This window comes from Balearica regulorum, chromosome 2 (genome assembly GCF_011004875.1).
Source record: "Balearica regulorum gibbericeps isolate bBalReg1 chromosome 2, bBalReg1.pri, whole genome shotgun sequence".
Classification (NCBI taxonomy): domain Eukaryota; kingdom Metazoa; phylum Chordata; class Aves; order Gruiformes; family Gruidae; genus Balearica; species Balearica regulorum.
In genome coordinates, this window is record NC_046185.1 from 166661847 (window position 1) to 167765411 (window position 1103565).

General features: G+C 49.9%; 25 protein-coding genes, 3 long non-coding RNA genes and 4 other non-coding genes across 95 annotated transcripts; 19 read left to right on the forward strand and 13 right to left on the reverse strand.

The window, feature by feature from the left end:
• Positions 1–207: 207 nt before the first annotated feature.
• PTH1R (parathyroid hormone 1 receptor) lies at positions 208–121733 on the forward strand. Its single transcript, XM_010301893.2, has 13 exons — positions 208–683; positions 62715–62820; positions 79551–79661; positions 81507–81625; positions 93252–93346; positions 96345–96531; positions 99248–99401; positions 105672–105732; positions 107547–107613; positions 111100–111194; positions 112801–112942; positions 114148–114189; positions 115393–121733. Exons 1-13 carry the CDS (start codon positions 609–611, stop codon positions 115753–115755), a joined length of 1617 nt encoding a protein of 538 aa, XP_010300195.1. The 5' UTR covers positions 208–608; the 3' UTR covers positions 115756–121733.
• Positions 121734–287133: 165400 nt separating this feature from the next.
• Positions 287134–327406, reverse strand: CCDC12 (coiled-coil domain containing 12). The gene is made up of 7 exons (XM_075746881.1): positions 327249–327406; positions 301383–301453; positions 290715–290794; positions 288894–288955; positions 288759–288793; positions 288296–288372; positions 287134–288003 (listed from the first exon to the last, which is right to left on the reverse strand). The coding sequence occupies exons 1-7, from the start codon at positions 327372–327374 to the stop codon at positions 287924–287926; spliced, it is 531 nt and encodes a 176-aa protein (XP_075602996.1). The 5' UTR covers positions 327375–327406; the 3' UTR covers positions 287134–287923.
• Positions 327407–327918: 512 nt separating this feature from the next.
• NBEAL2 (neurobeachin like 2) lies at positions 327919–353426 on the forward strand. Its single transcript, XM_075746882.1, has 55 exons — positions 327919–328008; positions 332835–332923; positions 333123–333287; positions 334117–334198; positions 334316–334437; positions 334552–334634; positions 335326–335411; positions 335926–336211; positions 336284–336390; positions 336611–336694; positions 336798–336881; positions 337015–337113; positions 337755–338326; positions 338414–338546; positions 338643–338762; positions 338842–339172; positions 339272–339354; positions 339442–339534; positions 339981–340152; positions 340698–340831; positions 340928–341087; positions 341163–341265; positions 341804–341957; positions 342100–342258; positions 342349–342508; positions 342688–342773; positions 343092–343760; positions 343839–344017; positions 344103–344262; positions 345590–345727; positions 345819–346124; positions 346308–346457; positions 347271–347428; positions 347510–347634; positions 347832–347952; positions 348038–348195; positions 348411–348544; positions 348637–348744; positions 348957–349052; positions 349133–349257; positions 349340–349480; positions 349564–349694; positions 349789–349898; positions 350008–350125; positions 350195–350292; positions 350376–350492; positions 350583–350672; positions 350791–350900; positions 350992–351164; positions 351432–351526; positions 351622–351738; positions 351815–351976; positions 352059–352207; positions 352328–352463; positions 353213–353426. The coding sequence occupies exons 1-55, from the start codon at positions 327958–327960 to the stop codon at positions 353315–353317; spliced, it is 8277 nt and encodes a 2758-aa protein (XP_075602997.1). The 5' UTR covers positions 327919–327957; the 3' UTR covers positions 353318–353426.
• A 1181-nt stretch (positions 353427–354607) lies between these two features.
• On the forward strand, positions 354608–362843 carry LOC142600642 (D-serine dehydratase-like). 4 transcript variants are annotated; one of them, XM_075746886.1, is made up of 8 exons: positions 354608–354921; positions 355769–355924; positions 356352–356632; positions 357256–357442; positions 361796–361917; positions 362008–362197; positions 362266–362371; positions 362452–362646. In XM_075746886.1, the coding sequence occupies exons 1-8, from the start codon at positions 354902–354904 to the stop codon at positions 362539–362541; spliced, it is 1152 nt and encodes a 383-aa protein (XP_075603001.1). In that variant the 5' UTR covers positions 354608–354901; the 3' UTR covers positions 362542–362646. The 4 variants fall into 4 exon arrangements, with proteins under 4 accessions (XP_075603001.1, XP_075602998.1, XP_075602999.1 ...); XM_075746883.1 differs by lacking the exon at positions 354608–354921 and adding an exon at positions 362777–362843 and having other exon boundaries at positions 355646–355924; positions 362297–362371; positions 362452–362738; XM_075746884.1 differs by lacking the exon at positions 354608–354921 and adding an exon at positions 362777–362843 and having other exon boundaries at positions 355646–355924; positions 356541–356632; positions 362297–362371; positions 362452–362738.
• A 537-nt stretch (positions 362844–363380) lies between these two features.
• Positions 363381–366537, forward strand: LOC142600677 (death domain-containing membrane protein NRADD-like). Its single transcript, XM_075747049.1, is given in 6 exon segments — positions 363381–363394; positions 364129–364213; positions 364216–364330; positions 364709–364868; positions 364957–365102; positions 366161–366537. Coding segments are annotated over 6 exon segments (825 nt in total). The 3' UTR covers positions 366466–366537.
• A 777-nt stretch (positions 366538–367314) lies between these two features.
• On the reverse strand, positions 367315–436925 carry SETD2 (SET domain containing 2, histone lysine methyltransferase). Of its 2 annotated transcripts, none has more exons than XM_075746888.1 (21): positions 436624–436925; positions 419145–419160; positions 411331–415751; positions 409133–409264; positions 408156–408284; positions 404579–404702; positions 403230–403307; positions 402826–402923; positions 401030–401156; positions 399275–399409; positions 398494–398622; positions 395812–396450; positions 385303–385351; positions 384824–385004; positions 380899–381574; positions 379880–380014; positions 379166–379305; positions 375305–375416; positions 369317–369397; positions 368939–369040; positions 367315–368164 (listed from the first exon to the last, which is right to left on the reverse strand). In XM_075746888.1, the coding sequence occupies exons 1-21, from the start codon at positions 436659–436661 to the stop codon at positions 368003–368005; spliced, it is 7704 nt and encodes a 2567-aa protein (XP_075603003.1). In that variant the 5' UTR covers positions 436662–436925; the 3' UTR covers positions 367315–368002. The 2 variants fall into 2 exon arrangements, with proteins under 2 accessions (XP_075603003.1, XP_075603002.1); XM_075746887.1 differs by having other exon boundaries at positions 419145–419182; positions 436622–436925.
• A 1003-nt stretch (positions 436926–437928) lies between these two features.
• On the reverse strand, positions 437929–466887 carry KIF9 (kinesin family member 9). 5 transcript variants are annotated; one of them, XM_075746889.1, is made up of 23 exons: positions 466799–466887; positions 466247–466323; positions 464589–464733; positions 463962–464062; positions 463162–463327; positions 462921–463027; positions 461885–462109; positions 459900–459983; positions 459687–459779; positions 458827–458974; positions 457906–457970; positions 456216–456293; positions 454796–454864; positions 454267–454371; positions 452876–452931; positions 451849–451939; positions 450634–450764; positions 449146–449328; positions 447131–447339; positions 445441–445620; positions 443475–443590; positions 441051–441155; positions 437929–440395 (listed from the first exon to the last, which is right to left on the reverse strand). In XM_075746889.1, the coding sequence occupies exons 4-23, from the start codon at positions 464055–464057 to the stop codon at positions 440288–440290; spliced, it is 2415 nt and encodes an 804-aa protein (XP_075603004.1). In that variant the 5' UTR covers positions 464058–464062; positions 464589–464733; positions 466247–466323; positions 466799–466887; the 3' UTR covers positions 437929–440287. The 5 variants fall into 5 exon arrangements, 4 of the variants coding, with proteins under 4 accessions (XP_075603004.1, XP_075603007.1, XP_075603005.1 ...); XM_075746892.1 differs by having other exon boundaries at positions 463162–463384; XR_012834247.1 differs by lacking the exon at positions 443475–443590.
• A 62-nt stretch (positions 466888–466949) lies between these two features.
• On the forward strand, positions 466950–493434 carry KLHL18 (kelch like family member 18). Of its 2 annotated transcripts, none has more exons than XM_075746894.1 (10): positions 466950–467158; positions 481131–481261; positions 481430–481570; positions 483660–483858; positions 485591–485751; positions 486053–486189; positions 487165–487387; positions 489213–489317; positions 489633–489744; positions 491322–493434. In XM_075746894.1, exons 1-10 carry the CDS (start codon positions 467018–467020, stop codon positions 491706–491708), a joined length of 1737 nt encoding a protein of 578 aa, XP_075603009.1. In that variant the 5' UTR covers positions 466950–467017; the 3' UTR covers positions 491709–493434. The 2 variants fall into 2 exon arrangements, with proteins under 2 accessions (XP_075603009.1, XP_075603008.1); XM_075746893.1 differs by having other exon boundaries at positions 466964–467158; positions 487150–487387.
• A 1238-nt stretch (positions 493435–494672) lies between these two features.
• LOC142600808 (uncharacterized) lies at positions 494673–495735 on the forward strand. Of its 4 annotated transcripts, none has more exons than XM_075747168.1 (4): positions 494673–495028; positions 495144–495254; positions 495342–495425; positions 495554–495735. In XM_075747168.1, the coding sequence occupies exons 1-4, from the start codon at positions 494882–494884 to the stop codon at positions 495728–495730; spliced, it is 519 nt and encodes a 172-aa protein (XP_075603283.1). In that variant the 5' UTR covers positions 494673–494881; the 3' UTR covers positions 495731–495735. The 4 variants fall into 4 exon arrangements, with proteins under 4 accessions (XP_075603283.1, XP_075603284.1, XP_075603281.1 ...); XM_075747169.1 differs by having other exon boundaries at positions 495557–495735; XM_075747166.1 differs by having other exon boundaries at positions 495144–495425.
• A 488-nt stretch (positions 495736–496223) lies between these two features.
• LOC142600809 (cathelicidin-2-like) lies at positions 496224–497444 on the forward strand. Its single transcript, XM_075747170.1, has 4 exons — positions 496224–496402; positions 496527–496634; positions 496729–496812; positions 497298–497444. Exons 1-4 carry the CDS (start codon positions 496229–496231, stop codon positions 497406–497408), a joined length of 477 nt encoding a protein of 158 aa, XP_075603285.1. The 5' UTR covers positions 496224–496228; the 3' UTR covers positions 497409–497444.
• Positions 497445–498459: 1015 nt separating this feature from the next.
• On the reverse strand, positions 498460–499468 carry LOC142600810 (cathelicidin-3-like). 2 transcript variants are annotated; one of them, XM_075747172.1, is made up of 4 exons: positions 499291–499468; positions 498964–499071; positions 498757–498840; positions 498460–498624 (listed from the first exon to the last, which is right to left on the reverse strand). In XM_075747172.1, the coding sequence occupies exons 1-4, from the start codon at positions 499462–499464 to the stop codon at positions 498529–498531; spliced, it is 462 nt and encodes a 153-aa protein (XP_075603287.1). In that variant the 5' UTR covers positions 499465–499468; the 3' UTR covers positions 498460–498528. The 2 variants fall into 2 exon arrangements, with proteins under 2 accessions (XP_075603287.1, XP_075603286.1); XM_075747171.1 differs by having other exon boundaries at positions 498757–499071.
• A 332-nt stretch (positions 499469–499800) lies between these two features.
• On the reverse strand, positions 499801–502766 carry LOC142600644 (cathelicidin-B1-like). The gene is made up of 4 exons (XM_075746897.1): positions 500632–502766; positions 500374–500478; positions 500156–500239; positions 499801–500004 (listed from the first exon to the last, which is right to left on the reverse strand). The coding sequence occupies exons 1-4, from the start codon at positions 500881–500883 to the stop codon at positions 499876–499878; spliced, it is 570 nt and encodes a 189-aa protein (XP_075603012.1). The 5' UTR covers positions 500884–502766; the 3' UTR covers positions 499801–499875.
• Positions 502767–504673: 1907 nt separating this feature from the next.
• On the forward strand, positions 504674–519693 carry TBRG4 (transforming growth factor beta regulator 4). The gene is made up of 11 exons (XM_075746896.1): positions 504674–504758; positions 505513–506011; positions 508723–509040; positions 509770–509941; positions 511183–511340; positions 511866–511976; positions 513444–513588; positions 516176–516418; positions 517149–517260; positions 517921–518035; positions 519522–519693. The coding sequence occupies exons 2-11, from the start codon at positions 505586–505588 to the stop codon at positions 519621–519623; spliced, it is 1902 nt and encodes a 633-aa protein (XP_075603011.1). The 5' UTR covers positions 504674–504758; positions 505513–505585; the 3' UTR covers positions 519624–519693.
• Positions 515787–515903, forward strand: LOC142600852 (small nucleolar RNA SNORA5). The gene has a single exon (XR_012834376.1). It is a non-coding gene; the product is annotated as a small nucleolar RNA SNORA5 (small nucleolar RNA).
• LOC142600851 (small nucleolar RNA SNORA5) lies at positions 516767–516909 on the forward strand. The gene has a single exon (XR_012834375.1). It is a non-coding gene; the product is annotated as a small nucleolar RNA SNORA5 (small nucleolar RNA).
• Positions 519295–519431, forward strand: LOC142600850 (small nucleolar RNA SNORA5). The gene has a single exon (XR_012834374.1). It is a non-coding gene; the product is annotated as a small nucleolar RNA SNORA5 (small nucleolar RNA).
• A 1702-nt stretch (positions 519694–521395) lies between the features above and the next one.
• NACAD (NAC alpha domain containing) lies at positions 521396–529874 on the forward strand. Of its 13 annotated transcripts, none has more exons than XM_075746899.1 (11): positions 521396–521688; positions 523440–526210; positions 526259–526291; positions 526397–527681; positions 528089–528316; positions 528428–528516; positions 528611–528694; positions 529001–529147; positions 529260–529391; positions 529484–529606; positions 529723–529874. In XM_075746899.1, exons 1-11 carry the CDS (start codon positions 521610–521612, stop codon positions 529735–529737), a joined length of 4986 nt encoding a protein of 1661 aa, XP_075603014.1. In that variant the 5' UTR covers positions 521396–521609; the 3' UTR covers positions 529738–529874. The 13 variants fall into 13 exon arrangements, with proteins under 13 accessions (XP_075603014.1, XP_075603022.1, XP_075603017.1 ...); XM_075746907.1 differs by having other exon boundaries at positions 526547–527681; XM_075746902.1 differs by having other exon boundaries at positions 523440–526117; positions 526181–526291.
• A 2323-nt stretch (positions 529875–532197) lies between these two features.
• CCM2 (CCM2 scaffold protein) lies at positions 532198–569170 on the reverse strand. The gene is made up of 10 exons (XM_075746913.1): positions 568895–569170; positions 540266–540439; positions 540035–540118; positions 539625–539808; positions 538111–538247; positions 536857–536992; positions 536341–536398; positions 535445–535583; positions 534837–534975; positions 532198–532843 (listed from the first exon to the last, which is right to left on the reverse strand). Exons 1-10 carry the CDS (start codon positions 568925–568927, stop codon positions 532563–532565), a joined length of 1365 nt encoding a protein of 454 aa, XP_075603028.1. The 5' UTR covers positions 568928–569170; the 3' UTR covers positions 532198–532562.
• Positions 569171–569610: 440 nt separating this feature from the next.
• LOC142600811 (uncharacterized) lies at positions 569611–571327 on the forward strand. Its single transcript, XR_012834368.1, has 4 exons — positions 569611–569838; positions 570538–570589; positions 570969–571051; positions 571309–571327. It is a non-coding gene; the product is annotated as an uncharacterized LOC142600811 (long non-coding RNA).
• LOC142600854 (small nucleolar RNA SNORA9) lies at positions 570293–570426 on the forward strand. Its single transcript, XR_012834377.1, has one exon. It is a non-coding gene; the product is annotated as a small nucleolar RNA SNORA9 (small nucleolar RNA).
• Positions 571328–571875: 548 nt separating the features above from the next.
• Positions 571876–583031, forward strand: MYO1G (myosin IG). Its single transcript, XM_075746914.1, has 22 exons — positions 571876–572051; positions 572652–572860; positions 572952–573045; positions 573676–573841; positions 573931–573984; positions 575664–575759; positions 575856–575972; positions 576632–576838; positions 576912–577057; positions 577525–577639; positions 578041–578211; positions 578284–578354; positions 579197–579271; positions 579372–579504; positions 579817–579983; positions 580062–580269; positions 580671–580894; positions 581021–581165; positions 581275–581379; positions 581475–581588; positions 581814–581968; positions 582063–583031. The coding sequence occupies exons 1-22, from the start codon at positions 571957–571959 to the stop codon at positions 582217–582219; spliced, it is 3024 nt and encodes a 1007-aa protein (XP_075603029.1). The 5' UTR covers positions 571876–571956; the 3' UTR covers positions 582220–583031.
• Positions 583032–584682: 1651 nt separating this feature from the next.
• PTPN23 (protein tyrosine phosphatase non-receptor type 23) lies at positions 584683–603193 on the forward strand. 2 transcript variants are annotated; one of them, XM_075746915.1, is made up of 25 exons: positions 584683–584813; positions 587888–587962; positions 589212–589339; positions 589865–589941; positions 590992–591041; positions 591659–591790; positions 592243–592323; positions 593609–593740; positions 593952–593999; positions 594295–594351; positions 594918–594976; positions 595250–595329; positions 595559–595673; positions 595927–595992; positions 596355–596500; positions 596884–597204; positions 597624–597778; positions 597913–598064; positions 598328–598507; positions 598772–601025; positions 601298–601482; positions 601696–601800; positions 601906–602044; positions 602131–602244; positions 602328–603193. In XM_075746915.1, exons 1-25 carry the CDS (start codon positions 584730–584732, stop codon positions 602865–602867), a joined length of 5475 nt encoding a protein of 1824 aa, XP_075603030.1. In that variant the 5' UTR covers positions 584683–584729; the 3' UTR covers positions 602868–603193. The 2 variants fall into 2 exon arrangements, with proteins under 2 accessions (XP_075603030.1, XP_075603031.1); XM_075746916.1 differs by having other exon boundaries at positions 601301–601482; positions 602328–602997.
• A 114-nt stretch (positions 603194–603307) lies between these two features.
• On the reverse strand, positions 603308–672055 carry SCAP (SREBF chaperone). Of its 6 annotated transcripts, XM_075746918.1 has the most exons (27): positions 671748–671878; positions 656179–656263; positions 655296–655343; positions 652166–652345; positions 651559–651711; positions 649718–649934; positions 636041–636170; positions 633904–634061; positions 629999–630219; positions 628287–628392; positions 627149–627321; positions 626317–626443; positions 621850–621962; positions 620859–620953; positions 616844–616942; positions 616190–616408; positions 614782–615215; positions 613900–614094; positions 612767–612968; positions 611774–611889; positions 611057–611627; positions 609451–609536; positions 608856–608938; positions 607694–607860; positions 606850–606930; positions 605742–605948; positions 603308–605329 (listed from the first exon to the last, which is right to left on the reverse strand). In XM_075746918.1, the coding sequence occupies exons 6-27, from the start codon at positions 649837–649839 to the stop codon at positions 605084–605086; spliced, it is 3951 nt and encodes a 1316-aa protein (XP_075603033.1). In that variant the 5' UTR covers positions 649840–649934; positions 651559–651711; positions 652166–652345; positions 655296–655343; positions 656179–656263; positions 671748–671878; the 3' UTR covers positions 603308–605083. The 6 variants fall into 6 exon arrangements, with proteins under 6 accessions (XP_075603033.1, XP_075603037.1, XP_075603035.1 ...); XM_075746922.1 differs by lacking the exons at positions 651559–651711; positions 652166–652345; XM_075746920.1 differs by lacking the exons at positions 655296–655343; positions 656179–656263 and having other exon boundaries at positions 671748–671869.
• Positions 672056–674930: 2875 nt separating this feature from the next.
• On the reverse strand, positions 674931–694070 carry ELP6 (elongator acetyltransferase complex subunit 6). The gene is made up of 7 exons (XM_075746923.1): positions 693944–694070; positions 687817–687895; positions 686355–686425; positions 679566–679696; positions 677761–677953; positions 676246–676392; positions 674931–675633 (listed from the first exon to the last, which is right to left on the reverse strand). The coding sequence occupies exons 1-7, from the start codon at positions 693995–693997 to the stop codon at positions 675505–675507; spliced, it is 804 nt and encodes a 267-aa protein (XP_075603038.1). The 5' UTR covers positions 693998–694070; the 3' UTR covers positions 674931–675504.
• A 59-nt stretch (positions 694071–694129) lies between these two features.
• Positions 694130–705149, forward strand: LOC142600648 (uncharacterized). Its single transcript, XR_012834248.1, has 4 exons — positions 694130–695025; positions 701775–701963; positions 702098–703438; positions 704145–705149. It is a non-coding gene; the product is annotated as an uncharacterized LOC142600648 (long non-coding RNA).
• Positions 705150–705813: 664 nt separating this feature from the next.
• On the reverse strand, positions 705814–713479 carry CSPG5 (chondroitin sulfate proteoglycan 5). Of its 2 annotated transcripts, XR_012834249.1 has the most exons (6): positions 713300–713479; positions 710260–711559; positions 709298–709486; positions 708381–708453; positions 707589–707849; positions 707180–707543 (listed from the first exon to the last, which is right to left on the reverse strand). XR_012834249.1 is itself a non-coding variant. In XM_075746925.1 (5 exons), the coding sequence occupies exons 1-5, from the start codon at positions 713367–713369 to the stop codon at positions 706208–706210; spliced, it is 1797 nt and encodes a 598-aa protein (XP_075603040.1). In that variant the 5' UTR covers positions 713370–713479; the 3' UTR covers positions 705814–706207. The 2 variants fall into 2 exon arrangements, 1 of the variants encoding a protein (XP_075603040.1); XM_075746925.1 differs by lacking the exons at positions 707180–707543; positions 707589–707849 and adding an exon at positions 705814–706372.
• An 8990-nt stretch (positions 713480–722469) lies between these two features.
• SMARCC1 (SWI/SNF related BAF chromatin remodeling complex subunit C1) lies at positions 722470–817175 on the reverse strand. Of its 6 annotated transcripts, none has more exons than XM_075746934.1 (29): positions 816886–817175; positions 808836–808955; positions 802872–802957; positions 801491–801517; positions 799187–799268; positions 797928–798020; positions 794729–794798; positions 792430–792499; positions 790631–790706; positions 788614–788739; positions 787774–787892; positions 786395–786519; positions 785552–785611; positions 784873–784910; positions 782157–782278; positions 777099–777170; positions 773533–773646; positions 772735–772888; positions 772328–772441; positions 770226–770285; positions 765371–765629; positions 764552–764713; positions 751950–752005; positions 749984–750098; positions 748951–749102; positions 744738–744872; positions 739393–739651; positions 726074–726250; positions 723603–724524 (listed from the first exon to the last, which is right to left on the reverse strand). In XM_075746934.1, the coding sequence occupies exons 1-29, from the start codon at positions 817150–817152 to the stop codon at positions 724439–724441; spliced, it is 3396 nt and encodes a 1131-aa protein (XP_075603049.1). In that variant the 5' UTR covers positions 817153–817175; the 3' UTR covers positions 723603–724438. The 6 variants fall into 6 exon arrangements, with proteins under 6 accessions (XP_075603050.1, XP_075603049.1, XP_075603047.1 ...); XM_075746932.1 differs by having other exon boundaries at positions 748951–749105; positions 816886–817174; XM_075746935.1 differs by lacking the exon at positions 801491–801517 and having other exon boundaries at positions 722470–724524; positions 748951–749105; positions 816886–817173.
• A 4080-nt stretch (positions 817176–821255) lies between these two features.
• LOC142600678 (KAT8 regulatory NSL complex subunit 1-like) lies at positions 821256–851625 on the reverse strand. Its single transcript, XM_075747050.1, has 13 exons — positions 851246–851625; positions 844259–844400; positions 841436–841618; positions 839264–839394; positions 832743–832938; positions 830981–831146; positions 829958–830122; positions 827139–827308; positions 825528–825646; positions 825243–825297; positions 824650–824762; positions 823354–823426; positions 821256–822561 (listed from the first exon to the last, which is right to left on the reverse strand). The coding sequence occupies exons 1-13, from the start codon at positions 851623–851625 to the stop codon at positions 822295–822297; spliced, it is 2160 nt and encodes a 719-aa protein (XP_075603165.1). The 3' UTR covers positions 821256–822294.
• A 6537-nt stretch (positions 851626–858162) lies between these two features.
• On the forward strand, positions 858163–895314 carry DHX30 (DExH-box helicase 30). 6 transcript variants are annotated; one of them, XM_075746931.1, is made up of 20 exons: positions 858163–858182; positions 863121–863172; positions 874816–874946; positions 877187–877297; positions 879325–879680; positions 880437–880563; positions 881245–881394; positions 882172–882324; positions 883838–884659; positions 885813–885891; positions 887220–887324; positions 888430–888605; positions 889628–889834; positions 890235–890316; positions 890800–890993; positions 891076–891235; positions 891531–891688; positions 892105–892208; positions 892362–892501; positions 893189–895314. In XM_075746931.1, the coding sequence occupies exons 2-20, from the start codon at positions 863142–863144 to the stop codon at positions 893422–893424; spliced, it is 3522 nt and encodes a 1173-aa protein (XP_075603046.1). In that variant the 5' UTR covers positions 858163–858182; positions 863121–863141; the 3' UTR covers positions 893425–895314. The 6 variants fall into 6 exon arrangements, with proteins under 6 accessions (XP_075603046.1, XP_075603044.1, XP_075603045.1 ...); XM_075746929.1 differs by lacking the exon at positions 858163–858182 and adding an exon at positions 859077–859187; XM_075746930.1 differs by lacking the exon at positions 858163–858182 and adding an exon at positions 859160–859244.
• A 4670-nt stretch (positions 895315–899984) lies between these two features.
• Positions 899985–1062636, reverse strand: MAP4 (microtubule associated protein 4). 22 transcript variants are annotated; one of them, XM_075746942.1, is made up of 27 exons: positions 1062482–1062604; positions 1031215–1031272; positions 1021436–1021548; positions 1019716–1019769; positions 1008675–1008931; positions 998888–998953; positions 966035–966166; positions 961993–962103; positions 961262–961390; positions 960672–960746; positions 959274–959414; positions 956751–957431; positions 955632–955775; positions 954657–954827; positions 949183–953520; positions 925371–925471; positions 924237–924449; positions 922586–922763; positions 919014–919073; positions 918527–918849; positions 915981–916109; positions 914336–914428; positions 907174–907255; positions 905089–905201; positions 902260–902437; positions 902053–902073; positions 901828–901967 (listed from the first exon to the last, which is right to left on the reverse strand). In XM_075746942.1, exons 5-26 carry the CDS (start codon positions 1008910–1008912, stop codon positions 902066–902068), a joined length of 7704 nt encoding a protein of 2567 aa, XP_075603057.1. In that variant the 5' UTR covers positions 1008913–1008931; positions 1019716–1019769; positions 1021436–1021548; positions 1031215–1031272; positions 1062482–1062604; the 3' UTR covers positions 901828–901967; positions 902053–902065. The 22 variants fall into 22 exon arrangements, 18 of the variants coding, with proteins under 18 accessions (XP_075603058.1, XP_075603069.1, XP_075603068.1 ...); XM_075746940.1 differs by lacking the exon at positions 1021436–1021548; XM_075746941.1 differs by lacking the exons at positions 1019716–1019769; positions 1021436–1021548 and adding an exon at positions 1047956–1048073 and having other exon boundaries at positions 1062482–1062556.
• A 9710-nt stretch (positions 1062637–1072346) lies between these two features.
• LOC142600650 (uncharacterized) lies at positions 1072347–1081016 on the forward strand. Its single transcript, XR_012834254.1, has 3 exons — positions 1072347–1074603; positions 1075795–1075895; positions 1077789–1081016. It is a non-coding gene; the product is annotated as an uncharacterized LOC142600650 (long non-coding RNA).
• A 7170-nt stretch (positions 1081017–1088186) lies between these two features.
• CDC25A (cell division cycle 25A) lies at positions 1088187–1102516 on the reverse strand. The gene is made up of 16 exons (XM_075746978.1): positions 1102071–1102516; positions 1099327–1099412; positions 1097315–1097369; positions 1096809–1096844; positions 1096623–1096659; positions 1096143–1096244; positions 1095630–1095746; positions 1094617–1094736; positions 1093902–1093976; positions 1093076–1093228; positions 1092514–1092606; positions 1092051–1092113; positions 1091829–1091927; positions 1091059–1091189; positions 1090606–1090717; positions 1088187–1089267 (listed from the first exon to the last, which is right to left on the reverse strand). The coding sequence occupies exons 1-16, from the start codon at positions 1102220–1102222 to the stop codon at positions 1089127–1089129; spliced, it is 1572 nt and encodes a 523-aa protein (XP_075603093.1). The 5' UTR covers positions 1102223–1102516; the 3' UTR covers positions 1088187–1089126.
• Between the last annotated feature and the right edge of the window lie 1049 nt (positions 1102517–1103565).

A 1103565-nucleotide genomic window follows, 5' to 3' on the forward strand; every position in this document is an offset into this window, starting at 1 on the left:
CTTCCTTTTTCTTCCAAACCCCTCTGAAACCTAAAAGATAAAATTACTGGATCTAAAAATAAAGCAGTGGTTAAAAGCCTCCCCCACCCTCTCCAATCTCCCACCCCTTCCACCCCTCTCTCGCCTTCTCCCTCCCTCCCTCTCTCTCTCCCTCTTTCTGTGTGTTTGCGTTTGACAAAGAAATTATTTGAACTTCCCACTGCCTCATAAAAAGGAAACAGAAGAGCAGTTTTGACATATGGATGTGATTTTTTCTGCTCTGAGACAGATGCACACGGAAAACAAACAGCACCAGGGGCTGCAGCTCTGAAGGGAGCGAAGTTGCTTCGCTTCACATGGGCTCCTCGGCTGCGTTTAGGGAGCTGCCCAGATCTCCAGCCATGAGAAAACGAAGCAAAGGACCGGGTTTTCTTGTCATGTGCCTTTCTGGCTAAAACTGTGGAAACAAACAAACAATCAAACAAACACAAATACTGGAAAGGGGGGGGGGGGGGGGGGGGGGCGGGAGGGAAGGAGAAGGAGAAATCATCAGCAACCGGAGCGCTGGAAGACCTCTCGTCCTCCTACTTCCCTGAGCGAGCTTGGATGCTGGAAGAAGCCTCTTGGATATGGGATCATATCTGATTTATCACAGTCTGGGTTTGATCCTCTGCTGCTCCGTATTGAGTTCAGTCTACGCTCTGGTGAGTCCCTCAATCTTTTCCCTTCGCATTCTTGAACGATCTGCGCGGCTGTTTCCTTGATGAGTAATTTACTGTATCAAGGATTTAGAAGGCAGAGCACTGGTTTGGTTTGGTGTTGGGGTTTTTTTTGGGTTTTTTTTTTTTTTTCCAGCCTAGTGGCTTATTTTGCTGGCAGATAGTGTGTGCAGTTGGTCTCAAGAGTTGCTGCACCAGATGAAATTAAAATGTCTGTGCTTTCCGAAGAGTTTGAATCACTTTTAAACCCCTCCGGACAGGAACGCGTGCAGTTTGACAGGGATTTGAGGAAACTGGGAGATAATTTAAAAGACACCTATGGGTAAAGGGCAACTTTTCCTTTTCTTTTTCTTTTTCTTTTTTTTTTTTTTAATCCCTCCCCCCCAAGACAACAAATTTAATTTTAATTTAATCTTCTTAATCTGCAAATCTGCTTAATTTCAGTGAAACAGTGCCTGCCTTTTTGGGATTAAATTTGGAGAGGACCTTAGAGTGCAGGGCTTGCAGACAGTTTACACTCAGGAGCATGGAAGTAGTATTAACCCTTTGCTTTCTGGCACTGTTTTCACCTGTTCCTGCACACACCGAGTGAGAATACCTTTACAGAGATAGCAAAAAGGGCTAAAGTCTGTCTAAAGTGCTTTGATGGTGGTAATGGGGAATGGGCTAAGATCTACAGACCCCAAGTGGTCTCCAGTGCCCTTCTGCAGAAGTGAAGGGGAATGTCATATAGAATCAGCCAGCAGATATTAAACCCACTGATGGGCACGCTGCTTTGACACGTGCTTTCCTTGCTTTCTCCATCCCTGGAATCACCACCACTGCTGGCCATTTCTCAGAGCCTTCTGATGCGGGAAGGGGCACGACCACCACCTAAAGTGGTGTCTGCTTCCCCGGGGGGATGGAGATGTGTTTGGAAGGGAAGGGCTCACCTTAAACCTGGCTCCAGCCAGGTCCTCCCTGACCCTCCAGGAACCATCACCCTGAGCCCTGTCCCCTGGGTTTGGTAGGGACTGATTGGGACCTTGTGCAGGGCTCGTGGGGGAGGATATCCCCCACACATCCAGCATTCCGCTGGAGGGAAACATCTCATCGATAAATGCAAAGAAACAGCCCCTCGGAAAACAGTCGTTGTTGCAGTCCATCCCTGTCTTGGTCTAACTCTAAGCACAAATAAACCTTTCAAAACCCAAAGAAAATTGGGGAAGCTGAGGAGACCACTTGACATTTGTTGAGGTTTTAGTGATGGTTGGGGTTTCTACCCTGTTCTGGGATTGGATTTGCATCTCCGTGATCACGGACGACTTTGGGGCCATATCATGACAGGGCTTAGTAGGTCCTGTAGCACCTGCTCCCCCCCCAGCTCCTCAGCTCTGCTGCCGCTGAAGTCAGCACCGAAATTCCTGCTAGCTTCGGTGTTTCTGTTGGTACCAGTGAAAATCAGGTTCTTGAAAGAGCTAGACTGCAGTTCAGCAAAATTCAGGATCCAGAAAAGACATGCAAGGGCTGCAGAGTGCATCTCCAGTCACATTCCCAGTTTGCTCCCTTCTTCCAGTACATCCCGGTACCTGCAAAAAGTGCAGAGGACCAGATAGTGAACCAAGCATCAGCTGTCTTATCTTCCCAGTGGGTATTTTGGGTTTTATATCCCCATCAAAACAGACACTTTCAGATCACAAGTGATTTGCTCGGCGACGGGGGCTCATGGCTGGAGCGGCTGAACGTGCCCTGCGCACCGGCTCAGGGCGAGATGCACTTGGGCGTAAATCAGGAATAGCTCTGCCAGAATCACAGAGGGACAAGCAAGCAGGGAGATTTGCTGCGAAGGGCTAGGCGAGGAATGCACAAGAGTATTTGCTCTGCTGTGTTTCCAAAAGCCTGATCCCCTCCTGTACTGATTTAGGGTCCTGCCGCTAGAAACCCCATTTGGTTTAATTAGGCCCAGGCTGAAGTGCACATCTCAGGCACTTCCCTTGCTTTTCAAACCCACTGTTGACAGCTGAAGGAGTTGCCAGAAAGTTTGAAAAGTCATCCTGACAATTCAGGGGCTGCAGAGATGCTGTGTCTCCTTTCCCGCATCCACTTAGGCAGAATAGGAAGGTCAGCCCCACGTCATCCCACCGTACAGCAACTTGCCTTTTTTTTTTTTTTTTGCTGTTGTTGTTTCTTTCCCAAATGAACTTGATTTTTATATGAGCTTAGAAACACTATATGGTATTGACTGCATGTTTCAGCACAGTGATGTTTTATTTGCTACACTGTAGGAAGGGTCATACGTATATATGTGATGTTTCACTAGCAGGTCTGACTGTGCTTTATGTGCTGCCATCAATAGAAGTCACCAAGTGCCTCTCTCCTGGAAGCAACAAGCAAAAATCAATGAGGGCAGCTGCAGAAGGATGGAGATGCAAGGACTTAATTTAGAGACAGGCTCGGTGGCAGCTTTGGGCTAAGCTTAAAGTGGTACCCGATCTTTCGCTCCCCCAGCAGAGCAAAGCAAAGCTCTGTTACGGGGCTTGAGTCAGGAGGATTCCCACAGACTGAGGCAGCCGACCGCTCGGAGCTTCAGGGCACAATTCATCTGTCTGAGGCTGGAAGACTGGAGTCTTGAGAGCCAGGTTCTTTGCTGGGTTCTTTGCAGCGCGGTCGCTTTGTGTCTGAGAGTTGGCGATGCCGAGGTCAGGCAGAGCACGATGCGTTCTAAATCTGAAGCTGTCACTCCCGTTATTCCTTTTGTCAGCCAGCAAAGATGACGGTAAAGGCACTTTTTGAAGCAATGGTGCTGAAGTAGGGATGGGAAATGGTTTCTTTGATTGCCTGTGTCACTGGTACATCATGGGGCAGGATGCCGGCAGCTGAATCACTTCTCCGCAGCACGCGGGCTGCGTGTCCCTGCATTAACTGTAAAGCGGGGTGGGAAATTCAGCAGAAGGGAAAATGCTGTGGAAGTCAGTCCTCTCAGAGTTAAAAGTGTCTGTGCAGAAATCAAGCTCCCCCCTCCCGCCATGAGCCTGCGGCCACGCAAAATCTATAGCGAGATCAGCATCCGGGCCCTGGGCTTTTGAGGGGCAGCTGAGCGGGACGGACGGCTGTCTTTGATGTGGGGTGAAGCACTGGGTGAAGCTCTGCTCTCCTCCAACTCCCCCGGCAATCCAGACAAGTCCTCCCCCAGCATTTCCCTGGGAATATCAGGATTAACACCTGCCTAAACAGCGAGGGGAATTTCTCTTGTCGATTGAGCCCTCTGTGCCTGAAATCTGGCAGGGTGAGGGGGGAAATTTGGGTTAATTCTGCTATTTGGTCCAAGGGCCAGGGAAGAAAGACTGGCCTGAGCCAGACAGCCCTGCAAACATGGGCTTGAAAAGAAGATGTGTGCAAAAAGGAGCTTTAAAAGTAGGGTCTGACATCAGCGGAGCACGGGAGATGTTAAGATGAAGGCACTGTGATTTTATCTGAAAGGTGCTGCCAGAGCTCCTGGCAGAAGAACCTCCCCATGTCCCATCTCCCAGCAGAAAGGTTTGCCCTGCTGAGCCCTTCAGCTTTCACTCCCTTCTCTTGCCTGTCTCAGCCCAGCAGCCCCCAACCCAGTTGTCACTGGAGGAGATATTCTGCATAATAATAATAATAACAACAATAATAATAATAGTGAGCCACGAGTCTTCTGCAAGACTTTGGATGAGAATAGCTCCGTTTTGGGAAATGGGTATCAGCCCGAAGCTGCTGCAGTTGGCTGAGCTCAGCATGACGCAGGGAAGCAGGTCCATGCGGGGTATGAAATGGGTAGCAAAAGGGACCTCGGCTTCACGGTGCCTTGCAGAAGGTGCTGCGCGTTAGGGGGATGCATTTCGGCAGCAGAACGGTCTCGACCCCTTTCTGTTTGCTGCGATCTGTGGTTCCCCAGCCCTGGCCCCACGCAGGCTGCTTGGGCAACGCTGAAGCTTCCCTCTGGTTGTGCAGAAAAGCTGTAGCACTCCCTGCAGAGAGGTCCCAGCCCCTGTTCCCCAGGGAGCTGCATCCACAGCAGCATTGGTGTTAATCTCTGGTAGGAAGGTCCGGTATAAATCAGAAAGTTCACACCAGAGCGATACTTGGGTCACTAGCCAAGACCCGGTGCTCGGGCAGCAAAGCAGCTGGATTAAGGAGATGCTGGTCGGTGTTTTGCTCTTTGATCTGTTTCTTGTTATTCTTCTGATCAGACCCACGTCTTCATAAATCGGGAAAGGGGAAGGGTTTGAAGTTGATTAATTTATAGCTGCAAGGGAAAGACAATAATATTCTCCCTCAGAATACAGCCCGTAATAAAAAGAATAATAATACTAAAATAATCCTATATAGAGATCCTGCAAATCCCAACTAGCTGTCTAACTTCATTAAATAAAGACAGGCTCCAAGAGCAGGGAAATAATGTCTGAAATGTTCTTTTCTCTGCACATGCTTGGGAGCGTGCCCATCCCTGCCCTGTGTATTTACGAAAGATACGACTTTTGTTATTGTACTTCGGGATTAGCAGATACCCCCGGACTATAAAATACTCAACCGCAAAATATAAAGCAAACAAGCTTCCGTGTCAGGGTAATGCATGGGCTGTGATTTCATCCCATGCAAGCCAAAAAAATTCAGCTGCCCGGTGGCAAGTCTGACCCGAGCAGGCTGGGTTTGGGGTGAGCTCCTTGCGTCGGGAAGAGGAAAAGCAAGAGGGCAACTGTGCACACAGGGGGGTCAAGGCTGGAGGAAATGAAATCCAAGGTGTGCCTTTCAGGACCAGGCAGTTGTTGTTTGGTTTCTGGCCTCCTAGAAATAGCCCCGGAGCAGTGCTTTGAGATCAGTGGGATTATTCCGGCTAGGATGGCATGTCTGCAGTCCCTGCGAAGGGTACCCCCAACCCAGACAGCTCAAGCAGAGACAGCTGCTGCCCCTGCCACCGCCGTCCTGCCCTCCCACGTCCCTTTGAAAAACGATGCTGAGAGTCTGAGAGTCATCCCACAGCTGTGTGTCTCGTATCGTCTCTTTTCCTGGGCCGGGTGTACTGATAAGGGCCTCTCCTAGGGTGTAGAGATGCTGGCTGGAGGATTTCCCTCTGCCTGGGAAATGCACCGCTCAGTCCCTCGAGCAAATTCAGTTAAAATTCAGTCCCTGCTTTGCAAAGTTATCTGGGGCACAGACACTGCACTGAAACCCCTAAATGGCAGCTATTACCGGGCAGCCCCTGACCACGCAGGATGGGGTGAGGTGGTAAAGCATCTCTCCCGACACCGAGATACAGAGCTGGGGACATCCTGCTCCCTGGAGTCGGTGGCAGGGCTATGGCTCCAGCTAAACCCTGCAGTCATTGGATTTTTCTTTGTGCCTAAAGACCAGGAGGAGGGAATAGCAGAGCCGGACTATAGCTGCCTCCGACTTAAACCCCTCCTGAGAACTGGCCCTTGCTGCTGCCGAATGGCTCCATCCTCATCCCGCAGCGCTGGGAGAGGGCGACGACGTCCGGCGTGTGTTTAGGTACTGACTAGGCTGTGCAGCTCTCCGACCCCACGGCTGTTGCTGGGCTCGCGTCAGCCCTTTGAGCTCTGATCCCTCCGAACCCCCTCGCCCCCTGACGCTGTCCGGATCAAAGGGAGAAGCCAGCAGGGATCCCCCCCCAACCTTTTGGATGGGCTGTTTCTCTGCACTTATCGCGACGTGGCGATAAACAAATTACTCTTGGGGCTGAAACTCAGCCAGCAGAATACCTGCTGGGTCAGACTGAGCTTTGCTGTCTTGTGTCATGGGAAGGAAACACCCAAACTCGAGCTTGATGTGCCTGGCTTGGCATTAATCCCTTTATTCCCACTGAGGCCAGGCTGACCCTTGCCAGTGATTAGAGGGGCTCTGTGGTTTAGGGTTTTCCTTTCCCTTCGGAGACTTAGCCTGGATTCACTTCCAGAAACCTGATTTTCAAGAAGGGAAAAATTTGGACTGATGGCTCCCTCTTATCAGGTCACACTTTGATCCTCCCGTAACACAAATTCCTCTGACAGCAACTCAGGTTCGGTAGTTGAAATCCTCTGCAAGGCTGGCCTGTCTTTCTGGCCACATGTTTTTCCCTTTCCCTAGCAAAGCAGAAAGCGGATTTCTCTGCCCCTCTTCCCTGTCACCCCTCCAGCATCCCTGTTTCAAGGCGTTTCAGCAGCACAGGGATTGTGTTCCTGTCTCCTTCCTTCCCTCCTGACCACGTGCACCTCTCCGTGAGCTGATTCAGTTCACTGAGCTGGCACCAAACTAACGCGAAATGGAAAAAAAAAGAAAATAAATGTAGAAGAAGGTTTGTTGCTGGGTCAGTGAATGGCATCTGCGCAGCAAAGGCTTGGCTGAGTCCCCAGGACACGTGAGGGAGAGATTGGGTCTCAGAGGTGGGGACAAGAAGGGATGAGCAGCCAGCAATGTGTGTAGGCTCGCCCCGACACCATGGTTGTACAGTCATGTTACTTTGGCATAAAACCACCCAAATCCTCCATCTGACAGACCCCACACCCCATCCCTGGTTGTACCTCCCGCTCCTTGGCAATGAATACACGTACAGCAATGTGAGCCACAGGGCCAGCAGCCGAGGTCAGCATAGGCTGTATGCTACCTCTGAACCTCCCCTCCATCAGTCACACCATCTAATCACTAGCATACTTCTTGGCAGAGTTTTCGTCTGAGCAGATGAGTCCTGCACATCGTGCCAAGTGGTGGTGCAGGCTTACGCAGGTCAGGGGTATTGGATGTGACCACACGCATTTTTTTAGGGAAAAAATTAATTTAGGCACGCAGATGTGCTGTGCCGCATGACTTTAGGGGCAGAGGACAGGACCCAGTCCTTGTATTTATCGATATAGACATAAACAGGGACTTCCAAGACTCAGAAGTGGCCTGGACAACCTGAAACACAGCAGAGGTGGTACCTACTTACCTGCTTTCTGGTCTGTTACTTGCAGAGACAGGGGAATGGTTCAAGCCAAACCATTCCCCCTATGTCCAGGTCGAGGAAGGTGTTGAGCAGGACAAGGCAGCACAGCCATCCTGCCCTAGCCCACCTCTCTGACCCTGTCAAAGTGCAGAACAAATGAACCTTCACAGCCCAAAGGTGTTTGGTCTCTTTGAGTCTTTCCACCGTTAACGATCTTGAGTATCAGCCGTCTGTCAGATAAGGGCAGCTCATCCAAAGGAGACTTGGCCTCTCAAAAGAGACCTCCTCCTAGATCAGTGTCTGGGGCAAGGGCTGGAGACAGGAGCTGCTGTCTCAGCACACAAGGCAGGCTGGTTATCTCGTTTTTCACATGGCTGCCCTGTTGCTAATCAGGGCTCCTCGATGTTATCTTTACTTAAGTCTCCCTTCCCCTCTCTCCAAACATTTCAGTGTCTTTATCTGCTTGGTCTTGCCACACTTAGAGTAAGAAGTGGCCTCAATTGCATCTGTAAAAGCAGGTTTGAAAGTCACAGGGTGTCCTTAGAAAACCTTCTCTTCCCTTTACTGAACTCTGGCTTGGGACCTAAATGGTTTGGGGTTTTGTTGGGTTTTTTTCTGTATGTTTTAACAGAAAAGTGAGTGGTATGCAAAACCTAGCTCATGCTTGCCACAGGTTAAGGGATGAGGCACTTTGTCAGGAGCAACGGATGGTAGGGATCTACCACCTCTTGGGCACGTAGCAGAGGACAAATGCTAAATTAACTGAGACCCAGTGGCACTTTGGGGGACTCTGACACTGTTTAGGACCATTAGCAAGTTATTTAATCATCATCTGAATGCCTTGATTTATTCACTCGAGAGAGTGCAGCATCCCAGAGGAGCCATGAGACCAATTCATACACTGAGCACAGGAGCACTGCTGGTAGCAGACATGGAATGGAGCATTTCTTAGCTCAGGAGGAACAGGAGGGTTTCAGAAGCTGGAGGCATCCTAGTCCTGCTCTGCCCAAGGGAGGCTGGGACTGCTGGACCCAGGAGCATCCTTTGAACCTGATTTTGTTCACGCTTTCCTGCACCGTGCTGTTCCTCGGCTCCACCTCCCCATCCTGCTGAGAGCCTGTATTCAGACCACTCCCTGTAGGCACATGGAAGCCCACCAAAAGACAAGGCTGGCTCTGGCTCATGCACAGGCTCACTTGCACCCAGACTGTGTTACTGCCGTTTCTTTTACCCGCAAGACCTGAGAATGGTCTCTAACCCACTTTATTCAGTGACACGGTGGGGCCAGGGGCTCCTGAGACTGCTCAGCCATAGGAAACCATGGGCTGACCTGCAGAGTAATCAATTCATTGACAGTGTGAATTAAAACACGTTAGGTAATGCCTGATCTCCTCCCAGAGCAAACAGCCAGGAGCCTCTTTTGTTTTGCAAAGATAGAAATCAAATTCCAAAATTCAGTGAAATCACTGGACTGATTTCCATGAACTTCACGTGCTATTCCCATCTATCTCACTTTTATTGTCTAAACCTCTGCCTCACCTCAACATTACCTTGACTTTCTTCTCGACTCCTATATCCCAAACCACTTCTCCTTTCAGACACTGACCAATCAGAGTTAAAGTAGCTTTGAGACACCAGCTGTGGCGAGTGGTTGCAAGGAAATGACCTGTTTCTCCCGGCCGCACTCGAAGAGTAAGATCAATAAAGCAACATTACGTAGCATATCTATTTCATCGTTAGCGATTTCACTCAGCTCAGTAAAAATACAGAAAAAAAAAATTAAAATAAAAGTAGGAGGGAGCTGATAAGAGGTGGGGCTGCTAAAAGATGACCAACACATACAGCTTTGAAACCTAAGACTGTTGGCTTATCAAGAGCCATCAGTTTATCAAGCCTTTTAACCTCTCACAGTTGATATCCCTGAGATTTTGTCTGAGCTTGTGTTTTCTTCCAGTGCCCTCAAGGTTATGCTCATTGAATTGCTTGCTCTAAAATGGCCACTTCAGTGAGGAGAGGAGACCAGGAGTTGAGATTTAGCTGTCCCGTTGACTTTCCATGTGCTTTCAGGCATTTCTTGCTCTCTATGTGCAGCAAAGGCAACGAGGACTTGAGGGGAGCGAAGGTGGACACTGTGCATTTGGAAACATGATTTATTTTTATTGTTCTTCCCAGAAAAGGATAAAAGAGAGAGAAATGGCTCTATAGGCACTGAGGTGGAAACGTTTTCCCAGTCTAAATAGCCATGGTTACTAAAACACACGCCAGTATGTGGTCAGAGGCTCTGATGCCCTGTGTCTAACACAGACGTGGATTATTTTCACTTGTGTTAAATTACCAGGACTGTTTACCCAGGCTAGCCACTGGATGGGGACAAAGCAGGATAGGGCTGGTTTCCCTTGCTTGGCTTTACATGTCAGCAACGGGTGCTCGTGCATCTCGGAGCTGCCCCACATCCTCAAGGGACCCGCTCAGCTGCAGAGCATCCCACCACAGATCATCACCCCACAGAACCTGGGTGGGCCTCGATGTCTTATTTCCTCAGCTGACAAAGACACAGGGTTTGGTACAAAACTGCTAATGTACGTGTGTGTATACAAGTGCGCGTGCGGCTGTACGGCTCTGACTCATGCCATAGCATTGTTAAACAGTCTCGGAGCATCCCACCATATGATCCCACTGCAGAGTACCAGTTTAATCTCCAATTCATTTCCCACCATGACTGGTGTTTCTCCGTCAGCCTTTCACCACCACAATGAAGTATGTTTGTTTTTTTGTTTTTTTTTTTGTTTCATTCCTGGGATCAGATTTTCTCTGTGATTTGCCTTAACCTCATCATAGAAACCACAAAGCTCAAGGGGCCAGAGCCTTCTGCTGGCGTAAATCAGTGGTGTTCCTGTGGAGCGCAGAGGGCCAAGAGAATCTCATCTGATGCCAATCAGTGTCACTGCAGGGAAATAAGGAGAGAGCAGGAGGGTAAATTAGAGAAGCCCAACTGGCACATGCTGGTCCCGGTCTCCTGGCCCTGGGTTGCATCTGGATGGGAAGGGAGAGAATTCTGCAAATTGAGAGATCTGGGTCGGATGACAAGCCCCCAGTTTCCAGATGCTTCTCCAAACCATGTTCGGCCATGCTTCAGTAGCTTCTTTTGTGGCTGGCTGCCTTGTGCAATGAATGCCTTCTTGAAAGCATTAAAACAAGAGCAATTTGAGGGGGGTGGGTGTCTGAAAGGGGGGAGTGTTGCTCTTGTTTCTGGCTATGGTGGCGGTGGAGAAGGATGATAAGCATGCTGTCAGGCTGGATTTTTCAAACCACAGGACAAGGCTGGATTCAGCTGTGGATTTGAGTCCATTCTTAAAGGATGCCAAATCATGATGTCTGAATCTATGAGATGTGAGCAAATTTTGCATCAGTGTTTAAAGCAGACTATGCAATAGATGATTGCTTTTTCTTCTTCCCTACCCACATTTTTATACTGATTTTGCCCTTGCATCCCTTGGTGTCATTGACAATATCAGCGTGATCAACAAATTGAACTTTAAGTGCCTTTGGCACATATTTTGTAGGACTGGAAGTGGGAAATCAGGCCATTCAAAGTCACAGCTATTATGTACCCCTAATTTACTCTGTCATCAGCAAAAGATGACTCAGGTTTATGGAAGAGCAGGGGGAGGGGAGTGTGCTTCAGCTGGTGAAAATGGAATGGAGTCAGCCCTTGTTTTGCACCCAGGTAAGGATCCGGCCCTGGTTCTGTGCCAACAAGTCTGAACACAAAGAGGATCTCCGTAGGGGTCAATGCGGGCATGTGCTTGGCTGACCTGACTCAGCGTTTCCTGGGGCGATAAGGGCTCTGAGTTACCCAGATTAAGCAGAACAATGACCAAGCCAAAGGGTGAACTGACTGCCATCCCATGAACAGAGCTGCGTGGAGGAGAGATCTGAGGTGGAGCAGGAGAAGAAAGCCCAGGTGGATCCCTGCGTCCTTACATTTGCCAGTTTTCCTGTTTCTGCTGAAACAGAGATGAATCATCCATCCCTCCTGTAATTGCCAAGCAGCCAAATTTGCTGCATAATAGTTGTCAGCATTGTTGCTGGGGGGTTGTATGGGTGAGAGCCCGTAGGGTGTGCACAGAGATCCAGTAGACCTGGGCATGCATCTCCTTTCCCAGGCTGGTGCCTAGCTCCCTTCTACTCTGCTGACAGTGCCAGCCTTCATTATCAGCACTGTTAGTTCTCCAGAAGAACCAATCATGCATTGTCTCACTGCTGTGGCAGTAGCTTTTGCTTCTCTTCTGGATTTCCTCATTCATCATTTTCCCCTTTGCCTCTTGGTAGCACCACCGTTCCTTACCCTACTGCTGGCCCTAGTCCCCAGGTTTCGAAACAGACATCTAAAGTTAAATGGAAGGGAATAATACTCCATTGGGAAGTACTTTCTTAGGGTTCAGAGTTAACACCTGTAGAAAGTGGACCAGGCAAAGATCTGTAGTTCATCCCTCCAAAAGCATCAGGTTGGGAAGCCCAGGTTTCCCAGAAAGCCTGAGGGCAATGCAAAGTAGATGAATTGGGAAGAGAAGGCTGTTTGACCCATAGATCCCAGCATTTTGTCTCCTCTTCCAGCCTTGTTGCTGCAAGGTTGAGGAAAAGAAGTGTGAGACACTGAAACAGGTCCCACACCTCCTACAAATCACCTGCTCATGGCTGCAAACATGGTGCTCAAGAAGGCAAAGCTGATATCTCTGGCTTGGTGGAATACAAAGGGGATATTTCTAGTGAAGACCGGTCAGGATGAGATGGAAGGAGATAAGACCATTTTGGGGAGGGTCCAAGGCCTTAGCTTAAAGTCTTGGGTTTGTGTTTGAACCCTGGAACAGGGCAGGGGTATGTACAAGCATACAGGGAGGGGACACGTCCCATCCCAAGGGCTGGCACTGCTTTGATGGGGTGAGAGGGTGTTTTTAAACGGGCCAAGGGAAAGAAAGCATTGAGGACCAGGGCTGTTCCTCCAATCCAGGGAGAAGGATGGACAAGAGAGGGCAGCCGAGACTTTGGCACTGACTAAAGAAGCTCCCAGTTGACAGGGCTTTACCTTTACTAACAAGAAAAAATAGGCAGACCAAGGATGAAGTGCTGTTCTGCAGTCCTCCATGCTGTTTTACTGCCAGCACGCTCCCTGGCATTGCTTTAGCTCTTACCAGCCTGCAGCCTGCACCACCCCAAATAATGCTTAGGCACATTTCAGGTTTGCTGTAGGCTGAAGGAGGTGGTCTGGATGAGGCCACACTGCTTCGGGAAAAAAGATATTGTAGAAATATGGATGTGGGCATGGTGAAAGGGGAAAGAGAACAGGACCCAGCTGATTCATTTTCTCACACAGGATTAGCTGATGCTGGTGGTCCCATGGGAGGGATCCCACACTGCAGCTGGTTCCCTGCTACAGTCATATCCGAGGCATCAACAGCCCTGCAAAAGGGCTCTTTTGGGACTCCCACCACCATCCTCCACCCAGTACCCCTGCTTCTATCCCCACAGGAAGATGTGCGTATGCCCCGCTGCAACATGCTCCAGGGTTGATTTGGCCTCTTGCAATGGGTCGCAGCCTGTGCTTTTCACTCCGGGGACCTTCCTCCTCCCTCCTCTCCATCTCCTGCCGAGGCATACACAGCCACCACGACTTTTCCTCCCCCCGTGGCTCTGAGGCCATGGCTGCCCTCAGCTCCAGGTGAGCAGCATGTCAAGTCCTCCAGTGTCTCCCCTCCATGCCCAGCAAAAGGAGGAGACGAGGGGGATGCCGGAGCTGACTGGCTGGAGCTGGGAGGACGTCATGCCCCGGAGCTGCCTACACCGCACTGAGGGCTTAATGTGCCGTAATCACAGAGCTGGCCTTGTTGTAACGGCACCCTGACCATGCACGGCTCCCGGCCGCTGCTGGCAGCTCCAGCGGTTGCTGCCGGGTGGTTTTTTTGGAACGGATACCCCCCCTTCCTCAAGCAAAGGGAGAGGGGTCTGCAAGGAGGAGGGGAGAGAGCGGGGAGCGGGGTGGTGTCCCATCTCGGCCACCGATGGTGCCGACCCTATCGGGTTGTGAATCAGGACATTAATCAGCGTTATGGGGCTTGGGACAGGGTCAGATACCTGTGGTTTGAGGCGTGCTGGCAGGGCTCAGCATCGCCGGAGTCATAATACCACACACTGCTCATGAAAGAGCGGAGCTGCGACGTTCCAGGAGGCATGGTGCCGGGAGGGACGGGGGACGGGCTCGGGAGGCGGCTGCCGATGGGGGCAGGAAAGGAAAGGAGAAGGGAAGAGAGAAAAAAAATAGAAAGAAAGAAAGAAAGAAAGAAACCCTCTCCGGGGGTTTTCTGGCTGCTCTGCCTGCAGGAGTACAAGAGAGGGCTGCCTGCTTTATAACCTGCCTGCTGAGCTTTTGCCTTTCCCCTTGCGTCCTCTGTGCAGGGAGTTTGCTGCTCATCCCTTCCCACAAGCACTGGCAAGAAAGTGGGGAATATGAGCGCATGAAAATTAATTACACCAAGCAGGCAGGAGAAGTAGCAGAGGAGTGTGGGAAGGCAGGGCCCTAAAGGCTGGGCCAGAAGCTTGGGAAAGAAATAAATGGGATTCCTGTTCCTGGGAAGAAGGGACCAGAGCAGGCAGGGCCTCTTCATTGTCCCTGCGTTTGAGGCTGCTTTCCTTTCCAAGGAAGCATGAAACAGGCTTTCAGCTGCATCTGGCTTTCAGATGATATTAGTTGTTATAAAGTCTAAGGAAAGCTGTCAGGAGTTCAGGTTTGGGTCCGCACAGGCAGTTGGCAGAGCTTTCCATGCTGGTTTCTCTTCGCCTGTGACAGGACACCATGGGTGAGCTCACAGGATGGGAGAAGATCCAGGGACCTGCTATGGCAAGTCATACAAAGGCAGTGGTGTACCAGCCAGGGTGCAGCCACGTCTGGAGACTGCCCTTGAAAAAGCACGCTGTGGTCCTTTGTCTCAGAGCTCACATCCATCCCTCCATCCTCCCAGTCCCTGACAACACTAGCAGGAGAACTGGCCCAGCCGTGCCCAGCACAGGTCATCCCAGGGTGGGAAAGGGATCATAACATCACGCTGCAAATGCACAAGGCTGGGGGAGTGGGCAGTGTGAGGAGACAAAGGGATCTGCATTTGCAATCGAGACCTGAGGATGCTGTGAGGGATTTGTGGGGACACCTTGGCTATGTGAAGTTGTGTTTTCCCTTCTATCTCTGCTGCCTGGAGGGAGGCAGGAGTCCCCATAGCCCATGGGGCCAACCATGACACTGTCAGGCTTGCTTGAAAGTCAGATGAGATGGATCTCACCTGCTTCTGGAGGCCACAGCCTCTCCATCTCCAAGGGAGGGAGGTAACCCAGTTTTCATCCATAGACAGCAGAGATCCAGCAAGGAGAGAGATGCTACAGCAAGCACCTAAAGGGAGCAGATAACACACACCATGACATCACTGATTTCTGCCCTACTCTCAGGAGAGCCTGGGTGGTGAGCTCGTGACACCGTGGATACCTGCAGCGAGGTGAGCTGAATCACTGGGTCGGACAGAGGCAGAGCAGCCCTCAGGAGACTCCATGTCTGTCTGCCAGGTACCATCAGTGCCGACTGACACACGCTGCTTCTGCCTGTCCTCTAAGCTGCCATCAGCCGTCTCCAAACAGGAGGTGCGGGGCCACCCTTCGAGGCAAAGCCCAGGCCTATTGGCTTAGCGTTGCATCTTTCTCCTCTTCCGTTCTTCACCTCTTTCTGGTTTTGTAGTCTTAGTGTTGCATCTTTTAACCACAGTGGGCTTTAAGCCATCCTCCCTGTTTTTAAGACAATAATATTGCATTTGTGGAATCATGGTTAGTGGTATCAGCAGGATGTTCTCAAAGGCTTCCTGGTTTCCATGAATACTGTCTGCTCTGAATTTATTTTGCCAGATGGTGCCAACAATTGACCTTGTAAGTCTTTTCCCCTCTGCAATGTAGAAAAAAACCTCTTCAGCCTCTGCAGTACAATGGACATCTCTTTCTCCTTCTAATGAAAGGGTTGAAGGTAGCACCCAGTGCTGCAGTGAAGGAGACCTTGTCATAGCAACCCATTCAAATAATTACAGATGGAAAATATTCCCAATATTATGACAGTTGCTTAAAATATCATGAGCTTTTCAAAAAGGGGAAGTATTTACTTCTCTTCCTTTTCCTCCCTTTATTCTCACATTCTAGAGTTAATCATCTCCAGCTTCTTTCTGCTCCTGTGGTAAATACTTGCTTTTATTTTAAATGTGAGCTGTGTGTCCCCCGCAACACATGACTCCAGAAGCTAAGGCTCAAAGAGAACTAGACTGAAAAAACCCCAGATAAAGGAGTGAGAACTCGCAGTCTTGATGTACACCTGGCCACCCGTGTCCTTAAAGGGTAGGGGGAAACGAGTAAGAAAATACTATTATCTTCTTCCTGCATGCCCCTCAGCAAGTCATCCTCTGGAAGGAGTTGACAAAGTAGATGCCTAAAGAGTTTGGGGGAGTAACTGAAAGTAAAAGCTCTTTTGCTGTTTTTGACATTCATCATCTAGCCAGTCTACTGTGTGGCAGAGGAAAGTGTCAGGGCATATTAAAAGAAAACAATAATCTCCTGCGTTTTTACTCCTCTGGGGATTACTGATGTTTGGTTTGTTTGTATACAAATAGGTGTTCTGCCAATGCCTCAAAAGAATATTGGTTTAATTTGTTTGGTGTTTTGGGGATGATTGGGTCTTTTGTTGCATTTGTGACGTTCAGAATTAGGACATTCTTGACATTGAAGTTGACATTGAAGTTTTCCTGTTTAGGTTTGGGAAATGCGCCTTTGGAAAGAGCAAAACCCTGCATTTTGTGCATGATTTTTTTTTATTATTGTTATTTTCTTTATTTTTTTTTTTTTAAAGGAGTCCTGAATGTGACTGAAAGAGGACAGTCACAGTAAGAACCCGAGAGCTAAATGTGGTCTCTGGGCAATGCAGAGACGGTCTTGGAGTAAGTGAGTGCAAGGATTGCAAGTAGCTGTGAGAGCATCTCACAGGGGGATACTTAGGAAGCTGCTTTCTCCTCAAAGTGTTCCTGTTTCCTCTTGGCTATGCTGGAGCTGGAAGCTTTTAGCAGCAGAGGCTGCCTCATGCTCTGGTCCAGGTTCATCCCCTCTTCCCTTGGGCATCCTGAAGCAGGAGACTCCTCTTGCCTGCTCTGAGATGTCTAGGTGTCTACCCTGGTTTTGTGGTCTGAGCTTGCCTGTGGAGCTTCAGCCAGCACAGCAATGAGCCTGGGGATTCAGTTTATTCTCCATAGGAAATGAAGGCTCAATTCATTTGCCTCCATGTAGTCATCTAGAGGCACCTAGGGTATTCAAGATATCTACCAAGGGCAGGTAGACATGGCACAGGACCAGCAGGAAGGCATGGAGCAGAAGCTGGAGGCCAAGTGAGCTACTGCAGGGCATCAAGTTGCACTCAACACCTTGTTTCGTGCCTCTGGCAAAGCAAGATTTGGGATTTTCCTCTTTGTGGTAGGCGGAGCAAGACAGAGACCTGGAAAGGGTGCATCACCTCTCACAAGCAGACTCTGTCTTTCTCTGCTGACTAAGCTGGAGGGACTCACCCTAGGGCAGCTCAGGTACGTGTGGTGGATTGTGGCCTAAGTGATTAAGCCGTACTAATTTCTGGGCAGTTCCAATTCAAGGTCAAAACCTGCAGCTCCTGTAGTAAGGCAAGCGGTGGTTACCAATAAAAGTCCCCCCAAGACTGCAGCAAGGCTGATAATTTTCATCCTTCCTTTCTGTCCAGCGTTGGGCTTCAAATCTAACAGTGTGTTTTAAATAAAATTTCGTAATCCTTTTGTTGGGAAAAAAGCCAGAAAACAGACATTTATCTGCTTGTAAATATACCTACTAATTTCAAAGACCAGAAGGAAAACGTCCACTTGAGCAGGGACTTTTGAGGAAACCATGTCAAGTCCCCGTCCCTGCCACCTCTTTGCATTTTCATGTAATGCTGAAGAATGGCTGGTACAGTTACACCAGAGACTCCCATCACCTTCAGAAACACCTGGAACCACAAGCATTACCTGCTGTTTCAGGCCGTACCTCCCCGGTTTGGGGTCTGCAGTCTCCAGCTTCATTGGCAGCGATGGACATTCCCGAGGGGTTTGTGAAAGGTGAATAAAAATCCCAAAGTCTATCGTTAATAGACATGCAGTTTTGATACAAGGTCCACACCTCCACCAAGAAATGGTGAAGGGCTCACCAATGACAGCGAAAAGTTGAAAGCCACTGCTCAGTCAATGATTTCCACATTTCTGTGGCCAAGAAAACTGCTAGCCACCAATACTTCCTTTGGACCGCCATGATTTGAATCCTCTGACTTTTAGTTAAAAATGCTAATTTACTCTGGTTCTGTAGAGAAACTGGGGATCACTTAGCAAGACCTTGTCAGCCGCTGGCTGTTGTGGACAGTGACATGGGAGCACCAGTCTAGATGGAGACCGAGTGTGCTGCTGGCCTCCGCTGAGCTGCAGACCTCACCTTATCTAGCCTTTTAAAAATGATTTCTTGAGGTTTCTTCTATAGTCAGCTTGTCAGTCAGCCATCTCCTCTCATCGCATGTAAGGTGGTTTGTATTGCTTGCTGGTTGTTCCTGCTTTTCTTTGTGGTCTATAGAAAAAGCCTTGAACAACACGCTAGGTTAGATGCTTAACCTTTATATGGCTGAGGATGGCGATGGCTCTGCACCAAAATAACCTGTGTGCTATTTCTGGCTCTGCCAATCACCCTGGGGTGACTTTGAGAAGCCCCTTCCTTTTTTGGTTCTTCTATCCTTTGTCCAACTTGCTTCTTTAGGCTTGGCTTTCGAAGCATCTAGGTACTAACTGAAATCTAAGGGAGTTATCACCAAAACAACTTTATACCCTGATTTCTGGGCCTCGAGCCATAAGTTCCTCAGAGGAGAGATGTGTTTTGATGCAAGCCTGCATAAAGATAAGCATAACCGCAACAGACTCTTATCTGTGGCCTCAAAATGTGTTTGTCCTACAAATACTGATGTAAATCTCTAGCCTGTGCCTCCCACAGGAGTCACTAATACAGATCTATTGGCTTTAGAGTGGTGGCTGGTTTTGCTGTAGGCAAGCAGCCAAAAATAACACCTTCCTGTCCTCCCCCTTCAAAATCTATTGTGTGTACGTCGTGTCTCATTTCAGACGGGGCTTCTTTATTTTCAGTTGCAAATGAGCCTCACCATGGAGGGGAGCACGTACAGGGAGATGTGCATCTCACGGGCACTCTGGCTATGCCAGCTCCTCTTCAAAGGTCTTTGACACCAGCAGAGCAATAGTGGATGATCTGGGAACAAAATGAGGATGGGGGCTCGTGTTCCCCAGTGTCTGCTTGCCCCTGTAGAGGATGGAGTCTGGCCAGAGAAGCTTTCTGCTTTCTCATTGCCTTTGCTGCAAATCACCCCCGGGATGGGAGCCGGGGGGGGTGTGTGTGTGTAAAAGAATCACAGTTAATGGGTTTGAGAGATCATTACGAGGGGAACTGTGCACGACAGCTTTGTGGTTTCAGCAGCCGCTCTGAAATAACTATCTTCCCTCTCCCCCTGCATCTGAGTGCTCGTGGATATTGTTTCAGACTCCTGGTCAGCTGAGCCGGATAAGCTGAGTTTGTGCAGGGTATCAGTTTGTTTTCTCCAAAACTGCCTCCTGTCTCTTCTTATTCCTCATGAAAAAGCCTGTGAAACTTCCGAATGTTTAGGAAGAGTAGCCTCTGGTAGCCTCTGGATAAAAAGACTTTGAAATGAACTAGTCTAGTCTAGCCTAGCCTACAATATCTCTCCCTTGTGCTGTTTTTTTCTATGCCAATGCACATTTCATCTGTGGAACTCATTGCTATAAGACTGCGTTATGACCAGAGGTAGAGAAGGATTCAAGTCTGGGCATAAAAATGGAGAAAAGTACCATTAAGATAAAACATTAATAACATTTTTGGGAAGTGATCTATACTGCGATGCTTCAGGACATAAGCTCTAAAGAAAGGCCAAGAAGTTTCTTCCAATAGAAGTCTATTTAATAGCTGTGTATCACAAAATTTCTTTTGCCTTCATCTGAAGCAGGTTGTGCTGGCCAGAATCAAAGGCAGGATGTTAGAATTCAAGATCAAGGGTATCACAACCAAGCATGGTTTTGCAGCTCCTTCAGGCAGAGTTCAGAGACCAACTCCCAGGCAACAAAGCAGAGCGTTTAATGTGATCTAGTCATGAGGGTTCAAACACTCCAGCAAATTCCAGGACTCTTTAAAGGAGAAAAAAGCTTTGCCCACAAGAGGAAGTGCATCAAGGGTGCAATCCGTGGAGCAAATTCCAAAGTATGTCCAGACCCAAGTGCAAGGCTGGGCTAATACAAGACGGTTGTTCACGAGAACGACCAAGCTGACAGCTGCTTTGCATCACCGGAGCCCTGCAAAACAGCTAATGCAGGCCAGCCGAATCACTCGCTGTAATCTTCACTGTGTTTACTGTATTGGTGGTGTTTGACGGCGTGTTTATATATGCTTCATGTTTTGACTTTCTGGGTAGGCACATAATGTCACTGCAGAGCATGGGTGCGTGGGAGTTGGGTGCGTGAACACAGCGGGGACCTGGACCAGCCTCCGTTTGCACTCAAGGAAGGTGATCCATGAGGAAATTTGCATCCTCTGCATCTGGACCTGATTTCCAGGTCTTGCTGCTCTGCGTTCTCCAAACATACACATGGATCTGCAGAGACTTGGGCCCTCTAAAAGCACTGCAAGTTGATATCCCCACAACATTAGATATTTTCTAAAAATTCTGGGCCATTATTACCTGTGTATGGATCTACATGGCTGGGAGAACCAGCTCCCTCTGAACTGGTGCCAGTTCTGCTTCTTTGGAAAAGAACCTGTCATGCATCTGGGTAGTCCTATGCACCATCTGTCTGGTTATCTTACTAAATAAGCACATCAGCAGTGCAACTTGTGTATCTTTTCAGTCTAATTAAAGCTCCCATCCCGCTTTTCCTCCTTTTTAAGGGTTATTATTTCTCCTTCCTCTTGTTCTACCCAGGAAATGCTGGGATGCTGCCTTTCATAGAGCTCCCAGGAGGTAGAGCAGATCAATTTTTAATTCCATTTCCTTTCCTTCCACCATGGTTTATCTAATAGTGTAAAGCACCTAAAAGAGGCAGAAGACTGGAAAGAGACAGACTCATTTGCTAATACCCAGAAGGGTGGGAAATAAAGGCAGGCCTCACACCATATATTTCTGTCTGCCTTGCAGAAAAGAGCATATTATTTTCTTGTAAAAATCATCAGGTTGGTAATTGAAATTGGCCTTGCAGCAGTGATATTTTTGTGCTATGGTCTTTAAAATTCAGACCTGCACCAGCTCTGTACGTGGCCTCCAGAAGCTGCAGTAGGAGGTAGGGCAAATGCTGCCCAGTGAGTCTACAACCTTCAAAAACTGATGGTCACCCAACCACCCTCGGGCTTTCTTACTCACCAAGTGCTTATGGAGTGACCTAGCACCACGCACATCAGGTCTGCTCCAAGAGGTACACAGCACGCACCCCAACACCCATCATCAGCGCCCAGCCCACGTGGTGTAACTGGCATTCAGGAAGGATCAGGGAAACAAGTGTGCTCAGCAAACACAGAATATTTCCATCTCGAGCTCGCACAGAGTTTCATCAGTCCCAGGACTCAAAATGCCCTGTGATGGGTCTGTAGGAAAGGTTTGGTTCAACAAGGTTTCTGCTCCTACCTGTGTCTTTTCCTCCTCATCCTAGAGCTTGCTTCAAAGACAAGGGCAATGACCCTCTTGTGTCACTCAGAATGCTGGAGTGAAGGCTGAGAGAGGGCTCGTAGTCTTACGGTTGTGAGCCAATGGAAATAAACACAACTGCTCTTCATGGGAGATCAGATCTGTCTCCCAGTGGGCCAGAGGTAGAAGAAGAAATCTGGGCAGTGGTGATAGGACTCCAACTTGGTATGTGCAGCTCATGGAAGTTCCCTCCCTCTCAGGCATGAGGGGACATGAACAGAGCAAAGCCAAGGCGTGTCTAGGGTATCAGCCACCTCTGCAGAGGAGGATGCTGTTGGGAGGCTGAACCCTTGAACAGGAAGCCCCCAGGGTGAATGCAATCCCCCCAACCTGAAGCTGTGCTTCTGCCTGGTATCTTCCTTCTCCATTTACACCTGCTATGCGGGGAAGGTCCAGGCTCACCTGGAGACAGCAGCCAGGAGAAAGGATAGAGACATGCTCTGAAGCTCTTATACCCCTCTCAAGTGATGAGAAGTGGAGGACACAAAGCATCAGCTGGATGGACAGCCTCCCTGCACCCTTCCCCATAGGGTCTGCATGTTTTCCCCTATCAACAGAAATAAGCTGGGATAAATCGCCTGAGGAAGGGCCAAGAGACCATGTTAGAAGGGGATCCCCTGCCCCCCTTGGTAGTGATCCCCTTCTCCGCACCATAACAAATAGACATGGAGTCACCAGCATCCCAGGGGCTTAGTCTGGGTATCACTCTGATGGCACAACATCATTGTCTGGCGGCAGGATGCTGATCTGTGGCAAAGAGTGTCTTCGGTGCATATTTAGGTAGTTCGTAAAATATTTATGAAGCAGGATTGATCTGCTCTGCAGGCCCTCCAAGGGCAGGGAGGGCAGGGGAGGAGAAGGAAGCAGAGGGAGCACTGCAATTGCAGAAGCTGCTACCATTTCTAGATGAAGTACACTTTCAAAACCTGCATGAAATATTTTTTTTAAACAGGAAAGCTCCCACACGCATGTGGGCGGCCCAGATACCGGAACAAAGTTAACAGTTCAAACCAAAACCGGCTCAGAGGACGGATTCGCTGTGCAGCTGGTACGTGGTTAAATAAGAGGTACACGTGTCAGTAATTGCCCCAGGTAGCAGCATGGGAACCTGCAGCACCAGCCCACCACAACACATCCAGTAGCCATGGCAGGGAAGATGCAAGACCATGAGGACCACCCCAGGCTTGTGTCTGCTGGGAGTCCTGTCTCTCTTTTCAGTGCAAAATGATTTGGTCCTTTCCCCCTGCCTCCTCTTTTTTCATTCTGCAACCCACCGTACACCTCCCTGCTCTACCAGAAGCTCTCTGGGTCTCTCCACACCACTGTGAAATGACAGCAGGTCCTTCTGTCAACACGAGGTCCTGATTTGGACAGGCACGTGCCCATCAGCCTGTGGTTCAGCCCTGGGCACGGAGGCTTTCCTCCAGAGGGGAGAGGAGGTGGAAAGGGCTGAATTTCAAGCTGAGGCACTTCTCCTTTCTCTAGATGTCAAAAAGATGAGCACTTCTGTCTATGCTGGTCACCCCAGCCCACACGTACATAGGTCATGGAGGGAATACCAGTTGTCAAAATCTCTCCTAAATTGATCTGTCCTCATCCAGCACCGATTTCTCTCAGCTGGCTGAAGGCAGCCTGCAGAGACTACCTCAGGTGTAACATCTAACTTTCAGATACTTTCAGTTTCTGAAGTAGGATGGAGAAAACCCTACTCAGGTCCTCACTGTGTTCACACAGCATTAGCACAACAGCACCCAGCCCATCCTGGGGGCCTCCCAAAACACACAGAAAACACAATAATTGCCTGCCCTGCTTGGTGCAATACTCCAGGTAACATTTGCTCCAGGTCCCCGGAGAGGGAAAATTCATACCCGAGAGAGCAGCATGCAGAAAGACTACTCCGCACAGCTTTTCTACAAAGAGCAGCCCTACAGCTCAGCAGAGTTCCTGAGTCTCCTCTCTGTAGGTGGCCAAGAGCGGATGGCTTTGGAAACATATAACAGGTCAAGCATAATGCAATGTTTCCTTCAATACCCAGACCATACAAAGGTCAGGGACTTCCTGAGCAAGACATTTTTCCCATGGACATACCGGACCTGAGTGGCTTTGTTTGTTTGTTTGTTTTTTAATCTGTCTGGCCTTCCCTTAAACTTTTAGCATCCACAGTGTTTTGCATCAAGAAGTTTTCCAGCTTTACCAGAACTCATGCAGGGCTTTGCTGATCGTCAAGTCAGACTGGTGGGATAAGATGTAGAAAGCTGATTTCTATACCTGGTTTTGCCACGAATCCACTGGGGGCTTTTGGGCACACACTTCTTTTCCCTAGGCAGCCAGGGCATCTCTGTGTTCAAAGTCATATGTGGGCTCTGGAAACATCCTGGCTGCCAACAGTCTAGATGGTTCCTCAGAGCTGTGCCATTTCTCACCACATTCCCTGCTGTGTCCAGATCTGTCACTGAGCTCCATTTGACTTTCTGAACTAAACAGCCCAAATTCATTTCACCTGGAGTAAAGAATGTGACTGAGCTGAATTAGCAAGTTAGGTACGCCTTGATGCCTCAGAAGTCAGAGCAGAGAGAGGGCATCAACAAACCATCTTTCGGCTCCTCTAAGGTCTGAGACACGGGTAGACATCACTATCCTGCCCCACAGCAATGGTTTGGAGCTGGGCATGCGGAATTTCACACAGCAGGTAATGATGTGTGGGATTCCTTGCCACAGGATGGTCTGAAGAGGGCTTAGTGGTCCTGTGGAGGAGCCCACATCTCCCCAGCAGCTACGTTCTTGATACAGACTTCCCCGTGGGGTGGGATGAACTGAGCTGGAAGGACATGCTGTTTCTTTGGGGCTATGGAGGTAATCCTGCCACCCCATCCTGGTTTCAGTTTCTCTGATTTCAGAGGTTAAACAGTATGGTACCCACATCAGACACACGGGCTCCAAGAGACCCAGCCAGACCATGCACCATGGAGCTCATTTACATCCTTTGCTACAAAAGTCCTGCAGATGTTCAGACGGTCACAGGGCCACGGGACCTGGGTTTGGGGAGGGGAAGGGGAGAAAGAGAAAGGAGGAAAAGGGGCTGGCCCAGGGGTCCTCTGCTATCGCCAAACTGGCTGTCACAATAGCAGCACTGTTGCCTCGTGGGCTGGCTGGGTGATGGGATTTCGCAGGGCTGTAAATCACTTTCCTGGCGGCCGCGTTCTCCTGCCCGTGTTGAAAAGGCTTAGGTTTCCCTTGAGCAAAAGTGATGGCAAGCTCGGGGAAGGAGGCGGAGGCCAGGTGCTGGAAACATTCAGTGGGGGCATCCCCAATCGCATACCTCTGAAACCTGACCCTGGCAGGGAAGTCGATGCGGTTCAACTGACTTCAGGACCTCGCTGCGCTGGTGCCAGAACAAACAGCTGCATTGAGGATTCCTGGGCCATTAGCAGTGGCCATCCACACTGGGAATGCTTTCTCCTGCCTTGCCAGGAAGGAGGGAGGAGGCACCACACGCTCGCTTGTGCTGTGCTCGCAGGCAGCCCCAGGCTCGCATGGCACGTGCGTGCACAGTGGCACTTACACTAGGAACTCGTTTCAGGCATGGGGACATGCAAACACCCTGCGTGATGCATGGATGCAGGCAGACTAACACGTGTCCAGACACTAAGGCACAGGCTGAGCAGGACATTGAAACTCTCTCGGATGAGCACTCACACCCAGAAGTCTGGGCACACAGCTCTGCAAAGTACCCAGTGTGTGAAAAGCTGGTACATGATGGAGAAGGTTTTCCACCTCTTGGGAAGTGGAAAGTGGGTGGGTGGGAGAGTCTTTTGGAGGGACCTCCCGCCATGCCTAAGTCCCTGTGTCCCAATCCACGAGTCCATGAGTTCAACCCAGTTCATCCCAGGGATCCTCTGACTTAGCTGCACTAAGTACTTGGGAACAGGATGCTACACTGAGAGGTGACAGCTCTGAGAGACAGGAGGGGGAAACAGCCCTGAGAGCATAGATATCTTCCTGTGAAGTTAGGCTCTGTTATTAGCTTCATCTGATGTCTCTTGGGCAAGAAGGAAGGAAAGAGGATGGAGGCCAAGAGCATAAGGCACCCAGTGCTTCAGGTTTCTTCCTTGCAGTGAATGGGAAAGAGCGTTCACACTCCAAGCACGGCGCAGCCCAAGACAAGCTGAGGATGGGTGGCATGTCCTCTGCAAAGGGCAGGCGGGTAGAGGTGGCCTGGAGAGGCAGAGCGCAAGCAGAAATCTGCATGGAAATGAAATGGCTCAGTGAAAGAGGAAAACTAATTTGATCTGTTGGGTGATGGTGATACTTGTGCGGTGTTAAGAAAGGTGCTGTACTCTGTCAGCTGAGCTTCTGTTTTCTGTAGGGTACTTCAATGCAACTCACAGTTGTGTTTTTGTTGGAGGGATGTAGTCAAGGAGAAGATCATGCCCTCGGAAAGTCAGATGCATTGCCTGGGCTCTCACAGGGACAGAAGAAGAGGCCTCACTCACAGCATGGAAGGTCTGTGTCTCTGGTCACCCATCACTGCATTGCCTCCCAGCTAACCTCGCATGCACTGAGCTCAGGTGCACACAGTGATGGTATCTTGGGAGGAAGCTAGAAATCCCGCAGTGATTCTAGTTGTGCTGCACGCAAAGTACGTTTGCTGGTAGAGCAGCTCAAGGTGCATTTCTAGCAACCCTACAAACAAACCCACATCATGTGCTCGAACATGCTGTTTACACCCACATACATGTATGCAGACACGTTATCTATGCACCGCACTCACTGTGTAAAGGAAATGTGTAAAGCAGATCAAAGGAATCCTGTCCTAAAAATGTCTGTTTTCCCCTCCTGAATGACTCTGGTTGGTCTGGTGAAGATACCACCCAGTGAGTGTCTCTGCCATGCTGATGCCATCCCTGGGGTGCACCAAACCAGCCCGGAGGGTGAAGGGCTCCCTGCACAACATGTGCTCACCAAAATACCCTTTGTATCAGCCATGTGATGCAACACGTTTGTTCCTCTCTGGGTTTTGCATTAAGCAGGGTGGATTAATGTTTCCACACTTTGTGCAATGGTGAAAGGACATGGCTTCGTGGTGTCTCAGCCACCAGCGGTGATTCCCCATGGGCTCTCAGTTCCTGGAGCAGATATATTCATGCAGCCCTCAGCTCCCATGCCCAGCCATGGAACAGGAAGCAGGTCTCTGCCACGTGAGATCATGTTGTCACGGGGTGGGACAGGAATTAATACAGCGGGGTTGTCCAGGGAAAGTGTTGTACAGGGAGCAAGGTCCTACCTGCCATCAAGACCCAGATCTGGCAGAGATATGTCATGGTGACTCCCAGACCCCATGCAGTCATGAGAGACATGGGCCAAGAACTGGTGAGAAACACACATAAGACCTGACAGGTTTTAGATCCCCTGTATGGGGAAACACAGACTACACAAAGGCCTTCCCAGCTGGATAGGACGTGGATGGTGGGCTACAACACAACAGGACCCCTGCTACATCTTGCAGTTCAGAAAGAGGGGTTTCCCTGGTCGCTGGGGCAATGGCGAGGCTTTTATTCATTTTGCGTTGTTACTTTGTCATAAGCTGCCTGTGGGATCTTGGGCAGATCCACAGCATTATCAGGATCACTTGCTCCTCTGAGTTTCAGCAGACATCAAACCTTCAGCAAGCTGCATCTGGCATGTGGTTTTGTGGGGATAAAGAGGGGCTTCAGCTCTGTGCTTTGATTTGGGATTACAGCCTAGTGTTCAGAGGGGCCTTCCTAGAAGATCCAGATCCCCAGTCGTCCCAGTCTATGACCCAGATGCACATCCCATTCCCCAGTGCCTGGCTGTGCCCACCATACTGGCGGAGAAAATCCTTGAGGACTCACTTTTTGTCCCCCTTTTTATTGCACAGGTCCAAGGGAGAAGGAAAAACTTGCTAAAGAACTGCCGCAAAGATGCAAGCTGTTCTGAACAATCAGCCCTCTCCCAATTATCCCAGGGTCGTTAAAACTGTGTCTGTGACCTGTGACATCCCGAAAAAGCCAGGGCAGATGAAGCACCTGCATTTCTGCAGCTATAGCCAGAACACCCAACTGTGCTACAGCAGCAGCTGCAGCTGATCTGGTAGGAAACCAAAGAGTGTAGAGATGATATATGATCTGATGCCAAGGCTGCCAGGACAAAATCACCACCTTCAAACCTTTTATGTACATTTGAAAGGGCTCTCTGAGGTTTGGGGGATACTGATGCAATAGCAGTCCCAAAATCAGAGCTGGATGTTCTCCAGGCATCTGCTCTGGAGACACCAGGGTGTAAAAGGGAAAAGAGACAGAAATGACACCAAGAGGAAGGGGTAGAAATGTTTTCAAAAGCCCTTCAAGTGTGTGCATCGGTCTGTCTGTCTGTCGCCTGTGGGGCAGCTGTGCAGCATCATTTGCAGCCCCCAGACTATCACAGATAGTTCCTGTGTCTCTCGTCTCTGCACGTAATAGCTATTACTGGTGGGCTCTGAGTCAAATGACTGGCAGAACCCTGGTCTTCTATGGATCCCGGGACAGAAGTTTATCAGGGCATAGCTGTGCTAGGAAAGGATTGCTATAAAGTCCCTTTCAGACAGCATCTCCCTGCCTCCTTGTACCCATCCCCATGGCCAGCCCTGGTCCCCATGGGAGAGAAGAACTCCTGTGCAGGCGCAGCGCTGAGGAAAGTCCAGTCTGCAGCCAGACCCCAGCTCTCTACCTGCTTTTGCATTATTTATTATTGGCCATAGATGGCAGCAAATGTCTCAAAGCATCCCGCTGTGTTGGCTTGCTGCAGCTGGGAGCTGCAGGAACAGAGGCACAAGCCAGGGAAATTCCTCTATCCTTTTGCTGTACGGGCATGGTCCCTTCTCCAAAGGGAGAGAGGAGCAGGTCACCAGCTGGGTCCCGTCCAGAGATCTCCAGCTGAGAAACTTTGACTTTACCAACACCGTTTTCCAGCAAGTCTACAATCATTCCTGCTCTACAGAAACGTAAGAAAAGCCAGCTCTGGAGGTTGCACGAAGGCTCATGGTGTTTCACACCTGTTCCTCCTTTCAGTTATTATTTGTCTTAGCAGGAGTTTCATATGTCCTGTCTTCAGTGTGGAGCCATCCTTTCCCATCAAGCCCCACACATCCCAGCCTGGTGAAGACCCCTATTCTCCTCTGCAGTCTCAAGGAGGGAACTAAGGACAGACTTGAAGTCCATCTGTCTGTCTCCCTGCATCCCATGCAGGTGCTGGACTTGCTGGAGGAGGCAGGCTGGGTCCCCTGACACAGCACTAACTTCACATTTGGACATGGGTTAAGGCTCCTGCCTTGGCCAAGCTTGCTGGATAGCCTTGGTGGTGTCGCTTAGCCTTGTCACTTGCTTCCTTCACTGTAAGACAAGGGGTCCTAATCCTGCTTTACCTCCAGCAGCAGCTTTGCAGAGGCTAGACGTATCTGTGCATCTCTCTGCCCCTAGTGTTTCAAGCTATATTGTCTAAGCAGCAAAGCGAACACCTTCCCAGTCACTCCACCACCGAGGAGAAAGTGTTGCAAGACCTGCTGTTTCTCACTTTGCCTTGAGTTTGCTGGATTACTGGATTCTCCTCCTTCAGCTCTTTGTTCTGCATTTTGTTAGCCAGGCTCCAGACCCATGGCTCTTCTCCAGAGCCTGGAACGCTGTTTCTCTGCCAGGTCCCCTTCACTTTGCCATGCTTTAATTATCATTTCAGGAGCATAATCACCCAGGGGAGAGAGAGAGAGAGAGAGCAGGAGGCAGAGATGGAGTGAGCAGGAGCGTGAGTTCCCCCATACGTTTCCCCCTAGAAGCGCAGAAGAGGAATGCTGTGGTTCTATAGGTTTGCTCCTGCAATTAGCGCGGCCTGTGTAATTAGACCAAGATAGATGGTGCTGGCAAGGAAACACCTCATCAGTCTAATTTCAAACTGTTATAAAACCAGTGAATGGAAAATGGAGAATGTCCATTTGTTTCCAATTTTGAAAAGTGCAGGGTTAAGGTTGGTCCGCAGCTCCAGCTCTTGCACACACACGCGCGCTCACACGTGGCTAAATGAAACCAGATGGGAGCAGCGAATATACAGCTGTGACAAATCTTTTGCCTTCTCAGGACACAGAGATACTGAGGATTCAGAGTGTAGTGTCAAAACCCAAATCAAAACTTTCTTTGCCGCACTCCTTGTTTATTTGGCTACGCTCTTTGTTTACTTATATTCCTGCTCCACATCTCCTCCTGATTAGCATTTCCAAAGGAGGGTGAGCTCCCCCGTGCTGGCCAATTTTGCATGCTCTTTTTACTCCAGAGAGTCTACAGTCTGAACAGTGAAGGAAGGTGCCCATGGTCATCCCATGAGTCTGTCAGAGGAGAGAAGAGATTCTGGTTCCTAGCTGTTCCCCTGAGCTGCAGGTCTATACAGTATTTGTCTTCCCCTGATCTATTGGTCTGTCTTCTTTTAATTCACCTCCTTCCCAGCTTTATGGCTTTTCTCCCTTCTCCAAGTGCTCCTCAGCATCGCTCTCCTCTCTCTTCTCCCACCAAGGTTTTCCTTTCCACCCTTTTTCTGTCCCCAGCTACATCAGGGGCTGGAAGGTCTCTTACACTGCCTGGGGGTGCTGCTCCGTTCATGCCCTGTGATGGGATAAGGGTGGCTGTCTCTGCGACTAGTGCATGGCTTGGGATGGGGAGGGGGGAGCAGAAAATTATAGGTCACAAAATTAGATTCCCCCACCCTTTCCCTAGAAAACAACACTGTGACTGCCTCAGCCTTGATTTTTGCTTCTGGGTAGACCTCAGAGCCCTGTGCTGACTAGGACTCATCCATGCCAGGGCCAAAGGCAAGACTCTGAAGTTGTGTAGTTCGAGTAAGATGTTGCCCTTTAAAGCACAGGAATCAGCTTTGCACTGAAATGCCTCCAGCTCAGCGGGACATCTTCCCAGAATCAGGCGAGACACTCGGTGTCTTGTCCCGGCACTGGAGAACCGTACGCAGCCTTTTGGAACACAATCCCACCCAGGCAGCTCAGTGAGCTTTAGGTTTTGTTGCAAACTCCAAACTCCCGCCAGGTCCAAGTTCACATGTGCCAAGTTCACTTAACCTTTTGTGCTCACCAGGAGACAACACGTGGGAGGGTAGGGAATGGGTAGCATCTTTTAAAATAGCTCATAGCTATGGCACTTGCCATGCTCTCTTTTGGAAGCCCCTGGAGATTGGTGTGGAAAAGCAGTGTGCATGTCTGGGCCTGGCAGGTTGGTGCAAAGGGAGCAGGCAAGTCTATTTGGGACCCAGATGAGTCTGTGCAGTTGCTTCATGTTATTTCTGTCATGGGGAAAGCAAAAAACAAAATGGATGGATGCCATTCAGTGTCTCCTTGAGGATTCCTTCCTAATCCAGGCAAGACATGAGCTCATGATCTCCAGGCTGGTTCCTCTCACTCCAGTAGTGACAGACTGAACTGCATGCCCAGAAGGTCTGGCTGGGGATGGTTTTGTCTGTGTTTTTCTAGAAGCTATTGACTTTGAACCCAAATACCAGCAGAAAGCCCAAAGATGAAGAGGAAAGTTTATACCTGCCCTTGGGGAGAAAACCATCAGGATTCAAATAGTACTGTCTCCGTTGTCCCATTTCTGGGAATAGTTGGGATCACTTTGCCACAGCACTAGTCAGGAACACATAAATAATGATCCGTGGATAACTGCTGTCCATTCTGGAGGCAGAGAGGAGGGTAAGGGATCATCAGTTTATTTGTAGCTGAGAATTTCTGGAATGAAAATTGCATGGGTTCTGGGTTTCGCTAGCATATATTATTGCATACATATAAACCCACACTCAGGCACTGCAGTCCTCCGAGCACTTTCTTCACTGCGAAAAGGCTGAACAAGTTGTTGGTTAGCAAGGACACCCATTAGTGGGAGACATGGTCAAGAATATGTTTTTTTGCAGGCAGTTTACGCCCACATGTCACCCTTGGCTATTGAATTGCTGTCTTTCTTGACAAGTGACTGCATCATTTTGTCCTCCAGCTGGCTGACCACCTAAACTGGGAGGCATTGGGATACACCAAAGAATGCCAGTGGTGTTTTACTAAGGAAGGCTTTTCCATCTGAGCCAACAGCTTGAAGGCTATTTGTAGACATGAAAACATTCTCCCCCTCAATGTGGAGAGGTACCAGGAGGCCTAAGTCAAGACCTAGTCAGCTGAGCTTTTCCCAGCAGTCAGTGTAGGCTCCTCCAACAGGACTCATGATTTAGGATGGGCTGAATCATCCTCCAGAGCCCATCCCTTGCCTTTTGTGGTGGATGGGAGCTGCCACAAAACTCTGCTCCTAATTTAGGTGCTGTAGTAGGTAAAATTAGATGAGAGGCATCTGGGTTGTGGCAATAGTGTTTTTAGAAGGAAACATAAACCCTGCATCTTGATGGCTTGTCATTAAAGTTACATGCAAGCCAAAAGACCCAATTTACTCAGGAGAATTATGTTACCCACCAGTAAATCCTTCCTGATTCCTCAAGGCATTGGATCACTCTTTCTCACCTCCTGAGCTATGTGCTGCACAGCGTGGTCCCAGATTTCTCCCACACATCCACAGCATCCATGTGATTCCAGTCTTCTGCCATTTCAAATTGTTCAGAAAGTCTTATAAAGTGTCTCAGTTGAGAGTAGCTCTCTCAGGGACCTGCTCGTTAGCATGATGCATGCCAACCAGACTGGCTGAGACCATCAAGAGCGGTGATCTCCTGGCCATGATTCTCTTCTGGGACTTCAAGAGAAGCCCAAATTCTTCAGCATGGACTGAATCACCATCACATTTGGTGTGGGGAAGCAAAGTGCTCTTGGACCACTGCCTAAAGTGAATGACGTTGCTACCAACTTTCCTCCTCAGTTCCCACTGAAAAGGATAAGGTAGCGCCAGAGGGTGGGTGAAGGGGCGGGGGGAGATAAGTGGCACAGGAAACATGTCCATCCTCCGCTCAGGTACTGTGCAAACACAATAAGATCCTGAGCAAACGTTCACCAGGCACCTCCTGTGTCTCTGGAAACCTAAGATGCATCCTCTCCTGCACGAGGAGTGAAAGCTGTTCCGGTTTGATTTCATCCCTCCTCCATCTGCTTTACTAAGTTTGGCCCTGCTTATAACTAAAGACATTTGGCTTCTGTCTCAGGCTGTCGACCATGTTGATAGAAGTGGTTTCCTGTTGCAGGTCTTTGTTTTTGAGTGACCAGTTTTCCAGATGGCAGAGGCCACATTTCCCCTTCTCTCCTTCCGAGGCCTGTTTCCTTTCTCGTTACCTGCCAATTAGGACTCATTACCCACTGGGGAGAGCTGCTTTGGGAGTTAGGAGACCGTGACTGCAGGGCTGAGTGTCTTGTGGTGGTAATCGTGGGATGTCATTGCTCTCGCTGTGCAGTTCTCACAAGAAGAACAGAGAGAGAGCTCAGCTCAACACAGCTGGGGTCTTTTTACCCCAGTTCCTGTCTCCAAAGTGGACAAAAACCCCCGACATTTCAGAAGAAGTGGAAGAAATACTATTGCAAATATATAAATAATACCCACCCACCCCCCGGCTTCTCCATCCAGGTTTATTTTCTAATTTCTAACTCCTGAATAAAAGCCTGAATCATGAGGGGTGTCTAAGCTGTCCAAAAGTGTTGTGTTTTGTTTTGTTTTGTTTTTTAATTTGGTCGTCTAAAGAAATAAGATTTATGTGTCTACAGGTGTGTGTGCATGCATGTATTTTGCTTTTCAACTATAGCTTTCAAGGAGCCTTGAATCTTTTGGAAAACTTTAAACAAATCTGACTTTTAGTTGATTTTTTAAAGCCAGCCAGTGCCTGCAAGCTCTGTAAAATTCAGCCATCGATTAGAGGAAAGCAATTGAACCAGTTGGTGACCTTGCAAAATTAAAGCTGAAATCTGCATTCAGCCTTATTAGCCAACAGGGCATCCAGAGTCCCCAAAATTCCAGGCTGTAGAAAACTAGCATTCACTACATCCACTATTTATTTGATGATCTGTTAGCATGAGCTATTCCTAGATACAAAAGCCAGAAGGCTTTTCTGTATAACTTGACAGAAATTCACTCCTTTATTCCAGCACAAAGCCCATTTCTCACAGTTGAGATTGGGTCTCTCTTTTTCAGGAGGCATCCAATCTGTTTTTTCAGATGGAGAATTGTCTGCGCCCTGTGCTAAATTTAAGGCGCAGACACATTTATATGCATCAGCAAAAAGTCACAGGACTGGGTGTGCACCAAAATGCCCAGTACTCCTCTGAGTATTTCTAACTGGGGAAACAGTAATTTGATATTTGCACGTGCTGATAGCCATATCTGTCTAGATGCTAGTGGATACAAATCGTGTATTGTGATCACGAGAGCACTGGTATTCTGAACCAGTCTCTCAGTAAGAGATCCTACCCCAGCGTAGTCCAGCTGACGTCAGTGGGGTGGCTCGATTTACATCGGCCGAAATTCTGGGTCCATTTGCTGTGTCTCGGTCGGTTCATTGGGGCTGCCGACGATGGGAGAATTTGCGTCATTCAGCTGCGGTAGGCATTGAAAAATAGCATGAAGGACGCTAAAGAAATGCAGCACTGCTTTTCCCAGCTTCAGGATGAGAAGCAGCAAAGAGAAGATGTAAATGGATGTTGTTATTCTTTTACATGAGCCCTGGACTTTCTCAGGTTTGGGTAACTCTAGATCAACCCTGGAAATGTGATGTATAAATATCCTTTTTTCCCTCATGTGTGGCAGCCAGTCCAACTTCATGTGTGCCTGAGGTGAATACGTCAGGGGTCAGGTTGCTCTGCGCCCTGTGTACGATGAATGGATTGAGGGACACCTCCAGATCTTGAGTGGAGCAGTAGCTGGCTAGAAGGACTCTCCCTGTAGTCAGCTTGGGGTGACAAGCTAACTGTCAAGGTGTATATCTATCTCACGTGTTTGGAGATAGGTGTGAAGAACCCAAGCTGAGCAACAACCATGAAAGATCAGCAGGACCATGGGGCCACAGCTTTGATGTCAGTGCTGGCATAGTCAGGCCTGAAGTGCCAAACAACACGGACAGAAGTTGAAGGTTGGGATCACAGAAGATTGTGTGTGGCCATTGCAGAGAAGGGTTCCTAGCAAACAAGAGCATCCCAAACACAGGTTGAGTGGGTCACCTAGGAACTGCTGGGAAAGCAGTTGAACACAGGGCATTTAGTCAGTAACCAAGAACAGAGAGAATAAGATCTTAGGTTAGTGATGACAAGTTGTGTACATCCTGTTTCCAAAAAAAAAAAAAAAAGAGAAATGGACGTTTTTCGGTGCAACACTGAAGCCAGATCTCCTGGCAGCATCTTTAAAGAAATGTCTAAAAGTCACGATCAAGAATACTCCCTGATGGCAGAGATGGAGGATTTCCAGAGCCAGGAAAACTTGCTCCTTTTGCCTCTGATAGCTAAATTTCCCTTCCCTCGTCTCACCACCAATAATGCCAGTTCACCTGCAGACCATAAATGCAGGCTGAACATGCCTGCCTTCAGGTTTCCTTTCACAGTTTTGTTTTCCGTGACCCCAGCGTCCTGCTTCAGTCTCACCTTCCCGCTCTGTCTCACAGCTCTCCAACATCCTCCCGATTCCAATGAAATTCTTTCCCCTCTGCTTCTTGTTGACACACAAGTTTAGACTCCAAATCAGGATGTGAGCAGGCACTGTTTGTCATAATCCCTCCACCAACCTCACCCCACAAAGAATCCGTTTTCAGACAAAAACTCATTAGCTGTTTTACGGGCTTGTTGATGCACACTGGTGGCTCACTTGTTTCTGAATCCAAAGTGAATTCTTGGAAAAGCTTTCAACTGTAGAGAATTGGGGCGGTTAAATGAGTGAGATATTTTTAGTTTGGGTTTGTTTTGGATTTTTTTTTCTTCTCGTAAATAATGATAATCTGCCTTTGTACATGCTGAAAAGATTGAGTGTAGCAGGGAGGCTTGGCTGTGATGGAGAGATCAGCAAGTCATTTGTCCTGGGGCAGGCGGTGGGGTGTCAAGTGCAGGGGTCACCATCATTTGCAGGAGAGCCTGGTGATTAGCAAAGTGGATTTTGCACAGGGCAAGCAGCAGCAGAAAAAAAATCTCAGATCCAGCCAGGTGGATCTGGTATTCCCCACCACAGAGCTCTGGCTCCGGCAGAAAGAGTACTGGAAGGAAAACTTTGTTGAAATACTTGTTAAGGAGGCTATGGCTTATCTGGAACATCTGTCCCTGCATAAGCCATGTCTGTGGACTTGATAAATGCTGAGAGCAGTGGTTAACAAAAAGAAAAGAAAAGAGAAGAAAAGAGAAGAGAAGGAAAGGTAATAGGAAAGAAAAAAGGAAAGGAAAAAGGAAAGGAAAAAGGAAAGGAAAGGAAAGGAAAGGAAAGGAAAGGAAAGGAAAGGAAAGGAAAGGAAAGGAAAGGAAAGGAAAGGAAAGGAAAGGAAAGGAAAGGAAAGGAAAGGAAAGGAAAGGAAAGGAAAGGAAAGGAAAGGAAAGGAAAGGAAAGGAAAGGAAAGGAAAGGAAAGGAAAGGAAAGGAAAGGAAAGGAAAGGAAAGGAAAGGAAAGGAAAGGAAAGGAAAGGAAAGGAAAGGAAAGGAAAGGAAAGGAAAGGAAAGGAAAGGAAAGGAAAGGAAAGGAAAGGAAAGGAAAGGAAAGGAAAGGAAAGGAAAGGAAAGGAAAGGAAAGGAAAGGAAAGGAAAGGAAAGGAAAGGAAAGGAAAGGAAAGGAAAGGAAAGGAAAGGAAAGGAAGGGAAGGGAAGGGAAGGGAAGGGAAAGGGAAAGGGAAAGGGAAGGGAAAGGAAAGGAAAGGAAAGGAAAGGAAAGGAAAGGAAAGGAAAGGAAAGGAAAGGAAAGGAAAGGAAAGGAAAGGAAAGGAAAGGAAAGGAAAGGAAAGGAAAGGAAAGGAAAGGAAAGGAAAGGAAAGGAAAGGAAAGGAAAGGAAAGGAAAGGAAAGGAAAGGAAAGGAAAGGAAAGGAAAGGAAAGGAAAGGAAAGGAAAGGAAAGTAAAGGAAAGGAAAGGAAAGGAAAGGAAAGGAAAGGAAATGAAAGGAAAGGAAAGGAAAGGAAAGGAAAGGAAAGGAAAGGAAAGGAAAGGAAAGGAAAGGAAAGGAAAGGAAAGGAAAGGAAAGGAAATGAAAGGAAAGGAAAGGAAAGGAAAGGAAAGGAAAGGAAAGGAAAGGAAAGGAAAGGAAAGGAAAGGAAAGGAAAGGAAAGGAAAGGAAAGGAAAGGAAAGGAAAGGAAAGGAAAGGAAAGGAAAGGAAAGGAAAGGAAAGGAAAGGAAAGGAAAGGAAAGGAAAGGAAAGGAAAGGAAAGGAAAGGAAAGGAAAGGAAAGGAAAGGAAAGGAAAGGAAAGGAAAGGAAAGGAAAGGAAAGGAAAGGAAAGGAAAGGAAAGGAAAGGAAAGGAAAGGAAAGGAAAGGAAAGGAAAGGAAAGGAAAGGAAAGGAAAGGAAAGGAAAGGAAAGGAAAGGAAAGGAAAGGAAAGGAAAGGAAAGGAAAGGAAAGGAAAGGAAAGGAAAGGAAAGGAAAGGAAAGGAAAGGAAAGGAAAGGAAAGGAAAGGAAAGGAAAGGAAAGGAAAGGAAAGGAAAGGAAAGGAAAGGAAAGGAAAGGAAAGGAAAGGAAAGGAAAGGAAAGGAAAAGAATTGGTATTTTAGACAGCTGTTCTGAGGCAGCCACATGGAGAGGATGCAGAGGTGCAAGAGGAAGGAGAGCAATTCACCCACCTCACTTTCAGTGACCAGGGTGGGAACCACTCCCTCTGAGCTCATACCCCAGGCTCCCTTTATAGTCGCTGAGGAAAAACAGGCACTTTTAAGGCATGATTCATGTGCCCTGTTTACATGTCTACTTTAGGAGGAGATAAATCATGCCTGGCACTCCAGTCAACGCAACAACGGCTCTAGTAAACTAAACACTGCCAGTGCCCGGACACCAATTAGGACTTTTCCTTAGTATTAAATTCTTTTCACCACCAGCATAGGGTGGCCCCATCCCAGCAGCGTATCAGGGATGGTGCTTATCCTGCTGCTGACCCATGCCCAGGAATAGTTTGAGAAAGCCTGAGCTAAAGGTATGCCAGGGACTGGGCACATTGCTCCAGTGCCCACTGCAGGGCAGGGGGGTTCCCCAGCAATAACTCGTTCTCTAACGAACACAGATACCGTCTATTTTAAGCAGATCTCTGTTGGCGCTGAAGAGAGCCCAAGGTGACTAGTTCCAGTGGAGACATCTGCATTTAGTCAGCCAAATCCTTTCTAAATGTTATTTTAAAAGGCTGCTGGCAATTTATACTTGTCTGATTTTTTTTTTTTTTTTTTCCAAAGCACAGTAACAACTGTGAAGACAAGTGTGAAAGCAAATAGAGGAAAATAATACGTGCACACACACACACAGAGATACACACATTCCCTTGTGGTCTGTGTGTTTTGCACCCTCAAAAGTACTTTTAGATACATTACTTGTAAAAGTGTCAGGCCAGATTATCCAGATAAATTTATTCTGATTTATCTAGGGAGTTTTAGGACCCAGCTTTCAGAAAAGTTTTGCTTTTGTCTCAGCACCTCAGTAAGATTTGAAAAAAACCAATTAGCATGTAGCGAGCCCCATTGTGGGATCCCTGGCTGGATTTTGCCAAAAGTGCAGTGTTCAGTGTGCTAAGCTTATTTTAAATCACAGGTGCTTAAGCTAGCTTGGTGCAGGAAGGCTGAGCAGCCTGTCCCAGCACTGCACAGCTATGCTACCCCACAGCCCAGGATGGCAAGCCCACCACAGGGTTAGCTTGACCCTGGCTATGCCACACCAGGAGCACTGGCATCCCTTCTCATTCCACATCATAGACATGCCCAGGAGAGCCAAGACCCCCTCTACAAACCCCTCTGAGACCAGCAATGCCCTTCCCAAGCAAGAGGGATGCAGACAGTGGCCCCAAAAGTCTGGTCTCTTGATCCCTGGACACTATTACATCACACGTTGTTGATACCAAGACAAACAAGCATAATGAGCAGGAATACTTTTGGGCTGGAAATTAGAAGAGGGGCTCCTAAGAAACATAAAAAGTTCCTGAACAGCCTTCCAGTCAAGAGTCATGGAGATGAAGAAGCCTAAAATAGGCTAAAATAGAAGTTTAAAATAGGCTAAAATAGAAGCCTAAAATAGAGTGTGACTGCTCTGTAATAGGTGAAATGCCTGGAGAGCCAGACACAAAAATCCAAAGCCCTTTCTGTACCCAATTTGCTTTGATTTCAAGATTAGTGTCTATCCTATCATAGAATCATAGAATGGTTTGGGTTGGAAGGGACCTTTGAAGGTCACCTAGTCCAACCCCATACTCTTTATTTACGCATCAGAAGAGATTGTAGGTCTTTTCCAACTGCAGCTGCACAGGGAGCAGGGGCTTCAGTCGAACAGTCTGTGCAAACATCACCCTGTGAAGGGACTGAACCCAGAATGGATTCCCATCCCACCCAGAAGGGATTCCCATCCCACCTACTCACATGCCGATGAACACTGGCTCATGCATACGCAGATGTGCACGCACACACACATGCACCAACACAGATACACGCAGACATTCGGCACTGCATGTACCCAAGGGCACAGGGACCAGCTCTCAGGGCGCATATTGAGTTGAGGATGGGAGCCAGGATGCGGCCAGTGCTGTGATCCCACAACCTGAATATCGCCGTGGCTCTAGCTGCTCCTTCAGGTGTGTCAGTAAAAAACTCTTAATGCACCTCCTTTTTTTTTGAGAGAGATGATTGGGGAGCTCCAGGTGACCCTGGGTATGGCGAGTCCCCACAATTATCATTGCTACCTTGCAAAATGAGGACAATGAGCAAGAGGAGGGAACTCCAGCTCAAATTGAGCTGGCCCGACAGTGAGCTAAAATTGGAGCACTTCTATAATTTTCTGCTCAGGAAATTATAGACTCCTTCTCCACCATTAACATTTGAGACCAGAAGAGGTTGATTTCATTTTTGTTCAGAATTTTTGCTTAGTATTTTTATTTTATTGTGGCTGAAGCTGGAAACTAAACCCCTTTTGAACTGCTTGCTTGATTTCTGAAGAAATCTAGGATTTCACTGTTCACATTTATGTTTAAGCACCAACACAGACAGACATGGATGAAATATTTCTAAATAGCTCTGGTACTGATGAAGGGAGGGCTAGAGATGCTTTCCCAGGCTACTTTCAGGAAAACCTGAGTATTTGTATGCACCTAGACTGATGCAGAATAATTTAAGGCTTAATCTTGATTTCAGGGGCAGGGTGGACCACCCATCACCTTCGACCATTGGACCATTGACCTATTGGTCATTTATTTAAGGCCATGAGGGATGATATGATTCATTGCTGTATTTGAATAAGCATCTCTTGAAACTCCCAGTCACTTGGGATATGTGATGCCGCCAGGCTGAGATGGGGAGCGGTCCTTTTAGCTGAATTTGTGTGCATTTAGAGTCTCACCCTGGGGCAGTTATGTGTTGCTTCTCGTGCTGATTTCTCTATTAATTTGAATTTTTCCCTCCAATGTGGTTCAGCCCCTCTTGCCCAGGTGTTGCTTATCATGGTGATAAGTCATTTCCCCATCTAAAGTATCTAAAGCATGTATGCATTTAATCACACCAAACTCAGTTCAGCCACCTTTCTGCTCTGGGCTGTTCTGAGATGCAACTAGTTGGCCAACTCTCAGTCATGGTGGCCTTGATGCTTGGGAATGGCCGAGTCCGGCAGAGACGTTACAGCAGTGGTGGTCCTTCTCCCTGCTACACCGTGCCATGGAAACACCACTCTGCCCCCATTTCGGAAGCTCTGCCAGGTGGAAGAGAAGAAGGGAAAGCAATCTGCCTCTTCACTAATTGATATTTCTTCTTCACACTCAGCACTGCTGTGCTGTTGATCAAAAGATCATCTTTGGTCACTGTGATTAAAAGGGTTTGCAGATCTCAAGAGACTGCTAAATCCCAGTGAGACACAGAAGCAACAGAAGAAAGTAGGATCCAAGAGGCACTTGGAATAATCATTTACCAGCATTTCACATCAGAGACATTACTATCCTAACCACTAATTAAAACTGTAAGTGCCCCGCTGAGGTGGCAAGATGCATTGTAGCAGCTGTTCAGAACATTTCCTTCAGCATTTTTTTTTTCCCAATGGAAAATGGCTCCTTGATGAAATGCGAATGTTCATTGAAAAGATTTTTTCATAGAGAAAAAATTCCTTTTTCTCTTCTTCTTTTTTTTTTTTCTGAAAAACATAAAATCTTTCTTCTTTCTTCACAGAGAGTGAAAATTTAAGTCTAGAAAACCAGATACTCAGGGCAAAAAGATTTGTCCAATATTTGTATGTATATATTTATTTTTTGTAATGAAAACCTACACGAGTGCAAAGAAACAGCAATATTCCTGATGGTGCCAATTTCTTTTGTTGCAGAACTAATTGCTCTTCTACTAGCTCTGTGGCTTTTTCCTTATGGCCAAAAACCACAGCCCCACCAGCAAGGGAAAAGAAAGGAAGACCCCAGAGTCCTGGGCACAAGTCCTGTGTGTGTTAAAGCATTTTACCTAGATCCAAATGAGTGATTCCCTATGAACTGGCCTTGCAGCTCATAGGAATGACATAATACTTTGCCATCCCTTTGATTGGGTTTTCTCTTGGGAATCTATTTCTGAAGTTGCCATCTTGTAGTGCTCAGAATAGCTGCTGAATGACAAGGAACGTGCCAATGTTAATATTGTTATTGACCTTTTTGTGTAGAAAAGAGGCTGAGGATGCAATGAATACGAGAAACACTCCACAAAGGATTCGTGTAGACACCCGCAGTGTAGGGAGTCCTTCTGTATCCGTATAGATAATGGAGATATCATTCATGCTGTCAATGTACGTGAGACACTATTTATGTTCACCTAAAAGTAGACATTTAAAATAGAGTTGATCAACCATAGCTATGAAGCGTCTGTTTGTCATTGGCTTCAAAGTGTGCGCAGACCTCAGATGTAGATATCTGAGCTATAGATGCTTAATGTATAATGCTGTGAATCCCTGTAATGTCCTAAAACGACCTATAACTCAGAATATCTACCTTCCTTTTCATGTTGTATCCCAGCAGGTACTGTTGCGTACCCTTGTTACAGCTGCTTTTATTTCTTCGTATCACTTCATGTAAAGGTGGTTCAGGTATGAGGAAGAAGAGAGCCTTGCTCAGATCCAGATTTCTATCACTGACTTGTTTCCCAAATCCCTTACACCCTTTTTCCCTTTTTTTTTTTTTTTTGGAAACCCTACCCCAACCCCTTATCTTTGCCAACTTGCATTGCTCCAACTTATGTCTGGTGCGTAATTTACACCATCACTTACTTCATATGAGAATTTGGCTTCTGGAGATCCACCATGTTTGCCCCATTGGGCTTAAACGGTGGAGTGTATTATTTCTTCTGATAATCTACCTTACCCCACTTCCTGTGCTTTTTATGGAAATCTCCCTAGGCCTGCTTTTGCCTCTGTTTACATTTAGTCTGGAACAGCACTGTCCACTGAAATCTGTCACTTGGGTCACAAATGGGTCAAATGGGCATTGACTCATGGAACAAAGGCATCACACATCTGCAGCCAGGGCTGAGAAGAGACACACCTATGAGGAAAAGGTGCCCAGAGACATCTGTCTTGTGTCTCATAGCAAAAGGTCAAGGGGATTTTCTGAGCAAATTCAAAAGGGAGACAAAATAAGACATCGAGAAACTTTCAGAGGTTTGCCAGACTAAGGAATCTGTTGTTACAAGAGAGGTATGGAAACCAAGAGCTGCAGTCAGATCCAGGGGACTGGACATTTGAAGAGGCAGCAAAGTATTTCTAGAATTACAACTACAAAAAGTGAGTTGGAGGGGAGGGAAGAGAATTAGAGCTGGAGGGAATCTGTAACCTCAGCCTGAAAGTTTCTAATGATGAGCAGTTGGTAACCACCTCTTGAAAATGGCCATCCCAGAATGCCATCCATCTCTCAGCTTTCCCAAAGCACCTGCAGGTGGCTTCCAGTCTTATCTGCTCTCCAGTCATTGCTACACTCTTGGCAGTCCTGGTTGACCTTGCTGTAGTGCAAGGCTGAAAGGTCCCTGGGTTAGCAAAGGGTCCATCACACCCAGCCTGCTCCCCTGATCCAGCCCATCTGGGCAGACTTCTCTGGGGCATCTGGCAAAATGAAAAAATAAAGAGCTTTTTGGCCGCAGAGCAGGGAGAGGAGAGGCTCGCTCTCTTCCCCAGAGGGCAGCGAGCCAGGCAACTGTCTTATGTCACAAATCATTACTGCCAAAGAAATGGTGTCGCATTTTAGTCCAATAAAGAAGGGTACTCAAGCCCAGGTATTACTGAGCCCCTGATTTAGGATGCCATTCAATGAAAATAGGCCTGACAGCTCAGTGCCTGCATGCACTGGTGGGTGGTGGGAGCATGGCAACATCTCAGAGGAGGACCAACGTGTTGGAGATGCAGTGGGGCTGGGGAATAGGGTGGGAAAACCCGGGATGAGACATGTTGAGGCCGTAATAGCAATGTTTTTCTTCTATGATCTATTTTAACTCTATTTTCTGCCAACCCATCAGCTAGTTTGCAGGTCCCCCAAACGGGTGCAGATTGAGTCACTACACATTTGTCCACACTAGCCCAGAATGAGTAGATGTTGTGGGTCTCACCCAGGTGAGGGAAAGTCTAGAGACAGGGGAAGAAACAGCCTCCTTGGAAGGAAAATAATCAATGTCTGTAGGAAGCAGAGGCCTGAGCCACACTTAGAAGGAAAGCTGTGCCTGCACGCAGCCATCACCTGAGGTTTTACCAGTGTGCATAGAAATGGAGGAATGCCTTTTATTTACCCCAAGCCCTTTGCAAGGGAAGAGATCCTGGCACAAGCTGGGAGCTCTTTTCTGCAGCATCTGGGGCACAGGTTGGACTCATTATGCTGTAGGCTGCTCTGCTGGGAGACGTCCCAAGTTGGCTCATTTGAGCTGGACCTGCAGTGATCTTGACAGCCAGACAATGTTTGGGGTCATATAACCACGTATGGGCTTGATCTTCACTCTATGATGTAGAAAGAGCCATACGAGGCACCATACACACTTCCATCCCACCCACTTTATTTTTGGCCTGAACTTGGGCTCACAAGAAGTTGCTCAACAGAAAGAATTTTTTTCTTTGGAGTGATTCTTTAGACAGGACAAGACTCTGTGGCCTTCAGAGCACAGGATTTGTTGAGTGTCCTTGTTTTGTTCCCATCTATTGGATACAAGTGGGATTCAAGGCCAGGTTGGATGGGGCTATGGGCAACCTGGGCTAGTGGAAGGTGTCCCTGCCCATGGCAGGGGAGTTGGAACTAGATGATCTTTGAGGTCCCTTCCAACCCAAACCATTCTATGATTCTATGATTCTATGATTCTATATTCTTCAACTTGAACCCAGACTGACACACGGAGTGCAACTGCTGTCCTGGATGCTGCCGCAGAGGCTTGTGAGGTTCCTGGCCTGATTGCTGGTCGAAGGACTGCTGTCGGTGTGACAAGCTTTTGCTGACATTACTTCTAATCTCCTATGGAGAAAACATACCTTCAAAATAAAACCAGGTGGTTTGGTTTTTTCATTTCTAGTAGAAACTCCCTTGATTTGTAGGGTTTTTGCTGTCACAGTGGCGTCAGTTAATATAATGGCCACAGACGTCATAGTCAAGAGAAACCTGGTTTTCCTGGAAAGCTTAGTACCATGTGAGTGCTCTGCGGCTTCTCTCCAGGAACAGCAGCTTGCTGGTGTCAGCATCCTCTGGCACAACAGCTACGGGAGCTGTAGGGCTCTGACTGCCTGAGCAGCTATATTTTGCTGCCTTATCACACTGACTCACAGCAAGCAGGATCAGCCCATCGCTGTCTTCTCCAGTAGGCGATTATCTACATGCAGAAGGCAACAGCCTAGGCTAATGGATCAGCTGGATATTCAAAAAGTCCTGGACAAGCATCTAGGCTTCCAGACAAATGGAGAGAAATTTCCTTCAGGGGGAAAAAAAAAAAAAAAAAAAAAGTGAAGTCATATCTGCAGAAACCTGAATGCGGGCTGGGATGTTTTCTCTGTTCCTTTAGGGCTTTCTCCCACCATTCCAGGACTAGGACCCAGAATGTAACCATGCTCCTAGGACCTCCTTGCATCCTAAGGAGATCTGTGTGCCTGCAGTCAACAGAGCTGTTTCCAGCACTCTGTTTCCAGGTCCCAGACACTTGAGAGGCATGCTGAGATGACTTTCTTTGTTGGCTGTGTCTTTTTTGCTTGGCACCTTTGCTCCCAAGGATGCTAACAGCAGATATTGCGATAGGCAGTCAGTCGTCTGGGTAAAAATTTGGCACACAGAGTAATTTCAGTATGAGCGCTCCCTTTCCATTATAGCAGATGGTCTTTGTGGTCCATCTTAGGCAAAAGATGAGATAGAGACCTGCTAATTATGATAAAGTCTTCAGGAATCTAAATGAAATAAAATAATAATAATAATAATTAAAAAAAAAGAACTAAAATAAAATATTTTGAGTGCACAGGAATGAAATAATTTGTCTGAGGCCATAAAAGAAGGCAGTGCCAGAGAAGGGATTTTATCCCTGCTGTACAAGTGGGGAAAACACGAGAAGCTCACCCAGCATAGCAAGGAATAGAAACCACGTTTCTGGTGGTCTAGTGTAGGATGGTCCTCAATCAATGGGCCTAATCCACCCTGTGCACATCTGCCCTGATGCTCTCAGCATCAGCGATGAAGGGAAATGGGGCCAGTGCACTGCGATGGGCAGGGGCTGACTGCCCCACGAGCCTGCTCCCACGTCCCGCGCTGCCCACAAAGCCTACAGTGGACAATGAAGCGGATGATGTATTACAGCAGCAAAAGCTGGGAAAACCTGAGAGTGCCTCTAATGTGATCCCGCAGGGCAGCCAACTCCTTGTGTACTCGGCACGACTTTCCTGGCACGTCCAAGGAATGCTGGCACGCTGACTCCTCCAGAGCTATTAGCGGTGCTGCACGCTCCAGGGCTGCAGAGAATACTTGCACTGTGTTGCAGCTGCCCTGGAGATCCCACCAGGCCACGCTCTTCCACGCTACCCGCCGCAGAGCTCTACCGCACCAGGGCAGGGCTCTGGGTTTCAGTCCTGGGATTGGGAGGGGTTCCAGCAGGCCAGAAATTCAGGTCCTCCCCAATTCTTGCAACAAGCCCTCATCAACTTCTCTTTCCGGCTCTGAAGGTTTGTTTGCAATCGCATACGTGCAGCTGAGGAGAAGTTCAGACTTTTGCACGGGATTGCATGCAGCCTGACTCAGAGGGCCGGCCACCCCAAACACCCTGCACAAGCCGCAGTAATTCCTATTTCCTTTCCTACCAGGAGTCTGAAGCTTGTACTGACTGTTCCCAAAGCCATTTAGGTACTGGACCTGGATCCACAACACTATTCAGACTCTCAGCGCTCATCTAGGTACCTGCAGATTTCGGTTCTACTGCAGCTCTGAACCAGTATCTTGCTGTAAGAACTCCAAGTGAAGCATAAGTCTCCACGTACCAAAGATATTTTTAACAGAGACCACCAAACCAGCCTAGCCCAGACTCCCACAGCTTCCTGCTTTTGGACCCCCCCCTAGTTCTCATTTCAGCCCTGGAAGAGCAGTGACTCTGAGACACAGTGACTATATAAACTGGAAAAGTTCCTGGCTCTGGGTTCATGACTGTCTCTCAAATTAAATATCAAGCATGATTCCTTGCATAATTTTCACGCAGGTGTAAGATTCCTCTCCCTAGCTCACAGTCATTGTGCATCAGGGACCATTCCCACATGACAGTTTGGATGCAGCCATCCTCTTTTAGAGGGTGCAAGAGTTTGACAGCAAGGATGTGGATTGCCCATGCACCTCAGGGGCAGCGAACAGTGCTGGATGGTTTGATTCACCCATGCAGGCCCATAGCATCTTTCCTAAGCATGAGTCTCTCCCACTTGGCTGGAAGAACACCTTCTGCCCTGGGCAGCATCCGTAACCGATATCCTTCCTGTGGTCGCAGAGATGCTCAGACACAGTTGGACAGCCAACAGCCAGTGCAGACAAACAGGTCTTATTTGGGTGATACCTAGCTCAGGAGGTGATTCCTCGCACCCGGGAAATGCTTATTTCTCTGCACTGACTCTAAACATAGGGGACATGAATCCCACTTAGGTGCATTTCTGGACACAGGATAGTCACAGCAGCCTGATGCCCACCATGGCAGCTACCCTCGCTGAGGGACTATTTTCCTGACCAAACTCTTGCTGGCGTCTGTCCTCGTTGTGCCCTAACCCCGTGTTGCCATCTGTCACTTGTACCCAACCTCAGCTACTGAGCATGCTGCTCAGCGTGTCCCACACAGGAGGGGATGTGGAGGAGCACGCCAGAGGGAACAGATATTGCCACTGTGTTGTGAGTTATCTGAACCACAGAGTTTTCTCTGCCTTCGGCTGTGGCTGCTGGCACACTCAGTGCAGAAGGGGAGATGGCATTCAGCCCATACCTGCCTGGCCCACAGCCTTGGCACAGCATGCACAGGGCACGAATTCCTTGTCTCCCTGCGGTCCATCTGCAGACGTGACTTGGCATGAGTCAATCCCAAAACCTAGTACCGGGACAGCAGGCTGAGGGATGTGGGATTGACCATTTGCAGCAGAAACATCTCAGGAGCATCCACCAAGCCCCTTTATGGACATCAAAGATGGGAAGAATTAATTTAGCTTCCAGCTGATTTCTTCCCCAGATAGGAAAGAATGGAGGGCTGCACCGAGCCAGCTCAGCGTTGTGTCTCTTACATCTGTGTGTGTCTCTGGCTGGGGAATTGCTGGGACTAGCTGGAGGCATCTGGATGTCTGGCACAGAGAGAACAAAATGCACACAGGGCTCTGGAAAGGAGCAGGTTAGCCTGACCTAAAGGCTTTGCGGTGTCCCCGGTCTCCAAGCTGCAATAGGGAAGGTGTGCCAAGACTTTGCCTCCCTCGCAAAATTCATGGGCTACGTGGGGCCACGGTGTGATCTTGTGATTGATCACTGATCAGGGCTCAGCAGTGTACTGTAGGATGAAGAGTTGATGTTTTGGAAGGAGGGCGGGGAAAAAAAAATAAAAGAAAGTAAAAAAAAAAAAAAGGTAAAAAAGAAATCAATCACAATATGGCCTGGAGCAGCTGCATTGGAAATTCAGTCAAGCCTTCGAGCAAAAAGGCTGACGATTTGCCAACACAAAGGCTGCAGAGCAGCAGTTCAGGTTGCAGGAGCTGTCTCCTCATTCCCACTGCAAGCAGAGCTCTCCCTGACACCAAGGGAAAAGAGCTTAATGCTTCTGTAGCTCATTACAGCTGCCTGCTCTGAAATCTGCTCTTTCCTCTCCTCCCACCATTCCCTCTCCCGGTGAGACATATATGCACAAAAAAAATTAGAGGTAGTCAAAACAGATAAGGCAAGGAAAGGTGAGAAGGTTAGGTGTGGCTGGGGGAAACTGAGGCAGAAAGGCTGTCACCTCCACTCACTTTCCAAACTCCCAGCGATACAGATGTAGTTACCTAGGACGTTTAGAGTTGCAAAGGTATGTAGGTCCCTGAACTCTTCAGAGTTCAACACCAAATTAGAAAGACAAGATCATTCCGAACTCCCAGCTGAGGCTATTTGGCCTCTTGGTGAATGTCATGCCCTGTGGGTGCTGAGTTGTGACTCGTTACCTGAACCAGGGAGCTGATGCTGACAGGTTGGGCTTATGCCGGTCAGTGCCAGGAGCTGCCTGACACTGCGTGTGCTCCCACGTCCTGGCCCTACTCCTTTAAGTGCCCTCATGGTCTGCCTGAACTTGGGGTCACCTCCACATGTTATCCCCCTTTTGCCTGGCAATATTGGGCCATTCTAGGCTTGAGCAGTATGAGGAACCTGAAATGACTGCAAGGGCAGGTGGGATGTAAGGGTATTCAGATGATGAAGTGGGGATGTCCTCATTGTAGTACCTTTATGTGAAGATCTAGCCCATGAAGTCAGTGGACCCTACTTCATTTTACAGACTGGCATTGCCCTCTTCCTCACTCTATCCCTTTTGTCCAGATCAACATCTCTCCTTCGTAGATGCTCCTCAGCTCTGCCTTGATTTTTTCAGTGGTCCAAGGGTGATGCTCTGGTTGAGGCATGCCAAGGATGATGTTACACAAAAGCATCTCCAGCTGGGCCTTTCCCTTACCTTGAGGTGAGCAACAGCCTACACAAAATCACCTCATAGGTCTCTGGAATAATCATTCAATTTCATCAGTGAATTGACATCTCAAAAAATAAAAAACAATGGCAGGTCCAAATATGGGAGTCAGGATCCTGTACAGCAGAGCTGGAAAAGTCTTTTCCAGCTAGGATTGACTGACAACCTCAGGGCTGGATTAACTATAACACATATGGGGCCACATTCACCCCACATCCAAAGTTTCAGGACCTTTGCTGACAGAGGTTGCTTCCTAGCTGCTTCACATGCATGTGGTTGCACCAAGAGAGGCAATCTGATCTTGTATGTACAGCTAGGGAGATGCTGAACTGGCATTCCAATGGAGTTGCTTCCCACCTCTGGGAATCCATAAAAGACGGAGGCAACTGATAGACCACTGTCTGGCCTCCACCTGAAAGCCAAGCCCAGGAGAAGCAACAGCTGGGCCTTGAAATGCCTGATCCTAAGTTTGTTTGATGAATGTATTCAAAAAAAGAAGGCTTTGTGTTGTCAGGGCTGTCTTTCAAGCAGCACCTGACCTCACTGCTAAAATAGCTCCATGGCTCGGATCACGCATGCCAAAGAGGATGCTCCGGGTGGCATCTGACTGCTCAGCTGCCCTTGGGGATTCAGCGGCTATTGTTGGCAGGATTGCTGCCAGTTGGGCTCAGCTCAGATGGGGTGTTGGGGGTGACATCAGCCTCCAGTCGCTCCCCAATGCTCCACGAGTGTTTGCTTGGGCTCTGTTCATAGCTCAGCAAAAAGCAAAGCAGTTTGGGGTTACTGACGGCGATGGTGGGCTACTGTCCACCTCGTCTCCCTCTGGGACTGGTCCGAAGTCCCAGCATTTCCTGTGACAAGGACAAGGACATCTATTTTGGAAACTGGAATTGCTTGACCTGGGGTGACAAATTAGTTGGTATTAGTTTCCTGCACATGCAGCACTGGGACCTTCCTTGCTGGAGTCTCGTGTCGTGCAGCTGGGCCATCACGGGAGGAGAAGGGGCCGACCAGCAGTGAGAGCTCTGGTCAGGTGTAGAGGACTTAGGCGCCTTGTTCTCTGGGATGTTGGCTTTACACTACATTTTGTTCATGACCTGTCCGCGAATCCTACATCTTGGGTAGCTGTAACCATCGGGGTTTTGTTAAGAAGACAGAAAAATGCTTTAGTGCCTGAGCTATTGCTTTGATAGGCACCCTCAGAGAGCGTAAGGGTTTTTCTAACCCCAGGATTTATCTGTGGGGTTAAAGATTATTGGCATTAGCTCACTCCTTGAATCTCAAAGCATTTGGCATCAGGAGAGGAATCTGATTGCTTGGGATGCTCTGTCTTCTCTTTATTCTTCTGCAAGCTTGGGAGCCTTAGAAAGATGAGTGCAACACTACCATCACTTACTGACAGTAGTACTGAAATTGCCCTTAAAGGATCTCTTGTAGATGGCAACCCATGAAGGCAGAGAGCTCAGGGCTGCTTGGTGAGCTTCACCCAGCCCTGGCAGGGAGGGGGTCATGAGAGGAGAGGTGTCTGCACTGTTAAAGGTCCAGGCTCAAACCCTCGCTCGCTACACGGTACTTGCATGATCATTGGTGGCAGACAGTGAAGTGAGGACTGATGTGACTTGCAGGGGACATGGATTAGCTTTTTCAGGCTGAATTTACCCCAGGCTTCTTGTACAGTCAGTGGAAACATAACCAATACAGCTAGCAGAGTCCAGAGCATGATTCTTCTCATCCTGGTGTCAAAGTCCTAATGCAGAGCAGAAGAGCAGCTCCCTGAAAGTGCTTATTTCTCTTCTCTTCTTCTAAAGGGACTCTGAATGTCAAGTTCCGATGCCACATCTGCATTTTAGATTCTTCAAGTTAGGTGAGATGTCACCTGCCCTTATCACTGTGTGCCTCAGTTCCCAGCAGTTGGTGGTGGTAGGGGCACTGCTCTACCTTACAGGAATACAGAGCAGCTCAGAGATGTTCTTATCAAGACCTTTCCATCACTCACTGGATCCAAAACCTTTATCCTGAAATACCAATTCCGGCACACTCTTGGCAAAGGAAAGTGGCTGTGCCTTTGGGCACGGCTGGAGAGCCAGAGCAGCCTGACACCAGGACTGTCCATCCATCTTGCTGGGGAAACCAAGTGTGGTTTGCTGGGGATATCTGATTTTCTTACGTCTGCACTGCTCAGAAAAATTGGGATTCCTGTCACTTTTGTGGCAAATAATAGGAAGAATAAGATTTTCCCTCTACAGCTGCACCTGGGGGGAATTTAATGATGTTACAGTCAACATTTTAATGACTATTTCACAAGCAATATAGGAAAATCTTGTTTTGGCTTGATTTGAAAGAAAAACAAAGATCTTTGTATGTGTGGGGTTGGATGAGTATATACAATATTTGTTATTTCTATATATGAATCTGTATTTTGTCTAATTTTGAGCATCTAAAGACTGCTGAGGTGTGACAGTGGCACACCTATTATTAGTACTTGTGGACTAAAGTCACCAGACTGTTTTTTGCTGCTGTTACTACTGAATAATAGGTAATTAATTCTTGCTACTTAATAGCAGGTGTTGACTCATAGGCCTTTCTTTTAATTGCTGTCTTGGCTTTCAATTAGACACTCCACTGGGAGTCTCTCATTCTTAAGCATTAGTAGTATTGACCTGGTTTCAGACAAGCTGTGGTAGTTAGTTGTGAAATGGAGAGAATCCCATTTCTGTGCAGTTTGGAGAGCTGAGTAAAGGTTGTTGGCATCCTCCTCCCAAGCACTCTCCCACAGGGCATATTGTGCTTTGTAACCCCCAGCTCTTTTGCTGCTGGTATGAGAAATAAAAGTAAAAAGTACTCCTTTTCTAAAGCTCTAATCTCATGGTGAGATAAGTGATAAGCACTTCTTATCAGTACTTTCCATGGTGGGAAGATAACAAGGGAATACGTGTCAGAGTGCACTAAGACAGCTCTGTTTGCATCCTTGGCCCAGCTGACTGCAACCATCTGTCTTGTCTGAGGACAATTCTGAGCACTGGACTGAACTCCAGCTCCCTCATCCAGGGAGGGTATTCCTAGAAATGTTTAAAAAAAAAAAAAAAACAAACAAACAACAAAACCACTGCCTGAAGCTTTGAGAATCAGGAGAGAAACCAAAAGAGGGAGTTGGGTTTGAGAGGTGCAAGGGAACTGGGAAGATAAAGGGGAAGGAGTTGGACTTTCTCACAAAGAAATAAGAAAAATACATGCCTTCTGTTGTTCTGTCCAAGTGACATTATCTGCCACATAACTACAGCAGACTTTCCTTAGACAATTCCAGGACAACAGGGCCTGTACTCAGATGATCCTCCTTGCATCTGTGGTAGCAGCCTGGGAGGGAGGAAAGAGGTGTCCATTTTCACAAGAGAACCCCTTGGATGGCCTTTTGGGGTCTTGTTTTGCAAGACAAAATAAAATGTAAAAGGAAAAAAAAAAAGGCAGAAATCAAGCCTTGCAGCCTTGATATTTGTGAAGCAATCATTGTAGACAGCAAGGTATGAACCCAAAACAAACCATCTGCTTTCAAAGAATGAGGGGGCAAAACGAGAGAGAAGGTAGGCCCACAAGCTGAGAAATGGCGGTCTTACAGCGCACTTATTTGTATGGTTCCTTGAAGAGAAAGGTACTGGTGTGAGCCAAGACAGATCAAAACACAATGTCAGAGTGACCTCTGCTTTCTTTTACGGTCCTCCCAATATTTCAACCAGTGGGGCACAGAGACATGACTCCATCAGCAACAAACAAGGGGACCCCAAGTCACAGGAGGGTCAGGCATCACATTCAGCTGCCAAGTAGGCACCAAGGAGCAATCTTGCATCTCTCTGGCAGCTCAGAGAGCACAGAACTGCTTTTCTAGCTTGAGTTTAAGCCTGCAGGCCCTGCCTTGGTCTAGACAGAGAGGACAGTCATTGGGTTGTGTTGATCTCAAGCTTGGACACCCAGCTGAGACGTTCAGGGTAGGGTTTGTGTCATCTCACATGAGAGACCTGGAGACGTGGATGTCTCCAGCTGAGCAAGTCCTTCTCTGGACCCACTGCAGTCAGAGGGGAGAGCTGGCAGTTTCAGGGTGTGATTCATCTGAATATTTTAGACATTAGCTTTATGTTGGGATTAATCATTCCTAACTACAGTAATCCGGTTGCACAAGTGAGGAGTGTGATGTGTGTTATTTGTGATCCAAGAAAACAACTCAAATCAGTACTGATCACTGCTGACGTCTCTACACCAGCTCCATCTTCTAATCACTGGGAAGACCACCTCTGCTTGGGCAGCACTGATAAGCAGTTGTAGTGAATTTTCTCCTTCCTTGGAAGGATCTTTTTTCATAGTTCACCCTCTTGGGTTACACCTTATTTAATCCAGGGGTGTAAAGCAGACAGTCATTTTGGTGAGACAGAAATTCTCCTAAAACTCCAGGTCCTGGAAATGCATCATAAATGTCAGTTCTCCTTGATAAATGATATGTGATGACCATAAATCATGAGATCACATAGTAATAGAGGCATTGGCATGCCAGGATGGCTAAGGAAGGACATCCATACAGGTAATCAACTTGAAGAGATTGGAAGTGACAAGGATGATAAAGGTCCTCTTCTATTGCTGTCATGGTATCACTCCATGCCAAAGAAATTTTTTGCCATATGGTTATAAATGCAGTGGACATCCATGTTCAAATCAGTTTATTTCCTTTGGCATGAGTTACCGTGAGTCTGCAAGTTGCACTTTGTCCAGGCAGATTTTCTTCCCACTTTTCTTGTGTTGCTTGAAGGATGAGACTTCCCGAAGGCAAAGTGAGAGCAAATGGGATTGGAAGGGCATCAAGGAGACCAGCTCAGCCTGCAGTATTCCCCAGGAAACAGTGACAGGAGGCAACATTCCCATTTCTGCCCAGCATCTTCCCATACCGACATTTCCTCTTTCCATTCACTGGCATTTTTCTAATCTCAGCAGTCATGGGAGAACCGTGCTGAGATCTGGCCTCTGTTATACATGGGCAGAGAGGATGGGTTTATGTCTGAGCGTAGGAGTGTGTCCTTCTCCTCAGAGGGCAACGAGGCACCGAGAAACGGGGAGGCAAGCTCCTCAAAAGTGTGTAGACACCTGCTAGACATGGGAGACTGGCATCTGAGGGTTGGATGAAGAGCGACCAGCCAGCCTGGTGAGGGCAGTGGTGGGAAGGGCTGAGACAGCCCTGAACACAGCAGGAGGTTATTCAGCTCTCCGTAGCTGCAGTGCAGGGTTCCCGAGCCCGGCTACCCGGGGCAGAGACGTCCTGCTGTTCTGGAGCAGGCGGTGGTTTGGGTGATGTGGTCAAGGGATTAAGGCAAAACCACCAACTTCATTTACCCTCTGGGAGGCTGGGAAAAGCAGGTAGAGGGCAGAGCAGCTTGTGCACTAGCTGCTCAGAGCTTCCCCAGCTTGCGGCCAGAGTCCTATTTCATCAGGATCCAACCAGCTCTTCCTTCCTCCTCACATCAACTCCTTTTCCCCCATCCTCTTCTTCATCTGGGTGCCTCCTGGGTCTCCTCCTCCTTTCACCCCTCTGTCTTCACACCCTCTTGATTTTGTTGTCCCAAAGCTCAGTCTTTAAAAGGAGTAAGACATCTCATGAGGCTGATTCCCATCCTCTGTAAGTGCGATGGGGTGAGGGACAGACACACACGGCTTCACGTGGCAGGACAGCAATGCAGAGAGCTCAGCTCAGCACCCACCTGCCTGAGCTCTCAAATCTGAATTCCTGCCATCGTTGCAACATCACTATGGGTAATATTTGGCAGGGGGAGAGAGAGAGACCTGTGCTTCTCCATCACGGGGCACAGCAGAGCTCAGGGAACAAGAACTCTTGCTAGGCTTGCATCTGGTCCCACAGCAGGTGGGTAAATCTGATGCTTAGTCCCCCTGAGGCTTGTCGTACCCACCTCCACCCCCCCGTTTGCACGCACTGAGCGAAGCATCTGCGGCCGGCCGAGGGGGAGAGACATCAGTCCCGCTGCAGCAGCCCACACAAGCTGCAGACTCAGCAGCAGAGGTGGCTTCAAATCTGCTTTCTCATGCCTGGACCTGGCCTGTCCATGAGGCCAGGGTCACCTGCTACTAAACAACCTTCCTCCCCCCCATCCTCTTCGCTACTCCAGTGTCCTGAGCAAACCACAGCTCCGTAGCTTTTGCAATTAGCTGCTGGCAGTGGATCGTGCCTCTGCTGCTTTCACTACTGTATCTCTGGCTGGACCAACTGGCACTTTGGCTTTATTTATTTTTAAATCTTTCCAGCATTAACCTGAAAGGAAATAGGTTTCAAACCACATTTTTTTTTCCCCTGATGTTGGAAATAATGCTTATTCAGTTAAATTAAATCCCTCAGGGCAGAACAAGTACCACTCCCTGCTCTCGCCCCTCAGTTAGCTCCTCTTTGCAGGGAATTGTTGCTGTTGATTTTGTTGTTGTTGTTTCTGCATGTTTTTTATGCCCAGGCACTGATAACGTGCAGGCAGGCAGAGCCTAAGCAGCATGGAGGTAGCAGGAAATTAAGAAAGGGAATTAGATTATTTGGGCAGTGGGCAAATCCAACATTGCCCAAATTAGAAGAGAATAAACACCGTTTATCTGTATTTACTCTGCTCTGTCTCTCCACGAGGGAGATGCTGTAAGCCATCACTGAAATATGAAGTGCCAGACCCTCACAGTCCAACCACAAATCTAGAGCAGCTTTTAGGGGATGAGGGATGTATTTTGCCTGATGTGCTGGCTTCCAAAGTCAAGTGGCGGGTTCACAATCTCCGTCTGAACCCAACAAGTTTTGCTTACCAGGGTGCATGTACCCTGACTGCAAAAGCCAGCGTGCAAATCCAGCAAATGGCAAGGATACCTGTATTTCTTGTGTGAAATACAGCCAGACACGGGGCACGGTTAATCACCAGTGGAGTTGCAGCCTGGCAGATCGTACTTTGCTATAGGACTGGTAGCAGACCCGGTAACAGAGATTGCACAGGGTACATTTTGTCCAAGACAGCACATACAAATCCCTGGTCCTTCCATTCTTGCCAGGGTTCATCTGGACTTGAGTAAACCAGCAGGGACCAGTAGCCAGGAGATGCAGGGTTTGTACAAACATTCACTTGCAGAAGCGTAGGAAAGCAGAGAAGCCACACTAGATATTTAAACCCAATCACAAAATAATCGAGAGAATCCATCCTCTTCCATTTGTAAAAAGCAGGGGTCAGGATCTCAATTCTACACCATCCCCTGTTGCCACCCCACTACTGACCAACCTCATGCAATGCCTTGTGTTCCCAGCCACCTCCGCGCTGCCACCTTTTCCTGCTTCTGAGCAATTCCCCATCGCCACGAGCTCCTGATCAACCCAGTTTTGGCTCAGCTACATCAGCTGCTGCAAAGGCAGACGAATCTCTACTCTGTGGCATTATTTATTTGTGCCACCCTTGTCTGCATGCCTGGTATCAGTACCGCATCGCCTTCAGCCCAGCCTGATGCTCTGATATCATTAGAGGTATGCTCACCTGTGGTAGCTGCAGGTCTGATGTTATATTAGACTTGGTTAGATTAGTCTCCTAATTCTAACAGCTATCTTGACCCTTACAGAGTTTAGGAGAGGGGTTGCTCCATCAGCAAAGCTGGAATGAAGCTCTAATTTAATTTCCCTTCCGCTCATGCCCTCAGCTCAATTGCAGTCTCTGTTGCAGAAAAAGGACTTGGTTCATGACTATATATTGCTTGATTTGGTGTTTCAGTGAGACCCTTCACCCAGCTCACCTCAGGCACTGTTAAAGGAAAAACTCAGAAAAATCCTGTCACGCTCCCCAAAGCTGTGTCCCCACCCCAGTCCATCCGGTTCACTCCTCACAAAAGGACAACACCGTGATCACCCTTCCAGAGATGATCACCAACATCAGCAGGGCTGCTTTGGGGTGCGACCTGCACGGCCAGCTCCACCTGTGTCCCACCCTCTTCCCACACCCTGGTGACCCACCTCCCTTTTCCCTCCATATCACCAGCACTGATGCTTTCATTTTCACTTTCACCTTCTTCCCTTCTTTCTCCTGAGCCCCCCTCCTGCCTGCACCCCCTTTCTGCTTCACACCGGTGATTGCCTGGTCTACTGCCATCCAAGATGGTGATCACCAGCAGTCCCTTGCCTTGGGCCCGTCGAGCGGCTGTGATGCTCTCAACCCTGACCAAGGAATCTGTTTGCCTTTAGCTATTTTTTTGAGCTGCTGCCAGGGAAGTTTCACAAAAAGTATAGTGTTATTTCTGAAAATGAGTCCCATAAACAAGGATGAATATGACCTCCCCGTTGAGATTTGGGGTTTACTTTAGTGGCTGGGAGATCGGCCAATGAAATGGAAATACCAGAAAACATTATCATAATTATCCCATGGCCTCCTCTGGGGGCAAGGAAAAGGGGGGGAAAAAGCTGAACCAAAACTGATTTAACAGCCTCTGGATAGCATTGTCATTTCACCCTTCCCAGCTTGGCCTGCCTCCTGCCCTGCATTTCTGCTTTCTCTGAACAAGGGGGAGAAATAAAAAAAAAAAAAACAACAACATTCCTAGATCTTTTCCCCATAAGGATTTTTTTTTTTTTTTTTTTCCTGGCAGTGCTGGGAAGCCAAGAGGTGATAAACATTGAGAAAGAGTAGCAGATGGGTTTTGATTGCAAAACTGGGGAGGCCAGGGAGGAGCCCCCATCCCTTCCAGCTGCACCTAGTTGGTAACAGCAGCAGTGAAGGACAGAACTGTCCTTCTGCACCTACCTGCACGGTGCCCAGCCTGACCGTGTCCCTTGAGTTTGTGCAACTTCGATGCCAAGTAAGCTCAGTGCAGGAATTTATGCTGAAGCAAGTTAGGGACAGCTCGTGAAAAGGGATTTGCTGTCAGTTCTTTTAGAGTGATTAACTTCTGCAGGGGCACAATGACCTCATACTCCCAAATAGTTGGATTTGGAAGATGTACCTTTCCGTGACACTGTTTCTGACTTCTCTCAGATGCTTCTTTTGTCCCCAGAGCTCATGCCAGCAAAAGCTCTGCCCCTGAACTCCACTGATCTTCTCAGTGCTGCTAACATGCCCTGCAGTCTCCAGCTGCCCAAAAAAAGGGGGGAAAAAAATCCCCACAGCTGATCTGATTTATTTTAGGTAGTAGCTTGAGGTTGGAATGAATTTCAGCTGATCTGTGTATCTAAATACTCAGCAACTATAAGGGGCACTCTGGGTGATTACCTCAGATTGATAAATCTCATCCTGGATGTCCCCAGTTGGCCAGCAAGGCAGGTTGGTGAGCACAGATGATGCTTGCTCCTTTCTGTTGGATAATATCTGCAGAATGAGAGGTGTTGGGCTGTGAATGGGTGGGATCATAGCAGGGGTTCTTGGTAAAAGATGAGTGAAATGTTGAATATGCAAATCTTGTTGAGTTGTGGCTGCAGGGCTTGCTTGGATGAAGCACTTCTAGCACTAGCTATCTACTTTTTCAGAAAGAATGTGCAGAGAATACACAGAGCAGATTGTGTTGAGCGTGTCAAACTGGACCATACCCTGAATGTATATATATGTTCCTGGATGCTCAGCAGGGCACAAGGTTTCTGTGGCCTTAGAAAAATAGAGGGCCTATAGATATATATGAAAATAGCCTTATTCAGTCAATTTTCTATCCTAACAGACCATCCCCAGTAGCTGCCAGTTTAGAAAAAGCTGCCAGATGTTTAGAAAAAGAGACAGTTTGTATGGCTGTCATCTTCCAGCTTTTGACTGGCAGTTTAAGACCTTCCTGCATCAGAAATTTGCATCCAGGCTACAGTGTTTAACAGCTACTGATGGATTTGTCCTTTATTAATTTGTCTAATCCTATTTTGAATTTACTGATGTGATTTGCTTACATGTGTTGTCCTGTTTCTTTTAGACCTTGTTCTCTTCATCTTGTGCCTCCCAGGTCTCAAATTCTGTGAAACTGTGACTAATTAGCCCCCTTTCTCCTCACCATCCAGTATCTTACAGACACCTCTCACACCAGTATCTCCAGCCCCATTTCTCTCCCAACCCAAGGGATCCAAATCCACTCCAGAGCAGCGGCCGCTTCACCAGAAGTAGCTCCCACCTGTTATGAACTTCTGCAGCCCATACCTCAGCACTTCTGAAAATGAAGCCACTTATTTAACTGCCTAGGGATATTCAGATTCCAAAAAGTTGGCATACGCAACTGCTAATGATTTTAGCAAGGCTGTCCCACAGTATTTTTTGGATCAGGTGTTCAGATTGTTTGTCAAAGAGGAGGTTTTGCCAAGCCAGCTCCAGATAGGTCTAATATTATGCGTGCATCTATGTTGCAAAGCGAACGTTTCTGTGGATTTCTTGTAACCTTTGACAGCCAGGATGGAAAGATGAATAGGGCAGCATCATCTTAACATCAGAAGATCCAGAGCAAGAAAATCAGATGCATAGAAAAAAGTGGTATTAAACTGTTAAAAGTGCTCCAGCATTTGACAGATCCAAATCTGCTCTACGGTTTCCAGCTGTGGGTGTCTGCCCTCTCCTACCTACTGTACCTCGAACCCAAGGCTGAGCCATTTCAGTGTCTGATCCGGCAGCATAAAGCTCGATCCTCTGTCCCTGGAGAGCTTTCAGCCTGGCTGACACGTTGAAAGGTCTCAGTGAGGGGTTTGACAAGGGATGGAGGCAGAGGGATGGAAGGTGGGGTTGGGACAGGGGGGACCACAAGTTCTAAGCACCAGCTATCAGCCCAGTTTTACTTAGGTGTTTAATGTGAGTTACTCAGCAGCAAAGGAGCAGCGTTGCCATACTGCATAGTTTTCCTGCAAGTCTCTTGAGAATAAGTTTCTCTTTAAAGTCACAGGATTTAATACAAACCTCTGTCCTTATTCATATATGTGTTTCCATACGTGTTTCAGCCTCCTTGACCAAGGACTACCACGTCCTAAACATATTGCTTAGCATTTATACCAGTTTTGGGGGAGAGGAGAGAACGGGGAGATTTTTTTTTTTTTTTTTTAAAGGGTCTGGCGGGTTTTTAGAAATTTAAGACTGGTAACCAGGGCTCAGGAAAGCTGAAAACCTGGGTTGAGTTCAGAGCTCTGCCCCAGCCATTCTGCCCAGCTCTGGGCACAGTGCTCGGTGCCTAATCTCACTTTCTGGGAAGTAAAATTTATTTTCTGTGCCTGGCCTGGAGACCATACGTCCCTCTGGCTGGGAGCTGCCCTGCCCTCAGAGCACGGCCAAAGGAGCCTGAGGACTAAGTGTGCAAGGGATGAATCACTTGAAATGCCTGAGGTCAGATTCTACTCTGGCTGCTATAAATCCAGACTAACTCCTCCAGGTTTGGTGGGATCACTCAGGGTTTTTGCAGATATAAGTGACATCAGGATTTGACCCAGAAGGTTTCCAATGAAAGAGCTGAAATGTGGGATGTTGCCTTAAATGTGGACAGGCCAAACATCTGGAAAGGGATGGCTTTGTTTTGCATTAACGTTAACGCGGTTTTGAAACCAGCTCCCACTTCTGAAGGATTTTTTCCAAGGACATGAAAAACTAACTTCTGTTTTACTCAAAATCCCCTTATCAGATCTAGCTACCCATCTGTGCATCCATTACCACACCAGCTGCTCAAACATCCACTGTTCCTCTCCATAGGACCGCACTGGGAAATTGAATCTGAGTTTACTTCTAAGCTGGATTTCATTAACCCTCATTATGTCGTTTGTAGTAAGTCTTGCTCAAGAACTAATTGGCCTTCAGTTGGTTTATCTTACTTGCTTTCCAAAATGAATCAACTTAAAATGAGTGAAGGAACCTTAATTCTGAATAGCAGTGGGTTTGGGGAGTCTGTGCTTCAGAGGGTTTGAAATGAGCAGCCACCTCCACAGGCAGGTTCTACAACCTGTTGGCAGGTTTTCTTCTCATCTGCACATCACTACAGGCTTCACAACGTTTTTGTATTCTTTCCTTTGCCTGCCTCTACTATGCATTGAGGTTTAGGTCTGCTCCATCCATCAGGATGTGGAGTGCTACCCTAGGTTTTGCATTACAGATTTACAGTGGTGTCTCACTGGCAAAGTCAATATAAGTTGTAAAAAAAAAAAAAAAAGATGTAGCTTTTTATATAGAACAGTACTGCAGCCCTTCTTGCTTACATTACACTTTTATGAGTGAGTGCTAAATTCTGTACAAATCCAGAGAGAGGCAACATCTGCTCTCATTGCATTTATAGTCCAATTAATGAAGACAGAGAAATATTAGGGAAACAGAGGCAACGAGAAGAGCAGTGATTTATCCCAACTTACTACATTACTTAATTCTCTCAGGCTAGTGCCTTACCCACATCCTTGATTCAGGAGCCCTATAAGGCGTTACACGTGGCTCTTCTGTGCTTTGAACCAGCTATGGGGTGATCTTGTGGATGAGGATCCCTCCCAGTCCTGACCTCCCAGAGACTCTTCTGCCGTGACAGGCAGAGTACCAAGGATGGACCCAAAGCTTAAAGGTTTCACAAGGGTGGTCAGAGCCTGCAAGGGAGGTTTGTCAGTAGATGGACGTAGTCCACAGCTTTCCTCACCCCCTTCCATGCTGCAAATCACAAAGCATCTACAGGGTACAATCCGCTTCACCCATTCAAATGTGGAGTAGAAAATGACTATAGGAGAAGGTTAAATATACTGTTCTTTTAGGAAAAAAAGCAGGAAAGAACAAAGGCACTATCATCCCAGTGTAGCTGGGATGGGTACAATGAAATTTCCATCCATTCGTGCCAAACTGACCTGGGAGAAAGTTCTTCCTAATCTCAGACTTTATCTGGCAGTGGGACTGGTCCTGGATGTCTGAGCAGGACACACAAGCTAAGTAGGATTTCTGAGCAGGACACCCAAGAGGCACAGCAGAAAATTAAAGCAGCCATATTGCATTAGGTGAAAGCTCTGCGTGCTGTAACAATCAAAGCATTTGTAGAACAAGCCTTCCCCACTGTTGTACCCCCAGCTTCCCGAGGCCAGCCATGCCTGGGAATGTGCCACCTTCACGAAGCAAGATTATTTTTTTTATGACCAGCAAGTGCCTTTGAGGGCTGAGTATCACCCTGTATCAGCAAGCAGCAAACAGAGGAGGGTAAAACAGGCTCTGGGTAAAGCACCCTCCCTGTCCCCCCTCTTCTTGTCCCTTGACCTCTGGAGACCTACAGGAGGAGAAATCTAATCTTCCCAGGGTGATGCTCACAGACTCTCTTCCTGAGCCTTCAGCTTTTGGGGGCAGATGCTGTCAGCTCACAGCCCTGCCTAAGGCAGCCCCCCCCCCCGCACATGTGCTTGGATCTAGGTGGGACGCTTGTAGAGCCTGATGCCACGTGGCTGAAGGCTTGCGTGCAGAGCGGGAAATAGCACCGCACTGGTGATGGCAGGTTGGAGTTCTTAAGAGGAGAGAAGTCCTTCGTACTTTTAACTCCTGGCAGTATTTTCCAGAGGAAGGTGTCAGGAAACACAGCATTGCTTTGCCATTCCCTGAGTATTATATTTACCTATGCTTCTGCGTCCCAAAGGGACCCGTTTTTAAAAATGCTATGCCAATATTATTTCCTAGGATGTTTTTTTCCCCTTGGATCCCTGCAAACTGGGGCACACCACCCCAGAAATTGCTGCTGTCCCGTGCGTGTGTGTGCATGATGTAAGCAATTGCAGCGTGCTCTTCCTTTGCCGCGTATGCAGATGATTGCACATGTCATCTTGTAAGAGGTGTTGCTTGGCACACTAATTGCTGAGCAAACTGAGATACGCAGAGCAGGGCTGGTGGAGGAAACTACTGGTGCAAAGGAGATTTTGTGTTCAGATCATTGGCATTATCTAGAAAATTTGTGTCCTTCTGCTCTTCCCATGCTGAGGTTTAACCTCATTTCTCCTTATTGCTGCAGGTGGATGCTGATGATGTCATCACCAAAGAGGAGCAGATCTTCCTACTACTAAAAGCCAAGGCCAAGTGCGAACGACACCTGAAAGCCAAGGTGCCCAAGGTGCATGGTGAGTGTTCCAACCCAGACTGCGTGGCTGGGGCTGGGCCCCTCTCTGCTCAAGCCCAGCCCTTCCCCTCAGCCCCATAGGCAGAGCCCAGAGCATGTGACGGAGGCAGCTGAAGAAAATTGGTTTTTCTGGTTAGGCTATGGGGAAGATCTTTCAGCACAAGGTGGTGGAAAGCAAAGTTGTCACAGCCTCTTTCTCCTGCTCCAGAACTCCAGATGCCAAAGAGTCAGGAGGATGCAAGAGTCATGGTCATGGGATTACAGCCATTATCGCTATACCCAAAGCCCAGGCAATGCACAGGAGATAGCATCAACCATCAGTCCTCACAAGATCCTTTGCAGCAAAACACCAGTGGTATGGGAAACAAAGCATCCTTCCAACACCCCTTCTGTTTCTCTCTGACATACTCATTCTCCTCAAATGGGCCCAAGCTCAGCTAAGCCTCTTTCTTCCACTTCCTTTCTATTTTGGGCTGCAAAATCACTACCAGATGTAGTGCTGGAGGGAGAAGGAAGGGAGAAAGCTCTCTCATGTGGGTAGCAAAGTAATCATCCCCAATTGGTTTCTTTCATCAATTTCACATGTGTTAATTATTGGCACTGGGGCTGTATGCATTAGGCACCCTGCACCCACTCAGCTAGTCCTGGGTGGGCGTCCTGTTCCATCTCCCTCCATTGCCTGAGAGAAGAGGACAAACCCAAATGCTTCCTACCTTCACCATTACATCTCAGAGATCTCTCTTTCCACAGCCAGCACTGTGGGAGCACCTGGAGACATCACCAGCAGAGGGAAAGGTCTCCAGAGCCAGCTGTGATGTTAGACCAGAGTTGCCTGCCCACCTGGTGTCCCTCTCCTGTTGGAAATGACAGCAAGGGGCCGTAAAAGCCCAGCTTTCCTTTTATTCCAGGCCTCCAGCTTTGCATCAGCCAAAACCTCAAGCCACATCCTCTTTTGCTTCTTTGTCCTGTTCACCCAATGCCCAATTAACACCTCATTAAAAACCATATGTGCAAAGGCATTTCCTTCTGTTGTACTGTAGACCACCTGCCTACCTTGGGATCTGCCGATATCAACCAGCTGCTCTTGCTCTCACACCCTGTTTTCTAACTCTTCTCTAAGAGACTGTCAGCATTTAGTATTGATCTCTCTCCTTAACTGTCAGCAGCAGTGTTGGTAGGGCTGGGGAGAGGAATATGACTGACAAGCAGACTTTGGGCTCTTTACCATGGTCAGTTTGGTAGAGCAAAAAAAATCAAATCACAGGGCTTTGCAAACATGCCCTTGGTCCTGTTTTGAGACCTGGCTCTGCAACTGAGGCCAGCATTAGCTCTGCCATTGACTGGAATGGAAAGAAATCTAATGCACTGTCACTTAGATATCTCATGGACCCAAGTCCTGGCTTTGGAAAAAGCTACTCTGAGCTACTCAGGCAATAAAACTCAGGCTTGCTGCTCCATCCTCTACAGCATATCTCCTTCCAATCCCAAATCCAGGAGGAGGAATCATCTTGATGCCAATACTCACAGCAGTATATTTAAAGCTTTAAAGACTCAAAGCAATCATTGGAAATAGGTACTTAGATCAAATTAATCTGCAAGACGTCCACTAATCCAAAGGCAGAATGATTTCTGATTTAACCTTTGCCAAGAAACGTTTTCTTAAGATGTTGTGAAAGAACTTCCAGTGGCAGCATCTCCGTAACACCCCAGAAATTCACCCTAGCACTTCACAAACAAGGCAGCGAGTTGCCAGACCATCTCTGAGATGGTCTAAAGAGTTGATGGTTGCAGACAGAGGACTTTGCAATTTGGAAAATATCTTCCCACTTTGCAGAAGAGCTGCCATCCACAGATTTTTAGACTACAAATGCCCTTGGACACATGAAGTGACATTTGTGAACAAACTAACTCAATCTCCATTTTGCAGTGTGTCTGCTCCTTCATGCTGCAGGAGTTTAAGGAGATGGATAGTTTTAGATCCTCTTGTGGGGTGAGGGGTGACAGAACAAAAGGCTATAATCTGCACTGTGTTAGCTATAATGCAATTAATTGCTCGGCTAAGGCTCAGAAACTTAGTTTTTGCGCAAAGGCTTCAGAGCCCAGGGTGAAGCCTTGGGTGAAAAGTGGTTAGGTCCAGTCCTTTCCTCCTTTGATAATACAGCAACTGGGGCCTGATTTCTATTTGTGCTAATCACCCAAGGACATATGGGTCTGTGCCCTTCTCAGCCAGATGGAGGACCTCATCCCATTGCCTCTTCCCTCGCTACAGACCCAAAAGAAAAAGCCTGGGAAAGGCAACGTGATCTTCACAATTAAGAGGCACCAGCCCCTACATGCAGACAGAATTTATGGGGGCAAAGTGGTTGTGACTTGGAGCAATATAAATCCTGGGTGGCCACCCCAAGCCTTCAGGCAGTCTCCTGTGATATCGCTCAGAATATTTCTGATGAGCACTTGGGTGGCAGGAGGACTCTTCTAACTGCCATGGAGGACTTGGATTGTGTTACCACCCCACCAGGTCCCCTATCGGTCTTGCCTTTGGATTTTTAGTGATGTAGGATAGAGTTGTCCCTCAATGCATTCGTATTTTGGCTCTGCAAGACCTGGCAGGCAGAGAGCCGTGTCCAGGTCCATTTGACCTTCTGCTTGATAATAACGGCAGCCCATAGCATTGATGTGCCACTATATCTATACCAGTGTCTGCCTGCTGGCAATGCAGAATGCTGGTTCCCACATCAGAAGCACAAAGGACCTCATCTCTTTGCAAGATCTCCCACGTGGCAGCCAGCCGTGCTCCTTCCTGTTTTGACAGCTCCCAGTGCCTCCTGAAAGCAAGGGTAGAGACTCAGCCCCTGCCCCTGGACTTTGTTTTTCTTTTCAGCAGCGTGATGAATAGGTCCCACTCCGAAGGCTGCTTCTGCCAGAGCAGAACAGACTTATTTTATGCTAGAGGTGGGGCAAGAGCTGGATTTCAGCTGCCCAACCTCATGATCTTCTTGTAGAGCCAGTATCCTTCTGGGACCGTTATAGCAGCCTTCAGCATGGAGCAACATTAACTGTGTGACACCCCTGCAGATGGCCCAGTGGTGTAGGATGTTTGGGAAAGGAGAAAGTTCCCACTTAAAAGACTTGGCCCGAGTCAACAAGGAGTGGCTTTGCACTTGACTCCCATCTCTCCAGGGAAACTCTTAACCACAGAGGTCATAGGAAAAAAGGCCTTTGACCCCATGGCTGTTTTAGAGCTGCTTTGCACTGGATACTTACCGAAGCTCTGCAATAAGTGAAGACTGCTGTGCAGCCTGAGGTCTGGCTGTCACATCTCTGTTCTGGTGTTTTGTCCTGCACCCCTCAACATTCAGTGTCATAGCTTGTGGATGGAGTTAGAAGAGAACCTTGAGAGATGCATCCATTGCTATGGGCATGCACATTCCCTCACATGGCTCTCTAGACCATAAGAAATAGGGGTGTACACTTCTGCAGACAGCCTCTGCTTCTCCAAGGAGCCTTCTCAGGACGTCTTCCTGCAAACATGCTGTCATCAACACTTTGAGTTCATACCTGGATTTGAACCAGACTGAACAAAGCACTGTTTATTTGCCAGCTCAGAGTTAGTTAGATGGAAGGTGTGAGGAGACAGCAGTAATTCTATCCTGTCAGACAAGGAGAGGATGGAGTCCCATGGGCTTCTAACTGCATGTCCTGTCTTGAACTGGTCCTACAGGGTATCTCTATGCAAAGGAAAGGATTGACTTCAGCACAAACCTATGTCCTGATAAGACAGCTTGGCTAACAAGGGTCGAGCAGAACTCTGTCATGGTGACAGAGGTTCTAAGGACTTGTGTGCATACATAGAGGCCAGTTTTCTTGTTGCCAAAAGCATGACTTCATTTGCTATTTCATATTCCCCGTAGCATGCAAGTATGGGCAAGGCCAATGGCACAACTGATTGACCTGAGAAAGAGCCTTTTTGGAAGAGGTTTTGTTTTTCAGCTGGCTTCCTGATCTGATTCGTCATGCAGCCACATAAACAAGAGGGCCATCACAGGGAAAGAAGCAGTGTCAGGAAAGAAAGGTGTTGGGTGTAAGCAGTACTGCATTACCTGCTGAACATCTGAGGTTTTGAAAACCCAAGCTGACTTATCCCCCATTCCCTTCTCTCCTTGCTCCCATGCAGCCCCACTTGACATCAAGGACTGTATGCATCCACTTAGTGCTGTCGGATTCTTCCTGCGATCACCCTTGACCCGTGCCTTTCCCTGTTCATCAGAAGTTGCCAGATACCACCTGGCAGAGGATTGTTTGGACCCTGCCTTGGTGTGATTGTGGCACAGTGTTATGATTTACTCCAGTCCATAATAGTCAATGACCTGTGTTTTTGGAAGCAGTGAGGGAATTTGGGACACTTTGAATTTTTTTTTTTTTTTTAATTTTTTTTAGATAGAAAGAAATATCACGTAAGCTGGCATGAAAGCTTGGTAGGGCTGCTGTCCTCATTCTTGGGAGCTGACGCACAGGGATATTCAACGCCTCGCCTCCGATCTCAAAGGAGAGTCTGTGACAGAGCCAAGATTTGGATTCTCATCTCCTTACTCTTCAGCCAGGGCACAAGCCACAAACCACATTTCCTTTTGTCCTGGAATTCAAGGTGAAGCTCCAAAGATTCAAATCCAGGTGGACAGAAACTGATGCAAATCTTCGGACAAATCCCACTTGACTGAAAATCAAAACTCTCGTCATCGCTTTTGATTTAAAGTCTCTGGTTTTGCTTTGAAATGAGGAAAACACATCTGAAATTTCCAGCAGTGCAATGGGCACCTGGATTCTCCTCCTATTTTGTCTATCTCATCGCTGAGTGCATTTCATGGGCCAGTGCTTTTCCTGGTATAAACTGACAGGTTCCCATTCAGTTTAGTGAGGGCATTGATTTATCTCAGATTCATTGATTTCTCCCATAGTTCTGCACTGCAACTTACTTTTTTTTCCACTCTGATATTCATTCAACCAACATTCTGAAAAGGGAATAATCCAAATTTCAGAGATATCTTTGGATCGTAAGAGATGAGAGGTATCCTGGATCAGCACCAAACCTTGATTTTGGGCTGATATCTGCTGTTCCCTCTCTCACCTTGCAGCTACCCACTCCTAATGCATTTACTTGCTAATCATAGGCTAGAAATGGTGATACGGATTAACAGAACTGAAGAAGACACATTATGGGAGGGACCCGTGTGTCCAGCACCACTGCTTGCACCCAAGAGGGGAAATAAGATCTTGAGGAGTGGGTTTCTGTGCACCATTCTTCCAGCACAAGCTTGGATTTGGCCTGGAGGCACATGTCAGCACTGGCCCTTTGAGTGGGAAATGTGGTGCTGCCTGTGCATGGTCTTTATGAGCTCTTCCCCAGAAAGCACCCAGCTCAGAAGAGATAAGCACCTTGAATCACACTCTACCATCCTCTGGGATCAGGAAGATCTTGGTCTCCCATCTGTTCCACTTAGCAATGACCTTTTCCCTTTGCTGGTTTTTACTGTCTCAGTTTTATTAAATCTACAATTTTCTATTCTTCAGCCTGCATGGTTATTAGCAAGTGCCATGTGCCTCACAGTACAGTGCCAAAAGGCAGCAGTTTCCAGAGCAGCTCCTACCAAAGTGGCTGGCAAATGATTATGTTGTTCTCCCAACCAGCTTGCACCCTTGCAATCCTGGCCAACACTGGCTTCATCTTTGTGCCAAAGGGCTGATGTATCTCCAGCTACTAAAAATTCCCATAAAAACTAGAATCGGATGTTGTGAAACATGGAAAGGTTTGATGGGTGTATGGGGAGTAGCAGTGTCCACCTGTTTTATAGAGACTGGAAGGAGATGTTCACTGGAATGAGAATTGCAGAGGCTGCAAGAGAGGTTCACTGTCTTTCTTGATTTTAACTTTCTTCTGATCCCTAATTCATGCCCCAAAAGACGAGGCAATTAGCCATCAAGCGGAGTATTCAAATATGTTATCTGCTACCATGGTTCAGCGATATCTTGTTCGGTTGAAATAAACCAGATGCAATTTAATTAGATATGTGTCAAAGCCGCATTTCAAGAGTTGAATTAGGGACTAAGGAGCATCAGGGTGAACAAAAGATGTGCCAAGCATTTCTGGAGAGCAGGAACATGTGGCTGGACATGTGTGATTGCTAGCACGGTTGATAGTCCAAAGGAAAGTCCTAGCAAACAAAAAGGTAAAAAAAAAGATAAAATTCTAAACTTTCTTCAGCAATATTGAGCCACAGTTTATGTGTAAAAGCCCCAAATTCCTTTTTTTTTTTTTTTTTCCCTTAAAATGTTAAGGTTTAGTTTTATGCTAGCTAGTGGAGGGTGAGTCTCCTCCTGTCCTCTTAGGACAGATCACGTAGACAGTGCCATCTCCCCCTGGCCACCTCCCAGGCATATCTCTGAGCCTGAGGACCTTCCATGGACTGATGTATGGGATGACGTTGGCACAGCCCCACATGGACCTGTGCCATGGGGAGACAGGGCTGAGCCAGTCCATATCCACACAGCTGGATACGTTCCTCATCTGCCACTTTTGGCTAAGGCACTGAGGGACAGAGACCCAAAAAATTAAAACAAAAAAACCCCAAACCCTGTCCTCACAAGCATTTGCCTTCCTTTCTTCTTTCCTCTGTTTTTTTTTTTTTTCTCCCTTTTTTAATTTAAATTTAGTCTCTAGATGAAAGCCTTTCAGAAAGAACAGGAAACCCTAAAATTTCTCTTTTACGTACATAAATATTACATTTCATCCATGGTGGGCAGCCTGATGCCACCCCAAAGTTAAACCTGGAAGGGGATGAAGTGAAATTCCCAGCCATAAGCCATCAGACCTGACTTTTTTCTTTTTTTTTTCACCCATGAATTAAAAGCCTGTCTTTCCCTGGTTTGGAAAAGGAGATGGGACATTTTGTGGGGGAAGAGAGATTTTTACACAAACCTGTTATTAGCAAAGGCCATCGGCAATCCTTTCTCAGAGTCCTAGGTGTTGCAACTTGCCTCAAAATGGCTTGTTTTTTTAATAAATAAACGTATTTGCTAGGGAAAGGGGTTATTTTTAGTTGAGCAGCCATGTGTATTTACCCAAGGTGTGTGGGTTGCCCATCTGAGTTTATAGCTCCATTGTCCCTAAAGGACCTATACCCAAGCCCTGGCTCTCTCTGGGCGTGCAGAAGCACAGGATCTGCTCCTGGTTTTCTCTCCAGACGCTCAAGCACCACCCCCTGATCATCCAGCCTGCCAGGATGTCCTCAGAGGTTGTGAGTAGCCTCAGGTGCCCTAGAAGTTAAGGGACACAAAAGCATCCAGGTCACTCAAGATTTGCCCTAAACACCCCAGACATCTATAAACTCCATATGTCCTTCTGCTTTTTCTAGCTTCTCCATTTCTATTCTCAGTCCTTGTGGCTCAACAATGTAGGTCCAGAACACTGGCCCAAATATTGTCCTGCAAATAACCAAGCCGTCCCTTGTTAACATGATCCCAGCACTGTTTTGGCCTGGGACAGCTGTCACAGACAAGACATGGGGCATGCTTGAGTGGGAGTTCAGATTCATGGATATGAGCCATGCTGGGCTTGAAGGGCCTGAAAATGGGCTGTGGTCTGTTGTATTAACTACTATAGATGCAACCAGTGAGTCTTGGTCAATCCTGGGTCTTCTCATTCTCATCTGTGGTTCTGGGATGGGTCAAAAGAGCACTGAAACCCTACTGAGAGATGTCATCTCCCACCCAACCCATCTACCACAGCTACCATTCAAGTCAGCAGACTGTGATGAGTAGTAAGGTCTTGCAGCTCTTCACAGATGGCTACTTGCCAGTCATGCCTGAATTAGAGCTAGGAAGAGATAGGAAATACCAACAGCTGGCCTCTACCTGCAAAGGTTTATGGGCCAAGGGCTTCCAATCCCATTGAGAAATGTCTGATGAGCAGCTATATAGGTCTTGCAATGCACAGGAGAAATAGGTCTCAGGAGTTAGGATAGGCATAAATTGTCCACGTGTTAGTTATGTAAAGTAACATGGAGAAAGGGTGAAAAACAGTAGACAGTATTGGCTAAACTCCAATACCAATTATCAACCTCATTTTTAATGATTGATATGACCAGCACTATCCCCTCTGAGAGGGAGATTTGGAGAGTTTTGGAAAAACTAGACAGACTGAAATGAGGAAAGGACACCTGGGCTGAGCCAGGCCATTAGTGGCAGGTCAGGTGTTTTCGGATGGGACGTTGAAGGTGATATTTCTTCTTTCAGGTTGTGAGCACAGTGAGAGGACAGGCAGGATGTGAAATGGGCTAGTGATGTCAGCATAGGCAGCTCTCTGGAGCTGTGTGATGCTAGCAATTGTCTGGTAGCACTCAAAATCTTGTGACTTTCCTGTTCTGCCTTGGGGTGAGTAAAGAGACAGTGGGACTTGGAACAGCCCCTGGCCCATGCGTTCTTCCCCTCCAAAGTCCAGTTCCTCCAGGGCTGAGCATGCAAGAGGTGTTTTGCCCACTAAACACTGGTGTGCAGGCCAGCAAAGGTCTCTGAGTAGTAACAGGCGGGATCTCCATCCAGCCATCCCCTCTCCTCATGCTTCCCTCATGCTGGCCAGCACCCCCACACACAGAGATGTTCAGAGATGCATGCACTGACACAGGGCACACGGCGCACACCTCCGCTGAGAGACACTGCAGCACTGCGTCCTCAGCTACCCATGCAAATGCCCTTGGATGCATGCAGAGCATCTTTCCCCAAAATAGACACGATCCCTCTGCATTGCACAACACAGGTCAACAATACACACACCTTCCTGCAGACATACACACCCATAGAACTGTACATACACATATGCAGGCACTCATACACACATTCTCAGCCAGGTTTGAAATGCATCTGCAACACCAAACATCCCCATACAGAGGCACTGGCCCTCCAAGCCTCCCTTTCTCCCCCTCCTGTCCCAAAATGCTGGGTCATTTTTTTTGGTTGCTCCTCCCTGCCTGTTTCCAATCCACCAAATGTCCTTCCCGTAATAGAGTGACCACAATTGCACACCGTATTCCAAATGTGGTCTCCCTGGTGCCTTGCACAGTGCCAGAATAAGTCGGGCTGATTTATATTCCATACCCCTAGATAAACACCTCGAGACCGTGTTTGCATTTATCCAGCTGCCAAGCAGCCTCGCAGATGGTTTTAATGTGTTCTCCACATGCATGTACCGCTTGCACAGAAATCAGAATTGAGACTGGGGGGGAAGGAGAGGAGGAAGGACGCAAGGGGAAAGTAGCAGGCAGGAGAGAATAGCCCTCATTGCACCCTGGGGATACAGTCTGAGCAGTGAGCGGTCATGGTCCCAATATGGCTCTCCTTTCCTCTCTCCTCCACCAAAGCAACCTGCATGTTGGGATTTCTGACTAGGCTCAGGTGGGCAAGCAGAAATGAAGAAAGAGCAAAATGAGGGATGCATGTGGCGCAGCCCTTTCACAAAGCACTCTGTGACTGGCCTTTCTGCCTTCAAAAGGCAAGTCCCCAGCAGTGACATCAAACAGAGCATCCTGAATACCACATTGGCTCGTGATAATGACTACAATTTCCATGCCCTGAGATTTCAACCCTCAAGGGCTAAGGAGAGCTGCAAGGCACATCTGTTCTAAAACTACGGTAATCTGTGCTAATATAACTACTCTGTAGTACGGTACTGCTGTAAGGGAGTATTCATGACAGTCCAAGCAACTGTGAGATGAATGAGTACACTATAACAGTAACCTTCAGACACCTCAGGCACTGAGGCACATGCCCTGCCTGGGGGATTTTACAGTCTACCTTTAGAAGATGGGTGAAGATGGTCTGTGATAAAATGTGATGCAGATGCAGAGAAATAAATCAGATTTTTCTGACTTGAAGCCTCATAGTTGCCCTATTGTGATTGATATTGGAGGAACACATCATTCAGTACATTTTGCTGAGGTGCTGGTAACTTCTAGTTAGATGGTGAACTGACATGTTTCCAAATGTCTCGTCTTCTCAAAGTGCTTATTTAATAGTGCTATCTCCTCTGCAGAGCTGGATGAAGAGGAGCTGTCTGCTGGTGACCTAAGTCCCTGCTCCAGCACAGCCCTGGAAAGACAGTGGGTGAAAGTAACATTTAGCACCATCTCTCCCAACACGAGTCCCTCAGACTGAAACCTGTATTTCAGTGAGGGCTTTGTTCCCTGAACCCTTGGGGCGGCCTTTAGCTGAAGCTGAGGACTTGAGCGAGCTGGATGGATGGGCTAAGAGGTAAAGAAAAAAAGCCTTATAGGCTGTTCCATATAGGAAATGCATCAGGAAACTAGAGGAGATGACCGTTATTGGTGCAGGGATGTAGTGGTGGAAAGAGAGGTTAAGCTCTGCTGTGGCTTAGCTAGTCTTGAGGAAGTGATGAGCTGAGTGTCTCAAGACCAAGAGATGAGAGCACAGCAATTGCATATGGGACCTGTGTTGGCATCTTTGTACCTAGGAAGGAAGGAGTAATCTGGACTGGTTTGGAATCTCTCTTGTCCTTGGAAGTGATTGCCTCCAGGGTAAGCAAGATGATTTCTGAGATCTGGAGCAGAGGTAGGTAGCCAGTTGGAAACCTGAGGTGTCTTTGGGAAGCATGAGTGACTCTGCTAATCATGAGAAAGCAGCATACAGGATATTGAGGCAAGATTAAGATGCATTGACCTGTTGCAGGGCAAGGATGGCAGCAGAGGTGAAGAGTGCAACATGCAGAGGAAGCTATGAATGACATGATGCTCCCCTCCTAGCCCCATTAATGATGCAGCCTCCATTTGCTTTAATCATGTTCCATCTTAAAATCACTTAGGGACATGAAACTTATGGTTCTTCCCAGGGAACTTGTCCCGAACGTAACTCATCTGAAGGATAGAAGCTATGTCTTAATTTCCAGTATAAGCTTTGTTCACTGACAGTTTACACCTGTTTATTTTTGCATCATTTTCCACTTTTGTAGCTCATCTCCTTTCATACTCCTTACCAGTAGGATGAGGCAAACCTCCTTTCTCACTCTCTCATTGGATTAAGTAGATCAAGCCTTTTATTCTCATCCAGGGCCACCAATGAAATCTTCCCACCCTACCAATCCTTCCCTGTCGCTGGAAGATTTTTTTTCTTTCTGTTCCTTTCCAACAAAGGAGCTTATGAGCTTTCCCCCCAGAGAGGTTATTTTGTTTGACCAGTAGCAAGGATGTCTCAAGACCTGTGAACCCTCTTCTAGCAAAGTACCATGGGATGAAGAAGCAAAATAAGTCTTAGAAGACAAAGTTTTAATTTCTGCCTCAACAGTTGACTTTTACCAATCTCACTTACCTGCCTGTGTTAGCTTTGTAGGCAGGGAGTATGGTGGCCACTGATCCTCACTTTCTCCACAACTACGATCACCCTGCCTCCCTGAACTCATATCGAACTATAGAAACAGAAAGGGAAACACCAGGATGAGGCATCTGCAAAGTCTCTGGAGAAGAAAAGGTTCTTGCCTTAGTTCCAGCCAGTCATGTTGTCCTGCAAGACTAATCTCTTCAGCACTGAAGTGGTCAGTGATGTCCTCTAAACGTGAGAAAGTTCGGTGCAATTCCCACCTTCTCTGTCTCACTCCATGAGTTACGGCTCTGAATTTGGAGGAGCTTCACCCACATACATACGTGCCTGAGAGAGAAGCAATATCGTCCATTCAGCATTGCCTGAATGACTGACACACATCCAAGACTCTTAGGATGTGGGATATGTATGAGATTTACTTGTTTTCTTAAAAATTTATGAATTCCTTTTGACTTACATCTTCAGTGAATCCTACTATTTCTTCCAAGGAAAGAAATGTTCTGCATTCCCATCTCACTTGGAACATGCAACCTCGTGTCCCAGATCTGCCCACCTCTATCAATCCAAACAGCATATTTGAACGCTCAAAATATTTTTCACCAAGAAAAGAAATTTTTCAAGAGCTTTTCAATCAACATTTAGAACAAACTGGATCCCTTCTGGTTATCTGTGTTTCTAAATATTGTTAAGAGTGTCTCAGGAGACACTGACTTATTTTTAGCATGCCAAAAGCATGCTTCTTGCACACGGTGGATTTTTTTTCTTAATGACAGCTTATAAAAAAGGTTGTAAAAATGGATTTTTATTATTATTTTTTAAGTATAGCCATCAAGAAAAATTGTTAACTTTTGGATATTTTTATTGTTTTCCTGAAACTCTTCACCATTTTTCAGATTTCTTTTTGTAATTCAGAGAAAAGGAAAACAACAGAGAAAAGCCAAGTTGTTAGTACTGTTATTTTTATAAACCAAGAAAAAAAAAAGTGTTTGGAGAAAATATTTGGGAAAACAAACAAAAAGAGAAGTTTTGTTTGGATTCCAGCACAGTACCAATGGAATATATGGTATTTTCCCTCCCCAATTTATCATCAGCTCAGTTGTTAAGTGAAATCTAGAGTGAGTAAAACAGGAAAAAGTTGGAGGCAGAAGGTGCATAATTTGGTCCCAGTTATCACGTCAGCTGGTGTGAAATTAATGGTAGAGGTGCCACATGGCTCTGCAGACCAGAGGAGACAGGGTGGAGTGAGGGAGGAAGAAAGGGATGTGGGGAATCATGGAATCATAGCGTAGTTTGGGTTGGAAGGGACCTTTAAAGGTCATCTAGTCCAACCCCCCTTGCCATGAGCAGGAACATCTTCAACTAAATCACGTTGCTCAGAGCCCCGTCCAACCTGACCTTGAATGTTTCCAGGGATGGGGCATCTACCACCTCCCTGGGCAACCTGTGCCAGTGTTTCACCACCCCCAGCATAAAATATTTCTTCCTTATGAATCTACCCTCTTTTAGTTTGAAACCATTACCCCTTGTCATATCAGAAGGTTGATGGTTTGTCTCCTTAGATGGGAGGAATGGAGATATTAGAGACAGGAATGAGAGAAGGATGGTGGGGCTCCTGTCTGGGACAACAGGCATGACATACAGGGGAGAAACAGCTTTGGGCTGCATTAAAACCCAGGAACATGGATCCAATAGTCACAAAGCATGGCTGGGCCTGATATCAGTCCATGTGTCCATATGAAAAATGTTTTCTGAGACTTTCAATCAGTGTATGAACTTCTCAATTTGTTCTGCAACCAGGAGGTCCAGAGGCACCTGGCTTGACCTGTGGATTTCTCCCCCAGATTCCCTCTACCACACAATAATAACTGCAGTCCCTATTATACCCCAAAATACCCCTATTATACCCCTATTATACCCCAAAAGAAAGCATTGCATACTCTGTTATCCAGGAAGCATCACTTTTCTTTTGAATCAGTCCATTGAATCAATTTTCTTTTGAACGAGCCCATTGCAAATGTGTGTGTGTGTGTGTGTTCACAGCATGGAGAGGGCATACCCATCAGATACTTTTCAAGATTAATATTTTTCTGGCCAAATATTGCAGTACAATACTAAATGAAACTGCTTAAAAGTGAAGGCTGACCTTTGCAAGTTGTTCTGAAGATCTTAGAAAAGTGGAAGGTTTTTCTCTCAGTGTTTCAGAGCATGACATTCAGATGATTTTTTTTTCTCCTCAATGTTGTTTCTCCACAGCATTCATTTTAAAGTTTACCCAAATTTATTTATTTTGTATAAAGAATTGGGTTTATTTTAAGTAAGACCACTTTGAGAGCTAAATGAAGTCTTTATTTACTTTCTTGTCTGCAAAAAAACCTCAGAGACAATAACATTTTGTCCTCATCCAAATTTTGTTGGGTGCTGGTTTTTTTCATTTTTCTTTTGATCCTTCCAGAGAACTGAAAAATAAATAAACTGTTGTTCACAGCGTAAGTTATCCTGCAACATAAAGAGCCAAAGGGAAGGGCTTTCCCATTTTTCATGAATAAGAAATCTAGTATTATTCTTCCTCTAATGTGACTGGAAGTAGAGGACAGGCAATAAACTTCTTCCTCCTTTTAATCACAGTGATGCTGAGGAATTTTAGCCTCTCTACCCCCACTCCCAGTTAATGTTTTAGAAGATAGGCAGTGATTAGTATGGTCCTTTTCCTCAGCACTAAATTAAAGATGAGAAATCAGCTGTTAAACGATGAGCTTTTCTGTTGTTCTTTATGTCCTAAAATACCAGCAAACTGAATTGATCACTGTCAGCTCCCACCCTGGAGGGCACCATACCAGCTAAAGGTCTTTAAAGCAATCCTGGATTCTTATTTAATCTCATGAAAGCACATTTATTATACAGGATAAATTACTGTTTGGTTGAAAGATTGCTAAGGCACTAGCTTTGATATTAATGAAACATGCTGAGATCTTGGCCGTGCTTATCATTTCTTTACTAGCGGAGCTCTTTTGCAGATAAGAGCAGGCTGTTCTCTTTTATTTTGATTCGCATGTAATTTCTCCCCGTCAGACACTTTACAGGCTGTTGATAAACTCCTTCATGGGCTGCCATCAGTACGGAGGGCAGATGCTGCTCTGAAAGCAAAGCTGGGGCAGATTCACCTGTGTTTGCTTTTCACTTCAAATCCTCTACTGCAGCTGGATTTTAACCCATGGGTGCAGTTAATACGGCCCAACGCAAAGCTCCAGGTTAAATTTGGGTCTATAGTCCTTCCTGAACTCTTCAGGGACTGGAAATGCAGTCCGTGTCAAACATCCACCTCTGAATGGGAACATGCTCCCTCGTGGGACTGGGAGCTTATGAATCAAAAGCTGCAGAAATGGGTGGTTGACAATCTGGAAGGATGTAAGAGGTGGGGAACAGGGCTTGACTTCCCTCTTTTTAAAGCAGTGTTGAAAATGAGGTCAATTCCCACAGCCTGGAGGATTTCTCAGCCCTTCTAAATAGGGATAAGTTCTGGCTTTGTCCCATGCAGACCATGAGGAAGATGAGACTGCTGGGCAGGTGGCCCATCTCCCACAGCAGTCTGCCTCCAGCTCTGGTATCTCAGCTGCTTCAGAGGCTGGTGGCAAACCCCACGGAGTGCAGAGCTTCTTCATGGCCTTCTTAGCCTACATGCTTGTGTAGGACATGGTGCTGGAATGATTGGCTGGTACCTCCGTTTGTGAAGAGAGAAGCAACGCTTCTCCTAATTACAGGTCGATAGAAGACCTGCTTAATTACTTCTCAAGCTCTGGAGAATTGCAAAATGACAATTAAAGAACTTTAAATATAGACTCATATATTTGTCAATTTCAAAAAAAAGGTTTGGGAGGGAAAGGCAGACATAAAATGTGGGAAAAGACTTTTTTCTTGGTTTGTATCTCTGCTTTTCCTTGCACCAAGAACATAAATCACATATCTGCAAATGAACTAACATACAGATAGGGAAGAGGGAGACCTGTGTATAGGAAGAGGCAGGATGTCTCCTTCAGGGCTATTTTAGCTTTCTTCAATGAATAAAAAGGGAGAACAAGGACAATTTAGAGAAAAATCCTCTAGCAATGACCGCACCACCCCCTTCTCAAAAGGTTAGGAAGTAGCAGTAAGCTTAGCAAAGTGGTACAGCAGAGACAAACAGTTCCCAGGATATTTGCATTCCTAAAGCAACGAGGTTCATGTGAATTCTCCACCTGCCCATTCTCTTCCTGCTCATTTTCAGAAAACCTATGACTGAGAGGAGGGCAGAAAGCCAAAATAGTGAGTAAGCAGGGGGAAAAGCTGGGAAACCTCAACCATTGTACACTGTGCTTGGCAGCAGGCAACTGGTCAATCAGCGTGTGTGCACTGCCGGCCAATTAGCATGGGCACAGCTCCAAATCAATCAGTGCACGACCTGCATCTTGCCCCATGATGACATCACAGGGAAATGGGAGGAGAGGGAAGCTGGGATGCGTGAAATCATAGGCGAAAAGAATGTCAGATGGGAAAGGATGCAAATCTTTAGGAAACAGAAATTCCATCATTTCATTCCTTATGAAGCAAGGTAATAAAATGTTCTCTATTTACGGTTAGAAATATTGCCACAGACACCTCTCTATAGATTCTTTCTGGTCTTAGTGCTACTTAAAAGCACACTGAAATTCAGGCACAGAAGCGCATCTGAGAAAGCAGCAAAGCATTGCAATATAGGATAGCACTGGCTGATGTAAATAATGAGTTACAATTACGACTGAATTTGGATTAACAGTCTGTAGGCATTAAATCACAGCTGATCTACTCTGTGGTCTTGAATACCTTTCAGGGAAGCCTGAACTGGTAGCTTTGAGAGTCACGATAATGTAGCCACAGCATAATCTAGCTCCTTGGTAGCCTAGGCTCAAATCTGTGCTGCCACATGAAGGCTATACCCAGCCAAGCTCCCTTGGGCATCTCCAGATGGCCCATCAGTCTACAGAGTCCAGAATGCTCAAATCCTCCTGCTCTCCACTCTGCTCTCCTGCCCCATTTCCATTTCTTCCAGCCCACAAGGGAAAGCAACTTTCCAGATGCGTTGACCCCTCTCAGAGAGTGCTCAGCTATTATCCCATGTCTGACCATGTCCTTCTGAAATAAAGCTCGGGAGAAGCTACACCTTCAGGAGCTAAACACTAAGAAGAAAATTGCAGTGATACCTACAAGCGGTTTTCTCAAATTGAGTGACAGTGTTGCTGGCTTTTTCGTGGAGACCCCTCTCCAAAAGGTGGGACACAGGTATTAGTGTCTCTTCTGCAGGTTCAGTGACTCCGTTTTATCTTTGTGTCTCTTCCACAGATGGCTTTTGTCTTTCCGAGTGGGATGGTATTGTCTGCTGGCCTGAAGGTGTGCCAGGCAAAGTGGTGGCTATGCCATGTCCCGAGTACATCTACGACTTCAATCACAAAGGTAGGTGTTGTCCTCAGTGTCAACAGAGCCTGGTAAGCTGCAGCAAGGGGAGGCCTGGGAGTCAGGAAATTAGAAATCCTCTTTAGCATCCTTTTTTTTATCACATGGTGACTCTCATCCAAGCAGGGGTAAAGCCAGGGAAAAGGAAGTAAAGAAACAACCATTTTTTATTTTTTTTTACACTAGGAGAAAATAAAAGCTCTGTTTTAACCTGAAATAATGACAAATTTCCCTCCTGCCCCACCCAGAAGGTAATGGGGCATTATAAGCACCGATTACATGCTTACAGCTGGGTACTCTTGCAGGGTTACAAACCTGTATTTGTTTGACACCCAAAACTTTCGGTCACAACAGAAAGCCACACGATAGTCTTCCAATTTATATTCTTCTCTTCACTGGTTTGTTAATTCTAACCCCTGATCTCTGCCCAGACCCCTACGGTGGGTATCTGGGAACAGCGCTGGTAACCAGAATGTGTGAATTCCTCCCTATCTCACTTTCCCTCAGGCAGCGCATTTCTTGGCTTGCTTCTGGTGCCACAAAGTCTGTGCATGTTTTTAGAAGCAATTGAAGTACACTCGCTCCTCAGTGTATTTTCAAAGCTAAAGCATTCTCTTTTCTCAGGCAAAGCCGTGCACCTAAAGACTAAAAAATTAGAGAATTAAGATTATAAGTTCCCAGCAGAGCACTGATGCTATTTTCAGAAGACAAGGACATGTAGCGATACAACAAGGGGTAATGGTTTTAAACTGAAAGAGGTCAGATTTAGATTAAATATAAGGAAAGAAATTCTTCCCTGTGAGGGTGCTGAGGCCCTGGCACAGGTTGCCCCGAGAAGCTGTGGCTGCCCCTGGCTCCCTGGCAGTGGTCAAGGCCAGGTTGGATGGGGCTTTGGGCAAGCTGGGCTAGTGGAGGGTGTCCCTGCCCATGGCAGGGGTGGCACTGGGTGGGCTGGGAGGTCCCTTCCCACCCAAACGATTCTATGATTCTATGAAAACCAGTGATGATATTCCAGTGCACCCTGGTTGCACATAGTCCATCCTGCCTTTTCTGTAAGGGACTGTGAGCTTAACTAGCATAACCCCTGGCTGATAACCTCTCACAGAGTCCCCTGCACATGCACTTCACATTAGAGGCCAGGAGGAACAGGCAATCCATCCCTTTTTTCTCCATAACCCAACATGGCATGGATTCCCAACTTCACTGATGTCCACTGCTCATGTCAGCTAGGGTGGGAGTTAGATTAAGACCCTTAGATGCAGAGGTGTCTATAAGCTCTCCCTCTGTAGTCACAGGACAGATAGATCTCTTGACTGGTTTCATCCCTGTTAACTGTAATGGGACTTTTTATACACAGTCCATGCAATGATTGTCCCAAACAGACATCTGAACATGGATGTTCTCATCTGCTAGCTGAATCCTGAGATGAAACCTTGCCTTCTCTTCTTTCTCCATCATCATGAGGAGGGTAGCTATAGAAAAATCTACCTTGAGATGCACTGAATCTGTAAGCAAAGAGCAGCATTATATAGATCACTGTTTATTTTCATAGGGAGAGCTGCAACTCTAAGGATGATTCTGTGCTTTGGGACTTTTCAAAGCTTGTCTCCCTGGTTTGTAGACCCAATATCTTAACCTAAACTGAGTGCAACTTGTTATTACTCTCTGATGTTTCTCAGTTAGAAAATTGGTAAAGTTCCTAAGGAGATGGAAATTGTGTTCTTGCAGCTCAGCTTCAAAGCAGGCAGGAGGCATCAGGGTTGATGGGTTCCACCCTTAGAAGAGGTTTCTCCTGTTCTGCCAGGTCTAGCCCCATTCACTCTGTCTCTCATTTCTATCCTACAGGCCATGCTTATCGCCGGTGTGACCTGAACGGGAGCTGGGAGCTGGTCCCAGGCAACAACCGCACCTGGGCAAACTACAGTGAATGTGCCAAGTTCCTCACCAACGAGACAAGGGAAAGGGTAGGCAATTGCATTTGTGCGTGGAGCATGAAGTGTTGGCCTCATCCAGGGCTAACGTAAGGAGTACTGTCTCATTTAAAACACTTGATGAGCTCTAGTTTGCAACCTCCTCTTGGAAACCATGTCCGAGCTTGCCAAAGCCACATCTTTGTTTTGATGGGGAATTTTTTGAACTTTTAATTGTCCTCAAAGCCAGAAAAGGTTCCTCCAGCTGCCACGATCCCATTTGTAAAGAGATCTTGGGGAAAATTGAAGCGGGGTCAGGGGCACTAAGAAGTGGTTGGAGGTTGTTCCATGCCATTGAGACTCCCTCTGCCCCACCAAGCAATAATTTTGCTAGCAGGTTGTTACCAGTCATTCCAGTGCTTATGTGCTTGTCTGTGCTAGGGGATGCAGAAATACAGAGCTAAAAGATCAAACCAATAACAACCCTGCTTCTGTAGGTTTTTAACAGAGAACCTCTTGTTTGAGAGGTATAAATCGAAATTAAGGATTAGAGGATTTACGTGGTCTGTTCATTGTAGATGGGTGGGGACAAAGTCCTTTGCTAAAGCAAATTAACATGTAAGAACAGATCTTGAACTAATTCTGGTGCAGTCACAATTTTGAAACAGGGACACCAGTCCAAAGTTAGAAAAGGGATTTGTAGCACACGGAGAGGATTTGGTATGTTCCTGGGAAAAAAAGACAAAAAAGGTGTCTATTTATACATCAGCTCTATTTTTACAGAAATTCAGGTGATTGGTAAAATATTAGCTCTAGAAATTTCCTACCTCTCTGTCTGGGTCTGAGCCCAGCTGGGGCTCTGTAGTGCTTCTGAATGTCTCCCAAGCTGAGTGCATCACAGAAGCAATTCTGAACTAATGTGACAGTCAATGGAGTCACCTGAAAGGATGTGACCTTCTTGTTTTGCTGAGACATTTCCACCCACATGCATTTGCTGCTCTATTTCTGTAATTTGCAAAGAATTTAGCAGAAACCTCTGGTTTCTCAGTGGTACTTGGAAGATGTCCTCCTTGGATATGGGGTATGGCAGGAGGGACTGATCATTTGCAGCAAGGATTATTTTCAGAAAGTGGGAGATAAAGATCTAACCACAAGCTTTATGGTGGGGAGCAGACTTGAAGATGATACACAGTCCCTTTGGGATAATGTTCTTAATTTTAAATCCAACCACAGCATAGTTTTTTCATGTTTTGGTTTTTTGTTGTTTTTTTTTTTTTTCTCAACGGTGAAGCAACATATGAATGAATTTGTTCAGTGAGGAAAGAGATTATTTGAGCATCTGCATGCATTCTATCATGCAGTCAAGGAACAGACAAGGTTGCACACACAAGGTACTGCTCCAGCTACTTAATACAAAGCATGTTGTCAGTGCTGGAAGGCATTAACTTTTAGAATAAGATTGGTGGGACTCATCTTTTCCAGTCCATCTAGTGGAAAGAACTATTCTAGCCCCAGAGCTTTCTGGAGTAGATGTTGGAGTCATTGAGCATCCTGCTCACGCTGAGAGCTTTACTAAGTTGCACAGCTTCTTGACCTCTCTGAAGTCATTTCACCACGTCCTGTGGTGGGAGTCAACTGCTGCAGACCTCTCCATCTCAGCAAGTCTCCTAGATTTCCCCTAGGAAAAGGAGGCTCTTTCTTTTAAACTTCCCATGCTGGCAGCTAGGACTTTGTCAAGGTAAATCGGCAGGGGAAGGCTACAACAAAGAGAGAGTTCATAGAATCATAGAATCCCAGAATCATTTAGGTTGGAAAAGACCTTTAACATCATACAGTCCAACCATTAACCTAGCACTGCCAAGTCCACCACTAAACCATGTCCCCAAGCACCACATCTACACATCTTTTAAATCCCTCCAGGGATGGGGACTCAACCACTTCCCTGGGCAGCCTGTTCCAGTGATTAACAACCCTTTTGGGGAAGAAGTTTTTCCTAATCTCCAATCTAAAACTCCCCTGGCACAACTTGAGGCTGTTTTTTCTTGTCCTATCACTTGTTACTTGGGAGAAGAGATCAACCCCCATATGGCTACACCCTCCTTTCAGGTAGCTGTAGAGAGTGATCAGGTCTCCCCTCAGCCTCCTCTTCTCCAGGCTAAACCACCCCAGATCCGTCAGACGCTCCTCATCAGACTTGTGCTCCAGACCCTTCACCACTTGGTTGCCCTTCTCTGGACACGCTCCAGCACCTCAACGTCCTTCTTGGAGCGAGGGGCCCAAAACTGAACCCAGCACTCGAGATGCGGCCTCACCAGTGCCGAGTACAGGGGGACGGTCACTGCCCTGCTCCTGCTGGTCACGCTAGTTTTGATACAAGCCAGGATGCTGGTGGCCTTCTTGGCCACCTGGGCATGCTGCTGGCTCATATTCAGCAGGCTGTTGACCAGCACTCATTGAGTTGTCCATTTGTTACCAGCACAAGGAAGAAATAGAGACCTTCCACCCCCAGGCGGGTAAAGAAGGCTGAAAGCAAAGTCTGTTGTCCTGGGTTTCGTGTATCTGTCTTTGTGTCTCCTGAGTGTAGAGGTGGTGACTGCACAGGCAGGGGACATGGACTGTGCTTCGTAATGGAGAGATATTAGGTGAGGTGCGATGATGCAGAAGACTTCATTTTTGTTCTTCAACTTCTGCTCTTACTTGGCAAATTACTGCTCCTCATGACCTCTCCCTTTATGAGCTGTTTTAATACAACGTCCCAAGATTATCATCCTCATTATTCTGTACACAAGGCTCAGTCATCTTTTGCCATGAGTTGTCCATTCTAGCTACACAGAGATTAATTTAATGATATTTAATGGTAAGACAAATTAGCCCATCTTCACTGTTTAGATTAAATTAACAACTTGGTATTGCCTAAGCGATGCCCGCCCAGTGCAAAAACATTAGAAAAAAATAGGAGTTTCCCCCAGCTTTGGAATTGATTAACAAATGCTTTTCAACAGCATCTATTACTCGTTATTAGTAGTATTATTATTAACCTTGTATTTGTAAGAGGTTTCTTTCCTCCGTCCAGCTCTGCGCTCACCTCATAATGATGCTGCATGCTGTTATGTAGTTCCCTTGGTTTACCGCAGAGGTGGCTGCCTTTTAGCGACAAGTGAAGCAATGCATGTACAACCACTGCGGGTCTCTTGGGCCTTCTGGTATGAAAAGCACTGTAGAAATAAAAGAGAGAAAAGGAATGACCTTTTTTTTTTTTTTTTTCTCAGTTGGGTGATGACTTTCAGAGAGCAGGAAGGCCTCTTGTCTTTCACACCCAAGAGTGGCTCTGAAGCACTGGTATTAATAAACCTTCCTTTGATTTTTTTTTTCTCTTGATGTAAATATGTCAAAAGATGTCAGAATCAGGGAATTTGGCAAGATAGACTAGTCGTCTTTAGAGAGAGATTGTTTTCTATTATTATTTCCCCCCCTGGGGAACAGCATCTTTGCGTCACCAGTAACAGCTGCATTTAACCAACATTTTGAAAGGAGATCGTGGGCCGACTCCGAGCAGGACAGCATCTGAGCAGATGTAACCAGAGGAACTTTTAAGAAACCATGCACTAGAAAGCATTAGGAAAAAAAAAAAAAGTCTGTCTGTGACTATCTATAGATATATATATCTGCATTGCTATCTCTAGAAATAGGCCTATATCTATAGATAGCTATATACACAGACACACACATCTAAATAAACACCCACGTCCATGCACACACTCATATATATATGTCCATGTATGTTTGTTTAGGTGTGTAGTTTTCTCATTTTGGCCACTGTGGGATAATTATAAGATTGACCAAAGCAGCAAGCGGAGGGCCCCAGAGAAAGTTCGTGTCTTTTGCTACCTTTTCCTGAACCATATAAATAGGATTATTTCGCACAGAGCAGCACGGAAACCGCTTTCTGAAATTAGCAAAGTATGCTAAAGCCATCAGAGCCAGGAGAATTAACAGCTCGTAACTGCCCAGTGAGCAATTGCTCTCGGGCTGTTTTCTAAGGGAAAATTAGCACTGCTGAAGGACGCTGGATTGACAGCTCTGAAGATTGATGTCCTCTCTTTAGCCAGGAGAGCAGGTAGGCTGCAGTTGGCTGTTGAACTGTGTTTCCCCAAATATCTTGCAGACAGCATTAATCTTGCCATGAACAACCGTGTCTTGGACTCAGTCTGTAGAAGACAACTGTTTAGCGAGGGGTAGGAAGGAGTTTTGTAGGAAGGTGTCCTAGCAGCATGCCATGGGAAGATAAGACAATTTTCTTGGTACCTTTGGGGCAGTGCTGAAAGCCACCACTATGTCATGACCTGCTTCTCTGAACTCTCATATTCTGCTTTTAAGATAACCCATCAGCAGTGCGGTGGAGATGGTGGGAAATCTCGTTCTCCCACTCCTTCCCCAGGAGCCATGCATGGACACACCCCCCCATCCCCATTGCACCCTGGATCTTCAGAAAAATCTCCCTGCCTCTGAACAGATAAGCTGAGAGATCTGCGGCTTCCCACCCCAGCACCCTGACCAGGCAGCTCTGCTTTGTTTATTTTCCACCCAATGTTTAAACAGAGACAGTAGGACAAGGGAAGGAAGGGGAATGGATTGGCCGGTGTTCAATCTTTGAGGAAGGCAGTGTGGTTAAACAGCAGCTGTTTGTCTGTCTGCTGTGTGCTTCTCGTCGCTGAACCACAAGCTGCTGAACGTTGGGATAGAGTTTACAGCACTGCTACATAACCACCAGATGATAGTCACATAGATATATATATATGTGTGTGTGTATATATATATTTACTCTATATTTGTTCTGTTCTTACACTCTTCCCTAAGCATCTGTTCCTGGGCATGTAGGAGACAAGGGAGCAGGGCTAAGAGGACCTTTGGTCTGGCCCAGATTGGCCATCCTCCTTGCAGCTTTCTTAAGGTTCTCTTAAAATTAGGAGTCAGGGCAACCTGTCTTCTTGGAGCTCCTCAATCTTTGGATAAAATGTGGGACACATGGGAAGTCCTGATGTGCCCCTGGCATTAGTAGGCAGCTTTTTAGGCAATTTGTCTCCAAAAACCATAGTAGCCTTCTGACCATGGATCCCTGTCATACAGCCAGCCAACAGCAGAACCTTCAGCATGGTCATTTTTCTGGTCACCTTTTCAGACACTGGCAGAGTAATGGCATATTTTGCTCAATAAGCAGAAATTTCCTTCATTCCCATCTCCCCAAAAACAACACTAATGCCAAACACATCTTTTTTTAAAGTAGGTCAAACCTATGCTGTTTTCAAGGATGATCTTAAGGGTAAATGTGACCTACATCTACTTAAATCATGGGGAAGGGGAATATGAGCCAGCAACCTGGGAGGTTAGTTCAGCTTGGAAATCACCAGCTTCACAAGATGGACCATCCTAGGATCTAACCTCAGCCCGCCAATCCTGCCTTCATCTGCTATTGCTTGTTTATATCATGGTGGTTTTACTGCTTTTAGACAAATCAGAGAGGCCTCAAGAATCCGTCACATACCAAACACAATGGGAAAGGCACAGCATGTTGCAGGGCTGCTTTATCTAAACTCCATTGTTCAAACCAAAAGTCTTCTATGCCTGGCCTTTGTTCTTGGAGCTCTCTGGGGTCATTTTAAAAGCTGACAACTTTGTGTAGCCTCAAACTGATGGCATAAAAGATGTTTACATGGTGTGTGCTGAGTTATACAGATTAAACGCCATCAAAGTGTCATACATTTGCACCATGAAAGATGAGCAGATGTTTAAAGTGCATATAGGAATTAAAAAAAAAAAAAATCATAAGCGAGATGTGTTTTTCATTCTTGCAAGCAACCCTGTCATGCAGACCTCATTTCATGCCTGGAGGTTAAGTCTAGTGGGTTCCTGTAAATGCTGTAGCACCTTTTAGTGTGGAGCTGCTGATAATACTTTATGCCTAGAGTCTGCTGGGAAAGTCTGCTGGTTTATAACAGCAACATAATAATACTTCACATGAGAACACAAGGGTTCTCACAACACAAGATAACACACAGGGTCAGATGCAGTCCCCTTGTACCCCATATTTAACCATTGCTGGCCATAGTAGATGCTTAAGGACAGTTCATGAAAGCTGGCAAGCAAAGAGTGTTCTTGTCCCCTCTCATAGCCCTCCAAACGCCTGCAGCTGTGGGGCATTCTCAGCACGTGGCTGTAGCATAGGATTTGGAGAACTTTTTCCTATTAATGTGAACAGCAGATTTGGGACACGTTTTGTTGGTGGCCTCCTGGATGTCCTGTGGCTATGAATGCTGTAGATAAACTGGGCGTGACATGGAAAAGCACTGCCTCTCACCAATACATCTGTGGGGCACCCAAAGTGCTCAGCTGGCTTCTGAGACGTGGGTCTACCCCCACCCTTTCCTTTTTCCTTTATTTTTTAGACTGTTCTATAGAGCTGAACAACTCTCCAGCTCTGCTGACTGCAGTTAGAGGGCTGAATTTATTTGCCTAAACTTAAAAACTTGGCACCACTGGAGATGTATTAGAACCTACAGTATTAACACAAGGCTGGCAGTTGCCTGTGAGACCCGTGCTCTTCTGGAACAGCGTCTGGGGTCCGCGTGGATACTTACAGACATCTCACACAGCACTTGGTGCGTAGGTGTAGGCAGCTGAATCTGATGATCTCTCCTTGTTGACTATCATGTGAACATAGACACTCAACACACACGGAGATGCACATTAACGCATCTAAATGGGGGTGTCTTAGTCTGAGAGCTGACCCCAGTCACTATCCGGATTGTGAGGATCTGAATTGTCCAGCATCTTTATAGATGAGGGGACCAGAACTCTGCAGCAAAAAGTCATGTTCAGCACTCGATGATTTCCCTTAGGCTTCGGAAATCAGTGGCTGTTCTGTGCCTTTTGCAAATATCCCTTCTCCCTGCCATTAAGCTTTTTTTAGTCACATCTTTTATTTTTGAAAAAGACAAGAAAAGCAGTGACTAGAGCTAGTGACGGAGACTTTCTGGCACTGCTTATCATTCAGAACAGTAAAATGCTTCCCCTCCTAATTTCAAACATGTCATTAGCAACATCTGAATCAGCAGCTTCCAGAAACTTTGCAGATACTTGATCTGGAAAGCCCTTACATATGCTTCCATCCTCATACACTGCTAATCCCACCCTTCAGCCATAGCCTGCCAACTCCTCAAAAGACCACTGGATCCATTTCAGCTTCACAACCTAAATGGTGCAGAGTCTTGCCGTTGTCTCACAAAGATGGAAGAAAAAGGATGAAAGGGGAAAGTTGGATGCAGGAAGCAATGCAGTGATACTCAGAATGGGGTTTGCCACCAGTCACCTAGAAAATGTCTCAGTCACCCACGTCCCTCTTTGTGACACTGGAAGGAAAGAGGATACATGAACACCAAAGCCCTGAAGGTTTCTTCCAGATGCTGAAACATAGGTTATGTTTATGCCCAAAGCCAAATGAGATGTCCTCATGAGACAACGGCATGGGAATTGCAGATATAACATGGGACCTACAGGAAACTCATTCCCTTCTGTAAAAGCAACTTGAAGACAGTCAGGACACTTGGGTGTCTAAAATGACATGAGAGACATGGAAGAACAACTGAATTGAGTCCTAAGGGTCACAAGACTTCTTACCTGGGAGTCAGATGGATGGGACTCACTATATAAAAGTTTATTTGAGCTATTCACCCTGGACTTCTCTTGTGACAACCCAGTCGATGCAGCTGATGGCTGAGGACACCATCCTGTGATTAAAATAGATGAATTGCAGCCTAAATTACCTCTTTCTTACTGCTGCTGGGACCTCAGGTAGCCAGCTCCGAGGGAGCTATCCACACCACAGACATCTAATTTAGGAGGACCACATCCACTATGGTGAATTTCATGCACCTATACTAGAATTTGAGGGAGCAGAAATACTCTTCGCACAGACTGTCCTACAGCTGTCTACAATGCAAGAGTAAAAGCACAGCCGTGGTTTTGGAATGGATGGGGCCTCGAAACTCCACGCCTGGTGCTCTGATGTAGCCCTGAGCTGTCCTTCACAGGAAAGTAGTTTTCCTCTGGATTCAGATGAACGCAAATTATCTCCCCATTGGTGGAAGTGGACAAATTAGGAGTCAGTTTAAGCCCTGAGCACAGTATGAAAACGTAACAGCCAGCTGCTCTGAGGGTCACATACCTGAAAGATGTCCAAACCACAGGGAGTGGGGAATGCAGGGACCCTTGTGGGAGGGGGGCACATCCAGCCCATGGATGCCCACGGTAGCTAGGTTTTGTTTATTTTGGTTTTTCCATGCACTCTCTGAGTTCATGCAGAAGCCATCTCCAGCTCTGTTTTGGTTTCCTGTTCTCCCAAAGCCACCAGGCTGCTGTGAAGTTTCTACCCTGAGGTCAGGCTGGTGGAAAGCTGAGATCCAAAGGGGAGCAGAGAGGAAGTCTCCCACCAAACCAAGAGGGAGGGGGAAAGGGAGATCTTGTTACGGCTTCAGCACGCAATACATCTGAAATAGTACTTAGATTTTTCGTGGTTCGGTCTATTGTCAGTCTCTGAGTTGTGGCTGGAGCGAGGTTGGGAAGGCAGGATCAGGTGGGCTAGCTCACTGCAGACAGTTCATTTCACCTGGCTATACAAGATAGATGGCTGTGGTTTGGTGGAACTTTGCAATGTGTGACCAGAGAGGATGGGGGAAAGGAAGTGCCTGGAGGCTGTGCAATGCCTGAGAGCACCACAGAGCATGACCTAGAGAGGATGCGTGCTGCATAACTTGATGGGAAGTCATTTCACCAACCCCAAAACTGGCTCAGCCACATCAGAGGGGCCTCATCCTGCCCAGCACCCTCCAGGAGCAACCACAGCTGGCTCAGCCATATGAAGGAAAGGCCTCCAGAGCATTCTTCTGCAGACCCTGTTGGCAGGGGAAGGGGACAAGTTGGGTGCTCCTCAGGGAGATGGCAGATGCAAGAGGCACAGGAAAGCTGTAAGAGACAGGAAGAAAGAGGAGGGGGATCAGATCCATCACACACCTTCCCTGTCATTATCTCATCCCAGCAGGGCACGGGATGGAGTGGGCAGAGGGCAAGATTCAAGGACACTAGCTTTGAAACTGATGTTCCCTATTCTTGGTGCTAGATTGTGAGTTTTACAATATTTTGCTGCTAATCCCTGCCCCTGGAATCATAGCTATTGAGGTTTTGTTCTTCTGGTTTTCCTTTAGCTTTTTATCAGCTTTTCTTTTTTTCAGTGCACATGTGTCAACAGTTGAAACAGTGGAGGATCACATGAGTCAAATTAAATGACACTGATTCAAGTATGACACCTTTTAAACCAGGGTCTCATGGTGTGACAAGGCCAGATTTTTGCAGGGTGAATTGCCTCTTCCAACAGGTCATTGGATGACCAGTGATGGTCAGTCTGTCTTCAGGGTGGATTTATAAGAGGCATTCGGTAGAGCTCCTGCTGTAGCAGAATGGTCTAGTAAGTAGTCCACTGCCTTGAGACTATGGAAGTCCATGTTGTGTCCATGGCTTGGCCATGCATGACCTCTGTGGTCTTCTGTGAATTATTTAAATTCCCATCCATCTCAGCTCCGAAAAGAGGGTTCTCAGACCATGGAGGTGGTTTTTTCAGCTGGCAGATGACTCAATATTTTGTTACATGGAGGACCTTTCCTGATTCAGCATTGCGGTTTCCACCGAGCTGGGACCTCCCTCATGCTAGGAGATGAGTGAGACCTGGAACTGCCTTTAGAGCTTTTTTTTTTTTTTTCCCTCCTGGGTAAATCCAGGTCTCACCATTCCTGAGGAACTAGCAAGCATGAGCTGCCCTCCCAAGGGCTGCTCTGTGCAGCCTTTTGGAGAACCTCAACATTTTGCTCCTGAGGCTTTCCCCAAGGACTTACTTATGCACCCCATCCAAAAAAATCACTTTCCCTGAAGGCTCCCTGTTGTGACACCGGGTAAGATTTGTGGCACCTATGTCTGCAAGCAAGCACACCAGCGTGCATGCATGCATGCATGCATGTGTATGTCTTGGCAGTTCTGATTCAATATCCTTTCAAAAAGAGGCCCTGTGGTTAATCAGAGGAATTAACCACAGCCTCCGAAAATGTCCTGCCAGCCAAGCAGCAGGCCCTTCCCAAGGCCATTGCTGTTACAACGGTGTCGTTGTCCGATAGGAGCGTGGATCTTTCCGGTTAAATTTCTGAATGGGGCTCAGGGACGCTTTTGTTCAGCTGAGCATAGTAACGCCTCACAACTGCCAAATTACCAAGAATCCTAAACTTGGAATAAGATTTTAATTTTTTTTTTATTTTATTTTCACCATGGAGGCAAATGTTTTCCAGTTCAAAGAGGATTCCAACTTGGCAGTGGGAAAAGTGCACCAGTCTTTGAAGGGAAGGAGCTTTTTTTTTTTACCCCTAAAGCTCTTGAATCTGCTCACATTGGCTTTTTAGTGCCTGCTGCCTCCACAGATATATATATAAAAATACGCACATACACACATAGTAGATTAATATTGGCAAGCGCACCACTCTACCGATGGAAACCGCATAGAAACATTCGCATATCTGGGGATTCTGATGTAATAGGGCTGAGGTTTTGCATTCCAGGGCAGCATTTCTAGCCTCAAATCAAAATCAGAGCTGTCATTCAGAGCCCAGCGTTACTAATGTTATTGCAACCCAGCGGGTGGGGTGAGGGAAAGGCGGGAGGCAGGGGAGGAGGGAGCGAGGAGAAAGATGCTGAATTGGTTGGTTTCTTCGGGGTTTATTTCTAATTTCAGACGATGAAAGACGGTACAAGCTAGGATGGTGGCAGGCGTTTTAACCCTTTTCAGGCAGATATTCAGTAATTCCTGAGATAAGCTGCACGCCCCCAGCACAGGATGAAGAAAAACATGTCGATTTTTAATGGAAAGCTCAGGGTTTCTAAACCCAACTCTAAAATACAGAGGGCCAAGAGAACTAAAACCTCCTACAGGATTAATTACTATGAGCTCTCCTGTGACAGGTCCTTTTCCAATGGGACTTTGGCAAGCTAAAGTTGTGTCTGGATCGGATAACCACAGTCATAGGCTGCTTTTGATTTTAAAAAAGAAAAATAAATGCAGGTGATTTCTTCTCATATCTCGCAGCCAAAGTATATCCTCCCCATGTTTTCTGTGGTGGCTTGACACTCCACCAGCCTGGACATCAGTCATTCAGCAATGGTATGGCATAGCTTTATGGCTAAATTTTACAGTTCCAGCAAAAATCCCAGGTCAGCGGGCATTTTGTTCAAGCGAAAGTTGCCAAGTGATCTCTGGATTTAGCTGAGAGTTTGTAAAGCGCTTTGGGTTCCTTTTGATGAAAATGCTGCAAAACTCCCAGGCATGGGATTAACCCAACTCCATCACTATTCCCTTGAAAAAATCCCAGCTCCCCCTAGTCATTAGGAAAGATGAATACCACTTTCCAAGCTGTCCTTATGTAAAAAACAAAATACATCGAGTGTGATTGCTAAAGGTTTCCCAGACCCAGAGCTGTACACCCCCGGCAGGTATGATAGCCTGAATCTCTGTGCTGCTACCACGGTTGTGTTACAATGCAGTAGGACGCGTTCTAATGTGACGCTATTTTTTCCATCATTTGTACTGCAGGAGGTCTTTGATCGCCTCTATTTGATTTATACTGTTGGATACTCCATCTCTCTGGGATCCCTCACAGTTGCTGTCCTTATCCTGGGATACTTCAGGTAGGCGGCTCTGTTTCTACCTAAGCAAGTTGTCACTAGATTGGAAAAGCCCTGGGCTTTCCTAAAGGATAAAACTGGGGTGGCATGTGCTTCTTCAGCAAGCCACAGGAGGTTGCATCTGTGCTTTGGGTTGTGTTAGTGTCACTTAGGTCAAACTTCTTGGGGGATGGTGGGTGGGATGTTTGAACTTCTTCCCCTTGTCTGCAATGGAGTTTTCTAGACCCTCTTTATAGCAAATGGGAAGAGGGACATCTCCAGGAAGACGGTTGTCTCCCTTGGAAGACTATCTAGGGTTTTCCATCCCTATAACCCCTTCAGATGACTGACTTAGATTTAGATGGCTAATTTTTAGATAGCTAAGGTTTCATAAGGGAAATTCCACTCTAAAGCCAAATATTCATGAAGGATAGACTGGTTGAAGGGGACCCCAGCCATGAAAAGTGCTGGACTGACTCCTCCAATCTCCCCCCATGCTGCTGTTGTACCTAGGGATCCAAAAATGATCGCTCATCCTCCTAACTGATTTTCTGCCTCCCCTCTCCACCACCCCTGCCAAGGGATGTAGGGTCCTAAATACCATTTTGAACCTCTGTCATCCATTCCTCAGACCTGGCTGTTGCATCTCCTTGGTGCTGTAGAGACCAGGGGAGGGGAGGGGAGGGATGAAAGGTCTCGCTCACAGCTAGAAGTTTGTCCTTTGGGAAACCATAGCTGGTGAGCTGCAGGTGGAGCAGGATGCTGAGCCCCGATCCCCTGAGCCCCAAATTCGCCTCCCTTCAGTGGATGGCAGTGACTTCTCCTAGCAGACAGCAGCATCCAGACAACAGCTGCAGAGGGAAATTCTCCACGCAGCAAACAGCCACACAGTGTCTGCAGATGAACTCAGCAGCTCCCATCATGCAAGCTCGAGCTAAGTCCCAGATATACCCCTGGGAATAAAATGTGCAGTCTTTGGCTCTAAAAGTGCTCAGACCTCTCCACAGTGCACAAACGGAGGTCAGGGGGGATTTGCTTGGATAGGAGAGCATCCCAGTGCCCAAATCTGTGGCACACACAAGCCAAGGTGGACCGCAGACACTTCCTGGAGGCAGTTGGCATGATGTATCCCAGAACCCAACCCTGTCCCATGAAGGCCACCACCCTCCTGTCCTCTGAACCCTTCCCCTGTTTCATTTCCCGTGGAGTACTGCCAATATTTATTGTTAAAATATTTTATGTCCCTGTATGCAAGAGTACTCCTAGTTTCAGGACACATGCTTTCTCCTTGATCACGTAGTCGGAGCACCTCACTTACAGCCCAGACTACATGGGCGACTGTGCTAGAGTATCTTTGTCCCAAGGATCAAAGCAGCAGTGGGGACCAAGCCAGATTTTTTTCCAAATAACTCATAATCCAGAGATTCACTGAGTACATTTCAAATGCAGGGAACAAAGCCCATCTTCATTTATACCTCAGCAGTTCTGCTTGGCATAATTTTTATTATAATAGCGCAGGAAACAATTGTTATTACTATCACAGTCTTCTCCAAAGGAGGGAAAAAAACCACAACTTTTATTTTTTATTCCCATTGTTGGAGCTGGGGATTTAAGAGCGTATAAATCCATTAATAAATTCATGCATGGCTAGCCAACAGAGCTATAGAGGACAGAAGGGGACCCCAAAAGGTCAGTTAGTTCCTTCTTCTCCCTAAAGGCGGGATCACTGTTTCTAAAACACACCTCGTAGATATGGGTCTAACCCATTCACTTCTTACAATCCAGCTTTTCCCCAAAAAGGATCTTAAAGCGCTTTACAATCAGCATTTGTGGGGCCATTGCTGCTGTTGCTGGGGTGGAGCCCAGAAACTGCCCAACACGACCAAGAGAACGATAGTGTCTCTAAAGGCAAACAGGGAAAACAGCCCAGCACGCTATAGTTACTACTATAGTTGCTACTAAATTTGGAGTGGGCACAAAGATTAGCAGTTTACAAGGTTTTTTAGTGGGCACAAGTTCTGTAGCCTTTGTAGTCCATTTCCTCTGCACAAAGTGCAAATAAACGTGAAGTGTTTAAATGCAGGGTTTCACTCTGAGAAGGGTAAATTTGTTGGAGGGATGGATTTAACACTGAAAGGGACACAGAGGATACACGCACTAGTATCAGTGAGCACTGTGCGTGTATTCTGCCTTCTGACTGTACATCTTGGAAAATGACTGCATCGCATGTGCACTGAACACCAGGGATGTGCTCACCATGCACACACCGCACACAGGGATGCGCACGCCCTGCACACACTGCACAGCTGTTGTTGGCTCGCTGCACGCGTGCTGCACACCAGATGTACATTCCCTGAATGTGCACTGCACACTGGATGCACGCTCACTGCACACACCCTGCACATTGGCTGTGCACCCACTGCATTCATCCTGATGTTCACCAGATGTGCAGACATTGTGCGTGTACTTCATACTGAATGCACCTCTCACTGCCTCCAGATCCACGTGCACTGCACACACAGTGTCCTGCGTGTGCAAGCTGGTTCCATACGTACTGCACACACACTGCATGCACACTGCACTCCAGATTTGCACACAGTGAGCATGAACTGCTTATCGCATACCCTCCTCCAGCTCCATGTGCACTGCACACACACCATCCTCCAGACATAGACTCACTGCACACACTGCTCACTTCATGCGTGCTCACTACGCGTGCCCAGAACAGGCAAAATACATCCCTATTTCTTTCTAAGATTTCCCAGTCAGAAATAAAAAGGAGCTTAAATGAGTACAGCACCAATGCAAAGTCAGCAGGGGTGCTGTGACCAAACCCCTGGAGTAGGTATTAATTCATCTACCAACCCCACGGGTGAGCCGTGAGCGCAGGGCAGCAGTGGCACTAGCACTGCTTCCCCGTGGTGGCACAGTGCTGATGGGGCTCTTCAGAAGCAGAGGTGACCCTGAGTCTGTCCGACAGATGGGCTAAACGACTCCAATCCTTCTCTGTCTCCTCCTCCAGGCGTTTGCACTGCACTAGAAACTACATCCACATGCACCTGTTTGTCTCCTTCATGCTGAGAGCCGTGAGCATCTTCGTGAAGGACGCGGTCTTGTACTCTGGGTCAGCTTTGGAGGAGATGGAACGGATCTCAGAGGAAGACTTGAAATCCATTACTGAAGCACCTCCAGCAGATAAATCGCAGTTTGTGAGTATCACCGCAGCAGCCGGTCCCTCCAGGCTTCATGCCTCTGTCCTCTCTGTTCAACACCTCACCTCTTTCGGTGGGATTTTCCACCCTACTGAGGGACACCAGCTCCCCCCGCTTTCTTCACCTTCCACAGCCTCTCCCCATCCCTTCCCATTCCCTCTCAATCCACTGGCCCAGAGGGACTGTCCAACCCCAGAGCTAAGGAAGAGCTGTTCCCCATGCAGTCAGAGCTAAAGTCAAGGTTAAGGTTTTGGTTCCCACCTACAACTACTATTTTCAGCACTCCCCTGATGCCCCCTAAAGCATATGGTTCTGGGAAGTCCCCTGGCTATCCCAGCGCAAGGCACATCAGTGCTTGCATTTCACAGCGTGTACTTCTCCCACCACAACGTGCAATTGGCTGGTTTTCCACTTGGAGCTCCTCTCTGGATGACCCACGGAGGCATCGCTGTGCTGTAACATCTGTGCCATCAGACTGACACCCCACATCTAGCAAAGCCATGGTTGAACGTGTCTTGGGAGGCTCTAAGCCCTGACTCCCAGAGCCAGAGCAGAGGTAGCTTGGGAGGAAGAAGGTAGACATCTCATCTCATTGTAATTTTGCAGCAAACCATAGCTGGTTGCTCCTTTTGCAATTTATCACTCGCATCTCTGAAAAAAAGACATTTTAGAAGAGACAATGGGGGGATTATGCATTATCATACGAAATGATAGGGTTCACCTGCAAAAAGCGGATGTCTATATTGACCTCATCACAGATTTCCCATAGCGGATCCTAGGTACGATAGCTCATCAGCCATGAATTATTGGATGCTGCAGAAACAGATAAGGTAGATTTTAGTATCTAAGATCAAGGGTTGCTTTCAATTCACACAGAAAATGTGAGCTAGCTCAAAGATCTTAGTGGAGTGTCTCTCGCAATGTGGCAAAAAACTTTCTGCCTATGTATTCGTTCGCCTTCTCAAGTCTTTCACAGCTTGTGCTACTACCAGAGACCTGGCCACCAACACCTCTGCATAAAATCAGCATATACGAACTGTCCCACTGCATCCAGGTCACCTCAAATGGAAATTTGTTACCGTGTTTCCTTCCCATTTCAGACATCCATTTCATTAATTTGGTAAGCCTCTGGCTGAGGCCCTCAATACACTTCAAAACAGTCCCTTTTTGGAAAGAACACAAAATGTTTCACTGCATTGTTTTCTATTTCTCCTTGGGCTGGACTCATTATAAGGAATAATTGTGATAATATATTGCTTTCTTTGAATATTAGCAATTTAATGGCATTTCCCATTCTGCTGAATTGAAAGGCAAACAAGACATGAAGGCAACAATTAATGTATTTCTTTTGTTTCCAAGTCAAGTAGGAGCTGTGCAATTATTGCCTGATGCTCCCTGTGCATGGGTAGATGGTGATTTTTTGTAAATATAAAAATTTTTATTAAACTTGGATGGGGATTTTTAATTGATCTTCTATTTTAACTCACTTTGTAAAAGAAAATAGTTGTAAACGTGTCCATAATTTATATATCCATACATATGTATATAATATGTGTATATTCATTTTGATTGGCAGAGGATTAGTGTAAGAGCTGGGCCAGAATAAAAAATACTCCTTTTATTTACAAAGTACATATTATTGACATTTTCTGCAAGTCGCTTGTATTCCTCTCAAGGTAAGGGGCAGCATGGAGACGTGCTACTGCTGTGGGATGTGTTTGGTAGTCAGAAGTTTCCTGTGAAATCGGACTGTCCAGAGTCCTAGCATTTCCACATTGACAGGAGACAGCATTATGTGTCCCTTTGTACCAATTAACCCCGAGCGGCATCCTTACTTTGCAGCTTTTCTCTACTAGGGCTGAGAAACGTTGGAACAAGGATAGCTTTGCCCCACTCTGCCAGAAGAGTCACAGTCAGGGTTTTCCTCTCAAGAGATCAAAGGATTTCGGGCCAGTGTGGAGTGAGAGTTCAGCCGATACACCCATTTAAGAACAGTGTGTCCTGGAAGTCTCTACCAGGTCTCCCACCTTGCAGCTCAGGTCTGTTGAGAAAACAACTTGACATCATGGGTGAAATCCTCCAGTTTCTGTTTGCTCTTGGAGAACGAGTTGCCAAAGCCTACAGCAGCCATCTGGGGTGTCTTCTCACTCGTTAAGGAAAGAGATGCAGCCCTGGAGGACCCTGTCTTGGACATCCATGATGGGACAGGGTGACTCACCCTCAGCACGGTGCCTGTATCTCTCCACAAGCTGAGGAGGAAGTCATACTTCCAAGTGATGTGACTTGCACCAGGTCACCCAGATCAAGGTGACTTGGCCACAGCCCTTTGTCCTCTAACGTGGAAAAGAATCACAGGGAAAAGGAGAAACATAGCTGTCCTAGAAAGCATGTGAGCCCCTCATCACTGGGGTTGGGGGAGAGTAGGATCAGGTCAGCATCTCTCCACACGTGCCCTGTCCTCCTACATCTCCCAATACACCTGCTATTGGAGGTGTCAGGCTGAGAAGAAGCTTTCTTCTCAATTGTTCTTCTCTTCTGTTCTTGCACTGATCCTTCCCCCTTGTAAAAGCCATGCAACAGAATTTTCTGATTTTTTTTTTTCCCCTTTCTCCACCTTGTTTTCCAGCCTCTTTTGGCAAATCATGGCTTTATGTAGAACAAGAATGTCACACCATGTTCCTCACATAACCGTATCTTTCTGTGGTCATTGCAGGTGGGCTGTAAAGTAGCGGTTACCTTCTTCCTCTACTTCCTGGCAACCAATTACTACTGGATTCTGGTGGAAGGGCTCTATCTCCACAGCCTCATCTTCATGGCATTTTTCTCAGAGAAGAAGTATCTTTGGGGATTCACATTATTTGGCTGGGGTAAGTCATGGCTGCTCCTTACGGCTGATGTGTAAGAAGCTTTTTGGAGGTAGTCTTTGAAGAAGATAGTGCATATACATAAATATAGCAGAGGGGACAGAGGCACGATGAGCATCAGAGACACAGTGGCTCTTGCAAGGACAGGTTAGCTCTCTTGTGAAGCCTTCATCATTTCTATAATTGTGGTATGAACATTGGCACTTCCAGGATCTCTGGAAAATCAGCCCAGGCTTGGAGACACGGCACATCTTGCCATCCTTCCAGGGCAGCAGATGTGTGCATGTGACAGCTGATTTTAGTGCACCCTCTGAGTTATCCCCATCTCTGCCAAGTGCCTCCTGCTGAGCAACAGGCATTGGGCTGGAGGGGGGGAAAGTTGCGTGAGGCTGTGAGCATCTGCTTCCAATGGCAGACCTAAGCTCTGATTTCCTACCTCAGATCTCAGTTGCTTTAAAAAGCTCCTGCGGTTTCATGAGTGTTGGAGCACCAGTAGAAACCTGCAATTTGTGGGGAAGACTATTTTTTTTCCTTTTCTTTTAACTTGGGCATCTTTTCCTGGAGTAAGGAGAAAGGGGTGGGATGTGGGTGCAGGGAGGGCTCTCATTAGTGGAAGACGTTTTGGGCACACACATTTCAGATGAGAATATGCTTTCTGTTCACTTCTGGCATTAGCTTTGGCTTGCAAGGAGTTATGAGGTGCTGGTAGGCTGAGGACAATAAAACAACTGCTCACAGTTGTCTGAAGCATGCGGACTGTAAGGTAGAACAGGAAACATATTAGATGATCCTAGAGGACATAACTAAGAATAATGGGGTGTAGGTCTACAAAGGAGTTTATAGCAGGAAAAACCTGTTCAGAGGTGTCTAAGGTTACCTCTAAACTGTATGGCTCAGGACCACTTCCCAGTTTCCAGGTCCAAAATGCACCTGGCCACATCCTGACTGCATTTTAGGACAAGACTAATGTGTGCACCACACCATCCCCATTCCAGCACAGGATTTCTTCTGGAAGAAAACCAATGTCTCTAACAGTGGGGCTCTGAGCAAGCCAGATAGTGCAGATCTCAGTTATGGTGCGGGGTTTTTTTGCTTTGTGAGAGCCAGCAAGGGGTTCACTAGCCCAGGGCAGTCCAGCCCACAGGACTCTGTCCACCTTTCCTCCTTCCCCGCTGTGATTATGGGGAAGGGATCCACAAGCTCCTTGCTAATCACATGTTCAGCTGGTGTATAGGTCAGAAAATGCTTGTGCTGCCACATGATAAAGATGGGAGGTGTAAATATGAGTCTCAAAGTGGGTATCCATCTCTTGGGCAAAGTCTAGTCCCAGTCAGCTGGTAAGATTTGGGGAAAATAAATAGATAAAGAGAGATACTTTGGGCATTTCTTACCTCAGCTGCTGTGAGACAGAGAGAACTTTAGATGTCACCTCTCTTTTAAAACAAATGAACAAAAAAACCCAAACCAAAAAGACCCCCAAACCCACCCTCTTCCAAACCTGCAAGCTACGTAAACTTTGCTTCTCAGAAAACGACATTAAACTTTACAGAGCAGACTTAAAGAAGCAATTCCCCAGAGCAAATTCTGGAAGAGAAGGAAGCAGTTGAAAAATAATGCCATATGTTTAACAAGAAAAACCAACTTGATGCTGCTCATGATGCAGCCAAAGGCAAACAGTCTAACAGGCTTGGGTTCCTCTCATTAATTCTTCCAGCCACTGCCAGAGTATAATCATTTTATCAGAGCAACCACAAAGCTGAAGTCACACCTGTCACAACACCAATCATCTGTGTGCTTCCAAAAGTTTGAGGCTGCTCAATTTAAATTCCTCTGGAATGAGAACATAGGATCTCTCCAGTTGCATTTGTTTTTGCTTTGTTTTGATTAGCATGATAATGTACACACACGCACCCGCACAGACGTATTGCATTGATAGCTTTTGGGCACTGGAAAGGGGAACCCAATCCAAGACCCACTGGAGTCAGTGGAAAAACTCCAGTTCCCTGCAGTGGGCACTGGATCCTGCCCATACCACAGCAATGAATGACAGGGAATCAGCGATAAATAATTATGACATTCCACATAGGTACAGAAAAGAGAAGTTTGCCCCAAAAGCTGGCTTTTTTTTTTTTTTTTCTTGCTTGTGTAACAATAAACAGCAGTGGATTTATCCTGCCTGGAAATTTCCAGGGTGGGGGTATGGAGCAAAATTAACCTTACAACATCTTATTTCCAGACTACTGAGGAAACCGGAGCGTATAGTTACTCTTTGATGTCAGACCCAAAGATTTCTGTCGAGTCTTTTCAATCCACATCCTCACTGGCACAAGGGAGCACAGCTCCGTGAAAGTCCGCAGCGCCCTTTTTGCAAGGGAGACACTGATGACAGAAAGGAACTTGTTCCTTGCCAGCACCCAACAAAAATAAATAAATAATGATATTATGGGCAACAATAAATTCCCCAGCAGACTTCAAGTTCCCTGCAGCTGTTTTATGAAGGAAGTCGAAGAAGCATGACCAATAGCTAGAAAGCCCAAGCTGATTCCACTGGCATTTTTCCTTCACACCATGTTAATTCCCCTCACCCCGGCTGGACTGCACTGGCTTTCAGCTACGGTGCAAATGAGGATTGCAGGGAAACCTGGAAAAGACAAACAGATCGATGTGTTACTATTAGACGTGCTCAGGTCTAAAAACTCATGTTGGTGAGCCCTGCATGTTTATCTAAGCAGAAATCATCCTTGCCTGAAAGTGCTTGTACCTAATGGGACAAGAGGCATAAGAGGATATTATTAGCCCCATTTAATATTAGGAAACTGTGACACAGAAGGACTGAAAAAACACAGTCATTGTTCCTCGGAGACGTTTTCAAATAGCAGGGAACTGAGACCAGATTTCTCCAGACCTACATAAGGTCTTTATTCATAAGCTTTCTTCTCCTAGCAGTTGCTTTGCAGCCGCCTCTCTTACTCACCGCTTTGAGACGTGCATGAAAGCCATTTTTCCAACTGCTAGGAGACACATACACAAGAAAAGTGACAGAGGAGAGTAAGGGTTTGGGGTGGCCACCAGACTTTGCCCAGCTTGAGGTTTGCACTTTTTCCAGCTGATGGGGAGATACCTGACTTTATAGCACCTGCATTGTACACACTGTGTGTATTGACTGGAAATGCACAGCGCATACAATGTGGATTCTGTAGAAGTCACTCACAGCATCACTGCCCGGTGGGGTTCATCCTGCGTCACACCGGTCATGCACGTGGAGTACATACGTGCAAGAGCGGGGGCATGCATGCATCCATCCACGCCTGCATCTGTCTGTGCTCACAGCCATCCAGGAGATCACAGGCTTTTTGGAGACTCACTTTCCTTTCCTTGGTGGGGTGGTCAGATGCCAGAAAGACATGGACCTGGTCAAATGGGTCCAGAGGAGGACCACGAAGACAACTGGGGGCTGGAGCACCTGTCCTGTGAGGACAGGCTGAGGGAGTTGGGGATGTTTAGCCTGGAGAAGAGAATGTTCCAGGGAGACTTTACAGCAGCCTTCAGTAAAGATCAGGAGGGACTCTTCATCAGGGAGTGTAGTGATAGGATGAGGGGTAATGGTTTTAAACTGAAAGAGGGTAGATTAGATATTAGGAAGAAATCCTTCCCTGTGAGGGTGCTGAGGCCCTGGCAGAGGTTGCCCCGAGAAGCTGTGGCTGCCCCTGGCTCCCTGGCAGTGGTCAAGGCCAGGTTGGATGGGGCTTTGGGCAACCTGGGCTAGTGGAGAGTGTCCCTGCCCATGGCAGGGGTGGCACTGGGTGGGCTGTGAGGTCCCTGCCCACCCAAACCATTCTAGATTTCTATGATTCTATGATGCATCTAATCACTTGTGACTTTTCTGCTCACAGAGCTGCATCCTTTTGGGTATCTTCTGTTTGTGGATACCTTTAGATGTCTAACTTTGAAGACATCAGTCCTGATTTTCTGGTTAGTGGCTCTCCCATCAATGGGCATTGTGAGCGCTCAGCAGGAGGGATTCTCAGTCTTGGGACATCACAGAACAGGACTTTCAAGTGGAAACACAAAAAAGTCACTCTCTGGAAGTAAAAGAGATGCTGGAGGCAAAACTAAGCCTTCTGACTCTCCAAGTTGAAAGACTAGTTTACCAGAGCAGGAGGAAAAGACTGGACTCTAGAAATTACCTGATGGCCCAAACACTCCATGTTACATTGATGTAGAGAGAATGTTAAAAACAGGGCAGAGGAAAGGGAGGGGGAGGATTCGTACCACTTTTTGTAAATTTACAAACATTTACAATTGTTCATATTGCAAAAAAAAGAACGATGTAAGAGACGCAGAAAGACAAACGTAGCGATAAAACTGGTGCCAGGAATTCACTACGTGTGTTTTGCAGAAAATGTCAAGGATCCTTTTCCTAAGCTTGCCTGAACGGAGTGAGGCAGCAGTGCACTGGGCACAATAAATCCACACATAGGGATTTTTTAGGCATAATTATTTTTCTCCTGTATGTTTTATTGTTGCTAGCAACCTTGAACACAGTACAGGATTAGTATGAATGGGAACAGTGTCTTTTGTAAAGTACAGGACAAGCTAGGCACGAACAAGTACATGACAAATGCATCTAAACCTCTGAAACATTCCGTCTTTCAAGCTTAGACCTTCACAATAGCGGGCGAACATCCACCATCTCGCAGGCAGACAGCAGGCATCTGAACTTCTCAACATGGCCAGTTTATCAGTTGGTATAGACTGGAGTATCACCAATGATATCAGCAAAATTATATGCATTTAAGGCTTTGATAGCTCAGCCAGCAGTTTGGAGCACGCACATATTTTTCATAGATAGTGATTAACAGTGAGGAGAAATAGACGGTGCTTGTTGCAATAAATCATCACCTTCCCCAAGCCCTCAGCTTCAACACGCTCACGAGTTCCCAGTGCAATAGGTTAAGTATTTTCTTTCCAGTGCCAGCCATCGCAGGGGATTGTAAAGCAGGGTGCATTCCTTATAAATGTATCTTTGTAGGCAGTGCTGCTGCGCTGGTCCTGAGTGAGGCTCTGTGTTTAATTATTTATGCTTTCTTATATTGCCATGGCATTTAAAAGTTCCAACCAAGATAACGGCCCTGTTGTCCATGTGTGTATGAAACAGGCGTCCCTGCTCCACACCCCAGCTCAGGAAAGCGTCCGTGGTCAGGAAAGCCTTTAAGCACTCTAATGAGACTTAAGTGCATGCTGAAAGTTAAGCGTGTGCTTATGCATGCCAAGCCCCAATGAGCTTAGACTGTGAACAGCATATTTACAGTCATCGGTGATAAATGTCGCCTTTATTTATTTTTTAATATTTTTTTTTTCACCTGAAAGGGGCTATTCTTCTTGAATTTGTGGAAGCTACTGTGGATTTGATCCTGCCTTTTAAGGGAAGTCAGTAGGGGACTCAGTTGTACAAATAAAGTAAAACTGGACCCTAAAAAAATAAATAGAAGATTGCATTTTGATATTGATGATTCTTTTACTTTTTACAGGGAAAAGATGATGCCCAGTGTAACTGGGCTGAAATGAGGATGGTTCATTTGGAAATGAACCTTTGACTAGAGTATTTTGCAAGCATTCCCCGAAATTCTGGCATTTGTCTGCTTCAGGCAGCAAGTCTCTCATACTTAAAGAGTTTCTAATCCAACCAACCCTGTGCTTGGAGGCATGGTCTGAGCCTGACTCCAGATCCACCTTTCCTTGACGTCAGGGAACAAATGTCTTGGGAAAGATGTGCTGCAGGAAACCCTTCTCTGCTTCAAACCGAATCACTTGGCTGGAGCAGGTATCGATCACCCAAGTTCGAGCACTATGGGCTATGTCTCTATAAAGCAGTGCTAGAGGACAGGCATGGGAACTTGATGGTTTATCCTGCCAAGACCATGACCCATCTCAGGCCCAGACTTGAGCATCTCCCGAGCACAAACCAGGAGGTAGCTTAAACCTGGATGACTGCTGGCCAACAACTTGGGAAAGTTCCGTTTTGAAAGCCAGGAGAGTTCAGTAGAGTGGACACATCCAGACCATGACATTTGTCTTCTAGAAAATACTCCCTGCCACTATTTGGTTTACCAGTTGGACTACAGAAGATATGTGAGACCAAGATCAGGCTTTCCTAGTCTAAATTATGCTTGAATATTTAAAAGCTGCTTCTTCCACCTTCCTCTAACCCACCCTACCTGGGCTTATGAGTCCCCCTACTCACCTCGTTTGACCTGTGGGTTTTTTTTGCAGGACTCCCTGCTGTATTTGTTACAGCGTGGGCCAGCGTGAGAGCCACTCTAGCTGACACAGAGTAAGTCTCATTGGATTTTCTTTTCTCCCTTTTATGTGTGATGCTTTTGTGGGGCTTTTGGCAATGGTGACTTTGTGGGTGAATCCAAAGGAAAAAGGAACCAGGCAAAGCCAGAAGTAATTTCTGCTATGAAGTTAGCAAACTTTTGGCAGGGTGTGTGGCAAGGAAGGATAAGGTGGGTACAACTTTCCTAGCTTTCCTTTAATTTTACAGAATTTGATAAATGTGAACAGCTGCAGCTGTTATTCCTGGGGCTAGAAGGAACTGCTCAGAGCTAGGCAGGGACAGGACAGGGATCTTAAAAATCTTGAATGAGTGGGAATGAAGTTGGGAGACAGCAGGTTCAGCACAGTCAAAGGAGACGATTAGGACCTGATGAGGTGGTGAAGCTGTAACTCCTCACTGTGGATGCCAGCACATCCTCAGGTTTAAAAAGCATTTGTACAAACTCGTGGAAGATAAATTCCTCCAGAAGTATTAAATATTAAAAATTAAGCCATCCTGAACTGCAGATTATTGGAGGAATATTCTAGAAAAATATCACTACCTGGTTGCTTGTTCCACATTAAGTATCAGCTTCTGGCTACTGTCAGAAACAAGATACTGCATCAGCTGCTTCTTTGGTCCTACACATGCACCCTCTTACAGTATGCTGGATGAAGGACGCACAGCACCCAATCTTCAAACTCCAAAACAATCACATTTTTTCCCCAGTAATGCACTGGCTTGACCACACAACAGGTTTCATCTGCCTGCGATCTGCCAGCAATAGTGTGGGGGTCCCCAGGCAACTTTTCAAATGACTTTACCTGGGAGAACGCTGCTTTCCAAACGGGATTTCTGCTCCAGGCTTGGAAGGAGGGAGTAGCACAGCTACTGGAGTGTGACGCATCTGCATTGGCATCGGCTCGTGCTCATAGAGCCTTTCAGTCAGCACCGGTGGTTTCTCTGCCCCTGCCTCTCGCTTTCCTTGAATAGCTGCCTGGGCAGCATTTGGCCCGTGAAATGAAAACTGCAGCTGCCATGTGGGGGCTGTCTGGCGCAGATAAAGAAAAGCCTGTGGCACTCCTCTCCGTGGTTGGAGAGAATTCAAACAGAGTAATTAACACTGAGTGACCTTATTCAATGGCTGCTGGAAATGCCTGGGAGGAAATAGTGTTCAGCCCCTTCTTGGCAGACTGAGGACCATAGCCCAACATCCAACGCCACCGACAGTTTGCCCTTCCAGTCTTCACTTGGATAAGGGCTGAAGATGAAAATAAGATAAGGACTTTTGTAGAGCATGGCTGAGTCTCACTGTGAGAGCAGGGCTGAAGGAAGCACAGGAATTGAATATAGGACTGCAGTATTGTCCCCATCACCATGTCTTCAGACAGCACCTGTCCCCATGCAAAGTTGTGTGGGTTTATTCCAAAGGGTAATATTAGGCCATTTCAGCCTCTCTTGTTTCCATGAAAACTGGATTACTCTTAGTGTAGATTTTTTTCTGGTAGGGAGGTGAAGAAGAAGTGGAAAAGGGTAGGTTCCTGCCCAGAAGGGACAAGTCTTGATGACTGTAGAAAGAGCTGTTGCACCATCTGGAGAGCATAACTTTAAATGTGTCTAATAGCGGTTTCAGTTTTGAATAGTATAACACCAGGAGAAGGGCTATTTCGAAGCCATGCAGACTGAAGGCAGGATTAGAGCTAGATCCTTCCACCACACCAGGCTTTGGAGGAACCCATCCTTCCAGGGTGGATTTATCCAACAAGATACTTGAGTCTGTTGCTCTTTTTAACCGGTGATTTCCTGACGGGATATCAATCTCTTCTCAGGTGTTGGGACTTGAGTGCTGGCAATTTAAAATGGATTATTCAGGTGCCCATCCTGGCAGCTATTGTGGTGAGTACTGGCTGATTGCAAGGGGTGGGAGGCACTGCCTTTGGTCGGTGTAGGTTCAGTGCGAGGAGTTGAGCAGGCAGCCCTACTCCAATCACCTTGTTAACCCAGCTCCTGCCTTAATAGTGCGGAGTCTCTGTATATCCACTTTAAGGGCCTTATATTTGATCTGACTGTAAATTTGATAGCTGCATATGGCAGAGGGGTTTATGAGCAACTTCAGGTTTTGCTTAAGAGAGAAAAATGACACAGAGGTAAGACCCTAAAATCATTAATGAAACAAACATTCAAGCCAATGTTTCCAACCCATGAGATATCAGGGGTCATGACATGTTCTCACCAGGCATCTCTAGTTCTGTAGCTGGACCAAACTTTTTCCCTGGGTGTGCTTCAGTGTCATCAGATTTTTTCAGACTCGTCTTTGGTAAAAGTTTGGGATATCTCAAAGGTGCAGATGAAAGCTAAACTATCCCAGCTATGATTGGACATGATGTTAATCACTGATGGAAGGTCACTTCAGCCCCCACCCACTACCCAGAGGGGACAGAAAGGATATATAAGTGACATTATCCAGACATAGGGCTGAGCTCTTGCAAGCTGGAGATTGCGAGATGTGATTACCTGCACCAGGGGAATTCAGTGGGTGGTTATGTGTTTGCTTGAGCAGGGTCCTAATTAGCTAGAGAACCTGCTTTCACAGTTTTCACGAATTACCCTCTTTCCTCCGTCTTTCTCTATGGTTCTCCATTACTCCATCTTCTGATGGTTAGATGAGTGCACACAACAGAGCTTTTCCACTCCTGCACATCCTAGTCACTCTTCACATTCATCCAGGAGTAGCTGAGTGGAGTCAGTAAGAATCTCTCTATAGTCTTCAGAGGGTTTTGCATCAAGCTCTGTATACATCCTTCTGACTCACAAATCAGGAGGCCTTGGAAGATGATCAGTGTGGGTTAGAAGAAAATCAGACCATCTGCATATAAACAGCAGGAAAGATTCTTGAGGTGAATATGCTCATATGTGCAGTTAGGTGAGCTGCTTTGGAGTTGGGGGGGGCTTTTTTCTTCATCAGAATTTCCTTTCAGTGGAAATTCTCCACCTGGCTCTAGCAATTAGTTCTGCACCTTGGAAGAAACGACTCACCAAGCCCACATGGTGGTCATTGGAAACGAAATAGTAGGATGGAGAAGAAAGTTCAGATAGTTCAACTAGATGAATGCCAGAAACCCCATTGCATTTAATTTAAAGCCCAATTAGCAAAGGAGAAAGAGCTCAATTGAGGCTCATCCTTGTAAAAATAATGTTTCTCCATGAGGCTCTGCTGTGCTTGTACCCTGGCTATTTGCAAATGCAGCTATTTATCATGCAAAAATATTCTGTGGGTTGGTTCTGTTTAATTTCTGTGGGTTCATATTGTTCACTTGGCTGCCGTTTCAGTTGCCACACTGGCTGGTCATATGTTGCTGGACTAAGTTATGCATTTTCTGGATGTATTTGCAGAGAATTTGGAGGCTGAGGGGCTTAAAATCCCTCCACTCTGCTGCTAACTTTGATGTTATTCAGTTGTCTGGATTTCTTTTAAAATGTAGCACATGTTTCAGGAAGTCAGAGGAGTTTCCCTCCTGACTGTGATAAGGTTGGACATCTTCAGTTTAGCCGACAAATGCAGAACAAGATCCCACTTTTGAGTCTTTGAAGCTAGAAAAACTCATATGAGAAACAAAGCTTGCTTTTTTTTTTTTTTTTTCCTTTCAGATTGGTTTCCAATGAAAATGAATTACATGCCCCCAGGCTGTGCACTTCTCTGCCTCTCGGTCTATCCATCCCTCCCTTATAACTTCTGTGCCAGTCAGTAAATTCCAACCAAATGTAACTAAGAGAATGGGGTTGCATGGATGTTAAATTCCCACAAACCTCATGAAAACAGTCAAATAGATATGGGAGAGAAATTCTACTAATGCCCTTTCAAGGAAAACGATGTAGTATGACCTTACCCCCTTTTTAACACAGAGGAGAGCTGTTCAAAATGAGCTTGCACCTCGTTAAAGGAGAAGGAATCCAACCACAGAAGACAAAGCCATAGCAAACCACGCCATGATCGTTCAGTGGCTCAGGGAACTACTTGTTTTAACAGTGAGGATAATTAACCGTTGGAACGGCTTACCAATGGTTGTGGTAGGATCTCCGTCATGGAAACACTGAAACCCAGATCTGCTATAGCTCAAACAAAAATGAATACAAGGAGGTCTTATGGACTGTGTTTTGCAGGAGATCAAACTAGAGGTTCACAATGGTCCCTTCTGGCATAAGACTATGAGCCTGTGTGTGGCATGGTAATTTGTTTCCTTGAAATGCTGCTATACTGGCATCTGAGAAGTCAAATGACTGCTGCAAGCCTCCAGAGAAACCCATAGGCACCAGCGTTAGCCCAGAAATGTGGATTTCCCCAGTGCAGACAGTCACACAATGGTTCTGCTTGTGGCCTTGCCATGTCTCAAGAATGGGTTTGTCTGAGGCAGCAGCAGGTATAATCCCGGCCCTAGTGAAACCAATGTCTGAAAAGCTCCAAAAAGCCGTGAATCCCTCAAATATCTCCCCATTTTTCTTCTCTGTTAAGTGGCAAGCATAGCCATGAGATGTTGCCGTTACCTTTTGCTGTGTGGGTCACCATGAGCATGTTCCTGTAGGACTCAATTAGCTTGGTTGACCAGCTGGCCACAAAATGGGTTCATAGATGTGACTCCCTGCAGAAGAAGTAGATATTAGTTCCTTACTGTCCTGATCTGGTCCATACTAAACACTCCTGCAGAGGGAGAGTAAGCAGTGTACACACAACAAAAGTTTTACCGTTATATTGCCCTTCTGCATTCTTTATCCATCATCTCTACTTAGGTTGACTCTGTGTCTTTGTCATGGTGCAGTCTGCGTGGTCTTCTTTGCTTTTGCACATGGAAATATGGAAAGGCTTCCCAGTAATGCTTCTCTTAGCCTGAGATCTTAATCTCAGGTGGGCTGCAAGAGACAAATATAAGCTAACTTCACTCTGCTCCCTGGACACAAAACTAAGTTTGAGAGGTTTGTGAAAATGCCCCATATCACTGTATGGAGTTTTAAAAAAAGATGATGTGAAAAATACTGAGAGTTGTCTGTAGTCCATACCTCAAAATGCCTGGTAAGCACTGCCTTATATATTGATATCATATGCAGTTGTCAGGTGTCTGCTGGGCTGGTTAGCTCAGATGGAGATGTTTCCATGTGAGATGTCCACACTTTGTCAGAGAAAGCCATTCCCTTCTCTCTGTCAACCATTCAGGTTAAACACAGCTGATCAGATCCCACCAAACACTGGGTCTTTCCTGTGGAGCTCACCCCCTCCACAGGACAAGCTCTCCCAGGAGGAGCTTCATACACAGCATCATCAGGTCACTGTGTGGATCTTTTTTAACAGTTATTCTTTCTTTGTTGGTTTTTTTCCCCCACCTCTTCCAGGTAAATTTTATTCTTTTTATCAACATTATCAGAGTCCTAGCAACCAAGCTACGAGAGACGAATGCAGGGAGGTGTGACTCAAGACAACAGTACCGGTGAGTCTCATACCCTCTCCACTTTTTGAGAGATGTCAAAGTCCCTGTTTCACCTCCTTGGCTACAGAGGGAGCCCAGGGTGACTAGTTCGTGGTGTTTACACTGTAGACACCTAAAACAAGGTGAGAAGAATGCCGTCATCCAAATCTGATAATGCAGAATGAATCAACAGCAGTTTAAACATCTCCTAAACCTTTCAAATCCAACCTGAGGGACCCGCCTCATACGTTAAAGGGAGGAATTCAGTTTCTTCAGACAGTTTGGAAGTGACTGCTGGCCTTGAACCAAGAGTGCAAAAATAAAAGCATTGCTTATGCTGTCGAAACCCCTAAAACTTGTACTAATTTATTTATTTCTGTTTATTTCCCTCCTGTGCTTTGTAAAACTTGGTCTATTTGTTCAATCTGCCCTTCAGCGGGTGTTTCAGTGCTTTTGCTGAAATGCAAAAAGATTCCTGACTCTTTGCTGGAAATCTGGCCTTTCCTTGTTTATTTTGTTTTCCTTTGTTCTGCTAGCTCTTCTCTCTTGATCATTTAGGATATTTGTAGCATGGTCAAAACAGGGCAGAAAAAGCAGATTGCTGAGACACCTCAGCTGCATGAGAGCTCCTGAGGCTTCTCATAATCTCCTGAGCTGGACTGACCAGCATGACACATGCAGAGGGGGGAGAGCAGAACGATTTGGGCTGCAAACCATGAGCTCATTGCTACCATCTCACTCTCCAAACACAAGACGTTTCATTTGAAGCAGGAATGAGATTTGGCAGGAAAACACCTCTCCATTTTTCTTTGCTGCCCTGTCAGGGCTCTGATTTATCTATTTGTTTATTTCTCACTGGCTGAAGCTTGCTATTAATTATGGTTTGGATGGGGCCTTCTCCTTTTAATGTGTTAAATTCCCTCAGTGGTTTCCAGTTGCTGGACAGAGGAGGTACCAGGTCTTTCTGGTAGTGATGTCTGCCCTTCTCTGTAATTGCCTGCACTTGGTGACTTGCTGTAACTCTTGGCAGAAGGTTTAATCCTTCAATTAGCATCACTTCCAGGCAAGGCTGGTTCCCTCAGGAGCAAACCCAGCCAAGTACTTGGGGTTGTATTGTACCTCTCCCCAGCCCCCTACATTGGTCTTATGCTGAGATGGAGCTTCTTCTTGAAATGGGAGCTTTCCAGGTGATACTGCAGCCCAAAGCACCTCCTAAGAGTCTTCACCTCCTGCTTACCCCATAGTGCACCGTCCTCTTCCCCTCAATATCTGGAACAATTCTGCTCCTAGATGCACTTCCCTCTCCACCAGTCCTGCTCATTGCACAGCAGGCTCTAACCCAGGGTGGACCTTCATGTCTTGACTCAATAAGCAGGCAGAATCACAGAATGGTTGAGGTTGGAAGGCACCTCTGGAGGTCATCTAGTCTGATCCCCCCTGCTCAAGCAGTGTCAGCTACTGTAGGTTGCACGGGACAATGTCCAGTTGTTGTAAGCCAAGCAGGTATGTAAGCAAGAAAGAAATTACGTACAAATTGTGTCCAAGGTATGAGGTGGACAGGCCTGACTGGGATGTTCATTCCATCCACTAATTTCCTCTGTGTCTTTCTCTTTCCTTATTGCTGCAGGAAGCTGCTGAAATCTACCCTCGTCCTTATGCCTCTGTTTGGCGTTCACTATATTGTTTTCATGGCTATGCCATACACAGATGTGTCAGGGATTCTTTGGCAAGTTCAAATGCACTATGAAATGCTGTTCAACTCTTTCCAGGTATTTCAACTGTTAAACTATGGGGGCAAACTAGGAGAATTTCAATAGGGACAGGAGAGGAATGAGGGTGCAAGGTGTTGTCTTTGGAAGCAATGCTGGTTTTACAATACACCAGATTTCATTTACAGGGTCATTTGACAGTATTTTAGCCTCAAGTATGTGTTATATTTGCAAAACACAAGGTATAAAGGCTCAGTGTGTCCAACAAAAAAATGTTCCTGTTGAAAGATAACTTGCCCCGTAAATTAAATCCCTTTAGATCCAGGTTAGACATAAGCTGGTAGAGATCCACAGAGACATGTTGTTTCACATTGGCTTCCAATTCGCTTGTCCCAAGCTGTCTTTCAGTCCTGTGAATGGATTCCTCAGTTCTAGGTTTGGGCTACAGGTGGGTTCAGTTACAGGACTGGTCCTATATAAGGCACCTCAGCAAGAATACACAACTCTTTACAAGCAAAGCAGTGTTTGATAGTCACTGCACACCCTTCCCGGAGAGATTAACTTTTGGTTCGCATGCTCCTACCTATCATCATGGCTGACCAGTGTGGATGATGAAAGGTGGACAGTGGGTCTGGCCAGATGATAGTTTAGAGAAACTAAGGGAGGTGGAGACCAAGCTTGCATTCACGTGCTTCCACAATTCCTGCTGGGTCAGATGGGATAAAATAGTGGGTGGCCTCACCAAGATCTGGGTAAATTGTTGGCCAACAAAAAGATGTGGATGGTTTGCTCACATCTGAATTCCTTTGCTGATCCCACTCAGCCAGTTCTGCCCCACACATGGGCTGCTCCACTTGTAGCCAGAACTGGAAAATTCCCAACAGGACCATCTTCCATCCTCCCCTCCTGCAGCAGGATCACCTACATGTAAAACACTGGAAATGTTTATGCAATATGTACATAAACAAACACCTCCAGTGAGGGAGACCCCACCACCTTCCCAGGGACCCGTCACCATCACAGAAACTTTGCAAAAGATCTGGAGGTGAAAATAGACCTGTTAGTTAAACCATGACCTAGAGGACTTAGACAGTCCATCTACTTTGTCAATAGTCTGCAGGGAAATGGCTGTATTTGTCTGTCTGTCATGTGCTACTGAACAATGCAAAGTTTCTTATGCATATTACATACAGCGTATTATGAATGTCATTGATTTCAGAGGAACACAGGGACACCATTAATATGTTGTTTCTTCTTCCTTCTAGGGATTTTTTGTTGCCATCATATACTGTTTTTGCAATGGAGAGGTAAGTCACCAGCTTCTTATTTCCGTCCTTTGTTAGGTTAGTTCCACACACAGATGGTAAGGGGAATGGAGTGGAATGGAGTGGAATGGAATGGAGTGGAGTGGAATGGAATAGAATGGAATAGAATAGAATAGAATAGAATGGAATGGAATAGAATAGAATAGAATAGAATAGAATAGAATAGAATAGAATAGAATAGAATAGAATAGAATAGAATAGAATAGAATAGAATAGAATTATTTTCAGTTGGAAGGGACCTACAATGATCACCTAGTCCAACTGCCTGAGGTGGATGCACATCAGCATATCTCCACTTATTCTTAGGACAGAGCCCTGTTTGAAACCTGGAAAGTTCATACCCTTGGTTTTGGTCATGTAAGATATCCAGGTCAATACGTCACCAATAAATGAGCTACTGGAGCAAAAAATATGTTTTTTTATTTTCCCAGCACAAGTGTTGTTTAGTGCTGCTTAATTTCAGATCTGTGGCAGGAAGAAAAGTGGATTGATAGAGTAGCTGCCTAACCAGCAAGCTCTTTTGATTGTCCAGACTTTTTTGACCTTTTTTTTCTGTTTCCAGAGTAATATGCTTTAATGCCTTTGTTTCCATTAATTCCCTCTAAGAAAATAGATGGTCAGTGGATGCACACTGGGAAAGAACAGAGCTACTTTCATGGTACAGCATAAGGCTGGTTTGGCCTCATTTTATGGACTTTAAGGGGAAATGCAACTACAAATATGCTGCTTAGGTTCTACAGCAAAACCAAGATGAAATCCATACCATAAGGGGAATTGATCTCATCCTAACTTTAGCCATCTAAAAGTGAGACACTCAGTCTCAAGTAGTCAGCTAACTCCTTTCTGGAGGAAATTTCTAGAGACTCAGGCACCTGTGAAGGCGGTTCATCCCATTTATATTTGACGCTCATGGTACTTTGAGAAGACTTACTCCTGGGTGTACTGCTCACCATCCCCTGGGAGAGAGAGTTAACACACATTTTCAGTTAGATGTTTTCAGGCATTCAAGCTTCCCAATGTCAAATATTTCATTTTGAAAGGGCAGATTTAATGTGAATTCACTCTTACTTCCAATTTCACTCCCCAGAGAGTTTCTCACCCATTCTGTCTGTGGATACTACCTCCTTCTGATACTCTCTGTCCCTCTCTACTCCCACTCATGCTTTTTTCCCATTTGTCTCTCAGGTCCAAGCAGAAATAAAGAAGTCATGGAGCAGGTGGACATTAGCACTTGACTTTAAAAGGAAAGCACGAAGTGGGAGCACAACCTACAGTTATGGACCAATGGTTTCCCACACCAGCATCACAAATGTAGCCACAAGAGGGGCACTTGCCCTCCATCTCAATACGAGACTTATACCAGGGACCCTCAATGGACACCGGAATTTGCCAGGTTATGTAAAAAATGGCTCAATTTCTGAAAACTCCATGCCTTCTTCTGGACCAGAGCAGTACAACAAAGATGAGGAGTACCTGAATGGCTCTGGGCTTTACGATGGAGACAGACCCACAGTACTTGTTGAAGAAGAAAGAGAGACAGTTATGTAAAGAGAGGAGGAAAAAAAAAAAAAGAAGTAAAAGGATGAAAAAGGTTCCTGGAGAGCATTTAGTGGGCAAAAGAATATCAGGCCACGCATCGGATGCCAAGGGTTTCCATACAGTTTCTCTGTTCTGTGGAACAAGAGGTTAAGTTATATGGGAAAAAAAAAAAGTGAGCCACGAATGTGGCCAGCTGTTGATCACATACATATACTCGGTGATCTAAGTCTCCCTGGTGTTAACGGAGGCAGGGCTATCCAGACCCGCGGGCCTTGCTACCTGCTGAACAACAGAGATACTGAGAGTTCGCGAGGGAGGATTGCAAAGCAGCACGTGGTCCTTGGACCTCTTGGAGAGCATGGGCAGCCAAGGAGGATGGGAGTCTCACCCAGTAAAGCAAGAGTTTTACGGGGAGCGTAGAGTGCCATCTTCTTGCGAGGGTACAAGCCACCCATCGGCGTCTTCAGTTTGGTTTGCTCTTTCCCTGTAAAGTCTGCCTGGTAACACACACAATATTGATCAAGACCTCTTGGGGGTCACAGCTGCCCGTTGTTGCAGACAAGCGTTCAACACGGACAGTTGGGTACAACCAGCTGCACGTTCTTCCCTTGGGCAATCTCACTCCTTGGCAAAATGCTCCTCTGGGGTGGGCAGGGTTAACAGCTCATGGTTGCTGGATGCAGGCAGAAAACTCTATTCTTTCCCTGACCTGAGTTCCAGTAGCAAGCCAGAAACCAGTGCAATTTTAGGTTGGAAAATGTGGTTATCAGAATGTGCGACGTTTTTGTTCTTCCAGATGCAGCAGTGGAGAGGGGCCCACCAAGCGGGTTGAGGCAGGGCGAGGGATTTGCAGATCTTGGGTATGTGTGCCTGTGCGCGTGTGTGGCTAAAATCAGTTCAGAGGGTAGCTAACTCAGCCCTCCCTTTTTGTGGATGCTCATGGAAACAAGTTTCAGTCATTTTTTAAACCTTTAAATTGCTTTTCATTCTTCTCTCTGAATTTCCTGCTTTTCACTTATCCAAATCCTCATGAGGAGAAAGACTCCGTCAGCAGTCTGCCTGTATCACCCAGAAGCACAAGCTGCTGGATACAGCCAGACAAACCTACCTTCATGAAATCCAAAGGCAAAATTTGCTGGATAAAAGCACAGGGATTGTTTGTGGTTGATCTCCCTCTGAACACCTTCTGAACTTTCCTATTCTTTGTGATTTGGTCACACACACACATGTGCACACTGGGTCAGGCTCTTAGCTGGTATAAACAAGCATAACTTCAACCAAATTATTTGAGTTTGCCTGGAGATGGTCAGATGAAGAAATATTATTGCATTGCCTCTGAGGGAAGAGCACCAGGAAATGCCCTCTTCCTACAGCAGAGAGAGACCAGGGAGGTTTTGTCACTGTGCAGAGTTTCCCTTGCTGGTGGTTTTTGCGAGGTATGCCAAAAGGTCATTTTTCTGACACACCTTGTGTCTTCAACAGCGACGAAGAGGTACCATCCTTGTTGGCCAACAGTGCACTGCGTTGGGGGTCTTTTCACACCAGCTGAGCACCCAGCGAGGGGTCTCTGCCAGTTTGCAAGCATGAATCAGAATTGACCAAAAGTGGGAAATTAGGAATAGTGACAAAACTTCCTATTGCAGCACATGCTTCCGCAGAGGAAGGACTCCAGCTGAGCCAGCCTGGACTCTCTTTTCAGCCCCTGACATAACATCACTATTCCCTTGCTGCAGTCTAAGAGTCAGCTCCTTGTGGTGCTTTTTTTTTTATTATTTCTTTTTTTCCTTCTTGGTCTAGTACCTGAAACATTTTGACCTCACCTGACTGTTACTCATACGAAATAGGGAAGAGGTATTGGGCAAGTTTGCAGAAGTCCTTTAGGATGCAGGTGGGGCCAATGGGATAATCTACTCTCTATCCCGATCCTTTAGATACAGCTGCTGGGTCACATCAACAAGCACTTCTGAGATGCATCCAGTCACTGCAATCAGCTGGTCTTCTGAGGGCAAATGAAGGACTAACTTCCCCAAATCTCTGATGGAGGTCAGGAAGAGCAGTTGGGATCTTGACTCTGTGTCCCACATCTTCTTTAAACAACATCTCAGATTAGGACCTGATCCAAAGCCCAGTGAAGTCAAGGGAAAAACCTCCTCCCCTCGACATCTCCGTGTTTTGGATTCAGACCTGGTAGGGGATGTGGTGGCTGAGAGGCAGTCCTCTGTCAGGCACTGAGGCACCTCTCCATCAGTTGCAGACACACATGAGCAGGTCTGTAAAAGCCAGTATTTATTTGTGTTGGTTTTTTTTTTTTTAATTTTGTGTCATTAGAATAAGTCAAAACTCATCACAACCATTTACCGCCAAATGGCAGCTATTGAAGTGTCGAGTTTTCAAAGAATAGTATTTTTTCATGCTCTCATTATTGTTGTTGTTATTCGTTAAGTAATCTTGCAAGAGAAGTCAACTCTAGTGAAAGTTTGGCATGGACACCTAACCAGCTCTGCAGAAATCTGGGTCAGCCCAGCTACATTCACTGCTCGCCTTTTCCTCGGAGATGCTGGTATGGCTTCTGGAGGCAATCAAAGGGGGCAGAAGTTATTAACAGTCAGCTGTCAGAGTGTGTACAGCTGCGTTACTTAGCATCCCATGTGGCTGAACTGCCGATGAGAGAGGAGAACACTGAATATCCTGGCTCTGAAGTTCATTGTGCTTAGATCCTGCCAAGTAGATGCAATGACCCTCCTGATTTTCTTCCTCAAAGAAATTTCTTAGTATCATTTCACTGCTGGAACAAAGCAAAAGAAAAGACCAAAAAAAAAACCCACCAGTGAGTCACTGTTTGCTTGTGTTTGTTACTGAGGACTCAAGATTAATAACATGTTTGACAATCACTTAACAAAGTTCAAGGAATTAGCAAAAGCCATAAAAGTATTTATAAACAAATACAACACCCCTCATAAAATGCAGCCCTCACTGAAATGCATTCATCACTGGATTATTTAGAATAAATGTCTAAAAACTATTGTTAAACATAGATAAAAATTACATGCACAAGGGATGTACAGGACAAGAAATCTTTTCTTAATCCTTTCAATTACAAATCATACGCAATAGATTTTTTGTTTCCTGGGTGTCCATGTGCATCAACAATATTCATACAAAAATTGGGAAAATGCTGATACCAACGCAAGGGGAATAACTCTGCCATTAAGGCCCAGCAGACTGTATGTTTGTCAAAGCCTGTTCTTATCTTTCCTGGGCTGATCACAAACTCTTGACTGCGTGTACAGGCCATGATCTATTAGCTAGAGATCCAAGGACATCCTCCACTGATTTTAGCGAGGAAGAGATCAGACCTGTGATGTCTAGAAAGAGAGGAGAAAGCACAATTTGCGGTTGCAGTTTTCCCTGGAAGGGCAAGCAGAGTGGTCCTGCTGGCTCTTAGCCAAAGCTGCTAGATTCAGAGTGGGGGTCACCTTCGCTTTCTCCATCACCAGGAGATGCGGGCATTTCTCAAGGACACTTTACCCCCATCCAAAGATCTGAGTCCACCTGGGCTGACAGTTCCTCTCCTGTCTGATTTACTAATGCAAACATAGCCCCAAAGGCCGAAGAAAGCAGAAAGGTGGTGAGGTGAGGATGCATTTGTCTGAGATTGACCTAGTGACCACTGCAAACCCTGCAGGCAGGACAGGCTTTGTGCCCATCCTTGTTCAGGGATGGTGGAGCAGAGAGAGCAGATTGCTTTGGAGTTGGAGTGCAGCAAGCACATGGGGAAAGAGACTTTCTCAAGTTGACTTCTAGCAGGAGACAAAGGTCCAAAGGAGCCAGTTGCCTGTATTTTTCTAGTTTTCCCCCCTTCATGGTGTCAGCTTTGTGCCTCTTCCCATCCTGTAAAGCAGCTGGCAACATTCAGGAGTCCTATAGCCCCTCTCACTTCTCTAAGCCTGCTGTGCTGGCACGGGCCAAGCTGTGCACTGCAATATCCCAGCTGACTGGCTGACATGGCGAGGAACCTCCTTGCCCACCTTTTGGATGGGTGTCCTCTTCTCCAGTGCCATAGCGGTATTGGGCTTGGGCAGGGAATCTCACCCCCTGGTAGGTTCATCTCATCGTACCAGCTCAGCACTTCTCTTCCCATCCACAGCAGCGCAGTCCGCTTTTCCTCATGAGTCCTTCCTACTTGATCTACCTCTTTTCTGGATGGCAAAGAGCTGTTAAATGTTCCTCAGCCTTGTGTTTCTTAAGGATGGCTTTTGGCAGCAGCCTTGTCATTTCTGCTTTGCCTGGATATGTGCGGATGAGTGTTTTTTACACCTTCTATATACTGCTTGGTCTTGGTTCAGATGAGATCATGTCTTGTCCTATTCCTCACCATTCCTCAAGTCTGCTTCTTCTTGTCTGATACATATTAGAGCCAAATCAGTTCACAAAGATGTCCCAAAATTGAACTCTTCACCCAGGGATTGGTTTCGTTTAGCTGTTTATGGGCAACTGGCTGAAAAATGTAGAACATCTACACTGTTGGTAAGAATTTTCCCTTTTTTAAAGTGTGAAAATACCTTTAGAGGGAAGATCTCCAATTTTTATTCCTGTTTATTGTTTTGACAAACTCAATGACTGGCTTAAAAGTTTTTAAATTTCAGAATCTGACATTTCAGAAAGTTAAGAAACTTCAGTTATAGGTTGGGTTCTCTTGCTTTTTCACTGGCTGATTTTTCTGCACACCTTCCACCCAGAAAGCTTCAAGCAGAATTACTGACAATGAGGAGAATGATCAGTATATCCCTTAACTCATCCGAATCTCTCACTATGGTCAATGACTCTATCACCTGAGATCAGACTGCATGAAATGAGAGAAAGCACTTTAAGAGTTGACCTTTAAGGGAGAGGTTGTAGGAACCTGTGAAGTCTTTTCATGTGCAGCTTTACTTCTTATTGGCGTGTGTGTTTTTTTCCATCTGTTGGTGCCCATGAGTTTGCTGAAGACCGGTCTGTGCCTTGTCATGGAAAGTTACGCAGCAGTAATGTGTTTCACATCCTCTCTTTCTGGCCTTATCTGAATCTTATGACATTTAACTATAACAGGAAGCAAAATGAAAAAGAAAAAAAACATAATCTAGGGCAGTATTTTCCAGTCTTGGGGGGTAACTGCTCCTCAGCTGTATATCCTGTGTCACAAATCGGCATTGCACTGATGGCTGCCAGTTGTAAACTGCTCAGCAGGTGAGGAAACTGTTTTAAGGCTGTGGGCAGGTTAACCTAGATCTTCACCATGCCACTTCCCTGCTGACAGCACCTGCTAGAGAAGGGTTCTTGTTACACCCTCAGGCAGGTCTAGGAGAATCAGCTTTTTTCAACAAGCTTCATGCTGGAACAGGTTTACTGTTTGACTTTGTTGTTGTTGTTGTTGTTATTATTATTACTTCTATTGCTGATGACCTGTCGTGTTCTGCAGAGTAAACAGAGGACATATATGATATCACTGGCCAGCTACAGAGCTTTTCAAGCATCCAGTGTGATTCTCCAGACAGAGTAGATTTTATATCTCATTCCTCTAGGGTGTCTTGAAATGAGAAAAATATTAAATTGTAAAGGAAATGAGTTTGTTAAAGACCCTATAAATAAATTTCCATCACGATTGGCCATGGCTGTCTGGATTTGCCTGGAAAACATAATAGTTCATAAATTTATAAGTAAAATAAAGAGCATGTCCATCTCTGCAGACATTCATGGCAAGGCAGGTTTTGCCCATGAAAGTGAAAGGTTGAACCTGCCGGACAGCAAATACTGTTGGCCCAAAGGAGCGTTTTATTTTCAGGCAGCAAATCCTGCCAACTGTATAAAAATTATTGGGCTTATCCTGCTCCACCCAAACTATTTTTGTGGCTTCTCATAAAATCCAACTCAAGCTTAGCTCTTAGCTGAAGGTGGGAGAGGAAAAGAAACCAGAAGTGAGTCGTTGCAAAGACACATGATTAACTGAAGAATACTAAAACATAACTCCATCACTGTGATTTTTTAAAAAAATCACCTGGGAAATGCAGATTGAATTTGCTTTTATTCAGGAAAAAGACAAAAGGGAAAAGAAAAGGAAAAAAAATTCAAGTTGGAATTTCTTTTTTTTTTTTTCCCCCAATAATTCTCAGTTGGCCAGAAAGTTTGAGCCAGAAATGTGGTCTCCTTGGTGTTTCTATGGTCTCCTTGGCCCCTCCATAGGAAATCTCACACAGGCCATTGTGAATGAGTTGGGAAGGAGAGAGATGCATGGACATGCCACTCAGAACCCACCTTGGCCTATGATCAGCTGCTGGTCATTTAAAGCTCAGAGACATCAAGCAATCTTGAACAGAAATATTGCTAATGTGCTTGTGCATTTAGTGGTTAACCCCAAATTAATTTGCTGTCCATATATCAAGTCTTGTAATAGGCAAAGGTTGTCCTAATCAGGGTGCTTCTTTACTCAGTGCTAATAGACATCTTCGCTGGCTACTCTTTGGTCTGTAGGTAGTTTAGGAGATTTTAGAACAGGTATCTTCTACTGAGAGTCCAGCAGTTGAAGCTGGAACTGAGATATGATCTTTTGGCAGTGCTAGAAGACTCCCATGTACCTACTTCACCTGTAACAGTAGGCTGGGTGTAGACCAGCAACCATTTTAAGATCTTTGAGGCTGCTTGTCCTTAGCAGGTAGAGAAGCCCACAAAAAAGACACCAGCAGGGTGGACACCCCTACCCTCTACATCAAACTCAGATTGTTTGGAGTCCTTTTCTACATGAAACTTCTTTTTTTTCCAAACTGGCCCTACAAAACAACCCCCAAAAACTTAAGAAGGAACTTTTAAAGAACTTGGTTAAGCCTTTCATTTTCCATTTTAACTGGATGTAGATGCAAATTCAGAGTTTTTTATGGCTAGAAGCCAATCTCAGCTGTCAGTTTCAAAACCAATCCAAAGCTTCGGGATGTGAACATCATTTGGTCAGATCAGCTGCACAGTGCTCTAGACTTATGGTACCCATCACACCGGGTTCAGAGCAACAGGTACCCTGGCAGAGGTGGAAGGTCGCTCTGTCAAAATAGTCTTTTCTTCTTGGTAAATTTAAAAGAGAAGAGCACAGAGAGCAAGAAAAAGGCTCACTGTCTTTATGCCTTAAGAAGGATTATGAACAATAAAATAGTAATTATAACTTATCCATTGTTTATTTCATCAGGTTCTGTTGAGTGCTCTGATGAGGTCTGTGCAGTGTCTGGCTTTATGGCTTCTTCCAAGCAGACAGAGTTCTCTGTGGTGGACAGAATAGCTATAATGAGCGGACAGAATCATTCAAAGCTGGTCTCTAGGGCAGGACAGTTAGAAACAGACCTGATGTTGATTTTATATTCATTGGCAGAAGGCAGGAGCTACTCCACTGAAGTTAATCGAGTTAGCTCAGTCTAATGCCAAGGCAAAACAGATCTGAATCTAGACCACAGTTCAGGACTCATGTACAATTTGCATAATGGAATTAAAATAAAGCTTCCAACTCCAGCTACAGAAATACTCTGCTGAGAATTAAAGACCAGACTTGCTGTTTGGGATTAAATAAAAGGACACCAAAGGCATCAGCTGCCACAGAAAAAAATCCCATTTTATCTGTTCCTGTCCAGATTAGCCTGTTCTCCCCACTGCTGTGTGGTCATTTAGCCACACTCAGTTGTTTCAATTGGTATAGATTTTTCTTAGCCCCTTCTTTCTTTTCTTTTCTTTTCTATCCTACTTGCATGTGAACTCAGATCCTCCAAGTTTTCATGCTGTCTTCCAAGTTTAAGCTAGCCCCACAATATACAAAGTTCAAGATAATATCAATATTTTTCCAGGACTTGGGAGGCAAGTGGGAAAAAAAATGTCACAGGGGAGCATTAAAAGATATATCAAATAAGGTTCCTCTGAAACCTTTCCCATGGACCAGGGAAAGGTTTGCAAACCTTGGCACAGCATTTCATCCTCCAACTGAACTCACTCATGTTTTGTTCATAGAAGATCTCGAGACATTCAGTATGACCTGCAAAGTTCACACAGTGTCTTTCCACTGGCTTCAGAGGGCTTGGGGTTAGACCTGGTACACTGCTATTAAATATTCTTGTTCGTGTTTCTTTTAAGTTTAATATTCTGATCAGAATATTATGAGCAATATTAAACATGCTCATGTGGTTTCTGCATCCTTCTCTAGGTTGGTACATTAGTACTTCTTCAGGGCATACTTGCAGAACCGTCCCTTGAACTGCCTTTGCATCTGTGGCATGTTGTAATTACTGCACCCATCTGGGACCATCTTCTCTCCGACCGCATCTCTTGGTGGCATCCAGTACTGACGGGCAGCGGTGCTGCTTTGTAAGGGACCGGTGTTTGCAAGAACAGAGTGCAACAAGCTTTGTCCCAATTCAGAACAGATTTGCAAGACTCCATTGAGGCAGGGCAGGGTTGGAAATCAGCTCAGAGTCTGACGGGGCCAGGAACAAAAGAAAAAGTTATGGAAGAGCTGACCCAGATGATCATAAGTAATTAGGAAGTCTTATAAATCTGGCTACTTTTCAGGCAGACCTCCCTAGCCAGCACAGATTTGAGAGACAGAGTCTATTGCACAATTACACTCTCTCTTAAACAGGGGATGTCTTGAGAGAGCAAGTGGGTGGGTTTTTTTCTTCTTCATCCTCACTGGAACTTTCACCTTCTTTTTTCACCTGAAAAAAAGGATACATTAGAACAATCTCAGCAAGAGAACCTGGGATTCAGACCCATTTCTCCTGGGTCCCACAGAGTAGTTTCTCCCTGTGACCATAGCAATTGTTTTCCTGGCACATTAACTCAGGAATTTGATGGTATTTTATTATCTTCTTCAGACTAATGATTCTGGGCTAGCGATGTGGTGTGCAACAACACAGATGTGCTGGCATCAATTTGGGATGAAATCCTGACACCATGAAAATCAACACCAAAATGTCTGTTGATTTCCATGAACTGGGTTTCAACCATAAATTCTGAAGAAAAAAAGGGTAATGATTGATTCAAATAAATTACCTCCCCTGTTCCCAAAACCTTACTTGCCACCCATACTTCTAGCTGTCTTTTTGCTTTAGATCAATAGTACTACAAGACCAGAAAGCAGACATCAAAAGGTCTAAGTGGCAGTCTCCTCTCCTGAAATGCTTCACGAGTGACAACATTAGGCTTTTGTATTGGTATCAGCTTCTACATGTGGGGATTTAGGATGTGGTAGATATTTGGCTAGAAAAAGACATGGGATTAAAATGTTTGGGATAGATGGGATTAGTGTGCACTGGGTTTCCAAAATGCCTGGGCCGACATCTTCTGAAATAGAGATACAATATCCACGTGAAAGACCACTTAAATGCTTAAATGAAGGGTGTTCTCCAAACAGGCAGACCTCAGGTACCTAAAACAGAAGATAAAAACAATAACAGGGAAGCAGCATCTATTTAAACCAGAGCATTATGAGAGGCATGAGCCCTTCTAAACATAGAGCTGGTTGCTTCTTGCCAGGCCAAGCTTTTATCTTTTTATTTTTCTCTGTCTAAATTAATCATTCATCCTTGAGGGTGCAGGGAAGGATGAACAAGAAGCCATCTGTTGTTAGAGGTGTAATTCTTTAAAGGACAGGTTGTACGAAGTAGAGCTGGTGGGAGGGGAAAGTCAGTTGGTGGCAGAAGAGGAAGGACAGGCATAGCCAAGAACCATCACCCAAACCCGTCCCCTTGGCCCATCCCCGTGTTCAGAAACGCTATGATGTCAATCTCTTGCCATCTGCACGAGCTGGGGCATGCATGAAGAGACAGACCTGCTGCTAAAACTCATCGCTTCGTCTCAGCACCTTCAGGGTGACCCAGTCGTGGTGGTCACCAGAAGTGATGGGGTCTGGGCATTAGAAAAAGCACTGAGCCATTCCCAGCGTCTGCCAGGCTCTGCCCGAGGAGTCTGTTTTCAAGACATTGGCTCTTTTTTTCCAGTCTGAGCAGGAGGGAAAGGAGCTGGGGTGTGATCTTACCCCTCCAACACAAGCGCTTTCACTGAAGTGGTTTTTAAGACCTTGTTTCAATTCAGAAGAGGGACAAAACTGAAAAACTAAAGGAAAAAACTGTGATTTCTTTCTATGTGTTACGGGGACATTGCCTTGTGTGTGTCGTCAGGCAGGCATTTGGTTTACATTCCTCCACTTCTGCTTTCTGTATGGACCAAAGTAACAAGCGGAAAATGACAAACCACAGGTGTATGTAAAAGGGAATTAAAATAAAAAGAAACCTTTATTGATTCTCATCAAATATTTCTTCTGTGTCTTTTCCTGCCTATAAGAATCAGAACCTCGAAAGTCTTTCAGGGGCACCCTTAGATGGACATGGGTTAGGTATTCCTCTGGGTTCATGAGGAAGGAGCTCCATGAGCATCTCCGGTTCATTAAGGATACAGAAAGATGGGAGTGAGCTATGTCTCTGGAAACCCTTTGGGAAGGCGTCACACTGAGTGGCTTAAATACCTGCTTAAGCTTGTGGTTTTCAGGAGCACTAGGACCAAACCTGATCAGCTCCCATCCATGCTTCCTGCTTCTGGAGACATGCTAACTCAACTGCTGACAACCTTCTCCTTATGCATGGTTTAGCTCTAGCAGCTTCTAAATAATAAAGCTGATTTAATGAAGCTGAGATTTAAGGCTTTTTGTCCCAGAGCTTAGTCATGGCATTCCTTTTGATGCAAGAGTGTGCTTTGCACAGGAAGAAGAATTGGGAAAAACACTCCTTGCCCCAAACCTTTAGCACATGACGTACACTCTGTGGGCTGGGTACCACCACTCCAGCAGCAGTCACATTCCAGTGACATTTTCAGGAAAGCCTGCCAGTGACTACAGGTGGAAACAGGGAATAACCATTTTCTGCTCGTTTAAATGGATAAACCTTGAGTGATTGGCCTGATTCCAAAAAGCACACAGGTCCCAGCAGCAGGGAGTGGGAACACTGCAGTTGCACAAATGCTTGTTCCAGATGGAGCTCCACAGGTCTTGGCTGAGAATGAGATGGGCTACTGTACAGACTGTCTTGACTCCATTCACTGACTTCAATATTAACATCAGATAACATCCAGGAGAGAGAACAACCAATTGCAGAAGGTGTTCACCCTTACAGAGCTCCTCACGCTTATCCCGGGAAGTGCCTACAATGCCACTTTGGTGTGATGCAGGACTAGGTCTGACTCCCATCCCATTCCCATCATTTACACATAAGCAAGCTTTGCTCACAGGTTCAAACCTGAACTCTGGGTCTTGCTAGAGATAGGCCAGGTATAGCCAAAATCTTTGCTTTTAGCCAGACTTTCTTTCACCTGGATCGATAGGAACAGACAGAGCACACTGCAGCCCTTCCACCTCCAGGTGTCCTGGCCTCAATTTTCCCCAGGCACAGCATGGATGACTCCAGACCTAATACAAGCTGGTAAATGACCAACCATGCGAATAACAGTTCCGTAGGTGATCAAGCTCAGTAAGTCAGAGCCTGCATCCCCCATCTCACATTAAGATCCAGTGTTTCATGCATCATTTGCATTAACTTTCACTGGAGTGAAAGGGTGCACAGCATCTCTCTGGCTGCATCCCTAAATGCCAACTGCAGAATGCAGTAGAAAATTGCAGAACAATAATACCGCAGTGGCAAAAGGCAAACTGGACAAATCACCCTTTTCTCTCTCCCTAGTCCCAAAGCATGGTGCTTTCGAGCTCTATTGTTCTCCTAATGTGGTTGCAGCGGCTATTTTGAAGGATGCTCTCATGCCACCTGGTACACTCACAGTATCAGTGTCATAAGGGGCACCTCATTCCATTCACAGCTATGTGATGCCTTCATCCAGCACGGCACAAACAATGCAGGGTGGTTCCCTGGAGCACTGCCCTCGTGAAGAGCGAAGGCTGTAACTGGGCACGAGCAAATGCTGCTCCTCGTCAGTATGAAATATAATCACAGTAAAACCTAACTGGTGGAGACCTTTACAGAATGTCATCCCCACTGGCTAGACTGCTCAGTACTTTCAAACACTCTTTGGAACTCATTCTTCCTGTAACCTTTCTCCCCTAATTTAGCCATTCCAAAACTAAATGGTTTCAGAGCCCGCAACTACGCACTCATTTTTTGTTATGCACAAGGCCCAAATTAGTGGCAACTCTTGCTTCATGCAGTCCTACGTGAGACTGGGGCCCTCCTGTGCTCTGCAAACAAACTGTGGATTAAACCAGTTGATGCCAACTGCCTGTATCCTGCATTGCTGGTTCCACAGCACCCAGCTGCTTTCTTCCCAGGCACCACCAGCCAGAGAAAATGTGACTTTATGCACCATCCCATTTTGGGGCAGCTTGGGTAGCAAATTCACTATGCTGGGCTATTTATGGGCACGGTTGAGGCAAGGGCAGCATGGGATGTTGGCATCTCCTACGTTAATCATGTGCAGGATGTCTAATTAGGCAGAATCATTTGGCCCATGAAGCAGAAAGGATGATAACCAGCACAGCACACTGTTTTCCTGCAGTGGACTTCTGGTGCAAAGAGCTGGCAGAACAAGGATGGGTTGGGTGCATTCTGCTTGGAGTTGGGCCAAACCACAAATGTAACCCTCTCCCAGTAAGCACCTAAGCATATCCTAGACACTTAGCCATTCTACTCCCACCCATGCTGCCAGAAGTCTCACTGTTAAGGTGGTTTCTCTCTTTTAACTGTTTTCTGTACTTCGAGCCAACAGTTCAACCTAACCAGGGGCAGATTATCATAGAATCATAGAATACTAGAATGGTTTGGTGGGAAGCGACCTTTAAAGGTCATCTAGTCCAACCCCCCTGCAATGAGCAGGGACATCTTCAACTAGATCTGGTTGCTCACAGCTCCGTCCAGCCTGACCTTGAATGTTTCCAGGGATGGGGCATCTACCACCTCTCTGAGCAACCTGTTCTGGTGTTAGGTTAGATCTAAATTCCCTTAGATGCAGCCTAGGTGAACCTGGAAAGGGAGGTAGTTACACTGAATCAAAGACAGAAAAAGAAGCCAGATCTAGATTGATATAAAAACATGCATATTTTTCCTCCATGAGAAGCAGAAGTCTCAATGTGCTGCTGGCTGAGCAATTGGCAGTTCCAAATCTCTTCAGTTCTCTCGAAGAACAAAAACTTTGCAAAGAATTTTCCATTTCTCCGTGCTCCTCTGAATGCCACGAAGATTAACAAGTAATATTAGCTCCACTGAAGTACCTTCATCTGCCCATGGAAAACAGAGGACATCTAAGCAGCCAAACTTTGAGCAAGAAAAAGAAATTAAATCCAAACTATGTCTGTTTGGAAGCAATACCCCTTTGGAGAAAAGAAGGATTGATATCTGCCAAAGTGTTAACAGCTGGTTTTTATATGCAGTGCTGTATAAATTTTCTGTAGGAGGCACCCTGGATGCAATGATGAATGGTTTATCTGAAGCAGCAGGTGTATTGCAAACCATGTTTCAAGCTGGTTTGTGCATGTGTGGTGAGGGAGGAGGGCTTCATCGAGTGGTAAATTGTGGCCACCTATGCAGTAGGATATGAGCCAACTAGGCTACTCTCTGAGTCTATCTGGAGTATATCTATCAGTTCCAGCATCAAAATAGCTCATGTAATGCTTGTTGAATGTGCTTTATGGCCCGCTTGGAAGATAGTAAAGTAGCAAGGTCACCATTATAAAGCAGGAACTTGTAACTGATTTTTATAGGCTGCTCATTCCTGTTTGATGCACAGTTCCTACTAGTTTGAGACGGGATTAAATGGAGGGTCTCTTCCTACCTTAAATTCCAAGCTTGATTTTGCAAGGTTTCTACCCAAGCCTCTGCCAGTATTGCTGCAGTCCTTCCTCTCTCCTGAAGGAACAAGCAATCCCAGAGGACATTTTAGCTCACCAGAAGTTGAACAGACCCGCCTTCATTAACCTTTCTGGAGGAACCATGGCACCATTCTGGATGCAAAGCCAGTCTCTTAAGCAATGACATCTCCAATGGGCTGAACTGTCCCTTTTGGGGGTCGTGAGCTGAGAGACTTATCTGGCACATGAGATCCTTCATGGTGGGAGAGCCCAGGAGTTAGGCTGAGGCTGGGAAATCATTCCTACCCAATTGCAGGAATTACTTTTTACCCATGACAGCTCCAGACAAGACAAGCCCAAGCCAATCCTCTGGCCTCTCTCCCATACCATGACCTTGTACTCTACATCTGAGTGGTCAGCAGTGGATATCAACAATTTCCATCAGGCACTGGGGGCACAGAACAGCAAAGGAACCCTGATGCTGAAAACACACGAGATACCAGTCTTCTGAATGGAAAGGAGGGAGCCACGTCTGAATGGGAGAGATGCCACGGACCAAACCCAGCTCTTCCTCACGGCTTGGTTCCTACTTAACAGTAGGTAATTGCAGATACACTGAGAGTTCAGTTAGAAGACAATATCTGCAGAGAAAGTGCTGAAGGAACCTGAGATGTGACCAAGAAATTCTTAGCTCACAAGTGAAGTAAAATCTCTGAACATGAGAGTCCTTGAAGCATTTCAGTACCGAGGTGAGATGAAGGGAGCGGGAGGAAGCATGCAGAGGAACTGAGTGAATAAACAGTCAGGGTGAGTCTGCTGGAACACAAAATGTTTTTAGCAAACATGAGCATCTCTAAAATGTCAAGCATCATTTATTCACTTATGCTTAAGCCTGAGGAACATCTTGTTTAAATCACACACAACAGCATGGCCAGACCCTGCACACAAGTAAATCAGCATAATGCCACTGAGGTCCAAGGGATGATGTTGATTTACACAGGCACATCACAACTTCAGCGGGTAAGGAGATTGTTAGGCTACCAGCCAGGATATGGTGCAGAAAAAGAGGGAGAAGATTTAAAGGATACCACGGGGTGGAAAAGGTCTGTGGCATGAAGCAAGGTCCTTGCTAGTTATTGTAATTACAGTAAAAGAGGGTAAAGTGAAGTCTTGCTGAAACATTTCCCTCCAGCTTTTGCTACGGTCAGCACACCATCAGCTCCTGAATATACTCTGGGGATCTTTCTCCCATTTTGCAATGCGGAAGAGGCGCTTCCCTGCCCTGCAAATCTCTTCTGCTGCCCGCAAAGGAAGGTCACAAAGGGGCAGACGTACCTGGAGGCTAAGCACGCGAAGGCATTCCCAGGAGGTACACCTGGTAGCTGGAGCTCAAGGGTATCAGTGAGTTTCGTAGCCCTCGGAAGAGTTTTCCTTTATGTTTTTTCCCTCCTCATCTTTCTACACCTACTTTCTAGAGGTGCAGCTGAACTAGGCACGGTCTAAAATTCCACCACCTTCTGTTTTCAACCTGCACCTTCATAATGGTGCCTGATCTTCTGCAGCTTTAGCACTAGGAGAGGCAGGTGCAGGTCTCCCATGTGGTCCTTCTCACCAATGGTCTTCACCACATCCTCCACTTTGTTCCTTTCCCTAACAAAATCGCAGACCTTCTCCTCACTCTCCTGAATGAACCAGGCAAAGGTGGTTGTACAGCTGCCTGCTCTACGTGGGGGAGTGTTTGGAGAAAAAAGCAGCACTATACTTTTTGTACTAATAAAGCAGCAGGTCATATTTAATTATTGAATTATTTTTATTCTTCGTCTTCCAAGATTACATCGTACCATATCCAGATACTGATGCTGTCTATACTTCCCTGATCTGTATCTCCATTGTAAAACCTGTTTCCCACATGGAGGGTGCTGCTGATTCTGGTTACTTACAGAAAAACAGTAGTGACTGCCATGAATGGTGCCCTGGAAGTGCAGAAAGGAAAACTGGGAAAGGGGACACCAGACCACAGACTATAGAGGATCTTCAGGGTTGCTGTAGGTGACCCTGATGTGTAAATTCACTCACAAACTCATCAAATGCTGCTTAAAAATTAGCCAGCTTGCCTGTGCTCTTGATAACTGCTTTGGATCAACAATCAAGAGTCAAGTCTATAAAACATGATCTCCTATTTTGCTTTTGGGAAGCAAAAGATCATATTATATTTGACTTCAGGTTAGACTTGAGCCATGTTTAGTTTTTCTCCGCAGCCATGAGGACTGGAAATTTAATTTTGGTTTTGAAAGAAAGCTGGCTTCTCTGGTAACCGCAGGACTTTAGGAGTGGAGTCCTGAGAGGAAAATACCAGCTCTTGGGAAACCTGCAATAAACTCACAAGAACCAGCAATGCTGTTTGAAGGGGAGTGAGAGTTATTTGGGGGAGTGTCTGGCAAGAAAAAGCTGAAGGAAAAGAAGACACAAGTCTAATCCAGAGGGATCCATCCAATCCAACATAATTATCCTTGTTTATTATTGTGCACATTTTACTGGTCAGTTCCTATCTGCCAGCATGATGCCACTGAGTCCTCATCTGCACAGTGAGGAAAACATGTCTTTGTTGTATTCTGAATCATTTCCCTAGACAAAAGTATCGGGGGGGGGGGGGGGGGGGTGCGGGTGGGAATAGGATCTTAAGTTTCTGCAAAGAAATAAAAAGTTAAACATCTGGAATGCTGCACAAGGCACACTGAAAATACATCTTTCCCTCAGTCCCTCAGCTAATTACAGCGACAGTCGGAGGTTTTGCCTTCTCTTGAATTTAGTTCAGTCCTGCCTTGTTCATTCACCACCACCATCCCCCAACATCTTCCCTGATCTTGTTATGAGTTTGGGGTAAAGGCAATTTCATAAATCCTCATGTGCATCTGAGATCTTCCTTGCATTCAGCCTAAAAGTAGTAATCGACCCAAAATTCATTCCACGCTGACAAATACCCACTGGACCTCAGTGGCAGAAAGGTCTACTTTCTCTTGGTCACTTCCACAAAATTAATTGGCAGGGCCAGGGGTAAAATCTGGCTGGGGAGGGGCTAAGTAGCAATGTAAGTGCTCAGGGGGTCCATACTTTGTGACTAAATCATCCCTTGACACTACTGGAAATTTTAAGTAGGATGGAGAAACATCTCATCCTCTCTCCAGAATACAAGGCTGGGTGATTTTAAGCAAGCTGCCCTGTAGATTTGTGCTGGGCAGCCAGAGGCCATTACATCCCCACTACAGCTATTTTTAGCTCTGATGCTTTACGCAAGGATTACCTTTTCAGAGAGAAAGGAGTGCCTCTGGGAATTTCAGTGTGACACTCATGGCTGGTTACTATGCTAAGTAGGTGGCTCCTTGGACTCATAAGCCACAGATAAGGATAACCGGCCAACATGAGGAAAAGAGTGATTTACACATGGGTAATGAGATAGGAGGGTCTCATTCACTGGGAAAATAAACTGGTTGTTTTATAGGGATGTGAGGCTGAGGTGAGATGGCTTCAGCTTGGAATTTCTTTTTCTTTTCCCATTCCTCTCCCCTCAGTATGCCACGATCAGTCCCACAATCAGAAAACCTGCAATGGGACTTGCATGGAGTGTCAGGACTGGGAATACCTGGAAAGGCATTCTGGCATAAAAAGAAGCCCCTAGATATAAGCTAGGGACTTCTACAAATGTCAGAATGGCCAAATTCTTGGCCAAGACTTTTGTGCTAGTCCATTAACACTAAGCCATCTGAGGAACACCTGGGTCCCTCTGTATATATTCCCTCCATGTATCTTACTCTCACTACATGCAGATATATATAAATATATTTGTGCATGTATATATGATTATGTATAGGAAAACATGTATATACACATCCCTCCATATATCTTCTTAGACTTTGCATTCTGCATGCGTCCATATTGTTGGATTTGTGATTACTTCCCAATACAGTGATATTTGGGTGCACAGCAGTCCCCTCTACTCCATCTCAAACTGGAAACAACAGTCCCTTCCAAGAACACCTGGGCCCAGGACACCAAGAGGACACAACAGCAGGTGGCAAGTCTGGAAGAAACCTCTTATAGGTTTGTTTACATTCCTGTAGAGTAATTTAAGTTGGAAAGGACCTCCAGCGATCACCTGGTCCAACACCCCACTCTAAGAAGGACCAACTTTAACAGCAGATCCAACTTCAAAGTCTGTTCAGGGCCACATTCTCTTGAGTTTTGAATATCTCCAGGAATGGAGATTCCACAACCTCAGGGTCCCTGTTTCATTTTCTGATCATTGTTAATGTAATTTTTTTTTTTGTTTTTCTGGTATCTAATCAGAAATTTCTTGCAACTTAAATCGATTGTACCTCACCCTTCAGGTCCCCTTAAGTTTTCAGTCTTTCTCATTCATTTTTCACAGGGAGCTGTTAAGAATAGACATTGTCTGTTGGGAGGAGACTATATGAGAGGTTTTCAGCAACCAGGTCATCAATATCCAGTTCAAATGATTAGAGAGGTCTCATCCATAGAGTGCTTAAGATGCTCTTACCGTAATGCTTATTAAGTCTGATCGGTAGAACAACTATTATTATTGTGTAATCATCACCTTCCTCTATTTCACAGTGAAGATGCAAGAGGAACAGTCTGACACAAAGAGAGGAAAGCAAGCTGAGAGGAAGAATTATTTAGGGAAAGCTTTAGATTGGAGACAAGGGGGACAGAGAAGATATCTCTGCTTTACAATCAAGTTCCTTGCTTTTAGCCATCAGAAAGACATGCCACCCAAAATGAATCCTTCAGGGCTCGTCCTTGGGTTTGTCACTGCTCCAGGGCTTTACCTCTGTGAGCTCAGATGCCTTGAAGGATCTCACTAGACTTCTACGGATTTTTTCTTCATGGGGGGGAGTCAGATGTCAGGACACTTGGTGCATCAATGTACTGAGGGTATGAGGGACAGAAGAGAGTTCTGGAGACTCAGGTCATTGCTTACTTTTGCATGTGAAACACAGCATGACTACAAAAGCCAGCTTCACTCAGCATAGAACATCCTGTCTCTGGTTGCTCTTGTGACAACACAAACATGAGAACCAGCCACCCTCAAAGGGTTAACAATTTTAGGTCAGCCTGAATGTTTTCCCTTGGGTTAGGCCATTTCTCTTCATAGGCAAGTTTTTCAGACAGTGTCCGTCACTTCTTTTGAGTCAAACCATGCCAACCCTCTCTTGTGGTTGTTCCTGGCTGGCCAACTCCCCTAGTACAGGATGTTACAGCTCATGCTCGTATCTGTACTATCTCTGCAGTTACATACTCTTATCTAAGTTATGGTTTTGTTGGTTTCCTTGCCACTGCTGGGTCTGGTTTTCAGGTCCCTTTGACTTAACGCTATTGTTTTGCTCTTTGTACTGTCTATGCTTTTGCCCACAATTCTGTGCGGGATGAGTTTCCAAAAACGCCTCTCATGATACTGAAACAAAGGGTGTTGTCACTCCAGATATACAGTGCAGACCTCGAAAATATAATCCCCCCATCTCCACATTGCCTTTGAGAGGATGAAGAAAGAGTTTGCTATGCTGACACAGGCATTATCACCCCAGATTTACATTAATGCATTACAGAGATGAATGGGGTGAGCTGCCTCTCTCCACACTTCTGTTGCAAACCCTCTGCAAATGCTGGCGTGGAGCTGGGTGAACAATGGAAGTTTTGGTTCAGTGCCTGAGTTGAAAACTGAGGAAAAAGGGAAGGAGGGGGAAGAAAAGAATTCAGGAGACAAGATGAAAATGCTTTTTGACAATTATTTAATTCTGAACTTTGCATTTTGGGTCAACCTAAGAAATTTTGTTTGACACAAAACCCAATATTTCATTTACTCCTGGAGTTATTTAGCCCTGCTGTTGATACTTCGACTTTGAATTTAAAGTCATGTTATAAAGGAGCATTCTGCTTCTGTAAGGCAAAAGCTGAAAAGTTTTATTTTTGAATGCGAAAGCTACAGAGCAATTTGTCAACCCCATGTGGTGTCCCTGTGGGTCTAAGACATTTTTATTGATGTGTGCATGGGGTTTTTTCTGTTCAGGGTGCCTGATACAGTGGGAAGGCTGTCCCACCACCTGCCAGAGCAGTATGTCTATAGCGTGAACCTGTGGGTGGGTGTTTCATGACTTGCAAACACATCACAAGCTTGTGTGGTCACGCAATGCCTGTGGAGACAGCACTGCAGAACAGTGCCAAACCCGGCGCACTCAGCTGGCACGTTGCAAGACACAAAACACATACAGACCTGAGACACGGTAACATGTTCCATGCAAATTATCTCCCAGAAAGTGGTCCACGGCAGCTTAAGATCTTGGTGGTGTAGTTCATTGCCTGTGCAGACCAGACTCAGATGTGCACAGGCAGATGGCAGCCCATGATGCATCAGCAAGGCCATGCCCACTTTGACCAGTGGCCTCTGGTGGATCCATGGAGATCGTGTCCACTGGGAACTCAACCCTAAGGGTCTCATGAATTGCTCAGGGACTCAGACTTGCAGTCCCCCTTTGTGTTCAGCTCAAACAACCATTAATTACCCCATTCTTCTAATAGTCCTAGCCCAGGATGTAGCAAGGATGCAGAAGAAAACACATTGAAATACAATTCTACACTTCCCTGTGACTGATGCCAACGTAGCCTATGTTCTTCATCCCCACAACTTATCTAATGTCCCATATCCATATGTGACAACCTTATTGCACAAACCCACAGAGGAAATGAAAATAAAAATACAATTTTTTTAAAAAGAACGAAAAGCCAAATCCATTCTTTTCCCTATCCATGAAGCTTTTTCTGGTTGGGTGAACACTCCTCTAATAAAACTTCATTTGCCTGGGTGCTGTTCACAGACTTTGGTGAGCAGTGTAGAGTCTGGAGATGGCAGTCATGAATTTCACATTGATTTGTGAATTCAAAGACCAGAGTAAGTGGGAAATGCTAGGAAGCTTCCAAAATGTTGTCTGCAGAGGACAGGAAGATTTGGGAGGGGTTCCTCCCACTACCCATGCCCATTGCTTGAGCATATATTGCAATGCTCTGGTATCTTAAATACTTTCATGCTTTCTACACCACTTTCTTCACTTCACTGTTTGTTCCTAAAGCTTCCTCCCTTTCTACATTCATATCCTATTTATTTAGCCTCTAGGTAAACCCCAGATCCCACCCCCCCCCAAAAAAGCTACCCCAAGAGTATTGCCTTCTAACAAGAGAAATGTCTGGCCACTGAAAAATGAAGTTCTATGCCCTCACACATTTCAGCATCCCTTTGATACAGCATGGCCTGTTTGTTCATTCTTCAGGCGATCTCAGAAGCATTTCTTAAACAGTTTAACACCCAAAAAAGTCTCTTTCATTACTGATGGTCAAACCACTTCAGACAAACCCAAATATTCCACGGATTGCTTTTTCATCTTTTTGCACCTCAACTGCTTTTATTTTATAGTCTCTGTAAAGAAAATTAACATCAAGATGAAGAAATGCATATCTTTCTTGCATTAGTTCGGAGGAAGTGCTCAGCTTTGGAGCATATGATGCTGCTGGGTGGGAAGATGATCCCTGGGGCACTGGGTTTGCTCAGCCCACAGTGCTCATCACTTTTATATCTTTGGAAGGAAAAGTACTTCTGAGGAAACTTGCCTGAGTGATCTGAATATGCTTTACAAGCTGCTTTCTTCCAACACAGACACGCAGCCACGTGGGCTGTGATAAACAGTGTGTCACTCATTGTGCAAGATTGTCCAGAAAAAAAATAAAGTCAAGAGGCCCAGATGCAGGTTTGGAGGATCTGAATTACCTTCCTGGTCTCCTGCCATGGTCTCTGTGGGTGACCCCCATCTCCTGCACCTTGGCTCCTCAGCAGTGAAGGAGGCTCCTGAGCAGCCAGGCTTGGGAGAGGCAAGAGGCTAACAGTGCAAAAACCATCTCCACAGTGTTTTTTGGGTGCTGAGCACCAGTGAATCCCAACTCTGATTGACAGGTGCCAGGAAGTGGAAGAGAAACCGGTCTTAATCTCTTACGGAAAGCAACAAAGCAGGCCTCCATTTTTTTAAGTGCCTTCAAAATGACCTTTACAGAGTAATGAACTTAGTTTACCTCAGAAGGATGAGCTGTTTCTAGTGTGATTCAAAGCTACAACCACGGGGATTACAGCCAAGGCAACTGCATGCGTGGATAATTTAGTAATTCCCTCCACAGCCTGCCTGTGAGCTAAGACGAATGCCACCGAGGTGTGCGGCATTGCGGACTAATAACATATTTTATGATACCACTCACCTACTAAAGATGCCAGGTCCAAACAACAGAGAGAATTCAAAAGGTCTCAGTGTGATGGTAAAAAAAAAAATAAAAAATCGCGGTTTTATTGACTGCATCCAGCTTGGTTTCAGGGGTTAATGAAAGACAGATGAAGATGCCAGCCCTCTCACATGCTGCTGGCTGGGAGGTGGCTTCTCAACCAATATGCTAGGGAGTGTCACAAAAGAGGGGGGTTTGCAAGATGCAAAAAGCTTCAAGAGACTGCAAGCCCCAATGGTTTGAAAAAGAATTTGATCAGAAAAAAAAAAAAGCTTGTGCTTCTGCCAGTCTCTAAACTGACCACAGAGAGTGCACTTAGTTAAAAGCCAGGATGATTCCTAACAGAGGTTCATTTTTAATGATCTCATAGGGTACTATAAAAAAACTGAGAAACAATTTTTATTATTGTCATTATTATTATTATTTTACGTATGCCGTCAAACTCTCCGTGACTCTAAATCAGTTCAATTCTGGGAACTTCAGCTACAGAATTGACTCACAGATTTTAATAAGACTCAATACTCTTCCAGAAGATTTATTGTTATCAAACCCAATCTAATAGAATCAGTGCAGAGATGACTGTGAAACTGGAAGGACAATGGCATACATGAGATCAGATTTGAAGATCTCATTATCCCATCTTTCTTTAAACCCTACAAATCTATAAAAGACTATTTGGAGGTTCTTATTATAAAGACATAACACTATTTCTTTCTTTATTGTCTACCCAGACAACTCTTTTACAACAGGTGATAAATAACCGGCCTTCATTATCATTTGATTGCATTACCCTTTGGATCAAATCCAATTATCTGAGCATCTTCCTTCTCCAAACATCTCTGATTAGTTTATACGCTCTGAAATTATTCATTTCCTCAACTAACGTCCTCTTCCCTGGTAAATAGTATATATTTACATTCATCTTCAGCCTCATTAGCCTTGCACAGGCCAGAAAACACTTGTGCATCATCCAGATTTAAGCAGATGCCAAGAGATTGCTCTCTGCAGCAAAGTGAAATGATTTTGTCATCATTCTCAATGCTTTGTATACCCAAATAACTTTCTAAGCTGCTCCCTCTGTATACCTCTCTTTGTGCTTTTGCTAATGAGTGCATTTCTCTGTTCTTGTCATGTTTATATCAAGCACATTCCACGGGGGAGATTTCCAAAAGCCTGGAAGCAGTTAAAGACCTAAATCCATATGAAAGCCTATAGAAATTATTGCTTACTTTGCACTCCTGAAGTTTCCTCACAAAAAGTTTTTACTGATGACATTCCCCCAAGTCCTCATTCTCCTCACCTACATCAACCTGCCAAGCTGCTTGCATGAGCACCAACTACTCTCATTTCCATCGGGACACGCTATGTTAGCTCGAACAGGTGAATAAAACCCAACCCAGGTTTAGTTTATTATTTCTTCTCAGCCAGGAACTGAAGCCTGGAAAATGCCCTTGGTCTGTTCTCTACATGACAGAGGTTAAAGGGTCTGTTCCTCTGTTTCATTTTGACTCAACCTCCCTCTAAGTCTGCAAGCTGCCTAGGTGCCATCACCAAGCAAGCAACCAAAGCTGAGAGACCAGAGGACAAGTGTGTGCTGTTGGTTGGACCTATCCAGGACCAAGGAACCCCAGCAGGACATCCAGGTGTCCCTCAGCTGAGCTCTCAGTGGATTTTCTCACCAGCCTGGCCAGAGGCATGTCTGTCTTTCTCCTCTGTGGTGAAGAAAAGCACACCAAGGTCAGAGGAGCACTCCTGAGGATTGGATCAAGTCCAGTGTTCTGGTGGCACCTGAGGGAGCAATTGCCCATACATTAGCAATACTCAGCAGGGTTTATACACTGCCTGCAAAGCCTTTACTATCACCTTGGTGCTACTCAGCCCCAAGCTCTACATCTGTCATAGCTCTACATCTGTCATAGCTCCACATTCATTTACAAATGCCTTCCTCTCTCCTGGCTGCAACTATCGCCAGAGGGAAAGACCTTTTCTTGCAGATGTCCCAATTCTGTCCTGTCTCTCTAGGTAGAAACTCAGGAGGCAGGAAATCCTCCCATAGCCTCCAGCTCTGAGCTGTAAATCAAACACAAAACACCCATTTTCTACAGAAACTCAGATGAGAAGCCCAACAAGGAAAGTTTGGTGGACACCACAGCTGCACATGGAGCAACCTGTGCCCTGAGATGCATGAGCATTGGAGACTCCAGAGACTTCTGGGTTAGTGTTGGAGAACTGTGGAAGGAGTCAAACCTAACGCAGACCTGGCCATATTGCCCTGGGGGACTGATGTCCAGAACTGCATCTTTGAATAGTCCAGGACAATGTTAACTGGCCTGGGCCAAAAAAACCCATGTCAGATCATGCCAACATGTGCATAATATAGATGATGGTGGGACAGTGCTCAGGACCCTGTTGTGGCTTTGTTTCACCAGCATTAAATGCAGCCAAATCAGCCAGGAGGGCAATTTTGTCTGTGCTGACCAAGGCAGTGGGTTAGGACTCACCACGTCTTCCCTTGTGCAACTTGCAGCCACTGTTTTAAAGCAGTAAGTCTGATGTCCAGGGCAAAGCGCTCCGCAAACAGCTGATGGAAAGGGTACGGAAGAACAGAACAGCTTAAGGACTCATGCAGAAAGCTTAATAATATCTCAGCTTATCACAGCCAGGAATAACATTCTCCTTTTTCCCCCAAAGGGGGAAATTATAATGTTTTTTCATTATAAAATATATCTTGGCCAAAAAAAAAAAAAAAAAAAAAAAGAATAATTACATGACTCTGCAGCGTTGAGGAGTTTTAAGATAAAGAATAGAGAAAAATATTCAGAGCAAATGAAGAGCAAATTAATGGCTAATTTGTTTGTATCATTTAGCAAGCCCTGCTGAGCACCTGGGGGATGCTATTGCAAGGGAAGCCAGGGAGTAATTCTCATACATGTAAGCAGATTAACTTTCCTTTATCTAAACCTCGTGCATTTTGCATTACTCTGCAGGAGGAGAGATTACAGGTTCGTGTCCCTAACTTCACCTTGCCTGACACAACTTCTTCATCCATCAGGAGGCAAAGGAAAAGAGGTCTGTTTGTTACGTACAGTCAGTCTCCCACTGAGATCCTAGGATCCATCCTGGGGTTGAATTCTCCTCTGCACACAGAGCCAGACAGGAGGAAGTTATCCTGCCTTCCTTACAAACAGGGGCACATCTGTCATCTCCATCCCTTTCCGTCATATCTCCATTAGTATACCATAGATATCAACATTCTTACATCTATCAGCTCCAAGATAGCCCTTCTGCCTGAGCCCATCTGTTCTCCACATACTGTTTATTCTTCAAGGCATGAAAGTGCTATCTTTTAATTGAATAATTGTTCTTTTCTTTGTCCTAAAGCTCCAGACATAGTCTGGATCCTTCATGTTCTCCCACACGTGCTATACTAGATGCTGTATGAACCCAGAGAAGAAACACACCACATCACCCAACAGCCTAAGGCACTGGTGACAATATAACTACTGTAAATAGAAACGTGAGTATTATAACCACCAGCCTCTCGGTTTTCCACTCTATTGATAAGCCCCTACAATAAGGACTCTTGGCTCTTTGTAAATATATGCATTTCCCCTCCCAGTAAATTCCACTTTCCCAAGCCCCTTCCATGGTGACAAATTGCATGGAGCCCCACAGGCACGTTCCCTTGTTTAATCAGAAGACTAAATGGACTCAGACGCTTGGCCTGAACTCAAGTATAATGCCCATCAGCAGTTGAGGTGCTTCTTTCCTGATAGTCACCTCTCCCTTCTTGACACATTGCCAGAGTCTGGCAAAGCAGCAGTGCTTCCTGAAAACATTCGTTACACCCCCAGCAAGAAGCACCCCAAAGTGACAAGCGTGAGTCATTAGACGTAAGACCAGCAGTCGGAAATGAATGCCTCTTTCTCAGTGAAAAAGAGCATCGAAACAAAAGAGAATGAATAAAAATGAAAAGCAGAGATCTAATGTACTCAATGAGTAATTATAGCAACAAAAGCATGCACCAAGCTGAGAGCTTCCATGGAAGAAAAAGCTGAATACCAAGGAAAGCTGATTTCATGGCTATTTCCTGCAGATCTCAATTCTGCTCCATTTCCGTACAGGGTGTGTAACCTGCCCAAAATTCCCCATGTAAGAAGAAATCACATACAGGCAAGTCTTTTATATTTCTCCAGAGCCCTGAGAAGCCATTCAGATCCCCAAAATATGGGCTGGCTGGTTGCATTCTGCAGTCTACCTCCAGCTCTATGTGCCCCCGCAGCAGGGTATGAGGGCACATAGACGGAGGGAACTGTGTGGGGACCATTTGTAATTTCACCTTCAGATTAATTGCCTCACCGAAATTGCAGTTTTCAGTTGCAAATCTCACCGTCACGGCTGAATTTCCACTGCTTTGATGATGCTGCAAGCATCCACCTGGATTTATGAGCCCTGATTTGGGAAGCATAGTGTTACTAATCCAGTGAGTATAATTTCTTTCCTATAATCCCCCCTGGATTAATAATTGTGGAAGGGAAAAAATATATGATGGTGAATGGATCTTTCTTTTGCTGTAGTTATAAAACAGAGTTGCTGGCTGTTAAAGGTTCTACTACTACTTCTTTTTTCTTTTGTTGCAAAAGTCTCTGCCCTCTCTTTATTCTATTTTTGTTAATGACAACCTAAAATAACCTCAAAGGTGAAGAAGTCATATTAGTTGCTCTCAGTTCCTGTTTGGCACTATTGTGTTATGTTGCTATGCACTCTGAAAGACCATCTTTCACCCCAAAATTGCTACTAGTTTTCAAAAAGCTACCATGTCTCTAAAAGAGCCCTTATTATCTGAGCTTCCTACCAGCTCAAGTCAATCAATCCTTTTTTTATTTTTTTTTTGATGGGTATCCCATATCTCAGATTAGGGAGAAGAGAAGTGTCAGCCTTTCATTGAAATCGGTTCAACAGTTCAAGAAAACTTCTGCAGCCAAATTGAAATTCACTCAGGATAAGGCGTTCTGCTTGTATGGAAAATAAGGTATTTGACTTCACCTCAGGAGGAAGCCACGTAAGGGGCAAGCTTTGGACTGGATATTAGGAAAAATTTCTTCACCAAAAGGGTTGTCAAGCAATGGAACAGGCTGCCCGGGGAAGTGGTGGTATTTAAAAGACACGTAGATGTGGTGCTTGGGGACATGGGTTAGTGGTGGGCTGGGCAGTGCTGGGTAACGGTTGGACTCCGTGGTTTTAAAGGTCTTTTCCAAACTAAATGGTTCTGTGATTCTATGTCCACATGTACCAGGGCACATCATTACCTGATCAATGGCTAGATAATGGCGTCATGCAGAGCTAGTGCTGGACTCTGCTGAGCTCTAGAGTGTTCATCTGGTGGGTTTCCTTCTAATCTGGGAACAGTCCTTAAGTTGCCCTTGGGGAGAACCTTTCCACTAGCTTCAACAGGCAGCGCATCCAGCCTTAAACCGGGCTCAAATGAAAAACTCCAGACATGTGTTTTGTGCCATGCAGAGAGCATTCAGGACAACTGCGGGTGAATGTCCCACATGGCCCTGCTTTCAGGATCTTCAGCTCTTGAACTTGGAGCACTAGGTGGGGTGGTGGGAAGAGAAGTGGTGAGAAGCAGGGAGAGAGGAAGGGGCATCCCACAGTGTTCCAGGATACCTGGTTACGAAAAATACTGCTGTCCCACCAGTTCCTTAATCATAACAGGTATAATTTAATTGTCTGGAATGGGCCAGAGTGAGTTGATTCTTGAAGACCTCAAGAAAGTAAGTGAGGTTTTGTCAATGGAAGAAAGGAAGACAAAGGTGGTTGAGGGGGCTGTGGAGACCATTCTCAGCACAGCAAAGCACCATGACCAGAGGGAGGGAGCTTCAAGGGACTGAAAGACAATGACCACTAGATCCTCTTGCTCCTTGGGACTAGGTGACTTTATTCATCCTGACAGGAAGGGAGCAGGAGAACATCAGCTTTTGGGGTGGAGTAAGGCACACCCAGCTGAGGATCATGAGAATTAGCTTAGAAAATATGACTTTGAAGGGAAGTTTGAAAAAAAATTAAATCATAGATTCCTAGACTGGTTTCGGTGGGAACGGACCTCACAGCCCATCCAATCCCACCCCCTGCCATGGGCAGGGACACCCTCCACTAGCCCAGCTTGCCCAAAGCCCCATCCAACCTGGCCTTGACCACTGCCAGGGAGCCAGGGGCAGCCACAGCTTCTCTGGGCAACCTCTGCCAGGGCCTCAGCACCCTCACAGGGAAGGAGTTCTGCCTCACATCCCATCTCCATCTGCCTGTATTCATACAGTGCAAGGGAGCTTGGAAGAAAAGGAGGTGCAGAAATCAATTTGTTAGAGGGATACCAATGTTAAAAGGTATCACTTGCTCTGATTTTGAAGCAAAGTCTCTGCTTCCATGCCTTTGCAAGAGATCAGTGTGTCTGCGCCCCATCACTCCATTTCCAGCCTGATACCTTAATATAAGCTTATCTGATGGCTAAAACAAAGATACTGATATGACCCGAGATGCTTTGGCTGCAAGTTCAAGTGACATCCTGGCTAAACTCCTGCAGGCACAGTAATCCGGGAGAGGGCTTTATGGGTCAGTAGTCTCATGAACTTTCAGAGCTTCATCCTCCAGAAACGCTGTGTCTCTGTCACAAATTACATCAGTGATGTCACTTCAGATTTGATGGAGCCTCTCTGTGCAAGAAGCTCCCAGCTATAGCAGTACAGCTACATGGTGGAAACATTGCTCCTGTACAACAATAACAACAACAACAAAAAAGATCTTATTTTATTAGATTCCAGTGGTATCTTCTGGGTAAAAAAATACCTTGGGAAGTTGAAGGGAATCTGCTTGATGTAAAAATCTAGCGGATGCAAGTTATTGTAGCTTTTCCCTGAGGGTCCTGTGGCCAGCCTCAGGCAGCTTCATCTCAGATACCGTGCCTTCTTTCCTTCAGGGCTTCAGAGTAGGACAGAAAAATTTGTTCAAAATGCATTGCCATTTCCACAATAATCTCTAGTTTCCAGCACTGCCCTTACTGCAATTGCCATATTTTGTGTATTCGTAGCATTGTTTTGAAATGATAGTGCCTCTTTCTAATTCAGTTTGTTTATGTCTGTGTGTGAATGTGGACTAAGAAAATTCACAAACGTAGCATGCCATATCTGTTCTAGAAAACAATGCACATGCAGAAGTTTTTGTGATGGAGAATGGAGACTTTCAGACTAATTAAAATCAATCCTTAATATACAAAACAGTTTCATTTAAGAATGAGCTCCTTTCTTGCAATTAGCCCCACAAAAAGATTAAAAAAACCACACTTGCGTTCATCACTCATTTAATTGGGATCCTTTTTTAAATGCAAGCTCGTTTGCTGTTATGCATTTTAGATCTGACTTCTGATTATCTGCAATTAGATACAATTACTTGATTAGATATGAGGCAGACCTAGCCTTTTCCCGGAATCACAGCTTTCATGATTCACACGGTTAAAATGAGTATTGCAACTAAACAGCATTAATCGCTTCAGACTAGTTAAAGCACAAAAAATTGACCAAGTTACCTTGACTTTAGTAAAGCTGCACTGGTTTTTACCGGGCTGAGAATCCAATACCGGCATGATAGATGTCGTGGTTTAGGCCCAGCCGGCAGCTGAGCGCCACGCGGCCGCTCACTCACTCCTTCCCCAGAATGGTGGGGAGGAGAAGTTAACAAAAGGCTCGGGTCGAGATAAGGACAGGGAGAGCTGATTATCATCACGAGCAAAACAAACTGAACTTAGAAAGAGGGATTCATCTAATTTATTACTAAACAGAACAGAGCAAAAAAAAAAACAAAAAACCAAGTAACATCAAGCCTTAAAACACCTCCCCCACCCCTCCCCCCTTCCCGGGCTCAACTTCACTCCCGGCTTCAACCTCCTCCCCCCCTCAGTGGCGGGGGGGGGGGGGAAGGGAATGGGGGGAGGAGGATGGGGGTTGCGGTCAGTGCAGCGCACGTTGTTTCTGCCGCTTCGTTGTCCTCGGGGGGAGGACTCCTCTCATCCTTCCCCTGCTCCAAAATGGAGTCTCTCCCACGGGCTACAGTCCTTCCCGAACTGCTCCGGCGTGGTCTCTTCCATGGGGTGCAGACCTTTAGGAGAAAACTGTTCCAGCGTGGGTCTCCCACGGGGTCACAAGTCCTGCCACCAAAACCTGCCCTGGCGTGGGCTCCCCTCTTCACGGGTCTACCGGTCCGGCCAGGGACTTGCTTCAGCCCGGGCTTCCCACAGGCCACAGCCTCCCTCGGGTACCTCCACCTGCTCCAGCGTAGGGTCCTCCACGGGCTGCAGGTGGAATCTCTACACCCCCTCATCGGTCCTCCATGGGCTGCAGGGGAACAGCCTGCTTCACCATGGTTTTCACCACGGGCTGCAGGGGGATCTTTGCTCCGGTGTCTGGAGCGCCTCCTCCTCCCCCCTCCTCCTGCACTGACCTTAATGTTACATCTCCGCACTTCCCCCTCCAGATGTAAAAAAAAAACTTCCCACCTTCTTAAATATGTTATCACAGAGGCGCTGATTGGCTTGGCCTTGGCCAGGGGCGGGCCCAACTTGGACCTGGCTGGCATTGGCTCTATCAGACACTGTGGAAGCTTCTAGAAGCTCCTCACAGGAGCCACCCCTATAGCCCATGCCCCCACCCACTACCAAAACCTTGCCACACAAACCCAACACAATAGAATGATTGAAAATCATGTGATACATAACAAATCAGAGGGTATTTGGACAGCCACTGCTATGTTCAGCCTTTGCCTCCCTGGAATTTACCTCACTGCTTATTATCAGAATAATAAAATTAAGTTTATTGGATTACCAGATGAAGTCCTCTCTTGCAACGAGCTGTAATAGCTGACCCATCTGTCTGTTAGTATTAAATGAGCGTGCTGAGTCATATATCTGCATTTGAGCATCCAGACCATTACAGAGACATTACAAGATCTCCTTTAACTTTTCCACTGATTTAAGGTTTGTTGTTCTTTAGTCATGGCACTCGTAAAACAAAAAAGTCCCTCCTTGAGGCCGCAGGGAGAAGCCCAGGTGATGAATGTATAAGCGGCACATTTCCGTGACTAAACCTCACCCATCCACTGGTGAAGACACCCCAGGTTGTGGTGGCACCCACACCAGTTTGGTGTGGTGGCACACACACAAAGTGCTGTCTAATTTACCCCATGTGTTCTCCTGTACTTGCTGTCCAAATATCTTCAGAGAGTAATTCAGGGTGGGAACCTGACATTCATGTTCTGGTTTCTCTGCTGGAGAGTCCTACCTGTCTGTCCAGGTGCCATTCTGCTGAGAGAGGAGTCCAGCCTGGGATGGAGGAATGAAAAGGCATTTCTACAGCCATGTCATTGTCATCTCACCAGCTACTGAAATCCTTTGAGGGTGGAAGCAAAATGACATGACAAGCTGTGAAATACTGATCAAAAATGTAAGAGGAAATTGTACTCAGGAGGAAATATAGCTCTTGCTTTCAGATGGACTTGCTGGAATGAATGAGCTGGGAAAATTTAACCTTCTCTGTACCTTGTTTATACTAATGAGGTATTTAAACTCTTTCTGTTTGTGTTTTAGGGTGTCTTTTTAGAATTCAGTTTCTGGAGGATTTTTGCCTTGGTGTTCCTGAGTTCTTTAGCTCTTTGCTAGTGTTTATGGCAAGAATTATATTTATGTCAATGGTACTTTTCAATCTCCTACACGTTGTTTTCCCAACAGTAAAGAAAGTACCAACCAGCCCACAAGGTCCAGTCCCTCCTGTAACAAGCAAAAGTACCCACCATCCTTTCCAAAACTGATTGAGCGCCATGTGAAAAGTGGCCACAGTGTGTCCTTGGTTGCTTCTCACTGAACATGTTCCAAAACATCTATTTTCTACCTTTTAGAGACCTTCTAATTTCCCCTCTGAATTGATCTGTGCTCAGTTTATCTTCATTTCCCCTTGTTTTGACATTGTCCTTGAGCTTAAATAACTCTTCTTTCCCACTGACTTTTGTATTAAAAACCACAGCAGTTATATCCCCACTCTGCACTGGTTTTGCTACTCAAAATTGATGTCTTCCTGAGTTTTGACCTCTCGTTTTTCACCAGATCTTTTATTGTCAACTCTGTGCACCATTCCCACTTCAAAGGCATCTTCCTTGACCACAGAAGACAGTGAGGACAAGACACAGGAGTCCCAAACACTTCTTTCTCATAAAAGATATGTCTTCAACAGATGGATACAGTCCACCTGTTACTGGATTATGTGAATTACTTCAAAACATCTGAGGACCAGACAGCACCAGGTTCACTTCAGTCTTTTATGTCCCACCATCATCACACAAACCACAGGGTGGTTTCACCATGCCAAGCCTGAGCTATGGCCCAGCAGAAGGACTCCAACCACACTTACATGACTGTTGGGCAGCTCAGACCAGGTGATATTACTTCATGGGGCTCACAACCTAGACCTGGGCAGAAAATGCCAACAAGGACATCCAAACAGGGCCTCCCAGTAGTGCATTGGCTGCTCCTTCATGGTCCGGTGACGGTGGGTGCACTGGTTGAGTTGTGAAGGTCAAGTCACCCAGCGCCCAGGAATCTTCATTCTGGGGAAAGTATTCTTTCCTGACTTTCTTTCCTTTTTTCTGCCTAACTAGATTTGCCAGGTCTCTATCCGCCCCACAGGGTTTAGGGGCCCCACACAGAAAACAGGCACACTCAAGATCTATCAAGCTGTATTTTAATCTAAGCAGGCAAGATCTTCTCAGCCACTTCCAAGCTGGATCACACCATACTTCATTCCTCCCTCCTGGGCAGCTCTGGCTCTCTTCACTTTTCTTTCTTTCTCCTTTGCCTCGTGTTCTCTGCAGAAGGGAAGAAACATCTGCTCCTGCCCTGTTTTCAGCTTCAACGACACTCTGCTTCATGCTTTTATCTTGGCCAAACCTACATCACTCCATAAAAAAAAAAAAAAAAACAGATACGGTCAAGCATGTTATTCTAAGCAGGACAAAAAGTACAAATCCTGTCCTTGGAGGCACACAAGCACAGAAAAACACGTGAGAGGAGGCCAGTTGTTAATCCCATAATTACCCCTCCTGCTCCTTAAGAGCGGCATTGTCTTCGGATTCACCAGGGATGGGCGCTGTGGCTGGGGAGATGTTAGCACGAGTTGGAAGTCAGCTGTGAGCAATTAAAAGGCAGCAGAGGCAGGAAGAGCTAATAAGCTTTCCCACAGAGGTCTTGTGGTTTTAGGCACTGGTCCCCAATTCAGCTCAGCACATGCTGTGCTCAGCACGTGCTTTGCTGCAAAGCAGAGGAGTTTGGGACATTTAACTTAACATATCACGATTTCTGCAAGCACTTCGCAGGCACGGCCTCTCTGATGCTTTGTGCGTGACACTCCCAGACCTGTCTTTTGCCTCTCTCCCATTTCACAGCCAGACCGTTGCTTCAGATATAGGCAACAAGCTCTACGTCCTCTCTTAGTCTACAGTGCAGCTGGCCAGCTTGGTATGGGATCACCAAACCCTCACGCTGGCAGCAAGGGGCCCAGGTCATGGCAAGGAACTGTCACCAAGTCAGAGCTGTGGTAGAGAGGAGCAGATCTGCACAGCAACACCATGGTCTGAAGCATCAGGGAGAGTCCTTGATCCAGCCCACAGCAGTCGGGGAGCATTTCCACATCTTCTTTCAGGTGTTGCCTAGACCTGTTGGTACCAAAAAACCATCTCTGTTAAACTGCAAAACCAAAGATGTGCCCTGAAGCTTTTGCCCCAACATCCAGCAGCAGATATTACTCATAGGTCCTGATCAGAGTCCAAATGTACAACCTATCTTCCCTCAGCTACGCTGAAGTGCCCACTCATGGATCTCCAAAGGGCTTCAGCAACTTACCTGGATTTCCCTCGAGATTTGAGGGGGCATGCCTGTTTATGTGAGATCCAACAGAGAAAAATGCAGTACAAGTCGTCCCTATTTGTGAGGGTCTGGAGTTTGTCCATGCTAGGACCTCCTTGAAGGCACTCTTTTAAAACCACTTACCCTGCAGGAAGCAAAAACTTTTTAGAAGTTTGTTCTTTCTCCTGGCTCATTTTCCTCCACAGTTCCTCTTGCATGAACAACTAACTGGAACAAATTAATAGTCCTTTTTTTTTTTTTCCTAAGGCAGCAAGGGACCATTAGATCATTTGAGATTGATTTCCCATATAACACAGTGTCACAATCCCGGGCTTTCCTTCAGCAATCAGTTGGCTCCCTCCTATCCATTTCTCCTCAGAGAGGCACTACTTAATGCTTCCTAGGAGACCTTCTCCCTTTTTCCTAGTACTTGACATAACTAATCTCTTTGGCAATCCTTGCAGATGACTGTGAAACAGACCCCACCACTTCCCAAACTCGCTGGGGCTTCTGGAGCCCCAAAGATTGGTTCTGCAGTGCTGAGGACTTGGCAGCTCTGTGAAAGGGAGGTGCAGCTCCGATTCGCCGAATTTAGTTGCGTTGGGCAAGCACAGGATGGAAACAGGAATTTTGACATGGGCAAAGTGGTGGGCTGTGTTCCTGGTTACAAAAAGGGAAAGAAAGGGATGAAATCCAAAGAATTCACCCCAAGACTATCCCTGTCATTAATTTAATGTTCCAGCTGTTACTTTCAGCAGCTTTCAGGCCTTGGAAGATAAGGACAATGTTCAGTGGTCTTTCACCACTGCTCATAACGGGGTTCACATCTCTGACCATGACATCAATTTGGCATCTGCTGTAGTCTTCCTCCCTGCCACCCATCCACTGACTCTTATTGGACGTACCATGAGCAAGCACAGTAAAGCCAATCCTGCTGGCCCTGTTGCCACAGATCCTCCACAAATGTTTTGTAAGGGCATTACAGTGCAAAACCCCATTTAGAAATCAAACCGATGGGAGAAGGCAGCTGGATGGTGTAGCTGGAATGGAGTTTATTGGGTCTTTCTCTAAACCCGTGCTAGGCATAACCTGGAAGTCCAGTTTTCTCTGGATTTTCAGACACAAAGTGCTGCTCCAGCTGCTCCAGAGAAAGGACGGGTTTGTGGTTAAAGCACGGGCCTGAGATGCATGCCATAGCTGTATAGATTACAGAGCCAGAAGATGTCTGGTCTTACCTCCTGCATAACGCTGTCTGCTACAGTCCCAAATCCACTCCTGTTCACACAGAAACATGGCTTTTTTCCAAAACACATTTGCAAAGCCTGTCTTGCTTAAAAAAAAAAAAAAAAAAAAAAGAAGAAGTGTTTAGGGACAGAGACTCTGTCACAAGTCTTGGTAAACTAAGTGAATAGTTAAATGTGCTTATGCTGTAATCTGCTCCTTCTTCCTGGGCAGGACTGTCTTCCAGCAAAGGGAAGAAACAACGGTCCCTGTGTTGGCAGTCGCACTGAGGGGCTATTCTCCGTCCTTCCTCAGTCTCGCCAGGTGGTTTAAGTTATCTAGGACAGGTTACCTGATCCCTGTGTGCTTCAGCTGTCCCACCTGCAAAGTCCTCGCTCACTGACCTGCCTCATCTTGCTGTTAAACCCTTTTCGCGCTTTCCCATGCAGGAATTGCCTCCCCTCGGCCCAGACCCTTCCCATTTTCTGTTCCTCTCTGGTCGGGAGTGATGCCCTGTAGTGGTGAAGCAAGTCCTTCTCCATGATGGTGGCTCTCGGTGGCAGTCTGGGTGCCAAGCATCGTTGCTCCTTAGCCACTTGCCAAGAAAGGGATCGGCAGAGGGAGACACTGAATCCCATGGATCAAAGGCAAGATCCCTGACTCCCACCTCCCATACCATAGCAGATCCCAAAGAAACCCTTCACCTGGGGGAAGTGGGTGTCAGAGCTTGGGTCCACAACTCCCAGACATGGATTAAGCTGGTCTCCTCCCATCCACATTGCTCTGTGCTTCCTGCTCCTGCTGTTCCTCCAGCCCTGCACATCAATGGACCGTGTCAGGATAAACCCTTCTGAGTTATTCCCAGTTTAGGGGACTCAAGGGATGGGTGTACCCATCCTTGGGATGAGGGCCAGGTTTGGGCAGCCCTGTGCAGACCTTGGTCGTATACCCAGCAGTGACAAACTCAGCAGGGTTAGATACCTCCTACTCCCCCACGGGCACGGTGGACAAATGCTTCTGCACACAAAATGTGTGTGCAAGCAAAAGAAGACCTGCCACTTAACTTAAGGGTGGAATTGTTACAGGAGCAAATCAGACCCTTTTTCAATCATACTCTATTTAAGACATACTGCTAGGTCTAGCAGGCACACAGACATACATGCACATGTTATCTGCATGCAGACACATACCTGTAAACAGTGTGCACACATAGGTCCACGCATATGCCTCACACAGACATCCCCTGTCAGGTTCCCTTCTGAAAGTTTGGTCATTTCAAAGTCTGGATGTCCCATTCTTATTAAAAAAACCTATGATAACAAGGAGTGGGGATGTGACTTCATCTCCCTCCACTTTTGAGCTGTTTGCAATGAGCTGTGTTTGTTTATTTGTTTGTTTTACTATTTTGAGTGTATTTTAGAGCTGTTTTTTCAGGGGGTGGGATCCTCCTTTAAAACCAGACCACTAGTTCCGTCCCAACTGCCCATCCCCCCACCCTCCCCGGCAGAATATAAATATATAAATAAATAAATAATATAAACAAACATGCATGTTATTCTGGTTTAAAATCTTGAGGGATCTGTTAAATTCCTCACGCACAGTGCAAGCAGCAGTCTGACTAACGCTGCACACACACTCGTCTGGGGGGGTTTTCCTCTTGCGGTCACCATGATGTCATATGTGGACCGTGATGCATGCGCACAAAGAATAAAGGGGCAAAAGGGTGTGTGTACAGCGCTGTGGGTGAAGGAGAGAGCACAAAAATAACCCGCGTTCATCTGTGGCACTGGCCAAGCACAATAAAAAGGCTGAGGCAGTCAGAAAATCCCTTTTTAGAGGCTTGATGTGGACAGCAGAGAGAAGACCCCAAAGGTCTGATCCAGTCCTTGCTGCCAGCAAAGCCAAAGTCGCCCTTTGATTTTGGTGAACTCCAAAGCTCTCAGGATGTGGATGCATAGGGAAACAGCTTGCAGGAACTGAAAAAAGAGGGGGTAAAGAAAATAATCAAAAACCTAATCACCAGCTTGAAGCATTAGCTTTCGCATATGTGTAATACCTTAATCCCCACAGCTCATTGCCTCTGGGATCAGCCTGCCTTAACCCCCTCCCCATGTCCCATCTCCATCCTCATCCATGACCATCCTTGGTGGTCCCCAGGTGGGGACCAGAACATGGCCATATCCCAAGACAAGTACAAGAAAATGTCTTGCAGGTGCAGGACATCTCTTCCTCTCCTAATGGTCTCTCCAAGGGATTTTCTCATAACCTCCACCTACTCCGTACATTTTCTGTTCCCTCCAAGAGACAAAACACCCTACCTCTTTGGGCTTTGAGAATTGTTCAAATGACAGTTTAGATCTTCACTGGGAAGTCTAGAGTTCATTGTCCTGTTGGAAAAGGGGCTGAGCAATACTGGAAGAGTCAGGAACTAAAATAATTCCACAAGGGTTTGGAAGAATCGCTCTGAATTTCCTTCTTATGTGCATAACAAATCACTTCCCACAGGCATCATTGTTCTCCCAAAACACGTAGCACCATGGGGTTGTGCCACCTGGAAACAAGCAATAAATCAGGGCACTCAATCTCATGATCTAACTTGACATTTCCTTGATCCGCTGAAGAGAGGATGCACACCAAGGCACGGTACTGCAGTCTGACAGATGTTGTTTGTCCCCTGGGGTGAGAATGGGGTGTCATGGTGGGCTCCAGTCCATCAGGGACCCTTCTGCTGCCAAAAACATGATCCTGGTACCTTTGTCCTTTCTCCACCCACTGCCATGTGCTCCCAGCCTCTGTGTTGCTTCAGCTCTGGCATTTGCAGTAGCCTTAGGTTGCATCACATCAGTTGTTGGTCTGACAGAAAACTAAGGGGGGGGGGAACCCTTCTTTTGTTGGTAGAGCTGAAGTGATTCACCCACTGATTCACCCAAATCTTCCAGAAACAGGGGTAAGAAGAATACCTGGGGAGGACAAGTCCAGGTATTTTGGTATAACCCTGCAAGTGGATCAGCTTCAGACTGCATCATTCAAGTATCAGCTGGATCTTTGTCCTCAGAAAGCAGGGCAGCATCTTCTGTGCATAGCCTGTTTGAAGTGACGTGATTTATCATTAGTGGCCAGAGGAATGGAGGGAGAAGAACAGATGAAACCCAGTCATGTGCTGGCTGTTAACTGGGTACCCTCTGTCCAAAACAGCAATGCACATCTGGGGCACCAGCTCCAGCGTGAGGCAGAAGTGCTGATTGCTCAAAGGCATTAGCACCTATAGAGGATCCTCAAAGGCTGGTCTCACAGAGGCTGAGACAAGGACATACTCTCCTCTTCCCTTCTTCAGTTAAGAATGAGGTGGCTCTTCCCAGGCCACACCACACTGGCCTTAGTCTCTAAACTGGGAGTTACTCAGGTGGACAAAGCCCACGTGAGCTCTACATTTCAGCTAGTGAAATATTGAACCCATGGAAAGTCTTTTCAAGAACCAAAATAAGACTCTGTCTACTCTGCAAGAAAAAAAGGGGATTTAAACACCCACCAAGCCCCATGACCATGCGAGCCACACTGCAGCTCAAAGTGTGTCCACCTGAGAAGGAGCCCAAAGCTCAAGGCCTGAGAGGAGCTCCAGCTTCTCCTCGCAGATGGCATGGCAAAGAGCTCTCTCCTACAGGAGGGACACAGGAGAAGGCATGGTCTTCTTCTCCAGATGACTTCTTTCCATCTTTTGAGATCTTGACTTTCTCAGCCACTATCTCAGAAAGCTCCCTTCCTGGCAGCACTCTCTGCCCACCAAGGAGTGCCAGGAAATAATGATTAATTAATCATCACACTTCATGACTGTGAATGGTGTAAATCCTATGGGTTCACAACTCTTTGCTCACATTTCCTTATGACCTTCAAATTCAAGATCATCCATGAGTCCCTGTGAAAATAACAAAACACCTAGACCATCTCCCCTTAGAGTAGCCCCTATTCTTGACAGTTTTCTATCCATTCCCTTTTTAATTGCTTTCTGCCCCAGGATCCTCAGTATCCAGTAACTGAGGAAGATGGGTGAAGATTTACCTGCATCTTGGCTGCTCTTCCCTCTGAAAAAGTCCCTTGTCCTACGTTAGCTGCCCTGTGCTGAGCAGCAAGAGCTGATGGGGAAAGCGAGAACAGCCAGTACTCAGTGCTCATGAGGTGACGTGCACTGGTGCAGGGGGAGGTAGGTGTGGGCTCCTGACCCAGACAGGCAGCAGTTCAGCCAGGTTAATTTCTCTACAAACACTTCTGTTTATGCAGTGATTTCACCTAAAAGGCCCAGTTTTATAGGTATGTTTGTGGATTGGTAACTATATCTATGTGAAATCTATCGAAAGAAGTGTACTGTAGTGTTTTTCTCCTCAAAAAAAATAAAGCTAAATGAAGTGACCTTCAGTACTGTCCAGGATCTAATTGCAATGGCCTAGCTGTGTCCCCAGCTCTGTCCAGACAGCCTAGCCTGCAGCGGAGCAGAGCCATTCAGAGCTTTCAAACCATCTCAGTTGATATTTCAGATCTGCTTCTGCCTTAGGACTGGCAGCACACCTCTCCTTGACATGGTAACCTGGAGCTCCATCCACCCTTGAGACAACCTGGGGTCTGCCACAGCCAAGGGAGGATGCCCTCACCCCAGACCAAGTATGTCGTACACAGATGTTCATGGTCACACGCCCCGAATTTCCCAGTGCAGAAGAACTTTGGAAATACAAACAGATCAGTTGTCTCCTCTTGGACCTCTTGCTTCAGCTTCTCTGAAGACTCAGGTTGGTGCCTCAGGCCCCATTTCAGATGGAAATCTGAGCTGGATTCAAGTCATTTCTAACTGGGGAATCTCATGCTACACAACCTCCCTAGGACTTTTCATTGTGTTTACCTGTAGCAACCCATGATTTAAGCATCGAGGAGAAAAAGAGAAGAAAAATGAGCAAATGACAATAGCAGTTAGTCTTTAAAGTCTATCTGCAAGGTGGAGCTATGGAAACTAGAGACAGATAAATCATTTTACTGCAATGAAATCATCCAAGCAATGTCACAAGGAGTAAAATACCCAAGGAGCAAAGAGTTGACAGTCTGAAGTAGGATGTGTATTGATGGAAAGTACTGCAGAGTGTGCGTACCTCATATTGTTAGCCCACCAGGCCCCTCAGAATGGAAGCCTGAAGATTAATCTTTGCCCTCAGTGAACTGCAATATCAACTAACTTAGGTCTTTACTCACACCAGCGCTCACTGGCTAGCGGTACTTCCAGACTGGTCCAGCATGAAGAGCAGCTTAGTTCTAAAGGCCACTGCATTCCCTTTTGAAGGACCTCTGATGGAAATAAATGTGTGCACAGTAAGGGCATCACTTTGGAGACCTACAGGACTTCCTGTGCCTGCACTTCATTCCCAGTGAATGTGTCCTTGGTTAAGCCAATACTTCTCCAAAGAAGAGAAGATATCTGAAGAGAAAAAGAGGACACAGCGAAGAAAAATCAAAATGCAGGGTAATCTTACATCTTCTGCAGCCTGGGGCAGCATTAGAAGAGTGCAAATGGCTTTCTAGGTAGAAAACTGCCCTACCACTTGTTTCTGAAGGCTTTTCTTCCTACCTTTTTGCCAAGAAAAGCACTGTCCCGATGGGGAAGACAGGGCTTACACAATCAAATGTGGGCATCCCTATGAGACCTGATTGCCTTGGGCTCCCTTTCCACTGAAGGGATGTTTACTCAGTCATGGGTGTGATTCATCTCACTCAAAGAAGACATTGAAAACAACTCACATGTATGGTGTCCTAAGAATTCTGTATATCTTTATTGCCTGTAGAAGGAGTCTAGGTTGACAAGCTCAGATGGAAATGTCTAGACTGAGATTAGATCAACCTGATCTCCAGTGATCAAGTTCCACCAACACCTTGGCTTATGTTGACTGCGTCCCTGAAGCAGCTGGAGGGCACAGCAGGTCTGCTGAGGTCTGTCTTTGCAACCTCATGCCTTTGAGACCTTTCGTGCTGCGCTAGCTGAAGGGTGATCCACCTTCCACTCCAAGTTTGCAGGTGAGTTCAGGCTGATCAAAACTCATTCCCTTGGGGCAGTTTGTGAAGAAAAGCAAACTGTCGGCATCTAGTCCTTTTCCTATCAAATGCCAGGGTATCCAGCAGATAAAAGGACCCTCTCTTTATTGTTCTGAGATACATCAAATAAACCTGGTGAGATGATGTCGTGGTTTAACCCAGCAGGCAGCTAAAATAACTGCACAGCCGTTCACTCACTCCCCCCACTCGGTGGGATGGGGGAGAGAATCGGAAAAAACAAGTAAAACTCATGGATTGAGATAAAGACAGTTTAGTATGACAGAAAAGGAAGAGAATAATAATAATAATAATAGAATATACAAAAAAAGTGATGTATAGCTCAACACTCGCAGACCACCGATGCCCAGCTGTGGTCTAAACCCCTGGTCATCTTCCCCCAAGTTATATATGGATCATGATGTCATATGGTATGGAATATCCCTTTGGCCAGTTTGGGTCAGCTATCCTGGCTGTGTCCTGTCCCAGCTTCTTGTGCACCGCCAGCCAGGAGAAGCCAGTGTGAGAAGCTGAAAAGTTCTTGACTTAGTGTAAATATTGCCTGGCAACAACCAAAATATCAGTGTGTGTATTGGTTTTGCGTGGCAAGGTTTTGGTAGCGGGGGGGGCTACAGGGGTGGCTTCTGTGAGAAGCTGCTAGAAGCTTCCCCTGTGTCTGACAGAGCCAATGCCAGCCGGCTCCAAGACAGACCCGCCGCTGGCCAAGGCCAAGCCAATCAGCGCCTCTGTGATAACATATTTAAGAAAGACAAAAACAGTTAGAGAGAGCTTTTGCAGCCAGAGAGAGGAGTGGGAAGATGTAAGAACATCTGCAGACACCAAGGTCAGTGAAGAAGGAGGGGGAGGAGGTGCTCCAGGCGCCGGAGCAAGATTCCCCTGCAGCCCGTGGTGAAGACCATGGTGAAGCAGGCTGTCCCCCTGCAGCCCATGGAGGGAGGATGAGGGGGTGTAGAGATTCCACCTGCAGCCCGTGGAGGACCCCACGCCGGAGCAGGTGGAGACACCTGAAGGAGGCTGTGGCCCCGTGGGAAGCCCGCGCTGGAGCAAGCTCCTGGCAGGACCTGTGGATCCGTGGAGCGAGGAGCCCACGCCAGAGCAGGTTTGCTGACAGGACTTGTGACCCCGTGGGGGACCCACGCTGGAGCAGTTTGCTCCTGAAGGTCTGCACCCCGTGGAGGAGACTCACGTTGGAGAAGGCCGTGAAGGACTGTCTCCCGTGAGAGGGACCCCACGCTGGAGCGGGGGAACAATGAGTCCTCCCCCTGAGGATGAAGAAGCGGCAGAAACACCGTGTGATGAACTGACTGTAACCCCCACTCCCCGTCCCCCTGTGCCGCTGAGGGGGGGCGGAGGTTGAAGCCGGGAGTGAAGTTGAGCCCGGGAAGATGGGAGGGGTGGGGGGAGGTGTTTTTAAGATTTAGTTTTATTTCTCATTCCTCTACTCTGTTTTGCTTAGTAATAAATAAGATGAATTCTCTCTCTAAGTTCGGTCTGTTTTGCTCGTGATGATAATTAGAGAATGATCTCTCCCTGTCCTTATCTCGACCCGTAAGTTGTTTTTTTTTTCCATTGTACCTTTTCTCCCCTGTGTAATGAAAGAGGGGAGTGATAGAGCGGCTCTGGTGGGCACCTGGCCCTCAGCCAGGGTCAACCCACCACAGTGTGTTATCAACATTATTCCCATCCTAAAATCTAAACACAGCACTATACCCACTGCTAGCAAGGAAATTAACTCTATCTCAGCCAAAACTAGGACAGATGATCACATCCTGACCTCTGGAGAGTGTTTCTGCCAGTAAGAGCCTTTGCAAGGCTGGAGGATTTTTGCTGGTGGTGTTGGAAGGCAGGATTTGAACCCTGACCTAGCAGAAAAAGACCCATTACTATTCCCACAAATCCTACAATGCTCTATAAAGCTTACAGGCTTTAAAGCTGGAACCCAGGGAATCTGAAGGCTACGTGTGCCTCTTCTCAGTAGACACAAACTAAGGAAAGAGAGAAAAACCTAAGGTAGAAAGAAGAAAATGCCATGGGTTTGTGAAATTGAGCTATTTTTCTCTTCTATCTTACTAAATTTGGTGTGAAGCGAAATAGAATTACTTGGCTCCACTCCTGTTCCGGCCAGTTTATTTTTTAAAACCTAATATGAAACCCTAGTCCAATTATAACCTCCTTCCCTATGCTCACCCCTGCAGTCTCCACCCAGAATAAATCACAGCCCTGGTCTTTAACAAGAATGTGAAACCACAATTCTGTTGCCCTAAACTGAAAAAACAAAAACAACCAAAAGAAAAAAATCTAGAAAGCTGACACGAGCCAGTTGGGCAGGGGGAAAAAACGCTGACAAAATTAACACAAATGGTACCAATTACCACCTCCAGCCTTTGCCAACCGCTAAATCATCCATAGAAACTGACTTCACACCTCATCTTGCTGCTGGGGATGTAAATGCAAGTCCAGCGTGCTAGCCGGAGTCCCAGCAACTCCAATATTCCCCTTTCCAGGTCTAGCAAGCGGTCCACACGTTTGCTCGCTGGGAAGCAACAGTTCCTTCCCCTTCCAGCACACTCCAGAAAAGTGCTGATCCTCTCCTGCAGCACCATTAACACTTCAGCTTGGATCCCGAAAACCTTTCCATGCAAGGGCTGGTGAGCCTGTGTGCACACGAGGAGCTCCACATCTGTAAAAGGGCTAACGGAAATCAAATGCCCAGTGAATGGACCAAAATATAGCTGTATGAAAGCATGAAGGACACAGGCCAAGGAGGTTTTCTAACAGGCTTTTAGTGAACTGAACTTCCACTGAGCTTGGCAGAGTGCAAATACAGATCAGAAGTACGGGCTCTGCGAAAGGCAGGCGTATGAAAGAAACCACAAGAAGTTATCAGTCAGTATCGAAGGCGGTATTTAGTCTCATATGCCAGCAGCCCAGCTGCTGTCTGTCTATTGGATCAAGGCAAAGGAGAATTTTGAGGATTAATTTGATGAAACGGATACAAAACACTTGCAGGACAAGGAATTGAGGCACACAGCAAACTTGCAGGGAGAATCAAAGAAATCTACAGTTACCAAATATCTTTGGTTACCAAAAGTGAGCTGTTTCACAGTATCTGCCTGAGCAGTGATCTCTCCCTTTAGCACATGCAAAGCACATCAATGCAGGTCCTCTCTCACAGAAAGAGCGAGAAATTACCACATCTTCTCCATACCTGTCAGGAGAAGGCAGCATCCATGATGGAGGTCAGTTAAAAGCTGCAGATGTTTGGCAACTTTTTAAGCCCAAGGTAAAACATATCTGGAGCAATGTCCATGCACATAGTTTGCTATTACATTAGGACCAATGTTCTCAGACACAATCCAGCCTCCTGGAAATTCCCTTCTGATTGTTAATGTTGTGTGGATGATCCTCACATCAAAAATCAGACGGTAAGTGTAAAGCCAAGGATCATGAATACATGGTATAAAGCCAAGGATCAACAAGATAGAGTTAATGGAGCATGAGAGAAAAATGATACTGGAAAACCAGCTATCTGATCATCTGTCCACTTTCCAGCTCGCAGCTGAACCAAGCCAAGATGTTTTCTTATGCACCTTTCTACAGAAGGTGTCCTTTTTCTTTCTTCTCCTATAGCTTTCAAATGACATGTGAAAAACAAAGGACCTGGCTGTGACGGAAATCCCCTGGCTTTTTTTTGTTTTTTGGTTTTGGGGTTTTTTTTGTAGGAGAAGAGGTGTTAACCCTGCTGTCCTGGCCAAGGTCCAGTTTGAGCAACTTCATTAATCCTGTTAAAACCCTCCATCCATTTCACAGGGATGCAGTATCCTCCCAGGGCTGTAGATAACTCACCACTTGGAGAGCTGTCCTCACATGCAGTCACTTTTTGGCACCCATCAATGCTGCGTTATCTAAATTTTGCAAAGTTGGCCACAGGTCTCTTCTGTAGCTGGGAGCTGGAGTCTGAGCACCATATTTATTTTAACTAATTCAATCTTTCTAAAAGAGATCCCAATGGGCTGAGATTCAGTTCACCATGTCAGATCTCTCAGCTTAGAGGCTACACAGAGGTGCCCACAAGTGTTACGTTACCCAAGGGAGTCTCAGATGGCACTGAGGAACTGTGTCTTGACAGCTGAATTACACCCTGATAATCTAAATTCCTTTTCCAGTCAATGACAAGCAAAAGTGCAACCCAGTTTATCGAGGCAGAAATGTCTCGTGCCTTGGTCCTCTCTCCTGAGTACCATAAAGTACTCAAAGTACCATAAAGTACAGATGACATTAGCCATCGGTGCTTAGGAGCTGAATCATTAATTGTCATAAATTATCACTGATATTGTCACTAATTGTTGCTTACATCCCATGCACAAGTAGATGTCCTGCTGTCATCTAAAATCAGCTCTCTGCAACTGGAGATCCACAAAGGTCTGCAAAGCCAGATCTTTAGGCTTCCTGCAGAGTCAGCAAGGATGGAGAGGTACTTCCAGGAGGTGTTTTGTGCACCACTTAAGGTTCCAATTCTGACATGTTGGCTGAAACCACCCTTGTGGCCACTTAAGCTAAGCTGGCTGACTGCACTGAAGGGTGAAGAGCGCTCACTTGGACCATGAATGTTGCTCAGCTCTGGGGCAGTAACCATGAGCAGATGCAGCCAGAGAGTGACCTATTCTAGCTGGACTGACAAAAGGACATCTGACCATGTCCTAAAGTACAAGAGCTGCAAGATATCCCTTATACTGGAGAAAAATTGCAAGATTTTATTTTCTGTTGTTGGCTCAAAGAGGGAAGAAAAAGTCAACAATTCACTGCAAGAAGGGGAATATGCTGGAAGTGTTCCACTGCATTAATGTGCAAATGTTTGTTTTGACTGCTGTTTCAAAGCGGATATGGCTTTTACAGGACAAAACACCTGAAATAAGGTGGAAACGGAAGATTTTCAACTTTAGCAGAGTGAAACTTTCCATGCATTGCCAACACATCCTCCCCGAGCACGAGAAACCCATTTGTGGTGGCAAAACCCAACCTTCAGTGATGGGCCACATAACTCACTCATGCCAGGCCACACGCACGTGAAGGTCACCCCCACCCAGTGCACCTCCCCAACAGATTTCATATTGTTTGAGGCAGCTCCATCCTTCATTGAGGTGAGGGCTGAAGAAGAAAACCAGCAGCTGCTCCACAAGCAAATACCGTAATTTTATTTATGACCCCCTGTGGGGTTCATAACCATGGCATTTCCTTTCCCCTCCCCATACCAGCCCTGCTCTGGCCTTGGGGGACAAAGTCAAACTGTTCCCTGCAAGAATATCATAGCAGGTTGTTGAAATAATAATAAAAAAAAAGCTAGCACTTTTTGTATTTATTGCTCATTTTCTTGTCCTGGCTACTGCTTAATTCACAGCCTGGTATGCTGCTTTCTTAGAATTTCAGTTTCTGTCTCTTTGTCAGTGAAAGAAAATGTTTGTGGTTCTCATTCCTCGGACTATTCAAAGTTGCAGGTCTGCAGCCTGACTGCCATGGCTTCTTGAGTGAGGAAAGCAGAGAAAAGGCAATAAAACAGATGACAGCACCACTTTTTAAAGCAGTTCAGGATGGCAGTCATGATGGTGTTAGGCAGTTGGTTGGAGACACAATATAGGATTCAGAGCCACCTTCCACCTATGCTTGATGGGACCAAGGATGAGGTCCCTGTCTCCCCCTCCCAGTCAGCAGACGTGGGCAGCATTGTGCCTGACCCTTTCATAGCAAAAAAAAAAAAAAAAAAAAAAAGAGGGATATGTGAAATATTGAAAGAACATGACCTCCCTCAAGGATCCCTGGCACTTGTTAAAATTTTAATTTTCTCCTTTTGTTTGAAAGCTGAAGCCTTCAAAACATGGTAAGAGGGAAGGAAAAAAAAAAAAAAAAAAACAACCAAACTTTTAGATTCTCCTAAAATGCACTATCATCAGTAATACAAGGCCTTGGACCCTGAGGCCAAGGAACTGTAAGCATACCAGAAACAGCAATTACATTTCTCGTGCTACTTGGAGGCAGATCTTCCCTTTCAGCTGTTCATCTGGACTTTCTAATCTGAGGAGGACCTTATGATCTTCCACCACCTTCTGTGCCTGTCACCCCTCTGCCGTGCACAAGTGTGCACGTACATTCAGATGAAATAAGGAAATGCCATTGAGGCACAAATGTTGGGATTTATCAGCCATCTAAATGCAACCAGCACAGCAGGCTCCAGCTGAGCTCATCACAGAGGTTCCCTGTATAACTGATGGAAAGAAGCAAGTGCTGTTGGGGTTCTTCAACAAATGATGGTCATCAGCTTTGTGATAAGACGAATTGCACCCACAAACTGGATTGACCCTGGTGTCCATGGTCTATAGGGAAACCTAGGGTGATGGACGCAGATAGAGATGCCTCCATGGTAAGTTCCTACACTCAAGCCAAGGAAACCAGGGAGCTGCTAACCTACTCACTTTCACTCAGTGGCAGACCACGTGCAATTAAAGGACATTGCATCCGTGCTGTACTGACAAAGGCCTTGTTGTAGGCTGCTTCTGGGGCAGGCAAGCCATCCTGCAGGAAAACTTTCTGTTTTTTTTGAGGAGCATTCACCCAGCCTGGGTCTGGGACCATGCAGGTCCCCTTTCTTGAGTGCCATCTGACCAGATGCTGAGTGCATCTGCATGGGCCCAGGAGAAGGTGCTGAGCTTACTTCAGCTCTCTGCATGCCCAAGGGCTTAGGGAAATGAGGACAATGAGGGGTCAGTTCCTGAAGCGTGATTGAAAGTACAGGCTCCCTCCCCTTTCTGCATGCCCACGGTCCCACAGTAAGGTAGACTCGCTTATGTACAGGGTTACAGGCTCCTGCAGGTAGGATTACTGCTGAGTCGAGCCAGGGTTGTAGAATATAACATCTTTCAAATTCTGGTTTGTATCCCAGCCCCCAGGGATCATTTTTCTTTGGACCGTTTACAGAAAAGGAGACTGAGGTGTGGAAGAGTTCAGTTAAATACTTATCTCCCACATGAGCCAAGACATACAGCTCTGCAAAACTCATCCTAGCCTTGAGATCCCACTGGTTACCTAAAAACACCGTATTTCTAGCTGTCTGGTTTGTCAGCAGGGTGGAGGATCACCTCATGCCAACAGCTCTCTACAAGACCACTTGACCAGTCTCTGAAGCAGCAGGTCTACATTTCCCCATGGCCCCATGCACCTGACATTGCAACACCAAAACCCAACCACTCTGAGCAACCTAGAGCAGAGCTCTCCACAGCCCCCTCCTTGCCAAGGAGCTCTGACTACTTGCCAAACACATCATCAGCAAATGCTACCCAGTGTTCATTTCAGCCTCACTGATTTCTATGTAATTGCATTGACCTGAATTTCGTTCCCCTTAATAAAAATCTCTTTGGGAACATTGTCCCATCATCAAACATTTCTGGGGGCTGCCATAAACCTGGGTGCATTCTGCAAGAGAAGAGCTGGTAGCCCAGAGGAGATCCAGGTGGTACAAAAACTGGGATGAGAAAGGATGGGACACTGACCAGAGGGATGAAGGGCAAGATAAATGGTGAAGAGGATTTTACTACCAGAGTGGGAGAAATAAGGACATAGGACAGCAGATATCCTACAGCAAGTGCAGATTCCAGTTTTACCCACAGGGAGAGACCGAAGAGCCAAAGTTTCAGCGGTCTGGAAAGAATCACATGCCCTCCTGGGACATTGCCTTTGGTGCTCAGAATATAAGGGGCTGGGGGAAGAGGAAGGAAGGGAGCAGCAGCATTCGAAGTGATGGTGTTGGTCTTCCCAAGTCACCGTTATGTGTGATGGAGCTCTGCTGTCCTGGGGATGGCTGAACACCTGCCTGCCATGGGAAGTGGGGAATGAATTCCTTGTCTTGCTTTGCTTGAGTACGCAGCTTTTGCTTTATCTATTAAACTGTCTTTATCTCAACCAAAGGTTTTTCTCACTTTCACTCTTCCAATTCTCTCCCCCATCCCACTGGAGGGGGAAATGAGTGAGCGGCTGCGTGGCACTTAATTGCTGGCTGGGGCTAAACCACGACACCTCCATACCCCATCCCCAGCCTACCTCCATCATATCCCTCCTTTTGCATGTTCCCACTGCCTCAAACCCCTGCCTCTGCTGCCTCCTCCTTCCTGCTCATCTTTCTGAGCAAGGACCTTAAGCCCATGCAGTCAGACTGGGGGCTCAGAAGGGCCCCTTCCAGCTTGAAAGTTTGTTAGAGTGGGGTTTGTCTCACCTTTTTCATAGAATTGTAGAATAATTTAGGTTGGAAAAGACCTTTAAGAGCATCAAGTCTAGCTGTTAACCCACCAACCATTAACCTAGCACTGCCAAGTCCAACCACCAACCCATGTCCCCAAGCACCACATCTACACGGCTCTGAAATCCCTCCGGGGACGGGGACTCCACCACTGCCCTGGGCAGCCTGTCCAAGTGCTTTCAGGGAAGAAATTTTTCCTAATCTCCAATCTAAACCTCCCCTGGCACAACTTCAGGCCGTTTCCTCTTGTCCTATTGCTTGTTACTTGGGAGAAGAGACCGACCCCCACCTGGCTACAGCCTCCTTTCAGGTGGTTGTAGGGAACAATGAGGTCTCCCCTCAGCCTCCTTTTCTCCAGGCTCAACAACCCCAGTTCCCTCAGCCGCTCCTCATAAGACTGCTGGCCAGACCCTTCTAGATCTTCCAAGGGAAACATCTAGATTCATGGAGGTCATCTCAGGCTGTCTTGCAGCAATAGGGTGCTTTTAAGGTGAGATTCCTCTGATGCATTTGAAGATTAAGCAAATTCTTATTTTCATTGCTCTATGGAGTGACCAAAACTGGGAAATACCCCAACAGCTCCAGATATCTCATGTAGCCAACATTTCCTTCATGGATTCCCAGTGGGTGACAGAGTCATTGTGCAACAAGCAACAGGCAGGAGTACATCATATAAAAGACTGGTCTGGGGCCTTCTCCTGGGTTTGATATGAATTTCCTAATCAGTTGCAGGAGAGACAGAGTTTTCACTCTAGAAAAATCTCCCACCCCAGTGATAAAACTGTGCTGCAACGGATTTATAAAAGGACACCTGAGAGTAATGGGATGGGGGAGGTCCCTCTAGGAACCTTTTAATTGGGAGGAAGGTCTCATTAAAATCTTTCCACACCTTCACTAGTGCTGAGCTAGTGCCCACTCACACACACTGACAGGCAAGACTCTGTCTTGTGTCTTCCCCTTCCCTCTTCCCTTCTGCCAAGGAGAACAAGTCTAGATCTTCAGAGGTACTCCATGATGTCAGGAAGGGACAGAAAAAGCCATTTCCCCCAGAAACAGTGAAATTCCTATTAAACCTTTTCCATAGAGAAGTCCTCCAGCGAGCTGAAGTCTGGAGAGATGGAGGTCCCCTGCAATGATCAACATTTTTTTCAAAGTTTTGCCGTCAGTCCCCATACATAAATGTGCAAGCTAAGCACCAGGAGGTTTACCTTGTCCATATATCACCACTGTGACCACTGAGAAAGACCACATTTTTTCATTTGGGAGTCATCATCTTCCATAAAAGGCGGCCGTACAGTGCACAACACTCAACCAATTTCCCTGTGTGACCCAAAACAAGTGGATGGACACACATAAAAGTGGAAAAAATAAATCCAGCCATCATTCTGCTTTCCACAAAGCACCGATATTGCTGAATTCCAGCTCTTTTCTTGGATAAAAATCTCCAAATCTAGAAATTTTCTGCAAAATTAAAACCTGTTTCCAGAGGTCTTTATATAGGCAGTGGCCCTACAGACTCTGAGGACAGGTTTGCAAAGACAAACAGCAAAGACAGTCCATTCATTGGCAAAATTACTTTGCAGGAAAGTCAGTCAAAACTGATGCATCAGCAAAGTTGGAGGAAGAGCTGTGTCGCCCAAATTTTGCTGACCAGCTTTTGTAGCAAGTACAGCTCAAATTGAATGGCTGCTGCTGAATCCTCTTCACGCTTCAGTGAAAAAGATCTACACACCAGCATTACCAGCCAGCTTGGCTGGATAAAACAATGACCTGCAAGAAAATTATTTACAGGCAGGAAGGGCAGCAAAATTTGCTTGCAAATTATTCCTGAACCCTACTTTACCTCTTCTTAATGTTTTTCCTGATGCTTGTCAGTTCACTAAATTTACCAAATCCACACAAAAATAGGCTACTTCCAGATGTGAAACTGGGCCTCAGGAATTCCCACCTAGCTGTCTTGCAGTGACACAACTCACTCAAGGACATCTGTTGTCGAAGCAGGGCAGAACACTGGTTTGATTGTCCCACAAGTCTCCTGTTAAAGTCCTACCACAGACCCTGGCACAGTTTTTGCCCAAGTTATCAAGCACAGGATTGCACAGGCCAAGGACTGTCCCCGGTTGAGAGTGGGGATGAGGCTGTCTTCTTTCTTGGGAGGGAAGATGTTATCATAAAATCATAGAACCACAGAATGGGTTAGGCTGGAAGGGACTTCTGAAGGTCATCTAGTCCAACCCCCCTGCCACGAGCAGGAACATCTTCAACTAGCCCAGGTTGCTCAGAGCCCCATCGAACCTGACCTTGAATGTTTCCAGGGATGGGGCATCTACCACCTCTCTGGGCAACCTGTGCCAGTGTTTCACCACCCTCATCGTAAAATGTTTCTTCCTTATACTGAGTCTGAACTCCCTTCTTTTAGTTTCAGGCCATTACCCCTTGTCCTGTCACTACAGGCCCTACTAACAAGTCTTTTCCCATCTTTCTGATAAGCCCCTTTTAAGTACTGGAAGACCGCAATAACATCTCCCCTCAGCCTTCTCTTCTCCAGGCTGAACCAGCCCAACTCTCTCAGCCTGAGGTCTCCAGAGCAGAGGTGCTCCAGCCCTCGCAGCATCTCCGGGGCCTCCTCTGGACTCGCCCCAACAGCTCCGTGTCCTTCTTGTCCTGGGGCCCCCCGAGCTGGACGCAGCACTGCAGGGGGGTCTCCCCAGAGCGGAGCAGAGGGGCAGAATCCCCTCCCTCGACCTGCTGCTCACGCTGCTGGACACCCAGCCACGGGTGGCTTTCTGGGCTGCCAGCGCACGTTGCCGGCTCATGTGGAGCTTCTCGTCCCCCAGCACCCCAAGTCCTTCTCCTCAGGGCTGCAGGGCTGTGGGCTGTTTGAATATGAATTACACTGTGGTGTGAAGCCCTAGTGCCATGAATAGGTCCTGTGTAGTTTCCAGTATACATGCAGCTTGCATGCACGTATTTAAGCGCACTTAAGAGCCTGGACTAGATGATTTCTCAAGGCCCATTTGAACTGCATTCCTATCATTTTAATGTGGACTTTTCCCGTCAGCAGTCTGTTATCAGAGCAGATTAGTCAGCTCAGTGTCCCGTCAATCAAGTAGCCACAAACAACTCATATAATTGCTACATGCTGATGCAGCTTAGGTGAAAATACCCTTTGAGACATTCAGCATCCTCCAGCCAGCCTGTTGTGGTTTTTTTCTCCTGTGATGGACCCTATTAAGTCAATTCATTATGTTACAAATGATGGAGCTCTCTCACAATCAGTATCTCGTAGGAATTGAGCCTCCTTTGCATAATCCACAAGAGTTCTTTTATCTCAGAGATGAAGAACAGAGCTACTTGGAAAAAGAGATTGCAATTAGGACTATGTCATTTGTAAGAAAACTGGCACCCAACTGGCCTAGCTCAATAATAAAATAAACTAAGATAGATGCAAACAGAAACATGAGGAATCAAACTCCCTCTTTTTAGCATGGACGCCCACAGCCTTATGGTCAACTGCCTTATTAACTGTCCATAGCCAGAACATGTATTCTTGGCTAATCCTGTGTTGCTACATGTCTCTATTCTTGAGTTGCTGTTCCACTGAACAAAACCAGGGCTGTGACATTTATAAGCCTCCCAGGGTATCTGCAGTCCAGCAGTTGCTGTGAGAAGCTTGAAACAGGTCAGCTGAAATGTCTGCTGCATCTTTGCATCTGTGCTGTACTTTGAGATTTGCTGTGAAAACAGCAGAGTCAACTCAGCTTCTCCAGATGCAGTGACTTAATAGCTTATCATTGCTCAACAATTCCCACCTATCCAGTGCTGTGGGGACATGAACTTCTTAGATTCGTAGAGTAATACAGGCTGGGAGGGATCTGTGGATGCCTCTGGTCCAACCTACACCCAAAATAGAGCAGGTTGCTCAGGAATTTGAAGCTGAGTGTTGAACATCTCCAAGGAAGGAGATCCCATAAAAACTCTCCAGGTGCCTGTTCCAGTATTTGACCAGTATTGTGGTGTAAAATATTTTCCCAATATCTAATCTGAATTTTCCTTCTTGCAACTTGAGTCCATGGCTCCTTGTCCATCTGCTATATGCTTCCCAGAAGAGTCTGGCTCTATCTCTACACCATTAAGTAATTGTTAGGACACAAGCATCTCTGTCCTATGTCTTCTCTTCTCCAGGCAGAACAAACCCAGGTCCTGCAGACTCTCCTCGTATATACAGTGCACCAGCCCTCCAACCATCCTGATGTACTCCAGTACATCCATGTCTTTCCTATACTGGGAAGCCCCAAACTGGGAAGTGCTCCAGATGTGGAGCATCTTCTGCCAAAGAGAGGAAGGATCACTTTCCTGCAGTTGCTGGGTGCAGTCTTGCTGGTGCAGCACAGGATGGGGTTAACCTTCTTTGTCCCAAGGGCACTGCTGACCCATGGTCCCCTTCTTTTCCACTGGGACCCCCTCATCCTTTTCAATAAATCTATTTTCCAGCTTATCTGGCACCCAGTCTTTGCTTTTTGGTATTTCAAATAGTATAATTACTTATTCCAGTTTTGTTTTCTCAGGAATTTTAGTTAAATTGACTCATCAATAATTCCTTCATTCATCTCTCTCTCCCTTTTTAAAGTACTGCATTATACCTTTCCCTGTCTTCAAGTACCTCATCCATCTTCCATGTGCTCACTAGAACAGTTATTACAAGCTCTGCAGTTCCACTATCTGTCTCTTAAAATATTTAAAGATGAAGCGAGGGCAGCCAATTTGAAATTCTCTCATGCATTTGAGTGTTGAAACTGGCTCCTTCCCCGTTCTAGACCAAGATCTCACCCCCTTATCCCTGGTGTTAACACTGCTCTCTGGTCACAGCCAATATTTTTAGGACAGACTGCACAAAAAGGGCACTTCAGCCTTCTCAGCAACGTCCATCAATCTCTCTTCTGCACCACTGGCTAAAGAACCCGCTGTCTCTCAGATCTTCGCTTTATTATGGCAGAACATACAGAACCATAAAAGCAGCTATGAAAGTGCATATGTTTGTGGTATTCCTTTGGGGGAGAGACATGTCCCTTGACCTCATAAGGTACCCTGCTTTCTGAATTCATCCCTAGATGTTCACACAACACACGCTGGAGGGTTGTTCTCAGCCAGTGCTGCACCAAACGCTTGCGGTTGAAAGAGGCAGAGCTCTCAGTCTCCATTACAGATGGGACACAGATTTAAAATATCTCCAGATTTAAAGTACCAAGCCTTCACTGAATTCTTTTGTTTGTTTTCTTCCCCCTCCCTCTTCCCCAGAGTGGAGATATAGTTTAATAACTCAGTATGTAATTAGTAACACAGCTAAGGAAATTTTGGGTATACAAGCTGCATCATGGTGATGTTCCCTTGAGCAGAGCTCCTACCATCCCTTTCAAGTCTGATTGCTTCATCCCCGCCTTGGTTATTCACACGGCTTTGGAAATTCCCATGACTCTGGTCACCAGACTGCACGATTCAGCAGAAAGCTTCCGGAGCAGGTCCCACCATTCTGTTTGTCCATGCACTGAAAAGGTCCCCATGCTGCCAGTGAGCAGCAAGTTGTCGCTCCTGAATTTATTCTCGGTCTGCCTGCCAGTGGGTTGCCATGGCCATGTATACACAGACGCAACTGAAATGCATGGGACAGCAAGGTGCTCAGAAAAGTCCTTTCTAAAAGCAGAGGAACCTCGGAGGGGCAAGCTATGAGCACGCCCACCCCAGGGCAGCACAACGAGACACCAACTTGGGACATGACAGAGCTTCTATGGTGAACCTCAGCAGAGACAAACTTCTAGGCACAGCCCCCCAAACTTTCCACCCCAAGACCCTTCACAAGAAAGAGACATCCTTGCAGTCAAAATTCATTATCCTGCCAACCTCACCACACACCAGCTGCCACCCAGGAACAGGCTTCTTCTTCAGGGTGAGTCCTCTGGTTCAACTGCTGTGCTTATCGCCAGGGTTGGAGTAGCCGCAGTGCCTGTTGCACGGGTTGATCTCCAGGTCATACTCTGAAACAGTTGTTTAACCCTAAAAAAGACCTGAACCACATTCAGGAGACCTAGCAATAGAAACATTCTGATCTGAACATCCCAAGGATATTCAATGCTCCCAAGAGCTATTGTAATTAGCCTAGAGAAGAAAGGGAAGGGGAAGGAAGGTGTCTCCCCCACATACTAGGTCTCCAAGGAGAAAAAATAAAAAGTGTAATTATTATTAGCTTCCAACAGATGACTCCCAAAGTACAGAGAAGAAACCGTCGCTATTGCTCCGCCACCACTGAATACAGACTCAGCCACTGCTGAATACTAATACAAAACTGGTCTGACTATCAATGATTTCATCATACCATAAGCCAATAGTACACCGAACAGCAGAGCAATAACCTTAAACCAATGCCCAGAAGTGAAAAACCACATCTAAAGCATCTGACATATCTCAGCATGTCCTTTTTGTTCCCCAGCCACGTGTATAAAAGGGCATAGATCTCTCATAAGTCCTGTGTCATATTTACTGGGCCCATGTGGATGTCTAAGACACCTCAGGGCGTCTTAAATTGCCTCCTGTCACCCTTGTGTGGACAACAGGAGCTCTGCAGGCAAGAGGCCTCTTGCTGTCTACTAGCAATGGGAGGCTGGCTTCCATTTGGTGTCTGAAGCAGGAGCTGAAACCCACCCTACGTGACCGCTAATCTCCATAGCCTGTTTGCCCCTGGTCACTACTGTTAAATGTGCTACAGGTCAGATAAATCCTAGTGACTTCTGACTTGCAATGCAACCCAGAGTTGTCCTCAACTGCATTGACTTTAATTGCTTTAGAATTGGCTACGTCCACTCAATTAGAGATTTATCTACTTTCACACCACTGTCACTAAGCACAGAAATCGGTCTGCTGCTTCTACTGTTGCTCAGATGATGCACACCCCTAATAAAACCAGTCACTGAGAGTTTTGACACAGAACCAGGGAGGGCATAGTCAAATTTGATGTTATTTACTGTGAAAGGAAAATAATTTCATGCAGTTCCAATTAAGCTGTCATAGTCGTGGGGAAAAAAAAGAGTCACGTGTTCTGCTCCAAGTCAAAGACAGTATCTTCAAGCACTGTCATCAACAACAGAGAGAACTGGGAATCATTTTTCCCTCCCGCTGGCTCCTCTTTGATGCTCCTGTGAGACAGCAGCGTGGAAGCCTGGTGGAATCCTCTCTGCTCGCTGCAGATGGTAAATCAGATATCTTAAAATTGCAGCTGGAGTTGGAAATTTGGGATAGCCAGTCTCCTGAGTGCATTTTGGTTATGTCAAATTGTATTTGTCACTCTTTAATAGCCCAGGATTATTCCTTTCTAGGCTTGAGCTGGCTGCTTTATCAGCTGCTGCAGGCAGTGCATTAGCTGGTTTTTAACTGCAGTTGCTTTCAGTTTGGGAATTTCCTTCTGCGAGGGGTAATGAAAACGTATTTATAGTAACAGAGTGTTCGATGGTACAACCAGGCTCACATCTTCACAAGAGCAAGTCCACTTTGTGCTGCAGAGATCTATTCTTCCTTAGGGTACTGTGAGTACTTTTCTCCCCTTTAGTCAAAATATTAAGAATTCTGGATTCCAGCTCGACTACTCTTCCCCGTCAGTAATGCCTTTCCTTTCAGTGGTGTGGTTTTGACCATCAGGACAGTGAGGCATTGGGAAAGGGTGCCCAGGGGGGTTCTGCAGTCTCCATCCCTGGAGGTTTTCAAGACCCAACTGGACAAAGCCCTGAGCAACCTGGTCTGACCTCTGAGCTGAGTTTGCACTGCGCAGGAGGTTGGACTAGAGACCTCCTTCCTGAAGTCCTTTCCAGCCTGAATTATTCCATGATCCCTATGCCCTTGTTTTGTGAATGCTGTCCAGGAGCAACCACCATGCAATCACCTCTCCCAACATCTCCTGACCTCCCTTTCCCCTTTCTGCGTCCCCATGCAGGAGTAGCACACCTGAGGGGCCAGTGCCACATTCCCTTACAACAGTATATATGGAGAAAGAGCCTTAGTGCCTGCCCTGGAGAATTCCACTTTTTGTTCAAACATTAGAGGTGACAGTCTTTTTGTCCCAAATGACCAGGATTTGAGACCTTTCTGAAGCAGGCAATGGGCAACTGCATCCAGACTGAGCTCTCCTGCAAGAGGAGAAAGTAGCCACTCTCCTGAGGACCCTCCTATCCCAGTGATTATCTTCTACTCAAGCACAGGCTTAATTTTAAGTTTATAGGGAGCTTCAAAGCAAGGACATTGTCCTAATGGCTCGCTTTTACTGCAACATCAGAATGAGACCAGTAACTGAAATTGCTCGGCAGCCACTGGGTCAGCTAATCATCTGTTTATGGGACTGGCTGTGAAATCTTTAATAGTCAGATCAATCATCCAGGGTGGCATCTACCTGCAGAATCAGTGTCTTGCACGCCGTCGCTCTGCGCCCGAGTGGAACAATAGCAGGAGAGTTTCTGGGTGGTCTCCCCTATAGGACGCAGTAACCGATAGGAGGAAAATCTGCCAAGCTTTGGGAAAGCACAGACCCTGCAGGAAGCTGTTGCAGCCTCTGTGGTGAATACACATGCCAGCTGAATTTATGTCCTGGGTGGATGGGATTTATTACAGCAGTGGTACTGATTAGCTTCAGAAAAAGACAGTGGTGCAACTCACACGCCTCCTTCATGGAGAGGGGGAAGGACCAACAAGCCACACTCAATGGCCAGTATCCTGGGAAAAGCAGGCACATTTCTCATGGGCAGTGAGATAAGGAAAAACTGTGAAGCACATCTTGGGTTGCGGCTCTTCACTCTCCCCTTCCCAGCAATGTCCTTGGAGCCATCTCAAACCCCAGCAATGTCCCAAAAGATCTACAGGTGAGGTGGGATTTCCATAGCCAGCTCCATCACTATCTTGTCGCGCTGAGTCATAAACCATCTCTCTGTAGAGATGAAGAAGTTATTGCAGGACTTGCTGGTGGCAAAGTTAGCAGATCATACAGAGCCAGGGTGCTGGAATACCCTCCCGTTCCTGTGCTGTGCTACCTGGCTTCCACACAGGCAACCTGCAGCCACATCAGAGAAGCTGCAGCCACATCAGGGCTAACCACAAGCCAGACCATTCACAGCGTACTGTCACACCGGGGTTTTGATATGTGTTCCTCTCCATTCTGGCATTCATTTTCTTTAATAGTGATGAATTTGGACCTGCCTGATGTTCAGAGTTTCCCAGGACTCAGCTCTTCTTCTGCAGTAGGGTGGCCCTGGGAACCCTCCACAGCAGAAACAGCACATCCTTCAACCCATCCAGCTGCATCCATCCTGTGCCCTGTGATGCTCGTCGTGTTACTATCTGGAGCTATTTGTTCATCCTGCACTCTGTGGTTCGTGTCTTCCCTCCAGTGAGCTATCACTCTCAGGCTGCCTCTGAAACAAGGCTGTGAAGCAAGAGGAACCCAGCTTTGCCCTCACAGCTTCCTTCTGCTTTGACATTTATTTTATTTATTTGCCTTTAGCATCACATCATGTGACAACGAGCAATGTATAGCCTGTCATCGGAGAGAGAGGGGAGATCACTCAATACCCTCCTCTTTCATTTCGCTCTGACTGAAAACCACCCATGTGGATTTTAAGACTCTGCTAATTTCCCTTCAGCTCTGCAAGCTATCAATCGCCTATGCCCATACGAATATTGTTCTCTCTCTCAAAGAGGGAAATAATTGAAACTGAGGAAAAAAAAAAAAAAAAGAAAGAAAGAAAAACTGAAGGCAGAACTACACAGTCTCAAAGGGATTCACTTGAAAACAGGCATACTCCTCCAGGGACTGGACTGCGTCCCAGACACAAGAGCAGGGACTGGAAGCCTACCACCCAACAGGACAGTGGCCTGGGTTTTACAGCACCCTAGGAGGGACGGCGTGACTCTTGGACTGGTGAACTTTGTTCTGAGATCCCAGAGGCACGGGAAGGGGCAAGACGCAGGATGCTGGGAAAGTGAACAGATTTTAAGAGAGGGAAAGCAAGAGAAGTGGGAAGCTCTGTGTTGCCTGGTATAGGAGGCTCAAAGAGTCCCTATCAAAGACTGCACAGCCACAACCTCAGATGTTCATTAACATATTCTGCTAAACCGTCAGCATATGCTCACTGCCAGTGAAAGCACACAGCGTGCTGTGCACCAGGAAAATAGATGGGCTGCTCAGCAGCTTCTTTTGCCTCGTCTTCCTCCAATCCCACAGTTACAGCAATGATGTTGGGATATCTCATCCCTGTACGATCTTCCCTCAAGGCAGTCTGGTCTCTTTCATCTCTCCATTTGCTGCTTCCTCTACTGAATGACCAATAGTCGGTGCCTGACTTGGAAGTACTTCTTCTACTACTACTTCTGTAGGGCTTCCACAATAGACACAACCTGTTCCTGCTTGTGGCAATCCCAGCACCATTGTTCAGGCAGGAGTTTCTGCTACAACCAAAGGGATGAGCAGATATCTGGTAAGAACCACACTTGCTGTTGGTGGAGCATCATGCCTGTATGACCTGGGCTGCCACAAAAGAGTCCCCTCACCCAGAGGATGCTGCTCATCCAGATGGCATGGGCTGATCCTCACCCAGAACATCATTCCTTAACCTGAAAGTCTTAAAAGTGGGATTTGCCTCTCCTGACTTTAAGGGAAGGACGCTGTTGCCCGAAGAGGCACATAGTGCCAGATGAGACGTGTTGAGGTGTTTGCAATGTCTACATGCGACAGTAGATATGGCATAAGACCAAAGGAGACGAGTGCCCTTTCAGAGTCACAGCCAAGGGTCGGGAGGGATAAGGTTTTTAGATACCTCAAATGGCTCTTGGCAACTGAATCAAGCCCTGCATGTCTACCGGGTAACATCTTTCTCTCTGCCAGTCAAGCTGGCCTCCCCCTAAATTCAGGGGAGGGAATAGGCACTTTTAGAGTGTGGTTAATTAGTCCTATTTCAGACATTGGTGTTAGGATGAGACAAATAATCCTCTCCACTCTTATGACCCTAACGACTCAAACTCTGGTGACTAGAAAGGAAGTGGGGCTCCTCACCACTGATGGAAGGGTCTCTACTGCACATGTCTTCCTTTACTCCAACAAATACCAACCCCTCCTTCTCTAACCAAGTCCTTAAGGAGAAACACATTTGCCGATAATTTTCATGTCATCCTATGCAGCAGATGATAGCTACTCGCTCAGGACAGGTTTATTTTCCAGAGGTGACAGGTAGATGGTGACCGGGGTGGCATTCAGATTTTCTCCACCCCAATCAGCACCTTCTTTGCAAACCTCCACAGAAATCTAGGTTTGGTTTACAATGTCCCAAATTTCATGATTCATTTTAGGCTGAAGAAAACACAGGGGTTTTTCAGGATTGCAAAGGGGAAAGGATAGGAGAAGGGGAGTGTTAAAATTATGTTTGTTTGGGTTTTTTGTTTCTGTCACCAGAAATTCTGAATTTAAGTCAACATAAGCCACTTTTCCAGCTGAAAACATGTTTGCAACCTGAGGAGTTCTTGAACAGAGCGAGCAGCTCGTGTAGCCTGGTCCATCTGGCATTTTATCATGGCTGAAGTCAATGGTTGGCATATCTGGTGCTAAGACAGAAAATCCTGTTGCCAGGAATGTGCATGAAGAGATTTTTGTTCCTTGTAATAAAAACTAAGAAAAAAACCCAAACCTCCGAAACTTCTCAAATGTCAGCTCCACTGTAGAGGCTGCTGTACCACCATAAAACAGAGCAGGCTTCTCAGGAGATGGAAAACAATTAAAAGGAGGAGAAGTACATTTTACTCTCTCCTGCCTAAGGAAAATAATCTCAGCCTACAACAGATTTATTTTGGCAAACTGTTGCACAAGGAGGGGCGGGGGGGGGGGAAGAGAGAAAGAGAAGTGGGACAATATACAGAGAAGACTTAAGTGTTTCTGAACAGCCACAGCCTTCATGATGCTGAAAACCTGGAGTGCATCCCCCTCTCTCTTCTCCTCTCCAGATTAGGGAGTTCCAGGCTATTTTAGTCTCCTTTCATGGAGCAATGCATCCATCCTCTTGATCACTGTAGCTGTTGTCTTTGTTCTTCTCCTTGCTCCACTGCAGGTAGGTATGCTCTGGCCCACCTGTAGAGACATGCACAGCAGTGGTGGCAGGACATCTCGTAGCAGTAGTTGAGGACATGTAATCCACCTTCTTCTACCTTATATTCCTCTCACATTTGTCTAACATTGTCATGAAAGCCTCCAGAGATGGAGGTTTCTCTGTTTCCCCGGCTAGACAGTTTCAGGTTTCACCTATTTATCGCTGTGAAGTGTTTCCTAGAGTCTGCCTGATCTCCTCTGCACTGCAGCTTTGGACCATTACTTACCAGGAGATATGAGTAACGATTCATTCCTTCCATCTCTGCAGCTACCTCCTAGATATTTGAAGACCAATTCCATGGCTCATTCCCATGTTACCCTTTCTACACAAACCAGCCCTTCAGCTTTTCTTCGTGCTTCAACTTTTCTCTTTTTTGGGACCTTTCCTGGAGCAGGATGATTCACAACTTTGCAGCACTGTGGATTCCATGTATTGCCATATGTTCCATATATTCTGTATAGTTTTGCATTTTAAGTGTTCACTTGCCCAAGATGAAAATGGACTAAAATTACATTAATCCAAATAAATATACTTACCCCACCTTTTCCAGAATAGCAATGACTGATACAGGGCAGTGGAGAAACCAGAGACATAGGACCAGCAGACAGGAGGAAAAGTAACTCCGTTAACCAGCTAGTTCAGCCTCGGGTGCCATGCTCAGAGCAGGGATTTTCGTTGCTGCAGGCTCCATACCTCCACTGGAAAACTTTGGTCCCAGTCCTCTCAGTGGCTCAGTGTGCAGAAAACATGATGTCACCTCACCCCATCACCTGAAGGACAGCGATGGTCAAACACATCAGACCAGCTGGGAAAGAATCGCTTTGCTGATTAGACTAGGAAAATGGCAGAGGCTAATGATTTATCGTTATTTCAGCAGCTGCTGACTTCAGAAAGAAAATAACCAACTTCTTCCCTTTCATCATTGGACTTTGGGAGTGTTTTCCCATCGCTTCCCTGTTGAGTCTCCCTCCTCTCCTGAGGAATCCACAACAGTAATAATTTGTTTTGTTTCAAGCTGTTTTAAGCCTAGGAGCTTTCTGACGTATTTAATTTTTTATCTTGTAAATAAGCGACTTGGCAGCAAGAAAAGATCTGCAGCAGCCCATTTTAAAAACAAAGCAAGACCAGCACATCTTACACAAAGGTGCAAGACAGACCTTTCTGCATCACCGCTGGTCAATGCGACTCATAAAACCAGGGCTGTCCCTTCACATGGCAGCACTGCCACTCAACCCGGATCAGCATCACCCCTGAAGAGGAACGTTAATGCAGAAGACTTTCTGGTCCACACGTATGCAGCTTCAAAAGCCCTCCTGAGCCGCATGCAGCCGATGAGTGCAATCCACCCTTGTCAGTGTGGGTCCTTATAATGATTGGAGGGTGAAGTCAACCTAAAAAGCCCTTCCAAGAGCAGGTGTCTGCCTGTGGGAGATCAAATTGCTAATTTTCTCAGCAAGTTGGAAGTATCACAGGCAGCAGCTTTTGCAGCAAAACTGTTCTCCTGAGCCAGTTCCTCACTGGGTTCAGGGGAAGTCATTTCCCCTCCTGCCTGACTGGTGAGAAGTTCTGCTGGGTCAGGGAAGTTATATGCATGCACAACAGACCAAGCTTGCAGGACAGCTGTCTGGAGGAGGCTGGCAGACTGTTAAAGGGAGAGCTGGGGACATGACCTTGCACAGTATTTAAGGGAATGCAAGGGAAAGAGCAGGAAGAGGTCCCTGCTTTTTGCTTTGCTGTGTTGCAGGTTTCTCTCCCATCATTTCCCTGCTATCTGCAAAAGCAGGTGACATTCTTGGAGACACATCCAGAAGGATGTCCCTGGGTGCATCCAGAAGGCGGATTAGGCAGCTGTGATTGGATTCACTTCGCCAGAAACTGAGCTCAGAGAGGTCTTCACCTTTAGGTAAAACCATTTCCAGACATGCACGCACATACGCATGCACGTTCCTGACTGCAGTGCAGCTCCTTGGCTTCTCCTCCATGCCATGCTGCAGAAGGAGCACTGGTTGCAAAGCCCTGTACTCTGTCTTTTCAGGGGGGCAATAAACAGATTCATGCAACTGTGTTAGGGAAGCTGTTGCTTTGTGAGCTGGGAGTGGGTTTGCTACTAATAAACAAGCACCAGGCACAGAGGCTAACTTCTTCCCTCAACTAGTTTTTCTATTGCAAAATAAAATATTTTTTTAAAAGTGCATTTGAACCAAAGCAACACAGAGGAATTGCCTCCTAGAGCTCTGGACCTGAAGCCTGCATGGGCTCACCTGGCTCCCATCACCTGGTCTCCTTCTGCAGATAGCCAAGATAAAGGGCACCTTTTATAAATATTAAAGAAAATTACCCCTGTGCAAGCAGAGCACTTGGGACATGCAATGGGCCTGGAGCCCAGCACAAGAACTATGGAGATGTATTGTCTCACCGCCTCTAAAGAGAGCCTAGAACATTTGATTAGACCTTTAGATGGCCAGAAAAGTAGGAACGAGAAATACTGTCCTAAGAGAAGAAAATACTAAAGGTTTCTTCCAAAGGAAGAGATGGTGATATAAATTTCTTTTTTTTATTCTTCCCTAATTTCTTATCCTATTAATTTGCATTTTTATCGCAATTCCTCTTTTCCCATGATTACAGATATATTAATCAATAGTGAACAAGCCAATAGAGCAGGGACACCTAAGAAACTAAGAACATATTGGGGAAAGTGAGGGGGTTTGGTAGCGTGGTTAAATTTTTCAGGGAGTCTCTTGTGCCACATCCCCTTCTGGAGGGCTGCAGAAGGACTCTGTTTTGCATCAAAGTCCTTGGGCATTGAGGATAGCAGAGAAAATCCCCCATCTCAAGCCATAGACAATTATAATTCTCTAAGCACTGAGTTCAGCTCTCCATTCCCTGTCATGGTTACTCTGATGCATCAAGACGAGCAGCACAATGACAGCTGCAAGGTCCAGGGTGACCACAGATTTGTTACAATAATCACTGGTTTGATCACAGTTTGTAGGATCCTTGAATTACTTGATGGCTGCTGTCATCAGCTCCCATCATCTTCCCAGAGCTCTTCAAAGACAACAGTAGTGCTAGGCTCTGCATGTAAATAAAGCTCTGGTCACATAGTGTCTGCAATAAATATCAACCATTACAAATGATCCTTTATCTGAAATAGATATATATACCCAACCAAGCAAAGATAGGCTATTTATTTGAAGATTTAATCTCTTTCCCCATTGACAAACTGTCAGACAGCACATCAAAATCTCCACCAGTTCATCTGTTGTTCATAAAATAATTTATGAGAACAGGATTCTCATCCACAAAGTGCTTTTTTATTGCCATTTCATGAGAAGTATTCAGCATTTGACCTGTTTTCACTGGCATTATTGACTCCCTCCCATCAACCCTGCTCTTGCAATAAGTGAGCGTTAATATTTAAACTCTGATGAGATTGTAATGGCTGTCCGTTAAATCTTAGCAACCAGCTAAGACTCAAATGTTTGTATTTTAACTCTTTTTATTGCCCCACATTCAGATTGCTCATTTTTAAAGTGTCTTCTATCACGACGTGACCTCCATTTAATCAGAAACTTAGAAGAAATAACTCAGCCTTTGACACATTTCTTCCTAGTGAACAGTATCGTCTTGTGGTGGCCCACTGAAGTTAACACAACTGGTTCTCGAGAGAGGATGTCAGAACCTGGTGCAATGCAGTTGTACAATCAGTTATACTCACACTGAACCATCGTGCTGGTTTTGGCGAGGACAGAGTTAATTTTCTTCATAGTAGCTGGTATGGGGCTGTGTTTGGGATTTGTGCTGAAAACAGTGTTGATAACACAGGGATGTTTTAGTTATTGCTGAGCAGTGCTTACACAGAGCCAAGGCCTTTTCTGCTCCTCACCCCACCCCACCAGCGAGCAGCTGGGGGTGCACAAGGACTTGGGAGGGGACACAGCCAGGACAGCTGACCCCAATGGCCCAAGGGATATTCCATACCATATGACATCATGCTCAACATATAAATCTGGAGGAAGAAGAAGGAAGGGGGAAGATGTTCAGAGTGATGGCGTTTGTCTTCCCAAGTCACCATTACGTGTGATGGAGCCCTGCTGTCCTGGAGATGGCTGAACACCTGCCTGCCATGGGAAGGAGGGAATGAATTCCTGGTTTTGCTTTGCTTGAGTGCGCAGCTTTTGCTTTACCTATTAAACTGTCTTTATCTCAACCCAAGATTTTTCTCACTTTCACTCTTCCAATTCTCTCCCCCATCCCACCGGGGAGGAGTGAGCAAGCAGCTGTGCGGGGTTTGGTTGCAGGCTGGCATTAAACCACAACAACCACATTCAACCCAGATGGAAGTCAGTACCGTTACTTCAGAGATATACGAGTTCTCAGAGAACAGCCTAGGCTCTGCATATAGATGAAGACCTGGCCAGGCAACATCTGTAATACAGAACAGCTGTTCTAAAAAAATGTTTTGCTTGAAAGAAAGTGACAGAGCAAAGAGTGAATGCATTGAGCAGAGCCTGACTTGAAGTGGCTGCATTTGTCTACACAGAAGCCAAAAATCTTTCAAAATCCATCTTGATGGGGAAAGCACTGAACATTTTCACTCATTCATAAAACGAACAAATTTCTTTTGGATTTGGGACCTTCTGAGAAATGGCTTCTCCTGTTCCAAGCACTGACTTCATTCTCTACAGGCAATTATAGTAATACAGCAGTTTAAAAAAATGCAGATCAATCAAGTTTGAATAAAAGTATATTACTCCCCCTGTGGTACACATCCAGGCTGCTCCAAACAGACACAGAAATCAGGACTTTTTCCCCAATTCTTTAGCCCCAATGTCATTGCAATCACAGGACACAGTAAAGGTTGATGATGGACAGATACGTATCTCTAGGGCACATTCTCCATATACATTCAGACAAAATTAAACTTAACCAAAAGCAAATGAAAAAAAAACCAAAAAACCCCTAATTTTAAAAATACCCACATGAAGCAGCACAGTCTTGATATCTTGCTACATAACACCCCTTCTAGCTACACATTTACCATTCTGTGTTCTTTTTCTCCATCCAGCATCCATGCACCGGTTAACGTCAGTGAAAGAAGGGCCTGGTCTCCCATTGTGGTGAATTGGGAGTTGTTATTTACACTTGCACAAGATGAGCAGACAAAAGCCCTACTCGGAGATCTGGGTCCTCCAGGGGTGACCGTGAAGGGTTAATGCTGTTGCACAAGGCATGGGTGAGATCTTGCCTGGCATCAAGAGCACAGTCCTTGCCTCTCCCTTGTGCACCAGCAGCATCCCCAGGAGATAACCCTGCTGCCAAAATAACTTCTCCAACTCACAGGTTTCCTACATCCATGGACAAAGATACTCCTCCAGAGGGGTCATGACATACAGAACTGGCACCAGGAAACCTATGGAATGCTCATTTTTGACATATGGGGAGGACCCCCTCATCGTCTCTCCATGTGGGTTTTTTTGTGCTTCCGGTTTGCAGTTTTCTGGGGTCTATAGGGCTGAGGAATTCAGGCCATCCAGGCAGTCACAGCTTCCTGGGGCTGTAAAGTGATGAAGTTGTCATGGCAGAAATGGGCTGGATACAGTGCTCCACTTCTCAAGAGGCTGAGACCACAACAGGGTGGTTACCCAGACAGAGGAGAAAGCAGGAGATAAGTTGCTCCAAGGCAACAGAGGTGAGACTGACTGGCCTGTAGTTCCACAGGTCTTCCTTTTTTTTCCATTCTCTCTCCCAGTATTACCTTTTTCTGTACATTTTCCAAACCAAAATTAACATAAAATTGGAAGAACACAAATTCTGTGACACCTCAGTGTCTGAATGTTTCTCCAAGTTGATCCTGGTCATCCCACACCTCTAATGTGGCTGCTGGATCAGGCTCTTAGTGCCCTTGACTTAGACAGAGGAAGGTCCAGGGCAGAAAATGCAGCTACAGCCCGGTTCATTGGTGTTACACGCACACTGGCTGTGTCTGTAATAGTAAACAAAGCAAGGCACAGGCTTGAATGCTATCTCACACACCTCTGCACTGCTTAACTGGCCACAATGAGATCCCAAATTATGCCTGCCTTACATCTTCGTTTATAGATGCAGATGCTGAGGTCCAAGAAGAAAAGTGATCCTTTGAAATCTGGAGAGGGGCTGGTGCCAAGGGCAGGGAGTGACAGGCCAAGGGGAATGGCCTGAAGCTGCAGGAGGGGAGATGGAGATGGGATGGGAGGCAGCAATCCTTCCCTGTGAGGGTGCTGAGGCCCTGGCAGAGGTTGCCCCGAGAAGCTGTGGCTGCCCCTGGCTCCCTGGCAGTGGTCAAGGCCAGGTTGGATGGGGCTTTGGGCAACCTGGGCTAGTGGAGGGTGTCCCTGCCCATGGCAGGGGTGGCACTGGGTGGGCTGGGAAGTCCCTGCCCACCCAAACCATTCTATGGTTCTATTATTCTATAAATCCATGATTCTATGATCTGTCCCTCACTGACACAGAACTGAATTCAACCACTGTGACTCCTCATTCCAGAGTCATTTAGCAAAACCGTGAAGCCCTGCTCTGTTAGAGCATGGGGCTGCTGAGTCAGCACCTCTCAGAAAGATTTAATTTAATTATCAAGCAGGTTCCTGGAGAGGAGGTGATGACATACTCGTCCAGAGGTCAAAGTGAGATGTTTCTGTCATGGAAAAAGAACATAAGGAAAAATATCCCAGCGCATACTTTCCAGTGCATTAAATCCATAGCAAAGAACCAAATGGTAGTACAATTCTGCCCACTGTCTCCAAGTCCTGATTTTAGACAACTTGGGGGTCATCAACAGACCTGTGCTCTCATTTAATGCACCAAAATGAGAAAAAAAAAGTGTTTGGCTCTGTCCAAATTCCCATCTGGTGCTGCTGTTGAAGGGGTGGGGATGAGCATAGAGTCCAGCAAACCCAGACTGTTGTGGCCAAGGAAGATGTTTGGAGGGTTACCATCAGCCTGTCCGCACTCCTGCTGCTGGAGACACCCTTGGGGCATTCTGATGAGCTTGTTTTCTTCCCCTCCAATTAATTAAACAGCTATCTATGGCATCCAGAGCAGCAACATTTTTAATCTAGCATGTCAAGGCAGCCATCTGTCCTTCCCTGAAGCTACAGGAACTTGTCCTGTTACAGATAGGGTAATGCAACCACAGAGAGACAGTATCGCTCAATTGGACAAACACATTGCTGCCCTGTGTTTTGGCTCTTCCCTCTCTCCTTTCTTCTCACTCCATCCCTTCTGCCTGTTCTACTAGATTTCTCCTTATTCTAATTGCTTTGCCAGGTTTCTCTGCTTTCACTCCTCTCCACTTTCTTGTTCACTTTTTTCCCAATTCACTGAGGCATTTCAGCCTACTCTCTTCTACTTCCTACTAGCACTTTCCAATTCTCCTCCACAGTCTATGCACATCTCTGCACTCCCAACACCTCTTTTTCCTACTCAGCTTCTCTGGGCAATTTCTTCCCCATACTCCCTGAGTCACACAATGTGACCTCCCAGGGTTCCTCCTCACCCTGGGGTAATATTAATTACTGTATGGAGCAAAGCTGAAAGCATGATAACCTGGGTGACTGTAGGCAAGGGTCTCCATTGCCTATAGGAAGGGTCTAGTAATATTTTAGATGACCTGGGGCATCTTGCCTTTTTTTTTTTTTTCCCATCTCCTGCTGGAAAGGTGTCTCCCCTGAGTCCTGCATCATGGTGTTTCATTTCAGCTGATCTTGTTGCTGAAGATCAAGACTAAAACCAGGAGTATTCAGCTTCCTGTCTGGTTCATTTCTATCCTTGCCCATCTCATCTCAGGTGCTTGAAGGGCTGACAAGCATGTGGGGACTGCGTGAGTTATGCAGTTAGGAAGACTGGTGTTCCCACATCACAGACTATTAATTATCCCCAGCACAAACCTACTGATGGTTCTCCTAAAGACCTAATTTCTGGTGTCACTAACTACATGACTACATGAACATTACATTTTCTTACATCAAAGTCTCCTGTCACTTTTAAAGGTATTTTTCATCCTCATTCACATGCTAAAATGCTTAAAACCAAGAATCTCACAAGAGTAGTATCCATCGGATAAGGAACACCAGTCACAGATGTTATTTAAATATCAAGGGGAGAGAGAACACCTGATTCAAGAGTCTTTAAACATCAAGACTAACAGCCTGGGTTTATTCACAGAAAAGGGACTCGATTATCTATTCTCTCCCATTGTGAGTTAGTGACGTGATGTCTTGATGGTGCTTTTGAAACCGTGAAGCTGTATATGAATATGATGCATTGCTAAGATAGGTGTGATGGAGAGGATAATAGTCTGGAGTGGATGTACAGATGGACAGCATCTTTCCAAGGCTGATTCATCAGCACAACCTAATGGATGTGTTTAAAAGATGTGTTTAAAAGATCTCAGCTACCAGCAAATGTGTATAGAATTTAGTACATCCCCACGTAGTGAGTGAAATGGCCTTTTCCACCTTGCACTTTTACGTTAATACCTTGTTTATTTATATATGTTATAGCAAGGCTTAAATTTCGCAGTACAATGAGACTGTCAGTATGTCAGTATTCCTAAAAACCAGTAGAGAGAGGAACACCAGCGGTGGGGTCCTGGGCTCCCCATGTCAGATGAAATGGTCGGGACACTGAAAGCTTTAACAAAACCCAAAACATAGCCTGAGTCAGGCCAACCAAATTATTTTTTTTTTCAGTCCAGGAAAGAGAAGAGATGTTGAGAAATTAAAGAAATGTTTCAATAAAGCTTTCCTTCTGGGCAAATTCCACCACATCCTGACATTCATTTTCTTAGACACATTTCAACCAATTTTCAGCTTCTGATGTAAACTTCTGCTTGAAGTTTCCTCCTGCGGGTCTAATAGTGAGAGTCAGTCTCCATCCAACTAGTGGAAAGGCAGTAACATCCCCTCCATTTTACATATGAAGAATATGGAAAAAGGGAAATTAAATCTGTGTTTACTTTGCCTGTTAAGACTAGTCTTGCTGTTGACATGGGGAGTGTGTGGACTCCCCGCCGTGGGTAGGTGTCTGGGCTGGTAACAACAGTAAAAACGTACAACTGCTGGGAATCTTCTGCCTGACTTCTCCAGTCTCCAGGAACAAAAACATCTGCATTGCAGTTAGACCCAAAAATAGTCTTTACCTCTCTAGGCTGGCTCTAACAGAGCTGAAAGATTTTGGAGTCAGACTGATCAGGCACTCAAGCCTGAATTTAGGGTTTTAACAATTTAGAATCAGGGGAAGACAATTTCAACATGTGTTTCAGAGGGGGTTAGTGTTCCCCCACCCTTATGCTATCAGCTTTCTCAGCTACTGCAACAGTAAAAACCATATTCAGTCTGCAGAGGAAATCATGCTGATTTTTGCATTCTGGACCTTAATACACATAAAGTGTGAAGTTAGGTGCAGAAAGATGGTCATGAACTCAGTTTCTCAGGAAGCGAGGAAAATACTTCTGAAAAAAAGATTGATAATGGGGAAAGAAAGGAGAGAAAGTTGGAACAGGAAGGAAAGCGGTACTTGGAGAAGGAAGGTGAAACTTGATCAATTAAAATTTCCCCTGAGAGCCCCAACCACTCTTCCCCTGGAGTAGAAATTGGAGCTAGAGGCTGCATTTTAGCTTGCAAACCTTGGCTTTCCTTCAGCTCCTTCTATGCAGCCCTTGTCCAATTTATTACACTTGTGGAACTGATTAGTCCAGAGAGGAACAACCGTCTTGAAAAGGGTTATTTGAAACTCCAGCAATAATCACTTTATTCTGAATTCCTCTATGACTCCTAGAGGGCAATTGCAGGTCTCAGCGTAGGGAAGGAGCATTGCATATGCTAACAGCATCCACACAAAGCAGTCTCACCAGGTGATATGGTTCAGTGGTTTGAGCACATGGAGGAAAAAAAGGTCAGTCATTTTACTAGAAATAAGAGTGGGGGTATGAAAAGTACATATGGAGCTTTAAAAACATAACCCATTGCTTCTGCTGAAAGCAAGCCTTGCCTCTAGAGCTTGGGCTGTTAGTGACACACACAGGTGACACTGCTCATGTACCATCACTCTGGAGTTGCAAAACCCAAGTGTCACAAAATGTACCTCTTTTCCTTCGTTGTGAAGAGTCCTGGTACTGAAAACCCTGAGGATGAGGAGGGCAAAGGAAATAAAGATGAGCCAGAAGACTCCAGCAGAGACATCATTCGTGGTCCACGGGTAACACTGTACACAGTATCTTACAGCTCTGGGGACCACAAAGAGACCATCTATAGCTACCCAACTTTGTCTGACAATAGGGGCTATGTCTAAGGTAAGGGGAGACACGGACAATTCTGGTCACCTCGTATCCACGTCTGCCGGGTCCTGACTCTCCATGCTATTTCAGAAAACAGCTAAAACCCATGAATAAGGATGCTATGATAGATGATTCAAATATAGCCTGGTTTTTTCGTTGTTCTGATGCGAATGCCAGTCTCTGCAGGGTTCAGTTAGAAGGTTTTCCTTCTCCATGGCATTGCTCTGTGTTCAGTGTTTGCATGTCCTCTGTAAAAACAGGTGTATTCCAGCATGAGAAACAAGCCTGTAGCCAAAGCTAGAAATTATCATTTTATTTCCTTCACTGATGGAGAAGCAGAGGTGAGAGAGCTCTGGCCCTCGTTGCTATGGGCAGACAGGGCATTGAGTATCAAAATTCAGAGTAAAAGTAAAATTAAAAAGGGAAAAAAAAGAAGAAAAAAAAAAGAAGGGGAGAGAAAAAAATGCCCATGATTGACAGGAGTGATAAAAATCAGTTAATTTGAAACTTGGCCTGCCTTCATGTCATGCCTGCTCAGAAATTCATCCTGGATTCACTCCAGACCCAGCCCAGGTTTCTTTGAAGTGCAATCCAGTCGTGCCCAGGACTTGACCAGATTAATATGGAACTGCACAAATTGGCCCTGGACCATTCGGGTTTTGGCCCAGGTTCCACTTGAAAGCAGCTCTGATCTCTGAGATCCTGGGGGAGGCTGCTGGGAACGGGGGGAGCTCAGAGAAGAGGCATCAGGTTCACCTGCTGCTAGCCAAAATCATGAGCCCCATCCAGTTTTATTTTCAAGTGGGTAACAGAGAGGCTTTTCCTCTTTTTTTTTTTTTTTTTTTTTTTTTTTTTTATGGAGGATAAAGGGAAGGGAGTCGGTTTCAATCCCCACATGGCAAAACGATGACATACTCCTTTACAAGAAGTTAATTATTTTCACAAAGCCTCACATGCTTTCCATTGGCACTGCTCTGGGCTCTGCCCTTCTGCTCTTTGAATTGCCATACCTCCTTGATTAATTCTGTCACAAGAGCGAGCGCAGCTCCAAGCAGGGGAAGTTAAACCGGCTGGATTTCATAAACACTTTCACAGGCTCACAAATCTTTCGCCGGAGCTCAAAGGGAAATTAATTTGTTACATAAATCTTAGGATAAACGCCATGTTTGGGAGGCTTCCTGGTTTCGTTTTATGAAACAGGGCTGGGCAAAGTCACAGGTTGGTCTTGTGGGACAAAGGCTTGTTGTAGAAACCCATAAGACATTCCGATTGGATTAAAACACCTGCCTTCAAAAAAACATTGGAGCTGCAGGATCAAACACTTAAAATTTAGGAAATGTCAGAAACTAAGATGGCCATGTAATAATCTAGGCAAAGAGGGATATTTTGTTTACTTGTTTGTTTGCCAAAGACAAAAAAAAAAAAAGTTCGAATGAAAATAGGTTGTTTGGCTATGGAAAGGAATTCGAATCAATCCGTTGAACTGAAATGGGTTAACGCGACTAAAATTAAAAGTCTTAAAGATTTCATTTGCAATCAGCTTGTAACAAAAATGAACATATTGCAGTTATTGTATCTTCCCAAAACAATGTCTACATTAAGCTTTGAAACAGAAGCACTGCTTCCTCCTGACATTTTCTGTTTAAAATGGCTGAAAAACCTTCAGAATTTTTATTTATCCATCATGAGTCCCACACGCCATCTTCCATTCACTCACATAACCCCACATAGACTGCATTTTCCAACCAATTTGCTATCTACATCACAAAGACATTTGGGTTTAAGTGTCATCATCTATCTTCTGCACGAGTATGCATCACGGCTTAACTGAGTAAGATGGCCCAATATTTGGGGCTCATCACCTATTTTTCACACAGGATGGGTAGGGCTTGCTAGAGAAGAAACTGTAAAAAGTGTGCTTTCTTCTCCTTGTTTGCTGTTGTGACTCATATTTTTGTCACTGACCCATTCCTACTCTGAAGATTGAATAGTTTGTTTTTCCTGGTTTCCCTGCAGCACTTGTTACACTGATGCCTGGGCACTTTCAAAACAGGAATCCATCGTCGCAACACTCAGGAGCAGAAAGGATGCCACTGCGGCATCCTGCAAAACCCGTGTCAATACAGTAAGCCTGAGAGTATTGGCCAGTTTTTCAGCAGATGAGAAAGGGAAATCTGCAGGTGCTTTAGGAGGGATTTCTCTCTCTGAAATTTAGTTACCTTAAAATTAGCTGTCAAATCACTCCTTGCAGACTGCCTCTACAATGATGAGATGAAAGACCTCAGAATGTGCCCATTTTCTCCAGTGACACGGTCAGAGCGGGCTCAGCTCAGACTCTGATGTCCAGCTTAGGGACGGCGAACATCCTCTCCCCAGGTCTCTTATTTTAGACCACTTAGGTCTGTGTAATGCTTTTTGACGTTCAAGGCACTTTTGCAAACCAGCCCTTGTTATTTCACATCAGGCATTTGGATTTCTTAGCTGTCATCGTTAGATGCTGAAAATCAGGTGAAAGGATCAGGCAGAACTTAGTGTCCTCTTAACAACTGTCTATGGTTAGGGGGCACAGATGTGGGAGTATTCAGCTTAACCTGGGATCATCTCTCCTCTTTCAGCAAGCTTTTGCCTTGTCCATCCATCTCCTCCCTTCTCCTGCAACAAACGAGGCAGAGGTGATGGAGTAACAGCCCCTTCCCTGCCTGAATGCCTAGTGTGATCAATATTTTCCAGGTGTCTACGGGGTGATCACCACTTGAATCCCTGGCTTTTCTGGCCTTTGGGTATGCACAGTGAGTCCTTCTATCTCTCACGTCCCCATCCTGACCCCCAAGAGAGATCTATAAAGACTTCCTTGAGATGAGCCTCAGACCTTAAATTCATAAGCCTATTAAGTATAACAAGTATATATGCATACATATACGTGTAGATGCACATGAATATCAGTTTGGGACATGGTTTCATCATATCCTTGTTTCATATTGCCTCAGTTCATAGTAAGACCAGAGCATCGCTGCGTTAATAGATGTCAACATGTAGCCTAGAATCACGGAATAATTTACATTTGAAAGGAGCTGTGGAGGTCATCTAGTCCAACTTCTTGCCTAGAGCCGGACATGTTATCAAAGACGCCTCAGGCAGCAGTTATTGCTCCAAAGAGTCTATGTAGTGGAGACAAGAAGGAAAGGGTGTATCCTCCCCTAGACACAGAGCAGAAACATGAGTAAACATTGTGACCTGGTCCACTGCCCATCTGGAGGGGCAATGCCAGTGCACCATCTTAGTTGTAAAATTCTCCCTTTATCGTGCAGGAGATACAAGGCTGGAACACAGCCAGGCTGCCTGCCTTTCGTTACGTAGGCAAGGACAGCTTAGTAGGTAAAAATTATGTATCTTATTAGACTGCATAATATAGCTGGGGGAAAAAAAAGATGAATTTACAGACACAACAAGCCTTTTTCGGATCTGGAAAAGTAGCAAATGTTACAGCCAAATTGAAGTTGACAGCTCGGCTTAATGAGCTATGGTGCGCTCAGACCATTTGACAGAAAAGATAGTACCTGCTAAGAAAAAAAGGAGCACAATGGGGAGAGGTGGCAGCTGATTGTCTTCCTTGAGGAAGGAAAACACAAGGAATTAATCAAGCATGGAGGAAGAGCGCTTGATGGAGGAGGAAGGAGACGATATGTCAGATTGCAAAGATTTGTATACAGATTCTTGATGTTTTACATCAAGGCTCAGGACAGAGGTCAGAGTCCACGCATTCATGTGTGAGAAATGTTCCCTCAAAGGCCAGGGGTTGTTTCTGTCCCCTCTTGATAGAGTTGGCTGATTTTCCTGCCTGTCACCACACATACTCTGAAGGCATTCTACCTTCAAATGGCTGTTCTGCCTCCCTTTGGACCATGGCTTTGTGCCATGTATGTGCCACCATTAGGATTTGGGGGTTGGCCCCATGCACTTCAGAGTACCATTTCTCCATATTGCCAAGGCAGGAAGATTGAGGTAGTTCCACTCCTTTTTGACATCAGTGTGAGCTGGTGACCTTTAGGGAAGTGTCTTCCCTACAACAGGACTTGATGAAGGCCATCAGAAAGCGTATATCATTACTTGAAAGCAATTCAGACTCTTGGCGGGGGGATTTCCTTCCAGGCCTGGACCGCAAGGGTAATAAATATTTTTACAGCTACAATACGTTGAACGACTCCAACGAGAAGAGACCATGTGATCTTCTAAACTGACCCAAACAAGCAAATAGTCATCTTTTTAGAGAACAAAAGGTCAAAGGAAGGCAGGGCTGTGAGATCTCAGCCTGGAAAAACAGACCCTTCATCATGAAAGAGTCAGGGCAGCGCACAGTAAGACGTCACATAATTTGGGAAGGAACGAGCCTTTCCGACACAAAAAGCGATGTTCTCTGTCACATGGAAACAATAGCTCAGTCCCGTGTGAAGGCATCTGTTTCAGTTCATGGGAACTGGATTTTTCTCACTCTCCATCGGTTCAATGCGTGAATGCTCTGGGGGTCTTTGTTTTTTCATGTTTCTTTGCTGGCGAGAGCACCCTGCAGCACACCCAGAGCTACCCACATTGCACACCTGAAAGGGATGCTCCAGCAGCAACCGCGATCTGGCCTTTGGTCTAGAAAGTCTGGAACTTCCTGTCACACCCCAGCTCTCCACAACGCCTCGTCTAGTCCTGGAAACTCTAAGTCCCCACCTGTTAACAGAAGATTTCTCCCTTCCTCAAGAGTCTTGAAAATAAAACCTAAAACCAAGCAAAATGCTACACCTTGCAATGATTCCCCTTTTTTTAGCAAGTTTAATAATAACATTTCCCGGCAATCATGTGAGCCATTTGGAACGAGAGATATCTCATAACCAGAAAGCTGAGGACAGTTTGATTGTCTGTTTGCTATTAAACTTTTTTTTTTCTTGCTTTACAAGGAAGGGTGGGGATAGGAATGCTGTATTTATCAGCCTGCTGATGGCCTTGGCTTGGATTGCTCACCTCCCACATGCTTCACACTTCAGCAGACAGTGAAATGCCTCAGTCAGGTACCTGTTTCCTTTTGCAATGCCTTCAGCAGGGAAAGCATCAGCTTTCTGGCCCCCATTATGATCTTGGACACACACAGCTACTGGCGTGCCCACAAGACTAGCGGCTGCCAGCAATGGCAGTGACATCCTTGGTGTCCCCCTACTCCATGAGCAAGGAGGATATGGCTTGGCTGAGCCAGATTTCAGGAGCTACATCTGTGTCCTTTCTTCCCACTGCTGGGACTCAAGTGCACCAAGCTGCCCTCCATCCAGTACATCCACATGATGTAATGAAGCCCAGGAGCTGAGCTCATGAGAAAAATCCTGTCGAGCACCACAGTCTGGCATCCTTCCTTATCAGAGGGCAGCAGAAAGGTCTTCCCTCCAGAGGTGTGTGATGAGGGAGAATAGAGTAGGCGAGAAGAGAAATAAAGCCTGTGATGTTGGCTGATCTCCGTTTCCCTTTGCGTGTACGTACAGCAGCCTGCTAATTCTGGAAGAGGTTACACAGAGGGGGCTGATGCTGGGTTTCTGTCCTGCCATGACATCCTCACCTCTCCTGGCTCTGGATTCATCCCACCCTTTACAGACCCACCAGACGAGCCGAGGTCAGAGCAGCCCTTAGGAGAGCAGAGCAGTGGGTTCACACAGTGGTTGAGAGTACATTCAGAGGGCAACTGACTGCTGAGCTGTGTCAGCTCGTGATATGTTAAAGCATCCTTCATTACAGGGAACAAACCTTCCTAGATATGCAGTCTTGAGGGAATACCATTTTCTGGATCCAAGCAAGACCTTGACAGCCTCCTTCCAGGCATGTTGCACTACCACCCAGAAAAGAAGAAAAAAAAAAAAAAAAAAAGAAAAAAACCATGTCCGAAGGAGCTCTGGAGATGGGTCCCTAGCTGGATATAGCAATGCAATTCCAGCCTGTGTTTGTAATGTCCATGGTGTTTGTAAAGCAAACACTAACCACATGGTTCAAGGAGAGTGTGATGAACTCATTCACGTAGTAAAGCCACCCATCGGGACAGATAAATGTCAACCCCAGCTAGAGACACAAAGACAAAAAGACACAGGAGTTAATGAAAGAACGTACATCTGGGTCACAATCCTGGTCGTGGGCACCATCTCCGCATCTCCAGCAAAGCCCGCAGCCTTCGCTGCTGGACTTTTTCCCTCTGGGCTGGGACTCTCTGGGCAGCCCGAGGCTATGGGCTTCCTGTACTCACCACAACCCGTCTGCTCATCCCAGGTTCAAGCATTTAGACTGCACTCTGCTTTGTTTTCTTCTGGAAAGAGGTGAAGAGAAAAGAGGGGGAGAGATTAGCGTACGCATTGTGAAATACTGAGATATTAACTCAGAAGCAATACCACTGAGGGAGCCAGATGAAAGAAAGAGAGGGGGAACTGTGTTATTACAACTCACAAGATGCTTCGGCCCCGCAGGAAAGCAGAGTAATGACATCACAGCCCATGAATTGCTTCTTGCTGATTATTTATTTGCAAACACATTTTCTGGCCAAGATAAAGCTGGGTGACAAATGGAATCAATACTCTGACCCCAAATGACTGAGAAATATGTGGGTAAAAATACAGCTATGTTTAAAAACAACTGCATTTATTTTGGGAGAGTGGCTGTCATGTTGAACAGCACTGAGGGTTTCACGACACAGACGAGCAGAGTAGCCATATGTTAATAATAACCATTAACTCAGTAGAGCCTTGTTCGGTCCACAGAGTGGCCCAGAGGAAGACATGTAGCATGTGAGAGACCGTGCAACTGAGGCACAGAGTGGGAGAGCAGTTTGCCCAAGACCACACAGTCTGGAAATAGTAATTTCTCTGCCCTCCAGGGCAAGTGGTTGACTTTGCTGAAGCGGAATTCAACCAGTAGTGATTGCTCATGAAAATCCTATTTTTTTTAATTAAAAGCAGGCACAAATTTGCTGTTGATATTTTTATTAGCTGTGTTGTTCCAGCCGTGGTGATCCAGAAATACAGCGCATGGCAAGCTTTAAGCAACGAGGTAATTTCTTTTATTAGACAAAAGTCAGGTAAGCTTTCCTTGCCTGTGATTCTCTCCACCTCGGTGAAAAATGCCATGGAACATACCCATTTCGATGAAAATTGGGTTTTGTTTGTTTTCCACCAAAACTTTCATAAGTGAAATCTTCTCACTGATGCATCTGGAAACCAAAGGCGTTTTTTAGCCAAAAGCAGAGGAAAAATGAGACCAGGGGAGGGGGGAAAGGAGAGGATCTAACTGACAAGTTGAAATTTTCCGCCAAGTGTCTTGCCAAAGAAGAATGTTTCATTTCTGTTTAAAAGCCTTCCAAGCAGGTCTGCTATTAATATATACAGCATGTAGTGTGCCCCACAGAACTAATTGTCATGCCAGCGCTCCTCTTCTCACAACATCTGCTCACAATGGCCCAGCTGCGTCAAGAAGCTGTGAAGCTCGTCTTTTCGGAAACCCATCCCGCAGCGTGCCTTTCCCTGGCTGTGAGTTATGCCAACTGGGAGGCAGGGACCAGTGGCACAGACACAGGACAGAGAGGAGGAAGCTCGGATGATCCATACCACCTTTCTCTGAACGGATGCGAGAGGTGATTGCAACTTGTGAACATCCAAGTGGAGCCGGGGAATGAGCTCATGTGAAGTGTCATTGACTCAATGGAGCTCTCCTGGTAATTAATGTCTCTGGGGATGATGCTCCAGACTTCCCAGCATCTTCCTTCTCTGTTAACACCATATTCTTGAAAGATACTACAACTAGGATAGGCATTTCAGCTTTCCTTCACTATCAAACTAGTCCTTCAAGGTCATTTAGACCAGCCTACTTGGAATCCCATTCAGTAAACTTCCGGGAGCTCTCTAAATACCAAACTGAGTCCAGATTTGAGCTCATCTGTTATCCGTGTTGTTTATACAGGTGGTCATTGTCAGGCACGGGGTTAGCTTGAACCCTCTGGCAGGGAGGGAGCAAGAACTCACTCATCACCTTGCCAAAAGTTCTCCAAAAAGGCTCAGCAGTGTCAGGATGAGTCAGTTACAGGAGGAACTCACCCTGCCACATCCTAGTCCATGACCTGAGCAGATCATGAACACCCCAGGGTGGATTCAGCTCCAAATATCTCCAGGATAGATGCTAAGTACATAGCTCCCATGGAGAGAAGCAGGAAATGTTAGGGGCTAATTCATATGTCCTACTTGAAGCGCCTGCGTGGGGTTGAAAGAAATCGCACTCTTGGCTTCATTAAATATATTGATTAAATGTCAGTAAAGGGATTCCAGGGTGGCTTGCTCAGGCAGAGGCGTCTGTCTTGTCAACATCCAGCTTTAGTGAGGATGGATCCCACCCATCGTGCATGAGCTACAGGGCCACCAGTGCAGGCAGAAAGCATACAGACTGCGGGACTCGGCAAGCCTATACTCGCTCTCCAGCCTGCTATTTACTCTGTGGTGTAGACATTCCTCCCATCTGGCATTTGAGAGGAGGAGGGGGTGTCGAGACAGGGAAAGCAGAGCAGTCCCGGGCACCACCCATGAGGTCCCGTTCCAACTGTACAGGGAGCCTGTCACACAGGAGGCAATCTCCAGCCTCAGTTATCACTCACATACACTCATCGCTTCTCATCCTTGCAAGTCATAGAGCACCAAGTGGGAAACACATCTTGCCTCCAAATTTTTTGCGTTAGAACCAGGGTACATCACATCCAACGCAGATGTCTTTTCAGAAATGAAAATCTGATGCAGTTGGAGGATTCTGCTCTTGTCTTGCAGCCTGTGCCTATTATCAGATTCAAATTCCTCTCCTTTATTGTTGGGTTTGGATGCAAGCAGGATCTGAAATCAAACACAGAGTCCAGAACTGTGTTTTTCCTTGTTCCACCAATTTCTTTGTGTTTGGCAAAGGCAATTGGCAAGGTCACTTGCACAGATGGTATCAAGAGTTGTCCCATTCAAAACACTGCACCTTAAAAAGAGGGACAGGGATGAACGGGTACCACAGCTATGTCCCAGTGACGCAGGCATTGGCATGGACCTTCCAGTTGTGTCACGTATGGTCTTGCACCTGCTCATTTGCAATTATCCAAATACGACCAAACAAGCTACGTTAAATTGAGTACAGTTACAGACACTGATTGGCAACTCTTGAATGAGCACTAATAGAATGTTTTAGGCAGGTCATTTCTCATGAAGACTTATCACATTTCTTCTTCTACCATATGCTTTTTTATGTTCCCCTGGCTTTAGTTGGCTGAATTGGAAGATTCACACCTGAACTATCCGTCTGCTTCCCTTTTCTGACAGAGCTTGCCCATATGGCTTTAGACAAGTCTTTGAGCACTCATTTTTTTCAATTACAGGTGCCTAAAGAGGCAGCTGCATGTTTACTGGGGTCACCACATGCTTAGGTCGTTTCGTTCTTTTTTTCTTTCTCCTTTGACTGAGCTTAGGTAACTTCAGATACCTGAATATTAACGGTGAAACCCCTGCAGTCAAGGGGAGATTTTCAAAATGTAGATGATTCCAGTTGACCTTGTTTAAACTCCCTTTTTGGTCAGTAGATAGCAGAAGCACTTTTCAGACAGAGTGCATTTCATGCTAAAACCTAAAACAAGTGCCTGCAGAGTGTAATGTTAGGTGGGAAGGGTCTCATCTTGGACATCTCAGCTAAGCTACCCATGTCAGCCTCCTCCACATTCAGGAGAGGTCTTCCCAGAAGGTGAGTCATCTCAACAATATTTGGCACCTCATGCAAACAGGAACAAACATGAAGATATATGTCAGCTCAGGGATGCTGTGAGCTGCAGACTGCTGGGAGGAGGAGAGGCTCTGAGATGGTCCCAAAGTATCTGCCCTGATCTCTGATCTTGACATGGCATCTGCTGGTGATCATCACCATGGGAACATTTGGCCTGACTTGAAGCAAACCCTTTCAGCTCCCTGAAACAGAGAGGTCCTTCTCTCTTCTGGCATTGGCTGGAGGATGGACCTGCTCAGGCTGGACACCCAGCTTTTAGTTGGGGAAGTGGTAAAGAGCTCAGCTATTAAGGGCAGCTGATGGGTTTCACACCTATATACTTCTTCAACATAGCATTTGTGGGAGGCATTTGAGATTTCTGCATGGAATATAGAAAAAAATTAAAAGGAAAAAGAAAAGTCTTCACCATCTCCTTAGATCCACAGGCAAAACCAAGACTGCATTTAGTCTGCCATTCAAAGAATAGCAGCAGGAAGAGAGAGGGAGGAAACAAGACCTATCTGGAAAGCATGAGGGGCGTCTAAAATCCCAAAACTATCCCAAAACTCCATCTTAGATTTGGGCTTTCAGGAGGACGCATATTTTGCCCTTCTCATTGTTAGCAGCAGCACCACATATTTGCCACAGATGTTCGTGCTGAACCATGGAAGAGCTTTGACAAAGACTATAACTTGTCTGACAGTGAGGGAAATATCTCTATGACAGATTGACTCAGTGATTGATAGGAGAAGAAAACACAGTCAAAGAACAAAGAAAAAAAAACAGATTTGCTACCCTGTGTGAATCAGCCCAATGAATTGTTTATTCCAAGTTTAAATGTGGCACAATCTGCCTCAATCTGCTTGCTCCCGAAACCCAGCATTGATATAATCTTTGCAACTGCCTGTATCAAACCACCACGCGTCCAAAATAACCTGGAGACCATTCCAAGCCCACTTCCCGTTGAGACACAGACCAAGTCCTTTCAGGTCTTGCCAGACCATAATACTATATCATTTCCCATAGCTATAATAATAATAACCCAGCATCTGAGCACCGTCTCTGAGAATTGCTACTCTTGAAGCTATAGCGCCTTCAAAAAAACATCCTAATGGGAGGGGAGGTGGACCCTGTTCTACCAACATGCCAGCCAGACTCCTGGTGCACTTGGCACGCCATAGATTCAAGATAATTTGATTCTATGAACTGATTTTAATCTGGTAAACTCCCTAATTTTCCCCCTGGAAGGCATACTCAATAACATGGACATACCACACATTGACACCCCCCGCTCTCCTCTGCCAGCTCAAAGATCAGAAAAATAAGGATTTTTATGACATTACCACAAAAGTAATAGGAAGTTACCCAGCTGAGTGCCTAACAGGATCGAGCCCTCTCCAAGAGACAAGGAATTAAGTCATGAGTAACCACAGACAGACCTTTACACTGCCTGCCAGGAATTACTTTCCCGATTTATTTTTTTGTTGTTTTATTTTGTTTTTTTTTTTCTCCCCAGGAAGAGCTCACTGTTTGACTCAAACCTATGAATCACCACCAGAGTGTATTCTTGGGGTGAGAAAGATCATCCAGCAGACCCTGATATGCAAATCCCACTCTCATCCATAATTAACCTATCAGCCTGTAAATATAGGGTCTCGCTGGTGCCAGGGATTTTTTTTCTCAAGAGCTGCATAGTTGTGGGGTTTTAATTATTATTATTAAAATGAATGTTTTAACAAACATTTCCCCTTTTAAAGGAACTTCCAGGTTTTCCAACAAGAAGATTGAAAGCAAAAGCAGCAATTGTTGTTCCGCTGGACAAACTGTTTTCTGCCAGTTTAAGAAAATGAAAACATTTTTCTTCAAACACATTTGGAGGAAGGGGGGACTTGGGGTTAAATTCTCTTCTGAAATTCATAAGCATGCTTTAAGAAAGTCCAAATCATTTCATGAAAAAAATGTTAAATTACATGAAAAAAGGCATTCCTTTCAAACTGCTTCAGGAAATAAGCTTATCTTTCTTAGAGCAGATTTTGCTAGTTAGCAGCTGAGTGGCTAATATTTCTGTCATCACTGCAATGGTTTTAGGGAAAATGTCTGTGTCAAATTATGAATTTAATTTTACTGTGTGAACATTGTTCATGATTGCAGCCTTCCTTCTGGAGCAGAAGCCTCCATTTTGTAGCCAAGGAGAGTGATAAAAACCCCATATTTATTTCCAGAAATAGATTACATCAAAGCATTTGACATTTTTACCGAACCCAAGCAGAGATTAACTGTGAAACTTAGACAGAAATTCAAGGAATAAAGCATACAAGCACTGCATAGAACAACTTGCATCTTGATTTAAAAAAAAAAAAAAAAAAAAAAAGCTTTGACATGGACTTAAAAGTGACAAGTTTTTGACAAATAAGAATCCACTAGAAAAGATGGAGGCAAAGATGTGAGAGAAAGTCCTGGAGAGAGATTCCTGAAAAACTGAGAACTAGATGCTGAAGTAATTACAACTTACAAGCAACGTCTTCACAGAAGCTTCCTTGTTCCTGTAAACTGGGCAACATCACGGTGTGATAAACAATGGACAGATCTCAAAATACTCCAGAAAGGGAGAAAAAAGAAAAAAGGAGATGAAACTAAGTGTGTACACATACGTACAACTCACATGCAGTGGCTGCTGCATTGGTTAGATCTCATGAAGTTTTGGAAGCATTAGAAAAATGCGACAAAGAAGATGACATTGGTTCTGTTAGATTTTAGGACACATGCAAACACAGTATTGGTGCTTATGTCCTCCACAGTTTCATTCGTTGAAGGTTTTTAACAATGAGTTGGTTTAACTTCTGACAGAAATTATTTAAGTGGAGCTGGTCCTGCCTTGGGACCATGGATGGATGACCCACTTTCTCAAGGATCCTCCCAGCCCCATTTCGGTGATTACTTCTCCAATGAAACACCATGTAGAACAAACGTGTGGACTCCAGCGTGAAAGCAAATGGGACATTTGAGCCTGTATCCTTCTTCGGTAATTTTGGATTAATTTTTAAATAATTTAATTAATTAAATAACAGTGGAGAATATAGTCTCAGCCAGTCCTTCAGGCTCTCTCAGTAGTCCCGGATGGACACCAACAGATAAAAGCACGATTCACCTCTGCTTCTCAGACAGCCCTTATGGGACTCATGGTTAGAGAGCAGGCATCTTGTTCAGACCTCCAGACTCAGTGAAGCCATGTTGGCACCTCCAGATGGTGATTCAACCAGTTGAGGACAGATGTTTATGAAGGTCTTTTAAGAGAAATGAATGACACTTATTAGGAGGTTATGTTTATACATTTGCAATTGCCTTTCTTATTACCATTGATCATGAATTAGTGTTATTAAGGAGTAGCAATCATGGGAGGAGTGTATGATGACTTTGACTTTGAGTCTTTCCACTTAGAGGTTGAGCTGTTAAGCAGCATTTACAGAGTACAACACTGACAGCTCAAACTGTGGATGAACCATGCATTTTTTTACTTCAAATTATTTCTGACTTGTGCAGGGTGTGGGCAGAAAAAGGGATGAGATTCAAGGGCAGAAGAGAAACATTTTACACTGGAGAAGAAAATGAACGTGCAACCACGTGGTGAAGGGTGAGGCAGATTTACATCAGCTGCCCTGCAAACTCTGCAAAGTCCTAGAGGTTGCCAGAAGAGAAGTAACTTTGCCTTGACTCAAAAACAAGACTACACAGCATCTCCTAAATTGCGTCTAATACCCAGAATCATTTTCATGTGCTCCTCAGTATAAGCCTGTTTCTGATTATAGTAAGGAGAATTGAATTGTTGCAATGCTAGTGAGAGAAACAGGGGAATGGAAAGGAGTGATTCCACCAGCGGGAATTGTGCTAATGGCAGGGAAACATTAATTGGTGTGTTTAATGCATCTTTCCTATTTAATGGGACTGGAGGTAATAGAGAACAAGAGCAGGTTCAAATAATATAATTTCGAAAGGTAATGGGAACAATAATGTTATTATCAATAAAGTCTAAAATGGCACAATGTTGTTAAGGGAATCTGAAATGCAAGTTGCAATCTTTCATATCTCAATTCACCGTGACAGTTTATTTGAAGGCTAACAATTACAGGCCCCCATTGCTCATCAGTTATAATAACAGGCAGATCTTGTGCAAATTTGTGGTGGGCAGAGCACATCCCAAACCACTTTACCGCAATCAGAAATGCAGCTAAAATTTTTTTTGTTTCTTTTTAACTTTCCAAAAGATAAGAACAAGTGATAACAGTGAGATAAAGACCCAGAATGGGTGTGAATTAAGGACATATATTTACTCTGACTGTCAACCACCTCTCTGATGCATGTAAATAAGAACTTAATCCCCTTTTAAAACTGGGTTCAGTACACTACTGAGTGTACAACTAATAATCCACTGAGGAGGACTGGTGAAATGTCTAGAGAGCGCTCCATGTAAAAGCAAAATTATGCAAACAGATACACAGATTTCTGTGACTAAATACAGTCTTTACAGCACTGACAAACATTTTCACAAGTATCAGCAATCCTGCAAATATTTGCAAGCCGCAGAAAGCAAGCCACCATATAATACATATGACTGAGTCCACCAGGGCTATATGTTTGTATTCTGCTTTTGCACCATTCCACTTGCATTCCTAGATTGGATCTACCCAGTTCAGAAACGAGAAGTTGATGGACTTCTCCATAGGGTCCTGAGCAGCATGGGACCAGATGGAGATTACTGATGGCTGGTGCTGGCTCTCTACTCCTCTGTGGATATCCAGACAACTCATCAGTCAGCTTTTATTAAGCACAGTTGAGTAGGCAACAAGTATTAAGGCCAAAAAAGGTGACTGACCAGGCTGAAACACTGCTCTATATGCTCCAGCCATCAAAAGTTGCTTGATAAGTAGCAGAGATGTTCATCAGCCTACGTACATACGGAAGACAACCAGAGGCCGCTGCAGAGACAATAGGAACTTCTCAAGGATCATAGAATCATACAATCATAGAATGGTTTAGGTTGGAAGGGACCTTAAAGATCATCTAGTTCCAAAAGTCCTTCTAGCATAAGTGGCAAAGGATGAGATTTCACAACACAGCCCAGCCAAATCTAACAACGCACCAAAGCCAAAGGCATGGTCCCTCTCTTCACCTTCCCCTTCTCCCATCAATTCCTTATACTGGATCTAGAAATCATGCAATCAAAAATAAGACAGCAATCAAAAATGAGTCAGCAATCAAAAATGAGTCAACTCAGCTGGTTGATATGGAAGAAAATTAAAGAAAAAAGAGAAAGAAAAGTTGTCCACCAAGTCAACCAGATGAACTGATTTGGCCCATGGACACACTAATGTTAGCACCAGCACATGGGCTGGGAAGTATACAACCGGAAACAGGAGGCAATCATCCTTTCATCCATCAACTACCTTAGCTGTAGCTGTCAATAGAAACCATACGTTTCGTAAGGTAGGATGAGCTGCCCAGATATTCCATCAGACGTGAAAGTGCATGGCTAAGTGAAATAGGACATTGGAATTTGGGAATCCCAGAATGGGGAAAAGATGTATTTCCAGAAGAATTTTGAAATGGGGTGAAGACCACAGGAGATGGACAGATAAAAGTAATTGCTTAAGCAGACAAATACTGTCGAAGGGAACATGCCCTCATCAGCTAGGCAGAACTGCAGTCACTGCCAGGCAAGAGGAAACAAAAATACCACCTACACATCCTAGTAATATTCCCATTGCTGCACAGGAATTCTCCAACAGCCAAAACAGAGCTGTGGCTTTTGTACGTTGTTTAGCGCTCTTCACCAAAATGAATAGATCTATAGAGGAGTATCCTACATTACTGCAGATAGACATCTCTGTATGGGAAGAAGGGGACTAAAAGAGGTCACAGCCATGTCCTACAGCTGAGGTTCTCCCCCCGATACGTGTACAGACATAGCACTGTTGTATTCTGGTTCCTTCTGCATTCCCAGTCCTACTTCTCTAACTGAATTTCAGAGAGAAAATCCTATTCACAGGAATAAAATCATCAAAATAACACAAAGTCTGTTTTGAGGGGGGGGGATGAGAGGTGGTCGCCATGGTCAGCTGCTCGTGGAAGGTAATCAGTCATGTCCTTACACAGGGACTTTATGAAGTAAGCCTTGTTTGCAGATGTGAGCCATTTAATAGACCTCAATGATAATTTGTGCCTTGGGTGTCACAGAGAAGTCAACAGTATCTTCTGGAAACTGATTTTTTTTTGGGGGTTTTTTTTTTTTTGGTGACTATTCTACATCTCTCTAAAGCTGAGTGTGGGGAATTTTTATAGTGTTTTTTTATTTTTATTATTTTTATTTATTATAGGGGGGGTTGCTTATTTTTATTATTTTTATCGCTGTAGGATTTTTTCCTAAAGAAGCATTCTGTGCTCATTTTACCCTTTCTGAAGCTAGGAAGGCAAATCATCATGAAGAAGGCATTCACCTTACCCTCTCTATGACAAACCCCAACTGTGTTAGTTGAGGCGATCCCTCTGGAGCCTTTGCGGAGGTAAAGAGGCACAATGCACTTCTCTAGGAGCAACCACTATCTACCCAATGGTTTGCTCCAATGGGAAAAAGATGCTTAGGAGGAGGATTATACCCTAGAAAAGCTGTCCTTTCTGGGATGTCTTGAGTAAACAGGGTAGATGATAGGGAATAGGAGGGGGAAAGGAGGAGCAACTGGATTCAGCTGTCATCACTGCAGTCATCCACATTGCAGCAACACACCCCATCATTTTTTTGTGGAGATACTGTCATTGCTGAGGTGCAATCTGTCCAACCCATTTTACACTTCTGCTCTAGGATAACAAGCCCCACTCCAGATGATGGAGGGGACACAATCTGACAAGCCCCAGTGCAGACTTCTGCTTTATAAATGTTTCAGTGAGATGAAGCTCACTAGGGATTTTTCCCATGGTCAGACAAGCTGTGCCAGTGAAGACCTGTATATCCAGAGGTAATGAGAGAGAGTTGGACTACTGGTGGCCTTTCTTGCTCTCAGTGCATGGATATGGTTATTGGGGACATTATAGTCCTACCATCACTGATGGCATGAAGAGGAAGCAGAAGCAACACTAGACTCTTTCCAGGGAATTTCCCATGAGATGCAGGTGCAGTGACACAGGGGGAGGAGGAGATAAACAACTGGTGTCCCTCTAAGTGCACGTTTCTTGGCAGGTTTAAAAAAACAGCTGAGAGATTTGCAAAGTGAAATCTGATCTAGAAGAACACACGGAGGCAAGATTAACAGGGTATCCCATGATGTCATTTCGAACAACCACTTTCCTGGCTGAGAGAGAGGCAGACAATTCCCCAAGTTCAAGTCTACACATGAAACCTCACTGAGGCATCTGCTGTTATTCCTTTGCTCTCTTATCCTTCCCTCCATTCCGGCAGCTTTGCCCAGGTCCTATAAACATCCAGGTGGCAATCAATGAGGTGTGAATATTTAGCTTATAAAGTTGCTCAAGTGTGAAGGATATCCATTCAGAGAGGCTGGGAAAGCAACAGTGGAAGGTTATTTCCAGGCTTACTGTCAGTGTGTTGCTGCTTTTTTGGATGCTCCTGAACTGTATCGATGCACCCAATTAGTTGAAGAAGTCATGTATGGGCTCTGAACTGAAGACCCACCAGACACACCGCACTTGGCATGAGCCCACGTGCTTGCCCAGCAAAAATTACATTCATCACTGGATTTTCTTCCATGCACTTGGAAGTGTTTCACATACCACCAGCAGTTTGGAAACCTCTGGCTCTACTCAGCCCAAACCAGGAGGTCGAACTTCCCATGACCATGTCTGCATTAGTAAATGAGATGTACCAGGGTAATCTTTGGTCCTGTGTGCCTTCCATCACAGCCGTCAGCTGGTACAACACATCCTGCACCCCCATTATTACTCTATTTTCATGCAGAGCATGGTGGCCACATGCTGACCGCCCACTGGAAGTTGTTCTTCGCACACATGAACCTCCAAACCGTGTCTGGGAATTGCCTGGGAAAACTGTACTTGGCTTGAGCCAAAACCAAACCAGATGGCAATTTAGCAATATAGACAGTTGTGGCCCTGATGGCAAGGGATGCGGTATGGCTGACATCAGTACAGCCCAACTCTCTTTTCCCCCCCAAAAAATGTTGGCTTCCTCTACATAGCATAGGAGAGGATGTTCTTGGTACGTGCTATGTCCTTCTCCATATGCAGGCAATTAATGGGACATGTCTAGGAGGTCACAAATTGGCGTGCGTCAAAGCTGTGCTGCAGAGCATGCTGACTATTAAACAGCATCAATGGGCAAATTCCAGTTATTGAGCCTTGGTTTTGTCTAGTTTACAAGTATTTTCGAGAAGCTGTTGATACCAAAAGATTTTACACTTCATTATGTGAATAGTCCTAATGAATTCCTCAGGGCTTCTTACAGAGTCAAAAGCCAAAGAAGTCAATAAATGCCAAAGAAAGACTGCTCATGGTGCATTGCACTGTGTTTTGAGTTTTCCATTTAGGCTGTTTGGAGTAGGAAACTTCCAGTTAGAGAAGGGAAAAAAAAAAATGTTTTAAATATTACCATGTTTTGCAAAAGCAGAGGGGAGAGAAAGGTTATGATATGTTGCCACCAAAGAGGTGAATTTGGGGAGATATTCCCAGTCCTGTCCCCAATATCAGATCAGCACTACTGACAAGCATAAAACTGGTAGTAGGAAGAAAATTAACATTAGCATCCACAAATGGAGGCTGGATCTAGAAAGAACAAGATTCATCCTGGGCGGTTTTAGCCATCAAAAGGTAGCGTCTTATCTAAGCTTATTACCTAGTGCCTGTCCAAGAATGAGAAATTGCCTTCAGAAGGCAATCCAGGCCATCTTTGCTGCACACCAATCTTAGGGCAGAACAAGCCAGCCTCTGCAGTCCCTGGTCTCTCCCCATGGATTTTAGAGGGAACCTAAAGAGCTGCTGTTGACAGGATGTCCCATATTTAGGCAGCTGCAGTTAACGGAGATAAATCCCACCCATAGAGACAAACTAGCTGGTTCCTTCTCCAGGGTCTCTCATCACTTCTGTTGAGTCCTCTCTCTGTTGCATCTCAGTCACGGACATAACCCAACATCAGAACCCAACATCTCAGCTGGAGGCTGCTCCTTGCTGGAGAACCACAGAATCGCAGCCCACAGGCGGGTGGCATGTAGATGCCAAAGCCTGCAGTGCCATGAGATCACTCCAGAGGGCAAAGCAGGGTCATACCATGGATGATCTGAACCATCCGAAATCTGAATCTAGCATTTTCCACTGCTCCCTTTGCCGAGCCTGCAGAGCCTGAAGGCAGAAGGGGAAAGGGGCAATAACCCAGCGGCTGGTCCATCACCCCACACAGCGCAGCCCAAGCCCCATGGGAGGAACTGGAAGGGATTCCCAGGGCAGGATGGCACCCTTTGGATGAGGGCTGCCACTCAGAATTCCTGAAAGACAAGGAGAGAGGGGGGAAGGAATGAAAATGAAACCACGATCCTGTCTACACCTACGTTAAACATGTGCTGTTCTTGGCTGTAGCCATTCTTGAGCTGTCGGCATCCTGGCAAGGCATCTCTGTAACCTCTGGGACAATATATCCCTGAGGACTATGTTTATGATATTTGGGCTATATATACATCTGCTTTTACTCGCATCAAGGAGCCTTTATGCCAGTCTGGGCTGAAGAAGGTGGGAAGGTTATCCTGTATTGAAGCAACAAGCCCCATTTGAAACAGTGGCTGTCTCATCTTACCCAGGACTGCAGATAATTACACAGCCTCTTTGCAAACCATTCCTGCAACCTTTTGCTCTTGGCAGCAGAGGTCTGACTGTTGGCAGCAGGAACACATTCTGTTCCCCTATCTTCAGGGATCAACATTTCCAAGGTAAAGTCAAATCCAAGGGGAAGCGTGATTCCTCGAGCCACAGAATGAACCAGTCGATTTGGGGCAGACAAAGTCCTTCTATAGGAAAAGGCTCCGTTTTCCTGGCAACAAATTTCTGCAACACTTTACCATCCCACACCTCTGGGAAGTCAGTGAACACGAGTGTGCAATTAGCAGAGGACACGGGAGAGAAGAGGCCCGGAAAGATGTTCCAAGGAGCTACAGGACTTGACGAAGGCTGGAGCTCTGGGAGGTTTCAGGAGTGTCCGCTCCTTCAGGAGCAGCTGGTTGGCCTTATTGAAATTACAGTTTATATTGAGGGAGCACCCAGAGTCCCACAGCAAGATGAGGATGTGGAAGGAAAAGGGGGGCACATTGCATTAGCCCACAGGCATTTGAGGTCTGATGCAAGGAAAGCAAAGGAAGAATTTTTGTCCTCTCTATACAGATATGGGAATTAAAGTCCAGACAGGGATTAAGCTATTTCCAAGTGGGTAATGATCACAAATTGAATCCCCATCACCTGAAGCTTTGTTCAGTATCAGAAATCCTGTTTTCTTCTCATCTATGGCTGGTAAAAGAGGAAAAAGATGAATGCAACAAGAATCTCCCTCCAAAGACAAAAAAAATATTTTCAAAGTTGTCAGGCTGGGCATAACTTTGTTCACCTTTTCTTTAGAGTGGGATATAACTCCAGACCAGGACTCTACTGTATTTGCTTTGGTCCAGTTCAACAGAACCTGCTGTGAATGAAATCAAGGACAGGTCCTGAACTGGTGATTAAAAGCCACTTTCAATAACCTTTGCTGCCTGTCATTGCTGTTTCCTTCCTCAAAAACTGCTCCCTTGATAGGAGCAAGTCCACTCCTTTCCTTATCAGGTTTAAACATAGCACTCTGCAACACATTGGGGGCTGCAAAGAACTTACATTGCATAGCCATGCAGATCATTTAATTGCTAACAAGCTCCCCGGCCATACTAATAAGGAAACACACTGTTCAGGAGCAGAAACTGTTCCCGTAGACAGTATGAACAAGACCACCTTGTCTGGGTGTGTGTTTTGGGAGGAGAGCCTATGGGAGAGTCTAGCAGCATGGGCAAGAACCATGCCATGGCAAAGGCAGCACCCCGAACATCAACACACGCACATGCATGTACTCATATATGCATACACACACACACACACGCATGCCTGTACATAAATTCTGGCACGCTACGTTTTTTATCTCACTGGCACAAGACAGCCCTGGAGAATATGGAGAATGTGTCCAGACAAAACTTTTTGCAGACATACCTGTTTCCTGCTCTCTGAGCTCAAGGAAAAGTCCTGGGAGATGCAGCTTCACCAGAGAAGCCTAGCCGCAAGGAAAGGTAGCAACAACAGCAACCACACTAACAACTCAGTGAACCACCTGAGAAACATATTGAAATGGAGATCTTTGGGGTTTTATCGCAAAATGGACTTTTCACAGTGAAAGCAGACACGTTTTGGAAAGCATTATCCACAAAGAACCCAATTTTGCATTGAAAATATCTAACGCTGACTGTGTGTCCAAGGTTGAGTACGTGAGGATTACCATCTCCTTCACCAGTTCAGTATCAAAGATATGGAAACCCTTAATCAATCAGGACCTAAAAGGAGACATCAGACTAGATATAAGGAAGAATTTTTTTTACAATGAGGGTGCTGAAACAATGCCAGGTTTCCCAAAAAGGTTGTAGATGCCCCATATGGAAACATTGAAGGTCAGGTTGGACGGGGCAATGAGCAATCAGATCTAGCTGAAGATGTCCCTGCTCATGGCAGGGGGTTGGACTAGATGACCTTGAAAGGTCCCTTCCAACCCAAACCATTCTATGAATCTATGGTTCTATGAGAAGCTGGGCCCATGGAAAGAAGATGGAGATGCAGGAACATCCCACTTGGTGCAAATGCTACCGACAAGAGCCGCTTGCCTTTGCTTTTTTTATCAACCAGCTAAGGCTGCAGTTGTGCAAAATGGCATAACCCAAAGCAGACTCAGCCTGTAGTTAGTTCCACTGGGCTGTTGGCTAATACATCAGTATCACCTCCAATTACTGGGCTTCATTATCGTCTCTTGTTGCTGTAATTTAAGTGTAATTCCAGGGAAGTTCAACAGAGACTTAACTGTGGGGAGCTGCTGGAGACTGATCAGGATCATTTCTGTAGTCTCTTGTGACAGCAATACTGTAGCATTTCTTTAACTTCAAGTCTAGACCTTTTCTATTTCTGCTGTGTTGTTTTGAACATAAATGCAGAGTGCAATACTCAAGGGAAAACTATACTGTCCCATTTTACAATTATGGTCTCCTGGCCACCAGCCAAGTAAGCACAAATGTGTCTGATCTCAAAATAACCCTCTGCCAGCTCCTGCTTTATTTTTTATGGCCATTGAACATGGAGCAGATTACTTCATTGATTTGAACACAACGGTGCCCAAACAGAGATAACAAATAACTGAGCAAAGCCTTATAGAAAGCAGGAGAATCAATCATGCATGGCATGATGGAAGTTGGGACAAAAGATGATGGAAACGCTCTGGAGGATCACACCATGCTGAAAATAAAGAAGCCCTCTCAGGTCACATACTTCTGACATGGGCAAGACTCCTGGAGCAGCAGTTCAGTCATAGTTTACACAAATCTGCAACAGGAAGAAAGATTTACAATAAAAAGGCAGCAGCGAGCTCCAGAGGCGTGTGGAAGAGGAAGATGAATTTAGACACATTCAAAGTAGCTACTCAGTGTACATTTTTCATAGCGATGGTAAATAATCCCCTGGGAATGGGGCAGGTTACCCCTAGAAATGTGGGCTTTGGGTGTCATCTTTCATTTCCTCTGAGTCCTTTTTTAAATACCGCTACTGGGATAGAAATGAGAATTAGGTCCTTGAAACCAAGAGTCCCCACATTATCCAGTCTGGTGCCAGACTTGGTGGGTGACGTTCCAGCTTATATTCTGCAGCAGTCTGCATCATCCTATGGGTTATTTATGACCTTGCTAACCAAAGCCAACAGATACAAAGTCTTGATTATCTGATGGTTTTGCACAAAGAGGACGAGAGATGTTTCTACTGCTAGCACAGTACATTTTACATTTGTTTGCAAAAATGCGAAGTTTTACAAAGATCAAAGAATCAAATCCAGTGAAGCCTGTGCTGCCTCTCTGCTCCGTAACTGATGCCCCTCAGGCAGTGCTTTATATACAGTATTTCATAACGGTACGTTTCCTAAAGGGGTTTATGCCTTCACTGGAAAGTCCCTTGCAGTGATGAGACCCGAACACCGTGATGCATAGCTGACATGCACGAATAGCTGAAATAGCTGGGACATCATTGATAGCAGCACAGAAGTCTGGAAACAGCAGACCTGCAGGAAGAGGCAAAGGGAATGGGAAGGAGAGAAAAAAAGGGATAACAGATTTAATATAGAGGCTAATCTTTCTTTCACATCCAACGCAAAGTAAACCTGTGGAACATATTGTTTTCAATGTGCATTTAAAAAACAACGCGGGCTGCAAGTGAAAACATGGGGCATGCCAGGGGAAAAGTAAAGGAGAGAAAACAGAGTGTGAGAACTGCTCCGTCTCTTCCTGAACACTGGGGGATTCAGAAAGGGCCGAAACCACAGCAAAGAGTCAAAGATGAGGAAAGCCACAAGCACGTTTTGAGCACGGTCAGCTCCACTCGAAGCAGATTAGCAGCGCCGATGATAATTGCAGAGTGAAATGCCTGCCATGTGCCACAAGACTCAAGCTTCCCACTGGGGCCTTTTCCAAAAAAAAAAGCAAACAAAATGAACATGCATAGCTATAACATGCTAAGCAGGGAGAGAAAAAGGATTGAGTCAGACCCTGGACCCCCGCTAAGCCAAGAGGACAAACAGTCCACAATGAAGAAGGTCGTTGAGCTGAATGTTGAAAAACACATGAAAAAAGAGCTGAGAGGAAAGACGCAGGTATAAAACTTCAGCAAAGTTTATGCCAAGGTAGCAAAGTTTGGGGAGGAGAGGAGAAGGTCTTTCCACCAAGTTTTGCTGTCTGCAGGATTCAGGTTTAGGTCCCTACTCTCTTTGACCTGGTGCAAGCTAAAGGGATTAGACATCAACAATAACAAGGTGTTCTTCAATTTCAGTGTTAATCCTGTGTTTACATTTCCTGAAACTTTCCCTTCCACTGTCTCCAAGAAGTAAATGAAAATATTGCAGCTTGCTTAGCCTCTGAAGTTGATGAAAATGTCCTTTAAACAAGCCAAGGAGGAATTTTACATGGAAAAAATGGCCATTGAACTGGGAAAATACACAAGCATATTTAGATTAGGATTGCTATGGGCTTCTGTGAGATTTCATATATGCTTGGGAGTTTATTTAGAACACTTCCCTCAAAGAAGAGACCTCCTCTGGCCCACCACTGGCTCATGTCACCCTCCAAAAGATAATTAGGATTGAGAGGCAGGCTCTGCGGGAAGGATCCTGCGCTCTGCAGTAATGTCTTGCTCAGCAATTCAGCTGCTACAGTCTTACCACCTCCAGGTGCCAAACTATTTTTGAAGGCTGGAAGGATCTTCTACAGAGAAACATTGGCTGCATTGCACATTTGGGATCTGGAAGTGAGTGCTCAGTTCCCAGCTGTGCCAGAGTCTCCATGTGGGGCCTTGAGGGTTGGTGATAAAATTAAATTCTGCACAAGCATGGTTTCTGTGCAAGCACATCTTTGGGTACCAGCAGGTTTCTGGAGTCAAAGCACATGTGTTCTTTCAGCCAGTACCCCAATCTCAGCTATTTCTGAGCACATGGAAGAGTCCCAAGGGCAGGAATAATGGCCTTCTAAAACCTCCATGGGAGCCATCTCCTTGCCTTGCCTGGACAAGAGCCTCATGGGCTGTTCCAAAGATTCTTAATATCAGTGGGACAGGACTCATTCATTCTGAGGTCTTTAAATCATGTACAAAGTCTCTCTGTGTATCACTCACCCATAATCTAACCCCTTCCTCCTTAATTTTTGTGTCGGTGGTCCATGTCATTATTTATGGCTGATTTCAACCGAGGCACCAATGGCAAATGTGAAGTGTGTCTGAACAGAAAGTTTTGCTTTGACCTGATATATTTAGTCTCCACTGGCCTGCGTCTAGACTTCATCTATCTGTAATGCACATATTACATACCAGCTGTTAAAATTACTATTTCTGCCCCGTGACCCAAATGCCAAAAATATTGGAAGTAAACACACAGTTAACGTTTCAAAGGATGCAAATAATCATAGTGTCAGGTTCTTTCCATAAAGACCTGCACAGCCTTACCAAGTTTCTATATTTAATAACAATAGAGCTGAAATTGTTGATGGTCTATAGAGTTAATGACATCATTGCTGGAGGTCTCAAAAACATGTTAAAAAGACATCTTTCAGGAGTGGTTCACAGAGATCTCACCCTGCCTCAAGGTCAGAAGTTGACTCACACATTTGCTGAAGGTCCCTCCTGGTCCTGTTTTCTCTGATTCTACAAAGTATTTGTAAAACAGCCTCTGTTCTAATACCCATAATTTTTTTCTTTTTTCCTAAAGAAAAATGGAATTCGGCCTGAAACAACTCCCTTGCTGGTAGAACTCACAGCAAGTGTTATATCTCAATTAAGGAATAGAAAAATGTGACTCTGCCAAAATTTAGAGGGGGTGTATTTTGGTTTTGTCCATTAAAATCCTCTCAGTGCATGAGCCATCCCTCTATATATGAAATTCTCTGGCAACAAAATACACTCCATTTAAAATGTGTGCCAGTCCACCAAAAACTGTCTTTGCTCACTGAGCTTTTACTGCTACTTTCCTTTATTTTTGTTCTGTTTACATTTCCTGTAGCAATTCAAGGCTTTATGAGGTGAAGGAGTGACAGAACAGTGATTTTTTTAATTACATCCCTCTTTTTGCTTTCCTCTGCTTCTCTTTTTGTTTTACTTGCCTCTAGACATTGGATATTTTCTATGTCTAATGGAACTGAAAAAAAGGGAAAACCAAGAAACATAATTTCTTAGAAAAGAATGTTTTAAAACCCAGTCTATTTTTAAATGAACTCTATAAAATCACCTATGAAAATAAGCTGAGGTATGTAATGGAAATAACTTCTAGACTTGCCACAAAATGAAGTTACATGGAAGCTAGTGAAAGTTGTCAACAATACGTGAAGCACAACCTGACACCATTAATAATTACTCCTCTGAGTAATTAGATGGCTGCGCTGTCTCACAAGCAGGCTCGTGATGCTGCCAGAAGCACAGGTACTCCTCCAAATGGGGTGGCCAGTCAGGGGCAACATCAAACTGATCAGGAGAAATCCACCAGGTGGGCTAGGAACCATCTCAAGGAGACATGGAATGGCTTTGTCCCTCCTCCTGCCAGGGTACTTGAGCTATTTTTTCTTCCAGAGCTTTGTCATACTACAACCATCTCTGCCCATGTCTCTGCTCCTCAGCCCACCTCAGAGACACGTGTCCAGTGGTGTCAAATAGACACATCAGCTTCATTTCATGGTTCCTGAGACACACCAAGGTGTAGCCCCCACCTCTGCAAGCTGAGGTCCTGTACCTGAGGTGGACACTTGTGTCTCTCCAGCAAGGAGAAGCCATTTGGATGGGGCTTTGAGCAACCTGGTCTAGTGGATGGTATCCCTGCCCATGACAGGGGGTTTGGAACTAGATGATCTTTAAGGCCCCTTCCAAGCCAAACCATTCTATGATTCTATGCTTTTCCTAGTTTAGGCCAAATTTGGAAAGTTTTGGAGAGGATAAGGTCCTTTCATTGCGTGTGAAGTGTTTGGAGATCTTCAACAGGAAGGGTCATAGGAAAGCATAAAATAGGCTTGTTATGACTTAATCAACCCACAAATACTTTCATCTTAAAACAGGAGGATCTTCAATAAAGCCAAGCCTTCTTTCCAGAAACTAATTTCAACTTTGATCCAGGAAGAAAGAGACTGAGAACAGAAGGGAATCAATACAAGGCCACAAGAAAACAGTTCATTTCAGTTATTTTTTAAGTGCAACTGCATGAGTCAGGGCTCTGAGCTGTCCTGATAACATCAGCACCCAGTTCCCTTTCTCCGGTGGAAAAATCCAACCAACCATAAATGCTCTGCTGCAGCCCTGGCACCTGGGGACTAAAGCAGACATGAACAGGAACATCAAACAAAGGTCAGGAGGACTGAAATGGTGGAGATAAGGAGAGAGGAGCCTGGGTAGGAGTACCTTCCTCCAGGAGGGAGGACATAGTTACTGATCAAAGTCAAACAGTGACCTTCCACCGTGGGGAGGATGGAGTTAGCTGGGAAGTCAAGGATGGCTTGGAAACCCACAGCTCTGTCCTGACTCCTGATAGCAACGTGCACAGAAATACAACAGGGGCATTATTCCTACCAGGGGGAAAAAAAAGAAAAAAAAAAAAAAAAAAAAGAGAGAGAGGAGTAAAAATAGATGTGCTTGCTTTCCATGACACTCTTAAAATGAGAAACACCAGTCATTTCTTATTCTAAGTGCAGGGTGGTGTTGTTTGTGGTGCAATACCTCCATGCCACAGCGTGCTAACTCTTGTTTTATGAGGAGCCACTACATACCGACAGTCTCCTTAGGATATTATAGATAGAGGTTTTAAAAAAGATACTCTGTGTGAAAAGCAAGTTTGCTTGGCTAAGCACCGAAAAGTCAGGAAATGCTGCGGCCATGGTTATTACTGCTGTTTCTAAAGCAGCAGGGTCACAAACCTCAGTCAGTGTGTCCTTTATCTGTCCAGTTTGAGAAGGTCTTGCGGGGCCTGGAGGTGAAGATGGCATTATCTCATGGGGTGATGAGCCATCTCTGCTGTCCACCAGACACTTTGGTCCCATGCAAGGAAGGAGCATGAGTCTAGGAAAGAGGTGATGGCTGCAGCACTGCGCATTGCGGTGTTCAGCCCAGGCTGCAAGCAAGCGCATTTCCAAGGCATGGCCCAGAAGCCCTGCCCCACTTTCACCCCTGCCATGTCAGCTGCAAACCCCATCACAGGAACCAGGTCAGTGCTGCTTTTTAACACATGGGGTCAAAATTATTCCAAGTCCCTTCAAGCACCTTCCCAAGGCACCAGTCATGCTCACTGCCTGCAAGAGTCACAAGCAAAAGCAGGAGGTGAACCACCTTCTCCACTGCCCATAGACAGGACCTGCAGCAAGTGCAACCCCCACCTTGACAACTTAGGTTGGAAGATGTGAAACCGCATATCTGGGCCTTGAAGCGGTAAAATTATCCCCTGCTGAACATCATATATCGGTTTCACTTTTGATTTTCATCACCATAATGAAACTCAATCAAACCTCCCAACCATATCAGGCTGGGGAGGGACTGGCAGTCGTGCGATAACTGGAGCCACCATTGAGGCAGGACTCCTGAGTGGGAGGAACTTGGCGAAGAGGAATGCAAAATCCAGTGTCGGACTCTGAGCCAATTCCAGGATATTAAAATAGAAATAGTAACATGCCTAAATTTAGCCTCCCGTCTCCAAATGTTGAAGTTATGGGGCCTGATGGAACAATATAGGCTGTAACGGTGCACCTCAGAGGGATATGTTTTTGGCTGGTTTTTAAGGAAAAGAACGTTATGTCATCACTGGCCATGTGCATTTCTGTCTGTGTTACCCGTTGGCCAGTCCCAGCTGCTTTCAAGAACAGGACTGAAGCTCTCAAAGATATTGGGTTCCTGCAACACTTCTGAAAACAAGCGGTCAGGTCAAGGAGAAAGAAAATTGCAGCCATCTCAGGAAAGAAGCCTGTAGTGGGGCTCAGCCCTGATTAAACATCAGGGGACAGGGATTTTAAACATGCACTTCAAGTCCACAACAATTTGGGTTTTGCTGTTGGTGGAGCTATTTCCTTTAAAAAGAAAAACAAAGACTGCAGCAAATGTCCATACAGGAGATATCATACAGAAACAACTACAGCTAAGATAAACTGAGATTTCCAGCTCCAACAGGGAGCAATTTTTGGCTGGTATCATAGAATCATATAATCATGGAATGGTTTGGGTTGGAAGGGACCTTAAGGATCATCTTGTTCCAACCACCCTGCTATAGGCAGGGACACCCTGGACCAGGGATGCCAACACAGAGCCGGGTAAGTGAAGAGCAAAGGTTGGGACAGCCTGTTCAGGGTTGCATGGGAATGCCTCCACCATCCTGCTCTGGCAGATACCTGTATTTCTGGTCCCACACTCTTTTCAGAGCAGCATATAAGTCACTTTTGCTGCAGCCACAGCACGTGACAGGGGTGGCAGGGCCACAGCTGTGGGAGGAATGGGGAGACAGGTGGATGCCTGCATCCAACAGTATGCCCAGCCCACCCACAAAATCTTCCTCCAGTAGGTACCAACGTATAGAGCAAATTGGCACAAGAAGAGGTCCAGAGACCGACAGCTTCACCATAGAGATCCCCATGCCAGGGGAGGTGTCACCACTGCCACCCCTTTCCTAGGACAACCACAACCCCACATCTGCCATGCCAGGGATGCCCACCCAGCACAGCCCTCATCCCCTCCCAGCCTGCCTGCTCCCTGCCTGATACGTGTTTGCTCTCCTGCTACACCAGGTGAATCCCTCCTCTTGCTGCCCAGAGCTTGCAAACTCGGCCATAGGACCCAGCATCCTCGGATCTGGGGTAAAACAGGTTTATGCATGCAACTTGATAGATAAACCACCGACTTCGTAAAAGCCACAGAGAGCCAAAACCAAACAGCAAAGGGAGGAAATTGCTAAGTAGATATCCTAATTAGATAAGAGTGTCATTGCAGCACAGAAATAATGTGGAGAGGGAAGCCAGGTCTGTGGAAGATAGAAAGATGTGCCAGAGATTATTTAGGACAAACCACATGAGGGGCTGTGAGAAGTTTTAGAGCAGAGTAGCAGGCTTATCAGAAAAAAATGTCTAAGAAAGCAAAAAAAAAACCTAACCACCTTTAATTAAAATGTCAGCGTTGGGCAGGCTGGTCACAGCAAAGCCAACTCATGAAGGATGGGTATTCCCAGGGTTGGTCCCACTCTCCTTAAATCTGATTGCTTCTTGCAGGTGTTCATAGGAGAGGAAAGATGCTGAGGGGCAGATGGGGCTGACCTTTTGTAGTCAGTAACCCTGGGCAGGGCTGGGGTTTGTGCATGGTGGGTGCTTCAAGAAACCAACCAAACCCTCACACAATGCTCTGACTTGGTCCAGCTCCCCTGGGTAAAGTGAGAGCACTATAAAAACATTGACATTTGCGACTGATGAAGACAAAAGTTGAAATCTCCTACTAGGGCAAAGCCATCTTAGAGTGTCTGTTGCATCTCAATCATCATCTGTCGTCAAAGCAGTCTGTCCCAAAATATACCCAAATCACTACAAAGCTGGGGAAAGCTGAAATCTCCTTGGTTTGGGTTTTTTTCCTTTTTTCTGACATGGAAGTCAGCATCAATCAAGGAGACAAGGCTGCAGTAAACAATGCCTCTGGTCTCGCTGTTGGGGCTATCTTCAACAGCATCCACAGACTATTTTTCTGGCTCATGTTACAAATATATTTGTGTCATGCCACAGCGCTTTACAGGCAGGAAAATTGATTTCCCCTTCCCAGTACAGCGGCAACCCAGTCCTGCTGGCTTAACCTTTGAAGCGCTTTGGGAGTGCTGGAGCAGCAAAAAGCACTCATGACTTGGTCATAAGGGCCCGATCCCGAACCTGGTGGGATGGACAGGAAACTTTCCTTGGGCTGCAGTGGTTGAGTAGGGGGAGGGGGAACACCCCTCACCAGCTGGGACACTGACAGTAAGTGAGAAGATCATTTTGGTAATTTTGACAATGAGGAAGATGAGGTATATTGTCCCTGTTGTTACCAGACAGGAGAACTGCAGGTGGAGGATGGTCAGAGCAAGCCCATAGAAAGACATCTCCAAAGATGGAAGGAGGAGTTTGGTGTTTGGAGACAGGATGGGAGTTGGATTCACATAAGTAATTAGTCACCTACCTCAGAGACAATGAAGGCTTGGGGACATCACTTCCCACTGATTTCAAGCAAGTTTGAGGTAGCATTCCTCTTCTCCAAGTACTATGTGTCTAGAATTTTGGCATTGAATTCTGAGCAGGATGGCCACTGATGTCTGCAAAGAGTAATTGCTCTGACCTTAGACACATATCCTACTATGGAGTGAACTGTCTTCTGGAAGTATTTCTGCTCTGAGCCTGTAAGGGAGTAATGAGCTCTGGCTCACCTTTAGCTGTCATAAAGCTCTTAACGCCTAAATGGACTTGTGAATTTTGCTCAATCCTGCTCTCAAGCCCACAGGATGCAAAGGAACCTATAAACCTAGGGCCTGACTTCGTCCCACCACATGAAGATCTAAGTCTGGAGTCTTTTTCCTCTCCCTGTGCACTGAGTAGAGAGAAAAAGGCATCTCCAGGGGGTAATTCAAGGTGTCCAGGTAGTGACTGAAGGTCCCCATCTCTCTTGGTCTCTCCATTGACAGGAGAGACTGACAATGGTGGAAATGGTTCAGCAGGTGTTATCATTTCAGCCTGTACTGTCTGAAAGAGGAGAGATTCTTGCACAGGAAAGCATATGTTCTTCATTAAACTTCTTCTATCCTTTGATTCCTCAGGTCTATGACATGGTAACTCAGGTCTATGACTCCCACAATAACCTGAGCTTTTCTCTGAGTTATGTGCCCCCTAAGAGAGAAGCTCACCTTGGTCTTGTGTCAGATGCTTTTGCTCTGAAATCATAACTAGAAGCTGCAATCACATTGCATTCCCTTTTGGGGGGAGTTTGGGTTGGGTTGGGGTTTTTTGTTTTGTTTTGTTTTGTTTTTTTGAAGGTAAACATATAAATCAAGCAAGGAACACTTAGACCTGGGCACGCTGGCTTGCTCAAATATTTGTGAATCATAACAGATCACTGACCTGTTGGGGCTTTGCAACAAGGGACAGCCTTCCTCGTCCTATTGGGTTTTGGATGCCTTCCAAGAACTGAGCTCAACACATTGAGAAGTTCAAATATTGTAGAGAAAGTTATCATGTCCTAGTTGAGAAAGATATACAATGACACAAAGTATCTGATATTTCAGAGACGCTTTGATGTTAGAGGCAATAACAGAACAAACCCACAGTGGTAGTGAAAACCAGAAAGGTCCAAAGTAGTAATTATGCACAGAATTATTCTTTTATTGGCAAGCATAATTCAATCAATGGAACAACTTCACTAAGGAAATACAGATTTTCCACTGAGATTTATCCTGAAGATGAAAAAGGATGTAATAATCTCCCTCACTCCCATTCAGTTACCACCACATGGCATGACATATGGTCTTTGTCATATGATGGGAGATTAGTTATGGGCGGGTTCAGCTGCTATCCATAACATGGCCTTGCTTACATTGTCTAAATCAGGACCAGATGCTCTTTTTCTGGAGATACTCTGTGGACTAGCTTCAAGTTATGGAGTTGGCTATCATAGCATCACAGAATAACTAAGGTTGGAAGGGACTTCAGGAGGTCTCTAAAAAGGTCAAAGCAGGGTCAGCTCTCTCATGGCTTTGTACATTTGGGTCTTGAAAACCTCCGGGGATGAAGACTGCAGAACTTCTCTTGGAAACCTGTCCACTGCTTGAATATATATAAAAAATGGTAGGGTGAAAGTCAAAGGGTTTTTTTCCTTCCACTTCCCTGAATCCCAGCTTTGCTGAAACAAGTCTTCTAAGACTTGGAAACTATGCTGAGGAGCATGGACAATGAGGAGGTGATTGGTGACAGTCAACATGGCTTCACTAAGAGCAAATCATGCCTGATACGTCTGGTGGCCTTCTAAGACAGTGTTACAGCGTTGGTGGACAAGGGAAGAGCAACTGACATCATCTACCTGGACTTGTGCAAAGCATTTGACACTGTCCCACATGACGTCCTTGTCTCTAAATTGGAGAGACCTGGATCTGACAGATGGACCACTCGGTGGATAAGGAATTGGCTGGGCAGTCACACTCAAAGAGTTGTGGTCAATGGCTCGATGTCCAAGTGGAGACCAGTGACAAGTGATGTTCCTCAGGGTCAGGATTGGAGCCAGCACTGTTTGACATCTTTGTTGGCAACATGGGCAGTGGCATCAAGTGCACCCTCAGCAAGTTTGCTGGTGACACCGAAGCTCCACATGAGCCGGCAACATGCTCTGGCAGCCCAGAAAGCCACCCGTGGCTGGGTGTCCAGCAGTGTGAGCAGCAGGTCGAGGGAGGGGATTCTGCCCCTCTGCTCCGCTCTGGGGAGACCCCCCTGCAGTGCTGTGTCCAGCTCGGGGGGCCCCAGGACAAGAAGGACACGGAGCTGTTGGGGCGAGTCCAGAGGAGGCCCCGGAGATGCTGCGAGGGCTGGAGCACCTCTGCTCTGGAGACCTCAGGCTGAGAGAGTTGGGCTGGTTCAGCCTGGAGAAGAGAAGGCTGCGGGGAGACCTTGGAGCCCCTTCCAGTCCCTGCAGGGGCTCCAGGAAAGCTGGAGAGGGGCTGGTGCCAAGGGCAGGGAGGGACAGGCCAAGGGGAATGGCCTGAAGCTGCAGGAGGGGAGATGGAGATGGGATGGGAGGCAGCAATCCTTCCCTGTGAGGGTGCTGAGGCCCTGGCAGAGGTTGCCCCGAGAAGCTGGGGCTGCCCCTGGCTCCCTGGCAGTGGTCAAGGCCAGGTTGGATGGGGCTTTGGGCAAGCTGGGCTAGTGGAGGGTGTCCCTGCCCATGGCAGGGAGGTGGAACTAGATGATCTTTAAAAGTCCCCTCCAATCCAACCTATTCTATGATTCTATTATTCTAAGTTGGGTAGACATCTAGCAGGAGCAGCTACCTGCACAGGAGGGCAGGCTGTGGCTTTTCATTATTCCTGCTGTGTTTGGCAGCAGGTTGTTATCTGTTGTCCCTATGGTGCCTCCCTGATCTTAAACCAAAATCCACGTATGCCTCCAGTGAATACTCAAAGATCCCAATAGATCCCACCATAGCTAACAAGGTCATGTATATTTAGAGATCTACAACTTATTGGGAGAGGTAATTTCTTTATTATATCATGGTATGAAAAGCTTCCAAGCACATAATCCATATATCAGGCCTGACAAAGGAGGCAAAGAGTCTAAATGAAATACAGGTGATAATAGATCCTTGTTTGACCTAATTGTTTTAATCACTTGGAAAACAAGCAGGAAAAGGATAGGGAGCATTGTGGAGTGGAAATGCATGTTAACAGGCAGGCGATTGGCATTTCACTCACTTTGGGTGGTCACTACTCCGTCACATTCAGGGCTTATTACAAAACATATCCTTCACAGTCTTACTCTAAAATCTTATTTGCTCTCAGTTCTGCACCAAGAGCCCAAGAAGATTCAAGCATTTGAGTCAGAGCTTCTTTTGAAACCATTTGTGTCTCTGGACGATATTATTACAACCTACATATCTGTCTTCTCCCTGAATATGGGACATAGTTCAGAGTAAAACCTTTTAAATGTTATTGCGCCTATAAAAATGCTTCTCAAAAATCATACCAACACTCATCTCGCTCTTTGGAGACCAGCAGAACATCTGGGAGTTACTACAGCCAGGCTTGTGCTCCAGAGACCTGCCAGAATTGCCTTGCTTGGCAAGATGTGGAAAGACTAGTACATCTCAAAGAGCTCCACCGGCAAAACTCCCGCTGGGAATGCAACAACACTGGCAGATAAGAGCTTTTGTTGTCTATTTACGCTTTCTCAGGAAGGTGACATAGCATTGCTGTCAACTACTTTTTTATCATATTCATGGCCCTTTGACTCCATTGAGGCTCACAAGAGGGGCAGAAGCTCTGAAGAAATCCAGTTCATCCCACCAAACTGTAGATGCATTCCCCAAGAGCATCTCATGTGCCTTTCATGTGCCAGTGTTTATAGGTACCTACTCACTTTCAAGAAGCCCAGATCTATTGTTTTTTCTTTTAGAAGGTGGACACTGCAGGAAAATACAGACCAGATACAGAAAGAACTAAATATTTTCCTTTTCCAGGAGGACACTACCAATATCAACCAAAATTATTTTTTCCCATTATTGTCACAGTATGAAGATTTGCTGGTATGCAAAGCTCAGTAATGATGATTTTACTGTACATAGCAATGGTAGCCAGCAAATTCTGAGCCCTCTGTAGACCTTGCAGGTGGAGGAGATGTTTAAGAGCTTCAAAGGTGAACAATAAAGCAGGTCTGCAAATGTTGTTCAGGGAGGGTGAATACAAGGAAGACTAATGCAATAATAAATAATGATGCAAGCATTTCTGCTTGCTACAAAGGCAAATAAAATGAAAGAATGGTACAAAGAGGTCCAAACTCTTGGCCAGTCTCCTCTGAATCCAGTGTCCCAAGGGTAATTCTCAGCCAGCTAGACCTGCCTTTCTCTGTTGATTAATCCCAGCAGCATTCTGTTAAAATGCCTGAAGATTTCTTGAACTGGCATCAGACCTCACTAAGAGCCCAGAGGCTGAGGCTGAAGGATGGCACCTACTCACTTGTTCCCTGCTGCCACCATGACAGATTTTAAATGACAAACTATTATTCATTTTAAGCAAGAAAATGGAAAATATGCCGCATACAAATTTTGAAATGATTGGGAGCTTATTGGGATAACAAGGGACTATGCATTTAGTTTTGCCGCTGAGAATCAGTGATGAAATGTGGAAGTAAAAAAAACCAAACGCAAAAACCACTTTTATTTTGAATTGACAGATTGCAGCCTGATTCATCTGGGACTGATTTTCTTTAGTGGAAAAGCCACCATATCCTGCCTGGGAAGGGTAAATGATTGTCGTCTCTGCTTTAAAGGTGTTTCTCAAACATAGGGAAGGTTTAAGTAGCTAAATAACAGAGGACTAGTGAGAAACTAAACTTGAAAGTCTACATGTCCAGCTGTCTCCTTTGCAGCACTTTACAACAACAAAACCAGAAAGCTCAGTAATGTCGGGATTTGGGCTCCTGGCTGATAGAGAAAAAAAGAGGAAAAGTGAGAAACGTAGAAAGAAAAGTCTTGAAAATCAGCCTAAACACAACTGATTGAGAGCAAAGCTAGCATTGCCTAGATTTGTCCTCAACTGGTTGAGCAATGCAAAGTCATAGCAAAGATGAAGCCATCCACCTGGCTTCCTGGGTAGTCAGGAGGTCCAGGTAAATGCTCCTTTTCTCCATAGTCTTCACTCAGCCCCACTTGCTCTTCCAAAACCCACAATCTGCTACAAGGCAGCTTAGAAGATTAGAAATGAAGAGCAAAAGAAAGGACTGATGACCAAAAGCTCAGAGCGTGGCTTTCTCATCAAGGTCGTACGTGGTGTTAGACCCATCTTGTATGACCGTGCTCATAAATATACCTTTTCATCCTGGCCTGGAAAGCTGTGGTAGACCCAGTCCATCTCCAAGGGGCCAGGGCAGGCAGTGAGCACCGGTATGAAGCACAAAAGTTTGCCAAGGAGTGTGGGATTTGTGGGGAGCAGGCAGTGGAAAAGAAGATGAGATATCCTTGCGCAAGAGGAAGAAGAATATCATTAAGAAATAAAGGGCCACCAATAGAAGCAGAGGGGAATGTTTAAAAAAAAAAAAAAGGAGGGGAAAAATAATCAAAAGGCCTAAACATCCCCGGTTTGGTTGAGAAACTCAGCATAAAGACAGCCTTTTTGGGGAAGAAAGACAAAGCGCTACCTTTTCTGGAATTCAGGGATACAGACGTCTCTTTTTGGGAATTGTTTACACCTGGACACCAGGGAGTGGACTGAACAGCCAAAAAAGACTGAGGTAACTTTGAAAAAATCCGTGTTGGGACTGTGGGTTTTGTTTTATATTATTTGTTTATTTAAATACTTTTTTTTTCAAATGAAGCAGCTAGTGTTTGAAGAGATTGAGCCTGGTGGGATCAAGGTACATTTTTAGGTTAGTGGTAGCACTATTTATCATTTTTAAGACAAATTTGATTACCCTGATGGGAATTCATGTCTTCAGGGAAAGCTGCCCAGTTGTCATATTAATCATTGCTTTTAGTGTTTTCATTAGGGTTTTGGTTTTTGGTTTAGTATTGGATATTCATTTTTTTCCCCTTTTAATTTAGCTTTCAGTTGCCCCAGGGCTTTGGCCCAGTAACCTTTGTAGAGTGTTTTTCCTTCAGTCCCTTTCCAACCTATGAATTTTATGAAGGCTGTTAATTCGTAGTGCTGCCGTTGCTAAAGATGCCACTCCTTCCACTGATGGGGAACCGGTGTTCAACGGATTCTTTCTTGGAAGAAGAAGAAATTAAAAAAAAAAATCATAGAGTAAAAATGGATGCAGCTTCAACTGTGGAGCATATCATGTTGATGTTCTTCCAAAGTCTTTATGGACCACTGTTTCTATCTTCTTCTATCATGGTAACACCCCAATACCTATGTCACATTCCAAGACTGCCCTATGCTTGGTGAAGAAACCTTGAGTATTTCTTACTCCAACCAGTTTGCTCAGGTTCCTCTGAGGCTCATGGAAGTAGATGTCTTGGTGATGTTCACAGGTTACTGGAAGGGGTGAATATAGTGAAGTTGGAGCTCAAGGAAGTTATAGGCTTCCACCCAGTGACTCCTTCATTTGACACCAAATACTACTGGTGAAAGTGCTCAACCTGTGGGACAGTACATGGTGGGACTTTGTGTATAATCCATCCCAGGGAGACTGTTGGTGGGTTCAGACATGTGTTTCCTAGCTGTGCTGTAGTTCAGTCAGGAGGTGTTGGTCCTGCTGCAGCCGTGTCCTGCTGTTGTTCAAAGATCGGAGGAGAGAATCACTCTGGTCCAGGCCATAAAACATGATCATCTTCAGGTGACCTAATCCACTAACATCAGTAAGACATGGTCAACCAGGCAAACTGAGGCAGATGTAGAAAAGAAGGACCTTGAATCAGGTGTTTCATCAGAGATATCCAGAGGTATCTTAGGATGAGATGAATCACTGGAGGACCCTGTCTCTTTCCCATGATGTTTAAAGGTGCCCAGACCGTTCCTTTGGAAAAGAAATCTACATTTTAGACAATGAAAAGAAGATTAAATCCAAACTTAAATGAATTACAGTACATTCCTACAGTGGGTCATCCTCCCCAAGAAAAATGTTAGATCTGAGCAGTAGGGAAGTTTTAGATAACAGTTTTACAGCTGGAGCAGCAGTTTTATTGAAATCCCAACATAGCGCGGAAATGCTGGAAAAAATCACTGAGAAAATGCTGAAACAGATTGTTTCTATTTTCCCATTTTGTTTCAATGATGTTTAAATACTTCCATTTGATAAAGAAAACTCATCTATCCCCTTTATCATTGCAATTCACTCAGTTTTTACTTGTATTTTACTAGCTGCCGCTTTCAAAATCACACAACATTTCTTTTATTTCACTTTATCACAAATTATATTGTTGTGGCATTTTCAAAACAAAACCATTTTGTATTGCTAAAGTGAATCAATTCAACATTATCACAACAGACTAGGTCTTCATTATCAAAATGAAACTTTTGGAGATCAGCATTTTGTTATTTCTTTCCTGTAAGAAATTTTCCTCTTTGGAATACAAACCAGCAGTAAAAATGTTTAAATAGCCAATAAATACAAAATTCTTTTTCTCACTTAGGGCTAGTAAGTAACTAATTGCAATTTGGGGGAATATAGGGCAATTCGCAATAGTGTAGACAAGGGAAAAAAAGGAATTAAGAAATCCACCATAATGGCCTCAATTCTCATTAATATCTGAAATACAAGAAATAGTTAAGAACTGCTGCAGTCAATAAGAGTTGAGCCCCATCCCACCTGTGTGTTTTTAAGGACCCCAGGAAGACCTACAACCATCCACCCCCACTAAAACAAAATACCAATTTGGAGCCTTACATTTGAGTTGTAGCTGGCTTCAGGTCCCTGCAGGGACAGAATAGGAATCCCTGTGCCGGGGGGATTTCTCTGCCCTTCTCTTGCCCTCCCCACACCCCCCCCACCCCCCCCAAAGTGGGATCAGACCCACAGAAAAGGCAGATTCAGACCCAGCACCAGGCGAGGGGCTGGAAGAAGTGACAGTTCTCCAGGTCTGCCCTTCCCAGCCTCATACCCCAGCCCTGGACCACGAAATTGAAGAGTTGCAGAGAAAAAACATGGTCCTGAACTGGGAATTCATAAACCCCAGTGCTGGGCAGGAACTGGATCAAAGGAGGAAGAGAGCAGAGGAGACCAAAGCCTCAGCCCACTCCAGTACATCCCTATGGTCTGTGCAGAGAGGCACACACCTGGGGGTGAATCGGACCTTAGGACAAGGGGAATCACCCTTTTTGGAGGAGCTGGATCCTCTGTCACGATGGCAGAAGGAGCCTGGGTTAAGGAGGTTTCTGACTTGGGTATCTCCATTAAGTGGCTGCCAATGATAAGAAAACCAGGAGGTGAAGATCAAGCCACAGCAGGATGGACCAACAGTGCCCCGGTGTCAGCTGGTCCATTCCCCCGTGCTTCACCCCTGCTCCCTGAAATGAGAACAGGAAAACAGTCAGTAAAAGTTAACTAGTGGGCATATTTAAAAGAAATTAGAGGAAATGGACCCACATCCTGTGGAATTCACCTCTGCCAAAGTCTGCAAAGTCAAGTCCTGTGGCCAGATTTAGAAAGGGAGCAGAGAATTTAACGGCCAATAACATAGCTAAGCAAAAACGCCGGTGCACGCCCCACAGTCCACAATAGTGAGGCTTATGTTTCTGCTTGAATAGCTGAAAGCGTCTCTGTGACACAGGGTAGGAATGCACGAGGCATCCCCCTAAACGTCTCAGTTACATTTTCAGACATGCAAATATTATTAGCACTACAAGTATAGCAACAAGGGCACCCAGGAGACCCGGGGCTGGGCAACACATCCAAGGCTTTAGAGAAGTAAAATCTGTCACCCCTCAACTAAAGCTGCCTAAAGTTAAGGTCTAAATAATCTAAATTTTATCCTCAGCCCAGCCCACTTTGCAAGAGGTCCCAGAAAAGCAAATTAAAAGTTTTTACCTCTGTGTGCTGAGATGGTGCCTTCATGCAACAAATAGCCCAAGGGAACAAAGAGTGTGAACATAAACCTCGTGTTTACAGCATTTGCCTGAGAAGAGTTGTGGGTGCTGGTCCTAATTTCCAAAATGTGTCCAAGACCCACCTAAGCGGTAATAATCCCGCTGCAACTTTGCTCCCTTCGTGGTCCAAGTGCTGGGGTGTCTGATGGTTTCTGTCATGAGCAAAGGGTCAAACAGAGCCCTCAGCAGAGAACTGCTGCTGAAAAAAGTTGGTGGTTTTAGTCCAATAGTTACAGAAATCGTAGGAGGCAGGAAAAACCTTAAGCTGAGAAAGACAGCTTGACCCAACAAGCCCGAGCCTGGGACTTCAGAGACCTGAGTCCTCTTCCCAGTGCCTCTCCCAGCTTGTGGACTTGCCACGTCACCACCTCATCCCTCCGTTTCCTCACTCAAGCTTTAAAAGCCTGTGCAACACATTTCCAGATATGAGTTATCTGTCAGTCAGATGCTCAAGCCATTTTTCATGACTTGTATGAAGTCTGAAGGCAGTCGTCCCTTCTCAAGAGGTTCTTCTCAAATAGACAGAATATTTGAACCTTCAAGTGCAGCAGCAGCATCTTCCACCCATAGCAAAATCCCTATTAACCGGCACAAGAAGGTGGTGTCCATAAGGGATGTTGCTGAAATAATTCAAGGGAACTTGGATGGCTAAACCCTTAGGCATGAAAACATCCTACACCCAGTCCTTTCTGAGATAGCTTCAAAGACTGCAGCGATGTTGGAACAAAACTGATGATGCAAAAAGGCATTTTTTTTTCTGTCCTCTGACCCCTTGGTTTGAAATCCTGGCATGGATTTAGAGGGGTAACAGCAAGAAAAAATGAAGAAGGAAGTTTTCAGTAAATACTCCCATATAACACCAGGCAGTAGATTCCACACCCCACTGGTAGCTGTGTGGTTTTCCCTTCCATTCCTTCTCACTGAAGCTGCCCACAGGCCTGAGGCATGCTTCATCAGCTGCAAGCATCTATTATCACCATGCCACTAGCTAAAACAGATTACATTCTCCAGTTTTTGTTGTGAGAACAGCAAAATTCGTTCTGCTTTCACCTATCGTGCAAGTACTAAGTCCTACTTTTAGAAGAGCCAGGCTCTGAAGTTCAGAGCAGGGCCACGAGGATGGTCAGTGATGTGAAGCAGATCCCAGATGGGGAACAATTGCACAGGCTGGCACTCTTCAGCCTGCAAAAGTGATGATTTACAGGAGACCTGAAGATGTCTACAAAATCACAGTGGTGCAGAAAGAGCGTCTGCTCTTTGTCTCTTCCAGAACAAGCCATCTACCCCAGCACTTCACTACTTTTAGGACAGGAAAACCCCATTAGGATGGAGTTCTCAGGGGTAGACTTGAGGTCCTTCATTGCAAGGAAGGCTGTGACTTCCTACTGTCATGAATGGTGCCATGAATTTTTTTCAGAGTGCTCAAAGTGTGAACTAGAAAGAAACTGGATCTCCACCTATACACCGGGATTCTGCAAATGTCCAGAAATAACCAGAAATAAAACTAAAGGGGGAGTTCAGAAAAAACACTGGGCCCTATTGCCATGTGTTGTAATTTTTAGCTCCAGCAGTTATTGGAGTCCCATCAGTCAACACCAGCTGGGAATTTGACCCAACACAGAGCCCAGATGTTATCCCTCTTGCCCAGAGTCCAGCGTAGGAGCAGGAGATAAAAGCTGGATTGCTTGGGCTATTTCAGACAGATTTCCAACCAAACCTTAGTGACCCTGCTTTCGGGATCCAGCCCACACTGGAGCAGGGAGAAAGATTATCTAACCATGGAAAATTTTCCTATTTCCAGAATATAATATCATATAAAATGATGACATATAGAATGAGGTCTGGTTGTTTAAAGTCTGTTCTGTCAATGCTGAATCAGAGGCTTCTCTTAAGATCCAGGTGCTGCTCATATCTTGCTTAAGTTTTATGTGCAACTTAAATAATCCATGTGTTTCAGACAAGCAGATGCGTTTCTAATATCACTTGAGAACTAATTTGCATGTGCTGGCATGTCCCATGTCAGATATTTTTATTAGTTGCATGCTCATGAAAGTGAGATCAGAAATTGAAATGTCATCTGCTACTTGATACTGATTACCAACTTTCTTGACATATATTTTCCTCTTAATATATTTCATATGGCTATGAAAAATTGCAAGAAAGCATCCACAGTGTTGTTGAATAAACTGAACAGGCTTTGTTATTTTCATTTTTCTTAAGGGCCAAGAGAGTCCTTTCAGCAATTTCTCCCTTGTTTTTTCCACAGTTTCCTTCCAAATTGCTGACACTTTCCTGGTATCAAGAAGCCCACATGTCTTTTTTCCAACTGTGGATCTGCCTGGTGAGACTTCTTGCTCCACAGCGTTGATATGTATATGAACTCCAAAATTCCCCTGAATTTTATGGCTTACATGGTATTGTAGTGTTGTATCTAACAAATCACACATCACCTCATCTGGCATTTCTGTTTTCTAGATTGCTTCACAACTCAGGGGACCAAGAATGATGGCTCAGCAGGATCTGAAAAGATGCTGACAGGACCGTTTAGAGCCTGATCCCTGCAGAGGTGGTTCTTAAATTGTCCAAACAAGCTCATACTAAGCAAGGTGCCCAAGGAATCTCCTGTCCTGACAGAGACAAGATGCAGCAGGAATGTGCATCTGGACTGTCCTTCCTACAGCGGAGACATAGGCTGAGAATATACATTTGTTGCATTAATGAGGATCTAAACAGCTCTAAAAATCAAAAGGTAAGAGATACAGCTCCCACTTGGTGTTCAGAGGCAAGGTCTGAATATTGGGCATGGCCCATAAGCATTACTATAGCCATAATCAGAGGTGTCCTCTCCACAGACCACATTTTGATGCAGAAATTTGGTATGCAGTAGCATTCAAAATATTGCCACAAAGCTGATGATTCCTGCCTCAGTGTCCTGCTCAAAGCCAGAGGTGATCACACAGTGATGTCCTGCCCAGCTGTGAGCCATGCACACCCTCCAGCCTTCATGGTGCTCCCCGTGGGGCTGCGAGGCAGCTGGGACTCAAAGCACATCAGCTTCATGGTTGGTCCTCTAGATTTGTCCTTTGGTCCTCCAAAGCCACTGATTGAAAGGAGCAAAGTCTGAGTAAGAAGAGAAGAGGAATCCAAGACGATCCTGATCCTCAGAGAATCCCAAAGGAAAAAAGAAAGTTGGAAAGAAGCTAGCAATAAAAAATAATAGTATCAAAAAGCTTTCTTTTAGCCCCTGTGTGGAGGCTGTTAAAGTACGGCCAAACCTACTGTCATTGAAGATTTGCAGAGCTCTAAACGAAAAGAAAGCTAAAAGGCAAATAAATACATAAGCAGAATATTTAAATGGCACATCCAGAGTATTCACTCAAGCCAAATGACTATCCTAGAGTGTCCATGTTAGCCAAACAACGTCAACAGAATGCAGATAAGGTATCACATGAAAACAGGCTGCAGAGGGAATTTAAAGAACAGCCAAGGCATGAAGTAAATCAGCAAAAAGATGTGTGTATCACAGAGGAAACCAACAGATTGGAAGAGAAAAAGAAGAGAAACTTCACAAAGTCACCAGAACTGTAATATCTCAGTGTTTTCATTAGCAGACCAGGGTGTGCTCTGCCTCAGAGGGCCCATGGAGAGATGTCTGAGAGGACTGGTCCTCCAGTGGTGGCACTGGCTGCAGCTCTCACTACGATGGGGAAGAGGTTCTGAGAGGTGACAAAGGCAAAACCATGGTCCACAGTTGAGCACAGGCCACATCATGCAAGCCAGGGTGCAAAGGCAGCTCATACTGCTTTACTATCAGTAGGTGTGCTCTCAGCACAGTAGCTCTGTGGAAGAGCTCAGAGCTTGTACCACCTCCTCAGCTCCATACCAAAATCCTCATATGGCCAAGAGACACCTGCAGAGCTGGGCTGGGCTAGCAGTGATCCTGCAGACAAGCAGTGATGGCAACCCAAGCCCCCCTGCATGGACCATCCCACTGTCGGTCACGTAAATGCAAGGCATCCAATTCAAGACCATAAGTTAAACACTTCTGCTTCACTGTATTTGAGTCTCCTCCAATTAAATACAAGAAAAAAATGACCCAAAAGCTGGATCAGAATCAGAAAAAACATTCGAAGCTTATGAGAGTCCCTGTCATCCTGAATGTATACAAGAAACAGAGATCATCTTATTTTTATTCATCTGACAGCAAGTAATTTTTTCCAAATGGATGATTTTTAAGTAGCTGTCACAATCCCAAATTAACTCAAAATGCATGATCTATAAAACTGGGCAGATAAATCATTCAAGAATGCCAGCTACATTCTCAATGGAAAGAGAAATGAATCCACAATATTTTTTCATCTATGAGTTCTGAGATCTGGTGAGACGAGGGGTAGCCAAAAAAACCACTGTCCTGACAACTAAATAGATATATTCTTCATTTTCCAGTTACCAAAATTCAGATGGGGTTTTGTTTTCCCTTGTAACCTTGTTAATTTACCATTAAAGTTCACTGCCAATCATGAAAACATCATGCAACGTCTGAATACTGACTAGATTTGAAAGGATCTCAAAATTAGAGACATTTACAATGTGTCAGAATGAAGCCCACTTTGAAAAGTGAAAAAAAGCACTCACCAATGAGATTTTACTGTTTTATGAGTGTATAGCCATATGATGGGAGGTGTAGGAGGCAGTAATGCTGTGGACTATCATCTACTCCTCAGTCCCTTAATACTGAGGATGAGGGTGACATGGTGATGAGTTGCTGAGAGGTTTTGATGCGCGCTGTCTCAGCACAGACCCTGAAGAATGAATATCCAAAGCTGCCTTCCCAGGATCCCCTCCAAGTCCTCGGGACAGTTGCAAGGTGCCTCCCAGACTGGTGTCTCTGAGCTGTTGAGTGACATCCACAGAAATCAGAATAGCCAAATTCAGTTCTTATGGTGTTTCTTCCTGTCTCAGCAGGAGGAAGAATTGAAATGTTGGAGTTTTCCATTCCTGAAGAGGTCAAAAACCTCTGCGGAGACATCTGAGCAGTGTTTTTTTAAGGAGAAAACCATAACTATCTGGATCGGCCTGATCTCCTGGTGTAAATGATGAGTCTTGTACTTCACAAATCCTGGAGGCTGTCTTCTCCCTCAAGGATGAGGGAGTTCAGGTTGAGTTGGCTTGGCTTTTTGTCATTGTCATTCCAGTCATGAATTACGGCATCTCAGCCAGTGAAGAGACCGCAGTGCATCACGGATGACATAATCTATTCAGGCCCCATCCAAGAGAACAAGGGATGAGCCATGGAAGTGACAGGTCCAAGAAGCATCAATGCAGATTGACCCAAAAATGTATCATTTTACTTCCCAGAGGTGATTTGGAAAGGGCAAGGGGATTTGGTGAAAACAGTGTTTCAGCAAAATATGTTTTGATAGAAAATATCCAGTGTTTGTGTATAATCGGCAATATCCATGCAGACACTTGTCCCACTGTTGGGATGAAATGCTTGTCACTGCCTGCTGAAGGCTGATTAAGACAGAGATCCAGAGCTTCAGTTCTGATGTTCCAAAAATATGGGCCAACATTCAAAAACAGCACTGGTCACCCTCATTATGCTGCGGTCATGTAAAAAGTAGCCAGAAATTTAGTAGCAAGCAGGAACAACTTTTTCTCATGTGTTTGGTTTTTTGGATGAGAAAATCAGTCCAGGAAATCAGACTTGTGCAAACAAACCATGTTATACCCAGACATCCCCTTCCTTCTTCTGTCCAACCTTTTGAGTGATCTGAATCCCCAGGTTCACATCCAGATGTTTTCCAGAGCTCCACCTAGCCAGGAACATCAAGTCACGGAGGTCTGAGGTCTCAGCTGCGGCCTTGGAGGAGAGCAAAGCCTTGGGCAGAGGTGAAGGCAGGTAACATGGAGGAACAGCGATGCTTCTTGCATCCAGCCCTCACTGCTTTCTGCTGTCTGGACTTTGCAGGAGGAGAACACCAAGCCTGAGAGCCTGGATGAGCCTGGAGACAGGATGGGGTTCTTCAGGTAAAAGGTAGATGTCTTGCCTGAGCAGGTTCTTCACTGATTATGTAGTCCCCAGTGCAACTCATCTTACCTAAACAAAGACCGAAGTTACATCAAGTGAATAGCTCTTTAAAAAACCCATTCGTCTTCATTGAACAAAAAAGGGCACATGAGGGGAGGCAGGTGTTCACGGGAACACAAATGGATAATTAAACAGATCTCTGCACTTAGGGGGAAGATGCCCACACATCTTCCCAAACCACAGCACTTTCCAGGGCCAAATTGGGACCAGCGACTGACAGAAATTTCTTTGCATTGTGGTTTAAATCTGGAGAGCATCATCCCACACTGTTGACCTGTTCAGGAGACAGAGTCCACCTTTTCCTCAATGTAACTGGCCCACTCCAGCACTTTCTTCCGATTTATCTGGTGTAAGCACAGTACTTCTTTCCTTGCTCACTGCCCTCCCCCGCCCCCCCCCCCCCCCCCCCCCCCCCCCCGAAAGCTTGTACCTGTGCTTTTATGTTCCAGCACAGAAAAGGAAAAATTAGATACCTCTGCAGTAAGGGCATTGCAAAGTAACTTCCTCAATAACTCTGCCAAGACCCATGTATGAAAAATGTCATCTCCATGGGAGAAGCGACTGGGCTTTGGCTCTTGTGCATCTCACCTAGGAAGGAAACTGATTTGCACTGGGTTGGATGGAAGGTGCCCATTCCTCCCCGTCTTGTCTTTCTCTTTGTGCAAGTCTGGAGCACTGGTAATTTGGATTAATTACAAGGGAGGGGTAGTCCGGGGTGCTAGCCCAGATTCCAGCTCTGCCAGAGGCTTCCTGGCTGATCTCAGGCCAATTGCATGTCACTGTGTTTTCACTCAAGGACGGATGAATCTGATGCGATGAGTCACAGGAGCAGGAATGTCCTTTTTGATGGAGTTTTCTGGGCAAAGAGTCTCACTACAGGAGCCATCTCCTGCACCAACAAACTCCACAGCTTTTAAGCCTGCCTGAATTCCCCTCTGTGGCATCCCAAAGGTCTGTCTTCAGCTATCAACTGTAATGAAAGCCAAAATTATGAGACAGAGTTTTGCTAAGCCCAAACGGAGTCAAACCAGCTATTGGATTAGCCTTTCAGGTCAAAGAACTGGAAGAAGTAGAGAGAGTAGCTCATCATCGGCTTGAGCGATCAACAGTTATAAACAGCAGAAGCTCACATGATGGTTATACACATAAACTACTGACTATAGCTAAGCAGGAGCTGCCTAGTGACTTGTCCAGTAGAGATATGTATCTCTCGCACCTGAGAAACAAAGGACTCACCTATCTGCACCATACATGGTCTGTGTATCTCTGAGCAGGCGGGAAATATTACTGTTAATACTATAGCATAGACCCAGGGCCAAGTTTCTCATCTTAAGACCTATGGTCTGAGGTAATCAGATGATTTAATGGTTTAATTGGGTAGTGGTTGCTAAGCATTGATCTAAAAGTGCTTTTGATAACCTTTGGATCCACCTACAAACTTTTCAGAGTATTAAAATGATGAGCAGTCATACTGCATAGCTCCAAAAGCCTGTCGAGTTGAGTGTCCTGTCTTCGGTAGTTATCAATAGCAGACAGAGACCAAACTTAAACTGGACCCAATTATACACAACTTCATGCAAAGATCCAGCCAACCTGGAGCAAACCCAAGGTACAGGCCACAGCATTGTGCTTAAAAGAGCATGATCCAAGCCCAAGAGCTGGGATGCTGCAGAGGGTCCCTCCAGCCATCAAACCATCCGGGAATCTCTCCTAACTGATTTGGCCCAAAAATGCTCTGGATGCTGACATGGTGGCAAGAGCTTTGCTCATCTTCCACCTACTTATGGCAAGAAGAGAGGGATCACGTCCAGCTCCTATTGTATCTCCTTCCTGCAGTGAGTGCAAAGGGAATGACTCCTGGCAAGGAGATTTCATGCAAAGGGACCAGCTCGGTGGGGCTGCCCTTTCCTGCCTGCCTGCAAAAATTGCAGGGGAATAAGAAAGGGGACAAATTTCAGAGCATTTGCAGTCCAAGAGTTTGATGACCTGCTCCACCAGGACCTCGCCGCTCATCCAAGGCCATCAGCGAAACAAGTAGCGAGGCGGCTGGAGCCCCCGAGCCTTGCAAACAGAGTTTCTCAATCCCAACTTGGAATGAAGGGGAGGAGGAAAGCGGAACGAAAATAAATAATTTCTGGCTCCTCTGAATCAAAGCCTGTTACAATCAAAACAGCCCTCCGTCTGCAGCCAATGCCCTGGGGCCTCGTTCATCAAAAATTATATGTATGCTAGAAGCCACAGGGAAAGTCTCTTCGACAGAGAAGACCCTCCTGGTGTCAAAGGGAGCTGGGGAATGCTTTTAATCCTCTATCTCTGTCTCAGGCTCTCCTGGAGCTTGTGTGGATTCTTTGTCCGGTGTCCAACCCAGAGTGGGTTAATCCTCCAGCTCTTGCTGCAGAGCTTCTAGCAGACCTTGCCCATGGGAATGACGGGCTGCCCAAAGGGAAAGGAGTATAAGGAAATGAGGATTTGGGGGATAAATTGAAATGGGAAGTGGACAAGAGAGCATTGAAGGAGGCTGGCTGAAGAAATCCTCCGCACAAATGCAGGCAAGGAGCCCTGATTTTGTTTTTTTCTTAGAATGGTGCAGCACTACCCATTTCAAGGGAGTTATTCCTGATTTACAGCAATATAAATGAGATCCAAAGCAGGTCCTCCACTTTCAGGAAGCTTATACACTGAATGTCATCCATCAGCCTTTGTGTGGGTGTGTGTGCATGCACATATAAACATGTATGTGTGTATGCACAAGAATACAGCAGTTAAAACAAGAAATCAGAAGTTCCAGTATGAGAGGGCAAAGATATGTGAGATTACGCACCCAAAAGGCACTGATTGATGCTTAATATCTAGACTAGATGTTTTCCTCTTTTCAAGAGACTGGCTTGCAAGCTCCACTTTTCCTTCAAGTCATCTAACAGCTGTCTGCTCAGGGTTGTTTTTATCGTACAGGTATTTGTGAGTAACACTGCCTCTTGTAGCAAGGATGTCATTTGGAGTAAGAGCTGAGCTCTGGTGCTCCAGGGGATCTCAAGAGCAGGTCCTTTCCCACCATATGCCAAGGCTAGCAGGGAATCTGCATGAACAGTCACTTCACAAGGAGGATGAAGCAGGAATTTTGCTAATGCCAGAGACCCGCAGGTCCAGCCAGCTCTCCAGAAATTTCAGGCAAACCTCCTTGACACGTTGCCTTTGTTAAGAAGTTGGAGAGGAGAGGATACATAGACCAGACTCGGCTACTTGGTGTTTCAATTTACCTTTTCATTCATATCTGATGCTGCTAATATAAAGGTACAATTTCTTTGAGCCTGGATATAGCCAAGGTCATATCATCTTGTGCATATGTCTTGGTGCAGCCTCACCTCAAGTACTGCGTGCAGTTTTGGGCGCCACAGTACAAAAAAGGACATAAAACTATTGGAGAGTGTCCAGAGGAGGGCAACAAAGATGGTGAAGGATCTAGAGGGGAAGTCATATGAGGAGAGGCTGAAGTCCCTTGGTTTGTTCAGCCTAGAGAAGAGGAGACTGAGGGGAGGCCTCATCGCGGCCTACAGCTTCCTCACGAGGGGGAGCAAGGGGGCAGGCGCTGATCTCCTTCCTCTGGTGACCAGTGATAGAACCTGAGGGAACGGAATGAAGCTGCAATGGGGGAGGTTTAGGTTGGATATCAGGAAAAGGTTCTTCACTGAGAGGGTGGTTGGGCACTGGAACAGGCTCCCCAGGGAAGTGGTCACAGCACCGAGCTTGACTGAGTTCAAGAGGCGTCTGGACAACGCTTTCAGTCATATGCTCTGATTCGGCTGGGCCTGTGTGGAGCCAGGAGTTGGACTCGATGATCTTTATGGGTCCCTTCCAACTCAGGATATTCTATGATTCTATGACTCTATGATATAGAGTTTGTTTTACTTCAATGGGCAAGTCATATTCTGCATTGTCTCCCTCTTTCTTAGCCCTCACATAACCCTACAAAGAGATGCAAACTCAGTCAGACCCCTAATTACAGTGGAGGGGATACGGTAAGAAAAGTGTGAGACAATGAGTAGCGAGGCAGATCCAATGACACCCAGAGGTCCCTTCCAACGCCAGTTAGTCTGTGATTTTACATCAGTGTAAAACAAAGCCACGAGTGATACCACAGTGCCCAAGAGGCAGGCATCGCCTGTGCAGAATCTCTCAGGAAAGAAGTGAACAAAAACCATTTTCTCTTGGATTCGCCAGCGATAAGGACATTTAAATAGAGTCAGTTGGATGTTAATATTGCAATCTGGAAGCAAAAATGTAATAAAAAGAGAAGCTGAGAACAAGCAAGGTGGGAACTGGAGACTGAATAACCTTTAAGTCAGTTACAATAGTCCCCCTTGTCTTGCAGCTGGAGTCTGGCCAGCAAGGTCATGAACAAGAAACTGCTCTTTCCCTGTGTGACATATATTATTTCATTACTTGGTTTTATTTAATGTGGCAATAAATTCATGTATCCTACATGACTGGAAAGATCTGGGGTCTTGCTTATTATTACTGCCTGACCACCTAAAATTGCTGGTGCAAAGTGAGAACCAGCTATAGCCAGATGTGTCACCATCCAGTCAATGGAGACAGACACATTCAAAAGATGATCCAGCCCAACGAAGGCATGAAATATTTACAAGGTGAACCTCTCTATGGATTACAGAGAGACCCCAAGAATGTTATTTGGCTAAAATTATGAGTGGACTCAAAACTGGACAATTAGTCCTCTGGACTGGTGCATCACCAGATTTGTCTCAAGCTTGTGAGGGCAGGTTGTCATGCTTTGTCCAATCCTGCATGCAGATAAAGTCTTGTTTGAAGACAAGGAAGGAAAATTGACTTTGCAGTCAGTAAAATTCAAAACATTTTAAGTCACACTAATAGGATTTGGGGTATGTACTATAGAGAATTTATGTTCATTGATACAACGCTCTCCAATTTTTCTGTGGTACGGGGCTCTCAAAGCTTGGCATAAGTCATGTTAGAAGAGAAGTGTGAAATATATTCTCTTACAAGCTTCCAAATATTTAGGGTATCTCTATTCACCGATTGTTTGCAGTATGCATTTTAGTCTGCACAACATCTGCAGTGATCTGTGATGAGAGAGTAATTCTTCCACACGTACCAAACAGGATATTCCTGTCCAAATTTAGACTTCTGTAACGGCAGACCTCTGTGTCTGCACTATTTTGTGACTCCTTTTATAGTCACTGGAAAAAAGACAGATTCTACTACGGTATGTTGCACATGACTTATTTTAAACGCCTGCCTCAGTGTGAAACAACGCTCCCTCCACATTGCCCGTAAAGACATCTCGATTGATATAAAGGACAGTATTTGTACAGGCAACTCTCCACAGTTCCTAAGTCAGTTCAGATCTGAAACAGACTTATCTGAAAGCATCAAAACTGAGTGATCAAACAAAATTTCCTAAGAACCAAGCAGAAAAGTTAACTTGCCAATAATTTAATGGATTGACTCCAACAACTGAAACCCTCCTGATAATACTCACAAGTTGTCCCATGTGTTATAGACAACAACAAATGTCACAGAACTGAAAAAACACATCCCATTTATGCTTGAAAAGTAGATGACCTGTGAAATAAACCCAGCTCCAATTGCTGAGCACAGGACTGCTCCATACATCACCTATACGTGGACGTTTGAAGCCAGGACAGCAGAGGTGTGAAGCATCATTGCCTCCTCTCCCAGGTCTCTTAGTGGTTAGATCACTTGCAAAACCTGCTGTGTATCAGGTAGGGCTCATTTAAAAGATTAAATCTTCAACTGTTGGTAATCACTGACTTAAAATGAGCGTTTGATGAAACTTGCTATTTGTACACAAACTTTTCAGAGTCAATAAACTGAGCCATGTTAAAGAATGGCCTAAGAAAGGAGAAGAACCCCATCCACTCAGCTGCCACTTGTTCTCTGGATGTCTTCTGCAAAGATCTTCTTCCTCACCAGCCATGAAGAGCCCACCAGCAGCTCCAGTCTCGGCTCCCTCCTCTGCTCGGTGACCAGACCTGCCGGTGAGCAGTGGAGGATCCCAGCCTTTGCAGCAAGCCATGGCAATGAACAGGAAGAGGGCTCCCACCTAACAGACCATAACAGGCCACTGCAGCTCAGTCCAAGAGCACTGCTGTCGCTCTACAAATAAATGAAGTATCTGTCTGCCGATATCACAAACCAAACATCGATATAATGGCAGTTTAGCTGTTGATAAGAGACATTTTTGCCTTCCTTTCTTGCCACAGTTCAGCACGGTGAGATAAAGAACAGCAGAAAATCACTCCCTATATGCTATGCCCTCTGAATAGCTGGTATTGATGATGGCTAGTTGGTATTGATGATGATCAGGGCAAGATCCTAGTTAAAAGATACATGTAGCTGTCCCCAGGATGCCTAAGAAGTGGCCTCCCGAGTTAATTAGCTCCCTAGGAAATTGCATGTATTACCACCAACCCCAGTAGCTTTGAGTTGTCTCAGCCCCCAGACTGAGCAAGAGCACGAAGACAGAGCACGTGGGAGGGCTGCTCAATCGCACATGTCCAGCTGCCTAAGCGTGTCTCAGCACTGCCAAGCTTCCACGCTTTCCTATCTCTCAGAGCTGCAGAGTCAACCTTTCTCTGAAACACATGGGTTTGGGTGAGTTACTGTTGGGGAGAAGGGAGCAGCTGCTGCCAGAGATGGTTAAAAAGTTATGGCTTTGAGCTCATCTAATTTTCAACATCTGTTACACGGACATTGTTGAGGCAGGAGACAGGGCAGGCTGAGAGGATCCTGGCTTGCTGTGGTGAGCACCTATATGCTGAAACCAGCATGTCTTACTGGTCCTTGGTCCTGGGTTTAAGAGGAAATTTGCGGGGGGGGGGGGGGGGGGGGGGGGGGGGGGTGGTAAATGACCTCAGAGCACAGACAATTTGGCCACTTGTGGATTTAATAACATAAACCAAGCAAGAAATCTGGTCCAGAAATCAGGGTAATGCTCTGAGGGACCCAGGGCTTCTAACAACACTTGCCTGTTGCATCCTCACAAAAGCTCAGGTCACCTTTCTGTGTTTCAGTTTCATTCCTTGCCTTTACTCCCTTTTTCCCGCTCAGATTGTATGTCACATTATAGTAACAACAGCCCGCATCTTGTTTGGAGACCCATCCTGCCAGCTGTAATTCTAATGAGGTATATATATCCTTACAATAATATTGTATAACATAATACATCATTATCTATTATACCACTATTCTAAAAATAATAACATACTGTGCAAGGCATGCAGTGCCGTGCCAAAATGCTGGCTTTTGAGTTTCCCACAGTATTTTAATGACACACTGAGTCACACTGGTGTTTGAGCTAAAGAAAATTGCACTGTTAGTGCACATTGTCTTCTCAGTTGTTCAGTAGAGCTGTCACAATGCTCTGAGCTTGTCCTGAAGCATAACTGGATTTTAGCACAGGGAGCCACTCCTGGCAAACGTTAGTGCTTGAGCTTTGCTTTGCCTTTTCTGCTTTTCCAAGTGAAACTTAATCTACAATCTTCTCTGCTACTTGAAGGATATTATTTGGTGGATGTGGTTTCCAATGTATAGTTCAGTGCATGATGTAGGACCTGATCCAAAAGGCAGTAAAAGCCACAGAAAAACTCCTATGCACAATTTTAGCAAGCTTGGAGCGAGCCCGTGCATTGAAAAGGAAAACCTCTCTGGGCATTGCTGCAACTTCCCATCCACCAAGAGTAGCCACAGTCTTTCACTTCCACTGACTAGATCAGAGAGAGAGCAAAATACCTTACAGGAGCTCTTTAAATCCTCCACGTCCCAGGGCAGAGTGAGTATTTTCTTGTATTTTCCAACTCCAAACTCATCTGTCATAAAGACTCACTCCAAACAGAAAGAGGAGCCACCAGCTTTATCTTAGAGTCAACAGTCCATTGCAAGCACAAGGGAAGGTCAGATTGTTGTGGTCCCACCTCTGTCTCTGTAGTCACATACGAGCACATGCATTCTTCAATTTGCAGGTATCTCAGTTACGTATGCAGAGACACGCCGGCAGTAGTGACATCTGGGACCAATTTTTGGTGCCCTTGTAGCCCAATGGAGATCTGGCCAACCTGCCAGCTTCAACGTGAATGAAAGTGATGTTCTGACTTTGGAGATCAATGCTTAACCACACGTGTTTTGCCCTTGCTTACTCCAACATAAAATACAGAATAGTTCTACATGGACTTATGCTGGCACAGGCAGAAACGGGATTCAGCCGTTTATATATACAGCAGGTTTGCACGGACTCATCACTGACAAAGGAATGGAAAGAAAAAAGTAATCTAATCCTTGCGCCCCTTGCAAAAGCGTCATTAAGATTTAATTAGTATCAAAACATCGCTGAGGTCCTTCAGTTGTACCTTCTAACACATTTCTTAGAGCTTTAAAAGCCTGAGAGGATTTCCACAAGAGCAGGATGCATACGATGCGGGGAAAGATGGACTGACCTGGTACTTGTCCCACTCTGGATAAATAAAAAAAGGGAACCAAATACCTTTGGGAGCTGCAAGATTACATTGAGCATGCTCAGACTGCAGCATTAGCAAACCTAAACCTTTCCCTTCGCTCATGGCCAAGGAGCCTTTCCTTGGCTCAAAGGCTGACAGTCTCCAGAAACATTGTTGTTTCATGGTGAAGTTCTCCACAGTGCAGGCAAAGGATGGATCCACCCGTGGCTGGTGGTGTAATGTATCTCACAGCCTCGGGGCCCCTATTCCACCTCGCTGCTGGTTGGGATAGTCTGGGAATCCTGTACACTCCTCTGGCTTATTTTTGTTCCCACTGACAGCAGTGGGTTACTGGTTCGTGGGGCACTCCAGCCTGATCCACCAAGGTCATTGAAGTGTTGTGCTGTGTTCCTCAGTGATGTTCTGCTCTGTTCTCATCCATCCCAGGGTTTCACTCACGTCCTCCAGGGATATTTGGGTACCTGGCTGGACCATGGCATTCACTTCTCTGAACTTCTTCAAGAAGGATTTTTCTGGCATCTAAAGAGCTCTTCAGCTAATTGTCAATAAAGGTGCAAACCAGCTGCTGTAATATAGGTTTTTGTGCCACTTGAGACCCTCCAGTACCCAAGCTTCATGACAAAGATAGCTGATACGACACAGAATATGTACTGCTTTTTGAACGGAGTGCTGGAGGCTGGGGGAGATACCCCAGCATGTCTCAAATGCCTCTGGATGCCCATACTGAGGCAACTGAACTCCATCTCTGAAGTCTGTCTTAAATTGCCTTACTGCAGTTCAATCCATGGTTTCTTGTCTATTGTTTCCCGTATTCTCATACCAAACAATACTGGTATAATAGAACTGAAGTTCAGGGCAGGCAGATCAGAGCCTTTGCAGAAAGGCTGAGTGTCTTTCTCATAAAAAGAAAAAAAACCAAAACCAAACCTATATTTGGATCTCCATTTAGCAAAAAGGTCATGCCAATGCCTCCATCCCTTGTTTTTTCAGTAATTTTGCCAAAACTCACTTGCTGTCAGGGTTCTGTTATGGCAGGATGATTGCAACACACCAGCAAAAATAAGATCGTCCTCCTATTTCCTGCAGCAAACTTCTTGCCGTGATAGGACCACACAGGGCTGCAATCCCTACCAGAGGGACAGAAAGCTGACAACGACCTTGAGCTCTGCAGTGACCAGTTCTGCCCAAGCCTGTCTGGACTCAGCTGCAAGCATCGGACTATCATGACATTCAGGCAACGCCAGGATTGGAAATATGCAGGCACAGACAAGCCAAATTCAGTCTGCCATCAGTTTTGCCCTGCGAGTGGAGAGATGACCTTAAGGTTATCATGGGTTTCATATCTGTGCCCTCCTTTAGTCCTCTGCTGCTGAAAGAGAGGGAGATACTCAATACAGATCATCTGCCCTCACTTTGCTTCACGCTAGCTGCTGGGCTGGCCCAATCTAAAATGATTTTGATGTGTAAGGTGGGATTTAGCATTGGTGTCTCCAACACCTGTCAATACTCTGGGTCTTCCCTACAGCCAACAGAAACTTAGAGGGTAGAGTCAGTAGGATTCCTGAAATAACTCATCCCTCTTTAAAGTGATGTCTAAAATAGGTCAGATGAATCACACCTTCAGATTGCTTTTTTTCTCCTCTGTGGCGTATAAACGGAGCCCAAGGTGACAGCTCAACTGGAGGTGTCTGCCTGCGGACACCTCCAGAGAGGTGACGTGGGTTGCACACAGACTGTCACACAAGATTTACACAAGCCATTTCCTTCAGAAGAGCCATATTTATTTATTTTTTCCATACTAGACTGAGAGGCACACCAACTAATGGTGAGTGTGCTGGAAGAGGTATGATACTTTGTACTTCAGAGCTTGCGTCAGCCTTTGACTTTTGGAAGCCAGGATGATTTAATCCAAGATGCAAATTTCTTCCAGTGCCTCACGTCCTGTCAGAGACACAAAAACACAGGTCATATCCACAATGTTTGTTCCTCTCTCATCCCAGGTAAGTCAAAGTGCTTTGTGTTGAAAGCCCTGAGCTGATCTGGAGAATGGAAAAACCCTGACAATGTCCAGTGCTGCAGCCAGTTTGTGCATGCGATGAGTCTGGTTCCTTCTGGTTTCCCCCCTCCGCAGGACCACTTGCCATGGACGACAGTATCCGAAACTTCACAGGTCTCCAGACACAAGACCTCACACTTCTTAAGTGGCAGCACCAGACCTAGACTCTGTGTGAAAGGTTCTCAGGTTTCCATTTTAATCAAGCTCTTCTGCATTCCTGGAAAATATATTTTTACTCCAAGAGGAATATGGGATTTATTTGCCAAATGCCCAAAGGTACAATTCAGCATTGAACTATTGCCCACAACGTTTCAGTTTAACAAGATGCTGCAGCTCGAACTGCGGCAGAGCGAAGAGAAAGAAGAAATCCAGCCTTTAATAATATACTGTTTGACTGCGATAATCTCACAATGTGGGATGATAAAAAGTGAGGCATTTTAGAGACTGGAGCTCTGCTGAGGGGATTCTCAGATTCAGGAATACACATCTTTAAAAACTATTTTCCAGCCTTGTTTGATGCTGGGTCAACCTGCGCAGCAATGATGTCTCTTCTGTCCTGCACGCAGTGATGTCCTCATGGGTGACCTACTCCTTTCCAGCAACATTAAGATAATAAAGATGGACATTTGCTGATGCTATTTTTCACCCATTCCTTGGAGATGGCAGATCTGTGCAGCGAGGCAGCGTGCGGCAGGAGACCATGTCTGCAAAGTCATTATTAGGCTGTCTCTCTTCGTGCCCCTCCTAATATCCACTTAATGCCTCTGACTGCAGAGTCACCTGTGGGAGCGGGACATCTAATTACCAGTCACTTCTGGAAATGTCAGCTCCCAGCCAACACACCCACCCGAGCAGCTCTGACCTGTCGCTCTCAAGACACCTGTGCCCAAGGAGCTCGGGTGGGACCGGGAGTCACCACGTTGGGCACAGCACTGGTGCCCACAGCAGCATCCAGTCCCCCCCAGCCATGCTGCTCACACCTTCTGTGCTCAGACCATTCCTCCTCTGCCTCTGCAAGCCTTTTCAGCCTGCATATTTTAGTCAATAACAAGGTTTTCCTGGGAAATCCTTCCACTGCAGTTTTGACACCCCAGAGCCACACTCTACCTTACCTTCTGTTTCATCCCGAGTCCCGGCTGCAGTCCTGTTTCACTGCACTTTGAAAGTCTGGTTTGAATGTAATTTAATCCCCTTTCCTCCCTCTTTGCATCACTTGCATCTGGAGGACATTTTCCCCATACCTGAAGTCAGATACAAGCGCCCAGAGGAGGGGAGGGAGGGGACCAAACTGCTGCATCATCAGTGGACACCAAAGGGTCATTTTCTCATGGGTACCCCCAAACTTCTATCCCTGCAATGCATGCTGCCCCCCCCCCCCCGTATTGATTGTCCTCATGGGCTAGAAAAAAACACCCAAAAGCAATGGCCCAGAGTCAGCCACAGGACAAACCACCCAGAGTGCAGTCAGTCATCCAGAACCTCCCACAGCACCTCTCAGTGCTGCACGGGGAGCATACGACAAAGGGAAGAACTGATCCACATAACCACCCCACCAGATTCCTGCTCTCCATCCTGCCACCCCATCCCCAGCACGCATCCAGACCACATCTGTCCTCGCCATCCCTCTGGCTCAGACACCGTGCTCTTGCTGCTGAGGTTTGGGGCACGTAGGGGTGTTCACAGGAGCTTTGCACAGTGCGGTACATCTTAGTGGCTTTGAGAGAATCCTGTTTATTGTATTTAGTGTGAACCAATGACTTCTTCCTACTGCACAGACAACAGCAGCCTCCAAATTTGTACAGAAGACGACAATATGGCACTATTCAGAAACTGCAGTTGCAACCCACTCATAATTTTCTGGGGTGAAGGAGTAGCCAAGATATTGAAAAGACTTGATAAAAACATATTTGGGGTGCGCTGCAGAGGGTATGAATAAATAACTGCAGCATCCTATGATCAACAGGTCCATCAGTGACCTGGAGCCAGCTTGACCTGATCACCCACAGCCTGGATGAGCTGCCTACACATAACCAAGAGCTGGCTGCAGAGCCAGCAAAGGCTTTAACCACTTTCTCTTGGTTTTTCCTGCATCATCCCCACCTGCCTCACTCTGCATGGCTCACACCATCAGAGACCAGCACTGGGTTCTGGATGCTGTCACCTCGCTCCCCATCCTGGCCCCGAAACTTGGAGTAACACAAGAAACCAGCTCCTCCAGCAGCACCGTTTGCCTGGACCCTTCTCTCCATCAGCTCCTCTCCAATGTGACAAGGGAGATTGAGGGGGGGAAAAACAGCCAGAAACAAACCAGCATTATCTCCTTGGTGCCAGCTCCTGGCTGCACAAATGAACATGATGCACCTCTCAAATAGTCTCCTTCTTGAGGAAATGTCACTCACGCCAAAGGTGAAACCACTCACTGCACGCAAATCCCTCTCCCACGGGAGGATATGCGATTGCAAGGCACACAGAGCCAGTCTGATAAATTCCAGGAGGCTTCTCTCCTTGGCTGGCTGGGCTTGGGCAGGCAGAGGCTGCTTGCTGCCCTCTCTTGGCTTCAGAAAATCTCAGCTTTCTACCTATGCGAGCCTTTCTAGAAAAGGTGTAACAGGGTACTGGGACCATAAGGGCTCAGGAAAGCATCTGGGTCTCTCCCACACCTTCTGCAGATCCCAGGATCAGGCTTGATTTCTGATGCAGGACATGACTAGAGCATGCCTGAGGAAGAGCTTACATGGGTACAGGAGGTTTTTCCCTCTAAACTGGACACAGGGAACTGATGCTTGACCCCAAAGAGAGCTGGTTCACTGCATTAGGCTATCTAGATTCTTCTGGTGGGCTACAACAGAGAGCATGGGTGGGAGTCTCCCTTGGTATGGCTGTGGGAACGATTACCCCACGGATGGCAAGACCAGTCTAAAATGAAGTAAACCCTTCTGCAGCCTTCCCAGGCTCCTTTCAAAGAGGCCTGGGTGATATTTTCCAGAGAGTCCTAAATTTGTCAAAAATAGGGAAACTTTGGTGGACTGGATTTAATTTGTTGAGTGATTTAGCTTAAAAACAGTGTGCAGAACCCTGAAAATGTCAAAATATCTTTTTTCTAAAAGGTGAATTTTTGCTTAAAGAATATTGAAACAGCATTTTCCACTTTCTGTTTCTGAAATGGTATTTATTTAGACTTTTTAAGGAGAGCTATAGTTTATAAACAGTGAACTAATCCTAAACCAGAACAAAATGTTTGGGGGTTGGTTTTGGTCTGGGTTTTTTTCCAGGCTGAGTGAAATGTTTCAAGCTGATCTGAAATTAAACATGTTGTGGATTGGTTGTCGTACGGGCTTGGGAAAATAGCACGATACTGAACCCCAGATGAAAAGCTCCACATGTCTCTCCTAAATCCATCTGTCCTTGACTCCACTGTCTATAAAGGAGTAAATATATTCGACTGGATTAATTTCCCTTGAGTTTCCAAAGTTTGGTGTTGGAGACAGTCTCAAAAGCTCCAGCATGGATGATCAACCCAACGGACACTGACAGCCAGGGAAATGTTATCCTGGCTTTGGTGGAGCTGGGCTGGGGCAGCCAGACCTCCGAACAGCCTCCTTCTCTGGAGGGGGGGTTGCATCCTGCATTGGCGTAAAGGCAGGAGGGGTGTTGCAGGTCATGGAGTTGACTGGTTGAACAGGATGGAGCACAGATACTTCACTTTGCATTTGTGAATCTTCTGGTTTTAATGTTGGCCAAGTGATGTTTTCCAAGTGCCCTGTTCATCCACATGGAAAGCAGCTAGAGGTATGGACCATAATGTTTATGGCATCTCCCATCATTGGGTATAACTACCATTATTAATGTATTACTCCTGAGCATTACCATCTTGGCTGAAAGCTTTAATCTTTCCATCTTTGAAAAAACAGTAATTATGATTCTCGTGAACATTGTCTGGTTACAGTCAGCTAGCTGCAGCCCTGGGTTAAACTCAGGTATTCAACGCTTAGAAGACAAACCCTGAAGATCTGGCCCCCAGGTGCCCATTTCCCAGCTACGTGCTGAAAACCCACCCTGAGAGGTATCCAAACAGCACCCAGCTGAGGAATTTAAAATTCACAAGTGATCTGTCCTGGTTCAGCCCCAGCCGGCAGCTGAGCACCATGCGCTGCTCGTCACTCCTACCCCCTGGTGGGATGGGGAGGAGAATTGGAAGAAAAAGGTGAAACTTGTGGGTTGGGATAACGACAGTTTACTGGGACAGCAAGGGGAGAGGGGAAAAAACAACAGTATTTATAAAAGGATATCAAAGCGGGTGATACACAATACAATTTGCGCACTGCCCGGAACCCAAGCAGTGACTCCTCCTCCCCGGCCAGCCCCCTTTATATACTGAGCATGATGTCATATGGTATGGAATATCCCTTTGGCTAGTTTGGGTGAGCTGTCCTGACTGTGTGCCCTCCCAACTTCTTGTGAAAATTAACTCTGTCCCAGCCAAAAAACAGGACATGGTCTTTTGTGGACTCTTTCACTGTCCCCTGTTTTATGGACATCACAATTTCATTTTCTGACTTGAGTCATCTTTTCAAGCAGAAATCTGGGATACTACAGATTTTTCCACTCCTGGGATCATAACAAGTTCTCCCAAATATAAAGGTATCTTAGAGATTCATTGATATCTGCTACTCCTGGCACAGAAAAATCATCACAGGATGGTTTCCTTTCAAAGTCTTGTATGATGTCCTTTAGGAGCTACCCTCTCATAAAAACTGAGACATAAGAATCATTTTCAGGGCTTGTTCTGGTGAGCAAGGAGTAGAAATCACTTCATCTTCACATACATCAGCATCTCCATCTCATGGGATGGTGTCGGTCATCCTCTGGAAACTTTCAGGAGTTCAGAAGGCCTCCTAAATTGAACCCAGTCACTAATAGTTTTATTCATTTGCAAAATCCAGGAAAGGGACAACTGCGTAGTGGGGTAGGAAAGATGTTGGATGTGGGTCCTGTTACCCAGAGACACCCAAGAAAGCGAGTTCATACAGCAGACTGGCTGTGGGGCGCTCAGCCTTTGAAAGGGCATTTGCTGAGAATAAAAAGCAATTTGAATCCAATTAACTTCTAATGTGAAACTAAGCTAAAACATATTAAAGGGGCTTTGACTCTAAACAGGACCATCAAGGCGGATCTGATGTAGCTTAAATAATTCATTTTCCTTTCATGCCTCCCATGAATTTGCAGAAGCTTTCCTGAGTATCCCTGTGCAGATGGGTTCTGCATCAGAACATTGTCCCTGCCCACAGCAGGGGGGGTGGAACTAGATGATCTTTGAGGTCCCTTCCAACCCAAACCATTCTGTGATTCTATGATCAGACCGCAGGTCACAGAGCAGAGGAGGAGAACAGAGTGGAGATTCAATGGCAAGAGGAAGGGGGCAAGATCTGGTGGAGACCAGGTAGAGGAGGCAGCTATTCCAGCAAGAGCAAGAACTGGAGGAAGAGGAGGGCTAAGGGAACCACGGGGCACGCAAGGAGATCAGCGAGCCAGCTCAGCCAAGGAGGAGACCATCAAAACCATATGAAGTTCCTAGAACAGAGGTTGCAGATGTCCCATCCTTGGAAACATTCAAGGTCAAGTTGGACAGGGGTCTGAGCAACCTGATCTAGTTGAAGATATCCCTGCTTGTTGAAGGGGGGTTGGACTAGAAAGACCTTGAAAGGTCCCTTCCCACCCAAACCACTCTGTGATTCCTAGAAGGCATAATGTCAGAAAAGATTTATCCTCCCAGATTCCTCGCTTAGGAGCCATCTATCTCAGTCCTTTATCAGATCCTTTCAACACTTGCAAGGAAATATCAATGGGATATTTCACAGGGACAGGAGACTTCATTTCCATATCCACTACATGTATTTCAAACACTTCTTTTCAATTAGAGTCAGCGCACAATCAGGTGCAAAAGCCATTTGGATTATTATTGAATGCACTGTATTTATATATATGTTTATATGCATGTATATACATATATATGTCATCAAGATATTAGGAAGAAGAGAAATTCAAGAGGAGCTGGTGTGCTTCAGAAACTGAAAGTCAACGTAAAGCAAGCAAGTGAATCAGACGGCAAGAGAAAGCACAAAGCCCCAGGTATATTTATTGCTTCCCTGGTCTCTGCTTTTAATAATCAAGGGAAATGTCTGTTGTGCCCCAAAACTTGCCCTATCCCAGGACACTAAGGAGTTTCATAACCCACCGCTAAAATCAAATTTCATAAAAATATACCCGAACATTGCCTTTCCCTTGGGACAGAGGCATAATGTTGGGCTAGTTTCCTTAACCCCACAGGCACAGCAGACTCCCTGCAGAAGGATTCAAGCAGCAAGGTGCTCACAGTGGGCTCAGAGCCTGGAAAAATGAGAATTCAGCCTTTTCATCCCTCAGTGGTTTATCAGAATCCGTTATCCCTGCACATCCAGTCGCACCCTGATGCGGGGGATGCTCAAGTGATCCCATGGCAGAGGCTGGTGGGACCTCAGTGCACTGAAAACTCTCTGGAAGCAGGACAATTTTATTGTTTTTTTTTTTTTTTTTCTGGGGTGTCTTTGTGCAGGATGAAGGACTGATCTGATCCTACTTTCTGGTTTTATTCTCCCTTTTCTGCATTTTTACCAGCCCTGGCTAGACAGTCTGCGTGTCCCCGGCGGGGTGTCTCACCATCAGCACGCAATGCCTGGTACAACAACCCTTCCCTCTCCCTCCAGGTTTCTGAATGTTACAGAAATATAATTACGGGCACTTGGCAGCTCCTCTCCTGACTTCTCAAGGGTCTTTTTATCGGAGCAGCGCAGGGCTGATGGGTTGCAACGTATCGGCGAGCTCAGCCAGCCCTGGCACAGCCCCGGCACAGCCGGCTGCTTCTCGGGACGTGCAGCACCGCTGCACTCACAGCAGATTGACGGGGATTTATATTTCATCCATAAAACTTTTATGGGCATTTCACCCCTCCCCTCCAAACCTCCACCAACCACAGATTGAAAAGTGCAGCGTTTAATATTCTCTCTGATGCTAATTCCACGGTGAAGATGGAAAATTCAATAACTTCTGCGTGCTGTAAATTCAGCTAAACATATTCCACATTCCAGCCACAGGGAGGAAAGCTCCCTGCCTCCTGCCACCCCCCTTCTCCTCTTTTCTCTCTTGATCTCCCTCTTTCCCTCCCTTCAGCTTAGCTCCGGTCCATCCCGCTCCCCCTCTCCAACCCAAACAGCTCCATCTGCAGGGATCAGATAGCCAGAATTGATTTAACACATAATCTAATCAGAGATTATTTTGATTTATTAAAAAACAAGCTGAGAGTATAAAAGAATTGCTATATCCCAGGGTGCCCCTGCATTAAATCTGAGAGAAGATTCATCCCTGTTGCCAAAAGTGCACCCAAGGTCTGCCCATTTCGTCCTCTTTTTATAGCTGTGATAAATGCTGGGAGCAGGGGTTGTTTCGGTTTTCTGAAGTCTTTTTCATCTTGTTTTTGCATGTTTTCAGCAGGCTCTGCTGTGTGCAGGACAGACTTTCTGGGGGTGGATGATTCCACCGTTGAGCAGGATCTGCAAAACTGCAGTACCCAGAAGGGCAGATCCTTTCCCAGGCCAGAAAACATGAAAGGGAATCATCTTTTTTTCCCCTTCTCTCCAAAAAAAAGAAATTTGGACAAAAAAGAAATACAGAAAGCTAAATTAATTAATCAATTAATTAAAAAATTTAAAAAAAATAAATCCCTGGACTTCTAAACTCCTCCCTTTAGCTGGGCATTTGATGCTTTCTTGGCTTTCTGTTGATAACTGGTTCAGAGTGAAGTTCAATCATTCACTGAAACCAGCTGGCTTTCATCTCAGATGCAACTCTCTTCATGGCACTTATCCAAAGCTTCGCCTCTGTGCTCACGCTCCTCCACCTGAAGGTGTTTTGAGGGTTTATCAAACCAATTGTCACCAAAGAGGTTGCTTTCCCATCGCTTTTGTTGCTTCGAAAGGCGTGGGGGTTTGCTCAGCAGCCTTTCACGTGCCAGAATGGAAGAATCAGAGAGCATTTCATTGTCTTCTCCCACCAAAGGAAGAACTTCATCAATGGGAAGAAACCCTCCTATTTGCAAGAAGACTCCTCTAGCTATGAGTTCTGAGATCTCACAATTCATCCTATCCCCTGGGGAAGAATTTGTTCCTCTCTCCATCACCCAGCACTTTGGGACCAAAGTCCAAACATAAAGAGCAAGGATGGGACAATGCCGTCAGCACCAAGGACTTTATTCCTGGTGGTGGAAAGCTGAGGCGTGGATCTACAACAAATGCTATCATCCGTCACAGTCTCTAAATGAGTGAGAAAATGTGTCCAAAAGACACTTATGCTAAAATGAAAATTTAAAAAATACCTACAGCAATTATTTACTAAATATATTCATGTTTTCAGCTCCACACTCATAGTTTTTGTCTCCTGAGCTTGGCAATACCACAGCTGAAATACATATCAAAATACAATCTGCTTTTCCTCAATTAAGTCATTTATGTGCTTTTTACACTTTGTGTGGGCACAAACCAGCAAGACTTGCCTTGTGTTGGGATTTGTCATTCCAGGAGGGAACCATAGGAGAGAAAAAAGCTTGCTTCCACAGAGAAGGGAAAATCAAACCAGAGATGTTTCTCGCCTCTCAGCCCACCGCGATTACATGTGGGGCAATGACTGATGGCTGGTTTCACTGGTGGACTTCACGAGTACGGAGTCACCTAACAGGAGCACACGGGCTTGTGTTAAGCAGTTTTTATCACTATAAAGAATTTTATTTTCCTCCTAGAGAAATCAATTCTCCTAATAAATTTCACCTTTCTATAGCCATGGAATTTTTTTTTCCCAAGGCCAGCCCCAAGTACTTCAATCATCTCATCCCCAGACTAGCACGAGCCACGGGAACTGACCTTGCCTTCTCCCAAGCAGCTCATCACTAATGCCTGAGACTCATCACATCTTTCTTGGCCACTTTTAAAGCATACTCCAATATTTAGTGCTAATGTTTCACTTGCATATTAATGCCTCAAATTTTATTACCCCATGATCATAAAACCCCAGCTGCTGATCGCGGCCCCAGCCTTCGTTATTTTACCCTGCAGAATTCCTGGGACTAAGTCCAGCGTTGCTTAGTATAGCTAGTCGCTCAGTTGGCGTGTGGAGACAGCCCTCTACAGCTTGTTGGCTACATTCATTTACTCACATGAAATATTTCACTCGACTGCCAGCAAGCTCTTTTCCTCCTGCAGCCAAAATCTCCAGGGCAGCCGGGAAGGCAGTGTGGTCGGAGACCAGGGCGTTGGGATCAGATATGCCTATGGCCAGGCCAACCTTTGAGTTCAAGTTTTCAAGCCTTGTTTTATTTGGGGCATGGGATTTCTCCTTTCTCTGCTCCTTTTACTGCTCTTGCTGAGCAGGAGAGGCCTTACAAGACCATGCCTTAGGATCAAGAGGGGAAGAGAAGGGACCAAGTCCAGTCCTAGGGTTTCCTGAGGTTTCTTCTAATTTTGGTGTAGGATGCACCAGCATTTGGTGGGGTTTCCCTTACATCCTGCCCTTCTGCTCTCCCTGCCATGATAATTAAACATAATGTGCCCCCCCAGGTACTCCCCCACCTTCAGGGTGACCTGTCCCTGCAGACAGCCCTGCTCCACCCCAAGGAGGCTGTGGTTCCGCAGCAGGGGAGGGATCAGGCACCAGGAGAATTGGGTAGAGCCCCTCCTGTTCACTGCATTTGCTGTTTGATCCCCAATAGCAATCAGACTGGTGCAAAGATCGGCATTTCACAGCAGCTGCAACTACAGAAGCAGAGAAATCCAGCCTTTCCCCCTCACCCCCCATTAAAGTGTTAATTCATACTAAACCCTTTATCCTGATCTATTCAAATCACTGCACCTGCTAAACAGTTAATGATACGACTGTAAATTGAGTTGTCTTGCAGCTAACAAGAAATGCCAAACATGGTGTTCGTTATTGAGTTGGAGCTGGATCATTTAGCTCGGGGCGGTGCAGGCTGGTATCAAGAGGGGTTTGTGGTGGGGACCATCTGGGGACAATCAATGCAGAGGTGGTAGAGGCCGAGGGAGAAACCCAGGTGGGGTAAAAGGAAAAGTCTCTGGAGCCTGAAGGGAGATGTGATGGGAACATGCTGCACCCCATGCCTGTACTGGGATGCTGGATGACCCCACACATCTGCCCCATCTCCCAGTGCTTACAGAGCTATGGACCAAAGCCTCTCAGGATGACCCAAGGGACACGTGACCTTGACAGTTCAGCCCTTACCATAATGTCTGCTAGCATTAGATGGATGGTGATAGACAAAAGCATGGGATGGTCCCTCTCCTCACCTACTTGCTGGGTCATATCCCCTGCCAGGTTACTGGAGAACTCCTCCTGCACCCTGCTCCCAGCCTTTGCTTTGAGGTTGAGCAGCACCATGCAAATCATAACTCAAACTTTGCCCTGGAGTCCTGCTCTTTGACAGAGAGCATGGAGGAGAAGGTCTGGATTTGTCCCTGCTACCAAGGAGCAGGGTGGTGACCTCAAGTTAGTGATGTGAATCCATCCTCCATCACTGTCCCTGACATGCTGCAGAGATCCTAAACAGGTAAGACATTGACACACACACACACCCTTCATCCTTTCACCCCATCACTTTCTGCTCTCCCCACCCAAAGAGCACCCTGGTGTTGGTAATCCCCAGGGTAATCGTAGATGCAGAGCCATTCTGCTGCATGCAGCAAGACCAGATGTCCCCCACGCTGGTCCTTCAGTCCTCTTGCCAGTCCCTGAGGGATGTAGCACTTACCAGATCGATGGAGAGTGGCTGAGCTGCATTGTACTCACTCCACGAAAGGTCTTGATGTGGTGGGAGATGCTTATGTAGCTGACTGCGGTCCAGCAGTGTGGCTCCTTGTTCATCAGTCTGAGGTCAAGCCATTGACTTCAAACAAGCCACAGGAATGAGTGGGGGAAGATATAGCTGCTGCCAATCCAGGCTGTGGGAGGAGGTATGACGCAGAGGCAGGATAGGCTGGTGGTCAGGACAGTAAGATGGGACTCTGGAGGCTTCCTTTGGACTCACAACTCTGGCACTAAAACTCTCATGTGACAAGACACATCCTTTGAGATAAGGGAGTGCCAACTTCCTTCTAAAAGCCCACAAAAAGTGGGCTCCAGGATGTCTGAGCTGGCCTAACTCCCTCTGCCAGCTCACCATCTCCAAAATTAGGTCAGACAACACCTTGACTTGAAAGAGGCACCTGGATGTCAAAGCATTAAGCCTTGGGAAGCAATATGGTCCACAAATTGGTGGAGAAACAACAACAGGGGTCGGCAAGCTACTCGGAAAGCAGTTTCTTCGCAGTTCACGACTCCCTCCTCTCGGGTATGGATAAATGTTGGCTGTGATTACTGGAACTGCTGTTTCTGATCCATTTCTCTGATAGCTTGGCAGACATCTAATTAAAACACAGGGCTGATACTCAGCTTTTTCACACTGCCAGTTTTAGTGAAGAAGGGCGATTCAGGCACATCGAAGCATGAGCCAGCCAGGAAATAAAGCTGCATCCTGGAAAGAAAATGGCCAGGGAACTGAAGGAGGTGTTGTCTTCGGGTTGGACCCAAGGGGGACAGACTGAGCAGTGCAAGAGCAAGATATGGACCAGAACTTGCTGGCGGGTGTATCTTGCCACCAGAGGCCCATCTCAGAGACGGGGCGCAGCCCTGGGGTTAAATGAGGCGTGCTCTGCTTTTTACAGTGTGGATTTTCACCAACAAGCCACTTTCTCAGCACTTTCTTTATGCAGGAATCTGAGCTTCAAAGGCAGGCTCCGAGCTCCTCTCGTGGGTCAAAGGCACAGCCGGTCCCCTTGGGGCAGTAAGAAAATGCATGAGAGGTCATGCATGTGGGGAAGGGAAGGAGAAGGAGAGCATTAAGGTCCCCTTCACAGTTTGCCTCCCAGCCTTTCCACTCCTTGGTGCTCGTGAACTGTCGTAGTTGCTCTGAGAGCTTCTGGAGGGAGAGTTATTTCACACCAACATGGAGGGCTTTTACATGTTGGAGATGATATCCTGACTAGGAGCACCCATTCAATAGGGAGACATTACAGACAGTGGAGAAGCTGGAGGTTTTCTGCATGGGGACATGTGTAATTTCACTCTTTTTTTTTGTTGCTGGGACATTGTGAGTGCATTTCTAGATGCATCCAGCCTTCAGTAGCTTGTAGACTGGTGTCCATTGCTGATATCTGGGGTGAAGTGTGACGGAGTGGGTCTAATTTCCAAGTTAGAAGCAGATCAGCAGGTGAACTCTTTCATTTTCTGACTGTTGCATAATCACTCTTAAGGTGCTTATTTGCACCGAGGGTCCAAATGAAACCCCAAGCCCAGGAACAATTGACCACAGAAGCTCTGTAGGAACATATTAAAGGCAGGAAGTTCTTCAAACCCCATTTCTACTCTGTACCAGCATCATTTCTGACACGCCAAGGCCAGTGAGTCTCACCACTGCTACTGAGCACAGCAAAGCCAAAAAATTGTTATTTATATCAGATATTTTAATAGATTGCTTTCCCTCCCCTACTGTCTTCTCAGCTGTCCCTACAGCTTCAACCAGCTGTTCTATAATAAGAGAGGAGGTGTTGAGTCTGGAAGATTTGCTAAGCAGAAAGTCCAGCTGACTGTCGTTTGTTCCCATGAAAAACTGAAGGGGAAAAAGTGAAAGTGTCTTAATTTTCATTTAATTTCTTGCTTCTGAATTTTATCAGAGAAATTAATTGTAAAAACCATGTATGAGTTGATGGATCAGTCTGATGGTTCTCTGAGTTTTTCTTTTTCTTTGGATGGCTGAAAAGAAGATTAAAAATATAAGTTTCAGCTGATTTCTTTTGATTTCAGCCGACTGAGAAAAAAAATAAATTAGCCAGCTTAAAAAAATCTTCCTTGTAAAGAACAAGCATGCCATGGAAATTTCCATTTTGAAGTACAAGCTTTTGTATCAATAATAGGGACCTTTGTAATACTGCAGCCTTAAACAAAGTGCACTTTGTCTTGGTTTCTCCACAAGCTTCCTTCCCACAGAGGAGCAAAAAGAGCAGGGGTTGCTGATGTTCCTGACGCCTCTGGCCGTGTCCCAGACATCTGTGAGAACTTCTCCAAGATCCAGGGTGCCCACCTGGATCTCTAGGACTTCATATGGGTACTGGGAGAGAATACGGGAAGGTTGTCCCAAAAGGTTGTCCCAAGGAAAGGAAAGGAGTGGACACCAAACAGCAATGGAAACCTTTAGGCTGGAGAAGAAGAAAAGGTTTTGAGCTTTCGGAGAAGTGAAGGTCTGCAACATTTTCCAATGGGGATGGGTTTGTAGGTAGAATTTGCAATGTTTGCTCAAGGGTTCGCAGGACTTTTCACCAATGACATCTATTCCTACAGAAAAGGAGACCAACACGTTATCTTAGCTTGACACACTGGGAACAGTAACTAACAATTAATATGGAACTGATTAATAGCAAAGAGTCTGGGGCCAGGTAGGAAAGATTAATAACTGACTTCATTAAGATTATTTCTGCTGATGTTAATTAAAATGACAGAAGCGGAACGAGAACTTCAGTTTCTTCGTTAGGTCAGCCTCCCTTCGGCAGACAAGATCTTGAGTACAGGGCATGGCTTTTAATTGTTTAATACGTCTATGGGTGCCTGATAGACTCTGTGGGGATTTACAATGAATTAATTACAAAGGGAGGACTCTATAGTTTGACCCTTGTTGGTAGAATTCTGCCATTATGTTCTATTAATAATAAATAGAGATTAAGTCAGTCTCCTCCTGCCAAAGCCTACAGCAGGGTGAAGAATGGCTGAAACCTCTGAGTGCAGATAAAGTCCAGAAGCAAGAATGAGCAGAACCCTGAAATATTGCTTCCCCCCCCCACAAATCCACTATTACATAGGCTTCTGTAGCCAGCTCACTATTCTCTCAATTCAATTAGCAACATGAAAATATAATTCTCAGTTGACTGCAAGAAAAACTCAAGGGCACTTGAAATTTTCTTTATGTAGTGCTTTATATCACCACACAAAAAAAAAAAAAAAATGACATTGCGCTCCTATTGAGCACTTTACACTTGGCTAATGTGTTCTCACTGAAGGTCATTTTTAATGCACTCTTATTGATTTAATAGTAATATTGATGTCACCACCCCAATTAAGAAGGGTTATCCAAAAGGCTGATGGGGAGAGTACAGGGGTTGCTTGGAACTAGAATCATTAAAGTCAGGTAGAACAAAATAGGAAACAAATGAAATCAGGTCAGCAGCCCACATGCCTTCTACCAGGGAAGTCTCATCCCACATGGAGACATTATGTCACACAAAAGAAGGAGATTCATGGGGTAAATTTTGCAACAGAAGAGGAAAGAAAAAAAAGGGCTTGTTGGGACACAGCTCAGAGGTTCTGGCAAGAGGATTGTGTCTTGCCTTCATTTTGCATGAGAAAACTAGAGATGTTCCAGCTTCATTTCCTCCTCGTGCTGCTCATGGCCTTTCTTCCTCTCTTCAACAACTCAGGACCTCTTCCATGACCTCCTGTCCTGGGACAGGCACATGAGAGCAAGGGGAGAGGAAGAGGATCCCCATCTTGCTCTTCTTTTTAGCCATCTGGCAACAAAATCAGGACACTATCAAGTTAATTTGATCACTTTGGCAAGTGTGGGTCACCTACCAGTGGTGGGGTCAGACACGCTCAGAAAGAAGCTGGGGAACAGAGCCTTCCCTTCCACTGGGTAACAGAAAATTTAACTTCTCATAACCAATATGCCAGCATCTCTTGTCATATAACAGGGCAAACAACACACGACAGGACAAGAAAGGCTGAATTTTGGTCATGTCACAGCCCCACACCTCTTTTTGTGGTGGGATGCTTTCCACCCAGTCACTTGACGGGCCATATCCCTGTGACAGGGCAGGACACTAGTGGAGGGTGTCCCTGCCTGTAGCAGGGGGGTTGGAACTAGATGATCTTTGAGGTCCCTTCCAACCCAAACCATTCTATGATTCTATGACACACGAGCAAACTGTGGCCCCAAATACATTTGGGCAGTGTTGAGATGTTCCTGCTCACGGCCAGTGTCGAGGTGCAATGTGCACACGCTGGTGCAATACACACAGCCCAGTGCTTCACACCCACCTCAGTGCATCATGCATCGCTCAGCACATTACACACAGCTCCGTACATCAGCCACACCGGACTTGCGCTGTAAAATGGCTGAGAGTTTCTTGATGGAGAGAGAAAGATGTCTCAAGGGGAAATACAGATCTCAGATAAGCCTTTCCCCATCCTCTTCCCACTAACTGCAGAGTTTCAAGGACTTACTCCCCCATACTGGGATGTCTTTCATATCGGAAGATGCGCATGACAGATTCAGGTCCTGTTTTGCCCGATATTCTTGGCTTCCATTAGTGGAAACTCAGTTAAAACAGGAGAAAGGGATTATGTACACTTCAGTTTAATTAAAACTTCTTTGTGCAGCTCACTACCTTCTCCTAAGAAAGCAGTGCAATGTTTTGGGGAAAAAAAAAAAAAAAAACCACAAAAAAACAGGGCCATTTGTCAGTGTTTAAGTTACTATCACTTGTCTCAGCAGGTGAGATGATGTCTCCAGAGAGCCTCACAGACAAATCAGTTCAAGCCTGGCTGCTGAAAAGCCAGCTTTTAAAGACTTCAAAGGGCTGGCTCCTGGCTGGGTAGCTCTGCAGGGGTGCTTGCTGCTGGAAAGCGAGGCCAGGCAAGGAACAGCCCGTTCAACGGCAGCTTCCCCCCATTAGCACCAACCAACCCTCCGCGGCTCTGCGTCTGGCTCAGCGGGCACACGGCAGAGCCAGCAGAAACCACACTTCCACGCTGCATGGCCAACCCTAGTCAAAAAGGAGCTGGAGCAAGATAAATTGTACCTTTGAAATGGCTTCAGTGGCATCCCTTGGAGAGCCTAGACATCAGAAGGCTCGCATGAGCCTCAAGTCAAGTTGATGGCTCCAGCTGGAGACCAGGAGCTGCTGTAGCAGAACAACAGGCAAACTAATGAGCGCTGGGGGATGAGATGTCTGAGGATAGCTGGGGTTGGATTAGATGACCTAAGGAGGTCCCTTTCAATCTAAATGAATATGAGCTGAATACCAGACAGTAGTGTGCCCAGGTGGCCAAGGTGGCCAATAGCATCCTGGCTTGTATCAGAACTAGTGTGGCCAGCCAGGATCAGGGCAGTGACCGTCCCCCTGTACTCAGCACTGGTTAGGCCACACCTCAATTGCTGGGTTCAGTTTTGGGCCCCTCACTCCAAGAAGGACATTGAGCGGCTGGAGCGTGTCCAGAGAAGGGCAACCAAGCGGTGATGGGTCTGGAGCACAAGTCTGATGAGGAGCGGCTGAGGGAACTGGTGTTGTTGAGCCTGGAGAGCAGGAGGCTGAGGGGAGACCTGATCACTCTCTACAACTCCCTGAAAGGAGGGTGTAGCCAGGTGGGGGTCGGTCTCTTCTCCCAAGGAACAAGCGATAGGACAAGAGGAAACGGCCTCAAGTTGTGCCAGGGGAGGTTTAGATCGGATATTAGGAAAAAATTCATCCCCAAAAGGGTTGTCAATCACTGGAACAGGCTGCCCATGGAAGTGGTTGAGTCCCCATCCCTGGAGATATTTAAAAGATGTGAAGATGTGGTGCTTGGGGACATGGTTTAGTGGTGGACTTGGCAGTGTTACATTTATGGTTGGGCTCAATGATCTTAAAGGTCTTTTCCAACCCAAATGATTCTGGGATTCTATTCTATGATTCTAAATTATTCTCCAACTCTCTCCCACCTGGCTTCCAAGCACCATCCAGAGACAAGTGGGTCTCCAGAAGTCCTAGGCCCTGTGTCACCACACATTCTGGAAGTCTCAGATATTCTCAAGCATCTCGAATGGCACCATAGTGTGGGCATCTGAATCATGACCCACATCTCTGGCTCTATTTTGTGTCGTATATTTAGGTCATAGGGAGTTGAAGACATTTCTGCAGGAGCAGGCGTCGGGTATGACACAGACCCCACAGGAGACCTACACCTTTCCGGAGCAGCCACTGCTGTCCCCCATCCCAACTATCTCAAGCCTATCTGAAACTTGGAGCATGTCTCAAGGGACTCACTCTATCACTGAACATGGAGGAGGAAAACCAGGACACCTTGTGCCTTGGTAGGCATGGAGCAGAAAGAAAGGCCTGATAGAGATAAGGAGGGGATCATGGAGAAGACTGGAGCAGTGAGGAGGATTTGGTGGCTGGGAAGAAAAGGTATTCTAGCCACATTGTTGCGGTGACAAAGGCAGGAAGGAAGACAGAAGTGGCAAAAATAAGAAACTTCCTTGAGGAGAGAGCTAAATGGATATCCAGATATTGGAGACGGTTTTGCTAAGTCTAGGCATGGCCTGAGTACACCCCATCCTGTGGGATGTTATTTTGGTGGAAAAGTAAATCACAGAACAGTTACGACTTCTAAAAACCTTACCACAGATGGAAGATAGATACCAGAGGAGGATCCAGGTGGTCCAGCTTGATTTCCACCAGTGGCACTTAACATCTCAATGAACAACAGGGCCCCGTCACTGACCAAGACCTCCCACCCATTACACATCAGATTTTAGGGCTCTCTGGGTTGAAAAGTAGTCCCCTGCTCTCTTGGTGAAGCTGTTCTTAGAAAGCTTTAGGCTTGATTGTGCAGACTGTGGGATTGATCGGACTGAAGGAGCAGAGGACAACTCTGCAGCTGAGCAGCTACAACATTCCACTGGCAGCAGGAAGACATGAAAACTCATCTGTGCTTAACTTAATGAGAGAAAAGCTACAGTAATTTGGAGGCATAGAGACCTTCCAAAGGTACCAGCTGGCTGACCAAGAGGGATGATGAAACACTGAGGCTGAGCTTGGTCTTCTACAGAGCCAGCCGGATGTCCACATCAAAGTGTCACCCACGCCAAGACTTTATCCACTGAATCATAGAATCATAGAATGGTGTGAGTTGGAAGGGACCATTAAAGGTCATCAAGCCCAACCCCCCTGCAATGAGCAGGGATGTATTCAACTAGACCAGGTTGCTCAGCAGCCTTTCACTCTGCACCACCCCTGAGGCTTAACAAGGATGGCAACGAAGACGTTATCTCCTTCCCACCTCACGCTCTAAGGTAAGCCTCCAAGCCTATCAAGTTCCTTCACCTCTTCTCACCACGCTCTTGTCCTGCAAACCAAGCCCCTTCCCACTGGCGCCTCCTGGCCCGATTATTTTGGCATGGAAGAGGACTCTATGCCTTGTGGTTGCATTGTACCCGGGACCAAGGGGAAACAGGACTTGCTCCAGGACCTCCTCAACTCTTGTCTTCTCATTGTGCATAGGTTAAGCTACAGCAAAGGGCTCCGGAGCCGCATCCCACACTGCCTTGCAGCTCTTTGGGGAGTCCAACCATAAAGTTTCTGTCCATTGCAATGCAGCTAGCTCTGGAATCTTCTGCTTTTCCAGTATACACAAAGTGGCTGTGGGGAGACGGGAAATTAGGCTGAAATAAATAAATTAAAGCCAGCAGGAGGGGATCGGCATGCTGCTTGCATTAGTGTGGAGGGTAATTGTAAACAACTGGGGAAATGTGCCTTAAATTAATTTTTAGGACCTAATGGGATTTTGCTTGGACTATAGTCAAGAATGAAAAGCCTTCAATGGCAAAACAAGGCACTTTGCATAAATTAGCAGTTATGACATTAGTGGAGCTGGCTCTTTTTGGCTGGCAACTGAGAGTATGTGTGCGTATGTGCACGCCTGCATGGAGGACTTGGGATTTGTTTTATTTATTATCTAGAGCTTGTTTAAAGAAGTTATAACAGGAAGGGGAGAATCTTGACGCAGACACTTAAAAGCCAGGACTCCTGGGCTCTGTCTGGCACATCACAGGGAGGAGCATGGGGGGAGAGAGAAGGACAAGTCACCGACTTCTTTGTATTGCCATGTATTGAACTGGAGAGAAATTTTTCTTCTGTTGAGAGGTGTGCTGGGAAATGTGACCCCTCAGGACATAATGACTTCTCTGGAAGAAGGGATGAGGTGTTTTGGGAAGTGAAACGATCTGAAATGACAGCCATGGAGCCTGAGAGAACAACGAATATCATCTTTAGAATTAGTCTTTAGCCAAAGACCATAAAAAACTCACCCTGGGAAACACAGAGAATGGCCATAACACCTATTGCAAGCAGCAGCCTGGAGCCAAAATCATAGAATTATAATCACAGATTAGTTTGGGTGGGAAGGGACCTTTAAAGGTCATCTAGTCCAACCTCCCTGCCATGTCCCCTGCAGGGACGTCTTCAACTAGATCAGGTTGCTCAGAGCCCCATCCAACCTGCCCTTGAATGTTTCCAGGGATGGGGCATCTAACACCTCTCTGGGCAACCTGTGCCAGTGCCTCACCACCCTCAGCATAAAAATTTCTTCCTCATATCTAGTTTGAATCTACCCTCCTTTAGTTTAAAACCATTATCCCTTTTCCTATACTACTAAAAAGTCTGTCCCCGTGGTGGACAGACAAAACCAAAAATGATTTGTAGCCATTGCATTCTGGCTCCAGTGGCACTGAAGGTTACACACCCTACATCTGGGGCCCATCGCCAACGCTGCTGATGGTTATGGTCTTTCTTACTTCACTATTTCAATTGCAGCACGGCAAAAGCATCAACATTTTTTAAATGCTGGTTGCAGAAGAAAACTGGCTTTTGCTTAGGAAACGTAAATTTTTCACTACATTCTTTTGCTACCTTCATGAGTGACACTTTTCTTTTTTTACTCTGTAGGTTTTTTTTATTTTCCTCCTCTGCAAACCATAATGAGGTTCAAACCACTGTTACAGTGTCTGCTGGACTAAAGCAAAGGAAATCTGCACCTACTTTACCCAAACTCAGCAAAAATGTCATTGGCCACTAAGAAGGACTTCCCATGATCCATTAGCTGTGAAACTGATCAAAATGGTATAAAATAAAATCAAAGTTGTTGGTTCCACTTTCACTTTACACACTCACATAAATTAGATGTCCACTGACCTAAGTGTCCACCATTTCTGGAGCATTGGAGGCCTCGTCTTTCTGAAAGCAGTTCTGTTTTGTGAAGTTTGGTGGACCTCTATCCTCTGGGCAATCCTGGCATGAAGATACTATCAGGTCCCCCAGAATCTCAGCTTTCTTTGATGTTTATCTGGGCTGATTTTGAGAAAAAGGCCAGAAACAAAATCCCTGTGTAACAAATGTCAAAATAACCCTAAGACAGAGACTAGAACATGAACTTGGAGCTTGACACAGGATAGACTTCTGCTTGCTTTTCAAACAAAGGTTAGGGTTAGATGCCCCAAATTTATGGTAGCTCTCTTGTTAATATCTTCAAAAGTGCCTTTAGGAGGCCATTTTAATAGAGCCATGGGCTTCATCATGCTCAAAGATCACACTCAGTCATAAATTAAATACCTGCACAGTCTAAAAGCATCAGATTTCTGTAACTGGAGTTTCTGAAGGTTCCAGCAACTCTATTTCTCCCATTCTTGGCTGCTCAATCATGTAAGAAAGTGGTAATACCCATTTATTAAAAGCGGAGCTTTCCCTTTACTCATTTCACATTGATTAAGTTGTATTTTAAAGTCAGTGTGCTATTAGGTTAATTTACCTTGCACACCAGTTCTTGCTCTGCTTGGAAATGGGATCCAGATGGACAACATTTCAGAGTTTAATTCAAACTCATTAAAGTCAGTGGAAGTTTTTTTCCACGAATTTCAAAAAGCTCTGGATCTGGCCTCTTTATCACTTTGCAGCAAGAAGCCTGGCCGCAGTCTCCATCTCCGAAATGCCAATAGCAATCAAAAAAGCTGCGAGAAGGTTAATATTCCTTCTGCTTTTATTATTCCCACAGAATGAAAACAGATTTGTATCCTCACTGGAGGCAATAAAGCCATCCACATTTGATCGTTGGGGCATATGAATGTTCAAACGCCAAACTTGAAGGTCCTTCATCAGCCAAACTCCTACTGACTTCGGCAAGACTTAGCCAGCACACAAATAAAGGAGAGCAGCATCTTCATGGGGTTTAAGTATGAAAACGCCTTCCAGTATGACCTCCATAGCATTCAGAGGAACCATCCAAATTACTTTAACATAGCCCTGATGCCCAAATATCTGCCCCATTTCTGCAAGTTGTGAGTAGATGGACCCCCAGATGTCCTGGGTTAACGTAGAAAGAAAAGCATTTAGTACTATTTCAGGCCTCCCTGAGACTTTCATGCATTTCCATTAATAAACTTTCTGGACTGCCTTTTTATTTGGCATGATTCAATCACATCTCCAATGGAGAGCAGCTGAAAAGCTTTTCTCTTTCTTAAACCAAAGTGTTGACAGGCATGGGAAGACCCCTATCCTTACATCTCCATACACAACGTTTGCCAGAAGTGTTTTGGCATTCCAGAGAGTTACGCTTCATGCAGAGAGAGGGACAGGTCCTTAAGAAATTCTGCACATTAGCTATTCTTCAGTTTTCTGAAGGACAAAGTCCCAGTAGCACCAATGCCTCAAGCAACCATTTTGCAAAACATCAAGCCATGATAACTTGTGCCAAGCACACCCAGGACATGAGCCACCCTCAGCTTTACAAAAATGTCATGATTCTCCATTAAATACAGATGAACAGTAAGTCTTTGTTTCTTCTTTTTCTTTGTCGTTATTTTAGTGAACAATAGGTCAAAAGCCTGTAGCCAGGCAGTTGCAAATGAAACACTCTCAGGAAAAACCATGTCGAACCTTTCTTGGTGGTACCTACGTGGAATGATCTCATCTGACCTTTGGGTTTCCTCAGTCCTTCAGATACCCCAGAGGAAAAAGCCATTAATAACAGCACGGTTTTGCTATTATTAGTTACATTTACAATATGCAAATGCCTGCAAGATGTTGTTTTATTTAATACAGCTTCATCTACCGCAGATAGAGTCTATGAAGAGCTGTGGTAGGTTAGTCTCTTGTTGAAAACTGCTTTTTACTGGACATTTTCTACTCTCTAACAATCACGTAATAAATTCAGCAGGAGTTTTATTAGGACCCTTGGGGTATTTTTCTTTCAAATATCATAATATGAAGGGAAAAAAAAGAATCATACAAAGCTTGAAGCAATTCCTGGCTGTCTAGTTTTAACACAGTTTTTGAAAGGGAGAGGCATTCAGAAACAACAAGATGACAAGCACTGTTTAGGAACGGTCTTTCTGGGCCAAGTGAAATGGGTTTGGTTTTCTGTAGTAAAGTTGCAATCTTCTGATGGAGTGAGGTATCAAGGGAGGGGATTCTGCCCCTCTGCTCCGCTCTGGGGAGACCCCCCTGCAGTGCTGTGTCCAGCTCGGGGGGCCCCAGGACAAGAAGGACACGGAGCTGTTGGGGCGAGTCCAGAGGAGGCCACGGAGATGCTGCGAGGGCTGGAGCACCTCTGCTCTGGAGACCTCAGGCTGAGAGAGTTGGGCTGGTTCAGCCTGGAGAAGAGAAGGCTGCGGGGAGACCTAATTGTGGCCTTTTGATACGTAAAAGAGGCTTATAAGAAAGGTCGGGACAGACATTTTAGTAGGGCCTGTTGTGATAGGACAAGGAGTAATGGGTTTAGACTTAGACTAGATATAAGGAAGAAATTTTTATGCTGAGGGTGGTGAGGCACTGGCACAGGTTGCCCAGAGAGGTGGTAGATGCCCCATCCCTGGAAACATTCAAGGCCAGGTTGGATGGGGCTCTGAGCAACCTGATCTAGTTGAAGATGTCCCAGCAGGGGACATGGCAGGGAAGTTGGACTAGATGACATTTAAAGGTCAATTCCAACCCAAACCATACTATGATTCTATGATCTCCTTCACACGTGTATTTCCAGGATTTTACTCCGCATTGCCTGATTTTGTGGGACGCATTTCTAGGTAAGGATCTGAGAAATTGAAAATGAGCTTGGCAAAATACAGGCAAAAATGAGATCTTGGAAGTCCAGGTCTAAAGGAGGAGAGGTAGTGTTGACTCTGCAGGGCACTCACAAAATCATTATAGGAGGCTAATTCCCATACCATCCACACTCTGAAAATCCTGTCCTTATGGACCTTGAGAGCTCACAAAAGAAACGGGGCTTCCTTCTCCCTCCCTCCCGCAGCATGGAGTTGCTGCAGCACTTGGTGGGGTGGCAGTTAGTGTTATTCTTGTGCCAAGACTTTAAAACAACACAACACTCTTACCCACCTGGTCCACAACTAACCAAGCCACAGAAGACTGAAGAAACACAGTCACAGGAGTATGCTAATGAGATACGTTCATGGAGGAGACATGAATGATGTCTCTAAGCACAGTGGTCCAGATGTAACTTCAAACTCAGGTACGTCATCACTTACTGACCACCAAAAGCTATGAGGGTGGAGGGTTACCTTATATTTGCCCATCCTGTACTTGTCCTTGAATATTCAGCAACTTACCATTGGTTAAAATAGGATACCTGGCTAGAAGATCTGGTTTTCAGACTGAATGGGGACATTTTTATGATCTTAAGTTCTCCAGATACTCAGGAAGCTCTGAGGAACCACTCTTCGATGCATCAGCCAGTGCTGGAAACTTTGAAGTCACAAAAACATCACCATCCAGCAAGCACTGCAATTCCTTAATCCTCTTGAAAAGTCCTGACTCATCTGCATGGTTCACAGCGCAGCAGGAGAGTGTACGAGGGCCGTACCAAAGAGGAGCAGGATGTACTCGTATTTGGCAATTCTACTGGTGTGCAACACCTCAAGGGAGAGGGAAATCATCCCTTGGGTCACTTCACCGCTGACGTCCATGGAACCAGACAGAGACAACATCCAGCTCCCGTCTCACCCTTTACCAGCTGACCACCAGCAGTTGACCAGGAGTCAACTCAGCATCTTTTTAGCAGACCAAGGCTGTCTGTTACCACATATCAATCTGGTGCAGATAGCACAAGAAACAAAATTCTTCTGAACTGAAGCTCCTCCAGTTGGACCTTATTTTTGCCCCAGAATATGAGCTGAGAACTTCTTTAGCTGCTCACTGGCCCCAGATTGCTCTTTTTGCCAAAGTCAGTGACGTTTCCTATTGAAGAACTACAGAAAAATTTCTTTCCAGGACACACGTTTACCAGAGCAATTCTCTGACCAGGTGATGCCTCCTGGGGCTGTTCCTGAATTTCATCTTACCTTCAAATTAGTGGGGGGCAATGTAAATAGATGCGCAAATAAATTTACACACATAACTATAACATAGAAAGAAATATATGTACTTCGCAGCATCTGTAGATTACATGCAGAATCTCCCACCCCACAGTACTTTTGACTTCACTGCAGGGAGGGGAAAAATTCTAGATTCAGGGAGTCCTTTGGCCCTTGCAGACTTTGCTGCCAGAACAAGGGTCCATATCTGCTCCCAACCCAAGGGATGGAAATGTGATATATGGAAAGGCCAAGGAGGGAAGAAAAGGGACGACCAGGTCATTTCACCTCCCAGCAACTCTGTGTCCTTTGGTCCAGACAATGGGCATGATGATCCACCCATGGATGGATGGATGAATGGGTGGATGATAAGCTTTTCATTATTTCTTGATTAAACAGGCAAGTTGAAAACTGATGGGTCAGCTACCATCCAGGGGAGTCTAAGCACCTCCTGAAGTGGTAATGTCTTATGTTATGCTGTTCCAAGTTTCAACATATTTCACTTTTTTCTAAAAGGTCTATCCTTATAGTCATGTGGTTACATGAAAAAAATCTGGTTTTCTTGAAGCATAGTTCCAGCTCTCAAGGTTTGGGGGGGAGAGGCTTAAAATCCAGGAAGAAAATAAGAGCACATGCATACTTATTTTTCAAAACGTGATGTGCCCATCCCATGTCACTTGTACTGCAAAACAAGTATAGCTCAACCTCTGCCTGCTGTTACCTCCTGGCTCACACCGTAACCTCCTTCCCAAGCATCGCTCACGAGCAAGCTGGGGAAATGGGAACCAAAATAAACCAACGGATCAGGTGGGCTCCCTTTTCAGTGGGTTTGCTGCATGCGCTCTCTCTAGCCCTTAAAATCAGGTTGGCAGCTCCAGAGACAGCCAGAGAAATCATGGTCAGCCCCAGGAGGAGCATCTTGTCTCCTAGTCCTCAGCACGGCTGCCAGCCACCTCCTTAAGGGACTGAGCAGTGCACCAGGTCTGTTGGTAATTCGGGCAACTGAATTACCCTGCAACTTAGATCTGCTCACTCGCAGAGTGCCAGAGCTGGAAAACAGCCCAAAATCTGGCGGCTGCCCTCTGAAGTCCTGCTGGGGTGGAGAGCAGGCTGGCCACCTTCCCCAACAACCATGAGTAGGTCCTGAGCCATCCCCTAACATGTCACATGGACCCTTTTCAGATTCATGACTCCTAAACCAATATTCTCTGGTTTGTTTGGAGTTTTTATTCTAAGCTTTTCATCCACTTTTGGGGTTCTAGAGGACTTCTGGGTTTGTATTTGTAAGTCTTTGTCTTCCCCATGAGGGCAGAGATTTTTCTCCTTCACTTTTCCTGAGGGACAGCCAAGCTCCTTGTGTGACTGCAGAAAGGGCAGCTTAGAGCAAACCCTCCCTCATCCCTACAACCCCTGGCAAAAAGTCATGAGGGTTGGCAAGAGCAAGAAACAATGCTCAGAAATTTTCTCTGTACTCCTTTCTCCAGGCTGCGTTACCCATGGAGAGGGATGGGATAGAGAAGGGGGGAGAAAAATTACTGCCAGCCGTAAAAGTAAAGCTCAATCTCTGCTAACATGCCTTGGTCCTGAGCTGTGACCTTCCCCATCCAGCCCCAGCCTTGCACTCGCAGTGACTCCCAGCATGTCCCAGCCAGAGCTCTCTTGCAAAGCCCTTGGCTCCGATCACCACCCCGTTGTGCCTAAAACACCTTCAACACATGGCTGGCACCTCGGTGGGGTGTGATGGAAATAAATCCAGCAGCTGCAGCCAGCTAACAGACGCTAATGAACTTCCAGACAGGAAAATTATATTGGGACTTTGCCATCCGTTTTTGGTGGTTTGGTTTTTTTTTTTTTTTTCCTCCTGCCCCATTCTTTTATTGTTCGCCTCTTACAGCCAACATTGCAGGAATTGCCTTGGGAAGTTTTCACATGCCTGTGCCAGTAGGAAATGGAAAATCGTGGGGGTGGAACATCACATTGAGGTCTTTGCTGTGCACGGCCCATGGGATTTGCCCCGGCACCTGCTCCAAATTCTCAGACATGGCAACGAGCCCCAGGCAGGGGAGGACATAGTCCTGCTGAGATCAGAGGCTGCAGCACCAAAAGGCAAGTCCTGGATGCAGAGCTGCTTCCTGCTGCCCATCTTCCCCCCAGCTGCTTTTATGTCTCTGTTCACCACATTAAAGTCCCACAGAAAGCCATTAGTTAGAGCTGGGGCAAGCGGGGCAGGTGTCCTCTTCTCTGGTTGTGCCATGTCTATAATTAACGGTCAGTGAGTGCGGTGCTCAGGTCCCTTTAGCCATTATAAGATCATGGAATCATAAAATAGAATCACAGAAGGGCTTGGGTGGGAAGGAACTTTTAAAGGTCATCTAGTCCAGCCCGGCTGCCATGAGCAGGGACATCTTCAACTAGATGTGGTTGCTCAGAGCTCTGTCCAACCTGGCCTTGAATGTTTCCAGGGATGGGGCATCTGTCACCTCTCTGGGCAACCTGCTCCAGTGTTTCACCATCCTCAGCATAAAGAATTTCTTCCTTATAGCTAGTCTGACTCTACCCTCTTTTAGTTTAAGGCCATTACCCCTTGTCCTATCACTACAGATCCTGCTAAAAAGTCTGTCCCCATCTTTCTGATAAGCCCTCTTTAAGTACTGGAAGACCGCAATAACGTCTCCCCGCAGCCTTCTCTTCTCCAGGCTGAACCAGCCCAACTCTCTCAGCCTCAGGTCTCCAGAGCAGAGGTGCTCCAGCCCTCGCAGCATCTCCGGGGCCTCCTCTGGACTCGCCCCAACAGCTCCGTGTCCTTCTTGTCCTGGGGCCCCCCGAGCTGGACGCAGCACTGCAGGGGGGTCTCCCCAGAGCGGAGCAGAGGGGCAGAATCCCTTCCCTTGACGTACCGGCCACAAGATGGTGGGAAGCAGCCCCTGGCACCTCCTAGGACAGAGCTTCACACCACAGAGATGCCACGATTTCAGCAGCAGCCAAGGGAGTCGTCTTCTCATTTTTTAATGTGCTTGAGCTAAGTCCTGCCAAAAAAAAATTATTAAATCAGATGAAGGTCACCCTTGATTGCTTTGGCCCAGTTCCTCAAAGGCACCTGAGGACCTCAGCCCATTTCAGTACAACAGCATTAATGTGGGCTGAAATCAGTAGAACTTGCCATGTCCACGTTAATGTGGCCCAGCACCTATCCCTCATACAAGGACAGAGCTGGTGATTTTGCAAAGGGCTGCAGCTCTCCTGGCTACTGGGTATACCCACAGAAATGTGGTCAGAGGCCAGAAGTAGGTGCTGAAACTCCTAAAAACATGGGCTTTAGGCACTCTTGAAAGCATCAGCCCCAGCTTTGCCATCTCATCCCTTTTGAAGGTACCAAAGAGTCATAAGAGCCCCCATAGGTCATCTCAAATCTAGGTGCCATGTGTAGACACCCAATTCAGTTGGCCACACCTAAGTATCCCGTGCCATATGAAATATCCTGCGGGATCCCTCCACACCTCCACCTGCCATTACCACAGGTCTCCCAGAAGTCCCAAGCCCCATCCATAAGCCATGTCCAGAGCATCTCAGACAGCCCTAGGAAACAATGAAGCATTCACTAAGCATCTCAAATGTTTAAGAAACAAAATCCTACCCTACAGTCTCTGCTCCGTTTTGTAAGATGATACTGCAGAAGAAAATTTTGCAGAAACTTACTTTGGAGGCTTGGAGACCTGTTGAGTCATGATGGCAGCCCAGAAGAGGGTTTTATTTCCTTTCTTTACCAGAAGCAACAATGGTCCTAATTCTCCAGGGAGTTCAGCTCGTGGGACAGGCAGCAGAAGCTCTGAACTTGGGAAAAGTTTGGCCAGGGACATCACAAAAGGATTTTTCAGCAGTTGACAAAAAAACGGCCATTTCCTTTCATGTGTCTGCAGTAGCTGGACACTTGAAAGCCTGACCTTGTCCATGGGTGTGGACCACTGCAGAAACATGGCCCGAAGGGCTGAGAATTTGGGATGAAGACTCCCCTCCGTCATTCCAGTAGGTAGGACCCTGGGATCCGCTGTCTTGGGAATCCCACACCAGCGCAATTGCTCCAGCACACCAGGGTCACTCCTACTTCGTGTCACGCAGCCGTTAAAGACCCCTTCAAAATCTGGCCCACCCTGCTGTCTTTTATTCTGACCGAGCGCATGTCATGCCCAGTTTCATAAAAGACAAACAGAGGAGTGTCAAGACAACTGTCTGCTAAGGCACTCTCCAATGTCAGAGCGTAAAGAGCACAGAAGGGAATCCAATTAAAAGATGCAGGAGGTGGCATTTCTAACAAGACGAGAAAGGAGCATCACAATTTTTAAAAGGCCATTATATTGGCCAAGGAGAATCTTAGAATCATAGGATTACAGAATAATAGAATCCTGGAATGGTTTGGGTTGGAAGGAACCTCCCAGCCCACCCAGTGCCACCCCTGCCATGGGCAGGGATACCCTCCACTAGCCCAGCTTGCCCAAAGCCCGATCCAACCTGGCCTTGACCACTGCCAGGGAGCCAGGGGCAGCCCCAGCTTCTCGGGGCAACCTCTGCCAGGGCCTCAGCACCCTCCCAGGGAAGGATTGCTGCCTCCCATCCCATCTCCATCTCCCCTCCTGCAGCTTCAGGCCATTCTCCTTGGCCTGTCCCTCCCTGCCCTTGGCACCAGCCCCTCGCCAGCTTTCCTGGAGCCCCTGCAGGGACTGGAAGGGGCTCCAAGGTCTCCCCGCAGCCTTCTCTTCTCCAGGCTGAACCAGCCCAACTCTCTCAGCCTGAGGTCTCCAGAGCAGAGGTGCTCCAGCCCTCGCAGCATCTCCGGGGCCTCCTCTGGACTCGCCCCAACAGCTCCGTGTCCTGCTTGTCCTGGGGCCCCCCGAGCTGGACGCAGCACTGCAGGGGGGTCTCCCCAGAGCGGAGCAGAGGGGCAGAATTGCTCTTCCCTTGTCCACCAACACTGTAACCACATCATAAGCGGCCACCAAATTTTTCAGGCACGATTTGCCCTTAGTGAAGCCGTGTTGGCTGTCACCAATCACCTCCTCATTTTCCCTGTGCCTGAGCACAGTTTCCAGGAGGATCTGCTCCATGATCTTGCCAGGCACAGATCAAGTGACCAGGCAAGTCACACATCCTGAAGGGATGTATTTGACATCGTCGTCAATTTTGTTGCATACCAGTGCTTTCTACACTTGCTGGTAAAAGGCAGTGAAGCGATCAGGCTCCAAATCAACCAAAGTAAAACAGACTGTTGTACATATGCAAGTTATTAAAGAGGAAGGTTGGGAGAGCAGCAGCAACAGCAGATGGTATTTGCAAAGAAGGAGCCAGACTTGCCCAACACAAGGCAGAAAAATGATGGAGAACATGGAGACAGCAGGAATAGGATGAAGCGTGGGCTGGTTGGGCATTGTTTCATTTTTTTAACCAGTAAATATGCAGTATCCCACCATGTGTCTGCAAAAAGCCCATCAAGAATTCAAAGCACAAAATGGTTCACACCCAATAAATGAGCACTTATCTACTCCCCATCTCCCCTCTGAGAAAGGAAAGAGGTGGATGACCCAGCACCACCTCAGCCCCTACTAGTTACCTGAATCCTATTCCAGAATGCAGCAAGAGGAGAGATTTCAGCCCAACAGGAGCTTGAATACAACCTCTCCTGGTTCCTCAGTGCACTCACTCTATGGACTTATCTATAGGCAGGTGGGATGGAAATAGATAGCTCTGCAGGACTGCTGAGAAGGATTTGGGGTGCTGGGGCATGAGAAGCTCCACATGAGCCAGCAACGTGCGCTGGCAGCCCAGAAAGCCACCCGTGTCCTGGGCTGCGTGTCCAGCAGCGTGAGCAGCAGGTCGAGGGAGGGGATTCTGCCCCTCTGCTCCGCTCTGGGGAGACCCCCCTGCAGTGCTGCGTCCAGCCCGGGGGGTCCCAGCACAAGAAGGACACGGAGCTGTTGGGGCGAGTCCAGAGGAGGCCACGGAGATGCTGCGAGGGCTGGAGCACCTCTGCTCTGGAGACCTCAGGCTGAGAGAGTTGGGCTGGTTCAGCCTGGAGAAGAGAAGGCTGCGGGGAGACCTTGGAGCCCCTTCCAGTCCCTGCAGGGGCTCCAGGAAAGCTGGAGAGGGGCTGGTGCCAAGGGCAGGGAGGGACAGGCCAAGGGGAATGGCCTGAAGCTGCAGGAGGGGAGATGGAGATGGGATGGAAGGCAGCAATCCTTCCCTGGGAGGGTGCTGAGGCCCTGGCAGAGGGTGCCCCGAGAAGCTGGGGCTGCCCCTGGCTCCCTGGCAGTGGTCAAGGCCAGGTTGGATGGGGCTTTGGGCAACCTGGGCTAGTGGAGGGTGTTGAAGATGTCCCTGCTCATGGAAGAGGGCTTGGGCTAGATGATCTTTAAAAGTTCCTTCCCACTCAAACCATTCCATGATTCTATTTTATGATTCTGTGAAGTGCGAGCCACTCCACGCTACCGCTACCCAATACGACAGTGGTATGCATCAAAATCCGTGTAGCTCTTTAGAGGCACATGATAGGACTAGTGGTTTTCACAGCCTCATCCTACAAATGGGTGACCATTTCATCATCCATGGCAAGCCAAGGTGCTTATTCCCTTACCCAAATCTGGGCTGCACCTCATAGCTGGTGTCCACAGACTCAAAACCTTTTCCTCACAAAACAGATGGGCAAATTGTGTGTGGCCCTTGGGCTGTGCCATCCCTGAACTTTGCCAGGACATTGTTCGGGACTGGTTCTTCTCACAGCCCAAATCGACACCGGGTGCGTGCTAGCCATGAAGCAGCCTGGGCAATCATCTGACTGAGCCTGGGGCCATCCCTGTTTAATTTAGGATTGGCTGTGCAAGTTCCTAAACTGGGGCCTTCTCTGAGCTGTGGTGAGAAGCGGAAGAGCCAAGGCTTTATGGCCAGGCTGTGGATGAGACCAGAAGATGCCCCCAGAGAGCCATTCAGCCTTCTCAGAGGACCATGACCCAAAGATAAAGCATTATTTTTATTATTATTGGTCTTATGAGACATCACACGACCAAGAGCAGAGTCCCCAGGTGTCAGTCTGGGACTTTCTGTCCAGCCTTGATCTTGCTCAAGACCAGGTCTTTTTAGGCTGCTTCCTTCCCCTGAGCCTGCCCAGCCCATCCTGGCTCGTCCTCTTCTTTTCACCTCCGTAGCTGCTCTCTGGGTGGTACAACTCCAGCATAGCCACTTTCAAGACATTTACAAGCCACCACAGCTATTTTTCTTGACTACCCTGTAATCCTGTTTTGCACCCGCAAAACACCCCAACACTCCCACGATTCCCATCTCTACCACTCCTCCCCGCAAACCCGCGTTTAAACAGGCCACCTCCTGCAAAGCCCATGGTTTCCATTTTTCAAGGCAGTGCCTGCAGATTTCCGGATGTCACAGGTCCATCCAACCACACCAGCGGCCAGGAGAGCTTTCCCCACTTCTCCTGGGCCCCGTCCCACCTCGGTCAGGGACCCACAACACTTCGGTCCTGGTGCTTGGCTCAATAAAGCAAGATTGGGTAGAAACTTGACCTCAGAGATACCTACACTCATGAGAGACTGGTGCAGACCAGCTCAAGGTGTGCATCGAGGCAATCCACTCTAAATCACATTAACCCCCTACTCCTGCCCGTGAGTCCAAAGAGCTGTAATTTGATTTACATAATTCATGTCTAAAATAAATTAACGTAAAACTAATTCAGACCTCTTTGATTCTGAGGGCTCATCTACCCAGAGACACTGAGGAAAATTAATCTGAGTTAAGATTCGCAGTGGATTAGTTAAACTGCATTAAAACCCTGTGAAGACATTCTTATTCAGAACTAAAGTAGCGTAATTTGATTTAGCTAAAAGCACTTCCAAAGCTTGTAACAACTGCACGGGCAGTAAATCAAGATGCACTTAATTATGGATAGAGGGCTGGTGCGACTCACTAGTGATGCTGCTAAGGTGTGTGGGGAGGTAAGCTGATGTGGTCCATCGTCCGACGAAAGGCCATTTCTCAGGTCCTCCAGGCAGCCAAGGTGTGAGACAAAACTGCGGATAACTCAGGTGCCTTGCCAACGGGCAGTTTTCAGCCCCAGAAAGCTGCGATGCCCTCGGAGGGTTCTGCAATCAGCTCTGCATGGCCCAGAACTCAAGGACCACAACCAAAGCAAGATGTCCCCAAATAAATCACAGAGAGGAGCCAGAGCAAATGTAGAAATATCCCAGAAAATCAAAGAGCGGTCCCCCGCTAGGCAGGCAGCTGCGCTCCCCACCACTGGCCGGGAGCATCCTCCTCCCACTGGGAACAGCAGCCCATCACCACTGCAGAGGGGCTCGACGGGGCTTTGCTGTCCTGCTGCTCCACTCAGGGAAAGTCCTGCAGCAGCTCCTCCTTCCCCACAGGAGATCTTACTCATAGGGTGCCATCCTCAAGGTGGGCAGGGTGCAATTGCCCCCCTAAAACGCCATGGGTTGGAGTCTGGCTGCTTCTTGATGTAGGGAAGACAGTGCCTTGCCTTTTGACAGCAGCTCTCTTGATGCTTCATCCTTGCTCTCCTGAGGCATCCTTCTCTTTGCACCCAGCATGCAATCCTGGGCTGGTCAAGGTGGCTAATGCCCACCCTGGAAAACCTCCTTTTCTTCTCAAACACAACCCTTGGCCAAGATAGTCTGCAAAGTGAGGAAGACCCCAATACATGGGAAGGATGTCCTCCAGCATCCTTCATATCACAAGGTACAAACGTGCAGAATTACCATCCCTGGCAGTGTTCAAGGCCAGGTTGGATGGGGCTTTGAGCAACTTGGTCTAGTGGAGGGTGTCCCTGCCCATGGGAGAGGGACTCTATGATCATCAGTCAAGCAGGAGCCATGGGATCTCTCTCCTTTCCTTCATGTCTCAGTCACCCTGAACTGCCTTTGAAATGCCTAATTTCCCCCAGTCCTTGGGCACAATGAGTTCAAACACAGCTTTCAAAGACGGACAAGTCCCCAAACGAAACCACAGAGCAAAGGCGGTTTTCGAAAATGAAATGAGAAAAATTCACACACGCCGACAGATGCAGAAAGAAACCCTTTAATAAATTACACAAGCGCATGCTACAAACGGAGAAGCACGGGAAGGGACACTGGTGATCAACTGGACTTCATTCACAGGGTAGACTTCCTTGATTCATAACCACAGTCCCATTTTACCTCCAACATAGCCCACGACTGGAACCTGGACATACCTCTGCATATGAGACATAGAGAATGGGACAGCAGAGTCCATCACTTCTTTCTTAGGATGTAGAGGAGTAAGAACTGAGTTTCCCCAGTCATAGGAAGGAACTGCAGCTATTTCTATAGCCATTTTCAGGCAGACACTGTAACCTGGTGGGGAAAAATATACATGGTACCTAGCAAGTCATGACACAGTAAATCAGTCAAGAACTGCTTAATTATTTAAGAAAAAATGCTCCATTTGGGAGAGCAACACTTGATAGACAGGGTACCCTTAATCAGAGGGGTATACAGATCCTCAGTGATGGAGGGAACAGAAGTATTGCTTCCAAGATAAACAAGCTGACTTTGAAAAACATTAATATATTCTTTTCTGTTATTTCATGAACTGTGAAGACGAAAAGCCTTCTGCAAGGCAAACAGAAAGCAAGTGACAAGGGCAATGAGCCAGCCAACACCAGGGGAGCATGGATGCTCTTCTGCTTCTGCCACTGCTCAAATGACCTCCCATGAAACGTAGCAGTTTGTCAGGAGATCTCCCTGTCACCATGGGCCAGGCATTTCACAAGTGCCTTAACACCCAGAACCCCATCACCCACCCTGGACATCAGTGGGACAACACTGGACATCACCCTGTGGCCTCAGCCAACTGGCCCCTCTGGCATGGTCACCCACCCATCAGGGCTGGAGGACTTGCAGCCACATGCCTATCAGAAGCAGCACTGGACCCCAAATTTGCAAGTCCCCACATGCACAACCTGAAATAAAGTATCCCTCAACTCACAGCAGAATCTGGTGGTAGTTCAGGGCAAGCATCTGGCTGATGTCCCATGAATATCCTCCTCTAAAACAAGTTTGCCACCTTGGCTCAAGTCAGACACTGCATAAATATAATTCACACTTAATTCTCCTTTCGTTGCATGTTGGCTGTGCAAAGAGCATTGTCTGGATTGCACCTTAAAAAATTGTCATTATCTCAAGTTTCTAACCCGTAATCCTCTCTCTTCTTTGATGTTGGCATTGGCCTCCTTGTTAGAGCGCTGCTAGAGCATGCGGGGTGATCGTCACTGAGGGTTTTCAAAAGAAATGGGAAATCAGGCACTTAAAATATTCATGAACGCTGTGCTGGACACAGACTGCTGTAAGAAATAGCCTTCATCTTCTCATGGCAGGTGGGAGAAGGACGCATTATGTCAACTGCCTTTTCAATGACTCTCTGCTTTCCTGAACCCACCTCCATCCAACGTTCCCGTGTTGGAACACATGCACCAAGACACCCAGTCCTGGTGGGACTGGGACGCTGGGATTTGTGTCATGTTTGCTTGAACCATCTGCAGAGGGTCTGCAGTCTTGGATTTGCCCTCCAGTACAAGGGTGTGAAGATTGAAGGGTGCTGAGAGCACAAGGCAGGGATGGGTGGGATCATTTTCCTGGGTACATCAGCAATACCACTCAGAGTCCCTCCGGCAGAAGCTGACCGTGGTGACTCCACCACAGACCGGTTTACTCCCAGAACTGGAAAAAGGGTATCTGAGAAGACCCTGAATACCTTCTGGGAAAAAAAACAAAAACTGAAAGAACCAGTTTACTAGAGATGACTTATGGCATTAGCAAATCACAGAGTCTGCATCTCGGCTTCAAAATGGCATTTTGATTGGCCCAACATGATTTTTTAATTTTATTTCATCTTGCGGAGAGCTTTGAATTTGGTTTGGTTTGGAGAAAAGAATCCAAAATCATGAAATTTCCCACAAAACAGAAAAAAATAAATCTGTTTCCTACCCACTTCTATTATTTAGCCGTGAAAGACTGCTTTTGAAGGATCCCAGGCTCGCTTGAAAATTTGCCCATAAAATATTCACAGCTTATTTGAAAACAGGCTCTTGCTGAAAGAATAGGGCAGAAATGTGACATCTGAAACGGCCCGCAAGCCGCAAGCACTTTGTGGGTAAATATTCACATCGAATCCACAGTTCTGCACTATGGGCACACAGGATGCCCAAACACTGTCCCATGGCCAGAGCAAGGTCCTCCAGGAAGGTCACCCTCCGCAGAAGAGGGCAGCTTCCACAGCAGGGCACATCGCAAGGGCTGCTCAAGCTACATTGTGGCCACTCTATGAAAATATATGAAAATATTGTGTCAATATTAAAGAGTTTTGCACAGTTTGGCATGTTCTCTTACAGGAGGTGTTTGGTCTCAGAGCATGTGTCAGTCTCCAGACCCAGGCCACTGGTCTGTTTTCCATCGGCAAAGCTTCTATTCATAGAACCATAGAATGGTTTGGGTGGGCAGGGACCTCCCAGCCCACCCAGTGCCACCTCTGCCATGGGCAGGGACACCCTCCACTAGCCCAGGTTGCCCAAAGCCCCATCCAACCTGGCCTTGACCACTGCCAGGGAGCCAGGGGCAGCCACAGCTTCTCGGGGCACCCTCTGCCAGGGCCTCAGCACCCTCACAGGGAAGGAGTTCTTCCTAATATCTAGTCTGAATCTCTCCCTCTGCCTCCAAACACTCCATTGGGCACTACCAAAGGTGCCAGGCAGCAAGCATGGAGTTTGGCAAGCATTTGACCCTCAAGGGTCAACCGAGATCATGAGAAGGCACCAGGTGAAGAGAAATAGGGACGGACATAACCCAGAACCACAGCAGGTACAAGGAGTGGAACTGGAGGGTGAAGGGCTGGATTTCCAGTGGGGAAATTCAGCATGTTGTCAAGAAGAGATGAGCCTCACCAAAACAAATGCAAGCCTCCCCAGACCCAAAAGCCAAGTCTTGCTCTGAGACCCGTGCCTGACGCTATAGTTAATAAATTCTTTGCAAGAAGAGATGTATATATACAATATTTGTGTGCGTGTGTGGGTGTATGCATACAAATACACACAAATAAATACATAACACAAACCACAAACAACTAGAAAATCAAGACTGAGGAACGCTCCAGGGTAGTGAACTTGGGTGACCAAAAATCCATGCTGGGAAACAAAACCCAGTTCCAAGGAGGGGTAAAACCTAGGGAGAACTAGGATCCCACCAAGATGGAAACCCACAAGGGGATGTGCCCACCGAGGGGACGCCCACTTTGCTTTGGCCTTGTGGTGAAGGACTACACAATCATTTTGTGCTGCCGAGGCTCAGCTCCACATCAGGATGAGAGGAATGGCCTCCAAACAGCTCCGTGCTCCAGAGATGCCAGCATGGATCTTGGGATCCTTCTCCCCAACTACATCTGTATTCAGGGCTTGTTAATTTGTTTTTCATGAATATATACAGAGATAATGTGGTCTATAAAATATTAAGTCATAACTGAGATAGCCTGCTAGCGGAAAGAGCCCGGGCGGCTGAATTTCATTGCATTAACAGATGTGTTCAGTTCCAGATCTGGGATGCTAGGAACTCTATTTTTCTTTCTCCTTCAGCATCCCCAGCTCAGAAATTCAAATTTTCTCCAGGCTATTCACAGCCGGATGCTGAGACTGATGTTTGTGTGCCTGATTGACTCCCGTTGACTTCAAGAGACATGCCGGCTGCTATCGTGAGCTTCAAGCTGACAATTTCCAGTCAGCTGTAGGAGGGAAGAGGAGCATGAGATGTTGAACCCACACCTCTTGGAGGAGACCAGCAGCAATGGGTGGGCACCCAGCCCTATAATCAAGGGAAAGGAGAGGTGAGTGAATCTTGGAAAGTCGAGATGGTCATCCTTTGGAGAATATCGCAAGACCTTTCTCTGTGCTGTCCGTCTCCGGGCTCTGACCCAGCTCTGTTGCTTGAGCTGAAGTTTCCTCAAGCCCCACTTATACTCTTTGGTCTGTGAAACACCCCCAGGCCACGGGTGGATCTTTTTGATGTCTCCCCACCCTCAAAGACATTTTTCACAGAGTTCAGTTTCAAGGAAGCATTGCACAGCCCCTGGCATTATCCCAACCAGCTCCAATCTCACCCATCTCTTTGATCCCCTCCACAGACCTGAGATCTCAGCAAAGGGCAAAGCCACTTTCCTGGTGCAGATCCTTGGTCCCTAATGATATTTTCAGGCTATTTGGTGGCAAACGCACAGTTCTGGCTCGTTCTGCCAAAGCCATGTGATCTCGCTCTGGGTTAGCTAACGGCTGAGCTTCTCGGGTCTGGCCGTGGGAGCAGCAGCTCCATTCTCCAGCGCTTTGCTTCCTCATCAGACACATGCATTTATTCAAAACCCAGCTGGACACGGTCCTGGGCAACCTGCTCCAGCTGACCCTGCTTCTGCAGGGCTTGGGCTGGAGAACATCCAGGTGCCTCCAACCTCTATGGACAACACATGGGACAACAGGCCACGCCATCAGACCCAGCTTGGGCGCTGTGGGCTTCCGGCTTCATTTTTCTTTGCATCTCCCCACCTAGCCACCATATCAGCATGAGTTAGGAGTTATGAATTATTATCAGCTCTGGTAGGGGCAGGTGTCTGCCAGAAATTGGTCTTGGTTTGAGGGAATTGCTGCAGGTTGCAGCACTTTCAACCCAAAGTAGACAATGGCTGTGTTGAGGCTTGTTGCCAGGACAGCAGATCCCAAGCTATTTGGGAGGGACAGAGGACAGATACTGTGCTGTTGGGCTGTGCGGTCGGGCTGGTCTGCAAAAAGCTGGGACCTGCTGGGAGGCAGGAGGTGAAGATGCAATGGTGCAAATTCCCCACGTCCATCCCAAAACACCCTGATGTTTCCAGAAGGACCAACTCACACCTGCAGACCCGCATGGGCCACCACTTTCCCTATTTCAAAAAGCAGGGCATGAAAAGCATCCCTATCCAGAGAAGCTCAATGATGAGGTTCCTCCTCTTGTCCCTGGTGGTGTGGATGGAGCATCAGCTCAGTATCTGGAGTAATCACCCAAGAGGCACTGAATAAATGTTAAGCCTTTGATTTCCCCGGAGCTGAAAGGATTATCTCGCTGCGTTACTTATTTACCATTCTCCCCCGACCTTTCCGATCTGTTTTGCTTAAAAAAATTGTCAGTTCTGGTCCCACTGTCCACTTTTCAAATGACCTTGAGCCAAATTACCTCCCCACGCTTGGGGCTCTCCCATGTCTTGTCCTACTCTTCCAGCCCAGCTCTCAGAGGAGCTCCCCTCATCCAGGGAAACGGGGGCAAAGCACACCGGGGCTGTTTCTCCAAATGTTTCTGCCATGGCAGCATCCTGAGGATACAGGCACGGAGTGAGCACAGAGCACTGCACTGCCCAAGGGGACTTCAGGTGGTCCCTGGGACATCTGCAACACAAAATAAAAACCCATGCTTAAGTTAAAACTGATTCTGGGCCATGAAAAGCACAGTTTGGGATTATAGAGGGGCTAGAGCATAAACACAGGCTTGGAGAACAACTTTCAAATGGGAGAAGAGGTTGGAAGGGACCTCTGGAGATCATCTCGTCCAACCCCCTGCTAGAGCAGGATCACCCAGAGCAGGTCGCACAGGATCACGTCCAGGCGGGTTTGGAATCTCTCCAGAGAAGGAGACTCCACAACCTCTCTGGGCAGCCTGTCCCAGGGCTCGGTCACCCGCAGAGGGAAGAAGTTTTTCCTCATGGTCAGGTGGAACTTCCCGTGGTCCAGTTTGTGCCCGTTGCCCCTTGTCCTGTCACTGGGCACCACTGAGAAGAGTCTGGCCCCTTCCTCTTGACACCCACCCTTTAGATAGTGATAAGTGTTGATGAGATCCCCTCTCAGCCTTCTCTTCCCCAGGCTAACCAGCCCCAGCTCTCGCAGCCTTTCCTCACACCAGAGATGCTCCAGGCCCCTCATCATCCTCGCAGCCCTCCGCTGGACTCTCCCCAGTAGTTCCCATCTGTCTTGAACTGGGGAGCCCAGCACTGGACACACAGCTCCAGATGTGGCCTCAGCAGGGCAGAGCAGAGGGGGAGGAGAACCTCCCTGGACCTGCTGGCCAGCTCTTCTCCACGCACCCCAGGACACCGTTGGCCTTCTTGGCCACGAGGACACACTGCTGCTCATGGAGAGCTTGTTGCCCACCAGGACTGCCAGGTCCTTCTCCGCAGCGCTGCTTCCCAGCAGGTCACCCCCACCCTGTCCTGGTGCCGGGGTTATTCCTCCCTGGGTGCAGGACCCTCCACTTGCCCTTGCTGGACTTCATTGGGTTCCTCTCTGCCCAGCTCTCCAGCCTGTCCAGGTCTGGCTGAATGGCAGCGCAGCCTCCTGCTGTGTCGGCCACTCCTCCCAGTTTGGGATCGTCAGCAAACGTGCTGAGGGTGCACTCTGTCCCCTGTCCAGGTCAGTGATGAATAAGTTGAGTGAGACCGGACCCAGCACTGACCCTTGGGGCACACCACTAGCTGGATGGACACCAGTCCCATTCTGGGATCCTTGTACCATGCCGGGATCCCAGTCCCATGCCGGGACATCAGTCCCATGCCAGGACCCGCATCTCATGATGGAGCCCCAGTCCTGTACCAGAACAAACAATGCTTCACCGCACGGCCCCGTTGGAGAGGGAAATGGGCCTGATCCTGCTCTTCCTGCCCACCATCCCACTCCAGGTACAATCCCAGCCCCTCGGGTCCTGCAAGGACAGCTCAGCTCCAGGTGATGCAGCCACTGCCCACAGGGACGGGGATGTCCACGCTAAGTTTTGGAGACGGGTCACTATTTACATGTGCACTCCCCACAAGGACCAAAAGCAGCAGAACTTCCCCCGGGGCTGGGAAATGATACTTTTAAGGTTTACAGAAAATACCGTATATATTAGAAAGAGGGAGAAGAACCTGTCTCCTCAGCAAAGGAAGTAAGACTCGGGACAGGTATTTTCCAACCAGAAGAGACCGCGGTTGGGTCGCCGCAGGGATGCTCCCAAGTGTCACGAGGATGGGAAGCTCCAGCGGCAGGTCCCAGCTCCCACGTGCAGGTTTGGGGTCTGCAGACCCCCATCATCCAGCTGGGAACCGACCTCTCCCCCTTCCCAGCTGGGTCTCCAAGCCCAGGGGTCTGGGGCTGATCCTGGCTTAGTTTCAGGCTGGAATAAAAGCGGAAAGCACATAGGAAAGGGGAAAAAGGACGTTTCATTTTGGCTTGTCCTAAAAGAAAAGGTTTTGATTTTTCATTTCCAAATGACATTTTCACAGCAAGCTGAAAGAGAGAAAACAATCCCTTTGATAACATTTCCCTGCACCAGGGGAAATGTTAAAGCAGGTTTAAATTGTTTTCATTTTTTTAGGGGAGGTGAAACACTACGGCAAATGAGCTCAAAAACGGTCAGCCCAGGCAGCTCTGCCGCAGGGACTCAGGAGAAGGAAGCTGCTGCTGCCAGGCGCAGGTTTGCTCTGGGAAGGGCTGTGCTTGCAACCCAAGGCAGTTTAAAGGCAATTTCTGTGTCTTTAATAACACACAAAGGAGGGAAAACTCTCTTCTGCTTCCCACCGTTGCAGGGGGTCCAGCTGCTGGGACTGGCTGGACACAGCAGGGTTTTGTGCACGGAGATTTGCTGACATCTACAGGGCGCTTCACGGAGAAGAGGCCGTGGCTCCACACGGGACGCGTGTTCACGCTCCCCAATTCCTTCCCAATGAAGAAATGCACGTTAAGGTACGTGACGGCCCAGGTCGCTCATCGCTAATCACAAATACACCCGCGTGGTGGAGCGATCACTGAACACTCATCTCGATCATTAGCAGCTCCGCTTTGGTGGCGGAGAAGCCATCGCTGTCATGAGTTGGGGGGTTTTCTCCATTTTTAAGCATCACCACATGCTCTTCCCAGTGCTGAGGATGTCCTCGATCAGCAGATCCACCCTCACCTCCCGTGAGGGATCCACAGGGCAGCACTACCTGATGGCCAAGAGGACCCACGACCAGCAGCACCCACCTTTCCCACGGCACTGGTGACAGATCTTGGTTTTCTTGCCCAGAAACAGTCTGACCCAGGACAAGAGGAGTGAGGGCTGCCTCCTGCCTGCAGAAGAATAGGGCAAAACCATAAAAATAACCCAAAAATGACCCCCAGGAAGGTGGCTGGGCTTTCATCCCAGGTGCGTTTCCACTAGAGAGCCCGGAGGGAGTCCACCATCACGCACCGACGTTGGAGCCCAGTGCTGGACTACCACCAGCCCAGGTGGGTATGGGTCTCCCCTCACTCCATGGGATGTCTGTCTCCTTGTTGGCCCCACGTACCTGGGAAAGGGCCCCTCCAAGGGGTGACAAGCACCAGCCTGAGGAGCAGGGATGGCGGCAAACACCAGCAACAGGCAAGCCAAGGGAGAGGGGAGGTAGCTGGGGATGGAGGGCTTCAAGCAGCTGTTTGTGCATGGAAGCTGAAGGAACAAGAGGACATTTCACCAGATCTTTGCTCCTAGCCCATCCTCTGGAAGCAGGAATGGGGCTCTTGCAGGTGGAAAGCCCCTCAGGTGTCCTCACCGCATGCAACCACGGAGCAGTCGACGGCAGCAGCAGATCTTGGGCAGAGGGACAAGCGCCCATCAGTTTGTATTTAGCATGGCTGGGACTGATCTCATCCTGCGTGGGGACCTGGTCTAGCTGGTGACAATCTGAGATGGCAGCTCCAGCCACCAACGTGCCACCAATGCACGAGGGCAGAAATGTCACCCCCCTCCAAGGCAGGCTGCTGCCGTATGAAGGACCTCTCCCTCCCCCAGCAGCTCTTTTCAACAGGCTTTTAAAAGCAGCAGGATGCGTGCATTAACAGGAACAGCTATTTTTATCACATGTGAACTTGTCTGTAAATACTGCTGTCAAAGCCATACGCACCAGATGTTTTACCTCAGGACAAAAACACTTTTGAATCAAACACAGAAGATTCAGGAGCCCATACGATCAAGGCCTGGCCAAGGCACCCATCCTGCAAGATCTCCAAGAGCCACAGCAAAGGTTCCCAGGGAAGATGCACGGTCAGCTCTGCAGCATCCCACCCATTCGCTCCTTCCAGCGGCACGGGGTTGGCATCACCCCAGGTTGCCCCATCCATGGCACAGCTCCGGCCCAGGAGTTGTGCTTGACCTGCTGTAGCTACAGCTCGGCCACCTCAAACCTACATGAGCCCTGTCCTGGGGAAGCGAAGGGGACAGGGACCAGCAAACAATGGTCTGAAGTCCCCACAGACAAAAGGGAGATGAAGCAAGCTGCCTCCACCCCGCCCTCTGCAGAACAAGCGAAAACTTCTTCCACTGCGGGACAGTTTTATTATGAAAAGGTTTGTTAACAACAAACTTTGTCAATTATAAAACATATAGAGGAGTGGTACACGCTGCACAGCCTGGAGGGTCAGGAAACTTCAGGGAACAGAACAAACCCCGCGTTAACCTCAGCCGGACGCAGAGCAGCCACCAGGTCCTGAGCCACACGGCTCCTTCCAGCAGAGTTATTCTGCACGTGCTGGGTCTGACCATGGATGTTCCCAAATACTCACAGCCAGCTCTCCAGAGCGAGAGACCTCGTCATTCCCCGCATGGCAGTTAAACCAACTTTTCTGCAGAAAGAAGCACCTCAAAAAAGGCATCTCTGCGCAGGAACACCCTGGGAAATGGTGGTGCCTCTTTAAAGGCTGCTGCTGGCTCTGAGGGCATCTTCTTGCTCACTCACCAAGTGAGAGGAGAGTTAGCCTGAATTTACCTTCTCTGCCGCTAGCCTTTTTGCCCACACCTTCCTTGCTCCAAGTCCTGGCAGCTTAGGTTCAAGCTAACTTAGGTGTCTGTCCCGCTCCCATCAAGTCCTCCATGGTCCCAAAAAGCTATCTGTGAAGTGTTCCTCAACAGAGGAACAGCCATAGTCCGAGGGAGAACAGCATCTGCCCCTCTCCTTCAGGCACGGTAGGATTCACGGGCTTCCAGCAAAGCGTTGGTGAGCAGCGTGTTCCAACGAGGTGCCTCTACCCGAGAGTGATGGGATGGGCATTGCTGGCAGAGGCAGATCCACAGAGCCCATGCCCAAGGCCACCAGATGGACCTCCTCAGTCGGAGTCGCTTCCCTCCTGCTTTGCTGACCCGACAGCGGATGCCAGCTCCTCCTCCTGCCCTTTCAACCGCTCTCCTGCAAGCGAGAAACAGCAGTGGCTTAGAGATGAACCCACACGGCGGAGGACCTGGACTGCAGCCCCCAAGCCCACAAACCATCCTTCCCTGCCACGCAAGCCAAGCGTGCGTGCTGCCTCGGGGAAGCTCCTTGGGACCAACAGCTTCACAGACCCTTCTGGGAAGGGGATCAAGCTCCACCAGTCCCTCCCTGGCTCAACAGCAAGGCACCAAGCTCCCAGTAAGGATCGTGTCATCCCCCCGGAACAACTGGTGACCCCACACGGCATCCCTGCAGCACCATAACGCACGTATCAATTCAGCGATGGCTCTCTGCGTCCTCTTCTCCAGCTTCTCCAGTTTCTTGGCTACATCTCGCTTCAGATCCCTGGGGAGGACAGTGACAATGTCAGAACAAATCCTCGCTCCACGCAGACGCGAATGCGGGGGCCGCGTTACACCTTTCCCAGTGGAAGAGAACCTCCTCCTCTCTCCTGTGAGCACCACAGAGCAGACTGTGTGTCTGCCACCAAGGCAGCTCATGGGCAAACCAACCCAATGTCCAGAGCATCCCTTGACTCTGAGGCCACCATGGTGACAAGCACCCCAAAGGGATCAGTGGAGTCCCTCGGCGTAAGCAGGAAAAGGGAAGACGGCCCCGTGCCTTGTGTCTTCCTCAACAGTAGGGCTGGGTTTCCCATTTCTAGCACTTTTAACCTAACCTGGACAACCCCACCACCCCGTTACCAGGAGCGGGGCTCTGCAGGCACTCACCAGTCTGGCTTCCTGGGAGCCAGGTTGGTCAGGTCCTAGGGAGGAAGAGGAGACACCCAGTAAGAGCTGAAGGCAAGGTTCAAGCCTGGACGCCGATAGATTCACTCTGCACTGAGCAGCTCTAAATGTACGTACCACCTCGTCGATGATGGGCTCCGGCTTGGCAGCCTCCAGCTGGTCTTTCACCTTGTCTTCCACTAGATGGGGGAACAGGACCAGCATCAGCGCGGGGACACCAAGGGGACAAGGCACAGGGAAACCCAACGGAGCTCTGGGCTGGGTTCACAAAAGCTTTTATAAAAGCTCATTTGAAGGTCTTTGCCTTAAGAGCGCAGTACACATGAGTGAGTACATAAGGGTACACACGTTCCCCCACCACCCAATGCCTTTTGGAGACTCCTAAAAATCATCTGAAAACGATGCAAACCCAACCTGCAGCAACGGCAGCAACACGTCTGCTGGGTTCACGTCCCCTTTTCATCAGACCTGCAGGGATCAGCTGCTCCACAGGTGTTTAAACTGGAATTTGACTCACCGTGACTCATTTACAAGGCCACCGCCTGAGACATCTCGGAGGAATCAAGCTCCAGCCCAGACCTTACGTAAAAGTCTGCAGATATAGGGGGTAACGGCAAAGCACGCGTGGAAAACAGCCCTCCATCCTTCAACTCAGGGGTCTGCACAAGGAGGGGGTGCGGGCACCAGGGAGCACATCCCTGAGGGATGAATCCTGCTCCAGCAAAGGCACATTTAATATTAATCCGCTCTGACTCCCAGCTCCTCTGTCCTGCTCCCTCTCCAGCCCCTGCACGAAGTGCCCGAGAACAGACAGGCCGGTTACTCCCGACACGGGAACGGCAGCCGATGGGCACCGCAGCTCCAAAGAAGGGCTGGCAGAGAGCGCGAGTTTTACTGGAAATGGTCAAAACTGCTGTTCCCAATTCCAAACCACACACCGGGGAAGAAGCAGGGGAAGTTTTAAACTTTTACAAAAGGATAAAGAAAGCGCTGCGTCAGCATTCCTACCTACCAGATCTCTGCCGTGCTCCCAAAGGCGGCCTTTTTATTTAGGGCATTTTTAAAGAAATCTATTCCAGGAGGACCCAATATTTCAAGATCAAGGGAAATTCTACCCTTCGACTCCCTCTCAAGAGCTGCGCGGAGGTTCAGTGCTGGGAAATAGCAGACTGAACGCCCTGGACTCATGACTAATATTTGTTTAAAGGTAATTCAAACAAAAAACAGCCTGAATCTCCTTGAGAATCCTCCAGCGAGAGCTCAGCTCCTCTGAGTATCAACCCTTTGGTTTGGCGCTGGACTCGGTGTGCTCAGACACACACACCCCCCACTTGTGCAATGCAGGGTGTGCAGTCCCCACGGGCGAGAGAGGATGATGAAGCAACGGGGGCCGCAAACATCACGCTCGCCCAGCAGCAGTGGGAGAGCTCCAGCGCTCCCACCACAGCTGCTCAGACACGCCAGCACCCTCCAGGGCTGCAGACACTCATCTCCTAGGACCTACCACCCTCACAGCTACCAGAACACCTCCCGGTGTCTCTTCCAGCTTGGGCTGGAGCAAGCAGGAACACAGGGGTTTCCAAACCACGTGATTTTTGGAAAGGAAAGGTGTAACCCATCCACTTTGCAGCACGCTGGCTGGATGCAGGGTCCCGTGCGGTTTCATTAGTCCTCACAACCAACAAATGCTGCCTCATTCTCTCTGGGAATGTCGCCGGGGAGGGAGGCTCGCCAGCGGGAGGGGATAGGATGTGCTGTTAGGCAGAGGCTCGTTACAGGGAAGCCCTGCAAAGGGCTCTGTGTGATCTGCCTTGCCTGCAAGCCTCCAGAACAGAGCAAAGCAGCGGGGTCCTCACCACAGGCACCAGCACCACCGCTGGCAATGCATTTGCTTTCGTGCTCCCTCGTTTCGCCTCCCTCACTCCCGCTTGCACCCACCTGAGGCCGGCTTGGCCTGGGGCACCTTCCTCTTCTTCAGCTCCTCATCTTCAGGCTCGTAGTTTCGCAGTTTGAGCTCCCTGGGGAGGAAAAGGAAGAGCAGAGAGCAGTGAGACACATCCACACCACCCCAAACTGTGGGCTCACTAGCGAGAGGGGCACGTCGGCATCAGCGGCTGCAGGCAGGGGCCGGCAGCAACCCACACAAGTCAGAAAAGACAGAGTCAACCAGGAGTTTGGCATGATAAAGGCCCAAGCTGCCTTGCAAAGCTCTGAACTTCAGCCCAGCTCCCTTTCAGGTCTCAACCCAGTGACAGACTCATGATAGAAACACCAGAGAAGATCCACAATCAGGGGGAAAAAATGATCCCAGGAGGGTACACAGGAAGGACAGGGCAGGGGCGAAAAGAGTATAAGGTGGTTAGCCAGTCACCAGATGCTTCTGGAAGTGATACAAACAGGGGTACAGTTCAGCCACGTGGTGCAATAAAGGGAGCAAATTCAGGTTTCTGAGCAAATGGGTGGTGGAGCTGGCAGTGACAGGGATATCCAAACAACACCCAGAAGTTCACCCATCCTTCCACCATCCTCCAGGAGAGCTCAGAAGTCAGCCCTCTCCCCAGCACACACACCTCCCCGGTATTCGGATGCTCTTTCTCCCCCTTTTCAAGGCTGTTCTTTTTTTACACCTCTCCCAAGTAATTTGGGCCTCAAACAGACAACCGTTAGACAACCTCAGTCACGTGCATCCCCAGGCTGAGTCCTCACCGAGGTCAAACCCTGCAAGCTTCAAGCAGAAGCATTTCCAAAACCAGAGCACTGAAAATCAAGCTCACACGACCCCATCCCACCTCCGGCTGCTCAGACATGCGTACAACGTGCTCCACAGGCTGCTGGATCTATATACCAGTACACTAGCCCACAGGGCAAATTAAGTAGATTAAACTCATTTAACACTGTCGATGGGTTTAATCAGTTTAAATAGAAACTGAGGTACTTTCTGCCCAGCAATGCTCCTGCCCCAGCTGTCAGCAAAGCCTTCGGCAGCGACGAGGGTGGCCATGCCGCTGCAGAGGAGGACGCGGAGAGCCCCCACGCAAGCACAGGAGAGGGCACTTTTATCAGACAGGAAAATAAACAGTTGAATATTCCCATTTTTCCTCCCAGCAGATAGCTGACATCCAGGCCGCTTCCCTGCTAGACTGATGGAGACGCAAGCGAGACACAACCCATCCCAAGGGTTGGCAGTCAAAGCAAAGAGAGGAAAAAGTGAAGAAGCTACAGCCCAGGAGAGGTGAGAAGAGGAAGGTCAGCAGTCAGATGGCCACGCTTATCTGGGAAGCACAAATAACCCCAACCTTGGAGGTCCCTGGAGCACAGCAGGAAGGTCTTACCCTTCCTACGCCACACATCCCCTTACATGAAACAGGAACGACTTCCCAGTGCTGGGAGAAGGGATGCTTAAAAGAAACACAGGAGAGATTAGCACGTAGCTGCAATACCTCCCCCAGGCCAAGAGCACCTTCACCCCATGAAGACAAGCTGCTGTGCATGGTTTTACGTGTATTTTTCTGCACGCATGCCCTGGGAGAAGGGATTTATTAAATTAACCTCTACTGATCACCCTCAAGCCCCAGCCAGAACGGCAGTTCTTTTCAGGAAGGCTGATCTTGGAGGATCAAGTGATTATCTTTTTGCAGAAGGAGATGCCGTCTCCAGGCACAGAGGAATCACCGTTATTCCATTATTTTACAGATAATCTTTGCTCAGCAGGGTTTTGTTGCTAAGCTGGGAGGCTGAGGGAAGAAGAGGAGCAGCTAATTCATCCAGGAGGTAACAGGACGTCAGCCTGCGATGTCTAACATCCGGCCACAGGTTGGCTCACGCTCACTGGAGAGGATTTAGCTGACAAAGTGGCCAACAAGAGAATGCAAACTTTCAATATCTCCCCGACTTTCTGGTCTCCTTAGCTCACATGTAGAAGGATTTACTTGCAGCTGAAAGGGAACCAAACACAGACTCCCTAGGGTCAGATCACCTCAAACAAGAGAGCTACAAGCTAAGCAAGCTGTTTCTGTCAGTCCAACAAGATGTTACCATTACACCTTGAAAAGCAGTATTTTAAAATCATCGTTTTGCACGTGCGACGGGAGCTGCAGCTGCTCGGCCACAGTCAAACCAACAGAGAGGATCCCACATTTGAAGGGGCACATGCTCTGGAGGTCTGGTTCCTGCTACAAGAAGGGCGTCCAGCCCTTCATAACATTGCTGCAGGGCTTCGGCACCACTTGGGAATACACAAGGAAGAGGGAATGGAGTTTAAACCCGCTCCCCGACACTCTTCCAACCCAGAAAGCCCCATCTCAGCTTGCAAGCAAAAGCCTTGGCAGTCCAGCGTGGTAGCTGGAGGTTTATCCACAAGATTAAAAAAAATAATAAAACCACGAGGCGCAGCTTGGCAGGTTCTGCCGCAGATGGGACGAGTGGCGGCGCGGGTCTGGCAGAAGGGGAAGCAGCTGATGCACGGGGGCGAAGAGGAGAAGCGCTGCGAGATGACGATCCCCCCGCGTCCAGCACTAGTGCTTTCAGATCCTTATTAAACCCATGCACAACTGCAAGCGCCAGGAGAAAACAAACAAAAATTGATTCCTTTAATTAACTGTGCAAGGCTAGAGCAGCTCTCGCACCTGCCTCCAGTAATTCTTGGTGCCCAGCACTCCCCGCAGCTTCCTCCTCGGGGGGCTCAGGGATTGAAGCCCCAGCAGTGCCAGGCTCGCCAGGAGCAGACAACTTGTCTCCCCCTTCTTTTGTGCAGAAGTACATCTGTAAAGACAGAGAGATGAGGAGCAGGGCAATGCTACCCCAAGCAACTCGAAGGCAAGCAAGGGTTAAAAATATATATATTTAGAAGAAGTTGCTGCTCTTCCACAGAGGTGGGTTAAATAAAGTTCAGGTGCCAGCAGTTCCTCTAGCGCTGCCTTCCAGAAAGACAGCCCAGTGCGCTTAACAAGCGATGAATCATCCAAGTTCCCACAAAAACAAAAAAACCCAAACCAACCCCAGAGCTAACAACAAGCTCCACGGCAGAATGGGCACGTAGGAGCCAGGTTAGGGAGTGCAGCTCCCGGGCATGGAAGGAACATCACGGTGACGCACCAGCACTAACGTGAGCACTTAACGCTTCTCGGGAAGGATGGAGCACCCGGACTAGAGTTGGGTTTGAACCATGTGGCTTTAGGATGGCATCAAGCTCCTGCACGGTCATCAACAGATTTTATCAGCATCTCCTTCTAAGTGATGGATGCACCCAACCCAGAAGATCTCCTGCTCCTTGAGCACCTCGTGCAGTGTTTTCCAGCCTGTTTCAGTCCAAATGAGCCAAGATCGCTAGGGACGGAGGTAGCTATAGTCTCACAGCCAGCAGTGGGTGTGGATCTCTGCTGGAAGCTCCTAGGGCTGCATGAGGATTTGGGTACCTGTAGTAATTACAGGGGGAAGCAATGGACACAGCCTCCCAGCATCTCCTAAAAGCTTGTCAGAGGTGGCAGGTTCCCCGTTTTGAGTCAGGAATGCCTCAAATCCACTTTCCACTCAGGCCCAGAGCTCCTAGCTGGGGACAAAGAAGAGATATCAGCTTTTCTTGGAAGCAGGTGGGTTGGAAACAGCACGGCATGCAGGGTATGCGCAGAATGCAAAGAGCTATCTCGATGCAAAACACAGGACACTCAAAGCTGCCTACGAGGTTGTGTTTTGCTTTACCCCTCCAGCCCCAAGGGCTTTATGAAGCAAACACCATTTCTTCAATTGATGAATAGATCTTTCTAAGCCTTCTGGTGAAGCACCCGCTTGCTGATGTCCTTGCGTCAGGAGCACAGGGAATGGGTTCGCGAAGAAACCCCGTAAGAGTGATTTCTTCCGATGTCACAGCATCCCCGCTCCCGTAGTTACTATCACAAAACAGTCACTTGGAGCTGCTAGACTGTTTCAAGGGCACATTCCTATTTTTACCTCTCTGAGGACAAAGCTATGGGCCGAAGAAAGCTGGCTGGGACATCTCAATATGGTTTTCTTAGTGCTTCTGGAGGTGAAAGAGGCAAGCAGACCTCAGCAGGACAGATGCTAGCAGAAGGCAGGAGTCCAGCAGCGTTTGCAGAGCCTGCTTGCTCTGCCAAGGATCAGAGGAGGGTGTCCTCCACACCTCTTCAAAGGTCCTTCAAGCCTTTCACATCGCTCTGCTTAAACATCTCTTGTGCTCCTCAGCAGCAGCTCTAGGTACCTGACAAAGCTAGAAAAAACAAAAAAGATGCTTCCTCCACTACATCATCAAAACAAAGTGGTTTCAAACACCCAGATCCCAGACAACTGTTTTTGAAGTGTTATGGTAGAGCCTTTCCATTCTTTATAAGCAGTTTAGGGAAGTCCTGGGTGTTCTGAACCTTATCTCAGCCATTTCAGGCAATTTGTTTTGCAAAACCCTGGAGAAATACCATCTGGTTTGAGAATTTGCTGCTCTTCGACCTTCCCAAGCTCCTCCAGAGCCCTTGTTTTCAGAGCCTTCCATTTTTACGACAGTTACTCCAACTTGCTTGAAACCAAACGTCCTGAGCAACCATTTCCACACTGCCCTTTAAAGAGAACCAGCATAAGAATTTACTTTTATTTCTCTGCATCTCCAAAATTCGCTTACTCCTGGGAAGTCACACTCAAACACGTAAAGAAATTACTGCTACAGAAGAGACGAGGGAGGTCTCAAATCCTTGAAGGAGTGGTGGTTTGGTGGACCCTCTGCTTCACCATGTGCTCCGTGAGGGCAAGAAGGTTTGAAGGAGCAGGGCCAAGGTAGCCGGACAACAGAGGACAGCAGAGGAGGAGACTTCTGCAGCAATCCAGGAGATCCAGGGCCCAAGTCGGAGAGGGCCCACGCTGGGCTCTGGCCGAGATAAAGAACCTGCAAGGAGCGGGGACACTGGAGTACCTGCGGGGCCGCGTGGTGAGGGTGTCCCCTGGGGCAGCACTCAGATGCTCTTCAGTGGCAGCACACACTTCTCCTCAAAGGGCCTCTTCCCTTTTCTGTTTCCAATTGCAAACCACAGAGCAGAAGTCATTTTCAAGCTTTTTCTACAGCTCCCCTCAATTTTTTGCCAGGGAAAATTCACTTTATAGCGAGTTTACCCAACTGACAAGCTTATGCTCTTTCCTACCTTCTGCAGACCCCACAGAAAGCACCAGATTAAGAGCATTTGGGCAGCGATTTCAGGCTTGGACTCTTGTCCTCTCTTTGCTCCCCTCGGTCAATCCCCACCGACCCACTGCACTTCTCCGCAAAGTCACCTGGCACATACAGGGTGCTGCATGATCACCCATGGGTGCTGAGGGAACGCTACAGCACCGTCACCCTCCCGGGACACTGCGAGACTTGCTATACAACAATCTTGGTACAGATTTAAATTCACAACCCCCTTTTCAATTTGCACTTTGCTTTCCTACCCAGCCTGTCCCCTTGCAGACAGCTTTGACATCTGGGTGCTGCACCTTCCCAGAGGCTTCCCTACACCTGGGCTGGCTTGAAACCAAGGTCCATGCATCTCCAGGTCATTGCACGCAGTGACCTGTCCACCAACCAAGATACACACCAAGATGATCTGCATCTGCTCCAACTTAGAAACCAAGAAATTACTTTCACGTCCCAAACACACACCACCAAGGCTCTCCTCACACCTTCTCCTGCAGTGGGATACAGACTTCTCTAGAGGTTCAGAGATGTTGTTTCATCAGGAGGACAAAGTTGTTGCCATTGTTCCTGGATTCCTCGCCCAAAGCGGAAAAGGAGCACGCGACAAGCAGAGGCAGAGACCCATCGGCACCCACCCCGTGAGGAGCAATCTCTTTTCACTGTGAGAGGGCTGCTCCTGCTCAAATAGCTGAGCGTGTCCGAGCACATCCTCCTCCTCCCCGAGCACGGCTGCCAAAAGGCACTCGAGGAATGCCAAAAAAACAAATGCCTCTATTAACACCGCGAGCCCCCAAAACTTGCCGAGGCAGCTGGTTTCTCAGGACATGCTTCTTGGGGGGAGCACGGATGGGGAGACACGTATCCCCGGGTGTTGCAGGAGGAGGGCTGCAACAGAAGCTCTTCAAATGCAGCATGTGCCACAAGGTTGTCTGGCGTCCCACGCTGCTTTACCGGGCTGCTGAGCGCTTTCCAGGTAGACACGTGCAACTTCAACATCAGTAAATACAACCGGGACAAAATCCACACTCAGTCTGCATCAGCTGGCTGATGTGCAAACCCTCACCCTGCCTGGAGCACTCAGCTGCGCTCCTCCGCGTGCTGGTGCGAAAGCATGCATTGTCCATGCTCTCACGGGGTTTCTCCAGCTTCTTCAGCTGGCGGTGAGTCAGAAATGATCCTCCACCCTCAACGCTCAAGCCAAAAAGAGGCCCTGAAGGTACCTTGGTTGCACCTGGATGACCACAGAACCTATCTCCCTAGCTGCCCTCAAAACAGTACCAAGCACAACTTTGCTGGAGCTCTGCACTTCGATAACCACGTTCAGATTCAGCACAGAGTCAGCACAAGGTCTGTGAGCAAAAAGATGTGCCAGGTAAGCTCAGGGTTACGTACAGCCTTGCCCCAGCGCCGCACCAAGAGTTCTCACACAGGCAGGTTAGATGGAGGTCTAAGCACCCAAAAATCAACACCCAAAATGTTGTGGTTTGGTTTCAGCCGGGATGCGTTCCCAGCAATGACTACTCAAAACGAGTGGACTGCTGGGAAGATGCTGGGAACTCATAGCCAAGGGTTGGGTAGGAGGGACCAGGGTTTCACCTTTGGCTGCTCACCCTTGTAATCCTGCTGCTGGGGCTCTCACCCACCCAAAGCAAAGCTGGGATCACCAGGCACCCACTGAACCCATCAACAGCCTCAGTTAGGAGAGTGCAGCCAGGCTTCAGACCAGGCGAAGCTCCATGGGGTCTTCCCTGTGAAAGCAGATCATCTCCCAGATATCTCCTCCCGAGTGAGATGGGCACAGCTCTAACCAGAGGGGAGGTCCACAGCGTCCTCACAGTTTTGGAGGGGAGAAGAGTTCTGCAGCGCATCCTGCTAGATACTGGCACCAAAATGGACAAGCATCCTTAGGAGGGACCTAGGATCTTCCCAGCTCCTAAATCTCACCCTGCTGGTTGCCAGCCAGGGGGATTCAGCCATTTAAACTCCTGTTCTCCCTTCTCCAGTGCCCAGCAAAAGCTTCCTCCCCAACAGAGGGGACACGCGCTCGGTCCCTGGAGGTGTGGGACGGCGATGGAGCCTGATGGAGCCTGACTCATTGCACAGCGTCCATCAGGACAAGCCACCAGCAGCAACAGGTTGAGCTGTCCACGCAGACGTCGATCAAACACGCCATGTGTACTCAGCTCAGCCTACACATAAATATTATTCTCTCCCATATACGATTGCAATTCTTTATTTTCCATTTTTTTTTTTTTTTTTTTAATTCTTCGTTAAGGTCTCCACGCTCCAGGACGTAAGGAAGCACGTCCACACAGCAGTTATCCTTGCTACTGCCTTGGCCGTCCTGCCAAGCTAAACCACTGCAGCACTGGGCAGACTCACTGCTGTATTTTTATCTCTTTTTTTTTGTGCAGAGATTAAAAAAATAAAAAGTGGTTTTGACCTGCCCCGTGACATTCTTCCCACGGCGAGGGGAGAGATCACATTTCCCAACCCCTGCCTCCCCCAGCTCCTCCCAGAAATTCATCTCTGCAAGTGGCACAGTGTGGAGCTGTAATTTTAAAGGATGACTAAGTGTCGAAACACCAGCAGCTGATTAACAGCAGCTCAGTGAAGCTTAATTTCCAGCTAAATTGAAGCTTTTTTTTTTTTCTTCCCCCTCCCTCTCCAAGCCCTACCTTGGCTTTTTATTTACACTTTTAACATCCCTGACAAGCTCCTCTTGCAGAACTGCAGCCAAACTTCAAAGCTCAACGCCTCTCTGCTCCCTGCGGGGCGGCAATGCCGGTCTCCAGCCAGCCGTGGCTTTACGCAGCGCTCGCCTTGCAGATCCCTGAGCCCCAAACCGACTGCTTTTCCCCCCAGGAACTGGGCGGAAGGGTCAAAGTCCACCCACACCCTGTTCCTCGCAAAGGCAGATCGCAGGCTGCACCCAGGCAGGAGGTATTTCCTGGTCAGTGGGCTAAGCATAACTGCGTTAAAAAAAAAAAAAAAAAAAAGAAAAAAATAATAATAACCCAAGCTCTTTGCAATTACAGATATAAACTCCCCTGAGAGCTCAGATCAGAGATAGGCTGAGCTGAAATTGCTGCAAGTGTATCAGGGTTTTCGCAGAGGGCTTCGTCAGCACTTGTTCCTGTGGTGGTAGCTTGCAGTGTGAAAGATAAAAACAAGGAAGAAAAAAAAAAATAAAAGGGGGGGGATGGGGAGATTTGAGTCAATTAGAAAAAAAACAGGAAGCTGCCAAAAAAGCATGTCGTCACATAGGCAGCAAGAAAATATTGGTAAAGCCAGCGCACGGCGCTTCTGTCCTTCCTACAAAGGATGGTCTCGCTGGCGCAGAAGGTGCAGCTGCAGGGATGGAGGAAGCAGCAGCCCGCAGCAAAAGCCCAGGGTGCTGCCCGGTTTTCAGGGTGGTCGGTGCACCTAAATCCTGCCTACAGGCCCCAGGATTATTTATTGAACCACTAGATTTCCCCTCCCCTCGTCGTGCTCTTGATGATTTTTTTCAGCTTGAGAAAGCAGCTCAGCTATCGAGACGCTTGTTTGGGGCGAGGGAGCAGTTTGCAGGGAAGGCAAATTTCAGTTTCCAGAACCTCTCATTTCCCAAATTCAGGGTAAACGTCAGCGGATTATCTCGGCTTACCTTTTGCCACCAGCCAACAGAGCATTAGTGCACAGCAGTTCCCTTTTTCGAAGGGCTGAGAAAGTTCAGCTACGCTATTGGGTAATTAAAATCTAAAGACAAGAATCGAGTTATCGGCTCAGCAGCCTTCTAGATCTTGTTAAAAACACACATCCAATTCCGGCGACAGAAAAAGGACGTTCAGCAAGTAAAGCAAAAGCTAAGAAGCATCTCGGCCAAATTTGTGATTCAAACGTTTCCTGCAGAGCAGATCTTGCTCCAATTTGCCTTGCAAAGTTCCGTCTGGATCCCGACAGAACATGCCGTGGTTGCACAGGCGGACAAAGAGCTACAGACTCCTAAAGGAAAATCGATCCGGAAAGCAAACTTTTTGCCCCAAAAGCTGCCTCCCCAAAGGCATCGCCTCCCATGTATTTCAGAAGCCCTGTGCCCACACCTGCGGGGAGTTTCACGCATCAGTGCAAAGCTGGCTGGAGATGGGAGTTCCTGCTCAACACCTTTCTTCTCTAGATAAAACCTCGGTGAAGTTTCAAGGGCATCGCCCACAGGCAGGGGAAAGCTTTTTGCTGAACCTGCCACAAGATGAGAGCTCACGAACGAGCACTCGTGGAAAAAGCGATTTCCAACTTGACAGCAGTGATGCCAAAGACTTGGTATGAAACCACATCACCTCTGATACGCTCCTGGCTGCTCAGCAGGGGTTAAAATCCCCAGCCCAAAAGTCAGTTGAGTAGAAAAAGAGATTTTTTTTTTTTGATTTTTTTTTCAGAGACTTAGCGGACCAATTCAGAATTGCAGTTTGGGAGCAGGAGCGCATCGCTGCTAGCCCAACGCTATCAGCTCATCGCGTGGTAAAGACAGCCCAGGCCCGATGCTCTTCGTCAGCAGGCCACGCACGCTGCATCACCTCGCCACGCAGCGTATCGAGTGGCAAGGCTGTAAAGCAAGAGCTATTTATTCATTATTCATCATCATTTCCAAGATATCTAGCTCCTGTTTCAGGTTCAGCCCGGACCTCGTGCCTCTTCCAGCACGAAACCCAACCACGGCGCCTACAAACTTCAGCCTTGGTTGGTCATGGTTCTCAAGAAGGGATGTGTTTTCTGCCGGGAGTTCTTCCCAAGAAGCAGCAAGGATTCTGCTCTACTTTCTCAGCAGAGCTCATGTGCTCATCTGCAGCAGCATCTCTGATGCACACCTCCCACAGAGGAGGTTTCTGGCTGGTAAAGAGATGAGAAAAGGTCACATCCCGCATCTTCAAACCAAATTTTACCCCCCCTGCGTCCTCTCCAAAAGAGACCTGATGGTGTTTTTACCGGCAGGAAACCAACTGCACAGTCAGCTGGTCCTGCCAGGAGTGACACCCTGCCTCGGTTAGTTTTGTGCTCACATTTTCCAGTGACAAGAGAGAACAGCGGTGGGCCACAGTTAAACAGCCACGTGTACCCAGCGGGCCTCCGTTCACGGAAATAAAAATGCCACACGTGCAGAGGACAAAGATGCAGCAATGGCTGTTGAATTCAAGGGAGCCTAAATGCTCCCGACACCTCTGATGGCACCACTTTCCCCTCGCTACCCCCAGAAACGCTGCAAGTCAACCCCAGGCTTTTCCTCTTTATTCCCCCATCTCAGATCATTTACACCATGAGATCAAATTTGCACTACAAAAAAAAAAAAAATTAAAAAAATTGCATGTTAGAAGCCAAGGAAAGATCCTAATTAGCAAACACAAGAGCAGCACCTGAACAATACATACGAGAGAGACAAGTGGGAATAAATAAATAATTACTTGTGCTTGACGGTCCCCTCTTCATCATCTTCTCCAAGCTGCTTGTTCTCACGTTCGCCGCTGTCCTTATTCTGAAAGAAGAAGTTGATCTGTCAGGCATTGGCCTCTCTGGAAACGCCTGAGAACAAACAGCAGCCCAGAAACCTTCCCGGAGGGCACAGGGCAAACAGCAAGGCGCAGTTTGAAATGACTTTTAGATTACGACACCTTTAAATTAAGCCTGTTTTCCTTTTTCTCCCTTTAGCATTCTGCTTGTACAGATAGCACGATAAACAAATGTCAAGAACGGGCAAGGAAAATTTAATTTCCCTCTCAGAGGAGATCACACTGCTCAGCGCCGATACCCCCCTTATTACTGGTAACTGCATCAATTCAGAGCGCAAACAGCACGTTGCAACCAATAACGGAGCTCAGAAACCTCATCCTGCGTTTGAATTACCACCTCGCGTTAAATAGCGGAGCCAAAAGGAGATCAGGATACCGAGCAAAACAGAGAAGGGCCAGCAGCCAAGTACACCTTCCCTGTGGCGTTGTGGCAAGGACCTGAAGTTAAATCCCGTGCTCCCAGATCCAGAAGAAAGGATGGATATTATTATGTTGGTTGAAGGGAAATACAGGCAGACAGAAGAGATAATAAAAGTTGAGGAAGCGAGCGAGCCCACGCAGCAGATCACCTGCAAAAGTCCAGGCAGCGCACGTCTGCAGGCTGCGCGCAGGTCCCTTTGCCTTCTCCCAAGTCATCGTTTCTGACATTTTAACAGGTTGCAAAACAGGACGGCAGGAATCAAACAGCAATCAGCAGAACAAACGGTCTAATTTCAGCTCCAGAACCACCGTGCGGTAGCATAAATCAAATTTCTCTTTAACAGGGTGTTACAGTATTGGAAAGAGGCTCATTCTGCATCATCCAGACACCGGCACTAACAGTTTATTAGTCGAGTTACCAATTACATTTATTATCCAGACAGGCAGAGATATCGAACGTTAACAATAATGAGCTGGAAAGGGTTTGTTTGGTTCTCACACTGATCAATTTAATTCAATCACTGAGCAAAGTATGCTCCGTGCCCCTTTTTTAGCAGAGTATATTGTTATAGCAAACGCAATGAATGAACGACTTCCCTGGAAGCAGTTGCTTTTCTGATTGAACTCCCCCGTCATCCTCCAAACAAAAAGCAAAATGTGGCAGCTCTAGCAAACAGCAGATTAAGTCTTTATTTCCTTGAGCGTGGCCAGTTCCAGGAGGAGTATTACCCAAGTTACCTGGTAATAAATACACAGCGTTCGTAATATTGGCTACGATTCACGTGGACACAAAGGCACGGGAGCTTATATTCATCTCCGCCTTTCAACAGGAACAGCTCAGAGACTAGAGAGACTATTATCAAGAACTGTCCTTTCATCGCACCGCAAAGGTTACCGGTCCTTTTCGCTCAGTTCAAAGAGATGAAGCTCTCCTGATCAGTCTGTTCAAAGTCTTTTTCCAATCCTGAAATAGGTTCACATCTCTCTTTGGAAAATTGCAAGCAAAAATTGGTTATAACCAGAACATGACCAACATCACTTTCAGATCAGAAATTACTTTGATTAGTCACTTGCTCTGTTAAAAGCTTCGCTGAAGAGTTCGGACAGCTAACAACCAACTTCAGGATACCAAAATTATTTACCAGCTAAACTAAACTTAGGACTAAGCTCTGAAAGGACCAGAAAGGTTTCCCCGATGAACAGCTCACTTATCACACGCATCTTGACCATACGAACTTTAAAACTCTCTTCTGCAACCTGGGTTAAAAATTAGATTATGTGCAAACAGGGAGACGAGCCAGGAAATGGCTCAGTTCTGGTTCAGGCTCATCAGCGACTGGAGTTGTTCAGGTTCAGCTCCTGATCAAAGGGCAAGAAAAATGGTCCTGTCTTTTTAGAAAGAAAAAAAAAAAAAATAATAATTCCCAAAACCAATATTTAGTTGCAGTTTTAAGTCCACAGTAACCTTGTGATACTCGCACAGACAGTTCTTGCTCAGTAAAGACCATGAGCTCGGCAGGATAAGAGCACAGGCAGCCTGCTGTAACTTTCTGGTGCGAGCTCAGTGCTAGGTAATATTCAGACGCCCTTCAGCCCACGTTATTTAAAGTTGTGGGCAGTACCTTCCTGCACTCTTAAGTCCCGTCTCACTCCTTTCATCTCTTCATACTTTTAGCGCACGTGCGCAGAGCCTGAATTCCCCTCATTCTTGCTAGAATTCTATCTAGGAGGGTTATAAGCAGGTTCAAAAATCCCAAAGAAATATTTGGCAAAAATATTCACATCAAGCCGTGGCTGTTCTTCCCACCGCAAGCCTGCACTCTGCGCAGAGCTGAAAACCTTCCTTTTCCCTGTGTGCTGAAATAATTTGATATTGAAACCTCACCACTCTTGTAGAGCTTGCCCAAAATCCCCAATTCCAATTTATTCCCCATTACCACCTGGATATTTTCTAAAGTCTTGGTGATATTCCTAGAAAAAAATCGAGCACGCTACCAGCAAATGCAACTTCATGCAACAAGTCCTGCAGTGCTTTCAACCAGGGATTTTTTTTTTTCCCCTCTGCTACAGCTCTCCTCGCAGGACCTTCTTAAACGGTGTGGAACAGGCGCGCTGCCTTTCGGCAACGTGGGAAAGGGTGTGGGAATCTCCCCGGGGATGTCCTGAACTGGAAAGAACGAGATACGGTCCCTCCTGTACTTCAGCAGAAGGGAACACGGGATAACGAGGACTGCAGCACAGTTCGAGGAGACGGCGTAACTGCACGTAACCATCTCCAGTCTGCTCATCACCGACACGAATGCCCTCTAAATTACACACCCTGCCATCATCTGCGGCTAATCAGGATCCACCAGATAGATCAGCGTGCGAGCGGAACGCAAACGAAGTCTGAAATGGATGCCTGAAGTCAGGCTTCCCCGCACACAGAGAGAGCAAGAGAAATTAATGCTGGTTCCCTGTTTGCAAAATGGTCTGTAAACAAGATATCGGCTTCGTTAGCAGAGTGACGAAAACCCCCAGCCACAAGGCAGAGGTGACACATGGTGACAAGCCCATAAACCTCCAGCGGCGTCGGAAACGCTCGCAGCTCTGCAAAGAGGCAGCTCGGCACTGACTCTACCCTAAAAAAAAAAAAAAACCCAAAAAAACCCCAGAAAGGGGTTTCTGAAGCAATATTTGATGGATGCAGCAGAGGAGGATGGCTGCTCCTCTTGGGATTGCTTTTCGCTTGCATTTCCAGCCAGGCTGCAGTGCCTTTCCCCTCACACACGCTCCCCACCCGCAGTTTACCCACGGGGGCTTCCTGTGCTGCCTTCGAGCGCCTTGAACTCACGCGAAGTGAAAAACAGCAAAGTTCTAAGACGACGGTGGCTTACTCTAGATGCTGCACCGAGAGAGCAGTCACGAGTTTCTAAATATACATATAAACTGCTGCTGATTCAAAGCGTTTCTCAAGGGTTTTGCACTGGAGCAGGCAGCAAGCGGGCTGCATGGCTAGCAGCACCCAGCAAGGTTTTACAGAAGATCCCTCCTCTGTTTTCCACGCTTCCTCACCCAAAATGCTGGGGTTTTCTGCTGTATAAGAAAGCTGAACTTTTAATTACTTCAGCAGAAAGAGGCGATTAAATGCCTGCAGCTTTAGAGACTGACTGTGCACAACGGCAGCAGGACACGGAAAGGAAAGGACTGATTCGGTGCTCGATCTGTTAGAGCTGCTAACAAATTTAATTTATTCCCCATTACCACCATAATATTTTCTAAAGTCACGGTGATATTCCTACAAAAAAAAATTCTGTTAGATCCCCTCAGAGATCACTCCTCCTCCATGAACACCAGAGACGCACCCCATTGCATGGCGATGCCCGTGCAGCTTCGGCCAGCGACAGAAAAGCTTTACCATAGCAAGCTTTCCCCACGTCCCCTGCGCTCTCCAGGCAGTTTCTTAGAGCATACCCTGAAATTATATTCAAAACAAACCCGTTTCACTTGAGTCTGAAATAATACAAGCAAATTCTTCAGGAAATACCTATCAGAAATCCCTGGGGGATCACCAAAGAGCTGGGGCAGAAACGCTGCAGGACACGACCGTCCTCGCGCGTAGGCAGAGCATCGTCTGCGGATGGACTGTGTGCGCCGGCAGCCGGAGCAGCTCACGCTTCATCCGTCAGCGCCATAAACGAAGCAAGCTAAGATACGAAACCTTCTCGTTCACATCACCTCGTCTGAGCGTAGCTGAGAGCCCGTGGTACTCAGAGAGCCATTAATAATTAGAGGGAAAGAGGGGACAGAACGTTCCCTTGATACCCTGCTGAGTGCAGAAGTGGATGACTAACTGCCCTTGCAGAGAAGAAATGGGGGGGTTGCAACCAACATCTCCTTCCTCCCGCGCACAACCAGCTGTGGAGAGAACGGCTGCACGAACGCGGAGGAGTTTCCCTCTCCAGCCACTCCTGCAGGTGCACAACCTGAAACCACACGTGAGATAGGGAGCCTGCGGGGAGGATGCTGCGCCTTCCCAGGAGCAAAGGGTTGCAGCAAGGCAGATCCCGTTACCGTCATCATTTATTGATACGGAGACGGCCTCTCAAACATCCAACTTACCTTACAGCTCCATCTTTCACCACTGCCCCATCTCCCTCCTCTTTCTTCTCTGCCCTTACTGGATTTATCCGATCCCTCAGGACTTTGACACAGCAGCGATGTCTTGGGGTTGTCTACTTTGCTCCTAATTTTTCTCTTAAGATCTGCCCCTTCATCATCCTCTTCGAGTATTTCTATTCAACGGTTGTGTCACAACTTTCATTTCTTAACTCAGGAAAAGAAGCATCCCTCCCCAAAACAGCATTTGCCCTAATTACTGGTTCGTCCTTCAAGCGTTTTAATGTGCTTCCCTTTGCTCGCCGGCGGTCGCTCCCCACAGGTTTGCAGCAGCAATTCAACTCTCACTACTTTTTGGTTCAACTTTGTTTTCCCACATTTCAAACCTTAACGCCACAAAGGGAGCCGAACAGAACCGTTCTGCCGTTCCACTCTCGCTCTAGCGATTCCTCTTTCCAAGGCACCCCATGGCGAGGTGCTATTTATTAGTTGTAAGTCATAAGATTGGAGACACACACAAGTCTACAAGACTGTTCACCAACTGCCTGCAAAGTCATTCCCATCCTTCAGTCTCGGGAAGGAGACACTCCAAAGATAAGCTCCCAACATTAAAAAGCTTGCTCGCCTGTAGTCTCCTATCTATTTTAATTCGCAGACGTCGCAACTGGCAACCCTTGGCTCGTGGCTACCAACACGAAGACGACTGCTCTGTGGACTCCCACTCTTCACAAAGAGGTCTGAGATGAAGAGTCTAATCCACAGCCTGTTCGAGACGTAAATCCAAGAAGATTTGCATCAGGTTGTTCAAAGAAGGGTGTCAGCCGCCTCTTTGCGACACCCGCAAGGCCCAGAGCAAGCTTTACGTGGGATCACTAATTGCTTGTGCTCCTCGCTGAACATATATGGGGAACTGGATGATGACAGCAAGGTTCAGAACCTGGCTGCTGCAAATCCAGGATGGAAACCACGTTATTCGGTCAACATTAAATGCATTAGTTTGCTCTCCTCCTAGCCAGCACCCGGACAAAGAGAAAAATATATTTGACAGTTCAATATTCAGATGGACAGCGGATTCAGCAAAAATACTTTGTAAGCATAGCTGAGCATTTACACATAGCAGGAGGGCAGTGAAGAGGAAGGCTTCTGGGTCATTAGTAGGGTGATGAGTCCATCTCCTGTCACCACTCACAACCCACAGTCCTGCCAGGCAGAAGCTTGATTTGTCTGCTGAAGAACAACTGGATTTTATTGAGCTCCCACTGCAAAATATTGCATTCCTCCAGCATTTTGGGGAAAGCACCAGATTTCATGTTCTACCACTTCCCAGACTTCAGGCAGGTCATTTCACAAAGCAGGAGGTAAGCCTTGACAATCAACAGAGAGGAATGCGGTCGCGGAAGGCATTTCTATCATCTCCTACCCGGCATACAGCCAAACTTTGCATATGAAATTACAAAACCTGAGACTTATTTTACCTGCAGTAAAGCAAACTCTCCTACTCATCAGGCGCTCCTCTGCGAGTGGAGCCGGTCTTGGCCACCTGCAAGAAGCATCTGCTCTGGGGAACGCAACATTCTGAGGAATATGAAACTTTCCCCTGGGCTTCAGCACATCATCATGATTTTTTCTCTCTGGTAGGAGCCTGCCCAGCTATTTGGTGCCTTCCCAAGAGGGAAGCAGCTCACTTCGTATCGCATTCAAAGATTTAAGGCCAAAAGAGATGTTTAAATCATCTCGCCTCTCTTCTAAAATGCCTCTGATCTGGGAAGTCTCAGCCAGTTATCCCTACACTGTGGCAATCCAAGAAAAGGACACGGACACAACTTTGACCTGAAGACAGCAGACAGAGGAGCCACTCAGCAGCTTCGCTTGAAGCCCGTACAACGCTACACCTTGTTTCCAGTTGTTGGTTCCGGCCATCACTCACTTCCAAAGAGCATTTGTTCAAAGGGTGCAAAGGCTCTGCACTACGATCGAGGACACTCCTCGAGTCTTTGATAAACCACCAGATTACTGCGGCTTTTTCCTCCTGCCCGCACCCCATCACTGACTTTTTGTCTCCAAAAGCCTGCACTGGACCTCCTGAACACGGAGGGGACACCATCCCTTACCTGGTACATAAGCCCAAGAACCAGCATCCTTCTCAACGCCACTGTCTTCCCAGAGATGAACCCATTTTATGGATAAGCACTGTAGCCGCATGCCCTGCAACCACTTTTTGCTTGAAAGGGCTCAAACTTGATATCAACAGATGACGGTCGCTACTTGGACCTCACCAGCCTTCAGACTTTGAGTCAGCTGTCGTTAAGCCAGCAGAAAAATTAACACGTATTTCCAAATTACTAATGGAAGTACTGGGTGCACAGGCCACAAGAAGCAACACTTCTGTCGGATGACGATTCCTCGTTGACAGCTATCAAAGTATCCATTTCAGAGCTGTAATTTCTAACCGGCATGTGTTGTGCAATACTAACCCTTCACTAAATCAAATTTACATGACAAAAATGACACTCCCTTTTCCTCACTCTTAGTTAAAAGAATTGCAAATCAGGCTTTTTATCGTTCTGCTAGACACCAACAGCAGTCAAACTGGCTTCACCCAAGTTACCCCTCTTACCTTTATTTTTAAATAGTGGTCTTTTATTAGCACTTTTCCGCTCCTTTGGAATTTATCCAGTATTCAGAAAAGATTTAAATCAAAATACAGCAGGCTAACAATCTCTTCAGCTGATTATTTTAAGATTCCTAGGTGCAAATTACCTACAACTGCTGATTTTAAGTGTTTTTGCTAGATGTCTAATATCCTCTCATCACTGTTGGACTGCAACGCAGCTCATCATTTCTGTATGACACAAGTGTGTCACTTACCTCCTTCCCAAATATCCTTTATAAACTGAAGCTTATATTTGTTTCCATCTCTTCTCTCCACCGCCTTTTAAAAAATTTCTTACTGAAGAACCACTTCCCCCTCTAATCAGGTTTGGCCTTCACCCAAAATTACAACCACCAAATTGCCATGTTTTGATATCTGCCTAAATCTTCCAACTCCTGTTTCCATTCCTCCCCAGCTTCAGCAGAGCTGCTCTTTCACATCCCCCCAGGCTTTAGCTGACCCTGCATGCCCATATTAAATGCAACCCAGCCCCAGCTAGCCATCCCTTGGCAACCCCTAAAAGTCAATAAAATGATCCGACAGCTTCTCCTCTTCCCGGGAACTAATACCGATTTATTTTCCTTGGGGACTGATCAGAACACTAAAGATCCCCTTATCTTTCATTTAAGGCTTAGAGGATGGTCACATTACCAGTCAAGTGCTTCTTTGGCACAAAAAACTGTCTCTTTTTTGAGGAGTTAAAAAGAGGTCAGTGCTGGAACAGAGCAAGTTTGATCCCTTGAGCTTTTCTCTGCCAACCAACCTGTAGCTGCTCCTTTTCCCACCTACTGGCTGCCGAGAGCCAGCCCCGGGGAGCCCACGCAAGGCAAAGCTCTAGCATTCAAATCAGCAAAAAAGAGCGGCACGTTCAACAGCCCATCCTCGTATCTCTGACAATTCTGAAGCTCCCAGGTCATCTAGACTGATTTTTTGCAGAACAAGCGGACAGCTTCATCCAGGTAACGAGCATTCATCGTCCTTTGGTGGTTACTCTCACCATTTTCCTTGGTATTTCTTTGTACTGAAGCACACGTGGCGGTGAGGTCAGCTACGAGGTGAGGACAGAGTTGCGGTGCCTTGGTCCGAGCATGGCACGTACCAGTCCTTTTTGCTTCCCGCTTGGCCAAGATTTAAGCTTCTATGTCCTTGAAGTCTGGCAAGGCATCGCTGCGCGCCCTGCTCCCACCTCGCTGCTCTTTTGAGACGTTTAATGCCAGAACGCAAAAAGCTAAGTCACGAAATGTCACCGAGTAGCTAAAGGTTTCAATTAGCAATAAAGCATGTTTTAAAACCAATAGAGTTTCAATTCTCTAAGTAGCCAAAAAAGGATCTCATAGTAACATTTTACAACAAAAACTTCTGAACATAAAAACGTCATTAAAGCATACTCAGCGCACGAGATCCACTGATATGTTTCAAAAAGCTGTTTGGAAGCCATTTGCTCATAGCAACCCTTGCCGTAATTGTATAAAAACATGATTTTTAAGAGCCAGAGCTTCTGTGTCCCTGCTGCTTATTCCTCATTGAAGTCCTAATCCTGATTCAGTCATAGCTGGTTACTATGGAAATGGTTAAATCCGAGCCCAAAGAGTGTGACTTCCCGTAAAGAAACAAACACGAGGAACAAAACTGCCTCTGAAAATTAAACACCTTGGTTTACATCCATGCCTCCAAAAAATAACCCCACATTGTCAAAAGGAAAGGTATTTTTAATACTGTCTTTTTTTAATAATTGTGCTGTTCATATAGTAAACAAGCACAAATATTTCTTCCCTTCAAACAACCCAAAATGACTCCTACGTGGCTGTGGTTTGCTGGTTTAAATATACCGATTATCACAATTTCAGAACCTGCGTGTTTGCATTGCAAACACTGCTGTTAAACTCCAAAGACCAGAGAACGTTTCTGGCAGCAAGCTGCTGTCCCCCCGGTGAAATTAGTGACACAAATATTTCCGTGAGATCAGAACTACAAACTTTTTGTTGAAGAAACTGCATCTGTGAAAACACATGAGTTTCAATTAGATGGAGAAGGTTTGAGGGGGAAGAAGTAGGCGTTTCTAAGCGGGAAGAACAAGACAGTTTGAAGCCAGAACACTTTTTCAGGTGACAAAGAGCTAGAAAAGCCATGAATAAGCTTCTCCATCCCAATGCAGTGGAAACATCACTGATTCCTTTCCACGTAGGATGTTGTCAAAGCAAAATCTGAGCTACATGGAAGAAGAGCACTGGGGGGAGCTGGCTCAACCCTTGGCACGTGTACTGTACCGCTTCCCTCTAACAGCTTTGCCCAACAGACTAACAAAAAACATCGTTTCACGCCAAATTTCCTTGGAATCATCCAATTCGGACCAATTCTTACCATTCTTCTCTGGGCCCTGAATATGTTTTAAGATGATATTTCATTCTCCATTCTCTCTCCAGGATTTCTAACGACACTGATTCCATCAGGTCCTTGCAGTTCGCATCGCCACGAGATGCTGCTCCAACGTCGTTACCAATTTTGTTAACGATGGGAATGCACTGGTGTCACCTGCATTAAGCGGTTATTAGAGATGCTCTGCCACTGCCCTCAAATCTGGTGTGAATGATAAGTCTTCTCCCACTCCTTGTCGCAAGCATCTCCAGTAATCCTCCCTATTAGTGCAAAATATTAGCGCGAGGCTTTCCTTTACACGAATTCACAGCCCTGGTGCGAAGACACGGCACGCTGCTAAAAAACAGCGCTGCATCCCTTCGGTGGGAAGGAGCAGGGAGCCCTGTCACGCTGGCAGGGAAAGGCTCACGTGTTGAAGGAGAAAGGATGGAGCTGATGATTTGCAATAGCATCGAATAATTAACATTGGAGAGATAAAGTGGTGCTTTTTCTGAGGTCTGAGTGTAAAATCGTTTCCCCAAAGGGAATCTGCACAACCAGAGCCACCACCTTAAATGGAACAAATGCCCATTAGGGACTACTTAACTCCTAGCCTGCAGAGACACCAGGGGATCATCCATCCTTGGAATGGCAGGGCAGATGCGTTTGAAGACGAGCAGCAAAGCATCACTCCCTAACACCTGCTAATACGAGCACCGGTATCAGCAATGGAAAGTTTTATGGCTGCGTTCAGAGCACGGACACATTTCAGGAGATGGAGGCAGTCCTTCTGGAAAAGTGGTGCTGGCAGCAGGCAGAGCAGACCGTTACAGCTTGTCCTACCAACAAAAAAAACTTCCTTCGTTGAATTTAACAGGTTAATACGCTTGCAAGAGTCATCCCATCCTCCAATAAAAGCTGTTGATTTACAGGACACAACATTCAGGAATCAGCTGAATCTCTACCAAAAAAAGGGGGTTTCAACTCATGAATTAATTATCTGTACCAGAGAAACAGCGCGCTTGTTTTAACCCCCGTCACATCTCCACATAATTCCTTTCTACAATCCAGGGAGGGGGGAAAAAATTACTTTAAAACACCACCTGTTAGTCATATTCAAGCCAAGAAGCCGCCACTGCCTTTAGCAGATGGGGACAACGTTCCAGCTCTCTTCTTGTTCTCCTCCAGGGTGGGAGGGAAGAGAGGGGCAGGCTACTTTGCTTAGATTTTGGAGGCATTTCAGTGAGTTAATACATCACCTTTGTTGCTGTTGGATAAAAGCAGAAACAAAAACAAATGCTACACATGGCCAGTTTCATTTCTCCAAGGAAGAAAGAAAAAAAGAAGAGAGAGAGAGAAAAATTACAGCCAGGTTTGTGTGTACACACCAAGACCTTGGTGAAAGGTGAAAGGTTTGCTGTAGCCAAGAAGCTCCACGCACGAATCCTCCCAATCCCATATTTATATATAAAAATGAAAGTTAGATAAACTACCCAGTTTCACAAATGTAAATCACAGCTTCGCGCGCACTAATTAAGCGGCGCCACTTGAGCGCAAGACAAATCTAACTCTGCATTTTTGGAGCTGATGATTAACCTATTTTCTGGAGGTCTCTTTTTCCTCTTCATAAATTAAACAAATAAGCTCGTTGAAAAGCAACGCCAGCCGGACATGCAGCAACACCACCGCCGCTCCCCAGCTACCCTGCCGTGGATTTTTCCTTTGCTTTTTTTTTTTTTTTTTGCATTTAACTTTGTTCTCCCAGGCAGGAAGATGCTGGGGAAACTTGTTTACTGATGGAGATCACCAGGACCATCCCATCTTCCTTAGTATTATAAATTATTTGCTTGGAGGCTACAAGGGAACTAAACTTTAAAAGAAAATTCCTTATAACTAACAGCAACCTTATGCTCGTGCAGGGAAAGGATGGCCCAGCGACACACAGCCACTCATTCAGGCTTTTTACGACATCCATTATTTCAGCAACGAGGTTTTAATTCCCCCATCCATGGAACCGAGACGGTTCAAAACCATCCGAGAGGGATGCCGTGAGGTTAAATGAACGCAGAGGCTTGGCAAATCACTCAACAATTTCAGAGACGGTGCAACCCAGGTATTTACAGCCCAGCACCAAAGCAACTGGGCGTCGCAGGGAGACACGGTGTTAATAACTGCAGTTTCTCTCTTCTGTGATTCACACAAGGTCACGGCCATGGGGGACCCCTAATGCACCAGACCCAGAACAAAACGCCTAATTGAAAAACAAAATAGCTCTTCGCAGAAATACGGACACAAAACCTGCTTTGAACCTTTCCTTCTCCAAACGCCGCGATGCTCCGCCGGGCTGCGGTGGGTGGCAGAAGGGCAGCGCCGAGCCACCTACACCCACCGCAAAGCATCTGCCGAGCCTCAGCTAACATTTCAGGATCGGGTTGAAAATTCAGTTGAGGGCCTCCAGTTTTTTGGACAAGGAACAAGTATTTTCACTCAAACTTCGTACCTTTAGTTGATCGAACTGGGCAATAACCAAGGTCTCTGCCTGGTGCTGGGACCCCAAGTCCTGATCTGCTTCAGACTTGTTTTACAGCAGAACAGAGTAATATTCACTTTTGTAAAGAGCCTGAAACATACAGAAGGCGGCAGAATAAAGTGCTCAAAAGCTTTGAGCTTTGCATATTTTTATTTTTTTTTTTTTTTCAAAAAGCACCAAACATGAGTGGTCCCCTATATTGGTGTGTCTCTATTTTTATTATTTTTTTTTAAGAGTCTGACAACTTTTTCTAAAAGTTTAATTGTTCATTCAGATGCCACGTGAGATGCTGAAACACTTGCAGGACAACAGCACAGCACACCAACAACTCAGACGACGGACCCAGCAGCGAATACAGCCCCAAGCAAAAGCATGGAAATTTAGCATAATTATCCGACATGGAAAATGGGCAAAACAAAGTAGACAGCTAACGGGAAGAGAACATTAAGGGCTCTTCAACAAGAGGTCAGCGAGAACCTTGGCTACTTGTTTCCTTGGAAAACTGCCCAGAGAGAGACTGAATTCCCCAGCGCCGCAGGGGGAAATGCTGCAGGTACCTCCAGGGAAGAGCATCGTGGTCTGGATGCTCACACGGCGATGTCCCCATCGGGAAGAGAAGCAGCGGTGCCTCACCGTATGGAGCAGGATGAGCTCGGATGTATCCACAAGGATGCACACCACAGCTCCAACAAGCATGTTCTCCCGTAGTCGGGTCTAATTTTTAACTCTCTGCAACAGGTCTAAGGCAGGAAGGAGAAGAATGTTGGGTTTTTGTGGAGGGAAAAACAAGCCCCACATGTTCCCTCGAAAAAAGGCAAAATGCAGATTTGCTGGCCTTGTCTTCAAACTCCTCACAAGGCCACAACCAACCAGAAATCAGATGGGAAAGGAGAAAGGTTCCTCTTCCACCTGCATTGAAGTGCGAGACTGCAGGAGGGAACGAGCACACAGGGATTCCCAAAACCAAGCGCAGCCCAATTAACACCCAAATGGTGCGGAACAAAATATTTTACCCATCCATCTGCTCTACGACTGTGCTGAGTAATCCTGACCGCACGCCGCGCGATGCATTTTGCCAACGAGGTCAATTATGTCATTCTCCCACCGCCGTCTTACGGAGAGGCGAGAGATAGGGACTGAAAAGCTTTTGTGCCACTGTTACTAACTGCTGCTGGTTTCAGGACGGGAGGGATTCCCTCAGTTTCCAGCAACTCTGCAGTTCCCTGCCTGACTCATAGCAGGTCATCAGCCTCCGTGCTGCGTTTTTTCCATCTGCAACCGATGGCAAGACTGGTTGTCCCTCGAAAGCTCGGGGTTCGGAGCCGTGTCAGGGCAATGCAGGTGGGCGCACTGAAGAAAAGCAAGTTTGGGGAAGTCCAGCATCTCCCAAGGATGAACAGGAGCACCACACCGCAGAGGGAGCTTGCTGGAAAATTTAAATTCATTAAATCAATCAGCCCAAATGCCTCTGCACCAGCTCCATGTGTTGTTACTCAAAATAATCCCATCACACTCCATTATTTATACCTGGGCACTGGCTGTCACGGGCTTAAACATAAATATATCTCACCTAGCTTCCCAGTTTGTCAGCCCCAGCTCAGCGAGAAGCCTTCTTCCAGGCTGGCCCCGCTGGCACTGCCATCCTGCAGCCTGTCCCCTGTCCCATCCAAGGTGGCCGTGTCAGAGCCCCCCTGCATCCCCATCCTCCGTCCATCCCCGCCGGCCGCACCTTCCCATCGCCAGCGCTCACCTCGCCCTGCGGGAAACCACTTGAAGGACTCAACCCTCCCACAAAAATTAAACCAAACAAAAGGAAAAAAAAAAAATCATAAAAATAAAAGACGGTTAGCTTCCTGAACTGGTTCACGTCGGGGTCAAACACACCAGCACAGGCAGGATGCGGCCGCAGTAGGATCCGCTCAGACAGGTGTAAAAGGTTGTTCAACTCCAGCCTACAGCCGCCGTTTCACAGATGCACAAAAGCCAGTGCTGAAACAAAGGTCCGGCCATCCTCCTCCTCACCCCTCCTGCTCGCAAGGTCTCCCCGTGAACCAGATCCAGGAATGGAAGCGGACAGAAACCGAGCGTTTCCTTTTTCCTGCTGGGTTAGTTTTAACGTGACTAAGTTTGTTTTAACCTCAGCTCACCGGAGGGAGGGCAGAGAGAGCAGCAAAAGCAGGAGCACTTTCTTCCCCAGTAGAAGACGTTGGCTTACGTCTGCATGGCAGCATCTTGGGAACTACAGACGAAGCAAAACACTCGTATTTATTTGGCTCCCTTGCATAAAACCTGTCAAACGGTGCATGGAGGAGACAGCTGTGACTGTCACTGTTGCCAGTGATTATAGCTGTGAACAAGCAGACGTGAATTTGAGTCTTGACTACAACCACCAACTTTGTTTCCCTTGAGGATGTGCAGAAACCCAGCTTCCTACAAAAGCAGGCGTAGCTCCTGATTTCACAGGACTGCCGTCAGCGATGCATAGACAAAACACTATTCACCTGCAAGCTTTCACTTCCCACCTTTTGTGTTGCGTACAGCGCTGGTTTAAGTAATTAATATTGGCGCTCCTCTACTCCCAGACCTTACTTCCCAGCCTTTCCTAACCACACGGTCACAGAAGGTTTCCAGAGTTTAAGAACAACCAAACAAAAAAAAAAAAAAACCACCACCAAAAAACCACAAACTGTATTTCACAGTGGCCGCAAGACAAACAAAATGAGTGCTCAAGAATACATTGCTTTTCAGGTTTGACTATCGACAGTTTTCCTTGCGGATACCAATCCAGCAACACAACACCGGAGCCTGCCCGGCCAAGGACCTCGCTGCAGGCACCAAGAAACACCCAAGATCTCCAGCAAACTCCCGATCTGAATTTAACGCTCAAACCCCCTTGACCCCATCACCCCAGGGATGCTCCAGGCCTGGGGTACACCAACACAGTCCTGGAGAACTCTCTTGTCTCAAAGTCAACAACCTTCGTGGGGTGGCATTGCAGAGAAGCGCCTCGAGGAACATTTCCCAAGGTTAGAGGACCGACCCGCTCCTGGCCGCCCACTGCGCGTGTATTTCTGCGTCGCTGGTGGAAGCACAATCACTTTGTCTGCAGGCTGCCATCTCCAGCCATTTGAGCACTGCTGCGATAGTTTATTACTTTACTAATAAAGCCTGAATAGCAATGAAGCCTTTGTAGCCCTAAGTGTGCGTTTTATTCTCGCTGTAATAACTTTACTACGCTCCGTTTCCACAGCAACTGTTTTCTCAGCCGTTTGGTACTTTGCTTTCAGGAACGCAAGGCTGCTTTGCTCCACCAAAATAAAAACCAAGCAGAAAAAAGAAAACTGAGGACAGCAGCAAGCCAAGCTGCCGGACCACACACCGGTCTTCAGACAGAGAGATGCTTCGGTCTGAGTCCACCGGCGTTTGCAGATCGACCGACTCTTCGGGACAGCCAGGGAAACAGACGGAAAGGCTCCTCATCGGCAACGTTGGCAGGAAAACACGGTGCAGAGCTACGCTGCGAAGGAAACGAGCAGCGCCGTGACCCTCCTCCCCCTCCGACCTCTCTTGCCGGCTCGGGCAGGCGTGGAGGAGCAGGGAAGCGATCTGGCTGCAAAGCGAAAGCAACCTTAAACAAAAGGTTGGGCTGTGGCCAAAGCAATTTTTTCCGACGTGATGCACAACACGGCCAAAGCCAAAGCTTTAGTGTCGGTGCAGGGACGCAGAGCGAAGGAGCAGGTGGGAGACCCTTCCTGCGCATAAACGCAGCCTAAAGGTCGGACAGCCTCGCAGAGAAGGCTCCTGCTTTTTTTTTTTTTTTTGGTCTCGTTCAAGGCTTTTTGGCCAAGAGTACAGGAGAAACAGCTACGTGGCTATTACGCTCATTAGGTTGTTGCATTACGAGGGCTGGGTGCGGAGAAAGGCATCCCCCCCTGCTCAGGTGAGCCCGCACATCGGCACAGCAGCCGAGCGGGGGCTGAGCCGTGCCGCTCCGGCATCTCCTCCACGATCATCTCCACCTCGGTTTTGCTGAGGGACGCTTTCGCAAAACAAGCGGCATCCCCTCGAGCCGCCAGATATTGTGTTTTAAAAGGAGAGGAACACCCAGGTCTTTTACTGGGAAATTACTTTGTAGTGGATCCTGTTATTGAGCTACGGCAATCAAACGCTGCCCCAGAATTTCATAGCAGCAAAGCCAAGTGCAAAAGGAAAAAGAAAGCCTGTGCATCCAGAACGTGCCTGCACAACACAGTCTGTCTGGGATTGTAAATGCTAAATACTACTTTCACAGCAAGGACCTTTTTCCACACAACCGTTCCTCCCTAGGTTACGGAAAAAGTGCTGCACCACCCACCTTACAAGTGAAGAAAGCGAGGGAAGGCTGCAAGGAAGGAGAAGGTGGAATCCGAATGCAGGAACTCACATATATATATATATGCGCACTTATATTATACGGGCAATACTGAAATACATGCCTAGAACAAGCGTTTCCGCAGAAGCCAACAGCACAACCATCTGCTCTACTCCCTTGGAAATTCAAACACGACAGACAAAGGATGCTTATTAAGCCGCTTTATACTTTGTCGTGCCGGTTCCATGGTATTTCAAAGCAGAGATCACGTTATTTGTTTTATTTATTATTCTCTCCTATTACATTATTAGATACCGCTAAACATTTTTGGAGAGGTCCCCTTAAGCTGAGCAAGCAGAAACAAGGCATCCACTTTTTGCCTCTTTTCAGTGCCACCAACGCTCACCTCGGCACAAAATCCTCAGCGGTCCCAAGCAACCTGGATTTTTACAGCACAGGCACGGCCGTAACCCGGGGCCAAACACCAGTCTCTCCACGGGCCCAGGGGCATTCCTGTTGTTTACCTCTGTGCCTCGTTTCGCACAAAGCCGTGGGAATAACCTGAAGCTGCTACATTTTCGGCACAAAGCCACCCGCGTCCCAAGAGACGCAGGAAGGATGGTAAAATTAAAGGAAGAGAAGAACAGCGTGTCTTGTCATAAGAGCCGCACGACCTCAAACAATCTGCATTAGCTGCAAGAAATCTGGGTATTTACAGAATAATTTTCTTATTTCACCTTGTCCCTAACTTTTGGGAAACACCCTCCGGCCTCGGAAGCTTCACATCCTCTTCACCACCAGCCTGGATTACACCTTCAAGGTGCTTCACCGCCCTTCACCGCCTCCCATCGCGCTACGAAAGGTCACTTGGTTTTTGCGTCTTAACAACGTCCTTTGTAGCTGTCCTAAATCCACTCAGGAATGCGTTTGCTGCTTAGATCAGCTTTGGATCCCCATTTCTGCACCACGTTTGCAGCTTAAGGAGTGCGTCTGAAAGTTCACACACACGCTGCTTTTCCCTGTCGGCATTTGTATTTCAAATTACTTTCTTCCAGATGAAAATACATTACCCTTGAAACGTTCGTGCTTTACACTAGACGATCTGAGGAGCGGGATGATTTGCATTTGCTGTATTTATGGAACTAAGGGCACCGGGAAAATAAATGTCGAGCCCTATTTTAAAAAAAAAAAAAAAAAGCTGCTGTGAGTTCTCAAAGGAAATAGAACCAAATCTGAATAAAGGAAAAGCTTTTTTAAAAGCTTCAAAAATAGAATCTGAAAGGGAATCAAACACTTACATGGGAGGAAAAGCTTCAAACTGACCTTTAACTACATTACTCTTGTTCAACAAACACCTTCTTGAATTTAACCACAATTTAGAAAGCCGAAGAGCTCAGGACCGTGCTGATCCCAGTAATAACCATCATGCATTTCCTTCAGGAAGAGATGTCAAGTGAAATTCCTACAGGAATTGCTGTAGGTTGAGGCCTGCTTTCCTATGGATTTGACTCCTGGGTATGTTCTCCAAGGTTTAATAAAGCAGGAGCTCCAATCATTTTCCACAGTTAAACTTCACAACAAATCTCCCAAATCGGTTCCCTGATAGCTGGTGACAGCTGAGCTCACACTGAATCTTTCAGTGGGGCGGTAAAAATAATTTTTTTAAAAAAAAAAGTCTCCTCCTATATCTAACCTCTTTTCCTGAAGCTTCGCAGGGGCCTCGTAGCTGCAGAGTGCCCACTCTCCATCACTCCCGCATGAAACAGGTCAGCAAGGCCAGCAGCTAAGGAGGAGAGACACAATCCCACCAGCCTCGCCTCCTTGGGAAAACCGGGTTTCTTTGTTAAAAAATAAAAACCTACCCGCAACAGGTAATTTAAATAACCTAAAGAACAAGTAGTTATGGAGACAAGTTTATCCATTTGAAGGCTAAACGAGATTTCCCCGACAGAGAGCTTACACACCGCCCGTATCTCCTCTCGCTTCTGCAACTCATCCCTCTGGATCTGCGTTACCCTTTGGAGCTCCTACTCGTTCGGCACGAGCGCGCTATCAGCGACAGATGAAAAGAGGCTTCGTGTCAGTTGTTATTTCCATGGAGCCCATTCAAAAGCTCCAGCAAAAAAAGCAACGCAGACGGCACAGCTGGGACTACCGAGGGGGAGATTAAAGGAGCCAAGGGTTTAGCACTGTCTAGTTTTGGGTTGAAAAGGAGCGGTTAATCTTTTTTTATGGGTACAGATGAAAAGAGAAAAATTATGTAAAAACCCTCTGTCCATTACCGTGGTGATGCAAAAGTAAGTCAAGATTAATGAGCATCAGGAAAATCAGATCTCAAACTTTCCGCTGGTTTCTCCTAGGGAAGTTAACCCTCCGTTTACAAGATCTGCGTGGGGCTCCCGACGGGGTTTATGAAACTGTGGTTCAAACTGAAGAAAAAAAAAAAAAAAAAAAAAAGAGGGGAAAACATCCAAAAGATGTTGCCTCCGAGTACCAGCTTCTGCTGACAAGGTCTGACAAGGCGGCAACGGTTCCTGCTGCGAACGGCACAAAGCAACGTGAAAAAGAGGGTCTGAGGCCAGCTGGCTCTGCCTAAAGCATCTGCTCGTGCTAGCCTTGGCCAAAGGAACAGCAGCTCAGCCATCCCGGGAGATGCCCTGACAGTTCAGAAGTACGTGCGGTGGATGAGGGACAGGGAGGTCCCAGCTGTGTCGGAGAGGAAAGGATGTCACGGCTCAAACGGGACTAGCGCTGAGGACTTCTGGTCCTTACCGTGCCCGCGTCACACCGCCAAGCTTCTCGCCCTTGCGTTTGGTCAGTCCGATTTGCTTTACGCCTCCTTGTCACCCATCCCTCCTGAACTGCCGAGCCCCCGAGAGGACACAGCAGCTCCTCCAAGAGCCAAACGGAAGGGAAAAGGATTGGTACAGAGCTCCTCCATCGGATGAGGCCAACGTTGCCGGCTGCCCTTCCATCTCCAACCCACTGCCATCCAAATCCTCCCCGCACGCAGTGAACTGTGCTGCCTCTTCGTCTTTACTGGGGCCACAAGCTGCATTTTAGAAACAGTGGAAGTGGGGGGGGGGGGGGGAAATCACCCTGAAACCCTAGAAACTGGGAAGGAAAGGGCAGAGGTGGATCCAAAGCTCCTGTCAGCACTTCAGCTGCATTCAGCATACGACAGCCTGACCCAGCGCGCCTTAAACCTCTCTGCTCGCAGTCTCACAAAGCCGAATTTGGGATGTTTCCTCTGAAAAACCTCCTCTCCCGTCCTCCAAATTAACCCAGCAGCGACGTGCCACAGCCCCGTCACGCCACCAGCAGCCATCAAGTATTTCCTCTCATTTCAATAGCGGCCGCACACAAGATTATTTCAGCAGCTGGATCAAAGGAGCAGACCCAGGTTACGGGCAGCGCCCGAGACGACAGTTTCTCTACTCGGATATCTACTGCTAAAAATAAGTAGCTGTGGGAAAAGTACTTAGCTCCTTGCAAGAAAGATAACGTACGTACTTCTTTATTTCACCACTACTTTGCTTCTCTGGTGCTATCCAGAGGAAAGGCCGATCAAATCCTTTACTAAATATACGTACACGTATTTTTAACTGAAAAAAGCCAAAAGCTTTTGTGGATGACACACAAAACCAACTGAAAGGCCTGTGACCTTCCCCGCTCCCACCCTTTTTTTCCACAAGCACGCTTCTTATCACGGACAGATCCCCAAATCAGCTTTGCTTTCGCAGAGACCTCGCTATTTTTTAAGATGCAAGCTCCGATTTACAAGGTGCTTCCAGATGCGTGGCAGGACGTGCCTGCTGGAAGAGCTACCATTACGTGGCCGTTTTAACGGGGTTCAAAGCGAGGTAAACTTCGGTACACGCCGCTCCCGAGCACAGCTTTCGTCTTACTCCAAACCGGGCAGATGCGAATGCATTAGAGAACCGGTTTCAAGGGCAACCTGCAGACAAGCATTTCATAAATACAAGTAACTACAGTTACTTATCAACTTGCTCAGCAGAAAGCTGTGGTTACGGAAATGCGGATTTTTGTGTATTAAGGAGAAGACTCGAAATAAAATTCAAGTTTTCGGATAGGCAGGGACGACAGCTGCCCTTATACCCGCCAGCAGTGATCAACAGAGCTATCTCACGACTTCTTATCTAGGACGAGGACTTGCTTTCTGCTCCACACACCATTTTGGACTGACCCCTCCATTACGCAAAGCTCCCCAAAGGCTTCAACCCGATCTATAGCACGACGCTTTTACAGTCAAGACGGTGCAAGGGGCTTTCACCACACCGTTGCACCCCTATTTTAATCTGGAAAATTGCAAAGCGCTAGTGAAACTCAGCCCGTGAGGTCTCCATCCTGAAAATACCCGTAGTTTTGCATATCTCACTGCTGGTCAAACTGCTCCGGTTTGCTCCGGCAAGGGCTTGCAGGACCTCGGTGTGTGCAAACACGGAGTCACCTCTGGCCAGGCAGCGTTAAACAGATTCAGGAGACCTTTCCCTCCTATTTTGCTTCAAAAATGTACAGGTAGGGAATAGGAACAGTTAAACTAAAGACGCTAAATACAGTAGTGGTAAGCTAAAGCTTAAATGGAGCAAAAGTTTTTCTTCAGATTAAAAAAAAAAAGTCTTCCTGAGAAACACAAACAGAACGATTTAATCTGATTTTCAGCCATTTGGAAAGAAAAAACAAAAAACAAACCAACCAAGTAGTAGATAATCGGGGCTTTATCGCACGATACTGCAAGGATGAAGCCTCAGCGCTGTCGTTAGCATCAACACAACGAGCATTACGGACCAGTTCAACACTCAGACAGCTTTTACTGCCCGTACTTGGTCAGTTAAAAAATAAAAGTCATACAAAGAATCCCACTTCTTCAGCCCTTAACCCCACAAACGCCTTCCTTTAAGAGAGGTCTTGCAACAGACAGTACAGTATTGCTTTCCCCAACTGCAGGACCTCGGGAGCTGGAACCGTTTGCTACTTAAAAATAAAAAAAATATTAAAAAAAATTAAAACAATCTTCAACTTGAAAAGACCTACGTCACCGCATGACCTTTTGCAAGGCTCCCTGCAAAAAGCTTGGTGGGGTTTTCCTGTTAATGGAAGGTGGCAGTGAAAACACGAGCCGAGCGCCGGTTATATAAGCGACCAGCTTAAAAAGTCATCAGAAAGACTTTACGAAAATGTGGTAAACTGGCAGAAAACGTGCACAGCCCCGCTAAGGACCACGGTACTTCCCTCTGTGTTTCCTCTCCTCCGGCACAGCAGCAAGCTTACCTTCCAGGTCACTCCCACCACTTTTTCGCTTGACTCTACAATGGTTTCTGGAGAACAGGACACTGCAGGGGGGTGGGGGTGTTCAGATTCTCCTCGGTTTGTGATTTTTTGGGGGAGTATAAAACAGGGAAAGATGATCTTTCCATTTGCTGGACTCACAAAAACAGTAACAACGCTCATGCAAAGCAAAAAAAAGGCTGTGCTACCCACCCTGGCTGAACCTGCACAGATCAGACATCCCGAGGAAATAAAAACGGTCTCCGGTTGCTCAGAAGCACCAAGCGAAGCCTTTGGGGGTCAGACTAAAAGATGGGGTTCGGGTGTTTTCAGCTGCACGCTGGCAATTCAAAGCAGCCCTTTAGCTCTCCAGCCAGGACAGAGCAGGCTGAGCAGCAACCCTCAGGGCTTGTATGTTTAGTAAGTAACTGCTGCAAGATATTTTGATTTGATTTTTTTAAGGGGAGAGAAAAAAAAAAAAAAAAAAGGAGAGAGGAAAGCTTGCAAACCAAGATTACAGTTACACAATTCCAAACTATATTTTTTTGTCAGAACAGGAAGCAATACTCAATATGTCAGAGTCCACAATTGGATTGCTTTCTGCCCAAAGACAATTTTATTTCAATTTAGGAGGGAAATGGCCTCTCTGGTATCGTACCTGATGCTGGACATTGCAAACTCTGCCTATGCCAAGGCCATACACTGAGGTTGGGAATCCAACATCAGCTCGCGTATTATTTTAAGCATATTCGTATGAGTGAGTGGTGACTGGCATTTCTCAAACAGAAATTACGCCCAGAACTCAAAGGCACTTTGGATTGAGTAAAAACCCCATTTGCTGTCAATCAAAAAGGCGATGCGACAGGTCTGCTAAGCGCAGCAGAAAGCACAAGATCATCCGCTGAGTTTTTGTGTGCCTGGGTATTACCTCACTTGTTTCCTCACCGACTGGAAAAAGACGAGCGTCACTTTCCCGCAAAAATCAAGCGCACGGTGCAATTTGCGGAGAAGTCCTAAACTGAAGGAAGGTCCTCGTCACGTCTTAAGTACCCGTTCCCTGAAGGTGCAGAAACGCAGCAGAAAGCACAGCACCTTCTCTCCCGCAAACCCCAGCGACGTCTTTTCGCTGCAGCAGCAGGCGAGGATCGGCGGGTCCCCTCTCCTCCTCTACCCCCTCCCGTACCCTCTGCCAGGGTTTGGGCTGTTGCAAGCACCGCAAAAAAAACTTGGGAAAGACTTAACCAGTTAGAGGACAGCGTTTGCAGGTGAGATCACTCACGAGGGAACCCAACAGAGTGGTAAAATCACGCTTAACCGAGCAATGAGACAACAGGTGAAACGCAGAGCCTGGTGTAAAGCAACACACACGGAGAAGGGGGAATAATTCCGGCTACGCGCGCACAGGGAACGGGCTCCCGATGAGCTCTGCTGCTGGGAAAAGGTCTCGGATGAGACCGATAGGAGTGGAAAAAGTAGACAAGCTTTGATGGCTGAAGACAGGCTCATGTGGCCAAAGTGAGAATACAGAGGGGGGGAAATAAACCCCAGGAAATCGTGTGCTGTAAGCCCACCAGTGCCCTGCGTCCTGAGCCAGGCACGCAGTCCCGGATCCCCTCTCGGCACAGCCCAGCACCCAGGGAGGCACCGGGGAAAGCTGCTGAGATGATTCACCGAGATATTTGTACACCAGGAAGGGCTCACAGACCACAGCATGAATCCGGAAGAGACACCGAGTGTGCTCTAAAATCATACACACCAACAGAGAACAGTTATTTTGTGTTTCTCACAAGGGCTGTGTGAGGCACCACCCGAGGCAACTTTGATGTAACGGGTTTAAAACCAAAGCAAGTAGTTTCCTCATTAAACGGTGGAACTCTGAAGAGGCTGCAAAAGCCAAAAGTAAAAATGGATTTAGAAAAGCTTGGACAAACTCACCAGGACAGGTCTACCAGGAGTCGTCATGAGCATTACCCTCGTGAGATACTACTCGTGGAAAAGAAGTAAGGACAGCTTGAGTCCTCACAGGGACCGAGACAGACAATTTCACCCCAAAACTTAAAAAAAACGCAGCAATAAAACAGAGAACACCACCACCCCACGTGCTACGCCTTCCACAACCACTCTGTCTTGCTCCCTCTAAATTTTCCAGTCGGGGCTGAAAAGAAAGGAGGGGGCTTTTCTTTCAGAATGAGCTTTTCTTTTCAACAGCTTTTCTTCTCGGCAAGGCTGGGCATGGGGCTGTATCCCGCTTTCCCCTTCTGGAAAGCTCAGTTCTCCGATAATAACGAGCATCTCAAGGCAAGAGACACAGCAGAACGCGCTCGGCCTGCCCACCAAAGTCACGTCTCTCGTTAACAACCCCGAGGGAAGGTCCCTCAGTCCCTTCTTCCCACGTTACTGAACCGTACTAACCTGGATCAACAAATTCAGAATGACGTGACAGAAGGGGAACAGAGCTAGCACCGCCTTACTAGCCCAAAAGAGGAGAATTAAGCAATACCAGGACGTGCCAAGACACGCTGGAGCGCAGCTGCGTTCCTCAGTAGGCGCTGCTGAGGTATTAATTGCCAAGTTTCTCAAGTTTACTCCATCTTTCTTTCACCCCCAATAAAAAAAAAAAAAAAAAAAAAATCTCTATTTTAATACTCTGAGCTCAGTATTTGCGGAGGCAACTAAGCCAGCCAGGTAAAATAACTGGAGTTTTTTGGGTGAGGATTCAACCCATCACAAAACTTTTCAGATAAACTCCTTCAGAACCAACCCCGGATGTTTTGCCACCAGCAGCACCTTGTACAACGCAAGATTTACAATAACCACTGTGAACTCCTCCGAGGCTGAGCTAGGAGCCTGCTGCACCATCCGCAGCACACACATCCGAGAAGAAAACCCCAATTTACAGACCCGCTTGGCCCTGGCTTTGGTCAGGCAACACGACCAGTTCCTCGGTCTCCTCGAGCCTGCGCTAACGGCAATCGGGTCTCGACGTCTCTATGGAAGAGAAGTTTAAGGCCCAGAAAGCACCAGAGAAATGCGACGTGTTATTAATTAACTCCGGGGTGAATCTCTGTTTTCATCCTCACTACCAAACCCAGCTTGAGGCCTGGATTTCAGATGTGATGCGAACACAGCGAACTGGGGAGGTAACGGGGGAAAACCACGGGGTTTAATCGCACGAGGGGGGGTGTTCAGCAGAACCAGGGGCGGCACAGCAAAGGCAGAACAGAAAAGCAAGAGGAGCCCAGGGCCAGACGGACCACGGGGTCTAACGGAGCCGGCACAGACCCCGCACGTGGGACCAGAGAGACCCAGTACTGTCACTGGGCCGTCACCCAAACCCCAAACCTCCTGCGCCTGCACCCCCTTACCCCACATCCCCCTCCCCACAGTGGGGGACCCCCTCTGCCCCCCTCCTCGCTGCCTTCCCTCTCTCCCACCCCACAGCCCCTTCCCACCACCTCTCCACCCCTGCCGCCCCCCCCCCCAACGCCAGACACCAGCCAGCCTTCCCCTTGCCCCCACTGACCCCCCCAGTGCCCCAAACCCTGGACCCCCAGGACCCCCCCCCAGCCTCTCTGGGGTCTCTGCACCTCACTACCCACCCACTGTCCCTCATCCCCCTACCCCACAGCCCCCACCCCACTATGCCCCCAGGCCCACCCCAACCTCTCCTAAGCCCCTATCCACAGCCCCCCAACATCCCCCCCAACCCTGCTGCTCCCCAATATCTCCTACGCCTGTAACCCCTCCTCCTGCGCCCCCACACCCCAATAACTGCAGGCCCACTCCAGGCCCTCCGCCCCCCCACACATCCCCAAGCCCACCCCAGACCCTCTGACCCCCCCACTCCAGCATCCCCAGGCCCACCCCAGACCCTCTCCCCAAAACCCCAAGCCCACCTCAGACCCTCTCTGCCCCCCCACATCCCCAGGCCCACTCCAGGCCCTCTGTGACCCTCCACCACCATTTTCAGGCCCACCTCAGACCCTCTGTCCCGCTCCCCACCCAGGCCCACTCCAGACCCTCATACCCCTCAACCGCCCACCCCAAACACCTCACGCCGCCGACCTGAAGCGTACGCTGCCGCAGAGCCCTCAGCCTCTCCCGCCGCCGCCGCGCCGCCTCCTCCAGCCTCCCCAAAGCCGGACCCGCCGCCACCTCCTCCGTCTCCACCCCACCACCGGGCGCCGCCATCTTCCTCCCTCTCCCCACACTCCGTACAACCCCCAGCGCGCATGCGCAACAGGTGCAACCCACCGAGCACCGAGCGAATCGATAGGCAAACCGGGGTGGGGGGAGACGCTAAACCCGGGGGGGCGGGGGGGGCACGACCAAAAAAAAAAAAAACAAAAATCAATTTAAAAACATTTTAAAAAGGGAAAATAACCATAAATCATCCTCCTCTGCCCGGCTAGGCTTATTCCCCCGCCCTCCCAGGGCGCGCAGGGTTCAGCTGACTTAATTGGGGGGGCAATAATTTGGGGGGGGGGGGGGAGAATTTTACCTTCCCCACCCCCCCTTTTACCTCCCCCGCCCCCCCCCGCAGCCCTCCGGGCTGCGGGGTGGGGGGGGGAGGTAAAAGGGGGGGGGGGGAAGGGAGCAGCAGGTACCCGGTACCGGCGGGGGGGGGGGCGGTGACAGGGGGGTGCCCCCCCCCGTACCTGGGGGAGGGCCCGGCAATGGCGGGGGGGGGGGGGGGGCGGAGCTGCCCGCCGTGCCGTGCCGTGCCGTACCGTACCGTACCGTACCGTGCCGTACCGAGCCGTGCCGGCCCGGCATGGCTTCCCGGGAGCGGCTCTACGAGCTTTGGATGCTCTACTTCGCCAAGGTGAGGGCGGCACCGGAGATTCCCCCCCCCCCCCCCCGCCCCCGGTGTTGCTTTTTATTTTTGGAGGGGGGCACAGCACCCCTTTCCCCCCATCCCCGCCGCTGCCTGCGTTCCCCCTTTCCTGCGTGGGGGGGGGGATGAGCCCTGCCCGCACCCCCCCTGCCTGTACCTCCTGCCTGGGGGGGATTCCACATTTGGGGGGGGGGGGGCACCGTGTCGGGTGGGTGTCGTGTGTCGTGTGTCCCCCCCCCCCCCCCCCGCACCCCACTACGCGACACACACACACACACCCCCCCTCCCTCCGTGGGGGGTGACACCGCATCCCCCCTGCACCCCACTGCTGCATCGCGGGGTCCGCGATCCCCCGTGTCCCCCTCCGGACCCCCCCCCCCCGCCCCCCCCCCCCCCCCCGTGTTTCTCTCGCCACCCTCCGTGGGTCACCGCACGCCCCCCAACCCGTGGGGCACCCCCCTCCCGCCGCATCCCGCACCCCACCCGGGGGGACAGGGGGGGGTCCGCACCCCCTTATACCCACTCGGGAGAGTTGGGGGGTGGGGGAGGGATCCGCGCCCCCCCCCCCCCCCCCGGGTCCCTGCGCCCCCACCCGGCAGCAGGTGCGGCCGCGGTGACATTGGGGGGGGGGGGGGGACACACGGACAGGGGGGGTGACCTTCTCGGGGGGACCCCCCAGCCCCCCCCCCCCGCGTTGTGTTTCCCTCCCCTGGAGCAGCTCTGGCCGGGGGGGGGGGCAGCCGGTAGTCGGGGAGCTGGGGGGTCCCCCCGAGCAGGACACCCCCCCCCACCCCACCCCGGAGTCCCTGGCGCTTCGTTTTCTCCTTAATTGTCCCCAAGTTGGGGGGGGGGACAGGACACGACCCTGGAGAAGAGGAGACACCCCCACCCCCCCCCATGTCACCCCAGGCTCCTGCACCCACGGGTCAGGGTGACCAGCCAGGGTTTTGGGGTGAAGGGACCCCATTTGGGCCCCCAGACCCCACCAAGGGGGGGGGAACGCACCACCCTGGTCCCAGCTGGGCATGGGGACAGCCGTCACCTCTGTCCCCCCCCCGTCCAACCCCGCGACACCCACCCCCCCGGGACCCACCGGCTCTTCTGCACCCCAAAACAAACCACCCTGCACCCCCCTTCGCTCAGCACCGGGAAAAGGGGTCGGAGCATCCTCGGGGTCCCCTCGGCCACGGAGGCGGCCGCCCCCCCCCCCCGGATCGGCGGGATTGGGGTTACCGGGAGCACGGGGATGGGTGCGGGTGGGATAACCCCCCAAAATCCCGCGGCGGGACGCGGGGGAGTGGAACGGCTTCGCGAGGGCCTCGTGCCGCGCCGTCGCGGCGTTCACGCTGACGCGGGGACGCGCGCCGCGCCGTCGTTGGGCGCGCGCGGCGGTGAGGGCCGCGTGCCCCGCCGGCGGGGTCTGCGTGCTGGGACAGGGGACGCGTGCCGCGGCGGCGGGCGTGCACGGTCACACGGGGACGTGCGCCGCTCCGTCGGGCGCTCGCGCGAGGGCAGGTGCCGCGCCATCGGGGCGAGCGTGCTGGAACGGGGGACGCGTGCCACGCTGGTTTGTGCGCGCGGTCTGTACGGGGGACGTGTGTCGCGTCACGGGGACGTGCGTGACGCGCACGGTCGTACGGGGACGCGTGCCACGCCGTCAGGGTGTGCGTGGCCCTATGGGGACGCCCGCCGTGCTGTCGGGCGTGCAAGCTCGCACGAGGATGCGTGCGTCGCCGTCAGGGTGCGCACACGTGGACGCGTCCCATGCCGTCGGCGTGTGCGCGCTCCTTTGGGGACGCGTTCTGCGCCACCGGCTGCGCGTCCCGCTTGGGGACACCAGTGCCACGCCGTCGGGGTGCGCCCGTGCGCCGACGGGGCGTCCGTGCCACCTCCGAGAGGTACCTGGGTGTCACCTCCCCGGCCGGGCCACGCTGCCAAACCGCGCTGGCCTTCAGCCGCGGTGATGTCCTTCCACCATCCCGCTGCCGGGTGGGCGATGTCACCGGTCCGAGCGTCACCTCGCCGGCAACGTCCCCTGCCACAGCCCCCCTGCCCAGGTGGTGACATCTGCCGAGGGCCGCGCGCCGCCAGCCGACGCGTTACCTGTCGCGGCTTTAGAAGAGGGCGCAGCTCACGTCACCGCGCCGCCGGTGCTGGCGGGGGGACAGGGATGTCCCCAGGGGTGTCCCCCCGGGTGGCCGCGGGACGGTGCCGGCCACGTTGTCCCGCACCAGCCCGGGGGGTGACAGAGAGTGTTGGGGACCCCGCTGGGATCCCGCCGCCGCCGGGCCCCTCGGTGTCACCCCAAGGGGCTCAACGGCAAGGAGGTGACAACCCGGCGGCTTCGCCACCGTCACTTTTGGGGGGCGGGTGGGGGTCCCGTGCTTTTGGCGGCGCCAGCGAGGGACGGAGGTGCCGGCGCAACGTTCCCAGGCGGCACCGCGCCGGCTGAGCCCAGAAGCCACCCAACAGGCTCCGCCGGCCGGCAACCGGCTGGGACGGGCACCAGCGGGGGCGGCCGCCGGCACCGGCCCGATGAGCACCGCGCCGGCATGGGACGTCGGCACCGGGTGGGTGCAAAGGGGGGGGGGGGAACGGCGGGGCGGGAAGGCCGCTGAGAACCGGCGAACTCGGCGCGCTCTGGCGTCGGGCGCGCGAAGGTGGCGGCAGCAGCGTTTGGGGCTCGCGGGGTTGGGGCACCACCCGGTATCTCGTGGGGTCTGGAACCAGCCGGGCCGGAGCTGCGGGCCGTGCGCTGGCTCCGGCGGACGTCGATCGCCCCGTCGCGACCTCGATCGCGTTCTCGGGACGCACGGGGCTGGGGACAACCGACGACACCCCGATAGACACCCCGAAACGGTGCCGGGTGGCCAGGCGCGGGGGGGGGGGGGAGGAAGCGCCGTTGGGGCGGCGAGTGACTTGGCATTTCCTGATGCTCTGTGTCAGGGGTTGGGTTTTTGGGGGGGGGGGGGGGGGTGGTTTTTTTTGGTGGTTTTTGGTTGGGTTTGGTTGTTTTTTTTTCGGGCGCTTTGCTCTTGTGCAAAACGAGGCGGCGGCGAGAGAAGTGCGGGGGGGGGAACGTCAAATAACAACATTCCCTCCCTCCCCCCCCCCCCCCCGCCGGCCCCCCAAAACACACACACACCTCATCCCGGCCCGGCTGCGCAGGGGTCATGGAGGGCCACGGGCACCCCACCGGGCAGGTATGGGGGGGCCAGGGGACGGGGGGTACGTGGGGGACCCCCAACTCGCCCCACCGGATGCTGGCGCTTACGGTTGAGCGGTACCCGGTAGTAAAGGGGGGGGGGGGGGGCGGGTTTTGGGGGGGAACGGGTGACGCAGGCGACGCGCCGGCTCGGATGGGGGTGTCGGGGGGCTGGGGGGGGGAGTTTGGGGGGGGGGGATGCTGCTGGGGGGAGCGTGCGACCCCTCGGGGTCCCCCCCCGCCATGGTGGTGCTGTGGGTGCCCGGGGAGGCATCGGGCCCGCCCCCCCCCCGCCGTGTTCCTGGGGAGCGGGATGTCCCCAAGGGGGACGGTCCCTGCCTGGGCTGGGGGCACCCCAGGGTGCTGCATGGGGGTGCACGGGGACGTGGGGCACCCCGGGGTGCTGCATGGGGATGTGCAGGACATGGGTGACCCCCGGGTGCTGCATGGGGGTGCACGGGGATGTGGGGCACCCCGGGGTGCTGCATGGGGGTGCACGGGGACGTGGGGCACCCCAGGGTGCTGCATGGGGATACACAGGGACGTGGGGCACCCCGGGGTGCTGCATGGGGGTGTGCAGGACATGGGTGACCCCAGGGTGCTGCACGGGGGTGCTCAGGACACAGGTCCCCCCAAGGTGCTGCATGGGGGTGTGCAGGGCCACGGGTGACGCCGGGGTGCTGCACGGGGGCGCGCGGGGACGTGGGGCACCCCGGGGTGCTGCACTGGGGTGCTCAGGGACACGGGTGCCCCCAAGGTGCGGTGGGTGGGGGGTGCCCAGCCCCGGGGCGCGGTGGGTGAATCACGCTGTTGCACACGCCGTTGCACAACTGCCGGGCTGGGGGGGTTGTGACAGGCGGTGCCGGCTGCCCGAGCTGATTGGCTGGCAGCTGCCTGTAGGGGCAGGCGCTCTAGGTGCCGATTGGTCGGCAGGTCCAGGGGCGAGGTACTCTGTGCAAGCGATTGGCCAGCAGTTGTGTTTAAGGGCTGGCAGCTCTGGCTGTTGATTGGCTGGTGGTTGTCTATAACGGCAGGTGCGCTGGCCGCTGATTGGTCAGCGGCTTTACAGGTTATGTGGCTCTGGACGCGGATTGGTCAGGAAGTCCACGGGTTGTGCTGATTGGTCAGGAAGTCCACAGGTTGTGCTGCTCTTGGTGCTGATTGGGCAGCGGCTCCACGGGTTTTGCTGCTCTGAGTGCTGATTGGTCAGTATCTCCACAGGTTGCGCTGCTCTGTGTGCTGATTGGCCAATATCTCCACAGGTTTACATTGCTCTGTGTGCTGATTGGCCAGTATCTCGACAGGCTGCGCTGCTCTGTGTGCTGATTGGCCAGCAGGTCCACAGGTTGCACTGCTCTGTGTGCTGATTGGCCAGTGTCTCCACAGGTTGCACTGCTCTGTGTGCTGATTGGCCAGTAGTTCCACAGGTTGCACTGCTCTGTGTGCTGATTGGTCAGCTCACACCCCCGCTGCCAATTGACCAGCGGCTCCTGGGGGGGGGGGGGGAGAAACTTGCCCCCTCTGGCTGCTGATTGGCTGATACCTCCGGAGCGGTGGTCACGGTGGGATCTGATTGGCCAGCAGCTCCATCCCCCCCTTGCCCTTGCAGAAGGACCTCTCCTACCTGCAGCAGTGGCTGGAAGCCTTCGTCATGAACTTCGAGAAGATCATCGCCCTGCCCTCGCTGGAGCCCAGGAGGTGAGGAGCACCCCGGCACCCTCGGGTGCCACCCCGCGGGGTGCAGGGGCTGACACCCACAGCTAAATTTGGGGGTTGTCGCGGCGGGAGCTCATCCGCTCGCCGTGGTTTTTAAACCATCCGGTCTGAAGCTTGGGGAAGGGGAGGGGAGGGGAGGGGGTCACATCCTGCCAACCCTGGTTGTCTCCCCGCACCGCAGGCCGGAGGAGTCGCTGTCGGAGATCCCGGTGCTGCCGCGGGAGGTGCTGCAGGTGCTGAGCCAGCGGCTGGGGCAGTGCGTGGCCCAGGTCCCGCGGGAGGAGGGTGGGGGGGGCAGCCTGGGGCAGGCGCTGCTCCTCCTCAAGTTCTTCATCATCATCTCCAGGTGGGTGACACCCCCACACACCCCCCCCCCACCACCACCCATGGGTGCTCCTGGGTTTGGTCCTCCCGGCGTCGCAGGATCGGGCCCAAGCGCAGCCCGGCTCTGCCCCCCCGCCCCGTCGGGTGCTGGGAGGGGGGGCCACTGAGGGGACCCCCCCATCTCTAGGTCCCAGCTCCCCCCCCCCCAACAATTCGTCGCTGAAGGGACCAAACCGGTATCGCCCCGGTCCCGAACCGCCGCGGTGCCTTCCTGGGCGTGCGTGCCCCCCACCTCTGCCCCCCCCCCCCCCCCAAACCAGAGCGTCCCCCACCCTCCAGCGCGGCATCGCCCCCCCGTGAAGTGCCGCATCCCCCCAAAACGCAGCATCCCCCCCCACTGAGGCGCAGCATCCCTCCCCAAAAGCACATTCCCCCCCCCCGCCAAGTGCGACATCCCCCCCAAAAAAGCGCATCGTTGCCCCCCCCCGAAGTGCATCACGTCACCCCAAACCACAGCATTTACCCCCCCAAACACAGCGTACCCCCATGAAGTGCATCATTGTCGTCCCCCCCCAAAACTGCATCCCCCCCCCTCCTTGTCCCTGCCACCCGTCGTAGGCCGATCCCTGGCAGCAGCGTCCCCACGGAGCCGCCACCTCCGTGTCCCCGGGGAGGGGGGGACACCCCCCCCCCCCCTTCCCCAGCCACTCTTGGGGTTCAGCTGAGGCCGTACCCCACCTCGCGCCGGCTGCTGCGTTATCCCCCCCCCCCCCCAGGTGCATAAACCCCCCCATGATACACTAACCGCCCCCCCCGATGTGTTCCTCCCCCCCCCCAAAAAATCCTCGCAGGAACCTGGAGAACATCCAAGCGGACAAAACCTCCGGCTTCATCCCGGAGGTGCTGAAGCTGCTGCGGATCTGCACGAGCAAAGTGAGCCCCAATTTTGGGAACCGGGGCGGGGGGGCTCAGCCAGAGGAGGATTATTTTTGGGGGGTGGGGGGGGTGGGGAGAAGGAGCAGGGTTAATCCCGCTCCGATTTTCCGGCAGCTGAAGAGTATCCAGGCGGATGAGCGGAGCGGGATGCAGCTGGAGAGCGGGATGCTCTACGCCCTGCATCTCTGCGAGTGCCTCTTCGACCCCTACCAGACCTGGCGACGGCAGCTGAGCGGGTGAGCGGACACCCACCACCCCCCCCTCCCCCTCCCCACTGCACCCCAAAACCCTCCACCCCCCCTCGTACATCCCCCCCCCCCCCCACCCCACCCTCACCCCTCTCTTTCCAGGGAAATCATCAGCGCGAAGGAGAAGAGTAAATACAAGTTCACCCCGGCCCCTTTGCCCCCCGAATTCGGCGCCTTCTTCCAAGGTAAAACTGGGGGGGGGGGGGACGGACCCCAGACCCCGACACCCCCACCCCCCCCACCCTCCTCACCCCGTCATCGCCCGCTGCGGGATCAGGGGACGCGTAAAGGGTCGGTACAGGATCCGTAGGTACGTAGAGCATCCGGGTAGAGGGATGCTGAGATTGGAGACGGGATCCAGGAGCACGTAGAGAATCCGTGGGGTGGGGGGCGTATATGATTTGAGGGTACGTATAGGATCCTATACCTGCCCCCCCCCCCCCCCCCGGGCAGGTATAGGATCCTATAGCGACCTGGGAAGCGTGCAAAAATCAATGCAAAGGGGATTTTTTTGAATTTTTTTTTTTTTCCGGGAAAGCCCCCCCCCCCCAAAAAAAAAAAAAAAACCCCTTTCCGAGGCAAAAGGCGTTACAAAAAAAAATCACCTAAAACTCCCAACCGCCTGTAAATCCCCAAACTTGAACCCTAATTTTGAGCAAAACCTCATTTATTTAGAGGGGGGGAGGGGAAATAATAATAATAACCCACCGACCAGAGCTGCAAAAAATTTGAGCGTCCTCGTCTCCGTCATCGGCAGGGTCCAGCGCCCGCCACGGGGTGGATTTGGGTAGAAAAGGGATTTTTTTTCCCTTTTTTTTTTTTTTTTTTCCCCCTGCTTACTCCCCAAAGTAAATCTTTCCCTCTTCATCCTCACAGAGAGTTTCCAAACCGGAACGCAGCTCCCCGAAACACTCCAAATTCGACTTATCCATCTTTTTGGGGCCATCCTCTCCGGATCCAAGGTAGTGTTGGAAAGGGGATCAGAGGGGACTTGGGATTGTCGTCCAAATGATAAACCCCAAATCTTTCTTTATTCCGAGCGAGATAAACCCTGGAATTAAACCGTTTAAATTTTCAAAAGCCTTTAAAAATCGTATTTAAAATTCCGGCCCAAAATTCAGTTGGTTTTAACCTTAAAAAATAAAATAAAATAATTAAATTAAAGAAGGGGTTGAGCTGAAGCTGCTGGTTCAGCACTGGGATGGCAGATGAGAACTTCTTGGCTGAATAAATTTGAACAGAAATAGATTGTAATTAACCCGATGCTTAAAAAAAAAAAAATCAGGATTTAATTAATAGCACTGAAATTTGCTTTAAATTAATTTGCACGCGCCCAGGAGCTGGGGGGGGACGGACACGGGTAAAACCTGCAACGCTGGAGGCGTCGGGCTCGGCGTTAATAGCTTAAATGAAGGATTTTTATATCGCGATAGGCGACATGAAAGCCTGTCTCTTCCTCCCCCGTCATCCCGACAGCCCAACGCGCTGCGGGCCATCACGCCGGTGGCGGTGGAGGTGCTGCTGGGGGTGCTGCGGCGGGGAGGCGGGGGGACGTCCCCTGTCCCCGCGTTGCTGGAGCTGGCGTTACGCGGCGTGGTGGCCGTGGTCCACGTGCTGCACGGCAGCAGTCCCGGCGCCGGCCCCGTGCCGTTGCGCGTCCTCCTGGATGGTTACTTCAGGGTGCTCAATTCCGACCTGCCCGTCGCTTCCTTGGCGCCGGAAGCGGCCGGCGGCCTCGTCGCTCTCCGCGTCCTCATGCTGGGTAGGTGGATGGGGACGGGGATGGGGATTGGGGACGTGGGATGGGTGCTGAGCCATCTCCGCCTCGCCGTAGATGCCATCCCGGCCATGCTGAACTGTGAGGACCGGCCGGTCCTCCAAGCCGTCTTTCTCAGCAACAACTGCTTCGAGCACATCATCCGCCTCCTCCAAAACAGCAAGGTACCAGGGTGGCCACGTTGGTGTCCTCTCTTGATGACACCAGGGTTGGGCACCTTCATCTCCACCCTCACCCTTCCTGGCTCTAAGCAATGCTGGGATGGGGTGGCCGCGCTGCAGCAGCATCCCCGGGGTGGGGACACTCCATAACCTTCTTCCCTCTTCCCCCCGCCCCGTACCGGGTGCTTCTCATCGGGGCTGACGCCCACCCCGTGTCCCACAGCTCTACCTCAGCAACTCGCGGGAGGCGAGTGAAGCCCGGAACGAGGTCCCCGTGCAGCCGCCAGACGGGGATGGGCTCCAGCAGGTATCGTGTGGGGCCACCCCATAACCAAGTGGGGCCCCCCCATAACCAAACCACCAGTGTCCCCCCAACCCCATGGCTCAGCAGACTCACCATGTCTCCGCAGGTCTTCAACAGCCGCTCTGACGCCATCGCAGTCCATGCCATCCGAGTGCTTACCGCCATCATGAGCAACTCTCCCTCGGCCAAGGTGGGGGACCAGGGTGGGGGAGACACCCCAAAAATGGCTGGGTTTGGGGGTTTTCACGCTGCGAGGTGGGCTGGGGTGAAAGCAGCACGTGGTGGGGCTCGGTACAGGGTCCCACGTGCCCGGGTGCTTGCAGGAGGTGTTCAAGGAGCGCATTGGCTATGCCCACCTCTACGAGGTCTTGAGGAGTCAAGGCCAACCCACCCAACGCCTGCTCCAGGAGCTCCTCAACATGGTGAGCATGCCCGCTTCTCCACGCTGAGCAAAGCCCTCAGTGCTGGTGGTTCGTGGTGGAACTCAGCCCCCGGCAGCCCCATTCCTCAACCCTCAGTCCTCTCCACCCTGCTAGTTTCCCATCGGCTCCCTCCCGAGGGATCTTGGGGCCATCTTTAGCTTGGAGTCATGCTCAGCTTTGGGGAGATGTGAGCCCTTTCTGATTTGGTGCTTGTCCTGGTGCGGCTGGATGTGCCAACATCTCCAAAATGCTTGATGCACAGGGTCTCCAAGGCACTTGATACCTGGGGATCTCTGACGTGCTTCATGCGCGGGAGTTTCCAAAATGCTTGATGCATGGTGGTCTCCAGGGCGGTTGATACACAGCGGGCTCTGAAATGCTTGATGCATGGGAGTCTCCAAAATCCTTGATGCACAAGGGCCACCAAAATGCTTGATGCATGGGGGTTCTCCAAGGCACTCGATGCATGGGGGTTCTCCAAGGCCCTTGATGCTCCAGGATCTCTGGTAGACTTGATGCACGGGAGTCTCCAAAGCACTTGATGCACAGAGTCTCTGCCACCAGCCTGGGGTGACCAGGGGGAGGATCTGTCCCTCTCCCCAGCATCAGGGCTACACCGACCGGCTCTTGTGTTTCGGCAGGCAGTGGAAGGCGACCACAGCTCCTTCCCGGTGCGCCCCATCCGTAACGAGCAACCCCTGCTCATCCTGCTGGCCTGGCTGCCGGCGTTGGTGTGCCGGGAGCTGCAGGTCTTCCTCTCAGACCAGCTGCGGCGGCTCTGCGAAGCCTCCCTGCCCAGCCGCCTCACCTGCGTCAAGGCCGGCATGGTGGGCTGCCTGCTGGGTGCCCTGGCCACCGAGCCGGCGCTGCCGGCTGCCTGCTCTGAAAATTTACTGGAGCTGCTGCGGGCGTTGGGCAGCCTCTCCATCCGCCCCGGGGAGCTGCGGCAGCTGCTGCGGCTGCTGCGGCACGAGCGGGGTCGGGGACCGCATCCCTACGTGGCGCCCGTCATCCGGGCGCTCTCGGGGATGGCGCGGGCCGAGGGACCCCCCCGGGCACTGCAGTGCTTCGATCTGACGCCCGGTATGGCGGGGATCATGGTGCCCGCCGTCCAGAAGTGGCCCGGAGGTGCCTTCGCCTTCCACGCCTGGTTGTGCCTGAGCGAGGAGGAGCCCGAGCCACCGGTGAGGCCGAAGAGGAGGCAGCTCTACAGGTGATGCTCGATGGAGGGACCATGGGGGCTGAGGTGAGGATGAGGAAGGGCAGCAGCATCATCCCCGCCGTGCTTCTCATCCACCAGCTTCTTCACGGCTGGCGGGACGGGCTTTGAGGCATTTTTCACCGCTGGCGGTGTGTTGGTGGTGGCCGTCTGCACCAAGAAGGACTACATGACGGTGGCATTGCCGGAGTTTGCCTTCAACGACTCGGCTTGGGTGAGCATCACCCCCATCCCCGTTCCCATCCCCGTCCCCATCGGGGGGGACAATGAGGACACCAGGATGCCTGACACCCCCTCTCCATCCCCCCAGCATTGCGTTGACATTGTCCACGTGGCTGGACGTCGGCCCTTCGGCCAGAACATCGTCAGCATCTACACCGATGGACACCTGCGGAAGACGGCGCAGCTCCGCTTCCCCTCCCTCCATGAGGTGGGGGACCCGACCCCACGCCTGGTTGGACCCCTCCCCATGGCATGGGGCTGGGGGCTGAGCACCTTCTCCCTTCCAGTCCTTCACCTCCTGCTGCATTGGCTCTGCGGGCCACCGGACCACCACCACCACTGCCACCACCACCAGCCACCCACCAGCATCCCACGGGCCGGAGCTGGTCTTCACCCAGCGCCCTGCTCTCGGCCGCTCCCAGTCTGTCCCCGCCGCCCTCGGCCCCCACGCCTGGACCCCCACTCAGCCCCCCACCGAGGGGGTGGTGGCCACCACGGCAGCTGGCAGCCAGGACACCGAGTGGGGCAGTCCCACCTCCCTGGAGGGTCACCTGGGCTCCGTGGCCATCTTCTGCGAGGCTCTGCAGCAAGCTCAGGTCAAGGCGCTCTTCTGCGCAGGTGTGTCGGAGTGAGACGTGGGGGACGTCTGCGGCGGTGCTGGTGGCAACCAGGGTCTCCCCCACCATGCCTCAGCTCATCCCAATGCTCTTCCCCCAGGGCCAAATGTCACATCACCTTTTACGCTGGAAGGTGATTTGGTGGAGCTCAGCAGCAAGCTCTTGCTGTACTACACTCCACAGGTGAGGAAAGCCAACGCCCTGGTGGACCCTCTGCCATAGGTGACATCTCCAGGAGCATGAAGATGCTCCCATGGTGCTCTCTTCTAGGCTTGCAGGAACAACATCTGCCTGGACCTCTCTCCCAGCCACAGCTTGGATGGGAGGCTGACAGGGCACAAGGTGGTCAACTGGGACATCAAGGTACGCTAGGCACAGGGTGGTCCATCCTGGCCCATCTACCCCGTGGCATGGAGGCAGCTGGGCCCCTCCTTGGGTACAGGGCCAGGACAGGACCCCCATGGGGCGTTGGATGGCCATGGTGGTTCCCCTGGTCCCTACAGGGACTCTGCTACGTGATATTGGGTCCACCAAGGACCTGTCTGCCCCATAGGTCCTCAGTGTCCAGGGTGGCCACCATGGGTGGCCGTTGCAGGGGAACGGGTGCTTTCTGGGGACCTGTTTTAGGTTGGTGCTGTAGGATGGGTCTGGGCACACCACAGTCTTTGCTAGCCGCAGGGCTGGGCTCTTCCTGGCTTGGGTTGAAGCCGTGAGCAGGCAGGATGGACCCTGGGTGCATGTACAACCTCCTCCTCTGCGCTGCCCTCACCACACAGCACCCAGCAAAGCCTCTCGCCTCCCTCCGGTAGGACGTGGTCAACTGCGTGGGTGGCATGGGCGTGCTGCTGCCCCTGCTCGACCAAGTGGTGTCCAAGAAGGAGGAGCCCGAGGATGAGCAGGAGACCAACAACCTGGTGGGGCCAGAGCTGACGTCCTCCAGGAATGCCCAGGGCATGCTCATCCCGTTGGGCAAGTCCTCAGGTGAGGACCTCAGGGGATGTGGAGTGGGAGCCATCCTGCTCGGGTGGCTGGGGGTAACCTCGCTGCCTGTACCGGGCTGGTGTCTACCACGGGCCGGAGAAGTCTTGCCTGGGGCACCAAGAGTTACAGGGAAATGGAGAAACCGGAGAAACCGTTGACGTCTTTTAATGTTGTTATGACCCAATTAGTCATAAACAAGCAGTTCTGGGAAGATGAGGGTAGCTTCAGCCTGCTTACATCTGGCTTGCCTTTGTGTGGAGTCTCTGGTGTCTTGTAGTAGGGCTGGGTTCATGAAGGAGCCTTCTCCTGCATAGGTGAAACGAGCTTTCTTTCGATACCCAGCTGCTTATTTCCGAGAAGCTCAGAGCAGCGGAGTTTTTCACTGGCTTAAATTTGGGGAAATAGGGGAAAAGTTTGCAGAGAAAAGTTGACGGTGGGGTCTCCAGGATGCCCTTTGCAGGCAGATGCAGGCAGCGCTGTAGGAAGGTGTTTGGGTGGGCACCCGGCTCACGGCTACTGGTGGGGCTCTGCCCTGTGCCTTGCAGAGAGCAGGCTGGAGAGGAACAGCGTGGCCGCCTTCCTGCTGCTGGTGAAGAACTTCATCCAGAACCACCCGGTGAACCAGGAGAGCCTGGTGCAGTGCCACGGGCCGGCCATCATCGGGGCACTGCTGCAGAAGGTGAGAGGGGCTATCAAAGGCTCCATCCCACAGTCCTCAAGGCTGTTCCCCAAGGAGGACGCCAGGGCTGCAAGCCTCCCGTCTCGCCCATGGCAGGTCTCCGGTCCGCTGCTGGACATGAGCACGTTGATGGCCTCGCAGATCCTCATGGAGCAGGTGGCCTCTGAGGGCAGCGGGCTCCTGCTGCACCTCCTCTACCAGCATCTCCTCTTTGACTTCCACATCTGGAGCAACAGCGACTTTGCTGTCCGCTTAGGTGGGAACTGGGGGTACTTGGGGGTGTTCTCCATCCCAACCAACCTCCACGGCCACTCAGACCTTCTCCCTGCAGGTCACATCCAGTATCTGGCCAACGTCGTCAAGGACCACAAGCAGCGCATCCGCAAGAAGTACGGGGTGCAGTACATCCTCGACTCCATCCGGACGTACTACGGGTGAGCTGCGGCTTGTAGCCTGGACCCCTGAATGGTGACGTGGCGCTGGGCTTCACCCCTCAGAGCTGTGGTTTGGGGTAAACGCCCTTTGCTTGGGGCAATATCCCCCCTGTAGGCACCTCATGGGATAAGCTCCCGGTGCAGGAGCGTGGTGGAGGGTTCAGGACCTTCCACTCCCCATAGCCATGTCCCATCCCCAAGTCTCCATCCAGACTTGCAACTGCTCAGCCCCAAAGTCCACCGCCACCAAGAGCATGGTGGTTTCTGCAACGAGCTGATGACTTCTTCTTGGCTGACCCAGTGCATTTCTGCACGCCCGTGGCACTGGGGATGCTCACGCCCTGCGGAGACCCAAATGTGTTGGGTTGACATTTCCCAGTGGGCAGGGTTGACCAGAAGGCATGTCCACACCAGGCTGCCCTGGAGCTCCTCAGGCTCTGTGGTGGGATTTGGGATCGTGCTATCAATGGGTGACAAGGGGCAGGAGGGTGGCTGTTCATGTCCCCAGAGGGAATGCCCATGTATGTCTGTCCATCAGCACCTCCAGGGAGAAGACTACAGCCACCGATGACATCAAGACAGTGCAGACATCCCTCTTCAGTCTGGTGAAGGATTTCTTCTGTAGGAGCTTCTCTGGGGAGGAGATGCACAGCTTGCTGAGCTACCTGGCCGGGGCACAGGACGAGCAGCAGGTATGGCACCCGGCCACCTGGGTCCCCCAACACCTCGGTGTGCCGTGGGCTGGCCCAGCACTTGGCAATGGGTGAGGAGAAGCTGCTGAGGTCCTGGTGGGGCACGTGGAAGGCAGTGGACAACCAGCCCTGTGTCCTGCAGGTCTGTGGGGCGCTGGAGGTGATCCACAGCCTGCTGAAGGGCTCGCCTGCCCAGGAGCAGCTCTTCGCCTTCCTCTTTGAGCCAGGCCACGTGGAGATTCTCTTCTCACTGCTGGTGCAGAAGAAGTTCTCAGATGAAGTGCGGGAGAGGGTCTTCAAGGTAAGGCAGGTCCCCAGCGCCAGCCTCTTGCCATCCCCAGGAGCCGGGGCTTTGCCGCAGCAGGGTGGCCACCCCTCTCTGCCTCTCCAGGTTCTCTACAAGATGCTGAAGTATGAGAAGGTCCCCGAGCGTAGCAAGAACCGCCTGAAGCTGAAGGACATCGGGTATCAGGGACTCATCACCTGCCTTAGCGACGTGCCCGGCTCCATGCTGCTTTTCCGCTGCCTCTCAGAGCAGGTCCTCGGGGCAGGTACCGCGTCCCCTGCCAAAACCAGGCTGGCCTTGGCCACCCATCCCAAACACGTGGCATGGGGTCATCGCTGGTGGCTTCCCATGAGGCTCAGTCGGTCTTGGGACTGGGGGGTCTTTGCTGGCTTTTGGGGACAGAAGGAGGTGTCCCACCACTGTACTGTCTCTCCTTGTCCATAGACCCTCCCAACTACAAGGACCTGGTGGCCGTGGTTTACCTGTCCCACCGGACCGAGCTGACCGTCCGGCTTGATATCTGCCGCAAGGTGAGCAGGACCTTGGGTGCAAGGGGCTGTGACCAAGCGGTCACCCTGGGGCTGAGCTCCCTGGGCACCCAGCCATGCCCAAACGTGGGGACCATGGGGATGGTGGTAACACCTCATGCACAGGCCTGTTGGCACGTGGACATGCCAGCATGGAGGTGGTGCAGCCACAGCACCCTTTGACGGTTATGGGAGGTCCAAGATCTCAGGACCATCGGCAGCCAGCCCGAACATCCTGCCCCTTGGAGGGACCAAACCCCCGAGAGGCGGCCAGGAGCCGGGGCAACATCATCAGGTCTCCCCCCCTGCTTCCTCTCGCAGCTCTTCCACTTGATCTACGCACAGCAGGACATGGTGAAGCAGCTGGCGAGGTTGGCCGGCTGGCAGGACACGCTTACCAAGCTCTACGTCAAGGAGTCCTACGAGTCCCGCCAGCACAGCCTGAGCAACGCGGGCAACGGGAGCTGCCTGGAGCTCCTCCGCCTCTCGGACCCCCCTGTCAAAGAGGGGATCAGCCCACCGCCAGCCGAGCTGCAGGAGCTGGACGTCTTCCTGCCACTGGGCTATGAGGCCTCGGACCAGGAGCTCTCCGAGGGCTTCTCCGACCACTCCATCTCCCCGAGCGGCCGCACCAAGTCCTTCCACTCCTACAACTTCAAGTCTTTCGACTCCTCCGACCGGGCCAGCCGCTCATCCTCCAACCCTGGTGATGGTCCTCCCTTTGATGGTGTCTACCACCCACTCTCACCCTTCTCCACCTCACCCTTCGACCTGGGGCTTGACCTGGCCAGCACCAGCTCCATCGCCACGGCCGAGAGTGGCACGCAGACCCCTGCCAGCGGCCCCGGCACCCCCTCACCCTTGGAGAGCTTCAAGCCCTTCCCGGGGATGCGAGCACGCAAGAGCTCCAGCCTCTCAAACGTCCTGGATGAGAGCAGCTACCAAGATGCTCTGCCCAGTGATAATGTTTCCAACACCAGCAACCCCCAGGTGAGTCCCAAACCATCGTGCCCACCACCCCGGGCTACACTGGACACCAGACCTCTCACCCTTCCTCCCCATTGACAGCAAACACCCGAGGAGGAGCTGTGCAACCTCCTGACCAACATCGTCTTCTCGGTCACCTGGCGCGGGGTGGAGGGCTGGGACGATGCAGCGTGGAGGGAACGTGGGCAGGTCTTCTCCGTCCTCACCAAGCTGGGGACAGCGTGTGAGCTGGTGCGGCCCCCTGATGAGATCAAGCGCAGGTAAGTCCTGCCCAGGTCTGGAGCGAGGTCCAGGGGGTGCACCCCAAGGGAGGACCACCCTACGGAGCCGCCTGCTCTCCCACAGCCTCCTGGAGATGATGCTGGAGTCGGCGTTGACGGACCTGAAGGAGTCAGGGCCATCCGCCCTGCCTGGTCTCACCCACAACGCCCTCAAGCTGCTGCGGCTGCTCCAGGACTTCTTGTTCTCCGAGGGACACAACAACCAGGCCCTGTGGAGCGAGAAGGTGGATGGGCACGAGCAGGGGTTCCTGATCCCAAACCCGAGCTCTGAACCCTAGTGCTAACCCCTGGTGTTAGTCCTAACCCTAAACCCTGCCCCTACCCCTTGAACCTAACCTTAGGCAATAACCTGTGCCTTAATCCTAACCCCTAAACCTAACCCTAACCCCTAAACCTGAGCCCTAGCCCTACACCCCTGCCATAAACCCCAGCTCACCCTAAGCCTTAACCCTAACCCTGCACTCCTGCTGTGAAGCTCAGTCCTGTACCCCAGCCCTAACCCCTAATTCTGTCCTTAACCCCAATCCTACACCCTTACCACAAACCCAAATCAGATACCCTACTCCTACATGCCAAGATCTAACCCTAAACCCTATCCCTAACTCATAGCATGTAAATCTAACCCTAACCCTTGCTGTGAAGTCTAACCCTGATCCTAAACCCTAACCCCTAATCCTAAACCATAACCCTACATCCTTGTCATAACCCCCAACCCTTAACCCTAATCTTAACCCTAACCCTACGCTCTTACTGTAAACTGAAACCCAAACCCTAACCTTAACTCATAACCTGTAATCTAACCGTACTTCCTAAATCCAAATCCAAAACCTTAACCCTACATCCTTGCCGCAAACCTCAACCCTAACCCCAATCCTATACCCTAACCCTTAAGCCTAACCCTACAACCTTACTGTAAACCTAACCCTATACTCTAACCCTATGTGCTAAGATCTAACCCTAAAGCCTGTCCCTAACTCATAACATGTAAATCTAACCCTGATCCTGAACCTTAACCCCTAAACCTAAACTTTAACCCTACACCCTCTCTGTAAACCCAAAACCCTAGCCCTATAACCTAAGCTCTAACCCTAAACCTAAATCATAACCATACCTCCTAAATCCTAATCCTAAACCTTAACCCTACATCTTTGCCATAAACCTCAACCCTTTACCCTAGCCCTAAGCCCAATCCCAACCCTTAACCCTAACCCCACAACCTTCCTGTAAGCCAAAATCCTAAGCCTGTGCCCCAAGCCCTAACCTTAACTTCGAAAGTATAAATCTAACCGTACCTCCTAAATCCTAATCCCAAACCTTAACCCTACATCCTTGCTGCAAACCTCAGCCTATGGTTTAGCCTAACCCTTAAGCCTAACCCTAGACCCTTACCATAAACCCATACCCTAACCCCCGCCCATAACCCAAACCCACATCAAGCAAAGCCGAGGTTGGCTGGGTGATGGGAACAGACCTGGTGGCTTTGTGCCCACCCAGCTGGAGAGGTGGGGGGTCCGTGGCCGGGTGGGGGACTCACTGTGCCCCCCCCCCCAGATCTACGAGGGGGTGAGCAGTCTGCTGGACAAGCTGGGCGTCTGGTACCACCTGGCCAACGGCACCTCCGACCTCAAGGAGATGGCCCAGACGGGTCTACGCATCCTCGTGGGCTACATCATGCTGCAGGACCCCCAGGTGGGTCAACCCTTCCTGGGGCTCGGGGTGAGACCCCAGCCCTTGGGGCAGAGCAGGTGACCCCATCTGATGTCCCACGTCCCCCCTCCAGCTGCACTCGCTGGCGTACGTGAAGCTGCACAGCCTGCTGCAGACCGCCTCGGCCCCCAAAAAGGACGAGGCTTGCTACCTGCTGGGCAAGCTGGAGACCCCACTGCGACGCTCGCTGGATGCCAAGTCGGAGACCTTCTCCTGGTTGGTGCCCATCGTTCGGACGCTCATGGACCAGTGCTACGAGACCCTGCAGCTGCAGCTCTTCCTGCCCTCATTGCCCCCGACCAACGGCAGCCCCACTTTCTATGAGGACTTCCAGCTCTTCTGCACCACCCCGGAATGGAGGGGCTTCATCGAGAAGCACGTGGGTGCTGTGGGGCATGGGGTGGCATCGCTGTTGGGGGAACACCTTCTCAGGTGACCCATGTCACCACTGGGTTGGGACAGCCTGTAGGGGTGACTTCTAGGGTAGGGATGCTCGTGGATGACGGTTGGTGGGTGCCAAGCCGTGCAAACACCTCCCCTCTTGGCCTGGTTCTCTCGGTAGGTGCAGCCCACCATGGCCCAGTTCGAGATGGACACCTTTGCCAAGAGCCACGACCACATGTCCAATTTCTGGAACGCCTGCTATGATGCCATGATGAGCAGCTCCCAGCGGCGGGAGCAGGAGAAGGCAGCCAGCCGCAAGATGTTCCAGGTACTGCTTGCTCCTTCCCACCTGGGACGTCACCCTGGGGATGTGCTCCTCATCCTGAGGACATGCTCCTCACCCCAAGGATGCCATCCAAGGGATGTTCTCCTCACTCTGAGGATGTCATCCTAGGGACATGGTCCTCTCCCTGGGGATATTAATCCTAGGGATGTGCCCCTCATCCCGAGGGTGTCATCCTGGGGACATCCTCCTCACCTTGGGGACATGGTCCTCGGGATGTGCTCTTCATCCCAGGGACATCATCCTGAGGATGTGCTCTTCATCCCAGGGACGTTTTTTCAGGGATGTGTCCTCACCCCGGGGTACGTGGTCCTCACCCCAGGGACGTCATCTGGGGGTCATGGGGATGTGTTCCTCACCCCAAGGATGTCATCCCATGAACATGCTCCTCGCTCTGAGCACGTAATCTTGGGGATGTGTTCCTCACCCTAGGGACGTTAATCCTGGGGATGTGCTCTTCATCCTGGGGAGATCCTCCTCACTCTGGGGACATCATCCTCAGGATGTGCTCCTCTTCCTGGGGACATCATTCTGGGGACATGCTCCTCGTCCCAGGACTGTCATCCTGGGGATGTGCTCATCATCCTGGGGACGTTATCTTGGGGATGTGCTCCTCACCCTGGGAACATGCTCCTCACCCAGGGACATATCCCAAGGATGTGCTTCTTAACCCAAGTACATCACGCTGGGGACGTTCTCCTTGCCCTGGGGACATCACCCCGTGGATATGCTCCTCACCTCAGGGATGTCCCCAAGCCCCAGCCCAGCTATCACTTCACTCTCCCACTCCCTCGGCAGGAGCTGGTGCTGGAGCCGGCGGCGAAGCGCTCCAAGGCGGAAAACATCCGGCACGCCAACGTGCTCAAGCAGGCCAACAACCACCACAGCACCGTGCTGAAGCAATGGCGGTCCCTGTGCCGCCTCCTCACCTCGCCCCGCTCCGCCTGGGCCGACCGGTGAGCACCCGCCTTGGTCCCCAGGCAGGGGGTGGCATGGCTGGGGGTCCCCAGGGTGCCTCACCCCCGCCTGCCCCCCAGGAACCCACCGGAGGTTCGCTGGAAGCTGTCAAGCGCTGAGACCTACTCTCGGATGAGGCTGAAGCTGGTGCCCAACCTGAATTTTGACCAACACTTGGAGGCCAGCGCCCTACGGGACAACCTGGGTGAGGCTGATGGGAGTGGGGCACCCAGGGGTGCCCCCATGCAAGGGGGTGTCACCGTTGGATGCACGTGGTGGGGTTGAGCTGGAAGCTGTCGTGGACCCTGTTGCAGTTGGGGAGTGGGATGGACAACCCTCGTGGGACTCGTCCCCCAGCTGCGGGTGGCTGGGGGGTGTCTGTTGACCCCCTCCTCATTTCAGGAGCTGATCACCTTCACAACCCCGCCGAGTCCCTCCCACTCGCCATGGCCAAGGAGGCCAAGGTGAGCGAGCTAGAGGATGACCAACTGGCTGAGGAGGACCTCCCCGTCCTGGACAACCAGTGAGTGTCCCTGTCCCCTGTCATGGCACTGGCTCGCCCAGGCTGGAGGTGTCACTGGGGTGTCCTCACCCTCGGTGTCACCCAGGGCTGAGCCCAAGGAGCAGAACCAGCGGGAGAAGCTGGTGGTCTCAGAGGACTGCGAGCTCATCACGACGGTGGCTGTCGTCCCCGGACGCCTGGAGGTGACAACCCAGCACGTCTACTTCTACGACGGCAGCAGCGAGAAGGAGGAGACAGAAGGAGGTAACAAAGTGCGCTCCTCAGGGGGAGCAAGGTGGGGTGAGGAACCCCCCCACCCATCCCATCTCCCCCAGAAGCCCATCTCGCCGGGTGCTGGTCATTTTGGGGGTGGGCTTCTCCCAGCCCCCGGGCGACGCTGGCCCCCATCCCTACCTTGGGAATTGGCTTGCGGGTGGACAATGATGCCCATGGGGCTCTGTGCCCCCACATCTCGGCAGGGATCGGCTATGACTTTAAGCGCCCCTTGTCCCACCTGCGTGAGGTCCACCTGCGCCGCTACAACCTGCGCCGCTCCGCGCTCGAGCTCTTCTTCATTGACCAAGCCAACTACTTCCTCAACTTCAAAAAAAAGGTGGTGGCACCCTTTCCTCCCCCAAAACCCCCCCTGGGGCCATGACACTGCCCGGGCTCCAGCCACTCCACGTCCTACCTGTGTCCCCCCAGGTGAGAAACAAGGTGTACTCCTGCATCCTCGGCCTGCGTCCCCCCAACCAGATCTACTTCGGCAGCCGGTCGCCCCAGGAGCTGCTGAAAGCCTCGGGGCTCACCCAGGTACCGCCCCCCCCTTGCCCACCCCCACTCCGTATCTCCTCTTCCCAGGGAGGGTGCCAGAGTGGGATAGGGATGGCCATGGGATGGAGATGACCGCTGTGGGACTAGGCATGGTCTGGGACCAGGGTTGGCCATGGGACGGGCACAGCCATGGGGTGGGGGGGGGTCTGCCCCGTCTCCTGCCCATCTCAGCCATCCTCCCTCCGCTCCAGAAATGGGTCCTGCGGGAGATCTCCAACTTCGAGTACCTCATGCAGCTGAACACGATCGCGGGGCGCACCTACAACGACCTCTCCCAATACCCCGTGGTGAGCCCCGTGTCCCCCCACTGTCCCCCCAGTGAGCCCGTGTCCCCCCCCAGCCTCACCCACCTCCCGCCCCCGCCCAGTTTCCCTGGATCCTGCGGGATTACGTCTCGGAGACCCTCGACCTCACCGACCCAGCCGTGTTTCGGGACCTGTCCAAGCCCATCGGGGTGGCCAACGAGCGGCACGCCCGGGACGTGAAGGAGAAGTGAGTACCCCAAAAACGAGGGACGGGGGATGCAGGGAGTGCCTGCCTGGCCCCCGATGGAACCCCCCCACCTCGCCCCCAGGTACGAGAGCTTCGAGGACCCCACGGGCACTGTGGACAAGTTCCACTATGGCACACACTACTCCAACGCGGCGGGCGTCATGCACTACCTGATCCGCACCGAGCCCTTCACCACCCTCCACATCCAGCTGCAGAGCGGCAGGTGGGCGCCCAGGGGGTGGACCCCGGGGAGGGAACATCACGGCGGGGACGAGCGGGCTCCAACCAGGTGTCCTGTGCCACCAGGTTTGACTGCTCGGACCGGCAGTTCCATTCGGTGCCAGCGGCGTGGCAAGCGCGCATGGAGAACCCCGTGGACGTCAAAGAGCTCATCCCTGAGTTCTTCTACTTCCCCGAGTTCCTGGAGAACCAGAACGGTAAGGAGCACCCATCATCCTCACCGTGGGGACAGCGCCCATGGGAGCACGGCAGGGGTCGGTGTCCATCACCCCCTGCCTGCTCTGCCTGCAGGCTTCGACCTGGGCTGCCTGCAGCTCTCCAACGAGAAGGTGGGCGACGTTGTCCTGCCCCGGTGGGCACGGTCCCGCGAGGACTTCATCTACCAGCACCGCAAAGCTCTGGTGAGATGGTGGAGCTGACCCCAACCTCTTCTCCACTCCCACCCCTGGGGGGTGGTTACAGGGGGTGGTGGGCATTCCTGGCCCACCCTGATGTCCCATCTTTGGACAGGAGTCAGAGTATGTCTCAGCTCATCTCCATGAGTGGATCGACCTCATTTTTGGGTACAAGCAACGAGGCCCGGCCGCCGTGGAGGCCCTCAACGTCTTCTACTACTGCACCTACGAGGGTGAGCCATGGGGCAGGGAGGTGGGGGGGCACCTGCCAGGTGGCCCCCCGTGACCATCCCCATCCCCAGGGGCCGTGGACCTGGATGCCATCGCCGACGAGACACAGAGAAAGGCTCTGGAGGGCATCATCAGCAACTTTGGGCAGACGCCCTGCCAGCTGCTCAAGGTAGCTCATACCCCGTGCGCTCCCCCAAGAATAGCCCCTTTTGGGGGGCTACCCCCCTTCTCATGGGTCCCCTCGCCCCCCAGGAGCCCCATCCTGCCCGGCTGTCGGCGGAGAGTGCTGCCCGGAGGCTGGCCCGCCTCGACACCCGTTCACCCAACGTCTTCGAGAACCTGGACCAGCTCAAGTCCTTCTTTGTGGAGGTGAGGACAACCCCGGGGTGGGGATCTGGCCGGGACTGGGGGGGTTGGTGGTGGCCAGGAGGGTGCCCACCGGTTACTGTCTCCCCACAGGGCATCAGCGATGGGGTGGCCCTGGTGCAAGCTGTGGTCCCCAAGAACCAGGCACACTCCTTCATCACTCAGGGATCGCCTGACATCCTGGTGAGTGTGGGGAAACTGAGGCACGGGTGCGTGCTGCTGACTCGGGGGGACTGGGACTGAACCCCAGGAGGGCTCCAGTGGTGGGAGCTGCATCACCTCCATCTCCATCTCTGCCCAGGTCACCGTGAGTGCCAACGGCTTGTTGGGGACCCACAACTGGTTGCCCTATGACAAGAACATCTCCAACTACTTCAGCTTCACCAAAGACCCCACCGTCTCCAGCGCAAAGTGAGTTGATGAATGGTCCCCGGAGATGGTCCCCGGAGGTGCCACCAGCCCACCCATGGCTCTGCCACCATCCCATGTCCCTCCCCACTAGGACCCAGCGCTTCCTGCAAGGCCCTTTCGCCCCCGGCGCGGACCTCTGCTCCCGCACGCTGGCCGTGTCCCCTGACGGGAAGCTGCTCTTCAGCGGGGGACACTGGGACAACAGCCTCCGCATCACCTCGTTGGCCAAAGGGAAGATCGTTGGGCACATCACCCGGCACATAGGTACGTCCTCTTCCAACGATGAAGATGCCCCGATGAGTTTGTAGGTCCATGGGGGGAGACAGGGGACATGTGAGCGAGCAGGGGACATCTCCCATCGTCTCCCATCTTCTGGGGACAGTCCAGGCTCCATCTCAGAGCTGGGGTGGGGTTAGGGTTAGCAACATCTCCAAAACCCCAAAACACGTCTTGGTGCCATCCCATGGGGTTGGGGTACCAAGCGTGGTGGGACGGGACCAGCAGCTCATGGTGTCCCTCTGGGTGTCACAGACGTTGTCACCTGCCTGGCGCTCGACCTCTGCGGCATCTACCTCATTTCTGGGTCCCGGGACACCACCTGCATGGTGTGGCAGGTCCTACAGCAGGTAGGGGGTTGACCCTTACCCTGTGCTCTGGCCAGGGGGAGCTCGTGGTGGGCGCTGCCACCAGGTCACTGAGGTCCCCGTGTCCCCAACGCCAGGGTGGATTTTCCAGCGGCTTGGCTCCCAAACCCGTCCAGGTCCTGTATGGCCACGATGCCGAGGTGACGTGCGTGGCCATCAGCACTGAGCTGGACATGGCGGTGTCGGGCTCCAAGGTGAGCTGGGGTGGCGGGGTGGGCAACGGGGTGGGCAGTGCCACCATCACCACCACACGTCCCCTTCTTCCCGTAGGATGGCACCATCATCATCCACACCATCCGCCGGGGTCTCTTCATCCGGTCCCTGCGGCCGCCCGGCGAGAGCTCACCACCCGCTGTCCTCTCCTACCTGGCCGTGGGGCCGGAGGGGCAGGTGGTCGCCCAGACCACTGTGGGTCAACGAGCCTGCTTGAAGGTATGGCCAGGTGTCCCTGTGTCCTCCTCCTCATCACCGTCAGCGTGTGTGTGTGTCCCCCCCTCTTTGCTCTGTCTTCCAGGACAGGTTTGCGCTGCACCTCTACTCGGTGAACGGGAAGCACCTCTCCTCCGTCCCGCTGGACGAGGAGGTGACGGCCATGTGCCTGACGGAGGAGTTCGTGGTGCTGGGGACCATGCAGTGCGGGCTGGAGATCCGTGACCTCCAGAGGTGAGGGCTACCACCCACCTTGTCCCACCCCAACCACCCCCCTGGGGTGCCCGAGGAGCTCGAGATGTCCCATCCCACTGCTCGTCTTCTCACATCATCCCACCACTTGTCTTCTCACAGCCTCAGGCCGGCCGTGCCCCCCGTGCCCATGCGGGTGCCCGTCCACAGCGTGTCCGTCACCAAGGAGAAGAGTCATATCTTGGTGGGGTTGGAGGATGGCAAGCTCATCGTGGTGGGGGCTGGACAGCCCGCTGAGGTGAGTGTGGACCCCCAGCCCAGGTGGTGGTGGGGTTGGGGGCAGTCATGCCTCGGTGACCGTTGGGTGCCGCTGGGCTGGGGCCCTCTGCTTGTTCTCCTTGCTCTCCAGAGAAGAGGGGGACAGAGGTGGGGTGAGGTGGGGGCCATATGGGGAAGGGGATACGGGAAAGGGAGGGAATGGGGTTGGAGGTGGAGGTGAAGGTGGAGAAGGGGTTGGAGGTGGAGAAGGAGGTGGAGGTGAAGGTGGAGAAGGGGATGGAGGTGAAGGTGAAGGTGGAGGTGGAGAAGGAGGTGGAGGTGGAGAAGGGGATGGAGGTGAAGGTGGAGAAGGGGATGGAGGTGGAGAAGGGGATGGAGGTGAAGGTGGAGAAGGGGATGGAGGTGGAGAAGGGGATGGTGGCTGGATGGTGATGAGGAAGGGGTTTGGGAAAGGGTTGGGGATGGAGCAGATGGGGATAGGGATTTGGAAGGGGAAGGGGCTGAGTCTGTGTGTGGAGCAAAGGCTGGGGTTTGGAAGGGGTTGGGGGTGATGGATGTTCGGAAGGGGATGGAGATGGAGAAGCAGATGGACAATTGGGAGGCGATGGGGATGGAGAAGGGGGTGAGGATCTGGAAGGGAATGGGGATGGAGAAGAGGATGAGGATGGAGGTGGATAAAGGGCAGGGAGATGCAGAAGGGGATGTGGTTGGGGAAGGGACGGTGGGCGCTCACCCCCACCCCCCCACACCCCCCCACCCGCCCCGCAGGTGCGGCCGGGCCAGTTCCACCGGCGGCTGTGGCGTTCCACGCGGCGCATCTCCCAGGTCTCGGCCGGCGAGACCGAGTACAACCCCGCCGAGGGCAAGTCCTAGGCTGGCACCCAGCACCCACCCAACCCACCCACCCACCCGGGGTGCCACGCGCCCCCCCCGCACAGAGACGGGGGCGGGGGGGGGGACGACACCCCTGCGCCCCGCAAAGCCGGGGGGGGGGGACACGACACGCAGAGCCCCGCGCTGCCCGTCAGCCCATCGCCCGTGGCCTTATGCAGCCCCCGGGGCAGGGGGGGGACACAGAATCACCCCCGCCCCCCCCCCCCCCAATTACAGGGGGACGCACCCCCCTTCCCGCAGAGGGACGGGGGCGAGGAGGAGGCGGGGACCCCTTGCTGGGGACGGGGGGGTGCCACGTTCCCCCCACCACCACCATGCCCGCTGGCCAGGAGCCGGCCGGGGCGGGGGGGGTGGGATGTGTGTGTCCCCCCCCCTTTTTTTTTTTTTTTCTATCCATTTTTAGATCTTTTACAGAAAAAAAAAATTAATAATAATAATATATCTCTGGGAAATAAATGTGTGCAAGGCCCTTGTCTGCCCCGTGCTGGACGGGGGGGGGGACAGCCCCCCACACACACACACACCCCCCCCCCCGTGTGCGTCCCCTCCCCACGTGTTTCGGGGGCCGTTTCTGCCTGTCCTGCATAGCGGGGACCGTGGGGACACACGTGTCACGAGTGCGGGGGGGTCTCAGCAGCCATGCGCCCGTGTGTCATGGCCGTGGCGGGGGGGTGGGGGGGGGGGTCCTTAGCAGCTGCGCACCCACGTGTGACGAGCACGAGGTTCTCAGCAGGCGTATAGTCACGTGTCACGAGCGTGGGGGGTCTCAGCAGCCGTGTAACCGCGTGTCACGAGCGTGGGGGGTCTCAGCAGCTGCGCACCCATGTGTCACGAGCGTGGGGGGTCTCAGCAGCTGCGCACCCATGTGGCAGGAGGGTGGGATGTCTCGGGAGCCGTGCACCCACGTCACGAGCATCGGGTGGTCTCGGCCGCTGTGTACCAACGTGTCACGAGTGTGGGGGGTCTCAGCAGCCGTGCAGCCACGCGTCACGAGTGTGGGGGGTCTCAGCAGCCGTGCAGCCACGCGTCACGAGTGTGGGGGGTCTCAGCAGCCGTGCACCCCCCCGTGTCACGAGCACAGGGCAGCTGGGCTCTCAGCAGCAGTGTACGCACGTGTCATGAGCACGTGCGGCCTCAGCCCTCAGCAACCCTGTGCCAACGTGTCATGAGCGTGCCAGGTCTCAGCAGCCACGCACCCACGTGTCACGAGCGGGGGGCGGGGGGGGGTCTCAGCAGCCCCTTGCACACGTAGCACGAGCGTGCAAGGTCTCAGCCCTCCTTCCTTATCCCCCCACGGGCACGGGGCTCCGTAGCCAGCCGCTGTCCCCAAGGAGCTGGCAGCCTGTCCCCACGCTGTCCCAAGGAGGCTGAACGTCCCCAAGCGCGGCGCCCGTGTCCTCCCCTGCCCCTGCCACCCCCGGGGGGGCCCCACGGCCGGCAGTGACCTCTGTCCCCGGCCAAGGCTGGCTGCGGGTGCCCACGGCGTCACGTGGAGCGGGCACCAGCGAGGCCACCGGAGCCACCGGAGCTGAGCCGGGAGCAGCCGCCGCGCCGGACAGAGGGATGGACGGACAGACGGACAGGTGGGCAGGGGGAGGGCTGGGCGCTCAGGGTGCCACCGGGACCTTCACCCCGGACATCCTTGCGGCGGGTGCTCTGGGTGTTTGGGGACGCCCACGTCCCGCTGCCGGAGGGCACGCGTGTCCCCGTCCCGCCTGGGCAGATGTCCCTGTCCCCGCGTCCCGGGCCCGGTGTCCCAGTTCCCAGGTGTCCCAGTCCCCATTCCCGTAGGTCCCAGTCCCAAGTGTCCCTGTTCCTGGTGTCCCATATGTTCCACTTCTGGTGTCCCTGTTCCCAGTATCCCTGTCTCAGGTGATGCTGGTGTCCCAATCCCAGATGTCCCAGTCCCTTACGTCTCTGTTTCCATGTCCCTATCCCAAGTGACCCAGCTGGCCCAGTCCCAGGTTTCCCATTCCCATAGGTCCCAGTCCCAGGTCTCCCAGTCCCAGGTGTCCCCATCCCAGCTGTCCCAGTCCCAGGTGTCCCACCCAAACCACCCCTCAGTGCTGGGTCCCATGGGGGGGGCAGGGACCCACAGCAGCCGCCTTTGTGCCCACGGGGGTGGGTGCAGAGTGGGTGCAGGTTTTGGGGGGTGGTGGGTGCAGGTTTGGGTGCAAGGTGGGTGCAGGATGAGTCCAGGGTGGGTACAAGATGGCTGCAGGTTTGGGAGGGTGGTGGGGGCATGGTTGGTGCAGGTTGGGGGGGGGCAGTAGGTGCGTGGTGCAGGTTTGGGTGCAAGGCGGGTGCAGGATGAGTCCAGGGTGGGTGCGTGGTTGGTGCAGGTTTTGGGGGAGGGGGGATGGGTGCAGGTTTGGGTGCAGGGCTGGGTGCCGGGCAGGTTGCCCCCTGCTCCCTGCCCGCTCCCCGCAGCACCAGCACGTGGCTGGGAGCCCCCCTGGAGCAGTTGCCCACCCCGGCGCTGACCCTGGACCAGGCGACCATGCGGCGCAACGCCGAGCGCATGCGGGAGCGCTGCCGGGCCCTCGGCCTCCGCCTGCGCCCCCACGTCAAAACCCACAAGACGCTGTGAGCGTGTGTGTCCCCCCCAGCATCCCCCCCAAGCACCCCATCGCCTTCCCCATCAGCATCCTCCCCAGTATCCCCCCAGTATCCCCCCCAAGCACCCCACCACCTTCCCCATCAGCATCCTCCCCAGTATCCCCCCAGTATCCCCCCAGTATTCCCCCAAGCACCCCATCACCTTCCCCATCAGCATCCTCCCCAGTATCCCCCCAGTATCCCCCCAAGCACCCCACCACCTTCCCCATCAGCATCCTCCCCAGTATCCCCCAGTATCTCCCAGCATCCCCCCCAAACACCCCATCACCTTCCCCCCAGCATCCCCCCACCCTCCTCCCCATTATCCCATTACCCCCCCCAGCACCCCCATTCCTCCCCCCACCCCCAGCACCCCCTTTCACCCCCCACCCACCCCCCCCCTTCCCTTCCCCAGAGAAGGCGCCGACCTGGCGACGGGCGGCACCCGCCGCGGCATCGTGGTCTCCACCTTGGCCGAAGCTCGGTTCTTCGCGGCGGGGGGCTTCGATGACATCCTCTACGCGTACCCGCTGCCGGGGGGGCGGCTGGGGGAGTGTGTCGCCCTGGCCCAGCGCCTCCAAACCTTCCAGCTCCTCCTGGACAGCCCCCAGGCCCTGGCCCTGCTGCGGCAGCACCCGCTGCCCGGCACCAAACGCTGGCTCGTCTGGCTCAAGCTGGACTGCGGGAACGGCAGGGGTAGGTGACACCCCACACCACCCCACCCCCCAAAAGTAGCCCCCTAAATCCTGCCGATATCTGGGGTGCTGCAGGATGGGGGGGGGGGGTGGGTGCAGAGACGGGGCATCATGTATCTCCTCTGAGGGTCTTTTCATCCACCCACCCCCAGGATGGTCACGTTCCCCCCACCCAGCCCCACCATCTCCACCCAGGATGGGGTGTTCGAGGACACCCCCCCCCACTCCCCCCCAAAAAGCCATTCCTCAGGGGTGCTCCAGGGGGAGGAATGGCCCCTGCCCCCCCAGGCTCCACCCCCACCATCTCCAGCCACAACGGGGCATTTAAGACCCCCCCAAGAGTCGCTCTTCAAGGATGCCCCATGGGCAGAGGTGCCCCACAAGCCCCCCCCAGCCCCCACGGTGGGGTATTTAAGCTCCCCCACCCCCCCAAACCCCACCTGCACCCCCCCAGGATGCTCCACGGGGATGGGATGTCCCATGTCATGTCCCCCCTCCGTCCCCCCCCCAAAAAAAAAAACCAAACCCATCCCCATCATCTCACCCAACACGGAGCATCAACCCCCCCCCCCCCCCCAAGCACCCACACCCCCACCCAAGCCGGACCCTCCTCGGTGCCGGCAGCCGGCGTGCGGCCCACAGACCCCGCTGCCCTGGCCCTGGCCCGCGCCATCGCCGAGGGGGCACCGGAGAAGGTGACGCTGGTGGGGGTCTACGCTCATTGCGGGGACACCTACGGCTGCCGCGACGTCCCGGCCGTCCAAGCCATCGCTCGGGCCACCACCGCCGCCGTGCTCGACTTCGTCACCGCGTGAGTGTCCCCAACCCGGGATGGACAGGGTTAAAGGGAATTTATTCTTTTTGGGGAGGGGGGGGGGATCGAGCTGGCCCACCGTGGGGTGTCCCCCACCCCGTAAAACCCCGGCGGCCGGTTGTAAATGCCAACCAGCCCCATAAAAGGGGGCCCTGCGGAGCCCCCCGGGGAGCCGGAGGAGGATGCTGGAGGTTCCGGTCACCTTTGATGTGGCTTTGGTGGCGGGTTGTCACCCGGGGTGTGTGTCCCCCCTCCCACCCTTTTATCCCAGCGGGGTTTCGCATCCCAGAGGGAATTGGGAATCGCTGCCGGATGGTTCTCATTGGGGGGCGGGGGGGGTCAGTGGGGTCCCCAGCACCCCCGTCCCCCCAGGCGCTGGGACGTGCACCCCTGGGCACCCATCCTGGGGGGGGGGGCGGCTCTGGTCCCACCCCAGCAACTGTGACACCAGTTTGGGGGGGGGGGGGGGATCCGGGGGGCAGCAGGTTTCCCTGCGTGCCTCAGTTTCCCCTTTCGGGGCTCTGCCCCCACCCCCCCCACCCCGATGGACCCCACGGTCCCAGTGGGAGCAGGGACAGGGGGGGTGTCACCATCCCCCTTGCCACGCGGCCCCTGAATTGGGGGAGAGCGTGACACATCTGGGGTGCTCAGGCACGTGGGGGGGTCCCAGGCACATCTGGAGGTGCTCTGCCATACCTGGGGGGGGATGCTCCGGCACATCTGGGGGGTTCCTGGGCACATCTGTGAGGGCTCTGAGATGGGGGGCGGGAGGGGGTGCATCTGGGGGGGGCGTCCCAGGAACATCTGGGGGTGGTTTAACACATCTTAGGGGGTCTCCAGCACATCTGGAGGGGGCACTTCACATCTGGGGGTTCCCAGAAACACTTGGAGGTGCCCTGGCACATCTTGGGGGGGGGCATGGGCGTGTCTTTAGCGCATCTGAGGTATCCAGCACATCTGGATGGATCTCTGGCACATCTGGGGCTTCCCAGGCACATCTGGCATTCCCCGGCACATCCTGGGAGGCCTCCAGCACAGCTGGGGAGTCTCCAGTACATCTGGGAGCTCCCAGAAACATCTGGAGGTGCCCTGCCACACCTGGGGGGGGTGTGCCTCCAGCATATCTAGGGCTGCTGTGGCACATCTGGGGGCTCAGAGGCACATCTGGCAGTGCTTTAACACATCTGGGGGATCTCCAGCTCATATGGGTGGATCTTCAGCACATCTGGGAGCACCCGGGCACATCTGGAGATGCCTGGGCACATCTGCGTGCGGTCCCAGGTACCCTGGGAGAAGAGCCCTGGCACATCTGGGGGGCACCCTGCCTTGAGCATCTGGGGGCTCTCTGGCACATCTGGCTGGTTCCCTAGCACATCTTGTGGTCTTCCTAGCACATCTGGGGGCTCTTTGGCACAGCTGGATGGCTCCCATGAATGTTTGGGGAGCTCCCTGGCACATCTGGGACTTCCTGGGGCATTATCACCTCTGGTCCCACTCCTGTGGCACCCATGGGTGCTGGACCCACCTCCAGCCCTGCTCCCCGTGGTTCCTAGGGGTGATGAACCCATCTCTGGTCCCGCTCCTGTGGCACCCACTGGTGATGGCCCCAGGTGGGGTAGGGGAGGGCAGGGAGAAGGGACACCACAGCGGGGGTCTGCTACGGGCCACCCAACCGGGAAGACCAAGAGGATGACAGGTAGGAGCAGCCTCACGTCCTCATGGGGGACCTCAACCACCCCGATGTCTGTTGGAGGGGCAGCACAGCAGGGCACGAGCAATCCAGGAGGGTCCTGGAACGCGCGGATGGTAACTCCCTTCTCCGAGCGATGGAGGAGCCAACGAGGAGAGGTGCCGTGCCGGACCTTGTTCTCCCCAACAAGGAGGGGCTGGTGGAGAGTGTGAAGCTCAAGGGCAGCCTCGGCCGCAGTGACCAGGGAATGGTGGAGTTCAAGATCCTCAGGGCAGCGAGGGGGGCGCACAGCAAGCTCACTGCCCTGGGCTTCAGGAGAGCAGACTCGGGCCTCTCCAGGGACCTGCCTGGTAGCTACCAGGGGACAAAGCCCTGGGGGGAAGAGGGGCCCAAGACAGCTGGGTGGTGTCCAAGGGTCACCTCCTCCAAGCTCAGGAGAGATGCATCCCAACAAAGGGGAAGGCAGGAGGCCTGCATGGATGAACAAGGAGCTCCCGGGCAAGCTCAAACCCAAAACGGAAGCCTACGGAGGGTGGAAGAAGGGCAGGTGGCCTGGGGGCAATACAGAGAAACGTCCGAGCAGCCAGGGATCAGGTGAGGAAAGCTGAAGCCCTGATAGAATTAAATCTGGCCAGGGACACCAAGGGCAACAAGAAAAGCTTCTAGAGGTACAGCAGGGATGAAAGGAAGAGCGGGGAAAACGTGGGTCCCCTCTGGAAGGAAGCGGGAGACCTGGTTACGGAGAAGGCTGAGGTACTCAACGACTTTTTTGCCCCGGTCTTCGCCGACAAGTGCTCCAGCCGCACCGGCCAAGCGGCAGAAGGCAAAGGCAGGGCTGGGAGAATGAAGGACCACCCGCTGTAGGAGAAGATCAGGTTTGAGACCATCTAAGGAACCTGAAGGTGCACAAGTCCATGGGACCTGATGAGATGCATCCACAGGCCCTGAGGGACCTGGGGGATGAAGTTGCTGTGCAACGATCCATCGTATTGGAGGAGTCGTGGCAGTCTGGTGATGTTCCCCCTGACTGGAAAAGGGGAAACAGAACCCCTGTGTTTAAGGAGGAGGGGAAACAAGGAAGATGAGGGGAACTCCAGGCTGGTCAGTCTCCCCTCTGTGCCTGGCAAGATCATGGAGCAGATCCTCCTGGAAACTGTGCTCAGGGACAGGGAAAACGAGGAGGTGATTGGTGACAGCCAACACGGCTTCACTAAGGGCAAATCGTGCCTGACACATCTGGTGGCCTTCTGTGACGGGGTTACAGCGTTGGTGGACAAGGGAAGAGCGACTGACGTCATCTGCCTGGACTTGTGCAAAGCATTTGACACTGTCCCACACAACGTCCCTGTCTCCAAATTGGAGAGACCTGGATCTGACAGATGGACCACTCGGTGGATAAGGAATTGGCTGGTCGGTCACACTCAAAGAGTTGTGGTCAACGGCTCGATGTCCAAGTGGAGACCAGTGACGAGTGGCGTTCCTCTGGGGTCGGTACTGGGACCGGTGCTGTTTGACATCTTTGTCGGTGACACGGACAGTGGGATCAAGTGCACCCTCAGCGTTTGCCGATGACACCGAGCTGTGTGGTGGGTCGACACGCTGGAGGGAAGGGATGCCGTCCAGAGGGACCTGGACAGGCTGGAGAGGTGGGACCGTGTGAACCGCATGGAGTTCAACAAGGCCAAGGGCAAGGTCCTGCACGTGGGTCGGGGCAATCCCCAGCACAGCTCCAGGCTGGGTGGAGAATGGATGGAGAGCAGCCCTGAGGAGAAGGACTTGGGGGTGCTGGGGGACCAGAAGCTCCACATGAGCCGGCAACGTGCGCTGGCAGCCCAGAAAGCCACCCGTGTCCTGGGCTGCGTGTCCAGCAGCGTGAGCAGCAGGTCGAGGGAGGGGATTCTGCCCCTCTGCTCCGCTCTGGGGAGACCCCCCTGCAGTGCTGCGTCCAGCTCGGGGGGCCCCAGGACAAGCAGGACACGGAGCTGTTGGGGCGAGTCCAGAGGAGGCCCCGGAGATGCTGCGAGGGCTGGAGCACCTCTGCTCTGGAGACCTCAGGCTGAGAGAGTTGGGCTGGTTCAGCCTGGAGAAGAGAAGGCTGCGGGGAGACCTTGGAGCCCCTTCCAGTCCCTGCAGGGGCTCCAGGAAAGCTGGCGAGGGGCTGGTGCCAAGGGCAGGGAGGGACAGGCCAAGGGGAATGGCCTGAAGCTGCAGGAGGGGAGATGGAGATGGGATGGGAGGCAGCAATCCTTCCCTGGGAGGGTGCTGAGGCCCTGGCAGAGGTTGCCCCGAGAAGCTGGGGCTGCCCCTGGCTCCCTGGCAGTGGTCAAGGCCAGGTTGGATGGGGCTTTGGGCAAGCTGGGCTAGTGGAGGGTGTCCCTGCCCATGGCAGGGGTGGCACTGGGTGGGCTGGGACATCCCTGCCCACCCAAACCAGTCTGTGATGTTTCTATGATTTCCAGTCCCACTACTCTGGCACCCATGGGTGATGGACCCACCTCAGGTTCCGTTCCCACAGCGCCCAGGGGTGATGGACCCAGCTCCCGTCCTGCTCCTGTGGCACGTAGGGGTGATGGACCCACCTCTGGCCCCACTCCCATGGCGCCTGGGGTGACGTCCCCCGGCCATGCCCCGGCCACTCAGAGGGTCCCATGTCCCGGCAGGCTGCGGCAGGCAGGCGTGCCGTGTCCCCAGGCCAGCATCGGCTCCACGCCGTCCTGCAGCCACCCGGTGCCGGAGATGGCCCAGCTCACCGAGCTCCACCCGGGCAACTACCTCTTCTACGGTGAGTGAGCCAGGACCCCCCCACACCCTGCTGTGACCCCCCCCAGGGTGGGCTGCACCCCGACCTGGACCAGGCATCCTCTTCTCCCAGACCTTCAGCAGACCCTGCTGGGCTCCTGTCACCCGGAGGAGGTGGCCATCCGTGTCCTCACCAGGGTCATCGGCCACTACCCCCACCGCAACCAGCTCCTGGTGGACTGCGGGTGGGCCGCCCTCAGCCTCCACGGCCGGGACCAGGCGCCCACGGGCTGCGCCGCCATCGAGGGGCACCCTCAGCTCAGGTGAGCGCCGGGGCGGTGGGGACACGGACACGAGACACGGGTGGGGACGTGACGGCGTGTCCCCGCAGGCTGGTGGGGCTGACGCAGGAGCACGGGCAGGTGGAAGCCGTCGATGGACAGTTGGATTTCGGGCGCTTCCCGTTGGGCAGCATCCTGGCTCTCATCCCCTTCCACGTGAGTACACGCCTCGTCACGCCTCGTCACACCCCGTCACGCCCCGTCACGCCTGGCTCAGCGGCCCTACCCCCCCGTAGGCCTGCGCCACCGCCGCCATGCACCCCGTCTACTACGTCCACGCCGGCGGGAAGGTGGTGGAGCTCTGGCACCCCGTCCGTGGCTGGTAGGGAGGAGAGCGGGGAGCTGCCGGGGTGCTGCACCCACGCCGAGACCCTGCACCCACACCGAGACCCTGCACCCACGCCAGGGTGCTGCTGCACCCACATCGGGGCATTGCACCCACGCCGAGGTCCTGCACCCACACCGAGACCCTGCACCTACGCCGAGACCTCGCACCCAAGCCGGGGTCCTGCACCCACACGGGGTGCTGCACCCACCCCAAGACCCTGCACCCACCCCAAGACCCTGCACCCACCCCGGGGCGCTGCACCCCTTCCCCATGCCGGGGTCAATAAAGCTGCTTTTCCCATTTCCAGGCATTTTTGCCCCCGGGGCAGGGAGGGGACAGGCGGTGGGGGTGTGGGGGGTGTGTGTGGGGGGGTGTTGAACACCGTCCCCGCCGTTCCCAGTTCGGACCAGTCCGGTCCCAACCCAGCCGGTGCCCAGCGGGCGGACCGGGAGCGGGACCCGCACCGGGGGGGTGCCCGAGCCGAGTCCCGCCCGAAGCGGACCCGAGCCCAGCCGAGCCGAAAGGGGCGTGGTCCCGCCACTCGCAGCCAATGGCAGAGCGCCCCGCCCTGCCCGGCCCGGGGCGAGCCGCGTTCGCCCGAGCTTCGGGGCCGCGCCCAGCCCAGCCCAGCCCAGCCGAGGCGGTCCGGAGCGAACCGAGCGAAGCCGAGCGAAGCCGGATCGGACCGAGAGGAGCCGAACCGAGGCGGAGCGGATCGAACGGAGCTGAGCGGGACCGAACCGGATCGAATCGGAGCAGATCGGAGCGACTCGGCTCGCCTCGGCTCGGCTGGGCTCGGAACGAGCGGGTCCCGGGGCCGGGCCGGGGGTCTCCGCGATGCGGCGGGGCCGGTCGGTGCTGCGGGTCCCGGGGCCGCCGCCGCTGCTGCTGCTGCTGCTGCTGCTGCTGCTGCTGCTGCTGCTGTGCCCGGTGCGGGCGGGGCGGGACCGGGCCGGGGCCGGGCGGGGATGGGGCCGGGGGCACCGGGACGGCACCGGGACGGCACCGGGCTCCATCCCCGCTGCCCCGCGGGACCCGCCGGGCCGTCCCTGCCCCGGGGTGCTCCGTGTCCCCCCCGCAGCGCTTTTTGTTCTATTTCTTTTTGTCTAACTCCGGCCGGGCTCCTTTTCCTTCCCCTCGTTTTATTTCTTTTTTTTAAATTTTTTTTTTCTTTTTCTCCCCCCGCTTTATTTCACCTCGTTGCGTTTCGTTTCATTTCTTTTTCTTTCTTTTTATTTCTTTTTCTTTCTTTTTCTTTCGTTTTTTTTTCTTTTTATTTCGTTTTCTTTCTTTTTATTAGCTCATTTCCATGCATTTCATGTCGTGCCTATTTTTATTTTCTCGCTGATTAGTTCCTTTGATTTGATTTTTTTTCACTTTTCGTGCTTTCCCCTTGATGGGTTCCTGGACACCCCCCCCCCCCCCCTTTCAGCCCCCCCCGGTTCATCTCCCGCCCCCCCCCAGCCCCGGTGTCCCACGAGCACCCACCCACCCCCCCACCCCCCCCCATCCCGGGGTGCTCCGGGACCCCAAAGCCGCCCCCGCCATGGGGTGGGGGACACACACACACACAGCGGGGCTTTAGGGGGGCAGTTGGGGGGGGGGCCTGGACACCCCCTTCCCCCCCCCCAGGGCAGAGTCGAGGGGAAACTGAGGCAGGACCCCCCCCCACTCGTGCCCGCAGGTGCCCGGGCAGGGTGGGGGGTGCTGCACCCCCTGTCCCACCAGCTTCGGCGTCACCGAACCCTGCGGCCCCACCGACACCCGCTGCCAGCCCTGCACCCACAGTGAGTACCCCCACCCACCCAGCACCCTTCCCCCCCCCCCCCCCAGACCGGACCTTTTTGGGGTGAGGGGCGCAGCGGAGCCCTGGAGCCCTGCACCCCCTGCCCGTGACACCCGCTGCACCCAGGAGTGGCACCCAGCGGGGATCCACACCGGCGGGGGGGGGGGGGGGCCGTGCCTCAGTTTCCCCAGGTGAATCATGGGGGGGGGGGCACGGGAAATTGGGGTGCATTGGTAGGGACACACCACATATTTGGGGTTCCCCCACCCTGTGGGTGCTGGATCCCCTGTAAGGGGAAACTGAGGCAGGGGTGGGGGACACCGGGGGGTCCCCTAACCTTTGGCGGGGGGGGGGTGGGGGATCCCCACCATCCCCATAGACGAGGACCTGGAGGGGGAGCCAGTGACGGGGGACCCCTCGCCCGCCACCCCCGAGTTCGTGCCACCGCCCGAGGCCACCGGCAAGGACATCATCCCCGTCTACTGCTCCCTCCTGGCCGCCGTGGTGGTGGGACTCCTCGCCTACGTGGCCTTCAAGTGGTACGTTTTGGGGGTGGGGGACACACACGGACACGGGGGTGGGGGGTACGGCACCCCGAGTGACCCCCCCCCCCCCCACCGCGGGCAGCTGGCACACGTGCAGGCAGAAGCAGCAGCTGGCCAAGGCGCGAGCGGGGGATTTGGGGACGTCACCCGAGGGGGAGAAGCTGCACAGTGACAGCGGGGTCTTCCTCGACACCCACAGCCTGCAGGAGCCCCACCAGCTCGGAAAGGGTGAGCACCCACCACCCAGCCGTGGGGTTTTGGGGTGGGGGACCCCTATCCCAGGGCAGGGGTGGGGGGGTGGGGTTGTCCCCCGAATGTCATCGGGATGGGGTTGGGGAGCACCCGTGTTGCTGGGTGGGTGGGGGATCAGGGGGCGGCCGTACCTTGGGGAGCAGCTGGATGGGGTTGGGGTGCTCCAGGGAGCACCGAGGTGGGTTGGGGTGCTAGCATGGCCCAGGGAGCACCCAGATGGCTTTGGGGTGCCCCCATGGGCCCTGGGGAGCACCCAGATGGGATTGGGGTGCACCTACACCCCAGGGAGCATCCCGACCTTGGGGTTCACCCGGGTGGGGTTGGGGAGCACCCGTGCCCCGGGGAGCACCCAGATGGAGTTGGGGTACACCCACAACCCTGATGGGGTGAGGGTGCATCTTTGCACCAGGGAGCACCCAGATGGGGTCAAGGAGCACCCATGCCCCGGGGAGGACCCAAATATGGAGCACCCATCCCCCTGAGAGCACCCAGATGGGGTTGGGGAGCACTCATGCCCTGCAGAGCACCCAAAGGGGGTCAGGGAGCACCCAAATAGGTTCGGGGAGCACCTGTATGGGGTTGGGGAGCACCCGTACCCCAGGGAGCACCCACGTGAGGTTGGGGAGCACCCAAATGGGGTCAGAGGAGCACCTGGATGGGGTTGGGGAGCACCCATACCCCAGGTAGCACCCAGATGGGGGTCAGGGAGCACCCACGTGGGGTCGGGGAGCACCCATACCCCACATACCACCCAGATGGGGGTCAGGGAGCACCCATGTGGTGTTGGGGAGCACCCATACCCCAGGTAGCACCCAGATGGGGGTCAGGGAGCACCCATGTGGTGTTGGGGAGCACCCATACCCAGGCAGCACCTACATGGGGGTCAGGGAGCACCCACACCCCCGTGAGTCTCTCTCTCCCGGGACGCGGCGACACTTTTGGCACAGCAATGCCGCCGGGCGCCGGGCGATGCTTTCGGGTGCCGCCACCAACCCCCCCCCCCCCACCCCACCCCATCCCCTCCCCACCCGCAGCCCCCCGTCCCGAGGGACACCCGTTGAGCGCGGTGCCACCGCAGCGGCAGGAGGAGCTGGAGCGGCTGCTGGAGAACGGGGGTCCCGGGGGGGACTGGCGCAGCCTGGCCGCACGCTTGGGCTTCGGCCCCGACGCCATCGGCACCTTCGGCCGGGGCCGGGCACCCACCCGCACCCTGCTCAGCGCCTGGGCTGGCGCCGAGGGGGCCACCCTGGAGACCCTCTGCCAGGCCCTGGCCGCCATCGGCCGGCAGGACGCGGCTCGGCGCTTGGCGGCACCGGGGGACGCCACGTCCGCCGTGTGACCCCCCCGCCCCCGCGGGGGCTCCCCGCTTTGTTTTCTGCTGGATCTTCTTGTTGTTAAAGTGGGGTTTGTACTTTTGGGGGTTTGGGGTTTTTTTTTTTTTTAGGGGTGTCAGGGGTGGGATTGGGGCGTTGGGGACGCGGCTGGCCCAGGGTGGGCGCATTAAATGTGTCGCTTGTGTCACCAGGACGCGAGTCCTCGGGTGTCCGTGTGTCCCTGGGATGTGTGTCCCCAGGATGTCTGTCCTGGGGTGTCCATGCCCCCCCCCCCCCCCCCCCCCCAAAAATGTGTGTCCCCAAGATGTGTGTCCCTGAGTGTCCAGGTGTCCCCTTGGGTGTCCGTGTGTCCCCAAAGGTGTCCCCAGGATGTGTGTCCTTGGGTGTCCGTGTGTCCCCGTGTCCGTGTGTCCCCAGGATGTGTGTACCTGAGTGTCCGTGTGTCCCCCAAACGCGTGTCCCCAGGTGTGTCGTGTCCGTGTGTCCCCAGGATGTGCCCCCCCCCCCAGGTGTCCGTGTGTCCCCAAGCGTGTCCCACACCCGTCCCCATGAGGACAGCGGGGGGGGTGGGTGGCCCTTGGGGACACACACACACACACACACACGACACCCCCGAAGCCCCCCAAGGCAGGCGGCACCTGAAGGAAAAGAGCCGGTTTAACCCCAAATTGCGCACGGGCACCCTGCCCCGAGCTGGGTCACCCCAAAACCCCGTCCTGGCCCCCGCCACGGGGCTCATGGGGATCCTAAAAGGGTGACAGGGAGGGGACGGGCCACCGAGCCCGGCCACCGCATCCTCCGGCCACCGCCCCCCGCCCCCGGCCGTGCCAAACCTTTCGGGGCCGGGGCCGGTGTCGATTTTTTGTCATTTTTCTTTTTATTTTTTTTTTTTTTCCTCTTTTTTTTTTTTACATAAAAAGTTCCGTAAAAATTGGATAAAGTAAAATGATTTAAGCAGTAAAATCAATCTTATCAACATAGCACGAGGCCTGCCAGAAATCCGGGGGCAGCCCCGCTCCACAATATTTACATGAAAACAGATTAAACCTCGCAGAACCAAAAATAAAACCAAGGAAACAACCAAAAAAAAAAAAAAAATAATAATAACCCCAAAACTATCCTTACAAAGTGTTCCCGTGGTATCGGCACGTCTTGGGCTAAAAGAAAAAAAACAACAAAAAAACAGAAACAACCCCAAATTATCAATATATTCACATATACGTTAAAATATAATACAGAGCTCGGCGACGTGTGAGGTGCGTGCATCCAACAGCACCGCCAGGGTCGGGGAACTGACAAAAGCCCGGCTTAGCAAAGCCTGGCTTTATCTCCGCGGTTGCCCCGGCAGCATAAACCGCCTCACGCCGTAGGGAACAAAGTTTCTTTTCTTTTCTTTTCTTTTTTTTTTTTTTTTTAAAAAAATTAATAATAAAATAAAATAATAAATTCACAGGTTGGTGGTTTAAAACTGCGAATCCTGGCAGAACCGGGAATTCCGAAGCTCGGCTGCGTCTGGCATCCATCGGGAGGGTGTGGGGGGTGTTACTCCAGATCCGTGTCCTCTTTGGGTTTGTAGATGGCCCCGAATTTCTGCATGTATTTCTTGATGTATTCCTTCGTCTTGTGTTTCACGTTCTCGTTGCACTCCAGATCCTCCGGGTTCTTGCAGTATTTCAGCTCCTTGTTCATGACGCCGTGAGTCAGCTGCGTTAATAATAACCCGCCGTTATTCCCAATAATCCAAGTCTTGGGGATTCCCCAAGTTGGTTTGCTATTATTCCCTAACTATTTGTTATTATTCCCCGAATACTCCCCAACTATTTGCTGTTATTCCCCTAATATTTGCTATTACTCCACAAATATTCCCCGAGCTATTATTCCCCAAATATTTCCTGTTATTCCCCAAATATTTCCTATTATTCCCCAATTATTTCACACTATTCCACCAATAGTCCCCAAATATTTGCTATTATTCCCCAAATAGTCCCCAAGCTATTTGCTTTTATTCCCCAAATATTTCACATTATTCCCCAAATACCTACTGTTATTCTACAAATATTCCCTATATATTCCCCAAATATTTGCTGTTATTCCCCAAATATTTGCTGTTATTCCCCAGACATTCCCCAATCTACTTTGCCATTATTCCCCAAATATTCCACATTATTCCCCAAGCTATTTTTGCGATTATTCCCCAAACATTCCCCATACATCCCCCAAATATTTGTCATTATTCCCCAAATATTCCCCAAGCTATTTTGCTATTATTCCCCAAATATTTGCTCTTATTCCCCAAATATTTCCTATTATTCCCCACACATTCCCCAAGTTATTTTGCAATTATTCCCCAAATATCACCTATTCCTCCCTAATTTCCCCCCCCCCGTTCTGCCCTTTTCCCTCCCCTGGTGCCCCGGGAGGCGCTGGCGGACGGGCGCTGCCCCTCGCCGGTGCCGGTGCCGGTGCGGGTGCCGTCACCTTGCGCGCCAGGTGCTTGAAGTCCTCGGTGGTGGTGATGCGGCCCACCTTGCAGTCGGGTTTGCGATAGGGGTTCAGGCACTGCACGATGAACTGCGACATCTGCGGGACACGACATCCGGATCCGGCCCTGCCCTCGCTCACCGTCCCGGCCCCGCGGCCCCGCGACGCCCCCCACCCCCAGCCCCCGGACCCGAGCGTCTTGCGGGGCAGCGGCGAAGGGGGGAACGTCCCGGCGTCACCGAGCACCGGGGTCTCCCGCTCCAGCGGCACCAGCGCGGGACGGCGAACCCCGACAACGCGCTGCGGCGTCCCCCGGGGTCGGGTAGTCGGCGTGGGACGGTGACAAACGCGGCCGGGGCGCGGGGGGAAACTCACCTCCTTCCTGAACACCTCCTTGCTCTTCTTGGCGAGCTCGCTCGACGTGTCCGCTTCCGCCGTCTTGGGCTTCTTGGAAGACTGGGACGGGGGAAATAAAAGGGTGTGAGGGGCTGCCGGGAGTGAGCAGGGCTCTCCCTGTCCCCATCCCTATCCCCATCCCTGTCTCCATCCCCGTCCCCATCCCTGTCCCAGTCCCCATCCCTGTCCCCATCCCAGTCCCTGTCCCCCATCCCCGTTCCTGTCCCCATCCCTGTCCCCATCCCAGTCCCTGTCCCCCATCCCCGTCCCTGTCCCAGTCCCTGTCCCCATCCCTGTCCCCATCCCAGTCCCTGTCCCCATCCCCGTTCCAGTCCCTGTCCCCCATCCCTGTCCCAGTCCCTATCCCTGTCCCCCATCCCCGTCCCAGTCCCTGTCCCCATCCCTGTCCCCATCCCCGTCCCCATCCCCGTCCCTGTCCCCATCCCCGTCCCCATCCCAGTCCCTGTCCCCATCCCTGTCCCCATCCCCGTCCCCGTCCCCGTCCCTGTCCCCATCCCCGTCCCCATCCCAGTCCCTGTCCCCATCCCTGTCCCCATCCCCGTCCCCGTCCCCATCCCCATCCCACAGCCGCGTGGGCAGCACACACTTCCTGGCCCGCTCCCGGTGAGCTTCCCAGCCCCGTGCCGGCACGATTCCCAGCCTGCTCCCAGCACACTTCCCAGCCCAACACCGGCACGCTCCCCACCCCGTTCCCGGCACGCTTCCCAGCCCATTCCCAGCACACTTCCCAGCCCATTCCTAGCCCGCTCCAGCCACGCTGCTGGACTGGGAGCGCAGGGACCGCTCCTGGCTCCTGTTTCCTTTGGGAAAAACGCTGGGAAAAGGGCGCGCGCGGGTCCGGGGGAGTCAGGCTGGTTTGGCGGGGGGCGAGCCCTGCGGCGGAGGCGAGGGGAGAGGGAAGCAGAAGGTTTCCCCCCCCCCTCATTTATTTTTAAAGCCTAATTACCGGCAGAAACGATTCGCAGGGATGGATCCGGCACGGCCGGACACCCGGGCGGGGGGACGCCGTCCCAACCCCGCTCCCGGGACTGTTTGAGCAACGCTCGTTTATTCAGCCCGTTAATCAAAGCCAGGAGCTCGGCGGCGGCAGAACCGTCCCCGCCAGAGAAGCGTGCCCGGCGTGCCGAAATCGCTGCGAGGGTTGGGACCCTGAAGATTATCTGTAGTTACAGATGATCGCAGAAGGATACAGTGAATTTTACAGGAATTTCTGGCTCTCGCCCCCAGCACTCATCCCACAGAGCACAAGCACCGGCTGATTTAATTTGCCGCGGTTATTAACGGAGCGGACGCCGCGCCCGCTGCGTCCCGGCGAGCGTCCCTTCGCCGCCAGCTCACCACCCGCCTCCCCGCGCGCGCCCAGCCCTGCCGGCTTTGCCCCGTGAGCATCTCGGAGTCTTAAGAGAGCGAAAAGCAGCGTCCTTCCTCCGGCGCCGGTTTTTGGGAGAGGTTTGGGTACCGCGGGTTATCGCAACTCGGATTTTAAGGACGGGGAGAGCAAAAGGGCTTGTTAAAGGCTTGCGAAGACCGGGGGGGAGGTTTGCCTTCTCCTTCTGCTCTTTGAAGGTGTCCTGCTATTTCTTTTAATTAAAAAACCCCTGATTTTAAAAATGTTTCGCACTGAAAAAAGCACCCGATCCCTTTCGAACCCCAACGACGCGCCTGGCTGCGGGCCGGAGGGCAGAGCTGCCCCCGTAACCAAACTGCCGCGGGGCTTAAATCAACCCTCGCCGGGGAAGTTTTACGGCCGAGGGCCGTCCCGAGCGAACGCTGCCGCGCGTCTCCGGGCTGGCCGCACATCAAAGCTCGCCGCTCCCCTGCCCGTCGCTCGGGTACCGACATCAAAAGGCTGGTGATGGGGAGCAGATGGTTCCCTGCCGGCTCCCGGCACGGCGGCGGCACCCAGCCCTGCCACCTTCCATCCCCAAACCCTTCTCCATCGCCCCGGCGTCACCGGTACACCCCAACTTCTCTTAATTCCCCGAACCAGCACAAGGAAAAAGTTCTTTTCCACGACGGGATTTTAGTTTAGCCCTCAAAGGATGTTATAAATTATCAGCGCTAATTAACTTGCTTAAGTAGAGCTGGAGGATGGGTTTGGCGGAGCTTGCAGCAAAAAGCCAAATAAATGCGTGTAAATAAATGCTTATGTAAAATAAACGTGGAACTAAAACCTGGCCTGGTGGGATTAAGCCTGGGACTAAACGCTCCTGGGATTTTAAGCCGTGGAAAGGCTCCATCGCGTCCCACCACGACCACGGGAGCTGCCTGGGCTGCGGGGATGAACCGGACGGGGAAAACGGCACTTTTTGGGGACCAGCACGGTCTGGCAGCTGCCGCGAAATCCTGCTCCCCTTGGCCAGAGCGTGCGGGGTGGGGGGGAAAATCAGCGCTAAAATTTGTAGGGGAAGATGAGGAGGAGAAATAGAACCTGTTATTTCTAAGCTACTACTTGTGGAAAGGTGCTGATTTCTCCTTATGCTAAAAATGTTTCTTTCAACACCAAAAACTCCTGACCGAAGGGCTTTAGCCTGCCTTGACGCGACCACATCGCTTCCCCCGCAGCCCCTCCAAAGCGTTCCCGTCATCCAAAGCCGTGCCGCCCGCCAGGAAAACCCAAAACGCAGGAAAACACCCCCAAAAAAGGAGCGTTTTGGCAGCATTCACATTTATCAGCTTTAGGCAAAAACCCTCCAGAGGAGAGGTGGGGATGGAGGAGCCGGAAGGATGCTGGGGGGGGGATAAACCAGCCTGGGGCCACGGCGGGAGGGCAGCAAGACGCCAAATGCGCTGGGAAATTCGGAGGAGCCTTTGCACGATGCTCTTCTCCGGGATAAGGCTGGTGGGATCTGCTCCGCCGATGCCGACCTTTCCATGCTCTTCGGGAGGTACCGATGAGCAGAGCCACAGACGCATCCGTGCGATAAATCCGGGCTTTTGCCATCTTCCGAGGATGCCAAAACTCCGGCATCCAGCCCCGTTTCATTGCCAGCCTCCCCAAACGCTCCGCCGAGCCACCCTCTCGTGAAATCCCTTTTCCAAGGGGGAAAAAAAAAAAACCCCAGGTTTTAAAACGTGCTTCAAAAAAGAAAGAGCGAGCGTGGCTTCGCGCGCCTTCCCATCAAAATCTCTCACTGGCGCGCGAGCCCCAGGCGAGCTCACCCCCCGCTGACACCAGCCACGGCGACGGCGGCTGTGCCGGGGCTTTGAGGGTATCGGGAAGGGAGCAGATGATGCTGGGAAGCACACTGAACACATTCCAGAGGAAATAAAATCCCCCGAAGGAAATAAAATCCCCCGGTCGCCGCCGTGGCGTGCCATTTCGCCAGAGCGAGCGGTACCCAACGGCCGGGGAACACCGGGAATAGCAGCAGCAGCTGGCGGACGGCCGGAGCTGCGATGCCGGAGAGTTTAATCCCTCTTGGAAAAGGTGCAGGGTGAGGAGGAGGAGGGTAAGAAAAAAAAAAATCCAAGGAATGTGGTTGCGATTTCAGGGTGGAAGCGTTGTTACGGAGGCGGCGGTGAGCGAGCTACGACCACGTGGGAATTCAATGTTATTTGCAGGACCGGGAAAAACCCAACCTTCAGGCGATCCTGGCCGAGAAGGAAAAGATTCAAAGCTCTAAAGTGAGCAAGAACCACATCGCCGCGAGGTCAGCCAAAGCTGCGCGGCCGGAGTTAATTTAGGAACGAGGTATTGACGGCCGCAGAGAAGTTTTGCGTCGGAAAATAGGGATTTTGGGGATTGAGTGAGCAGCAAAAAACTCCTGGCAGAAGCAGCCAGCTCATGTCTGCCCCGAGGCAAAGCCCGTGGAGCATCGTCCCAGTCCTCAGCGCCTTTTTGATCCCAAAGGTTTTGAAGATCAAGGTCACGGAAACATCTTTCCTCCCTGCTCCCTCTGCACCACTGGGACTCTCAGAAATCGGTAGGAAAAGGACTCCCGAGCTGCGAAGCACGAGCACGACTATATTTTCTGGCTCAGAAGAGCCCAACCTTCATCTCAGCACCTTGGGGGATGTTCTCAATATCTCCAGGCCGGTCCACACCACTCAGCTTTAGCGTGTACAGCTACAGCAGCAAACCCCTCCATGGGGATGCAGTTTTAAGGCTAATCTGGATGAATAAAACCTCGCCTTCGAGCCTAAAACAGACCTAAAAAGGTCTGTTTGCTAAATAGGTTCACGTGTTTCACTCCGCACACCGACGTCCTTCAACAGCAATTCCCAACCTGAACCCAGAACCGGCGGCAAATGCAGATAAACCGGGATCGAGCCAAGGCAAAGCACAGGGAAAAATCCTTCCCGTCAAAGCCAAAGCTCGCTGTAGAGCTGTAGAAAACAGGGAAATCAGGAATATTTGTTGTTCTTTCAGCCTGAGTCATCCGGAGAGTTCATAAAGCTGCATGAGCTGGTTTTAACGCTTTGCCGAGCACAATAAAGCGAAGCAGCAGCCAGAGCAGCGCAGCACAAGGTCGCTGCACGCTACCGAACCCGAAGCTCGCCGAAGGGATCCAGCAAGCCCCAGCGATCCCAGGACACTCGCGTGGTTACGAATCCTCCCAGTGCCACGACTGGTTGTTCCTTTGCCCGCCGAGGTTCCCAGAACCGCGGGGGACGCCAGCAGGGTAGGGGTGATGCCAACCCAGGGACAAAAAAATCATTTAAAAAGCTTTTCCGGACTCCTCTGCAGAACTAAACGCTCCTCTGTCTCATTTTCTCATTAACTTTTTTACAGGGAGATAAATATTTGCAAATAATGTAGTTTAAGCGAACTCTCCAGGAATTCCGAAGCACTCAGAGGCATTACAGGGATCGGATTAACCCTCAGGATCCCGGCAGCACGCGGGAAAGGCGATGGCGGCAGAGCGGGAGATCTTCCTGGGCGCTGTAGGACGGACGGCGCCTTCAGTACCTGCAGCAAAATCAGCCCCGGGTCTGCGGGCGTCACCAGAGCATCAAGCGAATTGTTCCCTGAGAGTTGTACCGCGACAAACCTTTCCTTCCGTGGCTCTTCTCTCTTCTTTTTAGGGACTCAGAAAGGTATGTGGGGTGATTTATCTATAGGGGCTCAGCAACCGCTGCTCAGCCTCTGCCCTCCCTGCCTGGCAAGGGCCGGCGGAGCTGGAAACCCGCACCGCTGCCAGGCGCGGCTCGGCCAAGTCCCCGAGCGCCGGGGTCGAGGTGGCCGCAGAAGGACCTAACTGGGAACCGAGCCCCATTTGGAGAGCAGCTCCGTCCTCGAAGGTGTGACCTTTGACAGCAGGAGCGACGGAGGTGCTGCACCAGGAAAGCAGAAACTGGTGGTGGAAGGAACGCTGAGCTCCCAGCTCCTCTGCTTCTGCTGCCACACCGTGAGTTTTTCCTATTGCGATGTTTGCTCCCCCGCCGTGCCCCTTTTTTGGGCCGGTTATAAGGTCATCTCCACACGTGAGGTTGCAGAGATGCTTGGCATCCAGGAGAGAACATCAGCCGCTCCCCAGGGAAGTCCTGAGCTCACCCAAGCCGTGGTCGGCACAGCCCGAGAGGTGAGAAAGGAGCAGCAGGTTCTTCACCGAGCCAGCACCCAGAAGGACGAGGAGGTGAGAGCACCACGAAAATCTCTGCTCGACTATTTGTCCCCAGGGCAAAACCTGGCAGCAACACGGGGAAGCTGCTCTTCAGCGGCTCTTTCATTAGCTATTTCAGAGCCGCAAGAAAACAACAACTTAACTCCGTTAATCCTCTACCGCGATTCTGAAGCACAAAAACCCCCGTGGTCCTACGGTCAGTATAACCGCTCCGGCTTATATCGGGTCACTTCTATCCCTCCGTCATCCCCCCAGGTCCGTACCGACCTCAGCAAAAGCCCCGGCGTTTGCGACTCCCGCTCCGCAGGACAGGATTATCCCCCCCGGTCTGTCCAACAGATGTTAACACCGAGTTTCCCTCGCTGACCCCCACACTTACCTTCATGGGGTTTTCGTCGTACGTTGGGGTCCCCAGGTCCATTTCAGCTTCGTGTTCAAGGCTGGCGTCATCCCCTGGGCTGTCCCAGGTAGGAGGGTCCCACTGGGTTTGCCTGGAGGAGGACAGACAGACAGATCACTGTCACTCTCTTAAAAGTAACTGGTAGCTGCTTATTGATTGTCCCATCAGCTGGGACATCTGGACCTCATCAGTCATCAATACTCTTAACATGGGTGTAAGGCATGGCCCCATGGTGCTATGAGAATCCTGGAACGGTTTGGGTGGGCAGGGACCTCCCAGCCCACCCAGTGCCACCCCTGCCATGGGCAGGGACACCCTCCACTAGCCCAGGTTGCCCAAAGCCCCATCCAACCTGGCCTTGACCACTGCCAGGGAGCCAGGGGCAGCCACAGCTTCTCGGGGCACCCTCTGCCAGGGCCTCAGCACCCTCCCAGGGAAGGATTGCTGCCTCCCATCCCATCTCCATCTCCCCTCCTGCAGCTTCAGGCCATTCCCCTTGGCCTGTCCCTCCCTGCCCTTGGCACCAGCCCCTCGCCAGCTTTCCTGGAGCCCCTGCAGGGACTGGAAGGGGCTCCAAGGTCTCCCCGCAGCCTTCTCTTCTCCAGGCTGAACCAGCCCAACTCTCTCAGCCTGAGGTCTCCAGAGCAGAGGTGCTCCAGCCCTCGCAGCATCTCCGGGGCCTCCTCTGGACTCGCCCCAACAGCTCCGTGTCCTTCTTGTCCTGGGGCCCCCCGAGCTGGACGCAGCACTGCAGGGGGGTCTCCCCAGAGCGGAGCAGAGGGGCAGAATCCCCTCCCTCGACCTGCTGCTCACGCTGCTGGACACGCAGCCCAGGACACGGCTGGCTTTCTGGGCTGCCAGCACACGTTGCCGGCTCATTGGGGGAGCTTCTCGTCCCCCAGCACCCCCAAGTCCTTCTCCTCAGGGCTGCTCTCCATCCATTCTCCACCCAGCCTGGAGCTGTGCTGGGGATTGCCCCGACCCACGTGCAGGACCTTGCCCTTGGCCTTGCTGAACTCCATGTGGTTCACACGGTCCCACCTCTCCAGCCTGCCCAGGTCCCTCTGGACGGCATCCCTTCCCTCCAGCGTGTCGACCCACCACACAGCTCGGCGTCATTGGCAAACGCTGAGGGTGCACTTGATCCCACTGTCCGTGTCACCGACAAAGATGTCAAACAGTGCTGGTTCCAACCCAGAGGAACGCCACTCGTCACTGGTCTCCACTTGGACATCGAGCCGTTGACCACAACTCTTTGAGTGTGACCGACCAGCCAATTCCTTATCCACTGAGTAATCCATTTGTCGAATTCATATCTCTCCAATTCAGAGACAAGGATGTCATTAGTGATGACTTTGAGTAGGCTTCTAGGTTGGAGAAGGCTAAAGCCAAGCAGGAAGCACTTAAAAGGAATTGGGTTTTCTATCACTGGTGACATTCAACGTGGGATCAAGGGAAGTTCATCAGAGGCATGAAATAAAGAAGGCTGGTGATTCTGGTGTGGGAAGACGGGGAACATCACAGTGGAGACCCTGGGGCAGGCAGTCCTTCTTGCAGAGGAAGGGTCAGACCTTGGCACCTCAATCCATGTATCCAGTCACAGGTATCTCATCGCGGAAAGGACACAGACCAAAGATCACGAGAAAAGCCACAGGAATGAGCAAGAGCCTGAAAAGATGGACGGATAGATGACACAAAGCTCATCCATACGCTAGAAGAGGCTAAATGCAAGGCTGGATCTCTCCTTGGCTCACTGCCCGCGGGAAGCACCATTTCTGCAGAAACACCTCGGCTGAGATGGCAGAAGCCATCACAGCCTGCTTGGGTTCATCTGGCCAATGCTCGAGGAAGAGTCCCACCATGCTCAGACTGGGGAAGGGTGGGAGGAACTGCTCTGGATTTCCTCAAGGTGGGTAGAGGGGAGCGGGCAGCCATCAGCATCTGAGGGCAAACACAGGACGGTGCCGGGGAGGAAAACCACAGACCAGGGAAGGAACACAACCAGGAGAAATCGGGGCCAGCAGGACAGACCGCTGTCTTTGCAGGACCAGGGCAAGTACAGGACTCTCCATCAGGTGAGAGGACTCACTCACAAACAGACTAAACCAGAGGATGCAAAGGACAGATCTCCAGACGTCCTTAGGTTTGGAGGTGACAACGCAGCAACTATTTCCATCTCTAGACTCGGCGTGAAGCCGGGATGTGCACTCTCCAGCTCAATACAAAGAAATCCTGAAAGCCCGCATCAAAAGAAGCCGCTGGTTTGAGTTTCTCGAGGTTTCCGACCTGCATCAGAAACTCTGTCCCACTTCAGGGCTTTTTACTTTTCAGGACATGCTGGGGGGAAGCGTGAAAGTCTGATTTCAACCAGCTTCAGTGCGCTAATTAATTCTCCAGATAGTGCTGAGTATCCCTGACCTTGGGCCACTACTAATCTGATTCCTAAGTAGAACAAAATATTAAAATAAGAAAGCATATCCACAAGCAAGATTTCCTTTCCTCTACTGGCCTCGTCCTGTTGGAAGATATACAGTTAAAAGAAGGATTGAAAGAAATCTTCCAGCATGCGTTCCTCGAAAAAGTTCCAGATTAATTATATTCAATTAGTGGCTTCTCGTGTAGCTGCAGAAGATGCACAAGGGAAGGCTCGGTTGGGTGTCCTCATCTCATTGCAAGACTTCCAAACCACGGCAGAAATCACAAATCCCTGGCTCGACTGTTTTCTTGTTTTTCTTGAGGTTTGAAGGTCTCCTGCTCTGCTGCTGGTGCAACCCTTGATGTGTAAGGTAGCAGGGAGGAGCCCAAACGGGAAATTGAGAAGACGGATTGATGCAGAGAAACGTGTGCAAGTAACAATAACTGATGCCAAGACAGTCAGGACTCGTAAGAAAATACTCAGGCTTAACCCTTTAGAGAGGTGAACCCCCATAAACACCTCACATGGAGTTTGACATTTTAAAAAAATCCTTTTCAGAAGTCTAAAATTCATGATACTGATTAAGTTCATAAGTATCGATCCAAAAACCTGGGATCTTCCAAAATTGGTCACAAAGGTGTGGGGAAAGCACTGGGAAACTCTATTTCTTGCTCCAGAGCAGACAGAAGGTTTGAAGGTGGAAAAAAATGAGGGTGAGAAAACAAACTCTTTGATGCCACATGCACGGATCACGGCTGACTCCTGAGCCACCAAAGACCTCCTGTTCACACAGCACAACGCTCGCACGGACGTCAAAGCCTCCACAGACCGGGGCTGTTTGCCCGGCACCGCTGCCAGAGCCACACGGGTGCTTCGGAGCACGAGGGATAGACGAGGTCTCGCTCTACCTGTTAATTCTGCTGCTATTTCAGCACCGCGTGGGGCACCTCATATTCTGGCAGAGTGATGGGAACCAAAGATGATGTCAGAAGAACTAAAGTCAACATGACCGAGATGCTGGGGAGAAAGATGTTGCTTTGATGGGATTTTTTTTTTTTTAATGCAATCAGATGTCAGAAGCGGAGCTCCTCACCACCACATCATCACACTGAGTTACAACTCAACGCATGGCCGGAGTTGTTGTTTGCACGGAAATCGTTTGGTATCATTGAACTTCTGCTCGCAGAAAACGGGGCTCTATACCCAGGTCACGTTTATGGGGGTGAAGGAAAGGTTTTGAGCAATCTGAGCCTCCTACCCACCTAACTAACCCACCTGCTAATGAGCAGCACCCCACCGGGCGAACACCCACCGAGGGCTGAACATCCATTTCTCTTCCAACTTCGCTTGAGCTATCAAACTCCATGCCCGAAGCAGCCATCACGCTCACCTCATGATCATCCTCATCTCGTTATCACACTCACCTCGTTACCACGTGGTAGTAGTAGATCTTCCCCTCTGGATCTCGGGCTGTTTTCCAGTTGGGTGGTAGTACGATCGTTTTGGGTTTTGGAGGGGATGGTGGAGGCAGGTCCAAGAGGTTATTGGTCACCACAAGCTCTGGCTGAAAATAGCACAAAAGGGGTGAAAGAGAAAGACGTGAGCGGCCGTGAGGGTGGTCAGAGCAGGTCTGACAGCTCTTTTCCCCCTTAAAAAGACTTTGTTGAAGGCAAAACTTAAAGATGACATTAGCATTGACCCAAGAAGGGGTGAGGACAGTATCTTTCACGAGTTCTTCACTGAATACCCCATGCACCCACTTGACCACATCCCGAGCTTATAATACAGCCGCTTTGCCACCCCGTGCTCTTAAATCCTCCACGGTGGATGCCAAACCCACCATTTCCGATGGAGGGGTTTCAGCGGCGAAAGCAGGTCATGGAGATGCCCACCCGTACACAGCCTTCTCGGATCCTCCACAACAGGATCTGGGCTCAAAACCCCCAAAAATGGGTCTGATGCCCAGATCCAACCTGGAAAGCAGCATCCCAAAGGGTGCCGGCACGCTGCCGCATGGGGAACTCCTCCAGCTGGTACCACCGAGGCTTTCACAGCATTCAGAAGCCACGGGGAATCACACAAACCCAAAGCAGATGTAGAGGAACGCTCCTCATCCCTTCTGACCCACCAAGCCTTACCTGCTGGATGGGCTGAGGCTGCCCGGCTGCGACGATCGTAGTTACCGCTGTCGGTGGCTGCACTATGACTCCCTGCGGATGAGCCGTGTAAATCTGCTGGCCCTGGATGTACTGGAGACCTGGCTGGGCGTAACTCTGAAACGGAGCATGGGGAATCACAAGTCAGCTTGCTTTACCAAAAAAAAAAAAAAAAGCCTTTCCTGGAGGACACAATCCAGCTTTCCTTACTGGGAATCAAATAGCGGAGGCAAGAAGATGCTAATAGTCCTCGAGGACTAGTGGGAGGTAACACCCAAACCAAAGAGCAATAACCGGTGACTGAGGCAGGGTTCAAGGAAATTATTTCATACACGGTTGGCCTATTTGCTATCCCAGGAGTCATACAATTGCCTGCGTCTTGCTTTTAGGAAGCCTTGTTAATGAAGGCAAAGCACAAGGAGAAAGCACTTTAGCATGGTCATGTGGAGCTCTAGGCTGAGCCTGACGGAAGGGGACGTGTAATTCAGAGAAAACAGATAAAGAAGGTTGGTCTGATGGGTTTTTTGGTTGGTTTAAGTCGTACAAGAGGTGGTGGCTCCAGATCTTGCTTCCAAAAGTCAACAGAAGCTGAGCTCACACCTCCCCGTCTTAGTGCTTACTTGGTCAGCGACAGTGGAAGCTTTTACCCAGAAATATCCATTCACCAGAATCGACAATCAAAAAAAGAAAGCACCATAACTTTTACAAACAGGTTAAAAAAACCTCTCTTCAAGCTGTAAACTCCTGCTTGCCCCCAACCACCACGATGTATGGTGTTTGTACACGGAACGTACCCTGCCTAAACGCACTTTTCTCATGTTCTTGGATGGGAAGTGATCTGAGAAGTGCTACCACAGCTTAGTATTACAGCAAAGTTAGGATGCTCGAAGATTAAGAGCACTAGCAAAGAGTGAGCAGATAAAGCCTTTTTCCCAGCTGTGGGCTGGTACCCTTTATTTTGCGGTTGTTTCATGCCGTGCCTTGTCCGAAACGGAAATTACCTGTACGATCGGTGGGGTCGTCTGCGAGTAGGGAGATGTCACACCGTAAACGGTCTGACAGGTCTGTCCTTGGTAATATATGGCTGGTTGGGACTGGGCTGGTGAGTACTGCTGTTGTACAGCTACAGTCTGCTGGCTGGAATCCCAGACCCCGTAGCTCTGGCTCTGCACCGGTCCCGGCGCGGCCACAGGCAGGACGGCCACGTTGGGTTCTTGATGGACAACGGTGTCGCTTTGTGCTACATACTGCGGAGTTGTAACCTCCATCGTCGTTGCTACATGTTGGACTACTGGTACCGGCTGAGGAGTAGTTAGGGTTGGTTCTACCGTGTGCCCAACCAAAGTCTGCGGGTGTTCGTACGCCGCCGGCGAGCACATGGAATCCATGGTGGGTGTGGGAAGCAGCACCTTGCCAGCATTGGGGTTGCTGGGGTCTACGTAGGCTTGCATGGGGTAGCCAGGCGGGTAGCCGATAAAGCTGTGGTGGGGCGTGCCGTAGCCCATGGAGTCGTAGGGCAGGGGGGACGTCATCCCCAGGTTTTGTAGTTGCTGTTGCTGTTTCTGAGCCTCCCGTTGGGCGACCTCCTGCTCAAACAGCTTCCTGCGCTCCTCCGTGGACAGCTTGTTGCGATCCTTAAGCCGGACTTTCTTCTTTGAAGATGCTGGTGTGTCATACCTGGGAGAGAAAGAAAAGGCTTTGTGAGACCTCAGACACTCGCAGGTCCAGGGCGCCAGCAGCAAAAGGACCACCACCGATAGCACGCAGACCCGTGGGGGCCCAAACGTCCAACAGCAGCATCAATTCCTAAAAACATTCATTTGTTTTCAGCTGCTTGACCAACCGCAGCGACTCATAGAGAGGAGAAACACCCACTGGTCCTGCTCGTCCACGAGGAAGGAGCCAGGATGGAGGATGAGCTAAGTGATCCCACTGGATTTACCAACTTCAGCTCGGTGCTGAAGCTAACGGAGATGCAAAGATGCGGCAGAAGTAGGCTGGAGGACTTGCACCGAGATACTCAGAGAGAGGAGGCAACATCTCCAGAGCCAACGGGGAACCCGAGGAGAGAGCAGAATAAGCAGGGTGCCCCCCAAACAGGCGGAGTATCCGTGCTGGAGACCCTCTGCCACGCTTTCCCAAAGCAAGACCAGTGAAGAAGGGTTTTGGAAGAGGCTCCCCAAACCGAAGGCACAGCTCACACCACAGCATCTTCACCCCCGAAGAGCAGGGCAGCTCAGCGATGGGGAAAGCACCCCGACTTTCTTGCCTAAGGACACCCCACCCCGCGCTGGACCTGCAGACACCGCGCATTTGCAGACATGGCGAAGAACAAGGGAATTACAAACAGCACATTTCTGTTTAGAGTTATGCTATTTACTAGACCACAGATCCAGCTTAAAAAAAAAATAAAGCGTGGATAGATTTTTTTTTTTTTTTTAAATTCTTTTTCACGAATAAGAATTTTCATTCTGAGACACAGAGCAGCTGCAGGGATTTTTCCAAGGAGTTAAAGAAGAAAAAAAAAAAAAAAAAGCCTAAGGACTTTGATCAGACCTCAACCACGGAAAAATTTCAGATCAAAGGTGGATATTTTGAGAAGTTATGAGTGTGGTAAAACAGGGATTACAAGCAAAAATGCTTTGCAGCCCTAATATAATGGATTCTACAAAGCATCCAGTATATTCTCCGTACACTCACTTCATGTTCAGGCGTTCCATTTACATATCAAAAGCACATTGCTACCAACCCATACACTTAAGATGTTCCTTCGCTCCCTCGCGTTCCCAGAGTAAGGATCTGTTAATGCGAACCTTATTGACGCGAAGAGTTCAATTTCAGTAATTACAGTCTTTCCTGGCACTGCCTGCAGAGTTTACACGAGAGGCAGCCGGCGTGAAGGGACGGGCAGAAGAAAACCGAGGGTTTAGCGTAGAGCAAGCTGGCGATGTTCTTTTGTTTGCTCTGCTGCTCTCTCCACCTATTTTATTATTCTCTCTTATTAAATCCTTCATATAACAAAGGGGGACAGACAGAGCGGGGAGAGCGTCCGCAGAGAAGGATGCCAGCACCCCGGTCCTTCTCCCGGCCACTCAGCGACAAGGATGCAGCTGCGGGAGGGAAGAGCCAGAGCAGGCGACTCCTCGCCCGTGAAAGAGCTTGTTCTGTTTAAAGTAACACCAAAAAAATACTATTTATTCCATCCTTCTTCGTATCTCTCGACACACTGCCGTTACTCAGCTCCCCAGACCTCGGTGATGTTTCCATCCTCCAAATGGCTAATTACAGTAGTATAGATTTACATTACAGTATTATAGATTTACGTCTTTTTTTTTTTTTTTTTTTTATCCAGATGTTTTAAACTTTCCCAGCACGGCTCAATACAAGGACAAAAATTTCCTTGTCTGGCTGACTCACCACCAATTGTTCCCTAATTACTAAGTGGCTTTAGATCCTATTTAAGAGGGACAACAGACAACTGACTTCTTTAAAGGAAATTCCTTGGTATTCTTACTGCCTTTAACATAATCTGGAGTCTCCTTGAAACACAAGACGTGTAATATTTTCCTTCTCTTAATTAAGACGCAACTTTCAAGGGAAGAAAATGACTATCTGGTACCAAGCAGCTGCTGATTCATGCGCTGCCTTGGACCAGCCCTGCCACCACCATCACCTCTATCGCTCCTCCGGCCCCCGGGATGGTTTGCGATGGTCTGAGTCCGTAGGAAAAGGAAAAGGCAGTTTGGGTGGCTGCCAGGGTCGTTGCACTGATCCAATTCTCACTTAAAATTTGGCAGAAAAGCTAGTAATTAAAAATATTTTCTCCTACTGCTTGTTACTTCAACTGGCCAACTCATCAAGACAAAAGACATCTACATTTCAGTTGTCTAGCCCTTATCTTTACTCTTCTAAACACCCGGCCCACCAGACCTGGTCAGCAGAGGTACTTCACGTAGAAGGGCACAACTCGCACTAGTACAACACAAACTGGTTGGTTTTATTTTCTACTTTATCTTCAGCACCTACGAGCACTGTAATTTAAAGTATTTTATACCTTCACTGGAGTTTATAGACTTCGTGCCTTGTTTCCCCAGACAACCTGTGTTTAAAAATCCCTTTTTTTAGAAGACGTAAGTAAATTTGAAGTCCCCACGCTCCCTTGTATCCATCACTTGCAGAACGTACGCAGGGTACGTGGGAATCCATCAGGCAATGGAGCTCCCGCAAAAAAGAAACACAAAATAAAATCACCTCAAGGTCTTTAAAACTTCAGAGACGCCTTCGCAGCCTGATGCTGCCATTGCCAGGGGAAGGCAGGAGACAAGGCACCAGCTTGGTGGGGTCATCCCTACCTGGACCACTTTCCTTGCGCTCAACGGTTTTGGGGGATCTTCACTTGGTCAAGGAAGTTGCTTTGTGTTAGAAAACCTGTTTGGCTTGGGCGCTGCTAGCTCTTGTACGGGCAGGGGCTTACTTTAAGTTTAGAATAATCTTCAAATGCACTGGGGATAGGTGGAGTAGAAGAAGGGAATGGGTTTTGAAGGACTCAGAAGACCTCATAGCCTTAGGAGGGCTACAGCCCTAATTTCTGCACGACAGCTGGATACAGCTTCCCTCGTCACTCATCTAATTCCCAAAACGTGCCTCAAGACGAAGGTGTAGGTTATCTGAAGATGAAGGTGTAGGTTATCTGAGAGGAGAGGCCACCTAACACCAAGAAGCCACCCAAATCTGGCCAGGGAACGCATCTCACCACACAAATGGCATTCCTCCAGGAGAAAATTTCCTTCTTGGTCCCTGGGTGTTTCCAAAGACCACCAGGACCGTTTTTCCCAGCGTTTTTACCCAGGACTACCACAGATCCAACATTCCCAGCCCAGCAGTCAGACCCTCAGCCCCTGCCACCACTGCTGCCGGACAACTTGCCTGTCCTCCGGCCTCTTGGTTCCTCGCTCGTACGCCGAGGACGGAGGGGACAACGAGTCTCTCCGTCTCTTCTTCTCTTTACTCTGGCTCTGCCTCTCGGGATCCCGCTCTCTGCTCAGGATGGGGTTCTTCGGAGTAGGAGTCTGATCCCTGTGGCTGGCTGTCTCTCTCCCACGGTCAGCTGGTGGGGAAAACGGGTAAAAGGGAGAGAATTTTCATAATTCAGTGTATTTCTAGTTCTCTCCTCCTGCAACTTCAGTAGCTTCTGTTGGTCAACAGAGTCTCCACTCATACAAGTTATAGGCTGCCCCGTAGCAGCCTCAGGGCTCCATTTCCCATCACTCACTGCTTAAATTATCTGTTTTCAAGGAGTAGAAATGCCAAGCTATGACGGCAGAACATCTCTTGACATCTCAGACTGGGAAAATGAAGTGGTTTTGTAGGAGCATAGTGATAGATGGAAAAACGTGAGTACGTACCACTGTTTTCCTTTTCTGCTTGACTCTTCTTCGGGATCCGGTACACCTCCTGCAAAGCAAGCCACAACCAGGGTCAGAGTTTCAGCTACTCACAAGAAGAACCCCAATATCTACCGGGCTGCAAGGATCGTAACGCGGCGCTAATAATTTAACAATTCCATCACAATTTTAAAACAAACCAAAAAAAGAAAAAAAAAAGGGTCTCTTGAAGGAAAGTTCTGGTTTTAGGCAAATTATTGTGGTGCTTTCTATATATTGCCTCTGATCAGCATTTCACGTTTGATGAGTTAAGGTGGTTTTTTTGGGCCAAGTGCTCCAGGCAGCGCTGCAGGATCGAAGCTGGCCATCCCACCCACGCGCTACGAGCACCTGAACTTCCAGCTCTGCTGGAATAGTGAAAAAACCCTATTTTTGCAATTAAACAAGCTACCCTCCAGGTGCACAACTGCGCTCTTCTTCCCGCAGTGACCACAGTCAGCACGGACCCCAGCTGAGTTTCAGTTTGCTGGGGTGTCTAAGGCCACCGATCCCTGCCCTGGCAAACAGAGCTGAACACAGGCATCTGTCCTGTCCTCTAATGACACCGCGGTGACATGGCCATCTACCACCAATGCCTGAAGACCTCCTGTTGTAACCATCCTGGTCTTCAAGGCAGTTTTAGGTAGTCCTATGAGGAGTAAGGAGGTTGACTTGATGATCCTTATGGGTCCCTTCCAACTCCAGATAGTCTATGATTCTATGACAGTACAGGGTCCACCACGTTTCCCAGATCTCACACTTGACATTGGGGCACCCCAAGGGAAACAAGCAGGAGGCCATCTCCCAGGTCTGAGTAAACCCCTTCAACCAAGCACCTATCGAAGGCTGCTGAGATCAGTTACCAACACCCACCACCCCGTCTCCTACAGCAGCCAACTCTGCACCCTGCTGGTTATCCAGCTCAGGGGTCCCCAGGACAACAAGAACATGGAGCTGTCAGAGCGAGTCCAGAGGAGGCCACGGAGATGATCAGAGGGCTGATCATCAGAGGGTTCAAGCATTGAAACAGGCCACCCAGAGAGGTGGTAGAGTCACCATCCCTGGAGGTGTTCAAAAAACATGTGGACTTCGGGACGTGGTTTAGTAGGCATAGTGGTGTGTTGACGGTTGGACTTTATGATCTTAGAGGTCTTTTCCAACCTTAATGATTCTATGATTCCTATGGAGGCAGGCTGAGAGAGTTGGGCTTGTTCAGCCTGGAGAAGAAAAGGCTGCGGGGAGACCTTATTGTGGCCTTTTAATACTTAAAAGGGGCTTATCAGAAAGATGGGGACAGACTTTTTAGTAGGGCCTGTAGTGACAGGACAAGGGATAATGGTTTTAAACTAAAAGAGGGGAGATTCAGACTAGATACAAGGAAGAAATTCTTTATGCTGAGGATGGTGAAACACTGGAGCAGGTTGCCCAGAGAGGCAACCTGATCAAGTTGAAGATGTCCCTGCCCATGGCAAGGGGGTTGGACTAGATGACCTTGAAAGGTCCCTTCCCAGTGCAGGGCGCAGCAGCATTGCTAGTGCTCCCCTTTCCCTGCAAATCCTTTTCTTCCTGCAGCCCAGGCATACTGCCCGTGACCCATCCAGCTCGACACAAGCCACACCAACCTGGAGAACCTCCCCCTGGCCATGGGGCAGGGACCGGGGCAGGGAAGAGGCCCTGTTGAGACCACAGCCACCACATACTCTTAACACCAGGTGGGCACCAAAGGCTGGAAGCAAAGCAGGTTACGATGCACACCCAACGCACCTCTCCATCTCCAAGACCCCAAGCCCAAGCCTGCAAGCTCCAGCCTGGTTTTGGTCCTCTTCATGCCCCAGCCCATGTTCAACACACTCAGGAATTCCCCGTTAAACACACTCGGGCTGTTAATCATCGCCTGTAACATTTTTGACCTTCTAACATCGAAACGCTAGCACAAGTCCTGACGCTAAAGTCACGGCTTTCAAACCAACCCGTGTTTCTTCTGCCCGTATCTCAAGGCAGGTCGTGGTTCAGAAGCCTGAGCAGAACCCAGCTCAGCTCCGAGCCTGCTGGCAGAGTAACCTGCAGCGGTTTTCTGCTGACCTGCGGGGCTCGTGTTCTACAGCTGCTTTTTTAACTAGGGTTAAATGTCAGAGATTGCTGAAGTGCAGGTGCCGCTTTGCAACAGGAAATTACAAGAGATGTTACAGCACTTTTAATTATTTATTGCTTTTCTGACCCGCCGGCAGCCCTGGGGTTCTGCTTCTTGCTCCATGCCTTGTTTGCAACTCCAGATAGAGACGGCACCGTAGGAAGAGAGGGGAGAAGAGGAGCCCTCCAAGAAAGCAAGCGCAGGAGAATGCATTTTGCTAATGCCACAGCTAATTCCGTGCATCTTCAAGTTATTTGAGCCAAAAACCATTTCTCATATACATACGGATGGCACACTACGTGGTGCCGAACCCCAAAAGCCACATGAGCGGGAATAACTCATCAATCCCGTTCTATTAAGCTAATAAAACGGGACACAACTTGGGAACGAAGATTAAAACTTCCGTAAGGTCCCGGTCTTGCAAATACCGGGACCGGGACTGCCGCAGCTTAGCGCAGCATCCTCCTTAAACGCCAATGGATTACGCAGCAACCATTATTTTGATGTCATGTTAAGTGACAGATTACAAAATGAGTTTTTATTAGCGCCGCCACGTTTTCGATTGTGTTTTTACTTGCAATATTCTGACACACAAAGTGTAAATGACATTTTATCGTATTAGTGATGCTAATGATCCTACAGCGCGTAGAACATATAGAGAGGTTTTACAGCGTTATTGACTGTACAAGAGCTGGTAGCTTGGAAGAAAAATCACGGGGGTTTTTAAGCCCAGTTTGTATCAAGACCTCACTCTGTGCCCTTCCTGAGCAAGAACACCCAGTTACGCGAAGCAGAATGTGACGAACGAGCTATTTTCTGGCTGAATACGACCGATACGGTCAGGCGAAAGGAAATAAGATCAAATAAACCAACTATGAAAAATCAGAGAGAGAAAATGTGGGGCATCCCTGATGGAAGCTGTAGCTGCATCCCAAAAAAAAGATGATTAATTCATACAAGATATATTCAGCGCTATACCAAGAAGCTGTTCTGATGCAGCGCGCTGAGATCCCAGCTTTGCCAGTGCAGGATTTGTGCTTTCCTAGGACTGGAGATGGAGCAAAGCCAAAACCTCGGTGAAGCCATCTCTGCCCTGGTCCCTGCTCCACGGCCATCAGAGCCTGCAAACGGCATTAATTCTTCATACTCGATGCGACGCCACATACGCTGATCGTACCTTGATGCCTCGGGGAAAAAACACCGGGGATTTTCCCTAGAGCACCAAAATATCCTTTTATTTAGGGCACGGATGAGACAGAGGGGAAGAAAACAGGCATAAAAGTGCTCCTGGGGGAGTGACAGCGGCTTCCAGTTGGGTATTTAAAGCTTCCCTACACTCAGAAATACAAAAATTTAGCTCAACGTGACTCTCGACCTTATCTAATGTTCCTTTTCTAAATAAAATCCCACTTGATTTTTTTAAAGCTGGTTGGAAATTATTGACCGCCGTCTCCGCTGGGCTGCCCGGTTGCACGGGATTGCATCACCCGTTAGCAATGTGCCCACCTGCAGCACTGGAGTTAATGAGAGAACTCAAGTTTGAAAGTCTCACTTTTATTGTTTTAGCAAAAAAAACCATGTGCCCCATGGGCTAAGAAAATATATTTTCCTTTGGTGAAAGAAATGAAAGTATAAGAAACCTGTTGTGGTCTGTTCACAAGACACAACCACTTCAAAAGTGCTACTGAAGGTTTAGGGGAAAAAAAAAAAAAAAAGGTGATTTTGGCCAAGATTTGTATTTTTTTAAATACTTATTTTACTTTTCTGTGGAGCCTAACCTAAACACAACACAGCAGTTCGAAGCGTTTGCAAATACTCTCACATATGCCACGATGAGAGGCACTAAGAATCTGTAAATATGTCCTTTTTAATTTGTTCTTATTTATTTACACGCTTGCTATGGATCAAAAGACCTCAAAGTTAGGGTATTTTTACCTAGATGCAAAGACGCAAGGCAGCAGCTCACCGTTCAGGTTGGGGAGGGATGCGAAGGAACCGGCTGGGATAATAAAGCCTATATATCGCTATTTACTCGCCGTCCAGCGGCAGGAATGATTTCGCTTCTTGCTGCGCTGCGTGGGAAGGAGCGGACCACGAGGGCAGCTTCCGCAGACCTGAAAGCACCCACCAGAGATAGTTTTTCCTCTGTTTATTTTCTCTCTCCCACATCACTCTCCCAAAAACGTTCATTCTCACGCACACCGCAGAGCAGCACGTTCATTAAAAAAAATAAAAATCGCTCTGCGCCTGGCCCGAGCGGTGTTCCCATCAGCAGGAGAGAAGGTGTGATGAGGAGCCACCAAGCCATGAGATGATGGCTGAACCAGCCAGGACAGCTCCAGGACGACACAGCAGGCAAGCGGAGGGAAGAGCTAAGCTCTAAGATCGGCCTCCCTCGCTCCTAAAAAGATTTGTTGCGTTAAATGGCAGGACATGCAATGGGAAACTAGTAGAAAACGGGGTCGATGGGAATAGAAAGAGGACAGGGGCCACCTTGAGTAAGTGGACTCGGCAAACACGGCACTGCCCGCTCCTGCCGCGCATCGCTTTAGGTTCACCGTGACATCGAAAGCACAGCTGCTGAAGCTAAGAAATACGGTGATTTCAACTCAAGAGAGATAATCGAGTCTACGCATTGAGGTCAAAGATGGTTGAATGCGCAAGGGGCAAGAAAGCATCTGTCCTCCCTAGGTATGAGAAAGCGTCTTCCTCTGAAAGACATGGCTGTGACAGAAAGCACTGCAGGGGAAAATGGGTGAACCCATGGCAGGATCCGTCCCATCAAACTGGATTGCCCTAACGAAGGTCCAGACGACTCGAAATACAAGATAATTATGAACCATGGAGCAACCTACGTCTTGCTGGAGAGCAGCTACGGATCTACCCAACGGACTGCAGAGCCACCAGCGTCGGTCTGCTGAAGATGGAGGCAGCACGGTCTTTGAACAAATGGAGGAATATGTCAAAATTGCTCCATGAAAACCAGATGGTGGTCAAACCAGACGCAAGCCAGGGAGAACTCTGAAGAAAAGCCTATTTTATTTTTGGAAACGGAAGCTGCTGGCTTTGAGCGTGCATAACTGCTAAATCAATGCAACCGCCGCTAACAGAGTCCAAATGGCTCTCTACCTTCCAGAACAATTTTTAATGAGTTGCACAGAAAATTAAATACAGAAAGAAAAGTGATACAAGTCTGCTACAAACAAAAGAACAAAAAAACCCCAGGATTTAGGCTGTCCAGCTGCAGACATAAACCATCCTCGGCCTGGGAGAGGCGAGAGAGCTGCAGAACGGTCTGAAGACTCAAAGGATGCAGCGGTAGGAAAGGAAGAATGTCTCCAGAAATCTGTCCATTCGCTGCCAATTACTCCTGATTTAATGGGACTAGACTGCAGAAGATCAAGGGACACCAACGATGGGCGTAGGGAACCAACAGCGCAACAGAGTAGAAGCTCGTCTTGTCTTCGTGCCGACACAAGCACAGCGGGCAAAGGGGTGACCGCTCTTCTATGCCGACCTGTGCCAACCCAGCCGTGCACTCGTGCTTCAAAACCTCTGTCGCCCAACCGGGGATCTGCCACATTTCTCCTAGGGCCAAGGGGATGAATCCCACGCCCAGACGTAGAGCTGGAAAGCCACCCGCAGCCCTCTGGAGCTCAGAGTATTTGGCAGGGCTGATGCACTCAAAGCCAAGATGACCTGGAGACCATGCTGTCTGCCCTAACTCTGCTCTGGAGTACTCCGAACTCATGTTGTTGAAGAAAAACCACGCAACCAAATTTGTCCCCTAGCAGGCTGGCTACCCAACGCTCCACCAGCCAGGGCTGGGTCTCCTCTTCCTTGCTTTCCTCCCTCCTTTTCCTCTCTTCCCTCTGCAGTATCCCCTCTGCATGAGCACAAAGCTCCAGCATGATGCCAAGGGATGGAGGACAGCAAGAGAAAGGACTAACGCCACGGAATCCCTGCTTGAAGGCCAAAAAAACCCACCACGAGCAACAGCCTGGCCGCTCACCAGTGCCTATTGTTTTCACAAACTATTTCTTGCTGTAAGTTATAACAAATTACCAGCCTCCTAATTAAAGCATGCGATGTGCGTGCCGGAGCGAGAGCCAGTCACTCCAGGATGGCTTGCTTGGGAACAAGACAGGCGAGAGCAGCTTCACAGGGCTGTCCTATCAAGACTTCTCAGATGTGATTTGGAAAGACTACCTCAGGGGAAGACAAAAGCTCAGTTTGCCTGGGTCACCCGAGCTCTGCTATCCCTGTTCAGGCTGATAATTAAGCTCACAGAATGGGCATTTCGTCGCAAAAGAGAAAGTCCACCTTGGCCAAAGTTGGGGTAACACCTCAGCCTTGAACTCCAAGTCATTGCTAAATACTTCTGAGGCTAGAAGTGTCCAACTAAAACCTTTTACACTCAAGACTCTTGGCTCTTTCAAAAGTTTTTTCTTAAAAAAAGATCTTCTCCAACTCACAAGGGCAAGATCCTCACAGCTGCAACTCCCACCTGCCCCTTCCCTGGAAGGTGAGGGCATCCTCTGCCCACCCAGGGGTGGAGAAAGATGCCAAAAGCTCTGTCCCACCTGCAGCAGAGCGGTGCCCAAACCACGCTAGCATGGTGGGACGTTCTGCAGCAGCCACGCTGCCATGCCGGCTGTGTTCGCGCGGCATTAGTCAGTTGGCAGAGCATGCAGGTTCGCTACGGGATGGATTTTAGACGTGTAATGAGTCATCACAAGAAGGGTAGTGGAGCTGTAGAACCTCAAGGCCCTGCTTTGGCGTAAACGATGAGGAAACCCCAACAGCCAGACGACCCTGAAACACCAACGCTACTAAAGTACGTGCTACGCTTGAAGCCAAACCTGCTCTCCTGTTCCTCAGCCTTAGCTACCGAAACGTAAGCCGTCCAAAGGACGTTGAGAAAAGCTTGCCATGCTTGGCGGTGCTGACCCTACCACTTGCTCCTTCGATGCCAAGAGGGCAGAGCACCAGGGCTGTTGGTGCCGCAGGTCGCCTCCATCATGGGTTTGGCTGTATGGATCAGTCCACGGAGCCTTACCTGAGTGCAATCCTCCGGCTGGAGCGGGCTAAGGCGCCTGGAAAAACCACGTTGAACCACCACCTGCACCCTGCTGGGTGTCCACCAACCAACCTTTGCCACCCGGAGTGAGTTTTCAGCATGGGGAAAGGTATGCACCGCTTCCTCGGAGAGCAGGAACGGCGTGCACAAGCCCAGGCTGAAAACTTACACCGCTGGGGAGTGTGAGTGTGTGTCGCAATGGGTATGTAGCAGCGGCCAACACTCCTCGTGGGTTAAGGAGTCGGAGTGTAGGATCCCTGTAAGCCGAGGACTTACAAGTCCTGTGTATAGAGGTATAGAAAAAAATAGCTCACTTAATCCTTTCATGCCAGGAGTTGGGATTTTCCCGGAGCGACGTCCATTGCCGGCAATGGACGCACCAAAATAACGTCGGCATCAATGAGTTAACCACCTCTGTCCTCTTTTCACCTATTATATTGCTCATGCATCATCCAGCTTCCCAACCATCTTCCCGTTTCTTCACCGTATGCACGCTATGTCCTCTCCCTTCTTCAGCACGGAGTTGAAAATGGAGTTGAGAAAAGGAGACACATGGTCAGCTCCTTGCTGCCCTGAGAAGCTAGATGGAAATGGTTGAAATTACAAGGGGGTCATCAGCAAGACTGGAGAGGACATAGCTTAAGTTACGAGGTTTCAGACCCTCCCGCCCCCCCATCCAATGCCAGATGTTGCACCACTCAAAACAAAATCAGCTTTTAAAAAGCTTGGAAGTGCTGGAAAAAGGCCCCGGGCTCTCTTGCCACTGGGGTGACCAGGTTTTCCAAGGTCCATCCATTCCCATTCCACCTAAAGCATTGCCCTGCCAGTTTAGTCTTTTCTTTTAGACGTTGGCCACCTCCAGGTTGGGCTACGGTGGCACCTGGCATCTTAACAGGTGAGAGTTGGACAGAAGCAGTTAACTCTTAGTGCCATGATAAAGTCCAGGACAGAATTCATCCCCAGGTCACAGTTTCCCCACAAATGCTTTACAGAAGAAAAATGAGGTTTCACGGACCCATGGAACGATTCTGCTTTTTTGGGGTCAGATTTGCTGAGATTACTACAAAGCTAGGGCTTGTGAGATGCACCCTCATCCCTACGGACCAGAAACGAGAGCTGCATCAGGCTCTTAGCATCCTTGCAACGACACGAGGTTAATTAGTAAGTACACTATAACACAGATAGGATGTGAATCCACACATCACGACGGGTCGCGACTCCACAGCCTGACCACGGGCGTTAGCAAAGGTCTCTAGATACCCAAGGCTGAGCTCCTCCAAGCTCAAACCAAAACACAAGCCTTGGTGTTAAGATGACACTGTCAGATCAAATTTGGTCTTAAACCAACGTTTTGGAGAAGTCACTCATTTTGTGAAACTTCACACTTTTCATCAGTGTTTTTAAACACTTTTTCTGTGATGTTGCAAGTTGAAACACAGCAGCACATGATCCTGGAAGTGAACAAACAGATGACTGGATCTGGATAGTCTAAACCAAGTCTATCTCCAAAGCAGCGTAGGACTAAGGCTTGGCTTAGCTTTAAACAATCCCAGGTAGTAGCAATGGATAGAAAAGGACTTTGTTTCAATTTAACCATAAATTCAACCTGACAGTGTCGCTTCAAGAAAGAAAATCATGAGGCCCACGCAAATTTAAAGTCTGCAAATTAAAATCTAGTAAACAGTGTACCACAGATCCACTTGGTAAGAGGGGGAAAAAAAAGAAACAGAAGCTAACTTCTCTATAGAAACGTATTTTAGTTGTTTGTACAATACAGTCTCACCTCTTCTCCCACTAAGATTTATGGCACAAATGATTACGCTCAAATTCTGCAAATGTTCAAGAGTACCTGATTCTTCTGAAAAATTCAGAGATTAAGGTAAGATTTCTCTTAAGTCTTATGTAAATCTCTAGATACGTTTTATAAATGCTAATGTTTGTAGCTACGGTCGCTGACAGGTACGAGCAAAGGTTCACGGACTCAAAGCTTGCTGCGGTCTCCTCCATCTGCGCCTGGTGCTGCAGTGTGCGTAACAGCCATTATTTTTATTAGACTCTTCTTAATCATTACTCATTATCAAATTCAATGGGTAGATAAACTCTTAACTATATGATGCACCGTAAAACATAAATTTGCTTAAAGACTACTTCCAATAATTATAACTGGGGGAGATGCTTGATTAAGAGAAGGGCAGAAGACCCTCCACGACCTTTTCCACCAAGCCCAGACCATGCCAGAAGCATGGCAGTGCCTTTGTTTCCTTTGCTGGATCCTCAGCAAATGCTGCTTTGACCCTTAAAAGCAACTTAAAGGATCCCACTCCATCTTGCTCTCCAATATAATATAAGGAACATAATCCTACAGAAGCAGCAGATGGGCGAGGAGTTTCCAAAGACCTAAAGAAACCCCAGGAAATGCCTAAAGTGTTGAGCCGCGAGTTACTGGAAGGTCATCCTAGGTCCCACCAAATAAAGCTGTTGGCTGAAGATCGAGCGGCCAGGTTGGCCACTGACAGAGGCCTGATTCTGGAGGAGAGGAGGCAGCCCGCAGCCACCAAGCCTTTCTCTTAACGAGGAAGACCTTGATGGGAGTGAAATCGTGAGCAGCTGCCTACTCTAGCAGTCTTAAAGGCTCGAATAACACTCAAAAATCTGAGCATTTCCCTGACCTAAACACCAAATGCAAACACCCAGAGGTTAACCCAGCACGACTACTATCGAGAGAACGCAATAGGCCAACAGACCGGTTTCTGGAGGCTCTATACATTGCAAATGAAAAGCAGGTGTTAACAGGACCGGAAACACTGATGATCTTGTGATAATTGAATTTAAGAGTAGACGGTCCGTCAATTTGTTTCCACATTGACGGATACTTGGCCACTTCAACTAAAAACGGTCGAGGTGCTGTCGCTAGCCTCTTTTTCTGACCGGTTGAGAAGGGAATCTCAATCCCTTAGAGCTGCCCTCCCATTGAACGGCCTAAAAAATAACTGGATGACTGGTGTCTTTGCGGTGCCCAAACTGAATTATCTGCTTTTTTCAGCGCGCAACACACCGACGCCTGGAAATCTACTGTAAGTCACGTACAGGGCAGTTTGCAGTGAAAGGATATATATAGAAAGCACCTGGAGAATGCTCTTTTGCATAGAAAAGGCAATCTCAGTTGTCAAACATTTACCAACAAGATAACAATTAGCCCCGTTTGTACCGAACCGCAAACAACTCTGCATTTTCCTTAGCAAGAGCAGAGGCGGTGTAGCTGCAGGTGGGTGCCTCTTACCTTGAGCTCCTTCCAGCTGTCGAGCAGCCTGGTAGCCAAATCGCTCACATCCACAATTTTGTCCGTTTGTTCTTGGCTTCTCTCGCTCTCAACATCGGATACGCCTTCCTCTTCATCTTGAGATGGCGTTTCCATCATAATGGGCTCTTCCAGCTTCGCGCTGTTGCTCTCTTTGACCTCTGCTTCAGGCTCAGCCTCCAGCTCCGCAGCTTGGGGTTTGCTGCTCTCCACTGGCACATCAACGGTGGCTTTGATCTCCTGCTGCTGCTGCTCCTCTGACACCTCCATCGGGGCACCCTCCAGCTGGTCCAGGTCCTCTTTGCCCTCCTTCCCTTCCAGCTCACTGGTAGTATCCGAGATGGCACTGTCCATGCTGTTTTCACTTATAATTTTCAGCCTTCGAAATACCAACTTCTTCGGGGTGTCCGTGTCACCTTCGGCGCTCTGCTTGGTGGAAAGATCTGGCGTGTTGAGCGGCGTGTGAGCCCGCGAGGTGTTCTCGCTCGAGTAGCCATCCCCTTCGCTGAGCTGCGGGACAGCAGTCTTGGTCTGAGCCCAGCGCTGAATAATGGGAAGCACTTTGCTCTCCTCCAGCATGTTTTTGGTAGGTATAGGCAGGAGCTCTAGTGTCTTCATAATCTAATTGCAAAAACAAAATCAGGACGTTAGAGCGATCAGAATTTAAAGCCATCTCCAACCTGGAACAATTTCCTTTTCTCAACAAGAGGTAACGCTGAAATATCAATATGATGGCGACAGGTCAGGGATAGCGACGTCTCTTCTCAAGGCTGAACTGCAGAGGTGAACTTCTGCTGAGAGCAAATAAACTGTCAGTGGGTGGAAAACAGCGAGCACAAGTATTTAGCAATTAAACTAATTTAACAATTAGTTGCAATTAAACTGATTTCAAAGAGCTCAGACACTTATGGCTGGTCATATCCACTCCTAAGGCAATACAGCAGTTAGATACGTTATATGAAAGAAATCCTGATCAGAAATGTCAGTACATATCAGCAGTCAAAATAGAAGGGATCGACCCAAAAAAGTTTGCTAATTAATACCAGGAAAGCTTTTTCCTCGCTTGAGAGAAGTGCCGCGTGCTGCAGCAGAAGCCGGAGCATTACTGGCATCAGCGGGAAGGAGACGGTCTGCTGCTCGCAGAGAGATAAGCACAAAGAGATACAGACTTCGGCAGGATCCAGCAACTCCTCTCCCAAGACCAGACCCGAAACCTCTGGTTTTGAAACAAGAGATAGCCGGCCCTTATACACGACTTTTCAACTTGTTCGCTTTCCAAATCAGCCCTCCAGGAGTGAAGGACAGAAGATGGTTTTATGGTATTACACTAATTTCTGCCATGGGCGTCTGATGGCCAAAAGACCTTTTCTCTTAAAACGATGACAGTTTTACAAAAAAAAAAGAGGGGAAAAAAGCAAAGTGTGGTCTGGCCTCTATCACAACCCTTATTTGCAACTCGGTAAAGAATGACTTGGAATTTAAAAGAATATATCCAGTCCACAAAACCCCCCAAAGTTGACAGGCCATTGCGACCAGATGCATCGAGAGTGGAGACAAAGCCACTGCTACCGCATCAATTCAGTTTCCCTCTTAAAGCTTGTGGGGAGCAGCTCCGGGTTTGAGCTCAACGAGGCTGGGTGCCTGAATCTATTCCAGAGGAAAACCAGAGTCTAACTTGACCACTGATTTCTCCAAAGCCAGAAGCTGAAGATGAGTTGGAGGCAAGCTACCTAGCAGCCAGAACTTTGTCTAAGGAAGGAGAGATGAGGACTAGGCGGTGGAAACGGTGGCCCTCCCACAGGACACGTTGCTGAGCGGACAGACTTGCGGTCCTTCTCACCACCAGTGACACAGATGCTTCGAGAGTAGCACAGAAACTGTCTTATTAGGTCTGACATCAAGCCGGGCTCCAAAAATCTTCAGGTATCCTCATCCCACCCAAAGAGCTGAAGGCTCACAAAAGCACACGTAGGCAGCTCTTCATCTTCTGATACCAACAGCGCCCGTTTCTGAGGGAACCCACCCGAACCCACGGTGTTAAAGAGGAGAAAGGCACGAGTAGGACACGACTCATTCAGAAACGCTAAGTACCGGCCTGGAGAAAAACCGTGCTGAGCTAAGGAAGCAGGGTTGGGCAGGATTGTCACCGCTTCTGAAAAAAAACCACAAGAAAGCAGGAGAAGAGGCACCCTGAGCTCTACAGCTCACGTGGCTTCTGCTTTTTGCTCGGGATGCAGCACTGCACGCGCCTCTCCAAACTGCACAGCGAATAAAGGAACTTCCAGATGTCCTTTTACGCGCAATGCCGAAGCGCGTACAGAAAACAGAAATATTCGAGTTCCACTTCAGACCGTCAATATCTCCAGTTCCCTGTGTGGTTCAGGAAGGAATAAATGGCAACGATCTTTATTTAAACCTGGCTCATGTCACTAACTCAGAAATCGAAGAAAAACCACAAGAGCAAATTCTTTCCAAATATTAAGGATTTCCCTTAAAGCAGAAGTTTTAGGCTGTAGTTCTGAGGATACCTGCAGTTTGTTTTCATGAACGCTTGGCATATAATATGTGTATTTAAAAAAAAAAAAAAGGAAAAAGAGTATCATCATGCTTCTGAGCAATTAACAACTCTGCTAAAAAAGCTTCAAACCCGAGAGAATTACTGACCTCCAGCTGCAACTTCAGGTTGTTAGCGGTGCTTCCTCTCCCATCGCCCAACTCCGTCATCCAAATCCAGAGGAGAGATAAGCCGTGACACTCCAGGAAGGACTTCAGGCAGGACTGCGAGTGCGTGTTCTGGAGGATCCAAAGTTAGAGAGAGTCCGTGGGAATGGTCAGAGACTTACAGGGAAAAAAATCCCTTTGATTTCCACAGGCTTGATAGGGCCAACGGCTCAACGGGGCTTGTGTTACCTGTCAAACCCCTCGCAGAAGCCAGGCCTAGGCACCTCGCATGTCTAACCTAACCTAAGCGGCTGTAACTGCCGGGTTCGGAGCAGTAACGCATGCAGCGGAACAGTTATAACCGTTACCTGCCGGCCAGCTCGTATTGGGGAATAAACCTTAAGGATAATGGATTGCACAGAAAACTGGCTGTAACTCATCTGGACACAGTCGGAGGTAAAAATGCAGGATCACCTTGGAGATAAGACAGCTATGGCTTTAAGCCGACAAATTACTCGGTTGCAGTCAAAATCCCTTACGTACAACTTGCTTCCAGAAACGGGCGTTTGGCATCCCCACCCAGGTTCCGCCAAACACGAAACGAGCGCAGGGTGGAGGTTACGCACCCTCTACAAGCCAAGCAGAACCGCTCGGCTCGCGCTTGGGATGCTGGCACGAGCGCGAGACCTTTCTCCCACCTCCCTTCCTCCTCCTCTAACGAGGGCTCCGAGGAAGGTGCTTTCCCAGGACACGGTTTCCTCCCCATCAGCTGGGCCCTCCTCACCTGTATGAGTTTGAGGCAGGTGAGCTTCTGCTCCAGAGTTTCGATCCGAACCATCAGCCGGGACAAGCTGAGAACTTGGTTCTTATCGGAGAGACCTTCTCCGTTCTCCAGCAGCGCCTCCAGCTCCCCGTCCACCTACCACGGCCAAAGAAAAACAACTCTCAGGTCACGCCAGGCTCACGCCACCCGACGTGATGGCAGATAATCCGTTCCCCGGCTTTGAGAGCCAGGAGAAGCCTCTCCAGAGCAATTTGCCCACACGGAAAAGAAGCCTGGCTTTAATCTGACTCAACGTGGTTGGGTTTCTTTGATCTGGCCTATTATGGGGATTTTTTTTTTCGACCTTAAATCCCGTACAAGAGCACACTGCTCCCACCAGTTCTGTCTATACTGGGAAGGGAGGGCAGGCAGTCGCACTCCTGCCCGACACACACGCGACAGGCAGGAATCCCCTGACTCCGCCAGCCATTTCCCACCTTATCGATGCATACGTCCAACACTGCGCGGAGGCAATTCCAGGTGTGCGCCCCAAAATCCTCCCAGTCACAAGTTTATCTTTTCACCCAGGAAAACAGATGTGCACTACGAAATTATCTTTAATTGCAGACAGATTTACTTCTTTAAATACCTAACCGGTACTTATAATCTTTACAACCAGAGGCGCATTCCTCTCCACGCAAACGCGGAAATATCAATGTTCATAATATAGCCTACTGCCCGGTGCCACTAATTAGCGTTTTAAAACCGCTTCTAAATGATTTCTAAATAAATTCTTGGCTTCCTGCCTCTCTGATACAGTAAATAAAAGCGAATCTGGCATTTTTAAAGGTAGCTTCTTCCAAAAGAGCAGGTAACAAATCTTATTTGTAGGAACAGAGATTTATAAGTTCAAGGAGAGAACAATTGTATCTCGTAGGAAGCAAAAGGAGCCCGTCCAGTTTTTTTGCAGCAGTCTGCATCCAGGAAAAATTCCTTTCGACTGCTTTGCTCAGACTTCTCTGCAGTTTCCCACCTCTACCATGTGAACCCATGACTGCAATTTGACGAGGGAGTAGGTTCGTAGAGGAGGATTACATGCATGAAAAGCTATAAAAAGACTAAAAAAAAAAAAAAAGTTACACAGATTTCATTCACGTCCATCTGCAAACACAACTGTAACTGAAGTCAGCGCCAACACAACACACGTTCATACAAGCTCCTCCCGGAAGCTGACTTGCCTCTAGGCCAAAGCAATTAAGAGATTCGAATTTCACATCCCAGCCTGGAGATGGCAAACATCTGCGCCCTTTCCACTGTCAAATTTCAGGTAATGTCCTCAAACGGTGAAGCCAGTATTGCCCGTCTTTCACCAATGCTTCAAAATCATGCAACACAAACCAGATTTTGAAAACCTTGTGGAATTTAGTACGCTTTTCCGTAACTGAAAAGCACGTGGTATTGATGTCCAGATACCGTATCTGTGAAAGTCCTCCTCTGGTGGGACTTGGTGCTAAGTAACCCAGAGGAAGGAGATATATATTTAACTAAATCTCCATAAAAACACAAGCGTTGAGGGCCCCTATGAAATAAAATGATATAAATACATTCACGGAAAAGACTGAACCTCGAGGTGATCACGAGTCAACGACCCCAGAAGAAGACAAGAGAGGTGACCTGAAGACTCACGTAGAGAGGACCGAGCCTAGGGTCAACCCTCGGTTGCTGCTACTCTTAGAAATAAATTAAAAAACACATACGAAGGAGACTCAGACTCACCGAATCCTTCTTACGGGAGCGCTCCTTTTTCATTTTTCCTCCGGCGGCTCGGATGCTGACCCTGTTCTCTCCTCCCAGGTAACCCCGGCAGTTGGCCGAGCCGCAGAAACATTTCTGAGCCTCTTTGCTGTCGGTGGGCACAAGCAACAGAGCAGTTTAATAACAGATCAACTGCATCCGCAGAGAGTTATTTTACCTTACTCTGAAAATTCAAAGTCTTTATTTCTTACGTAGCTACCGTGATCCCTTGTTGGCTTAGCTGGAAACCGGAGCCTGCTTCAGTTCCAGGCTCTTTGTAGGTTAGGAAGCAAGAACCAGAAAGGAAAAGGTCGGGGGTTTGGGTCTGCTAACTCCTTAGCACACATTGCAATCAACCAAGATTATATATACATTGGGGAAAAGGCTAATAAATAAAGAACGGGCTGAGGATTTGGGGGAGTAGTAAAATTCAGGTGGAAGATGGTTTTTTGCATGGATATACAGCCAGAGAGAGGAGAGATTTAAATTATATTATCTTCAGGCAATATTTCTACAAAGCCTCTGTATTTTCTACTTGACATACCACAAATTTTAAACTTTATGCCACGATTGCTTGGGAGAACGAGGGGATTTTGGCAATGTGCACAATCCAGTGGAGAGCCTTGGCTCTGCACTGCTAGCAGCAAGAACCTGAGGTCAGGAAGGACATCCAAGAGATCAGAGCTGGAAAACTCCAGCGAAGACAAGACTGAACTCAAATATAGGAGATATCACAATCAACCAATATAGCAAAATGATTTTCCATCAGAGAGGCCCTAACAGGGCCATAATACGAAACCCTAGTAATTTTGACTAAGCCATATACAGATAAAGATAAAATCACGGGTGTATAGGCTGCATATTACGTGACTTTTCCCAGCCTTAGAGATATTCCCACGTGCCTAGAAACCAAACAGGCCTTGCTGCAGACGGGCTGAGGCTAAGTTTGCCTGCCTTCCTGCAAGTCTGCGCCAGGAACAGAAAGCTTTAGCACAAATAATTTTATAACACAACTAAAAACTCATTTCTGATTCTTCTGCATATAGAAAGAGCCATGTAGTGTTGCATAAGGCTGGATCCAGAAGGAAAAGGAAGAGACGCTCCTTAAACAACGGTATTGAGTAAAAAAAAAAAAAAAAAAATAGGGATTATAGAACGGATCTACAATTAATCTCATAATTACATGTTGCTTCGAGCCCGTCAGACAGTATTTTGCTCTAATCGCATTAAAGACAGTGAAATATTTTGCCGTACACCTGCACAAGCAGAAATATAAAACTATTAGGCTCAGGTTTAGAGAGGGGAGCTCGCACACCTGCACTTCTGGAGTCGGAGAGGAAGAGAGAACATGCTATCTGTTGGGATTTTACAGCTCTGCAAGTATTTGCAAAGTCGTAAAACGGGTGGGTGGGGAAGAAGAGGCATTATTCAAGGGTATTGCAAAGTCTGGAGCTGGGGTAATTAATAATTAGACAGAGGAAAGAAACAGGCAAGATAATTATCTGGGAAATTTCCACTTGGGAGAGATGGTATGAAGTGGAACAAAGAGGCAATAAAGTAACACTGGGAAAGACATTAAATCAATGGGAAATTCCTCTCCCAATCTCTTGTGTCAGAAATGGAAGAAACTTTATCCAGGTAGCTTTTTCTACAGTTGAATTCCAGTGCATTTACAACGAGGCTCTGCAACGGTGTGTTTCGGAGCAGGATTTTTTCATCGCACCGGTGCTCACAAAACCCCATTTCCAGCAGCTTAAGCAGAGCGAGCTGAAACGTACCCGTATCTCTGGAACTGGTAATCAAACGTCAGCTCTGAGCCCGACGGGACTAGTTTGGTGGTGAAAAATCCAACTCTGAGCTGCCCATTCACAGTCCACTAAAGCAAGGAAAAAATCCAGACGATAAGTTATTACAAACGCCAGGCTTGACTCTGGTTTTGCTTTAAATTAACAAGACTAATCCTTCAAACAGCATCACTGGTATATTTAAATATTTGCTAACTGGCTCGGCAGTACTCGCCCATTTTAAAAGTAGCGGTTCCCATTTCACTAAGTTACAATAAACAACAACGAAGCAGAGAGACCTAAAGATAAAGGACAAATGCTTTTCACTCTGAGCTCACTAAGTGGCAAGGCAGTGGAAATGAGAAGCCAGCAGCGGCAACTTTGATCCAGCCGTTTACCTTTTGTGTCTCGCAGTTTGGTTCACAGCTGTGGTTCATAAAACGAGAGCAGTTTCCTTTCTGGGTAGCATCGATTATCTGAAAAGAAAGAAGAAATACAGCAAAACAGGCTCCCTCTCTCTGCACCAGGCAGAAATACGAAGCAGTATAGCTACGAACATCGTGCGTTTGAACACAACCCACGTAGAAGTCATCGCCCTTTCCTGCTCCAGCTATCAACTTTATTTGGTTTGGAGAACGGGTTTTATAATGATATTAAATGTCCCCCCAAAAAGAAGAGCATCAAGCAGCTGGTACACGGTTCTTAGTTTTCATTACAAGTTAATACAGAGTTCTTCAGCTGGGCAGAGATCCTGCATTTTTAATATCTGTTTCTGATCCTCTGATACGTGGGACAATGCCCAGGAGGGCTGGGGAAGCCAAACATCTCTGCCACATGCATCGTATTCGAATAAAAAGGTGGTTTCCTGGATCACTGCGTCCTCCCTTTTATAACTGGAAACACTCCCCTGTGCCCCCTTGTGAACACGTAACGATCTGACGGTGGCTACAGAAATTGCTTGCTTTGTGGGGGGGGAAAAAGAGGAAAAAAGCATTTGGAGTATTTTTAGCTCATTTACTGTAAAGCTACCCAGACCCAAAAAGTCTCGACAGAAGAGACAAGCAGAACATGATATTAAATTCCTATTTATACACTCTGTTCTCAGCGAGCAAGGGCTCATCGCCCAAGGTAAGCGAGGCTACGCTCTCTGCGTCGCAGCTCCGCGATCCCGTAGAGCTGAAGCAAAGATAAATAATTAAGAACTTCTGGTATATAAATATTTCAAAGACAGTAATCCTGCACGTAGGGACTCCGCCAGCTAAAAGTGGCCCAATTTAACGTAGTTCTGTGAGCAAGGGAAGAAAGGAAAAGTGGTTTCTTGGCGTGTCTTCTACACTGGTTTACTCGGGCATGCGAGAAGGTTGAGTTTGGCTTGAAGCGTCTCCCCAAGCTGGGACACAGACACGATTTCTCTCCCAGAGAGGCTTGCTCACGTGGAAGGGATGGGCCGTACTCCGTCCTTTCCCTTGGGAGGACAATTTCTCCTCTCCAAGCACACCAGGATAGAGCTCAGCTACCAGACTTCTGTTAAATCAGATTGAAACTGAGCAATGGGTTAAAAAAAAAAAACCCAAACATGTAAGATATGACAAAACAAAGCCAGCCAAAGTTTCCTTTCCTTAGGAAAACATTTCAAATAGATTCAGGATGTTGCTTAGCGGGTTCGCAGGGAGTCGGCGCTGTACGTAACCAGGGCTGAGCCCAGCCAGCCTCCCCCAAAGCCAAGCACAGCAATCGCACTGCTCACCTCGTCATTCTTCAGGGCCATGAAATAATAGTGAATGTTCTTGTTCCGGGCATATTCTTTCACGCGAGCCTTGAACTCTTTGTGATCCAGCACCTCGCCGCAGTACTCCAAGACAAAAGTGTTGCTGCAAAATCCAAGAGGAAAAAAAAAAACCATCACTCCGCTTGGCCGCAAGCAAGAAACACCAAGAAACAGAAAATAACCGCTGTTGAGATGGGCTCTCTGAGTACAAATCGCAGCCTGGACATCCTGGTGGGGTAGCTACAATTATTATCTGCCTTCATCTCAAGCAATTCTGATTAATTTATTTTTTATGCTATCGCACGGGTAGGTATAGCACAACGAAAAGCCCAGAGACAAGAATAAAGCTCCCCTTCGAGAAGGGTTTATTCTATCAGAACAAGACCTTGTGGGAGATGTGAGGAGGAAAATAAGGAGCATTTAGAGAAGATGCTGGCAGGTGGTTTTCCTCAATTGAAATGGAAAGCCTGTCTGCACCTTGCTGGTCTGGTGGGTGAAATGAGGGGTCAATAAAATATCCCTTCTAACCGTAGGAAAGGCGAACTTAAAAGCAGACGCGGAAGAGAACAACCAGTTGCCCCTACACTCAGATGCAAACCCATTGCGTTCTGCAGCACAGCCGGGCTTTAAACCCTCCAGTCCAAGACGCACTGTGCTACAGCTTGCTTGATATCTCTCCTAAGTTTTCTCTTCCTTAATATCACCGTGAACCCTTCAACTCTTTCCTTGTGCTGAACCAGGAGAGCACCGGGGAAGCAAAACCTCCTGCCCAGCTCCACCCGGACCAAGCCTTCAGCGTTTTGGGCAGGTATCACTCTCCCCATTTCCTTCCCATCATTAATCTCAGCCCTTGCACAGTACCGTGGTGGCCTTCCAGCCCACGTGTATTAATGACGTTCATCTTCCCCCATCTCTGTGTCCAGCCAAAAAAAAAAAAAAGGTTCTGGTACGCTAATCTGCTCCTTCAGTTTATAACTCAGCCATACCTTTCTCCCAGATGCCTCCCCAGCCCTGCCTTTAGCAGATACCAACGTGAAGGTGTCAGTAATGGTCTTCCGATGACCTGCTGCTTCATTGGGTTTGCTCCCCTCAAAGTCTCAACCCCAAAACTCCAAGCCTAGGAAACAGGGGTGCAGTGGCAGGAGAACCGAGCTAGAAATATCTCTGAACAAACCCACATTGGGTGGGACGAGTCTCCTTCTGGGTGTACAACCTCTCCACCCTTCGCTGGATTTGTGATCACCCACAGACTGTCTTCTGGTGGGATGACTACCAACAGAAGGTTGTCTTCTCCCAAGACAAGCTTTAGCTCCGCAGCAATGTTCTGCCAAGTCTGCAAACGTCTCTCCAAACAGAAACAAAAGCAATATTCCAGCCAGCCCCAGGCTTCAGTCGCCATATCAAGTGTTGAGGAACCGTATCTTGACACACAGAGGCCAACTGCAGTAGATACTCTTGCCGCTCTCCTTGATTTATCTACTCTCCTACCCAAGATGGTCTTCACACCATTATCTCCTTCCCATTTTCCTCAACATTCCCGATCCTAGCCCACCTAGCAGACCTGATGCTCGCTACAGTGAGCTGTTCACTACCAGCCACATCCTTCCTACAACATCCATACCTTGTCTGCGCAAGAAATTCCTAAAACTTTAAATAAAACTGGACCCGATATTTCCACGTAGGGTAGCAGCACTACCGCTTCCCCATGCACGCGTTATTCCAAAACCGACAGGACCCCGCTCGTGCAAAGCTTAGGTCCAGCAGCACCAGCGATTCCCCAGGTTTTCTGGTAAACCTGGAAAATCAGGAGCCAGAAAATGCCACGATGCTCACGCTCTTCTTCGATACAGTTGCTGTGCAACAGAACAGGGACGGAGAGCGCTCGCTCATTTTAACAATCGCTTAATGCTGTTTTCTTTTACAGAAACACAGTGTGAAGGCACTCTGGGTTAAACGTATTGGGTTGAAAACACAGAATTGTTGTCACTGCATTTTAGATAACTCAGCGTACATCTCTAAAGCAATCAAAACTCTTCCTGTGAATTAGTCTCATATATTCAACGTAGCAGAAAAAAAACCTCTGCCATAAGACCTATAGCTTTCTTAAGTGTCAGAAACATTGCTGGATTCCTCAGAACTCTGTCTTCAACAGAAGCAAAAAAAAAATTCAAATAAAATCAGAGTTTCCACGGAAACTCACTAAAATATCCAGCGTGACAGAAAATCTTTGCACAAATAAGTTCTAGGTAGATTTGAGACTGAACAGACTCCTCATGCCCATCCCACAACCTTTTGAGATGGAAATCCAAGCCCGGTAAAACTCCGAGCGCACAGCGCCGTTTCCCCACGGCAGGACACTCCAATTTCTTCTACAAAGTCTGTTGCTCATCTGCCAAGCGGCGTCACCGATTTCTGCTCGCCCTGCGTGGATCTGAGAGGACACCCACGCCACCTCCACACAAACGGTGAGGTCTAAACCTGGGGGGAGAAGAACCCACCCGGGTCGTGCTAGCCATAGGAGCGTGGCAGGTCACCGCAGCCGCTCTCACCTTCTCCCAGCAAATCCCACCTTTGCCTCCTGCTCGTCCCGCTCCTCCTGCTGCACCTCGTGCTTCAGGCCCAGCAGCTCTCTGAATGTCCTCGCTCCTCGCTCTTCTCTCACAGCCTCACCTAAAGCTCTTTTTACTACCGGGAGTAGGAGAAAGCGCCGGCTCGGCAAGGCAGAAGGGGACTCCTTGACTTACCCTACGCCAGTGGGAAGGCGTTCCCCTCTCAGACCTGCTCCTTGCACACACACCTAGAGAGCAAAACGTCCACGGCACTATTCTTCTCCCCAGCCACGCTCACTTTTTGAGCACAACAATTTCCAAACAGGACCGTAATTCCAAAAACATCGGCATCCATCCTGCTGCCAATGGGTTCAAGCACCGCGCAACCCTTGCGTTCAAGTCCCACCAGCTCGTTTGTGCCAGACACTGTCGATAACGGCACTGATCCAGGCCCGACGGGCAAATAACACCTGGCTTTGGTGAAAGAGAGACAAGACCAAGGCAGCGCCGGATCTGCAAGCAGGGCTGATGTCACAGCAGCACTTAGAAGTACGGCCGTTAACTAACAAGCTAACGAGAGAGGAAAGATCCCTGCGGGATCCTGGTGTAGTCCGAAGCGGAGGAGGACCCAAGAAGAGGGTGAGTCTGGCAGAGGTGGGAAGAGAAGCGGAGGAGACTCAACCAGAGCGTGTGCTCCTCTGACGCCGTGTAGTGGGGACAGAGAAAGGAGACAGATTAAACACGAGATGAAGCCACGGCAAGACTGTCAGAAACCCTAACGAGAAGAGAGCAAAACCAGAGTGGGAGATCTAAGAGGCAATTAGTGGATACGTACGTGCTGATAACCAAGAGGGACACCTGACAGGGGACAAGGGCAGTACATAAAGCTGGAAGAACCTCAGCAAATCTACTAATGTCAGTGGAACTAAGAAAATGCAAGCAACTTATTTTCCCTTCAGGAGGGAGTAAAATAGCACGAGGACATCATTGAAAGAGCAAAGGCTTACGATGGCAGATCTTTGGCAGCTCTCAGCCCCCAGCCTTTCTTTTCAGTGAGGATCACTTCAACATCTGCGTGCTGTTTCTTCTGGAAGCGTCTGTTGGAGCAGTAGTCGCCGTTTGGGCACCTGGAGGAACTAAGGGAAGGAAACAGAACAAGTCAATTCCCAGCAGGACAACGGCGATAACAGAAATGGCTCAGATGGAAAAGAGATACCAAGTAACCATAATAAATTCAGTGTAAAACCTTCAAATGTGTTTCGCTATAAAAAGCATAACCATCTGACTGTCAACATGCAAACGCAGACGATTTATTTCTGGAAGGTAAAAACATTTGAAATGCGAATGCTGCTGTACTTCAATGTCATACAATCAAAATGGGACGAACCGGCCTCTTCTCCCCACGTTTTCCTGGGTTCTTCCCCCAAGATATCCCCTTCCCCTACATCTCCTGCCCGGGCTGTGACATCAAATGCAAAGAGTGGGGCTTCTGCTGCGTAACTCCTCTCCTTCCACCCCAGCTGGTGACAGTCCTCATGCCAGAGGGTGAATCCCACTAAGCATCCTGTCCCCCGCCTCCCGCTCACACGGAGCTGCGGCAGCTCCTCTTCCAAGAGGGAAAGGGAGACAACAGCCATAGCCTGGGGAGGCTCTGGGGAGAGGAGGAAGATGCAAAAGGAGAAATCAGAGGAAATAAGAATCTCAAGTAGAGCTACATTTGCATTTCTGACTCCCTCCAACCAGGCTTACGATGGACTAGCGTGAAGGCTGAGGAGCAGAAGACTCCATGCGTTTGTGGCAGGTTTTAACAGGAGGTCGCTAAGATCTCCTGCAGAAGATCTCAGGTCACTCCACACCAGCCAGTGAAAACGAGAGCGCACAGACAGCTTAGCTTGTTACCACCACCCAGGAAAGTCTGGATTCCTTTAGGGGCCACCAAGTCATCTCGTGGGCAACACCACCCAACTCTGGCAACGCTACCTACCACTCTATCATGAGCAGGCGATTCAGACAATCTTCTCCACAAGCAACCTCCCCCTGAGCTCGCTCTTCTTTGGAGAGAGGAGGGCATTCGCACAGCATCCGCTTAATATCCCGGTGAGATTTGTTCTTCTTCCTATTGAAGATGAGTCATTGAAATGCAGGTTAGACAGCACCTGGGTAGAGAAATTACTCCTTGATCTTTATCGGTTGTTACTGGAGGAACTTAATTTATTCTCTAGAAACTGGACATATGGATTGATTACCTTAGGACAACCACAAGAAGGGACAGGGCTGACCAAGGATACCGGTTTGAGTGGGAGGCAATGACTTTCTGATCACAAAAGACGATTTCTCAGAAAGACATCCCAGGATATTTAACTTTTTTTTCCTTCTCCACAACGTCCACCATCCAATTTTACTTTCAACGCAGATGTGCGCACGCACAGGCACCTCCAGCCAGAGGAAGGACTAAAACGCCTTCTTTTCGTTGTACAAAAAAAACAATTTCCAGAAAACTGAGTCCTGGTTTTTCTAGACAGAGGATTTCTCACTACATAGCACAAGCTCTAATGTTTAAATTTAAAGGATAAATTTTGATTAGCCTCTTGATTACTATATTCTGTAATAGTATATAATACTACGGAAACAATCTCTAGAGATCCCTTCCAGCCTCAGCTATTCTGTAATATCCATTTGGTTTCGCTGATCCAGAGGCCAGGAGAAAATCTATATTCTGAAATATTATCACATAAACCATTAGTTGAGCAGCACGTACCAGTTAAAAATAATTAAATATTCTTTTAATAAAGCAAATTAGAGGGTTTAGCTACTTAAACCTCTGCTTTACTGTCAAACAGAAAAAGAAAACAAGAAAATTGTAGTTATAGAAAAGGGCATCAAAGGCATCTAGTAAGTGATGTTTTAGTTGCCATGAGATGATTAGGGAAACGTTTTGGAGCGTGGATCCCAGCAAGACAAAGAAGGTGTCAGGAAAAAAAAACTTGGATTGAATCAAATAACAGGTTTTATCTGCACGTAAGTGGTTGATATTCAGACTCTGAATCAAGAACCTCTTTTAAAACACATTTAGATTTTAAAAAAAGGCATTTTAGTGAACAGCGTTACTCAACCACCCTTTCTTCTGTCTCAGGCTACGAGAAGAGGAACAATGAGATGAAAAAGGACCATGAAGTTAAACGAAATGGCAAGATTTTAAATAGATCTAAATCATCAGTCAGCCTTACCATAGGCTCTGCCGGGAATAAGAATTGCTTAGAAGCCCGTGAGGAGCTCTCACCTACGCCTTAAAGCCATTTTTTGGGCAAGGATAAAGGTCATTGAGCCCTGAAGCAATACACTTACTAATCACCCCTAAAGCTCAGAAATATTTAAGTTATTTTTTTCAAGGGATCACATCCTGCTCACACATTCCCATGCAAAAGGGAAAAGGCTAATCTGCAGCCAACAGCTACCCTCTGATATTTCAAATTACAGCTCTGTTAGATCTAAAAGAACTCATTTGAGATGACAAATAAATGCATGCAAGTAACCAAAGCCTTTGGAAACACACACTGTTTGCCCAAAACCTTTCCCACACCCAGAAAGATTTCCCTGGGTCTTCGGAGAGGGAGCGAGCTGGCATTTGGGGACTGGCAAGCCCAGAGGTGATGCTGATTTACGGCTCCAGGCTTTAATGTATGCACCAAGTTCAGATGAACGGTAAACAATAGAGAAGAAAGCAAAAAGCTTGGAATAAAAAATTAATTACTGTTACAAACTACCATGGGTACAAGAATAAGGTTTACTTGGTGCTGATGCCAGTAATCCCACGTGTGCAAATCCTGCCCGATACCCAAATCAACACTGAATAAACAGGATGCTGCAAGACGACTGAGAAGAGGGTGTAAATAAATCGTCCTCCCCCCGCATACCCTCCTGACTTCCACCTCTTCTCATCACCAGGGCCCATCTGGGCCCAGTCGGGGCTTTCTGTTTAGGAGAAGAGACCCAAGGGGGTTAAACACTTGCCCAGCATCGTCTCCTCTACGAGCAGCTTTGCTAGAAGTCAGGAACGTGACTTCCCTCCCTCCAAATTATGCCAATTTGGCCATAAAAAAAGGCAACCACAGCATCAAATCTAAGTTAAAATCTAAAACAGCTATATGCAAGGGAAAAAAAAGGGGTAAAAAAATCAGTTACCTTTCTGTCAAGTACACATTCTCCTCAATAAGGTCAAAGTAACAGGGCATCTTTCCTTGCTTGGCAAACTCCTTCCAGCGCTGGGGGTCTCTGAAGTCGTCCATGATACACAACCGACCGACCATGGAGGAGTCCTGCGGCGTCGGCTCCACTTGCTCCCCCTCCGGCTTCACCACCTTCTTCTCCCTCGAGTCCACATCGCTCTCAGAGTCGCTCTCCAACTCCGGGCGTCTTTTTTTTGGTGGACCTCGTTCTTTCACATCGTTTTTTTCCAAAACCTTCACCTCCTCTTTTTTCTCCCCGCCAGGCACCGGCTCCTTGGTGGAATTGCTGCTGATCTCGTGTGCCTGCACTGAACCTTTTTCTTTCTGCCCGGGTACCTGGCCGGGAAAATGAGGTTTGCAGTCATCGTCCCAACGGTCATCCTCTTCGTACTCCTCGTGATCCTCCGTTAGAGAATCCGGTACTTGCCCTTGAACTCGTTCGTAGTTAACTGCAGAAGGTCTGCTAGCGGACCTCGCATCCCAGTAACCGTTGCCTTGCCAGTAACTCTGAGAGCCGCCGTACGCTCCTGAGCCCGGCTGGTAAACATAGCCTGAGTAGACCCCGAAGCTGCTATCTGGCTGCTGGTAGGTGCTACTGGGCTTCTCCGGCTGGGAAAAGTCCCAGCCCAAACCACCCAGATCCTCCGTCGTATGAAAACCGTCCAGCCTGGAGAATTCTCCGAGGCCAGACTGGTTAAGCCCACCCTTCCCTTGTCTACTGTCTGGCTTGGAAGAGCTCATCTGGTGTCGGGATTTATCGGCGCTTTCGAAACTCTCCGGCAGACAAAACAGCTGCTCATCTTGTCGGCCGATCGGTCTACCAACGGACATCAGCTCCTTCAACGTTATTCTCTCGTCCGGGTTGGGTTTGCCGTGGGAGTCTGCTGTTAGGTCTGCCTGACTTGTGCTGTCAACGCCGTCGCTCTGAGGCTGGCACGGATCCGGCCGCAGCTCCTCCGTCTCCTTCCTGCTGAGCTCCGTGGAAGTTGCTGGACTCTTCTCCATCCCTCTAGGAGAACACCTGCTCTCTACTTGCAGACTGCCTTTACTCGCCATATTCTCCAATCTCTCTTCATAGTAGGGTCTGCTGGGCTCGGGTCGCTCGTCGTCCCAGTGGTCGGAGAAGCGCCTGTTGCCCTGGCTGCTCCGCGAGGAGCCAGGGCTGCTCTCCTCCATCGCTATGGTCGAGTTCTTTGGTACAACCACAACAGACTGCAGCCGTTTCCGTGGCACGCCGTCATCAGAATCCGAGTCCTCCGTGTCACTGTCTTCGCTGCCTCCCTCGCTGTCGCTCTCCCCCGTGTCGGAGTAATCATCGTGGCCAGCGGGAACAAATTCAGCAGCGTTGCCACTGCTGTCACACGTCGGGGCTTGAGTTACTGTCTCCATTGCTTCTGCAGTGACAATGACATTGCAAGAGGGGAACGAGGCGTCTGGAAAAGCCGAAGCCACCAAGGGCTCGTTTCCCTCGTCCTTCTCAGCCGATACGCCAGGACACCGAACTCTCAAATCATCTGGCCCAACTCCCTCGGTGGAAACAGCACCTTCTTCCACGACCCCTCTGCCACGGTGCTCCAGCGGCACTTCCGAATAGTACGAATGTTCATCTTTGAACAACGGCTTGCTTTTTGCCAAACCAAGATCGACACGCTGAGTATTCAACTCGAGCACCTCTTCGGCTTCTGAATGCTGCAGCAGCTCCTGGTGTCCATCCGGCGGTGGCACGTCCCATTTGGAAGAGACGCTTTCCTCCGGCACGGGATGGTCCAACTTCGGCCTCGGGGAACAGCTGCCCTGGGAGGAATCCCTGCTCGAGCTCTCCACTGCCAGGCTAATTTTATGGGAAGGATGACCGTGCTCATCGTCACAGGCAGACTTTGAGTGCTGCTCCTCCGTGCTCTCGTAATCGCATGTAACGGTCTGCGGCTCTACCTGCATGTCCAGGAAAGCCTCGGATGTAACTTTTAAATCTGCTGGTTCTGCTTCAATTTCTACTTCCGAATGACACAAAGCAGGGGTGGCATAGTCTGAAATGTAGCAAAAAACTGGTTCTTTGGTTCTGTCGCATGGAGTTGCCTGATCATCCAGCTTCTTAAGTACAGTTTTAGCATGATCTACATTCACGACGGGCAAAGGGATGGCTTCCCCTTGCTGCTGCGAGACCGGAGCCTCCAAGAGACTGTTGCACTCGCTGGACTGGACCCGAGAATCGTCTGGCTCTTGCTCCTGAGACACATACGTGCTCTCAAACCCATTAGACGGCAACGGATACGACGGACTCGCCTTCATGACGGGTGATGCTTCTGACCGACACAGGCTATCAGCAGAAGACGCAGTGACATCCTCTGTTTTGGAGGCACTGGAAGTTGCCAAACCATCAGCCCTGCCCTCCAGGGACCCATTTACACTCAACTCCATAGGGAAACACGTTCTTAACTGATCGTGCTTTATCTTTAATAAAGTTTCTTGTTCCTTAACACTGTCACGGCATTCATTTCCTGTAAGTTCCTCAGACTTTGAGTTAGCAAAACCCACTTTCGAATCGTCTGCCTTTTTAAAAGCGGGCGAATCGTTTAACTGATTTAATGGAGAAAGTGTCTTTTCCCTTTCAAATTTTTTCGCAATGGACACCCTGATCTCATTGCTTTTTAGACAAGAGGTCTCTAAATCTAGAGAATTAGACTGCTGTTTTATTTCTTCGATCGATTCTGTACAACAGAAAGAACTCTTAAATTTATCAGGCTTTGGTGCGGGGGTCTTTGAAGGGGTGGACTTGTAACGGGAGGAATTCACATTACTGTCGGGCTTAGAATGGGATGTCCCCTTTCGATAGCCTAGCTCATCAAGGGGAGAGCACCTTTTGGTTACTTCACTTTCTGAAGTCCTTTTTGAATCTCTATCTGCTTTCGAAGACCTTCCTCTCCTCTCCACGTCAGCATGAGACGACTCTACTTTGCTGTCCCTGTCCGACTTAGAGTAAGAAGTCCTCGAGTCTCTGTAGGAGGAGGAGGAGTGGGACGACGTACGCCTCGAGTCGCTCGATCTGGAATGTGTCCTCCTGTACTCATCCTCTGAGTCCGAGCTCTCTCGCGCCCTGCTGTCCGCGTACGAACGGGAATATCTCGACCTTTCCCTGTACGGTGAGCTCCGATGGTATCTGCGGTCCGATTCGTAGTAATGCGAACGCTCTGACCTCGAGTAGGAAGAGCTGGTCCGGGAGCCCCGATCGGATCGGGAACGGGAATGAGACCGGCTTCGCCTTCTCTCTCTGTCTGATCGAGAGCGGGAGGACGCATACCGCGAATCTCTTTCCGATTTTGAATAGCTCGAGTACTTCTCATCCCTATCTGACTTGGAGCGCGACGAAGACTTTCCCAGGTCATCACCTCTGAGGGACGCAGAGCTTCTTCTGGGATCCCTCTCCTTTTCCGTACTGGATATCTTCAGCTCGTGTGACCGCTGGCTGGAGGAGGTCCTCACCGAATCTTCATCGGACTCGGAGCCCAGCAGTGTGCCATCAGACTGGGAGAACTTCCTCTTTGACCCCTGCCTCCGGGAGCAGAGGGGAGCACCCTTCGAGCCGTCAGAAACCTCATCCTCCTTCCCAATATGGGAATCTTCCTTCTGCGGAGTAATTTCCGTCTGCTCGGGCATGTTTTGAGTTACACGTTCTTCCGAACCGCGCGATACCGCATCCTGCTTGACGTCAGGCTCCAAAGCCTCCTTAGGTACCGCGTGGCACGGCTCCTTCAAAGCGGGAACTTCAGCTTCCACCGGCGGCGACAGCAACAGAGTCGACATCAGCGTTACCGGCAGCTGTGGCAAGGCTGCAGCTGCAGGAACCGGCATTGATGCTGCCGGCGCCGCCGTCGGCGGAGGGGGAGGCGGGGGAGGCGGTGGCGTTGACAGAAAGTCCGTGGCCAACGCCACCGGTTCCGTTACCGGTGCCGCAGCCGGTGGCGGTGGCGGTAGCGGTAGCGTTGCTGCTATAGCTGGTGGTGGTTTTGCTGTGACATTAAGTAAATGTTTTTTAAAATGGATCTTCCCTAATTCTACCTTCGGTTTTGGAGGTGAAGACTCCTCAGCTGAACCAGTGGCATCCCCCAGGTCCATTTTACTTTTGGGGTTAAAGTCAGTCTGAAGAGGTACTGCAGGGGAGTTTTGAGTTTCATTTTGTTTCTCATTTCCGAGACCAGTCAAAAATCTATTCGGTAAGGTTTTCTTGGTTAAACTAAAGCTGAAAGACACTTTTTGTCTTCCTTGCTCCTCAAGGTTAACCTTTGTTTTGGTGCCTTTGGGCAAAAAGCGACTCGAAGCCACGCCTTTGAACACCGGGCCTTTGATAAAGCCAGCTTTCTGTACGGTTTCAGGCTTGCCCTGCAAAAGGAAAAGAAGATGTAGTTAGAGGAATTGGGGTTTGGGTTTTTAACTCTGTTCTACAGGCACGCTGAACAATTTTCTTTCACCTGGGGAATTTTTCATGGCAATAAAATAGAAATTGATACCCCGGGCTGGAGTCTGGGATAGCACAGCCGCACTGCCTTCTGCGCCTGGCGCTCTCTTGAACAAAATCAATTACCCAGTCATTTCCAGTTTGGAGCAAAATCTCCTTTGGGGTTTGGGCTGAGGCTTTTTAACTGACTTATTAATGACCAAACTGAAAGTCCTTTTTTTTCATTCAATTCTTATTTTTTTAAAAAAAGAGATAGAGTTCAACATATAAAGTTATTTGAAAAGATAGTACCGCTTTATCTGTGCTGTTTCTGTGGTCTCAGGCTACAAAATATCCTGCATTTTTAAGCTCTAAGTGCTTGTGTTCTCCCGTCCCAGGAAACTGCACCTGGATGCATTCGGTTTCAGCATAAATCAGACTACCAAGAATTACAGCTGCAGTTTTACACCCTGTCCTTTCCCACCTCTCACCGACGGCCTTATCTCAATCATTAGTAATTCCTAATAAGTTTCCAGGCCTGGATAGATCAGTATTAACAGAACAACCTCCAAGAATTCCCATCAGGACTCAGTTGGGCACGATGACTCTGTCATCTCCAAGCCAACCACCAGAAACTATCTGCCGTCTCCTGCCCAGGATCTCGCTCGCCACCTCGCAATGAGGACCACGCTACAGCAAGTCCGTTCGTTTTTGATGCTAATGAGCTGAAAGTCACCTCCTCTAGGATATTAAGAGCTCAGGACCTCCACCAAGAAAGCTGCTGTACCAGCACTCGCAAGTGAACCCTGGCTTTGGAAATGGAGCAAGTCTAGAGCATCAAAGCTCCTTCAACATGGGAAGCTCTTACCTTACAGGATGCATTTATCCAAGCCCAAGCTTAGCAATTTTCAGAGCATAAGGCATCGTACGTTTACCTGTCTCGGCATTTCTCCAACTGAATTCAAAGCTTAGGGTTCATCTATGCAAAAGCTGTGTCACAGGAGCACAGTGCCTAAAGATGAATGTTGTCGCACCGTGGTAAAAGGGTGTTGCTGTCGATAGCCTTTATCCCCATAAATCCAAATTGCATTAGTGTAATTACATGTTGTGTGAGAAGCATAACTCCCATGGAAACAGTGGTAGCAGTATAAAAACTGTAGAGCTGGGGTTTACTCTCATAATTGTTGCATGAACACATCTTTGGCAGCAGCAGCAGTTTCCTGCAACCCACTGTGAATTATTACGTACTTTGTTATCCTTTAACTTCTGTAAAACAATGCACACTTGCTCAGGCTAAAGGCACCATAGTAAATTATTAAGTAAGACGTTGGTGGAATGGAAACCCCATCCCATTCTATTTGCACCCTTGGATATCATATATACAAAAATATCCTCCTTTTTGATGAAACACACGGGGTTTTATTTTAATTGTGAAAACCATGTCAAAGTTCTCCACATGACTCCTCTTGGCTACCCAGCACCATGCACACATTTGATCTTCGCCAGCAGATGATTAGCTGCATTCTGGGAAAAAAACGGGTGCAAAAAATAAAAAGTACTCCTTTTAAGTGGCTGTTAATCTATATGGGTGCCATTTCATGGATGCTTTTAATGAGTGCCATGGCTAAAAGGGCACCCAAACAGTGAGCTTGGAAAACAGTGCATGTCCAGACGCTTGCCCAGCTCTGAAACACGGTCCCCTCTCCACGACTGTCTCACAACCCTCCCCAAAAAGTCATGCTGAAAACGCTATCCCTGTTTTCAAAAGAGTCCACACAGACTCAGAAGGGATCCAGAGACTAATACACAAGTGTATATAAACAAATTCAGGGAAGAATAAAGGGCAAAATCAAATGTCCAGCGTGTTTGGTAGGAGTTTCTACATGTAGGACACTGGGCTCAGCCTCCCAAAGAGCAAGGAACCATCGTTTTTTGGGTTTGCCGGGTCAATTATTATCCCTACACGACCCGAAATTCACATCTTTTTACCCCAACCTGCGTATATGTCTTGGGACAAGGGAAGAGTAAGAAAGCAGGTTCCTATCTTCAACCATACCCTGATGCCTAATGGAAGGAGTCACCACAAATCTGAATCCAAATTCTTATCAGAGACTGGATTCACCTATTATACTAATTATATATTAAAAAGAAATAAATGTATATTTTAAAATACAGTAAATACAGTGCATCAGCGTCCAAGAGTTTTCTTTCTTGCTAGAACTTTAGTGAAATTATTTTATGCGCAAAATACGCGGTTATGGAAACATGCCAATGTTTTGATCAAAATCTTCCTAACTTCAAGTGCAACAGATCTGAAATCTGAGTTCACACGTGAATTAACGGGGTTTGGATACATCCACCTTTACAGAAAACACGGGATCTGAAGGGAAAAAAGCAGCTGCTAAGCTTCTGTCCCTGCCCTTTTCTTAGTCTATTCAGCAGAGATGACACATTTCAAAACAAATGTTTCACCCTCATGTGCTCACCCTCCCAGGGATTTTTTCTTCTCCAGTAACACCCAGTTTAACAAAACACGACTTATGGAATTTTAAACATACTCCACAGGTAGCTTTTGAAATTTAATAGGTAGCAATTACTGGCAAAAGCTCTCTAGCAGAAGAGTTCTCCTTCCTTTAATGTTTTACAGAAAGGGAACGCTCCCCAAAAACATTTCTGTGGGTATTTTTGCAGAAAGAGAAAAGCGAGAGACGTTCACCCTGCGCATTCAGCAGAGGTACGTGATCACCGAAGCAGCAGTGCTCCCGCAGCTCTCAGTTCGCTGGGAACACAGGGAGCACACGCAGTACGCTCACCGGCACAACCAGAGCAGATACGGTCCTACAGCATCCAAAATTATTAGCAGCAGTCATTCCTGTGCCGGGATATTATAAACTGTTCTAGCCTCTCCATGTTTTCTCCTTTCCCTTTTAATACATTGAGTCCCACTCAGCAAAACTAATTTTTTTTTCCACAAATTAAGTCCTTAAATAATCATCTTCTCACGGTGCAGAAAGCAGCGCCTACCCACACCAAATGACTCAAGGGCACCGTCACGCTCCGCTATCGCATCCCTGTGTGTAGATGGCAGACGCGGTATTCAGCGCAGTTCCCCTCCTCCCTGGATTTAAGCACGGAACGAGAAGCACCCCGGGATAACCCCAGATTTGAATGTGAAGGTGCCCTGCACTACTGTCCGAGCAAGTGGGGTTTACTTGTGCAGTTTGCTTTAGCAGGACACCAAGCCTCTCTCGACTCAAGAAATCTATAGGTCAAGCTAACCGGGTTGGGCTAACACATGTCTCGGGAGCTACATGAAGAAAGGAATCAGTTCTACTCACCTCATTTTCTTCTTCTCTATTGCAATCCAGCCGAGAAAACATGCAAAAGAAAACATAAAAAGAAGGTGTAAACATTGGGCAGAAAAAAGAAAGGTAAAGTTAGATCTCTGGCACCGTGAACAGGACGGACCCGGGGACACAGAGCGAGGGTAACACCAACCCTACAAGTAATCCTGCTGCAAGAGATGTCCCTGCCAACATCACCCGACGGTCAAGCAGACACGCCAACCACCTCTGAAGGGGAGCACGGCACAGTTTTGAAGCTCAAGAATATCAATGCTGAAAATAATGCACGGACTTTGGCAGAGCAAACGTTTTTTTGAGCAAACTGCTGTCGTGGTGTTGTCTTCTGAGGGTCTGCAAACCAGCCAGAACCTTATTTCTACAGACACTGCAGAGGTAACACAGCTATAAAAATCCTGAAAATGAGATGTAGGAAGCTCAATTTGGTTTTCTTTCCACTTCAGTATTTTCCTTAGCAGCCCAGAAACAGTGAAAGTATCTGCCTCTCTCACCACCGGAAATTAAAGACACTTATGAACACCTTACTGCGGTATGACCTGCTATGAATCTGCAGTCCTGGCTATCTTCTATGATCCTTAGAATTAATTAACCAGTACCATGGCAGCTTGACAACGAACTAATGTGAAGCATTACCTTGATCCCAACCTGACCTGCCAATGCCGAGCCAACGGGAAAGACTAACTTTTCTTTGCTTCCCTAAGTTCTTCACTCCAATACCACGAGCAAGGCAGTTTCTCCTCCAAGGAAGGAGAAGGAACAAGAGCACGACCACTCTCTTCTTGCTCTGCCTGATACCTGGGAGAGTTTCAGTGAGCTTCTTGGCCCCCAAAGGAAGACTACAGAAGCAAATGCAGAAGTTTCAGCAGTTGTCACTACATCTTAACCAAGATGTCAACAGCTCACAGATCAGTAGGGGTTGGAAGGGACCTCTGGAGATCATCCCGTCCAACCCCCTGCTAGAGCAGGATCACCCAGAGCAGGTCGCACAGGATCACGTCCAGGCGGGTTTGGAATCTCTCCAGAGAAGGAGACTCCACAACCTCTCTGGGCAGCCTGTCCCAGGGCTCGGTCACCCGCAGAGGGAAGAAGTTTTTCCTCATCGTCAGATGGAACTTCCCGTGGTCCAGTTCGTGCCCGTTGCCCCTTGTCCTGTCACTGGGCACCACTGAGAAGAGTCTGGCCCCTTCCTCTTGACACCCACCCTTTAGATAGTGGTAAGTGTTGATGAGATCCCCTCTCAGCCTTCTCTTCTCCAGGCTAACCAGCCCCAGCTCTCGCAGCCTTTCCTCATACCAGAGATGCTCCAGGCCCCTCATCATCCTCGCAGCCCTCCCCTGGACTCTCCCCAGTAGTTCCCATCTGTCTTGAACTGGGGAGCCCAGCACTGGACACACAGCTCCAGATGTGGCCTCAGCAGGGCAGAGCAGAGGGGGAGGAGAACCTCCCTGGACCTGCTGGCCAGCTCTTCTCCACGCACCCCAGGACAGCGTTGGCCTTCTTGGCCACGAGGGCACACTGCTGCTCATGGAGAGCTTGTTGCCCACCAGGACTGCCAGGTCCTTCTCCGCAGCGCTGCTTCCCAGCAGGTCACCCCCACCCTGTCCTGGTGCCGGGGTTATTCCTCCCTGGGTGCAGGACCCTCCACTTGCCCTTGTTGGACTTCATTGGGTTCCTCTCTGCCCAGCTCTCCAGCCTGTCCAGGTCTGGCTGAATGGCAGCACAGCCTCCTGCTGTGTCGGCCACTCCTCCCAGTTTGGGATCGTCAGCAAACGTGCTGAGGGTGCACTCTGTCCCCTGTCCAGGTCAGTGATGAATAAGTTGAGTGAGACCGGACCCAGCACTGACCCTTGGGGCACACCTCCACCTAGGCTCTGCACCGCTGATCACAACCCTCTGGGCTCACCTGCTTTTATCTGCTATTTCTTCTAGCAGAAGTCCAAAAGCACTCCCCAGTGCTCTCACCTTTACGTTTGCACGCAGACGGCCTTTTCCTCGTCTACCTTACAGATAGAGGGGAAGTTTTCAACTGGACCTTTGCTAAATTTTCTCAGCTTTTGAGCCATAATTCAGCACTGTCGCGGTGACACAGTGAAAGATTCCCTGCAGAAAAGGTTCACAGATTTCCCTTCAAGCATCAGCTAATTAAGAAGTATCGGTTTCTGGAAAAGAAAGCCAAAGCTCTCGGTTTCTGCATCACCGCGGCAGGGTCCCAATGCGGTGACGGCACGGCAATAACCACCTACCTCCCCACTGAAACCATCACCTACAGAGAATTAGGAGCAACCTTCTAGAAAGCCCTAGCACCAGCGGTAATATACTCCTGCCTCTACAAAGGCTCATATCCAATTGACAAAGCTTATTAATAGGCTATAAATTACTCTTACAGCAGCAAGAACAGGGTTTGTTTTCATTGAGGAAACAAGAGCCAGGAGTTTAAGCAAGCCACAGAGTACATGAGGGCATGGCTGTGATTTAATGGGGTTAAGCAAGCCATGAATTCAAAATACTGCAGATGCAGAGGAGGTCAGAAGCCCTCTAAGAACAGCACTTTGACATGAATTAATGCCTGAAAGGAGGTTTCATTTTTAGGATTACAGAAAGCGGAGCTACAGACTTCCAGGACATCAACACTGACAGTCACATATTTTGAGTGTTAAACACAAGCGTTGACAAGGGGTGAGAACAGGACTGAGGTCTAGTGCAGCCAACAACGTTGGACTCGACAACCTGACGGGTCTTCTCCGACCTAAACGATACTACGATTCTATGGAGATTTTCAACACATCCATAGCCAGACGCGTTGTGATGCAGCACAGTATAACAACCAACAGATGAAAGCTGGTGGTCCTAAGCCAAAAATGAAATAACTGTTCTCTTTATACATAAGAACAGAGATTTGAGTAGCTCTATACTGGGAGACAGGTAATGAAGTTTAGTATTTATAATTCATATCCTGCTGTAAAAGTAAGTAATTCCTCTTAACAATCCATTTTTGCTCTTGTTGCTGAAATGTTGCATAAAACCAGTATTAAGCTAAAATGCTGGCTACATGAACTAGAGGTCTGCAAAAACTGAAAGCTAAGAACAAATTTCTCCCTTCCAAGAAGGCACACCTACAAAATGACAGGAATCACGGCACGATCCGGGCTAGCTCTAAGCTCACATCCACAGCAGCAGATTTCCCAGACAAGACACGACGTCGGTAGAGCAACCTCAGCATCTGCCACCTCGCAACGGCCGCTCCACCAAGGCGCACGGCAGAGCACCAGATTCTGCACTCGGCGGGTCAAACCAGGCGAGAAAACCGTAATACGCTGAAGGGAAAAAGAGGATTGTCAAGATCTTTCAAAACCCAGAGAAAAATCTTGCAGGGAAAAGCGAGCTGCATTACGAAACGGACGATCTTGCTGCCCAAAAGCCACTCGGTAGCGAGACTTGTCTGCCCTTGGTGGGGGGACTGCTAGAATTTGAGCAGCTTAAAGGGTGGCAACTGAGAAATCAAAATATTAAAAGATAGAAAACAGTTAAGAAGGGACAAAATAGAAGGCATCGCATGAATTAAACTGTTTAAAAGAAAATATGTAAGAATGAAACAGATACGACCTTACTGGTAATGGTTCTTGTATAGCCCTAGATGCCTATATGAAGGATTTCATTTCTACTGGACAGAGAAGTAATTCTGCTGAGAGAGGGAACAGCAGTGTTCCCTCACTGCAGGGGTATTTCAGCCAGCGATGCCCAAGTGCTTGTTCCTCCTGAACTACCATCACCAGCTAAAGCAGCAGAAAGTCATCCCACCTTGCTACGGGCACCCTCGCACAGGTTAACCCTAATAAAGGAGGTAGTTGGCTTAGGTTATGGATCCCAGTTCCATGCACAGCCTCTTCCTTCACTCCAGATAAAATAAAATTATAAGTAGATTTCCAAAATTAGCCAACGCGTTGCTGTTCGCTCGAAAACCTTTTGCCAAATTCCTCCCACGCTGGGTTTGAAGTTACATAAAATCCCCGACGTTACAAGCCTGAGGAAGGAGCGCGGTAGCTGGCACGCAGAAGACCCGGCACAACAAGAGCGTACGCGAGCTGGGGATCCATCCAAACACAGAACCTGTAGGTTTTCCAGCAGGTTTCCAGCCCCAGAGGTTTAGAGCAATCCCCCTTGTTTTCCTCTGGCTGCACCTTGCTATCTGCAGGTAGTGAAAAGGAAGAGTGTTGTTAAAATCAGCATTGAATTCGTGCACCTTGTGGCTCGTTTCTGTGAACGCCAAGAGAAAGGGTTTGTTAAAACCTAAAATAAAACTCAAAGCAAAACTGAAGACTTCCACAAACAAGTGGTTAATAAATTAAAAAACAAAACAAAAAAAAACAGGCAACTGTACTGTCTTTTATTTGTCTACAGTAGCCCTATGTATTAGCATTAAAAATAAAAATCAGTCTGGCCCTAAAGTAAAATTTAAAAGAACAATTTGCCAGTCGGATCTGATTAACTGACGGCAAATATCAGGTGAGAGAGCAAGATGTGCTAGCACACGCTCCCCCCCCAAAACGCTCGACTGCCCCGCAGCGAGCCAGTAAATCCCAAATCCCCACGCCACCCAGAGGAGCTGGTATTTGCAGAAAAGGCTTTTTCAAGGTTACAGACCCACATTTCTACCAAATTCTTCATATTTAAAATGTATCAATGGCCATACATAGTGTTCTCTTTCCATGGTTTTATTCCTTCAGCTTTCCTACTCATGGAAACATCCCAGGTTTGTCACAGGCGTGTTAATAAGAAATAAGGTTGGATTTTAATTCTGAGGTTCAGCAGCGCCAGCATTTCTGAGATGCTTAAACAGCCTGACACGAACGACGCTTCTCTCCTTTTTAAGATGTAATCCGTATCGTAATCTGAACTATACCCAGGCTTTGCTTATGCTAAAAAAATAAACAAACAAAAAAATGCCTTCAGGCTTCTGAAGTTTAAATGAGAAATGCTGGTCTGCATTAAGACAAAACCTGACGAGCCTCGCCTCCCCTATGTCCTCTTTTTTTTCTTTTTTCATTTTCTTCTTCTTAACAGAGAAAAAACTGGAAGCCTAAAGCTCTTCTTATCTAAACATCTGCAAGACTAACCACGTGCAAGCCTAAAAAGCCCCATCCTGAGCAGGCACTCAGCTCACCTTGCTTTAAGCTGACGACAGGGTATTGTGCAGGCATTAGCATAGGTCCATCTGAAAGCCTACCCGCCTGGGCAATTACCTTGCTTTCTGAAGAAAGGAAATAAAATGCAAAAGCTCAGCACTCAAACCGGAGGAAATCCCAACCTCCAGACTGTTTTGCTTAGGCAAGGTTAGCCAGAAATGTCCTGCCAGTGTGGGGATGCAGCCGGACTTTCAGCGTTGCTCATGGATCCACCGGGACGTAACACCACAAACCTTCATCCGCGCCACCAGGGCTAAGCAAACCAGAAGGAAATACAAAGATTTTGGGTGGAAATTTGCAGTTCCGGCAAGATTCTAAAGTCAAAAAAGAAATATCTGGGTAGATTTCACTGTAGAAAGGGCAAGGTCTGGCCTGTCTGGCTCTTAATACCCAAATGTGTCCCTGCTCCCAAAAATTCTGCACCACAACCGGATAACGTACAACCAGAACAAAAAAAACCAAAACCAAACAAACAAAAAAAAAAAGCAGGAAAGTTAATAGACAATCTTGCTCCTTCCCCCCCAAAAAGCCACGGACAGAGGAAAGGCTAAAGCATACCTAGGGGTGAGGGGGGGGGAAATCACTAACAGTGCCAAACATCTTATTTAAACAGAAGCTTGAAAGCAAGCCAAGCCGCCCAGAAAATGAGGTCAAGGCAGCCGTAAGCGTATACCTGTCCCTGCGGCACATCCCCCAGGTCCAGCTCGCCCATCCCCTGCTTTCCTACACCAGCATTTGCCGGTTTATACATTTTCTCTGGGTTTGGAGTTGTAAGTTTGGAGCAGGGGAAGAGAAACCATTTCTCCCATGCTGAAAGATGAAAAAACAGAGAGGACTGAACGTGCAAGGAAAAGAAGTAGCTGAATATACTGAAAATAAGTTTTTCTTCCTTCATTTACAAAAATTTTAAGGGCTGAGTGACATCCTGCATAGGCTCAAGTATGCCAGGAAGGGCTTTTTCTTTTACCATAAATGATGGGTTACTGGTGTACGGAGTCACCTGAAATCATCAGTGAACGCTCTCTCCTAATACACCCCCCTGAAATGAATTTTATAAATCAAGCAAAACCCCGGACACAATCCATTTCAACAGCAGGCGTGAAGAAGATTAAAAAAAACCTCAATTGCCGTAGCTTCCACTTCAGCCCAGGGTCCCGTTTCTCATCTGGCTGGCAGAGAGCCACCGAGAACAAATTCAAGAGGCATTACAACGCAATACGGAAAACTTACAGCGCTATAATTTTTTACTGCAAGTATTTACACTCCGTTCTCCGCAGCTGGGGAAAATACAGGCTTAAAAAAATAAATAAATAAAATGGCACAAGGTAAAATGCCTGTTCTTCGCCAAATGGCAGCGTCGGCAAAGGGACTTCTGCCTGAGCTATGAATTAAGCCCCGGGTCCGGCGGAGCTGGTGCAGACCCTTCCGGGGGCAAGTCCACCCGACAGTGACCAAACCCTAAAGGGAAGGGGAAAAACTAAAGGGGGGAAAAGGATGGGGTTTGAAAAATAATTTGCTTTTTCTGCTGCTCCTCTTGCAAAGGAAAACAGACACAGGCAGGAACACGTGAAAAGCCACAGGTTGAGGTTTTGGGGGGGTTTTTGACCAAAGTTTCATTTACTGACTATTTAGTTATCCGTGCGTTAATAATATTAGTGTTTTAGAAAAGGTAGGATCTTCTACTTCAGGAAAAAGACCCGGTTAAGAAGAAAACAATTTCCAGTGGTCTCCAGTCTTGTGCTCCAATAAAAGCATCACAGGACCCTGCTCCTTCCCCAAAACTGCCCAGGAATTCCCAAACTCACCACCAGGCACATGGCTCCCGCTCTTCCCTTTCTCCCCAGTGCCAGGGCACGTCTAAAGAAGAAATCAAGTTTGAAATCGTGACAGCAATCATCATAAGCAACGTTGTTCCCATGGCAGCCGGGCAAGGGATTTACCGGCAGAGCACCGGTACAGCGAGGGAAAGGATGAGGACAGACAGAGGGACAGAAGAGCGACGGTGACAAAAAGAGAGGGCACAAACTCACAGCTTAACTCGAAACCACAGCTTCTGGCTCAGTATGTGGGAGCATCAGTCCTTGGAAAGCTTCCTCCTCCTCCTCCTCCTCCTCTTGGAGCAGGGAAAGAGAGATTTCAGCAGCAGCTTTTAGAGTTAGCATCCTCCCAGCAACAAAATTTAAATGGGATCACTTTTCAGGTAATCCCTGCCTCAAAAATCACCTCCTTTCCCCAGATCAGGCACAACCAGCCACAAAAGGAGAAGTTTCGCACATACAAGGTGCTCTTAAGCTGCATTTTCCCCACCTGATGCAATTAACTCCTAAAACCCACACCCGCCCTGAGCCATCTGTCCGTCCAGGGCTGCAGATGCCCCCGGGGAAGGATGAGGCTGGATTTAACACAAATACAGTTTATCACCTCCAGCTTATCACCTCCAGCACACAAGCAGGGGAAGGCAGGACGGTTTGACATCGCTCCCTCCCCGCGGGGTACCACTGGGGTACCACCGGTGGGAGGGACGCCCAGGAATTGCACAAAGAAACCCCAAAAAACCAGGTTAAAACCAAAGCACAGCGCCGCTTGCAGCGTGCAAGGCAATTCAGTTCTAACAGTTCAATTCTAACAATTCAAAAGGCTGAAATTAAGACTTTTAAGCTTAGGCCAGGCTTAAAAGCTCAGGGTCGGCTCCTAGCTCTGCAACAGCCTGCGTGCAACCTGAACAAGTCACTAAGGTGGTTATCCCCATCCCCAACATTTTTTATCTGCCCCCCTCAATCCCATCTCTATTTATTTCCAGGTTCTTTGGGCCACAGATATTTTCAAACATCTACAAACAATGTTTGCAACAGCGAGGCTGCGACGCTGGTTTACGCGCAGGCGCTACTACTACACGCCCAAGCAGCAAGACATTTCTCCTACCAGCCCAAAACCGCTTTTAGGACTCGCTAAGCTTGCGTTACACATCCCAGCTACCCCCACCGGGATACAGACCCCGCAAGCCAAAATCGCTTGCCACAACGAGAAGCGGCAAATATCTTCTAAATCTCTGCTGCAGATTTATAGCAAATACCCTCCAAGTTCATTAACAAAAGGAGGGAAAGCAAGTGCCAGCCTTCTGCAAAATTCCCTCTCGAGTACGGCGTCAGCCGTCGTAACCCGGCGGGGACGGTCACGTTTGACTCGAGTAACATTTCTAGACTCGGAGGGAAAAGGAATTAGTGGAATTAGTAAAAAGAAACAGTTTGGGGTTTAATTTTGCTCCAATGCCATCCCGTGCAATTACCGGGCTGCACAGAAAAAATTCAGCATGTGCTGAACTAAACTGCTCTAATTAAGTTAAAAGATGTTCGATACCAGGAAAATAATTTCAGTATTTAAATCCTGCTGAAAAGCAAGTGGCATCACCCAGCTTTCAAGCAATACAAGGCTCAAGTTCTACCAACGCTTCTATAAAGCATTCCTCTGCAGCGACAGGGGAAGCAGAGGAAGGCGAGGGGCCTGAAAGCATACTGAATTTTAAAGAAAAAGCCAACTAATAATCAGAAATATCTAAGCTGACTTACGATCATCACTACCGGCGACCAGCACAGGGCTTCACTCTTGGCAGAGAAGTCAGCAGCTCAGGCCACCGCGTATCACGCAGAGAGTTTAAGGCTTCATCTGACCCGAGCAATGGCTCTGGGTAATTAGGTCTGTGGGCTAAAAAGGGAGGGAAAAAAACCCCAAACCCCAGAGCAGAAGGCAAGGCCCCTCCCTCGGAGGGCAGGCACAAGGAGAGGGGGGGAAGGACTGGCTCTGCGGGACCCCCGGGGAACCCACCGGCTCCCAGGCAGCCCCTGGGCTACATGGCATCTTCTGCGGGGCGACGTCTCGCCCGCTGCATTTCTGGACTGGGTAAAAACACGGGGGGTTACCCCTCCTTCACCTCCCTGTGGGTATCACCCTCCCCGCCTCGCCTGCGGGATTTTCCTTGCCCAGATGAGCAAATTCCTAACCTGACCTTATCATCACCAAGCCCGCATGACAAATACCTCCCTTTGTCTCCTAAAGTGCCTTGAAAATAAAGATTTCTGTTTCCCCGGCGCACGCTCGGCTTGCAAAAAATCTACCTGCGTGAGGAGAAGGCTAACCACGCCGGTGGCCCCGCGGGCGGCCTTGGGGAGGTCTCCCACAACCCGAAGAGCCTGGTGTCACTTGGTGAGGTGGAAACATCTACACTGCCCGCGTTGGGATGCAGTCGGATCAAAGCCACCCACAACGCGTGGCGTGGAGATGTGTCACCTTAGTGATCCCCGGCATCCCCTTCTCCACAAAAGGATCACAGCTCAGCAGGAGAACATCTGAAGTGCAGCACAAAGGAATTCTGGCCAGTCCCTCAGCTTCATCGGGGCCTACGACTTTTTTGCCTCAGACTTCACTAGCAAGTGCTCCAGCCGCACCACCCAAGCGGCAGAAGGCCACTGTTTGACATCTTTATTGGCGACACGGACAGCGGGATCGAGTGCACCCTCAGCAAGTTTGCTGATGACACCGAGCTGTGTGGTGGGTCGACACGCTGGAGGGAAGGGATGCCATCCAGAGGGACCTGGGCAGGCTGGAGAGGTGGGACCATGTGAACCACATGGAGTTCAACAAGGCCAAGGGCAAGGTCCTGCACGTGGGTCGGGACAATCCCCAGCACAGCTCCAGGCTGGGTGGAGAATGGATGGAGAGCAGCCCTGAGGAGAAGGACTTGGGGGTGCTGGGGGACCAGAAGCTCCACATGAGCCGGCAATGTGCGCTGGCAGCCCAGAAAGCCAGCCGTGTCCTGGGCTGCGTGTCCAGCAGCGTGAGCAGCAGGTCGAGGGAGGGGATTCTGCCCCTCTGCTCCGCTCTGGGGAGACCCCCCTGCAGTGCTGCGTCCAGCTCGGGGGGCCCCAGGACAAGAAGGACACGGAGCTGTTGGGGCGAGTCCAGAGGAGGCCACGGAGATGCTGCGAGGGCTGGAGCACCTCTGCTCTGGAGACCTCAGGCTGAGAGAGTTGGGCTGGTTCAGCCTGGAGAAGAGAAGGCTGCGGGGAGACCTTGGAGCCCCTTCCAGTCCCTGCAGGGGCTCCAGGAAAGCTGGAGAGGGGCTGGTGCCAAGGGCAGGGAGGGACAGGCCAAGGGGAATGGCCTGAAGCTGCAGGAGGGGAGATGGAGATGGAGATGGGATGGGAGGCAGCAATCCTTCCCTGGGAGGGTGCTGAGGCCCTGGCAGAGGGTGCCCCGAGAAGCTGTGGCTGCCCCTGGCTCCCTGGCAGTGGTCAAGGCCAGGTTGGATGGGGCTTTGGGCAAGCTGGGCTAGTGGAGGGTGTCCCTGCCTATGGCAGGGGTGGCACTGGGTGGGCTGGGACGTCCCTGCCCACCCAAACCAGTCTAGGGTGACTCTACAAGAACAGAAAGCAGGCAGGAGCAGTCCTGTCTCCCCAAGCAGGAGAGGTTCGTAAAAGATGTATCCTACAAGCTTCACACGGAGGTAAAAACATTACATTTTAGTTTACATTTTCACCTTCAGCCATCGTAGCCAGGACACCCGGTAACTCAGAGACACACATATAACACCAAACACTTCCACAATTCACCATATCAAAGTCTGTGTTCACAAAATGTCCCGTCCTTACCCCAAACTCACCCCAAGTTTAACAAGAATTTACTTTCCCATAATCGGGTGTCCCTAAATTCAGACTTCAAAGGGTAGAAACTGCAACCCGCACCGTGCACCCCAAAAAACTTTGTTGTCTCAGTGCCGTAAATAAAACGCTGCAACGCCCAAGCCAAGCTTAAGGCTGCTGCTTTAATGTAAAATCCTTAACGTATTTATTTCTTACACGATTATAGATGAAGTTTAATCTTCTATTACAAAACCTGCCTGGCAGGTTAAGTCAGCAGCGGGAGACATCTTGGGAGCTGCTCTCAATTCAATAAAAGAAAATAAACCCAAGCTCCCTGCAACACCAGCTCCTGGAGAATCGAATGCTTTAAATCAAAACTATTTTACCGAGATTAAACCCAGCCTAACGCGACAAGAAGAAATGAGAGCTAATGAGTGAAAACCTGCACCCTGCTACGGCTCTGCAACATCGCGGCAGGCTGCTGTGGCAATGCTAAACACAAGGTGATACCAGGCAAGGAAATTAATGTAGGAGCAGATAAATTCATCCTCCTTTATACCTTTATTTGCAATAAAAGTGCAAATTGGGAACGGGCTGCGGAGGCAAACTCCAAGCACTAGGCTCTGGAGTTTTTTCTGCCGGACACTGACGCTACAGAAGGCTGCAAATGTTAAAAATAATTGTTTTCTCCTAACTCAGAATGACACGCTTTTTATTTCTGGCTGCGAAACCTCCGCTGATGCATTTCAAATAGAAAGGCGATAATACAATTACAGCGGGATGCTGTGGAAACTGTAAAATCTTTGAGCGATGCTGGGTAAAGCCAGCAGGAATCCGTGTTGCTCCTAAAAATGGTGTTTAAGGTCGAGCATTGCTCGGGCTCCAGCTCCTTCCCCAGACCCAGTCCCACAGCTCTTCCTCCTGTGTCAACATTTTGGGTCAAAGTCTAACTCCTGGCCCACGTGTCCCTCGAATTTCAGGTCCTGCTCCACGTCAGCCCTCAGGCTCTCAGGGAGATAGATGCTCTGGGGGATGAATCCCGCAAGGCTGAAGCTTGCTAGAGAGGAGCAGCTGCAGGGATGGAGCATTTTTATGGAAGTTTACTAAAAAAATACAATGGGAAAAGTCAGGAAAAAAGTAAAGAAAAAAAATACTAACCTTTTTCAGCGAGGTTCCTACCAAACCTACAAAAAACAGAGCCCCACTTTGACATTCTCAAGACTTTTTCTCAGTGAACTCTACCAGTTCTGGCAAGGAAAAATGAAAACAAAGCGTAGCCTGGGACGCTGTAAAACACAACGAGCATCACTGCTCCTGGGTTACGCGGGCGTTACACCCCCGACGATGACCTGAGCCTTCGGACAGCAGCTTTGCGGCTCCTCATCGCTCCCTGCAGCGCCGAGGAAGTTACACCAAAGCCGCTTGCACGACTCCACCGGTACACCACTGCTCGTCTCTTTAATAAATCTAAATTATCAGCTAAATAACAAAATGCAGCCAGTCTATTAATTGGGATGAAAGTCAAGTACATATGGCAAACATATTAATTTTTCTTTATGCTTCTGTGTCTATTAAAAGTAGGTGTTTATAAATCCTCTCTCCCCATCTAAATATACACACAAACAAATTATATTTAGAATTACGTCACCAGATCTCTAACACAGGACGTCGAAGGAAGGCTGTCACCTATCCACTTTAAGCCCACTTTGAGCCATTGCAAGGAAAATATTAAATTGCAGACGGAAAATTAGAAATAATTAAGACAAGAGGACCATCTGAAAGCCTTTTCCCTTCAAAACCCAGGGATCTGTCCATCTCTTTTCCGAGCGATCACCGAACCGTAGTATTTAGGAGAGCTGAGTTTATATATTAGCTGCTCTTGCATATGAAGTGTGGAGCGTGTAATTATCCGTGCACGTGTTTGAGTGACTAAAGGTACACGGAACGACTTGGAATTCAAAATATATTGTCTGGGTAGCCTACAGCTGCTAAACTTTCTCATTTTTGAGAAACCCGACTGCTGGAGCACACCCTCCCGGGGAGGCATCCCGAGGCCGTGACTTTCCCTGTCCCGTTCGCACACATCATTCCATCCTCAGTCACTCCACCGTAGAGGAGCACCACCGATCCGCAGACCTAAAACATTGAAAACTAAAGGAAAAAAACATATTCCCAGCATGCTCATGCACAGCCAGGTCCTGGAAAAATGTAAGGTTTTCCGATTTATAGGCATCTGAATTGGCAGAAACCGCAAGGACCTCAACTGCTCAAAGCCAAATGGGCATCTATTTTTTACTTTCCTCCCTTTCTTAATTTCCCCTGAAGCGAAACACGGCAGATCTACCCTGCCTTTGCTGCACACCGCGTTTCTGGACCACAAGCACATGGAAAAGGAGGAACAACAGAGCAGTGGGTGGAAGCTGCACAAGAATCCAGGGCAGAAGGACAAGCCAAGAGGTCCTCCTCCCTCAAAACCCAACAACCATAAGAAGACCCAAAGTTGGGTACCAAAAACCAGGCAGAAGACGACTTCTCCAAGAGCAAAGCTACAACCCTCAGGGTTCGTTTTAAAGAGAATTGGGCAACGGTACTGAAAACCTTGTGGATGGAGCAGAAAAAGGCAAGAGGAGAGCGGAATGAGTAGCGCTGCACGGCATCCGTGTCTCCCTCCTGGAGATGGCCAACCTGGAGATAAATGACCTCATTTAATTCAGCTCCGCTTCAAGCAACCAGCCTCAGAAAGCTCGGGTCCAGTTGGGAATTTTCCTAAGACGATGTCAAAAACAATGAACTCAAGCGAGAAATTTGTCTGATAACTTACTGGCGGGCCAGGCGAGCCGGTGAAGGCCTCCTCCCACCACCGAGACAAATTCAGATGTATAAAGAGAATTTTCTTTAAATAAACTGACTTTTTCAGAGACATTAAGGCTTAAGCGTGGAGCTGAAAAACCCTCAGGTACGCTCAGGCTGCGAGAGCCAAGTTTCTTCCTTACTACTCTCGATTTTGCACCCCGTGGGACCATCATTATTCTCGTTAATAAAGGGGAGAAGCGCTTAAAGGGAAATGGAAGTGTAAAACTGAGCCTTTCCCTTCCATTAGCATCTCCCTGATGGATTAGAACAACATACTCAAGGACCCGTATTTGGGTATTTAACCACAGCACGACTGCCAGGAGCTTTTGCCTTGTGCTGAGGGCACCAACGTTAACGATTGTTTTCCCTGGAGAAAGGCAGAAAATAGAATCTAGATGCCTATGGACAGCAAAAAATAATCAAGTCCCAAAGTGACACGAACACTGAACGGCCCCACGAGTCTCTACAGCTGCAACACACATTAAAAAAACCCGTAGTAATAGCCACAACCAAAAACCTGAAGTTTTAGACTGAATCCGTATGGAGTCACATCAACAAAATCAATGGGGCGTTCAAATGCACTGGCCCTAAACCCCAACCCCACCAAACCACCCACGTGCACTACCAAGCCCCACCAGCGTCACCAGCCTGCAGAAATGCAGGGACAGGAGGAAGAACACCTTCCCCCAAAATGGAGCTAAATTCAAGTTGGGGAGGTCTACCTGCAGCGGAGCACAGAAGGAGAAGTGGATAAATATATCTCAGCCATAGGGTGCGCAAGGGAACTGCTGCAGCAGCACCTCCATTTTCCGTCGTAACGTGCAAATGCCAGCTGAAGAACTCCTCGGGACTCTCAACCCGATCCATCTTACCCCATGCAATGATCCCACCAACGGGTCACTTGTTTGAGAGGGTCCTCCACCCTCGGTACGCAGTGGTCGGGGACAATCTCAGTGTCTTCTCAAAGGAAGCGCTCGCTCGTCCCAGGTTTGGCTGTATCAGCTGCACCACTACAGCTCTAGTAATGGCACGAAGAGATGAAGTTTCTTCTGCGTGCAGGCTACGATACAAACATCCATCAGGTAGGTCCAAGTCGGCATCAAGCAGCTCCAAGGAGAAGCTGCACACTTCACATGGAGCTTGGCAGCAGCTCCAAGCTCAGGGACCCAGGCTGGCCCCAGTTTGAGCACCCAGAGAGATGAGGCGAGCTGGTTTTGCTGGACACTGAAGTTCTCAAGAACCTGAGCTCTGGCCGCCAAGCGGGACACAGAGCGACCAACCAGGCGAAAGCCGACCAGAGTTTCTTTGCTAGTAGGAAAACTCTGGTAAACACCATCAGCACATCCTGAAGTCACCTGTAGTCCAGCTCCCTGACTCAATATCCCACCTCCAACAGCCAGCGCAGAGCTCCATCTCAGCAGCAACAATGCCCCATCGTTGGCGGCGTTCAAGGTCACACTGGACGGGGCTTTGAGCAACCTCATCTAGTGGAAGACAAGATCTTCAAAGGTCCCTTCCAACTCAAACCATTCCGTGAATAATTCCCATGAAAAATAAGGCTGAGCCTGGTGATTTACCGGGGTCTGCTTGTGTTACCAGGCTGCGACCAACACTCTCTAAGCCCCCACATCTCGCAGTAGCACAACTCCAACGCTACGAGGTACAAAATCCAAACTCCAAAAAACAAGCCATGCGCATCCCTCTTCATCACACCCCCAGCGGGTAAGGGACAAGGGAAAGCCACCGTCTCCGGCAGCAGCAAACATCCCGCAGCCATTACGATTTGGTTTTAATCACGTCCTCCACCGCGGTGGCCAACCGCGCTTTGGAAATACCCAACCGGTTCCTGCAACGCGCTGTATGGCAGATTTCTACTATCGCGGCGTTCCAGAGTGGGGAAGGAGATGATGAACCACGAAGTACCCCCCACCTCTGAAGAAAACCATCGCTGACCTACTACAAATAATCCTTTTCTCAAGCTAAAAGCACACGCGCTGGGAAGAGCGCTTCCTAAATCAGGCACGCCATTAACAAAGCAGCAAACGCAACTTAGACACATAGCAAAACACCGAGCTCCAAGGCAGGCACTGGGAAACAAGTCTCCAAAAAACATCTGAACGCCTCCTGACAGCTTTCAGAGTCCCAACCCAGAACGCACACCCCAAGAAAACCCCGAAGTCAGACCAATAAATTAGCATTTCTTTGAAAAAGTTTGTTAGAGAAACCACTCTGGCTTCTCTCGAGAGCCCAGGTTTGCGATACTCAGGATTGTTTTAGACAACAAGTGGCAGCGTGATATAACCCATACGCTTTTAACCGCCAAGCTCCGTGTGACACTTGGTTTGACACCAAATGCCACACGCCACCCCTGCCCCCCGGGGACAGGATCCTTCACGCTCTAAACTAAAAAGGTCAAATACCTAAATTAGGTTTAAACTTTATGGACGGACAGTAGAGTCGTCTGAACCCGGAGAGTCGCTCAGGACGGGACCAGCACTCCCTGCCAAGGTTAAGCTCATGTAAATCAGGTGCAGGGCTTGCTCCAGGCTCTCCCGTCCCGGGAGAGAGGCAGGAGCCACGTCTAGCAAAACACAACCTGGATTCAAACTGAAATCCTCCATCTCTCACTAATTTTAGAAGGCTCGGCTGAAACAGATCCTCAGCTGCTCCAGGTGGGCACAGACAGAACTGGTAGCATTTGCTCAAAAAGGTTTGCTCTGTCGTCCTTGCTCAAAACGCGCCATTTTTAGCTTTGCCTCCAATCCAACCATTGCACAGAGGTTTGCTACACGCCAGGTGTCCGCCTCCTTCCACCCCAGAGCCGGCCACGCGTCGCAAAGTTTACGAAGCACCCTGAATCCTTTGCGAAGGAAATCTAAAAATGCAAAAACAGCGTTCAGAACCAACAAGAAAGGGAGGAGGGGGAAAGAAACCCCACCGCTACCAGCGGGAAAGGCTTGCTCAGAAGAAGCGATAAAGCCGGCGGCCCTGGTCTGGTGTTGGGGGGGGTTAGTGAAAATCCCCAGCGCAGAGGAGAACCAGAGTTCACCGGCCATTAGGCTGCTCTCCCTCCTTTTGCCTGGCTCCTTCCTCCTGTCAGAAAATGGGGTCAGGGCAGGGGCCGACCCGGGGCTGTTGGAGGGAGGATTCAAAGGGCAAAAGAAACACGGGACTCGGTAACTCCTCCGCACACCGGAATAAAAATAAATAAATAAATAAATAATAAAAAAAATAATAAAGGTGCGGAAAAATGGCCCCCCCGGGGAGGCCGGGACACGTCCGCACTCACCGCCCGGCCTCCCTCCGCGGGGCGGGCGGCACCGCGCAGCCCCGCCGGGCCAGGGCCCCGGGCCCCGCCGCCCCCAGGGCCGGGGAGTGAGGGAGGGCAGGGGCGGACCCCGCCACCCCCGGCCCCGGCAGCGCCCGCCGCTCCGCTCGGCTCTTCCCCCCTCCCCCCCCCTCCTTCCCCCGGCGCCACCGCGCTGCCCGGCCTCCACCCGCCGGCGCCCGGCCGCGGCGCTCACGCGAGGCCGGGGATGCGCGGCCTACCCCCGCCGGCCGGCCGCCCGCCCGCCGCGCCCCGGGGAGGGAGGGAAGGGGCGGCAGCGGCGGCGGTGCCCCGGTCCCCCCCACCCCCCGGCCCCGGCGGCTCCCTGCGGGGCGGGCGGCCCGGCGCGGCGCGGCTCGGCCGGGCCCGGCAGGCCTTAGGCCGCGGCGAGGGCGGGGGGGGGGGGTGGGTGGGGGGGAGCGGTCGGGACGGCCGCCGGCGCGGCCCGCGCTTACTCCGGGGTGGGGTGCTCCGGGTCGTAGAAGTCCCCCATGGTCGGGCGGCCGCTGTCGGGGGGCAGGCGCGGCCCCTCGGGCGGGCAGGGCCGGGCCGGGCCGCGCCGCGCCGCGGGGGAGGCCCCTCTCCGCCCTCCGAGCCCGGCGGGGGCTCGGCTCCGCCGCCGCCGCCTCACATCCTCCGCCGGGCCCCGCGCTGCAGCGGCCGCCGGCGGGGCCCCGCCATCCGCGCCGTGCCCTGCCCTGCCCTGCCCGCCGCCCGCCGCCGAGTCCGCCCCGGCCGCCCGGCTCCTCCCCGCCGCGCCGCCGCGCCGCCGCTCCCCAGCTCCCCTGCCCGCTGCCGCTCCGCTCCCCCCCGGGCGGGCGGCGGCACCACCGCCGGGGACAGGCCGGGACCAGCCGGTGGATGCTGGGGATGTCACCGGGATCAAGGCAAGGGGATCACCGAGGCCGCACCGGGACCGACCGCCGGGATCTGCTGAGGATGGGGCTGGGGTCACCCCCGGGATCACCACGCCGGACACCGGGACCACGGCAGGATCGGCCGCAGGATGACCGGGATCTCCCCGGCATCACTGGAACCACACCGGGAACTCACCGGGATCACCTCCGGGATCACCGGCACCCTGGATCACCCCTGGCACACCAGGATCACCCCCAGGATACCAGCACCCCAGGAACTGGGATCACCAGCACCCCAGGATCACCCACAGCCCAGGACATCGGCACCCCCAGGATCACCAGCACCCCTGGATCACTGCCGGGATCACCAGCACCCCTGGATCACCGCCGGGATCACCAGCACCCCCAGGACCATCCCCAGGATCACCAGCACTCCCAGATCACCCCCAGGATCACCGGCACCCCTGGATCACCGCCAGGATCACCAGCACCCCTGGGACCATCCCCAGGATCACCAGCACTCCCAGATCACCCCCAGGATCACCAGCACCTGCAGGATCGCCACCGGCGCCACAGGACACCAACACCTCCAGCATCCCCGGCACCTGGGGATCACTGGCACCCCAGGATCACTCCCAAGTCACTGGCACCCAGGGACAACCTCAGGATCTCCCCCAGGATGACAGGCACCCCTGGGATCCCACCCAGGACACCCCTGGGATCACACCCAGACACCAGCACCCCCCAGGCCCCCACCAGCCGCCCAGATCCGCTCTCCGTGCCCACCCCGGTCCCCTGCTCTAAGGAGGTACCCAGGTCCCTGCACCCCAGCACGGTGCCTGTCCCCAGGCCCTGCCAGTGCCCAGTGAGAAATGCCAAAAAAATCACTGAAAACTGCTCTTATCACACGTTACTTTATTTCAGCAGCTTCCCAAACCCCAGGGAGACCTCCTCCAGTGAGACGGTGCTGGAGCACCTCAGGACACCTACCCGCTTTCGGGGTACGGTAGGACCTTCCCGCTCACGCGGGAGCCTCACGACTACATTTGTAGCATCCAAAATTGAGATTTCTTGCTTTTTTTTTCCAGATTTCGGACCACAGCATAGGCAACAGTGGCACAGGGACCCACAGGGACGGGATGGGTGGCACCGAGCAGCACCCACGCCGAAGCATGAAGGGGAAGCAAGGCCAGTCAGGTGGAGGAGAAGGTTGAAGGAAGGCTTAGCTCAGTTCGTGCGGACGCATTTTCTTGGGGAACGCAGCCCAGAGTGAATTTCCAGCAGCTTTATCAGCCTTTGGAAATTGATAATTACAAAGAAAAGGAGATTTCTAGGCTGTTATCCACAGCACTTCTGGGGAGCAGGTGCTCTTACAGTAACAGAAACGAGCTGCAACAAATTAAACCAAACCCAACAGCTTGGACTAAGTCATTTTCCCAGCATTTCACATAAACGGGGGCGGCATGTGGGAAACCTCCGACCCGGGATGCTTGAGTTCGGGGATGCTCCCACCACGGCTGGTGCCGGTTTTGGCAGCAGGAGCTGTTCGTCCCCCCCGTTCCATTGCTCGGCGGCGCCCAGCCACCGTCACCCCGTAAAGCTCCAGCCAAGCGCCAGCGGGTTTTCCAGTAATCCCAGTCATTTGCCAGGCTTTGGCCAGGGCTCCAGGGCTTTGAAGCATGGGTGCTGAATTTTGGGGCTTTCAGCGTTATTCTTCCAGCTCTCCAAATAATGTCAAAGCTCTGGGGGTTCCACAACCTCCTGGAAGGATAAAGAAGCGGCTCCTGAACGCAGACGGGACCCTGCACGTTCGCTGCTCCAGTGGGCGGCACCCACTGTGCTGCAGCGACAGAGAGCAAACACCGATGGCCACCCAAAACACGTAGTAGACCCAAAAATCATGGGTGACACGTTTCTTCCTTGAGGAGAGAAGCAGCAGAAACTCCAAGGAGGAGCTGGACCCCAAGAGCTGCCTTAAGCCAAGCTTGCAGCGTGACCAGCACGTATATACGTACATATATATGAACCCACGTCCGTACGTGGCCTGGGAGCCATGGTACAGACGGAGAGGAGCCATGGGGGAGCTGCCACTGATGGCAGGTTAGGCTGGAGAAACCGCTGCCTGCCATCACCAGAGCTGCCTGCAAGGCCCCGTGCTGCTGTCGTTGCCCAGGCGGGAATTAAATGAATATTTGTTGGTTTGTTATCTTCTCCCGGCAGATCCGTATGCCCAGACATCAGGGCACCCAGCGGCACGGCCAGCCCACGTGTGCGACTTACCCTGCGCCCTGGGTGAGCTGGGTGGCGGAGGGAGCCCTGCGAGATCTCGCGTCTCTCATCGTTTTGGGTAAATCGCAGGAACGGCCCAGCTCTGCCCCGGCAAAACTGATGTGGCCCTGAACCGTTTGCAGGAGGAGGAGGAAATGGGACTCCCTTGGCTGGATATTTTGTATACAAACTTCCCTGGCATGTGCCAAGCTGGAATCGGCTTCCCACCTCCACTGGTGCTGGAGGCACAGCTAGGAGGAGGAGGAGGAGGACTTCCAGCAGGCCTTCAGCAGGTGAAGCTGACAGCAGCCTGGTGAAGCAGCACAGTGTGCCCTGGAGCTTTCCGGTTGCTGGGCACCATGATCTTCCCCCTGGATCTGAATCACCTTCCCGGAAAGCAGTGGGCAAACACTGCCCTGTTGCCGCTGCGTTGGGGTGAGGAGGCTGCCGTAAATCGATGCTGCCGCGTCTTAACGCCAGGCAGCTGACGGAAACGCTTCTCTGCTGCGTGCACCTTTCCAGCCCCTTCCCTCTGTCCAGGAAGGCAAACGCCCTGGGGTTGCTTCAATCCGAGGAGGACTCGCTCTCAGCCAGACTCAACTTCCACCTTGAGAGCATCAAACTAGCAAAGATGCGACCTGACGCTCCGTCAGGAACGAGCGCAGGAGGCCCTTGCCTCCGGCATCAGGAAAGAGGGAGGCAGAAGCAGCCGGGGTTGTCCACGACACACCTCTCTGTCGTGACGCTGCATTTTCCAGAGACGCTGAGAAAAACAAGCGTTGCTATTTGAACTCCCTGGCTTGCTTCCTGTCTAAACAGCAGGTTTGATTACCAATAACTGTCAGTCTAGCTGCACAAAAGTTGAGTGTTGGGTTGTTTTTTTTTCCCCCTACTGTTTATTTTTGATAAATCTATTGTGGACGTGAATGTGAGGCACTTCCTGAGGTGGTGTTGCTTGTGCTGAATGCCAGGTTCCAGGCTGAGCCCGAATCTGCTACGTGACGTGCAGAAATGACAGGGGTTTGTTCTTCCCAGCAGCTGCGACGAGCCCGGGTTTCTTCCGCATTTGCTCGAGGGACGACATGGTTCTAGCGTACGTGTGCTGGCAACAGAAAACCGAAAAGGATCGTTAACCTGACCTTGGTTTTCAGAGGAGAATTCTCACCTGTAAAAGCATTTTTCCTGCCAAAACAAAGCACCTTCCCGAGTGGTGCTGGGAAAAACTGCCCAAGTAAGAACCACAGGGAGTTTGGCCCCATCACACCAACCTTGTTCCACCAGTGGCAAATCCCAGCAGGCTCAAAGGAGGGCACAAGAGGCTCAAAGTGATCTGGGAAATTCTCCTTCCAAGCACTGAAGGGCTGGTTTTGAGATATTTGCCTTAAAAATCCTTACTGCTGCAGTTGCGCAGCCCTGTTACTCATAAACACCCCATCTTTTTGAAGTCCTGCTAAGCTCAGGGCCTCGGTGGCATCTTACGGTGAGCCCTTGCCAGGAAGGAACTAGAAGTGAGAAGCGATGAGATTGGTTTTTTTAGCAGAAGACCAGCGCAGGATGGGGCTTTTTCATCAGCCAAAGACAGAGACTATTTCAAAGAGCTTAGTTGTGCTACCGAACCAAACCAGCACCTTTCAAAAGGTTACGGCCCAGGCAGCAGCCGTTCCAGAAGAGTCCCACACCTCTGGCAGCGAGGTGCAGAATCACTCTCCCACCGCACATTAGCAGGGCTACCTGGAACCGGGCCCAGCTGAGCTTACCTTTTGATCAGTCTTCATTTTCGCCTTGTAGAACGAGAGTGAAGCTGGGCAAGCTGGCAGCGTTGTCTCCTGCATCCGCTCAAACCTCTCCTGCTCGTCTTCCTCCTGCCAGCAGAGAGACAGACCCCACCCCGGGTGAAAAAACACAAGTCTGGAGACATAGAGGTCAACTGATTCTGTTTGCCGCATCGAACACTGATTCAACAGTCTCTCTGAAGCCTAAGAAGTGAGAGGTTCCCCCTTTCCCACACCTTAAGTGAGCAGATTTGGGCAGGACTTTGGGGAAAATCCATCTGGAAGTGTAAAGCCCCAAAGGGAGTTCCCTCAGCTGTCTTCTCATGGCCACACTCTGCCCATTAACTCCTCACAGGACGATGTCCCTTCCACTGTGAGATAATGTCACAGCTTGAAGGAGGTCTGAGCTTCAGCGTGGTCTCCCCTGAGTCCAGCTAGCTGATGTCCATGCCCACACTTCTGCAGGGAACCATCTGGAAGGCATGAGCACGCTGAAGAGGACCATGGGTTGAATGGAATTACAATTTTTTAAGATACCAGCTTGTGTGTAATGTTTTCATGCCAGATTTGAGGCTAACTCTAGCAGATTCTTAGGTCACCTTCTGTGGGGGTGAATAGCCTGGAGAAGGGGACAGTGAAATTCTGATGTGATAAAAGGCAAGTGGCCAAACCGAATCAAGCCAAGAGTAAAAGATGCACACCCTGGAGAAATGGGTTAGAACCGTAAATGAAAAGCCAGCCTGGAAAAGGGAAAATGGTTCTGAGTAGGAAACAAACCTCCAGAGAAAAAGGAGGTGGTTCCCTCCCAGAGCCAGCACAGCCAGCGACCCTGACTGGGAAGCTGCAGTGATCTGCCCAGTAAAAGGAACAGGAGAAGAAACCAGCACTGAGCAGCATTACCAGGGACACTGTCTATCCTCCGCCTGAAGATTTCTGCCTGTAACATCAACAACTTGACACAGCTGCAGAGCACTGCTAAAAGGCGTGCTTCGTTCATCTTTGGGCTTATAATTGGTGTGAGGAAAAGAAATCCAGGGCTGGAAACCATTAAGGGAGTTTCTATGAATATATCGAGTAACTTGGGTTAGTAAAAGTGACTAGTGATGGATTTCCTCTTTTCCCCAAAGAGTGACATCCTGCAGGCAGACAGGGTTTTCCTGTTGACCTCATTAGGTGCATCACTTTATCCAGAGGGTTGGGTTCACCGGGGTTTTTTTGCTCTTTCCCATACAGGTCTGTATCTGAAATCTTCCACAGTCTGGCAGATCACAACATTCTGTTTAAAAGTAAACTCACTGCATTATTTTTTTTTCCTCACATCATGGTTGTTATTCATACCCTCAAGGGAACTAATTCAAGTAGGATGGGAAGAACCTGTCTCTGATCAGCTTTAAAACCCTTCACACGCCTTTCCAGAACGGAGTAAAGAAAATGCTCCACTGAGATTTACAGTCAAAATAATCAGACACGTGGAGACAAAAGATTTCCTTTTCGGTTTTCCTTTTAAAGAGCTAAAGCCATCCTGTCCTGCACTACGCATTGGCTAGAAACAGGGCTGTGCGTTTAGGAAAGGTCACACAGCTCACACCCTGCTTAGACTCTTTCCCAGACACCTCCGGGTGCTCCCTGCTCCTGGGAGGGACGAGCTCCTGGGAGAGACGGACCTAGGACCTGTCCCTGCCAGCTGTCCTCCGCCATCCGCAGAGGGTAAGCAGCGATAATGCAGATGTGTTACACCTACAAAGGGCTGATTCGCCCTTGCAGCCAGGGTGGGATCTCCCTCCTTCATCTTGTCAGAGCAAAAGCACTGCCACCACCTTCCTATCAAAGAGCATGAAGGTTTTGGGTGTTCCTATCAGACAGCGTGAAGGTTTTGACTCTGACATTTCATAATGAAGGACAAAACCTGGAATGACTTCAGAGGAGAATAATGCAAAGAAGTCTGATAAATGAGAAGCTTAAGAGAAATGTGCTTTGTCAGGAATGACAAAAAAGACACCCGGCTACCCCAAAGTGGTGGTTTCTAAACAGGGCTGACTGAATACCGGTTGCCACAACACGGAACACAATAGTTCAGCTGTAAACATTTCGGATCGTACAGACTGGAAACCAACTACCCCTTGCACCTCTGGGCAGTTTGCCTGATTACTGATAGTCAGCAGACGACTGGGTACTTCAATCACTCTGGCCTATTTTAGCCTCTTAACGGTAAAGCTAATGTGAAAGCAAGATGTATCTGCAGATAGTTGCTCTCTGCATCACAGCAGATAGCATTTCAATGCCAGCCACTCTGCGTAGAGGAAGGGGCAGAGCTGCCATGCCCTTCTCCTGCCACGGGCTTAGTTGTGCCCTCGTTACCGTACCGCGCGTGGCTATCAAGGAGAATAAACAGCTGCCAGGACAACTCACCAGGCACATGACTCTGTTTATGGGAATCATTCCAGGTCTGATGTTGCCACCGGGCTTCAGAGCTTCCTGCACATCCTTGGGGATAAGGAAGGACTCGCTGTACCAGATCTCAAACTCTGCAAAGCAAAGCAGGGGGCAATGAACAGGGCTGTAATGACCGAAAAGCCAAGGGTGGATTGCTGTCTGGCTCCCTGCCCGTGGATCAGACAGGACCTCAGGGCTCTTAAACTCTCAGACAGGACCTCAGAACTCCTAAACTCTCAGACAGGACCTCAGAACTCCTAAACTCTCAGACAGGACCTCAGAACTCCAAGCTCCTGAGTTCCAAACTATTAGAATAATAACTTTAAAAAGGACAGGGCACTGCCAGCTGGCATCGGCTGTGCTGAGGCAGGCTGCTGCCTGTCCTTGCTGCCTGCGAGGCGGCAGGGACCTGGTGGCTGGCCCTGGGGACAGCCCCCTGGGCATGTGTGGCCCGAGAGGCTGCTGGCCGCGAGATGGCACTGCTCCTGCGTCCCCGAGACACAGACCCTCCGGCTCGGAGCGAGACATTTTGAGTGGGCAGCACATTTGGGGGTCAGATTTCCATTCCAGACCCTAAAGAAGCAGAGCCGCTTTCCATCCCGTAATAGCCAGTGATAACACACAGCAGGTGCTGCGATGAATTCTGTCCTTCTTAATATTGGATATTTCCCGGACACCCACTGCAAGGTGGCTGTGCTCTGCTCCATTCCTCTGGCACGTTTCCCCACGGAGCGGGAGAGCCCACAGCCCCTGAAGAAGGCTGTGCTGCCTAGGAGGAACCCCAGGAACGGAGCTGCTTTCTGTTCGGGGACGGGTAAACAAGGTTAAACGCAGAGCGCTGCTCTTGCTAGGCACTGTGGACATGATGCAACACCACTGACTTTTTACCCTGGTTTTAGCTCTGAGATGACATCTTTGCTCTGGGATGACGAGTCCGTGTTTAAACAAACAGCAAACATCTGGAGCACCCAAAAAATGCCAAACCTGGATCCACCGGAAACCAGTGGCAAAGTTTCTGCGCAGTTACAATTTGGCCCTGTCTATCTCCTGGAACAAGCCATGCATTTCTTTCAGCGTGGGATGCGCTGACGGATACAAGTTGCACTCTGGCAAGTGTGTAGAAAATAAAGCGTTGCCACGTGGACAGCATCCAAAGCTTTGGGACTCCGGCATTCGTACACCTACTGTCTTCCATCACACGGGAAAAAGGCGGGGATACAGCAGGACCACACTCCCGTTACGCAGCTTCAAACTGAGCAGCCGGCAGCGGAGCGCACCATGAATTTGCAGGGATCACCCTCAGCAGAGGGGTGACTCATCACCACGAAGGTGGTGCTTGTGAAGAACACGTTAAAATGACCAAGTTCTGCTTCCTGCCACTGGATCCTGAGTCATGCTGACCTCACAGGGGTACAGAGGAGACATCTGGAGTCCAGAGCCAAAGCCCTGGCCCAGTGCAGTTCTCAGCAACCATCACTATTAAATGAAATCAAGGGTGAGAACCACGGCCATCAGTGGGAGCATTATTGTCAACTTCATTGCGAAAGGTTTTACCCACAGCATTGCATTTAGTGGCGTGACCGAGGAGCAGTATGTCATCATCTCTGAGGGAGAATCTGCAGCAACTCAGTGTAACGTCAAAAAAACCTACCCAGTCATCAACCAAAAAACCAAGCCTGGAAGGCAACAAGAAAAATGACAACAGAGGATGATGGACTTGGCTTCTGTGCAATATGTCTGTGAAGTATTTCAGTACTGAGCTGCTGTCAAGCATCACAGAATCCCAGAACCGTTTGGGTGGGCAGGGACCTCCCAGCCCACCCAGTGCCACCCCCTGCCATGGGCAGGGACACCCTCCACTAGCCCAGCTTGCCCAAAGCCCCATCCAACCTGGCCTTGAACACTGCCAGCTAAACCAGAGGCTGTTCAGAAGCTGTCCTACCTGAGATGAGTTTGTTCCGGCACTGGTCCACCAGATGCTGGCAGTACTGGATTTCTGCCTTCAGGTCCTGCAGTTCAGCATAACCAGACCTGTACTCTTCCTTCAGGTCTTTCAGTTTCATGATGAGTAAAAACTCCTTCTCATCAATTATGATCTGTCCTTTGTCATCAACATACTCTCCTGGAGGGTAAGAAAAGGAAACAAAGGTTTCTCATGAGGGTGGAGAGGGACGAAGAACAGTCATTATACTTCCAACCACATGGTAGTTACCCGGTTATACTGAGGTTAACCACACAACTGACATTTCCTTAGACATGCTTTCTGCAAATACAGCGTTGGAGCGGGGCAGAAATCACTGCTGAACTCCTGAACCCGCTCAGCCCTCCCCGAACTGGGACACGTGCAGATGAAGAGGAGGGACCGGGCTCTGCAGAAAGACACCCACAAGAAGCCTGCTGGAGAGTAGCACTTAGGGCTTTTATGGCTCCTGCTGAAAAACTCCCTGGGCAGCCACGGTCAGGGGTTTTTTTGAGACAAAGGGCTGGTCAGCCCTTTGGGGACAGTTAAGCCAGTGATAAACATCTCATGCTCTTGGTTTCCCTCAAATCAGTTTATTCCTGTGGTTTCCAGCATCCACAATAAACCACCAGTTGGTAGATGTCATCATAAAAAGCAAAGGCCCAAAAGAAGCAAGGAGTCCATGAAAAGACAGACCCTCACTTCGATACAGATTCAAGCTGATTTGCTCATCATCTAGGCAAAAGAGCTTTGCGTCTTGCAGGACCAGACCCTATGGGAAGAGGCCCCTTGCAAAGCAGGGTCACAAAAGTCTCTCTGTAGGAAGAGGAACGGAAGCCAATAGAGCAGAATTCCCTCTGGGTCTGACTCTCTGGCCCTCATTCAGGGCCTGCTTCCTGGTGACCATTTCTTCTCTCTCTCATTTCACAGAACCGAGTTGTTTTGCTGTCCTCCCCACATGCGAGGAACACCACTGCTACTTCCTCGCCATCACACGCAGAGCACTCTGGACCACTCTGCTATTAAAGCCATCTGTTTCAGATTTCTCTCCTTGCCCAGAGGCGTTTCTTCTCCGCTCCTCTGCAGAACGCAACAGCACTGACTCTTGGGAGCCCTGCTGCAGGGACCACAAAACCTGACACACTTCCTAGTCTCATCCAGGCTTATTCCACCTAACAAACATCTTTCTGCAGCACAGTAGAAAGGCACTTACCCCATTTTTTCCTCTAGTACCTTGCAGTTTGGGATTTTCATGAACCAGACTCTAATCTAGATGAAATCAAGCTGTAGGAGATGCAGTACATCTCCACCACCGTAGGGACAAGCCTGCTACCCGTGATTTCTGCACTGTACCGACCTGCGTTTGCCAGCAGTATGCTGCCTAATCCGTCAAAGCATGGGGTGAGGAATCAACCTGACTGCAGCTCACCTCGCTAGCGTAAAGCCTGAGTAGCGCAACTCAGTGAGGCTGAAGGGTGGAGGACTCAGGTGGAGGACTCAGGTGGCAAACCACAAGGCCAGCTACACAGCCAGGGCGTAAAGCCCGGCCTGCCCGGCTGCCCTGGCAAGCAGCAGTGGTGGTCTAGTGGTCTTACCACCAGAACTGCTTTGAAACCAGTGGCTCCCTTCTTCTGTCAGATTCTCGCTGGGCGGTGTCCACACGGTGACTTACCCTGCTGCCACCGCTCCTGCTTCTGAGCCTCCAGAGCCTTTTTGATACCCTCCATCTCATGCTTGATGAAGTTGATCCTCTGTGCTACTGTACTGCTTCTCTTCTTCCTGGCAAGGAGGATGCTTTTGTTCTCTTTAAAGATCCGGTTGATCTCATTTCCGCACTCCTCCTTAAACTGCTCAAACGCCAGTGGCTTGGATGGAGGGGAGCTGCAACAGAATTCGAAGAAAACAGACACAGACGTGCGGAGGTCAGTTTGTTCTGCCCTGCAGCGTGACACAGTTCATGGGAGTGACCATAGCTGAGGTCTGGGGATGATATTTCAATGGGCTCTTTGAGGATCTCGCTGTCCTAGCTGTACCCTGGTACCATCTCTGTGCCAACCTTCATATCCCCTTTCCTCCCCGTACTACTCCCAGAAGAAAGAGTTATTTACATAGAAACCACGTTCCTCAGGAGATGCCTCAGAATTGAGTCTTGCCTGGAAAGCAGATCTTTAATGGTCTGAATTTTCAGAAAAATAATGAACACTGTTCCTCCCTATTGTTAAAGAGAGGAGCTTTTGCTCTTTCCTCGCTGGATTCCCAGCACAGACCAGTCACCTCTGCCAGCCAAACCCCATAGCTGCGTGCATTGGCCGGCTCTACAATGCTGCCACCTGTGGTTTTTAAGTCTTGCCTGTTTAGAAAGACCGAATTCAAAGTGGCATGTGTCAATCCTGACTTTTCTGTGAAATGGCCCGGATGGAAACGTGCCCCCACGAACACCAGCTCTGATTTCAATGCAAACCACGCGGGGCAAGAGGAGAGTCTCTCCAGTGAACGCCACACTCCCACGGATGCTGCTCTGTGCTGTGTAAGGTTGGTTTTGGTGAGCGGGCCAGATCTGGTAGCAGAAGGTAGCTACAAGTCTCCACATTCCTCAGCCCAGACTGGTCAAAGCAAAACTCTGACAACTGCCTTCCCCCAATTGACCTCTTAAGGGCATTTTTCAAACTCCTCCAAGGCTGCGTGAGACTGCTTTCCGTGCCAAACTGCTGGCAAAGCGCTGTAAACAACGGCCACTGGGCAGACTGCCGCAGCTGCAGCTCTGACAGCCAGCTGCTGAGCTACTAAGCGCTCTGGGTTGTGCCTTATGCAGCGTTAGCCACCAGACTTTTAGGATACTAAAATGCACGCAGAGGGCATGGAGGACCACGATAACATGTTAAGATGCTTCAGAAGTAAATTCTGGGACAGCTTCACTGTGATGCTCTCCCTGGGAGGCAGGAACAAGCAAGGATCGGTCATCTACAACACAGGCAATGGAAGTGTTCACAATACTTCGGAGCTGCGTCGCTTGTAGCTTGAGAGTTCTCAGCGAGGAAAGATGGCTGGTGATGGGAAAAGTGGTGTCCAGACTGGTTTGTGTGGGGTCCTGGCCGAGCTCCTGCGAGTGGAACGGCCTCATGCTGTTGAGCACATCCTCCTGGAAAGAGTCCTTCGTCTCAGTACCGTCAGTGGTTTTTTACCCCATCAACTCCATCCAGAATGAAATACAATTCAGCGCTGCCCTCCCATGCTAAATTCCTGTCGTGGTACAAGCAGATGACAGGCGCATTGCCGCATTTTTGGCCATTCTCCACTCTTCTGTCTTAATGTGGCACCTCCTGCCATGATCCTGTGCAGCTATTGACCCATTTTCATGACTGTGTGGGGTTTTGTGCTGGACATGAGGTGTCTCTGGGCTTTTACTACTAACCAAAGGGTGAAGAGTATTGCAATTTTCACACATAATAGAGCAACTGGTCAGGACAGAGCTCAAAGCAGATGGAGATGACCACCACCAACGTTCTTTGGTACACAGGGTGTCCACTGCTGCCCTACAATATATTTCTGCACCCAGGAGATTAAGATCTCTGAATCGCTCCTCTTTGCTTTCAAGCAGGTAGTTGTACTAGGGGAACACAACGCGATCGCTCCAGTGTAAACCACCCTCTGGCAAAGGGGATGTACTCCCTCACAGGGAAAGCTTACCTGGGCTGCTGGGAATCCTCCACAGGAGCTGGCTTTGAGAGCTCTGCATCAATATTTGCTGTATCCTGGTTCCTTGCTCCCTCTTTCACATCCAGATCCTTGGTGGGAATTATTACCTGACTTTTTGATGATAAAAAACCATCCAGGTCTCTCCGGGAAAGAGAGCTCCCGATTCTTTCCTTCCTGACAGGGGGAAAAAGATGAACCAGATTAATTAATTTCTTCATAATAGGAAGCAGGAACCAAAACGTGCTGCAGGTGTTAGCTTTGCTGATTCAAAAAACTAAGAGTCTGACGTTGCTTCTACCAACGTTTGCAGTGAAATATCTACTGACGAGGAATAAGATCAGCCTTGTTCTCCCAAATCCTTACTAGAGTAGAGGGACTGCCTTGTGTAGCAAATACTACAGAACACAGCACAGGCTGGACTAGCTCTCTTGAGAAGGATCACAAGGACAACAGTCCCACCATGTCTGGATTGAGGCACACCTGCCGACAGGATAACCCTCTACCTTCAGAGGAACCTACAAACCAAATCCCCTAGGAGTTGATCTAACCCCACATCTAAAGCAAGCCTGACTCTCTGTTCTTCTCCCTCCACTCACCTCCACAAACACGACCAGCCTCATCTGCAGGGGATAGTGCAACTTGAACGAGATACAGAAAAAAGTGCCTGCCAGATGTCCTTCCATCTGCCTACAAACCAGAACTGCACAGAGGACTCCACTGTGTCGTGTGGGTACTAAAGCCTTGGTGGTTCCTCTCTAACACAAGGATTTTGGGGAAATCTCAGGGAGGAACCAAACAGATGCTCTCAGCCACAGTGGTAGTTGTAGAAACTGCCAATGCAGGGATCTCACTTCTATTAATCAGAGCATCTTTCTCTGCTCAGTACCGGGTCCTACTTCCCTCTCAAAATCTCTTCTCCTTATCTGCTCCTCTGTCCACTGTCCCTTCCTCCCCTTTCCACTTAGCAGATCTCCTTCTACCTAGAGAAAAACTGCAGGTTTAACATCTCTGGTGATGCCTGCCTGTCCAACTCTCCACCTCTCTCGTCACAGGCTAACCCTGTCTGTGCTGACCGCAAGCTCTTCAGCCCAAAGCCTGCCCGCCCTCCGTATCCACAGCTCACACCCTGCACGGCGCTCCGCGGCCTCGGTTCATTCGTAGCAGAGGCACAGACCAACCATTGAGAGTAAATCTTCCCCACAACAGAGGTCTGCCCTACCACAGGCTGTGCCTGCCAGCCACACACGTTGTCCCAACATCCTCCCGATGGTGTGGCTGGTGGCCAGAAGGCCACCACAAACCCTTCCAGCACTAAGCTGGAATGTCATCCTCCAGGAAACACAGAACTTCCACGCTCTCGTTAAGCCTGCTTCATCTCTGCCTTCCTCCACAGATTGCCTGTCACACCTTGACCAGAACCGGTCACTGCGACGACACTTTATCAGAGAAAAGGCAGAGCTGTCTGGCTACTAAACTCACCTGGGCTGCTCATTGCTTTTCCTAGATTTCTTCTTCCCACCACGTCTGGATGAAAGAGGAGCAGTTCTAGTCCCAAAATCCCGTCTGTCCTCTTCCCGCACCAAATGGCCATCCACATCAACCACACCTGCCTGGAAACAGTTAGAAATGAAACGTAAAGCATTTGGTCTGTAGCTGTCTAGATGACCAAAGCTACACAGCCCTTGCCCAGGAGATATTCCACCCTGTTGTACGATCTAAGCTGGAAATCTCTATTCACTACCAAGTATTTCAGGGAAAGACATCTCTAAGAATGAAGTGAAAACTAAAATAGGGCCAAAATTATCCTCAAATTCATACACCAAATGTTTCAGCCACTTAGGGGAAGAATAACTTGGGTCCAGTGTCACAGAAATAAAAGCACCCTCAGAAGTCTTCATTTAGTGGAGATACACAGGAGAATTATGTTTCCTCTACTATTTCTCATATTGCTTGAACTGTAAAGCAAGGGGGCCATTAAGTGCTAAAAATCTACCTAAATCAGATTTCACTTTTGTTTTCCACTTCTTTAAATAAAGACTTGAACAGGCCTGTTAGAGACCATGTGCTTCTCCGTTATACCCATGCTTTGCATTTTCCCTTGTGCCTTTCTTCCAAAAAATTCAAAACACCTTCAGTCAAGCCACAGGAGAAGTATGACTCTGCGTAACAGATCATGATTCTTTTATCCACTTTACTGGGTAAAACCAAGGCAAGGAAATAACCACTTCAGAAAGAAAATATTTCACAGATGGAAATAAGTAATGAAAAATACATTGTAAGCTATAAGATAGAGCCCATGTCTCAATTTATGGGTTACATACAATATATTTACTTTGCTCCAGAAATTATAAGGATTAAAAGAGGGATCTGAGCAGAGGCAGGTGATCTGACCCTACCTTCTACAACTGATTGACAGACAGGTCACCTTCTAGTTAGTATTTTCTTCATTCCCATTTAATCAATTATTCTGTTCAGGTAACGGGCCTGATTGTGTGCTGATACGAATGCCACTTTGTTAACTGGTGCACCTCTGCTCCGTGCAAGTTGTTTTTGACACGCTCATCCCATTAACATTTCTGAACATTTCAGATTTCAACAGGGGAAAAGTTGAGAACTTGAGGAAATTGAAGGTTCAGCAGCAAAGGAGCCAGTTCTAAGATGGATTTTGGGCTGGGCTCATGCACCGGACATTACCTTCTGAACAGCAGCAACAGCAGCAAAGTCATTTTTGTCTATCAGAGCGTACTTGCTGCGTAATCTGGCCTCCACTTCGTGCTCCTGTTGACTAAGGGAGACAATAGCCCCTTACCGTTGTGTTCAAGGACTATTTGGTATGTCAAAACCTATAATACCTGCCACTACCAGATTTCTAAAGAAAACCATCTTTTACCTGTCATCTCACCTTGCTGCTTCTATTCTTCCCCATAACCATCGTAACCTTTTCCCATTCCCCTCCTCCTTTCTTTTTCTATGATGCTCCTTTGTGCCTTTCAGACACAGAAGCTTTTTGGTGGCTATTGTAATACTTAGCAGAACCTTTTAATGATCCTGATCAAATAATATTATATCTGTAATCTGCAAGTTAAAAAAGAATCAAGCCCACTCTTTCGGAAAAATAAAAAGAGTCCCAAGTTAAAAAAAATAATAATCAGGCAAAATTTTACCATGAAACCCATTTTGATCCTGGGTCCCAGCAAAGCCTGGCTGCCCAGACTGACCACAGACACTTGTGTTCACACCAATTTCTCAAGGGCAGGCAGATTTTTTACAGCAATATCCCAATGTCACTCTTGTGAGTAGCAACCTCTGCTGCCTAGCCAAACCCTTGCTGCAAAGGTTGGTGGGGCAGGAAGCGAGTGGATTGCCCTAATACCCTTCTTCTTCTTAATTTGCTTCTATTTCATGGCATGAAAGCTGTTTGTCCTCATTTTTAGGATTTTTTTCCAGCCTGTCATTCACCTTCCCTCCTTCAGCCTGAAAAACAACTTTCATCATCAGCGAAGTTTCCCTTGCACGTGACTTACGCGCACTGGAAGGCTAGAGGCAATCATCTTCTTGTGCAAAGGCTAGCAGAATTTGTCCAGAATTGTGTTTTCCATTACAAGCTATTCCCTGTACTTCATAATAATTCTTCACCAATGTCACGGTGTGATATCACAGACAAAAGCTCGGTGGAATTTCTAAACCTTACTGCGAAATGCATCGACCTTGGATATCTTACCTTACAATCAGTTTGAACTGCTTAAATACCTCCTGGACTTGCCTGACGTTCACTATCTGAGGAAGAGATGTATACAGTGAAGATAGAGGTAAGCATTTCTGTGCGAGGGCTCTGCTTTCCACTTGCTGGGTATCCACACTCGAGGAGAGCTACCTTTATCCTGCACTCGAGAGTCAGGCTGGAGGTGGATACATTGCTCACTCTGAGGAGATTTTTAAAGAGAGGGGAAGCTGATAGACTCTGGTAAATGCCACGGAGTGCAGAGCCATCAAGATAATGAATTATTTACAATAATTTTACAATAGATGGCATCTACTGACCTTGCAGATTATGATGCTACTTCTCTTTTCACTACCGCCCAAGGCTGCCCGAGTATCTGGAACTGCCAGAGCGCTATCTTTAGTCCTCTTACCCATGATAACAAAGCAGTGCAGCCAAGGCATGCTGCTATCTCTGTTTTGGAGATGATGAGCAGAGGCATGGACAGACAAGTAACGGGAAGTCTGTAGCAGAGCAGGAATCTGCACTCAGCTCTCCTACGGTCCAAGAGACTGAACCAAGCTATTAGATTCATCGTCTCTGTTCTCAAACCCCTCTCTAAAAGACTCTTCAGTGCCGCTGAAGACATCCTTTCCCGTGTGAGACTCCTTAGTCCTTCTCTGCCTCCCCTGCTCCACAGGTTTTGCAGCCCAGGTAAAACACAGCTTCACGTAAGCCCTTATTCCGCTCCACTCCTGCCTGCTGGAGGGAGGAAACTGGGACTTTGAGAGAAGATAACGATTACGTGAAATGAGAGGGAGTGTCTCAAGTGTTTCATTTAAATAAAGGGTTATCTAACTGTTTGGAAAACAGTCTTCAGCAACTTCTGCACTGTTGGCACAGTGGCTCTGTTCACAACCAAACAAAACTCCCAGTGTGCATTTATAACTGTCATTTTCTTACGTTGGGTTTGTTTTCCTGTTTGTCCCCACAGGAATATTTGTGTACGCAGGACTTCTGCTGTTTCTTTTCGCAATCGTTTTGCAGTCAACAGGTAGTTTAAAGTCAAGAAACCCTGCTCTCTAAGAGACCAGATGTATTTTGGCAACACACCTTGCAAAGATTTAGCTTGACATTGGCAGAGCAAAATTGTGACATTAATTCTTTAAAGAAGTTCCAAATAAACCAATTCAAAGAGTTTGAGGACTGAGGAAAAAGCCTCAAAAAAAGCAAAAATGGAATGAAAACGAGGACACAGTCGTTAACATGCAACAAAAAAAATTAAATTACAATTCTGTAGCAGTTTTTAGGTTAAAGACAGCCTCTTCAGAAGACATTTTCATTGCTTCTGTCTTGGAGTAAAATGGGATGGACTCAGTGTTTAAGTCCTTCTCTACTAGAAAGCTACTTACATCAATTTCATCGATGCCTCCTTTTAGGTATCTATGAACTTGAGACTTAATCTCTGCTATCTGGATGTCAGTCAGAGGGTCATAAGTCACCAAAGAACGATTTACCTAAGAAAAAAGGTAAATAACTGAGTATTAGCGAATTACAAAAAGCTGAGCAAGTATTAGTCTGGCAAACACCTGACATTGCTCTACTGTGCCCAGGGAAGCCTTATGTTTCATTTCTCATCATCCCAGTTGCCTTGGGAGCACGCTGAAAGCAACGCATTCCCTTTCATGTTTCAATCAAACAAGAGGAGGGCTTCAGGAGTCTGAAAAAGAAAACATCTGCAGTGGATGGGGGCTGAAGCTACAACACAATCTCACCGCATGGGATCCTCCGAGCTTTGCCTAACCCCCAAAAGACAGAGCTGGAAGCAGAAGGAAGAATACAATCACACTGGACACTGAGTTAACTGATTCTATTGCAAAACAAAGATGAGGACAAAGCCTTAACGAGGTCCCGTCTAAGAGGCTGCAGCCTGTTCCTTACCAAGCTGTCATGCATGGCGAGTTCCTGCTTGAGAAGAATAATCTCCTTCTCCAGAGCCTTCACTGTCCCCTAGCAGGAAAACAAAAGGGTGAGCAAATGACCAAATGTTCTTGAAGGGGGGGAAAAAAAACAACCCCTGCTGAAAAGCAGCGTTAAACTGGCTGCTAGAGAACGTCACAGCTCTGTACCAGCTCCCCCAGGGTTTGCTGTCAGGTTTGCATCAGTGAAGTTGCGAGTCTGGAAATCACTTTGCCTTTGATTAGCTTCCAACAGGAGGGCTTCTGTCGTGTCCCGGGTGTACAGCCTGCAGAGTCCGCCTAAGCCATCGAAAGAAGGGCTGCCTGGATTTAATTTGATGCTTTCCTGATCTGGGGCTGTAGGGGCCATCGAGTTCTGGACCACGAGACATTACCTTGAAAGCAAAGAAGTACGTGGGTTTCCACTCTGACCCTGACTGAAGTCAGCGGGAGTTCTGACATTAACTTTAATAGAGGAGGGAGTCTCCCGTGGTGTATTTGATTGAATTTCTGCATAATGTGGAACACCTTCAAGCATTCACTGTTTAGAATGGGTTTCCAGAAAGTTGTGGGTACACAAATCTTGGTATCCAGCAAGAATTGGGTACTGAGCTGCTTTGTAAGCATCGCAGCACAATAACTGCTTTAAACACTACTTTTTCAGCTTCTCTTTTCCACTCCACACAACAAAAGTGAAAGGGACTGAAGAGGAAAAGACAGTTTGTAGCACGGTTTCTTCTGGAAGCTGTTGGAAGAAACTCCTTGGCTGTTTCTCTGCTTGCCAGTGAGCTCAGACCATGAAATACAGCAGGGCTCTCACACACCCCATGTGTTACGGGTCAGATAATTCTAAACTTGTTCTTTGGGCTATCAGTAATTCATAGAGCATTTACTGCTGCCAGCTGTGTTTCAGCTGTGAAAGTGCACTCAGGACATCTAAAGTACTACAATTGTTTTCTTTAAATTATTTCCTTGTTTAAACAAGTTTTGGCAAAAATGTTACTCTACCAGAATACACTGTGTAAAGCTGTGGGTGGGACTGGAGATGATTTCCCCACGGACCAGGGGAGCAGTCCACGACATAATATCTCTGTTACGAGGTGAACCTCATCAGAAAAATTAAGGATTCATACGCATGCAGTTGAAAGAATTACCACGTGTCAGGGAAGACGTGACCATCTGCATGACTGTACCCTCCAGCATATTGAAGGTCACTGTAATTAAATACCAATGAAAAAAGTTTAATATTAATCCATTTTATCATAAATTCAGCGAGTGCCAGCTTGGCTGATGAGTGGTAATTCATTAAACTACTGAATTTCCCTCTGTTTTGTAAGGTCATTATCCTAAATATTAATGAACCTGAGAAAAGATGCCGCCTTCTGTTCCCCTTCTCTACATACCTCTCGGTCATACGTCTCATTGATGACCGGCTCTGTTGTGATCCATTTCATTCTGGTAGCAAAACGAAGAGAAGACAACTGAAAAACATGGGTTTTAAGTAACTGAACGAGATATCGGCAAGGATATAATGTTCATAATCTGGTACTACTTAATCATATCAGATCCCACAAGACAGAAATACAAAAGCTATTTAACTGCAGGGAGCAGTTAGGATTTCTCATCCGGGAGCGTATCTGCTAGTGCTCCCTGGCTTCTGCGTGATTAGCGAGCTTCAGATGATGGCTTTGTCTTTTCCTAAAAACTCCAAACCACACATCAATGGCCTTCAAGCTGAATTCCTGCAATTGTGGGATCTTGAGAGTGAGCGCCTGCAGCCTGAAAATCCTCCTCTTGGTGCCAAGTATAGCAGCTATTTCCTCAGATGTATAGATAGATTTCCTCCTACCTTTCTAGACGCTATCAGAACACGAGCAAATGATAAAAACACCACTCTGCCTTGAGGACAACTGCATAAAAGGTGTCTGTGTTTACATTTTTTCACTACTAATTTTCTTGCCAAAGAGCAAAGTCATTCCCTTCTACGTGTTCCAAATGCGGTTAAGTTGATGCAGCTCACACGGTAAGGCTTTCAGTATTTCACAGGTTAAAAAACCCCAAACCCTTACTGTTTGGAGGTTACTCCTGATTCCTGAACCAGCTCCACTCTGATGTGAACTGGTGCGATTTCGTCGACCTCATTATGGGATGCACCATTCAAACACATTTGTTGAGTTTGTAGAGTTCATAGAACCATAGAATATGGGAATGGTTTGGGTGGGCAGGGACCTCCCAGCCCACCCAGTGCCACCCCTGCCACGGGCAGGGACACCCTCCACTAGCCCAGCTTGCCCAAAGCCCCATCCAACCTGGCCTTGACCACTGCCAGGGAGCCAGGGGCAGCCACAGCTTCTCGGGGCACCCTGTGCCAGGGCCTCAGCACCCTCCCAGGGAAGGATTGCTGCCTCCCATCCCATCTCCATCTCCCCTCCTGCAGCTTCAGGCCATTCCCCTTGGCCTGTCCCTCCCTGCCCTTGGCACCAGCCCCTCGCCAGCTTTCCTGGAGCCCCTGCAGGGACTGGAAGGGGCTCCAAGGTCTCCCCGCAGCCTTCTCTTCTCCAGGCTGAACCAGCCCAACTCTCTCAGCCTGAGGTCTCCACAGCAGAGGTGCTCCAGCCCTCGCAGCATCTCCGGGGCCTCCTCTGGACTCGCCCCAACAGCTCCGTGTCCTGCTTGTCCTGGGGCCCCCCGAGCTGGACGCAGCACTGCAGGGGGGTCTCCCCAGAGCGGAGCAGAGGGGCAGAATCCCCTCCCTCGACCTGCTGCTCACGCTGTTTTTGAACCAACAATAATAATTAACACTATCCAGCGTGTTTAGATTTTAGCTCCTTGTTCCTGCTCTATTTCAGACTCTCATTTTCTCCCAGGGGCAGTTACCACTCGACTGCATCACAAAGCAGATTGGCCAGAGCAAGCTGTTTTCTGAGCCTTTGCGATAAGATGAGCTCTCCAGTGTTTGTGATGAATTAGGCAGGATGTTTCTCTGGGACTCCTGCCACACTCCTCCAGAGACTATTCTTTAAATCTAGTCATGGCCAATCACAACAGTAGCAGCAACAAGACTTTAATTCTGCAAAAATCAATTCAACTTACGGTCTCTTCTACATGCACAGCTTCTCCACAGATATTTGCCACTAGGACAGTATTGCAGTTTCCTCCTGGGAAAAATTAAAAAAACAAACACACAAGCAAAGAATATAATTTGGGGTTTGTTGTTGTTTCCTTTTCTGGAATGTATTATATCATGCGCTGACTAAAATAGAGAAAAAGAAGCAACAAAGAATACAGCCAGTTTGTAACTGTCCCTCTAAAGTTCCCATGGGTACAGAAACACAGTGGCACAGAATGACTTAAGAATAAAGGTAAAATGGGTTTCTCTTGTGGTGACGTTGCAGTAAGAAGATGGGAATGCAAATTGTGAAAGCCTGAAATCAGGAAAACCGGAGCAGAGGATTTTAAAAGCCCTTGGCCTAAATCTGCTAGCGGGGAGCCTGGCAGGACATAGCTTCTGCCTTTCCTAAAAGCAACACAAGACTGGTGTGCGGAACACCTCGAACGTCACTCGCATTTCTGGTGACGTCGGTTACTCCACACAAATGTCTACAGCCTGTTTTCACCTGCTTTCTCCTCCCACGGCTCCAGCCTGCATTCCAAGAGCATAAGCTTTTCCTGGGGATCACGAAGCACCACAGCTTTGGGTTTATCATCTGTAGCCTGATGCAAAAGCAGAAACATCTGAAAAGGCTGTAACGTGCTGGGTTGTTTGGGGTTTTTTGGTGGTGGTAGGTTTTTAATGTATTGTAACTAAGATTTTGTGATTTTTCTACTGGCTTGATCAGTGTGGGTTTTGTATGTCTCCTGTGCCTGCTGTTTTATTTGATGATGAAAACCAGATATCCTTTGAATAACAAATTAGTTCCACACGTTCGTATGTTATGGCCTTAGGACCTGAAACATTGAAACATCCCTGTTTTCTAGGAACTGTCTGGTGCTGTCGTAATCCCCAGCTCTTACCTAGCGAGTCCTTGAGAACATGAGTGAGCTTGCTCTGCCGGAAGGGGATGTGGTCCCGCTTAGGATCAGCCAGGGCAATGATGATTTGCTCAAGGAACGATAGAGACTTGTTGATGTACGTGGCTTCCTTCAGAACCTGGCCTTCAGACTGTAACAGAGATCAAAAGGCAAAGCTTCCACTCCATGCGTTTCTGGCTGAACCGCAGGAGAGAGCGTAGTCCTCAGCGAGGGTACAACTTGACTGCCAGGGTAAGGATCTAATTCAGACCCAATAAATTCATGAGCTAGAGCTTTCTTCAGCTTGAAAATAAGCTTTCAGAAGCCTCAGTTTTTCATTACAAGCCCACAAAGACTGCTGTCTTTCCTTCCCAAAGGATAAATCATGTATTTGTCACAGGGCTGATGCAATCTCTAGTCTGATCAATACAGAATGTCACGTGGGACCTGAGGAGCTTTCAGCTGGTAGCCCTAATGCTCTCAGAAAGTTTCAACAGTTTGCCTGCTGTGACCAGAAGTGGGGGATTTACACTGTGACTCATGGAACGAAGAGGAAAAATCACAGGTTCTTTGTCTTAATAGCTGATGGCTCTGGCCCCTTCTTTTGCGGAGAAATGATAGAGTCAGATAAACAAACTGAATCTGGGTCAGGTTGGAAGGCGCGTTCTTACATGTGGACTTAGAAATGATCCACAGCAGCTGCAAACAACTGAGCACCCTCTGATGTGTTAATGCGACTTACGGTTTGTCACAGGCTCTCCTGTTTATCACAGGTGGAATTCTGTTGTGGGGAAAACCCGTAATTTCACCTACACCGTGTTGATCACTAGACTCTTCACTGAAATATTTCTTCCGTTACTTACTCCAGTCTTGCTCAGTCTCTCCGAGCCTGCCAGATCAATTAAGTTGATTTTAGAGTTAATGCATTTGACATCTGAGAAAACTCTGAAACGAGACTGAGGGGGAAAAGAATATAAACTGTACTTAACAGTAGACAAAACTGAAATACAGTAAAAAACAGACATGTAAAGGTCCTCAGCCGTTTGAGACCCTAGAAAAACTGCTGGAGCTCTTACCTCAATATAAATAGTGAAGATGCAATGCGATCTGGATGAATTTTTATTCAGCGTGTGCTCTGCTATCACTCTGTTGGTCTCACCCTGCAAATGAAGTAAAAAATGAAGACAGTGTTTTTAAACTTCTGCTTTGGTAAGATAAAGGAAAATTAGAAATACGCACAGTTAAATAAACAACGGTTCAATCTTCACTCGGTTAGAGCAGTCAGAGCAGGAGCTCACCGTATCTGCCTTGTTTTCTTACTCAAAGGCCCCTCAAAGCATTTCACGATGCGGTTGGTAAAGGTCACTGTTTACTGTAATAATGCGATTTTACCAGAGACCACATTATTTGCATTTCCACTTTCAAGGCTCAGCTTGATCTGTGGCTTTTTGAGGAACAGCCAAGCAAATCTTGTTCAGAGGCAATGCCTCCCTAGCTGTTTCAGTTTCTTGATGACTAGAAAACCAAAGAGCTCCCCAAGCTTCAAACGTCATAGAAAACTCACACATACACGAGAGCCACGAATTCGTAATGCCTATTTACAGGAAAAGAAAGCAACATCGAAAATGACGTTGCAACCATTTGTTAGGAGCACCAGTCCATCACAGAGCTGAGCTGCCAGGCTGGCACAGCAGAAAAGGAAACGGAAGGCTTTACAGCCCAGAAATGCATTTGTCAACAGGTTTCACAGCCGGCTGGTCTGCCGGGGTCTCAGCGGTCTCGAAGGACGACAATCTTGGACAGCTGGAAGGTCAGCGACTGGCTCGGCACTAGGGAGTTTAAATCCAAGAGCAGGAATGAAGGTGAGCTCGACGTAAATACTCTCAAGCTCACTCCACAGATGAAGAAACAGAATCACGGCGTAGTGGGCAGCCTCCTCAAGGCCTGGAGGTTTCTCTGTGAGACTAGAACCACAGGCAGAACTCGTCTAAGGACCTGAACAGATCCCCAAGTTGTGTTATCATCATCCTTCTACTCTCTAAAAAGAAAACGGGAGCTCCTGCGAATCACAGAGTCTCACTTAGGACACCACACTCCTGTTATTAAAAAGGCAAGTTAAAGATTTTAAGGATGCCAGATGGCTCCTGGTAGGAATATGCTTCCTGCATACAGAACCAATTATTTATTCATGTTTTCCTTCCGAACTGAAGCACTCACAAGTAAAAGAAAAATGCAGGCATGAGTAAGCAAACACTGTTCACAAATCTAACTCATGGTGTGAAGGTCCCTGCTGTAAAATCTGACTAACAGTACCTGTGCCATGAGCATCCCAAACTATCTATCAAAGATGTTCCTGGTAAGACTCTTTTCTTAGAGCATTGACATAGCTAGGCCAGGTGGGAAGAAATTCCCAGCTGGTGAGTCTAAAAGGATCCCAAATATTCTACACTTTGTAGTAAGTCACTCACTGACACTCTTACGTGATAAGCAGGGTAAGGAAAACAAGTCTTTTGGGCTGTCTGGGATCTCGGTCTGCTGAAGGGGCCGGTGAGGTGGCTGGTATTTCAGATAAACCTTCTGAAACGAAGGCACGTCCTGTGGCCGCCTTCACTATTTTGGTGCTGCCTGGAACCTCCAACGCTACTATGTTCCGTGGTCTCACCTCAACCTATTTCCTCCATCACTTGACTTACAGTCACAGAATCGTTTAGGTCGGAAAAGACCTTGAAGATCACTAAGTCCAACCGTTACCCCAGCACTGCCCAGCCCACCACTAACCCATGTCCCCAAGCACCACATCTACGCCATGCCTGGCTCTGGCGTACACTAAACCTGGGGGTTCTCCACAGAGATCTTCCAGAATCTCTGTGTCAGGGGTATTTTCCTTGCAAGAACATGGGTTACAAAGAGTTAGCAGTTCTTCTACCCACAATAAGGAGAACAAAGAAGGTTGAACTTTCCTCCAGTCGTCCCGGCCACCGACCTCCTGCTTTACTGCCTTCTCCCTCAGCTAAGCCAATAAACAACAATCAGATAAAGGATAATAATTGTTTTTTCTTGCCTCAAAAAGGAGATTCAGAGCATCTTCCTCATGGCTAACTGAATGTATAGATAAGCCCTTCACGTAAACACCCTGTGGGCAATCCACTACAGCCATCTGTGCGTCACCGGTCCCGTTGCTTGTCATGGTGGCCAGAAGGTCAAACAAGGTCTCGTTGTAGATTTCCAGGTAGGAGATTCGGACGGTGACGAACGGATCAACAGAATGTGCAGTTGCTTTAAAAACCTATACAAAGACAAAGAGTTTGTCAGTGGCGGGGCTAGTTCACAAACAGAATTGTTAGCTATTTATGGCTTTCCAGAGAAGCTATTTATAACTTTCTCAACAGCTATAGGTGCATCAGGGTGTGTGTAGCTAATTCTGCACTGTGGTTGCCTGAGGGCCAACAGGGCTAAGTCAACAGTTCTGATACCATTTCTTAAAATTATAGTTTTGAAAACAACACTTTTGAGGGCCTGCTTACATTTGGAAAGCAGCAAGTACATTATGTGAGTATGAATTACCATTATATGAGTACGAATTAAACAGGAACAACCCCCGCAAATGACAAGAAAGCATAACTACAGAATTCCTCCCGTCTTTGTTTCGGGTTGTATGCATTCCATCAGCCCCACATCGCACGCGTCAGTTGTCTTTGTGGGAGTGGAGAGCATTCTGCGGTATCGCTGCTTCAAGAAAAGCAGGTCTGCCCCCTCAAAGCGGTGGTAAACGTCTGCCTCTTGACAGGGACGTGTCTGCGCAGCAATGGGACTGACAAATCAGCATGTTTCAAGCCAACACCATCCCAATGCTCTAACACCATTATCAGTGCACGAGGTCATGGTGTAGTAAAACAAAGGTACAAAGTAACTATGTTTTACAGGCTCTTGTATTTCTTTAATGATCATCATCTAGATAAAATGGGGGGGGGGAAACAGACTGGTGGAGATAAAAACGTATTCACCATGTTAAAACACTCTCGTGAGCGTCAGCAATAACTGAGGCAAGAGATGTCTTTGTCATTTCTCTCAGCCCCGTTCCCGTTCTGACCCGGTACCTGCTGTATAGCTCGGGGTATGATTCCTCGATGCTTGTATTCGGCAGTTGCTCCCGTCATCGTGTAAGTTTTACCAGCCCCCGTTTGCCCATAGCACATTATCGTGCCTGGAAAAGATTCAAAGCAAAAGAATAAACTCGGGAGGGAATTTCTGCGTTTCTCAAATGCGACATCAAAAGGATCTCTCCTTCAGATCAAATCTCCACTTATTGTCAAAATAATTAAAATAGCAACAAATTACCATTATAGCCAATTAAAGCTTCGGACACCAATTTCTTAGCCACGGTCTCATAAGCGAGTTCCTGGGAGGTGTTGTGGAGGACACCATCCAGCCTAAAGGACCAGTCAGTCTGCTTGTTATTCACTACTCCTTTCTTGGCATCTTTTTTGATGTATATATCTATGCTCTGGAACCCAAAAAAGAGATAACTTCAGTAGCCATGAAGAGTTTCAGCAGTTATTGTCTGAAAAAAACCCCAAAATCTACTGAAGACCTGAAGACAAGTAGAAAACAGAGCACAAATAATAGTATTGTTTTACTGACCTGGGTGGTATTTTCTGGTAATAGATATTCTTAAAAAAAAAAAAAAAAAAAAAAAAAAAGGAAATGTGGCTATGCTCATCTGTTTACCTTTCAGTGATGTGCCTGATTTTGTGTCCCAGGGAAATGATTAATTCAGCACAAGAAGGCAAAGGGAGGAACTTGCATAAGGGGGGATAGAAATAGCCTGTACCACAGGGAGACCTCTTAGGCTGGTATTGTGGCTACCACTGGGAATTCCTCAAGGATCACTCAGTCCCAGCCCTTTTGAGGATTTTCTCTAGTGACCATATCACAAGAAGTACGTTTTCCATAGTCATGCTTGCTGACACAACACCACAAGCCACTGTCAGCGCAGAACACAGCGAGCGGGAACACATGCATCAACACGCGCCAAAATGTTACGCGTGGCCTTAAGGGATGGAAGAATTCAGCTTTTCTGAGGCTAAAAGTGAAATCAAATTTCAAACTTTTTGCTCTTGCAATCTGTTTTTCTCTACCTTGTTGTCTGGCCCAAACTTGATCACGTCTTGAGCAAAATCAGCTGTTGGTTTGACTCGCACAAATGCATGGACTCTCTTTTCCACTGCATCCATTCTAACTAGTGAGGCAGAAAGAGGAAACATCAACAACGTTGCACTTCCTAAAATGAAATGTAACATTATTCATTAGGAAAAGCGAAGCTACAGAGTAGTCAAGTTTAAAAATAAAGTGTTGACAAATGTTCAGCTACAGTTTCTACCCTGTATGAAGAACAACTGTGGGCAAACAGTTACTGAAAATTCTTTCCAGCGTTGTTCTGCTCAGAAAACTAAGGGTGTCGAAAGAGAAGGGTCTTACTGATGACAATTTCCTCTTGCATATCAGGCATAGCGGTGTTTGACCACACCGGGTTTTTTCCTCTTAGCCTTGCAAAGCAAAATAATTGCAGGAATATGAGATGGATTTCCTTTTGCCAACGCTCTGAGCAGCAATTACCTTGTTTACAGTCAGTATTGAATGTGCATTTCTCGTATCTTTGTAACCTTTCTTTATATCGATATGCAAAAATATTTCTAAGTGCCTAACGAACACCAGATCTTAAAGACTGTGGAAGAAAAAAAAAAAAAAAAAGTACTGTGCCTGACAACTCCTGGTGAAATTCTTGTGTTGCTCTTCTGGTGGATGCAAATTCAGTAAATCGCTGTCAGTAGCTGGCAAGGGTGGAGGATCTGCTGACTAAAATCCACCGGAGGAGGACTCATGGGATATATCCAGCTGCTAAAGCCCCACCTGAGAAACATGGACTGACTATTTTTAAATCCCTGGAACATACAGATCCCATATTTTCTCTCAATTGTTGCCTACAGACAGTCTGTGCTCAGGTAAAACCTAGCAACAACTTCTGGTTTCAGACAAAATCTTTTGTATCCTTTGTATATTAAATATTTTTATCTGTGATCTCTCCTTATCTGTTGTGACTGGTCTAAAAAGAAATGTAAAGACGTGGGCTGAAACAAGACTTCTCTTAAAATATTTGCCAGCGCTGCATATGTAAAGGCAGGAGCAGCACAGGTACAAGAGAAACGGGAACAGACATGGAGTTTTAAAGTTGGTAGCCAGTGCAGAAATGTTACTCATCTGGTTATCAGGATTGTTAGGGATCACAAAACTCCGTTACACAAATATAACCCGGTGTTGGAGGGGTATGCGCCTTATTTCTTCAAAGCTGCAGCAAGAAGCACAGCAGAAAAAAAAGAGCAAGGGAAAAATTTCAGGAAAAAATCTAATATGAATCAGAGAGAGACAGAAAAAAATCATAATGAGTGGAATTTTCCTCACTGCACCAATGCCCATTGCTCAGTGTTAGGACAAAAGCAATTCCTCCTGGGAGTATTCACGGACATTAGAAGATGGGAAGGAAACAGGGAAACACCTCTCTGGCAGGCTCCTAAACCCCAGCATAAAGACCAAAATCTCTCCAGCTCATTAGCAATACCCCAATCTGATTATTGATTGTTTGGGGCTTGGGGGTTTTTTTGTCTGCAGTGGAATTTTTATTTTTTTTTTGAGACACTCTGAAGAAAGCTACCTGTTTATCGGTCAGCTAACCAAAACTGTTTCTGGCTGGTTCACCACTAAATCATCCTCCCCCACTTCGAACCATAAATGTTGAAAGGACAAGAGCGAGACTTGCCGTTACCTTCGCTCGTCATTCAGCGCCTGTGATGTAAACCAAGCGAGCAAAGCAAATCGCGATTCACATGCCGGGCCGTTGGTTTTGAAGCTCTTTATGACAAGGTGCCAAACCCAAGTTCCTTGGTTCCTCCTTAGCCAGCAGCTGAAGCCAGCAGGACTCCCCCATTAGTTAGTCTCAAGACTAAGAGACTATTTATGCTCAGAATTAATGGAAACACACTTATCTCTGCAACGGAGGCAGACGACAACGTGCCCACACAAAGATTAGTGCCAAAGGGAAATTTTAGATGGTGATTTTGGGGCTGATTGGCACAGAAACGTGTACCCAGAGCAGTGAAGTGCAATTTTCTGAGAGACCTGAGCTTCTTCACCACAGATGGACAAAAGTCTGGGCCAAATCTAAACACTGGAGAGGCAAAGCTGCTTGAGAGGGGCATGACTGTGAGGCAGCCCTGAGAATTCAAACTCCAGTGATGCTTTGAGAGTCAAATCTACCTGGTTGGACACCAAAAGTTCTGCCCCAGTACCCCAGGCCATTTACACGCCCAGGGCACAAACCTCAGCTGGGCCACCAAGGAAAACGGGGGAGAGAACAGCCCCAAATTACCTGCTGCCTTCCCAGCGCAAACCAGAGAGCGCAGGACGCGAGGCGGCCGGTGACACGGCTGCACCGGTAACGGGGGCCTAGGAGAGATGACAGAAAGGTGGGATGAGGGCATGAGGATGGCTGGGAGAACGGGGAACCCAGGGGGTGCCGCGGACTGCCATGGCCGCAGCCCCGCTTGCTGGGGACGAGGGGAAAGGAGGGTGGTCTGCCGGGGGGCTGGGGTGGAGGGGGCTGTGGGGCCAGGGAAAGGATCACCCGTGTTTTAGCAGACCTTGGCGAGGTGGAGATGGTGGGGAGACAAGGACTGAGGAGGGAAACAACGTCTTGAGGAGGTGAGGCCGGTGGGGTGGAGAGGGGCAGAGCGAGGCCTGCGGAGACATCGCCTGAGGTGGGGGGGGGGGGGGGAACAAAGCCTGGGGGAGGAGGGGGACGAGGCCCCGGGGGGCTGATGCGGCCTGTAGCGACAACACTGCCGGGGGAGGCGGGTGATGCCAAGGCCCTGAGGAGGAGGAGGAGGGGGACGCCCGGGCGCAGCCCCCGCCCCTCACCTACCTGCGCCCCCTCCTCAGCCGGGCCCGGGCCCGGGGAAACGGCGGCGGCCCGCTGGGGTTGTGTCCGCCGTTGCCATGGCACCAGTCACTTCCGGCCTCTCCCGGAAGTTCAGGAGTAGACGGAAGTAGGAGGGGGAGGAGACGGCGCTACGGCAGCCGGGCGGGGACAAGGCGCGGGGGAGGCGAAGCGAGGCGGGGAGCGGCGGGAGCGGCCGGGAAGATGCTGGAGGCGGCGGCGGCCGAACCGGAGCTGGACCCCGAGGACTTGGTGCACTTCTCGGTGGGCGATTTACCCAGCCGCGGCTATGGCGTGATGGGGGAGATCCGGCGGCAGGGCAAGCTCTGCGATGTGACCCTCAAGGTGCGGCTCGGCCCGGTTCTGGGGGGGTGCTGAGGGATCCCCGGCCCCTGAGGGAGAATTCAGGGAGCGCTGAGGGAAAAAACCCGGTTCTTTTGGCAGCTGGGGTCCTCTGGGGTGCGGGGACAAGGGGGGGAAGAGAGGGTGCCTTTGGTGGGGGTGAGGGGGGAGCCGAGGGCCCGTTTGGGGGGGCAGGAGGGGGAGCCGAGAGCCCCCCAGCCCCTGTGGTGGGGGGGAAGGGTGAGCCGAGGGCCCCCCCTTCCCTCCCCGTGGCGTTTGGCAGCAGAGAAGGGCGGTGCTGGGCCCCCCCTCCCGCCTTGGTGGGGTGTCAGGGGGTGCTGGGCCTGCCCTGGTTGGGGGGGGGTGTCTGTGAGGGCCCCTTGGGGTGCGGGGGGTGCTGAGCCCAGGGTGGGTGCTGGGACCTGCTGGTGACACCCCCTCACCTCACCCCGGGGATGGGGTGGGAGATGGGAGTCTCCGTCTCCCTTGGGACCGTTGTGGTTTTTCCAGCGGCCAGGCAGAGTGATTCAACAAAACGTCTTGTTTTGGGAGGAAATGGGGCACCCCAGACACCCCCAACCCCCGTGCAGCCGCCACGTTCCGGTGGTGGTCCCGGCACCGCGGAGTGCTGTGGGAGGTGGATGGGATTGGTGCGTGTTTATGGACCAACCTCTGCTCCAACCCGTGGGAGATAGACCCCTTTTCCCTGGGAAAATCTTTACTTTTTGAAAACAGCTTTTTCTGATATCAAAGAAATAATCAATAACCGTGGTAAAACCTCAGGAGCGTGTGCCCGGCTCTGCGGGGCTGGGCTATAAGGGCTTTGAGAGTGGCCCGTGGCCAGCGCCGGGCAGGAGACGCTGGAATCCTCCAGACCCGGAGCTCACAGGCAGCGGGGTGAGTGCGACGTGTAACTCCTAGGTTTGATTGAGTCATTCCAGAATTAACTCGTAAAGTTTAATTAAATGGGAAGGTGTTTCCCAGCCTACTCATGCTGAAACTCTTCACCTACCTCCCGCTGCCGAAGAAGGAGCCGGCGAGGGTTGTGCCTGTTGTGGAGATCCTCCTCGGTTTTACCTTCGAAGACGCGGTATTTGCGGTGGTTTGTGCCGTAACCTGAGGGAATTCTGTGACAAAACTGGTTTGTGATGGAGAGTGACGTTTTATTAGATTTAAACTTTGTATTGGTGTGTCTGAGGTGGCTTCGTGTTGCAGAAGGAGATTCTCAGGTCCTGCGAGCCCCGCGTCTCTGGGATCACAGTAGTGAGCAGGCTGCGAGCCCTCTTCCTGGGGCTGCATGGTCCGGAGGGAGACAATAGCGATGAGGTATATGACCCCAACCTTATCTCAAAAAAAAATGCCTGACCATTGTTCTGTAAAACTCTTCTGAATAAGTTTTCCCATAGATTTACCGTAGCAAAATGCTTTTTTAATCTTATCTCGCTTGGTATATCTTCCGTGGCAGGTTGGGAAAACTTTTAAAGCCTTGAGGGCTGAAGGAGCTCTGCAATCCGGCCGTCAGAATGAGCGCCCTGGTGGCGCTGGGCAGCTTTGTGGATGAGGGCACCGTGTTGGCCCCGCTTTCTTTTTTTCTTTTATTATATTTTGTTCAGGGACTGTTGCTGTCTGGGAGAGGGTGCAGAGCCTTTCATCCCTACAAAGATTTAAAAATCTATTAAGATGTCTTTGTCGTTCTTAAAATGAGTCTTAACTTTCTCTGCCGTCTGGTTAATTCTTTATTATACTGACGAGAGATCCCAGCAGCGACCGATACGTTTGGCAGAGGGCTAACGGTGTGTTTCCATGTCAGTTCAAAAAGCCCGGCTTTCCCTCGTACGCATGCGGCCTCAGAATCCAAAGTACTTTGTTCGTTTGATTCTTCTGGTTGTAAAGAGTCATCGTGTAAAATATCCCACCTCTTTGCCGCTTCTGCCTCTTGACAGCAGATTTCTCAGTGCCCGCGCATCCCGATTGGATTAATGCAGCCTGCTGAACCCGAGCCAAGCCTTTCCTCCCCGTTGTTCAGTACAGGGTGTCTTCTCTAGCTGCTGAATGTTTAAGAAGTAATTTTTCTTAGCTCGACTTTGGAGCTGGCTTTGAATCGGTTAGCCACCTTGAACGCCACTGACGCAAAACGTGCTCTTCCCTGACCTTGCTTGGGAACGCTTTCCGCCTGCGTTGGTGAAGCTGTAAATCCAGGGCAATGCAGAAGGAGCCTGCCAAGTGAGTCGTCAAGCGGGGATGGCGTTTGAATACTTCTTACCCAAAATGACGGTAGGAAAAGCACCGAGAAGCGTTTAAAGTCAATACCTGAAGGAGACTGTAGTGCGTCTCGATGCCCGCTGCGCCACTGGAGCGAGTTTGTTCTGGTTTTTCACACCTAGTAGGCCTCTATAAAGAAAAAAAGCTGCCAAACGCTCCTTTGGGCCAGAAGTTGGATTTCTCGTGACATGACCAGCGTTCGGGCTCACAGCTGACATGGGAACAAGCAGCGCTGTTGCGGAGCGGTTCAGGATTTTAGCGGCTGCTTTAGCGATATCAGTGTTGGGGTCAACAGCTGTGAATGATTCTCCCAGCCCACAGAAGCGTTTGCTGTACAAACAGGCCTAAAATTGTTAGGAAGCGTCGGTACTCTCGTTTGTTTGTTTTAGTTATTCCCCTCGTAAAGCCAGGCGAGCATCCATTCCGTAAATAGGAGGGGCAGAATTTGTTCTCCTTTCTCGGAAACCGTCTTGCTGCAGTTCATGCCGCTCTGCGGGAGACGATGCTGCCTCAGCAGCATACGGCAGCTGGGTTTATGTGCCATTAAAAGCAAGAAGTGCTGATTTGACTGGCTCCCTTGGAGCTCCGATTATTCAAACTCAGCTTAGGCAAATCTGTCGCTGCTTCTCATGATTGCCCACGTGAAAACGAAGTTTCATGGGGCAGCAAGCGAGCCGCGCGTCTTTCCAGCGGCTTAGGATGTGTTCATTGAGAGCCAAAGCTCCTTTCCTATGCGGATGGTTGAGCCTATGGATTTGAAAAGTCCTTTTCTATTTCTGACTCTTAAATAGCTGCAGGTCAGAGCTCCTCTTGAAGATGTTCCATCACGGGCATCTGTCCTTTCAGTTGCCCTTTGGCAACTCTCTGAAGTGTTTATTTAAAGAACAATTTTAGGCTGGTTTGGAAGATACAAATGTGAATAAACTGGCGAGAGAAGGGAAGTGAGGAGGCACACCTGATTCTGTGGTTAGTTCATTTTCCTTTGGTGAAAGTAGGAATTTTGCTTACTAAAGCCAAATTTCTGCTACTGCTTTCTTCTCTCGGGATCGTTAGATTGTGTCTCAGCATCGCCTTGTCCGGTCTAAAAAAACAAAAACAACTGGCAAACAGAGTTTGGTTTTAACCTGACCAGGGTAATATTATGGAAAAACCATCCAGGTGAGACTTGAGCTTCTCTCCTTATCCAGTATCGGTGGCGTTGGCAAAGCCAAAGTCTGTGATGGGGAAACGCCAAGCCCGGAGCAATCGTCGAGCATGCAGAAAGGAAGCATCTTTACCCTTGTTTTTTTTTTTAGTTTGGTTGGTTTTGATGCTTTTGGCTACAAATACGACCGTGTCAGGTGGTTTGAAGACAGGTAGGCTTATTTCGAATTTAGTTTTCGGTTTTGGATGGTACGCTTTGAGGTGTGATAGCAGGCTTTGAAATTGGGGCATCTGGCAAAACCAGCAGGGAAGCAGCCATTCTCCCCGTACGTCCCCTTTCCCCACATCTGGGGCCAAACTGGGGTTTCCAGTGACGGACCGAAGTTTGAATTGTCCAGATTCCTCAGGTGTGAAATGGGCTGAGGGTGACAAAAGTCTATAAACGCGCTAGGGATAGCAAAACCTGCCGTAGCGAGATCGCCGGGTGCCACCTACTATGGATCAGATGTTGTCGTAGTTACTGTCAGCAGGGGTTTTTTGGGTGAAATCGGTGAGGTTTGATTTCTGCGTCCACCAGTTTTTCCCCAGGAGTGGGATATAAAGCCATTTCTTTCAGTTTGTCTTCATTTTAGGAGACTTTTGGGTTGTTTTCTGGCTGCCTTGTTTGCAGTGCTGTCATGTGCCTGTCCAGGCGCTACTCCTCTTCTCCCCGGAGCTCTTTTTTCCCCAGAGATTTCACTCGTAACATCACCTTCTGCCTAACCGTCTTCAGTTTTTTCTTCTGTCAGCGCTGCCATTGGTTTTACCTTATTGATAGAAATCAATTAGCTTTTTACTGAGCTCACCGGATGAGAAAAGCTCTGCATTAAAGATTTGGGCCTCATTACTCTGGTTTCCTGTACACAACAGCATGGTAGAACCTCTCCCACGTCTTTTACAGTGGGTTTGTAGTCGTTTGGGTTTTTTTCCCCTTGTGTGTTCTCAAGGCATTTTAAAGCTCACAAATAAATGCTGCAAAGGTGCGAATAATTTCACTTCACTGAGGAGTATGGGTATTTGGGGGTGTTAGTGCCTGAGCTGGGGATTCTAATCTGCTTTTTAATTGCAGAAAAGAAGCTACTCGGTATTTGTGTTCTTCCTGAGCATTGTGTTTTGAAGACCAATATCCTCTCGAGATGAAAGCTGTTTGGGCAGCTTTGTTTTCTGGAGTTTACGTCTCTGCTTTAGGCCGAGGTACGAATGCTCTCTGGGGACACATCGGCAGCTTGCTGGAAGCCTGCGGACTGCACCACTCCGTAAAACAGGGAAGCGATACTCATCCTATTTCTTCATTGATAAATTCAGGGTGGGGGGAACAAATCTCTTTATAGCTCCTGCTCGCTCCGGTCGGAGCCGGAGGAGATCTGAGTGTCAGGCTGGCACCTTCAGTGATTTTTGGCTAAACCTCTGTGAAAAGAGATAAGGTTTGTGCCTTTCTGAATCTTCAAAGAGCGGAGTTAACGTGAGCTCCTCTTTTTGTTGCTGCTCCTCATTTGGTTTTGAATCACTCGAATGCCATATTTCCATGACTAACTCCACGACTAATTAGAACAGTCTCTTTAAAAAATAACACCAGCCTGGCGAGTTGAAATCATTCCAAGCTCTGGAGAGGTTATATTATTTGTTTCATGTACAGTCCGAATCAGACTGACAGGTGATAGTCCTGTGGGCTTTCCTCCCCTTCTAATCACAATTTTTCCAAAGCAGACTGTTAACTCAAAACCCTCCAAACTCGAACAGAGGCACCCAAGAGAGCTGCTGCCGCCAAGCAGACGAAGAGGTGGAGGAGCCTCCCTTTGTCCCGTGGTGGCAGATAAGTGGAATTCCAGACAGCTTAGGCTGCGTGCGTAATTTCAGCAGGTCCTTGAAAACCCTGTGCCTGGCTGCTCTGCAGATGTTTGAGTACGTCCATGAGATCCTTAAGGAAAGTGAGCTTGGTAGGAGAGAGAATATTTTTTTATTTGAGGAGCTGATAGATTTCAAAAAAACAGATAATCTGTTATGCACATGAGACCTTTAGGTTAAGGATCTTATTTAAATCTTGTCGTACAGCAGTAACGAGATACTTTGGATTATGATTGGACTTGATTTTTCACCCAAGGTCTCAGCTAGCGTAAAAGCTGTTCCCCTTATATAAAAGACGAGTATTTTTAGTGCTTCATTAAGACATTAAACCTGAAGCGTTAGCAGAAACCACACATTTCTGCGCTAAGCTTTTTCCTCGGCTTATTGTCTGACTTCCAAACCCACTTGCGCTGGTTTTTATTTGCTTTTCTTAAAGCAAAACTTGTCCTACAGCTTCAGGTGGCCTTCGGTGAGCTGGATATTTAACCTGGTGTCTGGCAGGTACTTCTTGCCCACCGAGGAGCAGGATGCTGTGGGATGAGCTCAGAGCAGAGGCCGAGCATTCTCCGTGTTGCCGTAAGGGAGATGGTTTCTGTGGGATGCGTTCCTTTCCCCCGTCCCCACAGAAGATGGAGGGACCGGGGTCCAGCAAAGCAATTCAGCCTCTCTGAATCAGAAGTAAATTACTCGGGAACGTTTGTTCGTGTCGGGATGTCTTTTCTGGTTCAAAGTAATTAGTTACCATTAGCTCGTCAGGACTCTAATTAGTCTAGACCAGAAGGATGTTTGACTTAATGGGATCAGTCTCTTGGTTTTGCACATGCCGAGTTTGATCAAAACTCCTTCGCGTCTTGTCCGGCTGCTGTTTGGATGGGAAGGGGTGAGTGGGGAGGAAGGATGTTTATCCGAATCTCTGGATTTTGATACAAGATCTCTTAAACTTTACTGTTCCGTTATCCTCTGCCTAGCAAAACTGTGCTACAAAGGCTTGGCTTAATTTCTGCTGTGGCCTCTCTGACTTGAATGTCAGGAAAGATGTATTTTATTTTATTGTTTTGCGAAGATCTTTGCAGCAGAGAACTCGAGAGACTTCTCAGCTACGCAGTGTAACGATGTCGGGAAAACAATAGATGCCTTTATTACACCTACACCATTTTTTCTGTGGAGAAAGCTTCATTGTACCCTGGAACTTGTTAACATTTTGTGGACGTGGGGATGTAAGGGAGAGCGTGCTTTTATTGCTCGTCTGGAGAACACGTTGGAAGGGAATTCTGTGATATTTGTGGTCAGAAAGGATGCTTTGCTAGCAGTGGTTTTGTTCTCGTTTCTGGTAAACGGTATCTTTTGCCTTAAAAGGCACCTAAAATTACGTTTTGTGAAATAGCGCGTCCTTGCACGAAGGTGGAAATCTTCTGAAAGGTAAGCTGTTCTGCTCAGGCTGTGAACGGGGTGACAGTCCTGCCTGAAGGACTTGTCTTCAAGCCTCTTCCCTGTGAGCTTGCTGATGTGGAGCTTCTGGGGTATTTCGCTTTTTGGTGCACATATAAACAGATTATTAACAGCTAATTTTGGCTTAGCGATGTGGGTAGGAGTAAGTTTGTGTTGATTTCATTTGTGCCTGGACTCCAGGCTCAAAAAGTGAAAGCTAAGTGAACTGATTTGCATTTAACTCAACAGGAGCGCCCGATTGTCCCTAATGTCACAGATATTGTCCCAAAACAATCAGCTCTTGTGACCAAGAGCTTCCACCTGCAGCCGAAAGCTGAAATCCCCAACCGAGACTCTGGTTTAGATGCGCATCCCGTGATGACACAGAGTGAGGAAGGCCAAATACCGAGTGACATCACAGCTTACAGAGATTTCTCGGCAGTTTGCCCCACGACGCTAGGTAGGTGATAAAATCCTGCTGCCAGGAGGGAGGTGCTGCTGTCGGAGATGTCGGCTCTCTGGGTTGGTGGCATCCTTCTCTTTGGATACCTCAGTCCTGGGATATGTGCAGCAGTGTATAAATATAAAATAAAAAGGAAAATCATTCATTTGAGACAACTCTCGCATACAGATGGAAAGGGCAACCCGTTCCAAAGGCTGCATGGCCAAGTTCAACGTGCTCTGTAAAATCAAAACAGGAACCGAGCAATCCGTCCCTGCTGGATGCAGTTAGTAAGGAGAAAAATGGGTTTTTTCTCAACCAGACAAAGTTTTTTTTCTATATTTTCTGATGTTCCGCTGGTACTTCTGGAATTAGCGGGCAGGGCTGTGATGGATTTTGGGCAAATGGAAAGCTGTTGGTGGTAGGGTGGAATGATACCAAGAAGAGCGTGAGCTCTTTTTCACTTTCTTGTTAGGCTTATGTGAGTGTAGCATGACTCCTTCAGGCATAGGAAAGCCTGTTTATTTGGTCATAAGGAAGGGAGATCATTTGGCTCTGGAGATAAGGAGCGCTTTTTGAAACAGAAGACACGAGGATGAATTGAGGGGACATGTGCTGTGTGCTCCTTCTCGGAAGTATTTTTCATCTTCTACAGGAAAAACAGGTATTATCTTTCACCTGCAGCAAGAAATTTAGTTGTTCCTTCAGGACTTGCCATTAAGTGCTGATGGTATGAACATAATGATAGCTTCTAGACCAGAGATCCTAATTTATAAATCTCCCTGTGGGCTCTCTATCATTACAGGAACAAGTTTAAAAAAAAAAAACCCAAAACCAAACAAACAAGGAATCAGGTTTTTTTTCTTGTCCGGTGCCAGGAAATAGTTTCCGTTCAGCTGGCGATCGCAGTGTGCATCAGCTCTGTGCAGCTCCGTGGATCTCGCTGCTGGCAGGGGCCAGTCCCAGTCCTCCCCTTTCCCCTGCTACGACAGCAGAAAACTATTCCCTTTTTTTGCATGACTTCTTTCTGTTGTATTTCCCTGACTGCTGAGTGCTATCCCCGGTGCAAGGGAAGTGATTGTGAACTACGTGGCCTCAGCTGCGCCATCTGGCTCTACCCCGCGTGTAGATGGGGACCGAGCCGGGGCAGGAGGTCGAGCCCTGCGTGGGGAGCTGAGGTTTCTCCCTGCAGGTAACCAGAATGAACTCTGTTGAGTTCAAACCCTGCCTTGCCTGTGCAGTGTCATCCCCGGTGCAGTTCATCTGTTAAATGGGGTGTTCCCCAAGGTGAAACCCTCTCCTTAATGAGAGGACACGAGGAACAATCCTGTCCCTTGGAGCCGCTGAGCGGCTTGGAGCCGGAAGGGTGGTGCTGCTGCCCAGACACAAGGTAATTCTTCCCTGTGATGATACAGCTCTCGTTAACCCGTCGGGAATCTTGCTGAATGACTCTAAATGATTGCTTTTGCAATAACCAGGCATGTTATTTATAATGAGGCCGTTTGGTGGCAGCCCGTCGTGGGGTGAGATCACGGCGCTGCATGAAACTGGAGCGCAGTGGAAAGCTTCAGCTCTGCGCAAACTCTTGGACGGTGCTAAAATCTGTTGGGTTTGAACTCGGAGTCTAAAGCGTCTCTTGTGTTTTGATCCCTTTCTGCCTTTCCTAGAGAGAAATGCAGGCAGTGGCGATGCAGTTTAATATATACGTCCCTCAGAGAGGCAAGGTCAAAAAAAAAAAGGCTTGTGCTGCGAGCAAGAGGCAGAGGTCTGGAGCTGCGGGGTTGAACTCCTTGAAAGAAAAAGGATAGGCTGTCGCAGACGGTATTTATCTGATTCGGCGGTGATTTTATCGGTGACTGTGTACGTGCCGTGGTCCTTCACCGCTGCCCGGAGCGTGATGCCACGATGGCACGCGGAGAAACGCAGCGCTGGCAAAGGAGGTGGGAAGCGCTGATGGACCTTGCGCTTGGGAGAGGGAAGGACGAGCAGGGCTGGTGAGCTGCTCGAGGGTTGGGAATCCTGGGGCACAGCAGGCTGGATAAATCCCAGCAACTGAAATCAGTGAATTTAACAGGGGCTTAGATGGCTAGCCAACACCTCGATCCATTTTTTAAAACTAAATCTATTTTTAAAATAAATGTCGAGCTGGTGTTGGTTTTGTACGTTACAGATAGTTTCCGAAAGGGAGGGCTTTTTCTGATTGTTGGGTAGCGCTGTCAGCTTGTTTGTTTTGAGTAAATATTACTTTGCCGTTGAAATTGGTGTTAGCTTCAGTTACAGGGTTAACGTTGGTTAGAACTAGAGGATCGCCGTTTCCATTTGAAGCAGGTGCGTCACTTTAATAGGTCCCTGTTCAATTGCGATGCTACCTTTTTTATTTTTAAAAAGGTGAAATGACATTTGAATAGCTGTGATTTTTGGCAGATGGTGTTTGGGTGGAAAGGAAATTCAGCTAAAATGTTTTTCTTGCGTGCTCAACCACATTCTGCGCTGCTTGGATGGGAACGCTCCTCCAAACACGTCTTGTACTTAAGAGATGTATTAAACCGAAGTAAGTACTGCAGTTGGACTGACTTCCTACCAGGCATCACAATGTCCTTCAGAATTTTAGAGATACGAGGCCTCGTTCTTTCACCTTGTTCCAAGCCAGGGACATATTGAAAGCAAAAATGGAGCTTTCCAGTGTTTTGGGATGTTTGAGACACCTGGGAACAGGTTTCCCTGCAGAAGCTGGGTGCTGCAGGCCAGCTCCTGATGGGTGACTCCCAACACTGCTGTCCTCTGCCCTTTAGTTGAAAACATTTTCAGGAAGAAAAAAAAAAAAATCTTTTCAAGAAGAATTGCATCTCGCCTGAAAGAAAATAGCCTGGAGTTTTTAATCAGCCTTTGAGCAAGGAACAGACCTCCCTTATGCTGCGGGCTTCATCTGTGGGCCTGTATCTCTTGCTTTAGCAGCAATGTCTGTCCCCCGCTCCAAAATGACGCTGGTAACGCTTAGACCTCTGTGTGCACGTGGCAGCGAGGAGCTGGAGAAGTAACGAGGACAGGCCAGGTCCTGCCGCAGAGCTCCCAGAGTCCTCCTCTGGCACTGTGTGCGATGCACGAGATGTACGGCATTAAGGTATGTCAGTAACGAGAGCCATTTCGTTAGCTCGGCCGGTGTTTATTCCTCCCGTCGGCAGCACGGCTGGTGCGATGGTTCATCCGTGGGGTAGGAAGGGGCTGGGAAGCGCCGGAGCTTGCCGAGCAGGTCCGGCATTGCTGGGCCTCGGGGCTGGAACGTGGCCGGGCTGAGCAGCAGCTTAGTCATCGCGGTCAACTAGGTTGCAGCTGGTTGTGTGTAAACCTTTCCCTAGGGAGAAGTCCCAAACAAAGAGCTTCAGCACCCGAGTCTCCTCCTTCACCTTTCTTAATGCCGTGGCCCTTGTGCTTCTCGCAGGAGCCGCACGTTGGACGCTAGCTCAGATGGAGACACAGACTGAAGCAAAGTTGTTCGTGCGCGTATGTGCTCGGCTTGGCAGTCAGCCATGCAGAGTAAGGAAGTGAAAACCCCACAGCCGTGGACACAGAGAGGTTTTGTCAGGGGTGCACAGGTTCTTGAATAGCTTCCTTCCTCTTACAGGCTTTTCTCATTAACCTCTGTGTACCTACGAGTATTTTTAAACATCTTGTGTTAGAGAGGCCAGGCCGGAGTTTGCACTCGCTTACGGGAGGCTGTGTAAATTCTGGGTGGGGAACCTGCTCTGCAAAGTCTGCTCCTTGCCAGCGATGCCCGTCCTGCTGCGTGCACGCAAGGAACCTGCTGATGGTTTTGCACATTGAGAGAGCACGGGCTGTTACCGTGGTCCAGCACGTGCTGCTATAGCGCTGGTAGAGCCGGTGCCTTAACTTCCATGCTTGTCCTTACCACCTCACTGCTATAAAATATCCATACTCTTGCTTTCGTTACCTTATTCTTTTCTGCTTCTTCCCTCTCTCTCTCCTGGAACATCACCTTAGTCCTCATCTGCCAAGCCAGCCCTCTTATTCCTGCCTATCTCCATCACGGTCTGGCTCCTGCTTGGCTGTCTTGGGAGCTCATCTCCTTCCGTCTGTTTTGGCACAGGAGGTGGAGGTAAAGCACGAGATGAATTACTGTCTGGGTTAGCAGAGAAAGAAACAGCAGCAGAGTGTCTGTTGGTGTTTGTGGCCCAGCTCTCTAAAGTCTTGAATCCTTTGAGATGTTTTACATGTGGTTTTGGGTTAGTAGAAGAGATTGGTATTGGGCTTTACTCATCTTAAGTTAACAAATCACTGTACAAGTACCTGTGAGGGAATTTCTTCCTGTGAGCTGTAACGGTCCATACCACTTCACTTGCTGCTTTTGCCTTGGGCATTGGGAATTCTGCAAAATCACCCAGGGAGGAATAACCCCGGCACCAGTACAGGGTGGGGGTGACCTGCTGGGAAGCAGCGCTGCGGAGAAGGACCTGGCAGTCCTGGTGGACAACAAGCTCTCCATGAGCAGCAGTGTGCCCTCGTGGCCAAGAAGGCCAACGGTGTCCTGGGGTGTGTGGAGAAGAGCGTGGCCAGCAGGTCCAGGGAGGTTCTCCTCCCCCTCTGCTCTGCCCTGCTGAGGCCACATCTGGAGCTGTGTGTCCAGTGCTGGGCTCCCCAGTTCAAGACAGATGGGAACTACTGGGGAGAGTCCAGCGGAGGGCTGCGAGGATGATGAGGGGCCTGGAGCATCTCTGGTATGAGGAAAGGCTGCGAGAGCTGGGGCTGGTTAGCCTGGAGAAGACAAGACTGAGAGGGGATCTGATCAACACTTATCACTATCTAAAGGGTGGGTGTCAAGAGGAAGGGGCCAGACTCTTCTCAGTGGTGCCCAGTGACAGGACAAGGGGCAACGGGCACAAACTGGACCACGGGAAGTTCCATCTGAACATGAGGAAAAACTTCTTCCCTCTGCAGGTGACCGAGCCCTGGGACAGGCTGCCCAGAGAGGTTGTGGAGTCTCCTTCTCTGGGGAGATTCCAAACCCGCCTGGACGTGATCCTGTGCGACCTGCTCTGGGTGATCCTGCTCTGGCAGGGGGTTGGACGGGATGATCTCCAGAGGTCCCTTCCAACCCCAACCAGTCTGTGAATCTGTAATCCAGGCAGGGTGGACAGCGTGGGCAGGGGTGCAGGCACACCTAAGCTGAGCAGGACGGAGGCAAGGCTTTCCAAACACAGCCCTGCCATTGCCAGGCCGGAGCAAGCCTTGGAAGCCGTTTGACCAGATGTTTGCAGCAGGATTTTAACTTGGGAAGCTCGGGCAGAGCAGACTTGCCCCCTGCACCCGAGGCATGCAGCGCCGGGAGCTGACCACACGCTAAATGTTGTCGTGCAGGCAGGCATGCACAGCGAGCGGCTGGGTGGTCAAGCTGGTTTTTTTTTTTAAAAAAAAATATCTTATAACAGCATTTGTGGTGGTTGAGTATGTGTCTGTTTAAAAAGGGAAAAAAACCCAAAACACTTGCAGCTGCATCTTGTGTAGTGCCCAGTTCCTTTTTTTTTTTTTTAATGTGTCAGGAATTTTGCTTTCTAATTTCCCAGCAAGTCGTGTTTACTGGGTGTGAGAGCTCTGGGCCTAGAGGGAGAGGCAAGGCATCGTTGGGAACCGTGAAAACCCCGAATGCAAACAGCATTTTTGTTAATAAGCTGCCTAGACATGCGAGGGTGGGTGAAGCTTTTTGTAGAGAAGTGCAGAAGAGGAGAGCTTCTTGGATGACCTGGAGAGTAGAGGACCTGCTGTGCCAGCTTGTTTGTCCTCGCAAAACAAAGCTCAAATGGGAAAATCTTGCTGAAGTGGGGGAAAAAGGGTGATTCTGTATCAGCTCAGATGGGCATAGAGTGGTGTGAGTCAGGTTAGCCTGGAAACTGGGGAGAAAAAAACCATCTGAACCAACAGAGAGAAGTAATCAGAGCAAAGATCTGTGTAATTCGGAAGAGCATAAAATATTGTATAGCATCTGCAGGGGTGAGAAGTGGAATTGGAGATGCAAGAAGCCCCTTCCAGGCCTTGCTCTGTAGCTCGGGAGGGCTCTTCAGAGGACGTAAATGTGAGCAGGTGTCTCGGAGCTGGTGAAAGTGAGCTTGTGGAGGTTTAAAGATGAGCCCGTGAGCCTCTAGGTTATAGTGAAGGTCACTGGCCGTGAGCGTAAGGTGCAGGTAGGTGACGGCTGCCCGAGAAGAAAAGTGCGTGGGATTTAACCTGTAAGCCAGTCATCGGCTCAGAGGAAGAGCTAAGGAAGAGGAAACGGGCGGCTGTGTCACCCAGCTTTTAGTTCTGCAGAGTAATCGTAACCTGGGAATTGCGTTGAGCCGTCGTGGCTGTGCTCGGGGTGTCCCGGGATCAGACGGGTGATGCAGGATCGGTGATTGCCAGCTGGTAGGGAGAGCGTGTTATCCGAAGCAGGGCCATGGGGGAACATTTCCTGCCCCGAAATGTGGGAAGCGGCTGGGGGAAGCAGATCTGGGTTTGAAACCTGAGTTGATTTGTGTAAACATGTGGTTCTGTGGACCTGGCCGTTCTGTTAGCCATCTGGAGATGTAATACTCTCTTATCTTTGCCCAGTTGACTGCTCATGGCTGCTTATGAGGCTGGAAAACTGGATTCTGAAGTTTGAATTTAAGAGATGGGCTGCTGTCCTCTTTGCAAGTGGAAATTGTCCAACTTTCAGCCCTCAATCACCGCTGGGCTGGCGGAGGGGTGTGCAGCGAATCGTTTGGACCGTGTGGTTGGCGGCGGATGGTGCTGACCTTCCCTCCTTCCCCTTTTCTCTCTTTTTAGGTAGGGGACCATAAATTTAGCGCTCACCGGATCGTGCTGGCAGCTTCTATCCCGTACTTCCACGCCATGTTCACCAACGACATGATGGAGTGCAAGCAGGATGAGATTGTCATGCAGGGGATGGATCCCAGGTAACGTTCCCCAGGCACGAGGGTATCCAGAGAGCCTCAGCGCTGCGTTTGCAAGGCTTGAAAGCCTACCCTCTGCGTGAACAGCACTTAGAAAAGGTTTTTTCTTTTAATAGTGTCCCCTGCTAGGTTAATTGTTAATGAAGTCTGCTCTTTCTTCCCCTTGTTTAGTGCACTCGAGGCTCTGATCAACTTTGCCTACAATGGTCACCTGGCCATAGATCAGCAGAATGTCCAGTCTCTGCTGATGGGGGCAAGTTTCCTGCAGCTGCAGAACATCAAAGACGCTTGCTGCACTTTCCTCAGAGAGAGGTGAGGAGTCGTCTTTGGGCTGTGCTTACTGCTCCCCAACAGCAGCAAGGTTTTAATCATCTGTGTCTGCCTTGGGAGGGAGCGAGATGTCTCCTGCCGGTGTGCTAAGGAGGTCTGTGTCTCCCGAGACTCGCCGTTCTCGTTGCCTATAAAATAATTTCTCTGGTTTATGAGATGCTGCAGCCGGGACACGGTATAAAGCCTTGGCTAGCCATGGGAATTAATACCTAGAACAAAACTGAGTGACCATTTCCTTTTTTCAAGAGTTAGTTAGCCGTTTACCCGCCAGAGTGGTGCATGACTGCCTCTGCTGCTAACGAACCCATCGCAGTAATTACCCTTTCTGCTGTTGTGTGTGTCAGAAGGGAGGAACAAAGGGACTCCGTCAAAGAGCCGGACAGGAAGCTGTGGCAGAACCTTAAATTAATCCCAGGTTTTTCAATTCCCTTGCTGGTGTTTGGCTGCAGGATTGTTCCAGCAGCACGATCTGGAAACCGAGAAGCTGGGCTGTTCTTTGGAATCGCACCACACGCGTCTTCAGATCGTGCCAGGGAGTTTTCCGTGTTTAATTCCCCCTCCCTTCTCCGGCTGGATTTCTCTGCAGCTGTTCATTGTATTCCGTGGCGTGATATTAAACATACCTACCAAAGAAATGGAACATCTCAGCCAGTTTATTTTTCTTTGCTTCTAAATAGAGTTATCCTAAAACCATGGGCTAGGGAGAAAAAAAGTATTTTTCCTCCGTGTTCAAGATGTCTCTTTTTTCAGTGCGCTGTGCATCCTGACTTTCTGCAGTTTGTTTGAAATTAAATTATGTAAGACTACAGAGTATTCATCATTTTTCTTGCAAAAAAAAATTTTGAGGTACTGGATGTGACACCAAACTGGAAAGAGATGGGTTGCGTTGTTTTTTTGGGGGGGTTTTTGAGTCCTTGCTAGCTCTAGGTAGTTGTATCTATATCTAGATTAAGCAAGGTGATTTGGTTTCTCAGATTTAGCTGCTACGGTTCTCCCAAATCTGCCAGGAGCCACTGGGTGTCCTAAGTCAAGTCCTGGATTTGAGCGCGCAGCTGCTGCTTTGATTAATAACAAGAAAATCGGTGGATTTTGACCATCCTGAAGAGCTGGAGCACACACACTGAGCTCATTCTCAAATGGAATTAAGGTTTGGGATGTTTTTAGGCCCCCTGCACACAAACAGGTCCAACCAAGCCCTGTGTGTGCCCCAAGAGCCATTCCTCACGTGGAAGCGCCCCCCCTGAGCACTCCCTGTAGCGTAGGGCAGTAACCGGGGGCACTTTCCCGAAAGCCGACACGAGCGATATCACATCCTCGCACTGTCAACAGCTGAGCCTGGTTTTTTGCAGACCCGTAGACACTGAAACCATCAGGGCCCGAGGTATTTTTCCCCATCTAGGTAGTATTTAGTTTAGTGTCTGTTGATTATTGCCACAAAGCAACACAACTGTGGGCTCTTGTTGCACGGTGACGTGCCTGTACTGGGCAGGGCTTCTTGTTTGGCCAGGAGCGTGTGGGACACATACCTGTTTCTGCAGAGCGCGTGACTGTAATGAATATCATCTTCTCCGCCTTCTTCGTGCCACTGAACGGCTTTACACAGTGGCTGTTTGGCTGTGCTGGAGAGAGGCTCAGATCTGGAGCGGTACTTCTCACTGTCTGACCTCCAACTGCAAAAGCATCTTTGGTGCTAAAGCCTCCTTAATTGCAGGAAATGGCTTGATGAAGCTGTAGCTGATGCTGTTCTGTGGTACTTAAAGGTGTAAGATGAAAAGCAGAGACTGATGGTTGGTATTTGCACGATGTGCTTGAATCCAGCTTTGTCCGATACTGGAGTTAAAAAAAAAAAAAAGTGCAGAACCAAGGGGAGGTTTTTAAATTGTGGCTTCGCTTTCAGATCTCTGTGTACGTACGTTCAGCAGTGAGCTGGAACCTGCCGTTGTTGCAGAGGACACAGCTGTGGCTTTCACAGCATCACATATCCTCTGAGGCTCGTGTTGCTTCACTAAACCTGTTTATAATTCTTTCTATCCTTCTATAAACTGACATTCCTTTTGCTCTCCTTTCCCAGGCTTCACCCTAAGAACTGTCTGGGAGTGCGGCAGTTTGCAGAGACGATGATGTGTGCGGTGCTCTACGACGCTGCCAACAGCTTCATTCATCAGCACTTCGTGGAGGTATCCATGTCCGAAGAGTTCCTGGCACTGCCTTTTGAAGACGTCCTGGAGCTCGTCTCTAGGGATGAGCTCAACGTGAAGTCTGAAGAGCAGGTGTGTACCTGGCGTGGGGCTCGGCAGAGGCAGTTTTTCCCTTGGAGGGTTTTTGATTGCTTGGGATATGACCCTATTTCTGGTCTGAATGAAGCTGAGAAGATGTCCTGGTGTGGTGGGGACACTGAGAGCTGTTAGACAAAGCTACGATGACTCCCTGAGCCCCGCTTCTCTGTGCTGCCAACGTTACCTTGCTCTGAGAAACGCCTGCTAGGGTTTCTTTGGACCATAGATTTTGCAAAACGTTGTTTTGAGGTGTTTTGATTCATCGGTGACAGAGGTGGAACCCGATGGGTCCTGAGCACCTTGAGCTGTGCCCCTTACTATTCGCTGGTCCTGGTGAAAAAAGGCTGAGGGTGTGAGCTCCCTCATGGAGCTCGTGTTCCAGTTCTGAGGAGGGCTTTTGAAGTGTAAAGAATAAAACGCTGCTGCAGCGCTCACAGCAAATAATGAATGTTCCGATGAATTTGCCATCAAGAGGCTCCTCTAGACCTGCTTGTTCCTAGAAAAAACAGAAAGCAGGTCTGAACAACTTTAAGGTGTTTCAACAGCCTTGACAATCCATCAGTGGTGGGCTGACAGTCTGCAGGAGAAACAGAACCTCATCTTGAGCCAGGAAATCTGTCCTGCTCTTTCTGAGGAGGTTACTAAGGAGGTGACAAATGAAAAGCAGACCTACAGCTATCTCCATGTAGGGTAAGAGAGTCCTTCATTAATCAGGCTCTGAGATGCCCCTGGAATAGGGAGGGAAGGGAACCTGCATCACGTTCCAGCCGCGTTGCTATATCGCACCACCGATCTGTCTCTTGCTGGTTTTTTTCTGAGTGGATCCTTTGTGGAGGGAGTAGGAGTCCAAAGAGTCCGTCCCCGGTGACGTTTCGTGATGCCCCCTCTTCAGAAGTGGCCGTGTGTTAGTGCAGTGCAGCCTTTCTGCTGGTCATAAAGCACCTCGTAGACTGGAAGTAAGTTTTTTAAGCTCACCACGGTCCTGCTGAAGACATACTTTTACATTGAAAGCCTCAGGAATGGTGATGTGAGAGACTCCAGATCTCCAGCATCAAAGAAGGACTTCAGGATCTTGTTGGCGTCAGTAGTACTGCTGGACTTTTCTCTGCCGCCACAGGAGGGCAGCTGTCCTGCGCGGTGGTGGCCGTGACCACAGCGACCAGTTCTCCTGCAGCTTCTGGGAGACCGCTGTGGGTTTGTGGTCTCCCTGAGCTGAACCTGTGAAGAGAGAAGAGGCTGCAGCGTGTGATGTTGGCCTCGGAGCGTGACCTCTGGTCAGCGTGACTGCTGAGGACACTGCCCGGTGGGTGCTCTGCCTTGGGCGACAGTCGTGGGCCTGATTTTTTCACACCACATCAACAAGATTTTGCGTTCTGTCCCACCTCCGCTAACCAAACGCTCTTCCCAGCTCCCTCGTCTTCCTGCAAACGTTCGTACTAAACATACCGCCGTCCCGTGGGACGATAGATCCATGTTATCACAGACTAAGTTGGAGGCAGAGAAAGCAATGCCAAAGCCCAGCCACCTGAGCATCGCGCCACGGGAGAGCCCTCTGTCGTAACGTAGAGCATCACCGGTCTGTCCTGCGACAGCGGCACCCGAGATCAGGGAAGATCTTTGTCAATATGGGGTTTCTTTTCCATCAGATGACTGACAGCAGTAGGAACTTGCAAAAAAAAATAAATAACCACCCCAAACTCCAACTTGTCATGCCTCTCTTCCGTAGGTGTTTGAAGCTGCGTTGGCCTGGATACGGTACGACCGAGACCAGAGAGAGTCGTTCCTACCCGAGCTCCTGTCCAAAATCCGCCTCCCCCTTTGTCGACCTCAGTTTCTCACTGACCGCGTGCAACAAGATGACCTGGTCCGTTGCTGCCACAAATGCAGGTGAGGCTTGGACATGGTGTAAGGAAACCACCCAGGGGACGGTGGCTTTCAGTGGAAGTACCAGGAATATGTTTTAGCGGTCTCAGAGACTGAAATTCTCTCTTTCTGTGGGCAGAGCACCTCACGTAGCAAAAGAAGAAAGCACCCTCCCCAGTTTGAACCTGGCAGCAGGGCAACGTTGCCTTCTAGGAGAGTTGGCCATGGGAGGGGGAAAGTCAGATGCTTAAATCTGCGTCTGACTTAAGACAGTCAGATTTCATCATCAGCCAAACTCTTTTTAATTACTTGGTTTTGATTTCAGGGATCTAGTTGATGAGGCAAAAGATTACCACCTCATGCCTGAGCGCCGGCCACACCTCCCAGCGTTCAAGACCCGTCCTCGGTGTTGTACATCAATTGCGGGATTGATTTATGCTGTTGGAGGACTTAACTCGGCAGGTACCTTGCATATCCGCTCTCCGCAGCGGAGACCGCGGCGTAGTTTGCTGGGTGAGGGCGATGGGATCGTGAACTTCCCCCAGGGGAAGCGTTGAGCATGTTTCTCCTCCTCCATGCAGCACTTTGACCCTTCCACTGAAATCCGCGAGGTGGCTGTGCTGTAGTTTAACAGCTTCCAGCTAGAAACTCTGTCTAGGTCAGGTTTATTTAGGACAGCTATTCTTGTGTATCTTAAAGAATCAGCATTTTGAGGACAGCGTCCTTGCCTATAGCAAGAAGCAGAACTTGGAGGTATCTTTGTGATGCTGTTGGCATTGTGGGATCGCACGTGTGGACGCAACGTGCTTGCGTGAGCCTAGCAGTAGCGTAAAAAAGGAGGCAGAAAGCGTTTGTGAAACTCTCAGCGGAGCCTCAGCCAACCTGGGTAACCTGGGACGTGGGGTCTGAAGAGCGGGTGCGTGCTGGGTGGGCTTTGCACCGCAGTCGCCCACGGAACAGCTGATTTATCCCACGGAGAAGCTGCCTTCCCAGGACACGGCGACACCCCCGGATGTGCCGCTGCAGGTCTCTGCTGCCCCTCTGAGGTTATAGAAGGTCCCACTGCCACAGCCTGGGACTTGGCAAGTCTTACTGCCCAGGGCAGGGGCGAGCTCTGGAACGCTCCGCAGCCCTCCTGCGTGGCGGAGTGCGGTTTATGTGAATTCTTCAGAGCTGGCTTTTTATGTGGCTGAGTAGAGATGTGGCTGGGAAATGCCTCTGACTTGACTTGGTGAGAGCAGAGATCCCGGAATAGGATGCGCAAGATCCCGTCCGTTCTCCCAGAGAAGAGCAGGCAAAATTCCCAGTGTCAGCCCCATCCTCGGGGTCAGAGCAGCGACCGCTTATCCCTCGCGTGCCTCTGCTACGGGCGAACTTGCTAAAACAGTTTTTTATCGGGTCTCCCTCTTTTAATTTGAGTAGCAAATTTTTATGCAGGTGACTCGCTGAATGTGGTGGAAGTCTTTGATCCCATTGCCAATCGTTGGGAGAAGTGCCAGCCGATGACGACGGCCCGGAGCCGAGTCGGGGTAGCGGTGGTGAACGGATTGCTCTACGCCATCGGCGGCTACGACGGTCAGCTGAGGCTGAGCACCGTGGAGGTTTACAACCCAGAGATGGATTCCTGGTCCAAAGTAGAAAGTATGAACAGCAAGCGAAGGTACGTGTGGCTCATTCCGTGGGAAGGGGACCTTTGGAGCAGGAGGAGAGGGGGGGAAAAATGAGGTTGTAGGAAGGCTGGAGGTGTTGGGAGGTGGTGGAAGGCGAATGAGAATTTCCTGTGTGAGGAAGGAGCAAAAGACAAAGGAGTGGAGCAGTGTGGAGGCGGGTGGGATTTGCCTGGCCGCGTTTGGGGCAGGCAGGTTGGGCTGATTCCGGGCACTGCTTGCTGGTGAGAGGGGAAAACTGTCAGCAGCTCTGCAGAGTTGGGCTGTCACAGCACTGATCGAGGAGGAAAGCTGTTAAGACCTCGGTAAGTAAAAAGCAGCCGAGCAGCATGGGCTCTAAGGTACAGAGGTCTCGGTTTTGGTGGCATCAAGGAGTGAAATCAAACTAAAAGAGAGTGATAAAGTTCTGCTGGTGAGCTCTGTTTGAATCAGAGTCCCAAAGGAGGTGGTCAGAGCCCTGCTTCTTCATATCGTGATAGTAGATGGTGGGCGAAGCACTGCTGAGTGCCGTGCAGGAAACCCCTGTGCTGCTAGGAGTCAAATATTACCCGTTTTACCATCCCTGTCCAGTCCTGGCATCTTCTTCCCATACCAGAAAGCATAAAAGAATCGGAGTTAGGAAGGAGAGGAGTATTTTTATCATCCAGAGAGGAGTTTACAGCTAAGCAGAAGGTGTTTGTGCTTGATGAACGGAGCTGCACGGTTCCTGACAGCCTGGAGGTGGCTTTGTGGTTGGGTTTGGGAGCTTACCCTGCGTCACTTTGAAAACCCACCTATTAAGTTACATGGTCATCCTGTCCTCCCCACCACAACGTGGTAGCCGCTTCCATGTTTAAACATCTTCCCAGCATCCAGGGTTTCTGCTGCGGTTTTCTTTGCGCTCGTGTCTGGTCGCTGAGAGTTGTTGAATTGTTCAATTTTCTGCAAGCTTTGCAGCACTTCTTTACCGTAATGGTTTGTCTGGTTTGGGGTGGGTTTTTTTTTGTGGTCCAAGATGTTTATCGCTTGGGAAGAGCACGCTGCGAGCAGCTGAGTACGTGAAATCCTAGGCGCAAGGCTCTGATTAGAGGCGGAACAGCTCAGTTTTTCCATAGCGATGAGGTTCCCGGGAGCTTCTCCCCGCAGCGAGAGGCCATTGCTCTTCCACGATCGGGTTGTTCTGCCGTGAAGTTGAGCAGAACGGCCGTCGGGTGCTCTTGTGCAGAGGAAAACGTCGGGTATTGTACAAACTGCTCGGCTCCGGCTGTAGCGCTGGGGTTCTATCGCTGACGATTGTGTCGCTGAGCTTTTATGACTATGATTTCAAGGTGGGATTCCAGTCTCTTGTCTGAAGCGTCCCGTTTGATCGCCTTTGGGAGCCAAAGACGTGATTTCCAAGGTGTAATGACAGGGTTGGGTGCCTCAGTTTAACGAGCTTTACGTTCGACAGCAATTAATGCATTTCCTGAGGCCGTGCCCCTCAGGAGGGGCCTGGTCATCTCCCACCCGCAGCAGCGGGGAGGTCTTTCACAGGGAGACTGGAATTGCCGGGATTTTGACCCATGATCCAGGTCAAAATGTGTCCGTGTGTTTTAGTTTAGCCCCTTTGCTCAGGAAAACAGGGTGTGCTCGTGCCGCAAGCATCTCTCGTGTCCTGCGAGACCCGACGCTCAGGTGGGTTCAAGCAGTTGAGCAGCCTGGGGGTGAAGCCAGGGGAAGAGGAGAAGGTTCGGAGGGGTGAAGGAGGTGACGGCAGGCAGCGGGCGAGGCAGGCTGTGCCGATTTACCGTCTTACGGATGGTGCAGCAGCCTCTCACGGGGTGTCGCTCTTCGTTGCAGCGCGATGGGAACGGTGGTGCTGGATGGCCAGATCTACGTGTGTGGCGGCTACGATGGAACCTCATCCCTCAACTCCGTGGAGTCCTATTCTCCAGAAACAAACAAGTAAGAGCCCTTCATGCCCTGCAGCTTATCCATCCGTTTGCTGCTAGAGTAGTGCCGTGGCACTGCTGCGACTCCGGGCTCTAAAAGGAACACAGTGAACGATGCGGAAAAGCCTTTCTAACTTGGCAGCGGAGCAGCGTCCCTCCTCGCAAGAGTTTACCTCGGTGCAAGCCAACAAAACCATGGTTTAAATAAAATAGGCGGTGAATGGAGAGTTATGGGATAATACGGTCCTAATAAATCCGATCGAATTGAAATAATCCGCGCGCGCCGTGCCTGCGGGCCCCTCGCTAACCTCTCCCTTCTCCCGGCAAGGTGGACGGTGGTGACCCCCATGAGCTCCAACCGCAGTGCCGCTGGAGTCACCGTCTTCGAGGGCCGCATCTACGTATCGGGAGGGCACGACGGCCTGCAGATCTTCAACAGCGTAAGTCTGCGGGGGGCACGGGTTCCTTGTGCAGAAATTAATGGGCTGCGGGTAGCCGAAAGGTCAGGCCGGGGCTGGGATGGCTCTGTGCCTTTTCCCTCTGCGCCCAAAGGGCCGTGAGTGTTTGCACCACCAAATTGTGTCATTTCACGGGCCCCTCTTGGTCGGGAAGAAACGAGCTAGCCGGGTACCGGAGCCAGACTGGAAGCGCTGCTCATCTTCCCCAGCACCAAAAGAATCGAGCTGGTGTGTTTTCTTGTCTCCCTACTTCTTCCTTTTTTAAATCATTTTATCGTTGCCTCTCTTTGAGCTCTAAAGTATCCCAGATGTCAGGCTCTTGGCTCTGCTTTCTGTGCCTGTTCCACGGCTTCGCTTTCAGAAAGGGATTATCTCCGACAGAAGCTTCACAGCAGGGGGAGTTGGTGATACGAGGCCAGCTTGCCCTCTCCCACCTGCTCCGCCTTTCCATTTTTTTTCCTGCTTGTTCTATAAAGAAAAACCTGATGCAGAACAGACCAGACTCAGCAGCGAGAATGCGGGGAGCAGTATCTGAATTGGATCCGTTACTAACGCGCTGCTCTCAGAAATTTGTAATAAAGCCTTTGTTGGAAGCAGCAATAACTATTTCTGCCTTGCTCAGCACATCAGGGACAGGCTGTTGTCTGCAGCCTGAAGCACCCCGCAGCCAAGAACTACAAATCTACTTGTCTGAGCTCGTTCCTGAGCGTGACGAGTTTGGAGCGGTGCGGGAGCCCTTGCAGAAGGGATTTGTCTAAAGGCCTCTCTAGAAACACAAGGGATTGGGGTTGGGTTTTTTTTCCCCCCTGAGGTGCCAGATAGTCCTTCTACAAAGAGGGAGGAGATGTCAAGAGGTGGAAGAGTGGAGGAGGTTTCTGGAAAAGGAAGGGAAGAAACCCTGCCCTTTGCCACGGGGTGCGGGACGTAGGCTCGGACTACGTCGGGAGTGGTGGTTGTCCGATGTGAGAAACCGGGAAGTTTGAAGTGTTACAGCTGGAATCTGCTGCCTGGAGGGAGTGGGGAGTCTCGCTTAGGGTGAGGGGACGCGTAGGGGATCGCTAAGGACAGCTTGGGCGCGCACCGGGTCTGACGGAGCTTTGGCTGGCTCCGCCTTGGGGCAGCGGCGTGATCTTGGGTGCGTGAGGAAAATTAATACGTTGAAATCAAGACGCAGTCCCATAGGAATTGAACTTCTAATTGGAGGGTGCTCAGTCCTTTTGGTGCTGAGGCTCAGGTACTTGTTTAAAACACCACGCAGAAGCTGAGGAAGGGGGGGGAGGTAGAGGGAACACCATCAACGCTGCGTTCGCTGTGGTCTCTCCCCATTCACCTCCTCCAGCTCGCCAGTGAGTTATGGGGCTGAGATCGGAGGGAGCGGGGTGAAACGCTACGGCTGGTGCGATCCAGGACGTTAGAAAAGCTTAATAACAATCTGAAATCAAGACCCAACCCCCAAATTCCCCAGCCAGCTTGCGGTCACCTGTTAAAAGGGCCCGTGTGATCTGGGGTGGGGGTCTCGGCGAGGTTCCCCTAACGCCGTTTGCTTTCTGTGGCTGCAGGTGGAGTACTACAACCACCACACGGCTACCTGGCACCCCGTCGCCAGCATGCTCAACAAGCGCTGCCGTCACGGAGCAGCCTCGCTGGGCAGCAAAATGTTCGTCTGCGGAGGTTACGACGGCTCGGGTTTCCTCAGCATCGCCGAAGTCTACAGCTCCATGGCGGATCAGTGGTACCTGATCGTCCCCATGAACACCCGGAGGAGCCGCGTCTCCCTCGTTGCAAACTGCGGCCGTCTCTACGCGGTGGGGGGTTACGACGGACAGTCCAACCTCAGCTCGGTAGAAATGTACGACCCGGAAACGAACCGCTGGACGTTCATGGCCCCGATGGTGTGCCACGAGGGAGGGGTCGGCGTGGGCTGCGTCCCCCTCCTCACCATCTGAGAAGCAAACGGGGGGTGGTTTTTTTTTGGGGGGGGGGGGGGGAGAAACGATCTTTTCAACGACAATCTGAGGAGAGGTTCAAAGAGCGTGATAGCCGCAGAGGTGCGTTTCCAGGTGCTCAAGTGTCATTCACAAACAGACAAAAAACACTCGACAAAACAATCCCCGCCCTTGACTTTTACTCCTGAAAGATCAAACGCATCGAAATACGCCGTCTCTACGCGCTGGTGCGAGCGAGGAGCTGCCCGCCTCCCTCCGTTAGCCTTTCCTCGGAGCTGCGGCTACGCCAACCCTTCCTCTCGCCGTTGGTTTTTCCAAACGGCCCTGCGGTCTCCGCTTTCGGCTGCGCCTTTGGGAAATGCTGCTGTAGGCCGGGGGAGGGAGGCAGGCTTAATTGCGACATAAAAACGGCCGCTTTAATGACTTTGAAAATACGTCCTCTCCTTCCATCAGCGGCAAAGCGACCCCACGATCCCCCCGAGGGTTCGGTCAGCGGCGATGTGGCTCGCTGCTGGGCGCGAACGGATCTCGCCTGGTTTATTAAAACAGAAAAACAACCAAACGTCGGTGTCGGTGCCCGGACCGCATCCAGGCCCTGCGTATCGAGGTGCTTCTTACACAAGCCGTCGGCGGCTTCTCGAAGCGGAGCTGTGCTTTCTTCAGCTCGATGGGGAAAACTTCTCCACAAGAGCCGCGTGATGGAGAAACTAGGAAGGGGGAAAGCCAGGCGGTTAAACCATCGAATCGTTGTAGCAAGTTTTGGAGGAGCAGGCCGAACGTAAATGACACTAAACGACCCTCTTGGGATTTCAGAATAGGAAACGGGCCACGGTGTTAATTCTAAAGGTGGCCCTTAAATTAAATAGCGATCTGTTTTCAAAGGTGGTGGGTAAGAGGGAGCTGGAGCGGGGCAAAGATCTTTCAGGAGGGGCAAGAAAAATAATCCGTGTTGAATTTGTGTCAGCTCTGGAAGGCCACCGCTGTGCATCCCCGGGGGGGGGAGAGGGACGGCTGCTGGCAGAGCAATCCCACGCGGGGGTCAGCATCTCTGCGAAGGGCCGGGGGGGGGGGAATCACGTGGCGGCAGAGCTGACGCAGCCGCGGCCCGGGCAAGATCGCCGCTTTTTAGTATTTTCTGTTTTGCTACGCCAGGAAAGGTCTTTGCGGTGGGGTTTTGTGCCGGGGAAAAACTTTCTGTGGGCGAAGGGTGGTGGGGCCGAAGCAGCCGCCCGCTGTCGGCAGCGTGCAGGCAGCGCCGCAGCTCCCTGCCGTGCGCGGTCCTCGCCCGCATCAGCTCTCCAGCGCTTCTCTTGCATGAACGTGAACCGCCATCCCTCCGGGGCTCTCTTCCACGCCTGCGTCCTCCCGTGCCGCCCTTCGGCAAAGCCATAGCTCTTCACCGCCGTCGAAAGGGGCAGGCAGGGACAGGCAGGTGCAGGCAGGTACCGCCTGCTGCCACCCCTGCACGCTCGGGCGGGAGGAACTCGTCACTAATCCCGCCGGCAGCAGCGAAGGGACGGGGATGGGGCCTGCCTTTTGGGGGGGCGCGCGGAGCTGGATGTTCACCCCAGACCCCCCCCCCTGCCGTGCACGTTCCGACCTGACTCCTGGCGTCGCTCGGGGTTTTGACGGTGGGTGTACATGTGGATGTCTATATATTCAGGTACTCTGTATATTTTAGGTATGTATAACGAGCATATCCAGCTATAAATGTGATTTGTCAGTACGTATCGATTTCCTCCATCTATCCCTCCGCGGAGGGCAGGACCGCGGCGTGTTTTTCCCTCTCTCTGCCGCCGTTCCGCTGGTTCGAGTGCTGCCGGGGGGGGAGGTCGTGTACCTCGTGCTCCCGCGGCCTCGAACCTGCCTCTCGTCTCCCCCCCTCCGCGGCATCGTCTCTTCCCCAGGGCGCATCCCGACGGGCACCTTGTGCCGAGGGGGCCTCGCTCAGCGCAGGGCCGCTCTCCCCGCGTGCCGTCGTCCCGTCCCGCGTCCCTTCTCCCTCCCGGCCGGCGCTTCGTGCCCGTAAGAACGTGAATGTTGGCTCGGATACGTTTGCAAACGGCTCGAAGATCTGCGGAAGCTGGTCCTCAGCAGGACGGTGGCCCTCGGGGACTCGGCTCTGCCCCAGCCGCGCTGCTCGAGCTCCCCGCGTTTCATTCCCTGGGGGTTTTTTTGCTTTTTTTTTTTTTGTTGTTGTTGTTGTTGTTCCTTTGTGGATGAACCAAAGAGAAAGGAGAGCTCCTGGCCCTTCAGCGAGGCTGCGGCACCTCCCGCCTTGGCCCCAACCGGGACAGAAAAATACTGAATTTTGAGGAAACGAGCCCCCGTCACCCAGGGAACGTAAACTGGGAGAGCGTGATCCGCTCGGTGCAATCCTCGGTAAATCCTCTACCCTCCAGTTCAAAGAAAACCCCGACGTTTTGCAAAATGCATTAAAGATCCTCGGAATAACGACACGTTTCCTTGTTCACAAACCACGCTGCCATTCCCCCCGCGCCCTGGGGAAGCGCCCGGGGCTTTTTCTGCGCTGCTTCTCCCCCGGGCACACACCCCGACCCGTGCCCCCACCCCAAAAGGGCACTTTTACTGTCCCTGAACCCTTTTTATATTAAAACCCAAGAGAAATTCATCCCCTGGCCGGCTGGTGGGGCATCTTTGGGCGAGGTGGGGAGGGTTTCCAGGCGTGATGGCGTGATCTCCATCTGGGGACAGGGCGTTTAGACGAGTCTGAGCTCTGAGCAGAGCAAGAGGGATTAAAAAAAAAAAAACCCCAAAAAATGTAAAGAAAGAGGGAGGAGGGGAGGGGGCTCCTGGTTTTCCCTTCCGCAGGAGCCTGGAGGATGCTCTGGCTCCGGGCTTGGGATGAGCGGGATGTCGAGCGTGGCCGGATGGATTCCGGGAACATGGGTTGTACCACCCTGCCCTGAAATTGGGAGCGAACGAAGGGAAGGGGCCGCGGAGGGGGATCGGCCCAGCCGAGTCTCCGGCACGGCTGCATCCCCGCCAGGTCCATCTCCGCCACGGCACCGCGCCAAGGAAAACACCGGCAACCCGATCCTTCCCGCGCGGCGGCGGGGGCCCGGTGTTTATCCTGGAGGGGAAGCCGGCCGAGCCAGGGGGCCCCGAGCCGCCGGCCGATTCCCTCGTCCTCCCGCTCTCCCCTCGGCCGCATGGCGCTGGTGCTGGGAGCCGTGCTGCTGGCGGCGGGCACCGCGGTCCCGCCGGGGTTGCCGACTCCCTGCGACCTGGCTCGTTCGGTGCTGGAGACCCACGGGCAGGAGCTGCGGCTGCTCAAGCTGCTGGGAGTCGCCAGGACGGTAGGAGCAGGGCGGGCGATGCCGCGGGTGCGGCTGGGTGCCCCCCGGCTTGGGCACCCATCCCGGCGAGGGACCCCTTTCCCCGACGGCTCCGGCCTTTTATTTTTCCCGGCAGACCTTCGACTGGGGCACCCATTTCAGCATCAACTTCACCGCCCGGCAGCCCGCCTGCCCCAAAAACCTCCCCGACCGCCGCGGTGCCGGTTGCCGAGCCCGGCCGGGCAGGGTAAGTGTGGGACCGCGTCCCCCCCGAGACGCGGAGGGGGGCAGAAAGTCGCGTCCCCGAGGTGCTGAGCGTCGCTGCGTCCCCCAGGTACAGCGGTGCGCGGCCCAGGTCTCCGTCTTCGCCTTCCTGCCCGACGTGCCGCTGTCGATGGTGGAGTGCGGCCAGGAGCCGGTGAGGGCTCCGGGTGCCCCCGTCCTCGGGGGGGGCTGACGGCGGTGGGGACGTCTGTGTGTCCCCCCACGCTTTGGGGACGATTTTTTGGCTGCAGGGTGACGCCCATCCTTATTTCTCCCCCCCAGCAGCCCGGCAGCGGCACCCAGCCCCGCTCCCCCGGCACCCCGCGAGCCTTCGGCACCTGCCCGGGTCACCCGTCGTCATCATCGTCCTCGCGGCCGCCCCCGCGTCCTCGGCCCCCCGCCGGCCTGTCCCTGCTGGGGACATCCCGCGGCCCCCCGTCCCCAGCAAAGCCGGAATAAAGATATTTCGGGGTCGTACGTGTGCGTGTGTGGGGGTGACAGGGCTTGGGGGGGTGGGAGGGGGGCACCCCCCAGCTTTGGGCAACAGGGATGGGGCAAGCCCGGGCTTGCGCAAGCCTGGGGGGCACCCACCCGATGCGGGAAACGCTCCGGTGTCACCCCGGCCCTGTGTGTCCCTGCACCCCCCCCCCGGGAAGCGGGGACGGTCCCCGAGGGCTCCCGGTCCCACAAACTGCCCCCCCCCGGTGCCCCCCAGGGCTGGGGACACCCCAGGAGCGAGGCCGCGGCCCCAGGGGGAACCAGGGTGCCACCGTCCGCGCTGGGGACGTGCTCAGGACCCCCCCCAGCCCCTGCGTGTGTGTCCCCCCCCCCCAAAACCGTCACTCTGTGGGCTGGGGCCAGGCGTTTCCGGAGGGGGGGAGCTGAACCCCGCGGCGGGTTCCCCAACCTCCCGGGAGGGGATAAAAGGGGCTGCGGGGGGTGACGGTGGGGACAAGGATGCCGAGCTCCTGGGCGCTGGTGCTGGCGGTGCTGGGGGGGGCCTGCGCCCTCCCCGCCCCGGCCCCCCTCGCCTACACCCAGGCGCTGGCTCAGGCCGTCGACTCCTACAACCAGCGCCCCGAGGTGCAGAACGTCTTCAGGCTGCTCAGCGCCGACCCCGAGCCCACCCCGGTGAGTGTGTGTGTGTGTGTCCCCCGACTCGGGACCCCCCACCCACCCACTCGGGACCCCGCCACCGCCACCCACTCGTGACACCCCCCCCACCACCACCACCACCCCACCCGTGCCCCCGCAGGGCGTCGAGCTGAGCACGCTGCGGGGACTCAACTTCAGCATGATGGAGACGGAGTGCACCCCCAGCGCCCGCGTGAACCCCGACGACTGCGAGTTCAAGGAGAACGGGGTGAGGATGAGGATGGAGGCGGGGGGGGGACGGACACGACACACAGTGGGTGTCCTCAGCCGGGGTGACGCTGGGTGTCGTGTCCCCCCCCCAGGTCATCAAGGAGTGCTCGGGGCCCGTGCAGTTCGTGCAGACCTCCCCCGAGATCGACCTGCGCTGCACCGACGCCTCCTCCGACGTGAGTATGGGGGGGGCAGCACCCACCCCCGGCACCCATGGGTGGGGTGTTGGGTGTCGGTGTCCTCCCTCGTCCCTGCACCTTGGGGGTCTGCTGTCCCCAAAAGGGAACACCCCGACGTCTGCGTCCCACCACCACGGCTCCAGCCCGCAGGTGGTGGAGGGTGGGATGGGGGGGTCCTGGGGCACCCGCTGGGTGCTGGGTGCAAGGTCCTGGGTGTGGGGTGCTGGGTGCAGGGACACAGGTGAGGTCCTGGGTGCTGGGTGCTGGTGGGAGGGGGGGTCCCAGGTGTGGGGTCCCCAGGTGGGGTTCAGGTGTGGGGTCCTGTATGTGGGTTCTGGGTGCTGGGTCCTGGATGGGGTCCTGGGTGCAGGGTGCTGGGTCCTACAGGAATCCTGGGTGTGGGGTCCCGGTTGTGGGGTCGCGGGTGCAGGTTTCCCAAGCAGCCCCCCCCCACCCCGGTGACCCCCTTGTCCCTCCGGCAGCCGGTTCTCGTGCAGCGCGGCCGGTTCGGGCGCTTCCTCAGCAGGATCCGGCGCATTCGGCCCAGGATCAACTTCAGCATCCACGCGCGGGGCTCCATCCGCCTGGGCTGAGCCAATAAAGGGGCCCTTGGCGGCCGCTGTGCCTGAGCCGGGCTCCTCGCTGCCTCCCGGGGTGCGGGGGGGAAACTGAGGCACGGGGGGGGGGGGAACTGAGGTGCACGGGGGGAAACTGAGGCACATGGGGAGGGAAACTGAGGTACGGGGGAAACTGAGGCACACGAGGAAACAGGCACACGGAGGGGGCAACAGGCACACGGTGGGGGGGAACTGAGACATGAGGGGGGGAACTGAAGCACATGAGGGGGGAAACTGAGGCACACGGGGCCGGGGCACGGGCAGGAGCCGGGCGGGCTCCTCTCCCCACGTCGGTCGCCACCCCCATGTGCAGCCCCCTCGGGGATGGAGGGTTCGGCCCCAGGGGGGGGACGTGGGGTCAGCACTGGGGACGGGGCCCAGCTTCGCTCCAGGGAGCCCCCCGGGAATCCGCCCCCCCCCTTCCCAAAAGAAGCGAGTCACATCCCACCCCCCCATCGTCCCCACGGTGTCATCGTCCCAATGGCACTTTGTCCCCCCAAAACCAGTGGTCATGGGGAGGGGATGGACATACACCAGGGCCGTGGGCCCCCCAGGGAGCTGCAAGAGAAGGGACGGGGACAGGAGGGTCCCCAGGGGCCCCCCAAGACACAGCCCTGCCCGGGGGGGGGGGTCTGGCCACTCAGCCGTGCAACCGGGGCTGTCACTGGCGGGTTGGGATGGGGACACTGGGACACGGGAACGGGGTGCACGGGGACCCCCGCGACCCGAGAGCGGCCACCCCGGAGTTGTGCTGCAGCCCCAGCGCCGGTGGCCCCGTGGGACTCTGGGGGTGTCCATCCCCTCCTGTCCCCTGCTGTCCCCTGCAACGGGCCAACGATGCCATGGGCTTGTGCCCCACACGTGCCCCCCCGTGGGGAACTCGTGGCAGGATGAGGCCCCGGGGAGCTGGTGGTCCCCAACCTGGAGCGGGGGGGCTGACCTCCATCAGCATCACCCCCCCATCCCGCCCCCCCTCCCCGTGTCCCCGGGTCCCCCACAGGGTGACAGCGGCAGGAAAAGGCACAGCGGGGCTGGGAAGCAGCTTTATTTGGGGAGGGGGGGTCCCTGAAATGGCGGCCCCTCGAGGCGGGGGGTCTCATTTCCCCTTGATGGCTTTGAAGAGGTTGATGCCAGCGGCCACCGCGTTGATGGCCACCTTCACCAGTGGCCAGAAGCGCTTGACACGGACGGGCTGCGGGAAGAGGAGGCGTCACGGGGGGGGGGGACGACACAACGGGGACCCCCCCCGATCCCCCCCTCAAGGTCCTGGGGTTGCACCCCACAGCTTGTGTGTGTCCCCGCGCCCAGGACCCCCAAAACTCACGTCCGTGGTGGAGTCGACGCAGGTGACGTCGAGCACGGGACGGCTGCCAGGCTGGGGCGCGGGCGCAGAGCAGTCCTTGATGAGCTGCGGACAGGGGGGGTGCTGAGCGGGGACACACGGGGGGGGGACTGTCCCCAGGCTGGGGACCCCACGGGAGGCGCGGGACACCCCCCCACCCCGCCATGAGCCCCCCCCCTCAGCTCTCACCCCGTCCTCCTTGAACTCGCAGGTGTCGGGGCGGGTGCCCGAGCGCGCCGGGCATCGTGTCTCCATGACGGTGAAGTTGAGGTGCTGCAGGGAGCTGAGCTGGATGTCCTGCGGGGACGGGGACAGGGTGGTGGCACCCACCAGGCAGAGCTGGCACCCATCGCCGGGTACCCAGAGCCAGCGGGGTGGGCGGGGGGGGGGGGGGGGAAGCATCCCCTTGCATCCCATCCCGCACCCCTAAACCCCCCCCATAGGTCCTGGCGTTCCCGTGATGTCCCCACGGGGACCCGGAGGGACCCGGCGATGTCCCCTGGCGCTGGCACTCACCGGGGTGGGCTCGGGGTCGGCGCTGAGCAGCCTGAAGACGTTCTGCACCTCGGGGCGCTGGTTGTAGGAGTCGACGGCCTGAGCCAGCGCCTGGGTGTAGGCGAGGGGGGCCGGGGCGGGGAGGGCGCAGGCCCCCCCCAGCACCGCCAGCACCAGCGCCCAGGAGCTCGGCATCCTTGTCCCCACCGTCACCCCCCGCGGCCCCTTTTATCCCCTCCCGGGAGGTTGGGGAACCCGCCGCGGGGTTCGGCTCCCCCCCTCCGGAAACGCCTGGCCCCAGCCCACAGAGTGACGGTTGGTTTTGGGGGGGACACACGCAGGGGCTGGGGGGGTCCTGAGCACGTCCCCAGCGCGGGCGGTGGCACCCTGGTTCCCCCTGAGGACGCAGCCTCGTTCCCCAGGGTGTCCCCAGCAGTTTGTGGGACCGGGAGCCCTTGGGGACCGTCCCCGCTTCCCGGGGGGGGGGGGTGCAGGGACACACAGGGCCGGGGTGACACCGGAGCGTTGCAGAGATGTTTATTGCAAGCAGAGCCTGGGGGGGGGGTGTGTGCGGAGTTGGGGACACACACACACGGTGTCACCCGCTCAGGGTTTGGGTTTTTTGAGGTTGAGCTTGTCGCGGATCCAGATCTTCCCGCACTGGAAGAAACCCCTGAAATGCCCCTTGATCCTGGCGAAAAAGCCGGTGAGCCAGGGCGTCCCGACGCGGCTGAGCTGGGAGGAGAAAGAACGGCGTCAGACCTCGCGGAGATCGGGGAGGGGTGGGGTGGGGGAAGTTCTGGGAGACCCACTGGGGACGTGCCCCAAGGCGGGAGGGGAAGGGGTGGCGACGGTGGGGACGGTGCCATTTCGGGCACCTTCTTACCGTGGCGGGCACCTTCTCGCAGGAGAGCTCCACCGTGGGCTGCTGCTGCTCGAGGAAGACGGAGCCTCGGCACAAAATCACCGCCTGCGGGGAAGCAGAGGGGCACGCGGGGAAGACGAGGCCAAGAGGAGCCCGAACCTCCCACCCCCACCCCACCCCCCGTGCCTCAGTTTCCCCGTCGGCCGCTCCCCAGCTCCTCGTTGGGGACGAAGCCTCACCCTGAGCCAGCGGATCCTGCAGGCGGCGGTGGCCGATCCCGGGGCCCGGCACAAGGTCTCCTCGACGGTGAAGCTCAGCTCCTGCCGCTGTCGCAGGTCCTCGGCCTGGGAGAGGGGAGAAGATCTGCCAGGGACCCAACGGCATCGCCGTCCCCGCCGCCCAGCCCCACAACGGGCCAGGCTCAGCCCTGAGAAGGGCCGGATCCTGCACCTCCCGGGCGCGGTGCATCTCCCGGAACGGAGGAGCTCAGCACTCACCCAACCGGGCCGGGGCTGAGCCTCCCGGAGCCGCAGGACGTACGGACTGACGGCCCTCGCGTTGAGCAGCTCCACGGCCGCCGAGACGACGTCCCCGTAGCTCACGGCCCAGAGCCCCGGCGTGGAGGGTGAGACGGATCCCGCCAGCCCCGGTGTGGATCCATCCGGCCCCGGCGTGGTGGCTCCGGTCAGCCCCAGCAGCAGCAGCAGCAGCAGCGGCGGCAGCACCGGCACCGCTCGGCACGGCCTCATCCTGCCTCCTGCCTCCCGCCGTGCCCGGCAGCCCCTTTTACGAGAGCCGTCCTGCTGCCGGCGGGGCGTGCCCACGGGTGGGCGCTTCCCCCTGTGCCCCTGGGAAATTTCCACTGGGCCGAATCCAGCCAGGAGATGAGTCCCATCATCCCTGTTTGGTCTCCGGGCCACCGCAGCGGCTGTCCCAGCCCCAGTGGCTTCTGGGGCTCAGCAGAAGGGAGGCCGCGCGGTTTGGGGACCACCCCCCCCACCGCAGGTGTCCCCACGGGAAGGCACCACGAGCCACCGTGCCGCAGCAAGGCACGCCCCAAGGTGACCACCGAAGAGCCGACTCGGGTTTGATGGGGACGTAGGGTGACACCACGTTGGGTTTCTCACCCGCCGTTCTCTCACAGGGCTGGATGAAGACGACGCCCAGCCCCACGGCTGGGGCTTTCCAGCCCCCCGGGGTGTTTTATGGCTGGGCGGAGCGGTGAAGACATCTGTCCTTCACGGCAAACAAGGTGGGTTTGACCAAACATCAGCTTTGGGGGCGGTCACCCTCTCTGAGGCCAAGCAGGAACCTCCAGGAGGACGTCAAGGAACCCTGCCCAGAAGATGACCCTCTGTTCAACCTCGGTCTGCACCGCCACGCGCAGCGAGGGGAAGCCCAAAACCACCCAGCAGGTTCCGAGGTGGGTGGAGGCCATCGAGTACGTTCTCCCAGCAGCTTGTGAATCAAGCAGGGACAAGCGTGCCTGGGTCAGAGCTGGTGGGTGGCACCTGGGAAGTCCCCAGGGTTGGACCCGTAGGACAGCTCAGGTTGGTCCTGGAAAGATCCAGGTTCAAACTTCGTGGAGAAGGGACCCTTGGTGGGATTATCTCACTCCCCACCCAGGTTCATCTTGAGAACCTCCAGCACTGGGGACTCCACCGGGTCCCCAGAGAGGTTCTTCAAGTGAACAACCGGTCCTAAGTGGAAATGAAACCTCTCCCAGTGCAACTTGTATCCATTGCCCCTTGTCTTCTCCACGTGGCTCCCTGAAAGCCTCCACCCTTTGAGTACTGGACTACTGTAATGAGGTCCCCCCAAAACCTTCTCCTCTCCAGGGAGAAGACACAACTGCTTCAGTCTTTCCTCCTAGGGAAGGTTCTCCAGCCCTTTGACCATCATCCCGGCCCTCCTTGGAACCCTCTCCAGTCTGTCCACATCCTTCTTGACTTGTGGGGACCAGAACTGGCCACACCACTCCAAGGGTGGCCTGCAGGACGGCTTCCTGAGGAGCCAACGAGGAGAGGTGCTCCGACGGACCTGCAGCTTACAAACAAGGATGAGCTGGTTGGAGATGAGAAGGTCGGGGCAGCCTTGGCTGCAGTGACCACGGGATGGTGGAGCTCAAGATCCTGACAGGAGGGAACTGGGCAGAAAGCAGGATCAACCACCCTGGACACTTCAAGAGAGAAGAATTTGGCCTCTTTGGGAACCTGCTTGGAAGAACGCCATGGGATACAGCCCTGGAGAGAAGTGGGGTCCAGGAGAACTCATTGATTTCCAAGGATCATCTTCTCCGAGTCAAACACCGGGCTGTCCTGACAGGCAGGAAAAGAAGGGAGGTGGCCGGAGGTCTGCACGGACAAGCAAGGAGCTCAAGAGGGACATGTACAAGAGGTGGAAGCCGGGATAGGTGATATGGAAGGAAGATGCAGATGCTGCCAGAGGCACAGCGCTGGGTTTGGGGAAGCCAAAGCCCACCAGGAATTGTACCCAACAAGAGGATGGTCAGGAACCATCAGCAGAGACTGAAGATGGGCTCAACGGCCAGGCCCAGAGAAGGTCCAGATGGAGGCTGGTCGCTGGTGGTGTTCCCCAGAGGTCCACACTGGGGCCAGAACCGTTTCACATCTTCATGTGAAAGGGTGTACGGTCAGCAGGTTTGTAGATGACACCGAACTGGGAGGAGCCACTGATGCACCAGAATGTCGTGCTGCCATCCAGATGGACCTCAGCAGGCTGGAGAGATGGGCCAGCAGGAACCTCGTGGGGTTCAACAACGAGAAGAGCCACATCCTGCACCAGGGGAGGAACAACCTCCGTCACCAGGACATGCTGCGGGACACCCAGCAGCTCGTCAGAGAAGGCCTGGGAGGTCTTGGTGGACACCACAGTGACCGTAGGCCAATACAGGAACCAGTTGATCAGAGGAGTTGTGGGGTCTCTGTTCTTGGAGATATCCAAACTCAACTGGAGAAGGCCCCGGGCAACCTGCTCCGGCCAAGCTGGCTCTTGGCAGGGTCCCTGCCAGCCCAGCCCAGCCCTTCCACGCTTCCTCAAGACAAGCTTTTGGGGCAGGCAAATTCCCTCAAAACCCTTCAATTCTTCTAAATTCTTTCCAAATTCTTCAATCCCTTCCAAATTCCTTCCAATTTCTTCAATCCCAAATTCTTTAATTCTTCCAAATTCCTACCAAACTCCTTCCAAGTTCTTCAGTTACACAGAAAAATGGATTTGGGCGGAACACGCGGTGCTGGCGGTCCTTGCCAGGACTCCTGCCCCTCTGCGGCACACCACCAAGGTGAGCGAAGTTGTCCGCCTTTTCTCAGAGTCAAAATCCTTCCGGCTCCCACAAAGGAACATCCAGCCGAGCAGCAACCGTGTCCCACCGGGAGAGAGCGCCCAGTACGAGAGGCTGGGTCCCCCGGGAAGGTGCACCAGGCCTCCAGAGGAAATTTTCACTCTATTTTTCCTGCAGCTCACACTTTGGATTTAACAGCAACCAATCCCGGTACCAAGACCTCTACATTTTATTTTTTTTTGTTCTGTGTAAACCCCCAGCAGGCTCGCCCCTTGCAAAACAGCCATGAAATCCTGCAAGGCCATTTTTGGAACAAAAAGGGAAAATTTTCTAAGTTTTAGTCAGGGTAACCCTGCGCTCACACAGCCGCAGGTATTGCTTCACAGGCTGACTCCCCACCACCGACTGGGGGGTGGGTGGTGAACAACACCCCCAAAATCAAACAGCGAGGCCTGAGCCACGAGAAACACCCCGCTCGTAAATCAGAATCTCTCGCTTTATTTGACCACCGGAAGATTGAGCCGCCCCTCCTCATTCCTGGCAGCCCACGTATTTATTTGGCTTTTATTCCTTCCCACGCCCGGGCCCTGATCTGTTTGGACACTCAGATACAGCAGGAGAGAAAACACAGCGGGTGGGGGAGGCAGAACCTGGCTAACCTTACCGGTGACAACCGCAGCAGCTAAAACAAGGGCACGGCCGGTGCAGCAGCCCCGGAGAGGGCCGGGCCGGGCCGGGCCGGGCCGGGGGAATCCTCCCCCCACCCCGAGAAGCCGGGTAGCCGAAGGAGCCACCCGCGGGGAGGCTTTACGGGGGCTGGGGAAGGCGCTGAGGAAGGAGGAGAGCCGGGGGGGGCCGGCAGCGGGGCAGCACGGGGACTCAGCCCCGCAGGCCGGCGGCCCCACCGGCCCCTCCCGCTCGCAGCCCCGCAGCGGCCCGGCCTCACACACACACCCCCTCACCCCCCCGTACTCCCACAGCGGGGTCGGCCCCGCTGCCCCATAAAATGGCGGCCTGGCGGGCAAGGCCCGACCCAGCCTGAACCGCGGCCTCGAGTAGCGCCGCCCGCCGCGCTCCGGGCCCGGCCGGGCCGCCCGGGCTGATGGCGACCGCGCTGCCCTCACCGCCCGCCAGCAACGGCCGCGCACCGGAAGTACAACCGCCTAAGCCAATAGGCGATCGCCGCGGCTCGGTGACGTAATAAACCGCGCCGGCGCGCTGCCAATAGAGAACCGCCGCGGCGTGATGATGCTATAGAAGTGCGCCGGTGTGCGTGAGGGGAGCGCCTTCCTGCTGGCCCGGTGTGCGGCTGGGGCGGCTGAGGTCAGGCCCGGGGCGGGCGGGAAGGCGGAACCGGGGCCGGGCCGGGGGACGGGAGAGCCGGGCCGGGGGGAACCGGGGCCGGGACGGGGGGCGGGAGAGCCGGGCCGGGGGGAACCGGGGCCGGGACGGGGGGCGGGAGAGCCGGGCCGGGGGGAACCGGGGCCGGGGGGGGGGGCCCGGAGCGGGGAGAGCCGGGCCCGGGGGGGTTCTCTGAAGGGAATAGCTCGGAGAACAGGGGCCAGGCTCGGGGCGCTCTGAGGGGAAATGTCCCGGGGAAGCGTGGGCCGCGCCCGGGGAGGGTCTGAGGGGAATAGCCCCGGGGGCGGGACAGGCCCGGGGGCTGGGAGGGGAAGGAGGGAGCCCAGGGAGGATGGCCGGGGGGGGGGGAAAGCTGGGAGCAGCTGGGCAAACGGGACTGTGTCCTGGAGGTGTGGGATGGGGGGGGCTGGGGGGGCTGCAGACCCGCTGCCAGGCACTCTGGAGCGGCCGTGTGCTGCCTTGGAAAGCCGTGCTGGCGTTTGGCGGCTCCTGAGGGGACTGGAGGCGGGTTAGCCCCGGCACGGAAACACATTTGTGGCCTCCGCCACGGTTGCGTTTTGCCGATCGGTCGTCAGAAAGCTTTTGTTGCCTCTTCACATCCAATATCGCTGGTTGAAAACTTCCTTTCCTCGCAACCCTTACCAGAAGTCAGCTGCTTCCTCCTTTTTATCTCCAAAATCCACCCATTCCTAAAGGATTTCTTTTCCTTTCGTAGCGTTCCCGAAATGCAGCGCTGACCTCCAGCCGATTACCGCCCCCAGCCTTCCTCCGCGCCCTCGCCTTCCACCATGGCAGCCCGCTTGGTGCGACACTGCTGCTGGCGGCACTTCGGTGCCTTCGTCTCTGCTCCCTCGGCAGTCCCGGCTTCTCTGCTGGTGCCGGTTGGGAAGGTGGCGATGGCGAGAGCTCTGCCTCAAGCGCCTTTCGCTTCGTTTCACGCTTCGAGCCCTTCCAGCTGGGCGGATAGATTCTCCGTCAAAGAGCAGGTGGAGGACAGCAGAAATCCAGAGCACAGAGTGATCGGGGAACTGATTGAAACAGCCGCGAGTCCTCAGGAACTCTTCCAGTTGACTGAACTCCATGCTCTTAATAGCAATCAAGCCTCGCTGATAATTACTCAACTTTCCCGGCTCGCAGCAGAAAAAAACCTGGAAACGGAGAGTATTCTGCGAGATGAACGTTTCCAACAGCTCATCGGCATCACGGATTCCCAGGTAAGTTCCCTCCTCGCCACAGAAGTGTTTTGGGGTAAGAGTACGAGGTGAAAAGCGGCCGGCGCTCCTGGGATTGAACCGGCGCGGCCAGCTGGAGTGAGCTGCTTGTTCAGGATTTTCCTTTGCCTTTCCAAGTGAAAAATGAAGTTGAGAGGACCAGGAGGTGAAATTATCAGCTCTAGGCAGGATACACGATTATTTCTATCGAAAAGCGCTGCTTTTTGGACCAGAGACAAAGTGTAGCAGAGAGATCGTCCTCGTTAAACGCTGCCTTGCTCCTGTCCCCGTGAATTTTTAACTTTCTCGGTAAGATAAAGCTGCACTTGTGCCAGTTAGTGGCAAAGACGCGTCAGAGCCAGACAGCCGGACGGTGGCGAAGCCCCTGGGTGAGATGGGACATCTGAAGAGAACCAGCGCACCGTGCCCGGTACGTCGTACGGTCAAACCTCGGCAGCGCCAGCTGACTGCTACGGAAGTACCCGCAGCTCGTGGGCTCCACGTTGTGGGATCACAGGATGGTTTGGGTGGGCAGGGACGTCCCAGCCCACCCAGTGCCACCCCTGCCATGGGCAGGGACACCCTCCACTAGCCCAGCTTGCCCAAAGCCCCATCCAACCTGGCCTTGACCACTGCCAGGGAGCCAGGGGCAGCCCCAGCTTCTCGGGGCAACCTCTGCCAGGGCCTCAGCACCCTCCCAGGGAAGGATTGCTGCCTCCCATCCCATCTAACCTTGATGAAGTTCCTGGCAGGGCTCAAGCGTTCCGCAGACGCTTCATATTTCTCCTGATCCGTAATCTCTGCTCCCTAAAACCTGTCTAAGGATAGCAGCGAGTTGGGATTTGTCCTGAGGTTGCCCGGTTAGCTCCGTTGAGCTGAAATGTTTCCATGACACTGTATTCTGAGTGAAAGTACCGCTCCTGCTGATCTACGTGGTCCTGTGTCGCTGTCAGCACGGGTCAAAGGGGTGCCCGTGTCCCTGGGGACCCCTCGGTGGGGAAGGGACACCCCAGAGCTGGTAAAGCCAAGCTGTCGCGCTGCATGTGCGACATCAGAAGCGAGACGGTGCGACCAAAGTGTAGGAAACTGCCAAGAGGGATGTGGCTAGGGATTTTGAGATGTAAAGCAAGCAAACTCGCTGCAAACACAATTACCCTTCTCCAACGAGGTGTCATTGCAGCCGCAGTCACAGATAACTGAATGGAAGAGGTCGGTGCGTAGATGCAAAGACGCTCTGATGCAAAGAAACTGAAATGAATTGTTTGCAATGTCCTTGTGTTGACGAGCCAGAGATTTTTGAACAGTAGCTGAGGCGTGGGCCGGGGCAGCTGTGAGGGAAAGGGCTCTTGACAGGCTGTGAGGTGAGTTTTGTCCGCGCGAGTGGGTGAAAAAGGCGAGGGACCAGCCGGGGGGGCGATCTGGTTCTTCTTGTGACTTTCTGAGTAACCCAGGGCAAGTCATGAGCTCTGCTCGCTTTCTCAGCTGCGCCCCGGGCTGTGATTTTTCAGATTTTAGGAGAACCGTGCCCGAGCAGCACTTTAGGAATTTGCCGTGCCGGTGGAAGTGCTGGAGTTTGGACGGGCCAGAGAGTTAAAGGTTTTGTTTGCCCAAACCCGCAGGGTCCCTCCTGCCTGAAATTCGATGTCTCGTGACGTTCCTTCACTTGCCTCCTGCACGCTCGCTCTGAGAAGCAGCTCCTGGTTTCTAAAATCATTTTGTACCGTTGGGCTGTTGTCACGCAGGCGCTGTGCTCTGTACCGGGGCGGCCGGTGCCGTGATGCTTTTCGAAGGGCCCGTCAGAACCGAGGTTGTGCTAAAGATCGGGTTTGGTTTTATAGAAATCAGGAGTGTTTTCAGACTGGAATTGCACAGCAGCAGCAGAGCAGAGCTGGGGAAGCTTGGGCTGGAAATAAAGTGGTGCCGGGTGTTCCCTGACGGACACTGAAGGAGACGGAAGCTGGAAGAGCAATCGCTGGTCGAAAACCATGAGCTCCGCCTTGCGTCGGGGCTGCTGGTGGGAAAGCAGCCGGCGGTGGCCAGGCAGAGAAGCTCAGTGGGGAAAGCGGGACTGGGCGAGTCCTGGTGCTCCCAGCAGCCGGTGGGATTCGTTCCCAGCCTCCTTTCGGAGACATTGGAGAGAAATCGGAGCTTTTAGGATAAGTTTTATGTGACCTGAGGTGCTGAGGCGAGTCGGAGTCCCGTGGTGTTCCCCCTTGAGACCCTCAAATTTCTGCTCCCGAATTATCGGTCTTTCCCACCGCACTTTGTTCTACCAGCCACACCGCAAGGAAGCTGGTGGCAAATCTGTGGAACCTCCTTCTCTGGGGCAGAGAGAGTTCCCCGCCGGTGTGGCAGCTCTGTAAGCGACGCGCCGTTCCCTCTCGAGGCTCAGGGGTGCCGCTGCGATGGGGTGCGTGGCTTCGGTTTGTGGTACGGGCGTCGAGGTTCCCCTTCATCAGGGTGCTGGGTTGCTCCGGTCTGGAGCCTGCGGAGTCAGATACACCTGGGAGGAGGAGCGGGGCGTCTCGCGTTGTGGTGGGGGACAGCTGGATGTCCTCGGGCCTTGGGGAGGACTCTCTTGCCTCCCCCTCAACGCTGTGCAGGTCTTTCTGTGTAGAGACAGAGCATTGCCTGGTGTTTGGGCTGACTGGCAACCGAATATTTAGGTGCTGTCGCCCATCAACACCTTTCCTGTATTTCTCTCTGCCGCCCAGATTTCTCAGGTGTGGAATAACACCTTGGTGAACCTCCTGAAGAGCCTCTACTCCCTGGGGATGGACGGCAACAGGAGGGAGATGCAGTCGGTGGAGCAGGAGGTGCTGTGGCGGCTGCGGCGCCTCACCTTCAGGCAGCTCGCCTCCCTGGCAGAGTTCTTGGCAATCAAGCAGGGGAAGGAGAGCAAGCTGCTGTACGAAGTCATCAAGAAGTTGGAGCTGCGTTGGACAGAGCTCGAGGGCACCCGAACCGTGGTGGCGCTGATGGGCAAGGTCGGGCACGTCTCCCCGGCTCTGATGGACCGGCTGGAGGACAAGGTAAGGGCTCGGGTCCTCCCCTCTCTCCCTTCCCGTCAGACAGGCCACCTCCTCTATGGGAACGCTAATTCCACACACGCTGCTCCAGAGCACTCACCAGCCCCTTCCGGTCCGTACTGGTGCGCGTGGGTGACTCGCACTGGTCTGCGGTGGTGCAGGGTGAGCTGGGCTGAAGCGTTTTCCTTTGCAGCTGCAGCAGGGTAGCAGAGAGCAGGCTCGAATTCCCTTAGCTCAGCTGGTAAGCGGCAACCTGCAGACCCAGCATAACGCAGCTGCCAAAAACATCGTCCTTGGCTCCTCTGTACGAGCCAGGCTCGCGAGGGGAGCTGGAACAGGCAGCGTCCGTGCTGTCCTTGCCTTCTGGCTGCCTCTGGGTGCCCGTTACCTTCCTCCAGTGCTCAGTGGGTCCCTGTTTCTGCCGCTCACAGGAGCAGGGAAATGTCCTTCGGGTCTGAGCCGCTGCAGGAGCCCTGACTGCATCAAATTCCATCCTCGTCCAGCCTGGGCTGGGGACTGGCCAAACGGCCGCAGTTTGAGCCCCGCTGTCCCTCTCCCTCGCTCCCAGCCGCTCAGCCTCGCTGCACCCTAAACGCTCGCCGGTTCTGGTCCCCATCGCCCTGGGAGGGGCTCAGCCGGTAGCGATGGCGCATCCCGCTCCATACAAAGGCTGTATCTGCACCTCGCTTTGTGCTTGCCCTTTACATCCCTGCTCTAAACGTTTCTTGGCAGGCTCTGGAACTTGCTGAACTGTTCAACCCCGATGACATCCGGAAAATAACGCTGGCTCTAGCCTACCAGAACCGGCGCTGCGTGCCCCTGCTCCGAGCCTTGTCCTACCATCTGATCCAGAAACACGCTGAGCTCAGCCTCAACGTCCTCCTGGACCTGATTTTTGCCTATGGTAAGCGGCTCGGTTGGATTGGGACCTGTTGGGTGTTACGTGCGGTAGAGTCCAGCTAATTTTGAGCACTCGAGTGGGGATTTGATTGCTACCATGGCGTTGAGGCCAGATGAAGCTGAAAGGCTGGTGGGGTACGTTAGGCTGGATGTAGCGTTCTGGCCGGCGCAGCCGGATTGTTTCCAGCTCCGAGCACAGGCCGAGCGAGCCCAGGTATGCCGTTTTCCTTCCAATGCACGGGAAGAAGGGAACGCGTGATGAGAGAGCGCTTCGGAAGGGTGGTTGGGGTGCCAGGGAGCCCCTCTGCCCTGCACCGTGGGCAACTTAGCCAGGATCCCCCCCCCCCCGCCCCAAATCCTTTCTTGCCTCCTCCCGTGGCCATGGATTTCTTGGGGAGCCACGGCCTTTGTTTCCTCGCTTGCAAAACGCAGCCCTCAAGAGTGAAACGTATCAGAAGGGCTGAGCAGCTCTTCTGAGAACCTCTGGGGCCAGGGTGGCCTTTGTAGGGCAGCTGGGCGGTACATACGGGCCTGGCTCACGCGCAGAGATCGGATCGGGTAATCCAGCAATCCCCCGGCCTTAAAACCTACAAAGCGGATAATTACGATTCCTGGACGTGGTTTGGGAGCGAGACTTGGCTCCAGCAGCGCCGTACCCGCTGCGGTGGGGACACCCTTAGCCGGGACGTTGTCACGCTGCGCTGATGTTTCTCTTCGATGCTTGTAGCTGCGTCAGGGTGCTTTGTACCTGCCGTTGCTGCTGCAGCCGGTCTCAGACCCTGCCTGTGCCCCTCACCTGGGGACTGTCCCCTCCTGGCTGGTCTGCGCTGACCCCGAGCACCTCCGGGGCTTGGTGCTGCAGGTTGCTGATCGTCACTCGCTTTTTCTTCGGGCTAGTGTGATGTTCCTGGTAGCCTTAACGAGTTCAGGGCTCTTCTGGCCAGGTCAGGATCCGTAGCTGGAGACGCTGGGGCTAAAACCTGCTCCCGGCACTGGGCGGAGGCTGGAGCCCTGGGTTGGGACCGGGATTGAGAGCCAGTGGGCGCAGCAGGACGTGGCAGAGACTTGGTCTGACCAAAAAAGGATGAGGCCAAGGCAACCAGGGGAGGCAATATCGCTCTCTGAGCTTCCTCTGGTCCCAGTGAACAGCTTCAGTCTTTCCCGTGTGCCGCCACAGCCCGGCCAGGCACGGCTCTCGTACCAGCTCCTTGTAAGTGGCTGCCGCTTTCTCTTTGCTCCTTTAAGGAAAACTGAATTTCCACCAGCCCCAGGTCTTCCAGAAGATAGCCACTGACCTGCACTCCCATGTTTCCACGATGACGCCCGTTGAGGTGACGCGCTGCATCAGGTCCTTCGCCCTCCTCAAGTGGCTCAGCCTGCCGCTGTTTGAGGCCATTGCGCAGGTGAGGAGGGGGTTTGGGCACCAGCACGACTGTGATCCACCCCAGTTCCCACGAGATGGGAGGAGTTTTTCCTCCAGGCCTCTCCAGAGATGCTCTCTGGGATGTCGTCATGGTTTTCCCTACCCAGCCGGCGGCTGTAATCGAGTCTGACGGGACTCACCACTGAAGTCAGCGCTGGGGAGCCGTGCTGAGCTGGGGCCAGTCTCAGCGCTGTCTGAGCCTCTGCTCCCGAGCGCCAGCGCTGCTCCTTTCCCCAGGAGCCTTCTCAGCTCTGCCCCAGTTTACGTGCCCGCGCTTTTGTATCTGTACCGGGCGAGAGGGAACGTTACAGAGCTCTGCTTCCGCTCGCAGCTCTCCCTTGTGCCAGGATAAAATCCCAGGGAAGCACTAAAAGACCTTTTCACTCCTGGTTTCCCATCTTGCTGTGGGGTTGGACATGTCCTTGGCCGATGTTTTCAATCTTTTCCTGTCTGTAGTCATTTGGGACAGACCTAAGCCTCTGGTTTTGCTCCCTGTATCTTCCAGTATGCCCTGGACAACACCAAGCAGCTGTCGGTCACCCATCTGTGCGGTATCATCCTGTCTTTTGCTCGCCTGAACTTCCAGCCCAGTGGAAGCGAGGACTTCTACAACATGGTAACCTTCCTCCTTTCCCCCTCTTCAGCAACTTTCCTCCCTCCCTAGTCAGGGGAAAGGCTGCAGGTCTCCTCCTAGCACATCCCCGTGTGAAAGCGCATGTCGGATGGCTCAAGCCAGCTTTAAACCGCGTGAGAAATGGGAAGGGGGAGCCCAGAGCTCAGGCCAGGCTGAAAAAACCCGCACTGCGCTCCCCTGGCTGCGTGCCGGGCGATAGCTGAACCAGTTAGTCCGTGACTGGCTCGAGTCCCTGCAGGCTCGTGTTTTTAGCAGACACAAGCAGCGTGTGGGTGTTGGCGTGCCCTCCTGACCTCCAGTTGTCTTATTTAACTCTTTACAGCGAGGCTGTAGGTCTTGACGGTTGCACGCCTGTTCCTGGCAGAGCTGTGCGGCTCTCTTAGCTGAGCCAAACCCTCGGTCTGGGAGCGCTGAGGCTGCTCCCCCGGCTCTGGGGAGCTGTCGAGAAGGATAGAGGCTGCCACAGGCTGATGTACTCCCCATTTTCCTGCCTGGGGGCGGGGGGGAAGGTTGCAGCATCCCGGGGCGAGGAGCCATGACCGGCTGGAAGGGCCGAGCGGAGGGGGAGCCTCCTGCGTGGTTTAGAGGAGGCTGGCAGGAGGTGAGCGTGGGGAAGGTGCCGTCCTTGGCGTCCTCCCGCCTTCCCCGGCTCATGGAGGCGGCCGGGTTGGTCTGAAGCAGAGGAGGAAGTCACCTTGACCTCCCTGGGGACGGATTTATGCTGATGATTTCCAGAGAGGAGCTGCGGTGTCGCTGAGTAAGCGGGCGTTTGCCAAGCACCCGGCAGAGGGAGTGTGGTCTTGTCCAGCCCCGCCTGCGACACGCAGCTGAGAAGGAAGAGGACCCTGCATCCCACCCAAGCCCTGGGACAGTGAGAAGGGCAAGGTGTGGAAGCAGCATCCAGGGCTCTGGACTCCCCCTGCCAGCATTAATCGTGGTCACCGTGAAAGGGGATTTTGTAGCAAATGCAAAAGGACTCTGTTTTGAGGCATTGCAGAAAAGTTCTCTGGGGTGCAGAGCTCCAGGCACTTGCTGTGATTCCTGGACAGATATCCTGACGCCACCGACGCGGTCTCAGACCCCTCCAGCTCTGTTTACGGCAGGTTTTAGTTGCAGATCCCGAAGAGGTTATCGCCTCCAGCCCTTCCTTTTTCAAACGCTGCCCTCGTGGCAGGGCTGGCTGCTGCGGTTTGCTGCTGGGCTTTCTGATGAGCCACCCCCCCCTGCAGCAACGCAGCATCCTGGGCCAGCAAACCACAGCTCACGAGCTGCAGGGCTGCGTTAGAGGGCTCTTAAAATCTCCCCTCTGCAAATAACCCCGGGGAGGAGACGATGCATATCAGGTGCACCGTAACACATCTGTCGAGCTGCCAGACCTGCGTGTTGGCTGCAAAATTGGGGCATCAGCAGCGCTGAGCTGATTTGAGCCGTTGGTTTCCCTCTCTGCAGGTCCACGAGGTGCTCCAGGGCCAGCTGGACAGCCTGGAGCCTCACCTGCTGATGGACCTGGTGTGGTCGCTCTGCGTGCTGCAGCAGGCCAAGGCTCCCTACCTCCAGCGAGTGCTGGCACCCGATTTCTATGCTTGGCTCCGAGGTGAGGTGGGCTCTCTGCCAGTGGGATGGGGACTGAGAATCATAGAATTCTAGAATGGTTTGGGTTGGAAGGGACCTTACAGACCATCTAATCCCAGAGCTGGACACAGTACTGCTGGGGGGCTCACCAGGGCGGAATCTCCTCCCTCGACCTGTGATTTGCACGGTCCCACCTCTCCAGCCTGCCCAGGTCCCTCTGGACGGCATCCCTTCCCTCCAGCGTGTCGACCCACCACACAGCTTGGTGTCATCAGCAAACTTGCTGAGGGTGCACTCGATCCCGCTGTCCGTGTCACCGACAAAGATGTCAAACAGTGCTGGTTCCAACCCCTGAGGACACCACTCGTCACTGGTCTCCACTTGGACATCGAGCCGTTGACCACAACTCTTTGAGTGTGACCGACCAGCCAATTCCTTATCCACCGAGTGGTCCATCTGTCAGATCCAGGTCTCTCCAATTTGGAGACAAGGACGTTGTGTGGGACAGTGTCAAATGCTTTGCACAAGTCCAGGTAGATGACGTCAGTCGCTCTTCCCTTGTCCACCAACGCTGTAACCCCGTCACAAAAGGCCACCAGATGTGTCAGGCAAGATTTGCCCTTAGTGAAGCCGTGTTGGCTGTCACCAGTCACCTCCTCGTTTTCCCTGTCCCTGAGCACAGTTTCCAGGAGGATCTGCTCCATGATCTTGCCAGGCACAGAGGGGAGACTGAGCAGCCTGGAGTTCCCCTCATCTTCCTTGTTTCCCCTCCTCCTTAAACACAGGGGTTCTGTTTCCCCTTTTCCAGTCAGGGGGAACATCACCAGACTGCCACGACTCCTCCAATACGATGGATCGTTGCACAGCAACTTCATCCCCCAGGTCCCTCAGGGCCTGTGGATGCATCTCATCAGGTCCCATGGACTTGTGCACCTTCAGATTCCTTAGATGGTCTCAAACCTGATCTTCTCCTACAGCGGGTGGTTCTTCATTCTCCCAGCCCTGCCTTTGCCTTCTGCTGCTTGGCCGGTGCGGCTGGAGCACGTGTCGGTGAAGACTGGGGCAAAAAAGTCGTTGAGTACCTCAGCCTTCTCCGTAACCAGGTCTCCCGCTTCCTTCCAGAGGGGACCCACGTTTTCCCTGGTCTTCCTTTCATCCCTGCTGTACCTCTAGAAGCTTTTCTTGTTGCCCTTGGTGTCCCTGGCCAGATTTAATTCTATCAGGGCTTCAGCTTTCCTCACCTGATCCCTGGCTGCTTGGACGTTTCTCTGTATTGCCCCCAGGCCACCTGCCCTTCTTCCACCCTCCGTAGGCTTCTGTTTTGGGTTTGAGTTTGCCCGGGAGCTCCTTGTTCATCCATGCAGGCCTCCTGCCTTCCCCTTTGTTGGGATGCATCTCTCCTGAGCTTGGAGGAGGTGACCCTTGGACACCACCCAGCTGTCTTGGGCCCCTCTTCCCCCCAGGGCTTTGTCCCCTGGTAGCTACCAGGCAGGTCCCTGGAGAGGCCCGAGTCTGCTCTCCTGAAGCCCAGGGCAGTGAGCTTGCTGTGCGCCCCCCTCGCTGCCCTGAGGATCTTGAACTCCACCATTCCGTGGTCACTGCGGCCGAGGCTGCCCTTGAGCTTCACACTCTCCACCAGCCCCTCCTTGTTGGGGAGAACAAGGTCCGGCACGGCACCTCTCCTCGTTGGCTCCTCCATCGCTCGGAGAAGGGAGTTACCATCCGCGCGTTCCAGGACCCTCCTGGATTGCTCGTGCCCTGCTGTGCTGCCCCTCCAAAAGACATCGGGGTGGTTGAGGTCCCCCATGAGGACGTGAGGCTGCTCCTACCTGTCATCCTCTTGGTCTTCCCGGTTGGGTGGCCTGTAGCAGACCCCCGCTATGGTGTCCCCTCTCCCTTTCATCCTGACCCGTAAGCTCTTCCTGGCTCCTCACCCACCCCGCTCGTGCCTTCCCTACGCTCTCTTCTCCTGCCTTCTTCCTCGGGTCCTGCCCGCTGTTCTGCCTGCCCAGCCCGAGGCCGCGTGCGTCGTACGGCTGGAGCGGTGCCTGCGGGGTTGAACCACGGCAGGGTGACGCGTTGCCCCCAACGTTATCGTGGAAATCGCGTGGCCCGAGGCGCAACTTGCTGCTCTGCTCCGGCGCTGCCCTCGTGCTTCCCCCCCTGAGAAGAGACGGGAAGGTTTGGTATTTCCTAACAAAATGGGAGCTGCTGGGGAGGCGCAGCCCCGTCACGTTCAGTCCCTGCCTCCTCCATGGCGGGGAGCGGCCAGCCGGCTGCCGCAGCAACGTCTGTGGTCTGTGAGACCCCGGGGATAAAATCCCACCACGGACATCGGGCTCGGACGGAGCTGTCCCCGCCGAATGAGGGCCCTGTTTGGCTCAGCGAGCTCGCGGTGGCTTCCTGCAAGCGCCCGGCAGCTGGAGCAAGGCCGGGAACCCCGGCGCTTGGCCATTGGCAATCTGTGTCTCGCCGTCAGCAGGCAGGGACCCATTGCGGGGGGATCGGAACCAGGAATCCCAATCGGACGGGCTGGATGAAGAACCAAACCCCGCTGTGGGCCGGGGCTTTGGGCGACGTCTCCAGCTCCGCTTCTCTCCTCCCGCCAGATGATCAGTCCCTCAAGACCCAGAACTTACGGCTGAAGCTCATCCACATCAACGCCGCTGCCAAGCTGGAAAGCCCTGACTACCAGGGGCCGTTCCTGCCGGCGGAGATGCTGAGCGCCGCGGAGCCGGCGGGGGAGAAGGTCACCCTGCTGCAGAGCAGCCTGCGGGAGGCGTTGGCGGGGATCCTGGGCAGCCGCGACAACGGGCGCTTCGACGTCCGCACCATCTACGGCTGGCAGATCGGTGAGTGCGTCCTCTCCCCGGGGGAGCAGCGGGACCTCATCGGGCTCTGCCCGGTGGAATTGAACTTGAAGGCTCGGGTACGGCTGCCAGGGTTTACTCCCCTTCGTTCTTCAGCCTCAAGCCCCTCTGCTTCCTCATCGCAGCTGCCCTGTCTTGTTCCCACCTCCTCCCACACCTTGTCTCTCGAGGCAGAGCAGAAACCGCAGCCCGGGGCACGGTTCTGGGTAGGAGATGCGGGAGGAAAATCGTTTCTCCTGCAGCCGAGCAGCACCGAGGCCAGCGAGAGGCTTCTGGCTCTACCCTCCCTTCCCCGGCCGCGCCGCCGGCTCCCCGAGCTCCCTGGCCTCCTGCAGCCCCGTCAAATTCGGTCCCTGCCTCCTCCGTGGTGGGGACCGGCCAACCGGCTGCCACAGCAACTTCTGTAGTCCACGAGCTCCCCCCCGTCCCCTTCCCGTGGGACGCTGGGGGATAAAATCACACCACGGACACGTCTTCCGTCCGAGGAGGTGCTCGGGAAGGAGACCCCACCCTTCGGCGGCGCGAGGAGGGTGCTGTACCCCATCCGTGTGCGCAGAGCTGCTCCGCGGCTCCGGCGAGGTCGGGTTTTTTGGGCAGGGAGCGGCGGGACCTTGCGCGCTCTGCGTCACCAGCCTCGGGGGGGGGGGGGGACCGCTGTGAGCAGCATCCGGGTGGGTCTCAGGAGTCCTTGTGTTCCCTCCTCTCCGTGCAGATGCTGAGATGGTGGTGAACAGTGAAAATAAACCTCTTCCCTTGAAGGACTTTGCTGCTCCCCATCTGCTCCATTCGGAAGGGACAAAGCCGCTGCCGCCGGGTGCCAGGAGGTGGGTCTGGGCTCGGCTGTGCCCCACCGCCCGGGCAGGAGCTCGCGGGGAGAGAGAGGAAGGGGAAGGCTCTGCCTTGGCGGCGCTGAGGATCTGCGGGCTCCGCACCTCCCAGTCACCGTGGCCGATGGCTCCTGGCTGCCAGCGCAGGAGGGGTGGGCACAGGGCAGAAATTGGGGTCACCCGCGGGGTTGAGGCTTTGCAGTCGGGGCCCGCTCTGGCCAGCCGCTGGCAGAGGCACAGCAGGGGAGGGGGCCGGGCGCCGGTCGTGGCAATGGGTTTGGGTTTTTGTTTTTTCTTTCTCCAAAGAGAGCCTCTGCCTGCTCTGTCTGCCACGGAGCCCGGCTGTCTGCAGGGCCCTGGGGACTGAGCTGCCTGGAAAAAAGGCAGCGTCGCCCCGCTCAGCTTGCTGCCAGGCCTGGGCTTGCGGATAAATGGTGCTTGAGCCGCTGTCCCGGTGCTTCTCTGAGGGCTCAGAGGCAGGATAACAGTTCCAGCGGGATAAATCTGCCCCGCTGGCACAGGGCACTCGGCAGAGCTGGAGCAGGCTCTTCTGCCGCGGCTCCCTTCGGGATCTGGGCGCCGCTGCCGGCTCTGCGCGGGCTGCGCGTGCTCAGCCTCGCATCTCACGGCCTCCCCTTCCCCCCGTGCATCTCCCAGGGTCGCCTTCCTCCGGTGGGAGTTCCCCAACTTTAGCAACAGAGGCAAGGACCTGCTGGGCCGTTACGCCATGGCCCAGCGCCACATCCAGGCCGCCGGCTTCCTCGTGGTGGACGTGAGTAGCTGCAGGGAAGAGAAGGGTCTCTAATTCCACAGAGAGAGAGGAGCAGCCACCTTCTTGGGGGGGTTACCGACTTCCTTCTTGCTCCCCTCACCTTCTTCCTGATGGCTCTGGGTCCCGCAGAGCCCCGGCTCAGCCCCGAGCTCTCCTTCCTCGCCAGCACCGGGATTAGCCGCCGTGATCCCCTCCCGCGGGGCTCGGTAATCGAGGAGGACGGCAGACAAGGTCTTAAGGCGCTGATCCCCTGCTCCGGAGCGCTGTGCTCCACCGGGGTCATGCATTATTTAGCTTCCCGGAGGTAATTATAGCTCTCCTGGCAGGCAGCGAGCCTTGCCGTCCTGCAGAGCCCCGGGGCCAGCCCCGTCCCGCCTGAGCTGCGTACCGGCAGCGTGGAGGGGCCACGTGTCACCCCAGAGCAACGTCATTGTCACGCCGTGGTGGTCTCCCTGGCCCGTTCCCCCTCTTCCCTGATGTTCCGCGCTTCCCCAGCGTCCTCCCCTCGGCTCGCTGCGCCCGCTGCCGCGCTTTGAGGCTGATGCGAAGCGAGGTTTGAGGTTCACCGGCACCGTTTTTCCCAGCCGCTTGCGTAATTCCCCCTCCCGCAGCCCCCGCGCTGGCTGGCTGTGAGGGGGGAGACAGGAGGAGGAGGATGGAAGCGCCGCTTCCCCCAGCTTCAGCCTCGCTAAATATAGAGGCGGGGTGGGTGGTGGGATCCCCCCCAGACAAGGCTGCTCTGTCACCGAGGAACGGCGCCTCGGCTCCAGCGTTCCAACGCAGCTGGAGCTGTCGGCCGCCGGTCAGAAAAGCAAACGCTGAGCTCCTCACCCTCTTCCCCGGCCCGCGTACCCTCCTCCTGCCTGCAGCCTCCCTCCTAATAAACATTTCGTCTGCCTTTGGCCGGGCTGGGGCTGCGGGGGAGAGGCAGGGGAGGAGGATGGGCCGGGCCGGCGGCAGCACCAGGAAGCCCTGCACGTCCTCTGCATCTCGCATGAAAAATTCAGCGGGTTTTGGCGCTCGCCGAGGTCCCGGAGCCTCTCACGGTGGAAACGCTGTACCCGGGGGGGAGGGTGCGAGCGGCCCCCCCCCCAATGCAGCTCCTGCTGCTTCGTGCCGGCCCGGCTCCTCCCAGAAGCCCGTTGTTCGGTGCTGGTGACGAAGGCTCGTTTGGGGACAGTCCCGGATTGTCCGCGTTTCGGTTCCCCCCTGCCCCGGGTGCCAGATGCCGCTGTCGGGCGGGAGGGGAGGGTGCTCCCCGCAGCCTCGTCAAATTCGGTGCCCGCCTCTGCCGTGGTGGGGACCGGCCCAAGGGCTGCCACAGCAACGTCTGTGCTCCACGGGCCCCGTGTCCCTGGCGTGGGACATCGGGGATCAAAATGGGTTACGGACACTTCCCCGGGGGGGCTGAGCACGGCGCTGTGCTGCGCAGCTCTGGGCTCTGACGGCGTCTCCTCTCCCTCCACACCCCCCCGTCCTGCTGCAGGTTCCCCACTACGAGTTCCTGGACCTGAAGCTGGAGCGGCAGCGCGCAGCCTACCTCAGGGACAAGCTCAACAAGGCCATGGCCAAGGAGATGGCGAGCTAACCGCGCCGCGGCTCCGGCAGCGCCCGTCTGTGTTAGAAACGTGTTTGAATAAACCCACCGCCGTACAGTGTCGTGGCACGGGGGCGGGGGAACGCGTGGTGTCTGTGCCGCGTGGCGTCCGTGCTGCGTGTCGCACGCGTTTGCTTCTCCCTGGGGCGGGAGACGGCTCCGTGCCGGTGCTCGGCGGGACGCCCTTCGTCACGGCGCCGGCTCGGCTCCTGGAGGAAGCCGCCTTGAGCCGGGGTTTAGGATTAAGAGCCGTCCTGGCTTTTCTTATTCCGGGCTTTGTCCCTGGGCGGCTGCACAGTGTGAGGGGAGGGAGGACGGGCAGAGCTGGTTCCTGGGCTGTGCCCCTTCTGCTGGAGCAGCGGGACCCCCGCAGCGGGCGCAGCAGACCCCCAGGACGTGGGGGGCTCTTCCCCGTCCTATCCCCTGCACCCCGACACGCGCGTGCGGCGTCCCCCGTGTCTCACAGGGCACGTGTGCCAGGGCTGGGGGGGGGCACAAGGTGTGTCAGGAAAACCCTCCGTGCCGTGACGCACCAGAGCTGGCTGCCGGGAAGGGCTTTGGGGACGGATTAGCGGCCATCTGGCCACCGGGACGCTGCTGGTCCTTGCCACGTCCCTCTCAGCCCTGCTGGGGTGGGGGGAACCAGGCTGGGCCCCCTCCCCAGCCGGGGCCGCGGCCCTTCTCCCGCTGCTCTGCCACCCCACGGGCCGGGGGACACCGTGCCGGGAGGAGGCCGCGGCGATGCCGGGGTGCTGGAAGCAGCCGGGAGCTGCTGAGTCACGGCTCGGGGCTGCTCCTGGCACCGGCGTCGCCGGCATCGACGCCAACCTCGCTCCGTGCCCGGGGTGGCAGCCAGCGCCCCGCCATGCCGGTGCCAGCCTCATGCTGTGCCCCGTGGGAGGCACCAGCACCCCTCCGTGCCCCCTGCCTGCCCTCGGGCCGTGCCTCAGTTTCCCCCCCCCCGGCACCCTTTGAGGGGGGCTGCCCCTTCCCGTGGGGCAGGGCGGTTCCCGGGGGGGCTGGCAGTGGGGTGACGCTGGGACGGGGGGGCTGGGGGTGCCTCATCCCTCCCGGGGGGGCTCCTTCCCCCTTCCCAAGGAGTCGTCCATCCATCCGTCCGTCCATCCAGGGTCGCCCCGGAGGGGGGTACCCCCCGACCCCCGTTACCACAGAACCGTCCCCATCCTCCTCACCATCGCCATGGAGACGAGAGGAGGAGAAGGGCCGTTCCCATGGAGACCGCGCAGGCACCGATCCTGCCTCCCCGGCGGTACCCGGGCGCGGGGCGATGCCCCGGGTACACGCGGGGTGGGGACACCGGGGTCCCCCCGTACGTTCGGCATCGCCGCCTGCACGCTGCTGCTTTTGGGGGGGGGGGGGGGGGGGGGGGGCTCTGCTCCTCTGCTCCCCCCCCCAGCAGCCGCACCCACGACACCGCTGGATGCTCAGCCCTCCCCCCTTTTTTTTTTTGGGGGGGGGGGGGGGGGAGGCAAAAATGCCATCCCCATCACTCCTCTCATCAACCCCAGCCGGGGTTGGGGAAACTGAGGCCGGGGACACCCGCACCCTCCCCTGCCCCTACATCCCCCCCCCCTCCACCGGAGCTGATGCAAGCAGCGCCCGGGGTGGGCCCTTCCCTCCCCTCCCACCGCCGCAGTGCCTGGCACACACCCCGCTTTCTCCCCGCCGGAGAGATTAAAAAAAAAAAAAATATCAGAGAGAAAGAAGAAAAGGCAGGAGGGGAAAAAAAAAAAAAAAAAAAAAAATCCAGGGGGGAAAAAAAAAAAAAAAAAAATCCTGCTGACATCATCTGGGATGACGGGGCTGATCCTGCTGCCGGCCCCCCCGCCGGAGCCCCACTAATGCTCCGCTTCTCCCGGCGCAGCCGCCTTCGTCCGGCCCGAGCCAAGGGTGCCGGCGGCTGAGCGGGGTGGCAGGCGGCCACCCAGGCCGGCCGGCCGGGCTCTGGGCATCGCCATGCCCGGAGAATCGGTGAAAACCGAAGGGTTGGGGGGATTGGAGAAGGAAAACGGAATGCCGGAGGGATCGGAGGCAGGTGAGGCCGAGGGGAGGCCGCGGCGAGCAGGGGACGGAGGGATGCAGGGATGGAGGGATGCGGGATGGAGGGATGTGGGATGGAGGGATGCGGGATGGAGGGATGCAGGATGCAGGGATGCGGGATGGAGGACGGAGGGATGAGGGATGCAGGGATGAGGGATGCAGGGATGGAGGGAGGACGGAGCAGGCGGGATGGAGGATGGAGGGCGCAGGGCCGGCCACAGCGGCAGCTCCCAGCAGCCGGCACCCCCGGGGCGAGGCGGGGGGTGACTTTGGGGACACCCAGACCCTCGTCACCCCCCCCGGAGCACCCAGCCGTGGCCGGCCTCTCGTTGTGCCCCCCCCCACGCCAGGAGGCCCCGGCAGGACCCGGGGGGTGGGGGTGGGGGGGTGGGGTGCTTCTCTGTGCTCTGGGAAGGCTGATCCCCCCCTCCCCCCAAATCCCCATCCCCCCTGCCCAGGGACCACCGGGGGGGGAAACTGAGGCACAGGGCGGCGCAGAGCCGCGGCCCAAGGTCACCCCACGCAGGGGTCCCCGGGGGCTCCCCGCCGCCTGCCCGTGGGGCTGGGGACAGCCGGGGGGGGGGGGTGTCCCCCAGTGCCACTCTCCCTCTGTGCCTCAGTTTCCCCCCCAGGAGCCGCGTTTGGAGGGGTGGGGGGGGGCTGCGGCTCTCCCAAACGAGGGTGTCGGGGGGGTGTCCCCCTCAGGGGGGCAGGGGGGAGCTGGGGAACCCCAAAACATCCCCCCGGCGGTGGGGGGGGGGGGGGGGGCCCAGCCAGGAAGGGACCGGACCCCCCCAGGGGATGGGGCACAGTCCGGGGGGGGGGGAGGGGGGTGTCTGCCCCCTAAATTACCCCCTTGGGGGCCCCAGATCTAAGGGGGGACCCCAACAACGAACCACTACGGGGGGGGGGGGGGGGCACAGCCCGCCTCCCCTGCCCGCACCTGCCCCGGTGCAGGCAGCTGCCTGCTGAACACCAGGTGAGGCCCCGCCCCCTCCCCAGCAGCCCCCGCGGCCCGGCCCCGCCCCCTCCCCCTATATAACGCCCTCGGGGGGGGCGGGGGGGTCTGTGGGGTTTGGTGCTGGAGTGGGGGCCTGGGGGGTCCCGGTTCCTCCTGCCCCATGGACCTGCCCCTGGGGGCTCCCGGTAAGGCGGGGGGGGGGTGTTTGGGGTGCTCCCCTGAGGGGGGGGTTGGGGTGCTCATGGAGTGTGGGGGCTGCATTGGTGTGTGTGTCCCCCCCCCCCCCCCCCCAACCTGGGTGATGGGGAGCTGAGCACCCACAGACTCAGTGCAGGGGTGGGCACAGAGCTCTTTGCGGGGGAGGGGCTTGGCTTAGGAGAAAAGTGGGGTACCCCCCCCCCATTGGAGGTACCCCCCCCCCATTGGAGGTACCCCCCCCCCATTGGAGGTACCCCCCTTGCTTGGGGATGTCAGGGTCCCCCTTTAATGCAGCTGCATCCTTGTGCCCCCACCCAGGGGCTGAGGGGAGGGGGGGCTGTTGGTGCCCCCCCCCAGAGTCACCCCTAGTGTCCCCTAACTCTGTGGTGACCCCCCCTGGGTGCTCTGGGGGGGTGGGTGCGGGGTGTCACCCTGTTCTCCCACCCCAGGGTTGGGGGGGGACCCCAGTATGGCTGGGTGCCCCCGCCGTGGCAGCATCCTGGCTGAACCCCCCCCTTTCCCCATCATGGGGTGTCCCTGGGGGGGGTCCTGGCACTGAGGGGGGGGTGTCTCCTCTCTCTCCGCAGCCCCCCCGCCTGCCGCAGGCCCCCCGCCGATGCCCGCCAAGGAGGAGGCTCGCCCGCAGCCCGAGGGGGCCAGCTGCGACCCCGGCCCCCCCGCCGCCGCTCCCCCCGCCGAGGCCTGCCGGCCCCCCCTGCCCGCCGACCCCCTGGACACCCGCATCGTCATGGGGGAGGAGACGCGCTCCCCCGCCGCCCCCGAGCTCCGGGGGGGTCCCCCCCCACCCGCCGTGCCTTGTCCCTTCCCCGCTCCCACCAAAGACCCCCCGCAGCGCCAAGCGGCCGAGCCCCCCCCGGGCAGACCCCCCGCCGCCGCCCTGGACCCCGACCTCTTCTTCACGGCCCCCTCCACCCCCATCCGGGTCGGGGGGTCCCGGTTGCCGCCCCCCGCCGAGGAGCAGACGGACGGGGAGAGCGAGGGGCTCTGCTCCCCCCCCACCTCCCCCTCCGGTTCCTACATGACGGCCGAGGGGGGCAGCTGGGGCTCCTCCGGCACCGCCAGCACCTCCCCGTCCTGCTCCCCCAACCTGGTGGCCGAGGCCGAAGGCATGGTGGAAGGTGACGCCATGGTGGGGCTGCCCACCTGCCTGGAGGATCCCCCTGCCTTCACCCCGCCGTCTCCTGAGGAGGAGGAGGAGGAGGAAGAAGATGAGGACGACGGGCCCTTTGCCCCGCCGGGGGATGAGGATGATGATGGGCAGACGCCGGAGGAGGAGGAGGATGAGGATGAGGAGGAGGAGTGGGAGATGTCGGGGGGCGAGGGGCTCCCCGGTGCGGGTCTGATCCCGGCGGCGCTGCTGCCCTTCCGCGGCAGCCTGCTCTTCCAGGCCGAGGCGGTGGAGATCGCCCCGCTGCCCCCCGGCACGGCCCCCCTGCCCCTCTCCGGCGAGGAGGAGGAAGAGGAGGATGAGGAGGAAGAAGAGGAGGGCGGCAGCACCTCGGCCTCCTTCCTGCGCTCACTGTCTGAGACCTCCATCACCGAGGGGGTGGACGAGTCCTTCGCCTTCCGCGACGACACCTCCGCCTCCTCCGACTCGGCCGCCTACGACGGCGAGGAAGACGAGCGGCTCTACGGCACCGAGCGCCACGCCGTGGGGACCGAGGGGGGACCCCCCAGCACCGCCACCGCGCCCCCCGCCACCGGCGCCTCTGGGGATGGCGGCATCGAGCTCCACCTTCACGCCGGGACGGCCCCGGCCACCTCGGGCTCAGCGGAGGGTTCCCCCCGGCACCGGTGCGGCGAGGAGCCGGCGAGCGCAGTGCCCGGCACGGAGGGTGCCGGCGAGGAAGACCTCGGTGCTGAGCGGCTGGAGCTGGGGGCGCAGGAGCGGGAAGGCAGCAAGACCCCCCCGGCACCTTCCGGAGAAGACGGCGTGGAGCCGGACGGCGAGATCTTCCTCACCTCCTCCTCTTCCTCCTCGGAGCTGGAGGAGGCCTCAGCCCTGGAGCCTGACGTCCCACAGGAGCCGGACCCCGTTTTGAGGGGGTGTCCCCTACCGGAGCCCCCCCAGCTCCCCGAGGAGGCCGTGGCGGGTGCCGAGGAGGAGCCGGTGCTGAGGGATGATTCCGGCACGGCAGCGCCAGGAGAGGGGCCCGGCACGGAGCCGGCGGTGAGCGGCAACGTCCTGCAGCCCCCCGGCCCCTGCTCCGGGGAGTCCGGGGACCCCCAAAGCGATGGGCTGGGGGACGATGGCGTGGCACCGGCTAACGGAGAGACTCAGGGCAGCCATGGGAGCGATGGTGACGACGATGGTGACGGTGACCATGAGCTTGGCACCGTGAGAACGGGGAGCCCTGAGCTGGCAACCACCGATGGCCACGATGAGACGGACACCGCGGCCACCGACCTACTGCCATCAGTGACGCCCAGCCTGCCAGATGAGACGGACACCGCGGCCACCGACCTGGCGCCATCGGTGACGCCCAGCCTGCCAGAGGAGACGGACACCGCGGCCACCGACCTGGCGCCATCGGTGACGCCCAGCCTGCCAGAGGAGACGGACACCGCGGCCACCGACCTGGCGCCGTCGGTGACGCCCAGCCTGCCAGATGAGACGGACACCGTGGCCACCGACCTGGCGCCATCGGTGATGCCCAGCCTGCCAGATGAGATGGACACCGTGGCCACCGACCTCGTGCCGTCGGTGACGCCCAGCCTGCCAGAGGAGACGGACACCGTGGCCACCGACCTGGTGCCATCGGTGACGCCCAGCCTGCCAGATGAGATGGACACCGCGGCCACCGACTTGGTGCCATCGGTGACTGACACCGCAGCCACTGACCTGGAGCCGTTGGTGACAACCAGCCCACTGGATGAGACGGACACCGCGGCCACTGACCTGGTGCCATCGGTGACGCCCAGCCCACCGGAGGAGCCGGACACCGCAGCCACTGACCTGGCACATCTGGTGACATCCAGCCCACCGGAGGAGCCAGACACCCCGGCCACCGACCGTGACCTGGTGCCATCAGTGACACCCAGCCCGCCGGATGAGCTGGACACTGTGGCCACTGAGCTGGTGACACCCGGTCTGCTGGATGAGCAGGACACTGCAGTCACCGACTCTGACCTGGTGTCATCGGTGACACCAAGCCCACCAGAGGAGCAGGAGACTGCAACCACCGACCTGGTGCCATCGGTGACACCCAGCCCACCACACGAGCTGGATGTCACGGCCACCAACCTGGCACCATCGGTGACACCCAGCCCGCCGGATGAGCAGCACACCATGGCCACTGACCCCGACCTGGCACCATCGGTGACACCCAGCCCACCAAATGAGCCAGACACTGTGGCCACCACCCTGGTGACACCCAGCCCACCGGATGAGCAGGACACCATGGCCACTGACCCCGACCTGGCACCATCGGTGACGCCCAGCCCACCAAATGAGCCAGACACTGTGGCCACCACCCTGGTGACACCCAGCCCGCCAGATGAGCAGCACACCATGGCCACCGACCTGGCGCCATCGGTGACACCCAGCCCGCCGGATGAGCCGGATGCTGCAGCCACCGACAGCCTGCCGGATGAGCAGGACGCCTTGGCCACCGACCTGGCGCCATCGGTGACACCCAGCCCATCGGATGAGCCGGACATCATGGCCACCGACCTGGTGCCATCGGTGACACCCAGCCCCCTGGACGAGCCGGACATCACAGCCACCGACCTGGCATCATCAGTGACACCCAGCCCGCCGGATGACATCACGCCACCCCCCCCCCCAGCACAGGCCGAGCCCCCGGAGCGGCCGGCGACCGTCTGTTCCACGGCACGAGGGACACCGACGCGTCCCCCCGGGGCTGCTGGCGAAGCCCCCGAGGAGTGGGATGCCACCACCGCCTCCTCCGAGGAGTCGTCCCCGGAGCTGCTGGACACGTCCCGCTCCCGCACCGACTCCAGCTTCTTCACCGCCCCCGAGGACAGCGCGGGAGAGGCGGCCGCCCCCCCCAGACCCCCGTCTTCCTCCTCCGAGGAAGAAGAGGAGGATGAGGAGGATGCTGCTGCCCGTCGCTGCCTGGCCCTCTGCCTGCCCGCCTCGCCCCCCGCCATCCCCCCCTTGGTTTTCACCGCCTCGGAGCGGGAGGTGTATGTGGGGGTCCCCCCGGCCCCCCTCGAACTGCTCCCACCACCCGGTGCCTTTTCGGAGAGCGGGGCGGCCTGGCAGCGCCGGGAGGACCGGCAGCAGGTCACCGCCATGTTACGGGGCTCCTTCGGGGACCTGCCGGCCCCCCGCCTCCCCCCCAGGCCCCCGGAGCCCCCCGAGGTGCCGGCAGAGCCCCCGCAGGGCCCCCCCGGTGATGGGGGGCCGGAGGAGCCCCCGACCCCTCGGCCGGGCGATGAGCCCCCCGGCCAGACTGCTGGGGAAACCGATGCCAAAGTTGCAGGGGAGAGCGGCCCCCCCAGCCCCCCCAGCGAGCCCCCGGCCCCCCCCGGGCAGCAGGAGGAAGAGGGGGTGACGGCGGGGGCCGGATCCAGCCCCCAGCCCGCTCCGGGTGCTGGCGAAGGGGGGGACGCTCAGCCGGAGCCCCCCCCGGAGCCGTCAGGGGAAGCGGCCCCCCCTGAGCCCCCCAGCCCGCCGCCGGCCCCCCGCCCTCTGCTCCCCAAACTCAGCCAAGTGCCTCCTCTTGCCGCCGCGCCGTCGCTGCCGTCGCCGGATCCGGCCCACGGCCCCCAGGACACCTCAGGGCTCCCCGCCGGCGAGGAGCGTCCGTCTGTCCTGCCGCCCGCCAGGAAGCACCTCGAGGGTAAGAGACACCCCCAAACCACCCTCCCCCCCCCCAACCCCCTTCCCGGGGTGTCGAGGGGGAGCAGGGTGGGCATCACCCACCGGTGGGGTGCTGGGGGTCCCCTTTGGGGGTGACCTGGGGTGGGTGGTGGGGATGAGCCGGTGGGGTTCAACCCCTGGAGGGGGGGTTTTGGGGTGCAGCACCAGCTCAGCCCCCCCCCCCCCTTTTGCCACAGCCACCCCCTCTGCCATGGGGTATCGTGTGGGACCAGGGTGGGCATCACCCACCAGTGGGGTGCTGGGGGTCCCCTTTGGGGGGGTCCTGGGGTGGGTGACAGGGGGGTGAGCCGCCTGGGCTCAACCCCACGGAGGGGATTTCGGGGGGGGGGGGGCCCCAACAGCTCAACCCCCCCCCCCCCCCCGCAGCCCCCCAGCCCTCCCCGCACAAGGAGAAGGAGGCGCGGGGCAGGCAGGCGGGGACGGGCAGCCGGGGGCCCCCCCGGGGGTCCCTGCAGTCGGAGTCGAGCTCCTCCAGCGAGGCGGAGGCCCCGTACCCCTGCCCCGAAATCCAGCGCCTGCGGGAAGCCGCCGGCATCGCCCTGCGCCACGACAAGCAGCCCCCGGCCCCCCGCCGCTGCGAGGCCAACCATAAAGGTGAGGGGGGGGGGGGGGTGTCCCTGTGGGGGTGTCTGTGTCTCCCCCATATTTTAAGGGGGGCGGTCAGAGGAGCGCCCGTCTCCATCCCGCCCCTCTGTTTGGCCGCAGGGTCGTGTAACGAGTCGGAGAGTAACGACGAGTCCATCCCCGAGCTGGAGGAACCCGAGGGCTCGGAGCCGCCGCCGGCCCAGACCCAGGTATAGGGGGGTTTTTTGGGGGGGCAGTGGGGACCCTGCCGGGCGGTGGGGCCGGGGCTGCCCTCACACCCCCCCCGCCCCCCGTCTCTGGCAGGCGCAGCTCACCCACTCGCTGGGCACCGGGGAGGAGACGGTCAGCAAGGCGAAGCAGAGCCGGAGCGAGAAGAAGGCCAGGAAGGTGGGACGGGACCCCCGGGGGGGCTGGGGGGGGGATCAGCCCCGGGCACGGGGCAGCCCTGGGGTGTTGGGGGGCAGGTCCCCGCTCTGGGGGGACTCTGGGTCACGCTGGGGGGTCCCCCGTTTTGGGGGGGGGGGGTTTCAGCCTGGCTGTGTGTGTGGGACAGCATCATCCCCCATCCCTGGATTTGCTCTTGTCCCAGGGGTTTTGGGGTGTCCCTGGAGCCCCCCCCTGGCTGCTCTGGGTGTCGTGATGCTGGGCAGGGGGACGTGGGGTCACCCTGTGTGTGCCCCCCCCCTTCCCCAGGCCATGTCCAAGCTGGGGCTGAGGCAGATCCACGGCGTCACCCGCATCACCATCCGCAAGTCCAAGAACATCCTCTTCGTCATCACCAAACCCGATGTCTTCAAGAGCCCCGCGTCCGACATCTACATCGTCTTCGGGGAAGCCAAGGTGACGGGGTGGGGGGGGATGAAGGGGGTGTGTGTGGGGGGGTCCCATCTTGGGGTTGGTGGCCCGTGGGGACACACGGGTGATGACCCTGTCCCCGTTCCCCCCCCCGCAGATCGAGGACCTCTCGCAGCAAGTGCACAAGGCGGCAGCGGAGAAGTTCAAGGTGCCGATGGAGCACTCGCCCCTCATCACGGAGACGGCGCCCACCCTCACCATCAAGGAGGAGAGCGAGGAGGAGGAGGAGGTGGGTGCTGGGGAGGGGGCAGAGAGGGGCCCCCCCCGTGTCCCAGGGATGTGGTGGTGGGGGGGTGACAGTGTTGTCCCACCCCCTCGCAGGTGGACGAGACCGGGCTGGAGGTGAGGGACATCGAGCTGGTGATGGCCCAGGCCAACGTCTCGCGTCCCAAAGCCGTGCGGGCGCTTCGGCACAACAACAACGACATCGTCAACGCCATCATGGTGAGTGGCCTGGGGGGGGGGGGGCTGTAAAGGGGGGTACCCCCCTCTGCTCCCAGCATGACCTGGGGGTGCAAGGTGCTCTGGGGGGGTCCCTGACGCTCTGCTCTGTCCCACAGGAGCTGACCATGTAGCGGCCGGGGGTGTCCCGGCCCCCCTGTATAGATGCACAGTAACTCCCCGGCCCCCCATCCTCCCTCTAGCCCCCCCCACCCTCCTCCTCCGCATCTGTATCGCTCAATAAACGGCCTCATGTATCACTTGGATCGCACCCCGCCTCCGCTCACGGTGATTTTTGGGGGGGCAGGGGGGGGATGACTGGGCTGCTCCATGGCTCCCTCAGCCCCGTATCTGAGGGCTCCTGTCTCTGGAGGTGTTTGGGGGGGCTCAAGGCACCCCCATTTCCAGCAGTGGGGGGGTAGGGGCTGGAACTGGGCTGGGGTGCTGCCTGGGGAAGGGGGGTGAGCGGCACGGGGCGGGCTGGGACCCCCCAGCTCGGGTTGGGGCGGGGGGAGCAGAGCCCCAGGATGCTCCCGAGGCTGTCGGGCATCAGGGCTTTGACCCCCCCCCCCCCGGCACTGAATTCCGAGGTGGTTTAACAAAGCCGGGCTTTGGCAAAGCCCGAGGGAGGTGAGCGAGGGCTTTAGCAAGGAGACAGACCACCGTCGGGTGCAGAATTATATTTACCTGTAAGAAATACTCCGTACATTAAGCATACATACACAGCCACCACCGGGGCTGGGGACGCTCCGGGGCTGGAGCGGAGGTGACAAACCCCCTGGCTGCTGCCACCGGAACGCTACAACACAGGGTTATTTCCAGAATTAAGTCCCGTTTCCCATTGAAGTATTAAAAAAAAAAAAAACCAAACCCCACCACAAGCTGTTACAGCTTCTGTTTTATAGCTCTCCGTATACAATCGTGTCAAAAATAGGGCTTTTTTTTCCAAATTTAAGTCTTTAATGACTCGAACATCCACGTGTGCGACTTGCTTTTAATCTGTAAATGATAAAAAGGCACTAAGAACCTGCCCCTGGCTCCGAGCGCTCCCAGCCGCTGCCTCCTGGGAGTGAGGAGGAGGAGGAAAACCTTCGTCCCCAACTCTGGAGGACTCTGGGGTCGGAGGGGCGAGGGCTGGAGCCTGGACCCTCACCTCCCCTTCCCACGGCGGACGGCAAAACCCCACGGCAGGAGGAGGAGGAGGAGGAAACCTCGGAGCTTCTCCCTCAAGTTTCGCTCCTAGGGAAGGTGCTCTCCAGGATGGATGTGTCCTGGCCAACCCCTTTCCTCCAGGGGCTGCGGGGGGGGCCCTCTTTGGGACCCCCAACCTCCCGCTCCAGAGTTTATCAACCCCAAAACTAGAAGGAAAAGGGCTGTTGGAGGCTGGTCGCCGGCTGTAGCCACCCCTGTCCCCTGGCAGGTGAGTCCCCGGCTCCCCAGGGAGCCGCACACCCGAGCACCGGGGTGACTTGAGCACCTTCACCCCTAAAGTCCTGGGGAAGGAGGGGTGGGGGCTGCGGGGACCCCTGGGAGTGGAGGAGAGGGGGGGTCACCACCCCCGGCCCCAGCCTGAAAGGGGGCGGGATGGCGGCTCCGTGCAGGATCGTACCGAGGGCCGGTGCCTGCGATCCCGGGACGGGCAGGTAAGAAATGGCTGGGGAGGGGGAGGATGGGGGGGATGAAGGCTGCTCCCTGCCCGGGACAGACAGTGGGGGCCTTGGGGACACAGAGCGGAGGAATGGGCAGGAGGAGGCCGGGGCCCCCAGGCCGCTGAGCCAGCGTCTGGCCTCAAAGCACACAGAGCTCCCCCCGCCGGGCACCCCCAACCTGGGGGGTGGAGGGGGCTCCAGCACAGGCACAGACCCAGCCAGGGCCACCCATGGGTGCCAGAGACCCCGGCCGATCCCTGGGGTGCTGCCTGGGCTGCCCCATCCCTCTTCCAGCCCCGTCACCCTCCTGGTTGTGGTTCTAAGATAACTGGGGACCCCCCTGACCCTTCTCAGGTGCCCCCCATGGGGTACCTCCCTCTGCCCGGGAGCGCTCCTCAGGCGGGGGCTACAGATTAAAAAAATAAGTGTGTATTTATAACTGTCTGTAAAATATATACAACGTGTACACCCCCCCCCCGCAGCCCCCCGACTTCCTGGATCAGCTCTCCTGTCCCTGGGGGGGCGGGGGGGGGGGACAGCAGGGTCCCCGGGGAGCCCCGGCAGCCCCCCCATCACCTCCTGCCGGCACCACGGACCCCAGGACGGATGTTGGAGGACCGTGGGGTCCCCCAGACTCAGGGGGAGACACGCAGCAAGTCCTCGTGCTCGGCAGGAAGGCGATGCCCCGGCAGGCGCTGGCAGCTGCCTGCGCCCCAGCCTGCTGGCAGGTAAAACGGTATCTGTGTGCCCCCCCCACCTCCCCGGTGCCCCCCCACTATTCCTGAGCAAAGCTGGGGTGGGGGGGGGTGGAAATGGGTTTGCAGGGCAGGATGCAGCAGCCCAAGCGCAAAGCTCAGGGCACAGCCGGCGTTCGCTGCCACCGCAGCGTCGGCAGCTTCTCCTGCGGGGCTGGAGCCGAAATGCTTCGACAACATCGACAATAGGTTTAAATAATTCACATTGTGGTAAACTTCATTCAAAAACGGGGAGAGGAGGAAGAGGAGAGCAGTTACAAGAGGGATACCATGTGCAAAACTGTAAACCAGGCAGAGGGTTGTAGCCGACTCGTCTCCCCGGCCTCGCTCACCGCCGCGCCGGTAAAACCAAACCAGGGTTGGTTTGGGGTCCTCCACCGCAGCGTGTCGGCACGGCGAGAGGACACCGGCCATCTGCTGCTTGGAGCCATTAACAAGGATGGGAGAGTAATTACATCCTGATCCAGCCCCAAAACCTCTTCCGGAGCAACGGTCAGGGTCCAGGCACCGCTGCGGGGTCTCTCCGAGGCAGGGGGAGCGTCCCCCCGCTCGCCCTCAGGAGGAATCGCGGTCCATGCTGCACCCCAGGGCTTCGATGTCATTGCTGATGTGCGAGATCATTCGGTCCCACTCGTCCTCCTCCGAAGGGACGGACTGGTCGTCCGAGCTGCCGGCAGCGCCGTTGCCGTTGGTGGTGGAGTTGGAGGTGGTGCTCAGAGTCCGCCTGTACCTCCCAAAACTGTCTGTGATGATGCCCCGGCCGTCCTTCACCCCGATGGTCTCGAGGAAGTTCTCAAAGTGTTGGCTGTCCTTCTCGGGGATGAAGGGCCGAAGACCTGGATCAGGGAAGAAAAAATGCGAGGAGGAAATCATTAGCACCAGCGTGTGTTTTGCACGGCACGGAGACACCCGGGATGGGTTTCCACAGGGATTTGCTGTCTGAAATTCCCCAGGGCTTCTGCACCTTCCAGCAGAGCCCAGACGTCGAGGCCAGCTGCCGTGTCGCACCCCAGCTCCCCGAAACGGCACAGGGCTGGGTGGAGGAGCGTGTTTTGGGGGACAGGGACGGCTGGAGTCTCTAGCTTGTGCCCCATCTCTCACTTACACCCCTGAGAACTGCAGCGGCTGCCCACGGAGGACAAAATCCTGCTCAAAAGGATCATCTGCTAATTCCACACCCAGACAGATTGCTGGGCTTTACCGAGCTCATCGCTGTAAGGGCGCCCGCAGCAGCGCAGGCAGGGCGGCCGCAGAACATCTGTCCCCTCTGCGCATCCCGTCCCTGGCAGGGTGGCTGTCCCCAGGCCGTGCTGCCCATTATCCTTTGAGGAGTTTAAGTAACCGACTCCTTTTTCTTTGCAATGAAAAGTCGGGTGAGGGGCCTCAAGGGCAACTGTTCAAGCTAAAGCTACTTAAATGTCTTTTCTCCAGCTGCCAGGCCAAACCTCATCTCTCTCCCTAACCCCTCGTGGTGTGTGTCCGTGCTGGCCAAAGCCAGCTTATCCCTGTGCTTCCCATAGTCGGGCCTGCCTTTAGGGCTACAGTCATGACTCCAACCCTTGGAAAAAAAAAACAACCAAACCTCTGGGCACTCAAAAACTTGAAAGAAAAACCTTTACAGGAGGTTTCAGCATCAGCTGAGCCTGAGTGGAAGGTTTGCTGCTCCTCAGCTTCTCTCTCTGTCATTGCCCACCCCGGTGCATCCCAGGGGGAGCAGCCGGCGTTCAGCCCCGCTCTCTCCCGGGGGAGCACGGTGCCAGCGTGACCGCCCCGGCTGGGAAAAGCAAGTCAGAGCTGCATTTTGGGGATGTGAGGCCGATCTGAAGTCAGCCTCCCGGCACGGCGACCTTACTATTGCACCGGCTTTGGTAGCGGTGATGTTAAAAGCAAGTCAGTCGCGTGCGCAACGCTGAAAGAAAACGCCTTTGTGCTGGCGGAGGCGCCCGGCTGCGCTGCTGGATGCCCAGGACAAAGGGAAGAGAAGCCGGCGGGCGAGAGAACGCGCCGACTCCAGCGAGCGACCCTCAGTGCTTTCAGATCTGCTTTTAAGAGGGTGAAAACACAAGGTATTGCTTTCCAGCGACAAGAGGCATCTCCCCTTTGGTCCCTGGGCTGTTTGAATGCCCCCCCCCCCGCCCAGTGCTGGCACGTGGGGCCCTGCAGCCGTGTCACTTGGGGTGCAGGGTGGCTCAGCACCCTGTCCCGGTGCTCCTGCCCCCACCCCACAGGCTCTTGTTTGAGATTATTATTAAAGCCAAATCAAAGCAGGGAGTCTGAGCAGGGGGGACCTGAAGAGCCCCCGAGGATCTTGGCATCATTTTAGGGAAGGGGAATGAAACGGTCCTGTTCCCCTGCCAGGGCACACGGGGTCAACGTGCCTGATGAACGGCACATCCCGCACCGGAACTGCCTGGTTTTGGGCACCACAAAGCCGGCCAAGGACCAGAGCCCTCTCTCTTACTCCCGTAAGAGCCTGGTGGCTGGTCTGGAGGAGGTACGCAGGCTCCCTCGGCTTGCAGGAGGGAGAGAAGAGCATCTCAAGGGATGACTCAAGCCCCTGAGATGGGGGCTGGAGCTAGCTGGACCCAGGTGCCCTCAGGAAAGAGAGGTCTCTTGAAGATACAGATGCGAGATATGGATTGAGATGTTGCCCCTTGCTTGGTGACACCCCAAGGAATCTTTGTGCCAGCCACCCCCTCGCATCCCACCAGCCCGCTCGTGCGTTGGCGATCGGTACCAGGCACGTCACGAGGGCTCGGCAGCAGACCGACGCCGGCTCTCCCCCTCTCATCGGTCATCCGTGATGAACCCCCGGCAGGTGACCCTCACCTAAGAGCAGGAACTTTCTGCTGTCCCCATAGAGCTGCTTCAAGTTGATGCAGAATTCGTGGATCGAAGCCCCGTTGCGATACTCGTGCAGGAGCATTGCGAACTGCTGGATCTCTTGGGAAGAGAGTTTCGTTCGGAGCTGCAAAAGAGAAGCACACCGCAAAGGTCACTGATCCTTTTTTTTTTTTAGGATGATGGGGAGCCTGGGAATGGCGTTTACTGGATTTCTTTCTGCAGTAATGAACCAGATTATCCCGATGGAAAAGCAGGACAGGCTGGTGGAACTCACGACTGAGCTGGCAACTTTCAAACAGGGACCGCGGCTCGTGAAGTGACGGACCTGGCGCGCCGTGGACAGCGTGACGTGCCCTAACGTGGTGAGAGGGGACAAGGGGGTGAGGACGCTCCCGCAGCAGAAAGATGCGAGCCAACGTTCGGGTCCCGTGAAGCATCCAAGCGCAATTTGCGTGAAAAAAAGAGGAGGACGGGATGTTCCTGCACAGCATGGGCTCACGTTCTACACCTCGAGGCCAAATCCCAAGAGCATTCGAACACCGTAAAGGGAAGAAAACTCTTCCGCCCTGTCCTGCAACCTGAGGGCACCCTACCGTCATCATATAGTCCTGCAGGAGCTCTGTCGCCGTGGTGCTCAGCTCGCTCTCACTGACTGTCTTAACGTGCGGAGACTGTTGCGTGGAGAAGGAAGAGGGGGAGTTGTCACCTGCATCCAAGGTTTCTGGAAAGGAACTGAAATGCAAACAGATCGTGAATCCTCCAGAGCTCCCTGGGCACCTTCTGCGTCCCCGTCGCTGTCGGTCGCGGAATGGGAGAGCACGGAGGAGCGGAGAGGCACGTGGAGACGCGCTCTCTCTGCGCTAAGGCTGGCAGCCTTCCGCTCCCGAGAGCGTCCCACACAGCGCGGGGACTTTAACTCTATGGGTTTGGTGATGGGCTGAAAATGAAGCCCTGTGTGGAACAGTGCGAGGGGAAAAAAAAAAAAAAAATCTCAAAACGCCTTATTTTGGCATTAAACGTGAAATTTTTGAAGAGCATCAATCGATTTTAACAACTGGTTTGCGTGTCAGGTTTTCAGCCCACAAATGCTATTAAGGTTTTCAGTGGGAACAGGCTCAGGAGGGAAAAAGTTTCCAAAATAAAATGGTTTGGGAGGGAAAACATTTCTCCCAACTCCAGCTGGACTTCACCGAGGCAAAGCAGCCGGGCGAGCATCGTGTCCCCGCTTTGCTGACCATACATCACGTACGTGACCGTCTCCGGAAACCGCCGGCGGCAGAACAATCCAGCCACGGACGCTGCAGAGGCAGGGACCACGGCACCGCGCACGGACAGTAAAAACACCGTCCAACGTTTCAGCCAGACCGAGCAGAAGCTTTTCAATGTGCAGAGCGCAGCAGTTCCTGCTCTCGGGGTTTTAAACGCGGCAGCGAGGCTGCACTAATAAGCCTGAGTGCTGAGCGAGCTCGGTGTACAGCGTTTCACTTACAAAGTGCTTGCTTCCGTTTCGTAAGATTCCTTAACGTCCACTTTTGTAGAAGAGTCATCTGGAAGGAAAATATTCGAGACGTGGAGTTTGAAAGGCAGAAATTCTCCCAGCCCGTGACCTACACGAACACAACTGATTTCCGAGCGGGCTTTCAGAGCCAGAAGGTGAGAGGCAGCGGGGCCGGGGCGAGCCGTGCTGTGTCAGGACTGGACACAGACTCAGCAGAGGGACCGAGCAGCGTTTTATTAAATGCCTCCATCCGTGTGAAACAGAGAAACAAAGAGTTTGGGGAACAAGGACGATGGCCCACAGCCCAGCTGGGGAAACATCTGCAGGCAGGAGACGGCCCTCGTGCTCTTCCAGCTCGCAGGCGATTAAAGCAGAGGAGGGTTTGGGGTTTTTTGGTTTTTTTTACCCAATACCCAGCAGGAGGGAAGCCACCAGGCTGGCTCTGACCTCGGAGGGTGATGGACGATGAAGACAGAAAGACCCTTGGAAGGGAGAGAACGGACTTACCGCTGTGTAGGGACATGTGCCGCGTCGGTGTGGACGCCCCATCGAATATTGCTCTGTCCAAGAAGTCTATCGTGGACTCAGTGTAAACAATCTGGAAGACTTGGCTGAGAAGTGAGCACAGCTCCTCGGCAGTTACCTGGGGAGGGAGCGAAGAAGGGCTGGTGGAAGGCGGAAGATACCAAGGTGGTCTTTCCTTTGAGCTCCCTACGGCGGGCACGCCGCACGGGACAGCGGGGTGCTGGATCTGTGAGGGTGTTGTCTCCCCAGCGAGGAGAGGGAACCCGCTCGTCCAAGATCCAGGACACCGCCCAATCCGCTGGGTCTCCAGGGCTGGCTGTGACAAACCTCAAATCTTGTCGTCACCTCCCGCCGTCCCCTGGGGTTTTCCTCGGTGCTAGAGGAGACGGACGATGGATCGTCCCTCATCACCCTCCCCCACTGCCGGAGAAGCGTCCCAGCCCTCTTCAACTGCCCAAACCCAAGCAATAGGAGATGGGATGCTCCGTCGTCAACTCACAGCTATTAATTAGCACCCAGATTTCACACTGATGCTCTGTCCTACTCTGAACTTCAGCTCCCTGGGATTTTGGCTACAAAAATCTACATCCCAAATAGGTGCAGCCAGCCCAGAGAGCATTAGAGCCGAAAACAAGGCGAGCAAAACTCCACCCCGAAGGCAAAGGGTTCCGGCTGTAGAAGTAGGAGCCCACAGGCCAAGATCAAAATCTCTGGATCCAGACACTGGATGAAACAAATTTCCAGGTCAGCAGCAGGAAAATGCCCCGGTTAGCAAAATCCTATTGTGGGAGAGATTCAGTTCTCGTCACAGATTTTCTGCTGGTGGAGAAAGCTCTGGGCAGCAGAGGGAAAACCATCCTCCGATACCCTCTTGTGTCCAAACCAGGTCCCGAGGCTTCGGCAGGGACCAGGTTTCCTCCTCTACGCAGCACCTCGTGTGGCAGCAAAGCCCAACCCCACGCCCTGCAGTCTTAAAACTGGGCCTGTGTGTGTCACACAACCTACGGCCAGGTAGGGAGCTGGTCACCGAACAGAGGGGATGCTTGATGAGAGCAGGATGAGGCCAGCCTGGGCTTCATGGTGCTCCACCGTCAACCTGAGGGGTTGCAGCCACCCCGATCTAAGGGCCAGAAAACCTCCCAGCAACCCCAGTCCCAGTGTCGTCGCAATCGGAGAGTGACTCTGGAGGCAAACCCAACGTGCGATAGAGTTTGAATGGAGCGTTTTGAGTCTTACTTTGTTCTCCGTAGCCAGGACCACCAAGCAACAAGCTTCGAGGGGAACCACCCCGCTCTCGGACAGCGAGCCTGACGTAAGGGCTTTGGAGCTCTCGGCACAGAGACTCTGGCTGGGGGAGATCCCAGGGTCCTGAGCTGAGAAACAGAGAAATGGTGATGGAAAGGTGGGAGGCAGGGAGGGAAGGGCAAGGCTCGCACGGCGAGCTGCCCTCCGAGCAGACTGCCTGTGGGGAGAGCGAAGCCCCCAAAGAAGGAGAGGGGAGGATGCCGTAGCCAGGAGAAAACACCCTGGAAGGCTCTCAGGAGCCCGGGAACCCCACCTGAACGTTGCGCAAGCCAAAGTCAATGAAAAGCTGATAATTTAGAGCTGGTTTCTGACAACTCTGTACATCGCCGGCTTCATTTCCATGGCTTAGTCAGCCTTGGGAAGCCATCAGCAGAATTACAGCCTGCCAAGTCACTTACTCATTTATTCTATAGACTGCCCTTTGCTGTCACGGGGTTTATAATCCGCTAAGTCCCTGTCATTACATCTTCTAAGTAGCTCTGCCCAAACCCACGCCGGTTTGACACGCGCAGAGCTGCTGGGGACGGATTCCGGTCCTTCCCCAGGTATTACAAGAAGCGAGGTGGGTCAGAAGTGGTGGGTATCACCCCGGGTATTCAACACGGGCGTTTAGACGTCCAACATCGTGATGAAATCCTGCCAGGAACCCGCACGAGGGTTGCGAAGAGCAGGGCAGGTTTGACACACACGAGGACCAAGCGGGAGGAGCTGCCTCCACCTGCTCTCCTTGCTTTTCCTCCTCGCTGACGTCCCCAAAGGACCCACAGACCCGAGCAGGGTGGGAAATGCAGAATAAACAACCAGACTTTCCTGAGTCTAGTCCTCAGTAAATGGCAGCTCTCGGTTGGGGTTCGGCAGCTGCCGGAGGACAGGCTACGGGGGGAATTTCTAAGCTGTACGTGAGCTTACTCTTCATCTCCCCAAAAGTGCCTGCTCTTCTGCGAGTCACAGCGCCCTCAGGAGACGGCGTACCCCCAGTCCTTCCTCCACCCCCACTAGAAAAGGATGGACTGAAACAGCTCAAGGCAGGAGGCTCGATATAAAGAAGAAATTCTTTATGCTGAGGGTGGTGAAACACTGGAGTAGGTTGCCCAGAGAGGTAACAGATCACTGGAAAAATTCACAGTAAGGCTGGACAGGGCTCTGAGCAACCTGATCTGGTTGAAGACGTCCCTGCCCACGGCAGGTGGGACTAGATGACCTTGAAAGGTCCCTTCTAACCCAAACCCTTCTGTGAGTCTTTGCAGGACACAGATTGTTTTGGTCTGTTCTCACGCAGCGTCGCCTTTGTCCTGTTCCTGGTCGGGCCAGCTGTCGTCCTACACGAGGGCAATACTGGCTGCTGTGGGGCTCTACCCCGCAACCCCAAAACACACGGCAACCCCAAAACACACGGCAACCCCAAAACACAAGGCTACAGCCTGCCCGTGCTGGCCACAACCTACCTGTTTTCAGCACGACCAAGTGAGAGGAGTCATCTCGGATGTAGGAAACGGACGCGATGTCGTGGATGGGGACCCTGAGGATGAGATCTTCTCCGTCCCGCCACACCAGCTTGATGTTGTAGGCAGAGAGACTGATGACAGCGTCATGTTCTTGGGTTAGCTGCCCCGGGAGCTGGTGTGCTCTCTAAAATAAGTGTATTTCCATTGATTTGCTGAATCATTTCCCCTTTGGTAACGGTTTGGTAACGGGTTTCCCTCCCATGTGTGTAACACCAGGGTGGAGGACGCCAGTTACACCAGCACCCCACCCCAAGGATGCCCCGCAAGCCTTGCCCCCCCGCCCCCCCCCCGATGGTGCATGGTAGGTAGAGACCACACAGAGCGGGTGGTTCGACAGGCTGAGCGCTCACCTTTGCATTATCGATCAAATGCAGGATCTCCGTGCGGCTGGAGGGATTCAGGTACCCTGGGATGGATGTGAGTTGACCTAAATACTGGAAAAGAAGAACCAAACCATTACCACAGCACGTACTCGACTGAGAAGCTCCTAAATGCACCTACATATGGAAGATCTCTCATGCCTTTAAGTTACCCTAAGGCTATATACAGTTATATACGAGCCCCAACCAGGCAGACGTTACCTTCACTTCCTTCTCGATGTAGTCATTCAGCAGCACGTCTGGTTCGACGCGGTCAGGCAGGGACACCACCACCGTATGCAGAGGCCGTCTCTCCGTAACCTTCTCCTGGGCTTTTTTATCCCGACCTTTTTCACCCTTCAGGAAGACTCGTTTAAAAGGAGACACTATTCCAGGCTGAGGAGAGAAAGAGAAACGTCGGGATGTTGGGGTTAAAGGCAAGAGAAGGAGTTTCTGCACCGAAATAGAGGGGGGAACCAGCAGCACCCACTGCCCGGCGCTCCTCCAGCCCACACATCTGTACTCACAGCCTGGTTTCACCAGCCCCAACCGCCCCACGCACCGGCTGCTTTTAGAGCTACGAATCCACGAGTCCATGATCTCCCACCGAAAAACCCCTTTCCCACCACATGTCACAAGAACACAAGCGCTGCTAAGTCCCTGCTACCAAAATGGGATGTTTTCCCCCCCAAAGTCACGATGTTCAACCTTTCCGTTAAGAATAAATACAAATATTAAGAGCTGTAAGAGTGAGCGAGCCACAGCCACACACAAACCCAGCAGGCTTCCTCCTCGCCTCAGCGCAATTTTATGTATCACCCAAGCATTTGCAGCGAGCAGCTCGATGAAGGATTGCAAAAGGAAAAGGCGGAGATGCCGCAAACTTGTCCGAGGTCCCGGGGGAGACCCCCAAACGCGCGTACAGGACCCAGGAGATGGCCTCCCCTAGGAAAAAAAAAACAGGTCTTCACGGTTCCCGAACCATCAACTGTTGGGTTTGGAAAAACTTCGGAGCTAACACGAGCCCAGCCGACGGCAGCGTGCACTCATGGGCTTCCGGCTATAGAGGGAGCATCACCACCATCCTTCCACCTCGGCGCAGGGCGGACAGCCGGGAATGCTGCACGCCCAGGGGCCGGCTGCTTCCCACCCCTCAGGGCAACCGCACTTCGGCCTTCCCAATTCTCACGGGCAAGAAAAAAGAACTGCAGAAGCAGAAAAGATGCTTCGAAAGGTGAATGAATGACATAGAAACCAAGCGCTCCTGCTCAGAAAAACACGGAGTACTTCACAGCCTCAAAGAGCAGCAGCCCCACCGCAAACTCAGCTCCATCTCTTGCCGCCGTCCGCTGCAGGACCTTGCCTTGGCAACCACCGTCAGGAAGAAACTGCTGCAAACCCTTCACCCAAACCGCTCGAGCCTTGCCGTGGGACATTATACGTGGCGGGGGGGGGAATGCCACCACCACGTCACCCGCTCCCAGCAGCGTCCCTCCCCGCACAGGAGCCAACGCAAGGACCTGCTCCTGTCAGGCAGCTTCAGCCTCGCTTGTCCATTTCTCAACATAGATGAGCGTGAAAGAGCGACAGGAACGAGAGAGATCAAAGCTAGACTGAAATAAATTGAAATCGTTGCACTAGGATGGGAAAAAGGGATGGAAAAGCTCCTGGTTGAATAGTATTCACCAAATCGCAAAGAACCACAAGGACGTCAGGGACAGCCCGGCCCTGAAAAATGTCCCTTGCACCAGGGAGATATAAATAGAGCGAGTTTATAGGACAAAAGGGATAGAAAACACAGCTACATGACGCTGGCCTCGTGAAACAGCTCTGCCTTTGCGGCAGCAGGACCGGCACCGCCAAACACCGCAGATTTTAGGGGTAGCATCCCTCCCTTCCGCTGGGCGCCCGAAATGGAGCATCGCCCTGCGCTGTGCAACCCATCCGGCTCCAGTCGAGGGGCTGGGACCGGTCCTGGCTCCAGAAAGGAGAAAATCCTGAACGCAGCAAGTCTGTTTGGCAAGACCGGAGAGTGGGGCTCAACCCCGACTCTGCCACCTCAGCTACGAGGGGGTCCGACCCCAAACCTCGGCTGCCGGTGCGGAAAGATCCCGTTCCACCATCTTCAGCATCTTTTAGGAACGAAAAGCAGAGAGATGCAGAAATCTGCCGCCGGGGTCAGGTGTATCACAACAACCCCCCCCAGACGCTTCCCCCTCCGCCAGCCGGGGTCCGGCGGCTCCAGCGTGGTTCATCTCTCTGTGCCGAGGCTGCCGGATCCGGCCAAATCCGTACGGAGCGAACCAGAAGAAACTCTCGCTTTTCCTTCGAGGACACAGGCAGCCTCCGCGGGGCTGGGAAGATGCTGCGGAGGGATTCCCCACCACCCCGCACCCCCGAGCTCCGTGGGAGAGCCAGAGGTTCTCCCTGAAGGAGGATTTGGGGAACCCAAATCCAAGGCGGAGGCATCACCCGGTGTGACGCAATGCGGAACAACAACAGCTTCTGCATTTCCGGGAGGCGACATAAAACCAGCACCTACCTCGTTCTCCATCGGAGAACCCGGCTACGGAGAGCAGAACCAAAGCGTACCGGCGTGGAGCCTTTGGTGGCTCACCAAAAGCACCTCCGGGGGTGGGGGGGAGACAAGCTGTTACCCTTGTCTCAGGGGCTTCCGAAGTTCACGGCCCGTGCCGAGGGGCTGGCAAACCTGCGAGCTTTCATTCGCCTGCCGGCTCGCAGCCCGGAAGCACAATAACCACAGTTTCCTTCTGTTACACGCAGCAACAGCGACAAAATAAAGTTGTTGGTTAAAAACCAGCAAAGTTTGGCAGTAACGGGGCCAGGCATGAGGTGAGGTGAGGCGCGGATGCCCATTTTGCAAAGCTTAATCCCGTTCCCAGCCAGTCCAACCTCCCACACCCCTAAACCCCTGGAAACTCCCCAACATCCCGGATTCACACCCAGGATGCAAATATCCCCAGCCCACGGCGGTTTTTAACCCTGGTTTCTCCTCCGAGCTTCAGAGCTACTTTATTCTCCAAGGTATTCAACATCTATTGAGACCAAGGGCTATAAAGCTTTTGTAGGGCCCATATTTTTAGTCCTTAAGTTTCTCGCTCACATTAGAAAAGCAAAGCTTGGAAATGAGGTTAAGAGCTCCCAGCCTGAGCCAGGGCCTCCCAGGAGGCACTTTGGGAAAGCGCAGAGTGTTCAAGCGAGCCTCGCTAGGCTCGAACGTCAGCCCAAGAGTCAGGGTCGGAGGATTAATGAAAACAAGTTGCTAATTTTACAGAGGGAGAATCAAATTTAAAAGGCAAAGGTGGTGATTTCCCTGATGAAATCCACCCGTTGAGCAGAGGCAAGAAGGAGGGTGGTTGGAGAAGCAGCACCCAAAGACCTGCCGGGCTGCCGGCCCCCCCCTCAGCCCCTCCGGCACTCGCACCGAGCACATTCCCATCTTGGGATGCAAGGGAACCCCTCCGGCACGCTGCCTGGCTGGTAGGTCTGGGGAGAGAAGGATCCCATTTCTCCTTAAAACCCGGAAAATAAAGGTTTGTTCTCTTTTTCCGCCCCTGCCCCTTGCCCACGACTGCAATCCCTGATTCCCAGCCCACGCCCCGCGGGTCTCTCTGGTTCCTGGGGTGGCCGGTCCGGAGACGCGTCCTGCGGCAGAACAACTTGAGCATCTGCTGCAAAAGCCACCGGGACGGGGAGCGGGGCTCAGCCAAAAAGACTGTCCCAGCTGCCGGGAGTGCAGGCAAGAGCTGCCAGGAGCCCATTCCCAAAGCCGCACGGTTTGCTTCTCACAAGCATTTATGTCTTGAAGTCAGGAGAAGAGGCAGGGAACGCGTCGTGCCAGCCAGGACTCGGCATCTCATGGAGAGCCGGAGGGGCCAAGGGGTCACTTCTCAAAGCCTCCCGCTGCTGATGGCTCCGAAATTCAGGAGGGAAACAGTCAGTTCATCTACTTAACGAGGCATTTAAGACTTGACTAACTGAGAGGGAGCATCTCAAGGCTGGGTTTAGCCCGGGAGGCTGACAGGGCAAGGCATGCCGTGAGGCACAGGAGGGGGCTCTGTCAATGGCCGATAGGCTTTGGCTGGATTTTTTTGGGGGGACACCCAGCACACCTGATGTACGTTCACATACATTTGAGCAAGGAATGCTGGTGAGGAACCGGGGTGGAGCCTGTCCCACCAGCATCCCCCAAAATGCCCCCCAGGACCAGGGCGCGTGGCTCCGGTGAGTGCCAGGGACCGGCTGCCACCAGGCTCCTGGGTGTCGGGGTGATTCGTCCCTCTGATGCCATTTCTACTGTCTGAGGCCAATAAAACACGTAACAGGGGGTTTCACCAACCCCACCAGCTACGTTAGGACTTGCCTGCAGTTATCCACCCCTCAGCCACTGGAGTGCAGCCACCGGGTGAGGTGTGACGCTGCGACGGCAGGGGCAGGTCCCCGCACGGGCTGGCACCCGCTCGCAGCAGCAGAACCTGGTGCCGTCCTGCTCCGCAGAAAGCCCTGGGCGCAGGGAGGCCAGGGGAGGAGGTTAAGGCAGTACTAACCTCAGGGAAGACAGCCTGAGCCATCATCGAACCTTCAAGACGCTGTTCGAGCAGAAGGCTTCACGCTCTCCTCCCCTCGAAGGCTCTCGAGGCGACTGCGGACGCGAGGAGTTAAATCAAAGGAGTCTGCGACTTCATTAACACCCCAGTAAAGCGCTTGCAGCTCTCTGCGCTCCCCACCCTGTTTCTCACAACACAGAGACTTCAAAACAAAACACTTTATTTGCTGCCCCAAATAAGCAGCCCACCCTCAGGCGGCACGACTGGGGCTCTTGCGGCATAAACGCGGCAGTTCCCTGGTCCCCTTAGACGTGGGATGACCGACGATGTGGACCCTCCCCTTGCTGCCGGGGAAAAAAAAAAAAAAAATCAGGGTCCCCTGGATCACCAGCAGCACCCACTTCGTGGGGGGTTGCTCGCCCATCCCACGCGTCCCCACAGCCCCCCCCGCCAGCAGCGCATCCCGTCCCCAGCTCCCACTTGGGTTTGGAAATCCCAAGGAAGGCATTTCTGGGAAAAGGGAGGATTTACCCTTTGTCTAGATTGTTATTACTCTGGCTGGAGCATTGGGGGCGGGGGGCGCTGGAAAACGTCTGGGAGGGGGTTTGCTGCGGAAGGCCGCCTGGCAGCCCCTCCTCCTTCACCACGTACCAGGGGGTGGTGGCAAAGCCGGGAATTAAACCCCAATCGACTCAACGCCGGACCACGGAGCAGACCAGGACCTTCTCCCAGTGCTTCAGAAGCTACAGAAGATCCTGGAAAAACCCATCTCTGGGACCACGAGTGAACGCAGGGGGACACAGAAAGGTGTGGACCCGCCTCCGCGCTGCCGAGCGATGCCACAACACGGGGGACGAAGCTGGTTCTACTGTCGTGCTTGTTGGCCACCGGCGCTGGCCTTTGGGCTACCTTCACCCGGAGCCTGGCTCTTGTATCCATCCAAAAATCAGTGAGGCCTCGGACAGCCCCTTTAAAAACATTCAAACCTTTGAGTTGAACACAAAGGAGAAGGAGCATCCCTCTTGTTAGGAGCGGAACCAGCTTCTTAATCCACTCCAGCGGATTATCTCAAATGCAAATTTGTAAGGCTAATTCTCCCCCAGCACATCTGCACGGGGATTAAGGGAGCACAAGCTCTAAAGAGCCACCCAGTGCCGCTGCTGGCCAGCGTGCCGCGCGTCCCCGGGGACAGCCTGCATCTCAAATCCACTTATCCTGCTCCTAAAGGGACGCGCGGCACGCTCGCGTAGAGTAAAGCCAGCGCCCCGGGCCCCGGCGACATTTCTGAGCAGATCAGAAAGCCAACCTCGAGCGTACCGACAACGCGAGGGCTGGGCTCGGCGGAGGAAGTATCTGCACAAAGGGAGCACGTGATACGGCAGCGGGTGAAATAATTAACCAAGCCCAACGGGGCTCTGGGTCAGCTCGTTGCCAGCGGAGGAAACGAAGAAAAGGAGCACAGTGGCGCGCGTGGAAGGACAAGAAGCCATGGGAGGGGCCTGTAATAATAAAATGTGAAACCAAGCAAGGAAAAAAACCACTTTCAGCATGTTTAGGGAAGATTTGGATGTTAAGAAATAAACTCCAACCAGGCTCCGGCGTGGCGATACCATGAAAACACGGGCTCTGTGGGTTCGGATTCGCCTGGGCACGACTTGAGCCCGGGTCAGGCTCTGCAGCACCGGCCACCGCGCTCCGTGAGCCGAGGGGGACGAGAGCACGTGTGAAGTACGACCGGGGAACGCCAGACACGTGATGAGTACGTACTTGGCATCCTCAAAGCAAAGCTGCAAGCGCACAGCCCTGCCAAAAGAAGGGTTTATTATTTATATTTCTTTGCTCCACAGAGAAGCGCTTGCAACGTGAGCGGGATCAGGGACTGGTTCAGGGCTCAGCCCCCGGGAAAACCTAGGCAGAAAGCAGAAAATAGCCTGGGTTTACACCGACCTTCGTGTTTGCCGCTTCTTCACGCCACCTCACCACAAATGCAAGCTCCCAACACCGAGCTGCGAACCGCCGCAGGCACGCCCTGATGTGGAGCGGAGGTTTGTTTCCGAATGGCTTCCTATTCCGCAGCCCGGGGGCAGAAGGAAGCCCTAACAGCCTTGTTTTGCTCTCCCTGACCAAGGCGGGTCCCCGTCCAGGTGGTGAATTACTCAAGGGTTCTCTCCAGCCCTTTTCTGCAACACAAAGTCGCTCAGACAATAAAATGCCAGCTCTCCTCCTGACCCGACAGTGATGGGATTACAGCAGCGGCTGCTTAAAAATCCTTTTAAATCCCAGCACGTGCCCTGCTGCCTCGGGAACAGGCTGCAGACCTTTCACAGCTGGATTTTCCCACCCCTCCGTCCTTAACAGCCAGGTCTGTAGGGCAGCGTCACGCGTTTAGGGGCAGAGAGGCTTGGCCAGGAGCACTGGGGAGAAGCATCAGTCAGGCTTTGAGCATCCCCAAGGATGGAGAACCTGCGGCCGCTGGGACAGCTGCCCGGAGTTTGACCATCCTCACTCTAAAGGAAGTTTATTACGCTTGAATACGAGACCTTGTGTTTCAGTTTGTGCCCGTTGCCTCTTGTCCTGACACTGGGAAGAGTCCGGATCCTCCTCCTTTTCTCCACTCCCCTTACGAGGGGTTTATAGACATTAATAAGGTGCCCCGAGCCTTCTCCAGACTGAACAGTCCCAGCTCTCTCAACCTTTCTTCCTAGGAGACATGCTCCAGGCCCTTCACCATTTGCTGGACTCACTCCAGTACATCCCCGTCTCTTGTACTGGGAGCCCAGGGGATCACCTCCTGCCCCCAGGCAGCCCAAGAGACTGGTGGCCATCCCTGCCCTGAGGACATGCTCACCTTGGTGCCCACCAAGACCCTTCTCTGGTCCTGGAACAGAACAAGGCAAGAGGATTCAGCCAAGTACCAGGAGCAGCTACGGACGTTCAGGTAGATGCGACCTTTTCTAGATCATCCCGTCCCTGTAATTAGGTTTATTTTGCCTTGGCCAGCACTCAAGCTCTTCCTTAAACATATTTGAACTTGCAGGGGGATGGTCAAGGAGGAGATTGCTCCCGCCCTTGCTATGAAGAGGACCCTCTCCACATTCAACTTCAGAGGTGGTTTCATTGAGGAACATCATTCGGTGCCGACACGCTCGGTAGGAAAACAGCTTTCGGTAAGATGGGACGGTCCCCTGGACCCCCAAACGCACCGTTCAGACCCCACCACCGCAAGGGAAAACACACGGAGAGCTCAGCAGCTCTGCAGGAGCCACGGAGCCAGCTTGGGAAACCCAGATGGGATCTGGGCTGCAAACCAGCCATGGTACATGTTCCCATCACGTGCCCCTTGCTGCTTCCTCCTCATCCCACTGCAGGGTTCAGAGCATCAATGCCGCAGCACGCCAGCCAGCAACATCTTCCCAAAGCCCTTTTATTCCACTTTCCTCCAGTTTTTGTCAACGGGAAGTGTTTAATAAAGCAGTAAACTGGCGCTGGGGAGACTTATTTGCACGGGAGGCACAGCGAGATGAGGGTGTGTCGGCATTCGGGTTGAGAAACTCCAGACAGGGCAGCTCCGGGCTCAACGCTGAACTTGGCACGGCGACACTGCTGCAGAAGAGCTGCTCTCCTCCCCACAAAGATATCTGGACACTAAAACATTAAATCAAATCATTATTCAAGGGATTCCTTTTTGAAGCCGAGAGCTAAGAACAGCTTCAGCTTTTTATCAGCTTTAGCGAAACGCTACAGCGAGGATTTAAGAAGGGGGCTCTGGGTAACGATGCCAAGCACGGAGTCGAAAATTAATCAAGACCAAAGCTGCGGGCAGGTTGCCAAGGCTGTGAGCAGGAGGGCAGGCGTCGCAGGGCTGGACGCCACTCGTCTTCCTGACCTCCACTAGCTCCTGTCCCTCTGCAAAACCACGGTCACGGCCGGAGACCCTTCCCCTTGGCGCTGGGAGGGTGTTGAAGCCAAATCTGAAGTCCCCATTGCTGCTGCAGACTTCAGCCTCATGGGCCAGACCTACCCTGTGCCTGAACCACGGAGCAAAGCCCAGGGAACATCTAAGCGAGGACAGAAAGGATCACCTGGGGACCTGCAGCTCTTCCTACGTCTTCCTGAAGAGTCTTCTTAAGACAACTCTGTTCCTGGGCCTGGCAGAGCCAGTGATGTTCGGGCTTTGCATCTCAGCTTCACATCGTTTCTCCGGTGCAAGATCTTACTGCAAGCTGCCCACCGGGAAGGGCAGTTGTAGTGGTGTCCCCTCTTCTCCCTGAGGAGCGGAAACATCCGAGACCACCACCCGATGTGCTGGGGGGTCAGAGGAAGAGGGATAAAGCTCAATTCCTTCGACAAGGAAGCTAACAGACCTCTCGCAGCCTTGCCTGCAGAATGGATAACGTGCAACTCTTGTGTTTTAGCATCAGGTAGCAATAGCTTTGTGCTCACCAGGAGATGTAGGAAGGGATTTGGTGGAGGTCACTGTCCCTGCTCACCCAACTCTGGCTGCAGCATGTTAGTCATCCATCCCCCTTCTAACCCCGAGCGCTTCCCCCAGACCCAGCCAGCACACGGATCTCTCCGAGATCGTTTTGACCAGCTGGTAGGGAAGCCTCTGGAGGTGATCCTGCCACCCTGCCCCGCAGTCCTCCAGTGGGACAGCCCCTCCAGGTCCCCACACGGCTCCACGAGACCTGGCTCCACCTCCACTGGGCTGAACTAGAGACAGGAGCGAGGGGTTCCCGCTGGCCCCGAGACCCTTCACTCCTCACTGGTGGTATTGGAGTGAAATAAATAAAATACTCGTACTTCAGCCAGAAACACCGTATTTGATTTCAAAGCTGCTCCTTCAGACAAACACGTTATTAAATCTAAGTAATGTAGAAACACAATTTTCCCTACAAACAGTGGGCTGGCACCCAAGCCAGTCTTAAAAAAAACCCAAACAATGCAGCAGCTCAAGACTAAAGGCAACGGTTGCACAAACCCCACGTCCAAAACAAGGCTCAACTCCGTGTTTTCATGTTTCGGACCGCCTTGCCAGCTAAGCCGGGCTCCAGTCTCCCCGACAGGATTTTCCTCTAAGGCAAGAGGAAAGGAATTTTCCCTGGCTATTTTTAGCAGAGCCTTGTTCTCCTCCCAAAGAGATTCCTACCGCCCGGCTCAGCCCTCCACCCACGGCTTTCATCTCCGGGTGCGCAGCCGAGCCAGGCTGAGCTGACACATCTGGAGCAAGAGGCCAGAGGCAGAGACTCGCCTTGACTCAGCTGAGCAGTCTGCAGAGGATGCTCCGAGCAAGCGGCTCCCTCGGCAAGAGGGGGAAGACACCAATACAACCTCCAACTAAATCCCCCTCCTCTAAGAGCAGTACTTCCTAAGCTAGGCTTTAGCCCAGGCTGTTCTGTTTTGCAGTATGAGCAGCTCAGGATCTCATGAAATAACAGCTCATGGGCTTGATTTAATCCCTTGCTGGCTCCTTTCCTGATTTTAGGAATCCATATCTGGATTTGCTGACGATCCCAAACTGGGAGGAGTGGCCGACACAGCAGGAGGCTGCGCTGCCATTCAGCCAGACCTGGACAGGCTGGAGAGCTGGGCAGAGAGGAACCCAATGAAGTCCAACGAGGGCAAGTGGAGGGTCCTGCACCCAGGGAGGAATAACCCCGGCACCAGGACAGGGTGGGGGTGACCTGCTGGGAAGCAGCGCTGCGGAGAAGGACCTGGCAGTCCTGGTGGGCAACAAGCTCTCCATGAGCAGCAGTGTGTCCTCGTGGCCAAGAAGGCCAACGGTGTCCTGGGGTGCGTGGAGAAGAGCGTGGCCAGCAGGTCCAGGGAGGTTCTCCTCCCCCTCTGCTCTGCCCTGCTGAGGCCACATCTGGAGCTGTGTGTCCAGTGCTGGGCTCCCCGGTTCAAGACAGATGGGAACTACTGGGGAGAGTCCAGCGGAGGGCTGCGAGGATGATGAGGGGCCTGGAGCATCTCTGGTATGAGGAAAGGCTGCAAGAGCTGGGGCTGGTTAGCCTGGGGAAGAGAAGGCTGAGAGGGGATCTGATCAACACTTATCACTATCTAAAGGGTGGGTGTCAAGAGGAAGGGGCCAGACTCTTCTCAGTGGTGCCCAGTGACAGGACAAGGGGCAACGGGCACAAACTGGACCACGGGAAGTTCCACCTGACCATGAGGAAAAACTTCTTCCCTCTGCGGGTGACCGAGCCCTGGGACAGGCTGCCCAGAGAGGTTGTGGAGTCTCCTTCTCTGGAGAGATTCCAAACCCGCCTGGACGTGATCCTGTGCGACCTGCTCTGGGTGATCCTGCTCTGGCAGGGGGTTGGACGGGATGATCTCCAGAGGTCCCTTCCAACCCTGACCAGTCTGGGATTCTGTGAATCTGCAGAATGGGAGAGAATTTAAGCCCTGTGGACAAGAGACGGGAAGCCGATACCTTCTTGCCCAGGCAATCCAGACCCTGCACGTCCTCACTGTCTCTCCCTCTCCGATGTACACGGATACTGAGGGGTCTCGGTGGTGGGAAACAGCTTTCTGCTGGTACAAGCAGCACCTAGAAACAGTCAGACGGAGGAGGGTCTCCAAGGGGCACAGTGCCAGAACTGGCTACACCTCTCATCTTGCTGATATTTGCAGGGGAGAATGGTGCTAAAACTAGTTTATTTGCAGCCTTATCGGCACCAGGAGTACACTTCGGAGGGAGAGTTATTGGTTTTCCATGGTTTCCAAGGGGTCCTGCCAAAATTCAGAGATCAAAAAGGTGCCGGAGTGCAGAAACCAAGTGGAGTTTTAAGACGAGAAGGTGCTGGAGCTGCCTGGCCACAGGCAAGTCTGTTCATTTCAGCTACCCAATCGTATTTTCCATTTCTGGCTGGGAAAGGGAAACACGAGCTTCCCAGCCAATTCCCTGGAATGTGACATCCTCCTCTTTCCCGGAGGAGTACTGGTCACACACAGGTGAGCCTGGAGAAGTGAGGAGGAGGAGGAGGAAGGAAACTCACTTGCCCTCTTCTCCTTTCCCTACTTCCCCAGTTTTTAGCGGCACATACTGCCATTAACAGGACACCCGATCACTTCGAGTCGCACATTAAGCCCCCTTCTAGCCAGTATTATTAACAGCAGCTGCTCACAAGATAAACACGTATTTATGCCAAGAAGTGAATCTTTACATCTAGGACCCTGTTTACAAGCAACGTGCAGCGGAGCGATCCCCGATCAGCCTGACGTGTTTCTATCCAAGGTATCAGAACAAAAGGACTCTGAACACTCGTCTTCTTTCTGAGTTTAAATGTTTGCTTCACATCCCTAAGCCTTTTTCTGCCCAAAACTAAACCTCCAGGGTCTTCTCCTTAAGTCCAGCTTCTAGAGTCACGCTGAAGTTGGAGTTTCATCCAAACAAACCCCCAAGGAGGAGGCTGCCGTACACCATCCTTAAAGCACCTGAAGACTTGACGTACAGGTGTTTTCCAGCATCAGAACCGGCTCCAGGACGTCTCTTCCCACTTCCCACCACTTCTGTGCCTCCCTCAGCTACGCCAGTCCAGCCGGTCACGCAACCGCACAGTGAACGAGGCCATGGAAGCAGCCAGGAGTCATGCAGCCATTTTAATTTGTGTATTAAACGGTGCTCCCGGGAATCCACCAGCTGCAGGGATGATTTTAAGGATGGGAAGACCACATTCCCCAGCCCAGCTGCCTCTGAAAGCCTCAGGAGCAGAGGTGAAGGCCAACCATGTGGAAGAGATCAGGTCCAGGAGGTGGGTGGCCACCACAGGGAGGTCAGGCAGCAGGGCACAGACAGCACCACCAGACAGCCACAGGAAAGGTGAGGTTCTGGCTTACCGGTGTTTTCCACCGGAGGTCTCTTCCCAGTTGTAGGCCACCCAAGACCCCAGTAAGGCAGACAGCTTTGGTTCCACGGACACCGAGGAAAGCATCTAACAATTTTTTGGCCTAAAAATAGAGACCGTGGCCTTTTGGCATCTTCCATGGACAGCCAGGGCAGTGGATTCACCTTGTGTGAACACAAAAATGGAGTTTATGGGATGAGGGACATCTGACAGGAGATGTCACCACCATCAAGGCAAGAAGCTTTGAGACTGAGGATCGTAGGACTGAGGGTTTAGGGCAGGACAGTCAAAGCTGGACGGCTGCAAACAGCATCCACATCAACACAAAGCCTGCAAAGATCTGTCCCAAGCTCCGCTGGCACTCATGTCACAGCATCTGAAGAGCAGGTAACCTCTTTATCCCAAAGCTCAAGAGCGTTTGACACAAGGCTTTACTCTTGCACGGTCTGGAAAAGCCACACGATGATTAAGGTCACCAAAAGACTGCTCAGCCTCGACGCAGCGTACAAAATAAAACAAGCATTTGGTAACACCAGCCACTCCAAGCCCGAAGACCTCAGAGAAGGGAAGGAAGCAACGGCCATAGGAATGTCTAAGCTCCCCCATGCCCGACCAGCGCAGCCACTTTAGTTCCAGTTTTTGGACAATTAGTCCCATTTTTTTTGCATACTGAGAGAGGACAGGTGAAACCCCCAGACTTGTAATCACATAGTTCATGGCTGGCTGCTGAGAGGACTGTTTCACAGGGAAATAACCTTTGCCTTCGCTTGGTGTAGACGTAAACTGCCTGACAGGTTTTTGTCTAGACTGTCAGATAAAGGATCTCAGGAGGCTTCTGGCAGTAGGAAATAAGGTCTGGTTTGTTTTAGCATGTTCTCCAGGACGCGTTGCTATTCATTTTCCTCAGTCCAAGGAGCCCAAATCCCCACATTAAGAACATGTTTGCAGCTTACGCACCCTCAAGCATTTCTGTCCTTCCCTGCAGGCAGCACGGGGGGCACCAAGGAACCTCCGGCGCCCCTTCCCGTAAAAAACAAAGGATGTGGCAGTAGCACCAGGTCCTTCGGGAGTCCTTAGGGAAAAGGTGGCTTCCAACAGCCGTGCAGCGAAGGACCCTCTGCAGTCAGACAGCACCGAGGATGCTGCAAGCCAGCCTCTGCCCAGCTGCTCATCCAGGCGTGTACCAGGCTCAGAGGCCGGTGGACTGATGTTGCCTTCATAGCTGCAGGAAAAGCTATCCAAGGATCGTTATTTTGGGCAGCTCACTCAAGAACAGGTTCTCCAGATCACCGCTCAGGACATCTGCCCCTTTAGTCCCATTCAGGACACGGGGAATTTCACAGTGTCCCTGGAAAGCCTCGGGGGTGACTTCCCAAGCTGTTTTAAGACACCCTAAAATCACCTTCTCCCAAACCCAATCTCCTCCTATGCACAAAGATCTCAGCCAGCGTTCGCCACCAACGAAGCCAGCTGAAGGTGCAGTGGCACCAGTTTCCCGGTTGTAACCAAGCACCAGTCCCAGGCAGGCCCCCCACGGAACATCTCCCGAGCTCCCCAAAAGCAGAGGGCAGAGCTGCTCCCCTAACTCCAGCTTCGAGGACAACTCCAGGCATGGTTGCATTTTTTCCCCAGCAATAAACAACAAAAAGCTTTTACCCATAGGGAGGCACCTCAGCCTCTTTCCTTTCACGGCATCTTTGAAGAGGACTTGGCAAACCCAACTTTTACTGGTTAAGTTCTTCTTTGTCCTCTTAATACGTACCAGCTCCTTCTGCATGGCCAGGCTGTCCAGAACATCCAGGGAGGCACACCCTGCCAAGCTTGACCATATATTAAGCCACTACATCACAAGATTAATGACTTCTCAGACTCTTCTCAAAGAGGCACTGATTTTTAAGAGAGAGATGGAACACAGCCACCACGCTAGCCAAGCCAACCCAGCATCTCCTGCAACACCCAGAGCAGGCTTATCTTCAGCCTGGGAGTAGAAGACTCCTCCTTCCCCACCAAACAAAGCTTTTGGCTGACACACCGCACTCATCCCACCCAAGCCCCTGGCTTCACCAGCTCTGCCATCTCCTTTAACAGCAAGATCCACAGAAAGACACCTTTCAAACCCACCCCCAACAGCCCAGCACGTTGTCATGCCCGGTGAGGGGAGAGGAAAGGGATTAGACCTTCCCCTTCAGGCAGCACCGAGCTGCCAGACCAGGTCAAAGTCATCCCAGGTGACTTCCAACCACGAAAGCTCAGCATTGCAACCAAGTCCTCAACCCCCTCTTATTTTGCCTCCTGTCTAGCACTCTGTTCCTCCAGGCACACCACGCTTCCCAAGCTGCGGACCCACCAACACATGTAGGAGCTTAAAAAAAAGGGGTCTCTGATGGCAGTAGTGTTTCACAGAGGGACACAAGCCATGTTTGTTGAGCTGCATTCTGGTGTGTCCTCCATGCTGCTGCTCCTCACCCCCAGTCACAGATTCACAGACTGGTTGGGGTTGGAAGGGACCTCTGGAGATCATCCCGTCCAACCCCCTGCTAGAGCAGGATCACCCAGAGCAGGTCGCACAGGATCACGTCCAGGCGGGTTTGGAATCTCTCCACAGAAGGAGACTCCACAACCTCTCTGGGCAGCCTGTCCCAGGGCTCAGTCACCTGCAGAGGGAAGAAGTTTTTCCTCATGGTCAGATGGAACCTCCTTCCAGTGCTGGGTCTCCTTCCCCCACCGCACCAGTGATGTACCCAGGTCTTCAAGACGCCTTCGGCTCTCTCCAGGCTGCGCATAAACCCACATTGCCCTAAAGCCCTTCCTGGTCTGTGCAGACACCCTGGTGACGTTACAAATTAATTAATCCCTCTAGCACAGCGCTAACGAGGCCTTGGCTTTCGGTTCCTGCAAGAAAAGGATGTGGAGCTCCAAACACTCCCACCCAAGAGCAATGTCCATGATTGGCGGCTGGAAAACACTTCTAAGGAGAGGTTGCTGGAAGCGTGCTTTGGAAAGTAAAACCCCAAACCTCTTTTAGCAGCGGGGCCCCTTCAGTCCCTGCCAGAAACATCAAAGCAACATGGTTCAGTAATTACCCTCCCAGTAATTACTGAGGGATGGACTCGATCATCTCCTTCCAGCCCACTGCTGAGGTCCTCAAAGCCCCGCTCCTCCTTGGAAGAGACTGGGACAGGCACGACTCCGTGGTCCCACACGGGATGGTGGGTCACGAAGGCAACATCCCACCAGCGCCAGCCCAGCCAGACTCTGGAGATTTTCCACATTTGAGAACTGCTTGCATGAGAGGCAGGAAGAGAGGCTTCACACCTCAAATTAAACCAGGAAAAGTGGCCATTTCCTCTTTTTAATAAATTACTTTATTTTACTAACCTAAGAAGGTTACAGAACAAAAGCAGGGAAGCCCTGAAGTTCACTTAGCCCGCTGTCCACATCTAGCAGCGTGAAGCACACTTTCTACATGGGTTTTCAGAGCTTAGAATATTTGCTTTGGTTAAGAAAAGTCTGCTCGGCGAACTCTTACTGTATCAATGCTAGAAAGGTTTGGTGATAGGCCTCTGACTAAACACAAAAAGGCACCTGGGGAGACAAAGAGAAGACTATTAAATGGCTGATGACCAAGTCTGCAGACACACACTAGTTAGGCAAGACTAAGCAAAGAATTTGAAGGACTTTATGGAAAACATCGCTTTTAAGTATCTCTTCTGACTGGCATCAAAGCCAGTAAAACAGGATGAAGTAAAGCAGAATTTTATGCAAGTCAAAACTAAATTTGCAGAGACATTTCAAGAAGTCTCTAATCTTTCTTTTTCAAGATCTGGGCTTGCCAGATATTCCCTACAACCCTCGTCTGCCGTCCCTCCGTGGGTTTAGCCATCCAGCAAGCACAGACAGGGAAAGTGCCGCTGGCACGAAGCCCCCGAGCTGTTTTGAAATGAAGCAGAGAGAAGCCACGCTGCAAGACAACAGCTCTCAGGGACACGATCACACATTTCTGGAAGGCAGATGACAAGGCAAAGGGGTACGGCCCCAGCCCAACCCGCCTCTGGGGTTCACCCCGCTCCGGTACAGCAGTGTAGCCGCACATATAATGGCCAGAGCCAGGTGAGGAAGTAAAACAAGCCAGCACAGACCAAAACTTGGAGGTTTTTATGCTAAAAAAAAAAAAAAAAAAAAAAAAAAGCTTGACAGACTGAGTAAGGACCCACGCAGGGAGGTGGAGGTGAGAAATCAGGGCGAGAGCCTTTGTCTGGTGCAGCTGCAGCCAGAGCGGACCCACAAACTCTCTGCATCAGCTGTAGTTCCCCTCCAGAGGAGCAGGATGAGGCAGGCGGCTCGAGCTGAGGCAGCAGCAGAGGGATGCTGACGGTTGAGCTGGGGCAAAGCTGCCCAGGGGCTGCAGCAAGCTCCCGAGCTGGCTACGGAGAGCCCAGAACCCCTCAGCACCGCTCAGGCTGGCTCCCAATGTTTCCTCTGTTAGGAGCCAAATGCTCAAGAATATTTATTTACTTAAAATTTTGCCATGGCTTTGAGAAACCAGGGATTTAGGAATCCTTTTACCATCGGCATTCCTGCCCAGAGGAATTCAGTTGGAGCACGTTACGCAGAGCCCACAGGCGGGTCAGCCGGGCTCTGACCCTTGTGCTCTGCATACTCTGGCTTCCGCAATTAGCTTGGCAGTTCCATCGGTTTCCATAAATCCTTTCACTGCTTTCCTGCCAAAGTTCATTTATTTCAGGGTTGGGTTTTGGTGTTTTTTTTATTTACAGTTCTCTCTGCCCTGTAAATACAGAGGCTGACCCACCTGAGACCATAGCTGCCTCCAGCCCGCTCCGGGTCAGATCCAGACCTCCCATTTTGCCCAGTTCAGCCACCCAGAACCAAGAGCTGCATTAAGAAAAAACACACAAACTCCCCTTACGCTACAGAGTGTAATTAATTCCAATTTTTTTCATCCCCTAGTCCTGCTTTCATCTGTGCTTAAGGCACCAGAAGACAGTGACACCAGGATGGCCAGCGCTGCTGCAGTGATTTTACAGAAGCTCATCATCCCTCGGGAATACCAACAGAGCTGATGCGGTGAATGTTGGTTATCCTACCTTGCCTCTGGGGAAATCCGAGTGTCTTGAAAGCAAGGCATGAAAATAAACAGTTGTAGTTTGAGATTGAGAACGTGAAAAGAGTTTAAAGTCCCTATGTCAGGCTCCCCATGCCACCTGTGAAGTCCTTCAGTGGTCTGGGATGGTCCCATCGGCACGGAGTCTCCCAATTCCTGGGGAGGAGGAAAGAGCAGCCCCGTGCCATGTACCCTTCAGCCTGGAGAAATAAGCTGTTGCTGCAGCAAAGCGCAGAGCATCTGACCCCTGTCCTTCCATCTCCCATCAGAAACAGGGACACAACCTCTGCAACCAGACTGACCGAGCACCCTCAAACTCCTTCTCCTTCATCCAAGCCTCCCGGTTTAAATCCCGTTCCTGGCTCACCCCGCTGAGCCGTCCCAAAGCTCTGCCAGACTCGCAGAGGGGGTTTGCCTGGCTGCACGGACCGTGTCCGCAGCACATCTTGTGATGCCATCAGCCTGTCATCGCCTCTCTCCTAACAGCTGCTGGTGCCAAGCTGCTCGCCAAGATCTACCTCCTCGGTCAGAAGCTCGTGCTTCTCTGCTGGAGGTACCGCTCCAGACACAGGCACACCACAGCACGGAGATGTGCAACAAACAGGTTAAGTTCTTAGACTCAGAGGTGAGGAACATGAAGCTTCTTTGGAAAGAATAGAAATGGGACAAAGTCACCCAAAACCTAATGATGTGAGGGCTGGAGCACCTCTGCTCTGGAGACCTCAGGCTGAGAGAGTTGGGCTGGTTCAGCCTGGAGAAGAGAAGGCTGCGGGGAGACCTTGGAGCCCCTTCCAGTCCCTGCAGGGGCTCCAGGAAAGCTGGCGAGGGGCTGGTGCCAAGGGCAGGGAGGGACAGGCCAAGGGGAATGGCCTGAAGCTGCAGGAGGGGAGATGGAGATGGGATGGGAGGCAGCAATCCTTCCCTGGGAGGGTGCTGAGGCCCTGGCAGAGGTTGCCCCGAGAAGCTGGGGCTGCCCCTGGCTCCCTGGCAGTGGTCAAGGCCAGGTTGGATGGGGCTTTGGGCAAGCTGGGCTAGTGGAGGGTGTCCCTGCCCATGGCAGGGGTGGCACTGGGTGGGCTGGGAGGTCCCTGCCCACCCAAACCAGTCTGTGATTCCAACAGCAGAAGATTTACAAACTCCAATGGCTGCCGAGTTACATTTCAAACATGTTAACCTGCCAGGTGTACTGGTTGAAGAGAAGGTTGCTCCTGTTCTGCTCTACATCCACAGAGCAATACCTTGGTCACACAGAGCTCTTCGGATACTCACTGCTATGTGAGAGCACCTCGTTCCATCGCTGACTTTGGCTAGAACACACCTGCGTGGGTCAGGCTGGACAACTACTGTAGGTGTCTGGAAGGGCACAGGCTAGAGATGATGAGCAGGAGATACCACCAGAGAAGCCATCAGACCAGCAGCGCTGGAAGACAAGACCTCAGGCAGGTGCAAATGCAGCTGGGCACCGCAAACCGCAGCTGCCATTGTGGCGTTGGTACCCCAACCCAAAATGGGCAAAGGAAAACTTCCCAGGAATCGGCCCACCCCAGCTTGAGGCTTCCAAAGTTTCACAGCAATGCTAATCTATCTGCGTCCCCGACAAATACGTTCCAATTACCTACAAACACTTAGTGGCTACAACTGTTGCTCCCTACAGTAGCCAAGATAAAGCACCTAGCTAGCCCTGGGGCACAGAGCCGCTCAGGTGTCAGGATAAGAGGGACCTCATACCTCGCTCTCCCTGCTTGGTCAGCTTAAACTCTGTGGTTCTGCAGAGCACCTTCCACCTTGATTTTTTTTTTTTTTGCTGCAACTAAATGTTAGGGCAAAAGGATCAAAAGGCACACTGGAGGCTGATACAGCTTTGTGAAAAGCAAAATAAAGTGATATTAAGCTTTGTGAGACTGAAATGCTGCCCTGCGAACATGGTGCTACATGGTGGGTAATGGAGTGGGGCTCTGCAGAAGAGCCACCGCTGAGTCATCACGAAGTCTTTGCTAAGCCATCGCTTCAGGACTTGAGATCCTGGTGGTCCCCCAGCAAAGCTGGGGGCTTCCTGGTCATATCCCCCGAGAGCCACGCTCCGCAGCCTGCCACGGGTCCGTGGAGATCAGCCTCAGGCTGAAACACATCCCACAGGGCAGAGCTTGTGTCTGCTGGCTCAGCCAGCCTGACGAGTCCCCACGCATCAGGGCAGCGTGCTGGAAATGCAGAAACCGCTCAAGTTCAAGGTCTCTGGACTAAAGAGGCACCATCTCATCCCAGAGAGCTATGCCTGCATGGCTTCAGGCTTCCACCAGCACAGAAACAGGCTGCACCTCTGAAATAGAAACCATTATCTCCTTTCTGGATGTCACACAAGTGCAAGGGAGATGTCAGAGGCACCAGTGCTGCTCCACAAATCACGAGGGACCAGGGCTGCAGGGTCAGGGACACCTCACGCTTTTATCCAGGGCTGGAACCAGACTCGTGTTGGGTCAGGGCTTCTGTCATGGAAAGTTTTAGAGGGCGCATTACACTTTTGAAAACCAGTATCATTACTTCAGCCGGCGTCTTGTGTTAGCAACGCAGCTGTAGGAAGCTCGAGCTTTGTCTGCCATTCCCTAACCAAACAGCAAAGCAAGTATTTACCCAATTACATGGTAGAGTTATTTTGTACCGAGCAAAACCCACAACAGCAAAACTATTTCAACGCAGACACGCGAGCCTAGGGAAAAATCTGTGTTACATTAAGCGCTGCTGCAGGATTCATCCTTTCCCATGCCGGTCTCGGCAGCAAAGCAGCACTTTGGTGCACAATGAAGGTTCCCAGAGGCTGCAGGTCCAAAGCAGGATCATCAGTTTCCACGGTTCTGAAGTCTTAGCCTGATTAAGTGACTCCTCTCATGCCCGAGCCCATCACTGGCCATGGATGAACTCCCCAAAGGGATGAGTCCAGAGGAGGCCCCGGAGATGCTGCGAGGGCTGGAGCACCTCTGCTCTGGAGACCTCAGGCTGAGAGAGTTGGGCTGGTTCAGCCTGGAGAAGAGAAGGCTGCGGGGAGACCTTGGAGCCCCTTCCAGTCCCTGCAGGGGCTCCAGGAAAGCTGGCGAGGGGCTGGTGCCAAGGGCAGGGAGGGACAGGCCAAGGGGAATGGCCTGAAGCTGCAGGAGGGGAGATGGAGATGGGATGGGAGGCAGCAATCCTTCCCTGGGAGGGTGCTGAGGCCCTGGCAGAGGTTGCCCCGAGAAGCTGGGGCTGCCCCTGGCTCCCTGGCAGTGGTCAAGGCCAGGTTGGATGGGGCTTTGGGCAAGCTGGGCTAGTGGAGGGTGTCCCTGCCCATGGCAGGGGTGGCACTGGGTGGGCTGGGAGGTCCCTGCCCACCCAAACCAGTCTGGGGTTCTGCGATTCTCTGATCCCCCAGCCATGCCCCTTGCCACCAGCGTGACTCCCTCATGCTGCTCCACCCTTAAAACCCACAGCAGCCACAACCAGGACACACGCAAAGGTGGAAAGCAGCAGGGGTAGAGAGGTAGAGACACCTTGGTAGCAAGAACCAGCAGCAGCCAGAACACTCTCCCTCTGCTCCCTGTAACCACTCAGGAGAAGACAACATGTTTAATCTGCCACAGGAGCATCAACTGGAGCTTTCAGAAGAGCCTTGGTGGGGACACCTCATTACCACGCTGGTACTCTGTCTGGGCAAGTATTTCCGCACAGCCTTATAGGTGAAAGCAAATACAAACCAAACACCCCCCTGTAGCTGCTGGGAGCCAGAGCAGCCAAGGCAGAGCATCCAATTTCACAGGTCACAGCCAGCTGGAAGTCAGGATACTGCTGTGACTCTGAAGCAGAGCTCTGTCCTCCCCAGTGCCTCCCATCTCAGGGAATCCCCCTCCGGTCACAGCCGTTATTCACGTCCCGGTGCCAGGCGGCACCGGGGAGGACAGAAGGATGCACAGGAAAAGGGAAGAGGAGCAGGGAGCTCCTGCCGAGGTCAAGATCAGAAAGTCCGTCTTCGTGCTGGGGTGAACATCAGAACCCAGGAACCTGCACTGGTGAGCACTGGTCATCTGGAAAAGGGACACCAGTGAGGTGGCAACATTTACTGAAAACATCAGTTATGGAAGGGGAGAAATGAGGACAGAACATTTCAGGTTTGTCTGCGGCCAAGCAGCCGGGCAGAGCCTGGGCAGTATCCGGAGCAAGGCACACAGCACGCTGCCCGCCCCACGTACCCGGCAGACTCTCACTTGCTTCCACCCAGGAAGGCGCCGCATTTCTTGGATGCCAAGCTCTGATCCGCCCATCTCACGGGGCCAGGGGAAGGCTGGGAAAGGCAGGAAGGTGCTCAGGGTGGGGATGGCCACAGGCCCAGAGGAGCTGCATAACTCAGGCCAAGCCTCCTTCAGCCTGGACAAGCAGCAGCCCCGAGGAGACACCACGCGCGGACCCCAGCGCAGTAGATGTATTCATAACGCTGATCGAGATGACCTGCTCGCTGCCTCTCCCAGTTTAAGACTGGGGAAGCAGGATCAACCCAAGGATGAAGGAGCCCCGCTGTGAAGATCCTGCTGCAGGACAGGTCTGCAGAGCAGCTCCTGAACCTCAAAGATCAGCTGCAGACACAGCACCAGCTCAGTATGTCCCCAATCCAAGGAGGGAAGCAAAGCGGGAACGTATTCCCGTTCCCAGCCACCGTGCCAGTGCCTGCTGACAGCCCTCGCTGGTTTTAGGGACAACCTCCCTCATCTCCAGTCAGACCACGGCCCTGACAGCAGACCCTCTTATCTAGTGGCCGCCTGCCAGAGGAAAGGGCTGTCCTGCTCCCACCACGGTGCAGGCCGGGCAGCGCAGGAAGCCGGGTGGGCAGAAGACGAGCCCTGGAGCCGGCACCAAGGAAGGGGCAGGAGCTGGGCTGGAGGGGAGCGGGACTGCTCCTCCCGCCAGCCTCACCACGCAGATCGCTGCCCTCAGCCACAAAAAATGCCAGCCGTCCTGCGTTCAACCAAGTCAAGCGCCGGGTCCCAAGCAGCCTCTCAAGCTGCCAGGATCCCTATTTTGGGGACATGCATTGTGTTTGAGACATGCCTCTGTTTCCTCCCTGGCCCCCCGAGGCCCGGAGCAGCAGTACACCATCGTGGCCACGTGGCTACTGAACACGCAGGACAACCCCACCAACCGCAAGAGTCCCAAGGTCATCAGGATATGGGCAGTGCAGTAAGGACACTGAAGCTCTCCCCTGGTCCTCAGGGTATGCTCCTCCTGAGGAAGAGCCACATGAGGTGTGCTCCAAACCCACCTGCACCCACAGCTCCACGCCCATCCACAGCCACTCTTGGCCCTCCAGCCCCAAGGTGCAGACCTAAGACCAGGAGAGGGGCTGCTGGAGACGTCCCACACCAGAACTGCCACCACCTCCAGCAGCTCAGACCCCAGAGCTGGAAGAGGTCACCCACCACACAAGGACAGCATCTCACCATCATCCCAGACCTCTGGGAGAGCCTGGAGCAAAGCTCCGTGCTGCAGGACAACACCAAGACATTTCTCCAGAGTCCCCCCAGTCCCTCCTGACACCAGAGGTCCCTGTTCCGCCCCAGATGAGGCGGAAGGTCTCTAAGTAGGGCAAGGATGAGACTAAAACACACCCTACGAGGAGACAGGCTTGCACTGCATTTCAGCTGGGCAATTCTCAACTTTTGCAGGCCTGGTTCCAGCAGCACAATTAAGCTTAATTTCTGAAGTAACTGTTTTAAAATCACTCCTTGCTGCAAGTTGGACAAGTACAAGCACCACAAGGTCCACCAGAACCATCCAAACCTTCGTGCCAAGCGGCCAAGGTTTAGCAGCATCAAGAGGAAGATGCCATCACCCCGAAGAGGGCACAAGACCTGCCCTGTTTGGGGCCAGCGCACCACAGCCCCCTCTCTCCTGCTCCTTTCCTCCCCAGCCAGCTTTTACCCCACATTTCCCCCACTCCAGACTTTAAGCCTAAACCCAAGATGATCCCACCTCCATTTTAGTTCAAGTCTAAAGCCAAGATGATCCCACCTCCATTTAGCCTCCACTCCTCATATTCCAGAAGATTTTTTTGGCTTCCTCCAGAGGCAGGAGGAAACGCTGAGAAGAGAAAAAGAGCAACTCCCTGCTTGTAACTGGAGCGAGGCCAGAAGCAGCCAAGAACAGCAAGGACAGGATTGTCCCGCTGAGCCCCGCACCAAGCCAAGCACCGGCAGTTCAAAGGAGAGCAGCTGCTAAAACCCAGTCTAGCGAGTCGGCCAGCTTCCCCACGAAGACTTAGATCATGAGACAGCTCTCAAAATGAAAAGCCCGTTTCCCAACCCGGAGATCATCCCTTCAGAGGGAACGGGGATGCCAAATTTACTCCTTATTGAGCTGCTGAACATAAGCAGAGATTTTGAGTGCGATTAGGGAAATGCTGAGTTGCACTTGGGAGTTTTCCCAAGCTCCGTCTGAAACAGCACCAGGGTTCGTAACCGCAACCGTTAAGGTTTAACAGGATAAGCAACGGAAATCCAGAGGATGTCGGAGAGATGGATCGCAGATCTCTGGTTGTTCTCACCTGCACAAGCCCCAGCCAGGCTTGCACAAAGCAGTGCAGAAGAGAGATCGAGTATTAGCCACTTCAGACGAGTCTGGTGTCTGGAAGTGTCAGCTAAGGTACAGAGCAAACGAGGTTCTAGCTCCAAAGGGAGCCCGGAGGCTGCTCTCTGAGCAGGAGAGCCTCCTAAATGCTGTTCTGGCTGAGCTCGCCCCACTCCGCAGCGGCCGAAGTGCCTGGGCATTTGGATTAAAGCACAGAGCAGGAAGGGCAGCGCCTTGGCCAGCAATTCACAACCCATCTGTGTCCGCTTCAGGAGCCTGGTGCATCTTGAGGCTTGGCAAGAGGGGTCTCAAGAGGATCTCTCACAGCTGGATAACAGTCGTACTTTAAACTGCGTTATTTTAATCGGCACCAACGCTTCAAGCTAGATCTGTCGGCGAGGGGAGCTCAGAAGCTGGGCTCCTATTTTGAGAGCAGTGCCCCTCATACCAGTGCCACGCTGGAAGAGACGGCGGTTTGCAGCATGCCAACGCCCAGCCGGCAGTGCCGGCACACCAAACCACACCACCCATCCATGCCACGGCAAGGGACCAGGGCAGCCAGCCTTACCCCAGCCAAGCCCTCCCAGCAACTGAAGGCCAGCCCTCTGATTTCCTCCCCCGTCCAGCAGTTCCCCACCATCAGGGCAGCACCCCAGCCCCATTTGTTCACAAGCACAGCAGATGCTCGGGCAGCTTCTGCTGCTTTTCCACCACAAGTCACATCTGCTCACGAGCAGCAGCGTGAGCCCGGGGAGCAGGAGCAGAGAAGGCAGCAGCACTCGCCGCATCTCCTGGGACTGCCGACTCCGGAAAAAGGTTTTCAGATCACAGCTCAGATTCCTGCACAGGTACGGAGATCAGAGAAAGGAGCTAAATACTCCTCGTCACGCCCTTGGTGCAACCTTCCGCAGCGCAGCTTTGGAGCAAGGCGTGAAGTGACCAGACCCTGCACCAGACAGCGTTAGTTGGAGCTTTATCACAAGGAGTCACAGCTCGCCCGACAAATTTACTGGGTGATCAGGCCGGGGCTGCCGCATTGACTCTCGGAAGAGACGAGAGCAACGGGTGACAGGCAGCCTACAGGAATGCTCTACAGCTAAGGCAAGCTGTGGGGAAAAGCACAGACCTAGGTTCCACATGCAGTGTAGGGTCTGAGTAGACGTGTGCTTTCATTAGCCTAAAAACCTCCCAGCAAGCTAAAAATACAGATACCACCTTCACTCGAGTGGCCTCAATAAGTGAGGTCATGGAAGAACCATTCCTGCAGCAGCAGAGCATCAGCTAGGAACACAGGCGAGGGGCTTCTCAAAGCCCAGCGGTTAATTCTGGCACGAACAAGCTGGATATTCGGGATAGCAACGGAAGCTCAAGTGACTTTTCCTGCAAACAAACTCCCGCAAAGCTGTGACTTCAACCTCAGCCCCTCAACATTTTTTTTACATTAAGGCTGGGCACTCGCCCTACACCCAGCTTCAGGAAGAACTGGCTCGATTTCAGCTATTTAATTACCACTTGCTTCCCCCCCAGACGCTTCTCAGCTTTCCTTTCCCCTCCACACACACCAGCGCGGAACACAACCCCGCTGCCCAAGTCCTCTGGCGCGGAGCGAAGCATGCTTCGGAGTTACAAGCTCAAGTTTTGGCAGACATTTCCCAACGGTCTGCGGAAGAAGGAATTGCTGGACTGGCCACTATCCCCAATATTAACTGGCATTTAAAACCACAAAGAATTTAGCACCACAGATCGAGATCAGCTTTATGAGGAAGATCTGGCAACTGCTGAAGCAGCTGCTATAAGAGGCCTCAGACTTCATGCAGAAGCAGCTCAACTCACCCCTGGGAAGAGGCAAATCAAGCCAACCTCAGCTATCTAGGGCATATCCAAGCTGGAAAAGTCAGGAATTTTATGCTAACATCTGATGCCACCCACAGAGAATTCCTTCGGGAAAACCACGCAAGTACTTTGCGCCAGCTCACCTGCAGCAGCCCGGCAGCCATCCTACAGACTTGAGATGTTGTAAGAGTTTCTACAACAGACACCAGCAGGAAAAACCCTCTCCACAGGCAAACAACAACCAGGGCAGCCAAGAAATCCAGCTCCATCCTCCCTCCACCCCTTCTCTTTCCAGGAAGGAGCACACCAGGAACATCCATCCTCGCCCAAGGCTCCCAGGCGCAAGACCAACAACTCTCCAGCTCCGGGCCGGTTCCCACAGCCCAGCTGACGGCACCGGCGAGCACCAAGGAAGCTGCGCAGGCTCACAGCGCAGGCCTCCGTCCTGCACCGTCGTATTCCAGCTGGGATACGTGAGCCACCAGAAGCTAAAGCCGGGGAACACAAGCACCTGGCAGGACTTCCAGGCCTCCAGTTTACCAAGTACAGGCTTTGTCTAAAGCTAGAGTTAGCCCCAAAGCAGGGCTGGGGTTTTCTCCCTAGTCCTGACCAAGCCTACCTTAACATCCCTTTCGGAGAAGTGCTAAACAAACTCGATTGCCTCGTTTCAGCCCATAATGCCGCCAGCTGAGGGCCAGGAACCTGCCTTCTGGAATGATCCACAATGCATAAAAAAATGGGAAGAAGAGTTTTTCCTTGCAGCTGGGAACCGCTGCGGCACAGCGGATGAATACGCCCATCTCCGTAGCCAAATTAACCAGGTTTGACAACCAAGAAGAGCCACAGGCATCTGCTCCACTCCTGTGGGTCTTGGGGAGCTCCTCGTCCCTCAGGATCATCAGCAACGCAGCAGGGAAGCGGAGGGAAAACCTGGAGCAGCCAGGTCTGGGGTCACCAGTACATGAGAGACTGGAACATGTGGGAGCAGGGAAAGGGCTGCGAGGAGGGTTTAGGGATCGGGGTGTCTATCGCATGAGGAGAAGCGGGATCGTCCAGCCTGGAGGAGGGTGGGGAATCACATCAACACGTACAAGGACCTGGTGGGGGAGGAAAGAAGAATCCAGACTTTTCCCGGTGACAGGACACAAGAAAGGGGCACACACTAGAATACAGCGAATCCCACTCAAATAAAAAAAACAGCCGAGAAGTTTCCTTAGCACGAGGGTGAACGCAGAACAAGTTGCCTGGCTAGATGGCAGAGCCTTCACACCCTTGGAGAAACTTAAAACCCAGCAGAAGGCTGGACTGGGCCATCTCCCGAGGTCCCTACCACCCCCAACCGCCCCGAGGAGCCATGGCCACAGCAGCTGGCTGCTCCTTCTTGCACTAAAAGTGCCCGGACAGTGGCACGAAGGTCCCAGATTACACTGGCCGGTACGACAGCGCTCTGTCTGGCCAGAAGTAAAGAGCATTTCTGGGAAGTCCCATTTTCCAAGGCAAAAAAACCCTGCCAGATTTTCCCCAAAGAGCAGAAAAACCATTTTTCAGCAGAAACAAGAGCTAATTCCACTTCTATAACATATCACATCTTGTCTATGTATTTTAGTTGAGCACCGCTTCCAGCCCTACGGTCACTGCCTACCACAAAGAACGGGCAGTTCCTTCCATCTAAAGTTACTCTACAATTATCCGCAGCCCCAGGAGAGAGCAGCCGGAGTTGTTTCTTCTTGAAAGCAGGACCGTGACACATCCAGACAAATAATTTCTCTTCCCACCTGTGCTGCTGATCCTGTCACACCACACAAAGGTCACCGGACATCGCAAGGGGATGTCGGTGGTTTTATTTTCCGGCTGTGGGAAGCCTGTCCGGTAACTCCAGAACAAAAAAGGAATTTAATATTTCTCATTCTGTACAGATTCTGATCACTTCAAACCAGAGTTTCAGCAGGAGACTCTGCTGCCACCTTCTGAGATCATGGTTATTGCAGATGCCCCCAATCAAAACGACTAAAAATAGCTTGTTTCCCCCCACTTATGTCATCAAAGCAAGGGAAGGGTTTCTTCTGCAGAGAAAGAGCCACCCCCCACCCGCTCGGGGAGCGCTGCTCTCAGCAAGCATTCCAGCCGCAGCTCCAGCTTCACCTCCCCCTTGTGATGTAAAAATAGGTTTAAACAAGAGAAATTAGATCAGCCTCTTTGCAGACAACACAGATGGAGCTCGCTGGGCCTTGAGGCTCACAGCACAGCACTCCTGCCTATAGTTGACTCAACATATATAAAAATATAAGTCAGGTGCATACGCATATAGCGCTCCCAGTTTAGCGCTACAATCAGTAGACAAGACAATCCACCACCGTTACAGAACGTGTTTTGAGCCGTGTCGTTAAGCAGCTGTCTCATTTGCAGCCCGGGCAGAGAAGCAGAAAGTTAAACCAGCCCCTGACCGGGACATCGGCAGAGCCGTGGGAGCAGACCTGTACCACAGCTGAGCGTGAGCAGCGCCTAGAAGGCGGCGAGGCCACGGCAACTTCAAGTTTTAAGTACCCTGAGAAGGAGGTTTATAGCAGGGGGATCCAGGCCCCGGCCCTCAGAGCAGCCACACCGACGGGGAGACTCTCAGCTCAGACATGGCCAAGCCTGAAGCCACCACAGGGAGGAGGCGAGGCCTGAGAAACCAAGAAAGGCTTCAGGCAGCCCTGGGAGGGCTTCAGGACAAGGCTGACCGCAGGCCGCTGAGGGCCCGGCCAGCCACGGCCCCCGGGATGAGGCAGCCCCGGGGGTGAGGGGGGGCCCCGTCCGCAGGTACAGCGAGGCCCGCTAGAGACCCTCCACCCCCAGCGCGGCCCCACAGCGGCGAGAGACCGCCGGGGACCGCCCAGGCGCGGCCCGCTCTCACCTTCTTGCCTTTCTTGCCCCCCTCCTCCTCCATGTCTCCGGCAGCGGCGGCCCCGGCCCCCTCTGGGGCATCCCCGCAGCGGCCGTGCTCGCCCGGCCTCGGTGCTGCGGCGGGGCCCAGCAGCCCAGCCTCACTGCCCGGCGGCGGCCATGGCCCGCCCGGCTCCGGCTCCTGCTCCCGGTCTCGGCCCGCCCGGAGCCGCCTCAGCGCCACCAACAACTTTTCAATCCTGCCGCCATCTTGGGCGGCGGCTTCCCGGCGTGCACCGCGCCCCGCCCTCCGCCAGGAGGACTGACGTCAGTCCTCCCCGGCCGCGCGGGGAGGCGAACCGCAGCGCGCATGCGCAGGCCCCCATCTCCCCGCCCACCCGCGTTAGCCAGTGTCCTGTACTGGAGCGACCACGCCCACCCGCTTGGCCACGCCCACTCCGCGGGCAGGCTCCGCCCCCCGCACACAGGCCCCACCCCCCTGGGGGCGTAGCCCCGCCCACCTCCCGGTGGCCTCGTCCCTCAGCGTGGCCCCGCCCACTCCAGCGCCCTGCGGGACCGTGAGGGGCGGCCGAGCCCTTTGGCCGGGCCGGCGGTGGGGCCGGTGCCGTTCCCGTTCCCGGCCTCGGTCCCGTAGGCGGTGGGGAACCCGGCCTTGGCGCAGGGCCCGGACCCGGACGGGCAGCGGCGTTCCCGCGCATGCGCTGATCCCTCCGGCGCCCCCTCCCGCCAGGTGGCGCTGCCTTGCGGCGTCACGCGCCGGCGCGGCCCTTCCCTCAGCGATGGCGGCGGCAGCGAGGGGCGGGCGGCGCGGCCCGGCCCGGCTTCATCCGCCGCCATCCGTTGTCATCCGCGGTCGGGGCCGCTCCCACGGACCGGGAGAGGAGCGGGGGCTCTCCGGGGCGGCTCGGGGCGAGATCCTTCTGCTCCATTGGGCCCCGCCACCGCCGCGCTGAGGTACTGCGGGGGTGCGGTGCATGCTGGGAAGGGTAGTCCTCCCTGGGCCGGGGGTCACCGCACCTCCGAGAGCCGGGGAGGGGGCTCAGCGGGCGGGGGGAGAGGGCCGTGTGTCTCCCGGGGCGGGGGGGCTGCGTGTCCCTGAGGGAATTGGGGCTCAGCGAGCTGGGGGGGGGCTGCGTCTCCCTGAGGGAATTGGGGCTCAGCGGGCCGGGGGGGCTGCGTGTCCCTGAGGGAATTGGGGCTCAGCGAGCTGGGGGGGCTCTGTGTCCCTGAGGGAATTGGGGCTCAGCGGGCCGGGGGGGCTGCGTGTCCCTGAGGGAATTGGGGCTCAGCGGGCCGGGGGGGGCTGCGTGTCCCTGAGGGAATTGGGGCTCAGCGAGCTGGGGGGGCTCTGTGTCCCCCATGGCCCGGCTGTGCCCGGTTCCCCCTGTGTTTCCACCACCCCCAAATTCAGCAAGCCTTCCAGCGTGGGGGGGCCTGGCGTGGCCCCCGCCATTCCTACAGCGCTTGCCAGAGCAACCCCGGGACGGTTTGAGGCCTCTCCCCGCCCTCCCCTGGGGGAGGTTATAGACATCCCGGACACCCCCGAGCCCGAGGGGGACCCCAGGGGAGCCTCGCAGCCCTCGGGCAGAGCCCAGCCAGCTGTGCCGCCTCCTCCGGTGCCGCTCACGCCGTTCTTTCCCTCTCCAGTTGCAGATTCCCGCTCTGACGATCCGGAGGGACGTAAGAAATCCCCAGGAATGAGGAGGTGGGTTCAACAGGCCTGTCCCGGAGGGATGCGTGTCCCATCCCAGCATTGTAATTAGCTTAAATTGTCTGTAATTAGCTCTACCAAACCTCCTCAGCCGCCAAACAGGAGTCTGCCGGGGCTGAAATCCCACCGGAGAGCTGTGGCGCCGGACCGTGCCCACGTTGGTTTGTTTCCCTGCCAACGTAGGGCTCGTTGCGGTGACGCCGTGAGCCACGAGGCTCCGCTCTCCGGCTGTTCCCTTGTCACCCCTCGCTCTGGTTGTACGCTCTCGTGGTAACACCCACCACGCCCAACACCGGCATCGGCGGATTAAATCTTAACCCACGGCTTTACCCCGTCGTGACTCTAAATCTTTTCTTCTCCCCTTCGATTTTAGGTGAAAATCTGGTAGATCGCCTATTTTCAGGAAAAATGGAAGGCAGCCTCCCGGAAAAGTTTACCGCGCTGCTCGCTTGCTCGGTAAGGATTTTTTGTTGGTTCCTGGGCTTTACTGGGAATACTGGTGAGCACTGGTTTGCCACAATAACCATGAGTAGAGCCCTAAAATTTATATTCTGGTGACACCGTGGTGAGGGGTTGCCGGCGGAGTCCCCGGGGAACACCGGAGGTGTTCCCCGGGGACTCCGCCGGCAACCCCTCACCACACAGCACCGTTCCCCACCTCGTTAGCACCGTAATGCTCGTTGTCTTAACGACTCCCCCCCTTTTTTTTCCAGCTGGATACTGACGTGGGGGGTCCCCTCTCCGACGATCCTCACCTTGGCTTGTTCTTCCCAGAGCTTCCAGTTATACCGGGGTTTAACTGGGGATACTGGGATGATAACGATAACTGGCATTTTAATAAATAACTGATTTCCCGCTGGGTTTTTGGCACGGTGTGGTAATAGGGGGAAGGGACACGCGGTGATGGGTACACCGTGATGTTCCCGTGGGGCTCGGCGGCCGCCAGTGACCGTCACCGCAGCGTCCCGTTGTTCCCACTGGATGCAACCGGGTACCGAAATGGCACCGGAGGGAAGTGACACCCTGTAACCGCAACCGAGGGATGGGCGCGGTGGCTTGAGGTGACGCAGCCCCGCGGCGTCTGCCCCACACGTGTCCCCTCCTCCCTGCAGGGTGTGGGGACGCCCCCCCCCCCACCCTTCGTCGTGGGGCTGGGTGCCGTCATGGTCAGGGCCAAGTCCGCACCCCACATGTTCGGCTGTCCCCAGCCCCACGGCCGTCCCACTGTCACCCCAGGGGAGGTGGTGATGATACCGGGTCCTCCCCGTCCCCCCTCCGCGCCTGCGCCGAGGCGGCGATCGTTGGCGGTGCAGGAAGCCAGCGCGGCTGAGGGGGGGAAGTGGGTACCCGGCGGGCGCGGCATGGCAGAGCTGGAGGGTCCGGAATTCGGCAAAGCCGACTTTGTCCTGCTGGACGAGGTGACCATGGAGCAGTTCCTGGAGAACCTGCGCCTGCGGTATGGGGAGACGCCGGGGGGGGGGGGGGCGGGTGGGTGAGGCCGGGGGCACCCCAAGGCGCCGTCCCGGTACCCCCGGGGCTCAGCCAGGCGCCGTCGTTTCCCGGCGCGGATAACGCACCGTGCGATCCCACGGCATCGCTCGCACGGCAGCTGGGACGTAGGCCCTGGCATCACGGTGATGGGGGACACCGGGGACCCCGAGTCCCATCGGGGATGCGGAAGCACCCGGCTCCGCAGGAAGCATCCGGGCAGCGCCCTGCTGCCCACTGGGGCAAACAGGCACATCCCCTCGGGAGCGGGTTGGGGGGCTGGTGTGCGTGGGGGGGGACGGACGACACGCACCCGCGGGGCCCCCCGCGTTTCCTGCCTGCTCCCGCGCCTCCAGGTACCTCCGACAGGAAAGAGCCGCTCTCCCGCTGCCCCACGGCACCGCCCAGCCCCACGGTGCCTGCGGGGTGGCTGCCTCTGCCCCATAGCGCGGTTCTCGGCGGGCACCGAAACCCCGTGGGGTGGTGCTTCGCCCCACAGAGAGGCACCCTACCCCACAGCACCCCACGTGGGACGTCCCCCCAGCCCCACGGCCGCCCCTGTGCGCAGGTTCTCGCAGGGCCGCATCTACACCTACATCGGGGAGGTGGTGGTGGCCGTGAACCCCTACCGGGCGCTGGAGCTGTACGGCCCGCCGGCGGTGGAGCGCTACCGCGGCCGCGAGCTCTACGAGCGCCCGCCCCACCTCTTCGCCCTGGCCGACGCCGCTTACAAAGCCATGAAGCGCCGCGCCAAAGACACCTGCATCGTCATCTCGGGTAGGCGGTCGCGGCAGTGTGGCGCCCCGTGGCGGAGGGTGGGGGCACCCTTGGGTGGGCCCTCTCGCCCACCTCCTGCCCTCCCTGCCAGGCGAGAGCGGGGCGGGCAAGACAGAGGCCAGCAAGTACATCATGCAGTACATCGCCGCCATCACCAACCCCACCCAGCGTGCCGAGGTGGAGAGGTGGGTCTGGCCCCACGGCGCCGGTGGGAGGGACGGGTGCTGGGCAGGGACCCCGTGGATCTGGGCGTCGGAGGTGCCCTGTGACCCTGGGGTGGTTTGGGGGGGTCCTGGGGTGCCCCATGCCCACAGGGATGGTGCGGGGTGACCTGAGGGGGGTCCTGGGGTGGTTCTGGGGTGCCCCATGGGGATGGTGTGGGGTGACCTGGGGTGCCCCATGCCCACAGGGATGGTGTGGGGTGACCTGGGGTGCCCCATGCCCATGGAGATGGTGTGGGGGGGGGGGGTGGAGGGGTCCTGGGGTGCCCCATGCCCACAGGGATGGTGTGGGGTGACCTGAGGGGGGTCCTGGGGTGGTTCTAGCGTGCCCCATGGGGATGGTGTGGGGTGACCTGGGGTGCCCCATGCCCATGGAGATGGTGTGGGGGGGGGGGTGGAGGGGTCCTGGGGTGCCCCATGCCCACAGGGATGGTGCGGGGTGACCTGGGGTGCCCCATGCCCACAGGGATGGGGGGCTAGGGGGCCCCCACGGCCATACAGGTGCGGGGAGGGCTGGGGGTGCCGCATCCCGTGTGCACGAGTGAGGCCGCAGCGCTGCGGTGCTGTGCCGCGGTGCCGCGCCACGCTGCGCAGGGTGAAGAACGTGCTGCTGAAGTCCAACTGCGTCCTGGAGGCTTTCGGCAACGCCAAAACCAACCGTAACGACAACTCCAGCCGCTTCGGCAAGTACATGGACATCAACTTCGACTTCAAGGGCGACCCCACTGGGGGCCACATCCACAACTACCTCCTGGAGAAGGTGTGGGGGGTGCCGCGGGTGGGCACGGCCGGTGGGTGCTGGTCCCACATGGGCACCGCCCGGCACCCACCCCCTGCTCCCTCTTCCAGTCCCGAGTCCTCCAGCAGCAGTCGGGGGAGAGGAACTTCCACGCCTTCTACCAGGCGAGCGGGGATGGGTGGGATGGGGACAGGATGGATGGCATGGGGATGGGTGGAACCGATGGGATGGGTGGGATGGGGACAGGATGGATGGGATGGGGACGGGTGGAACCGATGGGATGGGTGGGATGGGGACAGGATGGATGGGATGGGGATGGGTGGGATGGAGACAGGATGGATGGGATGGGGACGGGTGGAACCAATGGGATGGGTGGGATGGGGACAGGATGGATGGGATGGGGACGGGTGGAACCGATGGGATGGGTGGGATGGAGACAGGATGGATGGCATGGGGATGGGTGGAACCGATGGGATGGGTGGGATGGGGACAGGATGGATGGGATGGGGACGGGTGGAACCGATGGGATGGGTGGGATGGGGACAGGATGGATGGGATGGGGACGGGTGGAACCGATGGGATGGGTGGGATGGGGACAGGATCAATGGGACGGGGATGGGTGGAACCAATGGGATGGGTGGGATGGGGACAGGATGGATGGGATGGGGATGGGTGGGATGGAGACAGGATGGATGGGGTGGGATGGGATGGGACAGGATGGATGGGATCTACAGGATGAGATGGGGATGGGATGGTTGGGATGGGATGGGTGGGATTTATGGGATGGGATGAGAAGGTTGGGATGGGATAGATGGGATCTATGGAATGAGATATGGATGGGATGAGTAGGTTGGGGGGGATGGATTGGATCGATGGGGTGGGATGGAAGGGTTTGATGGGATGGGGACAGGATGGGGCAGATGGGATGGATGGGATGCAGACAAGATGGATGGGATGGATGGGATCTACAGGATGAGATGGGAATGGGATGGGGTGGGATGGGACAGTCGGGATCTATGGGATGAGAAGGTTGGGATAGGATGGATGAGATAGGGTGGGTGGGATCTACAGGATGGGATGGGTGGGTTTGATAGGATGGGGACAGGATGGGCTAAAAAGGTTGGGAGGGGAGCGATGGGATGGAGGGGCTGGGTTATGGGATGGATGGGATGGATGGGCTGGGTTATGGGATGGATGGGCTGGGTTATGGGATGGATGGGATGGATGGGCTGGGTTATGGGATGGATGGGATGGATGGGCTGGGTTATGGGATGGATGGGATGGATGGGCTGGGTTATGGGATGGATGGGCTGGGTTATGGGATGGATGGGATGGATGGGCTGGGTTATGGGATGGATGGGATGGATGGGCTGGGTTATGGGATGGATGGGCTGGGTTATGGGATGGATGGGATGGATGGGCTGGGTTATGGGATGGATGGGCTGGGTTATGGGATGGATGGGATGGATGGGCTGGGTTATGGGATGGATGGGATGGATGGGCTGGGTTATGGGATGGATGGGATGGATGGGATGGGTTATGGGATGGATGGGATGGATGGGCTGGGTTATGGGATGGATGGGCTGGGTTATGGGATGGATGGGATGGATGGGCTGGGTTATGGGATGGATGGGATGGATGGGCTGGATGGGCTGGGTTATGGGATGGATGGGACAGTTGCGCTGAAAGGGACAGCGATGGATGGGACAGGATGAGAGGACAGGTCAGGGTGGACGGGACGGGGACAGGACGGGATGTGACAGGGCAGGGGGACGCAGAACGGCACCAGCCGTGGGGGGGCACCGTCCCGGGGTGCTGACACCCCCTTGCCCCCCGCCCGCAGCTGCTGCTGGGAGCCCCGGCGGCACTGCTGGCCTCGCTGCACCTCTGCCGGGACCCCCGCGCCTACCGCTACACCCAGGAGGGCGCCCCGGGCAGCGTGAGTGGGGCAGGGGGTGGGCAGGGGGCGGGCAGGGGGTGGGCAGGGGCAGGCAGGGGGGTCCCAGCCCTCACCCTGCCCCTCACCCCGCCCCAGGCCTGCGGGGACGAGGCGGCCGGCTACCAGGCGGTGGAGGAGGCGATGGCCGTGATCGGCTTCTCCCCGGAGGAGATGGGCTCCGTGCGCCGGATCCTGGCCGCCATCCTGCTCCTGGTGAGAGCCCCACCAGTGCTACCCAGTACAGACCAGTTCAAACCAGTACAACCCCCTGCACACCAGTACAGCCCCCACACACTGGTATGATCCTGGGCAGACCAGTATGGCTCTCCCATACACCAGTACGGCCCCAGGGCAGACCAGTATGGTCCTGGGCAAATCAGCATGGCCCCATGCAAAGAAGCACGGACCCATGCTACCCAGTACAGACCAGTGCAAACGAGTAAAGACCAGTTCAAACCAGTACAGCCCCGCAGAAATCAGTGCAGCGCTATGCAGTGCAGTACAGCCCAGTGCAAACCAGCATAAACCAGCACACCCCAATGCAAACCAGTACAGCCCAACACAAACTAGCATAACCAGCACAGGCTGATGCAAACCAGTACAGCCCAATGCAAACCAGCTCAGCCCGATATCAACCAGTATGGCCCGGTACAGCCCAGCTCAGCGCAATGCAAACCAGTATGGCCCAGAACAGCCCAGTGCAAACCAGTACAGCCCAGCACAGCCCAATACAAACCAGTACAGCCCTGTATGGCCCAGCCTGGCCCATGGTGCAGGAGGAACCAGTGCTGGGACACCCCAGCCCCTCTCCGGGGTCTCCTGGGTGTCCCCCCGCGTTCGTCCACCGACACGGCATGGTGGGGTCGCCCCAGGGCAACGTCACGTTCGTGGCGGAGGGCGAGACGGCGGCGGTGGAGGATGCGGCGCAGCTCTTGGCGCTGGCCGAGCTGACGGCCACGGCCCCCGGCAGCCTGCGCCAGGCGCTCCTGGCCCGCACCGTGGCGGCCGGCGGCGGGGAGCTGATCGAGAAGGGCCACAGCCCCAAGGAGGCCGCCTACGCCCGGGACGCCTGCGCCAAGGTAGGGAGGGGACGTGAGGTGACGGGTACCCCCCCCCAGCACCCTTGGGTGCCCACCACCCTGGTGTCCCCAGGCCATCTACGAGCGGCTTTTCTGCTGGATCGTGGGGCGCATCAACGCCGGCATTGCTGCCCGCGGCTACGACGCCCGTCTGCACGGTAAGAGCACCGTCATCGGCGTCCTCGACATCTACGGCTTCGAGATCTTTGACACCAACAGGTGACCTGGGGTGGGGTGGACACGTGGAGAGACAGGACCTGGGAGGGACGTGGAGGGGGGATTGGGGACGGGAAGGATGTGTGGAAGGGACAGGAGGACATCTTGGGGGGACACCTGGAGGGGACAGGGGTTGGGGGATGCAGGGGGTGAACGGGGGCCCAGGAGGGACACGTGGAGGGGACAGGACCTGGGAGGGACGGGACCACAAGGGACACGTGGATGTGACAGGGCCAGGAGGGACATGTGGAGGGGACAGGGCTTGGGAAGGGCACGGAGGGACAAGACCATGAGGGGCACAAGGAGGGACAGGACTGGGAAGGACCCGCGGAGGGGCTGGGGCTTGTGATGGACACGTAGCAGGGGGAGGTAGCACAATGCTCAAGGGACACGTGAAGGGACAGGAGGTCCCAGCAGGGTCGTGTGGCTTGGGGGGGCGCAGGGGACGTGTCCTGACCCCCTGCCTGCAGCTTCGAGCAGTTCTGCATCAACTACTGCAACGAGAAGCTGCAGCAGCTCTTCATCGAGCTGATCCTGCGGCAGGAGCAGGCCGAGTACCAGCGGGAGGGCATCGCCTGGCAGAGCGTGAGGGGACGGGGGCCACGGGGGGACGCGGGTGTGATGGGGGGGGGACGTGGGGGACATCACCTGGCAGAGCATGAGGGGCTCGGGGGGACGGGAGAAGTGGGTGGCATCACCTGGCAGAGCATGGGGGGCTCGGGGGGGGGACGATGACAGGACATGGGGGGTGTCGTCCGGCAGAGCATGAAGGGCACAGGGGGACAGGGAAGGGACGTGGGGTCATCGCCTGGCAGAGGGTGAGCAGCTTGGGGGGACCTGGGGGGGGACAGGGGGGCATCGCCTGGCAAAGCATGACGGGGACGTGGCTGCCGTCACCTGGCAGGGCAAGATTTGGGGTGTGTGCGGGCAAATCGGGGGGGCAATTCAGGGTGCCCACCCCCACCCCCCCCCCACATCCCCCTCAGATCGAGTACTTCAGCAACGAGCCCATCGTGGAGCTGGTGGAGCAGCCCCACCGCGGCATCCTGGCGCTGCTGGACGAGGCCTGCCTGGCCGTGGGGACCGTCACCGACCCCCTCTTCCTCGCCTCCATGGACGCCCGCCTCGGCCGCCACCCCCACTACACCAGTCGCAAGGTGCTTCTGGGGGGGGTTTGGGGGGAGCGGGGGGGTCCGCGAGCCGGGGGTTGACACCCCCCTGCTCCCCAGCTCTGCCCCACAGACAAGACCATGGAGTTCAACCGGGATTTTCGCATCAAGCACTACGCTGGAGATGTCACGTGAGGGGGGCGTTGGGAGGGTGTGGGGGGTCCACGGTGGGCTGTGGGTGTCATCAGGGTGGCCATGGGGCTGTGGGGCACCACGGAGGACTTTGGGAGAGCAGGGGGGCCATGGGGGGGGCCACTTGGGAGCATGGGGCTGTAGGGGCTCTTGGGGCTCTGGGGTTGACCATGGGGCCTTGGAGATCCATGAGGGACCATGTGGGAGCATGGGGGGGGCATGGGACTGTGGGGGGTCTTGAGGGACTGTGGGAGGTGATTTGGGGTTATGGGGGACCATCGGGCTGTGGGGAACCATGGGGGATTGGCCAGGGGTCAGCTGTGGGTGGCCACTGGGGACTATGGACATCACAAGTGGCTGTGGGGGGCCATGGGGGACCGTGGGTGGCCTTGGGGCCGTGAGGAACCTTGGGAGGCCATGAGGGCCACCTGGGACCATGGAGGGCCATGGGGCCTTGGGGCACAGTGGGTAGCCTTGGTTGGCCATGGGGCTTTGAGGAACCGTGGGGGATTGCACGGAGCCGTTGAGGACCATGAGAGACCATCTGGGGGACCACTGAGGTCGTGGGGTCTGGGATGTCCCCAGAGGCCACATGCAGCAGGACGGGCTGTGTGGCACATGCCATGGCATACCCTGGAGACTCTGTGTCCATCAGCACTGAACCCCACAGTCCTCTGGTCTCCATGGGTGCCCCCAGGGACACCCCCAAGGCCACATGTCACCTCTGCACGGAGCAGGAAGGGCTGTCCGGACACCAGGGTCCTGCAGGGTGCAGCTCCCCCCCACCCAACACCCTAGGGTGGCTGGAGGAGCCCCACAACGTGGTGTCCCCCTCCCTCAGGTACTCGGTGGAGGGTTTCTTGGACAAGAACAAGGACACGCTCTTCCAGGACTTCAAACGGCTCTTCTACAACAGGTTGGGGACACAGGGGACACAGCTGGGGGGCTGGTGGCATAGCCATGGGGTGGGAGCAGGGTACCTGGTGCTGCCAGACCCACACCGACGCTGTCCCCAGCGCGGACCCCGTGCTCCAAGCCATGTGGCCCGACGGCGAGCAGAGCATCACCGAGGTCACCAAGCGCCCGCTGACCACCGGCACGCTCTTCAAGAACTCCATCGTGGCCCTGGTGGAGAACCTCGCCTCCAAGGTAGGGGACTGGGGACAGCCGGGCACGTCCCTGTGCCAGCCTGGCATGTCCCTGCACCAACTTGACGTGTCCCCATGGCAGCTGCGCACGTACCCAACCCACCTTGGTATGTCCCCATGGCAGCTGGGCACGGCCTCGAGCCACACGGGCATGTCCTCGAGCCAGCCTGGCGTGTCCCCAGGCCACCAAGCCCTCCTGTCCCCATGTCACCCATGCCCAGTACACTCCCACCCTGTGTGCCCAGACTCCCCCCAGTCCAGTACACCCGTGAGCTCGGTGCCACCGCGGTGCTGTGTCCCCGTGTCCCCGCAGGAGCCCTACTACGTGCGCTGCATCAAACCCAACGACCAGAAGTCGCCGACGCTCTTCGACGAGGAGCGCTGCCGGCACCAGGTCTCCTACCTGGGGCTGCTGGAGAACGTCCGGGTGCGCCGCGCCGGCTTCGCCTACCGCCAGCCCTACGACCGCTTCCTCCTGCGGTATGGCCCGTGCGTGTCCCCCCCCTCCCCGGGACCTCTGGTCCCCCCCACGCCCCCTCACCTCGCTCTGCCCCCCAGGTACAAGATGACCTGCGAGTACACGTGGCCCAACCACCTGATGGCCACTGACCGGGAGGCCGCACAAGCCCTCCTGGAGCAGCACGGCTTCCAGGACGACGTGGCTTACGGCCACACCAAAGTCTTCATCCGCACGCCCCGCACCCTCTTCTGCCTCGAGCAGGAGCGGGCACAGCTCATCCCCATCATCGTCCTGCTGCTGCAGAAGGTGGGCATGTGCGGCACGAGCTGTCTGGGTCTCAGCTCCGTGGGGTGACACGGGGTTGGGGGGACACCCCGGTGCCTGGGTGTATGGGGAGCTGCTGGCGCTGGCGGGCTCGGGGCGGACAGCAGGCTGCCCTGTGCCCGGGGCTGGGTGTGGGGCAGGGTGTGGGGCAGAGAACAGGGCGCCGTGTGGGACCCCACGTGGGGCAGGAACAGGGCAGAGCACGGGGCAGGGCGTGGGCTGCACCGGGGAGTTCTGGCAGCGGGGAGCAGCATTTCGGGGGCCTCCTCGAGCTGCGGTGCCAGGGCGCGGTGCCAGGCGCCCCCCCGGTGCCACAGCCACGCTCCCGGGGTGGGGGGGGGATCTATGGGGCAGCACCCGCTCTGACCGCCGGCATTCGGCAGGCCTGGCGCGGTGCCTTGGCACGCCGGCGCTGCCGTTACCTACGCGCCGCCTACACCATCATGGCTTACTACAAACGGCACAAGGTGAAGACGTACCTGCGGGAGCTGCTGCAGCGCTTCCAGGCTGTCCGTACCCTCCCCGATTTCGGCAAGACCGTGGTTTGGCCGGAGCCGCCGGCGGTGCTGGCGCGCTTCCAGGACGCCAGCCAGCGTCTCTTCCGCAGGTACCGTCCTGGATCCCGCACCGCTCCTGTGTCCGGACGGGGACGTGGGATGGGGATGTGGGACGGGGACACGGGAGGGGGATGTGACCACACCGTGTCTGTTGTCATCCCCCCTCCCCGCCGCAGGTGGCGAGCGCGGCAGATCGTCAAGAACATCCCACCGTCGGACATGGGGCAGATCCGGGCCAAGGTGGCCGCCATGGAGGTGCTGGCGGGGCTGCGGAAGGAGTGGGGCTGCCAGCGCCCCTGGGCGCGGGATTACCTCTCCTCGGTAAGGGCTGGCGGCGGGTTTGGGGGTGCCCCGTGGCGCACCGTGGGGTGTCCCCCCCCTGCCCCACGCCTGGGGTGCCGCCCCCGCCTCACGCCACGGCTCCCCGCAGCCCAGCGAGAACCCGGGCTTGGCGCTGCCCTTCGCCCGCCGCCTCCAGATCCTCAAGGACAAGGTGCATTTCGGCTCCGTCCTCTTCTCCTGCCACATCCGCAAGGTGAGGAAGAGCAGGGGGGTGTCCTGCCCAGCCACCACGTCTATGGGGGTGTCCCCCCACCCCGGCGTGTCCCCTCACCTCGCCCTGTCCCTCAGATCAACCGCTTTGGTAAGAGCCGGGACCGTGCCATCCTCGTGACGGACCAGCACCTCTACAAGCTGGACCCCCGGCAGCAGTACCGGGTGATGCGGGAGCTGCCCCTCAGCACCGTGAGTGTCCCCAACCCCACCACTGTCCCCACGGTATGGCGGGGGGGGAACATGACAAAGCCACCCCCTACACCCTGTCCTGGCTCTCCTGCTCCCACCCAGAGGCTGGAGACCCCTCTCTGGTCCCCACGTCCGCGCGCCGGGGCCGTCGGTGTTGGTGCCGCCATGGTGCCGCGGCCCCGTGCCACCCGTGGCCGCAGCGGTGACACCCAGAGGTCCCCACAGGTGACGGGGCTGAGCGTGACGAGCTGCCAGGCGCAGCTGGTGGTCTTCCACACCCGGAGCCAGGAGGACCTGGCCGTGTGTCTGCATAAGATGCAGCCGGCGGGGGACAACCGGGTGGGCGAGCTGGTGGGCGTCCTCCTGGAGCACTGCCGAGCGTGAGTTGGGGAGCTCAGGGGTTGGAGGGGGGGGGCCTGGCACCCCCTGAGCCGCCCCCCCCCCCCCCCCCCCGTTGATGCCAAGATGTTGTAGGACCAAGCGGGAGCTGCAGGTCCGTGTCTCCGACTGCATCCAGCTGAGCCTACGTGGGCGCCGGCGGCTGGTGACAGTGGAGACGCGGCCGGACGTGGCCACCCCTGATTTCGGCAAGAACCGCGACGGTTTCGTGCTTTACTGGCCTGGGAGATGAGGGGCGGGGGGGGGCACAGCTGCTCTGACACCCCCCTGGCCGCATCCTGCCTGCCCCCACCCTGCCCCACCGGCCCCTGCTCAGGACCCCGTGGCAGCCCCGTGACCCCCGCCCACGCATCCCCCCGGCCCCCCCCCCCCCCGGATGATGCCAAAACTTCTGCACGCGCTGGGAATAAAGAGCTGGATGGGACCCCCGCAGCGCCCCCCGGCACAGCTGGGACCCTCAGGTCCCCCAGCAGCCCCAGTGCGGGGCTGGAGTCCCCCCCCCACTCTGCCCCACGGCTTGGGTCTGTGCTAGCTGGGGTGGGGGGGGGCACCCAGGTCGGCTGCAGTGGGGTGGAGGTGGGGGGGGGGATCGATGGGATCAGTTGGGGTGGGATGTGTGGACGGGGTGGGATCTCTAGGATGGGGTGCGCTGGGATCTATGGGGTGGGATGGAATCGGGATGGAATTTCTGGACGGGGTGGGCTGGGATCTATGGGGTAGGATGGGATGTGGTGGGGTGGGATCGGTGGGGTGGGATGGGAGGAATGGATGGGATGGAATCTCTGGATGGGCTGGGCTGGGATCTATTGGATGGGTGAGATGGGTGGATCATAGAACCCCAGAGTGGTTTGAGTGGGCAGGGACCTCCCAGCCCACCCAGTGCCACCCCTGCCATGGGCAGGGACACCCTCCACTAGCCCAGGTTGCCCAAAGCCCCATCCAACCTGGCCTTGACCACTGCCAGGGAGCCAGGGGCAGCCCCAGCTTCTCGGGGCACCCTCTGCCAGGGCCTCAGCACCCTCCCAGGGAAGGATTTCCTTCTAACATCTAATCTGAATCGACCCCCCTTCAGCTTAACCCCATTCCCCCTTGTCCTGTCACTCCACTCCCTGATAAACAGTCCCTCACCGTCTTCCCTGGGTCCCGATGTTCCCGTGTCCTCAGTCCCAACGTCCCTGATGTCCCTACGCCCGGGGTCCCAAAGTCCCTGACACTCAGCGTCCTGATGTCCCCGTGTCCTGATGTCCCTCGCACCCTGTGTATCGGGTTCCGATGTCCCAGACACCTGGTGTCCCAACGTCCTCGTGTCCCTGACACACGGTGTCCCAGTGTCACTGGGTCCTGATGTCCCCATGTCCTGGTGCTCCCGTGTCCTGGGTCATCCCTGACACTCTCTGTCCTGATGTCCCCGTGTCCCAGGTCCCAGTGTCCCTGACACGCAGCGTCTCCGTGCCCCGATGTCCCCAATGTCCCTGACACCTGGTGTCCCAAATCGGATGAGGAGGGACGGGAAGGCAGGGGGGGATTTTTCACAGGTGGGAGCAGGCGGCTCCCATCCCGCTGGTATTTGGGAAGCGTTTGGCACACGGGAAGCTGCTAACGAGCCAAAGAGCTTGTCCCGTGCCAGAACTCATCAAGTAATTAAATTAATGAGGAAACCCCTGCCGTTATTATCCTGATAATAACCACGTCATTAGAACAGACCTGGTGGTCGCCTCGTGCGGGAGGACGGGGCGTCGCTGGGCTCCACCGATGGGGTCTGGGCCTGGAACCTGGAGTTTAAATACATGGCGTGATTTTGGGGGGAAACCACAGGGTCGAGGGAAAAGGGCCAATTAACTGCACCAGTTCAAAGGAGGATGCCTTAAAAGTATCCAAACCCTCGCTACGACGCAGCTTCAGGGGAATTCACATGTACAATCTATTCAATTAATCTCTCCATCGGCAAAGTTTTGGCCAATTCCTACGAGGACCTGGAAGCCTTCGCCGTTAGGAGGGGACGTAGCTCCTTGCCCAGCTCCTCGCTCACGTTCACCACACACGACTAAACGGGAGATGGTTTATTCTGTGCCACCGGGTTAATCGGGGGCGGGAGCAGAGGCGGGGGACCCCCCCCCCGACCCAAAGGGGACCCCCCCCCCCCGCCACCCTCCGGGCCCAGCCCCAGGGGAGCCCCCGGCCTAGGCCCGGGCCGGGCCAGAGCTGTGGAGCCGAGGCCTGCGGGGACACTGCGGGCAGGGCCCCGCGGGGGTTACCGGTGCCCCGGGGCCGGGGGTTGCCGGTGGCCGGGGGTTGCCGGGCCCGTTCCCGTTCCCCTCGGGCCTGCGCCGGGCCGGGCCTGCCTGGGGATAGCCGTTGCCATAGAAACCGCCCGTCGTCCCCCCCCTCCCCGGGGGCGGAGCGTTGCCATGGGAACAGCCGTCTTTTCCCCCCCTCATCAGCGGAGCGAGGCGTCGCCATGGGAACGGCCCTTGCCACGCTTCAGGGGGTGGAGCCTCGCCCCGCGAACAGCACGCGGGCCGCCTTCAGGAGACGGGCGAAACGTCACCATGGCAACCACCCTCGCCGCGCCGCGGGAGGGGGGCGGAGCGTCTCCATGGGAACGGCGCCATAGGGGGCGTGGCGACGGCGGCGCCGGAGGAGGCGGGGCGAGGTCGCCTCCCCAGAGGACTCGGTTTCCCGTGAGGCTCCGCGCGCGGTTCCGGCGGGGCGGGCGGGCGGTTCCGGCGGGCGCAGGCCGGGATGGAGGCCGTGCCCCGCATGCCCATGATCTGGCTCGACCTCAAGGAGGCCGGGGAGTTCGCCTTCAACGCCGCTGTCAAGAAGGTGGGGCCGGGGCGTTGGGGGATAAGCGGCTGGGGCCTGCTGAGGGGCTCCCGGCGGAGGGGAGGGGAGGGGAGGGGAGCGGACGGGCCCCTGTCAGGGGCGGGGCGGGAGGGGTCTGTGAGGGGAGGGAGGGCTTGGGGAGGGGGGGATCGGGGGCTCCGTGAGGGGTGTTTGGGGTCTGTGAGGGGAGGGGGGGATCGGGGGCTCCGTGAGGGGTGTTTGGGGTCTGTGAGGGGAGGGAGTGCTTGGGGAGGGGGGTAGGGGGGGATCGGGGGCTCCGTGAGGGGTGTTTGGGGTCTGTGAGGGGAGGGGGGGATCGGGGGGGGATCGGGGGGCTGTGTGTGAGGCCTGTGAGGGAGGGGAGTGCTTGGGGAGGGGGGAGAGGGGTCTGTGAGGGAGGGGAGTGTTTGGGGAGGGGGGGATCGGGGGCTCTGTGAGGGGTGTTTGGGGTCTGTGAGGGAGGGGACTGCTTGGAGTGGGGGGTAGGGGGGGATCGGGGGCTCCGTGAGGGGTGTTTGGGGTCTGTGAGGGGAGGGAGGGCTTGGGGAGGGGGGGGGGGGATCGGGGGGCTGTGTGTGAGGCCTGTGAGGGAGGGGAGTGCTTGGGGGGTGGGGAGAGGGGTCTGTGAGGGAGGGGAGTGTTTGGGGAGGGGGGTAGGGGGGGATCGGGGGCTCTATGGGAGGTGTTTGGGGTCTGTGAGGATGAGGAGGGCTTTGAGGGAGGAAGAGTGGCTCTATGGGAGGTGTTTGGGGTCTGTGAGGGAGGGGAGTGCTTGGGGCATGGGGTGGGATCGGGGGCTCCGAGGGGTGTTTGGGGTGTGAGGAGTCTTTGGGGTGCACAGAGAAGGGGTGCGCAGGGGGTCAGGGATTTTTGGGAGGCCCTGGTGGGGCATGGAGTTATATCTGGGGATGTTCGGGGGGGCTGTGGGTCAGGGTGTTGGGGGGTGCCTGGAGGTGGGGAGGACTGGGACAGGGCTGCTGGGGACACTGTCAGGGCCCTGGGGGGGCTCCTGGGTGTGACGGGGCAGGGACGTGGCTGAGGTGCCCCGGCTGCGTCTGCGGTGGCTCCTCGCCCTGTGGCAGCTCTGCCCTGTGTGGCACACAGGGACCAAGGCCCCCGGTGCGTCTCTGCCCCCCTCAGCACCCCCCCCCGACCAGCTTGGCCCCGCTCGCTTCGCTGCCTCCTCAGGGCTGCGGGACCGTCCTCGGTGGCCGGGCTCAGCGGGTCCCCAATAACACGGTGCTGTCGAGGGGCAGAGTTTGGGGAGGGGGGGGAGTCCCTGGAGCCCTCCCCATCCCGGGCAGAGCCTTCCCCAGCCGCCTCGTGGACGAGCGGTGAGTTGGCAAGTCCGTCCCTGCCGCATGTGACTGCGCTGACTCCCGGCTCCCGACGCTGCAGCCGCCCTTCCCTGAGCCCCGCCGCTGGATCCGGCCTCTGCCGGCAGCGGTCGTTATTAACGCCGTGGTGGGTGTCGTTAGGAGATCCGGGTCGGCGATGGCCGATCCCTCGCGTCTCCTTTTCCCTCCGCTTCCGCGGGCTCGTGTACGAGGGGGAAGCGAGGAGCGGGGGAGCTGGTTTTCAGCTCAGGCTGATCGTCAGGCGCTTAAAAGCCCCAATCCTTCTGCGGCGCCATCGGAGGAAGGTTAAGAGTATGGTGGGTGTGAGGTGATGGGCTCCTTCCCTCCCAGGGGACGCGACCTGCCCTTGCCACCCCGGCAGGGACTGAACCGACGGCTTCAGGGAGGTGAAGCACTTAATTAAGCAGCTGTAAACAAACTCCACCTATGACTGGCATTTTCTAGTGCCACCTACGGACGAAAATCATAATTTATTGATGTGGAGGGAGGATGAGGACGTTTCTCCTGCGTTTGTGCTATCACCTCATTCCTGCCCTGCTGATTTTTGGGGGGCTGGTGTCCCTTCAGGCCCCGGCAGCGGCGTTAGTGTGGCAGGGATGTCCCTGTGCCAGGAGGAAGGTGTCGCGGGATCGCCGAGCTGAGTCATGCCGTGCCAGCCCGGACAAGGTGTGGTGGCCATCGGCGCGGCTCCGGCCCCGCTGTGCCTGCCTGCGAGCGCCGGCGGAGCCGGCCGTGCCATGGGCCTCGCGGTGGCACCCCACGGGGAGCTGCGGCAGAGGGGACGGTGACCTCCAGGTCCGAGCTGGGCCCGAGGAGTGGCAGCTTATCAAAAGTGGGTTCTTTAGGGAATTTTTGCGTACAGCAGCAGGTAGAAATCTGTTTTGTGAACCAGGTTTCCCTGCAGGTGTTTGATGGAAACACGCTCTGTTTTGCTGGCTCGGGTGAAGGAAAAGGGAATAGAAACCTGGCACCCTGGTCAAAACAGAGAGGGAGGAGAGGAAACTTCCCTTGTTTCTCCAGCGCCGAGCTGCGTTAACCTTGAGCTTAAGTGGCAGAGGGGGTGGGCAGCCCTTCCAATGTCCCCAACCTCCCTTGACCCGGCAGCTGCTGAGCTGGATCAAGTCCCCAGGGTCTGCCCGGGCAGAGTGGGGCTGCGGATCCCTGGCTCTCCCCCACGGCTGCCGGGAAGGTTGGATGAATTCCTGCCCAGACCTTTGGAGGATCCCAAGTTGCCTGTGGTTGGGAAGTGCTGTGCTTGCTGACCGAGCAGTTTTGGCCAAACCGCGGCTCCAGCTCCTCTCCGTGGTGACTGAGGAGCCTCCGGCAGGGGCTGCAGCGCCGTGCTGTTGCACACAGGCACACGCTACCCCGTTTCGTTTCTCTTTCGGCCCTCACCGTGGTGAGCTGGATCGGTGCCTCTGCCCAGGGCTTTTCCTCCTGACGTTGTCTCTGCAGGACCCTGTGCCCTGGCTTTGTGTTAATCTAGGTTCAGCAGGAGCTGGGCAAGTGTAGGGGCTTTTGGGGGGAAAACAAATTCCGAACTAGAAGATGCAAGGCTCCGAGCTGGCATGTGCCCCTTCACGCTGCCAGACGTACCACGGGGGCTTCTCCTGGGCTTCCCTGGGGAGCTGCTGGCTGTGGCTCTGGCGTGGGACTGGGAAGGTGGCTCTGGGTGTCGGACAGGGCCAGGTTCTCACCCTTCTCTTCCCCTTCCAGTTTGTCCTGAAGAACTATGGGGAGAACCCGGAGAACTACAACGAGGAGCTGCGGAAGTTGGAGGTGCTCCGGCAGGTAAGCCGGGCTCCGTCCCAAATCGCTTGCAGCCCCGGTGAGACCTACTGGAGCCAAACTGGGGGAGCTGGTTCATCACCCCCACGGTGCTGAAGGACACGTCTGCTGGCTCCCACCGCCTCCCTGGACTGGGAGCTGCGCCGGAGCCCTGCCGTGGCTGCTCCCGTTCCTCACCAGTGGCCCACGGATGAGGCTTTTGGCAGCCAGGCTGCGTCCTGGGCTCCCCAGATGACTCACGGTTCCCAAGGAGCACGCAGGGGTTGGGCGTTAGGGCTCTACTGTATCCGCTTCCCTGAATGTGGGGGGGGTTTGTGTCAAATACAAGCCTGTTGGGTGGAAGGAATCGTTTTGTCCGGTCGGGCTGGTGCCTGAGGTTTTTGCAGGGAATAAATTAGCCCTTTACTCTCAGCTCCAGAGCCCAAATACTTGTGCTAGTCACTGGGGTCATTAATTTGGGGGCCACTGAGCAGGTTAGAGACAGCCTTGGCCCCGGGCAGCTGGCAGCTGAGGCACGGGTGGTAAAACCGGCTGGAGACGGTCAGAGACTTGCCCTGGACCGGTGCCGGTTTGTGCCGTGCCACAGGTTTTGTAGCGAGACCGTAAGCTTGATGTGCAAGTGGAGCCGGGGTAACTCGTGGTGCTGGCACCAGGGTCATCTCAGCGGCGTCTCCAAAGCATGGCGGTGGTTTTCCAGCAGGCACGGGGCGGGGGGGGGGGGGGGTGCTTAAACACTCACAGCCCGGGGGGCTGGGGAGCTCTGGCCTCTGCCCACGGGCTTAACCCTGAAGCGGGAGGTTGGGAAACCTTTCCGGGCTCTCCTGCTCTTCCCTCCCTTCTCCCGACACAGCTTTGCTGTAGCAGTGGGTCCTGTGCCCTGTCCAGGACACCCCCTTTTCAGTCACCTCCAAATTTCTCCCATTTATTTCACCCTTAGGAGCCTGTGCCGAGGAGAGCAGAGACTCTTCCTCCCCAAACTGGTTACTCCGGATCCGTAAAGCTGCTCCCTCCAGTCTCATTTTTAGGCAAACAGACCTGTTTTTCTAGCTGCCTTACGCAGGTGTTTTCTGTGAGGCCTTGCTCCTTCCCGCCGTGCCGCTTCATCCCCAGGGCAGCCGACCGATGCCCAGCTCTGGCCGTTCCCTCCTGCCTGCACGTCTCACCAAAAATCCGTCTGATGTGTTAACCGTGAGCGCGGTCCTGTCCACGGGGCAGCCTCTTCCTCTTCCTCCTCCTCCTCTCTCCCTTCCAGAGCGCCGTCAACGTGCCCAGGGACTTCGAGGGCTGCAGCACGCTCCGGAAGTACTTCGGCCAACTCCACTACCTGCAGAGCCGCATCCCCATGGGCGCCGAGCAGGAGGCGGCCGTCCCCATCGCGTGGTGAGGGCAGCGGCGCGCTGGGGCCGGGAAGAAGGAGCCTCTTCGCTCTGGTGTGGGGCTTGGGTGTTGTGGATGGGAAGGTTGGCTCCTTCGTGGGCATCCAATACACTCCTCCCCGAAGCCCATCGGCTGTACCTGGGTGGCCTGGGGACCCTTTAGGAGGTGCTGTCCTGCCCCAGGGATTAGGCAACGCGGTAGCTGGCTCTGAGGAGACGCAGGGCAGCGTCGCCACGCAAGGCGACGGTGCCGAGATCCCCCCGGGGTGGCGGAGTTGCTTGGCCGTGTGTGAACGGGGTTTCTGTGTACTGCCAAAGCCAAAACGACGCTGCCATGTGGAGACGCACCGTTCCACCAGCTCCCACCACCTCCGGCGCTTTGACTCGATGCCCAGGGTGATGCCAGGCAGGAGGGCCCCTTCTCCGAACCTCCGAGGGAGCTGTCTCCTGGCAAAGCCTTTTCCTGGCCCGTGCCCAGGAACACCGGTACCTCCACCTGCAGCTGGTAACCAGGCTTCTCTCCTCGCAGGACTGAGATCTTCTCAGGCAAGACGGTGACGCACGAGGACATCAAGTACGAGCAGGCGTGCATCCTCTACAACCTGGGTAAGGGTCTGGCAGAGCGCCTGCCCTCGTGCTCTGCCCTGGGCGCCAGGGATGTCCCTCCCCTCTGCCCGGCCTTTGCTCTGAGCTCCGGGTCAGCCTTCCTTGGAGCGGCCAGGCAGCAGCACGGCACGCCTGGTCCCACCAGTGGCCGTGGCTCAGCCTGGTTGTGTGTCTTCCCCTCCTCTGTGCTGTCCGTGGGGCTGGGAGCTGCAGGAGAGGTTGAGTTTGGCTTTGGTCAGAAGCCTCGTCTCCCTTGTCGGTCGTGTGCCGCCCTGCGCCTCGCTCAGAGGTTGCACCGAGGAGGCTGACAGCGAGTTGCAGCTTTACAAATGCCCTTTGTGGCACGGTGACAGCCGCAGTCAGGCTTTCTCCAGGTCATCCAGCATCCCGTCTCCTCCAAAGCAGCAAACGGGTGTAAAACCATCAAATCTGACACTTGTCCCCCCTCCCTTTCTCTCCACCCGTGGACAATCATGGCTCACAGTGGGGTTTTTCTTTTTGGTAGCCCCAAAGGGAAGGTGACACCCAGCGCCTGGACACCTAATGCGGGTGAAACCACCCCCATCCCTGGCGTCGTGGCTGCCCCTTTCGCTGCAGCTCGGGAGCTGCCTGCGCTCTCCCGGCAGACCACGCGCAGCTTTAGCTGAAACCCCCCAGGCTGCAGGGCTGCGCGCTGTGCAGCGGGAGCTGACGTGGTGCCCAGGCCCCTTTCGAGAGGTGGCTGCTCCCTGAAGTTGCTAGAAACACATCTGTAAAACCAGGAGGATGTTAGATGCTCACTTTTTAATATTTAGGGTTTGTTTCCAGCCTGGGACTTTCCTGTACGGAACGACTTGTGTGCGCAGTCTTTTCGCAGGGCACTGCAGCACGTGGGTGCCCTGTGAGATGGGCACAGCACCCACAGAGCACCGGCTGGCTGCTGTCGGGTGTCTGTGTCCGACTTGCGGCAGATTTTGGCTTCTCTCTGGTCCGAGACACCCAGTCTGGGAGCAGTGAGTGGGGGCTGGCGGGGTGCCCTCACCCCACTGAGCCACCGTCCTCTTTCCGCAGGTGCGCTGCACTCCATGCTGGGCGCCATGGACAAGAGAGTGTCCGAGGAGGTAACGATCCCCTGGGTCCCCCCTCTGCGCCTTTTCTCTCCCACGTGGTTAACGGCCATGAGCCGGTAACGCTGAGGACTTCTCCTCCGTAACCCTGGGCGATTAAAAGCATCTCGACGTCAAACGCCAGCTCTGGATGTCTGCTGTGACCCGATATCGCTGCAAAGCGTCACGAGGAGCCACCTCCTCGTGGCTGCGTCCCTCCCTGCCTCAGCGTTGCCGTCCCTGCTCCAGCGAGGCTCTGCCTGCTCGCTGGCCGGGCTGACCTTCCACCCTCAGCACGTAGGGCCAGGAGAGGAGAGATCTGACACAGCTTGGGGCGTGCACGGCCAGGGGAAAGCGCTGAGCCGTTTAGAGCCCTGTGAGCCCAGGGACTCGCTCCAGGCTTGAGGCAGCTGCTTTTTGGGGTCTCAGAGGAAGCAGGGGACACCTAACCCCTTCTGAGCTGGGGTTTATCACCCAAACCTCCCCATCTGAAAGGAAAGCCCCGCTTTTCCAGTCTGGCCAAGTCTCCACAAATTCCTCGTGTCCAGCAGCACGTGCCCACAGACATCAGCTGGCTCGGCGTGCCTGCAGGAGGGCTGCGCGCGTCCGACACGTGTTCTCCATCCTTTCAGGGCATGAAGGTTTCCTGTACCCACTTCCAGTGCGCTGCCGGGGCGTTTACGTACCTGCGGGATCACTTCCCTCACTCCTACAGCGTAGACATGAGCCACCAGATCCTCAACCTCAACATCAACCTCATGCTGGTAGGAACTGGCCTCTGCCTCCGCCAGGGCACTGGTCGTACTGGGACGGCTCCTTGCACGCCTCGGGGACTGCTCCTGCTTGACCGGGAGAGGGGTGTTCCTAGGGTTGGGTGCTCCTCGTTGAGTCCAAGCGCTTGGAGCCGGGTGAGACAGGACCCCAGTGCCCCACGGGGGCTGTTTGTGGGGTTCGGGCTGCTGTAGGCAATGGGGGCTCCCTCCCACAGGAGGGAAGGAGATCTGGGGAGGCAGTGGGGAAGGGGGAAGGCTCCGTGCCGCGCCGTGGTTGTTGGGGCGTCCCTTGGGGCTGGTGTTTGCTGTGCTCCGCTGCCCTCCCAAGAAAGGAGCTGTAGGTGGTGGGTCCTGCCAGGGGTCAGGGCCTGGTGCTTGTTTGGATGCGGGAGGGTTTCCCAAGGTGTAGGAGAAAGCGAGTGTTCCCCTCTCCTCTTCGGCAGGGGCAGGCACAGGAGTGTCTCCTGGAGAAATCCATGCTGGACAACAGAAAGAGTTTCCTCGTGGCCCGGATCAGCGCCCAGGTGAGCTCCTGGGCAAACCCTGCTGAGCTTCAGCTTCTGCCTCAGCGCCTGCTGTTCCCAACGCGCAGAGCGATGCGTGGGATCGGGAGCTCAGGGAGGGTGTCCCAGACCCTGCGCAGCGTCGGCACGGTCAGACAGTGGTACAGGGTGCTGCCATCACCCTGGGCTGTGAGCACAACCACCAGCTCCTCAAAGGAGAGCGTAAAATATTCCAGAGGGAAGGGATGCCGTCCAGAGGGACCTGGGCAGGCTGGAGAGGTGGGACCGTGTGAACCGCATGGAGTTCAACAAGGCCAAGGGCAAGGTCCTGCACGTGGGTCGGGGCAATCCCCAGCACAGCTCCAGGCTGGGTGGAGAATGGATGGAGAGCAGCCCTGAGGAGAAGGACTTGGGGGTGCTGGGGGACGAGAAGCTCCACATGAGCCGGCAACGTGCGCTGGCAGCCCAGAAAGCCAGCCGTGTCCTGGGCTGCGTGTCCAGCAGCGTGAGCAGCAGGTCGAGGGAGGGGATTCTGCCCCTCTGCTCCGCTCTGGGGAGACCCCCCTGCAGTGCTGCGTCCAGCTCGGGGGGCCCCAGCACAGGAAGGACACGGAGCTGTTGGGGCGAGTCCAGAGGAGGCCACGGAGATGCTGCGAGGGCTGGAGCACCTCTGCTCTGGAGACCTCAGGCTGAGAGAGTTGGGCTGGTTCAGCCTGGAGAAGAGAAGGCTGCGGGGAGACCTTGGAGCCCCTTCCAGTCCCTGCAGGGGCTCCAGGAAAGCTGGCGAGGGGCTGGTGCCAAGGGCAGGGAGGGACAGGCCAAGGGGAATGGCCTGAAGCTGCAGGAGGGGAGATGGAGATGGGATGGGAGGCAGCAATCCTTCCCTGGGAGGGTGCTGAGGCCCTGGCAGAGGGTGCCCCGAGAAGCTGGGGCTGCCCCTGGCTCCCTGGCAGTGGTCAAGGCCAGGCTGGATGGGGCTTTGGGCAACCTGGGCTAGTGGAGGGTGTCCCTGCCCATGGCAGGGGTGGCACTGGGTGGGCTGGGAGGTCCCTGCCCACCCAAACCACTCTGGGGTTCTAACCCTCCACGTGGGGTAGGTTTATCATGATGATGTCACTAGTCCCTGGCTCTGACCTAAAATGCATCCGTGGGTTCCCCACCGGCCGTTTTGCTGTGCTGGCTGTTTGATCTGAGTCCTTGGGCACAAACGCTGGTGCTGGTGAATCTTCCTTTCCCTCCTGCTCTCGGTTCCACCTGAGATCCGGCTTTCGGGGGGGTTTCCAAACACCCGTCCCCCTCTCCGTAGGTGGTGGATTACTACAAAGAGGCCTGTCGGGCACTGGAAAATTCGGAGACGGCCTCGCTGCTGGGAAAGATCCAGAAGGACTGGAAGAAGCTGGTTCAAATGAAAATCTATTATTTTGCTGCTGTGGCCCATGTAAGTGGGGAGACCAATGGGGGGGGCAGCTTGGGGGGACCTGCCCTCTACTCCCACCCCGGTTTGGGCTGCTCACGCCCACTGTGAGCGGTGCTCACCTCAACGCGACCAGCGAAGGGGCTCTGGCTGCTCTGGGGGCTTTTCTTGCCCGTTTTGAAGATCTCCCTCGAGTCAGGGAGCTCTGACCCCACCGATGTGTGTTTTCTTGCAGCTGCACATGGGAAAACAGGCTGAGGAGCAGCAGAAGTTTGGGGAAAGGGTAAGCAGAGCCGTGTCAGCCTGGTCCGGGCTCTGGATAGCTCTCCGGCCCGCGGAGGGTTGAGTCCTGGAAGGGATTGTCACACTAGTGACACTGGGTATCCGCAGCGCTGGGGACATCAGCGTGTCACCAACGATGTCCTGCCTCTGGAAGCGTTTGTGGGCGTGCTCGGGAAGCCCCGTCGTGCTGGAGGAAGCTGCATCTCTGGGGGGGCTGGTGGTGATGTTCCTGTGCAAAGCGAGGGCAGGTACTTCTGCGCCAGCCCTGGTACCCCTAATTCCCGGTCTCTCTGCAGGTCATCTACTTCCAGAGCGCTCTGGATAAACTCAACGAAGCTATCAAGCTGGCAAAGGTGCGTTCCTGCTCCATCTGGTAGCGGTAATTGCGGTGGGTTGTTTTAAAGATCCTGTGCTGAGCAGCGCCTCAGTCCGGTGGGTGCCAGACTGAGCAGGTGAGAGCTGGTGGTGTCAGTTAAAAGCTTTCTTTGCTGTTGACTGGGTTGGCAAACCTGTGCTGGCTTCCCAAAGCATCGGTTTCCTCCCCTCTGGGACGTCCAGCCAAGCCCGAGGCTCTGGGATCTCCCGGCCCCTCGGTCTACCGGGGCTTTGGGGGGGGTTGGTTGGGTTTTAACGGTTCAGCGGGCAGCTCCAGAAGGGCCGTGGGTCTGCCGCGCTCAGCCCTGCCCTGTCGGTGGGCTCCCCACGGAGCCCCGGTGTCGGTGCTGGGCAAACCGAGGACAGCCCTGTGACGGGGTCTGCGTGTGAAACTGGGGTGCGGAGGGTTTGGGGCTGCACGGGTGTCTCCGTCCCTTTTTGGGGCGCAAGGAGAGATGGCTGACGAGGCTGCTGCTGCCTCCCGGGCACGCTTGGGCAGCGATGCCTGTTGCCCGCCTGCACCAACTCCTTCTCATTTCTGCAGGGCCAGCCGGAAGCCGTCCAGGAAGCCCTGAGGTTCGCCATGGATGTGATCGGTGGCAAGTGAGTCCGCGCACGGGGCACCCCTGGACGTGATCGTTCTGCTTCCCTGTGGCTCAGAAGTGCCGGGTGACCGTCCCCGGTGTTCCCCGAGAGGCAGAGCCAAGCACCCCGTGCTGCACGAGGCTCTCGTGACGTGCGGCTGCCGTGGAAGCTGCTTTCTGCTCTCCCTGGAGCGAGCCCAAGCGACTCGGAGCTGACCACGCTGGGAGCGAGCTCAGGGAGCCGGGGATGCTGTCTGCTCCTCGCCAACGCAGCATCGCTTCTTGGTTTTAGGTACAATTCGGCCAAAAAGGACAATGACTTCATCTACCACGAAGCCGTGCCTGCGCTGGACACCCTGCAGTCCGTGAAAGGTGAGGTTGGGCAGTGCCCACTCCTGCCAGCTCCTGAGGGGAGAGGGACACGCACGCGGTGAATCCACGGGGCTCTGGGACCCTTGGGGCCGGTGGGGCTTCGTGCCGTGATGCCGCGCTCGCCGGGGATCCGCCCGGAATGACGGTGTTGAGCGGGAGGACCTCTCTTGGGAATAATTGGCTCCCTGTGGAGGTTTGACAGGCGCGTGCTGTGTGTTCCACCCCCCAGGTGCCCCGTTGGTGAAAGCTCTCCCCGTCAACCCCACGGATCCAGCTGTCACCGGCCCCGATATATTTGCCAAGCTGGTGCCCATGGCTGCCCACGAGGCCTCTTCCCTGTACAGGTGTGTGCCCGTGCCCTGGCTCAGCCGCTCTGCGGGCCGAAGGGAGCCGGAGGGGACCAAACCAGCTGCGGTGGTTTCCCTGGGGAGCCACCACCCACCCCAAATGTCCCTGAATCCTCCTCGTGTCTGGCCCGGGGACGACCGAGGCTCCGGCCGATTCCTGCAGGGCTCAGAGCACTCGGGATTTACGGTGATTTCCCACCTCCTGTCGCAGCACTAAAGGATTTTTTTTTTTTTCCCTCCTCTGTCGCAGTGAGGAGAAGGCCAAACTGCTGAGGGACGTGATGGCAAAAATTGAAGCCAAGAACGAAGTGCTGGAGTACGTGTGAGCCGCGCCTGAACGGGGCCCTGGCCAATCCCTTCCCACTGGAGGCCCAGGCAGCGGTCGGGTGTCCCCATTGTCCCCTCCCTGGGTGTCCCACCCTGACGCCGACGGGAACACTGAAGTCCTGGATCTGTCGCGGTCAAGTCCCAGTTTGCCCAGTTCTGGGCAGACCCCATCCCCCAGCGGGTTCCAGTCCCGGTGACCGGTCCCCAACTTCACCCTGCAGCTTTGCTGAGCCCATGGGGGGTGATGCTGCCCTGCTGCGCCCCAACCTGGCCATGGTTTGGGGTGGGGGGACCCTGCAGGGAGGTGGGGGGGCTCTGCCACCGCTCAGAGGCTTGTTCTCCCACCTGTAGCCAGTTCATGGACTCCATGCAGCTGGACCCCGAGACCGTGGACAACCTGGACATGTACAACCACATCCCCCCCATCCTGATGGAGAAATGCGCCGCACTCAGCGTGCGCCCCGACACCGTCAAGAACCTCGTCCAGTCCATGCAGGGTAAGGGTGGGGGGGACCCACGGGGGGCACACCAGGGATGTCCGGCCTGGCCCCGCCGCTCCCTGGCCGGGGCTCGGTGTCGGGAACGGCCGCTCTGACCGCTGACTCTTTGCCGATTATAAATTCCTTCACCCCGAGGCGTTTATTTCCTCTTGGCTGGTTGTGGGGGATGCTGCTTCCTCGCAGGCCAGGCCACCCGTCGCCTCGCTGGTGGCCGCAGCCCCCCCGTGCCCGGCCTGCGGGCCGCAGCCAGGGGGTCGGTGCTGTCTGGAGCCCGTTACGGGCATCTCCCCGATGCAGGCAGGCCCTGGGGTGTCCCTGCCTTCTCTGGCTGCCCACAGCCAGATTTATCCTTCAGGCCTTCACATGTCTCTCCCGTGCAGTGCTCTCCGGGGTCTTCACTGACGTGGAGGCTTCCCTGAAGGAGATCCGAGATCTCCTCGAGGAGGATGAGGTTCAGGAGCGGAAGCTGCAGGAGCTGCTTGGGAAGGTCCCCCCACCACAGGGGTCCCCCCCGCCGCCCTCCCCAGGGCTGGCCGAGGTCAGCAAGGAGTGCTCCAAGTACCTGGAGGTGCACGAGAAGGCCAGCTTCACCAACACCGAGCTCCACAAAGCCATGAACCTGCACATCGGCAACCTCCGCCTGCTCAGCGGGCCGCTGGAGCAGGTCCGGGCCGCGCTGCCTTCGCCCGCCTTGACCGAAGGTGAGCGGTTCCGCGCCCCGGGCTGGGGGCAGGTCTGGCTGCACTCGCGGCCAGCCCGGCCTCCCAACGGCAGGCTGGGCTGGGGGAAGGCAGGTCTGCTTCCCCCTCGTGTCGCCCTGCGCCTTGGCTTGCGCTGCGTTGGCATCGGCCGGCTGCGTGGTCCGTTGTGAGCCGGGGTGGGGGCTCGTTCCCCTGAAACCCGCAAAATAGGGGCTGGTGTGGGGGCAGGGACCCGGTTACTGTCCCGGCAAACGCCCGGCTTTCCACTGGCTGCGCCAGGACAAGCCCAGGCTGGCTCCTCGCCCCCGCCGTGCCCTCCCCTCGGCCACAGCACATCCCGTGAGCGGACTCGGGTCAGGGAAACTGCGCTGGGCTCGGTGGGGTCCCTTGTGGCTGCTCAGCCCTGCCCCGTCCCGCAGACGACAAGCAGGTCCTGCAGAACCTGAAGCGGATCCTGGCCAAGGTGCAGGAGATGAGGGACCAGCGGATGTCCCTGGAGCAGCAGCTGCGCGAGATGATCCAGAAGGACGATATCACCACCTCGCTGGTCACCACCGACCGCTCCGAGATGAAGGTGGGTGCCAGCCGCTGTTTGGGGAAGCCCCTCTGTGTGTTACGCATCCCGATTAGGGCTCTGCCCCCTCCCAGCCTACCCCTGAGCCCCCCCTGGCCGCCTGCGGCCCCTCAGATCCTCCCATTTCTTGGCAGAAACTCTTTGAGGAGCAGCTGAAGAAGTATGACCAGATCAAGGTCTACCTGGAGCAGAACCTGGCCGCTCAGGAGAACGTCCTGAAGGCCCTGACGGACGCCAACGTCAAGTACGCAGCTGTGCGCAAGGCCCTGGCTGAGGTGGAGCACAAGTGAGTGGGTTGCGGGCCTGGCCAGGGTTGGGGCAGGGGGGACAGTGTTCCCTGGTGGGGTCTTGGTGCACGGGAAGAGCCCTCAGCCGCCCCGGGGAGAGCTGTGGGGGCACAACCAGCTCCTCTGCTCTGTCCCTTGTCGTGCCTAGCTGCTGGGGGGCCGCTGGTGGCTGTGTGTCCTGCACCCCGGGGGGTTCCCAAGGTGCCAGGAGCTCCGGCCTGGCGTTACGTCCCTGTTCAGCTCCTCTGCCCTGTCTCCCCAGGTGGAACACCACCGTTCAGACCTTGGTGGCCTCCTACGAAGCTTACGAGGACCTGATGAAGAAATCGCAGGAGGGGAAGGACTTCTACACCGACCTGGAGGGGAAAGCTGCCAAACTGCTGGAGAAGGCCCGGGCCGCCTGCCAAGCCGCCGAGGCCAACAGGCAGCAGATCTTGGAGAAGTAGGTGGCGCCGTGCCCGTCGCAGGGATGCACGCGTGGGCTGGAGGGGACGTAAAGCCTGGGTTGGGGTCCCCGGGAGGTGGGAAGCCCCTTTGGGTGGTCCGGGCTGTGGCTCGAGGGTTTGGCTTCTGTGCGGTGGCTCCCTGTGCCCGAGGGGGAGGTGAGCAGCACCCACCAGGCTTCCTTGGGGCCGGTGGCCCTGCGGTGAGCCCTGCGGTGAGCCCTGCGGTGAGCCCCGCGGTGAGCCTCGCTGCCTCCCGGCAGGGAGATGAAGAAGCAGCCGCCCCCTCGGCCCACGGCCCCCAAACCCGCCCTGCAGAAGAAACCTCTGGAGCTGGAAGCCGGCGGGCTGGACGCAAGCGACCTGCCGCCGCTGGGCTCCCTGGTGCTGTCGGAGCTGCCGGAGGAGCTGCGCAGCCTGCCGCCGGACGTGCTGGCCGGGCACCTGGCCCGCCTGCCGCCCCACACGCTGGCCGCCCTCACCCTCAACCCGGCCCTGGCCGCCGGGCCGCGGCCCCCCGAGCCCTTCCTGCCTGCGGCCGGGCTGGCCGGCGCCCCGCTGCAGCCCTTCGCCCCTGCCCACTTCCCCGGCCCCCCTGCCCTCCCCGGGCACTACCGCCTGCCGGCGGCGCCTGCCTCGGCCCCGGGCCCCTTTCCCCCCACCGGGGGGGCCCCGGTGCAGCTCCTGCAGCCCTCCGCCCCGCAGGCGGCCGGCCCCCCCCCAAGCTCGGTTCCGTCTGCCGCCCCCCAGCTCTTCCCAGCCGCCCCGCTGATGCGAGCCCCGGCGCGGCCCGGTACGGCCACGGTGCAGCCCGGCTACGTGGGGCCCCACGTGCTTCCCCCGCGTTCGTCCCCGCAGCACGGCCCCGCTCCCGCTGCCCCCTATGGCCTGGGCCAGCCGGGGGTGCCGGCGCCCGGTCCCCTCGGACCCCCCACCCTGGGACCAGCCCCCGTGGGTGCCCAGCCACGAGCGGGGGGCCCCGAGCCGGCCCCAGGCACCCGGCCGGCCACCACCACGGTGGACAGCGTCCAGGCCCCCATCTCCAGCTGCGCTGCTCCCCCGCGGCTCCCCGGCCAGGGCCCGGCCGTGCCCCCAGGCCCCTTCCTGCCCCCGCAGCCCCCCGGGGGGCCCCCAGCCCCCTTCCCCTATGCCCAGGGGGGGCTGCAGCCCTTCGGGCAGCCGGCGCAGCACCCGTTCCCTCCCGGGCAGCACCCGCAGGCCTTTGCACCCACAGCGCAGCTCCAGCCTGGCATGGAGGTGCCCGCTCGTGCCCCCGGCCCCCAGCGGTTTCCCCCAGCCCCCTTCCTGCCCCCGGGGAGAGCCCAGGTCCCCCTGCCTTTCCAGCCGCCCCCCCGGCCCCCACTGCCCCCTCAGCCCCAGTTTGCCCAGCAGCCCTTCGCCAGCCCCGGGGGGCAGCTGCCCCCCCCGGCCCCTGGGCAGCCCCCTCTGGCACCGCAGCTCTACCAGCTCCCGGGGCAGGACAAGCTGCCCCCCCAGGGACTGGCCCCGCACACGGGGGCTCTGCCCTTCCCCAGGGCCCCCGGCCAGAGCGGCCCCCCCACGCAGCCCCTGCACGCCACGCTGGGGGGGCTGCAGCCGGTGCCCGCCAGCTCCCCTGCTCTGCCCTTCTGCCCCAGCCCTGGCCCCTCCGGTGGCCAGATGCCCCCCGGGACCATGGCCCTGGGCCCCCCCCCGCCCGCCCCTGCCAGCCAGGCCGGCCCCCACCACGTCCCCCCCTCTCCCAGCCCCGGCCTGAGCCAGATGCCGAGCGCGGTGGTGGTGCAGGGCCCCCTCGTTCCCTCCCCGGCCCCCTCCCCGCAGCCCATGCAGCCCCCGGCGCTGGTGCCCGGCTCCGGCAGCCTGCCGCAGAGACCCCCCCCCTCACTGACGCCAGGCACGGCCCCGCTCCCCCCGGGCCCCAGCGAGGCCCCCTTCCAGCGGCAGAGCTCCTCCACCGACGACCTCCTGTCCTCCAGCCCCGAGAGCCAGCACGGCGGCTCCAAGGCAGCCGTGGGCCAGCCCCTGCTGCAGCCCACCAAGGCGGATGCCAAGGAAGGGCAGAAGCCCAAGGCGGTGCAGCTGATCGAGACCGATCCCTACGAGAAGCCAGAGCGCGTACTGCGGCTGCTGGCGGAGCTCGACCGCTTCCGCGGGCTGGTGGAGCGGCTGGAGCGCCCGGGGCCCGGCGGCACCGCCGAGCTGGATGTCGTCTGGAAGGAGCTGCAGGACGCCCAGGAGCGGGACGCCCGGCAGCTCTCCATCGCCATTGCCCGCTGCTACTCCATGAAGAACCGGCACCAGGACATCATGCCCTACGACAGGAACCGCGTTGTCCTCCGCTCGGGCAAGGATGACTACATCAACGCCAGCAGAGTGGAGGACCTCTCGCCTTACTGCCCCACCATCATCGCCACCCAGGCCCCGCTGCTGGGCACCGCCGCTGACTTCTGGCTGATGATCTACGAGCAGAAGGTCTCCGTGGTCGTCATGCTGGTGTCGGAGCAGGAGCTGGACAAGGTAGGACCCTTCCCTGGGCGCGCGGTTGTGGAGCTGGCTGGGGCAGGGCTTGCCGTGGCCCCAGGGAGGGGGCTATGGTGTCCCTCGCCCCTCCTGGCACCCGTCGTCCCGCCCGGCACCCATTGCGTGTCACCGTGCGGCAGCTCCAGGCCCTGACGGGGGTTAGGGAGGGACAGGAGTGCCGGGGGGGGGGGGGGTTGGTCACCCTGGGTGGGCTGTTACGGTGCTGCCTGCTCCTGCTCCTGACGATGCACCCTGTTCCCTCCCCGCAGCAGAAGGTGCTGCGGTACTTCCCCCCTGAGCGGGGACAGCCCATGGTGCAGGGACCCATCACCCTCCTCCTCACCAGCCTGAAGGTCGCCCCCACCCACGTGGAGAGGATGATCACGCTGCAGTACCGTGACCAGAGCCTCAAGCGCACCGTCATCCACCTCCAGTTCACCTCCTGGCCGGAGCTGTATGCCACAGGGGGGAAATGGGGGGGTCTCGGGGGTCCTGCTGGGGGTGGGGGGGGCCCAGCTGGAGCCCCACGGGACCTCAGACTGCTCCTCTCGGGGGCCCTCAGGACTCCAGCCCGTGTGGGGAGGGTGTTTGGGGCAGCGCTGACCCCACCTGGGGGGGCTGTTGAGATGGGGATCCCCCCCCAATGAGTGTGTGTCCCCCCCCCCAGGGGCTTGCCTGACAGCAAGGGGAGCCTCCTGCGCTTCATCCAGGAGGTGCACGGCCACTACCTGCACCAGCGCCCGCTGCACACCCCCGTCGTCGTGCACTGCAGGTGAGCAGGGCTGGGCGGATCCTGGGGGCTGGGGCTGTGGGGTGCCCCCCGCCCTGGGCCTCTCACAGGCCGGGGGGGGTGGGGGGTGTCTCTCTCTCCCTGCAGCTCTGGGGTGGGCCGCACCGGGGCCTTCTGCCTGCTCTACGCGGCCATGCAGGAGGTGGAGGCGGGCAACGGCATCCCTGACTTGGCGCAGCTGGTGAAGCGGATGCGGCAGCAGCGCAAGCACATGCTCCAGGAGAAGGTAGTGGGGCGGTGGGGAGGGGGCCACTGCCCCCCCAGCTGTGGGGGCCGCTGCCCCTGAGGGCTCACCCCCCCCCCTCCCTGCAGCTCCACCTCAAGTTCTGCTACGAGGCCGTCCTGCTGCACGCCGAGCAGGTGCTGCACCGCCACGGCGTGGGTGCCCCCGCTGTCCCCAAGGCCACCAACAGTGCCTCCCCCAAGGTGGGTGCAGCATGGGGGGTGCTGGGGGGGGGCGGGGGGAGGCTCCCCCACCCCCCAGGGCTGACGGGTCCTCTTTCCTGCAGCTCTACTTCCACCAGGACCCGCAGGACCTGGTCCTGGGGGGGGACATGCCCATCAGCTCCATCCAGGCCACCATCGCCAAGCTGAGCATCAAGCCGGCGGGGGCCAGCGGGGAGGCCGGGGCGGGCTGGGGGCTGGATCCTGCCCCCCCGCCCGATGCCGTGGACGCGGAGGCGCCGCCGGTGCTGCCTGACGGCACGATGGATAGCGTTGGTGCCCCCCTCGCTGAGCCCTCCCCAGCGGGGCCACCCCTCCCCGAGCCACCCACTGACACCGAGAGCAGGAACCACGTGGCTGAGAGCCCCCAGGCCCCCGGGGGGGAGCCACCGGTGCCCCCCGCTGCCCCCCCCTCCTCCTCGCTGGAGCTGCTGGCCTCCCTGACGCCCGAGGCCTTCACGCTGGACGCCTCCCTCAAGGGCAAGCAGCGGATGAACAAGCAGAACTTCCTGCAGGCGCAGACGGGCGAGGGCCTGCGGGGGCCCCGGCCCAGCGACGACCCCCTCAGCATGCTGGACCCCCTCTGGACACTCAACAAGACGTGAGGGCTGGCGGGGGCTCGTCGTCGTCATCACGCGCGTGTGTGTGTGTGGCCCCCGACCCAGCACTACAGCCCTGGGGCCCTGCCTGCTCCCCTGCCTGCAGGTGCTGCCCTGCCTGCTCCCGCAGGGCCCGGTTAGGATGGGAGCACCCCCGGCAGCTGGGGCTGGGGTACCCCAAGGGGGGGGGGTGGTCTACCCTCCCTTTACCCCCCCCCATCCTTCTGCTTTGTACAGGTTTAACATTGGTGGTTGCCACATTATTTGACTCTGATTAGAACTGATTTTTTTTTCAGCTCTTTGCTACTAAAATAAAGAGAATTTGATCTGCAGCAGCTGTGCTGGGCCCTGGTGCTGGGGGGGCTCTCAGTGCCCTGCTCCACCCTGGGGGGGTTCCCAGGGGGCTGCGAGGGAGGCCGCTGGTTCCAGGAGGGCTTCAGCCACGCTCACATTAGTTCCGTTTAATAGAGGTGTCCTCGTACACGTTATAAAACACAGTCTGGTACAAAAAGCGTCCCCTGTACAGTACAAAGCGTACAGCTGGGCTAAGGCCACCCGAGGCGCCGTGCGGAGGAGGAGGAGGAGAAGGAGCTGGGCAGGGGCCGGGGCTGCCCCAGGAGCACCCTGGCCTTCCGTACCCCCTGCCTGCCGCGGGGCTGGCACGGCGCTGCCTCTACAATCACCAGGATTCAATTAACGGACGTCATCGGCGGTTACTTGAGTGAAGAAGAGCGTTAGCGCGAGGGTTCGGTCCCAGCTCAGCCTCACCGGGACCTGGTGAGTCGGTGCCCCCCGCCAGGGCGTGGGGCAGCTCTTGGCCCCTGCCCCTCACTGCCTGGGGCTGGAGCGGGGCCGTAGTGTCACGGGAGGGGAGCTGAGCTCCCCAGCACGCTGTGGAGGAGTTCTGGGGGAGAAGGCCCCTGTCTGGGGGTGCTGCTGGCCCACGGCAGGGTGCTTTGGTCCCACTGCTGCCCTGCTGCCCCCCGCCAGCATCCATCGGGCCGCACACCCCCCCCCCCCAGCCCCAAGAGGGTTTCTCCCCTTTTCTTGCAGGGAGGAGGGGGGCAAGAGCTGCTTGCCCGCTCCCAACCTGAGAAAAGCCTCCTCTGGCCCCGCAATGGGAGGAGGAGGAGGAGGAGGAGGAGGAGGAAGGTGCTATTGCTGCAAACTGGGCGAAGGAGAAAGCTGGGAAGGGCGGCTGCACGCGGCAGCGGGTTCCGTGCCAGCACCGTGTGGCAGCGGGGCCAGGCCCCGGGGCGGCTCTGCCACGGCGGCTTGGTGGAGCGAGGGCGGGTGCGCCGGCACGGGCGCTGCTGGACTGCAGCTCCCACGCTCTCCTGCCATAATAAATAAATATATACAGCACATAAATAAATAGGGCAGGGCCTGCTGCAGCACAGAGCCCGCGAGGGGCAGGGCCAGCCTGGAGCCAGGCAGGTTGGGGCCCTGCCTGCGCTCTAAGGCACGTGGAGGCCAAGCCAGGTGCCCAGGCGGGGTCAGCCCTGTCCTCCTCCGGTGGGACCCGCTGTGCTCGGTGCCCCCCGGCCCAGGGCTGGCAGCCCCCCCCGGCTGCCTGGGGCTCACCCTCCAGCCGCCGCCCGGCCGGGGTGCGGGGCTGCTCTCTGTGTGCCGGGAGCGGGTGCTGGGCTGGGCAGCGCTGCCCACGATGGCCCCGCTCCTGCCCTGCTGCGTCGAGGGCTGTGAGCTGGAACCTGCTGAGACAGAGCCGGAGCCAGCTTAGCTCAGCCCCCGCAAGGCAAGAGGCACCACCGCTGCCCCCAGCTCTGCGCCGCGCTCCAGCGCCCGCTGCCATCGCTCAGACTCCCCCCAGCCAGCCGGTCAGCTCTGGGCAGCCGCCACCACCGCACGCTATCCCCAGCCTGTCCCGAGCAGGGAGCCGGAGCGGAGCTCAGCGCTTCGGGAGCTCTGTCCCTGCAGCCTCTGTGTCCCCCTGCACCAGCCGTGGGACCATCACGCCCCTGGGGAGCCCCAGCGACCGCGCGGAAGATGCAGGGACGGGGAAGAAGAGGAGGGCTCAGGCCCTGCAGACCGTTGGGTGATCAGAGTCCGGTTTACGAGGCTGGAAGGCAGCAGAGGCACACCATGAGAGCTCACCCCTCCTCTGCCCACGCTGCTCTCAACCACGGAAGGGGCCTGGGTGCCCCGTCCCACCTCCTCGCTCCACCCAGGCTCCAGCGCCTCTCCCCCGCCTCCCCCCCGCCTCAGTCCAACTTCTCCAGCACCGAGGGCACGTAGACCAGGCTGAGCTCGCTCCCGAAGTTGCAGACGATGGCGGCGTTCTCCAGCACGAGGATCTGCCGGGCAGGCTGCGATTCGTTGCTCTTCCCCAGGTAGACGGTCTGGAGCAGGTCGCCGTAGCCGATGTCCCAGAAGGAGACGCAGCCCTGGCCTCCCGTCACCAGCAGGTTGTCGGAGATGACGCCCAGGCTGGCACCGCAGCCCATCTCCTGCGCGGAACGAGAGCACGTCAGGGGGCCGAGCCCAGGGCAGGCGTCCCGGCAGGAACTCGTCTGCGAGGGAGGGCAGCAGCCTGCCCGTGCCGCTTCTGCAGGCAGCCCCTGCCGTGGCCATTTAGCCACAGCCCCTCTGCCAGCGCGGCCCCGCGGGTGCACACGCGCTGGAATGGGGCCACAGAGCCTCACGGCAGGACAACACGGTCTGGCCAAGCAACAGATTCAGTCTTTTCTGAGCTCTTGCACATTCTATTTACAAACAGGGAACTTTCCCAAAGCATGCGGAGCTTAAATCGAGATCCCTTCACACCACAAGCCCAGCAGAGGTGGACTGCGGGGTTTGGCGGGGTCCAGAAAGGCACAGAAGCACCCGTAAGCTTTCCCCGGCTGCTGCCCAGCTACCAACCTGCTGGATAGAATAGAGCTTGATCCCCGAGCTGCGGTCCCAGATGCTGATCACGTCGTCCAAGCCGCTGCTGATGACGCAGGACGTTGTACAGGTGAGGGACGTGACGTCCCCTCGGTGAGCGTACATGTGGCTGACCTTGCTCCCCGTCAGCACGTCCCAAAGGCAGATGGCACCGTCCTGGCCTCCGCTCGCTAGCACCATCGTCTGCAAGGACACGGGCAGAACGCAGTCAGGAACCGCAGCGGACGGCGGACAGCGCCCTTTCCATCACACACCCCGGAGCTTCGCAGTGCCACGGACACGGGAAGCCGCCGAGCACACAGGCCAATTCCGTACACAAGCACTTCCAGTGCTCCGGGAACGCTCCCAGGCTGTCGGAGGTCACAGGAACGTGGGATGGAAACCTGAACTGCCGGCTCGGTGTCTTCCCTGCCTTTGTACGTGTGTTTGAGCAGGCCAGAGGTAACAAACCCCCAAGCCCAGCAGGACTCCCAGCTGCAGAGAAACTTGAATTGATTTCACGGAGGTGTAAAGCGCCCAGGTGTGGCTCTCCTCCTTCTTTCTCAGGGGAGCTGGTACCTAAAGCCTCTGTGGGGGCTGACTGCAGAGCAGGGCGCGCTCCGCTAGAGCCTGTTGGCTCCGATGCAGGCTGTGCAGCAGCTCAGCTAAACCTACACCGCTACTCTTGGGAGACAGCCAGTCCCCGGGACGGCAGACATTCATGGGGCAGGGAACGCTTCCTGGGCCGGTTTCAGCCCCTGCTCCCGGCTCTGCCCTCGGAGCTGCGTTCAGAAGGGCTGGCCTGCCGGCACGGGTACAGCGGGAACGGGGCTTTCCTGCTGCAAACAGGGCAGGGAGACAAAGCACCTCCAGGGAAAGGGATTGCTGCGCTCACAGTTAGCTGGATGGGAAAAGAATGGTTTGGCTTCTCAGGCACACGGTGAGCACACCGTTCCAGCCACCAGTGAACCCGCTGCATCCTCAGAGAAGCGCACGTCAACTTCTCTGCACGTACATCAGAAAAGGGGCCCGGCTCTGGCTGACCCAGCGCTCAGCAGCCGTATACAAGGATGTTCTTCGGGGTGCAGAGCCAGCCGCACCTTACCTGATCGATGTACACAGCTGTGATAGCTCCTGAGTGACCCTGCAGCGTGAACAAACAGCACGAGTCTTCTAGCCGAAACACCTGCGGGGCGGGAGAGGGAGATGTGAGCATCGGTGAGGCAGCCGTGCTGCAGAGCGATACTACCTGAGCGTGGTCACTCTTGCTAACGAAGCAACAGCTCTCGCTTTATCTGCCTTACTGCCATCTGTACATCTTACTGTACGTCTCGCAGCAGTCAGGGCCTGTCACAGACTTGGATTAATTAATTAATTGGATATTAGGAAAAATTTCTTCACCAAAAGAAGCACAGGGCAGTGGTGGAGTCCCCGTCCCCGGAGGGATTTCAGAGCCGTGTAGATGTGGTGCTTGGGGACATGGGTTAGTGGTGGGCTGGGCAGTGCTGGGGTAACGGTTGGACTCCGTGGTCTTAAGGGTCTTTTCCAGCCTAAACGATTCTGTGGCTAAGAATGGGGTTCCCCAGAACCCAGACCCTGCTATTCATGAAGTCACCCGTCCCTAAGGCAGGAAGGTCTCACACTGCTTAGTGAGTACCTCACGCTACCTCACCTCTGGCCTTCTAACCCCAGTGAGGAGCCCCAGCCAGGCAGACGAGCGTACCACGGGGAGCTCCAGGAACACACTGGGTTGGACTCCAACCACACCACCCCGAACACCCGTCTACCTTTGTGCACAGACACACGTCAGCTTTGCTCCCCCCACCCACGCACGGGACAAGCTGACATCCCGTGATGTCCACAGGACAGCGAAGCACCCAGAAGCACCCACACCCCACCAGTGACAGGGCAGCAGCAGCAGCCCAGCACCGCAGCCGAGGAAGCCTTACTCTCAGAGTGTGGTCCTGGCTCCCGGTGACCAGCCGTCCAGCCGCAGCCTTCAGCGCCGTGATCGGCTTCTGGTGGGCACAGGACACGGTGTGGGTGAGCTGACACACGATGATGTCGCTGCTGCTGAACACGGGGGAGGACGGGATGCTGCTTCTGCTCGGGGCTCCTGTGGTGAGACACACGGGTAAGTCCTCAGTGCAGCAGATGCAGCCTTATGCTCCAAGACTCCTATCACCCAGAAACGGTGTGACATCGGGGATGCCTGGATGCTGAACTTCAGGGAATTTCAACCTGGTCCTCTGAAGAGCCGAACACTCGGCACCCTGACACCAACAGAAGCTACAGCTGCTCAGCACTCATGAACAACTAGAGTGAGGGTCTCCAACAGAGTCCTCAGGAGCAGAACTCCCTTCTGCAGATCAGTGGCCCCTACGCAGTAAATCTTCCGCAAGACTGAGATCCCTGAAGCCCAAGAGCACTGCCTCTGACTACCGTTGTCAGAGAGGCAGAACAGACAGCTGGGTGTAAGACTCTCTGCGTCCTATGGGGAAAAGTCATTTCCACAGCCGATCCTTTCCTGCAGAGCCTGCTCCACTCCCACATCTACAGCTTGTGGACCCCAGGACACCCCTCCAGAAATGTGACCATTCTTCTAGAGTAAGGCCAGGGCTTCCCTCCCCTCCAGGCCACTCCAGAACCAAAGGAGGCACTGCACTGCAAACCAGTTACCACCACGGATTAGTTTTGCGTGCGTCGTGGTTGTGTCGAGGCCCCAGGCTACATCGCGGTTGTGTGGGGCTACATGGTGTGCAAACAAGTGAGAAAAGACCTTGCTGAAGGAGAAAGTAAGGGAGAAGTGGGAGAGGAAGGAGGTACGGGGCAGAGCTGACCCTGGAACGCATGCCTCAGCCTTCCGACCTACGCACTGGAGAAAACCAGCACTCGAGACGCTCTCCCTGCATAGGGAACTCCCAAAGTATTCCTCATCTCTTCAGAGCAGCTGCTTTGGCACCCTGCAGCACAGGGGTTTGTGGAGCGGAGCATTATTATGACAGTTTATGAAGTGGGTGTGAGGAAGAGGCAGCTGCAAGAAGGCCAGGGAAGAAGAAAAGGCTCAGCGGAGCTCAGAGCGGTGCACAGCACGCTCGGACACTTGCTTACCTCGGAACTGCAGGTGGTTCAAGGACGTGTGTGTCTCTAGTGAAAAGAAATCTAAAGAGCCATTCAACCGGGCAGCGACGATCCTGAGGGAGAAAGGCAGGCACGTGAGGAGAGGCCCTTCCCTGCTCTCACAGGGTGAGGAGCCCCGGGACCTTCCGAGGCAGAGCACAAACCACGCAGGCTGCCCCTGTGAGGAGGCGCTCCTGATTGCAAGGAAGAGGGCTCGGAAATTGTATTAAGCTCAGAGCACACAATAAACTGGCAGATGGCAATGCCTCTTGGATAACAGCACACAGAAACCAGTGACCCAAAGGCCCCATCTCCAGCCCTGAATTCTTCTGGGCGTTCAGCTCCTAGAAAGACTGAGTATCTCTATGAAGAAGTGGCTGCTGGAACAGACTCGGACCCAGAAAAGCTCGCTCCACCATGCCCAGCTTGAGAGCCGGACGCGTGGGAAGGACGAGACCTCCCAGCTGAGCCTCGGCCATCATGGAGCTGTTCTGTCTCCGTGGCAGGAGGGTCAGAGCTGCGGCCCTGCCTTACACCACGTGTTCTCCTCCCCTCACAGGAGATCACAGAGCACAAACGCAATTACCTGTTGTTCAGGAAGACGAGCGCTGTGATGCCAGATTGACCTTCATCATTACTGCTGCGGAGGGTCCCCTCGATGGCATCCCACACCTGGAAGGGGAAGGGGTGAATGCCGTGATCCTGACCAGAAGACTGTCGCACGTCGAGGGGTCGGTGATCTGGGTAACAGCTAACCTGTGCTGTGCCACAGACACCCCCGGCCCCCCCGCGCTGCCTGATCCTAACGAAGGAGCCGGGACGCAGCTCCCACTTGGCACTAGGGATTACAATCATCAGTATCCTTCTATCTATCTAAAAGTGAAGCAGCAAGTGCTCGAGTGAACGTCCTTCTGTTTGGCAGCAGAAATGCGGAATGGAATTCTTTTCTTCCAAAAAAATCCCCTAAGAGCTGTAAGGACCACAATGCCGGCCAAACTCTCCAGGGACAGGATCCGCACGGTATGCCATGCTCTTGGGTCTGTCCAAGGCTGTACGACACGGAGTCCCCGCGATGGGAGGGACATAAGATCACACTATCCTCTTTTTCCTTCTAACATTACTGCCAATAAATGCTATTTTAATCAATGCTTCAAAATCTGCACGCCTTTCTTACTGAGGTCACAACGAGCACTAGCCTGGTGCACCACACACGAAGCCTGCGGCAGCACGGGCTCCGGCTGCACACCCCCCCGTTCCCAGCACCCCTCTTTGCTCCCAGTCAGCCCAGCATCTGCCCTGTTCCGAGCATGAAGCACTCTGGATTTTGAAGCAATATTGTGATGTGGACTGGAAACAAGATTCAGCAGGAAAATTCAGTCAGTGTCTCAAGGCAGCAGCTCAGAAGAAAGTATCTGAGCTCAAAACCGTATTTAAAGGACAAAGAAAACCAATGGAGTGGCCTGTGTCGTTGCTGGGAAGAGTGAGAGCTGCTCACATGCAGCACAGGTAGAAAAGGTCAAAAATCATTAACATTTTTATTTCAAAATGTGTTTGTTTAAAAAACCCTTGCATTTATTTTGAAGGAAAAATTCGAACTTGATTTCCCAAAATGAAATTAAAATTGAACTAATTCTGAAAGTTTCTCATTGGAGAAGATTTAAATTGCCGATTAAAATTTGCTTCAAAACCCGTGTCATTCTCATAGAATTCCTATTCGTTTCACTTCATTTCATGACTCACCAGCAACATTACTTAATGACATGGCAATCTTGAGGCTTCTTCAGTCCTAAAGAGCTGCTATTATTTAGCACTAACTGAAGAATTTTTTTTCCTTACACTAAGAACCTCCTTTGAAATGAATTATTTCGACACTCAGGAACCAGAAAAGAAGATAAGCAAGCAAAGTACTGATCAAAGGAGAAGCTGTTTCGAATACTTTAAAAACCGATTATAGGGTGATAACAGACACTACACCACAATTCCTGTTCTGTTCTAAAATCAAATTAAGCCGAAACGCCGCAATTTTCAGTGCATACGAGGAATTTCTGCCCTGGGATCTGTCCTATCCTGCACCCTGAGAGGCTGCGTGCCTGGTGCTGGTGTGTCTGGCACGGGCAGTGGCAGCAGCTGAGCACAGAGCCACCGCGGCAGCTCACCCAGTGCCTGGGCTGGCAGCGAGCCTTGCTCCTCACCTCCAGCTTCCCGTTACTCCGGCCAGCCACAATCAGGTTCCCTTGCAGGTCCAGGCTCCAGACAGAGCTCTCCAAGTCTCCTCCCCAGGAAGGAAGCAGTGACGATTTGTCAAATCCCGTAAAAGATTCGTCCCCCAAGCTCCTTCTGCGGCTGCTGCAGCCTCCCTCCTCGGTCCCGCAGCCCAAGGAGCGGGGACTGCCGCTCCCCGCACAGAAGCTGGCGTGCCCGTGCGGGGCTGAGAGGCCAGTGAAGTTCATGCAGTTGGAGGTGCTGTGCTCTTCATACGCTTTACCAACCAGGCTGCTGAAATCGTACCCGGTCTCCTTCTGGCGACTGCCCACAGCACGGAGCCGCGTCTCTGACTCGGCCACCTTCACCTGCTCAGAGAAGTTCGTGTCAATGAGAGACGTGAGGTCTGGCTGGTCACAGAAAAGCGGCGGCTGGGGAGGGCTGAGCATCCGTTTGAGCTGGTGACTGTTCTCAAAAGAGTCGTCCAGACCATTCTTGCCATCCGGACTGAGATCCCAGCTTTCCTGGTAATCAAAAATGCCACTGCTGTCTCTTCGTAACCTAAAATACAGTAAGAAAAGGTCAGTTCTGCCACCTCTACTGTCTGAGAGGGCTGGTTTCTTACAGAAGGGTTTGCACTTGCTGCTGAGCAGCGGCTGCGGAGGGACGTGCCCGCAGCTGCGTGACTTGGTACAGACACCGCGTACCTTGGTTTGGGAATAACGGTGAGGCAGTCGCCAGTCTGAGCATCCCACACACGGATCTGGCCCACCAGGCAGCAGCTGACAAGCAGCATGCCATCGCTAGCCAGGCATTCGATGTCCTGGGAAGCAAGAACAAGCACAGCTGAGCACGTAGCACCACCGAGGCCTCCGGACTCTGACAATCACTTTGCGTGTGGCTGAGGAACTATAGAGGTGATAAATTTTAGGTCAAAACTACACAGCTGGCTTAGCAACCTAGGGATACTCTGAGAACATGAGTACATCTTTGCTCAGAGTCCTCACTGTGCATTAGACTGCTGGAAATCACAGACTCCATCTGTGTTCCCTTTCCCTGACAAAGTATGGCCCAAAGAGATGGTCGGATCAGGAACAGAGGTGCAGCTTCTCTGGAAGACACGGCACAGTGTTTCAAACTCCACCTGACCGGGTGCCCAAGTGCTTTGTTTCATCTCGGAATGGGAAGAAACATCTTTCCCCTCAAGAAAAATGAGTGAACTGAGCGAGCAGCAGCACACTTCCGTGCAAACCCATGGATGCTTTTAGCACTGGAAACACCACTGAACAGTCCAAATCTCTGCAGTAACTTCTGGGAAGCAGGAAAAAAGGATCCAGTAGGTGTTAAACATCAGGAATCTAGAGCTATCCCAGCAAAGAAAGCTGGATTGGCCCAGCCAATAAAAGCCAACAGCTGGCTACACAGAGAAGGGCGTAACAGCAATTGCAAGAAGCTCAGAGCGAGTCCCAAGAAGAATCGGAAAAGTCCTACAGAAAACTTCATGCTAATATATATATATATATATGTATATGATTCATTTGCCCTGGCTGTTAGTCTCCACAGCTGCATTACACTAAGGCTGCACAGCTGGTCTGTCCTTCGTGAGGGTTGTTATTTCAATAAAACAAAGGAAACAGAAGACGTGTGGTGCAAGTCAGTAAAATGCCTTTCTTTTAAGGCCTGCATCCCGTCCGACCTACCATGAGGTGACCCCTGAGAACCAAGGGGACGATCTCAGTCTCGGGTGGGGAGTACCCGTAATCGTCACAGGGCAGGTCCCCCCTCTTCCTCCTGCTGTGTGAGAGCCCGTTCTGCCCGTAGTTCTTGGGGCAGAACACCCGGTACAGGCAGAAGAGCAGGAGGACCAGGATAATGCCCGAGGCCAGACCCAGAGCAGCCACCCTGGAGGAGAGACAAATGGATACAACGACAAAAAGAAGGTGAGATAAAAGATCCAATTACTAGTCCACAGATAGAGTTTGAAAAATACTGTGAAAGAATTGCACATGTTGCTGGTCTGAATTTTTCAGCTGAGAAAAATTTCCAATAAGCTATAGTGATTTTGGGAAAATGAAAGGATTTTTTTAATGGGACAATGTCCATTTCAACAAGATATTCAGACTTTTCAATAAGAAAAGTACATAGCAACTAAGACTTTAAGAAAAACGCTAGATGGGGATTGGGATAATATAAAGTGCGTTCAATAGAGCCCAAGGAGAATTAAAGATTCAGGGGGCAAGCTGGAAGCCTGTCTTCTCAGTAGAAAAGGAAGGTCCCTGCTTGCTGGAGAGTTTGATCTAACACTCAATAAAGCATTATTAAATCACAATGTTTATTCCCAAAGACGAACTCCTATCCCTGTTACCAACACAGATAAACCCGTAATGCATCATGTGTGGTGCTAGGAGTAACAGTTTGAGCATCACCAAGCCATTCAATTAAAACACATTACAGCTTAATCTTCAAAATGCATGACTAATTGCACGGTGGTTACCAGATTAGAGTGAACACTTGCATATCTATCAAGTTTTTACACCATTTGTCCATAGCCATCAATATCTATCGACAAGCAGCTGCCACCACCAGCAATGTCTGCTAACAACCCAGGCTGCACACACCACCTCCTGCCAGGGAACTCGGAAAAGACGCGAGATTAATCTAATGCTGCGCTAGCTGAGCTGGAGTGCCCTGAGCATTACAGGATTTTGCACTGAAGCTTTACAAATATTTGTTGTCCTCCTTTTTTTTTTCCGCCAGGAGAAGAGCCAAAGAGCAACCCGTGTCTCCAAGGGAGTTAAGAAACGTCGGAAGGCTGTATCAAAGACTCTTTTACTTGTAAAGAGTGACATCCTGGTGCCCTTGCAGCTTGGACGAGGCTTGGTCAGGCCGAGCTTCAGCATCCAGCTTCCCACTGCTTGAAGATAAGAAGGGGTGGTAGCGGTTAGCCTCCTGGGGATGCCGCACTTCTAAGGCCTCTTGTGGGTTCAGGTACAGCGTGACAGGGATTGCTGGAAGGATGCTGATGTATCTGAAGGAACGGAAAGATGAGAATAGCTTAGGAACAACAAACGCAAAAGACACAAAAATCCTAATAGGTTGCCAGCCCATCTTCTCACTAGCAGCCAAGGTAGGTCTCAGCACGCACTTTCACTCCAGCAGTTTCAGGTATTCTAAACTAAAGACATCCTTTGAAATATTTTTCTTTAAAGATATTTCCGAGGTCTTAACCCTTACCTCTGTGGGAGAGCCACAGTGGAATAAACTGCTGATGAGATCAAATGGATCACTTAGATTTAAGTCAGGATATAATGATCTGGTCCAGTTTCCCATACACCGCAGGCCAGAAGATCTCACCAAGAAGTTTCTTCAGCTCACATGTCTATTCCTCACATGTACCATTCCCATCACTTACAGATGATCATGTACTGTTTTACAAAATTCTAAACATCACCTCCAGGGTAAAGGCAGATAACAAGTAAGGGCACAGGAGAGAAACACAACCCTTATTCTCAGCCAAACAGCCCTGGAGAGTTTGGTACCTCTGCACCACACAGGAGAGCCCGTTTAATAGTCTCCTCCTGAAGACACATCTGGAGTAAGCCAGGTGGAACACAAATTATCTTACTTAGAAGGACAAAGGATGGAAGAAAGAAGAACGCTCGGGGTCAGTTCCACAATTCAAAGTGCCTGTGGCACTCAATGCCAGCCCACTTGCCTTTTGGCCAGAGTGATATTGTAGTAGCTGAAGAGGGATGGCCAGTGTCTGAAGGAAAGCTTCCTCCAGATCTCCTCATCCTCTGCTCCCCAGGTAACCTCTGCTTCCGTTCCAAGCTCCGTCTGTCCGTTCCCTTTGCCCTCTGGTCCCTGGGCCCAAGTGTGCCGGTTTGTCTCCAGCCCGTTCAGGGACTCCAGCCCTGACTTCTGCTCACGCTGCTGCGTCTGGTTTTCTGACAGGTGTATAGGGTCCGATGGGAAGACTGAGAGGTCAATCTTGGGGTCCCCAGCAGGTAGGACCCCTCCAGGAACAGGCATAGGAGGCAGACCTGCTTCACCCAAAGGACTCTGTTCGGTGACCTGTGACGTGAGGTAGGTGCGGAGACCAGCAGGATCCGTGTAAACCAGGATTCCAATCCAGATCACCGTCCCAGCCTAGACAGGATGAGCAAGGAGACAAGGGCATTTAGCACATGGCCTTCACACTCCACCTCCAACACCTCGTCAGCTGGCTGAGCTGATCAGCAACGTCCCAACCAAGGGTACGCCCTGCACTCGGTTGTGGTCTTATTCCCGGCAGACACTTATCCTCTAAGAGGATCAGGAGAGGTTGCACGTCACGCACGAAAACTGAACGCTGCTCTTCTGTGAGCCACCTGACTCTACCTGATGGTGGGAACCCCACTTCTCCCACAGAAACGCACAGCAGGAAAGAGACTCCTTTGCTGGCGGCTGGGACCAGCACGTCTGCCACCCTCACACAGGTCTGGAAAGGCTTAATTCAGGGTTCATGAACTCTGCAAGACCAACTGCAGCAGCCACGGTTCACAGAATGCTGTATTAATTTAACTTAAGCTGCCATCAATGTTAGTTGACAGTAACAGCCTGGGCTGTGGTTTGTAGAGCTGGGGAACACGCGCATTCCTCTGCTTCCGCTACAGACACCCAGAATAGAGGGCGGGGGACAAGCAGGGGCAGAAACTGGTGTAACCACTGCACTTACACCTGCAAAACTCTGTCATGTAGCAAAATATCTCCATGTTTTTAGTCCACATTATCTGCCAGAACAAAATATGATTTCTGCTCTGTAAACATCTTCTCTCTCCACTCATACAGTTCTTAAAAATCTGCTTATATAAAGCAGATTTTTGTCTCAAAGCAAATATCAGAGAATTACCCGCTTCCACCCAAACATCATGCAAACAGCAGAGCCCTGGAGCTAATGCATGCAGAGCGATGTTCTTAGGGAAGTATTTCTTGAACTGTATTTACCGTGGGGCAGCATAAGTCTTGCAGGGGAAGAAGGATGCATGAAAATGGTGGGCTTTTTTCCCTGCCCAGAAGCCTGTTTGGGTTGGGTTAGCGTCCAGCAGGAAGGGGCAGCGGATAACAAACACCACATGGCATACCATGATGAGTCTCTGGGCCAGCCGGGTCCTGGCGAAGAAGTAGATCACCCGCAGCCTCTTTGGCAGGCGCAGGTTCCTGAAAGACGATGGCTGCAGGGTGATGGTGTGGGGGGTGGCAGGTCGCATAGCTGGCTGGCGTTCGTAGCGCTGAGAGCGGCTGACAGGCTTCGCCGGGGGCATGCAGGCTTCCGCTGGCAACCGTTTGTTCAGATCAGCAAGCTGCCAAGAGAAAAGTAAACGTGTGAGAGCCGTGGTGATGAGGTCCTTCGAGAGAAATGTGTGCACATCAGCTACCTTTGATACATGCCTACGTCTGAGTTCCAGCCTTCACCCTCGAGTTGATCTGTCCTGACTTTCTCTCTAGCACACTCTTTTCTTTGCTCGGCCATGGTCATCTCTTTGTGACCGTGTCTCCTTCCAGCCCGTTTACCCCAAATCTGCACGTTTATATATATGAGGGCATCTTGTTCCTTCAAGCACTCTGTTCCCAATTCCTGCATATGTGTAACTGAGCAAGTATTGCTCTGGAATTTTTACAGCTTGGTCTTTTTTGTTTAGAGAGTGAAAATCACAGGGTGTGCTTCCTTTAATCCTTCCACAATAGCAGAGAAGGAAGACTCAAGGCAAAACACCGTGTTCTTGGCCCTTCCTTACCTCCATACGGCGAATGTCAATGGACAGCACAGTAGTGAAGAAAAACATCTGCAGAAAGAAGTCAGACACCAGGCCGACCACAGCGAAGAGGCAGAACTCCTGCAAACAGAACACACTGATTAGCTATGCGGAGACAACGGTAAATGTTTCAACTTCAGAAAAAGGGAAAGTCAGCAAACTCTTGCCCAGAGCGCAGGCCTGAGTCTTTTTTACTGACAAATCCTATTATTGGTATTTTGTAATAGTTGAGAGTTTAGTGCTAAAAAAGTCCATGTGAGAACTCAAGAGTGTATTTATTCAGGTTCGCGTTCTTTGTTCTTCTTAACCATAAAACATCAAAGCACTGAAGGAAAAACCGGCAGAGGATGTTCTCCCAGGTCACAAAGCCGTGGCAAGGCTGCAGCCATTGCTCTCTGCCTCCCTGCCCATGCGTTCAAATCACAAGGCCAAACAGCCTCCAATGGTCACGGTTTCCTGCACTCTACCGATAAACCTCAGCCCTGATTTAAAATTCCTCCAGGAACGCAGGTTGTTCAGGAACTGGATCAATCACCCTCCAACCAAAGACAGACCACTGATGTCACTGTACGTCTGTGGACTTGTTTGTAGCCATTCTCCAGGGCCCCAGCTAAACCATTTCTGCTTAAATCACACTTCTGGCTAATGTATATTTGATGGGCAAATTTAATTCCTATGTCCCTGGAAGACAAGTCCCATATCTGCTCTCGGAGGTCTCTAGACACCAAGTATATTGCAAAAGCCAGTTTCCTAAACTTGCTGTAATGCTCCACTTTTTCCAGGAGGTGCCGTTGCAGAAATAAGGATTAAAAGATTCTGCCCAGCAGCAGAAATGCTGTCAGCTCCCAGATCATCCCTATAAAACAAATGCACGGTCTCACCCTTATCCCCATGAGTGCTAAGTGCCGTCCCCTCTCCCCCACTACATTCAAACCTTCAGAGCAACACAGAACTAAAATATTTTTGAGAGGCGTTTTGTTTCCCTTGGAGGTACAAATTTCTGCCAGGACCTGTTAGGACCCAAAAAGGATCTGGAAAATAGGGAGAGATCAAGAAAGTTGAAAGTAAGCAGGAGTAAAAACCTTAGGCTAAACAACAGATTAAAGACTCTCGCCCTCACTTGCAGAACAGAGCTGGCAAACGCCCGCTGCCATTCACTGCCTGCCTGCTGGCGTGGTGACACGCTCACTACCTGCAGACCAAGCCAGGACACATCCTCCTGCACGGAAGGAGAGAGGCCGTAGGGATCCATTTCTTTTGTCCCTCTTCTTCCTACGTCTGCCCCAGCTTCTTGCATGAGGCTGGAGACCACCATCAGCCCAGGGAAATGAAAAGAGATAGCGTAAAAGGCTATCCAAAACCTCTAAACAAACCTTGAAGCCTTCTCATCCTGTCCAAACTGTTCTCGAAACTTAAGCAATCAACCGCTTGTTATTTAAAAATCAGCGTGATATGAAACGAGATAACCCAGCAGGTCAGCTGCCCCTCCCCAAACCTCCCAGCGACAGCAGCGCACAGAAACAGGTTCTGATCAGGTTTTTCTCTTTAACCCCTTCCCCAACATCTGGCAGGAGGTTTTGGAAGCAGAGGGATGAAAACACAACACAAGCTCCTCTTTCAAGGAGAAAACCAGAAGGAAAGCAGTATCTATCTGGATTTCACCAGATCTCAGGAAACACAGGCTCCACAAATGGCAGGCTCTGCACAGAAAGAGATTAATTCTGTTAATATCTTCAGCGACATCTGAAGCCGCTAGCCCTAGAAATCTAAAATCTTCTTATACTTGGATACTGCACACCCTGTGGCAAAACCCAAACTGATTTCAGTAGGTACAGGATCGGGCTATCAGTGTGTGACCTTCAGTAGAAGGTAGGGGATAAGAGATGAAAAACGGAGGAGGAATGCTCAGCACGCACCCCTGCAGCATCCCAGGACCATCCACAGGGACGCTGTGCCAGGAGAACAGGGGTCTCTACCCACCTGCAATGCAAGGCAAGAGGATTTCACTGCTTCTCACAATTACAAGGGATTTAAAGTGAATGCAGAATTCTCATCTGAAGCCAAACTCTATTTTAGGACAAGGAGAGCCACAAAAATGTAGAAAAATTCCCTTCTGCTAAATGACCTACACTGCCAAGGAGTAACTGAGAAAAACAAGACGACCCATTACAGTCCTCGGGGCAGGTGAGATCCTTCAGCTAAGAAATGCTTCCCTCTTCTGTTACTCCCTGCACCAGGCAGCACCTGAACGGCCCCAGCACTGCACTGCTCCCTCTGACAGGCTGGAGCAAAGGTCCCCACCAGATTTACGCAGCCTGGCTCTCCTTCTGCCGGATTCCTTGGACTCTGCAACACGAGAACAGCACTTTATCTGTACAGTGTCCTTCACTCTCAGGGACAAAGATAAGGGGCGTACAGCAGGCTGCAGCAGAGCAGCTGGCAGTCGCTAACAGACTGCATCCCTGCGAGATTCTTCCTCTGGAGAGTGCAAGCATCCAAGGAAAGACAGGATCACGCAGAGAGCAAGGAGTGGATGTCATCACGTATGTCAAAACGCTGTAATAAACAGGAGTAATTTAAAAAAGACATAACATGGGGGTGCGGGCATGGTGTCACTTTTATACGGCTCTGCCCCGTCCCTTTTATCAGACTCCTTTATCTCCTGTAGTCAGGGCACCCTGCAAGCTTCTCTGTAGCAGAGTGCAAACAGCAAGTGAACCGACCCAGCGGCATCCCCACGACAGGGCTGCTGGCACTGCGCTCGCTTCACAGATACTGTCAAGCTTCACTTTCTGAGGTCCAGCTGTGCAGCAATGAAACAGAGGCCAAAAGGTGCTAACGTACCATATGAATGAACCCAATTTAGACCCAAAGGATGGATCGTGCCAGTGTTTGAGCTGAACAATCTCTGCAATCAGCTTCAAATAAAAAAATTAGGCCACAATAGGCAGGCAGCTGTCGCCTGGGGAATTCTACTACAGCTCCTCTCTTGCTGTCCTCTTGGATACTGAGAGAGAAGCTCAGGAACTGCCGAGTTCAGCCTGCAATGCTCCAGTCCAACCTGAATGTTTAACTTCTTAGATTATCATTCTTAGATTATCACGTGCAGTCTCTACTGGTGTTAAAGCAAGGCTATACACAACCCGCCCCTCTTCATGCAGGTCACGGTGGCCAGCGAGCACCTAGCGAGGGTGCAGAGTAGCCTCCGACTATGCAGATGCTGGGTTGCTCCCGCCTTCGCTTGCTGACTGCCCCTGCTAGAAATTTCCAGAGACAACAGGCTGACGCCTGCCCGAAGCCTGGCTGCAGAGCTGCTATGGAACTAGCAATGAGGATTTGTCTAGGCAGTGCTTCTGCTCATGTAGCTCACCAGGAACAAGCCCTGCTCGGTCAAGGATCAGAAATCAAATGGTGTCAGCTTCCTGATACAACTCAGCAAGCATGGTCCTGAAAAGGGGACTGTGCAGCAGAGAAATTAACACACCATGAGGCAGGAGACCGCGATCCTATTTTCAGTGCAACGCAGACCCAACAGCATGACCCCTGACAGATCATTCTACCTCGAGGTTTCAGTTTACCCACCCATGAAACAGAGACAATGGTATCTGTGGCTGTAAAAACCTACAGATTTGTCAATCTGGTGAAAGAGCCCCAAACAGACTGTCCACCCTAATTCTCGAAGCAGATATTCTGCAGTAGGGTTTTGGTTTTTCCTTCCATCCACTTAGAAGATGGAGTAGCCAGCTCACAGAAAGGCACTTTTTGGTTGGAATAAAGGCATCCCTGCAGCAAAGGCACAGGGCAGCATTAAGTTCTGCCATGGGAGCCCCTGCTACGGCTCCTCCTGGAGAGATCCACATTCTACAGATGTATCTATTTCCCACTAACGGACTCTTATCCCAGTCAGCCAGAGAGGGGAGGAGAATATTGTTCCCTGCATTCTTCCAGTGCCTACAAGCCTCTGTCCTGCAAATTCAAACTGATCACCCGTACTCACCTGGATGGCTGGGACAAGGGTGAAATACCCAATCAAGATGATCCCAAGCTCTGTCGCCATATTCTTCATAATCGACCAGCTCTCATTGCTCAAGCCTGGAGAAGGAACATGCAAAGACAGGTAAAAGGAGACTGTTCACTAGTGGACAGATGGGAGCACAGCAAAAAGGAACTGGATTTCCCTTCTTTAAAATTAGCATCTGTAGACAACAGGCAAAAATGGCACTTTCAGGCTAAAATTCGTCTGACCTATTTTGAATACCCAAGTCAGATAATCAGACTACCAATGTCTTTGTTAGCTGGATTATTAACTACAAAGGGAGCTCAGGATGACTCTCTCAGCTCACAAACTGTCCTGATTTCAGCACTCTGAGGCCACTGCACAAGGCAATACAGGGATTCAGTAGTGTAGAGGACCATTGAGTTTTTGAGTCCTGTTTTCAACCTAGGATATAAACCACTCATAATTTTAAAACTAGGTAGATTTTTCTGGGCATCACTCCAGAATCTCTCTTCCCTGATGTCTAGAAATATTTTTATGTTTATAAGCTACATTTATCCACGGTTTGACCATACTCAAATTTTATGCAGGTGCAGAGTGTATCTATAATAGAGAAGGTAATTTTGCCAGAGACTTAGCAGGACTTCATGACTTGTGGACTGCACATACAGTACTCATGACACGAGGACAAGGTGCTGAATATCTATACCAGGAGATAAACTTCTCCATTACTAACACTTTTTTAAACTTCTTTAGCCAATGCTTCGGTCAACAATCTTAAAAAGCAGTGCCCACAATTACAGGCTTATATTAGTTCTTGGAATTAACAAAAACAGAACAAAAAGACTAATAGAATACAATTCCCAATTCCCATTCATCACCCACAGCCCTTGGTTCCTTCACAGACCAGAATTAAGATCATTCCCCACCTCCTAGTCCTTGGGTTACCCTTATTTTCTCTCTCAACACTTTTCCCAAGCAGGCTGCGTACCTTGGGCAATGCGTAGCTTCACTTCCAGGTCAACGGGCGTAGAGACGACTGACTTGGTGAGAACCAACACGTTCTCTAGGCCAATCACTACAACCAAGTATGGAAATATCTCTCTAGAGGAAACAAAGCCAGAACTGAGAATGAGATTCTTGGTGAAAAAGAAGGGAAGAACTCAAGTTAGGCAGCAAACATGTCCCAGAGTCAAGGCGAGGAAACACTATCCAGTGCTCTTAGCCAAATCCCTTCTCATACAATATTACTCTATGATGAGGTAAGGGGTTTGTATTTCATCTGCTTTGGAGAGACATTAACATTTTTGCAAAGCTGCATGATTTTTCTGGAAAATGGCCACTGCAGACCACTACTAAAGCAGTCTTAATGCTTCCCAGGGCTGGGACAGTGCCCATTGAAGAGTCCCTCCAGCATCTAGTACACAGAGGTACAGATCAAAAACATGGACTTCGAACACCACTGCAATAGACTCCATAATAATTAGTCAGCAACAGAGCATTACAACAAGAGGATAGGGAGCATGTCCCACCATTGACAGTGAAAATCTTGATAAACCACAGCTAAGCATTGCATTAAACAAAACTTTAAAATAAAAATTCTCAAGTGAAGATCATGGGCAGTGCTTGGTTCAGATACTCATGGGCAAAAGCTTCCACACCTCGCAGCTGCTGTGAGCGATCCAGTCTCGGGCAGTGAAGGAGACACACAGTGGGATTTCTTTGTTGGGAGGAGATAAATTAACGTGCACGGAGCTCTGTTCTCCAGTACAGCAGGTAGCTCAGAAGCCACAACGCTGAGAACAACTATATGCTTTGTACCTAAATAAACTAAATCCTGCCAGGGATAGTTTCTACCCAAGAGTCACCAAAATGGATTTACCTTTCGGCACAAATGTATGCAGAAGAGTAAGACTATCCAAGGTCACCACTGTGACTTTATTCAACTATTCTTCTTATCCTGAAACTTTTTTCTCTCTTTTGAACTACTTACAGATCAGAGAGAAAAAGCTGTTCTGTGCCAGAACGTGGTAGATAGTAAATCTCTTAATTTCCCTCCAGGTAAACTTAAGTGAAAATCCTAAAGTTTTCATTGTGGAGGGTAATGGATTTGTGCTGTGTTGGTATGTATGGATCCAAAAGGAGAATGTGCGTGCGTGCGCGCACACACACCCCTTGGCGAATCACTAACAGCCAAGACAGGTAAACAACAGGGTTTCAGAAGAACACCTGCTTTCTGTCATTGCCTGCCATAACCCCCAAGGACCACCTTCCCAAATGCTGGTTTCGATTGCCTACGGCCATCTGACATAGGCTTCAACAATATTTGCACACATATAGCTGTCAGCAGCCTGTACCTTACAAGCTCAGCTGGGGAAAAACATCTGTCTGGAACCACTGCTAACTCAGCTGCTTTATTCCAATTGATTCCTCAAACAAACGGCAAGCTGAAACAGCAAAAGCTCCTTTGAAAGCAAGATTACAAAAAAAAATCCCCAGAAGCAAAAAACAAACTCCATGCACCCTTCTCCAGGTATCCTAACCAAATTTTAGCTCTAATAATTGTGCAACACATTGATCCCTTCATCTCCTGTTCAAAAGCTGCACAGGCAGTGAATTCCCATAGCGAGTGAAAAAAATACAAATATATATAAGCCTCTCACGGGCAACTTGCTGTTAATGTCAAAGAATCCAAAATCTATCAAGTACAACTCAGTCCTGCCTTTATCTAAAGCATTTTCAGTTCATAACCTGTGTCACTCCTCCAAGCAGTACTTTCGGACAGGAGACAGATGTGAGAAAGGCTCTTCATAATCCTTAGGGATGGAAATTGCTAAATAAAGAGAATGCAACAAAAGTGAAGGAGAGTTCTGCTGCTTGGCACAGCCCAGCGCCATCCTGCAGAGCATGTTATCTGCAGGGTATGCTCTTGGAGAGTCCTTGCAGAGTCCTGTCCTTATGCGCAGTCCTGCAAGATATGCAGGGGGTCTAGCACCGTTTCCCGATAAGCTGCAGTAAGCCTTCAGTACAAATACAGAAAAGAAAGCTCGTAATTCTCTCATCAACTATGTCCTACTTAAATCGTAGCTTCTACTGCAGAAGATAGTTAACTAATAGTGCCAGGTTATGAATTTCAGTAGTCCTTGAAGAGTCAGCAGTTTCCATGTTAAATGGCCAGCAGTTTAAAACCAATGAGACATTACATTTTCTTGAAGAGTAACACAACTCTGTGCAGGACAAACAGGAGCTGTTCACGCCCTGCAACTCCAAAACCTAAGTTCATTTGTCCCCACTCAGAGTGACGCCGATGGCAAGAGATCCTTGTTATGTTTTCCGCCCTACAGCACCAACTGAGAGAGAGCTTACAATAGGAAGAGGGAGGAAGAGCAAGGGGAGATGCCGTATCGTGTCCATCTACTGGAAGATTTACACTTCACTTATCGCTTTAATGCCAGAAGGTGCTGCATCATAGCACGATCCAGCATCCCAGAGAGTCAACAGAAACACTACTGTTAACTCATAAAGAAAACAGATCTAACAAATCCTTGTGAACAGAGACAACCTCTGATTTATCCAAAATGTTTGGAAGATTTAAGAATTTATCACATCAGCTTCTCTTATCTAAAATGCAAATGTTCACATTTGAGCAGGTCAGTTTAGGATCTTTTTTTACAGTCAACAAGGAGAAGCAGTTTGTCATTTTAGACTGTGATTCCTCTGCTCCAGCTGAGATGCCAACTTGTGGGCACCCAAGATGCCACACTTCATCTAGAGACTCTCCCATCCCACCAGCTCGCAGGAATCCCACTTCCAGTGAACCCCAGGCATTCTGCTCAATTTTGCTGTTTATTCTTTCTTAAATCCTGCATAGATCATGTCACCTATCTCCACTTAGTTTTCTTTCCCTAATGCCTACCTCACCCATAATCATTCTACTTCATTATAAAAGATGAGCAACAATTAAGGTCCAGTTTATGTATCAAACCTGTAGCAAGCAAACACAGATCTCTAAGCAACAAGCTTTATTTTAATACCTTACAAAAATCAGTGAGGGAAAAAGGCTTATCATAAATACCGGTTCCGTTAAAAACAAACACACTCACATCTGGAAGGTTCTGCTGTAAACAAAATGGGTAAAAAAAGGCTGAAAGTCAGATCAAAGTTTAGCCAGACTCTGCACCCTAAGCTGGCCAAGTCCTCGCAGGTTGCCACTGGTAAATGACACACCAGGAACACTCTGTCCCCCGTGGGGAACGGGGCAAGTAGAGGGAAAGTGCTCTGGCAGACCCTGGGGAATCAGGAAAATGTCACTCGCTAATTGGACACAATTTATAAAGTATTGCAAGAATTAAGTTTCAACCCCAAAAGGAACTGTCCATGCAATCATTTAAAGGCAAAGAAATTTTGCTGAGAAACTATTTTTAGAAATAAGGACGGAATTAACTCTTTGTATCCTGTAGGAGGAATACGTAGATCAGTTTAGCCCTTCTGTGTGACAACAGTAAGGGTGATAGTATACAAAGGCCTTGGTCACTGCACTAATCAAAACTGTTCCCTGGATTCCTCCCATGCATCCGCATCCAAATATTGCATTTTTTCTTGCATTAAAAATATAAACTCCCAGTGAGTCCTATCGGTTTTATTGGTACAGCTCACAGAAGAACATGGTCTCGATCCATAACTAAGGTTCCAAGGCACCCACAGCAGTAAAACCAGAAACAACAAACATTTCATTTTCTGAAGTCAATTATTCATAGCTCTTTTAGGCTTCTAGGAGAGGAATTCCTCCATCTAGGTCTGGCTCCTGGTAAACTATCACCAGCACTGAGGAGTCTCCGCCATGGGTGAGACTCTTCATTGTTCCTGAGGTGTATAGCTGTGAGGGGATGGGAAGAAAAATGATGGATGTTTCCTTAACTACCTAGGAAAGGGATCTGAAAATCAAAAGAAAGATTCTGAACCGAACTTTAATTAATGAGAAATGAACAGTATGTAGAACTCAGGTAGGTGAGGTGCCATTTAGAGCTTTCTCAGGGGGTTTCTGCTTGATGCAAATATAATGCATGGTCGTAACCACATCAGAAGTCCCAAACACCAACTCTAACATGCACAGGAACCCCAGTTAAAAGAAGAGGCAACAAGTATCAGTGGTGGGTGCAAAGTGACCCGGGTAGCCTCCCAGGCACAAATACCACAGGTCAGTTCTGCCACCTTTAAAGATTTTTCTGAGTAAAATATAACGAATCTCCACCAGCCAGAGAAAAGGTAACGAGCCCTTCTGGATGTTACAAGTCACTGCAGGAGGAAGGTATGTGAGAGCCTACTTAGCTGCCAGGAAAAATAATACCACGTAAGCTTATTTGTAAGATCTTAAAGACAAAGCATTTAACAGCTGTTTTCAGATGATTTCACCTCCATCCACCCTTCCTTAGGAAGAGGTTTGGTGCTGGAAACATACCCTCCATTAAGAGTAGGCGTCAAACCAAACAGCGTGCAGAGCCCAACGGACATGAGCAGAGAGCTGAGCACCGTCACGACCGCTGCCAGTGCCAGACCCCATTTCGATTTCACCATGTCAATCTTCCCTGAAAAACAGAATGCAAAGTCTCAGTTACCAAGCAAAAGAAAATGACATATTAATAAAAAATCAAGAAGGGGTCCTTATCCTGACTTATTTCAGCAGGTAGCTTAGTACCCCGCGACCCAGAAGTAATGGTAGTGCAGTCTCAGTGTCTGAAATGCAGCTCCCAGATCCTCCAGTACGTGAGAGGTACTGGATCAAGGGTGGAACAGAGGAAAATGCATGGCTTACAGCTCAAACTAGTTCCAATACAGCACTGTTGTGGCACGAAAAAAGGAACTTATGTGGCTAATAAGGTCTAAAACCACCAGCTCAGAACCTGTATTTGATCTGTCTGACAATGAATTAATCTCTCTAAACTGAAAAAAAATGTCATTACTATGATGGCATTAAAGCTGCCTCAGACAGAAGACATCTCAGAAGATATCACAAGGAATGAATAACCCCACACTGGCTAAGAGGGACAAGTTAGCAGAAATCAGATAAACATGACTACTAATTCTCTACATGACAGTTCAGGGAAAAATTTCACCATCACCTTTCCTGCTGAAACTGGAGGGAACTGCAGTGCTATGGACAGGCGTCCCTCTTATCTGTAGCCAGGGAAAGGGCACCACACCACTGATCCCTTGCATATATTCAGCTGGCAGGTGTACAGGTGACTTGTTAGCTTGCCCTCCCCTCAAGGGTCCCCATCCCACAAACCTACGTGTGGAGAAGTAGATGTAAGCGAAGAGTATAATGTAGGTGGTGACGAGGGGTATCAGCTCAGCAATGCCAATCTCTTCCTTGAAGTGGACGTGAACGATGTTCTCCTCTCGCAGCGTGCAGTTAGGGCTGGGATGCAGCAGCTTGAGGCGAGAGCGGAGGCTGCTGAGGAACCTGAGATGAAAAGCAAGCAGGAGGATGTCACGCTGTAGACAATAACCAGCGCACAACTCCAAGGAGGAGCTCAATGGCAATAGATCAAGTAGGAAGAAGCTCTGTAGATTCACACAGACTTACAAAGCACAGCTCGCTCTAGGCCCAACTGCTAAATCTGGTCCTCTGTGGCCCAAACTACATTTGTCACATCTGTACTGAGGCAATCTTACAGACCTTGATTTCTATGAAGATTTAAAGGTAACTGTGAAGACTTAGCAAAACTATTTAAAGCCAGGGCCCCTCACCCAAAATCTTGGCCCTGGGGAACAGAATATGCTGTAGTCTCAAACATCCCCTGAATTTACGTAAGGTGATGAAAAGTGCTACATGACAGTCCTTGAGGCTGAAGGGTTCTTACATGGGCAGCAGCAGAGCAAGTTTTGACTGCTGTGCTCCCAATTCCGTCCTAGGCATTCCTTAGGGAATTCTGTGCAGCACGGAGCAGAGCGATTAGTCCTCAGATGCACTCACTCCAAGCCAGCTTTGCCAACACCGTGCCAAAGGGGTTTCACACTTGGTACCAGTTGAATTAGTGCTTGCTGGAAAGCAAACCACTCTGTGCACCGGGAACTGGGTCAAACCAGACCTACTGAGCCTTGGCTGCAACGACGGCAGCTCTGTGAGCAGATGAAGCCATCATCGGAAAAACTCTCATTGGCAGCTTTGGGTATTATATATACTTTTTGTAAAGAGTAATTAAGAACTGATAGTATTTTATTTCCCTAAAACACAGCAAGTTTTCTCCCCAAAAAGGCAACCTGTTTTTCTATAGCACATTCAGAAGATCCTAAAGTATTCTAAACCACAAGAAAATGGGTATTAAAGAAAAACATAACAATAATCAGAGTCGAGAGAACAGCAAACTTGCCAAGAAATGAATAAGGGATCCCTAACATAGAAATGGCACAGCTAAAGCTCCTTACCTGGAATCATATCGCTGGAGACCCAGTGTGACAGTGTATGATACCACTCGCTTCCTATTATAGAGGTTCACCCCGCTGTACTTTCCAGGGAGCCCAAACAACAGATCTGCAAAAACACAGTATGAACGAAACATTAGGATAACAAAAAAACCCCCACAAACAAAAAAGATAGGATGTAAGAGGTGAAGAATGCTGAATGAGAACTACGGTTCTTACTGGAAGCACTTTCTTGGTGCTCTGGTGAGTATAAACGTGTATAAATACCTGATGCAAGGGAGTAAAGAAGACAGAGCGTCTCTTCTCAGTGGTGCCCAGTGACAGGATGAGAGGTGATGGGCACAAATTAAAACATGGGAAATTCCCTTTAAACACAAAAATCCCTTCCTTCCTGTGGGGAATTTATCTGTCCTCATCTTCTTTCCCGACCAGACAGTCTGCAGCACACAAGGTCTGCCCTCTAATCCTAACCCATAAGCTCTCAACTGACTCATTGCCCGTTCCTAAGCAAAGCTCCACACGTTCCTGTTGCTCTCTCACAAAAAGGACAACTCTCCTTCCTCACCCTCCCGGCCTGTCCTTCCTGAAGAGCCTGCATCTACCCACAGCAGCGCACCAGTACTGTGAGCCACCCCACGCCACCTCTGTGAACTGGATGAGGTTGTAGCGCTCCAGCTACACACACCTCTAATTCCTCCTGCTTGCTCCCCATGCTCTGTGTGTTAGTGTGCAGGCACGTCAAGTGGGCACCCAATCTGTCCTTCAACAGAGGAGACAGGCATTATCTTTAAGGATGCAGACAAAGAAATACTTGGATACTTGGTCTTGTGCATGTTGGTGTGTGATTTGAACCAGTGGTTCCAAAAAGACTTTGCATTGCAAAGAAGTATTTATTGTCTCTTCTGTTAACCTTGTGCACTAAACACAGACTTAAAAAAATTACGCGTCAGGATGAACTCTACCACCGTTGTCAGGAATTCCCAGGATATCGTGGACCTCTATCTTGTTTGCGAATGAGCACTCAAAGAGAGCACTCCATATGCTCCAAACCACAAGTGTGCACACACTCTGGATGCTCAAAAAATAACCTCTAAACCAAACTCACTTTAGGGTTACAAAACCCCTTTTCAGACATGTCATACCATAGGCTTCCTGACACCTACAAAGTTCCTTTAAAAACAGAGGAATAGCATTTCATCTGGCCTTAAGGAACCACTAAACCATATGATGCCAGACATGATCAGCCTTATTTTTTTTAATTAAGAGAGAAAAATACTTTTATGAGATCCAGCAGCAACTCGGGGTATAGGCAAGCAACTATGAGTGAATGCAGAAGGGGGAGCAGGATAAATGTTCATTGATCTCTGACAGTGAAACAGTCTTTGAGTAAGACAGACAATAGCATAAGGGAAAAAGATAGAGTAGAGCATACGTAGAGTAAGAGGAACAAAAAGAGTTGGACATGTTATCTGCTATTTTTACACCTATAGAAAGGAGGCTGACTGAGTGGAATTATTCACCCAACAGTTACAGAACTGAGTTCAAACAGAGATATGAAATGAGAGATGACATGTATTTAGTAGCTTCATTCCAGATGCTCTGAGTAATGAAACGCCACCCAATTTGCTAACATTGGCCATCTAGATACAAAGGACAAAACAGCCGTGCAAGCCACAGGGTGTTCTCACAGCTTTTTCGGCACTTCAGTCTCTTACCTTTGAGGGTAGCTGATGTTTGTAATGTCTTTGGTTCATGCTGGTGGATGGTTTTGATGATATCTGGGTCAGCATTGAATCGCTCTCTGTCGTTCTGCCAGAAGTTCCCTGGAGACAGTAACAGACAGCCGTGTTCGGGGAGCAGATTCCGCAGCTTCTTGAGGCCAGGCAGAAGATCTGTTACCTGAAGGCAAACTTCCTCCAAGCTTTTGACACCAGAACTGAAACGCAAACAAAGGTTAGACACTGCCACCTATGTTACAACTCTCACAAACAAAAGGCAAAGTTGCAGAGATGAATACCCCAAGGACCTGCATCACCTCGTTACTGCTCTTGTTCTTAATAACTGAGGATCAAGAGCCTGGGGCCATAGACTGGGATCTGGCTGTAACACATGTACAGACTCCAGAACCCCATTATCGTTTCTCTGCATACTGTCTGGCCACATAGCTTTCACTCTTCACCCATCCTAGGTGCCACCATTTTCAGTTCCACATTTAAGATACCTCCAGAATACAGAGAAACTGTCTCCCTGGAATTCTTCTGCAAAGACATAAACTCCTCTGCATACTTTTTTCCACATATGCTGAATGAGACACTATACAGAAATCTTTATTAGCGTTTCTGAAGTGAATTATTTAAGGTATACAGAGTGCTCTAAAACGTACAAAGGATCCAATATCTACAACGGTGCAAAATGTTTTCAGAATTCCTCTGCATTGTATAGAAAAGAAAATGCCTGGCAGGTTCAGAAATTAATAGAGGTGTAACCGGTATGAAATGGAACTTGTGTTTGTTCCCAAATGTCATTTTAACACAATTAAACAACCTTTCTCAACTAGTAATTCAAGTGAGACTCAACTTGGGCTCACCACAGGATCTGTGAAGGTTTAGTGACAGAACCTATCAGCACGCTCTCTGGCTAGACAAGGAAGAGCTGCTGGTCCAGAAGGGAACACTTCCCTCAACACGATACGGGTGACTGGTGGGATTTGCACAGGAAGGGTATATCTAACAAAGGCTAAGTTAAGATACAGGAGACGAGTCTTCCCTGGCTCCAGTCTCGCAGATTACAGAGAAGGTGGCTCCTGAAGACAAATCATTTAGGGTCCTATTGTAAAATGCCTTCTCCAGAGGAGTTTTTTTTCTTTAAATGACTAGAAAGAGCAAACATGGAAACCAATCAATGATGATTTGAGTTATGTCTTTGTGAACACTCCCTCCAGAATCTTTATCTTGTCACTATATGGCAGGATATCTAGAAAAGTCACAGCTCTCAAAAGAAAATACTAGAAAATATGCTTGAAAATACTGTGTTTATAGGAACAGAAGCCTTCTGAAAGATAATTTAAAGGAAATGATGCAATGATGCCTCTGATAATAGCTCCAGGAAGACTAAGATGATTAATTTTTGTATTTCAGCTCTAGCTAACTCTGAAACATAACAGTGATAACAGTTTATACTGCAGATAAGCTTATGTCTGTTCTTATTGGCGAAGCAAATGCACACAGCCAATGTCCCTACCAGTACGTTGTGGATTCGGAGAGTGATACCAAAAATCATGAACTGGAGCGAACAACAAATTTCAGTTCACTTCTAACTTTTTACAAATGATGACTGCTCAAAGCTTCAGCAAGCTTACAGCTGATGAAAATATAATCACTTTGTACTTCCTAGACAGTTGTCAATAATCTTCAGCTCTTTCTGTACTTTAGTATAAAAGGATGCCCTTGTTCATATTAAGAAAATCAGCTGCACTTAACTTTGATACCGACAAAAGCAACTGACAACAAGGAACTTCATAACAACTTTTGAAGTAATTTCAGAATTTATCTCAAAGTAAGATGTTTCTTGAAATATCCGAGTCTGTCACCAAAATGGGAGTTATCCCAAACTTATCCCAAAGTTTAGGTCTAAACGCCTAAAACAACTACCTAGCCTTTTCCTCCTGGTCGCTATGTAAGTTTAATTTTGCTTCTTTGCTGCATCACTGTTCATCAAGGGCAAAACCAAGGAGAGATAGTAAAAAGACAACACACATACTGGGAGCCAGTTGTTTCTAACTTGAAATTGGCAACTATGTGCTGATGATTATCTAAAGTTACATATATGATATTTAACAGCATAAATGGCATTTCTAAAACATTATCAGAAAGAGAGCAGGCAGCTAGCTTGCAAGGAATGGTTTAAAAAAAAGGGACAAATCATCAGGTAGACGAGTAAAGTGGACAGTCTCAAAAATGAAGCAATGAAGGATGCTGTCAATATGAACAAGCAGTAAATCTTCCTTACCCATGTGAGTTAGAGGACAAAGAATGAAGAAAGCTCCTGGCTGAAAAGGTAGGAAATGATCAAAGACTCTAACCTCACCATTTTTCACCACACTCGGCCTGTTCTCAGCATCATTATTCTCACTGAACATAGACAGGTAGGGAAGCCTTTCTGTCCTTGGAAAGTAAACCCAGCTAAGAACTTGACCACAAATAAAAACTTAGAAAACTTATTAAAAAAAACCAACCCCCCCCTAAAAAAACCGAATCCAAACCAGAAGCAAGTTAACATGTATAAAATGTATTCCTGGTTTACAAAGAGAGAATATGCCAAACTAATCTGAGTGGTCTCTTCTTTAAAATGCCTAACTTCTTGGATGGGGAAAGCACAGCAGATCTCATCTACTTGGGCTCCAAAAAAGCTTTTGATGCAGAAAATGCACAGTAAAGACAGAAGCTCACACAAAAACTGTAATGCAGTAAAGTAGGTTAACAGGAAAATGGTCATGGGGCTGCTGAAAGGGGAACCCACCGGTATTGAGGAAAATAAAGTGGAATTTCTCACAGAGAGTTCAGAGAATCCAGACTATTATATATTTTTATTAATAATGTTGGAATAAGATATAGGGACATCTGCCAGTGACACAAAATAAAGAAACACTGTTAGTACAGAAAAGGAACAGAATTATCTGAAAGATGATGTGAGGGCTGGAATAAATTTAATCCCCTTTCTATTAACAGTACACAGTGTGAGACCATGCACTTGGGGACTAAAAGGAGTTTCTGCTATGAAATGGGAGCTCATCAACTGGAAATGACAGAGAGGGACACAGGGACGTTAATCAACCACTTCATAATGTGTAAAATGGATGTGGCTGGCCAGGAAAAAGGGACATGCAATCACACTATATTTCAGGAAAGGCATTTCCATGGAAATTAATGCACAAATGAGACTTCTCTGAGAATACCGTGTACAGTTCTAATCTCCCACGTTCAGGAAAGATACACTAAAACAGTGCCAAGAGGAGCAACCAGGACAACGAACTGAATACAGAGCCAGAGTAAGTCAAGAGTTTCATATGTTTAGCTTAACAAACAAGGATACAGGGTGGGGAGGATGAGTTTTCCCTGTAAATATCTGGAAGCAGGGGAAAGCTATTTTTGTACAAAGACTGTCAGGACAAAACCAATCAGGTCCTAAATATAGCCAAAGTGGAAAGTCAGAAGAAGGTTCCTGACCATGTGAAATTCGAGAAGAGCTTCACAATGGGCATGGTGGGGTCAAATGAACTTGCTTTAATACGAAGCTTACACGCTTACGAAGGGATTATATGACGCTGCTGTCTGCTGTGACAGGTATAACCTCGGAGGCCCCTTCCAGGCCTGGAAGATTCCTGACAATTATCAGTGACTAGAGGACAGGCAAGTTCTCTAGTGCAAAAGCTAAACTGCTCTATGTGCAGGGCGGGTGTGATGTCACCTGTTAGCAGTGATCTCTCATTTTCTTTTCATTTTGAGAATCTTACAGATTCAAAGCTAATAATCAGACTTACGAGGCAGTAATTTAGAAGGTGGGTGTGCACAACAGTGGGTCAGTCTGCCTTCTACACAAACTTTAATGAACAGTTAATTACCTGTCTCTCAGGGCATGGTTTCTAATCTCTTCCACTAGCTGGAAGACGCGGGAAAGGGGTGAACGAAATACATCAACAGCAAGGAAGTTCTTCTGCCATGGGGAGACGGTAGCTTTCACGAAGATCTGCTGAATGTAGGCCACAGGAGCACCAACATACTGTGGGGGAAACGAGAGGGAGAATGAAAACACACGGTGAGTAGGAAGCTGCTTAGCAGAATTAGACCACAGTTTGGCAACATTTCAGGAAGGGGTTTGCCAGACTATATTTTCCTTTCCCAAATTAGAGGTGAAACATGACAGTACTAACCTAGCAAGAACAAAAAGAGTCTGTTTCTCAAAGAGGCAAAATGCCACTGACCATTTTGGCATCAGTCTATTGCGCTGCTTTGTGAGGCAGAGGCTCCCAGTTCCTGCTGAATTTGGTACCGGGATGAAAGGCAAGAGCAGAGACTCGCTGCCTCTCCCGACGCTGTAGTAAATAGAACCCCAACCTGTGCTGATTCTGCTGTATGCCGTTTAAACCTTCCTGGTCTCCGTGCCCAGGCTGCTGACCCTGCTCTGGGGACTGCAGAGCTGACATGCCGTGGCAGACAGAACTTTTGTGCTCTATTAGCTGAACTAGGCAACAAAGCAGAAGGGAAGATTTAATCAGCCAGCAGCGGCCCAAGTTAACCGTATAGTGCAAAAAGCTCTCAGTGGCACCAGGGAGTGTAGAAGGTGGCAAATTTCAATCACAGTGAAAAGAGCACACACACAGAGTTGAGAGCTCAAGGCATCAAAAGCATTAATCCAACATGTAACTTCTACTTAAGAGAGACGCTGGAATGAAAAAGAACAATGCAGGTTACAAAGGATGACTTGAGAATTGTTTTCTGATTTCCTGGACCAGGCTATCAGCCTTCTTGGAAAGCATCAGGGTTCCAGTTTGTTCATGCAAAAGAAAAGTCAATTCCTTACCCTTAACATAGGGATGTAAGTCTAGTTTACCTGCACGATACATACCAGCCAATTAAAAAAACAAAACAAAACCAAACCAAAACCCTCCTTTAGATTATACCCAATTTACCAGGTTCTTCCAGCATCCCTGCATTCCCTAGACCACACTGTAGTAGCAAGCTCCACAGACAGTCTTTAGCTGTCCAAATTCAAACAAAAAACTCGATAGTGTAAGAAAAAAGCCTGTGTCTTGGAGGTGAAGCCTAGACTACTTATGTCATCAGCAAAAACCCGGCTAGATGCAGTATTTTACAGCCAAAGGAGAGAAAATTGCAAGCGCTGAGGAGCTGGACAGTATGTCTTCCACCTGCAGGCCAGACAGACATTCCCATTCTGATGGTAGTGATCTCTGAAGGACAAGCTGCTTGATAGCCAGAATCCAGATCCCTCCAGAGAGAGGCTGACAACACCGAAACCACTATTGTAATTACGGGTAACACCTCCACAGTTATAGCAGTAACGGCTGACTAAATCTGATTCTCACCCTTCAGAGGAGGCCAAGGACAGGTATGTGAAGCAGTGTGTGTCAGCAAGAGGCTTGTTCTGCTGCTCTAGGGAGCATGCCTTCGTATGACATTAGGAAATTGGGGCCTGTTATGCCAGAACTCATCATTAAACTTATTTAAAAACCTAATAATAGAATCACAGAAAGGTTTGGGTGGGCAGGGACCTCCCAGCCCACCCAGTGCCACCCCTGCCATGGGCAGGGACACCCTCCACTAGCCCAGCTTGCCCAAAGCCCCATCCAACCTGGCCTTGACCACTGCCAGGGAGCCAGGGGCAGCCACAGCTTCTCGGGGCAACCTCTGCCAGGGCCTCAGCACCCTCAGGGGGAAGAATAATGTTTTAAAAAGTATACTACTTGCCTTATATAAAGTTATCCTTAAAAAATGGGCTCTTAAACAGCGTTTCAGAGCTTTTAGTTCTTCCAAATGCCTAGCATCCATTTTTCTGATAGAGTAAGACTGCTACAAGACAAATGCAGCCTAAACATAGCAGTTATGCAAAGCAAAATGTCACCAGAAATACTTTCCATTGATTACAGTAAAGTGTATGTAACACAGCAGGGATGTCTCACTGTCTCATCAACCCCCCCACACACCCCCAGCACACCCAGCCACCCCCAGTGCAGGACTCACCCAGTCGGGACGCTCGCCGAGATCCCCTTGCTGCAGACCTGCATCTGGAGAGGGTGGAGAGTAATCCTTCACGGGGGTGCTGTACTCCACAGGTCCTGTTCCGGGCAGCGGCAGCTTCAGCAGCGGGTAACTACGATTAAGATATAAGCAAGAAACATTGTGCTTTTTTATTTTTTCATTAGGTTTTTAGACAGAAGAGCGCAAGAAATTACTGTGTCATTAAACGTGAGCCCACTCCAGCTTAAGCCAAGCTCTGCAGGACAGGAGACACAGCTGCAATACAAGAGAGCTTTAGCTTTCATAGGACCTGCTTGATGTATTTCCCCAACACAAGAGAGAATGCAGCTAAAAATCCTGGGAGAAAAAGAAGAGAAGTTCTTGCAGGACTTCACCTGAATTACTCTCTATCACCTGAAAGTGACTGAGTACAGCCACATCTCAACTATTCTGTAGCTCGCACAAAAATGAGACAATGACTGTAAATAAATGGCTACTCTTCTGACCCAAGCCCCATACTAATCACCACATTTTCCTCATTAAGATTTAAATTATTTCCAATATTTGTCATCAACTTCATTGGTCCTCAAAGCGCTTTTAATAGTAGCAATGAGATACCAAACCAGCTATGAAATATTTATCTGCTTGCTTCTTTGTTACTACAACCACCAGATGATTGTAGCAGCTATCCCACAACAAAGCCTTCAAATGATTTCAAAGTTGAGATGCTAATGTTTCAGAGAGTTTAGAATATTATTTTTAGCTCCAGAGGTTCCCGAAAGTGGTTAAAATCATATCAGAATTGAACTAGTGGAAAAAGCAAGAGTGCTATTACGAAGATAATGACCAATAAGTGGGAGTTGTCAGCACCAAAATGAACTGGAGACCCCAGTTTCCTGAGCTTTCTGATGATAAAACTTCTGTCTTTTTGCTGCCTGATGCACGACGATCTATCAGGCATATTTCTGACATATTTTCCTGTTTATAGCTGAACTTTTCTCGCAATATTGCCAGAATAAATATAAAGGCCTCAGAATTGTTTTCATGCAATACTCTGCCCACTTTGTTGGGGATTAGCCTGAATCATCAAAGGCCATGGAGGGAACAAGCAACAGCTAAAGACAAAGCTTCAGGCTGAACAGCAAAAGGCTGAAAAAAGAACAATGAAATCAGAAGCAAAGCGTGTCGGATTTACTATTTTATTAGTCTGACAAGAATACAACATCCAATTATTATCATTTCATTGTGCAATGGGAGGGAAGAGAAAAAGGAATAATAAAAACATGTCATAATACATCAGAGGTGCAAATGCCCAACAAAAGCCACAATCTGGAGACGCAGCACAGCCTCTTTTCTTTCACAAGCAGCAATCAGTTTTAGCCCTTCCAAATGACACGTGGCACCTACTGTCACAAATGATCTGCTGAAAACAAAAGCCTGATGGAAATACATACATACAGCAATCATCCTGCATCTGACTGAGGCTGAGACAGACATAAATTAAAATAATAAAATCGAGTGTATGTGATAAACAAAGCAGAATGAGTTGAACAGGTGACCAAGGAAGAATGATTTTTTCACTAAATCACAGAACCCCAGACTGGTTTGGGTGGGCAGGGACCTCCCAGCCCACCCAGTGCCACCCCTGCCATGGGCAGGGACACCCTCCACTAGCCCAGCTTGCCCAAAGCCCCATCCAACCTGGCCTTGACCACTGCCAGGGAGCCAGGGGCAGCCCCAGCTTCTCGGGGCACCCTCTGCCAGGGCCTCAGCACCCTCCCAGGGAAGGATTGCTGCCTCCCATCCCATCTCCATCTCCCCTCCTGCAGCTTCAGGCCATTCCCCTTGGCCTGTCCCTCCCTGCCCTTGGCACCAGCCCCTCGCCAGCTTTCCTGGAGCCCCTGCAGGGACTGGAAGGGGCTCCAAGGTCTCCCCGCAGCCTTCTCTTCTCCAGGCTGAACCAGCCCAACTCTCTCAGCCTGAGGTCTCCAGAGCAGAGGTGCTCCAGCCCTCGCAGCATCTCCGGGGCCTCCTCTGGACTCGCCCCAACAGCTCCGTGTCCTGCTTGTCCTGGGGCCCCCCGAGCTGGACGCAGCACTGCAGGGGGGTCTCCCCAGAGCGGAGCAGAGGGGCAGAATCCCCTCCCTCGACCTGCTGCTCACGCTGCTGGACACGCAGCCCAGGACACGGCTGGCTTTCTGGGCTGCCAGCGCACGTTGCCGGCTCATGTGGAGCTTCTCGTCCCCCAGCACCCCCAAGTCCTTCTCCTTCATCAAATGATTTTGATGCTGATGACTGTATCCAGAAATCTAAGGAAAACACTTCAGGTTCATACCGCATGCTTATCCAGAGGTGGATTTCCCTGTGCAATCACTTATCAGTTTTAAGGAGTCAGAACAAAAGTCTTTTATAGAACTTAACTCGTTTAAAATCAGAGGCAAAAAATCTAAACAGCCAGTGTGCTGCAGGAATAACAACGGGACACGCTGCTTTTGCCTCACAAGCACCGGTGGAGCAGCTCAGGCCTCAGAAATGATCTTGTCACTTCTCGGATTGAAGCTTCAGACCTAGACCAGGCTATTGTCAGAGACACTGAAACAAGCAGTGCCTGCTGCCGCACACGATCAGGAAGCTTCGATATCCAGAAGCTGCAGGAAACGCTGAGAGCAATACAGCTGATGGTTCCACCTCCACAGTCAGTGGTGAAGACCTGACCACCACCACAGGTCACAGCTACAGCACCAAGGGTGACGGCAACACTGAGCTCTTCTGGATGCTGAACATTTCACACGTGCTTTTTCCTAGTTTACCAAGATTTAGCTAGCCCTGCACGCAATCCTACATTGAAAACTTTCAACTCTTGCCATCCTCCGAAGCAAAAATGCCCCAAATCCTGGCAGAGGCATAACTTGCACGTGGATTTTTTTCACTCCCTAAAGGTCTGCTGGGTTACAAGGATTTTGCCTTCTTACTAGTTCCTCGGTGGGGAAAACTGTTCTCTGAAGCCAGAGATTAAAGTAATTTCAGTGGGTGCAATGAGTTGGGCCTACAGAAACAATAAATTGCCACCTCCCAGGAAGATGACTGCACACCTCCCTTTGTCCTGCTCATCCACAAGCAGTCACCCTTCCTCATCCTGTTCATTGAGTACAGCACCCCAAAATCCAGCGTCAGCAGGGAGGTGGACCAGATGCCCTCCAGAGGTGCCTGTCAGCCCGTGCTACCACAGCTAGTCCAGTGGAGGCCACCAAAATGGTGATGCGGCAGGAGAACATGGTGCAAAAGACAACACTGGGTTAACTGGACGCATCCAGCCTGGAGGAGACTGAGGAGGGGATCTAAAATGTAGTCTTCAGCTAATTAATTAGTGATCTCAGGGATGCAGAGGGAAAGGACACAAGCGTAGCAAGGGAAATTCCAATTAGATATAAGGAAAAAATTCCTCACAATGAGAGCAGTCAAACACTGGACAAGGGACCAGAGTAGCTGTGGACTCTCCACCATTGGAGCTATTCAAAAGTCAACGAGGCAGGGCTGAGCCTAGCTTTGGGGTTGGCCCCTGCTTCGAGCAGCGACCTCCAGGCATCGCAGACCCCTCATGCGGAAGGGATCTCTGGAGGGCTCCAGTGCAACCTCCCGCTCAAACCAGGGCCAACAAGAGCAGGTCGCTCAGAGCAATGTCCAGTCTGGGTTTGCACTCTCCAAAGAGTGGGATCCCACAGCCTCTCAGAGTACCTATTCTAGTATTTGATAATCCTCATAATGAACATTTTTTTTCCTTAGATCTATCAGAATTTCCCAGCTGTCCATCGCCCCTTGTCCTTCCAGTACATACCCTGAGAAGAATCTGGTTCCACCCCCTCTACATCTTCCCAGTATGCAGTTGTAGGCCAGCAGTAAGACCATCCCCGAGCCTACTTAGGGCTGAAGATGCTCACTCTCCTCAGCCTCTCCTCCTCCATTATATGCTCCAGCTCCCCACTCCGACCGCTCTGCTGGATGTTTGCCGAGCTTCCTGAGGCTCGCGTCAGTCCATCTTCCCAACTCATCAAAGCGTCTCTGAACGGCGAACCATGCTCTCCACCATACCGACTGCTCTCCCACATCTGGCATGGTCTACAAACCTGGCGAGCGTGCGCTCTGCTCCCTCACCCAGGTCATTAACGGCGATGTTAAATAGACCTCGCCCCTGTGCATGGATTGGGGGGTTAACACAAACCGCTGGCAGAGCTGTGGGAGCAGCAACTTGCAGCTGAGGGACAGGAGGACTGCTGGGAAAGGTGAACGACCTGAATTTCCACAGCTGTCTGCAAAATAACAACCTGGCCACAACCACACATGTTTTGTCAGTACTGAGCATGTCATATCAAGCAACTCTGGATTCTGTTATGCCCCTTCTGTGCTTGAGGCCATAAAGGAAGGCCTTAACACGTCAGCTTACATACCACAGAAACTTGGAAAAAAAAGTATTTCTGTGTTTTTTAAAAAACTAGCCTCTGGAGATGGTTCTCAGTTGCTCCACCATGTTGGTTCTCAGCCACTGGTATATTTACATCTGAATAAAACCACTTTGTCGCCAAGAAACATGCCTGTTGCCAGAGTATAGCGGAGATGTGTGTCAGCTCCTCTACTATTGAACGATTTCCTCCCACATACGTACCGGCTGTTCGCAGTAGCCTTGGCTTTAACTACAGCAGCTACCTGAGGAGTTAGGAAGGAGGAAAGTTCATCTGAACAATGGCAATCTGTACACAGCGTCCAGTGGGCTCGGGGTTACATGAGGCCTCGGAGGAAGATGCAAGACATGACAGGCTGCCTGATGGCAGCTAATAGGAAGGTTAGCTGAGAGTCCCGTATTTGGGGTTTTTTGTAGTTAAAAAAAAGAGTTTAATTTTCTGTAGAGGGGAAGAAACAAACCACTTCCATCCTGATGTGCAAGCCACCTCCCAAAGTACTGGATGCAGCACCTCTCAGCTCCTTAATGGCTACTTTTGAATGACCGAGGGGTTTTTTTTGTATTATTGGCTTTTAGTTTTCATGTTAGCATTTTCAAATTTGTGCAAAAAAATTTGGAATTACATGCAAATGCAATGGAGGAAAGAATAAACGGCATTTCTTGAAAGACTCAAGGGCAACAAAATAAGGGGAAGAACAAAAGGGAAATTTCTGGTGGAAGAAAAATGTAATTTAGAGCTGTCCGTGCACTGCTGATAGTGAACCAAGGCAACCGAGACTCCCACAGCTCACCATCCTCTTCAGGCCTATGGTCATGGTAGAGCTGTTGATATCTGAATCAAGTTCAGCATTTCTCTGCAATTTGATTAAATCCTGAACATGGAACTGGATTTACACTGTAGAAAAAGGACTGTATGCTGCCTCCAATACATATTTCTAATCCGTGCCTAGAGTAGGAAGAGGAAAGCGGCACCTAATGCTGCAGTTATTCAGACTGTTGCCTCTTTCTCGTGTGATGAAAAACAGCGTTAGATTTTCTCTATCCAGTCCAAAGTTTTCTGCAAGTCACATTGATGGGCTCCTTCAGCTTCATCTACACTTCCAGGCTGCTGGGCCAACAAAAGCCATGTTGCTAAGTAAGACATAATTCCCTTAATTTCTCCATATGCTAATGAGTCCTAATTCTAATACTCATCACTGTTAAGGACAGTGAGACATAACACATTTCACTCAGCAGCCAGGACCATCAACAATGTTCATAAAGCCAGTAGCACAGTATGAGCTCCTACCACACCACCACATGAGCATGGCTTTACTCTCTTAGGTTATTACCTTCATCGGGAACAAGAGCTTTTGTCTTTGATGATATTATCTTCATATTTTACTAAGACTAGAAGAGCTGTGGCAGCTGTGGCATTAGAAGACACTGACGTGCACCATCCTAGCAGATTGTCTGGCACACCAAAAAAAGAGCTGGAACTATTTTTGATTATAATCCACATTTTCAGCAGCCATCTTCAAAGAAAAGGCCCCGCAGGAAATCCACTTTTAAAAGGTTAAAAAGGTTAAAACAGACCGTGTGGTCTGTACACATCTATGTTTAGCTCCTACAGTCCTTATCACAACAGGATCTAGGTAGTGTAGATTGCTTGTGGTATTGTTTTGCAGCACAGCTCGGGAACAAGACTCACTCTTGGGACTCTCTTCAAAAGCTCCCTCATCTTGAGCCAACTACAACACAAATATACATCCTCATAAGGGAAGTGGGGATACATATGTACTTATATCACAGTGATATTTGAAGATTCATGTTTATGAAATGTTTTGAGAAAGTCTGATGAAAGAATACACAAAATATGCAGTCTAGATTATATTTATTCTAAGTTATTTTAGTAAGATGCTAAAACATTAGTTCTTGAATTTATTTAGCCTTACACAGGCATGTGATACCAGCTGATCTTGTCAGTGATACCTGAGACAGACTGACAGCAGAGATAAAAAAAAAAAAGGACAGAGCGAGAAAGAACCACCCAATGATACAAAGAAAATCACTAGACCTACTACTTCAGACATTGATGTTAGAGCATGTTTTAAGTAAAGAGATACTTTAAAAACCCAAACCAAGAGCTGCTGCTGAGCTGACAGAAGCATCCTGGCTTCCCACACACTAAAGGTGGCAAGGACGGCGAGATGTGACAGGCCCAAGTCCTTTCCGCATGCACTTCTTACCAAATGCGAGAACTGCTCCAAGTGAGTTGCGGGGAAGTGATTTCTAGCACTCAGCTTTGATTCTCCTCACATTTCTCTTTGTTACAGACTTTTTTCAACTATCAGGATAAGAGGTGAACAGCAGAATGGAAAGGACAGAGAAAGGAGGGAAGAAAAGTATGATCTAAAACAGGTGACAGGAAAGCTCAAAAATAAGTTTTGGGTTTGAGAAGGGTTAGTTTTAAATGCTTGTGTGACACTGAATCCTGACACCCTTCTGCAAGTCCAAAATAAAGGAAAAATAGATTGTATACAAGTTGGTATTGCTGAATTCAAGCAAGAGCACATTTTAGTTACCAAGCATGAGGTAGGTTCAAGCAAAAATGTTCATCCAACTACTTTACATATTTTCAAGACAGCTTAGAGGGCCAAGATGGAGAACTGCCAGGGCAGCCCAAGGCAGCTGGCAACTCAACAGAACTGCAAACCCTATAATTGCATATTCCTCCTCCTCAGAATCAAAGCAGAGATCGCCACCACCCCAGAATAGTCTTTCAGCTGGTGAATATGAAGGAAAGTAGAGAGCTGCCAGGTCTTAGGTAACAGGGAAGGTGGTGATATATTGCCTTAAAATAGCCACCACCTCCATTTTGCACTGTAGAACAAGCTTTTAGCCTGTTTCCAGCCTAAACTATCACAACCTGAAAACCCATTGCTAATGAGATACGAAATTTGATAATAAGGTTCTTGCCAGAGGGTAGAGAAGGCCAAATATTTGTCAGGAACAGTTCCCTTTTTAGCCTTGGTAAGTGCATAAACAATACCTGTTTCTGAAAAAATGATGTTTGCTTTGCCCTGTTGCCACAGACAGGACCCTCTCCTCAAAAATCTGCACTGCAAAAGTAAAGATCCCCCTTGCTCTGCACTGGCAGTTTTCTTTTCCTGCGAAGCAGAATAGAGGTCTCGTTATACGGAACTTGCTTCTAGTTTCATCATGCGGTCCCACAGGAGACTGTGTGCTCTGTGGATTTGGAACATGAGGAGTCTGACACCAACTCAGCTTCTCTGGTTATCGCACATGTTAGTACAAACCTGTAAGATAGTGAAATGCTCTTTCACCAAAGAAATCTATTGAACGGTCCAACCTTTCCTACCACCTCTCTGAACAACCTGTGGCAGTGCTTCACCACTGTCATCGTAAAGAATTTCTTCCTTAACTAGTCTGAATCTCCCCTCTTTCAGTTTAAAACCATTACCCTTGTCCTATCGCAACAGTAAGTACACACACAAAAGGGCTCTGGTTCCAGACCGTTCCACAGTTCTTTAGCAGCAGAACCTAGTGCTTCACTCAAATAATGAAGACTTGCCCTGTTTAATTCTCCTAAACCTGCTTCACAGGGTAAATTGATTTTAAATTCTTTAACTGGAAAGTATTCTTCAGAACTACACAGCAATTTCAAATCTACCCTCATTACTACAGTTATAGGTATCATCTGTTCTTCTCTGAGCTGTGAGGAGGGACTACTTATGTCAGATGGGCTTAAGTGGCACTCTCACTCTACTAGGGGAAAAAAAAGACACACTCAGGTCAGTTTGTGCCTGTAAAGAACAGGAATGTTTCTTAATGCAGATCCATTTAAGTGGGATGATGAAAATGAACATCATCTACAAAGGGATATACAGTAAAGTAAGAAGTTAACTAACAAGCCCTACACCTGTCAATAGCTCAGCAGAAAACCCTCATGGTGAAGTAAAAACTAATGTTATCTTGGATTTTCAGAGTTTTAGAGTAAGAATGAGTCACAGGCGGTTTTGCTTTTACTTTGTACATTAATTTATTAACAAAAACAGATGTGCTATGCTATGTCTTGCTATAGATGACATTAAAAATAGTATCTACACAAAATACTTCCAAGGTTAAAGACAGAATACATTCAACCAACCTGTAACAGCTACTCTGTGGTGACTGTGCTACCTGATCCTTGACACCTAACCTTTTCAGAACAGGAGAAACACCTGCATGTTAACTGCTGTCACATTGATTGAGAACCAAGAACTGATGCTGGGTAAGTTGTGGTCCGTATGGTTTATTTCAGCTTTTAAAAAAGTTATCTGAACACACAGATGGTCATGTTTTACTGAGGGGGGGGAGTAAAACAAGAACAACTGAGTTACTTTCTTCTGTTGTAGGCTTTTACAAGTTCACCTTGATTGTGGGTGCATACAGGTGCAGAACAAGAGAAGACTCTGTTTAACCTTTCTCCCTTTCAAGAACTCAGGATGCAGGACCCACCCTTGCTTGCTTGAACAACTCAATGTATTTATTAACCATGTTTAAGGCTGACAAATATAGAATGCTTCCTTTTTGCTCCACTACCTTCCCCATTTTCCACCCACTTCAGGGACAGGGACACTTCTCAGCAACACTGAGGATGTTATTAGCTCCTCCCTGTTGATAAAAGTCAGTATGAAACCACTGTATGACTTGTGTATCTTCTTTCCTCATTAGAAAGACCTGTAGTTCCTGCTACTTAATTGGTCCATGCTTGTTTCAGACCCTAATCTGCATTACTATGCAAACAGTGCTGAGGGTCTCCTACCAATCACATTGGACAGAAACACTGCCTAAATCAGCTTCTATCTTGATTTTTTTCCACCAGCTTCTTTCTCCAAATTTCAGCACATTTCTCACTTTTGAAGTGAGGTGGATGAGATGAATCAGCAAGATATGTCCTAAGAAAACAGAACACTTCTGAAGAGCACAAATTAAATACCAGCAGTAAGCTGGTGCCAAAGACCATTACTTAAGACTTCTCACGATATGACCGCAGGAAAAACAGCAGATGTGACACTTTGTGGCCACCAGTGAGTTCCTCCCTGCAGCCAAGAGAAGCTTCCACAGGAGGTGGCCATCCGACAGCTCCCGTAAGAACTGTCTGCTGCGGCTCCTGCAGACAGCACCCGACCCACACCATGTGCCAAACGTGCCCGACAGCTGCCAGTTTTACATTCTGGAAGGCTATTCAAATGGACGTAGTCAAAAACAAATATACATACAGCTAGCTGTGCTGGGTCAGACCAAGGGTCCATCTGCCCAGCAGCCTATTTCTTACAGCAGCCAGTAGCAGATGCCTAGGAAAGAGCAGAAGAATAGGGCGAGCAGGTAATGCATGAAATGCCCACCGCATGACATAGCTCCAGGACTTAACTTCAATCTAAAGTGAGTTACTGTATTAGCTAAAAAATAATTATTTCCCAAATAATTGCTACAGTACTTTTGAAGTTTCCTGCCCCACCCCATAGATAGTCAGCACCCATTGAGATGACTATTGATCACCTCCAATTTCCTGTTACTCCATACCATCTTATATATTCAGGCATCCTGATTAAAAAAAGAAATTATAGTCCTTTCGTTGGCCTTGGCACCCTGCCTCCCCCCAAAAAACCCTAAATTTTTACTACATCTGATGAAAACACTTGTTTAGAAGTATTCTAGTGCAGCACAATCCGAAAAGCTACTGAGTATCTTGCTCCAGGTTTACTTGGTCATAGTCCCTATCCATTTGTTAAGGAATTAGTGTTCAACAGCTACAGTTGCACAAGCCACAGAGCTAACAACTGCGTGCAGCCACACACCACAAATACCACATTATTCCACGCAGAGCAAACAAGGAAGAGACACCTCGGACTTCTAAGGATATTTATCGAGTGCTCACTGGAGAGAGCAGCCCCCAAATTTGAGCTCTGGCAAGAAAATACCCAAATTATAGTCCAAGCCAAGGAACCTGAAATACAATATACTTGGTAATGCAGCTTCATTGTAAGTGGATATATTAAGTTTTATTTCTTATTTTAAATGAATGAACAACATGTGGACTGCAACTGCAAAGCTACGTAGCCCAAAAAACCCAGGAGTTACTCTCAAAATCACTTGACAGCAAGGATGTGTGTTCCCTTTAGCACCACTTCCTTTTTCAGCTTGGAGAAAAACAGAAGGCAGAAGGAAGGAAGCATGGGGGGGGCAGGGACGACTCTTAACACCTCAATAAATCAACACAACTCTTACACTGGAGAAACTGAAAAGGGAGCTTAAAAAACATTTATCCTAAATCATTTTGCATTGCACGGCTCCTTTATAAACTCCACAGGCAGATTAAAAAGCACAGAGACAGAATGACAGACAGCTTAGGCTGGAAGGCAGCTCTGGAGATGGGCTGGTCCAAACCTGCAGGGAGCAGGGCCAGCCACGGCAGATGGCTCAGGGCCTCCCCCACCTCTCTGGGATACCTGCTCCAATGGTTAACCACCTTAGCGTAAAAAGTGTTTTCTTACGTATAAACAGATCTCCTGTGTTTCAGTTGGTGCCCTTTGCCTCATGCCTTGTCACAGGTTGGTGAGCCTGGCTCTGTTCTCTCTTCATACATTTACATACATTGATGAGATGCCCCTGAGCCTTCTCCAGGCTGAACAGACCAAGCTCTCAGCCTTTCCTCCTAGGAGAGATGCTCCAGGCCCTTCATCATCTTCGTGGTCCTTTGCTGGACTTGGTCCACTAATTCCACATCCTTCTTTTACTGGGAAGCGCAGCACCAGACCCAGCACTCCAGGTGCGGCCTCACCAGCGCTGAGCTGAAGGGCAGGATCACCTCGACCTGCTGGCAACACTCTCCCTGAGAGACCTACCAGGATCTCTGGGGCCTGTTCTGCAAAGCTGCTTTCCAGAAAGCTGACCCTCACTCTGTACAGATGCCTGATGTTATTCTTTCTTTTACATTTCCTTTTGTTCAACTTGATGAGGTTCCTCTCTGCCCACGCAGCCATCTGGTGCATCAGCCACTCTTTCCAGTTTTCATCCAGCCACTTCATTCAGTTCTCCACTTCCAGTTCATGATATACGAAGTTTGTACCACCTGCAAACTTGCCGAGGGTGCGGCCTACTCCATCACCCAGGTCGACAATGAAGAAGCGGGACCTCAGGCTCAAACTAAGAGGAAGACCTGAAGACCTCAACGCAAAACCAAACTTCCAATAAATATTTCAAAGTGTCCCATGCATGGATATCCTATCAGAGTTCAGTCTTACCACACTGAAATGCTCAAGTGTGGAAGGACTGCACTCTGGAATAGTTTTGACCTAGTTAGTAATGCCACTTCTCAAGCCAGACTTAACACCTAGTTAACACTAGTTAACAGAGAGCAGCTCAAGAACAGGAACTGAAACATCCCCAAAAATTGCTTCTGAAGAGGAAAATTTTTTGCAAAGGTACTCTTGCTCTGAAAGGGCATCACAATATTTTTAAAACCCTGTCTCTCCTAGGGCCATTATTCGCTTGTCTAATGAGTTACTGAAACTCATTAAAGAAAACACAGACTATTCACTTTATGCCTGATGGAGTGTTGGACAAATTTCTGCAGCCTGAAGGTAACCAATAACTGCAGAATCCTCAAATACCAGCACTGAGTAATGCAGACACTTCCACAAATACACAATTACCAGTAGCTAACCTGCCAAAGACAACCTGGTTTGAAGCTTCAGGGACTTGGTTCACACCACTCTAAACATACAGCTACAAAGACAGGACAGATATAAGTTCTGACCCAGTGGGCACAAGGTTCCCAGGAAGAACGAGGACAGCTGCTAGTAATCCTAGATCAGATTTCCTCCTGTCCAGGAAATCCTAAATTTAGGAAAGGGAGTAAGCATGCAGTTTTTATTTTGGTCCCTCCCAAAATGCAACATTTGTATGGATAAACTTTTTTACTGAAGCAGTTGTCTTGCATTCCTGCATTCACCCCCAGGGAACAGCACCTGAAAGATAATCGAAAATAGGAGCCCAATACCACTGGCGGTATGTGAAGCAATTAGCAAGCAAGAGCGCTGTGGTGTGGGGATTCAGGACTTGTGGTGGAACTGTTTTGGCTAAGGCAGGCCTGACACGTGAGAACAGCATCCAGCAAAGCTGAAGTCAGAAGACAGAGCTGTTACTTGCAACGGTTATCAACCAAGAAAAACAGAATGTAGAATCCATTTGTTTGGACCTCATAGAAGCTTCATATTTCTACAGAACAAAAGACCTGAAAATAAAACTATTCTCATTGACATTTACAAGAATTCATTTACAAGAATTCATATGAAGCAGCACAAAAACCAGGAAAGCAACGCCTTGACTGCTGCTCACAACCTTCACAAGCCATAGGCATGAGAAGTGATCTCACAGGTTTTCAATACATGAAAATAATCACTTCAATAATCTTTTAACTGTAGACGTGAAAGAAGTCTGTCTTATCCTCAGTGATGCTCAAAGAAAAATGTATGTCTGTATCTATATCAACACAGGTGGAGCTTTTCTAAAAGCAGAGGAGTAGAGTCCATCATCACATAGGGTTTATTTCGACCAAAAGAGACAAGATATTTAGAATTAAAACCTTGATGACGGAATCTGTGCACAAACCTGAGCACAAAAGTTTTCTCAACTCCAGCAGTAATAACGCCTCACAGAAAATTATGAAGAGGCCCGTGTAACATTTCTGATCATGGAAATATATTCAGCTGCAAGTCATATCCAAATTAGAGTCCATAAGGGTACTAGGGAATTTACAAGAACAAACAACACATGCATACCAAGGTAAGGGCTGAAAAGAAGAGTACAAGCTTCAGGGAGAACAGAACAGACAAGTACAGAGAGAAAGATCAACTTTCCTTCTCCCCATTTTTAATTCATGGGTTTGGAGTCCACCACCAAGTGTTTGGAGATTACTTTTATTTATTGCTTTACTTCACTTATGCAATTAGATTTTACTATTTGCTTATTAAACCACATGAAGATACTTCATCCCTGTCTTTTGTCCATAAAAAAGATGACAAAAAACTATTACTTTAAAAGAAAGAAAAAAAAAAACCAAACAGAGCTCTGGGACAGCCCACAAGACAGGGAAACCTGAACACGTTCATGGTGTTGCTATGAAAACCCCACAAAGCAGCAGCACCCTGTGACAGCAAGTACTTCGTGTGACTTACCAGCAGGCCAGAATACAGAGTCCAGTAAAGAGGATGATGGGGATGGGGTAGGAAGCACACAACAGCCCGTGGTTGTAGAACGCCCGCGATATCCTCTCGCGCAGTTTTTCAGTCAGGGTCATCCTCAACTATCGTCACCTAGTTGCCATCCCGGGATACATCAGGGGCTCAGGCAACTCCAGCATGTGCAACGCTTCAGCAAAGGCACTGTATCCAGCTATAAGTTGGAAAGAAAGAAAATTTGTCATGAGAAAAATAAATAAAAGCAAAACAAACGTTACCATCTTGTTTTAGAAAGACTTCCAGCATTGTACCTCCTCAGAAGGGACAAAGAGACACCACACAACAAGCACTTGTTATGAGCCCACAGGCAATTTCATCAAATTATTGGGTTTTGCCTCAGGGAAGGCAGGGCAGAAAACATAAGCAGAGGCTGAACACCAGCCGAACAGACGTCAGGCACCGCTGCCGTGAGCTGCTGGTCAGAGAGAACAGTCAGGGACAGAGCTAGGAACCAAACCGTCTGAAAGGAAGGAAGAAAAGGAGCTTAGCAGTAAAAGAATTAAGCAGTACTCCAAGGAGATGCCAAAATGCCAATTAGAAAAGAAGGATTGAGGCTAGCTGTAAGCAACGTGGTCTTAAGGGAAGTGCTCTTGGGACACCGACTGAAGCACTTTCAGTGCGAGGGCTTTAACTATTAGCAACAAACCAGTAACAAGAGAAGAGACCAGAACAGGCTTTACAGCTAAGACAATCTAAAGAAAGTTATTTTTGTGTGGGGAACGAGAGAGTGAGGCTTAAGTAGTCACAGTTCAGAAGACTAAGCCAGAGTACACTATGCAGTAAAATAAGCCAATGCAGATACTTCTCGTCAAAATATATTTTGACTTGACTGCAAGACGTACGACTAGGCTGTTTACCAAGTGCAAACAGAATCACAGATGTCAGAATTGGTCAACTTAAACTTGCAATTTGATTTACAAAATGTAAAAAATTCAATATAAAAAGCCCTAAGAAAAGGTTAAGATAATACATTAAAATAAAGCACAAACCAAATTTCTAGGAAAGATGGAGCAGAAGCAGCCTACCCTCTTTTTTTTTTTTTTCTTTTTTAATCTCAGGCTAAATACAAAGCATGTGGTTCACAACAGTGTGCTCAGAAGTGAAAGGCTTGAATGCAAGACAGATTTTTTTCCTACAGTTTAAAGCTATATTATCCAAGATTTTTATGTGAGAGAAAATAAAGACATTTTTCCTGGCTTCTCCAGAATAAGACTGGGACAGTAAGATACCCACAGCTTATGAAGTAAGTCATTTTGTCCACAGGAAAACATCATTAATTACTGCGCCAGAGAATTCAATAAAAGACCTGAACCCAGGCTACCCAATAAAACCAGCTGGTTATCTGACAGTTTGAACTACTCACCTTCACCATCTTAAGTGGAAAAAATATTAAAGGAGCAGGACTGATAAGCTCAAACAGGCAAGAAATCCATTAAGGGTTTTTATACGTATCTGGCTTAGGAATTCTGTAAGCCTCAAATATTTAGAAGCTGGGGGAGGTATCACAGGTACTGTTTTGTTTTATATTCTTTCCTAAGCATCCACTTTCAGCTATATGGGAAAGAGCATATGGAAGAAGACAAACCCTAAGAATAGCCATTACGCTCTTAATTTCAGATTTAATTCTATTTAATGCCCACAGGACTATTTTACAATGAGCTACCTATTTTTCCCCCCAGTAGTGCAACTAAAAATAATCATATTTTGAGCAACAGGAGCACCAGTATATTGGCCTCGTGACCAAATGGAAAACCTGGATAAATTATCTTTGCTCATACCTTTTAGCAAAGCACTACATCTTTCCATGAGAATCAATACCGCTTTCTTAGTCGTAGGCAATTTCAGTTTGCCTGCAGTCCAGCACCAGCACAAACATTCGCGTATTTTGGGAGATGGGAGGGATGAGAAGTGTGCACTTGCTGCCTGGAGACCTATAGCCAAAACGCTATACATCACGTTCATGCAGAACAGAAATGTTGTCTTATAGTCACCCAGAGAACCTAAAATGTGGTACCCCGCAAAGGAACAGACACGTGGTCTATAACAATACGCTTAGAAATTGTAGAGATTACATCAGGAAAAGCTTGATTTTTAACCTTTAGCTTGTTTTGGTCCAGTGGCAAATACAACATGTTCAAATCAAGTTCAAAGCAAATGTTTAAAATAAATTTTAAAAAAAAAATTGTTTTTAAAGGTGTATGAAATCACCAGAAAGATGGACTACTCTCAGGAGTGAGTAGAAAAAGAAATAAAATTTAATTTAAAGTTTCAGTGACAGAGCCGTTTTCCAGAGCTGTTCATAGAGCGGGAAATAACGCAGAAAATCCCTGCGTACGCAAGCCTACTACTCAGAACAGACCACTGGAAATAATAATCAAAAAATACCTTTTGAATATATGGCAGTAACGGAACTGAAAATCCACAGTCTGCGTTACCAGAATTGGACAGGAAGTTGCAAACAAGTATATTGGAACTGAAAAATTCAGGGCTTCATCTCACTGGTTATTTTTCTCAGCATGAGTCTTGCTAGAGCATGTTGGGGCTCACACAGATTGTCTCCCTGATCTAAGGACAGAAGACAAAAAGCAAACATGAAATAACCCTTAAAAGCAAAGCCAACACTGAGCACACTACAAAACCTCTGGTTTTCAGCACCCAGACTCCATGGCTGTCCCATTGCAACAGAAGATCTGATCCCTCGTGACAGGATGCAAACTAACCTGATTGCCCAGCCTGAGCAAGCAGAGAGGAGAAAAAATGAATATGCTTCATATCTGTCCCATTTACATTAAAAATAAAAGTTTATGAATGCTGCAATTGCAAGAATTGGAATTATGAGAAAAGCTTCAAGCACTAGAAGGCAGTTGGACTAGATGAGGTCCCTTCCAACTGAAATATTCTATTCTAACCAGTCACAGAAGTGGGGAGGGGGCAAAAGCCCTCCAAGTTTAGATTATTTAAAAATTCAAGAGGATATATATAACATACACAACATAAAGCATAGGACAAACATGAAGAAAAATTCTTATTCCTAAGAGACAGCATCACCACGGCAGCGTTCAGAACAAGGAAGGCTTAGATGGACACTGTACTGGCAAAGCGGGGCCATTTCTGCTTCCCCTGCTGCCTTCTACGGGTCTTTGGCCTGGGACAGAACTTGAGAAACAGTTTCCTCGCATGCTGTGTGAATGCCACCTTGGCTTCATCCCCACAGTTCACGTACGTGGCATTTGCTTCTCCACCTTTACCTTAAAGTGCAAATAAACCGCCATTTCTGATGCATGCGGATCGCTAGAGCAACAGTTCCTCCCTGTAACTAACCAGTGACCTGGGCGTCCACAAAACCTTGGGTGCTGCAGTCTAGGAAGAAGTGTCTGAGCAGATCTGATCTTGCTGTAAGGGAGAGCATCAGGATCCCTCCCGATCCCTGTTCTAGGAGTAGCTCGGGAACACCACATATATTCTACTCCTGTGGCAGAAGTAAGTCATGACTGGCTCTTTGACCAGCCTCACCTTCTAACAGCAATTTTAGTTATTAACATTGCACTGGGAACTGTTTCTACTAATTGCAAAGAGGAAAACTTCATATTTACTTGCTTCACTAGATGTGAAACATCAGCGTTCATTAAGAAGAAAACAATAAGCATTCCAAAGCTAATATTTGCTTATTAGGGGTTTTTTTGGGGGTTGCATATTAAATTCTGAAATCTTTATTAACTTTATGCTATAACAGTGCTCATAAAAGTTAAAAGCAGGAACCGTTCCTATTCAAAGTCATTTTTGCAAACAAAGATTAGCTAGCTCAAAACAAACCCTGGTTTAAGGACAAGCGTCAAAGGAGAATCCATTCAGAGCATTTCTTTCCTTTTGCATGACTGCAGATCCAAGGTACAGCGTGACTGGAAACAAGAGGACGTCAGGACGTTTCCTTAACCTTGCAACACAGTATGTTGCATTTCTGGTTCACTTCAGGAACAAGAGACAGACACACAATGAAGTTCAGAGATAGGCCGTAAGAAACAAAAGCAAACAGCAGGCTTGAAAAGAGCAAGGTTTGGCTTTTAAAGTCTCTTAATTTCCAAACTAAGTTACACATTAAGTAGTTGCTTAGGCTCTCTAATCATTCCTTCCATTTACACAAGCGTAAAACATTATTATTGCCAGGATTACACAAATTCAGCTAGCCACGCGTGTGATTTCAGTTCAGATGCTTTCCCCCGTGCACACATCCAATTCCAGCGGTTCATTTAGTGCAGCGCTTCCCAAGGTAACTATTCCCAGGGGCTGGCTGGGGGAGCGTAGGGCCAGGAAGGACACCCTGCACCTAGGTTACTCATCCACGCCTTGAGAAACAGATGTTTTCTGTGCAGCCTTGACAAATATTTCAAATGAGATGCAACGGCCACAAATTTGTCACAAACTGGAAATTCAGTGCTGCAGACTGAAAACAGAATTCAGATTATAACAAATTCACCACACCTGGATAGTTGCAGAAGAGTGAATTAATCTACCTTGCGAACAGAATCTTTTCCCCCATTCTTGTGCTACACAGAGGAGAAAAAGTAATTGCTGAAACATTCCGATTGCCAGACCCTAATTGGTAATTTGCTGCAAGCTACAGCAGATTACATCGTATAAGGGACTAAGCACCCTTCACAATCAGGGCGCTACAGACACACATACATACCGCAGCTCAGACCTGCGTGCACGCCACAGCTCAGCTGGTGAGAAGGTCCTGAACCAAATCCTCAAAATCTTGATAGCCTGCGACTAGTTAATGAAGTAGCATGAGCCAGGTGAACGTGAGACGCCAGAGCCAGTGTCCTCCACCACCGCTCAGAGTCCCTCGCTCTCCTGCCTACAGGAGCCATTCTGCTAACTCCTCCGGGAAGAGCTTTCAGCCAGCCTGGCTGTTACAGCACGCCGGTCAGAAAATCACAGTGCTTCTCAGCCGGAATGCTGTTTCCCTCTGAAACCCCTTCCCTCACCCACAGACAGGAAAAATGACTAAAAAAATTTTTTTCTGACACCATGTTATACACCACATCTTTGTATTTTTTCAGGTATGCTACATCCTCTGACACGCACGTACTTGCTGATGAGTTTCTCAAGTAGCCAAAAACTCTTCTCATACATAATGCTGCAACTCTGGAAGAAGGGCTCCTACCACCTCATCAAGAAAAAGCACAATCATTTTTTTTTGCTATTCATTCATAACGCAAAACAGGCAGAGAGAATATTAAATGCACACACCACCTTGGAGCCCCAAGGCCTCCTTTTTTCAAGCCAATCCTTATCCTGATTAGAAAGTGCGTTATGTTATATACCACTTAACTCATACTATACTCCATGTTGACTACTGTAGTAAGGCAATACAACTTTTCAACCGGAATTAAGCACCAGCATCAGCACTGCATCATACCACCCGTTCCCAGCCTCACCAGCTTTCCCATCAGCGTACGCCAGTACGGCAGCTCTTCATCCAAACCCCTCACAAAAACCAATTCTAACTCACCATAACTTCTAGCTAGCTGAAATCAGGCTCTTCCCACCTGTCCAAGAGCTGAAAAAGAAAGAGCTTGCTTTTCCATAGTATTATGGATGCTGGAACAGTTAATATTTTCTTGGAGAACTCCTAGTGTTGCTGCAGTTTGCTGGCTCTACTGAAAATTCTTACAAAAAGCCAAGACTGACCAGCAAAGGAAGAAATGTAGAATTTCTTCTTGCAGGAAAAATAAACTCAAACCTACAGATGCTGAATGACACCACTTTTCCCAAGACAAAAGCTTTTATCTCACTTCACAATAGTTACATGTTCCAAATTCTTCACATTTCTGCCCGAGAGCATTTTACAGCCTTCACAGAAGGCCTCCCTTTACCACTGAAGTGCACAAAAACGCAGCGTGCTCGTATGTAGATAGCAGCAGCTCAGACAACACGAGCCCACCGTAAGCTTTGAGGCAAAGTTATCAAATGGATGAAAACTTTTCCCTTTATAATAGACAGTAGCCTGTTTTTTTAAAGTATATTCAACATCTCTATTGTCCTTAAAACGTTCTTGAATCAGGCCTGAGTGTTAGGTAGTCATAAAAACATATTACTGAGCTAGTGGAGAGTGGGAAATATAAATATATTAAAAAAATCACTGTTCTGTAGTAATTTTTCTTGCACTTCAATACATAATATAATTTGTTCCATCTTATGGCCTACAGCAAAGTCTTATACCTAAACTTTCAACAGGAATTTTAACCCAGCATTTTCCATTTGAAACACTGAGCTTGGTAAAGCAGGAAGGAATCCAACACGGTCCTTCTGTCCCCCCAAACTCCCACCCCCAGCCACAGCATCCCCAGTGGGACCCTAACATTTCAAATGCATGCCCTGTCTTTCTGACCTACCTGCTCTTTACGAGGGGAACAGCACACCACATCAATGGAGCAGCCCCAGATCAGATGCAGAATTTCAGAAGCTTTCCTGCCAAGGCTGTGTATTTGGTGAAGAAAAGGGGAGGAATGAAGGGGAAAGAAGAAAGAGTTTATTAAAAATTAGGATTTATAAAGGTCACTCAGTCACGCTCTGCTGTTGCCAACAGAGTAGATCAATTTGCTGTTCTTTCAGCATCAGAGGGCAAGGCGGGCATTCGGACCGTTAGCAATAATTCACCCTCCCAACGCTGCAGTCATTTGCCACGTATCCATCAATCCAACACAGGCTCCCCAGAGACAGCGGAATCAGAGGAGCAACCTCCTGCCTTCAAAGGTATCACAAAACAAGTGGAGACAGCAGGACTGATGTTGCTAGAGATAAAATTAGCCAGACTACTTCAAATTTGTACTGTCAAATGAGAAAAAAAAAAATTATCTAGGCTCCAGTTAAGATCTTGAGGCACAGAACAGAGGGTCCACGGAGGACAACACCTCTTTCATATCAATGTTTCATATTCATGCCTCCTCCTTTACACAGCAGCACTTCTACAGCCCACAGGGGGACACACACACACACACATATGGCTACAGGTATTTCTTGCATTCCTGGGCTATGCCCAGGACACACAAAGCAGAAAAGCACAAATGATCACCAATACTGAGTCTACTACTGTCTGATTTACAGTCTCCACTCGACCTGCAAATGTGTCTCTGACCTCTTTTCAGTCCTCACTACGGCTATGATTTCATGACAATGCCAGAAACTCAGCACCACAAAATCCTCCCCCAAAAACACGTGAAATCAAAGAGTTTCCCTGCAGATGCAGAAAACAGCCACATGTTCGATCGCTCACACACCAGCAAAGACAAAACTGGTTTTCTTGCCCTTTGTTGGACTGTAGAGGTGCTTCATATCCTCGAGATGCTAGGAGCTATCACCACTGCAATCCCCTCAGTAAAATGACCGGTGTTCAGCTGCTGTAGGAGCTCTCACATCCCAGCATCAGCAAAAGGGAGAAGGGGAAGGAAGAGAGGAACAGACCTCGGGAACCCAATTCGCCCACTCTTCAGCAAGTGTGAATTCTCCTCCAACAAGGACCCGGGATGAAGCATTCTTCTGAAGACTTCAGAGGTGGGAAAACAAGAAAACTGCTCAAGACACTAACCTCCCTTCATAGAAATGCTACACAATCAGCTCTAACACCAAGTTCCTATTCTCCGATTGCATTCCCATGAGAAGAATAACATGCTTTGTGCTGTGAAAGGACACTGAGGTCACAGGGGAACAGCATACTTCCTATGGGAAAATCATGACCAGGGCACTAACCTCCTGGAGGCTGGCGTCTGGAATGGGTTAATCCTGACACCACTCTTTCACAAACAAGGCTCCAGAACAGCCTATATGTTCTCAGTCAAGTATTCTTCATAGAAGGGTACTTTTCATATTCACAAAGTACAAATTCCTCAATAAATTAAATTTCAAGGTGCATTCCCTCCATTCCAGCTATATGGCCAAAACAGTATTTAAAGTCTGAACTGAGTTTTTGAATCAGATTTCAATACAGAAAACATGCATCTAGATCAGGATAACCAGGCACATCACCAATGTGGTCAGAAACAAGTTAGTTTTGATGGGAGTCAAATCTCTGAGTTCTCAAGAGTACAATATAATCGTACAATATTGCATTGCAAGGATCAAACATCTCCAATATACCGTTCCCTTCTCATTTATCCTTCTGTGAAGACACCTCAAACCTCTTCGCACCGGTCTAACATTTGGACTGCTCTGAACTTGCTTGGCAACTTACTTCCCTCAGTCAACACAAAAACCCCCAACCCACAAACAAACAAACAAACAAACCCCCCACAACCTGCCAACCCCAAAACCAACAAAACCAAATAAAACCATGTTTGCCAGGAACTTAAGAGGTTTAAAGATCAAGGAGTTACACATATCTTGATACAAAATTCTATACAAATTAACAGTAGCCACTCACTTCACTCTCACCTTTTTTCCCCTTTTCCTCCCCCCTATACTATTCATTTATGTTTTGAGAGTTTAAAAATCCAGAAGTTATCTGAAATAGACCCCATTTTACAGGTGGTATTTCACTCATTTTACATATTTTTAATCATATCTTGAAATACTGGAGGAGCAACAATGACAGAGAAATATTGCCACAAACATTTAAAAAGAAAGCACTTAAATAATCTTAACATCCTAGGTAACAGTTGGACTTGATGATCCTAAAGATCTTTTCCAGCCTAAATGATTACGTAATACGTTATCTGCTACTAAAGGGAATGACATTCAAAGTAAGTTTCCAAACCTATTTTCAGGACATCTTTTGGACTTTTCTGCCACAACAGAAGAACCTCAGCTAAACTCCTGCTTAAAGATAGCAATTCATTGAATGTAGTTTCTATCAAATGTCCTTTCTTGCTTCCCAAAATACTTCCAACAGTGTTAGACAACAACTTATTGTCAAACTTATTGACAGCTTACCAAAAACAAGAGAATGTTTCCCAATCTTCCTCCTGACCACAGAGTTCTTGCCAACCTAGTTCTTGTTAGTAATGATCTGGTCTCCACTGTGAATTTACTACGTAGAAAGAAACACGATCATATGAGACAGCTTCTCCCTTAAAATATGGCTTTAGGCTGTTTTAGCAGCATTTATTACAATTTCAGAAATAGTATATTCCTCACATGGGGCAAGTGATGGAGATACATGACAGAAAACCTGCAAAACTAGTTAAAACAAGGGTTAATCTAGAGGAGAGAGGGTGCAGGACATATACCATAGGGAAAATCCCCAAATTCAATTTCCAATTTTGGCACTAAGCTGCTGAGCAGATTTTGGACAAAAGGCTTGTCCTCTCTGAGACTCATTTCTCCCTAGTCTGTAAAAGGGAAGTAAACAATACTGATTACATTTAAAATACTGTGAAATATAAAGCTAAGAAGCACAATTCAAAAGCTACTGTAAATATTAAGAAGATACGTATCCAATTCTTACTTTTTTCACAGTGCCACCAGAACGTGCTTTTCTAACGAGCATGCCAAGCAGCGTGTCAATTCTCAGCCAGATAAAATCTGTAAGCCCTCCAGAAAGCAGTTGCTTTGTCTGTCAGTGACCTATTCGGAGGATTTCTAGCTAAGGTGGACTTTTTCCACACCACCAATCTATCACCTGCAATTGAATTTTAAAAGTGCAACAACAATGTTCTATTTTTTCCAGGCCTTAGGCAACTGACTACTAAATTTCTATTTTAATGAGATAAGAAGGCAAAAGGGACAAAACAGATTGTAATGTTTGGCTTTCAAATTAATTCTTGAATTTTTAAATTTTTATTCTAGAAAACAGACATTTACTTAGATGAACAGAAGTCCACAGTTATAACACTATAATTAAAAACTACCAGGAGTTTTGGAAAGGATATAAACTCTCAATCGCCATGCAATACACAAACTTTAAACAATGGTAGTTAGAATGTCTTTCCAAAAAAAGACTTTTTCAAATGTCTTGTAAACCTCCTCCACCGTGTATCGCAACGACTGTACTGAACTGTAAAGTGGCAATTCCTTCATTTTATCAAAAAAGTTATTCAGTTCAGAACTTGCTGTCCAACACATTTTACACTGAACGTCTCTATCAATAGGATCAACTTCAATTCATTATTATTCAGCCCACTAAAGGTTCTTCCAACGCTATTTTTTGCTGTATGGTTAGTTCTGTAGCTAGTACCTTGTCAGCCAAGCTCAGCTCAGGTGGTGTGGCTTTAGCACACCTCTCCCTGCTGGCATCATCGTGGCAGGGCATACAGAAGCAGGCTGTAGTGTAATCCCTTAAAAGGTTCAACAGAAATAAAAAAGAACAAAGATTTGAGCTATCATCTGGTTAGATGGCATTAAGTCTGATTTCCTTCGTGTGTGGCATCATCTCAACAGGATCAGACCTAAGCAGTACTTGAATTAACTCTGTATTTAAAACTCCCAACAAACTAAGCACAAAGAAGCAGGTTTGGACAGTGGCTCTGCTTTTACCAGAAATTCTCATTTGACAAATAAAGTTATATCTTTCCACGAATAAGAGAGTCCAAAATAAAACCCCACTGCTTTGCATAATAGCAAAGGGGGGAAGGGTGGCAGGGCAGGGGAGCAGACTACATAAAAAAAGAGCGCATTTAAAAAAACCTTAAGGGGAATTAGAGGAGCAAAATGTTTGGAGGTGACAGAGGCTACTTGGAGATTTTACATGGGAAGCTCAGAAGAAATGCCTATCCCGTGTCAAAAAATTCTGTGAAGAGTTGAAGATGTGTCTAAATGAGGAAAACAAGGAGAGAGGCTCTTGCATACTATGTATGTGAGCATTATACAGCAAATCAAAAAGGAGCCTGAGGAACTGCTGGGAAGAGACATAAGAACTAGTAATAAATGCTAATCCAGATACCATGAGCAGCAAGTCCTCCAAAGAGTCTGTAGAACCAGTACACGATCAGGAGAACACAGAGGGAAGAAAAAGAAATCATACAAGAAGAGCTAAATAATATCTGAATTTATCTTTGCAGAGGAGAAGTTATGGAGGGGAGTAAGCTTCCCTGCTGAAGTCCTCTTAGGAGGGACATCAGGCTCTATCACAGATCCGTGTGCAGTGAAGGGGTTACAGAATGACACATTACCCCAGCCAGGGTCCCAGACCAGAGGTTATTATTGTAAGAGATCCAGAGGAATTCCAACACCAAACAGCTAAAGCAACATGGCAGCTTTTGTCCCTGTATGGGTCCTGAAAGGAGGGAAGTATTCTTCTGATTTTCACTAGGGAGCATAGTCATCTACCTAGACTTGTGCAAAGCATTTGACACTGTCCCACACAACGTCCTTGTCTCCAAATTGGAGAGACCTGGATCTGACAGATGGACCACTCGGTGGATAAGGAATTGGCTGGTCGGTCGCACTCAAAGAGTTGTGGTCAACGGCTCGATGTCCAAGTGGAGACCAGTGACGAGTGGCGTTCCTCTGGGGTTGGAACCAGCACTGTTTGACATCTTTGTCGGTGACACGGACAGCGGGATCAAGTGCACCCTCAGCAAGTTTGTTGATGACACAAAGCTGTGTGGTGGGTCGACACGCTGGAGGGAAGGGATGCCGTCCAGAGGGACCTGGGCAGGCTGGAGAGGTGGGACCGTGTGAACCACATGGAGTTCAACAAGGCCAAGGGCAAGGTCCTGCACGTGGGTCGGGGCAATCCCCAGCACAGCTCCAGGCTGGGTGGAGAATGGATGGAGAGCAGCCCTGAGGAGAAGGACTTGGGGGTGCTGGGGGACGAGAAGCTCCACATGAGCCGGCAACGTGCGCTGGCAGCCCAGAAAGCCAGCCGTGTCCTGGGCTGCGTGTCCAGCAGCGTGAGCAGCAGGTCGAGGGAGGGGATTCTGCCCCTCTGCTCCGCTCTGGGGAGACCCCCCTGCAGTGCTGCGTCCAGCTCGGGGGGCCCCAGGACAAGAAGGACACGGAGCTGTTGGGGCGAGTCCAGAGGAGGCCCCGGAGATGCTGCGAGGGCTGGAGCACCTCTGCTCTGGAGACCTCAGGCTGAGAGAGTTGGGCTGGTTCAGCCTGGAGAAGAGAAGGCTGCGGGGAGACCTTGGAGCCCCTTCCAGTCCCTGCAGGGGCTCCAGGAAAGCTGGAGAGGGGCTGGTGCCAAGGGCAGGGAGGGACAGGCCAAGGGGAATGGCCTGAAGCTGCAGGAGGGGAGATGGAGATGGGATGGGAGGCAGCAATCCTTCCCTGGGAGGGTGCTGAGGCCCTGGCAGAGGGTGCCCCGAGAAGCTGTGGCTGCCCCTGGCTCCCTGGCAGTGGTCAAGGCCAGGTTGGATGGGGCTTTGGGCAACCTGGGCTAGTGGAGGGTGTCCCTGCCCATGGCAGGGGGTGGCACTGGATGGGCTGGGAGGTCACTTCCAGCCCAAATTATTGCAGGATTCTATGAATATCTGGGAAACTACAGATCACTAAGGCAGATACTCTAAAGAAATCAGTAGAAAATAGCAGACAGAATTGTTTGATGGAAGAAGAGTTATGACAAAGCTTTACAAAGCCGTTAGACTGACTTCTCCAGAGGAATAAACAAGCACGTAGAGCAGAGATCCAATCTAGAACATCTCCCTCGGCTACTAAAAACGTGTTCAAGAAAACTCCTCAGTGGGGACTTCAGAAAAACTAAGCTGTCATGCGATAAAGGGGGAGGGCCTTCATAGGAACAGAAATTGATTACTAGAGGAGTTAAAAAGAGATCATAACAAATGTCTGATTCTTTTAATAGAGGGAGGTAATCGGACAGTCCCAGAGGGAACTGTGCTGTTTGACATATTCCCAAGTTCCCTGGAAAAAAAAGGTGCAATGTTGACATAAATAACACTGTCGGTTATTCACAGTGGCAAAGATCAGACCGACTGAAGAGCTGGCAGAAATAACTCCACACCGAGTGACCAGGTGACAAAATGAGAGATTAAGTTCAATGCCAACGAACGGCATGTGATGCACATGGGGAAAATAATGTTACATACACAAGCATGCATTCTCAACAGGCTGTCACTGCTCACGAACAAGATCCTGGTGTCCTAATCATTAATTCTCTGAAAATATGAACTCGATGCTGTTGAAAAAAGCAAATTCTATATTAGGAATTGTTAAGAATGGAATGGAGAACTAATAGAAATCATTACATTAATAGGCAAATCTGTGCTATACACAGTTCTGGTCATTCTTCCTCCTCATCTCAAAAAGGACATGCAGGAGAACTAGAAAAGGTACACAGAAGTTCAACAAGGATCATCAAAGACAGAGCAGCTTCCGTAAAACAAAACATATGGGAAGACTTTTCAATCTGGAAAAGATTTAATCAGCAAATGGACACAATGGACCTTGAATAATCAGAAGTGATCTGAGGAAACCGAACAGGGGAGGGCTGCCTCTTTCAGTACAGGAACAATTCAGCATCAAACGAAACTACAAATTGGCAGCTCATAATAAACGCACAGTTAAGCTGTGGAAATCTTTACCCCAGGAGATTGTCTGTGTCACGTGGGTTAAAAAAAGCAAGAGGACAAATTTTTGGAAGAGCAAGCCATGAAGCACTATTCTGTGCGAAGCCAAGGCATTCCTCCGGCTCGAGAAGCCCCTCAGTCACGAACCATTCTCCCACACTCCGTGCTGGCTGCCAGCATCTAACATATTTGTCTTGTTCATACGGTCTTCCCAAGTACTAAATACCATCCACACTCAGAAACCAGATACTAACCTAAACGGGCCGTCAGTCTGACCCAACAGCTGTCCTTATGCAGTGCATCTCACGTGATCACTTTTGGAATAATCCACTTCTTTTTGTTCATCAATGTAGCTGCTTTACAAGAAATGGCTAGGGAATCACTTTCTCCTAAAAATACCAGAAGACTGATGCAACACCCACACAGAATTACATATCAGAGCTTTACTATTAAATCCACCTGTCACTTCAACAGGAGCATGCCGGCCTGTTGCAGTATGCCCCAGCTCAGTGGCCAGACACAAACACTGAGGAATTTGATCAACTTCTCACTCTTTGGCCAGTCAGGAAGTTCCTGACTCCAGCTGTAGAGAAATTAATTCCAGGATGCAAACAGTAACCAACAAAGAGTATATTTGATCTTTGTTAGGATATACCTTGTCTGTATGAGTCCACTGATCAGGCATCTTAAACTCATATTTTAAAATTCCCAAAGTGTGGAGAAAATTAATTTCCATAAAAATAATATGGACTCCCAAGTGCTAATTAAGTGTTGTTTACCTTCTTGTAGATCTTAATCAAGCCCCATCACTGTAATATAATAAAGCAGCTGTGCCTACATTTGTATTTCCTCCTGAACACAACGTCATCCGCCTGGCTCTTCCTGTAACAAACACTGCAGCCTGCGTATCATTGCAGCGTTTTGTGCACGACTTCAGAGAGCAGCACACAAACAGCTCACCCAGCACAGACCTGCAATACACTTGTCTTTCTACTACAGCTACGATTTCTGCTAATGTCATTTTCTAAACCTCTCTGCAAGATCAAGTTTAACATCCCAGATGATATATAGAGAATGTTTTTGGATGTCATTCATGAAATGGTAGCTTTGTCGGATCCATCCTCAGTGTCATTTCTGAAAAGTTGCCAAGTACTACATACGTTGTGGACTAGCAGTAAAGAGTCAAAACCTCCCAAAAGCAGCCCTCACACTCCACTAAAGCATACAAATTGCCAAAAAAAAAAAATAAAAAATCAAGATAAACACTTCAGCATAACCATGACAGCGTTCTGTGAAGCACACAAGGCCGGACACAGAGTTTTGCACTGAAGGACACAAACTATTTCTTCCAGGACATGCGCCTCGTGCCTCATTCTGTCTGCAGTGAAAGGCACTAACAGCGAGGCAGGCTGCCCTTCGCCCGTGTCGTTTATCCTGCCCCAGCACTCATCCGGTCATGCTCAGAGACCCACAGCGCAGGCAGCACAGAACAAACCTCATTAGTAATTACAGCTCGCGCGTGAGAGAAGACGGGGCTAGAAGGGACTCTGAGGGCTCTAATTCATGCACCTCACTCAGAGCACTATGAGTTATTCTCAAATTATTCCCAACAAATGTCTATTTATCTTGTTCTTAAGCATTTAGTTGGAGACTCTACAGCCACCCCAAGCAACATGCTCTAGCATAAGCTTTAGATTGCTTTTTGTAACATTTACCTGTGTCTCTCCCTCCTATTTAAACCTCTACTTCTGCGCTGTTCTCAGTGGGCATGGAGAGCAGGACAGCCTCAGTAGCAATACCTGTAAGAGTAAACTCCTCGAGTCTCCCCTCAGTCTCCTCAGGGCACGCAGCTGTCCCTGACGACGCTTTCCAGAGACAGACTGCTCTGCTCCATAGTCTCTCCACTTAGTTCATGTCACTTTTCCAGCGTCATACCAAAAGCAGGTCACCGGGTGTCCCCGTGAAGCTTTACCGGCACTGGGTGGAAGGATTACATCACAACCCGCGGTTTATTTTCCAGTTTACATACCCAAACAAAACTTTTGCCTCCCCTCCTCCTTTCCCCACAGGAGATCACTGGTCACCAGTGTGGGTGAAAAGGCTCCTTTAATTCTGGATTATACCTAATCAGTTATTCCAGTGCCTGCAGCTGATCAGTTTTGCTTGAATGCAAACCCTTACCACCATCCTTACTGACCTGTGCCTGTTTTTCAGTTAACATTTAAGTCATCAAATCCATTTCTCCATTTTTAATCCTGTCATATAGCACATTTGCAGTCCTTCCCAGCTTCATGTCATTTACAACTTTAGTACGCACAGTCTGTGCATACCACTTAAATCACGAATGTAAAGCCATAGTCCCCACAGTAACCTCTCAGCCTTCTGTTTTAATGAGGTCTTTACAGTACTCTCAGGATGTTTATTTAATGAGGTTTGTATCCATCATATAGTGGCACCTTCTTAGGTTTCAGGGTTTGGGTTTTTTTAAACTTACCTACTTGAGAATCTTATTATGACAAAAATCAAAACCTTACTGAATGCAAGATACATGGAAGCTTTTGTTTCTGCAGCCAGAAACAGACCTGACATCCTAGAAAGAAGTAAACTCACTTTGCCAGGGAAGTACCTGTGGCAAACCAGCACTGGCTGTTACATGCTCCCTGTAATCTTTCAGGTGCTTATAAATCATTTGACTACTTACTGCAGGATTTTGAGATGACTACTACTCTCCATTCCCTTCTTCCCACTCCTTCACCTACACAAACTGCTCAGTCTTCTCTAGTCTTTCAAAACATCATCTATTTTCCATTTCTCTAAAGACGCCTACTAAAGCTTTTAAGGTTTTTTTAGTCTGTACTTTAAGTACATAGACAAAAATATCTCACTTAGATGATTAATTGCAAACCTGCTCTTTCTTTTTTCCTAGTCTGTCACTAGCATTATTTGCTCGCCTGCTGACTTTGGTCTTCAGTAAGAATCAACTACAAAAATTATACGGAACACTTCCGTTTCAGTGGCACTGGGCGGTAAGTTTTCCCCTCTGTTCTTTCCTCCATCATCTTCTATTAAGACATTGACAGAATAATTTTTGCATCCCTTGATGGCCTCTGATAGTCAGGTTTGATTTGCATCTTAATCCTTCTTATGTGGTCTTGCTACTCTTCAAATGAAAAATGGAAACACCTCTGCATTTGAATAACCTGCATATTGCAGAAGCGATGAAAGCAATGTTTGTAATTCGTACTTTAAGAATGCGATTTCTACCCAGCTCCAGCATTGCTTTTTTGAGACAAAGCTCATGTAACTGAGAAGCACCCATAGCAGTCGTTTATCATCACCACACACCCATCGGAGATTCACTTTCTTTCTCAACAGTTCTGCAGCTGCAATTACTCATTTACCTCATCAAATAAGTATCTGAAATGAGCATGACTTCTTTCCTGTTTCTTTAACTATAGCTGGGACTCCTTTCCCTGCAAAGGATACACTTCCTGGTTCAAAACCCTCCTTCAGGACAGAAATCAGAATTAGTGATTAATGACCTCTATTAAAAAAAAAATAATATATATATATATATTTAACTTGGGCCCAGAGATTCTGACTGTATGATGTTCAGTTCTATTTCTCAAATACATTGTCTTGTCTGTATATCTGAATAGCACCTTCTACTGCAACTATTTTTAAAGAGATTGCACCACGATAAATGCTTAATATCCATACTTCATTCAGCAGTTTTATAGGGTGGGGAAGTTAAAGAGGACAATAACATTTTAAAAAAGTGTCCATAACAGGCAAATATACCCCTCAGAAGGAAATGTAGTTCCTTTAGCAGCCCACTACACCGTTGCTCATGCTTAGGTTGCTATTTCAGCCCTGGGTGCTACAGATGCAGTGGGTTTCTGAAACCCTTCCCAGGTAAACCAGATCTATGTAAATACTTCTAGCAGATGTCTGCATTTTCCACGTACCGCTCTACTTTCCCATACAAAGGCGCAGTCCCTCCACCACACAGAAACCGGTTCTGGCCCTGACTTTAACAGAGGAAGGGCAGAAGAGCTTTTTATAGGTACCTTCCTCCTCCTGAAATTTACATTGCCAGCATAGAGGCTTCAAGCAGCTTTTGCATCACCACCATTTTCATTGCCGCTCCCGCAATCCTTTGCATTTAGTTCAGCAGCTCACTTCGGCGATCTCTGTTGATGCAACAGTAGTAGTAGTTTTTGGTTTGTTTTTTTTTTTTATGAAGTTCACAGCCTATATTGGGTCACTTGTCTCCTAGAAGGAAACTCCCCCCAAAATATTTAGAAATAGCTTTTGAGTAAGCCACTCCATCACATTACAAACACACCTCTACAACAAAGTCCAACTATCACTGGCAAAAGTTTCCTGACTAACAGTAATTAGAGTTGGATCAAACTAAGTTTATGCATTAAGCATTATCATTTTCCTGAAAAACACGTTGTGGAAACATGTAAAACAATAGTCTTCCCATTTCAGGAGGAGGACTTGGTTTCTGTAGAAGCAGTTGGGTACCTTCTGACAGCTATCAACAGAAGAGTTTCTAGAACTTCTGCATTTGGCAGAAAAGCAGAAGTCTACCTTCGGCTCTCTGGGGAAACGCGCTTCCTTTTCCACGTGCACCCTCTCTACAACTCCCGAACGTTAGAGCTTCAGTGGTATTTTCACTCAAAATTCTTGAATGCTGGAAGTTTTGGCTGTGTCATCTAATTAACAGGGATCCTCTCACAGGCAGGAAGCTGACACTGACAGGAATGAGGGAGACAACACCAAAACTCTGACCACTTAGTCCACAAAAGAGAAAAGAAAAAATTAAGCCATAAACTTCAGCATGTATTTCCATGCATTGTTCCCACAAAAAAAAAAAAAACCCAACCTTTAATCAGAACAGTTTTTGTTATAAAAAAGCATGCACTTTAATATCTTTCAGGCTTGAAAAGCGCCCTGAGAAGGCACAAGGGAACGCAAGCATCTGTAAGGTGACTCACTTGCACAGGATTGATTTTCAGCAGGTTCTAGGTTACAGAAGTAACATTTGGCAAGCCTGAATAAACAAACTACGGGGACTCCCAACATCCGATAAGGGAACTTTTTGTCATCTCTAACATCATGCAGAGCTAAATATTTTTCTTTCTAATAGTCACCAACTAGAAACCCAGCATCAGCAAATCACTAAGCCCTTTCTTCCCAACAGTAAAACAATCCCAAAACTACTCTGTCAGATAACAAGTTTCAAAGTCTGACTCGGACATTGTCTTTCGAAAACAAACCAACTATTATTCCCATGGCATCTTTATCACAATGGTCCATACAAGACTAATTCAGTTTTTAGCAAGGAAACGCAACCCTCCTCCCCTCCTCGTTCACCACCGCTCTCTCGCTGTAGCTGAAAGTCACTCTTTTACTGGCAGGAGGCTTAGAATTTTATTTTCTTCCCAAGGGAATCCAGTTACACAGAAAGGACACCGGCCATTCTGAAACACCAGGACTGCATCTTCACCCGAGGACATAAATGAAAAGATTCACTTGAGGACAAACACCTTTCAGTCCCTGTTCCTCCACCTTCTTTTCGGTATTTTGGTTGTGAGAAGTAATAGCATACAGACATTGAAACGGGGCTGTACGACCACGGAACTGCCTCATGTTCCTTAAGACCTTTCTTTCTCACCCTTTATCATACCATATAAGCTTTGAAGGAATTATAACACAAGATATTACAGCTAAGGAACATTTGTAAAGCCCAGTCTACATCTACCTCCGGTCTCGTTCTATACTCAAGACGGACTTCCTTGGGCCAAGTGCCATCGGTTCCTCCTTGCTCGTACAGCACCCGGCACAGAGGAGCGTGCTCCCCATCACTGGGGCGCTGCGCTGCAAAGTCTTTTGTAAAACAGGAGAAAGCCACCTGCAGCTCCCTGGAAAGACAGTCAAGGGAGATCTGTCGGTTCCACAAGCATGGCACAGAGTGTCGGCCGCAGCGAGAATAGAAAGGAGGATTCCCAGGTCACACGATCTGTCAAAACTGCTGCACTGCAGCTTTTCCCCTTCCACTCATTACCTACTATGTTCCACTATAGACAGGTAAAACTATTTTTGTACCTATTCTGTTTTTTTTTTAAACTCTTTGTTCATCAGAGAGGGGGGAAAAAAATTACTTTTCTATGCATACTTGTATGAACTCTGATGACAGACAGGCCTAGCAACCCACTGAATAAAAATAACATTGAATAACTCAATAGCCGTCTTCAGAGAGAGCTTGACAAATTCATTCATCACAGAGATTTTGACAGTTCAAAAACTATTTTAATGTTCCTGAGACAAACAGGAACATTCTTTGCTCTTTTGTGCTGTTACCTTTGAATCACATTTGGAAGAATAAACAGCACTGTACCAAGTTAAGCTTTGTAACTGAAAATACTGAGCAGAATTGTTTTGGTAGAAGGACTCGGGCTAACAGCACAGCTCTGGATGTGTCATACATTCAGTGAAAATCCCAGGGTGTTTTCCTTTCTTCTGAATTCAAGTCAGCTAATCTCCTTTCTGCATTACACAACAGTTCGTGTAATCCTAAATTTATCACACTAGTATGCGGTCATAACAGTTACAGGTTTCACAAAGAATGAGATCATGCCTCATCTTTTTTACCCCTCTCACAAAAGGGAACTGAATTTGTCTTTCAGCAATCCTGAAAAATAAACGGACATTTCCTTCAGGAAACTTTGGCACTATGGCAGTAGTTCTTTTCTCGGGATTCTCCCAAATACAAACCTACAACTACACCGCTTCAGGATTCAAACAGTTCCTTGCTCATTATAATAGAAAATAATCTAAAAACGCTCGCCCAGTCTCACATAAGGAAGTTGATTCCTAAATATTAACCAAACTTCAAAGACTAGGGTGATTAGCCAGAGTGAAAGATACCTGTAGCACCGTGCCGTCATCACAGAGCAAAGTCCCCGTAAAATCAAAGCAATAGAATAGTTCTGGTTCTGAAGTCATCAGCAACTACCTACTGACGCGCCAAGCAAGCCTATCAAGCAGAGGCGCTTACTCCACATTTCAGTCATTCCTTTTACATACACACTCCTTCTTCTTTTCTATGAAGCATCTTCTTCTAATGCTGCAGCAGAGATGATTAACTCTTTCCTTCATCTCACCCTCTTTACTGTTTCAGTCCCACGCCACCATCTCTGACCCACCAAACTTTGTACATCCCTCTCTGAGATACATTTCCTCATGCTTTCCCTCCCTTCCTCTCTGCTCCCTGTTTTCCTACAGCACAGCGATACCTCGGGATGATGGTTCCTGGTTTCCTAAGCAGTAAACACTCTCTGTTTTGATCCCAATTCCTTCTGAATCATCCTGCAAGCAGAGCAGTGGCCACTCCAAGCCCTCAGCAGATCCTCTGCAGAAGTACCCAACCCAGATCTTCCCTCCCTTCCCACAAACACCACTTGCTTCTTCACCCTCGGGTGCCAAGAGGGTAAGGTAGTCCCTTCTTCTGCGTATCAAGGAGTGCATATACTCTTTATCAGGAAGTGTAGTGACAGGACAAGGGGGAATGGCCTGAAGCTGCAGGAGGGGAGATCTGAGGCAGCAATCCTTCCCTGTGAGGGTGCTGAGGCCCCGGCAGAGGTTGCCCCGAGAAGCTGTGGCTGCCCCTGGCTCCCTGGCAGTGGTCAAGGCCAGGTTGGATGGGGCTTTGGGCAAGCTGGGCTAGTGGAGGGTGTCCCTGCCCATGGCAGGGGTGGCACTGGGTGGGCTGGGAGGTCCCTTCCAACCCAAACCAGTCTGATTCTGTATCTCAGGAAAGCACAGCTCTTTGCAAACGCAAAAATTAATCTTTGTTCTTTCCGCTAACACCCACACTCCTGCTAATTATTAGAAAACACATTCATAAAATTAAACACAATCCGCATAATCCCCCCCCCCCCCACCACAAGAAGATAGTCACCACCCTCCAAATCCCCAAATCCAACAGGTACCTGAAACACCACCGGTTACAGGGAGGGAGAAGGATCCAGCAGCCCCCTCCACACCCCCCGGCCTCCTTTGCGCACCCCAAATCCCCTGTGTGTGTGTCGTGTGTGTGTGTCCCCCCTTCCAAGACACCCAGGAGGGGCGGGGGAGCCCCCTCACCCCGGTTGAGGGGTCCCTCCCCTCAGGCTTACCCACCGGGGAGAGGCCTAAAGGCCTCAGTTCCCTCACGGAGAGGGGGGGGGATGCTATGAGCGATCGTTAAACAGCCGTTAAAAAAGGAAAAGGGGGGGGGGTGGGGGGCGTTTGCGGCGCGCGCCCTCCCCTCACACACACGCACGCGCGCGGACGCGCGCGTGCGTGTGTGTGAGGGGATAGGCGCGCGCCCAGGCCCGGCGGGAACCGCGCTGAGGCGACGCGAGGGGGGGGGGGGGGGGAGGGAAGGAGGGAACGGGGATATTTCGGTGTCCGTCAGGGAAACGATCGCGCTCGCCGGTGGTTCTCACCTCACCGACGGGGAAGCGGTTCCTCCTCACCTCCGACCTTTGACCTCTTCGCGGCCGTGAGTCCGTTTATGTTGGGTTTTGGGGTTGGTTTGGGGGGGTTTTGTAGGGTTTTTTTTGTTGTTGTTGTTGTTGGGTTTTGGGTTTTTTTTTTTTTTTTTAAAATTTATCTTGAGTTTATCTTTTAACTCCTTTCCTGACCCTCAACCCGTCGTTCCCGGTTCGGTTTACCCACCCCCTCCCGCCCTCCCCCCGTTACCGCCGCCGCCACCGCCGGGCCCCGCGCGCGCGCAGCGCCGAACGTCAGCCACGCCTCCCTCCGTCGCCGGCGTGGTCACGCCCACCGCTACCCTAGCCACGCCCACCGCTACAATAGCCACGCCCACTGCTACAATAGCCACGCCTCCGTTGGCATAACCACGCCCCTTTAGTAGTAGACCACGCCCCTAGTGCTTTGGCCACGCCCCATCGACCGTCAGGCCACGCCTCCCGCCGGGGCGGGCGCGCCAACGCTCACGTGGGAGGGCGGAAGCGGATCGGTGGTGGCGGGAACACGTGGAGTGGGGATTGGGGAGGGGGGGGGGGATCAAACTGGGAGTTGTGGGGTACGGGGGGAGCTGCAGGGCCGGGGGATGGGGGTTCTGGGGTACAGAGGAGTTCGTGGGAGAGGAGGCGGAACGGGCACTGGCCGCCCTGGGGTTCCGGGGGGGGGGGGGGAGAGTGGACCCGGGCCGTGCACCGGGGAATGGCGGGGCTGAGGGGGTCAGGCGCTGGGAGCACTGTGGCACAGGGTGGGTGTGGGGGCTGAGGGGGTACGGTTGGGCACCAAGAGCCCTGGGGCACCGGGGGGAGAGCGGACCTGGAGAGAGGACCTTGCACCGGGAGCCCTGGGGCTTGGTACCGGGTGGAGAGGTGACTCAGATACCGGGTGCTGTGGGGAACGAGAGTGGGCCAGCCACCGGGAGCCCGGGGCACAGAGGGGACAGTGGCACATGGCTTGCGCTGGGTCGGGAGGGCTGCTCCCCTGGAAGGAGAGCGAGAGCCCTGTGGAGCAGCAGAGCAAGGGGTGGGGACGGGCCAAGGGGAAGGGGCAGGTGGTACCCAGAGACCAAGGGATCTTTTTCCCCCAGGAATGCCCATGCTGTTCCCGCCAGCACAGCCCTGGCATGGGCTGGGACAGTACACGGCCTGGGCACAGGCCAGGCAGCCGCAGGGTCAGGGCTTACCCTGTGGCATCAGAGCAAAATCATTAGCCCCTTTTCCCCCTGGTGCGGAGGAAGCCATGGGCAGGCTGAGGCCTGCAGCAAAGAACACAGCAGCTGCGGTGCCGGCAGGGGCAGAGGGGGATGGTGGAAGGCAGCCAAGCCGCCGCTGCCCCAGCCAGCCCCGTGCCGGCAGTTACCCCCGGCACAGCTCCCGGCTGCCAAGCATTGCACCCGAAATCCTGGGGGAGCCCCGTGAGGAAAGAAGCAGGATCCGAGAGCAGCCCTGAGAAGACATCTTAGTGGGAAACCTGGGTGAGAAGCAGGGAAGGAGCAGAAATAGGACAGGGGAGAGGCAGCTCCTGCTCGTTCATCTCCTGGGGCTGAGCACCCCCCACAAAACAGCCTTTCGCGGGGCCTTGTAGCCGTCGGGCTCTGACGCTTCGTGACAGTCCCCACTGCTGGCAGCCCTGCCTGAGACCATCACATCCCACCTGCTCCCAGGTGACCTGCAGCCCTGTCCCACCGGTCCCAGCCTTGGGGGACCCTTCCCCGGTCCTGCTTGACCAAGGCCCCGGGCTGCTCCCATCGAGGTCAAGGGGACGAAGACCAGAGAGAGCGCAAAGCTCATGCCAAGACCCACCTGCTTTATCGGTTGAGATGCAGTGTTGCACAAGCTCTGGCTCACATACAAAGAGCTGCACGTAGCAGTGGCCCCGAGCACGCAGATGTTGGCCGACCCTGCACAAGGTCGGCCTGTTCTGCCATCAGTCGCATCCCTCCTAATCTCCGCTCTCTGCACTGCCTTCCCGCAGCGTCAGCTCCAGAGCAAGGTCTCGGTTTGGTCGTGGCCGTGCCGGTGGCCTTGGCTCAGCAGAGCTGCCAGATCGGCCTCTGGCGTTCACGTCCTGGTGGCAGATGCCAACTCTGGATCTCAGGCAGGGATAGAGGAAATGCTCGGCTCGGTCCTCGCTGTGAACCGGGAGCCACTGCAGGTTTCACCTCCCTTTCTCCAGGAGGCATCTCCCAGATGCTGTCTGCCCGAGCCCTCACCACCTCCCTGCCACAATCACTGGTTATGGGTGCAACAAAAGCGTTGTGCAGCGCAGGGTAAGGGCAGCTGGTTTGGATCCCGGGGAAATGTCCCCCTGCATGGGAACACCGGGGGTTGGGGTGCTCCCCACATGGTGCCTGGCCTGCACACCCTGGGGACGCGCTGACTCCGAGCCCAAGGCAGCCTCTGGTTTGTTGCTTGGGTGCAGGCATCGGCCGAGCGCAGAAAGAACCGGGTAAAAGCCACCAGCAATGTCACACAGTCACCCTGCTGGTTTCGGAGGAGGGAGGCGCAACCCTGGAGCAGGGATGGTTTGGGATCTCTCCCAGGGGAAGCTAATCACACAAGTATTACTTCAATTATACACCATTACATGCCCATTACAGGTGCGGCCATAGTGTCTGCAGCGACCGGAGCCAGCAGCTCCCTTCCCCAGGACCTGTTGGTCATCTCATCCTCCCTCTGCAGGTTGTGACCGGGCACTGTCCCCCGGGCACTGCCGCCGCCATGCTGGGCCAGCAGGAGCGGCACTGGGCTCTGCCGCTTGCACGGCTGGTGGCCGAGAAATGTGTTTTACACCAGCAAGGCACAGCGGACACCAGCCTGAGGGTTCCTGTACAGCCGGCACACCAAACGCCAGATTCAGCTGCCTGCCTGTGCGCTTCCCATACGGAGATCCATGGTTACTTACTGCCTGTACCCTTATCTAATTAAAATTAGTGATTAGTAGCCCCCAACAATGCTTTAATGCAGGCAGGTGATGTAAGTGCTAGTAATGATTTGTGATCAGGAGGCAGTGGCTGAGACACAGGCTCGTGTACAAGCGTATGTCCGTCGCCCAAAGCCAAGGATGAACTCGGGAAGGCGCAGGCTAAACGGACACACGGGCACGGGGGTTTCATGTGAAAAGAGGGAAAGTAACAAAACAAAGCAAGGGATCAACCAAGCAAGGCAGCCTTTAGGTCTTACAGCAGCAAGGTGAGGGACTGTACGTATAGCTATAGATTTTTTTTAATTGTGTGAAAGCTGGGAGTTGAGTAAATCTCTCCTGTGCCAGAGCTGGGAGAAAGGTAAGGATTGCAACACGCTCCTAGACCATCCCTGCCTCCGCCCGCTGCGTCATCTCGTTAAATGCCAGCCAGAGGTGCCATAACGCACCGGAAAAGGTGAGGCACGCCCAGCCCTCGGGGCATCTCCCCTGCTTGTATTTACACGCTCTAAGGGCCATTCTTGCAAGTTTTTGCTCTTCCTCTTGGCCTGCGTATGTTGGGAATGGGGTGGGAGGACAAAAGGACGCAGCAAGCTCCGGGCAGGCCGATCCCCTCGTTGGCACGCAGTTCGACACACATTTAAGCCTCCCTCCTGGGCCAGTTTGCTGCGCTGCTCCTGGAAGGCGCTGGTGCCGCAGCCAGGCTGGTTTGGTGGCACGGCTGGTCTAGAGGTACCACCAGCCTCGCCGGCCTTGCTCTGTGTTGCTCTCCCAGCGCTACGCCGTATCGCAGCATCACAGGACTGCAGCTGACAGCCCTCGAGCAAAAAAGGTGACATTCTTGTCCTGGATCTTATATTGGTAGATCTGGACAAGATCCTGCTCCGCCGTCAGCTCCAAGGACACCCTCCTAATTATTTTAATCTGCAAAGGAAAAGACACAGGAATATCATCCCTTTGGCTGCCTCAGTCACAGCATCCTCACCCCCCCACGCCTCTCGCTGGCCTGCAGGGAAGGTGCATCGCTGACAGAAAAGCCATCGTGCGGCTGCCCGTCACCAGTCCCTTTGGTGGCAGCCCCTGACAAGAGACCGCGCAGTAACCAGGCCCCGGCGACCCAGCCACCGTCCCAGCCCAGAAGAGATGGTGGCAGGTCAGGCTGAGATCCACCGACAGGACACTTTGGGGAAGCTTCCCAGGAACTAGGTATTTTTCTTTACCATCAGCTTGGGGCAGGAGACAGCCTGCCCTGCAGCCACTGTATAAACCCTGTCCAGCTTCCAGGGATGGGGGAGTCCCCGGGCTGCAGGATGTCCCCAAATATCCCCACGGAAGGAGAGTCACAGCCGTAAGAGGCCGGGTGCTCCAGCAGATCCTGGTGACCGCAGTAAGGCTGCTCGTTGGTCCTTAGACGTGCCACAGACCAGGCTGGTCCTGAGCCATCTCCCCCGGGGCAGAGGAGCATCTCGCCTACTCTTGGGCCTGTCGTGCGTGACATTAAGGTGTGCCACCTCTCCGTGCTCTCCCATGCCTTACCTGCCCATGAACATCCTTGCAGAAGCCGGTTGCCAGCCCCTCTACCCACAGGATCAGGTCACTGTGATGACACAGGGAGTTTACAACCAGTTCGTTTTCCTCGTCTTCTGAATCCTCGTTGCTGTGAACCAGCACCACGATGTTCCCCTGGAACGGGAGCACCCGGCAGCAATAAGCCCCTGGCTGATTCCCAATCCGCTCAGGGTAAGGAAGGGGAGATAGCAACGGGCGCTTGCGCAAATGCCCGGCTAACTAAGCTACTTAGCAATCCCCCAGCACGGCAGCTGGTTCTGAGCTAAAGTCCACTGGGAAAATAAACAGCAGATACATCTATAAAACTCTGAAACAGCTTGCTGTATATATATTGTATTTACATACACACACATATATAATGTGCAGCCTAAAAATGCATCAAGCCTTTGTTACGAGACAGCTATCTAGTTATAAACCAGTCTGTCAGGCCACACAAGCGGCAGCTCTCTGAATTAATTCAGAACAGCTAAATAAAGCCGTGGCCGAGCGGCCGCAGCCAGAGCCGTGATGCTCGAACCTTGGCAGCTCTCACAAGAAGCGCAGAGCTCCCCAACGCAACACCAGCTCTATTAAAAACACATCCCAAGAGTCTCTGCCTCAGCCCATGCAGGTCACCAAGGACTTAAAACAGCATGAAATTCCCAATCAATTAAAATGTTCTTTAAAGCTTCAGAACATCTTATACAGAAATAGAAATGTGTTAGCACGATTTATCATCTTTTTTAGCTGTTTTGGAGGTAAATATTCTCAGCAAGCAGAACATCCCCTGTCAGCATTTACAGCACAAACACCCTGGCACCATATGAAGTGCAGGATAACAAAACCTGACACCGTCTACTTTATTTCTCACTCAAGCAGAGAGAAGTGGCCAGGGCGGGGGACACTGCCATGTAAATAGCAGAGGATGGACGTGACTGTAACGATTTTTGGCTGCGATGCCCTCAGAAGTTAGCACGTCGCTGGGGAGATCTTTGTACAAGTGCTGTATCGTCACACGCCCTTAGAAACCAGCCGGTGCGACACACAGCAACGCTGAAGATCGGTGGAAGCAGAGACTCGCGTCCCCTCCAAGTGGGAGACCTTCATCTCTGTCTCCTGTGAGACTCATCAGCCCCTCGCTACCTTCGTAACGTGTTTCCTTCCCTGCCCACACACACAACATGGGTGTGAGTAGAGATCTCTGGAGAGCCAGGAACTCTGAGAAACAGGATTTTACACGTCGAAACCCTGCTCACGTGTCAGGGAGAGAGAGAGCCCTTCTCTGGGCAGCACCTCCTGGGAAACCAGTGGCAAAGGTACTCCAGGGACTAACACAACTCTCCGAGGGTGGCCCTAGAGCTATGATTTTTAACTTCTTGGACAGCCAAAGCCTTCCAAAACCTCCTCATGCACAGGTGGAAAAAGAAAAGAAAGCCAGGCTTTGCTCCAGAAGCTCTTTTGTACACGTAGCGTACAGGACGCTGCACGTGGAGGGAGCAGTACCTTCAGTTGGGAGCACACCACGACTCTGCAGTAGTGGATGAAGTCCAGCACCGCCACCGGTGCGGCACCCAGGCTGAGCAGGACGCTGAGGTCGTCCACCAGCAGCACAGGGCCCTTCCAGGAGTCGCTGTCGGCAGGAGTCAGGGATGTCCGGACGAAGTCAAACAAGGCTTTGAGGTTGGAAGTGCTCTCACTGGAAGAGAAGGAGGAGATCTCAAGGGGCTTGGCCCATGCGTGCATTGTGTGTCTCCCTCCTCACCCACTGACCCAATGCAGGGAACACCCAATGCCTGCACCCTCCCTGCTGTCCCCACTGCTGTGACGGGTCCTACACTTCCCTGCAGTCACGGCTCCTTCAACCTGGCCTTGACCACTGCCAGGGAGCCAGGGGCAGCCCCAGCTTCTCGGGGCAACCTCTGCCAGGGCCTCAGCACCCTCCCAGGGAAGGATTGCTGCCTCCCATCCCATCTCCATCTCCCCTCCTGCAGCTTCAGGCCATTCCCCTTGGCCTGTCCCTCCCTGCCCTTGGCACCAGCCCCTCGCCAGCTTTCCTGGAGCCCCTGCAGGGACTGGAAGGGGCTCCAAGGTCTCCCCGCAGCCTTCTCTTCTCCAGGCTGAACCAGCCCAACTCTCTCAGCCTGAGGTCTCCAGAGCAGAGGTGCTCCAGCCCTCGCAGCATCTCCGGGGCCTCCTCTGGACTCGCCCCAACAGCTCCGTGTCCTGCTTGTCCTGGGGCCCCCCGAGCTGGACGCAGCACTGCAGGGGGGTCTCCCCAGAGCGGAGCAGAGGGGCAGAATCCCCTCCCTCGACCTGCTGCTCACGCTGCTGGACACGCAGCCCAGGACACGGCTGGCTTTCTGGGCTGCCAGCGCACGTTGCCGGCTCATGTGGAGCTTCTCGTCCCCCAGCACCCCCAAGTCCTTCTCCTCAGGGCTGCTCTCCATCCATTCTCCACCCAGCCTGGAGCTGTGCTGGGGATTGCCCTGACCCACGTGCAGGACCTTGCCCTTGGCCTTGCTGAACCTCATGAGTTTCACAGAGGCTCACTTCTCAAACTTGTCCAGTGCTTGATCCTGCCACACTCCATCAACACCCACTCACCAGACCCAAAGGGCTGCACGGTCCCGCAGCACAGGGGTCTGCGGGGTTTCAGTGCCCGCCCTGGGTCACGCCAAAGGTCCGTCTACCCCAGGAGGAGTCTGAAACGGCGGAGAGCCGGGAGCATACAGGAACAGGGCAAGTGCATGGCCATCCTTGCTCAGAGGCTGCCTGACCCAGACACGGTATCTTCCAATTTAACAGCCCTCAGTGGATTTTTTTTCTATCAAATCGTCAGGGACAACGAGAAAGTAAAGCAGGAATAAAAAGGAAAGCCAGCATGGTTCTCTAGGATGAGAATAAAACTTGGACTAATAATTAAAAAAAAAGAACAAAACTGCTTGGATGGAGATTTATTTGACACAAAACACACTGAGCGCTGAAGTAAATTTTCTCTAGACCTATAACATGCTTGGCAATGAGGGTGGGGGCAGAAATTGCCCCGAAACGCTGGAGAAGGGGGACAGAATCCCTCTCTGAGCAGCAAGGAGAGACAGGGCATGACAAGCACAGCAGCGTGCACGGCGCTGGCATTTCCCTTCCCTTGGGTGTCCAGCTACCGAGTCCTTGGGCCCCGGAGGGAAGCCCAGAGGGAGCTGGGTCTCAGCTCTGGACCTCACTGCTGCTCGCGGTGTGGGCAGGAGACACGAGGGGGGGAAACGCTCGGTGCAGGGGGCCCTGCTGAGCCCCCAACCGCTCAGGTTTACCTTATAAACTGGAGAGGACTGGCGTGTCCTGACTGCTCCTCCTCCTCTCCAAACAAGAGGTCAAGGCAAGACTTGAGGCCTTCCAAGAAGACAAGCTGTCCCCGTTCTTTGGCAGCTGTCAGACTGATTCCCTCGAGAGAGCAAAACATTATGTTGCAGAGTGAAACAGCTTCGGAGGAATGGTGCAAACAGAACCAAGCGGATCGACAGCCAATTTTTATCAGGTCTTATCTAAATGTGCTAATAAAGTCAATGCCTCAGTGACTCCTGCACAGGAGATGAAAGAGGCAGTTCTGCTACGCTGGTGGGCACATTTGCTTTCCTGTATTTTGCCAGGAGGAAAAAAATAAACACTGATATGGGGGGCTTAAACATCCTGAAATTGCTCCTGGGAAGACAACAGCATCGCTGCATGGGAGAAAAACAGCTTCGTCTCCAGAGGCAGGGAGAGGATGGGTACAGACTTCTCCACGCCGCCACAAGGACCCCGCGGTGAGCAATTTGTTCGCCCTCCCTTCTTGGGCGGCAAAAGCCTTTGGTTGTCACTATCTCCAAATCATCGCTATGGCAATAATGACTCCCCGGCACAACCCATGCACCTGAGCGAGGCCCGGCGCCGACCTGGATAAACGCTGTGGGCTGGGCACCCCGATGCTTGCACAACGCCCGGGAGAGAGCAGCCTGGCCGGGGCTCCCACGGGAAGCACCACAAACTGCCTGGGGCTGCGACTCAAACTCAAGCCGAGATTTCCAGCTCTCGGCCCTGCTTCACGATGAGGCCGACCTCAACAGCCACATGCTGGGCACGTCCAGGGAGAAAGCCCTGGCGGAGTTGTAGCAGACATGCAGAAGATCCCAGCTGGAGATCTAGTACATGATCTCCCATCTCATCTTCCCTTCTTTCACCAGCAAGGGATACTTTTGCCAACCATTCTATAGCTCCTCAGCTTACTGGTAACTGCATCAGACCACCTTAAAGGAGAAAATTTAATACCTGTTACTGTCACGATCATACAAAGATCTCTCACGTGCATTATCTTCAAACCTCAGCCAAACTCTGCATTTCCCATCAGGAAGAAGTGCAAATTTGCTCGGCTTTCCATGTGGGTTGCTTCCCACATTTCACAACGGGGCTGCAATTTCTTAAAATGGAACCAAGGAGCATTAACGCCAAGATTCGCAGCGTCTCGGCAGCCTGGAAGTAGGGCTGTTGTGCAACGCAGCAGGTAGGTGGACAAGATGGCGAGACAGACGGTTTACAAAGACTTCAGGAAGGTTTAGCTCAGTGCAGTAGTGCTTGACAGGCAGAACTGGTGAGCCAGAGGCAGGGAACCAGAAACAAGGATCCTGAGAAAGCAGTTCCCGTATCCCCCGAGAGAAGACATCCCTTCGGGATGTTACGAGATTTTGAACCCTCCGAAGAGGGTGGCTGAGCAGGACTGGTCAGGAGCAGAAGGAACTTCTAGGCCAGAGGCAAGAGCCTGTACCTTAAGCCGGGACTGGCGGCTGCCTGAACGCTGGAAGAGGCACACATCAGCAACGCTGGTGCTTTTGACCAGGAACTTCTTAAGCCTCATAGAAAATACAGATTTGTGCTTATTTCCTAAGCAATCGTGCTGGGAGCTGCAGGACACCTGAGCACAGTCTGAGCTGCCCAGAAAGGAGAGGGCTCAGAGCAGCTCTTCTCTCTTCCCCAAGGACCTCAAGTGCTGCTGAACAGAGCGATGTGCTTGGCACTGTCCCAACACCTTCTTTTGAAAAGCGCTGGGAGGTTTTCCAAGCGTTTCCCAGTCCTCACGACACCCCTGAGAGCCACCGCGCTCTCTGCTCACACGCAAGAGGGAGATGGAGCAAACCGATGTTTCCACTTCTGCCTCCTGCTTTCTACCCCTGTGTTTCACCTGCTCGACTTTCCTGTTATTCTGACATGAAAATGTAAGTGCCAACATTTTAAAAGCCCTTCTTTTTATTAAAAAAAAAAAAAAAATATATTTTAAAGCCACATCTTAAGCATCTGATGAATGAGACAATCCCTGTGAGGGGCTGGGCCCAGCTGCTTTGTAAGTGTGGCATTTCCACACGAGGACCACCAGAGAGAAGGTCTGGGTAGATAAGGGAGAGGTCCTTCCCCGGCAGATTAACCCTGAGCTCCTGCGAGGCTTATCACTTGCCACACGTTCAGCGCTAACGAGAGGAAAGACAGATTTCCACTGCTTTCCCTCCCAGCTGAAATGCGAGGGGCAGGGATCCATTCATCAGGGCCGCTGCCAGACAACGCTGTCTACGGCAATTACAAAAACGATGGATTGGAGGCAACGTCTTCCATCACGGCCATGGGATGCTTTGACAAGCATCCTCGACTAGCGGAGGCTACGCTGGGGCAAAGCCTGTCTGACATGTGCCCACCTCAGATCCAGTTTTTAAATCAGCCCTGAGCTTGCCCTTCTTCTTCTTCCTGTTCTCCCACACTTGCTTCTGGGAGGAAATCCGTCCCACCTGCCAGAGCAGAGCCTCGGGCAAGGCACCAGCCAGCATTTTTGGACGTACTCCTTTTGTTTTCAAGTGCCCTCTCAATAGCTAGCATTAACCAGCAAGTGTTGCAGCACACCCTTGCCTCATTAATCCACATTGTCTCCTCCCCTTCTCCCAGGCAAGCCGGGAGCAGTAATTCCCATGAAGGAGACCCTGACAGAGCGCGGGTACCTTACTGCCGTACCTCCCGCCGGCCCCGAGCCCAGCAAAGGCTGATGTAGGCTGCAAGGCGGAGGGATTTGGCTTTTGCAGGTGCTATTTGCTCACTAAAACCGTGCCAGAAAGCAGGGCAGGAATGCAGCGCTAAAGGAAGCCTCTTGGGCAACTGCAAGCACACGCCGTGGAAAAATTTCTAGCCAAGGACAGAAGCAGCTTTATGTGGCACAGGCCAGGAGCGGGGAATGGCTGGCAAATACCTGACGTGCCATAAAGCGGGGCTGGGTTGCCCGGCAGTCTCACAAACCTCATCCCCTGGTGAATTTCTGGAGTCCACAGGACCCGGCACTTGCTGAAATGCTTTGCTACAGCACTGACTAAATTCACTATTGGCATTAACAATTCAGAAACTGATTTTAACTTTGCTTCAGCCATTTCTTCCTGCACACACAAACTCTCTATACTTCCCGTCAGCAAGAAAACGGTGTCCCCTCTTTAAAAGGCCCAGCAGCTTAGCGCTCTTACAGCAGGGCCTGCCTGGATGACAGAGAGAAGGGCCAGAGCGTAAGAAGGCGGCAGGCAGGGGCAGCGTGCTCGTGGGTCAGACCAGGAATTCGATCCCCTCGGTGCCAGGATGTTCCTGGGTGGACCCAGCAAGCCCAGTCTCATTTTCCAGCTGGGGAACCCGGTCGCAGAGAGACAGCGTTAGATGGAGACCTGGGCTCACCCCACTGCAGTTATCTGCCACAGCAAACCTCTGCTCGTCTCCCAGCTAGCAGCCCGCCCGATGTAACCTCTGGAAGCAGCACAGGAAGCACCACGACAGCTCAGAGACGGTGGAAAAAGGGCTCAAAATGGCCAACGGCACCTGCCTGCCTGCCACAGACACGACACACGTCCCTCCTGCAGAGCCACAGCGCTGCAGAGCACCCAAACAGCGTGCATTACCAGCCCCGAAAGCTTTCATTATCTCACAGCACCACGCTCCATTATCACCGGGAGCACACAGACATTATCTCTGGCAATCTGTCATTTATCGATCAAGCCCAGAAATGTTTCTGAAACAGCAGCTCTGCGTGATTGGAGCTGCGAGCTCCACAACGGAGCACAATTGTTCTCGTCTGTCCAGGATACTGCCAGCCGGGCAGCGTGGTGGCCCACCCGCCTGCCAGCAGTGATGTCCCTTCAAACCAGAACCGCCGCTGGCCATTTCATCAGGGAAAGCAAAATATTTGCAGGGGAGAACTAATAACGGAGCGTGCGAGGCAGCGGTCATTAGCTCAAACAGCAAAGGCAGCCGGGGTACAAAGTGCGATGACCTGCGATCGGGCAACCGGCCAAGGTCTCTTCTCCAGCACAAGTACCTGCAGGGGAAAGCAGAGGTGACCAGGCGATGTCCCCTGGTCTGTGATCTCAGTGCTGTGGCAGGGGACAGGGGAGCAGGCAAGAGGGAGATCAAATGGGGACAAATATGTTTTTCCTTTAAAACAAAATAAACATTGTACAAATGAGGGAGGGAACACCAATCTGCTCTGGTGCCATTAGTCTTGCTATGGCCCAGCATGTTCTCTACAAGGTCATGACAAATAACATTAACCGTCCCTTAAAATTAAGTACAGATCCTCGTGAAAAGAGCAGGATTTGCAGAAAAGGAAAAGTGTGAAGCCAGTAGTGCCGAGCCAGCACAGGCACAAAAATCCAGAGAAGCATTTTCCTGCGAGTAAAAATACATCACTGCATTTAGCTAACACATTTAGGAACTGGTTCTGAACTGGTAAGACCTGGCAACACTGTGGGGAAGCAGCACGTAAGGTCAGCAGTACTTCAGCTACGTACCAATATTCAGTATATCACCACACAGCAGGTGTACAAGGACCAGATCCACAAGCATCACTGTGAAGACTGTATAATAGGACCCCGGCCCCAGGACCCTTCCCGGAACCATCCTGTCCCCAGCACAAACAGGAGCGTCACTAAGTTACGAAGCTCGTCCAACTGCTGTCTTTCGTAAGTGCATCATCTTCTACTAGGAATGATTACGCATCGCAGCTTTAGCCCGTGGACGGGATACATAACGCAGGTGGCTGCCCACGGCCAGATGCTTCCAAGCAGTTCCCAGAGGAACTACAGCCTGACCCCCCTGCAACTCTCCCGGCCAACACAGAGAGCCAGGCAGCTGGTCTTCAGCTCGCCACCGAGGAAGAGGAGATGGGAAGGGAGCGGCCGGTCGTTTGGCGAAGCAGGCAGCACACCGAACTGCAGCGTGACACAGCTCAGGATACTGCCTGAAATCGGGGTTTGCTGCAGCCACGTAAACGAGATCCCAGTTGGTCCGCGGTAGAGAGCTACAGCAGCAAATTCTTAAACAAGTCCAAGAGTGGAACTAACCATCCAAAAACTACCTTTACTGACCCTGATGTGTTCATTCGGGCAATGAAGGATTAAAGCAGAGACAAGATCTTACGGAAACTCAGACAGATATAAATAACTGATGTTATGACCTCCAGCTCCTCAGAACTTAGGAAGAATTCACAACCACCAACCGCACGAGCATCTGTGAAGTTAGAATGTCAGAGTGACTCAGACTTGAAACCAATGGGACAGGGACAGCTCACTGCTGTGGGCAAACGTGATCGCTCCTCTGAACTCCCCTGGGCAAACTGTATTGTTCTTATCACCTCCCTTCGTGCCAGTAACCTCTCTATTGAAGCATCAGACAGCACATCATTTCGATTTGCATTGCACGTGTGTTCCAGCTAATCCTCATGTTCTCTCCCTTCTCAGACTCTCCCACGAGGGAGATGACAACAGCACCTATTAAAAGCACACGCGCAAGCTGCGCACCGGGAAATTTCGCCACTTTAGAAAACACACCAACAAACACAATTCTGCTTTTAGAGCAGGCAAGGATCCCATATTTAGCAGCTGAATCTCCTGCCGGTTGCTATGCTCCGTTTCCTGTCCCACTTAGCAAGTTGCCCCCAAGATTTCCTCCTCTCTGCAACACGAAGGCCAGAACTATTCAGCGGTTGCAGAGGTTGGTTTGCTCAGCAGCGGGGAATCTGCTCTGCAGGGAAATCTGACCGTGAGTTAAAGCTCCACGTGGAAACGCTTCCTTTGCTCAGTCCATTTTATTTAACTTAGGTCTGAGCTCTCAGACCACTGATCTCCTCTTAAAAGGTAAAAATCGAGTATTAAATAAAATACAGTTGTTTAGCAAGTACCAAAACTCAACCCACATTTACAGTGGGGAATACACCGTTATCGCAACACCTGGTTCTTCAACACCTGGAAGTCTCCATAAGCAGCAGCGCTGCTGGGACTTGAGCAGAACCAAGGGAGGGAGGACCAACGCAAGCCCTCATCCCTTTGGCCCTGGACGGTCACCTGGACCTCACAACCGGAGTATTTCATGTCTGAACATCATACAAAAAGCCCAAGAGTAAAGCCAGAGCTCAGGCTGATTTGCGGACACTGGGAATGACCCTGCCTACTCATTTCAGAATCCTTGCCTGACTCACCACGGGAAAGAAATCCCTAAGAACGTACTTGGCGCTTGTGGCTGCTCAAATGGCTCAAAGTGGATCGAGGCCAAGAGAGGCATACGGGTGTCCTTCTGAATTTACAGGTGGTTTGCCCCAAAGGACGTCATCACAACGTAACCACAGGACAGAGGATAAAGTCACCTCGGGACCTCCTGCGCCGCACAGCCAGTGCATCCTGCAGGCGTACAGAGAGCCCGCAGGGACACAGGCACCACAGGACTCTTCTCCCCAGAGCACTAATGAAACTACATCTGCTGGTCTGGGCTTGTCTGGGGAATGCTGATCTCCAGAAAACGTTTCTGAAAATAAAGAAAGCGAGCAGCATTCACCTCTCTGCCCTCTCCGGCCCCAGTGGGGCGTTTGCAGTGAGCCTCATAGCCAGGTTTTTGCCCCGTATCACATTCCTTCTCCAGCCGCAAGAGCGCCCATCCTGACTGTCCCCATCAACATCTGCAAACACTTGCTCACATGCAATTCCCGTTCCCTGTTCTCATTCCTTTCCACCCAACAGAAACTACCTGGACCTGTAATTATTAACCTACGCCAAGAGACTTACCAGCTTCTGTGCTACGATGTTATAGTGACTGAAGGACTGGAGCAGGGCCACAAAGCAAACCTTACAGCCAGCTGGGTGAGAAGACAAAAAAGACACGTTATCATTTCAATTTTGCAAGCTGCCATTATCAAAGCACATAAATCACAGCAGCCAGGCTACAAATCTGTCTGGAAAGGCCTTGAAGTGAGACAGGTCTAGGCAGCCCCTCGCTTGCTCATGGCTGGACTTTCGATTTTCCCCTTTCTATAGGATTTCCACATTAGGGAAAATGTTAGTCAGTTTAAAAAGAAAGGGAAAGAGCAAGAAAATGATGACATAAAAAAAGCAGAAGGCCTCTTTTCTGTCTCGTGCCATCCTGCCCTGGGATCTCCTGGCACTGTTTCCCAGTATTACTGCAAGGAGGCCAACGGCCGACCCTGACACGATCTACTGAAACCACTGACATGCCAAAAATCCCTGTTTTGGCTCTCATAGGGCAAGCGACCTTGTCTGGAAAAACACACAGAACAAGCAATTTTGACAAAGAAACCTCACTAAAATGTGAGTTTTTTGGAAAACCCAGCATGTGACAACCTGGCCTCATGGTTTGGGTATGAACAAAATCAGTGTATTTGTTTCTCCCTGCCAGAGAGCAGGACCAGGATTTCAACTGGAACAAGCCAGTTGAGCCTTCAGTAACACGCGTTAGCAGAGCCGTGCAGGGACTCGGGCAGAGCCGGAGGCAGAGCCTCGGCAGAGCTATCCCCTGGAACCATTCGCACTGTTAGTAACCTGCTCTCCACGGGCTTTCCTGGAGTTTCACTCTGCTCAATTAAGTAAAACAATTTTTTAAAAATGGGGTAAAGCCATAGCTGAGGAAGTGGGAGTTAAGGGGGGCAGGACGCACCCAGCCCCGCTACCTGCGCAGCACTCTGAGCTAAGTTTCAAGCTCTACAGTCCGACCAGATTTGCTGGGCTGGCTGCTTTGCCAGCAAAAAGCTGGAGGAGTCCCTGAATCCTGCGTCTGCTCTGCAGGGGCTGGCAGGTTACTCACAGGTGAAACTGTTAGCAGAAAAGCAATTAGGCAACTTGCCAGGCTCTTTGTTTGGTTCTTTACTCACTGCTAGCTTATCTATTTGTTAGTTGTTCCTGATATTTTTAATTGTGTTATAAAACACATAGCTAGTGAAGGAATTATAGTCAACACCTCGCTGTTAGACGCCCAGGCGACTTACAACGTTCGCTGCACTAATGACGAAACGAGGTGCATGGACATTATGGGACGTGCCCGGGGATATACAGCAAGTTCCAAGAACAAGTCAGGACTGGGATCCATAAATCCAGATCCCAAAGACTTGCGCTAATCCGAGGATGCCTCATGCTCTGCAAAACCAGCTCACATAGAAACACTTTAGGCTGAAGGAACCTCCAAGGAGCTGGCAAAGGCAAACCCTTGCCTTGGAGAATCCTGCTGCTGACATACCTCTGAGGTAGAAGGAGAGGAAATGGTGCACCAGGAAGCTGCCATCTGTTCTGGTGTCTCGCAGCAGCGTGAATTTACCCTGAAAAAGAAGCAGCAAAAATCACTTAACAGAGGAAAATGAGGGCACAAACTGCTCCCGGTTCCATCTTGGTAGACAAGATGTCTGCTCAGGCTAGGGGAAACTCTGCAGGTTATCAGTCAGAGAAAAGACGAGGACTAGCAGCGCTCCCTCCGGGCACAGCCCACGGGGAGCCATCAGAAGATGTCGAGTTCACTTCTTTCTGAAAGACGCGCCCACCAGCTAAAAGCTCTTGCGCCAGACTGAGACCCCAGCTGGACCCCCACGCTCCGTGCACACCAAGAGCCACCTCCTCCCACGGGAACACCCGGCTGCCGCAGAGGACACCAACAAGCAGCACTGCGCTTTCCAGTGCCGGCACATCCAGAGCACAGGCGTATTCGTGCCCTTGGTGCTGGACACCATTGTCACGGGTGGCTGTGAGCGATTCCCACCTCCCAACTCTGTCCTCCTCTCCTCCAATTCACAGTCATCTTCTTCCTACTCCACGTGGCACAGATGGCCGGGGGACAACAGCCACCCACTCTGTCCCCAGTCCATTCTCCCACCACCACGGCCAGCGTCACTTGTGCTTCTCCTGTCCCCAAAGAGCCCTCCCTGTCGCAGGCTTACCTCAAACACAGAATCACAGAATGCTTTGGGCTGGAAGGGACCTCAAAGATCATCTAGTTCCAACCCCCAAACGTGCCACCTTCAGAGCAGAAAACCTTATCATCAAAATATGCACAGTGGAGCTCTCTACCCAAAGTATATACCTTGTTTTGATCATGCAGGAAATTAATTCCGTTCATCAGTGTGTGCTTGTTATCAGTACCAGTCTCATCAAGGCATTTGTTTCCATTAAAACCTTAGTCAAGATGTTTCTTTAATCAATACAAATCATAGAAGGGCTGCTTTTAATCACAGAGAACTTATCAATGCTTTCCCCCCCTCCCAATCTGTTAGAAGAAAAGAAAAAGCCTTTTGCAGCAACAAGCAATCTACTCATAGGCAATCCACAAGCCAGCTATCAGAGTTAACTCCCCAGTGCCTAAAACGTGTTATAAAGCGGCACTAATGGAACGGCAAATATTGAACGTGTCTGCAGGGAATGCAAAGCAGAAGCCAGGGTACAGAAGTGCTGCTCTGCCTCAGCCACAGAAAGCTTTTTCCTACCAAAAAAAAAAAAAAAAAAAAAAAGAGGAGGCACCACCCTGGTGAGCATCTCACCGAGACGTATCCTCCGTGGCCAAGCCTGGAGTCATCTCTGGGTTCAAACAGCACAAGCTGAAACATTCAGCGGTTTATCTCCTGCACGATTCCATCCCCTTCGACTCCCCTCTTCCCCGCAACGGCCCCCTGCAACAGCAGGCTGAATGCCACCCCAAGCGCCCTCCCTCGCCTGCCAGCTCTCGAAAGGCTCTCTCCTCCGCTCCCACATACATGAGGCAGAACACGGCAGGATGTTAGCATTCAGAGCATACGTTATGTCGCTTTTTTCAAACCTTCCAGTTATCAACCCTTAAATCCTGTCAACCCTCGCTTCACTGTCACACTGCAGCTGCTTAGCGCTCAAAACTCTTCGTTTCTGACACTTAGGCGCCCAGCTAGCCAGGGGTGGAAATGTCCAAACCGTGCGTCTCCAGAGGCAGCAGCTGAACCAAAGCACAGCTGCTGGGAGGAAGGAAGGCAACAGAAAAACTGGGAAACTCCAGCATCCTGCTTGTGGCTACAGAGCTGCCCCAAAGGCTTTACCAGCTCCAGAGCACGGGACACACATACAGGAATCGGGGTTCTACCAGTCGTGTCGACACAAGGAGGAAGGCACGCAACGCCAGCAGGAATCTGCGAGGCTTTCCCAAGTTCTGCAAACCCCCGTGGTCACGCTGTTCTCACGCAGGTCCATGCACCTCTTGCACCCGTCCTCACAGACGGCGTGTATCAAACTGCGTAGCAGCTGTCTGGAAGCAACCACGTCCCTGGAGGGCCCAAGGGCTGCCAGGCAAGAGGAATTCTCCTGCTGAGGAGCAGGTAAGTCCCGGTCTCACCACCAGGACCTTGTTTGCTAACACACAGAAACCCCTCGGCCCCCCCAATTTGCCCCCACAGATGCACGGTCTGATTCTCTTCCCCCTCCTGCGCATCCTTCTCAAGCCCAGAAGGACGCTGCTGGAGGTGAGGCACTTCCAAAAGCACCTTCTCCATCCGTCTGCCCCAACCCATTCCCTCCACATTCTGCTTTCATGCTCTTTCCACCTGCAGGCTACCAAGCAGAAGCTGCAGCTACTTGTTAGAAACTGCCAAAAATCCCTTGGCAGGGCAGCAGCGGGTGTCACAAACATTCAGCGGTGACATGTCAGATACACCCACACAGGCAGCAGCTTCATCCACCTACCAGCCCTGCAGTGAAGGCATTTGTCAGCACTTTGAAAATGGCACAAGCCAACCGTGGAGATGCAGAAATGGGGATGGCTGAGATGGGAAGGAGAGATTTGCAAAGGGCTGATGCTTTTTAAGCACAGCGGGACACCGATTTCCAGCCAGATATCTCGGCACACTCCACAGACCATGTCTCCCAAGGGGGGAGCGCGGCTCCAGACGGCACTGCTCTGTGCAGCAATCGGTGACACTGAGCAGCGCGGAAGGGGACTTGTAAAACAAGAATACTCATGATTTACCATGGGGTTACTCCATATCACAGTGTATGAAATCAATCTTCAAACTCTGGCGTCAGGGAACAGCACTCGTTCTACAGCCGGCCATAAACTGGCGCTACGCTACAGCCAGACACCGTGACAAAGAGGAATCTGGGAGCGTGCGGTGGAAGTCCAAGCCCCTGGCTGATGGGAGAGGAAGAGTGCACACAAATATGAGGCAATTCCTCGCAAAGAGGAGCCTTTGGTTCAGCTCCTCTGTCAGGTCCCACCTGGGCTGCCAAGTCAAATTCCAGGATCAAGGCCAAATCTCTTTGCAGTTTTGCTCTGCAGAATTTCCTATTCGCATCAAGGTGAGCCTCCCACCTCCAAAACCAGCCTTGTGGGTGGCAGCATCCCCGCTCATCCCACAGCTCCACCATCAAAGCCACCTTAGAGCACAAGCTCCACCTTGCCAACACCGAACTCCAACAAGGGCTCCTCATTTAGCATTTCATGTGTGTTAAAAACCCAACCATCAACCCACAGGAACCACGGGGACATGGGAATTTACACACCCGCAGCTTATCATAGAACGATTTGGGTGGGCAGGGACCTCCCAGCCCACCCAGTGCCACCCCTGCCATGGGCAGGGACACCCTCCACTAGCCCAGCTTGCCCAAAGCCCCATCCAACCTGGCCTTGACCACTGCCAGGGAGCCAGGGGCAGCCACAGCTTCTCGGGACAACCTCTGCCAGGGCCTCAGCACCCTCCCAGGGAAGGATTGCTGCCTCCCATCCCATCTCCATCTCCCCTCCTGCAGCTTCAGGCCATTCCCCTTGGCCTGTCCCTCCCTGCCCTTGGCACCAGCCCCTCGCCAGCTTTCCTGGAGCCCCTGCAGGGACTGGAAGGGGCTCCAAGGTCTCCCCGCAGCCTTCTCTTCTCCAGGCTGAACCAGCCCAACTCTCTCAGCCTGAGGTCTCCAGAGCAGAGGTGCTCCAGCCCTCGCAGCATCTCCGGGGCCTCCTCTGGACTCGCCCCAACAGCTCCGTGTCCTGCTTGTCCTGGGGCCCCCCGAGCTGGACGCAGCACTGCAGGGGGGGTCTCCCCAGAGCGGAGCAGAGGGGCAGAATCCCCTCCCTCGACCTGCTGCTCACGCTGCTGGACACGCAGCCCAGGACACGGCTGGCTTTCTGGGCTGCCAGCGCACGTTGCCGGCTCATGGCTTCAGTCTTTCCTTCACAGAGAGTGACAGCGCTGCCACTGATCCTCAGCCAACCACCTCTACCAGGTTTGCTTCGAGCCTCAAGGGCCCGACCTCTATCCAGCAGCGCTCTCCTGGCTTTTCCCCAGTGTTTCTTCCCCAGCAGACTGGCCCTGCCCCGCTCTGGGCAGGCTGACAAGGAATTACCTCACCAGCATTTTCCTGCCCAGGAGAAAGCTGCCCCACTCACGTCATAAGCTCTACAAGGAGGGAAGGGGTGGAAGCTCAGACCTATCACCCCAAACCTCCAAGGCACATGGAAAACAAGGAGGTGATTGGTGACAGCCAACACGGCTTCACTAAGGGCAAATCGTGCCTGACACATCTGGTGGCCTTCTGTGACGGGGTTACAGCGTTGGTGGACAAGGGAAGAGCGACTGACGTCATCTACCTGGACTTGTGCAAAGCATTTGACACTGTCCCACACAACGTCCCTGTCTCCAAATTGGAGAGACCTGGATCTGACAGATGGACCACTCGGTGGATAAGGAATTGGCTGGTCGGTCACACTCAAAGAGTTGTGGTCAACGGCTCGATGTCCAAGTGGAGACCAGTGACGAGTGGCGTTCCTCTGGGGTCGGTACTGGGACCGGCGCTGTTTGACATCTTTGTCGGTGACACGGACAGTGGGATTAAGTGCACCCTCAGCGTTTGCCGATGACACTGAGCTGTGTGGTGGGTCGACACGCTGGAGGGAAGGGATGCCGTCCAGAGGGACCTGGGCAGGCTGGAGAGGTGGGACCGTGTGAACCACATGGAGTTCAACAAGGCCAAGGGCAAGGTCCTGCACGTGGGTCGGGGCAATCCCCAGCACAGCTCCAGGCTGGGTGGAGAATGGATGGAGAGCAGCCCTGAGGAGAAGGACTTGGGGTGTTGGGGGACGAGAAGCTCCACATGAGCCGGCAACGTGCGCTGGCAGCCCAGAAAGCCAGCCGTGTCCTGGGCTGCGTGTCCAGCAGCGTGAGCAGCAGGTCGAGGGAGGGGATTCTGCCCCTCTGCTCCGCTCTGGGGAGACCCCCCTGCAGTGCTGCGTCCAGCTCGGGGGGCCCCAGGACAAGCAGGACACGGAGCTGTTGGGGCGAGTCCAGAGGAGGCCACAAAGCTGATCAGAGGGATGGAGCACCTCTGCTATGAGGACAGGCTGAGAGAACTGGGATTGTTCAGCCTGGAGAAAAGGCGGCTCCGGGGAGATCTAATTGTGGCTTTTCAGTACCTGAAGGGGCTCCAGGAAAGATGGTGAGGGACTGTTTATCAGGGAGTGGAGTGACAGGACAAGGGGTAATGGGTTTAAGCTGAAGGAGGGTCGATTCAGATTAGATGTTAGAAGGAAATCCTTCCCTGTGAGGGTGCTGAGGCCCTGGCAGAGGGTGCCCCGAGAAGCTGGGGCTGCCCCTGGCTCCCTGGCAGTGGTCAAGGCCAGGTTGGATGGGGCTTTGGGCAAGCTGGGCTAGTGGAGGGTGTCCCTGCCCATGGCAGGGGTGGCACTGGGTGGGCTGGGAGGTCCCTGCCCACCCAAACCACTCTGGGGTTCTATGTTTCTATGATTCCTTTCATTATCTAAGCCAGTATCTATGAGGAAAAACCTGGACAAATATGTTACACATGCATATTTTACTAGATTTTTACCTGAAGCTCTCCACAGCTCTTATACAGGGCGAGGGTGTTTACCTACAGCATGATTTCATTAGCACAAAAACTGCAGGGATGTAACAAATTAACATAGTGGCCTAAAGGAAGAGAAACCTGTAGAACACACCACAGGGCCCGCAGGAGCGCTGGGGAGCGGGTTTTACCCCCAGTTTTGCTGTTATTCACCACACAGCAGCAACCACCACAGACCCGCCGAGGGCTGCGGGGACACGGCCCGGCCCCTCCGTAGCAGCGGATACCGGAACAACGGCCACGGGCGGAGGGCAGGGGAGGGGAGGGGAGGGGAGGGGAGGGGAGGGCAGGGCCCGGCCCAGAGGCCTCCAACCACCGCGGAGAGGCCGAAGCCGCCGCCATGCCGCTAACGGGGCCCCGCCCCTCCCAGCATGCACCGCGCGGCTCCCGGCAGGCAGCGCTGCCCGGACTACAGCTCCCGGCACACCCCGCGCGGCCCCCCAGGCCCCCCCCCCCCACACACACCCCCCTCCGCCATGGCGGCCCCGCTCCCTCCCGCCCGCCCTCACCATCTCCGGTCGCTGCGGGGAAGCGTCCAGCAGCTCGTTCAGCTCCGCGAACATGGCGGGCGGCGGCCGCGGAGGGAGACCCGGGGGCTTCCGGGCGGGGGGCAGGCGGTGCGGCCCCGCGCATGCGCTGAGCCCAGCCGGACGGCGCCGCCTGCTGGGGGGGTTCGGCCCCGCCCGCCCCTCCCCGCTCCCCTCAGGGCTCGGCGCTGCCCCGGGCTGCCGCAGCCGGTGTCCCGGGACGGGTCGGGGCCGTCCCCACCGTCTCCCCCGGGCAGCCTATGCCGCTGCGGCAGGGCCCCGAGCCCCGGGCTCCCCCGGCGGCCGCGCCTTCCCCCTCAGGCAGCCCCGGGGGGTGAGCAGTGCCGCCCGTCCCCCTCCCCCTGGTGCCCAGCAGGCCCCCGGGGCCTTCCCCCAGCCCCTCCCGTGCTTTGGGTTCCCCCCCCCGCTGCAGCAGTCGGCCTTTCCCGTGGTTGAGCTCTCCGTGAGGATCCTGCCAGCCCAGGCCCCCCCCGGGCGGCAGCGGGACCCTCCATCCCGATCGTTAATGAAGATGCAAAACGGGGCTGGACCCCAGGACCGACCCCCAGTGACCGGCCTCCAGCTCGATCTGTGGCACCGGTCACCTCCCCACACCGCTTTGCCAACGGCGGGTCCCTGGGTTTATATGGCAGTTACGACGTGCCACGGGACAGCGGGACATTTGGGAGGGGTCTGTTGTTCCCTTAGTATTTCCTATTACGTTATTAGCACATTTGAGTGCTGCTGAGCGTTAATTTGACACTCTCAAAGAACGAGCTGCAGCAGTTCCCAGCTAGCAGCTGAGTGGTAACAGCAAATTTACAGCCTGTAAGCACGAAAATCTACATTATTTAGTGTTATTTTTGCCCGTGTGCCCGAATTTGCATATTTTTTTTGGCACTGAATTCACCTTTCCATTTCCACCAACCCATCTAAGCTTTTGTAACCCTTGATTTTCATAATGTGGACGAGGATTGCCTGACTGAGAGGAGACGTGCTGGAGCCCTGGATGTGCCGAGGGGCCTGGAGAGAGGATGCACCAGCCTTGCACTGTCTCATCCGCTGTGAGCATTAGGGGGCATCAAACGATGCTAATAAATGGCAAGCACTGAGCAGGAGAGAGGAGACGGGCGCATAGTTTAGCATAGGGCTCCTCAGAACCACAAATTCTCATTACTGACAGTTTATGTGGGTTCAGGAGGGTGAATCAATAGGAGAGGGGGACAAGTCCATGGAAGAGAGATCTCCCGAGGGCCACCAGCGGCTCGAGAAGTCCCTGAGCTGTGAATTGCTGGGACCTGGGTGAAGAACTGTGGGAACACAAGGAGTGCTTGGCCTAGGTCTTCCTTTGCCTTCCGGTTTGGATGACTGTTGTAGAAAAGACAGTGGGCTGTACGAATATTTGGTTGAGCCATTGCAGCTGGTTTTGTCTCTCTATTTCCTATGTTCGGATGTGTATTGTCTGTAAAATTTCTCATCCCATTCTCCATCCCTTCTTCAGAGTGTTGAGGAATGTGCTGGATGAGCCAGGTCTCAGCCCAGACCCTGAGATACCCAGTCTGTAATCTCTCTTCGTTGCAGAAACCCGATCATTTGGGTCAGCCCTTTGCTTCCTGTCTTTTAACCAGTTATTTAGCTATGAAAGGACTTCCTCTCTTACCCTTTGATGGCTTCATTTCTGTAAAAGCTTTAGCTGAAAGCTTCTTTAAAAGTCCAAATCACTTTGCTTTTGTTTTCCTACCCTTTCACAGAGCTGGGAACCTGGGTCTGGTCTCAGGGAGTCCAGTAACCAGCTAAGTCCCTGCTCTGTGTTGGTGCAGCCAGAGCCTTAATTCCTTCGCCACCCTTTGAAATAGTCTGGCTCTGGCTCCCAGCCTCCTAGTTCACATGGTTTGTCTGCAAAGCCCCATTCTGCGGCACAGACGACAGCAAAAGGAGTTCACAGACGGAGAAGAACCTGGAGATGTTCCTACCTGGGAGCTCTCTATGGGGCTGCATTGGTATTCCAGCGAAAATGCCGTTTTCAGACCACCTTTTGTCTGCGCTGTCGCATTTCTCTCTCTGTAGCAATTTCCTTCCAGCTCCTTCAGGAGCCGCAGAGCCCTAAATGCCTTGTAAATGAAATGTAAAATCCTCTCTTTTGCTCTTTGCAGTGGGAAAGGGACCAAAACCGCATGCAAAGTACAGCTGCATCTCTCAAAACACCTCTTGTCCTTCTTAATATATTCCTTCTCACATTTCGTGACTTGTTACCACGCGAAGGCAGCGAGAATTTTGCTGTTAAAACTGTTGCCCCTTCCCTCCCATCTGCTTCATGCTTATTTGCAGGATTTACAATGCAGCAAACCTCCTAAGTGTTGATAGTGGAGCCATATGGCATCCATAGGTAACAATGCTGCTTACAATTAAGCTCCTCCTCTTTGTCAGACCAGTGGGTAAAAAGTAATTCATGACCAAGAGTAGAAAAAAAAACCAAAAAAACAGCTGAACAAATCAAACCAATTAATCTTGCGGTGTTTGAAGTAACTCCCAAGAGCATGGCAGGGAAGGTTAACTAAAACCACTGGCTTGCTTGATGTGAAAGGGATGGAAAGGGATGGAAAAAGATTTTTTGGGAGAAGACACTTTGATTTACCTCCTTTGATTATCTGTTTCTGGCACCCGAGATGCCTGTGTTACTTATTGCTGAGCTACCCGGGATATTCCCGTCCCTTTGGATTTTAACGCACAAATCAAATTACACCACAGCGAAAGGAGCGTACCAAAGTGGGAGGGTTTTCTTGTCTTCAAATAACTCCGTTGTTGCTGATATAATGCTAAATGCTTTAGTACTGCTTTCAATCATGACGGATCATTAGTGCTTAGAGGCCAGAGGAGGTTAATAGGAGAGCAGATGTTGAGCTGAGTCAATGGCAGGGTAAGAAAAGAAATGGGCAAGTTGTCCCTTTAACTCAGCTTGTGTTCGGGGAATAAATTCAGCCCGCTCAATGCTCGGGCCCTGACATGGCAAAAAGCAGCTGGAAAGAATAATGGATGAGCTGAACCAGGTGCTGAATTTCTCTGAAGAAATGCAAGAGTTAGACTTTGAAAAGAATTTCTAAGCCAGCGGGTCCCTCCCCGTGACAGCCAGTGGGAAGAGGGAGCGCGGAGCTCGGCACGAGAGGCAGGGCTGTTCTCCGGAGGTGGCTGCTGCCTGCTTCTGCCATTCCCGCTGTTACTCAAACGTGTCACCCTGCCGTAACCTCGGTCCTCACCCCTCTGCCATTAACAGTGCCCTTTTCTATAGGAAAACTCGGGGAAAACTGGTTTCTTTTGGTCGCGCTAGCAATGCGGACATCTGACTTCTTTTTTTTTTTTTTCCATTGCCTATGCTTTGTAAATGAGCAGCAAACACCAGAGCGGGTTATGGTTAGCTCCTGATTTCAAACATCACTGCCTGTGGTTGTGTTTAGACGCACTCTTCCCACTTTTGGCAGCGAGCAGATTCCCCTGCGCCCGCTAGAAGCAGAGGTTAGGTGTTACGCTGGCCGGCACAGGACCTCACCGTCTTCCTCGGGGACTGAAACGCAGAGGATAAAATGGCCAAGTAGCACCTGGGCAGTGAGGAGTTCCTGTCTCCTTCAGCTTGGCAGTGGCTGGGAAACGCGCTGCTGATGAAACAGAGTCCTGCAGGTATTTACAAAGCCTCTACTCTGTCATTCCCCAAGGCCACAGATCTACCGTGCTGCAAGGAGAAAGCGCCAGGGAGGAGACGGGGAAAATAAATATGAATTTTGATGCCTGAGCACGGAGAGCAGACAGCCACCTTTAAAAGACACCTAAAAGGAAAAAGGCAGAATACCATCAGTGCGTACGTCTCCCTCTTTTACCTTCTCCTTGCACTGGTTGCACGAAGGCAAGAAGCCAGTTAAACACTGTAGGGTGGGGTTAGTCTCACGTCTGGGTATTTGTTGTCCTGGAAGATTTTGTGGGGAACTGATACGACTGGTACAGAAGAGATACAGGGCAAATAGAGAAAATAAATTGAAAGGGCAATGATTTTTATTCTGTCCCTTTTCAAATCTTACTTTTTGCCTATTTGTATACATATACCTCTGTGTATGTAGCAACTATTAAAAACGTAGGAGGAAATAAGATTAAGAATTACCATTCTGTCAGCCCCCAGTGAAGAAGAAGCTGAAGCTCATAAACCTGTTCTGCAGATGCAACGACCTGGCAGAGGGACGGAAGAGCAGGCCTGACATTTCTGATGAGAAAAAAGCAGAAGCATCGCAGGATCACTGAGCATAAGGCTGCAGGGACCTGGAGAGATCGTGTAGATAGAGCAACACCTGCCGCCAGGCAAAATCAGCTCACCTTAAACCTTTCTTGACAGATGTTTGTCCAACCTGTTCTTAGAAACCCTCAGCGACGAAGACTCGGCACCGTCTCTTGGCATTTCTTTCTGGTGCCTCATTATCCCCACTTTAGACACTTGCTGCTAATGTCAAACCTAAGTATCCTTTGCTACATTTAACCGTGCTTTGTTTGATGATTGCCGGTGGCTGTGAAGAATAATTTACTGCATTCATAAAGCGAGGAAAAAAAAAAAAAAGAAAAGAGTTTTGATTCAATTTTCAGGTCACCTTGAAAATTCACTTTACCATTTTGAAGCAAAATGCCTGCTGGCTCTCCACGAGGGGTCTCCGGGCCTTTTCCAGCAGAGACTGAAAAATCCCTGGGAAGCATGCTGAAACCAGTGGGGATGTGGCAGCAAAGCCGTCTCAGCAGGGAACCGCCGAGGTCCTGAGGATGGCTGCGAGCAAAATGGGATCAAAGCAGGCAGAGAAATTGCTGTCCTCCTCCTCGCCCAGATGCAGGTGTTTGGCTCTCGAAAGACACCGCGCTCTGCCAGATCCTCTGCCCTTCCCATGCGCCATCATCCTCTCATCCTTCATACTTCTGGTCCTCTTCTGACTCTGTTCGTCATTTCCCCTCATCCTGCTTCTCTTCATGCCTCTCTGATCACCCCTTCTGCTGCACTTCCTTCTCGTCCTCCCAGCTCTTGCTCACAGAGCTCCTTTTTTTCCTGCCCTCTCCTATTTCTGCTGATCTCACATACAACGCACCCTCAGCAGCCTGAGGACCATACAGACAACTTCAGAGATCCACTTCACATAGTGAAGAATAGAATCAGAGAGTCCTGGAATCGTTTGGGTGGGCAGGGACCTCCCAGCCCACCCAGTGCCACCCCTGCCATGGGCAGGGACACCCTCCACTAGCCCAGCTTGCCCAAAGCCCCATCCAACCTGGCCTTGAACACTGCCAGGGAGCCAGGGGCAGCCCCAGCTTCTCGGGGCACCCTCTGCCAGGGCCTCAGCACCCTCCCAGGGAAGGATTGCTGCCTCCCATCCCATCTCCATCTCCCCTCCTGCAGCTTCAGGCCATTCCCCTTGGCCTGTCCCTCCCTGCCCTTGGCACCAGCCCCTCGCCAGCTTTCCTGGAGCCCCTGCAGGGACTGGAAGGGGCTCCAAGGTCTCCCCGCAGCCTTCTCTTCTCCAGGCTGAACCAGCCCAACTCTCTCAGCCTGAGGTCTCCAGAGCAGAGGTGCTCCAGCCCTCGCAGCATCTCCATGACCTGGGTCGCCACACAGAAGCTAGAGCTCTGAAGCTGCAGAAGAACCTCCTCATCTTCTCCCAAATCCTTCCTGAAATCTCCTCTTTTCCAATGTCTGCACAAAAAAATGGCAAGTTTGGCTCGTCGTGTGCCAAACCCCACTGTCTGCCATGCCAGCCAGTATTGTCTCACTGTTTCTTTGTACTCGTCTACCCAACAGATTGTCTCCATCTGCTGTCTCTTGCCTTGCAGTTAAATTGTGAGCTCTCTGAAGCAAGAACCGTGTTTTCATGCTGCGTTTTTGTAACACCTAGCAAAAGGAGATCTTCATTCAAGACCAAGACTCCTAGATGCTTCTGCAGAATGACTTCTAATAAATGCAAATTGGATTCCTAGATCTGAGCAGTATTCCGGAATCAAGAAATATCAGGGAGTAGAAGAGCAAAAATTCAGGTGTAAAATGTCTACGAGAGAGAGAAGCCAGACCAGCTTACCCTCCAGCCCCACCTCTGTTTGTGTGAAGAAGCGGTGTGCTGGAAATCACAGAATCGTAGAAAACGGAGCTGCGAAGGACCCAGGGGATCGGCAATCCCACAGCCTCGCGCTGTGGGACAGTCAGCTGTGCTGGTCGCACAGAGACGCATCTGACCTTCTCTCGATGACCTCTACAAGGAGAGCTGCCCACCCTCCCCGGCAGCCTGTCCTTGTGGTTCTTTCTTCTTGCAGTTAGGAAATATTTCCTAATGTCTCTCTGAACTGTCTCTTCCGGCAACTAAAGTTCATCATTTGAAGTTCACTTTTTGAGGGGGGGTCTTCTGACATGCCACCACAGACCCTGATTATTCCCAGCCTTTTTGAAGAAGCCTTTTACACCTTTTGAAACTGTTCTCATGTCTCCCTCAGTCTTCAGCTCTCCACGCTGCCCACCCCACCCCTCAGAGCCTGTCTTTTCTGGACCTCTCATCTTTCTTCTTACTTCCCCTGAACATTCTCCCACGAGCTGCATCTTTCCTGAAGTGACATGCCCCAAACTGGACATGGTCTTGTAAAACCTTATCCACCTCTTGTGCTACCTAATAGGTCTGAGGTGGTTTTTAACTGGTTTTCTAAGTACCGTAGGATGAAGTTCAGGAAAATACCTCGCCAATCTGTGTGCGCTATTTAGTATTCTTATTTATTGCAGTTAACACTGTCTTGTTGGAGAGCACAAGATCTTATTTATTGTGCTAGGCATCTGCTTGCAGTTGACGTTTTTAAAGGCTGTTTTTTTAAAAACCCCAACAGTGAACCCCTTGAATTCTCAGCCTCCTTTGTCAGCAGCCTTCCTTCTTCACTGGGTCTGGACCAACGCTCCCTTGCTCGTTCTTCTCCTGCTGATGTAGTCTTTTCTTCTTCCTCTTAATGATGCTCACTATTTCCATTTCAATTTGTGCCTTGGCCTTTTTGATGTTTCCCCACATGCTTATGCTACTTTTATAACTGGCCTTAGTAATTTGACCTAGTTCCCACTTTCTGTAAACTTTTTTTCTTGAGCCTGAGGTCAGTGAAGAGCTTGCGACGTAGCCAGGCTGGTTCCTACTACATTTCCTATTGGGATGGCTTGTATGTGTGGCGGTTGCATCGCTCCTTTGAAGAACTGCCAGTTTCCTTAACTCCTTTCACCTTTAAACGTGCCTTCCATGAGATCTTACTTACCAGCTCTCAAAGTGTCTCAGGGTCTTTTTCTTTTCCCTTTTCTTCCACTTTCCCTCACGAGGGTTGTGAGCTTGGTCACTCCATGCTCAGTCTCAGCCAACTTACCTCCTGCCTTTACGTTTCAAATCAGTCTCCGGTGGCTGATCGCCATCGCTGCCTGCAAGCGTGCCAGCCTGCCTGCGCCCTCCTCTTCCTCTCCCAGCAGAACCAGTTAACCCAGCTGGTGTGCTGGCCAGCGTGGCATAGAGCAGTGGCAAACAGGCTGCTGTGGTTGAAGCCGTCCCCGAAGCTTTGGTAGCACCAGCAAACGAACGCATGCCCAGCTGTTCTTTCCCACACTGAGCATTTTACAGTTTACGAAGCTAAGAGGATTTTGCTTTTCTCCTCTCTTTAAATCCAACGCAGAGGCAGTTTAATACTGAGTTTGCTCCCTGTTAGAGTGAGACTGAGAATAATGGAGTAATTGGTATTTCCCAGCACTAAACACTGAGATCCTGATCCTTTCTTGCTCTGCAAATACCAGGTAACGGCTCCTGCAAGCCCGGAGACAGCCCAGCAGCGGTGGGAAGACCCGGATGTCATCAGAGCTGCTCTCACAACCGCCCCACGCTGACCTCCAGGACACGTCTCCCCCCAAAAGTGCCTTTGGGTCACCAGGAAGCATCCTGAGCTCCCCTGGGCAGCAGTCCTGGGCATCCCAGGGATGGTCCAGGTGGGTCAGGAGGGTTTGGGAATGGTCCTGCAAGCCTGACCCTCCTTTCCCCAGGTCTTGGGGGGGGTGGAGGTGGGACAGCAAGGGCGGGATTCATCTGATTCAACACATTGACCTGCATTGATCACACATAGATGTGTACGACCACAGCGCGTCTGGGCTACAGCTGTAGTCCAAGGGAGCCAGACCCTACCGTGGTGGAGGCCGTGGGTCAGAAAAACACTGACCAAGGGGAAAGGAGATGGCCAGGATCATCTTGCAAATGTTCCTCAAAGGCAAGGGGAGCTGCTGGGGCTGCGGGGCCAGCTCTGAGGCAAGGAAACGGCCTCAGGGGTGTTTAAAAGGGCACATGGAGGGGAGACATGGCGTTGCCACGCTGGCACAGTCTGGCGAGGCAACAGGACATGGGATCATGGTGAGGTGGGAGCATCCAGGGCTGCACACAGGACGAAGTAGGTGCCTCTGCCAGCCGATGGCCACGGCTCTCCTCAGCGTATCTAAACCCAAGCCAGCAAAGAGACGGTGCTGGAGAGGCACAGGATCCCACCCCACCAGCTCCAGGTATCAAATCAATCCCCAACCTCTCTCCCAGGGAAAGCTCCCAGCAGCTCGGGGAAGGGTGGCCAAACCCCGGCTCCCAAAGCAGCAGTGTCCCACACCGAGGGCGCTGAGCGTGGCTCGGGGTGCGCACAACCATGGAGCCGCTGCTCTGACCCCTTCTCCCCTCCTTCGCTCTCCCGGCCGGGGCTCGGCTGGTGAATCAGGACTCCGGCTATTTTGTTTCAGGCAGCCGGAGCTCGTCAAAAGGAAGAAAGGCTCCTTGTCTCGGGGTCGTGGCTCTAATCCTGTTATGTGTCTGCGAGAGAAAAGAGGACGACGGAGCGAGGAGGACAGACCCGGTGCCGATGCCAATTCCCTTCCCTTCGCACCCCGTGTCCCGTGCCAGCCCTTGCCCGGCCACAAAAGGCCGTCTCCCCTCCCTGCAAACTAACCAAGCATTTAAATTTAATAGCTGTCTGCAACCTCGCTGTTTCAAAGTGATTAGGCGTTTGATTAAAGCCCATGTGTTGCTTTGCTGGCTGGGAGGCAAATTCCTCCACAGGGCCCGTGAAATCGGCTCTGGTGACCGGCATGGCACACGGCGGATGCTCTTCGCCGTCATCCCCCCTGCTCTCCCCGTGTCAGACGAGGCGCTGACGGGGAGCCCAGCCCCTCGAATAACCCCGGCTGTCCTCTCCATCCCCATGCACCCGTGCGTGCAAACAGCACTCCTCCCTCCTTCGGTGCTCCAGCAAAGCCAGAGCAGGAGGAGAGCCTGCGGGCTGGGGACGTGCCCTTGCCCGGGGGGGAAACCGAGGCACGGCGAGGGATGCTGACCCCAGAGCGAGATGGAGCTCCAGGGCTCGCGGCTGGCTGGAGCAAGATGGAGAACGGAGGTTGTGGCTTCGTGTGGGAAACGGGAGTGCGTTGGGTAGGTGAGTGGGGTCCAAAGCAAGGAGGGGAATTATGGGGGTCACACTGATACCCCAGAGCGGAGGGACAGGGACACAAATACCCCCCCCCCAACATGTGTGTTGTGAACAGGAGCATCCCTTGATCTGCTTAGAGCCTCGTGACCCGCTAAGTGCCCACCCTGTGGGTGAGCAGCTGCACCCGGCGCTGAGGATGACACCCGTCCCCTCGACTCCTCCTCGGGTCCATCCCTCGCTGCTCTTAAACGAGGGGGTAACACAGGAGTTACCACCCCGGCTTTGGAGCGAGGCTGGTCCCCCGCTGCCCCACCACGCCTTGGCCGCGTCCTGGGCTCCTCTGAAACGATGAAAAATGGGTGGCGAAGGACAAGCAACCCCAGTTGTCACTTCACCCACCCGGGAGACTCCCAAGGTGGGCACCTCGCTGTCGAGCCAGGGTGGATCCATGCTGGGACGGATGGGCTGAGCCGTGCCGGCAGCGCGACGGAGGGGCTGTGCCGTGCCAGCCTCACCTCCGAGCAGAAGAAGGAGCACGGCAGGGACGGCTGCTTCCCCGAATCACCTGAAGGGTGAAGGCTGCCCCGTGCCCAGGCAGGAGACCTGCCTGCTGCTGCCCAGCACAACAGCGTTGAGGTTTCTCTGGCTGGTCGAGACCAGCATTATGCCGGCTGCTCCGTCCCTGCAAAGGAGATTTTTCTTCTCTCCCCAGGCAGCGTCCGGCTGGACCCGCAGGCAGCGTCAGGAAGGATCCCAGCAAGGAGCGGATAGTTTCCAGAGCCCACCATGCAGCCGCACGCTCACCGGTTGGACTCACTCCTTGGCTGCCCCATCCCACCCCGCGTCTCCCTACATCCGGCCCCGCCGACTCCCTCCGAGGGCAGCTGGAGACACGGGGTGGCCTCCCCCATCCCCGCAGTGCCCCTTCCCTCCTTTTCCCCACAGCCGTTTCTCACCCACAACCCCACGTCATTCCTGATCCCCTCCAACATCTCCTCCTTCCTCACGCGTGTCCGTAACCGTTCCTTCTTCCCTCGCTCCTCGTACGCAAGCACGGGTCTTTCTCCCTCCTGTCACAGCAACCCTCATCCCTCTTTGGCTCCCTTTCCCTCCCGCGCCATCCCACGGGAAGCTCGCACCCAGCATGTGCCGGGCACAGCCTGCCTTTCCACGAGGCTTTCTCGGGCATCAGCATCTCCTCTCCGCTCGCTCTCCCCACCAGGCTTGGCCTCAGCCATCTTTTATTGCTGCTGCCCTGGGGCTTTATCCTCGGTTGTACCTGTCGTACAGCTCCGTGCTGGAAGGGGAACAGCAAAACCGAAGCCCTAACGGTGCTGACCAGTCGCTCGTTCCCTTTGCACAACCCCCAGGATCGTCTGCCGGCTCCCACCGCCACCCCTTATTTTTAATCATCTCCCCAAGTGAGCTAAGAATTAACTATTTAGCAGCTCGTGGAAAGCATCAGGAATGTCTAAAACACGCTGAGCTGCAGCTTTAGCTGCTACCTGCCCTGGGGAGATCGCCGGCTGCATCCCTAACGCGCGGCACACTTAATATTGCATGTTGATTAATTGCTTCGTTTCCTCTCTCCTGAGGAGCCGTGAGTTTTGGCTCGTGGGTGAATCCGTCTCCAGAAGAAATCGCTTCCTGTGGGAAGCAAGACGGAACCGTGGCCGGAGGGGAGGGCGACGGGAGCACTGGGGTTCCCTGGGCCGACCCCCCCTGCTCCACACTTGGACGCGGGGCAGGGTGATGGCAATCGGGGGCCGGGGGCGGGGGGCAGCTTCTGATTTACACCGGCAGAAGCCGGGCCAGCGTTGCCCAAGCTGCCAGGGGTTTTGCCCCCACGAATCTTGTGCGGTTGGGGCCCTGGGCAGCGGCGTGGTTTTCTCTTCCATCACACGAATGGATGGGAACGAGGAGCTGGGGGGGGGGGGAGGGTTGTGACAGCCAGCTCCTGCGGAGCCCCAATCCCCACTGCCATCCCGGGCAGCTCCGCCGAGAGGAGGCCGTTTGGGCAGGAGGTGGCCGGGAGCACGCTCTCGGTGACGGTCACACCCCCGTGCACCCACGCTTTGCGGGGTGACCCCCAGCACGGGGACGGAGCAGCCCCTGCGAGCAGGCGGCAGCCCCGGCATCTCCACCAAACATCCCGGTGGGGGTCCCGTCTGCACCTGAGGGTGTCCGGGGTGGCAGCACCCCGCAGGGTCCCCGCTCCGGTGGGACACGTTGGCCTGGCAGAGCTGGGGTGATGCCTGGGGAGGGGGACACCGGGCACCCGCCACCCCCCCATGATGCTCAGATGGGGCTTGGGGCGGGGGGGGAGCAGGGACCTGCTGTGTCCGTGTTGAAAGATCGCAGGCACCGGCAAGAGGCTTAACTTAAAAAAAAAAAAAAGTTTTATTTCAAGATCTTCCTTTTTTTTTTTGTTGTTTTTACTTGTATTTCAAAAAAAGTGGGGCAAAAGTACAAAAAAAGTCAGTTGCGGAACAGCAAAGGTTTAGAAATCACAGCGCTGAACTAACCCAAGCGATAGACACGGAGCACAAACCAAACACCCCCACGACACGACGCGGCCAAAGACCGTTTACAGCCTTTGGCTTTGTATTATTATTAATTAATTATTTTTGTTTGTTCGTTTTCCTCTGTACAAAACACACCAAAGCATGCCACAGAGCGGGGAAAAAGAGATACCGGATGGGGAGGAGAGAGGAGATTTGTAGGGCCGGGGACGGGAGGGCTGGCTCCTGCTCTCGCCTCCTTCTCCTCCCCTGCTCACGTCAGGTTGTTCTGCAGACAGTTGAGCTCGCCGCCCTCCTGCTCCCCTTTGCCGCCGCCGTCGTGCTTGGGCGACGTCGAGTTGTGGATGTTAAATGGCTCCTCGTCCTTCAGGCAGGATTTCAGGGAGTCCTGCAGCTTGTGGGGAGCGCTGGGGTCGTCCTGCCAGGAGAGATGGCGGGGGGGGGGGGGGGGGGTGGTGTCAGGAGACGACCGTGCCGTGGGGGACACTGAGCAATGAGGGGAGGGTGATCCGCAGCGGGGACAGGAGGACGGCACTGACGTCCCCGCCAGCAACCCAGCACGGCGACCCAGGCTCTGCCTCCTTGCAGGCAGCCCCGGCAGCAGGCAGGGCTGCCCACGGGTGAATACAAATGTGTCCCCCCCCACCCCCAGCGCACCGCTCGGCACGGGGGGAGCACGGAGCTCACGGCACGGGGGGGAGCTGGCGGGCGACAGGGTCTGACCCCCCCTGCAGCGACTCGCTGCCGCTCCCCGCCTTGGGGTGCCTCCAGCACCCAAAGCCGCTCGCCAACAGCACCCAAGAGCCACGCTGGCCATGGGAGCCATCCCACCCGCCACCCCTCCAGCCGCCCCCGCCGTCCCCCCCATCACCCCGTTTCTCTTCCCATTTCCAGCCCAGCTCGTCTCTTCGTCCCCGCGACAATTAGCAACTCCCCGAGCGAGCGGCGCTTGGCAGGAGGCCTGAGGGGTTGGATTTATTGTGGTTCGTTAGCGTACAGCCGGCCCGCTGTGCCGCTGGCCGGATCCACCGGCAGCAAAGCCGGGGATGGCTCTTCCCGACGTCCCCCCCACGGCTGCTGGGAGCATCTTCCCCCCCAGGGCTGGGATGCGCCCCAAGTTTGCTCTGCATCCATGGGGAGAGCGGCCTCCCCGGCATCGGGGCCAAGCTCGGGCTGTGCTGGGTAACGCCTGTGCCCGGACGGTCCTGGCATCGCCACCGGCCCTGGCGTGGGGGTCTGCGAGGGCTGGACGGGCCGTGGCAGTGAGGCACCCGCCGGCGTTGTAGTGGTTATGGTGCTCCCGGTGCCACGCGGCGAGCGGCGGATGGATGGAGACACCCCAGGGCCGGTGTCACACAGCCACGCTCATACAGGGACGGGAGACCTCCATCTTCTGGGCACTGACCCCGTGAGCGGCACCCGGACGGTCCCGGGCTGGTGCCATCGGCTCCACAGCACATCCCGTGGGATGGGCACCGCTGCCGGGGCACCAAGCTGCTCCCCCGCAGAGGGGCGGCACCCCATGTCCCCAAAACCCCCCTTCCCAGGGGTGTCAAGCCCACTGTCCCCTCTGGAGCTGGTCCCGGGCACTGCGTGCCGCTGCAGGACCGAGCCCTCCGCATCCCGGAGGGGACGAGGGACGGGTCAGACCCCAGCGAGATGCCGGGGAGCGGCACCAAATTCATCCCAAGGTCGGCCCAAGGTTCATCCTCCGCAGCGGGGAGCGAGCCGGCTCCGGGAGCCTCCTGCCAGGGTGGCCGGGCCGAGCGGCGGCAGACGCTATGGTGGCTAAAGGCGGTCGAAAGATGGGGAAAACCGGCTCTGGGCTAAGGCAAAGGCTAGAGGGACCTACGCTCCTCCTCCGGCTCGCGCTCGGCAAAGCCCTTCGCTTCTCTCTGTTTTGATTTGAAAGATGGGAGGTTGAAGGGCAGCCCTGGGGGGACGCGGGCGGCCGCATCCTGACCACGCCGGCACCATCCCAGAGTGTTTCCTCCTCCGGCATCGCCCGCCGCTGCCGGCTGTGGTCTGCCGGTCCTGCCCCAGCGATGCTACGGCCGGGAACGATGTCTGCCGGAGCCACGTCCCACCGGCTGCCCCCTCCCTGAAAACACCGGCACGACCGCCCCTGCCACCCGCGCAAGGAGCCAAAGCCAGCAGGAGGGGACAGCAGGGTGACACCGAGCCCCTGCCTGGCTCGGGTCCGGTTTGGGATGTCGGGGCAGGATGCGGCACGGCAAGACCCGACAGCGAGGGGACGGAGCGGTGGCCATGGCACCGTGGGGACGGGAGGGTGCGGAGGGACCCGGCGGTGACGCCGTCCCCCCCGGCAGTGCCATGAGGGACGAGGTGTTACCGGACAGAGGGACCAGGGTAGGACAGCACGCGGGGAGGGGGGGACACGACATGGTGCCACGAAGCCGCCTTACGTTTGGGTGGGAGCCCTCGGCGATGGTGGAGAGGGAGAAGTTGTCGTTGTGCAGCTCGGACGGGGTGTGGTATCTGCCGGGGGGGAGAGCAGAGCGCGGCGGTGAGACGGGGGACGCCGCCAAGCACCCCCCGCGCCCCCGGCCGCGTGTTGGGGTGAACCCGGTGCTGGGGGTTAAACGTCCCCAGCGCGGGAGGCCTGGGGGCTACACGTCCCCAGGGATGGAGGTTTGGGGCTAAATACCCCCGATCTGGGGGTTTGGGGCTAAATACCCCCAATTTGGGGGGTTGGGGCTAAATACCCCTGATCTGGGAAGGAGCAGGCAGGCGCAGGCAGGGGAGCGGTGAGGGCAGCCCAGGGCAGGCAGGAGCTCCCAGGGCCTGCGAGGGAGACCCATGGGCTGGCACGGAGCTTCGTTGCTAATTACGCTTGGCACATCCAAACGCTAATTAACAGCTCATTAGGGACCCGGGCTGGGAGGGCTTTCTCCTCCCTGGCTCCAGGGAGGTGGGCAGCAATTGCTGGGGGGGGGGGTGACCCCAACCTTCCCCTGTCACCCCCCAGCCCTGTCCCCGCGTCCCATCTCTGGTGGCCCCTGGGCAGCGTGGCGAGCCCAGCCGGCGGCCCCAGCTCCCAGTGCGGCAGATGAACTGGTGCCAGTCAGGAGCAGCCGTAAAGGATTAATCGGACGGCAGGAGCCACAAGCCACGGCCCCGCAGGACCTCTGCCTCCGGCACCTTTCCCACCCACCCACCGGCACCTCGTCCCCACCGGCACCGGGGAGGGGCGGGGGGGTGTCTCAACGGCCTGGGTGCCACCGCTGGGAGCCGAGACCACCCAAACCGCTGCGGCTATCGAGGTGCCACCCGGGAGCGGGGACGGTTTTGGGGGTGCCAGCCCCGTCCCAATGCCACTCACTTGGTCTTGCGCAGTTTGCTGTTCTCCGTCTTGAGCAGGTAGAGCTTCTTGGCGAAGAAGACGGTGAGCATGAAGAGCAGCAGCACCACGAGGGCGGCCGAGCCCACGGCCACGCACATCACCTGGAAGTCGGTGACGATGGCCTCGCAGCGCGTGCCCTTGTGCCACGTGTAGTCCTGCGTGTTGCACCTGCGAGGGGAGGCGGTTAAGGACCCCCCCCCCGACCCAAAACCGTGTCCCCGTCCCACAGAGCGTCCTCGGGGGACACCGGCATCTGGAACTGGGGACACTACGGGTGTCCGATGGGGGACCGTGACCCCCCCCCAACACTGCGGACAAGTGAGATGGGCGACAGTGGGGGATGCCGGGAGCGGGGTGGGGATCCCCCCGGTGATGGTCCCCCTCCCCCAGCCTCGGGGAGCGGGGTGGCCAGGGGATGGGGGGGTGTGACAGCCCCGTCACGCCACACACCCACGTCCCCCCGTGCAGGTGGGCTCAGCGCCAGCCGCATGGCGCGTGCCGAGCCGTACGGCGCAGCCGGCGTCAGCCCTCCCCGGGCACAATCTGCCGGGGCCGATTAGCGCGGCGGCCCCGGAGCCCTCGGCTGCGCAGCCCTGACCTAATTCCTGCCCGGCCGCCGCTCGGGGGGGGCAGGGAAAACCCCTCTGTGCCCCTGTGCGATGGGGGTGCGTGGGCAAAGGGACCCAGACGGGGTGCACAGGGATGGAGAGCCCAGGAGTGGGGTGCAGGCGATGGAGATCCCAGAGATGGGGGGCACAAGGGTAGAGACTCCAGGGATGGGGTGCAGAGGGGATGGAGATTCCAGGGATGGGGTGCAGAGGGGATGGAGAGCCTGGGAATGGGGTGCAGAGGGGATGGAGAGCCCAGGGATGGGGTGCAGGAAATGGAGAGCCCCACACGCCTCCCCATCTCCCCAGAGGACGTGGGTCCCCATTCCTTACCGGCAGAAGGCCCCGTGGCTCTCCACCAGGTAGCACTGGCCGCCGTTGTGGCAGTAGCTGGGGACGAGGTCGCAGACGGAGCGGCAGGAGCTGTTGTGCCGCACGTAACCGCTCCGGCACTCGGTGCCGTTCTCCGGCTGGCCCCGCTCCCCCGGCCGCGGCCGCGGCGTGGGGCTGCCCCCCGTGACGCCGGAGGGCTGCGGCGGGGCCGCGTCGCGGCGGCCGGTAGGTCGGGGGTCCCGTGGCGCTGGCTGGGCGCCGGGCATGGCCGAGGTGGGCGGCCGGTAGCCGTTCTCGTCCTCCAGCCCCCCATCTTCCTCCTCCTCCTCTTCCTCCTCATCCTCCTCCAGCTCATCTTCCTCATCCCCGTCGGCGTAGAAGGAGGTGGTGGGGTAGAAATCGGCTTCATCGAAGGGCGTGAAGTCGTCGTAGAGCTCGTGGAGGGCCCACGGCGTGGCCGCCTCCTCTGGCTCCCGCCGCCGTGCTGAGCCGGCCGCCCCCCGGCCGCCCCCGGGGAAGCCCCCCAGCCCCTCGCCCCCCTCAAACAGGTCGTAGTAGTCGACGTCGATAATCTCCGAGGCCGTCCGGTCGGCAGGCGGCTCGGCCGGGGCAGGGGCGGCGGTGACGGGCTCCTCTGCCTCCAGCCAGGTCAAATCCGTCCGGCCACGAGCCCCCTGCGCTGGGGCCGGGCTGGATGCGACCACCCAGAGCTCCGGGGGATGCCCCGAGTCCCCCGTGACGCCTGGCATGGGGCTGGGGTCACCCGGCACGGGGGTCCACGGCGCGGCCGAGCCCCCAGCTGCCAGCAGCAGGTCGGATTCGGCCGAGTCGGTGGCGAGCCGTGGGCCGGAAGGGCTCGGCGGGGCAGCTGTGAGCCCCCCAAAAACCCCCGGGCTGGGCAGGGAGGCTCGCGTGGCCCGCTCGCCGCTCCCCGGCTCCTCGGGGCTGCCGAGGGCCACCGTCCCCCCGTCACCGGGCCAGGTCACCGCCGCCTGGCCGTCCTCCGCCGAGCCGGCTTTGGGGGGCAGAGCACTGGCATCGCCCTCCCCGGCGCACCCCGCGCACCCCTCCAGCATCGCCGCCGGGTCCGTGGTGGCGGCCGTGGCCCCCCCGGGTGGCTCTAGCTGGGGTCCCACCGGGGGCTCGCCGCCTGCCGCAGCCCCCCCGGGGCTGGTGCCGTTGCTGGGCCCCCCCGGGGGGTCTCTGCTCGCTGGGTCCCATCGCGGGGGGCTGCTCTCCAGGGAGCCCTCCCAGCCTCTCCCCTCGGCCTCGCTGGCGTTTTGGGGGGGCCACTCGGATGCTGGAGGGGGACAAGGAGAGAAAGGCGTGTCAGAGGTGGCCCCCACACCCTGGGCAAGGCCGTGGCGGCCTGGGGGGTCCCGGTGGGTTCCTGTCTGCTCAACCTTGTGCCCACCAGCACCACGACAAACCACTTGGGGGGGGGCCCTGCACCCCGAGTTTTTTACAGCCTCTCCTGGGCACCAAAGGGACAAACCCTGCAGAAGCCCCCAGCTCTGTGGGTCCCCCCACACCCATGACAGCCCAGTCATCACCCCGCAACTCTGTGACCCCCCCCCCGTGACACAGCCCCCCCCAAGTCAAGCTGTCCCCAGCCCAGACACCCCAGCTGCCCTGCACGGGGAACCGGCCGCTCCTGCCCCTGCCGGGGATCCAGCCCCCCCAAAGGGATCGAGCCCCCCCCCAAAGGGATCCAGCCCTCCTCTGGTTCCTGCACCCCATACACACAGCGGGATCCAGCCCCCCAATGGGATCCAGCCCCTTGTAGCAGGATCCAGATGGGATCCAGCCCCCCCAGGGGATCCAGCCCCCCTGCAACTGGATCCAGCCCCCCCCCCCAGGGGATCCAGCCCTCCCCTACTTCCTGCAAGTGCACCCCACACACACGGCGGGATCCAGCCCCCCGCAGTGGATGGAGCCCACCCTGTGAGGGGATCCAGCCCTCCTCCGGTTCCTCTAAGTGCACCCCACACACACGAGGGCTCCAGCGCCCCGCGGCAGATCCGGCCCCCCCCTTGCAATGGGCTCCAGCCCCCCCAATAGCTCCAGCCCCCTCTGCAAGGGGATCCAGCCCCCCTCCGGTTCCTGCCTATGCACCCCCTCCACACGACGGGATCCAGCCCCTCCTGCAAGGGGATCCAGCCCCCCCTCCGGTTCCATACACACGACAGGATCCAGCCCCTGCAAGGGGATCCAGCCCCTTTAGAAGGGGATCCACCCCCCCCCCCCCCGCAATGGAATCCAGCCCCCTCACAAAGGGATCCAGCCCTTTCTGGTCCCTGCAAGTGCACCCCATGATCACAAGCGGATCCAGCCCCTGCAAGGGGATCCAGCCCTCCTCCGAGGGGATCCAGCCCTCCTCCGGCTCCTGCAAATGCCCCCCATACATAAAGGGGATCCAGCCCCCCGCAACAGCAGCAAGACACCCCCCGGCAAGGGGATCCAGCCCCCCGCAAAGGGATCCAGCCCCCCCGCAAAGGGATCCAGCCCTCCTCCGGCTCCTGCAGATGCAGCCCATGCACACAGGGGGATCCAGCCCCCGCCCCCCAAAGGGATCCGGCCCCCCCCAAAGCATCCAGCCCCCGGCAAGGGGATCCGGCCCCCCCCAAAGCATCCAGCCCCCGGCAAGGGGATCCGGCCCCCCCAAAGCATCCAGCCCCCGGCAAGGGGATCCGGCCCCCCCCAAAGCATCCAGCCCCCGGCAAGGGGATCCCGCCCGCCCTGCAAGAGGCTGCAGGTCCCTGCAGTGGGATCCAGCCCCGGCACGGGGACACCCCCCCCCCGCCCCAAGCCCCGGTGCCCGCAGAGGAATGCAGCCCCAGCCCGGGACCGCCGAGCCCCCCGCTCCCCCCGCTCCCCCCCCCATCCCCGGGGCGATCCGCCCCCCCCCCCCCCCCCGCCCTCCTACAGGTGACCGGCCCCCGCCGCGCCCGGTGTGTCCGTGTCCCCCCCCCCCCCCGGTGCAGGATCCGGCCCCATCCCGGAGGCAGCCCCCCCCCCCCTTTCCATCCCCGGTACGTACCGAGGGCGCCGAGCGCCAGCAGCAGCGCCAGGGCCGGGGCGGCGCGGGGCCGGGCAGCCGCGGGGGCCATGGCGGCATGGAGGGACCCACGGCTCCGCCAGCGGGGCCGGCACCGGCAGCGGCTCCGCCCGCCCCCCGCACCCCGCGCCCCGCGCCGCCCGCCGCCGCTCCGCTCCCTGCCGGGGGGACCGGGAGGGCCGGGGCCGGGCTGGGGGCGGGCGGGAACCACCGGCTCCGCCCGCGGGACTGGGGACGCCGCCGGTAGCCGCGGTCGGGGCGATGGGACGCGGCGGCGGGACCTCCCCTCGCGGCAGCCACGGGTGGGCCCGGGGACACCCCCCCCCCCCCCCCAGGCAGCACCGGGGGACCCATCCCGGCACCACCACACCCCCACCCCCCCGAAAATAAACCTGCTCCCGCACGGAGGGGTGTCCCTGCAACCCCCCCCCCCCGCCCCAGGATCCCTCGCTGCCCCCCCCCCAAGTGCTCCTGCGTGGGGGTGTCCCTGCCCCAGCACCCCCCTGCGCTCTGTGTGTGTCCCCCAGCACCGGGATTCCTCACTGACACCCCCAAATCTGCTACTGCATCGGGGGGGTGTCCCCGCACCAGCCCCAGCCCCCCCCGCACCCCCCCCGCTCATGCCCAGCTCTGGGGGCGCAGGGCTGGGGGCACCCCCCGGCAGCGGGGAGCTGCGGGCAGGGCACCGCAATCCCGGGGGGCAGCCCTCAGGCCGGGGACCCCGCAGGGCTGGGGCAGGGGGCCGCGGCCGCTCGGAACCCCCCCCCGGGCAAAGGGTCAGACCCTCCTCGTCCCCCGAACGGGTCACGGTGCCGCTTCCCAGTGCCAAACTGGTCTGGGTGCCACCACAGCCTCCAGCGCCCATGGCCCATCCATGGGTGGGGGTGTCACGAAATGGGCTCCCTCCCGCAGGCTGCGGGTGCGGGCAGGGGGGTGCGGGCAGGGGGGTGCGGGCAGGGGGGTGCTGGGGGCCAGGGCCCGGTGCGAGGCCGGGAGGCCGAGCCGACACAGCGGCCGGATGGAGCCGGGGAAGAGCTGGGAGAGGAGAAGCTGCGCAGACGTGACCGGCCTAGCGATGGGGCCGGGGCGAGCCCAGAGGGGCAGCGGGCAGGCAGCGGGCAGGCAGCGGGCAGGCAGCGGGCAGGCAGCGGGCAGGCAGCGGGCAGGAGGCAGGCAGGCAGCAGGCAGGAGCCCCGCAGTGTGAACGCAGGGGCAAGGCGGAGCGGACAAGCACGCACCGAGGAGCCAGGCGTGCGCATGGCCGTGGGTGCATGCGTGGGTGTGCGTGGGCACAGAGGGGCCCCCGAGACCCCCCCAGGGACCCCCCCCCCCCCAGCCCCGGGCTCTGCCTTTGGGCTGCCTGAAGGCACGACTGGGGGTAACGTGCTCCCTCCTGGCCCCGACAGAGCCGGGGCGGCCCCCAAATCCTGCGGGGCACACCCAGCCCATTGCCACCCTGAACCCCACCTCTGCAGGGGGGTCCTGGCTGTGTTGGGGACAACCGCTTATGTGGGGACACCCCGAGCTGCACCCGGGGGGGCTCAGCCCGGAGCCGTACACGGCGGTGGGGGGGGGAACTGCATCTTTGCCATCCCCTGCCCCGCTCGCCCTGTGGCCACCTCGTCCTCCCGGGGCCGGCACGAGCTCCCGGCTGGCTGAGGGTTCCCAGGGTCACCGCGTGTCCCCCACCGCCCCGGCGCAGGAAGGTGCCGGCCGTGGCCGCTCCCGCATCCCAAGCCGGGGAAGGATGCTCGGGGCAGGGCTGGGGGCCCTCGGGAGCAGCGGGTGCTCCCAGAGGAGCCCGTCTCGGTGCCCCCCAGCCCCCGCGTAGGACCCACATCAGCTCAGCCACCGCCGCCCCCCCCTCGCCCACACCGCCCCGTCCCGTGCAGAGGGGCAGCCGTGGGGCTCGTGTGCAGGGCCTGGGGGAGCTGGGCAGTGGGGGGCCGCTGGGGCCGGGGGGTCCCCTCTCCCTCCCAGCAGCCAGCGCGCCTGGCTGGGCTCCCCGTGCCGGGAACAAGCCCCGCTCTGTCCCCGCTCAAAGGGGGATTGAAGGGGCTGCACCTGCTTAATATTCCCAACGCTTCCGCCCCTGGATGCGTTTCCAAGGGGACCGGCCGAGGGGCTGCCGGGATGGACGGGGGGGACACGGCTGCGACAGCCGGGGAAAAGGATCGGGAAGAGGCATCGGGGTCCCAAACGCTGCCTGGGGCTGGGGGTCCCTCCGCCGGGTCCCCACCATTGCAGCAAGAGGCTGAAGGCGGGCAGGTGGGATCCCGGGGACGGTGCTGGGGATGTCACGCGGAGCAGGGAGATGGAGCGCGGGTAGGGCAGCAGCACCCATCCTGCACCCGAAGCCCTTCTCCAGCACCGGGGCAGGGTGCCGGCACATGGCAGTGATGGCTCAAGGTGTTCACGCTCAAGTTGTCGGTACTTGTCAAGCCCACGGGAGCTCCCAGCACCCACAGCGACTCCCGGGCGCAGGAAGCTCGTGGCGCTGAGGCTGGCAGGGACCCCTGGAGACCACCTGGGCTGACCCCCGCTCGGGGGGTTCCCAGGACCGCGGCTGGTTGGCTCGCGGACATCTCCACAGCCGGAGGCCCCACCAGCCCATGGGGCAGCCCGTGCCAGCCTTCCGGAGCGCCAGCTCCTCCTCTCCGGTGGGGGTCGGTGGCTCCAGCCCATGGCACCTCGCAGCCCTGGGGCACCTCGCGCGGGAGCACCCCCCCACTCCTGGCCCTGCCGCAGAGGGGACACCCTGGGCCACCAGCCACGGTCAGCCGGCCGCTCGCTGGGGTCCCCTCGGGGTATTGACACCCCAAGAGCTCCAGCTGCAGCCAGCATCACCCCACGGTGCTGAGCACCACGGGGAGGAGGGCCCTTGCCCTGGATCCCGCGGGGTCCATGGGGGATGAGGGGGTGTTGGCACCCCCCAGCTGGGGGATGGTGCCCATCACGTTTCCCCGCAGACCACCGTCGAACAGGAACAGCCCCCACCTCCCCACAGGCCTTTGCCCCCCCAAACGCAGCTCCGTACCCGTCCCCACGCTGGTGGCTCTGGATCAGGCCCCCCCAGTCATCCCAGGGGGGCAAGGGGGGGGACCCCCACCCGACAGAGCTCAGCTGCTGCTGCGGGGGGAGGAGGGACGGCGGTCGAGCCGTGCTCCAGGCAGGGATATCCAGCTGGGGGATGAAATTTCGGAGCCTCCCCCCCCTCCCACGCCACGCAGCGGGCGAAGCGTGGCAGCGCCTGAACGCCCCGGGCTCCATCGCTACGCTTAAATTTAGGATGAGACGAGGCAGCAGAACCCAACGCAGGCGTCGGGCCTGTCTCGCGTGTCTGCTGTCACCACGGAGCCCAGAGATCTGCCTCAGGTCCGACCCTGGCAGGGGCAGAAGCGGCAGCAGAGGGTTGGACGAGGGGTGGCAGGACAGACAGTGACAGCAGGACAGACAGACAGGGATGGCAGGACAGACAGTGACAGCAGGACAGACAGACAGGGACGGCGGGACAGACAGCGATGGCAGGCCAGCCAGCCAGCCGGTGACGGCTCTTCAGTCCCGCGGAAGAAATCAAGCGGCAGGTCCCTCCTTTCGGGCAGGACAGGCTGCTGCTGCTGCTGCTGGGCACGTGTTCTCCTGGGGGAGTTACTCAAAATATTTAAGGCAAATTAAAAGACTACGAAACGCAGCCACATTGGCAACTCATCTTCAGCGTTTCTGGAGGAAATCAGTGCGCGCTCTGTCCATCCGTCCGTCCGTCCTGGGAGCGGGTCACGCGCAGCTCGGGAGTGATCCACCCCAAATCCCTTCTCTGCCCAGTTCGGCGCTGGGATCTGAGCTTGCTCGTGGGTCTTGCCCTGCCTCGGGGTCCCTGAAAACCCACGGGAGGGGCTTTGCTCACCCCCCAGCCCCGCTCTGCTTCATCCTCCCACCAGCTCCCGGCTGCGGCTGCGGGCAGGGGGTGCCCGCGCGTGGGAGCACTTGGTCAGCCCCCCATCCCGGGGCAGCTCCCGGAGGACGCCAGCAGCCGCGGGGCAGCCCCATGCCGGCACCTTCGTCCCCCCGTCCCCAAGAGCAGCTGGAGGCAGATCCGCTCTGGATGCAGGTGACAGCTTGGATCAGGATCAGGAACGACGGGGACGGACGGGCGGGCGGGCAGGCAGGCAGGCAGGCAGACAGGCAGGCAGGCAGGCAGGCAGACAGGCAGGCAGGCAGGCAGACAGGCAGGCAGGCAGGCAGGCAGGCAGGCAGGCAGGCAGACAGGCAGGCAGGAAGGCAGGCAGACAGGCAGGCAGGCAGGCAGGCAGACAGGCAGGCAGGCAGGCAGGCAGGCAGACAGACAGACAGGCAGGCAGGCAGGCAGACAGGCAGGCAGGCAGACAGGCAGGCAGGCAGGCAGGCAGACAGGCAGGCAGGCAGGCAGACAGACAGGCAGGCAGGCAGGCAGACAGACAGGCAGGCAGACAGACAGGCAGACAGACAGGCAGGCAGACAGGCAGGCAGACAGGCAGACAGACAGGCAGGCAGACAGGCAGGCAGGCAGGCAGGCAGGCAGGCAGGCAGGCAAGCAGGCAGGAGGTTGGAGGGAGGTGCAGACGGCTCCTTCCCATCAGCTGAGCATGGCGGAATCGCCTCCTCCCCGTGCTCGCATGACGACGTCCCCGCTGACCATGACCCACCACGGGCCACATCCGGACCCCCAGGCTAACGGGGGGTCGGGTCGATGGTGGGGGCAGGATGGGCTGGGGCTGGTGTTTCTCCACCAGCTTTTGTTTCTCCCACCATCTCCCCCCGGCCAGGCTGCCCACTTGACACCCTCCCTCCTCGCCCAGGTACCGGAGATGCTCAGACCACCCTTTTCCCAAGTTTTTTAATTAACGAGTATTGGAAAGGTGCAAAGAAATGAGAAAACGCTGAACCGAACAGACAGGGTGGGTTGAGGTCGGTGTTTTCTGCCCCGGCTCGGGCACCGCTCACCTTGGACGCGCGAGCCCTTCCCTCTCTCGGAGCATCCTTGACGGGGAGTCTGAGCCAGGGGTGAAGCCCGGCTCAGCCAGGCAGCGCTTTAGCGGGACGGCTTTGCCCTCGGTTGGGGCTGGCACCACACGGGGCACGGCTCCGAGGCGACGAGCCCCGATGCGACACCGATAGCTGGAGGAAGCCGCCGCCTGCTTCAGCTGCGAGACTTAAAATCGACCCTCAGCCTCCTCCGTGCTCCCCCGGGCCGCGCTCCCCTGCCGCCTTCGGCCTCAAATACCCCACAAAAGCGTCCAAACTATTTCTGCAGGGAACAAATTCACCCACCACGTATCAGTCATACGCCAAAGCGCTCCCGACACAGAGTTGATCTAAAAATTGCCGTAATTCAAAGTCCTCACAACAGGAGCCGCGGTTCGGATTGCACGAGCAGCTCGGGGAAGGATGCCGGCAGCAACCTCTGCGCGTCCTGTGGTGCTGGAGCCCTCCGGGCCCCCTCCTGCCTCTGGCCAGAGGGACAAGCCGATACCTTCCAAAACCCGCCCCGGCTCCACGGGGAGCTGGCGCGTTTGGCTCAAGGATTCCGCGTCGCAGAGGCAGCGCCGGGCTCGGGGAGGAGGCAGAGCCCCATTGGCCGAGCGGCCACCGGCTCGTGCTCTCCCTGCAGCGGCCGTTTTCGGCGGCCACAGAGGGAAAAGGTGGGAGAGGTTTAAAAGATGCACGCTACGGCTCCGAGCTGCAAGGACCAAGAAAAAACCTGAGTAAAATGGGCCCCGAGCTGCTCTGGGGAGAAGAACCAGCGGAGAGCGGCGTCCCGAGGACTGAGCATCGCTGCGTCCCAAGGAAGGAGCGCAGAGCCCGTCAGTTGTGTTCAACACCTTTTGCGTTTGCAAATGTTCACAGTCTGCAAGGAGTGACAAATAAAACCGTCGTGGACTGGGGTAAGCCAGCTGCAAGCAGTGGCACCTTCTCCACCCCTCCTTCCCAGCTCGAGGAACCAGTTCAATACTTGCAATTTTGCAAAGCGGGCACTAAATGCACTTCAGAAATGCTTCTCATCTTCAAGGTTTTGCTTTTATTACTGCTGAAAACCAGGAGGAATCAAAGCGGCTATTTCACAGTCAAGGACAAGGAGCGAAGACACCACCTCACCCAAAGGAAAAGGAAGGGGGAAAAAAACCCGCTGAGGAGGGCAGAAGAGCTGAACCCCGGCGGTGCACGGAGCGGTGAACGCACACCGTAACCGTGACCTGTTGCGAGAGGGATGTTTAATGAGCTCCAAGACGCGGGCTCTGTTTCATTTGGAAGAGGAAAGCCAAAATTATAGCAGGAGGGAACCAGGAATCAGCTCTGTGCTGAGCATCCCCCAAGGGCAGAGCCTGTCCCTGCTTCAACGGGTCTTCCGTAAGGTCCTGGTCCCCAGCGCTGGGAAGGAACAAGGGATTTCCACAAAATGGATCCTGCAGGGATCCAGCGGCTCTTCCGACAGCACGTGGCCAAGCGCTTGGCAAGGAGACGGCCCTCGGGGTCCCCGGCTGGGACTGGGCTGAACCTGCGTGGTGGAAGTGGTCAGTCCGGGTCGTTGTCCGGCAGCTCAGCTGCTGCTCCAGCACGCCAGGCGCCCGAGCTCCGCTCCTCCCCACCGCTCTCGCTCGGCTCAGCAACGCGGACCCGGGTGGGCAACCTCGGCGCCGAGCCGGGGTCACAGCAGCATCGCCAAACGCCCCAGCGCTAGGAACCTGGGCGCCTGCTAGAAGTTTCGATAGCCACGTCAGCTCGGAAAGAGAGAAAACAAGGGATTTTAGGAAAATAATCCCAATTAATCAGCCTCTCGATGCAGCCTCCAGGTGACACCGCGCCGCCCGAGAGCTCCCAGGACTGCTGACACGGGTTCCCTGCGCCGTGACCCCCGGCTGCGGCGGGAGGTCCCAACGAAAGGGGAAATTCGCCGGCGGGCAGCGCACACAGCCAAGGGGAGACGGCGCAGACAAAGAGCAACGCTGTTCCTAGAGAGCCGGGCAAGGGACCGGCTCCAGCATGGCCGAGCTGTTGGCAGGTCACCCGGATCCGCGCTGCCACCGATTGTCTGGGGCAATTCCTACCGGGATTTGGGGGATTAGTCCCTGGGATGGGCGCCGGGGTCTGGCAATACCCGCCGGGGTTACCCCCGCCGCATTGTACGCGGTGCCGTGAAACCTGCAGAGCACGAAACGGAGTTTCCAGCCTCGCCAAATCCTTCCTTTCAAAGTTTCTCATGAGAAAAGCACAGGAATTGAAACAACGGTGGCAGAGGACAACGTGCACTCGCGTATTTAAGCGCACCAAACTCTTTAGATGTCCCAATTTTTAGCTTTAAGTCAGACAAGAAAAATAAAAACGCAACGTTTTAGGAGCCACATGGTGGAGCTGGTATCGCCGCCAGGACACAGCCACAACGGGGAGCTTGGGGACGCCGTCAGAAGCGGAGAGGACAGCGGGCAGGGGTGGAACGCCTGGTCCTGCTCCTCCGCCCCATCGCTCCTCCCGCCAAGGCAACGGCGCGAAGGACAGAAACCTGCACGTCCTTCCCCGGCCCCAGGAAATCCTTCAGGTGAAGATCCACCCTCCGCAGCGTGTGGGAGCGGGGGACAGCAGGCAGAGGGCTCAGCAGCAGAACAGCTTCCATTTACCCTCACGACATCTCGGCCTCCGACACCGAGCGGGTTTAGAGCCCCATCCTAAACCTGCCTGCAAGCTTATCGCGTCATTAGAGAGCTGTGAAGAGGAACGAATTTGCTCGCTCGAACCCAGCCCGCTCCACGCCCCAGCACCCTGGGTGGCCCCGGCCCTTTGGTACTCGCTCCCACCCCATCGCTGGGGCCAGCTGTGGGGGTCCGACACCCATACGGCACAAGCGTGGTCCCAAACTGCAGCTAGACCTCCGCTCACTTTTAATTACTGTCCAGACAACGGCCCGGCCTCAGTCATCTTAGAATCACTAGAATCGTTTGGGTGGGAAGGGGTCCTTCAAGGTCATCTAGTCCAACCTCCCTGCAATGAGCAGGGCCATCTTCAACAAGATCAGGTTGATCCAGATCATCAACCAGATCATCTTCTGTGACTGCAAAGAGTTAAAGGCCCATAAATAGAAAAAACTACTCAAGAATTGCCGCAATGACCTACCATATTCTTCACATTCCTTAGGCGAAGGGCGTTCCAAGATGAGAGGAGGAAAAACGACCATCGCCAATGGTGCCGCAGGAGGAGAGGGGTGCAATCGCAAGGGACGAGCCTTGCTGAAGGCATCTGGAGCAGAAAGAGCTCCTTACCTTTCCTGCCTGGCCCCAAGCAGGAGGAGCACTACGGAGCCAACCACGGGAGCACTCAGCAGAAGACCTCCAGGGACCTCCCATGCCAGCGAGAGAGGAATCCCCAGTTCGGGATGGGGATTTTGTGGGGTGTCCTGGACCTGGGCACATCTCCACCCCCGTGCTATTCCTCCTTCAGGGCGCTGGGGACCGCAGGCATTATGCCCCTAGGATGCCCGGGGAGAAGTGCCGTTAGCACGCTGCTTCAGAGGAAAAAGCCCTGACTTGGAGAAGTACCAGGAGAATTTAGAATATAATCCAGATTGGATTCCCCGTTTCAGTTTAATCAAAAAGGCAAAACTAGGCTGGCAGCCTCTGGAGCCCTGCGGGAGAGGACAAAAGAATCTGAATTAAACAATTAACGGCGAAGCTGGTTTGGGAATAGAGGAACAGTGGGACCCCGCTAGGTCAGCGTGCCCAGTCCTCCTCTATTAAAATCTGCCACTTCAGAGCGCCGCTTTCAAGTGTGTGATTCAACGGGGAACGTGAGCCTGAGCACTCGTCCAAGTTAGCGCAGCGAGTCAGTGGGAAAGCAGGAATCAAACAGAAATAATCCTATTAGGCCTCGAATGCTGTTTTACTTCGTCCACGTTCATTAGGCTTTTTAAATCTGAAATACCATTTTCCAAAGCGCACTGTGAAGGGCCTTCGCCTTCTGCATTACTTCGGTGGCTCCCACCTTGCCGGGTAACAAGCTCGGGCTTTGTATTTACTCCGCTGTAGTTAAGACGCAGCCCCAAAATAGACCCGTATCGTACGAACGGTTCTCAGCTCATCCACAACGCACAGGGAGGGAAAGGAGACTCCAGACAAAAGCGGCACAAGCTTTGTACAAAAACCACTTTTTTTTTTTTTTATTTCACAAAATTGGGTGGCTGTGTTGCAGGAATAAAACCGGCCCTATACATAGGATCAGATGAAAAAGTCAGCACATGTATTATTTATACAGAAACACGACAGTGTCAAGAATTCAGGTACTCTGTAGGATCGGCACTAGTACAGTAAAAAATAGTCTCCATCTGGATCCTTTATATTTGAAGTTGATCACGCTAAAAACAACCTGAGGTTATTCTAAACTGGACTACGGTCTGAACCAGAAAATCCCATGCTCACCCCAAAGACCCTGGAGGGAAAGGTAACGATGGGGACGAATTTCCTTTGTGGGAGGTGGAAGGCAGGCAGGCCCCGACCCTTCTCTGCTAGGCACTGTGGATTCTCAGAGCTCGACGGTGGAAAGCGTCGTTCCTACACGTGGGAAGTAACGAGGCTGCGGACGATCCTCTGAGCGCGCAGCGGATGCGCAGGCAGCCCAGGAACGGTTACTCCACACTCACGCGCTCTCAGGACCTGGGAAGTTCAACCGTTAACATCGATGGGTCGATCGCCTGAGTGCTCTTCAGAGCAAATCCTTTGTACGGCAGGAGCGGCTCTGTAGGTTTCAGATTATTCGGGAGCTCTCTCTCCGGTCAAGCCTTAGACCACCGCCTTGCGCTCGGTCGCTGAAAGCCAGCCTTTAAACGGGCGAGCAGTCTTTAGACCTTCGGCAAGGAAACCCGTCAAACGCTCTTACGCCGGGAAGAGGGCAGACAACCCAAACCGCAGCCCGCAAAGGATTTTTTGCGGTCACTAACGAGGAGCAAACAAGCAGTTTGGCAGGCTGGAGGTCTGCACCAGCAGTACTGCGCCGGTGGGCTCGCTCCACGAGCGCTCCTGGCTTTGCCGGCTGAAGCTGTTCCCTCACCCGCAACCCCACGGAAGGTGACGTCCGAGTTGTCCCGAAGATGTGTACCACGGTCGCCGGCTCTGCCCACCTCGGCTGTCCGCAGGAGGTAGTTCTGGCATTCGCACCCCAGCCATCCCAACCCAATCCCGTATGCTAGCACTTCTTCGCTATCTACTTTTTTTTTTTTTTGTTTTGTTCATTTTAAAAAGTAAAAAGTATATGCTCCAAAAAGAGGGACTAAAAATCACGGGTTTATTCCTCAGTTGGCTACTGTACCAATCTACTCAGAGGGAAGGTTCAACTACCACCTTCAAAGGCAAAAGAAAGGTAAAAACTGGAGCAAGAAAACTCCTACCATTGAGTGGTTTTATTCCAAATGATTCACTCCTAGCTTGATGCGCAATGGATCAATATTTTCTTTAATAAGTTAGCGAGGCAGCCCCAGGACTCGGCTACTGTCCTTAATGATCGGATATCTGTAACGAACACGGCTGGCATTCCTGCACCTTCTGTGCTACAGCACGCCCTTATTTTCCTTCTCTGCTCAAAACACTGGTTTGGCATCCGATCTTGATGCTTTGCTCTACCTGGAGAACCCAAAACATTAAATCCCAGGCGGAGTGGGCACGTGCTACATCCTAAAGCTCAGTTAATGCCTCCACCTTAAAAGTTTGGGGGTTTTGCTGTTTGTTTTTTTTTACCCTCCCCAGGAGAAGCCAAAGCTCAAAACACCAAGACGAAGGAAACCAGAGTCGAGCGCACTCCGAGAGGCAAGCAGAGCGAAGCGTAAAGGACTTCCCACCAGCAACACGGGAGGCGCTACCGGCACCTTTGATCCCAGCTTTCCCAAAGGAATGCCAAGTACTGCCAAGGTTACGAGCGGCGGGGAGAGGGGAGGGGAGGAAAGGATGCTGCGTATGTGTGCTTGTGTATGTGTACGTACAGGCACACACACCCGACCGGGGCAGACCAACGGGGGGTGAAACCCCCCCCGAGGGAACAGAAGGTAACTGAGGAATTCATTTTTGGTCACCACTATGTTGCTGTAGAAGTTCCTTCGTCCGTGGCTGCTTAAGGAGCGGCTGAGGCCGGGGGGGCTCCTGCCGGAGGTGGGGTCACACCTTCCGCTGGCGGAGGCGGCTGTGCGGGAGGGGGATCTGCAACGAGAGCAGAGGAACAGTGAGCAGGACACCGGGAGCGGCTGGACACGGAGAAGGAACCCAACGCGAACGCCCAGACGTCCGTACGCCATGGGAGACGCGGCTGTCCGAGGAGAAAGCAGGAAGAAGCGGCCCCAGAAACGGCCACGACCGCGGCTTCTCCCATCTCTTCAGCTTCACGTGAAGCTCCACCGCACGTTTTACCGTGCTTTTCAACCACGGGCTCTCATAGAGGAAAAAAAATGCCGTATTTTACAGAAAAGGTGACAGGCATGCAGCTCAGTAGCTCGCAAAGTTCACGTCAAGCAACTTTCAGAGCTGGAATTAGCATTTCTCATCTCCCAGCTCTGTCTCCAGCCTTCAGATTACAGCTCTCTTCTATTTAAAATAGACGGAACAATACACTTTATATAAACAGAGCCTGCACTTAAGCTCTGAGCAGTGTATGTAGGTTAAAGGAGAGGAATCCACAGATGCAGCAAGTAGGAAGAAAGAAATAGAGAATACAAAAGGCCAGCTTTCATGCGCGGAGAGGAGATGTTAATGGAACATGACTGACTTGTTTAGTAGGGAAGAAAAAAAAAAGAAGAAATTAAGGGAAGAGAGCAAGCAGGAATACAACCTGACATAAGATATTCCCAGTGGTAGAGGCTCAGAAAAAGGGAAAACTAAGGAAAGCTAGAGCACCAGGAGAATAAGGAGCAAACGTCTGAATGAAAATAGCATCAAAACGGAAGAATTTCATGCTCATGCTGGTTAACACGGATGAGTCGGTATTCCCCGGCAACTCCCTTCAGCCGAAGCCAAAACGGGATGGCTTTTCCCAATTATTTTTTGGGAGAGGTACTACAAGCGATCACAATTCCTGCCTGCGTGACGACAGTTACGCTGACCGTTTTGGGCACCTTGTCCCAGGCTGCACCTAACACAGCCACGTGCGTCGAGGAACTCACGGCGGAGCATCCCGCACCGGCCACGTCCTCGCCCTCCTTCAACTAACGCCCACGCAGCGGCCACTCACTGCAGCTGCTTTTTTTGGCTGGCATAAATCAACTTCATTTTCAGCGGTGTAGGTCTTTATACCACGTAAGGAACACTCCCAATGCACCTTTTGCTTCTTCCTAATTAGGACTCCCTCTCTTTAATTTCACGGTGCTACGTTTTCAGTACGGTATTGTTGAACTGAATTATATTCTGGCCTCCGCCGCTTAAGGATTTAGCCATAGTTAATTCCCGAACCTCTGCTGTGCATTCTTTTAAGTCAAGAGAAGTTTTTGATGATGACCACAGAGCCTTAGTGTCATTATAAATAAAAGAAGGGATGTTATAAATAAAATAAAGGACTATGGAGTATGTTTGGATGCCTAGAGGGGAGACAAGCACTTAAAGCTTCAAGCACTCCTCTGGCTGCCAGCGTGCACGGAGCCCGTTATTCCTGCAGCAGAGAAAGGGCTTTCAGCCACAACGCCTCTTCCAGCAACAAGGCAAGCGACAGAAAAGCCAGCCCAGGTATATTCAACAGGGTTTCTGCTGGAGATCCACTTACACATGCCGTTTGGAGCTGCTAGAGGAACACGAGGTCCAATTAGATTTCCCGACATGGGTGACATGCCAGGCGGGGGGGGACCGCTGCCGGCAGGATGGATGTTGGCTGAGACGCTCGGCATCATCCGGCCGGGCATGGGCTGTCCGGGTAGCATCGAACCGGGCCCCGGCATCTGACCTGCAAGAGCAAAGAGACACGATCGTGAGACTCACGTGAAACATGGAAGCCATCAGAAGCGAAAAACAAGGTCTAGTTGTTCTCCGAGCAGGGAGAAAAGAGTCTTGCACCTGAGAGCCAACTCCATACGTGCTCCAAAGACCAAAGGAAACGCCGTTTCATCCCCACCACGTCACCGCTCTCCCTTCAGGAAGAACCACGGGGCGCTTGTCATCTCTCGAAAACATGAGCACAAGCAGCACGCGGAAGGCAACGCTCGCAGTCGAAAGCCAACAGTTGAAGTGAACCCCCACTAAAAAGGCGTTTGATAATAATCTAAATGAAGGCGCGGGAAACAAATTGCACTGGAATAACGAGGCAGCAAAGTAAAAGCACTTGAAAAAGAGCGGCCACAAAGCCTAATGGATTAATTTAACGGGAGAACTGAAATCATACAGTTAAAAACTGGACTGCAAAGACATTTCCACTATAAAAAACCCCTCTTTGGATGTGAGGGAGGGTTCCAATAAGTCCTCCTCGTGTATCGGCTCTGTAAAAGACCTTGAAGTTTCAGCTGCATAAAGGAACTGTTAGAATCGCCCAGTTTCGGACACCTACAACTTGCTGATTGATGCTTTAAAACCTCATTTGAAGAGATTATTTTGCATAATCCAATTACATGTACTTTTACACACTTACATAAAGGTACAGTATTTCAGTTAGAAGAGCAGCTATTAGGCATGGATTGTAAAGGCGTCCTTCAGAAAAGCTCATTTTACCCAAACCCCAGGCAACTAGGTGAAAGAAAGTGTGATGACAGAATCCTCGAACAAAAAAACCAACAAAACCAACCAAAATAAAGGCTCTGAACATGCATAAAAAGCATCACAACCACACCGGTGGATAAAGCCAAGAAACTGCGAGTTCTGGATTTGGGACCAAGTCAATACTTTGGCACAAATACTATTAACTCTTACTTACGCTCAGCTTCGGAACAAGAGCTTTGAGTAGTATTTTATTGATATCTGTAACCTCCAGTTTCTAGGGTGTCAGGAAATCGCAGCAGCTCACAAGCTACTGCCTGAAACAGCTCTCAGCGAGCATCCTCCGGTCAGGGGTAGGACCCCCCCAGGAAGTTCATACAGCCACAGCGGGCAGGAGACAGAGCTTAGTCAAAGAGGAAACGCTGGGCTGGTCCGTGCCTCAACGCAATTTATAGCAATTTAGGGTATTTATGACCGAGAAGACCAACGATCTGCACTGTAAAATAACCCTCGTGACCGAAAGCAAACCCTGCTCTTTGGGAACAGTCACTACTTAATGCCTGTACAGACACCTCTGCCCAAGGACCTCGGCTCTCAGAGGGGAAGCCCACCAGCCATCCCAAATCCTCCTCCATCGCTGCCCTTCTGCAGAAAGCTCGGGGGAACACTGAAGAGCACTCCAAGCACGCAGGAATAACTACTAAACAATTGCTATAGAAAACACCACCAAACAGATGAACTTGCTCCACTTCCTTGGTGCTTGGTGCCACGTCCCTCGAGAAGGTACACATCTTGAATATCTAAAGCACTTGGTGGCTCGTCTCGCCCTTGGTTGCTGGTCTCTGCCCGTAGTTCCTCGGTACTTTAAACCTGTAAGGTGCTCTTTGAGAAAGACAGGCTATCCTCACAAAAAGGCAGGATGACAGCCTAAGGGAGGACTTGCTTCTGAAACCAGAGCCACTAACAGTCCAGTGCAAGAGAATCCAACACACCACAGCCCACGGGCTTCAGACAGTCCTGGAGATCTGTGGCAGAGGGGCTGAACCACCTCAAATTCACAGGGACTCTGAAGCACCAAACCATGAAAACAAACTACTGGAGCTCCTGGTCATGCAAGCAAGAGGTCCATGTGCCAGCCCGACGCTGCCTGGTCACAGGAGCAAGACTAGCGTATCTGCAAGCAGCAGATATGGAGCTCTGCAGAAACCATCAGATTTCTCAACAACAGAGAAGAATGCTGTGAACTTATCCCTGGACACACTCCATTGCGGATCAGCAGCCTGCAGCGCACATCGTGGCACTTCCATCGCTATACATTAAAGAGCAGCAGCTGCCAAACAGAAAAGCCTCTAATGCCCTCCTTTGTCCCCAGGATAAAATATTTTCTGCTCTGGTGATGGTGAAGGCATTTTGAAGAAGCCCCTTGGAATCCTGAACATCCTAAAGGAGGGAGAACACATGGGCCATTTCCTAAAATTATGTGGCGTGCCTTTGTGGCTAACTCAGGGTGACCAAGTCCCATACACAAGAGCTCCAGTGTCTAGTTTCCCTTTTCGTAGAATCGTTTGGATTGGTTGGAAAAGACCTTTAAGATCATCAAAAGCCCAACCGTTTTGCAGGCAAGTTCAGCTGGACATTCCTCCACATGACCCATTCGCCTTGCCCTCCTCAGCAGCAGGCTGCAAGAGGACTAAAGCGTTATCTCCGTCACAGAACAGCTCGGGTTGGAAGGGACCTCGGGAGGTCTCTGGTCCAACCTCCTCTCAAAGCAGGGCCAGGTCTGAGGTCAGATGGGGTTGCTCAAGGCTTTGTCAAGACCTGACCAATCTCTAAAAGCACCAGGAATGGAGACAGCATCACCTCTCTGTACAACCTCTTTCAGTGCTGGACCTCCTCACATCCAGTTGAAACCTCTCGTTATTCCAGCTCATGTCTCTCTCCCAGCACGCATCAATGAAGAGTCCCATCTTCGTCAAGACCTCCTCAGAGGTATCGTAAGGCTCCTGGTAGGTCCCTCCAAAGCCTTCTCTCCAGGCTGAACAACCCTCTCCATGGGGAAAGTGCTCAGGCCCTTGGACCATCTTTGGTGGCCCTCTGCTGAACTCACGCCAGTTTATCGATGCCTTTCTCGTACCGAGGGACCCAGTCCTCCAGATGTGGTCTAACAACTGCTGAGCAGGAGGAGGACAATCGCATCCCTCAATCTGCCGCCTGTGCTGTTCGTACGGCCTGGGGTACTGCCGGTCTCCGTCGGCTCACGCTCAGCTTGCTGCCCACCGGGACCCACAGGGTCTTTTCCGCAGAGCTGCTGCTCGGGGTTAGTCCTCCCGGGTACAGGACTTCGCATTTGTCCTTGCTGGGTTTCACAAGGCTTCCGCCAGCCCGTTCCTCCAGCCCTCCTGAACGGCAGCCCTGCCCTCAAGCGTATCAACGGATCATGCACAGATAACTGAAGATTTAAGCAGATGCGGCATGAATTTACTGCTGCTGGCATCTGTGCATCTGTTTTGGTCCACTTTCCTCCGGGATGAGGAGTGGGCAGAAAGGGCACAGCAGGCAACACGAGAACACTGTCACCGAAAGCAACAGCCAGGCACGGACTTAAAGACACGGTAATCCATTAGCGTCAGAAGTGGGTCAAGAGCTACAGGATCAGCGCTGTCGAGAGACAAAACGCTGTTGGGTTTGCAAACAGCCCAAAGTCGCCCGTTTGCAGGCTCTGTAATTGGTTCTGCACTAACGCTGAGCTTCTAGGAAACTTCAGCCCAGAGCTTCAAACACGAGCGTAGCAGGTAGACAAGCAGCTCTTCTCCATCCCGCACGGCAGAAACCAGTGCTGGGTACGCACGAACTCAGCCTGAGCAGATGGGCTCTGAAGCAGAGCCTGTCGGAGTACGCGGCTGCGCAAGGGCAGCTGGTCAAGCTCCAGAAGTCGGGATTTCCCCCGATTTGCATGAGACAGATGTGGGAACTTCTGACATGCCCAATGTTACGTGACGACCTGTGGCACTACAATCATGGCAGCTTGAATTTCAGTTGCCGGAAGTTCTGGGTGAAATATTAAAAAAAAAAGATAAAAAAATAATCCCGTATCACAAGCAACGTCAATCTACGCAGAAGAAGAGGGGGCTGATCTGGCCACTTCGGTAACTGATGCCCAACAAGCCTGTTCACTTATGAAATGTCCTTACAACTCCCAACCCAAAATAGTTACTTCTGCTCCACTTCCCTACGCATGAAGTCCTCCAAGAGTAGCTTGGATCTTCAGCAGCCTCTTTTCAAACACAGTCTATCTATCCTTAGAGCCCAGAAGAGAGGAACTCTGCAGGCTGGTTTTGTTTCATAGGCAGGGAGGGAATTTGAGCACCTGCCTCACTGTACGGACATTCCTGGTCAGTTTGAAGTCTTCTAGTGGACTCAAAATCATATTTAATAGAGAAATGGGCTCAGTGCAGAGACTCAGGCGTACAACTACTGCCCATCAGGGTACTTAGGAGAGAGTCTGTATGGAAAAAGGGATGACAGCTTATTCCATGTCCAAGATCATAAGAGGTACGGGAAAACAAATAGGCAGCTTTTATTTCCTTGAATATAGAATTCAAAGTGGCCATTGAAATTCTTAAAAACCTGCCTTCCCAGAATTTAGTTACAGCGTGAAACTAGCAGATTTGCAGCGGGTAGGCCTACTGGTGGCTATGAACACACCAGTTCAAAGCAGCCCCTAAGCACCGAGCATCAAAACGCTCGAGGATGACAACTACCACAGGTTTGGTCTGCATTCACCCCCTTTCTTGGGGTCTTCATGAAGCATTTGGTATCTACGACAGCGGTGTGAACCTCCGCGCTCACCCAGCATACAACACTCACAACCTACTCCTGAAAAGTCAAGTTTGCTGGAAAACAGAGCAATGGAGCTGGCAAACCAAGCTTTAACATCGGAAACTGTGTCCGGATCTAGATTAGCTCACGCAAGTGAGATGATCACTGCTTCAGCGTACGTCCTCATCCTCGCACTCCTCCCACGCTTTGACTCCAGCGTTGCACTCTGAAAGGGTGCCACACAAGAACCGCAGCCACTTGGTGCATCGAGACAACATTATTATGCTGTTAAGAACTCTGGCTTTGAGCAGATCTTTTATTTTTAATGAACTCCTACATTTTCAACACACACACACACACAAAAAAAAGAAACAATTGCAGCTACAAACACGCAGAAGCAAAGGCAGACTCGCAGAAGCAGAGCAACTCAAGCTGCTGGGGGCAGAAGGGTGGCAGGGGCCTCACCCAAACAAGAAACAGGAGATAAAACATGGCCCAAAGGCACAGAGGGCTTCAGAGCAAAAGGACAAGACATTCACAGGCACGAGGGGTGTTATTCACTGGCACAATGAATGTTGACTCGACAGCAGGAGGGAGGGGATTCTGCCCCTCTGCTCCGCTCTGGGGAGACCCCCCTGCAGTGCTGCGTCCAGCTCGGGGGGCCCCAGGACAAGCAGGACACGGAGCTGTTGGGGCGAGTCCAGAGGAGGCCCCGGAGATGCTGCGAGGGCTGGAGCACCTCTGCTCTGGAGACCTCAGGCTGAGAGAGTTGGGCTGGTTCAGCCTGGAGAAGAGAAGGCTGCGGGGAGACCTTGGAGCCCCTTCCAGTCCCTGCAGGGGCTCCAGGAAAGCTGGCGAGGGGCTGGTGCCAAGGGCAGGGAGGGACAGGCCAAGGGGAATGGCCTGAAGCTGCAGGAGGGGAGATGGAGATGGGATGGGAGGCAGCAATCCTTCCCTGGGAGGGTGCTGAGGCCCTGGCAGAGGGTGCCCCGAGAAGCTGGGGCTGCCCCTGGCTCCCTGGCAGTGGTCAAGGCCAGGTTGAAGGAGCCGTGACTGCGGGGAAGTGTAGGACCTGGCGACTGTCACAGGCTGTCAAACCTGCAGTAAAGCAAAGATTCAAGGACTATGTTTTATATTCAAATCAACCACAGTCAAGCTAAAATCACCACTAAACAGAAATTACATCAACTTTTTTTTTTAAAGTTGTTTCTTCATAAATTCAAAGTGTGTCATGACTCCGAATCTCATAACGATGCTCGTTGGGAAGCACTGTCTGACCTGAATCGAGGAATCTGTAGAGCTTTTTTCTCTCTTAAATCTTGGAGATTTAAAAATAAGTGGCACTGCAGTTTTTTCTGAAGACGCCCATAAGCTGAGAAGCAACTCTGTGTTGGAGGACAGGGCTGGCTGTCCATTTTTTCCCCTTCCTGATGTGGTATGCAAAAAATTTATCTTAAACGTAGCTTAAAGTACTTGTGGAGGAACAATCCTATCACATACCAGAACTCCAAAATGCTGAAGCTGAGTAGTAATCAAACAATACCCAACCAAACTGGGATTAAGCAAGGGGAAATGCTACTGCCACTACGGCAAAAATGAATTCCTATTTCTATAGAGATCATACTTTTTTTTTTTCATTTTACAAGAGATGCCGCTTCAAGACAGCGGCTCAAGCATAAAATGTGGAAGTGTGACCTACATAAGGGGCAGAGCTTAAAAACAGCAGACGCAGTAAGAGATAAAGCCAAAAGGTTCAATAAAATGAGATTTAGGAGACTAAAAAAAAAAAATAAAATCCCCTTTACACGTTAGAGACCGTAGACATTTTCTGATGCGTGCTCTGAAGCATTCCACTATTAGCAAAGTGCCAACTGCAGATTCACGTTACAGTGAAACGGATGAGGAACAGTTTTTAAAGGATCTCCAAGGTATTTATCTCTATTAAATAAGCCTCTCCCTCTATTAAATCAGCTACTTGAGGGGCACTGGAGTGGTAAACAGTTTTAGTGGTTTTGTTTCCCTGTAGCAGCCGACGGAGCATGATGCACAAAGCTTGGAGCCGATTCAAATCCTCCTGTACACCTCTCTCTATTTACCGTTCAAAGAGAAAATCTGCAAACGCAGCCGCTGCTACGTGAAGGGAGTCTCCTTTGGCGGCCAGGATTTCGGAGAGGGGCAAAGCAGGCTGCACTCCGACATTCCTCTGATCTCCGCAGGGGACGTGCCTTGCCGAAATCTCGCTCTCCTACTACTGAATAGTTTCACATCCTGATACGGGAAGAAGCAGAGAACCGCCCCAGGGAATGCCCGCTGGCTGCACGGCCGAGCAGCTCCGCAGCACTGCAAGACGTGCTCCTTCCCACCGGGAACGGTTTTCAGAAGACCTGGAAATCCGCACTTCTAACCAACCTCCCAGACACGTCCTTTCCTTCGGCACGTCCTCTCCCCGCACGCACTGCGGCAGACAATCCCATAGCCAAGAACTGTGAATAATTAACCACAATAACTCATTTAGCATGGCGTCTCGGGGGAAGAGGCAGAATTTCCACTTCACTTGCATTTCTGTCACTCCCCTCTGGCGTGATTCACCCGGCGCTGACGATGGAGGCATCGGCGTGCTGAAGTCAGACACCTCCAAACGCCGAGGAGCACCGTGCCGGGCTCGCGGGGCCCCGACGTCCGCAACAACCTCCCTGCTGAGGGCTCGCCGTTATTTTTCTATGACAAAGCACGGACGATGGAAGACACTTCTGTCAAAAAGCTGCTCCGGGTGTCACACCAGCAAGGACGACTATTCTGCAGGGCAGCACCGGTAACCTTCAAATATTAATGCATCTTCAAGAATACATTCTCGTAGGGAGTTCGGAGCTGCTCAAACTTACCGGAGAAGCTCTGCAGATGTTAACATGACAGTACAGTGCAAGTCACTAAAATATCATCCAGCATCCTCAGAGGAATCGCTGTCCCCTGGCTGACTCTTATTTACTGTTCTAGCCCCACAACACCTCTTGCCTGGCCGGGTTTTCATATGGTCAAGAATATACCCGCGAGCACCTGACGTGGCTTTAGTATTTCTGCACTACCAACCACCGAAACACCTTGCAAACCCACAACTACGCCCGTACTACGGCGCTGTGGACGAATAAACACTGCAAAGCCGTTTACTGCCCGTACGACTCTGCTTTCCTTTTATCCGACTAGTCCCTGCGTGGCTCCTGCTAGCAAAGCTCATCACGTGCGATGGATAAAGAAGAAAGCACTGTCAGTTCTTCGAAAATATTTACTAAAAGGAAGCGAACTCAAAAATCCTTATCTGTACCAAAAAAATCCTGGAATTGCAATCAGTCCAATAGGAAAGTAAGTAGCATTCAGTAGCTTGATTTAAAACCACAAGTTTTAAATAATGAAACGCACAACCCTTACTTGAAAATCCACAAGACCAAAATTACTTACAAAGCATTCTTTTGAATATTTCAGCCATCGACAGAAAATTATGCAAAATATATCGGGGGGGAAAGGTTACTAAAGTTACTCATCCAGCTGTAATGGAAAGTGTTTCCTTATCTCCTTACTCCATTTCTGCTTTGGGTCAGAAATCATTTACTAGCTGAAAACCCTCTTGAAAGGGAGAGGTAATTAATGACAGCTATTAACACACATCTCTCTCCCTCCCTCCAAGAGTTTCGAGAAGCCTCTTGTGTTACACACCACAAGTATCACTAGCACGAGGCACTTCTCATTTCACAGATAACCAGAGCAGCACACAAAGAGAAATCAATAACGTGCTTCGAACGACACCGCCAGCAGCGAGGCTGGTAACACAGGAAGAAACTGGGAATTTTGTTTTCTGTTATAATTACAAGGTACGGCTTTTCATGGTGAAATTGGAATCCCACTTTATTTTTGTGTTTTAAAAGTCTTCATTCCAAGGGAAAAGAAAAAACAAAGCCACGGGAGAAGCAGCAAAAGCTTCTAAGATGACTCTGGCTGTGCGTCATGTGCTGTCCGCTGCAAAATTTTTGCTCTACGCGGAATTCACCAGCAGCTCTCCTCTCTGGAAGAGCTCTCCTGGTGCATCTTGATTTCTCTCTCATCGAACCTGCCCGCGGGCGCTGGCCTCCGGACTGATTTCAGCTCTTCAGCACATCCCAAGGAATTGTACGGTCCAGCGGAACCAGATGCGGCCACACCGATGAACAGCGGCTCGCTGCCAGGACTGACCCTCGACCGGAGACGTTCACGAGCTGTTTCTGGAGACTGACGTCTAAGCTTGCTTTCTTCCGGAAAGAGCTTTACCTTTAACTTTTAGTTAAGAGATCTGGCTTAAACTGCTTCTGCCTCTGAATCCAGAAAAGCCGTAAGCAGGAATTTTTTTCTTCTTCTTCCATTTATAGATTCCTTTTCAGATCCTTTAATCACTTTCTTTCCTACCATCTATCTCTTCAGCTTTCGTCAATCACCTTAAAGACATCCGACTTAGCATTTTGTTCACGGTCTACTGAACCCAAACACTTTTAGTCACTATTAAGGTCAGAAACCTGTTTGAAAACATCAGTGAGAACCAAGGTAAAGTCTGGAGTCAAACCCAGGCAGCTGAACAGGAAACTGTGTGGGGTATTTCCATCCCCAGCGTCCCCTCGGGGCTGTGCTTTGGAAGGTTGCCCATCAGTGCTTCTCACTCACAGCTCAGTTGTTTCGGGATTTTTCTCCAACACAAAGCGAATGGGTCTGTTCTTCTCGCAGAGCGGTTAGACGAGCGGGCAGCGACTTCTCCGAGTCTCCAATAACCTCTTTATACCTGAGCGAAGAATGACACCGTGGCGTTCATCACTGAGGTGTCTTGAAATTGGGCTCGAACTGGGCAGCCTTTGGGAAAGCAGGTTGTTATTGGAGAGAAGCTGAGACGCGGGTAAGGAAAACACTCCTCCTCACAAAAGCACGTCGAGTTCTGCACTGGGAAGCTGTACACCAACAGCTCTGAACCCAGAGGTTCACCTACAGGGCTAAGAGCAGCAAGAAAGAGCTTTCAAGTTTTCTTCTGCAGGCATGTCTCAGCCCTCTCTAGCAGGGATTACCTCTGCGAGGTGAAATTCATCTACCCACACCCTCCAAATTTTGCTCCCTCTACCAAGACTGCAAGAGACCCACGCAGTGGAGGACCTTGACACGGATGCGTGGCCAGGAAGGTGAAGTTCACCAGTTTGTTTCAAAGGATCCCAAACGAGCAACCGCCCAGCAAAACTTGCTGCTGATCTATGTATGTACAGGTCTGTCATGAGAGTGTCGGACTATTCACGCTCAAAGACCTACAAGACAGATAAATACACCAGTTGCCCTCAGAACGTGAAAGTGAGGAAGATATGTAGGATAGGACAGAGGTTCTGTAGTATTTAACACATTCAACACAGAATAAGGGAGTCCTGGAATGGTTTGGGTGGGCAGGGACCTCCCAGCCCACCCAGTGCCACCCCTGCCATGGGCAGGGACACCCTCCACTAGCCCAGCTTGCCCAAAGCCCCATCCAACCTGGCCTTGACCACTGCCAGGGAGCCAGGGGCAGCCACAGCTTCTCTGGGCACCCTCTGCCAGGGCCTCAGCACCCTCCCAGGGAAGGATTGCTGCCTCCCATCCCATCTCCATCTCCCCTCCTGCAGCTTCAGGCCATTCCCCTTGGCCTGTCCCTCCCTGATGAACAGCCCCTCTCCACGACCAACATAATGTGATAAGGGATTATTTTTTAACGTACGTAATACGTGGGGGGTGCGCGCACACAAAATGTAACTGCTGACCCCTTCAGTCCGCCGTTAAGATTTCTGGAGACTGTAACTTCCTGCCACAGAAATCTCTCCAGCAGAGTCACCCTGCAACAACGTACTGATTTATGAAGGAAAGTCAAACTCTGGGCATCTTAAACTACCTAAACAGAAAATCAGATCAATTTGTGAGACTGAAGGATCCCCAAGTTACTATTTCCACCCCCCACCCAGGACTGCATCAGAGTTTAAGCGTTGAACTCACTCGAGGAAACAGCGAACGTTCCCGTTTTCTCTCCTTGCCCTCAAGTTACACAAAACTCCCCTGAGAAGCCAAAGAGCTCTGGTACTGAGCTGTGGACTTCCCAAGCAGTTGTGACAAACTTAAGGGTTGCCACCGCAGAGCGTGAGGAAAACAGACCGCTTTGCTTTCTAGGCGAGATCAGGCGGGACACAGGAGGAGCAGCAGAGTCAAACTTGACTCAAAGCCTCTCAAAGGGCCTCTGAATTCTCACCTTCACAAAACCATCCCACCAGTGAACCGTCAGACTAGGCAAAGGGCACCATCCTGCACCGGCACGGCACAGCACCAGATGCTTCACTGTCACCGGAGTCAGAAGCTGCTCCTCATCCATCAGTTTGCCACCGTCTAACAGGAGGGGTGGTGGAAAAGTCAATCTATTGACTAACTTTAATCAAATCTGAGAGAGAGACGTGCTGACTAATTAACACAGTACCACAGTCCCCACGACAGACACCGAAAGGGGTCACTGGGGATACGGAGGGCCTGCATGATTATGCTGGGGCTGAAGGAATAAGGTATTATGTGAACCAAGGATGTGAGTATGTTAGAAATCAAGTTTTATTAGCCCCCTAGTGAATACAATACATTTAATCTTGTTACATTTTCAGTCTCAATAGCCGGTTGTAAGTAAGAGCTAGTCTAATGATATGCAATGATTCCCCCCCTTTAATCTGTTTTCAATTTGCCATTTTTCCATTTCACAGAGCGTTTCTTCATTCTACTGCAAAGTGAATAGACCTGAGATGTCAATACAGCGTGCAACAAATTGAGGTACAATATTATTTAAATCTAAAAAAAAAGACGACCGTATTTTATCACACTCCCAACTCAATTTCAGCAAAAAAACTAAACAGCTCCCCAAACAACGTCAGCATTTTTTGTCCACGAGAGCACAACGAGGCCAGGAACTCACCGACCCTGATCCCTCCAAAAGACAGTTGGCTTACGCACCTGGATCACAAGGTGGCTAACTCCTACCTTCCTCTCCAACGAGCGCTGCTCTGCATCTGTTCATCAAATCAAGTTTTATTACTGCGGAGATTCCACAGATGGACTAGATGATCTCCAGAGGTCCCTTCCAACCCCTACCGTTCCGTGATTCTGCGATTAGATGCCTCACATTTTCACGGACATCTGCAAATCCTGCGGTTTACCGTGCGCTCCTGCTCTCTTCCAAACCTACACGTAACACAGGACTTTTCCCCAGATGAAAACTCCCGCTCCTGTGCGCTTTCTGTTGCCACATCCTGGTTTATCGTCATACCCCAAACATTTCAGCTTCTTCAGCAGCAGCCTATACAAGACCTTCCAAAATATTTTTGGCTAATAGCCAATGAAGTCATCTTTTAGAATGGTTTTTGGTCAAGCAGTTGACACTTGACAAAGCCCCTTTTCCTTTGCTGCAGTGGGGTCAATCAGGTTACTCCGTGCCAGGTGACGCTATTCTATTTTAAACTCTCATTTCAACAACATTTAGCGAGTGTAGTATGCCTTCAACTAAACTCCCGTAAACATCTTCACAGCAGAAGTACAGTATTCGTAGTCCCGATCCCTTTTAACGGTAAAATGGTTTAAAGGTGAGACTGCGAATGCCGTTAGGAACATTGTGACTTAGCAGTAGGGCTGTTAGTTTCGCCATTAAGCACAAAGACTTGTTTTGAATAAACGGATGTTCCTCCTCACGTGGTGAGGCACCGTCACATTGCCGCCTCCACCCTTTGATATTAGGAATATCTCCACCCTTGGAGATACCTAAGCCTCGTGAGGACAAGTCCCTTGCAGTCTGATCCAGCCGGCTTTGCTCCGAGCCTGAGACTTTCAAGGGACCCTTCCGACCAACGCGGTTCTGCGACTCTCATCTGCGTCTCGTTCCGGTCCCTTCCCCTAATGTTTTTTACACAGTTAGGTGTGTCATGAACTGGAGAATTGAGAGAATTATTGCTTTTGAAGGAGCAGAGATCGCTGGGCATAAAAAAAAAGTTTAAGGAAATACAAACCAGCTGAAAACATTTGAAAATGACGTTTAGCCTCAGCTCCATTTTTCACTTGAGAGCTTGGTGTGACTGTCTCCAAGGATGGAGACTCCACAGCTTTGCTGGGCAACCTGCTCCAGGGTTTGATGACCCCCACAGGAAAACAAACAAAAGTATTTTTCTGTGTCCAGATGGAATTTCATGACTTTTAATTTGTGCCACTGGGAGCTACTGAGAAGAGCCTGGCGCTCTCCTTCATCCCCTCCTTTTGGGTATTCGCACACGTGGATAAGACACCTCCTCCCCAAACTGCATCCGCACGTCTGGTACGGAGACAAAAGCTATAAAACAAAGCTGCAGTAAGAGCAAAGCACATCTTTCCGGCAAACTCTGTTTCTGTTTTATAAACAGCACCGCTATAAACCGCTACGTAACACAGACCATCCATTACACCTTGCGCAACTTTCTCTAGCAGCAAAACATCCTCTGATTTTACTCTATTATGAATGACGATTAACATAAAGGGATTTTTTCTCCTTCCGACTCTTACCTGGCTGTGGTGGGTGAGGCGGCGGCATTTGGTGGTGCATCATAGGGTACGGTGGGGGCTGCTGATGAGGCAGTAAGCCGGGGTGTGCTGGTGCCCCAAGGGGGTTCATCCCAGGCCCACTGGGGTGCTGGTGAGACTGCTGGGGGTTTTGACTGTGCTGCTGCTCCATTTGCTGACGAGCCCTTAATTCAGCGTATTTCAGCTGCTCCATGTGAAAATTCTGGCGTTCTGTCAGCAACTGTTGTCTCTGCTGCTCTAACTATGTAAAAAATGGGGGGGGGGGGGGGAGAAAGGCAAAGCAAAGAAAATAGTTAAGAACTACACCTTTAAAACACGTTCCTGCAAATCAAACACCTATCCTATTAATACACGACGTCTGATTTGCAGCAGGTTTTGGTAAAGGGTCCAGGCCTTCTTCCAGCTGTAACAGATGAACTCACCTTGTACATCCCAAAGGATCTCTCAGTAATACAACTAACACGTTACTCAGTACGGTGCAGAGCATTCAGCCTTAACACAATTCGGGAAGAAACTCAACATTTGTGTCTCAATCTTTTGCATGTTGGAACGAGGGGCACAGGAAACTACAGAGATTTTCCAGGGAAAGACCAAAGCAGAATACGTGCGCGATAGCACGAGCTCGGTGATTACAGGCAGAAGCCTACGCCATACATTGTAAGCGTAGGACCTGGACACCATTATATCCAGACCACAATGAGTTGCGCTATTGAGAGTATTGTTTTTTTAAAACTCACACAATTTAGGCCAATCAACACAAACCAGGTTAGTTTGTTTAATTATGAAGCCACGTAGAGAGTAAGCAAGCCCAAAATGAAGAGATAAAGAAGCTACAGAAAATATTTCTTACTATTGGGCATTTACGTGCCTGATCATTGTCATGGTTAAGGAAGCATATGTCATTCGACTGACTTAAGACATCGTAACGTATTTTTCTATCTATTACTCTTAAGCAATTGCACATATGGATTTCTGGGACTAGTTTACAAATATTTAGCGAGCGCTTTAAGATATACTCCATAATTTAGCTGAAAAGCAGGTTGCCAAGGAGACTTCCACCTAGCAGAAGTTCTCCAAAAATCCCAAAGCTCCATCAATACTTTGTGCTAGCTGTTTGCCCGCTGACAAAGCACCGATGGCAACAGCATACTACAGAACACACATTCACCACCGGAACCAGATGGGGACAGAGCCTAATGAATAATACATACTCCTTGTTGGGGGCTGGTTTTCTGCTTGTAGGGACTACAATGTGATTATTCATGCTGCCATGACTCCTTTTTCCTTGACCAATCTGATACATTAGCGGGAAAAACTTGATAAAATGAAGAGACACGTACACCGATGGTGTAATTGTGCATGTGTGGAAACAGATTCCGGAGGTGGCAGGCAGTTCAGAGAGGAATTACTGCAAATGACCCAAAACAAAGGCTTAGGCAAGGAGTACGGCTACACCGTACTTTTTATATTCTTCTGTATTCCTGCTTTGCTCTCTTCATGGTACCTCTACGGATTAAAAAACAGTAGTCTTTGCAAGCATCCCCAAAGAGCATCCAGTCTCTGAACACACACCTTGTACTTTGGAAAACCAGTGAGAACTTCTCTTCTACACCTTCCCTCCCCTCGGGATGAGAAAAGGCAGGTGGACAGAGGAAAGAGGTAAATAAACACAAGTTACAAACACAAGCTGGTCTTAAAACCGATGCAGAGCCCAAACCACCTGGTTCTGTACACGGTTCTTGCACTCGTCGTAATCAGTTCAGAAGCAGGTTTACGGACACGACCTACTGTTGTAGCCCCACGTTAGCATTGAGACACCTGGTAGTAACATGCTTTTCTCTTGGACACTCTATCAATAACTTGCATTTGCTCTTCAACTCCCAAAATGGAGTTGTATCTGCAGCGGATGTCAGGCAAGAGCGCGGCTAGGCACCTTAACGAAGATCAGCATGCATCCGTCTGCCACACAACCGCCCTACACAACCCGATCCATGAAATCGGCCAAATTTTTTAGGTACGCAGTCATGAATACTACACTCTCGACAATCTTCAAATTTGCAACAGCGTGTTTTTGCACTGTTGGAAAGCGATTCGCATTAGAAGGAGCTATTACAAGCACTTAATGTATACTCATACAATAACCACCATTGTACTCCAATTTCATTTTCAGCAAGTAACTCCCCCCCGAACAGAAATGGGTACAGAAAGCATTCGTGTGCTACTATAAATTCTGGGTCAACAAGGCTCCTAGCAATCGGATCCCTGGTTAGACACAGAGTTGGCAGCACTGAAATTACTTTAGCTTAAACGCTGAAGTAAATGTGTTTTGCCTAAAATCTAACACCCTCCAGTCCGCAGCACAAATTTCTTTTAAGACTTAGAATCGCCTTACCTTTACTATAATAAAAAGTCGTCGCAGCAAATAACATATGCATAGCGTGCAATGGCACCAAGGAATTTTTTTGCTCTAATTATTCCACTAAATATCTACAATGACAGGTGAAAAGACTGAATTTAACTACCAGAAAGCCAAGGGAAAAAATTTGTATGCACATTTTTAAAAAGGAAAATGTCATATGCCTCAAAATGGGAAAAACCCCACCTGTCACTAATAGAATATATCCCCCAAAGAAAGAAATCTACAGAGAACCTTTTCAAAATAGTTAGGTCCATTTCTTGAGCTGCCAATCAGTGTCAGAGGCAAACACCACACTGAAGTGGTTGAGGATGCTGAGCAATCTAGAAATTCCTGCTGACATTCTGCTACAACAGAAGACCACAGTTTGTCAAACTCTATCAATGTGATTAATGCCAAAGTGAGGATGCAAATTCCATTAAATTCGCATGGGAGGGCAAATGTGAAAACCCCTAGAATTATGAGTCGATAACTTCAACACACCTAGAGTAATTGCCTATTGACAAAAATGAGGAAGCTATGCAACAGAAGAATTAAAAAAAATGACCGATCTGATAAAAATGAAGTTTTGGGTCATCTTTAGAGTCGCTGGAGAGAAACCGCCTCTGTGAAAGCCTGTTGCACTATGGCTGAAAGAACACCTCGTAACTGCTGCGTAACCCCGCCGCTGACAGGCAGAGACAGCTTCTCTTCCACGTTATACGCTCATCTGAGGGATGCACAGGTCTCCCGTACGGCGCCACTAACAGTGCTACACTATAAATACAACCCTGCCTGGGATGCAGTCCGTATGTGCTCTCTTAGTGTCATCACCTTCTTCAGCTCGTTAGACCTCAATCAAGACCCGTGCCCTGGCTTACTGCCTCGCTAGCTTGGGGTCAGAAACTAACAACCTTCTTGCTTGGCTTATCCAACAACTCCTCCTCATCATCAGTCGCACTTCATCATCAGATTTGCCAGTTCAGCTTTGTTCTATTTTAGAATCCCAGAATCGTTTAGGCTGGAAAAGACCCTTAAGACCACGGAGTCCAACCGTTACCCCAGCACTGCCCAGCCCACCACTGACCCATGTCCCCAAGCACCACATCTACACGGCTCTGAAATCCCTCCGGGGACGGGGACTCCACCACTGCCCTGGGCAGCCTGTCCCAGGGCTTGACAGCCCTTGGGGGGAAGAAAGGTTTCCTGATCTCCAATCTAAACCTCCCCTGGCACAACTTGAGGCCGTTTCCTCTTGTCCTGTCGCTTCTTCCTCGGGAGAAGAGACCGACCCCCACCTGGCTGCACCCTCCTTTCAGGGAGTTGTAGAGTGTGATCAGGTCTCCCCTCAGCCTCCTCTTCTCCAGGCTAAACCACCCCAGGTCCCTCAGCTGCTCCTCATCAGACCTGTGCTCCAGACCCTGCACCACTTGGTTGCCCTTCTCTGGACACGCTCCAGCCCCTCAATGTCCTTCTTGGAGCGAGGGGCCCAAAACTGAACCCAGCACTCGAGGTGCGGCCTCACCAGGGCCGAGTACAGGGGGACGGTCACTGCCCTGCTCCTGCTGGCCACACTATTGCTGACACAAGCCAGGATGCTGTTGGCCCCCTTGGCCACCTGGGCACACTGCTGGCTCACGTTCAGCCGGCTGTCGACCAACACCCCCAGGTCCTTTTCCGCTGGGCAGCTTTCCAGCCACTCTGCCCCACGCCTGTAGCGTTGCCTGGGCTTGGTGTGACCCAAGGGCAGGACCCGGCACTGAGCCTTGTTGAACCTCACAGAGTTGCCTCGGCCCATGGATCCGGCCTGTCCAGATCCCTCTGCAGAGCCTTCCTGCCCTCCAGCAGATCAACGCTCCCGCCCAACCTGGTGTTGTCTGTGAACTGACTGAGGGTGCCCTCGATCCCCTTGTCCAGATCACTGATAAAGATATTAAAGAGATCTGGCCCCAGTACTGAGCCCTGGGGGACACCGCTTGTGACCGGCCACCAACTGGGTTTCACTCCATTCACCACAACTCTCTGGGCCTGGCCGTCCGGCCGGTTCTTTACCCAGCAAAGTGTACACCCGTCCAAGCCATGAGCAGCCAGTTTGTCCAGGAGAATGCTGTGGGGAAACTGTGTCAAAGGCTTTATAAAGTCCAGGTAGACACATCCACAGCCTTTCCCTCATCCTCTAAGCGAATCACCTTCTCATAGAAGGAGATCAGGTTGGTCAAGCAGGACCCTTTGATACTTTTCTGTTCCCCACGAGCAACCACCTTTTCCCATCTCCTGACATCAGTGCTTCCCTCCCTTCTCTTGAAGCTGCTGTTGCCCTCTCCAGCTCAGGCAAATCCCTCATCACCACAAAATGAAAAGCTGTTACTCCTGACCACATATCCTTCTGCTACCGTATCTCACTTTGAGGACTTTCCTAAGAGCTACTGAGAATGCTCTCCAAAAAAAGCAAAACCACCCACCTGAACTACATGCTTAACCCCAAATCTCCAGTCTAAACTGGGTCAGGAAGGAAAGGCAGAGTTGGTTTCCCTTCCCTTCGGGAAGCAAGGTTTCTACCCATTTCACTCTCTTTACAGGGAAAAGTCATTCTTACATCAGGTATCTTTCATGTGATAACGCCTACATAAAGGCTCAGGACCTTCAGCAGGAATTCCACATTCCTACTTAGATGACAGCAGTAAGGCTTAGGAAGCAAATCTAGGACACCACCAGTCTGCTGCTGATGGTAAAGAGAAGATGCTGGATAAAGGAGGAGAGGGCTCAAACGCTACCACAGGGGGTAATTATGAATTCCAGCTGAAGTAGACAGACCTGCATAAAGGTGAGGAACAGCTGAAGCTGGCAGTTTTCCAGCTGTTAGCATACAGAGATCTTGGCAGTGACTGATTTAATACAGAATTTTAACAGATTAGTACGCTCCCCTACTTACTGCCTCCTTCTCTCTGTCCATAATGGTCTCCAGCTCCTCAAAATGGCGAAGTTTTATCTCCAGCTTCTTCATCTGCGTTTCCACCAGAAGAGCGACCAGGGACTTGATTTTTCTTTCTTCCACTGCTGCTAGGTGCTGAGGATAAAACACAGGTTTTGCTTTACATGCATTTCACAAAAATAAAGTGCTTTAAGGGAACAAATAAGCCAACTACGCCTGCATCTAGTTTCAGGCATCATGTTCCACTTCTGGACAGAAAACAGGACATTAGATTATCAATCTTATGCTTGGAAACAGAAGCCCTTGGAAGATTATTAAGCTTTTAATCAAATAAATAGGTGTCAAGCTTTAATACAAGAGGTATTGTGGATGCTCAGGACTCATAAGCAATCCAGCTTTGCCTCGAAGCCTTCCGAGCGCTGCGCAACAGAGAGCGCTTTCAGTGGAAATGCAAATGAGGGAGCAAGGGGACGTTGTACCGAGTCAGCTGTAGGTCATCCAAAAAGCTTCCACCAACACACACAGAGGAAGCTTTTACCTGGAACGACCCACAGAACCAGCGAGATGACTCTTGCATGCCTTTGCCATTAAAATATTTGTTGCTCAAGTAAATGAGAAGCTACGTATGTAGTTAAGCATAGTCCCATTACATGCAGCACCACACCACCAAACCAGCAGCTTTCTCAGCGCAGCAGTTCCACCTCAGGCTAGGGAGAAATTGCAGAGAAATCTACATGGATATTAGAAGAAAATTCTTAAAAAAAAAAAGTCTCCAGTTTCCTTTTATAACCAGGTTGCATCGTATCCCTATTGCAGAAGAAAGCTGAAGGCAAAGCTGTATCTAAAGTGCAAACGCGAACTCCAGAAAAACAAATAGGTTCTTTACAAGGCTTCAGCTTTACCCCATTTACATATACACACTTGCACATAAATGCTACGGGAGATATATAAATATGATATATGAGACAGCCTATGAAAGCGCTTCACATTTTCCAAGTGGGAAATGACACCTTCTGCTGGCTTTTGTTAAAAGCCTGCTCTACAAAATGACCATACACTCCAAACACCGATCATGAATACTGCTCAGGAGTTGCTGAATTAATCGCCAAAGGATGTGTCCGACCACAGCGTCCAAGCGAAGCTTTACGGACACGTCCAAGGGCTGAGGGAAGGAGGGTTGGCTTTTGAGAAGGGAAAGGTGAGGGCCGAGGGGAAGAAGGAATAAAGAGAAAGCTGGAGCTCATCCAGCTCAAGCTGCAAACAGACTCATCTTTCGCAATCTGCGCCCCAAACTCTGGCTCAGAACTGGGAGAAATACTGTGCTGGAGAGAAGCAGCATTAGAAAACTCCCTGGTAATCCTAATTATAAACGGAATTTCTCAAAAACGTACGATATCGTTTCCATCGCTGTTGTGTCGCTTGACAGTGCTGACCTCTGGTAACCCACCAGCAAGAAAGCAAATCTCAGTAAATCCAGATAACATACACTCAAGGCTCTCAAAGTTTAATTTTAAATCAGGTACAGTTTGAGAGAACCAGTCATCCCCCAAATCTCACAGCACACCACTGTGAAATTCAAGTAGGCTATTCAGTTAAATACTGACCGAGCAGTGGTGCACGCATCTGAAAAAGTAACGAACGGCTGACAGAACTAGAAAATTTAGCACCAATTAATACTGTTTAGTAAAACAAACTCATTTGTATGAAAAGTCCGAGTGACAGAAGTGCCTTTGTTGATACACACAGCCTTCTGACAGACATTTTGCCTTGCTTGATGTGTGAAATTTTAATAACGAAACCAGATTAACACAAAATCAGCAAGGCACATGATTAGGTAAAAGACAGGTCTCAAAATACACATTAGAAAGGAAATCGTCACCACGGTTTTTCCTGAAGAGACAGCTCCTTAGCCTGGCATTACCCATGGGGTCACTACTGACTGCGCTCGACAAAAAAACCCCAGGAGGGCAAAATTAATAGGGATTTAAATTGTCTGATAAAACACATTGCTGCATCCAGCTAAAGTCACAAATAAGCCCAGAAGATGATGGTACGTGACGTTACCCTGGGACGCAGCAGTTCTGAACGACCTGAGCATCACTAAGCCAGCCAGGGGACCTTGCCTCCGGCTGAGGGCGCGTGAAGAACAACCCTTTGGTTTGCTATTTAAACCCGGAGCGCTCCACACGAGCATGGCCGCGACCGCCTTGGCTTCTGCTCCCTGACACGATCCTGACTTCAGTTTCGCTGCTCAGGAATTCCTGGATGAATACTGATGAACTTGGGAGGAAGCACAAGACTAGCTACCGACCTAGCATGCACACGTTAACGACCTGGGGAGAAGGACCTGGGGGTGTTGGGGGACGAGAAGCTCCACATGAGCCCAGAAAGCCCCCCATGTCCTGGGCTGCGTGTCCAGCAGCGTGAGCAGCATGTCGACACCGTTTCTCAAGTGGCTTCAGCAATAAGCTGTCCTATCTCAAAAGGACAAAAACCTTCAAGTGCCTGCCTTTAACCCCTCTTTCTCCTTAGAAGTCAACTGCAAGCTTCCTCTGATATAAAATCATAAGGAAAACAATTTTGTATCGGCTCTTCACGTGACCAGGTCTGGAGTTTATTATGAAGAATGGAATTACTCTCTCAGACAAGATACAGCTCACTGAAAGCCTTAATATTGTCTGCGTTTTTAAATGGGAAGAGAAATCCCTGTTGAACTTGAATTCTACTCTGAAGTCTGAACATCCTAATTATAATATATTATCTCCTGTAATATAAAGCTAAAATTCTGCTAGAATATTATTACTACCATAATGAAAACTGCCATTAGCAAGTCCCTTCTCCCTCTAGCACTTGTTATCACCAGAGGAAGGAAAGTAGGAGATCATCTTTATTTTGAGCAAGCAGCCTTCCGTAAAACAGAGATTAAATTTCATGCCTCCTTATATACATGCAGGGTGTGTTTTTCTTCCTCGATTTGGCTGAAAAATATAGGTAAGTCTGATGAACTGAAAGTAACTTACTCTCAGTAAGAGCTCGGTGCTTGGAGCACCGTAGGTTCAGACGCAGACAGGCGAAGCGATGCACAAGGGAGCCAGATCGGACTCTGCGCTTCACCGAAATAACGAACCTGGAGTTTGGCTGCAAAGTGGGATTCCACACGGGTCGGGTGCCTCGCTCTGACACTAAGCAACGCTGAAACTTGTGGTTTTTAGAACGTGGCTTGAATAGTAGTAACTAAAAATATCTTCAAACCTCATGGGTTCATCAAGGAGGGACTGCATCATCGTGACAACACCTATCAGCACATTGTCCTCAATATATATGATGCAGTTGGGAAAAAAGTCTCAAAGTTCTAAGAGTCAAAGATCGAGACTGCAAGAGTCAGTACAACATACACGACACCTCATGTTCTAGAAGTCCACTGGGAAATAAACACCATCCATGTTTTGGTTTTGGTTTCTGTAAAGTATGTGACATGGAACACAGCACTGAATCCAAGAGCGATTAAAAAATCCAAACTAGAACTAAAAAAAAAAGTAGAGAGAAAATTGATTTTGAAAAAGATATTCTGAAAGAAGTGAGGGCGGTCTGGTTCCTGAAAAGAGAAAATGAAAGACAACATGCAATTAGTAATTATAAGGTAAAGAAGAGCTGTTAGGACACAAAAACCACAGCTCATTAAGGGACTATAGCCAAACAAACCGAAGTTTAATGACAGGAAGACACGAACGTGCTTTTAACAGGCACACAGTACCTCTTAACACAAAAATCATTAAGTTGTCTATAAAAACTGAAAAGCTAGAAGCGAACATTGCACTGATTTCACAGAGTCCAAGCGCAGGAGGCGTGCGTCACGTCCACAGAACGGCCGGGGGCACAGCGGAAAAGGCAACGTAAGGGTTTTGTCACCCAGACCTATGCCCTCAGCACTACAGCCAGACCTATCAGGCAGAAAAAAGTCTTTCCAAAAGTGACAAACGCATTTTGGGACTATTTCTTAGGGATGTTCGACTTCACGATCATAGAAGAGGCTGCTGAAATTAGAATTGTACTTAGGAGTTCAAGCAGAAGAAACTGAAGATGGCACTTGTGCTCCTGCAAGGTATTAGGGATTAGAACGTGAGACCGCACAGATTTGGCACAAAGGACCATTTTAAGAAGAATTCTAATGTGAACTGGAAAGCAAGCCAATGGATATTTGTGCAAAACAAACCTTTGCTTTGGTGGCAGCTGAGGCAAGGGCAGCAGCTGCAGCTGTAGCTACGTTTCCTTCCGAGATTTCGTGTTCCACTTTCTTCTTCCCAGCCTCGTTTTCTTTGTCTTTGCTTGCATCAACGTTCTCCTTGTTCTCTTCTGCCTCCTTTTCTTCTGAAAGAGATTTCCCGCCAAGTCCGTTACGTGCGTTCTCCCCTTGTTAACAGTATCGCACCGGGACAGGAATTGCACGACACACACTGCTATCAGTCACATTAATTCATCCACAAACCATCGCATTCCTACGTTATAGTACCGCTACTCGTCCAAATGCCGACAGGGGAACAATTTTAGCCTAAGAGGATCTGATCCAACAAACAGGGCAACTTTAAATGCTTTTAGTTTCCGTCCTGTCAACTCATCTTCTGCCATCAGCTTAGTCTATCAGAACAATTTCAGCTGCATTTCCAAATCAACTCCCATTATTTCATCAAATCCAAATGCTGCTTGTTCTACCTGGTGCTAAAATACTGCATGTAAGTTCCAGGAAAAAACTATCTATGTGGTACAAGGGGAACAGGTTAAAAATAAATAATGACTTATATAGAGAAACCTCCCCCGAGTACTCCTCAGCCTGTCAAAATAAAGGCTCTGCACCACTTCACAGGGAAACTGAGCTAACCATATTAACTTCTAAGGGTAGAAGCGAGCAGTCCCATTTCTTTGCCTCAGAAATGATCAAATGGTGTGCAATACAGGCAAAAGAAAATAATTTGTATGACCTACACGCACTTTGCTACTGCAATTTCTTCACCCAGTCGCTACAGGCAGCGACAGAAAGCTCAGCTGAGGTCTAAAATGAGTTCAGGAAAGAATTTAGTGCCCGAGCTCTGCAGTGAAATTAAACTAGAATATTTACTAGCGAACCATGAAGCAGCCTGATGTGCAAGAGGAAGTATTTCTGCCACGGTTGAGTTTATAGACTATTCCGACCACTTCAGAGGAAGGCTGTTACAGCTCTCACAGCTTGGGGAACAGCTGGGAACCATTACCTGGCTTGGGGTCTGCAGTCACTTCGCTATCTTGCTCTTTTTCTGAATTTCTCTCATTTTCTCCTTCTTGTACTTTATCGCCTTCCTCAATTTCACTCTCCGCTTTGCTTTCAACCTAAATGGGATGAAAGATTGGTTGAAGAATGAGAGCTATAGAAGACATTCACTGTTAACTTCGTTTATAGCTTTCAAATTAATTCACTATCATAAAGGAAGAGATTAAATTTTAAAGGTTGGCTGCTACTTAAGCCCGTTTTGACAATCGTAACTGAAATCTGAATAAACAAAGTAACTGCTATGCGGGACAAAGTCTACCAGATTCAGCAACCCAGGCCAACCTGGCTTCATCTGAAGGTACAAGAAATCCTGAACTAAGATGACAGATAAGATCACGTTCCGCCTGCCGTGCTGCCCCATCTATTCCAGTAGCTTGTGCATAAGTTTTAGATCCTTTTCAGCGCCTGGCAAGTTAACAATTTATACCGTATTCACCTATCTACACAGCTCCAAATTCTGTGGAACTCATGGTCACAACAGCATCCCGTGGCAATAAATGCTACAACTGAATTACATGTTACAGGAAGGTGCTTCTGTCCAGGAACTGGTGGGAGAGAGCAACCTTCGCAAAACGGAATATAAGTATTTCTCGTTAAAATCCAGGTGCCTTAACATAGTATTAATGAAATCATCAGCAGCTTCATGCCTAAGACTGGAAGCATCATTTTCACCTTGGAAATACTCCAAGCTGACCTGTATGTTTCTCATTTACTCTGCTCTACAGAACAATCCACCTTTTCAAGCACTGACCAAGAAATCGTCTATGCTTACATCTACCTAAGCGTACCCGACTATTTATCAGCAAGGCAGCAAAAGATCCACCTGGAAACAGAGCAAGAAGTAACATCAAGTCTATACACAGCAACCATCACGTTAGTTCTATCTCATTCATTGAGGAAGCAACACAGAGATATTGCCAGTTGCTGCAGACCCAATAAGCACCTACCACCAGTTATTTAGCAGGGTGATGTTCTAATTCCAGGATATTAGTTTAATTCCAGTTTAGGTGTGAAACAATCACAGTTGGTGTCGTTATTGTAGACTATCTGAAAAGAGGTCCTGTGTTTGTAGGCATGGGGTTATCATAGAGCCCCAAAGAACTGTGTTCTTGTAGGCACTATCAACAGGTTGAAGGAATTAATTTCTAAATATCTGATCTTTCTGGGCAGGATGCATCACATCTAAGATCAGGAGTACATATACACACACCTATAACCAAGAGCTAGCCCAGACTTCTTGCAACGAGGAGTTTTATTGAGCAGCTCAGATTGGGGCACCTTCATTTAGTCAGCCGGATCTCATCCCCCCACATCCACCAAGCCGCACACGATCCCGCAGATCGAACAACCGGTAACTCGTACTCGCGATGCGGCTGGGGCAACAGTTTCACTTGGGTTCTCTGTTCAGCTCTGCACAACCCACTCATTTCCCAGACAGCCGTAATCTCTCTGGTCTTGTCAGAGCTGAAAGCTGTGTTCAAATTTGGGAAGGCAAATAAAAGTTTTCTAGGGCAAGACTTCAAAGCGATGCTTGCTTTAGACCACCACAAGTCATGAGCCGTAACATACCAATGTCCTTCTGCGACTTAAGTCTCCAATTCATTTGATATCGCCCAATTTATGCTTCTCCCAGTCCCGATCTTTTTTCCTCAGGACTAGGAAACAACACTGGTGTCTCATTTCTTTTGCTGGGCAGATGGGAATGTCTCTGTATGGTTTGAGACTGAATCACTCAGAAGAAAATCGAACACTATGGAGACTGAAAACTGCTCCCTATGGACACACCCCCCCGACCCATCAGGGTCACTCCACCATCACCTCCCTTTCTTACCAGGCATTTTAGGACGTAGTCATTCAGGTGTGTAAGAGCTGGAACTCTTTTCAGAACCAGCGTACTGAGCCAAGCTTACCTTCTCAGACTGTTGTCCGTTTGTCTCAGTTTCCATCTTTTCTTCTTCAGCTCCATCTGAGAAAACAATTAAGTATTTAGAATTGCCATAACATCCATTTATTATACTCAACATTTATTTCAAGGTTAACAAAAATTTTCTGTTCTCCACCGACAGTGGTTTAAAGAAAGTCACACAACACAAACTCCTGGAAGACTAAAAGCTTATTACGCTAATGTTAGTTTAAAAAAAAAAATTAAAACCAAGTTTGCTTGCAAATTTAACTGGTTTTTCTCTTCAGTCCAACAAGCAGGACAAAACATTAAGATATCTGTGCTCTGCTGAAACTCCCAGTTTACCCATGTAGAGAGAAACCACCAAATCTATCAATTTTAGCTACCTAAAGGACAGTTCAATGCACAGTTCTGCAGTATTCGAGTCATACAGTAATTCTCATCGGTAAGTCGCAGTATTATACAATGTTTTTCCCAATACAGCCAATTTGATTCTGGAGATGGTTGTCAGTTATGTGATTAACCTCAATTACGGTGCTGTCAGACTTGTAATTCCTCCTTAGCACAAGATCCCCTGAGCTGCTTTCCATGAAAGGTCTATCCAGAGGCACTGTCACGCGCTGCAGGTCAACCGAAGATTTAAATTCCATTTTGCAGGTGGTGCAAATACCAGAATTCTCCAAAGCAGACTTCAAAATAATTATTCCAGCACCAGAGTAACACTAAGCACTAGCAAATTTGTTAAAGCACTAACACTGTTCTTAAACACTAAGGATCTTGTTATTTCTGGCCCCAAAACCGCCGGAGCTGAAGGCAGTGAAGAGTTATCCTCCGCACTGGTTTGCCGTGAAACCCTGAGCGCTGAAACCTCGTTTCACACCCTGCGTATCTGCTGCTCCACATAAACACGACGACCAACTGGTTCTCCAGTCCTATATGGCTCTTTGCGCTGTTCCTCTGACACATTTTTCCCAAAAGCACTCTGCAATTGTATCCAAGCCCTCAAAAATACATTCAAAGCGCACGTTTGAATCTGAACAATGAAGCTTAAACGAAAGAGACCGGCCCAAAGGTGTAGCGCTATGGCAGATGTTCCTGGACAGTGCTCTCACTCAGACCTTGATCGGTTCATCCTCTTGGCTCTTCCTCAGCTGTAATACACCAAGACTTGTGGGTTTGTACTGAAAAGTGGATCAATGAAATGATCCAAGTTAAACCCTAACACTTATTTTGCCTTCTCACTGAAAAAAAAAAAAAAAAAAAAAAGCTGTACTGCAGCTCCTCAAGAGCCCAACTGGAGCTGCCTAGGTGTAACCAAGGTACGAATCGCATTTCAGCAAGGAAAGAACACAAGTTACCAGCTGAAAGCTCTGAAAGCTTCCCCCGCATCCAAACCACACTCATCCAAACAAATAAGCAACAGAGCTGTGGCTGGATGGACACGCTCCTGACGATGCTGTCACACGATAGCCTGCTCAACTCCCGGCTTTTTAAAACACTTTCCAAGATGTTCTGAGAAACCAGAGCTGGAGTTGCAATTTCAGTGCTAAATGCCGAAGACGACGATAGCACTGGGTGAGCTCTGACTTCTGCCCAGTGGCTTCAGGCATTGCTGACAGATGTTGTGAGATGTGCAGGGCTCTCCGTAAAACCACCAGTTCGGTTCTCTGGGCAGTAAGAATTTCCTGGACTCCTCCAGGAGGTGAAGCCTCAACCTTACACCATGACCTGAATCTTCTGAGGAATCACAGGAGACAGCCCCTGCCAATATTCCATACTGGAGTCATGAAGTACTTTCTTATGGAAAAAAGAAAAGTGTGCCAAGCATGTGCTCAGGAGGAGAACTCTACAGAGAGCAGCTGCAGCTCACCTACACCACTGCAGCCTCCGGTTCTGAATTGGTCATCAAAAATCTCATCTAGTGTCTCACCAAAGAAGTCTTCCTCTCCTCTGAGGTCAAAACAGAAGAGTACGAGTCATTTGGGAAACACTCATAAGAAGCTACAAGTATATCACAGTATCCTGGAATGGTTTGGGTGGGCAGGGACGTCCCAGCCCACCCAGTGCCACCCCTGCCATGGGCAGGGACACCCTCCACTAGCCCAGCTTGCCCAAAGCCCCATCCAACCTGGCCTTGACCACTGCCAGGGAGCCAGGGGCAGCCACAGCTTCTCGGGGCACCCTCTGCCAGGGCCTCAGCACCCTCCCAGGGAAGGATTGCTGCCTCCCATCCCATCTCCATCTCCCCTCCTGCAGCTTCAGGCCATTCCCCTTGGCCTGTCCCTCCCTGCCCTTGGCACCAGCCCCTCGCCAGCTTTCCTGGAGCCCCTGCAGGGACTGGAAGGGGCTCCAAGGTCTCCCCGCAGCCTTCTCTTCTCCAGGCTGAACCAGCCCAACTCTCTCAGCCTGAGGTCTCCAGAGCAGAGGTGCTCCAGCCCTCGCAGCATCTCCGGGGCCTCCTCTGGACTCGCCCCAACAGCTCCGTGTCCTGCTTGTCCTGGGGCCCCCCGAGCTGGACGCAGCACTGCAGGGGGGTCTCCCCAGAGCGGAGCAGAGGGGCAGAATCCCCTCCCTCGACCTGCTGCTCACGCTGCTGGACACGCAGCCCAGGACACGGGTGGCTTTCTGGGCTGCCAGCACACGTTGCCAGCTCACGGTGAGTTTAAATATAAATCTGTAATACGAGCTATTTGGACACTCGGCAGGTTCTCGCACTGCCACAGATGCGTGGGTCCGGACAGCACCCGCTGCCTCTTCCACTTTCATATTCAGAACCCAGAACAAGTTTGCCAGATGCCCATAAAAACCTGACCTTGACCACAAGCACCTTCAGGTGCCCTTCCACCAGGTGTGAAAAAGCCTTAGCTTCAATACACAACTACGTGCTTCCTGCTAGTGCTCATTTTGTTTGTTTTTTTTTGGCTGACTAGACTGAGCTCTTCAGGCTTGTAACCTCTTATTTACTGTCTGTTTGGTGTTCAGATCGCTATTACAGAGATATCTGAAGAGTTCTGCCAAAACAGAGCCAGGCACCCTTGCGTTACGGATTGCTTTTTGAGTAGCAGCTGACCAGTTAACCATCCCATCTAACGTCAGCATCTACAACAGAAGACTAGCCTAACTGGTACACAAGTGAGACCAAAATGGGGAAGGAAAAAGGAAATAAAAATAAATAAAGCACAGGACCATGTGCTGGATGCATGCACCTCAAGAGAAGTGTTTTAGCAGCAGTTAGTCCTTCTTGCGCTTAGGACACATCTCTCACTGCTAACCCTTAAGTTATTCCTTTACAAAGCATTTATTTAAAATGTTCCTACTAACGACAGCAAACCTCTGAAATAAGCGGATAACAAGCAGCATACTGATGGAGAATACCATGAAGGTGTCTGAATAAAGTATTACTTCCTGGTATTTTGCGTAGCGTTGTTTAAAAAGTCCAAGAAATCACGATCTATTTGCAGCATCCGGCTGTTGTGCAAGAAGAAGAGGGAAGTGTCAGCACCATCTCGTACTCCTTGTCTAGGATCTCTGACCCGCGAGAACAAAAACTCTGGTACAATTTACTGTACAGAGGCATTAGAGGAGCTTATTTAGATCATGGACTCCAACACATGCTGCCAAACCAAGATAAAACTCTTGGTGAAAAGCCTTGATCCATCTCTAAGCTTCTGAAGACATTAGCTGGTGTTGGGCGTTCATTTTCTGTAATCCTTATGTTACCGGTAATTCCTGGGTGCTGCACTGGAGGAAGACAGATGTACACAATGTCTGGCTTTAATAGCAACAGTTCTCTACAGAAACTTTTACAAAAGTCTCTTCCATACATAGAAAAACATACTAAAAGGTCTGATTGAAAGATAATGGTTTTCCTCTTGGCTTATTTTAAGATGATAAACCTACTCCTCTGAAGTATCTGCCACCATAATTCAATTTATGGAGACTGGGGACATACCTCCCCAGAAGTTTTATCTCAGAGTTGGGATTTAGTCACCCAATAATGTCACTGGGGAAATCTAGATTAGATTTTGCCAGACAGCTATTTCAAGCCTAGAAGCAGAGCTCCAAACTGGGCTTGAAAGCATCATCCCTTTACAAAGAAAGCTTTATTCTCCTCTACCCCAAAAACAGAGAAAGTACAGAACACCCCCAGCGTGGTTGGGTCGGCAGAATGGAAGATCACGAGCTCAAACTAGGAAAATACTGCACCACAACTCACAGATTTTCATTCCGGCACAGCTTAGCCCAAACACCAAGAACTTCCAAGATTCCTAGTATTGGGATACAGTGTGATTGAAGGAAAAAAAAGTCTCTAATTTTGTATAAACAACCCAAAACTTAACTACAGGGAGAAGTGGAGCAATTTTGAAGTTCTGCTTCCAGCAAAACCCCAAGTCAGAGTGATACAGGTCAGAAAAGCTCTAGTCTGTGGACAATTTGGAGTCAAAACCTGGAGACATCTGTCTCTTTAAAGCTCATGACTTGATAATTTGTTCATTCTTCTGGAAGATGAGAGCCTAGAGCACAGGTTCTCCAGCACAGAATCAGGCTAAGCAGAAACTCAAGTCTCAGCATCCTGTACCAGCAGCAAGTATCTCGACTGTGGGGCGACCATCTCATCTGTCGAAGGCTCCTAGTCCAAAGCAGTCCTCCCAGAAACCTGCAGCTTCACGTTTATACTCTGAGAGGGGAAGAATTCCCTCAAAGGTTCTTGCCACACAACTACACATGAGTTGCTCAGGAACTTCACAGGTGACAGTACTCCTTACTAGACTGAATCACACCAAGAAAGCTGTAAGGCAATAATCATCTAAGTTGCTCCTGTAAATGCCATAAAGTCCTGCAAGACGCAAACTTTTCTGCTCTACTCAAAAAGTCAGTTTGTTCTTGGGTCTTTTAGGTAAGACTGAACTGCCTTTCTACTCTAAACTCAATTTTCAATGTGATGGGGTTTGTTTTCTGATTACAACGCATTTCAAGGTTTCCCATCTTAAGGTAAAGTTTTTTGGAAAAGCAGCCTCCGGCAATGGGTGAGTCACTGTGGCAGTTAGAATCACAGAATCGTTTGGGTTGGAAAAAACCCTTAAGATCACGGAGTCCAACCGTTACCCCAGCACTGCCCAGCCCACCACTAACCCATGTCCCCAAGCACCACATCTGCACGGCTCTGAAATCCCTCCGGGGACGGGGACTCCACCACTGCCCTGGGCAGCCTGTCCCAGGGCTTGACAGCCCTTGGGGGGAAGAAAGGTTTCCTGATCTCCAATCTAAACCTCCCCTGGCACAACTTGAGGCCGTTTCCTCTTGTCCTGTCGCTTCTTCCTTGGGAGAAGAGACCGACCCCCACCTGGCTGCACCCTCCTTTCAGGGAGTTGTAAGTTGAAGACACCAGCGCAGGATGACTTTGTGTAGGTTTACGACGCAGTGCACGTCAAACATTATCATAGATTCTGAGTGTTCCCCTATTCACACTCTGCAAGTATTGGGGCAAGTTTTATTAAATATTCCTTTTTTATTTCATAGAAAAGTTTGGGTTGGAAGGAACCTTTAAAGCCCACCCAGTGCCAACCCTGCCATGGGCAGGGACACCCTCCACTAGCCCAGGTTGCCCAAAGCCCCATCCAACCTGGCCTTGACCACTGCCAGGGAAGAGGTATCCACAACCTTCTGGGCAAATTTGTAGACCATGGTAAGGGGCGTTAAGTGCCTCCAGCCACAGAGAAAGTTCCACAGCAAACAGGACAACCCCTTTAGAGAAAAATTTCTCAAAGGAAAAAAAACACATAGAGCATCTCACAGTAAGGAAAACTGCCCTTGGACTCTCCCTTGCGTCAAAATACATTTGAGAGAGACTTTCCAAAACAAAGTGTTCTTCTGTATTACACAGGGACACATTCAGTTTCAAAGAGTCAGAAGGTATGTATGTGTGACAGTAAGATTACTGCAAACATCCTGATTTAACCTAGGTTTTCTAGTCCTAGCTGTAATAATAAATGTTATTTTAAAATTAGGATGACAACTTTAGGCAGGTTGTAGTCAATGGTTTTTGAAAACTGTTTGCTTGTATTAGCTACTAAGCCCTGATTTGCAGTGACAGTGCTATGCCTCTGCGGCGCCCACCAACAGAAGCCATTCCGCACTTGTGTACATTGAGGGGACCATGCTGAAATCCTAAATATGTAAGGAAAAAGAAAATTAGAGCTATCAGTTATTAGTCTGGGGGTCAAATACATTTACCCAGGATGAAGCAGGTTTTTCCTTTTAAGTTACAGACTGCTGGAAGTACCTCAAAGCATTTAAGAGTCCTGTAAAAATTAATCTCTAATTCAAGTAGGAAAGGATCAGAAAAAACCCAAAACATTTCTGACCTTCTGCACGAGAATGCCAGAAATGACTCTTGCCTCTCAGTTCGATACAAACACAACCGTACTGATTTTCCTGCACGATCTAATGAGGTTAATGAAAATACATAACTGACAATGCAAACAGGAATTGATTAGCTGGAGATGCATGTCCCTATTACAAACAGGGAAGACTTAATTTAAATGAGAAAGACCCTGTAATCCCTTTTCCATGGCACCAACAATGCTCTTTAACCCTCTTTGCCAGGTTTGGCATTATACCTTGCAGGCTGTGGGCAATCAAATTATCGGTATTTCTTAAAGCAGCAAGAGGCAGATGGTTGAGAGACACCACAAGACACCTTCCAAGAGGGAGAAGCCACCTGCAGACCAGGAAACATCGCCTCTCCATGCCCTTCTTCAAACCTGAAGCAGTATTTTCTGTCTCCACGGAAGCTTGTTCTGTCTTGCGTCCCATCACCAAGAACACGGAGCCCCGTTTTCTAATACATGAAGAACTCATAACTGACTTCTGATGAAGCCCAGAGACTTTACAGAAAAGTTAAATTGACTTTAGGTCGACAAGCAAAATGATAAAATATTTCCACGGTAGGAATTTACTGCATTACCGGCAAACAGACACCTGCAGCGTAAGCAGATAGAGCACCTCCACTGTCATCAGAGGAACAATAAGCAAAACCCCACATATAAACGCACGGAATCACTAGCGTGAGCTTCAGCTCAGCAAATAGTTTAAAGACACCCTCCAGACACCCTGGTCTCCTCTGTTTTCACCAAGGTGACACACAGAACCTGCCAAAAGTCAGGCTGGAATATTAATATTTGAGAGGAAATATGCCACAGCTATGGAAAAATCCTGGGTCTGAACATGATAATGACATTATTATCTAAATCATAATTTACATTTTCCACACTAAGTCAGGACTCCACAGCCACCAAAGCTTCCTCTGTTTCTGCTTCACACAGCTCGTAGGCAAACAGCACAACAAGCAGGTGGGCTTCCACGGAGAAGGTCCAAGAGTCCACAGAAAGCTGCTGCAGCTCTCGTTCGTACGAGCTGCACGAGTCCATCGCAAGAGGATCGATGGGCTCAATCCTCCAGCGGCGCAGAACTAGCTCACAGGCACCCGGGCACACGCAAAGTGACTGAAGTACTCGGAGCGTGCACGTTTTAGCAACGCTTGCATTATTTCGGAGTTAAAGCACACCCTGGAGACCACGAGAGAAAGCATCCTGCCAAAAATGAAGGAAAATAGCTTCTCGTGTGTACGTATACTTGTGTGTAGTGTTCTAGTATGTGTATTTGAGAATGCTACACAACCGTCCATAAAATGTTAAATTTAATCATTCAAGTCACTTACAGTTGTAGCAGAGCCAGTAACTCAGACCACCATTCCCTCAGCGTTCACTGTCACAGACGAGCTACGGCGTGAAGCACTCGTACGCTTGTGTCAGTGGAACTACCTTGAGTGAAATACTTGTTAGAATAAAACCTAAACCACACGTTACTGCCTCCAGCACAGGCACTCGGGAGACCCCCTCGTGCCTCTCTGAGTGCCCGTACCTGCAGCCAGTGCCGTTAATCACCTCTGGAAAGCCATTAAGAAAGCCCACATACTCAGTGAAGGCTTAATTAGAACTACCAAGTACCGCAGGCACGCTGGATATTGCCCTTCTCTGGAGCTTAACCGCAAGCCTGAAGAGCCAGCATCCCTGGCTTGCTCTCCTCGTCACTTGGACTACCACAGATGCAAAACATCTTCACCTACCAGACTCCGTAACCTAGCGTGGGGCACTACCTTGGAAAGCAAAAGACGATGTCTACCGTCTGAACCACCTGAGCCTCCTCTTAACTCTGCTGAAGCCTTACTGCAGCAATTTAAAAGGAACCATCATCAGCTTTTACAAAAACCAGCAATGAAGACCTAAGAGGAGATTCTTGGATATTAACGTAAGCTCCTGCAATCTGTTCCAGTCATGCTTTCCCCTTCCGCGTTCCACATTGCCTATAATTCACCAACATTAAGAGTTTTTAATATGGAGCTACGATATAATTTTATTTCTGAAATATAACAACTGATGAATTTTAATTATAGCATAGAACCCTAAGTAGATATTTTTAGTTCTCCGCAGTGACATTTAGATATAAAACTTCAGGTCTGGCCATGCAAACACACAGCTCCATTTCAGGAGTCGCACACCACAACGCCACACGTCAACGTATTACACGCACCTCTGCAAGCGCAAGCTATGGACTCCCCCGCGCCCTCCAGGGCAAAGCTGTTTTGGAGGTGGAAGGCACCACAGATTGTTGAGTGACCCAGTTCACTCTGGCTGAGCAGCTCCCCCAGGGAGAACCATCTGCTGTTGTCCTAATTTATTCCATTAGTCACAGCCCAATACAAATCGCATTAACTATAACAGGACGGTATTACTTGGAGAACTCACCACACAGCTCATTCAGAAATAATCGCGTTATGGTCATCTGCTCTCCAGCTCCCCACGTTAAATGACAAGGACTTCAAAAACCTGTCTGCAACTTGTGTGCAAATTCTCCTAGAGAAAGGGCTAACCCACAGAGCAGCGATGTCACCAGCGACGTAGCAACGGGAAACTTCCACGGTCGTACCGCAGGACTAAGAATTAAGACTCAAAGCAGCGTGCGTGTTACAGAGGTCCTTAACGCACCTCAGTGACGCCTGTACTTGGAGAACATGGAAAAGGGAAACGAAGCCTCAGTAAGAAAAAAATGTCACTTAACCTGCGCTTATTTTAAAATAATAACTACCAAATTAAACTTAGTCCCAGATGGAGTAATGCCTAGATTCGTTTACTAGTAGACTTGAAAGTAAACCCCAAAGCCTTGCCCTTTCAACAGAGCTTTGATGCTTGCTGTCAGTTTGTGCAACAGAGCTTTGCAGAACAGGGAGAAGCAGCTACTCCAGATGTTGGCGTTCCCTTTTCAGCACGTACTCCACATCTTCCCAAGGCACTGAGGTGCCTCACGTCAAGTCCATCGCACTGAGTGTAGAACTGAAAAGTTATCATAGAATCCCAGAGTGGTTTGGGTGGGCAGGGACCTCCCAGCCCACCCAGTGCCACCCCTGCCATGGGCAGGGACACCCTCCACTAGCCCAGCTTGCCCAAAGCCCCATCCAACCTGGCCTTGACCACTGCCAGGGAGCTAGGGGCAGCCCCAGCTTCTTGGGGCAACCTCTGCCAGGGCCTCAGCACCCTCCCAGGGAAGGATTGCTGCCTCCCATCCCATCTCCATCTCCCCTCCTGCAGCTTCAGGCCATTCCCCTTGGCCTGTCCCTCCCTGCCCTTGGCACCAGCCCCTCGCCAGCTTTCCTGGAGCCCCTGCAGGGACTGGAAGGGGCTCCAAGGTCTCCCCGCAGCCTTCTCTTCTCCAGGCTGAACCAGCCCAACTCTCTCAGCCTGAGGTCTCCAGAGCAGAGGTGCTCCAGCCCTCGCAGCATCTCCGGGGCCTCCTCTGGACTCGCCCCAACAGCTCCGTGTCCTGCTTGTCCTGGGGCCCCCCGAGCTGGACGCAGCACTGCAGGGGGGTCTCCCCAGAGCGGAGCAGAGGGGCAGAATCCCCTCCCTCGACCTGCTGCTCACGCTGCTGGACACGCAGCCCAGGACACGGCTGGCTTTCTGGGCTGCCAGCGCACGTTGCTGGCTCATGTGGAGCTTCTGGTCCCCCAGCACCCCCAAGTCCTTCTCCTCAGGGCTGCTCTCCATCCATTCTCCACCCAGCCTGGAGCTGTGCTGGGGATTGCCCCGACCCACGTGCAGGACCTTGCCCTTGGCCTTGTTGAACTCCATGTGGTTCACACGGTCCCACCTCTCCAGCCTGCCCAGGTCCCTCTGGACGGCATCCCTTCCCTCCAGCGTGTCGACCCACCACACAGCTCAGTGTCATCAACAAACTTGCTGAGGGTGCACTCGATCCCACTGTCCGTGTCACCGACAAAGATGTCAAACAGCGCTGGTCCCAGTACCGACCCCTGAGGAACACCACTTGTCACTGGTCTCCACTTGGACATCGAGCCGTTGACCACAACTCTTTGAGTGCGACCGACCAGCCAATTCCTTATCCACCGAGTGGTCCATCTGTCAGATCCAGGTCTCTCCAATTTGGAGACAAGGACGTTGTGTGGGACAGTGTCAAATGCTTTGCACAAGTCCAGGTAGATGACGTCAGTCGCTCTTCCCTTGCCCACCAACGCTGTAACCCCGTCACAGAAGGCCACCAGATGTGTCAGGCACGATTTGCCCTTAGTGAAGCCGTGTTGGCTGTCACCAATCACCTCCTCGTTTTCCCTGTCCCTGAGCACAGTTTCCAGGAGGACCTGCTCCATGATCTTGCCAGGCACAGAGGGGAGACTGACCAGCCTGGAGTTCCCCTCATCTTCCTTGTTTCCCCTCCTCCTTAAACACAGGGGTTCTGTTTCCCCTTTTCCAGTCAGGGGGAACATCACCAGACTGCCACGACTCCTCCAATACGATGGATCGTTGCACAGCAACTTCATCCCCCAGGTCCCTCAGGGCCTGTGGATGCATCTCATCAGGTCCCATGGACTTGTGCACCTTCAGGTTCCTTAGATGGTCTCAAACCTGATCTTCTCCTACAGCGGGTGGTTCTTCATTCTCCCAGCCCTGCCTTTGCCTTCTGCCGCTTGGCCGGTGCGGCTGGAGCACTTGTCGGTGAAGACCGGGGCAAAAAAGTCGTTGAGTACCTCAGCCTTCTCCGTAACCAGGTCTCCCGCTTCCTTCCAGAGGGGACCCACGTTTTCCCCGGTCTTCCTTTCATCCCTGCTGTACCTCTAGAAGCTTTTCTTGTTGCCCTTGGTGTCCCTGGCCAGATTTAATTCTATCAGGGCTTCAGCTTTCCTCACCTGATCCCTGGCTGCTCGGACGTTTCTCTGTATTGCCCCCAGGCCACCTGCCTTTGCAACAGAAGGACTGAGTGGTCTGTTAACTTCTTTCCTATTTAAAAAATATCTTAATGAGCTAAGCGTTACTTTAAAATCTAATTTAAAAGTGTAGTTTTTACAACGGACATTAAGTTTCATAAACAGTAAACGTGCATCTTCACGTGTAAGAGTAGCAGTTGGTAACTGAACAGCACTAGAACACACAGGTCCCTCACGATCCCGTCACACAATTTGGCACCTTGCTCATGTCTCTAGATGGGGTGACAGCAGGTCAACTATGAGATGCACAGCACAGCCCAAATCAAACCTTCCAGTCAATCTAGATTATATTCTGTTCGGTTTTACCCAAAGCTGTACGTGTCTTTAAATATCTAGTCACTAACTTCACAAAAATGATTCGTGATGAGCTGAATAAAACAGCAGCCAACAATGCTGCAGAGAAAAATAAAGACCTACGGAGAAGTTGGTAGATCTGTACCAAACTCAAGAGGTGAAAGTCTGAGAAAGTCAGCAGGTCTGTAGCAAAATGTGCGCGTCTACTCCTTTTACCGTGGCAGGAGAAGCAAAATAGAGTTAAACAGGAAAGGTTTCACTTCACGGGGACTTGCCACAACATATGCTTTTACTCTCCATAGGAATGGATACACAATTTGCACCCGTCAAAGTTGCAGATAACAGACTTTTTACCAGAATATCCACCGAATACTACAGAAGATAGCTCAACTGCAACGGAGCTCTAAGCCTGTTCATACGGCAGCGTACTGTACAACCCCCAGAGCCGAGAACTGTGGCATCATGGTGTACCACTAAGACGTTCCTCTCCTGCTACCACCACGGTCAGCAATGTATTCAGAACAGACGACCTACATGGAACTGGTTACCAACAGGTGTGATACAACATCGTAGATTCAGCTGCAGCACAAAGGGCCGGTAAAACTCAGTTTGCTTTATGGTAACTATACCGCTAGAAAGGCAGCGTCCTCTAACTGCTCTAATACCTGCAGAACTGGCGTGAAAGGTTCTGCTCTGATATTTTTGGCCGCTCAACTCTACACATCCTAAGCAACAGCATTTCCACGTAGTCAGAGGAGGAAAAAAATTTCTAAAACAAAAGCTGGTCTTAAGTTCATTAATTCAGTGTCAAGAGTTAAGAATCCTGCAGCAAGCAGAAGCGGAATGACCTGTCACGCTCTCCTTACCCGTGATTCCCATCTCGTATCGGAGGTGAACTTACGGTTTATTCTGAGTCAGAGGAAAATGCCTAAGGAACCTCATCTGCAGAAATTTCTGCATTTTGATGGACAGCCTACCGATTTTCTCCGGCTCATCTGGACCTGTTCCGGCAATGCAGCTGCTCTCCAGTCCGTATGTTGGATCCACCTTCCCAGAGGCTCTTGCTGCTTCCTGTACTTTCTTTACATGAGCTTCAACGAGCTCCAGTGGTACCTCCTCTCTGACTCGAGAGAACTCCTCTGTTAAAAATTACACAGAAAGTGCTATATTGCGAGGGTTTTAAAGCAAATTAGAAATTATTGCTTTCTCAGATCAATAAAGCTCAGGACAAATTCTCAAATGTGTACGTTCTTCCTTTTCACATTAGGTAGTTAATTTTCTCTCTCAAATGCGGTAGTTTCTTCCCAATTATGTAAAATTGTCTTTTACGTGGAAAAATAAGGAGAAAAGTGAAAGGCACTATTTAATCAAGTTTCTTATATATATACCTAGCAGATAATTTCACACAAGCAGAACAGGAAAACTGGAAGTTTAGCGTTGTGCATTTACACATAGCTAAACTAATGACAGTGGTCACAGTAAGACCAACTACTAGGCGGTGCTTGCACACCCTATCAATAGTCGATGAGCACTAGAGGGAAACGCAAGCCATCTTTAGATATTCAGCGGCCTTTAAGAACTATTCTGACTTGCCTGTAAATCGGCAGTTTCAGTAACAACAGAACACAAACCTGGGCATCAGTAGACCTGTTTTCTATATACGTGTAAATTTGGTTTTACAATTCATTACCCAGCCTGAAGAAACTCCCGAAACAGTCGATTTTAAGAACAGACTAACAGAGAGCAAAGTTGTAAAGACAAAGTGAAAAAAAAAAATTGCTGGGGCAAACCCGTACCTAAGGCGGCCTTCGCCGCGGCTGACGCCACCCGGGGATCCACCACCGATGCCAGAAAAGCAACGGTACTCATCACCGGATTGCCAGACTGGCTGAAAGGTACGGGCTGGTAAGCCAGCGGGCCCAGGGATGCATCGGAATTCTCCAAATAGGGGTCTTCGATCGGGAGTCTCAGAAAATGGAGAATGCACTCATCTTGGGTGCGGCTCCCAACGTGCTCCGAGACTTTGTTCCAGTCATCTTTGTACATCTCCAGAGCCTGCAAAAGATGAAAATCGTTGTAAATACATTGACTGCTCCGGCAGAAAAAAATCCCCTACTTTATGGAATAATATTTTCAATACTAGTTATTTTGGTGATGAAACAATAAATCAGGATCAGACAACTATTTAAAATCGTATTTTTTCTGGTAGCAAAATTATTCTGCGTAGGAAATATGAACATCTCACTGGGACATCAGTTAAATTTAAGCTGCAAGGATCATCACACAAGATGCTGTTCCTGTAGCAAAAAGAACTATCAGAAGATTAAAAATTCACTAATAATATTTGCATAGTTAGTGTTTCCCTGTTTTGCTTTCACATGAAAAGCTTTACAGAGAAGTAAGATTGCTTATCCTACCAAGTCTCACCAAATCTTTTAATTCCCATAACTACTTCCCCTGAGGGCACTCTTGTGTTCTCTCATTTGTGTCTTAACACACTAAGCTCTTCGGGGCAGGAATAGGATTTATTTCACACATATACGCTAGCCATGATGGTGAACTCCAGTTTTCCAATCCAACAGATGTTATGAAAATGGAAGAGCAGCAAACCAATATACCAGGGAAAAGAGGAAAATATATTCTGTATCACAAAGCCAGAAGAGATCAGTCCTCTAGCAACTGTTAACCAATTTGATTTTTAAGTTCAGGTTAACAAATCATTATTATGTAGATAAACCACCTGATAAAGTAAGAATTTCCAGGTTCAATCAAAGATCTTATAATTTGGTTAAGAAAAGTCAACAAAATTTAATGACAATGAACTACTGAAGCCATAGAATAGAATCACAGAATCATTTAGGTTGGGAAAGACCTTTAAGATCGAGTCCAACCATCTCTGCACCAGTTGTTTAAACACTAACAAACGAGCACTGCAAAAACCCAAGTGGTAGCCTAATAGAATATTATCCTTTATTTTTTTTCCCCTGAAAACTGTTTATTTAGTTATTTAAGCATTTGGACAGCATACAGTAAAGAGTTAAGTATCCTCAACTGCTAACTTTCACATCACTGAGATGATTAATGGTCCAGTCACCTAGGAGAAAAAAAAAAAAGGCAGCCTGACTTTTCCGCCAAATACATTAAACTTAAAAATAAAAATGGGATCGACAATTCAAAGGGCGTATCAGGAGCCTTCTGAAAATAGTACTAGAGGCCTGAGCAAGGGCGGTAAACACCTTCCTATTTATCTGAGTTGCAGGTATCTGTCAGATAACGCGATGAGGATACATCCAACACGTCTGAGCAGTACACACAAGAACACAAAGTTAGTACGCTGCGTGGTTCAGCAGAGTTACTAGCGACAGGCAGAAGTTATTGTATACATGATGGCTGCACATTAAGATGTTCACCTGCACGACTATGTGTCAACCAGTCTTTTCCATCAACACTTAAATATTTTTTAAAAAAATCTCCAGGAGTTCCTGAACATACCGTTTTCTTCACAGCAGTTCTGGAGGAAAAGCGGTTTAGTGTTTTTGCAGCTAAGCCATAAGCTGTGAGAATTCTTGCCAAAGTGGTCTGTCTACCTGAACAGGAGCCTAGGGCATGGCACGGACAGTGGAGGTCAGTTGGGGAAAACACAAACTGAGTAGCATTTTCAAAGATGTGGAAGTAGACTAACTAAAAGGACAGATGAGTTAAATCCGAACGTGTTAGAGATCCGACGGGCACTGAACAAACTGGAGAAAAAAGGACCAAGTTGCCTGCAGCAGGTGGAACCTCTTAGCCCCTGACATGAAAGCGATTTAAGGCTTTACCTGGCTGTTTTAAGTCTGTCTCTCTCATAGCTAGGTCTCACTGCTTAATTTGGGTGGGATGGGGGGAAAAAAAACCCGGTTTATCTTCAGAAGGGCACCAGTTCCCTGCTCCTTCCCTTAGAACGCTGGGTGGAAGATCAGCTGGGTGAATACCAGCCCACAGGAACGCTGTGCTCCAGCAGAGCTCAGCTGGAAAGAAAACACAGGGACTGTCGAAGCCCATGAGCCAGACACCACGCAGGGTTTGGAAAGCTCAAGGGAAAGAATAATTTGGTTTGGGAATGAGCAAAGGACAGAGTACGTTGGACAGCCCAGTCTGTACCACTGGAATCGATGGTCCCCAAGTGCTTAGGAATTGTTCTCCTGACCTCTGTCTGATCTTGGCCAAGTGTTTAAAGAAACAAGAAACTGCTTAGTTCACTATGTTGTGCTCAGTTCAACATTCAACCTTCATTTCACTTTTATTAACACCACCTCAGTCCTATAAGTTATGTGTCACTGTCTATCCATTTTTAATCACACTAGCATTTAAGATCAGCTTTGCTTCTCATGGCCATCAAGGGTTTGGGATTGTTCTTTTTTTTTTCTTCTCTTTCTCCCTCATTGCTTGCTATTTTTCTGCTAGACAGACTAGCTCTCACAATAGTTGTCCTTACTATAAATAGCTGCACATGCACTTAACTATGCAAGAATAGTGCTCCATGGAGATATGGAGAAGCAATGTGGCAGGGAAGATGATTCTGAGAAACAGTATTTCCTCCCCCCAATTTATTCAGTCAACAGGCAGAAGGACAATAATTATTTTAGATAAGATTTATTCTTTGGAACTTCACTGCATATATATTTGCCCAAAGCTACCCTGAGGATTTAATTGGACTGAGCTGGCTTGTTACAGCTGAATTACTTATGCTTGAAGTGATACACTCTTTACTGATTTATTTATAGGTTAAATCCACAAAGAATGAAGAACAAAAGCATTATTAATTTAAACTCACATTAAATAAAACTAATCTCAAGACTTAGGGGTTTTTTGTTTTTTTGAAACAAAGAAGAATATGTCATCTGGACTATTTCATTAGGCTGTTACTTGCTATGTATCACCATAAGCTACAAACATACAAAAGAATGAATTTTAAATATTAATACTGGTAAGCACAGAAGCCAGCATATCAAGATATTAGTCTTGCTTCTCCATACAGGAATGCTGTGAGAGACATCTTAGCCATTTTCACTCAATAAGCAAAATTTTTCCACGTGCCAATAGAACAGTATCAGCTAAAGAGTGTGTCTTAGCCAAAAGAGATTTTCTTTTTTAACGTTAGGTTATCTGATGAACACACTTCTGTATCTGTGAAGGCTGAGTCTAAGAACGCTGCTGATTAGGCACTTTGGCTAGCTCAGAAAAGCAGCCACGCACAGAAGCTGAGTATTGTTCAGCACCATCAAGCACTGTCAAGATCCATTGTCCATGCTTTTCCTTTGGAAATTAACTTCTCAATGGGTTTACTGACACATGGAAAGACAAAAAGGCCAGAACAATCATGCAATTGCGGTCTGGTTTAAGCACTCTCTGCAAGTAAAAACAAACACAAAAAAACCCAAACCCAAATCAGAATTCTTATACCAGCACCCTGAATGACATAAAGGGGAAAAAAAAAAAAACCCCTCAACTACCCAACCTCTACATCAAGAAAATGTTCCTGTAAAAGAAAGCTAGGTAGATGAGAATTTCTTTATAGGAAGTTGCAGCACATTAATTATTTCAGACTACCAAGATTCTTCTTCTGACGAAGCGCCGTGAAAAACAACACTGCCCTGATGTGAGTGCGAAAGACCAGAACATACTTCTGCAGCACAGCTCATGCGATGGCTTTCATCCTAGACTGGGACTCCACGAGACCTGACAATTACCGCCTGGTTCAAGAGCATCACATTAAGCAATCTGGGGATAAAGATGGGATTCTACTGCTCTAACAGTTCTTTGACCTTATTTTTACATTACCAATGTGATTTGAGTCATCTTGTGTATAATTCTTGTAGACTTCCAGAAAAACCTTAAATACATCAAGTGGAGCTATGTGGCAGAAGGAATGAGTAGATGTATGGGATTAGGGAGCTACCAAATAAAGAGCTTCTCCTCTTAGTGGCAGGAGACAGGAAATAGACTCATCTGTTTCTTAACTATTTAAACCTCAAAAATTAGCAGTTTCCCTTAACATGCCAGCCAGGAACCTTTCAATTTATCAGAATTTCAAAATATTCATCTTAGTGGCAGGCAAACCATCACTTGAAGGGCATTTGTTTCATACTGTAACTTGCGTTTAATGAAAAGACCTCTTTGCACTGCACGATCTGTTCTTGAGTTTACGTAAACATTCTTTAACACTTAATTTCTGCTCTGCAGATACAAGTTAGACAGAACTGAACCTTAAAGTACGCAAAGCCCCTCTCATACACAGATGTTACTGCCATCCCTTTTTAGCACTAACATCCTCATAGCCGTGATGGTCAAAAAATACAGAGGTACGGTTTGGAGGGAGAGCTGTAACCTTCTACCAGTTCAGAAGCCATAAGCACAAGGGCCAGAGGGGCAGCCGTGCTCACAGACACCCAACCACCCTCCTTCTCCAGCTACATCAGTTGAGTCCCAAGAGATCGCTTTCCACTATAAACTCTGCTTCGCTATTCCCATTTCTGTTAAATGCAGTTGTCATCTAACTCCACTTGAAAAAAAAAAAAAAAATGCATTAACCTACATGCAGATTTTTTTAAAGCACGTAATATCCTGCACATGTTGGTTTCCCAGCTTTTGAGTTTGCCCTCGTGAACTTACTTCTAATAGCAGCAATGTCTCTTGTTCTGTCCATTCTCTTCCAGCACTTGCACCTTTACTCTACAAAAGACAGAGGGGGGAAAAGTGAAAAACAGGCATTTTTGCACAGAACTTTTTAGAAGAGCACATTAAGAAGGAAAAGGGAAGAATCTGTTATTTAATCCACTCAAAGATGGACCTTTTCACACTAGAGGTAACCAGTCCCTGGTTCTCTTGTACAGTGGTTCGGTTCACATGATTTACTTACGTAGCTGAGGCACGCAGGCGAGTACATTCCTGCAGCCTCTGTGGAGGCTGGGGGTTACGGATCCCGCCTTCCCAACACGTCTAGAACCCACAACTCCTTTTATTCCAAGCTAAAGTGATTTGCCGCCCTTTTCTCCTGGCTACCTTTGCTTGCACATGCAGCAAACAGAAAAGCGGATTTTCCTAAATAATAAAAATCCATGGGAGCGCTGCTGGCATTCCGGTCAGCTTGACTTTGGGCAGTAAAATTAAGCCAAGAAGAGAGCAGACTACACCAAAAACTACAGTTCACACTAAAGAACAGCGGCAGCCAACAGACACAATGGAACATCTAACCCCCCTCACCAGCTGCCGTACAGCCGAAGGAGGCTGCTGTCCGTCACAGAGACAGTATTACTCGATTCAGGCAAACTTGGGATTCTCTCAGCATAAAGGACACCCTTCTCAACAGAACAGGGCTTACGTTAAACGTAACTTTAGCCCCCATCAAACCTCTGCTTCCAAGGCAGACGGGCTGGACTGCGTAAGGTGCATGCTGGTCCAAAAAATAAAACAGTTCAGCAGTAACTCAGTAAAAAAATTAAATCTTTACAGGTGAGATGAGCTACCTGAAGAGACAGAGTGATTACAGCAGGATAATCTGCATATTTAGCAATCACTTGCTCTACCGGTTGCCGCTCCCAAATCTATACCTGGTGGTGAACTCCTGAAATAGCCCTAAAGTTACAAAACTTTTGGTGAAAACTTCCTCTCCCATGATTACAGACGCCCTAATCCATTACATGTCAAATAAAGACAAAAGCAGCTTGTCACCTGCTTACGAAAGACCCTTATCTAAGGTGATAATCCTATCTCAGATTTCACACAGATCATTAACCCACAGAACATTAATCAAAGGGAGTCATCCAGCAGCTGATCAGTTCTCAAACAGGCTGGTACAAACAGCCAAAAAAGCAATTGCCACACATTAAAAAAAAAGAGTAATCAACTTCTGCAAACAAATCTGCTCAAGTTTGTTGGTATAGATGCCTGTAAAGGGAACCAGAGTCTAGAACCAGTAAAAGATTTACGAATTTGGTGAATATTTATGTAAAAAAGTCACTCCTCCATGAAACTTGACAGATAGGCTTTATAGATAAATCCTGATCTCTTAGTGTTTTCATTTTGCTGGGTTTTTTAAACTGTTATCTCATGATCTTTTAGGCCAATGAACACTGCACTTACAGAAACCAGTTACACAGAATGAGCCTGATGTCAGCCCAAGAGAGGCACTAACTGCAGAACTCAGACTTCCATGGTACTCCTGCAACAGCTCCGAGCACCACCAGGTACGCACACAGGTATCAGGAGGAAGGCAAGAGGTTATGGAATTACTGACATCACTGGAATGCTACCTCAAAACTTGGACTATCCGATACAACGCGCTGCAGTGACAGTGCTGAAATGTCCCCTGCAATGGTTTTGTGACACCTTTTGTTGCTAGGTCCTCTCAGGCTGCAAAACCCTGCTCAGCCTTGGAGAACAGGCTAGTTAAAGACCCTGCTGAAAGATCTCCGTTTCTGTATTGCATTATTGGAGAGTTTGTTGATTCTGAACTTTTCAGGTAAAATATGCAATAATATAACAAGAGTTCAGCGTCTGGAGACTGACAGTATTGACCAGCCTGGGACAGGCACATGTCTCTATTCCTACAAAACCGGATCTGCAACACAACCACGTATCAGTGTTCTACATTGAGACAGAAGAAATCTGTAACAGGAATGTAAGCTAAGAGAAGTCATCTCAATGTCATCTAGCGGAGGACACTTGAGGAAGAAATCTTAATGGTGCAGGGGAAAAAATCCCAACATACTTGCCTTTGCTAAAGTCTTTTTTGAGTAAATGTCTGTGCGGAGTCCAAAGTTCTGCAGATCAGTAGGCTTCTCCTTGTTTTTCTCAGGAAAACTCAACATCTGCTGAGCAGCTGGAACCTGCGAACAAACATTACATGAGAAAGGCAGGAACTGAAAAAGTTATGCAAGGTTTTCAGACCAATGTTCAGCAGAACAAATCAGTTGAACATGAGTTTACAGGGATGGCTTTACATAATATCACTTGCACACAACGCTAGCAGACTTGTTTTGGGGATTCCGAGTGCCTGAAACTCAACCTGGACAAAAAAGTGAATGTTTCAGCAAATCGTGTGTAAATTTTTCTACCAAGATGTTACACGGCACTGGCTCGAGCCGAGGCAAACGCAGGTTAGTGCGACCTGCGGGCTCACCTGCGGAGTGCGGATATGGAGAGGCATAAGTCCAGAGGGCGTATCAGCCAGCACGTTGAAGTGAGGAGTGGGGGGGGGGCCCATGGCCATGGGACGGCTTTCTGGATCCACTTGGTAGTTAATGAGACCCCACTGCTCCAGAAAGGCATGTACTCTATAAAACAACGTGACAAATTAAAATCTGAAGAACTAGAGCCTTGTTTATGCTCGACGCTGCAGAAAGGAGACAGCAAAGGACAAAGTTTATGTTTCTGGATCCGACACAGATCCAGAATCTTCTATAATCCTTCTCCAATCACTAACAGCAACACAAGTCACGTAGCATGAGCTCTGTGAGGACTTGAGTGCACTTTAGCATGTTGCATAAAACAAAACATGACTTTTTGTTATAGATAACAGGAAATTAATTAAGGACAAAGGCAAAGGAAGCTAGGGCTGCGTGTATGGAACCAGTTGCAGACAACGTACGGACTGGGAGGGCTGCACAACCAGAACACTGACCTAACAGCTACAAAACTGGAATTGCTGAAAAAAAACTCCACACACTTAAAGAGCAGAACTAAATAATCACAAGTTAAGATCCAAACTCTGTAGGCACGAGTCAGCAAACAGAGCCTTATAAATAAAGAACAGCATAAAATAGTCTGGTTACCAAAAAAAGTGGGGAAACTGCTGACCAACAGCACAATGGCTATTGCCCACATCCGTGCTGTCATACCGGAGCACTTCCACTTCTGACGCAGCGCCTATTTCTTTTTGTTAACGTGAAGGCGGTGGCTGAAAGAGCCCCGGTTTTACCTCATGACAGCGCACACGTCTCCAGTCAGATTCCTCCTGCAGGCAGTGCTGGTCAAGTACTCTTGAGGGTTTAAGCGATAGGTGTCAATCATGAAGTTGCGGTAAGCCAGGTATCTGAAAGACAATTGATACGTAGTTCACGTATGCTGATGTTTAACAAAGTTTAGAATGCGTTTTAGGGATTCACCTTCTCCAGACACCTGTATTACTGACAAGCAAACAGAAAGAGGTAATTTTTATCAATTCAGTTAATGAATCGGTATCAAAAGCAATAGATAAGTAGAATTTGTTTTTATACTGAATATGAGCCATTTCTCCCAGACTGTTTCATTCTGGGTTTTATCTGTATTTAGATTAGCAGCACATTGAAGCACACTTAAATTACAAAGCATGCAAATAGTTGTGGGCAAGTAAAATTTAAAAAATTAAGCAACTCAAATGGCTACCTTGACTCCTTTGAAAATTGCAACCAAAAGCAGCACTAAGAAGTCTAACACCAGAAGTGTGAGAAGGTAAGAGACAGGACAACTCCTTGAAACATCTGCTCTTCCAGCACTAGTAATACAAAGAGGAACGTAAGCTCCTACTCTCACGCCTTTGCTGCAGCTCTGCTGCAAACATGTGAGAAGCAGATGGTCCTACCTTCATCCTGACCAAGTTACATATGAAACTTGCTGGGGAAAAGTACAGCACTAGGTGTTGGGCTCCTCCACGCTGAATGTTTGGTAGGCAAGAATCAAAGAGGGAGCTTTTTCTGTAAAGGAATGTTCAGGAACATCTTTGAATGCTCCTGGAGAAGACTGGGTGACCATCTGGTCGAGGACAGATACTTTAAAGCAGTCTTGGCTGCTGAAATTAGTTAAGGTCACATAACTGGGTAATAGAGAAGCCTAAGACAGAAACATCCCAAAGTTTAGCCTGAAAGGAGCCTGTTTTCGACAATGACATGACCTGTCAGCTAAAACTTGTCAACAGTGAGAAAGATAAGTCAACTAGTATTTAGTTAAAATCCCTTTTAAGACAGTAACCACCCCCAGGCACTACTGTCACAAGAATGAACTTGTGTGAGCTTTCAAAACACGGTATTTTGTTTGGCCTGAAAACTAAGCTGGAGGCAAGACTTCTTCATTCAGAAGGATTCTTCTATTTTATTTAAAAAGAAAACACAAAGCCAAGACCACATGCTACTCCTGCAATCCCTAAATGGCAACAAAAATACATCTCTAGCATAACATCAGGATTGGGAGGAGTCCCTAGCTTGCTTCACTCATAGGCAATAACCAGTAGCAGCTCACGGACGAGTACCAGGAGACCTGATGTTACTATGTCAACTGAAAAAGGAAGCATGGGATTACACGTGACGATCACATCAACAGCAAATATGAAAGATAAGCGTTCTTTCACAATTCAATCTGTTTGCGGTCTGAGACACCAAGTCCTAGAAACCCCAAATCAAAAATATGCTGAATAATGAAACTGGTGGAACAGAGTTAGTGTCAAATACATTTTGGATCAAATACAATTTGGAATCACTCCGATGCACCTAGGGTTACCTCTGCAACTCGGACATGCAGAGAAGTTGCCAGTAAAGACTACAGACTGAAAATCATTCACGGTGCCAGGGACCACAGCAGGTCTCTAAGGCAATCTCCTACTCAAACCATGGTCAGCACTGAATTTTCACCAGGTTGCTTAGGGCTTTGTCCAGCAAGGCCTGACAGACTCCAAGGATGGACATTCCCAACTTCCCAGGGCCCCATCCCAGTGCTTTACCTTCTTCAGAGTGAAAAATTTCCCTTATATCAAGATAGAACTTGCTGTGTTTCAATTTGACTTAATTTTTCTTCTGCAACACCCTAATAACGAGCCTGGCTCCATCTTCTCAGTAACCTCCTCGTGCACTGGGCAACTACTATAAGGTCTCCCAATTCTCCTCTTCTCCAGGCTGAAAAAGCTTAGTTTCCATTTTTTATCTCGAGATTAGATCAGAAGGCTCACAAAAGAACAGTTGTGCCTGAGAAGAGGAGATTGAAGCACAAGAACATTCTCTGAAGTCCGCCTTGTTCACCTGCCGGATGAGCAACGCAGGGTGGTATCACCACCACCCTTGGCACCAAGAACGAACTGAGGAAAACAGTCTGAAGAAGTGTTCGGTATGAAAAGTAGACGGCTTTGCTGATGTTGAGACAATATACTGAGAATACACCTCAAATGCTTCATTTAGTAGTTAATTCTAAAAAAATGGTTTAAAATCCCCCAAAAGCTGCTTTGGAACTAGACCAAGATTTGATACTGAGATAAAGCGAACACGACTAGCCTAGTTTCGCTTGTCCAAGTTGATAAGCACACAATGGTCTTCTCCTTTTGGGGGAGGTTAGGATTATAATTTTAATAGAAACAAGCACATTGTTCAAAAGCCTGATGCTGACCATCTTCCTTTAATCAACCACCTTTCAAGATTCTTCTGAATAACTTAAATTTACTGTTATAACAGAAAATTCCAAGGGGAGGTGTACTTTTACCAGCACACATAACAAGCCTTGCAGTAGCTTCTCAAGATAAGCACTGGATGCAAAATCAGAGCTTATCTTGTTACGCTGCTAAGTCAGATCAGAAGTTAATCATTTGATATATGAAAAAACCTGCACTATCTCAAGACAATAATCAGCTTTATTTATTTATTTCAAACAGCTTCAGGGAAGCTCCAGGAAAGCTGTTTAGGCTGTTTGAACAACTGGGCGTGTATAATTTTGAATTAAGAACACTTAAGTTCTCCAGTAGATACCAGATCCCACAAGATGAGACAGGTACAAACTGGATCTAAATTCAACTGAGAGAACTCCACCTAGATTTAACAGGCATGTCCAGGATTCCAATGTCACGAGAAGGTTTGGAACAGCTATAGAAGAAAAAAAAAATATTTTTCTTCTTGCAATGCACAACTCCAACTCTCTAATTTAGATCTGACTACTTAATATTTGAAAATACAGTTACATCTCAGGCCTGCAAAGATTCGTTTTCCAACCCTCACCTGCACTTTCAGAATTACCCATCAGCTGCTCAGGGAACCATGAAATCAACACAGAGAACTGTGCAAAATCCGTTCCACAGTCCAACACAGCATCCTACAACAAACTCAGCAATCAGCGCTTACACACAAAACTCCTGAGTTGCAAACATACAGCATGGCATGAGAAGAGAGAGAAATACGGAGGATTATTAAGTTTTTACAGTATCATGAAATTTTTCAGATGATTGTGTCTTGTACCACACAAAAACAGTTCAAAAAATTTGTTCCAGTATTTCTTGGGAGAAACCAGATTTATTTTTCCTGGATAACCACTATTAACTATTACTTTGATATTTAAAGTTGTACCTCTAGAATGATAATGCAAACATCACCGAACTGCAAGCAGCGGTTGTAGAGGTACTCTTCTTCTTTCACACCCCTAGAGACAGTATCTGCTTAACACACGCACAGCTGAAGTGACCACAGGATTCACGAAACCTGAAGCTCCTTTATCTTGCCGCACTCTTATACACCTATATTTACAGGTTTTACTTACATTTCTGGTGTCTTGGACTTGTTTTTTCCATTGAAGAATTCAGGAAGAGCACGACGTTCAATCACATGAATACTGTAATGAAAATACACGATTCAGATGCCAAATACTAAATAATCTTGGAGTACTCTGCACACATCCAAATGAATATTTTGAGGGAGAATATTTATAGCAAGGGTTTGTTTTGTGGTGGGTTTTTTTTTTTAATAAACTCTACTATTCTAGCATGACCCTTTGAAATTGGCTTTTTTCATCAAATAAGCAAAGTTGCATTAAAAAAGCATAAAAAAATTCATTCACTGATCAAAGCAAAACTACGCAACCCTAATCAAACTCGGAAAAGTGGGGAGCAGCAGCACGTTTTCACCTGTACCTTCACCAGCTCTGTGTTCCGACAGAAGCATCCTTCTATTCTCCAACCTAGTTGGTGCAAACACTCAAAGTGCCGATGCCTCCAAGAAACCAAGCTTACAAGATAGGAGTGCAAGTGCGTGCTTTGAGTCCAATCCCAAAGTTGGATCTACAGCAATTACTAGTGCTCACATGTCAGAGAGGAGACAGCTGGCTTCGAGAACATCACTACTACTTCCCTAGTCAACTGGGAAAATAAAATCCCAAGTACAGATATTTGGAGCAACTAAACATCATCTTAAATTCAATTCTTCCCTTTTGCACTCCAAGGAACCACAGAGCAAAAACTGACTATGTATGATAGAGCAGAACTAACAACACTCGAGGTGCTATGCAGTACGTAAACTAAGATAAAGATCCCAGCAAGTTTGCCGACGACACTGAGCTGTGTGGTGGGTCGACACGCTGGAGGGAAGGGATGCCGTCCAGAGGGACCTGGGCAGGCTGGAGAGGTGGGACTGTGTGAACCACATGGAGTTCAACAAGGCCAAGGGCAAGGTCCTGCACGTGGGTCGGGGCAATCCCCAGCACAGCTCCAGGCTGGGTGGAGAATGGATGGAGAGCAGCCCTGAGGAGAAGGACTTGGGGTGCTGGGGGACGAGAAGCTCCACATGAGCCGGCAACGTGCGCTGGCAGCCCAGAAAGCCAGCCGTGTCCTGGGCTGCGTGTCCAGCAGCGTGAGCAGCAGGTCGAGGGAGGGGATTCTGCCCCTCTGCTCCGCTCTGGGGAGACCCCCCTGCAGTGCTGCGTCCAGCTCGGGGGGCCCCAGGACAAGCAGGACATGGAGCTGTTGGGGTGAGTCCAGAGGAGGCCACGGAGATAAGAGAGGTGCTCCAGCCCTTGGATCATTAAGAAAGGCTGAGACAATTGGGGTATTCTAGTGTGACCTTTCAATATTTAAAGGGGTCTTATAAAAGAAAGATGGGGACAGACTTTTTAGTAGGTCGTATAGCTATAGGACAAGGCATAATGGTTTAAAACTAAAAGAGGGGAGATTCAGACTAGAGATAAGGCAGAACTTCTTCCCTGTGAGGTTGCCCCGAGAAGCTGGGGCTGCCCCTGGCTCCCTGGCAGTGGTCAAGGCCAGGTTGGATGGGGCTTTGGGCAAGCTGGGCTAGTGGAGGGTGTCCCTGCCCATGGCAGGGGGTGGGACTGGGTGGGCTGGGAGGTCCCTGCCCACCCAAACCACTCTGAGGTTCTGTGATTGAAATTCAACATTAGTTATTTGACAGATACATTAATTTTTTTTTCCCCTTCCATAGCTGTTCCATGTGAAGTATTTATGTTCTTTTAGTAGAATCTTCCAATCTGCAGTACTACCAGCCTGACAATGTAAAAGACACTGCAGAAACTGATAAAATCCCACTCTCCTATTTGCTAAATAAAAGACTGGAAGAAGTGATACGATTTATTTTAACATAAAGAAATTCGGTCCTGAAACATTTTAATTGCACAGTGGTGGCACCCTTGGAGTTCTATCAGCAACAAATCAACAAGATCATGTGTAACCCATGCCATAGAGCATGATATAAGAGCACCTGGACTGCAGAGAAAAATTATCATGTAAACAGCCAGAATATACGTACCTTGATTAGTCAACTTTTTTTTTTTTCCCCAATCTTAATACGGAAAGTGTTTGAGGGCCCTAAGATTTAACCCACCTATTACTAAGTAGGGAAATTGCTTCAAGATTAAAAAAATTTCCATTTATAGCAAGTGCCAGAAACGCATGGCTTGTTAGATTAACTTAAGACAGAAGGTTGTAGAACAGCACACACTTTCTGCACGTTAAAAATCTTGAGAACTACAACAGTCCTTTAAAAACTGTTACTTTTAAAGGAAACACAGAAAGATCTATCCTTTACAAATCTGCCTTCCTCCTATCTGTTCAGCTTTTAACCTACCATGTAATCGTCCTTTTACACTGATACCGTTTACTCTTAAATTGCCATTCCTAAGAAAATACTCTAACTTGAAGATGAAGATTAACCAATAAACCGTTCAGGTTGTAGTAACAAATTATCTAGTTCTCACAATGAAGTTACCCAAAGCATAAGAGATTACAATGAAACTGAATTGAGCATTAAATAAATTTTATCTTTTTACTAAGTAAAACATTAATTTTAGCAAGGACTATTCTAAAACAGCAGTTTATAAAATGTTTTGAGAAGCAGATTAGGATTATTCTTCATCTTGCTTTAAATTAGTTGCAACTGGACACATTAAAGAAATATTTCCAGCTTGGGGGGCTGCAGACAGTGGTTTGGTTGTATATTCACACATCCCAGGAAGCATCTTGCTGGCACAGCAAGAGCAGCAGCACCTGCGGTCTGAGGTGGGGCACTGCTCTGTATATGCTCTCTGGTTCTCTAGAATTCCAAAAAACTATTTCTAAATGAAAAAATGCCCAGAGACAGAAAAATGTCAGTCTCACAGCTGTGCGTTATTTCAGCCTCAAATCTAAATCAGCTTAACGTGCTGTTTCTGGAGCACCAGGATCTAAATCACATCATCCCGCTACCTTGCGGACGTCCACTGCTCCCATCAGAGATGATTTAAGGTAGCCTTTTACAAGGTCGGAACAGGAACGCCTAATGCAAAATGAAGTTTATTCTCTTTCTTCAGTGTCGTGGCTCAGCCCCAGCCGGCAGCTGAGCACCATGGCGGGATGGGGAGGAGAATGGGAGGAAAAAGGTAAAACTGGTGGGTTGGGGTAAGGACAGTTTACTGGGACAGCAAAGGGAGAGGGGAAGGGCCGCAACAGGACTGAGAACAGAACAGACAAAGTGGGTGATACACAGCCTGTTCTACCCTCCCTGGCCAGCTCCCCCCTTATAGAGTGAGCATGACATCATATGGGAGGGAATATCCCTTTGGCCAATTTGGATCACCTGTCCTGGCTGTGTCCCCTCCCAGCTCCTGGGGACAATTAACTCTATCCCAGCCAAAACCCTGGACAGCTCAGAAATACTTCATTAGTCTTTTAGCCGTGTTTCACAGCCAGATTTACCTCTCGGGAGCGCCATTACAACTCCTGCTGCTACTACAAATGCACCAATTGAGAGTTTTTGACCAACCGTTATTAGCCAGCCGCTCCCAAAATGTACTTGTACAATAGCATAAGAGTGATCTCATGACGAAATGTCATCACCGTTGCAATTTTCTCAGTAGGGAAGTATTATTATACCTTCATTTTACAAACAAGGAACTGAAGCACAGAGACTACAGATATACCTGCCTTGGCTTAAGGTAAACCTCAATTAGCTCGAGCTACGCAAAGTTGCCTTTCCTGATCCACAGGAGCTCCACAGCTCTTTATCCCTTTATGAAATGCATCAGCGGAGCGTTTCATTCTGTGTACAGAACTACACCTCGAGCTTTTCATAGAATCCCAGAATCGTTTAGGCTGGAAAAGACCCTTAAGACCACGGAGTCCAACCATTACCCCAGCACTGCCCAGCCCACCACTAACCCATGTCCCCAAGCACCACATCTGCACGGCTCTGAAATCCCTCCGGGGACGGGGACTCCACCACTGCCCTGGGCAGCCTGTCCCAGGGCTTGACAGCCCTTGGGGGGAAGAAAGGTTTCCTGATCTCCAATCTAAACCTCCCCTGGCACAACTTGAGGCCGTTTCCTCTTGTCCTGTCGCTTCTTCCTCGGGAGAAGAGACCGACCCCCACCTGGCTACACCCTCCTTTCAGGGAGTTGTAGAGAGTGATCAGGTCTCCCCTCAGCCTCCTCTTCTCCAGGCTAAACCACCCCAGGTCCCTCAGCCGCTCCTCATCAGACTTGTGCTCCAGACCCTGCACCACTTGGTTGCCCTTCTCTGGACACGCTCCAGCCCCTCAATGTCCTTCTTGGAGCGAGGGGCCCAAAACTGAACACAGTATGGCCTCACCTCAGAAAGCAAGTATTCAGAGCACCAATCCTTACAGTTGTCACCTTAATTTACTACTAACAAAAGTTGTCCACTTGTGAAAGTTGCACATGCTCAATCCTAATGCTCAAGCGTCATAGCACATTTTTTTAGATTCCAGCCTAAACAATGTCTCAACTCCTAGAGCCAAGACAAAAATGCATGCTCAAATGACAGACAATCCAGGCAACTGACTATTCCTTATTCTGTTTCCACACCACAAAAGTTTGAGTATACAGAGAACATTAGGGTTACTATAGAGAGTTACTTGGTCACAGCACACCACAAACCTCTGTCTCCATGGAGGATTCCCAAATGAAACAAAGATATATCCCTGTATAATCAGTGACTTATCCTCAAAGTCAAGATTTGAAGCAAAATAAAAAGCCACCAGCTTTCAGAAGTAGATACAAACATAGAAAGATCATACAATGACTAAAGAAGTAGGGAAGAGAAGGGACTTATTTTCCCATGGTGTGCGGGGGAAATCAATGTAAAGCAAAAAATGCTGAGAAGGTCAACTGGAGATCTATGCTGTTTGAAATTCTCTTCCCCATTCCCAATCCCTGAAAATCGCCAGAAGTCAGCTCAGAAGGATTTGTAAATGGAAAAGATGTACCCACACATGGGAACTAGACCTAAACAGGAGTCATTTCTTTCAGCGCTCAGCCTGATTTGAGAAATAACCACCAAAACTTTAAATCTTTTCCCAGTCCCAATTATTTTCTTACCAGTTGTAGTCAAACCAAGATGCATAGCTCGGAATAATGATGTGGTTGGTTTGTTCCGTGACGTTATCTTCACCTGGATCAACTGACCGACTTTGATCGCCTTTGTTAGGATCTTCATCTTCCTGTATCATGGAGGGAATACAACGGTTAGTAGGTTACAAGACACATACCTAACAACTCTCAGCCAGTGCAAAGTTTGCCCAAAACAAGTGCTTTCCAATCCTGTGCAGAATAAACTTTTCTTGATACAATCTCTGCTCAATAGGGAAAATCTCAGGGACCAGAGAAAGTGCAATCTGTGTCCCTGAAAATATTAAAGCAAGCATAAGGCCAGTAAGAAGTTTTCACCGAGTCAGCTCTCAAAATCTCAAGGATGTACTTGCAGTACAGTTAGATCACGCTTTGCATCCTGCTTGTAAAATTAAGCATGCTCTAACTATGGGAGAAAACGCTGCACTTCAATTCTGCAGTATACTGCAGCCACGTGTGACGAATACAGCACAAATCTAGAGCACTTTGTGAGCTGTCAGCCGAGCTCTCGCTGCCATCTCCAGTTACTGACACCGCACCAGCTCTCAATATCGTCTAAGACGGGTCGTATGTTTTGCCACTCTTCCCCCATTAACCTTCTCGCTCCTCAGAAGAGCATTAAAGGAAATCAGATTCATTACTTCTAGTTTCACTGGGAGACACTTGTCAGCAGTAATAGTTTCATGTCTGCCACACCGTGTCTCATTACCCTGGATTTTTGCTTGGATAAACTCACTTTGATCAATTTTAAAGCTGGTTTTGGGGTTTTCTCTCTTGTGGAAGAGAGACACTGAGTGCAACTTGTAACTCTGCGTGTCCCTGTGTGTGCTTCCACTCAGGGTGTGAACAGACCCATGAGTTTGCTCACGTAGAGGTGTGAGGACATCCGTCACCGAGATTTTATAAGATTCCCAAAAGCAGAGGAGAAGCCTTTGGTCACTTTCTGCTGCTTCACAACAGAAGCCTCCCGTGAACTCCAGGTGCTCTGAGTTCCAGCACACGTTCACTTCTGATCCGAAATGATAAACAGAAGGGTATGGAGGTAGCACAGAAGGAGGGTCAGGATGTGATATGAACTCTACCAGAAAACCTCAGGTGCCATTTGAAAAGCTGGCAGGCAACTCAACGTTAAATGTTTTTCTTTCCCTGAATTACTAATCCAGACAGCTTTCACAGAAACAGAACAGACTTAAAAATAACCAATGCTCTAAAGCAAGACCTTAAAGGGCCATTGGTATTGATGATGTATCTTTCTGGGGACTAAACTCCCCCCAAGACAACAAGGTATCATTCTAAATGTATTTAGTGATCTGACACTAACCATGCAGAAAAGAAGTCCTTCCTCTCATCATCCCCCCTACTTCCAACACCCTTCTCCTCTCAAAATGCATTCACTGAACAGAGAAACAGACCACAGACTCCCCAAAACACCATTAAGCATAGGACATAAAAAGCAAACCTCTGCCAATCTAACATGGAGCAAATACTAAGGTTGCTGCCTAAGTCCCGCAGTGCCAGGGATGGAGATGTTACACCAGAGGGGGGAGAAAAAAAAAAAAAAAAGTATTTCCCACACTGGAAAAGCCCACTGCCACACTCCAAGTTGGTTTCCCTAACTTGGAAAACAGTGCTTGCCTAAGAACCGTGTTTTGGTGATCTCTGTTCACATGACTGTACCTAGATACTTGACGCACCGCTCCTCAGTGTGATACCTGCGCCTAAATCCTACCAGACAGGTCGCTTATCAGCTAGTCGGCGGTTTGCAGACCTAGAGTTGTTATCTTTCCCCATTTGAAAACATAGGAAAGGATTTTTGAGCATTTCTGAAAACATACACAGCTGGGACGTATGAACTGAAATACAGGAGAACTAGAAATACGTCAGTACGGAAAGTCCGATTTTCTTGATTATGTGTGTAAGTGAGGACACATCCAAACGTCTGTGCCTGTGCAGGTCTGCAGCTGTGTGAGTCTCACAGACGTGATCTCTTCTTACCTGCGTGATCAGGCAGCCATCATATACTAGTTACAGATAGTGCCTGGCGTGCCAACAATGCAATTCAACACAGAAACCACCCCAGCAACTCTATTAAAGTCATCAGGAAGCCTATCCAGCGTTTAGATTTAGTTCTGAAACCTAAAGAAAAAGCATAACCTTTGAAAAATCTTGCACCTCAAAAACGCCTCTTTGAAAATACCTTGCATCTGTCTCCTCATTCTCATTTTTGATATACTAGATTCAAAAATACAAAATAATCTCACAGCATTTGTAGAATTTTTGTAATAGCAAGCCAACATTCCTACCAGTAATGAATTTAATCTTATATATCACCTGAAAAACATTACAGGCTAAGTTACCAAAGAGGAGATGAAGATCTTGATAGGAGAAGGGGTAATGGCTTTAAACTAAAAGAGGGGAGATTCAGACCAAATCTAAGGAAGAAATTCTTTTATGCTGAGGGTGGTGAGGCACCGGCACAGGTTGTTCAGAGAGGTGGCAGATGCCCCATCCCTGGAAACATTCAAGGTCGGGTTGGACGGGGCTCTGAGCAACCTGATCTACTTGAAGACGTCCCTGCCCGTGGGGGGTTGGACTAGATGACCTTGAAAGGTCCCTTCCCACCCAAACCCTTCTGTGATTCCATGATCTCAGTTTCTACCAAACCTAAAGAAATGGCTGCTGTTACCTTTCCTCCAGTTGCCACTGTCTCCTCATCCTGCTCATCTGAAAGGTAAAAGCATCGAGAATTACACTAATAAAAAGCCTCCAATTGCTCATAAGCCTTTTGAGCAACACAATTGCTTAATTGGGAAGAGTATTTCATTTGTTTTAGAAGGGAAGCGAGGAGGAAAGCAAAGTGGACCACACATCATTAAGGCCATCTCATCCTTATGCAGGCACTCAACTATCCCAGCCAAGGGAACAGATAAGAATACAGAGGAAGGATAATTAGAATTTTTCCACACTTAGGAATCCATACCTAATTACCGCCTTTCCCAGTGCCCTAGATGTAGCCTCGGATAATAGGATACAGGACACTAGTTTGTATCTCTCATGTCAAAGGCTTAGCAAAGCTCAGGGAACCGGTGATTCACCTTGATTCCCAGCAAGAAAAGAAAAATTCTACCAGGAAAGAGCTTGTATGTCATTAAAAATAAAGTGCCTATAATGGAACAGCCTTGGCAAATGAAAGAGTCAATGTTTCAACTCAAACACATATGAAACCTGAATTAATTCAATAAAATAGTAGAGATTCCTTTTAAAATTGACAGATTTAAAAATACTTATTCTGTTGGCCTGCAAACAAGACTTTACTATAAAGCTTAGGGGAGGGGGTGCTGAAGGGTGCAGTGTGTTTGTTTTACCGAGGTCTGCTACCGTTCCTCCTTTCACAGGCGTGTTTTCACTGTCTTTCTTTGGGTTCACTACAAAAGCAAGATTGAAACTCTGATGAGTAACTCTCAGACAAGACAAAGTCTAGCATGCTTTTACTATCTTATCAACAGTTTTGTTGGTGATGTCTTTGCAGTTCAAAAGAGTTCATCTGTGCAGTTTAAGTACAACAGCCCGTTTGTTTCACTTCTCTGTAATTTCACATCTGAACACAAAGCAGCTTCTATTCATGCGGTTAGTGGACTAAGTACCGTACTTTCTCCACCTGTACAACATGTAACAATTCTTACATGCAAGTTCAAACCAGGTAAAAACCAAACGGGGTGACACCCAAAAAGGTTTGGTGTCAAGGACTTAATAGAAGGAATTATTGTCTGACTTAACAGGTATTGCATAGATCAACACTTTTCTGGAAATGATTAAGCACTGAATGCATTTGGGATGTTCTTAGAGTTTCCACTCATTTGAGGCGCTTATCTTGGGTACTTGGCATACAATTCTTTTCCTCCAGAAAACTCCATACCCCAAAACATGAACTCTGTGTAATGGGTGAGTGTAGTCCTAAAATAGGGGAAATTAAACGTTTATGTGGATTTTTGTACATGTTATTCCAAAAAGCCAAAACAAGGTGAATCTGCTGCCCTTCTCAGCTGTCACATTCAAGTCCCTGGCTAGAGAAATTTGGATGGGCACAGATCACCTGGCCCCATGGCTGCAAAGTATTTCAAAGATCTGACAAAATACATGTGTATTTTTTTCAGTGCAGTTTAAGCAATTGTTTTAACATCCAAACAATCCAGTTATGCATATTTTACCATTTTTGGGAAGTACCACTTCTTCTATATTAGGTACTGGCGTGGGATCCTCCATGTCCTTTGTAAGGTCTTCTTGCTCATCTTCTTCCTTCTGCCCTCTCCTTTTCCCATACAAGGCTGCTTGTCTAAAAGAGATCAAACAAATTCTGTGCCAGCTGCAACTGTCAGATGTTCTCATCTTGACGTTCTTCTTCAGATACCAGGATTAAAGGACTGGGTTAAAACACTTATGAAAACATGAATGCTGTAGGAAGTGGTGCTGGTGGAGTTAATGAAAAATATCCTCTGTATATTACTAAAACAAAGTAAGTTTAAAAAAATTAATAAATAAAATAAAATGCTGTTTTCCACTGTTTCCAGACTGGAGATCACCACTGTATATAAGTCTTAATTCCAACCCAAAACTGTCTCCAGCACGCCAGCAGCACTTGCACACTAGTGAGATTGCAGGGAGCAGTGATTCACTTACATTTGTCCTTTCAAAAGTTGCAATAATGGCATCTGCCGCGCAGGACAGAAGAGGCAACAGACCTTTTCAAGGCATGCTGCCTTATTTAACAAAAAAGGCTGGCTGCTACGAGCTATCTGCGTACCGGGGAAGCCATTTCGGGAACAAAGGCAGCATCAGCCACGCCTCTCCTGACAGAATCTAACTCAGACTTTACATTTGGAACAAAATTAATTCAGATTATGAACCAATTCTTTCTCACTTCAGACAAACTTCCAGTCTTGCCTTAGCAGAGCCCAACAGGTCTAATAAAGAAGACCCGGATTTTTAGTTCAAAAGTGCTCCCCTCTATACCCACACATGAACTCCCACAAATAAGCTCTTATTTGGATAGAATACCAGCCTTTTGTTTTTTCAGAGCTCAAACTACCACTGAAAACCCCCCAATCTGTAGGCCACCTGTAATCACGAACACTACTTGGTTAAAGTTGCATTCAAGAAGTGGACTTTAAAATACCTATCTATGTAGATAAAAACCTCCTCAATCAAATGCAGTAATTTATGGGGCTATACCTCAAAAAGTGTACATGTACTACACGACTGCGCTAACAGAACTAGTTTGAGCTATTTTAGAAGCAGCTGAGTAACTTTTCATTTGGTAAGTTCTACTCCTGATGCAGTGAACCCCATCACTGACGGATGACACAACAACTTGCACTAGACTCTCCTCCACCTGCAGGCAATACATTTCTGCAGAGGAGTAAAGAAATTACATACACTGCACAAGCAAAAGAAAAAAATCACACAAGTCTACTGTAGAAATAATTATTCTATTGTAATCCAAGGCGAGACAAGCGAGAGATGACAGAGATCACCCCACAAGTATTTTGTAAAGAAAGTGAGCCTCAAACTCCAAGACTTAGACACTCACCCTTTCTTCCCTGTCTTTTTTCTTGACTCCACAGGAGTGGGGGGTGGAGAAGGAGAATGCTTTCTCTTCCTTGTACTTGCTGCTGCTTTCCTGTCTCTCCTCTCCGGACTACGTACAGGCTGTCAGAGAAGTGAAGGAGTTAGCTCATCCCAAATACTACAGTTATTGAAACGCTGTAGGCTACGCTCTTCTTTAATACATCCTACAAGAGAGAAGCTAAAAGCAATAATATCACAACACGCACCACATTCAGCTCCAGAATATTTCCATTAGTCAACATGAAAACCCGTACATTTTCTGCAGCCGCCCCCCAGACGCTGCAATGGCTACGTTCTTGAGAACTGCGCTTTTAAAACAAAGCGAGATTCAAACGCCAACATGTGAGTTGTTCAATATACCCTTAACACCAGGAGAGGCTTCCCAGTGAGCAGCCTGGCCTCAAGGTTAAAGCAACATGTTTTCAGAGTCCTAATTAACTTCCTGCATTGGGAGGCATACAAATATTAGTTAACAAGTATTTTGGTACAGAGAATTCAGAAATCAAATATTAACCAATGCTGTTTAACAAACCCATGGCTTGAGCTATGAGAAAGCAGAGTGGGTTCCTCTCTTACCATGCTCAGGGAGGGGGGAAGAACTAAAAATCAAAGGGCACACTTACACTTCTGGGTAAAGGATGTACGTCAGGAAAACGTTTAACTAGACTGCATTATCAGAGGCACCTCAAACTGTTTAACTGGCTTAATTTTAGCAACTTTGAGTGCCAAAAAATTTGACTTACACAGAGATGAAGCGTATTAGTGTATCAACAGGTCACTCACTAAGCAGAGAATCACCTACCTCTTCGTTTTTCATGGAGATTCTCTGTCGAAAACTCACTGATTTCCTGTTCTCATCTACCTCATAATCCTCTTCATTCATCCATTCATTGAATATATCTGTGTCCAAAATCCACTTGGCGTGAACCTAAAGAACAGAACGATGTATCACCACGCTGATGGTTTTTCAAACAAAAACTCCGTGATAGACCTAATTGCATGAAGGAAACACCTGCAGCTTTGTTATCAAGGTCTGAACTTCCCAGTATCTGGTAATGGCTTTACACATAATAGATGACAGCTTCATGAGGCAACATAATAAGGGATGAACATGCCCACAGGTCTAGTGAACACCACGTCTGCTCCTCAGTCATCTCTAAGCCTTCTGAAGCATGAGGTCAATTCTCTGGAACAATGGCTCTGTATTAAGAGTGTGCTTCGGCTGCTGAAAATCACCATCAAAATCATCTACGTAGAAGATAGATCACCTTAGCAGATATATTGTGTCACAAAGACGACAAAAAATAGGAAGAGCTGGCCATATCTTGGAAAGAAAAGATTGACTATCTTAAAATATCCATCTTCAAATAAAGTTCTAGTTTACATGGCTGAATAATGAAAATAAATTCTTTAGCTTTGGTATGATTTATACAAAAAAGCCTATTTGTTCCAGTTATTTACAGGTAACTGCTTGGACCAAGTAAGTAGTGTTTGAATAGATATCAAGTTATTTTATGACCTGAGCTGCTCTTTAACTCTGCTGTTCACATCAACAGCATACACAGAGAACAACATCACGTGTTATGTACAAAGGAGTAAGTTCAATAAAGGGCCAATAAAGCAGTATTTACGACTGTCCGATTATAACTGCTCTGTATTGTTCACTTCCAATGAGTTAAATCAGAGACAAGTCATCTCTGTAGAAAGAAAGCTAATTAGGTAGAAAACCTGAATAAGGCTGCTGATGTTGGTCTGAATGCTCATGTGATGTTCAACACATTGAAACGCGCTGGCAACATCAGTTGAGAGCTGAGTTCCTGTCAAAGGGAACCTTTCCACGCAGAAGGGTGAGACACGACCCTCAGAGTCTCTTTGAACAGCTACCGATTTCCTCAGCCACGCAGCTCTAACTCTAGGGACAGCTGCACTCGTACACTACAGTTCTTTAGCGACGCCAAGGCTTTTGGCAAATTTAGTAAAAAAATCAAGAAACTTGAACCGTGCCCTGTACTAAGCATACAGAAGCTGGTATCTGCGGTGGTGCTGAGCTAAGACAAACTCAAGAGTTTCCACAGCAGTATGAAACCAGGGGACAGGGGGAGCCCACGGCCACAAACAATCTGTCAGCCAGACCGCAGCTCTGTTTTGATCCCAATAGCTGGCTCTGCTGGAAATAAAGCTGCCATTACAGTAATTCAAAGAGAAGAGCAAGATTTCAATTATACCACAGACTTCAAAAATTCAGATTTGTTCTCGTAAAGAAGCTTCTTAATTTCCATATGATCCAGCTCTTAATTCTGCACACAAAATACGTTTTAAGCCCTGTAATACATGCGTGCGATAACCTCACATTTCTAACCCGATAGTTCTTTTCTCTAACAATATTAAAAAAGAACCCCCAAACCATCATGAAGATAAAGTATTTTCCCCACTTCCTCTCCTTAAACACCGCATGATGCCATTATGCCTTCTAATGAGTCGTCACCCCAGAGACGGCTGCCCTTCAGCAGTACGGGAAGGACATACCTTTAACACAAAACCCCTCAGGTCAGGCCAGAATAAACGTGGTAATTTTGGCACTATCAGGGATGCATAAGTCTGTCCTTTTCACTCACAAAATAAAGTATTTTTTCAACAGCATTTTGGAGACGTTTTGGACATTTTTGTGACGACTCTAGAAATACCACGCTGCTTTTCTGTATGTATGGAAATAGAGCCACTGCTATGCAGCAGCACGTTCAAACATCTACCTAACACAGCACCTGAGCAAGAGCTGTACTGATAGAGTAACTTTGGGAAACTGTTTGAGAGAGACTTACCTTCCATGGCTTTTCAGGAATTGGAGGATCCTCAATTTCAGCATCAATTTCATTGGCATGAACCCAAGTGTCATAGCTAATGAGAGGAGTCAAGAGAAAACAAAATTGGTCCCTTGGGCTGGTCAACCAGAAAGCAGCAAGCAGCAGGAATATTTATTCAGCAATTTTGACATGTGCAAATCACATTGCTGGGATAGAAGAGCGAAGCCCTTTCCACTCAATGCAAAGTTAAAGGACTTATCACTGGTTTCTGCTACAGGAATAGCGCACACGGAAGAGGTAGGCGTCCAAGGCTTCTCAACGCACATTTTTCACTTTCGGAATTTAAAAGCCATCTCGGCAAAGCCAGCTCAAAATTGCAGATCTACTCTAGATTCAGGGATATAAACGCAGTTTCTGAGTCACCTGTTCAAACTCTGGCATTAAGATCATTAACTTGTTTCTGTTCTTAAGAGTTTAAAGCAAGAGACACTGGATTCCTAGAGGAAAGGAGCACGTACCCTCTCCTCCAATCCCTGTATTATTTACAGTCACTTTTGCACATGCTATTCCCTCAAAAGTCTACTTATAAATACTAAGAAACTGTACTCAGCAACAGCAAAACCCAAAATACTTTGTAATCAACACCAGACATGTACTGAGCAACTGGAATAAGTCATAGGCAAGAAAAGATGTGTATATAGCACTCATTTAGCTTACATTTATTTATATATGATCTATATATAATATTTATATATTTATGCATATTATTTATAAATATCTATACACACAGAGTCAATACACAAACTTGACTACTGATACAACATAAATGTAAAAATATTTAAAGGTTCTTCATTGGTATGAAGAGAGAAACTTAAGCGTGATTGTTGTTTGCTCTCTTCTGCTGACACACACACAGTTCCCAAGAATTCTGTGCATGCACAGCAGATTTTAGTACCCTGAAAAAGTGATTTAAACAGAAATTAACACTGGGATACCAATCTTTTGAGTTTTCCATAACCTGGACTCAGAAACCCATTATTACAAATACATTTAAGTTACTAACAGTACATACACTGTCTTTTAACATCCCCAAAGAAGACAAGGCAGCTTTCTCGAAGATATGCTTGCAACCATCACTTCACCTGACCGAAGGCAACCTTTCTTCTTTGTTGAAGAAGGTTCAACCAGGCGATTACAAGTTCTCCCTCTTTGCTTTGAAGTCTTACTAAGTTGAAGGAAAGGCTCACTTCACCCTTTGGAAGTCTGGCTCAACTTGCAGCCCTACTCGTGGCTCGGCAGAAAAGTAAACTCCTTTCCTAAGCTCACTCACCTGCCAGTATCTCAAGTGGGTATGCAAATGTCAGTTTTAAACCACTCATTAAGTCTTTTCAAGTCTCTGACAGTGAGGAAAAAAACCAGCAGTAGCAACGCTGAATTATGAGTGGTTATACTCCATAAGGGAACTACTGCTTGTTTTGCAATATAAACAACGATGTAAGATCACTGAATATCAAAACAACAGGAATGCAGTGTATTTGGGTTAAATTTTTAGAACAGCTGGCGCGAGGTAGGTCTGGGCCCGTCACAGACAGAACAAGAGCAGAGCGCAGCTGGAGCCCCCAGGGCTGGGCCATCCCCCATGCAGGCTCTCTGGGGACAGCCACGCAGCACTGCTCTCAGCAGAGACAAGACTCGGTGAGCTAAAGGAGCAGCTTGTTTAAGGATATGGATTTTCCTACTTGCGAGTTTTAATCAACACTTCTTCAACAAACGTAAAGAAGATTTGGGGTATGCTTTCTTCCCCCACCTTTCTTTACCTGTCTGGAAAAAAGCCCCAGTGTACCAGCACCTGCTTGTCTTTCTTCATCACAGGTCTCAACCATTCATCTGCAAAGGGGAAAGAGATCTAGCGTCAGAATCTGATCGAAAAGCACGTTAAACACAATTCTACCTTTCCATAGTCACAGTAAAGTTATTGCAATCATCTCTGGTAAAAGTCTACTGCAGTGAAATCACGGTGGCCTGGCCTGCCACAGTAATACACTTGCCTGCATTACCTGTGCCATGGCAGAACACGCGTGCGCTCTGCCTGCACACGAGACAGACCCTACATCAGTAAAGTGATTTTAATGCTGAGAATTACTGCGTTTCCCTTCCTGGCCACATGCATTCATACCCTAGCACACGCCAGATTAAGATCCAGCGAGGCTTGAAACAGTCCATCTGTTTCTCAACAGAAGCAAGAGGCGTTTCTGGCTGACAGGCGGAAGCACCATCCTCTGCCAGCCCATCTCGTCCTGTCCCAAACTCCTCAGGCCTGGAGCTCAGAGTGGGACAGAGCAAATCCTCCAAAAGGATTTGTAAAGACAAGACAGTGGAAGTAACACGGAGAGAAAGACAGGCTCCAATCTGACAGGTTTTTTTAAATCTCTGTAACGCCAAAAAAGACTAAATTTCTCCCAAAATGCTTTCTTGTCAAGTGGTAATTCTTTCCCCTCTGTCTTTTTGTGTCCTCATTAAACATCTGAATCCCCTCATTAACTCCTTCTACTGATTTAGTTTTATTTCAAAAGACCCTCTTTCCCAGTGCTAAATTCTAATCTCAACAGGTATTTAAGAAAAAACAATAGAGACTTGAAGGAATAAAATTCTGAAGGAAGAACGTCAGGGCAGAGAGTGCTGGTGAAACATTTTAATAAAACACTTCCAAGAGTCTAACAAAACTTGGATTTCAACTTTGTTCTTTCACAGCAGTGCTAGTAAGAGCTTCAAGTTAATACAGACTTAATGCTTGCTGAGCAACACCAATACTTGGCTGGATTTGCAGTAAGGCATACGCTTAGTCTGACTGGTGTTTTAAAGGGCTGTTTGGGTGTTTTTTTCTTTTAAACCGCACATCTGACCCAATGTAATAACCTACCCCCTGCAACCCAAATAGCAAAAATATGTCCCAGAGCAGGATTAAAAGAGAAACCCTGAGGATTTGAACCTGTATGAAGTTACACTGCTTGAATTCGTGGCTGTTTTCTCATCTTAGTACACTCAGGGGCTGAGAGCGCTCTGCCTCGCACATCTGCGTGTTCACCGACTACAGGACAGATGGAACCTGCTATGCTCAACCCTTTTCCGAGAACCTGAAGCGGTGAAAAATACATACAAACCTGTGGCCAGGCATGCTATTACCAGTACAGAACACAGAGAAGCACCAGAGGACGACTAAGCCATGATCGTTCCTATACAGAAAGTGAACATTTCCATCTAGTGGCCAGCAGATGCCAGGGCATATCCCAAAAAGCTGTCAGCGAAGCTCAGACTCTACAACAATGACCCACTAGACAATTAAATGTATTTAAGATGAAAATAATTGACAGCAATTTTTTATTTGCTGAATGATGCAACTGTTAAACTGCTTTTGATGAACCTATGTGCTTCATATAGAGTATATATTATAATAAAGCCAACAAACGCCATTTATCAATCTACTGTTACGGTATCCACCTTGCCAAACCCCACGCCGTGACACGTATCAGCATTCCCAACCTGTCACCCAGAAAGACGAGAACGTGGCAGACGGTTTTTCAATTCTCATTTACTTTAGCATCTATCTACCTTTCACACATCTAGTTGATTCCTAATAATGTTTCACACAATGTTGTGACCTATATTTACACACTGGGGGATACCACAGAAGAAAAAATATTAATGAAAACTTTGCCTTTAAGGTCTCTACTTTCACCGTCTTTCCTTTTAATTTTAAATCTAAGTTAATTTCTTTAAGTTCTTCCAGACCCTTAGCTTTGCTTGCCTTTAGCCCGCAAGATATTTAGGACAAACAAAACATCTATCTGCATTCAGCAATAAATAATATCTCAATCTCCAATGCAATCACTGAAGAGTAGTCAGCAATACACACCTTAATCCAAAAGTGTTGCATCAAAAATGGTTGCTATACCCAACAGATAGAAGCGGGACACCCAAGGATTTTATTTGGGGTGGTTAATCCTAGAAGTACTTTCCCAGTGGCTCTCAGGAGCAGGCTGTGCAAAAGCTCCCCTAAGTGCTAATGGAATTTAGTTACAAGACTATTTCCACTTAAAAACTGGAAAGCAACTTTACCATCATCCATTGAGGTAGGACTTGGATAAACATGGTGGGTAGCCTTTGATTTCTCTTCAGTTACTGTTCCCTGTGGGAAAGGTGGAAGAAGAGAGGAAACTGCATGAGAAACCTTCAACATATTACCTGGAACATCTCCGTTCCTTCTTTTTACCCACATCCCATGCAACCCAGAAATACTCAAAGCTAACCTCAACACAAGTACAAAGAACACCACCTCTGTGAAGTGCCAGAAAAAGGCAATTATTTTAAGAGACTGCTGCCAAACTACTTTGGCATCTCTTGCTCTTTTCATCTCACATCCTTCGTCCTCCTAGTTCCTTCTGCCCCAATTCTCACTGTACGTTGTTCAACTATCAGTTCATACAAACCTACTGGTGAGTATTTTATAAGAAAGCACCTGTAAGATATTTCACTAAGTACACATTTTGATCCAAAGCAATTTCTAAATATTACAATTTACGTAAGATAAAGTCTACGAGAAACTTCACTAGAAATGGCTGCCTTGAATAGAACATCCGTAGTATTCAAGAAATGCTGGATATCAAGGGACAGAATAAACACCCACTCTTTCAAAAAAGCCACCTGAATCACTGAACAAAGGGAATAAATCAGAAACAGTAACACTAACATGATGCAACTGTTCATCAAATATTCAGATACGAACATACTTTTTCTTCTTGGTGGTTTAGGACATCATATTCTTGACGTGCAAGAAGCAACAGATGTACTTCTCACGCTAATGTGGATGCCACAAACAGCGGTACAGAAAGCAATTTCTCTACATATGAGTAGAGGCCATAATTATATTCCTATCAGACCTACACCATCATGCAAGAAAATTCTTCCACATAATTAGATATCTGTTCAATGCACGCCATGCTAAGCAGCGTTACGTCAGTTGAGAAAACGCTGTCCTTCCCTCACACGGAGGGCCATCAGGATTCTCCCACAGGCTGCAGAGACACCTTCAGTCTCCAAACATGAAGAGTTATTTCCAAAGACAGCAGAAATTCACAGACTGCAGACTCTTCTGCAGAGGAGTTGTTTTGGAACAGTTTGTATGAAAAAGTTATTCAACATTTACATTCCATAAATGCTTGACAGATTTATTTAAAGGACTTCAGAGCACATGGGATAGGTTACAGCCAACAATATGAGTAACTTCTTTCAAAGACAGCCACTAGCATCAAGAGGAGGAAAATTAAAAAAAAAAAAAAGGCAGGAAGATGCATTGCATGATGGCAGCAATATTCAGAGACTACTCTGATATCAGGGGCTGAAGGGTAAGAGTTCCTACAACAACAAGACTTCCTAAAACTGGGTGAAGGGAGAGGAGGTGCTCTGAGCAACAGCAAAAGAGAAAGCTGGGAAGTAAGAAGAATTTAAAAGCAGTCAAAGGAGGAGAGCGCCCTGGCATGAAAGAGCCTCCTGCAAAGTGCTGAAGGAACAATAACGGAAGTTCTCCCTTCAGTCCCCATGAGCTAAAGATGCTTCTCTAGATATCTAATCTAAGCTTGGTGAATCAGATCACTAAGTTTTATCCTTTTCCTACGGCGCTTTAAAAAAACGCAGTACACAACAGATGACAGGAAGTCTCTCAGATGCTATCTTGACTGAAAACAAAGGGATGGATAACTTTACACTAGAACAGCCTTCTGGAAGATGGAAACAGATTGTACGGTGTATTCCCTGTCTCTGTTAAACTGAATGTCACTGGAAGCTGAAGACATAGCCAGGTGGAAGAGTTCTCTTTTCTTGAAGCGGATAGATATAAATGCTAAATCTCACTCATTACCTGCTTTCAAGTTCCTAAATTATTATTCTGGCTCTTCTCAGAAGAATCCTCAACATTTATAAAGAAAAAAAAAATCAGAAAAAGTTTGACTAATGGAAAGAACATCATCTTCCTCAGCAGAGAGAACACCTTATGGACATCTCTTTTTGTAAGCCCAGAGATCACACCAGCCGCTGTGCTGGGGCAAGAGCTACACGACCCATCCACACAGGCTGCGGTCAGAGCAGCAAGGACTTGGGCACGTCAGAGAGGAGGGAGCTGCAGGTACTAGGGATGGGGTAGAGGAAAGACAACAGCAACAGGTTAAAAACCCCAACAACAAAAAAATCAAGACAGTGAGCAAGAACAGGTACCAACACAAATACAAGATGAGAATTCAGGGAGGGAAAGGAAGAAAGCCCAAAAAGCAGAATTAGGGGCAATTTCTGTTTTCAGTTCTTCATATCCTCTAGAGACAAAGCTGCCTGCTTTAAAGTCCCTTAAATCATTCACAGATACAGCATGCTTTGAGTTCCCTACAGAAGTCCTTTATGAGAGGAAAACAGAATCATTAACTCCAATTTAAGCAATAGCAAGCATCCTGAATCAGCCAAATAAGAGTAACTTGTGAAAAATTACACAACTGAAGTTGAGACAATAGTTCATAATCACAACACAGGAAATATATTTAACCTGGAAAACAAACAGTTTACTTTGGCTACAGCCGTGAATTACTGTAACACAAAAGGCCACCAGACCATCTAGAGTTCATATTCCAGGACACCTCTCAAGACAAGTGAAAGGAGTGTTTACATTTTTAAAAGATGACGCTATTAATCTTGTTCAATTCATCATTTAGTGTATTAAATTACAATGGCAAGATGTTAACTCTCTTGGAAGTATGCCGACTACCTAAGAAGCAAGAGAATCGGGGGGTTTTTTGTGCTCCATTCAGCATGAGCAAAGAAAAAAAAAAGTAAAATAAAGCAAAAAAGGTAGTGATTATTTTAAGATTAAAACTTCCTTCCACTTGCCCCCACATAGCTAGAACAGCTGTATTACACACTACCTTCTTTGGTCTGAGATTTGGACAAACCGTGAGCTTCTGCTTTATATATGCAGGTATTCAACATCAAATCAGCCAGGGCCTGCAGCTAGCTCACCCAGACACCGTAACTACTTTTCACTTCAACAGCAATTTCAGATTTGCTTTTAGACCAGAGTTATGACTCAATCTCCATGTGAGGGTAACTCCTAAGAGCATTTTACAAATGGCGAACATCTGGTCTTAAGTGACTTGCTGCTGCTGCCTTGTGTCATCAGGCACAATCCAGATGTAACTGATAGGCTGAAGTCGGGCAAATATGTTTTATCTTACAGCTGACGAAGCATTTGTTTTAAGATATGCTATTTAACAGTTACCTGGTGACGTTTGACAATATCCTTCAATTTATTAGCCAGCTTCAATTCTATATCGGGAATGAGGTAGATGGTCGGTCTGCTCAGACAATTGTTCTGGTGAGACAGTAAGTTGTTAAATAAGAAATTAGTAGGCTACCTATGACATAAATCAAACAATTCCTATTAAGATCACCAACGCTTGAAAAAGCTCCGAAGGAGCACGTATCAGCTTGTGAAACGGCACAGCGACTTTAGCTCCAGAAACCACCAAGACAGCAGTATTTCCTTCACATGCTCCCTCGCCAAAGTCTCGCCCTGGGTTTCTTTCTGGTCTCTGCAGATCTGCTGCTAGCTCCGTCAGAGACATTATCATGAATCAAGGGAACAGGACCCAATGCAGCTGTTCTCACGCTGCTGCTTTCACAACAGCTTTAATTTCAAAGACATGGTTTCCAGTAAAGAATTTTTGACAGGCTCTGGAAGACTTTGCTTGAAAGAGAATTTAAGTCCCCTGTGTGTTAGCTTCCAAATCTGAACCTGTCCTGTTGTACTAGCATGCAGATTGATGCATTTCAACAATGCTGACAGGTATACATTCATCTCCTTTTGGATTTTAACGTGTACTCTATTATGTACTGAAATCACCATACAACAGCAATAGCTTTTATAGTAAGAGTATTGTTTCTTTTTGGTGTGTCTCCTATTTTTGACAAGCACCTGAAAGTTACATCTTGACTATATTATACACTGAGCTTGGGTTTAGGGTATGAAAAAATATCCTATTACCCACACACAGCATTTTAAAAAATGTAACTTCAAATTAGATTCCATACAGCTGTTATCTGCTCTCTTCTGGTAATAACTTGTTCAATAAAGCAAGCCAGAGAGTCTAAAATGTACCCTAACCCTGAAAAAAGTCAAACTTCTATCAGGCTGAAAGTCAGCAACTGAATGGATAAGTAGAGAACTAGTTACTCAATCCTAAAGGTGCTACTGTCACAGGAAGACGGAGACAGTCGGGATGCTTTCTCCTACCTTACAAACAAGGTTTTCTCACCCTATGCATAACCACAGAGTATCAATGACAACATTTCAAAGTTTTCAAGTGGTAACACTGAACTGTGACTAAAACGGGTGGGGGAGAGAGGGAAGCGTGTAATATTCCAATAGAAATCCCGGATGAAACACTTCAGTGGGTCACAACTGAGGTACACAAAAAGCTAGTGAACCCCTTCCCCTGAGCACGTGAACACAAGCACTTTTGTATATGAGCTTCTTGCCTGCACTAGTGTTTTCTCAATGTTCATGAACATCTCCACGTTTCGATCCATTCGGGATGGATTCTGCAGGTCAAACCTCCGCCTGTTAAGAAAAATTATTCGAAAATATTAAATTCAAGTCTCCTCCATTCAGCAGTCAAGAATCTTTCACGTTCCACATCAAAAACAGTATATCATGGTAGCTACATAAGAACACTTAAAGCACAATCACAAATATTTTTGCTTCACTTGGCAGCTCTCAAAAGCGAGAAAAATCACAATGAACCAAATCAACAAAATGCAACTGATTTGTGAAATGTTTAGGAAAAATGAAGGTTGACATCGTCCAACAAAACCCCGGAGCAGGGTTGTGCATTCCACTACGGTCACAAAGGATAAACAGAAACAGAATCAAATGCTCACAATGGATTTCAACAACTAGATGAGAAAATTCATGAACAAGCTCTCACGTTTCTCTTACTTCTAGTTGCACCATCCACCAGTCCCAGATTCTAATCCAGGAAAAACACAGCAATTCGTTTGCCTGAGATTTTCTAAACTACTTATCTATTTGAGAACAAGCCACCCCCCTCCCCAGCATACAGGTAGCTCATAATCCATGTAAGCATTTTATGATCATCTCTGTTGGGCTCCACTACTTTAAAGTTTGCTACATCATGGACAAAGGAATCAAAATTCTTGAAATAACAATGCAGATTTAAGTGTCTACCAGAAATGGGCTGGACACCAGAAAATCTGAGACTTTCTACTGGGAAGAACCACAAGAGCCCCCCAAAGGCATTCTGCCACATCCACCTGAACCGTACACATACTCGGAAGTCACGGGTGAATCAACTCACACGGCGAATTTGAGTGGCGAGCCCCCAGAACCCCAGAGGTGGGACAATAACAGCACCGACGCCAGTGTCTGCGCTGGCTCATCACCACCAGCCCGGGGAAGCAGTGTCGTAGGGCCCTCAAAGAGATTTGGGCCTGACCCCTAACAGGTCAGCCTTTCCCCAAGCACCACGGTATGTTTAGATAATCAGGTTGTTGACTCTCAGATGTCAAACACTGTCTGGTGCACTTCCGTACCTCCCGAGTTTTGGAAAAAGCTGTTGCTAGAGTCTGGAACCACTCTTAACTGGGGTGCCCAGTTGGTGTTCAGGAGTGGCAATACTGGCAGGAAGGATTTCACCGTATCAAATAAGGAGTACCCTTAACTGTGAAAAAGCCATGCACATAATTACCATGCAGGGACTGATATGCTTTAACTTAACACCCCAACTTCAAATACAAGAATTTATTCCTGTGCCCATATCTAATGACAGATGCTTGTTTCCAGTAACACATGAAATCAATTTTTAAAGTTTATAAATAGACAATGAAGGTAAACCAAAGACTGATTTTTAGTCACAAAACCCATTACCACACAAGGATGGCATCACATCAATATTTACTAAATTAAACAGACACTTCAGCTGACACCACCATGCTTTTCTTCACTTGAGGCTCTCCAGCGTTTTCAGGAAGATGCCCTCGCAGGCGGTACTGCGTAAATACGCTATAGTGTTGGGCAGCACTACAAATATTCGCTACTGGTGAACGATGGCTTCTATCCTAAAGCAGTATTATGGACTCGTGGCATATTTATTAGAACCGTCTTTCAATTTTAAAAGACATTCATGACCTCTTTAAATAGCGTTGTGCATTTGAAAGGGTTACACTGACTTCTAGAAGTAGGGCCAGACACTAATAAGTCTGTCAGCTCACCGCACAACACAATTTAATAAAGTATTTTACACCTATAATACACAGGATTTAAGAGCCAAGATCAAGCCACTTCTCTGGTATTCAGCCATCGACAGCTTCATAGTCTGTATTCAGAACACACGCTTCTCGAACGTGATAGTTTCAAGGAAGTGAAGGAAGATAAATGCCAAACACACACAAACTAACCTATTTTCCTAGACACCTAATAAAGTCTTCAGTACCTATGAAACAAAGATACTTAAGGCATTCAGGTTTGACCAAAATTATTACATTTGGTTGCCTAAACCCTGCATTACATATTCATTTCATGCTTTACATGCCCCCACATTTTTGCCTGCATTTGAAACCCATACTTGGAAGAGAAGCGTGTCAATATATTAAGAAATAGCACTTTTTTTAGTTGCCCGTTTGGGTAAGATCAAGCAGTACTAATTCTTCCTGTCCTGAGTTTAACTGATCCCCTCTGACAGGCTTGAGCAAACAACTACTTGAATTGCAGTGATAGACAAGGTATGTCCAGCTGCACTGGGTAAGTGCATTTTTCTGACATACCTATTATGACGAGGAAAGGTACTTCTCCTATAAGACAGATCATTCACAAACAGGTTAAGCAAGAGCGACAATGCATACCATTAAAAAAAATAAATCATATTTCAGGCAAAACACCACATATTATTTGGTTGAGTCAGTGAAGGATACATTCCAAGCTCTAAGTCTGATCCTCAGAGTTAAATTCCAGTATTACTTCCCTCTACATCCCACATGCACAAACACAAGACACTACCCACACTAGTTTTGAGGAATCAGCAAGAGAGTGAGAAGAGAGGAGGCAATCACGTATCTGATTTGTTTTGCTGACAAATTTCAATGACTGAAAACTAAATTTTTTTTAAAAAAACATTGGAATGTTTAAGTATTTGTTAAGTAGAAGCCATTTAACTCCTTAATATAAAGGCAGAGAGGTAGCAAGACACTCCTGAAAGATGTGCCACACAGAACACTACAAACGTATCATGCCTTGGGTGTTCACAATGTTGGAGTAGAAAAAACCTGACAGCCGTTTACTCATAGCATCTTTCTGCTATATCCACCTCAGATATCCATTTAGCTGATACGAGTATAAACAACTCCTAAAACCAACCAGCCATACCAGAACAACTTTATTTTTGCCTTTTAATTTGCTCCTGTGGGTAACACACACAGTCAATTCCAGGAATGCTGTTACAGGTCCGCACACCATCAGATCGGAAAGTATTTAAATTCACCTACAAGAACAATCTCCGCTTACTTTTACCTATGAGATTTTCATCCTCAGATTTTTTCCATTGTTCTCAAACATAGTAACTCATGCTACTGCTGTCTTGGAAAGAGGACTCTAACTTAGAAAAACACACAGGCCACAACACTATTGGGATGTCACATAAATAGTTTTAATACTAGCATCAACAGCTACACGAGCAGTATTTCTAACTGCTTACACTCCCTCTTTATGGAGGTTGAGAAGAAGTGGAAAAACGCAGCATTTATTGGTATCTAGGCAATACTTCACGTTTTCCCAACTATAACTAAAACCTATACTCAATACAGTAACAAAGATTTACATCTTATAGATGGGAGACAGCAATTCTAAGATACTGGTTAATTTGCTCAGTCATACGGCAAATCCAATGGCAAAGAAAAGGCTCAAGCTTGTAATTAACTCCCAACCCGCAGGCTCAAGACCTTAAACTTGGACAACTTATCTTTAAATTTAGAAATGTGTGGGAGTGTCTTAAAGCTACCATCAGCAAAACAGGAAAAAATTTCCTCTTCCCATCTCTGACTCCCTTGCCTACCCGATTCTCCAAGAAGTATTAAACTTTAAGTAGTTTGCATAGGCATTTCATGTGCTTAATTTCATGCAAAAGGTGTATAAATCAAAATAAAAACTCACCAGCCCTGTTCATTCTTATATTTGTAAGCAGCACCAAGAATGTGACACAATGTACCTCCAGCTTTGAAATCCATGAAGCACTTTGCCTAGAACCAGGAAGAGAAGGGAAAACACAATGACATTGACCTTTATGTCATTATTTTCAATGACTACACGCTTGTTAGCTGAGTTTTAGACATCTAACTTATCAAACACACAGTTTAATTTTCAGATGAATCACTTTTGGAGTTTCACATTCTCCTTTAGGAATGTTTCAAGAAGATTAAATCATTTCAGTTTAAGTAGAATTCTTCACGTTTGCAAGCAGAACCTGGTATTTCTGAAAGCTCCGAGTCCTTCCTTACGTGAGTAGCTTGCAAAACGTTCTTTGCGCAGCTGTAAAACAGGAATCAGAACTGCTCTTTGAACATCCATTTCACAGTAAATTGAACCTAAAATCTCAGCTGTCAGTTAAGAAGCTCTTCATCTGTATTAAGCAGACTAAAGTAAATCATTAGAAATGAACATCGAAGACCCGGGCTCCACATTCACTACAGCTCCTAACGCTCTCCATTCGTGTCCCTCCTCCATCACAGCAAAAAGTTCTCTGTCAAGATCTGAAGAGGTCACTGTGCAGATCTGCCCTAAAACACTAAATCCAACTATTTTTTCACTTTTAGTAGAGGACAGCTGAGGCATGTACTCGTAAAGAGGTACTCCGAATTCAAGAACCGAAATTCAAACAGCAACATGAGGAGACTGTAAAGCTCTGAGTCCCACCAAGTCCGTTCTCTAAAAGGTTATATTAAAAAAAAAAAAGCAGGACTGTTTCCCACACAAAAAGGTACGTTTTTCTGACAAATTTTAGTTTGGAATTATCTTTGCTCTTTTACTACTATCTCTGGTCAGGATATTTGTAACATGCTCGGAAAAAGTAAGCTACTGTCAAAGTCACCTTCGAAACAGAAGACAAGTGGAGAGCTCAGCTGAAGGCAACGCTGAGGAAAGCAACGCTAGAATCGATTCCAAGCACGATTTGCAGCATGTCGGCACACGGGGGATCCGAGGTTCTCAATACAGAATTTGGAACGGGAAGAAGAAAAATATGCAACGGCGCTGATGAACTAACCAGCGATGAAGAAAGCAACGTGTGACGTAACAGAACAAATACAAACTGTTTCTGTCCAGCAGGCCTTTACAGTGACAAACTCCTTTCCAATATGACTGATAAATCAATTTGAACCACAAAAAAGTATTGGTTTTTTTTAATTATTTTGGGGGGTTTAAGTTCTTGTAAGATGTACAAATTAATTTACAAACATGCACTGAAGTAAGAGCACTCTGGAAAACCTTTCTATTAACTGCAGCACTGAACTGCTTTTGGCAACTTTTATATAGGATCAGAACTTTAAAAAAGCTCATTTGGGCAAACAGGTCCATTTCCCAGACAACTTCAGATACATGTACGGAAAGCTGATCTAACAATAACCTGAAATGACAAAATGAGGCAGATCCTTGTTGGAAACGCAGCCGCACACCTCCCAGCCTGACAAGCGCCCCACGGCCGGGCCAAGGACACTCCGGAGTTGGCCCCTTCTGGTGTTGCTCCGTTCAGTGCAAGACGCCCAATTATTTACTGGAATAGGAATCAAAACCTATCCTTCCATACGTATCCTAAACATATAGGCCAAGATCGGTCCATTTTGTGTTTCTCAGGAAAAATAAAGAAGTTGCACAACTCACAAAAGAGGGTTTGGAGAGTTGTTTAACGGCTGGACTTCGGGCACCAGCAGTGTTCTGCAAGCTGCCGTGCGCTGGAGCTAGAGAGAGCACAGAGCCAGAGACGCCGCGGTTTTTCTTCATTAGGAATGTTTCTTTCCTTCGGGTTTTAATATGTTAGGAATGTTTCTGATCTAGCTTCTATTGTACTTTTTAGATCAGAACAGGTAATTGTCTTTAAAGTCCATTGTATTACACCTCAGGAGTATTTGCTAAGACAGACTGAACACCAAATTACAGTCTCAGCATTACCAACAAGCGCTTTAAAATTCATTCTGCAGCCAGGCAGCTATTGTGGTGGCACGGGATCCAAACGAAACATTGCCTTCCTCGGCTCTAGAGCTGTTAATGGAAAGCACAGCGGTTCTGAGAGATATCAAATACACCAGTGTCCAACAACAACGTGAAAAAGATCCTTTGTAAGCATTCAACAAGAACAGAACTGCTCCTGGTCTACCATCTGTTTAGAGCCCTACCGTGCACAGAGGTAATAAAGGGAGCTCAGAGCTGCCATACGGTACTTGCATGCATTTCAGTACTACTCTTCGCAAACGGAAGTCCTCTATGGATGGAGCAGTCTCTGATCAAAAGCTTGAACTAAACCAAAGTGTTTTAACACGCTGAATGATTTTATTGCCCTAAGACTTGGCTCTGAGAATACAAGTGTTGGTTTACAAACATGCATGCAATTGCTAGCTGCTCTAATCTGAACGTGAAGCTGTAAGACTCATAGTAAAGAATATTTTTGCAGCACTAGCATGCAAGTTGCTGTTACTTATCTTCAGCTGTCCTACATACATATGGTCATCCAGAATCAACCCTCCCCGTTTTGCTGACATGCCAGCCGTACCACACAACTGAATGAAATCACAGCAGCAAAGCCTGCCTCAGCGGCATTTTGGGAAGCTGCTGGTCACACTGTTGTACCCAACGGCCCCTACTTCACGTTGGGAGGTGCTGCTGCAGCTCCCCCCTCATCGAGTGTTCAAGGCCAGGTTGGATGGGGCTTTGGGCAAGCTGGGCTAGTGGAGGGTGTCCCTGCCCATGGCAGGGGTGGCACTGGGTGGGCTGGGAGGTCCCTGCCCACCCAAACCAGTCTGGGGTTCTACAATCAAGCTGCCCGCCAGTCGCCCCCATGAAATCGCTCAATGACAAGGTCACATTGTTCTGCATTACTGGGACAATTCTGGCACAGGGCCCAGCGATCCAGGAGCCCCCGGCAGCACAAGCAATCGCAGCAGTTCTGGCAAGCTAGGATTTTACTACCGCACAAACGATGTTCAGCCAATACGTAACCATGAAAAACAGTATACAAATCTCTTTCATAGATCTAAGTCACTTTTTTTAAAGTGTCAGCACACTTCAGCAACCCTCTCATTAAACTGTGGTTGTTGCTAGTAGCATAAAAGGAAATTGCTTTTAACAATTAGACAAAACCTGTTCTGCAGAAGAGATGCAACAGTCAATAAATCAGACCTCCTCCAACATTTTTACCCCAAATCCATCACAAGGCAACGAAGATCAACCGGCCTTACAATTTGCCGTCTTAAGTGTCAATATCTTAATACACTCTTTATTTGAAACATGCAAAACTGCCTTTAAGAGAATTAATCAGCTTTTCCTTTTTTGAGCATCAGTAAGGTGAGACAATATGCCTTTAAATGCAATAATGAGAAGACACACACAGAAGTCCAGCTGTAACAGTCCTTCATTTACTCTAGATCTATTCACAGACCCTGTACTCTACGGCATCCTTGCTGAGAACAGGAGCTTAAACACAGAATTAACACCCCTCTCTCAAATGCAAGGTCTATTTCATCCACTCAAAGCACCAAGTAAAAAGTTGGAGCTTTATTTCAACAGAAAGCTGAAATACTAGACTACTAGTCTAATCTGCAGCGATTTAGATGCAGTCTCTATCAGAGAGGTTTACCTCCAACACTGATGGAAGAGACCAGCTTCCCTTTGTCACTGACTGCTCCAGCACTACGGAGCAGACGCTTCAGAGAACCAGGGTGAGGCACACTGGTCAGTACTTGGAAAATAAATATAAAGGCTCTAACGAGAACTGGAACAACCTTGGTTTGACTGGTGAGCCACATCCCTGTGTTTTGCAACAACTGCAGTTCTCAAGACCAACACTTAATCGCCAATAAATTGCACTGACAAAGGAAACACTGCAGCGTGTATTAACAGAGACCAGCATCAGGCAAGGAACGGGCTGTTAGCGGCAGCCTTTAGTGATGGTACCTGCGAGCAGGAGTCACAAATCGCAGGTACCTAGCACTCAAAGATTTGAGGGTTCGGGGTTGATTCCTTCACACAAGCGTGACCTCCTCTTCAACTTCAGATCCTCCCTTGCCAGGAACACAGTAATGCTGAACAGTCACCAAGATAACCACAGACTTTTAACCTCTTCTGCCTTCAGTTTCTTTTCAGTGGAAGTCTGGGATAGCTTTTCAATACATTTTGGAGATTAGCAATGTCACTCGAGACATCCCTTTGACCCCCCCCCCCCCCTTTCCAAGTCAGACACAGTCCTGCAGAACTGAAGCCTTCTGCCTGTCTTCCAAGTGCTATGGTAGAACAAAGAAACCTCCTGAGCAGCCTGACCCATCATCTTGAATTACATGTCTGAAAAAGCGAAAGGTAGACTCCTCTTAAGAGTACGTATCGCATTTTCTCATACAAACAACATAAAGGAAGATGCACTCATGAGTTGTCTTCTGCTGGAAGTAATCGAGAGCAGAGAGATCCAACCGGTGTAAGCCCGAGCTGAGCAAATTTGATCAGATTAGACCTTCGAAACAGCAAGAATAGTTAAACACAGGAACAACATATTTACAATGCCACTGAAATCTTTATTACCCATTTTTAAGATAAGACAAATTGATTATAGACTTGAGAGCACTCACACAGTTTATCGACATGTTGAACATGGGTACAGTTTTATGGTCTACACTGCCATATCAAAATAAAGCACCGCAACGTTCACCTCTGTCCCCTAAAGCTTTTCATTACCACTGAGGTATCAGAACAGAAGAGATGGTGAGCTACATCTTAACACCATCTCGTGGTGCTTCTGTGTACATTCCTAAGCACCAAGAGATTCACCCCATTAGTAAGTTGGAAAACCCCTCTTCTGAAGAAAACATGCCTGAAATTACCCTCTTCACAAAAGAAGTTACATAAGCAAAACACTTGGGGAAAAAAATAATCACCATAAAATAGAAAAGATTCTATTCCATAAGCGGCGGACCAAAGAAGATAGCAGTACTCCATAGTTTTCAGAACAACTTCAGTTTATGATATCGTAATCAAGTATTTCCCACTCAGTATGTATATCTGAAAACCCTAGATTGCACGACCTCAGGTTCCCAGCGAGCACTCTGCGGCAGAGGCGAGCAGAGACCTCCCTGCCGATGCCCACAACACTTACATACACATTTATGACAGTTGTCTTGGCCCACAAAACCTATCCTAAATCGGCCAACTGGGTGCTCAATACCACACTGCAGCCCTTGCCCTCCACAACCGAAATCCCCTTGTTACTTTGGGCTTACCATCTGCTGCGTCCCTCTTCCCCCTACCAGCTGCTCAGAGTTCACGCTCACTTGGTGGTAGGCAGGGTTCCACGCACACCGGGGCTGATCTCCAGACACAATCACTAGGACACTACTGCTAAAGACGTGCCAAGTTTGAACTTTAAATAAGCAACTCTTAAAATGTTGGTATCTGTTTCTGTGTACCAATATTCTAAGAGACTGGAAAACTATCCCAGGCTAATTAGGTAACTACGTGCTACTAAAGAACACGGTAAAGCCCTTTTTCAGCACTGACAGCGTTACAAGTTTGAAGTTTAATCAACAGAAATGCTCAATGGAAACTTTTTGGTTTAGAAAGAAGATGTTAGTCAGTCAGTTTAGGATGCATTAGTCCAAACATTTAAAATTTACAAGTTTAGATAGAATTTTACTAGAAATTAAAAGCCTTCCACAGTATTCAGGCAATCATTTCCAAATGTATAGAAAATAAGACATATTACATTGAAAATCCACTGTCGAGGAGTGTGCTATTTCACCCCCTCCAGAGCCTTCAGACTAAGCACAGGTCTCCCAATCACCTGGCAGCACACCAGCAGCACAGACACCGGAGGAAGAACAAAATCCGCTGTTGGAATAGCGGTGGGCTAACCCCAATACTCACAGGAAGCTTTGTGAAGGCAGGATTGGTGACGTGTTTTCCAAAGGCATCTTCCTGGAATTGCAGCAGCTGCACCACCAGCCCAGCCAGTGTTTTATTGGTAGGAGCATCTGCTTGAACATACTGAAAGACAAAAAACCCACACGCTTACTTGGGATAGAGGAGAATAAAACACAAAGACTGGTTTACTAATTCCCCAGACCACTTTATCGGTTGTAGAGCAGAGTTTAAGACCTAAGATCACTGTGTGGCTGGGAAGGGGGGTGTGTGCGCAGGAGGAGCACCAAGCACAAACGTTTTTCCAGCTTTAATCTTAAAATACAGCACAAACCTGTGGATCACTGCCAGTTCATCACGGCTGCTGGTGTTTTACAGATAGATATTAACTACTTCAACCTGATTTGTAGTTCCTAATAAAGGAGGAGACTAATTCTGGCCCGCACATACACAAAGCTTTCTACAGCAACTTTACACGCTCCTTCCGTAATCAACTACTACACATTAATCCTAAAAGCATCTGTTTTGTACTATATAGCACATCACATACAAATGGAAAAACTGATCTGAACACCTACATTTGCAACGCTTTGCAACAACATAAGCAATTCCCAGGGTTACACTTCTAAAAAATTGCATATACGTAAAAGGGGAAATCACAGCATGGAATGTAAGAAAACTCCCACGGCTGCCGAGTTTTCATTACTCCTAATATTACAATACTCATTTACTGGACGTAATCTCCTCACCATGCCAGAAGACTTCCAAGAGTAGAACAAACATTACTTGTTCATGTAGAATACAGAGTAACATTAGCTACCCTTGGGTCATTTACCAGGGTAACACTTAAGATAACACAAAAGGTCTTTACTCTTCCCTAAAAATCAGATTATTCTAAAGCCCTTTAAAAAAATTTTGAGAGCCAGAACCCTCAAAAGTTTAAAGAAGTGGTGTTAAGTATCAGACAAATCTAACTAAGCTTTCTAAAGCACCACCTGCATAGCAAGACACCACAAAGATATGACTTTTCTGTGAGTATTTTACAGTACCTGACTACCTCAAGATGCAAGTGCCTCCACCATTTGTGAAGAGGCAGACAGACAGATCTGAGAACTAAACCTCAGCAACTCGAAGAACACAAATACCCGTACGACTCCCCAGGTGTCCTGCCCTGTGTAGAAAACCTAATCTAGAAATATGAGACTATAAAGAATAGAAGGCCACATTTCCAAAGCTGCATTTTTCTAAGCCCTCTTCCCTCCCCCTTGAAAGGCAGGCAGTTGTGACTATTTTATCCAATTAGTAACTCTTATCAATTCTCAGCAGCTACCACAAAGATACGACGCAGCAGTAACAGTCAGTCTTTATTGCTGATAGAATCCAGTCGAAGATAAAGACTTTTGCTCTTAGGTGTTTTAAAAAAAACCTCTAGACCTTCGTGCTCCTCTCTGCTAGCAACTATCTTCTTTATGATTGTTGGACTACAAGCTCTGTGTGCTGCAGCTGAATTCACCAGAGCAGTTTAAGGAATTTTTTGTTGGAATTATTATCTTAGACAGGAAGGCAAAACAGAGCACATGACTCACTCACATGCCCCAGTTAATCCAGTACCTTTACTGAAAAACCCACCCCAGGCTCTGCATTGGCTTGCCAGGTGCTGCAGCTCAGCGGGAAGGGTGCCAGTCTCCTGCCCTTGTTACAAGAGGTAAAATTCTCCAGCGGGAGGCACAGAATCATCCTGGAATGGTTTGGGTGGGCAGGGACCTCCCAGCCCACCCAGTGCCACCCCTGCCATGGGCAGGGACACCCTCCACTAGCCCAGCTTGCCCAAAGCCCCATCCAGCCTGGCCTTGACCACTGCCAGGGAGCCAGGGGCAGCCCCAGCTTCTCGGGGCAACCTCTGCCAGGGCCTCAGCACCCTCCCAGGGAAGGATTGCTGCCTCCCATCCCATCTCCATCTCCCCTCCTGCAGCTTCAGGCCATTCCCCTTGGCCTGTCCCTCCCTGCCCTTGGCACCAGCCCCTCGCCAGCTTTCCTGGAGCCCCTGCAGGGACTGGAAGGGGCTCCAAGGTCTCCCCGCAGCCTTCTCTTCTCCAGGCTGAACCAGCCCAACTCTCTCAGCCTGAGGTCTCCAGAGCAGAGGTGCTCCAGCCCTCGCAGCATCTCCGGGGCCTCCTCTGGACTCGCCCCAACAGCTCCGTGTCCTGCTTGTCCTGGGGCCCCCCGAGCTGGACGCAGCACTGCAGGGGGGTCTCCCCAGAGCGGAGCAGAGGGGCAGAATCCCCTCCCTCGACCTGCTGCTCACGCTGCTGGACACGCAGCCCAGGACACGGCTGGCTTTCTGGGCTGCCAGCGCACATTGCTGAGTCCATACTTAATATTTAAATCCCTATCGTCAGATCTGCCAGAACTCTTTTAGCAGTGTCCTAAGGGCTGCTAATCCAAGAAGGATGATTACCAAAATGCATACAGTGCTGTGTATTTTTATAGCTGTTAATAAAAGATTTATCTTGTATTATTTTTTTGTACAGTTTAAAAATAAGTGACTATCACACCCAGGATGTGCGCAGACATAGCGTATCACAGCTGACAGCCCTAAAGCATTTTGCACATTCAACTTTTGCACCACTACCTTATTGAAATCCAAATAAAACTCCGAGCTTTTGGTTCAGCTATGCCAATTACCACGCAATCAACCAAATGTAAACTAAAAGGCGCAGGCAAAACAGGTATCTGCTAAACTACCAATTTAGGATTTGCACAAATGTGAAAACAAAAGCATAGCAGATCAAGTGCCAGGCTTCATATTAAATAATCCTTCTTCGATTACCAAGACAGCTTTGGTCTAACACGTTCCCATGCCATACATGTTAAACGTGCTCAAAAAGCAAAGCCCCTGGTTCCAACTTAAGCCTGCCCACCTGGCTGCAGCACTTTCTCTAAATATATATCTAGATCAACAGATATCAAATTTTTCCCAGTACAACAGAGCACATCTTTAGTTTACAAGGAAGGTATACTCCAGGAACATAAAAAAAAGCAAAAGTAGTTTTTGCATGTCTTCTCTGAAGCTACACAGCCTTCATCATTCCAGCAACCCTGAACAGAGAAAAACCCTCGTAACCGTTCTAACTCATTTAATGGGAAAAAAATCTCTGTAGCGCTACATTTGGTGGTTTGGTTTTTTTTTTTTTAGAGGTTAAAAGTCTTAAAAGCTTTCTGCTTCGCGTTTAATACAATATTCTAAATTAATAAAGCACCATAAAATGCAGCAAGCATTGAGGCTCCTACTAATAGTGAAATAGTAACACAGTAATTATTTTTTTTTTAAAACTTTTTCCTTCAGAAGAAACCCAAACATTTACACAAGAATATGCCTGGGAAAGCGTATTCCTAGAGACGGGAAATTAAATTTTTGCGGCACTTATTTCTTTACTTGCAGATCCCATTTTTACCTCTTGCAGGAGGCACTGACAGCTGGAAGCTATCAGAAAGGAAGATAACATTAGGAACCCCTGATTCTATTTTGCACTGCCACTATCTTGCCTTTTTTTTTTTTTTTTTACAGGAAACTCATTCCTTTGCCTGAGGTTTCCCCTAAACAATAAAGGGGAAAAAAAACCCTTCCAAAGGAAAGCCAAGAGGCTCCTCTCGATCACTTATGCACACCAACCAGCAATACAAACGATCTTTAAAGCCGCAGAATCGGTAAGATGATTTCCTGATCAACGCGCAGTGGGTTTGAGGGGACCACAGAGGACTGGAGTCACAACATATCTGCAAGTTTTCCAGTAGTCTCCCCGGCAGACAGAGGCAGAAAATGGTTCTGCAGCAAATAAAGGTTTTTAAAGAGCGAATTCCAGAAGACAGAAGTGATGCTCTGTTCCTAGATACACAGCTTTGGCCTACGAGGATTTTGTTCAAGTGTTGAAATATCGACGCCCCACTGAGACAGCAAAGACTGTTCTAAAATTTCCACGTCAACTGGAAATACAAAACCACCCACATCTCCTTATGCAGAAAGCACGTATGGTCAGAAGCCTTTCAGTATAACTCAAATAATTAAAGAATAAGAGAGTAACCGCCAGCAGAGGAAATCACGTCCCTTCGCCAGCAAGATTTGCCATTGCAGCTGCCCCGGAAAGCCTTTGTCACAGACGTGAGGGACGGATTCGTACACCTGGTTGTGATGTGGTTACTGACCTCAAATAACCACATCGTGGCTCTGCGTTGTAGCCCTGATGCACAAAATCCTTTCCTTTCCCCAAAACAAAGAGCATTTCGGCTCCGATCACTAAATAACAGGGAAAGGAAAACCAACGTTAAATTACTTTGATTTAGGTTATAATCCTTGTTCCTTTTTTAAAGGCGAGAACACAAAAGAGCTGCAAACACAGAGAAAATCCTCCCTCAGATTAAATCGAAGTCAGTCCCTGACAAAATACTTGATAAGGTTAGCAGTGAGATCAGAAGTCAGAGCCAGCTGAAAGATAACTACAAATCCTCTAAATGCCGCTCCCGGCTGGCGGTGAACAAGCAGGTGGTCTCCAAACAGACATCTTCGGGCGAACAACTGCCATTTCCTAACGGCTGCCAAGAAGCGGCTCGTCCCTCCTCGCTCTCAGCCCGAGGCTTATTAATAGAAGGGCATAAAGGGATCCCACGCTGCTGCCCGTCCTTACTGCCCTGCTCCAAAATAGACATCTCCACCAGCATCGCTCCAACACCCTGCACCAGCAACGCGCTCCTAATGCGGAAAGAAAATTTCTTATTCTACACTTGGTACAAACACAAGCGGGTCCTTGATACTCCAGGAGTAGCCAAGTGCCTCCTTGCACTCTGCATGGTTTAGTGTCCATACGGACGGCCCATGCTGTCTTCTCCTCTAACTCACCCTTTCAGACAACATTCCACTTGTTCTTTAAAAGCCAAACCACAACACCCTCCTCCCTGCCCCCCCAACTATCAGGTTCCCAAGGTTCCGTCTCGGAGAGGCAGGGCACAGCTTTCAGAGCCACCGAACCTCCTGCAGGCCCGTACACCGAACTGGGCACCATGAACGCACTGGGAAATGTCCTTAGGGACTACAGTTGTAAGGCTAAGCTTAGCTTCTGCATCCTTCATACTATGCGTACAAAAACATCCCTCAACTATTTTAGGAAGTTATCTTAAATACAAGAAATAACTCTGCTTTATGACAAGGCATTTTAGTACGAGCAATTTCTTGCTTAACATCAAGGAACCACCTAAACAACGCATAATATTAGAGATTGCTGAGTGTTAATACAATAAAAAGTGAACTGCCCAGTTTACTTTTGAACCACAAATTTCTACTTATAGCGGACATATTGATGTCACCAGAGTTACTCTACCCAAACGCTATGACAGTCTGTCAGCTCCTCCAGGCTTTGAAAACCACAGCACGAACCCGTTTCCAACTCACAGGGCAGAAAGGCTCAAACATCCGTACTGCAGTCCGATGGGAAGAAGTGGGATATCTTCTGCACCTCTCCACGCAGAGAAATAGTGCAAAATGACTTCCAGACATCACACACACACAAATAGGGAGCGGGAGGAAGTCTGGAATAAACAATTTTGTTTTCTGTCGTTATGTCTGTTGTCACTAACAGCCCCTCCAGCGTTCCTTCTACCTTTACAGGCACCCCTTGCGCAACCACCTCAGCCTCCCGAGCACAAGCTCCCGATGCACACCGTCCTTCTGCACGTCCAGGGAAGGGCCAATACTCTACCCAAGAAGAAACGGGCCCGGAAGGTTTGCGTCAGGAAAATAGTACGTCTTTTCACAGCAACGCCGGGGTACAAAACCCACATCACTGCCCAACAGATTTTATCCTGAAAAGATCTGACCCGAACTGACCGTACCGCCTGGGCAGCTCACTCCCTCCCAGTTAATGAGTTTTTCAACATCCAGTACAAGTCTTCCATACTACTATTTAATCCTCTCCCTTTTTTCATTATACTGTAGAGACACGCACTCTCAGATGCTTGAAGACTTGTCTAATCTAGAGACAAGAATGAAAAGACATATAATTGCAATTCTCTGACTCTCTCCTCCCCCATCGTGACTCATGGATCCTTGACCAAGCTCGCAGCTGCTCCTGGGATTCTCTCCAACTAGTTCCCAACGTCCCCGGAGCTCCCAGAGCCGAACACAACACCTACTACAGCTGATGGCTTCACCACTGCCGAGACGTGCACGTACCCGTTTTTAAGAGTATAAACTGGACAAGAGTCAGCTATAATCACTGTGTACTTTTCTGAAAGAAGTCGTGCACCTACAGCAAGATGAAAATAGACACAAGATGAACTAGAGTCCATTTATCGCACATCAAAAAGGAATTAGCCACTTCCATGTACAGTATTAAGGATACATCTTTAAACGCTTTAGTGCGTCAGTTTAGCTTTAAATGCTAGTAGTATCAGTTTCCTTGTTTCCCAAACCAAAAATAATTTTCCATTTTTCTAACAAATTTTACACAGTGAATTTTGAAATTCACTCACCCAGTAAAGATTTCCTTTCAGCCCAATTACCTTCCAGAGTTTGTGAAACAGATACAACCAGCAATACCATGTAAATCAATTATAATAAAGGAGTTTTTCTCTGGCATACAAAATGAAAGCTCCCAGTCCTGACATACAGATCAGAGGCACTGCCAGGCCAGTAAGGTGAGAACCAGCTCATCTAGATAGCTGTGATTCACAAGAGCAAGGGACAATAACCGTTAACGCTTTTAATTAAGCGACTTGCTCTTCTGCAAAATGGCAAGTGCCAGTTCAAAGTTATTTGAAAAGTTTATTGTATTCTTGTGGGTATTCGGTTATGAAAATGAAATGAAAGAACGCTCCTCCCCAGAAGTCTAGAAGCAGCAAAGAAGCACAATCCAATCTAAAAATCTGCTTTTGTGTTACAACTTCAACATAAATAACTTGAGCTGCTCACTCAACTACCGCCTCCCCCCCAACGCGCCAATTCGACTGTACGTGGCCGCGCTGGAAGAAGCTATGCGGAAGGACCGGTAAAACACACCTCAACTTGTTCTGGTTTGTAACCCGGCTCGGTTCAGATACCCCTTTCCCAGCAGTGCCACGTAAATAATCCAACCAACGGCACCCGCAGAGCAACGGGCAAACTCGTCCGCGGGTTACGGACACCAGAGCTACCGAAGAACACAGGGACGGACTGCAAATCTCGGGTAAATACAGAGACTAAGGCAGCTTGAGGTTGTCCACCATCTCTCCTTGACATCGCTCTGCCCCAGCTAATGCTCTTCCTAGGATTGCAGCAAAGCTGTCTAGACAGATACATTCGTCTTCCGGAAAGGTCACGTCAGGTAATTTTTCAAGGCGTAGATATTGAAAGGAAAACGCTTGAGAAGAAAGGAAAGAAACAGAGAACACGGCGAACTCTAGGAAAGAGGAAGAGGGCGACAAGGACAACGCACCGTGAGCAATGACACTACCAAAAAGTGAACTTGTGACGCGCACAGAGCTTTTAACACGCGCCAGGTTTGGCGACACGCCGTTCTGAGCGGCACGAATGGTGCTTCACACCCCCCCTTCCTTTTTTTAAACACACCGACGCTTCAGGGGTGCGGTTTAAGTAAAACCCGTATTAAATCCTGGCAGGCCGAGCCGGGACTTGCCCGCACAAGAAAGTCACCGCCGGGGCTCGCCTCGGTGTAAACATGGACGCGGGGCAGCGGCCGAGCCGAGGGAGGGAGCACCGGGCCCCACCACCGGCTCCCCCCCGGCTGCCGCGGCACCGCCTGGGGCTCCCCCGCCGCCCCGTAGGGCCGGGCCGCAGCGGGAGGGCCGGGCGCGGCGGCGAGGCCGCGGCTGACAAAGGCCGGCGGCGGTACCGGGCCTAACCCCCACCCCCCCCCCGCCTCAGGGTGCCGCCGGGGAACTCCCCCGCCCCCGCGGGAAGGGACCGTTAAACCCCCGCCCCCTCGGCCGCCGCGGGGCCTTTGTTCGGGCCGCTCCCCCCGCCCCCCCTCATCGCCCGCCCGGTCCCCGCGCCCCCACCGGGCCGCACCTTCTTGTAGTGCTTCCCCAGCCAGACGCGGACCGAGTCGAGCTGGGACACCGTCTCCGGGCTCTCCCAGAACTTCCCCGTAGGGCCGCCGTCCTTCCGCCGCGCCACCGACAGCGCCGCCAACCCGGGACCGCCGCTCACCGCCACGGCCGCCGCGGCTCCGGGCCCCGTCCCGCCGCCGGCCGCCGCCACCGCCGCTGCCATTGTTACCCTCGCCGAGCGCCGCCACCGCGGCCCTGCGCCTCCCACCCGCCTCACGCCGCGCATGCGTCGAACGGCGGAAGCACCGCCCCCTCGGGCATGCTCGGGAACCCTCTACTCTCCCGCCCTCCCCCCCTCCCGCCTCACCGCCGCCGCCGCCGCGCGCGCCGCTCCGCTCCCCCTTCCCGGTGCAGCCCCTCCCCCCACACACTGCCGGCGGTGCCGGGTGTCCGCGCGCTGCCGCCCTCAGCGCCCGCGCCCCGCCGCCCCTCCCCCACGCAGCTCCGCCGCCATCTTGGCGCATGCGCGGGCGGCCTTTTTTTTTTTTTTTGGCCCGCTGCGCGAGAGGCGTCCGACTTTTGCGCAGGCGCCGAGGCGTCCCCGCGCGCTCCCTCCGGCCACGCCCCCTCCGCCCAGCCTCGGCGCATGCGTGTCCCTCCCCGCCCTCGCGCCGGTTGTCTGCGCGCCTGAGAGCCGGGCTGAGGGGGGCTGCGGAAGGGGCCCTCCGTACCGGCTGAGGGGGACTGCGGGTGTGCTCCGGGCGGGGGAAGGGGCCCTCCGTACCGGCTGAGGGGGGCTGCGGCTGGGCTCCGGGCGGGGGAAGGGGCCCTCCGTACCGGCTGAGGGGGACTGCGGGTGTGCTCCGGGCGGGGGAAGGGGCCCTCCGTACCGGCTGAGGGGGGCTGCGGCTGTGCTCCGGGCGGGGGAAGGGGCCCTCCGTACCGGCTGAGGGGGGCTGCGGCTGTGCTCCGGGCGGGGGAAGGGGCCCTCCGTACCGGCTGCGGGGGGCTGCGGCTGTGCTCCGGGCGGGGGAAGGGGCCCTCCGTACCGGCTGAGGGGGGCTGCGGCTGTGCTCCGGGCGGGGGAAGGGGCCCTCCGTACCGGCTGAGGGGGGCTGCCGGTGTGCTCCGGGCGGGGGAAGGGGCCCTCCGTACCGGCTGAGGGGGGCTGCGGCTGTGCTCCGGGCGGGGGAAGGGGCCCTCCGTACCGGCTGAGGGGGGCTGCGGCTGTGCTCCGGGCGGGGGAAGGGGCCCTCCGTACCGGCTGAGGGGGGCTGCCGGTGTGCTCCGGGCGGGGGAAGGGGCTCTCCGTACCGGCTGAGGGGGGCTGCGGCTGTGCTCCGGGCGGGGGAAGGGGCCCTCCGTACCGGCTGAGGGGGACTGCGGGTGTGCTCCGGGCGGGGGAAGGGGCCCTCCGTACCGGCTGAGGGGGACTGCGGGTGTGCTCCGGGCGGGGGAAGGGGCCCTCGGGGCCCTCGGGGCCCTCCGTACCGGCTGAGGGGGGCTGCTCAGGTGTCCTGAGACATTTCACCTTCTCACCTCACAGCAGGCCCATCCATCCACAGCCAGGTTACCTTGTGGTGACTTTTCAAATCTTTCTGCTTTATTGCTGCACGAGGGGCGCGTTGATGAGTTCAAGTGTTTTCTTAACTTTATTTAATGTGTCCTCTCTAGTGCTGTTGCAGCTCTCATCACCTCCGATTCTTCCTCCGTGCATCAGCCTTTGCTGCCTTCACACAGGAGCAGGGTGAGGTACGTAGGTTACACCCAGTAGCTTCGGAGGCTGCAGATCTGATGCGTAACTCCTTTTTAATCTGACAGATCAGATGCGTAACTCCTTTTTAATCTGACAGACGTTATGCCAGTGGAGAGGAGTTGGATATGTAGGGTAGAAAACCAATTTTTTTTCTGTTCAATGCATCCTGGCACTCTGCTTACGCTATCAGACTGAAATTTCTGATACCACCTTTTTGGCATTAGATTTCCTCTTGTGTAGGAAATAACTTTATTGCTGTGGAAAGAGGCACAGTATTGGTGCCAGTGGAACCAAAAAAGAAGTGGAAGACAGGGAACTGGAGCCTTAACTTTCAAGGTTTTAAGAATTTCATCCTAAGTACCAACAATGACAAGATAGCTCATGTGAAAAGAAGGTGGAGAATGCCAGGCTCACAGGTAGCTTCGGTTCTAATTCACTGTTGCACCCGAGCTAGAAAGGGCAGCTCTTCCAAAAGTCTCTTGCCCAGGTAATTATCTGAAACAGAAGTGAAAATACCACAATCAGGAGCAATTTTTTAGATGGGTTATGGGGAAATCTAACCCAAGCCCCTTGAACTGCAGCTTCCTGTTGGCCAGGTTCTAACACAGCCTGTAGAAACTTGTGGTCGTGCAGCTCCAGGCACCCAAGTTGCTGCACAGGAGAAGACAGACCTTTGTGAGCAGAAATTCTTCAGGTCACAATTGCACTCATACCCCCCCTGAAATCTTGGTGAGGAAATGTCGGAGAGGGAGAGGCAGGAATAGGAGGGGGCAGTTGTCTGTACCTCAGTGAACACTACACACCCTCCCACTGTTTTGTAAAAGTTCCCAGAATAAAATGAATGCAGATGGTGATTTTCATGATTGTAGGGACTATGGAAAACATATTTCAGTTACATGGAAGATTATCTTGGTCTGTCTCCCTCGTAACCCCAGTCTTCTGTGCTAGGGCTAAGTCCCTTAGATAGAATGGAATCTGATCAATCTGAACCTCGAAAAAAATACAAAATCAAAAGCTTTCATCTGGTGGGATCTGGGAGACATTTGATGTGCTGTGTAAGAAGCAGATGTCAAGGACACAGGGAATGCTACTCTGGTCCTACACCTAGGCACCTCACAGCATCGGTCCTTTCTGTCTTCCAGATTTAGGAGTTCCCTTGTACCCTTACCAGGGTACACCGTGTAGTGCACACAAAGAGGAAACCACCGGCACTTCAGGACCAGCTGAGGGGCGACAGGGATTTGACAAGCTGCTTTAGGAGACAGTCGAGTGTGCAGACACCAAGGGAGAACTTAGACTACAAGCAGATTATTTGTAAGCTGAAGCTCAAAGTTTGCACGGAGACCTTAAGTTCAGCGGAGAGATGCAATTAGGGAGTATATGTAATATACTACAGTCAGTTTTAGCCCTTGTGTAGCTCCACAGCAGTGGAATAGTTGGATTATCGTCAGTGGTGGTAGGAACAGCGCACACCTTGATGAAACACCCGATGAGGAAGGGCTGAGGGGTTTATAAGTAACCTCGAGGCAGCCCTGGAGAAGACAAAGCTGTGAGTAGTGCCTGAGCTCGACTGAGCAGAGCTGGTAGTACTGACATCTCACCGAGGGTACTCAAACAGGCAACCCTGCGGCAATCCCACAGGATGCAGCTGGCAGCCCCAAGGAGAGGGACAGGGACACGAGTACAGCCAGCTCACACAGCAGCGCTCGTTACAGCTGCAAAAATCACACAGTTTAAAATATAATTAACAAATCTGCACCCAGTCTTCACTGCTGGCTGCATTCAGAAGTTCTACTTATTTTTTCATAATCACATCTAGTCCAATGTAATGGGTCATTATGAAGCAATTCTCCCCAAATTTCCTCTTTTAAAAACATTTAGCTTTCACCAAGTCTGTACCAATGTTTTATTTGTGAATTCAACCATTCAAAATACAAAAAAAAAGGCAAAAAACCTGTTTGTAATTACAAAATACAACAAATTGAGTACATTCCCATGATTTGCTCCTATAGTCATCTCCAGAAAAGAATGATGAAGTTGGCAGCTTCTCCAATTTTTCCTATTTTTTTTTTCCAAACCAACTAAAGGAAGAGCAAAGTCCTTGGTCCACATGGCTGGTAACAGAAACCTGCACACGGGCGTGGTAGTGCTCCACTGCAGTTTTTTGTTGACCTCTCCGTAATTCCACTCCCTCCGTACGTTCTGGTACAAACCAGGTGGGTCACACCCTGCTGCCGGGCCGCGGTTACCCGGTCAAGGCCGCGGTGAGCCGGATCCCTCCGGGGAAAGGCAGCCTCTCCCCCGCACAGGAAGGTATCGCTGAATCACACAATTTACTTTGCAGAACGTAACTAGGCAATGCTTGGGCATTTTACTGCTGCTTTATCAAATAGCCAAAAAAGCTCCTTCATCAAAATCGCAATCCCCACAGAAAACCATCCCTGGCCTTACTCCAGGCTGCAAGTGCTGCCCCTGCCCCTGGACACCCCAACCCAGCCATGAGTACCTGCAAGAAGGGACACTTCCAGAGATAGAGAGAGCAATAAAACGACCAAACATCCAGAAATCCAAACTTCACAGACCGTTCCAAAAGGCAGAGTGAGTGCATTCCACGGTTAACTGCTAATAAGAACTTTTCTTTTTTTCTCTAGAATGTAGAAAAGAAACATCTTTTACTCAATAATTAAAGTGAGGGGTTTTAGGCAAGCTGGAACACGGTTCCTGGTCACCTTAATACAGATTTGAGTTATTCTTAACAGCAGTGTTAGTTTTGATACGTTCTGGTGGGACATTTATCCAGTGTGAAGCCCACTCCCTGAAAACAGCTCATCTGGAGACAGCCGGAGATGCCTTTTCCAGAATACACGATTTCTCAGCTGTATGGCTTTTCTGGGGCTCATTGCCAAGATCCCTGAGACAATGTCTTCACTCCAAGGAGAGAAGGCAATCCAGAAAAGACAAAAGTCAGAGAACTAACACATCCGGTTTGTTACAGCAAGGATGCTGCAAGGCAATTGTGTGTTAGGAGATGGACCTGCAGTTTCTGTGGAGGAAACCGAAACAAAATTCCAATTATGCAGGGCCAGGGGAACCTGATTTTCATGTACTTGCAAGAGTAATTTTTCAAAGCTGCATTTTAGAGTACACACCACACAGCTTCCTCCTTCCCTCTTGCTCACTGGGTCTGTGGTTCAGATCAAATTCACAAGACTCCCTCAGACCTCCGTGGCGTTTGTACAGCGATCTGGGAGTGAGCGAGCACCACCCTGAAACCTGCTTCTAACCACCAAAGCACCTGACAGCCACCCGGTAGGCACTTTTGTAAAGATCGAGGCTGAACAACGCTGTTTTCTTTCTACTCTTGGGATTCCTTTTACTCAAATCTCCCTTCCCCTATGCATTACCCAGCGTTGCTGTGTCCGGAGCAGCACCTAACCTTCTTGTGATCAGGCAGCCGAGCCTTGTTTTGCAGGCCTAACCAGAAATCGGTCTTTTTAAAGGCACTGTCCATTGGAGGTCCAGCACCACAGCTCCACCAGGTGCCTGAACCCCTCCTCAGCTGGAAATCTCCTCATCTGCTGCCAAAACAGAGTCTGACACGCAGCAGTACCACACTGCTTGTGCATGAGTCCAGCAGATGGGCTTTTGACACCGTGGTACGCGCAGCTGACTTCATACACGCCACAGCTCGGGTGTATCGTCGTTGACGAGCTTTCCCAGGTTGCAGTGCTGGACCACGAACTCCTCTGTGCTTTTATTGCCGTCGGTTTGCAGGTGTGTAGCTGAAAATCGCATCCCTGCGACGCTGGGTATGATGTTGCTAGAGACGCGGGGTTGAGAGTCAGCCTGGTCATAGCCACCTTCACTGGTGCACTGGAGAAGACCTTGGTGCACAGAATCAGAAAGTGGAAACGTGCGAGGCTCCCAAGGCTGTACGTTCTGCAAAGTGAAAAGGGAGAAGTTGCTGAAATTAAAAGCCTCGAACCAAACACCCAAAGAACTTGACAGTACCGTCTCCTCCCTGTCCATGCCAATCTCCTGAAAGCCCAGCAGATTCAATGTAGAAAGCTCGCTCCAAGTTTGCTGGGTGCTAAAGCAAAGCCAAGCTTTAAGAGCAGTGAACACTGCGTGCTATTCACCACGCTTCCAGGATCACCGGTTCAGCTTTCCGTCAGCATGGAGACCACCGCCTTGCCATCTCAGCTCACATCCCTTATTTCTCATAGTCTCTATCTGAAAAGGCTTCCAATGCCAGCGCTGTGCACCTGAGCCCAAACCAAGGACAGATCTGGTATGCAGTGTACGAGTGCGCTCCTAAGACTTCGTAAGATCATCTCTAAGGATGAGGGGAAGTTCGATTCCTCTGGTAGTTTCATAATTTAATCCTTAACGACATTAACTCCTTCTGCCAAAGCGCTTCCCGTGATGTGTGCAACTGCCTGAAACTATTCACTGTCATGTAGGTGACTTGGTCCCATCTACTAGGATCTCAAACTCTGGGTCAATAGTGGTTTAGAATTTTAAACTATGACATAAAGAAGAATAACTTTATCCCACTCTGAATCCTTTTAGCCAGCCCAAGTCTCAGCAGACGCACAAACTGAACGAACTTTTGAGCGATGTGAAGGCTCATGCCGCTTTCAGAAAATTTACTTTATATACCAGTAAAATCGTTTTAGAAAAGAACCCGCAAGCTGAAGCCAGCTGACATTTGTTACAGCGTAACCTCACCTGTATTGCTTCACCAAGCATTTCCAGGGAAGATCTGGTACCTTCACTGCAAGACAGCACCGTTCTGGTCCTACTGTGGGCAGAGAGGGATTGCAAACTGTTGCAAGTCTCAGGGCTGTGCAAGCCAGTAGAAGAGTGCACGTACAGCTCATTAAGGCAATTAAACCCAGTAATTGGAGATGCTGACTGAGGCTGCCCAGCCCACGACCATCTGCTTTGTTGGAGGACATAAACCGAAGTAGTACGGCCAGGCTGGATGGGGCTTTGGGCAAGCTGGGCTAGTGGAGGGTGTCCCTGCCCATGGCAGGGGTGGCACTGGGTGGGCTTTGAGGTCCCTTCCAACCCAAACCAGTCTGGGGTTCTAGGTATAACAAGAAACCCCCCAAAAAATAAGATCACTGTACAATGAAAAATGTAAGCTTTATCCCCTCTATATGGTGAGATGAGATCATATTGCCCAGTTAGTGCTTTAGCTAAAACAGCCCTTTCACTCCTGTCATCTCTTCAAAGAGCATCTCATGGCTTCCTGGGCAATCACTGTCCATTTCACTCATCCTGAGCACGAAGAGAACAATTAAGCATTAAGAGTAAACCCGTGTGAAAAGAAGTAAGGCACAACAGAAAACCACACTAACTACTAGAGACAAAACTGCTGGAGCTATCTGGAGGAACGCCAACATGCTTCCCCGCTACGACTGCACTATTTTGGCCTTTTTCCAAACGATACGACCCATCAGTCCCTCTGCCCACTCTACTGCTCAACAGCTTGTGAAAACATCAATTTCTGCTCTGATAGAGGCAGGGATCTCAAAAACATAAACTCTCAGAATATAACAAAAAAACAGAGACAGACCTACTACTGTGCCTCTGAAGGCAAGGCGGAGAAGAATTCAACTTTTACATGTGTCTCTGGACACACAACACATTGTTCTTGGTCCAGGCAACAGGTCACAAGTTAAGAAGATACAACAAATGAATTGAAAACAATCTCCATAGCAGTAAGTTCTGTCAAATGTATTAAGCAAGCCAGAGGAAAAATGTTTGGGAGACGTACGAAGCACTACAGTTAAGACAAAGCTTTCAATACAAGAGCTTGAGCTTAGTACGAAGCTTATTTGTAAGAGGACTGACATGCTGCGTTGCTATTCTGCTGATTAGGCCCCATTTTAATTGGTTTTAACTATATGAGCAAAATGATTTCTTCATTTAGAAGGAGCTTCTTGATTCAAGATCTCTGGACAGTTTAAAATTAACGAATAAAGCACCTCGTGCTGTGCCTGCTAGCAAGGACAGTACCTGCTCCCTCGCTTACGGGAAGTAGCTGCTGCCCAGGAATCCCAGCGGGCTCGTTCAAGATCTTCATATTTGGAGTGATGGCTGGAGTACATCTCATCAGAAGTATCCTCCAACTAGGAAGAAAAGTTCTGTCTGAATGCTTAGAGCACAAAGTCTTGCCCGCAGGCCAAGCCTACTGTTCTAAAGATTCAGGTGAGCAACACCCAGCCCATTCAGACTGTCTGGGAACCAGCACACACAGTCCGTTTCACCGCCTCATTTTCATACTTCCCATTACATACTGAACTGGGAACTTGTTTGTCAGGAGACAGATGCAGGCTCTGGTGTGCACCGCATAAATAGCTGCTGGGGCATGAAACCGCGCACAATGAAAGGGTTTGTTCTGCCTGCAGCTGACGCACCACTGGCCTCTCACCAGCTTCAGATGCAACTGCAACCAGAACTGAACGGCACTTCGTACAGCGACTTTGCTTACAGAGCTGGCTGAATTTCATAACCGGTAAAGACAGACACTAGAGCTCCTAACGCGCCATCTGCACGTTCTCAGAGTGGCTACGGACATTTGAGACAAATAGTCAAAACTCTTTTCTTACCTCAGAGTCTGCTTGATTGAAAGGCGGCAGTTCCTCAAGCTCCACTATCCTCCAGCTGCAAGGGGCAACACAAGCTAGAGATCACTACAAGAAAAACCATTTGGTACTAACATTTAAATCCAAACAGTAGTAACCACTTTTTTTAATGAAATACTTTTTTTTTAATCCATTAGGAATAATTTTCTTATGTCATTTTGTTAAGAGGAATGGCTCATTCTGCCCAGCTAGAGCCACTCCTCCTGCAGCCACAGGGGAGAGGATCGCTAAGGCCTGCTCTGTAGGTACCTTGGTACTACCACCTCTTTGTACTCGGGCTTCTCCACTCGAGCGGCAGCTGCCATCGACATCGGGATCACAATGTTGTCTGTGTTGTAGGAACATTCTGTTTTTCTCCTTTTTGAGGACTGCTGAAACACAGAATGAAGAGAAAAACCCGTGCAGAAAGTCAATGTTAGCGCAAAAGCACATTTAAATACACCGCGGAATGGAACTTCTCCGGAACAGCAAGCGCAGTGGGCTCCTTCCCCTGTCACTGGTGCTAAGTGATATTTTGGTTACAACATACAACCCCTATGGTTCAAGTTATTCCTATATGAAGCAGGATAATACTTACCTACGTCGGAGGGTGGGATTTCACCCATAACTTTGGATATATTTAGGTCATCTGTAGCAAAAAAAAATAATTATGCAAACAGGCAAAGGAAAAGGCTATGATGATGATTCAAGAAATAAAAACCTGTCATTTTGGCAGACTAAAGGAGCTGTACTTGTTTCACCTTGCAAAATAAGGGCTGAGAAGGAAAAAGTAAAACGAGTAACCCACAGAAGAACACCGCCTTCCTGAGGTGGAGGAGACAAATCAAACATCACAGCATTTGGGCTGGAAGTCAGAGTATTTCCAAACTGAGGACCAAGGCTCTGGAACAACGTCCTAGGAACAGTGGGATGAGAAGACCCCTAAACAGTTTTGAAATGCATTTTGATCTGTTTATAAGGAGTTCCACATACTGTGGTTCCCGGCAGAGCTGGAGATCAGACCTGCAATCTGGAAGCGTCCCCTTTACTTACAAGCCGTAAGATATGCAAGACGCCACAGTTCTTTTGTTCCTTTCTCACACAAACATCCTTTTGTTTCTAGGTAGAGAGGCCAACCAACCACAAACTGAAGTTCTTGGTGGCCACAAGGTTAGCTATGGTTTATTACTGATGTGATTTCATTTAAAAACCTTAATAGACACAGGACTACTCGGAAGCATGCTTAAAAATCTAACAATTAGCTATCAGCAAAGAGAGGAAGGGAGCACTGGGAAGGATGGCAAGTCTGAGCCCCCATCCTTCAAGGTCTCCTTTGCTCAACATACTTGGAGAGCCAGAAGTTACTTGGTGCCTTCCTAGATAAGCGGTTGGTTGTTGCAGGATGTATTTTTTAATCCTCCACTACTTCTAGAAAAACAAGAAAATGTTAAAGATCATCTCTTGGCTGATATTCCTGCTTCATATGGGGAAGTCCATAGCAATTAATTCTCTACTATTCATTTGTAGCCAAATAAAGCTGTAACACTAGATGTATACAGCTAGTTGCTTATAAAAAAAAGGGAATCAGTAGAATATTGTCAGTACTAAATTTGGAACCGGCCAGTCTGGCCGGGGAAGCAGCACAGCAGGCACCTAGCCAGCCACACACTGCCTGAGGAAAGAGAAGAACCAAGTAGCTGTTACTGCTTCACACCAACATCCAAACCGCATCTCCCAGCCCTCCGTCAGCAGTAACCACTCATCTGAATTCCCATCAGATGCGTAGCGCCCAGCACTGCTGGGTAAGAGGGGTATTCCCCAACTCCTTTCCAAGGCTACTTCTTTTCAGATTCACTTGCCACAGCTTTTGTTTCAACTCACCATTGCAGAGCTGCCAGTGAGGGGGACTTGGCTGGCAGAAGGGGCTGGAGGCGGCTCGGGGCACAAGGACAGCAGGCGCAGAGAACCATATTTATGTGCCCGAGGACTGCAAACAGGAAAGCTGTGACCGGACGGTCCTTCAGGCTGCCTTCTCCCCTCAAACAACAAACCTGTTAATAAATCGTGAATGGAAAACCAAGGTGAAGCCAGACTGACTCAGGAGCGGTTGGTGTTGCTACCCCCGTAGGGTGACCAAACCCGCCCTGGGAACAGAGCGGGACAGCAACATCAGAGAACAAGCGTGGAACAGAAGCCCCAAGTGAGGTGTCAGTGCTCTGCAGCACTAGGGATGCTAGCTCAAAAATGTTCCTTTTGGTGGGTGTTTCCAAAACAAAGTGGGATTGCAGTAGAGGTTACAGCCACCAAGAACCGCACTTCTCTGTCCAAAACGCAGCCACTCAGCTTCCTTCACTGTTGAACTGGTCAGGCTGATCCCATTTCTAACGATCACTCCGACGACAAACCACACGGATTTTAAGACAGATGTACTCTTCTCCCTGAAGTCCCACATAACCTCAGCTTGATATGCTTTTTCTACATTAGTTAACTTGTTATTCTTTCTCCCATTTGTGACTGGCTTATTCCATGCTGAGTATCACAAGTGGAGCAATCTTCCAAACCTATTGTGCCAAATTACTCCACTAGTCAAATCCTTCCTGAAAATCTAGCTCTGTGATGCTGTTACAGAGTTAAAAATATATGAAAATCATCCTGCATTACTGCATTATCCATTAGAACATACTCTTCATGGTAGGCGTCTACACACACCCATACATGCTGCCCATAAATAATAATAGGTTTTGTGTACTCTTGTGGCTAGATATTTGAAAAAAGGAAGGAGGTACAGAAAGATAAATCAGTTACAAGTCAAATGGCTGCTGACCAGTTGATAGAACCTGTAACAGCATGTAATTCAATCATCTGCGAGTGTGTTCCTCACATTTATTCCACGCTAACCAACTCTGTGAGGTTCAACAAGGCTCAGTGCCGGGTCCTGCCCTTGGGTCACACCAAGCCCAGGCAACGCTACAGGCGTGGGGCAGAGTGGCTGGAAAGCTGCCCAGCGGAAAAGGACCTGGGGGTGTTGGTCGACAGCCGGCTGAACGTGAGCCAGCAGTGTGCCCAGGTGGCCAAGGGGGCCAACAGCATCCTGGCTTGTGTCAGCAATAGTGTGGCCAGCAGGAGCAGGGCAGTGACCGTCCCCCTGTACTCGGCCCTGGTGAGGCCGCACCTCGAGTGCTGGGTTCAGTTTTGGGCCCCTCGCTCCAAGAAGGACATTGAGGGGCTGGAGCGTGTCCAGAGAAGGGCAACCAAGTGGTGCAGGGTCTGGAGCACAAGTCTGATGAGGAGCGGCTGAGGGACCTGGGGTGGTTTAGCCTGGAGAAGAGGAGGCTGAGGGGAGACCTGATCACTCTCTACAACTCCCTGAAAGGAGGGTGCAGCCAGGTGGGGGTCGGTCTCTTCTCCCAAGGAAGAAGCGACAGGACAAGAGGAAACGGCCTCAAGTTGTGCCAGGGGAGGTTTAGATTGGAGATCAGGAAACCTTTCTTCCCCCCAAGGGCTGTCAAGCCCTGGGACAGGCTGCCCAGGGCAGTGGTGGAGTCCCCGTCCCCGGAGGGATTTCAGAGCCGCGTAGATGTGGTGCTTGGGGACATGGGTTAGTGGTGGGCTGGGCAGTGCTGGGGTAACGGTTGGACCCCACGATCTTAAAGGGCTTTTCCAACCCAAACGATTCTGTGATTCTAACCAGCTGCTTGTTCTACCTTCATTACACCCTGAGCTGATTATTGGAAGGATGATCTCTCCAGAACACTTCAAAAACAACATCCATCCCCATTCAACACTCAGTAACCTCAGCTCAGACTGATTCAACATCATTACATCAAGTTGTAGCTCAAATTGTTAGGGCCAAACACGCAGCCTGAGGCTGCTGATGTACTTTCGGCATGGAAGGTGGTTTGGTTTTTTGTTTGCTTGTTCTAGTTTATTTTGTTTTGGTTTTTTTTTTTTTAATACTATCTGGTTTGTTCATGACAATTTGCATCAGCAACCACAGAACATAAAAAGTATTCCACATGCAGCAACAGTGTCCCATAAGAATGTAAAAAATACGGCCAGCTCACAGCCTGCACATTATGTTACTTTCAAAAAATGATCTGGCATAAAAATGTGCCTTTTAAAGAAAGCCAAAAAGAACACCAGCCCTAGTTCATTTAAAAACTAGGATGTGTCTTAGCTGGGTTTCCCTCTTCCCATCTTCAAACTGGCTAAAGTCTTCCATCACTTAACTTAAACTACTGTAAACTACTTAAAAAAAGTCATCAACTCTGGTGGGCTGATGAAAAAAGTTAGGCCTTCCAAAACAGTAAGAGCAGCACACAACCGAACAGCAACTATCACAGCAGAAAAAAAAACACCAGAATTTTGCCAGGCAAAAAAATTATCTACTCTGATTTCAAATACAGGTTCATAAAAGCTTCTTTTTGGGTCACTTGTTCCCTTGAAAGAAATACAGAGAATGGCAAGATGTATTGATTTTAATAACTTGGCCAAGGCTAGAATTTCTGTGTCCCTCCAAGGGGTCAGAATTTCTGTAGTTTGCAAGATGCTGGAGTCAGTCACTTCGCCGTTAGTGTAGAACAGAGTTCCAATTAGCTTCCACTGGAAGAAAGCGAGCTACTTTCTCCACTCTACCTTGACTGGTTAAAAGCCTGCATTTAATTTAACTTCCTCTCAAACTTCCATTTTGCTTAACTTACGGGAGGCAAGCAGGAGCGAAGAGCGTAGCTTTGGGAACGTGCCGTTAGTCAGGTCTTGTTTCTGTCCAAAATGGGACATCTTCAGAGCCTTGAGTTCACGGCTCAGCAGCATCTGCAGCCCATCCTCTCTTAATAAGGTTTCAAAGTGCAAGTGGAGAGGGTTGCCTGAAAGCAGAAAATCCAAGTTATTTTGGTAAGCACCAAAAAATTTCCTTTTCATATACACAGTGCTGCACACGCATCCTCAGCGGTTCACCCCTGTCAATGCTTCGGTAAGAGAAGGAATGACATCGCTAACCAAAGCAAGAGGGGTCAGCTGCAGGCTCTCTCACACCTGCTCTCATAGTTGCACAGTAGAAGTATTTTCCTCACTGTCCCTTAACCTACTCAAACTCCTTAGTGCACACTCTTGCTCTTCCATGGCTAAAGGCACTAGCAGTGCTGCAGCCACTATCATCCTTTAGTTATTTAAGCAGAAATTACATGTTAAGATCCTACAGAGCATAGTTCATAAAGCAACCACAGAGCGCATCTAGAAGGCCGCAAGCGTTATGAGTGCTTACACTCAAACGGTGATTTCACACTCCAAAGTGGTGCTAAAGGTCCACGAACCAACTGCCACGCAGCCTGTCAGAACCGGCGTTAGCTTCCGAGCCTTGCAAGCAGCCCAGGGCAGGGGCTTACAGGCGCTCACAACAGTTGTTCTGCCAGCCTCCAGAGGTAGGACGCTCGCTGCAGAGGACACAGAGCTGATGGTGAAGAAGTCATCTAGCTTACACTGAACTAGAGATGGCAACGGCCTCAGGTGCAGGCCGAGACACATCTCCACTGACCGCCCCCTTGGGCTGAAGATGCGTCTGGGTACCATGCAGAACGTCACCAGACATTTTTCATTATCTTTTAGAAACACACTTAAAACTCTGTCAGCGTATTTTGAACCTCCTCACACGTACGGAGGAAGAGCAAAGAGGGCAGTGGCAGAGTGAGGGATCTCTTCCCCATTATAAGATGTGAGCTACTCACCATGAGATAGAGAGAGAATGGGGTGGAAGCCGGAGTCCAGGAGGGCTATGCGCTCTTCCAGGGACATGGTATCAGGGTCTATTGTCTGGACAGGGGCTTTGCAGCTACACAGGATGCAGGAGTTGGGCCATTCACAGCTGCACTTCACGCTCAGAGGTTTCAGCGGCTAGCAGAAGAAAAGAGATCAAACATTTAAGAAGGGAAACGTGCTTCAGATTTAAGTAAAGTTGAAGTTCAGATCCAGTATCTCCAGTCTGCTTCCTCCAGGTACACTAGTTTCCATTCACTAAAAAAGCAAAGCCAAGCAAGTTTTGAAAAACTGAAAAGCATCTCTGGCATAATCCTTCCCCAGCACAACTGGGGGAAAAAAAACAACCAAAAAACCAAAAACCCCAAACCCATAACCCAGCAGCAGATTTGGATAGTGAAAAATAAAGCCAAGAGCCAGGATCAACGTTAAGAGCATGTGCAAGAGTACTACCACAGGCTGTTTCTCCTTCTGACCGTGAATCAACTACCTCATGAAAAATATTCAGTGTATTAAGGCACACATTTTGTGTGATTCTTTACTAGTATTTCCAAGCCAGAGCTGCTCCTCTGCAACTCCAGTGAAGCCATACTTCATCACTTTCTTTTTAAAACTTCAAACACCTCTGTGCCTTTTCCCATCCTGCTGTTCTTCATTTTCCTTAAAGACTTTCTGTAGCTCTGATGCTCACAAAGAAATGATTAAAAACTGTTAGGCGAGCAATCCACCACCAGCAGCATCCATCATTCTGACCAATATTGTCTTATTTTCCACTTTTCCTACTTGCCTGTTTGGAGCACAAGCTGCAACCACAACAGCCCTGATGTCTTTGTTCCACCATTTCTCCCCTCACTGTTGCTAAGACACACCCGACGTCCTTTCCCCATCGATATATCAGGTTCCATAATATCAGTCAAACCAGGAGAGGGAGCATTAATAACGCTTTTACCTATAGCCTAAGCAGATTGAATTAAATCATAGCGGCTTTGCACTCTGGTGAAACAAAAGATCAGACTGGGAGAAGTACCACAACTTTTAATCTTTTTGTCTTAAATTTGCAGCTTGTTAAATACCCGTTACTTGTAAATCAACATTTGAGGGAAAGGCTACAAATGAGCCAATAAGATATGAGAATCCCTCAACTAAGTTCTTGGTGTGGCAGAATTAACATATTAAACACCTTTTAATCATCAGGTAACCGACAGCAAGGTGTCCAAGGAACGCTTATTTCATCAGGCCTGGTAGCTCAGCCTTCAAATAACCACAACCCAGTTACGCTCAATCACACACCAGCTTGAGGAGTCTTAACTAAGGTTATGTATTGCTGGGGAGTTATTTTTGGGTGGCTGGTGGGTTTTGTGTTGTGGTTTGGGGTTTTTTTTGTGTATGGCGATGGTGGTTTATTTTTCCCTGGACAATTCCAAGGTCATCAACTACAAGAGGTAATTGGCAGAAGGTTGAGGTATGCTCTGGTCATCGTTACTCGGAAAAAAAGCCGCCTGATTTTTAAGAATGGAAATTTAGAATCGGTTTCTAAAACACAGTTAAATAGAGAACTCATGGCTTTTTTTGACATATCTGGGAATTTCTTCTAGAATTCTACATGAATTTTGGAAAAGTGCTCAGAAAAGGAGTCCAACATTATGACTGGTTTTGCTAAAAAGAAACAAACCCACACATTCTAAACAAAACCACAGCCTAGTTTAGTAACCACACGGCACAACTTTCACTTACCTTCCTGCTGAAGTGAGACACAGAGGTAGCTCGGACAAGCTTGCGCTTCTTGTACGTGCAAACTGGGCGGATTCTAGCAGCGACACAGGTATTGTCCGATACAGCAACAAAGTTGTGAAGTGGGTTTCGTTTGCCAAATCCCTCTTCGCCATTCGTGCTGGTCAGAGAACTGCTGCTGGAGGAGCCAGTGTGCAAACTGCAACCAAGCGAAAAGCAACTCACTTGGAGCAAGAGTAGGAAGTTGTAATTTTGTGTGTGGTGACGTGGCTGTGATGCCCAAATGCTCCACAGCATTTATGTCAGCAGCTAGTGCCTACTGGTTGTGTTCTCATCACGTTTTCAGTCGTTGCTACGTTCTCTCTCAAGGGATATGTAGATTTCTGAATATTTCATTCCCAACAGAAGCGGACACTGAACGGTCTTAACAGCTTTATTTTCATCAGTTCAGGACAGAAAGTCTTATAGCAGATGTGGTAGCTACTCATAATGCCCGCTCTTTCTCCAAAGAGCTTTAGTCAGCAGCTGAATTTATCATCTGATAAGAACAAAGTCATTTACTTCCCATAAAAAAGATAGCCATTAAACCTAAAAACATTGGCAAACACTCTCTGCATCTGTCTCTGTTTATCATGGAGTTGGGGTTAAATCTAAGATCATATTTAAAGCAGCAGATACAAGTTTGCCTTTCAGTATATGTTTCTTCTGGAGCTGTCTGTAAAACAGTGCCTTCATAAAAGGTCTTTTTTGTAATTGGTCACGCGTCCATATTATAATTTTAAAACTTCATTTATCTGTCACATTTGCAGGTCCCAATCAAGCACGATTTTTTTTTCTTGGTTTGCATAGCAAACATTCAGTAAAACTAGCAGTTTACACTCTATTTTTGTCACGTGAACCAGAAAAGTCCCAGCTGGATATTCCAACTCCGTGCTGAAGGGCAGGACTGCCTGGCAGGGATCAAGGCCACCAGACACTGAACCGAGGTACAGGTTGGTGACAAGTCTTTAGAAGATGGCAAAGCCTGAGCCTCCCTGCCAGTCTTCATGCAGCCAAGAGTTGATGATTTGCATCCAAATTAGATCATTCTATACTGTTGTCCATTTGGTTTTAGTTTAGAATTACCAGCCAAATCCTATTCGGCTCTTAACATATGTACACGAGAAAACACATCTGTAGGAAGATACGTGCTTAAAAAGACCCAAATTTCCCCATCACCTCTTAACTGCCCCCATCACCTCTTAACTGCACAAACCAGGAAGAGAACAAAATTTTATGGACAACAGTAAGAGGCAAAATGCAAGTGAGAAAGTCTTCCACAAAAATACGTACTACTGATGTTCACAAGTAAACCCAAACTAGTTCTGTGTAAAGCGTACCATGAATCCCTGAAGCCTACAGCAGACCCATGCGAGACTGCTTCCCAATGGCCTCATGCCTCCTGCTGCCCCATGCAGAAAACACAGGTTCGCAGAAAATTGGTGTACATATTTCAAACCTGAACAATTCCAAACCATAGTAACTTCCACAGCAGATAGCTCAGGTAGCACGACAAGGAGGAAAGGGTTACTGTAATGAGACATCACTGCCCAAACCTGAAAGAACTTAGTGCCTGCGTGACGCAAACAGGTCACCTCACCCAAAAAGTGACTGTTTAAGATGATGTTGTAACAGCCTGGAGGATTTGTCTTGCCCTCTGAAACCAGGCCACTGCTCTACAGCTCACTGCCACTCTCACTCCAGAGAGGTGGAACAACAGGGAAAGGAGATCGTGGCCAGAACCACCGTTACGGGGTTCATCTCTATCAAAAACCCTGTATTCGCTCATGCGTTTGCATCTGTCCTATTGTTATTTGTCTCACAAAGAAAATTAACTTCTAATACTTTTTTTTTTATTGTATAGCATTCCACACCTCAATAGCATGAAAAGAGTTACCAACACGGGTAATTTTATTCACAATTTCTCAATATACCTACTTATTCTCACAAAAGAGTCTTAGATTTCCAGTGTGAAGTTTTAGTTAGGAGTGCACCCAGTGATCCTATAAAAGCTAGGGATAATCAGACTAGGAAAATCCAAGATTATTTTCAGTTTATCACAGATGACTCAGGGGTATAAGTGTCTCAGTGGCATTTTGAAAGCTTAACTCTAGAGAGCACTTTTAAACTTGCACTCGAGGTATCCCAGAACTTGCACTCTTCAAGTGCATTGTACTAAGTCTCAGCATTGCCTCTGAGGAGCTCTTGGGAATAAGTGTGAAAGTTTGAGAAATTTCTGTTACCTTCGGTGTTAAACAGGAGGTTAAACATATCAAAATTAAATACAGAGGGACTCTAGCGCTCTTGTTCTCTGACTGCTGAATAAAGCTCTGTATTAAGAAACTTTAAAAATATATGGCAGTGCCTGTAAAAACCCATGCTTTCAAATCCACACAAGATACAGTTATCCTTCCAAAAGAAGCATTCAAAAGCCATTACCAGATTAACAGAAACAAGACAAGTTAATTCCAGCAGTGCTTCCACCACAAGCAGAGCGTAATTTAACTAAAAAAAATAAAAATCTGAAGAAACAAAGCATTTAAATTTTGGGATTGCATTACATGTATCTGCTCATTTAGGAGTGATCAAAGACAGATCATCCTACACTGCACAGGAACTTATTTTAAACAAGTTCCAAACTGGAAATTCTGACTCTGAGTGTACACTCAAATTCCTTCGGTCTCTTCCCTGACAAGGCACAAATGAATTCCTAGCATCTGACACAAATTCCAGTTTGGGTACTCAAGAATTTCACCTTTATCTTGGTATGTGAGCTGGACACAACAGGAGTTCTCAATGATTCTTCCAGAGTCTGCCTATTAGGGAGCTGCCCCCCAGTGCAAGTCCCCAGCCCATTCTACAGGAGAGAAAACAGCACTGAGAACAGTCTTAAAAGGCACCAGAAGAAATCAGCCATTTCATTAAGATATTAAGCTGTCTCTTCAAGTTACAGAACTTGTAACTCTCCAAGTTAACTTGAAAAGACATGCTTAAGGTGTTACTGAAAACACGGCGTAATGCTGTATTTGCAAAACCCAGCTACTTACAGCGAGGCATAGTAACAAGCTGGAATTAACAGGACCAAACCTAACCAACGAGCAAGGCTCCCATGTTACGCAGCAGAAGACGACAGCTCCAAGCACCACCATAGAACAGAAGGGAAACATTTCCCCATCAGCCTAAGCTAGAGTCAAGAAGCAATCGCTACAACTCAGCGGGGCATTTGCAACACTAACGTTTGCCATTAAATCCTACTGAGGGTCCTGGCGCTCAGCTGGCGGGTCTCCGGCTCCTGCCTGCACACCACGGTGGCGATTGTTTCAAACAGCAAACAAAGCAGTGATTGTTCAACCTTTTGCAGCACCGCAATCAGCCATCATTCCTACACAATCAGAACTTCACCAGCTCCAGCAGGTCAATTTAGAGATTCACATTCTTTCTAATAAAATAATTAGTAACAGCCCACCCAACGAGTCGCCATGCATTCCTGATAAGGGAACAGGGAGGTGCTCCTCCCAGGGAACAGTTCAACCTTCCTCTGCTTTTTCCTCTTCAGACCTTCCATGGAATCAGCAGAGCCAGGCACTGGAGGCATTATATAAAGAGCAGCGACCGCCTGGCATCCCCACCATCCCAATTCTTCAGCATTTTGGTTTTTCACATGCAGAAACCTGCACTACCAATTCAGTTCATCAAAATTGCTAACTTACGTATAATAGAACATACAATGCCTTACTTGCAATTAAGAAGATTAATTGCAAAGGTAGCAAGCATAAAATGCCATGGAATACAGAAGCAGAAAGTACTATTTCAGCTGGGTTTAAGAAGACTACATACTTCTTTACTCTTCAAGTATGATAGAGACCCACTACACGACACTGCAAGTTATGGTGGATTAAAATAGCTGTTCACATAGATTTAGAGATTTATAACTTGGTCTAATACTTCCAGAATCCTCTGGATTTCTACAATTCAAGTCAAAAGAAATGTTTATTATCTGCAGAATTAGCCCAGAATCAAAGCACAGCTACTAAAGTATCCACCTTTAGAAGATTAGCAATGTTACTGCTCAAAGCTCAGGGCCAACCTGCTAAGAACTTATTTCTGCTACAGTGACTGATAGGTTAACACAAAATTACGTGTCTGCTTTGAATAATCTATACTTTCTGTTCCCTCGTTCTGCTGCAGTCCAATCAATTGTAGGCTGAAACTACCACTGGTAAAATGCAAGCTAGTTTTACTGATTGAACACAGCAACAAGAGCCCTTATGGAAGCCATCTATGAAAGAAAACAAACTCTTCGCTAATAAAACCTCAAACCACACTTAGCTTAGGTAGCTCCCGTGTATTTATCAGCCTTCAATGAGTCTTTCTACCGCGCAGCAAAACACAAACTGTATCCTGCTTTTTCAGTAGCTTCACAGAAAATGGAATGATGATGACTTTACAGAAAACATAAGGAAAATCCATCAAGAAATGAGTGGTAAGTGCACCAAATTTTACTCAATTTAATTAGCAACTTGCCATAAACTTGATGACATATTTGTTTGAAGTGATGCAAACTGCAACCCAATCGGAACTATTCCTAGGTTGAGACAGTCTTTAGAGAGGTGAAACAGAAGAGAAAGAATTAAAAGCTACGCAAAGAGAAGAGCCTAAACCCCAAGGAGATACCACAAAGCTGTTCATGAAAGTCAATTATTGGGACAATCAGCATATTTCATGGGTGTATTTTCTAGAAAGCTTCTCTTAACCGCCACATCCAGCACTCCACTGGTGAAAAGCTTGTTCAGAAACTCTATGGACTCAAGTTTGCCTCTTGCTACCAAGCATCTGAAAGCTGACTGACTGCTTGCACAGGACATGTGCCCCAAACATTAAACCAAACTAAGTGCTAGTTAAATTACTAATTGCATATGAAAACACTGAACAACAGAAGTTCCCAATTAAAAATTAACACATGCTCCCTCCCAGTGTTTAACAAATGATCAGGAATATATTTTTCTTACAGATGCAAGGCTCCATAACAATATAAAGAGTTAAAATGGTAACATCTGGGTATCTCTTCATCACCAACAAAACAGGCAAGATTTACTTCTATATATTGAAAACTTAAGCAAAAAAACCCCAAACATTCTCCATTCTGCGCAAGGAAAGAGACCCAAAAAACTTAGAAATCCACTAATTCAAAAATAAAAGTCAGGTCACCAGGATGCTGTACAGCATTCAACCTCAACCTAGACAGGCAAGGTACAAGTTGGTCATCCCTTTATAAGAAGGGGGTAACATCTCAGCTCATCCTCAGCAAGTTTGCCGATGACACTGAGCTGTGTGGTGGGTCGACATGCTGGAGGGAAGGAATGCCGTCCAGAGGGACCTGGGCAGGCTGGAGAGGTGGGACCGTGTGAACCACATGGAGTTCAACAAGGCCAAGGGCAAGGTCCTGCACGTGGGTCGGGGCAATCCCCAGCACAGCTCCAGGCTGGGTGGAGAATGGATGGAGAGCAGCCCTGAGGAGAAGGACTTGGGGGTGCTGGGGGACGAGAAGCTCCACATGAGCCGGCAACGTGCGCTGGCAGCCCAGAAAGCCAGCCGTGTCCTGGGCTGCGTGTCCAGCAGCGTGAGCAGCAGGTCGAGGGAGGGGATTCTGCCCCTCTGCTCCGCTCTGGGGAGACCCCCCTGCAGTGCTGCATCCAGCTCGGGGGGCCCCAGCACAGGAAGGACACGGAGCTGTTGGGGCGAGTCCAGAGGAGGCCCCGGAGATGCTGCGAGGGCTGGAGCACCTCTGCTCTGGAGACCTCAGGCTGAGAGAGTTGGGCTGGTTCAGCCTGGAGAAGAGAAGGCTGCGGGGAGACCTTGGAGCCCCTTCCAGTCCCTGCAGGGGCTCCAGGAAAGCTGGCGAGGGGCTGGTGCCAAGGGCAGGGAGGGACAGGCCAAGGGGAATGGCCTGAAGCTGCAGGAGGGGAGATGGAGATGGGATGGGAGGCAGCAATCCTTCCCTGGGAGGGTGCTGAGGCCCTGGCAGAGGGTGCCCAGAGAAGCTGTGGCTGCCCCTGGCTCCCTGGCAGTGGTCAAGGCCAGGTTGGATGGGGCTTTGGGCAAGCTGGGCTAGTGGAGGGTGTCCCTGCCCATGGCAGGGGTGGCACTGGGTGGGCGGGGAGGTCCCTGCCCACCCAAACCATTCTAGGATTCTATGATCTTCCAACAGGCTGCCTACAAGTCAGGCAACACTATGTATTTGGCAGTTTGGGGGTTTTGGTTATTGTTCTTTTACACAACAGATCACAACTGGTAATTTTATAATCACTTCCTACAAGAAATTCCCCTCTAGAATCCTCCCAACAGACATGCATATTTATTTCATATTTTTTTAGAACTGAACTGTAAGTACAAAAGTCTTCCACCTAAAGATGTCTGTCTTAGTGTCTATCAGCAATGCCGTGAATAAGAAGTGACTTTGATCAACCCATAAGAAGAGAACTAACCAGTTCAACACTCCCCTGACTTGGCGGGGTGACATGGTGCAGGCTTGGAGGGGTGCTGGAGACCCACTGCTGGGGGTGGAGGAAGGACGTGGACACAGAGGGTTTCCCAAAGACTCTGTAAAGTGAAAACTCTGCAAGAGAAAAATTAAATGTCAAACTCAATAAAGCTTAATGTGATAATGAATCTGAAGAAGGATGAGGGTAGAGAGGAGAAAAAGCCCAGAAAACCCAAAAAGCAGAGTAATCTACGGAGCATTCTGCAACTATAAATGCCATTAAAGTTCAATCGGCCCCATGTAAACAGTCACATGCATTTTAATCCATTGCATTTTAAGCAACAATCTCCCAATCAATCTAAGTTCATATTTTAAATGCATTCTTAACCATCACAAAATATGTATCACAGTAGTGCTTGTAGTTCTCTGTTTTACATGCTGGAGACCATTTTCAGAGCATGACATCAAAACAGTTGGTCTCTTCTCCCAAGGAACAAGTGACAGGACAAGAAGAAACGGCCTCAAGTTGTGCCAGGGGAGGTTTAGATTGGAGATCAGGAAACCTTTCTTCCCCCCAAGGGCTGTCAAGCCCTGGGACAGGCTGCCCAGGGCAGTGGTGGAGTCCCCGTCCCCGGAGGGATTTCAGAGCCGTGCAGATGTGGTGCTTGGGGACATGGGTTAGTGGTGGGCTGGGCAGTGCTGGGGTAACGGTTGGACTCCGTGGTCTTAAGGGTCTTTTCCAACCCAAACGATTCTGTGATTCTATGATTTGAGCTATTCTGCCTTTTCCACGAGGCAAAAAGATTATACTGTACTAAAATCTGTACTAAATGCTGTACTAGTTCCATAGAAACTTTCTGAAGTTTTAATGAGATACTACTGTTATTTAAGAATATCTGATGGTTCACACACACTCATTTGACTTGTGTCAAACCCAAAAATCCTTTTGATTTCCACAGCAATAAACCCCCATGCCTTCAGTTTACTGCATGCGTATGTCTACATTAGCGTTAAACAACAAACCTTCATAAAGATAAGAGCAACAGAAGTACCGTTTTCCTCACGCTGAGCTATCAACGTCACAGCTCTGTCACTTGGAGGAATGATTAACACAGGGATTTATCAAGCCACAGACTGCATCAGGAGCACTGCGCTCAATTGGTAGAGCTTCCATTAACATGTTTATTCCCTTTTTGGACAATTTCATTTTGCCACAGGATGTTTCCAATCTGACTGTAACCATTGACTGTACTTCCTTGTAGCAGATATTTCTATCTGACAATGAAAAAAACTAATGAATCATCCCATATTCATCTTAAATCTATCAAGCTCAATCTCGAGTTCAGTTACTCATTTGCAATGTTCAGATTCCGCAGCTTACCCTTACACACATCAGAATATCCTTCTTCCCTCAGAATTTGCAAATGAAAAAGTTAAAGCTGGCTTTCAAGAAAAGGAGGAGTCTTAATTTCTTTTTTCCCCGTTTCCTCTGAAACATAAGAATTTTCCCTGCTCTACAGCTGTGGTTTGGGACAGTTGACCCTTCATAGCTTCACAGAAGTTAGGACTACCAGCACCTGTTAAGTCGCTTGGTCTGATGACCTGTACACCAGAAGTTACCCACCACCACCCAGAAATACCAGGTTCCAAACACTACTTGGACACATCATCCTCAAAGGGTCTTTAAAACCATCCTACAAACAACGGGAGTCAGAATGCCATCAACACCATGACTCTAGCAACCACTTAAGATCAGAAACTGTTTTTAAGGGTTTTTTTTATGACTGCAAACTCAACCACTTTCCACAGACCTTGTACAGTAAATTAAGATTCAAAGTAGGTTTCTATGGGGTTTGCTTTGTGGTTTTGGTTTGCTTTGGTTTCATTTATTTTTGGAGGACTCTAGGAATACACAGAAGTACAAGAGTTTTTTTTTAAAAACAAAAGGTGAAGCAAGTTCAGTTATTACGTGTCAAATACAAAGTACGGTAAACTGATATCAGCTGATGCAATATTATGAGAACAAATAGCAAAACTGAGTTAAAAAACCATTACAGTAGTACATTAAAACCAAATTATTGGATGTGATTTATAAACTTGCTTCCACAAATCGTACTGCTATCGATTTAAGAGTTTCTTCTATCACTGCAAAATTATGTGTTTCTTGATTACTGACCTGCTTCTGCATATTATACAGGCAACGGGAGGGAACGGCATCTTCTACAGGGTGCCTTGGGATAGAAGATGAAGGCGAGAGCCACTTATTCTTTTGGGAGGCCACCAGTGACACAGAACCCAAGTGGCCCTGCTTCTTCATTAGGTCTCCAGGCTGCCGGTCACCACCAAGGACTACTGGGCCCTGGGGATAAAAAGCGACACTGAATTCCACCTGTAGAAGCCACAGCACAACAGATTTCTTAAGTATGCTCCAAGAAGGAAGGAAACAGCTTAGGAGTTTAATTTTGAATTAATAAAGTTGCCATAGAAATGGAAGTGTTCTCTCTAACCTAGGGGAAGCAGTTTAAGGAGGAAATGTTACTAGGCCAACAGCAACAGTTTGTTTTTCCTCAAAGAGCTGTCTACACCCACAGCTCGCAATTAAATGCTGCTTTCAAGGTCCTCCAGCGCTGCTCACAGTGGGGTATAACTGAGATCACCAAAAAGGAAATCAAGGCATAAAATCCTGGAATGGTTTGGGTGGGCAGGGACCTCCCAGCCCACCCAGTGCCACCCCTGCCATGGGCAGGGACACCCTCCACTAGCCCAGCTTGCCCAAAGCCCCATCCAACCTGGCCTTGACCACTGCCAGGGAGCCAGGGGCAGCCCCAGCTTCTCAGGGCACCCTCTGCCAGGGCCTCAGCACCCTCCCAGGGAAGGATTGCTGCCTCCCATCCCATCTCCATCTCCCCTCCTGCAGCTTCAGGCCATTCCCCTTGGCCTGCCACTCCCTGCCCTTGCCAACAGTCCCTTTCCAGCTTTCCTGGAGCCCACAGGATGTTACTTGCTCTGTATCATTGGTCGTGGACCAGCAGACACTGGTGACTCCCATTGTAGACTAGACTATTCAGAGCACGTAGATTATTTAGAATAACACGGCTGTAATGAATGAGTGCTGCTCAAAAGATGATGATTGCCATGATTGAGACTACATCTTCTCTTCACACCATTTCATTTCCTTTTTTATAACAGGTGAGGAGAGCTGGCCATTCTGCAGTTCAGTTCCTACTGCTCCAGTCACACACGTCCTCTTCATTCTTACCAGCGTATGCCCTGTGGCATGCACACAACGCTCTACACACCAACCTATTGCTCTTGACAATCTTCTCTGTGCTCAACAGCAGCTTAATAGTTCCCCACACCAACAAAATGTCTCTTCAGTAAGAGATTCATAGAAAATAGCCAGAAATTTAGCATTTCTTACAGGGAAATATAATGTTATTCACTCTGCAGTCTACACCTTATAGCACCTGTGGTATAATTATACGCATACTTGTGAATGGAAGAAAATATTATGCAGAACAATTACCTTACTTCATGCATTTGCATTCATGTCTGTATAAACATCATAATTGCTTGAGAACTCTAACTGCTTTACAGTGAATTAAAGATAATCATAAGCTAATCTGGTTAAAGAAATACTGAAATACAGCTAAGAAATTCCAGTTACTTAGAAAAGATTCGAAGTATCTGAAAAGTTAGTACTCTCCTCCATCTTGTTGTTGCGCTGTATTAGAGATTAATGTTATGAAAGTCTAGGGCCCTGAGGAATCATTATTTTCCATGGCATTAGAGTAGAATCAAAGAGCAATTTAGATCAGAAAGTAAACCTGGCAGTCATCTAGTCTAAGCCTGCACTCAAAGCAAGTTTGACTGACCCTCTCTTTGGCAACCCTCACCAAGAAGGCCAATAAATTAAGGCTTTCCTCACCCGAGATCTTGCAGAAACACCTACAAAAGTGCACGAGGAATAAAGCTACAGGGGCACTGCTCTTCATCTTTGTCAGAGACACATTATGCCCCAGTGGAATAATAAGTTTTAAATTTATCAAAAAAGTCGATCGACATATTTGATTTACAAAACCTGATGCAAAAGAAAAGTGCGTTTATCCAGATATAACAGACACATGTAAGGACAATAACTAAACCAGTTTTTCTTCCAGATAAAGGAAAACACCCAAGTCAAGTAAAAAATCATTACATTCCGCTTTTTTCCCCAAGGCTAGGGAAATTGAGCTTTGCAGTTTACGTTGAAAGCCAGATTAAAATAATTTCAAATTGGAACATCAGAGTTATTTCAGAAGTTTAGAAGCACTTTGCAAGGATTAACTCAAGTGTTTCCAGAGACTTTTGCAGTGGACTGAGGGGCTCTTAAAAGGGGAAACCCCAAAACACATTTCAGGTTTTAAATTTTTTTTCCCAGGAAATCTCGTCACATAGAAGTAAGTATCATTCTAGTCAAGAAACAAGTATTCATCCTATCTATTTTCTACCACAATGCTAACACATTAAAAGTGAAACTTTAAAAGGTCACTGCCTAAAAGGAAAGCATAAAACTTGTGTACAACGTTCTGAGATTTAAAGATCCACGTGATTTAAACAATAATACTTTTCAGCAGGCATTCAGACTTGAAACATAAGTGGTGCCTGTGGGCACCCCTGACAGCGCCACTGTGCCAGTTTAAAAACCAACACTTGCAAGGACCAACTCATCGGCTTATGTCACCATGGAGCCCCGTTCCATTAAAGAGCCACTCTGCCTGGACAGAGAGACAATGCGAAGCCTCTCCTCTCTCAGCAAGCTCTTACTATCTTTGTGAAGCAGATACAAATTAGAGCCCTCAAAAGATAAAGGTAACACCTCTTACTGGTATAGAGCTAACTCAAAAGCTTTTTCCCCTCACCCTTATTTCTACAGGGAAAATACCATTCTGCTAAAAAAATAGCCTGTTAACAGCTTCCAGAGAATCTCCCAAGCCATGAAACAGAAGGCTAAAATTACCTTGGCAGCACGAAGTTGCTTGTAGATATCTGTCTGCTGCCTTATTCGATACTCCAAATCGGAGATTTGAGCCTGCAACCACGTCCAACGGCAAATAATGGCTGCCCTCTCCATCGCCCACTGGCACTCAGCATGGTGATGCCTGAAAAGCAAAAGTTCGCCTGGGCTTATCATTTAATAGTTTCAACACTAAAAACACAATCTGACAGAAATTCAAGAACAGTTTCACTATTAAAAGTGATTCAGAATTCACAGTGGATACTGGACAAACGAGTTTTCCCCCCACAAATTCCTGCCTTAATTTACAACAATCCCCACGATAGAGCAGTCAGTACAATTCTTCAACTGTGCAAAAAATATACTAAAAAGGAGCAGGTATCATTGGTTTTGACTATCATAAACCAATGTAGGGAGTCCAGCTCTTCCTAGATGAGCACAGAAACTACTTTTCTCCTCTGCAGATTCAGGGATGGGGAAATCACAGGAAGAATTGCCTGAAGGGCAAGTAAGAGTAAGTATTGTCTTCACTGGAAGTTACTGTTTGAATGAAGATTTACCTTAAGGACTGCACCATATGTTCTAGCAGCTGATGGGCTGTGCTTAAGCATCAGACATAACCTCACTGGCCTCCCAAAAAGCATCCCTGCTTGTCAGTCGGAACCTTTAGGCTACAACAGCTAAGCACTGACAACCCACACTACGGCACTTTAAGAAGCTGTCGTGCCCAGCAAAAACGACAGCCTGTGGTACCTGCTATAACACTGGGCACATGAATTATACCTATAGAAAAAGAGGCAGGTAAGGTCCTGCATCTAATAAGCAGTTTGAATTTCTTTTGCTGAAATGGAGAAATCACCTGGCATAACAATTTTTTCATAATTCTAGTGTTACAGTTTCAGTTATACTACTTACTAAACAGCCCCACAAACTATTATATGATTACGAATGGAAGCACATGGGTGGAGTTTGTTGACAAGAGCTTTCCCACAGAGGAAATTATTTGATGTGAGTACGTTCTCCATCCACAATGGGGAGTTTTAGGAGTCAGCTCCGAATTCAGTGATCTGGGGCTCTGGGCAATTCTCAGTGGCAGCACTGCGGAGGCGAAAGCTGGCATCTCAACCATGGAATACAGGACACCACGTGCCGTCGCAGGCTGCAGGGGATCCTGCCAAGAGGCTGTTCTTCGGAAGTGAAAGTGTTCTTCTCTTTCAATACCTACACCCACAAATAAATTTGCAATCCTAAGATGACCTTGGGGCTAAAAGATTCTCTCAGAGTTTTGTTATTTCTACGAAAGATTTTGTAGCTCACCATTCCTAGATACATTTAGCATTTGATCTGAATTTATGGAGATTAAAAGAAGCAAACATTCAAATAATCCTCAAAATATAAGCAAAACACAGCTACACAATAGTACTTCAGTCACTTTAGACTTGGAAACAATGGCTAATGCAAACACCACTTCAAAATGGAAGTGTGTTGAAGCTCTGGTGTATGGTCTTTGCCTTTGCACCAAACATTTGCAATAACTTCAAAAATGTTTGAGTGCAGGCAGGAACCTGCCTGCAAAAGAATAGGGATAAAAACTTAAGTTTAATCTTCTGTTCGTAACTCAAGACCACTCGCTTTGCACTCTGATGTAATTCAACTCAAACCTCTGTTGCTGAGCCCATGGTGGGCTTTTTTTGCTCTCTTCAGAGCAAAGTGGGTCTCTTCATGACCCACTTTACCTCAACAGTACGATGGCTAAAGAGCAAAGACCAGATAACAATTAGGGCTAAAACCACTTTGGGAAAGTGGTAAGAGGCTCCTTTTCATCAGTGTGGGGAGCCTGCTGTATCTGCATAGCATCAGATGTGGCTACAGTTCAAGAACTCTAATTTTATTAAAGAAACACGTCAAAGGATTATTTAGAGCAATATATCAAATGTAAGAACAGAGCACTGACTAGATGAAAAAAAATCAGATCTCTCAAAGAAAAACGTTGGATTTTCTTTAAATTAAAGTTTCTAGAAACAATTGGGAATCAGTGTGAGCAGAGAGGTAAAACTCAGAAGGGGCCCCAAGCTAACGATGCAGCTTCGAAGCAACTTCAAGGAGTCCAGTTAGCTCATTAATGAATGAGATTCTTCCGACTGATGTACTCATGCCAAAGGGAAACCAAGCCACAATTTGTCTGACCAAACACTTTGCAATGAGGTTTTCCCACAGGAAGTGTAGCTGCTATGCACTCCTGAAAACAGAGCAGCTTTTACTAGTTTATCAACCTACATGCTGTATCTTCAAAGTAGAGTTTACCTTCCAGCCTAAAATCCACTTTATTGCAGACATTTCCTTTTTTTTTCAGTTCATTTTTTGAACACTACCATCTTCCTCTTCCAAAGAGCAGGACTTTCCCCCCCCCACTACAGCAAGAGCATATTGTTTCAAATGCCTGGAAACACTGCAGCATCTAATCTGTTCTGTCCTCAAATGTGGCAACGCAACATTCAGAAATTAAGATGAAGAGGCCTACCTTACTAGATAAAAACAAGCACCGCTCAAACGTGGCCAGTAAAAAAAAAAAGTTTAAAAGTAATTCTGAGCTAAAGATGTCTAAAAAGAAATTAAATACCAGGGAAGAGTTTTCAGGCTATAATTCCATTCAGAATTGGAGCACCACCAGAAGTCCTTCCAACTCCCCTCTGATTAAACAAAATGACAGACGGTAGCAGGAAGGGGCAACGGAAGATGTTAGTGTCCTGGACACGGTAACATAGAGGAAGAAGAAGGGATGCAGAGGTGCGACTCATACCAGGTTGCTGCTTGGCTTGCAGCCTTAATTTTTCTTCCTAAAGAGCATGGCATACTAGCTTTACTTGCCTTTTCCATTCATATCCTTAAGATATGGATTAATCTTTCCCAATTGCTCTAGAAGAGTGAATTGTAACAAATTCAGTGCACAAATGCATTCTTTATATCCACCTTACTGACTCTCTCAAATCCAGGCAAGTGCCCAGAATACCCAAACAAAAACAGTATCATGCAATTAGAGTTTTAAACCTGAAACTTCTGCACTGTCAGTGCTTTTCAGATGCTAGTCATACAGAAAATTAAGAAAACACCTGTAATATGAAAAGGAGTCTATGTGTAACAATAGCAAATTAGTACCAAATTGATTTTGGAGAATACCAAGCATTGTGAAAAAATTCCAGACAACCTGCAGGAGCATTCATATCGACAATTAGCTAAATTTAGATTACATTTACTACTATCATTACACAATTGTCAAAAACAAATGCATTAGTATCTTTGACACGTCACAGCTTCCCACAGCCTTCATAAGAACTGCCACACTTCAGTTCCAAATCAACTACGGGTTAGGTAATTGTCAAACAGATTTTTCTTTCTTTCCCCAGAGAGAAGCAGAAAACAGACAGGTACTGAAATAAGTCACACGGGAACTGAGTTTGATTAAACTGCCATACAAGGTACGTGATGTGGTACAGAACTGCTATTTCACAGCATGCAGGAGAATCCATTTTCCAGTGATTAACAGGCAGTACATTTCTAGGGTATTACATGAGAAGAAAAACAGAACACCCAAATAAATACAGAAATAAAGTGTCTCGGTTACCTTATACTTTTAAATTGAGGTAGCAGGTTTCCCTGTTTTATGCATATATAGATCAGTGGAGCTTAGGACTTGAAGAACGCTGTAGCCACTAACAGTATAGCCTTTGTCAGTGGCAGCACTGTCATTTATTAAGAAATAAATGTTTCAACAGCATGCAATTGATATGGCAAAGCCATAGACAGAAATACAGAGAAAACACTGAACAGCTGTCTGTTCAGTCATCAGCATCCCATTCACCAAACAAGCAGGTTTTTTCAGGAAATACACACAAGAATTCTTTGATCCATTTTTGACTGCCAAGTAATCAGTTCTCAAATTTTTAATTTTTTTTTTTTTAATAGAGGGAAGCAGGAAAACATCTATAGAAAGACTTAGCTCACTGGCTGATGCCCTCTATTCTGCCACCTTGTTGGCCTCCTGGCAGATAAAAGCTTCCAACAAACTCCCTTGCAGTTTTTTGGGGGTCCTCTATCCTTACAGGAATTGCTCCCCAAAGGGCTACCACCTCATTACTTTTCATTGCTGCTCTCCAAGTGACAGGGGAAGCAGAGTTGGGTCACTTCCAGTTTGCTGATGCTCAGGAAAGCTCTGAGGGCCACGGGAGACAGGAACGCAAGGGCTTATTGGGAAGGGAGTGCGCAGCGTTATAGAGACTTCCACCTGAACAACACGCAGGTTCTCAAGTGGAACAAGGATGATTAACATACAAAACATTTTATTTATCGTGGACAGACAGATAAAGAATAAGTTACAGAAGGAAATGGCAGAATATGTAAGTCTAAGAGAGCTTTCTTTACTGTCCTTCCCTCTGCCAAGACAGTCATTCCCACTATGAGTTTCCACTGAACAGGTTATCTCAGAGAGCAGTTACTTCGACAAGACAGTAAAAGACTAACCCAGGACCTCTACAACACAACCAAATCTTAATAGGTGTCTAAGGATAATTGCCATCTCCCCTCTGTGGAAAACAGCAGTCTGGTGTTTCACACTTCACAGCTGAAACCCTACAAGGCACAAACATTCCTTAGAGGATCTGATACATACGCCAAACGGCTCAGCAGATATATCCAGAGGCATAAAACACCACCTGGCTTTACAATCTGTGCTAATCAACTTTAAATTATCATACAGAACCACTGCTGGTTTGGTTCTTTCTTAAAAAGTGATTAATTCCTCCCAAAAGCTAGGGGCAGCCAAGCGAGGCAGCTCTGCTCCCCTCTCCTCCGCCTAAGAGGCCCTCTTGGCAAACACCTAAACCCACACACACCAGCTTCAGGAGACAAAGTGACAGAACAAAACTCATTTTTTCTACAGAGCTGACAGTTTCACACCATGAACCAGTCCTCCTGGGAGCCAGAGAGATGGCAGTGCTCGAACAGGGGCGCAGAGCCGGGGCAGAGCACAGGCCATCCCTTTTGTCAGCAGCTAGATGTTAAATGGCTTCTCTTATCAAACTGCATCCTTCAGTGCACCATGCAAGTGCTACTTTTGGGTATAAAGTTGAAAAAAGCAGCGGAGACCCTTGTTCTCAGCATAGCTAATTTGCAGGCTAGCAACTGCTTCGCACACAGAAAACTGTTAATTTTTAAAGTCCTGTATGTTTATTCTGAAACGCAGACATGTAGCCCACCGCCAAGATCAGCAGCCGCGCCACATCCAAGCTGATGTGCTGCTTTCTAGTGCGCTTCCTGCGCATTCCCTTCGCAAAAGCACTTTAAATTGGTTTGGAATAATACACAAGACCATTGCCAGTGCAGAGACAAGGGTTTAGAAAAGCCTTTACCTCCATAAAGGTAAAAGTTTTCTTTCATATTGTTTGTCTCCTACACCAGCACCAGTTTGGTTAGCTCCATTCTATTACATCACCACAAAACAGCCCTATTCTGCCTTTATTTATCAAAGTGCTGCCAAACTTTATCCTTGCCCCCAACCCCCAGTTACATCAGGGGGTCTAACAAAAGCTCACGTCTTCCTACAAACCTGACCTCACTCATATCCTTAAACCAAGATGGATACAACAGCATTAGGCTAGGAAGTGGCAGGCACTGCAAAGGTTTATTAAAAATATTTCTGACTTAACGTATGCAAAACCAACACAGAAGTGAGTGTACCATAAAAACACATACAGTAAAGAACACCTGGTGTAGAAGTCTTCAGAGAAAACCCCATAAAAGCTCACAAGAAAGATGAGGAGGTGAATACAAGATGAAATCTCCCATCCAGCACGTGTCCAGCAGCGTGAGCAGCAGGTCGAGGGAGGGGATTCTGCCCCTCTGCTCCGCTCTGGGGAGACCCCCCTGCAGTGCTGCGTCCAGCTCGGGGGGCCCCAGCACAGGAAGGACACGGAGCTGTTGGGGCGAGTCCAGAGGAGGCCCCGGAGATGCTGCGAGGGCTGGAGCACCTCTGCTCTGGAGACCTCAGGCTGAGAGAGTTGGGCTGGTTCAGCCTGGAGAAGAGAAGGCTGCGGGGAGACCTTGGAGCCCCTTCCAGTCCCTGCAGGGGCTCCAGGAAAGCTGGCGAGGGGCTGGTGCCAAGGGCAGGGAGGGACAGGCCAAGGGGAATGGCCTGAAGCTGCAGGAGGGGAGATGGAGATGGGATGGGAGGCAGCAATCCTTCCCTGGGAGGGTGCTGAGGCCCTGGCAGAGGTTGCCCCGAGAAGCTGGGGCTGCCCCTGGCTCCCTGGCAGTGGTCAAGGCCAGGTTGGATGGGGCTTTGGGCAAGCTGGGCTAGTGGAGGGTGTCCCTGCCCATGGCAGGGGTGGCACTGGGTGGGCTGGGAGGTCCCTGCCCACCCAAACCAGTCTGTGATGTTTCTATGATTTCCAGTCCCACTACTCTGGCACCCATGGGTGACGGGCCCACCTCAGGTCCCATTCTATGACCCTGGCTGCCTTCAGACCAACACCACTGCTCTCCACCAGTGCTTCCCAGCGGGACTCCAAGTGCTGTCCCCTCCACAGGAGGGGCACAGATAAGAGACCACGTTTTCCCCCATGAGACCACGTTTGCCCCCACGCACTGAAATTCACCCCCGGTGTTACCCCCAGCTCCATCTCCCCACCAAAGCCACGAAGGGGGCTCCGGAGCAGTCCCTTCCCAGCGACACAGAGGCCATCTTCGGGTTTAAAGAACGGAGCTGGGGGGAAGCTGCCAGATGATAAGCAGGGACGGCAGAAAAAGGTTTTCTCACTCTTTTACCACAGAAAAAGCCGATACTCAGAAGAAGCACTATTAAAACGATGCTTTAGACTTAAATAACCCAAAAATGCCCACGCGAGAGGCCGGACTCCTTAATCAACTCCACGAGCGCCGCAGGAAATAGGCAAGAGGCGTCTCCCCGGGGAAGGGCCGCGGCACCCCCGTACTCACTCTGGGGAGGCCGCGGCGGGGCGCCGCTGCCCCACACCGTCCGCTTCGCTCTCCTCGCCGGAGCCGCTGCTGCTGCCGGTGGCGTCCGAGTCGCAGACGCCCTGCGTGGCGCGGAGGCGGGCGGTAGCGCTGGCCGCCAGCAGCCGCAGGTCGGGCCCCAGAGCGGGCGGCGGGCCCACCCGCCCCAGGTACCGCGCCAACCCGGCCAGCTGATGCCGGACGTGCCGCTCCACCTGCCGGGCCTGTAGCATCCGCAGACGGCGGCGCAGGCGCCACGCCCGGCTCCACAGCGCGGCCTGGCGGCCCCGCGTTGCCGTCGCCCGTCCGGTGGGCAGCGGGCAGAGCCCAGGGGCCGGGGCCGTGGCTGCCGCCGCCGCCATGCCGGCCGGAGGAAGGGAGCGCGGGGGGCAGGACCGCGCCTCAGGGGGCCGCAGGCGCCTGCGGGGCCCCGCCAGTGTCTGCGCCTCAGCACTGCGCAGGCGCACAGCGGCCTCAACAGCCCCGCCTCCTCCCGCGGCGCCGATCGCCTATTGGCTGCTGGAGCACGCGCTCGCCGCAGAACCAACCAGAACGGATAAACAGTGCCAGCACGTGCTGGGGGGGGGGGGGGAGGGGAAGAGTGGAGAGGAGCGCAGGCTGGCGAGCCAATCAGAACTGCCAGTCCGCGCACCCCCCCCCCCCCCCGAGTCTATATAAGGCAGCGGAGAGGCATTGCTCCGCGAGAGCAGGTTGTTGGTGGAGCAGCCGCCATCTTGTCCCGGCGCGGGAGCCGGTTGCACCGGGCGCTGAGTGGGCCGGGCCTGACCCGGCGCTGCGCCGCCAGCAGCGATACCCGCCGGCCCCCTCAGCCGGACACCGGCAGGGCGCGGCCCCGGGCAGAGCAAAACACCACACCCAGTACAAGGCCTGTTTCTACAGTGGAGCCTTTCCTCCGCCTTCGATGCATTTTACACGCTAATCCGTTTATAAAAGCATCGCAGCCAGTGATTAATCCAGCCCAAGTAATGAAAAGTCAACGTTCGGCCAACTCCCTGAGGGCTTTCCGCCTCGCCTGGGCGTGAGGGAAGGAGGCAACTGCAGCTGGGCCACAGTAGGGAGGAACCGGCTCTCCACAGCAGGTAGCTCGCAAACCACCGGCTCTGCGGAGCCCGGTTCTCAGTATCGGGAATCAGAATAGTGGGGAAAAAACTAGAAAAACTCCACTACACACTTAAGAAAAAAAAAAATATATAATCGTTTACATTGGCGCATCTCAGCAGTATTCCATCGAGGGATGCTGCACGGGAAATGAAGACCAAAGTCAGTGTCTCAGGGATACGTTGCTGTGTACTGTCCCTAGGCTCTTCTAGCCAACATCTTCCCAAATTCACCCTTTTCTAGTTTTCTGTAGAATAACACTGCAAAGTAGAACACCAGTTAAGCAGGGTTTGCACGACAGTACTGGGAGAGGAGTCTGTTCCATAGAAAATAAGACCTGAAAAGCACACAAAGGAGTTGCAGAGCGCTCCCAAAGCACACAGACCACCAGAGGAAACGTTAAGACTGGACAAGCAATGCTTCCACACGTGCTCATCAGAAGGTGGGATGGTTTACGTTATTTCAAGAAAGGGCAGTTATACTTTTATTTGAAGTTTTATTGAAAAGGTCCCCGTGTACCTATACTATGTACCCTATATTTATTACCCTTTTTATTAGGGGGCTGTGGCAGCATGATTTATTGATGTAGCGGATTGAGAGCATAGTTTCTAAAAATGTTATTTAATATCTGACTAAATATTTTTTTGCCAAAGCAAAAAGCCAAAAGCAACATCTAAGAATTTAAGGTTCACAATCGTCTCCTTTGCCCATGCAAAACCTTTTCCCAAAGGTTTACAGTACAGCTGCAGCTGAAGAGATGGTGTCATTCATTGCCTGTCATACTTTTAGGCCAATCTAATTCAGAAGAAAATCTTATCCATTGTAACAAATATTAGACCACAAAAAGGTACCTAAGAAAAGGCAAAAAATGGAAAAAGAGCAAGAAAAAGAGCATTTAAGAAGGTAAAGAGGAGGTGTTTTTTCCCAAGATCCTTAATGAGCCAGTCTACTTCCAAGCAATCAAGTTTTTTCTATTTCTAATACTAGTGTTTAATTGGGAACCGATTATAAAGTTACTTCATACAGTGAGGTGTTTTATACCTATTTCATACTGGGGGCAGGGGGGAAATGCATCATTTTTTTCCTTGACCAGCAGAGAACTCAGCCCATGTAACTTTTACTGCCCCAGAATTACCCACATCCTGTCATGTCTCATCATGAGAGCCATAAAGAGATATTAGAAATTAAAGCAGGGAGTTTCATATAAAAAAATTAAGACATGATGTATTATCCGCTGACAATCCAGTCTAACAACTTCCATTAGAGGCACTTTTTCTATTTTTTTAGCAGCTTGACTGCACAATTTTCTATCACAATTCTTGGACTTAATTTAAAAAGCAATTCATCAGTATGCTCCAGTATGCTTTTCTGACATGTAATATGTTACTCAGATTAGCAGCAGCTTTAAAAGGTACAGCAGGGAATTTTAACATCCTTCTTCACAACCGAGGGCATCAGGAAATGATCTTTCATAGTTGTTCCGTTGATTACAACTAGTATACGAGGCCAGACAGATTTTCCTTTTTGAGGTTTGTGATTTTTTTTTTTTTTAAACCAGCTTCCTGCTTCTAGCATTTTTTAAATGCTATTCTTTTGTTTTAATAACTTTAGTGATTTGTTCATCAAATTCCATCTCAGAAGTTGAAATTTTCTTATACATTGCTTGTTAGCCTATGTTATTGGCTGCAGGAGAATCCAGCCTTTCCAATTATGAAATAATTCAGTTTGAGTCAAAAGAGCTCTTGAGGCACGCTGTTTAGTTAGATTGGTTTACTTGCGTCTCTGCATTTTCTTTGGGTAGTTCTGCGCACTTGCTCAACAGTTTGGTTTCTGTAACTCATCCCTAAGCGAAATGAAACGATTTTGTGTCTGACTTTTACTACGCTACAGCAGTTTGCCTTTAAGATTCCGCATCACTAGCAGCTGTTGGAAGCATCCTCTGGTGAAAAAAAGAAACTTTTTTAGTAACTTTAGTGACTTTCTAGTAACAACGAGGAGCTCAACAGTTGCATTAATGAAAACTGGCCTTCCAAGCAAATACTCACAGTAACTTTTCAAGTTAATCCTCACAGCTTTTCCAAAAACTGTATTAACCTTTTAATATAGAAAAAGCCTAAGAAAACTTGAACTAAAGTGGAAATACTTTGCTCTATGCTATCATATTTTTCAGTATCCTCCAGGTATTGTGACAGGAAGAGCAGCAGTCTGAGCTCTTCTGACAATAAGCTTCTATAAAATTACATTAACAGAGCGTTAGGTCCTTCCTTTTTAGAACTGCAACAACGAAAAAAAAAAAAAAAGCCAAGTATGACCACACACAGAACGGTATGTGCAAGCCTGCAAGGTCATCTAACATAACTGGATTGTAAAGGTGTTAGATCTTAAAAGATTCTGAAAAGAGTATCAGTGACTCATTTAATTCATTGAATGAGATCCACAATGTCTGGGTCATAATAGAAGACAGTAAATGAAAATCAAATTAAAAAGGATGTTCTACCAGAATTACAACAAGGCTTCATTGCTTGCACTCACTGAAAACTGAACAGAATCGTTCTGAAAAAAACTGAATGGTTTTCAGTCTTAAAACCCAGAATCTCAATGTTTCTTGTTTTTTGGTTGGTTTTTTTTTTAATACAGTATTTTCATGATTTGTGAGGAACTTCATTTAGGAGAGACATATCAACCGGATAAGTCTCTATTCTCATTTAAGGATGGGTAACAGAGATGTCTTTTTTTCCTAAAAGCAACACCATCCCTCAGACACTGCTGACCCCTTGGCACCTTTTCTGATAAATTTTAAACTTGCTAACCAGTTTCAAATAAACTCAACGGAGGCATTTAAAAAAAAAGCAGAGATACAGAGTTCTCCTGTGGAAGTGAGGAGTAAAACCAGCCCCTTTCCCACACGCGGTGGTGTAGGCTCGGGCAGTCTGCACACAACGGTCGCACAGAGATTTTCCTGGTTTTTGCGCCCCTTGCTGTCTGTTGTATGGTGAAGGGACACGGGCAGAGCGGCAGGTTAGGGGATATGGCTGGGGAAAATACATTCATTTTTAGGTGCTTAAATGAAGATCTAAAGATATTAGAGTGAAGAACCTTGAGCTGTTTGGTAAAGTGACAAGGGATGCACAGTGGTGGACGGGGCAGGGATACAGAGGGGAGCTGTAGTGGTTGTACAGCAGTTTGGTTAACTGGAGAGCAATACACAGGAGACTGTTTCCAGTTAGTACTGTTGGACATGGTATTGTAAGGGTTTTTTTCAGAAGAGAAATAGATTATTAGATAAACAAAGCTTGGCAACAAAAACCTCAAAATGGTTTTATCTTCGTTTTACAGTTACACAGAGTGATAAACTGTATTTAGATCTTGTCTAAAACCAGCCTTTGTAGCACCTCCTAGGTTACTTGAAAAAGAGACAACAAAGTAATACTAGTAAAAATATTGTAATCAGCAGGAAGCAAGTGGAGAACTGTAATTAAATAATCATGCTTTAGATGGCTTGACATATTCTTCACAAAGTCATTGTATTAAAGCAATTTTACATTCTAAGCCCCCAGAAACTAACTGCTTTACTTGTTACTTAACAGATGACTTTTGAATGATTATGCAGGCTTCTTAAGCTAAGCTGGTAATAACAGCATAAGTTACTGCCCTTATCTTAACACTTTCTTTTATTGTCCTTGTTCTTATCGGTAAACACCACAGGGGGTGAAGATTACCCATTAACCTTTCGGCCTTCAGAGTCTACAGGAATAGCTGGACTTGATGCTCCACCTTCTGAATAAAGGTGCAGTAGCTGGAGATCGCAGAATCCCAGACTGGTTGGGGTTGGGAGGGACCTCTGGAGATCATCCCGTCCAACCCCCTGCTAGAGCAGGATCACCCAGAGCAGGTCGCACAGGATCACGTCCAGGCGGGTTTGGAATCTCCCCAGAGAAGGAGACTCCACAACCTCTCTGGGCAGCCTGTCCCAGGGCTCGGTCACCCGCAGAGGGAAGAAGTTTTTCCTCATGGTCAGGTGGAACTTCCCGTGGTCCAGTTTGTGCCCGTTGCCCCTTGTCCTGTCACTGGGCACCACTGAGAAGAGTCTGGCCCCTTCCTCTTGACACCCACCCTTTAGATAGTGATAAGTGTTGATCAGATCCCCTCTCAGCCTTCTCTTCTCCAGGCTAACCAGCCCCAGCTCTCGCAGCCTTTCCTCACACCAGAGATGCTCCAGGCCCCTCATCATCCTCGCAGCCCTCCGCTGGACTCTCCCCAGTAGTTCCCATCTGTCTTGAACTGGGGAGCCCAGAACTGGACACACAGCTCCAGATGTGGCCTCAGCAGGGCAGAGCAGAGGGGGAGGAGAACCTCCCTGGACCTGCTGGCCACGCTCTTCTCCACGCACCCCAGGACACCGTTGGCCTTCTTGGCCACGAGGGCACACTGCTGCTCATGGAGAGCTTGTTGCCCACCAGGACTGCCAGGTCCTTCTCCGCAGCGCTGCTTCCCAGCAGGTCACCCCCACCCTGTCCTGGTGCCGGGGTTATTCCTCCCTGGGTGCAGGACCCTCCACTTGCCCTTGCTGGACTTCATTGGGTTCCTCTCTGCCCAGCTCTCCAGCCTGTCCAGGTCTGGCTGAATGGCAGCGCAGCCTCCTGCTGTGTCGGCCGCTCCTCCCAGTTTGGGATCGTCAGCAAACGTGCTGAGGGTGCACTCTGTCCCCTGTCCAGGTCAGTGATGAATAAGTTGAGTGAGACCGGACCCAGCACTGACCCTTGGGGCACACCTCCACCTAGGCTCTGCACCGCTGATCACAACCCTCTGGGCTCTGCCATTCAGCCAGTTCTCACCTCACTGTCCACTCTTCCAGCCCACACTGCCTACACTTGCTTATGATGCCTCAGCATCTGCTACAGATGCACAATTTCTATATTCTTTGCCACTTCCTCCCATCCCACGTGCTGCCTTCAGCCTGTCTTACCTAGACTTTTGGTTTTGCCAGCAGGCAGATAAATTTGGGGGAAATTCCAGTTTGACACACTCTTAACCTTAGATGACTTCCCTTCCATGATATGAAAAATCACAGTGAATAGAACAGGCCAGAAAAACAAGAACGCTCATGCAGATCAGCTGTTAGGTAGTCATTGCTAAAACCTGTAGCAAAAGCACGTTTAGCGTTAGATTACCACACAGAGCTTAAGACATTCACATTTCCCATCATTTTAAGCCTACCTTTTGCCTTGTTGTCCAAGTTCACGTTGCCAGTCATACAACAGGACATCAGCACACCCAGACAACAACTACTTTTCCCTAATTTTTTACCAACAGCACAATTCCCTCATAAATTACGCTACCCTCATCGCACATTTTCTGCTAACCGTTAACGAAGCTCACCATTGCTTCCGCACGACTCCAGCATTTTGTAAAAGCAAAGACGCATTTTGGCTCACGGCTGTTGAGAACGCAAGCGTAACCAGTTCATGCATGCTCCTGCAGTTCTGGCTTCTAACAGCAGTGAAAAGCGAGGAAATACAGCGTAAACCTTCCACGCTATTTTACTCAGTATCTTTTGGCGTCTCTGGAACCTCACACAAGCATTTAATTAGGTGATTACTACAAACCAGGGCCTTGGTAACGCGGGGGACAAACACTGCTTCTCTTTGCTCACATTAGGGTTACTCCAGCAAGAAGCAGTGAGGAGCCTTGTCCTGCGTGGAAGGAGGAACTAGCCCGCTCCAGTTGCAGTCCGTAGTAAGCCTGCTCGAGGAGAGCGGGCGCCTGCGCTGCGGACATTCAGCAGATCCGACTCTAACCAGTAAGTGAACGTTTAAGATCAGGAGTAAGTTCCTACCTATAGATACACATACAGCCAGTTGGTTAAACATTAACACAGCAGTTAGGGCTGGTGGCTGCTTAATATCTTGACGTATTAATGGTGCACGTGGAATCGGGCGGCATTACGGACAGGGCTCCGGAGGCTGGCAGAGCTCCGGGTCTCCCCACCCCCAGCACAGACAACGGCTTTACCCAAAGGCCGAGCCCGAGCCTCAGTCCCCAGCAGGTTTCTCCCTTCTGGGCCCATCAGCGCTGGCAGACTCAGCTCGGGCAGCTCTCCTCCCTGCTGCGGAGCCCCGCGGGAACGGCACCCCGGCCCCAGGCCCTGCACACGGCCGGTAAACCCGGCCCTGCCCTTCGGGCCAAGCCCTGGGCCCCGGGGCCTCAACCGACAGCGCCGCTCCCCGCCCCGGGCACCGCAGCCGGTCTCTCGCTCACACGACGCGGCCCGGCCTTGCAGCCCCACGGACAGCCGTGTCTCCCCGCAAGCCTCGGGCTCCGGGAAGCCGAAAGAGGACCGGCCCCGGCCCACCGGCGGGGAGCCAGGCCCCAGCCGCTGACCCTCAAGGCTGCCCCCCGCCCGCGCTGAGGCGGAGGCGGCGGCACAAACGGCCGCGGCCCGTGGGGCTGAGGCCGACGGGGGGCGCAAAGGCGACGGCAGCGGCCGGGCCGGGCCCCACTGAGGGACCGGGACCGGGACCGGGACCGGGACCGCACCGTGGGCCCCCGCAGGCCGCGCCGCCCATTGGCGCCAGCCGTTGCCATGGGGACAGGCCCCGCCCCGCGCCCACGCGTGAGCGGCGCGGCCTCGCACTCTCGTGCCTCTCGCCGCGCGGAGAGCGAGGCGGGAGGTTTCACATCCGGGGGAGGGGACGGACGAGACGGCGGCGGCAGCGTGCGGCGCCCCGGAAGCGGATCGCGGGGGCTCTTGGGAGTTGTAGTCCGAGCGGCGGCGGACCGGCGCCAGAGAGTTGGTTGTGAGGAGGTCGGTGTCGGGGAGCGGGACCGGCGCCGCTCCGCCCGGGGGGGCTCGGGCCGCGCGGTGCGTGGCGGGACCGCGGCTCGGAACCCGCGGTCGGGGCCCGGGGTGGGGGCCGCGGCCTGAGGAAGGGCGGCGGGAGTAAGGGGAAGGAGGGGGAGGATGGCTCCGAGCCGAAGCCGGGCGGGTGGCGGCGGCGGCGGCGGCAGCAGCGGGGGGACCGGCGGGGCCGCGCCGCGCGGAGCTGAGGCGATGGGCCGAGGGGCGGCGGCGGGGCCGAGCGGCGCCGAGCCCCAGGGCCGGTGAGGGGGGGGTGGGGGGCGGGCGGCGGCCAAGCCCGGGCGCGGTGCCCGCCCAGGGGGGCGGGAGCCTCGGCCTGAGGGGAGCCCCGGCCCGCGGGAAGGGGCCGTGCGGGGGCCTGGGCCTGTGCGGCCGGGCGGCGCGGGGCGGGCCGGGATACCCGGCGGATGGGGCACCGGCCGTGTGCGGGGCGGGGGGCGCGGGCTCCTGCCCGCCGCTGCCGGGTACCGCCGCGGGGAGCCGGGGAACGCAGCCGGCGGGGGCGCGGAGCCGTCCAGCAGAGCGCCCGGGCGCCTCTTCCCCTCGGGGCTCGGGCGAGCGGCCGGCGGGGAGAGCCACGGTTGGACGGAGGAGCTGAGCCCCGCTTCGGGAAACGGCCCGGAGACGGCCTGGGGAGCTGGGCTCTCCCCTGGTTTTCTGATCTGTGCCGCGGGGAAGCCTTCGGTCCTGTTAGAGAGCTGCTCTCCAGCACGGCTCACGGCCCTTTTCTTGGTTGTGTCCCTCCCTTACCCTCCTGTAACTTTCTCTGTTGTCGCTGGTGGCACCATTTTCCCCCCGTTAGTCAGTGGAACCCTGACGCTGGGTTGCCCGTTTACTCCACAACGCTTGGTCTCATGAGCCGTGGGTGCCCAAGAGCATCCAACGCCCCGTTCTACCTCGAGCGCTTTGTTGTCCCCCCTTCCAGCTTGTCAGAATTCAGCAGTGGCAGTCCTGCAGAACTAGGATCGGGAAAGAGAGGTTTCTTGCACAGATCTACTGCTCCTTTGGCCCAAATAGCAGAAAGTCAAACCGTTTCGCTTCACGTGCACCCCAGCGTAGGTGATCCTTGAGGGTGAATGATACGTAAGACAACACAATTTCTCCTTTGTTCTCATGACAAAGCACGTGGGGCCGTTCCTCTTCGTGCGCTGCGGGAATATCACAGTAGACAACAATCAGAAATTCTGAGATACTCACTGCATCTTGATGTACTTTCTTCTTGGGGATGTGGTTGCTCCTTGTACATGCGTGTAGCTATTTTCAAGTGGATCAAGGAAACTGAATGAAGACCCGATCCCCGGGTCTTTGAGATTTTATCTGTTTCCAGCGCTGCATTCCCTGGTTTCACTCCTTGCCTTTGCAGTAAGGGCAGTAAGTCTATTGCTGACAAACTTTTAGTGTCTCTTTTGCCATCTGGGATTCTAGTTTTGCCAAGCGTGAGGCATCAGGTGCTCTGCAGCCCAATGGCGTCATCATGCATGGTTGATTCTCATTCCAAATCTACCATTGCCTCGTCCATAACAGTCCTTTGTCATCGTATTCCACTTCTTCATAAATCCAGTGTCTGATGAGGCCCCACATCTCTCCCCTGCCATCAGAGTTTGACATTATATTTTGAATCTTCCAATGTGTCCCCCTTTCAGTGATGTTCATGCGTCCCCTTCATTTCCATGAAGGGTGAAACAGCTGCCATAGTTGGACGCTTTTTTTTTTTTTTTGTATCGGGATCTTCACCAATGAAAACCTGGGCTTTCCACCAGGCTGCCAGCTGTGCTAAACCTGATTCCCAGTTGAGGATCCTCTTTGTTCAGATCCACCAGATCTGGTCCTGAGTAATCCAGTGATGGTGCTGCAGGGGCTGATCTCTTAATGACCTGTACCTTAAACCTAAGCTTATCTATCCAAGCTCTTCTCTCTCTGCTGTGACCATGTTCCTACTGGATGCTCAAGCTTTAAGTACTCAAACTCCTCCACGTAATTTAAGAGACATCCTCATCAGTGGACAGTAAGAGCTGGATTCTGTTCATGGACTTCACCTGGATTGTTTCATCTCTCTACGCCTTTATTCTCCTCCCTGTCCCTATTCCCACCCAGTATGGCTTTGGCTCTTTTAGCCTTGGAGCTGTTACTGGTCACACAGGACGGGTCCCCACCTCAACTGGGGATCTACAAGCACAATTCTAAGTAATAACTTTGTTAGAGTCTTGCTTGTCCATGGGGCTCTCGGTTGGTAATCCTGTAAGCTCATCCATGTAGGGTTTTCAGGTTGGTTTGGTTTGGGTTTTTTTCTTGGTCTTGAGCACAAGAGACCATTTTCTTCAACTTTATCTTGCACTTATTTTTGGAAGTGCCCTTCTGCCCATCCCAGTGTGGGTGAGATGTTCTTTGTTCTCTTTTCCACTAATTTGTGCTCTGGAGGTAAGCCTTGCAGTTTCTCTGCCTGAATGGTACGTTACCCCAGAAAGCTGTTGAGGACTGACTTTCCTGTATTCCCTGGAACACATTCAGTCTGTAAGCAAACAGCTTCCCCATTTTTGTCACGCTTCAAATTTTGGGAGGAAGATGCAGCCGATGCCTCCGTGACTCAAATTTAAGAATATATCACAACATTCCCTGTCATCCTCCTGGCTGTCTCCAATGACTTCAGAGTGTTCGAGGATTTTTGTGTCGGAGTAATATTGAACTCCTATAATGTGTCAGAAATACTATCGGCTTTAAGATGGTTCGTACCTAGACCAAGACGATCTCTACGTGAGGGGGGCACGAGCCTGCTATGTGGTCTTTGCACTTCCAATTTGCATTCCTCCCGTGACTTAGCTCCGCGGTTGAATGCTTCAGCCTTAAGAATCTTGCTCGACTACCACAAAAGGGTTTTCTAACTTTGTTCAGTGCAATGAGTTAGTTATACCAAGGATGTTTTCCTCTGCCAATCTTGATAATTACTACAGCGCGGATGGGTTTCCATTTTTAACCAAGTCGAATAACTGTGTTTTTTATTTATTTAGTCACTGAAAAAGACAAAGTATGGACTTGTCGGCCACAGCAGGGTTGGTTCTATGTGCCCATAGGGAGGTGACTCGCTGAACGAGGTGTCGTGTCCACAGAGTTCTGTTCTGAAAGTGCTGTTATTTTAGGCCCTGATTGCTAAAGTAAAGAGTATTTTTGTCATTAGTTTCAGCGAAAGCAAAAGTGAATCATTCGAAAGCATACTAATGGTAGGATATGAATTGTGAGCAGAGGAATGGCCATTAATAGGGGTAGTTAATGTTAGTTTTGTGTAAGTGAGGACCCTCACTGATCCAAGTTTGTTGGAAAATCCTTGTTACTCTGTTACCAAGAATGCCTGAAGCGTGTTTAATATTTGGCATGACAGATAAAGCGCCCCAAAACAAAATTGATTTTTTTTTCTTCTTTGAGTGAAAGTTATTTTAATAAGAAATTAAAATAGGAAGTTTAACATAACTTCAGCAAAGAACGCTATCAAAAGTACATGTTTCTTTCTTCTCTTGTTTTTCTTGATAAAGGGGGAAATAATGGCTTTAGTCTACCTACTTCTGGCATTCTAACTTAGAAAGGTTTTAAAAAATATCCCCAAATCAGTATCATGACAGAAACAAAGCACTTCCAAACCCTCCAAACCACTGGTTGAGAAGATACTTCCTCCCTTTGAGCAGCCAGTGGTGACGGGATAGCAAATAGTGCACGCGTGATTCAAGTGAAACCGGCAGAATAGAAACAGCGAGGTGAAATTTGTTGAGCACTATCAGCTTTGTCTGGTGCTAAAGACAGCTAGTTTCAAAAGGGCTAAGAATTGAAACATCTCAAAGGAAATATGAATTCTAACTTCCTTTTTCTTCTTGCTACCTCTTGCTTTCCTAGGAATCAACCCTTTTCACTGTGATGGAGATGTTCTCGCTGAATTCCCTTAAAGGTAAGGACCCGAGACAATCTTCAATTCAACTCTTGGTTTTTTTCTCTGTTCGGAGCTTTAATACTATAGCAGATTGGTGAAGAAAATTTAGTTTGTAAGAAACAGTACTGTCCTTCTCTATGCTGGATAAATGAGAGGTTTGTCCTACAGGTGTCTTTGTCAGAGTTCCTTCTCAATGCGTGAGGGGTAGAAAGGGAAGTTGAGCTGACTATACCTGAACTGGTGACCCCTCTGTAACCTGTGATGCCAGTTTTCACGTCAGAGACACTTTCTTTCTGAGGGGACCCCAGTGTGCAAAACTTGCACTTGGAGTGTAAAGTGAGGGTGGTCGTGGTAACCACTGTAACTGCGTTCTGTCTGGGGGAGCATAGCACATGAGTTACATGTTGCAGGAAGTGTAAGAGAGTATTTCAGGGAAACAACAGAATTTGGAAGGGGACACGACCTGTTGTGTTATCCAATAGATGACAATGTAGGCTTGTTTGCTATTTAGCTTAAAGGCTTTTCCCCCCCCCCCCCCCCCCCCTTTTAATTTTACCCTCCTAAACATACCTGCATCCTTTTGTACCGATTCAGTAAGTGCTTTCTCCTTGGTGTCTGTGTACTTTAAATATCTGTCAATCGCTATCATGTCCTTTGTTTCCCTGTCATTGCTTTGCCAACCTCTGTCTTTAGATCATATTTTTTCTAAGGAAATCCTTCCAGTCACTGGCTGGTTTTTGTTTTCTTCTGTTGTTCTTTTCTGAACTCCGTTACTTGTTCTTAAAATAAGGTGCATAGAGTGGAATAAAATATTCCAGATATGGCTGAAAATGGATCACTACCTCCTGTCTCAGGGACGTCATGCTTCTGCTTTAGCGCTTGGGGAACACAACAGTGTACCAGCCATTCTTGTAACGCTGCCATGCTAGTGAGTCACCAATATTGTGAGTTCCGTATTTAAAACAAAATTTCCCATAATGCTTTATATGTCCAGGGCGTTAATTGCATACAAAGTAATTTTAATTGGGATTACAAACCCTCTCATCTGTCACATAGTGTGACCTGGGTTGGAGTCTGAGAGAGAAGGAACTTTTCCTGTGAGGGCTAGTGGTTTGTCATGGCCAGACTGGGTTTGGGGCTCTGGGTGCTGTAACACTTGCTCTCTGGGGCAAAAGGACGACTTTAACGTAACGAGGGTTGTTAACGAGGTTCCGCATAGCACTGCTGCCTCTGCAAAGGCTTGGCTAGAGAAGATGAATCCAAGTGAGCCTGAACTGGCAAAGCCTGGGAGGATGGCTGTAAGCGATTATTTATATGCTGTTCAATGCTCATCTCTGCAAAATAAAGATCTTTGGATTGAATATGTGGAATCTGTGACTTCTGGAATTTTTTAATAAATTGAGTCTCAACTATTTTTTCTGTGCTCATAAGATAATTTTTATATAATTTACAGTGACAAACCACTAGCCCTACTCACGTCTAACTTGCCGTGCACCAGCACGCTGTCTTTCAGCATCTTCTCCCAGATTTCTCCTTCCCACTGACTGTGTGTTTCCAAGATTTTCCCCAGACACGTGCTTTATTTATCTGTTTTCTTGCGTTTGTTTTGCTTTTAATCATTGTTGTCTCCAGCCATGGTTTTCATCTCCATAGGGCTCTTGTTACCTTTTGTGTTTCTTCTCTGATGTTCACGACTTGAAACAGCTTAGTAGCCGTGATGATTATTTTTTTTTCTTCACTGCTGGACAGCTTATTGCCTCATCTAGATCTTGGGAAAATGCTAAATAAACCAGCAACTATCTCAAGTTAAGTAGTTTCACAGTAGATTTGTCTTCCCAGAAGGATGTATTCATGTTTACATATCATTTCCAGCCACCCTTTCTTTCTAGTCCTCCTTGAAGCTTTTGTTTTCCAAACCAACTGAAGTTGATTTCTGAAAGAGTTCCTGCAACATGGTATCGAAAGATTGACATAGAATTAATTTCCTTAAATTGAGTGACTTGTCTAGCAAGATTGTTTTCCTTTTTAGTGGACCAATGCTCTTAAAATTTCTAATCTAAGCCTTTATAATTAGAGTGTCAGAATAGCTTTCATGTCTTTCAAAAAAGAAGAAAAGGGCCCTTCTTTGTGTCTTCTGTTGCTGCTTCAAGAGGCTTTATTTTCTGTTTGGTTTTTTTAGTAAAAAATAACTACACAGACAAATCCCTAGTTAATTCACAGAGGTTCTAAAACGTGTGCGTATTGGAAAAGGCAAATTTGGTCCAGTAAGATTTTTTTTTTTTTTGAGTGTTCATGTATGCTCTTCCAAAGTTTGGGGTTTTTTTTATGCAGGGCTTTCTTTGATAACTTTCCACTTCTTGAACTTCTTCTTGTGGGATACAGGCTTTGTAAAACTTATGCGTATAATTATGTTGGTTAGTCCTTTTGTGGTTTATCAGAGTTCTCGTTCTGATTTAAAAACAAACAACCCACCCCCACCCCCCAAAAAAAAATACCCAACCCCCCCCTTTTTTCATAATGATGCTTTAACAACCATTCATGTAAATTTTTGGTTTACACACAAAATATTCACCAAGTAATAACAATGATACCCTGGTTTAAAGAAAGACATTTTATTAAGTCCCAGGTGTATGTTGCAGCCAGAGATAATAAAATTTCTATCTATTAATTGCTTAGAAAAACAAACCTGGCTTAAAAAAATAATAATAAAAACCCTGCAGTGTTTCAATTTCAACCAGCACTACAGCATTGAGAATTTTATGCTTCAGACACAAAATCATTTGTATAAAACCAAATAACAGGGGAGTCGACTTCAAGTAGGGAGGAATGCGTAAGAAGGGAAAGTGCCGTCTTGCTTCCTAACAGACTTTCCGTTTTTCAGAGTTTATCCCAAATGCTAGTAAACAACGGGCTGCAACGGGACTTTATTTTTAGTAACACGCACTTGAAGATGAATTGAAGATGCGTGTTAGGGTCCCGGCGGGGTGGATGCTCAGTCGCCGCAGGAAGCAGCGTTCAGGTTCCAGGGCAGTTTCTGAATCGTTCTTGCGGTCACTCGTGTTAAAACAAGCAGAAAGATTGCTTTGCCTGTAGATGTGCAAGGATTGCAAGAAACGTGAGCAGGAGAGAAACCAGGAGTAGCCAAACACTGGTGAAAGCATAGTAAAAATTGCACGTGTTGGGTTTTTTTTTTTTCCCCTTCTAATTAGAGAAGGCTGGTAACGACTCTAAAATAAAATCCTTATTTGGAGGACTGGCCCATGGATTGTGCTTGCAGTGTCATCAGCAGGTTGCTCGGATCCTGGAGCAAATGACTCATCTCTTTGTGGTCACGTTTCTTCGAGGGTGTCTGAAGACACCCCATTTTTGAGGGGGTTTTGTGACACTTACGAAATACTCACAAAACCCCTCCTTTCGGACGACCTATATCCCATCGCGTGACGTACCGTCGGTGGACGAGCGCACGCGTTGACTTGCGGTGTTGTTTCTGCGCGACGCGCGCGCGTCAGGAGGACAGTGAACTCCAGGCAGGGCTGGTAGAGCTCAGCGCTGCGAGTGCAGCGGGTTGGTTGGTTGGTTTCTTTTAAAAGAGGAAGAAAACGTCTTTCTGCTGGTTTAACGCTTGAGCGGGCGGTGCGTGTCCCCTGCCTTCGCACGGCGGCTGGCGCCTCCGGTAAACTTCTGCCGCCCTCCGCCTCCACGTGTTCTGGCAGGGACGTGGAAGCAGGTCCTTTTCCTTTCCTTTTCCTTTTCCTTTTCCTCCTTTTTCTTTTCCTCCTTTTCCTTTTCCTTTCCTTTTCCTTTTCCTCCTTTTCCTTTTCCTTTCCTTTTCCTCCTTTTCCTTTTCCTTGGCTGTGTCAAAGTGGTCCCCGGGTGGCGTGGGGACAGACACACACACACACCCCCCCCACACACACACCCCCACGCCGCCCGGGGATCTCCCACCCGTGGGTTCGGCTTCCCCCCCCCCCCCCCCCCCGGCCGGGGGTGCAAGGGGAGGCTCGCCTGCGCCGGGTCCTCCCCGCCGCCAGGGGGCGCTGCGGCGCGGACGGTGCCTTCCCGCCGGAGCGTCCGGCAGCGTCTCTTGTTCGCGCCCCTGCCTGAAGCCGGCGCCGGGCAACCTCAAGATGGCGGCGCTGGGGCTGCTGTTGCAGGCGGCGGCGGCCTGCGGTTCGGCCGGGCCGCTGCGCCTCTGCCGCTGCTACCGGGCGGTGCCGGGGACGCGGGGGCTCTGCACGCGGCTGCCGGCGTCCGAGAGCCCCGACGAGGGGAGGCAGGAGGAGGAGGAGCCGCTGCCGGGCGCCGAGGAGGAGGACGCCGCCATGGTGAAGGGTGAGCCGGGGGCGAGGCGGGGCGGGGGGAGGAACCGGCGGCGCCCCCGGTGTGCGCGGCCCGGCGGCCGGGGAAGCCGCGCCGCGCCGGCCCCGCACGCAGCGGAAGGGAGGAGCGAGCCCCGTTGCCCGGTGCTGGGAGGAGGGAGCGTGAGCGCGCCGCACGTCCCTCCCCCCCCCCCCCCCCCCCCCTCCCGCGCCTGCAGCCGGGCCGCGCCGCCCGCCGGCCTGCTCTCGCTCCGGGCGGCTGGGCCAGGCCGCATCGGGCCGCCCGCAGCCCCCCGCCGGCTGGGAGGGGCGACCCGGAGCCGCGTCGCGGGCGGGCGGCCATCGCGGGAGAGCGGTGCGGGCCTTGAGCCGCCTTGCCCCGGGGAAAGGGCTGCTCGCCGGGATGCGCGGCAAGGGAGAGGAGCCGGCGAGCTGCGGCGGTGTCTGCACGCACGGCTGCGCCGCCGCCGCCGCCGCAGGTAACGGGCCGGACGCGGTCGGTGCGGCTCGGAGGGGCGGGAGGGAGGGTCGGAGAGCTCCGGCAGCCGCCGGCGGGGCAGCGAGGGCCGAGGCCTTTGTGGCGGCCCCCGCCGCGCTGCGCGGGTGTGCGGTGCTCTTTGTTGGCGAGCAGAGTTGGGTTTCTCCCGAAACCAGAAAAGGGGTGCGGAGCCCTTCGGCTCAAGGTCGCCGGTTGGAAGCCGGGCCGAGCCGGCCCTGCCTAAAAGTCCTCGCCGGTTCCGATCGCCCGCCATGGCCTGACGCGAGAGGAAAAAATCATAAATGGGTCTTTCGCTAGCAATCCTGATGGATAGAGCACGCCCATTGAGCATCCGCCAGGAAAACCGCTCTGCCGTCGCCGTGCGGCAAGTTCCGTTAGGTCAGAGCGGGAGCACGCTGCCGGAGCAGGCTGCGGGCGGTTCGGAGCGTCGCTTTATCCGTGTTCCGTGTACAAAGGGCTTCGGTCTGGCCTTCCACCAGGTAGTCGTGCTGCCTGAGCTGCGTGAAGTGCTAGTCGAGATACGGACAGCTCTCGTTAACGTAAAACCTGGTATTCGTGGTGTCCGTAAATCTGGCGGGGGTGATGTCTCTGCGTAAAGCTTGGAAGATTCCTTTTCTCTTTTGGATGTCAGTCCTTCAGCCCGCAGCAGAGTGGTGTGTGAGGGGCAGGGGGTTCAGGCGTGTGAAGGGTAAATGCTCCCCTGGTCTTCACAAGGAATTGTTACTTTCTTAAAAGAATATTTGAAAGCGTGTTTTGATGTTGTGTCTTGACAATTGCTTTTCATTACATTATGAAGCGTGATGAACATTTCTAATTTAGAAAGATACGAGTAGTTTTGTGCTGGAGCTTACCATTTCTAGGCTGTGACTTGAACTACTGCATTTTCCCTTTTAAAATCACTGGTTTGGTTTGAGTTTAATTTTTAGGCTGTAATCTTCCACTTTAGAAGTTTGGTTTATTATTGCATAAAAACTTTTTTTTCCCCCTCTTCCTTCTGTGTTCTGTGCTTTCCTCCCACCCTCCAGCATTTTTTTTTTTTTTTAATTTTCTCTCTGTAGTTGCTGAATTCTTTGGGTCTTAGTTCCATTCTCCTTTCAGAAGCCTTGCTGAGCTTTATCTGTTAGTTCCGAGCCAGATAGTCTTTAATTGTTGCATTCAAGCTGTTCATCAGAGCAAATTAATTTCCAAAGTAAATGCTAAACCACCCCAAATTATTGTTTAATGAGCTGATTCAGGTGTTGCCTGAGAAAAGTAGTAAGCCAATTCTATTTTTTTTTTCTTTCCTCTTTTGTACTTCATTTGTCAGCACTTTTTCGAACATGCATTTTCAGAGAGTACTTGAGTACTTTATCTTTGGGCTTCCATTCACTTCCCTGGAGTGCCTCTTTCCGTTGGTGGCTCGCCGATGCGGTTCCATGTTGTAGCCGTGCCTGTGAGGTCACCTCGAGCCCCGGGGTGCCAGTGGGGACACGGCTGCGGACAGCGGGGGACGCTCGGCAGCCGTGTGAGGGCCACGTGGGGAGAGCTTGCTGGGATCAGCCTCATCCTTCCCGTGCGTGGGGTGGATTGACCGTGCAAGGCTCTGCTGGTGAGAGTCTGGCGATATTGGAAGAATCGTTTCAGATGAGCAATTAAAAAGTCCTCGGGGTCTCGTCGTAAGTCTGCCCTACCTGTGCAGCTGCTACTCGAATACATAGAGATCATAAAAGTAATTTAAAAAAACTATTTATGAGGGCAAGTTCTAAGCCTTCAACTTGTAAACTGATGTCTTGTTAGCTGTCCTCATTTGACTGCTTTTGTTTCAAGCCTTGGATACAAATATGGAAAAATCAACTCTGGTCTGAGGCCAGCTTAAAAATGGCAGTGTTGTATTGGTATTAAAATCTAAGGCTTCGTTTCGTTGGCCTAGATGGTGGGGTTTTAGAGCAGACTCTGTGATGCAGAGAGCTTCTCTGCCTGCTCAGTCAGGTCTGTGGCACTTCTCTGAGTGGCTCGTTACTGAGACTTACGTGATCTTGACCTCCGTTTTGCTCTACGAAAGAACCTTTTCTCTGAGACTAATTAAATTTGCCGTCTCAGTATTACAGAAGAATTTAGGTTGGACTGAAGCTCTGGATGCCGTGTGGCCTGCTTCCCTTCTCGGAGCAGGGCCAGACCGAAGCGAGTTGATCAGGGCTGTGTCCAGCCGAATTCTGAGCATCTCTGAGGATGGAGGTTGGCCATCAGTCATTCTCGTTCTCTGGTGATCTCACTTGGTTTTGAAGAAGCCTTGTCAGTTTTATCAATTTTTAAGTTTCTTCTTGTTTAGGCAAGAACTGTGTGTGCTTGCTATTACTGTGCGTGCATGAAAGGAGCCTTGGTCAGGGTTGCTAGATGACGGTTCAAAAAAAAAAACCCAACCCCCCCCCAGAAATAGTACTGTTTTGGTGTACTCCAAACTAAACTGCCAGGTGGAACCTTCTGTGTCTCCATCTCTCCGTAGTAAAACATGCCTAGGCTAATTCCTTACGAAATGGATGTTATGGAGCCACAGGGCTTTCTCCTTCCCTGTGAATTTTGATGAGTTAGGAGCATTCTTCACTGACTTGAATTTATTACTGTGAGGGCTTATAGATGAGTGTTGTATTTAATAGTTTGCCCTTGCTGCTCATTTGTTGCTTCTCCAGGGATGCTTGTTTGTTTCTTCTCCAGGGAAGGGAATTTGGGGGAAGATAGAAACTGTTGAAATCGATCTAATGCTCCTCTATCTTCCTTGAACAAGACTACGAGCTGTTTTAGTTGTGTTCTTGTTGTACCTGACAGTGTCTTTACTTGTCAGATTTGTTGGGGTTAATAGAAGGCTTAGCTACTACAGCTGGGAGTTTGGGGTTTGGTGGGCTGGTTTTTGTTTCAGTGTTGCTTGGAATTACTGACTTTTACAATCAAGTTAAGCTAAAGCACTCACTGGCTTTGAGGAACTGAAATTAGTTAATTGGCTTCTCTGATAACCCCACCCTGAATTGTCTGCTGTCCAAGACAGGCTTTTGGTATTCCTTTGTGACCTCTGAGCTGTGGTATGGACATCATATGTGGTCCTGGCTTGACCGGAATTGGGTATGAAAATCAGCTCTGTTTTTGGGGGTAGTATTAGGCTATACTCCTTGCTTCCGCAGGGCTGTGACTACTGCTAATATGATTCCTACCTAAAAATCCATTCTCAGCTGTGAGAGAACTAAGATGCTCTTTGGAGGAAGATGCCAAGAAATCCAGTCTGGCAGGGAAGGAAACGTTCTGCAAATCCAGTTCTGCAATTTTGGATTGTTTCTTTAAAAACTACAAGTGAGGCATGGCTTCATGCAAGATAAGATCCTTTCAGCTCTTGAATTCGGGATAAGAATGGGCTGAGGGTAATCCATCAAGCCTTAGAGTCGCTGTTGATACGTCAGATGGTACTGCTGAATATGGCATTGTCAGCTGTGAAGAATACATTGCGTCTCAGTTGGTAATTCAGAGTCTGATCTGCAAGCCAGAACTAGGCTTTGTTATTTAGAGATCCTATTCTTTGCTCTAGAATGGATTAAATATTTAGTCTTCACTGAGGAGTCACCTCAGAATGTGAGAAATTGGCTCTGTCATTTGGTAATTGCATTGGGGGGGGGGGGGGGGGGGGGGGGCGTTTAAGTACTTCTTACCTCTGCCTGTTCCTTACCACAAAATTTCTCAGGGTATTGTTTCTGAAAGTGGAAGCAACTAGAGGCCAAATAATACAGGCTGGTGCTAGAGATTTTTTTTTTTTTAAATTTCTCATTTATTAAATGAAGTTAATAGCGCATTTGGGAGTTGTCTTACTACTCCTCCCTCCATGCGTCCCAGCAATGTGGAATGGAATAGAACTGCAGAGTGCCAAAATCTTAGTCACTTTTCCAGTTTTCTTGGACAGGTCAAAGACTGAATATAGTAGTGCTTGCTGTATGAGTAGGTAGACCTATCACATTTGCTGTATAATTACAGAAAATTGTCTTGTAGTTCTTTGTTAGGCTGAGACCATTTTCATGCTCTCCTGGCCGATACATAGAAGGTAATTCATAGACAAATAGTGTTCATAAATCAGAATACTTCCTGCGTATTCCCCTCTAATTGTCCAAGAGTTTTTCCCAAGTATGTGTGAGAAACAGCAGCCTGTAGGCTTTTTTTTATTATTCTTTGTAATGGAAGGTATTGTGGCTGACCGTCACTCATAGGAGAGTGGCAGAAAGCCTACTGTATGTTGCACTGTATGTCTTTTCCATATGGATATTGTCCAAGGAGATTGAGCAAGCAGCAGTTTTGATCTGGTCATTTTGACGCTGCCCTCTAAATACCAGCTTGTCCTATAGATACTGGGTTGAAAAGTAACACCAACCTGAGCCAGTTCCAGCTGCAAGTCAGAATTAGACAATTGTCAAATTACAATGCGACCTGTCTTCAGGTGATACCCAGCTCTCGACATCCTTCTCACAGGCCACGGAGGTTGTATTTCAGTATCTCCCTGTAGGTGTTAAGGAGCCGAAATTCCTTCTGTATCAGGTCTGTTTGGTTTCTGGAAGAGGTTTCTCTGAGATTCAGATGGTGGTTCTAGGGTTTGGAGGAAGAACTTTCAAAACTGAGTGTCACCAGTAATGAGTATTGTATTTTTCGGAATTCCGGATCAGCATGCTGGGTTGGTTTGGGTTTTGCTTTTTTTGCTGGAGGGGATGATATGATCAGCAACATGGTTTTTTGTTCTTCCTTACCTCATACCCACAGTCGGACAAGTATTGGGTCTGCTGTGGTACAACATAACTCTTTTGCCTTCCCTAAAACTCCTGTGATTTCCCCATTGGTTAGCTTTCAGGTGAGCCTTCCTAATACATCCTCCAAACTTCAGTTTTCCCTTGCTGAGCAGCTTCTCGGAGAATGTCTCTTAAATGCTTGGTGTTCCAGAGCCTTTCTCTTAAGTGCTTGCTTGCTTCTCTGGAGGCAGTTACTGTGTACCTTCATTATAGCAACTCTGCAGTCAGAGTTTTCAACAAAATGGGATGGCAAATCTTGGTGACGCTCTAATAAGTGCAACTGTTGGGTCATTTCTCCTTGGATTTGGTAGCTCAATCTGAAATTCCAGGTTCTGGCAGTACCGATGATCATGTGTTGCTGACTTGTGATTCATTGGTGAAACTTCCTCTGAATACCTGTAAAGAATTAGAAACCTTCTAAAAAGTTGTCCCCAAACCCATTGATGGTCTGCAAGAAGATGAATGAAGTTCTGACTGCCGGGGGAGCGTGCATTTGTGATGTTGAGTGACCGTAGGATGCGAGTGGCTTAGCTGCGCTTGCTGCTGCCAGAGTGGGAGATCCCATTGCTCTCCCCTGTTCCCTTGCACTGGTTTCGGGTACCTGCAGGGCTGTGCAGTTGGCTGATTTGCTTCTGAGCCCAGCAAAAACCAGTGTACTCCATTTTTCTGGTTTACTTTCTGTTGGGTTAGGGCTGCAAATCATCTCTCCACACAACTGGGTTTGTGCCAGAGCTGGAGCAGTGGTAGTGTTAGAGCCTCGGAGAAGTGGCACCTAACCCTCGCCTCAACGGCGAGCTGTAAGATCTGCCTGTTTGTGGGAACTGTTGTCACATTAAACTTACTCTGATTGCACTTGGGCTGCTGCTCAAAATAAACGCGCTCCCCTACAATGTCGGATGTGACCATGATGGATGTGAGAGGTGAGGTAGAGCCGCTTCCTCACCAGCTAAAGCTGCTGGTGTTGGCATCGGGGAGAGGCTGGAACATGAGGTGGGCGTGACAGTGCTCTGTCTGGGGGCAGTGTGATTTTTATTATTTTTATTTTTTTAAATGAGTGGTTTGAACTGACCGTTAATATCGTCTTCCTGCAAGTGCCGTAGCCTGCACAATATTTCTGCCCTGTTAGGGCAGGGGACCTCTGCTCAGCTAGCCAGTCCTACCTGTGGCGCACTGCCTCGTGCCTTCCTGCTTGGGCTGGTTTACCTCCAAAGACTGTGCTGGCAAACTCTTTACAGAGGGTTCTCGGAGCAATTCGGTTCAAAACCATATGCCCAGCCTCTAACCAAGCCATCTCAGTAAATTCAGAGAGAAGTCCCCAGGCATTATTTCACGTTACTACCAATGGCTGGATGTAATGTGCAGCTTGAGCGTTGTCAAGACCCTTGATTTAACCCTGAGGTGATACACATGGTTCAGGAGGGGGATGCAAATACCAAAGCCTGTTCAAAATAGGTACTGCTCAGTTTGTTTTCAGTGTCAAAGAATGACAAACAGCTGCTTTTGCCTCCACAGTGAGGAAGCAGCACCAACTCCATGCGTTAATCTGGGCTTTGAATTCTGTGCTAGGATGTTTGTATTCAGATTCAACAGGTATCTGTAGTCTGTTGTTTTTTCTGTTGATACTGGATTCTTTTGGGGGGAAAAAGTCTTTCCAAACTGTTATGTGACTGTTTGTGTCACTTAATCATGGAGTTAGAAGTGCAGCGCTGACAGGCTAACTAGAGAATATTCATAAATTTAAAAGAGGGGGAAACAAATAATTGTGCATTTCAGGAGAAGTATGGGACATACAGTATTGTTGCCCATTTTGGATTTGCAGTGTCATCTTACATTTGGTGCTCAGGAGACTTTGCACTCCAGTGTACCATTTTGCTGATGCCTGGAGACATCGTAGGTGAACCATTTAATACTTCTGCTTACTTTTCTATCTGTAACCTTAGAGACATAAATGCTCACAGAGCTGCAGTGAAGCAGGTGTTCTAACATGTCTCTGAACAGGACTGCACAAGAATTAGAAGACATTTAGGTTTTGGTTTTTTGGTTGTTTTTTCAGATTCCAGAGACTTATTAAAGGAATTTCCGCAGCCTAAAAACTTGCTCAACAGCGTGATTGGACGAGCCCTGGGCATTTCTCATGCAAGGGACAAGCTGGTGTACATCCATACTAATGGGCCAAGAAAAAAGGTAATCCCGTTGTGCTGGGGACGGCTGGCGGGTAGGTCTGTGCACACAGAGTAGGAAGCAAGCAAAAGATACTGCTAATCCTGGAAGTAACTCTTTAATAGAGAAAATTATAGAAGTGTTTTAATTCCACATAAAAGTTGCCTGATAATCTGTCTTACAAGAAATATTCTCACTTTTTCCTGTTTCTCTTTATTTTGGCATACTTTAATAGGTATATAAACGCAGGTCCTATCCCTTTCCTTTTGTGTGTAGAGGGATGGAATTTTTTTTTAAGTAGCTTAAACCTTAAGCTTTTAGACCGTAGCAGGCCTAGATTTTATTGTAGGTTCTACTGGAAGAAATGTCTAAGCCTAAAATGTTCAGTTACAACCAGAAAATAAGAATTTGTTTGCAATGGAGGGAGGCTTCCAATACTACTTAAGGCCAAAATGAAATACAGACTCCTTTTTTTTTTTTTTTTTTTTTTTTTTTTTTTTTTTTTTTTTTTTTTTTTTTTTTGTTAAATGACAGAGGAATTCCAACAGTTTGCCAAGTAGTCTGAGCACTGACTGGCTTGTGAGAGGCCTAGATCCAAATCTGCGTTAGAAACTGAGCCGAAGTTCTTAACTGATGGGTGCTCTGTGTTCAAGTGCTTGCCTCCTTTTATCATACCAGCGCTCATTCTAGAGCAGAAAGCCCTTCCCAGCTGAAGTTTAACTGCAACCTACATTCCAGGAAAAGATTCAGTTCTGATGGATTAACATTTTCCAATAACATTCTGTCTAAAATTTCCCAGACAGTTTTTATTACCACATCCTTTTTAAGCATCCCTGCATTTTAGGCAATACATTAGTAATGGTTACTTTAGAGTTCCTTTTATTATTTGTGTTTTTGTGTTTCTTGCTCTTCCTCGGGCAGTAGTGCAGTTTCCCGACTTAGATTTTGGAATGCCATAACAAATGCCTCATCATTTTAGTTTGCATAATTAGTTCACATTCTTGCTAAAACTTAAATAGATTAACTTTGAGGATAACTCCAGATTAAAAAAACAAACACCAAACCCCCAAAAAATGAATAGAGGAGCTGTTGGAGGAAATGACGGTTGGATACCAAGAGCCAAAACACCAACCCAGAAAGTGTGCGAGGACAGAAGGACAGGTGGGACAAACTGGAGAAGTCCCGGTTGGAAGTGAGCAAGTTTTTTTTTTTTCCTGAGCACCGAGTAACTTGGCCTTCATGAGACAACTTTTTTTCTCAGTAGGTCTGTGCCTTTTCATGTTGAGCCCCTAGGCAAAATACATGGCAATTTCCTACAGTAAGATGAGATTTGGGTGGCAGGCAGCCAGCCAGATGTAGACTATTGAAAAGTCAGGAGCCTTTTCTCTTGCCTTATAGGTGGGGTTTTCCCAGCAGACCTAAATGCCACCTTTCATCTTTGCTGCAGAAACAGGAGAGAGTTCCTTAGGCATTTCCCTCCTTTGAGCCTTGCTGAAACTCAGCTACAGCATCTGCAGGGCCAGGAGTAGAACGAGTTCTTGATTTGGAGCAATTTTTTAAAAAAGGGCAGGGTTCAGCTTTCAGCATTCTTTGCCTCTGCAGGCTTTTCAGCTGCTCTCATCCAACTGTACTGGAGTAAGAGGAGGTCTGGTGGTACCGTTACTTCTCTTAATAGCTTGTGCTGGGCAGTATAAACTGCAGGCTAGGTTCTCATGTGCCCGATGAGTACGGTACCTGCCTGTGTGACTGTGATGCAATATGCTGCTAGTTAAAATTTCAGTAAAGAAGCAGTTAGGAAGCTTTGCTTGCCAGTGCAACTGGAAATGTGTTGGAGAGCGCATGTTGCATCTCAGGCATGGTCTGGTACGCTGCAGCGTACCTAGGAACAGTTATTCAGAAACGGAATTGTTCTTGTAATGAGCTCTTGGCATTTGAATCCTCTGAGCTGACACGCTGCAGCCTGTGAAGCTCCAGCCCAGAGTACGTGGCACTGCGCTGGACGTCAGCCTGGCCTCTGGGCCTGGCTCAGCCATGCAGCTTCTATGTGGCTCTGGGCACCTTGCAGCCCTTTTTCAGGCTTTTCTTTCAATATTACTGGAATGGAGCTTCCTGCAAAGAGACCAAACAAGCAGTTTGTTTGGGATTTTCATTTGTAGTCCTCTTCTTTGCCTGCAGTTCAGAGACATTTGAAGTAGGTATGCTACCAGTGGAGGGGAGAGATTGTTCTGTACTGTCTCGCTTTACTGGCTATCTTTGCTTTTCAGAAAGTCACTCTGCATATAAAGTGGCCCAAGAATGTGGAAGTGGAAGGCTATGGGACCAAGAAGATTGATGCCGAGAGGCAGGCAGCAGCTGCAGCATGTCAGCTCTTCAAGGTGAGCTTATGTTCCTCCCTAGCTTGAAGAAACAAGCCTTTGAGTGTGCAGGCCTCGTCCATTTTGGTAATGCACTTTTTGACTTTTATCTGTCTTTGCCTGTTTGCTTTCTTAGTTGGACCATCTGTTAATCGAGGGTAGAGTGTGAACTCTTGAGTTGTCTGAACCCATTTGAGCTTAAAAGCCCACTTGCATGAATTCGCTAAATTCTTTGAGTTCTGGTCTTTGTTCTTTATGTCTTAGACCTTAATCAGCTTCTGTCTTAGTCTCAGCATCTAAGGCGAGTAGAGCTTCACTCCTGTATATTTGCTGTTACTGTTCACTAACTCACGCTACCTGTGTGTATTTGCTAGTGTAGTACCTTCCTCTTCAGGTAAGCCATAGCATGGCAATTATGTGTTCTGTTTCACAATCGATCTTTTCAAGTTATGCTAGTCTGCCACTCATTTATGGCTGGAAATGGTCGATATATGTGCACAGCCGGTATCAAGTACAGTAAAGTTATAAAGGTTGCTGTTTAAGATGTGGTGCTACATAGCAGCTGTCTGAGAACAGGATGCAGTTTTGTCTTCAGCTCTGCCACTGACTGTTGTCTGTAACCTTGAGCAGGTGAGTTGGTTTTTGGTGTTTCACCTGTGGAGTGGGAACAATGATACCTTCCTACTAAGGAGCCTAGAAAAGATGCTGCAGATGCTATAACAATAAGAGCTTTTTGATTTGCTTGTAGATTGAGAAACGTACATTAAGAAATAACTATTTAGTTCTTAAATTAAGCCTTTAGAAGACTAAAACTAGCAGTTTCTTCAGCTGGCCTCTGTGCTTAGGCTCATTTCTTCAATGCTGTGATTAGCAAAACTTGTTTCACTGCCTGACTTTGTTCTGCTTGAAGCATGGTTGATGCTTGTTCAGTTAACATTCACTGGAAATATATTCTTGTACTGTTCACTAGTCAGTGTGCAGCCAACACATTGTTGCTGGCTTTGAGAGCCTGGAAGTTTTCAAAGGAAAAAAATTCCTCCCTACACTTATATTATTTTTCAATGTTAGGAAATGACTAAACTGTATTTTCAGTATAGAACTAAAAAAAAAAACAAAACCAAACCCAAAACCCTGAAACCGTAGATTCAGCATGCAGAGTTTTGAACTCTGATGCTTTGCCAGCTAAACCTGTAACCTAACAGAAGACACTCATGATGATTATAGCTATAGAAATAGCTACAAATGCTGCTTTAAATAAATAGTCATCAGTTCAAGAAAAGCAGTGGTGTCTAATTGGTGCAGAGAGTGTCTGTGAATATAGTGATGCTGAGCACAGCAGCTAACAAAGTGAGTTCTTGCTGTCTTAGGCACTCCTACAGCACAAAATAATACAGCCATGTCTAATATGGGGCCATTGAGGGGCCAAAAGATGTAACTTTTAATTTATTGCAGTGGTCTGGTGAGACATGGCGTGCGTTGCGCTCCCAGATATGTCTGGAGCTTAGTGTAGAGTTCAGTCCTAAATGGAGGTGGTAGGCCAGCAGTAATTAGGAACTCTTCTGTTTCAAAAACTGTTGGGTTAGGGAGGTCTTACTACTGCTTATACAGATAACCGTTCCTGTGAAAGGGAAGGAGATGAACCATCCCCTGAATTCTCATCTTGCATTATCCCAGATGATACTTGTTTAGGCTAGGCTTTCAAAAAGGAGGCATTTTACACTCTGAGGTGGGTTTCAAAACTTCAGAATGCTAAATACAGTTACTAGTTTGTAGAATACCAATAAGTCTTGGCCCACACTTTCTAACAAGCCATATGATGCTAAGCAATTGTGCTTTCGGGAAGTGAGGTTAGTGAACAGATTCCCTTTCTTAAGAAATAATGACAGGAGGAAAGCTTTATGTTTCTGAAAGTCCCTTTTCTTTCTCTTTCTGTGGGATACGAAGAAATTGTTCCTGCATTTCTCTCCTTTACCAGACGTTTTGGTTTCCTGCAGAGTTACCCATATCTCTGTCTCTACTGCAGCTAATGATGCATTTGTCCCTTGTAGGGCTGGGGTTTGCTGGGCCCCAGAAATGAGCTCTTTGATGCTGCGAAGTACCGGCTTCTCGCCGACCAGCTTGGCTGTCCTGATGAGAGGTGGTGCTCGGAGGGCAAGTGGCGCTCCAAGTCTGGACCTTCTCTTGCCGACTTGTCAACATGCTGGCGACGGATGGAGCCGGACGATTCCATCCAGCCCATGGAACAGGGCAGGATGCCTAAAGCAATGAGGAGAGAAGAGCTGGAGGAAGGGGAACTGGAGGAAGGGGAACTGGAGGAAGGAGAGCTGGAAGAAGAAGCAATCGATGTTTCTGATTATCTACCTATGGCGCATCAGGACGCTCGCACCCCAGGCAGAGATGCAAGGTACATCTGCCCTGATAGCTGCTAATCCAGGGCAGTGAAGGAGAGGGGCTTTTCTTTGTAGCTGCTGCACGGGTGCAGTTCCTCACAGCTGAGCTGCAGCTTCCCCTGTTGCTGGTGTGGCCTGTAGATGGGCCGAACACTGCCTGCTGTACCCCACTGCAGCAGTGGGGGCAGCCTGATCCTGTACCTGGCTGTCATCACAAGGGAATGCACAGGCATCTTCTCTGCAGCCTTGCCCTTTGGGTAGGCTGCCTTTGTTACCTGCCTTTCTTGTTCTTCTGTGCCTAAAGATGTTTCTGTTCCCAGAAATCGTCCATATGCAGCTAAACCTTTTTTTGACCACCCTTGTTTTGAGGGCAAATTAAATCTGTTCCTTTTAATCACCAGGGTTGCTTGTTTGACCTCATATTGTATGAGGACAACAGGAGTAAGATCAGTAAGGACCTGGTGGTGGTTGTTTTTAGGGATGTTATTTGGATTCAGAAATATTTATTTATTAAATATGTTGCTGCTGTCTGGTTTGTAGTGCTAGTGTAAAGGTTTGATTGCTTTTTAGCAGGTGGCTTTACTGGGCTGGATGATTGTTCTGTGACGGACAAATTTTTAGTAGCAAGATACAGCTTAATTTTTGTCACGTGAAGAGTCATCTGTGCTTTTAACTACTCAGTTTCAGACCTCAGTAGCAGACCTGAAGTGAGGTAGGTCTGAGCACAGAGTGGATATTTGTATATCAAACTGTTCTCACCTTCCATCTAGCCGAGGAGGGAGTTCCATTGAAATGACAGATGACAACACTGCCATCCGTGCCCTGACGCAGTTCCCACTTCCCAAAAATCTCCTGGCCCAAGTGATTCAGATTGCAACCTCTTCCTCCACAGTCAAGGTAAGCTGCTCTTTGACCTCTGCCAGGGATGAAGCTCAAAGACTGGAATCACTTTGGGTGCTTTTTTGGGGCAGCTGAGAACTGAGGAGAGAAGTGAAGTTAAAACTAGGCCTAGAAAAATCAGCCTGAAGAGTAAGGAAAAGACTTTGTGGTGAGAACTGAGGAAAAGTCGTAATAGAAGCACTAGGAATGTTGTTACTTGAGGCCAGGGCAGTAGAGGAGCTGCTGTCTGAATGAAGGAGAATATTTTCTAAGGCGATAGCTTTGCATTTCCCCATATATCTGCAACAAACACAAGTTTGCGTTACTCAGAGCAATGTGTAATTTCTGTGCTGACAGAATCTTTCCACAACTCAATCCTTGCCAGTATCCGGTGATCCTCCTCCTCAGTATGTGTCACCCACCTCCTTTCCAGACCTTAGCAAAACAGTAGCTGCGCTCCACCCCGCAGGCTCTGAGCGATGTTCTTCACACGGCTCTGCTCTCACTTCTTATCCAGTGCCTTGCCAGCTGGGGGAGCGGAATTCAATGCACTAAACCTGTTCTAGTACACTGTTGAAAAATAAAAACCAAACCAATTTAAGCTCTGCTTAGAAACATTGGGGTGTATTTGAAATGCCTGCCTAGTTATGTAAGCTTTTAACACCTCCCCAAATCTGATGTTGTTTACATGTCTTTTAGGAATACATGCAGTTCCGTACAGTAGGCACCAAGACCAAGATCTGCAAGCTCACGCTCCGTTGGCCCTGTCCAATGACTTTTGCTGCCAAGGGCCGTCGCAAGGTGGAGGCAGAAAACAAAGCAGCAGCATTGGCCTGTCAGAAGCTTAAGGTAAGAGCACATGACTCCTGCATCCCACGTCGAACGTGTCGATGGAGAGACGCTCCTTGCACCTCACTTACCGTATTTGAGCCTAATGAGGTGGTGCCTGAAACTTACTGATCTCTGACTTCGTGCTTAATAAATGTGTATTTCTGAACCTTAGGATTCGGTCCAAACTGCTGTTGTGCCCCACTAGTGTCTAATTTGTGATGATCCCTTTAAGGCTGTTGTGCTTCTTTTGAGCCCTCAACAAAGTGGCGTGTAGGGGTCACCCTGGAAGCGTCAGCCTGTTCTCTTGGCCACCTCGCTGCTGCCTACTGAGACAGGCTATCTTCCCATTCTTGTAGGTGGGCTAACCCAGACGTTGCTGCAATAGTTTTGCTGCAAGACTCTAAAGTCAACAGAGGGGAAGTCTAAGAAAATAGTGTAGGACTTATTATTGAATTGCCACAATGTACCAGAACCATAGTAAGAGAGTTAACAGCCCTTGCCGGTTTTTGTTAGATATAATTCTGGCTGCTGTTTCTCTGGTGGGTCTGTTTAACTCCTTCTTGTGAACCTTTTGTTGGGGGCAGGTAGTACCTGGCTCCAGTGTGTCTGTTTCAGCAGAATTGAGATGGGATCATGGCTTGTTTCTTGCTGTGGCAAAAGCAGGAAGCGTAGAGTTTGGGATATGGGGTAAGGAGTTAGCCCATCCAAACACGTAGGACCCGTGTGCTCTATGTACCAGCACTTTGTATGCAGCTGTCTTGTGCCTGACAGTGGTGTTTGCCTCTTCCTCTGCAGAGCCTTGGCTTGGTGGACAAAAACAACAACCCCCTCAGCCATGCTATGTACAACATGACTTCACTCCGGGAGCTTGGTGAGAACCAGAGGAAGCCCTGCCACATCAAAGTCCCCGAAGCAACTCTGCGCAAGATTGAGAACTATCTGAATCATGTAAGGCTTGCTCAGCTGTCTGAGAATCGCCTTTGGCTGGTCCCATTTAACTTCAGGAATTGCACATGGGTTGAAAGTTTCATGTCAAAATGTTGAGGGAGTTCGTGGCTTGATAGTTGCCAGGAAAAACTGATCTGTCTCTGCTGACCTTTGGGGAACGGAGACCCTTCCTGAGCAGGGGGCCTTCTCTGTACGTGTCTGTGACATTTCTCTGCATTATTGGGCTTTCGGGGTGTTAGGGAGTGCAGTTTTGGCTTGCTTTCAACTCCTTTCTAGCCTTAGGAATGCTGCCTTGTGCAGGTGTTGGTTCCATTGAACTGGCTGTGCCTCGCAGCTTTACGAGGACCAGGTGCCGGTATTTTTATGTTTCCCTCAGGGGGGTGTGTGGGGGCGGTGGGGGGTGTGTGTGGGGGTGTGTCTCTCACAGTATTGTGAGTTAGTGGTGGGTGCAGGTCCCCAGGCACCTGTGGGAGCCAAAGCAGTGCCAAGACAGAGTTCCTTAGGAGCATTCACTGTCGAAGCAGGAGTTCGTGCTAAGGTTAGAGGAAGTTGAGCATAGCTCAGGTACAAATGCACGTAGCTTATTGAAGTAATTGAAAATAATGCCCATGTTTGGAAGTTGGCAAGTCACTGATGCAGTGCTCTTGGGCCTGAACAATAGAGATCTAAGGCGATCTTTACAGTATTTCACAGATACTGTAACGTAAACGAAGCAGTAGTGAATGTCCTGGAGAGCCAAGCCTGTGCCGAAGGCAGCAGCTGCCTCTGAATGACCTGCTGTGAGTGGCTGAACTGTAAGGGCTAGAGGAGTTAGAAAAACAGCAGCATCTCCAACGGACTTGGTCTGCCTCCCGTGCTTACACGAACATGAGCTGTCACACCGTGCCTGGAAGACTTGGCTTTGCGACTCTGAATAAGGCTGAATCCGAAAGTACTGATTTGTAGCTGAACTTTTAATCCTGTGAACATCTGGGCCAATGCTTTGATTTGTGTTGTAGATGGTTCCTGACCCGTTGTTGCTCCTTTTAGTTCTTCCTGTGGGATGTGGCACTTCTGTTTTTTCTTTTGCCAGGATAGAATATTTCTGGTTTAGCTGAATGCTTATGTTTTGTGCAAGTTACGTGTCTGGGCTTCCTGAGGGAGAGAAGGGTGGTGGTGTAACTTGATAGTTTCCAAACGTTGTTTTTGAGGGGCCGTTGCATCACCCACATGCAGTGGAGCCTCTGACTTGGAGAGCTTAAGTTACCGGTTTGTGCCTGTCAGTTCAGGCACCAGTGCTAATACCCCTCTGAAAAATAGGGGACGCAATGAGGAAAATGCAGGGAGCTGCCAAAGTTAATTCTCACTTTAACTAACCTCAATTCAGAATATAAGTGGCTGAGTTTCCTGAAGTCTGAAGAGACTTTGGCAAAGCCAGTCTGGCTGAGCCTGTTCCAGGCACTCTTTTCTTTCTGTCCTTCTCGGGACCGGTACTAATCTTTTTGTCCCTGCCAACTTTCTCCATCTCTCCCAGTATCCAGTGGACATCAGGGAATCCAGGCCCCGGATTGCTGATGACATGATGAACCTGAGCAAAGAATCTGGTGCGATAAGTGATGCAATCACAGGGAAGACATATATACCCATGTTGGAAGCAGAGGAAGTGCGCCTTAGCCAGAATCTCCTGGCCCTCTGGAAAAGGAGAGGATCCTCGTGGCAGGAGAGCCACCCGCTGCCAGTTGATCCTCACAAGGACACCATCCTATCAGCCATTGAGCAGAACCCTGTAGTGGTAATAGCAGGAGACACAGGCTGTGGGAAGACCACAAGGATCCCTCAGCTCCTGCTGGAACACTACATCCTGGAGGGACGTGGCGCCCGCTGCAACGTGGTGATCACTCAACCAAGGAGGATCAGCGCCATCTCAGTCGCCCAGCGCGTGGCACAAGAGTTGGGTCCCAACATGAGGAAGAACGTGGGCTACCAGGTGCGACTGGAGAGCAAGCCACCTGCCAGGGGAGGAGCCCTGCTCTTCTGCACCGTGGGTATCCTGCTGCGCAAGCTGCAGGGGAACCCCAGCCTGGAGGGCGTCAGCCACGTCGTGGTCGATGAGGTCCATGAGCGAGATGTCAACACTGATTTCCTGCTCATCCTGCTGAAAGGCATTCAGAAGCTCAACCCTGACCTGCGCCTGGTCTTAATGAGTGCCACGGGAGACAATCAGCGTTTCTCGCACTACTTTGGGGATTGCCCTGTGGTCAAGGTGCCAGGTTTCATGTACCCGGTTAAGGAGTACTATCTGGAGGAGATCTTGGCCAAGCTGGGCCGGCACCGACACCGGCACTATGAGATCAAGGTGGGTATGCAGCATGGCGTTTGAGCCGTTTCCCTTGGATGAGGCACTGACTTCTGGCATATCAGCAGGGGGAGGTTTGGGCCTGGAACTGGTCCCTCTTTCCTGGGGTCGTTGGACAGTGTTTGCTTAGCTTTAATTCCACGTCAACCCTCGTGAGGTAAAGTCAGCTTAGTTGAATTCCAGAGTATTTTGATTAAATTATGGGTAAAGGTGACTTCAGATTTGGGTCTGAGTTACTTTTGTCCCTCTTTAATGTGAACTTTATGTTTGAGTAAGCTAACAGGTCGTTGTACTTGTGTGTATATGTACACAGATGCAGAATCGAATGTCTGCATGCTCTGTGCAACCCTAGTCCGAGACTACGGCGGTTACGCCTTACAGCGGTCTGTTACCTAAGTGCTCACCGTCCTGCATGAGCAAATTCCCTGATTGCTGCTGTTTGCAACTAGTCTTACTGTTCCTCTGGAAAACGCCCTCCAGATGCGTACTCTTTGCTGTGGGTAATCTTCAGTTGTGGGTCGTGGAGTCACAGAGTTGTTGAGGTTGGCAGAGACCTCTAGAGATCATCTAGCTCAGCCTGCTGAACTAGAAGCTGTCAGCCCGCTTCTCCAGCCTGTAGAGGTCCCTCCCAGTTCTGTATCATCAGCGGACTTGCTGAAGAGGGTGTCCCGTTGCCTTCAGGGTTTCTGTTGTGGCTGGGATTTATTTTTACCTGTGCCTTCTAAGCTGCCATGATATGTATGTTCCAAATTACTGAGAGATATAAAAGCTGCTGCTCTGCACTTGGTGGATTTGAAGTGCCAGGTGCACATGGCACAGTTTTTTGTACCCCCAAAATGTCATGTTAATTTTTGTTACTTGTTAGGTGCTGCTCAGTAGAGGTACACAAATCTCAGCTTCCAAGTCTGGAGAACGGGAAAGGGACTGTGCGTTCTCACTGCGCAGCAGAGGAAACTGGCAGCAGTTGTGACCAGAGCAGGTTCCAGATGGAGCCGAAACCAGGCTCCTGAGGTTCCTGGCTCCTAGTCTTGGGCAGGCTGTCCAAGTACAGACATTTGCTCTCTCCAGAAGATGCTCTTGGAGGCTGTGTGCCTTTCTGTTGTCTGCTAGATTGCTGCTCACTTACCTGCATGTGTCCTCCTGTTTTATCCAGCAATCGGATGATGAATGTGTCCTTGATCTTGATCTGATCACCGACCTTGTACTCCAGATTGATGCCCATGGAGAACCAGGTAGGTTCTGCCTTGCCCCGTTGCTCTTTCCTTTTGCTGGGCAGCGGGTGTGGAAAGTGAACTCTGCAGAGCTCAGACCCTGTGCAGAGAAAACATGACGCTGAGCTGACTTCTGCAAGGCCACCTTGAATTCCTGTTTGACTGAGTGGTCTCAAGCAGCGTGGCGTGAGCTAATTCCGAGTCTTTGGCTACAACAGCATCGGAGTCCTCAGTGTCCCAGTCTTAGTGTCCTGAGATGCAGCTGTTCCTGGGGTGAAGGGAAGACTTGTCTGTGCTCCAGCATTTGCAACCTTATGCTGCACAACTCAGTTATTTTTCTGGGGAGAGCCATCCCTGTTAAATATCTTTGCCTGGGAGGCAATGTTTTTGCGAAGAAGGCAGGACTCTCCGCTGGCTTCTAAGGGTTTTAAGTATTTCAAAGCTAGTAGAAGGTATTCACTCTCAAACTACAGGCAGCCTGGTCTTGTGGTTTAACCCAGCAGGTAGCTAAAACAACCACACAGCTGTTTGCTCACTTCCCCCCCCAGCCATACCCAGTGGGATGGGGGAAAGAATCAAAAAGAAAAAGGTAAAACTCATGGGTTGAGATAAAGACAGTTTGTAGAAATGAAGACAAATAATCATAAAAGAATACAGAAAATGAGTGATCAACAATGCAGTTGCTCACCACCCCTTGACCAATGCCCAGTCCGTCCCCAGGCAGCAGCACCTGGCCTGCTTCCCCCCGGTTTATATACTGAGGGTGACATTGTATGGTATGGAATATCCCTTTGGCCGGCTGTTCAGGCTGTGTCCTCCCAGCTCCTTGGGTGCCCCCAGCCTTCTCGTTGGCAGGCCAGTATGAGAAGCTGAAAATTCTTTGATTGCTTGGCAACAACTAAAATACTAGTGTGTTATCAATGTTATTCTCATCCTAAATCCAAAGCACAGCACTATATCCGCTGCTACTAAGAAAATTAACTCTGAGCTGAAACCAGGACACCTGGTTTCTTTCTGGCTTCAAAACCTTGCCCATAGGAGCTCGCAGAAGCAGATACAGCATAGCAGGTATGAAGTCTAGACAAAGGTTCCCCTGGGTCTGACTTCTCATAATGGCTGTACTTGTCATTTGTTCATGATAAATATGATGCAGGTTTCCTTAGAGATGAGCTGGCAGGGGACATCACAGACCAGGGCCCTACTTTTCTTTGGGCTCTTGGGCTAAAGGTTGCTGTGGACTTGGGGAAATAATGGGCGTCCCTTCTGTGCAGCAGAAGTTTCTGTGTCTCCAGCTGGGGAAAAGTGCTTGGATTTCTAGGTCGCTTTTCTTAACTCTTGCTCTATTTCAGGTGGGATCCTCTGCTTCCTCCCTGGTTGGCAGGAAATCAAAGGAGTGCAGCAGCGCCTGCTAGAGATGCTCGGATCTCAGAACAGCCGGTACCTCGTCTTACCAGGTGAGATGGCAGTGCCAGACCTTTTCTCCCCAGGATTCAGGAGAACAGATAGGCCAAATGACTTGATGAGCCTTTCAGCTGTTGCACTCTGATACGGAGCAAGCTTGTGTGCTCTGATATATGTTCTGCTTGTCTAATTGTGCATGTTGAGCACAAATAACTCCTAGCAGAAGCCATCCAAACCTGTAAGTGATCAAAGAAACTGGCTTCCTCTCTGCCTCCAGCAATTCAGAATTAGGCAAAGAGGAAATGGCCAAATCCTGCATTGCTGTAGCTGCATCCTGAGCCTACGTAGAAAAGATCTTCAGGACCTGTTTTGTGGGATGGAGATGTACCCTGTAGCTCAGCTTTGGTTAGTGAATTTAATGTTCTGTGTCCCAGGAGGGAAATTTATAACCAAAGCCAGTATTCCTCTGCAAGGCTGTAGGATTTTTGGGGTTGGTTGGTTTGGCATTTTTTGTTTGTTTTTTAATGGTCCTCCCTATTTAATTTCAAATAAGGCCAGCCAGGAGCGCAATTTTGAGTGGCTCAGTTGCTAATAAATGCAGGTGTTCTTTTGTGAAAACTGCGTGTTCTTGCGCTCCCCTGCTGTTCTGTGCTGTTGCTGAGAATTTCTCTGCATCGCTGATGTGTAAGAGGGCAAATATGTGATATAAAAGAGTTACAGGCCCTTGCCGATAACCACTTTTGACCAAGCGGAACCAAATGAGGATGAGGATACCTCATTCCCTTGCCCTTTTGAAAAGGGAGAGCTGGAGAAGTGGACAGTGGAAGGGAGTGGGACTTCTGCCTGGGGCCCAGGGGTGTTCTGGTGGTGCCGTTAGCCTCTCTGGGATGGGAGGTGATCAGAGCTCCTGCTGATGTGAGCCATAGGTTGAAGCAATTGAAATGAGGCCTTCACAGACCTTGTGTGGAAGATTTCTCCTGGGGTCTGGCTGGCAGGAAACTGCTGACAGTGAACGTTGACAAGTGGTGTCCCCATTTCTGTCCCCCTTTTCTGGCAGCGGGAGGTGATGGTACAAGAAGGCTGAGAATCTCTGCCCACCCTGGCCTTGCACTGCAAAGCAGCTCAGCAGGGCAGGACTGACAGGTTTTTATCTCCTAGTGCACTCCAACATCCCCATGATGGACCAGCAAAACATCTTCCAGCGGCCTCCACCCGGTGTCAGGAAGATTGTCCTGGCCACCAACATCGCTGAGACCTCCATCACCATCAACGACATTGTCCACGTGGTGGACAGTGGCACGCACAAGGAGGAACGCTACGACCTAAAGACCAAGGTACGGATGCTTTCTTGCCCCTAAGTGCATTTGAGACATACTGGAGCTATGGAGGTTTTGAGAGCGACATTTGAGATGTCACTAACGGGGTGATAGAGCTGCTTCCCATCTGGCCCTTGGGGCACTGGGTTTGGGTACCGAGTGTCTGACCCGTCGTTCAGGGAGTGTTTGCCTTTACTAAGCTCCCTGCCAGGCTCCCCATCGACTTCAGCTGAACAGACAAAAGTCTGGTGTCTTCAAAGAAATTTAAGGCAAATCCTGCTCCCTTCCCATCTCTGTTACACCATCTAACATCTGTAGCTTTTCCATTTGCTTTCTGCTTTTTTTTTTTTCTATGATTTCATCATAAACTGCTCTTGTTTGAAGCTCTCTTGATGCCAATGCCATGGCTTGTTAGTCAGCGTTAAGGGGGAGGGAGGTTACACTGCTCTCGGGCTGTTTCTGGTGGTGTTGGGCCCTGCCAAGGCTCTTGTGCCTGTACTTTCATAACCACGTGAAGGCAGCCGTGCCGCTGTTACCCTTGGGAGAAGGGATTCTGGCTATACACTGCTGCCCCTTCCCCTCCCTGTGCTGGAACCTCTTCTTACAGGGCCGGGTGGCGATTCACACCTTGGAACAGTTCTAGCTTAAACCCAACCCTTCTAGATTTGCCCCGTTTTAACCCAGTTCGTCTCACAATGCCAGCATGCCGCAGGACTGGTGGGGGGGGACCCCCCATGGCTGGCAGCTCCCAGCAGGATGGGGGGTGGTCCCTGGGGAGCACCGTGACGCGGAGCCAGGGCAGGTGGCCAGCAGATGGCATCAGGGTCTCATCCCTGCACTGAGCGGCTCGGGCCTTTGCACCGCTGCCTGCTAGACACCGGCGTTGCAGGATGCAGGAGAGTGGGGAAGGCTTTCCTTGCACTTGGGCAGGGCACGATCGGTCGTGAGGAGTCTTGGAGGTCTGTGGACTGGATGGAAGGCTGCGTTGAAACAGGACAGAGCGCCGTGAGAGTGTTCATACCTAATCCTCCTTCTCCTAGGTGTCCTGCCTGGAAACGGTGTGGGTGTCCAAGTCAAACGTGGTGCAGAGGCGAGGGCGTGCTGGCCGCTGTCAGTCGGGATTTGCCTATCACCTCTTCCCTCGCAGCCGCCTGGACAAGATGCCAACTTACCAGGTTCCAGAGATCCTACGCACCCCACTGGAGAACCTGGTGGTTCAGGCCAAGATCCACATGCCGGAGAAAACAGTAAGCACAGCACATGCGATACTGCAGCTGACTGAACCGGCAGGATGCGGCCTGCCTGGTGCCAGTTCCAGAGATGTGACAGGACTGCAAACATGAGTAGGAAAAACCCAAGATGCTGATGGCTTTTGTTCTTGCTTTCCTAAATGCAGTGCTGTCTAGGGAAGTTAAGACCAGGAAATGCATACATTACTTAAATTACAGAGTATGTCTAAAAGACTCAGGAGGAATGGCGAGGGCTGAGCTCATATCCCTGTAGGCAAACAGAGGGAACCGTGTTGCAGTCTGGGGCCCTGGAGCAGGGCAGTGGGCTCCTGAGGGCTCTCCCACACTCCTGTATGGGAAACATGCCCTTTTTATTTTTTTTTTTTTTTCTTTTTCCCTTCCTCCCGCTGTGTTGCAGGCAGTTGAATTTCTCTCCAAGGCTCTGGACAGCCCTGACATCAAAGCTGTGGATGAAGCAGTGATCTTGCTGCAGGAGATCGGTGAGCTAATGCTGTGTCCTGCTGTGGGTGTGACGGAAACATGGGAAGTGGGAGTTGGCACGGGATCCTGTGGGACAGACTGGGCAGGATTGTCCCTAGGTAGGGATGGCAGCTGAGTGGGACTTCCCAAACCGCACACCTTGCGGTGCTATTTTATTTGCTCAAGAAGTGGGGAGAACTTCCCAAGGTTAAAAAAAAAAAGCAGGGGGATGATAGAGGAAGAAGGAAAGTTGTGATCTGGAGTTCACAGCTGGGGTCTCGCTGATTGTCATCTGGCTGCTACAGCCTTTTCTTTGGCCCCGTTAGACCTGGGAGGTTCTGGGTGCTTACTGCGGGCACCTGTGCAGTGCCTCTTCTGGAGGTTAGACCAAATCCTTCCAGCCTGGTAGGCAGGTTCTCCTGGCACCTCCCCGAAGCCACTGGCCACCGCTTTGGCCCCGCTCAGAGCTGATGGATGCGCCCTCATGGGCGGCTCTGTTGCAGGAGTGCTGGACCAGCGAGAAGCCCTCACCACTTTGGGCAAACGCCTTGCCCAGATCTCCACAGATCCACGGCTGGCAAAGGCCATTGTCTTGGCATCCATTTACCGTTGCCTCCACCCTCTGCTCGTCATCGTTTCCTGCCTCACCCGGGACCCCTTCAGCAGCAGCCTGCAAAATCGTGCAGAGGTGGACAAGGTGAGGAGCCCCTCTCAGAGGAAGGCAGAAAGAAGGCAGGGAAGGGGCTGCCGCTTGGCTGACACGTATGTCCGTCTCCCAGGCCAAGGCTGTTCTGAGCCGGGAGAGCGGGAGCGATCACCTCGCGTTTGTCAGAGCTGTGGCAGGCTGGGAGGAGGTGCTGAGGCGCAGAGACAGTCGCGCCAGGGATAACTACCTGCAGGACTATTACCTGTACGGCCCCAGCCTTCGCTTCATCAATGGTGAGTCCCAGAGGCCTCCTCCTCCCCTCTGTCCCCTGAAGAGGCTGAAGCACTGGTGAAGAACATGGGGCAGAAATGGGGTAGGACTGGGCAGAAGACTGCTGGTGTGGGCACAGGTTCTGGCTTTGGCACTTAGGAGTGCCCGGGAGACCACGGGCAGGATGGGTCTCCTGTCCTAGCACGGAGGCCGAGCCTCCAGGGCCAGAGCTGGTGCTGCCCTGCTGAGGTCATTTCGTTCACGGTGGGGTGAAGGAGAGGGTGAATCTCACTTGCTGGGGCTGTCTCCTCCCTGTAGGCCTTGTCAAGCAGTTCTCTGAGAACCTCTACGAAGCCTTCCTGGTGTCATCCCCATCTGACTGTACCATGCCCTCATCCGTATGTAACCAGTACAGTGAAGAGGAAGAACTGGTCAAGGGAGTCCTCATGGCTGGTCTCTACCCCAACCTCATCCAGGTAGCGGCTCCCGGCTCTGCCATCACTCTCCTGCCCTTGCTGGTCACTGCAGGTAGCACGGGGGAGCGTGGAGGTGCCAGAGACGCTCGTGCTCTCTTGGGAACACGTGTCCTAGGCAGGCTGCCTGCTTGTGCCGCTGCCCGCTGCTCCAGCGCTGTCCCCGGATCCCTCGTGAGAAGCGGCCACCCCAGCCTGCACAGGGCCGTGCTTGGGCACTCGTAGCTTGGTCTGGGAGCCGTCGGGGCAGCATCTTCTTCCTCCTGTTAGCTGCCCCTTGCGTTTGGTGACCGCCAGGTCTAGTCACCCCCACATACGTTCTACGCGCGTAGGAGGGAGCTGTGGGGAAAGCCAGGCTGGCTGCCGGTGGGCAGTGCCTGCTGGTTGGGCAGGTGGTGGAGATGCTCTTCTCGTTTCAGGTGAGACAAGGCAAAGTGACCCGTCAAGGGAAGTTCAAACCCAACAGCTATGCCTATCGGACAAAGGCTGGCACCGTTCTGCTCCACAAGTCAACGATCAACAGGTGGGTGACCTGCGTATGTCTGTGGGCACCCCGCCCCACTTCACGGCACCGGCTGGCTGTGCCAAGGACCCTGGCACTGCCTGTGACACGTGTGCCGGTACCAGAGTACAACGCGTCTCTGCCTGTGGTTGACGAAGGTGTTCCCCTGTGCAGGGAGGCATCCAAGCTGTACAGCCGCTGGCTAACATACTTCATGGCGGTGAAGTCCAACGGTGGGGTGTTTGTGCGGGACTCCTCCCAGGTCCACCCGCTGGCCGTGCTGCTCATGACCGACACGGATATCCATGTCCGAGGTGAGTGCTGCCGCAGCCGCAGGGCCGGTGCATCCACCTGCACGTCCCCTTGTGCCACCGCAGGCTGCTCCTGCCGCGCCCGACACCCCGGGCACCCCGCTCCTGCGGTCCGAGGGGCTGCAGGGCGGCTGCCCCTGATGGCTACTATGAGCAGCTCCGCTCCTTCCCTTGGCCAGCTGCCTTCCCCTGCTCCCGAAGCCTCTTGCTTTGGACTGGGCGTTGCTGCAGTGGGGGCCACAAAGGCAACGATTTGTGAGCCGCTCTCGGGTGCAGCTCTCCAGGGAGCCGAGGAAAGCAAGCCAGCGGCGGGCTGAGCGAGCAGGCTTGTGCCTGGAGACTCGTCCCTGGGAGGGAGGAGTTGGGCTGGTCTGCAGCCCCGGCTGGTGGCGGGGGGAGCGAGCCCTTCTCCCCGCGGAGGTGTCGCTTCAGCGCGTGGGGTTTTGGCAGCGCTGCGGTTGGTGACTAGCCCTCGAGCTCAGACGGGCCGTGCAGTCGGTCACCTCCTGTGGGAGACTTTTTTGTGGGAACTATTTGACCCAGTTGAGCCCCCAGACTCTGGGCTAAAATGAGCGTGGGGCAGACCTGAGCTGCCCTGGTACCGGTGGTGGAGAGGGCCGAGCGGCCAGCACAGGCTGGCACGGGTCAGCACCATTCCTGCTTCTCACCTCCTCTCTTCTCCCCACTAAGATGATGGCTGGCGAGCAACAGTCTCCCTGACAGACAGCGATCTCCTGGTGCTGGAGGGAGACTCCTACACCATCCGCCTCCTGCGTGATTTCCGTGTGTCGCTCTCCAAGATGGTGGAGACGTGCCTGTGCTATGAGATGGCAGCCATCCCCGGGGACCTGCACCACCAGCACAGCCAGCTGCTCGACATCCTGGTGGATCTGCTCAAAGGCCCTCCTGGCAGCTTTGGCGCTTAGGCAGAGCTGGAGGATTGTGTGGGGACTTGTAATTTGTATAAAGATGTTCACAAATGTTTATTTAAATAAAGTTCTATTTATCCCTTGTGAAGTCATCTCTCTCCATCCTAGAAGATTAATGTTGTCTGAATCTCCTGCTGTCGGCTCCGTGCATGGTCACCGCATAGGAAGAACCAGCGCAGCACCGCCTGGAATGGACTGGGAGTGCCGACGGACCCTGCCGCCAGCTTTGTGGACACCCGCCGCCTCCGCTCTTAACGGCGTCAGCCCCTGACCTGGACAGCGAGGACGCGGCTGCTGCGGGCCGTCCTCTGCCCCATCCCCACAGGGCCGGGCCGGAGCAGCTCTGGTGCGAGAGCTACTCCTGGCTCAAGAGGAGGACGGACGTCTTGGCTTGCGGCTGTGCCTGCTCCGGGGGCCGGGCAGAGCGTGGATCCGGCAGCTCTGGCGCAGGGGGGGTGAGCGTTGTCGTCTTCTCCCCGCGCCGGCCGCCCTGAGGATGTCGGAGGGGAGGAAGCCCTGAAGGCGCCGGATGGAGGTGACGTTCCCCGCGGGATCTCTGAGCCTCACAGCGGGGCCCTGCCACCCCACAGCGCGAGCGCAGTTGTGGCGTTAATGAGTGTGAGATGTGACTTGTCGTTCCTAATCTGCCTGTACTTTTTGTCCTCTTGCGTTGTTGTTATTATTTTTTCTTTTTTATTTCTTGTTCTCCCTACGTCAAGGAGGCCGGATCCCTGTAATTTGTGCAACACAGGACCTGATTGTAGACGGCAGTCTGCCTGTGAGCGCTTTCTCCTGCGGGAAGCCAGGAGCATAGGCACAAAATTCTTTGTTTTCTATGACCAGGGACCATATTTCTGTGGAAGGAGGATTGTGACAGGCACAGCATTAAATAAGAAACCTGGAGTTTAATCCCAGCTTGGCCTTTGGATTCCCTGTCAAACGAAGACAGCGACCTACCTCACAGGGCTGTTGTGAGGCTTCGTTATTGTTTGTAACGCATGCGAGCCCTCGGGCTGGACACTGCGGGAGAGGAACAAGCACTTCACAGGAGGGTTGTGCCCTGACGGGGCGGGAGCGCTGCAGGGTTGCGAATGGTGCCGCTTTCCCCAGCAGCTGGGCAAAAGGCAGTGACGGGGCCGGGGATCGTTTGTTTTTATTCACCATTTCTTATGCTCTTTGTATCTGAAATCAAGGCGAGGTTTGACCGCGCCAGCCGGGGCGCGCTCGGCCGTGCTCCGCTGGGGCAGGAGGGGGCAGGAACGTGTGAGCTGAGCGCGGGTGCGAGGCCGCGGCTGTTTCTGCGCGTGGGAACGATGGCGAAGGGCTTCTGCCCAGCAGCCTCTGCCCCGCGTTGGGGATGGGAGCTGCCTTCCTCGGGGCCCAGTTGTTCGCTACTAAGATTTAATTTACTCGTCATGGGCTGTAATTAAACAGAGCTGTGCCCTCTGCCATCTGAGCTGATGGACTGGAGCGGGGCTGCGTGGGAGGCTCCAGCGGCTGTGGGCAAAAAGCACAAGGGCCGGGGGCTCGTGGCCGGGGCCGTTTCTGTTGGGCAGCCTCCCGGCCCCGCTCCCGCAGGCGGTGCTGGCCGGGGCCTCGGGTCTGCAGCCCGTGTTCGCTCAGAACTTCTCATCTTCATTTCACTTGCTTGAGGTTGTCACTATTATTTGACCAGTGTTTGTTTCTTTTTGGGCCTGTATAATGGGCAGTATGGTTTTTCCCTTCCAGCAGGTTTAAAAAAAAAAAAAAAAAGAAAAAAAAAAAGACTAAGCTATTGTCTAAATGGTTCAGAACTAGTGTGATATTGGGATACTTCAGTGGCTGTTATGTGATACTGGATCTTTTTACAACATAGATTAAAGACAATAAAAAGGGATAGAGTAGTAACTGCCTCTGTCCTCTTCATTCTTTTTTTCCTATTTATTTTTTTAATGGCTGAGCAAAGTTGCTTGTTGTTTTCTTGCTGCTTTTCCTGGGCCTGGAAGGATGAGCGGCGGTTGCTTCTCCACGGGTGGGGGTGTGACACCGAGGAGCTGTCGGGGCCCGGAGGCACCAGGAGCACCGAGCAGGGGGCCGGGGGGGAACCACTGCGGGCGCCCCAGGGAGGAGAGGAGCCGCCTGCCGCAGCGCTGGGCACAGGGACCTGGGCAAAGCCTCCCTGGGCGGCCAGGGGCTCTGCGGGATGGCTGGTCAGGGAGTTGAATTATACTTTTAAAATTCGCTCATAAGCGTTAAAACCACAAAAATAAGCCAGGGACTTATTTCCCTACAAGCTATTTCCTACCTACCTGATGGGGCTTATACACCAGTGAAACTGTACAGTGAGTGGATATAGGCTTCAAATTCCTCATTTGGGTTTGGCCTCAGGCAGAGGAGTTACGCTGGTCCCGGGCCTGTCATTCGCTGCCGCCCCATGCCAGCCGTAACGGGCAGACCTGCATCCCATTCCTTCTCCATCCTCCGTTTCAAGCGGAGGAGCCCCACCGTACAGAAACCCTGGTTCCCCTTTTCCACACCTTGTTTCTGCTTGCAGTAAGTTGTCAAAGCCTGAACCTTAGAAGATGAACTTAGCGGTTGGTTGTGGAGGGGACAAGAGAGAAAAGCTCCTGAGGTGGTGGTGGCCCCTCGGGACCCCCCGCGTGCCCTGCAGCCGGGTTTGGCCGCTGCTGCAAGAGGGGCCGGGCGCGATGGGCAGAAGGGAGAAACCTCCAGCCACGGTTGTGGGTGGCTCTGCCTGTCCCAGCCCCACTGCTCTGCCCCGGAGCTCCCCCCAGCACCCCCAGGGCTCCCTCCACATGGGTGCTCCAGCCCAGCACCCCCCCCCCCCAGCCCAGAGGAGCAAAGCCAGGGACAGGGGAAGGGTCCTGAGACGGAACAGCTTCACCCTCGGCTTTCTGCCTCTGCCAGCAGAAGGACAGTGGGTGGCTGCTGTGCCATCCCCCCTCCCCGGCTTCCCCCCATCCCCACACAGACTCAGGCCCAAGCTGAGGAGGAACATCTAGAAGCTTTATTTCAACCCTTTACAATAGTAAGAATCACAACATCAAGTCAGGAAATGTTGCTAAGGAGATGACAGTCTTACAGCCCCTCGCAGGAGGGCGCGACAGAAAGGCAGAAGCAAACCGGTATGAATTCGGCCCGAGGCAGGAGGGGCTCTGCCCCGGCCCCCCCAAGCTGCTGTCTCAGGCCTCAGACCCACGCACTAACCCCTGGCCCCAGCCTTCGCCTCCCTCCCGGCACAGCTACAGCACCGGCATTTGCCCCAGCGGCATTGACGGCACCGGCACCCGTCCTTGGGCAGCACCCACCGCCCCAGGGGAGAGGGTGCTGATACAGAATAATCCTATGACATAAAAGAGTAATACGTCACATTTAGAGAACACTTTACACGCTGCTCACGCCTCACAACAGCCCGATGAGGTAAGGAGTATCAACCCCACCTTGCAGATGGGGAAACTGAGGCAGGGAGGTTAAGTGACTTCCCAAGACCATGAAGGGAGCCAAGAGCTGGGATCAGCTCCCCCTCCCAGGTCCTGCACCCCGCCCCCAGCCCTCGTCTCCAGCCCCTCTGCCCTCTCCGTCCACCCGGCCATTTCCCCACTATGGCATTACTCGTTGTACCGATGTTACGGGGTAATCGAAGCTGCAGGCAATGCTCAATGCTGGGGTGGGACGATCACAACGGGTGTGAGACGGGAGTCTCGTGTCTGGTCTCTTACACTAGACACCAGCTGGTGGCCAGCGAGACTCCTGGGAGAGAGGGATTCGAAAGGCAAATGCTTACTCTAGCTGGATTTCAGGCGGTGAGGAGGAAGGAGAGATGGAGCACGCTTTCCGCTGCTGGTTTCCACCCCACCCACAGAGTACCAGGACAGCTTTTGGGTGACATTGCTCCCAAACCTGGGGGCTGCTGGCCTCCCACCAGCTGTGGCTGCTCGAGCTCTTGCAGGAACAGCATTGACCAGCCGTGAACACCTCAGGAGGGGCTCGGCTGGTCCCGCCTTCCACGCGCCGGGAGGACACAGGAGCCCTTGTCACCCCAAGGACATCACTGACATCGAGCTCCTGTCGCTATCCAAGAAAACTAGAAATTCTGCCTAAACGACACAAACACGTGAGGGTCCTACAGCCCCCCTCACATACCGACACTACGTGGGGACAACGGCGAGGGTCAGCATAGAAAACTACATTCAGTTTGCGGTCAGGACTCGGACCCGAGGGGAGGCAAGCGCTCGGGGCAGCCGCAGCTCCCGGCCTCCTGCTCCTGCGGCCTCAAGCCCACAAACTTGGTTACTTGAATGTACTTTGTTTAACAGTATAAAAAGCCCCAAAGTAACTGTATATGCCACTGATATGGAGGGAGATGCCAGGGCGAGCAGCCCGGGCCATGGGGAAGCCGCCTGCCTGCCCAAGCACAGACACCGGCAGCCGGGGAGGGACCCCCCAGCGCCTGCCGGGATGCAGCTCCCACCCTGCTGCCTGCTCTGCTTGCTCACGCTGCGGCAGCTCAGACACCTCCAAGCCAACGCTCACCCTGACCACCAGCTTAGGAAAGGTCTTGCCCGAGGCAGGACCAGGCTCCAGCCGGCCCGAAGCTCACACGCAGCCTGCACACGCCACCCTCTGTGCCCCATCCAGCGCGGACCGAGCCCACCAGCGCCCGACTTCTCCCAGCTCCCCGCAGCCACCCGGCTGCCCTGGCCCCCCCCACCCTCCCCTCTGCCCCACGCTGCCTCCCCCAGCGCAGACTCATGCCAAGCGCAGCTGCAGAGAAAGCCAGGACCCACACGAGGCATCTCAGGAACGTGTACATTCAAGTTGCATCTAAGTCAGACCACAACTCTAATTTTTTTTTTCTTCCCCACAAAGACTGTGCTAGCTCCAGCCCTCGCTCAAGCCAATGGCGACCTCAGCTCCTTCCCCTGCTCTGCCCAGCTGGGCGGGCGCTCAGCCAGCCGGCAGCTTCTCTGCAGTCTTCCTTTAAGGTCTCAGCACTAACCAGCTCACTCCCCTCTCTCCAGAGAGGAAACTAAAGTCATTTTCACCACACACAGCTCTCTTCCCAGGCTAGCAATATGTACAGCCGGTTCCTTAAAATAAAATTAAAAAAAAAAAAAAAAATCCGTATTAAAACTGAAGCTGTCCTAGAAAAACCACACCAAATTAGTGTATCATCTGGATTGAGTTTGTCAGCTAAACACAGGCACAACAAGTGTTAGAGAAAGTGGCACAGAAGCACAGGCCGGTCGGTTAGTGTTCAGCTGAACCGCGGCAGAGTCTGGGAAGGTTTGGGCACGGTCAGACAGCCCTGAATGCCGCCGCAAGCGTGCGCAGACGTGAAAGCCTTATCCGAGACTGCCGCGCACTCAGTAAATCCGATAAAAGCAACGCAGGGGGAGCAGGTGGCCTTACTGTCCCTTTGCAGGGGGTTAGGGGTTTGCTTGCCTTTTGTGTTTTTTTTTTTTTTGCAATCTCGGAAGATAAAGTGCAACGTTGCCACTTGCCTTCCTCCTGCCGCACCTGAACCGAGACCAGGACCCGGCCGCCTCCCTCCAGCCGGGCATCTCACACCCCCCGGGCGCCAGGGAGAGCAGCAAGAGGAACGCGACATCTCAGCTTCCACCTCCTCTTTGGTTCACCACCACCACCGGACTTTGCCGTCCCCAGCTCGAGCCCGTGGCCGGGCCCCGGCCGCTGCCCGGCGGTGAGCCTGGAGGTCAGCTTCAGCCCGCGTCTGCCTGTCGCAGGCAGGGACGGGCGGCTCCGCGCACGCCGTGCGGGCACAGCACCCTCTCGCCAAGCCCTGCCTGCCCTCCCGCAGCTGCCCTGGCCCGGAGCAGATCGACTTTATTGCTTGGGGAAGGGAAGCGCAGCCTCTGCCTTCTCCTGCGAGGGGATCAGCCTCCTCTCCTCTCCTCTCCGTCCCTCTCCTCCAAACTTCCCCTCAAATTCAAGTGTTGGGAAAAAAAAAAAAAAAAATACAACCCAAGATTGACAAGATCGAGCTGGTGTTTAGAATTTAGCAGGACGAGAAAGAAGGAAGCGTCAGCGAAGGGGCAGTGATATATACCGGGGGGCGGCATGCGGGTGAGCGGGTGGTCGGAGGCAGCGCCCGGGACCGGCGGGGGGGTTCAAAGCGTCACGCCACAGCTCTGCTCGCTTGAGAAATGAGGTTTCCAAGCCCGGCCCGGAGCTGGAGACGGCGCCTGCGCCTGCCCAGGCCGCTGCGGGCCCGGCGGGGTGGGAGGGCGGCTTGGGCCCCTTCCCCAGCTCCAGCCTTTCTCGGCAGAGCCCGCGGTGTTAGTGCTGCGATCCGGGGCCGACACGAGGGCAGGGAGCCACCGGCTCGGCCGCGGTCCCTGGTTTGGGATTAGAGGGATGTGGCATGGACAGGAGGGGAGAGGTGGGGGGGAGGAGGAGGAGGAGGAGGAGGAGGAGGAAGGGAAACACTGGGAGTTTTCTGGGGTATATATAACCGCCCCTTTCAGGTGCAAATCTGCATTGCTTATTTAAATTTGTATTCAGAGGAAAAAGCACTTATGAAACTAGCAGACGACTTTGATGCAAACTAGTACATTTTAATGCCATTTTATTAGAAATCATGCAAACTTTAATATAAAAAATACAAGTGCAATAAGAATCTTTGTGTGTAAATACAGATTCCGGGTTATCGTGTCATTGTCGGCTTCCCAAAGAAATATTCCCACAAGCATGAGAAGCTGCAGGCTTCCCTCTGTCCCTCCTTGAACAGCCCCCCTTAGCACGCGCCTGGTTCAGTTCACTTTGATCCCAGTGTTTTGTTATTCCGCCTTTTTTTTTTTCCGCTTTAAATTAGTTTGACGACCCAAGAACACTTTTTTTTTTTTCATTTATTTACATTTCTTTTTTTTTTTCTTTTCTTTAGTGTCATTTGCAACACGAAACGAGGAGCTCACACCTCCAAGAGCAGGTAAATCTCCTTCCTAGTCAGAGCTGCGACTCCCCGGCACTGGAAACCTGCGGCCCCTGCCCCAGCCGAGGGCTCTGCTCCCTCCCAGCCCCGCCGCTCCCCCTGCCCGACGCCCCGGGGGGAGAGGCGGCCTTGCCCTCCTTCCCCCCCTCCGCCTCCCACCAGACTCGCTCAAGCCTGACCATACGGTTGTCCATACATCAGCCTCCGTGCAAACACCGCGCGCGCACGCCACAGACCTGCTTTTGCCTCGGAACTCACGGCCTGCGTTAACCTGCAACTCCACCGGGAAAGCAGCCTCCTGCCTTTCCCCAGACCTCAGGCCCTGGCCGGAAAAATCCGAATCCCAGGGCTTCGGCTGTGCGAATTAATAAATAAACCGTCTTTGCCTTGCTAACACGCAGAAGGCCCTAGGCATCCCCCGGGGCTGGCGGCTCGGCCCTACCGGAGGTTTTACGAGCAGCGAGTCAACACGTCTCGTTGCAGTCAACACAGGCTTCATCTGATCTGTTAGAGCAAGTTTTCCTTTAACACATTCTTGTGCCTTTCACTTCAGACATGGCTTAATCCCATGAATTTGCTCCATCGTTTTAAAATATTAAAAAAAAAACCAAAACCAAAAAAACCAACAACAAAAAAGTTACGATTGCTGGATATGTCAATAAGAAGCCAGCACTGCAGCAGCGGTTAATGTCTCTACTCTCCTACGGTTAGGAAAAGAAGGAAAGAGAAAAGGAAACTTAGCATGGGTCCGTAGCACGATAACTCATCAACACATCGTCACAAAGAATAAAAGGTTAAAGTCAACAGTTAAAACAGCCTAACGTGTGTGTATAATATATATCATCATCAAACGGGATCAGCAGAAACTGAAGCGGCAAGGAGGAGAAGGTTGGGGTTTGTTTTTTTTTTTTTTTAAAAAAAAAAGGAAGGAAGGAAGGAAGGAAGGAAGGAAGATCACAGCTTATCCCTATTAACTCTGGCCTGGCTTCAGCCCCAGCAGCGAGGGCGTGCTCCTACCAGCCCCCCGCTCGCCGCGCGTCTCCCCACTGCTCGGGACAGCGAGACACCGCCGGGAAGTCCCTAGATGCCCGTCCCCTAAACACGACACTAATGCTCGCTCTAGTATCCCCTAAAAAGCCAACGGGACGAGGCGCGGAGAGGGACGGGAGCCCCTTTCCAGCCGAGAAGGGACCACCAGAGCCCGGCACGCTCGGGCAGGGGCGAGCAGCCAGGATGCTTCGAGGAGCGAGCGCGGCCGAAAGGGACGCTAGCCCTGCTAAACGCTGTCCCCTTCCCACCTAAAGCCAGACGCCGGGTTAAGAGAGCCAAGCTGCGTCACTCGGGGGGGGGAGCGCGTGGGAGACGGGGCCGGGAGGGGTCACAAGCCTTGCTGAGAAAGCGCCGCAAGGGGAGCTGGCTGTTGCAGCGGTGACAAGGAGGCGACTGAGCCCAGGCTCTCGCTGACGGATGTGCTACGCCAGGGGGAAGTGCTGCTGGAAAGGTTGGGGGGTTTGGAGACGACGATTTCCGCTCCGTGGTCTGTCCGAGCCTTGGCCTTCTCACGGAACGTCAGCTTGTGAGATTCAATCTGCAGCGACACAAGGGCAGGTGAGAAGGGGAAGGGCAGGAGGAGGAAAGAGGAGAGGGGACAGGAGGGGAATGGAAGACGATACCATAATGTCATCATTAGATGCCTGGAAAATAAAAGGCAATTTTCTCAATTAAAAAAAGGCAAGAAAACCCTGCAGACATCGATACAAACAGTTCAATGGTGAGATTACAGCGGTGTGACCAGTGCCCGGGGGCGGCTGCTCTGCCCTGCTGCAGTGCTCTCCCCACCCCCCCGCAGAGCGCGCGGAGAGAAGGCGCGAGGCACTTACTTGTTTCTTGTATCTGAGTCTCGAAGCTCTGAATTTCCCTTTGGTCACCACCGCTCAGGGCAGTGGGCTCTGCCGGCCCTACGCCATTCTCCCGCATCTCACTGCCTGCCTGGGCCGCTGTCACCTCTCCGTTCTGAGGGGCTGGCGGGAGCTGCCCTGGCTCCGCGCTGCCCTCAGCCTACAATGAGACAACGGGGTGGGGAGGACGACAGGGACGAGTCAATAGGAGATGGGGGTGCAGGGGGGGGGTGAAGTGTGGGTTCCCGGAGCCCCCTCCGCCCTCCCCAGCTGCCGAGACACGCACAGGGACCATGCGGGGAGGTGGGAAGCGGGAAGCGGCCCCTCCGCTCCCTGGAAGCCATCGTCCTGACCAACTTTCCAGCTTCTCACAGCGCTTCGGTCCCCGCAGACCCGTTGGCCCCGCGCCGCTCCCCGCCAGCTCGTCCGAGCGCGGGCGCCGTGTCCCCGACCACGGGGTCCAGAGCTCGGCACCCTCTCCCCAAACGCCTGCCCGTAACGCCCTGGTGATGGAGGACAGCCACGGCGAAGGCAGACCAAGGCACGTTGCAGGACTAGAGCGGAGCGCTACGGGGTCGGAAGCAAGCGGGCGCTTTGGGAACGTTGCGGTGAAGCAGGCACCGGTACCTGGGGCCACGTTTACACACCAGACCCAAACAACACACGGCGGATCCCGAAACAGGAAGGCCGAGTTTGCACAAAGGACCTTGATGCTGGACTACGAACTGGGAGTGCATCTTCAGAGAAGACCCTGTCCCGGTCTGTTCTCCTACCACAGCCGGTCATCCCACCTGGAGTCACCAACTTCTACTAGCCTTGGAGAAGAGCTAAGTCCTACCACTGTTAGAGAAGAGACTAACACGCTGGTGGGAGCTCAGAGTAACGCAGCGCCGCTTGGACAGACATTCAGACACCACCAACGCTGCCGGGCACGGCAAACAGAGACGTCGTCACGTCGGACCAGCCCAGCTCCGGGAAGGAGCAACCCATCCAGCCAGGACATCCCCTTGCTGCCACGTTCAGTCTGGGGAGAGGGTGCCCCCCACCCCGTCCTAAGCCCCGACCCCAGGCCCTTGCCCCACAAAGTCTTATCCAGAGGGAACGAGGGTGCCGCGCTCTCCTCAAGACCGAGTCGGGCCCCGCAGCCCAGGTAGCAATGCGAGGTACTCAACAAACAGCAAAACCACCTGGCCTTCCTTCTGGGGCCCACGTCCCCCCACAAAGTGACAGCAACGCTGGTATCTGGGTGCTTCTGCGGGAGCTACAGGGACCTGGATGATCCCCACGGCGAGCTGAGCGCGTGCGTGCCAGCCCCCACGTGCCACCCGCCCCGACGACAGCACTGCCGGGGCGCTCTGGGATGCAACAGGGAAACGATTTGGTCTCTGTATGGCAAGGCTAAGTATTGGAACCCCAAAATATACTGGGTGAGAGCGTCATCAGCAGACTCTTTGCACCCATGGGGATGGGGGGAAAAACGCTAAAAATAATCAGACTAATTGTGAAGAGGTGAGAGTGTAGAACCTCAATGAAAAGGCCAGTGACAGCAAACAGCACCGGGACACGGACCGGACGCTCCGGGGTACGCTGGCACCGTTCCAGAGTTCCCCATCCCCCCCCAACGCACCGGCAGCTTTGCCGGTTCCTGCCAGCTTGTCACCGAGCCCCGATTTGACAGGGTGACGTTTACATCAAGGACTGGAGACTGGAGACAGGCGAGTCCTGATGTGTCCCCAGCAAATATTCTGGCGGTCGCCTCTCGCCTGGTTGTAGGGGGATGATTAAGCACATACCAAATACACTTGTGAATTCTGCTGCGTGATCCGCTCTTTAGGACCGGGATTATTGCTTTCAAATTCACACGGCGTTTAACACAATGGCTCAACCCGGCTGAACTCCAAACCCTTCCACAACACAAAAGTGCTCAAACAAAACAACGCAGGGACGACCGAGGGAACTCGGTGCTTGGACGGGGTTTCTTCCCCTCCATCTGTCTATCCTGCGGGGAGCAAAGGCTAGATCGTACTTTAACAGCTCCGCCGCCGGAGCGCAGCATTGCTTTCTCCGCTTCCAGAGCTCGCAGGCAATTCAGAAGCAGCGGTGTTCCACACAAAAGCCCCAGCACCGGCGACTACCTAAACAGGATCCCCAGCACTGCTCTAATCCTTACGGGGCGTGATAGGTCGAGCCCACGCATCCGTCGCTGGAGCAGGGGTAATTTCCCTGCCCTAAGCACGGGCGTCGCATGGCTGTAGCGAGACCTGCAATTTGCAGCGCCGAGGCCGGGGGCAGTTTATGTTCTCACAGGGAGAAGTGCTGAATCCCAGCAGCGAGAGCGCAGCGATCCTTTATCGGCTCAGACCAAGGGCCGCTGGGCTGCGGGACAGGGGATGGGCTCGAACCGGCTCCCCGGAGCTGCAGGGTGCCATCTCCCACCACGCAGCACTTGGATCTCACCAGCTTTACTGCAGGGAAAGAGCAGACGGAGGAAGGGCCACAGGCAGCTTCTCTGATGGGCCCACAGCTCACAGAGCAGTGCCTGCTCTCAGACCGAGAGGAAGGGTGCGGATGGGCAGCACGAGCCCTCTGAGTAACACCTAGCAGGGAGCCCGTGCGGGCAGGCCACCGAGCGTTCCTAGCTCTCGCCTTTCCAACTCGTACCTACTCCCGGGGTTCACAACAGAGGCCACAGAAATAAGCAGATGGCTATAAAAGGCTGGGGGTGGAGAAGCCGCACTACATCAACAGCAGGACAAGGAAACCCACCAAATTTAAACCCTACCCTGATGTGCCAGAGCTTGCTTCACCCACCTTCACGGTTCCTCCTGCTGGCAAGTGTCCCACGTTGTCCAGAGAACCCACTTTGGCTTGCGCCTTCTCCTTGAAGTTCAGCTTCTGGTTCTCAATTTTGACATCTCCTCCCCCTAGAAGAAGGTTGTGTAGGAGTGAGTTATTAACAGCTCCAGCACGGGCCCACCCGAGTTCTGTCCCGCCCGAGGAACCGCTGGGGACCCCACCGGAGGAGGGACAGGACCGAGGAATACATCTACTGTCTCAGTCTCTCTCCAGTTAAGGTTCAGTTTAAAAACCAGCAGGATCCAAGTTGGTGATCTGGACCTACAAGCAAGCAGGGCTGCACGGCCAAGCTCCGGAGGTGCCCTCGGGCGGGGAACGGCACGTCCGGACAGACAGGCTGCAAGATACCCACGTGCCGGCTGCCTCCCTACGCCTGCTGGTGACTCTGCCTCCCCCAGCAGAGATGGGAAATGCCAGTGCCACCCCGTTCCCCTTGCCAAGGTCCCTGCCAGCTCAGCCCATCTGCGTAGTCGTCGGTGCTGGGACACATTCTGCTCCTTTTCCTTAACTGCGTTCCTTCACTCGCTTCGTTCCCACTCCTACTCCGTCACGGGCAGTTGCGTGGCTGCCTGGACCGACAGCTCCCTCCGTGCGACACAGACCCACTGCCTGAACTGCTCCGCAGGCAGCCGTGCGGGCAGGGAGAAGCCAAGCGTGGGCACTGGATGGACACCAGGTTCAGGAGAACCCGAAGGTCAGAAAACAACCACACACTGCCAGCAAGAGTTTCCTACGTCTAGAACACTGCAGTTCCCATGAATATAAGACCATACGTGCAGTCCATATTCCACTAGGTTTCTCAAAAAAAAACCCCTGTTTAGGTATTGCTAAGCACAACTTTGCGTCCCAGTGACAGCATTAAATACTCAGTCCTCAGCACTCTGGAAGCCTGGCATGGCCAATGATGGAAACCAACGGATTCCGTCCAACAAAATCAGTGAAAACATCTGACAATGGGTAATTCTGGATGGATTAATCTGCTTTAATCAGCCCTGGACAAGAGCAGTTATTGTCGCGCACAGCGTGTTATGACAGAGCACTGAACTAACAGAGGTCACGTTTGTGGCACCACGTTCTCAAAGCGGGAGCGCGTTTTGAGGCACTGAACCGTGGTGCTCGGTGTGTGAGGTTGAACTGCTTTCAACCGAACCGGCTGGCAGAAAGGTGCAGGAAGCTGCAGGAGCAGACAAAGACAAGCTTGTAGCGTTTGTTCTCAGCTTTGGCCAGCGAACTTAGTCCCTCGTGCACCCACGTTTGACTGCCGGGAGTTTTCCTCTGCAGGTAACTGTCCTCAGCTACGGCCAAACCAGCGGCAGTCAGCGACCCGACCGTACTTCAGGGTGCTGCAAAGGGACAGTTCCACCAACCTGCCTGCAGCCGCAGGACCTCGAACTTGAGGCTTGAGCCCACGCTTCAGCTGAGCGGTGGGCTGGTCACTGCTTGGCTGCGAAACCCGAATTCGCAGGAATTCACACAGAGTCAGTGCTGTGTTCTCGGTGGGGAGCACGTCACTCCTGCACGCTCATGCCATAACATGCCATTAAAGAGCCAGAAGTGGTTTATATCAAAGACAGGAGCTGCTACTGAACTGAAGGCTAAAAAGACCCTCGTGTCTGCTTTGAAGAACTGGAGGGAAGTTCCTTTATCCTTCCATAGCAGACACGTTTGGGGAGCTCCAAAGCCCTCTGTAAGCTTCCAGACTCCTGGAACAGTCATGCTAAGTATCCACCTATTTTTTTTTTCTTTTTTTTTTTTCTTTTTCTTCTTCTTCATATGGGGAGGGGGAAAAAAAAAAAAAAAAAAGAGAACTGAGTTGAAGCAGGAGATTATCTTCTCAGGCAAGATGAAACCCCACATCTCCTAATCCTCTTCTCCACTGATGACACCACCAGGAATTGCTAAGCAGCTAGACAGTACTTCTAGAAATACTCCCTGAAAGCAACAAACCTCTTTTAAACTATTTCAGTCACCATCCAGGACTATATTTAAATGACTTGCAATTTCTGCAAACAAATCATGAGGAAACAATAAAATTTCTACCTGGCTTATGCTTGATATTTGCTTTAGAGCCACACTTCGAGGACACTTTGGAAAGGTCAACTTTCTTGTTCTGGATCTGCACCTGAAGAGGCAAAAAGAGAGAACTCAACACAAAGAAACATTTCCTGCGAATCTGGAGGCCCACGGACCATCTCAAACGTCAGGTCACACTTAATGAACCTGCACCCCCCTCCTACCGCATCATTTTCTCCTGGTGATTTCCCAGCCGCTGCATGCCGAACGCTACACTCAGCTTTAGCGTTACTCAAAGTCCTGCCCCAGCCAGAAGTGGTTAATGTGAGCAGACAGAAATCCAGACCAGATAAAACTAACAGACGGACGGTAACCAGAAACCCGAGTCTTGAGTTCATGGCACGTTCGTGGAATAGAAAAGCACTTGGGAGAGGCACCGAAACAAAGCCAATCCCATGGCCATGATCCCCAGACCGTTTCTGCCCAGCGCTGGCTCTGCCTCTGAAGACACGGGCCGTTGCCTGGGCAGCTCCAGGACAGATGTCATCTCACGGCTCTACTCAGCCAGGGACATGCCACCAGGTCCAACTTTTTCTCTCTACCGTCTCCAACGTGCCGAGTGACGCACAGCTAGTTGCCAGGCTTTAGGCTTTGTTTTTAGGACAGCCTCCTCTCAGCGGCCTGTCCTCCCTGCCGGAAACAGGACACCAGGAAGGATCATCGTGCCCAGATGGAACGAGCCACTCGAAGAAGCATCCTTCTCAAAGACAAAACACGGGGAGCGGGGAAGCTACGCCCCAGTATTACTTCCCTTAACATCGCTCTACCAGTGACTCTACACTGGCAAACAAAACCTTCACTGAAAAAAACGTACGGTGATGCAGTCAGGAAATCCCGAGATACGACTCAGTAAACAACCTTCTTCCAAGTCAATGAGCCAAATATTCTAGCGCGGTGTTTGTGGACATCGGTTTGAATTTGGGGGGAGGTGCCTCCTCTGGAGTGGGACAAAGGTGGAGTCAAAACATCCCAGGTTTTAGGTCTTTTTGCTCAAAAAGTATTTAATCTCCAACACCTGGACGGAGCGCACTGTACAGAGCCCCATTTCTGACATCTTTAAGATCCCTCCTGCAGCTCCAGGTGGGTGAAAAATTCCTCTATTCCAGAATGAACTTCTTGCCTAACTACTTGGAGATCTTTCATTTCATACAAACATAGGACAATTTATACCGAAGGAACTTCTGGTCATCTGATCTAACCCCCTACTAGGTTGACACTAGAACTTTCTGTGGGAAAAATCTGGGGGTTTTTGGTAGTAATGTGTGTTGGTTTTGCATGGCAAGGTTTTGGTAGCGGGGGGGCTACAGGGGTGGCTTCTGTGAGAAGCTGCTAGAAGCTTCCCCTGTGTCTGACAGAGCCAATGCCAACCGGCTCCAAGACGGACCCGCCGCTGGCCAAGGCCAAGCCAATCAGCGCCTCTGTGATAACATATTTAAGAAAGAGAAAAAAAAACAGTTAGAGAGCGCTTTTGCACCCAGAGAGAGGAGTGAGAAGATGTAAGAACATCTGCAGACACCAAGGTCAGTGAAGAAGGAGGGGGAGGAGGTGCTCCAGGCGCCGGAGCAAGATTCCCCTGCAGCCCGTGGTGAGGACCATGGTGAAGCAGGCTGTCCCCCTGCAGCCCATGGAGGGAGGATGAGGGGGTGTAGAGATTCCACCTGCAGCCCGTGGAGGACCCCACGCCGGAGCAGGTGGAGACACCTGAAGGAGGCTGTGGCCCCGTGGGAAGCCCGCGCTGGAGCAAGCTCCTGGCAGGACCTGTGGATCCGTGGAGAGAGGAGCCCACGCCAGAGCAGGTTTGCTGACAGGACTTGTGACCCCGTGGGGGACCCACGCTGGAGCAGTCTGTTCCTGAAGGTCTGCACCCCGTGGAGGAGACTCACGTTGGAGAAGGCCGTGAAGGACTGTCTCCCGTGAGAGGGACCCCACGCTGGAGCGGGGGAACAATGAATCCTCCCCCTGAGGATGAAGAAGCGGCAGAAACACCGCGTGAGGAACTGACCGTAACCCCCACTCCCCGTCCCCCTGTGCCGCTGGGGGGGGCGGAGGTTGAAGCCGGGAGTGAAGTTGAGCCCGGGAAGATGGGAGGGGTGGGGGGAGGTGTTTTTAAGATTTGGTTTTATTTCTCATTCCTCTACTCTGTTTTGCTTAGTAATAAATAAGATGAATTCCCTCTCTAAGTTCGGTCTGTTTTGCTCGTGATGATAATTAGAGAATGATCTCTCCCTGTCCTTATCTCGACCCGTAAGTTTTTTTTTTCCATCGTACCTTTTCTCCCCTGTCTAATGAAAGAGGGGAGTGATAGAGCGGCTCTGGTGGGCACCTGGCCCTCAGCCAGGGTCAACCCACCACAGTCTTTTTTGGCGCCCAACGTGGGGCACGAGAAAATCGAGATAAGGATAGTAATTGGAAGAGGTAACGGGCAAAACATTGACTGAACGTAACTTGAGAGTGATATAGTGGTGAAGGGACTAGAGATAGATTTTGTGTGTAGATTGTCCACTCTGGTGTTGTGATAGTGTTGTTTTGATTTTGGTGTGGGGAATTCTTTTTCTTTTTCTTTGTTGATGTGATTAGTGTTTGTGAAGTTTTGTGTTGAATGTATATTTTAATGATAATTCTTAAATATGTGATTCACAGAGGCGAGGGGTGGAATGTGTTGGTTTTGCATGGCAAGGTTTTGGTAGCGGGGGGGGCTACAGGGGTGGCTTCTGTGAGAAGCTGCTAGAAGCTTCCCCTGTGTCTGACAGAGCCAATGCCAGCCGGCTCCAAGACGGACCCGCCGCTGGCCAAGGCCAAGCCAATCAGCGCCTCTGTGATAACATATTTAAGAAAGAGAAAAAAAAACAGTTAGAGAGCGCTTTTGCACCCAGAGAGAGGAGTGAGAAGATGTAAGAACATCTGCAGACACCAAGGTCAGTGAAGAAGGAGGGGGAGGAGGTGCTCCAGGCGCCGGAGCAGAGATCCCCCTGCAGCCCGTGGTGAAGACCATGGTGAGGCAGGCTGTCCCCCTGCAGCCCATGGAGGGAGGATGAGGGGGTGTAGAGATTCCACCTGCAGCCCGTGGAGGACCCCACGCCGGAGCAGGTGGAGACACCTGAAGGAGGCTGTGGCCCCGTGGGAAGCCCGCGCTGGAGCAAGCTCCTGGCAGGACCTGTGGATCCGTGGAGAGAGGAGCCCACGCCAGAGCAGGTTTGCTGACAGGACTTGTGACCCCGTGGGGGACCCACGCTGGAGCAGTCTGTTCCTGAAGGTCTGCACCCCGTGGAGGAGACTCACGTTGGAGAAGGCCGTGAAGGACTGTCTCCCGTGAGAGGGACCCCACGCTGGAGCGGGGGAACAATGAATCCTCCCCCTGAGGATGAAGAAGCGGCAGAAACACCACGTGATGAACTGACCGTAACCCCCACTCCCCGTCCCCCTGTGCCGCTGGGGGGGGCGGAGGTTGAAGCCGGGAGTGAAGTTGAGCCCGGGAAGATGGGAGGGGTGGGGGGAGGTGTTTTTAAGATTTGGTTTTATTTCTCATTCCTCTACTCTGTTTTGCTTAGTAATAAATAAGATGAATTCCCTCTCTAAGTTCGGTCTGTTTTGCTCGTGATGATAATTAGAGAATGATCTCTCCCTGTCCTTATCTCGACCCGTAAGTTTTTTTTTTCCATCGTACCTTTTCTCCCCTGTCTAATGAAAGAGGGGAGTGATAGAGCGGCTCTGGTGGGCACCTGGCCCTCAGCCAGGGTCAACCCACCACATAATGTTAAGAGGATCACCTCCCCCCGTCGGGTCAGCAACCACCAGCTGCACAGAAAGTTCTGCTACAGATCATCTCGCAGAGAAAACGAACATCTTTCTTCTTGAACGTGACGAGAATTCATTCACTCACCAGCTACTCTAAAAGCTCATTGAGAACTATCATGATAATTTGCAGTACATCTTTCTCAGGAAGCATGAATCCTCCGAGTACTTGTGAAGAGAGATGAGTCAAAGCCCTGATGTCTTGTTTGCTCAGAATCGGTAGAACAGCACAGTTCAGCCTCCTGCTACGCTGTTCCATGTTCGTGTACCCTGAGCCAGTGACGCCAGACACCCCGAAAAGGAGAGATCATGGCCACTGAATCTGATTTTCTCAGGGGTTGCTAGTAAAGTTACTACAGCTTTTATAACGAGTACTTGTTTGCTTGGAACTGGAATAGAACGAAATTTACTTCGCAGAAGGCATTTTAAATTAATAATGTTTGTTACCAGCTAGGGTAGACATACCCAGTTGTGACTCCTCCTGTTTCCTTCTGGGGATCCAGACAATGATACCTAACTGGAAGAGTATTTCTGGGAGGGTTTCTAACATTAGTTGGTTTGAGTTGGCAATGGGAGGCACGCTTCAAGGCTTGGGCTTGCGTTTATGGAGCCAAATACTCAGACTCGGGTGCCAGAAAAAAACTTTAGGTCTGAAAGCTGGATGCAGAGGCTCGCGTGGGAAGTGCGGTCCTCATCCCTTTTAAGATTTTTCTATCTCTGACCATTTCCCGACCCATCTAGGCAGGTCAAGCCAAAGGGCAGAGAAACATATGTACATTCCAAATCACCCTGTTAAATCTTCAACAACTTGTACGCTACCTGCGCTCTGTAAAATGTACCTCTTTCCTGTACTCTCTTTAAAAAGAGAGGGGGAAAATACCAAAGCACAACAAAAGCTTTTACCCAGGAAATCCAACTATGTTTGCGTCTAGATATTTTTTGGCAAATACAACGTGAGTAGGAACAATATCTACTGCTTTTGAACGTGTCTCCTTGGGTATGTGGGAGGGGAGAAGTTATTCGTGTGTATAGAGGGCAAAAAGGGTACCCAAACAGAGTGTACCAGCTAGGAACCACCTCCCTTAGCAGATGGTCATCGCTCCTACAAGAGCAACCCTAAAGCTGAATCGGAATTTGCCACGAACCACAGCTCTTGCCCGCAGGATTCCTAAAAGCCTTTACTGAAGCAACAGACCAGAACAACGGATTTTCCAGACATCCCCATCAGCAGTGTGGTTCAGGAATTAAACATCGGGAAGTCTTCTCTCCGAAATGATCATCGTAACAATTTCAACAAGAAAAGATTTTGGAAGAGGACACTAATATTACAGCGTCCCAAAGGGAGCGCGCAGCTATAAAAGTGAATACAAGGAAACGCTTTTCTAGGAAGCCGGACCGGCCATCAGAGTGGGACAGGCAGCGCTGGGTTGGGGCGCTGGGTGGCTCGGAGTGACTGCCTGAGGCAGGTCTGTGGGCATTCGGGACCTGGAAACAAGCACTTCGGTCGCTGTTCTCAAAGCAAAAAGCTTAAGTAGTTGAGCAAGGAGAAAAAGTGCAGTGGTAAAAGGAGAGCGTGGAAGGAGAGAAGCAGCGAGCAGGCACGCACTCGTCCTGTAGAGCTGGGAATGTCCCCAGCACAGGACACTAAAGAAGAAAGGACAGGGCTGGTGATTCATTAGGGGGAAGAACAGTTCACTAATGTAGTTAAGCAAGCAAGAAAAACATCCCCCACATTTAAATCACGTTTCTGTTGGCCTCAAAAAAAAAAAAAAAAAAAAGAAAAAGTACACATGAGACTCGTCCACTAAAAGGCTATGCAAGGTAGGAGTGGCAAAATCAGAGTGGCTTATAAAATACAGCTGCTTCGCGTGCGGGAACGGTGAAGTTACAGCAGCTGCTCTTTAACAGCACAGCCAAAGGGACTTCTGCCGCACAACACGCGTTGCGTACAGTCTGCTCCAAGCCTGGGTGACAAAGCCAGATGAAATATGCCCTAGGAACAGAAACATGCATAGCTTAAAAAAAAAAAGGCAGTTAGGTGCCCTCATAATACTTTATCATTGTCTCGGCATCAGTTTTTCTTTCTATGGCGCAGAGAATTCTCCTGCATGAATATTTCTACGGGAAGCTGCACACACACGTGTACGCACTCCTATAAACATTGGGGGAGTCACGGAAATATCAAATAAGAACGGTAAATCCCACCGGTGGGGAACAAGTTTGTTGAGAATCCAGATTTGGTTGCCTCTTGCGAAGATCTGCGGAAGAACCGGCCGTGTGAAGGTTCTGCCAAGCACACGTACATTTCCCAGGATCGGCGGCCCCAGCAGTTTGCACCAGCCGGGCCTCAAACAGATCGTGCTGGCTGTACAGCAACAGTAAGTCTGGCCCAGAAATGGAATATTTGCGCCTGGAACACTACACAGAGCAAGGACGCCCCGAGTTTCATCGATGCTGGCACTGGGCACAGAGAAAGAGTCGCAAGATGCGTATTTAAACACCGGTGGAAAAACCACTTCCTTGGGCTTAAGTACTTCAGCGTCTTTTCAAAACCATCTGACCTTTGTATTTCTGCAAACTACCCCTAGCACGAAGAGCCCGGCAGCGAGCTGCTAAGGCAGTGCCCATCTGCCTGCCAAACCAGAGTCGTCGTTTCAAAAGCTTTAGTGTCTAGAGAGTTAACGCGGGGGTTTTGCCAGACGCTTTCAGGATATAATACTCCAAACCTACACACAGACATTACAAGATTAGCCTTCTATTTTAATAAGCTCAACTCTGCTGCCAGAGATACCAGTAGCCTTTAAATTTAGAAATTAATTGCAGCTCAAAGATTAAGTCCCAGAGTCTTTTCCTCCTCCTTTTTCGAAGTCTCCCGTCTTGCGAAACAAGAGGGGAAATTAATCTGACCCAGGCTTGCTCTGGTAGCCAGAGAAGAGCACCGGGCACTTCTAGGCCACAATTCATTTCATCTAAAAAAATCAGACTAGGTCAGCAGCCTGATGAGGTGCCTCCATTGACTGCAGAGGGAATCCATGGGGAATAACTCCTGGGGTCAGCGATGCGCACGTCCTACATTTGGTCGTGAAGTACCACGTAAACCGCGCGAGAAATAGGTCAGGTGTATTTGTAGTAGTATGAAACAGAACGCACACGTTCGACCTAGCATCCCATGGGGGAAAAAAAATAATAAATTCTCCAGCCTACAGGATTTCCAGAAGCCCTAAAACTCTGCTACGCCTTTCTGCCTGAAACACAGCATTCGTAAGACTGACATATAAAAACATAGTACAAGAGAAGGAGTTAGTAGAAAGACAGCTTGCCCAGAGCCCATACTTACATTCCCACCTCCAGGGACATGCTTAATATTGTCCTTGGAACCACACTTGGACTGAACATGGCTGTAGTTCGCTTTTTTGGAGACTATCTGGACCTGGAACGTTACAGAATGGAAAACAACACAAGGGAAGAGGACTGGTTAGAGTTGTCATACGGCAGGCTGGAGTGGATGCTCTAACACGGTGGATAAACAAGGAGTTGTGTTAAACTCAATCCAACTTTAGTATTAGGTGTGAAAGCAACTGAGGAGGAGAGTGAGGAAAAAAAAAAGTGAACGAAACGAGAGGCTGCACAGACAGTGTTAGTGCGAGAGCGTAAGCACTACCGTGAAGAACCGCATCTCCGTATTCTCTACGGCTCAGCATCACCGGGTGGGCGCCTGCCTCCACCTACGTCCCTGGGAAGCTTCCTGGGAGCTCTCTGGAGAGAGCTGCCCCAGAGCAGGGAGAGCCAGCTCGGCTGCCGCCTTCCTCCACGGAGCAGGGCGGTGGGGTCTCCACTTCCAACAACACTACGAGCTGCTCCGTGCCTGCACTTGCCTTCCATCCGCCTGGATCGGCTCCGATCGTGGGTACTGTCTTTCAAAACCTCCGGGCAAGAAAGCCCACTCTGAGAAACAATTCTTCTGATGAAGATTGTCAAACCTTCAGTTAAATTTTATTGGACGAGTCTTATGTTAATTGAATTGTTTCTCCTTTAAATTAAAATGACTTGGACTTTTTCTAAAGGCAAAAGGAATACGCTAAGTGAGCTTTTACTCACGGAGGTAGTAACCAAGTTAGAGTGACAGGCCCGTGTTTACAAAGGTTAGTTACGACACGTGTTTAGTCTGGGAGTTATTTAACAGCACAAAACATGGCAGAAGCTGTATCTAGAGTACTTTCTAGAACGAGGCGGTAAATTCGAAGCACAAAAGGAATCACCAAAACATTCTCGCTTCAGTGGGTTTCCAAAAGCTCCTTGGCCAGTTCAGAAAGACTGGATTCAGCGCAACAGCAGCTCTGAAGACGCACTCGTGGCGCGGCAGCTGATGATGCGTTACTGACTTCTCTAGGGCTGCAAATCCCGTCCCGTCGTTAACAGGCTCTGCCCGATACTGTCCGAATTAAAGCAGCGCTGCGGGCACCTCACCCCCCCATCCACTTGTGACGAAATACGACGTCACGACCATCAACTGGTGACCGCCTAACGCCTGGAGTCAAAGAGTTGGGACACAACTGGGCCGGGAATGTTGCAGGAAATATATTAAATCCTTATTGTTCTGCAAACTTAACGAAAGCAAGTGACACTGAACTAAATCTCTCTCTCCCTCGTTACAAACTAGTGGTGTGTGGAAAGAACTGGTCCTAAGGGAAACCTCCGGCTCAAAGTTAGGCCTGGCTACCTCAAGGTGAAAACGGAGGACTCTGCTCTGAAAACATGTACTTTTACAGCAGGCATGGAGAAGGTACCTACGACAGTGATCTCGGAACGTGTACAGTAACTGAGAACATCTCAGGGTTTACAAGAAAGAATTGGAAAAGTGTCTGTGCAAGGAAGAGTGACACTGACAGGAGAAAGCAGAAGAGTTGAAGAGAAGGGAGAGTGACTCAAAATGGAAATGTTTGCCTTCATCTCCCACAGAGAAAAGTCTGAAATAAACTCACTTTCCCATTGGGCTGTTTTGGGGCACTCTCTTTTGATACGGTTGTTTTAGTAGTAGCCATTTTAGAGACCGCATTGGGTTCAGACTTTCGCGCAGCAGCGGCTGATTCTGGCTTTTTCTCTATTTTCCCCTAGATGGAGACAAATGGATGATTTCAACCAGCAAAAACAAAAGTGTGGGCAGGGGAGTACGGGAACACAAGCTACTCGGATAAACTTAGTGGCACGGATGACCCAGGAGAACTTCTTACACGCTGTAATTCTCAGGCAAAGTATAATCCCATGCCCAGGAACAATAAAGCTAAGGGGGTGGAGGGGAAGCAGCACCACTCAGACACGGGATGAAACAGGCACCCTGGGGTCATAAAGCAATAATTAAGTTCTCCATTTCTCAGAAAGCTCGTAGGTGCCCTTCACGAGGCATTTCCCCAGCGGTCACGATGGCAGGTCTCCAGGTGACCCCGGTACATTCTATTCTGCCAAAAAATCAAACCCAATCTTTTAGTAACCCAGCAGCAGCGCAGGACCACCTCCTTCACACGGGGGAGGACATCATACAGGTCTTAGAGGCAAACACATCCACTGGCTGGTTCTCTTCGCCTCGGAGCTCCAAGAGCTCTGCTGGATACAGATACACTGTGCTTCCATTTCGCATTTCCCACCCACACCGATTTGACTCAGGCTTTGAGATCAGCGGCTGACTTAGTTTTTAACTGCGGTGAGGCCCTGGCAGAGGTTGCCCCGAGAAGCTGGGGCTGCCCCTGGCTCCCTGGCAGTGGTCAAGGCCAGGTTGGATGGGGCTTTGGGCAACCTGGGCTAGTGGAGGGTGTCCCTGCCCATGGCAGGGGTGGGGCTGGGTGGGCTGGGAGGTCCCTGCCCACCCAGACCAGTCTGGGAAATGGAGGTGGGCCTGGTTAATCCAGCTAAGCAGAAAACTGAAGGAAAATTTACAGGTTTTTAGAAAAAAAACTACCCGAGAATATCCATTAGAATATCCATTCTTCTGCTAATCTGGATCCAGATAAGAGCAGCAGAACTTGCATTTTTTGTGGGGGTCAGCATAAATCCCGTATTTCACTAACCTACTAGCAACAGAGTGGGAAACTAAAACCAACCCAGCATTCCTAAGGCATTCTCATACTCTAAAACCATCCCAGCGTAAATAAGCCTATGAAAAGGACAATTCTTTTAAAACTGTTAAATAAATTCCCTTAAGCTGACACAAGGACCCTGTAAGCTAAAAAGCTCTGCAGTCCTCACAACCCTAGCGCAGCTGAAAATAACAGAACAACCTTACATGTTCTTTTTGACCAGATGGCAGGCGGCGTTCTGAACTTCTGTTTGGTTTCAAGCTACAACATACAGCATACGAACGGGTCACCCTCCTGCTTGCTTCCACGTTTTTCAGCAGACTTGCTTTTTCGTTTCCAGAAACTCTGGTTTGGGGAGTGGAAGTTTCTGTCCTCTAGAGCTCGAAGCTCCGAGGACTGCGCTACGATATTGTACAACTAAGATACTCCTAACGCTGAAGAATAAATCGATGCTACATCGATGCTGCCTGTGACATGCATCATCACAGCCCAAGAACGCCCTCGACTAACGTGCCTGAGAGGAGATTAAGGCTCCCAGCATGAAACGTGCTCTCTTGGCATCAGGTTAGAGTTCTATCCCGAGTTATTCATTACTGCAGACCTGCAGCAAAGATAAGTGGGCAAATTCGTTCCACTTTGTGGAAATTAAAGCCCTCTGACTACGGGCGAGCTGCTAACTCATTTGGTCAGGTAAAGATGGGTGTATCTGTTATACAATAGCCAATAAAACTTTTACGATTATGCATATCCACAAAATTATTTAAACCCTCAGAAGAGGGCTACAGGTCTATCCCTAAACCTTTATCGTTTACACGGTTGATATTCACAGTGAATGTGTAATTTAAGCCCGTTACCGATTGAGAGCCTCAAGTTTTATCTACGTATATGCCTCTCCCTACAGCTGATCCAACACTACCCTCTCCTTTTCTTGTGGCCATCCAAAGAGCAGAGTACGCAGACCCACTGCATTTCAGCTTTAGGCCTGACGACTTGAACAGAGTCCCCGTTCCTAGACCTGGGAAAGGTGCTGTGGAACTTGCTTCTGAATCCAGATTTCCTGCATCGTAGTGTGTTATTCCACCTTCTGTACCATTCAGCAGACTCGATTCCTCTCTTCAGAGGCAAAGTTTTGGAATATAGACAAGGTTTTGAGCTTTCAATACCAACTGGTCTCTACATCAGGACGTACGACAGAAAAACAGACCCATGGAGTTCTGAATTCCTGTACGTATGCCAGTAAAGACCATGAAGGCTCTTAAGGCGGATTCCTTCTGTACACTACTGTCGCTGCCTTGTTAATGCCTTGTGCATAAACCAAGAACCCAAAGAGGAGCTCTGCAGAGCATAAATGAGAAGAGCAGTGAGGATACAGCCACCAAAATTAGCAAAGAGCACCCCTAATGCTTAAGAGCTACCGTTCCAAAGCACATATCGTTACCGAGTTTGAGGAAACTTACCTTTCCTCCACCAGGCTGATGCTTAATGTTATCTGTTGATCCGATTTTGGAACGTACGTTTTTCAGGTCTGGAGCAGAAACGCTGCTGGTCGGGCGAGGTGGCTTGGAAACAGCGCTGGGTTTAGTCGGAGCCTTAGTGGTTGGTTTTTTAGCATCTGCTGTTGGGGTTGAGGTTGTGGTGGGTTTGGTTGCAGCAGGCTTGGTTTTGGGACGACTGGTAGCTACTCCAGGTAAGGTAGGCGCGCTGGAGGCGGTGGTAGAAGGAGTGGTGGCACTACTTTTCACTGCGTTTCCAGTAGCGCTCTTAGGGCGGCTCAAGTCTGCTACAATTATCACAGTGATAATTGAAGGGAAAGGGGGGAAAAAGATGGGTCAGGTGCCATTCACACAAACGTCCTCGGAGTCCTAAAGACGTACAGTGGTCCGCTTAATAAACACAGCCCCCAACAAGGAGGATTTGCCGTAGATGGAAACTGAACAAAGTTACCTGATGGTGACTTTGCGGAGGTCTTCTTCACATCTGCAGGCTTTGCGTCCGTCTTGATAGCTGCCCAATAGAAAACACGCGGATTAGTATTTCAGAGAGCGGGCGCCAGTTTACACAGACGAGGAGTCCGGAGTCCCCGGGCTCTCCGCAGCTCCTCACATCCCAACGGTCCTCTTTACCCACAGTCCCCATTTCTCACGTGCCGCTGGAAATAAAGCGTCTGAGGAATTAACCGCTCCGTCTGAGCGCCTGCCTGAGGCCCTTCTCATTACGACAGCAAATCTCACGTTTTCCAGCAAAAGGATCAATTCACCACTCGATGCTGCCACACACCTGAGGGATGGGTTGTATTTTGCTTTTTTTCTGAAAATAACTCTCTGAATCTGACAGCACTCAGTAACGTTATTTTAATCCCGTCCCAACTGAATTCCTTAAAAAAACACAGCTCCCTTCTTTACTAAACAGCAAAAGCAAAGCCACGTTTGCCCATCTACACCCTTGGTGTTATTGCTAGATCAGTTCTAACCAATGCCAACTTTCTTGCACAGACATTATTGCATGTATTTTGGTCCCTATTATAATTGTATAAAACCAAAAATCAATCGATAAACTGAACTACGCCTTTGGGCAAACACCAATGACCATGACCTGATTACATTCCACAGAGACAGAGGACAGTCTAAACCAAGAACGTGTCTGTATTTCTCAAAGCAGAATAAAACCATACACCAAGTTGATCAAGGAAAAATCGCAGACTGAAAAACATCAACAGAATCTTATTTTAAAGAGCTCTTTGATAATGAAATTCTAGCTTTTTTACTATGGATGATGGACAACTTTGACTAAAATCTGCTTCAATTCAATAGCCAAAGGAAGGCAACATTAAAAACAAAAACCAAATGGAAAAAAAATCAAAGCCAGAAATTATGAAAAACCCTATCTTCTAATATTTAATTTCCATTAACCGTCTTAGATTTTTAGATAACTCAAGTAGCTGGCAGGGTATTTTATGGAATGCCAACACAAAAAAGAGCAAGAAGAGGCAGATAACCATAGGCCAAGTTAGTCTGCATCGCCCCATCCAGACCTTGCTAAAAGCCTTCGGTTAAAACACCACAGAGAAGATACTAGCTAATGAGACGGAACACGTTTGGATAATTCAGTAAGGTCTAAAAGACAGATATATAATTAATACTAAACACTTAAAAAAGGTCCTGTCAAACCAACCTAATCTCATTCCTTGAGATCCCAACTTTAATTGGGAAAAACTGTATGGACAGAACAGACTTAGTTTTGTACAAAGGCAAGAGGACTAAGTTGTTCCTTTCTATAGGAAAGAACGTTATTTCTGCTCGTGTCAGTGGGGAGCCAAATGCTGGAACACTTTAGTCTGCGTTATTAGCGTGCGATGTTGAAAACCTGGAGAATGATAAAGCTACTGGGAAAACGGTTTATAATGACAGGCAAAGACTTTGAGCTTTTTCTGATCTGGAAGAGAAGTGGCCTTGTACAAACATAAAAGTCATTTTTACAGGGAGGAGAGAAAATAGAAAAAAATTAAAAATAATAATTAAAAAAATTAATAATAATCGAGCACTGCATAGCCTGTGGCCCTCACTCAGTTGAGAAAGTGGCTGGCATTTAATATGTGAAGAAGTAAAAGCATATAATTTCAAAACAAGCCGCTACACACACATTTTTAAACAGTGAGAACAATTAAACGTTTGAGCTAACCACGAGGAAGTGAGAGTCTCTGTCTTTTGAACCTGAAAAGCAAGAACAGATGTCCTTCTGAGACATCAGCTTTAGCCAGAAACTTGTTATCTGTCTCAATGCCACGTAATGAGAAACTAAACTGTGATCAGGAGAGGTCCAGCTCTCCATCGCCTCCATCTATGGATCTAGCCGAAGTTGCACGTGCTCTACCTAAACGGAATCGTTAGCGTTCGGCTCGTTGCGATTCCCGTTCAGGCCCCACCACGCTGTTCACCCTCTAGCACACCCCTTGCCTTCTCCTCTTCCCTTCTCTTACCAGTCCCGACTCCCCTCTGCATTTCCAGATCCAGACAGAGCAGCTCGAACTCCTGATGGAGTTTCTCCAGCTGACCTCATCTCTCCCTCGCCCACCCCGTTCTCACGGTACTTTGGCAACGGCCCACCACCCTCGCTGGGGCAGAAGCCTCTTCCTCTGTACATCTTGCCACTTGGAACAACCTTCCTGCAGCTCTGCATCGCTGGCTCCGTCTCTTTTCAAATGTCATCAGAAAACACTTCTTTGTTTGTCTCTCAATTTTGGAAGGAGACGTTAACCAAACTCATTAAAACGTATTAAGCATTCTGGGCTACAGTTTGAATGAAAGACCACACAAAATTAATCTTACAAGGACGTCCACAGGATCAGTTAAGATACACGGCTGTTGGAAAGCGCAAGACTTGCTCTGCGCAGGATTAATTAGATTTTCCCCTAGAGCATAAAGCACGGAGTGTACATCTAGCCTGAAATATTTCAACATAGTTAAAACACTACTCCTTTTTTGGGAAAGACGGGTTATGAATTCATGCTTTGGGACTCAGGGAACAAAGCAACCAATACACATTATTAGTTTTATATGTTTATTGGCAAATTTTGCCAGTGAGGTCTAGTCATTTGAAAAGACTCGAGAACATTTAACTATATTTTTATCTGACGTTGAATCTCTCAAGCTCCATTAAAATGGGTGAAAACAGTGTTTTCATGATGCTAATATGCTGCTCATGTTTCACGCTGAGTGTGTTAAACTGATGGGAAGTTCCCTCTTTGGCACCAGTAGGAGTGGGATACAGTTTTCTGATGAAGCTGATGTCATTTCAGCTCCAAATTCTTCCCGCACTAGTAAAAAACCTCCACTTTGTTCAACCTTTTTTTTGTTTTTCAGATGCACTAGCTTGAATGCTTCAAGTCCTCTTTGGAGATTCGCTTTTCCCAAGTTTTAAACTGGTTTTAGTGTTTATTGTAACTGTTACTATGGCAAAACACAGAGGTAATAGCATCCTTTTTCTGAAATCAAGCATGTTGGGTAATTGTATTAAGCCTGGATCACACACAGCTGATCCACGTTGGCCTTGAAAGTCATTCAGATTTGTTCTTGGAAGAGGAAAAAGGTTTGACCTACGGTCTCTGTACCTTGGCACAAGATCCTGTCTTGTGTTGTATTCAAAGGGTTGAGGTTTCAGCTATCGCTAAGCTTCAGGTCAACCCCTGACTGACAGCGGGGCCAGTTCCCACCTCTCAGAGGTACGGCTTAGCCGCAGCTGCTCCCGAGTTGCGACATTTCAAGGGCTGTCTTTTCCCCCCCCTTTTTTTTTCTTTTTTTTTTTTTTTTGTGAGCCTGAAGATCACAAGCTTGCTTATTAGAGACTAATTTTAATAAACTGATGGGGCCAGAGGATAACCTAAACACAAAAAAAAAGCAGTCAGCGTACTGGAGTACGTGAGGAAGACATCTCATTGTGACCCAAGGGTGCTACTCAAACAGGAACCGGCAGCCGGTTAGAAAGAGAGATCTCCTGAAGAAAACCAAGGGAACACTTACACGTTGGCCTCTTCGGCGGCGAAGTAGCAGTATTTTTCGCGGCAGCAGCCGCAGTGACTGGCGATGCGGCCGTTGTCCTAGGAGTAGCAGAGGTGCTCCTGACGGTAGTTTTAGGAGAGGCAGATGATGGAGGCTTTGAAAGTGAGGTCCGCTTGTCTGTGGTCTTCACATCTGCAACCTGAAAATGAACAGGCTACGTTAAAGCCAGTATCGCACTGGCAGTCTCTTCAAAGCGTTTGCCAACAAAAAGCCTGAAATAAATAGAAATTGTTTAAATTCTTCAAAATGTAAGCTAGGGACCGCTGAAACATTATAATGCGGAAGATTAAAAATACAGTTAAGGCACGCTGAAGTGACCGACCGTAGTCGGTGCAGGACACAGAGCACAGACCCTGCTGAACGTCCGAATCCATCCAGACCCGTTCCAGCATCACTGTGCGGAGGCCACTTACAGATGTGAATGGGGGTTTGATTTCTGAACAAAATAGGAAACATCACTCCACTAGCAATAATTCTGGGAGAGATCTCTCTCCTTCCTGAGGAGAAATGCTTCCTAAGCTAAGGCGACGTTTATTAAAACACCGTGGACATAAGAATTCGGTGCCTGTGGTTTTATTCCTCACTCGGAAATCTGTTTCGTGCCTGTCCCCGGTAAGTCACTTGTTTGTAAACTGACTGATCTCTTAAGTATTAAAACATCGAGTTAATGCATGGAAACAAGTGAGATGAGATTTGGATTTCATCAGAAAGGGATTCACAATCATGCAAAAACTTCAACAAAACTGAAGACGCTGGTTCACAGAAAAGGTCCAGATTTACGCCTGTGCTGTCGTACCCTTTCTGTTATTTTTAGGTAGTTGGTTTTAAAAGACACCCAAATGCAGTTATTTAAGCTAAGCACGTAGTAGCAACCCTAGCATTCCATCGATGGAAAGCTTCTGAAATAGGTTTTAACATTTTGAATTCTTCTACTATACAATAAGTTAACACTGGGGAAATTCAAGGGACGTTTCCCGTTCTTAACATTCTGTGTGGTTACCCTACTTCAGCTTTAGGATGCGACACTAACAATCTTCTAACAAATCTTCTCTTACTGGAGCATTATAAATCTCCAATATTTCCTAAGCACATCAGTGTATTATCTGTTATCCTTCTGCAGTTTTTCTAAAGGCCGGACATCATAAAGAGACAATCAGTGGGAAATACTGAAGCGTTCAAACTGATTTTTCCGCCCCTCGATATTAATATCGCAGCTCTCTATTCGCTTTTTCTATGCTTCTGCCCGGATTTAAGAGTTATCCCATGTTTGTAGTGCATGGCTATTTAAAACCCCCTCCTCCTTTAGTAACGGAAAGAAATAAAGAATTATCTTGTGTACTTCACGACAGCTCACAAGGGAAATCGTGGTAACGGAGTCAAGTTTTCTCCTCTGCGATGACACAACTGAACGCTTGGGATCTGATGCCGTAAGTGGGTTAATGGCAGCTGATACTACTAACCGCAGCTCTCGTAACACAGTGAATCACGCTCCTGATCTCTCCCTCCCATGATTAGCACTAGAATTACGTTCTGACTCTTGGGTAAGACAGCTGGTACGTTAACACGTAAATAAGTTCTCGGAGCTCCCAGACAAAAGCAAGTCGTTTCTTACCTTTGGTTTAGTCTCTTTTGGAGTTAAGGTGGAGGGACGTGTAGTACTGGTGGCTGGGCGTTTAGTAGTGGTGGCTGCAGTAGGACCTGCGGTAGGGCTCGTGGGTTTTTTGTTTGGGCCAGGCGTGGCAGAGGCTGGCCGTTTGGGGCTGGTAGCGGACAGGGGCCTGGCTTTCGGTGCGGCAGGCTTTGTAGATGATGTGGATGCGGCAGGCTTTATGTTTTTTCAAAAAGCAAAATCCAGTATAAAAACAACAACAAAAAAATACAACGAAAAATAGCGCATTGTAAACCAAAACTTTTGAGCTGCAAGAACATAAAAATGATATTTTAAATGAATCAAACAAAAAAATAATTAGCTTTCTGTTTTCTGAGAGTAACAAAAAGACCAAAATGAAGCAGCAGAGGAGGGCTGCCTTCGGAGCCCAGTGGAGTTTTGCCATTCAACTCAAAATGAACAGGATTTATTCCAGCGACATCCAAAGCAACAGAAGGAATCGCTGGTAAAGCCGGGATTAGTAATTGGGTGTTCCTGGCATCTAGTCCTGCGTGCAGTACCCGGGACATTGCTTTCCAATTACATGCGCACAGCGGATTGCAAGCTCTAAATCCTCATCTGATCAACTCCCGTGGCCATACGTCCGCTGCCTGCAAGGGGACGAGGACCCCCCGCCCCTACCACTGCTCTAAGAATCTGGGGGTAGATTTTGCCGAATGCTGCGAGCTGCTGAAAGCAGGGCTCTCTCGTGTTTCAGAAACAGCCCTAAAATAAGAGAGTATCAGATCCTGAGCGAGGGCTCTGAATGCTAATTGTAATGCAAATACACGTGCTGTAAACAACTAGGAGAGTATCAGTGTGGCAGAAGCGTTATCATACGTGTTTACCACTTCTACACCACCGATCCTGACCAGGGAACGGTAATTTAAATAAAGCTCACCACGCATTTATTACATCCGTGTTCAGTCACACTGAGACGGGCCGAGTCGTTTGTTTTCAACTTCCTAACTGGATGTCTTTGTTTCGGTAAAATGGCAGCTCAGAAAACAGAACTTGTGTTGCCACAGCTTCAGAAGCAGAAAAGCCGGCAAATGAAGAACACAGAAGCAGAGACGCTGAACGTGAAACGACACCTACCTTTGTCTTCTTCTCAGGGCTGGGAGGAAGCTCTTTGTTGGGAGGCGCTGTGATGTCGTTCCCTGTCACAGCTTCAACTGGTTTGGTCTCTTCTGGTTTCACTGGGGGGAAAAAAAAAAAAGAGGAAGAGAGACTTCTTAAATTTGAGGGGGTTTTTAAAGATATAATTTTGGTTTTGTATTACTCAACACAGTAGCAGGAGGAGACAGAACTGAGACAGTTACAGGTTGGCTGTTTCTGGAAGATTCCCCCCAAACCAGAATATCGACAGGAAGGAAGATTTCTCCCTGAAACAGGGCAGGTTCATCCAGATGCCGTTAGCATCCAAATTCTCCTATTATTCCAGTGGGAAAAGAAAGACAGCCGATGAACGAAACTCCCTGTTTAATTAAAATAGCAAACCTTCCCATCTTTCAAGTCATTAAATTGCTGGAACGCTAACGGTGAAGTTCTGACCTCTTCCAGGTTTGACACTATGACTTCTCCTGAAGCAGGGCGCTGTTTCCAAGCTCTCCCTGTGGTTACGGCCGTTTCTTCTTGACCTTTTTTTCTGCCCACGTCCAACGCGTCGCAGGTCTCCGCGGGGAGCCAGACCGCTAACGGGAAAGGTCCCGCAGCAAAGCGGGAACACCGAAATCTCGTTCTCACGTGCGTGGATCGTACCAACCCTCCGTAGTGTGGAAACCGTCATGTCACGCCAAACCAGTCTCTAAAGCATGTGTTGGTGGTGGTGCTGGGTTGACGGTTGGACTTGATGATCTTAGAGGTCTCTTCCAACCTTACAGATGCTAGGATTCTATTGTCCAGCCACCAGCGGAAGGGTAACTACTGCCCTCCAAAGCAAACGATGTAGCAAAACACTGAGTAGCAGCTTCACCAAGTTTTCTCCCTAAACCTTTCAAATCCTACAGCAGCACCATCACGCTGCTCTGCACCCTGAGACGTGCCAGAGGCCATTTCCCTATAAATAGCTTTTAAAACCCTAATTCTCGGCGGTGTTGCTGTACAGCTACCCTGCTATGAGCTGTCTTCCCCTGCAATTCCTGCGGCATTTGAATTTTATGAAGGATACGGTGCAAACAACCCATCACAAATTTATGCCTTTTCCTTTGTCATCTGGGGATTAAAATAAAGCCTATCTGTGTTGGATGCTTCTTTTTATAACAACGCAACAGATTGCAATGCTGCGGCGCATGCTAAGGGCCCATCAGAAAATAGTGTACCAATTTCAACAATAATAAAAGGTTCTTTTCCACAACTTTGGAAAAATTACTATTTATATCGCACATTTTCTTGCTTGTCAGTGTTGAAAGCGGACTCTCAAAGGAAAGTTCAATTCTGGTACAAACGCCACCGCTGAAACAAAATAAAATCTTGCTTTCCGCCCGCCCCAGCGATGCTCAACAGCAGGACGGTTTGTTGTTGTTAGTTATTTTTCTGACTCCAGGACAAGTTTAGCAGCTTTTTTTTTTTTTCTTGCATTGCATTAGCCCATCCCTAGCCATTTAGCTTCCAAGTCATACTAAATGTTTTGCAGCACTGGGTTTAGCATCCTAGGCATAGAAAAAAGACTTGTTTCTGAATAACAACCCTCTGCCCACGCACTGCTCTCTGCTCCCGGGACAGCTTCAGTTTGTATTCTGCCAGCCTCGAATATCTCCGACATCAAGGCGACCCTCCCTCCATTGGAATTTACCTTTCATCTACTACCTGTTGTTATTATTTCAGCCAATTCAGCGGCAACAGTAAACCTCTCGTTTGATATCACGGCATCCACGCAGCAACGTGAATTCGTGCTCAGGGAACCTAACGCGGCTCCTCAACCAACCTCAACTTCCCAGGTGTCAGGATTTAAACTCCAGCAGCTTCCACACTTCTCAACTAATGACAACACAAATTTCAAGTTATTTCTTGGTACTTAATCAAATACAGGCTACTATACAAGAAATTTGGAATGAATAACTTCAACGCACAAAATCATCAGAGAGTACATTAAGGTTCTACAAAACAAAAAGGACTTTTTTTTCTTTTTTTTTAATGTAAACCAGAAATGTAGCATCACGAAGCAGATGGAGCTACACCGCAGGGTAGCACGCATAGAGGTTAAGCGACTTGCATCTGTAAATAATAATAATGATGATAAACCCAGGAGAGCTGGGCAGGGAACCTTCCCATGTCGGGCAACAGGACCATCACCCAGGTTCCATCTCTCGTAGCCTCGGACATAGCGGGGTACACAGCCCCAAGGGATTACAGAAGGGTCGTTTCCTTCTGCGCTGCCTCGATTCACGTAACAACCCTTTGCTTTCATTCATCCTTTAATTACGAGGCCACTCTCTGCCATACAGAGCAGAGAACTGCCTGGGAAGATTTCCTAGTTACAGGGAATATTAGGAAAAGCTGCCAAATTTTAATCAAATTTGTTCATTAGTCTGCAAGAATTATTTAAGAAACTTTTCAGTTTGCTTGTTTCCCCAAGCATGGCAACGAACCTCTGAAAGACACGTCAAAGACGTTTTGTTGGGAGCCCGAGCAGGGCGGCCGCTCTGCCCCGAGCAGGGCTGCTCCTCCGGCCGCCGCAGCAGCTCCTGCTCCTCGTGCTGCTCGCTGACGGAGAAAATTCAGCTCTGCTGAGTCAGCACTCAGAGCCGAATTACTCCTGGGGGAAAAGGAGGACGGGGGCTTGAAGGAGAGAGGGAAGGACATTCCACTCTGGCGTCTCCCACTGACAAACTCGAAGGCATAACCCTGCGATCGGGTACTTTCTGCCTGCTGCGCCGTGCCATTTTGTACGACCATCCTCACGCCCAGCTTACCATCCGTTACTCACCGAGTATGTTTTTAATGGTGGAAATCAACCTTTTTGTACGTGTCAGTTCACAACACCGCAAGGCACCGCTGCTTCGCAATTTCTAAGAGTGACCAGAAGAAATCGTTCACATCTAGGCGCGCCAGAGAAAACAAATGACTCCGCAACCCACAAGCGGCAAACTCCAGAATTTTGTCTGGGGTTTTACAGATGTCAATTGTGAAAGAGCAAACTTGATAAGCGGTGCTTACGTCTCCCTTAACAGCAATACCAAGTGTCCTTCAGATGCGCTCCGGCCGGCAGAAGGAGGGATGGTCGGGATTCCCGAGGCGCTGCGTGGAGGAGGGACCCCGGGGTGGCCCGGCACTTCTCACGCGGATGCCGGGCTTCGGCCACTCCGTGTTTATGGCACCAATCTGCCTCCAGGTGACTTTAGACAAAACAGGCCAGTTTGGAGAAAAATGCTAAAGACAACTACCCTGCACCTCACAGATAATTGCAATGTTTTCCTTGACGAGGTTTCGCTCTCATTGCTGCAGGAGGAGGTTGACACGGGCGGGTGCAGCCTTGCCTTCTCATCTAAAACCTGCTCAAATCCAGCGACGTTATAATTCACCGAAAAAAACCCAAAGCACCCCATAGCTTGAACCCTCTTGCTGGTTGAAGCCTCCGGTGTTGCAAAAGCAACAAGTGTGTGTGTGGCAAAGGCACACCGAGGCCGACAAGTTAAAAAGCATATTTTTAAAATAAATTTGTCACCAGAAACCAGATATGTGCCATCGCCGGATGAAGGACCCAGCAAACAAGACCACACGGTGTTCAGATGAAACTGAAGTCAGAGGGAAGAAGACTCCTAACAAATAAGCAGCGGTGATTTTTCAGAATAAATAGTAAAAATGAGATGATCTGTGGCAAAACTGACGCTCCAAAAATATAAGCTTCAGCTCCTTGTTATAAAAGGAGACAATACTCTTCCTACAGATCTTAAAAATTACGGATAACGTAACTCATATATTTGTCTCTTATTGGCCGGGCGAGACATAAAAAACCACTAACGAGGAAATTTATAATTCTGCCTCTAACAGCCCAGTTTAAATGCTGTGACGCAAATAAAGCAGGTGGGGGCATCCGCGCAGCCGTGGGGTCGGCATCACCCCCGCAAGGCGATGCTTCCCGACTTCCGTACCAGCAGCCACTCAATACGAGTAATTGACACAAGAACCCTGGTGTCTGAGGAGACTCTGAACATATTTTATCCTTAACCTCTTACTTCTGCGCACGCTGCCGCTCTCTCGGTGGTTACCAGCAGCAGGTGAGTTGCCATAAGAAGAAACGTAATGTCTTAGAGAGCAACCCAAGTAGATGATGCAATGGTTTTAAGAACGGTGTCCTTTTTCTCCCAAAAAGAACAGACTGTAGAACAGCTACTTTATCAACCATATAGAACCACAGAACCCCAGAGTGGTTTGGGTGGGCAGGGACGTCCCAGCCCACCCAGTGCCACCCCTGCCCTGGGCAGGGACACCCTCCACTAGCCCAGCTTGCCCAAAGCCCCATCCAACCTGGCCTTGACCACTGCCAGGGAGCCAGGGGCAGCCCCAGCTTCTCGGGGCAACCTCTGCCAGGGCCTCAGCACCCTCCCAGGGAAGGATTGCTGCCTCCCATCCCATCTCCATCTCCCCTCCTGCAGCTTCAGGCCATTCCCCTTGGCCTGTCCCTCCCTGCCCTTGGCACCAGCCCCTCTCCAGCTTTCCTGGAGCCCCTGCAGGGACTGGAAGGGGCTCCAAGGTCTCCCCGCAGCCTTCTCTTCTCCAGGCTGAACCAGCCCAACTCTCTCAGCCTGAGGTCTCCAGAGCAGAGGTGCTCCAGCCCTCGCAGCATCTCCGGGGCCTCCTCTGGACTCGCCCCAACAGCTCCGTGTCCTGCTTGTCCTGGGGCCCCCCGAGCTGGACGCAGCACTGCAGGGGGGTCTCCCCAGAGCGGAGCAGAGGGGCAGAATCCCCTCCCTCGACCTGCTGCTCACGCTGCTGGACACGCAGCCCAGGACACGGCTGGTTTTCTGGGCTGCCAGCGCACGTTGCCGGCTCATGTGGAGCTTCTTGTCCCCCAACACCTCGGAGGAACGCCACTTGTCAGTGGTCTCCACTTGGACATCATAGAAGACCAAAGCTGTCCTCCGAGGCTCAACTTTAATGTTTAAATAGACTGTCCATAATTTATTTTTAAAAACTTCCCTGTCTGAACAGCGAGTCTCTCTCCAAAGTTTCCTATGCAGCACTAGCACAGCTCAGGAGAACACCTTTCCATACCTTACCACCGGTCGTTCAGCCCCAACCCATTCCACTGCACCCACAGCAAACTCTCCTCTGCTGAACCAGAGGATCCTGATGTCGACGCTTTTCCTCTGGTGACCCTCCCTCTGGGAAGCCTTCCTCTCATCAGGAGGAGGTCAGAAAATGGAGCATTTTCCCCTTCATATCACAAAGATGTACAGAACCTCTCTCCAAAGGAACAGCAAAAAAGTATGATGATGGAGAGTTGGGTTGATTTTACGCTCTGCTGTCTGAAAACCACAGGCGTCTTTTGCGAAAGACCAAGGACCAAGCCAAACCAAAGTCAGTGCTTTGACGGAGTTTTGCAGGTGCTAAGGGGGGCTCCGCAAAAGCGGCAACAAGTGGGGGCAAAAGCTGCTGAAGTCTGTTTGAGAACAGAACGGCCGGGCAATAGGAAAGGACAGCAGAGGTGACGTTCACCCTCACACTGCTGAATGAAGCAGCAGAGCAATGCGGTAAGGAAGGGTAGGGTGACACGACCTGCCACCCCACTCCTCCGAGCTGCGCCAGCCTAACGTAGAAAGGAGGATTGCAAACCCACCTATTGAAAGCAAAGACAGAACTTTGTGATTTTAACCTTGAACTTGCTACTCCAAGTGCAGCTAATACCCGTTGCACAGGGTTATCGTGAGAATCCAGCGATCTGCCCGCACGGGTGTAACAAAGTGGTCAAGCAACGCAGGATCTCAGAGCAGTGAAAGGTTGGAGGGACCTGGGAGGTCACCAGCCCACCCCATCCCTCAAAGCAGGTCCCAGGAGACCAGGCTGCTGAGAGCCATGGCCAGTGTAATTTCCCAACATAAGGAAAAGCTTCTTCAGTGTGAGGGAGGTCACAGACTGGAAGAAGCCCAAAGAGATAGTGAGATCTCCAGCCCTGGAGACATTCAGACCTGGAAGGGACACACATGGCCTGGAGCAACCTGATCTACTTACACGTGGTTTTGAGTCAGGGGTTAAGCCAGAGACCTCCAGAGCTCTGTTCCAGTCTAAGTGACTCTGTATTACAGCTACGCAGTGGCGGATGCCCACACTGTACGCAATTAATCATATGTCTTCTTGAAGCCAAGGCCTGATTATGAATAACTATATATAGTTTTCCTAACCATAAGGAGAAAAAAACCCCCACCCTCCTCCTCCTCCTCCAAAACAAACCTCTCCCGCCATCCTGTGACTTGCAGCCTAGAGACTCCTCGCTTGTCCAACAGCTTTTTGACCCATGTAATCATTTAACGTTCGACTAGTAGAGAAACAGAGGTTGGAACGGATGTCTGGAGGTCATGTAGCCCAATCCCCCGCTCAAAGCAGGTTCAAATTATACCAGATTGCTCAGGGCTTTGTCCAGTCATATTCTGAGCATCTCCAAGGAAGGAGATTCCGCATCTTGAGGCTTCTGCTCCAATATTTGACTAGCCTCGTGGTAAAAAAAAAAACAACCAAACCCTAAAAAAACCCCACCCACAATTCACACATTTGTGGCATAGGATGTTTTACAGCTTCACTGTAAAGTGCTCACAAGTCACCCAGCATCATTTGCTTTCATCTGCTCCTGCTGTTTTCACTTGATGACCCATATTCTTATACCGGAAAAACTGAACAGTCTTCTCTTGTTCACAATTTTCATGTCATTCATGACTTTATGGCCAGTAATCACAACCATCTCCCTCTCCAAGTCCTCCCTCTCCCAGGCTAAAGAGTCTTAGTTTATTTGGCCATTTCCCATATGAACTTCTCTAATACGATGCCTTTATTTACCATACTGCTAATTCTATTAGAGCCTTTCTGAGGCAGAGGACAACGTGCGGATTTACACATCCTATTCAGAACGAAAGTGCATCCTGAATTTACAAATTTATATATTTTTTTCTAGTTTGTTCTCTCTTCCCTTCCGAATTCCTATAACTCCAACTGCCGGAGGAAAGTCACACGCAATCATCCTTCTGACATCTAGGAACTCCTTACACCAGCAGCGTTACTGCTCCTCCTCTACACGAACAGAAACCAAACCATCAGGGTTACAGCTTGCACGAGGCGACGTGGAGCCGGAACCCGAGAGGGGAGCACACACAGACCCGCAAGTCTTTCAGATCCCTTCGCAGTCGGTTTTGCGGTAACAGCTCTCTCGTGAAAGCTGTTACTGTGTGTGAAAAAAACCAGGTGCTAAGTCTGAAAAGCTTTACTGTTTGTGTTTCCTTCCCTGAAGGAGTAAAATTAGGAAAAAGTACTTATAGAAACATACCCATGAGTATCTTTGTAAAGTTAAACCATGTTACTGCATTGTTTTATAAATCACGGAACTCAGAATAAAAGCCTGCGTGCCCGTGTTTCTCAAATGTCACGCAGCAGCTCATGCAAGAATAAGCATTCCCAAAAATTCATTCTCGGCGTCAGGAGGATGAGGTGCAGACCCCAGCACGACACAGCTCAGGCTCACCTCGGAAGGCCAAAAGCAAGTATTTCTATCGTCTGCGGTAAGCGAAAGCTCCAGTGAAGACAAAGGCCCCAGCAGTGATGACGCTGTGCATCTGGAAGACTGTGAAGAATATTACATCTTGTTTTCCTTTCTCCCCTTTATTTTCACTAATTAAACAAGCGTTTCAGTGGGGACCTGAGGCTGTAGCACTTAAATCCTCTGCTCTCCCACCTCTCCCACTCAGGAAGGTGTTAGGCCCCATCTCACGGGGTCTGTATCTCACCCGCCTTGGCCCTGGACACCGATCCGGGCGGCTCATTGACCTGCTGCAAAACGGAAGGGGAATGCAAAACCTGCTGCAATCAAAGGCTGCTCAACGAGCCCAGGCGCTCGTCTTCCACGTCCCCAGCAAGGGATATTTAGCAGGCTGAGCCGAACTAAAACACCACTCAATGAAACAGCTCCATCATTCTCAGAGGGATTAAGAGTCATCAACTGAAAATCCATTAAGAGAGCTAGATTAAGCAATAAGGCAATGCCCATCTCTACTCTCCCTCTTAAATGTAAACAACCTCGGAAACAAAACCAGACCGTGTCAAATGCGGCTTTTGCCAGAAACGCTGCACGAGCTTGCTCTTGTTCATCCATCACCACCCAGAAGTTGCTGCTTCACCATAAAAATCACCATCAATTAAAGCCCTTTTGTTTAAGGCTCTTAAGACAAAACTATCTACAAATGCAACAGGTTTCAGTTTAAGCAGAAATACAACTCTTATCTGCTTTCTCCTCTCCAGGAGAGGAATGCCAGGGAAGAAACACCACCTGAATTCCTATTTCCCTCTGTCCCTAAGGCTGGTCTGAACGCTGATGAAACCGCAGAGCATCTCCAGGTGGCCGCGCAAGCTTGGGCCGGGGGACGCCGGGTATTTTCAGTATCTGGAGACATCAAACTGCAATTCCACACCCTTCAAAATGGAAAACAATTACAAGCACGATCCCACCTCTAAACACTTAAGCACAAAGATAAGATCTCACCAATGATCCAACTAGTCCAACGTCAAATTCTTGCATGTCATCTGATATCAACAACAAGCCATGGAGAAGCCGGTCTGAGAGGTCTTTCTAACCTTGCATCCGTCGATATATCACTGGCCTTGGACTTGAAGCACGACATTTTATACGCTTTTATCCTAACCAGCATACCCTGAGGACCACCTGTAGAAATTCCCATTCTTTAATTCCCGCCAGGAATTTCCGGGGATGAGCAGTGCACGACCACAAACCACATCCCACACCAGACCGGCACGTGCTGCCCTCCACCCATCTTCGGCTGCTGAACATCTCCTGCTCTTCTCCCCGGAGAAAGGGGAAGAGGAAAGTTGGTGCACCTGCTCCAAACCACTCTTTTGAAGGTGGTCTCCCTCGAACGGCCAGTAGTTTTTGCTATTTTTAAGAAAGATGTTATGGAAGAGGGAACCCACCCGATTTACATAACAATTACAACACTTCCAGCATCAATTTTAAACTCGGTCCCTGAGAGATGCCAATGTTTATTTTACATTTAAGGCTGACCATGGATACACTAAATAAGAATTTCACTGAAGTATCCCCAGCCCGTATCAGGCACCGTTTATCACCAGTCTCTTCCCCTTCCCCTCCTTCCCGCAGCCTGCAATCCCTTCTTTCTTCTCGTTCTCATCAAAAGCATGATTTCATCTGGCAAGGAACCTCGTCAGCAAGCCACCATCCACACCGCTGACATGACTCGGACAATATCGTCAGTTCATTAGGAGGGTAGCTGGGCTGATATTTCCTAAGCCCATAATTAAGTGTAAACCTGAGGCGATAGGCTATCCCAGCCCAACTCAGTCGTGTTGGGAGTCTCAGATTCTATATTTACCTAAACCACAAAGCGTTCCGCTGCAAAAAGACCTGCAGGAGGTGCAGAAGTTCCGCTGGATTGCACATCTTGCTCACAGATTTATAAAGAAACACGAGTCAGAAAATCGAGACAATTTTTCTGATGCATATACCGAACTGCTGAGGTGACAGTCCCGACCGAGCGCGGGCCAGCAGAGCCTGGAATTTCTGGTATTTCAGAGCAGAAAATATTTAAAGTTAGAGGAAATGCAAAGAAAATGAGAAAAGGCAGCAGGCGATGGCAGTGGTGAGCGACGGCAGTGGTGAACGACATCGCTCACCTAAGCGATCCTGTTGGAGGTGACATATTAGGTATGTGCAATAAATCACACAACAGCTTATACACAACGTGGACATGAATTAAATCTATTGTTCAGTGCAGGAAACAACGCGACCGCTTGTTCTGGTGAGAATCTGCAGCGACTGCTGATGAAATAAGGGACCAGAAGGAATTCTGCAGCTCTGATCAGGATTCATCTGCAGCCAGGATTCTCCTTGCTTAAAAACCCTGCGTGGGTACGCGGGAGATTGGAAGGGGTATGCCTTTTTGACAATTCATAGAATGAAATTAAACTAAATGTGTCACCATACTAACACCCCACCACCTGCAAGAAAGTAATATTTTAGGTACAACTCCAGGTCACCTTAAAAAAAACAGGAGTAGTAGAGGTTTAGCAAAAAAACCAACCAAACCCTGGCTGGACAGGAGCGAGGAAATCTGCTTTTGGCAGAAGTTCTGAGAGATGCCATTCAAACGATTAGAATCAGGCTGGACAATTCTGTCAAGAATTCTTAGCATGAAAAAAGGTGCGATGATACGCGTTGTTACCCTGAATGTAAGCGCTAAGCTCAGAGCGAATCAATAGGAAAAGCAGAAAAACAGAGGCAGTAACGAGAAGGAAAAACCTGTTTCCATCAGCTAAACCAGGCGTGTCGGCCGGTTCGGACGCTTTGCCTGGTGACTGGAAGGAGACCTGCGAGGTCGATGCCAAGACTGCAGCGGGGGAAGTTGATAAGGATATGAACGGGTAATTTAGCCGTGAATAAAACGCAAAGGACAGATTTAGAATCAGTTCCACACTTAGAGCCAAGCCTGCTTGCTTGGTTGAGTTATTTCTATTACAACCGCCTCTCTGCTTATTAACAGGGGAGAGGAACCAAAAGCTCATCACAGAAAGTCTGAAAGCATTTCAGAAACATCCAAGGAATCTTAAGCTGTTTTCTCTTGCGTTCCAAAAATTATTTCTAAGCTACACATATATAAAGCACAGAAAACATTTCATTGTTTCTACTGCTACGGCTTCATCCAGGAGAGAATAAATGCCGAGTTTATTTCTTACGGAGGCACTGTATGCGACAGAGCAAACCAAACCTCACCTAACCAGCTGGTGATTTTGGAGAGGAGAGTAAAAAAGAAGTTACAGCTCTGTCACATTCTTGCCCAGGAAAGCCTGCGAGCTGCCAACTCGGATTTTACTGCATCGGTTCGCGCTCAGACCTATGGTTATAAGGATGATAAACTTGCTTTTGAGATAAAGATTGCGAGAGCACAAAATTTTAAACCTTAACAAAATCTCGGTAATACAAATTAGCCATCTGCAAAGAGCAACCCAACCAGAAGACCCCGAGCGTTCATATCTTCCAGTGACCTTTACATCACTGATGCTCAGCCCCTCTGGAGAAAACACGTCAATCCACTTTGGATTATGTTTTAAATGTTGTTCTGATTTAAAAATCCCACATATCCGTGTTTTGAAATTGGTTGTCTCTTCAGCTCGACAGGATTTGCCAGCCTGGCCTAACCTGGTTTCCTGATTGTCCAAAACACGAACCTCCCTGCTAATTTCCCTCGTCGCAATTAAACTTCAGCCGCAGAGCGGCCGACAGCAAACCCCACCACCCCAGAAATTCCGTGACATGAAAGGTGTGCACAAATACGGGACATTCCCCCCCCCCCAATTTGTTGCCAACACCGCGTTTCCTCATGCCGCGTCCGAGTTGCGGAGAAGTCTGACGAGCCTTTTGTGCAAGTACGGAATTGCGCAGGCAAACGCGCGGCTGCAGAGCTGCTGCTCGCGCCCGAGCAAACACATCTCCGGGGGCTCCCCCAGCTGCGGCTCGCAGCCAGGAGCTCGCTGCATCGCTCCGGCGACTCTCAGCAGGAGAGCCGGTGACTCCTGCCCGCGCGAAAGGACTTGACATCTCTGCTCGGGCTCCGAAGGACCCGTGTCTGCCATCTGTGACGCGCTGCCACCAAAACTGACACTACTTCATCTCACGACCGCCAGAGTTATTTAAAATCTGCGCACCAAGTAGACCGTAAAGACCAAGGTAATGCCGAGATAACGGCCAGGGAAGGAGATAAGATGTGTTGGCACTTCGGAGCGGGGAGGTTTGGATTGCCAAAGCCGCCTTCTACAGATCTCCGACCCCGAGTCTGGGATGTTGCAACATCTTAGAGAAATTATTAGAGAAAAGAAGAAAAAAAAAAAAATTCTGTCTCGAATTAGAGACAGAAGACGATTCTGTTCCCGACGGCTGGAAGAAGGCCGGTGAGCAGCCTGGCGCAGGCAGGCGGGAGCCCAGGGACTGACCATGGGGTGTCACTAACACACCGCACAACCGGGGAGGAGCGCTCGTGTCGCTGCTCTCCCGGCACAGCGCCTTGCTCCCACCGCCTCGCCACGCTCGCTGCTGCCCAGAGCCCGGCTCGTCAGCCCAAACGAAGCGCTTTGGAGCTCTACCCACCCCAACAGCGCATCCCTCTCCCCACCTGCGCGTTACTCTCCCCTCTGACACCGGGGTATTACAATTTCAGGTTTTATATTAGTCCTCTGAAGGTTTAAGCAAACCAGCTGGCTACAAAAGAAGCCATCGGATGCAAAAATTCTCATGCAAGTCTTTTGTCTTTATTCCCTGACACATTTTCTTTCCTCTTCCCGTGCAACGCTCTCGTTAATACGGGCAAAAGACAAAGCACACAGACCATCCTCGCACCCAAAATCTGGGGAAAAAAAGGAGGTTTATTGCCGGCTGAGGCTGGCAAGAGGGACAGAGATGTTGTTCCAGGCTGGAGAACAAAGATTAACCACTCTTCTCACAGATTTTAAATCCGGGAAGACTGACCTCATACATCACAGCACTATCGAAACAACAAAACACTCCAAAATAAAACAAGCTGCTATTGACGCTCAGCAACGGGAAAGGCTCCATTGTAGCCGGGCTTTTGGGAAAGAGGTTCCAGAAAGCGATGGGGAAATTCCACTTGGAATGTCGGCACCGAAACCGTTAGGAAGAGCTTCGCTACAGAAACCCTGCTACCCATCTCCTCTTGCCGGCCCCCTCAAAGAGAAATACCAAAAGGTGCTAAAAAGCTTCAGGGAAAAGCACGACCCGCAGATCTTTTAGCACAGGTTGGAAGGGTCTGACTTTGGCAATGCCCTCGCTGAACAATACAGCCTGCAAATGAGACGGGGACCCACGCTGGCCCAGGGAGGGGCAAGTGGGCGCCGAAGAGAGCCCCATCACCCGCGAGGAGACGACAGATTTTACAAGCTCTTCGTCAGGTTTAGGATCCCAGCAAGCAATTCAGGGCTGGTGCTGCAACAGATGCTGTGGAACCAGCCAGGCAACTGGGTTTTTTTACATTTTTTCCTCCATTTTTGTCTATCCAAAAATACATCCTTTGTTCTAACTACCAGAACCCGAACCGTGTCGGTCTTTTCAGGTGTCCTGAGCCACCCACCCTCTGCCCGCAGTCTGTAAAGTCAGTTAGCCGCTTCCTAGCTACTGTCTGCTCACTCCCCAGGGAGGTAAAAATTAGCAACATACCATCACGTGGCAAATCTCCTTGCTTGGGAGCCGGAGAGCTCTGCACATCGCTGACCTCGATTTCTTTTCTTTCCAGTGGAGCAGTTTTGCTGGATTCCATCTCGGCGCATTTGGTTTTCGGAGAATCAAACCCAGCGGCCCCATCGGTGGCATTTCTCTTCTCCCTCTTCACCGCCGCCTCCTCCCTCTCTTTGTCCTGGCCGCTGATTTCAGGGATTTGCTCCAGCTTGCTGTGATACAAACCCGGGCTGCTCAGCTCTTTCTTGACAGAGTTGCTGCCGCTGTTCCACTCCTCTCTCTTCTTGGCAGCCGGCTCCTCTGCCAGGAGGGACTGATGCTCCTTCACCACCAGGCTGGGCAGCCCCGCACGGCTCTGCTCGGGACCCGAGCTGCAGACAGATGTTTGCTCTTCTGACACGGTCATTGACCTTTTCATCGGGGCGCCCGGCTTTCTGGCCGTGGGGCTCGAGCCCTGGGTCAGGCTGCTATTAGGAGAGAGCAGACCAGTAGCGACGTCTTCTCTGAGCACCGGCTCAGGGTATTTATCAGCCAGGTTAAGGGTTAGGGGCACCGACAAGTGAGAGCACTCTGACATTGCACGCCTCATCGCCTTCCTTTGGTGGGCAGCCCTGTTCAGAAAATTGCTGTCGTCTGCACAGCTCAGCTTGTCTTCCATCTCTTCCTCCATTTCAGCGGCATTATTAAAGTAACTACTTTTGGAGTCATCTTGTGCAAGCTCTACGGTGGTCGTTGGAGGTTCTGGCTTAGATGCCGTTGAGGAAGAAGCAAATCCACTCTGCACGTAGTTGTCGTTTATCACCCCAATTACACAATAGCTGGGGGCTCCATCTTTTTTCACGGTTGCTTCTTTAGACCCCGAATCGTTAGGCAGGATAGGGTGGAAATTTGGATTCCAGACACTGATTTCCTGTTCCTTCACGTATTTGCCGGGATCGCTCTCCGACACGGACAGATTGGGCAGGTTTGGGTCTGGCTGGCATTTGGTCTCCATCTCAGCCTTACCGGCTGCTTTCTCCTGGTCGGTGATGGCTTCATTTTTACCCAGCCCAGGACCAGGTTTTTCAGCTCCTGCCTGTCCCACATGAAAATCTGTAGTTTTAGGGTTTGCAAAGTTCCCTTCTGCAGAAGGAAACGTTTCAGAAATCAAAGACCAGCTCTCAAGGTGACCCGCAGCTGCCTGGTATTTTTTGCCCTGCACCTCAATTTCTCTTTTGTCTTTCTGAGCTATTTTTAGCTCTTTGTCTAGTTTTCCTTCAAAGAAGCAGAGCTTGTCCTCATCCGTGAAGCCAGCGTTCTTAACGAGCCCATCCTTAATCGGTCCCCCTGAGTTTACATTCAAGCCAATCTCATTAAGCTTCCCCTCAGTCCTCTGCCATTCGAATTCAGTTTTGCCGAAGTCTTTCGGGGACTCCATGCAGTGGAAGGCTTCCGAGAAGCTCTCCGTGTTCTTGCTTTTGCACAGCTGGCTGTATTCGGAGAGCGATGCGGGCTGCTTGTTTGAGAGAGACATCTCCGATCGCTCCGCTTCCTCCCGCGGCTGTAAGAGCAGCTCCGAGCGAGCCGAGCTCGCAGGCTGCTGCCGTCGGTGACGACACACCGTGCCCCCTGTGTTCATGACAAAACTCCTTCTCCCCACCCCCCTGCCTGCCGCACGCTTTCATTTACTGGATTCTGCCGCTAGTTCAAACGAAAATGTCAGGTTTTATCCTTCTGTAAAAACCGGGAGGAATACACTTCTGTATCAGAAGTACCCATCCGTGGCTAGGCGCTAGCGGGGGGTTAATACCCTCAGTGAAATGATTTTCCTGGGAGCAGCATTTCTTGGGCTGTTACACGTTTTGGGAAATATTGCCGTCTCCTTTTTCGCTGTCAAACCCCACTATGATCAATGCGTTTATAAGTATTAATTCCTGCTGATGAACCACTCTTAGGGATATTTAGGAACTAGGGTCAGCAATTTTCCTCCCCTTAAACAAAACCAAACCCCCCCCCCCCCCCCCCCCAAACCCTACAGCACAGAATGACCTCTTTCAGCACAAGGGCTTTGTTTTCAGTGAATTTAACATATTCTTTGGGAGTCAACAGTGATCACAAGTGTTGCTGTAATGAGGATTTCACAATTCACAAACCATTGTCACTTACATGAGCAAGCGGACAAAGCTGAAAAGGACGAAATGGAACAGGTTAGGAGAGGGTTTGTGGTCCTAAACGCTGTAAATTTGATTTTTATTTTTATTTTTGAAATGTGGACATTTCTTACAATATTTATGAGCTGCATTTTTTTCTATTGCACTTAATGCAGACCCAGTATTTCACACATCGTGTCGATCTATTCAAAACCAGTCTCAACAGGTATTAAGCGCAGTACCGGGCCAGCCTGCGAACCCCCCTGCCCAGCATCCTTGACGAGGCTTTCCTAGCTGCGACTCGCCGTTTGGACACTCTTTCCCTGGTTAAACCGGGAGCCCACCCGAGCGCGCTGAAGATTGCTCCTAGCCACTCGGCCGCCAGCGCCCGGATCCCTGCTACCACATTAGCACCGAACTGCAGAGTCGTCTTTTTTTCTTAAGTGCCTGGTACAGATTAATCCTTGACTAAGGGAAATTTTCTTCTTTGAACCGGGGTTACAATACTTTACAGACACCAACATACTCCAGTCCGGGAGAAAAATGTTGTCCTTACAGCTGAAGCAGTTAAAGGACTCCCTGCTATAGTTTAACTGAGCATAAATGTATTTTTACACGCAGAGACTGCAAGCTACACTACGCCCCCTGAATTTAACCTGCTGCTGAGAAATGCTACAATCCACACATTTATCTACTTGTATTTAAGCTTTGGATTTAAGACACTGCTATATTTAAAAACAATGACTAAGGAACTGTAAGTTATCTGAATCTTTCATGACACCCTCTAATTAACCAGAATAGTTCCACCCACAAGCTTCTTTTCTCAAAAGGCCTCAACAATTTTTCTGTACTTTAAAATATTCATAGGTGTCTTGCTAGCAGAAAACGGGACCTCAGCTCCAGGCTTGCATTCCCTCCTCTAACTGAGGTAGGACTGATGTTTGCCAGCGCTTGCTCACTCTAAAAGCATTCAGTCTGCTCCCCAAACGGCAGGCCCTGAAGTCATCCAACCCATGTCATCACTACCATCCAACCCAGGTCGTCACTACCGTCCAACCCAGGTCATCACTGTTAGTCCTCTCTCGCTATTCCAAACCAAGATGTTTCCAGCAAATCTCAATCCATCAGAAATCACTTAACAGCTGAAACCACCCAGTAGGTTTTTATTTGATTTTTTTTTTTTTTTTTTTTAAAGCAAACACTTACAATAGACAGAGGAGAAAACCCACCTTGATTTAGGGGCTGGTACTTCAGAGCCCAGGATCACAGGAGAGATTTGGATCACGGGAAAGAAGAGCCTGACGCAATGCCAACATACAGCCCGTAACAACCACCACTGCTACTTTATTTAAGAAATGTTTTCAATGCAGGAAGTGAAGTGTGTTCAATACCTGGGATGCTGAGAAGCAGGAGAATGCTTAGCTATGAAAAATCTCTAAACTGATTGAATCTTTCACCTCTCAGGACATTAATGGAGGTAACGTAGAGCTCATACACTGAGAGCCTTTCAACAGCTTTATCCTGCCACAGCATGCTGTTTCCAGATACCCATTCTCCATTCCAGTGCCCTAGCCTCTACCTTCTCCCAAAAGCCTTTTTTTTCCTTGGAATTTTTTAATATTCTGCCTCTGGAGCTACGCCACGGCGTTGTGCTGAGCTTTCAGCCAGACCAGCATCGCCAACACTCGACACACACAACCCAGCAGCCCTGACACCGGAGCTTTGGTCCCAACTCTTCCTTCAGGTTCTGACAAAGCTTACGTTTCCTAAAGAATTCTAAGAGAAGCGGCACGAGTCAATGAAGGATACGCAGGAAAGGGTGGGAGGACGTGCAGAAAACAAGAGGACTTGGACAGATTTTTGAAAAGCAACTCAAATGAGAAAGGGCTGATGGTAAAGGGGGGATGGGTTAGAAAGGTAAGTTAGAGACCTCCTGAAAGGAAGCCCATCCACTGCTTCTACCCTTAGTTCAACTTCGAGGAAGAATTCATACTCTTCAGGTGTCAAATCTGGGGGTTCACAATCCTTTTGGCTCTCCGTCATCTTTCTGTTCAAGAACGTGTCAGGTAATGGCAGTGAAATAGTTATAAGCTCTTGGAAGTCAGACCCTGCTCTAGCTCTGGACGTTGAGGTTCACCGACAGCCTGGAGCTTTTCTCAACCTTCCAGTGGCGAGACAGCAGCCTGTTTCACAGGGAGAAAGGTTTTATTTTGCCTGTTCACATCCTCTTATCATCATTAAATCCTGTTTTTTCTTACAGGTGCAGTTGACACGAATGAGCCTGTCAGGGAGGCTGAGCACGTACAGCGCACGTTCCAGTACCAACGTTAAACACATCTGTAGTCATTTATCTGAGCTCCTTAGATATATTTTGATGCTTATATCATTTCTCTGAACATGAGCATTTTCCAAGGGAAGACATACCCGTGTGCTGAAGAATCTGCAAAGAATCCGTACCCACTCCACTGGGCTTTGCCAGGTAAAACTGGCCACCCGGGCTGAGAGCGTGCCAATAACCAGAGCAGCCCGAGATCACTACATCAACACGTCACGACTAATACCCAATCTGCAAGCTTCCAGCCTCAGCAGATGAATCAGCCTAGTGTTTCTATTTTTGCTTCACTCCCCAAGCTATTACTTATCCCTTCTAATGCCTTTGCTTTTTTTTTTTTTTTTTTTTTTTTAATCTAACACAATCGTTTCTGTGCAATCCTTTGCACTGGTTTCTAAGGCAACATCACTCTCCAGGATGATGAGCTACTCCTTACCAGCATCTCCAACTAATGTGATCTCTAATTAAGTGTTGTTACCAACAACAGCCAGCGATCGGACTGACCAGAACCATCAAGGATACGCTCTGTCTATAAAAGCCAAGACCATAAAACTGCAATTTATACACTCGCTCGTCCGTATGTTCACACACACACACGTTGTGCTGCTCAAATGCTCGCTGCGTGTAAAACAAGCAGCAACAGATGAAGCCTCAAGTCTGACACTACCTGCTGAACTTTGATTTCATCTACGCTTCATTTCATCTCGCAGTCTGGAAGAAGCCAGGCTAAAGGACAAAAAGGCGAAGCAGAATATGTCGTATTCTGGCCACCATAGCTTCGCACTACAAGTTTAGTATTTAAAAGGTGTGGAGCTGCACAAGTCTCATGTTTTATAGATCAGGACACTTACAGATCAAATTCCATTTCTTTTAGAATCGACATATAATACATTAAAAATCCTAGTGATCAGCCAAAACCAGAATTAAAAAGCACTCCAACTCAAAATATTGGCTATTGTAGGAGTATTTGATAGCAGGAACTGAAAAGAGGCAAAGCAAAGTCAACCGAACGATGCGCAAGCAATGAACTACCAGCAGCAGCAAGGAAAGATGAGGCTTGAAATTCAGATATCCCCTGACAGTTAATCATCATCCCTACGGAAACGTGTTCGACATTCCTAATCTGGCAGAATTTACAAACAGAAGAACATTTGTTTCATTCCCAGCTTTTCTTGAAAAATCAGTGTCAAGGATGAGCGGGAATATAAAATAAAGGAAGAACCCAAAAGTTAGGAAGTGCTAGCCAAAGGTTACGGGGTGCCAGCTGCAAATGAGAGCTGCTGCATGAGACTGCCCAGCATCGATATAACACAGTACAAAACCAACCAACCACAAACACAAGAGTAAAAACGTAGAGGAAAAGCAGACAATAGCGAAGTTCTCTTGGTGCTTCATCAATACGTTTAGTTCTGACATGAGAACTGGCTGGTGCCCTCGCTTGGCTTCTGTTTCTCTCCTACACCTACCTGGGATAAATACCAGGTCTGTCTTAACGCAGAGGCTGCAATACGATGTTATTCCGACCATTTCAAAAGCATTATTGAAGTACCACCGTCGTTATGAGGTACCTGTCCACGGCTGCGCTCGTGGTGACGGTTTCAGGTAGGATGGATGCGGTTAGCCCGCTGGCCCATCGCGTTCACGTAGCCGATTAGCTCGTATTAGACAAACCCAATTACGGTTTGGGCTCCCACAGGAGAATTACAGACCTTATGTGAATGAAAGGTTACTGCGGAAATGCTAAACCAACTTAACGTTATAATGACACCAGTATAATGGAAACCAGTCAGGAAAAGAAAATATTTAGAGAAAGGGCTTCATTGTGGCTGTAGAAGAAAAGCAAATACTGTCATTAAGCAGGGATGGCATTTCCTGCTTTTAAACGTATCTTATTTACACACAAGGGATTTAGAGCTGTCATATTGAGAACTATGTACTGTGTTACACACGGCGATTGCGCCAATGGGCTGCACAGACAGCTTGTCATCGGCTCCGCTGAAAGGACGGGCGCTGGAAGGGTGCCCGCAGAAGGCAGCGGCAGAGATTGCGATGGAAGCTTTTGAGGAAAGAGGGAAACTAAGCATCAGATGACCACTCCAGCAGGCCCCTCCAGTCCACGTTTGGGAGAATAATTCAGAAGCATCGCTGTCTAGACCACAGAGTGGTTGTGCAATAGCTCGTTACTCTGCCAGCACCAAAGCCCACGGCATTAAGTACTGGAGCATCCCTCTACCAGACAGAATGGAGGTGGATGGCCCTTTCCTGAAGAGTTTACGCAAATCAAAACCTGTAAGACTACAAAACCCAAAACACTGAAACAAATTAATTTCTTTTTTTAAAATAAGACTATTCTTTAAGGACAGACTGGAAGGGAAAAATAAAATCTTTTGACAGTCCCAATGTCAACATACAGCTTGAGGAGTGTCGTGGTTCAGCCCCAGCCAGCAGCCGAGCACCATGCAGCCACTCCTCACTCCTCCCCTCCCGGTGGGATGGGGAGGAGGATGGAAAAAAAAGCCTCGTGGGTTGAGATAAAGACAGTTTAATAGGATAGCAAAGGAACATAATAATAATAATGGTAATAACAATACTAACAATAATAATAAACCAAGCGATGCACAAATGCAGTTGCTCACCACAACGGTGGGGAAAAACCCAACCGGTTTCCGAGCAGCGATCCCACCTCCCGGCCAGCTTCCCCCGTTATAGCCGGAGCAGGACGTTACGTGGCAGGGAACATCCCTGTGGGCAGTCCGGCTCAGCTGGCCCGGCTCTGCTCTCCAGCTTCGCGTGCCCCCGGCAGGGCCTGGGAAGCTGAAAAGTCCTGGACTTGGTGCAGACACAGCAACTACCCAGCACCAGCTACAACATCAGTGTGTTATCCACGTTATTCTCATCCTAAATCCAAAACACGGCACTGTACCGGCTACTAGAAAGAAAATTAACTCTGTCTCAGCCGAAACCAGGACAAGGAGTAAAGGGAAGAGGGATGCTAGCAGTAAACCTGAATCAAATGGCTCAACGCTGGATGGATGAAACCTTCCATTATTTCCTCTGTTAACCATCCCTCAGCATCAGATCCCCAGCCCTGCATCAGCCAGGGCACCTGCTCGAAGGACAGACTTTAGAACCCTGCTTTTTATCCATCAGTCCCAATTTTAGTTTTAACACAAGTAGCGGCATAAAGGCTCGGTCACATTTTAAATGCTGATAATGTCCGATATGTTTTGGTTATCATCTCAGCTGCCTCCCGACACTAAAAGGTATAAAATAATTTTCCAGAAGAATCTGGGGCAGCTCTTACAATGACAACAACAAAAATGAGAAGCTGAAATAAATCCTAGAGATGGATAAGGGATTAAATTTAAATTGCACAAACAGCCCTACATCCAACGTTTCTTAACTTTAAGCTGCAAAGTCAAAATTAGAAAAAAAAAAAATAAAAATTACAGAAGTTTGCAGGCCTAGTTTATAAAAGATACACACAACTTCCGTCAGTGAGAGAAATCTGCAGCATCACAGTTGCCATGGCTCCCAAGGGAGCTGTATCACAGAGCTGGTACCTATTTTAGCAGTACATACAGGAGCTGAGGCATTTCGGAAAGCCATCCTGTTATTCTAGAACACACGCAGTTGTAGACACGGAGCCTGGCTAAAGAGATTTCAGTTACTAAACTTCAGCAAAAGATCCTCCAAAATATCTACATGTGCTATTCCAATACTAGATCGCCGACTGCCCACAACCAAGAAGAATAGCTTACATGGGCAGATATTAGATGTTGCGGAGTATGAGCTTCACAGTCCTGCCTGAGAAATACAGATGAAGTGTCAGGCAAGTTCTGGTGACAGGTAAAACCAAAAATCCTTTGGGCAGTGAACTGCTATCCTAACGGGAGGATAAACTGGCACGTACGAGGTCTGTACAGTCCACGGCCCCGTCAGCTTAGTGAAGTCTGGACTACAACCATTCGCATGATCTCCCGGATCCCTTTAGCTCCTTCTCTGCCCAATAAACAAGCACACTCACGTTCACCGTCTTGAAATCTCAACACCTTCCCTTCATTGATTTCTGGCTTGAACTTGTGTTCAACTGATGCATGAATTCACAGTCTCACCCTGGGATCCAGCCTAAGGCACTTCCACACCAGTTGTGCCAACTCAGGGATTCAGTCTGGGTTTTGCTGGCGCTTTGCAACTCACTGAACAGCTACTGCGTTACGAGTTGGGCAGCGGATGGAAGGAGAGACGAGCCTCGGTAACGTATCTGGATGGCAAAGCAAATCCGCTTCCCTGCTAAGAGCTCGACCGCAACTCAGGCTTTGTCACTCAGCCCAGATGTTGCGCCGTGTTACTCTCTCACCATGAGACTGCCCGAAGCGATGCCGGGGGCTTAAACTGCCGTAGGAATGTGTCAACCACAATTTCCAAAACAAGCTCGGTCATTCAGAGCCTCTCTTAAAAAAACCAAGCGTGAGTCTATGAAGCGCTGAAAGGATGAAAGCAACTGAATATTATTAAAGTCCTGTGCAAACTTAGGTCAGGCCAACTTATAGATGCAAAATATGTATCGACTTACTCACACGCTGATGTGCTACTCTGAGCCAGGAATCCTTCAACTTCGTACACGCTTTACCTGTGCAAAACGTTCAGGAGGAGCTTTCCTTTTTTGCATGGATCTGCTACTAAAACTCTCCTCCCGTGAATACAGCAGTTAGGAAAGGAAAATAAAGACTTCTAGCAGACAATGGAAAAGCTTTAAAGAATTATTTTAAAAAAAAGATGCTGCCTTTAGCTTTCCCTTTATTTTGTAGCGTCATGCACCAAAGAACATTACTTCTGCAGGCACAAGTTCATGCAGAGAACACCACTTTCACTAAAATAGAACTACTTCAGGTTATGCAACACTCATTAAAATTACAAAACCTCTCAAAAACCTGACCAGCATGTTAAGGCGCACTTGAGCTCTATGTTTGTTAAGTTAGTGGCTGCATCATGCAAACTGGCAGCAAGGAACTCCGCAGAAATAGAAAGAGGAACAAACTTTCATGCCTGATGACAAGGCAGAAACTAGGAGCACCTAAGGGCATGGAAAAACTTCCCCAGCCCGCTTCAGCAGGCTGGAATTCACAGAGAAGATGCCACTCCTTTCTGAGGAAGGTTTAGAATGAGCAGAAGTACAAGAATATTTTTTATCGCATCTCTATCCATGTGATATTCTCCATTTCAAAATTCCTATGAACTTCATTAAATTCTATGAAATTAATTCCATCTCATTTCCTATGAGTCCAGGGATCTCGTTCCCTGGACAACAGCCAGGGTAAACAGTCCAAACTGCTTCCCAGTCCATCCATAGTCTCAACAGAGAGATAAAGTCTTAAAATCTATAGCAGTCCCGGTCCCGCTATTGTTTTGTTACAGCTCTGCTTTAGTAAAGATCATTATTCTAGAAGGAAGCACATTTCGTAGATGTAGCGGTTCAAGATAGCTTAAGATAAAGTCATTAAGCAATTGCAGGAGGAAAAGTAGATGGTTGCAGTCAGCCTGAGGTAGGATTAAACCCAAACCCTGCAACACAACAGCGATCGAGAACGTTTCCTACCACAGAAATACTGCCTTTATTTAGTGCTATTTAGCGATCACGACGACTCACTGGTGCACCACAGATGAAGGTCACTTTCTGTCTCAGATGACAAGAAGCTAATGTAACTTAACACCAAAAAGGACAAGTTTACTTAAGTATTCTGCAATATATATGTAAAATTAACTCTGAGTGAATAAAAACTAATCATAATCAAGAGTTCTCGAACGTAGACCAAGCTGTCAATCCTTCAAACTCTGGGAATTAGCACTGTGAGACAGGCAAGCAGAACTAACAGCCTTTTAAGATCAGCCAAAAACCGGTCATGCCACACTCGCTTGTGCCACATAGGATTAACAATTACGTATTCATGCCAACGCACTGACAGATAGCACGGTCTTGCACGCAAGCTGTCTGGATTACTGCTGCTAGCTCAAATCGCAAACACACACCTTTTTCTTGCCTCTGCCGGCTCATACCAGTGGGTTTCAGCTGCCTTTGTTTCTCTCGGTCTGGAGCGGCAGACCTGGCTGGCAGAGTCGGCACCCCTCTTGACTTTGTGGGTCTCATGTAGCCTTTTATCTGTTCCGCTGCTTTAACTCTCTCTTTCTTTGCCTCCTTCACAGCTTTCTGGTCACATTCTTCTTTTTCTTTAGTTGCAGCTCGAGGTTTATCTACCTCAGGCTTCAAGGCCGTAGCATCCTTCAGGTGAGCTTCCCCACCGCGAGCAGCATCCTCTGCTGCGGGCTGAGCGAGCCCTGTGTTGCTCTCTTTAGGACTCAGTGTGGTTGGTTGGGCAGCTGTAAGATTCAAACCAGCAGCCTCTGCTACAGCCGCTTTATTGTCCAAACCGCCCGGATACTTGAGCGAGCTTTGCTCACTCCTACCTCCATCCAGCTCGGCCTCTTCGGCTTTATTCTCCACCAACGCTTCTGCCACAACCTGCGACACGGCTGCTGCTGTTTTGCTCTCTGGTATCGCTGCAAGCTCTGGGGAAACGTACCCAGCGCCCTTCTCTGCAGAAGGGACGGTTGCTTCTAGTTTTTCCATCCCTTTGGCATCTACAGGAGCTGGTCCGGTTTTTAGATCTGCCACCTTCTGAGGAAGGTCTGAGGAAGTGCTGTCAGTGTTGTGCTTTTTATCAGTGGGTCTGATTTCTTTATCTTCCACCTTTGCCACAGCAGAAAGGTGAACTTCGTCCTTCTTTGATTTAATGTCCCGTTTAACTGAAAAATCCAAAGAAAGCGGTTTACCTGCTTCACTGCCATCCTGGGACCCGGCCTCTTCGGTTTTACCGTCTTTCTTCGAAACCTCTTTTCCAGGCTCTTTCTGGCCCAGATTGATCGGTTGCTCATCAGATTTCTGCGTCTCTATCTCCTTCTTAGCACCAGATCCAGGCTCGTTGCTGCTGCTCTCTGCTACAGCCTCAGGAGGAGGAAGCCCCTTACTTCTTGCACCCTCATCTATCTGCTCTGGGAAGCCAGAGGAAACGCTGCCGGTGTTATCAGGGCCAGGCGCTGCAGTCTGAGCAAAGGGTTCAAAGTTACTTCCTTTATTATTCCAAACCATTTGAGGGCCAACAGGAAAGTTTTTAATATTTCTGTTTTCATCTACAAAATCCATGTCCTCCACTCCATATCCCACGGGAGGCTGCACTTCTCTCCTGTTCGTTTTTGGTTCTAGAGAAACGCGCTGCTCAGAGGCATTTTTAGCGGTTTTACTACTCCCATCGTCACCCCTCTTTTTAGATCTATCGGTAACTGTGGCCAAACTGTGATCTGCCCCTGCGGGATGCTCTTGGATAGGAAGTCCACCCCCCTTGCTACAAGGAGTAGGACTTTCTGCTCCAGGTTTGCCACTTATCTCCACGTCAGGAGTAGCAAACAGCTCTGCACCTGCTTTAGGCTCCAGAAGACATGGTTGCTGCAAGCTGGCCTCCATCTTTTTGCATTTCTCTTTATCACTTGCATGTGATTTTCCTGGCTCCAGAGGGGTAGCAGGAGCCTGTACTTCATCTAGCAGATGTGCTAAAGTACTGGAATTAGTCTCTTTGCCTTTATCAAAAGCCTGAGTTTGTTTAATATTTCCCACCTCTTCACCCACTGCAGGGATGTTACCTGGACCCAGTACAACAGACTGCTCGAGACTATTTTCAGCCTTTTTGCCTTTCACATCTCTACTTGTTTTCTTGGGTTTGTCCATCACCAGCTCCCCGGTGGGACCACGCACCGCAGCTGCGTCTGTCCTGTGCTCTGGGAGAGGCTCGGCTGTATCTAATTCCTTATCTTTATTCATGGGCCAAGTTTCTTTAGCGTTGACTGCTTCTGGCTCTGCTGTCTCTATTTTATGACCTGAAAGAACCAGCTGATCAGAGAAACTTCTATTGCCAGCCTGTATTTCAGGCTTTTCCAGCACCTCCTTGGTTATTCCTGTCAGATTCTCCAGCAAAAGCTCTCTTTCAAAACCAGACACCTTACCTTTATCAAAGGTCCCTTCCTTTGTGCTTCCAGCTACTTCTTTGCTTGGAAAACTGCTCGTTTCCACCCCAGCATCCAGGACAGCTGCCTGTCCCCAAGGACTTTTTTCACTTTTTTTCCTTTTCCCATCACTACACCTCTTCCTAGGTTTGTCTGCCACCAGCGTGGCATCAGAATTTATCACAGCCGAGTCACCTGCACAAGTAATTCCAGCCTCTGTGCCTTTACTCATCAGCTTTACCTCCTTCGTTTTGCTGATCCTGTCAGCCACAGCAAGATGCTTTGTTTCCTCTCTCCTACTCTCCAGCAGAAACGGTTGGTCTAAAGCACCCAAATCAGCCGGTTCGTTTTTTCCAACATTTCCTTTAGGCTCCTCTGTTACCAGTTCAACGGGCCTCTGCATTTTGGTTACACCTGATATATTCTCCTGAAAACACTTAGCAGTAATACAGCCCCTCTCTCTGCCTTTATCACTAACTTCCTTAGTTTTATCAAATTCGTCAGGAAAACTACCTGGGTCCAACTTACTCTCAAGAAAAGGCTGCTGGAAAAAACTTTTTTCACCTTTTTTATTTCTTCCATCGCTACCTCTTTTTTTTGGCTTGTCTGTTGGATAAGTGTGTGTAAAGCTTACTGACGGATGTCCTCTTGCAGTAAAACCTCTGCCCTTATCAGGGACAGTTGTTTCTTTTATAGTCTCATCTGTCCTCACTTCATCACTAAGTTTGCTCACATCCTCCGAAAGCATCATCTGCTCAGAGAAGCTTTTGATTTTTTTAACTTTCCCTTCACCACGCTTCTTTTTAGGTCTGTCCATCCCACGTGCAATACTGGGATCTTTTCCAGTCTGCTGCTCTAACGCAGTAAATCCTTTCCCTTTGTTTTTATCAGGGGAATCTGCTACCGTCGCTCTGTCCACTGCTTCGGCAGAGGCGGGATGCTTGGTTGCATCAGACTTAGCCAACACAAGAAACGGCTGCTCGGAAAAACCGTCAGCCTTTCTGTTTTGCGAAGCAGTAACTTCCTCGGGGTTTGGTGTAACTAATGGTGTAACAGGGATTTTAGTAGCATCTGTTGGGGTCTTCAACGCTCCCTCTGAAGCACTGAAGTCAACGGCCATGCACCCATCAGAGGACACCGGTTTAGTTCCAACAGCTGCCTCCGGCTCCTTAGGAAGCTTGTTGGACAGAGCCGCAGCCTCTAGAACAGCGGGCTGTTTCAAGGATTCATTTTCAAGCCCTTTGCTTTTTTCACGACTACCTCTTTCCTTTGCTGCTTCTTCCAGTGACCCGCTGGAAGCCTGAAGCTCACAGCGGACAGCGTCACTGAATGCTTCACGCCTGGGAGATGCGCATTTTGCCTCCTTATCTTTGTCAGAAAGGAGCAATTCTGGAGATTTGGACTCAAAAGGAGTCTCTACTTTGCTTAGATTGATCGCTTCTGAAAGAGATGCTGTCAGGTCAGCATGCTTTGACTCCTTAGACTCCGTCTTCTCGTTTTTATCAAGAAAATCTCTTTCCACAGGCTTGGTGGGCACCTTTGCTCTAACAGATTCCCCCACCTTAGTCTTGCCTGCCTGCTCCAAGGGAACCTCATTTCTTTTGCCTTTAGATTGCAACATCAAGCCATCATCTCTCATTTCTTCTGTTTTCGTGACATCTCCATTCTTTGCATCCAAGACAGATTCTAAAGGCACGTTGGGTTTTTGAGCCTGCTGTCCTGGTGCTGGCACTGAGAAAGCATTTTGATCATCCCGGACATGACTCCCAGATATTAGTTTAGCATCCTTTGGCATAGCTGAAGCTCTGCTTCCCGAGGCAACTGACTGTTCTTTGTGAGCTTCAGGAGGCACTATGGGACAGACATCTGCTTTTTGCAATTCAACAGCAAACAGAGGATTTCTAGGAGCTTTTGAGACTGTTACGTTTTCATCCCAGAACTCCATTGTTCTCGGCAGCTGGTTTCTCTTTTGTTTTGGTTTCTTTTTCTTTTTCTTCACAATGGCCAGAGAACCTTCCAAATCCCAGCTTTCCCTTGGTACATCTCTGCAGCTCTCCGCAAACTCCGACAGCACACTGGATGGCTGCTCAGTTGCCTTTTTATGCGAAACCCTAGTGCGAGGGGATGATCCAGCACCACATCCAAGTTCCACTACAGAATAGGGGTCTACTTTTGGGTCAGAACTCTTCTGTTGAGGGAGACCTATTAGACGTTCCTCTGGTACATCTGTAATAGGCACTGGTGCAGGTTTTGCTCTGCCAAACCTGCGTTCACTCGATTTGTTAGCTTGCCTTATTTGTGCGGTAGGTAGACCTGGAATACAGGAAGCCTGCTCAAACATCGAGGCAACTATTTGCTTTTAAAAAAATAATAAAATATACTCTATATGTGATTTTAGCCATCTAAAACAGTCCATACAGTCATATATGCAGATTTTTTCAGCACCGATACCACACTAATTCTAAATCCACCTCAGTAGGGCTGGGATAGACATGTACACGCAAAACCTATTTAAACTACTACCGATAAATACGTCAATGCTATTTAAAAATATATAATTCCTGATACATGCTCTTACCCCACCAAAAAGCAACAGTTCTTGTAAGGACATGCTATCTCTTTTTAAAAATGCATTAAGGATCCATTTTGTCTCAGCAAGACAAGGTAACAGCTACACTTTTTATATCCCTAACTGGCGTCCTTCCAAAATGTGAAAATTTAAGTTTAGTGGAAAGATGAGACTAGAGAGAAGGGGCGGAATGGGGAAGGGGGAGCAAAGGAGCTAAGTTTCCCCCAGCACCCAAGGTGGAAGCAGCGGAAGGCAGAACCTCCGAAACAGAAGTCATTTGCTGTACTCCGTTAGAGGCAGCACGAGGTTTCCTTAGCTACAAGCCACTGATTTTAGAGAGAGCATCAGTCATTTGTCAGCTAGCCCTGGCCCACAAATCAGCCTCCGGTCACAAGTGTAAGCAATAACAGCTCATGGGAGAGGCTGGGTTAGCAGAGCGGGGAAAAAAAATTACTTTTTCGTTTGGTAATTACAAAACTCAATTTGGAAGGAGGTCTACACTAGGAATATAGTAATAAGAATTAATGGTCCTTTTTAATACCCAAAAAAAAAAAAAAAAAAGCTAGCAGTAATGGCAAAAAGATGGTGAGCTTTTAAATTTTGCAGCAGAGGAGATACAAACCAGTCCCAGCGACAAAATACTAGTAGCACCCGTATTTAGGGTTTTAGTCCGGTGAACATGGAGGGGAAAGACGATTTAAGAGGGCAGGGATCAGAGGCAAAGTGCAAGCAGAATCACCGATGAATGCAAAGAACCGCACAGCTGCCTGGTGCAAAAAAGGTTTCTGCTTGCTCAAGTGGCAATGCAGTCAGTAGGAAAAGGTGAATAGTTCACAGAGGGTATTTCCATTCTAAAATTGAATTATTATTTATATTCTACCTGTGGGCTCTGGCAGGGTTTTTTCTTGCTGAGGTTCTGCGTGTTGGACATGGTTGTGTTCAGCCGCCTCCTTTTGTGTCTCTGTAACAGTAACATCCGCAGTAGTAACAGATTTTTCTGGAAGAAGGTCTTTATTTTCTAGTGCAACGGCTTCTTTTGCTTCTACTGGCACTGAAATATGAAAAATATGAACAGAATGCTTCAGTTCTTATGCATACAGGCAACCTGCAGTTTAAAAGCAAGCCTTGAGAAGGGTAGAGGTTTTAGTTTTATTTTTAATAGGGATGAAGGTTATAAGATAGGGTAGTCTGCTACGTATTATCTCCTCACAATCCCATTTTCAGCAGCAATTTTATATTTTGGCAGACATGCCAAGGTTGAGGTAAAACATGAAGTCTTGGGGCTTAAGCACAGGGGTGGGGTTTTTTTGGGGGGGAGGGGTTTCCCCCCCTCTTTGTAATCAATTAAATTCAGACTATACTAGCTTCCCACTGGAATTCAAATCCAGAATACACTCCATTATCAATCTGGAGCCCATCTAATGCTAATCATCTAGTATTCATATATGCCTGAGAATATATTCATGCAGACACTACAAAATTCCTAGCTACGCGTAATTATACCAAGTTTTAATTTGTAAGACATAATTACATCGGAGAACAGTTCTATACGTAATTAATGTTATTTAAATTTTCAATAGAAATAAAAATTACGACAGACATTGGTACAACAACTATGGATGAGGAAGAAAAAAGACAAGTTATATGAGGGTAATTTCAAATGTAAAGACTACCATCTATTTATAACAGTCCCCATGTTTGCACACACTAATAACCTTCTTAAAATGAAACCTTTGTTGCTTTGTCCCTGATAAGGACAGAACAGTGTCTGTGAGAAAGAACTTGGGTGGCAGGGCAGAATTGGCTGATAGGGAAGTGCTGGCTCCGGTTTTATAGCGCGGTTTGCATTTCTCACCTGCTGGTTCTGCAAGATGGTTCGTCTGTTGGGGAAGATGCTCTTCGTGGTGGCTGGGAGGTGGTCTGCTGTCTTCAGCCTTCTCCAACAGATCGACACAAGCTTCTGCGACCAGCGATTCTTGCTCCACGTTTGCAATCACTTCTGCAAACGGAACGTAAAGAATAAAAATTCATATTATTTTTAATTTAGATCAGATTAAGCAAGATTAAAAAAACCCAAACACTTCCTCACCTAATCCTCCCCATCCACAATAAACGAAAGGTTTTCCTCACTTTCAAAACAGTGGTAATCTGCTTTTGAGGACCACTTTCTACCAGCTCTCCTCTCCTGAAAGTCTAAGCGTTGTGCTAAAGCACACCTTCCCGTGTTGTCCGGAATTTACACGTTCATTCACCCACCTATGCCTCTCAGTTACTACATTCTAGCAGGGGGTTTTTGTTAAAACTTCTCTCTTTGGAAATTTATTCCTATCATTAAATTAAAGAGTATTAGAAGGTAAGAAAGCAAGTATCTCGCTCCAACTCCTTCTGCAATTAATCCACATGTACTGCCTCTGCCCAGTACAATTTCCTATATTTTGACAGTAATTTGTTAGTGGATTCAGAAACCGTTTTCAAGAAAAGAACCTTTGTTTGAAAAGACTGTGTCCTACAGGATCTGTGGAGATTTCTGTATAAGCTGGGGATGATAGCGATACAAAACCAAGTACTAACAGGGATGAACTAAAATGTCTCTATGGCTATCCTAAAAAACATACATCACTGCTAAGAATGCCAAGTAAAAAAAATTAAAAAAAAAAATCATTAAGATATTCTAGTTTTATATTTTATAAGCAAAAAAATCCTCGTGAAGCACCTCCTCTGTCTGTATCCTGACAGCAGAACTGAGCTGTACTTAAGATGTTTTGTGTAAGGCATATCATAACCTTAACTACTAATAAAATATGCTTTTTACTTGACAGTCTTCAGACCGTTGCGCACCCGTGTAGCCATCACTATGTGTGGCTCCACATCACCAGGAGCGTGCTGCTAGTGCGATGCCAACTTACAGCAGCCTCCTCGCACCACCTGCCGTGCTAGTGCAAGCCTGAAGGAAGCTTTGGGCATGCACGCTCACCTGCCAGAGGTTTGTCAAAGGGTGACTTGTCTTGCTCAAGAGAAGACTCAGATGTCATCAGCTCTTCAGATGCAGCAACCTCAGCATCAGCTGCAGAGACAGACTCAGCTTCTGCAGGGGCCAACCCAGAATCCATGGTGGGAAGAGGCTCGGCTTCTGCTACAGGAGCAAACCCAGAATCCATGGCACGATGATGGTTGACTTCTGCTGCAGGGGCAAACTCTGCATCTGCTGCCGGGGCAAACTCAGAATCCATAGCTTGATGAGATTTTGTATCTGCTGCCAGGGCAAACTCAGAATCCATAGCTTGATGAGATTTCGTATCTGCTGCCAGGGCAAACTCCAAATCCCCAGCATGGTGAGATTCCACATCTGCTGCTGGGGCAAACTCCAAATCCCCAGCATGGTGAGATTCCACATCTGCTGCTGGGGCAAACTCCAAATCCACAGCGTAACGGGATGTGGCGTCTGCTGCTGGGGTGAAGCCCGCAGCTGCCGCTGGGGCGGACGCATCGCTGACAGCAAACTCAACCTCCGCAGCCTGCAGAGCGTTGGCTCCTGCTGTAGGTCCAAATCCAGCATCCACAGCTTGAGGAGGCTTGGCGTCTCCTGCAAGAACGGACCCAGCTTTCTCTGCAGAAAGGGACAGGACATCCGAGGCAGGAACACACGCTGCATCTGCTACAGAAACACAGATCACAGAAATAAATAAAAAACCACAGAATGTAAATACCTGACAGCGTGGTTTTATGACTAGACAAGACGGGGCTTTCGTTCCCTGTCTCCTTGTCTTTCAGCATCACTTTCTCCCCTCCCTTACAGCAGTCACTCGGGTTGTACCGGTCTTTATGAGTCCTCAATGCACTCAAGTGCTTTTCCTACTACAGCTTCGTGCGCCATGATCTGTATCCTTGAGCAGCGCTGGACATGTGTCTGCTCCTAATGGACATCAGCCACTTATCTGTCATTAGAAAAATGATAGAAATTGTTTTTCTATCATTGTTTTTGTTTAAAAAACACCTGATGCTACCTAGCTGGCAAGAGACCAGAGCTGCTGGATCCGCCACAAGCAACACAGAATATATTCATATATTCCTGTACATATTCCAACAGAACAGACACAGGAATCACAATGAGGGGTTTTTCCTATATAGCAGGACACAGAAACTTTTGGTGTCACCTTTACGAGCCCAGCTGTGTATTCCAACAGCAGAAAAAGTCCTGAAGCATTCCAGAGCCATACGCGCTTCATTTTACCTATTGTTTATGCTGTTCAGGGGTGGGATGGCGCTGCGACTTGAGCAGGAGCACTGGCACTCTTGGCACAAAAGACACTGCCATCCAGTGAATCACCCGCTGCCCTGCATTCCTTCATGCCCAGCTTGGCCTCGTCCATTTTTTACATAAAATCGACTAAACACTGAGCTGTTAGCTTCAAAATAACATTTGTCAGTTCACAGCAAAACCAAACCTCTGCATTTAAAGTTAGTGTCTTCATAAAATCCCCTTAAAGGAGTTTTTGCAGTCAGTTTTAGTTTAATGTTTCTGCTGTCTAGAGGCAAGTTTTTACAAATTATCAAAAGCCAGAAGCACGAGGTTTCTCTTCTGCAGCTATTAATTTCAACAGCCCCGAGCACTGCCCATGCTCAGCGTAGTGCAGCACCGTGACCCAAACATCTCAGACATGTTGCTGAGTAGATGTTAAAAAAAAAAGAAAATTTCTACTGATTGTTTGACTCGCATCTAAAAATATCCTCCCCAAAAAATGGAAAAGATCTTAAATCTTGAATTAGATACTTAAACTGAAAAAGGAAAGAAATGAGAAAAATGGAAAAAGTCCCTTTTAAAATAGCACTTCAGGATCCATTTGGATAAAACCAATATTCCAGTGAACCAAACCAAAAAGATCCATTACACACTAGCCTTCATTTGATTTTGCCTGTTTGCGTTTTTTTTTTTTAATTTGAAGTGGTATCATGATCTGCTCCAAAATTAAAGATTGTGATTTTACAGAAGAATAAGACAGTAAAGAAATAGATATTAAAATTGGTAGGGATGCTCCCTAGTGAATCATGGAAAGCACTGGAATGAAGCATAAGGAAACTGGACAAAGACTGGGACAAAATGTACCACGAGTCCGATGCTGTACACAAATAGCTTAAAAACTCTGTTTTAAAGACAGTCTTTACAATGGACAGGTTTTGAGGTATTTATATCCAGCATCAGGCTCATGGTATAACCACGTTCTTGACACACCTTAACATTTTTCTGGAGCTAAAAATTTGAGAATGTAAAGAATCATTAAATCAGTTACTGGACTGTGACACAAGGGTTGAAAAGTCGAGTAGACTTGCTATTTCTCACCAAGACAGTTCAGGTATCATAAGCCTTTAGCCACGATGGGATTTGTTAATACCTCACCGCGTTTCCTTCAGAAGAGGCAATCCCATCTCCTTCCACCATTACAGCTTGCTCACGAAGGGCACAAGCCCAGCACTAATCTTTAGACCAGGGCGACTGTACCTGACGCCGCACCTTTTGGTCCGTCAGTAGCTTCAGCCTCTCCTGGGAATGCTGTTACCGCAGCAGGAACAAAACCGGGAGCCACCGCCGCAGGGCTTTCCAGAAAATTCGGCTTTATTGCTTCAGTCACTGTGGGGGGCACTGGGGATACGAAACGCAGTTTGATTAAGCACTGAAAGGTCTTAGCAAACAGTTTTCTCTCCTGGTGTTGCCAGGATGTGAATCACCCTCTCCAGGTGCTGCCCGCAGCAGTAATCCTGATGAGTAAGCTCCCCCGCTTCAGCATCCCCATCGGGTTGGGCAAAAACGGAATCGGGTTTTATTGTCAGTTTTCAGAAGATTAGTCTGTGCAGTACTTAGGAAAACACTTCTAGCTTGAGAGAAGGAACTGCTGTGACAAAGTTGAGGACCGTGCAGTTACAAAGCACCCCAATTCTACCCCGGGCCCTACGTAGAGCCACCAGCTCCAGAAACACTTTCTACCTAGGACCAGTGTTGAACTACTCTGTTCTTAGCTTGTTCACCAAAATCGGCAAGAACGATCCCATTATGGATCAAATACTGTAATATCCATGCAACTGCAACGGAATTACGTCCTCCTGGTGGAGCTTCAAGGGCTTAGCTATAACCGGAATCTAAAGATAATTTGACAGAATACGCAGGCTTGCAATTAGAATTTAGTTTAAAATTCTGTTGATTATGCATGAGCCAAAACTGTGTGTTTCGAAGCAGCAAACACGAGCCCTTAGCACTCAGGTCAGCAGACTGGACTTCCAGTGCGCACAGAGACAGCAGTAAAGTTCCAGTTAGAGTTTCTTTCCAAGAGTACGTTTTATTCATCCTATTCATTATTTTAGTGTCAAGCAATGCTTGAACACACATCCCAACTGGAAATTACGGGGCCTTCACTGTAACGGAGACACACAGAACGGAAACGCAGTCTGGAATACACAGAGCTTGCTGCTGAACCTATTTTTTTTGCACACATCTACATCTGGTAACGTAATTCCCCAAAACCATGGCATGTTTTCAGTGGGTTAAAGCCCTGCTACAGGATATGCCCCCCCCAAAAACGGGCATGCCACTGATATCTACTGACAGCTGGGCTTGGAACTGCATATATTAAATTTGTTACCCTAAAGCAGAAGCGAAGTATGTAAATGCAGGGTTCTCCCCACCCCCTACAGCACCAAACGCATGTTAAGTAACATCTCTCTCAAACACACATTTCTATCCTAAATTGATCTGAGAACCAGAAACAGCAGTTTTCTTCGTCAGATCCCACTTGACTCCACTAGTGCCTTTTGTTTCTTGGAAAGGCAAAGAAGAGAAGCTCTGCTTCTGCTGTTCAGAAACTCTCCAGACAGTTCCTGCAGATCAACTCAAAACTATTTGTACCTGGTGGCTCAACAAAGAAAGAGGCATCTGGTCCCTTCACGTCGTGCTGAGCTCCCATCCAATGCTCTTCAGACACTATGGAGAACAAACACATTTAGCCCTGCCGCTGCTTTATTTTTCAGTTGAAGAAGACTCTGCTGGTTTGTGAGTTCATTCTCAGGTAACTTCTCAGTTCCCTTTAGGAATGGTACCAGAACATCATGTTCTTCTGTGATTATTGCTAGTGAAAGCTTGCATTAGAGAAGAGTTATAACCAGCACCGACCCCAGGACCCAATGGAGCAGGTTCTTTCCTCAATTCTTCTGGGCAACCCGCTCTAGGTGGCCCTGCTTGAGCCGGGGGGTTGGCTAAGATGACCTCCAGCAGTCCCTGCCAACCTCAGCCATTCTGCGACCTCCTAACTGCTTCAGAACATTCCCACTGAACCAAGAACTGCCATTGCCAACAGGACACTTCCTCATCTCAACTCATTTTATGTATCCAGTTGCCCACCACGATTCTTCAGGAGTAGGAAACCAAGAGTCCCCAACCGCATACCCTTCAAACCCAGTAGGAAGACGGACAGTAAAAATGAAACATCTGCTTCTCACCTGCTTTGTCTTGCAGAAATTCTGCAGTTGAATCCAGGCCAATGAAGGCTGACGGGTCTAGAGCCTCTGCAGGAGAATACAGGGGCCCCAAGAAAGGTTGTTCAGGTACCATCATAGATCCATGTGGTGCTAATGAAGGAACAGGCCATTGTTAATCACCATGACTCCTCTCCGAAATTTAAAGTCTAAACAACACTTGGAAAAGAAACTATTCTGTTCTGCTCACAAGCAGGTTAGATAAAGTTTGTAAGCAACTCTCCCAATTAGCTCAGCTTTACAACCTGCACTGTAAATCACGTATGCATACCTCATTTTGTAACAAGGTGTAAGACAGTAAGCACAGGCAAATTATTTTGCCTTCTGCTTCTGCTCCCATGAATCCTCGTTAGTAACTACTTCAACTCCAACAGTCCCAACACTGAAGACCACTGTGCAAAGTTAACGTATATTTGGTTTCTAGCCATGAAGACAAGAGCCATTGGTAACTCCTGCTTCAACTCAACTTGTCAAGATGTCCCGTCTCCTTCTGCCGAAAAAGACTTCAAAAAAACCTTCCTGGAAGTAGCTATTGGAATGGCTTTAGGCACACGCGCAAAAAAAAAATTAAAAAATCATGTGAAGAGATTATATAGTCTGTGCACTTAGCTGCTTAATAGTTTTCGGTACATGAAAGTCAACAGAGAAAACCCCAAAGCCTGACCTTCAGGGACAAATGCCAAGGAGGAACTCACCATGGATGTCTCTGGAAGCATCAACATGGTCCGTGAACAGCGGCACATTCTTCATGTCAGTAGGAAATGATAAATCAGGCAGATTCTCCCCTCTGTGCATGCTGAAGGGGTCTGGCAGGAGACAAGAAGGAATTCTGTGTCACCACACAGGGGAAGACACGGTGCAGAGGAAGATATTTAAAAAGAAACAGATGAAGATGCACCTGACACCACTTCTGAGGGAAAGCTGCTTTCAAATTTATTTACCAGGGGCAAACACCTTCATAATTAGAATTTCAGTTGCCCAGACTGCTTCCCAGGGAAAAGTGACTACGGTTGGGATTACAACCGTTGCATGGAGAACTGGTCTCCTCCTCTCAAGGAGCAAGCATCTGTTTCTCCGATGGACACAAACAGCTAACCTGAGTCATGAACGACAGCTGATCAGTTAACTCAACAGCGGAGCAAGGAAGCTACACGCTCTCCTCCCCGAGAACAGTACACCGGTACAAACTGACTGGTGGGCCAGTACTTCAGCCAAGTTACAAGACAGAGAAGAAAACCACACGTTTCCCCGTGTCCCAGGCAGATGAACAGCCTTGGCCCTTCGCTCCAGACCAGACACACTGGTGAGGCCGTCAGGGCCTTTAGTCCACGTTTGCAAGTTGGTTGGTCTGACATGCGTTACCTTTGCTCTGCTTTTGGTCCGTGTTTTAAGTAGATATATCAACGTCAACTGCAAAAGACGGTGGTTTAGCAGCTGAGGATCCAGCAAGAGAAAATTCTTTCTCCACAAGGTTTATTTTTGGTGCGCGCACATCTCCTTTCCCCTCTAGTAATCTGCACGGTCATTCAAACCAGACGTGACAGAGAACCATCATGCTGGGGTTTAGAAGATGGATTACTTAACTGAAATGCCATGAGTCAGAGAGCAGGGAGATGACCTCACTGAGAATAAAATGAAGAAAAGCCGACCCTTCCATGAGTTAGGCGCTGTATTATAATACAGTCAAGGGCACGACACTGAGGGGAAGGAAGCATGGCATTCCCCTCTCAAACAAATTATTCTGTCCTTTACAACCCCCCGGATGTGTTTTATGACCAATGATTCCTAACACACGGTGCTGGCTCTGCCAGACGTACAGCGCGTCCCCCTCCAGACAGGCGCAGCCGAGCAACAAGAGGTTTCGACTCGAGTGGCCTCTTGCAGACGAGTGCCATTCCTCACGACTATCGCACACCTCGCACTACCCCGGAGCTGAAGAACCCTCTGTTCCCAAAACGGCTGTCACACACCCGTTTTCAGACACCACACAGACTTCTTCCAGTTAAGCACAATTAAAAGGGATTCAGTTAAAGGCTGTTGTTCATTTTTTATGCCAGGTATGCTGTCTGACAGCCAGACTTCAAATGCTCACGTGCCTGTGGTCTCCAAGATGGCAAGCGTAGGTGAGCTGCATGAATTCTTTTATAAATCTATCAGGCTATTTGAGATGCCAAGACAATGTCTTGCTTCAGAGGAAACTGTAGAAAAATTTAATTTCAAGCTGTTTAAAACTGTATTACCAAGACTAAGTATCTGCCTTTTTTCCAATTTAAAAAAAAACCAAAACACACCAAAAAACCCCAAACCCACAAAAAAAGCATCACAACTGAAACCAATTTAAAAAGCAAAAGAGATGCTGATGGCCTCCCCTCTCCGTCCAGCAGTTGGATGACGATGACATAGCAAAAACGGGTGACCCAGATTAAACCCTGTCTCTGCTCCAGAGGGAGAAAGGGGAGAAGCGGAAGGAGTTACGGCTCAACTTTTGTTCCCCATCTCCAAAGATCCTCCACAGACCCAAAGCAGGGCTGGGCCCTACTCAGGCTTTAGCATTTGTGGGACTGGTAAGCGATGCTGCTCTCGCTGATGACAAGGTGACGCTTCCAGCAAAACATATTGCACTGAAAAGGGAAAGGCGGGTGCTAAGGATGAACTGTACGGATGGGATATGGCCAGTTCAGGAAACCACCAGGTCTTGCATTCAATGAGCCCTGAAAAGAATTCTCTATTTGCTCAAAATTTGCAGCTAGTTTTGAATATTATGAAGCCAGGGAAATGTTAACAATCTGAGAGCGTTGTTTCTGGGTAGCTGGAGGTAAGAGCAACAAAACATTTTGGGAAGTTTCCTTTCAGGTGCCTTCCACAGACACTCATATCCTTTGCTGTGCAGAGACGTAGCTCAAATTTGCCAGTAACTGTGGACTAATAGATCATCTTGCTGTAGATCATTTCAACAGGAACTCTTCATGTTTAGATATTTACCTACAGTTACAGTAATAAATCACGGTACACTCGTGATTAAGGGCCCTGTGACAGCTTGCAAACAATTAGGGAATGTTTGATTTTTATTCACTCTACATTATAACAATATTGTTAAATCAAGTCCTTTTATTATAGGTAGTGTGTAAAATATATATGTAAGTTTTTGCTCATAACTGTTACTTTCACAGGGCTGGGTACCACCGCCAGATCCTAACGCAGCGTTTGTAGCGTCTAACAGCCAAGTCCAGAGTGCATTCCAACGGGCTCTTCCAGCTGCTCACAGATGTGGCAGAACATTCCAGTGGCTGAACCAAGCTGGCATCGCCCGTGTTTCTCACCGAGGAATTGCAGCAACGCTGGCTGGAGACCTGTTACACCACTTACCAGAGAATTCTCTCCTTGGGAGGGAAATTATCCTGCTGTTTTCCAAACAGTGCGGATAAAAATATTTAATAATGCAGTAGCCTTTTATGAATCTGTTGGTCACATTTTTCTCCTTCTGCTGACAAGTTGATAGAGCCTGTCTGTCCTCTCTGGTCCCTCTGCTCAGTTATGGGCATCGACTAGTCCCTAAGCAGGACCTCTTGTTTCCAGAGCGCCAGGAAGAGCAGCGTGGAGGAATCCTTCCGTACTGACGTACAAGGGGTACCTCATGCACGTACAGGTGAGCAAGACACTCTAAGGACGTGAGACCTAAGGAAACGTGGGTTTGTGCAATAGACAACCCACAGATTCACATTATTCAGGCCAAAAGAATGCTGGGTGATGGGCTAGGTACCTAAATGCCTCCTAATCAACAAGTTTGTCACCCAGCTATTGAACGTAACTACATCACCATCCCATTCTATCATCTAACAAAGCAATGGGAGGGAAAACCCAACCACCGCGTTTGAGAAACCAGCGGCTCTTTTGTTCCAGTTGTTCCATGAATCATTTCTTACCCTTGTAACAAAATATAATTTCTTCACAGAATCTCTTAGTAAATATGAGATTCAGATAGCAGGAAAATGATTTAGTAAGCAGGTCTAGAGTGCTCAAAAACATACAAAAAAAAAAGTTTTATCCTGTTTCAGCCAGTATCTTTCCCAGGTTTATTGCCTGGTACAATCTGGGCAGCACACACATTTCTCATACCCTCAAGAGCGAGCAAGTAATTTCCCATAAGCTTTCTCAAAAATGAGAGAAAATTGGGTGAAAGCTGTTGGGTGAAAGGGTATCTTTCTGCAGGTGCAAGTTATACAAGGTTCATCTAATTTTCAAGAGAGTCAGCAGCCTCACAGGCTGCCTCTGGAACAGACCGACCTGCATTGCAGACGCAGCTACGTGACAGCTGGAACCGGCATTTCTGAGCACCGGGCAAGATCGGCTTTCAGCGGTCGACAACTTTGGCAAGGTTTGCGCTGAAAGTCACGGTACTCGAGAGCGGTTAAACCGTGGAAGACAACCAAAACCTGCCATCACCACGTTAGCCAAGGTAGGGGGAAACCTGCTCACCCACAGCCTGCATACTCTAACACAGCGGACTAGCAACTCCATTTTTAAGCAGCCAGACCCTGCTCTAGGGCAAATTGATGTGTTAAGTCTGATGTCAAGATGTTACGTGTTTTCAGAAAAAAGAGAGACAGATCCTAAAGAACACAAGCGTGAGTACAAGGCAAGAGAATAAAACCACCCTTGGGGATACTCGGGCTCTGGCATGTTACACAACTGAGGAAATCACTGATGCTACGGGTGTACGAGTAAATACAGCCATACCAGCCATCTCCATGGGTTTGAATACGGGCTGTGATTCAAAGCACAGGTCTCTGTCGTCCATCGTCCAGGAGTCATTGCGATTGAGAAAGTCTTTGTATGAGAGCTTTTCATCCATGATTTCTCCTGGGAATACTGAAATTAGAGAAGAAAATGACACAGTCAAAAGTGAGAGGTTAAGCTAAAATATTTAAAATAGATTATTGTACGATATGGCATTCGGAGGCCAACAGGTAACATCAGCCGTTAGCCACACCAGAGACCATGAATATTCATTTTTTACTGCTTTGATCCAACTCTTCACATGTGAGAAACAATAATGGGAATTTCTGCATCCTGATACACATGTAAGATCAAGCGTGGACTCACACGTCAGACTCACACGTGCTGTCCTGTTTTCAGATGTTGGACATTTCAGGCTAGCTTCTCACACTCGCCTTTAGGGAGACTGTTCCTTCACATAAGAGCTGGAAGAACCCTGAGACCCTGACCTTGGAAGGCTGAGCAAAGCTTTCAAGTCTGTCAATACCAAAATGCTGAACACAACCTGCTCATCAGGTCACAGCGGGGAGGAGGGGAACCAAAGCCACCTCCTCTCCTGCCCAGGCACCAAATCTGACCACAATCACAAAAACAGCAGTACCACCACAGACACACGGGATGGGTTTGCTCTCTGTTTTACCAGGAGGACAAACTCCAAATGATTTAAGTGAATAACTCTTCCCTGAGTACCTCAAAGGCCTTTATTTGTACATCTTTATGTTTCACATTTAAGCTTAATCTTCCCCCGGTTTACAATAAAGACAGTGCTCTGAACACATCAACGCCTGATGGTTTATTCCCGACCAAGGAAAACGTTAATCTTTCTCTGCTGGCCCGTGTTAAAAACAACTGCGCTGAGACTGGCAGCTCTCAGCAACGTGGGGTGTACAGGGTCGGTGTGCTGTTACCAAAGCCTTGGCACGCTCCTCTCACAACCTATAAATGCCCCACAGAAAAATGCAGGGAAATAAAGAAGCAGCTAGATGACATAAAACTATTCCAATAAGGTTTGTCACAAGGAATATTCAAAATATGCAGACCAGCCTTTTCCTGAAGTCCTTACAAGCAGTTGGAGATGTTTAGAAAACCAAAGCAAGATAGCTCAGCCATGAGCCGAGATACCCTCCAGCAGCGGCACTAAGACAGGCCATGGGCGCTCCTCTTCCTCACCTTCCACACTTGTTTGGGTTTGGTTTTTTTAATTTTCATCTCCACTTTGCTCCAGCCTATCCTCTTCTCCCAGCGTAGCACCTTGGGACGAACTAGCGGGTAAGCAGGAACCCGTAGCATCCCTGCCATGGTACGCAGACGTACGAAACACGCCAACAGCCCCAGCCGCACCGACATCTTCGTGAACAAGAAGATTTCACCTCTGTCCTGGGACTGAGAGGTCCCTGAGAGTGCTGCTGACCACCCCTACGCAGCGGGGGAAGCGTTGGATATGAAGGGAACCCCACACACATCTCCACTGACCCCTGGTTTAACACTTCAACTTTAAATCACTTCAACAGAGAAACAAAAGCAGTGGCAAGCGGTAACGGCCAGGATGGGAAAAAGCGCTAAGGGATAAAGTTCTCTTTGTAAATAAGAGATGTATCAATACACACAGGCTGCGAAGGCTAGCTATAAATGAGCTAACACCTGCGAGGTTTGATTTACACTTAGAATTAACACACAAAAGCCCCCGAACGTCAGCTGCGGCAATACTGGCTACTCTGCTGTAGCTCCCTCGACGTCTCAGCTGTTCCTGTAAAAAGCCCGGTTGTTTCAGCTCTCAAAGACCTTTCCCAGTCCTGTAGTTGTACAAAAGAAATAACAATGTATGTCCTAAAGTTTTCAAATCCAACAAATGCTGGGGAAAGGCTCAAAACAAATACCCAGACTCGTGACTTTTCAGAGTAATTTTCATTTTAAGGAGACCTGAATTCGTCAACTCTTCTATCAACCACATTAGACTCCCACGCTGATTTCCAGTTTCAAACACGAAAAAGATTCACACAAACTCCTTTTCTCATCCCCTAATGCAATATGCCACAGTCTCTTGCCAACGCATCTCTTTATGCCTTTAATGTTTTTACCTTCGTTTAGGCTAACAATACTACTTGCAAGACTGGAGCTCAGGGGAGGAAATGGATAGTGTGCCTCAAAAGATATCCCTGAAGACGACCCTTAATTCAGTGCAAGATTGCAGTTAATAAATGCAAACCCAGAGTTAACCCACAGAAGAAATAATTAAAACCACAGCGCTGGCGTATAAAAGCAAGAACCGCTGCCTCTCAGGAGGCTGAGGTGCCAGCCGGTCGCAAACGCATTTCGTAGCAAGGGGGAAAAAAGATTCATAGAGAGGTTGTAATAATTCTAATTAAAAAAGCGATTGAGAAAGAGTCAGATGAAAGGAGGGTTTTGTGGGTTTTTTTTGTTTGGTTTACATCACAACATAATGAAACGAGACCCGTACAAATCCATCGGTGGTCGCAGCAGTTTGGTCAGAGATTTTGGGTTTGCAGGAACAGGAGGTGATTCCATGAAGTTGGAGACAGGTCAGGATCTCAGATTTGTACACAACCACTACTGCTCGTAATTCAACTCTGGAGCTCAATGCCGCCCAGCGTCCCTGTGGTCTAAAACTGTGCAAGGTCAGGGCGCACGAGCTCTGCGTAGTCCTATTTTGAGTCATTAGCTGGGACTTCTCAGATAATCCCCAGGAAAGGCAGGAGAACTAACGAGCTTTAGCTCCCTTGGAGGCATTACGTGAACTGTGGCGTGGCGGACGGGACAGGGACCAGGCGAGGGCTTCTCCACCTCCGTTCAGAGGGAGACGGTGTCACCGGGTGTCAATTAACAGCAGCTCGGTTCCCCTGGCAGCAGGCAGGACGTGGGCTCTCCCTGCCTGCAGTCTCTCCCTGCCTGCACCAGTTTTCCTCCCCAGGCAGGGCCCCGCTGCCATCCCCACGCAGCCGATGGGCAGACCCACGGCCGCCGGCTCGTCCTCCGGCTCCGTGCCCACCCCGTGCAAACAGAGGTGCTTCCAGCTCCCACACTGACCCGAATGCCGATGTCCCAGGTGCGCTCCGCTTCCAAGGGGGCTCGGAAACGTTGTACCAGGCGTGCCCCGTGCCGTGGATGCAGCGAGCAAAAAGGAACTGGATCTTCAAAGGGAAACGAGATGGACTATTCGCAAGACTGCTCATGGCACTAGCGTTTGAACTCGGGTATACCACAAGAAACAACCGAACTGGTAACATGCTGGAAAGGTTTTTTTCCCCCACTGAAATTCAAAATACAGAGAATGCTGCCTACCAGCCGCAGATTGGGGCTGACACACCATGACAAGACAGGCAATGGCTACGGGGAGCGATGTTGTGCTCTAGCGGAGGTTCACAATTGTAGAAGAGCTCCTATTCAGATTCTGATCCAACTAAATAGAAATAAAATGCATTTATTTTTTACCCTCACATGCACCATGAGGGCCAGAGAACGGGAAGTATAATTCTAGTAAACACGAGATCTTCCACTATGTCCTGTCGGTGTAAACACCACCAAAAGAACCGCTGTTGAACACACTCAGCATCTGACCCTCGGCAGAGTTATTCCTACCTCTCGTGCTACAGCCCTGCAGATGCTACAAGCATCCTAAAGCGGTGCTGATTTGGCAGGCGGATGCTGCTTTTCTGCCAGTGGCTTTTAGCTATTATTCTGCTAAACGACGACATTTGCCACGGCTGACTTCAGCAGCGAGGACAGAGAAGTTTCCCAGACCAAGCCTGACGACAGCTCTGCTTCCTCTGCGCCACGGACGAGGCACAACCGTGTGTCGGCGGGGAAGGTGACACGTGTGGCAACAACCCCATCGTGCTCAGCAGAAAAATCAGCCCGATCCTGGCGTCAGAGGGTAGCTTAAAGGCTGACAATTTAAGCAGGAAATACTTTATTAAGACAGACAATGATCATTTAGATTCGCAAAGTACTTTGAAGATAAAGTATCACTACATGTGTCAAGAGGCATTATTATTTATGATTATTTGTGGTGCAGAATAGCAAGGGATTTAATTATATTCAATTCTAAATTCTTCTGGACAGGAGCCTGTCATTCATTTGCCTATAAAACTCCATTTAAAGCAAAAAAAAAAAAAAACAAAACAGGAGACTGTAAATGTCCTTGTCAGTGTGAGGAAGAAGCCTGGGAGCAGTTAAGAAAATTTGACGTGAACTTTCTGAAAGATGACTTTAACTGAGTTTTGGATTGGACCCACGCTAAGTCTGGTGAACTGTAGGGCACACCCCGATTGAACTCTACAGATTTTAACTAAATCTGTTAGTACTACACCACAAATACATACTGGCATATTGCTATTATTAACAGATCTCTCAGAGGAAGACCATAAAATTAGGGTCACAACAGGTAAACCAGAAGTAAAACCTCCACTTTTTGGGGGTTTTTTTTATTTTTAGTAGGCAGGTTGCATTCACGCCTTTAAATAAAGGGGAGGGGAACCTCCTCAACCACACACCTTGCTGGAAAAGGAAGGAGAGGACAGTACAGCAGCAAAAAGAAGTGTAAAGGGAAACAGTTACATGCCATATCAGATGAAATCAATCTCCTGTAACAGTCGAGCAAAACTACATTGGTATTTGCAAACCCTTAGTTGTAGCGCAAGCCCCCGAAGCCAGATGAAAGGTGATTCGACAGCAGTTGGGAATTGCTTCTACAAATCATTAGACACATAAACCAAGACTTGACTTCCCAGTCCAAGTGTTTTTCACCACTACTTGCCACCCAGCTAATCTGTCATCCCCACCCCGTCCCGAATTCAGTTCCTCCTCGTTGAAGTAAGCTTGGTGGAACACGAGAATTGTGATCTCAGAAACAGGGCCCCAAGGACTGTAGAAAAAAAGATTTTTCAGTTCCAAACCCAGTTCTGCAGATCCTCCTAAAACACACAGTCTGCATAGGTGATCAATGAATAAAAGAGAGAAAAGCAAACCAAAAGGACTAGCCGAACTCTTACAACGATCAATCCTGGAAGTATTATTAAGATGTATCAGCAGCAGATAACATACTCAACACAAAATGTAAGTTTGACAGATCCCACAAACCTGTAATTGTATCAAGTATTAAAGCTTGCTGATGGTTGAAAATCCCGTTATGACTGTTGATAACATATACCAATGTAGGATTACAACTTACAAAGTCTCGCTTAAAGAAAAAAATACCATTAAGAACATACTTACAAAGCAAACTTGCTTCTGAAAGTAAGAATGCGGATCCCATGCAAATAGCACGCTCCCCGAACCGATCCCGCGGCAGGTTCCAGAGAAAGGCTGCGAAACCTTTAGCAGGGCTGCCGACAGCGTTGATTTGTTTGTTTTATCATCCGCTCTGCCAAGATCGGCACAGCCACATAAGCCAATTCAGAAGCTAATCCGTACAAAACAGCTCTTCTGGCAACCTACAACACGGACGCTCCCGACACGGGCGGCCTGCCGCGCTCAGACCTCCAGAGGGAAGAAAGCCTGTACCCACCAACACGCAGGTCATCACGCAGAGAACTTCCAGCAAGGAGCACTCTTAGCAGAGGATTACCATGATAAAGCCTTTTCGCTGCGGGAGATGCTAATCTCGACAGGTCACTGACCAGCTCTCTAGCTAGAGGTTAAGTATCTTCAAAATTAATGAGTCTGCAGCCGTGAGACATCCCTGCCAGCACCAAGCCAAGAAACAGAAAAATAGAACCTTAAGAGCTTCTTTCCTATAGCTGACCTGATTCGCTCAGGTCGCCGCAATGGTTCGGTACCTTAGACGGACGCCTTGCTGAAATCACACCAAAGACCGACAGCTTTACCCGTCGGCAGAACGAGCCATGCCTCGCAATAAATTCTCAGCAACCTCAGAGGAAACGGAAGCCCAGGCCACCTCTGCAGGGTATGGAACGCTGCCACCGTTGTCAGAAGGCAGGGGTTCGGAAACACACACGCTTTTATATTCTATGTGAGGTTTTGAGCTCTCATTTCCTGCCTGAGGTTCTGCTCTGCTCAGCAGGCTGCTAGGGGCAGTTACTAACACGAGCAACTTCCGATTGAAATGTTGGGCTATTTGCCTGCGTGTCCTCTCTGATGTTTTTTACACACACACCCCAAGGCGCTCCCTTCAGCATGCTAACCAACGGCGTTCTGTGGGATGGGATGACGTGTGGAACATCAGGTAGGCACCTCTACGGGCAGCCAAGACGTTCTGGGTTGTCCTCCCCTCGCTCGGGACACGGATGCGTTACGTAGGGTAAGGGATACAGAAGCCTGACCTTAAAGGTTACACAGCTCCTCTTCAAAGATGCTCAGAGCTCCCTTTGTGCACGCTGGCTTCGGAGTAAACGGGAAGTACCTCGCAGGAATACCTCCTTGCTATTTTATTATGGTTCCGTTATTTTGTAAAACAGAATATCGTGTAGTTCAGTTCAGAGTCAAGGGTCTTAAAATCACTGTAAATGAGTATTAGAGAAGAGCTTCACTACCACCCGACACACCTAAGGGATAAACCTAGACAAATCCATGGAAGACTACATAAGCCAGTCTACCAAAGGAAGTTTGTACATTTTTTATCCAAGAGGGTAGGAGCTCAAGATTAGAAGAAGTTTTTTGCACTTACTAAATATATAAAGCACAAAGCTGGCAGCCTTGACGGAGAAGAATTTACCCAGACCAGAGCCAAACTGGTTAATCTCTGCCTCTTGTCAAACTGAAATACAGGCAACTCCAATTAATTTTATTTATTATTTTAATAAAACTCTGAGGGAAACTGAACACCAGACCGATTGCCCAGAGAGGCTGTGGAATCTCCATCCTCAGAGCTAACTCACGACCCAGCTGGGCAGAGCCCGAGCAGCCTCTTCTGGTTCCCTGCTTTAGGCAAGAGTGTCGGACTCAAGACGTCAGAGGTCCCTTCCAGCCTCCCGAGCCTTCGCAGCCACTTCAGACGCTGCTTTTGGAGAGCAAGATTTCTGTCCTCACAGAAGATGAGGGCTTAACTACCAAGAGCTAGTGCTGAAACCCAATCTGGCTGAGATTACTCTAAATATGTTAATTTGCCACAGTGAGAAGCAAATTAAAATCCACCATTGAGTTGGAAAAAGAAGATCAGGAATATATTACAGGTCCTCAAGAAACTGCAGGGCATTTCAGATGGCGCTGACAATTCAAAAAGCATTTTACTGCTTTCCTTCTGCAATTCCATGCTGTTATATAATCCAGAACGCCACTAAGCTCAGCGTGACCGACTGTCAGAACCGGTATCTCCTAACTTAAAAGACGCAAAGTCAGTAACTTTAAAGTTCAACACAAGGTTCATGTTTTGCCTTTAAAAAAAAAAAAACTGCAAGGAAAAAAACCCCACAATTGTTACTTTATTGCACAGGGGTTTTTCTTACTTATTCTTCTTAAAGAGATGTTTTTTCAGCAGGAATTGCTTCATGATAAATGGAAAGCAAGAACCAGAGCGATGCACAGAGAGCACACCTCCCACCCTCAGCTCTAATTGCTCTACAAGCGATGTTTGTTCTCATGCTCCTGCTTCCCGCGGGGAATGTCGGATGCTCAGGAAATGAGTAATTTGTTATCGCATCTCAGACCTTCCTGGAGAAGTCTCGCAGATCGCAGACAACGCTCCGGACTGCCACACAGCGCAGCTTCCACCAGATACTCACTTTAGATTCCTCCATCTAGAACCGCACTCGATTGACTCTGTTTTTTAATAACAAAGGCACTTGAAGTCCTATTTTTAAACAAAAGACTCTCTGAAGACACATTTCCACAGCGTTGGCGTAGGCACATACGAAGCAGAGAGCTCTGCCTAGGAGACTCCTCTTCCCATGAGGGGTTTCTCTGAGCAGGTATCTGCTCGGCCAATTAAGAGAACGACAGTTGTGTTTTCTGCAGGAAGATGAGGATTACAGGAACGCTGCCCGTGTTACCAGGCGTTTTAAACAACAGGCATTTGAAGCATGGTTGAATATTTTTACTTTTTGCCATTTGGGGGTTCTGTTTGTTGGTGGTTTTTTTAACTGAGATTTTGGAGAGCCGAGCGATACAACTAAGACAGTTTTACTGTTTCAGTTGGGGTTCCTTCCTAACGCCATCTACATAGCCTTGGTAGCGAAGATTTAAATCCAAAGCCATGCAAAAAACCCACAAACCTGTTCAACAGGCCCAACCCAGGGTGCAGACAATGTAAGAGAACATCTCTACATGTAGAAACCCCAAAGCAACAAAGCCAAGATTGAGTCAGCTAAAGCACTCCCCCATTCCCTGCCCTGGGATCCAGCCTCATACCTGAGGGGCCCTTACGGAACGTACTGGAACATCCCGACCAGGCAGCCTCACCTAAAGTGTGTGAAGTTGGAATAAGTAAAATCCTGAGGCAAAAGACTCGCAGCGTGGGGACCACCAGCTCCTTACGGTGGGTATAAAAGGCCCGTCCAAAACCCGGCCTGCTGGGACCGGAGGAGAGCCCAAGAGACGCGAGAGCAGGCGGTGAGGTCTCACTCCCCGTGCTACCAACCTGGCCAGAGCCCCCGAGCACAGAGATCTCACTCTCACACCCAGCTGCGTTGCTTTAACGTCATACAAAAGCCTCCTGACTTCCAGAGCAACCTGGAAGCCGCCGGTGCGACGCTGCGACGCTGCACGAGGAAGGAAACCCCAAAGAGCTTTTGCGGTGGACTGCAGCCCCTCCGCGCTCGGTACTACCCCGAGCAGGGAGAGCGTGTCCCTTACGCTGTCCCCAGGAGCCAGTGACACTGCAGTTTACAGCAGTGAGCTGTGACCCAGAGCGCTGTCATCCCTCATTTCAAGCAGGAAAAAGCTATTTCCCCCGAAAGGGCTGTTACCAAATTTAAACAGCTTTACACTGACTCAGGGAACGCTCCAGTTCAAACACGGGATTATAACGTCTTCCAGCGGGGTAGGGGGAGAGGCTGGAGCAGCATCTCAGACGTGGCAGTGGCACATTTTGAGAGGACTGACCGTGCTCCAGATGAACCCAGGGTCAGAAAACAGCACAGCACTTCAGAAGCCTTCGAGAAGAGCAGAGGCAGCAGCAAGGAACCAGCATGAGGATTTGCTCAGCAAGGTCAGTGCTGAGCTTAACGCTCAAGTCTTTCAAACACGGATATGCAAAGGCACGAACCGCCACCCTGGAGGGGTGCGAGGGCTTTGGTTTTCAGGGAGGACAGGTTTGGGAGTCCTTTTCCTCCAGGGCAACTGAAGTAGCCTCTTGAACAGGGACACGGGTATCTCAACCTCTGGAGATGTGGGTGGGGAAGGAGGAGAAAACGTTACCAGAGACACACGCTGGACCCCAGACACGTCCCCCAGAAGTTTGGAAAATAAGCAGGATCTGCAGATGCTGTGCACGAACGGCTGGTAACGCGTGAGCCCTGACCCTGGGACATGTGCTGCAAGGTACCTCCAGGTTTATGGTCTCTCCATGGAGCTGAGGACCAGAGGACCGCGCAGCAGCATGAGCCTGGGAAGAACCCGCAGCCCAGGCGAGATGAGGGGCTGGTCCCTGGGACATGTTACCGGGAATGCCGAGCTGCAGCCTGGATTGAGACTAACAGCTAAAGAGGCTCCAGGTCACCGTAAGTGCAGAAAACCAGGTAGCACACAAGCTTCCGCCCTTCTGCAAGGACCCTCTGCCCCCAGGAAAACCAAGAACCAGAGAGTGGGTTAAAAAAAAAAACAAACAAAAAAAAAAACCCCACCTGAGGTATAAAAAAAAAAATCAGTACAGTTCTTCAAGAAAATATCCCCTACATACAATCTGATGATGATTTGGTAACTCGTGTTGAGGAACACCAACGCTCTCTAAGCTTTACCCTTCTGCCCTGAGACCCGATCACATTCACCCAAAAATAAGCCTGCAACTTTCTCTTCAGCCAGAGGCAAAGTCCTGCTTCATCTTTAAGATCACAAGATAGCACAGGCTTTCCTTTTATCCCATGCCCAGACCAGACAGACCAACCACTTACTGTTCTCTTCGTGAGAAAAGCTTTACACTTGAGATGTCTTTTCACGGGTGGGTTACACAGCGCACACTCCCCACATCCCCAGACTGTCTCCCATTTGCCAGACAATGCGCAGAGCTACCCAGCCCGGCCGTCATCAAAAGCAACTGGAGCAGAATAACCGCCTCTACCTCCCCGCACACCACGCTCCTGCGAGGACACGGCCGCAGCTTTCCTGGCCTGAGCCGCATTTCAGCGGTGATCTGTGACACCTCCCGAGTTTTCTCCTGACAGCCTCCAAGGGCTTTGCTGCTGAATTCCTTCCTCAAATGTAATCAGGGCCAGAGAAGAAAACAAAAATAAATAAAAGCATTTACAGTGCCTATGGAATGGCCATGATCTTGAAGAGTGTTCATCTGAAAGTATTTACAGACAGGAAGACGTACAAGAAAAGGTCCATACAGCACCGTACGTGAAGCGTCCAGCCAACTGCTCGAAAGTGATGCACTCTAAGCACTTTTCAAGAGCAATTTCTCCAGCTGAGGCAGGCACAAAACTGGTTGTCTCGTCTCAGAACTTTTCACAAGCAAATCAGGAAACTGGAGTCATGGTAAAGAAACCTCCTTACTCGCTGCACCCCACCTCACCTACACCTCATCTGCTCCCCGTCAAACAAAAGCAGCTTGAAAGACCTTCCGGAGCGCAGTGCGTCCCGTTTATTACCCTGCTATTCTCTGGCTGGCTCTAAGCTTCGTCACTTGTTCCAATATCTTGTCATTGATTTAAATGACACTGCACATTAGTAACGCTTCACGTCTCTACCCCAGGTACGGTGCTGGCCCTCTTCCACGACCTGGGACCTTCCACCCCATCCCCACGAGTCCACGGCAGCTGCCGCTGGTTCGGAGGCCAATCTTGCTTGTGCTGTGTTACGTGCAAAGCCTCGCTATTGAGACCTGTGCTCCAACCCTGCTGAACAGCATTGCTTATCAAATCAAATAATAAAAGAACAGAGCTAGAGCAGACAAGGGCCTGAACCTCGCAGCCTGTTTTGCATCATTTGCTCCTCCATCTCTGCTGAATAGTCTTATTTCAACCTTCTCTTACATTTAATAAAAGAAAGCCCCTTCTCTTGGACTCATGTACTTCAGTAGTTGTAAATCATTATGTACCTTAATCTGTGTAGTTTTTAAATCTCGAGTCCTAAGTCCTAAGCTTCTGTTTTTATTAGTTTCCTCCTTTTTTCCAGACCCTTTGAAGAGCTCCTGACGCAGCCATGTTAGCAATAGCCTACGAATGTCTTGCCTTCATTAGTCTTTCAGCACTTCATCTTCCCGACAGATTTAACTCCTGAGATCCCTGACTCTCAAGATGAATTTGAATTCACTACCCTTTTCTCCCTGCTGCTTGTACCTTTACTTGCCTAAAAATAGCTAATTCTACCATATTTCCTTGCTTTCCACCTTACTGTCTATCCTTACCTTCATTCAGCTCTCCTAAGTAAAAACATGCAATAGAGCCAGCACCACGCTCACTTATTAACCCTTCTCCTAGCTAATAAAAATCCAAACAACGTCTTTCAGGTACTTCTAGATGGTAAGTCAACACTTATCCCCAAAACCAGACGCCCAGAGCTGTTCGCGAGGAAGCCACTCAGAGGACAAGAATGCATTATAAATAAGTGTGGAGTCTGAGAACTCTGAAAAAATTTAATACAATACCACTTCGCGTTCAACCACACGGTATCAGTCATTCCATCCCCAGAACTGTTAATGTTTGATTGCTGCTTAGATTCAAAACGCTTCATTTCTTTTGACCTACATATTTTGGCACTTTCACTCTTTCCCCGCCTGCTTCACACGAGATGCAGAGGAGCCATTCAGAAGTGACAATATACATTGTCACTCCTGAAACACATAAATACATACATATATATATATGTATACACACACACATATATATCTCTATCTTTTCTACCGCCTCCCAAATCCCATCTGTGGGTGCATGTACACAGAAGTCCCCATATGCTTGTTCTGCAGAATGAGATAGTGATAATGGAAATTAGCGCTTAAAATAGAAAATTTCCCTTCAGCATTACAGTCATGTTTGTTTAATGCCGAGATTACAGCCCGTTTCTCAGCCTATGTTCGCACACATCGCAGTGACCTACTTTCCGCTTTTAAAATCCCATGGCAAAAGCGGCGAGCTCACATGAGGAGTCAGAAGCAGTCAAGAGAAATCTATCTGCCACGTTTGTAATATAGTTTTATGGCCATTAATTCTAGCTAGTGTCAAACTAATGACACGAGGGACATCAAAGCATGAAGCCATTTACATAATACTAGAAGAATCTACAATTCTATGACTGTTTATTCAGGAAACCTCTGCTTAGAGAATGAGAAAAATGACATGCTGTCTGTGCTCTTTGGAAATCATTATAATTTACAGTCTTGCAAAGAGCCAGCCGGTTTTCTAGGAATTTTTTTTTAATTCCTCACTAAGGAGGTTTTGGTGTTTCGCGGTGCTAAATAAATCTTGTCAATACTATTTTCTCGCTGTAAAACTAACCAATGAAGTACCTTTATTCATGTGGACAAGCCACTCGAGGCTGAAGACAGCCATCGAGGGAAGCAGTTCACCTAGAAGTAAAGGCTACTCGAGCTGGTGTTTGCACGGGAGCTCCCACCTCCACACCGCAGACCCAAGGAAAAAATAATATTATTACTCAAATCTCTGGTCTAATATTGAATTGTCTCACCTAGATGTACTTGACAGAGCCGAGTCTCGGGCACACAGCTAAAGCAGAACCGCTAACGCTCCCGCCTGTTTGACGGTAAGTAGAGCGGACATTTCCAGGGTTGTCAGAAGACTTTCATGGCCCACGAAGCTCCAGCCGCATTGAGAACCGCAGTGAATGCACTGCAGGGCATTTCTGCAGTCAGGGCAGACAACTCTTCTGGTTTGTTTTCATTTTAGGAAAAATACAACAGCACACAGAAAGTCTGACCTTGAAACATAGCCGGGTGACGGCATTGCACCACGTTTACAGCAACTGTCCCAGGCTCTGCAGAGGGCTGCAAAGCTGCACCGTGTGTCTGCTGCGCCCCGACAACCAGCACGCCTGGAGCACCAACCACAACGTGCGTTCGAAGGCTGCAAAAACGCGTTGGACATAGTTAGCCAGAAGGTTACTCCCAAGCGTATCAATGGGGAAACAACTCAAATCTCCAAAACCTCTTTGTGGAGGTATGGCTTGAAATGCAAAAGTTGAATTAACCATCATGTTGAAGGATGCGCGTGGAGGGAACTTGCTCTGGCTAGGTCTGTTCACGAGCTTTAGTGCTGAAATGTTTTTATGAAACAACCTTAGCAGGACCACAGATACTACTGAGACAGAAAAACAGCACAAGTCTCAGCAACGATGGCATCCGTGGAACCAACCATAACCCTGAAGGGCAAATAGCAGGCCGTTTAAATATTCCTGCAATTACTCCTTCAACAAGCAGGACTGCCTTTCAAGGCCAGCTTCCGAGTAAATCGCTTCAATGAACAGCCTAAAGAACAAGAGGTACAAAAATTGATGTGACCCCCAAGACCAGCTCTTCTATCCTCAACACAAAAACCACAACCGGTAGTTGAAACCAATCATCAGTTTATATATATACACGTTTCTTTTTAACTGAAGGTCTGCCCAGGTAAATCTGATCTTCCTCAACTCTCAGCTACTAAACTGAGCAACTCTGATTTGGATCTTTTAAAGATGATTTAGTTCCCATTCATGTTGAATCTGAGACTATTGCTTTAGTAGAATACAGTATTGCATTAAACCATCTGAAACTTCAAGTCACATACATATAATTGCAGGTTTTTATCTTTTTTTTTTTTTTTTTAAGCAGACTCAGTCATTCCGGTTGTAAGATTGAGACACTGATCACTCCCTAAAACCTCGCGAAACTGTTTTTATGTGAGCGACACTGTGAAAGATAAGCTGTCTGCATCATTGAAAAACAAGGTAGTGTTAACTTAAGAGATTTAACATTACAGATTTTCTAGACAAAGCATGGAAGACTTGCCTTAGCAAAGTATTTTTATCTGTAGCCAGGGGAAATGTTAGGGAAAGCAGAGACACAAGGAAATGACATAAAGGTAAATAAAGAATTGGCTAAGTGACAAGTGGCAAGGCAACGTCAAAAGGGGAATTATCTTACTGGAGGAACATAACTAGTTATGAGAGTTTGAAGATCCAGAATCCAGAATAACCCAGGCTCAACATTTTTGGTTTTAATCTCAGAAATTAGAAAGGGTTCTGATGAAATGAAGTTAAAAGATAAAATTAGCAAACGGTGTTAGGATGACACCCAGGAAAAATTCAGTGATTTTGAGTATCAGAATGGTAGAGATGAGACCAAGCTTGACATTATGAAATTCAAGGTCACGCAAGGGACCAAAACAATGAACTAACAGGATTTCTGCTATAAACCGGGAGTTCAAAGAGAAACACAGGGTGAGCTTACTAATCAAATGCAGAAAGACCGAATTGCGTGCTGAAGAGACGAGCGAACGCAGGAGCCCGACAGGCAAGGATGGCCGTTAGAGAATGGGACGCACTGACGCCTCGTGAGATCGCAGCAAGATTTCTTCAGCAAAACACATCACGTGGCTCTAATCAGTGTCCCGGGATAAAGAACGATGACTTGGGACTGACGATGGACAACGATATTAACACACTCTCGAATATCATGAAGACTATGAGTTCAAATGGCTTAGCTCAGCAAAAAAAGAAGGAAAGGGAACAGATTCCTGGGGTGATTGTTAGGGAGGTGGAAGTGTTTCCTCAAACTTAAAGCCAATATTTGTACAGAACAACTGCTTATATCATTCCCACGGTATCTTCAGTATGGAAGTTCGAAGAAACTTTCTAAGTAATGATCAGGGAGTGGAAGCAGTGAAACAGCCCGTGAGCTGGGACAGGAAACCACATCTTTTTCGGGGTGTTTATTAAAGAAATCACTCTTCTACCTACAGTAGTTAGAATCTGGGTTTGATTATCCAAGAACATCTTCCCGGCTTCACACTCACTTCGTGGTGTTAGTGAATTAAACCAGACAGTTCAAGTTTATTAATGAGCACCTTCAGTGCCTCAACTGCCAACAGGAAAGACGGCACGGGACAGCTCAGCCACCGCAGCACGCGGCTCTGTGAAACACCCTGCGAGCAAAAACGCTGCCCAGGGCTCACGGCTGCGGAACCCCAGAGCTTGACCCCAAAGTTAGACTTTACGCGTCATCCCCCTAAAACGGGCAAAACCACAGAACTACAGAATCATTTGGGTCGGAAAAGACCTTTAAGATCATCAAGTCCAACCGTTAATCACATCTAGCCTTTTCAAAATACCATTCTCACCTTAGTTTCTTAGCGGGATTGATGACTTCCATAGACAACAATTAGGGCAGGCTGGATTATGTTATTAGAATTTAATCATATCGGTTTGGGCTATAACCAGGACACGGAGCAATTCCACATTTTACAAAAGGGGCAGGGTTGTGTTACTTAACTGTATTTGAAAAGCTGGCTTCTCTTACCACTGTATTGCCTAAAAATGTAATTTAAGGTTACCTGGGCTTGTATTTGCTTTGTCACTTCGTAGACCGTAACTGCAGCTAGAGCAACGGCAGCGAGTAGGATGCTGCTATGGTAGTGCTCCATCTGAACTGGGAAAGGTGATGATGTGACGCCGTAACGTTGCAATGCAACACAAATCCTATCTCATAGCCATGCTTAAATAATAAAAAACCAGAAGTGTCATTTCTCAGACAGAGAAAACATTCTTAGGTCACATCTCAGACGCCCTGGACTAAAGTGAAGAGCCAAATTTGTATTATCTGCACATATTGGAGCTAGAGATTAGATGCCTGTTCTCTGCTATCAGAAACACCCTTGGACTTTCTACCCTGTTGACAAATTTCCTTCTATGGTAGCACATCTTCGACTGGCACCAAGAAAAAAAAGATTTTAAAGCACAAAAAGCTGTGTCCCAATTAAGGCGGAATGCGTGGCACCGTATCAAGAACCCAGACACCTCTAACCCTTCTCCTCTGCCAAGTCCCATTAACACGGAACACTGCATACAACCATTACAGATTGATGATGAGACCCACGACAGCTTTCTGCTGGCAAACACTGTCCCATCTCGGGTCCTGATGCTCTGCCTGCCGGTTTCTGGTTGAGAAGCAACAATTTTAATGGTTGGCTCAGGAAACTCCACTTCTCCTCCCAACCTTCCCACTAACTCACCACGTGGCATCATCATTAAACACCAGTGCGTTTTCCTCTTGAACCTGGTAAACCGCCAGTTAACATTACCAGTTTTAATCTGCGCAGAAAAGAGGACTTCGGAAGAATAAAATGCCATTGTTTAGTCCTACTGTCACCTCTGAGGAAACTATCGACCCTCTTAAACGCAAGTAACTGCGACATCCCCAGCAGTTCAGAAAGAGCAGAGAAAGTCAGCAAGTTTAGCCAGACTCTGGTTTTTCAGGAAGCCAGACTAACCTCAGGGCATGGAAAAACTAACTTGTCACAGAGAACTACAGAAAGTCTTTTTTTTTTTTTTTTTTTTTAGAATAGATAGGTCAAATATAGCATGCTCCAGTTAAAAGGAAGGAGGTTAAATAACATAAGTTACAAGGCAAAACAAAATCAAGCATTCCTTCCAGATAATTTCTTTTTTGGGATGAATCCTGTTTTGTTCACTTCCTAGGGTCTCATGTCACTTTTGCGCCTTGCTAAGGCCTTTCTAATTTCATAGTTGCCTACAGCATCAACTGCCTACAGAAATATCTCCAGCCCTAAAGCTATATGATCGCTCCCGTGAGCTGTTCGTCTTGCATCGTTTAACAGGCATTGATTAAATGCGAACAGCCAGATGCCTGCTAAGAAACTGCCGTTTCTACCCAGTCATCTCCAGGAAGGAGCTTATTTTGCCCTTCACTGCTGCTAAAATGAATTGCCGGATTTACGGGAAGAGCCTCCTGTTCACACAGTCCAGCATCTCCGCGTTACGGAAACCACGACCCTGCCCTCATCGACAGCAGAAAAGAGCAGCTTCAAGCGAGGAGGCACCAACTCTGACATATCCAGGTAAGCTTTTAATACATCGGATGAAGGAAAGGAGATATCGCACAGTATTCGTCAACAGAAACGCAAAAAGGAAGAGCACATACTTAAAAAAACCCCCAAACGTTGCATTTTGCACAGCCTCCGAGAGCAGGGTAAGCCTCACTCGCAGCACTACGCCGAGGGAGAAGAGGACGGGACACCGCTCCCGGGGCCAGGGGAGGACAACGGGATCCCAAGCGGCCCTCACGCCTCGCGGAGTTTTGTAACTCCGGAAAGTCACCAAGTTTTTCTTTTCCAATACTCATTCAGCAATGATTCAGGTAACTTTTATGCTATACTGGACAAAAGCCCGAGTATTTTAGAAACACAAACTTTACCAACTACCAAAGATCTCCTCTTGCTCAGCCTCACCGTGTCCAGATACGTTTCGTAACTACAAGATTTTCTTTTCCCAGAAAAGGTCGGATTAATGCAAGATTACCCCTGGTACAAGTCAACACCACCGAAACGAGAACGCTGTGATAACAACAGATGCAGCATAGCTATAAAAGATAAAATGCACAATATAATCAGCCTTACCCTATTTTCAGTGATGGGACTGAAAGGGAAGAAGATTAAAGAGCTAAGGCCTCCGAGGGAGCTACAACTAGAGCCAGGATTAGGGAAGTTTCCTAACCCCCAGGTTCATATTTAGCCCATGTCACACGACCTCTCAAAGCCACTCCAACATCGAAGCACACAATTCTTCCTGATTTTTTTGTAAGCGGGATAAACCCTTATTAAATCAGTTGTTTTCACAAATAAGCAATCCCCTCTCCCCCAGGAAGAAGAGGTGAAAAAAGGGAAGAGTTTTATACGAGAGAGCCTGCGCACGGCGAACAGGAGACGGCAGCTTGGAGCAGCGCGGCACGTTTCGCACAAACCCACCTTCCTGCCCGCCTCCGCTGCACAAGGGTTTGCCGGAGCTCCGGCGGGAATCGGAGCCGGCAGCTGCCCGCCGCCCTCCTCCTCCTGCCTGTAGATGTGCCGTGATCACCCCGCTGCAGAGCTGCGGCCTCTCCTTCTTTTTGCTCTTAGCTCAGCAGCTTATCCTGGGGCTTGGACACATTCTGAACTCGAAGGCAAATATTTAGCTAACTGACCTAATATGAAAGATAAATTCTTATTATTAAGCTAAATAATTAACTCGACCTAGTAAAAAGGTGATAATACAATGTTTAGACCAAGCTTAATTCTGATGAGTGTTTTCCGGTACTATTGCTTGTTTTATATTCCTTTGACAAGCCTCTCGAGCCTACACGGCATATAAATACCGGTGATCTAAAGGGTCACTGCAAAACCTGTAGTATAACCTATCAGAATAAGCAAGAAAAGAAAAGGATGTTGTCTGAGGCAATAAAGAGGGGAAAAATATAGAGTATCTTTTCAACCTGCAGTTAAGTTCCAGAAAGACAGGCTAATTAAGGGAAAATTGGGTAGTAAGTGTAGAATAAAAGTCTGACTTTGGATGATATAGCAGTACGGGTAAGTGGTCCTACCTGTTTGCAGCAATAAACCTCAGTCTCTCTTCTGCCCACCTCAAAAACTCTTTTAAAAATACCACTCTGTTTTCAGACGGCTTCCTCAATGCCCAACCGTTTACAGGATTATGTGTACAAAAATATTCTGGGTACACAGAAACAAAGTTCTGAGCGACGGCAATCAAGTTGGTTTTGTGTAAAGGCTGATGAAGTTTGCACAGCGAGAAAAAGGGGTCACTTCTATTGGATATTAGTCTGCATATTGCTTTAATACTTCTGAAGCATACCTCCACGAATCTGTTGGTTTAAATGCACTAATAAGATACTGAGTTCAAGATATGAGCTTGAAAGCTCATGGCTTGAATATTTTAAGTAACAGCTACTTGCTCGGGAAAGTCAAGCTTTATAAAACCCACATGAATTCACCCAGCTGTCAGCCGCTTGCTAGAATGACTCTTAAATACACTACAAAAGCTGAAGGGTTTGTATTAACATTTTTTAAATCTCACTAAGCCTCACCGTTAAGCTTTTAATAGACTTCTCGACATATGTACTACTTCATTATAAGCTTTTTTTTTTTCCTATTCAACAAGTCAAGTCAGGATACGTTCCACCTTTGAATCAAAGTTTAGAAGCAAGAAGTGAAAAGCAGAAGTAGCAGGTTGCTAGGAAAATACCATTTAGGAGAGACACGGCCATGGCAACAGCATTTTTTAGACAAAAAAAGGTCCCTCCTTTTACTCGTAGTCATCACGGGAGCTTTCAATACATTCCCAGTAGCGCTCTCAGTTCCAACACTTATGTCCTTCCTGCATCAGCAGTCTTTTAGGAACCCAGAGCGATACTCGGTACAAACGAGCGCCGCCTTCCCAAAAAACCCCCCATCCTCGCTAATTCCCACCTCTACCCTTCCTCATCTCACGGCTTTGTTTCCCCACACCGTGACACCACCAGGAACATCGATGCTTTCAATTACGTACTTGTGTCTTCAGCCTCGCAGGGAGCTGCCCAGGGACAGATCCCCCGGTGTTCCCGGGGAAGGGGAGCATTTCCTAAAGCAGTTTGGGACAGGGAGCACTTCCTAAAGCAGTTCCCACCACCCCGCCACGCTCCACTTTCTTCCAAATAACAGAGCTCGTTACGCAACTACTTAAGCTGATTTGATACAAGCAGCAAACACGACTATGGCCCAGGAAGAAAAGCTTCTTGAGCACGGCATTTAACATATGTAACACAGCGGACTGATTTATGTCAGAGCAGGCTGAACTTTGGGATCTAGGCTGAACTTTGGGATCTAGGCTGAACTTTGGGATCTAGGCTGAACTTTGGGATCTAATCAGCATTTCCACTCTGCCAGCCTAAGGTCTATCTTACACTCCCGTTCCCTCCTGTGTTAGTGAGTACCCATCGGGAGCCAACTCAGACCTTGCTACTAGACATAGCACCTACACTAAAAAAAATTCTTTGGCAGGAAAGCATTACAAATTGTGCGCACGGCTGATTTTATAGTTATGCCCTACAACCACATAAGTGTTACATTGGTCACAGAACCTGGGGGGATTTTGTTTATTTGGAGGGGTTTGGTTTGGCGTTTTTTTGGGAGGGGAGTGGGGGGTGGGGTGTTTGTTCTGGGTTTTCTTCCCATCCAGCTACATTTTGGTGCAAAACTGCACACAAAAAGAACATTTGGAATAGTTATTACAGAAACTTACTTGCTTTAAATATGTCTGATAAAGTAGAAAGGAAAAATTACCAAAGATATGAAAACAGTTTGATTTTTTCTATCTAAAAATGATTACAGAGAAAGCCTTTCTATATCAACCCGTTTTTTTCTAATCACGATGTCCTGCAAGACATCGGAGCCAAAAGACTGTCCTTTCATCCCTTGTGTTACCAGCACTATCAGCCAAAAAGGAAAAACAAGGGAGATTTTACTATTTTCAGTCTTCACCTGGCTTCTCAGTTACAAATTAACTACTTATTCACCTGGACTACAGTCAGTAGAATTATTACAAAAATATTTTCTGAGCCTGCAGAAAAAGCTGTGACTGCCAAAAGCGAAGCCCTTCTGGCCAGCCCTGCTCTCTGCAAGACGTCAACACCACAAACCGGCTGGATCTTTCCATCTTGTTTTAGGAGATTAAAGAATTTAGGCTTAGAGTTCATAAAAACAGGCAACTATCATATTATTTTCATATGTAATAGCCAAGTAACATTGGAAATGCACAATATCTTAACTATTCCCCACTGCAACGTGCTCGAATAGTGCCCAGAACGGGCACTGCGGTAAGAAAAACCTGGAGGACAGTGCTGAATATACTTTAAACATTTAGTAAAATCATTCCCTGGTGCTTACATGGTGATTTGCTGACCCCAGGAGCCCACAGGGGATGCAGTACTATCACGCAGACAAAAAAAAAACCCCTGAACCAACCCTCTCCTGGCGCTGGGTTTTGACACTTGGTGAACGGAGCGGGGATGACGGGAAACAGAAACGGTTCACGACAGCAAAGCGGCAGACTGAGGTGGGCAGGAGAGTCTCCACCAACCCAAACCCCCTTAACATAAGGCTCCTACAATCCAACACACAGTAGACGTAATGTGGATGCTTACTCTGTGATGAAGCTACCACCAGCCAGCCGCTTCTTGCTCAAAAGCTGCATTTCATCGTTGATCAGATGTGACTTCCCAGCCCAAAATAGCCACCGCCAGCAGCATCCATTTATTCCCTTCCTACTGCATTTGGGAGTCACAAAATTTAGTTTAGTGAAACACTACTTAGAGGACTGTTGTGCAAAGAAATAAAGATCCTGATGCGGAGATTCCAAAATAAAAACCAAATCGTTGTGACAAGAATATACAAAAGAAAAATTGTGCTTCTGCTCCGTGGTCAGGGTAGAAGCGATGTCAAGATACAAAATCTGTAGCAAAGAATAACTTGCTATAATATTATTTTATTTCTTTTCCCGATAAAGCTCATTAAAATTACTAAAAAGACAGCTTGTGTCGCAGCGCCAAGGCTATCAGTTACATTTAAGTTCGATCCAGGAGGTTTCAGTGAAAGTGTGGTATTTACAGCATACGTAAAAGAGGTCATCCGTAGTCATAAAACACTCCCTTGTCACGCCGAGATTTCTACGGGAAAGCGCCCGACTGCTCCGGTGAGCTCCATGCCCTCCTACGAGCAGATAGTGAGGGCAGATGGTACTGGGGTTTGCTGATAGCCAGCAGCCACGTTCACAAGGTTTAAGACACTACATAATATTTGGTTTGGGGTTAGAACTGAAATTTGAAAGCGTTCAGACTCATAATTAATAATTTTAAGTAGGTTGACCATGAAAAGTTATTTCTATTTACTACGTACATAGACATATAACAGGCAAGTTAGAGGTGAGAAATCTACAGCTGCCCAAGCGAGGCGTCGGGAATACGGAAAACCTCTGTATTTTGTGAAAACTGACCACAGAGCATGCGAGGCGTTACTGGGTCACGGCCTGAAGCAAAGCCATGGGCGTTAGCACAGACGTTAGTCTGCAATTCAGAAAAATTTGTAATTTGTTTCACATAAACCCAAATAAGCTTTTAGAATTTGTCTCCACAAGGCAAAGCACCCTCTGAAGACCCTCAGCTGTTCGGTCCTGGCTTCAGTTGCTGGCGCTGGGGCCATTCTTTAACTGAGCCTAAGCAGCGCGAAGCAATCGCCTTCACAAACGGCACGTTTCACCTGAATGTGGTTTTGCTCCTCTGAACAAAAAACCCCAGGACACAAGATGTGGTGGCTTGCAGCGCTCCACCGATGGGGACTTGGTACTCCCAGATTAAGCAGGAAACAGAAAAGGCAGCAACTTCTGCAAAAGACCCTGGAATGGTTTGGGTGGGCAGGGACGTCCCAGCCCACCCAGTGCCACCCCTGCCATGGGCAGGGACACCCTCCACTAGCCCAGCTTGCCCAAAGCCCCATCCAACCTGGCCTTGACCACTGCCAGGGAGCCAGGGGCAGCCACAGCTTCTCGGGGCAACCTCTGCCAGGGCCTCAGCACCCTCCCAGGGAAGGATTGCTGCCTCCCATCCCATCTCCATCTCCCCTCCTGCAGCTTCAGGCCATTCCCCTTGGCCTGTCCCTCCCTGCCCTTGGCACCAGCCCCTCTCCAGCTTTCCTGGAGCCCCTGCAGGGACTGGAAGGGGCTCCAAGGTCTCCCCGCAGCCTTCTCTTCTCCAGGCTGAACCAGCCCAACTCTCTCAGCCTGAGGTCTCCAGAGCAGAGGTGCTCCAGCCCTCGCAGCATCTCCGTGGCCTCCTCTGGACTCGCCCCAACAGCTCCGTGTCCTGCTTGTCCTGGGGCCCCCCGAGCTGGACGCAGCACTGCAGGGGGGTCTCCCCAGAGCGGAGCAGAGGGGCAGAATCCCCTCCCTCGACCTGCTGCTCACGCTGCTGGACACGCAGCCCAGGACACGGCTGGCTTTCGGGGCTGCCAGCGCACGTTGCCGGCTCATGTGGAGCTTCTCGTCCCCCAGCACCCCAAGTCCTTCTCCTCAGGGCTGCTCTCCATCCATTCTCCACCCAGCCTGGAGCTGTGCTGGGGATTGCCCCGACCCACATGCCCGTCAATGCCGAACAAAGGTACCACGGACAGACCGACTTACGGCTGCTCGTTGCCAACAACATTCAGATACCCTTTAAAGAACGGAGAGGTGAGCTGATCAGTCTGCAACTGCCTGTACTAGAAGTAAATATCTCAAAGTTTTGCTTGTTTCAAGTTCACTGAATTTAAAATAGAAATAAGGAAGTCTTTGGGGGTTTTGTTTGCGGTTGGTTGGGTTCTGGGGTATATTTTTTTGTTGTTTTTTCTTTTTAATAAAAAGAACACTTCTGATAGGAACTACACAGAACTTACCCCAAGAAAATACATTATTTAAAACCTTCAGATGATGAAAGAAATAAAATTCAGGTATTTATGACAAAAAAGTTATTGGTCTGGCATGGAACTTACTGAGGACCACCCTGTGTTGCAGAAGTCAAGGCAGCCGTCATTAGTGGTCCTATCTAGTTCTATGAAATGGTCAGCAACACACTAAACACCTCAGAGGAACACTACAATACTTAAGCTTCTTTTCACTAAAATGTCATCTGAAAAACAAAAGCTTGTGTTAGTAGCAGCTGGCTGCTCCTCCACAGACAAATCCATTTCCCCACTTTAATCTTCCAAAGTCACAGTTTTTCAAAGAAGCTATTCCTGTGGTATGAAAGATTCCAAGGTGCAGATGAAACCAGCATTCTGAACTGAATGTTCACCAAAATCTTAACAGAAAGCAGGATTTAGAAAATTGGTAGCAGAAGTGATTGTCTTTTGGGACATGCTCCTCGCTGCAGTCAATGCACATCTACATCACTTCCACACAAAGCGTGACTGTTCAAATCACCGAGGTGTGGAAGAGCAAGAGAGGCCCAAGGACTGAAAGCTCTCACATGCCATACCTTTAGAACAGACCTGTCACGTTGTAATGCCAAGCTCCTGCAAGACGTTATCTGTACTTAAAGGACCATTGTTAAACAGCTCACAATGCACCTTTTCAGTTCCCACGAACTCAAGTACCGCCAGGTACATTAAACTAGTACGCAGGAGAGCTGTATTAATAAAACGCACATTGAAGTGACAGATCCATGCCCTGGTGATCTCATGAGTCATCCTGCCCCGCGATCTGAGTGCACAGCGCCTTCGTTCCCCGGCACGGCACTCCACCGAACACTCAGCCGCATGAGAGTTACAGACCTTGATCTCATCCAAGGCACGGAAGGGGCTCTTTGCGTTTGCTAAGGAAAGTTCTGCACTGAACGGAAGTTTACCCCCATTTCTCTCGCGTTCCCAGCATTCGTAAGCTCTTCAACATCTGGCAAGCTTCTTTAAGCTTTCTGAACCGCTTGCGAGTAGCTCGTGAGTTGAGATTACGCTAACTGCTACTCAACTCCTTCGCCAGCTGTGGAAAGCAGCAAGGGTCCTTCGGCTGCAAGGGCAGAAGGGGCACCCCGCAGAGCGCAAACCTTTGGCCTCCGCGCTCACCCTCGGGGGCGAGGGGGAAGCACCACATCCCCCGGCAGTGCCTTCGCCTCCCAGCCCGGCCCCTCCCCAGGACTCAGGGAGCGCAGGGGAACAACACCCCAAACCTCTGCCCCGGCTGTCGGATCGGCTGCGCCGAAGTGCCCACCCTCCCCCTTCCCTCGTCTGTCTGGGGCTAAAAATAATCACCCCCTAAAGATCAGACACACACAAAACCTCTTAGTCATGCCTGTCTGCAGAATGAAACAAGCCTTCTGAATTATTCACTTTGTGGCTTTTTTTTTTTTTTTTTTTTAAACTGAAGGAACAGAAAACATGAACTCTCCTTTAGCAAATACGGTTGGATGCAAATCCATTCTGAAAAGCCCTAAAAGTTCTCCCTTAAGTCCAGAAAGTATAAAAGCCTTTATAAATAAAAACTCATACCAAATGGGAAATAAGCAGGCAGGTAAAAAAGGAAAAATAGCTTTAACTAGAAAAGCACACCTTTAAGTGTCCTATTTACAAAATGCTAACATAAGGAATGACTTTTTTAGGGGGGTTGTGGGGTTTGTTGGGTTCTGGGGGTTTTGGGTTTTTTAAACTTTGTGCACTAGCAACTTATTCAACAGCAAGAGGGGTCAGATAACAAAGACTGAACCTCAGCAGGGTGGCAGTTAAAACGCTTCCATTGCATACATCATCTCCTCAGAAATATTAAGTGCAGACTACCATTCCCACAGACATGCCGTTTTTCTGTGAATCCTCACAAAATCAGGCATCTTAAGCCCCAAGATGGGCACTGCCCCAAACACCAGGCATTATTTACTAGGGAGTTCAGCCGTGCCGATCTGAAGCACCTCGAAGTCCAACCTGGAAATGAGCATCCATCTCATCCACCCCCAGGTCACTCGCTATTCCTTGAGTGCCGTGGGAAGAAGTTTTCCTTCTTTCTATTTCTGTCCCTCCCCAACAACAAAATCACATGGCTCATTGAAATATTTTCCATTTTAATGTATTAACTAAACCCATTCTTTGACAGACAAGTTCTCAAACCAGACAGCAAGGTATTCCAGTTCAAGCCATTTACCTCTTTCAGAAATAAGACCAGAGCGGTTAATCAAGCACACGTAGATATTAACTGTGAAGCAGCAGCGCAATCCAGGACGACTCTCACCACAGTACAACCGTTGAGAGGTTAGTTTGAGACGTTTATTAGGGTGATTTATTCAACAGTGATATACAGCTTCACATCATACAAAGCATTGGAATCATCAAGAAGAATCAGGCGTGGTAACAGATGAGCTCGTAAGCACACGAAAGTTGAGGTACGTTCTGTGATGATTTCATGTCATCTCCAAAGACTGGCGAAAAGTACGAGTAATGTGAAATTTAAACAGAGGAGCGCATTTGGTAGCTACACCTGGCTTTCTGAAAATAAGAACTGGAAAACAAAACACACACTCCTGCATCTTCATTCACTGCACTGGATTTTCAGCAAGATACACGCACATTTTCTGGGAGTGACTGACCCTCCAACGTGCCCCTTGCCAAACCACGTGGCCCCCAGGACAGGCACGTTACGCTTTGGCAAATGGTGACATTGCAGAGCTTTGGGAAGAGCCCCGTAGGGAAGGACCAACCAGCAGGAACAACCAGCTCTTTCCTCTGTCTACAGTTCACATTCATATTTGTAAACCTAATGACATATAAAACAAACAGGGATAAAAATATGGGGGGGGAAAAAAAAAAGTGGTAGTGGAATGGAATGAATTATTCGTGTTAGCAGCTGAGGCAGCGGCTGAAGGCCCGAGGTGCCCATCTGCGTTAGCAATCTTTGCTTGCCTCTGCTCCAGACACTGCTGGGCCGCCTGGTTAGCAGACAGGGCTCCTGTGCCACGAGGCTGTCGGGCAGATCACCCCCCAGCTCTGCTGCAAATGCTAGAAACTCCCCTCTAGCAGATACTTTAAAACATCATTGCATTTCAATAAAATAAAGCATCTGTGGGAGGAGCAGAAAGCCTGATGTTCAGTTACGCTGAGACCTTCTGCTACTCAATCTGAAAATTTCTCTCTATTAGTTATTCTCTATTTCTAGCGCACAAATAGTTAAGCCTGCTTAAGGCAAAAGGTCAGAAAGAATGACTCGTGGAACCAAGGTAAAACACTTCCAAACTAGCCGTGATGCTGCCTTGCTCCAAAATCAACCACATTAAAAAAAAATAGCCACAAGGAGGTCTTTAAAAATAAAGCCAAGAGTACAACAATCTCCTTTTATGGCAACAGACACCAAAAATCCCCCAAGAGGAAAGCTCTTTGGGAAGACAAGAAGGACCAAACACCTCTCCTTGCATCCCACACCACTGCTCTCGTCTGGCCTTAGGGGTGAACGAGCAGCAGACCCGACGTGTGAAGTACGGCCGGAGGAACGGTCCTGGATGGCCTGCAGACCCCAAAAGCTGGGGAGGTTTTGGTGGCTTGTCAAAGGCACAGGCTGTTGGCTACACACTACCATATGGCAGCATTTCCAGTAAAACCAGTAAGACAGAGGGCAACCTGTCACAGCTGTACTTGCCAGCGTATCCTGAATCCCAGTTACCATCCTTGCTCTAGTGCACGGGGAAAATGCTAATTTCTGTCCTTTGGTCAGGATCTGGTCTCAAAGGCCACTGGTCTTAAGCAACTGCGTGGTGGCTCTGCCAGGTCGGCACATCGGACTGGCAAGGGAAGAGCCCAGCTTCGGCAGCCGGGTGCCTGTAGGCAACGGGGTTTTCTCAGAAACGACAGCTATCTACCTCGGAGGAGAAGCCAACGGCGTCACTTGTTCAGAAATTGGCACCGCAAAGATGTCAGCTACTAATGAGGCTTTGAATGGTGGGTAGAGCAATAAATTGCCACCAAATTAGAGAACAAAAGCCTTGAGTCCTGATGCACATCACTACACACAATTCATTGCAGCAGCTCCGGACACTGTCACCCTGGGTGGGGAGCATGTGAGGTCTCAGATACAAAAAAGTAAACCAAGACTATTGGAGGGAGATCTTTAAAGAAAACCTTGTGCTGACATTAACAGTAGTATTCATTCGAGGTGTGATACTCTTCCAGTAAATCATTAGCAGACCAGCACTGTAACGTAGTCATGGGTACCAGCAGGGTACTAGGGATATTCAGGTGCAAGCTACTCTCTTCACAACAAGAAAATAACACTTTTAGGCAAGCTGGCTTTTGGCAATTTGGAGAATCACATCCTACCTTAGACTGGATTGGGGTTCAAATAGATCCTGTACTTTTATCAGGTGCTGTAGGCAAACTACCCTTAGCTACACAACACGATTATCCTCAAACAAAACATGCACTAGTCCACAAAAACCAGGCTGAGCTCGTCTCATGTCAAATACTTAGTAACCTCTCCAAATTATTTCCTCCTTTGGCATTTTATCTGTTGAATGGTAGTACCTAAGACTTTTGTGTTTGGAAAGCTTTGCAGCTTTATGGAGACAGCAGGCATTGCAACGGACTTGCTGACTTCTTGTAGCTCTGTCTCAGGTTAAACCAGGCCCTTTTGGTGTTGCTGGAAACTGCCATAATTATTTCAGTATCGATGTGACAGTCCTAGATCTTTCGTTTCTCTCTGTTTTGGAAGGGACAGATTATTTTTCATGGCAGGTAAAATTGCATCCAAGCAGGCTGCCACTACCGAAACAGAGCTAGAGGTATGAAGTTAAAAGAAAGGCAGTTTTCCTTCTTACTTCCCAGGCTTGCAGGAAGCAGCACAACAGCAAAGCAGCTTACTGGGGCAGGAACTGGGCTTGGTCATTTTCCTGTGTATTCCCAGTTGATGGCAAGTGCTTGAACCCCACAATCCATCCCTCTCAAACCAGAGGCAACCTGCTTGTACCCCAGTAAACAGAGTTTATCCTAATCTGTTTCTCAAGTTCTATGATGTGAAAACACCTGTTTTGAAGAAGACATCACTAAAGAGAAAAACCTCCTATGAGAAGGTTTCAAAGCAGCAAGGACACCGGCAAAACTCAGCATGATTCTAAAAGGCTGCGGTGAGTACGGGGAGAAGGGAAAGGACCTGCAGTCATGGTGGACCCATCCGCCACGAAAGCACAACTTTAACATCAAACCTTCTGTTATCAAGCATCCATGAAAAAAAAGATATAAATTAAATTTAAAAGTGGAGGAACTAAAAATGGAGCTGAGGTTGTGATTTAAAAACAGTGGGAGTGCTGAAATAGTGCAGTTAAAAACCATCACGCACGTTTGTGCTTACACAAAGAAAGGAAGGTTTCAACAAGCACTGCAGAGCAGAGAGGGAGGAGGAGAAGGGCTGATCGGCCGACAGCACAGCTACCCGACAGCACAGCTATCCTTTGGTTTCTTCTACACGTAAAGTCCAAAGATGTAAAGCAAGAGCTCTGTAAAATGCTGAAGATTTTAGAAGTGTAATGGCGGGTAGAAAAGTACACTGGTCTTGTATCAGTGGCAGCCCCAGTGTTAGGAGACAGTCTAGGCTTCTAGGAGGAGAAAATAGAAGAGAGGAAAAGAAGTAGGAGAGGGAAACGGGATGGGGAAAGGGGCAAAAAAGCGCAAGTCATTAGTAAACATGAACATTCAGGTAGCACACTGCACAACAAGCAATATTTCATTTAGTGCAGCCAGGAGATTTGCCAAAAGCCAGATTAGAGACATGTGGAATTTCGCTTTTAGAAGTGTCTGAACATAAATCACTAGTCATGCTACGGCATGACATTGTGCCACATGCAAAAATTAGGTGTGATAAATCAAGATTCGTGACAAATTGCTATCAATAGAGCAGCAGCTCAGGATGCTGCTTAAAAACACAATTTGCACTGAAAGCAGTGACAAAGTATTTTTGTGGCCCAATCTCAGATGAGAGAAAGACAAGCAGGCTGGCTGGAGAGAAAGTCCAGCTAGGGAAAGTACGAACACCCAGTAGTGATACTTCCCTAGGTTATTTCTCAGCTCCCAGCAAGATAACGAACAGGATCTCGAGGTATCCGCATTAAACCATCTGACCATCCTTGATGGATTTCTTTCCAGAAATTTGTCTTTTTTTTTTTTAAATGCATAATTCCTTTGAACTCTAGGCAAATATCCTGCAATACGGAGTTGCAAATGTTCAAAAATTACACTTTTCATTGTTGTTGTTGTTTTAAACCTGCTGTTAGGGTTTTGCTGGGCACCCTCTAACCTCGGCATCGGGAACGTTGGCAGTTGGTTCCCTGACTCAACACCTACATGCCATCAGTGATGATAAGCTATTTTTTCACCCCCCACACCCTCGCCGATTCACTTGAGTTGCACCAGATGTGCACAGCTTCCCTCCGAACACTGCCCCAACTGCTCTTCTATTTATCCTTATAAGGAAGAACAGATTTACTAGAGAGAGTTTCAGTCTGTGTGCTGAGTACTCAAGCCAGAGCCCTCAGTCTGTAGCTCTCAAAAAAAAAAAAAACCAACACCCACCCCAAAACCCACAAAGCAAGTAAGCAATCACCACATACGGCTCAGCGCTGCCAAGAACTGAACCCTTTGGAGAAACTGCCAGTCTCTGCCCTTCAGGGACAGCAAACGGGTGCAGAGGGTTCCCAGCCTCACAGTTGCAGGTTTACACCCTCGAGTAAACAGCCAACGTAAAGTCAACCGTTCATGTTCTCCCTTCACATTCTGAAATACTGAGCTATATACATCCCTGCATCAACGGGTTGAAGACATCAGTGCTCTAATAAAAATGATTCAACAGTTAATATAGGGTTTTGCCCCCGAGTTACATCAGGTTTGGATTTATGCCATCTACTACATTAACGGTGTTTGGGAGCGGGGCATCCGGTCAAGAGGCAGCACAGGCTGCCAAGCCAGCACTAAGATTTCAGTCCTGACTGATTCTAACCTCCGCATACACATACACCAGATGTCTGTAGATAGTGCTGCCTGCACTAAAACATTTGCAAGTCATCACCCTGGTTTATTTGATAGGTAAAAAAAACCATGTAGCAACGCTTCCTGTGATCTAGACCGGGGAGATAAGCAGACATTTGTATTTTCAGATAGCTTAACTACACCTTTCCCCAATACTTTCCCCAGAGTCTGTTTCAGAATCCAACTCAAACACCACTCTGCTTTTAAAAGCTCTCTCTGTAGCTCTTAACACTGCTTTTTGGAGCAAAAAGCTGGTTTCCTTGAGCATCAGCCTTCCTTGAAGGTGGCGTAGGGCAGGGACAAAAGGCTTTAGGCAGCACCACCTACCAAATGGAGACCCAGACATCCCTGCAGTCCAGCACCTGGTCTGGAACAACGTGCCTGTATCCCTGCAGAGCATCAACTGCTCTTCCAACTCTGGAAAAACCTCCGTTATCTGATCAAAAATGAGCATTTCTCCCTGACTCTCAAATGTATCAGTATGGATATTTCAAGTATTTCGTAGAGACAGGGTAGGGGGAAAGAGTCCATGAAACAGTTGTGTTGCATAAGTCTTCTGTTATTCTGAAAAACCTAATTAACTGGATGCCTATGACTCTTCATCCTTTGACACGGTCTTTCTATCACTTTGATGTCACTTTTAGACAGCCTTTAACAAGAAAAAAACCAACAACCCTACCCCACAAAGATGGAACATATTAATAAATTAAAAAGCTTCAGACACATAAAAGTATCTTTGATCAAAGTTGTTAGCATTTAGTGTGTGAAGAGTTAAACCTCCGAAAAGCTCGCATTAAGTAAGTAACAAGAAAATTATTCAGAAGTTCAATAAAAAAATCCCAACGCATTTAATTAGTCATACCTGGAGTGTCATAAATCTGGTTTTATTTCTATCTCCTTTTAGTTGTATGTATTTAAAAAAAGAGAGGAAGTATCTTTAGGAAGGTTCAGAAGCATTCTTAATTTCAGTTTTATACTGAATTATGAAAGATGCACAGCTTCTTTGTGACCAGATTTACAATGGCAAATTAAGTACAAAGATCAATTTTTATATTCCCATCCTCAATAAGAACATGAAACTTGCTCACACTCTAAACAGAATTATAGCAAAAACGTGTTTTAATTCATCCCTGTCTCCCACTCCCATACATTCATCATTGTCTCCTGGATTTTTTTTCCTTGGGGCCACACCTATGGACTCACAGGGATGTTAGCGCTGGGAACATCAAACAGCCTTAGTGATGATCTGTATGGAGCTGAAGATCATGAAAAGGGAGACCAAATAAACAGCTCTTACCAACAGCAGCATGGCAATCGCCTTTTGAACATTTTACCCTCAAGAAAATAGAGGTGCTACAGTATGGCCTCTCAAAGTCCACACCCTCCTCACCACCAAAGGAAACAATCCACTGGTTGCAGAGTTTGGCACTGCTCATCCGAAACACTTCGGCTGGAATTTCATAGGAAACTCAATTCACAGGAAGAAAGTCTCAAAAAAGGGAGCTAGTACTAAAAGACTAACAGCGTATGTTACGCTGATTGGAGAGATCAATTATTTTCCAGATTCCTCACAAGTCTGAAATATTGGTCCACTTAAGTCACAAGAAATTTCTTGCAGACAAAGCTATCCTAGTGCTATTTGGAAAAAGGTTCAGGAGACCTCGGTTTTAGCTTCGACACTGCTAAAGCAACTATTGGAGATATTCACAGAAGGGTTGTTTGGGGTGGAAGGGGAAGCTGCAGAACAAAGCAAGCAGTGTAATTTCAGTAGCAGCTAACAATTAGTGAATGAAAAAACTGCAGAAGATGGCATACTCAGAGAAGAAAGGGCACTGTTGGGCTCGTGGGGAACAGAAGTCATGGTCACAGGTTAGGGTAGAGTTCAGCTATGAGTATTGGGAGTCACTGGAAAGTCCTTTCGGTATCAGCGCCCTAAATGTTGCCTTCCCAACGCTCACCATGGATGAAGTATACAACGTCTTCAGAACGAGGCGTTATGGCAACAAGCAATTTCAAACCCAAAAGAGAATGAAGTTCTATTTTGTTTCAAATTCTTTGAAAAGCTCATTAAAAAAAAAAAACCTCTATGGAGAAATACAACTCAAAATGAAAATGCATTTTGTCACAGTGAGGTTTACTGGTCCAATATCAAATAAAGAAGTTGACATGTTTCCTTCAGACATGAAGTACATACCTGTGCGGTGATCTTCTATTCCATGGTCACCATTTTCTACAACTGTTGGCCCAGAAGCTGAAGTATCTGCAAGAAATCAAAGGAAATGTTAGCATTGGCTGAAGTTAATCTTAACCCAAAACTTAAAAACAACTAAGATTAACACTGTAACGTTATCAAACACAGATAAGGGGATTTTCCCCCCCAGAATTATTTTTTAAATAAGTTAAGGTACCCCATGGCACTGAGGGAGTGCAACTTAAAACCCAAAAGGAAGAGCTTTTCAAGCACAGAAAATATAGCCTCATGAAGGAGAGTCAAGGCATAACAACTAGAAGCTTCTTTATCTATTCACACCATGACTTCAAACCAAGCCTTCCTAAGGGCCAACACTAGATCACTGTGACTCTGGATTTCCTTCAAGCAAACAATGCTTAGCCAAGCTGGTGAACTTCAACGGGCTTCGTGGATGTCAGGCAAGAGCAGCTGATGCTGTTGACCTTAACACCATCTCCCAGAACATTCTCAAGGACAAGCTGACACAGCACGGGTCAGATAACTACACAGTGAGGTGGATGGAAGACTGGCTGAACAGCTAGGCTCTGAGGGTGGTGATCGCTAGCACAAAGCCCACCAGCAGTCCCCCAGCAATTGACACTGCGGCCAATACCGTGTAACATCTTCATTAATGACCTGAACGATGGAGAAGAGCACACCCTCTGCAAGTTTGCAGATGACACAAAACCAGAAGAAGTGCCTAATACGCCAGAGGCTTGGGATGCCATCCAGAGGGACCTGGATAGGCTGGAGAGATGAGCAGAGAAGAATCTCATGAAGTTCAATAAGGAGAAATGCAAAGTCCTGCACCAAGGGAGGAATGAGCCCAGGCACCAGTATATACTGGGGGTCAACTTGCCGGAAGGCAGCTCTGCAGGAAAAGCCTTTGGGCTCCTGGTGGCCAACAAGCTGAACATGAACCAGCAACGTGCCCTTGCAGCAAAGAAGGTCAACAGCCCTCTGGGCTGCATTGGGCAGAGCCTTCTCGTCAGGTTGGGGGGTGATCCTTTCCCTCACTTCAGCACTGTTGGGACACTTCTGGAGTGCTGGGCTCCCCAGTACAAGAGAGATGGAGCCACCTGAGAGAGGTCAGTGAAGGGCTTCTAAGATGACTAAGGGACTGGAGCATCTCTCATAGGAATAAAGGCTTAGAGAGCTGGGTCTGTTCACCCTGGAGAAGAGAAGACTTGAGGAATGTGTACAAGCACCCGAAGGGGAGCTGTAAAGAAGCCTAAGGCACACTCAGAGGCCAGCGACAGGACAAGAGCCACAAGGCACAAACTAATTCCCTAGAATTTTTAAATATTGGTCCACCTCAGATTGTGACAAGTTTCTTGCAGACAAAGCTATCCTAATAGTATTAGAAAAAAAGGGTCAGAAGACTTCAGTTTGAGCTTTGACAGCACATTGCTAAAGCAGGTATCAGAGAGAGATTTAGAGAAAGGAAGTTCAGGGGGAAGATGACCGATTCCAAAAAACCAGCATATAAGATACTTGCCACCAAGAGATTTAGTCTATCTTGTTCTGACACTGTCAGATAAAGTTTTAACAGGCACCAAGATTGCCACACTGAACTTGGAGTCATGGCAGCAATACAAGACCTAGCAATAGCTGCGGCAACTGGGAATCAAAGAACTGAGCTCTAAACTTGCCTTTGCCGTCTGCTCAGCGGGCCGCCGTAGGAAAGCCACTCTGTAACAGGCAACTATCTCCAAGTGTGTAATATTCTTGAAAATGCTGCTTGGAAACAATCTTTGGGAAGAAATAAGGAATTTAACTAACAATTTTCTTTAAAAGCGCATTCCTTGTTCTAGTACTCAAATAGTTCTTCCTAATCCTCAAAATATGCTAGTGAAATTCTCTACTCACCCCATAATCTCTACGCTGGGCTGCTGAGGGTCGGTAACTATAACTGCTTAGGCAAACTGCTTGAGGAATTTTATTTCTCTTAAGTTACAGCCTTTGAGATCAGACGATGGTCCTTACAAAAGCAGCTGCATTGTGCTGGTATTAACACTGGTGCAGACTGCCAGCAGCACAATATTGCTGTCACCATGACAGGTGAATATTACAAGGCCATTTACCTAAATTGAAGGGATCATCCTTGCACCAAGTCTTAAAATATTTTCTAATATCTTCTTAAATAAACTCTGCTTAATTTCAAAGAATTTATCCCATTTTCCAGTTGTGAAATAGAGAAGTCATTGCAAGAACCATACTGAATAGTATTAATTAAGCATAACAAGCAGCACAAGCTCTAACAGCAGCTCAGCTCCTCAGGCCATTTGTTCTGCTTATTGTGAAGAAACACTCAGGGTAATGGATTAAAAACAATCCTGTAAGTAAATAAATAAAATCACTCCCAAAGAGACCCATATCAGTTACCTGGAGTTGCTGCTGTCCCTCCCCTGAGCTCAAGCAGTTGTAACACAAAGCTACATACCAGTGTACTTCAGACACGGCACTTCAGGCCTTAATCCAACCCTCAGTAAAGCAAAGGGAAAAGTCTTCCCAGTTACTTCAGTGGCTCATCCTGGTGTTTTACGAAAATTCAACATGAACTTGCCAGACAGCTTATAGAAAAACATACACCTACATCCTCTTCAAGTAGCCGAAAATACTACAGGAATCCCTGGACCTGTTTCCTAGCAGTTAAACACACCAGCTCCTCCTGCTGTCAGTCTTTACAAGGTCTGGTATTTACTGTAACACTAGAAATGTCTTAACTAGTAACTGGGAGAACTACTGCCAGTCGCTGAACTGACTGAGCAGTTCAGGCAAGGAGAAGTCAGGGTCACGGGATGGTTTATACAACACTGCTCCACAGCTGCCAGAAGGCACGCTGGGTGTCTCGCGGGGTACCAGGGTCTTACAACGAGATCTCCCAGGAATTATGCGGAGGAGCTATGCAGGTCCTCCTGCACCTTCCAGTTAACAGCCAGGAAGCTTAGCCCAAGTGCAAGAGTTACAAGTTGTCTTAAGTCCTGCTCAAAAGGGTGCCGTAACACGGGTTTAATGAAGGTAGCTGATGATGCCACTGTAACAGAGGCTGCGCAAGTCTTCTCTAGCCTTCACTCACGCTAAACATGGCAAAAAATCTTTTGGTGGTGAGGAAAATAAACAGCACCCCCACACACACTACCATGAGCCACAAACTCACTCCTATTTCTTCAGTATTTAACCTGTAATTGAAAACTTGCGTACAAGTTCTGTTTTAAAGTGGACAAAATGATCACATGTTGCTTTCCGTTTCATCCAAACCTGGTCATTACACCTTGCACAGGCAATACAGCTGGTGAAACGTTTCATAGTCTGGTCCTGATGCCACCACCATCACCCATACATTAAGAACAGGACTCGATCACAAATAGGGCTAAACGCTAAATAAAAGTTCCTTTGTAAGGCTGCTCTGGTAGCATTTGGCACGAGCAGCTTGCGTGCACCTGAGGTCAGCTCTGCACTGCATACAGCCCGCTCCGTGGTGCCGCTGGCAATCCAGTGCTTTTCAGCTATTCGGAAAATAAACACTTCGTCTGTGGAAATGTTTCACCTAGAGACTGATCCCCTCGGTAGCAAGTGATCCAAGCCAACGGTCTTCTATCAGAAAGAGAAGCCAGGACACCACACCCTCCCCTACCAAAGGCTTTGCAAGCTTCAAATCAAACAAAAAACCCCACCAAAACATTAGTCAAGCCTACCAAAGGCTATGGCGGATGAAAACAAGGGCAGCTCAAAGCCAGCTGCGTTTCTGGCTTAACCTTCCATACAGCTGAGAGGGCTCGCAATCTGTGCGGCTTCCAGGCTACAAAGCACAAATACATTCCTCCAGAGAAGCCTCATCTTAGTCAGTCCCCGATATTCACTCATTTGAAAAAAAAAAAAAAAAAAATTAAAAAAATGGTAAGACATGTTGAAGCACATGTAGGATTTTCAACAGGAATTGGGGCAAAAGAACAGGTTAAAGCCACTGCGGCATTCCTCTCCCTCTCGACGTGCTGAGCAGTAACCGCAGTAGCTCCTTCTCCTCTGCGCACACCCTGTTAGCTGCAGGTCACTTCTCTGCCGTCAGAGCCACGCGAGGGGAAGTGATCTAAAAGCTCCAGTTGTAAGAACGGCAGAAGAACCTGCAAGCAGGTCTTGCATAGGCAACAGCTTTTAACTTTCTCCAAAAGCTCTGCGAACACACAGGGATGAGCAGAACACCGTTGCACGTGCACCGTGTGCTCGGCCAAGCCAGGGTCTCTGCAAATCAAACACTCAACTGAGCAAAATCTAGAAGATTTTCAGCTCAACGGTGGGTTCCCAAATGGGCAGAAGAATCAGAAATGCCACGTCTTTCCTCCTGCGCCTCTTGGGAAGGATGGAAAGCAAGTAAAATGTTTTCCTTTACAGTTTTACCTTTTTGGAAGACAAGCTTCCAGAAAATCAGGTCAAATCAAACAACTCACCCAGCATTGGTAGTTTTTATGTCTCTGAAGGTCAGCTCCTTCGGAGCAAATCAAACTTATTTTCTTTAGCTAGAGTGCAAGTGTGAATGTACCCAGCAACCTTCCCAGGGCCAGGTCTCCTCCCCTCATATTCCAAATTGCATAAAACCAGAAACATGTCAAGATGTTGTAACTACATAATCCTCATCAGAATCACAAGATAGTATTTGCAGCTAGCTAGTGGATCAAAGGGTTGTTTTTATATAAACAAATTTAAGGCAGCATTCGCTAAACCGATAATCTCAAGCAAATGGACAGTGCCCATATAAACCCCCTAATCTCCAGCAGTGACTTGGCACAGCACACACGGCAGCATAACCACAACTGAGCACGTTTTCACCATCAGACCTGCAGCCTGCTCCATAGGTCTGGGATACCAGAGGGCGCAAGTGGAAAAGAGCTCTTGGCAGGCCAGGGTGGGGCGGAGGGGTTGTGGATGAGAGTTGGTTTTGTGTGTTTTATCATCCTGGCACACATTTGTGCGTGCAGACTTGGTTGATCGCAACTTTGTCAGAGAGCTTAGACAAAAACCCAAAAAGGCTTAGAGTTGTGCCTGCTCTTTGGCCTCCCAAAAGGACATAAACACTCGGTTTGGATTCTCAATCTTCTCTAACCATGAGAATTAAAGAGAATTTGAATTTAAATGGAAGCCAAGGCTTGCTTGGTTTTGTGTTTCGGGGATGTCAGGGCTTTCCGAAGTGCACGCATGCCGTCAGAGGGCACTAACAGAAGCCCAGACACATACGCAGCCACGAGTGGGAAAAGGAGACCTGCCACACTAACTTCCATGAATATCCCTCTCCCCTCATCCCACCTTCACACTCTTAATCGTCTCATCTGATCACTGCCTACAATGGGATTGAATCCAGGATGCCTAGACGTTGGAGAACCCCCAGTGAAGGGCACTTAACTGAGCACAAATATTACCTGAGTGGTGCTAAATCAGTGTAAAGCAATTGAGCTAGAGAAAGATTAATTTTGCATTGTGAACAACTGATTTCACCGTTTTAGTTCATAAAACTTGGAAAAAGCTTCAAGAATGCTTTGCTTTGGCTTACCAAGACAATACTAACAGACAATACTACAGAAAATAGAGGTATATTCTGTAGTTAAGCAACTCAAGCCGAGAGCCAGGCAGCTTTACAACACAATGTGCACTTTAAACAAAAAGCACCAAAACACCCCCTCCCACTGAACCATGCTCTGGTACAAGGCCCTGTGCCGAAACGAACCTGCAGCTTCTGCAGCGAGGCCACGAGCTGCTGGGAAAGCAGCTGAAATCTGGGGCAGAGCATCCAAACCACGCACAGATTAGGAGTGCTCCTTCGGCATCACCTGGGTCTCTGAACTAGCGGCCGACAAATCTGAGAGTGCTCTCGGATCACATGCAATACTTGTTTTTTGTACAAAAAGACAATATAGGGATTTATACTAACCAGAAGTTTTAACAACTTTGGGGCAGGAATGGGGATGGACAGATTCTGAGAGGGAGCAGGCGTTTCATTTATCATATAAGATAAAAATGCAAGTATCTTAACATCATTTGCTGACTTTTTTTAATCTCTCTGAAATGCTGGGGTATATGGAACATTCTCCATCTTCAGTTTCATAGGCAACAAAGTGTTTAAACCTTCTCTGGCAAAAGCAAAGCCTGCTGTCTTCTGCAAGAAAGGTGCTTACTCCTAGTGTGGAAAGGGAGGTAAAAGGAAAGGGAAATGTTGTGGTTTAGCCTCTGGTTTTAGGCTCGGAGCTGTGCTGTGTTTCCGTATCGGGGAGGATGCCGTGCTCTGCTGTGCAATGTCCGTCCAGCAGCACCACGCAGCACCAGCAGAGCCATCTCGTGGTGACACGTGTGCTTGAAAAAAGCCCCAAAGCCACTGCCCACAGCAAATTAAAAGAACTTCATCGCTTACATCATGCTCTGTACTTGTTTCCCTATTAAAAAATGTATACAAAGTTAAGATTCATCACCAAGTTTGTGAATAGAGCGAGTACAAGAATGGAAAACTTGCACTTACCGTGTACAAGGCTATGGACAGTTATGCCACAGCACTAGCTGCTAGTACACAACTCCTCAACAATAACACAATCAAACATTTCAGAAACAATATTGGTCCTCACTGCAAATAAAACGGATCGCAGGAGCACTGCTGCCTGCTGTTAGCTACTAAAGCTCACTATTTCCCTTTCAGCTGGAACTTGCCCCCACCCAGACATCTCTTCCTTCACTCTTAGGGATGCGTATCCCTGACTTCACACGAGCACCCTAACGAAAACCGCCACTACAGCCTCCGTGACTTTAACTGGAAGCTCCACGTATCCTCTGAACTCCTTGGAGCCGATAAGGAAAGCTAACTGCAAACAGCGCAGCACACACCCAAAACGATCCTTCGGCTTTACGTAAAGCCCCCAATGCCCTCAGAGGATTACCCCAGAATTTGCCAAGTTATGATGTCCAGCCAGGTGCTAGAAAGACTAAAACCCTTTCTTCTTAAGCTATGCCTTTCCAATGATATTTTAAAAGTTAACTGTTATTAGAGCTTTGTTCTAGAACAAATTTGTAGGTGACCATACAACTGCTCATCAGGTCTCCTTCTTCTCCGTCTCTCTGTACTCCAATGGTCCCAGGTCCACGATGGGGACCCATCTGATCACTGAACTCGTCTCATCTGGCTCCTGGGTTTAGGAAAAAAGTGAAAGAAAAACCTTGAGCAGAGACAGAACAGCTAGAGCCTGACGGGACGTATGATTAAACCTCTTCTGACTGGGAGAGGCAATCTCAGCAGCAGCGACCGTGCTGTCTGAACACATTCGTGCCTTTTAACATAAATAAATTAACAAGCGGGGGCTGAAAAGCCTGATCCATGAAAGCTACTCTTCTCCCTCAGGAAAACAAAGTTATTTGCAGTCATATTTGGAGCCCAGGACATAGAACTCTTGCAGCCTTTCACGTAGCAGTCTCCCCTTCCCAAAAACTTCAGGTGACACTCAAAGCACTGGTCTAGAGCAACCCCTAAGAGCCCTTTAGTACCTTGTAATACCTCACCCAGGCTCGTTTACTCTATGGCCTCAATAACAGCAAGTACATTAAGCTTTACTACATTTTTTAAAAAAACCAAAACAGTTCTAAACATTGAATAAATCTCATAGAAGAAACAGGTATCCCCACCACTTCAGGGAAAAACAGATTAGACAAATGAAGACATAACAGGATCAAATCCTGACTGTCCTGTAGTACACGGATGCTAGTTTAGACCACAGAGTTTGACAGCCCTTCCCCTCCTGGTACAAGGTGGAAAGCTGAAAAACACTCTCTTACACACTCAAGGCAAGCAAGGTCTACAAATCTTCAGTTAGGGTCTTGTTTTCATCTTGCCAAAGATTTAGATAATGCTCGTAACTGTTCTCCAGCTATCCCAAAAAAGGGAAAAACAAGTCTCCAAACCCACAAGAAGAAATTGCATCCCCCCTTACCTCATAGGAGGGACACAAGCTCTGCTCCAGCAGACAAACAACTGGTTGTACAGCCAAGGAAGGCACTGAGGAGAAGGGGATTAGAAAAGCCAAGAGATGCAGATGAAGAGTCTGGCCCAAAGGCAACCTGCGGTAGCACCCCAATGTTTCTGCCTCAGGGCTGCACACAGGAAATGGCAGTTTTCTTACCGAGCAGTTCAGCGAGTTTTAATTACTAAGCAAACCCAAAAGGTCTTGTTATATCTGCTTCAAGAATCTGAAGTTATTTGAAATACTGCGTTCTGATGGTAATGCTCAAGGGATACACGTCTGGGAGGACACAACTTAAGGAACTTTTATTTAGAACTAATATTGTCTCATGATTTTAACGCTGAGAAATTCTGACGCTGAGCTGTTTCAGAATCTGTAACTTCTAGAACAAAGCAGTATTTTAAAATACCCTTAAACAACATGCAAAAGTGTTAACAAGTCTTCATATTTCTCTGTTACTCCCACATCTGCAATGCTAAAATATCAAACACCTACCATTAGATTTACTATAATTGAATACAGTAACACAGCTCTGAATTGACCCAAGCTCAAAAGTTTTATCTCTTTGCCCCCTTCCACCCTTCCTACTTGTTTGTTACCATTTAATGAACTCTGTTCGTATGGAAGGCTCAAAATTACATTTTCTGTATCACACGGCACCCAATACACTTCTAAATAATGCAATTCAGTGGCTTAAACAGACCAGAAATCCCCATTGTACAATTCCCCATTCTGTAGTCCTGGAGGTCCTGGGATTCTGTCATTACAGTTGTTCTGCACATCCTACTTCCATCAATGCTGATAAGCGTCAGGATTAAGGCAAAAAAAGAAAAAAACTTTCTTCTGAAAGAAGTCATTGGGTTACCTGTCTAAGAAGAAACATTATCGTCTTTTATACAGCTTAGATCAAGGTCAAAAAATAAAATAATCAAGGCACTACTCATCCCAGGTGACTATTCCCACTTGGCTGGGGGGAACATCACACAGGTGAAGACACAAAGCATTGAAACTGCTTACTAAGAAAGAAACCTAAAGGATGACCCCCAAATCTCACTGCTTTCCTCTTTACTCTGCTAGGGAAGCAAGTATCTGTTTAAACCTCTCCTTTTTCTAAGTAGTGATAAAGCTATTAACACTAATAAACATCAACTGGGCTAGTAAATGTTCACAACCAGCAGAGACAGCACCACATTTTACTGTATACGCACAGAACCAGGATATTCATACAACAAGAAGTCAAAAGAATTAGCCCCTTGGAGGGGCGGAGAAACAAAGCTTCAGCTACGAAACACTCGAGCCTGCAGCTCACATGCAGCATGGGCCTTACGGAGATGCCGATCTGCAGACCTCGGCAGCAACAGCAGGTCAGCGATCTTTACACCCTGGATTTGCCGTTACCCAGAGCAGTGGTATCTTGCACAGCGCTGCTGTTTTGAGGTGGAAAGCACTGTGTATAGAAGCGTAGCAGTCACACGCTTTGGACAGTGCTTTTTCCAAGAAATCCACAAAATCCTAACATAAATAACAGCATTTTCTGTGGAGCAGTAACGCTAGCTTCTTTTACAGGCTGAAGAACTGAATAGACAGTAGAGTAGAAAAGCAAGAGACAGGATTTGATCTCAACGTTTGCTTTTAAAGTAAATTGTTCAGACTAAACCCAGCAACATATAAAAGTCCTGTTTTAGCAGGCCTCGCAATATTACAATCAGCAAAAGTGTTTAAGTGATGCGGCTTTTTGGCCTTGTGCTTTAGACACTTACGTTCCACCTGAATACCGTCTGCATGGGGTTTGCTTTTTGGCTCCTGGCTCCCAACTTTTGCATCATCATCGTCCAGCAGAGGAACATAGTCTGTTTTATCTACTGTTTCTCCAACCACATCATCAAATTTCTCTGCCTCCAGAGTGGCAATGAAGTCCCTTTTCACCTCTTCCTCAATCTCAGGAGGCGGCTCTGTCAGAGCATCCGCAAGACTGAGGTTGTGATCCAAGTCAGCCATGCTTTAGCACCTTCGCAACCTGAAAAGTGAGGTGGGGAAGAAGAAAAAGAAACAAATATTTTAATAAGAGACCTTTTAAGTTTACTCAGAGTGTGATGTTGACAACTGTGTGCCTCCTGGGCCATAACGCAGTAAGAAACATTTGCTTTAGCACGCAGTGATTCCCAGATGTTTACAAAACCCCCGCACCAGCACAGAAACAAACAGCTAGACCACCTAAATCAGGTTTTAGGGCATGAACATTACATTGCATGTGATGTTTTATCAGAACCTTAAAGAAAAATAAGAAAAAACCCCATCAGCTTGCCAGCATAAACCCAGTCTTACATTGATTTCTGCCTCACCCCAGATCTGAGAGTTAATTACATATCCGCAGCAGCAGAAAAATAAATGACGCAAGAGAATTTAGTTCTTGGGTTGGACTCCACCCAGCTTCCCCTATGGAGATTAGGACTTTGCATAATCTCTGATGTATACTTCGGTGATGCTTCTGATCCCTTTGACAAGGTCCTGTAGCATGTTTATGTCCTCGGCAAACCTTGCTAATACCAACAAACCCGCTCTGCTCCTGGGATTTGTGCTGGAAGGTGAAGTTTTAATAACGCTTACATGAAAAAAAATATAGTGAAGTACACCTTATATATAAAGCTATAAATTGGAAACAAAGCAGAAAGAAATCAGGGAGGAAAAGATAAAGGGGGATTCTATCTCAGCATTCAATTTAACTTCCTGGCACTAAACAGAAAGTGTACCTGAACTGATTCGCCCGTTTTGCAGCTAAAGCTTTTGGTTGCCCTAACAAATATACCCATAAACAATTATTTATTTTGTGACATTTCATCCTTTTGCAGTTATTATAAGGAACAACAGCCAACAAATACTGCAGGGAATTTCTAGGGGCAAACCCCTCCTTTTGACTGACAAAAGGCACACGACAGTAACTCGCAGAGCAGCGGCAGTCAGTTCTGCACACAGTGCCATCAAAACAGCAACGGTACCAAAACGGGGCACATGATTCAGCCATTTGCAGAAAGTGTCTGGTACAAACTGGAAAACCCAAAACCTAAGGGGACATTAGTATCCAAATTGGCATACTTACTAGTCCTACTACGGTAGCTCAGCTGCCTTCAATTTTTTTTTTTTCTTTTTAGGTCTACATTTGGAAGCACAAAGCAATTTGGTGCTGAGCTGTATTACGCTATCAGACAGATGCACAACCTATTGGAAGGTTTACTCTGGTTTGGAAGCCAGCAGGCCAATGCAGCAGCACCTGCTTCAGAATTAGTAGAGAACAAGTATGTGGAAGAGAATTTAGAGTTCCAACAACAAATTAATCCCAACAAAAAGATAAGAAGGAGCTTAGGTAAAGTGATTTATTACTTGACAACCTAATTCTCACTATACTGGACAAGAACCACCAAGCCACATTAGGAAAAAACAGTAATAGTGTTGAAGATAGAGAACCGCATACGTGAAGAGGCACAGACACACTCACAAGACGACACAATGGGCATTTGTGCGGTGCTTGGTTAACGAAGGGCTGACCCAAGTGCCGCTGTGCAGCAGTCCAGGGCCACTGGCTGACGGCAGAACACAGATCCTCTTGTTCCGAAGCCACAAAGGCTCCTACTCCTTGAACTACAGGCAGTTCTTCGTCAGCAGTACGCAGCCACCGACACATACCTACAGGCTCAAGCCTGCGTATGGCAATACTTCACATTCTTACAAACAATGGTATTACACTGATATTGTTGACTGTGGAATTGCCTGCAAGTACATTATGGAAACTAATTCAGTTAAATCTGTTCCTTTTTTCTTTAACAATAAAAGGTCAGACTTCAAGCCAGATCAGACTTCAGCAGCAACTGCAGTTTTTGTTGCTTTAGAGAAAGGCCCCGAAGAATTACCACTTAGTGGAAATCTAGAGGTGAAAGGTTTGGAGCCTTAACCCATTCTGCAGGGTCGCAGTTGAATGAATTATGGTTATTAAAAAAAATCTTTATAGTTCAGTGAAAGAGTCTTGTTAAAAAAGTAGAGTTCTTGACTATTTTCAAGACACACCCATGTGCGCACAACTGACCGCGTTACCTTTCGCTGAGTGTCAACCAGGGAAGTAAGTCACTTCCAGAAGTTTTATCTTTGCATTGGCCAGACTCTTGAAGGAAGAAGCGGGGCTCTTAGCCATCTTTTCAACCATGTCCTGGCCTTGCTTTCAACTTGAAAGTGAAATGATGGCGGTTAGGTCAGTCCATCCAAAAAAAAAAAAAGAGCTATGAACATTTCATCCTTTTCTTCTCATCAAGGAAGAAAAAGAATATTTAAAGTTTGTGAGAAGCTGCTTCATGATGCTACTCAGAAATGCAAGAATAAAGACTATGGTCAGAAAATAGCTACAGAACACCCAGTAATTTGGGGAATAAGCAAGCAAAGGCTGCAGTGAACGCACCAGGTGCCAGAAGAAAAATCCGACTCATGTTCTCCGCAGCAGGCATGCCGGGTCGGGCCGAGTCAGACTAGGCAGATGCCGCGAGTCCTTTGTGTTTGTAGCATTTGGTCCTGCACCAACATCAGCACAGCAAGGCTTACCCATGGCGAACCTGATGCTTTATGTAAATGGCATTTAGGAAAACCTCTCTCCTTAACCTCACTCAGGATGCTCAATAGCAGTAGACTACAGTCCGTAAACTGAACCATCAGCTCACAGTTTTCACACGTTCACTTCAGATTAAACATTCCTGCTATTTTAGTTTCAGGAACAGGAGTGGCCTTTTAGGAGCCTTTCCTCTTGACAGTTTAATTTAGGGTCTGTCCAAATGGCAAGTCATTGCCATCCTCCCACTCTCATGGAAACTATTAGCCAACTACTTTATAGAGAAGCCCGTAACATTTAGCATCCCCTCCCTTGCACGATCCAAACCCAGGGACCATCTACAGCCAACACCAAAGCACACAGAAACACGCATGGCCCTAATCATGGGTATGTAGTCAGAGTAAGCTTACACACAGTACTTAGCCCAGAAAGTATTTAGTCCTTGTTCCATGGAGATATTCAGCCACCTTTCCTCTAGACCTGAACAACTGCACTGCAATTAATGGAGCAAATGCCTCCAGAGCCCCCATGGCTGCAGGAGCTGCCGGGTGAGTGGGGTTAGGGAAGCAATTAGGAATTCTTAACCCAAATTAAGATTAATCACACCCAGGTCACCCTCCAGCACATGAATATTCTGTCACAAGCACCTGATAGATTCATACCATGCTTTTTTGGACCACATTAATGGGATAGTGCTTTATGAAATACTGCCATCAAATAGCATTGCCTGTGTCTCTATTTCAGACCTACATAGGAACTGGGACACTAAAGCAATCTAGTTTCTGGGGAAAAATAATAATGAGGTTACGCAGACTTATCAGCAGGACATTTCCTTGTCTGTATTTAACTTAATGAGGACTGCAGAAACTCTGTATAAAAATAAATAAATAAGTCAGCATAACTAAGAAAAGCCATTTTGCATTTCTGTAGCAAATACAGCACTGGTATCTCAGGCACGTAGAAGTGCCCAGCAAATAACAGGCTGCCCTAACGCAGAGCACCACCCTGGCTCCGGGAAGCCCATGGAGGGTGAAGGGACAGCCGGACTACCGCTAGACTGGACTGGGCTTATACAGTTAACTAAGACAAAAGGAAAACCAGCACAGTGCACAGGTTCTGCCCAAGGGTAGAAACCAAAGCCTGAAGCATATTCATGTGTTGACCAGCTTACCGAGACAGATGCTTCCTATACCATTTCCATTCATATGGAACAAAGTTAGCTATGCACAGGAACCATTCCAGAATCTTCATCAAGATGTACCTTAATACACTGTGTGTTACATAGCCACGCAAATCAGATATTAACAGAGTACTAGGAATACAAATTCTGACAACAACTTTTAAGATGAAAGGGCAAAACTGAGGAACGACTGAGGTTTCAGAATGCAGCAGTTTAAAAACGTATTAAATAATTCTTCAGCTGCGAGACAGCTGCCGAGGTCCTCGTTTGTTAAATAGCAGAGGGAGTAACAGCAGCAATGCTGTAACACCAACCCGCATGACTCAAGATTTCTATCTCTGGAAGAGCCTCAGAAGACAGGCAAGTCCTCCCTGAAGAACACCAAGTTGAGTAAGTATTTTGCTTAGAGGAGAGGTGTGGAAAGGAGCAGACCAAAAATCAGTCCCACAGTGACAGCTGTGCCACAGAGGAGGAAAAGAGTTTTCCTGTAGCAAGACATTCCTCAATCCACTCCAGGAAATCTTCAAATTATTCCACAGCAAATAAATCATATTCCCTTAATTCACACCTTTTTTTTTTTTTTTTTCCTTTCTAAAGGATTGTTTAGACCTCTTCATGTTCCAGCAACAGCTGATCTGTTATAGTCAGTATTTGCCCCATCTGTTCTTTTTTATGCTCAGAATCTTTGTGTACCCAGTGAGTAACCTGTTCGTTTTTATTAACAGAATCCATCTTCCTGTTAGCTAATCTGAAAAAAATAGAGAAAAGTTATTTTCATCTATTACCCTTATCTCAGACCGCCTGTCCTGGCATCTCATTCCACAGAGCTCCTATTATTTACCCAGTTCAAGTATTCTGAGCTCTTTCCGGGTGTTCCCACACCTTACCTGATGCTCGACCACATCCACAAGGTTGAACTTTGCTTCAGTATGCAGAACTTGTGCTCTGCCAACCCATTTAGAGTCAGACTGACAACATCCTAGGGATCCTAAAGAAATTAGACCAGCGCTTCCTTGCAGAAGTTTTACTTTAAGTGAACGAGTGGAATAACTTTCAAGAAACATCATCCCAGCCAGCCAGCCTCTGAAAGTAGAAGGAATACAAACAACACTGACTTGCATAAGCCATTGCCTCTAGCTTCCCATCTAGGGAAGAGTGGAATTTATTTCCTGAACTTTGTATTTCCATTTTGTAGCTTCCTTAACTGCGCTGTTGTGTACATGCCTTTGGGTATGCACAGTCTTTGAATTTAAAGTAATGATCAGTCTGACCCAGATTTTGTGCATCTCATCTGAAGATGGAGAAAGGGGAGAGCAGGCAAGTGGGGGCAGGGGATGTTGCCCACAAAAAAAAAAAAAAAAATACTTGAAAAGCTGTAAACTGTTTAAACAGAATCATTCTTGGCACGAGATGCTGACTGACTTCCCTCAGCTTTTTGGCAGAAGGAATAGCTGATTTTTCCCAGAGAAGTGTATACAGGAGAGGCAAGGCGGAGGCTTGCTGCCTGCCAGCGCCGCAGTGACACAGCACTTCACCCGCTGCACGGCTGTCCTGTACCCAGCCTCTGTTCCTCCGCTGAGCGCTGCTCCTGGTGCCTAGAGGCTGCGTCCCTACTGGTATTAACTACATACTCTCCTCTACCAAAATAACAATCGTGCAACCTTTATGCCAAAGAGGTAAGAGAAGTCTCTTCACGGAAGTAGCACATCTAAGAGGAATAAGGAATGAAGCAACATTTCCTCACTTCTGGCTGCTTGTTTAAAGGAGACACTCTGATTTATGAGAAGCATGTATATTATTTCATCAGATCCACTTGCTCCTTTAAAATTAGCTCCTAACTACATACAGAACAAAATCCCCGACTGGAAGAAACAGACAGCTCAGTCATAATTCCCATTTCTCCTGCCGTAAGTCAACTTGCTTTTCTTAGACGAGGCTCTCATGAGCACTTAGCAGTGGCTATAAGAAAACAGGATAGCAGGGAGCAGATATATGCTAAGTCATCTTCGGGCTAGCTGGGCTAGTGGAGGGTGTCCCTGCCCATGGCAGGGGTGGCACTGGGTGGGCTCTGAGGTCCCTGCCCACCCAAACCAGTCTGGGGGTCCATGATCTTCCTTTGCAATATCCTAAAGGGAGTCTTCCCTGAAAAGGATGTCTGCATCTGTCTTTCAAAAGGAGAGGACACATCAGTGAGCCAAGCTGCTGATGTTTCTTACATCCTGTGGCTGGGCATGACAAATCTATGACCTAGTTTAATTTTCTTATAGTTTTTCTTTGGCACAGTCTGAATCAGTGAGATTTTTTTTTTTTTTTTTAAATGTAAGTTTATTTTTGTGGATGTTCTGAGTCACAGGAAGTCACTCAAATTACTAGAAACTTCTCAGATGTAGTGAGATGCAGGTCAAGGAATCTTTATTAAAGCCTTTCCAACAACACTTAAGATTCATGCTCAACTCACTTGCTAGAAAAACCAATGTGACGGCCTCAAAACGGGTGTCCCGAAGGAAAGGTTTATATGCAGGAACCAGTTCCCCAACACCAGAGTGATGCACAGTTACCACCTCAGCAGCGGAGGGAAGGCTGGCCAGCCCAGATACTCCAGACCTGCTAGACAAGCGTAAGTACCCAACACCACGTACATCATCATACCACCAGTTCAATAAAGTTTATAGAAATTTACATAGTCAAAAAAAAAAATCAAACACCAATTTTAAATGAAGTTGTTGAAACTGGAGTGCAGTTGGCAACTTTCCCATAACCTTGGGGGCTATGCAAACAGCAGTTTCCAGCTCCAGTCCACCCTACCACCGGTGCTGCAACCTCCGTGTCACACTAAGGGTCCGCTTACGTAAGGCGTCACATACAATATCTTATTACTCATTTCAAAGGCATGTTTGGACTTTCAGCAACATCAGGATTTCAATAAGAGTCTTGTCATACAAAACCACATTCTCCTTCAGACAATACATAAGTACAGTGAGAGAGTTTCCAGCTATTATTTATACTGCTTAAGTAATTACCTCCCTCCTTTATGAGGACAAAAGAAGTGGCAAGTACAGAGAAGGTAGATTTGCAGTATTTGTTGGGTTTACGCCTGGATTGCTACAACAGACAGAGCACTTGCAGGGTTGTTTCCCTCCTCAGCACAAATTCTCCAGCAGCTTTCTGGCTAATTTTAAAGTATACAGAATACATTAAATAAGTCTCAGAACCTCCAGCTCCTACAGACACCAGGTCAAAAAGCACACAGCTAAAGGGAAAAAAGTCCCTCTTATTGCCTCCACGGAGGAACACAAGGACAACGCAGGCGTTTCCACTCAGGACTCCCAAGCAAGGTGTCCCTAAGAAGTCTGTGCCACTGAACCACATGCTAATAACCATCAAATAGCTCCAAAGGCTTGATGCAAATCTCTGTTCACTTCCACAATGAGTTTACACCACATGAGATAATAAACATGATGTTTTAACTTCTCACTTTAGATCGGTTTAACGAAGTTGCGATTCAGCTTGTCAACAGAATTTCAAAGCCGGGGCAGAGCTTCAGCCACTATTGCTTCCTCATAAAGCAGTTTGCTCAGAGTCGTTTCCTCTTCCATGTCTGTTATCTCCCTACTTCTACGTACCAGCTTACTAATAACCTTTCTCTCAGCTTTTGAGTCAGGCCACTTGTCTTGCATGAGCTGCTTCTCCTATAGCAAAAAGCCCACACAATGGAACAGGTTAAACGAGCTCCGAGTGACACTACACATGTACCGAAACAATCCTGGAGATTCTCAAGCTGTCTGTAGCCTCTTCAGTCGCGGATAACTGAATTTGCACATTAGGCACACAAAGAGCCAAGACAGATCCAAGCAGAAAACGAAACGCGTGCTCCAAGCACTGCTGGTCTTTCACTTGGGAGAGGACAGTTGGAGTAAACCTGTGAGTAGCCACGAATATGAGCACAAACACTGGATTCAGGTAAAGGCTCGCATGGAACACACGTATATATCTACTCTGGAAAAGGAAACAAGCCTCAGAAGGTGGAAAATGAACACAAGAGCCACAAGAGCAGAAGCCTGACCACGGTACACTTGTTAGTCAACCTCCCATTTAGCAAGACGGCTCTAAGATGTGAAAGCTGCATGTCGATCTACATACAGACCCGAGGCAAACCAACCCAGTGAGCTTTCAGGTGGGTTCGTAAACTTTTCCAGGCAGCGGCCACAAAGAGAAGTTGGGAAGCAGTTCTGGTCTCAGCTGGGACCTGTACTACAGACGCAGGAAAACTTGAGGCAATCGAAGTGACTCTGCAGAAGACGCTCGGGATAGCTGCAGGCAGGGGGCTGCGAGCACAGCGGGTGGTGAGCACGGCCCGCATGCCAACTGTGCTTCGTTAATGCTATTAGTCATTCACTTTCATGGGCATGTTAATATTTTGAATAAACAAAGAGCAACTGTCAGAGCAGAACGGAAACCGGCACAGCGAGGCCAATAGACTACGACAGGGAAAGTCATTTGAACAAAATGAGCTCTAGCTGACAAAGGCTTTTTTTTTTTAATACCATACCTTTGACTTTTATAAATTGCACCTTCAGAATTTCAAAGTTGGTAGCTTAAACAAGTGCAGTTATTTCAATGTCATGATGCCTCGTAGGAGTCTACATAATTCTGGTTTTTATTCAGTATTTCCAAAGAGTATCCATCAATTTGTAGGGTTTCATTACTCACGATACGAGCCATTTCTCCACTGTTTAAAGTAAAGCATTGTTTTTGCAGTTAATTGGTACTACAAATACATCCAGCTTCTACAACCAGACTGCATACAAGTCTATAATGAACATTTCTGCTCCATAAGCTTGAAACATCTTCATCAACTAGGCTTCCCTTAAGAAAGCAACAATAAAGCCAAGGAAGCATGCTTTCACCATATTTAATTATTCAGACAGCAAGTGAACTAGCAAAGTAAGGCAGCAGACAGTCTCCCAGTATTCATGCCTCTTCAGTAATGTTAAAAGGATTCTTTTGGTTTTCTGGAGATTTGAGACAACTTCTATTTTCTTCCTGCCTTCCAGACATTCGTAGCTTGGAGAGCTTACACTTCATGAAATGATAAAGTCTACAAAGATAATTGGGCAGAATCCTGAGTTAGCCAGAGGAAAGCTGTAAAGTAACTCCTCTCTCCACATGTGATGTCCTACTCACTATCAACGTAAAAGTCATAATTATGTCAGCCTGCAAGCTGACAGTCCAACACTTTCCAGGTTTACCAAAGCTACATTTCAGTTTATAGCAGCTCTTTTTAGCTATAGACATCCATTAACATTATCTGTACCTGATTTAACAAAAAAGAAACCATTTTTCTTTAAAGTAAAGGGACTTGAAAAGAAACTGCTGGGACCAGAAGGCCATCTGGAAGAGGTGATGGCAACAAGGACAATTCAAGTCTACTTGAGTTCTCAAGTACAGATAGACAAATTGCAACTTGAGAAAAACCAGCTTGATTTGCCTTTCTGAAGAGGATGGTGCCCAGCCTAACAGAGTGATCAGACACCAGCTCCACATCCCTGTGATGGCAGTTACACCTCAACATCAGGCAGATCTGCAGGGTGCGTTTGACGTAAGGTACACAATCCACACAACACCAGGTAACAAAAAGCTCCCAAACGCAACTAAAAATGTCACTGGAGTTGCCTAGAAGGAAGGCTATTGTAACAGCTACAAACACTGAAACACCTTATGAAAAGTCTATATATGTTTACAGCTGTAATAAACATGACGAGATCATGTGGCTCGTCCACCCTCTCCAGGTCAGAAGCCTTGTGATCCAGGATGATGTTTTTCAAGAAACTTTAGCTTTATTCAAGCAAGAAAAGATCAGTGCATCACTCAAACCTCCACCTTTGTACTTGCATATACAATACTCTTCAAAGAGGAATTCAGTGCTCTGTACTGCTCATTTAAAATACAAGCTTTGCACCAGCCAGAAGAACACACTTTTATAGTGATCATAGAATCCTGGAATGGTTTGGGTGGGCGGGGACGTCCCAGCCCACCCAGTGCCACCCCTGCCATGGGCAGGGACACCCTCCACTAGCCCAGGTTGCCCAAAGCCCCATCCAGCCTGGCCTTGACCACTGCCAGGGAGCCAGGGGCAGCCACAGCTTCTCTGGGCAACCTCTGCCAGGGCCTCAGCACCCACCTGTCCCATGAGGAAGTTAGGTCACTCCAACATTTAATCTGGCTGTTACTTAGTATAGGAATTGATTTCATCACAGAGTCCAACAAAATAGAGGTCTCTGGTGATCCAGTCCATGACAATACAAGCCAAAACCTCTCAGTCTGCTATTTAACAGTGTCATTTGCTGCTTCCTATCCTGACGATTAACGCATCCCACTAAACATTCACTTCCAAGCACTAGGAGACAAGCCAGCCATGCAGCCGGGCTCCTGGTGAGGTATCACCTCCAAGGGTAGGAACTCTCCTGCAGATTCCACTACGTTCAACTCAACGTTCACCCCTCCCGTTCAAGGCAGGCAATTCTGCTCCAGCAAAGCTGCCTGGAAAGGACTGACTGCATTACTCTCAGTTATTATGGAAGCCCCATACACAAATTGATCACTGTAGCTAGATCTGTTGTTAGTAGAGGGACAGAAATAAATAAATAGATACGTACTAGTACTTCAGGACTTCGAGGAATCTCTGTATTCTAGTGACAGGTAACATGCATATTCCACGCCCCTTATTAACATTATTTCCAATTAAGTAAGAGCAGTTTAAAAATAAAGTCTACATTCAGCACTTATGCAAAATAAAAATAATTAGCTAGAGCTCCATCAAAGATCAAGGCAGAAGGAACACGCAAATGAAAGAGCACCAGTAAGAATTCTTGTTTATGCGTTGTCTAAATATATACACACACAGAGGTGCCTGTAGATACTACATTCTTTAATGACAGAATAGGAGGACTTAGGAGGTATCAATAAAAACATGACATGACTGACTTTAGCTATCTTCATCTTTGATTTTAATAAAGAGGAGACCATTTCTCACCTGGCAAATATCTGACTGTCAGGAGTCTCCTGGGTCACCTCTTATGATGGTGTTCTGAGAATAAAGAGAGAGTCAGACAGAAATCCATCAATCCTCTCCATATAACCAACATTATATCAGTACAGTTACTTCAGACTAAAACTTCAAGAGCTGCAGGCTGCTCAGAGAGGTTGTAGATTCTCCATTCTTGGAGCTCTTCAAAAGCCAGCAGCACACAGCTCTGGGCAACCTGCTCCAGGTGACCCTTCTTTAAGCAGAGGGGGTTGGACTAGATTATCTCTACAGGTCCCTGCCAACCTCAGCTGTTCTGTAACTCTGATATTCTTTGAAGACCACTGTTCATATTTCTGAAACCAATGACCAAAAGCCTATGGACAAGTCCTAAAGCACCTCCAGTTTGCATCTTGAAAGCCAGCCTTAAAACCAAACCACCTCAATCCTCCCAACCTCCTGGCCACACATACAGTTTTAGAAAGGAGACAGTTCCGTCCTGGACTCTGAGAGGATAAAGTAGTGTGGAGAGTGCACAGTAGTGCAGTCCTGCAGTACACACGGCATTTCATTCATGCTGTGGCTTTTGCCAAGAATGGAAATGAGACAGTGCTATGTAAAAAAAAAAGAATAATTCCAGAATTTGCATCTCTGATACACAATGGCCAATCCTGTTTATTCAGATTTTCAGGTAATTCTCTTGCTCTTAATTTAAGAGTTAACATTACATTGGGTTCCATGAAGCTAGCTCTAGGAGCCCCAACTAGTCCTGCAATGGAAAGGCAGCCACCGATCCTGCTCGCTAATACACAGAGGTCTTCCTCCTGCTGCTTCAAGAGACCCACAAGTTATTACTTGCTTGCAGTTGCTTCAGTCTGTCTACAGCACAAGGCCAGAAGTCAGTATGGTAGGAAAAGCTTGACTTGCAAAACTATGAAGACAACCAGAATTAATCTACAAGGTCAGCTCCAAAAGCAAGAATTTCATGTATATACACAAGAAAGATGTTAGTTTCTCACTACTCCTCACCTTCTTCCTGCATGGAAAGGTATATGAAATACTTGCTTTTCAAGCTGCATTTATCTAAAAAAAACTTCCACATGTTGCCGCTACTTGGGCTTTTGTTAGCATATTGCCACCAGAGTTGTCTTGACCAACTGATGGGGCTGAAACAACAGCAGTCATGGGGGCTAGGAGCTGCTGACCCTCCCCGAGCTCCCTGTCCAGAGCACCACGTTCCCAATCCTGCATAGCGACATGTGGCCACCAGCTGGATGCAGCAAGTAAACTTCCGCCCCGTGAAACAGAAGGAGGGTAACAGTCACATGAAAGGGGCTTTTTCTTGTTCAATTTATCGTGGTTGGTTTTTAAATCTCTGGGCTGATATTTTTCTCCCTGTAGTTATTTCCTTGTGTCGGGGTGGGAAAGAAAACTCCCGACACCCAAGGGAGTAACTTCACCACATCCCAGAGAATTTGTCTAAAAGCCTGAAGTGAATTTTGCAGTTTCCCCATGGTACATACCATTGGAGAGGTAGCACAGCTCCCTTTGACAGCAAGGGCCCCGAGCCGCCTAAGGAACCACTTCACCCAACAGACGATTTAACACAGACAGTGCTGACCAATGCCACCAAAACCAACCAGAGCAAACAATCATGAACCGAAGGTAAAATTGTTCTGACTTCCCTCCCGTCCAAATCACAAGTGACAACAAACAGAAGGAAGCCCACCTGAACCAGTTCTGAGTGTTTGGAGAAGCTTACATGGAACCAAAGAAAAGTCTCTGAGCAAGTAAGGCTGGTGGGGAGAGGCTCATGGGGGAAGAGGGCCTTGCATCGGTCAACTGGACCAAAAAAAAAAAAAAAAAAAAAAAAAGAGCTGGGAGGCTTTAGGCATGTCAAGGCTGAGAGGAGGAAGAATGATACAACTGCAGAGAATCACCCCAGCAGACCACTTCCAACCCTGACTTCACTTGCACCCATTCCCAAAAAAATACGTAGCATGTATTCGTGCCTGCAAAGAGCGTTTTACTACTGTTAATTGTACTGAAGCACACTGAGATAAGAGAATACCTCCTGAATGATTCCTTCCCTTTGGGCAATTTCGCTACTATTAACCACTCAGCAAGATGGGGTAAGACTGGCCAAGTTAGATTGCTACATTACAAGTTGTACCGTTTCCAAGCTGATAAAAAGTCACATTAATAAACTTGCCTTAAGTTACAGCAGGATAGATGCTCTGCCAGAGCAGCTTCACTGGGAGTACAAGAATAACTTTCCTATAAGCCCCAGCAGGGATTAGGGACTCTAGAAGGTGGGGATTAATGGTCTTGGCTGGCCTTCAAAAAAGCCACATGGAAGATGAGTTCATAGATAATAACTGTGAGGGACTTTCAAGTGTCTAGCTCCGCAGAGGCCTACAAGCACTGAAATAAGAGACCTAAAAAAGACTGGTATGTCGTCTCCAAAAATCATAAATGCTTATCTAAGGAAAATAAAGGAGTCTGCCCACCTTCTGCACAGAGTTGTAAGTTTTAGCTCTAAAATGAGCTATTCCTTAACTACTTTAAAAAAAGAAACTCCCCAGAGCCATACTTGTTTGCTGGTTTTCAGGCTGTCTCACAGAAGACAGGATTTTCTGCGCTGCACACCAGCGGAGGCAGCACCAAAAAAGGCGAGTTTCATTAATCATGGGGGGAAGAGTCTCCTGTTTTCACTTGGCAGAGGCCAGAGGGAAAGGCAGGCAAAGTGGGGGCAGGGGATGAAAACTCTGCCTGTTAGCAGAGCACTTTCTTTCTCTGTTGCATATTGACTGCTAAGCCACAAACCAAACAGGCAAGGCAAGCAGCTGTTCTGTCAGCTGCTTTCCTTTAATAGCACCATGCATCAGAAAGGAAAGCAGCTCCTACCTCCCCAAGAGCAAAACCCAGAAAATAATGGCTTTCTGGCATTTGCTAGAGTCCCTTCTCTTGGGAGGAAGGGAAGGATGGCACATTTCTCATGTAGTAGATGAGTCAATAATTCTCATTTTTATTAGGTTATTTTGTACCTCCTCGTTCTTCCTGCAAGATCATCTCACTGCCATGGCTGGTAAGGAAGACTAGTGAGTGCACAAAAAGGGAGAAGTTCCACTACAACAGTTCACCTCAGTCACTTAGCCCTCATGTCAGCTCCTCTAAATTCAGCCTGCTCCACATCAGTCTTGTGTATGCTGCTCCCAGAATAGCAGGTCTTGAGCTTATGTGAGAACTTCAGCTCTCATTTCCGAGATGATTTCTTCTCTTACTGCTTGGGAAGAAGTCCATACAGTACGAACACTGAAACCACAAACCAGGAGGCAAGGAAGAGCTCAAGTCATGCTGTGAGAAAAATGATTTTTCAGAGATCCAGTCCAGTTTAATTACAGTTGTAATACCACTGTGCAGGCCCTCAATGCCTTCACGAACTCACAACATTTTGCTTTACATCTATATACGTATCTGAGAGGGCAGGAGGGAAAGTAAAGGACATATATTCTGAAACCACAGAGGACATATATTCTGAAACAGAGTTAAGCAAACAAGCTCTCATTGAAATGTACAACAAGCAGCCATTAAATAGCATTTAATGGGTTGCATCCATATCATATCTCATGCATACATCAAGAGGTTTATCGCAGCAAGTCTCAAAAAATCTGAGTTAACCTTTCTGTAGAACAGCTGAAACAATTCAAGCTCATGGAAGTGGTCCAGCAGACAGAGACAAGACTTACACTCAGCAATTCCGCTCCCTTACTTCACAAGGAGCATATCAAAAACCAGGTGATCAGGCCCAGTCAGCATGAGTTTGTGAAAGGCAGGTCCTGCTTGACCAACCTGATCTCCTTCTATGAGAAGGTGATTCGCTTAGAGGATGAGGGAAAGGCTGTGGATGTGTCTACCTGGACTTTATAAAGCCTTTGACACAGTTTCCCCACAGCATTCTCCTGGACAAACTGGCTGCTCATGGCTTGGACGGGTGTACACTTTGCTGGGTAAAGAACCGGCCGGACGGCCGGGCCCAGAGAGTTGTGGTGAATGGAGTGAAACCCAGTTGGTGGCCGGTCACAAGCGGTGTCCCCCAGGGCTCAGTACTGGGGCCAGATCTCTTTAATATCTTTATCAGTGATCTGGACAAGGGGATCGAGGGCACCCTCAGTCAGTTCACAGACAACACCAGGTTGGGCGGGAGCGTTGATCTGCTGGAGGGCAGGAAGGCTCTGCAGAGGGATCTGGACAGGCCGGATCCATGGGCCGAGGCAACTCTGTGAGGTTCAACAAGGCTCAGTGCCGGGTCCTGCCCTTGGGTCACACCAAGCCCAGGCAACGCTACAGGCGTGGGGCAGAGTGACTGGAAAGCTGCCCAGCGGAAAAGGACCTGGGGGTGTTGGTCAACAGCCGGCTGAACGTGAGCCAGCAGTGTGCCCAGGTGGCCAAGGGGGCCAACAGCATCCTGGCTTGTGTCAGCAATAGTGTGGCCAGCAGGAGCAGGGCAGTGACCGTCCCCCTGTACTCGGCCCTGGTGAGGCCACACCTCGAGTGCTGGGTTCAGTTTTGGGCCCCTCGCTCCAAGAAGGACATTGAGGGGCTGGAGCGTGTCCAGAGAAGGGCAACCAAGTGGTGCAGGGTCTGGAGCACAAGTCTGATGAGGAGCGGCTGAGGGACCTGGGGTGGTTTAGCCTGGAGAAGAGGAGGCTGAGGGGAGACCTGATCACTCTCTACAACTCCCTGAAAGGAGGGTGCAGCCAGGTGGGGGTCGGTCTCTTCTCCCAAGGAAGAAGCGACAGGACAAGAGGAAACGGCCTCAAGTTGTGCCAGGGGAGGTTTAGATTGGAGATCAGGAAACCTTTCTTCCCCCAAAGGGCTGTCAAGCCCTGGGACAGGCTGCCCAGGGCAGCGGTGGAGTCCCCGTCCCCGGAGGGATTTCAGAGCCGTGTAGATGTGGTGCTTGGGGACATGGGTTAGTGGTGGGCTGGGCAGTGCTGGGGTAACGGTTGGACTCCATGGTCTTAAGGGTCTTTTCCAGCCTAAACGATTCTGGGATTTTAAGAAGGATAAATCAAGCCATAAGTGTCATTGGCAAGACCTTCTGAAGTAGAGCTACAGGAGATCAGCTTTGTGGCTTCCCTTACTCACGCACAGTCTGATGCCCACAAAAAAGGCAGGATGTCATCTGCTGAAAGCAAACTGACTCTAGAGAAGTGCCCCAAGATCAACACATTAGCCAATGTTACTCAAAAAGCAAGGTAAAATTTGAGCAAGAAGCATAAACCATCACAGGTTACGGAGAGCAGCAGCTACAACAGCTACTGCTGTGAAAGCAGAAGCAGCTCTTTGGCAACCGGGTACGCACAGTAACCGCTTCCAGGAACTCAGTCTACATACAAGCTTTACTCCTTTACCTATATAGAATAATTCCAGTTATGTTAGTGACTATATTAGAGTAGCTACTGTACTTTTAATTAAAATAAGCACCTCTCTTGACAATGTAATTATATAGCATGAGAACCTGTCGATCAGGACACAGAACTGGCAGCCTCAAAATGAGAAAGTTGACTAGTAAACTGTTTTCATCAATGACAACTCATCACCGTCTTGATGTTTCAGAGCCAGATGAGCGGAGCAGCAAACCTGTCAATGTTTTTTCAAGTAGATTTGCAAAGAGCAAACAATACTTTAAAGCTTTCCACTACTGGAAGGTCAAAAAACTTTGGAAGAATGAAACAAACCACACTTCTATACTAAGAAACAGGTTTTAGCTACTTGCAAATTCTGCAAGACCTTAGCTATAACAAGTGAGTTAGTTTACGGACTCATCAGTTGCCCTGGAGAACCATGCCCTCCCCTCAGGCTTCTGAGAGCTGACAGATGTGCCCCCAAAGGAATCTGGAAATAGAACAGACATTTGCACTAGTGGAGTGGTAAGGGGTTGCCATCTGAACACCACAACAAAGTACTATGGAAGCGGACATTTAAAAAGGAGAAGCAAATGCTCTGTTAGTGCCCTGCCAAGGTTTCAGAGCATCACCCAGAGCAGAACTCTGCGACCATGTAGGCAAACTAAATTAAAGTGAACATGCCCATTTACCAAGCATTAGCAACTTCCTGTTTGCTTCATATGCATTAGATTTTCAGCTCAGGAACAAAATTCAGTCCCTGTATTTCCATGGAGGCCACTCAGGTGCTCTGAAATTAAGTCCCTAGAAACACTGAGGGTGGGAGCAGAGTACACCTAGAGGATTCAGAGCTGTGGAGCATGCTCCTCCTCACGCTGTTAAGAACAGCTTTGGGATATCCAAGTCTGTCTTTACACAGTGGTGTGTTAGTAGAACGTCCCTAGGAAGGGCCTGGCTCTTTGCATCGCCTTTTACAATTCGATACATGGATTTTGTTCCTCTTGGGGCAACTCCACAGTAGATATAACAGAGATTAAACATATTCTGTGCTACTAGGAATTACCTCTAAAGTAGGGATATTTGTGCCTACACACAAGTGAGAAAGACAAAAATCAGCAGTTCTTTTAAAACAAGGTAGAAGCATATAGCTTTAAAAGTGCTGGACACACTTGGGCACCTCTGCAAGCAGAGCTGAAGTGTTTGGCTACAATAGCTCATGAAAGGATTTGCTAGAAGCCCGGGAAGTAAATACCACCTGCCTGCGATCCAAGAGAAAGAGGCACTCCTGTTTGGTAATCTAACAGCTTCAAAATAAAGAAAGGTAGAACAATAATTTAGCTTCAGAATTGTATGTGAAGCGGGGAAAGGTCTGGTGAGTCACCACAAACTCCCAGAGAGGAGAACACACTCTTTCCTGAGGGACCACAGAATACAAGGCACACTCACGTGCTCCATTACCAGCGTTACGCACCGCGGGCCAGCAGAGCAGAGACTTTCTCCCTCAGCAAGGGAATTTCTTGCAAGATGACATTATCTCAGCGTCTATTACTGCTTGTGCCAGAACATAAGCCACACGCAGGCCCACTTGAGGCAACATTACCAGACGCCTACACCAGCCCCAGTACCTCCCATGCTACCAAGGGCATAAAAGAAAAAATACAGGTACAGAGGAGCGCTCAGAAATTTGCCCAAATCGCACATTAATAGGTGTTTAAGCTGTAGGCCAAGGCCCAATATGAAACACTGTTAGACTAGAAGTTAAGCAAGTGTGTTCATGTCTCCTTCATAAGGGTATTTATCAGACTCTTGAATTGTAAGAGCAGTACATTCTGAAAGCACTATGTCATCCCAGAGGGACAACTCAACAGCAAGGAAAGCTAAAGGTTACATGCCAGACCTTTCTGCTTCCTCTGGACTTGTAGCTTATCCCTTTCAGCCAGAGAGAGATGCCAGCCTAGCCGTTAAGCTGCTGCTCTGATTCCTTACCAGCACGCCATTTTAATTCTCTCAATGCAGGGAAACACTCCTGCTCTCACGTGATGTTTATTCTTAGAGAGGATCCCAAGGATTTTTATTTAGCTAAGTTCAGCCATGCAGTTGGCCAAGTGCCATAAGAGCATCACAGAACTCCTCAACTCTGAAAAGGGAGCAGCTTTAGTGCAGTATAGATATATTAATGGCATTAAAAGTGGCAAGACAGACCTGGGTAACTGAAGATAAATAACTCTTCCCAGAGAGTTGTTACTGCCATGCAAAGCTCATGACAGACTTTGTAAAAAAAAAAAAAAAAAAGCATGACAGCCATAGTCTGAGGTCATTTTAACTGCGCACACCCAAACAGCTGAACCTAAATCCTCCCGAGTTAGTCAAAAGAATGAATTCCACCATTTGAGCCTTTTCCATTATCCTGAGCTGGTTTTAATGACAAAATTCCTGCCTAAGAAAGCGACCAACACTAGCTACTAGTGACCCAACTACACCAAACAGAACGACATTCAGGAAACAGCTCTCAAAAATAACTGCAAGCTAAGTCCGAGAGAAATGCACTTACATCAGTGAAGGCACTGCTCCAATTTTTTCTAGTTTTTCTTCCAAGAAACGTGCTCAAATAATGCAAGCAGATGAATGCAGACTTAGTTCAACTAGAACGGTGCCTGTGTGGCTTGTCTGGTTAAAGGTTTAGAGTGGAGAAACCCATGATGTCCTGTTAGCTAACGCTTGCACCAAGCTGGAGCATGGGAAAACGCTGACAGGAGCTACAGCAAGAGGCCTCGTGTTACTTCTCGGTCCCAAGGAACGTACGTGAGTAATCACTTCTCTTTGCTCATACTCTCTGGTTTTTGAAATGGGATGGCAACAGGGAGAACAACAGTCATTTCTGAAATTAATTAATGCGGAAGAATAGTTTCCACCTTCCAAAATGCATGCAGGAAGCCAGCAGAGGAAGAAGGGAGTAGCAACTGCACTTCAGCCACTATTGTATTTACATTTCCGTGCTCTTGATAATAAATACATTCAAGGATGGCTGAAAAACAAGGCACTGGTTAGAAAACAGAAGCTGAGCTTTCATGAAAGAAAGAGCAACAAAGAAATGTCAGGTCTCCCCGCAAGGTTATCAGGTACGGACTATCAGTTTCTCTAGAGAACAATTCACTTCCCTATTGCGGGTACGGCTGCCCTTTGACACAGGCAGTTTCCCTTCCAAAAAGGGAAAGATAAGGGACCAAATAAATAATTGTTCAGTGGAGTACTGAAAAAAACTCTTTTCTTTTTTAAATTTTAATTAAAGTGTTCTGCCCACATTGCTTAAAGGAAGTAAAGCCATGTGTGGTAATGTGACACAATAGCATTGCCTTCTTCTCAAGGGTTCTCTTATTTCAAGGGCTAAACCTTCTCGGTTCTGTTCTCAGCATTCTCAACCTAGAAGGTCCGTGCATAAATCCTCAACCTCCCTTTAAAATGGTGGTGATAATGCACCAGCCCTTCCTCCAGCAAACCGCAAAAATCTTCTCGGAGGACAAGGAGTCACCCTTGGTTTGCTAAAGCAGAGGAAGTTCATTCTTACCTGCTGCCTTCTCTGAGCAGAATTCTCTGTAGGCAGAGTCGGCTGCAGGAGGGGAGCAGGAGTCACAGGACCAGCTGCGGGCTTCTACTACAATTATGTCAGCAGCAGCAACCCCAATCTAGTTCACTTTTCATCAATAAAATTGATCCTAAAGATGCGGTTTTGCGCCTGTTTCTGCCCAGTTACAGCAGTTATACAAAAAAGTATAAATTAATCGGGCAGGTAATGTTTTCAGAAGCACTTTCTCCCCACTTATACACACATAACCAGTACAATAACCAATTTAAGTTCCAGGTGCCACAAGTCATAGTATTTATAGTTTAAGGCGGCAAGATGACCAAACCTGCAACTGTACTTGGTTGAAAGAGCTCCTAAGAGAATAAGCAGAAAGAACCCATTTGTTTCTGAGTGACAATCCAAGACAAACAGGTTATTGTTTCATAAGGGACCTGAGATATTTCTCGGTCAGGTCCTCCAGCAAAGCCAACCAGCCAGTGCCAGACTCGCCCAAGCACTTCCTCCTTCCTGCCTGCTCTCCTGGCTCCTCCAAAGGATGTTGGGGAGGAAGTTGCCGTTATTCATCCAGGCAGTCAATGAGCTTGGATTAAATGTTCCCAAATAAATTACTGCAGGAAGCATTTTTAGCTGCTGAATACAGTCTGTGGGAAACACCTGTTTGGTTGTTTCATGTCCTGAAACCATGGAACAACAAGCGTGGAGAGGTTCGACTCCATGTATTCCTGGGACTCTAGGAGGCAGCTCATGTCGTAACTCTCATTTTTGTACAAAGGAGAAAAGAAAGGGGGAAAATTATAACATAGCAAACTCACTCCCTTAGACGACTTGGGAGTTAACAACATGACCAAGTAAATTGAAGTCAGAGATCAATTCCAGACATCCGAGGAGCCTGGCAGACATAAGACCACATTGGTGAAAGCTATGTGAAGTGGAAATGGGGAAAAAAAAAAAAAAAAAAAAAAGAGTTCAAGACCAGAACGTGCAGGAAGGGCACTTAGACTCCTACATCATCCTCTTTGTTCAGCTGCGCATGGCGCTCACTCCCTGCAGAACGTGACAGGCCACCTCCCGTGACCTCTCTAGCTCTATCGAGGGCAGAGAGAAAAGCACGCACAGCGTTCTGGGCACCTCCCCTCCCTCCATCCCACCCAGAGGGAGATAAGCCATCTTACTTGGCTTTTAGTCAAGAGGCTTTCAGAGACCGACTTAAGATGGTTTGGCAGACAGCCATAGTACACAGTATAAACAACTGGTGGTGGGGCTACCCCTCGCCGTGCCTGGATCCAGTCACATCCTCAATGGATGCACCAAAGCATCAGCCCAGCTGAAGACACAGAACTTTGCAGCTATGGCATTATCCAAGGAGGCTAAATAAGGCATTTTAGGAACAATGTTATCCCGTACCCATAACGGAGTCTTAGGAGAGATGCGAGGCTACTGTCACTGCAGGATGGTTTTAGTGAATCACAGCAGATGCAGTTGGCGATGTTAAAACAAGCTGTAACTGAACTGCATCCGTTTGGCTCCTCTGCGTTCTTTACAGCCAAGTATCAAGTACTGGCAGACTGACAGTAACAGCTTTGGCATTTTTGTACAAATCCGAGCCCTCTGTTTCATTGGTTTACATCCTAGGGTACCTTAAGGTTAAGGCAGAAGGAAGCATTAATTAGTGAACAGGCAGATACTGCTCATAGGACTTGAGGATATAGGCAGCGTTTCAGAACAGTCACTGACACGCGGATCAAACTGCAATGCAAAAATTCATGAAGAAATTGTAATTCCTTCAGTAGAACATGCTATGTGAGCACCCGCACCTCAAACATCCTCTGACTGCAGACCTGATGATAGACTCCAGTGAAAGCATAGCTTTACGGTGCCTTCCAGGAAGGCAGGACGAGAAACTCGGATGATCCGTACCTCCAAATTCCTAACAAATCAAATCAGACTTGTTTTTTCTTAGCCTAGTTTGCCCATTTTAATCTTCTGTAGTCCTCTTACTCTGATAAAAAGATTTGAGTGACCATGTTAAACAAGCTGTCTGCCCTTTGCAGCAGAAAAAGCAAGAAAGGTCCAACTGGCCAGAAAGGACATCCCTTGAGTCCCACATCAGTCCTGCTATCTTGAACAGAAGCAGGGGAATGTTGGAAACTTTAATAAATACCCAAAAGAAAGGGTGCAAAGAGAGTAGTAAATAGAGTGTTGAACATAAAAGAATGGAAAGGTAAGTGCATTTTGGATATGTTTATTCTGCAGAAGCCCCAGTCACAGCACTCTCTGTATAATGCCTTTTAAAGGCACGCAGACTCTCCCAGAGTCCATTTAACACTCCACTTGTCATAGCCAGGCTGCCTGCTCTGCCAAGCCTTGCTCCTGAACTTCTGTTGGAGATTTTGACGTTTCAGAACTCTAGATGGTAGCTGTATTTTCCAGAAAAGATGAAATTTTTATTTGTAGCAAACTTTTGCTTTTAATTAAAGACTTGGTGTTGTGTCATTACAAAAAAGTAGTTCGTACCTCAAAAGCAGGTGTTCCCTTTAGCAGGTCGGTCCTTCAGTCCTCAGAGACTGCTTACCTGCAAAATACAATGCATGCACAATTAAGGGGAAGTCATACAATTACAGAGTACTTGGCTGTAAGCTTATGAGGGACAGCTAGGAGATGATTTGTTACTCAAAATTAACTAAATCTTGAGAAATTTTGCTGCAGTCCCACCACAGTCATCCAGGCAGCTTTAATGTTTGCTCCTCAACAGGAATACTGTCTAGCTGTTACTATTTCACATCAACACTCACTCAAGCTATTAAGGATAGACATGAAAACCATAAGCAATTTTTCCCTCATCACGGATCTTAATAGCTATTTACAAACACGCCATTAAAGCTGAAGTAATCCCAGGTGATTAGGACATCCCTCCACTAAGTAGTATTTCAGGTGCTCATATAATGGCTTAAAAGCTCTTAAAGTCACTGTTAGGCATCACACACCTGCACAGCCACCTGCGACAGCCAGGGTTGAGTCACAAGTCGATTTTTATCCAACTGGAGATGAACAAAGCTACAAGAGGCACCAAAACATCTGTGGCCCCATTTATCAGTTGTTATTATTATGTAGAGCTGCTGTGCGAGGCACTCAAGGCTTTCCCTACAGCAGAACTGTCACGCTTTAGTCCAAGACAAGCGAATTAAGTAAAGATGAAGCTTTTTAATCCAATAAAGGTTGTACCACTCTATGCCATTTTCTGTACTTCAAGCTTCAGAGTGGACTCTCCTGCAAAGTTTTTAATACATTCACAAAGCAAAACCTGCAGGTATTGCTAGACATGTTACTCAACTAGAAAAGCATATGCTCTATTCTTTTAAGGATTACATTAGTGATACCTACATTAATATTTGAAGGGGATCCAGATTTTAAAATAATAATAATAATCAGGGACTGTATTTCAGTTGCACACAGCAGGCTAATTTCTGTATTTTTTCCACAATTTCAGTGAAGCTAAACCCATCAGTTTTACCAGGGAACCATCTCCTCATCTACTGGGTGTTATGTCCAACAATTTTTCCATACAATATTTTACACTTTGTTCATTAATGTTTCTTTATTGTAAAACAAGCACATTTACAAAAAAGGTCAAAATAATACTCCCTGCACTCTCCATGCAGCGCTCAGCGAAGAATATAAACTAAGCTGCCACAGAGTCAGTTAAGTATTTCAACCCACACCGAGAAACATCCAACTTGTTCTTCACCATAACAAGTAATCAAGCCAGTCTCACAACAAAACATCATCTCCGTACCTGCTTATTAATGCAAAGTCACACAGAAACACCAACGCTTGCTCCTCTCCCTGCAGATGCACATTTCATGTTACAGGAAGTAAAATGCCAGAGCTTTCAGTTAAATGAGAAAACAAACCAGTGAGAAGATTATCGTTTGAGCTTTAATAAGTGGTAAACCACGAGTGAGAAAAAGCTTCTGAAAGAGTCTTGTTCCCTTCAGGAGGGGTGGCAAAGAGCGTTACTAAGTTAATTAAGGAACGGAGAACTATCTTGTGTACGATTCAGATACACGAGGATTATGAATGGGCTCATTTGTGTGGTAACACTAATGCTCCCCTTTCCAACAGGAGGGAACTCTGCTAACGCACATCATAAAGCCACGTTTTATTTTTCCACATCAGTATTTGCAGTCTGCGATAAATTGGGGCACTGGGGTCCTTCTCCCCAGCTACTCCCAATGGATGAACACCCAGATCACTTCTGAAGGCATCAAGCCCTAAACAAACAGGCCGACGGTCTGCTCCACTGACGTTCATCCCACCTCTGTTGCTGTGATCCACCAGGTTATCACACTCACACACAAGATAGTCCCATCTCTTTGTATTGGAAACACCAAACTCCACCTTATTTGTTAAGGAGAAGGAAAAAAAAAAAAAAGAAGAAAAAAAGGAGGAAGAAAAAGCCCATAGCCCTATCTTTTGCAGCAGAACATTAAAGAAAGTGAGAAGTATTAGCTCCTTTAGTGCTGGGCATTACTACTCCATCTCAAATTGGGTAGCTCTGTATCAACCACGGTTCTGATCCCAGTGAAGTAAAACCTACCACAGTTTCCTGGTCTGGGCAAAAACATTTCTTCCTTTGGTAAACCTGCATCTCCAGCTGCTCTTTAAATAAACCCTGAAGGAAAGAATTCCTACACTACCATAGTGGTCTTCCCTATCCACAGTTGTAAAGATTGTTTTTCTCCTTAAGTATGGGTGTTCTTGACTGACAAGCAGAAGTGCTAGACAATCTGTCCTACCTCAAATTGACAGATTTGCTAAAGTTGCACATGCGGCTGCAAAGATTTTTACGTGCTAGGTCTTACAGTGTCTAAGAGAGACTTTACCTTGTCCCCTCACAGAATAAATCAAGGAAGACTAACCACTTACAGAAGTGTTGGTGAACAGCAGGAAGAAAAAAAAAGTCATTATCACCTGGCCAGCTTACTGACTCACGCATTCCATTATTAGCCATCATCATTTTCCAGTTTGGAGAAATATTACAGGAACTACTTTAATGTTAACAGGTATCTGTCTATACGTTGCACCCCTGATTCCAAGGTTGCAATTTTATTTCTCTCATTTTTATGCAAGTGACACTGAAAAGCAACACAACAGTGGAAAAGCAGTCTATTATTTCATTTACATCCCACGCCACACCCACTCTTCTTTTTTATCTTGCCTGCACTATCAGAAAACAGGTAATGCCTGGTATGCAATACCGTCCGATCATGTTTGCTATCCCTATAATATCCAGTTCCACGTCCTGCACCAGTAGTTCTCGTTCCTCAGCTCTTCTGGTTCCCAAGCTCCTTACACTTTTATTACTAAACATTTCAGTGGCTTCTCTAATTTCATCCAGTTTTCTACACAGATGGGTTTTCCCCCCACCCTGAATTGCCTGTGTCCCATTAATACACTAGACTACTTCCTGCTTACTACCCAGTGTCATACCTTCTGTTTCTTTCTCACCTGAGAGTTCATCAAATCCATCCCATCTATAATACAACAGCTGTTCTGAGGAGTCCCAAAAGCATATGCATATTTCAGGGCAAACATGAACAATTCATTTTTGCTTTTTATAATTTCGAAAGTTCTTACTACTTTAACTATCAACAACTTGTCTCTGCCAGTTGCAGCCCTTTTGAGGATGGAGTAAACTACCACCTCTCCTTGGGCCATGAGAAAAGCATTCAACTTACCTTGGTAAGCCACCCAAAAAGGATGCAAGATAGAGGCAGAGAAGTGAATTCCCTTCCATCCACCTCACAAAATTATCATGATGAGACCCAAATTATCGTCTCTAGACCCAATAATTCAGACCTTTCTGTATGAATAGTGCTCCTTTCAATCAGAGCAAACCTCCAGTTACATCCAGGATTATCACTCTTCCCCCAGCTAAATGGAATGTACTTCAGAGCAATTAAGTTTCTAACAGAAAGAAAACAGGGCCATTTCTAACAGGGCCATTTGTCATATTGGGTGCCTTTACAGGCTCCCTCAATTTCTCTAACCAAGCCACACCACCTGTTTTCTCATCCCCACATTTGTTAGGACTGTGTTTCCCATATCCTGGGAGAGAAAGCCACTCCATCTTTTTGTTTCCTGTTGTGTCTCACCCTCCATACTTTGTTTCCAAATCTCTAGATAAACAGCTCCCTTTAAATAGCTCCCCGTCTTATATATGCATAGGACATGAAGATCACTTGATAGGAAAAGCTGAGCGGGGTGGCACACATTGCAGCTACAGCATTCCACATGCAAAGCAGTGTTACGCTGTTGAATGCCATGGGTTCGTACGCAAAGTCTTGTAAACCCTGAGCTATATATACATGGTGGCCATGAAACCTGGAGAGTAAGGCGTCTCAGATTTTTCATCCCAGTCCTTTCCTAGAGGAATAATACTAGCAGCAAATTAACTACAACACCTTGACACAAGCCCCTACATAGTCTCCTTGCCTGTGCCTGAACTCACCAAGATCCTAAACCTAGAGTTTATTCAAGAATATGTGATGGACTTCTTTTCTTCGTGGGTACCATTGCCAAATATTCAATGAATTTTTGTTAAGCATCAAATTCCTGTTCCCACACTTGCATAAGGCATCTCAGATAAAGCTGACAGTATTTGAAAGAGATTGCTTTTATGTTTGATTCTAGAGGGTTGAGTAGAGCTGCTCCCAGGAGAGAAGGAAAGCGCTGAAGTTAGACTAATAATTTAAAGAGCCTTCAAAACACAAGATGGAGTCCCACTGAACTCTAAGAGTGACTAATCTTCTCAGGAAACATTCATGAGCAGCAAGGCAGACTTTCACGGCAGTCACACAACTCTTACTACTTGTAGAAAGAGATCATAATTCCCAACTGCAGGTAGCACACGGAAGAATAAAGGTCTTCAACTGTAAAGCAAGCAGATACTCCTTGGCAATAGCCACATTTCATCCTTATGAAAGGGGACAGGCTTTAACAAAGAATCTTCTGCAGCAATTCAGGTTGACAAAGTTAAAAAGCAGCAAGGTTCATACAATCAGACAGTAAATAAGCAGCTGCACAAGTGTAGCTGTTTTTATAGCACAGTGGATTTTCGTATGTCAAAAGCAATTTGACTAAACACCATGCGATGATTCCAGAAAGCTGGAAGAGTGACTCACGGATTGCCAAATCACCAGTGTCAAAGACCAACCAAGGACCTTCCAGAACGATCCCGAAAGGCTGGACAGTACAAGAAACGCTAATGAGGAGGTAAGCTCCAGCAGCCAGAGGTCTTTAGTTAGTGTACAACCAGAGAGCGTGGGGAGGGTGGGGGCGAGTAGTCAACTGCATACAACACAGTACACACGGCAAGAGGCTGAGAACACCCAGAGAAGGCTGAGATGAAATACTGTGACAGAAGTGAGCTTTCAGTCTTTCTATAGATCTGTCAGATGTGTCTAAATAGAAGAGAATAAAAAAGAAAAAACCACCAAAACACTTAACACACTAACATCCAGATCCACACCAAAAACCAAGGCAGAAAATGCCCCTGGTGAGAAACAACAAAGCACATTCCTCTTCAGTAGGAGTGCATTAAAAAAAAAAAAAAAAAAAAAAGGAAAGGAAAGTGATTTAAGCAAGACCAAAGTATCTCTTCTCACAGTTGAAGAGCTCTGCAACTAACAGGACTAAATTAGCTAAAATTAGCTATCGTAGTTGCAATCCCAACAGCACCACTAGCTTCCTGTGTGGATAAGTAGTTCTGGTGAAAGCAGTTCTAATTTGGATTCAGAGCATGCAAATTTAAGGAGAATAGTGATTTCTGACCAGTTCTTTCCATGAACACTGATGCATAAGAAAAACTGTCTTTCACATTCAAGTTTAATCTTCTTCTGAAATATTTATTTTTAGAACAACTCATTGAACAGTAAGTCTTCAGCCTAGCCAAACTACATCTAAAAATAAAGGTATTAAGAATTCAGGAATTCTTCCCACTATTATATCTAATCAATACAGATCCACTGTGACTCCTGTCATATGCTTTATTTGTCAAAGCACACGCCTGCGCCCACACTTGGACAGCATAATCCAACAACCTGCCATCTTTTTTGGCTAGGACAGACCAGAGATAGGCATTTTGAATGATTTGAGATGTTATGGAGATTCATCAAGTAAAGACTCAGTTGCACGCACATCAGAAAAAGGAGCTGTAAGACCCCGAGTCAGGTCTTGAACTGTGACAGAGAGGAACACACTTCACCTGAACTAAATGCAACTGGAGCTCCTCCAGTGGCCATTTTGCCGTAGCTGGGGCTGAACGCTAATGATCGCTTGAGGAGGACAAAGAGAAAAAGAAGCTTTCATTATTCAAATTTCACTTGTCCTCTAATGAAAGGCTGCTAAGCTGATTGTGCTTCCCGCAGTCACGAAGGAACACGAAGACTGCCTCCCCACTAGGAGGTTCAGTGGCAGAGTTGACTTAAACGTGCCCAGGAAAGGGCTAAATTCGCACTTGTGAAGTCTTACTCTTTAACCTAGGGTTAAACATGCCAACGGCTCTTGGGAGCAGTCTTGGTCTTGACTAGCATCCACTAGTGTCTGGGAGAGTATTTTGCCCTAAGGCCCAAGATTGCAACAGGAAATATTCCAAAAACAAACAACACAGACACTATATTCCAGCACTACCGGAAGTCACCAAGCAGCACGTAATTCATAGTGCAGGTATAGCCAGAGATGCCAGACTGTGAGAGGCTTTTACTTACTAAGTTGATTTAATATTCACGTCATCCCAGCTTCCTGGAAACTCCAGTAGCCCAGCTCATCATCCTCTACCACTACGAAAGAACATACCACCAAGAAAGTCTCCCCAGCCCACTACTGTAAGAAACAGGTTTGTCTGCAAGGTCTTATCTCACAATGACTTTTTAAAAAAATAATAGTAAGCCCAGCATTGCCATTTTTGCTCATTTTTTAAAAAGTCTTTTATAAAGTCTCTCTGCTCTAGATGTTTTTTTTCCTCTAAACTGAATGCCTGGCACATCTGATTTGCACAGGTTATTCACTAGGTTTGTATGGCTACCAGCAACTCTCCACATCTCCTCCATAGTTTTCCTCCCCCCCTTCACAGCGTAAGCCACCCCCCGTGACAACTTCAGCTAAAATAGAGCGCCGTTTCCAACCCAACTGCCTCTTCACTCACACTGACTCAATTCTTACACTTTTTCAAAGGATGTTTAATGAACAGCTGGAAGTGTGAGGTGACCGTAAGTTTTCACCAGTGTCTAACCTACGCCTGTCACCTCTTTAACCTGAAATACCGCTGAGCTGACTGGCTGCCTAGATCCTCTCGGTCTCTCATTCCCCACAGTGACACATGGTACTCCATTAGCTTTATTTCTCAACTGCGTGGGAACTCTTGGTCTCACTTTGCAAGGGAACTCCTTTGAGCTCAATCCTATTCAAGCTGTAGTGAACGCTTCATTTTCGCTCCGTGGAGGCAGGCAGCCAGCCACCGTGTCCAGACACAGGTGAAGGAGGGTAAGGAAGAAGCATAAGGCAGCTAGAAGCAAGTAATAAAAGGCACCGAGGGCACATGCCCAGCAAACAAACCTGAAATAGGTTCATCAGTAGCCAAGTTGTAACAGGCTGTTCAACCTGTAAAACAAAAAGCATCCTCCTCTTACTCATTTCATCCACACTCCATCCTTTCAGAGCGGCAGCAAAGAACACCGTTCCTTTGCCACACCCTAACCTGGCAGGTCTTGAGATGGTTCTAGAACTGGGCTCTTTGCTTCCTTTCTGCTGTCACAAGTGACAAACTCTCACTGACCAGAGCAGAGTCAGTGGAGTGGCCAGTGATGCTATGCACATTTAAAAATATAACATGAATGTATATCAAATATACCCAGCTGCTGGTGCACCCCACCCCTGAATGGAGAACGCTGTAATCTCATTTAGACTATGAACGCTGTCTTTCCTTGACTTTGGAAAAGGAAAGCCAAGAAGGATGTTGCAGGTGCCAACAGCAATTTTACCTAATTATACCAGATTAAAGAACATTGTCTGCAGTATCAGGTAATGTACTAGTGTGGGCAAACAAGAGAGAAGTTTGGATTTCCCATTTCTTTGGGACCTTGAAGACTGCCTCAGCAATGACATGTCACCATGGCAACAGCTTTAAAGCATAACAATTATCGGAGGAGAATTCTGAACCGTAGCTGACATTTTGCTATTGTAAGAATGCGTGAAAATTTGTGAGACTTAAATCTACTTATGTTTTCAAGGTTGAAGCTTGCCAACTTTCAACACCAGCAGGCTGCGCTGCCATTCAGCCAGACCTGGACAGGCTGGAGAGCTGGGCAGAGAGGAACCCAATGAAGTCCAACAAGGGCAAGTGGAGGGTCCTGCACCCAGGGAGGAATAACCCCGGCACCAGGACAGGGTGGGGGTGACCTGCTGGGAAGCAGCGCTGCGGAGAAGGACCTGGCAGTCCTGGTGGGCAACAAGCTCTCCATGAGCAGCAGTGTGCCCTCGTGGCCAAGAAGGCCAACGGTGTCCTGGGGTGCGTGGAGAAGAGCGTGGCCAGCAGGTCCAGGGAGGTTCTCCTCCCCCTCTGCTCTGCCCTGCTGAGGCCACATCTGGAGCTGTGTGTCCAGTGCTGGGCTCCCCAGTTCAAGACAGATGGGAACTACTGGGGAGAGTCCAGCGGAGGGCTGCGAGGATGATGAGGGGCCTGGAGCATCTCTGGTATGAGGAAAGGCTGCGAGAGCTGGGGCTGGTTAGCCTGGAGAAGAGAAGGCTGAGAGGGGATCTCATCAACACTTATCACTATCTAAAGGGTGGGTGTCAAGAGGAAGGAGCCAAACTTTTCAGTGGTGCCCAGTGACAGGACAAGGGGCAACGGGCACAAACTGGACCACGGGAAGTTCCATCTGACCATGAGGAAAAACTTCTTCCCTCTGCGGGTGACCGAGCCCTGGGACAGGCTGCCCAGAGAGGTTGTGGAGTCTCCTTCTCTGGAGAGATTCCAAACCCGCCTGGACGTGATCCTGTGCGACCTGCTCTGGGTGATCCTGCTCTAGCAGGGGGTTGGACGGGATGATCTCCAGAGGTCCCTCCCAACCCTGACCAGTCTGGGATTCTGTGACCTCAGTGAGCACTTAAGCACTCAGCGCATCTTAAAAAAAACCTCAATCAAGCCACTATAACTTTTATGTTAAAGGATTTACGCAGAGAACAGCAGGTGCTCTTTAAACTGAGCTTTACGTGGTGCTTGTGAATGGGTTGCTTTAAGGGGACTTCAGGACTCAAATGTGGCAGTACTATTATCTATGCTTCTTCACCCTGACTTGCAACTGCCCCAATCTTGACCTAGAAGTACCTTTAAGACAGAGAGATTTAGCATTTATTTAATCCTTGGATTTTCAGTTTGCAAACTTGTTTATGACAGTAGATTTTTACAGGGAATGCTTTAGAAAGAAAGATAATACACAACCAACACCACAAAACCCATCAAGTACCAAAATTAAGCAGAATACATGCTGGCAGCCTGACCAGCACTCTGGGTTAAAAACTCGGAAAATACGTATTATTTAGTTAAACAAACCCGTAAGATATCTTCATGCAAAAGGTCATTTATATAGACCAAATTCTTATGCCCAGATGTGCTCTAAATAAATACCAGTATCTGAGCAAATCAGTTTGACAGATTTAATACCCTGTGTATTTTAGGTTGAATATTTAAGATGTTTGGGAACACTTAAAAGGAACTGAACTAGGCATTAGCCATGTCCTTAAAAAAAAAAAAAAAGTCATGCTATCACTTCAGAAGGTGAGCAAGACTGCAAGATGAATCCACTCAATAGCAAATTCAGTATCTCTTTTTTTACGGTGATCTATTTTATGAACCAGTTGCTCTTCACAGATGCCATTCTGTGAGCAGTTCTGAGCTAAGGCCACACATTTCTATAACAAACCATGGGGCAGAGCTTCCATCATGGCTCTAATTGTATTTACTCTTCTAATCACGCTTTCCGACATAACAGGCAGCCACATTTTCAAGAGACAGAGGTGATCATCCCTAGCATATAATGGGGCATCAAGAGATTTTTCTGCTTTCTCAATGGGCAAAATGGCAGCGATGAACTGAAGGAGCAAGCAGGCAAACTGGAAGAAAAAACACACGCATACATAACACTGCTACTTAAGTGCTAGAAATCCATGCACTTTTCTGCTTGCTTTTTGTGGAATCCACTGAGCACAGATGCTGCTTTACAGGAAATTCTATCTTCTTCCACCTGATATCTATTACCTTTGCACATACGAGCTTCACAGGCTGGTTTCCAGTGCCTTGTGTCTCTGTTACAGAAATCGGAGCAGAAGTTGAGCGGAATGGCTCTAAAGGATATGAGCAGCAGGACTGGTGTCAGAACAGCCAGATAAGACCTTGTTAGAAACACCTGACACTCCTCATTAGTCACAGGTGAACAGAAGCATCCCCAGGGCAAGCCACATGCATGGTATTTCTTAAAACAGAGGAAAGAAGGCAAACAGCACATTTCCCCTGTCTGCAAGAGCTCCTGCGTTAAAAAGGGTAGATGGAAATGATAATTCCCCTTGTCTCCAACACTTATGTTTAGGCATGCCAAATTCAATAGTTGCAGATTACAAACACAACAGAACCTGATTTTGCTTTTACATTTTCCATATCAATTTCCATATCAATTTTGGGACTATTATTTAGCCCATGATGATACAAGAGATGCATCATCAGCTCTTATTAGACAGAGGGAACACAAATTTTTTTTTAATGCTGCCAGACAGCAATGCAACTAGTACACCAAGGAATACATTAAAAAAAACCAGTAATCTTGATTTTCCATTGCGCAAAGATAACAGGTTTAGAATCTCTGCAGCATCAACAGATTTCTCTTTGCATTCTCAAGAGCCACAACGTTAATATGGATCAGAAGGAAGAAGGCAAAAAAAAGCATTTAAACCCAGTGCACAGACACATGATCATTGTTCCTTAAGTGCTAGAAATCATTGAGCCACCCTACTTGCTTTTCTGGCATCTACTGCTAATAAACCAGCTGCTGCCTTGCACATCCCAAAGACGATCTTCACCCATGTCCCGTCAATGGGGAGGGCCATTGATAGGACCCAAGGCTTGTGCTGCCCCAGTGCAGCTGCAGAGACAGATCACCTCTCCAAGCACACAGTTAAAACTGGTCAGGGCTTAAGTGATGTGCTGCATTTGACAGCTGAATATTTCAAATCTTGCTATTTCAGAGGCTGGATTGCCTGGTGAAAAGTTACAGATCCTCACCGTAGTTCTGTAAGGATGTGAAAACATACTCCACTCAACTGTAATAAGCACTGTAAGACAACCCTGGCAGGGGTTTTGGTTGTTGGGTTGGGGGGTTCTTCCCCCTTGTTCAAGCTAAAAAGCCCTTCCAGGAGTCATGGCTATCAGTAGCACAGAGACTATATCCTTTACCTGGTATCAAAATATTTGCTTCTAGACTAGAGGGCATCCTCTAACAGAAAAGTTAGTGACACTCAAAATCATTACAGACAATATAAAATGCTATAATCAATTAAAAACAAGACCATTCAGAATAGGACTATATTCCAGAAGTTTTTAGAGGACTTGCTGCTCAAAAGCTTTGCATGGAAAAGACCAGATTCACAACAATTAAGCACTACCTGTGTCCTGAGATGCCAAAGCTACTGAATGGTGAACTCCTGATTACACGCAGACTTTGTCAGGACCTCACTGAGGTCCCAGCCGTGCAGAAGTCACCTATGGAACGCCCCACATTCTCCCAGTTAATTCAAGAGAAGCCTCAAAACATCATTTCATCTCCTCTCTGCAGGGACAGTGTACACTACCTAAGAGCTAAGAAGCAAGGACAGCTCTGAGCCATCTCCAACAAACAGACCAACCTCTGCCACTTGCGGAAACGAGCACTCGGGAATTAAGAGGGTGCAGGGGAGCAAAAGAAAACAAACATTCTCCCATTATTTATCATGCAGCACCAACATTTAAGACTTAGTTGCTCTGATTTGAGCTGGGAGAGTGGATTTGTTCTATAAGGTGTAAGCAGAAAGTGATACCACACCTGGTGAAAGGGAAGAAGGGGAAATAAAGGTCAGACCAGTGTAGCCAGATAGGGGATCATTAACATTTAGTTATTTGTCTTTTAGCTTGCGTATCGCATTTCCAAGGCATAAAGAAGCCCATCTTACCCAAGCTTCTGGGGTTTTCCATAAGTCTTAACACTTTGAGGTGATGTGAGGGAAAAAAGAAAAAAAAAGTCCTTCCACAAAGGATGTTTTTGTCTCTCCAAGAGGACCAGTCCTTAGGACTCACATTGGAGAAAACAAACAAAAGCCAATCTGTAAAAGGTAAGTTTCTCTTTTTACAAGTGGGCTGAAAAACCAAGCAGTTGGAGTAAGATTCAAAGCCAGTTTGCGAAGAGATTAAACGTTTAGTTTGCACTGGAACGCATTCATATACTCTGCATCAAAACTATGTTTTTTATGGGTTTTATAACAGAGTGTCACTCCTTAGCAAATTCAAAAGTGACTGGCCTTGAAATTACCCGATAAATCCTTCAGATGTTTATTTACAACTGTAAGAGTGATTAAGGTTTCTAAAGAAAATCTAAAGCTACCAAAAAATTAACTGGAACAGAGGAAGAACACTAATTTCCCATCATGCAACTGTCTCCAAAAACAGTTTTGTTCAGTACAGCGTGAAAGAGTGGGATGGAGCCTTAGTACCCAACATCAGATGACGACAGGTTACAACAAGGTGCAGACAGCTGTGTTAAACCGGAACAGATGAACAAATTGGTTCAAGATCCGAGACACGATATACGTAATGGTGTATTTGACACAGATAGGCCCGTAAATAATACCCTGCGGAAGACGGAAGCAAGCAGAGCACCACAGTGTAAGGCCATTCGTCTGACATTCACTCTACCCTGCCCTAAGACTTTGCAATGCATCATTAAACATGAGTTTTTAAATTTTTTGTTAACTTATCAGTAGTTATAGCCATGGCAAAAACAGCTAGAGGTGCAGAGGACATGAGACTCAAGCACTTTTATTTTGCTGCACTTTTGCAAATTGCTATTCAATCACAGTAAATAGTGAGATAGAGAACAGCGGGGGTGGGGGGGAGAAGAAATGAGAGACCCAGCACCTTACAAGACTCCTTCCCCACAGAGCCCATTTTATTTTGCTGGGGCAGAGGAGCAGTATTAGTTTGTCAGTGTTACCATGACAATGATACCCTAAACAAAGGGAGCGGGGTGGAACTGTTCTCTCAGATACTGCTTTCCTTGATAAGCACAGAACAGGTATCTGCTCTGAAGACGTAGCAAGATCAGCAGGAGTTTCCCATCAAGACTGAAAGCAGTACGACATGCATTGCTTTACATCGTGATCAAGTAAGTTAGTGCATATACTTAGTGCTTTAAAAATCTCAAATAATGTCTTCAGAAGCCAAGAGCTACATGAATAAATGCAGTATTGTACTATAGCTGAATGAAAAAAAATCCCATGTGAAAATGCTTCAGACGTACCAATAAAGCTAGATTCCAGCAGTATACTTAATCCAGCTGATTTCTATTTCTCACAGCTATCGGAAAGAAGAGAGCTCTGCAAAGCCACAAGATGCACGAGAGACCTACCCGCTGGAGGGAGAACACGCCATGTATTCAGCACAGCAAGCCCCAGCTGACCAACAAAACTATCCTGAGGGCTGCTCCAGTGCCAAAACAGAAATAACTTTCTAATAAAAACCCTCTCCTGCCTCCACACAGGGGCCTCGAATCCGGTGCCCAGGCTTGCTCAAGCACACAGGTAAGTTACTCAGGGTGGCAGTTCCAGAACAGCCGAGGTTTGCCCTGCAGCCAAGAGCAGCGGCCCCAGCTGCACATCCTGATGCTCCTGTGCTGAGATAGCCGATGAAGCGCTCCTCAGGCCAACTCATTACACAAATCAGAAAAGCTTATCAGTCTAATGCATAGGTTCTTACTGCAAAGGCCAACTGAAAAATAAATAATTATACCATCTTTTAATGTGAACTTAAAACTTTTTGGCTCAGATTCATTAAAAAAAAAAAAAAGCTGTTCGTATGCCCATCCACAGTTTCACTTGCATCCCGGCTGAGCCACAAAATAGTCCTGCTGCTGGCCCCTAAACCAGCTTAAAGCAAACCCAGGAGCACGCAGACACAGTCAGGCGCGGAGCCATGCCCGCTCACTCTGCCACACCAAGCGCTGCAGAGCCGGCACGGAGGCGGACAGCGTGCATGGCCACCAACTTCTGCTCAAACATGCGAGGCCGGCTTTCGTAGGAGTTACTTCTGAACTGCACTTGTTTGCATTTGGGGTTTTGGTGGGGGGTTGTTAACATTGCCAGCTCACTGGCAAGATCCAAAGCAGCTGTCTGGATAGATGAGTATGTGACTGGCAACCCTGCACCTACAGGCTCCGCTCCCAAATAGCGTGTTCACCACTAATGACACGTAACGAGGAGGTGGGAATTCAGTGGAATACAGTGAAACTGGCCAGTGCAACACGCCTGACAGCTACTAACCAAACAAGAAGTTGTATAAACAGCTCTGTTCCCATGCCACCCAGGGTTTGGGGATTTCTGAGTCAACAACATCTAGGTGAAACGTAGTCACTCCTGCTGCATTCAGATTTAGAAGCTGTTATGACTCTAGAATTACTAATTAGTTCTTCCATAATTTTTAAGACAAATTCCAACTAAAAGGAAGACAGGTATAATACATCATCTCATACGTAATTCCATTATTTTTACACTTCTCGGCATTTCATTAATTGACAGAAATAAACTATTTGCATTTGAGCAGACTCCAACCTTTTTGACTCCCCCTGCACACAGATACTGCCTTTTAACCTGGAACCAGCAAGCAGCTCTCAGTGCACATAAGAACAACAAAGAATCATACAGGGGTGAGAAACTGAAAGAACAAAACCGATGAATACTACAACTTCTAGTTTTTAAAGTTGACTTGGAATGAATCAAACTCACTTTGGTCCTGGCACATCACTGAATTCGTCACTCCCACAAGAATGGCAGAAGTTGAATTGCTGGGCTTTGCTCTTACTACAGCTAAGTTTTTCCAGTCAACTGCATATTTTAAAGCAACAATTTTATAATTTTAAAAATGAAAACTGGTAGAAAGTATGCAGCATTTCACCATGCACCACTTCCAGTAGCTTGCACTGCTAAATAAAATTCTATTATTATGTAATGTGGGGAAGGGTCCTCCTCTCAACCATCTCAGTTCAAAGGGCCAGAGGACATCCATCACAGCAGCACAGATACACTCACAGCCGATATTTCGTAGTGAACATCAGGGTTTACTCCGAGTTTCACTACGCAGCAGCTACAGGAGTCATTGAATGTTTTTCTTGTGTAAGTCTGTGACAAAGTTAATCCAAAGGGAGCATTAGATAAACTCTCTAACCCACTTCAGAGATTTCTTCATTTCTTACTCTGGCAAGACAGAAGTTCACTGCAAAATACAGCTGGGTGAATTTCATACAGAAGGCATACTGATTCACTGTACTATGCTTTAAAATAAATAAATCTACGAAGCTAGGGATCACTGCTATATAATTTTTAATTAAGATCTTCCATATAGAGTCTTAAAAAAAGTGTGATTGCCAGAAAAATAAGTACATCCAATTCACAGGAAGCAGTTCTTGCTTCACCCACCCCAACAATTAGCTCTTGTCTCCAAACTGAAGTGAAAAGCTCGACGGACGGCATCTCCTACCTGCTGCCGCGCCATGAGTGCATCTGAACAGCACCCAGCTCCCTCCGACACGACCAAACGGATTACTCAGTGGTCAGCCGACGAGCATACTTTTGTTTCAGCAAATAGTTTGAGCATTGCACAGTGACCAGTTGGTCACTAGGATGAGATCATTCCCAACAGCAAACTTTATCAAAAAGCTTTTTGTTACATGCTGTTGTACTTCAGAAAGTTAGCTTCGTTTTTATGATTAATTAGTAAAGAAGATGTTTTACAGAAAGGTTCGCTGTATTATTCAGAAAATATTCAGTAGCCCCCACACCTTCTTCCCCCCCTACATTTCTACCACTTTAGATTTAGAATGCTTAAGACATTTTTAAATTTTAGCCAAATTATTAGAATCATAAGGGGATGACTTCTGACAAGTATCAGGAGTTTTTGCGAAGGGTTTTTTTGTTTGTTTGTTTTCCCTTGGTGTTTGAAAAGAGGAAACACTTTTAGACTCTACAACATCTCTTCAGTTATGCTTTGCATTTATTCCAAAAGCAACAAGAAAATATTCTTAACTGTCCATACCTGGCCTCAGGCTAAAGAAGAATATGCCAGTATGGAAGGAGAACGTTGCTATTGCACAAGGTACTCTTGCTCATCCTTGCTCATTCAGCAAGAAAAAAAAAAAAATTAAAGTAGTAGCTGTAGTACCATTCCCCCCCTCAATAAAATCCAAATACTGTTCTTGGGCTCCTGAAGTTCAGCTCGGAGGGTTTGAAACACCTACTTTCAAAATAGCAGTTCAAGAAAGGTAACATAGCCTGCTCTGGTGTCCGATAGGCTGTAGACAGCCAAGTCCTGCACACAAAACTTCATTCAGTGTCTGAAGTTCTGATGTTGTACCTGTTCGAGGGCACTAACATTGATTAAGCCAAATATCCGGCGTATCCTAGATCTGTAAGTTCAACATCCTCACATAGGCCTCCAAAGGAGCTGATCCCACACATACTCAAGCATATGAAACATTCTAGGGTTCACTTCTGTTTCAAGAACTGTTCCTGTGTTTCATGCAAGAGGCTTGCCGGATAAAACTGGAACTACTCCTGAGGGACATAAGCCAGAACCCATGGCTCCTGACACCTGAGCACGCCAGGTTTGGAACCTCTGTCCAGATCTTCCCCATTATTTTGTTCCAGTCATGCAGGAATTCTCATCTTGGCCACAAGAAGCAAAAGCAAACCGGATGCAGAATTAAGATTTGCCATTGTGCAAACAACTGAAACAGATCTAAATGCAATGGCATTTATTAATGGCTAGATCACAGAAATTAAGAACAAAGACAAAAACTAGAAGTCATGGCGTATTTAGCAATCAAAAGAAACTTTGATTATCTTCTATGGAGTGATCAATTCTGCAGATCTCTAGTGAGGCACAGGCTGTCTAATCTCAACTCACTTTTCAGAAGGAAAGCCAGATGCTTCAGAAAGTTTCACCCTGTGGTTGGTTTGTTTCTTCTTTCATCCAAGCATCTGCTGCCTGCAATTCATTCGCCTCTGCAGCCTTTCAGCTTTAGCTAGACGGAATGAATGAGTCACTTAATTAACCTAAAGTTTACACAAAAGAAACGTGAAAGCAAGAGACTGCCTTTAATCAAATCAATACAGTGAGCATCTTGAACACGCTGAACTTTTATTTTTTTAAATATATTTTTTTTAAAAAATTAGTAGACTAACAGAAGTATTTTAGTAAAAACTAGCTAAGAGAGACTAAAAAACATAAGATTTGAGTCAATTCCACAATATACAGTCTACGTCCCTGTTTAGCAGATGAAATTGGTTCCCTCAGTATACACCCCTCTTTTTTGGTATTCTGCTTCTGAAGAGTATAATACAAAGCATTTCATCTTGAACTTATGGCTCCTGTACTTTGAAAGATTAAGAGAAAAAAAACTCTCAGAAGAGATAAGCAGGGACGTGAGAGTGATTAGCGTGACCTGCAAGCTACAAGTGTGATAAACCATGCTGAGAGGCCAAAGGTAGCAGTAGTAACCAAAGATAATCTTTTTTATTTGGAGAGAGAGACTTTTGAGCTGGTTATTTCCTCAACAGCATCAGCGCTTGCCTGTTTACAGATTATTCGCCTTCTACGAAGGAAAGACGTTTTTTGCTGCAGTAGGTCAGTGCAGGGAGCGTAGATGAAGACTCTGAAGAAGCCGCATGCTGCATCTGACCAGCAGACAGAATCACACACGATTGGCGCCCACGCGCCGGCCACAGGACAAAAGCAGCTGATCAGCACCCAAGGCTCCAGTGCAAACAGTTAAGAGGAGACAGCCCACACTTAGCCATCACCTGAGCATGGAAAATGAGATGAGTAAAGGATAAAACAGAAAACACGCCACTGCACAAATCCATGTAGATGAACCTTTTCCCTGACCTGTTGTAAGTAGTTCTTACATTTTCTTTTTTATTTTTTCTTCCCCCTTATGCTATGAAAGTGGAGAGAGTAATACTGTCTTCTGCCTTACAACAAAATACCAAAATAACTAAGGGTGACTGACTTCGCCCTACTCCTCTGCTGGTCATGCTAAAATATTCGCTTTTATTTCCCCCAAAAATACATTCCATTTATTCCTCTGATCTAGCTTTTTTTTTTTTCCCCCCTACTCCCAATCCCACAAAAGAGTTTAAGCTTGAATCTAAAGCTGCTGAAAAAACTACTTGGAAAAAGTCCAGTATGAGTAAGTAAGAAGTGTAGCTGGTGGATATACAGCTTCCCTTTGTAGTTTGACTTCTCTTTATAACCCAGTAATATCGTAAAGCTTAATCCAACACTTATGTTGCATAAATAATTAGATCCAACAATCTTTAATTTGAAAATTAAAATAATTTAAGGACAGAACATCCAAGTCACTTAAGTTACCTTTCTTTAAGGGTATGGGTTAAAAATTCCGTATGGAGAACACTACTACTCGAGGTGATCTGTATGTGCTAGGTAAGCTACTCAAGACCAGGCTACCTCTATTTTACTTCACTGTTTCAGAGGATTGTTTAGGAACCTGTGTTTATATTTTGATCCTCAATTTATAGATTGTGAAGGTTTTTTAAGCAATGCTACAACTGTTTAGAAAACTCCATGGTTTTACAGTTCTACAATCAGGATGCTCTAATGCATTTCAACTTAAATTACCTATTTTCACGTACTCATTGTGTTACCTCCTTCACATTTGCAAAATTAGTTCAGCACAATGGTTAATTATTAGAATAGTTGCAAAAATAACTCCCACTGAAGTTCTGATGATATGTTAAGGATATGCACCACATCAGTCTCGATTCCCCCCCGCCAGCCTTAGGCATTCAATAAACTGACATTTCTTCAATTAAAAAAAATGAGCAAAAGTGCAATTACCAAATACCACAAGTGCCTACTGTAAAAATATATAAAAAGAACAAATGCATTTTAATTTCATACAGATTTTAAGAGCAAGTTTTGCACTATATAATTTCCTGTTCAGTCCACGTTCAACCATTTGATTACATCAGCACCTCAAAATGATATTAGATGATGTGAGGCTTGCCAGAGGATTTCATTTGGGAAACGTAACAGGCACAGTCAGCATATTTGGCTGCTGAAAAATAAGGCTACAGATAAATTACATACTAGAGAAAATAAACATACCCCAGACTCGAAGGAAGAGAAACAGTTTAATTTTGATCACTCTTGGGCATTTCCAAGGTTGCTACAGGCATGTCACAGACAAAAAGCAGTTGAGGGTCCTTTCAGAAGGAAACCTGCATAAATGCAGCCATTACTACCTATTGCCTCGTTCCTCAGACAGACCTTGTCCGGGGGATCCAGGGTAAGCACAAGGAGTCTGGTCTTGGCAAGCTCCGCCAGCTGAAGCGCAGCTCTGGGCTGATCAGCGGGCATTTAGGTCCTGTTGGCACAGGACGGAGAGCATTGCTGTCGTTAAGATAGCTGATTGACTCTGCCAAGAGCATTTCACTCAGACAATCTGTGTTCCTCCCACTCCCCACATGCAATTTCTTTGTTAGCTTTCTATTAAAGAAAGGATTTTAGAAGGCAGAGGCATGGGCTCAGCTGATCATTCCAGAACAGCTGGCCCACACCTACAAGTTCAAGCTTTAGAAATTGCAATTCTCAAACTGGTCTCCACACATGGATTTATTACACCTACAGAAATTAGGACCTCCCTTTTCACTTCTATACAGGAAAAAAGGAAACTGTGCCAAAACTACACCATCATTTAAGAGTACCCCGTGTCCTGGAGCTTACCAGCATACTTGAGCTCTGCCTAAACTCTAGATATGTTGACCTCAGACTGTACCCCCAAGAGCTGTAAATGTATCCTCTACAAGACTGCATTTGCATATATGCAATCAGACTGAAATTGTGGCTCCAGAGAAGTCAGTTCCCCCATTTATTTTACTGGGGACAACACTTTAAAGTGTCAGCACTATTCTAGAGCTCAAGGCTTTAGCCCAGGTTACTGAGTAAGCAGGAGAGAAACAAACCTGACTAAGTTAATGGTAGCCTCATTCCCTCCCCCCGCCCGTATTCCTCCTTTGAGGCAAGGACAGACACAAACCATGAGAATAAGTGAAAACAAATCAAAACCACAATGAGCAAGACGACAGAAAATTATCTCGTTACACAATAAAATGTGAATATCTGGAATTAATCAATCTTAAATGTCTTTAAAGGAGCCTTATACAAAAAAAACCCACAACCAATATTCCAGTTTAAATCCATAGGAACATCAGACTTAGAAGAACGGCCAGTCAGTATGGACTGTAGCACGTATGCAGCACTGAATTTGAACTCCTCCATGTAAGAGCAGACGAGGAAGGCTCAGCAAGTTTAATGACCTCTTGCCAAAATCCAGTTGGCTTCCCTGTGAGTTTATATTGCTGCCTCTTAGCAATCCCCGCTGAGTAAAGGTGATCTGATTTAGGAATTTCAATATCGCCCTACCGATAGCATAAAAAGACAGTGTTGACTACTACATAATTCTCTGCAAGATTGCCATACTGGTAAGGGGGAACAGAAAATGCAGGTGGAAGAAAGGAATTCCCTGGTCTGGCATTATTGGGAGGAAAAAGAACCCATACAACACAAAATTTAAAAATATCCTACATTCATGTCTTCAAGTAAAAAAACGCAAAAGCTAGCATGGCTCTTAGAGGTTCAGACTTGGGAGACATTATTTTTGAGAACAACACAGCAGCTTACTGAGGAGACTGAATATAGCTTGGAGAGAGTTATATCTTTTAAGAGGTAACCTTGATGTGCACTGTGCAACTTTGTCCTTAACGTAACCTCCCTTCCGCTGCTCTGACCTGGTCACTCCCTCACTTAATTCCTTAAATGTATTCCTCTCACTTTCCAAAGAGAATTCAAGTTGCTAGTACACCCCTGAGTGTATTTTCTATTCTCCTGTCTAACAGGCAGTTACCAAAATAACTTTTCTATTCTCCCAGTGTCACTTTTGGACCATTTCCTACTCTCATTATATAACCACGGACCTCTACTTTAAAAGGGAATCTCTTTTTATCACAGGAAGTCAATCCCCCAGGGGAAAAACATCAAGAAGTCTGCAGTATGTTTAAATAAGACATGGCATCAGCTGATGCCAGCCAGAGTTAAGATTTTTAGGAGCACTGTATTAAATTACATGCTCCAATCAACCCTCAAACAGCTTTTTAAAAAGATCTTTGAAGCAAAAAAAAGAAAGCTACCCCACATTCAATACATTCAGAGGGATTATAAACAGGATTCGGAGAACAGCAGCATGGGTCAGATGCAAGCTCTGCTGATACGGATGCAAAGATGACAGAAGTGGAGAAAGGAACGCAGCAGTAGCAGGGCAGCAGAGTAGAACCTGTAGCACAAACACAGCTCATGGTAATTCAGAAAAAAAAATTTAAGAAAATCAATGCTTTAGAACCAAAGGCCTTTGTCAAACACGTAAGGAGATTTAACGTAGAACATGGCTATGAGTGGACAAATTCAGCTTCTCTTGTTTAGTGCATCACAACCATTTGCAACTCCATTGCTACCTGGACATGATTCCAGGAGATTCTGCCAGCAGAGAGGTCCGCAGTTAATGTGTGCTCCAGCACTGGGAACTGCAGACTAGGTTAACATCAAAAATCCTAGTGAAGTTACCATCTCCAGAGATAACCACTGTCAGATGCAGAGGAGCCTGCAAGAGTTATGTTTAGAGACAAGTGTAGAAGGATGTGCCCACAGGGGACGGTTTGTAGCGATACCAGCAATTACCGGTAATTTGGCAAGTTAAAAAACTTAGCAGGAGAAAACTAAGCCTGAAATCTCAAGGAGTTTCTTTACGTTTCCCAACTCTTTCAAATTAATATCCATTCTAGGAGATGGAAATCTCAGAGCCTGCCAGCAAAGGACCACAACACATAACAATAATAGAGAATACCATGAGTGAAAGAGTTGTTATAGTTTTAAGAAGACAATGACTGCTGATGCCACAGAAGAACAGCTGATCAATTTTTTAAACACCATTAACATCCACAGGTCTCAAATATAAAGCTTATTGGACAAATCTGGTTTTCAGCAACCACACAATGCCGTACAATACTCTTCTGTATTAAGATGTAGAACTATTACTCCTAGTAAAATCACCATTACTTTTAAGGGGAAATACAAGCCTAAAAATGATAGTTTGAGGCAAATTATAGGATCTCTCCTTAAAAGTGAATTCCCAAGCCGAAAATAGTTTGGACCCAAAGCAAATAAGCTAGAGTTACATCAAACCAGTGCTAATACAGATATACGTCCCTATAAATCCAGTCAGTCATTCACCAATTACACCAATGCAGGCTACTAAGAGGGTCATTCCAGGACAAATATGTAATCCCCAGTGTGACACTTGATCCTATTGCCCCACATGCTCTAAATCCCAATGCAAAAAAAAAAAGTACATTTTACCTAAAAGACCAGTTCAAAAAAAAATACCCAGTGCTCAGAACACGAGATGGATATATCTTTTAATTCTCATGTCATAAATGTTTAAATAGGTTAAAATACAGTCTAAGAAAAAATAACCTATATGCTTTAAGCACAAAGATATCCTGAAAAGAGGAACACTGCAGATTACGTATGTTGTAGCTTTATATGTAAATGCAAAGTTGTTACACATACAAGTATAGCTTGAGCCACCCACGGCATCCTACAGAGTTCCCATCGCAGTGTCACAGTAGTACCACCCCATACTTATAGTGGGTGACAAGCGTTATGGCTCATCATCCCAAAAGCGTTTAACATGAGATTTAAACCTTGACAACGATTACTAGTTTTATAGACATCCTTTTGGTGATGTCCCATCACTTTGTCCAACTGTGCTGGTGTAGGTGGAACCAACATACACCTCAGGAGCTGCATTCTGTGAGCCTCAGCAGGAACGCAGGCTCTCAGGCATGAGTACCAAATGCTGGGCTGACCAAGCATATCCTCCAGCATCTCAAGATCATTTTAAAGGTTTCCTTTTCATCCCACCTTTCTTTCCAGAGGTTTCTCTCTGCCTTTTCAGGGCTAAAAGAAAACATTAACATATATGAAGTTAGAACCACATGAATACTTCTGAAGCTGTGCATCCATAACTTTATGTTAGGAATCCAATAACAGGTCATAACATAATATATTGTTACTACTGCATATCCAAATCCCTTTAAAATCCACAGCTCCTGCTAAGTAAGAAGTCTGAATCATCTAGCTATTAACATCTAGAATTCTTTTTCTAATTGCTTTGATTCATGACCAAAAAGAGAAACAATTCACTCCTACCGCAAAGTCAAAAGGAAGGAAGAGCCGGTGACTCAGTTCTTTGTCTCACTCTTTGCTTCTTGAGTCTGCAAAGTCTAATTTGAAGCCTCTGCTGGAGCTGGCTCGTGGATTTTTGTCTTTGCTTTTGTCTTTGAAGTTTCCAATTACTTTCACTACTATTCATTAGGTACCTATGGACAGCTGAAAAACTGTTCCGAGATTCCTTAAGACCAGTGCAGATAACCATAGGAGCATCTTTAAAAAGAGCACTACAGTTAATAAAACTGAAACAGAGAAATAGCCTTTACAGAGTCAGAAGATTGGGAGAAGTAGAATACTCAAGATTAAAAAAAAATAAAGAAATACACAACACAGAGGAGGAGGCCTGAAAAGGACTGAGAGAGGAAAATTTAAAAATTTTAAAAAAAAACCCAAACCAGCAACAACAAAAAGAAAAGTTCCAAACTCAAGATTCATGCACTTCTGTCCAACAGAAAGGGAACCTTAGTGCAGACAGTAATCAGGATGCAGGCAAGATCAAGCACTTGGAACTGCTGTGCGCAGTGCTAACAATTACATTAAAAATGCTTTCCATAAGCTGCTGTTTGCAATAGTTTTCCCTCCATATTTCTAACAGCATTTCAGATCCAGCATCATTAATAATTCCACAAGACTCAAGCGTAGATCACGCCATACTTACCCACATGGGAAGAGAGCACAAGAGAACTTCCTGTGCAGACGTCTTTAGTCACTGCCATCAGAGTCCCTACTCAACCAGGCAGGCCTTCAGCCTAACCCACGATAAACAGCCTTTTACCGAACAGCAGGCCTCTTCCTCTTAGTATGCCTGAAACCCACTCACGTTTAAACTACTAATAGCTAGACGCTTAGAAGACACATGGTACTTTCCAGAGGGAATTAAAGGAAAACTGTCACTAAAGCACAACTTTTAGATTTCCACTGACATCCTGGCTGCCTGGCACCTTACGCCCTTCAATTGAAGGTACGTATGGTTTGGGGTTGGATTTTCCACCCCCAAGCCTTAACGCTTTGCGCTGCTCTTACTCAGCCATGGTGCTGACAGTGCTTCTCCATCACGTTTTCCCCAACAGAAAGCCAGTTTGATGAATGCTTGGCATCACCTTCTCCAACTAGTCGTTTCTACTTCCCCTTTAACAATATCAACGTGGGTCCTAAAAATAGTTCTAGAAATCCCACCTGATCACTGACCCATTTCACAGCACGTACAGCTTTGTTGGCATAACAGCGTGATAAAAAGTGTAACGTGGAAGCAGGCTGGAACCTCAATCCGGTTTTGTTATAGAAAAAAAAATCCGTAATATAGAAACAAGCCCTCAGTATCACAGTCCTAGAAGGACAAACTGCCAGAGTATCTCTAGCGAAGAGCTACAGTTAGACATAGCACAGTTAGCACAAGAAACGAGTGACCAGCGGGGGCAGAGGAAATAAGACCAAGTAAAAGGACACGTGTGACTTTCTGCCCCTTTCAGAGGCTTCTGAGCCTTTCACAAACACCAGGTAACTTATACGTACGTATGTGCTACAATCCTCAGTGCGAGCACCGAGGGTTCAGAACCCCAGCAGGCAGGGGGACGGAACCCAGCACATCCCCGGCACCAGAGGGGTTTCACTAACAAGTCGGAATTGATCTCATCTTCTCGCACTTCAGGAGCTGTAAATCAAGAGTAGGTAAACACACTTTGAAATTCATCTGATAAATGCTCCTGTAGTTTTACCTTGTTTAAAGCAAGTGTCAACACCCTAAATTCAACTGAAAAACAGCTTTTCAGGATGACGTAGCTCTAATGCAATTTTACAAAAGGAACAATGACTCACTCCCAAGCGGGAATGTGTTGGAAGTATATGACCTAATGCTCAGAAAGAAGCTTGCTTTTTCTAACTTTAACACGTACAGTATCTCCCCAACAAGTACAGTTTTAAAAAGGGAGAGTTTTTGCACAACGGAGTTTACAAAATGAACTCTTTTTACTTCTAATTAGTCCTTGCCCAATCAGTCCATCTGCAAGCATTTCCCCTAACCTTAATTTCAGCCTAAAACTGGTCATCTGTCCATAGAATTACATCCACATTTGACTCCACCAGGGCTAAAATGGGCTGGAGAGCATTAGAGGCAAGGACAGCACTGACTGAACATGCCAACCAACACAAAGAGATCATCAAACATGGATGGAGATGTTAAAATTAAAACACTGCTACACACTAGATATGAAACATTAGCAAGCTATGACCACTTGACTGACTAGCAAGACAAGCCTTCTTCATGTTCAACTGGATTCCTGACAATCTTGCTGAGGATCCTATCTGTGAAGGGTTGATTTAAAAAGATTTTATGTCCAGACAGCAGCTGCACAGCTTAGCAAAGAACTTGCCTGTTCTAACAACACAAAGCTCAGAATCATACAATACATTTAAAAGCTCAGTGACCATCCCTTGGGCTGGAGCCTGCATTGTTCTCAGTCTGTCTTAATGCTCATACTTGCAAATACTCTGGATAAAAAGGGGCGAAGTGTAGGTGGAAAATGGGAGTGAGTGACACAGGCTAATCAGGATTTTAATCATGCTAATGGCTGTGATTAACTGCATACTTCTCCTAGAAGCTTCCTGCAGCTACATGAGTAGCTTGATAGCCAGAATGCAGCATGAGTGAACTGCTCATCCCATTTTAATCTCCAGCTATACCACGTGTGTCACGTCATCCAGCGTGCAAGGATATACCCAATACTTAACCTTATTTCCACCCACATATCAAATCTTCCATCATGCCAACACAATCATTTTGGGCAGGGTACAGAGGCTCCAGCCCTGTGTTTGTCTATGGTAAACTCTCTTTACAAAAAAAGGTTACTGCTCCAAGAGACTGGAAATCTAACCTTCGCAAAGGAAAGCTAATACAGGGCCTATTGCATTACACAAACCTGCCTGAATAATGCAGCTACAACTAATTTTTTCCTAGGTTTGTCCAAATCACAGGGACATTGCTAGCTTTATCTCAAAGTTAGTATCTTGCTAGTCCTTGGGAGACCTACTAATTCAGCAGCTGCCACTCAGAGGAAACCCAGTAAGAGGCCAGGCAAGGATTAAGAGAGCAATGAGAAATACCCTTTTCTAATAGTGAGGAGGTTGGGCAGGCAGGGAAGAAATCAGAGCCTTTCCTCCCCATTTCTGGGGGAGAATGCATGCAACAGAATAAATAGCTCACCATCCTCCCACTTTCCAGCAGATATTTCAAGGGAAGAATATGTATTATGGAGTTTGGATATACCATCATTTACACATACATCCATTTTTCATCTAGGTAGTAGACTTACACTTCCCATTAACACAGCGTCTCCTGTTTTTTCTAGAGCAACAACTGTATACATTCTGGTATCAAGCATAGCAACGTTTACAAAATATGGGCTGGTATGACCACACACATAATTTAACAACTTATTCAGAGGAGTCTAAGACTAATCTCGTTCGGGAACAGATATTCCCCCCCATCAAACCCTTTCCTAGAGCTTAAATACTACTTAAGCATCACACTAGCATCTGTTCATAAACCTTTGGTGTTAGAATTACTAATCATTTTAAATAACTTTAATATTTAATAAGTTCTAACATTTAAATTTCACAAACTTTATTAAGAAGCCTCCCCAAGAGCAACATAGGGTACTAGTGTGAGCCAGAATATCTTATTCTTACTGTTACCAAGTCAAAAATCTGCATAACATCTACAGCAACCAATTTCACTGACCTTTCCTTCCCACAAGGAATTCTTTTACGTGTGTAAAACACCAAGTCATGAAATTGGCTTGGAGCTGTAGGAGGCTGGAGAAGTTCACCACAAGGTACACAGGGGTTCGCCTGCTGTGCGAGCCTACCTGCAGGCATTATTCACATGGGCTGCACTTCGTTCAGCCCAGCTTTTAGGCCGCCTCCTCAAGAGCCTGATCCAAAGTACATCCACCCCTTCCTCTGGGAGATGAGCTCTCTGTAGCAGATGACAGCAGCAATGACTGCTCAGGCTCAGGACTCAAGCTGTTCTGCCACCACACTGTCTGCTGTAATCACAGACACCTGCATTTCTCTGATCTACAGCTGAGCATAATTTAATTTGCCTTCAAGGAAAAAAAAAAAACCCACAGATGCAAAGAAAATCAGTTCTATTGCACTGTTAAGACATGAGGAAGCCATATACACAGACATTTGACTAAGCAAGAGATTGATCTATTTTAGTTGGGACAGGAAGTGTAAACATGAAGCTACAGGAAATAACTATCTGCCTTTCGAAGCAAGATTAGCTCCTTCAAGATTGCCTTTGAAACTCCAGAAGCACATACACAAAATATAATTTTGCTGTCTACAATCTGACTAGCAACAATATGATGAGTAACGTGCCTTGAACTTTTCATTCTTCAAGGAGGAGCCCGGAATTTTATCTTCCAATCTACATCTGGACTAGCAAAATAAATTATTTGGGATTTTTCTGGACCAAAACAAGATATAATTACACATTATTTGGCTTTTAAGTAACCATCACTTTCATTTGAATTGCAAGTAGCTGAATTCATCTTGACAGACTTACACCCTGTCTGACCAGTGGTTTCCCTTAGTCATAAGTTTGGCATATATCAGAATTTGGAAGTCTGTACATCAGTGCTATGTACAAAGAGACAAGCGTAGTTTAAATACCTACTTATCAGCTGAAGATATCGATAGAGTTGAGTAAGCAGGAGGTAAACTTAAGAATAGTACACAAGAGCAAGAAAAGTGCTAACAACGATGGGTCCAAACCAGACCTGAACTCTGCAAGAATTCAAATCTGATTTAACGGCTCAGATTCATTTATTTCTAGGGAAGAGAGGTAACCACTAAAATACTACAGGGGTTGGGACCTCAAATATAATTATAGCTCCATTCGCTAAAATTAAGGCTGCGTCAGCCCTTTTACAAACACCAGAAAGAATATGCAATTCATTTGTTTAAACTGAGTATTCATGAGACTTCATAAAATGAGCTTAAGACTGGAAATCAAGTCACATCCCAGCCTCCACACAGCCTTACCTACTGCCCCTTCCAAAAAAAGGGGCTGCTACTATTTTCATTGTACTTCTGCTGATCAGGTTGTCTTGTGCTTATGTTGTTGTAGGTGTGGGGGGTGTTTAATATCATGACAGAAAAAACAGTTTAAGCAATACTTTGGTATTTAAAACCTAGACTTAAGTGTCAAGTGTCCCTGGAAGGGAAACAAATGAGCACTCTAAACCCAAGTCCTTCAGAAGCAGCACTGCCGTCTTTAAACGACACTTACCAGGACTGTAAGGCTTGGCATGCACAGATACCAGAGTGAGTCCAAGTTGGTTTCAACAGCTTATGGGAGCCTGTTGTGTGATTATTCGCCTCCTGGTCTCTTTGCTCCACTCTACACGATGCCCACAGCCAACTCATACAAAGCAGTGGGCAAGGGCTAAAGCAATGCATTTACCCGTACCACCACGCTACTCATAACCTTCAAAGTTTCCCACAGACAAATTAGGCAACTTGTTAAAACAGATCTCCAGATATCCTGCAAGGGTGAGGTTCTGGAGTTCCCAGAGCTGAGCCATGGTGTTCAGCACTCCTCGGAGCCTGCCCGAGGATCACCAGCCAGCAACATGTAAACCGACTGACGGAGTCATTAGCTTTTAAGAAACAATCTGATAAAGTCAGTTATTAAAGCTTCAGTGAGTATCCGCTGGCATAAGGGTACTACCAACAGGCTTCCCATTTGTTCTCTAAGGACAAGACTGACCTAATCCTCTCCTAATATCATCTGAGGACTCGGGAGGAACGAGGGGTGACCCACAAAACTGTGCCCATGGCAACACTGTGCTCTAGCTGAACTTGCAGGGCCGTGATCTTCAAACCACTGACACTTCTTTGTATTATTTGATATTTCCCTGATGTCATTTCTGCAGAGACACATACAACAGATTTAATAATATCCACATCCTTCAGCTTTAGAGTCAACAATCACATTCACAAACAGATCAACTGTTCTGCCTTCAAGCTTATTATTTGTCGCTAACATGTAATTATTACCAAAGAAAACAGAAGACGCTATTGCAATAGCAGCAGTATCCTGTAAGTCAGTTAAGCTCTTTTTAAAACTGAAAAAAGCCCATCTCTTCTGATGTGAGGAGGGCGAAAGTTAAAAATAAAAAAGAGGAGTCCATGAATCCTCCAAAATGTATCTGAAAGGATAATCGGGAATTTCACTAGTTCTTATAAGGAAAAAACAAACAAACAAAAAACTTAAAGCAATTTCAACACAGGCAGCTCTGTCCAGCCAATACCACTTTTATCATAATTGTATTGCTACATTGAATATTTTTGAGTTATGATTTATTTGTCATTCTCAAATGAAGGAAGAGTTAATCAAGCTACAACAGCACCTTGTATATCAAACACCAGTAAAACACACACTACCAGATGGAATAATCAAGCCCTAGCACAGAGGAAATAAGCTTTGCAGTTGTAAAGCTCCAGCACAGTCCTGCCTTTTCAGTTTACAAAAAGAAGCTACAGCAGCGTCACAGAGCCCTGCGTAAGGAGGCACCAAGCGAGGCTTGCTGTTCCACCCGCTGAAACACTGAGAAAGTGCTTAGATGTCTATTATATTATTCAAGAAGCCGTTCAGATACTCTGCTGAAATTGTAAGCTGGGAAGAACACAGTTCACTGAATATAGGATTCCAGCTTTAAAAAAAAACAAACACCAAACAACACCCCCACACAAAAGACACCCACACTTTTTTAAAAGCTAAAATAAATTAGTTTATTTGTTAAATCCATATTTGTTCCCCAGTCAGGAAAAAGAAATGAGAGGCAACAACCAACTAAGAGTTATCAAGAAAAACCTAAAAAAAAAAATACCAAAAACTCAAACCCCAACATCTAAATTCAGGTTTAACATGTTCACAGATTGTGCACTTAATGCATCCCCTCTAGCAGAAGCAGGGTTTACAACAAAGCATACTACCTACAGCACGATACACTTAGAAACAGCTTTTGGCAGTAGCACAGCATCTTCAGAACCGAAAACTTCACTGTGTCGAGTTTAAACTTACTAGCAGCAACCTTACATCACGCTGTAGTAAACATGTGTTTAATACTTAAAACTACAACCATTCTTTCTCAACCAAGTTTGCTCATCTTGAAAGCGGGCCCGATCTGTATAAATAGATGGCTGTTCGAATCTGCCGATGACTGGGCAACGCAACCATACAGGCCTCGAGTCTGCCGCATCCACTCCGCTCGCCACACCCATCGCACCAAGCTGCGAGCGAGCAACTCTGCAAATACTTATCCCTTCTGCGTTACCGAATTACTGCACGGACATCCCCTGCTGCAACAACAATCCTTGTAACGCAGGGAAGGAGGCCGGCCGAGAAGAAAAATAGCAGGGAAGGATGGGGGGAAAATCACGTTACAAAAAGTTTCGAGGGGTCCCACCAAGAAGTACTGATTCACAGCGTCGCCCTCGACCAAAAAACCGCGTTTCCTAGGAGTTTGGGGAGAGGCAGCTCCAGCAGAACTCTGTGCAAAGCACAGCCGCACAAGCAGCAGCCCTCCCCGGATCACCTCAGCCTCCCCTCCCTCCACGCAACAAAGACTCTCCCCGGCAGCTCCCCCTTCCTCCGGGATGACCCAGACCCAAACTTCGCCAGGCAGATGCTCTCCTGATGCTCCGGGCCCTTCCTCCCCCCGCCCCGCAGCTCCCCTGTCACCGACCGCGCCGCAGCCCGGCCCGCCCTCGCTCCCGCGCCGCCGGCTGCCAACCGCCGCAGCCCGGCTCCCCGCGGCCCGGCCGCCCCTCCCGCGCCCCCTCACAAAAGACCCGCGGACGCTGCTGCTGTTGATACCGCCCCCGCCAGCCGGCCGGCCCGCCCGCGCCCCTTCCCGCCCCGCCGGACCGCAGGCCGCCCGCGCCCCCTCACAAGGGCGAGGCCGGAGCCCCCGCGCCCGGGCCGGGCCGGGCCGCCCCTCCATCGCTTCAGAGAGCGCCGCGCCCGCTCCCCGCTCGGAGCGGGGGGGGGGGGGTCCCCACAACCAGGCCCCAACCCGCGCCCCGCAGCGGCAGCCCCCTCCCGTCGGCCCTTACCAGAGGCGGAGGGGGGCGCGGGGGGCTGCCGCCGGGACGGAGCCGCCTGGTGAGTGTCACTCTCCCCTGCGGGCCCGGCCGGGGGAGGAGGGAACAGAGGCACCGCTGGCCTCACGCCGAGCGTACTACCCTGCTAGCGCCGCGGGCGGGCTCTCGACCGCTCCGCCAATAGAACCGCGTCGCGCCCGCCGTCCGCCAATCCCCGCGAGCGCGGGCGGCACAGGGCTGGGCGGGCGGCGGGAGGGGCTGAGGCGGTGCTGCAGTGACAGGGCAGCGGGTTAGGGTGCGGCGCGGAGGGGCCATGGTGGTGGGTGGGGTGGGGCGGGGCCGGGCTGCAGGGAGAGGGGCAGCAGGGGCGGGCTGAGGGAAACGGGCATGGCCGGGGGCAACACGGCGGAGCAGGAGGGCTGTGGGGCGATGGGGGTGAGGGGAAGAACCCGAGGACGAGCAGAGAGGGGAGGTGGCCGAGGGGGAGAGGTCTGGGGGAATTTGGGCTGAGGGGGATAGGGGACTTGGGGAGACATGGCTGAGGAGAGGGGGTGCCAAGGGAACATGGCTGAGGGGAAACGAGAGGGGGCTGACGAGACATAGCTGAGGGGAAGTGGAGAGGGGGCTGAGGGGATGTGGCTAGGGGGGAAGGCAGCTGAGGGGAAGCGGTGAGGGGAGATGGCAGCTGGGGGGGAAGCAGTGAGGGGAGATGGAGGCTGGGGGAAGCGGTGAGGGGAGATGGCGGTGAGGGCACTTGGAGATGACAGGGCAGGGCCCAAGGAGATACGGTGAGGGAAGGTGGGGCTGTCGGGCACTGATGGGGCCTGAGCTCGGCTGGGGAGGCCCTGGGTGCTGGTGGGGTGTCTGCAGCAGTGCTCTGGAGATGGTGCGGTCCCTGGAGGGAAGAGCAGGTCCCCTCCCCAGGCAGAGGGAGCAACCCCAGCGCTATCATGTGTACAGCTGGCACACAGTGATGAACAGCCACAGCAAGCAGCACATTTCAGTTCCTGCCAACTATGCTTTGTCATCTCACCTTTGGGGACCAAAATGGTTGTTCACAGAGACAAAGTTTGAGGGTGGGTGGTGGCTGACAGGGGATGAAGGAGATCCCATGGGGCGGGGAGGGTGAGGTGGGGTGGGAAAGGACTACACTTGGCAGAGAAGAGGACGTCCTCCTGGGAGCAAGTGCGTACCTATCTTGGACAGGAGGACTCGGTGGTGTTGTGAAGTAGCTGGAAGGAGGTTTGCTGTAAAACACAGAGTGCAGGGACAGATGGAGAGTTCACCCACCCCTCTGGGTGGCTGAATGACAGGTACCACTGGTGCTTTTGCTTCAATTCTACTGTGGCCCTTCTGGTCCAGAAATGCAACCTTCTTGGCGTGCAGGAGGATAGGAGAAGGGCAAGAGAACAAGATGAAGGGATGAAATGTAGATAGCAGGATGGTCAGTGATCAAAGAACATGCTTTTTTACAGCAGGCATAGTTGTAGAATTCCAGAGTGGTTTGGGTGGGCAGGGACCTCCCAGCCCACCCAGTGCCACCCCTGCCCTGGGCAGGGACACCCTCCACTAGCCCAGCTTGCCCAAAGCCCCATCCAACCTGGCCTTGACCACTGCCAGGGAGCCAGGGGCAGCCACAGCTTCTCGGGGCACCCTCTGCCAGGGCCTCAGCACCCTCCCAGGGAAGGATTGCTGCCTCCCATCCCATCTCCATCTCCCCTCCTGCAGCTTCAGGCCATTCCCCTTGGCCTGTCCCTCCCTGCCCTTGGCACCAGCCCCTCGCCAGCTTTCCTGGAGCCCCTGCAGGGACTGGAAGGGGCTCCAAGGTCTCCCCGCAGCCTTCTCTTCTCCAGGCTGAACCAGCCCAACTCTCTCAGCCTGAGGTCTCCAGAGCAGAGGTGCTCCAGCCCTCGCAGCATCTCCGTGGCCTCCTCTGGACTCGCCCCAACAGCTCCGTGTCCTGCTTGTCCTGGGGCCCCCCGAGCTGGACGCAGCACTGCAGGGGGGTCTCCCCAGAGCGGAGCAGAGGGGCAGAATCCCCTCCCTCGACCTGCTGCTCACGCTGCTGGACACGCAGCCCAGGACACGGCTGGCTTTCTGGGCTGCCAGCGCACGTTGCCGGCTCATGTGGAGCTTCTCGTCCCCCAGCACCCCCAAGTCCTTCTCCTCAGGGCTGCTCTCCATCCATTCTCCACCCAGCCTGGAGCTGTGCTGGGGATTGCCCCAACCCACATGCAGGACCTTGACCTTGGCCTTGTTGAACTCCATGTGGTTCACACGGTCCCACTTCTCCAGCCCATCCAGGTCCCTCTGGACGGCATCCCTTCCCTCCAGCATGTTGACCCACCACGCAGCTCAGTGTCGTCGGTAAACTTGCTGAGGGTGCACTCGATCCCGCTGTCCATGTCGCCAATAAAGATGTTAAACAGCGCCAGTCCCAATCCTGACCCTGAGGAACATCACTCCTCACTGGTCTCCACTTGGACATCAAGCCATTGGCTGTGATCCTTTGCGACCAACCAGCCAATTCCTTATCCACCGAGTGGTCCATCTGTCAGATCCAGGTCTCTCCAATTTGGAGACAAGGACGTTGTGTGGGACAGTGTCAAATGCTTTGCACAAGTCCAGGCAGATGACGTCAGTCGCTCTTCCCTTATCCACCAACGCTGTAACCCCATCGTAGGCGGTCACCATGCCCTTAGTGAAGCCATGTAGTGCACATGGCTGAAACTCCCTCAGACAAGAGAAAGGTGGGACCATCCAGTATAGGTGCAGTGACAACAGCCGCGCAGGAGGAACATTCAGCCTTATTCATGGTTTAAACCATTACAACCTGTTATGTGAGTTAATCCATGAGGGAGGGGGATCATCCCCTGTTGCTGGCAGTAAGGTTCCTGCATGTGCCCAAGGACTGGATGTGTCATTCATCTGACTGGAGGGAGCTACAGAGCTCCTAAATCTCATGAAAGTATGGGACACATTGGCCTGCCAGATAAGAAAATCAAAGTGTGGTGACTAAATTAAAACAAAAATAGGTGTGTCTCCTGTGTCTGGTCACTTGAGGGAGGGAACACCCTTCGTATCAGGCTGTGGAAGGGGGCACACCCCATCCAGGTAGAGTTAAGGTTGCAGCTTCTGCCCACCTCCCTCCTCCCAAAGCTGAGAGCGTGGGTACATTTCCAGGGCCAGAGCTTGTAAGGGGAAGACAGGGGGGGAAATCCCGTGTCCTGATGAAAGGCATATCTATAACAACTGCTTGTACCATGTGCTATTTTTAAGCTCCAAGATAAAATAGCATCCTAATGGCTTTCTTTGGGAGGATCGGGCGCCGGTTTGAATTTCAGGGCTGTCCCAGCCTACCCTGGGCTTCAGATCACCGTAGGCTTAAAGTTCCCTCTCTCTCCTTACTAAATCCACCTCTCTTCTCCTCTGGAGCCTTTCTGCTAGGTACTATCTGAGATGGGGTAGACCCTGCTTTCTAGTGCAGCACAGCAATTCCTGCGTCTCTGGAACAGACACTGTAGTACAATGAGAATTGTTGTATTATATAGTACAAGAATTGCCCCATCTCTGGCAGTGGTCAAGGCCAGGTTGGATGGGGCTTTGGGCAACCTGGGCTAGTGGAGGGTGTCCCTGCCCATGGCAGGGGGTTTGAACTGGATGGGCTGTGAGGTTCCTTTCCAAATGAGTCTGTGATTCTCGGAAGTTGTGGGTTATATCAGTGCAATGTTAGGCTGTATGTCTGACCACTGGGCTGACCTGCTTTGGGCTTCAAAAAGAACTTCTGGTTCTTCACCAAGCCCTGAATTTATTCCCTGAAAGAGAAACTTAAGAGTCCAAAGCCTAACCTTCACTGCACAGTGGTCACAGAGGAGAAAACTGTTGGTGTTTTAAGGAGACAGAAGCATCCAGACTTCCCTCTGTCAAGCAACGGCTTTGGTAACTCACCCTAGTCCCAGCCAGGCACACCTAACTATCATCAATCAGAGCAGGTCGTAGCCTTTTAATGCCATAGATGTGTCCATTATAAACTATACGTTGCAGCGGGCAACTGTCCACCATAATCCAAACATCCGTATTTCATTGCACAAGGGGTTTCCTACTTTACAAAACCTGAATTGCTAAGCCCTGGGAGGTGGGCTAGCATCAGCCCTAAAGCTGTGGGGTTTCCTTCCACTGAAACAAAGTAAAGCTGTTTCTACAGCACGTAGCACACCAGTCCGCACAGCTGTCTCCCATCACTGCTCTTCCATGGACATTGCTAGCTGAGAACAGACTCTTCTGGTAGTCTCATCCCCATCTACAGCTTCTTTTTTGTAATCTGTGGCATGCTCCTTGCACATCTTAAGCTGCTATGGGTTTTTATCCTGTTACGCATAGCTTCTCAGCACACTAAGAACTGGGCTTCCTGATTTTCTTAGAACCTGTCTTGTTTCAGCTGAAGCCAGTTGAATTTTTATCATTGGCGTTGGAAGGAGCAGGATGGAGGAGAGTGTTTCATAGCTTGGCTTACATCTGAAGACTGAATAATTTGTTCCTGATGAGAAGGAAAGAAGGAAAGGCGATATATAACATGAGCTACACCTCTATCCTCCACACGGGTGAATTCCTGTGACTCTTCAGAAATCATCAACGTAAAGGCAGGATGAAATCCCAACTGGGCTTGCTGCTAGGTGAACAACTGGCTGACATGTTCTCTTCGCTGCTACTGTGCTTACAAGCCTAGCTTGCCCAAAAACTGATGGCTGCTTTGTTATTCTACTCGAGTTTAGCATGGCTTTTGTGGGGCACTGTTTAATACGAAACTTCCTTGGTTTAGTTTAAAATCTGAAGTCTGCTCTTTGCTTTATGGCAGCAATTTTAGGACAGATTCCATTTGTTGCCTCCCCACATACTTCCCCTATGCAAAAATTCAGAGCATCTCATTTATCTTTGTTTATGCCTCAAAAGAATATAACCTACTTCTCCACTTGCTTTTCCAGCTGCCTTTCCAGACTCCCTGAGTCCTCTCTCAGCTACATTTGGCCTGAAAGAGAGGGCAGCATGATCCACTCTCCTCGGTCGTACGGGAGACAAAAGCTATGAGATGCTACAGGTGTGTCTGTCCTTGTAATAGCAAGGGGATTGTTCTTTTGGGGGGGGGGGAGGCAGAAGGAGAGAAGGTGTGTAGGCAACGGCTCTGCCCTTTCATCAAGCCAGACAGTGAAAGTGGATGGGGGAAAGGGAAGGGGACCAGCTCATCTCCCTAACGAGCCGCTCCTGGCCAGGCCCATTAGCCCAGCAGGGCAGGTAAAGCAAGCCAGCAGTTAGGCTGCTCTAAGTGTAGGCCTGACTTACATCATGTGAGTCACTTGGGAACACCGAGGGAGCTGGAAAGGGACAGCTCATTTCTGGCAAATGCTCATTCATCACCACTTTGATGGGAGCCAGCGCAAATTAAGGACGCTCGGTAATGTGGCTCTGCTGATTCCAGGGCACTGGCAGCAAACGTCTCTGAGAGAAACAGTAATGAACCACGCAGCTTTCTTGCCCATTTATCTAGAGTTTGTCATTCTCTTCTCAAAGCACATGACGTGATAGCCAAAGGTGAATGCTCAACATGAGAGGTGCCTGTGGGGCAGGGCTGCCGGGGTTTCTCCTGGCTCTGCAGGGATGCTGCTTTAAGAGCTGCTGGTTGCTGAGGGGTTCACTGTCATTCCTCTGATCTCTCACTCATTTCAGACTTGCAGCAGAGCCTTTGGAGGGGGCATTTCCAAACATGAGTGCTTGTCAGTGGCAGTTAGTAAGTAATGAACCTGTGGCCTCTATAAAGAAAAAACAACATGGAACCAGATCTGTAACGTTTGAGTGGAGCAGAGAATTGCCTCAGCACTTAGAGCAGCACCCAACAGACTCGTCTTCAGGAAGTTTAGGTTCCTGAATGCTTTTGAAAGTGAACGCCTGTAAGCATCTCGGAGAATTGGAGTGCTCTTACAAAACTAGCCTGCAACTTTCACTCCCATGCCGCAGTCTTCATTCCCCGTCCACTTCCCTATCATGAATTAGGCATGCAAGTAGAAGCTAACTAGTCAGAGTCAGGCAGGACGCTGCTCCGGCCACAACAAAAGCATTGTGGGTCACTGGCAGATATTCGCCAGCCAGCCGGGGCTGTTATGCTCATCAAAGCTGACTCCAGCACAATGGAAGGCATGGAATTTTGGCCAGGGATCCCTGCCATCCCAGAGACCTGTCAAGTCTCTCTGACGGGTCATGGGATTTGCCTTGCAGCTGGCACACCCCGTGATCTCCTGATCTGGGATCTGTCCGCCAGCCGTAACCTGGTGTGCGGGTCCGCAGAGGAAGAGGAGGGTGGCTGCGATGCTGCACTGAGCCTGGGGGAGTGAGTCCCGCTGGCGAGGGCTCTGCAGTCCTGGGAGCACCGGCAGAAAGCACGGCTCTAGCTGCTGTCCTGCACCATAGGTCCTACCGCGAGTGACCCAGGGTGTGGGACGCTTCCCACACACAGCACGTAACCCAGACGTTGGGCTTTCGCATGCAGGAGGAGGAGAACCTGCAGAGGCTTGTCATGGTGTAGGAGCTGATATTTGCATCGTTCTTTATCTAAGCAGAGCCTGGGAAGTGCAGGGCCTTCGGGAGGGCTTAATCCTGCTCCTCCGCGCTAGGGAGGGCTTTTAGCATCAGGTTGGCAGAGCCGATCTCTTCTCTAGCCTGGGCCTTCGTAAACCAAGCCCAATTATTTTGAGGCAGAAACATTGAGTCTGTGCTGTAATGACAGAATGAAATGTCCCCGGGAGTTTGCGTGTAGCCTTGAGTTACCTTTTATAAATAGGTTAACAGCTGGAGGGCCCGTGTTCGTTTAAAGGGAAAAGACATACAGTACATGCCCTATATGATACGCTCTGTCCTAAGCAATTCTGCCATTCTGTTGATTTATATCTGGAGATTAAAGGATTTGCCTTTCAATCAAATTATTCTCCTCAAACTACCAAGTGGGGGAGAGAGGGGATTTTGATCACGTTCCCCACTCTGTGCAGCTATCCCTGGTGAAGCCACAGACGTTTTCTCCCTTGCTGTGAGAAACTTGCAGCTCACAAATTACTCCTGATCACTTTGATGGTGATTTGCTATTTCTGTCCTGCTTCTGGTGCACAGGACACTCGGGGGACAAGAGCGGGTGAGAGGTCTCTGGGCCCCGAGGAGCTTCCATCCCGCACTAGATGGAGCACGTAACCAGGACTGACAAAAGCTGTGTGATGAGACAGAAGATGACTGTTCTGGGGAAAAGCAATCTGCAAAGAGCCCGGCTCGGTTAGGCCCTCCAGGTCTGCAAGAAGTTTCATGCAAGTGAGATCCTTCACCAACAAGGAGAGTGTCTCAGGGGTCAGGGACTGGTTTGTTTTAATTGTGGCGTTCTCTTCCTTCCTTATATGATCAGGTACGAGGTGAGGCACAGAGAGCAGCAGAAGGGACAGTTCGGATCACTCATCTAGAGGCTGGAAGGAGCAGGTCTGAGGGTGGTGGGATGAAGGGCACAGGTATCTAGGGAATTGCCGTGCCTGTTATGAAACGTGCTGTCATTGCTCGGACAAAATGAGGGAATTGTGAAAAGCAGCCAAACTTCCCGTCTTTTTAGTGCAGCGCCTTGTCTCTGATGGCAGCTGGTGCCAGGCGTGCTGTAACAGGCACAGCCAGACCAAAATGGGGGTGATCTCCTCGCGCTGAATCTCATCCTGCGCTCTGCGTGCTGGATGGGTTGAAGCTCTGGGACAGGAGGTTCAATACACTTTCCATACCACTCATTATCACCTTTGTAGGCATTCCTGGGACCCAGTGGTCCACTCTCTCTCTGAGTCCTAATAAGCCAGTGGCAAGACTTTCTTGTGGCAACAAGTTACACGGCGTAATGGTACATGTGCAAATTAATGGTTTGGTATGTGCGGCTTTCCAGTTCTTTGGGTTTGTGTAACATCAAAAACGAAATGGAAGGTTCCTGCTGTACTTTCTCTGGGCCGTTCAGTATTTTCTCTGGTTCCATCACAGAACTTCTGACTTGAATTTTCTTCTGAGATGGTCAATCTCTCAATGTCTCACCGTGGGCTCTTCTGTCTTCCACGTCTGCCCTCCCTGCTTGTGGTGAACTCTCTTGAATTCTCCAACTTCCTTGCTGTGGTGGGATGAGGCAGGACTATGAGTGTTGTCTTTGTAAAGACTGTACCATTTGCAAACATTTCCTACATCACTCATCTGTGTTCCAATACTTTAATTATACTTCATCTTTCAGATCTCTAAACTCTTGTTCCTTTTGCTCGTAGACGAAGCAGAAGTCAGGACAGGGCTATGTACGGTAATGCCCAAGGTCCCTTTCTGAGATGACACAGTCACTTTAGAAACCTGACTCCCATGAAATTCCCCTTGGTTCCTCAGAACGGCTGAGAGCGCTTTGGCTGAAGAATTCCCAGGGCATTTTCTGTTGTTTATTTTCAGTTTGGGCAGCTAGTCCATTTGCATGAACCCTACGAAAGCCACGCGGGACAGAAAGATCGTATGCGTGGTGCTCAGCCACAGCTGCGCAGCCACTGCTGGTCCCATTTTGCACACTCATCAGTTCAGACATGCAAATAAAGGGTGTGTAGCTTTCATTTATATGCTTCAGCTTTAACTATGAGCCGCACATGAAAATCGCATGAAAAACATCTTTTTAGGCCAGAAGCAAGCCTTCTGTGTGGATTAAAGGCAGTGCCACATTAGCAGCAAGGCAGAGCTCAGCCCTTCTTGATCAAAAGCTTCTTTCCCCTGCAGCTTGAGCCAACGGAGGCAGCAGTATAGTCCCTACGCCAAACACCAATCATTCAGGTACAGTACAGCAGAAGGCAGAGATCTTCGGGTGTGTATCGCCCAGCTCACTGCAGCATCAAGCGGGAGCCTCGTGAGAAGTCTCCGACCAGCCAGAGATGGTCCGTGGTCCCTGCAAGCCGCTCAGCACTGGCCAGGCGTGCTGGACTGAACTGGCTGCCCAGCACCTGAGCGGGTAGTACCGTCGTTTGCCTTCACCAGCTAACGAAGCCCGGCCAGCTTAGCAGACATGGAGCACCAGGCTGTGGAAGATGGACCTTCCAAACATTTCAAATGTGTTACCTCACTGAGACGAGTTTTTCAGGCTTGCAGCTGGGGAGGTTTTCTGACTCTGCTCCCAAACCCTGGCTGCCAAACCAGAGTGGAGGATACGAACCAGAGAAAATCAGCTAACCCCCGAGACTGGGGTTAGAGAGGTGATCTCCGAGGAATCATCTCACATCCAAAATCGTAATAGGAAAAAAAAAGGAAAGTACTGGCTGGGGTGAGGGCGTAACTGCTAGAAACTGGCCCAAAGGAGAAAAGTGAAAGTGCATCACTGCGCTGCATGACATGGCTGCAGCAGAGACTTCCCTGGGTTATAGATAAAACAGAGGGTGGATGACATTAGAATTAAAAATTGCCTGAAAATGCTGAAGGATGAAACTCAATCTGTCATATAAAAATTTAATTACCATGTTGTTAAACCCGAGCTTTCTGGAAGAGACAAAGTAAACAGGGTTTCTAGAAGAGTACTTCTTCCCTTGGGACTCCACAACAGACCTGGAGACCTGATTGCGAAATTTCATCATTGCCAGTAGGGGGGGAAAAAAAAATCCAGACAATATCCAAAGCTTATGCTTAAAGGGCACAAACTGCAATATTTTTTCTACATATCTTTCTGCTCTCGCTTTAAAAAGAAACGAGAGCTGGGGGAACTGACAGCAGCTTTCATTATTATGGGTGAGAATTCCCATTTAAATTCTTATTCATCTTCCAAAAATGAGAGACTTGGGGGGGGGAGGGAAGGGAATGCACTCCAGTTGCTTGGAATAGAAATACAACTTGTTCATACAAAGCATGGAAAATAATGATAATCCGATGAAAAAAATCTTGGCAGACAGTGAAATTCAGAAAAGGAAGAAGGGGAGAGAAAAGACAGAAGACTGTAGAAAGTCTGAACAATTGCAGAAGTCAAACTCAGCGAGAAGGCTCAGAGACAGCACCCACACCCCCCGCGACGGCATTTCACGAGAGCCATTGGGTAAAACACTCTTTGGGGGGAGCAGGCAGGTATTTGGGGCCCAGCAAAAGAGGGCTGCTGGGGACTGATTTGAGGTATTATTCTGGCATTTAATTTTTGCAGTCAAGAGGAATTTTTGCAGTGGAGGAATTCTGCAATCATGGAAAATAGCGTAGCAGTTGACAGGCAGAAATTAAGGAATATTTAAGCATACGTCTGTGAATCGAACGTGATTGGAAGCATTCACCAGACAAGGATCCAGGCAACCAAATAGCCCAACTCAACTATCTTCAAGTTTTTGATAAGCTAGATGAATCACTATTACTGTGAAGTGGTATCTCTATTAAAGACTGCCTTTTACGGGGAAGAAAACAAACTCTGGAGGAATCAAAGCCCCCCTCATCTAAACTACTCCCAAATGATTTGATTTGAAGAAGGTTTGCAGCAGCTGGGAAAATTATGGGCATGAAATGCCACAAAATAAGTGATAAAGAAGTAAGTGATAAAGACTTCTATAAATAGAAGTCTTCAGTACCAGCATCAGTCAATAGACAGAGAATCGTACAGATAGAGCAAGCTTGGGAAAAATGAGTCTTAGAAGAAAAAGATTACGAGAGAGTCATGAAGACCCAAGATCAGAAAGCTGTGTCGCAATTAACTCCCTTAAGTGTATAGTTGAATACGTTGGCGACAGACGCCGGCAAGCAAATCTTTAGGAACATAAAGATGCCATATGAAAGTGAAGGAGACACTGGCTTGAAAGCCTGAAATGACTCAAGAGTTCTTTCCCAAATTAAAAACAATCCCCAAAGGTCATTACGCATCATGATGAAATACATGCTACTGTTGCCGCTTAATATGAAATCCTCTAGTCCTCAAATAGCCCGAGTTCTGGAGTTACTCAAGTAGATCCATGAGCAGCAGACTAGATAGGATGGATTAAACCTGAAATTTTAGGTAAGAAGAGAAACTGCAGAGGCAACAGGGAGTTTGAAAAGCTGTGGGGTCAGATGGTACCCAGACAAATGTCACGAGGCCATGAAAGAAACTACTGTAGCTGTTCTCCTGGTGTTCTCACTCGGCCTTTGCTGTGTGCAGTTCCTGGAGGCCCGTATCATTACTAAATCGCTGTTTAAAGATTTTAGCAGAAATACTAGCTAGTGATCTGCAGATCGTGCTTGTGGTTTATATAAACCCCAAATGAAACTGGATGAAGCAAGGACAATGCTCAGATCCTGCTAACAGAGCACTTGGAAACCTTCCTAGTCCTTGTTTTTTAGCCAGCAGAGAGAACCTTTTAATTTTAGCTGTATGAATCTCTCGTTGTAGAGAGAGTTTTGGAAAGGGAGCTCTCTGAAGCTCTGTCCTATGTGGACATCCCTCCCATATTTTGTTAATGGACAACAACTGTCGGTGTTGGGTGTCAGCCCCAAAGCAGTTTTAAAAGTCAATGGATTAATTCTCCTCTGCCTGAGAACAAGCTCCGATGCCTATTGTCTCCTCTACTGCGCCACAGAGACTTTGGAAGAGAGAATAAGGGATCGTCAGTTTGTCACAACTGTCAGGAACGCACTGCGCGGAGCCTTACACGCCGGTGGAGTTGTGCTGGCTGTAACCAGCCCAAACATTTCCCTAAAATTAGTATCTAAATAAATCCCTTGCTTTGGGAAAGCATCTGCTTTTGAATTAAATTATTCCAGATCTGAACATTAGCAATATTTTTGCTAAACTTGAGCTGTCACCCTACCAGAGCATGATTAAATGTTAGTCTGCAACAAATTCCTCAGGAAATCTGAGAAGTAAAATGTGAAACCACTGAGAAGAGCCAAATGACTTAAATGTCAAGTTGCTGCTTCAGCAAATGGAAGCAGATTTGGAGCACTGGGGGAATATGCAATTTCTTGGTTGAGAAGATGAGCCACAGCCATAATGAATGTTTTGCCAAGCCTGTATCTGGTTTCAAAATCTTCCCACAGTCATCCCAAATAAGCATTGGTGAGAATGCAATGTTATTAGAAAGGGGAGAGAGTAAGAACAGCCTGAGCGGTAATGAATGAAGGTAGGTTTGTAACAGAGGCTTGCTAAATTGGGGGAACGAGCTCAAAGGTTTTAAAACAGGGTCACGTCTCTTGCAGAAGCGGGACTGGGGGAAGCAGCCTGCGTGCTGAGCCTGCGCTCAGTGGGTCCGCACCAGGGCTCGAAAAGCAGCACCCTGCAGCTCCCACCACTGCCGCCTTCCCCCTCGCTCGTCCTCCTGGAGCGCCCACCGAGCACTCGGCAGCACCGGGATGCTCTCCGTGCTGCTCCATGTCCTGCCGCCCCCGGAGGAGCCCTGCCTCCGTTTCCAGCAGCGTGAGGTCTGCTCCGGGGCTCCCACCCTGCGGGCTGATCCCTGCGGGGATACCGGACTTGTGCCGCTGCCCCCGGCAGAGTCGCGAGCTACGGCAGCCGCAGCGGAGGGGAAACCCTTGGGGGCAGCTCTGGCTCCTCCGGATCAGCTGCGCAGACACAGGAGGGGAAATACAAATGCGTGCATGGTAGCCAAGCGGGGTGGGCTACGAAAAGAAGAAAAGGGCCTGTTTGGAGAGCTGCTGGGCTGGCTCTTCCGGGCGCTGCGTGACGGGACCAAGGCCATAGTCCCAAAGGGGAAGCGGACAGAGGGCTCCGGAGCACCCGATTTCCCTGCTTTACCAGGCACAAAGCTGCGAGCGTGACTATTGCTGCACTGCCCTGTGTCGATTAAAGAAAATAATCACCTCCTCCAAAAACGCATTCATATATTTTAGGTTACTCTTTCTTTCTTTTTGTGTTTGTTTTCTTTTTGTCTGGGACAGAAGCAGAGAGGCCTTGCACTTTCTCAGCAGTTTTAAACCTTAATCATGAAATAGGCGAGTTAAGCAGTGGGAAAGCAAAGGAATACTTAAAGTCGGCTGGCTGGTCGGTAAAGAAATCTCCCTGAGTTAGAAACAGAAACAAACTCTGCTATTCTTCTGGTTAAGCCTGTAGAGCCATGCTCGGGCAGAAACCACCACCCCGGTCCCCGTGCTGTGTTGCTGGCTGGCCGTGGGCCACCGGCGCCGGGAAGAAGGGCCGGAGCTGGGGAGGTCGGAGGAATCGGGACCACCCGAGTCCCCACAGCTTCCAGATCCCGTCGTTTCATTGCGGTGCCGGTGCCTGCCCAGTGAGGAAACTTTCGTGCAAAATACATAATTATTTTTTTTTTTCTTCTGCTGACAGCTTTGCTGACAAGGTTGTGTACCGAGCGCTCCGTGCGCTGCCGCAGCGTCAGGCTTTAGTCTGGGAGAAGAGAACCGACAACTTCATTTGGCAGTATGATGAAAGAACATCGATGTGAGTATTGTTGCTAAGGTTCCTCATGGGGTTAGATTAAAAGACAGGTTGGGAGAAATCTTGGAGGGATTGTCATGAAAGCAAAAGGTTGTATTTGTATGGTAAACACGCCCAGTTATTAAAGAGTATTAGGACGTGATTTGTAACCAAATATTACAAATATGGCTATTTATTATCAAATGAGCCTGTGGTAATCCCTTGGGGCTTCCCAGCCAGAATGCTCAGGCACGAAGAATGGGGAGATAATCTCTCTTCTAGCAGCTGACGACAGACAGCCTCTTGTTCAGAGAGGGAAATCAGGCCAAAACTGAAAGAACAGTTCAAAAAAAGGAAATCTATTGTTAAGGGGCGGCCGGCACATCAGCGACCTGCCGCACAAAACCAGAAAGCGCGCGAGCGGGGTGCTTAGCTGGTTCGTTGCCGTTTATTTATTACTGAAATACACTTAGCTGAAAACAATCAGCATATTTTTAAACACTAATGTTTGTTAAAAAAAAAAATCTTCTTTCCTGCCAGGACAGCTGAGGGGAGCTCCAGAAAAGCTCAGAAACGACACCCCGGTGTCGTGCAGGGGCTGCTCTGGCAGAGAGCCTTGCCGTGATTACGTCTGGTTCTAATATTTACAGGCCGTTAATTTTAAAGTGTTTAAAGTTGCTAAACAAAGAGCACGACGTTGCTATTTTATGCATGGACATATGTGTAATGATGTGCATATGCATATACACATGCATGATGATGTGCGGTATAGGATTGCTGCTATTGTTTCCTCATAAGGCGGTCTTGAAAATGAGTAGGTGACGTTGCTCCCTGTCACCGGCCGAGACGTGCGGGTGCCTGCAGCGGTGGCTGCCACCGCCGGCGCGGCTCTGCCTGCCGTGGGAGCCGGGAGTTAAAGGGGGGGGGGGGGATTCGGGGTGCTGCCAAACCCCACGGCTCTGAAAAGGCCGGGGCTTTCATGCCTGCGTCTGTTGTCCCCGCCACGAACATCGCCGCATCTGTGGAAAGCAAGGCTCGGGGGTTGCTGAAAATTCACTTTTGCCCAGTTTGTCCAGCCAGGCGTATAAAAACCACAAGGATCGTGAGTACTACCATTTGTACAAATGTTGCAGTGCTACCATTTGTACAAATCTCGGCTGCGGTCATTTGAATAGTGAAAAATCTTCTCAGTGGCAGTTTGGTGAAAGAGGAAAGCGCCCCAGAGCGTTGGTGGTGGCGGGGAGAGAACTCGGTAAATCTGCGTCCCTCGGACTCCTTCGAGTCCCACGTCCTGACCGTCCCCGTGCACGCAGCTGCGCCATGCAAGCTGAAGCATTTTGTTCTTTTCAACTGGAACAGCTTCTCCTCCTGGGCCGATTAAAATGTCTTGTAATGGATGCTTCGAGCAACATGATACCGTGACTCAACTGAAATCCAGCCCTGGATGAGCTGGCTGCCCGGAGATCCGCCGCAGAGGCGGTCCTCGATAGGCCTGCTCCGCTGGAGAGCAGAACAAGGCTCGCCGCAGCGCCGAGGCAGCCTGATTGCACAGGGGACTGCAGGAAATTCTGGCAAAGACCAGCTCTGTTTGGAAATAACTGAGTTATTTATGAGTGGGTGGGTGTCTACATGTTTTTGTCAATAGCAACATCACGCTGGAGAAAGAAAAGTCTGCTCTAGCTGGCGTGTGGTGAGGGAGGCGAGCGGGCCCGGCTTACTGCGCAGGGACCTCCTCGTCACTTCCAGGAGGAAGAGCAGGCATCTGCACCCCGATTTTGCCATCGACGTATTCAGCAAGGCGCAGAAGTTTCTACTCCGTTGTGGCCCAAAGCCGAGTGCGAACGCTTAGCTGCAGAGATGGGGGGGGGGGGAAGCTGCTTTAAGGCCTGTCGACCTAATGCTTTTTGTTTCCCCCAGGCTTTCTTGCTGCATGCCCAGTAACGCGCAGGAGGGTGCGAATGCGCGTCGCAGCCAGCGCTCCCTGCCACCCGCCGGCTGCCTGTGTCTGCGAATGTTCCCTCTGCAGCCGAGCAGCCCTGGGGCAGAGCCCAGGCTCAAATCCAGACGCGCTGCTCTTGACTCCGCACAAACACGCTTCTAACAAAAAAAAGGACTCGTGCATCCATCTGGGGAAGAAAAGAGGCAGCACAAGAGCGTCTGGCTCCGAGTCCAGCTCCTGCTTCATGGCTATGAAACATCCAGGTTGCTGCAATTTCCCTGCTGTATTCGGCCACGCTCAGCGCAGCTCCGGGTCCGTGCGGCTCCGCTCGGCTATGCTGCACCAGCCTGCCGGAGCAGAGGCAGGGCCAGTGGAAAGATGCTCTGTCAGGCAGAAGCAACGCTATCTCAACAAACCGGTGTGTGTGAGAGAAGGTGAATAAAACACAGATGGGAAGGTAAATAAGACCCTGAGGCTCGATGACTCGCCGAAGCACCATGGTGCAGCCAGACTGCTGTACGGCGATACCCGGGGCGCGTGGTGCCAGAGCTGCTCAGGGGCCGGTGAGCGAGCTCAGCCCGGCTCAGCGCTGGAGCACTCTGCGGGGTGAGGGGCTGCAGCTGCACCCTCTCCCTCACGCAGGCTGCACAGATCAAACAAAGGGCAGACCTGAGCGCCCCACGGTCCCCAGCCGGGATCCCGGGCACGGCGCGGAGGCTTTGAGCTCGCACGGCAGCTCGGCAGCCGGTCGGCAACGAAGACAGGGAACATGGCAGATACGGCCTTCAGCTGACGTACGGCTGCTCCGCATCTCGCGGGGCCTGAGCGTCGGCACGGCCCGGGGTCAGCAGGTCTGCCAGCATCCAGCAAAGCCCACACGGAAATTCCCAGAGCATTTTTCTATGAGGCACTGCTGGCCGTTTCTCTTCCTGTCCCAGCACCCAAACCCCACACTTCTCCCCCAGCCACCATGAAACCCGCCTCTCCCAGCAGCTGCAGCGTTGCTCTCCCTGTTGCGGTCCCCACCGCCGGCGCAGGCACTGCCAGCCTCCACGCTCGGGATCAGGTCCCAGCTGCCAGGAGTTTCCCGGTGTTGAGAGGGGCGTTGGGGAATTGTTTTCCACAGGCTCCAGCTGCTGCTTTAGCAGCGTGCAACGACAGCGCAAGAGCCCTCCAGGACTCGGCAGCTCCGCCACAGCCTCCGTGCGCGACAGCCACTTGCCTCTTTGAACGCCGTCCGTGCTGCGGCAATAACAATCGTGCCTTTGTCTCCTCGGTCTGAATGTCTTTATTTCAACTGTCAGCTATCCGGGCAAGAGACGGTCTCCTAGGCCACGGACACACGTTCGTTTCGCAAACAGCTGCCGCAGTTTGAGACAATACCCCGCTCCTGCTGGCCCCGCTCCGAGCTGTCCTGGCAGCTTCTGCTGCCCGGCGGAGCTGGAGCACCCGGAGCGGAGAGCGGTCCCTTCGCTGCTTCGAACCCCACAGCATAAAAGGTGGGTTGAAGTGACCCCTCAGATCTTGCCTGATGTGAGTTTGGGATGAAATCCCCTAGGAACAGGCCCTGGCCGCAGCGTGAGGTCCGAGCGGGCGAGGAGCAGGGCGTTAGTAAGTGCAGAGAGCCCCAGGCCCTGGCCCGCTGCCCCCAGGACCCCGTAGCCCCCAGCCTCCGGCGCAGAGGTTTGCTGCCATCGCGGCTCTTGACAAAAACCAGATTGTGAGCGACTCCGATGGTCCCACCGGCGCCGCAGCCAGCTATCGGGTCAGCTGTGAGCAGCTGGGAACGGTAAAACATTGACCAGCCTCGGCAGGATCCAACAGACAGCTGTGCGCGGTCGTAGGACGTGTGCGCGTGCGCGCTCGTGTGTGTGTGCGCGCACGTACAGCCCGTAACGCAGCAAAGCTGTGACCTCGAGCAATGCTTCTGCTGCTAACCGGAGAGCGACTTCGGGCGGCCATTCAAGCAGGCGGTGCCGTACGGCTGGCTCTGCCCCGGTAATCTCTCCTTCCCCAGCCGAGGGAGGAGCGGGGCCTGCTGGTTTCTGACGGGAGAAGACGGAGGTGAGGAGAGCCCCTCCGAGAGCGGGAGGCGGACTGGAGAAGGGGTCCCCGCACCCCCCTCTCTGGTGCCGTACCCCACTCGGCTCTCGGCCTGGCGAGACCCAGGGAAGGGGCCGCTGGCCGTGCCCTTGGCGTGTCACAAAATGCCTCCCCAGCCCCGGCGTGAGGCGATCGTGGCGCGTTCTCGCTCTTACCCCCCGGAGCAGCGCGGCCAGGGGAGGGCGAGATGTGAGCTCCCCGCTGTCGCCAAGTTTCCTAAAATAATCCTGCAGCGCAGGGTAAGGCACTGTGAGCCCTGCCGCTCCGCTGGCCGTGCGTGTTTGTGTAACTGGAGACACGGGGCCGGCGCAGTCAGAGTCCTCCTTTGGAAAGGACGGGCACCTCGTCATCGAGAATATCTTGGTCTGACCACAGCGCTCTTCAGAGACGGTCTGAAAGCTAACCAGAAACCCGAGGGGTCTGCGGTGGGCCTGGGAGTGAGCCTGGGGGTGGGAAACGGGGATTTCGGGCTGTGCCAGAGCGTGCGAGGGCAGGGAGCGGGACGGACCCTCCGCCCGTCCACGCCGCGGAGAGCACGGGCAGCGCTGGACTCCAGCACCGCGCGACGCGTAGTGCCGGATGCACGGAGACTCGGCACGGGGCCCCGCTCTCCCACCCCCTCTGAGCGTTTTGGGATTTAACCGGCGTGGTGCAGTGCTTTAGGGACGGGTTTCACCCCGGGGGAGAAAGGAACAGTGAGAAGCTCTGCCGAGCTAGCGCGCCCGCTGCTCCAGCGAGCCAGGCTTGTGCGAGCAAGCCTAAAGAGGCTGCGCTGCTTCCCATTAAAAGATCGTTATCTTCCTCAGCAATTGTTTGGCAGCTCAGGGGATCCTCCAGGCTGCAGGACAGGCTGGATTTCAAGGCACGAGCCGTTTCAGCGCGGCCACGATGATGGACGGAGCCAGGCCCACCTCTGTTGGGAGGAAGAGCAGCTCGGTGGCACGGCGTCTCCGCACTGCCGCCGAGCCCCCCCCCGCCCCGCCCCGGTTTTTGCAGGGCGCACCCCACCCCAGGGCAGCGTCTGCAGGTTGGTGCCGAGGCTCCTTAGCGAGCGTTGCGGGGGGCAGCGGTCGGTGGCGTACGCGCTGTCGGAGGGCTCCCTGCGTTGCAGGCGTTGGAATCGAGGAGCTATGTGGGGCTTCCTTCCGAGTCCTGCCGTGAATTTTGGCCAGGCTTCCCCGGGAAACGAGGCTGAGCGGCGGCTGCATCCGTGGATCCGCCTTGCACAACAACCTTCAAACTTCTTACCCAATTCCAACCACCCTTGACGGAGGGGAGAGGAGCAGCTGAGGGGGACGCGGGTCTGTGGGACTGCGACTGGTTGATCCCGGCGTGGCGCCCGGGGCACCGCTCCTCCTCCTGCAGCAACAGGGTAACAGCCAGGACCAAAATCAGCCCCTCCGCACCCAAAGCACCGACTCTGCGTCCAGGAAAGCCCCAACCGCAGCCCCGCATGCTCTGCATGGGCAGACCCCGCATCGCCTGGCACCGCCGTGATGCCTGGAGAGTTCCCGTGAGCGCAGGGGGGTGTGTGTCCCCCCCCCGGAGCTCGCTGCGTGCCAGACGGCGTAACGTGGCGGTGGGAGACAGGTTTGAATCCTTCATCCTGCTGCCGCCTCCCCAAGCACGGCTCTGCTCTTCGCCCTGCACGAGAAGGGCTGCGGTGGAGGGTGGCTGCAGTCGGAGACCTGCGTGGGCGCAGCTCCTGCCCCGCTCCGCACCGGTGGGGCTGCCCCCGCCCCAGGGAGGAGGAGGAGGAGGAGGGCAGAGGCGAAGCAGGGCTGAACCAGGGACGAACCGCAGCAGCGCCGGCACGGTCTCATCACGGCGTTGCTCGGTGTCACGTGCAGCCAGGATCGCAGCGCTGCCGCCGTGCTGCTGGGTCACCTCGAGCCCGGCCGGGGAACGGCCAAATCCTGGCACGTGGAGCCTGTGCCCAGAAAGGGGCCGCAGCTTCTTGGAGAGCCCCCGCTCAGCGTCAAGCCACAGCGGCCGATCCGGGCTGGGCGTCACGGAGGCCCGACACCACATGGGTCACCCTGCGGAGCCACTGCTGGCACCCCCCAGGCGCCCGCCGCGCTTCCCGCCGCACTGCCAGCACCGGGGTTTGCTTGTGCGGGGCTTGCTGAGCCGCGGCACACGGGGAGGGCCCTGCCCAGCACGGGAACGAGCACCTTGGAGCCGGGGTTGTACCTTCACGTGGCACCAGGCTGTTGTTTGAAGAGGCTTGTGCAACCGCCGCGGTGGTGTTTGCACACGCTAATCTCGTCACCGCAGAGGAGCCGCTGTCTCCTTTCCCGCCCTGCTTAATTCCTTCGGTGGAGACACCCTGGATCCAGCCACGGCGCTCCTCCGCCAGCGTGCACCGACTCACCCGTCCCACCAAACGCCGTGGCAGAAGTCATCCGTGCTGCCATCCGCCAAGGCGGAGCGAAAGCTACGGCGCGGTTTCAGCCCGGCTCCAGACGGGAGCTGCTCCTTCCCTGGGCCCCCCTCCTCCAGCTGAGCTTTCCCCTGGTTCCTCGCCCTCCCCGGGACCCCCGGGCTGCCGTCGGGGTCCCTCTGCGCGCGTGGCCCGTGGCGGCGGGGCCACGCAAGCTCGAGGCCGTGTCTTGCCTGGCACAGGGATGTGATACAGCCCACGGTCTCGGGGATTTCCCGCGCAGAGCGAAAGAGAAAGAAGGAAAGGGCACTTGGCCGCGTTCCTCTTGGCCTCCTTCCACTTTCCTCTTCTGATGTTATTCTCCCTTTTTATGGCTCCTTGCTCGAGCCTTAAGCCCCAGCAAACGTCGCTGGAGAGTTCATCCAACAGAAACAAACGGGGACGTGTCTTCTGCGGGTGGAAAGCAGCAACTTCCCCTGGGGCCAGCACATCCTGTCTGCGCCCGCTGGGGCTGTGCCCCCCAAAGCAGATAAAACCCCCAAAGGCAGACGGACCCGCGCTGGCCCGAGTGGCCGAGCCAGGGGCGTCTCGGTGACATCCCTTCTCCAAAGGTGCCCGAGGCGCCGTGGCTCCACGAACCGCTCATCGCAGGAGGTGAAGCCTGGCTGGGGCACGGCTGCCTCCCCCCATGCACGCTCCCCCTTCCTCCCCTCCCGCCCGCACTCTGCGGGGGGCAGTTGGGGTGAGGAAGCCCCCGGTTGTGCAGACCCCTGCCCGCTCCCTTCTGCCGCCGCGCACCCCGAGGGCAGCCCGTTCCTGGGGACCGGTGCTGGCAGCGCAGAGTTGATGCGAGTGACAGGTCTGATGGCACCGGTGGTTTCCAGGAATAGTCCAGGCATCGCCTGTGAGGCAGCAAAAATAAATTTCCCGGGTGCTGCTGCAGGGGAGGAGGGAGGGGTGGGGAGGAGGCAGACGGCAGCACCTGGGGAGCAGCATCTGTCCCCCCCACGGCCCTTTCCAGGTGCCAGCAGCGTCATTCGGTGTCACTCGCGTCCCACGCTCGCAGCTCCACGGCTTCTCAGGGACAATTATGCCCCGACCATCACTGCTGCCTCGGCGGAGGGAGGAGGAGGGTTTGTGGCTCCCCACTCGACGGGAGCACAAGCATTTTGGCAAAGCTGCTCGCCGGTGGCTTTCTTGGCTCTGTGACGTCCTGGTGGGGACGGTGCTGCCGGAGCGGTGCAGGAGGAGGCTGCGGGGAACAGGGATGCTCCTGCACGTGGCGAGGGTGGATGGGGCCTTTCGGGCTGTGGCTGCCCTTGTGCCTCTGGCGAGGGGCAGCGATGCCCAGCGGGCGCTGGCAGCGTCGCCCAGCGGGCGCTGGCAGCGTCCCTGCCCCAAGGGGCACGCGGTGCCTGGCTGCTGCCCGCCCCCGGGGCCGCGACGGATGGCCCTGAACGGTGCCTAAACCTGCCCTCTCAGAGCTCCCCAGGCGGACAAACACACCACATTTCATCCAAATGCAGGTTCCTCGTCCAGCCCTGACACACGATCTCGTTTTAGCCAGTTTAATCTGTTTCTGCGTGACTTGCAGGGCCTGCTCCCACGACGGGAGGAAAGGACAGGGGCACCGCAGTCCCGCACGGCTGGGGACACCCACGAGCCACCAGCACGAGGGAGACACGGCCGGGACCTCCATCAGCCGGGGCATCGCACCCACCCGGCCGCTGGGTCCCCGCTCGCACGTGCGGGTGACGGCGGAGGGTCTCCACCGGCCCCGAGGTCTGGGCGGCACTGGCAGCGTCTCACCTCCACGCACTAAAAGAGAGCAAATTGCGCTGGAGCAAAGCGCCGGGTGAGCACCACAGGGTGAGCCCAGCGCCCCTCTGCTCCCCCACCCTGGGGTTACGGGGCCGTGGGGAGGGCTGGGGCGGGTGCTGGGGACGTCCCAGCCCGGCCGTGGCACGGAGGGATGTGCGTGGCATCAACCAAGAGCAGGCAGCACCAGGGGAGCGTGGCATCAGCTCTGTGCGCCTAAAAATAAGACACGGGGCAGAGCGAGGGCTGCCAGCCGAGAGCCGCGGGGCCGAGCGGAGCCGGGAGCACGAACTGCACAGGGGCGACAGCCCCGGCCCCAACGGGGAAGAGACCGGGGCACCGCCGGGGAAAACCCATCGTTCGTTAATGCCGAGCAGATGGTCTGTGCCACCCGCCCAGGACCCCCGGCGTGCCGCTGCCTGCTGAGCGCCGCCGCGCAGGTTGGCAGCCGATTCGTCAGCCCAGAGCAGCCCTAAAAGGCAGCGGCAGCCCGGACCCCCTCGGCTCCAGCATGGGCCCCCGAGGGGCATGGAGGGGCCCGGTGGCTCCCGGCACCAGCGGCGCAGAGCCGGGCACGTGGCCGGACCCAGCGGGGAAGCGATGGGTGCACCCAGCCAGAGCCCCGGTGTGGGCACGTCGTGGCGGCTGTGCCTGGTGCCCCATCTCCCGGGGCCACGCAGCCCGGCCTCCTGCCCACCGGCCCCATTGGCACCGGGATGCAGCCGCTGCCAGGCCGAGGGCTGGCACCCACACGGGCAGTTTTGTCTGGCACGCCCAAAGCGTGGCTGGGCAGCAGGAGATGAGCTTGGTTTCCAGCCCTGCCTGGATTTGGTGACCTCTCACAAGGACCTTCCACCCTCTGCCCGGGCTGGCAGCCTCCACTCCTTGCTCCCATGGAAGAGAGGGCGACGGGCACCGCTCCCTGGGGCAGAGCTGCCCCGTTTATCACCATTACTGGGGAAATGGAGGCACTGGTGCAGGCCCCGAGCTGGGACTGTCCTCTCGCCACCCCCGGCAATCAGGTGTAACCATGCCCGAGGCGGAGCAGGGACCAGAGGGTTTCTGGTGAGGGACCGGGCAATGGCAGGATGTCGCTCTGGAGCCTGGCCAAATCCCGGTACCAACATTTCCTGGAATTATACGGCCCTGCTGCCCCTGCACCAGCTCTCCAGGGAACTTCTTAATCACACGTGTCACTCAAAGCCCTTGCCAAGCCGAGAAGCCAATGGTTTTCTTAACAAAGCAGCTTCTGCCCAGCAAAGCCGTGTGAATCTCCCTCAAAAAGCACTGCCCGCACCAAGGTACAGCCCAGATTTTCACCAGCGGTGACTCCGTCCGTCGCTCCTCCCTACGAACCCCCCCAGCTCTGGGGAGACAGAACTCTCCGGGCCGTTGCCCTGAAACACATCCAGCTCCCCCGCTGCCAAACTAGCAGGAGCAGGCTTGGTTTATTAGCGGATTTTAGCTGATCCGTTGAACCCCTCTGCCTCAACCCAAGCCAGAGCCATCCTACTTCGCCCTTTCACCACGCCGGGTACCAGGCAGAGTTACCGCACGCTCTGCGCTCCTGCCACGCGCAGAGAGAATTCCTCCTGGCCCGGGGGAGCCGCAGACGGGGGCACTTTCACTTGACAAAGCACTACAGCAAGTTGTTGCGAGGTCGGGATCCACAGCAGCCGGGCTGCCGAGAGCGGGGAGAGCTGCCGTCGTCGGCCGGAGCTGAGATGCAGAAACAGGCTCCGAGGCCGGGGAAGAGGCATCTTGCTGCCCTCCCGCGCAAAGAAAATAACGAAGGCAGAAAGGCGAAGACAAAAGGTTTGTTTGAAAAGTCACAGAAGGATTTCAAACCAGGGCTTTGCCCGGTAGCAGTTGTAGCTAAAAAAACGCCTGTTCACAAGGCAGCGGCCGAAAAGCCGCAGCGAGGCGGCGTTGGAGGGAAGGTCCAACACCCAATTCCCGTGTCCCAGGGACCCCCGGCGAAGGAGCCGCTGGCACAGCCAGGGCAGCCGGCCCTTTGCAGCTTGCCTTTCTCTTAGCCACAAACGCCACGAGATAAAAAGATAGCGCAGGTGTCCTTTTGGGGCACAAAAGGTAAAGCAACACGGCAGAAAACACTAAGCTTTGCGGCGCTCAGGAGCTCGCGGTAGAAGCTGATGAAGCTGTAAGCTGCTTTCAACATCAGTTTTAAGGATAACAGATGGAGGCAAGGAAAAAAAAAAACCCCACCAGTTCTCCGCTTTAGCCTCCGGTGGATTTGAAGTCGCGTTGCTGTATTTTAAGTGAAGCTTTTAACGCTGACCCCATTGTCAGCCACCTGCTCTTCATCCCCCCCGCTTTCTGACTTTTCACTGACATCCCTGTCGGAACAGCCCTCTCAGGTGCTCCGCCGGGAAAGCGTCCAGCACACGCAAGGCTCTTCACCCAAAAGCGAGCTGCAACTCTGCACCGCGCAGACGGTACGCTGGAAATACGCTGCTTTGAAACTCGGATGGCTGCAGCCCTGCTTTTCCCAAGTCCGGGGCGTGATTACAGACCCAAGTGCCCCCCAGCCTGGGAAGGGGCTGCACGGGGGCCGTGCCAGCTCCGCCACCCCCGCCAGGCGCCCGGGACCCCCCGTGAGGCCGGGAAGGGTTCTCGCCCAGCCGCCTGTGCCAGCTACGGGCACCCAAACGCCCCACGGCTCTGCCAGCCGGGCCGGAGCACCAGCCTCCCTGCAACCGCTCCGAGTCCCGGAGCGTGCCTGTTTTCCATCGGAGCCGTGATTTCAATTATCCCAGAAGTAACGAGGAAAGAACACAAGAGAGGAAACGCAGCGATTGCCGAGGTGGGCTTCTCCTCAGAGCTGTGCGTGACGCCGAGCGGCCCGCCAGCACACCTACCCCAAGGAAGACGAGTCGAGTTAGACAAACCCTTGGGAGTTTAATCCTTTAGTATGGCTGCGGGCTGATGGGGTACAGGTCCCGGTTAGAAACACACGTCTCGCGGCCGCCTCCTTCACAGCCCCAGGACTCTCGATCAACACAGCGCAGGCAGGATGGGGGGGGGGCACAAAGCACGGGGCCCCTTTCCATCCCTGCAGGGCTACGGGCGTATCTAATCCCTCACAGCGCACACCACAGCTCGCGTCCCCCGGTGCTGCTGGGCCACAGCCAGCCACAACGCCCACAACGTCGTCAGCGGGCCGAGTATGGGGAAGTTTGGGGCAAGGAGTGGATTTAGGGGCAGTCACAGGAAGCGCAGCTGTACAGCCAGGGATTGCTGTAATGGTTTTGCTCCAGCTGAGTGACCTCAGAAAAAAGAGCATCGTGACTCCGGCAAGTCTCCATCTGCTTTTTCTGAACAGGGCTGATGAGTTCGGCTTTCACAGAGTGACTGTCGGTTTACGAAGTTGTACCCAGAGCCCCTGCACAGCCCTCGTCTTGCCAAACCGATCGTGTACTGCTTGGGCTTGGCCCAACGGGGCTTGCACCAAAAAGCACTTTGGGTCAATCCCGCTGCTGCCGGTGTCACAGGCACCCGCTGGCCTTCCCCCGACTCACCTCCCAGCTTCCGCCAGGAGCAAAAACCTTCCAGGTGAAATCGCTATTTCTCATTTAGCATTTTATCATCTTCCCCCTCAAGGTATTCAGCTTTGAGGGAAGCCAGCAAAATCAGATTAAGGTGGGTTTTTTTAATAAGAAAGTTAAGAGTTCAGAATTCATCCTTTCAGGGTTTAAGAAACAGGTTTTTTAAAAAAATCAAGTTAAAATTCCACACGAGGCACCTCTATTTCAGTATTTTTTGACACAGACACAACAGCACACAAGACCAGCTCGCACGGAGCGAGTCAAGCCGTGCAAGGTGTGAGCCAGGCTGTGGATTTCTACTAAAGAGCCCAGAGTTTCCAGGACGGGTGACCGTTCCCAGGCTGCAGGAGCACGTTTCACCAAAGTTTGTGTGAGGAAGATGAGCTGCAGCGATCATCACAGCACTGCTGCGGCAAGCGGCCGGCATACCCCAAAATCACCGCGCTACTGTAAGGTTTGTTAGTTGGGTCTCGTGCGACACCAGCAATTAGCAGGGCAGCAGGAGCGGTGTCCAAACGGCCTCCCAGGATCATTAGCGCGGTTCCTCACAGCCGGGCTCTTTGCTGGACGCGTTTTACGACAGTAACGCGCAGGCTGGGAGGGAGGGCGGCAGCGAGCTGCTGCTGGGGAGAGTCCTGGTACTTGGCTTTGCCACCCCAGACACCCTAATCCCGAGTCACCCTCGGTTCCCAGAAGTCCTTCCTACTTTCAAACGCTAACTCTGCTACAACTAAAGCAGCAGCTAAATTCAAATTACTAAGAAATAAAACAATCTAGACGAAGGAAACGAGGTGAACACGATCTCTACATACAATAAAGAATTTCCCCTTAAACTGTCTTCAAGATGCTTCCCACAGCGAAGCACGGGAGCTCAGTGAGGCAGGACCTCCAGCTGTAAGGAGCTATTTCCCATTGTACTTCCCCACGACGCATTACGTTACCAAAACACAGAGTCAAAGCTGCAGCTGAAAAAGAATTAAACCCTCACGCCCCAGCAGCAGGCTGCCCTTCAGCAGACACAAGGTTTGAGTACAACCCAGATGATGCAACTGCAGCGGCATTAGCTTCATTTGACTGTATTTAAATAAAATAAAGCATTTAAAAAATAACAGGCACTAAAATACCCTCCCTGCTTACACCACGTACCAGCCGAGCCCCGTGTAGCCTCTCCCCACCCTCCCTGGGCAGACTGCTGGGCAGTTTGTGGGTGCCACAGAACACGAGGAAAGCCATTTCCACGAAGCAGCGTGACAAGCGTATTGGGAAGAGTCAGCTCCCAGCCAGCATCCAGGTTGCTGGGCTCAAACCCGCATCTGCAAGTTCCGTGGCGTTCCCAGTCAGACGGGGAGAGAGCCGGTACCCGACAGCCGCAAGGAACAGGCACACGTCTCCCCCCGCTGCAGCCTCCCCCCACAAAGGGCAGTCTTTGCTTGTTCAGTTCAGCCCTCAGAGTTTCTTCAGGCGACTGTACAGTTCCCTTTTGCTCTTCTCACCAGCCCAGGTTCGGCTTTTGGTGCGGAACCTTTTCAAGTCTTCTTTAAAGTCCTCGTGGTGCATGGGGCGATAGCTCTGGGGCTCGCAGAAGCTCTGGGGAAAGAGAAGATGGTTGAACTTGGATATGTGACAAGAGCGATGAGCTCTTTGAGACTCGCCGACAGAGCGTGGTAGCAACCATCGGAACAACTCCCACCAGAACAAACAGAACTAGAGCCCCTCGCCCCGAGCAGGAGCTTTATACCAGACACTTGTGACCAAAGCCAAGCGATATTCAGGTTACAGCTACTTCCGACGCGGTAGCTGTTAAACCAAGGACTTTCAGCCTTGTGTACAGAGCTCTCACCCCAAGTGTTCGGCAGACATCACCACACACACAAAGCCTACCCAGTATTCACCTCGAAACAGCAGAGATTTGAAGAACACTTGTAGCTGGGGCGGCCAGCCCCAGAGCGTCACAGCCTGCCGTCGGCTGTCCCCTGCTGCCACCTTGAGGCCCTCGGTCCTCCCACCTCGGGAGAGCGTACCCACGGGCCCCAACCAAAACCCAGGCAGCCGCCACACAAGGGCTGCCAGGGGTCATAGGGAGAGCCGAAAAACGGGACAGAGCTCTCTGCCACGAACACCGGCATCCCCCAAGGCGGCCCAAACGCTGGAGGACCCAACATCCCACTGGGAAACCACACCCAGCCACTCACAGAAAGGCTAAATATCTCACATCTCCCTGAAAACACACCCAGTCACAGGGCAGGAAGGTAATCTGAGAGTTACTCTGAAGTGCTAGGGCCCGAGAGGGACTACAGAGACAGGGCACAGTCGAGTTTGTGTCAGAACAGCAGGAAGAATTGGCTGGAGAGAGAGTTCAGCCTCTGAAGTGCTGGAGCAGCAGAAGCCAAGTGATAGGAGAAACACCATCCTCACAACACTGTTAGAGCTGCTGGGCATTTTTTGCTTTCCTTCTCTGAAATAGAGGCTGAAAACTCAAAGCTCGAGTTTTTCACTGTTGCTATTTTAGTACAGTTTCATGTGTTCTACAGCAATTACTGTCAAGCCTCTCTCCTCTCCTCGTCCTGCCAGGCTGAGCAGTCTTCAATTCCTGCTCCAAATGACATTTTGAACTCCTAGTTATTATAAAAGAGCAGAAACCAGTTTTATATTTTACTCTCGAGAGAAACGGAAAAACCTTTCAGCTATGGCTGCAAGACAGCTCCGAAGTACGGAATAGGCATGGAGAAGCGAAGGCAACCTCGCTGCCAAGTTTTAACTGCTCTCAGTACAGGAGGGCACTGGGAAACAGAGCAGGAAAAATTACCCCAGCAAAAAACCACTCTGCTCCAAAGAGAAGTCTGATTGAGTACGAGTACATCGGTATTATTCATCTATTGTTTCTTCTCAGTGGGAAAGCACTGAATTTAAGAGAACGTTACTCACCCGGCATCTTAAAAAGAAGTCCTTGTAACCCCCCTTCAGGACATACAACTCTGGGTAATGGAGGTTGGGGTATTCATTACCCAGCCTGTCCCGCTCTCTCACAAACCGGCACCTGTAGCAAAAAAAGATCCTCCATTACGTCTCACTTTCAACAAACGACACGCGAAACCATGGCTCACCCAAAAAATCCCATTCTTAGGGTTACGGAAGCAAGACACTGCCTATCAGAAACATGCTGATAAGCCGCGCTGCCTGCAAAGCTGTGGCTCACGGGTTTTCCCTTCCCATCTCGGAGCGTTCCAGCCCAACTTCAACGTAGCCATTTGCATCGTGGGCTGTGTCACATCGGCCAACGTCCACTCATGACAACCTGCCAGCACAGGAACTGGTGCCACCCCAAAAGCTTTGCTCTCGGCAGTCAGTTGGTATCTGGGGGAGTGTGGGACAACTCACATTCGAGGACCCCGCTCAGAAGAAAACTCGCAGTGGAACACTATTATCACTCGTTTGTTCTCGGAAGGCTGGATCGGCTTCTTAAGCAAGAAGTCCTCCACATCCTCTTCCATATGAAGGTTTACAGCACCCTGTAAAGGCAGAGTCGTGCCAAGGACACACGGTGAGTGGGGGAGAACAGTAACAAACCCGTCCCACTCCTGGCACGCTGTCTCCTCATCTTTCCTAGAGGAGTTCTGGCAAGCCCCCCGCCCTCGGGAACACAGCTTCAAGCCCAAGCAGAATATTATGGAGTCTAACGCTGACTCCGGGTGACCTGGACTTGTCTCAGACAACCGTTTCAGCGGCTGTGGCCTGATGCATTTCCCATCTATTGCGTTTGAGAGTGCCAGCCAGCTTGCTCAAGCAGGAAACTTCAAGGTCAATTATATTTTGCGCAGCCATTTGTTTGTTCTTTGAGGTCCATGGTTTAAATGAAGTTTAATATTCTAATTTTAGCTTCCCTAGATATCAGGATGCTGGACACCAAGTGTTGTACATCCTCCTCTGGAACCATCTCCCTGCTTGCCACACAGGCCACCGCTTCTGCCTAAGGCAAGAGTAACGTTCCCTCCCCTGAGGGAGAAGTCACTTTATGGCCCATACCACATCCACGTGGCCCTGGATGCTCGCTCGCTGGTGGAGAGCAGCCCCCGCAGTGCCCCGTGACCCCAGTTTGCCCTGGGGGCAACTTCAGAGAATTCTGCGTTGCCCTTGCGGGGTCAACGTACCTTGATGTGCCCTCCTTCGTACTCATATGGGTATCTACAATCAATTATCACGCATTCCTTGATGAAGCTCGCAAACTTCCCAGTCAGCACAGACACAATCTGGGAGAGGAGGGGAAAAAAAAAAAAAAAAAAAAAAGAGTTCAGTTGTGAGATGGTTTTGTGTTGTGGTTTGGGGGTTTTTCCCCAGTAAATTATTTTTCTTACTGTCCCTGGAACACATACCATTTCTGAGTCAATATATTTTAAATCTTGATGTTTCCCATCGACAGTGTGGAATAAATAACCCTAGAAAACAGACAACATTTAACTGAGAAAATTCCAAGTGCGAGCCACACGGGCAACAGCAGAGCGTCCAGCAGTTCATTTGGTAACACAATGCTTGACAAGAATCTCTTCAGCAAAGCTCAGGAGTTAAAACTAAGAATTCTAAAGTTCAGGGACCAAAAGTTTATTTTTTGCTCCTATACTGGAGGGATTTTGTAAAGTTTTTTGAATAACCAAAGAAATTGCTTTGTGCCTAAGCTGTGAAAGCGCCTGTCTCCTCACCGACAGCCTTTTCTAGCTATTTGGGTACGTGCTGATAAAGAAGCGAAGTGCTTCATTTAGGCTGGTTTGAGACATCTCTACCAGGAGAGGCCATTAACACGCGTGAACTAATGCTTGACCATTAAATCACTTGAATTACCTTCGAGAAGTCACCAATAAGATCTCTCTGATCGCTGTCCAAAATGCTTTCGATCTCCGCTGTGGAGGATTGTGTCTTTACTATTTTCAGATTCTGAAGGAACACAGGTTAGAGATCAGTGCACTGACAGCAGAGACACCCTTTTCCCAGAACGTAACAGAAGACTCAGAGCTCGCTCTGAATCGTAGAATCCCAGAATCGTTTAGGCTGGAAAAGCCCTTTAAGACCACGGAGTCCAACCGTTACCCCAGCACTGCCCAGCCCACCACTGACCCATGTCCCCAAGCACCACATCTACACGGCTCTGAAATCCCTCCAGGGACAAAGCCCTGAACTAGTTCAGGAAACCCAGCTTCCCCTTTGGATTAAGGCAAAACTCAGGCTCAGGAGGACACAACTACTGCACCAGCCCCGCCAACCCCCTACACGATGCCCAGAGAATGCAATTGTGCTCGGTCAGCAGTTCACCTGAACCTCCCCCATTAACCTTCATAAACCAGACACCTACACTAGATCCTCCCCTAATCAATTCTGTTACAACATCGAATGCCAAGCCACTGACCGTTGAATCCTCAGAAGGCGTTCCAGGCAGGCTTTTTCTCTTCTTGCTTTTCCCTGGAGAATTCTCTTCCTGGGACCTCTCCATCCTTTTCTGGGTGGTTCTTCCTGCACCGCTAGGCAGAGATGAAGAGCCAAACAACCGGCATCGTTTAGCCTACGAGGAAGGAGAGAAGTTAAGAGTTGCCCAGCAAAGATTTAGATTAAAAATTAAGCAAGCCTCAGACTTTCAGATTATTACAAGTTTTGCCTCATATAAGACACTGCCACTGCTCAGCAAGAGCAGGATGTTAGTAGGGTCATCTAAATTCAGAACCTACATTTCCAGTGACACTTGTTTCTTGCTGCGTGGACTGGGTGAGTTAGGAGCACCATCAGCAATAAGATGTGCTAGCAGAGTGCTTTATACCAATTAGCGGCCAATTTATCAGCAGATTAAGGAGCTTTTTGCTGGAGTCTAAACTCCCTTCGCAGTCTATTCTCAGAAGATCGGGCTACAGGCATTCCAGGTGAGCCTGTGCAGAATGTATTCAAGATATGTCAACAAGTATCTGATAAGGAAAGTCAAGATCTTCTTGCATTTATGAAGTGTTTTTGTAAAAAGAGAGTTAGTGCCTACATCAGCACACAGCGAGCATTGTTCCACGCTGACAAAGTCTTCCAGGTAAACAGGGTCTGGAGATAACAGAATGCTGAGGGGGGGGGGTTATGCCATATCTTGGTTTGTTGTTATTAGGGATACAGGATCAGAGTGCCATCCCTTGTCCCAGTAGTGAGAACAGCTGCCGGAACAACGTCTCTGTTCTGTTGTGCTCTGCCAGAACACTTACCCGATTGTCCGTTTTCCTCATGACTAGCGGTGCAGTCCAGAGGCTCGCTACATCAGATGGCATCTCCTCATCGTTCTGAGGAAAAAAAAAAGAAAGTTCATTCTCATCTATTTCACCGTGGGCAGAGACTGTAAACATCTACAGCTTCTGCAAGGCTCAGGCAAACATTCCAGTTGAATTCAGCTATCAGAGCAGTTTCAGGAATTTAACTCAATCACTAGTCCAATACTCAATGAAATAATCAATCAATGAATTGGTTCTGTTAACAATGACGTTCCTCCAAAGCTATAAGCATTTCAAATTCAGTTGGAAACAGTCTTCTATAAAAGTGGCTTGAAAACAAGTATCACCTTTAGCTCTTTTGGCAAGTTTCTAGAGAAAAACACCAACTGTTCCAATAATTGTCTCTAGTCATGCAGTTCCCATCTGCCAATAGGAACAGCAGCAATTCTCAGAGTAACTACGGTTCACACCCCAAGTAAATCCCATTGTCTGCACTAGGAAATAGTGCAGAGAAGATGGAGACACTGAAACATAAGAGTTGAAAGAGATGACGATAACTCATCTCCCAGCATTCTCTAGTACTGAGCTTTTTGCACGTTGACTCACCACAGACTTCTGCTAGAACATACGTGCACCACGGACACATATCATGGGCAGACTATTAACACTAGTGCTGGTTTTGAAACGTCTGTCATATTTCCTTCATACCTACCTTCAAGTCTTGCTCATCTAGCAGCTCTAGGAATCCATCATCATCTTCGCTTTCAGTGGAAGTCAGAGAAGACTGCTGCAGGAAAGCTGGCCTGTAGTTCTCCTGTTCACCCGTGGGAAACTGAGACAAGACAGTTAGTTCTAACAACCTTCCGTCGCTTCACTGCGGGATGCTGTAATCAGAGATGAGGTCGCGCCTCTTACCGCACCACAGGAAACATGGCGGTTATGCCACCACCTTGAATACACTGACCTGAGCAAACCCCAAAGTGGGTTCCAATACTTCTATTTGATCCCCATGACAGGGGATTGCTTCATTAGCCTCGTTAAACAATAACCCTATTCTCTGGAAGAGGCTAGCCAGTGAAGGAGCAAAGGAGAGAAACGGGTGGTGCCAATAGGAAAGAGAACAATAAACTCTGCAGGTGCTGAGCACGAGATCAGCAGTGCTAAGCAGGATGAACATTGCCAGATTGAAGGAGTGGAGACAAGACTGAGCCCCCCAGCTCTGTTTCTCTGCAAGGACCCCCCATGGTTTTTCAGTTGCTTTTTCTAAGCAATAGAATACAAATAAGGTAATATTTTCTTCCTGGATGTAAAAGCTGGATGTAAGATCCAGTTGCATCTACACAGTTGGCTTCTTTGTTCCAAACGCACCTGCCTCAATATAAGTATCTACTTGATTGAGACTGAAAACAATTTCCAACTGGCTTCCTCTATTCCACATTGATGTCCACACTCCCTCGACTTACTGCAGCATAATCTCAGCCCTGTAGTGACTAATCTTTCACAGACTACAGAACAATCCACGTTTCAAACTTCTGACCATCTCATGAGCCAAGCGTGAGGACAGTTTTCTTATCCAGCAGATAGAGAAGTTTTCCCATCTGGCACATGAATAGTGGTGATTAACAGCATTGTCTTAGGACCACGATGCAATTTTTCTTCCTCCCAGACAGTAGCTATGCAGAGGATTAGATGAGAATTAGTTGCGAAGAACACTGTAGTACTTACTGTCTGAGCTGGAGATGAATGCTGCCTCGGTCCAGGAACACCTTTTCCATCACGGGAATGGACGTGCACAGAACTACGAGAAGCTGGTTTGGTTGGCTTCTTGAACTCAAACGATTCCTGAATTAGAAAGGAGCAAAGCAGCAATCATTTTACCAAAATTCAACACAGCGTAAGTTCCTAGGATCATTTTATCTTTTTAGTTTTGTTAAAACTACCTGGTGTTTTGGATTTAAGTTCCCTGCTGCCACCAGGAATAGTCTGAAGGCAAATGCTTTCAAATTGAAGATGTTACAATAGTGATTCATTTAACATAATCAAGTTTTTATCCTCTTGATATAACCTACAGGCTTAAGGCTTTTCTATTCTTTTTGCCAGTCAACTTCTCTGCAAAAGAAATCATTTTTAAAGGCAGCCAAGGCTGTCACATCCACTATTGAAGGGGTGTGCTCATTCAGCTTCCTCGGTACTGCCTCTTACCCGGTATCATCGCAGGCAGCAGAAAGCAACACTTACATTCTCCTTATTTTCATCTTGTTCCAAGAGTTGAAAAGCATCACTGTCCAGAGAATCGGAATGGTTTCTCTTCAGAGCAGGACTGCATCCCAGGAGGCTTTGCTACAACGTTCACACAGAGGTAACAGTTCGTATTGTGCAATACAGTCTTTGCACGACTACATTTTTGGCAAAAGAAGGGTTAATAAAGACTGGAAGGTCTTTAACTACAAGTGCCTGCAAACTATGTGCAGGAGTCGTTTATGCTGACCCACAGGTACCTAAATGCTCCAAATGCCTTTGTGACAAAGCCACATCACTGAAATTTCACACCAACTTCAATGAGATTTGGCATTTACAAGCTGTAATTTTGACAGTTTTCATTAAGTGTCATAGCAGCTGTGGTTGAAGCCAGAAAATTAACAAGTTATGGAATGTATCCAACTAAAAACACTTAAATCCTTTTAACTTTTATACAAGACCGACACCACCCTCACTTACTGGCAGTGAATGTATTCTTCTGAAAGGCATCCGAATGCTACAACGAAAGAGAACCAAAATTTATTTCAACATTTTGTTTTAAAAGACAGTAATAGGAGTAAAACTCACTTTCTTTCCCCTCCCCCAATAAAACTCCGTAAGCTACAACAGTCACTGACTAAGAAGTTAAAACAAAATTATACTTACTTCAGTCTGCTAGATTCAAGAATTGCTTTCTCGAACCTAAAAGCAAGCAACATGCCCCACAGTTAGCACCAAAGGATACTACACGACAAATCAACCCTGTGTGTAAGTCATGGAGTGTTATGCTAAGCAGAAGCCAACGTGCTTATTGTTGACACTGCCTTTCTCAAAAGCTATTTATAGCCAGCTTATCCCATCCCAGATTTTGAAACACTAGCTAGGCTCCTTCTCACCCTCCTTTCCCCAAGTTCTTTTCAGCATTGGTTAGGCAACAAGCCAGGTTGAAGAAGAAAAGCTCAGTAAACCAGGGACCAAGGGCATCCCCCCCCCCAGCCCTGAGGATAGAAGGCTAGGAAAAAAAGTCTAATTCAGAGTGGCAAATTTGAAGCTCAGAGTAAACTGCTTAGTATCAGTTAAGGCATGTACAAGCAGATACAGACTCATTAGTCTACACTTGTTAATGGTGCAACGTAAAATGCCAGAAGTCAGGTTAGCACACGGTTACATACGTTTCCTCCATGATATCGTTTGAGGTTGCAGGACCGGGCGAATCCAAAGCACAACCTGTAGAGGAGAGACAGTGTTTTCTACCAGGGAAGGTCTAAGAAACAGCAAGTATTGGCCACTACTACAGATTTCCTCAGAGACCCCGAGCTCAGGTGGGAAACTAATGCAGAAAGTCCCATCTGCAGCCTCACCTCGGCGTAGAAGTAAATAATACTTACAGATACTCCATACTGTTGGTTTTGGCCATGGATAATGCAGTGTTAGTGCTTGAGGAAAAACAAGTAATTAGCCCTGCCCAAAATGTCACACAGCACCGAGCGCTACCACATAACATGGAGCGCTCCTGGTCTATTCTCTCACACACCTCTTCATAAAACAAAACCCCTCAGTTCCTTTAGGGTTTTTTAAGCCATGTTTTTAGTTACACCTCTTCACATGAAGAAATTTTGGGCTCATTTAAGAAAAAAAAAAAGTAGTCAAAAGGCCCTTCTTAATGCATGCTAGTGTACTGAAATAACAGCAAGCACTCCATAAGCACAAACCAAGTGAAACATTACAGCTACATAGCATTTAAATACAGTCAAATATGAAGCTTACTTAAACGCAGATTCCCTGAGGAATTGTTGTATTACGGTGGTATTCACAAGCCCTAGTGACAGGCCAACAGCTCACCGGAACACACTCTATACCATCATGACAAGACCTGTTGCTACTTCAGTGACTGTGACCTAAAACAACTACAGAGAATTAACTGGACTAACATGACAGGTAGTGGTCTTGGCACAGCAGAAACCTTAATACAAGAAGAAAGCGGAGGTTTAGCAAGCTTGGTTATTCTATCCCACTCTGTGGTTTGCAAGCTATACTTGTGTTTTAGCAGTTCATAAAGTGCCTCTGAAGGCTGAAAGTACCGTGCACAGTCAGACCGATGCATAAATTCAGAGGGAGACACCGATTTCCATCACTGGGCTGGACCGATGGAGTATCAGAAGCTTCCCTGATTCTACCAGTCACAGGATAATAGCTTATTTCATTTTCACTGATAAAACATCTCATCTGAAAAAAAAAAAACCCAAAAAAAACCCACCCCACCTCTGGGCAAGTATCAGTACTAAGATGGAGTTCCCTGGGTTTCAGATAAACAATCAGCTCGCGTTAAGAAAAAGCCACAGAAAAACCCCAAGCCACAAGGCAAACCCTGCTCAACAGCCTTGATTTGAGCGTGCAGAGCAGGTTAGCACAGTCTGGGTTTAAAGAGAGAAGCCACATGGCAACAACTTGCTTTCATCAAAGTTATCACCCTCCAGAGGGTAGAAACTCAAATCGGTCCCATCAGAGCTGAATGCAGATATGCCACAGACCCTAACAATGAAGAACAAAACACTATCTCCCCATTTTCCAGCCCACAGCCCCAACACACAACTATAAACACTCCCAAGCCAATATCTGCAGGCCACCACAGACCAGAGAATGGTGGGAATCCAATCCACCGGTGAAGCCTATCTTGGGCTATCTTTAGCAGCCTTCATCCTCAGCCATCTCTACTGCAGGAAAGGCTGACGCACTCATGATAAGGTGTTGACCCACTACCACGTACCGAACAGAACATCAAGGCAATCTGAAAACGGTACTGATAAACCTCATGCTGGAGTACAAAGCATGGCAGGTCAGCAACCACGTCTAACAGCCATCCTAAGCAAAAAGCCAGCAGAGCCCCACGGTGGGAGCAGAACCCATTTTTTCCTCCATGCTAGCTCTACTCCTAACATACTCCAGAACAATTAAAGCAAAAAAAACCCCACCCACAACCCAATCCATGAACTGCAGAAGCTCGCCGAGCTTCCCTGCCTCCCTCCTCTCAAGACCCTAAGGACGAGAAGCGGCTGCAGGGATTGCAGGCAGGCAGCATTAGTTCTCTATCCAAATCCTGGAAGCTGCTTGCAGTGGAAGCCCTGTAAAGGTACGATGCGCCTTTCATTCCTTACTCGTTATTTACTAATTGAGAAAGCCGTACCTGAGTCTGTTGATTCTGATGACACTGTTCTTTGTAAGCCATTAGTATTCTTGTTTCCCAGATCTTGCTCAGCGTTTTCATGCTGACTGTAAAGGAAGTTACGTACTTGTTTTAAATGCTTGTTAAAGTGAGAAATACAATATAGGAGTGCCTGAACATAGATAGACGGTACAGATAATCTTAACCCGCAACCTATATCGTTAGCCAAGCGAAAGGATCCCAGGTTGGCAACCCTGCAGACTGCAGTCTCTGTGCGCAGTTGACTACACAGACAATGCCACCACCAGATCACCACGCTTGACAAATATGCCCAGACCTAACACCTACAGGGACTTAAGGTTTTGGTTTTGTTTTTTGAAACCTGCACATGCAGTGCTGATGATATTAGAAGTTAGGCTTAAGCCAGAGACAGGCAGAGCATGATTGCAATCATTCTGATAGCCTTTCTGGTCACCTCGCACCAAACCACCAACCTTTTCTCCGTGGCATACTAACCGTGAGGGGTGTTTTTTGAAATTATGTTTTAGACCCTGTCCTGAGCTTGTCCTAATACAACAAAGCGACAGACCTTGCAATAAAATTTTAGGTCTAAATCAATTTAAGCGTGCAATAGGTTATTGGTGCCTGGAATCACATTAGCACCCCCAAACCATTCTCTAGAAACACCTCTATCAGAGCCCCATTATCCTTCTCGGGACTGCAACCCTCTCTTCAGCAGCCACTCCTTTAATTATCATTTTGCATAGAAAAATTACCAAACTTCTAACTCAAACGCTTTTTTTTTTTTATATAAGTAGTTAGCTCAAATTTTGTCATATCAACTAAGAAAGTTGTTCTCTGCTCACGTAACCGTCAGACCAGTCTAAATCATTCTGTGGGTGAAGGGGCTCGAGGCATCCAGAGCAATGCCAGTCGCTCTGCGAGCGGGCAGGGAGCCTGGAGGCAAGCTCTCCTGCCCAACTGCTGAACCACATCGGGGACACATTCGTTTCATAGGTGGGCAGGGGTCGCAGCAGCTTCCATACAGAGAGATATGCGTATCATCTGTAGCCTTACTCTATGTTACCTTAAATAAGGGAAAAGCTACGTGAGTGCGGCTCCTCCATCATGAGTTAATTAAAAAAAAAAATGCACCAGGGTGCAAGCTGCGGCTACAAACTTGAAGGACAGAATAATGAACATGGGAGGAACTGGTGCAAATCGTTTACAAGAATTCCAGGAATCTGAAGGAGGGAAGGATCATAAAGAAAGCAGGTGATTACAGAAGTGAGAATGATATAAAAACAGCAAACAAAGGACAAATACCAGGAGAGCCATCAAGACCAGAGAGTAAGCCAGGGCAAAACAGGAGCCATGTAAGGGACAAACTGTGGACGTTACTGTACAAATAACAAGATGGAGTTAGACTGGTAACAGCAAAATTGGGTTCAGCAACTATGTGGCCAGAGTTATAGGGAGAGAGGAGCAGCAGGGCCCAAAGACGGCAGCATTTTCCATACGTGAAACAGCAAAGAGAGGAGGAGCGTGCAGGAACTGAGCGAGGGTGCGCATGGAGAACAAGGAGCTAAGATGATGCAGCTAATGTGGGACGGAAGGCAGGAAGGACGGACACAAAGGTACCAGCATTCGTTTGGGGGAGAGGGGAAAGCACCCAGTCCTGGGGCCAGGCACAGGGAAGGGCTCAGGAGGTGATGCCCGAGCAGAACCGGGGAAAGATGGTGGCACGTGGTGGGACACCGCCGGGGGAAGATGGCCCACGGCTCAGGGACCACCATCACACGTGGGCAGGGGAGCCGGGGGGGGGTGGCCCAGTCTTGGGGCTCCCCGGGGCAAAAGGGGATATTTGATGTGTGATGGGGCAGTGGAAAGGGGGGGGGGGGCCGAGCAGCAGGAGGTGGAGGGGGGGGCAGGGGTTCAGGGAGTCGTGGAAACCTCCCTCCCTCGTGGTTTTGCAAGGGGGGGGGGGGGGGCACAGGAAAAACTTCTCGAGGCCTCATGGCGGGGGGCGGGGAGGGGAGAAACAGCTCCTCAAGGCCTCGCTTTTTGGGAGGAGAGTTAGGAGAAGAGATCCTCGAGGCCTCAGTTTGGGGGGGGGGGGTGGAAGGAGAGAACGCGGGATGAGCAAGGCCTCACTTCTGCGGGGAGGAGGAAATTAAGAGAAGAGCTGCTCGAGGCCTCGGTTCGGGGGGTGGGGAGGGAGAAGGAGATCCACGAGGCCTCACTTTTGGGGGGCGCGGGGGGAGTGTAGATGAGATCCCCGAAGCCTTGTTTCTGAAAGGGGGGGGCAGGGAAGGAGAAAAACTCCTCGAAGCCTTGCAGTTGGGGGCGGGGGGAGCAGGAGAAAAGTTCCTCAAGGCCTCGCTGCGGGGGGGGGGAACGGAAAGAGAAGAACAACTCCTCGGTGCCTTGCTCGCCCCCCCCCCCTTTTTTTTTTTTTTTTAAAATAGGAGGAGGAGAAGAGACCCCCCCCCCCCAGGCCTCGCTTCGGGCCCGGGGTGGGGGAGAAGAGGCCCCTGAGGCCTCGCACGGCGGCGGGCGGTGGGGGGGGGAAGCTCCGTTTAGGCCTCGCTTCGGGTCCGGGAGGGGAGAAAGGGGTGAATAGGCTCTCAGAGCCTCGTGGTTCGGGTTGGGTTTTTTTTTTTGGGGGGGGGAAGGCCCTCAGTCTGGAGGGAAGGGGGGTGGGGGGGGCTGCCCGGGGACAGCGCTCAGCAGAAGGGCCCGCCCCCCCCCCCGCTTTGACTGACCCGCGTCCCAGCTGCTCCATGGTGAGGCGAAGGTCGGAAACCGGCGAGAGATCGGCGGGAAAAAGAGACTTGACCACGGCGGGTGAAGCTGGAGAAGCCGGGGAGAGAAGCAGGAGACGGCGGCGGTAAGAACCGCCCGGTGTGGGATCCATGGAGCCGAACCGAACCCTCCCGTCCTCCTGTCAGCGCGGCCCGCAACGCTTTGACCTCAGCGGCTACCCGTCGCCCGCTCCGAAGCTGGCGCCAAACTTCCCCTCCACCAATCAAAACCCTCCTCTGCGTGACGTTGGAAGGGGGCAAGTGTTTTTTCTCAAATCTACCCGCCCACCGCGCTCGTTCTGACCAGTAAGAACGGCGGCGGGAGCCTCACTCCCCACCTCCAACTGCTGTTTGACGCCGCTTCTGGCCAATAGAGAAGCCAGCCAATAGGGTGCCTGAAGATGAATGTGTGCAGAAGGGGACTACATTTCCCAGCATGCAACGCCGAGGAGGGCAACGCGTGGACCGCGTTGCCCTCCTCCGCGTTGCATGCTGGGAAATGTAGTCCCCGCCTCCCTGGGCGCCGCCATTGCCGCCGTATCTCTGGCTGTCTCCCTTCAGCCGTGCCTCCACCTCCCCTGGGCCTGAGGGGAAGCGGGTAAAACTGAGAAAGAGGGGAAAACCGACACAAATTCATCAGGTAACTGAGCCTCGGAACCCTTCCCGCATCATTTCTCCTCAAACGAAATCTTTGTGAGAACAATAAATGGCATTACCGCAGAAGCGGCGGCCAGTTTTGTGAGGTGTTTCGGTACCAGCGTGAAAAGAAGCCAACGTACGTCCCTGCAGCGCTGAGCCTGGGTGTGTGGAGTGACAGCACTTGTGAAATAGGAGCAGGAGAGGAGAGACCTGAACGCATCGCGTGCGGGGTGGTGCAGAAAGCAGGCGCACTTAGGCCGCTCCAAATAACCTCTCCAGACCTCACTCGTGTCCTCTACCTTCAAGAGAAGGTATTATTTGCCTTAAAATGGACGCACGCCCAGCTTTTCAGAGGACCTGTTGCCCCACCTTCCCTTTCCCCTGCCCTGTCCCCTTGCCCGCAGTCACGGAGCAGGACGGAGGCGGCGATGGTTGTCCTGTGGAAAGGAAGGGACACTGTACACGGGTTGTCCCTCAGGCCTGTCCGGTTGCGGACGCTGCAGGTGAAGGGGAGCAGCCCCGGCTCCAAAACACACGGTCCCATTTTACAGGGAGCTTGGGACACGTGGCGTGGCTCCAGCAGGTCGTGCACCCTCTCCTCACGTAAGGGTTTGCAGACCTCTGCTGTCGTGCCAAGTCCCTGGCAGATGCGCTCTGCCAGATCTCCCCGTGGTGGTTTCAGAGGCTGCCGTCTCCGGCTGCAGGGCTTATCACATTGGCTCCAGCATCCTCAGCGTGACACAGAGGCGTAAAGGCCTCGTCAGGGGAGCCCACACCTCCAAGACATCCATGTCCCTGTCTGCCTGGGCCCTGCCAC

Bases quoted from the DNA above. Each gene is read 5' to 3' on its own strand.
- NBEAL2 (XM_075746882.1), top strand. From the start codon at position 327,958: ATGGCTTCCCGGGAGCGGCTCTACGAGCTTTGGATGCTCTACTTCGCC. The intron at 334,438-334,551 runs GTGAGCGGACAC...CTCTCTTTCCAG, and splicing joins TGGCGACGGCAGCTGAGCGG to GGAAATCATCAGCGCGAAGG. The intron at 344,263-345,589 runs GTGGATGGGCAC...CCCCCCCCCCAG, and splicing joins AGGCCCTGTGGAGCGAGAAG to ATCTACGAGGGGGTGAGCAG.
- LOC142600642 (XM_075746883.1), top strand. From the start codon at position 355,698: ATGGGTGCAGGTTTGGGTGCAGGGCTGGGTGCCGGGCAGGTTGCCCCC. The intron at 361,918-362,007 runs GTGAGTGAGCCA...CTCTTCTCCCAG, and splicing joins GGGCAACTACCTCTTCTACG to ACCTTCAGCAGACCCTGCTG. The intron at 362,198-362,296 runs GTGAGCGCCGGG...GAGCACGGGCAG, and splicing joins GAGGGGCACCCTCAGCTCAG to GTGGAAGCCGTCGATGGACA.
- CDC25A (XM_075746978.1), bottom strand. From the start codon at position 1,102,222: ATGGATCCCACACCGGGCGGTTCTTACCGCCGCCGTCTCCTGCTTCTC. The intron at 1,094,737-1,095,629 runs GTAAGTACTACA...GTCTTGTCTCAG, and splicing joins ATTCATCTCCAGCTCAGACA to TTTCCCACGGGTGAACAGGA. The intron at 1,092,607-1,093,075 runs GTCAGTGGCTTG...GTGTTCCTTCAG, and splicing joins CGCCTTCTGAGGATTCAACG to AATCTGAAAATAGTAAAGAC.
- LOC142600810 (XM_075747171.1), bottom strand. From the start codon at position 499,464: ATGCCGAGCTCCTGGGCGCTGGTGCTGGCGGTGCTGGGGGGGGCCTGC. The intron at 499,072-499,290 runs GTGAGTGCCAGC...CCGTCCCCGCAG, and splicing joins CCGACCCCGAGCCCACCCCG to GACATCCAGCTCAGCTCCCT. The intron at 498,625-498,756 runs GTGAGTTTTGGG...CTCTTCCCGCAG, and splicing joins GCGTCGACTCCACCACGGAC to CCCGTCCGTGTCAAGCGCTT.
- MYO1G (XM_075746914.1), top strand. From the start codon at position 571,957: ATGGCAGAGCTGGAGGGTCCGGAATTCGGCAAAGCCGACTTTGTCCTG. The intron at 579,984-580,061 runs GTATGGCCCGTG...TCTGCCCCCCAG, and splicing joins TACGACCGCTTCCTCCTGCG to GTACAAGATGACCTGCGAGT. The intron at 581,589-581,813 runs GTGAGTGTCCCC...AGGTCCCCACAG, and splicing joins GGGAGCTGCCCCTCAGCACC to GTGACGGGGCTGAGCGTGAC.
- CCDC12 (XM_075746881.1), bottom strand. From the start codon at position 327,374: ATGGCGGCGCCCGGTGGTGGGGTGGAGACGGAGGAGGTGGCGGCGGGT. The intron at 290,795-301,382 runs GTAATTATTTAT...TTTCCTCCCCAG, and splicing joins GAGGGGACCGTCAAGCACAA to GGAGCTCAAACTGCGAAACT. The intron at 288,794-288,893 runs GTACGTACATTT...CTTCCTCCCTAG, and splicing joins AGCCCATCATCGACGAGGTG to GACCTGACCAACCTGGCTCC.
- KLHL18 (XM_075746893.1), top strand. From the start codon at position 467,018: ATGCTGGAGGCGGCGGCGGCCGAACCGGAGCTGGACCCCGAGGACTTG. The intron at 481,262-481,429 runs GTAACGTTCCCC...CCCCTTGTTTAG, and splicing joins ATGCAGGGGATGGATCCCAG to TGCACTCGAGGCTCTGATCA. The intron at 489,318-489,632 runs GTAAGAGCCCTT...TCTCCCGGCAAG, and splicing joins TATTCTCCAGAAACAAACAA to GTGGACGGTGGTGACCCCCA.
- SCAP (XM_075746919.1), bottom strand. From the start codon at position 649,839: ATGACCCTGACTGAAAAACTGCGCGAGAGGATATCGCGGGCGTTCTAC. The intron at 621,963-626,316 runs GTATGTTTCCAG...TGTTTCCTCTAG, and splicing joins ACGCCTACTCTTAATGGAGG to AGAGATATTTCCATACTTGG. The intron at 615,216-616,189 runs GTATGCCATGTG...CATCCTGTCTAG, and splicing joins TGGCCCAGAGACTCATCATG to GCTGGGACGGTGATCTGGAT.
- LOC142600644 (XM_075746897.1), bottom strand. From the start codon at position 500,883: ATGAGGCCGTGCCGAGCGGTGCCGGTGCTGCCGCCGCTGCTGCTGCTG. The intron at 500,240-500,373 runs GTGAGGCTTCGT...GCTTCCCCGCAG, and splicing joins GCAGGATCCGCTGGCTCAGG to GCGGTGATTTTGTGCCGAGG. The intron at 500,005-500,155 runs GTAAGAAGGTGC...TTCTCCTCCCAG, and splicing joins GCGAGAAGGTGCCCGCCACG to CTCAGCCGCGTCGGGACGCC.
- DHX30 (XM_075746926.1), top strand. From the start codon at position 867,282: ATGGCGGCGCTGGGGCTGCTGTTGCAGGCGGCGGCGGCCTGCGGTTCG. The intron at 867,487-874,815 runs GTGAGCCGGGGG...TTGTTTTTTCAG, and splicing joins GGACGCCGCCATGGTGAAGG to ATTCCAGAGACTTATTAAAG. The intron at 891,689-892,104 runs GTAGCGGCTCCC...TTCTCGTTTCAG, and splicing joins TCTACCCCAACCTCATCCAG to GTGAGACAAGGCAAAGTGAC.
- PTH1R (XM_010301893.2), top strand. From the start codon at position 609: ATGGGATCATATCTGATTTATCACAGTCTGGGTTTGATCCTCTGCTGC. The intron at 62,821-79,550 runs GTGAGTGTTCCA...TCTCTTCCACAG, and splicing joins CAAGGTGCCCAAGGTGCATG to ATGGCTTTTGTCTTTCCGAG. The intron at 93,347-96,344 runs GTAGGCGGCTCT...CTCCTCCTCCAG, and splicing joins CTTATCCTGGGATACTTCAG to GCGTTTGCACTGCACTAGAA.
- CSPG5 (XM_075746925.1), bottom strand. From the start codon at position 713,369: ATGGCCCCCGCGGCTGCCCGGCCCCGCGCCGCCCCGGCCCTGGCGCTG. The intron at 711,560-713,299 runs GTACGTACCGGG...GTCCCCCTCCAG, and splicing joins GCTGGCGCTCGGCGCCCTCG to CATCCGAGTGGCCCCCCCAA. The intron at 709,487-710,259 runs GTAAGGAATGGG...CTCCCCTCGCAG, and splicing joins AGCCACGGGGCCTTCTGCCG to GTGCAACACGCAGGACTACA.
- CCM2 (XM_075746913.1), bottom strand. From the start codon at position 568,927: ATGGAGGAGGAGGGGGGCAAGAAAGGCAAGAAG. The intron at 536,399-536,856 runs GTAAGTCCGTTC...TTTTCCTTCCAG, and splicing joins GCACATGTCCCTACACAGCG to ATGACTCTTCTACAAAAGTG. The intron at 532,844-534,836 runs GTGAGGGTCACC...TCCCTGATCCAG, and splicing joins CAGAAAGTTCCTGCTCTTAG to GTCTTCGGCCCTTCATCCCC.
- TBRG4 (XM_075746896.1), top strand. From the start codon at position 505,586: ATGGCAGCCCGCTTGGTGCGACACTGCTGCTGGCGGCACTTCGGTGCC. The intron at 511,341-511,865 runs GTGAGGAGGGGG...TGTATCTTCCAG, and splicing joins TGTTTGAGGCCATTGCGCAG to TATGCCCTGGACAACACCAA. The intron at 513,589-516,175 runs GTGAGGTGGGCT...TCCTCCCGCCAG, and splicing joins TTTCTATGCTTGGCTCCGAG to ATGATCAGTCCCTCAAGACC.
- MAP4 (XM_075746939.1), bottom strand. From the start codon at position 1,008,912: ATGGCTGACTTGGATCACAACCTCAGTCTTGCGGATGCTCTGACAGAG. The intron at 959,415-960,671 runs GTACAAATAGTT...TCGTATCCCCAG, and splicing joins TTTCTTTGTTGAGCCACCAG to TGCCCCCCACAGTGACTGAA. The intron at 925,472-949,182 runs GTGTGTGTTTGC...TTTTCCCCCCAG, and splicing joins CCGGCAGAGGCAAGAAAAAG to TGAAACCAGAAGAGACCAAA.
- PTPN23 (XM_075746915.1), top strand. From the start codon at position 584,730: ATGGAGGCCGTGCCCCGCATGCCCATGATCTGGCTCGACCTCAAGGAG. The intron at 595,674-595,926 runs GTGTGTGCCCGT...CCTCTGTCGCAG, and splicing joins GAGGCCTCTTCCCTGTACAG to TGAGGAGAAGGCCAAACTGC. The intron at 601,801-601,905 runs GTGAGCAGGGCT...CTCTCCCTGCAG, and splicing joins CCCGTCGTCGTGCACTGCAG to CTCTGGGGTGGGCCGCACCG.
- LOC142600808 (XM_075747166.1), top strand. From the start codon at position 494,882: ATGGCGCTGGTGCTGGGAGCCGTGCTGCTGGCGGCGGGCACCGCGGTC. The intron at 495,029-495,143 runs GTAGGAGCAGGG...TTTTCCCGGCAG, and splicing joins TGCTGGGAGTCGCCAGGACG to ACCTTCGACTGGGGCACCCA. The intron at 495,426-495,553 runs GTGAGGGCTCCG...TCTCCCCCCCAG, and splicing joins TGGAGTGCGGCCAGGAGCCG to CAGCCCGGCAGCGGCACCCA.
- KIF9 (XM_075746890.1), bottom strand. From the start codon at position 464,057: ATGGATGCAGTGGAAAAGAGAGTCCATGCATTTGTGCGAGTCAAACCA. The intron at 457,971-458,826 runs GTAAGAGCTGGG...AATTTTTCCCAG, and splicing joins TGTTCTCAAGGACTCGCTAG to GAGGAAACTGCAATACTGTC. The intron at 454,865-456,215 runs GTATGTAGAGAA...TTTTCCTGCTAG, and splicing joins ATGAGACGTATGACCGAGAG to GGGACAGTGAAGGCTCTGGA.
- SETD2 (XM_075746887.1), bottom strand. From the start codon at position 436,661: ATGGGGGACTTCTACGACCCGGAGCACCCCACCCCGGAGT. The intron at 408,285-409,132 runs GTAGGTAGCGTT...TCCTTCCCTTAG, and splicing joins CGCCTGCTCATGATAGAGTG to TTCCTCCAGGTGCCCAAACG. The intron at 403,308-404,578 runs GTGAGCAGTGCG...CTTTCTTTTCAG, and splicing joins TGGCCCTGAAGAATGACGAG to ATAATCGATGCTACCCAGAA.
- ELP6 (XM_075746923.1), bottom strand. From the start codon at position 693,997: ATGTTCGCGGAGCTGAACGAGCTGCTGGACGCTTCCCCGCAGCGACCG. The intron at 686,426-687,816 runs GTATGTCAGCAG...CTTCTCACCCAG, and splicing joins CCTCTCCTTCTACCTCAGAG to CTGGCTGTAAGGTTTGCTTT. The intron at 677,954-679,565 runs GTAAACCTGAGC...CTTCTCTTCCAG, and splicing joins AGTCCTCTCCAGTTTATAAG to TGAGAGCACTTCCAACCTCA.
- LOC142600809 (XM_075747170.1), top strand. From the start codon at position 496,229: ATGCCGAGCTCCTGGGCGCTGGTGCTGGCGGTGCTGGGGGGGGCCTGC. The intron at 496,403-496,526 runs GTGAGTGTGTGT...GTGCCCCCGCAG, and splicing joins CCGACCCCGAGCCCACCCCG to GGCGTCGAGCTGAGCACGCT. The intron at 496,635-496,728 runs GTGAGGATGAGG...TCCCCCCCCCAG, and splicing joins GCGAGTTCAAGGAGAACGGG to GTCATCAAGGAGTGCTCGGG.
- SMARCC1 (XM_075746932.1), bottom strand. From the start codon at position 817,152: ATGCGCGGCGTGAGGCGGGTGGGAGGCGCAGGGCCGCGGTGGCGGCGC. The intron at 772,442-772,734 runs GTGAGCCCGCAG...GTTTGTTCGCAG, and splicing joins TCCATATCCGCACTCCGCAG to GTTCCAGCTGCTCAGCAGAT. The intron at 770,286-772,327 runs GCAAGTATGTTG...TGTCTTTTGTAG, and splicing joins CAAAAAAGACTTTAGCAAAG to AGTAAAGGTGCAAGTGCTGG.
- LOC142600678 (XM_075747050.1), bottom strand. From the start codon at position 851,625: ATGGCGGCGGCGGCAGCCACGGCCCCGGCCCCTGGGCTCTGCCCGCTG. The intron at 841,619-844,258 runs GTAATTTTAGCC...TTTTATCCCCAG, and splicing joins AGCAACTTCGTGCTGCCAAG to GGCCCAGTAGTCCTTGGTGG. The intron at 839,395-841,435 runs GTCAGTAATCAA...TTTCTCTTGCAG, and splicing joins TGTATAATATGCAGAAGCAG to AGTTTTCACTTTACAGAGTC.
- NACAD (XM_075746898.1), top strand. From the start codon at position 521,610: ATGCCCGGAGAATCGGTGAAAACCGAAGGGTTGGGGGGATTGGAGAAG. The intron at 526,292-526,396 runs CTGGCACCATCG...ATGGCCACCGAC, and splicing joins CCATGGCCACTGACCCCGAC to CTGGCGCCATCGGTGACACC. The intron at 528,317-528,427 runs GTGAGGGGGGGG...GTTTGGCCGCAG, and splicing joins CTGCGAGGCCAACCATAAAG to GGTCGTGTAACGAGTCGGAG.